Source organism: Calonectris borealis, chromosome W (genome assembly GCF_964195595.1).
Source record: "Calonectris borealis chromosome W, bCalBor7.hap1.2, whole genome shotgun sequence".
Lineage (NCBI taxonomy): Eukaryota > Metazoa > Chordata > Aves > Procellariiformes > Procellariidae > Calonectris > Calonectris borealis.
Window position 1 is genome coordinate 2,050,067 of NC_134351.1, and position 1,051,300 is coordinate 3,101,366.

General features: G+C 42.8%; 6 protein-coding genes and 1 long non-coding RNA gene across 15 annotated transcripts; 3 read left to right on the forward strand and 4 right to left on the reverse strand.

Moving 5' to 3' along the window:
* Positions 1 to 19,112: 19,112 nt before the first annotated feature.
* LOC142074836 (oxalate decarboxylase OxdD-like) lies at positions 19,113 to 28,392 on the reverse strand. The gene is made up of 9 exons (XM_075135736.1): positions 28,315 to 28,392; positions 26,305 to 26,529; positions 24,838 to 25,044; positions 23,257 to 23,490; positions 22,331 to 22,484; positions 21,036 to 21,145; positions 20,778 to 20,891; positions 19,999 to 20,148; positions 19,113 to 19,355 (listed from the first exon to the last, which is right to left on the reverse strand). Exons 1-9 carry the CDS (start codon positions 28,390 to 28,392, stop codon positions 19,230 to 19,232), a joined length of 1,398 nt encoding a protein of 465 aa, XP_074991837.1. The 3' UTR covers positions 19,113 to 19,229.
* Positions 28,393 to 34,899: 6,507 nt separating this feature from the next.
* LOC142074665 (lung adenoma susceptibility protein 2-like) lies at positions 34,900 to 46,230 on the reverse strand. The gene is made up of 8 exons (XM_075135437.1): positions 46,184 to 46,230; positions 44,623 to 44,952; positions 42,068 to 42,844; positions 40,422 to 40,572; positions 39,136 to 39,244; positions 37,587 to 37,718; positions 35,966 to 36,039; positions 34,900 to 35,071 (listed from the first exon to the last, which is right to left on the reverse strand). Exons 2-8 carry the CDS (start codon positions 44,900 to 44,902, stop codon positions 34,969 to 34,971), a joined length of 1,626 nt encoding a protein of 541 aa, XP_074991538.1. The 5' UTR covers positions 44,903 to 44,952; positions 46,184 to 46,230; the 3' UTR covers positions 34,900 to 34,968.
* Positions 46,231 to 46,367: 137 nt separating this feature from the next.
* Positions 46,368 to 55,842, forward strand: LOC142074922 (stAR-related lipid transfer protein 6-like). 4 transcript variants are annotated; one of them, XM_075135929.1, is made up of 8 exons: positions 46,399 to 46,426; positions 47,690 to 47,783; positions 47,924 to 47,973; positions 51,040 to 51,166; positions 52,797 to 52,914; positions 53,987 to 54,080; positions 54,408 to 54,563; positions 55,760 to 55,842. In XM_075135929.1, exons 2-7 carry the CDS (start codon positions 47,694 to 47,696, stop codon positions 54,559 to 54,561), a joined length of 633 nt encoding a protein of 210 aa, XP_074992030.1. In that variant the 5' UTR covers positions 46,399 to 46,426; positions 47,690 to 47,693; the 3' UTR covers positions 54,562 to 54,563; positions 55,760 to 55,842. The 4 variants fall into 4 exon arrangements, with proteins under 4 accessions (XP_074992032.1, XP_074992030.1, XP_074992029.1 ...); XM_075135928.1 differs by lacking the exon at positions 46,399 to 46,426 and adding an exon at positions 46,677 to 46,906; XM_075135931.1 differs by lacking the exon at positions 55,760 to 55,842 and having other exon boundaries at positions 46,368 to 46,426; positions 54,408 to 55,116.
* On the reverse strand, positions 55,333 to 66,930 carry LOC142074920 (DNA polymerase iota-like). 6 transcript variants are annotated; one of them, XM_075135923.1, is made up of 10 exons: positions 66,753 to 66,930; positions 64,768 to 64,893; positions 63,888 to 64,052; positions 62,928 to 63,080; positions 61,703 to 61,939; positions 60,868 to 61,046; positions 60,508 to 60,599; positions 58,860 to 58,993; positions 57,608 to 57,810; positions 55,333 to 56,498 (listed from the first exon to the last, which is right to left on the reverse strand). In XM_075135923.1, exons 2-10 carry the CDS (start codon positions 64,802 to 64,804, stop codon positions 55,677 to 55,679), a joined length of 2,022 nt encoding a protein of 673 aa, XP_074992024.1. In that variant the 5' UTR covers positions 64,805 to 64,893; positions 66,753 to 66,930; the 3' UTR covers positions 55,333 to 55,676. The 6 variants fall into 6 exon arrangements, with proteins under 6 accessions (XP_074992024.1, XP_074992022.1, XP_074992021.1 ...); XM_075135921.1 differs by lacking the exon at positions 66,753 to 66,930 and adding an exon at positions 65,894 to 66,069 and having other exon boundaries at positions 64,768 to 64,890; XM_075135920.1 differs by lacking the exon at positions 66,753 to 66,930 and adding an exon at positions 65,894 to 66,069.
* A 65-nt stretch (positions 66,931 to 66,995) lies between these two features.
* LOC142074921 (methyl-CpG-binding domain protein 2) lies at positions 66,996 to 108,685 on the forward strand. The gene is made up of 7 exons (XM_075135927.1): positions 66,996 to 67,343; positions 80,470 to 80,629; positions 87,142 to 87,279; positions 97,536 to 97,626; positions 98,367 to 98,544; positions 105,922 to 106,062; positions 108,216 to 108,685. Exons 1-6 carry the CDS (start codon positions 67,231 to 67,233, stop codon positions 106,049 to 106,051), a joined length of 810 nt encoding a protein of 269 aa, XP_074992028.1. The 5' UTR covers positions 66,996 to 67,230; the 3' UTR covers positions 106,052 to 106,062; positions 108,216 to 108,685.
* Positions 100,942 to 103,308, forward strand: LOC142074923 (uncharacterized). Its single transcript, XR_012670760.1, has 3 exons — positions 100,942 to 100,968; positions 101,325 to 101,564; positions 102,090 to 103,308. It is a non-coding gene; the product is annotated as an uncharacterized LOC142074923 (long non-coding RNA).
* Positions 108,686 to 268,239: 159,554 nt separating the features above from the next.
* LOC142074710 (netrin receptor DCC) lies at positions 268,240 to 835,146 on the reverse strand. Its single transcript, XM_075135512.1, has 30 exons — positions 835,056 to 835,146; positions 623,798 to 624,118; positions 569,714 to 569,998; positions 554,919 to 555,069; positions 554,421 to 554,557; positions 490,301 to 490,455; positions 488,664 to 488,784; positions 444,685 to 444,841; positions 435,450 to 435,604; positions 419,093 to 419,241; positions 417,767 to 417,905; positions 408,990 to 409,039; positions 363,851 to 363,992; positions 361,166 to 361,276; positions 355,951 to 356,145; positions 340,495 to 340,590; positions 336,354 to 336,592; positions 332,008 to 332,146; positions 327,906 to 328,013; positions 324,875 to 325,069; positions 319,799 to 319,831; positions 309,617 to 309,682; positions 307,143 to 307,305; positions 300,895 to 301,121; positions 298,287 to 298,403; positions 293,932 to 294,091; positions 292,871 to 292,872; positions 285,396 to 285,608; positions 271,817 to 271,959; positions 268,240 to 269,828 (listed from the first exon to the last, which is right to left on the reverse strand). Exons 1-30 carry the CDS (start codon positions 835,144 to 835,146, stop codon positions 269,739 to 269,741), a joined length of 4,350 nt encoding a protein of 1,449 aa, XP_074991613.1. The 3' UTR covers positions 268,240 to 269,738.
* Positions 835,147 to 1,051,300: the final 216,154 nt, after the last annotated feature.

Consider the following 1,051,300-nt stretch of genomic DNA (forward strand, 5'->3'; position numbering starts at 1 on the left):
TAGCAGCTGTTCCTTGAGAGAAGAAACTGCAGCGTCTGAGTACAAACATGCTGCCATTCTGCACCACTGAAATAACCATTGAAATATTAATTTTTTCTACACTCAGACAAACAATTAACTCCCTGCGATTTTTTTTTCTCTTGCAAAAACCACAGAACCTCATCCAGAGCTCTAAACTAGTCCTTGCTGAGTGCTGCACAGACCAACCGCCTGATGGGCGATGCGCCCAGGGTCCCTTTCCTCTCCTTTCTGACCCTGTTTTAGTGTTAAGTGTAAGGAAAGAGTTCAGTGTAAAGGAAATAGGAACCAAGGTTTATATCTGAGCCCCGTTGCTCAAAGCAAATAATTTACAGACTTACAGATCCAAAAGCTAGAAAAAAAATCACTAGATTTATTCACCTGATTGCTCGCATTGAACAGCTTTTTCATCCCGGCAGCCCTTCGCTGCGTACAAGCCTGAGTCGGGTTAAAGGGAAGCTCTAGGACAGCTTCGTTTAAAGGCCGTAATAATCTTGAGAGTTTCCCAGAGGCTTACCCAACCTCGCTGCCACAAATAAACAGTAGCAACACCTCATTTCTAACGTGCTCGTTTAAGCTCTTCACATCTCGCTCTTGAAAGCATTTCGACCTCACAATTTATTTATTTATCTACTTATTTATTTATTGTAACTCCTGCCAGCCCCGGAGGAGGACAGCGTGGCACCGCGCTGCCGGGAGCACCCCCTGCCCCGAGGGTGCCGCGCGGGTGCCACCGCCCATGTTGGGACCGCTCGCGTTGTCAGCGGAGCGGAGAAGACCTGCTGGCAGGGCACGCATGTCCCAGCGCCGTCTGGGGTTTGCAACTATATCGGCTGATCTGATTAAAAAAAAAAAATTTCTTACAGAACAGCTTCTTCCTGCCACGTGTGTCATGCTCCTGCTCTTAGCCCACCCTGGTCACCGAGACACCATGCTTCTGCATCCGTCCTCTCCTGACCGCCATCGTCCCCTTCAGCTGGGCCTTTAGCAAGAAATTCATCAGAAAGATTTCCAGGCAGAATTAACTAATTAACAGCGTGTCCAGGACGGGCCGAATGCAAAAAGCATCCCACACGCACAGCTAAACACAGCGTGTTTTCTGCTGCTTGGTCACCTCTAGCTCTCCGCATGGCAGCGCCTTGTCTGGGGTTTACGTTGTGGCTTATCTGCATTTCGTTCCTGTCTCTGGGGACACGTGCATGCTCCTGACAGGCGCTGCACCTTGTTTCTGTTCACAGTAAGGGGGAAAATAGGCAACAGAGTGAAACAGCGCTTGGTCACTGCGTAATTAATATATTATATTAATTATAATAATTAATGCAAGATGAATGAATGGAAGAACATGACTGATGTTGCTGGTGAAACTGGAGCTGGACTTCTCGGCAGCCCCCATGCCCAGAACAGAAGCGGTTACGTGTTTTAATGAACAGCTAAGAAAAAAAGTCACTTTAAAGCAAGGGGCTTGTCTGTAAGAAAGGCTGAGAAAGAGCGAGATGGGAGAGGAGCACGTGCAGAACTGAAGCATACAGGAAATAATTTCTTTTAGACTAGATTAAATCAAGGGGATAACGTCACGGTACTGCGTGTCACTCTTCGTAGCATCTTCTGCTAGCGCACGGGGGGACTGCCTTTGGTTGTGCAACAAGAGCACCCAAACCAAGACGCCGCTGACGACGGCGCAGCACGCAGAGCCCCCTTTTCAACGTCTGAAACGAATGCCCCCCCACGGCCTGGCGTTCCGCCCTTCTCCTTTTTTAAGCCCCTCCGCCAGCAGGGACGGCGTTTTGTGAAGTTTTTCCCCATGTGAGGGCACCAGCCGGGACCTCACCAGCTTCCAGAGCCCTGCCAGGAGGTTACAGCTCACCGGCAGCACATCAGGAGTGCCGGGATAGATCCGTGCTGCGGAGCACAAGGTGGAAATAAATAGGTAGAGCCAAAAGAAAAACAACCTGCCTTTCAGAGAGCCTCCTCCGCAAAGCAGGAGGATGAATCTAAACGCAGACGTGTTTAGATGTGCTAAACCAGATAATGTGATTCTCCAAAACAATTCCTGAGGAGGCAGGAAGAAGGAATGATGGATTTCTGCCTCTGGAAGGGAGGCAGGCAGCAGCCCGGGGCACTGCTGGAGGGGATGGCGGCATCAAGGAGCCCCGGCAGCATCACGCTGGTAAATGCAATAGAAGAAAACCTTCAGGCACCCCGAACCCTCAGACACACGCACCCCTTTATCATCACCCCGTACCCACAGGGTACGCTACTCACACCAGCTCTGGCTTCTCTTTTGTAACAGTCTGGCTGTGCCAAGAAAAACTTGATTATGCTACAGCAGTCTGCTGGCTTCGTGTGCAAACAGGAAAAAACTAAAACCCCCGCGCATTAATTTCATGTGAAAATTCCTCAACGCTCAATTCCTTTTGTTTTCCTACCAAAAAGTGCTTTAGTAATCTATTGAAAACAAAAGCATCCCAGCCACAGAAGTTTGATGATCCTAACTACATCGCTTCCTCTGCGTTTCATGTTTTTCTTCCAGCAAGCTGACTTTTAAAGGGCAGAGGGATTACACCGCCCTGTGTCTCCCGAGCGCTCGGTCGGACGGCAGCCGGACCCTGCAGCACCCACGGCTGGCCGGGCCGGTTGGCAGCGAACAGGGTGCAGCGGAGGAGGGTGGCCGGGCTTGCACCCGCCGGACTGTGCCCCGGGCACTGCCCGAAACTGCTCCCGTCCTCCAGCTGGCACCCGGGAGAAACATCGCTAATTAACTCCCTGCCCCAGGGCACGGCCGATGCCGAGGGTGGAAACCTGCCCTGGAGGGAACTGGCTCAGATGGCTAGTTATTGCCAAGGGGGCCCCGGGAACTGATGGGTCGGAATATTGTAATTCCCAGAGGATGCACCCGCAGCTGGGCAGGGGCGGTGGTGAGCCCCCGGCCACCCCCCCACCCCAGGGGTTTCGGAGGATCCCTGTGCGTGTTGCCTGCAGCTTCCCCCGTAACTACTGTCACCTCCCAAAAAGTTGTGCACGATTTGAGTGGCTTCACTGCAATTTTTTTCCCCAACATATCTTTTGCCTTTTAGTCTGGGAAGAATATCAAAATAAATAAGAGTTACTATTATTTAAGGAGCTTTTAAAGTAGTCTTCTACCACGCTGTACAATGCGTCAGAGCACCCTCTCTCTCCGCTAGTTCAAGGACGTCGTTTAATTTTTTTTATGTTATGCTATGTCAATGCTTTAGACCTTTCCCAGGCGCGGCAGGATTCGTCCCGCTCTCCTTCCCTGCGGGTCCAAAGCTGCACTGCACCGAGCGCCCGTCTCTGCGTGGGCTCCCGCCACAGCACGAGCGCGCAGCTCGCGGGGAGGCGTACCCGAGCCCCCGGCCCCCCCGCCTGGGGTGGGCCTTGGTCCAGGCACCCAGATACCGTGCGGATAAGTATCAGCTGCTTCAGGATAGCTCAGTAAAACAGAAATTGCAGTTGCAGGCAGCAAGCGGAGTTCAGGCGCCTTGGCACGGCGCGTGCTCCCCGGGAACGCACCCCACGTCTTGATGTGGCTGCCCACTGTGGCCAGTAAAACCCCGTCTCTCGCCTGGGGGGTGCTCGCCTTTTCTAAAAAAGCACCTTCTGTCACTAAATGACGGAAGCGAGACCTTCGTTAGGTATTTACGCAGAAGAAAGTTGATGAGCCTGAGCTCACCAGCCCCCCCGAGCTCCTCCCCGCAGTACGCGGGTGCTGCTCCGGCAGCGAGCTCCGCTCCTCCGGGCACGGGGCTCCGCCGACGGGGCTGCTCCAGCAAAGCCATTTTCTGGCAGAAACCTCCCATCTTCTCTTTCGGGCCTCTCCACATACGCCCCTTGCACAGACACCCCCGGCCCCTGTCCCAGACACCCACCCAGCACCCTCCCCTGCACCCCAGTTCTCTCACCGCTCATAAAACTAAGCCATTATCCTCAAAATAAAGAAAATAAACCTTTTCTTGCAATGCCTTCCAGCACCAGATCTCCCACGGCTTTGCACAGAGCTGGGAGCGAGTACAGAAAACAATAACTTGAGAAAATAAATGATGAAAACTAGAAGCAAATTAAATATTCTGAGTTTCTCTTTTAAAAAAAAGAGGAAATACCAATTTCTGAATTCATTTCACCGACAAGGAAAGGCCAAGCTCGCAGGGGTACAGGCTGAAGAGGATTTCGAGTTATTACATCCACCACAGCACTGGGGAAATCGTTTTGATTTTACTGTATCCTGTCTGCACAAAATACTGTCTCATGAATTTTTATTACCAAGTAGCACACTGTAATCTGAATTTTATCTAGCCATTAAATGAAGTCATATGGAAACCAATCCGCTGTGTTTAACAGGGGTCTAAAGTATATTAGAGGAGTCATAAATCCTCAGGTCTGTATATCCCAATACAGCCCTCCACTGACATTTTGCTCAAAAAAAAGAAATTGTATTGTGATGTTGTAACACACACACTCTTGTTAGGGATGTCTGGCCCACAGGCAAACCTTCCACCAAGAAAAAGGAGTAAGTGCTGATGGTTTTAAGGAGAGGGTCTGAGTTGGTCTATCTTAATGCAGAAAGTGCTATTATTTATACATTGTCCCAGTGAAATCATAACCTGTGTTGCAAATTAAAGAGCAAGATGACAACATTGATCCCATTGTGAATTCCCTGCTTTACCGTGAGCTTTAATCTTTAAAAATCAAATTGCTGGCATTTCAAACTGATCACTTCTAAATATTAAAACTGGATTTCCTTCAAGTCTGCCACTGCAGCGTTCAAGCCATAATATCCCTTGCATTTTTCTGGGAGCAAATTAAGTTATTCTTACTGAGAGCAGAGCAGAAGCTCTTCCCCCCCGGCCGGGGCCGTGGCCCGGAGCTGGCACCATGCCCCGGCCGCAGGACCCGCCTGGGCAACCCGAAGCAGAGCCCGCACCGCTGCCACGAACCTTCCCATCGCCGAGCTCTGCCCCGCGGCCGCTGCCAGAGCCATCGAGTCAAGAAGAAATTGCAATCATATAAATATATATATAAAAAAAAAAGACTTGCCAGCCAACCTGATCTCCTAGGCGCAGATCAGGGGAGGTCACAAGCTGTTTTGGCACTAGATGTCTTCAGCACAGCACCTGAACCTCGTAACAGCTCCAAGGGCGCAGAGCATCCCCCCTCCAGCCGGCACCCAGCGCCCTGCTCGGCGGGGGCCCGGGGAGCTGCGCTGCCCGCCGGGTCAGCCCAGGGAAGGCAGGCGCCCTCCGGCCCCACCAGCGCGGCGGGGGCCAGGACAGCCCGCAGGTGAGAAAGGAAAAGTCACAGGAAAAGTCAGCTCCGCTCCTCCAAAATGGGCTCTTCCCGTAAGGAGGATGGGAGACATCGTCTCCCACCTGCCGTGGGTTTTCCTGTTCTCCCCACCAGCTGCGCAGCAGATACGGGCTGTCTGTCTTATTGCAGCCCACCAGCGGGGCACGGAAAAGCGAGGTCACTGAAGGAGGAGCCGCCACAAAAGCGGCAGCAACCGTACCCCGTACTGCTCCCAGCCGCGGCTCCCCGCCGGGGCTGCCTGCACCGGCCCGGGATGCGCTCCCGGCACGCTTGCGGGAGCGCAGTGCCTGCGCAAAGGGTTTGAGAGCCCCAGGCACCCCCAGCTGCTGCCGCTGCGGGGATTCATGCCCCTCCACGGGCTGTGCGTGGAGAAAGGCTGCGACAGCAAAGGGCCAGCACCTGAGCCAGACCCGGTGAACACACCCGGGGCATCTCCCGCTTCCCAGCCCCGACCTCCGAGACAAGTTTTCCTCTCCGGTTTGGGCTGGAGGCACGAAGCAAGATACTGACAAGCTTTATTTTAAGCAAGGGTGAAGCCCCCCCCATACACCGGTGGGCAGACCTTTCTCCCAAAGGTATTTCTGTATTTTTAATGAAGACAGCACAAAGATTTGTCCCGGGGTCCCCCAGGACCCTGCTCCGGGGAGCGCGCTGTCCGAGCTGGGCGTTCATCACCCACCTTCGCTTTTTTTCAAACGCTTTGAAGCTGAACAAAGGCAGAAAGCTGACAGTGTCCAGTGGAAACTAATCGCTGCACATGAGAAAAGACGGTCAGCAAAGAAAACTCGTACCAGTTCATCACTGGAGGGATACCTCTGTCTCCTTGACAGCAGGACCCTCATCACGCCGAGGCAACATCATCGCATTTGGATAAATCTTGCGTGGTCGTGCCCGGAGTTAGGGCCTCCCATCCCTTGCAAGCGGTGGGTGCTGTGCCCAGCTCTGGTTCGTTTCCCATACTCGTGGTGGGAAAAACCTCAAGACCTCAGTGATTTTATATGTGGTGTTTGAAACTCAGTGTTCGCTGAGTATTTGCATTGGGAAACCCACTGTTGTTGGTATTTATTGTTCTCCTGTTGAAAACATTTCAGCAGAAACAAATCTGTGGGATGGTGAAAGGACTCAGACTTGTATACAGCCCCTGCTCTGAACATCGTTTTGTCCAAACAACACTTTAAATACCTGAAAATAATTCAAAAGCAGCTGCAAAAGGAAGGGAAACACCACATTATCATGATTTCTTCCTATCACCTTTCCTGTGGTCCCTGGTTTGCGATGGCTCATCCACCCCCGGACAGAACAACACTGCGAGCACTGCTCCCAAGCTTGTAGCTACATTTCCATCCAGTTGGATTTTCTCTTTGCATGGATAGTCAGCCTGAAAGAAGGAGGAATATAGACAAGATTATTGAGGTTTGGCCCTAAGCGTCTCCTGGACCCAGGAACGCATCCCATCACCTCGGTGCAGTGGCACCACATCTCCATTGAGCCAGTTTAGGACTGAGCGGGGACCAGGACCAGGACCTCCTTACTGCTAAATCACCGCCTCATCACTCAACCACGTCCTCTCGACAGCACTGCCCGGGCGCACAGGGACATTAGGTGGCAACTAAAGTTTAAATCCAAAATATTTCAGTGCCTTTATAATCCAGGGAGAGAAAAGCCACAAAGAAAAATTCTGCCCAAGAAACTGATGCGTCAGTAAAGAATAAAATCTTGTAAGGTCACTTTTGGCAGGCAGAAAATTGGGTTTTCCCTGCAGCAAACCCACCCTCAGGAAAAATAGGCCATGTCTACAAATTTTCTACAATGGGCTTGAGCTGAAAGGTTTCGAATTGAAGTGGTCCAATTAATTGGTACCTGGAGAGCCAGGCTCTATCTCTTTTTACAAACTCCCTCAGCCGCAGAGGCTTGATTTCTTTTCTGAGTAACAACAGTAAAAATACCCAACAGACCTAATAATGATAACAATAATATTCTAGAAAATAAAGTATTTCTGGGAAGAAATTTACTATTGCAACATTTTCTCTTTGATCCAAAGTGAATCAAAATCCCAAACTTCCAACCTGCCTACTGAAGAGACAAGCTAATTTTAGCATCCGTTTTAATTGTGGCATGTCAATGATCTCTGCTCATAGGGTCAGCGTCTGCATCAAGATTTTTATCGCATTTCTGTGCTATGGCAAACCAGCAGGTTGCTGCCGCTGACTCATCCTTCCTGCCGCAGGCTGGAACGGCTACTGAGAAGAGAAAGAGTAAAACTGGGGTTTGGGGCATTTGTTTCGCCCCCCGGGAGCCCTTGAAATGCAGGAGACTCATGCGAGTCTCCGATAGACGCACGCGGGTAAGCCCTCCTAGCGATGCTGCCAGTGAAGCAGTCAACAGTCACAACCCACAAAAATCCACGTTTCTCGTGCACCGGGTGAGCTGAAGAGGTTGAGCCGGCTCCGGAGCGAACTGACCTTTCTTGCATTAGTTTCGGAGCGCGGTTTCTCTCCCTCCCCTCTCATTTGGGTTTTCTGAATTCTGCTCTGCAGACAGACTCTGGATGCAAACCTAAATCTGGTTCCTGAGAGGTCGCAACTACCGCAGCAGACCCAGGGTACCAGCCACAGACTGGATTAATGCACCAGCAAGGTCTTCAGCGAAGTCTCTTCAGCTGATACTCTGCTGATCCTCAGTTTTTACCGGCAGTACCTGACCCTGGGATGATCAGTGCCCACCCACGCCTTCCCTCAGGGAGGGATGTGTAGTTAGCATTTGCCGAGCTTCCCCCCCTCCTCTGCTTTCCCAGCCTTTCTCTAGAGTGCTGTCCCCGGGGAAGGGGGGTTTGTGCCAGCCTTTTGCCCCGTGCTGGTTGGCGTTGAACGCTTTGGTGTCCACCAGGTCTCCCCAGCTTCCCTCGGGGCGAGCACACCCCCGGGCATCGCCCAGGGTTTGGAAATTGGGGTGCTCCCTGGCCGCAGACATCCCCTCGCTGCAGCTGGGTGCATCGCACCCATCTCCCCGAGGCCAGGGAAGGAGGGGAGCAAGGCTGGTCCCCCCGACACCCCGGGAGAGGCTCTTCTTTCCCTTGGGGGGGTCCCGCAGCCTCTCAGCTCCGCACCGGGGCTCTGCCCGGCCTCCTGGGCCACCCTGCCTCTGCAGCCGCTGAGCGACGGCGCGCTGCTTCACACCCTTCTGCCTTCCGTTGCCCATCTCACTTCTCTTTTTGCTTTACAGCGCAGTGCCACGCTTTAAGCGGGAAGTAAAGCAGAGGTAAAACCGCCATCGTGAAATGGCATCTCCCCGCTGCCGGGGAGGGATGGCAGGCGCTCGGGGAGGATCTGGGAGCGCGAGGCTGCGCGGTTGGCCCCGGGGGAATGTCTGGGGCCTGAAAGCCCTTTCAGAAAAGGGTTTCAGAAGAGGGTTGTGTCCTTTTTGAGGTGCTGTGGGCTAAAGCCCGTTTGCCAGCTCCCGCTGCAGCCACCGAGACCTGCAAAGGATCCCAGAGCTGGAGCACGTGAATTACGGATGCGCTTTCTATATAAGCCTCGGCTAAAAATGATGAGCGGGTGCTATTAATATCGGCCCTCCCGCAGCCCTGAGGCGTATCAGGCACTTTACAGCCGGAGGCTCCTCGCTGGGTGGTTTCCACCGCTACATCCTAACGAGCGGCTCTTCGCTTCTCGAGCTGCTCAGATTATGCCGAGCGATGCTGCCACCAGCTCGGCCCCCGCCAGGCAGCTCAGTCATCCTCAGGGAAGAGCAAAAGGCGATGGAGGCAGGAACAGAGGAGGCAAAATTAGTGCTGGGGGGCATTTCCCAAAGGATCAGATGAAGCAAGTGGTGGACATGCACACCACATGCAGGGGATGGAGAAGAGCGGGCTTAGGTAGGGGACAGAGCTGAGGGCAGGGAGAAGTGGTGAAAAATAGAGAAGGGAAGAAAAGAAAACCAGATGGTAAACTTAAACGAGGCCCTCGGTAGTCAAGCCCAAATAAATGAAAGCATCACAGTGTTCCCTGCTAAAAGCCAGCCTGTTTTTTTGCCCAATTATGTCTTTTGTGAAGCCGCGCTCCCAGCGACTGCTCTATTATGGCTACAAGGGACAGTGACAGATTCAGGGGACAGAGATGTTCCAGCGTGAAATGAGGGATTTGTGACTAACGAGCTGAAAATCAGACGAGGGGCTGTTGTTCCCTGCGCAGGAAACGTGGTCGGGCACAGATGGGCACTGCATGTCTGGTGAGTGGCGGAGGGACCCTCGCCTCACCGGGCAGCCCTCACCCCTCAGCCTGCCTTCGGTTTGGGGTGACCTTCCCTTTAAAATGCAAGATTATCCAACAACAAGCCAACACACATCAGTCCTGCGTACAGAGGTCGGTTTGGGATGCTGCCTGCTCCGACGGCAGCCGCTGGAGGTACTCAGAGCGCAAAGAGAGGTCAGTGCTGCAAGCACCCACTTGGTGGGAATGAAAAATACTATCTTCCCCAGCGCTATTGCTTTCTCCTGACCTGATCCAGCCTCCCTTGAGGAAGACTCCCACTGAATTTAATGAGAATTGGCTCTCCAGCCCCAGGGGGGTCTGACTCTCCCTGACCCCGCCAGTACCATGACTACCTCGGCATCAGCCTGCTGCAGCTCAGAGCGACCTCTGAGGCACAACCTCAGTGCTCTCCCTTACTTGCAAAATAATCTGATCAGCCCGTGACAGTAACATGTGGCTCCAATAACACCAATAGGGCAGATTGGGGATATTCAAATCCCTGCTTCCAAATGCAAACGCTGCTGGTACACAGCTCCCTCGTTAAAATGCATCATGCAGGTACCTAAATTGTACCCGATACCAGAGGGGAGCCGACACGGACTGATGCTCCCCCCTCCGGAGGCAGGACCTGCGCAGCGGGCTCCGGGGAAGCGCTTACACCCCTGTCTGGCTGCAAACTGTATTTGCAAATAAAAGTGTCTGCTCTTCCCTGGCATCGTAACCTCTTGGCTGCACGGCCCCTGCCTGCGGCAGGGCTGGAGGTAAAACGAGATGGGGACAGCGAAGCTGCACGTCCCTGAGCTACAGATGTGACATTTCCAAAGGGAAAAGTTCCATTCTCAGTTGAAATTCCTCACTTTTTATCCTGAATTACTTGCTCCCTAGGGACCCCACCCCCAGGGACTCGTGCAGCCCGGCAGGCGGCATCCGCAGCCCGGCCAGCCTGGGAGAGGAGCAGGGCAGGGCAGGGCTTTCCCTCGTGCTTTATGGTGTAATTCTTTCCCATAAAGGCACACTGTATTTTTTCCAACTCCACCGTGCCTCTCCGATCCCACCGTGGCACCTCCCACTCATCTTACAGGGGCAGGGAGCAGAAAAGACTCCTTTCCTTGAGCTATTATTATTATATTTAGAATACATTATTACAGGGTATTTGGTATTTTTCTCACGATGTTCTCTAGCACTGGTATGAACATATCGTGTTCCCAAAACGCAGAAGGAGCATTGTATGAAACCTGGGGTCCAAGCTTTGAGAAAAGGAGCAGTAAGTGACCTCCTCCCTCGCCCGCCCAGCAGCACACGCTGATGCTGCCTTGTGCCCGACCGAGATGTTATTCTTTGTAATTAAAGTCAATGAGAGGAAAACAAGTTTCTCAGAGGGATGGACCTCACCATCACTGTGGGATCTCCCACCGGGGGTGACCTCCCACCAGAGCTGCTTTGGGGGACACTCTTTCTTTTTCCCCGTATTATGGCAAGTTAACTTTTCTTTTCTGCAGCGTACCAATCGCCTGCTCGCTGCCAGCAAAGAGAGGCGACTGTCCAGTCAGCCAGGAAAGTGCAAAATGAGTAAAGAAATAAAATGCAATCAAAGCTGTAGGGACAGGGACCAGCAAGCACTGGTGCATTTATAAGACACGCAGAGAGTTTATCGTAAGCCCTGGGAGGAGGTGAACTGTTGTGCAGGGTCCAGACCCCCCTTGGGTCAGGAGAGAGGGGCTGTGCACGTTGTCACGCGGTGTCACACACATGTACAAGGCTTCAGGTGGGGACAGGAGCGGCAGTGGCAGGACAGCAGCAAACTCTGCATGTGCAGAAGTAAAGCCTCGTGTCTCCATTTAAACCTCCAGCCAGTCTCTCCCCTTAACCCCACCACTGCTGCTGCTGGCCTGGAACAGTTCTGCTTGTACACTGCCACCTATTCCTCTAGGAGAAAATAAATTTACTGTTTGCGCACTAAGGAGATCGTTATCAATTTGCGGGCAGGCGCTCCATCAAACTTCCATCTTCTTTAACAGAGCTTCACCGCAAGGTTCGTTTGGTGTAAAAAGACTTGAACAGCCTCTTTCATCCATAAACTTTCAACTACAGCACATTTCTGAGCTACTAAAAACCGCTGAATTTTTAAAATATATATATATAAAAATTATATATTATGTGTGTGTGTACACGCACACACATATCCTGGAAAACACTCCATTGCAGAGGGTTTCTGCAGGGTACCACTGTGGTAAGCACAGGTCAGCACAGCTGAGGAAGCTAGAAAGAAATTAAGGTTTTGCTAATGACTTTGGGCTTTTGGCAGAATAAGCAACATCTGCTGGTTGATAAACTAGTGAAAAGGAGGATGAATTTATGAACATCTGGCACTCCTGAGAAACACCACTTGGGCCGGTGCAGGGAGACAGGGGGACAAAGCGGGGTGGCAAGGGGCTGCATCCCAGACGTGTCAGTCTGCACTCAGCACCCTCCCGGTGATGCTCCTATTTCCTGTGCGTCTATAAAGCACAGTCAGGTCATCATTTGTTAAGTTCTGTATTATTTCTAAAATGAACACACTGAAAACCACACATCTTCACAAAAAAGCCCAGTTTGTCCATTTGATTACAATATCCAATATTTGCCCATATCTCTGCTGCTGCTCGATTTGTACATTCCCGCCTGACTGAAGAGGGAAATAAGCAGCATCTCCGACTCCTTTGGGGCACGCGATTTAACGGAAAGGTTTTCTTTTCATTTCAGTATGCGTTTTGCTACTCTTCAAACAGAGGGTCCCCCCCATTCCACAGACATCGCTACCCTAAAAGCCACCTGCATCGACCCATCCATGGAAACCCGTCCCTTCGTGGAGCTGCTGGAGGCAGTGCTGCCTGTGCTCACCCGAACGCCTCCTGCTTGCCCAGGCCAACCACAGCCCATAAACCCACAAGGACTTGGCAGGCACCTTTGAGGGTGCTGGGAAGTCCCCAGCTGGGGGAATGGATAACCCTGGGCTATAAAGGGATGCCACCCCTATAATTAGCAATATCATTCTATAAAAGAAGGTAAGCTATTTCCAGCTATGCAGCCATCAAGAACTAACTCAGCTCCAACAAACCTTGGCTTGCCTTCAAAAGATCCTTCAGCTTCTGAGATGACTCATTACTGCGCAGGTCGTCTGGGGTCAGGGCGTGGGCTGGATTTTCTGTTTGGCCGCATTTGCATTGCTAGGGAAAGGTAAAGATTTCTCAACGTTTCTAACTTGGCTGTAATCAGAACATGCAATAAAATGCAGGAAATTTCCTTTTGTCCTTTGGGACCTATAAAACTCACCCGAGTCATAACAGCTTGTTGTCGTGAGAAGGAAGGTACAGGACTGAGATGTAGAGAGTGGGTTTAATTATTAAATTATCCTGCATTGAGACCTCTTGAGATCCTACCGAGCTCTGTCATGCTTTTTAGCTGGTGAGATCCCAACAGAAAATGTTGCAGGAGATGTTTGTGCGTGTGCACGTTCATAGAACATGACGCAGGCTCAGTGCAGAAGAACAGTGCAGGTTACTCATTATAATGGCAATATTAGCAAGATGTGACTATTTATCTGTTAAGCATCAGAAAACAAACAAAAAGAGAGTCTACAGCACAGCTGCATGAATACACATGAACTCTGATACTTCTTCAAGAATTAGTAAAAAAGTTTCAATAACTTTAGGGGTTTTTTATTAGTTGGGGTTTGGGGGTTTTGTTGCTTTGGGTTTTTTTTTAGCCACGTTGCAATGTGTTCCTACACTTTGCCTCCATCGCATCAGGCTGCCAGCACTCGTGCCTGCTGAGAGTGACAACATGGGGAGGTTCCTCAAGCCCTGGTGGGAACGGCCCCAGGGGCCGAGATGCCCTCCCCGAGCAGCTTTCCAGCCCACGCGCTGGCTGAAGAAGTCACATGTCCCCGCTCAGCAGCTCTGCTAACCCAGGCAGATGCAACCCGTGAGCCTTACGAAGCTCTTGCACAACTGGCAAGGCGTGCTCGTGTGGGCAGCGAGCCGTGGCACCGAGCCATGAACGGTTGGTGGATTCAAGGAGCTTAAAAGCCTCCGAATAGTCCTGTGCTAATCTCTCACCATCATCAAGTTTTTACAAATAATTTTCTGTTTGAGGAAACTGGTCAAACTCCATCGGGAGTAAAGCCTTGCCGGGCTGTAAAAGGTGTGCTTTCGAGGACAACATGCTGTGCCAGGCCTGGAAAAAGGATAAACCCACCCAAGAAAAAAAACACCGCAGAGCATTTTATGGGGTATGTGAACCCTTTGGTTATGGCAGTTGGTTACAGAAACCGTATTGCATCCTCTGCTATAAAACCCGCTTAGCGTGACATTGGCCACCTGCAGGGATGGCTTGGCACGAGATGGGGCAGGAAAGGGGATTTCCCCAGGAGGGAGGTGGGGGGCAGCCCAGATGACAAACCGACAGCCAAAACAGAAGCTTGAGGCTGCCCAAGAAAACCCGTGAACCCCGTCCCGGTGTCAGCCTCAAGCTTCTCCTGGGTGACCCCAACACCAACCATCCCCTGAGCCAGGGAACTGGCTTGGTCACCTCCGAGCAGGTTTGAAACTTCACTCTCCCCGGGATTGCTTCGGGCTCACAGCAGGTGATCACATCGGCGTTTGTCACTTCAATGAGTCAGACAATTTACTCTGAACAAGTTTCACTCACATGCACAGGGCTGGTGGGCTGCTTGAATCTCCAGACTTGCCTAAAAAGATGCTTTAAAGGGCTTTTAAAATTCCCATCCTCTTGTTGCTCAACATGAGGTTGATTTCACCCACTGGAAAACATTACACATTTCTCTTGAGTGGGTAGTGCAAACCCTCGAGGTGGCTGTACACTGCTAATAAGTCACACAAGGCATTTTGTGAATTAATTTGGTACTGCAAGTATCCCATTCATTTCATTACTGCTTCTGATTACAATTACCCAAAGATGCTGAGGTCCTTTCCACTGAATAGACCTCTATAGTTTCTAAGGTAAGAAATATTATCTTCTATAATCCATATTTTTCGTGGGATGCAACACAGCCTTTATTCTTTAAGTATTGCTGTTTCAATCAATGTTTTACATATTCTTTTCAGAGCGTATCCAGGGATGGACTTACTGCCTTGAAGAGCACCTCTGGCTTCAGGTGAATCACCCTGTTGTACTGCAGGAATATCCTGAGAAAGCCAGAGCTGCCAAGTTCCCATTCTCCCGGTGACCAAAATGAGGGTCCTCCCTGGGTTTTGCAATACAGGTGACTTTAGGAGACAGCTGTGCATTGCACATCTGCATTTGAGATCCCAAGCTAGCTAGCCTGCACTCGCAGCAAGGCCGTTGTGTTTCACGTCTGCGGTGAGCACGTTTCCAGCCCCCCGTCGCAGGGTGCCCTCGCAGCTCTCGGCCATTGCTCCCGACATGCAGGACATCTCGTGATGGGTAGGCAATAAAGCAGCACCACAAACTGAAGGTAGGAACCAAAACTAAAAGACCGAGCAGAATTCTCTTAATTTATTTATATCGCTTTGTGTTGACTTAAAGCAAATCCCTTAAACATGAGTTAGAGTTAAAAGAAAGAGGAAAGCAGAACCAAGTGTGAGAAGGTCCCTGTATTGAAGTTCTGCAATTCCTATTGCTTTCCACCTTTTTGTTCTTCAGAGCTGAGAAGCTTGGTCCTCATCTCTTTGGACAAAGTTCAGCACCGATGGTCGGGTGCATTTCAAGCCCATGTCAATTCAAGAACTTCATGACTAACAAACCTTTTTGAACAAAATCTGACTAATCGCCCTCTGAGTAAAGAGGAAAAAGGCTTGGAAAAGATAAAGGAAACTTTAGAAGCAAGTCTCATCTTTTTTAGGAACCAGACCTCACAACATCTTAGTCCTTTCATCTTGGGCCTGTCGTACTGGGGCGGGGCTGGTGGGGGGAATCTAGTTAATTTACTAATCAAAGAGAAAGCAAAAGAGGAGAGTGTATTTCATCACTCGCTGAATATATTGCTCTTACGGGCCAAACATTATTTGTAATATTAATGGCCTGGAGTAATACCAAGAGTTATAGGGGTGACAGCGGTCCAGCGCTGTACAACATACGGTGACAACTATATATTCCGTCAGACAGAGCTACCATATAACCTCGTGTCTCAGTGGCTCCTAGCACCTAACAACACATCTTACTCTTATATTTCAAATACGGTACAAGCAGCAGTTTCAGGCCCTAAAAGCAGGACTAAATCAGAGGGTATCTGGATCTTTATCAGGTCTTTAGACAAGGTTCTGGGCTCATTAATGAAAGTTCACTGGTTTAGACAACCTAAGACAAACTGGGGATCTGGCACTTGTGCTCTGACCATTTGCTTGGATTCTGAAGGAGGTAGGACAAGAAACACGATTCAGCACAGTATTAAATCCCACTGTGGTCAGCTGAAGACAGATTTGATGCCAGCCCAAAGGTTGATTGACACCTAAAGAAGCTACAGTGAGAACAACTGGGTTATCAGTATTAGTAAAAGTTAAAGGAGAAATAAAACCAGCACATCTGTAAATCGGATACTGAAGTCAGACCACCTGGATACACACTTACAGCTAAGCAAAAAGCACTTCACTCAGCTGGAGGATCAGCCTGCAATTAGTAGACCAAAACTTAATTAAAAAAAAAAGTCTGAAAAAACATGCTAGCTACTTAGTAAAACACAAACAAAAATAAAGTGCTCACAAACGCGAGCTTGCTTTTGAAGCACGAGGGCACGGCTGCAGCAGCCGACGGGGCAGTAATCGCTTTTGGAAAGTGCATTTCGCAGGCTGTTAACCTGATTGATTTGGACAGGCGAGGCAATGATCATTTCATCACGGCGTGGTAAATGACAGCAATGCATCTCACTTCACGGTCCTCCCGAGAGGTTCTCCAGCGCGCATTCACCCTACTCGCAGTGCACGGGGTTTTAAGCAGACCGGCACAGAGTAAAGCAGGCGGACCAAGATGTTGATACCCAAATAGGAACAGACTGCTAGACAACCCAATTTCCCTCAGGGCTCTAGAAACATACCCACAGGAGTGCTGGTACCCGAACCCCACTGCTTGTGAGTCTTAATGAAGTAGTTAGTAGAGCCAAATAGATTGATGAAGGGTACTATATAAGCATTTCCCCTGGTTTGCTTGCGTGGCACACACCAATCGCACCCTTCTGTGCCTCTCAGGATCTGGGGACTCACAGAGATCAGCTGGAAAAATACAGCAAGAAATTCCAGGCTTTTAGCACTTTTAGATTCCCCTTTTCTAATCAACATGACACCCCCTTTTCCTGACAGTCACTGCTCTACACTGGTAATAATAGCATCTCCCTGGGTAAAGGGCCTGAATCTATCAAGATCTGTTTTAAAGAGTAGCTTGCAGTCAAATACAACACAGAATAAAAGCAGCATGCCAAAAAAAAAGAGACCCAAGAGACAAGCCAAGCCTGCCCAGCAGTGGGTCACAGGTCGGACCCAGCCCCGGGAGCACACAGCTGAGAACACCGGCCGAACCCAGGCACGGAAATATCTGGTGGGGGCCTATGAGCAGCTTCTGAACCCCCTGCCTCGGGACTGCAGGGCTCAGGAGGGCAGAGGACAAGAGACATCACAGCCACTGAGGTAAGAGGCCACAGCTTTCAGTCTGTTTTTCCAGCACAGCAAAGGAATGTGACAACAGCAGAACAAAACCCACTTCCCTGTTCCGCAGCGAGCTGCCTTTTCCCATCTGCCAAGAAGAGCATCTCCCCTACCTGGTGGGTGCCTCCGGACCTCCTAAGGAGCATCTCCCCTACCTGGTGGGTGCCTCCGGACCTCCTAAGGAGCATCTCAGTTGAGAACCCAGCATTTAAACCTTTCTTGTCCCAGCTGAACTGTTTTAAACCAGAGCCTTGGGCTGATTGATTCCCAGCACCTGAGAAACCAGCCTGTTTCTCTCCTAACACCTGAAAGCACTTAATAACCTAATAATAAACCAGGTCTCCAGCCTTAGGGGTGCAGCATGACTTAGAGGTCTTATCCAGCCCTGGTACTGTCTGTGAGGTTGGGGTCAAGGCCAGGCGGTGACCAGTGAGGACATAGCACAGAAGAAATACTGCTCTTGGGAGCTCTGGGGGGACAGGGGACGAGGCAGGTCCCTCTGGGACAGCGGTGTCCTAAGCTCGGTCCTATCAAGCCTTTTATGTCCAACTCCTATTTTCGGCATTGTTTCTGGCCTTTAAAACCAACCCTGGGCTGCAGGTTAATTATGTGACAGTGAAATTTCTCCTCCTGGACACTCATGCAATATCTTTTCTTCAAAGCAATGAACAAGTCAATGCTTCAGCCCCGTTGGGGTCCGCAGTCGGGGCATTCCCTCTCCTGTCCGGTCTGCAAGGCCCAGCCTGAGCATGGCTACCAAGCAGCTTCACAAAATCCTCACGGAGAGGCAGCAGAGGCAGCTGGGGAGCGTGTTTGAGAAGAGGGTTGTGCAGGACCCGCACAGCCACTCCCTCTGCTCTGCAGCCCCGGGCGGTGTGGGAGGAAGGGGAGCGTGGCAGCGCCTGCCAGTGGAGTACACGAGCTGATGGGATGTTTGCCCCAAACCGATAAAGCTGAAGATGACCTTCAGCCGGATTAAAGAGTAGCCAGGGGATTACCAAGAGCCTTGATAAGAAATGCAGATGAATCCCAACTGTGTATTTCGCTGAATCCTTGTTTATTGTGCGTTGATAATAAATCGGTAAACCACTTTGATCCTGATTTGATTTAAACCCCATGAACTAAGCAAGTATTTCCTGAGACCAAAAAAACCCCCATGCCCTAACCCATGGGAAACAGAGAGAGATCTCCTTGCCTCCTTGCTGCAGCCATCCTGTTGGCTGTAATTAAATATTTACACAGGAAGGAACGGGAACCTGAGGGTGGCATAGATGCCAGTCTGGGAAATCATCTTTGCTTCTTTTTGGCCCAGTTTGTTTGGGCTTATCTCTCCCCACCTTTTGCGCGGAAGCACAGGTGCCTAACCCAGAGCTTATCCGCTACTGAGTCTACATTCTGCTAAGAATCTAGCCTCGAATGTTTCTTTCAAAATCAGATAGCAGTTTGGTGGCAAAGTCAGGAAAAGCAGTTAGGGGTCTTAAATTCTAACGCAGTGCCCCACTGAGGGGACTGCAGTGGGGGAGGGAGAGTGAATATGACCTGAAGGTATGATGAGCTCATTCCTGCCGTCACTGTTAGATGCAGGGCTTACAACACAATACCTGCTTTGGGGATAGACCGAGCTGTGTAAACACGCCGTATTTGTGTGTAGGCACTGCTAGATAAGAGCGCTGTCCACAAGACAGGAAATCAATGCAAACTTCAGCAGTGCGAGGGAAGAGATACGGTGGGATAATGAACGTTATACGGAGCAAAAGGCAGTTGTAATGGTAGAAATTGCTTTAATTTACAATCAAATTACATTGCACTATAAATAAAACATGATAAAATACAAAAAGAAAATAACTTTTTATAATTAATAACCCCAAATTCTTCTTTTTTCTGAATATCTCCTCTGGATAACTAGTGAGAAAAGTACCAAAAAGTACTGCTAGAAACATGGTGATCATGAGAAATTCTTGGAGCCATTAACTGCTAAAGGAGGTTATTTGCCTAATTTTTTGGCAGCCTTTGGGAACTTCTTAAACTCAGCCTGTTCCTTCAAAAAAAGCTGAGCAAGGATATGATCTGCTGTTCCATGGAAGTAGTCATTCATACGAAGAGTTTCCAGCTATGAAGAAAAAGACAGTATTTTAAAAAGAATAATCATAGCTACCTGATCATTTTTACAATATTAATAATATGGAATATTAAAGTGCCCCTCAAATCCAAGATGAAAATGAATTAATATAAAAGTACATAACTAATGACAACTCTTACACTGGGCTATCAAGATCACTGGATACGTGTAACCTTAGACAAATACACCCTTGCTCTGGCTTCTAGGATATAGGCTCGTCCAAGGCTCACAAAGATCTCTCCCTTTTGTGGGTGCTCAGCCCGTCCGGTCTGCTCAAGGACAAGCCCGTCTCTTAAACACCAGCAGTACCTCATGCACAAACACGATCTGAATTCCATCTCTCTTACACACACGTAGATGTACGCGCACACACACACGGGAGCACGTCACACCCTACCACAGACCTTTTCTTTGTCTTCCCCACCTCCTGTTTCCGTGTACAGGGTTTTGATAAGTGTTGCATGCCAGCCATTCACACCAGAAGGGAACTTGCACTGTCAGTGTACTTGACATATTCTTAGAATTTCTTTTGAAAGGTGCGCACCAAAGCATAAAGCTTACGTGCATGAGAAAAGCATAAGATTATGTACAGTTGAACCATTTTTTTACTCCCCGTGCCCATATGAATTCTCACCTGGTTCCCTGTACTGTAGGCTAGAATCAAAAACAAATCCTCCTCACATACGCTCTTGATATAATGTTGAGTTCCAACTGGGAAAAATATGACATCTCCAATGTCAATATTGAAGTTGGCGGTGACTCCAGATGAGAGAATAACTCCAACCTATTGCAAGTAAAGCAGCAATGTTCAACAACAACCATTTTCAGTGTGCTGTTATTGGATAAATACACAGTGGCGGTCCCAGCACTGCACTGAAATCAGCCAGCGTAGCATCAGTGCTTTCACTGAGACTCCAAACAGGTAGGGGGATCCCAGGCAAATTCCTATGGTAAGTCCTCACATTATGGAGTCTCATCAGTCCATCTCAATCACCTTTGCACTTCAAATTTGCACCGAGTGAAAAACATAATAAAATCCTGTACTCTAAATCTTAATACTCACTAAATTTTCTCTATTTATCTGTTCCTCAGGGGCACTAAATCAGAAGTATTGCCTTTTATTTTGTACTCCCAGCTTTCAGGAGAGTGGGGAGTCCCCATGTGTGATTTTGCTGAACAACATAACAAGATGGACAAATTCTGCTCTTTGTATAACTCCACTTTGACTAGACAAGCTTCCACAAATGTAACAGATCAAAATTTTTTATGGAAAAGGAAAGTGCGGACACTGAAAGTTTTGTAATGCTACTAATTGTAGTATTATTAATCAGGGCTGGGAATCAGTTATTAGGGGTGTAATTGTTATACAGCCAAAACTCCACTGACTTATCCCTCACCAATGTAACAAATTACCTGTCCACAGCCGCTAATGACATAACCCATCTCATTAGCATTGAAGTGGAAATGAGGCTGCCCCAGTCCATTGCTGAATATCCTGAGAGTTGCTAAGGTAAGGGTATTTTCATGCTGAAAAGCAGAACAGAAATGTTCAGAAAACCATCCAAGTTTGTTATATCCCTGTTATACATGACAAAGCAGTGATGAACCCACACAAATTGCATATTAGGCCTTATGTTTAAATAGCTTCAGTATCCAATTGAAAGCACATACCTTGTTCAATGCCTCACTAAAGATTTTTTCTGTTTCATTTAGTCCAGTGCCATTTATGCGGTAGCGAGCCCACTGGAAGATTCCTCCTGGAAAAGGATACTTTGCTGACCCTAAAACAAAGACAGCTAAATGAGCATTTCCAACAAGGTTTGGTTAACATTGCTTGTTAGTGTATTGGCCAACTTCAAGTCATTACTACGTACTAAACTTGAGGCCTCGAATCTTTTGAGCCTCTGGAACCAAAAAGAAAGCCCGTTTAGCTTATCTATCCTTCATGCACTAGACACCATGCAATCTCCTTTACTGTATTTTTCTGTAGTCAGATAATCATAATGAAAAACTCCAACTAGATTTTTCCATCCCAAATTGCTATCAATAACAATACACTTAAAGAACATGCTAATTTTCAGTATATTAATTCATGTTAACCTTTATGGCACTGATTGTGTGTTACAATATTTTGTAAAGTACTGCCAATGCAGAAGAACATTTTGGTCCAAGTACAAAGATTTTTGTCACACATCTATTTCTTATGACCTCCACCAGCTGTGTGTGGAGCTCTGGACCTATATTTGCTTTTATAGCTTTTTGAATAGACTATACTACTTGGAATTAAGTTTTGCCATCTATGTTTATTAGGTGCTCACTGATAATCACTAGAGCCAGGCTGTACAGAGGGTTGCTTAATACAATTGTTGATAAACGAAACAGTGAATATGGTTCAATGCTGTTTATGAAGCTGTATTTGTAAAAGAAAAGGGAGGACATAATTAGGTATATGTTAAGGTGTTTATTCATTGATGTTTCATATGCAAATGCAAGATATTCTAAGAAGCTCAGCACCAGTCACTCTCCAGCTAATCTGGAGCTGCAGGGCTTCCTGGCCTATTAGATTTTAATTTCTGAATGAAAAGTTTAGGTTTAGGTTATTATCAATTTAACTGTAGCAGAGAACACACCAGTCCTGGTTGCGTACATCTGTAGAGAACCTTGAGCTGGGAAGTATTTAGTTCACGCCCTGCTGCTTACTGGCATTCTGCTCTCATATCTACTGTTACAGATAGAAACATTAAAATCAAAATGGTAAAATACTTCGAGATAAGAATCAGGTTATACATCTTCAAAGGGCGGTAATGAGATGTATTATGAATATATTTTTCATTTTATCTCCTTAAATTCTTATAATTTCTCTATACACTTTTTAACTCCTGTTTCAGTGAATCGATTACAGACCCACGCCTCTCCCCCACTAGAAACACGGAGAGCTCTTACATACAAAGTTCCCTGATGTATACCTTTGAGATTGTAGAAGTACTGCCATACAAGGTTGTCCGGAGACTGCACGTAGGTGGCATTTTGTACAAGCTCATCTAAGTTTGGTGGGAGGTTAACTGCTTGATCTTCTACTTGTTTCTTGAATGTTCTGATGAAGTTAACTCCACCTTGTGGCTGCGGAACACACAATGCATATTAAGTTGACAGGGACACACAGCAAACTGAGGAATTAAAATTTTGCTTCATTGAATATCCCACCTTAGTACCTGGTGGTAGACAACTTCTGCCTTGTGGACCTACCTCATCTCTTTAATTGCCTCACCCTGTCAATACTCTATTTTGCTCCTTTGCTCTGCCCTTCCTTCTCAGTTACCACAGAGATTTGGAGCAGAAGGGAAACTCAATCCATCTCCCATCAAACTGCTTCAGGGTGGGAAGGTCTGTCACAACTCTGTGGTTTGAACATGCAAATTCCTCAGACTCAGCAGAAACTGTCCTTGTTCAAGGGACGTTGCCAACTAGTCAGTTCAAATAAGATCCATTTTAACAAGGAGATGGACTTATCTATAGTTTCCTATGAGACCTTCTCATACCACAGAATTCATCAAGGGTCTATTGGGAAATTAGCTTTGGGCTTCACTATATTATTTTTCTTTTCCATCCTTGGAAATATGAAGGATCCTCCACAAACTGGGGATAAATGTGAAGAGAGGAGGAGAAAAAGTTTCTTGGAGAGAGCATCATCATTTATTTCTCCTTGTGTATAAAGGAACGCATAGGGAGGCACAGTGTTACACAAAGGACATGTATACACCCTTCTGCACGGATGGACTAAAGAGAACAGCTGAGGTAGGGAGGATCCTCTCCAAGAAATATATAGAGAGACTGGACTGCCATGTTAATGTGTAGAAGACGAGGTAGAGGCTGGCTATCCTATCGTACAGACCTTTAATGCTCTAGCTGCTATATCCTCTGGGGTAGAGAAAAATGCATCATCTACATCCAAGGTCTGAAGTTCTTCATGTGTGGTAAAAAACAGCAAGAACACACAGTCTTCTGATCCTACATTCTTTATCCAATGCACAGTGTTTCTAGGGAAGAAGATCACTTGACCAGCCGTGACATTGTATGTGGTGACCACGCTGTCATCTGCACCAATTACTCCAATCCAGGCAGTACCCTGTAACATAATGAGAACTTAACGATCGTAATGAAAGTTTTCTCATTTAATCCATATGCGGGAAATCAATAATTCAAATAACCTGAAGGCTGTTAGGAAAAAACAGATCCTGATACACTCTCTAACAAGCCTTTGTGAACTTAAATCCAGAATAGCATTTTAAGTGACAAAATTTTAGAAGGTTTAAGGAACACATGACAAATACACATCGCTCATACTCAAACCGTTTCCTATTAAAGAGGCTGTGAACAGCTATAAAAGAGTCATATTTGACCAAAAACTGCTGGAGAGAGCACCAGGTGTTTGTGGAATGCCTTACTCCAAGGAGGATCTCCCCTCTAGCTGGAGCTGTTCAGTTCCATGCTGATCAAAATATGAATAATTATTCTTAAAAATAAATTAATAATTGAGATACATCTAAGTACCTATGCTTCCAAAGAAAGATAATTTTGTTTTCAAATTAATATGCTATCCTGAATTCCTCACAGTGAGTTTCTATTTATCTCCTTTATTTTCTTTATTTTTACAGATTTGAAATTTGACACAGGTGAGATAGGGCAAACCTTTTCAAAGAAGATTTATTTGGGATGGGAAAGGGAGGGATATTTGGTCTAGAAAAGAGGAGACTCTATGGGAACAAAACAGTCTTCCATGTATAAAAAGTTGTGAGAAAGAAAGATGATTTGAGGGTCTCCACAGCCAATGGATATAAACAAGGAGAAATTAGGATTTTTTTTTTTTTGCAATAAACAAAAACGTGGTTTGTGTACCAGCACAATGGTACACAAATCTAATGGCCTGTGTGATGAAACATGGGAGACAACTATTTTTTGATTTTGTCATAGCTCCTTTTTTGAAAATTTTTTAAAAACTGAACAGAACTGTCAGATGTGCTTTAGGTGTTCTTATCCTGCATCAATACAGGGGATGGAGCCAGAGGCTTTCTGAAGAAACTTAATAGTCCTTCATCTCTGTGATTCTGCGATGGTTCTCTAATATAATTACTTTAATCATTATCAGCACTTGGATAAGTACGTAAAATTCTGTAACTTTCAGGTATCCAAAGTCTCCTCTGACCTCAGTTTTTATACCTCATTGGAAGCTACATGTGTTTGGTACTCTTGCAAGTAACATTAAACAGCCTATTTCAAGCATCTCCATTTGAAAATGTTATTTCAAGCAAGAAAACTAATGTCATACATCAATCAATGGTAATTTTGCTTTTATTACCTGTTAACATTTGTATATAATGTATATGTAATTTTTTTTACATATGTACATCTTCTATACGTACGTATGCTTTAAACTGCAAAACCAATTGGGAAAGCCGAAATAATCAGATAATACCTGTAGCAGGTAGCCGTGTTCATTGGCATTAAAATGCCAATGGGGAGCCCGAAGCCCTTTGCTTTTGATCCGTAAGGTTCCAAAAGTCATTTTGGAGCGATGGTTATTGATACTTTTTCCAAATTCCATTTCTTCATCACTTTGATATTCATTTACATCCTTCCTGAATCTTGCCCACTGAATTTCACCACCTGGGTAGTTATATACCTGTAAAGTGAGTGAAAGTGGAGACTTGTATTAATTGTGGACAGTGGTGATCAAACAATCCAAAAATATTTCAGAAAATTTTTGGTCTGGGCAATACTGAAGGGACCTATTCCTTTTCTCAATAAGGATTCTCTCTGTATGAATTTTAGTCACTTTTCACAATCATTTATATACTTTCTCATGTGATGATGTAAAAGTATTGTTTCTACAAACGAGAGGTAAATAGTGATATCAAGAACAAAATTATCTGCTCCTCTTTTTACGTCATTCTGGACTTTGATTTGGGAGATCAGTTACATATATGCTTAAACTTTTAGATTCAAAACATTTAGAACATTTCCCGAGTAAGACATTTTCCTGAATTTCCTGTATTTTCTAGTTGCAAACTATTTGCACCTGAAACTAGTCATTTCCCAATATTTGTACTGCCTCTAGAACATGTTTTGTACTTGAAAGAATCATCTTGCACTGAGGAAGGGCATATTAAAAGGGTTGCTCTCCTCTTAAACATTTTTGTTTGCATTCTTAAAAACATTTTTTGTTTGAAAATTAATTACATAGTTAAATCTAACATGAAAAAGTACCAGAATGGCTGTTGTCAGTTTAAAATGCCCTGTATCTAATCTATCCTTTTCCCTCTTTTGCTGAAAAGCAAAAATCAATCAGGAATTATTTTTATATAAAGATATATTTAGAAGATGGAGTATGTCTTTAGAGTTTGCTCAAAGGATATGTTTCTGTAAATATCAAAATACACCTAAACAAAAACTACATAATTCCGAGGGCTTCATTACATTGTCAATTAATTAATTTTAGCTCACTGAAACAAGATCATGGAGTTCATTTTTTTCTTGCAACATAACAATTTGTTTGAATCCAGTCCTAAGAACAAAAAGATTAGTGTGCTACTCAGCTTACATTAAAATTTGGTCTTTCTGGTTTTGTTTTTTCAGAATTTCATACTCTGTAATTTCAGAATCACACATAAAATGGTTGCCTTGTCTTGCAAGCCTAATTTGTTGGAGCAATTATTTAGCTCTCCAAGAGGCACTCCAGAGATCCATACCACTTCCAACATCTGTTATAAATTGGAGTGAAACGCTGTCAGGAAGTTTGTGTCTCTCCCCACGGATTATAAAAGAAGCCTGGATAACAGGTTTAGACTGATCACATAATGCTTAAAAAAGAGTTAGGTGAAATTAATTCATTAAACTTCTATGTATGATGCTAGAATATTATTGCACAAGATGAACAATTTACCTTTGATTTCCCCAGCTGATTCAGGAACTGGAACTTGATATCCACGCTTTTTTCATCTGGTTTTGGGAAAGATGCACCATCGTTTTTAATATCCGTCTCCTTCATAAAGGCAGTGTTCTTTACATAGACCAAGGACAGGGCCAGCACTCCTATTGCGGTGGTGATAACACAGGCCAATAGACAAACTAGAAAGACTTTCATTAGGGACCAGCTGCCCTTTCTTTCCTGAAATTAATAAAAAGCCCCCCCCCAAAGAAAGCTTTATTAGATCTAACACACACAGGAGAAAGTTTGTGATAGTTCTTGTGTAATCAAAACAGTATGCCTTTCAGAAACACAGGTATAGCCAAATTACTGGGCCCAGTACAGGGAAACCTTATAGAGTGTGTTATCAGATTGTTGCTGTCCTTTCATTATTTCATCAAGTAAAAGCACGTTTTTATCATCCTGGGGTCTGACAAACGCTTACAGATTTTTTTCATTGCTGTTTCTAATCCATATCACAAACACTGAAGACCTGTAGCATCAACTCATGGCAACTTCATCTGTGGGGCAGAAATGCTGCCTCTAATTTACGTCCCATCTCGCGTGGCCCAGCTCCCTGGCAGTGGAGAAGACAGGCCAGAATGGGGAAATGTCATCTGTACTAACTGCTCTGGGCATCGTTTCCTTACTGAAAATTTCCTTTGTGAACATTCAGGCCTCTGAAGGAGGGCGAAGGGGAGAAGCAGCTGGGCACGCAGAAGCACACAAGTTCTTTATATAAGGCCAAGGCACTTCTGGCACCATGAAGCATCACCTTGGAGAGGATATTCAGTGCTTCCTCTCCCTTAACCATTTTTGCTGCTGAAGTTGCAGCTTCAGATGAATAGAGACTGCATTCTATGGCCCAAATTTTAAAATTCTCTACTGATTCTGGGTGCACAGCTTGATCTCCCTTTAAAAGCCTGATTTTTCAGATGGTCAGTGCCTGAAAATGACTTATGAATGTTGATTTCTTAAGCTGGACAATCAGAAATGAAAAAATTGAATATTATTTGCTGACTTTAACAAAATTACCTTTTTCATTAATCTATTTGACAAAAGCTCTTTACAAATACATTTCTCTTGCCAGCAGAAAAGTGCTCAAAATATCACCCTATTCTAGTCGGTAATAATCTTTTCTTCAGTTTAAATGAATCCCTTTTCAAAGCTTGTGTTCAATTAAATAGCACAACAGTAGTACTCAGACCACAAAGTCTCATCAGAAAACAAGGCTTTATAGTTAAATGCATTCGAAATCTCAATTTTCCAGATTTGAAGGACCTTTAATTTACAGCATTTTCACAGCAGTGGCACCAATTCAATAATTATTTTTAAAGTCAAAAGAATGCTGTACATATTACATAATAATAACTAATACAGAACATTCAACCTCAGCACCGCTGCGTGGAGTGAGTTATATTGTGAGGAAATCGCTAGCCTTGGTACTGTGAAGGAAGCAGCACTGTGCTGACTGCAAACAAATGTAATGGCTTACGCGTGATATGCCAACTCTTACTGCATGAAGTTAATTCAAATCCCAAGAAGCAAAAACTTTAATGGGAAAATTACAGAGAATTATTTTTCTCAAGGGCAAAAAAAAAGAAAAGATGAAAGAGTACTCTAATGTGTAACTCAGTAGAGATACTAAACATTACCACAAGAATGAGCTTTTAAGTAGCTCTTTCTGTTAAAATCAATGGGGAATCCTCCAAGGATAATTACTTTGTCCAGTATTTAGAGGATAAAGAATTTAACTATTAACTTAAGTGGGGCCAGGGAATTGTGTCTTACAGTTCAGATCCTAGCTAGTGCACATGGAGCTATGCATTTTAGGACCTTAGCAACTGAAGCCCTTTACAGCTTTTATTTTCTTCGGGACCTTCTTAATAATATAGGATTAGGTCATATTACAAAATAAGGGTTTAATCTTCAGACTGACTCTGTTAATAATGTTTTGATAGCACTGTAAAAGAAAATGACTGGTACCTCTTTCTTTGGCCACTCTTTTCCTTTTGAAGAATTTTGTATGCTCTCTCCATGCATTTCAAATGCCTGGTTCTCCATTTAGTAAAGCTGAAATAGATTAGTCCAGAGAAGACAAGAAAAACATTGAAACAAAAGAATGTCAATTCCGATATGTGCTCAGTTATGTTACAGAGTCCAGTGAAGTGACTCATCTTCTTCTGCATAGTAACACTAACGGCATTTAGTGCAGTACCATTGAGCAGAAATGTGATGCAATACAAAAAATTCTTCTTCACTAAACTACAACAGAAAGGTCTGACAATTTCCACATTTGGATTTAACATTATTCATGTATCACATGAACCCTAAGACACAACATGACAATGAGATAGAGTCTGAACCATCAAATACTTGGGGAAAAAAAAACCAGAGGTCATCTGGTTCCTTTACCTATGCTAAGGACCTAATATATTTAAATTACAGTTTTGGCTGGTTGCATAATCTACTTTTACAACCACAAAAACAGTTGAGGTTCCAGAACTTCTTTGGCAACCCATTTCTCTGCTTACATATTGTTGTTAAAAAGGTTTTCATAAGCCTAAATCACTCTTGCTGCAACAGAACTGTTACATTTTACCCTCCCGCAATGGACCTAACTACACAGGAAACGCCCTGCTAGGCGAGACCAACAGTACATCCAGCCCAGGGTTTTTTCTCCGACAGGACTTTAAGAAATTGTAAGGGAGAGCATAGCCTGGCTACTGTTTCCAGATTACAACTTTCATACTTTACAAGCACAAATAACTGTTGGATGAGAGATGCTAGAGGAAATAGCCTCTTCCCTTTAGTTTTCGTTCTGTGAAAAACTCCATGACTTAGACAAAGTCTTTTCTGAACCTGCTGATACTCCCCTTTCTCCTAAGTTTACTGCTTGCTGGTTAAAACAAAGAGCACTTCTCAGTCCTAAACAGATCTCCTACTAGCTCCCGTAAGGCCTCCTACATTCTGTATTGTGGGATTTGAGCAATAACAAACACGTGTTCCCCTCTCCAAGCTGAAGGTCCCAGCCTTTTTAGTCTCTCTCTATTAGGCACCTCTTCCATCTCCATGATCATTTCAGTCACTCTCTTCTGGATCTTCTCTAACTCCACCACATTACGAAAATAAAGAATAGCAATAGACTTCATTATTAACTGCTCTCCAAGTAGTTTTCCACTCATCTTTACTCTTCCCTCAAAATAATTTAATATAGACTATGATTCCTTGTTTTGAGGCACACAGGTGTTAAATGTTGCCACCCAGTCATAAAAAGGAAACTAGGCTTGTGTAATACACAGTGTTTGTAATGATCTCTCTCTCTTCCCCCCCCCCCCCCCCCTCCTTATTTCCTTGATATATTCCATGTTTGATTATGGACTTCTGAACTTCTAGGAAACTGAGATTAAGCTTATTGCCCTATAATTCTTCGGTATCACTTAGCTGACTTTTTGTTAAAAGTTACTTTGCCAGTCCCATTTCTAGACCCTTATAGGACTGCACTGAGTTCTAAACATTACAGGTCACTCGACGATAGCTGCAGCCATTTCCCCAGAGCCTAGTGTTAATGCTGGTAGGCGTAGCCCACTGAACACAGGTAGCTTGCGTAAGAGCTGTCAATCACGTTTTCCCTGTCGTAATCTCAGCTTTATCCACCGCCCGTTGCCATTGATGTTTTATGTGAACGTTATACCTTCACTGACATCATTTATTACTCTCTGCATGGAGGTCATAGACCAAAATTTTCCTTGGTCCTCCCTCATATCAGTAAGGCACTTCTTGTTTACTATCATAAGCAATAAGGAACTTTTGGGTTATTTTATTATCTTTGACAGCTCTTCGTCCTCGTCTCTCATTTTTGTGCTTTGGACTTTCCAAAAAGCACAAAAGTCCAAGGTGACTCCTCTTTAGGGACAATTCTAGCTATTTCCGTTATGCTTCCTTCTTGAAAACCATATTAGGATATCCTGCAACTATATCTTAAATATATGTATTTTCATGAACTGCCAAACTCCTGAGCACCTTTTTCCTAGATTTTTTTCATAGGATTTTGCAAACAGATCTTTGAATTTCTTGTAGTTGCTTTTTTCTAGTCTTCCTCTTTTCCATCCTAAAAATCTTGAAAACCTTGTAAGAAAATTCTTGTATTAACCTCCACCTTCTGTATCAAAACCTGACATCATCCTAGTCTAAAAATACCCTGATACTCTGTATTCAATTTATTTTTCCCAACAAATACTTGGTTAACTAGTATCTCCTCAAGGCAAATTAGTTTGTTAGTTGTTTACAAAAACATTCTTTCCATCTTATCCTTCTTGGTCTTAATGGTAGGTCCTCAACATAACAGCACTCAGGCTTTTTTCTCCTTTTATTATCATAAAGGTATTTTTAACAGATTATCTCCCTCTATATTCTAGACCTCAGTACAAAGGTAAATATTCATAGAGAAACATATCTTCCCTCCCCTTTTCTTCAGGAGCACCTCCACTTTTTTCCTGTATTAATTCATCAACAAATGAAATATCCCACCAAGTAAACTTTTACGTTGCCTAAATCACAACTTTGTCTAGAACCTTGTACATTCTTCCATTTAGTTTCCATACAGCCTGCACTAGTATAGACATCTTAAATGTTAAGCAGACATATTCACTATCCTGTTTTCCATATTGCTTCAATCCTTTTTATAAAAACCCTATATCCACGGTTACTATGCCTCTGGTCACCTTTCACTGGTAACAAATTCTTTTGTCATCAGTTCCCATTAATTCTAGTTTAAAGCCTTCCTTCCTAAGTTGGTAAGCCTAAACTTAAAGCAGCACTTATTTTTCCTCGTGAGAAAGAGCCCATCTCTCCTCAGCAGTCCTTTCTTTTCTGTTCTGGAAGAGCTATGAAAGCTCAGCCATTCAAATTGGCAAAGCAGGATCAGGTCAATTAAAATTAATAAAAAGTTTTTCTCATTTCTCTTTGAACAGCAATTCTCTCTGCACGGTAAGACACCTACCAACTGTAAAGTTGATAAAATATTTTGAGTAAAGACACAAAAATCAAAAACCATGGTAGATCACAGAATCTATGATCAACAAGAGAGAAAATATACATCATGATTTTCAAGGGTTTCACAATTCCAGATACTTTTTTTATATATATATATATATGTAAGAATCCATAAGCATCTCTTGGAAAACAAATACAACTGCTCTGGCAGTGTCAGAGTTACATAGGAAAAGAATTAATAGGATGATAATGAATGACTATGGGGTTTGCAGTTTTTCAGATCTGCCTTTTCAAACTAAAACAGGTACAAACTCTGGCCAAATTAACCCTCTGCTGGCAGCACTGTTAGTCTTCATATCTGGAGCCTGAAATTAAGTTTTCCTATATCAGCACCTTTTTGCATCAGTGTGAATACAGTGATGCAGAGAGATTTGCTAATGCAAATAGACTGTTACAGAAGAAAAGATAACTGCAGCATACAGTCATTCCATTTCAAGACCAGTATCACAATGGATTCTCTCACTAAGCCTTTAAAGGGTAAAAATCCCAGACACAAAAATCCCATCTATTTTCCTCCCACCATGCCAAGTCAGAGTCTTACCACAGATAGGATCTTCACAAGATTTAAGAGCACAATACTTGTCTTCATCAAAGCCTTTACTTCCCTCAGCTCCGTTTTACTGATATATATACACTGTAATTCAGGAAGTGCCCTCCTCATAAAAGATTTCCTGATTATGCAAATACGTAAAATCACAAATACTTGTGTACATCCTTAGCAAACAGTTCTTGTAACTTGCTGAGAAACGGTGACCTTCCTTCTATCTAGTCCTGCTATTTTATTTTAGTATTTCCTCCAAATCCTGGTCTCTATCTTTCTGCCTGCCTTTCTATTTTTCCCACTGTCGCTATGGAAGACTGTAGTTCAGTAAAACTCCTTTTCTCTGACCTAGCCTCAAGGACAAGAACATCACTGACATCTTGGATATTGCAATTACTTTTGTTTAGTACTTGATTTACATATTCCGTTACTTTTCTTGAGTGGCAACTTCTTTATTCTAACTTATAAGCAAACTAAATTCCAGCTATAATTGCAAGAATTGCATACCAGTGTATGCAACCAAAAAGTTACTTTTTTCTATTGATATATACGGGATCGAATCCCTCGTTAAAATACTCTTTAATGGCCATAAAAATCTTGATAGCATTTTAAAAAAATTATTTTTATGTGAAACCAGTTGTTTCCACCTACTGACTAATGGTGTTTTATTAGTTTTTTTTTATTACTTTATTCTATTGTTTTCTTATTTGAACTTCTATTGTTTACAACTAGAAGGTGTCACTCATTTGTTACTTAGTTTCATATGCTTAAGGTACTTTTATCTTGTACAGTACAGTATCTCATACAGTGGACCTTATGCATGATCAAAGCCTTTCATACCTGGCCAATATAAAGTTAGTAAATATGAACATTCAATAACATCAACAATACGTTTAGTTGTTACCTAGATCTGTGTGCCATAAAAAAAGAAAAAAGCTGTGCTGAAATTCTCCATTGAAGTACATTAACCTGATAAAGGAGAAATATCTGGAGGATAATAAAAAAAACTTCAAAGAATGAGGAATCTTACAAATATGGATAGGTATGAGGATTCTCCAAGGGGGAATTAGTGAAAAAGACTTTCTAAATAGCAAACAAACTCTGCCCTAACATCACGAGAAGTTCTAACAGAGCAGGGGGGGCTTTACATTTGTCCTATGCACCCCTGCAAGCCGGATACAAGGGGAGCGTGGTATAACCTCTAAGTACTCTGAGGGCATCAAGTCTTGCTTTGAGTCCACCTGGTTTGTGCTATCAGCACCCCAAGGAGTATCTGTACATGTGGATGAATAAATCTACCTTTCTACTGTGAGCTATATAGGCACCAGCTCCTTCAGAAACAGGAGAGCTACGGTAGCTTAGGTAGTGCCACACTAGTTGTGCTGAGTTTGAGGTGTACTAGCTCAAACGATGCAGCATACACACACTATATGTAACTACCTACACACAGCATCCAGAGTAATGCAAAAGTAAAGCAAATTCATTGTGATCCACACTCAGATATGTGTGATGTCAGGGGAAAAAACCTCATCTTCTCTTGCACATCTGAATTCCTTTGATAAAATGACCTCTGGCGAACAGATACTGTCTTAACACAGACAACAGTTATACCCACAGCATCAGTTGTACATTCATGTCTCAGCAATGCAATGCTTTTTAAAAGCTTCTACAAGAAAGTTTTCTAGAGGAATAATTTCATTTTCTGTATTCTAATTTCAGATCTAGCTCTCAGCATGAGAAAGGCCAATAAAATCTGTCTGAAATACATTATTACGTATTACTTATGATCCACCTATGTTCTCATGGTGCCATGAGTCATAAAGTGAAGTAATTTATTATTATTATCTCTCTACTTACTAATTCGTAACAGGAAGAAGGGAAAAATACGTAGCTAATCTTCCTTCTACTTTTTCTTCTGGTTTTATTTCATTTCTCAGAATCAGTACATGCTCAGGTACCTGCTTTCTCGTCTATACCTATAAATATCCAGATTAAAAGGAAACAGTTCACTAAAAAGGCATGTTGCCATACATACTTTGTTTACCGACAGCATAAAATGCTAGGCTGCATTATATAAGCCTCAGAAGAGGTACAAAAGGCTTCTTTCAAAGTGTTCTGTCAATATATTTCAATTCACAACTCAAATTACTACTTACAGCTTTTCTCTTTGTCTCTCAATTTGTTGCTCCCAAATGGGGTAAGTCCTACTCTTCTCTCCCCTGCACAAATTCCAGTGCCTATCAGTGGCTTTCACGAGCTAATTCTATTCAATTATGCTGCAAAAAAGCCATATATTCTATTACTTCTCTGCCTATTTAGGCCCACTGAAGGATTTCATATGCTCTAAAGTTAAGAACAAAGCCAAGGAAAATGGAAGGGAGATTAGGACTTCCCAGTAACAGCGACAACCAGCTGTTGGATCAGTTCAGCTGAAACACATTCTGTGCTCCTAAACAGGATGCCTCTAAACAAGTATTCTCTCCTCAAAGAACCAGGCTTTACTAGGATGAGAAAAAGACTTCAGACACTTTTTGATACAATATATTTGGTAAGTTTGTGGTCGGGGAACAAGGAGCATACAATTACATCAACTCAAGTCTTGTTAGAAAGAACAGCACTGAAAATATTATGTATTTATGTTATTGCTAAACCTTACTGCTTAACTTTACACGATATTGAGCTCCCCCTGTTTCTAACAGGTCATGTAATGAAGTGATGACTAGAATTGGCCAAATAGTTTAGTTTTTTTGTAAATTTTTATGAACATGGATTCTTCCATGAAAATGCTCACATTATTTTAATGAAATATTCTTTAAAAAGTGGTATCTCTTGTCACATTTTGTTAGATCCTACTGGAAGCACTAATACTCAATTAAGATTTGAAATAATTAATGAAAAGAACGAATACGTACAGAAATACTGAATACAACATTTCTGAGAACATGCACTAGTTCAGCTTTCAAAAAAAGTTTGACCAGTGGTCAGGCTGATAAATTATTTAAATTACACAATATTAAAATATTCTTAGATATCAGCTTCACAGATCATTCTTTTTTTTCTTGTTTATCTTCTTCATGATCACCGGTCTGCTCTTGTTGGTTGTTATCTTCAACAAGACTTTTAAGACGTGACAAATGGTGTAAAGCCCTAGACAGGAAAAATGAAGACTTTAACAACAGTGTATAAATCACTACTTACATTTAACACAAAACTATGTTGATTTCTTACAAACAGCTTAACAGTTTTAATGGTATTATATACAGTTTACATCTCTGTGTCTAACTCTTCCACTTACTCTGTTTTAGAGATTATAAAATACGCTAAGATGTTTTCTTAAAAAGATAAAACACTTTTTGGAACTGAAATTTTAAATAAGTTCTCAAATACAGGTGCTCACACAAACACACAGTTTCTATTAAATTGTTATGGATGGATGTTTAACACAGGATGTTAAACTGCAAAACATTATGTTATAAAATAGCATATCAATACTGAAAGTTACTATTTTTTTAAATTAAAAAATCTTTTAATTTTACATTGCAGTATAAAACTATACTGCAACACTGAGTTTTGTTCAAACAAATGTTCTATAAAACAAAACCCTATTTTCCATTCTGCCTTTTCTCAAACTTATTATTTCTTTAGTCACTTATAATTGTTCTTATAACTAGTGGGACTTTGTTGATTTCATTAATGAAATATGTTTTCTAGCAATTATTTTCTCCACTGTGGTGAAAAAAAAGTAAGAAAATATTTTGTCCCATATTACAAACTTCTCCAAGTCTGATTATTTTAAAGTCCATCTATGTGTAGCAATAATTAATCTATTGATATAGATGAAATACAAATGTTTATTTACATCTCTGCAACCATTCATTAGATATTTCTCTGCTCCATGAAGTGCCATGTTTTTAATTATTCACTACTGGCTTATTCTGAACAAAGTTTTCGTATCACATGACAACTCTCTCAGCTAATTTATCATTCCTTTTCCACACTTTCTGAAAATGCTGAAAAGTCAGAAAATCTATAGTCACTTACTTCTGAATAGAATTAGTAAGAGGGATTATCTCACTGTCACACAGTTTTAATTCAGTCTCTGCTTTTTCAGAAAGCTTAAAAAAAAACAAACAAAATTGTTAACTGAGGGAAGGAAAAGTAGCTGAATGTGACAGAAAACGTGGAATTTTTCTAGCACATTGCATTGGAAAGTATTGCCAACAACTTTTTAGCATCATAAAGTAATTCAGGTTGGGAAGGACCTCAGGAGGCAGGCTCCTGCTCAAAGCAGAAGTTACAGCAGGTTGCTCAGGGCTTTATCCAGTCAAATCTTGAAAACCTCCAAGGATGGAGGCTGCACAACCTCTCTTGAACAACTTGTTCCAGCGCTTGGCTGTCTTCAGGGTTAAAAAGTTTCTCCCAATGTCCAGTGTGAACCTCCTGTTTCAATTTATGCCTGTTTCTCATCCTTCCACCATGCACCACTATGAAGACCCTAGCTCCATCTTCTTGATATCCTCCTCATAGGTGCAGGAAGACTTCTATTAGGTCCCCCAAAACTACTTCTCCAGCCTGAACAAGCCCAGTTCTCTCAGCTCCCCACCATAAACAAGTGCTGTAGCCCCCTAACCACTTAGGTGCCCCTCCACCAGCTTATTGATGTCTCTCCTGAAGTGAGGGCCCTAAACCTGGATGCAGTATTATAAATGTGGTCTAATAAGTGCTGGGGGATAAAGAGGGACAATCAGTTCTCTTGATCCATTGATTGTGCTCCTGTCCTTCTAGCCCCAGCCCTGCTGTTCCTCCTTTGCTGCCAGGGCACACAGTTGGCTCATGTTCATCTTGTACCTACCAAGACCTCTTGGGCATTTTCAACAGAGCAGCTCCCTAGCCAGGCAGTCCCCGGCCCGTATTGCTGCGAGGTTTTCTTCCTTCCCAGGTACAAGGCCTTGCATTTGCCCCTGTTTAATTACATGAGGTTCCTGTCGGCCCGTTCCCCCAGCCTGCCTGAGCCAGGTATGTATGGAGCATTTCATTCACTACTGAGTATAGGACACAGTTTAAAAACTGTATGCAAGCAACATTATAAAAGAGGTAAAAAGATAATAAAGTCTTACGAAATAATTTTGAAACAAGAGTGCCAACTCACTGATGCCAAAGGAGACAGGGATAGAGCATTTGAGAACGTCTGGCTTTTTAAAAGTTTGGTACATGCCCCTGAAAGCCTAGAATTAATGGGAATATTATCAGAAAACAACTTTTCCAGAACAGAGCTATTGCTAGAGCAGCAGAGGAGAGCACAGTCTGCTTCCTCGGGCAGGATTGCCTGAAATGTCGCCATCTCCTGGCCTACAAGGACTGCTTTCTGCAGCACTGCTGAGGCCACTGTTGAGTTACTGACCTGCCACACGATGCCCCTGCAAACAGGAGAGTCTGCAGTGGAAGGTAACACAGAGCCTCCAATTTGCAACAGCAGCAACAAGACACAGGGGATTTAGGGCACAGCATATATGCTCCTGATGCTAACTGGTTTCAATCTGCTGGCAGTGCTCTTTCTAAGATGACTGGAAACTGAGTCTATAAAAGGACTAACAATTTTTGTCAGAAATGTACACGCAGATAGAATTTGACAAGATACAACATAAGGAAACTGGCTACTCACTTCTTCAAACTCTTCCTTTTGCTCAGTAGTTTCATTCTGGCTCAAACTTCCCTGAATTGCTTGAAGTTTAAACAACATTAGCTTCAAAGCTTCAAGGGGCCTGTGATGATGACCTCCAGAAAGACTATTTTCCTAAACCAAAACCCAAAGAATTTGTTGTGTACTGTGTACTGCACTGTAGATAAAACAAAACAAAACGAACAACTTCTGAAGCTTCCCTGAAACAAGTTAAAGGCTGATTTCTGTGAGTGTTTCCCTCTACCTATTCTTTAAAGGTCTATTTATAAATCGTACATGTATGAAGCTACACTGGTTCATCTTAATTTATGCCATTGTATGGTCAGTGAAATCACTGTAAATACATACATTGTTAGGAAGACGTGAAGCAACACAAAAAGGCCTCAGCCCTGGCTTGTGTAAAATAATTCAAGAATATTAAGACTGTCAGTCCTTGTAATGCTATGACAGCAGCGCTGGAACATGTTTCAACATTTCCTAACTGCAAGTAAACTTCCTTAATGATAAACATAGATTCATTCATATAATTAGCATCTATATGATATCTGCTCATTCTATAATCAAAAAAGCAAATTAACTCAATGTGACAAAAATTTGTGGATAATCTAGAAATACTTATGTCTAGAAATGGCTGATGATCTAGCAGAACCAAGAGAACAGGAAGCATGACAGATGAAATAACAGTGAAGCACCATTCATCAGACAGAATAATTTGAATTACTCATGCACACCGTTAGGTTCTGTGTCAATTAACTCCTTCGGGAAACAGAAGTATGTGTCACAGTGGAAAAACTTAAAAGGTAATGCTCTGTTTACTACAAGATGGGAAAACAGAATCTTAGAGCAGTTACGATTCAAGGACAACAGGGCAGAAAGTAAAGGAAACATACCAGTACATAAATTAATAGTATGCCTTTAAACCAGAATACTGGGCTCAGTGCTCATCTTCCTAGATGAGAAAAGGATGAAGGGTTCATACAATCAAAATGAAAGACTGAGCAATATTAAGACAGCCAAGAAGGTGATTAATATGTAAGAATGAGAATATAATAATGCATAATCAAAAGAGTAAACTCAATCCATGATCCAATTCCAGTGCAACAGCATAAATAAGAAGAAATATATTACTTAACTTGCCTCTTGAACTTGACTCATACCCAACAGTACATCAGCCAGGCTAGGAAATTAGTAGTATTTAATACACGAATAACAAAAAAATTTCTTCCTTTACTCGAGGCAGGAAAATTATTATTTAAACAAAACATGGAGTGTAAAAGTCAAACTCTTACTAACCAAAGCATTTTATAGTTAGATGCTTTCTTAATCGTAATTGTGACCAAGGGTTAGATTATAGGATTTAATAACTGTATGAATTCATCATGCTCGAATATGATTAAACTACTGCAGTTAGACTTTCTACTTTATATATTATAGAAGAAGAAAAACCAATTTACAGGTATTCCCCCTTCTAATATTTACCAGCCTTACATATTTTGGGCAGTCACTGAAATAAATACTCAATTTTACTGACCTTATTTTTGTCATTTAAACAGTCTTCCAAGAACTTATGTATGATATCTGCCTTGGGGAATGGTAGAGCATTCTCCATGTCCTCACAGCACACAGGCACTGGTGGTTTGCTAAACCAACATTACACATGCAATGGAGAATAACAACAGGTTTATAAACTAAAAGAATTGTTTTAGGATATAGTCATTATGATGAAACCAGATGTATTGCATCAATGCAACACCAAGGGGGCACCGAGTAGTCCTGTCAGCACTGTGGTGTATGTGTGAGAAACACACAACTATTTTTTCCAGTTTTGCCAGTATAATCAAAACCTGGGTAGCCACAAAAATCAACTAAACAAAAAAGGCAAGGTAAGGACTTCTTAGCTATAATTTATTACACATGGGTGTTTTTCTTACACCTGGTACTCCTCCATTAATATTCAACATCTAAAGAAAAATAGTATCCTCTGCTTACTGACTTCTAGTTCTTCTACAGTCTCTAAGGTATTTTAATTTAAAGCTAGTAGTCTCATAGAAACAGATATTAATGAAGCCTGATTTCCAGGATGTTCTCCTATGTGGGTATTCTGGTGGCTAGTAGGAGACTAGATTATTAGCATCTCTCTCAATGGGAGCATGAATGGTACTGTTTCTATTCTCATGTGCAAGAATGCTGCAGTTGGAGACTTTTACTCACCTGTTAATATTGCTAAAATTAACCAATAGTTCAAAATCTTCTAGGGTAAAGACAACACCCAGAACCACATACACCTAGCTGCTTCTTAAAAACTGTAAGAAACTGTAGGAAATTCTAGTATTGATTTTTACTATTCTTTGATCCTGTGAAATAACCTTTCAGTTCCTAAACAATTGAAATTTCACTTTCAGACTGCTCCAAAACTTCCCAAGGCCACGCTGCTTTTTTAAATGTTAAAAAAACAAGTATTAAAACCACTATTAACTTGTTTCTCATAAACTATTAATCACAGTATGTCAATTTAAGTTCCACTAAATAATTTTTCTCTTGAAATAAATATTTCTTACATATCATTGATATACAAAAATATTATTAAAAGGCAACAATAAGTAATATTGATAGCAGTCTTTGCAAGTCAATGAAAAAGGGAAAGCAGTGCACCAATACCCTGACCTTGAAATAGCAAACATTTAGCATTAGCAAGAAATCTAATAGTAAATCCTTTCTTTATGTACATGCCACATCACCGTTACTTATAATCTATAAGCAATTAAGTACATTATGCATTTTCATGAACAAGTTATTCCAAAAGATATGTTTACTTACAAAGCACCTGGAGCATTTTCCCATGATCTTTCTGCTCCTAGTATATCTGTTGTAGAAGGACTGCCACCGTTTTCCAGAGTATTTGACAAATCTTCAGTTGAACTCTCCAGACCTTTGTCAGCCTTCAAGGCAAGTAGCTTAAGCCGGTCTTCTAAAAAAGAAGGACACAATGTGTCCAACCCTCTTCAAGGGCATTATTTCCACTTTTAATTTTATGTAATACTCAAAGAAAATTAGTACAGACAAATTAGCACTGGAAATATTTTACAGAGAATACAGCCCCAATACAACTTCTTTGGATATCTCGGTATGGCAGTATGGCATGTAAATCATCAGTACCAGATGGATCTGCAAGGTTCTAGCCAGGAGAGTATTTAAAGTAGTCAAGCGTTTCTTTTCCTAACTTATGTAAAACAAGTATCATATGCAGGATTCAAGATTATTTAATGTTTTTAATCTGCTTTCATGCTATAGAAAATATAATTAATATTAATTCACAATGCAACATTAAATATTACTTATTAATACTGTAAGTTATTAGGTTAATTTTCTTATTATTTTGTACAGCTGCTTTTACAGACACCTGGGAGAGAAATCCTGCAAACATATACATGCAAATCACATATACAATCACATACAGGACTCACATTTAAAAAAGGTGGAGATAAGCACTCAAAATGACAGACACATTCTCATAATTTTTTTTTTATACCTAGCCTGTTCATGATTGGTAAAATTTTGTGTGTAAAAAAAGATATAACCTTATATTTAAAGTTCATCATGTATACACATTAGAAAGGTATTTGCATACACTTGCATATCTGACATTTTGTCACTTTGAATTCACAACATAAACAACATTTTAACTTAGTTTTTATATATAACCTCTTGGAAAAAGGGAGAGATCAATATTTATGCTTTGCATAACAAAGAAAAAATATTTTTCTTTTTAAATGAATAAACTTAGAAGTGAAGGTAATTAACACTTCGAAACGTTAATCTCTCATATCAAAGCAAATCTTGCTGATATTTCATAATACAAAGATGGTGCTTCACCATGGGAGCGTCACCTCCCCGCTTCTGAAGAGCGATGGCCTGCTGCAAAGGGTAGCTACATGAGAGGTTCCCAACGAAAGTCTTTACAAAACTAAAGGCACTGGATAGCCTAAGTATATGGGTTACAAATATCTCCTGCGGACTGTGTGAAGTAGAGAAAAAGACTACACAATAAATGGTATTTCTTACCAATTTGACAGGTTCATTTACACTATGTTTAGGAAACTCTCTCCCTCAAGGTTACACTTTATGTAATTTAATTTAATGCTTGAAATTCTATTAAAATATTCATGGAATTACTGTCATTATCTGGCAGTAAGGTACTAAATATGCTACTGTAATAAATACTTTGCTGTAAAAGGAATGCTTAAATATTGATTTATATATGAAAACTTACAGTAGAAAAGCTGTTTAACTTAGTCAACTACTAGTAAGTGCTTTGAGTCATTTGTCAAAGATGGATGTGAATAAATCTACTGTACAGTGCAGTCAGACTAGCATGGCTAGAGAGTGTTGGTTTAAAAAAATGTATATGTCTTTATACACATGCCCTCAAAATTAAAAAAACAAGCTCTATGAAATATAGTTACCTCTGAATGGCTTTTTGGTGTGTCTTGAAAACGAGTTATCAAATTGGAAGCATGCATCTGGATTGTCATAGTTGTAACTTTCTTCTACTTTGTTATCCCCTCTCAGATCCAGGCAGCTGTTTTGTTCAAAAAAATTAGAACTGTCTTTATCTACGGAGTGTCTTTTTTTCAGGATCTCGAAAGTTTGTGAAGAGGAAGCTTTGCCTTGTATATTAAAATTTTGACCATCACTTTCTTTAGTTGAATCAGAAACAAGGTTGTAACTCTTAAGCCAGACTGGGTAGTGAAAATTGGGAATACTACTTATCCCTGATACACTTAAGTCAGACTTCTGACTGGTAAGCCACCTTGGATAATTCTTAACAGGAAAAGTGTTAGACTTCTCTTCAAAAGACAAGGGTCTCGAACTTCCTTTAGAGGAGACAGAATCGTACGTATCAGATATATACCCATTGCATTCCTTTTTGCTGAAGTCTTTGTGTAGATTCTGGTGAGCAATAGCTTTCCCATTCTCCTGGAGACTGAAACAGCTTTCAGTATTGAGTGGTGAGGTTTGGTAAGGGCAGAAAGATGTTTTAAGTGACCGCCTGTTCCACTCGCTACTTCGATGCCTTCGTTTAAAAGGAGTACACTGGACAAACGGCAGTGATCCATCTGCTGGAAATGCTAGCAGATCATCCGTCGCAAGACTAATCAAGTCTGGGTCACACTCAGTCTCCCTTCTACAGGGTGAAGCAAGAGAATCCAGTCCTATGTGCTGATTAAAATCGTCCAATACTGAAAAACAAAGATCTTTTACAGGAATTGCTAAATTTCAAGCATACCAAAATGATAATTTGTAAAATCTAACATGAAGTAATAATTTAAAGCTGAAATATATTCTTTTACCAGGTGGTACTGAATTATAGTTCTTGCAAGAGTGGTTCCGTTTCTAATCAGAATCTTGATAAAAACCTTACCAGTCAAAAGGTACCCCTCCTTTCATAGTATACATTTACAGCTTTGAGTATTTTCTTTATTTATTTAAGAGAAACAAGATTTCAACATTCTACAGTCCATTTTTAGTTGCACATTCAGAATTGTGTATTTTGCAGATACATCCTTAGTATTTCAGTCCTACTAGCGACACTTCCTCTACACAGTAATGTTAGGGATGACCTTCCCCATATTGAAATGGAGCACATTTACTAGAGAAAGAGATGGCTAAAAGCAATAGCTTGCAAGGCAAGTAGCCCGATAATGGGCTTATAGACCCATTTTATGATTCTATGGAAACTTGCATGCTGTGTAAGATTTGGCTTGGCAGTTTTTCAGGGAAGAATTATAGCATTGAATCCTTTTATTTTTTACTGAAACTATGAAATACTTTGATTCACGAAAATAGGTTTTCCTCAGCTACTACATGGAAGCTATTTTTTCCTCACTTCAACTGTAATATCAGTAAGTGAAATCTGTATATTACAGGCTATTATAACATACAAAAGATACATGCAGACTAGCTAATATGTGAATGGAGCTAATGAGACTTCTGCAAAGAACAGCAACAGAGAAATTTCAGAGTAAAATATGAGCAGATGACATCTTTCATACAACAGTCTCATTTTTAGTGATAATCAGAACGCTTATTTTTCTTTGGGAAGTCAGTTAAACTTAAGTAGAACATGGTTTATACTAGAAAAATATAAACTGAAAGCTAAACACAGCTAAAAACTAGCTGTCTTGATAAGAGAAAGAAAGGAAAGGTGTGAAGCTAGAGGAAGGTTATAGGCTACGGTGAAGAAAAAAAAGCCCTGAATAATACAATATGCTACCATAACTGTCCATGCCAAGCAGCCTTTTTCAGGTACAAAGTTTGCCTGTACTTAGGACTTTGTTATTTTAGATGTAAGGGACAAGGCATTTGCAGTATAAATTAGCTCAAGCACAGTTAGATCTTCTCATTAAAGTTCATATAATCAATTAAGTATTTATTTATTCAAGCTAACTAATAATGACAAAAGCCAATTAAAACCCATATACATTACCCTGTTGGTTTAGACTCCAGACCCAAAAGTGCATTCCATAAAAATCAATGGATAAGGGGCAAATTTTGTTCTAAGACAAAGCAGTATTTAAGGGAACTCCTTCAATTAATTAGATTCTGGTGTTACTTACTCTAGAAAGGAAACTGAGATTTCTTTTCAAGACTCAGGTTTAAGCAATGATTTACACTGTCTTTAGCATATATTCACATATAGAAAATACAATTTCTATTCCATACTCTGGAATTTATTATTGCATCTATGAGCGTGGTCATGAATTCTCACCAATCCACCAAGTATTTACGAAAAAGCATTACAGAGAATGACAAATATTGCTAGCCATGACCACGCATCATTTACTATACCGTAAAGACTTGCAAGCAGTTGTGTGGGGAATAGTCTGTCAACAAACACATGGTGTGCGACAAGGAGTTGCAACAGCATTGGCAATGAAAAGAAAAAAACCCAACAACGATAACAAAAAACCCAACAAACACCAAAACTTATTAAAAGACATATTTGCAGAAGACATACCATGTTTTACTTTGGCATGATGCTTTGAAAACTCAACTCGTTTGGGAGTGCTTTGACATATGCAGATTTTTCCAGTGCTTATTTCTGAAGATGTGAGACTTCGATCAAAATCTTCAATATAAGCCTCCAGAGCCTCAGATGCAGAGCTGTAAAGCTTGTCCTTGTAGTGAATCAAACTGTCTGAATATGGATTATTGCTGTCAATGCTATCACTTGTTAAAAGAGAAGATATTGTTGAATCAGGAGAGCAGATAGTGCTTTCTTTTATTGAGCTTGTCATGATTTTTATCCAGGTTTCTATTAGAATCTTCACTCATCTTTTTAATCAATCTAAACAGAAAAAGAAACAAAACCACAAGTGATCATCTGCACTGAAATGTCTTCTCATAAGCTGTAACGTATCTAGGATTTTTTACTTGCTATGTAATTTTATTATTCTCCTAAAAATTACTATTTAGCTATTCAACTTGCTGGTTTTCAAAGAAGTTTGTCATATATATTTGCCACCCCTAAGCAAAGTAAAAGGTAGAAAATAAAGGCTCTGGAAAAAGAGATAACAATAGGGAAAACTTCTTGTATATTGAAACTCTAGTAGTGGAAAAAAAATGTAACACGAGAGCATGAAAATCTAGCTCTTCGCTAGTTCTAGAGGAATCTCAGTACCCTGCTTTTGCAAGAACAGGATTTCACATAAGAATTGCTGACATTTGTCACGAAACAATTCAGCAAAGACACACAGAAGTATCATAACTTTTGATTTCAGAACCAGCACAAGAGTACCAGACAAAAAACAGAAAGAAAAGTAGCTTAGATAGTATGAAAAACTAAACAACTCAATATAACAAGAGTAGGAAGCCACTACCCTTGCAGATATTTTTATATAACCAGAATGGGTACACACAGCAAAAGAATTTTACAAGCCATATGGGAGCACTTAGAATTATCCTATCCATGCAATTTAGTGAACCCAATCCAAACTGCCTTTGTAACCCCACAAACTGTAAATCGAAGAGTTGGAAATGCAGGCTTGTTCCAAATGCTGTAATCAGGATAGTCAAGGTCACTGAAAGAAACCCAACAGTTCGTTTCACCCTTGTAGGTAAAATAACCATTTGAAAAATCTATTAAGGTGTTAAGAAAACAAGTGCTGCAACAAGGAACAAAGATTAATATGTTATATCCAATATCGCATGTGTATAAGGATCATCATGCAATAGCAGCATAAGGATTTATACGAAAGAAGCACAAGACCAGCTCTCCCAAGGCCGAGGTGGTTTTCCCCGGAAAGCCGGGGAGCCGGGCTAGGCACCGGCACAGAGGCCTCCCGGGGCCCCATCCCCACACAACACCCCCGGGAGAGGCAGGCCAGGCCCGCACGGGAAGACCTGGCCGTGGCGGACACCCCCAGCCCCCTCCCCCTCAGAAGACACAGTCAGCACGGGAAAAGAAGCGTCTAAGGCACCACAGTCCCTCCGCCATGCCACGAGGGTGCACCATCCTAGCTCCTGCCCGCCCAGCCCTCCCCAGCCCAGCCCTGCCCGGGAGCCCCAGGCATCCCCACCCCACAAGAGCCGCTCCTCCAGGCTTTGCCGCGCAGCGTTTTTGAAGGGACCGCGCCCCTTTGCAAAATGGCGGCGCGCAGGCGCAGGGGCGGCCGCGCCGCCCTGCGGGAGTTGTAGTCGAAGCCGGGCGGCAGGCGCCGCGCTAGCCGGAACTACCTCTCCCGGCATGCCCCGCGCCGGCGCGGCGGGAAGGCGGGGCGGGGCCGGGTGCAGGTTTCTCCGCTCCGCTCCGTGCCGCTGAGGTGAGTGCAAGCCGCTGCTGCCGCCTCCCCTTCCTCTCGCCCTGAGTCCCCGCTGGCGGGGCAGCCTGCCCGCCGTTTCGTCCGGGCCGCCGCCGGAGAGCGAGGAGGGGGGCTGCCGGGCGGGCTGTCTGCTGCTCCTAGTGGGGGTGGGCGCCGCGCTTCAGGGCCGCCTCGGCCGGAGGACGGGGGTCCCGCCGGCCAGGCCTTCGGCTCCGCCGCGTTTTCAGTGCTTGGCTTCGCCTGTCAGCGCTACCCGAGCTGGGTGCGGGGGCTGCGTGTGCTGGTGCGCCCGGCCAGCCCGCTACCTCGCTGAAGGCGCCGCGAATTCGCGCCCGGCGGAGGGTGTGCTGTGCCCTAGCCCTCGGCGGGCACCCCTCCTTCGGGGGCGCGGGCTGAGCACCTGGCTGAATTCCACAGCGTGTCAGTGAGGGAGCTCTGGAAAAGCAACCCGTTACACGGGACAGCCCCGTAAAGGTTTAGGTATGAAGTTAACTTTGTGTGAGAGACCGGTCCAGAAGCGTTCAACGCTAGTGGCCTGAGAAGCACAGTTGATATTCTTAAGAGAAAGCTCCCTGAGGGAGACTGCATGCGTTGGGGGAAGAAAGGGTGGAGAGGTAGGGAGCTCCAGCACACAGGAGACGTCGGCGTTGGGGAGGACTGGGTTGGGCTGGAAAGGGCTGGGTGGAGGGCGGCTCGGTGAAGGTGGTTTCTGCTACCTTGCTGCTGCTCTGTTGCTAGAGCCAGGCCTCTCGCTTGCCAAAGAGTTTCTGCAACAGCACAGCCTATAGTGATTGTTGCATAAAGCTCTGATGTAAGAAAAATCTCTCTTCAATTGTTTGAGCCTCATATGTTATAACTACACAAGTTGGCTACTAGTCTAATGACTTTAGCAAATCATGGCAGAATCAGAATCTCAGGTGATAAACTGTATAAGGAGGGGAAGTTTTAATGTGGAGTAATGATGGATCTAATATGGAGTGAATGGTGTGTCTTACTAGATGCTGTAATTCATTCTCAAGATCCACACCAACAGCTACTTCTCAGTAGCCCAGACTGGAAGTCAATTATAGAATTTTGTTTAAATAAAGACTGTCTTTTTCTGAAATTGAATATGATGAATAAAAAGTTCATTTCATTTGGTAAAAATACTCAGTTAACGTATACTAAAGCCTGTGGAAGGAATACAGGAATGAGCCCTATGTTTTTTGCTCTTTAAGGGGTACTTTTATCATATACCAGCAAATTGCTTTTAAATCTTTACAGATAAATGGACTATAAGAAAATTGTGGATGAAGTTTCAGAAAAAATTTTATCATACAGTCAAGATACTTCAGGATGGAGGGTGATAAAAGTTTCAGTAAGAAAATATTACTTAATGTTTATAAAGTTCTTCTTATATTTTGTTACAAAAAGTGTTTAAAACTGTTTTCCTTTAAAAATTAGTTAACGACTCTTTATCAACTGCTAAGTTTTTATTTTTCCTTTTTCTACTTTGAGAAAAATGTTACAGTTTCTTCAAAGCCTTCAAAAGAGTATGCAGGAAATATGTAAGTATTTACATTTTGTTTGTCATTGTAATGAATAACAATATCGTTTTTGAACAGTGACACCCAAGATTGAAATGGAAGAGTTAACCATATTGTGTCCTCCGTGAGAGTGTTAAGTTTGTTTTGTTAGCTGTAGAGAAGATTTTGCACTGTAGTTACACTGGGTCAGCAGTAGGGCTGGAATACAAGAGTCGAATTTCCCAAGCAATTTTCAAATGTGTTATGAAAATTAAATACTATATAACACTTACTAATATAGAATAAGTAGATATGGAGTCACAGTTTTGGCCTGAAGTCAGTGACTCTTCCTGGTGGAATATTCTAGTCAAGCCATTACATCTTACCAGCTGGGCTTTGCTTTTCATACTTGTGAAATGACTGATACTCACACATGCAGACATGCTTACACTCTCGCTCTACCTTATCTGTCCTTTGTACCTTTTTCTTTCTGGCACCCGAAACTGAATTAACTGTACTGAGAATAAGAACGTTATATAATCTCTGGAGCAGCAACTTCATCTGTCCTTCCTTCTCTTGAGCGATGAATTCTGTGCTGTTGTTAAGCAGCTAGATTTGGCCCAAAGGGTGGAGTTGGGTGAGGCAGGCTGAGCTGATCTCACAGCTTCCTTTCACTGATAGAGTTGGTTCTATTCTTTACATTCCTCCTTTTCCCTTCCCCTCTCCTGGCTCTGCAATCGTGCTTCTCATTTATGGTAGCTGTGGCACCCAGCTGACCGTTTACCAAGCTGATTCAGCTCATTAAACCAGGGAAAAGAAAAAAAAATCTCACTGAGAAGTGTGCAAAAGCAGAGAAAAAGAGGATGCTTGCGAGATGTCCTTAGCCCCTCTCTCTCTCTCTCTTTTTTTTAATTAAAATGCCTAATGGGTATTAAATTATGTTAAATGTCAATCTTGACAGATAGGCAGTAGAGAAAATTTGCATCTGATTCTTTTTTATTCTCAATATGATGAGATGTTTGTGATTAGTGGTATTCTAAATCCAAAAGTCTTGCTTGGTTTTCTAATTATTTCTGAAGATTTGAGCAAAGAAGGTATTAATTACAGAAGACAATGCTAGATCACTAGTATTACAGAAGAATTACTCTATGGTATTATATTGGAAAATAGCTGTAATATTTCATTAGAATATGTTAAAGGTACTGTTATTAAGAATTTGCATACTTTGTATGTGGCATTATTATTGTATTTCAGATCTTATTTCAATAGAGGTGGATGTGAAGGAGTGAGAGTCTGATTGCTTAGAATTCATAAGAATGTGCCTGACTTTTTTTCTGTGGAGGAAAAAAATGTGGTACAGTCTCAATTGGGCATGAAGCCATTTTCAGTTGCACTCAGATCTGTATATAGCAAGTCCTTTGCAGTTAGGAGAAGCATCATCGTGCTTTCTGTCATTTGGTACTGGGAGCCAGAATCCTTCATTCTTTTACTTTTGTACAAATCTCTGTCACGTTAACAAGCAGTACTGGTCCCTAGCGTGTCTTTCGTGAAGGAACACTAGCTGTTTCTAGGAGCAAAAGTATAGCTGTTCCCATTTTCAGTTTGACATTGAATATTTATTAACTGCATATCACAAATGCCAGTTTCTTTTTTAATTGGCAGGAGTATTAACAGTTTGCTTTACTTGCTAAAAAAAATCAGTATGGAATCTGGTAGTGAAAAGCAATAGAGGTCCTTGCTTCAGTCAGGTGAAATATTTTTCAGCAGAGTTCAGGGGAGCATTAAGGTGATTGTTCAAGGTTGAATAGGATTTTGTTTGGAATTATGTCACCTAAGCTCAAGAAAGACAATGAGGTATGTATTTCAATTTGTCTAAGATACTGAGAGTAGATTTGGTGATCCAAATGGTCTTTAGCAGGCTTACTTCCTCTTTTTCCAGTGTTCTCAACAATCCACTATAAAAACTGGAAATTGAGATTTTTCACAAGTGTGCCCTTTCTTTTATTCTGGCAACTGTGTCTTTCAGAAGCCCTGCCTAGAAGAACTCCTCCTGATTAACAACTCACACTGAGTTTAGGAGAGACGATATTACAGGATGCAGGCGAGAGCTGCTTAGGGGATTGCTAAACATAAGTTCATGGGAGTTATGGAAATAAAGGGTGTATCCAAATATTAGTATGCTGGTTTTAACTGGTCCTGCCACAGCTTACGTTCGCTGTTTTTGAGTAGGCGTTAAAATGTTTTCCATTGGACCTGCTGTAGTTAGTGGAGAAGTGAGTTTCTGGAGTAGTCATATATGCTCACACTGTGCTCACTCTACCAAGGCAGTAAGGGGTGACAAGAGTTGCTGCAGAGTGAAGAAACAGACCCGTGATTTTACAGGGCCTCTGTGTTTGGGTTTGAACTTGGCTATCTTTGCTCTTTCTGACTTACACTCATGCATCATCAGGGTCTGTAAATCTGATTTCGTGTTTCTTAAACTGTTTGCAAGCATAGTCTCCTTTGAGCTTATCTGTTGTCACGCAGCATCCTTCACCTTTGCATTTAATTGCTGTCTGTGAGTGCTTACTGTAATGATTCACAGTTTCTCCAGGAACTAGGTGTGAGAATATCAGTATTTGTGAGCAGTTCCCGGCATTACAGGAGTTTCCTATTTCCTTGTTGAGAGGCCCCTCTTGCCCTCTGTGAATTTTTGCTTGAACTCCTTAGAAGGTTATGAACAAAAGTTGGAGAAGTGCCAGAATGTACTAGTTCATAAATAGTGAGACGATTTGCAATCAGTGTCAAAATGGATTGAAAGTATCTCTATAGAAAAAATAAATTAATAGATGAATTGTATATATTTTAATTAGCAGGTTCCTGTCTAATAGCTCACAAATAATTCACTTAAAATGTATGGTGTCAGGAATGTAATGGTCTCAAAAATCAGTTACAGAATAATAATTTTTATTACTACTTGAATTTTAATCAATCCATCGAGTGCAATCACATTCGTATGCTTTACCTCATCATAGCCTGGCATCCCCAATCACTAGATGCTCATTATTGTGTAACTTATTTTTCTAATTCATAAATGTGAATTCAATATCTGTTTTTTACACAATCTAGATACCGTGGAGAAGGGATAATTAAGGAAGTCCCTAGTAAAATTATTCCTTTTATGTATCTTCCTGAATATCGAAACAAATGGGACAAAGCATTACAATCTTACAAGCTGTTAGAAAGGATTGACCAGGTAATACGATAATTTAATACAAAGATTTTATTTTAGCTCTTTCTGCATGAATTATGGTGACTAAAAAGACCTCTACTGGGACAAAGAAAGCTTTCAATATGAAATACATTCGGGGTTGGTTAAAACTTCTAAACCTGTTGCTTATGTGAAATGGGTATGAAATGTGCCCCTCCCCTTAGGAGTTAAATATTTATTGTGAAATAAATGTCGTCAAGCATGCCAAGAATTCAGTCCATGGGAAACAACAGAAGCCTCCATCAAGAGTAGGGTGAGATACAATCACAAAAAAATGTAGGGAAAGCTGCGCTTTCACAGTGAGCATGGATTGCACAAATGAAAAAAAAAAAAAAATCACCAAAGTCAGGGGCAGCATGGAGATTGAATTGATGCTGTACTAGTGCTGTGAAATACTGTGTGTTCTGAATTCCAGTTGTTTGGGACTTTGTCTTAGGCACTCTGGAAACCCAGAACTCAGAATTCCTATGAAGAATATCAGTTCTGCGTTAGCTGGCTTTGATCTAACCACTTGAGAGAGATGGCCCTGTGTATGATGGAGAGAGGTCTCGGAACATATTACACATGTACGAATGACTCAAGTGTATAAAAGTATTCCCTAATCCAGAAGAAAAAAAATCCCCCCCTTTTTGTCTTCCCTGAACCTCTCTTTCACTTTCCTCTGCCTGGATCTGCTAGAGTGTTGTGGTTTTACCCAGCAGGCAGCCAAACACCACACAGCTGCTCGCTCACTCCCGCGCCCCACAGCGGGATGGGGGAGAGAATTGGGGGGGAAGTAAGATTCGTGGACTGAGATAAAGACAGTTTAATAGAACAGAAAAGGAAGGGAAAATGATAATAATAATGATAGAATATACAAAATGAGTAATGCACGATGCACTTGCTCACCACTTGCCGAGCAATGCCCAAACAGCGATCGCTACTTCTTGGACCACGCCTCTTATTTATATACTGAGCATGACGTCATGTGGTATGGAATACCCCCTTGGCCAGCTGTCTTGTGCACTTGGCAGAGCATGGCAAGCTGAAAAGTCCTTGACTACAGGGTACGTAGCAACAACTAAAAACATCAGTGTGTTATCAACATTCTTCTCATACTAAATCCAAAACACAGCACTAGGAAGAAATGTAACTCTATCCCAGCTGAAACCAGGACATAGAGTTGCTCAGATGTTAGGATGTAGTGGTACATCCAACTATATCTTCTTTGCTTTTTTTGGCATTGATTTAGTTTAACAGATTATACATCTTTGTCCTAGAACACAATGTGCAATCTAGCATGTGTATATTAATGCAAATAGGCATTCTGGCTCCACTAAACGTGGATACTAAATGTGCATATTCTGAGTTTTTCCAAAGATAAACTATATTCCTGCCTCAAATCTAGGCCACAGAGAATGGCAGTGAATCCCTACCCTGTGTTACTGGAAGATCCCTTTCACGGCTCTCATGATAGTTCAGCCCTAACTAGATATGGGAACTGTCATCTTATGCTAAAAATAGGAATCCATTTTTGCCACATTCTCCTTATTCAACATGTAATGCTGCTTTGCCAATTAAATAAAACTTTGCTTCTTGCATATTAATTCAAAAAATTACTTTTACTTACTTGTAGGACACTGGTATATACCACAGTGTAACACACAGTTATGGTATGGGACTGATTTCATCAAGAGATTTTGTTGACCTGTTACATGTTAAACCATATCCTGGTGATATCCTTACAACTAACTGTAAGTTGCACATAACTACTGCATGTTTTCATATTTTGGCTGCATTCTGGAAATCCTAAGGTGAATAACTGTAGAGTAAGTTCTGTATAGAGTACCTTGCTCTGTGTGTGGTCTTACTGATGTTAACAGTCTCCTCCTTTTTATCCCCAAAACAAAGCTGTTTTTTTTTAATACTGAAACTATCAAAATTGATCTTCAACGAAAATACTGTGTTGTTTAGTTTCCTATTATGCCTCTATTTGAAAAGTTGAAAAAAATGTAGTAGTATGAGGAAGCTAGAATTTATTATTTTACTACATAAATTCAGCATTTATTTAATAACACTTTTCTGTACTGGGTGGCTTCCTGACCAAATGCTACTTGCCTAATACGCTGCTCTCAGAGTGAACTTGCTAATTTGCTCCATATTTGATTCTCTTAGAACTCTGTGAACTTACATAAAATGTAAAATGATTAATATTACAACTATATGGCTAGGCAGAAAAATATCTCACTGCTACTTCATTTCTGTGCTGATCTTTTTCCTTTGTGTGGATCTTAGTACGTGGCAGAAAACATTTTTCAGCTTGGAACTTTACTGACCGATCAGTTTTTTCCAAGCCATACTCTTAAAATACTTTTATTATGCAAAAGTAATGGATAACTAACCAAAACAACCCCTGCTAACTACTACTGTGCATGTGTGCAGAAGTTTCCTCATCTTCTCTGCAATTGCATTTACTAATTAATGACATCTGCTGACAAACTGACTTCTTTGTCCAGAACTAAGCCACACCTCAACACTTACATATGTGTAATCACGTCTCAAGGATACTACTTTTGGATGTACCTGCCCAAACATCTATAGAAACTTTTACATGTACTTTTACTTGCACAAATATTTAATGTTCTTTAGGTGTTTTGTGTACAGAATGGAATCACTAAACACATCAGGGACCATATTGTGAGATCTTGTACTATCCCATAGTAGCTGGAGTAGTTTCTTGTTTTTAAAAGGTATTTTTGAGTCATATGATTGACATATATAAACATAATTAATTTGATTTTGCTTTTTGTATGTGGTGACTTACAGCTGTCAGTGTGGAATACTCCAACTGCCCTCCAACTCCCTCTTGTGTCCGAGGCTATAACAATCCCTGTGGGTATGTGTGTTCACCTTTGCCCGAGTAAGTATTTAAAGCCCCCTTATATTAGCATCTTTGGTTACTGAGTTGTCTTTGCTATACAAAGCTTAAAATTTACTGAACCACACAGCTTTTTTCTTAAATTTTATTTAGACAGTTTTATTCTGGGGAAACTTTAGAGTTTTGTGCAGATCAGTTTTGTGACTCAGATGATCTTTTGAAACAATTGAAACTTTTGTACATCCTCCACTTTTCCATCAGTAATTTCAACAGAGATGAACTATAAATTGTAAACTTTTGTCCATCTCAGTAAGTTTCATAGCAAGAGTAACAAGTGTTAACTGAAGGATTTTGCTTCTTTCATCACAGGAATCCAGAGCATTCTAAGCTAGTTGTATTTATTCAGCCAGAACTAGGAGGAATGCTTCCAGTTTCTGTAGTGGAGACAGCATTACCTACTACTCTCATAAATTTAATCACTGAAACAAGAGCTGGACTGAAAGGTTTGAAAGACCATAATTGAATGTAAGTGGAAAATAATAAGCATTTAAGTCACATGCATCTTTTACTTGGATTCATTTTTAAAGTAGGTGATGAAGTTTATTTTAATTGAGGTTTATGTGGAAATATATAAAGCTTAACTGTTAAAATGGTGAATGCTGGTTTTCTCTGTTCGTGGGAATGATGCAAGAATTTACACTGAAGTGCCCTCAAAGTACAGGATGTCGCTTTCAATGTAATCAGGTGATGTTTTGTAGTATTTTTGCACTTTATATGCAGAGTATATATATATATATATATATGAGAGAATCTGGTGATATAAATTATAGCAGTGTTAAAATACAGTAGTCAAATATTTTGCCATAGCTTTAAACACACTTTGATAAATTCTTACCTCAATTATGTATTCTTGACTGAAACAAGCAAACATCTTGTGTACTACAGACTTTAAACATGTTTATTAACTGGAAGTGTGCAAGGGTAATTAGCAACTATTTCACTGTTTTGGAATTAAATATTTGAAGAAAAGCCTGATTAATTTGTATACAGCATCTCATTAAAAGCTGCTCTTTATACACACAGTTGTTTGTCATTTTCTGAATCCTGAGCACCAAACCCAAATGATTTTTATATGCTGAGTAATTTCCAGGAACAAGCTGGTGATATCATTCATTTGGAATTAATGTTTCCCATGACCCTGTAGTATTTCTGGTATCTCTAGTTACGAGTTAACTGCAGGGAAGAGTGATAGCCACGTGAATAGCAATTTCCATTACAAATCACAGAAACAGTGGTGCAAATTAAAGTAAAGTGTCGAAATTGCTTTCATCTTCTCTGCTTAGTGCCCTCCCAAGTTGTTAGAAACAAGTAACTGCACACATAGTATAATTCAATGAAAATTAAAAGTAAAAATTCCTTCCCTCAGTCAGCGTGTTAAGGTATTAATAGTAAATACTAAAATATGTTTGCATACTATAAGAAAGAAAAATAACAGACTAATTACTACTTAAACAGAGTCACCAGCAGGTTTTATGTCAAAAGTTTTCAAAATACACTTTTAATATTCACATCTTTACAATTTACAGTAAACTTTTCATAACTAAAGTGCCTTATAGTGTCACTACTATGAAAAATGTTTCACTGTGGTTTAAAATACCTTAGCAAACTGTTAGGCTGTGACAAACATGGTGCTGTATTCCTTCTTCCTTTATTTGTTTTAGGCTTTTCAGGGGGTTTATCCATAGAAGTTTTGGACACAGGTTCCTGATTCTTCCATTCAGCTAGCAGTTCTTCTTGCACATCTGCAGGTAGTTCATAAAAAGTCTTTCTGTCAACATTAGGAGGAAATACAATTCCTGCTTGTGTACTGTCAGTTTTATCCTCGGAAGGTGTTTCAAAGGCCTGCTTATCTTCATCCAAGACAGGGACAGGCAGAACATTTCTGCTGGCTCCACCTTCCAGAGATGACAGATCTCTCCCTCTGAAGCTCAGAGAGTCAGGAGGTTGTTTTTCCATACTGGTGCTGGTCAACGCACTTCTGGGACACTCAGAAGAACAACTGGCCCGGGAGCTGTGTGCCAGAACAGTTGCAGATTCGTGAGCTGACGCGAGATGTATGCTGCACCCTGAGTGCGTATCACTGCTTAGTCCCTTAGAATTTGGGGAAGTGCTGTATGCCTCTCCTGGAAAACATACTGATGGCTGACCCGAAACATTCTCAGTAGGGATCGCTTCTGTTTTTTCAGAAATAATTTCTTTTTGAATATCTTCCGGAAGTTCCCTGAAGACTTTCTGGTCAATATCACCAGGAGACAAATGGAATAGAAAGTCAGGAATTCCTGCTTTTTTTATATTGCTTTTCTTCTCCTCTGAAAGTTTCCTGGTTTTTGTAGTTCCAGTTTTGTTGCTGTTCTGGTTCCAAGAAGCACTTCCCTCACCTTTTGAGACATCTTCCACTTCCTGTGGCAAAAAATGTATGTAAAAGCATAAGTAAGTTCTGTGTAATCTGCTAGTTACCAAGCACTATTTTACTAAGAGCAAGTTCTTCAAATTACTCCGTAACAGACTAAATTTTTTTTTCCGTATGATCGGTACTGGTTTTTTTAAATCTTATTTTCAAACATAGACCTTAAAAAGTACATACACGTAGGAATTCTTTTCTTATTTTAAAGTAGCGAATACTTTGAAGTTACGTTTTATTGCTTTAAAACTCTGTGGAACTTTAGAATACACGATATGATGTTATCCCTCATATTCCTGAGCAGTTGAGAAACAGACAAGTTTATCAATACGCAAAATTGCTATGTCAAGACCGAAACAGTAAATTCATTACACAACATAATACAAAAACTTAGTAACTTCAAAATTATGTTCTGAAAGCATCTTGTGGAAATACGTAGCAGTGTTTCCACAGACAGCTCCTACACTACAGCATATGCAGTTGGGAGGTAGGAGATGTGTTCAGTTCCGAGCAGGCATTAGAAGCTCACTAGATCAGAAGCTAGTGCTAGTGGCCCATACAGAATTGAATCTTTGATTACTTTCTAGTCTGAACAGGGAGACTTGAGAATGCACAGGAAGATAAATAATCACTGTGAAAGTATCTCAATAAAAGCAACAAGGTAAATTATAAGCAACTTTAAGGAGATTTTAGTCTAAGGTAAAAGATGCTTCAGTATGACAATATCCGAGTAAGTGGCCTGTTGCTTCACAAATGCTAAATAAAGGGCAGATCTTACTGGAATGAACAGCCAAATTCAGCAGTTATTTTTTGGAAGACATAAGTTTGGATTTCTCCCTTGGTGAATTCTGTTCTCTTCAGTTAAGGGGCTTGATAACCTAGCTGGCTGTCCCATTCAAGACAGTATTAAACCTCTTTTAAGCAGTCTATCTAGCAAACAAGTAACACCTGCTCAGAAGACTCCAAATATATCTTCATTTTTATCAGGTGAATAAAACTTATGATCCTAAAAATTCTAAAGCAGTTAAGGTTCAAATCTGTATAATCAAGACAGAAATACCTCAGAACTTTCTTATCTGCAGATAGTTTTCAGTATCTTTCAGCTTACCCGGCCACGTTTACCAGAGCCTGATGACGGTGACATCTGCTTTAGATAGAAACCAATTGATCCTTTCTTGCTGCTAGGAAGATCTTTGAGGTTGGAGAAGCAGACACTCAAAAGGGTAAGATGAAATGGTAGATCTACATTTATCATCTTTCGAAAGAGTTTCATTAGTATATCAACCAATGGGGAGATAACGTTGCTGCTTTCTAACAGAAAAAAGGTTGGAAAAAAGCAATGTATAAAATCAAGATTAACTAACTGAGCAAGATTGATTTAAATAGCAAAGTACAAAGGCAAACACTGCCAAATGCTTCCAAAATAATCTGTCAATATAGTCGTTAACATGTTCACTCTGCCCTGTCAGGTATGACCTGAATTGAGTAACAGACTTTTTTTTCCCCCTCCAGTAAAAATGCTTAATTTCACATCTGTGAAGATTACTTCATAGTATGTACTTACGTTAGAAAAGAAGAATTACAGAATACAAGCCAAGCTGAATAGATATGAGAAATGATCTAATTCTACCAAAAAGGGCCTTTACAGGGCCATGTAGGTATATAACATTACCCCAACACTGGTAATAACAACATGGTTTACTGGAGTTTGCATGACTATATGAGCTGAGAGTAATTGTTAGTCTCCTCCAATGTAGAAGTCCAGTAGCAATTTTGAAGTGAGAAGCTACACAGACTTTCAACAACTTCTCTAGGACTGTGAGAAGTAATTCAGGAATTGAAGTCAGGGAACAGTGATTCTCTGTGCTGACGCAGTAGTGATTCAGATTTATTTCCTCACCCCAGTATGAATGAAGTGTCAAGTGAATTGCAATTGCTGGTTGGAAAGCTTAAGTCTGAGAAGGATGAAAGCCTTTATGTTATTAATTTTCAGTGGTACATCAAAAAGATGTTTTATTACATACTAAATCTGAGAACATAATTCAAATCCCTAACAGAAAAAAGCAGATTATTAATCTGGGAAGCAGCCCCCAGTCACCCTTTCCCACCCCATCAAGAAATTTATTGCCAGGAATCCAGCCAGATTGGGTTAAAATATGGTACTAAAATAGAAGTTACTCCTACAGTGAAGTTCTATACGGTTTTAGCATATCTCATCAAGATACATCCATTACAAGTAATGGAAGTGTTTCCAAATATTAAATGTATGGAATATTATAATGAAATTCAGTAACGGAATTTTACAGAGAAGTTAGGTGGTAGCAGCACAAAGTTGGTACTTTCAAAAATTCTAAGTTTACCTTTTCCAAATTTCTGAATGAGATGAGGTGGAATAGGACACTGACGACTTTCCCGATTAAACCATTTATCGGTTGAGGAGAACTGGCGTATGGTCAGTCTTACTGTGTGGGGTTGTCTTCCATCTTTGCATATTCTAAGGATTAATGTGCACAAAGCAATAAGCATTACGACGAGTATTTTTCAGAGCGTCTATGGAAACTTTCACAGCATCTAGGTTACAAAGTCACTTAAATTAAGCGTTACAGATCTCTCCCGTCTTCTGGCTTTACTCCAGTGATTATACAGGGAACTTGGGGTCCTATCTGGTTCCCTTAATTACCCATAAGTTAGAAGTTCAACACAATGTGAATACTGTCTCCAAAAGTTTTCAACCGAAGTGAATGTGAAAATTAAGTGGGTAAGTCTGCAATACTGCCACGTTTCAATATTTTAATACATTTAAAGTAGTACAGTCTTCGCAGTTATACCCTGTATAATCCTCAGCTTCTAGCTCTTCTTTTTGTTTTTCAAGGAAACGTCCCCACTTTAGCAGCTGGATTTTGGATGAAGGATAAGAAACAAAATATGTCATTGTTTCTTTCCGCCTCCAAAGGCACGGGGGTATTTTCTCTACAAAAAAAATTTCTCAATTCTCCATGTTGTAAACAAGTTAGGACAAACAGCCTCACTTCAAATTTTGTGATTATTGAGCAATGTCTGAGATGCAGATAAAAGACTGCTTGCCCACAACGTTAATATAACTAAAATAGATACATCTATTGTGAGACTTGCATAGATGTGGGGACAGAAAACATTTTAAGACTTGTAGATTATTTGAAGGTTTGGAGAGACATGCAGAGAATATGAAAATATTTAGAGAAAAAAAAATTAAAAACTAATGGGGGACACAAAGGCTATTCAGGACTGACACAAAGAGGGATTAAAAAATCAGAAGTTGAAGCATGGCAGAGCAGGAAACACAGTTCAGTGCTGCTAGAATATTACTCCTTTTTATTAATTTCTTTTAAGTAAAGAGAGTCACAGGATAGAAAGGGAGGATAGGAAAATTACAGTAGTCAAGACATGAGTAAATGCATCCTCCTGCTAAGCTGGTGCTTTTGTCAGGTATCTTGGGTTTGGATGCTGCCTGGATTCACAGGGGAAGGGAAGGAGGAAGAAATGAAAATGTTCTTTAGACTGACAGAAAAAGAAGCTGTGGAACAGGAGACAAGTGCAAATGGTGATAACCAAGGGTCTGAAAGTAGAGAAAGTCACTTACGCAAAGAGAAAGAAAACCTAGGGTTCTTCACAGAGATTAGCGAAGATGCACTAAATACTGTGGCGCACAACCAAAGCAATAGAGAAGGATCAACAAATGGCATGTGCAAAGTTCTTTATCAGACAGGCTGCACAGGAATGGAAGGGCTGGCAGCCAGCCTGGGGGCAAGACGGAAGATGGCGGCAAGAGGAAAGTAGGGCAACGCAGCAGGACAATCCAGGAATTGAGAAAAAAGAGACCAAAGGGGAAGTTGGAGAGGCAGGTGCTGTCCCTATACATGGCATTTTGCTGAGAGACGAAGTGTAGAGTACGAGACAAACCTAACATATGTTGCAAGTCCCTTCAGGTCACAAATTCAGTCATCAAAAAGAGCTACTGAAGACAATCACCTGTCTAATAGGTTAGGAAGCAGTTCTTCAATTTTCTCTTTAACTTCCACTTCTGATGAACATTTTTTAAAGGAATCTTCATCACTAAAGGACTAAAAAAACACATTAGTCCTCTCAATTTTATATTTACTTCAAAATTCTGAAGAGGAAAAAAAGTATCACAATTAAGTGTGTAGAATTAACACTAAGATATCTTTGACACTCAGAGCTCAACTGAGTTTCAGGAGAATTATATGTTAATTTGAGTTCTACTAGAGAATACATACAAAAATGCATCATTTTAGTTAGTCCAGCAAAGCTGTGTAAAACTAAAAGCAATTTTTTTGCTCTTTATAAAGTACTTCAGAACAATACTTGTACCTGAGGAGGGCCTGATGGAGTCACAGGGGAGTCATCTTCTCCGTAGCTGAGGTTTTGGATACGCTGAGCAATAGGAACACCTAGTTCTTTCTCTAACACAGCAGACGGAAACGCTTGAAGATCACACACGTTCCTAATGCCCAGTGTTTCAAGACGTTTAGTAGTTTTGTAGCCAATGCCTAATTAAAATGTGCATTAAAAATACACAGAAAAGTGAAAAAATATATATACATATATATAAAAAATGCCCTCCCATGTAGTACTGACAATTATTTTCACTACTGCAATGCAGGCTTTTCAGCAACATTTTTGGTGAGTTTCCATTTGAGTTTTAGCATCTGCCATTAGAAAAGCCATACTGGAAAACAGCAAAGGCCTGCCTGCATCTGTAGCCTGCATCAGTGCTTCCTGGCCAACAGCACAGTGTCAGTGTAGAATAATTAGAAAAGTACTTCCTCAGAGTATTCTATCAGGCCCCAATTCTATCAGTTTTAATAACTGTCAGTAGGTTTCCAGTCAGCAAGTTTAAAAAAGTTTGTATTTAAAATCTAGTATCAACCACAATGTTTAGGCTTCAACAAAAATAAACGGAGATTTAGTATTTTTGAAGGTATCTTGTAAAGTGACATTTATGTCACAACCAAAAATTAAGAAAACTGAAGTCCTTTCATTCCTTCTGCTAAAAAAAACGCAAACAGCTTATGAAAAAAAAAAGAAAGCACACCCTGCTGCCTGCTTGCGAGAACTAGATTTTACAATTATTTCAGCTGTAATTTTTTCTTATCTTAAGAGTTGTCAATATGTTCTCTATCTATGCTCATAGCACCATACTTACCCGGCAGTTTTTGGATATGATCAAGGCTGCGTATTAGATCTTGACAGCTTTCAGGAAGAAGAATTGTTTGCTGATTTGGTTTAAAGGTCCCAGATACTAGTTTAGACAGTAATTTGTTAGAGGCCACTCCTGCACAGCCTGTGAGGCCCAGTCTCGCATATATGGCTTCCCTGAACTCTTCTGCAATCTGAGATCCAATAACTAGTCTTACATGCGTTGTATCATGCAAATTGATAGCTGCAAAAGAAAAAGAAAGCAGTGTTCAGTATGTAAACAGTCACCTAGTTAGCCAATTCTCTAGATTTAGGTATTTTTTACATTGCATTAAAGCAGTACAAGGAAGTATGGTCTCACAGGTCAAGTGGTATCACCATGGCTTCTATATCCAAGTTTAACTTCACTCTTATCTCCCCAAAACCCTGGTAAAAGGGAGACTGCTGCTGGCCAAACCCAGGGGCATACTGTCCAGGAAGCATAATGTTTACGGAGAATTTTAAATCTAAAATACAGTATATTTAAGAGATGTCAAAGAAAAGTATTAAATATCAGAGATTCTTGTACCAATGTAACCAAAGAGAGATTTACAAATCTTAATTTAGAGGGCTGCCTTTATTAATCACATACAAATGCCAAACGAGAAAAAGGAGTATACAGGCATTTCTCTCCTCTCCAAACCATATTCAAAGCCACCACAATAGCACAAAGTCCAGGAAAAAAACATCTGCTTTCCTTCCTAGTGCATGAAATGAGTATCACAGCATAGCTATTGCATTTGACAATGTACGAAGCAGCTCAGTTAGCTACTTCAGTCTCAGTAAGTCTATTCCTGACCTAATGGCTGTAGCAAAATTTTACTGTTTTTTGGTTTTCAGTTGTTAAAAAAACTCATTCAGTTTTGCCAATTGACAACAACATTCAAGCTGAAACAAAATTCTATGTCTTACCACAGTAAAACTACTTTAACGGAAAAAAAAGGACAATGAAAATCTGTTCTCCCAAATCATTGTACATGCTTATCTACCACAGAGATTTTTTTTTGTACAATCTAATTGGAATGCTGATTAACATTTGTGATACATGCACTCTCAAGCACAGAAACCAAGCACAGAGCAATACAAGTTTCTAACTGTTCAGCTCTGGACAATACTTAGAAGCAGACAGATACTTTGTACTGAACTTCACAAATGTTTGCCTTATTTTTCAACGTGAAGCATGTTTAACTCACCTTGGTTGTTGTACACGTGGCCAGACACACAGACTGTGGAACATCCGCTTTGCTGTAGCTGGTTTAGTCTTTTCTCTACAGTCTCTGTGATATCCACAAAATTTTCATCAAACCCAAGCCTTTCCACCAGTGGACAAAATTCCTCCAACAACTCTAGGAAGAAAAGATACCCAAGGATAATATGCATACACCTCATAATGTGAGGTTTTCCTGTCTGCATCAATCCACAGCTTATTTCCCATGGATTCAAGTAGGATGCTTGCATGAAGAGAAACACTGTTCTCTTCCAGATAAAATAATAAGGCATTTATTTTAGCAAAGGTGAAGAGGAGGAGTATTTCTTCATCCCACAACTACCTCTCTCATCTGCTTTTCTTCTCCCCAAATCTCTTTTTTTCCTCATTTCTTTTTGAAATTATAGTTCTGAACCTCTGCAGTACTTTTTCCTAAGGAAATCTGTTTCCCAGCTAGGTGGGTTTTCACTTTTAAGGTATTACTATTTCACCTGCTAACACTGCTAATGATAAAAGCAGTAATCAATGACAATGCTGGCGTATCATTTAATTAAGAGATACTGGAGAAGTTCACCCACTCGAAGGGTTCAGCGTTCTGTCCTCCGTTGCTTCACATTTGGAAATATATTACTGCAGTCAGTATTTAAATAAGAAAAATTGTTCCTAAAGAACTACATGGCATAATCCTAACATAGCATAGAAATCCCATATAACATCAGTACGATACATTTATAGTGCCTGACCCAGATTGCAACCAAGTCTAATAGCTTATTTGATGAAATATTGACATTGTACGACTGTAAATAGTATCGCTGTGGTATAAGGCTCATTCTTACAAGAACTTTTAGAGCAGGAAAACGTCATATACTATTGCACACGTGTGCACATGCACACAGAGTTTAACAGAAAGTGTTTGTCGTCTACTGAAAATTTGTTAATTTTGTACCTGTAACCTTGTACGACATTTCCCTGTATGGAGTTAGGTCTTCTCCATTAACCAGTATCAGCTGAGGACACTTCTCTTTAGCATCCTTGACAGACATCAGTTTCTTAACTCCAAGTTTTCTGGCTTCATAGTTACAGGTAACTACGAGGTATTTCTGTTGCACACCTAAAAATAAAGATTAAATGTTTTTTAAAGTTTAGGTTTCTTGGTACTTCACAGAAGACCACAGTGCTTTCTTGCCACTGCAAAGACTGCAAAGCGTATGCTTTGATCAGAACACATCATAGAACAAGCAAACAAACCAACACAACAGTCTTATTCTACAAGACTATGAGAAGGACAGCTCTCTTGATTTAGATTACTGGATGGTAAGAACATTTTAAAACCTTATAGATATTTTTTCCCATTGTAATACCGCTCTTAATTTTGAGCCTTTTCAGGCAATCTTACCCGTGAAAGAACTCTTTATGCAACAGTCATTTTAGGATGTACTTTCTCCACTATCGTAGACACTACTGACTGCCTCGCATTCATTCTCAAGTTCTGGATGGAATAAAGCATGCTTTAACCATGACTGTGCCAAAAGGCTCAGGCTCACCTGTGGAGCTCAGCCCTCTCTATGCCCATGTACGTTATAAACCAGCGTCAATCCCCAGGACTGCTCAGACACGTCGGCAAGTGCCTGTACTTGCGCTCGAGGATTTATTAATCTTGTAGTCACAGCTACATAGAGTCTAGACTGCACCTTGCTCCCTCTGGATGTGGTTGCAGCTCTGGTGTGACTGCCTGTATCTCACCACACAGGCATGTCCTTAGTTTATTCATGTCCTTAGTTTCTTCTGCCTGAATACACATAATCCCCAAATTAACAGCAAAGTACCTAAAGGCTTGTCTCTTAATTCAGGATTACGGATCATTTCTACTTGTGCATAAAAGCAGTCCAAGTCAACGTGCAGAATCACTCTGCATGCTGCGCTTCTTGCTAATACAGACTTGCTGTGGCCTGCTGCAAGGAAAGTAAATGAACAGATTAAAAATTACTAGCCGCCTTACATGTGATGTAACAATTTTTTAAAAATTAATCTATACTAATAAACAGATATTACAAGAATATAAAATTTACAAGTTTTATACTAATTCTAGCGCTAGTAATTCCAGGATTACTTACGAGCGCAAGTCGTCATTACTACTAAACACTCCCATTTTTGGAGTGTCGGTTGTATTTGTTTTTCACTGAACCATTTTAGTACATCGCTTTACTGATACAACATCCTTTCACAATGGAACACTGAAACTTCTTTTTAATATATTCCTGTAAAATAATCTGTCTTTAACTCCACTATCAGATATCTGCCTTTCCCAGGGGCAGCCAATGAGGATGGCAAATCACCATCCAACAAACAGCAAACCCTGCTATGAAAACAAGCCCGCCAAATTAAAAAAAATAAGAGAAAATAATAATAATAAAAGGTTTTTATTTCTCTAAGCTGAAAATATCCCCAATTAGTTGATATAGTCCAAATGAAACCCTGGTATGCTGTTTTGGGGGCGGAGGAGATGGTGTTTTCAATGTCTACTGAGGTCTCTTGTTCTAAGTGGAGACCGGCAAGATCACAGAAATAATTAAAAACGGCAGGGTTATGGCTGCCGAGGAGAGGCCCTCCCCTCCTCACCGCTCCCGCAAGGAGCTCGCATCCGTTTCCCTCGGAGGGCAGGGACACGGCTCGGGCTCGGACGCCCCCACGCAGCTCCTGCCTTTTCATCCCGGCGCGGCAACTCCGCCTTCCCGGCCCCACGCGTGTGTCCGAGCCACGGAGCCCCTGTCCGGGCAAGAAGGCAGTGCTTCAGCGCGGAGCGGGCCGCGCTCGGTCCCGGGCGAGCCGCCGGGGTCGCCGCGGTACGCGAGCTCCGGCCCACGGTGGCTGCCGCCGCTCCCCTCGGCAGCCGGCGCCATTGCGCCCCGCCCCGCCCCGCCCCGCCCCGTCGCCGCCGGGGCCCGCGCTCACACGGGGCGGGCGGAGCGGCCCCGCCGCCCGGCTGCGGGCGAAGCCAGTCCTCCTCGTCCTCCTCCGTAGGCGGCGGGAAGGGCTCCATGCCGCCTCAGGGCTGACTCATCCGCCGCAGAGCCGCTCCCTGCAACCACCGCCGCCGCCGGCGGGGACGGCCGCGCTCCCGCAGCTCCCTTCGCGCTGCGCCCGCCCCGCGGAGGAGGCGGCCGGAGGGCCGCGCCGCGCAGGTCCTAGCGCCGCGGCGGGGGCGGCGGGTGAGGGCCGGGGCCTCCGCCGGACGCCTGCGGGCTGCGAGGCCGCCGAGCCCGGCCCCGGCGCCCCGAGGGACCCCGCGGGAGGGCGGCCGGCTCTGAGGAGGGCGCGGGGCCGGGAGAACGGGGGCACGGGGACCTCCCGAGAAGAGACGCGGGGACGCAGCCCTTCGCTTGTGCCATGTGGGCTTTCCGCTGTGGCGGCGGGGCGGCTCCCTGACGGGACTGCCGGGTGTCAGCGTCGTGTTGCGGGAAACCGCCCCGAGCACGGCAGAGCCCGCGGGTCCCGGGAGCGAGCGGCAGGGCCGCGGCCCCGCGCTGAGGGCGGTCAGCCCGCTGAGGGGAAGGCGTCGCGGTGGTTGGAGCGTAGAGGACACGAATAAACTAAACGTGGGGGGTCGAGCGAAATGTGGTGCTCGTGGACACCGTGGAGGGGAAAATGGGTGAATTCAGGTTTATGGTGGGCAGGTTTGCTGGCGTCCCTGTCCCGACGGGCTCTAACGCCGCAGCAGCCCCCAACCAGCCCCAACAGCCGCCGAGCACCGCTCTCCCTCACGCTGGGGGACAAGTGGGACGTGACGGACGGTTTCCTCCCGCCCCAGCACCTGCCGGCGCCGTTCCGCTCTGCGGTTCCTCCAGCCTCCGCCGCCGGAGAGCCCGAGCCCTGCCGCCGCCGCTCCCTCAGGCGCCCGAAGATGCCGGCGATGGCAGCTCGTGCCCCTGCCCGCGCCGGCGCCGCCGCTCTGTCCCGCCTACGGCGCTCTCTATGGTCGGCGGGGTTGGCCGCTCTGGCCCCTCTAGGCCGCGCCGCGCCCCGCTCGGAGCGCCGCTGACACGGATTCCGGGGCTCGGCCGCGGAAGCGGGCGCCGGGTGAACGCTCCGCCGGCTGCGCGCGCAGCCCGCGCTCCTGGCGCCGAGCAGCGCGCCGCGGCCGCCATCGCCAGGGGGTCCCGGCCCCGGCCGTGCCCGGGAACAATAAAGCTCTTGTTGAGAGCGCCGGGGGCTGGGCGCCGGGCGAGCCCCTTCCCCGCTCGTCCCTCCTCCTCCTCCGCCGCCGCCGCCTCGGGCCCTGCGCCCGGTGCATGGAGAAGCAGGGCAGGATGGACTGCCCCGCGCTGCCCCCGGGCTGGAAGAAGGAAGAGGTGATCCGCAAGTCGGGCCTCAGCGCCGGCAAGAGCGATGTCTACTACTTCAGGTACGTGCCGGCGGGACCGCCCGGCCCCTGACAGTCCGCTGCCCCGGCGGGACGGGGCCGGCCCGGGCAGGGGCCGGCGCCAGCGCTCCTCCGGCCCCGCACCCCCCCCGGCCCCGCACCCCGGCACCACCACCTGCTCCCCGAGCCCCCTCTCAGGGGCGGCGGGGAGGGTCGGGGCCGGTCCCGCTCGCCTCCTGCCGCCCGCCTGTCAGGGGCCGCGGGGAGTCCCGCTCCCCTCCCGCCGGCCCGCCTGTCAGAGGGCCGGTCCCCTCCTGTCGCCCGCCTGTCAGGGAGGTGCCGCTCCGCTCCCGCCGCGGCTCGCCTGCCAGGGGGCGGCTGAGGGTCGCTCCCGCCGCCCGCCTGTCAGGGGCCGGTGGGAGGACGGGGCCGGTCTCCGCACGCCGCCGCCCGCCTGTCAGGGGGGTGAGGCCGGTGCCCTCTCGCCATGGCCCGCCTGTCAGGGGGGTGAGGCCGGTGTCTTCTCGCCATGGCCCGCCTGTCAGGGGGGTGAGGCCGGTCCCCTCCCGCGGTGGCCCGCCTGTCGGGGGGGTGAGGCCGGTCCCCTCCCGCGGTGGCCCGCCTGTCGGGGGGGTGAGGCCGGTCCCCTCCCGCGGTGGCCCGCCTGTCGGGGGGGGGTGAGGCCGGTCCCCTCCCGCGGTGGCCCGCCTGTCGGGGGGGGGTGAGGCCGGTCCCCTCCCGCGGTGGCCCGCCTGTCGGGGGGGGGTGAGGCCGGTCCCCTCCCGCCGTGGCCCGCCTGTCGGGGGGGGGTGAGGCCGGTCCCCTCCCGCCGTGGCCCGCCTGTCGGGGGGGGGTGAGGCCGGTCCCCTCCCGCCGTGGCCCGCCTGTCGGGGGGGGTGAGGCCGGTCCCCTCCCGCCGTGGCCCGCCTGTCAGGGGGGTGAGGCCGGTCCCCTCCCGCCGCCTCCAGTCAGGGGCCGCTGGGTGGTCGGGGCCCGTCCCCTCCCGCCGCCGCCCGCCTGACAGGGGCCGTTGGCGGGAGCGGCCCTCACGGCCACGCTGAGGAGAGCGCCGGGAGAGGAGGGGGCGGACGGGCGTCTCTCCTCGGGCAGCGCCCCGAGGCAGCCCAGCCCCGGGGGCGGCGGTAGGGATCGGTTGGCCGCCGCCTGCGGGGGCCGTGGGCGCAGGACAGCGGCTGGCGGCGTGGGGGGCCTCGGGGAGAGGCACCCGCAGGGCGGGCTGGAGGCCAGGCCCCCCCCGCCGGAGCTCCTCCTGCCGCCTGTGCAGGAGCCCCGGGCAGCCAGCCGTGCCCCTCGCCCGGGAGGAGCCGCCAGCTGTCTGTTAGCGATGCTCCATGGTTCCCTGCCACCACCGGGCGACTGGCAGCGCCGGGCTGGCTGACTGTAGGGCTGACAGCTGGGCAGCCGGGGAGCTATCAGGGCTTGTAAGGAGCCCCTCAGCCCGGTTTTCCCCTGGGAGAGGAGTGCTAGTGCTGCTGCACGCTGGCCGGTGACAACCCAGCCGAACCTAGCTTTTCAGCAGAGCAGGATCAGCCTAAAGAGAACGCCCCCCTGCATTTAAACTAAGTCAGAGTTGCCATCATCTGTGCCCAAGACGTCCTACCAAAATAGTTAGGTCGTTGGCGGGGGACACACGCACCACACTGAATTAATTAGGAAGCTTACCATTAGTAACAACGGTTGAAATTTCAGCAAAGTTAAAAGCATGTGAAAATTGGAGAAGTCTTGCCACTGTTAAATGTTCTCATTATTACTGCACAGGTTGTAGTAAAACCAAGAGAAGCAACAGCAACCTAATTTTGTTTCACCCTCCTGCTTGCTTTCAGAAACTGAAAAGATAGTTCTTTTCTCGAAGCAGAAATCAAATAAATTCTGAAGTCTTGCTCTTAGGCCATGCTTCTGTAAGTCCAGCCTGCTGCACAGCAGAGGAAGCTATCTTCTGCAACGGCTAACCTCTTACCCACAGCACCTCTATTTATAGCTCTATATGCATCTGATGAGCCACACCTGAAACCTCTCCCTAACATCGCTGTTTCTGAGCAGGCCTAGCAGTCTCCTTTTGTTGCAATGAATGGACTCAGTCTTTCTGCTGCCCAGCTGGAGGAGTGAGAAGTCATGCTTGCTCCCTCTCAGATACCAGCTAATGGAAAAGTGGGTTTCTGTCAGTGTTGTATATGACATCATTTGACCCATCATATGTTGCTGCTGAAGAAAATTAAACGCCTGACAAATGGATCACTAGATGTGGAGGAGGAATGTTGATTTTTGTGAGCTTTTTGAATGAATCCGATTGAAAACTTTTTTAGACCAGTTCTGGTTTTGTCTTACCGCCTTTGTCTGACTTGCGCTCCCAACCGTATGCTAATATTGCGGCAGATGATTGGGTAGCATCTGGCATCACTGTCTATCTCTTCGCATCTGGCTTTCCTTTCTGCGGTGCTGCCTCGTGAAGCCTGTCTGAACAATTGCACTTGAGTCTACAACCTGAATCCTGTTTTCTGGATGGGTCCTGGTTTTCTGCAGATCGCTAAACTGAACTTTCTGCATACAATTATTCTTTCCAGAATTAAATGCCAGACTCTTCTCAAGCCAGACAGTCACTGCTGACTATGTTGGAATGTATTTAATGTAGAAAGCCCAAGTAACTTCAACTGTTTGCTCAGAATGACCTGTTTTAAAGACACTTGAGTTTAGCCACGTTTGTCCCATCAGAATATAGGAGTATTGCGGTTTATGTATTACAGATCCTTAATTAAACTATGAAAACATGGGAGAAATGCAGTAAGTTCTAGCTTTTCCAGGTTTTAGTTTTTGCTTTGCAAAGAATGATATGTAACCTCATTAAGGCACCTTAGTTAGCTGACTAAAAACCTGAGGTTTATGTTTTTATGATTTCTTAAGGCTAGAAAAAAACCAAAAAGGGATTGAACAAAGCTTCATTTACTGTGATGGTCTAAATAATAATAGTAATTAAGAACAACTCTTGCAAGATTAATACATGTTGCAATCTACCTTATTTGCATTTAGAAACTTGCTTGTTTCAGAACTGCTTTATGGTATTTTAACATGTCACGCTTTAGGAAGATGTGAACCAGTTGCTCAGGTAAAGTAAAATATTTCCAGTAGTTTCTGGTAGGATGTTTTTTGCCCCTCTTCACATATATCCATGAATCTTCTGACCTTTGTGATTATCATAAAAAAGCTATTAAAAGAGGGGTGTGGTGGAAATACTTCACAAATACTGAACTAGATCAAAACACAGCTCTTGAGGTTAGCCCCTTCTGTGTAATGATCTGAGCCTTCATCCTTCAGATTTTGCCGCTGCTGTTGCCTAAAACCCTGTTAAGAAACTCTTTAACACAATTTTTGTTGAAGATGCAAGACTGTAATCTGCTCATCACTGACTCTAGAATTCTGTCTTTTTAATGTGGGAAAGTGGTAGGAATAAATGTTTCAAATTTTAGGATGCCTTCCAGCATGGTTAGCAGTGATGCAGATCTTCTGCCAAACAACCGCAAAATTGAAACTAAAAACTTACCAGGCGACTCATAGCTTAGAGTTTGTTGATTTCACTACAGATTACAGGTTTGGAAAAATAAGTAGTCATTTATGTCTAGAGAAATAACTTCTGTTTGGTAACAGGACTACTTCTGCACAACCAAAGTGAAACAAATAAAAAATGTTTTTATGGCTGCAGGCAGGACTGGCATAGGAAATTTATCTTTCTTTTTTTCCCCCTTTTCATTCTCTTATAGCTATGAGGCAGATTTCAGCACTGCTATATTTAAAACAAATGAAAATCTGTTTTGATCCAGTAAGTAGAGCAGGCCAAATACATTCAAAAGAATTATGTCACTCTAGCTCTGTTGGGGAAAAAAAAAAAGGAATGTTAATAAATGCTACGTTGTTAAAATATGTAGTTGGGTACAAAGTGGGTTTTGGTTTGTGTGCTTTATACAGACTAATATTCCCTAAAAGCCTGCATCGTCAGGATTTGGCATGTCCACTTAAAGAGCAATACCACACTTTTTTGGCAACTGTAGGACAATGATGAAAATGTATATTGCATTTTAAGTTTGTACATCTTCAGAATAATTCACTTAAACTTTCAATTGCTTAATTTTATACAAACAGTCAGAAGAAATAGATTTCCATGTGTGTCTTGATTTGAGCGTAGTAGGCTTGCACAGGTGACACCAGAGGCCTGGCTTGGCTTGCAGAATCCTTGTTAATGGTGATGGAGAAAAATCTAATTCTTCTGGAGCCGAGTTTGAGGGAGGAGAGGATTACTATATTTAGTAATATAAACTTACTTGATCTAGGGAATAGTGCATTAAAAATCATGATACTGAATGTAGGACACATGCAAAACCAGCACACCGTTCTCAGAGTAAATGCTTGTTTTAGACTTTAATCCACACATTAGGTAACTTCCTGGAAGATTGTACGTGCAATAGGTCTGGTGTGTGGTGCCTGTAGCTCGAGTGCAAATTGTAGTGAATACAGATGTTCTGTCTCAAGAGCAAGGAATATTCACAGTGGCAATGATACAGATTAAAGTCAAGAATTACCATGGTGCTGAGACAAAACAGTGTTCTTTGGAATCATTTTGAGATACGTAGCAACTGCCAGGAATATAGGTCATCTTTTCTAGTTCAAAGAAGGTAGGAATTTTCTTAATGACTGTCTTGCCCATACAATAAAGTGAACTTACAGCAAAGGCGAGCTGGGAAGTAAGTTTTGTTCATCCTCAAGAAGAGTAAGTCCTCTTTCTGAATGGCTTGTCTGTCTTTGCTACGAAGTCCTTTATAATGCCCTCTCCATATCTGCAGAGTGATAATCTGAGAGTATTCTTTCACTTTCTCTATAGACAGGATATTACATTTGAGGCTATACATCTGATTTTTTGTTTTAAACCAAGCTGCTGTGCTTGTATGAACCGTATTTCCAATTTGTCGTAACTGTTGTTATCTTTTTGTAATCAAAGTTATCTGAGAAACTGTACCTACACAAAGAGCATTTTTTAAGTGACTCTCCTAGTATTAACCTATTTAAGGCCTAATACTGTAGTAAATTGGCATCATGTTTTTTTTTAAGTACTATTTATTCAGTGTATTATGAGGTAGGGGGTGCTGCTGTCCTGTCAAAAGACTCAGTCATGCTTCCAAAGTCCTGCAAAAGTCTGAGTAAAGTGGGAATTTTGAACATGATTATCTCTGCTTCTGCTTTCTTTACCCCTTCTTTTTGCCGGTAAAATCCCTTTAGTGTGTATAACCCCCTAGAGCGTTTACCTGATGAAAAATGTTTCTTAAACTCTGGCATGAAATTACTTCTTTCATAGCAGCAGCAAGTTAATATTCTGTTTTGATGCATTTGTTCTTCGTGGGAAAAAAGCAAGCAAGAACTACTCTACTTTTTTCTAGTTGAGATTAAAAAAGCCATGTAGTTGACACCACTTTCAGTGGATTCTAATGGGCTGTTAAGTTTAACTACAAAAGCTTTTCCAGTATAGGTGTACCCACGGGGCAAACAGACACCCCTTTGAACTTTGTTTTGTGGTTTGACAGTAAGATAAATGCCGGAGAGTTTCCAGTGACAGTAGGATTAGTTTAATTCTGTGCTTTTTATTTTGCCTTCTTTTTTTTTTTTTGGGGGGGGGGGGGAGACCTTTACCTTTATCTTTACAAGCGAGCAAGTCATGACTTCCTGATGCTCAGTTGTGCTTATGTTGTACATAGGCTTATTAGTTTTTTGTTTCCAAAGGTAACTAGAGCATAGAACAAGTCCTGATAGCGAGGTCTAAATTTTGAGAATGTACTTCCCCTTCTGTGCAAGAAAAAAATTGCTGCCATTAGTTGCTTGTTAGTTTCTTAGTGCTGCTCCTATTGTATCTTTTTTTCTGCAGTGCACACACTTCAGGGGCTGGCCTTCATTGAGGAGAATTTTCAGTTGCCATCTTGTTCTTCTCATCTCTTCTGAAAGTCCGCATCTTTTCTCCTTCACTGCGCATAACTGCTTTTCTAAACTTAGATGAAAACCAACACAAGGCCAATGATAATAACAAACAAGTTAACCCAAGTTTTCTTGTGTAGGCTTTCTCTGATCATCTTTAGGTTTTAGTTTGAATATTTTGGCTGCCTTTTGTTTTGCCTGTTGGAAGGAGAATGTAAAAAAGAAGTTTAAGTGGAATGGGTGTTATTTTGTGTTTCTATGGCTCAATTACTTGCATTGATCTCTGAAATTGCATGGTAACAATCTCTCCTATTTAAGTTTGGGGCAGCATCGGGAATGCTGGTTGAACCATGCTGCCTAATAGGGTCTTAGTATGTAAAATAAATTTATTTTCTTTATAGGGTGAATTCGTCCCTGTACTGAATGATAATAATGATTATTACAAGTCATAGTGGTAACTGACTTCATTTTACGAGGGCACAATGAATCAGTCCTCTGTCCCAGCAAAGGAGCTTATCACGTTCTTTAGGAAACAGAAATAGATTCTGATAAATGAATCCAAAATATTTCCATAAATAGAAGATTAAATAACAATCTAGAAATTAACCCTTTACAGTTTATTGGTGTCAATTGCTATTGGTGATTTAGTGTGGTGGTATAAACTATATGTACTATTGTGTAAAAAATATATTTTTGTTGCAAGAGAAGTTAGATACTGAATGCTGAACTCCTTTGAAGGCATGAAAATGTATTATGTTATGCCATTCATGTGGTGACTTCTTTACCGAATCTTTGAACGTCTAGGAGCGTGTGTTTGAATATTTGCAAACAAATCTTTGAGGAAAGATATCTCCACAATTGCAGAGCAGTTTTGATACCGTGGTGAGCAAATCTGTCATATTCCCTTAGAGGTCAGCTGCCTAGGAGGCTTTAGTCAGCAGCTGTCCAATATTAGGTTCCCTTATACATAAGATCAAACAACTAATTTTATTGTTGTTTTCTGTGGTCTTATTTACTATTACATCGTGAAATGCTCGGATATATTTTCAATCTCCTTACTTTCCTGGGCTTCATTCCCAACCTATGGAAGGGAGTGATTGGTAGAAATACTTTGCCTTGCTCTGCCTCTGTTAGGTAGCCAAATTAAGATATCTTTAATCTGAATTGCCTTTTCAAAAGTGTTTAGCATTTTTCTTCCTCTTCATTGGTGTGTGGCTCTAGGTCAGACTACAGCCTGCCAGATGGGACCCTGAGAAAACAGGAACTGTGCAGCTGTTGGCCACCTTGGGATAGGTGGCGTGACTGGTTTGTTTAGACTGACCCTGCAGCTGTAGTAGAGGGTGTAAATACTAAATTAAGGGAATGAATTGTAGTTTTAATAGCCATGAGATCACACCTTCTCTTTCTTCAGTTTCTTATCATTTTAGTTACTGCTGCAAAACTGTGAAGCTTGAGCTGCTTTGAAACGCAAGACGGTTTAAACTTGGAAAAGACAGCATGGTTTTCCCTGTTATCATCTGCTGCTGGAGCATCTAGCTTGCTGTAGTTGAAATTTTCCTCCAAAATCTGTTTGATGGGGAGGGCCAGCAAGCAAAAACTCAAAATAAAAAAAAAGCAAGTTTGCCAAAATTTTTTTGAAAGCAACCAAACCCAGAATATGTATGCCAACAAGATTATTGTTTTGATAAGCCACACTACTATCTTGCCTGTAAACTTGCTGTGCATTTTGCACTGGGCAGGGGGCCGGATAGGCTAGTATCAAGTAGGTTTTGCTGTATGATAAAATTCAAGGTAACTTCCTTGTACGTTAATTAGCTTGCTTTACTGCTTCACAGGAAACATCTGAAAAGGGTCTTTATTAAAAAAGTTCCTTGCAAGCTCATTATAATCACCTTCAGCCCACTAAGAGCTTCAATTTGTATAGTATGTGAATTTGCACAAGCGTATAGCTGGAGGTGAAGGGCTGTGTTCTTAATTTAATCTTGTATAAAGTGATCTGAGCCTTGATAATGTCATTGAAAGAATAGTTTTTAGATGTTGTTGCATGTCACCTTTTTGAGGTGTGCTGGTTTTTGTTAATTGGTTATGTCAAAAAACATACGGTGTTTAATTTGACAGGATAAAGTTTAAGTGCTGATACGCATGTCGGCTATGGTAGAACTAAGTCTCTCAGGTGCACTAAATACAGTATTTCTATTTGGAAAAAAACCCCAGAAACTTCTAACTGAAGTTAACAAATTTTTTAAAAAGCTATAGAAAGTTAACTGTCTTCAGGTAGGACTAAATATTTGTAACTTTTTTAGTTAATGCTTATAAAAATAACAGTCTTACAACAATCTATTGTTGAAATTCTATGTGGAGATATTCCCGTGTAATCCCACATTGATCTTGCAATTCTAAATTGTCTCAATGTTGGGTCACGCTGCAATTTAGTCAGACCAGAGGCTCCGCTATGTCACGGCATCCTGAAAGAATGCTTTCACTTGCTTCTTGTTGCATGAAAGAAGTCAGTGTAAAATTAATGAATGTGCAGAACATGTAGATGAGGGCAAATTTTACTGGTTTCTCCCATATCTGTCTAATGTTTCCTTAAAATAATGTAGTGGTCCATGCTTCTGACTTTTGTAGCAGTTGAAATTTTGGAGTATGTGAACTTAGAGCAATGCATTTTAAAAATCTTCTGCAGCAAGTGTGACTTCGAAGTCTGAACTTTCTTCAACATCCCTTTCAGTTTGACTTCTAAGATACCTCCAGAGTATCATCCTCAGAGAGAAGAAAGCTTAATACCTCTCCTTCTGCCTTTCTTTTCTACTCAAAACAAAGTTTGATCTTAAACTTGGTTTTAACACCTTTAGGGGAAAAAAAAAAAAAAAGAACATGCTGTTTCTTAGTTTCAATCAAGATGTGTAAGTAGCAGGCTTTTATGTAGACATATTGGTTTAAATAGGTTCTATAACCTCACTCTTTCCATTAGTGCATACTAATTATTTAATAGATGTTCAAATAAAATCTCTGCAAATAGGCCTTTTATTTGACTTTTACCTCATGGAGCTTTCTCTGCAGGTAAGAGAAAGCTTTGCAGCAGGTTAGAGATTGATGATAATCTGGGAAGGATTCAGAAATTAAGGCATTACTTTAGTGGTTTGACAGCCTACACTTTCAGAGTAGAAAATGGAAACAACTACAGGACTGATAGTGAAAAAATGAATATAAGTGAAAACTAATATAGGTGGGGTGGAAATAAAGTTTTGTGTTTATTCAAATCCTTCCAGCTTGTGTATTCATCTCCATCTTAGAACAGGGGGAAGGTCTGACATAAGAAATGATGAGTCTGGACAGCATTAGAAAAAATTGCAGCCTTGAAACTGAGTGGAAGGCCAGTGGGTATTTTGTTTGCCAGCTACTGAGGTTGAACCGGAAGGCTTACAGAGCATGTACTTTCGCCAGTATTTTGACATCATATGAACTTGTTGAAACTCTGAAATGAAGAACAATTAAGGATAGGGGCTTTCGTGGAAAATGGAATCAAATGAAATGTAGTTTCATAGTAGAATTCACTAGATTTTAGAGTTTGTGCCAAAACAATGTTCCGAAGTAAGCAGAAGGAATGCTACTCAATCTGTTGGACTTCAGTGAACTGCACTTTCAGTTGTGTGTCGTTAGATTTCCTTGAAGCTGGAGAACAGAAAATACTACAGGTTTTGTAAAATGGTTAAGGTATGGGGGGAAGAGGAGACAGTAATAAATGATAAAGCAAGGGCTTCTTGGTTGTCGTCAGCTACTATTGGAGTTGCATGGATGATATTCTTGGCTGTTATTAATGTCTGTTAACTTGGATGCACAAGCAGGGTGTGCTATGCATCATGAGCAAGTTTCATACCTGGGACATCATCAGAACAAGTAAGGATCAGAAAATAATCGGAGAAATTGGATGACTTCAAAGATAAGGGGATGATTTAGGATGAAAATAATAAGGAATAGAAGACTATGTACTTACAGACTAAGAAAAAGAATTTCTGCTTTTTGTCAGAGGGCAGATGGTTGATTCGCCACTTGGAAGGAAAAGGTGCGTTGGCAGTGGGATGTAGTGGGATGCAGAGGAGTGACATACTTTTGTGGTGACAGGGAGGTGCTGTGGTCACTCTGTGCTGACTGGAGGCAGCAACATCTGGAAAAGGAGTAGGATGATAAGAATGAATGGTGGAATAAGGGAAATGTAAAAAAGTTCAGAATATGTACTTAGTTGAAACGGCAACCAAAGCTAAGGCGGACAGACTCCTCTCTGCCTGCCTTTTCTGTTTGCTCTTGTCACATCAGGTCAAGGACAGATAAAGCAAGTCTATCATCCTTCACACCAATGTGGGAAAACATGGAAGCAAAAGCTATGGGACAGAATGTCAAACACTTTTTAGTAAAAAAATGCCTATTTTCAGTTGCTTCTTTTTTGTCTTGGATTATTTTTTAATTTGTATATTTTTTATTTTTATTTTTTAATCTCGGCACAAAAATGCAGTTTTTCTTAATACTGAAATTAAGGTGAAACTAGATATTTTGCTAATGGATTGCAGTCTGTCCCTGCTAAGAGTTTCACCGTTAACTTAAATGGTAGATTTTGTGCTGTGGATTGAAGTAGCCTTTAATACCTACTGATGATCTGTGCAGATACTAATATGGAATATTGGATCACGTGCTTTGATTTGCTTTTGGATTACTGAACAAAACAAACAAACAAACAAGACCCCCAAAATGTTAGATGTGTAAATAATAGAATTTAAGAATGTTGGATGCACTTACAAAGTTTGCTTTTATTTGTGAAATCTGTTTTCAGAGTTCTACAGGAAGAATTTTTAGTGAAGCTAGGCTGATAACTGCTCACTGCTGGAATTTTGGATTCCTTCGAGGTGTATGTGAAGCATTTCTCTGCAAGGAACCTGAAGAGGAAAGCTAGTAAAAAGAGTGCTGTCTTCATGACACAGTCTGTTAGCTTCTTAAAGAACAATAGAAGATGGTGATATGGGAAAAATGAAAGATAGCGTGTTTCATCTTTGGTACCAAAATTAGGATATAATGGAAGAAGATGTAGGATGTCACCTTTCTATATCCTTTTAATAGTTACTTAGCTATGGGCTAAAATGACCGACTGTATACAGGTTTTAATTTTAAAAAAAGCGTCTGGAACAGGGAATAGTAACAGCGACTTCAGGGTTTGCTTAATAGTCATTGTTTTCTCCTTTTCATTCAGTGTTTTATGTTCATTGGAAAAGCTGGGAAAGCAATTCATAACAGGAGGCTTTATTCAGTAAATTCAGCCCTTCCAGTCCGTTAGGAAACAGGGACATTTAGGTAGGCAGCCAGCAATTCTTCACAAGGTTTTATCCTGAACTTTTCTTATAGGTGCCTGAATAGGAATGAAAGACAATAGGTCAGATTATTTTAACAGCAAACTTACTTGCCCCACAAAAGACTTGCTCTGTCTCTGACCTTCAGTGTGGAATTTTTCCTACTATTAACAAGCCAGGGTGTTAATCTCCACTATCTAAAATAAAACTGATGTTGTGTTTAGTTTGGCTTATAGCATAGCTTCAATTCTTGGTTTACGAGCAGTAGAAAAGACTTCTGTGGTGGCGTGTGTGTGTACGTATGTGTGGTGGGTTTTTTTTTGCCTCCCACACCCATCCTTGAGGAGGTTAGCTTCAGATTGTGATCTGTTTTAAGTCTTTTTCTCCCACCCTTTACCTCTTGTTAATTATGTCTTTCCATATTTCTGGATTCACTTAAATGACTTTGAAAAATGTTTGGCTTAATTAGCTATTTTTCCCAGAATTCAATACGTATTCTTCTGTGGGAAAGTTCTTGCCTCAAGGTGTTTTTAAGTTTAAAAAAAAAAAAAAAGAAAACACTTTGGAAAAGTGAAGAAAACAAAAATCTTCAGTGGTTTTCTACAGAAAGGAAGTGGCATGAAAAACTCTCTGAGCTCAGTTCTGGGTCTCAGTAGTCAGGAGGATTTTGACACTTGGCTTGTTTCGTTGGATAGAAATTTGCATTAGACTGAGGGACTGTTGACTTACATGATGAGTATTTAGCCATTTTCACGGCTATCTATACGGAGAGGCTATCACAAACTGGTGTTGCAGTATGAGTTTTACATAGCAGTTCTTGATTTTCTGCCGAGCTTTTAAGTCTGGGGGCAGCACCAATGTCCCTTACAGTGAAATGAGCTATATAGCTTCTTGTCAGTAAGGTGCTTATTAGCAATGACTTGCACACAGGGCACGCAGACTAGTTAGTAATTCTAGAGGAATCCCCAGTGAGGTTGGTGAAAGTATGCATGGATTAAATGTGTGTTTAGTGCAGACAGTATGCACTATGTATGTGACTGTGTTTGGGATGCTTGAGAACAAAGTAGAGGTGAGGGGATAGAAAGTTCTGTGATGTAAAGATTGGTAGACATACCACTTCCTCGGGGTAGCTGGAAAGTGGATATTTGCTGATGTTACTCAAAAACATCAGCTGGGATTTTGGGGTAATAATTCCATAATTCCAAATGAGGACGATTTAAATAACTTCCCTACAACTGATTTCATTTGTTATGGTGGGACCTATATACACAATTGCAGCTTTGGACCTGTTTCATATTCTGCATCATCTTGCTTGCTGCTTGCTTGCTTGTTGCTCAGTTACTTACCTGGCTTTGCTCACCAGTCTTAGTGACTGAATAACTAAGAGATGTCACGTCACCTCAAATCCTAGTTCTGCGCATCTGTTTAATGCCTTGCTGTTTGATAGCTGAGAAGGGTTGCTGTTGAGTCTAGGTTGGCCTTAGCTAGCAATCAGTTTAAACCTTGCATTCGGTCTTTAATTCGTGCAGAGAGGGTCCCGCACTTGGCCACAGTCTGAGAGTTATACTTCTTATACTGGAGTTTGGTTTAGCTGTACTGCCAACCCAGCTTCCCAAGGTGTAGTGTATCCTAGCGTCCAACAGCCTGACATAAAAATTAAATCCCGTGCAAAGGATGGGTGCGCATGTGCAGAGGTTGGGCAGGTATACCATCACTAATCAACATCAATGAACATGCCACGTGGAATAAAGATAATGGAAACTTTTTAGATATTTAACAAGGCATAAAACCTGTTATAAGAAGTCAAGGTTGTATCCTCTTGTACAACAAAACATACTAAAGTGTTTTCTTCTTTTTAGTCCAAGTGGTAAGAAGTTCAGAAGCAAGCCTCAGTTGGCAAGATACCTGGGAAACACTGTTGATCTCAGCAGTTTTGACTTCAGAACGGGAAAGATGATGCCCAGTAAATTGCAGAAGAACAAACAGAGACTAAGGAATGATTCTCTCAATCAAAATAAGGTTTGTTAGTAAATACTGTGTTTAAGGATATCCTAAGAATTTCCTTTCCTGTAGTTCATTTAGCAATTTCTTTTCTGCTTAAAGCAGCCGGCTTCTAAGATGTACATGTATGTTTAATTTTTAGTGGTGGTAGAGACAAATTTATAAATAGAAGGAATACTCTGCTACTACCAAGAAAATATCAAGGTGAGATTAAGTATGAATCAAAAGTTTGAGTAATTCAGGAGTTGGCTTGGGACTAAGAACCTCAGTGCTAGTCATCTACCTGAATAATATTCTAAATGGGAAAAGTTAGGACTGTTGACACCAGGAGATTCTCCTGTGCAACGCTTCAAATTGCTATGTTCATCTTCCTGTTCTGAGATGAAATAGTTCACATTTTTAATGTGTGCAATATGTGCCAGGAAGCTTGTTTTCTGAGGCAAATGTATTTATCTGTACAAATCTGGATGTCTGTGTACAACTATGTAGCTTAACAAGGCCAAGTGTTTTTCTGTTTAAGATTGGGCCTTTCTCAATTGATCTGATTGTTCTCTTATTGTCTATTTCTTTTTGAACAACAGTGAATAGTGAAGAAAATGTGTATGGTAGATAAAAAATAAAAGGCTGAAGCGTGCAGAAGTGAAATAACTGATGTAGCACATAGGGACATGACAATTTAGCTGACTCTCAGGTAGTATGTTCCTGGAAAAACTTTAGAAACCTCATACAACAGTTTGAAAGGATTTCTGTAACAACCTGCAATGTTTTCTTTTTAAAGTGTTTTATTCTTCAGGATTTCATAACTTACAGTAGTGTATGAAAATATCTAAGAAGTTATAGCTCTGTCTTGTGCACTGATGTTTTTTGTCATCTGCCGTTCGTAATGCATGAACCACACATTTCATGCTGATTTCTTTTTATCTAAAGCATGTGTTCAAATTATTTAATATTTTCTTCCCGCAGATATGAGCTTTCAGATAATACAACATTTGGGGTAGTCCAAGGAAAGATTTTGGTTAGGCTTTTTCCATCAGCAGAAATTACAAAATTTGATATATAAAATCTAGATGAGTCTGTGCTCGCTTTGTATTCCTATGATCTTAGATTACTTGAATGTTGCTCACAGTAGCTCTGTTAAATACAAGATTAGAAAAAAATGCTTTTTTTTTAGGTAAATAACATTTATTATTTCTAAGTGACCGAATCTGTAACTCATGAGCTTTCAAGAATTTCTGCAGTATTCCTGTGACGGTTAAAAATGCGATCTCAACTTATTCGTGAAGTCTATGTTTTCTTCCACAGGCACTGAAAGAGATTGGTTGTGGTCGTCTTCTAGTCCGCCTTGCAGCTATGCTGCTGGGGGGCCATAAAAGACAGACTTGCATAGGCAAGTTTGTGTATAAACTTGCTCATATTTTATGGGTTGTTTGGTTTTGTACAAACAATTTACCAGAAATGTTTCTAAATTCTTTGGCTCCCCTTATGGTTCAAGAAGGAATATCAAAATATACTTGAGTCTCCTTTCTCGGACATGTCTAGGCAGTTAGATCTACGCAGCTGGTGGATGGAAATGCTGTCTTGCCATACTTCTAACTTTTGAGATTCTCATCATTAGCAGACTAGAACTCAATGTCAATACTAATGCCACCTAGCTTAAAATGGAACTGAGGCTAGTATATGCTAATGAATGCTCTTCGTTTTGTGATGTTAATGTACAACAGTGTAAATGACATGGAAATATTCTTCTAGCAAAATACTTATCTCCAATCTTAGCGTTGTGCGTTCTTACTGACCTTTCAGTCTTGGCAATAAAGGCATATGTTTGATAGGTTTATTTATGGTAGAGCTGCAGAAGAACTTTTGCTTCAACCTATACTAATCTTGCCATTGTTTTCTGTGTAACCATTTTTACATTTCACTTGCAAATTGAGTTACTTTATTTATTTGAAGCGCTTTTGAAGAGACAATGAAATGAGGATACAATTGAATATGAATCCAGTAGATACAGCGTACTGCTGTGCTTATAAAAATATGCTTATCAATTCTTTCTATTGAAAAGAAAACATAATAGAGACTACTAGTTAAACATGCTGTCTGGTTATAAGTGACTTCTTAGGTTAAAGGATTTGAAAGACCTGGAAATACATTGCTGAGTTTTTAAAATGTTTTTATGTCTGAGATACATTGGTGCTTCTGGAAATACATGTCTTTGGAAAGGTAGTGGACTGAAATTATTTTGGAAACTGTTGTTGGAGCATAAAATACTCCTAATGAGTAAAAATGAGCGGGGAACATTGACATTTCTGCTAACTGACACATTGCTATAGTTCCCAGAGTAGGAAGAGATTTTGTTTTGTGATAGTCAAGCAATGTAAAAGTCCACAATATGTCTGTGTTTCTGAAAGCTGAAGTTTTGTAGGTGTGCCTAAAACTGAATATTGTGAGCTTAATCGCCATCTGAAATGAAGTAATCTGTCTCTGACCATTTGAAATATGTAGGTAGTGTCTTCTATCTGGAAAGCTCAAAAGAGCTTTCTGTCCCTCAGGAGAGGTATTGGTTGTGGGAATCTTTGTTACTTATTTCTATTAGGATGTACTGGAAGCTTTTCCTTTGTCATGAATAAATCTTTTGTATGACTGGCTTATGATTTGTTGTGAAACAGAGTTGCTTCCTGTTAACGTGATAATTTTTTTTCCCTGTACGTCTGAAGATCTGCAGGTGCTGGAGATGGGTGAGCTTAGCAAATTTCTGTACTGAAGAGTTTATTTCTGTTGTTCAAAACTCGGTGCCACAAATGAGCGACTGTTTATTTAGGATGAGATCAGAAAGCCCCTTCTATGATTAGAAAGGAACTAAAGTGTGGAAGTAGTAAGATTATAATTACAGTACTTAGGAATTGCTCTGTTCTTAGTTTAAACAGTTTATTCTAATGACCATTTTCTAGTATGTAGCCTTGATAAAATCTGTATGGAACATCTAACCCTTGAACTTGTATTTCCTGCATAGTTTATAACTCATCAGGATTTTGCTTTAATTCTGGGGGCCATATCATTAATGTAGCTGAATTTTCTTAATTTGTCACACTGCCTGAAGATATCTCTCTTTTCATTTTTCTAAGTTTAATGGATTTATTTTTTAACTTCTCTGTAAGTCACATTACCGGCCAAAAGGAACCTGTAAATATTTTTCATGAACTTGAAACGAAGACCTTTGTTCTAGAAATGTTTGCTAAACCAGATTTATTCCCCATATGGCAGATGGCTCTGTAATATTATTGGTTCTGTCAGTTTTAATAGCTATTTTACCACTAATACTGATGCTACTGCACAGAATGCCCTGGGAGCATGGACTTCAAAGGTTCAAATACTACTTTGAACTTGATGTCACAAGATCAGGGAATGTGAAGCTTGTAGGATAGGCAAGGTCTGTCAAGGTTCTGGTGTGAATTAAGTTATGTGGTGTGAAGAAAGTTCATTGTCAAAATACTTTGTGCAAATTTAAGTACATGCTATTACTGTCTAGCTCTGGTTGGTGATTCTGTGCTCATAAGAGATGCTTTAATTATATATGAAAATACATATTATACATGAAAAAGTCCAGCATTAGACTTACTATTGTCATCATCAGTGGGGGAAAAAAATAGAGTCCATAACCAGTATCCACCATGCAAAGCACAGGCTAAAAGCAATGACCAAAGTATCTGAAAGTATTTCTCTAGTGGACTGGGACTACCTGGGTAAAACATGAGGAGAAGACTGATGTCTAGATTTACTTATAAGCTTAGATTCTCACTTTTGCTTTGTATAAAAAGGTCTTACAACTTCCATGCTAATTGAATGGTAATCTCTCTGGTTGGTTAAAACTATTAAGTGTAATCAGGCAGAAGTACTCGTGCTCTGTTGCCGTTTGCTCTGGCCATGGAAACCCTGGTCCCAGTTAGACAAGAATCAACAGTGTGTTAGGGATGGAGCTGAAGATGTGCTGCTTTTCCCATTTGAAACCAGTAATATTGCAAGACATGGAGACTGGTTAGTTTCTGGCTGTAAGTTTATAAACCAGAAATGATAAGTGCCTGAATTTCTGAGGAAAACCTCCACTGGAATTTGTGGGTTTAGCCTTATTACATTTTAATGAGTTAACTGCTACCTGGAAATGATGAAGAAAGGGGACCTATAAAATAACAAGGTATATTTAAAGGAGTGGTAGGAATAGAGACCTGTTATCAGAATCGCTTCCATTGAAAAGAACAGATTTCTAGAACTCTTTCAGAGCTAACTTATAAATGAGTGTATGAATTGAGTCACCCTCCAATGAATAGTTAAGAATATGCATAGTACTCTTGATAAATCACCTTCTTTGCCATCTGCATGAAAAATTGAGGCCTGATATTTTAAAATGATCCCTTCATTTAGGTTATGTTCAGATGCCTAGATAAATATGAAGCGTTGTTCTGTTGCTCCGTCCTATCAATTACGTTCCTTAGAACTACATGGAGGAATTCCTGATTTTTTCTACCAGGAAGGATCTAATACCACCATGTCATCCTGGAGGGGCTATAGAAAGAGGCTCTTCCCTTGCCTGTCCCCCCACCCAACAGATGAATCAAATGGTTGGATAGGAGCAGCCAATATAATAACCATTGTAGTGTGTAAGGATGTATTTTGGGATTAAGTGGCTTGCCTGTAGAATGATCTTCATAATGAAAATTACTTTCTGTAGAGTGCAGAGATTATATTCTCTTTATTGCTAGTTTATAGGTTATGCACTGTACACGTATATGAAGAATGACCTTACACTCCCTTTCTCATCAGCCGTCCACCTTGCAATAACAGAGGTATGCTAAAATACAGAACATTCTGATGATGGAGGAACTATCCTGTCAGATTGCTCTAGCAAAGCTCTAAAAGAGGGATACGTACTTTTAAAATAAGAATTTAGTCTGAGACAGATGCAGGGAAGAGAAGTCTTATTGCTTAATAAGCCTAAGCCTCTCGCCATATTTTTAATTTCATTTTTATACAGATCATTACAGAATATCTATAGTTAGTATTCTGACTTTCATCATCTGGAATTCCAGAGTGTTCAGCTTAGGAACGAACGATTTTTAAACAAGAATGTGCTCTCTGGTTCTTAACATAGTCTCTTTTATGAAGTTGTGTAGTCCAAACTGTATAATCTAAATATGGAGGATTTGAAGATTGAGATTTAATTCCCATTTCTAAGCCCAAGAGATTGCTTTTTGTCACAAAATTAGGAGTCTAAGTAAATCCTAATGAAAAACTCTTTTAACATGATTCTTGGATAGAGTCTAGTATTTATGTTCATTGTGTAACTTTTGAGCTATGATCTCACAGCCAATTATAAAACTTCTGAGATCTGAAATATTACATAACAACTTAGTTTTCTTCCTTTTGAATGAGTAGAATTAAACTTCTAAAAAGCAAAAATTTAACCATTTCTCTTTGTCAGAAACTAGATATGGCTATTAATGTGTTGAAAATATGTATCATGGGATATTTATTTTCAGTGTCTGTCTTGTGTGGTTATAATCACGTCTTCTCAGTCACACCTTTGTATTCTTGGGGAAAAAAAAAGTAATTATTTCAGTTGCTAAGAAAAATACCAGACAAAATGCAAGAGCAGAAAAGAAAGTATGTCTTCAGGACTTGGAAGAAATGGGATTACAAACAAAAAGCTGTAAGGTGCTGTTCTGTTGGCACAGCACTTCAAACTGGCAGTCTGCTTTTGGATAGAGAGACAGATTTAGAAAAGCTGGAATGGTGTGCAGGTGATGGTATATCTTTTTCTTTCTTCATCAGTCTTGGGGGGTTATGGGAGAAGTCCATTCCCCCCCCCCTCCTTCCCCCCCAAATACTTCTGGGGTTGTTGCTATAGAGAGGGGTTCTCGAAGCACCTAAGGGTTTGATGTGTGACAAGATACTATTGGTGAAGTTATATCTGATGCCTGGGAATCATCAGTTCACAAACCTGATAAAAACTAGCTTTGCCAAAAGACTTTGTTAAAGTTTTAATTTCATTCCAGAACAAATTACTGCACTTAATTAAGAATTGTTTGAGTAGGAATTGCTTAGGAAATTTGTGACCAAAGTTATGTAGGACGTTGCTGTTCTTTAAGACGTGGAACTCTATAAACTGTTGGTTTCGAACATATTTTCATGAAGCTTTGGAGATTTCATTTTGACATCTGATGGTGAAAGCTGTCTCTTTTCAGAATGTAAGTCACTTGCACAATTAACATATGCATTTTAACAAAAGAAAAGATGGACTCGCAAGCAGTTTGAGTCTTCCCAAGAGGGTGAAAATGTGTGGAACCAGTTAAGTGTAACGTTTTTTTTTCTTTAAAATGGATGACTGCAAAGGTTAGTTAAGTACAGCATTTAAAGGAAATCTTTACTCAAAAAAGAGACTCCTCCTTTTGCACATCAGTAGAAGAGGGTGAATCCAACATTAATTTGTGTAATTTTTCTGTATAATTTTTGTTAATTCACTGTTTTTCTTTTTTTAACAGGGAAAACCAGACTTAAATACAACTTTACCAATCAGACAAACTGCATCAATTTTCAAACAACCAGTCACCAAAGTTACCAATCATCCCAGTAATAAAGTAAGATCTGATCCACAGCGAGTGACAGAACAGCCACGACAGGTAAGAATTAGTCTGTTCCCATTGTTACTGCTCAGAAAGTTGAAACAAGCTGAAAATGTGCTTGTTTTCAGCTGTGCTTCAATTACAGATGAGCATTCCTATCTTGAAGGTTACTTACAGAAATGTGTGTAATACATACAATTTTTAAAAAAATATAGAAATAATAGTTCATATGGAAATTAATTTTTCTTAATCCAAAACTTCATTCATATTTGATTACCATATTCCTCTTGAAATTCATATATCTGCTGTACTGCCACAATTGGACATCAAATATAAAAAAAAAAGTCACATGCCACTTCTTAATAGAAGTTTAAAAAATACACTGTTATCATCAAGAAGTAATATATCTCTTTTATATAGAAGAACTTTGTGGAAAATCAATAAAAAATTGTATTTTAAATCCCTCTTTTTTCACTATAATACTGCTATAAAGACAAAACACAGTAACATAAACTCATCTTACAAGTTCTCCTTTAGCTGCTTTTCTTTATATCAGTGACAGATCGCCTGTTCACACAATGCTTTTTTGGTTTTGTTTTTTATGGGGAGGAGGGAGCTGAGAAGAAACAGAAATCTACTTGATGAACAAATGATCGGCTAGATAATGTAGTGTATATTGGATTGAGGTATTGTTTTTAAGTCTGACTTGTTATTTTTTGAGTCATAGCATCAAATTGAAACACCTTATTCTATCTTAGGCAGGGATGAGAAGAAAATGCAGAGGCATGTTCAAATTTTTGTACACTCATATGTCACTAACTTTTAACAACATATCCTTTGAAACTCAAGCTGTCTCTAATATTGCACTCTCAAACATCTTGAATGCTGTTCTTGTAAGAAATAACATAAGGAATTTAGACTCTGCATCCTCTAAATTCAGGTGAGAAAGAAAAAGAAGAAATATCGAGCCGTATTGGATCATCTTGTTGAGATGTCTTTTAGCAAGATTTGAAGGCCTCAGCTAACCTCACTGTTGGTCCCATGAAGTTCAACAGGGGCCATGTAAGTGTATCACATTCAGATCTAAAAGATGCATAATTGCATGTGTCTATTGATTCTCTTCACATTCTTTGGGTTTTCCTTTTGAACTACTACACTTTGTGTGTCAGGAATTTCCTTTTGGTCATGTCTGCTGAACAGTAATAATCACCAAAGCATATGAAAGTTATGGCACCTTTGTGGCAAGAGAAATGGATATCTGGCAATTCATATCTTGATGGATTCCAAACCCTTTCATGCTTGCCTATTTCCTCCCTGTCTTCTTTCTTCCAGAATGTTTTCTTCAAATACATAGTGACTGAAATCTTTGGGAATGCATCCCTTGTCTTTTGAGAATGACTATCCAGTAAAGATTTGCAGAATAGGCTATTTTCAAACCTACCCAAGAAATCTTTGCCTCCTTAAGATAGGTTCTAACAGATTAAGCTATAGCAAGGTCTTCAAGAAATCATCATCTGCTGATCACTGTGTCAGCATTCTTTTTCAATCAGATTCCTTTCTCCTTGCTTGCAACAGTGCATCTTTGGAAGAGGACACTTTAAACATTATTCTTAGTCTGTATTGACATACTTCATTTGGAAGAAACGGCAGCTCTGTTTGTATTGAATGTGGAACAGTTAATCTTATATGTCTAATAGCAAGGCAAATCTTGGTGTGTCTTACTCTTGCTTTTCTCCAAGCTAGAACGCTGCCTTGAGCTGTTTTCTGGTTTGTCATGGTTCTAAGTAGTGATGATTGACGTAGGTGGGAGGGTTGGGGAAGGGAGAGAATAGATTGTTACAGTTGTTTTTATATAAAATTTGAGTGAGTTTTCAGTAAAATTTTCATTAAAAAATCTGGAAAAAAGCAATTTAATGTAAGTAGTATGCTGTCAGTTACTGAAGAATCTTAAGCAAATTGACAGCTTTCATAAACAATTTTCAGTGATCTGGTTTCTTTACACACCAATTTCCATCATACAATTACCAATATTTCTTTGGTATTAGTAACCAGAAGTATGGAGGAACTCCAGTCATCAGTCGTGTGTACCCTTCATATATGGATACATAGACGCATATATGCACATCTTGTTGAACATAGCATGCCGTTCATTCCGATGTTTTACTTGCTAGCTGGAGTGTAAATAGTAATAGAGACGATCTTTGCTTGGTTTTCAAAAAGCAACAATTCTTTTCTTGATGCGATCTGTTGAGATAAAGTAGAGAAGCCAGGGTGAGGACTGAAGTTGCTGGAAAACTTTATTCTTAATCAAGCCTGCCCCATGTGGAGCACCTGTCACTTGAGATACAGTTGTTGGACAAATGCAGCCTTGCAAATGTATTTGAATTCTCTTCCCCTCCAGATAAAGCCTGGATAAACAATCCCTGCATGTGTCACTATCTTCTCCTTCTCTCATACTCAGGTGTGCAAACTTTCCTGTAAATATATTGGTGTTGGATATTCAAGTGAATACTAAACGCTGACTATATTGCCTATTTGTATATAAAGCTTATTCAGTTACCATTTCCAGTGTCATTCCTCCTTGTTTCTTCAATCCTTGGCCCAAATCCCTTAAGGAGTTCTTGCTTCTGTAGTTCTAGATATCCATCTCTGAAAGCTTTATCCGCTTGTATCTGGTTTATCTCCTTTTCAAAAGACAGTCTAACCAGAATTCCCTGAAAATTCTCTTTGGCTTGCCTCCTTATGTAGAGATCAAAATAAATGAGTACTGTAGTTCCTTTGGCAGTCAGTTGTTTTTTTCATGACCTGAGAGTGAGAAGACATGCTTACTGGTGTTGGCAGGGAAGATATTTGGCAGCAGCTCTTCTTTAAACAGTAAAACCTGTGGTAGTTCTTGGAAAGGTAATCTAATAACAGTTTGCCTATGACCTTCGTATAGGTATATCTGTCAATTAGAGCAACAGATCTTTGTGGCAACTGCTGGTGCATATATTCAGCGTGCTAGTTAGCTAGACACAGGAAGTGTCACAAGGTTTCTAAGCCTTTTTCAAGCAACAGCTCTGCAAGACAGCATCTTAAAGCTTTCAAAGCCATTCTTAAAGGTTTTATAGATTACTGATTATCAGAGTGGAGAACTTTACCCAAGAAAAAATGGAAATGTTCTGGAGAATCCTGGAAGTAGGTAGTGTCAGAACTTGAGCTGTGTGTGTATGCATGCATGCTTTGAAGGGTCTTCTGGTACTCACTAGACTTCTCAGCTCTTAACTATCAGTCTTATTCCTCTATGTGGCTTTTGTTCAAATACCAGTACCAGTCAATCCATGGAGATTTCTCGAATTCTTCATATCTAATCAAATGATAGGAGTATCTGTAAGTTCCTAAATAGCAAAACTAATAGCTTCAATTGCCGTTTTCTTCAAAATGCTTTAACGTCTCTGCTCAAAATATTTTGACTCTCCATAAGCTTACTGAAGATAGGTTTTCTTACTATTTCTGTGGCTTTGGGTTTTTTTCCCCTCACAGAGTTCACTGATAAACCAGTGTAAGAAAAGGAATCCTGAAAGATTGCTAGTGGGCTCTGCAAGGAAAGGAAAGGAAAAAAAAGCCAAACAACAAACCCCCTTGTTTTAGCCTCCTCTCCACTGTTAGACTTAGTAAGTTTCAATAAGATATGATATATTCTTGATGAATTTAAGGGTAATGGTTTGGATTTTAAAAAGTCAGATTAGCGTTACTGAAATTGAAACTGGAGTTAATGATGAATCAAAAAATCATGCAACTATATCTGTCACCTTCCTCTTAGGTCGTGTTGAGTACTGTCTTAAAATCACATTGTTTTCTCCCTCCTTCCTATTTAGCAAAAAGGCCACTAGATGTAGCAGTACTTCAGGGCGCATTAATGCTCCACTTGTGCATCTGGATTTGAGTAATCCTCAATGAGAAGAGTGAATGTGAAGCAGAAGAAGTCCTGTAACTATCTGAAACTATTATAGGCAGGAAATCTTTTATGTAATCACTTAAACTTGAGTTACTTGCCCATCAAGTGTTCTGTACCTAACTGGATCAAATGGAATGGTGCTGCAAATCAAATTCTTTCTTATGGATCACTGCCCTTTGTACCTACCACTTGGTGCTTCCGAAAGGGCCAGGTCTGTGTCCTATGTAGAACACTTATCCTCTTCTTCGTGTGTTAGAGCTTCTTGGTTCATGCTGTCCACGCTTATTGACCTTTTTCAGGGTAAATTTACCCCTGTGCCTCAAATGTGTGGTACCTGAGGTGTTGCTTTGAGAGAGCTTTGACTCCCAAGGACCCACTGATCACTAGTTAATTCTGTTGTATACTGTTGATTGTGGTGGTAGGGGTATTTGAAACCATACTGGTAAAACTGAGGTAAGTGGTAATCACAACGCTGAATTTGCAAAGCATTGACCTCAGTATCTTCCTGATACATTTGGCTAAAAAGATTCCACAAGCATACCTCAAATGTTTAAAAGAAGGCCATCCTTCTCTTCAAAGCTCATTTTGAGAAAATCAGGTAGTCAGTATTATATGATCTGATTCCTCTAGTTCTGTGGCAGACAACCACCTTTAAAAACCACCTTAGGATAAATCTGAGGGTATTTACTTTTTAAAACCACCTTAGGATAAACCTGATATATTTACTTATAACATCATCTATCTGTAGGCCAGAAGTACTCTTTAAAATTGATTTGAAAGTTTCTTTTATACTTACTGTCATATATATGTATATATATATATATGACAAATTAAATCTGACCGTAGTCATTTTTTGGCATAAGATATACGCAGTCTAAAAAGCCTAATTTACAAGAAAAATTGCAGGATGTCATTTTACGTATGTCTTCTTGTGAACAGTTCTTAACAAGAAGGACGTGTTTAGCTCTTAGCACTTCGTATTTTGTCAAATAGATGTGATTTTATTTCCTGTGGATCAACTTAAAGGATTGGAATCTGAAATTAGCTAGGGTTGGAAAACTTAAGCTTCTTGGTTAATATCTATTAGAATTATCAAAAAGAGGGATGGAAGGAACCCAATGAGATTGTTAAGTTTCATCTCCCTCTCCCAGGCAACTAAAGGAACACTGAAATTTTGATTGGCAATTATGGATGCAGCAGAGCTGAGCAACTCGGCAACTGGATATAAAAAGAGTAAAGAAGTTTTCCAGTTTTCTGGAGAAATTATCATTCCTTTTAAATTCTTCCATGGAGACTTTGAAAATACCTCTCTTTAATCATATTTCCTCATTTAATTGCCTGCAATGTCAATCACTTGTTTCCCAAATGGTAACTGGCATTCTGGTCTCACTTAGCCTTTAAAACACATTTTAAAACATAACAAAATTGCAGGCTGGCTGTGGCCACAGTACGGTGTAGATACGTTGTCTGTATTTTGTGTAGACACGACTAACTTTTAATCAGCTCGCACGCCAGGTTATAATGCATCTGCAAGCAGCGTGGAAATAAATGTGGTTCCAGAGAGCTGGGAAGATGCCAAGGCAGCTACCTGGAGTTGCGACTGTGCTGTTAAACTTGCTCTGTCCATTATACTTCTGAAGCAGATGGTAGCTTTTTTCTGACTACTGCTGCAAGTAAAGAGCAGATATCTGTAGCTGTCTAAACAGAAGAAAAACAGTAAATCTCTGAACTCACCAACACCAGAATCATTGTCCTTTCTTCTGTGTGTCCAGTCAAATGCATCATTCTACACTATTTTCAGTACAACTACAGTATTTTCAATACTCTGTAAATAGTAAATGACAGATGAAATTTGAGGTTATTGATTATTTATGTATAAATCAATCCCTCCAAGAATATTTGAATGTTAAGAACATATGTGCTTTTCTTTTCAAAATAATAGAATTGGAATGGATTCCTTTCCAGCAAAAATTTCCTGTAGGCTTCCATTGCTTGAGCCACTGCAAATAGACTTTTATTTATTTAAGGAAAAGGAGCAGCTCCTAATATGTTTGTATTTGGTGGTTCTTGCAATAGAGAGGCTAATCTGTCATTTCTTTGTTGTCTGAATGAGAAATAATAGTTGCTTAGGAGATTGTGTTTTTACAGAGATTACGGGTTAGATTATAGTTCACCATTAGTCACAAATAGCTTTTCTTGGACAAGAAACAATTATGGAGGAAGCAATATTTTATAATTCTCCAAACAAAGAACTTCAGAAGCACAGCTGTAGTACAGCTCTGCCATTATGGGGTTGCAGAACAACAAGGAAGTGAAAATTCTGCTCCACCCTGGGGACCTTGGCATTGCATTCCTATGCTGCCTCCTCTGTCACAGGAAGAAAACAGGATTGCCCTTAGGATAGTAAGTTTGAGCGATAAGGGATAGATTTCTTGCTCAGCAGGAGATTATTGCATAAAAGGTCACTTTTGGCATAATGCATATTGATTAATTTCCTAGGAAATAGTGCGCTTGGCTGCTGGGTCTTTCTGAATCTAGAACGCTCAAACATCTGTAAATGAAGGACCTGGGTTTTAGGCTCTTTTCAGTGTGTGCCCCCTAACCGCTACTTCAAGCAAAACTGAAGTAGAGCCATTTTTCATCCTCCAGCAGGATGAATACCCGTAACTGACTGATGAATCCTCAGAAGGTTATTAATTTTGCATTAGTAATGAAATATCACATCATAACAATGATGAATCTTGAAATCTGGTTCTTCTTTCCTTCCTTCCTATCCTGGTCCCAGCCGGATTCTCATTACTGAATAACAGGGTCTCATGTTTGCTAATGCTTCTTTCCTGGAGGCATGAATCTTGCTTTTCTGGCTGTACTGCAGGTGCATTCTCAGCAGGAGGCAGGAAGATTGGACCGTATCAGCTTGCCCTGTGCTTTAGGGGTTACAGTACTCTCCAGGGTACTCAAGCTGAGAAAAACCCAGAGTCTGGATAGCTCACTCCGTTTTACAAGGAAACCTCTAATTGTGAGATGATGTAAGGTTATTATGCAGAAGGTGGCCTCTCTTGCTGGCAGTCATTTATTGAATTTGAGTGGCTGTATCTGCAGACGCTTGCACTGTGTGAGGGGCTGTTGCTTGTTTTATGACGTCCGGATGGCTTTGGGCAGGAGACGAATGCCAAGGGGGCAGTCTGCCTAGGCCGTGGACTATGGATGCTGATGCCTAACTGTTAAACTGGATGGGATTTTTATGAATTGCTCCTAATTTAGGTGCCTATTTCTCTGCTTAGTGAGGCACAAAGCCCATGAACCTGAGCTTTATTTTCTCTTTTTCTGTTCCCTGTCTCACTAATGATGAGAGAGTTGCAAGTTAAATAATGTAAGCTATTTTTAGGGGTGTGACCTCAGAGGCAGATATTCTGCGCATTGAGACTTGCATGATCTTTTTCAGTTACTTGAATGCGTTACTTCCATTGCTGTGGAATGGTTGCGTCTTCATCATGTAAGTGGAGTAACAGAAAAGCTTCTTCTGAGTTTGTATTAGCAGTTTCCTTCCCTCTCTCTTTGTCCCTTAATAGCTATTCCTGGTGCAGCTGATAGGGAAATACTTGTCCAGGTCTGGTCCAGCTCAGAATCTTTAGTAAGATCCAGGAAAAGATACAGGGCTTCAGAGGGGACTTGTAAGAACCCATAAAGGGTTGGGCAACAAACTTCATAATAAAACTCTAGGAATGTGATTCATTTCTGAGCAAAAAATTAGTAAGAGTGACTTGTGCAGTCTCAGTGGAGATCTGGGGAGATGAAAATTTGGAGCACAATCATTGTCATTCGCAAATAATTATATGTAATGGTGCTGGAAGCTGGTGCTGGAAGCTTTGTGCTAGGAATATGCTTCGCTTCAGTCTTGTTTTAACAGGTGTGTCTAAGTGCCAAGTGCTTTTCTCTGCCTAACATTGACCTCAAAGTCATCTGAGATGTTGATAGTTGTATAGACTTTTCTCTGCATGCGCAATCCGTGCTTAAAGAGCTGGGTGAGTACTGGTGTTGGAAGCTCCACCCAATCAATATTGCACTACACTTTCCAAACCTTCTAAGCTTTCATATGGGTTAGTTGTCCTTCTTCAAGCACCTCTCTCTCCCACACAGGCATTTGCATTCCTATACACCCTCTATAACGATACCGTTTTCCTGATTCCTCATTCCCTCTGTGATTTGAGTAGGGAACCGAAGAATCAAAACCCAGTAACATTTGATTGTATTTGGTGATGTATTTACTGCTGTAGACCAATTAATTTTATCCTGAGTAAACAGAAACTGTTCTTACGTTTACCTGTAGCATATAAAAACATAGCTTGGATTTGGAGTTGGTGGGCCTTTTGTTTGTCTCTAAAAGTCAATGAAATGGAGAGGGAAAGGGGAGCAAAGGGTGAATTCTTTTAACAGTGGAAAAAATGAATAAGCTTTGTAGAGACTTTATCAAGATGGGATCATTACAGGAAGTGATGAAATACTGAATTGATAGGATTTTGCTTTGACTTGATTTATCTGAATCCTAATATTCCTTTTAGAGTTTGGCTAGTGAGCTGCTGTTTTTGCCTTTGTAACGAAGGATTTCTCTAGACAGCTTTAGGGCACTGCCACTTCATCCACAGAGCTGTGAGGACTGCCACAAGATAACTAGAGTGCTTTCTTGGGCTGGAGGCTTAGCAATAGTGGTAAACAGCAGGAATCAATGACTGGAGGTGCTAAATATTTAGCATTTAACAAGATAAAAGAGGTGCCTCAATACTCAACTAACAATGTAGCTCAAACCTGGGTTGGAATGTTGAAAATTAATACTAGTTAAGAGCAAGGAGTCAGTTTACAGGAAGCATTTGAAGTTTATGTGGCTCTAGTAAAATGAGACACAAGTGGCAACAGGTATTTTCAAAAGCTGTCAAATCACAGGGATGTCAAGAACATGTGAAATGTAGTCAGGGTTTGCAAAAAAGCTGAAGAGCCTACTTAGGTGATCCCGTGTGGGTTTTCTAAGCCACTTAAGATCTAAACTCGGTTACAAATGTGTCCTGTTGTCCAGAGAAGAGTGCTTAAATAAGTAGATCTCTATAAAATGACATAGTAATCTCTCAGACAATACAAATATCATTCAACCTACTGGTTTATAAAGCTGTACAGACATGTTGCAGAGAGTGTTGCGTTTTTCTTAGCATAACTGCATGTTTTATTTTCAGTCAATAGTATACTTTTAATGCTAAGGTAGATGTTCTTTGTTGCTTTCTTCTTTGCTTTTACTGCCTCTGGAACTGAAAAAATGTTTTTTTTTCTGAATAAGAATCACTGATGTACAGTGCTTCAGTTATGATGTTGTGTGACTAGCAATATAGGTTCCACAGAAGATGAAAGAGGATGCTCTAGTTGTTTCACTTCCAGTTTTAGAGCAGAATGTGACATTCGAAAGCCCTATCTTAAACTGAGGCTTTTGGGTACCCAGGTGCAACAAAGAATGTCCTAAGAATGAGAATAACTTCTTGTCTAGTTTTCTGTCTCAGATTTTGCAGGTATGAAAAGAAATAGATTTTTTTTTTCTTCCCCCCATATCCTGCAGAAAAATCAAACTATTTCTGAATGCCCTTTCCACAGGAAATTGCATAGCTACATTCTTGCTTACCTCCTTATTAAGATTATTTGTTAAATGTAGCTTCCTCTGGAATGGAAATCAACTTTTTAACTAGCTTTCATCACTATCTTGCTAAATAGAAAAGGCCCATTTTAAAGAATAGTTGTGGCTAATCTCATCCTAGAACTTCAGGATGAATCTTCAGACCAGTAAGACAGGAGTGAGTAGGGAAATCTGTATCATTAAACAAAAATCTCTTAGGTCAAGAAATTGGTTTCTGTGAGAAATGGAAACACGCTCCTAGCTGATAAACAAAGCAATAGAAAGTAAAATGAATGGGAATTTAGTTCATGCATCTTCATAAAAGTGGAAAGGTTTGATTCTATTTCCAGATAAGTCAAGAGGGCCGGGTCATCAAGCCAGCATAGGTCTGAAGTGACATAGCTGCTGATTAGCATTAGTGTTGGTGCAACTGTGCAGCAACATGCAGCGCTGTCTCCAGTGTCTCAACACACACTGCGTAATTCCATACATGTTCCCAATGACATTCCAAGCATGTTCCCAATGACTAAAACTCCATCAGCAGATAGGATATTACCTTTTTAGTAGCTTACGTGACTGTTAGGTTGATTGATTTGTAAGCTGCTAGGCACTGTCTTTTATTGTTCTGATGCTGTTTTGATCATGAATGTTGTTTATTTCCATAAGCTGATTTAGGGATTTTTTTATTATTTCTAATGAGCAATCTTGTTTTCTCTTTTTCAGCTTTTCTGGGAGAAGAGGCTACAAGGCCTCAGCGCATCGGATGTCAGTGAACAAATCATAAAATCCATGGAGCTACCCAAAGGTCTTCAAGGTATTGTGTTCACTTGCTGCAGTTGCTTCAGATCCACAAAATTGTTTGTGCTTGAAAAGGACAGAGTTTTTCATGCTCTTAACAAGCTTTCAGTCAGATTAAGTAAACTTCAAATTGTAAATGTTCTTGCTGACAAAATACCTCAGTCTCCAAAACTATGTTTATTTTTAGTTCATTTACGTAGTTAGTATAAACCACACTTCAGAACTGCACTCTTATTGGTGAAAGTTGATCTAAAATATGTTCAAGTCATGGTTCAAAATTAATAACTTTGTTCCACTGCTTGGGAGATTTTCTTGGGAATTTGAGTGTTGTAAAAATCTCCAGTGTTTATTTTCCAGAATTAATTTAATACCTTGTAGTGTTAAAACAAAGACTCTGCTGGTGTGGATTAATACCATGGAGCTGCAAAGAAACTATTTCAATATGTGACTGATAAATTTATGATGTGATCATCTTGATTAAAAAATTGATGATCTTGTAATTGTTAGTGTAAGCAAAAAACCTAGCCAATTTTAGAAATGAGATGCCTTTTGAAATGCTAACTTACACTTAAATGAGAACTGTGTTATTACAAAGCCATTTTTAAGAACTTGCATTTAACTGTTCAGATTACACAATTGTGTATCCAGTGGCAATTATATCATGAGTGTACATAACCTTACAAACTGAGAAGAGCTCTGCCCCTGGAAGTTACGTATGAAGTGGGAATGGTAACTATTCAGTTATCTTTGTTTTAGGAGTTGGCCCAGGTAACAATGATGATACCCTCTTATCAGCTGTTGCTAGTGCTTTGCACACCAGTTCTGCACCTATCACGGGGCAGCTCTCTGCAGCTGTTGAGAAGAACCCAGCCGTCTGGCTTAATACATCTCAACCCCTCTGCAAAGCTTTCATAGTCACAGATGATGACATTAGGTAAGTTTCATACAGTCTTCAGTAGAACAAAAAGCAAGTTCAATTGAAGTAGATTCCTTCCTGGCTCAGTGCAGTCCTGGAGATAAGGGAAGAGAAGTGTGAACATTTTGCTTGTACCTGTTGCTTAGTTCAGTAACTTGAAAAAATTAAAACCTGGTTTTTTTCTTTGTGGTCAAAATAGTAATATAAAATATTCGTGAAGGTATGAGTCATAATCCACATTTTCTTTCCCAAGAGAGTGCCCTGAATATTAAGCTATAGTCATGATTAATATTGGGTTTCTTCCTTCCCATTTCTGGTTTGGTCAAGTTAATATGTTGATCTTAGTTAAAAAGTAAGAAATTTCAGTAAAGGAGAATAAAAATATTCCCCCAGAGCATGTAGCTTTGCGCCTAATTTACTCTTAAAGTGGGAGATTGGGATATGATGTGAAGAGCACAGATAAATCTATTAACAAACGGGCAAAGATTTTGTTTTTTAACAGTTGCACTGTTAATTTTCTTTTCAAAGAAAGACTCATCCTTTTTTGGGTACTAAAAGCAGGGGCTTCAGCACTGAATTTCAAGGTTAGGACTGAGTGAAGAGAGCAATTTCTTGTTGCATTGACTAGTTGCCAGAGTGTGGCAAGACAGGGGACACAATCCTGTCATCCAATTTTTTTTTGGTATTGCTTAGCATGAATCAACACATGGGCTGAACACTGCTTTTAGTATCACATTTTTAGTTAAATTCTAGGTTGCATAGGGAATCTGAAGACCAAACTTGGATTTTGCCACTTAGTGAGATTCACTCGGCACCAAAGTCCACTACTATCACATTCTTTTCTAAGCCCTAGATGGCTAGCTGAAGCTTCTGCAGAGCTAATGTTAACGTATAAAATTATCTGATTCCCAGTCTTTTGCTTAGGGATTTACTTTGCTTTATTTTCTTAAACATCAGCTTGAAATGCAGAAAGTAAACTCTTCTTGCTTTGTTACAGAAAGTTACAGAGCAGTATGAGAAACTTTCTTAGCATGTTTGACAATGTTTGTTATTTACTGGAAACAAAATTCCTTTTTTGCCTTTTCAGTCATTCAGTTGTTTTCACAAAGCAGATTCTGAATTTGATGTGAGACAGTACTGGCATCTCAGGAAGGACGCAGATTCTGAACTGGAGCAGCATGAATACACTGCCAGTTCGGTGTCTCTTCTGGTTCATGACTTCGTAGGCAGCTCACTATAAAAAGGATTAAATATTCTTAGAAGTTACCTTTTTCATACTGTTTGTGTGAAGCTGGCTTTCATTTTAAGACCATCCAGAAAACACATTGCATGAAGAAGTAGTATCAGAATACGGCACCCGTTTTTACTAAGGAAAGCAGTACAATTGCTTTCTGAACTTACATAATGGTAAGGAAAAGTCTGGCATTGGGGATATCTGGTCAGGTGCCAGCATATATTCTTTTGTACTATAAATTCTTCAGGGAGATCATAGCAGTTGTTTATGTCTAATAAAATAGCTGTCAGCTTGACTCATGTTTAACTTGAAGTATTCCTGGTCATGTAATGATGGTGAATCTCTTTCATAATCAGAGTAAAATGCAAAATTTCCTCTTTTGGTTCAGCACATTCACTGGGAAAACATTAAATAACCTCCTATAAATGCATGGTTAAAAAACAACTGTGCTTCCTTATCACTAGGGACAAGCACCTATTTTTTTTTTCAGTTGTGGGATACACCTTCTGAATAGTTCTGGGCTTCTTAATGCTAGTCCTGTGAAAGGTAAGTATGAGTATGGTGAGGTTCCTGGTGGTCTTTACATCCACATCTTAGCCTTCTGAGGCAGGCTTTTAGAATTCCCTATTAACTGTCTTCTCTCATACTGAGTCTGTGAGATCAGTTATCTTGAGACTGCTACTTTGCAGCTTCTGTTTGTAGCTTCTTTCCTGACAAGCATCTGGTTATGTTCTTTGCAACTGCACTGTTGAGTTGCCTCCATTTCCATGAAAGGCTAAGATTGACAACCTTTGTGTCTCTGCTAGATAAATGCTTTAACCAGTTTCTTTTGGGATGAACCGGGGAATGGTATCTTCTGAAAACAACAAATAGGTGGAATGTTTTTTCTAGTTGTGCTTAGGTGGATGAAGTTTTGCAATGTATTATAAAATTCATTTGTGACTCATAGCTCTGTTCTGCTTCATAGTCCAGTCTGTCATTCTTTTCAAATGTCTCTCTTTTTAGTGGGATTTTCTAAAGCTTATAGTTTTCAGGGGATTTTTTTTCCTAAAGCATGTAAGTCTTTTCTGAAAATCCCACCTTTCAGTTTTCAACAGCCCTTTCTCTTGCTCGGTCTAGGTTCTTTGCTGAGCACTTACCATCACCCAGTAGGTTTTGTTCCTGAGCTTTCTTGGGTACCTTGACAATTGCCCTTTGCAAATAGCATGGTAATGGGACTTCTGCTTTTTCTTATGGGTAGCCATAACCTGTTAAATTTACCGAAGCATAGCAATTAATGTGGTATGTCTGGCTGTGTCATGCTCTGCACAGTAGTGGGTAAGAAAAAGAACCTGTTAATCTGTCCAAAAACTAAGCTGTATTTACCATGAGACAGGAATGGAGAGTAATCCAAGTTTAATGCTCTCTAAGTTTATTTGGCATGGGTTTAAGACTGTCTTAATCTTAAGCTGTATGATCCTTGATCATAGACATAGATCCTTGATCCTATGATCCTTGATCATAGACAGCTGTAGCTTAGTCCCTCGCAATATTCCTCAATACCCTACAGAAATCTCACTTTCAGTATGACAGACCAAAGCCACAAGAACTATAATGTGCCAAAGGAAGAAAATGAGAGACTGAGAATGTTTCCACAGTCTGAGATCTCCTCAGGAATAAGAAAATTGTGAGGTAAAGTGATGTGTGTTGCAGGGAGGTAAAACTCTAAATAATCCTTATCAATCTTGGCTATGAGATAAACTTTCTGACCCCAGATCTAAAGACGAATTTAATACAGAGTATGTCAGGAAAGCATGGTAACTAGGTGTCGTGGTTTAACCTGGCAGGCAGCCAAATACCACGCAGCCGCTCACGCACTCCCCCCACCCCCAGCGGGACGGGGAGAGAATCGGAAGGGTAAGAGTGAGAAAAACTCGTGGGTTGAGATAAAGACAGTTTAATAGAACAGGGAAAAAAAGGGAAAATAATAATGATAATGATAAAATATAGAAAATGAGTGATGCACAATGCAATTGCTCACCACCCGCGCTGACCGATAACCAAGTAGCGATCGGTACTTCCTGGATCACGCCTACCCTTCATATACTGAGCATGACGTCACATGGTATGGAATACCCCATTGGCCAGCTGGGCTGGCTGTCCTGATTATGTTCCCTCCCATCTCGTGTACCTAGCTCAGTCAGTAGGCACGGGAGCTGTCCTTGGACTAGGAGGGCACTTAGCAACAACTGAAAACATCAGGGTGTTATCAACATTCTCCTCATACTAAATCCAAAACACAGCACTAGGAAGAAATTTAACCCTATCCCAGCCGAAACCAGGACACTAGGCATCTGAGAATTTCTGTAATTACCATTTAGAGTATGCTGTCCTAACAGTGGTTAATTTCTGCTGAGAAGGAGGGAGGAGGTGGGAAAGATCTATTGGAAGTGATGTGTTGGAGAGGTGTATGTTTGGGGGGGAATGAGCATATGCCCCTAAACCTGGGTTTAATATAATACAGCAAACACAGTCAACATACTAGTAATTAATTCTCCTTTCAGCAGTGCATCTCAGATCTGGTTAGTGGAAGACTTCTGGAATCCGTGCTGCTTAGAAGCTCTAGAGTATGTTTTTCATAAAAACAGAGTAAATGTTACTGTAAGCACTTATGGTGATAGTTCTCGATTAGAGTGTCTCCAAAAAATACTATATTTAAATGTGCTGGAAGAGCAGGGGAAAAGGGGTGTTACCTCCTGCCTGACATTCAGGGAGGTGGAACTGGTGTTCAGACAAGGACAAGTTGGTTCTGTGGACTTTTCCCATCTAATCTGACACCAATCTTAAATGTAAAGATACCTTTGTGTTTCTGCTGCAGCTAAATGCTATTGCTAGAGCTATACACATTTTTTTATTTTGAAGACAGAGTAGATATTGCAGTGCCAGCACATAAGGAACTCAATCAAATGGAGCCTGAATACATTTAGCAATGTAGAAAAATAGATGGAGAAATCAGAGGGGAGGTTGGCACAGTATCATCGTTTGATTGCATATAGTAGTGTGGAATCACACTTGTCTTTAAAGCATGCACACATCACTTAGTTGTGTGGGCTGAGAAGAGTGCAAGTAGTGAGGACAAATAAAATCGTTCTAAGCACTAAGGAAATCATCTGAATGCAGAGGTATACACAATCGTGTTGTGTAAAGCAGTTCTCCACTGAAAATAAGGTCAGAATTGGAATTAGAGGCTTGTGGATTTCTGTATTAGGAGTAACGTGTCTTTAATTTTAGCTTGCTTTCGAAGGCAGTAGTACTTAAACTAAAGGATGAGGATTGTGCCTTGCTGGGAGGAAGGCTGAAAAGAGCACATGGCCAGGGAGCTGCTTAGCAGCGAGTGATGCAGCTGGGGAGGTGAGAAGGACCAGCACAGGCTGCTGCTGTGTGGGAGCTCCATCGCCAGGATGGTGCCGGGGAGCTGTGGAGCTGAAGGGCTGAGGGTAGGTAGCAAAGAGTGGGCACTTGTGAGCAGCACGCTTGCCTTCCCTGGCAGCACTGCTAACCCTGTTGACTTAATGGGCTAAAGCAGTTTTACTAACTATTGCTGTGATAAATTAGCATAAGAAGTCAAATTAATCAAACTGAATGGAGATACTCTAAGTCTTAGAGTTTTACTTAGTGTTAAAGATGAGCACTTTATTAGTAGTGTTTTCTTGCTGTTGGTTCTTAAACATTTGCTCTTGGTAGTTCATGTGCTTTAAAAGTCATATTGTATAAAGAGAGCTATGTTTTTAATACTTAAAAACTCTGTTTGCTAGAAGACCAAACTCTTCAGGACTGGGAGTGCTGTGAATTATTTTTTGGTTGTTGCTCCCTGGGAGATCAGCTAGCTGGCTGAAAATTTGGAAATGAGGTAACTGGGGAAAGCTATGTCTTCATGTGAGTTTGGGAAGCAAAACCTGGGAGTAACCTCTGGAGAAGGCCACATACACTGTAAATAGGGAACCTGGGCCCTTAAAAACAGAATCTAGTCCGAGATACAGAAAACTGGCTCTCAGTTCTGTGTATTGTAAGAGTTAAATACTATGGTCATATGTCCGAGATGGTAGGAAGGGGCTTGTTACAAATCAGGATAACGATTCTGAAATCTAGGACAGGCAGAGCTTACGCTTCAGCATGTTTTTCAAAATTTCATCAACATAGTTAAGTACATTTAAAAGAAGATCTCAAATAAAGGAACCTAATGAGGTGATAAAGCTTATGATTGTTTTGTGCCCGACTCCTCAAAGTTGATATATAAGATACTTGCTGGCCTTTATATTAGATTCTATGTCTCTGGACAACAGACTCACTGAAGAGCAAAGCAGGGGAGGGCCTTGTAGCACCAAGAAGGAAAGTGCTTTAAGTGCTTAACTTTTTGCATGGTTTCTGGCAAAGTGCATTCTCTGATACACATTGATGTTATGAAATATTCACAGCCTGGAATGGGCCTCCTTTCTCTCCCAGCTCAGCTGTTCATGGCTTAATTCAATTAATGAATTTGCTACTCTGACTTTTTTTTCTCCTTTGTCACACAGGTTCTGAAAAAGATAAGGCATCTTTGTTTTTGTTCGGGTCTCTGCCCCGGGGTTTGAAAGATCACTCTCTAGGCATTGAAAGTTAACAGCTCTGGGACAGTAAGCTGTATTTTGAAGATAGAAAACAAGGATACAAAACAGCTGGAAGATAGAAAACAAGTTCTGTACTGAACTGCTAGCTTGTTCTTTTTTTAGTTCCTTTTGCTATCTCTGTCAGCAGCCAGCTTCCTCTGAAGTACTTAGGAGTGCTGGCTGGTTGCAGCCGTAGAACTGAACAGCCTTTGAGGCCGGTGCTCCTCAGAGGCTTCTGGCTTCTGTGGAGCATGTGGGATACCACTCCTGCTCTTCTAAGTTTTGATGTTCTTTGTATCTGTCCTGCTATCCTAAATAGCCACAGGGAGTTTGCGGCACTAATGAATGTTTTCCTGTGCCTGCTTCTGATTAGTTCTGGCCATTTTTAAGCATATATTTTGTTTAAAGATGTTCTTTTTTGGCAAACATAGCTTGATAGAACAAGTGGATTTTCATGTAAAAAAAACCCTGGGTCTGATGCAAAATTTGTGTTCTCCTGGGAAAATCTTAAAAGAAGACTTTTTGTTTTCTGGTAACATTTGAAAGCTAAATACTACCTTCCAAACTAAACATTGAATCAAAATATCTTAAATTTATATTGATATCGAGGTAATATTTTTGAATTAACTTTCCCCAGGGAAACAAACTTGTGTTTCAGCAGAAGTTGTTGCCATCTTAAATGCATCACTGACTGGTAGATAAGACTGAATAGATAGGTAGGAGTAATTAAATAAATAAATGGAAACAGTGAAGATCCTTGAGGTTCTTCCCCTGCACACGCACTGTGTGGGACTTGGAGTTGGTTCTTTGAGCACTTAGAAACCTACGCAGTATCCCACCGTCTTGTAAAGGTGCTCCTGGTGTACACACCCTTACACTGGGAAAGAGGGAGATTGCCTCAGATCTCCTTTACAATGCTCATGACGGGAATCGCCTGCTATGATTTTCAGTGATCTACCCTAAAATGTCTCTGCAAAAAAAAAAAAAAAAAAAAAAAAGCCAGTCTGACAAAGATAATCCAGTGGAATGTTGCTCCATTAACTTTCTGTTTGGTCTTTTCAAGTATCTAATCTGAGAGTGGAAGATCATATGTCACATTCAATCCTTCTGTCTCTGTATGAGGGAAAGTAGACCATGCACGCTAAACCAGAGAGGTTTCTGGCTCAGTGCTCTCAGTTTTAGCGACAAGCACTATCTGTGTGCATGTGTAGGTGCAAAGGTAATAGAACTAATCAATAAGGATTTAGAGAGGTGGTCGATGCCCCAAGCCCATCACTGTTTAAGAGGCATTTGGACAATGCCCTTAATAATACGCTTTAACTTTTGGTAGAATCTGGAGGGGTCAGGCACTCATCATTGGACTAGATGATCGTTGTAGGTCCCTTCCAGCTGGAACTATTCTATCGTATTCTGTTCTAAGTAAAAATAAGAGTTGAGAAACCAGTCCTGAGTCATTGTTTATGCAGTTGTGCTCCCAACCTACTAGTATACTTGAAGGATTGACGTTTCTGCCCCTTCTCCCTTCTCTCCCTTCAGAAAACAAGAAGAGCGGGTGCAACAAGTGCGTAAAAAACTGGAGGAAGCACTAATGGCAGACATTTTGTCACGAGCGGCTGATACAACAAAAGATCTAGATGTAGAAATGGATAATGGAGATGAAGCATAAAAAGAAATCAGGTGAGTCAGATCTCCTGGAGGCACACTCAGAGATTTACCTGTCTCAGCTGCTGGCAATCACTCAGTGGTCATTCGGTGGACAGTAGTATATCACACACAAGCAGCCCTGCTTTCTCCCCGCATGCATGTTAGCTGACATGCACTAGATCAGCAGAACACTAGGGTGATTTTGCATATATAGACATGAACGTCCTCACATTAAATGCTAGGCAGATCACCAGGGAGGAAAAAACGGTGTTATTCATCCTTTGCAGCGAAGACCCAGTCTCCAGAAATGATTGCAGGTATATTTTCTGGCACTTAATACTTGATGTGAAACTGGGGTAAAGCAATCAAAGTAACTGGCCTTTTTCTGTTCTTCAAAATTCAATTTAGTAAAATTACATAACAAGGTCCTGAAACTTTTCTATTTATTTTTAAATGGATAATACCTCTAAAAATTAATTTTCCAAGGCATCTTCTTGTATCTTACACCTGTTTACAGTACTGATCTGTGGATTTGCCAAACACTGTCTTAAAAAATATTTTTCATTTTTTAATCATCTGCAGAAGAATGGCAGTTCTTTCTCTTGTTTCCATTGAGCTCCGAGTGCTCATTTATGAAAGTGCACAGCTTTGAGATCTGACCTTTTCATAAGGAGTTAGCAGAAGTTTTAACAACTAAGAATTCTGTCTGGAGATGGTTGTGTAATTTTAAAGGAATTAATTTCATTTTTTTGTTCTGGAGTTACTACCCACAAGGGAAAAGAATATATGTATTTCCTATTTGACAGGTACAAAGGAGTTAACTTTTATACCGCTATGAATACTATGTTCAGGTAACTTGAAGGCATAAGGTGGAAGTTTCCAGGCTGTGACCTGCTTTAGCAAGGCTGCTGAACATTCAAACTGGTATTCAACCCATAGCATAGAGTGGTAATTCCGTGGCATTTTGGCTCCCCCCTATATGAAGAATATGAGCCTGGTGCACCCAACAGCCAGATGTTATTCTTGCACTCAGTATCTGGACTGCGCGCTGGGTTAGTGCTTCAGATACAAGGGTGCGTTGCTTGAGTAAATTCTTACAATTAGAAACAAAATGTATTTGTAATGTACCCACCAGCCCCTGAATACCTATGTTTCTAATGCACAGTCATTTTTATTTCTTACAATGTCAGTGCAGCATAAAGGGAAATTTGATCTTTAAGTTGTGGACAAGAGCTATTTGCCAGTGTTGTTTAGTACACTTAACAGGCCAGTAATCTTGATGTTTTCCAGGCTACTGGAATCTTTTAATTACTCTAAGTTACAGCTATTTACTATTAAACTCTTAATCCCTGAGTATTTCTCCTATAAAAGTCTAATTATGGATAACTTTAAAGGAGTCAAGAAAGAGCATTGTTTTAAGATGTGAAATTTCAGACCTTTACCATTTTAGAATCAAATTGTTGATTTGATTTTTTTTAATTTAGTATAAAATAATTATTTTGTAATGGAGTCATACAACATTTATTTATTTTTGCACTGGTACTGTGGTTCTCTGCAGAAATCAATTGGATCAGTAGAACTTGAGTTTCACCAACTTGTGAACTCGTTACCTATTTACATGGACATAGCCAGTGCACATGTAAATGTACATGTGTTGGCTATGTTCTATAAAACTGCTTTTTTTGCCCCAGTGGCTTTAATTATAGACTTGAACAAGATTTTTGTGGATTAGTTAATGTAAAATAGCTTGAAAGATGCAAGTTTTTTTCCTTTATACAGAATAATGTTCCGGTATGGTCTTTTATGTTAAGAAACTTTTTATGTACACATTATGCTGTATTTAAAAAACAAGAATTCAGAAAGTGATTTAAGGCTGTAATGAAGTACTGCAGAAGCCTGGGTAATGTGCCAGGAGGGGGCGTGGTGAAAGAGGCTGGATGTTAAAAGCATGTTACGTATGCGGGTTGCGCTTAGTGAAAAAGTAACTAGGCATCTGTGGGACTCTTAACAGCTGAGTAGCCACTTACATTGTATTAATTTTTTTGTTACCCACTTATGAACTATTTATGTTGTGCTCTTAATACGGAACTGAAACACAGCTATACCTGCTCCAGCAAAGTCATTCTAATTGATGCGACCATCAGCCTTTACTTTTCCAAAAGGGATTATTTCTTTCTCTCTTACAGGTACTTTTAACTGACTTGTCCCAGGAGGAACTTCCTAAAAGACAGAGGCACTTTCTCCTTCGGTCTTTCGTTATAAGAAGAAATGGACCCATGCACATTTATATAGCTTTCTAATAGCATTAAAACCAATGCCTTTTTTAGACTCCTATTTTTGATGTATATATCTTATTTGAAAAGCAACTTTATTTTGTGTCCTATGACTTAAAGTCCTTTTTTAAGTATCAAACGTTACCCTTAATCTAAAGCTGAGCTTTTGATGCCAGGTTGCAAACCTACTGGAATTATATTGCCTGTACTAAATATTTGTTTTTCCTGTGGTTTTTAGTAAGGATGGATCAGGAGAACAGAATGATTTCCCAATTAAAGATTATTGTGACTCTGTATATAAACAGATTTTTATACCTATGGGTGAAAACACCTGTACATTCTTCCGTCATCACTGTAAAGATAAATAAATGATTATATTCCAAGCAGTTGAAAACTTGTTGTGTTGTGGATAGAGTAAGCAAAGAATGTCACTGCTCGTATTTCCGTGTTCCCTCGGCCAGATACTGGGTAGGCTGGGAAAAGCGTGTCTCCACAAGTGCTGTCTTTGCCCAGAGCACTGCCTCAGGAAATCTGGCTGAACTCAGGAGCAGTTGTGGATTTTTTAGCCGAGGTGAAGTACAATTGCATATTTCCTTTGAAAGGAAGACTGCTAAAAATAAGTAGCCAGCATGACTTTGCAGAGTTCTGCTTTGAGGTCAAAGTGAGACTGTAAAGATTGTAAAGAGACTGTAAAGACTGTAATGCAGCAGGTGCCAAAACTTGGGCTTGTTTCTGTCTACCTAGACAAAGCAGTTAGGACATCAGGATGGCCTAGGCATTGCAAAGATTTCTGTGAAGTGAGTTGGGTCTTGCACAGTTAATCAGAAAACTCAGAAATAACCAAAAAACTGAGCAGGTTTGCTTAACTTCCCTGGAGACTCAAAGACTAAATTGCCTGGCAGGTCAGAGTAGTTCCAAGGTTAGAATAATGTCTGCTTCTCCATGACTAGTAATGCATCATACTGCTCTGCAGCCCGCGGCGGGGGAGCTTTTCCATCGCCGCTGGAGCCTCTCTTCTGACCACACCATACTGATCACAAGAGGGAAAGCGGAGAGACAGGTGATCTTGCTGCAGGATTTCCTGGGATGGGTGCGGGCTGGGAATCAAGACAAATTGTCATTTTTCTGAAGTAGCTTCCTTCAGTTTATAATTGGGCAGAATAAAAGAGAATAATGGATCTGGTCTTTTCCAGCCTGGTTACAGACTGGGGAGCGATCAAACTCTCCTCAAGAAAAGAATGGAGCCTGTTACTAACAGGCTTCTGTGACATTGGAAAGAAGCTACGTTCCCAACAAATGAGCGTTATTTGGTGAATTTCATGGGGATTGCTTTTTGGGAATGTATGTATGCTGCACTACCTAGTAACTTTTCAGAACAGGTTAAGGGTTCGACAGATAAAACTCAGAAGGTAGAACTTGAGTGAAGATGAGTGAAAACACATCACCACTGATAATTAGTTGAATCTAAGAACAGTTTACACTTGTTCTAATTCCAGAGTTGTATTGCGTAATTACTGATCAGAGAGTTCATGAACGGGGATGTGAGTGACTTCTCCTGTGCAGCTGTACAATGCAGTCTCATTTTAGGGATGAAAATGCCAGGCATTACTCTTCACACAACTGCACGTTAAAGTGCAATGAAACCAGCACAGAAGTGGCTTTAAAAGGCTCTTCCCGATTAAAATATTTCATGTAAGAGCAAAAAGCAGATACAGCTCTTTCAGAAGAAAGGTTACTCTTAATAGTAACTGTTTAAGTGTGCCTTGTAGTTTTTTGCTGTTTATTACACCAATATTAACACGTAATGCCCTTGGGGCCAGGAGGGTTGTCCTGGACTTGCGTACAAAACCTCTGATACTGCGTGTCCGGACTGTGCTGCCCCTGATCGTGCTTCACGCCTCTGGGCGGGTGCAGAAAGCCACGCTGGCTGCTGTAGCTCCTATGACGTGTTGCTACGCTATTTAATGTGCTGTTGTTTTATTTCTTGATTATGTCTCTTATCACTTTTTTTAGTGAGTAACCACCATTACTTAAGGTAGCTGAAAAGCCTTGGGGGAAGAAAATACCTCTCTTTTTTAATGAAAAGATGTTCTCTGTCAAAACTAGAAAGCTTTGTATTAAAACCCAAGAAGTTTCCAAAGTTTGGACTCAAATTTGGCAAAAGAATTTCCATTAATACTTTGATCACCTTTCTGTCAAAGTTGTGGTTCTGATGGCAGCCTTTCTTTCACCTGGTGGCAGTAAGATGGTATATTGGTACTAAAAAGATGGATATTAATCCACTATAGTGATCCTTGGAGCAGCTTGGAATGGAATGATTTTCTGGTTTTACTGGTGATTTTCTATCTGGAAATCAGCAAGACCACTGAGAGGGAAGGGCATCGCTAGCCTACAGCTCCAAACCTTGTCGGATCTAGTGCACCTGTCCCGGGCAACTACTGCTCTTACCTTTTGAACAGAGATTAAATGGCTTACTGGTTAACTGGTGGTGGGGATGTCGGGTGGTTACAGGTTACAGGTTATTCAAGATACGGGATTCCACATCTTGACACCTCCCCACCCCTCAGTATGTGCTGACCCTCATTTCATGCACTACGCAGGGATATTCCTTAGGCTCGCAACTAAAGCCATTCCCCTTTTGAGAAAATAATGCCAAATTCTGGGGCCAGAGCGAAAGCGTGGTGTGCTATAGCTTAGTGTTCGGGTTGTTACCGGTGATGGGAGGGACTTGGGATTGAGGGCTGCCTGAAAACTGCAGGTGTGTTTGGGGGAAGGAAGTACAGATTTGTGGTTTGTTTCTTCTTCAGTTGTAAAAGATCATTAAACAACATTATTTTTCATCTTCTTTTTTTCCGGGAGACAGAGAAATAACTCTAGAAAAAACTGGGTTAAAGGCATTTATCTCTGGGCATGAAAAAGTAGTGACCTTAGCTATTCTGCCTGCCTACTAACTACAGCCGTCTGTCACTGCAGGCGAGAGAACGGGAAAAGACTTTTCAGGTCCTTGTCCACCTCGCTGCTGCGAACAAGCTTGTTTCCCTCGGACCATGGCCGGGCAGGGTGCTGGAGGGCACGCTCTCCGCTACAGTACCTCGCCGTGGTCCAACTGAATTTGAATTTATCATTAACAACCGTCATCATTCTCTCATACCCTTAAAAAAGTAAATTATTAATAATTTTGGCTAACGTTTTAGTACTTAGTGTAGTTTAGCTTTATACTATCACGAATAAATTTGACAAACAATATAAGCTGCAGTTATGTAAAATTCTGAGCGCACTTTTTCATATAGAAGCAGGTGTCAGAACAAGAAAACACGAATGGTTCAGTTCCTGCTGGAAGGAGCCATTCTTACCTGAAGAGCTCTGAATGTTCACAGCACCCAGGGCTCTGACACCCAGCCTGTGCGTGTTAACAAGTCTGCCAGCCGCTTCGAAAACAAACCCACAACTAGTTTGAAACCAGTATTTTTCTCTGTTTTCTCAGTATTCACTGGAACAAGAACACCCAAAGCACCTCTTGGATCCAAAGATTAGCTCTTCCCACCGGCAGAGCAGACGACCAAGGGCTCAGCAGCTCCTTTATTTGCAGCAGGGTGGGAAAGGGAACTTGGTGTTTCTCTTGACAGGCTGCTGCCATTCCATCGGTGTCACTTACTGCTCCGCTGCGTTCTCCGATGTAGCCACCGCAACCGTGTTGTATTATAAGGAATGAAATGATGTCCTGAGCGTTCTGGTGACTCCAGGTTCGTGTTGTACCAGGTAGAGAGCACCTCTTGCATGCGGACGGCAATTTGGAAATCCCATTGCGCAAGTTGCAATTCCTTTTCTGTATTGTGAGAATTAAAGGATTGGCAAACACTAAATTTGCTTCATGAAAGTTTTCCGTCCCTTCTCCCTGTCTCATCGCAGAGCTCTCTCTACCTCTGCCGCCAAACGTGCAGCAAGGACGGATGTGATTAGGTTGCCCACAAACTTCTGCCAGCCGTTGGCACATGAGTGATTGCATCTCTCTGTGCAAGCAGAGCTTTCCCCCAGAGCATTAAACCTGCCTGCTCTGTACACATTACAACACTCATTTCTGATTTTCTTTCCAGCAGGGACGTGTTCACATGCTGGTTTATGTTGAACTTTTTGGTAATAAATATGATTTGCAACTCATGCATGTTATTTAGCTGCTACAGTTCCTTAAAAGATGATTCAGTTCCCTTCATCAGTCACTGGGATTCCTCCTCCTGTCTCCTGCCCTGTCCTCATCGAGGGCTGCTTTGTAAAGTAGACTGTTAAAGGTACCTTCATGAAATAACTATTTAATGTGAGATCAGGGTCCTTAAATGAAGGAGGGTATAAACAGTTTCCTCCATCTTCTGTTTGTAGTTCTTCCCATGAGAAACTGGAGGTTGCTGACCAGAGAACTGTTTGTGACCACAACTCACCCAGATCTCCCCTCTGGTTATTTGGATTTTGCTTACATTACCTGCCTTAACATTTAGTCCTTGGAGGAACTCAAATATGGTCTAAATTGGGCTGTCATATTGTATGTTGAATACAATATTCACTGTATTTTGTGCATAGAAGTGGCTTGCATTTCATATAATAGGGGTAGCTGCAGACTTCCCATGTATGTAGATACTCTGTTTGCCAGGAGCAGAGTGCGGAGATTCACTGGGCACACTTAAAGAGAAATTAAGATCACCTTTAAATCTGAAGCAGCCTCTTCAGTACAACCAAAACAAAATCAGATTCTCTATGTAAGTAGTTCTTCCTTTGTGTTCTCAAGGAGGTGGAATAATTTCTCAGGCAGCAAAATGCTCAACTCTCCCTTCTTCTCCCTTTGTGTTTTGGCTGGAGATTAAACCCAAAAGCCAACTGGAGAAAAGCCGTGGTGCAGAATACATCGCCACCTTCTAGAAAAAAGCACACGCTGGGTAGTGGAGCAAACGCCACTGACGCTGTGTGCCCCTCCCGGGACCAGCAGCAGGGATCTTTACATGGGGATGGGTCTTAGGGATGCAGGAGCCGGTTGCTGCATGAGTATGCATCGCCTTTCACATCGCCTATCTTTTGAGGCAGATGTTGCTTAAAAGTAATGCAATAGTCTTTTGGGGGTGCTGAAATTCCCTGCTAAAGTACACCTCGATGAAATGAGCAGCTGCTTTTTCATTGACTTTAGAAGAACCTAGGTACATGCTTTCATTTTTATATATACACTGGAAAGATGGGCTTTTTTCTAGTTTTTATGTAGAAGGTTTAACGACTTCTCCATTAAAGCTGAGATCACTTCATTGATGCATCACTGGTTGCATCTTCAGTGAATTTGCAGCGTTAGTGGCTTTGTTCAGGTACTTCATGCAGCTTCAGATGAGAGGTCCACATTCACTGTTAAAATCTGCATTCACGCATTGGTCTTGAAATCAATTAAATGCTAATGATCAAGTAGTCCAAACTGGACATCGACTTAAAAAAGGATCGTAGAATCATAGAATCACAGAATGGTTTGGGAGGGACCCTTAAAGGTCACCTAGTGCAACCCTCTGCCATGGGCAGGATGTGTGGCAACACATTGTCTGGGGCTGGGTGGGGATGGCCCCTATTTTTTCCAACAGGCTACAAATAACTTGGCCAGACAAAGTGTCCGGGCACTTGCAGCCTCGCAGGCAGATGACCGTCCCTAGGGGAATCTTACAGATTTCCCAATTTGTGCAAGAAAAATTACAAGTGACTCCCCGCACGCTGTCGCAGACTCCGGTAGCCAGTGCCCGAAGCCTCTGCGGGGAGAAGGAGGGCAGCAGGCGAGAGAGAGCAGGGGATGGAACGGGCACTTTCCCCCCTCCATCCCGTGCGATCCTTTCCCTTCTCCGGGGGAAGCCGCTGCCCCCCGGCCGGGCGGCGATGGAGGCAGTTGGGGCCGAAGCCTCTAGAGGTCGGTGCAGCTCAACCGATGTGCCCGGCTGCTGCCCGCAGCCCGGCATCCCCGGCATCCCGGCATCCCCGCATCCCCGGCATCCCGGCATCCCCGCATCCCACATCCCCGTCATCCCGGCATCCCGACATCCCGGCATCCCCGGCATCCCGGCATCCCCACATCCCCGGCATCCCCGGCATTCCCGCATCCCCAGCATCCCTGGCAGCGCAGGCAGCGCTCACCTCGGGCATGCCAGACCAGAACTGGCAGCAATCCCCCCACCGGTGTGGGACGCGCCTGGGACCGGCCCCGGGGGTCGGGCTGAAAGAACCCTGGGAAGAAAAAATGAGTTTATGCTGCCCACAGAGCACCCGCGGGCAGCCGGAGCGCCTGGAGAAGCAGGGCAGGAATAGCTGCTCCCAGGGTGGCCCGTGGAGAAGTACCGGGTGCTGGACAACAGCAATACTGAAGGCAAATATGTTGAACACCCCTCGTTTCCAGTATTTTCCAGAATTATGATTGTCTGATTTTTGTGAGCTGCGTGTTGACTATTCTGGGACAGGCTGTGTAAGTCCAGCTCTAGAAATTAAGCTGTAATCTTGCTTTAGCATCACTCTGCGGTATGTGTTCTTGATTACGAGGTGGGAAAGCCATCAACCAGTTCCCTACAAAAGCATACATGAGGGAGGGAGGCAGCTCCAGGCTCGGATGGTAGATGGTCAGATATGCCAAAGGCTTCAGCTCTGGGCTTAAATTCTGCTGAAGTTCCACTAAAGGACCTTGGCCCTTTGGTGATTTTGATGCAAAGTACATTGTGGTCTAAAAATAGAAATGTTTGGAGAAGTACAAGTCTTCACTGTTTCAATTAAATACCGTGGTACGCAGAGAGTTTGATTCACAGCTCTTTGAAATCAAGGAATAAACCAGTTTAATGGGCTTTAGCTGAGGTTATTTTTAAAGTCATTGGAAAGCAAGGCAGTTCTCAATTTAAATCGAGCCGCAGCACGCCTCCGAAGAGCCGCGTCCCACACCTCGCACAGCGACCTGTGCTTCCCTGCCCCTCGCTGCTCCCTGCTCGCAAGGGGCAGGGGCTTCCCCCCTCCCCGCCTCTGCTGCGGAAGCAAGCCACGAGGGAACGATGAAAACAGCCATAAACATGTAATTATTTGCACATTCAATCCTAACTATAAGACTAATAAAATGTAACAATTAACATTCAAAACCAGAGCCTGCTCATGCAACTGCCCAGTGACTTACACTATGAATATGTAACAGGTCGGATGGCCAGGATTTAGGCAGGTTTTGGTTGTTTCATTGGCACATGTAGCTGGAAGGAGCCCCTCCACTCATCTGTGCTTCTGCAGGAGTTATTTTTAGTTAGCGGGGAGCTGCAGAAGTCTCAGCTTCCTGACAACCAGTGTTTGGTTATCTACTGAGGTTTTCAGGCGTTCAGCTGCACCTGAGCCAACCGCACAGAAGTAACTGATGCCGTGTCTTACCCCCGCTGTATTTCAAAGGGTCGGTGCTTAATATTTTCCAATGCCCGAAGTCTTCACTGAGCCTCTGCAAACTGCTCAGTGGGTAGACCGAAATGTTAGGGAAAAATCATGTGGAGTAGACCCACAGTGAAATCATACTTTTCTTGCTTGAAAAATAAGCATTCTGCTCCAAAACATTTTGTTTCCAGGTAGCTTTGCTCTTTACAAAGTTTAACCAAGCTAAATTAAAAGATGAGATCTCTTCTGTGTGAAGATTTTGAATATCTGGTTAAAATATCAAAATGAATCATGCAGTATTTCCAAATTTCTCCTCTCTGCTCTTTTACCCAAAGATATTTATCCAATTCTAACCAAATTCACAGATTCAGTGACCTTAAACCTGCATGTGAAAGACTCTTCTAGGTTGTTTTTTTTTCTGTACCCCTATGGCTTTCTGTGCTTCTGGTGGTAGTTTGTCATAAACAAAATATTTGTAACAATTTCTGCTCTGTAGCTGTTGGTGGGGGCTTTTTTTCCTGTTTAAAAGTACTTTTTTCTGTTCAATTCTTCTTCTTTAATTTTATGGTACTTACCTTACCTAAACCTTTCAGCAATTACCTCGTTGCCTTCCCAGAAACATTATGAACTAAAGGCTTCTTGCAGGTGTTTTGCTCTGCTCAGCCTGCTGCGACCTCCCCGCTGGCCGGTGCTGGTGGCGTCCGTCTGTCCTGCCTCTGCCCGCGCTCTGCTTCCCTGAGCCCAGCACCGCCAGCGCTGCCCCAGAAAGGGCTTTCCACGTCCCTCGTATCCGTTCCGCTCTAGTAAAATGCTCCCGTTAAAAATATGACTGCACGCAGCAGAGATAATACCGGCAAATTCTTCAGGTATAGACAAGGCTGTCAGAAAAAGGGAAACTCAATCACTTTGGGATTAGGCAGCAATATGCATTTGCTTGGATGACTGCAGCGGTAGATTATTTGAGGTAGAAAACCCCTATCAGCGCCGAGGCAATAGCCACCTGCGTTAAACGGTGAGATCCCGCCGATCTGTTTTGCAGGTTCAGGTGCCTCTGAGAAGGTAGGAGCAAGGAATTTAAAAGCGCATTTGCCAAGCCCAGCTTAGCCAGAAATGCTGTGCACCTTCTTACAGGGACCGGAGGACCGAGGAATTGTTTCCGTGATTTACAAATATTAGTGGAAAATAAGGCCCTGGTAAAGCAAGCGTACCTCGCGTGTCACACCTCTGGGCTGCGGAGCGTCTGGGATAGAGGGGGCGATGCCGTTGCCGGGGCTCGGTGTTGGACTGGTCGAGCTCTCACTGATGCATCGTACCCACGGGGCTGCAAAGTTTCTCTCCATCTGACCCCATCAGCGGTTCCTGCTCTGCGTTCCCGCTCCCAAATTCAGCTGGAGCCCCGTGGCTTGCTTTAAGGTACTAAGCGCTGAAGTGGGTATGCAGCCTCTTAAATATTTTTTATGTTTTTGATTTGTTAGTATCTGCTCATGCCGCTGAGTTTGAACTTGGAAAGTAAGACAAAAGGGAATTGCATGGGCACGAGGCTGAATAAGGCGTGACTCCCTGCGCTCCCCCCGGCGCTGCCCTGCCTGCACACCGAAATGCACGCGGGAAAGTTCCACACCGAGGACCGAGGGACAAGTTCAGTCCAACCCACAGTGATCCTGCAGATGGAATAATGTTTACTACAGTGTAAAACGATGTAAAATGGATTTCTGAGTGCATGTCCAGCTCAGCAAATAACCTTTATCAATCCTCAGGTTTTCTTCATCTGTTTTGTAAATTTAAAAAAATAAAAAGCGTCTTCTTATACCTCCATAATGAACAACGATCTCGTACAAATCTTTGTGTGAGAGAAATATTTCTGAAATGTTTTGCTGACAGATGAGAAACTGCCAACACCCAATCTGTTATGGGCTATTTGAGCACGTACTCATTCTCCGTGAATGGGGCTTAAAACAGAAGTATTGATTCCTGTCTCAGGACTGATTTTAGTCTCTGAATGATTATATTGACATTCATCTCAGGGGGGAAATTTGTAGTAAAAAAACAAGCACTTGCCTCCCCCCGTCACCGGTGACCCCTTCTCAAAGGTTTCCAGAGGAGGCAGCGTGCAGGAAAGCTCCTCAGATTTGCATCCTCAAATCCAGAGATCAGCACTTTGAGAGATAATTTAGCATCACTCTGTTTTCATAAAGGATTCTCTGGCAGTTTTACGGTCCCCAATCCCACGTATTTCAACCCAGAAACTCTGGCAGCTTCTGCTGAATGGCAAGAGCTGCCAGCTTAGCAAGAGCTAGTCTTATGGTGCCTTCTGGCTTCCTAGCTTCTCTTAACCAGTCTCACACCACTGCAGGCACCGCAGGAAATTAAGGGCTTGTGGGTGATGCACAAGGGCAGGAACCGAATAAAAGTGCTCTGGTTTAGCTTCCAACGGGGGCTGTTGCTTTGCAGGGCCTTTCGGTGCTCCCCCGGGCAGGGTCTGCCGTGCCACCTGGGCAAACCTAACAGCCCCTTTGGGTGCCACCAGCCTGCGGTCATCTTGCGGTCCCTGACTGGCGTGGTGCTTGGCAAATAAATTAAATAACGCCCGATAAAGGCTTGTCTGCACGTGGAAGTTTGCCAGCAGACCAGTGATGGACTAATTATTCCCAAAAAGTTATTCCAATGGAGACCCCCTGAGGAAATCTGTGCCAGATTGTAATGATTATTTTTTCATATTTAGCTCAATCCACCTCCAGATGGGGAAAAATTAATGATTTCAGATTGCGAGAGTTCATGCAGGGGTATACCGAAATAACTCTTAGGGAACAATTATACCAACAATTATTCCAGCACATCTATTTTGGGAAATTTCCCAGTGCATGAGCACACCCAAACCTCGCTGCCTTCACAGGGATCGTTAAAGAAACCAGCTCTGCCTTTCCAAGGGTTGGGTCATAAGGGACAAAACAAATGCAACTTAAAATTTTTTTGCTGTTAATAGAAGAATGAAATTAAAATGAAAAGATTAAAATTGAAAAGTGAAGAAGATAAGGGAAAAAAAAGAATAGGAAGCAGAAGAGGTTTCTGGGGACAGAAGAATTTTTATCCCCACACTTAAAATTAATCAATATTGTCAATGTTTTACATTTCAAGGAAAATAACTTTTTCCAATATCTCTCATTCTATGAGTTTCAAGCAAGTTATAATTAATATAATAAATTATCTTTGGTAGGAACCTGATGTTTGTTCAGTCAGTGCTCACAGTTATGCTCATGTCATTGGAAACTCTCTGTTCTCAGCAGAGAATAATGTGAAACATTTATTTGTGTGGGAAAATCCTATAGAGTTTTTATAATCTATTGTGGTTTTATAGTTGGTTAATCAATAAGTGTGAATGCAATTTTTGTAATGCTATGATGTAGAATATAATTTTTAAAATGACACTTTTATGGTTGTGCAAAAACATTTTTTCAATTAAACCCCTGGCAACCTTTCAGAGATGTCTTTCACGGGCAGTTTTTTAAAACCCAAATTCAAAATTTAGTAGAGGACTTAAACCCTTCTGCTTTATTCCAGACTGTCGCCCATAGAATTTCAAAAGGAAGTCTTGGATGTTACAGACCATCCATTCTGGAGCCTCATTTTATTAACGAGAGTAGAATAGAATAGAAAATAGAATAGAACAGCAGAGCACAGCAGAGCACAGCAGTGCAGATGCAGGTGCCGTCGTGCTGCGGATGCCCGGCCATGGAGAACACCCAGGGTGGGCAAGCAGAGAGGGGCTGGTCCGTGCCCCCTTGCCCAGGCAGTGCCCGAGTCCCACGCAGGACACGACACCGGTGGGGTGGCTTTGCATCCCCCCAGGATGTCGCTGTTCTGGGATATAACCCCACGGTAGCCCTTGCTGCTATTTGCACTGCAAGGTTTGCTGAAGACTGCTCTCCTGCATGACTGTTGAATCCCAGCGCTGGGTCGTATAGACTTCTCTCTGTATTTAAAGCTACACAAAGCGCTTTTTTTTCCCTGACAATGACAAAATCTTATTCCTTCAGCATTCACAGCCTGATTTTAGCCTTTGATGCATTTTCAAGAGTGGGCCTGTGTGTGTGTGTGATGCATCTGCAACCTTATGTCCTCTTAAAAGTAGAGAGGACGCTTTCCCGCAGTGACGTCTCACCTTGAGCTTTCTGAGGTCAAATCCAGCAGCGATGTCCACGGTGCCATTCTCTGACAGGGTCTGTTCACATCCATCCAAGGGGTGAATCTGTCCCTAAATTAGGGAGCGTGAAGAAATTGTGTGAGAGCATTTTATTAACGAGTCTTCAGATTTCTTGGTCTTTTCAATTTTATGCCTGGAGTTCATGACCAGGAAAGTTATGGGGCAATAATGACAGAATTATTAAAAATGAAACGAGCTTGTGCAGTGGACTTATTTTACAGTATAGCTTAGGGACAGGTGAACCTTATAACTTTATAAGGTTAGAGGCTTTAAAGTGCTTTAGAACTTTTCTGAAAGTTTTACCGCTTCATAAAAAGAAAGAAGGGAATCGAAAAAGTTTCTTTACAGAAACACGAGTGTCTAACCAAAGAGCTGGGCATGTCCCAGCTGCTTAAAGAGAAAAGAAAGAAAAGAAGAGAAACAGAGAACGAAGGTGGTGTCTGGAAGGGGAAGAAGATTAGTCCCTTTCTCGTCTCATTTGACTACGGATGCTCTGCTGCTGCTACAGCGGGATCTTGGACACTATCCAGCTGGGTGTTAAACTCTTTTGTAGTGAAAAGCCCTTAGAGACGGCAGGCTGGCAGGTCACCCCTCTGACGTTATAGGACTGAGTCCTCTGTTACATTTTAGAGCTATATCCAGCCTTGTTAGAAGATGCAACCCACCACTCTGTTATACCTACTACTCTTCAAGCAACTATTCAAAACCATGTAGACCCATGAGAAACTTCGCCCTGTAATTATAGCCCAAATACATGTTCTCTTACCTCACCCTCATTTGTAACATCTAAATGCTTTAGACTTTGCTTTATCATCATGATCTTCACTCCCAGTTCCTGTAGCCCCTTGAGCCCTCTCTTTCGTGCACCATCAGACCACGGTACCTAACTTGTCAGGTTTGATTTCCATACTAGTATTTGCCAACTTTCTTTCTTCTGCTGGCAGCCTTTCCGTTTGATTCACCTCTGAAACGGCTCCCCACTCGCCATGGGGAAAGGACTCATTCAGTTTTTATCAGTGCTAAAAGAGACTTTGGGCAACGTGAGTGTTTTGATGCCCAATACTGCTGCGATACCTTGCTGGCTTCAAATGCTAGTGTCGGTGGGAACCGGGTTTCCCTCTGCTCACTGGTGGCACTCAAATTCTCTGTAACTACAGTGAGAATAGAAAGGATTGAACTACGGAGTTTTCTGAAGTAACAGCAGTGTTTGGTGGGTTTTTTCTAATTCTGTCTCTGGATTTGTGCTTTCAGGACCCACCACAGGAGGGGGATCAGGGCTGCTCATTCCCCAGCGCGGAGGGGGCGGGGATGCGGAGGTTGAACAACGACTTTTTTTCCAAGTGCAGGCTTTAACTTTCGCTCCTAAAATTCTGAATACATTTTTCTAAGATGCTGAGTAATTCATTGAGAGTGGGCATGCGTGAGGCTCAGCGAGCCTGAACGTGGTGGCATGATTCATTAGACGCTCAAAACTGCCAGTTGTTCTTGAAAATTGTGACCCAGGTCAGCTGCCCCAGCTCACCTCGGAAGGCTGCGGACCTGAAAACGTTGACTTAGTGCACATCTTTTCTTTTCAGTAGCTAAAATATATTCCTTTCTCCATCTGCTAACATTCACTACTATCAGCAATGGAAGAAAACCTTCCTTTGAATGATTTATTTATATACATTTGTTCTTTTATTTGTGTGACCGGATTTGAAATATTCCTCCTACCAGCAAGAGCAGTTCATGCTGCAGCTTGCAGACTTAGGTGATGTTTTGATGGACAACCAAGCAGTTATTTTCAAAAGACAGTCTGAATCAGGAGTTATAAAATGATGAGCATCACATTTTGCAGTTAGAGGAGGAGAGATGCATTTTCTTCCCCAGAAAACAAGCTTTGGGAGAAGGAAGATTTGAGTTAAACTGGGATAAGGGATTCTTTTTTTTCCAAATGAGAAGCCTTACCAAAAAAAAAAAAAAAAAGAAAAAAAAGAAACAAAAATAAATAGGCCCAGAAAAAAACAGAAGTGCAGCAAACAAAAGCAGAGGTGTATATGTAAAGATTAGAAGTAATACTTGGAAGCCCAAAGCATGTAGAAAAGGAGGAGCTGTAGACAGTGAAAGGCAGAGATTTGCAAAGGCCCCTGACGGTGACTGGCTGGCTTTAATGTGACAGTGATCAGTTTGGGCAAAGGCTCTTGCAAAGAGGCTGTAAATTTGAAAAAAAGAGATGCAGACTGGTACTTACGGCAGGCCTCCGAGCTCCTGGTCTTCTGCAAATGTGTTCCCATCGGGAGCAGTTCAGCAGACACGCTTTCTGTATAAGTAGGTGGTATTGGCTGATAAGATAGCAGGCAAGAAGCTATTTTCTGATTTAAAGATTGTTTATCTCCCCTGACAGTTTTTGTGGCAGTTTTAAAAGTTTTAACAAGGTGTTTGGCATAGCCATTAGAATTTGGATTGTTGAGGGGCAGATAAAAGATGTCGAACACTACAAATCTGAAATAAGTGCTTGCTTTCGTGAGCTTTTGGCTAGTACCCGTTGTCAGGTATCTACTCTGAATAAATGAATTTATTTGGAAAAAGCTGTGGGAACGAGTGAGGAAGGTATGGTGGGGACGAGGGTCATGCTCAGATGATAACTGTGTGTCCTTCCTCTGGGTTGCTGCGGGCTTTGTGCTTGTTTAGATATGACAACAGGGATTTGACTCTTCTGGCCAAGTCTTTGTGTTGATTCAAAGTGGCAATGGTCAAGGTACGGAGTGAACAAGAAGTAAAAAAAAGTCAATATGTGTCAGTGGTGGAGCGTGTGGACTCAGTGGGGGAATGGATTAATACCCCACAGAATGAGCAGGTCTGATCCGGAAGACCGAGGTAATTTGGGAAATGAGCAACTGTCGCTTTGATAGCAAATAATGGTGTTTGTTTGCAAACAGAATTGGGATAAATTCTGCAGACAATAATAAAGAGACTGCACCAGGACTCTCCAGGGGAAGAGTCCTGCTCCGGTGTGTGTATGTGTGTTTATAGCAGCAGCAATTTACCTCGCCTCTATTTTCTACGCCATTCAGATCCCTTAAACCATGATGGCCTTTTACATTATTTTCTGTATTGGAAAGGACATTCATTACCTCCTTTGGCAGAAATACCTCTTTCTCTGTCACACACTTTATTATGCTGAAAGTCCCGTCTCAGGGGGGGTTTTACGGGAGCGGAGGTGGTCAGGGGGATGCTGTGTATCGCAGTCGGGGAGCAGGAGCGCGTGGTGGGAACCCTGCCTGGTCCCTCTTTGTGCAGCCTGCGGACCTGGGGTTGCTCCATTAACTCCTTATAACGCTGGATGCTTTGTGCCAAAGGCTGTTACGAGCACTTTCCTATTTATGTAATATGTTCACATTTTCATAATTAGGATGCTGTCTATTCCAAACTAATCAATCTATTCACGGTGTTTGCAGGACAACAGAATCCCAGCGTGAGTGGTGTCTTGCGCCTTGTACCTTTGCGATGCCATTGAACGTCTCCCAGCTACGTGACTGGTGACACGTTCATCTCGGCCAGAGCAGCTCCTCTTCACCTAAGGTTATTTTTCAGGGTTTTTCATCCTTCCTAATCGTTCTTTCTTCTTTATTGTGTTTTTGTAATCAAAGACACCTACAAAAGGAGTTCAGCCTTGTCCATGTGGCATTCATTTCATCCTCTGATTTCTTTGTTAGTGGCTCTGTTTTCTCCTGGTAGTTCTGTAAAACAAAACCAGACTTAAACGCCAAAGATGAAAACTAGCAATTGACCTAAATACAGGTCAAGTCTCTTCGGTGATTATTTCCTTTTTTTAAGCAAAGGTTTAGAAGTATTAAACAACTGTATACGCTGTAGCTGAAAGATAAATTAGGTATGCTCAGCAGTTGCTTAGTTTATTATAACATGTTTTTAAAATAAAAACTCTATTTTTCTCTCAGATTTCAAGTTAAAAAGGATAACATCTTGATTTGCTTCTTACCTTACCCTGGCACTTAGGCACACAATTGCCCTCAATGGTGTTACATCAGCATGAGGGGAGAAATTCTTCTCTAAAATCAAGGGCCAGACCATAATTTAGCTCTCACTGACACAAACTTCTGCTGGGGGAAGCTAATGTGTGTTTGTTTTATTGTTCATTATTCTATTGAGACCTAAGGAGGTATTCCTTGGTAATTTCCTTTCCCTGTGCTTAACTGTGGCGTTTAGGTACAGGCGACAACGGAAACGGGAATACAAGGGGAATTATGATTATTTGCATGGCTTTCCTTTTCACTGAATGATACATACATTTAAAATATCTGTAATTTGCTTCCACTGCAGTAAGACCAGGACTCACCCAGACCCAAATAATTTCTTGATACTGTTATTTCGCTTTAATTCACTAGAGATAAGGACATCTTGACTGAAAGATGAAGATAGGCAGAAGAAGATGGTATATCTGAAGGAGAAACGAATATGTTTTTATGTTAATGTTCAACAGAACGACTTGGAAACCACTTAACGGCAGCCTTGAACTGGCTTCATAGATAGTGCATCTGATTTTATCCTTTCTCAGCGAACACAGACTTTCTCAGAAGGGCTATGTACGGACCTGGTGAAAGAAGGTTCAACAATGATCACAGGGGAGCATCTGAGGGGCTTGAGGGAGATAGGGAATATTCAGTTTAATTACGTTTGTTCAATCCCACAAAGGCCAAGTACATCTGTCAAGCACTTCAGAAACTTTCCTTCATTAAGGCATGGAACTTTGTGAGGATGCTCTGGGATTACAGAACTACAGTGCAAGGAAGAACTGGGGCTAGGATCATTAATAGAAGATATTTTCAATAATTTCTCTTAAAGGCAACCCTAAACAATAAATGAAAGGCATCAGACATAGTCACAGGAATTCACTTCATATCCCATGTGTTTCATGGCTTCCTCAAGGCTTCTTAATGGTTCTGGTATTGAACAGCAATGATTAGCAAAGTCTCCTTAGCACAGAGGAGTATAGTGTTTCACAATAGGCAAATTCTGCAAATTAGCGCTTTTCGTCCGTGTCAGAAATCTAACCACCACGGTCTGACTGCAGGAAAGAAGGAGCAAGGAGCAGCAGTAAAACTGGCACAAAGAATTTTACTATAATCAAGTTGACATGAATTATTGATGGGGAATAATAATGTCAGCATTAGCTATATTACCGCTGTGGAGAGGAATGAAGATGTGGATTTTCTTTAATGCACCAGAAAGTATACATTATTAACAAATGTGCAAATGTATAAAAATCTGCTACTAATGACAGTAACACAGTTCTGTCATGGTCCAATTCTCAGGCCCCTGACTTGGAAACCACAGTGATCTTCTAATGCAACTTCTTGTAATGGTGCAAGGTGATGAGGAACACCAAGCTGATGAAGATCTGTCAGGCTGGGTGCATGTACTACATCCCGCGCCTGAACACTTAAAAACTCAGTGTGCACAACAGGGTATTCTCAATGAGAAATATAAGCAAGCAGATTTAACAATAAACACAGAGATAACATCAATCCACCTTTTTGTCTTTAAAGTACATGATTAAATTCTGTTTTGGTTAAGTGGTTGTCTGCTGAAATCCGACTTTACAGCATATTTTAAAGCATTCAGCTTTTAAACCTCGTCTGAGGTGAGAAGTCATTGAGCTCATCTTCACCATGGCTGCTACCTCGCTGCCTCCAAGCCTCGGGAGCCTCCAGCTCCACCTCGTTGGCGAGGAGGTTTGCTGTGTGTTTAACGCTCGCTGGACTTCAGCTCCACTGTGGTTTAATCACCCACTTGCTAAATTTATGTTACTGCATTGCCCTTTAAATCCTTGCTTGTCATGGCATGAGTTATTTGTGGTCCTCTCCTGGAGGATTTCCCCACATACTGCCATGGTCTCTGACATTTTCAGTACAGGAATAGAAATAATGGAACTTCGGATGGTTAAAATACTGTCTCTGAAACAAGCATCAATCTGTTCTCATTTTACCCCTTACAACACTTTCCATAACTGTCAACTCTGAGGTAATGAGCTGTTTAAAATTGCATGCCCACATCAACCTGGTGTTCAGATGGCACCTCGTGTGTTCCGGTTTGTTCCCGTTGCCTCTGGTCCTGTCACTGGGCACCACTGGGAAGAGCCTGGCTCCATCCTCTTTGCGCCCTCCCTTCAGGCATTTATATACATTGGTAAGATCCCCCCAAACCTTCTCTTCTCCAGGCTGAACAGCCCCAGCTCCCTCATGTTTCCTCATAGAAGAGATGCTCCAGTCCCATCATCATCTTTACGGCCCTTCGTTGGGCTCTCTCCAGTATGTCCTTGTCCCTCTTGTACTGGGGAGCTCAGAACTGGACACACTACTCCAGGCGTGGTCTCACGAGTGTTGAGTAGAGGGAAAGGTTCACATCTCTTGACCTGCTGGCAGTACGTTGCTCACCCGGCTTTGGGGTCAAGGCAGGGGCTTGTGGCTTGTATCCTAATTGTCCTAACCAGAGTTAATATCAGGTTTTCTAATCTGTGACCTCCTTGAGCAAAGCTTGCTTTAATTACAAGCAAAATGAGCTGAGCCGAAGATAAAAAAACCCAGTAATTTTATAGTCTTAATTTCCTGTATTTTGTGGGATTAGGTGAAATCTATAATTTTGCTTAAGTGTAGATTTTATGGCTTAATTTCTTCCTGCTTTTGTACTAGGAAGGAAAAAAAAAAGCTTGCGTATATGAAAATCAACATAATAAACTGTTATTGCTGGCACAAGAGACATTATGGTCTCCCTTGGAATAGCACAAATACATTAAAAATGTATTTAGATGCATTTAAACATGCATATTATTTCACAGATGAGTGTAATGGTTTCTTAGGAGCTATTAGGTTTTAGTATGCAAAAAATATGTGTATTTGTAAGACTTTGAAGAAAATTATTTAACAAAAATGACAGTAACAGGCCCCTTAAGGTTTTGTTACATAAATCTTAATTCAGGCATTTGGATTATTAATCCAAGAAAGTGCCATGGACCTAAATGACTCATTACACACACACTTTGCATCAGTTTATTAATAAACTCATAAATAGCCCATTATTATTTATTGGATTTTTCTAAAGCGTCCAGATTTGCAATATAAACAATGCAAGGTGTGTGCCTCTAAGGGCGGTTATCTTCACATCCATGTCACAGTGAAGTTCGGGAAAAGAGGGAAAGAGATGTAGAAATAACCAGTCATCAAGGTCTCCGTTATTACAGCCAGGTATATACAGGTATTTTTAGTTATGATTAGCACAGCTTCAAGTCCAGATGAGAATAAGTTTTTAAAGAGACATTTTGTAAAATGAAGATGCCACACTTGAATCAATGTTTGTAAGACATCAAGACATGATGGCTTCTAAACAACTCACTTGCGGACAAGGCAAAGCAGGGAGTAGGTGACCTCTGTTATCCTGGGGGAAGAAGGAGTGATGGAAGGTTGTTGGAAGGAACACTGAGGATACCAGAGAAGCTTCCTCATCTGGAGTGTTAGTCTGGTGGTAGCAAAATTATGGCCAAGTCAAAATGCAAAGGGAGCCAATGGGTTGAATTTTTGGAAAAAGAAAAGAAGGTAAGAAAAGGCCAGAGGAAAAAAAACCGCCACTTTCTTCATGGTTGAAGCATGAACTTGGAGTAAATGAGGTAGGATGGAGCAGAACCCAAGTGATAACTGACCAACAGAAAATTTTATAGTACCTGATACTCTACTGTTTTTTTTAAGACCTGTACTTGGTGACATCTTTTCTTATGCTTCTTTTCTCTTTGCATTGCAAATGTTGAGGCACTTAAATAAAATCTAATAAAGAAGAAATGGGAACAAAGTCCTGCCTGGAATTTTTATGACTGAGTATGAACTTCTCAAAACAGAAGTGTATCATGCAGGGTTCTTTCCATAGAACCTTGGAAGAGTCAGCCAAGCTGGCTCCTCTGCCAAAGGCAGAAGGAAAAGGGAAGGCTTTGAGGCTTGACTATCGGAACAGGACACAGGGCAGAAAGATGTGTCCTGGTTTTCTGCATCCTTACACCAATGAAGGAAGGAGAGATCATGAACCTTTTTAGGAGGGAACCAAAGTGGCTGCTTTTATCAGAAAAGAGAAAGGAAAGAAAAGTGAAGGTTTCATGAAAAGGGAAAGTTGGATTTCTCTGTGAATTGCGGCATGTTGTCAGCTCCCACCTCACCATCCACGCACACGTGGACACAGAAAATGCCAGTGGTAAGAGTTTGTCACATAAAGACAGTGTTTAAATGAACAGTGAGGCTGAGGTTGCCTGTGTCACATCCAGAGATTGTTTTGGATCTTGGCTACTTATTCTCCAAAAAGCCTGCCCTGCCAGGGTTGTCCTTAACATGTACGATGAGGAAGTACTGATAATGAAAGTCATTTATTTGCAGTTTCACTCAGACCTTTCTCTGGAGGAACATAAGTAAGAATGAAGGAACGGGACCCAGCTGTGTGTGTGGTGGAAGGGGCTGTAATCAGTAGCAATAATGACAGCCTATCACCCCATTTTAGACTGCCTGGGAGCTCTGCAAATTCAGGTGGTCTGCATTAAATAAAAAAAAACAATATTATGAGTCCTTTGGCCAGGAAATGTGATAACTGCAGGGTTAAAATTATGCTTAATTTTGCTTTATTACTTGCGCATGAATAAAAGCATCTAAATCCTACATAAGTCAAATCTCAAGGGGAAAAACATTTCTAATTTGCCTAATTTTAGCCATTTGCCTCAGGTGGGAAACACTTTTCTGTGTTTGTTTTTTTTATGGGGCTAAGAGTAGAGCTTTACACAGATATAGGGTGAGGTCAGCACCAGAAGTGCTGTAGACATGCTGTAGACAATTTTTCGCAGGGTGTTTCCCTGTAAGCTGCCTTTTAAATTGCTTGAGAGCAGCAGCTTCAGCCCTGACAAGATCTCACTTCAGCTGTGTGATTGTGAGGAGCTCGGTGGGATGCTGAAGTCTTTATAGTGGCTGGACCAAAGAGACAGAAGGTCTGCACATCTACATCCTAACGTGATGTTAGCTTGGGTGGCAAAAGGCTTGTGCTTCCACTGCTGAAATTTTCTTATTCAAAATTGCCTGAAAATCATGTCTTTAAGCTCGTAAGTACTTTTGAGTCCTTTTATGTTGTCCCAATCCTGTTGCTGGTTAGACATCACAAAAACATAGAATTATAAAATAATTTAGGTTGGAAAGGACCTCTGGTAGTAATTGTGTTCACTCTCATGTTCAAAGAGGATCCAAGTACATCAAGTTGCTCAAAACCTCGGCCAACTAATTTTTAAATATCTCCAAAGAAGGAGAATCCACAACCATTCTAGTATGTGTTTCAGTATTTGACCATCTTCATGGTGAAATTTTTTCTCATTGCTTTTAATTGGAATTTGCTATATTGTAACTTGGGTCCATTACCTCATCTCCTATTACTGCACACCTCGGAGAAGAGCCTGGTTCTGCCTTCTCTAACAACTCCCATCAGGTAACTGAAGACCACAAGGTCTCCCCATAACCATCTCTTCTAAGGCTGAATAAACAGCCTCTCCTAGCCTCTCCTTGTTTTCTGGACTGTAGACTTTCCCGACCGTGGATGATTGAGGAGTTCAGTCTTTAGGCCTCTTGGGTCGGCATCTTTCACCAGCACTAAAAAATAATTCACTTTTCACTTTTCATCTATAAAGGCTTTATTGCTCAGCTCTCAAAAGGGAATTTTTTTTTTTTTAAATTTATTCCCCTGATGTGCCACCTTTTCAGTGTCAATTAAATAGCATCCAGGCAATAGTATATTGTCTGCAGTAAAAACCAGCAGCAACGAAAGACTAAATACAGAACTGCTAGCAGAATAGTGAATTAGTCTGGAGTGAGCAGCATTTGAGTGCAGTCACTGATATTTATGTGCCAACAGTAGGTGCTCTCAGACTCGTTCCTTTCAGGCTGACAGAAAGCCTTAATTGCTATTCTTTAAAACAAGAGCAACATATTTGAGCAGGAGAAAATACCACCTACAGGACCTTATATACATCTAAGCATTGAGAGTCTTCTTTTCCCAGCTCAGTTATTTTCTGGCTTAATCAAGTCAGTCTAAGTTGTCTGAGCATCTGTCTTCTTCTTCGTCTTTTGTCACATTTTGGGGTTAGATGTAGCAACGGGCTCAGACCTGTGGAAACTGAAACTCTCTCTGGTTCTTGTCCCCACTTTCTCCCCAGTGTCTACATTTTTATTCATACTACTCTTTTCAGCAATTCTTTTTTTTTTTTTTGGAGAAGCAGAGAATAATATGCCCCGGGGTTCAGCCTCACATGGATGCAAGCCACGACAGGTTTGACTTAGACTGCCTCCAAGGGTATCCGTGCAGACCTTACATCTCCTGGAAGACTTAGGAATGGGGCCTATGGAGGAGCTGTCCTGTCTAGATGCAATGGGCTTATGGGATTGCTGCGCTGGACACAATCCATGTGCAATTTGTTATTTCAAAGGATCCTGAGACTTGGACAGCATAGATATAAGGTAATCCAACCTGCTTAGTCTGGGAGCCTTAAGTCTCTTCACTATCTGGGCTTTATCACAGGCAAAATAGATGAAGCCAACTGCTGATGTTGGGTGGTGGTGTCTCATAGAGCTGGCAATTTTGGATCCCATCCTGAGACACCTAACTCTCATGTAGAGAGAGCCCTAGTCCTATTTGTCTTTAGCTTTTTCAACACCTTATCACAAAGCCTGTTAAAAAACAACCACCCCAAAAGTAAATAACTCCCCTATCCCCACTAACCCATGAAATAAAAGTACTTCAAGGTGCTTCTGTCATGAAATGGATTGACTGCAGTGTTGCCCTCATATTGCATGTTCTACTCCTGTCACATATTAATGTTTAATCCTCGTGCTTTGAAAACAAAATGATACGTTGCTTACTCAACATTGGGTTTGCACGGTTTATTACACAATATATTGTTCTGATCATTTATGTTTTGACTCCAATATTTACTTTAGATTAATAACCTCAGAGCAGTCTATTGTTTTAAAAAGTGATAGAGTTCCAAGCTTCTCCTTACTGAAAAGCTTGTAATTGTCTCGTCTAAATTCAGCACTAATGTTAGCATTTAAAAAAAACCCCAACTTACCCATTTCAGTTTGGGTTTCCTAAGCCAGACATGACTTTACAAACCATGTTCAGACTCAACCAAAATGCATTACTTGTAAACTTGCCAGCACATCATGTTCTTCACTTGCACTTCTTACTCTATCCTTCTTTGTGCTAAGTTGGATACTGTGCTCTGATCTGTAAAAATGGATGCCCCAGTCAACAAATCAATATTTTGATTTCCATGTTTCCTTGTGCACCTTCAGCAATGTCTTCTGCAAATTAGAGCTCTCCCCAGCCTTTCCTTCGGGTGCCTGGTATTTTCTCCCTGACTGACACCTGTCCTTGTGATGCATGCTTGTGCTGGAGCAATTTTCAATTCCTTTTCTCTGCAGCGTGTACAGCAACAGGCAAGGAAGATGTTACAAAGGGCATGGCTGCCAAAGTGAGAAGAAAAAATCCAAAGCTTTTTATCTTGTTTAGTTTTTTAGAGTTTTCTTTAATACTCTCCTTGTTGTATATCAATGTAGTTCAATTTTCCATAGCATTTTCCGTTGCAGGAAAAATAAAAATTACTTCTCTCACTCCTAAATCAAATGCTCTTTTCCACACGTTTCCTTTAATTCAGAATTTCCATCATCCGAGCTTACTCTATCTCATTTTCCCTTGTTAGACTAGGTCATGCTGCTTCTAGCTGGGACTTGGTTTGCTCATTTCATAAGTGAGTTTTAAGAGGTGCTAGTTAGGTGAATGGTTTCAAGGAGGTGTTCCAAATCCCATTGCTTTTTTTCTTAAGAAAGTCCACTATTGCAAAATCTTTGCCTCTGTGCCTATTCTTTTCCCATATGCCTCGTTCTGCATTTCTCTGAGATGTTTTCCATCCCAGTCTGCTGCACTCCATAAAAAGGGAAGCTATGAAATCACCCACCATGCTTAACGCTCCCTTTCCCTAATGCATTGTCTCCCATGGCTCGCTTTGACTTTCTCTATTGAGTTTAACTTTCTTCCATTTTAATAAGGGTTGGTAAAAGGAAATATTTCCCCTTCCATTCCTCCCCCATGGCCGGGACTCCCTGATGCAATTCACATTTCAAAATCTGTCAACTTTTCTGTCTGTCAGAGATATCCATCCATCTGGCAAAGCCACAGATAAAAAGAAAAAGGGGAGGGTTTGGGAAGAATTTCTGTGTATTTCATGGTACGTCCACCTTAGGGGCCAGATACAAATGACTAAAGAGGAGCCGGGAGGGCACATGATATTGCTGCACAAAGTTATTTTCCATGCTGGATTTTGCATCATGTCTACAAATCGATCAGGTCGCACGCTTGGTGCAGGTCATGCTGTACTGCAACTGAGGGTCCTGCCTGCCCACTTCTTGGGCACTTGTTGAAAGAGGGGTTTTTGGTGTTGTAAAAGCCGTGGCCTCTGCTGTGTGGCTTAGGAAGATGTTTTGCTACACCAATTTCTCTTGTGGATCAGGGGAAGTTCTGAAAAAAACAGTTCAGGTGAAGGTGGCTGCTGTTAGTCTAATTTTATTTTATATTATGTGCTTCTTATTACCTGCTGCTAGGTTTGGTTTGGGGACAGTTGTGGTACGTCTAAATGGAGCAAAGCAGCCATTTGCAGGTACCTGAACATCTCTGAATGATTTTGTCCAGGGCCAGAAATCGTAAAGCTGCAGTAAGGATTTGTGACTCGGTTTATTAGGCTGGATTAAATGCTGCACTAATGTGACCATAGTGTTCCTTGTTCCAAGGCAGTGGCTTTGCGTGGCACTGAAGAGTGACATGTGGATGTGCCACCACAGTCAGACCAGGAATATTTGGGCATCTCTACAAAGAGCCAGAGCTCACTTTAGAGATGCAAATGACATCTTTTAATCCCATTTTACCATCTGAAACAAAGGCCCTTTAGTTTGCTTTGTAGGGATGGTGATTTCCTAGGAAATGGGAAGCGCACCTATGTTGTTGCCCTTGCGGTAGTTCTTCTCCACTGCTTTCATCTGTGGGCCAGCTCAGGCTTGTTTCTCTAGACAGGCTTTTCCAGTTGTGTAAAGTGTTTGATATATTTGCTCCTCCATTTTCAAAGAGAATTCATTTCCATCCGTGGATGCAAAAAGTGGCTTCTTAATTTTAAATAAAGATGCCAGAGCTCATATTCCTACAGGAAAGAATGTACCAAGGGTGGGAGGTATATTAAAGTGCACTTGCTGTATTTCTTTTTTGACAGCTGTAAAACATACAGGATAAAATCCCGAGCCACTGAATTAAACAGGGAATTTTGCCTTTTATTTCAGCTGGGGTGGGGTTTTGACTGTGGAATTTGGAGTGTAGGTGTTTGGCAGCTGAATGGCACATTAATTCACAAGCTTTGATATCCTGCAACGGGAGTGAATGCAATGGCACGCACCGACCCAGTCCCTTGCCCACGTTACTGCTTGTCTCCTTGTAAACCCCAGTTGGCAATTCAAACCGTAGCGTTGTGTCGCACCTTTATTTATGGATGCTTGGTTTAAAGAAGCTTGGCATGGAACTTGCATTTTGATATCTATATAATTGGAGACATTTTAAATGTAATAACCACTTATTATTTTGTAAGTAGGACCAAGTGAATAATTTTAAATGAGCATGCAGTTTTAAATACAGTTCCCTTTGCCATATATGGAGAATTTGCCAAATGGAAAATTTCCTGAGTTATTTGTTAATTCTTTTTTTTTTTCATTTCCTTGCACGTTTTCAATATTCCTTTTCCCTCTCTTTCCCAAGGATTGATTGCAAGCAGGCCACCACAGCTATTCAATGTTTGTATTTGAGCTGGATCAGCTAGCTGTATTCTAGTGACTATAGTAATTTTTCATCAACAAAAGGGAAAAGCGCCAAAGGAACACGTGAGATTAAAATTCTTTATTGCGGGCATTTGTGAGAGTAAAATTTGATTGTACATGTGTCGTGGAACACACACAGCACCAGCCCAGCTGAACTCCACTCATTTCCAGGTGCAAGAGAAAGGAAAAATTCCCACGTCTTTTACCCATCTGTAAATTTAAGTATGTAAATAAAACCTGAGTCAGAAGTAACAATCAACCCTAAATTTTACTTGTAAACAAGTGAGAGATTTGATGTAGTGTCTTTAACTATTTATGCAATGGGCTGACTACTGGACTTCAGCGAATTAAACAGAGTAAATAAGATTGTTCACATTCCCTAAATGTCTGGTTTAATTTTCCTTATTTTAACTCATGGATCTCACATAGGCAAAAAATGAAATGCAAAAAGCAATGCAAAATTCAGCAAAGACACTTCTAGCCCATAAGCTTTCCTTAGGGCATATGAACTATATGATTTATAAATAGCTTATGTAGACACAAGATAAAAATAACCCAGGAAAAAAATAAAACAAACAAAAAAGTCTGCCAAAGTCCTGTTAGATGAAGTTCAGATTCGAGCACATTCCCTAAAAATTCCGAGCTCTTACCTCCAGAATTGTTTTAAAGCTTTCCTTTCTGTGAGATAAGGGTGCAAAACTTTTTCCTTCTCCCAGCTTTCTCCTACTGCATTAAATTTTTAATTTTCTGACTACTTTTATCTTCAGTTGACATCCCTCCTCCCATATCTTGCAGTGAATTCATGGGTTGTTTGATGGGAAGGCGCTGAAGCGTAAGCAAGTTTTCCATTCTGCGGGTTTCCATCCCCAGCCCCGCCGTGCTGGACCCAGAAGATGCAGCCAGTGCTCCCAGCCCCTGTGCTGGTAAAGCCCAGACGGGATGCGCTGCCCTTTGTAACTGAGGTTGAGTGTCTGTGGAGGTGCAAAGCCCGAACCTGTTTAATACCAACCCTGGACAGTGGCTTTCTTCTCTGCACGTATTTCAATCTCCGATTTGAGAGCACCTCCCCGTCTCCGCTGATCCCATAGCGATGGAGGGGACAACCCGCTCTGGCAGCCCCCGGTTCCCTGCGCGGGGCAGGGCTCAGCCAGATTGCGCGGTTCACGTTGGCATTTCAAATTGTCTTTGGCCCTGGAAAATCTGAACTGTGGAAGCTTGAAGAAGATGGTTTCCATTGAGCAAGGCCATGTGAAGACTTTTCTGTTTTCTCCAAAGCGTTAATGTCAGACTGAGACCCTGGAAGAACTGTATAAAACTCTCCCTGTTAATGCTTTATACTGTCCTCATTCCCATTGATCTGGCAGAAGTCACCATTTTTCACCGTTTACATATAAAACCTTATTTCTAATTTGAAATAATGTAACTTTCAAGTCCATTTATTTTGTATGATTTATTAAGAAAGTACATCAGTATCACCAAACTAATTATCATAGGCAAATGACGTGTCATAAAATTAATGTACCTAGTGAAAAAGTTAATAGTTATTATTTAAATTCTTCATTCCTCCTCTTTGTCTGTAATTACTTCCAGATATGTGAATGAATACGATTAATATGGAAAAGTGAAAATGAAATGAATTTGTTTCAGACTTTCTCCTACACAACAACCCTTTGTCCTGCAATCTGTATTCTAAGAGAAAGGACTGCAGGAGATCCAATTTTTGTAATTAAATATTTCTTTTTCTTGCTTAGCTGGACATTTAGAAACCTAATCTAAAACCCCACCAAAAAATTGCATCTTTTAATAACTAATAAAGTTCCTTGGAAAGGAAATCCTTTGATGGAGGGGATATTTGAAATATTGTGGTGAGTAAGTATGTTGAAAATGTTGGTCTATTAGTTTTCTGACAAGTTATTTTTGTAACCATAGTTAAAGAAAATTATTGTTCTTGCCATGTTCGTAAAATAAACTAGATAAATAGCTAACAATGTATTTTTCCAGCTAAGTTATTATAATTTTTGCTTTACTCTGCATTTCCTCTTAACCCATATTTCTCTCCTTTATAATCCAAATTCATTATTCCTTTCTGGATAAGACTCCACAGCAAGTACTTTAGAGAAAATTGCCACATCCTTGCATACAATGTGCAAACAGAAAAAAAACCCTGTTCTCCTTAGAAAAACTTCTTTGTTACAAATGATTTACGCAGCTGCAGAGTGCAGAAGCCAGACTGTCAGTAGGATGATAAACTAGTTCCTACCAGGTAAAGACGTGAACCGTGATGTTATATTTGGACCATCAGTGTACGTAAAATATTAATACTCTGGCAGTTCTGAACGCCTGTGTGGTACTTCTGAAGAATTGTCCAAACACAGGTCAAATACCAGATACCTTCCGAAATAAATCTCACCGAGGGAATCCGACTCCATCCATTAACTCACATACAACAAACCTGGAAATATGCTTCAGCATCCGGGCACAAAATTCTCAGCAAAGGCAGTAATAAAGTATGTCTTGTTTATATAGATGACGACTGAATCTTCCTGAGTTACTGTCCTCTACACATCACAATATTTACAGCGTTATCGTTATCTGCATCCTGTAACTAAGAAACAAATCACTTTAAAATATTGTTCCATTAAAAAAAACCACCCAGCAGCCCAGCACATTACTGCAAGGTTGTGCTCAAGAATTTAAGTGCACAAAAGCCAGTGTGTTTACTCAAGTGGACAGGGTGATATATATGATCTACAGCGTTATACCTACTCATGAAATAAACGTATTATCGCTAAAATGGATTGATGGCCAGTTATGTCATCTGGTGAATTTGAGTTCGACACGAATAATCATTGGCATAAGCTAAATTCTGACATTCCCGAGCATTGGGAACGAGGCTTTTGAGCTGTCAGGTTATCATATCCTGCAGTTGCTACAAGTGATTTTTTTTCAAGAGGAGTCAAAGTTTTCAAATTCTGAGCATTGAGAACGAAAGACATAGGATAGGGAATGTCCTGATATGCTCCTTACTAATCTCAAATGCATTATAATGCCAGAGGGGTGGCTATGTAAGTGCTTTATTCTCTATAATCATTTATCTTTGTAAGTGACTCATGATTTGGCACCCAATGCAATCAGTAACATCTTTTTCTGGTTTTGGCAAGCAATGAATTCTGGTTCCAGCACATAATGACAACAAATGAACAAAGCTGTTAATGGTTTCCATATGTTAGAGATAAGGACATTGATTATTAAAATGAATGACTAAGAAAGGTGGAATGGCTTAATTAGTTATCATGCTGCTTTGCTTTGAAAAGCCATATTGTCTTTGATTAAACTCAGGACTTCTGTTAGTAAGAATCATTTGCACTAGCAAATAAAAGGCAAGCAAGAGGGGAAAGCGGCTGTAACCCCTGCTGAGTTACGGTGCTGTCAGGGTGGGCTGCAGTATGAGCAACGGTGGATGGTGCAGTCATTACCAGCAACATCTCCTGTGTCTTTTGGCCAGTTTGAAGGGTCACCCAGCTGACCCCGTCTGGCTCTATAGGATCTTCCTCCGTGTAAGTACATTGCAAAGTTTAGGGGGCAGGAAGTTTTCTACAATCTCCCTTTGCTAGCGTGGGGAAATCCAGGTGGAGTCAGTAGTGCTGAAGTTATTGGTACAGTTAATAGCAGAACATCCTGAAGGGTGCAGTCAGAATCTTTCCAACATTAACAGTTCATCATAGCTAGAAAAAGAAACATGTTTTTTGTGCAGATGGAGAATTTGCTTAACTGTAGGCATGTAAGACACCTAATTATCAGTCTGCTAGCAATGCTACAGTTTGCTGTTTGTTTTCCATCCTTGGATGTGTAAATGGGTTATAGGAAAACTGATGATACTTGGCGCTGCCAAGGTACAATGTGGGGTGTTGATGGGATTGTCCTCTAATCTCACAAATAATCATGCTGATGTATCTTTTATCCAGGATGCTGGCTTTACCTGAAAACTGGGGATTTCTTCTCTCAGTTACCCAGCAGGTGGGCAGGACTCCTCTCCTTGTTTGCATAGCTACATAAATGGAGCAGGTAAGGAGGAATGCCTCTCTAAATGTGAAATTATAGACATGAAGGTCCTGTAAACCCTTATTTGTATTTATTTGCTGGGTGTAATATGTTGTAAAGGCTACATCTCACCAGTATTTCTTGCTAGCATCACTACAGGTAAATTTTGAACAATAAAAGTGAATAATAATACAGAGCTGATTTCAGTTAGTAGATGGAGATACCTAAATGTCTGCATCTACATATGTGGCAGCAAGGTATCTGAACTTCCATCATTGATGGAGACCTAGTTGGTGGTTGCAGTGGAGCTTGGGGAGCCATTTCAGCTCTGGTTCGTGTAAGCTCTGGTCAGCTGGAGAGCTCTCTACCTGCCACTGATGGCATTTGCTCAACTCAGCTGCTCATAGGCAGGGACCTGGAGCTGGCTGGCATGCTCTGGGGTGTTGGAGACATCTTCAGCGGTGGTACGTATGAGACGCGGCCTGAGGGAGAACTGTAGCTGTCTGGGGTAGCAGCCAGAAGGCAGACAAGATACTCGGAAATATCTGAAAAGACACTGACTGGTTCAGTCTGGATATGTGGGAAACATAGATGACTTTGGGCTAGAAGATGTGACTGCTTGAAGTCGACAGAAGGACACATGCTCAGCAGGCAGGGCTCGTACAACTATTATATCGGTTAAAATATGGTGATGAAGAACAGGTCTGAACTAATTTCTGAAAAACTCCTTTGTGGATTGCCGCTGATTCTGTGCACAACGTGGCTCGCTAACTTGTGTGGCGTATTTGAATTCATAATGAATATGCATATCTACTTTAAGGCTATTGGCATATTATTTTGCTCCAGATTGAACTCTGAGGATGTATTTGCTGTCTGTCTGAAAGAAGCTGACACTTTTATTTTGCAGGCTGAGTCCCTTTTTTCCCTTGCATTTGTGCGTCTTCACTTTATATTAGACTCTTCCAAATAATTCAGTTCAAAAGAAGTGGTGCCATGGAATACTAAGTTGTTTGCCCTAAAGGAATTGTATTGATTCAGATGGGTTCTCCGGTCTGAGTTCTTAGGAAGAGCCACAGACACCACTTCCCATTACAATATGTAGCTTTCAATCATTGCATCTGTGTGGTGCACTGGATAGTCTTCTGAATGCTTCTTGGTTTTTGTTTTTTTTTTTTTTTTTTTTTAAACTTTTTAGCATTTTTTGACCACTGAACAAAATTACAGCTATGAATATATGTACCTTAAAGACCCCTGTATCTGAACAACGTTGTGTAGAAGGAGGGGGTCCTATAGTATAGAGAAGTCAGGCTCTGCATTCATTGTTCCAGTTCTTTGGTTAAGTGCTTGAAACTCCTTCTGCTTCCTTATCCAATACTAGACTAGAAGATGAAAAAAACCTCCTGAAAATAGAGCGTGTTCAAACATAAATATAGCATATAGCATTTTCTGGGTTTAGTGTAACAATTGAGAATCTAATCTGCATAATGTATCAATTAGTTTTCTCAAACTACCAAACGTCTGTTATTTCAGAACCTTTTAGCTGTAAACATTATGTTCAAATACAGATGGTGTTATTCAGGTTTTTTTTTTGCACAATTTGATCAGGCAAAATATACCATATTTTGAGTTTAGCATCTGCATTTGCAAGGCTTTTTGTAGGAACTAATGAATATAGATGGTATTGCTAGATGTGCATAACGTGTTCCTCCAGGATGGAGCTCAGAGCTCAGGTGTCATTTCAGAATTCATTGGCTATCAAAGGAAGCTGGCTGTCTCCTCCAGTTTAGCCTGTGTAAAGAAATATTATGGCTCATCATTAAAAAATAATAAAGCTTTGAAAGTGACCACAAATGAGCCTACCTCTACATGGAACTCATGACTAACCAAGCAGAAAGACAAAGTAAAATCGTTTATTAATGAGAAGCCAGATCCTGCTTCCCCTTGAAGTCAAAGGCGATACTGTTGCTATTGTCAGAGAAAGTGGGGCTGGGCTAATCAATTAACAGTGTGCCATCAATAATGATGAAGAATTAATGTTGAAATGGATAAATCGGCATCTAAGGGGCTGAATCACTTTTGGCTAAGTAATGAGACTATTAGATTGAAAATGTCCTTCTGATGCTCTGTACAGGTATTATTTCTTTGAGATAGCGTCAGCTGCCTGCACCATCAATACGTGTCGGGGACTGCCCCTCGGATGTACCCGCAGAAGGCGGGTACTGTGGACAAAGGATCTGGGTAACTCCAGCTCAGTCTGATAGATGTGAGGCTCATGTCAAATGTGAAAGTGCTGATGTGGGTTCAGATGGGGTAGGTGGAGGTAATGTTTATATATTGTTGCATTTACAACAGAATTTATACTTCCTGAAACCTAAAAAAAACCCCACCCAGACTTCACTTAATAGCCTGAGATGTAGGTTTTGAGCTGGTATAGAGGAGACCAGGATATAAGAAAAGTATTAATTTGGGTCTATTAGCACATCAGGAGAAAAACACTTGACTGGAGAAACTGTGACTCCCAACCGGTGCCAGATGGGTTAGGGTCCTGTAGTGCTTGTGGGGCTGTTGCTCACAGCTGTGGGGCATGTCTGTCCTGCAGGGATATTCCCTGCTGCTGATTTTTCCCACTGGAAAATCTCTGCCTCACAGACTCTTACAGGTGTGAAATTAGTTGTGTTTGCTTGCTGATCATACAGGGATTAGTTTTGGGGATTAGATGGGGAGGGTGCATTAGCTTTGTTTTGCTTTCATTAGAATTACTAAAAATCTTCTTCCTTCCTGTACTGTGGCTGGAAAAACATGTTTTACCCAGTGCTATACCTGGTATCAGATGGTCTTTCTTCATCAAAAGGCAATCAAAGCTAGGAAGAGGCATTTCATGTTTGGAAAAAAAACAATCTATACATAAACAACATTGCAAGAAGCGTACCAGCCTATTCAGGCTTCGACTTCCCCCTCAGGCTTCCTCAGCTTTTCTGAAAACACACAATTCAGATCATAACTTCATGTTCCAGTTCCTTGCTTCTCTCATTGTGTTCTCCAGGCTCTAAAACTTCACCTAGTTTTCTCTTTACTTTCTTTTACTTCTCCTGCACACATGCTAGTGTGTGAGCTAAAGGACCTGGACCGATGAACAAATTGATTTTTAAGCTCCATAATTGCTGAAAATATTAGCGCACCTTTCTTGTGTGCAGTTAGACATACAGTGAACTAAAGCCAAGTTCTATCTATTTCTTCCTTTGGAAATCCTAGCATCCCTTCTTCATATGGCATTGAATCTCTGTTTTTGTCCAACATTTTCACTTTATTAAATAGATATTTCCGTAGAAGCCTGGCTCTTGCTGCTGGTCCATCACACATGCTCCCCTAGTCTATTCACTGTGAACGTCTTGGGAAGCTTCTTGTCAAAACAGTTGTGGTTACAAGATGACTACAGATTAAAAAAAAAAAAAGCTTTTTGAAGGAATGTATGAATTTAGAAAAAAAGGACCTTGAAGAAAAGACCCTGGATAAAGTACCTTGAAGACAGGAACACTTCCCTACGACCTATACCCACACGTGGTGCAGAGCAGCCCTGAGGTCAGGGAACGAGCAAGGTTGAGGTTCAAATGTATTTTCTCTGCACTGAACCCAGATCTCCTACTTCACAGGACATCCTGTGAATAAAAAGCTGATATTCTGGCATGGGTCCTCCAGCCGGAGCTGCTCACCTTTGCATGATTTAACAGTCACTGAGCCAAAGAGAGGAGTTAATACCCTGGCAGTGACACTCTCGCCCTAGGGCTGGAGATCTGCCCTGCCCTAGAGAAACTCAACGGCCAAGTTACTGCTCACAAGGGGGTTGTTTGAGTGCAGAAAAGCTTAGTGGGGGTAAGACGTTGTCAGCCTTAACTGTGACCATGTTCTGGATATTCAGTTATTTGCTGCTATTGCTGCTAAGTAGTGAACCCAACCATAGCTATTCACGTGTAAAATAGCTGTTGATACTTTTCTATTTACTTTCTCTTTTCTGGGATGCTGTAAGGAGCTACAGAAGAACACAATGATTATGCATACTAAATACTGAGTAACATATGCCATATGCTGGGATTTAGCTTCTTCAATAAATCTTAATTAGTTAAATATAACCAAACTAACTATTCTTTTATTCTGAAATTGGTAGCAAATTGAATGTGACTGATGTACAGTCCTCCATGCTAACAGGAATAAAGAGCTCTTTAGCAAGCTTGCAGAAGCAACATACTTATAATTGCTTCTATTATTAGCAAGGTGCTTTAATCCAGGGATAATGAAGGTAATGATTTTCTTGGTTGCAATGTAATTCTTCTCAGTATCTCTTCCCGTCTCTCATGGCAGAACACATGGAGAACTACTTGGAGGGAGTTCAACACCACAGATAGTTTCTGCTGCAGAGAAACCACTTCTGTCCTCCAAGGGCAGAAGCAGAGACTGCTTGGATCAGCAGTGTGGTCACAGTTCTGCTTCCAGCTATTCAGCATCCATCTGTCTAGGCCCACATCTGCAGTCATCCCTCTATGCTGGAAAAATGAAGTTAAAAACCAAAAAGTATGAACAACAAAGACAGAAAGATGGATGGGAGGAAAGTCCTGGGAAGAGTTTAAGGCTGCATCCCTGTAGGCAGCAGCAGAGTATATGGCTCCTTCATAAACCAACCACATGCCACTTTACAAGTGGCTCAGCTTTTTTGATCAATTCTGCTTGTGTTTTTTACCCCAGTTAAAAATGGCTGTGGCTTATATGAGGTATCTAATACTTAAGTAATAATAGCAATATACTCTTCTTTTATCTGTACCTTAAGCATTTTTAGGATGAAATGACATTTAGTGATTGAAGGCCTGTCAGTGAGATGGTGAGAAACAAAAACCAGGTTGTGACTCATGATTTTGTACTCTGCCAAGATTCCTTCAAGAGAGCTTTTAGAAGTGCACATCTGGAAAACTGCTTCCAGAGTGCAGCAGTGGAGCAGGGCAGCAGAGTCGCTGTGTCCATTTAACATTTCCAGTCTTCACCCATAGCCTCTCTGGCTACGCAGTTACTAATGAAACCCAGGAGACGATATAGCCTGTCTGATCAGGAGTTGATAAAAAATTGATTTATTTTTACGTGGAAAGAAATAACTCCAGAACAGGCTGGCTGAGTTCCTGCCCTTTAGTTCCAAAGTGGAACGAGGAAAAATCAAATGTGGTACTTTGCTCAAAGAAAAATGCTAGTATGCAGGAAAGCTAAAGGACCTGGGGAAGGATGAGTTAGGGAAGGATGTGCTTGTACCAGTACTTTATACTATTAAACACTAAATAAAATATGAATGGCTATATAAGCAAAATATGGGCTTTGAGACGCTTTGTTTGCATTTAAAAGAGCAGGTACGTGTTTTGATGAGGATAATAGAGGAGGTACATGTCAGAGGAGATGGCTGCACCACTCTCCCTGAGTCCTGGGACAGTGAAATGCCAATAAATGAGACACTTCACTTCCAAAGAGGGTGCAACAGCCTGAGAATAATTTGCACCATTTGGTTTTTATTTGAATTAGGAGTTCCAATGAATCTAAAGCTGAAAGGGGTGGGAAATAATTGACATTTAAACCTAGGTTAGAGAAGAGGCATGAAATACTTCTGATGTATGACATCTGAGTCAATACCTTAACAGAAGATGATTAGAATCCCCACGACAGCCAAGGCAGTAAGGTAGTAGTCAATGGTTTTGTCCAAGACACTTCAAACCTTTCTGATTCTGGCGTGGGCTGATTCTTGGTTTTGAGCTGATTCCTGTTAAAACTTTCAGGAGGTTCCTCTGCTTCAAATGATTGTATTTGCCCATGCTCCTAAGGGGCCATACAGCCAGACTGGTCCAAAGAAAAGGTGTGTGACTTAGGAGCCCGGAGAGGTAGGGTTCTCCCGTGACCAGATGAGCCATCTCCACCGGGAAGAGAAAAGCTGCATTTTCACATGGCAGAATCTGCACAGCAGACTTTTAAATGCATGGCAGTTGCTCACACTTTTTTGCTTTGTTCATTTTTAACTTATTTACATATATTCAATATGAACATTGTCATGTACTGCCATACCTGTAGTATACTGAACTAATCCTGTTTCCAAAACTCCTTGCTTCTGCTAGCTCTTAACATAGGCTTGGAGTATCTTCTGTGTCAGCCAGTGCTGTGGAGATGAGAAAGGTATGAAGAAAGGCATTTACTGGAAGCAATGTGGTTATTCATCTGTGAAGTCTATAGCAACAAAACAATAAAACTCGAACTCTGAATCTAAGGGAGGCAATGGCATGGAACCAAGGGTGTTTTTGCTAAAGCTTCCCAGTGTTTTGCTAGGTGACATGTCAGACTCATTATATTTGATTCATTGGTTTCAGTGCCTAGAGCTGAGCATCAGCTTTAGCAACCAATTGTAAAAGAAAAATAGAGAGTTCAGGAGCTGGGATAAGCATTAGTGATTCTCGCTGCTTTGAATCTGGTCTTATGATGAATGTTATTACTAGAAATGTCCAGAATACCTTACCACCTGAGCACACCTGTTAAGTATTTGGACTACGTTACCTGCACTTCTTAAGAGGACATGAGTCTGATGTCACATGCCAAGCATAGACCCACCCTTACTTTGGATGAGGACAGGTCATGTGCAGTATCGCATGATGTAACCATGTAGTAAAACCTGCTGGTTCATTGCCTTGGAAGAGTGAAGATCAGTCCAATTGTGTTTGGTCAATCTGTTCCTTTGCCTCTAAACAGGACTGTTCTCGTGCAGATGGATCCTGTGTTTTCAGGCAGAATTATTGCAGGTACCCACCAGGGACACACAAAGACCGTTGGCTGACTTCTGCCAGAGCTTTACCCTACCGACTCCCCCTCAGGAATCCTGTAACGAAATCACTTACACTTGTCACGTATCTCCTCCTGCAAATGGGAATGATGGTGCTGACTTCCCAGGGAGACATGCAAATAGATTCTTCATTGACGACCCACGCTAAATGTCAAGGAACTCTGGTAGTGGTCCTTGGGTCACTCCCTGTTACCATATACCTTGCTTCCCACTGATATTAGGAGGGCATATGACTTGCTACTACTTCAACTGGTGATTGTGAGTATTTGATCAATTCACTTCCCTCAGAGATATTTTTAAGGACTTATTTAAGTGAAGAGAGGGAATATGCATGTAACTTTTCATAGGTTTGCCAGTAATTGGGTACAAGCTGCTCAAAAAAGTCCCCTCTCTTACAGTTTTCAGCCATTGTAGGCTGTGCTTTCTAGGAAGTTTGGAGTATGTGAAGATTTCAAGTGAAGATTTCAAAGAAAACAAGGACTTTGAAGGGTCACAGTAAAGCTAGACTGCCATGTACAAGGTTTTTTTTGCCACATTGTCTAGAACTGCTTCAGGAGACAATTCTTTCTCATTTTATGTAAATAAGTTCCCTCAGCCCGTTTCTACCCTTGCCTTGGCAGCCTCCATTCCTATGTAAGGAAAATATCTTGAATGTCTCATCTAAAGGGTGTGGAGATGCAGTTTTTTAAAGTTACTCCAAATAATTTGCCCTAAACTGCGGTTTGTCAAAATGATGTTGTTATTGTGGTAGCCCCAATGAAGCTTTTTAGTACTGTGATGACAGCAAGATCAGTCTGAGCTGTTTGTGATTTCCGGTTATTTAAGCATCTCGAATGTGTCTGGTCAGGTCTAAGGCACACTTGTTTCTATGTTTGGGGATGCTCATGTGCATTTATGACCTTATGGAAATATTTATTAGTAAATATGTTAGATGTGGCTAAACTGGCTGCTTTAGTTCCTCAGAAAAACAGTCCCTGAGGTCCCAGGTGACAGGCACGACGTGCATCTTGGGGGAATGGATCCAAATGCCAGCTTCCTAGCTGACTTCTCACAGCATCAGTCCAGGTGCAGGTCCACCATTGTCTGAAGCACTTCAAACAAAGCTGGAAGGGTTAATTAGTGTTGTGAGTAAGTGGTTGCCATTCCGACAGAGATGGTCAGATTCTACATCTGTTTTTAAAAGATGTACTGATTTCTATGGGCATTCCAACTAGATCTCTACATGAAGTTAGGCACTTTATATCTATCCCATGTCAGTCAATAATTTTGAATTTCATTCTAAAACAGAACTCAAGAGCCCATAATTAGATTGTTATTAGGATTAATTTTCAAGTACTCCATGATTTCTCTCCTGATTAAAATTGAAAAAAAACCCCCAATCACACAGAAGGTAAAATGGTTGGAAGGGGTAGAAAGAAGAGATGGGCAGATGTTATATGTAGATTGAAGAAAGGAGATTTCTCATTCCAGACAGGTAGTAGGTTATTAATTTCCTCAAGTGGTTCTGCACATCTCGTAAACCATGAGAGCAGCTGAGCTCAAGAGGTTCACAAATGTCAGCTGGACCCCAAGAATTACTGCTGTCCCTGGGTCTCTTCCATATTGGTTGTTAAATCTTGTATATTACCCCTCCCCAAGAAGGAAAGGCAGCAATGCAATGCTAGAAATACCCGAATACATTTTTCAATATTAAGCATAAAATACGTCGAGATATCTATGAAACACACACGATATATCTTCTTGTAGCACAAATATATGCAAGGAGAAAGCTGGCACTTAAACTCAACATTTCCATAAGTCCTAATGCTAATGTTGTCACTTCTAGTGGTGCCAGCAGCTTCTGAAGTTGCACAGGCTCAACTTTGTGTCAAGTACTTCTGCTTCAAGTTTTTGCTCAGCCTTTGCCTACAAACGTAGTCTCTCTGATCTCCCTAAGTTGGAAAATGAGAATGAGGAAAAGTGGCTCTGCTTTGTCAAAAGAACAAGCTGAATGCTCTGGGTTTCATTTTGAGCTCATGGGGAAGTGTTCAGTAAAGCAAGCCACACAGGCTTTCGGCGTGGAAGTCCCCAAGAGGAGATCTCTGTGCTGAAGAGACTCAGAAATCTATCTATTCCCTAAAGCCTCTCTCAGATTTCAGTCATCCTATAAACCCTTCCAGTTACACCCCCCTGACCCAGTCATCGTACGCTCTCCAGCTGCAGGGCTCTGCCAGCTTTCTAAAGTGGAAAGTTCCACAGCTGGACTTAAAAATGTCTCTGCAGTCGAGTTTCCACCCTTTGAGATGGGACAAATAAATGAAGAAAAAATCTTGATATTTATTTCTCAGGAACAGGGATAGGCTGTGCTTTGTACCCTAACTGCTGTAATTTTTCTTCTGGCTGTGTACAGAAGGGATGTATTAAAAGTAGGAATGAAAGTCTTGGGTAGATTTGGTCCTTAAATCCTGCTTACTTTCTTAATGGTAGCCAAGACGCATGGTCTCAGTGACCAGAAGAGTCTGTCTGGTTTGGTTTTGCGCTTTTTTTTTTTAATTAAATAGGGCTCCTAATTAGTAGAAAACACTTTCTTTGCAGAATATTAAAACTTTGTAACAAATAAATTACTTTTCAGGCTCTTTGGACTACTGATGAATTTGTCTGCATAGTGAATAGGTCAAGCTGGAGTCTGGGCAACTTCCTGCTGTTGGATGGTTTCTGTGGAATTCTTGCACATGTTAATTTTGTGTTGGGAGCAACTATGTGGCGGTTTGTTAGCGCTCTGTCAAGCCAGCCAAACCATATTCTTGTGCACCACAACAGCAGAGTCTCCTCACTGTCAGAAAACACATTTACAAAAAGCACACTGTTGCTGTATACTTCTCATAAAACTACTAAAGACAACATACTAGTAGGAAATAAAGCATCAGTGTAAATAATTGGAGTTTTGGATTCAGGGCCAGTATCAATCCATACATCAGGTAAATTTGGTTTTCCTTATTCCCCACTTCACTTGAATATCCAGTTATGTTCATACTGGTTTTGATAATGGTTAGATGACACCTAATTCCAAGAGGATTGGTAACAGACCCTATATTTGTCCTTGCACCTTGTGATTTACCTTGCATGCAATGAATTTTGTTTTCATGTAGACTGTGGAATGGAGTTGGCACAAGATAAGTAATCTGGCAGGACAACAGACTGAAAGTAGACAAGAATAATTAATAAAGTATTCTAATTTTTTTTTTTCAAGAAAACCTCTCCTTATAAACTTAACTACATGCCTTACTCCATTGCTTTCCTAGGTGTACTCATGTTATTGTAATAAAATCAATTGCTCTTAATTTCTTGTATTATTAATCATTCAATAGCTGAATACGGAGCAGATGGCATATTAGCTGTTGCTGTGTAATGTTCATGGAATAGGGACTGGTGTCTTACAAGGGAAGAGACAAAAAAAAGACCATGGAGAAGACACACATAGAAGGATTAATTATAACTTACAACTGAATACCGAGGCAGGACACAGGATGTCATATACAGTGAGGAATGTCTCATCAGAAAGACATCTGGGGCATAAGCAGAGCAGAAATATCCAAGGAATGACCAAAAGAAAAATACTACCCAGAGCAGCATAGCTGTGATGGCTCAGGTGGAATAAAAATAGGATAGTTATGATCTATAATGGTTACACTTGATCTTTTGGGCTACGCAAATTAAGGTCATGGTTGGCTGTGCAAAGTGCCTAGGATTTCCATCTCAAGAGCCTATGGGAGTTTTGCTAGCAGCATTCAGCTGACAAACATATGTATTCTCTCACTGTGATATTACGGGATGATTTTTTTCCTTCTCCCTTAATTCATTTTGTCTATAGAAGGATATTCTCTCTTCCATATACCTCTAGTAAGATTGTTTGATGTTTTTCTGTGTAAGTGATTTTTGAATGGAAAAATGGATTTCAGTAAAAGGGACTTGCTTTCTCAGTGTTTAACATATTTTAATTAAAGAAAAAAAAAATCCCAATATTCCTATGCCTAAATATTTTGCTGTTCTTAATTTTAATCATTAAATATTATTAAATACAGACACTTGTTATCAATAGAAAAGAAGTGTCATCCCTGGCAACTGAAGGCTCCCACTGAATTTTAAGTGATACCAGCTTGAACTTCTTCCTGAAATCTAGGGAACTCATTTACTTTGCCAGAACGTTCTTTGTAGGTAACACTTCTCTTGCACAGTGGCTAACTGCTGTCCTAGAAAAGTTGTGGTTTTTTTTTTTTTTAAAAAAAAAAGCCCTAAACTTTACTGATGGAGAAGGAGGAGAGAATTTATTTATGATGCTAAGTAATAATTAAACAATCTGTGTGTGACTGTGTAGGGATGGGCTTTTTGACTCTTTCACACAGTATTTAAGAAGTAAGACCAAGGACTCACCCAAGGTGCTTGATCAGTTGCCTTGAGGTCCATCTTCCATTCCTGAGTGCGTTAAGCAAGAACAAGGCTTCCCTCTTCAGGTAGGTATGCATCCACTGCTTGCTTTCTGCAGATGGGAGAGTCCAGAACTCGCAAAACTCCCTGTCCCTCCCAGGAGAGTGGTCTCGTTGGCTGCAGTGGGCTTGACCAAAGCCACTGATGCTCCCCTGCTCCCAGCACAGGTTAGGGAGGTTTAGACTGGACATTAGGAGAAATTTCTTTACTGAAAGAGTGGTCGGGCCTTGGAACAGGCTGCCCGGGGAAGTGGTTGAGTCACCATCCCTGGAAGTATTTAAAAGATGTGTAGATGAGGCGCTTAGGGACATGGTGTAGTGGGCATGGTGGTGTTGGGTTGACGGTTGGACTCGATGATCTTAGAGGTCTTTTCCAACCTTGATGATTCTATGATTCTATGTCAGCGGGCTCCCTCCTGGGATGGCCCCTGCAGCTCTGCATGGAGTCATCCCACCAAAACAGCAGGACTTCCTTCTGGCTTCACCTAAGCAGCCTTCCTACACCGACCCGTCATGGTAGAATTGTTTCATGCAAGCTTTCACCTTCAGGTATCAGACAGGGTTAACTGTAGTGCTTGACTACACTAAAATGTCATTTAATTCCTAATAAAACACACTGGCTGCCCCATCCCCGCTCCCCGAACAAAGCCTGCTCCTTCAGTGCTGTTCATGACCTCCCCTGAGATGGTGCCAGTGCGTTTCCCACGAGCAGAGCTGCGGCCCTTCGGGGTCCTGGAGGAAGCCATGCCAGCTCGGCTTCTGCCTCTGCAGCAGCAGGTGTCTGCAGTGAGCGCTTTCCTCCTCGGGGATTCTGATTATGGTGCTTACAAAGGGGAAAAAAAAATCACAATTTCCCCTTAGGTGGAAAAACCTCTTGGTTTCCATTCCGTGTTACTGACTGTGCATTTCTGGAGTGGTTCGCTATAGAATAGGTCTCTGCATCACACTGAGAGTATTCTTTCATTTTTGGCTGCAAACGCACACTCCAGCAAAGAAATTCTTCTGTGCCATTTATAATTTCACAGTTTCAGCCTGCTACTGTGCACTCTGCAGCAAGTAAACAATGCTATTTTGATAAAGAAAATAATTAGCTACCATTGCTAATTATGCTAATCTTCTTCTGGTGTTGTCACATTATAATAAAGGGGTTTGACAGTTTTGTGCTTCGCATTCAGTTTGTGCAAAGCTATTATAACTTACCTTCCTTTCTGTACTAAAGACAAAGTTCTTAAATATAAGAAGGAGTATATAAAAACATTGCACTATTTAGAGGAAGAGAATTTTTTGTGGCTATGTATGGCCCTATTCTGATGCATCGCTGTGTTGCTAGATGGAGATACAGAATCAAAAACAATCTCCAATGTGATAAAAACTTCAAGACTGATGTGTTCCAGCCACAGGCATGGACGCGGAGGTGTACAGAACCTTTTCACTTTGCTTTCCTACCCCTGTCCCGTCCTCCCCCCCACCTTCTTTTTTATTCATCTTTCTTAACACAGTCCCCACTAGAAGACATTGCTGCAGTATACACATAGGTGCCAGGCATGTACATTACAAATGCCAATGCTGTGGGTCCATGTAACAAATTGCCAGTAATCTATACACTCAGTTGTAAATATCATTACCATAGGCAGGCTTGAACTTTTGCATTTTAGCTGCTATCCTTATTAGTGCACAGGGAAGCACTCTATTACTTTATTTATTGTATTGTATCTCATTTTATTTATATTTTATTAATTAAATTTTTTTTATGGAGGTTTTGCAGGCAGTTAAAGGTATCCTGGGTGTCACAGGATAAACAGGAATTGTTCATCTTGACAGTATTGGTCATCTTACTGCATTTTTTCTTACTTCATGAAGTTCCTATAGAGCTCGTGTTCTTTGATCTTATTTTTTGTTTTACTACAGATGACTGAAAAAATAATCCTCTGTCTATGGCTTTTAAAATGGTTTGGTTGAAATAGCCCAGAGAATGCTCAAATCTGAGTTAGAACTAGCTCAACATTTCAGAGAGTCCAAAACTCCAAGATGTCCTTTCCTCCTCTCGCCTGGCTCTAACAAGAATTGCTATGACCTTCCTGAAATGGTGGAAGGACTAATTGATATGACAACATATGAGATTACAGACACAAAGAAAGACTTTACCAAAGGAATCCAGTGGTGACTAGTCATCTGAACTAGAAGTTTCACAGTTTCATAGAATCACAGAATGGCTTGGAAGGGACCTTTGAAGATCATCTAGTCCAACCCCCCTGCCATGGGCAGGGGCATCTTTCACTAGGTCAGGTTGCTCAAGAATAGCTCAAAATAGAAGGCGGATTCTCAAACAGCGCTAGCAACTAAAAGTTGTTAGTTTAATGAGTTAAGTGAAACCAGAACTGAATTTTGCAGGTTGCTTATCCTCCACAGCTCAAGATGTTACCATTTTCCATGCTCCCTTTGACATTACAAGTATTGCTATTAATGAGGACTTTTATGTAGGTTTTGAGCAGTGAGGGCACTTTTGTACTCATGTGCCTTCTAAATGACCATACACAGAACCTTGCTCTTTGGCTCTGTTATTCTCAGAGGTAAATCTTTATATTATACTTGGAGTTATTACCTGTGTTCCCTTCTATACAGTGACATTAGAAAAGTAATTCAGTAAATGAGATGTATGTTATTCTAACGGATGCTTTGTTTTGGGGCAGATGGGAATGAACAGTAAAGCATCATGATCAATTATAGCCACAGAGCTGAATAATTAAGACAATTTTAAAACATCTCTACCTAATTTATAAGAGTAAGCTTACTACTGAAATTCTTTTTCTCCTTATGTGTGTTGATTTGTTTAGGTAGAGAGCTCCATTTGCCAGTATAATGGACATGGGCTCTGCTGGAGTGATAAAGCAGAATATGAGATTATATTTACATTTAGTTGATGGCAACAAGCTTTAGCGGTTGTTTTTCTCTAAGCATCTGTGAATTGGACTGTATTCATGCAGAAGAGATAGTCTGTCATTTGCTTATACAAACTCTGGGTTAAGTCTTGCTCCTTTTTTTTTTTCCTTTAATTTGTGCATTATACTTTCCCTGTGGCATTTCTTGCTCCCACTGAGTCTTTGTGATATACATGCTGGATGTTCACAGCCCAAAGACAGTCACCATGCAAAAATAATAGTCTTTTTTTAAGACAATTGTTGTTTTTAGGGTGTTGGAAGCAACATCATCAAAGTATGAATATATCTAATAAATAATCATTTAGCTACTGTACATTTCAACCATAGAGCTCAATGTACTTTCCAGCAGAGAGTAATTGTCTTTACTCCTGCTATACAGACAGAGAAACAACACCTAGACAAAGAAACTTATTTGCTGAATGTCATCTGGCAGCTGAGAACAGAATCTGGGACCTATCTATTGGCCTACAGTAACCAGTTATGAGACTTACTATGTATATGTGTGTGCTCTTTCTATTGGAAAACCAGTTACAGTTGAAACTATGGACTCTGGGAATGAATGCATTTCCAGATTGGTTTCTCTGAATCCACGTGGTCTGAGCTAGCTACATGCATACGTAGCAAGAAGCACCCAGCAGCTCTGAAGAAAGACCTGGATCAAGAGGGAAATACCTTGAGTGAGATAAGTGCCATAGTACTGCTGCCAGCAGCAGTGCAGACATGCATTAGAGCTATTGGGAGCAGGGGGCTGGGGCAGTTATTTTTGAAGCCATGTGAACTAAGATGAGATAAATCTGAGCCTTCACTTTGGCAACAAACATATGTCAGACTCCCATCCTTGCAGAGCTACTGTTGGGGCTTATCTGCTCAGCCTGATCTGCCACATCAGAAGTGTTTGCAGAAAGAAAAAAGCTTAATTTGCGAATGAACACTTACATACCATTAGGAGTTTATTTTCAATCTCAGCCTCCTCACTGCTGGGAGAAAAGGACCAACTGGAAGGGCCTTTCTGCAAATACCAAATCTTCTTCCACACTTGCTTTGCAGATGCGCGTATCCCCTGCTAACTTCAGGGTAGATGAGCTGGGTGGAACACAGACATAAGGGTCTGATTATCTGGGAACGGCAAGATAGTTACTTTGGAAATGCTGTTAATTACTAATGACAATCGCCCTTTCTACAACGTTTCCAATGTATTTAATGCGATCCACAGATGTAGAGGAAACGCACTGATCCTAATTGCTTAAATCCAGACACAAGTTTTAAGGTAATTTAGATGTGGAAACAGAAGCTGCACAATTTTCCGTTTGTTAGGAGAGATAAAAGTGCTTCTAAATAATTACTCAGTTCTGTAACTGCTATTTTTCCTCAGAGAAATTGAGGTACTTATGTTTTTAAAAATAGATACTCTTTTCCAAATAGTTATGGTAAACTGTCTGAGATCTAAAAAAAAAAAATAGAAACCTTTAAATCAGAATGATTTGTTATGTTTGCATTTTTGGGGGAAGGTTAATGAACCATCTGACAGAAAGCTAGTGATAATTAGACTGCTGAAATCCCCTCCTCTCACTGGCGGTGGTTTAATAGGAATAGCAGTGCCTTGGAAGAGTACTCAGCACTGGAATTTTGCCATTTCTGGGCATCTGTTGCTGGTGGATGCCATGTACTTTCTCAGAAGCTCCTGTGAAACTTCCCATGAGTCCATACTTCGGTTGTGTAGCTCCCAAAGTGAGCTGAAGTCCAACTAAGATACTCATTGTGTAGCTCATAACAATTCAAGGGTTGCTGCTATGTGATACAAAAGAGGCCGAGAAGAGCGGTCAGTGCCCTTCAGCATGGGAACGGACCCGAGCTGTGCTATACCAGTGCTTCCATCCTGTTACTCAAAAGGCTGGTGTCTTTTCTGAAAAGATCTCGCCTGACGTGATGCTCAAGTTACCCAGCTCCCATTGTATTTTCTTTTATGACCCAGACTGAATTTCAACCCTTGAATAATATCAACAAAGCAGCAGAGTACAGTAATTCTCCAAAACCTATAGATTTTGTAAATTATTGTAAGAGTCCAGTGGGAATCTGAACAGGTTTCAACTTGTCTTCTAGATGTGGGAAGTTCAAATGCTGTCTGTGATGACTTGGGCTGGATTGCCTGACTGACTATGAGTAACGCCCAAAGCGCTGGTGCGTTTTGAGGAATATGTTCCAACTTTGACAACAGCTGAGTGCTCAGTAGGGCAGCAGTCACAGGGCCTGAGCAGGAACAGCAGGGCTTAGCCAATGGTTCAAAGGACTTGCCAGAGACCACGCTCATGGCCTGCCCTACAGCCCTTTCTCCTGGGTGCTTGACTGATGTGATTAGTCTGCACAGACTCTGCGTTATGAACCTTGACACGGCCAAGTAGTGACCTTCTGGATTGTTCCCTGTAGTCATCCAGAATCCTTCCCTCCCAAGAGAGTATTTGGATGAATGCTTGTGAATGGAAACTCATCTTTCCTCTGTGCTGATCTGTCCTGTCCAGCGGAGGAAGCAGCACTTGATCTGTTGCCATCTGGATCCTACCTGCTTGCCAAAGAATGTCCTGAGGCTTGTTTCCAGTCCCATGAGCTCTCTGGCAGAGCTACGCTGACCTCATGCTTTATTTTCAAGTATACGTACTCTCTGTGGCAGGAGGAGGACACGCACAACAAATGTGTGTTACTTAAATGGTCTGATCCTTTAAATGATATTGTATGAAGAGAAAAGGGAACATTATTCTGCCTCTCCTGATTGCGTCTTAGTTTCTCAGGTGTATCACATAGTCCCTAAACAGTATTTATTATTTGGGAAGAATTAGATTTTGAGTTATAATGATTCATCTGCTTTGTTGCACTTCTAGTGTTTTAACTAGATTCAGAGAGAGAAATGAGGTAAGTGACTGACAAAACAGCCAGCAGTTCAAAACACAAGACGACTCAGAACCTAAGTTCAAAACTGGTGTAGACATACCCTAGATTAAAAACCAGGATCAGCAAACACTGCGTTTTAATGAGCGGGTTCAAGCTCATATCCCTAAGGCTATGTCTGTACTGCATAGAATCAAGGCGTGAAATATAATGGGACATAAATCCTCTTTGAATGGAGGCCCTTCTGCCAACCTGAGTTTCTTTGGGAACTATTTGCGGATTAAAATACTTTTTCAAGCCTTTAGAAAATAAACCAGTTACATATGTTAGGCATTTTTATATGGAGCGATGCAATCAACCTCACAGGGGTGGGTTGCCAAAATTTTCACAAATCCCCTGGTGAGTAGGGGTTTGGGTTTTGACTGCCTCCCTAATTTAGTTTTGCAATTTCAGTTGAAGGTGGCTTTCTTTACTGCCTCTTCCGAAATGTGAGGTAGAAGTTCTCTCTCCTGTTTGCTAGTTTCCACGGTAAACAAATAAAAACCGAGGAGTTTCTTATTACAGGTCATTTTTGAAAATTTGTGTACTGACTTGTATTTGCACGAGTTTCTCTCTGTAATAGAGGAGCATAATCAATATTTTTTTCACCATGTTTTGAAAAGATAATTTTAAGTCATTTAAAGAGCCTAGATTTTCAGCTAAGAATAAACACAAATTGATTGTTGGAGATATTGAAGAGAATAAACTAAAATTGGAGCCTTTTAGTGTATCTTTTTTCAAGACTAGAATAAAATAGAAGTCCCAGTAGAACATACCCATGAGCATAACATTTTCAAAGTGCCAGTTCCAAAACATTACCCATGTTATTTTCAAAGGGATTCCTCCTTCCGTTAGCAGAGGAACATTATCATTACAATCCAGATAGCCATTTAGTTCAAGGAACATAGTTTAAATTAATAATGTGTATTTGAGTTCACTTTTTGAAGAGAGGTCAAAGATTTGTAGAAGTTTTTGCGGAAAAATAGGCAAGACATTGTTCCGGGTAGGTAAGTCATCAGTTACCCTATGTGTTACACTAGTAATGACTAGATCTGTAACATCTTTATGAATTTTGGACCACAGTGACTGTATTGTATGGAGTGTTTCAGAAATAGCACTATTTTACTCCAACCTGAGTTAGATTCTGCTGTGTCCACTGTTTACTTGGTCTGCTGCATCTCCATGGGTCTACCTCCTTTCCTTGCAGACCAAGGAGATATTTATGCCACAAACCTAAACTGCCAGTCCAAATTTCCATAGGACATCCACTTTTAATAGTCTCAGAAAACTAAGAAAGCCTGGAGGGGACCATCTCTCACCCCAACCTAGATGATAGAGCTACATTGTCAGAAGTCCATCTTATGTCTACACTAGTAAACTAAAAGTGCTTGAAGACACTCTCTGGTCCTGGTCTTTGGCCAAGTGGTGTGGAACAGCACACATCCATTCTGTGAAACTCTTTGGCCTGCAAAATAAGACAGCTTCATGCAAGTTGTCTGTTGGGAATGGTCCTTGGCTGATGCGAACTCCCTGATTATGCCTGGAAATATTTTGGAGGAGTAGTTGGCCTAGGATAGAGCTGAGCCAGGGACTGTGCCAACGGCTAACCATATGGGCAATTAAGTTCCCGTGCCTGGAGACATTTAATTTCCTGGAAGAGACACAGACACAGTGAGTTCAACAGTTCCAGATTCCAGTAACCCTCTGTTAGCATGCACCGTAGCAAAAAGGTCTAGGAAATGTTACTAATTATCCAGAAGTGCAGATGATTATTTGCAGAGACACTGACAGCAGAAATCAAATTTGATTCTATAATGTGTTCTTTTGGGTTTCTGCTCCATGTATGTATGTGTATATATAGATGAGGCTACTAGGAAAGGTGGTGAAATGAGTTGTGCCTAGAACACTGCACATTTCCCCTCTACTTTATTCACTTTCTAATAAAATACCAATCTTTTTTTCCGGATAGCTTATGGGCTGAGCTAGAATCAGGGTGTCCCAATCTAGGTAAGAGATGCAGGTTGTCCAAACTGCTTGTAAAGATGGTAGTGGTGGAGCATGCCTATGATTTTTGCCTGCATCTGAAATGGAAGAAAACAAGATTTTTTTACACAAATGTGCTCACTAGGGAATCGCTGCATTTTCATTTGTGGGATAAACATTTGATGTGCAGTTCATGGCCACTTCCTCTGCTGTAGCCCATGCTATAGTAATGGATACATGATATGTTGTGACTTATTCTTCTGTGATTCTTACTCAAGTCACTGGAAAACTGCAAGCAATGCAGAGCTTCTGGTTGACAATACTTAGTAAAGATTTCTCCATCTACATCAGAAGACTGAAAGCTTTCTTGATTTGTGAACACCTAAAAACTTCCCAGTGAAGACATAAACATCTTCAGAAATAGCATAAATATAGTTTGCTGTCTGGCAACTGGCACTTTGCCTTTCTTAACCACCTTGGAGGAGTAATAATTGAGTGATCCACAGATTCTTGGTGTCTGCAAGCCTTGGGATGAAAAACATGAGCTAGGAAGCCTTGAGCAACCTGCTGTGGCTGAGCCTGCTTTGAGCTAGGGGATCTAAGAGGGTTGAACCAGATGATCTCCAAAGGTCTCTTTCCCACCTCAGCTATTCTGTGATTCTGTCTTTACCTGTAGTATTTAATGTGCATTCTTTGTGCAGAAGGTTCAAACGCAGAGAAAAAAGTTTTCTCAGGCAGCTATGTGAGATAACAGATGTTTAGGCAAAAATGTAAAAAGGTTGGAATGGTTTTGGGTCTTCCTTTAATGAGAACAAAAAAGTATTTTAAAGCAGGGACTACATCCATCGCTTTTCACTGCTGAGTCTCTCAATGGGGGAATGAAAGGTAGAAAATGTCTATGTGCAGATGGAAATTTAGAAAAGCTGCTGAATTTGATACATATCCACCTACCTTATGCAGAAAAAAATTAATATACTCATTGGAAGTAACCAGAAGGTACTACATTTTGGGTTTGTGTACATATTGCTTTGGACTAGCCATAACTCTTTCTTGCAACAGAATTAGATACATTTAGACATGGAATGCCTGGGAAATATTGTAAAAACCTTCTTCAGTGAGAATTTATACATGTTAGTGAGCCTCTGCAATTGTTATGTCCATCTGCTGTTATCTATACTGAATTGCAAGGGAACGCCCACAGAATTTTAAGCAGCCTGTGCCTCTCTTTATCTTTGCTCTCCTTTACACACTGTTTTGAGCTCCAGATAATTAGGGGGAAGGTGTAAGCTATGAAGGAACATAACTTTGTATTTATGATTCTGATTTACCAGAATCTGTTTTCTAGAGTGTATTAGAAGCATAACCTACCGAAACGCACATTGCGTGCCATTAACGGGTCAGTTTTGCTGGGGACACAGAATCAAGAATGGACATTTCTCTGCAGTCTCGGTGCACTGACTGTTAAGAAATTTTAGTGTTGTCAAGTTGTAAGTGGCAACAGTAAAATTTTAAAAGCAAGAGACTTGTGTACTGCAGAATAATGGAATAACATGCTGAATAACTTTTTAGGATTTAAGATGGATCTCACGTAATCTGACTCTGGGCATATTAGGTGTTTGTCTTGTCTCATCACACTCTGCTCATTTTACAGCCAGTGTAAGAAACCAGGCATGTGAGGAGGGTGAGTCGCCCACAGAAGTCCACCCCGTTTGCCCTCTGGCAGTACCAATTTCTTCCCATTGATTGCAAAAGCTGCATAGCTTACACTTAGTTCTGACTTCTAGCCTGATGTTCAATCAATGTTGACTTTTTTCCCCTCTAGAGACAATAACAACAATATCCAAATCTGTAAGAAGAAAAAAAATATTTTCAGTGAGAAGCAATTAAATGTTTGCTTTTTGATATTTTTCTGCTTATTTTTCAAGAGAAGAAATAAGGTGTTTAAATTAATCTCTGATTTTTAAACTCCTTTTCTATTTGTGTGTTGGATAGTGACCACCTAAATTCCTTAAAACGGTTTGGAAAACTTACCAATCCCTGAGAACTAATAACGTATGGGTAGGGATACTTCCCCCTAAAGAGGGAAATGGATGCATGCCACGCTCCTTCAATGCGATTACAGCTGGTCTGCAGAAAATCTGCATGGAGCTTCTTTGTGAATAACGGCAATCCATCCAGACCTGCCTGCAAAGATAACTCATGGGTTCTTAGCTGGGTGTAAATATGCTTTGTGCGGATTTCTTCTCCTTACGTACCAAGCAGGCATTTCCAGCCCTCAGGTGGCAGCAGTTCAGGCTATGCCCGTAACCAATAGCTAGGATCTCGGAATCACACGCCCCAGCACAGGAGGCTTCTTTTTAGCTTTTTCTGCTTCCGTCAAGGGTTGTGGATGGGGTTTGGGTTTTTTTTTCTTTGGTTTGTTTATTAGAAATTCCCATTTAAGAAATTAAATCAGATTTTAGGCAGGAGGTTAGGTGATGTAAGAGCCTTTTAAGTTTCTGCTATCTCTGGTTGTGCCATCCCTATACAGCTATTGCAGTTGAAATCTCCACCAGTGAAAAATACTCACTAGGAACATGTCGTGCTGAACTATTTATGGTTTCATTACCCCATCACTGTTTTACAGGGACTCTCAGAATGTCTAGCTTTGCTCTGGGTTTTCAATGTTACTCAAAGAGCTTTAATATGTTGCACTATGAAACTCTACCAACTAAATTTTTATTAACCTGTAATGACCATTCAAAAAGGAAAAGATTTGAGAGTTTTTTGTGGTTGAAGAGCTTCAGGAAACACTTGACCAATTTCCTGGTTTTCAATATGATACGTGGTGCAATTCCAGATTGCACAAAAATCAAACCACCCCCAATGCGGGGAAAAAACCAACACAAACACACTGAAAAGCCCAGTTAGTAGCCTATTTATCAGAAATATTTTTTTATTTGATTTCATCTTACTTGTCTTGTTGAATTTCTCTCAGTGAAACCTATTTTCTTTCTTGGTGAGAAACAGACACAGTATTAAAACTTTCAGTTTGTTTTTGCAATATATAGTTCAGGTTAATATGTACCTGCCCCTTAAAGCTCTCCATCTTATATGACCTGTTGGCGACAACTTTTCATCCTCAATTCTGCTGCCTAAGTCTGGGTAGCATCAATTCATTTTGTACCTCATTAATCTTTTCAGTGAAATTAATTTCTTTGCCTTGTTGAGACCTGCACATATAAGGAATGGATAAAGAATTCAGGTCCACTTTCACTGTTCTTCTGTTTATCTAAATATCCCTTAATTTTTTGGGTGAATAATATGTAGACTTTTAAAAAATTATGATTGAAGCTGTTTCAGTATTTCTAACCCAAGCGGAAGCTGTGAATAGGAGGGAAGTTTTCCTTTTGTGATGCCCAACTTTCAGAGGGGACGGGGGAAATTACTTGTTGTAAAACCTGCTCATGAATTTTGCCCCTCTGCAAAGCATTTAAGAAGAATTCATACCAATCTTCAGTTGAGTGTGTGTGTGTTACAGACCTGCTAAAGCTGCATTTTCTGCCTGGGGTGGTTTGCAGAACTATTCATTATTTATGTTTTATGAGGTGTCACCACTCACATTAATTTTTTTCTTTCTCTCTGAATAAATAAGGAAAACATTTTTAAACAACATGATAAATGATGGATAGTGATTGATGAATAATAATGAAAATTCTTTGGACACCTAGGCTTGCATGGGAATTAGTGCTGATGTGTTCCAGTCAGGAGCAGCCATTCTCAAAGATCTCTGCAAAGTAACTTTTATTCATATGCACATATTCACAAATGGCAAATAAAAAAGAACAGAATACGGTTTAAAAGAATACCCAAGAGAAATATCAAGCAGTGTGCCTGAACACCATGTCTTTTAATATACATTTCAGTCAGCTCCAACATTTAGGTATCTTAAATACATATCCACAATTCTGCAATATCAGCTGGCCTTCAAAACCTTTTGAGACCTGCCAACAGCATGGTTCCTGCTGAGAAGCGTGAGAAGCTCAGGAGGTGCCTGAGGAAACACTTCAGTATCAGACAATTCCTTAACAGACCCACCTGCCTGGAGCTGATGGAGAGAGCTGCAGAAAAGGAGCCCTTGTCATACATGATAACGCAACTGATCCTGTAAAATTCAGCAGCTGCCCTACGTACTTTTAAGTGCTGTTTACACCCTTTCCGTAACTATTTGCACATAAATTGCAACGCTTCTGATTTGTATACCATTCTTCTACCATTTTCTGAAGCCCACAATGGACCAAGTCATTGAGCAAGTTATGTAAGGAAAAAAAATATACTCGTATTCTTTTACGACTCAAGCCAGCCAGTCAGAAATTTTGTTGCTAAATTCATAGATATTTAAAGTCAGAAATTTTGGAGTATTTAATTTGAAAGAGAAATTGATGATAACATGAGGTGTCTGATGTGGTTCTACTTACAAAAATACATCACGTCTCACCCTTGCATACACAGTTACAGCTCATGCTTCCCTGCACATTGGTCTTTCAGCTAGTAGACACATGACAAAAGTAATTTCCCTAGTTTTCTCTTTAGAGAAGATAAAATGTCTTATTTGAATTGTGCCTTATAATTCCCCATATCTGTCTGGGTGCTGTCCTGTTTCTTATCTCCTCAGTGTACTGCTGATGATAGAAAGATCCAAGTTTGATGGCAAAACCCAGTCTCCTAAGGTACCTTTGATAATCCCAACCTGGAAATTCAGTCCAGCTAGGCATCAGTAAACCGGGCCCTTGCCTTTTGAACTTGAGTCTCCTCTTCATGTAAAGGTATGCCTGCGTTGTACAGTTCTAGAGGTTCTGCCAAGAAAGAAAAGGGGTTCCCTTTTTCCTTCCCATAGTTCCTGATCCTTGGTTTGCTCAGACTAAACACACAAAGGATTGGGTCTAGACTTGACCCTCAGGTAGACCTCAAACACTTGACTCTTGCTCCTGGAATCCACTTTTTCTCCCCATCCTCCCAAATATTTAGAATACAATGTTAAACTGAATGTCCGAGAAAGAAATTTTTTTTACACCAATGGAAATACATGGATTTAACAGCCTCATGTCTCTTCCTAGTGCTGGGACAGAGTTAATTTTCTCCATAGTAGCTGGCATGGGGCTGTGTTTTGGATTTGTGCTGCAAACAGTGCTGCTAACACAGGGATGTTTTAGTTCCTGCTGAGCAGGGCTTACACACAGCCAAGGCCTTTTCTGCTCCTCACCCCACCCCACCAGCGAGCAGGCTGGGGGTGCACAAGGATTTGGGAGGGGACACGGCTGGGACAGCTGACCCCAACTGACCCAAGGGATATCCCATACCGTATGACGTCACGTTCAGCATACAGAGCTGGGGGAAGAAGAAGGAAGGGGGGGACGTTTGGAGTGATGGCTTTGTCTTCCCAAGTCACCGTTATGCGTGATGGAGCCCTGCTGTCCTGGGGATGGCTGAACCCCTGCCTGCCGATGGGAAGCAGTGAATGGATTCCTTGTTTAGTTTTGCTTGCATGCGCGGCTTTTGCTTTACCTGTTAAACTGTCTTTATCTCAACCCATGAGTTTTCTCACTTTTACTCTTCTGATTCTCTCTCCCATCCCACTGGGGGGGAGTGAGCGAGCGGCTGGGTGGGGCTGAGTTGCTGGCTGGGGTTAAACCATGACACCTGGACATTAGGGAGTTACATACAGTGCAGGAAACTGTTGTAAATGTATTGTCCTACTGCTCTCTAGCTGAGTTCTGCATCCTGCCAACTTTCCAGAGAATTGCACAGTTCCCTGCTACTGCTCAGTTGGATCAAAGCTTTTGCTCTCCCTTGCTGAGGAAGCAATCCTGCTCTTGCCAGTCATATTACTGATCACTTCATTTTACTCTTCTAAAAGTGAGATTTATTTCTTCTCAGTGTCTTTCAAGAAGCTTCCAGCTCTGGTTTTGTTTTGTTTTGGTTTTTTTCATGTAGTAATGGCTTTTGATTTTTGTCTGTTGCTTCTGTTTTTGTTTTAACTCTTTTTGACCACATTTGATCTTTGCAAACAGTTACATCATTGCCTCCATCTCCTTTCATCAATGATCCAAATTCAGTCCCCTCCCTGGGATTCCAGTCCATGTTAAAGAATAACACTCTTTGAGTAATGTTATTCTTTATTTGGATGATTAGCCAAAATCTAAAGAATTAAATGAAGATATCCAACGTCTTTTAATTTAGTTTATTTAAAAATGTGTGAGGACATATTCTGCTGAGAACACCACAAACAAGTTAACCACTGCATGACCTCAACTTCTGAGATGGAGATGCTGGGCAGGAAAACTTGATTTTCTTTCCAAATTTATTTGTGTATCTCTTAGTCATTCACATAAAACCATATCTACTGAATTATTTTAATTTTATCTAGGCTTTTAAGAAAAATAATCACAGGCTAAATTACTTTATGCAATTAGAAGTGTCTGAAGGCTTGCCTGCTCTTCAAATGTAATTAATGTACTAGCAGCCCATGTGCCCCCTTGTCTCAATGAACCAGCTTTACATGTCATGTTACTGTTGAGAAGGTTGTGTTACTCCAACAACGGGTCAAGTGCCAAAGTGTCCTTACAGATCATTCCTTGCCACTTCTACAAATCTGGACAATCAGTAGTTTACATTTGGGTTTTTATTTTTTTAACTGGAAAATGTATTTCCCCTAAATTTAGCCTAATAGTGCACAACCGACAATTGTACTAATAGCTTTTAACAGCTTTAGCATTTAGTATTTGAATCCTTATTTTCATGGAGTTAGTGGGAAAGAAATAGATATGCACAATTCTAATGCATTGATGTTTCAGCGGGGCAATACAAGAACTGTTTCTCTTTTGTAAAAACAGGTATGTTTTATGCGGGACTTGAATATTGTTCTTTACATGTCTGCTGGAGCTCTGTGTAAACTCTGATGATTTTCATAAGCTTGGAAAACTCTTACTGCCCAAGGTCACATTCTGCCTTGATCGTTCATGGCTGTACAGTTGTTCTACAGACCTGGTGCATTTTACAATCCCAAGCTACGTCTGCCTCGGCTGGAATCTGGCCAATGCAGGTGACATTAACTGTCTGGTGTTAACATGATGCTAGCTTTATACCGGTACCTAACTGTGAAAACCAATAGGCTGAAATGTGTGCTGAAAAATCAGTGTTTTATCAGTCCTCTTAGCCATAGATTTGTCTGACCATGTCTCATCCCCAAACGCAGTGCAGGTCATCACCAGCAAAATCCTGTACTCAGCAATGTCTTCATCCATTCGCATGGGTCTGCAAAAGCTTGCTGGCTGCTGTTCCTTGGCAGTTCTGATTTTGAGTGATGAAAAACCATTGCCCAATTCATGAACTCTATAAACCCATGCATATTTATAGGAACTGTTGTAGTCGCTCTTGATATTAATATATTTCAAGGCAAATGATCCTTAGGATCATTGATTTTTTTTTTTTCCTTTTTTTTTTTTTATTTTTTTGAGAGCACCACATTTGCATGAGGTACAATACATGATGAAACCCTGGCATTCTAAGATTATGGCAGTGATTTGTTTTCCTGATTATTGTTCAAATAAGAACATGGACATGAATAATTATGTCTTTCATCATTCTTCTCTTGCTATCGTAAAAATGTACCTGGACCAGGGGAGATTGGTATCTAAAGATGTATGGCCTTCGAAATAATACCGATGGGGATATAGATTAGTTAAATGATTCTCACTACCTTTGGTGCAAACCATGAGAACCCTCAGCTGCTTTCAGTAATTGTGGGAGATGGAGAAGTAAATGAATAAGTTTTCCATCAGTGAAGAGGGAAAAATAGATTTTGGCTAACCTCAAATGGGTGCAGAAAGCAATGAGAAGGCATCTTCTCTAATAGTTTGCCTTAGTAAGCAGAAGCACCGTGGCTTTCAGTCCTAATCTGGTGCCCATCAAAATCAATGGGGGCCATTCAGACCTTCCATAACAGGACAAAATGCTCAGATTCTCTCTCAGGCTATAGAAGCATATGCACATGAATATGACGTAACTAAAGCAGAAAGGTACTAAACCAACCAGAGTCCTACCCACCCTCCTTGGGAGCAGTTCTCACTCCTGAGAGCTGCAGCAGCTCCTGGTGGCATGCTGGGTCTCTGTGCCCACTAGGAAGTTAGCTCATTACACAGCACTGAGGTTTAATTAAGGCCAGAGTTAAGTGTGTAAAGGTATTTTACTTTTTTTTTTGGTAGAGAAAAAGTCAGAAATAAACAATTAACACAACAGTGTTAATTACTACACAACATTCAGCAGAGCAGAATGGCCTTAAGCAATTCATAACATTGTATAAACATGATTTTATAGCATTTTTTCTTACATGTAAAATATTAAGATGCAGATTCTGTGTGTTGCAAAGGAACTTGATAGTGTGTGAAATTAAAACTACAGGCAGTTAAATTATTGATAGAAATCAAATAATACATTTTTGTAATTGTAAACCACTTCACATTTAGATGCCTTCTTTTCTATAAGAAATTCATTATGATGTGCCTGAATACATTTAGTGGAAACAATTGAGACAACTTAAATTCCCTGTCTAAGGAAAATGGATCCTGCATATCTCTGAAACAATCCGAGAAAACCCCACCAGTATTGTTCACCAAAAGTACAACTGAATTAAAAAAAAAAGTGAACGGGCTATCACCATGTGGCATCTGTGTTCAGTGTTTCTTGTAGCTCCCTCTCGTCGGATGCTGCACGGGCTCTAAATCCGGGCAGCTCCCCCCCTTATTGCAAGTGAAAGAACGAAATCTTTTCCAGCTTCTGACAGACAAAACATTTCTTCCTGGATCTCTGGGAGGTCGAGAGCTGGTGGTGCTAACAGCACAACTTGCAGTAAAATAAAGGTTTCTGCCCCCAGATAACTGACATTCAAAGTGGGCAAAACAGACCAACCCAGAGCAAATGGAGTTTGCTTTGTTTGTCTTGTTTTACGGAGTGGTCTACTGTAGGCTTTGCAGAAATAACCCATCACCGTGTCAAAAGGTTGAGATGGAATTTCAGCCCTTGTCTTACACGAGACTTCACAGCAGCGGTGGCGTAATACCAGTAAGTAGGCTAAGATAAAGACATCTCAGAGGGATTTAGTTACCATTTCTCTGGTGTATGAATAAGATTGAACACATATAAAATCACGCACTTCTGAAAAGAAGTTCTGAAAATGAGCCTATTAGCTCTCATCCAAACAGAAAAAAGAAGCTGAGATTTTTTTTTCCCGAATTCCCCTCCCTTCCCAGATACAAATCCCCTCTCACCTCACTTGGTACAAAGTTGAAACCATAATGTGCAAGATACTGCATGCACCTGCCTTGCAGGAACTCGGATGACCGGCACGGTTCCCTGCACTGCAAGTACAACAGCAATACTTGCTCATGCAGATCAGATGCACAGTTGCCTACATATGGTTTGGGAAATTTAGCTTCAAAAGTTTTAGAAGCTGCGGGCTTAATAAAAAAACCTAAATAATTAGTGTAGGTCATGCACTGATGTAAATTTACATGAGGGAGATGGAGATAAGTCTGCAAGCTACTCTCCCGTTCCTCAGAAGCAGCCTAACGCTGATACATTTTAAAAGGTTTGGCTGAATTCCTATATCCTTGTGCCAGCATAACTTCTTCCAATAAAAACAGAAATTTAATGGTTTTTTAAAAGGTCAGTGAGCCTTCCTAACTCTGTTATGTCCTGTAGTTATATCTAAATACATGTGTTATTTCTAAATAATTCCTCATTTTTAATTATGATTTAGTTATGATTTTCCCTGGTGCAGAAGAATATTAAGCAAACTTAAGATAGTGTTCAGTGCAATATATCACAGAAAAGACGTGCTCTGATGATGTGCATTTCTAAGTACTGCCACTCCAGTGATGCATTTCAGTGTAAGAATACAAGAATCGAGCTGAAAAATGGAGGGTATATATTATGTATTTGCGAAGGATCCTGATGAAATCCTAGGTGGAATCATTAGTTAAACTCAGCATCTGTCACATTCAGAGTAGGCGTGAGACACTCCTGTGGATGCTCCTGCAGCCATTTCTGAAATTTTGCAAAGGATCCTGTTTTCACTGGCCATGCTCATCTCTAAGCGTCACAAAGCCTTGCGTTCCCAGATGGTTTATAAATGTGTTTTTGAAAACAGTTCCAGGCAAATCTGTATAAGCTTTAGAACACATGAATTGTCACCATGTCAAATGACAAGTCTATATAACCACTAAATAGTAGTATCAACATCCCAACGTAAATATCCTAAAAAGTTTCTTTCCAAAGTCATCTTAAAAATCAGCACAAAACAATCTATCGAGTTTTTCACTGGAATACCCACCTAGATTGCCTTCTTAGAATATCCCCAATACGTCAGAAATAAGGCAGCTCTGTCAATCTGATGTATTGAAGCCAGAAACCAAAAACGTGCTGCAAGCATCCCGCATTTTTAACTCGCGCCCAATGTTTTGGATACAAGTACAAATTGGTTTTGGAAACCAATTGGTGTAGGAAAACCAGCTAGATAATGCTATTAGTGAGGTCTTAGATTCAAGGATTTGAGAAAGAAAAAAAGGAAAACTCCGCATTTCAGCAAGCTGATTTTGGAAAACTCACGTTTCAGGGCAGGGAAGCACCATCAGCCAAAAGGCCACGGAAAGCCCAGGGGGCAGGGGATGGTACGCTTAAGCAGCACGGACAGCTGACAGAGTCATCCATGCGGTGGCTTAGTTTGGAAATGATGCCCGTGTAAAGCTCAGCACTCCTTTTCCACAGTTACTTTTATCTTCCCAGAACCTGAAGCTTGAACGGTGGTATAAGACTTCGTGTCGCTAGGATGGCAAGTGAGGTGGTACTTATTTAAGAAAGATATGTACTGATTCTGTGTCACGGTATATCTCATATAGGATTTGGTGTTAGCCTCTTGCTGTTGTTATTCTTTAAACACTTTCTAGAGGTGAGATAATAACTTTTCTTTTATGTGTGCCTGAAGAATCTGAAGCGCTGAGATAGTGATAGCCAGTATAACTTAATTCCTAAAAGTAATTAATGAGGCTGCATTTTAATGAGCCTTTATATACAGTGCTGTGAACTGGGCTGTTTCATGATGCCATTGTTCTCAGACTGCTGGAGGGAAAAAAAGAAAGCAGAACCTGGGAAAATTAATTTTAAAATAGTACCAGCCCAAATAAGAAGCAATCTGTACATCACTTTGCATTTATTTTATGCTCACAGGTATTTTTGAAGCAAAAAAAGCAATTCCTTCAAAGTTCTAGTACAGAAAGGATTCATGAGGTTGTAAATTTCCGCCACAGTCTTACAACTCATCAGCCTGCTTTCATTCCTCTGTGCTTTAGTATTCGGTTTCCCACTTTCTTTGCAGGAATGCAAAACGGGGTCTGTAATAAGCTAGCAAGGCTTTTTTTTTTTTTTTTGTGGAATAATTTGGTTTCTACATCAAATCATTTCAGAATATTCATGCCTTTTGTAACTCTTAGATAATATCAGAATAGGGAAGAATGCATGGGAGAATAGTTTATGCCTCCTAAGGTTGAAATTTAATGAATAACACTATGAGCTTTGTCTGTTTAACGACTTACAAGTAGGTGTAAGAATAACATAAATGTATGTGCAATATTTTTATCACAGTGAAAACCCAGGGATTTTATTCCCAGCATAGATTATGGTATTGGTCAAAATGTAGAAAAATTTAGATTTTGTCCCCCAAATGAGTGTGGATTTTAAAAGATCTTACGGAAATTCTTTTCTGAGTTTTCATGACTTGTAATAGATAAAACTTGATCTAGAAGGCACTTACGTTCTCGTTTGTATTTGGATGAAGTCAGAGTCTCTCGGTAAAGACTAGTCTTTCCTTATCCAGACTGGCGAAAACGTCACGACAGCACTGACTCACCATTTCTGCTTGTGAGACTGAAAATGTGGACGAACGGACGACTCAAGAGGCTGAGATAGCATCGAACCTTACTCACAACTCAAACACTGGAACTGATTCACGTCTGTCTTCGAGGAATTATGTATTTTCAATTTAAAGCTCCAGTTTTTGGAAGAAATCAAAACTCATAGATTTGATCATAGGAGTCCTCTGGAGTTTGAGGAGCCACAGCGACAATCTGGATCCCTGTTTACAATCTGCTAGCAACGGCAGAGTGGCGTGATTTAATTTAACTCCTAATGACTGCAGACGCAGCTTCACTTGTAAAGCTTCAGTCATTTGACCAAGGTCCTGAGATGCAAGTTAACCTAATTCCTAAATGGCTGAATGGCTTTCTCTTTATTGTAATAAGTAATTGATGATATTTTGTTAGATGGAGATGGCTTAATTAAGCGGACTTGCACAGCTGTTGTTTTAACGGGGGAAAGAGTGGTTGTACTTTCTCCTCCTCTTCTTCCTCCTCCCCGGAGGGATGCCCACTGTAACGAACGCTCCTGTAGTCGTGGTTTTGCATATCGCTGGACAGGCAAAATCCCCAGCAGCTTAGTGCGTTCTAGCAAAAGGCTTTTACAGTTAACACTTAGTTTAAAAATATATTGATTAGAGCTTCACAGTACTGTTAATTTTGCTGTTTGCCATCCATGCTGTGATTTACAGAGACAGAGCTAAATGGTGTGCTGTCAAATTTGCCACTTTAGCAACACATTATTGTGTTTTAATGGCTTGAAAAGCATCTAAACAGAGTCCTGAATGGAAAACACAGCTTTGCAAGAGAGATATTGCAATGAAATATCTTGAAAGGCAGCTTTTGTGGAGTAACCCAGGTTGTTCTACAAATCAGACCATGCGGAGGAGTCATTTATTATCAGTTACAATTTGCTGAAGAACTGGCACTGTCTAAGGAGTAAACTCTACCTTGCAACTCCCACGTATACACCTCCCCTGCAAATCTGATATTTCTGAGAGCTGGACACCTTTCACTTCTGCAAATGCAGCCTTCGTGCATGTTTTGGAACTTTTTCTCCTAACTGTGTATTTCTTACAGCTCTCAGACTATGGAGGATTAGCTCAAAAAGAGCTTTCAGTCAAAATGGGTTTCTGAAGGAAACTGCTCCATGTAACAGCCTCCAGCAGCCTGTCAGAAAGGAACAATCAATCACCACCACAACAAATTGTGTTTATTTAGCACCCATCACAAAGCTATCCCTGGGCACTTGACAAAACTTTCTTGTTTATAGTACAGAAAAGCTGAGGGATCTGAATATGAATTTATGTAAATCGCCATCTACATTTCGAAACAGCTGTTTGCAACAACTGTTCTGTTAAATTGGTCTCTCTTTTGAATTTTTTGAGTTTAAAAGAGGAAGCAGATCAGAGTTTCTCTACCAGCTTTCCAACATGTTTGGAGTTTGGTGATAAAAGGGAACGAGTTTGAAGGATCTAGCCTTGGTAAAGTATAACACAAGCTTTTCTTCCTCCCCTGCTTTTAGCTATAATTTTCAAAAACATGAGCATCATATTGCTCACAAACAGCATGGTTTTTCCATCTGTGAGCCAGCCTGCCAAAATTTGTCAACATGATATTTGGAAACGCTCTGAAAAGCAACAATGACATTAAAGGCAGTTGAAGCACGGAGTAAGGGGAAGAGTGGGTGTAACTGGCTGGCAAACATCCTTCCCCGCTAAAGCACAGAGGGATTGTTATTGTATGAATGTGAATGGGTAGGGACCATTTGTGAAGAGTCTGTTGTGATTAAGCCGTGGATATTGCCATGAACAGAAGGCATTAACCTGCCTTTTTTGCATCCCTGCTGTAGCCATGCATGTCCCTCCGGCAATCTTTCTCGTTACTGTGCGTTACAGTAACCATACATCATCCTTGCTCAGTGTTTGAACTACTGATGGACTTCAGGCGGTCAGGAGCAAGCTCCTCCTGGTCAGAGGAACCCAAAGTCCTCTGTTCCCCTCTCTGCCACACGGGCTTCAGTTGTGTGATGAGTCAGGACTGTTTGGTCCACTGCTTCTCGTCTGGACCTATCCCGTTCCTCCTCCAGCACATTTTCCTGCAGGAGAAGAGAGGCTTGCTGGTGCTGTGTTAGCTCATTTGGATCATCTTACCAGACTTGGAAGCACGAGACGTTGAAGAATCCCCCTTTTAGACTGCAGGCACATACCCATGCTCTGCACAGCGCCTTTCCGCCACTCTGCTCAACGTGGGGCTATTTCATCAGCACAAGGGAGGCAGATTTTACGGCAGGATGCTTCTGAAGCACCTCTGCTACCTTTTCATTCTCTGCCCTGAGTGAAATGAATTGTCGGTGTTGCCATTAAGCATGAAATATCATTGGCGGGTTCATCGCAACCCAAATCTCGTGACAGAGAAGAGCCTCTCTGGTACGGTCCTTCAGGGTGGGATCAGCAACGGAGAGGAGGAGGGATGTGCGTCCCTGAGGCAATGTCAGGGAAGGGTGACAGAGAGCTCTGCCATCACACAAAGACAGTGTTTCAAGTGAGAGGGATTTATAACGCCTTTGTTGTACATATTTGATAGATTCCCTATGCCTAAGGAATTGAGACAAACTGAGACACACAGACGTGTACCTACGAATGTGGGTATGAGGTTAGATTTTCTTCTATAGATGTGCAGTTTGACTGTCATGGCAGCACACGATGTGCAATACATCACGCAAAGGAAAGAATGGGGAAAAGACATTTCACAAGCAATTTTTTCTTCGTTCTGTGGTTTAGTCTAACCTTATCTATCAAGAGTGGTTTCTGGTGAGGGCTGCACGTTCCTCTGCAATGCACGTGAAACTTGAAGGACTGCACAGATAGATTTTTACATAGACCAGGCTCAGACACGTGTATATCAATAAGCAAATAAGAGTCAATTAGTGCACTTGGAAGATGGAAATAAATAAATGTTTGAATACTGCAGTATAGTTGCCACTGCTGTGAATATCAACAGTAGATAAATAAAGCAACTTCTACTTACTTGGCTCAAGTGCCTTCTACACTGGAAAAATAAGGAAAAAATCAGGGGCCAAAAAAAAATAACTAGAATACCATTATTTCTTTCTTTCATGTGAATGACAATGTCATTCTGCACATGGGGACAAATTACAAGGTTATTGAATCGAAGTATGGTATTATTTGTAAACAGTGCCATTCTGAGCTCTAGAGAATTATAGGGGGGATTTTTGGCAATATTTAATGGCTTAAAAAAAGTGCTAGCACAGGCTACTGGACAGGATAAATAAGAGAATAGGCTTTCTGCTAAATAACAGTGATGTTATGGGCTCAGCATTGATTAGCTTCTTCTAATATTAACCACATCTAAAATACTGGAGAGGAAATACAAATACAATTACATTTTTCTTCTGTTTTGGAAAGATTTTAGCTTTGTGTTTTTACAACAGATGGTTATTTTAATTCACCAGAGACCTCTCAGTCATGTGAAAATTGTTTACGCTTTGATTTGCTATAACACACTTACTATTAATATTACAACAGTATTTCAGAGTATTGGTCAAAAAGATCCAAGCACTCTAAACTTCCAAACAAATGTTTACAAACTAAATATAGGAGTTAGCAGATGGATAGATGCAGTTAGGAAATCCTAGAAAAACACGAGACGACACAAACGCTAATGATCTCAATGCACCAGTAGCCTAACAACCACCATATTTTTAGTCTAATGTTTTGAAAAAGTGAGTTTTCTTTTAATTTAAATATTTGTTATTCAGCCTTACTGTAAATCTTTTGCATTCTGAACTTGATTTGTCTTGCTGGTGCTGCAGCAAGAGGAGTAAACAGAAGCACGCATCTGTGCAGGTACAGTGTTATTCTATAAAAAGATCTGTAAAACAAGGTAGACTGAATACTACACAGACTTATTTTGTAATGGTGACTGTGCCAAAAATTGATAAATTCTGTTGTTATGCACTCACAAATCTCAGCAAATGAGGCTGAGAAACATTCTGAGCACAGTGCAACGCGTTCCCTCTTTCTCTCGCCTCTTCTCGTGTCCTCAGGTGGGAATGAGACACCCAGGAGAGCTCTGGCTAACTCATCTCTTCCACTTTTAATGTGGCTTGAGGTGTTTCCTTTATACTTTTTGAAATCCACTTCTTTGGCAAGCTCCACCAAAGCAGCAATGACTTTACCAAACCATCCTTGAAACCCCTTTGGGCTGGAGAAGTAGTGTGAAGGCACTGCGGTGAGGACTGAGGCCCCTCACCCTTCTAGCTATAAAGAAAATAATACTAAAACTTTATTAATAAGGGGAAGTAAGTGGGGTCGGCAGTCTTAAAATCAGATGACTAATGGGTAAGTTGTCGCTGAGCACATAGCAGCATGGGGAATGCAAAGGGACCTGTGAAATCCTGCTCTCGTGCCGCTGTCCGAGGTGGGAAGCACCAATGAAGGGCTTTGGAGCTGGGGCTTCCTCTGTCCTGGATGACAGACTTCCCTCCGGGATCCTGGCTGAGAGGTGGGAGAATGACACAGCCCAGCTGTGGAAAGGCCAACGGCAGTCAGCTAATATCTAACCGTTCTCTTCTTCTCCTCTTTTCCCTTCCAGCTGGTTCTTTCTGATTTGAGATTTTCATTGTGATTATTGACCCGTTTATATATAGCCATAATTCCTCTGGTGGTGGGACTTATTATTTTGGGTTTAATAAGCTTTTAATTAAAATTTCTTAAAAGAGGGATTTTCTGTGTATCTGGCACAGACTCAGTATCAATTTTAGTGTCCTTCCCCTTTGCTAACTTCATATTCTGAATGTAAAGTAGCCATGTGTGTCATTGCTTTGATTTATTCAGTTAACCTCTAGCTTAATAAATCTTTATTATTTCTCGTTGTCCTGTTTTTCAGTATTAAATGCTTTTATATGTCCCCCTGAGATTTTCTGAGAAAAGCTGTATATCTTTATAACTTTATGTTGCATAGTAAGTCTGTAAAAATCCGAGTCCCTTAATTTTCCCATTTTTGCCAAATGCTATTATTTACTTAACTAAACCACTAGTATTTTAGGATGGTGAATCCTCTTGAGCTTCAGTTGTCTCTCTTTATGCATAGAAATAAACATAAACCTCTTTTTGTAATGGTAATAGTGACTTCATAGCTTAATTTTTCTGCTTTGTTCTTTCCCTTCCAGAAAAGACCTAGGTAGGACTCAAAGACCACCAACCAAACATTATCTATAGGAATTTTGTGCCACTCAGCACTATTCAATACAAACAATATCCCCTGCCGTGAGGTTCTATAGGTCTGCTCAAAAAAATTGCTCCTTAGCAGGCATCGGTTTCTGTTTCTCACTACGGGCTGGATTCTTAGTGGACGTACACAGGGGTGCTCACTGATGTTGATGGAAGTAGGCTGGAGGACAGCGGCTGGGGATTTATTCTATAGGCCTGAAGGTTTTAAGAAGCATTCTCGAGCATCCCATTGTATTATTTCCTACTAAACTGTCTATTTTTCAGTTTCCAAAACGTATACAATCTCAGCTGGAAACGTTTCACGTTTTTACTTCCCTAAAGCTTCTTCTGTAACTGCTGCCACATAATGCCAAGGGAGGGCGGTAGCTGGAGCCCATTAGCTGTGGTTGATCACCTCTCCAAAGAGATCAAATCCTGCTTTCTGGCAAGCTGCCTCGCCCTTTGTCATGAGACTGCATCTGAGAAGTAGTCGTCTTTCAGGGGACAAAGGGGGAGGATATAAATAGAGCATTTAAGGTAAAAGTCAAAACCACCTGGCTACAGCTACGATCTTCTGTTCTTTTAAGAAAAAGAAAAAGCCTAAAAAATATTGTATTTTGCCTCAGATTGTTCCCTTTTTTAGAAGTCTAACTTTAGCTGTATTTTACCTGCAATAGTACATTTTGTAAAGATGTCTGTCCTGTTCACTGGATCTTAGTTATTTTTCCCAACTGATTCCCAGACCTCCCTTTCTCCCTACCTGTCTACCAGCTGACATTTAGATGCACACAGATTTTATGCATATGTATCGTTATCAGCCATTAATCAGCAGTTTAGACTGAACAGCCTGTTTCTCTTGGGTTGAGTCCTCCTGTAAATGCCATTAGCAGTGATTCATATCTTCAGTTGAGGAACTATTTCCATAGGAATAAACAAGAATTTTGCCACAGTTGGGATCACAGAGATGGTCTTTTGGTTTCTGAACTTATGCCAGAAGTATTTATTTAAATATCATGAATGATTTAGCTTTCTCTGTTTGTGGCACTGCATTTCTTGAAAAGCCTGCTTCTCATAGTACAGAATTACTTTTTCCTCTCCCATTTTACCCTAAGCAATTATTCATATTATGCACATTATCATTGCTTTTTTGGTTCCTCTTTTGCTTTTATGGAACTCTCCCTAAGGAATTTTGCTGTAACATGAAACTACTTACTTTTTTTTTTAAATTAACAAATTACTATTTAAAGCTGATTTATAGTGAGACACTTGATGTAGAGATCAATGTAGTAGATATTAAAGGCTGCCATTGATTTTTAATTCAATGATATAATAAATCCATCATCGCATACACAAAGAGTTGCAATATAAATGCAGTAGAATTTGATTAATTTGATCAGATGAATCTCAGAGGGTTTCAAATTTTGTGACGTCTCTTGACTTAATTCAGCAAAACTGCTGAAGTGCTTGGGGTTGAGTAAGTTTGTACCAAATGAGATCTTACCCTTTTTTATTTTCCAAAAATCATTCTGTTTTAAATCAAACCTGGTATGATTTTTTTTTTCTTTAGCAAAGGACAGAACTATGCTCTGTAAGTTTGCTGTTACTTCTTACATTTCTATGGCATCACTGGTGTGTTCAGTGTCCTTAACAGCTTTCAGTCTAAGGCCCTAAGACTACAGCAGATCACTAAACCATCAGGGAACTTTCCCCATGGATTTGACTGCAAGTTGAGATACGAAATAGAGATCACAACAGCAGGAGAAACACAAGATTTGAAAGGACTGTAAAAGCAGGAGGCAGCTCAAGGGATCCAACAAGGTAAAATGGAAATGGGGCATGGAAGAACCTTTTCCACCCACAGATGCGCTTTGCAAGCTAGCTCTTTAGAAAAGTGACTGATAACTTTGGGTTGCATTCTCTTCTCAGCCATGAGTGACTCTGAAAGTCAAGAGAAAGATTCCATACATTCTTTGACAAACAAGTCCCAGGTAAGCTATTTCAAGCCAAAATCACTAATATCTCTTGGCTGATTCATGTTTCCTGTTCAGCTTTTCATTTCCTTTTACCGTTTTCCTCATCTCTCTTTTTCCACTTTTTTTGTATTCATCATTTTCTACTCCAGTATCCTTGCTCAATGTTCAGCCTTGCCCTAGCAGAATGGGAACCTAGCTGACTACGGTGGGGACTCAATTCTTCAAACTCCTTTATGCTTCTAGGAATTTGAAATTAGGATGCAAACATTTTTTTTCCTACCGCTGCTTGCATTATATCACTGCTAGTAGATATTTGATGTTACCTTGATGTACAGTAGTGACCATTAAAAAAACATTTACATAGGCATCTAAAACATCTCAGCACTTTTTAGATCAAGAGAAGGAAATAATTGCAGCATCTTGCATTCTGTGGTGTTGTAACTTGTGGTGAATATTGACATTTTAATGGCAGGCATCATAATTTCACACAGAACAAAAACGAAAATACGAAAGGTCTACGGCTCTCACTTAATGAGGTAATGAATTTTCTTTCTCCAGAATGTTTGGTTAGTCATTTCACTAAAGAAAAATAAAGGAGCTTTAGACTTTGACTAACATCTAACATCAAGAGGAAAAAACCCAGAATTCATTACTGGGTAGTACTAATTACTACTTATTAATAATTTGTACCTCCCCAAACAAATATACAGTGTTTCCTGCCTGAAGACCTTATACACTCAAAGACTGATCTAATTTACACTTTCAGTTCAAAGCTAGCCACAATGAAGGAAAGAGTAGACAAGATGTGAAAACAATAGTTACACAAACTAATCCAGATGGTGCTGCGGTCAGTTTGTATACATTCCTTGAGCCATAATGTAAACAAACAAACCCCCCTTTCATTTAAAAAAAAAAAATCCTTCCCACTTTAATCAGTTCAAACTCTGTTTAAAAAAACCCCACATTATTTTTTTGAGGAATCTGAAATAGAAAAGTCCAGATTTTTTCCAATGGGTGGTCTAACTGTAGGAAATAGATAACACTGGAATCAAAGAATCAGATACTGGAAGAGGGACCGGAGAGGTAATGGGATGTTTCTCTTTGGAGACCATTAAAACTCTCCTGGATGAGGCCCTGAGCAACCTGAAGTAGTTGGCCCTGCTTTGAGTATAACTCTGATTCTAATCTTAGAATAACGTTGGTTGGAAGAGACCCCCGGACGTCGTCTGGTCCAACGCCCTGCTCAGAGCAGCGCCAGCTTCAAAAGTAATTATAATTACTCTGCAGCTTGTCCAGCTGAATTTTCAAAATTTCCAAGGATGGAAATCCCATCCTCGCAAACAGGTATGTGATTAATAGAAACTCTATCTGAACGGGCCATATGAGGCGATCTGCTTCTACCCACTGGACAGAAATAATGCCTATAGGCATAGGAAGGCAATCAGTCATCACAAGCTGTTCTTTGTTTCCTTCAAAGACTCCTATCAAATACTGTACCCTCCTGCAACAAGCATTACATAAGTTCACTTATTATTTGCCGAGAAATAGCAACAACCGAGGTACTTAGCTAATTAAACATTTCTGTCTTTTGCTTTTGACATTTCCATCAACTTGAAACTTTGCAGACTAGATTACTGAAAGAATTTTAAATGAATACTGTAGTGATTAAGCATCGAAGATGAATACTAATGCATTTCAAACTGGGTTAGTGCTGTAATGAATTTAACATATCTAGTTTTAAAGTGGACTAATTAACAATTAAGAGTCTCTAGTGAAACTTATTTATATCTGTGTAAAAAAAAAAAAAAAGCCAGCCCCCCACCTCCCCAGTTTTGGAGAGGCAAAGTTCTCAGCCTGGCGCTTGGCAGGGTGCAGCTTCTTCCCTACAGTCAGACATTTTCTCCTTTTCAGGTATCCGCTGGGATGTCCAGATCCTTCAGCACTCCCTTTTCCCAATAGATGTATATCCTAAATCATAGATAGTAGATAGTAAGAGCATTTAAACAGTTTATTGCAACGTGTGGTTTGTGGCCACATCCAGAAAATCACCTAGGTACCAGGTGAATATTCACCCCCCAAATTTGGATCCCTCTGGCTGTCACGTAGCCATGTAAACACCTATGCTCAGCTTCACTGGGTCCTTCAGAGGCAAGTTTACCATTTTCCTTTGCGTTTCCAGGATAATGGCATTTTTCTTTTTCTTCCCCCCGCCCCTTCTTCTTCGGTTCGAAAGCGCAGAAAGGGGTAGGAGTGATATTCCCTTTGCGCTGCAACATCTGACAGGTGAAAATTGCTGCATCCCAAAGGGGATTAACACAGCATTAACTTTCTTGTCAAATACAAATGTCAGGTTAATTTTGTCCCTACCTTGATATTCAGAAAATATAAGCTTTTATTCTAAGATCACTAGAAAGGTTCCTGTGTGCATATTTTAATTACAGTGGAAATGGATCTGTCTATCTGTAGATCCTGGAGTGCATGCGTGTGTATGAGAGACTTTTACATAAGTATCTTCTACTCATCGTCTTTATTTACAGGTTTTAAGGCTTGAAAGGACCACAGGGATCAGCTCCTAGACTAACTGTTTAGAAAACACAGGCCAAAAAACTTCACCAAATAATTTTCTTATCAAGCCTGTAAGTAGATGGGATGATCCAAAGATTGCAGCGTTTTGTTAGCAGACGAAGTACAGCTGCCTGGAAGCTAATGATAAGGGAAGAGGTAACATATCTCTATTGTCCAAGCTAAGGAAAATACTGAAGGATAAGAAACCAGCATAAAAAGTAAGCAGAGTAAACACGTTGTAAAGTTTTTTTCAATACTAAGAGGTTAAGATTTAATTTGTGACATGGGTAAAGAAATTTAGTTCGAATAAAAAGTACTACATTTGTTTTCTAAACCCATCGCTTCTGCCTATGGTAGGGAAGAGCTGAAAGTGTGTGTATCATAAAAAAACAACTTAGTGCCACTTGGGCTCTAGTCCTCTATTCACCGTCGTCCCCTTTAACTTACACGAGACCCTATGACTTGTTTTTGACTCTACCCAGAATTAGGTTGCAATTTGGTTTTGACCTGCGAAGTTACAACTGAATCAGACATCTGCTGGTGCAGACCCTACAAGGTCTTTAGAAAGGTTGAAAATAGTAACAGCAAGAAATTTCAGGAAGTTTTATACCTCACCAGTGGATTAGTCTACTGAATTATTTACTCTCAAAGACAACTATTGTTCAGCAAAATTTGCTGAGGGACATTCGTTTCAATTAATCATTTATAATCAAAACAGTTTGTCTTCAAGGGGAAGGAATCGATGTTGTCGATATTGTTACCACTCCTGTTTGGTGCTCGGGCACTAATGGTTTGATGCTTTCTGGTACGGTAACTAACCCCCCTGACAGAAGGTGCTCAGCACTTCCCAGGAATGGCTCAGCATCATATAGGATTGGACCCACCATCTCCCTAACAGCGCAGATTACTTCTTGATAAATGGAGTTATAAGCAAAATAATCTGAAAAGGTTTTCAAAATCTAATGGTTTTTTCCCCCTGTTTCCTGAATAGTCTTAAAATAGTCTAAAATAGAATAGTCTTCAAGGCTGGGAAGGGTGTTGCTCACAAGGATAGATTTCCCAGGTCAGACTTCAGCAGGTGTAAATCTGTTTTGAAGGAGCTGTCCACTGGTCCGAGGCTATGGATCCTTCCTCTTGTACACACTTAGCCAAACACACAATAGGTGGATATTATTTGTTAGAGTCAACCAAAACCCAAAGAGATACAGTCAAAACTAGAACACAGGTGACAAATGTCCTAGTTATGACCTGGAGGGGCCCCAGCTCTACTTGCATTTTCCTTCTTGGCGTTAGCATCCTCTCGGGCGTTCCAGGATTTCCGTGTGGGGCTAAGCGAGCGCTTGGGGTGAAGCCTTTTGGGCTGGCAAGGTCTGGGCACGCGCTGAGCACGTTCGAGAGCACATCTCGCAGCAGTGCGATAGCTGCTGCTTCTCTCGAGCTGATGGCTCCTTCAGGAGCTTGCGGGTGGGGTCAGGATCGGGCCCGGGGGGGAAGCAGGATCAAACACAGCCTGGGATGCCAGGGAGGGCCATGGGTTCCTGAATGAGTGACAGGTCATGATGCATGAATGACAGTAGCCAGGAGAGAAACACTGCAGAGATACACACACATCGGAGGGGACGTGGAACTGCAGAATAGAGCCTTGAGCTTCGTGGGAAAAGAAAGCACAGCCCTGCACCACACCACTTTATTTACATGAGTACTGCCAAAATCTGGAAATAACATTTACTAGTATGAGTTCACATCATATTATATTTTCTCAAAATTCACTTACATATGGCTTTTGTATAATTTATTTTTGCTGTAACTGATTTTTGTTATAATTTTACTCGAACTTTTATGCTGAAATGTTCTTTTACAATTCATAGCTTTTCATGTTTTGATTATTTATGTGCATGCATATAAAACCCATACAAATACTATATATGTATAATATATATAAAAATTTCTCTCTATAATGTATATAATCTAAAGCATTGTGGGTGATAAACTACACTTAACTTACTATCTTAGTAGACAGTTATTTTGGGAATGAAAAGAATGTTTTCAAAATATCAGAAGAAAATAAATAAAGGTAAATGGGGAGAAAATGTGATCTTAGATAAACTCTGAATATTTTCCCCTGTATACTGTGATTCGTTCCAAGTAAAGCAAAGGGCTTTTGAGCCTTCTGCAGATGGAGGGGCTGCTGCTGGCTGGCGTACGTGCAGCTGGGTATGTGTAACAAGCAGGTGCATCGTTCGTAGCTGTTAGTAAGCGGAGAAGTGCCAGAAGTTCTGCAAATGCTCGCGTTGGATTTGTAAAGCAGTGCTCGGAGGGCAGGAGGGGAAGGGGAGGGGAAGACTTCCCCAAGAGCCTGCTGGCAGGGGCTTGGTTTTACCAGGTCACAGAGGGGAAAAGGGTTGGACGTGGTCATCAACGGAGGGAATGAATGCAACTGAGGTTCAGGAGGCGACTTGCAGCGTTTACAGTTGGTTAAGCATTTCTGTTTCACAGAGGTCAAGAGAGCAGGGACCTAGGATAAATTTTGTCGTCTTTGTAAAAATTCCTCCAAAATCTTTGCCAAGAATTGAACATTTCTCTTGGAAAATGGAGATGAAAATATCTAGTCATCAGCTGATGTGAAAGGCAGTATCGTCCTCTGTCATTTTAAATTCGGTTGATTCTGATTTGGGACAGATTTATGTAACATTCACCTTTTTCTGTCCCTCACGGGCATTATCTCTCAGTCTCCTCTTCAGGTATCTTCCGCAGCTGGATTTCCACGTCCAGTCTCTTGGCAGCAGAGCCTTTTCTGCCCTCGACCCCCTCTGGCAGACGGAGAGAGGTCTGCAGCTCCGACGTTTGCTCAGGGACAGGCGAAGGGCAGAGACTGCAGGACCTGGTGGGAACCTCACGCTCCTGGGCTCTCCCGAGGGACTAGGGCAAGGCAGGATGGTGTCACCTAACGTTGAGTCAAACTGAAAAAAACATGATTTTTCAGGACTTCAACAGCATTCTTATCAGGTGAGAATGTTTAAAGAAAATGCCTAGAGGTTTCCAAATTTAAAGTTTTGGGTTTCAGCCTAAAGCAACAATAACAAGTGTTGATATTGTTTGAGATTCTTGCAAAAAATATACATTCCCTATCAAAAGGAAACACTTTTCCTGACAAATTATTTTAGTTAATAAATCAGTGCGATTTCACCAAAGTAATTCTACCAATCTAAGTAGTTGTTTTAATTACACAAGCACACAGCTCACTGTAAGAATCGTGCTTTCCTCCCTTATCTAGTACCACGTGTCTTTGTGTATGATCAGGAGATTTGTCATTTCCTTTTTCCATTAAACTACCTCTAGATGTTAATTTACATATTTTAGCTTTGTTGTTCTATTTTTTTAATATCTAAGAACAGGAACTATATCAAGTTAGAAAGTAAATAAAGTAGAGAATGCTTCCTCTTGCACTGTGCATACTTACGTTTTGTATCGAAGATAAATATATCCGGGACATTCAAAATTAATTAATTCTGTCTTACAAGGTAACCAGAATAGCTTTTGCCCTAAAATGAGGTCACATTCTAATAAAATAATTTACCATTTTTAGTCGTATATTACAATAAGTCATTTGAAATCAACTGTAGGCCACTCAACTTGTCAGATCCTTATAAATGAAGATAAATGATGAAAAGAAAAACTATAAGAATGTCCTGACTGTTATCTGAAACATTATTAAAATATTATTAGCAGAATTACTTCATTAATACAGATACATCGATTAAGGAAATCATTCTGCTTGTCTGACTGCTCCAATGGGCAAAACAGATGAAACTCTCTATTTGGAGCTCTGATTGACCTGTATGGGCATATGAGTGTGAGAGGGAAGGCAGGCAGAAATACAAGGAGGAGAAGGGAGAATGTCAGCAAAAGGTTGGCTCAAGATAGTTTTATCTTTAGGTTTGCTTTAGCAACACAATTTAAAAATAGTCATTTTCACCATAGTGCTTTTTTTTTGAATCCCTGACTAAAGAATGCATCACAGTTCGTTTAACGTTTGTCAGAGCGTATAAATAGATAGTCTTAAATGGTGACTGCAGATGTGGACTTTCAGAATAATAATAGTGGTCTCCAAAGATTATTATAATAATCAGTTCATTATGCGTTGTTATCAGAACTGGTTACTATTATCATTATTAATACCATTATCCTTTTTCAATCATTGTGTGCAGCCCAATATTATTGCCTGTCACTCAGGCCGGTAACCTGGCATCATCTTTGTGATCTGCAGCTCCTCACATCCAGGATGTGTCTAAATCCTGCCAATTCTTTCTGCATAACAGCTCCCAGATCCTTGTTCAAGCGATCTTCATCCTGTATCTTGATTACTGAAGCACCCTGCCTTTATTCAGACACGTTCTGAACAATGTCACAAAGAACATTTTCCCTCTCCATCATCTGAACCATGTCACAACTCTTGTTTTATCCCTCTGGAGAGCAGGGGAGGGGGACCACGCATGTATTTCCATGTCCGTTGGTGGCCAGCCCAAATGTATCAATCACCGAGGATATAAATGTCAAAGGAGGAGGAAATGATTTAAACTGGAAGCTAATTCTGGCATAAGATCAAATGGATGTAAATTAGTTATGAAAGACTGGAAATGAGATGGTTTCTAACTACACGAGGTGTAAAGTTCTGGAACAAGCCTTCAAACGCATTAGTGGGGAAAAATATTTTATGCTGGAGGTTATTATGTTTATCAAGGCAATTCTGTGAGAGCTTTCCTAGAGGCAGAAAATTAAGCTTGTGATCTGCATCATTTGGCAGCAGATTCACTGGCATCTTTATTTAAAGATCCAGTTGTTGTTTGTTTGTACATCATTTCACTTCTATTAATCATGCGCTGCAGGCTTTGGTCTGGTCTCCTGCAGAAGCTGAACAGAATATTTTTTCCATACTCATATCTTCTTTGACCTGTGAAATGGGGAGAATCAGGAGGGAGGAGGAGGGAAGGGAGTTGTCTTGCGACTTAGTGGAGAGCAGACACACCTAGAGATAGAAGGTACATCAGGGTGCACCACAGCTCCTCGTGGTATTAATATCCCTGATATTAATATGGTTGGGGTGATTTCCTTCCTTGCTTAAGGTGAAACCAGTTGCTCAATCTGAGATCAGGAAAGGACAATTTGGAAATCACAGCACAGGTTTTTCTGGCATCTGCTGAAGCATGGGGCACAGCCCGTACCCAAGACTCATTCTGGGTGTTTTATTTCATAAATGCCCTGCTATGCAAGGAAATAATTTCCATTGATTTACCAGTAATTTCCACTGATCTTTCTTCCTTTCTTCCCATGGCAAGTTGCAACTGTGCCTGTTTGTGGTGTTTACTTGTTTTTGTTGGTGGGTTTTTTTTTTTGCTATGATTCGTCATTTGTTATATATTATTGAGATAAACTTTAGGGAAGAAGTTTTCACAGTCAGGGTTGTCAAACACTGGAATAGGGGCCCAGAGAGGTTATGAAATCTCCATCCTTGGGCATATTCAAATCTGTTTTTCCTAAGCGACCTGATTTAAATTTCAAGTTGGCTCTGCTTGGAGCAGAGGATCCAATAACAGATGATCCTCAGAGGTCCTTCCAACCTAAAATATTCTGTCATTCTGTAGAGCTGCAGAATATGTAAACTGTGGTGGATAGAAATGTGTGACATGGACATCTGATAAACGCCCATGAACTACCTGACATTTGCTGGTAGCTGCGAAGTCCAGATCTTGCAAATCCAATGGTTCCCTCATCCTATATTTCTATATGCCTCTCATTCATTGATGAGATCTCACTTTCTCTGCAGAGTAGGTTAGTCCACCACCATACAGAGTATCCTTTCTGTTCCTCAAATGCGTGAGTGAAACTTTTCAAATGAGAGCTTTAGAATGAGAGCAACAAGTATCAGATGGCAAATAACATGCTTATAACATGTATTTGACCTAAGAGTCTCATCAAGAAGAAAATTTTTCATGAATAGCAAATAAGGTTATACTATTCATCAGAAAGATAGAGTTCCACACTTCTGTTTGATAAAATATTTGGACATCAAATTTAAACTGTCATGCTTCAGAGTATATTTTGGGAAAATTTTGATCAGTTCTATCTCCTAACAGATAATATTTTATAGGTCTTGACCAAGCACCGGGGCTTGTCAGTGGATTTCTGCATGATGAAAAATGGTGTGTGTGATCAAAAACAGAACACATTTTTCTGGGTTATTGAAATTCAGATTCCCCCTAAGGCTCCTGGATGCATTCTTTGGTTGCTATGAATAAAGTATGGGAATTGAGATGCACTCTTATAACCAGACAAGATTGATACTGACAATGTAATGTAGGTTTGATTTCAACTTCATGCCAACTATACCATTTTAGACAAAGATTTTCAAGAAATCTAGAAGTTAGGATCCTAAAAAAACCCAGAATTTCATCAGAATTTATATCTGTAACAATTTGAAAGTCTCAGCTTAAAACATTGTTTCTAAACTTGCCTTAAAACAGAGCCTATGCAGTTCACTAAAAAAATAATTAAAGAGCAAAACTGTTCATAGTTTCAGAACCATGGTTTTAATTTTGATTTATGAAAAAGAGGACTTGGCAAAATTGCTTTTCCAACTTCTATCTCTGATTGTCTTTAGCGCAAGGGAATATTGTGCTTCCTAATGATGCATGTTAGCTGCTTTACTGTCCTAGACTTTAATTCTGGGGCAGTGCTCATATTTTCAGCCTATTCAGCAGAAAAATCATCTTACTGTAGAATCTTCTCAGCCCAGTTGCCTGAAGGTCACCTTGAATAACATATAAAAAGCTCCTCTTCTTCTTGTTAAGGTCTTTGCTAAAATAATCACGGCCCCCATTGTCCGTTCCTTGAAAAAACAACCTTAGGGAAGATTCATTGAGAAAACATTACTGTGAACTTCTCCTTTTTACTGTCATTCTGATGAGAGGAGAACACTGGACTTCTAACAAAAAGGTCATAATGTCTTTTGTTAATAGCTATTATAAATTAAACTAGACTAGTGAAACTTGGAGAAATTTGTACTCGCACCCTACTGTCTATATTAATTCTGAAGGCTTTGATAGAAACACAAGCAAAGAAGCTCAAACATAGCTTTGCTATAGCTGGAAATTGCTCTTGAAATGTTGTTTAAGGTCCAAAGGTAAGGGTGTCACCAAGAGAGTATTGAGAATGACTGCCTTAAATCTGCTTTTTTCTTAAGTGCATCAGGCTGGCAAAGTGCACGTCTCTCCTCTAGGTTCTTGCATGATGGACACCAACCGGAACCTTCTCTGACTCACCAAGAACCGTAGAGTGTGCCTTCATAAAATGTTTTCATGGAAACAAGATACGCCTCTCTCTTCCTTCACTCACCAAAGCCAGCGCTTAGTCTGTATTCAGAAAGTGTGATGAACAAGTACCTACTCAGGTGGAAGGGCTTCCTCCAGCCAACTTGGAATTCCTGACTTGTACGTTCACAGCTATTTATATGAAAATTATTTCCTTGCTTTCAACAACCATAAATATGAATGAGGTCAGTTAGACCAGGACATCCTAAATAATACTGAAATACCTTATTGGTGACAGCAGTGTCTTGCTGATTCACTGATCTCTTTATGGTTCTTCACTTTGGGTGTCCCGTTTGTGCTAAATTAGATGAGTTCAGGGACACGTGAGAATATCAAGTGGAAACATGTTCTTGCAGGAAATGGGAGAGGTGTGAGGGATACAGAAGCTGTTAAGGTGCAAAGCATGTTAGCATCATTTATTGCTAAACGTGTCTGGTAGCAAAAGCTGCAATATCACCGTTAGGAAATGACGTCCGATTCTTCATATGGATGTCATGTCCATGCTGTTGTGGAACATGGCAGTAGAATACCAAATCCATCGAGGACATTGCAGGACACAGCAATATGGAACAAGCTCAAACATTAGTATGTGAGGTGATGGGAAATCTTGTATGCAATGACATTTTTCTTCATGTATATTGAAAAATGTACACTTGGGAGAAAGACTGAAACATTTTCCAACATTCCTATTTAGTAAACAGCTAGAAGCAGATGAACCAGCTACTGCCTTGCTGTGCTGTTCCTTGCCATTGAATGAAGGATGCAAGATGAAACAGAAGTTGCCTGTTTGGGTCTGGGAACGCTGTATGGGTTCCGTGCATATAGTTTCTATTGCTGTGTCTGTGCTCAGGAACAGCAGAGAGAAAACACAGATGACAGACTATCCTTTCACAATCAGGTAATGGACATGAGTAACACATACACATCAAAAACCTGTTTTGAATATGCCTGGGATACCACGGAGATAAGTTTAGGGAGGTAGAACTTCTGGTGTCTCAGTTCAGCAAGCATCGTGTATAGCTTCTTAGCCAAACCACAATTTCTGGAAATCCTGTAGGGACAGAATTTGCTGTGGATCTTTAAGCCTTTCCTGAATTTCTGTATTTAGATTAGGCCTTTTATTATTTTTCTACCATTATTTTGTTTCTTAGAGAAAAATGGGCAGATGGAAGTGGATACACACCGAAAATCAAGGACTTTAAGTGAGAAGGCAGTCTCTAACTCAACAGAATTTTTTCAGGCACAGCTAATTGCATGCACAGTTACGCACAGAGCAATCAATATTTAAGAACTGCATTGCCAGGACAATCAGACCACTAGAAGATTTTGCCACGTAAACACAAAGACAGCTGAAGCAAATCGGCTACATTTGTGAAATCTATGCACATAAATTAAGGATACGTAGGAAAAGGGAACACTTTCATTAGACCAATGAGTGTAGTACACTATTCAAACACAGAAACCATACACAGATACACACTATGCACAGACGCTATATGAATGTGATATGTCTAAACTATATATAGCAGGTGTCAGTTACAGGTATAAGCCTCAGGCTTTACTGACAAGTTCTGCCCTCAAGCCTCCCAGCTCCCTTAGAGACAGAGTGTAGGAAAGCGATGCATTTTGTACAGAAGAGGGAGGTTGAGTTAGGGACCACCTGAGGAAGTTGTATACATAGGAGTCCATTGGACCAGATGGGATGCACTTGAAGGTGCCAAAGGATCTGGCTAATATGGCTGTTAAGCTTCTGTCTGTCAGTTTTGAAACCACAGGGTGGCTGGGAGACATTCCTGGCTGCAAAAAGGCAAAAATCAAACCCACCTCCAAGAAGAGGATCTGGGGAGGTACGGGTCTTGCCAGCTTACCCTCAGTCCCTGGGAAGGCTGCGGAGAAAATCCTCCTGGGTGCTTTTCAAAGCGCCTGAAGGACAGGAAGGGGATTGGGAAGAGGTTGTTTCTGACCAACCTGACTGCTTTCTATGATGCGCTGACTGCCTCTGGATAAGGGAAGAGCAGCTTATTATGTACATCTTGACTTTAGCAAAGCATTCAGCACAGTTTGCCGTAGTATCCTTATAGCCAAATTGGTGAGATATGGACAGAAATATTCATGGACAGTGGATTAACTGGATTAGGTGATCAATCCTTGGTTGATTTGCCTTAGCTTTACTGTGTGTTCCTGTGTACCTTTGTGCCTTCATTTATATTAGCAAATACCAGCTGTCATCAGCCTGTGCTGGGATGCAAATTGTGAGTGCTAAGGGGAAGTTTCGTTCTTTAAATTGACCAAACATTAACTTTTCTGTTTCTGTCTCAATGATGGTTTTGCACTAAAATGTGCGTAGAGATTCATATTTCATTCTTACTTTGACCAAGTCAATTTGGAGTCTCTAGACCTGGCTGGCGTGCCAAGCAATGCCTGCTGCCCCTCCACAGCAGTGCCTAGTAAAAGAATTCCCCAATGCAAGGCTGCTGCTGTTTTCTTGACCTATATTCGTTCAGTCCTCCTCAATATGTCACCCGAGAAGGTCATGGCTTGTATTGTCATAGGACATATTGTATATATTCAAAAGAAGGCTGGGATCACACAAAAACACCAGAGATCACAGAATCTGTTATGTCTCCTGAATAAAGATTAAGCGGTGCAGTCATAGAAGGTTAGTGCTTCTGCAGTCACGGGACTGTACCAGAATGCAGAACTGCTGTTTTTAAATATTATTACTGGAATGGAACCAAATCAGATGTTTGACTTTCAACAAGAAAAAAAATAGCCTAGTTTAAAGTATTTTCAATATCTAATTTATGTTCCTCCCCTGCTTTTCTTGTACTGCTTGCTAGTCTCAGTTCTTACCTTTTTATTTATAATCTTTTTTTTTGGTTCTATTTTCTTGTTGTTTTTTTTTTTTTTCTGGGACAAATTCTCTCTGTCTTATATCACTGTGACTTCAGAGTAAGTCAGGAAGACTCATTCTGGATTTACACTAATTTAAAACTAAATGTTAGCCTATGGGAGATACCAGATTCAGAGGAGTGCCATTGCATGCTTTCCTCTATTCCAGTCAGCCGTAGCCATTATGTGATCCTCATTTCTCACCTGTGAATACAGCAGACTTTAGCTACAAAGCTGACTTGTACAGTTACCACACATCTAGGCTGGAAGCACGTGAGTGGGTCTAGCAACTCTTCGTATGACAGCAGCTGAGCAAAGCCACCACCATAGAGGTGACCGGGGCGGACACGTCCCTGAGGATCGCGGGAATGGAGATGCTGTTGTATCAATCTGCGTGTAGTTTATACTCTGTAACACCTAAGTTAATTTTGATCTCAGGATATTTATAAAATGCTTTTCACTTGCATGCTGTCCTCATACGCTGGTACTTTTTCATTCTTGGCTGCTCTTGGGTTTTGTGACCAATTCAGCTGTTGTAAATGTTCTCATCTTTTCAGTCTGTAAGAGTCACTCCCAGTCCTCATCTTTTTCTGTGATTTTAGTCTGCATTTTACTGTGCAGATTCTCAAATCCCTTTCTCCTGTGCATAGTGCATAAACAATATAATAAAAACTACTACATACACTTGGAGATATTTAAGGCTTTCTCAGTTAAGCCATGACAGATAGTTTAGTTACACCTAGAAGGAAAAGGAAAATCTAAAATATATTGTGAAGATACAGAACAATTTGGCTTTTGTTCTTACGGTTCTACCCACCATCATCACCAGAGCTCTGCCACACTTGTCTTGTAGTTATATTATCCCAGGTAACTTCAGTCCATGGAGACAAGAGGATGGAGAGGGAAGACGTAAACAAGCACAGCAGGGAAATTTAATCATTCATTACAGTATCTTGAAACTAGTCCTCACTTCTTGGATGTACACAAGTGGTCGAAGGGCAGATCTTCCTGTTAACCAGGCTCCAAGTCAGCCAGCCGCACACCAGATCTGCTCTGGAAACTGTCCATGGCACGGGCAGTGGGAGTTTTGACCTCAGCCAGACAAGGAACATCAGCCTCTGCTCAGCAGCAGACACAAATCCTTCCTCGCCAACCCTTCCAGGTGAGGAAATGCTCTTCTATAGAGAGGAGATAGGTTCAAGAACACCAAAGCCACACCAGTATAATCTTTGTAGGCAGCTCTTGCAGCTCCTGAGCCAGAAGACACCACCTCAGTCATGTCTGTGCTGTCAAAGTAGCCTTTGTGTTGGCCTGACCACTTTGCTGTACTTTTTCATGGAACTGTTTATCAGCACCAGAGCTGTGTGAGTTTTGTGCCTCGACAACATGTGTCCCTCCTGCCTGCACCCACTTCAGCTCCAGGGAGAGCCTCATGCAAAAACAGTGGCTACCAAAACATGTTTAATTGAATCCAAGAATCATGGAAAAATTTAGGTTGAAAGGACCTCTGAGGGTCATGTGGTCTAGCCTCCACTAAGCAGAGGGCAACTAGGAGGGCTAACTAGAGCAGGTTGTCCATGGCCATGACTGCCGGTCTCCTGGTTGGCCTCTTTCTATGTACTCGCTATATTCATACAACCCTGAGCCTAAATTCCTTTTGTGACTCTAGCTTTGAGGACCTAAATGCTCAAAAGGATCATATTGACCTCCATCAGAATAATAAAACGCTATAATCAAACTAATGAAAGCCAGACCAATTCATCAAAAATTCCTACAGATTAAAAAAAATATTAATCAGCTATATTAAAATAAGATGTGGATGAATTGATTCAGCTCACTGTAGTGGGTACTTGGGCATCCACTTGCAGGAATTCTGCTGAAGCCTACAGAGGAACTGATCCACCTTTCAGCTCAACATCTGGTTTTAGCGGAGGGCAATAAATGATACATGAGATACCTCTGAAGATAAACTAACAAATCAGTGTAGATAGCAAAATGTTCTTTGAGATGAAGATAATATTCAGTAGCCTCAAGGCAAGGAATGTATTTTCAGTGCTGAGAGAAATAAAGTCTACTTACAGAAAGCAATTCATGCATCTACAAAGGCCATAAAGAATATTGTGGTAGCAGGGAAGAATGTGTACTGCAAAGGTGAGCAACAAAACATACAAACTTAGTTCGGGGACATAATTAGATGAAAGACAAGAGCTGGCAATGTGATAAGTGTCTTTAAATACAGAGAGCAATGAACTGTTATGCTGGAAAAATATGGAAAAAAGCCATCTGAAACAAGTAGATGAACATGTCAGAGTATTCCCTTACCCAAGGTGAATGGAGTGAAACATCTGAGCTGACAGAGAGAGCAGCATTGGGCAAACTTACCAGCACCTTCAGCCATTGACAAGCTTGCTCTCAACCTTCCTCAGCAATAATTATCCAGTTGTTGGATAATTACAGTATTCATATCAGTATCATATCCACAACATCGATGGAACAACACTCTTGGTGGCGATGGTGCAATCCACCACAAAGGACCTATCTGTATCGTTTCAGTAAGTGTTTGCAGTATGAACAGTGCCAATGAACACTGCGGATTTTACTCAAGTAGAAGATCGTGATGTTTGGAAATCAATATACTCAAGTGGCATATGTCAAGAATGTACTGATAAAATGCAAAGTTTTGAATGCCTAGAATTAGACATTTATTTTTATATAATTACTGCCTCTGTGGTGATTCGATTCATTCAGCTTGTCCTCAACCAGAACTGGTTGCACTCTTTGCAGCTCAGAAAGAGCTTTCCGAAGGCGAGGTGAGCACTGGATGTCCCACCCCGGCAGGCAGGTGCTGACCAGGGTCTAAGCAGTTCACCATGGGTTTACAGCGGGAGAGGTCTCGCTATGGCACTGCAATGGCATAGACACCTGGTGACAGGGGAATGTCAAAAAAAAAAAAAAAAAAGCTGTTCCTCCACATGCAAACTTATTTGATTTAGAAAAGTTTAGATATTTTTATTGTTACTATATTATCCTAACTGTCCCTTCCATCCCTGAGGATTAATCTCAAACGTATATATATAGCTGTTACTCAAGAAAGAGTATTTAATTTGAAACTCTCTTTAGCAATAGAGAGAGGAATTCATTGCTGTGCCTAATCAATCCCTTTCAACACAGAATCTTATTAGCAAATCCCTTGAGGAGCAGTTCTTGTTTGTGTTGAAAAGCAAAATAAACTTCTTGTCCATTCAGTGATAATGGGTTAGTTACCTGCCACATTTTATGAAGGGCATTATCTCTAATATGTGTCATTTCAAAAAGACTGGAACATTCATTTATTTTGATAGTGAAAAATGAGATCTAGAAAGTGACAAAGATTTGTGATTACTCTGTTGATCTGACCCTATTCCAAATTCTCTGAGTTAAGGAGAAAAAAATCTGTCTAGTTTGATGAGGAAATGAAAAGATCATAACCTGATGAATACCTAAATGAACTAAAATGAACCTAACTGAACTAAACCAGCTCAAAATTCATGTAGTTTAGACAAGAGGCCACATAGAATGGACGATGTTTTGGCTTTGCTCTTTGCTAAAATATGAGATCCAGAGGCTAAATGGGACAAAATGATTTTTTGTTACACCTATATCATTCCTGACTAATGTTTGATCTGTTCTTAAAGCTTCTTCTAATGCTGGATAATCTACCATTTCCCTTGGAAAGCTCTTAGAGTGCTTAACAGGTACGTATACATCATCTCATGCTTTATCTGTTTTGCAGACCTGTGAAGTTTGGAGGAAAGTGAGTTCTCTCACTTTCAGCCAAGAAGCAACCATACAATTTTCTAAGCCCCTCATCACCCCACCAGGATTGATGGGGACACAATCTGCTAGCTGTGGGTGGAGGGGAAATCCATGGAATTTGGATTTCACCCCTTAGTACAAAGGGAAAAACCTAGTACAGAAACTACTCTGCCACCCCCCCCACACACACGTTTATCAGAGAGCTATGAAGTACCTGTTCTGCATTGGACTTTTTATTATAGTGATGAAATTACTTTTGTCAAGAAATATAGCTCTTAACCTGATTCTAAGAAAAAATGGGCAAGGATTCTTAACAATTAATAAAATTATATTCCTTTAAAAAATGTCACCAACTTTATTATACTGAAGTTGATATTCACAGTCACTTAACTACCTACAGAATGAGAATTTCTTTAGTTGCTACTGGAATCTGCAGAGAGGCAAGACGGGAGCTTGTGGGATGACAAAATTTTGGTGAAAGACTAAGCAGGGTCTTTGCAAAAGCTGAGGTTTTATCCATCCAATTAGAGTGAGGTAGCAGGAGCTAAGTCCACCTAATGAAAGCCATAACTTCAGATTCTTGTGTATTTAGGGACCCAGCTGCCAACAATTTATGCTAAATTCAGGAGCCTAAACCCCCTTATGTTCCTCACTACAGTGTGTGACTAGACCAAGGTCTGTATTCCTTGCGCACATGCAGGTAAAATTCTTGTTGGTATTGACTAAAATTTTGTAGATTAATATAATGTTTGATGGGCATGTAGCAGATAAACGTTAGCTACAGGGGCTGCTCTGTCGCATCTTGCATTGATTTTTTTTCCACCCGATCTCTTCAGGGAATCCATCCATGAACTAAGATTCGAGAGTTGAAAGCCGTGTTCAGCTGTCAGCTTTTAGCTTGGCTCGATGTAGGCGTTGCTCCAACTCTCAATTATTCTCTAATCTAGAAGACCTATGAAGCAGGTGAACAAGACCTTTCAAAATAATCCTTTTACAGAGGCTTGTGAAGATGGAATATGGACTCGAGTTGCTTGACCTGATTTCATCAGCAAATGCTGATTCATTGAAATGAAAACATTTTGCAGAAAATACAGCAGTTTTGATGGAACTTTCACTAATTTACAGGCAGGAGCTTGTGGGAACTGGCTGCTTTTGGACCAGCTCACCTGACTGCTTAGAGGTAATCCACTCTCTGTTACTCCAAGACATCCCTACCCATGGCTTGCAGGCAAATTCTTCCTCCTAGTTGCAATGGCAGTAGGTACACCAAGGCTCCCACATCCCTCCCTGCATTTAATGGGTCTTTGCTATGGAGGTAAGAACTCTGGTTCCAGCCACAAAAACTACCCACCTGTGCAAACTTTCTGCAATGTTGAGGTCTAGCTCCGCCTCACCTAGCTTCCAGCACGTTGGTGAGGATCAGAGCTAGGACTACAGCTGTCCTCATCTGTACACTGAAATTTGTTAGGGGCGGGTACTTTCAAGGAGCAACCCAGGCCACCTAAGGTCTGAATCTGTCCGTGGAAGCACCAGTTCTCTCCATTTATTGTACAACATGACTGCGCTCTGAAACAAAGCACAGCTCCAGGTAGTTGAACATAGGTGTTGTGAACTGAGACCAAATAAACTTCAGTGAGAACTGCCCCTCGGGAGATCCCTTTAATGACAATTTTGCTAACAGCTTTCTTGGTATCGCCTGATTATTTTAACACTTCCTATGTAGAGTCTCATCCTAAATTCTTATAATAAATGACTTGTAACTTGTGTGACCTCTCATGCCAATATATTACCAGTGACTCTATTAATGATACTTTATAGGCAAGGAGAGATTTACCATATTAGGCTGCCTGTAGAATTAAATGCAATGTGCTTCAGTCCAAGTAAATGGCAAGACTGGACCCAAATTATACCCACATACACATATAATATACAAGAAATCCTAAATTCATTTGGATACCTTCAAGGAAGCTGAACCCTGCAATGATTAAACTGCAATAAACCAGCAATTACTGTGCGTGTCACTCCTTGGAGAGGGGAAAAAGTCTTGGCTGTAAGAACCATTTAAAAGCAAAATAGATCAGTTGCTAAGTAGTTGCCAAGATCTGAGCCTGAAATCAAACCCCTTTAAATGCTAAGTACGAGAAATAAAGCATTGTAATTATTTACACATTACTTCTTGTGTTGGGCTTGCCCTTGCCGCTTTGTTACTGAAAATGGGAATGAAGTGAAAATCTGTATCCTGACTCGAATGCTTTGCAGCAGTATGAAGTCCCTGAAAACTGGGCTGTCACTGCGTACCCCACAGCTGAATCGCTGGCTGGAGGGCTCCGAGGGATGCACAGAGCCACCGAGCTCGTAACGCACGTGTCTTCCAGGCAGGCACCCCAAACTCGGTAGCGTGACTCTCCTTGACTTTTACGCGCGTGTTTGATGAGCTGCCCATGCTGCGCTTTCCTCCCTCTCCCCTTCTTCTCTCCAAGAGGATATCAAGGTTGTGAAAGAGCAGAACATGAATAGTCAGCTAATCAAATCAGCGAACGCTGAAAAGGTCAAAGCTGTTGCGGGAGAGTGTTGACTTTCACCAGCTGTCACGAAAGGGAACTGCGGCGTTTGAACACTGTGCAGGAAATTCAACCCAAATTTGAAAGGGAAATACCAATTGCCTCTCTACTCTGCTCAACTAGCAGGGGCGGCAAGCGAGAGCCTTGCTGATCACACCTTCACAGCTCTTTATTCCATCTTTCGAAAGCCCAGGGTCCAGATCCTTTGTTACTGACATATTGCTGCACACCAGCAGACTTCCAGTAACTAACTGGGGTGATCCTCGTTGGCACCAGCCGAGGCACAGCCTGCTGTTCTGCCTCCAGACCCTGGTCCCATTACCCAGCTACTCACTGAAACAATTCAGGGAGTGCCATACGGAATTTGCTTATTGGTGCCATTTATTTTCCCCAGCACAGACATAATTCTCAGAAACTACTTTGTGTGGAGCTGGGGAATGAGTATTTGCCACAACGGACAGAAGACGAGAGTGAGGGCTTGTGTATTTTTAGCTAACACATTATTCCTGGCATTCCTTTGGAGCGGACCCTGTTGTTAAAGTCTCTGTTCATCCGTCCAGGTTCCCTCTTTAAATACAGTCTGCCGCTTCTCACCTGCTCCTCTCTCGGCTGGCGGTTAGTCACCTAATCACTTGATTAGCAAGGAATAAATGGGAAAAAGAAAGAGACTGGCAAAAATCTGAACTTCTCCAGTAGCTGGAGATCAAAGGGTGGAAAAGTTGATGTATCTTGAAATCCCCTGGCGATAGTGTTAAATGAAAGCCACCAGGAAGCCATCATTGGTTTTGTTGTTATTGTTTTAATAAAAGACTAGATGATTGACTTCTCTGTCTACACGAAGCAGTCACTTACACTGGAAGGCTCCACCACTACGCAGCCGATGGCACCTAATGCAGTTTAGCTGAACAGTTTAGCCGAAACTGAGCTGGAGAGAAGCAGTTTAGTCTGAGCAGCTTTGGAATTAGGCTGTTCATCACATTGTGTGTCTTGTTTCGAAGCAAGGGAAAGCTTTATTTCTGTTGGGCAAAATGAGTGGCCCCCCCCTTTGCCTAAACGGTTACCTGATAATGAATAAGAGATGTGTGTTTCTCTTAATAGACATTTCTTAATAACCAGTCTAATACAGTATCCATGACTGATATTCAGAAATATTTGAGCACTGGAAAAGAAAAATTATTCAAAAATATATATTTTAAAAAACCACCCCACTTTGTTGACAAGTACATCTCCAAACTGAAAAATACAGACCACTTCTGTATGATGCTTTCCTTTGAAAACAGGGAAGCTTCTGAATTTCATTGAAATCAGGCCTGTGTTTCTGGATAAATTCTGGTTTCCCCGTTATTCTTTTAATTCTAGCTTAGACCATTGCGGACAACTTGATCCGGGGTCAGTGTCAGAGAGAAGATGTGCAGAAATGGTAGCAAGCCCCTGCATTTTGAGTAATCTGGTCTTCTTCATGCATCCCATTGCAATTGTTTTGTGCGCTCCCTGTTCTTGCAGCCATCTCCTTCGGACCAGAAGGGCAGAACCCCCCTGTCCCTCTCGGGATGCCTGCCGGGTGGTACAGCTGCATCTCCCCGCCTCGTGAGCTGGGGACGTCACTACCCCTACACGTTAACTAATCCCAGAAGGAGATGCTTCCCGGTCTTGCCCTTCTTGGCCTAATCTGTTTAATAACATTTAAGGTTTATTCAGTTCCAATGCTTTGCAATATTGCAGAGATGCACCAGTTTGAGTCCTATCAGTCTCCTCGCAGCCGGCCCGGCCACACAGTGCCTCCGGCTTGGCTCGGCGATTCCTTCTCAAGTCCAGCTGCGTGCTGCTGGGGAAAAGGAGAGAAGCACTATCATGTTGCAGAACAGATAAATTCTGAAACGTTAAAACTTGTTTCCCTGTACCTATGAGTCGGAAAATTTTCAACATTTTAACATGTACTATGCTCAATTATTAAAAAAATCTTCCTGAGCTGGTATTAGAGGTCTTTTTCTCAGCAAAGATAACCATATTGAAACACATTTCATACCCTTGACACTCTGGTCCTCAGGCTAGTTTCATTTACACTGCTGTCAAGCAGTAGTGATGCTATTGAAATCAGTGTATCAGCTTCAGGCCTAACTCGTGAGGCAGAGGAAAGGTATTGCGTTATTCTAAGATAACAGCAAATTAGGAGTAAGCAATAACCCTGACAGCCCTGTAAATCCTGAGTCTCGGTTTAGATTCATCACACTTCTAGCAGGATCCCTCCATGTGTCATCCAAGATCATTATTGTCTCTGTCCAGACAATGAAATCCTGTAAATCTGAGTGTAAAATGCTTTGCTTTCCCATTTATTTTTTTTTTCCTGAATATTATTTTGTGCACCTGGGGAGAAAACAGCTGCTTTTCTTTTGCTTTCTTTTCTTAAAGGGATGCAGGTAAACAGAGAGCAGGATAAATATATATATATAAACGTTTGTTGAATTTTGTCAGACAAGCAATTCCCTTTAAGGGCATAAAAGATTTCCTCCTGTAGATGGTATTACCTCTTTTGTGCCTTCAGCAGGAGGTATGCAAGAAAGGACGAGAAACTTGCTAAAACCTCCTCATCCCTGATAAGTTAATGCTTGCAAATGCAGGAGCTTCCTAGGGGAAACTGGCAGGGTGTGCTATAGGTACCTGAGATAACTTTAAATAATTGGGCTGGGGCACAGCTGCTACAGCCGGGCACTCAGGCAGGTTATTTATCTCAGAGGAGGCACCACCATGGGTAGTTTCTCTTGAGCCTGGAGGAACTTATTAGGGCTCCTCTGCTGCAAGCTACAGCTCAGGTATGTTGGTAAAATGGGTCTGGAGATCCCAAATCCCTGGGGTTTCCAGCTGGGTGCCCCCAGGCTCTGGCTGTGCTGCTCCAGTCTCTGCTGTAGACCGGGAGCACGTTCCCGAGGAGGGCTGGCAGCAGGGGGGAGACTCCATGCTTGCTTTCCAACAAGAGGTGTGTGTGCCTTCTCTAAGAACACATGAATTTTGTTAAATTGGCGACTTTGAACAGAGAAAACACTCCGTTGAAAGGCTGTGGGCTTCTGGAACAGGCTATTGCTCTTCTTGATCACTCCCACAGCCTTCTCCTTGTGCTGCTGTAATATGTATCTTGCTGCAGGTGATAAAGCTCTCCAGTTAAAAAAAAAAAAATTGTGTATCATATTCTGTTCTGCATGGCATTAATTTGAGTGTGAGAAAATAACAGGGCTTGCTCTTGATTTGCATATGCTAAAATGGTGGAAGGTTTTTGGTGGTGTTTTCCTTCAATTACTGTTTTTCAGCCTTATTAAAAACCTACTTTTAAATAAAGCCTGTATGCCGTTTTCCCCAAGCTGGTGTGATCACAAAATGTCTGTCCCAGGCTACCCGCTCTTCCGTGGTTTTGAGGTGGGAGTTTTTATCCGACAGCATGTGAATAATGCTGAGGAACGGAGTGGCTCATCACAGCCCGTTAGCTCGCACTAAAATTTTTCTCCACCAACAGCTTTTTGACTAAGCTGTGGCTTGAATTTAAAACAGTCCAGTGACTGTGCTGTTTGCTTTGCTGAGATGGTTTTATTAGTGCCGCAGGATAAAGGGTAGGATCTTTACAGGAGTTTTTGCAATTGATTCAGTGTGAGCAGAGTTGGTGGAGGGACAAACGCCTCTGAAATCCCTCATCTGCTATTCGGACTCGGAAAGTTCAGGGGCATCATGCTCAGGCAGCTCAGATTACTAAAGCTTTTGGTTTCTATCCTTTACAAAATGTAACATCCATCAAAATGGACAATGTTTCATTGTAATGAAGGATGCTTGCAAAGAATGTAAAGAAGGATGCTTGGACCTCTGTGTTTTGGCATCATTTATTTCGAAAAACAAACACTAATATCCTTCTGACTCCTAAAAAAACCCTCAAAATATAAAACCTCACCAAAACCCAAGGAGAACAACAGCACTAGCAGTCCACTAACATGGCTTAGAAGTAGAATTTCTTACCAAAAAAAAAAAAAAAGCTACTGATTGATTTGGCTAGTTGGCAAAAATACCTTGTCTACTCATCTTGTGCTGTAGCACTTCCAAGCAGCTCCATCTTTCCCTGGCTTCCTCCTACCCTGAAGAGCCCTCGGAGGACAGATGTCATCGCACAGCCCCGCACCTGGGGTCTCTCCTGGAACACGGGTTGAGCTCTTGACACTAGTTCCTGTTATTCTTCTCTCTCTTTTGCCTGTATGATGAGATGACTGGTGGGACTGGAAAGCAAGCTAGCCAGTAGCAGGACACAGGTGAGGTTGGTTTTTTTCCCAGGAGAAGGCTTGATCCTTCTCTTGGTTCCCACAAGCCCTCCCTTTTCCTCTGGCGTTATTATCCCGGCAGCATCTGCCTGGGCAGATGTGTTCCTTCCTGTGGAATCCTTCCAGCACAAAACATTTTGTGATTTAGTGGTACGAAATGTGAAAATGTTTGAACCAAATTATTATAGTTACATTTGCAATATTTTCTTATTAAAAATAACTTCCTCTCTGGAACATTATTTGGAGTGGGGAAGGAAGGGACACGGCTCTAGGTGTAACCCAGGGGATGAGGGGTTTCCACCGCAAGATGAGCTGACGTGTGCTCCCCCTTCTGCCATGGCCCTTCTCTCCGAGCCCAGCCCAGGGATAAGGCTCTTCTCACACCACAGTGTCTTCTCTTGCAAAGGGGGTTGAAGAAGATTCCTGCCTCCGTTTAACAATAATTTAAAAAAAAAAAAAAAAAAGCTTGAATCTAAACTAGATGTGCAAATTGTGCAAGTTAGCATTCTTGTTCCCCACTATGTGCTAGGGTGCCAGTATCACAGGCTTAAATACCCACAGTAATAGAAAATGATGTGTATATACGCCACGCATCTAATTCTAAGCAATTCCTGTTCTATGGTAGCCAGAGAGATGAGATTTGTGGAGCAAGCTTACAAAGTCAAAGTGGTATTGCTATGCTAATTAGTTTTAATTGAGCCCAAATAAACCTCTCCCTTTTTTTTCCAACAAAAAGAGATTTTATGTTTCTCTTCCCTCAATAACTCCTCCAGAACCTCAATGGAACCATTCCTCTATATGCATTTTTTCCTATGTGTGCAAAGGATTTATGAAAGGAAGAAGGTTCCTCAAATTGTCATGCAGAGGAAGCTTTTCTTCACCCTTTCCTGGGCACAGTCCTGTTCTCCTGAGAGCTACAATAATTCTAACGCTAAAGTGGCAGCTCACATTTCTGAAGCGACATGTCTTTTTTTTCCTGCCAAATTAGCATTTTCTTCCATTACTGCACCCCTCAAGAAGAACGTTTATAATCGGCTTTGCCAGGTCTGCTCATCCAACAGCAATGCAGAGACTTGTACAGCAGCTGGTGCTCAATGATTATTCATGTGTCTGGAAAGGCGACTGTCACGCAGGCATCCTCACCGGTGTTTTTAAAGAACTCCTTTCTGTCACACGTATGGTTGAACTCAAACTGGACGCTCTATCATGGGGGCAAACGAGTGTTTTTCCCATCTGGATAAAGTCGCTCTCACCTGGACGGGTGAGTACCACAGCAGTGCCCAATGCCACCGCACAGGCGGTGGCCCAGTCTCTTTTTATTTCTACTTTGCGTAATGTAATCAATTGGGTCAAACTGGAGCTTATTGAAATCCGTGGGGTTATTGCTGCTGAGTTTTTGATGGGATCACAATTAAACTAAACTCCAGCTCAACCTTTTCAGAATTCCCTTGTTAATTTTGGCCTGTTATAAAAACAGAGATGCTGGATAGTTAAAGAAAAATAACTATTTATCTTTTAAATGTGGACCTGTGCAGTGTTGTCTTGACGAGGAGTGTCAAGGCAGAGCCCATCTTGGGACCCTGCAGATGTAACTCATTTCAAGGCTTAGGTCAGTACTCTGTAACTCTCTTTTGGCAATTAACCTACATAAGAGGCTACAGGACATGGTTTCACAAGCATTTCCTTAGGTAATAAAACCAGTTTAAGGAGAAGACGACCTTTTGCCCTCCATGTTGTTCCCTTTCTCGCAGTGCCCAGTAGCAGCAGCATCATCAGATAAACAGGATTGGGGAACTATCAGCACAAGATCGGTTTTGACCCAAGAAAACTGATTATTGATATTCCAGATCTGTTTAGCAGTCCAGATCCGCCTGTGTCTGCGCAAAGGTTTGAGCTCCCAAACGGTTAGCCCTCTGCTAGTCAGTACGCTCTCCTGATGACTGTCTTTAACGCGGATGCTCGTTCAGGCACCAGATTCCCCCGGCAGCGCTGTCCTGGCCATAGGCATTTCCAGAGAGCTGCTGCAGAGCCAGGGCTGCGCCCGGTGCCGGGCAGCGCGGGGGAGCAATGGGTCTCCCTGTAGAGCTGGGCTGGAAAATGCCACTAGGTTTTAAAGTAATTTTAAAAGTGCTGTTCAGTGAAGAGAAACATTGAAACCTTATAAAACTGCCACGATTTGGGTTAGCAAATGAGCAGCTCCGCTTAGGAGGGATGATACGCAGAAGTAAGCGCTTTATCTGTTGTATTTCAGGATGCAATCAGCCTGGTTCACAGAGATCCTTATTGCAGCCTGGGACTGCTACAGACCACTGCAATCCACATAATCACCACCAGTAGTAAGGGCCTGAGGAATCAGCCTGTTCATGGAAAAACAAGCTCCTCTGAGATTGAAGATGGAGAAAAAGCAATGCACCGTTTAGCTGGAAAAAGCAAAGCACAGTTTATTGGAAGAACTGTAAAACAGGGATGTTTTGATCTAAGAGAAAAGCGCTAAGGTAGGTGTAGGCAAGAGCCCAGAGTGAGGACCAGCTGAGCTCTGTGCTCGCAGTCCTGGCACGGACCCTTTGCATTGCACTAAGACCCATGTCTGGTGCCCCTGCGCCCCTCGGTCCCCCAGCGCGCTCCTGCCCTCCCCGGCACGGCAGCTCTGCGGAGACAGGACTGCACCCCCGGCCCCTGGGTCCCTGAGGGTCTGATACAGGTCAGTGAGGATTTGGGACCTCTAACGGCAGACAGCCCTTGTTCTCATGGGGGGGAGGAACGGCAGCTTCGCTCCCCAGGGGTGTAGGGCATGAGCGGTGTCTTTGATCTGTTGCTATGTCTGTGCAGGATACAGAAAGAAAGGGGGTGAAAAAGCAATTTTATACACATGCCCAGGCTTTGGGGAAAAAAAAACCACCATTGCATTTTGGGTTTATTCAAATAAACCAAAACATCTGAAATAAATGTAAGGTTCCAAAATTCACTTGGCATGATTAATGCTTTTGAATATTTACATTTAACTTTCCAAGAAATGAGAATCTTTAGTTTCCTGTTAGATAGCTGTTGCTCGATAAAAGATTCTGAAATTGGATGTTACAGGTCATGGAATTGTATTTATATACCCATTTCATGCTTCAGAAAATCAGCTTCTTAAAATGTAATACTTGATTACAGAAAAATTCTGCCTATCAAAATAAATAAATAAAAAGGCTGCTGTTCCTTCTCCTGTCAGAGGGAGGACGTGGCGGCCGAGGTGAGCTATGAGAAGTATCATCAACATGCCAGCTGCTCTAATGAAGTTGTTGTGCTTACCCTTCTTAAAAACAAGCGGCAAGTTCTGTTTATCAGAAAATTAGTTCCCTAGTATATAATAAAGCAGGCACCCAGGAATGGCTGGGAACCAGCTAGAGGATTTCAAAGTGTGTCATTCCTGGATGGGATGATGCTAATGGGTGATTTTTAGTTTGCCCTTGCTTCCAGAGCTGCGATAAACTTTTACGGTGGTGCCGGGCTGAGCCTCTCGGGATGGCGTTACGGACGGTGCAGTGCTTGTGAGAGCACCGTGCCGGAGGGGTGGTGAGAAACTCTCGTTAAAGAAAACGGCCCAGGCTCATCTTTTTCTCTCCCGTGGTCCTTCCTTGCCTCTTTCTTTAGGAAAATCCCCCCAAGGAGGTCTTAGAAGATACTGTTTAACATTACATATTGCTAATTTAACTGTGATTGAGAGCCTGAGCTAGCAAAAAGCTTTGTTGGTTGGTTTTTTTAACCTCTATTAACTACAAACATGTAGTCACCTTTCTTAGGGCCTGAGGTACACAGATGGTTATAGACCAGTGTAACATTTACCACTTCTTCATTTGATCAGACTTTATATGGATTCTTTCCTAATTTTGTGCCTTCATAATCCTGAAACTTAATTTTAAGTAAAAATATCAGACTACGTGGCTATTTCTAGATCAAAAGACATTGGGGGCAAAAGAATGCTTCTTTTGAAAAAAATTATATTCTTTCCTTTAGGAATTATTTTAGTAAACATCTTTGGAAATGATTACGTATGGAGGCCTTAAAGGGAGGTAAAAATGGTAAACTTTAGGTTGATCTTGTATTTTAACACATATATTTTATTGTGTATGGATGAGGAAGAACCATGTATGAAGAACATGGCTCATCTGCTCTAAAAAAGAGGTTGGACCCAGAAAGATGCTCCTGCATCACACAGAGTTACTAATGCAATCAGTATCTCCCAGTCTCACCTTTCAGCCTGGTTCTGGAGGCACAATAAATTCAAAGTAAAATTTTTGTCTTTTTATTTTTTCTCTGACAGCAGTTTGAAATTCTCAGCACTATTTAGCATCGGTAAATTAAGTTTTCCTGGCCAGCGTGTCCTGCATTCTGCTGTGCTGGAGGTTTTACTTGGCTGGGGGGTGCCGGTGCTACCTTTTATCAAAGGCAATCTCGCACCGCATCACGTTCCTGGGTTCGGAGCGTACTTCTGTACCTGGCAGGAGAGGATGACACTACTTTTTGTAGCAAAGCAGCTGGAAATAGTGGGGGCTACCACCCAAAGCACTTGTGAGGTCTTGTGTGCAGGTGAACTGCCTCAATTTACAGGTATTTTCTTCCTGAACAAAAGGAGCGAGTTGGCAGCCTCGTACTACAAGCACAGCAAAAATTACCAGGAGGCAAAAATTACCAACTGGTATGAGTAGGCAATTATCAATTATCTATAAAGTTCCGGTAGCAATGTGGGAACTCAGCATTTAAAGCAAAAAAAAAAAAAAAAAAAAAAAGGCTGTGATTTCAGGCTGCCCATGTTGTCAGCTCAGCTTTTGATTTGTAGAACTTGCATGGTGGTTGGATTTTTAATATAAGTTTCATATTAAAATGAAACTATGAGAATTTTCACATCAAAATGAAAATATGAGAAGTTTCATATTTCTTTTAATGTTCCTTTCTCTTCTGAAAATGTTAAAGGATCCAAAGAAAAATGATACCATGCAGTGTTGGAAGAGGGAAAAAAAAAAAAGACAGACTTTCATATCTACTTGGATTATACATACAATCCTATTATTCAATCTTTATCTCACTATGTAACTTCATCACCACTTCATCTTTCCTCCAAAAGAAGATCTGGTATCTCTTATACTGATGAATTGAAAATCAGTTAAAAAAAAAAAGGGGGGCAAAAACCAGGGAGGGATATACCAAAGACGTTCAGAATATGAAACTAAGTGCTGTAATACTGAATGCTTTGCAAGAATCTTTCCTGTAACTTTAGGATCTTGAACTTATGAGAATTCCTCTCCATTATGTCTGGCTAATTTTTCCCTCCCTGAACCTTTTTCCCGGTGTCGGTCTGTACGTTAAGGCTGTAATCTAAGTTTGACTGGGCAAGCTGTTTAAGTTACGGTGGCAAAGCCCTTCCAATCCATAATGGATGTTTCTGTGCGTATGGCTCAAGTTCCCACCTCCTGTGCAAATTGTGAAAGAAAGCACCCAGAACGTGGAAGGAGGTAAGGGATTAAGAGATTTTATTTTTCTGAAAATAGAATTAATGCTATTACAGTGCTTAGAGCGCATGAACAATAACAGACATTAGTCTTGGGTTTAAATTGTGGATCGATATTTTGCAGCTGCTGCAGCAGCCTGCAGGCAGGCCGTCACATCAGGCGGGAGCTGCAGCAGTGTCCCATCGCTGCTGTGGCGACGGACGTGGTTTGAAACCTTGAGGAACTGAAAAATTTGAAGTCTTCAGGAAAGAATGAGTAAAAAATATTTTTGCAAAGAAGCAAGCACTTAGTTTTGTTTAAGTTTCTTTGCCTAAAACTTATATTTGAGGGCTGGGCATGTTGTGAAGCGTAAAAGGGAAAAGGCCACCTATTGTGTCCCACCAGGACTTTGCGATGGCTGCTACTGAAGTCCTCAGCCCCGCTGTTTGGCTTCTCTTCCCTAGCTGACAGTGGTCACTTATACCAAGACCTAGGCAGAGAGCAGAAATCCCACGTAAGTCCATTTTATCGCTGTTTTGTGTGGACTAGTCCCCTGGTAGTTTCAACTTCTCAGACTCTTCAAAGAGTCTTTGCACTTGGCAAAGGCGCTTAGCCATTGACTTAGCGTGGGTTAAGAGTTTGGTCACTGCATTGTATATCTGTCCTTGGTTTTTCTTTGGTCTGCTCAAGAAGTGTTGAAGTCCAGAAGCATCTCCCTTCCAAACTATTAGAACAAGTTATTGTCGGAGATGGGGATGTTTGCTATCCTTGAAACATGTAGATATCGACTCTATTGGTGGGAACTGCTTGAATATTCAAAGTTTTTACTGAGTCACTCTTTTAAGGGTTTGCCCTGCTTTCTCTGAATTCCTTTTCAGTGCTAAAATAAAACAAAGGAAAACTGGTTTAAAAAAAAATAAAGAAAATGTTGTGGTGGAAGTTTGGAGGGGGGAAAAAAGGGGAAGGGGGAAGGTAAGGAACAAACCCTTCATCCCTGAAGTGACAAAGTTTGGGTGTTTTTCCCAGCTGAAAGCATCTTTTAGGATATTTTTTCTCAAAAGGCTTTGGTTGGGGGAATGACAATATCTGGACAATTAATTCAGTGAAGATGTCAGATATTAAACTTATTAACGAACACAGGGTTCTCAATTCAGCTGTATCTTCATAGACGTCAAAGAAAGCTTTGGGGTTTCCTGTATTGAAAGATTTATCTGCTGTTCTTTTCTGCCTTGCTGTATTAAAATTAACTGTAACCAATTTATTTTTTGTTATCCCAGTCTTTGTCAGACTCCAATCTCTTAAAAGGGGAAAAATAATTAAGCTTTATCAAGAAATGAAAAAAAATATGTAAGTTGCTATTAAAGCTAAACTTCCCTTCCATGAGATTTTTTTAATCTTCAATCTCTTTTCTTTGGTAGTCCTACAGGAAAAAGAAAACAAAAGTTAATACCTTAAAAAGATTGTGGTCATTCTTCTAAAAACAAAGAATAACAAACTTCATGCAGTGAGAGAGGCAATAGTCTTGTCTCCCATCCTGGACAATAATTCTATCCCTTATCTTTAACAAATAATGTAAGAATAATACATTTGCCAATATAAACAGTTCCAAAAAGGGAACATTATGAGCATACAGGGACATGGAAATCGGAGTGTGTTGGCAAGGGAGAGGGGGAAATGAAGCAGAAAGCACCACAGAAATCCAGGGTTGGGCACTCAAGTCTGGTCTGAGGCTGAACCCAGTTTTAGGTGTCCCTGGGTATTTCAGGGCTCCACAGCATCCGTGGAGAGGCTTCATAACTGAAGTAAGACTGCTGGGAGGAGGACAGATGCTGAGGATGCTCTCTGTAGTGAGATAAGAGCAGTCAAGTTGCTGAAATCCTTCCCAGTATGCAACATCTCCTGTAATGGGAGCTCTGGCTCTCGCCAAAGAGGGGTGGGCAGAATACGCGAAGTACTCTCATACCTGACTGTTTGCATCTTGTGCAGGTTTTCAAAGATAGTTGGGTCTGCAAAGACTGCATACGTGGGACCTGTGGGTGGATTTTGAAAGGAAACAGGTCGTACTTCTCCTTACGAGAAAGGAACGAGAGAGTCACTTGAAGAAGAGTTAATTTTCTAACACGGATGTGAGCTGAGGTGGAGGTGATCAAAGCCTTGAGATTGAAGATGTTTAATTTAGAGATGACAATAGGAGAGTTTAGAGGAAGAAGGTTGAAACACAGAGATAATGGGTGACTGGAAGGATGCCCTGCCTCTGTTCTGCATGTGTGAGAGTTATCGGGTGTTATGATGCAGAGATGTGGAATTGCTCAGCCTTTAGACTCCGTCTGAACATTGCCTTTAATATCTCTTTCTGTATAATGGAGGGATTTTTCCCTTTTATTTTCCTGTTGCAGTATCCTTGCAGATGAGATCACTAATCCCTACGGTCACTTTCTTAACTTTTTTTTAATGGCTGCAAGTTTGTTATGATAAATACAAAAAATCTCCTGAGCAAAAAATAATAATGGAATTTAGCAAAAGCTAGAGATGAAATTTATGCTCACACAGACAACAATAAAATGTTTCACACATGCACCACTGAAATCCTTTTCCTGTGATATTGTACGCCTGTGGCACCAAAAGAAGAGTCTCGTACAGAGTCTGCTTAACGGGGTCCTGAGCTGCTGCTGTAGCACAAACAGAAGATAACCATGTTGTTTAAGTTCTGTGCAAGCCCTCTCCTCCAGAATTAATTTTCCGTTAGATGCATTTGCAGAAGCAGCATGAACAAGAGCTATATTGATCGAGTCTGAAGCAAAGCCAGAGCTGTGGCTTTACAACTGTTGCTCCTAGATTAAAACCCTGGCAAGAATTCAACATGCTGGAAAGGGTAATGATGGGGGTAAAGCACGTCCCAGGAAAACAGCCTGTGAATGTGGGACTAATGTCTCCATCTCCTTGCTGCCAACCCTGGCCTGGAAGCAGAGTCCTGCAGGAAAGGCAGGACTGGATTACTCTTGGGAGAGGCATCTGAGTGTTGTAATCTTTAATGTCACACTTTTGTCATACCCCCTTGTCACACCTGATAACGAAGGGAAGCTGTGTGATCTACAGCGTGCTGCTACAAGCAAGATGGCACATAAATAAATTGCCTAGCTGATAATACAGTCCACTGCTGGAGATAAGTGGAAGGGTGATGTGTTTGTAACAAGGAACATCCCATCAAAAGCAGCTAGATTTCTCACAAGCTGTGCCTATCAATAAGTCACTTTTTCTACAGTTTTGAAAAATATCGGGCTGTAGTAAAGAAGATGGAAAAGGAGTGCATGTCATGGAAAACCTGCGGGGTGATTGCCAAATGCTCCTAGTGAGCAATGTTTGTCAGGATGACTGAGAGCTTTCACAAATAACAAAGACTCCAAGGGGTGAAGTGGGCTTTTAGCAGCTTCGTAGGGAGAAAATCACTTTCAAAGAGAAGAAGAGAAGCTACTCTGGGCAGTAGCAGAAGATGATCTTGTGTTTAAAGTTCTAATTCTGTATTGTAGATTAGGAAGAAATTGCTAAGATTTTTTTCACTGTTAGTTAGCAACAAAAGGATGAAAAGGACAAGGACAAATATGTTGATGGTTCCATTACTTTCTTTACAGACCTCATCAGGCCCAGGGCATTGGACTTTTTTTGGAGGGGCTGTAGGGAGCATGATTTTAAAGGATTCAGATAGGAGGTTAGGAGATTAGATGTCATTCAGTGTTGGACCACTGATTTCCCCGGCTTTGGCAAGTCCCTTTGACCCAAGCCCATAATGCAGAATATGTGGACTATTTACTAACTGGACTTTGGATGTCTAAGGCTGGGATCCAACCTTCCTACCCCTAGCTTTACACTGGGGATAAGATGTCTTTGGACGCCTTCGGAGGCATCTAACCTTCTCTACTGGTTTGACAGGTAATCTAGGCACTTAGTAGGACATTTACACAAGGCACCTGAATTTAGATTTATGAGTGATTAGGTAGGGAAAAAGTAGGCTCTTCTCTTTGAAAGAAGTCTTTCTATTCTTCTGTACTTCCTACCTTTGTTTTGCAGCAGCCTACTTAGGAAGTGCCATTAGCTCAACTTTAAGTACTCGGTTAATGACAAACTCTGTACTTCGGCTGTCTTGCATCTCAGACACTGCTTTTTCATCCTAGTATGCTTTCAGTGACCTTTGACTAGTGCAAGTGGCCAAAGGATGGGTTCATTGCTGAGAGCCACACTTCTGTAAGAGCAGATGAGCACCATTTCCCTCTGTGAGAAAGCACAGGCAGCATAGTACAGAGAGAAATGAAAATGTTGATGATACTGGAGGAAGCACAAGAATGTTATAAGAAAAAGGAGAGCTTCTCTTGAGAGTAGAAAGGTGGTAGGATTCAGAAATCGCCATTATAGTCTTAAATTTTGACCTGAGTTACGCAAAGCCTGATTTGCATTTTGTGCATGAGCGCTTGTCACCCAGAGGTAGATGTGCGTGATTTTACTGCTTTTGTGTGCTGAGTGTACTCTGAAAAAACCATTAGCATTTTTCAAAGTAGGGGCATTGCACAGGTGGTGATCCCCTTGAAAAAACATACAGCCTTGAGTGGCTACATGTAGATTATCATATACTGTTCCCACCAGAGCTCTGGGGCTTACTGATTTCCTCTGAAGAATTAGTTTCCCAACATATCCTGTCTGAATTCTCACATATGAATCAATTTCCCACAGAGCGGTATAAATTGTGCTTTATTTGGGAATGGTCTAATCTTCCACATCGTTGATTATTCTTTGCTTTGCCCATCACCTTGATCTATTGACATTTCTAGTGCCTACCCAAAAGTGGCAAAAGAGTAACAATATCATTACTTGGAAAATCAATTAACTGCTTATTGTTATTAATTATTTATGTGTTTGTAGAGACTAGGAGCTTGGAAGAATCATGGAATAATTCTCCATCACGTTATATGAAGGCACAGGAAAAAAATGGTGCTGTCATGAAGAGTTTATAGTTTTGATAATCTAAGTATACATTGTACCATATAGCAATTTTTCATTTGCATTCTTCATTACTGGTCAATAAGATGCATTTAAGAGCCGTAACACTCCAGAGCCGACTGAAGTTAGTAGGAGTGACGAATGATCTTATAATTGCATCTTTTGACTTCTGAATTTACGATGTAGAACAAAAATCTTCAAAGAAGCACGTCAGTAAAAATGACATGTTTTTCTTCCAAAATGTGACCTATGGTTATTCCTTACCCTTCAGAACTGTAGACATCTAAACATGCAGCTGGGTAAGACCACTTGGCTACCGTGTGCAATTGTAGAGCTGCCCTTCTTGGGGAAGTCCGCTATAGTAAATTCATAGGAGAGCAACAAAAATGATGAATGGATGAGGTAGTTATTTATGTCTCAAGTATATAAGAAGATAAATATCTGTGTAGTACCTTGATTAAATGGTGTCTAAACAATATAAGTGCAGGATGATATATTTCTAAAAGGAGGAGTTGCATGAAAATGAATAGGTGATATTGCCTTCTGCGTAGCGTTTATAAAGACAATAAATGGGTCCTGTTCTGGGCTCTGCGTTATAAGGGAAATGATGAAGAAGTGGAAGGAGTACAGAGACAAACCACTAAAATTATTTGAGGCCAGAAATTGTGCCTTATGTGGAAAACTGTCCATTTTACCAGAAGTGATCATAGGGTATAAGAACTCTATTCAGCAAAAGTGCAACATGACTAAAATGCACAGCTAGATAAATTCTAGTGAGAAATGAAGTGCCAGTGAAATTGAGTAACCATTGAACCAAACTTCCAGCAATTGCAACAGCATGATCATCTCTTCAGCTCAAGCCTAGGTGCTTGCATAGCATTTTATCTCAGTGTTGACTTGGCGAAGGATGAGCTAGATGAAATCACAGAGCCTGGATTATTCGGAAAGTCCAGATTAACTGATCTGAGTCTCACTGTGAAGTAGTCGCTTTGTGAACTGCGCTATTTGTTATGGTCCAAGAGGTGTTGGCGTAGTAGGGTGAAATGTTAGGTTGCTGACCTCGCTCTGCACTCGGTGAGGACACAAGCTCTTCCAAAGAGCAGGTTACCCCATCCCGTGATACAAGAAGTGGGTGCATTGCTGCCTGGGGGGTCTGTCACTCTACAGTGATTATGGAAGAAGGTGTGAAGGCAGTTAACTTCAAAAGGCTAAGAATAAATTGAAGCTTTGACTAAATAAAACAATGCTTTGTAGCATTGTCTCTCTAGCATGAGTCATGGATAATTTGTCTTTCAAAATAGTGAAAAAAAGATTGACCAAAGAACTGCTGTTTATACTATATAAAATACATACTTTAAATAACAAGTCAGAGTGTCATTTTTCTGGTATATAAGAGATAAAGAAGTTAACATGTAATTGGTATGATGAAGAGGATGAAGGACATGCCTTATGAGGGGAAGAGAAAAAGAATAAAAAAAGGACTCCTCAGTTTGGAAAGGAGTAAGTTTGATGTATGAGCAGATAAAAGAAACACTTTAAACAGTGGAGGTCCCCCGGCAGGAGAAGCAGAACAGTGCTCGCTTTCTGGATCCAGGCAGCTTAGCACTGAGATAGGTACAAAGGCACTTCCAGGGAAGCCAAGAGGAATTAATACTTTAATGTGAAAGACTGATGCTTGCATAGAGTTTGGGCACATCAGTTAGCTGCTGAGAAAGTGGTTTTGGGATGGTATTCTGGATTTGCTAAGGTGTCTAGTTTCTTTTAGAGACTTGGAGCCAAGTGCGGTAGAGGAGTCCTTCCACTTTTCCATTTTGGGAGGGTGACCAGAACTTGACGTGTCCTGAATACTCACCGTTAAGCAAAGACATGATCAGTGTAGCAGCAATGAGGACATTATGCTTCAAAGCATCATTTCCTCTTGGGCTGCAATCTGAAAGGCCAGAAACCTCCATCTTTTGGGTAGCTTTTTCCTGTTGAAAAGACAGGGTTTTTGTTCCATCCAGTGTCAGCCATCACTGTGACCCCATCAAAACTCCAATATTATAATCTATTTCTTGTAAGACAATGCCTACAGAATAAGAAAATTATTTACTGAATCCTTTTCATTGCCTTTTATGAATACCTGCTGGGTTCAACTTAAAAACACTTTTCCTAAGCCTTCAGGTTTTCTACAGTGCTGTAAAAATAATGTGCAAAATTTCACTTTAAACCACCTTACTGATAAACTCTCCCTTAGTCCCAGCTGAACTCAGTGCTGCAGCATACTTAATAAATCAGTTCAGCTACCAGGACTGTCCCTGCCCCAGTCCTACAGCTCTGCTGCTGCCGTGCACATCTTGACTCACATAAAGAAAGCTGGAGATGATGTTTTTCCAGCCCAGACTGGAAAAACAAGGAAGGAGGTATCAGAAACACTCTGTCAGCCTTCACTGTGTCGGCACTTCTGTCAATGTTTTGGTGGCATTTTAAAATAAAGAAAATGTCAGCTTGCTCTTCGTATCTCCTTGTCATAGCTGTCGTCATCAGAGATGTTTAAGTCAGGTCCTGGTTGTTAGGACTCTGGGATTTTCTTCCCATGTCTAGTCCAAAATAGCCTGAAATTTATGACTTCTGGGCACTCTGCAGAAGACACTTTTTGATAGATTTTTGCAGGTAAGTAGGAGGAATGGAAAAGATTTAAGTAGAAGGTTGTTTGGCAGTGTGCACTTGTGTTTAAGTGCTCCCCAGGATACGTTGTGATATGAAATTCTGGTCCCACTGAAGATTATAGCAATTTTGTCATTGAATTCTAAGGAGGATTGCTTTTAAATCAATTTTAAATCAAAATTTAAATAGCTACATTTATTTTTCTCAACACACTGTTTGAGTAATTCCACTTTATTCTTTTTTAGTTTAAGTTCAGCTACCCGAGCGGTGTGTTGATTACATATGGGAGTATTAACTTCATTGGGAGGAGGAATGATGAACAACAAAAACTTGTTTAGCTGTAGAGCTCTTTAAGCTGGAGGGCAATTTAGAGAAACACACAGCGATAACATTAGTCGTGAGCAAATCCAGTGTGGAAATTAGGAGAAGGTTGCCAACAGTTGATGGGGTAAACTTCTGGAAGGGCTTTCTGGAAGCAGAACAAAGGCAGGAAACACAAGCTGGACTTTGATGTTTTATAAAAGTTGTTATTCGATGTGGATGCTCGTGACAGCGAGGAGCGGGGCTCCACTGCCTGACAGTCCCTTGGAGCCTGGCAGCGGGACAGATATCTGCTTCGCTCAGGAGCAGTTTGGCATCCGGCATGGAGCAGCGTGAGCCATTGCCTGGGAGATGACACGGTCCCACTGGGTTCTGGAGGTCCCGGAAAGACACAGTGAAAGTCTCCAAACGGTCTGTTCAGGCTGGATGACAAGGACAGTTTCTTCTGGTTTATATCATTGACTGACCTCGTCTCCTAACTAAACATGTATTTTCTCCTTTCCTTAAGATAATATTTTCCCCTTCCTAAACTGCTGTTCTTGTCTCTAGAGGTTTCTCTTCCTGCACAATGTTAGTGACAGCGAAAGGATCTGATCTTGTTAGAGGATATCTCGATATCTTGGAAGGCAATTAATGAATTGTGATTAAATGATAGCTGTAAATTGAGTTACAAAATACATATCATTTCAGGTCTGTCTTTAGTTACACATGCTGGATCATCCTCAGTTAAATGATTTAGAATCAGAGCTGGGTCCCTATTAGTTTAAGTCCGGTTTTTACAAGGCACTAGTCTCTGTTATGGCATAAATTTTTAAAAAAGCATTTTTGTTACAGGTTTTCCTCATTACTATCTACTACAAAAAAAAACCCCAAACCCTTGGAACAAAATGACAGGAATGTGTTTATTGTCAGGAGGAACGTAATTCATCAGAGGCTTTTGGAAAAGATGCTGGCACAAACTTTAGCGATGAATAGGATGGTCGTGATCATGAGATCGCTAATGAAAAACCTGTGGCAGCTCGAAACCTCATTTAGTGAACAATGCACTCTGAGATGGCAGTGAGCTAGCTCACAGGTCAGGGAATTTAAAATGAGTGTGAAAGCTTTGAAAGAAAGCCTTGAATTCTTCTGACTTGGGTTTGTTAGAGTTGTTACAGCCTGTTTCCTCCACAGTAGCCAAACGGCCCGTCTACTCCATCTGCCAAGGTGCTGGGAGGGGAAGTGGAAAACCGAAGCTTTGGTTTCCTTTCTGTCTTCCTAAACAAAACTCGCACTTGTCAGACAACAGCCAGCGCTATTGAACAAGGGCTTGACAGCGATGGGGGAAAGCAGACTGCTTCTCCGCTACCCGGCTTTACCCCGGAGGTAGCAGGGGACGCCCGCAGCACACGCATTGCATGCTGCTTCACGCAGGTTTGCCTGTCGTGGGGAAAATTAAAGCATTGTCAAACCAGGCCAGATTTTCCAATTAACCTTTCTCATTGGATAAATTTGACTATCAACTCTCTTTTATTAAATTGTGTAACTCACACACTGGTTATTTAAAGGCCCTTTATGCAGGGGTACGACTCCAGAGCCATCTAGACCGCGGAAGGACGTCTCCCTTGCAGGAGAGCAGCGCTTGCAGCAGGGAATTGTCCTCTTAGAGATGGGGCAGTGGAGTTTATAGCTGAATTTAGTTGCACTGGGGTAAAGTAAGGTGAGGGCCAGGACATACTGATGCTCACTTCCAGAGGAATAAAAATAGAAAATAAAAAAACATTAAAATATAGTGCAGCCCATCCATCGATGAGAGTGTGCCCTGCTTTCATAATAGCTGTTCTGCTGGCAGAGGAGGGGAAGATACTGCTCGGCAATATCCAACCTGTCAAAACCAATGAGGGATATCTTTGTCCCTTTTAATCAGAGCTTCCAATACATTTTTCACTTAGGAAACTAATAGACAGATAACACATTTATATGGGTATATTTTACGGCTGGAGAGAAGCACACATTAATTTTTTTTAAAAGCAAAGCAGTACTGAAGTCTACCAAAAAAAAAGCACAAGAAGTTCTGCTGAAAACCTCTCCAGTTCTGATCAGATAGATCTCGCACAGCTGTTCAGCTGGTGCTCGGGAATTAACTTTGTCTCTCTTCATTATGAGTTATTCCGTGCAGCTATGATGTCTCATAATAGATAGACTGTGGAGGGGAGCGACTGTTTTTGATAAAATTTTTCCCCAAAAAAGGTCTGTGATTGAACAGAGTACAGTGCTGCTGCTGCCATACATAGATAGAGAAGCAGGGAGATCCATATGTGCTAGGTGAAGGCAGCGAGGCCATGCAGTGGTGACAGCTCTTCACCCAAGGATCTTGAAGCACTTTTTACTTGTATGTTATGTGTACCTTTGTACCTTTTTTTTCCTTTTCTTTTCTTTTTAGAGCTATGAGGTGAGTCTTTACTCACATTTGCACAGAGCTGAGCACTATGGATTTCTGGTTTTTTTTTCTCACTCCAGGCCCTCTTGCAGAAAGCCCAACAAATAGGACTGCTGTTCTGTGCCCAGAATAGCCTTCTGTACAGCTCCGTGCACACTGCGAGGCAGCCGCGCTTTCAACAGGCTGCAGCATCTGCTCAGGTTCACGCTGTGCAGTTACACTGCACACGGCGTAGAAAAAAGGACGGAAAATAGTGTACCTGATGGGGAATTTTGCCAGGGCATCATCAGCCTAATCGCAAAACAGCACCGTGTAGATGCTGATGAGCAAAAAAGAGTTGGGACTGTTATCCCACTCAAGTATCCTAAAATATTGAATGCAGGTTTAGAGACACGAGGAATTGTGGCCTAAAGAATAATTTTCAGAAAGTTGTAGCTGCCAGACGAGAGGTGCTTAGAAGGAAATTGCTGTCTCAGCCTATACTTGATGGCCACAAGTTAGTGACAGAGAAGGGATGTTACTTACGAGACTGCTCCATAGGAACAGCACATTATTTTTGCAAGAACAGCAGAATGTGTTATTTTGAAATCTCAGCTTGTTAGAACTGAGTTCTTTTTAGGCTCAAATTAGAGATGATTTATAGGGGGGAAAAAAACCCAATTTCATTGCAAGAGGTGAATGGGGAGAAAGTAATAAAATTTGTGTGGTAAATGTCACGTTTCTTACAGCCAGCCTGAACTTTTAGCAAACAGATGGATTATTGACACAATATGGAGGTTTAGCAATTGATATTCTGTTTCCATCACAGATGCATCTTCTGTCTAAAATTAAATTTTGATTCACCTGCAATTGATTTGATTTTTAAACCACCTTAGGAAAAATAAACTTTGACTTTGTAAATAGAAGAGAAAAGAAAAAAATCACACTCCGATTGGCTTAGGCTTACCTGCTGCTGCCTTAGTAACAATATAACAACAGCCAAGATGTTTTTAGCCATTCCTTACTGTCTCTTCCCAAATCTTTATGCTCAGCCTCAGCAGCATTGTCCACCATAATGAGGGTAAAATCTCCCACCGACTTCTGTGGGTCTCTGGAGGCCAGTGGGAGGTCAGTGGTTTTGGACGAGGCCAGAGAAGGATGGAGCAACTGTGGGTCCTTGCAGTAAGGAAGGGCAACCTGGGTCGTCTTAGCCCGAGCACAGCCAGCACGTCAAGGCGAGGAATGCTTCCTCTCTGGTGGACACTTATGGAACTGCATCTGGAGTGATGTCTCCAGTTTTGGGCTTCCCACCAAAAGAAACGCATTGATGGTTGGGGGGCTGGAGAATATGACCAGAAGAGGCTGAGATGACTATGTTGGTTCAGCTTGGAGGAGAGAAGGCTTGGGGAGATGTTATGGCTACTTACAAATACCTGATCAGAGGACACAGCAACAATGGAACCAAACTCCTCTCAGAGGTGAGTGGTTATAAGGTGAGAGGCAACGGACGCAAGCTGGCAGATGGGGGATTCCGATTAGATGTTGGGAATAAATGAATAAATGTTTTACCATGAGGGTGGCCAAACATTGGAAGAGGTTGCCCAGGGAAAGCCTGGAATCTCCACCTTCGGAGGTGTTTAAGGCTGGACGGGACACAGCCCTGAGCAGGACTCCATGACCTCCAGGTGCTCCTTCCAGCCCAAAGTCCTCTATGACTCTGTTTAAGAAACCCTCACAATGAAAGTCCTCCTCTACTACAAGATGAAGTATAGGAAGACGTTTGGAACATCTTTTGGAAGGAAGATGAGTGTTATTGACCTCAAGGCTGGAAATTAGCTACATTCTTGGATTTAAAAAGACATAATATCAGCTGAGGAGTGAAGCTGACATTCAGGTATTAAGCACAGCGGTGTATGGAAAGGATCTTTTGTTTTGGAAATACAATGTTTTTACATTTCCCAACAATTTTTTTATCTTGAATTTCTTGTTTGGAAGGATTGTAGATAAATTTTGTTTGATAGACAGATTTGGACTTGGTCTAAAATTTGGACTGGAACCTTGCTGAGAAACAAAAAAGGTGTTTCTTGTGAACAGAAGATTTAGGCTTTCAGTCAGTTAACCCAACATCTGACAACTGGTTCAGCATCTTGCGTTATTGTGATGGGACAAGACACAGCCTGTGACCCCAAACCATTGCACTCGATGTGAACTGGGCTGCTTGCAGGCAAGGTGGCAGCGGTCCAAAAGTGAATCATTACACACAACATCTGCTTAACTGTTCATGCCACAGTTCTCTTTTTAATTCAGAATCGGTGAACCAGTCCACCGTCTTTTATACACTGCCTAGTCTGCTGCAGAACAACGGCTGCGCCGCTGCTGCTTTCTACCACTGCTGACTTCATTGATGTTAAATATAAAAAAACAGATTGACATATAATTCATCATTGCCTTGGCCAGCGTATACCTAACTGGATGCTGCTTTGACCGATGCTCAGGCTTCCATCTGCAAGGAAGCCTGCTAGCAGTACATCCTTCATTACAGACAAGTTGCTGAGCAACAAAAAAAAAGCTTTAAATAATAGTTGCTATATTTAAAAACAGTGTTTTGGAGTTCAATACAGAACAAAACTTCTGTGTTGTTGTGGGGTCTGGCAGCACCTTAGCTTTCAAAGGCCCTGCCAGGTGGAAGAATGGCCTCATGGCAAATCTCCATACAAAATGAAAGTCAGGCTAAATCTGATAAAGGACTCAGGCAGCATTTTAGGCATACTGTATCCCAAACAGTGCTAGAAAAGTTGCTGCCACTCCCTGTAGGTGATCAAACACCAGTGCTGCTTTACCTTTTCCTCGTCTGGAGTTTTCTCCTTGCCTTTGTGCGTTCCCAAAGCTGTGAATATGTTCAGCCTGCACCTATGCACTGGAAAATAACGGGGCTTTATCCTAAGTCCCCGGGGGGTGCAGCATGTTAGGCTTCTCAGATTCTGCATAGGAAGACCCAAAAGGTTGTAACTCCCATGTAAAAGGATGCAGAGCTTCTTTTCATAAAGACTTAGACTACCATCACAGGAGGTGGGGGAAGACAGACATTAAACCCCAATTCACCTTCTTTACAGATAGCTATAAGCCACTCCTGGGAGGAATTTGGAACATCAGACAAAGGTATGGATGCAGGTATATGGTGGATGGGAGCATGCCTTGAGCCCTTCCTCTCGCGCTGAAGCAAAGCATCACGTAGCAGGAGGCCACTCCAGCAAGGGGTAATCAAGGAACTATAACTTGTTCCTAAAAGTTAAAACACCTTGAAAAAGGATCCCTGGCATCTGGCCTCTTCCTTCAGGTTTATGTTTGCCAGGAGTCAAACCCTGGAGAAAGGGACTCCTCACCTCAGCCAAATCTGAGCTGAAAACCAGGCGCACTTTCCTTTGTGTTCTCTGCCAGGCTCAGGAGTCTTTAATTTTTTCCTATGTAAGGGGTTGGCTTTTGAGATGAGATAAAGGTGATGGTCCCCGGAGCAGCCCAGACCTGGTTTGCATTTCTGTTGGGGGGCTCCCAGCTTTCCTGGCATATAGCGCGGGAACCTTCGTTGCCTACCACAGGATTTGGTTTCTACTCAAGGGGCCAAGCATTTCAAAGTTATTAAAAAGATCTTCCATTGTTTCTGGCCCTAACGGTTTTGCAGCTGAAGGTCCGTGGAGATACGAGGTGACGGAACTGTTCTTTGCAGTAAACCTCTTGCTTCCCTTCATATCCCACTGTGCACACATACAGTGAACAAGTGTGACAACAAGGACGGTTAACAGGGAGAACTACCCCTGCAGGGCATTTAATATCGCATGAAAACTCTCACTGCTTCACTGTATTTTGCAGTAGGGGATATTATGGACTGTTACGCATTCCCTTGTATTACTCTGATTATTATTCTTGACTATTATGCCTAGTTTAAGTTTACGATTTACCTGAGAAGGCTTAATATTATTTAGGCAGATTATACTCAATTTCATCTTCTTTACAAAAAAAAATGAATGCAGAGCATAAATCCTAGAACTGAGACTAAATTCATATGATTACAGCAGAAACAGTTAAAAAAAAAATCTGGTTTTCTGGTGTTTATACTCATGTATGGCTTTAGGACAAAAGGAAACTTCCTTAAAAAGGAAGGAGACTTGAAGGAGACTTTTTAAAAAAGCTTACGCAGTACTAAATTTTAAATATTTAGCCTTGACATTAACTAGAATTCCAATGGCCATGAATCCACATATTCTTCAAGGCAAGGAATCAATGCTCTTTTACACTATCTAAGGAGAGAAGCCAATATGCTTAATGGGAATTAACTCGAGTGTTAAAGCGATTTCCCTGCTCATGACTGAGCGTAGTGACAGTGGAGTCGATGAAATTTTTGGTTCTGTGCAGACTTCAGACTCTCTCCCAGATCAGACGAGCACCGTTGCTAGATGGGCAAGGCCCTGTAAAAATGAAAGCAGCAAGTCTGTAACCTATGTCTAACTTCATGTCCTTTCCCGTAGATACGTCTTCCTGGCAGTCCTGGAGAAAGCAATAGAGGGAGCCTCTGCCTTCACACAAGAGCAAATGCAAGGGTACGGGGTTTTGTGGGAGCAGGGTTTTATATCTTGCACGTGTAACACTTGATACAAAGCCAGATAAATGCAAAGGAAAGTCACTAAACTTTGAATTACAGCCCTGTGAATGCAGTTCTTAGGAAGAACTACATTTTTCCTGCTTTCTCAACCACGCAACAGCGTGGTTTGATAGACCCTCTGCCTGCCCAACACCCTTGATGCGCTGACCAGTTTCAACCAAACGTGCCAGAAGGATGGTAGTTTCAGAGACAAGAGGTTTTGTGAAAACTCGTGTTTTAGTAGAAAGGAGTTAGTGCTTCTGCTTAAGCAAAAAGTGAGAAATTCTCTTCCCTCTGCTCTGCAAACCAGGCGAAGGGGCATCGCACAGGCAGGGCTCAGCGCCAGCCCGGGGGGCTGCTCCTTCCCCCGGGGCTGAGGGTACCTGGGAGGCAGCAGGAGCCACCGCAGGAACCAGCAGCTCATTGATCTTCCAGTTGGGTGAGGAACAAGGTACTGATTTAGAAACAGTGCCGCACCTCTGTAAACACCTCAGCTACGTGCCGTTGCTTACTAGGCTATTCTGAAATTTAGAAGGAAACCGTCTCTGTGGAGCTTATAGTGAATTTAAGCATAAATTATAAAGAAGCCAATGAAGAATTAATTTCTTGCAGAAGGTGTAAATATTATGAACTAAAAACTTTTACTAAACTAACTAGAACTTATCCAGTATAATTACCAGATTAAGGTCACAATTGATTCAATAACATAAGGAATTTACAACAAAATTGGGTTGCCAATTAATCAGGTAATCACACTCTTAAAGACACAAATCAAACGGTGAGATTACTACAGGAAATTTGTGATTAGCTCCTGCAACTGCTGACTGTAGTAAAGTCAGAAATGAGTATTTTTACTCAGCAACCTTGTAATCAATATATAGACTCTTCTGGTTCCTGTAGTTAGCGGGTATAGGGTTGGCTTCCTTCCCAGGTGAAGCAGTGCTTTCAGGAGATCTGGGTTTGATTTCTGATCCTATCGTTGTTTTGCCAAGTGTTATCGGCTACGTAATTCCACCTCTCTGACCCGCATCTTGTCATATGAAAATCCGAATAACAATGATAACAATACCGATCTCTGTTATTAAGCGTTTGGATCCCAGCGATAAAAAACATTATAAAAAGAGCTGTCATCACCCCATAAATAATGTGTGTTACCTTAGTTGGTTAAGAGGAAAACATTGTTGGCTAAGATGAATTAAAAGTGACACACAGGGATGTGGAAGCACTCATGGTCCCTACCATCAGTATTGTAAATTTGGTGCTAATAATTCCAGAAAGAGAGCTGCAGTTTTATACTGAGAGACATAAGTTTCACTGGAGGATGCTCCTTTTCAGCAAGTTGTGTGCTAGCAGTTTTGGTTTATGAGTTTCATGGAAGAAACGACCAGGTATGAATTTTGTAAAGGTTAAAACAAAAAAAAATTCTCAAAAAACACTTCCATGTACACGATGAGCTTTTGAAATCGTTTTTGCTAACTTACCATTATACTTGCTGTTCTGTCCTTGGCAAATTTTCCAACACTTGCTGGAAGCTCAGTATTTGTCTTTCGGAAACTGTCTCCCTCCATTTGATTTAAATAGAGCTGCACCTCATTGTTCATGGCTGTTGCAAACTCACTTGTTAAAGTTCACAAGATAGCTGCCATTTATCAGGAGCTTTGCTCTTCATCATGATCCTGAATGTGCCCATTAGGCTTATGATAGAAGGAAAAAAACTTAAATGACCTGAATTACAGGACCAAGGGCCAGGAAATTATTAAGCAAGCTCTTCTGTTGATTAATGGGAAACAAAAGGAGACTTGTCACAATCAGATAGGTCAGCTGATGGGCAGACGAGATATGGGGATGGTTCAGCAAGCTGTGTTATCAGAGATTTGATATACACTTTATCACGGTTAATTGGACAGTCTGCGGGTAAATGAGAGATGTCCTTTGTGAGATTCTTACTACATCGAAACTAAGAAAAGCATTTTTAGTATTTCTTAACATAGTTTCTATGTACAACAGTGATCACAAGAGATGCTTAAAAGCTACTATAGTAGGTTTAAAATCCTGAAGTGTTTCCAATGGAGTAAGTAGGCATGGACTGTCAAGCTAAGAGAAAGGGTCTATGCTGAACTAACTCAAGGCAGGTTTGTAATTTCCCTGCGTCTGCACACTTCTCTCTCAAAACCAACGTCAACAAATATGACGTGCTTATATATTCACCTTTCGAACAGTGACATATATTCTACCAGCTTGCATGTTTTCTTCTTATTTATTTAATGCAACCTCTAGTTTTGAAAACATCATCAATGTTTGTTGCAGAGAATTATGCTTCTATTTTTCATACTAAGTGTGCTTCTGTGGATTTTCCACAGCTGCAGAGAAGTAGTGGAAAACAGGTGAAGGCAAGAGGAGCAAAGATAGTTAGAGCATCACCTTCTTTGAGCTCCAGCTTTCCCATTTTTCTATTTTTTTCCAGCAGAAATTGGGGGTGGAATTTTCAAATCCGCTAACTGTAGTGAAATGAAATACTTTCAAGGCAGTAAAAACAAACTTCCAAACATAGCCAGTTACAAGAAGAATTAAATGTTCATTAAGACTTTAATCTAGGGGTTTTACAACAGCATACACTTTCAATAGCATAACTCGGGCTGCACCCTTGGTTGGAGGAAAGCTGTCGTAGATTAATGCTGAGCAAGGCACTGTCTACATTTCCCAAAGGAAAAGGAAATTAGAATCTCTGCAAATTTTGCTAAGCTGGTAGCCAAGACGGTAGGGGAAAATGATGAAAAAGTTCACAGTTTAGGCAGCAAAATCTAATTAACTGAAAACCTCATCTCTCAAGTACTCCTGCAGCTTCAAGATGATTCAAGGGCACTACTGCTGCTGAGTGTCAATGGGAACACTTACGACAAAAAAAATAGATCCAAGAGGTGGTAGTGCCAAGTGTCTCTCCCAAGGAAGAGGACTTAGGCTGGTGTTCTGCTAAGGAAATACGTGTGCCAGAAGTTCTCTATAGGGATAAAAAAGGATGAGCTTGTGGAAAGCCTCCAATAAGGAAACTTCCAGTTCTGAAGTAGAATGTGTAAATATCGTAACTTTGATGAGAACAATCAAGGCAGATGTTTGCTTCTTGACTCCTCTTGAATGAAAATGGTGGTTGGGCCCTTTAGATTGCATTTTTCGGGGGGGCTGCAGCAGTACCTCAGGCTTTGAGATAACTTGAGAGGAAAACACAACAACTTTGTAGATAAAGGAAAAGAAGGTTCTATATTTTAGATGGTAAAGCTCCATTTCTTTCACTTGGAAATGATATACATTCAGAGATCCAACATCACCCTACAGTACCCAAGGCTCTGCCTTTCCACCCCACAGTAATGCTGTGAAAGGCAGGAGATCTTGGCCATGCGAAGATGTCCTAAACCTCTACAGAGACCAGGATCCTACCTGCCTTGGGAAGCAGCGGCAAATCCCATTTCTTTGTAACCTCAGCCTTCCCCTGACTGGAGAACGGGGGAACCACGTCAGAGGAGGCAGAAGTCTGCAGGAAGAGGAGACTACTTGCCATTGTAATGAAAACGAGCCCAGATTTTGAACATACTGTAGAGAGGGCGTTGCAGAGCCTGTAAGAGTTGGCCACCACCCACCAAGTGCTGCGTTTTGAACTAAGGACATGGAGTTGGAGGAAAGATAGGGAAATAGGGGCTCTGTTAGGCAATTAGGGTTCTTGTCATACTCCCATTGCCCCTTTTTTAGCATGAGATTTCTGCTAATAAAGCTGTTGGAAAAGTCCATAGTTGGGAACAAATCTTGGATAAATCCTGGTTTCTTGTAGTATCTAAGATTATAGAATATATTCTCAGTATAGAATACCTTATCCAGGAGCATAATCCCCATCAAACAGCAAATAACTAGCCAAGCTGAAACATCACATTGTGACTAGAACTACTAACCCCATATGGCTGATCTGTTCCCTTGGTTTTGTCCTTGCTCAAGAAGACTCTGTCTAGGCATTAATAGCTAAGCACGCTGTCATACTATTTATCTTTGCTAGGTATATTTCTTTTATTGATCTGCATAGTCGTTCTATGTCTACCTTGGCCTAACAGGCCACAGAAGACACTTCTGAAAAAGTAGGTATATAATGATTTCTTTCTTGTTAAAAATAGTGGTTCTTATTAATATTATGCAATAATTTACTTCTCTTCTTTTATCATGCTGAACTCTTCAAATTTCACATGAAATGAGCAATCAAGCTTTTGTGACTAAGGAGAAGAAAATGAATATTCCTACAAGATTGTTCACACAAAAGTACATCTGATTCCTACCTGGTCACGCCCTCCCCACGCTCTGCTTGGTACTGGGAAGCACACAATAATAAGGATGTAGTGTTTTTTAATTTGTACATGTAACTCTCATACTTCTATACCTTGATGTTATAGGCTTTTCCGTTATTGAATTTTTCATCAATAAGAACAGAACTGAGGACAGCGTTGAGGTGGATGTACCAGGGGCCATTGTGAGATTCATTAATTAGCTGCCTGTAAAACAACCTGCAAATCTTTTGAATCCAAGGTGGTTTTTTTTGAATCAAAGCTTTATTGCTAGATATCTGCTGGGACGGGGATGGTTTGCTGTGACTGCTATCAACAATTTGAGCAAATCTTCTGGGAGTCATTCTGAAATGGCCCATTTAGTTCTCAAATATCCAGCACAATCTAGACCAGTGCATGAGAGTATCTGGGGAATCGCTGGCTCTGCTTTTCGGAGATTAGGTCTGCTCGTATATTCAGCTCTTCAGCGCCAAGCCACGGTCATCTTGTGGCACTGGTGCTACAGGGTGATTCTGTGTGCAGCAGCACAAGCGCTGTTGAACAGAGCAATTTCTTTAACGGCAGCGGTGGTGCTCAACACGCGGGAGAACTGCAGCCTGAAAGCGTGACTTACTGAAGATGGAGTAATATGAGATTTTTGTCTCAAAAACAAGCACACACACCCACACACACACCCACACACCCCTTTCACTTGAGCTGCTGTTTGTTTCTCCTCCTGGTGAGAAAATATCACCAAAAGGTAATAATTCCCTAGAAAGAAGGCAGGTAGAGAGTCAATAGAATTGGAATAAAATCCATATTGTTGTATCAGCATGTACTAATGCTGCTGGCTTTGATCAGATAACTAGCAGAATTGAAAAATAGATGCTTCATAAACGATATGGTTTTTAGATTACCCTTTGCAAATATAGCAAGCTCTTCTGAACTGAAGAGGTGGGTATACTTACATGGATGGGTCTTCCCTATGGAATGATGATACAGGAAAAGCTTATCGTGTAATTAGGAAAACACAAATCAGAATTTAGGTCCTCTAAGTAAGTTAAGCTCACTGCTGCAGTTAAAAAAAGGGAATAGGAATCTAAGTGCTTCTCATCAGTGAGAAGTGCTTGAGAAAAATATGTGAAGAGGTGGTAAAGAGATTGCGTTGGTTTGGGATGGAATAAACAAATAAGTGTCACAAGTAAGAATGATCACTTAGCATCAGCTTCTGGGATTTTCAAATGTCATAAAAAGATGATTTAAGCATTACAACTTACTGAACAAAATTCTGGTCTTTGTTAGGAAGGTGGTACAGCGTCAAACAGCAGGTAAATTGTCACATAAAATTAAAATTTACTGTCTTTAATTTTTTTTTGTTTAAAGGTCTGCAACCATTACTGAACATGCCTATACGCTTCCTTGCTGGTGACATCAATTCCTTGCTGCTCTGAAGTTAAATAGGTGTCAGCTAATGAGTTATTGATCATTTGATTGAAAGTGAGGGGTTGAATAGACCTGGCATCATGGAAGGATAACCCTCTAACTGCCAAATGCACATAGTCATCACTCATGGATTGTCAAAGGTAGGCATTAAAAAAATCCTACTAGGTCATCTCACCTGCCTGCCAATATTGCCTGCAAGTAGGGCTGGTCAAGAAAAAGGGTAAAACCACTGTTCACTAAATTGAAATGTTCTGTATGGATACACTTATTTGGAGAAAAAAAAAAGAAGTTAGTTTTGAAATTATGCAAAACAGAAATAGTTTTATTAGACTTTCTCATTCTGTTTTTCATTCTGACTTCTGTTACTAAACTGACCTTGTAAAAATGAATGTGTTGATTTTGCAGAGGAATCTAATTTTCATTTGTTGGTTGCAGTGTTCTGTATCCTGATATTTTGCATGTTATATTATGACAATTTTATTTCAATTTTAGAAAAAAATCAAATGTAGAAATACAAGACATTTCTGTGGAAACAGAAGTACTATTTTTTAGTAAGGTCCATTTAAAAACACTTTAACTAATCTGTTTTAAACACCCTTTAAGTGTGCAAGACTAATTTTTTAACCATATGAAAATTTCTCTCCAGCCTTGAGCAAGAAGCTCATGTCTGTAAGACGCTACCAGTTTAGGCATTTCCTACTGAATAGCTTATGTGATTTTCTATTCATTTTGCTGGTTAGTATGTAGCTCGTAAGCTGATCTGTAATTCATACAGAAAGCCTGAGTACCTAGTTCTAGCGTTTTGATTCTTTTCTGTGTCTAGCTGTCTAACAACTAGGCAAAAAATGCAGTGTTGCAAATCCAGAGGTTTTGGTAGACCGAGACATAAGTTCTGTGTCCTACATACAGCTGGTGAGTTACTAAGCATTGGGATGGGGGGTTTATTTTTAAAACTTCCACTTCCTAGAATCTTTACTGCACTGTGGAAACAGGGGAAACCAGGCGGAGCTGAAAACAGGTCCTACTGTTTCCTTCAAGACCCAACTTTTTGGGATGGCTTAGGTTTGGACTGATTTGGAGGGGAGGAGGGTGGACAATCACAAGAGTGGGGTATGTCCAGATATGAACTAGCTGTCTGACTCCTCTTCCAGTGAAGAGAAATAGGCATTTCTAGCATAACATTTCTATTGCCGTTGCAGAATACCAGACAACCAATGCAGATAACGACGTTTTCATGGTAGCCAATTAAAATTAAGTAAGTTATATTCAGGAGGGCTGAATATAAACAACATAATTCATTAAAGCCACTGTGCTTTGGTTGAAATTCATAGTGGAAAAACCACACAAATAAATCCTCAATATTGTATTAGTATTGGATAATTAGCAAAGGACAGTGCAGGAAGGAAAACAAACCAAAATCGTTGCAGCCTGGTAGAAGATATGTTGCATTTCACTCTGTGAAGCTGAATGAAGAGCGCGGTGGGGAAAGCAGCGGTAGTGGAGGGATGCACCTGGGCATTGAGACTTGCAGATTGGATTGTCTTGTCCAATTATTCTCTTGCCCAAAGCAGAATACTATCCCACAACACAGTTAGCAGTCCTTGTGCCAGCACCAAAGGAACCTACACTTCATTTGATTTTCTTGTGCTTTGTTGTTTTCCCTGACTGGAAACAACCTGACTTTTGATTTATGGTATTACTCCAGAGGGATCTTTATGCCCACTCACCCTATTAGACACAGCCCCTTTTGTTTGCTGTTTTTCTGACAGCAAGTCAGACACCATCCCTTTTAAAAAATTTCCCCAGTGGTTGCAACTATCAGTTGTAAAAAATGAGCTGGAGAGAAAGTCCTTCCACTCTGGATCAGTGCCCAGAGAAGCACATCAGTGCAGCGAGGTTCTGGAAGAGGAATCTGGGAGGAGCAGCAGACGTGGGGAACCCTCCACCCCAACCCTCTCATGAGATGGACATCAATAAGTTGATAATGCTGTAGTTGCCTATGACAACTGGATCCAGCCGCAGCGATGCAGAAAGTCTCTTCCCCTCTTTTGTTATGCTAACTGCAGCAGTCTCTGCAAACCCAAGTCAGCCGCTGTGTCTCCCCATGGATTTGATTTGTTTCCTTTGCCAGCAAATGCGTCTTCGTAGTGGCTAGTCCAGGAACCTGTGGTGCAGGTAAAAATTGATAGTATTCCTTGATTCAACTGAAGAGGCGGAAGATTGCTGATTGCTGTTATGTATAATGCAAGCTTTTTAAAATCATGGGACTTCAGCAACAGAAAAGGGACTGAATTTTTTTCCTCAACAAATAAAAGGTATTTTATCCGCTCCCTTCTGCAAGAAATTATGTATACTCCATTTCATAGAATCATAGAATCATTAAGGTTGGAAGAGACCTCTAAGATCATCGAGTCCAACCGTCAACCCAACGCCACCATACCCATTACACCATGTCCCTAAGCACCACATCTGCACATCTTTTAAATCCCTCCAGGGACGGTGACTCAACCACTTCCCCAGGCAGCCTGTTCCAAGGCCTGACCACTCTTTCTGTAAAGAAATTTCTCCTAATGTCCAATCTAAACCTCCCCTGGCACAACTTGAGGCCATTTCCTCTTGTCCTATCACTGGTTGGTTACTTGGGAGAAGAGACCGACCCCCACCTCACTACAACCTCCTTCCAGGTAGTTGTAGAGTGCGATGAGATCTCCCCTCAGCCTCCTCTTCTCCGGACTAAAGGGTCCCAGTTCCCTCAGCCGCTCCTCATCAGACTTGTGCTCCAGACCCTTCACCAGCTTCGTTGCCCTTCTCTGGACGCGCAATTTCAGTCAATATACAATTTGCATGAATCTGCTTTGCCTAATTCATGCATGTAATGGTGCCGGCTCTGTTTAGGAATGGAGCAGGGTTTAAAAACCTTTGAGGAAGCAGAAACCCAATGTGTTTGTTCAGCTGCTTGGAACAAAATGTGAGCTGCTTTAGGCTGATGAAAATGTTGTTTTTAAGCTTTTTAAAAGGATTTATCTGCAATGTCCAATTAAAGTATACAGTCATAAAATGGCAGTTTAAGGGAACTGATGCCTAGTTCTCATGCACATTTAATTTTCATTTTGTTTGAACAGGCGACTGATAGAAAACGGATCTGTGAACTTGTTTCAAACCAGAATTACCTCTAGGTATTTTTTTAATCAAGCATTGAAATATAAGCCCCTTACATAATGACTATGTGCACAGATTTTTAAGAGGAGTGGAGAGTTTGGGAAAGGAGAAAGAATGGTCTCAAATTAGCCTACTGAACAACTAAGTCAAAAAATGTAAAATAAATAAGTTAAAAATCAGTTCATTTGAGCTTGCCTGCAGGCAGCTTTCTCTGGGGTGTGTTATTCCCAGGGCCAATTCAGAAAGAAACATGAGCTGCTCTTGAACATTTTCTCTGATACAGGATATGAGATAAACATGTATTTGCCTGGGACTATCAGCATGAATTTTCTTTTTTTCCCTTAGAACAATCTTTTTACTCTAGCAAGCCTGCAAAACCCCTTTAGTCACAAAGCAGCCCCTCACTATCTGTGAGTTAGCCCCAGCCGGTCATGAAGCACTGCTGAGCTCCGGCAGTACCTGCCTCAGGACCGGGCAGACGGTGCGTCAAACAAGTACTTACCTGGGGCACGACTGACAAGTGGAGAGGAGATATAAGGAATACAAATAACTAAAATGATTCTCAGCCAATATAAATGATACTTAGTCAACATAGACAATGCCAGTGAACTATATTGGATGAAAGCTTTGGTTTGACCCATCTAACCGCCACTGCAGTCAATGAAGAGACCTTCATGGGGTTACTTAGTCACTGTTGGTTCTGACTCATGGCCACAGAGAAAAATACCTCTCTTTCTCTCAGTTAACTGAACAGGTAACATAGAACAATTAGGCTTCTAGCTCTGTTAAATGCCTTTTTAGCTAGCCGGAGGAAATAAATTTAGATTTAGGTTTAACCGTGATACATAATTGAAGAATTATTTTTGTTCATGCTAAGGTATGAAGCCATATCTCTACTGTTATTCAGAATACGATGTTTTTGTTAGGGACAAGAGCATAAATAAAACAATTTGTGTTCTGCACTTGGGATACCCTGGTTAAACAAAAGGAAGGTGTTTTGTCTATTAAATCAAGTTAGGAAAGATCAAAAAGCTTTTTCTAGCTTGTTTATTAAGCCAAGTGGGAAATAATCATCTTTGAGCATTCATTTTTGAGTCAGAGCTTGGAAGTGCACTTACTGTTATTTGTATTGTTTTTATCAGGTTAACAAGCTGATTGTGTTTGCCTAACTGAAGCTTTGAATATTATCAATATTGAAGCCTACGAAGGCTTGCTGTGCCAAGGGGATCTCAGAATGGCTGACAAATGTTTCATCAAGAAAGAACATTTCTTTATGCTGTACACACTTCATTTTCAAGAAGGGTAATTGTTTATACCTGTTATAGGTGGGCTAATTTGTATGTCTGAGGCTAGATTTAATATAAGCGTTACAAGTAAGAGTCTGCAGTAGCTGTAATCAATGGCACCAGGCTAGATTTACATCAATGCAATTTAGCTCAAAATCTGTGTCTAAATCCAGAATATTCTTCCATCGTCCCGGAGTCAGTCTGGTATGCATGTTGTACAACACCGTTTGCCTGGTAAAGCCTAGCTCTGGCTTTGCGTACGCAGCTATTGTGCAGAGATTCAGATAGGGCAAGTCGCGGGGTCTGGTCTGTGCGGCTCACAAGCCAGCTTGAGAGCCCAGCCTTTCCGCTCGCCATGTTTTGGCAGGCTGAGGAGTAGTCCTGAAGCACAGGAGCTGGGCTCTCTCCAGGTGGAACCAAGCTCCTGGAGCACAGCTCGTGCTCAGCCACTGCGAGTGGCAACCAGCCCACGGGACCGGACCAGCGCAAGGCTGAACCAAAACCCCTTGGAAGTGCATTGGGGCATTAGGTCCTCAGCACCAGCTGTTGTGCTCTGCAGATCTTCTCCGACCGGACAACACAACCGACCAGTGTAGACACAGCCACAGGTGAGTTCTAAGAGTTTGACAAGAAAGATTGCCAACGATAAAGTGAGGTCTTGGGAGACTCAGTTGTCTGGCCATCAATTGCCTAAGAAAAAGATACTGGTCCAAATTTAAGACGTGCTGCAAGTGTGTTGTTGTTTGACTGTATCTTATCCTTGTGCGTTTAACACAACTAAAAAGTTCTGGAAGAAGAGACTACAATCCAGAGTAATGTACCTTAAAGTAGGCTACAGAGTCTCTCCATTTTCTCCTTTTTTTCTTCCAGTTTTACCTCTTTTCTATTTCTGACTCTCTCTTGTTAAAAATTTATGATGGTCAAAAGCTGCAGTAACAAAAGCCATATAAATAAATAAGTTGCTATGAAGTTCTCTAAGCTGATTGGTTTTAAATCTAAGTGAAATATTTTAAAGGAAATTCAAGCATGCTTTTTGTGATTCTTCAGTACTGAAAGTGTACTCTGATTTATCTGAATCTACTTATCCAAGTGCAATCTTTGACCCAAGCACAAAAAAATCCAAGCATTTTTAAAGGTGGGTTGGGAAAAAGACATTCACCTTGCTGAAGGCCTAGGTTTGGCTAGTAAACAACTCTATTAAATATTTGAAACTTTGGTAAAAAAAGTTGTCATTACATAGGAAGATCATCTTTCCATACCGTTAACTTTTTCTGTCCTTTTTTCCTAAAAGAGGAACAAAAATATTTTGCATTAGATGGTTCAGATCGCAAAACATTTTATAAAAGGATACATAAAACCCCATGAACTGTGTATGTCGCTATCCCAGGAAATAAAGCAAACTTTATAGCCACAGAAGAAATAATGTCATTTCCAGGCAGGTAACCAGTTGGAAAAAACATTGAGGAACTTTGTCCTTGCAGTCATAAAGTAAATTTCACTATTTAATAGAGGACTTGCTGCTTGGAATGTTGGATGACATGTTGTGACCAAATCCTGGAGGGTGCAAGTGATACATAGATTAAAATCAAGACTGGAAGTCTTCATGGGGGGAAGTTTCATGGTGAGAGCAGGAGCCAGAACCAGGGAGCCCAGAACAGGAGCTCTAACCTGATTTGCATTACCCTGAATGAGTTGTTTAACTTTGCTGTGCCTCTGTGCCATCTGTAAAAAGGCAGGATGATAATAATACCGGGTATTTTGCTGAAGTGTTAACTATGCAGGAGAGTACAATTAAGGACAGGCGTGCTCTGCTCAAGGTTAAGCCTACTATTACACCGTCTCGAGAGCATATTAGAAGAGGATGCGTCTCTGCTACCATAACATAGTAGAGCCAGGACTACAGCTGTAGCCTCTGAGGCCCAGCTTACGCTAAGCTTTTCCTTGTTACAGGAAAGCTTCTTTACCCTACTTGTAAAGCGTACCTCGAGCTGCGGCAGCAATCATGGCAAAACTGTGCTTGGTACCAATATCATAGCCTTCTCCAGCTGAAATAGCAAATGGCTGCAATGTAAGTGTAAGCCAACATAAAGCTGTGCCATGCTCCTGAAAGGCAACACCTGCAGTTTGAGTTCTCTCAAGCATACGCGTTTTAGATAAAAGTGCACAGAAATAAAATATTATCCCTCTCTAAGTCTTTTTCCTGAATTCCTCTTGGGCTCGAGCAGTCACAGGCGAGACCGTTCTGCCTTCCTTTCTTCTAAGAATGGCAGGTGATACAGTGCTAAAAACCTTTCTAAGTGTTTTTGTAGTCTTCTCCTGCTTCTTCCTTATCTCCAAGGCCATGACCCTGTCATGGAAGGAAATTAGATTTGTTTGACATGATTTGTTCCTAAAAAACCCCCTTGTTTTTCTCCTAAGTGTTTGGCAAAATGCTATAACCCTGACCCTGCCCACAGCGTCTTAATCAAACAGCCAGGGTTTCTGAGGTCAGAAAGCATCAAAAAGCCCTGGACTTGACCTAACCCAAGGATTCTTGACCTAACACATGTGATTAATACCTTGCTTTTCCCAGCTGATGCAGAGAGTCACGAGAAGCTGCTGTCATTCCTCACCAGAAAATGCAGTGGCTTATTTAACAAAATAAACTTTTCTTTCCCTTTCGTTCAAATGGCAGCATGGCCAGTACTGAAGGAATTAACCTTGGTACGCCAGCTCTTCCCTACGGTTGCTCCAGAGCCACACCTGCCATTCCTGTGCAAAATCTGTGCAGAATCTGTCAAAAGATTAAATACAAATTCATCTCACTGAACCTCATATCTAGTACTTGGCACATTCTGGATTCCGGCTGGAATTCAGACTTGAACAGCTCTAGTGGCAATGATGGATGATTTCCTCTTGTTAGTAAACGTTTTCATTATTTTAGACCTCCCTGCAGCCCTTCACGTTGTCAGCCATGAGATATTACCTCCCACTTGAGAGAGTGCCAGGAAAGCTATAGGAATAGCTGTTGTTCCTCCACAAGGGACACCCTCAAAGAACAGGGATAGAAAAATACATCTTCAGCATTAAGTCTCTCATCTCTGAAGCCCATGAAGGTCACTTTCTCCCTGGTCCTGTTCAACACCTATCTATGCGAAGGTAGCTTGGATCAAAAGAGCCAATTAAAAGCGGACCTCATTAAGAGGCAAACACTCGGAAAGTATGATGTTCTGATATTGTATAGCTTGGGTGAAGGTACAAACTAACAGTTGATCAGTTCAGTCCAAGAATCGTCCTTTGTTTTCTGTCTGATTACAAGCTCTCATGCAAAAAACTGAAATGACTTCTGTCCTCTCCATTTGCCAAGGAAATGTCACCTCATCTCTTACATACCGTTTTCACCATCTCTTACATACCTTTTCACCTCTTTCCAGAACTTCAGCAATGGGATGTTCAAGCTATCAGTCATTCAGAAACTGATTAATAAGGAAGTGCTTCCATGCAAGACATCAATAAATAAAATATGTCAGCCTGCCCTCCACGGGGTACTTCAATATGTACCTGGAGTGTACTGAATCAAGTGCAAGATCACGGGTTTTATCTTCTACTTCCATAATGCTCTGGGTCCAAGGTACTAAAATATCTACTGAAGTGCCTGGATGAAGGCTGAGAATGATTAGTTGATTTTTCAGGTCAGTACAACTTTATGCAATAAGGGTAAAGGTCTTCTCTGCAGAAGACCTTCCTTTCTGAGGTCTGATGCAAACTCAGGGATGATATTCAGCAGGAATGAATGACCACCGCAAACCTCATTGTTTTGTGCTCCACGCATGAAGTGTACTTCTTTGACCCGCCTGCCGTGATACCAATACCAGCTAGCACCTACAGTTTAAAAACAAGTCTTACCAGCACTTCATATCCCATTAAATAAAGTTTGTTACTCTGTATTCCCTCTTGAGGAGAAGATGAGGCAATGACATAGGCATCATCAGCAGCAGGTAATCAGGTACTCCCATGAGGAGGAAGGTGTATAATTGCTATTTCCTTGAAAGAAAATTAATTTTAAAAGTGTACTGAAAATTCATTTTAAAAGTGTATTGAAAATTGGCCTCAGCTTTTGACTGCAGCTGGCTTTTACATCACTCAGCTGCCTCTTTGCAAAACCATCTTCTCATCTCCCAAATGTCAGATATTGCAGCAGATGGTGAGACCGAAAGTTGGACCATAGAACTGCTCGTGAAACCTTTTACTGCTTATTTCCACAAACGGGTGTTCAATGAGCCCCACAGGAGTTAAGGACATTGCCAGGTCATGAAACTTCTAGGGATTCTTACTCATAATGCCCCTCACTTAGAAAGTGAATGCTAGGGAGGATCCACAATGGAGGGGAAATATATTGTAAAATAGAAGTTTCACAAGTTTCAAGAAAAAGAAAATATTTGACAATATAATAAATTGCTGCAGTTTAGTTACCATGGTATACTGGAGTATTTATCTAGTCATTATAATTTCACTGCAACAGCTCTTGCCTTATCAAAATGTTTCAGTGAATCAGGTGTTCTGGCTGCTTCTGATATGGGATAAGAACCCTGGCCTCTTGGTCAGTACATTTGTTTCTGCTAATCATTTCTAAGTTGCCAAAGGGATAAATATTTAAAACAATCATGCATTCAAAACATCATAATTTAAAGACTTAAACCACATCATCAGGTTTCCAGCATCACAAATTTCCAGTTTCTGAGCAAATGTTATAAAGCCAAGCTGAGAAGCAAGACGAAGCCTCTACATTTGTTCCAGATTGCCTCTGATCTGTTACGGGAATGGAAAAGAGAGGGGAGATTCAGGGTTCCACATCCAGTAACAGATTTGGCCTCTGAAATTCTGTGAAGAACACAAAATCTGATGCTGATCAGTCAGACCCCTCCGCAGGAGACCCCATAGAGCTCAACTGCTCAGGACAGAGGTCCTTCAAGGTTGAGCAGTAGCTACGTTTTGGGTGGGAAATGCTGGATTGAATTTGATACTAGTTATGAACCTGTGTGGAGCCAAATGATGCTGAGAGTTCCCAGCTGTTCTGTGAGGTGGAGATGTGGGGAGGGATGAGATGTCCATAGCAGCTTTGTATGACGTGTTTACAAGGAAAAAGGAAGCCCAGAGTCCTGAAGTTGCCCGGGGTGCTGAGCAGTGAAGAAATGCATCTGCGTTTCTGGGTGTTTTGGCACCGGGAAGTATTGCAGCAACCTGCCTGGAGCATCTGCTGGAAGGGACCAAGGCTTCCAGAGGCCACCCAGTACCACCCCTCTGGGCACGGCATGGTGGGCGTCCATCTCTGCTGCCTCTGAGGACACATCAGGGACTCTGCAGCAGTCTATCCTCGCAGTTTCACAAGGGGCACGGAGTGGGCAGTGTGGGGCTGAAGTAAATTGGTGATAGAGGGCTGGCTGCCGATGGCAGATTCTTACACGCCAGAGCCCTGTACAGGTCAGTCTCACAACTTCACCAGCAACTTTTTTTAAGTGCTATCGCTGTCTTCCAGATAGGGAAGATGAGGCATAGACAGGGAGAGTAAGGATAAGTGCCTTGCCCAAGGTCACAGATGAAGTGACTGACAGAGCCGAAAATAGTACCCAGGAGTCCTAATTACCAGCTCTCTGTTCCAACCACTAAATAGCAATCAAGAATGATTAGGCAGCAAAGGCTCTTGCACACGGGAACTGTTTTACCACAGGGTTAATTCCACTGTAGCTTCTTATGTGAGCTGGCACGTGGTGGTGCAACGAGAACATTAGCCCTTCACCCTTCAGGATGCTGTTTGATGAGGTGCTAGTCTGGAAAACAAAAGCAAGGAGCAGAGGGGAAGCAGCCAGCAGCTGAAATCGGCACCTCCAGAGGAAAGAGTCAGGCATAGCGGGACTGCTCTAGGTGAGCCCAGCCTGGCAGGGCTGTGGGGAGAGGTGCATGGGCTGTCTGCTCCACAGCACTGCATAGCGTCTTCTCTGGCTTGAGGGATGGTACCCTTTACTAAACTTTTAGCTCTGGAGGCCCTCATGCAAGCATATTCTTAGCAAAAGGCCCCGTGGGCAGGTTGTTCCATTGCAGTCAGACCCTCTCCGACACAAGTGTCAAAATAAGGATGCAGCGTCACATTTGGCTCTGCTCTGATTCTGTACGACAATTCCTTTGCTCTCATTTTCCTAAATACAAACAGTTGAGCATTTCCTCGGCATATCACTCGAACATCTGCGTTTAAATGTGAGGTCTGTGGGCTGGCCTCTCAGCACTGCCTCCCCTCATTTCGATATTTCTTGCAACAGCCATTAAGAAATTATATTACCTGATTCCTAGTTCTCATTTTTGGACAGGATTTCTAGAGTTAGCCGTTATTTCTTATGCTGTAATTCCAACTCTCAATTCAACAGATAGTGTTACTTAGTGAGTTTATGGCTTTCAAGCCATACAAGTAATACAATCAATACTCATGAAGTAATGGGTTGGGTAACCATGCCAACACAACTTTCATGCAAGACTGGAGGGCAGGTTAGTTTTTAAAACATTGAAGGGAAAGGTAATTAAGTCTGATCCTGAGAAGACATACAGACAAATGAGAAAGCACTGCAAGTCATGTGGAAATCTTTTCAGTGAAGAAATAAGGCTAATGCTGCAAATAAAATTAATTCAGTGGATAATGCTGTAAAAAATGTTCCCTTGCTCAAGCAGACATCAGGAAAGTTTTCTTCCTCATCTTGCATGTTTGGGTGAACATTGATCTTCCTTTTGTTGCATGGACATCTAGATTTTCTAAGGATTTTTTCCTATCCGATGGATTTTATGTGTGGATGTGCAACCAAGGTCTTTGTCAGAAAAATAATAGCCGGGTCAGCGACTGGGTAATGTGCTGGTCTTACTGTCTCTTGGAAAAAGGTATTCCACAGCATGATCCAGTGTATGTAAGATCCATAATTTCTTAACAGAGCCTCTCTATTTTGTCCTTAGAGACTTTCAGCGATGGTGATTCCCCTAGCAATCTATTCCAGGGCTAAACTCCACTGTTGGAAAGATTTCTATCTTTGCCCATGATGTGGACTCTAAAGTCCCTTTGCTACAATTGGCGGTAATACTGCGGAGGTTGGCTGTCGGCAAGGAAAGGACCTGTGGGAAGGAGATGTTCAGGTGAAGAAGGGTAAGTTCAGAAGCAACTGGCTACGTGGTGCAGGAGAAGCAGGCGATAGCTTCACATCAAGGTGGAGCATGTGGGAGAAGGTACAAAGGTAAGGGTGGAAGAAGAACATAGGGGGCCAAGAGAAAGGTCATGTGGTAACTCAGACACCAGATTGATGGAATAACAAAATACTAACAATTTGTGATGCTTTCTGCTCTTCTCCGCAACACTGCATCTTCCTGTACTTCTCCCCAAACCTTTTGATACGTTCCTCCTGTGTGCTGCTCTGTGCTGACGCTCTGACCTGCTCCAGGCTCTCTGAAGACATCAGTGTCATCTCCCCTTAGACTCCGGTTTGCCATTCTGCTTGCGGGGAAATCCATGTGTTGATTTTATCCACATCTAGCTAAATAGATATTTACTCATCTATGCGCTGGATGAGAGCATCATGAAATAGAAAACATCTGCTTTTGAATGTCTTGGCAACAGCTAGCATAATATCAGAACTAAAATAAAGCAATAGAGACATTCTGCAAATAATAATGTAGCTGTTGAATATGTAGGTACGAGTGTCTGGGGAACAGAGAGGCGCAGGCAGACCATGAGCACGGGGAAAGGCCAACTGATAAATGGTTGGAGGCTGGGTCTCACTTAACTGCTTGCCCAAGGCCTGGACCAGCTGCACTGTGAGCTCTGACAACATAGGATCGAACCTGGCTTCTGTGAACGAGGATCAGGACTCTGACCTTTTTTTCCAAAGTCCTCTCCTCCTGCTTTGGATGATATCGGCAGAAGTGTCCGCAACCTCTCTACGGATGGTCATGCCAGGGATTATCACATAAGCATTAAAAGCAATGACAGACATATAGGGATGAAAAGGAGGGATGGTGTCTCAGTGGAAAAAAATAACAAACGCCTTATTTTCAGTTACGTTTACAAACAATGTTGTGCAGTGCTTTTGAGCTCATATTCATGCTATGAACATGATAATAACAGCTGTCAAATCTGTTGTGCCTTGATTCTGCATTGCAGCTTTTAATGTTATTTAAGAATAACATCGGCTGGAAGCTGGCAGAGGGAGTCAGAGTTACCATGTTATGTCTAGCAGGTCCATAAAACCACAACCTGGATTTGATAGCTGGAGCTGTGGGTGTTGGCTGATGAACTCGGGTTCTTTGCACGGGCCATATGGGCATAGTTAGAATATACAGTTCTGTGTTATGGAGGCAGAGAGGTAAGATATTAATGCATTGTATTTTTTCAGGCTTTAAAAAGAGTACAGACCCAAGAAAGGGATTTGTCTTCCACAAATCATAGTTCAAAAATTGCTATCAAAATCAGCCAATTTTTCCCAAATAAGACATCATTTACAAGTTTGAAGGCTTCTTACCTATGTTATAGTACCTTGTCTCGTCTATGAAACCTGTGCTTCATTTCACAGTAAACATCCTGTGAATATCAGAGATGTACCACTTGGGGAGGTACCAGTTAAAAAGCGCTATCTTTTTCTGCCAGCTAAGCACCAGCTGATACGTTGCAATAGTTTGCACAGCTCTGGCAGCGGTTTCCAACGCTGGGGATGCTCTGGCCTGGCATGAGATGTACCACGCGCCTCTTGGACCGCTGGGCATGCATCAGAGATGGGCTTTTTGTGCAACACCAGTGCCTAATCCTGCGATTAGTTGTGTAAGAGCAAACACCTGTGCTTACTTAAAACCTCGGTGATATTTTTGACAGACCAAATTTTTGTTCCTTTTTTATTTTATAATCACACCGCAGATCCCATGGGGAGGAACAATTTAGCCGCACATACCAAACAGCAGGACTGGGGCCTGACACCCCTCTGCTCAACTTGCAGTGTTTCTTGTTCTTTCTATGTTATCTTTACCCTTCTTTAAGGCCTTCTTTATCAATTGTAATTAATTCACTGAGCTCAGTTTCCTGGGATTTATTTTCTTCCCTCTGGGTTTCAGGAGACTGTTGTCCTCGAGCCCTTTGTTCTACGCACCTCACGTGTCTTTTTCTAATTTATATAATTTCTCATGCTTGGCACTGTAATTGCCTGATCATGTACACTATCTTCTCTGAGCAAGCTCAGAGGAAAATTTAAATAGGTATTTTTAAATCTAATTTAATTTAATAAATGAACATAGGTACATCTAACACTGTCTTCTAACTCTTAGTTGTTCCAAGCACAATTTTGATTTTGTCTTTCTCTTGGCTGGCAGCCTTTCCCTCCTACTCACAGGTACCAATCACCTCTCAGATGGTTTAACTGATTAAAATACAAACTTCAATTCAGAGCTATTGTTCTTTGCTTTGAAGATTACTGCTCCAATTTCAGACCTGCACGTTTGTCTGTTTCTTATAAATACATCCGTTGGTCTAACGGAGAGATATTATCCCTCCTCACTACCTGGCATCATTTACCTCCTCAGACCACGGCAGCTGGAAGAGCATCGCTGCTACCAGCTGCAGCGAATGCAGTTCAGGTCTAAGCCCAGGCTGCAGGTGGCAAGGGTATATCCACCCATTCTCTTATTTATTGATTCAGATTGGGCGTCAGGCAGTTTGGTGTTTGCTTTCCTTTGTGATCAATGTAAAAGAAACCAGCGGAAGGTGGCATAACCCTCATAAAGGCAATATCTATATCACTGAGAAGCTTTGTCCTGAAATGTGAGAGTTCATGTCCCTTCTAAAAAGCCAGCTGGCCTTGAATGAATATAGGCTGAAATGAAACCTTTTTTTTTTTCTTTTGTAAGCGTGAAATTTTCAAACAGCTTTCCCGTAAAGGTAATGGAAAGGAGAAAGCTCAGCTTTCAGGATGAAGCTTGAGATGATGTGACTAAGTTGCCTAAAAAGAGGAAGCTGGGCAGTGAAATTGCTGTTTTAACTTTGCATTTCTCTGTTACCATCTATTTATATGACTTCATAGTTTTAACAGTTTCACTGGATTAGTGTATGAAAAGAGGGTACATTTTCAAATTGTTTGTGGATGTATACTCATACAGCAGTTATAGTTGTCATTTCCACTTGTTAAAGGAAGCATAATAAAGTTCCCAAGTGGTGGGGGAAAGTGGACAAGAAACTGGTGTAGAGCTCTGCCAGCACCCCCCTCTGCCTCTCTAGCTTATTTAGTTGGCTGTTTTAGGGGTGGGGGGTCTATTTTGTTAGCACCACTTATGAGAGCTGATTTTCATCTCCTCTCCCTTTTTTTCTAGTCAGTGTTCTGGCAGCTGCGTGGGGCGATTGCTACCTCGTTTATGGTGCCTCTGCCTGACTTCCAAAGCTCTGCAGGATCCTGATGGGTATTTATTTTCATTTTGATTTGGTTTTTAATTGTATTCCTTTGAGGGTGTTTGCTGCAATTAATCATCAGGATTTTGCTGCTGTGGTGCTCCCTATTGAGTTTTGAAGTACTTAATGTTGCTGCTCTCCCCTGTGAGATACTTAATGGAGGCTTTGAATGTCTTCTGCTGATCTCTGGCTTGGGAACCTTTGCTTTCTATACCTTCCTCTCACTTACTGGGTCAGATGGTGCTCCTTGCTAGGTGTATTGCCATCGAAATGCAAAAAGTACAAAGGACGCCGAAGGATCTCTAACTAACTTTGGTGGGAGGCAAGCCAGCTTGTGCACTGGGGATTGCTTTCTATTCTGAGGCAGTGAAAGCTAATAGTTCTGGACTGTTAATATTAATGGTTACGTCTTTGTCTGCTTCCCTGATTGACTTTCCTTCTGCGTTTCAGCACTGGAAATTAGACTGTATTAAACTACTTTCGGGATTAATAGAAAATGGAAGAAGCTAAAAGAAATCATAGCTTCCATGTTTTTTATCATATTTTATACCCCTCTATTTATTACTCTCCATTTATAACCAAACCCCCTATTTCTTCACAAACCAGTTTATATTAGCAATATTGGTTGTAGGCTGCCTTGGTTTTCTAAGTCTGAATTGATATTTCAAGCTGAAAGAAGGGAGGAAAACAACAGGGAAAGAAGGTGAGAAGAATATATATAGGAACAGAAACAGGCTACCTGGGAGTGGGAAAGACTTAGATGGGAACGAGGAGCTTCAGGACTTCATTTGCTGCAGTCAGGGTTTCAGGAGCCTTTCCCTGCCAGTCCTCAAAAAAAGATCTCCAATAGAGCAAAAAAAAGTTTTGGTTCTTTTCTTTTCCACATGTTTTGGTGTCAAAAGGAACTCAGTTTTTTAACATTATATATTAATTCAGAGTAGCTGCAAAGACATCAGCAGTGTCATATAGGCAGGACCCAGTCCTGGTGAAACCAGCATTTTCTATATGCCCGATGATTTCAGTATTAAAGTTACAGGTTTATTCAGAAATCAGGCATGGTTATAGTAATGCCGTTTGTAGAAAAAAAAAACCTAGGTTTTTTCTACAAATAATAGTACTATTATGAGGGGGAAGGGAATGACTAGTCCAGACATTTTTCTGGACTTGTTTCTCGCAGAAGCAAACTCCTACAATTTAAGGCAAAACGTTCCGTCGTTTTCCACTGAGCCGTTACCTGCTGCTTTCCCACATCAGGCTGTGCTCCTGCAGCTTGACTCTTCCAGGTCTTGTTTGCCTTCCCTGCCCACGGTCTCTTCCTGCTGTCTCCCAGTTCAGCCCTGAACCGACTCACCGGGCCAATTCCTCGGCACAGGGCTCGTAACTCAACGGGAGAGGGAGAAGGATGGGATCCAGCTTCCATCGGCTGTGATCTCTGCTGTTACCACACAGTGCTGCCTTGCTGCTGACGGGAAGGAACAGCAATACCTTAACATTTAAAAACTTTACTCTTAAGTTTGTTCTTGTGGAGTAGTGAACTGATAGCCTTATTTTTACAGATAGGCAACAGACAGGAGGCACTGGTAGGAATAAGGGTTTGGTTTCAGGGCCAGAGAACTGTCCCTTCCCTGGTTAACTTATTTTTACAGGATTAGTACTGTCTGCAGTCCAAATATAGACAGGACACGCTAGTGTGCTGATGCTCTTGAAGTAACATGCTCTACCAGGAGCCTAGCTTATCATCTGGGTCAACGTGGCCAGGCTGCTCCGCAGCGGTGAGAAGCGTGTTGTACAGGGTAGACTTGTTGGGTCTCTGCTGGCTCAGACAAACCTGCACAAGCCTGGCAAGGTGGTTTTGGATGCAGCAGAAGCAGAATACAAGCCTCTTAGGACCAAGTGCTACCATCCACTAAAATATCCTGCCTATCCTTTTCTACCTCCAGTGCAGACTGGAGTCACTAGTGGCATCCTGACCTCTCCAGTCGGGATTCGCTGCCCATACAATAAGTCCTGAGCAGGGTAAAGGATTCCCTCTGGGTAGGTCAATTTAGCCCTTATTAGTTGTATCCTTTTATTCTTTTTCTTTCATAAACAATGAGTGAGAGAGATGGATGAAAATGAATACTATTTCCTCTTGCAAGAAATGCAAAGATATACTTTACATGCTGCTCGGAGAAATTATTGCTCTTTACCTGTGTTCTCTGCTCTCTGAGCAGAACTGGCTGTGGCTATATTGAAAACAGTGAGTGGACTTGGGAAAGCTTCAATCTAAAGAGAATGCAAAGCTGCCGGATGAGAGACTGTTAGAGCAAAGACTAGGGAAAGGTCCACCAGGACACGTGCCTGGGGGCCCGGGCTCTATTCCCGGCTCCAGAGATGACCCAGCAGGTCATCCCATTGACATGTTTTACCTGGCTTTTTCCTCCTGACATTGGTTTGCACTGTTTGTCTAGGTTGGAAACAGAGTAGAGACTCTCTCTTACTAAATGCTTGTTTATGTGCCGGTCCCAAAGGACTCACTGTGGCATCCAAGACTTCTAGGTGCTACTGTAAACACTAACGTTGGGAGATAAATGAAAAATAAGCCGCCATGTAGTGCAAGAGTGGAATGATTTCTGACATGGTTAACGTGTCTGCTGAGAATCAGCTGAAGTAGGTTCTTAAGCAAGTTGTCTGAAAACATTCACTTTGCAGGAGTTCACAGCCAGAGTCCCATGAAATATTCAAGCTAGAGTTACTAGTTAATTAAATCGCTGCTTTTTTTTTTTTCCACAAGGCAGCAATAAATAGATTCCTTTTTATGAAAATGAAATATCAAAGTAATAATGTAATTGAAAATAAATGTTGTAACTGGTAATGATCTCCTACTGCAAGATAAGTGTCAAGTCATTTATGGAAAATAAACACAGAGAGGAAGCAGGGAAATAGATTACTATACTTTGGAAGTAACCTTCATCTGGTTCCAAACTCCACTCCAGGAACGTTACTGCCAATCTACCAAATGAACACGTAAAGAAAATACAGAAGAACAAATGTAAAATTGGAAAAGGAAAAAGGAGGCACTAGCAGGCATGATGTAGTGCTTTGAAGATGTGGTCTGAAATCTCTCAAGTCATTCAAGAGAGACATGTTGACTCCCATGGACATAGGACCAAGACTTAAAAAAACTTTATTCCAATAGGTTCAGGAGAATCTGCACTGGGACAAATAGGCAGTAATAGCCAAGCATTTTTTTCTTTCATAAAATCTAATGTATGGACCATGCCATCAGTATCTCCTAGACTCGCATGAACTTGTATAACTGAGGCTGCCCCCCTTCTCCTGCCACTTGGCACCACTGTATATTTGAGGAAATAAAGAAAACAGCTTGTCATGAAAGGGCCTGTTCCCGTGCTGATGTCTGGCTGTGTTCCCCTGCTAGCATAGTCCTGGCAGCCTTTCCAAACCTATTGCTGTGGCGAGGCAATTGCAAAGGCTGAAGCCCTTTGCACTGTTACTGCTCTGGGGGTTGCAGAGAGGAAAGCTGAGCCGGTACTGCCTGGTGCTTAGGAAGATGTAGAGAAGATTCTTTTTTTATATTGCCTCATGATCTTTGTGACTATAAAGACAAGGAAGTAGATAAAGATTCTCCTCTGTACAACACTGTACAACACCTTCAAGTCAACAAAATTTTAAGGGCTTAAGTTTTGTTTTGTCTTTTTTTCACTTGGGAACTGCAAGTCCTGCAGACCTTCGGCAACTTGGTCAACTTACTATAACCTCAGGAAAGAAGCATGCCAAACTGCGGTGAGGTATTGATTTAACTGATATTTTCAATCCTAAGGTATGACCTCTACCATGCTAATGTATACTGAAGAACCCTGACGAAGATTAATCATGATGAACAATTCTTAAAGTGCTTTCAAAATTGGCGCACTCCTATTTACAAAGCTGGCCGGAAGGCAGTCCTATAACTTGTCTTAATCACCTCTTTGGACTAGAAGCAAAACTTGTTAAATCTAAGTCCCTTCAGAGACCTGACCTGCAGTCCCACCCTGTTTTAACATCAAAGCAAATAAGAGTTGTAAAGCAGCAGGAACAAAAAAAAAAAAAAATCCGGGGGGACAGATGGACAATTAACTTATTTAACAATAAATATTTGGTATGAGCTCTTAACAGTAGAAACACTTCCTGCTGATTGTTTCTTCTTTTTTTCCTTTTGCACCAACAGCAAAATAAAAGCCATGAGGATTATAAACGGCTCCACTGGCTTTCACGCTTCCTTAGCTGAAGCTCCCACCTTCGTGGAACGAACTACTGATGGAAGAAGCGGGTTGCGCATCTCTGGAAATCCATGAGCTGCCAACCTCCGGAGGCCAGGTCTGGGTTGCAGGGAGGTGCCAGCACATACCTGCTCAGCCACAAAGCTCTGCGCCTGACCCTGCGTCTGACTGTTCTAGTGCTGACGGTCCAAGTTTTCACACCAAGACTGTATGTTTTACCAGAAGGTAAAATTTAGTCAAACACATCTCATAAGGTATGAAGGTAATTGGATGAAATTACATGGCCTCTGCTATGAAGGTCAGACCAAATAATCCAGCATGCATGAACCTAAAACCAGCTAGACTAAAGGTTAATCTGGCCCAGTGCCTCATTTTGCTCAGGCTTTAAAATACACATTTTATATATAATATGAGTTCATACAAATATGAAAAGTCTTTCACATAATTCTTTCCCATCCCCAGTCCCTTGTTCCATCCCCATACACAGCTGCTGTGGGTTTTCATGATGAATTATGGCCTGGCTGTGAAGACCTAATTTTACCCCCCTGAAGGACGCAGCTAAATGTCAAGCCTTGGCCTTGCAGACCTGCAGCGCATCCAGCAGCTCTCGAGCCAGAACGAGTGAGACCCCGAGGAAGAGCAGCTGAAGCGATACCTCCTGCTCGCCAGTGCGCTTGTCCTGGCAGAGGCTGCCAGCAAAGGTAGTTACTAGTGCCAAATACGTAACGGTATTCCCTTGCGAGCGGTACATTTCATACACAATACTGAAAGCCCTTAGGAATTAATGGGCTTTAATCCTTACCAATGTGCGTTACCTTGCTTGTGGGGTGAATAACCAGTTTTAATGGCTGTTAACATCTACACATCTGGCTGCAGGTTTAAACCCTCACAGTCAATCCTGAAACTCGCTCGAGTTTAACTCACGTGAAGCTATACTCATACCTGTCAGAACAACCCTGCTGAATTCAGGTTATCTGCGTGTGCCAGGAATACTCTGGTGACTGTTTTCCAAAAGGATAATTTTATCTCTCTACCCTTGGTAAAACAGGATATTGTTATTAGTTTGTGCATTAATATTAGTATTAGTATGAGTATTAGTATTAGTATTATTACGCTGCACCATCAGCACCCTGCTTGTCGCCACTGGAAGTGGCGTATCACGCGCAGGTTCTGGGAAACACCCCAGCACCAGGCAAGGAAATGGAAGAAACATTAGGAGGAAGCTTTAACTAAAGCCGTCGCTGATTAGTCCTGAATTTAATTCTTGGAAGTGTTTTATGCAAATCTGGGTTTGATTCTAATCAACAGTGCGCAATAATTCAGCTCCTGACATCTTCAAAAAAAGCTCCTGCTTCTTGCCCAGGTTGTTTGGTCAGAGGATCAGGACAGCAGATCAGGCTCTTGCAGCATGGACCACTGCAGCATGTTTCTGATGGGAGACTTGGGAAAAGACATGCGAGCAGAAAGCAGAGCCACCCACAGCTCCTTCCGTTCTCATCTCGCTTTGTTTTTGCAAGCTGGCAGTAGCTGCAGGCTGGAGCAATATAAATGGTGGTTGTTAGGATTACGAGAAAAAAAAAACCTAAAACAAATATTATTATTATAAACCATTTTAATAGAACAGCCAGCTAACTTCTGTGGTTTTTAAAGTACATCTTCAGTTTCTGGTCAAACTGTTCTGTTTTTGTCAAAATCAGATGCCTGCTCACTGAACCTTTCCTGTGCGTGCTGCACTCTGCTACCCGGAGAGCTGGAAATCATCGGGCACTGCAGCTGGCTACCGTGTACCGTACAGGAATGCATGGCTTTGTATTTTCCAGAGAATTGGAAACTGGAAGTGACTGCCAGAATACCTCATCTGAGATGCACATTTAATGGAATAACTACTTTTCAGTAAATCCTGAGAATGACAGGGGTAGTTTTTTCTGCCCAAATAACTAGCACTGACTAAGCCACTCGCTGGCTCCCCCTCGTCTTCGCATGGGAATGAAGATGCTCGTAGGGGGCTTCAAACCGCAGTCCCATCCTTTTCCCTGCTGTTGTCTCTCCAGGCCTGTGAGCTCCCAGGGATGGCCCATGCCCCCCTGCTTCTGCATCCCCGCAGGTACTCTCTGCAGCACTAAACAGCTTTGCTGGTGCTTCGGCACCCAAGTGCCTGTGCTGGGGTGGCAGGCAGGGGCTAACGTGGGGTGCAGGATGCACCACTAGCAATGGGCAGCTTCCAGAGATGGAAACCCTCCTAGCTCTGAAGCTACTGAGTCTAAGACTTGGATGAGCAATGGAAATGTGAGCACAGCACCAGGGAAAAGGGACAGAAATTAAAAAACATGTATATTACAAATAAAATTGTATTATTGCTCTCATTGAGAGTTCATCTGTGTAAAAAATATTCTAACTGTACTAGTTTGTCTTTTTCTATAACAATTAGAACTAAACTAATAATAACCCTTGAATTAGAGTGTTAAGATTGCAAATTATACTGACAGTAAATTCTTTTCTTTATTTACTGTGCTTCCTTTTTGCCTATAAACAAGACTTCAGGTGTAACATTAGCCATAGTGCTAGCAGCAGTGGTAGTGTTACCATCCAACGCAGGTGCATTTAGAGTAGAAATACATTCGTTTGCTCAAATGCTCAAATACTAGTGACAAATGCCATGCAATTGCATTAGAAATAATAATAAAAATAATAATGCATACAATACAGATGACTATGGTAACTACGTATTTGGAAAAAGAATTTAGCATTTGGAACTTAGTGATGTCCAAATCCATAGTAAAATACTTATTTAACATCTCTTCCTTCTCCTCCTCAGAGAGATTTGCTGAAAGTAACATTTGGTATCATCATTCTTCACTCTGCTTCTGTATCATCTCCTCACCCCAGTTTTGTTTGTCCTCTCTAGTTAGGTTTTTATCAAAAAATGTGCAAAACTTGGAGCAATATACTCTTTCCTTAGCAGACCATTGGGCAACAGTGTAACAAACATGATTCTGTAAAGGAGAGCACTCTAAAGAAATCGCTTGATTATTGGGCGTGCTATGGACCCACAGTTCCTGTCAGCACTAATAAAAGCTAAAGATTCACATCTACTCAGTTGCTTAAATATCTTCATATTGCAAAGAGATGGGCTGTCCAGCGAGGATCATGGTGGCAGATACCCTAGCTTGCTTTGGAGCTTACCATGGAGCATGGTAAATATACAAAGATTCATATATAAGCATTGTATCACTTTTTCCACCTATACAATTCCCTCATACATTAGATTTAGTCGTCGGTTAAGTATTAACTCTTAGAGAAGGAAGGTTGGAGTTGTCTCTCTACTTGTGCTCTTCCCTTCTGTCAGGCCTTTGCGTAGCTGTTTCTTATTCCCATACCATACGGATTTCATCTTCCGCCCTTGTGACACTTCCAGGCTTTCTCTCCAAATTAGAACTCCAGCAACTTTCACTTGACCTTCAAAAAAGCTGAACTTTTTTTGGACACTGTGTGTCTTTGAGCTGCAACAGAGCCAAAGAAACGTAGACAATGTTGGTTGCGCTCCTCCCCTTGCTGTCTCAGCCTTTTTCTCTTGGCTAGTTTAAAAAATTCCTTTTCTGGTGCTTGAGGGTCACTCACCTCAGCTTTGATCCTAGGAGTGACTTATGCATATATTTGATTTTGCATGCTTTAGAAGCCTGTTCACTTCAAAGTTAAACACATCAACAGGCTGTTCGTTGGATCATGGTCTACATTTACCTTGTCCTACTCTGTTTGGTCATTTCCATGACTGCTGTTGTTCATCACTTACCTTTGGAAAGTATTCATAAAAGATTTCTGAAGCACAGTTTCTCCTTACCAAAGTTAATGGAAAAGCTGATCCTAACTTCAGTAGAAGCAGGATCAAGACTTTTCATCCAAACATGTTTGTTTTGCATCAATTTTATTTCCTCGTTGAACTGTGTACTTAAGCCATTAGCCAGCTAGAGTGGGAATTCATCAGATTTCCCTCTAAGGCAAGATGCTTAGCTCACTTAAAAATTGCCGTCTGATTGTGGAGTTATCACACGGTCCTTTAAAGTTTCTGCTTTCTTTGCTTCTACAAAACACCTGCATCCAGATCATTATTTTTGGGCTTCTGAAGCTATAAGTGCTTTTTTTTTTTTTGCATTTTTCATCATGCACTTCCCAGCCGCAGTGCAATCAAGCATGCAGCTCCTAATCTTAGGGAACATTTCCAAATGGTGATTTGTTGTTAGGAGCATGGAGCTGGTTGTTAAAATTTAAAGCAAGGGTATCAGAGTTATTTCAGCTGTGGACTTCATGGAGGACCTCAGCAATGAGCTGCAGCCAGCTCCTGCCTGTGCCCCTCTCAGCTTTCTGTCATCTTCATCCCTTCCAATTCCTAAAAGCAACCTGTGAGGTACCCCGGCTGGGGGCAGTTCCAAAGTTTCTCACTGCAAAAAGCCACATTTTGCTGCTTTTTCTATTGAAGGAGCCTCAAAAGCTGCAGTCAAATCACCTCTATGCTGCATGCCCTTGGAGGAGATGGGCGACATGTGGGATGCCCTGAGCGGGGACCTCTGTGGTGGGACGTGCGGTGGGGGCATGGGTGTGTGGTGCTTCTAAACAAAGGGGTCACCCGCCTGACAGACACAAAGGCATGGAAACCTGGTTTTACACTGCCCACAGGGAAAAGCTACAGGACGAGTGTCTTGACCCTGGAACGCAGACAAGGAACACAGCCTCAAATCTTAAGGTTTGCAGGAGAAAAAAAAATCCAAGACGAAGAAGTGCTGTAGTATCAGAAAAAGAACAAAAGCAAGAAGCATGGAGCTTCTCATATGCCTGATCTAAAGGATTGTTTCTTCCCATCTTTCCTTCCTGCCTCCCCCCAAATTAACCAAAAAAGCCCATTTAGAGAAGTGATGTTCTGTGAGACTCTGACATCCCACCTCTGCTATTTCTCTACTCACAGAAGAAAGTTCCCTCTCAAAAACATTTGCTTGACACTTAACTGCTCCAAAACGCAATACTTCTGCAACTCCTCAGTGGCTTTCGTTAAAGATACGTGTGTTTGCTGTGGAAGATCACAGTCGGCTGCGTTGGTGCAGGCTGGGTTCCTCGTGTGTCGCTGGACAACCTGCTTCATGCTCGTCCCCCAGCGAGCCCTCCCGTGTCTGCGGTTATCAGCAGCACCAGGACACGCCTGTGGCTGGCACAGCCTGTCCAGCACCCCAGCTGGCAAGGGAACAGATGGAAAAGTGGGTGATTGTGTTCTCGGCAACCCAAACCACGTGCCTGCCCCATGCCTGCAAGTCTGTTAAGCCAGAAAAAACAAATTATCTTTGAAAAAGTTGGTACCAGAGGAGAGAGACTGTGTGAGCAACAGGGAGAGCTGCTGCCAGCTGCAGACGAGAGGAGGGGGATCGGCAGGACGTGGAATAAGGAGGAACAGGAGATCACTGAGGACTCGGCTATAGCTTTGCAACGCGGGCTAAAAGATACATCTACTATCCCAGAAGCAAAGCTGAGAGCTAACCACTTTTTTTTTTTCCAGTTCAGCCACTGAAAGTATTGAAAAATGGTTGGGGTTTGGATCAACATTCATGCAGATCTCACCAGAATGAAAAAGAGGAAATAAATCCTTTCATCTGCATCAAGTGTTAATAAGGTCTGGGAAAGCATCTCTCTCATATTTGAGGCAGCCCTCAAATACCAGGAGAAATGAAGGACTCGGTTCACACGCCTGCAGGTGTCGGAGGTGCGTCCCTCGAGTGCCCGTGGCACCTACGGGGCCGGGACTTGTGAGAGCCCTCGGCTTCTGCACTGAGATGTCCCTGGGGTCACAGCGTGACTAAATCAGCATTCACGTGGGTGATGAGCCGACCCTGTGGGAGCCCTGGCCATCCACAGGAGGGTAACATTAGTCTTGTTTTCCCGTGACGTGGGAACAAAGCAGGCTCAAAACTATTGCTGGGTCCCCACCGCGGCACAGCATTCGGCAAGTGAACATGGTTGGGGTTTTCAAGACAAGTCTGGGTCTGCCTTGGCCTCTGGCAAATAATCGATGTTCTACGTCTTTCAAATCTGCTATTAAAGATCCAAAAAGGAGCAAAACAGCTATAGCATCTGAAAAAGAAAGAACTGACAAAGGCATTCATATTAACAATATTCTTTATTCTTTTTGTCTTTAAATGCTGAGGGTTTAAGAAAAAGAAAATCCTATTTGACAATCTCTTGGATGGCACTAAAGATGGGAAATAAAAAAGTTTCCTGAAACAAGCTGGAGTGCTTGTTGCTGCGGTTGTTTTCCAAGTCCTGGGCTGCTTCCCTGCCTACCAACCAAGACTAATGAATGCATAAAAGGGGAAGAAAATAAACAGCAACGTTAGAAAATGTTCTTTTTCGTTTGTAGACCAGACTCTTCAGGCACCTTCACCACTGGAGAACAAAGCCATGGGCCGTGCCCGTCAGCCATTGCAGCAGCTTTGGGGTCTCTTGCGCTTGGCTGCCTTGTTTGGGTGCAGTCTTGCATCAATTTTACAAAGGGCCTTTGTTTTACAAAAGTGACCTTGGCTGGCCAAACCAGATCCTCGCTGCATGGAGAGCAAGAAGGGAGAGGTACGAAGACAAGAAATAAAACCAGAAGGAAAAGCTCAGAGCAGCAATGATAGATTTTGTATTATAGGAGTCACATGGGACTTAGACAAAGCCAGAGAAAGAAGAGAAAGGTCACATTGTCCCCAGTCTCTGGTTTGGTGTCATTAAAAAAAAAGTAAAATCCAGATGACAAAGGCCCATTGAGGTGGTTGTCTCAGGACATGGTTTGGCTTTCACTTTAAGGCGACGCTGACTCCAAAAGTTGCCCTGCCCTGCTCTCCTGCCTCTCCATCACACCACACTCCGTGGTCTCCCAGCCTACACAAGCACTTGTGGTCTCCTGTTGGCCAGTTTCTTGTGCACTGGTTTTGGCTCACTGGTTTTGCGTGCCACACCATTCCTACTTAGAAGACCTCAATGGACTTACTGGAGAAAAGGTCTTGCTGGTAACCTATTTGCTTGCGATAATCGTTCTTTCTGCCTTTAACTCTTGCTGTTCTCTCCATATATGCTCCTCTAGGAGAGGCTGAGCAGAGCTTCTGCGGTCTCTGCTGCTCCGAGTGCCCCTCGTGCAAGAGCAGCGAGGGAAGCCCGTCCCCTCCGTGTCACTGGCGCGCGGGCTGAGCGCTACGGCAGCAAGCCCTCCCTGCGCACCGCCATGCCTTCGGGGGCTACGCAGGGAGTCAAGCTGTGGGAGGGGACGCTACCCAGATTTATGGCTTCTGCAGGATTGCCAAATACGTTGGGAAGATTTCCCTGCCAGATTGCAACTTCTGTTCTTTCCCATAAATTAACTTGCCTTCAGGAGAGATGTCTGCAAACAAAATTGTCTCTAATGAGCTTATTTCCGAACATGTTTTGGAAGAGCATCCTTTCCCTCCAGCAGCACCTCCTACTCCTCATGTAGCAATGTTTTTATGCAGTTCAGTTTGCAGCGGGGGTTTGAAGGACAAAAATAAGGAGAACTTTTACTTAGCCAATCTGCGCCTGAACGATGCTGGAGACAGGCAGCACTGGAAGGAGAAGCAAGGACCTTACACTGCCCAAGTCCCCACCAGCCCTAAGAGGGACAAGCTTTACACAAGAGCTTTACACCAGTAAAATGGCTCTTTACACAGCGACTACTTAATGCTATTAAGGGCACCAAAACCCAAGTCCAACACACAACTCCTGTGACAGCTGGAAGGGTACATCCCGGGGCAAGAACTAGTCCTCTGGGGTAGGTATTAATTTTTATTTGGGTATATCATGATGCACAGAGGCAGGCTCATTCTGTACTTTAATAATTATTTAAGTTGTGCCTGAATGCAAAGGTTTTGGCTGGGAAACAAATGCACCAAGGCCCTGACCCATGTGCCGGGAGGGGGAGGCTGCCTGGCGCTACTCACCCGTGGGAGCACAGCGGGTCCCTCTCCCCTCTGACTCCCATCACTTCTAATTTCCACCAAACAGGAGCTTTTTATTAATAGAAAAGTTTCTGAGCATGTATAAGACTTTATTTTTCCACTCAGAATCTCAAAAAAGAATGAGGTTGCTTAAATCCTTTAAGATTTAGTTACTACACTCAGGTGCCTTTGAAAATCCCAGTTTTATTTAACAGCGTTGTGAGTTTTCTAATTTTCTCAGTCTGCCCTGACTCACCCATTAGCACATGTGAATCCCTGGCCGAGAGGGGGGCTATCCATTTATTTAGCACTGGAAACCATTAGCTTTTGCCTGAAGACAAGGAGTTGTTTTACAGAGCTTATGAAATAGTTATGTGTTTTGTCACACTTGAATTTATAAAAAGTTATGAAAACAAAACCCAGAAGACCATGAACAGTCCCATCCTTTGCTTGTGACTAAAACTGAGCAGTCCCCCAAGTGAATTAGTCTTCAGACACGTCCCTGGAAATTTGGGCTACCTGAAGTGCAGGCTGCAGCTCGGACGTTTGCTCCCCTGGTGCAATGCAAAGGCATTTGATGTGCACCGAAGTGCTGATGCTATGGTTGGAGCTGTACCTAAACCAGCTCTGTTTTCTGCTACCCATGGCTTGCGGGGCACCGCGATTTGTGCTGAGCTTCAAAACCTGGCCGCTCTCCCGGAGGGAGGGAGCAAATGCACTTTCATCCCCTCGCTCGCCTTTAGTCTCGCTACTTCAAAACGCATCAGCACCCCCATCCAGGTAATAAAATTGATGCATGAACCGCTGCGTAAGTCACTGATCAGTGCAATAAAGAAAGTCAAACTACATGTATAAAATAATCCCTTCAGCCCTTAAAGCTGTGTGAAATCCCTCCTTGGCTGGAGAGTCCTTTCTAGAACTGTGAAAGATTTTCTGGCTACTTTACGTTAAACGGAGATGTCTTCAGAAGAGATTCCCTAAGGTTGAGGCGGAAAAAAAAAAGTTAGTAAAGACAGAGAATCAAAGACCCAGCAGATAATACTGCAAAGACCTGTTATCCATATGGGTCTGAGTTGCAGTCAATTTTCTTCTTTAATAGGATTATGTCTTTGTCAGATATTTATATTCTCCTGCATGGAAAGTTTATAGAACACGCAGCATTGATATATGAGTGCCAAGCAGATTTATTCATTTAGCTGCTCAAATACTCATTGTAGCCCTGCTGGGAAGAGAAGATTTTTCTCAACTTAATAGTCTTTTTCCTTATCAGATAGTCATTTAAATGGTTTGCCTATAAATACAGGACATGTTGAGACATGTGTGCTATAAATATTTCAGAAGATTTATGCTTGCATTAGGTGTTCCTTTAGCTGGACATTAATGTATTGCAGCTACTACAGCCAATTTAAAACAAAAACTCTAGTTATTGATAATAAAAAGTTCTCATGGTTTCAGAGAAGCAAAGCACAGCCCCTCTCCCTCCCGTCGAAGGAGGGTTGTGTGTGTCTCGGCATGTGCCCACCGTTCAGCTATAGCCCGCTTTGCCCTGCGAGACTGGAAGATAGAAGAGACACGGACATGTTCTCAGCTGCTGTCAGACGTGGCAGACAGTTGCCTTCTCGTAGCATGCCCGTTGAGCAGTACTTGCACCCGAACTACAAGGAGACGCGGCAAAGCCAAGCCACGAGAGTGGAGGTGATCATCAAGTTTTAGCCCTGGTTTGTATGCCAGGTAAATAACTGGCATTTGTATTATTTGCCTGCAGAATCTCACTGGCAGGTCTGGAGTTAGGTGTCTGTTTTAAATTAATGACTTAGCATTCCCCTGTCAATGGAGAGACACAAGTTCCTTCAGAGGGCAATTAAAATGGGATTCATTCCCCCTTGAAGATGCCTACCTATATATTTACTAGAGCCTATGTGACCTGTCGTGGTTTAACACCAGCCAGCAACTAAGCACCACGCAGCCGCTCACTCACTCCCCCCACAGCGGGATGGGGGGAAGAGAATTGGAAGGGTAAAAGAGAAAATTCATGGGTTGAGATAAGAACAGTTTAATAGTTGAAATATAATAGTAATAATAATAATAATAACAGTAGTAGTAATAGTAGTCGTAATGAAAAGGAACATAACAGAGAGAGAGAAATAAAACCCAAGAAAGGTGACGCAAATGAAAACAATTGCTCACCACCAACCGACCGATGCCCAGCCAGCCCCCGAGCAGTGGCCCCCCCGCCAATCTTTCCCCGGTTTTATTGCTGAGCGTGACGTCATACGGTATGGGATATTCCCTTGGTCAGCTGGGATCAGCTGTCCCAGCCGTGTCCCCTCCCAACTCCTTGTGCCCCCCCAGCCTGCTCGCTGGTGGGGTGGGGTGAGGAGCAGAAAAGGCCTTGGCTGTGTGTAAGCCCTGCTCAGCAGGAACTAAAACATCCCTGTGTTATCAGCACTGTTTGCAGCACAAATCCCAAACACAGCCCCATACCAGCTCCTATGGAGAAAATTAACTCTGTCCCAGCCAAAACCAGCACGGACCTATTACATAAGGTGTGATAAATTTAACTTGCAGATATCAGAATGAATAAAACAGAAAAAGAAATAGAATAGAATAGAATAAAATAGAATAGCTAGGGCAAGACCCCAAAACAATAGAACAAGACCCTCGAATAGTCTCATCATCTGCATGGTATTTGAGAGCTCTGAAAAAACCCACACATGTTACTCAGCACTTTTTCATCTACATGTTTTTTTAGATTGGCTATGAAATGTACAGCTGCTTCCAAACACTGCAGAACTTGAACAGATATAGCAGGAGGAAACATAACAAAAAGCCAAAGGAAACCATTTCAAGAAGAGCCCAAGGTTAAACCTTTGCTGGAGGAAGCTGACTGATAGAAAATTGAAAATGCAAGTGGCGTGCTTTTAAGTAAATCAAAATCATTACCGACACCTTGCTTTAATTTTCAAGCAGTGACATGTCTGGTCATTTTGAATGCGCGTTTCAAAGTGGCTGTGGACACGTTTCTTTGGTTCAAGTTGTGCAGGTAAAGGTTAACTGGTCCTCGCAGGTGCACAGCAGAAAGGCTTTTCCTCCTGACAGCCTACAGGTTCTTGAGGTATAGGTACTTCTCACTTTTTTTTGCTCTGTAACTTCCTCCGTTCACAGACACTAATCCCACATACAAGTCTAGGGGGGAGGTACTAAGGCTCGGTTTGGTTGCTTAGACATAGACATGCATGTGGTGCCCGTTGAGCACCCGCCTCCAACCCCACCTCTCCTCCCTCACTGACCAGCAAACACGGACCAGTACTCATTCTCAGTGCTGCCCCTATGTCTACAGGACCTCGCAAAGCCTGCGTGCCCAAGAGGTGCCCAGTGGCACCCCAATGCCAACCCAATGGCACCCAGCGGCACCCCAATGCCAACCTGATCACTAAACCCAGTGCCTGAGTAATCCACAGAAATTGAGCTGTGCCTCCAGCATTACGGCTGAATTTAGACATCTTATCTTACACCGCTGCTGCCCTTGCTACTTCCACTGTGACTAAAAGGAGTCACTCGGTCTTCAGGGAGCCATTCCGTTACCTTTAATTAGGAATACATTCACTTAACTCCCCCTCAGCTCTCCCCTGTGACAACAGGGATAATAGCTTAAATTGTACCTGACTTCCACTAAGCCTCCGTGTGCCCGCACCTGATCCCAGGCTACGGGAAGCTCTTTAGCGTGGGTTTAGCTGGGCAGCTTTAGTCTTGCGTCCGGTGATTCAGAGAGGTAGCGACAGACGCATCCCCCCACCACTCCAGGGGCGTATGGTCCAGGCTGGGAAGCAAAACAAAAAGGCATGCGCCTCTAAACTCCCTCCATCTGTTCTGTTAACACGTGCTCTTCAGAGCCAACCAGCCTGAACTGCAGCCCGGTTTGGTTTGACAGTGTAGGGAGACTCCACCCTGCCGTGAGCAGTTTGTTCCAGGGGTTAATTACACTTGCTGCTAAAAGCGTAGGGAGCACTTCCCATTTGGGTTTTTTTTCGGCTTCAGCTTCCAGCCGTGGTCCTTGCCACCCCTTCCCTGCTAGATTTAACAGCCACTGGGTTGCAGTACTAACGTACTGTCATCAAATTGCCTTGTGATCCCCTTTTTTTGAAAAGTTAACAAAATGGAGAATTTTAAGGCACGGAAAGGTACCATTTCCAGCCCCCTCAGCCAGGAGTTTTCCAGCCTCTTCCATCTTCCAGCAAGGGAAGAGACAGCAGGTTTGGTGTCCGAGCCCTGGGGGCTGTCTGGGGGGACAAGTCAGGCCACCACCACCTTTTCTTGTTAGCCAGTCTTTGAGAATAGATTGTTTTCCCAACTTTCAGAAAATTTTCAATTAGACGTAATTAATTGAATTTAAGTTTTTCAAGATTTTAATTTGGTTTTTTTTTTAACTAAGTTTTTGTTTAATTAAACTAAAGGTTTTTAATTGTATGAAGGAAATGTCATCAAAACTATAATAATATTTGTTCTGATCGCAAAGCAGTTTAGTAGCTGAGGAAATGGGAGCAGCCAACGGGAACAGCAATAACAACCCCAGGAGCAGCGTTCGTATCCTTGATTCTCCTGTGTGCAAATTATTTAATTTAGGTGACGGACCTTTCTGTGGAATACTTTTCTTTTTAGCTACTGTTTCTGGATCTCCAGGAGACTGCCGATGTTGCCAGGTGGCTAATTCGAGCAGTCTCACATGCCTATGGTGAGGCATGTGAGAAACCACAAACCTATGGTTTCACTGGTGTCTGCTTTAGGTGGTAAGAGATAAGAAAGAGTTGTTTCTAGACCCAGTAAATCCACTTTTCCAACTGTGTCTCGTTACAAAGGAAAACAATTCTTACAATGTAAAAATATCTCTCTTCACGGCAAGCTTTATTTTCTTTTCAGTGCTACGGTTGTGTCTCTTGCCCTGTTTTTTAATGAATATGGCAAATATGCAGAGTTTTGAATAATGAAATTGTGAAAAAAAATTGCAGATGAAATGTGTAATGATTCAGATAAGACCCTATTATCTTAATCCCATTTCATCAGCAGCAATATAAAATTGTTTCTACTTACTCAGGCTTTCTTTTTTAATGAAACTTGGTGAGCTGGGAAGTTAGATGTTTGTGTTTACAAACGCTGACCAAAGGCATCTAATTCTGTAGATCACCTCATGACCCGATCCCACAAGCTGTTGGCTTCTCGGGCTCCGGTTCAGCATGTGCTTAGCTTCAAGCACTTGAGCCACGGGAAGGAGAACTGTCCCACAGGCCCTGGGTGCCCACCTCCGTCTCACCCATACCCAGAGGGGACAGCTCCGCTCTCGGTGGCTTTGCACTGACAGAGGAGCAGGGGACAACTGCGGGCTACAAAGGTGGTGGCAGCACCCTGGTATGGGTAGTGACCAAAGCTGGTGGCTGTAGCATCTCACACCATGTCCACAAAACAGTCTCTTGGGGAAGGCAGAACATGTCTTCTTGCTTATTTGGGGAAACTCCAGCTCAGCGCAAGATCTGGAAAGAGAGCTGGACCAGAGGAGTTTGTGGTGGGAGGGCCACCATTGCCGTTCCATCACCTCTCCATCCCTGGTCCCGGGGCAGGGTGACCCCACGGTCTGGCAGAGCAGTGCTGGGACACCATCCTCTGGGAAGGGGCTCCCGGTGCACCCCCATCGCACCCTCCCACGGGTGCCCGCTCGGGCTCAGCTCCGGTGAGCAGAGACATCCTCCCGAGCCGGCGCTGGAAGATGGGCTGAGGCTACACCGATGATTATGCTTCCAGCTCACGCTGCTCCTCCTTGGTTACTAAAATATTCATGTCTGGCGCAGGGTGCTGGGAGGCCGGGTAGCACATTGTCATAATAAAGTGATACTGAATTTTACATGCCTGCTGCTTTTTTTTTTTTTTTCTTTTTGCATGGTCCAAACATTATAAATTAAATTTGGTATTGCCCAAATAAAGAACGAGCATTTCATTCCAGATTTGAGAAAGGGTGTAATTTGTTAAATCAGATCAACCATCCCTTCTTTCAAATTATGCCCAGACACTTAAAATTAACATATACATTAACCTGCACTGTCATTACATTGGAGGAATGACTTTCCTTTTCTTACAAACATTTTCATCATTTTATAGACGTTCCCACTCTGCCTCTGAAGTTTGTCGTGGAAAAGCAGGCGACGAGCGGGGGAAAGCTCGCTAGGGGTAGCCGCGGGGTGATGTTCAGAGCCTGGGGGGCTGCAGGGGCAGCTCAGAGCCCCGCACACCCCGTGGGGAGGCTGCAGGGCCGACCATAGCCCGGGGCTCCCAGCCCGAAACACGGCATGGAGCCGCTCTCCAGCAGCGACAGTGAATGTCTGCAATAGCAGCACAGGGCCGTTGTCTTTCTCTTATTTCTCTGACCGGTTTTGGTTGGAACTTTATGCAGAAAAACCTGCTGTTCGGTCTCGTGGATCAGCATTTCTCAGCAAGAAGCAGTTTTGTTGGGAAGTGCCTCTGAGTCAAAGCAGAGCGCAAAGCAAACCAGGGATTTAATGCAAGACCGAGAGCAGCGCTCAGGGTGCCACCTTCCCATGCCACCACGTGTCTGCTGACGCATTTGGGCCTTAACGTGGACATTTGCCATGTGTTTCCTACCATGCAGGTTAGCAAATCCTGCCACTCGGGGCACTGCCCGAGGCCACACGCCGCGGTCCCACTCCCGACCCCACCAGCACCCTCCAAGCAGTCACTGGCAGACAACGCATCAGCACTACTTGATCCCCTTGCTCTGACTGTATCTGCAGGTGTTTGGTCAAACAGTAGAGCATGCCACCAAAGCAGGGGTGCCACTGTGCGCCAGAAAGGTTGCTTGCTTTTCACTTGGTTGCTACAGAGGGACTGTCCTGCCTGGGGTCCCAGCAACAGAGCATATTGGTTTAAGACTGCTAGCAAATCGAATTGCTATTCCACAACGGAGCCAAAACCTGGTTTCATCCCAAACCAGGGTGAAAAATGGAAAATTCATAGATTTCTTTAAAAGGAAATGTTGTGAAGGTATTTGATTTACTCACTTTATATTTCAGCAAAGTCAGAACGTTTTCTTCTGATTTTCACATCTGGACTTTTGCATTATAATATCAGCCAGAACATATGTAGCTTTAAAGCATGATACATGAAAAAAGTCAAAATATTTATAACACAGCCCATTACTTTGCCACATTGAAACAAGACTGAAATAAAACATTGTGATAATTTCCTGAGCATATTCTGTAAAATACAATATGTTTCAGTGAAATACTTGGATAGCGTCAAATCAACAGTTTTTAATGTTTGAAAGGAAAAAAATGACCATTTTTATAATGCACTTTGTAAACAGCACTGTGGCTTGGGACTTCAGCAGAAAGGCAAGCTGGAGCCTCCTCGGCTCGGCTGCATGCTACACTAACTGCTTTTAGAATAGAATAACTTCTTTAGAGAGGTGTAGTTATGCATCAAAGTCCTGCCTGTTCCCAAAGAGGACTTTCATAAGGCAGTGCTGTTGCTAGAAAATGTCTAAGTTCATTTATTTTCTTTCTTTGCAAGATGAGACTCTGCAGATCCCAGCCTCAGGAAAGCCTCCCAGACAATCCTGCTGCTTAGAAGCTTATGTGTACGGATGCCTGCCCTCAAAGCAACTCCCAAGGAACAGAATTATATTTATTAAAAAGATTTTGCTACTCCAGTGTACTTGAGCTGGTAAAGCCAGGAGAAGTCTATGGAGACACATCTCTGTGCAGTCCCAGCCCAAAATGCAGCTCAGCCATCCCCAGCTATGACCCCCAGGTGGGTTGGAGGTTGCTCCTATATTCCAGCAACGACTTTGTCTGCTCCTGCAAATACCTCAGCTCCCAGCGCTTCAGCCTGCTCGAAACCAGCTGGAAATAAGAGCAGACACAGAAGAAATGCTCCATGCCCAGGAGTGATTCCAGCAATGGTGCTGGGTTGGATCCCAACCCTTTCCTATTTTACTGCCGGCGTGCTCCTGTGCAACTGCCACAATAAAAATCACCGCGAGGTGCTTTTGCACAGAGCAGATTTGCTTCCTTGCATTTCCCAGGTTTGCTTCTTCTATGGACTGGGCTACGGGGAAGTTTTTACACGCACACAAAATGTGTAAGTGCTCCCCGAGCTGCTTCCCACGCTGGTGCTTGTCCAGGGAGTGATTTTTACCAACAGGCTCTGCACCTCCTGTCAAACCACCAGCAATTTTTACTATGTTTGACTTCATTCTGTAGCCACGCGCTCCAGCATCCTCCTGCGGAGTCATCACGAAATCATAGCTGGAGAAATTGTGAGGGAAAAGCCATTGGTGAGGCGCCGAGCCTCTCGGGAGATAGTTTGCAAATTACTTCATAAAGAAAACACACTGACAGCCAGCTCAGGTTCATTATTATTTTTGGCCTGTGGCTAACTGCCTTCTTCACAGCCGGGTGAGCGGCACCCCACTCCTCCGTGGTGCATCTGTCGCGAGCAGATTGCTAAAGCCACGGAGCCACCAGCCACCAAACGCGGGGCTCGAACCCTCCCTCACACAGCTGCGGGTCACTCACGCTTGGAAAACAATGTCTTAGCCCCAGACGCTCATTCATTTATTATGCTGATTTAATATTCACTGGCTGGCTGCAGCCTCTTCTTCTAGACACCGGGAAAAGCAAGGTGACGGACATGCAAAGCTTCCCCCAAAAAACCCACACTGTGACCGCAAATGGTGAAGGCAAAGGTCTTCAGACCAAAACAACTCATCTGGCGGTCAGTTTGACTTAAAGTAAACCAATGTTTTCTTCTAAACTATCCACTGATTCATTTCCTACGCTAGCATTATTTTGTTACATGAAATGCTCAAATAGATTTAATTTATTGGCCCCAAAAGAGGTCGACGTCTTTTTGTGCACGAAGCAAAATATTCCCACCTGACCAATAAAATCCTGAACCATGATAAATTTATTGGAATGCCACCATTTTAAATTCAAACTAAAACCTCAACACATGCAATCCATCATGGGTTGGTTTACCCTACAGTCATATTTCTCTGTGCTTAAACGTGGTGTGATAGAAAGGGCTTCCATTAATCCCCACTGACAATCCCAAATAGAGTTTTTCAAGGACTCCAGCACAAAACCAAAAGCAGCGGTTTAGGGCATCCCCCCGACTTTTCTCCTGGATCCCCCTTTGGGACAATGACCCCCTTTGGGACAATGACCCCCCTTTGCTCTCAGCAGGACGCAGCAGCCCTGCCTTCAGCGCAAGAGGCCAAACTGCAGGCAGCTCGTGCCCTTCTTCTTCTTCAGAAAGTCCCACTGGGGTGCCAACCTGAGCTCTTTTGTTAGGGTCTGCGAGGGGGCTTTCCCTTCCTACAGAGGAGAACCTAACATCTACAAAGAGCCATGAAGTTGCATTTGGGGTCCTTGGAACGGTTTTTTAAGCTTTCAATTTAGCTTTGACTTTTATTTTGCATTATCTTCTAAAATGCAGTAATAATTCTTGAAGGAAAAATGAAATTAATGTCCCCCTTTCCCTAAATTTAAATCTGGAAATGTCAAAAGTCTGCCCTCATCAGAATGCCCCTTCTCACCACCCGCTCCCACGCTCGGCCCCACCACCATCCTTGTTAGCACCAAACCCAAACTTCGGAAGAAAAGCGCAAGCTGCTTCTGCGAAATGCTTGCACGGGCGACGTGCCCCCGGCCGCTTTCTGCCTGGGTGCCGAGCACAGCCCTGGGGCACACAACACGAGTCCCCACCGAGCCCCGAGGTCCCCAGCGCCCCGTCCCTGCCTGGATGGGAATGTGCTCGGGTGGGCAGAGGGCGAGCACGTGGGACGGGCACAAAACTGTCAGGTTTTCACTTGCTTCAAAAGCAGGATTAATACCGTTGTCTAACTACAGAGATAGCTTCTTACTTCTCTTTATAGCTCAGTCTTCAAACACAAAAATCCTTGATGTGATGATTCGGTACCTGCCGCCGCTTGGAGTTTAGAAATAAAAGTAGTTTTGATATTGAAAAAGTTGTGCCAAGAACATAAAAAGGGCTTCAGCGTCGATAAAATGGTATTAATTTTTAGAAATAAACATGAAAGCTCTGGCCTCCTAAACCACACTGCTCTCTTTGGACAAGACCTTGAAAGAGCAAACAGCAAGAGAAGAAAAGCAATTCCTTCCGCAGGGTCATATTTTGTTATGCAGCCCTAAAAGTTGAGAATGATGGGGAAAAAAAGCAGACATCCCCCTGCAAATGTTCACTTTACCCAGAATCCTCTAAATTAGATGAGAAAGAAAAACTTTGTGCGAAAGAACAAATATGGGCACACCAGGGAGTTTGCTATGATGTTGAAGACGAGGAATGGTTCTGCTGGGAAGCAGAGACACCGAGGAGGATGCGACGCCGGCCACGGGGGCTGCAGCGCTGGGCACAGCTCCTCAGAACTTGCACAGGTCGAAGAGTTGCTCTAATTGCGTTTTATTCAGAATATCGACTTGTCCCTGTCTCCTCTGATCAGATGAGAAGCCACCCATTCTCAGCCCCCTTATGGGACAGCGAGGGACAGGAGGGTTTGGGGCATAATGTACGTCAAACGTGCCTTTCCCACCTGGTCTGCATTGCAAACCGATTGCGGGGCAAAACCCGGAAACCTGGCAAGCCGATGCATTTTGGGTCCGTTGGCTGCGTCTTGGAAACCTCTCGTGCCCGACTCGGGGACATCGAAAGTGCCCGAGCACGGCCGAGGGCAGAGCCGCTGCCCAGCTGCTTGCTGGTGGCATCGAGAGGCCAAGCCCAGCACGACTTCTCTCTGCTGGTACGGGGCCGATTCCCAAGCGTGTGAAATTACCTTCCTGCACAACTGCTTGCCCGGTGGCATCATGTTTTCCTACGCAAGGAGACTTTTTCTTCCCTCTTCCTTCCCCAAATCGACACAGCTCCTGCAGCATCCAGAGCGTACCCCGATATTCACCTTTGACGCTCAAATTGAAAACTGCATTTACACAGGGCTTGGGGGTGGGGAGCAATGCAGCGGGGATGGAGCCAGCAGATGCTGCGGGGCCGGATGGGATGTGCTGGGGTGGGAGATGTGGGATGCAGGGACCGGTACCCGGAGCTCGTTGTACAACGAACCAGACGAAGAGAGAGAATTTGTATCAAAACTTTATTTATTAAACAAAAAAATGCACCATTGGAATAACATTTCTATAAAAAATGAATATGAGACTGTTCTACAGTGCATTACAAAACCCCCTTTTTCTTCATGTAGTAGTATACAAGATTGTGTGTAGAAACAGTCATTTATTTTTAAACTGTAAGCAAGTTTCCTTTCTCATAGAACAAGATTTACACTTAAATATTGCAGTCACTATTCTAATTTGGTTAACAATGCTAGAGTCTGACAATTTAAAGAAACTGTTTATAGGCTCAAAATGCCATCTTTAGGCCTTTTGTAACAACAAGATTTTTTTCTTTTTTTAAACTAAGGCTAGTTAAAGCTGTAGTATAACCCATTTCTATCAGATAAACATATCACTAGTATGCTAAGAATTTTTGAATTACCTTGCAAAGCCCTTTAAATGGCATTCGCAGTGCCAGGACATTGAACTAGCAGGCTGGAGCCGGCGCTTCACAGCAGCCGTGGGGTGCGTGTGACAGCCGCGGCGACCGGCGGCTCGGTGGCACGGTGGCACGGTCCCGCTGCCCGACCCTCCCGATTCCTCCCGCTCGGGGTGCGTAACGCAGGGCCAGAGCCCAGCACACGGGGACATGGGCACACTGCAGCTTTAACAGCCTGCTCTAGGTTTCCAGCCAGGTATCCCTTGTATCATAAATTATCCAAAAGAAAACACTCTAAATAATAAATTAAATATTACTTATAAAAAGTACACCCTCCCCCCCAACCGCCCCATCCCAAACACGGTGGCAATTCGCAAAGGTAGGAATTGCCAGGTCTATTTTACAATAATAAAAACAGCATCGTTCCTTCTCCTACCGACGTTGCTTCCTCGCGCTTGGAAACACATGTACAGCATACAGTGACGCACGCTGGCTCGGGCTCGGTCGTGTTCTCCAGCCAGCCGAGACCAGAATGAGGATGCGTTCAATGCCTTTTGCTGAGAACGTTAAAAAAAAGGTCATGGAGCCTCCGAGAACCCAGTTCAACACCAGACAGGACACCGAGCAGCTAACGGGGACGTGGGGAAACAAAGCCGACGGGAAAAACAATCTCTGATCACCTATGAAGCCATGATTTTTTTAAAAAAAACCTTCTTCCATCCAGCTTCCAGGTATCCATTTCAGAAATGAGGCCGAGGGGGTTGCAGTTCCGCCGCCTTCTGCTTCCCGCTGGCGTTGCCCGCCGAGCGCTTCCCTTGCCTACACCTCCCGCGGGATTTAACGAGCGCCTCGGTGACGCTGCCAGCCCTCGCCCTGCAAGCGCTTGCACCTGGTTTTACCGTTGGCGTTGCTAAAGGCGGCTCGTGCCTGCTCACGGCAGCATGTGCGAGCATCTGCATATGGATTTGCAGGACCCAGCGTCAGGTGCCAGCTAGGAGAGCGTCCCAGGAAAGGACCCTCGGTGAGCTACAGCGGGAATTACACCATCAGCTCTGACTGCAGGAGAAAACGCCTGACGCTTCCCAAGGGCTGGAAGGACCCCGAGATGGCGTCACTCTCATCTCACTCCCATCTTCCACGGGCGGACAAGGGCTGCCATCGTTTTGCCTGGTGTTTTCTGGGTTGCAGAAGATGTCAGAGCGAGTGAGCATGCACTGCAAACATGCCCAGAAGCTCTGGAGAAACGTTTTAAAAAAATCACCTAGTCTTTAAAAATGTCAAGGAGGGAATCAGGCCAGGCAGTTTTTAAGGAGCTGGCTCTGGGAAGGGGTTGGTGAAAAGATGCTCCTGTAAAAAACTGAAGGCAAGGCTACTAAAAGAAGAGGCTCAAGCAGTGCCGATGCAAAGAACGGCCACTTTGCAGCAGAATCTTATTGCAGCATCCGACACGCGACGTCCCAAGCCGCACAGCAGCCTCGGGTGAGATTTCCTTGGCTACCAGTGCAAATTTGCCAGAGCATACTGGGACGTGCATTGCTGGGTGCCATGGGGAGAGCAAGGACCAACCTTTGAAGCATTTGCAAACCTGTTGGGAAACCCTGGAGTGGGCAATCCTGCTGGGAGCTCTGTGACTATCTCTGTGCCTATCTCTGTGCCTCTCCAATTTTTGCTGCCTCTTAGTTGGGAATTACCAGTTCCCAAACATGAAGGTGCGATCAGCCAGACCAGAATAGGAGATACGATGGTCCTCGCTCCCCGAGAAGTGACACCACAAACCCTATGGCAAAATTTTGGCAGTATTGATGTCCAGCCCCAAATCATGACATAATCAAGATCATATGCAAGAACCACAAGCAGATTACCCTCCCCCTTCCAAAAATTAAATAGCTTCTCAAAGTGACTGAACCTTTTCCCCAGAAGTGAACATCTAAGCAGTCCACAGGCAAAGATGCTGAGCTAGGGAGCGTTCAGCCTTTTGAACCATTGATATTGCTCCATTTTTAGGTCTTGGAGCAAAAAAAAAAAAAAAAAAAATAAAAAATATATCCTTTTTTGGCTGCTGGGTTTTGTTTTCCACCCGTTTATGGCAGCCGTGTTGCATTGATTAGCTAATGATCTTCCACGGTAACATAGAGCTTCACAAGCCCATCATGCATTGGCAATTTCTCATTACATTTTTCTGGGAATGTCCACGGCTGAGATAGTCACAGGCTACAAATATTCTGACAGTTGAGGAATTTGTCAAAATCCAAAGAAATTCTCAGCCAAGCTCACTGCAAATAAATAGAGCATCAGCAAAGTACAATGTGGAAGATTTATGCTAAAACACTCGTTTGAGTTTTGCAAGTTATGTAGTTCACACATAAGGTGAAATTTTAGAAGAAATGCCTACTTACTAATTAGTTAGGAATTGTACTAAAATCATCCTCAAATGAAGGTTGGGAACGTCTCCAGGGCTTCTTGGTATAACGACACCCAAATTTAGTGTCATGTGGCTCAGGGGAGGTGAAGGGTACAGCCCGTTTTTGGCTGTCAAGTGAAGATCTGAAGGAAAATAAAAAAAAAAACCCACAACCTACCCAAAACCTCAGTGTTTACATGGAATAATTTAGTTTTACTGACAAATGCGGAACTTAAATTGAAGCAGAAATTTCTTACTAATTTATTAAAAAAGGGGGTGGGGGGGCGGCTGTGTCTCGCTTGGGCTGAGCCGATAGAGCTGTTCCTTCCCGCGGCCAGAGTACACCAGGACCTGTTTCGGCGTGGACCTTGGCCTTGGTCTGCAAGCGCTATTGATTTAAAATAGACACGCTTCAAACGGCAGAAGAAAGGCTGCGCTGGCAGGAGCGCCAGACCAATCTGCAGACTTTCAGGGCTTGGCGTTTAAGTCGAAGAGAGATGCCTGAACAAAACGAAGAGGTTGATCAACACCAAGGCGCCTGGACACTACAACGCTTTTGTCCAAAACAAACAAAATCCAACTTGCAAACCTCTTCGTGGCTCGTCTCATTTTAGGCAATTTGGGATTGTTACATATACTTGGTTCTGGATTAGTATTCCATGATTAAAAAGGTGCAGTGCTGCTCTTTAAGGTCCTGGGTACAGTTTCTGTTCCCAGCTATCCTGCTGCACATCCAGGGCAAGAGATATTTCATAAATGATACGTGAGAGACAGATTTGACCTTACGTTCCTATTTCAACAATGTCAATCTCTGCAAATATGGACGGGGAGCTATTCAAAAGCTGCATTAAGCCTTCTTTCTTCACCTTAAAAAGGAGGTAGTGGTTTTATAGGTTCTAACAGCTGAGCTGGGTTTTTGTGGGGAAAGATTTGTGCATTTTCAGTAGTGATTTTTGATTACAAATCTTTCAGAACTGGAAAGCTCGGCCTCCCAGGCAAACAGGATTTCCTCACTCTCAAGAAATATTTCATTAAAATCTTAGTAAATTGAATAACAAGGCGTTTTTAAAGGAGCATTTTCACAAACACACTAGAGTTCCTAATGAAGCATTTGAATTCCTCCTTGACATCTGATTTCCTTTCCAGCACAGGGCCGTAGAAAATAATCTGAATTATTACTTCTGTTGCAGTGCCATTTTACTCAAAATATTTTATTCGGAGATTCACATATAATTACCCACCTAATAAAAGGAGCTATTAGGTTGTAAAGATCCTATCCTTTCCATGCTCTTTTAAAATTATGACCCACTCAAGCTTGAAATCAAAGGCAGAGCTGAATGGAATAATTCATCTGAAACTCTCCTATTGGGTTTTGCAGCCTCCTAACTGATAAATATGCAAATTAGATCCCTTTTGGTGATTCAGCTGCATAAACAGGGATTAACGCTGAATGCAGCTGAAAATGTAGCAATAAAATGTATGCACACAAAATTTAGTCAATTCAACCAGTTATTGTCAATAAACACTGTAATGCGCAGCTAAAGCGCTGGGACAAGAGGGAGAGGGAATCCCTAAAGATGGCTCACGGTGTCCTGCCGCTCACCGCTCTTCGCTTGCTGTTCTCATGGATCTCAACCAGGAAATACTATGCTTGCGGAAAAGCCTTCCTAATTAATTTATCAGTTGTTTACCGGCCTCTGTGGTTCTTGCCCCGGGCTCGTGTCCTGCCTGCGGGAAGCGCCTGCTGCCCCTTCACCCTCCTCATCCTCCACGCACCATCGTCCCGGGTGGACGGGTCCTCGGAGCAGAGCCATCCTGGGGGATGCGGGGACGGGAAAGGCTCAGGGAAACTTCAGCTCTGTTTTACTCTCCGCTCCGGCTCGCGGTGGCCCCAGCGGTGCTTCCCGAAGTCATCACAGGGCGGTCCGGCATAAAGGCCACCCACACGCAGACAGGTTTTATTACAAGCTTAACCATGTCATGACTGCCTGCCAGAGAAGATTGCATATTACGTCCTCTTTTTGCAAGTCCACACTGGCTGGCTGGCAGCAGGCCACCAATGCAGACTTTTGTTTTTTCTCCTTTTTTTTTTTTTTTTTTTTTTTTTACATTCCTGGTTCTCTGTTGGCCACACATAAAACGTTAACTACAGGAGGCTTTACAAACGCTTGCTAAAATGGCTGAATATTACAGCAACTCGCTAATCCCCACCACTCGTGTGAGATGAGTGACGGAGACGACAAAACAAATTAGTAATTTGTCTTTTCGTTTTGTGCTGTTGGGAAAACTTCCAAATTTTTGGTGTGGTGGTGTGATTATTTGCTGTGGGTGTTTTTGTAGTCAGTAATTACGTATTTAAAAAAAAACAAACGAGTGACCTACAACACTGTCTCATTAACGGCATGGTCTATGTTTAAAAACATACTTGCATGAGGTAAAACTAGATCTATACAAAGAGCTACAAACCTCTACGGAGTAAAACATGAGTTAGTCATGACAACTTGAGCTCTACGAAGACTAGTAGATCAAAATGAGCAATCCGGTGGCATCAGCCACGACTCCGCCGTGACGTCGTCATTCGCCTTGCCACGCTTTCATCACTTCAGATGCCAGATCTACAGTTCTGTAACATTTCCATTATTATTCTTTCCTTTTTCTTCTTTTTATCATTCCTTTTAGGACTTTGCAGGAATCTTCCTTGCACTGAAGGAGTGGTACCGGCAACAAGATGATTTTATGGGGTGGTGTACGTGGGTGGTATGTGTGAAATCCTGGTATGCTGCAATGCTCCGGCATAATTATCGCTTCGTCAAGAGCTGTTAGAAGGCTGAGCCTGTGATAGCATTGAGTTGCTTCATTAGCCCCTCCAAACTGGCCATCTGTTCGCTCAGATCATCCTGCTCATAAACCTGCGAGTGAAGACACACACGCAGAGATAAGCGGGCAGCGGGACGGGAACGGCAACCCCCCGCACAGAGCCCCGGACTCCCAGGGCCCCCCACCAGGACATCTTCCCAGGACTCCCAGGGCCCCCCACCAGGACATCTTCCCAGGACTCCCAGGGCCCCCCACCAGGACATCTTCCCTGCACGCTCCTCAGGGACCAGGAGCGTTCAAGGATGGGCTGACACTTACAGGTGGGATAGCAAAGCCTCTCTGGGCTCAACAGTGAGCTAAAAACCAGGGATGACCATGCTAGAGCAATATTAAACGTTAACGACCCTTCCCCGAGTCCCCATTTCCCCAGCTCCCTCCCTTACGCTACGTGTGTCCATGCTTGGGGGGACTATGACAACATTTTTTAGCACCCAACAGAGACATCAAACGCTCATCTAAACATGCCCTACCCTAGGGCAGGCTGCAACAGTTCCTTCAGCAAGCAGCTGAACCTCTCAGCCCTTGCTAGTGGTTGGGAATTTCCACCATCACTTTTACTGGGAGCAGAGGATTGGGAACAGTTTTCAGAGGCACCTAACTGGGCTGGAAGAAAGTAATCCTTTGGGGTATGGTCAACTGAGAATCTGCAGCGAAACCTAAAATTACCAGCACCGCACCTATTCTTGGCAACCACTGACCTCAAAAATTACCAAGGCAAGGCAAGAGCAAGAGGAGTGATGCTCTGCTTTCAGACACTGAGGGGGAGCTCAAACATTAGTTAGTTATGCGGGGTTTACCAAGCAAAAGATCTGAAAGTGCTGCCTGAGCCCTGCAGTGCCCGAGGTGGGATGGAGCAGGCAGCTTAAAAGAGCACCTGCAGAGTCAAGCTGAAAAAAAAATTTCCCTGAATTTTAGCCTTTCTCCCCAAATTCTGACCACCCGATGAGCTTGTTGCCTGCGCTGGTATTGCCTGTCACTGCCCTCAAGAGAGCTTGAGCAGTGCCTCTCCTGAGGGCTAAATCATGCTGCTGTGATAACATAGGGTACTGAGAGCCGAAACCGCACTTTGTGCTGTCCGATGTCCTGTGTTAAATTACTCCTTATGCCAGCAATTTTACCACGGAGGGCATTTTCCTTCCCGTTCCCATTCCAGTGGGAGATTCCATGTCTCTTACATCGTCCTGCGTCCCCTTTTCCCAGCAAAACGTGAGAATCCTTCTGCGACTACGTGCAGAAGTATATTTTTATGCCGTTGATAATGAGGAGCAGGAGTCAAACACTGTTGTCCTGCATTCATCAGGCAGCAGGCCCAAACCCTCCATATGTACCTCTAAAGCAAATCTTTCTTTCCCTTTAGCCAGGTTGAAAACATAAAAGGATTCACTAACAAGATGTTGGACATGTCACTGCTACAGTGCCTAGCAAAAAATTCTCCTGTGCAAGCAGATGAAAAGGCGTGATATACAACATGTATTTAATATATTTCTTTTTTTTTCCTTATTCCTTTTCTTTTGCACTGTTTCATCTTCTGGATCACGTGAGACCTTTCTGTAAAAGAGTCTTAACAGGAGTGAAAAGATTATTCTAATTTCACCACCTTTTCAGTTTCACTTATCTACTTCTTCAATGTTATTTTTCTCACCATTATCTGGTATTACTACATACTCATTTCTCCTGCCAAAATTATTTTCTTCCCTATCGCACTTCTCACCCCCTCCTTCTCTTCTCCCGATATCTCAGAGCGCTCAGGAGAGGCTGTGCGAGTTGTCCCGTGGATAATATTAACACAGAATTGAAGCACCCGCTTCTCCCCTGTATCACACGCGCCAAAGTTCATTCAAGTCAAGAGCAAAGTTTTGCCGGCTGCCAGAACTTTTTACTGGCTTTCTAATAGCTATCAGCCGCAGGGAAGGAGGGACAGACCGTTATCTAAAAATTAATGCGCAGATTGGGGATTAGAGAATATAACTCGATGGTGATGAGGCTGGCAAGAAGGCTGGCTCGGAAAGACGGTTCTTACGTTCGCGGAGTCCTCCGTCGGCTTGTGGCCCTCTTCTGCGACCTCCGGGGCCGTGGGCACCGAGACGGGCAGCAGAGGTGACCTGGCTTTTCCTGCCAAGCCAAGGGATGCTGTTTTAACCTGAGCCTTGGGGAGGTTAGGCCCTGGAAGAAGAAACAAAAGTCACACCGGGAACCTGTAGGTATGGAAAAGGGGAGTGCAGTGAACTTTTGGGATTAGAGGCAAAATGCAGCTGGTTTTACCATTGCTGCTTGTGTTTTTAGTTGTAAACGTAGAGGCCCCTTCCGAGGCAGACACTGCTTCTTCCTGGAGGAGCGTCAGAGCCGACACAAACACTTCCTAAAAATTCTTCAATTATATTTCATGGGCTCCGCTCCCCAAAGAGGACCCACAGTCGCAGCAGATCTGCAGTTTCCTGTTGACATTACTTTTTGATGAAGAATGCTATTCTGCAAAAACAAACGTTTTCATATGGAAACTTGAAATTTTCCTGGGAAAAGTACCCCTGGAAGATAATGAAAACCTGGGCTCCGTGGCCCCTGCCTGGCAGGGAACTGTCAGTTTGACGTTGCGTTTGGGGGAGGAAGTGGGATGGAAGAGCAGAGAGCAGTGGTCAGGCTGGGGAATGGCAGTTATTTCCATGGTTCTCGTCTGGTTTTGTTTCTAACTCCCTCAGGCTGACAGCAGCCCTCCAGGTGGGTTACTGAACAAGCTACAATACAAATTGTCTTTCAACTTTCTCAAAAAAAAAAAAGGTGTTTCTGACTTTTCATCCCAGCTCGGAAGGAGGAAAAAAAATCAAAATAGATTTACTTTTTTGACAGAAAGGGACTTCCCTTCTTACGCATCTCTGCTGAAACTCCTCCTGCCCACCGCACCGAGCCGCACTACTGCTGCTTGGCAAAAGAGGTGGCAGCAGCAGCAGCACCATTTGAAGTGCTGCCCTTTAAAGATGCATCAGCTGAGATGTCTCAGCTCTCTTCTAGAGGAAATTAAAAATTCTTTTGTCTCTTTTAATGATTTAAACCATCAAAGAATAAAACCTTTGTCCTGGACAATCTGCCTCCACTCAGCACAAGGTGCCGGGCTCTACACAAGGCTCTGCTGGAGACACGAGGGCTGTCAGTTGAAATAGAGGCACACACGACATTGATTTTAGGTACACTGGGATAGTTTGAAGTTGCCATACAAAGCCAAACTGAGATCATGTATCTCATGCATCACAGATTCAAGGCCAAAAACGGGACGGCAATTTCAAGCTTTCTCGCTGCCAGAGGAATCCTGCTCCCCCCCGAAGCTACGGCTTGAACATCCCTACGACCCGCGTAAGGCCAAACTCATTCCAGCGAGTGTCTCTGGCACTTCTTTCAGCCTACGTCCCCAAAATTTATTCTTCCCACTTCATCAACATTAAACCACTTTGATGCCTACTTGTGCCCTACGGCAAGTTTCATGTTCATGCCTTTAAAAATGCAATCTCCAGGCTGATACTTGCTTGGCAGAGGGCATCACATACCAGGGGCTGTCAAATCCCTCCAGCCTGGTAACAGCAGATCCCCTCCGGCACAGGGGGATGACTTTGCAGTCTCACAGGGCAGGTTTCCATCTCCCATGGGACTCGAGCACAGTTTTTACTCTGCTCATTTGACTCCCATTGAAATCAAGAAGACGAATCATAAATAAATAACTTTTTTCTATATCTTTCCTCCACTATGACCTTCAGCGAGTTCCTTGCCTTTTTTCTATTAAGAAAATATGTACCATAATAATGATAACAGCAGCAGCCATCGCTTTAGTAGCCAATTGTGCTTATTAGAGGTATTAAAAGGCATCAGCCTCAGTCAGTCAAGTAGGCTATCGGCCATTGCATCAGAATTGGACCCAGAAAGAGGAAAATAGGTCTTGAGACACTCCAGCCATAAAATGTGCAGAGAGGAAGGGGTGTCCCAAAGACGAGCCACAGGACAGGTTTGTACGAGGATGCTCGTGGCTCTGGAGCTGAGACGCAGGGACCAGGAGCACGGGAGACGTCTCCACTCGCATGGGATGCTCACTCCGAAATCCCCGTCTCAGATCAGAAACCCACCCAGTTTCCATGCAAAACCAAACCGCCTTTTTATGAATCTTAAGTTTAAACACCTGTTTGTTTTCTTCATCACTAGATTCCCACCTGATAACCTCTCTTTTCTTACAGCTCATTAACATACCATGAAAGCAATGCTCCTCAGCCCGGAGCGGGGCTGCCTGGAGAACAGCTCCGTGCAGCTGGAGCAGCCACGGCTCTCGCTCCCCAAATCCCACCGAATCACTGCAGTCATGACTGTATCCTTACAGCTCCAGCGAGTAGCCGGGAGACAAGAGTTGCAGATTAATTTTCCGGTATTTCAAAGAATTGCGTTTATATTTTTAATTAGTTTAAGGTAGAGAAAACACAATGGAGCAGAAGAGAGAACAAAATCCCTCCCGAAATCCAGTTGCCAACAGCCTGTTCATTAAAAGTGCGTGCTGGTAGAGAGCTGCAAGACGGAGGCAGAGAGGGAGAGACTCACAAACACCCTCTCCGTAAGGCTGAGAATCGCAGATAACTCCCGTTTAGCTGGAGCTATGAACGTGTGAAAGCTCAATACGAGCTAAAAGAGATCGCCACAAAGATAGGCTCACTCTTCCAGCTCCAGTTTAATAGCTAAAAGACTTCTTTAATAACTGGGCCTTCAAACTTTCCTGTATCTCAGACTAAGAGTAGAAGATACAGCTATCCCCAAAGATTCAATCTTCTAAGTGCTGCACTTTCAAATCAGTTTTTAAAAAAAGGAAATGTTTTTCACTTCCATTTCTCAATATTATTTCCAAAGGGGGGGGATATGCACACACCGACACTCGAAACGTGCACCCAGCAGTTACACACTGAGAAATGCAAGAGCCTGATTCTAAAAACCAAAGTGCTGAGGCCACCATCACAGGCAAATTAACTCTACGCTGCCTGGCGCACAGACTGTGGCTTCTCAACATTTTTTTTCCCCAGTGCTTTGAAAACACCTGCAGCGCTCCGCAAAGAAGCAAACTGCAGCTGTGGCCCCTGCAGCTGGCAGCTGTGGCCGTATTTCTATTCCAGTAGCGTTCCCGTGCCCTGCTAAAGACAGATTTATCCGATTCCTGTCACAGGGAATCTGGATTGCGTCCTGGGATATCACTGTGACGTGAAGAATAAATAATAAGATACAGCCACTGCAGAAAATTGCATCCATGCTGTTTATTGGCTAGATAATGGACCCAAACAGGCTTTTTTTATACAAGTGACTTCGCATTGCGACTTGTTTGATTTTCATGGGCTGGTGGAGAAGTAAATATTTGATGTGGTGGTGAGGAGCTCATGTGAAATGCAGAGTATGTTGCTGTTGTAATCCTCTAAATCTCGTGGTAAAAATCATGTTTCTCATATGTAACTTATTAATTGTAGTAATTGGACTTAAAGACCCACTTTTCTGCACAAAGACAGATGTTCCCTCCTGGATACTGCTAATGAGAAGCCATAATGATGATTAGGAAGTTCGGTTTGTGCATCTTTTTGCCCTTTAGCTCACAAAAGCAACAGGCAAATCGTAATGCTCATAACTAAAATGAAGCTGAGAAAATTTTCCTTATGCATAGCTGCGTATTTCAAGTTCTTCAGCAAATGTTTTACAGCAGTGACTGTTTTCCAGGGAAATGCCTGTAATACGTAATTAGTACAACAGTTGAGCCCTCTTCCCCCAAAGGACGTTAAAAAGACCAAGAAGGAGACCTCTCGACGAGAATTCTGGATGCAGAAGGTTGACATGCTCAATAAACTAATTTATGCAAATGAGTAGCTAATTAAATTAGTATCAGTTTGGTATCTAATGTTCTCCAACTCAGCGGGAGTCTCACAAGTAAAAAAGAGGAAACCTTGGAACTGGGGCCGCAAGAGTCAGGAGATACCAATACCGATCAGGTGTAACTGAGCAGCTCCAGCATGGATTCACCGTTTAAAAGTTTCGTTTTCTCAGCAGGGTTATTAAACACTTCATTAGTTAGATGATACACGGCTACCCGGTGCAAATCCCAGCTCCCGCCCCCTCCCCGAGGCCCATACTGAACTCATGGTATCACCCTTGGGATTTCAGGAGCACGGCACACCAGTGCAATCCCGCGTCAAGTCCGAAAGCAGCAGTTTTCTAAATCTACACGCATTTGTGCGTATCAGGCCATATGTTACCATGATAGACACCAAGTAAAACCAATATAGCATCCATCCTCTTGATAGCAATACTCTGGGGGAGCTACTTGGCGTTATTTTATTTTGAGATATGTCAAACGGGACATGAGATGATGTACTCAGCCAGGTGAGAACAACCCATTTCAGGGAGAGGGCTCAGGGTTTCTGCTGTTCGCGTTGCAGGGTTTCCAAAGGCCAGTCCCTGGCAGCAGGGAGCACAGTGCGCTGGAAGCTCGGAAAGTGTCAAAAAATGCTCTGTTAGCACGCAAGGGATCTAGGGTCCGTATCAAACTTGAAGACCAAATATTCTTGTGTGGTTCACGTGATACAGGCATTCTGGGTGATGATGCAAAACAGCGACAGGGAAAAAAAGAGTTAAAGTGGAGAAAATGGAGATGAATACAAAAATTGAAAGGACCTAGTTTATGGAGAGGCGGCAAGAAATGACGCTCAACGGAGAATATCAGAGTAGAAGGCGGCTACCAGTGGAAGTCTTCAAGATCCGGATCTAAGACTGATTCTTAATGTTTTGATACATACAATAGGTGCGTTATTATTACTAGCAAAAGCTTGGAAATACAGCTGGAGTAACACAAAGAGAACTGCACGGACCCTTCCACCTATCTGCTGCTCAGCCAAACTTTCGGACTTTCCCAGCAAGGAGGCGAGACCGTGTATCACATCCCTTCAGCTGAACGTCACATCGCTTCAGCTGTTTAAGAGTGAGGGATGAGTCTCTGCTGGTTCTTTCATCTCCTTCGGTAATCTATGGAAAGAAGCACCTTCCGAAGTCTGCAGCGAGGTTGGGCAAATTGTCTTTCAGAAGATCCTCTCTCTCTCCTTTGGCTGCACAGCCAGCTGCGACCGGCACAGAGCAGACACCTATTCATCAGAAATCTAAAATCAGCCAGGAACAAGTCACATCTCTGAGAAGGAACAGGGAGTTTCGCCATAAATTCTGCTGGGTCTAAGAGAAGGAAACCAGGGAAGAGAAAAGCCTGGACGCTTCCGATTTCAAGCCTACAAGTGGGTATGTGCCTCAGAGAAGTCAACTACGATCTTTGGACGTGTGAGGGAAGCAATGTTTGGCAGAAGCAAGGTAAACGGCAACGCCGTTCTACAAAGCGTCGGGAAGATCCTATCTGGAAAGCCCTGTACAAGCCTGAGGACTTGCACGCAGTAAAACACGAACTGTAAAAGTATCGAGAGGGGGTTACTAACTGCCCGCGACACAGAGGAAGAGTCTATACGATAACCTATATATGGAATAGAAAACATGGTGGAATCAGCTTTGCCTGTGAATTCTGCGCTTCTCCGAAAGATTACGGGAATTTGGTGTCACTGGGTGGTAATGCGAAACTTGAAGGCAATGAGAGTTTCCATGAACCTCAGCGAGATGCGGACCAAGCTCGCAATGCTAACGAGCTCTTCACAGAGATCACTAACAGCTGTCCTAGGAAGGACAGCGACCACAGGTATAGAAAGGACATCTAGCATTTTAAAATGGTTATCTTTCTAATATTCTGCTCTCGGTAAACACGTACAACCATCATCAAACACAATGTGTGACAGCAGACAGCACACTAGAGAAACTCTGAAAAGAGGATTTTGCAGTAAGATGCATTGTGCTGTATATGGGCTTCTGGTTCTAGTTTTTAACCTGCAGCCATTTTAGTTTATGGATTCCAGAGTTGGACAAAATGTTCTGTTCAATATTTGATTAATCTAAAGCCGATTTTTTTGTTGGTGGTTTAGGATTTTCAACAAAGCAAAAAATATTTTGGATCAGGCAAGGTATTTGCAGGCATGTCTCATAAAACCGATTTGGAAATTTAAATAGAAATTTTCCAAACTGGGGATACAGATATAGTCTTATATTCCATAGCCCAACAGAGAGAGCACGCATCAAAGATGGGGAAGTTGAAGATCTACAGTTTAAGATCACCAGGAGGCAGCTGAAAATTGATCTATCTACTGGGGTGCAAAAAAGCCTTTGTCTTCATAAGAACTGAGGAGGATTCTTGGAGGATGAAGAGTACCAAGATGAATCCTCTATAATGAGACTATAAAAGTCAAAATAAGCTGCAGAAATCAGAAGGTAATGTCAGACTTGTAACTAAATGAGGATAATCTTTTCTGGCCCTGCATCTCACACCTTCTCCACAGTTTGTTCTATCCAACAGGACAAAAGACAAACACTATCCATGTCATTAACTGGAGCTGCTTCTGGTAATGAAGACCTGCAGGCACCGAGGAATCTGCAAGGATGCTCCCACAGCGATATATCACAGCTTGCAAAACTGAAAGCCATCAATCTGCAAAATTAAAATTATTTAAGAATTTTGTCTGTCCCCGATGCTTCTGACAGTAAGGAGATTGGCAGCCTGAACTTCCAGGGTGGGGAAGGAGGGCTGCACAGCAATGCAAAGCCAGATGTTTTCCCTATTAAGTAATCAAAGCTGCTGAGGTAAACTGCTCATCTTGCAGTGGGAAGAAGTGACTTCCTCATAAAAGTACAACAGAAAATCACAAAAGGATCCAATGCCACTTACTTGGTTATTTGATATTTCCACCAGTAAAACCAGAGTCAGTTTAAATGACTTGAAAGTTGAAACATAAAGATGAGAATAACATGTAGAAGCGAGCTTATTTGTAGCTCCATAGCAGGATGTTCCTGTTTAAGTAACACCGTGCCTCTCAGGGGAACAGAATATGTAACTATATGAAAAATATTATTTGAAGACTCAGCTGGTTTACATTACAGGTGGGAAAAAAATATTTTTCATTGAGAAATTGAGTTTCTAAAAATGATTTTTGAGGTGATAATGAGCAGAGACTTGGCTCATTCTGCAAGGGAAATTGTTCTAGAAAGAGGCAAGGCTTAAATTAGAAATATTTGATAGCAGGAGAAATAAAGTAAAAAGAGAAATAAAACACAAAAGAGAAAGAGGTGATTTACTCACTCTCCAGAATATGGTACCAAGCAAGTACTGGGACTGCCTATTGGGGAGGCTTTTGAAACAGCACTGAGAACTTCACACATTTTTACGTGCTATGGCTTCAGAACAGGTATAGAAACAGTGAGTTTGGAAAGGACATTTCAAGACAAAACCAAGACAGACCGCTCAAATACCTGGAAACATGAGAGAGATTTGGTCCCTGTCTTCTCAGCTGCTCTTCATGTTTTTAATCTATTTGCTGAAAATACTATGTGGGATAAATAAGTGTTAGGGCAAAAATGACTCGTTGGCTGCAACTGCTCAGTGATAACACAGGCAGTTCCAAATTAATATGGAGAAAATGTACACGCAGTGGAAAAAGTTTTATTTCTCTGCTTATGAAACACAGGAAGACAGAATGGCCCATCATTAAATCTTTCTAAGGATTTACAGTATACTTATCCAGGTAAACATTTTCTTAATGATTTGACTGCTGCCTTGTATTGAAATAGATAGTTTCTATCAAAGGGGAATCAGTTCGTGTATCCAGACAAGCACCTAAATCCACACTTCACTTTACACCTTCCAGTAGTCCCATGGATTTTAATGAGACAACTCAGGTGTCTCAAGCTATCTGCATGCTAATTAAACTTTACTGGACTGGGGCCAGATTTCTCTAATAGACAGGACTGACCCTTTCATGACACTTCTGTGTCAATCTATCTCCCAGATGAATGGAGAAAGCTTGTTTACATAAAAAGAAACGTGGAAGAAAAAAACATTTCAAAATTGAAGGGGGGGCAGGTAAAGGCTTATGAAATAAAAGAACAATTTTCCTTTGAATCTGGGAGTTACCAGTGCAAAAAGCTAGGATTTTAGAATAAAAGGTTCAAGAATGAATCATTGCCATATTTTCAGTGAATTTATAAACCTTGCTTACTGGAGATGATGATAAAGAGAAGTCCATAAACCTCATTTACACTCATCATTAAAATAAGGAAAAAACCCTACGACAGAAAGGTTTTTATACCCTATTAACAAAAGAGTTTTTAGTTGCCTTTAAATTCAATGACTGAATTCAAATTAGAAGCAATAGGTTTTCATTTGTGTTTTATATTGGCACTGGGATTTTTTTATTGTGAATCGTAAATTTCCAAAAAAAAAAAAAAAAGAAGGACCCAGAATTTGGTTGTATAGCTAATTAATGAGAGCTAATTGATTGTTCAGAATAAATGCACTCAAAAATTAACCCCCCCACTTTGCATGAGAGGGGATTAAACACTCTAAAAAATGGATAGCAATTAAATGCATAAATCTAGCACCGGAGAGTTCCAAGTTCATGTCTCCAAAACTTGCCTAATTGGCAGCCAAAAGTTTTATTCTTGGAATTTCCATCTCTAAACACTCCACCTGAGAGCCGACATTCAAGACACTTGTGTAACACTGATTTTACCAATGCTCCTGTGAGGAGCAGTCTATTTTCAGCACGACTGAAAATTCTTTCTATATTCTTTCTATATTCACTCTTCCAAGGGTCACTGTAATTTCAGCATCTACTGAGGCCCCAAACCCTTGCTATTTGAGATTATTATGGCCCAGGATTCACTGCTTAATACCAATATACCCTTTTTTCCTCTTGATTTCATCCCTTATTTATTTGACCGTTAGCTCATGGTTTTAACATTGGCTTTGGAAACCTTCACTCTTATCTTGTTTTTCTGGTTCTTCTCTTACAATAGCTACAGAAAAAAAAAAGGCAGCACAAAAAACACCTCACAGAGCTCATTTTCTTACCAGGCTTTCTTATCCCATTTGGTAATGAAAACAGTGTGTGGGTCAGCCTGAATATGGGAAGGATTTGTACTAATGTCCAGGCAATATCCAGCTGCTGCTTTTTACACAGGGATGTTTACTGCCAGATTTCTTCAGCTCATTCTTCACTTTTACTTCCCAAGCCATCTGACACTGAAAATACAAGATTGTTTTCCAAAGCGGCAAAGAAATAAATCTTGAGCAGTTCATCTGCAGCGCAACCCTTCCTCTGCACCCCCAGCCCACAGCCAGGTTGGAGCTTAGCAGGAGGAAGGAAAATCAAGCTCAATTTTGCTGTACAATAAAGTGGGTTTTAGCTCTGGGATATCACTGAGTGATTCCAGGAAGACCGAGAAGACGACAATTTGGATTTCCAACTACGCTTTTTTGGTGGAGTAGCAATAGAGAAAATGCAGCAATTTACAGCCTCACAAAAGATGCCGGAGCCTGAAAAGGCTGAAGTTTTACAACGTGACACAATATGAAAACCACCACTTCACAGGTGGTATTTTCTACACTCGCTTCTGCAGAAGAAAAATTACCTCCTAATTCAGGTTCATTTAAAGTGCAGCTGATCATCAACACCTAAAAGGAATTTTCATTTCTGAGGGTAAAAAAAAAAAATAATCTTTCCTGTCCATTTGTGGAATTTATGTCAGATCTATAATGCAATAAGCTCAACACTCCATCAAACATTTTCTATTTAACCTGAAAGGGCACTAAGTCAAATCACTTATATGCCTATGTGTATGATTTGCAAAGAGGAGCGAGTGCAGCCACAGTGCAGATGGGAAATACCATGGAGTGATTCTCACGCCTTCGGAGTAAGTATTAAGGACCTCAAGTGCTCAATCACAAAGCAGTGATGAAAAGGTGAGATCTCCTATAAAACATCACTGGGAAGGGCTTAATGTGAAGAGTTCAGATTTACTGGGCTCAAGCGAAAAAAAAAAAAGAAGAAAAATGGCAGATTTTAGCTCAGGATTAGGCTGATGTCATGACCCAAAACCAGGAGCACGGCCTTTTAAATATTTATGCATACCCTTATAGCAAAATCCCCCCCAACTGAATAATGATCTCTGTATGTCTTTTTTATGAACCATATGATAGAGTTTAACAGCTAATTATAATGCCACTACGGAGATATACTGAATGGATAAAATATTGGAGGAGATACCTCCTTTTAGCATCAGGTCAATCAAAGCCAAGAAAAAGCCCTGTGCTCATCTATTCTCTGGGCAGGATCCAAAAATTAATTTCGATACTAATACTGTATGAGGGCAAGTGCTAGACAGCAGCTCCAGGACTATAACCTCAATATACAAATACATCTGGAGCTTCAGCATGCAGTTGGCTGTGGGGCAGGCGGTGGGGCTGGTTGAGGACCGGAGGACACCACTGCCTGGCATTTCCATGCAAACTACTCTAGAAAAGGAGATACAAAATTCATAGGGCTAGTCGGAGGGGAGTCTGCAAACCAGCAATGAAGGGATTTCAAGGGAAAGGTCCACTTTAGGTTCCTGCTTTTTAAAGTCTCTGCTGGAAATCTCCGGATCAATCTCTGCAGTTCTCTGTTGCCTTCTCCCCTCCTGAATTCTGCAGGATTGTTCCATTAGAGTTACGTATTGTCTGAAGGGATAAGACACCTGACTGATATGCATTTAAAAAATAGGACAGCAAAGCAAAGAGTAGTTTAATTGGTTTAAGTGATGATGAGTCCATTACTTATTGCCCTATTACTTTATTACAAAGGACATGTAAAAATGTCTTGAGTTTAAGAAAAATGTAATGAAAAATTAATTAATTCTATCTATCTGGTTAAGGAAAGTAACAGTTATTCCAACATGGGAATTTGCTAAGAGCCTTTTAAATCTGAGATGTCCGTAAGTGGGGTATAATTAGCAGACGTGGTCCATAAGGGAATTTGCTCAGCTGGCCTGCAGAGAGCTCGGCCACTTTTGCTCTGCCAGTGGGGACTAGGGAGGCGCGACTGTGCAGGGACGTGTCAGTCATCTTTACTAGGAGGTTTGTTCAAATAGAGAAATACATCACAAGCTTCGTAAAGTCACAAATATCTTCAAAATTTCCCTTTCATGGGTACCTAACTATGGCTGAGACATCAGCCACCTATGTTCAGCCTGGAGAAGAGAAGACTCCAGGGAGACCTTATAGAAGCTTCCAGTACCTGAAGGGGGCCTACAAGAAAGCTACTTTCTACACAGACATGTAGCGACAGGACAAGGGGTAATGGATTTAAACTGAAAGAGCCGAGATTTAGATTAGATATAAGGAAGAAATTCTTCACTATGAGAGTGGTGAGGCACTAGAACAGGTTGCCCAGAGAAGTTGTGGATGCCCCATCCCTGGAAGTGTTCAAGGCCAGGTTGGACGGGGCTTTGAGCAACCTGGTCTAGTGGAAGGTGTCCCTGCCCATGGCAGGGGTGTTGGAACTAGATGGTCTTTAAGGTCCCTTCCAACCCAAACCATTCTATGATTCTGTGATCACGCTCATGGGTAGTATTAAATACTCAGAATTGCTGGTGAAATGAAGCGCTCTTTCTTGACATCTCTTTTTCAGTGCTGTCTTTCCCCACTCCCATTTTAAGTGAAAAGAAGAGAGATCTGGGTTCCAGAGGAATGGGTACCAAAAGAGCAAGCTAGTTTCGAGGGATCACGTGCAGGACCAGGATCAGTTCTGCACACCCCACTGCCCAGAGGCACAAATAGAAGTTAACATTTAGAAGTTAACAAAGGAAACCTTTCTACAAGAAATTGGTAAAGGAAACAACATCAGTTTGGCTAATGACTCTGAAGACAAGTACATTGAGAAAAGCAAGAGAAACCATACATAGGGAGAAATAAATAGCCCCCAACACCACAAAACAGCCTGAGGCAGATCAGAAATAAGTTATACACAATCCTAAAAAGTAAAAATTATGGTTTCAGTATAATAGTGAATACAATGGTTTGAATGCCATATATAACCCAGCAACGTTTTCATTTATGTGACAGAGTCCAGAAAAACAGATTTTTTTCATTGCTTCAGCATTTGCTTTATTTATTTCCATTGCTTTATGGCAGATTATTGCCATAAACTTTCCGTTCTTAATTTTGCCTAATAACGAAGTTCTACACATTGTTTGTAGGAAACATTGCATCTGCTTACGTGAGGTTACTTACTCAAAAAAAGGCAATTTTATTTTTCAGGATGACGGGATTCTTTATGAAGATAACTAACATGCCCTGACTTCCTCTCTCTTTACCACGCCTCCCAATTATAGTGCTTAAAATGTAAACTCTGATTGACTTAGAGAACAAATAGTCCTTTCGAGGTAGCCAGGCTTACTCACTAGAGTAAGACAAGTAGAATTGGATCCCCGTAAAGTAAAATGCAGTACTAGATAAAGATGAATGGACTCTGTTATATATAAAAAATAATTCAGCAGCACTATTTGGCAAAAGCAGTTCTCCAGCAAATAAGGATTTATCTACTTCTGTCTGCTGTCAGAAACTGGATTACTTGCTGATGGATAGCAGGTGCTTCCAGTAAAAATGCAGAGATGTTTTGGTAGCTTGCTTGTTGCAGACATCGACCTAACATATGCTGTATGGCAAGAAAGCTATGCTCGGAAATAGAATAGAAAAGAGTAAAACTGAAATCTCAAAGTCTGAGCCAAACTGGAGATTATCCAAGCTAAGGAGTAGGGCAAACAGTTAAAATGAGATATCAGCCTGCAACCCCTTTTTTTTTTTCCCTAATAGCTCTAGTAGTTAGGGTTTCTAACGCAAATATCGTTACTCAAATTACACCAATTCACGTGAAGAACAATTCTAGCACGGGGCCTACTTTACGAACAAAGCAGCTACCATATATATCAGACAAATGTCCTCCTTTGATCCAACGGTGAAGTTTTACAACAGCTCTCTAGAAATGGTGCTGCTCTGGAAACAAACCCAGAGATGAGCTGGAGAGGCACCGTTCCCTCTTGCTCTGCCATGCCCCACGCTGCCATGCCCCCACCCAGGAATCAATGTTCCACTACAGCCATACGCAGCCATTTAATCTAACCCTGAAACCAGCCCACAGCCTCATTCAGCCTTGGTTTTTTTTTAATAGTAATTTTCTTTCTGTTCTTTAATAGCACGCTTGCTATTAAATTTTTAAGTAGGTTGCACACTGGAGTGGATTGCAATCAGTTCTTTTCCAGCATACATAAATAGTCCTTTCATTATCGAAAAGGCAAGCCTTGAAACAAGAGTCAAGCATTTGGTACTGGTTCAAGTTACTGTAGCATAACAGGAGATTGGAAACAAGACCAAGTGATTAATTTGGCATCGCATTTAATTAATTTCTATCACTTACTTGTTAACTCTGATTTGAAGCTATCGCCTCGTCCCGAATCTTTATTCCAGATTGTCAGAATGAAATACTAGATTATTATCATAAAATTGTATATATCCACTTTCCATTCTGCTAGAACTTACAGATATTTCTTCGAGGTATGGGACAGCCTTGTGCCCTCTATTTTTTCCTGAATTGAAAGTCAGTGGTTCAGATGAGTGGTACCAGAGACTCTTCCCCCATCACTCTTACCTGTTTGAGACAGAAGTGGTGTGTAAGGGACTTTCGGTTCTATTGCACTCATGGGCGGAGGTAGCAAGGGGTTGGCAAAGCTGCGGAGAGGGTGCGTAGGGCGGACGCAGGCGGTGGGGATAGTTCTGCTCGGGGCGTCCTCGTTGTTGGAGTGCTCAGGCTGCGTCTGCGGTAGCAAGGACGGCTGCTGTGGTGCTGGTCCTTCGTTTACAGCTGCAAGAGAACAGTCAAAAAAAAAAAAAAGAGAAAACAGAGAACTATTATTGATGTATTTTTTATGTCCCATTTCCTACTTTTATGGTCATTTTCAGCAGAAGGGACAGCATTAGCCTCCACCCTCCAAGAAGGTGCAGGAAATGTGTAACCAGTTCCATCAAAAGTTATTGGCAGACGAATTAAAAACCAGATGTTCTCAGAGGGGCTGTGTGCCATTTGAAGCTCAATACATCTTCCTTTAAACAAAAAACAAGCATGATATTTTTATCTCCTTCTCTATATCTTTCCTCTCTATGTGCTTTTAAATATTAAAAATCAATAAACACGTCAATACATCATGTGAAGATTGAAACAAGCTACAACTAAGGAAACTCATTATATTCAGCATGACAGTACTGTTCTAGTCATAGTGGAGAAAAGCTAGAGACAAAAAAAGGACTTAATTAATTTCTACATAACCAATCACCAATATTGTTTTTCCTTGAGACAGCTGTAACATTTAGTGTGCCAAAGCAGTAGGTTGCTGTTTTATTAGCCTATATTCAAAGCCAATTCTTCAGAGATTTAAATGTTGCATGTCAACCTTCTAATATAAAAGACAGCTTCCCTGTGTTCTGCAGCGTTTCTTAAAAGAAGCTTTCAGTATCAACTTCTGTCATGGACTTTCCATGCCAGAAAACAGAAACAAATGTAGTAGTAAGGAAAACAAAGGTTGAGACAAAGAGAAAAGCCCTTTATTTCCACAGCCCTCTAGACACCCATGTGGTACCCAAACTATAAATTATGATATGATTATGATTGTACAGGAGTTTTCAGGAGGGGTATGGTCCACAGTGTTGTCTAACATCACCAGTACTTTGAATGCAGAAAAAGGTCCTCTTGAAACTTATTAGATGCAAAATCTTCTAATCCTGTAGTCTAAAATTAGAGTATCTTCTGTGGAGTGTGTGCAGTGAAGAAGATGCTGCGTAGGAAGAGGGATAGAAGACAGCAAGAGGCGGGATGCACACTCACACATCCCGATGGCATCGCCCAGATTTACGGTGCTGCTCTTTACCTAAGACTGACTCTTGGTCATGAAGAGAAACTCACTGCTGCTGTTTACACCAGGAAAACATACTGTACCACATTCCTCAGACTTAGAGAAGTTTAAGAAAATAAACAAAGACAGAAAAAGAATTCCAAAAAAACCCAGCTTATTCTGTTCTTTTAAGGGAACTGTAATTGGAAAAAACAACCATCTTCAAAGTTTTGAAAACTTTAAAATCTTTAAAATCTCTTCCTGACCACTATGCCTACCATGACAAGTCGAACTAGTTAAGAATTAATTATAAGGAGGACTGATAAGTGCAAGTCTGCTGTGGTGCTTTATGGATGGCAGCAAGATACTCATTTCCCCACACCACAGGAAAGAGCCTGCCTCTTCTACTTCTATTTTCTTCCTACTGCAGGACGAGAATAAGGGAATTGGATCGAAAACACCATCTCATATCTTCTTTTCCAAATCCTGCATCCCGGGTGCTGCTGAGGCTTCCCCAGAGCTCGGGTCCGTGGCCTCTCCCGGCCCCTCTCCCAGCTCCTGCCCCACTGCCCCAGGGAGCAGCACTGGAGAAAGTTCTCCCCTTGTGAGAGTGCCCGCAAGGCCTGACATTATTTGCAAGCAGAACCGTGGAAGGAAGCAAACTGGTTAGCGAAAACTCTGATCACAATAGGAACTTATTTCATTTGAGCATGTTGGTGTAGCCCAGCGTCTCCCCAGCATCTATGCCAGCCAGGATGGCTCACAGCACAGCAGTTAATCACGCAGCTTGTGGCAGGAAACAGAAATCTAGGAAAAGCTCAACCTTTTACTGAAGAAAACAACCTTCCCGACACATAGATATCAGAATTAGTTATTATACTGCGACCCAAAATGCTCCAGAGGATCGGGTTTCTTTCAAAGCCTGCTGCAACAACCAGAACTCATTGTGCAAATAACATGCAATTACACAGCCAAGTCAAATCTCAAGGCATTTTATAATAATTAATGTCAAAGTATATAAGTAATTACAGCCTACTGAGTGGCAAAACAATTTTGAAAAATGGAAGTGAGGATTTCTCCTCATCTCCACAGCCCCATCGCTTGTTCCTATGGCAATATCGCAGACATCGCTGGCAATATTGAACCCCACGGATAGGAACCCAACTGCAGGACCAGACCAAGGTCAAAATCATCTACAGTTTGTGAAAGTTTGCTTGACTGTGTCTCATCTTCCTTGTTTTCACCTTCAAGGCTCTTTGCATTATCATGCCCTTACCCTAGCTCTGCTTTTTCTGCTTTTCCATTTCCTTCCTTGCCCAGCAGACCCCTCTCTGTTTTCTTCTCCGAGGACTAACATTCTCCTTAAGGAGGCCAGAGATATTGAGGTTATTTGTAACAGGCTTGAGCAGAATGATCGTTTAGCTCATCCCACCCTTACTGCTCACACATTCAAGAAGGTGTCACAGCCTGCCGCTCTAGGCTACCAGGGGCATTGGGCTCTCCTCTCCCTTCACCCTGTCCCAGTCAAGGAAGACGCAAAAGAGTACGTGAGCCTCATAGAGGTATACATCTGAGGTTACAATGCTTTCTGGAGCAAATCCTGGGCGAGGCCTTTGCTTAAAGTAAACAGAAAGCCTTTTGTCTATGTTCTTAGCCTCAAAATGTCTTTCAACATGTTTGTCAAAGTCTGAACTTCCTATGGAGCCCAACACTCTTCATTGTGTCCTTAAGGTCAGTTCTTTTGGGATGCTCTTGAGCTGCTTGGAGAAACAAGTAAACCAGACATTTACTGCTACTCGCCATCAAATACCTTCTTGGTATTTTCTGCAGTGGTGCTCTCAGATAACAAAGCTTTATCAGCTTTATCAGCTAGCATCAGCATAACGGTCTCTGCATTAAAAGCCTTTGTATTAAATTACTGGTTTAGCGTATGGGTATGTTTTATCTTATGGATTTAGTTGTAAAATCTGGAGACCTACATAACCGTTATTACATAAAAGGTATCAGGTTATCCTCCAGCTATTACTGACGGGAAAGGTGCGATGACTTTATTAAAATTAGAAGCTAGAGTTGAGATTTAAATATGAAGGTAAGTGGTCTAATGAAGGTGCTTCATGCTTGAGAAGACTTTTTTCTAAAATAAGATGTGCATGCTTGCAAACATAATGAGAACCATCAATTTGCAATTCACTCAAGTCCCTGCAGGAAGAGAGGATGGATTGTTTATTTGAAGGATGGATGAAGATGAGCACATCGCTACTGCTGCCTACATCACCTACATCAATCCCCTGCCTAGCAGCCAGATATTTGCCTTCATACACCTCAACAGAAGTGCCCAAGAATTCTGATTATTTCTACTAATCCGATTATTACCTCATTTTTTTACAGAAAGTAGACTCCCAATTGACCTTTAAGATGAAGCAGATAATACCATGCTGCATTCCACTTGTGATCTTTTGCTCTTGAACTTAGTAAAATATTTTGACAGAGTAAAGAAAATATTATGCTATACATGAAGATCTGTTCTAAAGCCCAGTAAAACCAATTAGGGTCTCTTATTGCTTTGGGGAAACCTTGGATAAAGCCCTACATGCATTCATTTTTTGTGTGAGGAACACTGAGAATGAGCTTGCTTTGAACTTCAATAGCCATGGATGCTGCTCCCCAAACCGAAGAACAAGTATCCGATACAAAGTCTTTTGATCTTCCCTTTGCTTCTGCATAACTGATGGTTGGTACAGTGCTGTTAAGCAGTTTAATGAATCTAGGTCTCTGAACGTATTTTTACATTGTATATCTTCTATTAAGAAGTAACACTGGAAATATTCCCACTTGGATTTGTAGCTATTGGCTCGGCCACGGTCTGAGGTAATGAAAAATCAATACGGATTGAACACAAAAGGTAGTAACAACTCAAAGTACGTGATGGTAGATGGGGACTTAAAATGACTGAACTTTATTCCATATCTGCTGATGACTTTCTGTGTATTTTTGAACTTATACAGGTTATAAACATCATGTGACCAAGCCTATATACATGTATAATGCTGACAAACCAGGGCCTCATTCCTGTTGGGATCTCTGGATTGCAGCACAAGCAGTAATATTTTTTTAGTATGTTTATTGTCAGGTTACTACTCTCGTGCAATTTTCGGTATATCCCAAAGAATACTTTTGAGAAATACTTCTAAAAAATTGCTAATTTAAACCTGAATCATGGGAACACGGTAGAAGCACTTTTAAATCATATGTGGTGAAATCCAAAGAATTACATACTGAAAAAAAATAAATTGCTGTGCTGATGATTGTTTGTAGAGGAAAACAAAGAAAGTGAGGCGCTAAACAGGACCTTACCCACAACTCCATTACAGCACTCATCCCACTTCTGTGAGATGTGGCATCCCCTGCTGAAACCAAACTGGACCATTGAATGAAAATGACCATTTCCACTAAGTCCAGAATGCAGCTACTACGGTAGAAGGGATTTAAGCTTCCCAGCTGGATGGGCTCACTGCAGAGCTGACTGTTCACAGCCAGAAAGCCGGCTCCAAGAGGAAATATTTGCTTTAGTGCATCTCACTTTAACAGATTAATGAAGGTAAAGTTATCTCCATTCCGAAATACTTCTCTATGGCTACCTCAAGCTATTAATATAATTGTTGTTTTATTGTTCTGGTTTACACAATTTTCAATCTTTCTTTTTAATACTGGAAAATAATATAGCTTTATTTAAAAAAAAAAAAGTATTTTCTGAACATCTCCAAGTTTTCATCATGTGGATTATCAGGACAATACACCGATGAATGGCTCCCTCTAAAAATGGTGCTGTTAGACCAGTTGTAGTCTCTAGGGTCAGCCTGAAGAAAAGTACTCTGCCTCCTGTAAAAGTGTGGTCGGGATGGGACCAGAATACAGTCTGTTTCTCTGACCAGTATGGGGATGGGGATGGGGCACGATGGGGATGGGGCACCCCAGTACCTCCCAAGCGGGAGACGGTTTCCTCCAGCTCCCTTCTTTCCCCTGATGCCTCAGCATCTCCAATAGCTGTGGCAGAGGAGAAAACCAGAACATCTTCTTCCTTCTGTAACACATGGCAAACTAGGCATGTCACCACCTTCTCCTTCCTGTCTTGATAACATTGTAAGCAGCGGGTGCGACAGAGCTCTGGAGGAGCCTGGAGGAGAAGGCAAACCCTGGGAAGGATTGCTGGCCAGACAGCAGTCACTTTATTATGGCTCAGAGATGTTTTCTGTCTGGAAAAAACTGACATTTAGCAATTGTATTTTATGGCTGGTAGTGTCATCAGCAGTAATCAAACTGGCAAGGCAGCTTATTATTCGAGCTCTGGCTGGGGCCTGACTCTCCTTTCCATTTTCTTTAGTTTCCCCTTCAGTAGAACATTTGTCCTAAAGACAAGCAGCACTCGAATCTTTGGGTCAATGAAAAAGGCCTTCAGAAAGAGAGGAAGGTGTTCGAGCATTGTCTGTGCGGCGGGATGCAGAGCAACAGCCTTGCTAATGGCATGGCGTATGATTTATTCAGGGATTGCTACGCCTTGATCAATAGGGTGCTCGGTCACGCCGTACCGCGGGTAGGCTCTGTCTCAGAGGAATTATTGCTGGGTGTTTCTTTTTCAGACAGAGCTGCAATTGGTCAAGCGTCAAGTGAATTTTTCACTGAGGGGTAAAACACACGAAAAAGCTTTATGTATCGTCTCTATCGTCTCTTTTGCTCTCAACCGCATGATCGTATTAAGAAAACAGCCAAAAAATAAACAAACTCAAAGTGTTTGTTTATTACTCAAAGAGTAATTTTGTTGCTCTATCCCCATGCTCTGCTGCAGCGAGGTGATCAGTGCGGCGGCGGGAGGTGAGCCGCAAACGAAGCAGCTGCTTTTCAGTCGGAGATTGCCCGCTCTTCCAGACGGGCGGACGTCGCCAGCGCTGGCATTCGGCAGCAACAGCACCGGTGCTGAGAAAAGCTTCGGGCATCGTATTGGAAATACACTTTTATATCCCTTCATCCCTCCTCGGACTGAAAAGTAATGAACACTGCCATTATATAAACCTAGTGAACCGCTTGGCTGGCTGTGACAGTGTCAAGTGTCGCTAGAAAACAAACACTATTTCCACGTCCTTGTCTGTGCCTTCGCTTCATTGCCATGGCGGGGAAAATGTAAGGCACAGCAAAGGAAGAGAATCTTTCATTTGGAGGTATTTTGTATGATCTGGGAGCGTTGGAAGTCAATAGCCTTTGCTAGAGAGCACAACTGCAATGGCTGTAACAGGTCGTCACTGTACATTGTAACGGCCTCAGATAATTTTCGAAATACCACAGAGTCTTAATTACCCAGACCTCAATAATCTGAAACTAGTCGTTATCCAAACAAGGCTATGTCCACTGCTTTTGAATTATTTAATGGGAAATTGCCTGAATTATCTGAAATCTTCACTGCTTGAGCTTTTTCAAGGCTCATCAGGTCTTCTGAATAATTAAAGCTGTTTTGTATTCAGGCTTCTTGCAGAAAACTTTTGTGTATTAGCAATCGTCTGCTCAACTCTCAAGCACGCTGCACTTGAAAGACTTGGCAAACCCGTCCCTTTCTATACAGACCTTCCCGCAGGAACAGCCATTGGACCCAACAGGATTTCAGAGACATTCCTCTTTTTGAAAATCTCATCTCCAGACTACTACGCGTGTAAATCTGGTGGCTGCACCAGGCAGAAGCTGGACGCCCCAGGTATGTGTGATTTTGGGGGTTGTGCTAACTGATCCCTCAGCGACCGCGTCCCAGCCAGCCCTCCCTATGGTATTTACCCGCTGAGCTGCCCGCATCCCTGAGGCTTCAGCAGAACTAGGGAAACCTCCCTCGCTTTCACAGCTGGACTTTGGATCTGAGGACTGAAGATGCTCAGGTCCTTTACGAGCAAGCAGAGATGATGACGGCTGAGCAAACAATTCAGTCTTCAAATTTTTCTTCTTCCGTCTCCATGATCAGGCACAGGGTAGTTAATGTTATTTGTTTTTCCCCAACATCTAATGTATGCCAAGCAAGAAACTGAATCTACTTTGTTTCTGTGCACTGCAATTTGTGGCGGATTTGGTATTAATTTAAGCAGCAAATCAAAGCCTGATTACACCAGTGAGGCCCTCCGGAGGAAATTGCCATCTAGCTTTGAAAGGACTTCAGCGGCCACACTAAAGAGAGGGGGAACGGCATTAGGGTGATGACTAGGACACCTGGACCCACCTTTTACCTACAATCCCACCACTGGATTTCAATCACCGGTCCCCAAGGACCTGTCTGAACTGACTGAAAGCAACAATCAAATAGGAAATATCAGTCATTTCAAGATGAGTTCCCCGTGGACCAGCAGCACAGACTCTCTGTGATGTGAAAAAAATACGTGTAACAGATTGACATTAATCTGTCAATAATTCAGACTTGATATGCAGTAGAGTTAAGGGAGAATTACAAAAAAATATGAGCCCTCCAACTATAATTAATATGCCAGAGCACGCTCGTTAGGCTTGAACAAAGAACAGATGGCTGCCGGTGGGGAAGAGGCTTACAAGTAAGTTGTGAAGGTGAGGCTGGGGGCTCGCGCTGCGTGCGCGCGCTGTCCCCAGATCACAATAAGGTGAAGAATAGGTATGGGAGCAGACAAGCCACGAATCTATTCCTGCAGAGGAGCTCACTCTAGAGAAGAGACAAGTGATGTGAGACGGGATAACAGTATTCACATGTGTGAAAGGATCTCCAAAAGGAAGAAAATAAACTGTCCTCTATGCCCGCTGTAATCGAACCAAGAAACAATTGGCTTAAATTTTAGCAAGTTAGATATTAAAGAAAATGCTTCTAGCAGTGAGGGCAGCTAAGCCTGGGAAGACACTGTATGGAGAGGTCATGTAAGTGCTATCATGGGTGATTTTAATGAGTGAGGATACTAGATTCTGCCTTGGGATGAAGAAGAGCTCTTGAAGCCCGTGTTTTTCTGGGAATACCTTATGAATAAAACAAAGGAAATTAAAGTGGAGTGAAATGACTGACAGACTTGCAGAAAAGACAGGATTGGATTAGAGATGCAATGACTTTTAAGGTGTTCAGTATAGATTGGAAATTGTAACTGGAGCTGCTGCCGGAGAAGAGGCAGCCCGCAGCCAGCTGGTGTTACCAGACCAGACTTCTCCTGGCTCCCGAAAAGCAGGGCAGCATGATTTGCACTGGCTAGAGCTTATACGTCCCAATGATAGAAAGCAACCTATTTCCAAGCATTTTAATAGCAAAAAGCAGTGTACTGACTTCTTCCTGCTCCAAAGGTCCTGTCCACAGAGAGGGTCGGGAACGGCACCGGCCGAAGGGTGAACTGCGGGTGCGGGTATCCGCAGGTCGGGGACGGCAGGATCCCGGGGTACTGGGCACTTTCTAGCGTTGGCACCGGAATGGCACTGACCACAGCTAAAAGGAAAGAAGGAGAGAGAGATTAAATGAGTGCTTTTGGAAAATTTTTTTAAAAAGTCCTTAGAGGGTCAGTAGGGAACCAGAAACAACCACGTTTCCAAAGCAAAGTACCCGAATGCTCGGTATAAAGGATGCTGCTGCCCACAGAAGCCACTTCTGTATACAGAAATATGCCCCTCTGGTATACACTGGGTAATTGCAGGTGCAATCTGCAATTACTTATCTGTAAAATGAAATAGCTTTTTGTCTGTGTTCCAGTTATTCAGCCACATGTTGGGGAGTGCTTTATATCCCTTGACAAATAAGTGAGAAGGAATGGATTAGGCAATTTAAGGGCTTATTTCAGTTGTCTAAGCACAGGTCCCTGGTGCCATTTCTGGTGCCTTCGGAGACCCTAATGTCCTCAGCTGCTGCTCTGGAGGAGTGTGGGCTCCTGCAACTCTTCCATCATGTCTGCCAGCTTCACACCGATGTCCCTGACACCCTTGGATGTCCCCAGTGGCACAGGACCCCCGCGTTCACCCATCAGCCGAGGCTGCCTGGGTGTCATTCCCCACTCAGGAATGTCCAAGCCTGTAAGGAACAGGGGTGAGATGTGCCAGCAAACCTGTAGCTGAAAGTTTGAAGTTGAAGTTGAGTTCTTGAGTTGAATTTAAGAGACACTTTGATTTGAAAACTGGGACCACAGCGTGCTAAATTCAGGCTTTCCTGCGAGTTATCTCCTTTATTTTTAACAGTCAATGCTTGAAGAGTGGGTGATAATAATGTTATACAAAGCATAAATTTCTTTGTAGCTTTTAGGAAAAACTTGGAAACTTTCATTAAAGTTTTGCCCAGCTAAACAATAAGCAGAGATTTTTGGCTTATTGATGATAAGGTTTGGCTTATCTAGCACCTTTCACACATGAATTATAAACAATGCTGTAAACTTTAAGATAGCCATTACAATTGCTTCTAGCTCCTACTACATCCATTACACAGAGTGGCGAACTGGGCTACCTGCCCAAGGTCACACAGAAGCTATGACGGTGCCAAGGCTTTATGGGGGTATTTTTAAGCACACAGCTTTCAGCAAGACAACGCTGCACTTCCAGAGGTAACAGACAAGTGTGGAGATGAAGAAAAGTCACGAAGAAATGCTAACCAGGGTGATTTGAGCTTCAGATTTGTCTGGGTCCAATTCACCCACTCTTAGAAGAGAATTTCTACTATTCAGACGTTTCATTTTGTCTGTATAAGACATTTTTATTGACAATATTTATAACATTGCTGCTACAGTGAAAAATAACACTCTTTATTGAATCCTATTAAAGAACAACTTGTTTTTCAAAGTCCATTCCTTCATTTCTTTTTAGGGTTTTAGGGTGTAGCACTTTCATTTTTAAAATAAGACAGGATTACTATTCATTGCAGTAGTCTATTGCAGAGAAGCTGAAGAAAAAGTAACATCAAACATTTTCAATAAATCTTTGCAATTTCAAGCAGATATGACAACAAATCTGTTCTGTCATAGCCTGTCAGCAATTGAATTTGCACTTAATATCGATACACTAAGACACCGAAAACAGAAATTCCCTGACCAAATCATGGAGCTCCCTGAACGCTGGTCTACATTTAAAATGTACCGTATCATGCAAAAAAAGCAGCACCCAAGAACAGCTTACAGAAATGACAAAGTAGGACATTTTGAATTGTATTCAAGCACCCCAGAGGCTGCCAAAGCAACTGAGTCGACATGTTCATATTTCTCTGAAAAAAAGAATTGTTGTGATTTTCTGCCTTTTTAGGGAGGGGGATAAACAGAAAAATACCTCCCCCAAAACAGCAGAAATCTCTCTCCAAACTGATTTACTCTGTGAGCATTTTATTTTCCTCTTCCATAAGTAAAGATTACAAACAGCAAACAGGAGAATTACAGGTACAATAATTGAATGTGATACCCTGCAAAGACTCTCAATTATTTTTCTCTGTAAATACTCCTCTCCATACAACAGCCTTGGTATTTGTGACTGCCTGTATTTCAGTAGCATTAGAGCCATCAAAGATATCACTAAAACCTTATCAAATTTGTCTTGTTTATGCTTCTTCCACTTCAGTAAGCAAAGGCGCGTTATGGAGTATATTTGTTCTCAAAGACTGCAAATACTGATTATTGAGATGAGCGTGAATACTTCCAGATTTGGTATTTAACAATTAACAATATGTGGTTTTTGCTTCAGAATTACGATGTTGCTTCTTCAATCTATTTAATCGCTCACCGCTGACAATTTCTTTCAATATCGGGCAAACGGAGAGAAATTAATTAAAGCATCTAATCTGACAAAGCCTCAATTCTGTTTTCTGGGAAAAGACATATATTAAACATAACTCAGCCTGCACAAACACACAAATAAGACTTTTATAAATCTGAGTTTAATTATTTGCAAACAATCATAATGTGTGGTCACTGTAGATTAGATTTACACAGTTGAAAATACAAATGAATAGAAAAAAGGACATCATTTGTCAAAATGCATCATTTGACTGAAAAAACTAAGTATGTTTGAGAGCACTTTTACCTATAAGCTGTAGAACAATGTTGACTTGACTTGTACTTAACTAACACTGCTATTGACCCATTGTAATTACAATTGATTTGGTTCCGATTTTGCTTACACCACTCCAAGTCTATCTGTTTTCTCGGACTGCTGCCCTCCTTCTACCCAGGCCAACCCAGGAGGAATCCCACTGAAAAAAAGGGAAATTGCCTGATTGTGAGATTAGTGCGGTTACAAGACGGGAGTATTTCCCAGGGCACGGCCAGCTGGTGTAAGAGCTTTCTCCGCCTCAACCCAGAGGTCTTTCTTCCAGATCGTAAAGAGGGTGGAGGCTGAAATGTGACGACACGTCCAGCCCGAGGCGTGAAGAACTGGAATTCAATCTCCCCCTGGGCGCTTGTGGTTTATCCTCGTAAGGGCTGGGGACTGAGGCTGAGTAGCGTGACCTGAATCGCACCCAGGATGAACACAAATGAAGGGAACCAATACTAGCTCTTACTAAGTAATTTACTGAACAAAGCCATGGTAGGTTATTCCCTCTCCTCTCCTTCATTCGGTTCCTTCTAGGTTTTCTTTTAACATATCATTTGTGATGTGCCCTTCCACAAACCTACAAATAGGCACTTACATTTAAGCATCAGAGCTAGAAAGAAATGTTGCGATGAAATGGATTTCTGTCAGCGTATGTTCATTTTTCTTCACTCAGACTATTTACACAGATGTAGCAATTCCTATAGATCTTTGATCGGATCTATTTTGTGAGGTCAAAGGTAGAACTTCTAGCTAAAAGCTGAGCGCTACCAAGAGATTGATCACAGGGCTGCTCAGAGGAAAGGTGGAGACCCAAAGCCTCATCCTCCACTGGGAACTCGATCAGTGCCCAACCCTCTCCCTGGTGCCTGCGGGCTCTCACTTCGCCCTTTCCTTTGCTCAGATGTGAAACAAGGTCACTTCAGAAATTTTAATAAGTTCTGCAGGATGGGAGAACCTATCTAATGCTCTCCAGCCTTCCTGTCTTTCTTGTGTACTTCGCTGCTTTGAAAAAAGGTTCACTTCATCTACGGAATTTGATGATAAACGCTCTGCGGTCACTAAAATTTAACACTTATTAAAAATATCTTTTCTCCTCATTTATTTGGCTTTATAAGAAAGCTGTTCCATATTAAAAAAGCATATAGTGGCCAACTACTATAAACAAAAGAAAATATAGTAGAAACTGCAATAATGTCCAACTGATTATAATTATTGATAGTAATAATAATAATATCACGATTTACATCTCTGTATTGCAAAGCCTTCTGCTCTGGCAGCTTGAACTCTTACTTTTTAAAGTAAGGGAGACAGAGGGATTTATCCATCACTATCCACCTGGTAAAAATAGAAGCGATGACTCTTTAGGCTTAGCCTGGGCTGAGTCTAGCAGAAGTATGATTTCTGAATTCTCTCCATAGTTTTTCCACTGATGCGTTGTGAGGCCCTGGCAAGCTTCCAGGCCTTTTTATGGTTTTTTTTCAGATGAAGAAAACATTGCTAATGCTATTTAACTTTATGAGGCATAACTAGATCATATTTGAAAGATCGTATGAGATCTTCAGATGGGTGAGCACGGCTTGCAGAGTGCGGAGGGGGGGCTGGGGGAAGGTCCTGGTACTCACGAGGGTTGTTTGGTTGTGAATCCATGGGGATCATGAGCTTGGCACGGGTGGCTCTGCGGGCAGCAAGCGAGCGCTCCAATGTGGACATGCTGCTTCCAACATCTTCTGTCTCGGGACCTAGAGAGAAACAACACAATAGCTCAGTTGAAAATGCTGTAAATGAATGTTTCTCTTCACCCTACATCTAGCAGGAAGATCAATAGGTTTTTTTAGAATTCAGTTATTTTAAGCGATCATTAAATATCATCACCTGCAAAGAGCTGCACAGACTATTTTGGCTGCCTTTTCTGAATAAAATTATTGTTTGCATTTTTCTGTAAGAGAATCAAGATATCATGTCCCCTTTTTCTTTGTCTCTGAAATTACCTTGAAAACGCCATTCACTTCATAAAAATATGACATTTTTCTTGTAACTTTCCTGTTATAAACTTAGTTTAAAATTCAAGTATCAAGACCAGAAAAAGGCTGCATAAATGCAGGTACCTACAAAGCCTAGCAGCCAAGAATTGGTCTTTGAAATACATCTGAAGGATGAAGACGACCTTCCTTCCTTGTGAGATGCCACAAAGTCCTATGTCCTGATTGTCCAGTAATTCATGGTGGCTCTTCCAGCCTGTGCATCTTCTTTTTTCTACAGAAACCATGGCAAGTTAAAGATGTGCCTGGATCCCATTATTTGGTCCTGGATCACAACTAGCACATCTAGATCAGAGAGCTGAGATACGCTGCCTAATGTCCAATCCAATTCAAAACTGTCCCAGCAGCTATATAAATTAGATATTCTCTTTAGGTATTGAAATATGGATGCTCTAATTTAGTCACGTTAGTGTAGGATATTTGAAGTATTCAAAAATTCTAGAGAATACACTTGTCAGAAAGCAAGCGTGCTTGGAACTGGATGTTCGGCGGAGTAATTTGCAAGGAAATAAAAGCTGTATTTCTCACTTCATACCTTGTCTCACATGAACTTTATATTTATGTTACTTTTGCTATTTTAATAAGCCATGGATGAAGTCAGTTTAATACTGTCATACAGTTAAGCTTAATACCCACTCAGAATATTCATCTCTGATGTACCCATGCAAAGACATATTCCTTAAAAAAGAAAAAAAAAGATTTGCATGAAAAGACTATTTTTTTCCCAAATCGCTCTTCTCTGAATTGCGGGACTGAAATGCCAAGTTTTCCATCGATGGCCACTCAAAGTCCTAATTGCTAGTGAAAAGCCAGGGACAGCATTACTGAACTGTGTATTACAGAATGGGAAGAAACATAAAGGCATTTATTTACTGTCCAAGGCGTTTACACATAAAATATCTAGCCCAGCCTTTGTCATTAACTTGCTCATATGCTGTGATGACTTCCTACCACGCACTCGATTGCAAGCCTACTGCAATCAATGAAGCTCTCACACTGATCTTTCTGGGCCCTGGATCAGCTCTCCTGATCGTCAGCAGTATCTGTTTAGGCAAAGGGAATCTTCTGGTTATGTTTTCCCAACGTCTAATATAACGAGGACCTTTGCATTAAAAACAACAGAAATCATTGTCACAATTATCTTCTAAATAGTAAACTATCAGCCCAAAACACAATGTCAGAAAAAGAAGATTAGATCCGTTTAGAAATTTGAAAACTGTTCCTTTTTAACTTTTCTTTCCTTGCAAGAACAGGAGCTACGGAAAAGGGATAAAACCATCAGAGGCATCTGAAAAAGTCACCTTCATTATTTACAGCCCCAACCGATATTCTGGAATTACCTCACTCCGTCACCCACAAGCAATGTGTTCATGATGAACTCAAGACAAATATGTGTATGTTTTCAACTTCTGTGCTGTGTTTCGCCCTCCGTCCCCCTCTGTACACACCACCTGCCTCTCCCAAGGCTTTCTATTATTACGGTGGAAAAAACGTTGTCAGCTAAAGCGAAACCTGTGATGTGCTGTCTGCGCTAAGGTTAAAAAAAGGAGAAGGAAACTTCACTGAAACCACGTTTTTCTTACAGAATTTCCTTCTTCGTATCTGTACGTTTTCTCAGTCTCCCTGGCCCAAATTCTGCTCCTGGTGATGCTGCTGACCTTCTCCCGGACCATGTCCTCCCTTTGCTTCACTTTTCATTTCTTTTTTTCCCCACTTACTTCTCCATGCCCCCTTTTTCCTCTCTGTTTTTCTTAGCACAGTATGCAAATTTAGTAACATTTGACTTCCAGTTGAATTCCTGAACTTAAAAAATCAGAATGGTGTAAAAATAAAAAACGATGGGTTTTCCCCCAGTCTGAAACCACTGCAAAAATCATCTAGGAACATCTCTCCGGGCACCCATAGCAGAGCTGTCAATTCTTCCAATCTCCTCCCGGACCTTGCCAGGTTTAGCGTTCTGTTAGAGGTTCCCCGTGCTGGGCTAAGGTCGCTAACCAGCAATACCAAATGAAAGAAAATTTGTATGCTGGTGATGGACAAAAAAAAATTGGAGTACATGGAACAGGGTTGGACTACATGACCTTTAAGGTCCCTTCCAAGCCAAACCATTCTGTGATTCTACGATTCTAATTTCCCCGTATCTACAGAAACCCAGCCAATTTCTGTCCCTCCGGCCCTCGGAGCCCCTCACCGGGCTGCGGGGTGCTCTTGCTGCCCAGCTGCGTTTCCGACTGGCTGTGGCTGACGGGGGTGATGTCCTGGCAGCTCTGCATTGGGGAGTCCCTTCCTGCGGGGTCCGAGCCCGTCGGCTTCTCAATGTTCTTCATTTCCATCTCCTCGTGGTGTATCCACAGATCCGGGGGTCTCAGGTCCTTCTGGCTGCCCTTCCTTTTACCAGCGCTGTGGGTTGCACGTTTTCTGCAGCAAAGAAAGATCAAAACCGTCAGGTGAGAACGTTTTTCCCCTTTATAAGACCAAGAGAGTGATGTCTCCTCATTGGTGTCTCTCTAAGGAGCCCCTCTGGTTGTGTCCTTCAAAGGACAGCAGTTATCTTGGTGTGGTCCTGTGCTCCAGGGGATGGGCCTGGGGCTCAGCAGGGTGGGTCATTTTTTGCAGCCCTTGATGTAGAAATTGGGGAAAACCACTCTTCTGGGAACAGAGGGAAGCGGCCAGTTTCATCTCGGGATGAGCAGCACTTGTGGCGTGCCTGCATCTAAAAACAGCGACTGAAAACTGCTGAGCCAAGTTATGTGCATCTTATACCTCCCATAACTGCGTGCAGCATACGTTATAGTTCTTTAAACATACACTAAAGCAGTATTTTTATTCCAGAAAAGCTCAGAAATCCAGAGTAGCATTTCCCAGAGCAACATCAGCTCTCCTCTCCTTACACATAGGTATTACAATACGCTCTCGTGTCAGCGGGCCCCCTCCTCCGGGGAGCACGCACCAAAGAAAACCTTGATTTCCAGGGGTGCTGGGTGCTCTCAGCTACTCGTTACCCCCGTCATATGCTCACCCCAAAACACAGCTGTGCACCTCCTGAAGGGAAGGCTCTTCCGAATCCACGGAAAACAATGCAAAACCTCTCACTGGCGTCCCTAGGACTCACACCGCGTGCACCAGTTGAGTACTCGGATAACTCCCTTCCTATCACACGCTGCAGGCAGTATTGTGGAAGGTGGCATGGGGTTATGTTACCAGAAAAAACCTTGAGGAAATTTTAAACGTTAAGGAACTCCAATTGTTGGAGTCGATTTCTGTTCTTTGCTAAATTTTCTCAGCCTGGTCTAGAAAGCAAGAGGTGCGTGTCACAACTACGTGCATCACTGAACATTTTGCTTTCAAGAGAAGGAACAAAGACATCCTACAATTTAAAATATCACCGAGGGCACAGCCCTGTCTCAGCCCCAGGAGCCGATGGCAATGACATTTTACTTCAGCAGAAATATCCCAGTCCTCAAACTGCCACCCTTAAAGGCAGAAATTGCTTTAGGTCCTTCAACTGGTCAGTACCCCAAAAGCTCTTCAAGGGTCAAAAGATCAATTTTAAAGTATGATCTGGAAAGTTAGTGGTGGAGGTGAGCCTGGGGTTGTTCAGAGATTTTTGTTTATAACCTGCATGAAATAGGAGTGTTGGCCTCTGGTCATAATTACTTCCTATGTTTAGTCTGTTACTTGCTAATGGCCAAAACTTAATAATTTAAAATGATAGTATTTCAAAGAACAGAAATAAAGAACATGGAATAAAGACAGTCCTTTAATACCTTCTTGCACAGACCCTAGTACCATCCTGATTAACACCTACAACAATAATTATGAGCACTTGCATTCAAACCATAATGTATGACCCGCCTGAAGTTAAAAAGTAAAGTTGTTCTTTGTGTCTCATTCAAAAAAAGACCATAATTTTCGTTGTAAACAAGGAATTACTTTCTTCTCTTCGGGATACAGCGGCTTTTTTGTCACTTGCAATTGAAAATAATTCATTTCTCCAGGCTTGAGCCAGGCAAGAGAAATTTCAGCCCCAAAGTAATTTTATACATAACTGTAAATAGCGGGTTATAATGAATGTGTCATTCCAACCGTAACTACAAAACCACTACGGCAATGATATCATTTAAAAATATATGCAATGATCTAGCCTAGGTTTGCATTGTTTTTTCTCACAAATTATTGATGTTCTGACAGCCCGTGAGTAGCAAATTGAATCACAGCCAGGAGTGCATACGAAAAGGTCATCAATAACAAATGAAAATAAATCCTCCCCTGGAATGTTTTGTTTATGCAATGCAGATGTTGAGGTTCGGCTTCTGAAAATGGATCTACCCTCAATGTCAGGGAGAGGCAGGGTCTTTACTGCACCAGACATGCACATTATACCTATAGAAGACAGTCATAAAAGCTTCAACATCAGCTTCAAACCTCAGCTGCAGCAATGGAAACTGATGCTTCAGAAGTTCGTGTTGAGATTTACAGTGCGATTCAAATTTAGTCCATTACCCATTTTATAGCTGGAGCAGGGACTGGGAAGACAGGAGCTTGGAATTGAAAAATTGATCTCAGCTGGCAGTGTTTCTGTTGTTGTTCAATTATTTTACAACATGAAATGCATCCAGCTTGCATACCATAATGGTATCTATTTTTTTCCTAAGGATGGATATAAAAACAGAGTTCAGCTCTGCCCTTAAAATATATATTACGGTCATGCAATCTTGAATAATGATAGCAGAACTTAAGCTGTACTTTCAAAACAAATAAACTCTGTGGAGAGGAAACTCTTTCTCATTGCCCATTTCTATAGTTTCCAGCACAACACCGCCTGGGCAGTGACTCCAGCCGTTATACAGCACACCCACATAGCTCCTAACAACATACACATGCTACACAGAATAATTTTTCAAATACTCCAGAGTGAGATTACTCTTCATTGCCTTCATTTTACAGTTACATTACCCCAGAGAAAACAGTTAAGGTTATAACAACTCAGCCTAGTTTATTTTTTTAACAACAACTGAAGATGTCTCCATCTGAAGATCTCAGAAATAAACTGTTCTCCTGGGCAAAACGAGTTTTTGCTTGTAAAAAAACCACGGGTAACCACCCGGTCCTGGTCCGATCAGATGCCTTTTCTCACGGAGCAGGGACAGTTTCGGAGGCAGGACACAGAAGCAATGGCCCCGTAAGACGTAACCACCTCCGGCACGAACCCTGAGCCTCCCGCGCTGCTGTTTGCAAAGCACTTGAAGATACTCAACAACAAATGCGAACATCACTTCACCTTAATTATCCCTCTGATGCATGAGTTAATACTTTATTTTTGCCCTTTGTTCTTAACCTGGCAAAAAAATGTGCACTTTGCCTTTTGGGCTGTATTAAAGGAAATTCAACTGGTATAGAGGTCCTGTATAAAAAAAAAAATGATTCTTTCTCCCAAAAATCTCCCCCAGTGTTTACAGATGAAAAATTATTTCATTTTGGCCTCTTTATTTCCTGCCAGCCAAAAGCTGAAACACCAGTACCTGTCTCTCCTGTCATCTGGCTTCACGGTCCTCTCCCCCGCGGTAAGATCCAGCCTCACGCCACCGTGCAAGCGATGGGGCAGAGCCACAGCTAACGAGCAACCCCGGCGCGGAGGAAGCACAGAAACCAGGAGTATCTCCAGGGAACATACGGAGGCCCTTTAGTGGCTCCAACTCATTCACCGTTAATTTGAGTTTGATTATGCTTTGCTTAATGCCTCCCCCGAGCCTTCCCAAATGGATACTGACACATCCCTATCACTTACATAGGACTTAAACTAGTCAGCTTATTTTTTTGCAGGCTCTTTTTACACCACTCCCCCACCCAGCACACTAATTGGCTGGGCACTTTTTCAAGACTATGCTTCATTTTTAACGGTTTAAATATGCACTATTTACCTACCAGGCTCGGACTAGATGTCCACCCTCACCTTTTCTCCTGTGGCAGTCATAACCTCGTCTTACCAGTCCATAGGCTAATTGTTCCGGCATGTTACACATTTTTGTTATACCTTGAAGCCTTAAAAAATTCCTGGAAGAAGCAGGTCCTGCAGTTCGGGCGTATGCTGTACAAAGTGATATTTTCCCTTATTTTGAGATTCAGCTGGGATTCATCTTCTCTAAGCTTAAGCTCTGACCTGCCTGGAGCAGGAGTGCACAGAAGGACGGAGCTGATGGGTGGCCCCATCGTCCATCCTCCATGGCACCACATCTGCAGACGCTGCCAGGGCAGCCAGCATCTCGTGCTGCGGAAGGTGTAATTACGGTGAGGGTATGAATCTCAATTACTGCAGGAGCCATACGTTCCCCTTACGCACAACTGGGTAAGTTACTGCACCTGAATCTTTACTCACATTTTTCTCCCCTGTTTTTTTACTGGCGTCAAATTGTCACAGGGTTTGTACGGCTGATATTTCATTCTTCCCTGGACGGCAGAGACAGAAAATACCTACTAAGCCACCTAGGTCAGTACCAGGTTGTTCTGTATAACATGCTTTATTGTGCTTTGTTCAGCCAAGTTTTAATTAACTTAAGAAATATGACTTTCCTCCACTGAAGGCTTACAGGAGATTATTCCATCACCTGCAAGTTTTTGCTCTGGGGAAGGACACATGCATTATACACGAGGCTCGGCCTTTACCCTTATTGCAGTCCTTTTGTTCAGTAGTTCATCAGTGATTTTAAACTAAGAACCAGCTGCCAATAAAAGCCTGAATCTAAACTCTTTGTATCACAGTATGCATCTCTCCAGGCAAGTCAGAAACAAAGTAATTCCCACCAACAACCTCTGTTTTGAAGAAGTTCACGTTTTTTCCTCTTGTGCTAAATTTAAGATCTACTGTTCAATTTTTATTGCGCTATATTTTTCGAACTTTCAGTGCAGAAACGGTTGGTTCAGGGTAACTTGGGTGAGATTCACCTGCCCGTAGTATACCCCTTTAGAAGTTCAACAGCACATCCAAATCCACCAGCTTCACATTTTTTTAATCAATGGACAGCAATAAGCATCTTCAGATGGCAAGTCTTCTGATGTCTTAGGATAAGACGAATGATTCTTTGAACGCTCCTGTTCCTCCCCAGGGGCCACAGAGGAGGTCAGGGTTGATTAATTCAAATTTGGATATTTAAGTTTTAGACACCTAATTCTGGATAGATGAATCTCTCTATTTGTTTCTCTTTCTTGTAATTCCCTTTTCCCCGTTAGGAACTCAAGAGAGCTTTAGCCTTGATTCACCGAACACTACTCAGAAGAATTTCCATTGCCTTCACACGATGGCCTGGTTTTCAGGTGTTAAGACTCACAATAGAAGCAGATTTTCAAATCAGTTCATCATTCAACTACCCCAGCACTCCTAAAAGCATGGGCCCTTACTTTTCTGCCTAAATGAGAGCTTTCTTATTTAAAAAATCTACCCTCAAATACCCACCTTTAGAGAAAGCACTTCCCCCGGTGACTGTAAAACCCTACAAGCTGCCATCTGCCTGTGCTCGACCAGCCCGAAGCTGATTTCAGCAAACCTGGGAGCTGTTCGGTCCCCAGACCACCCCTTCTTTCCTCGTGCCACGCTTTTTTAAGCATCGGTGCAAATCAATGTCATAGTGTCTTGCCCTAGCGCAAACTTTTATCAGTCTTGTGGGCAAGCTATCATTAAACCATCTCATGTCCGGTCTTTCACAATGGTATGATAATACAATGAAGTAATAGCAAAATAATGAATAGTTTCCTAATTTTCAATTAATTAAATGCGTCAAGCGCAGCTCTGTTTCAAACCCACTTCTAATTTCTCATAAAAACTGAAAAAAGTTTTGTGCTTTACACTGCTGCCCTTTTACAGCCTTTAAGAATCCTAAAGATATTTTCCCCGTAATTCTCTACAGACTTTTTTGTTCCAAGTATATGAGAATTATCTGGAGAAACAGTTGTTGATGCTTCTTCCTCAGAGACTTTTGAAGACAGACTGTCTGGAGAGGATAACGTCCTCACAAAGGTTAGCAAGTGAGCAGGACCGTCTGTGTTTCTCAGCTGCAGATGCAGGGCTGCAGAGCCAGAAAGACGGACAGCATCACCAGGCACAGACAAATACGGGGTTTTTCCCTTTAAATCAATGGAATTGATTCTTTCCTGTGTCTGAATTATACTCGGCAATATAAACAAGAGAGAGCTGTGCATGGCAGGCTTATTTTTCAAGGCTCGCCATGTCAGGGGTACTTATTCTCCATGGTTTACTCTGCAGCCTGGGGGACAGGGGACATTCTCCCCTCCCCAGCGATGGCCAGCTTCCCCTAGCCCATGCCTCCAAAAACTACAGGAGATCCAGACCCAAAAAGCAGTTCAGCCCCACAGTATGAATGTTATTGCCCATATCTATCTCGAAGCTGAGCATGACTGCCTTCCCCCCCCTCCCAGAGAACATACTTCCTCTGCTGTGCCGAGGAGCGCCTGGTGCAGATGACGGCCACCACCACCACCACCACCACGGTGATGACGCCGATGGTGACAACGATGATGACGAGGAGGTTGCTGTTCTTCTGGGGCGTGACGCTGCCGTGGGGAGGGTGCATCTGCCCGATGGGAGGCTCTGAAAGAAGACAGACAACGAGGGGATGGTCAGTGCTGGATTTGCTCCCCTCCCTCTTTAGGAGTCACCCATAAAATAAAACACATAAAGTCCGGTGGCATGAATTCCTCTGAAAAAGCAGACGGAGGGTATGGAAGGGTGTCATAAAGAGCTGAAATTATGTCTTGCTGCATTTCAGTGGTATAGCAAACAGGAAAATACTTAAGCTGTAATGACTTTGCATTTTCTGGGTGTTAATAACCTGATGTTGTGAGTCAGTAACTCTCAGCTCATTTTTGCTATTATCAGCTGAAAATGGAAATACAGGGACTATGGATTTTTTCTTTACGGCCCGTATAGTCTGTCTTGGTATTTTCAGGCAAATACAAATCTTGTGCATCAGCCAACCTGAATGCCCGATTCATTTGTCAGCACTGCATTCACCCCCCAGTCAGTCTCACATCACATTATATTTTGTTTATTGCTACGCTGACCAGATCCCTGCGCAACACTCGAGCAGGTTAAGGGCTCAATCTTTTGAAGTGATCAGCTTCCTTAGTTTCAATGCAGCAGCAAGACTGGGACTGAAAATAGCATCATTTCTGGTGTCAAGTCCCAGTCAAACTGACTTCAAGTGGTCACTTGCTTTCAACAATATTTTCCCTATTGCACTGGGAACAGCAGAGTTTATATTTTTATAATCTTGTTGGATAATGCCTCTATTTACACAGCGTTGGGCCATATGTTGCAGACACCTGCACAAAACAGCAAGTAATCCTTTTGCTCTGGCTGCTAAGGCAATCTTATAGGCATCCTATAAGATTACAGACTCACGAACCCCAAAATATCTTTCCACTTAAGCTTGGGGAAAAACGAAACATGCGGTGCAATGGGATGCAAAGGGAAGAGCTCCATGTCCAAGATTTCAAAAGAAAAGTAACTCAAGAGTTTTCATACGGCATCATCCCCACAACGTCCCACGTATAAACTAAACAAGACTTGTCTGGGATCTCATTTTGCCTTTAGTACAACTGAATGTGAAAGGAAAAAAAGGACAAATCTTTCCAAATAACAGTTTTAGTTAGCTATAGATGTAATTTAATAGTAATATTCTGCCTTGATTTTCTGACCTAATATCCTTTCTTTACTTAACTAATTATACTATTTAAATAATTTGCCCTTTTCTTATAGCTTTTTCAGGCAACTGAATCAGACGAGCAGCTGCGAGTGCCATCCTTTCAGCATTACAACGGTCTAGTACAGAAATCCAAAAGATTTGGGGATTTGGTTTCTTTTTCATTTCCATGCTGAGTAAAAGGCACTGAAGGAATATACTGCATAAAATACAGCGACTATCAAGGAAAACAAAATTTTTTTTCTCCCTACCCTTTATTGCAGGCGCGAGAAGCTCTCTTTACTTCTCAAAAGTCAGGTTTCCTATATTTATGATGAATTACTATAAAGAGGAGGAGAAAAGCCTAAAACAGTGGTGTATTGGCTACAGTAAAGTAGGACAGAAAAAGGTAACAAAATTTTGCATTCCCTCCTCGTCTTGACTGAGGAAAATAACCAGTGTGAGTTAATCAGCTATGTGCCTTGTAATTATTTTGTACTTTCAAACCTCACTTGATACCGCATTTGAGGGAATCTTGTCTGTTGTTTCATTCAATAATGTGAGATGACAATGCTTCATTAGGTAACGGAGATGGGGTCAGGAATAAGAAGTTATTGCTAGTGTGTCCGCACCCCAGCTGGCACTGGTTAGGTTCAGTTCATTTTTGTTAATCCACAGGGTTTCCTCCCATGTCTTCCTATTTTAGGGCAGGATTAATTAATAAAAAAAGGATCTTTTCTGCAGAAAGCTTAAATTGAAATATAATAACATAAAATGCATTTTACAACTCTTTTTAAGCTGTTATTTTTTTAGAGGCACTCCCATTGCTTGAGATATATCTAAAACTTCTCTTGCGATGGGATTATTATACCCAGCAACATACTTTTGGGAGCACTGCATCAGCTGGAAATCTGATGGGTAGTTTGGGGATCAGTTTTAAGAAAGCCAAAACAGAATATACGGTGTCCTGACCCTATTTTTTGTTAACATTTCTGGTTAAAACACTGGTTTGCAGCAGGTATTTTGCACATGGATGGGATTTTCAACAGCTGAGATAACTCTTCCCTACAAAACAGCAGGCGTGCAACCTGTGGGCATATTGGGTGGCCTCCAAACCATGAGAGACGAACAAGAGAGCAATAAAGAGAAGAAAAGAAGGAGGTTATCACCAAAACTGCACTTAATTATGAAGCGTGGTTGGATGGAGCCTGTATTTACCGTTCAGACTGCTCCTGTCAATCAGGTTGGTGTCCACCGGCCAGTAGGAGCCATCCCCGTGACGACCTGTTGGCAGAAAAAATGCATCAGACGCGGCGTGGCAGATAAACCAGCAAAGTCAAGTTTGTTGCTTGAGACATCGCCTGTCTGATAATGTTTAAATCATTAAACAGTGTGGGAAAAGTCATCCCATATGTGCTGGGGAAAATCTGTCATCAAAGCTTTGGAAAGCGAGCTGCATTTCAGCCCTTTGAGCAGCTTGCCTTGTTCTGTTGGTTTTTTCCCTCCTCCAGATGTGCTCGTTAGAGTGACAAACTAAGGTGTGATGGCAGCATCCGTCTGTGCCCCCCCAGGTGACGGGAGTAATTCAGTCAGCGCCTTTTGCACAGAAGCGGCTGGAACTGCGGCAGAGGGACGGAGCTGTGCAGAAAACCGTGGGCACGTTCTCCACCTGCCAGGTGGCTTTCCACTACTATTAAGCAAGCTTTCTTTAATTTATTTTCCTGCTTGTTGAAACACAGTTGTGGAACTACAACTCCCCAACAGCTCGGTTTTTACAAAAAGATTGGCTCTTTTCTAACCCTGATATAAAAAAAAAAAAAAAAGAAAGAAAAAAGAAGGGCTATGATTATTATTGCAAAGTTGTTTTGGCTGTTGAGGCAACTTTTGCACTCCAAATTAATATAGTAAAATTTGAGATGTTCACTTTTTCCTCTGCTTTATTTTCTCCTATTTATCAGCTTTGGGCTAAATAGCTGTGATGGTACGTCCGTGTTTCTGCCAAGAGCAGCATCTCTGCTTCCTCACGTCTGACAGAAGGAGAATCGCAAAGGTTGGTAAAGTCCTACCAAGCTCCTCTTTGTCTCTACCGGTATGGGACTGAGCAGTCGAAGTCCATGACAGAAGCGGTTTGGGGTAAAAGCTGCTCTTCTGGCAAAGACCAAACTTATGCCAAAAGCACACTCTTGGTATGGGCATACTGCTCTATAACAAAGCCCAAAACGTGGCCATTTCATTCCTCCAAAGCTAATTATTTTTTCATTTAAGTCAAATGAGCCTTCCCAGGTGGCCCAGTCTCAGCTGCTGCAGCAGTGCTCTGCTGGGACAGGGAAAAGGCATCTTCCCCCAGGATGGGCAGAGGCTGCTGGAGCAGCACATCGACACTGACGCATAAGACCCCCAGGCACTATCTTTTTTGGCTCTGCCATCCCTTAGGTCAGACAAATAGTACCTGAGGGTGGGTTTTGGTTGGTGAAGGGATCATGTAAAAATCCTGAAAACTTAGTGCAGGGCAAGGGAATTACCAGGGATTATTGCAGATAACTTCTACATCAAACAACCACCATCTACGTCAGATCTTTTGGCAGATTAGCAAAAACCCCCACATTTTCCCACTTTCCTGCAGTTGTTTGTTGCTGCTGTGCACTGTTAAACAACTGCCGTATTCCTCTCTAGAGGCACTTGTATTTCTGTGGATTGTGAAGAAAGTCACGTGCATAACTTTGTCTACCAATTTGGTAAGTATTTTGTGATGAATGGCCCTAAATAAATGGAAGATGATTATCATCAGAAGAGACTTCAATGTAATCGTCTTTTCAATCAGTGTAATTGCACAGCTACAACAACTTCATCCCAAGAAAGCAAGGTTGCAAAATGTTTGCTGTAAAAGCAGACAAAATAGAGATAAATGTAAGGTATATAGTAATTCTGTTTACCGAGGTGACTCTAGAGCAGTCCTATTCATAGGACGGCACTGCAGCGTATGAATACGTTGTGACCCCGGGGTTATATTGTGCTTCAGAAACTGGGTATCTCCATGGGAGATTGCTAAACGTTACTATTTTTTATATTTAGCCCACACTGAAACAGCTTAGCAGAGCCTAACACATTGTAAAATTCAGTCATGATATTGGAGACTTAAAAAAACTAACCCTGCATGCCTGACACTGAAGTTTAGTACTTCTTTAATTCACGTAAGAGCACTTTTCAAGGCATTATACATGACGTTTTCATTGTAAAAGTATTTGTGTAAACAGCTGCCCATTTCATTTCTGGCTCTAATACGGTGACTGGCACTTGGGGATGCCATTTATTTGGGACGGCTGCACACGGAGGCAGCCAGGCAGCAACCGGGGAAAGGTTCGGGCTGCACCGTCCATCTCGGGGGGGTCTTGGGCTAGAAATATTTCTGAAACGATTTATGTTTTAAAACCATCCCACGGCAGCAAAGTCTTCCAGTTTTACTCACTGAGGGTAACCCTTTCAAAAGGCCCAACTTCTGCTCAGAGGCAGTTTCACTGATAAGAGACAGGAAAGCAAATAACTTAACAAACAGTGTTTCAACAACGCTCTTTGTGAGGGATAGCCAAGATCGAATTTATGGTAATTTGGCTCTGTTCTGCTATTAAGATATACAAACACTATTCAATATTTGGATAAACACGGAAATCTAAGCACTTAGGAGATGGGAGGTAAATCTGATGCACTGTAAGGTTTTATATGTTGAAGGGTAGGCAGGGCTTAGACCCCTAAGGATTATCCATGCTCTGTTCCAAGCCGACACACCTCCATGAATCACTTCTATCTCTAGCTTTCACTCGGCAAGTTTAGGTTATATTTCCTTTTAAAAAACTCAAATGATGTGCAAGAGCATTGCTACTCCGAGCCTATTGCTTCATTCAGTTTCAAAGCCTCAGGTTTCGCATACCTTTATAATATTCTAATTTAAAAAACCTGTGTGCTTCCACTTCACCTTCAGTATCTTTACTGCACTCGCCTGTTCGCACTGTACTCACTGTCGCTGTCGCTCTCCACCTCTTCCCAAATCCACCAGTGGGTTTCTTGGCTTACAGAAGACAAGTACAGAACTCCTGCCCCACCGAGTTTAGACGAAAACCCTCAGCGTCAGCCAGAAAGTCACGTGCAAGGGGGGCATAACTCAACAGGTACGTCCAGATCTCATTTGGGCTTTTTTCGGGTCAGGCAATGGACTCTTCAACTTCCACCAGTTTCCAGTGGAGCTTTTTTTCTTTGTATTATTCCATCTTTTGGAACAAACCACTATAAAATCTTGACTAATCAGCTGTTTCTTTGAGAACTGCCTTTTTTAATGGAGATCTTTAAACTTGATTTTCCTACTTTTTTAATGAGTTGTATTAAAGGTGGTAACATAGTTTCCGAGGTACCAAAACCTGCATCCATATGAACCTACATATCATTTCTCATCTCTCACTTCTCTGTTTAACTTCTGTTTTCCCCCAGGTCTGTCTTTCAAATGTTTCAGTAACTCGAGTCTTTCTCTGAAAAAGCATATTCTTTTCCCACAACTGTATCTCAGGTGCCATTATATGAAATAAACATTTCAACTTGGTCTTGTCAAGGCAAAAAAAAATCAAGTTGTCGGTGACAATAACAGTTCTTCATCCTCTCAAGTCTCCAGCACTTGGAAATTGGCCAAAAATTCTGTTGTCATTTTGCTGTAAAACTCTTTCCTTTTTCATGCTTTACTACAGCAGCTTTCTTATTTGCAAACTTCAGGTATCCCCGCACGGCACGGGCAGATCAGTAGACGTTGAGGGAATGCTCTCTCCTTGCAAAACGCTCACTGCAAGCCAACTACCTGAGCTGGAGAGCTGGAGGGGGAATGACACTTGCTGTTATATCATCTGGCTCCTCTGAACCAGACACGGCCCTACACTACCACTGTTGCTGTATTTTGCCTTAAACAGTCCAAAACCACAGAGAAAATAAGCTGAGCAATATTCTCATATGAGACAACAGAGACTGTAAGTGATATTTCCTACCCCATGGGTGTCCCCAGGGAAGTTCGAGCATGGAAACTAAGTCATTGGGAGGTTCAAGCATGCAAACTAAGTCATTGGGAGGTTGAAGCACGCAAACTAAGTCATTGGCTCTCACAGTCAACACAAGCTGTCAGGCATATGGTGCCATCAGAAAAGCTGCTCTTCTCTTTCCACGGAAAAGCTGAGCTCCCTAAGTTAGTTACGGTGCTGAGCACTTGGAAACCTGCTCCAGGATTAAGCAGAAGATAGCAGAAGATAGCAAGTTGTCTTCAGGGGCCAGCTCTAGCTCACTGCTGACCTGCAGCCCTCCTAGAAATCTGGTAGAATAAGGAAGCTCAGACATAGCAGAGTAAGGAGGACGGCTGAAAAGAAAGGGGCAATGGGAGCTTCTGCCCAGAGCGGACACACAGACATCTGAGAAAAACAAAACATCCCCCTAGCACCTTGTTCCAATTCGGTATCATCTTCTCGGAAGGTAGAAATACAATTCAGAAGAGAGAAAGGTTGAATAATACATGTTTTGCAGTTCAGTATCGCTCCAGAGGCTGCTCTTCATCCTGGAGGATGGACACCAGTTCGGCCTGAGATGGGTAATGCTGTGCGGCCACATCCCGTATTCGCACACCTAGCCGGGAGGAGGAGCGGTGGGTCACACGTTGACTTCAGAGAGCACCGAGGTGGGATCCATCTCCATGTGCATGGCTATTCACAAGTTCCCTCTTTGGTCAGTGACGAGAGAAGGAAAACCCACAACCACGACTGAACCTGCTTATCTGGGATGGGAAAAGCTGGTTTTTCAAGGTACCCACCTCTCCCCATTGACCACACTATATGGCATTCTTTGGGATGTACAATATTAGCTTTCATCGCTGCATCCATCAGCATTTAAAGAAATCGGAGTATGAGGGCTTGTGTCTTCTTCCCATTATGGTCAGCACCTGGTAACGAAGGAGACACCCACGTTGTCCTGATGACAGCTGAGGAGCTCAGCGAAGGCAGGGCTGTTTGCAAGTTTGCTTATTGGCAAGTATAAACTGGCAGACTTCTTGGAAAGATGCTGGGGCTCGGGGCAGAAATGCAAGATTAGGCGAACAGATACCACAAAACCTGTTGACTTTCTAGTCCTTCTGCTTCAACTGCATCCAGAGATAGTTGGCTCAACTATGTCTCAGCGTAGCAGGAACCACAACCAATATGCAGGAATAACCCTTCTTTAAATTTCAAGCATGCCTTGCCTTCTGGGATGCTTTCCATTTTTTGGACCTTAAGAAAGAGCTCCTACACCTGCTTGGTAAACATAGCTAGAGTTTAAAAAGCGCTTTTTTTTTCCCCCCAGAAGGGGTTATTCTGATAAATGGGATACTTCTTATTTCTTTTCTCTAGCGAAGAGCGTTACAGACCACTGCATTATTTGTTTAGGAAGCAGCTCTTTGAAAAAGATCTGAACTGCTCATCTTTTCACTCCTGCTACGCTCAGAGTTTGCAAAATAGCTTCAGAACTGAAAGCCCGGAGCCATCAAAAGCTTTAACAGAAAAAAAGAGGCAAACTTGATGCCTTCTGCAGTCACAGCATGAGACGATGTGACTGTTTGGGGACTGATATCAGGCTGTAGATGTACCGGCAGCCGTTTTCACGCAGGAAGGCATATGCAGAAAAACGAGCACAGGAAGGTTTCAAATGGGCAAACAGCAACACGCCTGCAACAATCCAACATGGCAAAGGTTGAACTGCAGAAAGCCAAATTCCAGGCACGACGAGACTGCGCTTCAAACCCTCTTGCTCTGAAAGCTGAAGCTAATGGTGCACTATTAACTCCTGAGGCGCAGAGCACCGAGGTGTAACATAGCAGGTGTGCGGTCAAGTACCCAGTGTTCACCCCTGTTCAGAGAGGCAAAGTCCCCAGCATCACTCGGGAACCCTTCCACGTGCCTCCAGACTGGATGCAAAACAATGCAGACCACCGTTTTCCTCGGGATTTGGAAACAAAAGCTGTGGATTTCTGTCTCGGATGATCTTCTCCACGGGCTTTTTGTGGAGCTGGGGTATGGTCACTGGCCCTGCTCCGGGCACGGGGAACAGGAGACCTCCCACTGGCCTCACCATGGCAGTAAACATTAAATCTGAACTTGTAAATATCCAGTTTATGGTTTAAAAAGAGTAATGTCATATATTAAAAAAAAAAAATCGTACCTGTATTCCAAATGTAACAGTTTTCCATAGCGATATACAAATTTATCTAGATAGTTTATATGACCCATTTCATGGGAGGTACGTTTTCAGAAAACAACTGAACAATCAAAATGTACTGAAACTTCCTAAGATAAGGAGAGACATTTGTTCAAAATTGTGTATGCTTCCTTTTATCAAAATTTACAGGGGACATTATAAAACTTTTGTAGTCCAAAAGCAGATATGGGCTTTTTTTGCTCTTGCAGAGATCTAATTTCGATGGCAACACATAACTGTTGACAAGTCCTATATTGACGAAATACAGACTAAAGAATTTAATATTGTTTTATCAAATGGAAACTGGGGCAAGATAAAACACAATGAATTAATCTCTCCCAGTTTGCCTCTATATATTTCAGACGAAAATCATAAATAAGAGGTTTTTAGACTCCAGGAAGCCTCTACCACAGCTCATCTGCAAGCAACTTGCCTTGTCGCACATGCATAAGGTTTGTGACAAAAATTCTCTCTTGAGCATCTGAAACTGTAATTTTATTCTTACTTTTTTATTACCGTTTTTACTACCTTTGAATATGCCCTGCTCTACCAGTTGCATATGGGCAAATTAAAAACCTGAAAGGAAGCTGACACATTTACGGGCTTGGCACCCACTTCAGATTTAAGGGCTCTCTTGGGAAATGCATGGTTTGATTCTCTAGATGCTGATGCCCCTCTTTTTGCCCTTCGGGTAACAGAGTTTGCCCCCTGGGAGCAGTACTTCCATTTCATCAACAGATTTCTCTTCTCATTCTCTGTCAGACAGCTGCGGACCAAAGCTTCCACAGGACGGGACAGGCTCAACTCTGTCCATCACTCGTGGGCAGGAATGAAGTAACGGAGGTGAGGTACCTCCTGCCTCCTTCCTCTTCTCAGTGGTAGCCCCTCCTTGCAGCGGCTGGTCTCTGCTCTCCCAGGGAGTTGCAACAACGGGGAGCACATTTGCCCTGACCAAGAAATCTCTGAGGTTCTCCCTGAACTCTCCTCTTCTCCCTATCTCCTTTTTTGCACCTAGGGATGGCAGCAGTTGTACCGTCCCTTCTAGCTGACCCCCACTTCTAAGATCTTCAAAGCTCTACCACCGCATGCCCTCAAACCTCGCCATCTCCGCCCAAACCCCCTCGCACGTCCCACACCCTCCAACAGTGCTTTGCTGCCACGTAAGTGAATTTTGCTTCCTGAACTCAGGAACCACGAGCCGGCATTAGAGACAGATGACCTACCAGAGTTAATTCATGTCACTCAATAAGAATTGCATTTGTGGCAGAGATGGCCCTAAGGGCCTTGTCCAAAGCACAGAGTAATTTAAAAGGCTCCCACTGACTTTAGCAGGCATTGGTTCAGGATGATTAAAGAATTAGCTTCGATGATCTCTAAGGCAAATGAGCCTTTAGAAACTTTGACTTTCTTTATCTCAATCCTTGTGCTTGGAGTACAGTTACAGTGAGACCCAGCCCCATCGACTTGTCTTTAACAGAGTCGCCTAAAGATCAACTAGACGCAAGTGAAGACCTCAGACTTCGTCTGATTAGAGTTCATCCCTGAGGTCACGTAAAAACGGAAACTGAATTTAGATATCAACAAGCCTATGGCAGATACAACAAAAGGCTGAGAATTTCTCCCCCTTGTATACTGCAGCCCTAAAGAACGAAAAAGCAATGTATTTCAACTACCCAGGCGGAAGACAGTATTTATGTACGAGAGAGACTGTGTTTAACTCATGCTCTGCATACCCGCTGTCTGCTAAAGACACGCTTTCATTTTTGTAAGTCATTTGACTCAAATCAAATCAAAAAAGCCCACCATACCTGAAGCGATCGGGAATTCACAGGCTACGGCTGCAATCCCAACACACCGCTGTTGGGATGTTGGGATGTCCCCCAGGGACGTACCCTGGGGATGTGCTTCAGCCAGACACCACACTGCAAGTAGTTACACAAGGCTGGTTGAAATCTTTCCTGTTTTAAAGTCTATACGGAGTATCGTTCACTAAAAAGGTTGCAAACACTGTTCAGGCTGGACAAGAACAATGAATCATTCTGGTGACAGTTTTTCCGTAGCAAGCAAAACCCTAGCAAGGGGCACAGTGTTCCCAGAGGAACACGATGCACAAACGGAAAATGACCCAGACGTCTTTTTTTCCGTGGTAGTTTGAGGAATATGTATTCACCTACCATATACAGCATAGCTGCACTTGACCTGTCATGCTTATTTACATCTCCCCATGAACTAAACTACAGCACAAGGTGGGATAGGCAGGTCTCTCTGCAGAGGATCTGATTCTTTATATCCTTGTGATGGACGTGAGTTCACCATGCTATGGAACACAGAAACGCTTTTCCACATTTCCTATATTTTTTTTCCTCCCATAAAGCATCACAAAAGTAGTATGTAGCGCATCCAACAAATCTGGATTTTCTGCAGCGTTACATGGAAAGAAGCAAGCAGAAACTCAGGAACAAGCCTGATGCGGCTTTCTCAGATACCTGCTTCATGAGCAGAAGATGGGACAAGTATAGAGAAAGAACGGACCATGTCTACAGGAGTGGTTGTCCTATGATAGCTACAGCAGGTTATGCCCGGCAGCGCGCTGTGACTGGTGCTGGCTTTGCCACCGGAAATCACAATCAGCGGAGAAGGCTGATGCTCCACGTCCTACGCCATGAGCTCCATTAAACAGCACTACTGTATGGCCATACAACCACGGAGTTATGCTGGAACAGAGCAACACGCTCAGTGAAGAACTAAACCACAAACTCTGCTTTCCATCCAGCCCTACTTTTTTGCCCTTTTTTTTTTTCCAACTGAACTTGACACTTTTTCAATCCTGCTTACCAGGTGGTACCTTGTGCTGAAGCCTCTCCTAGGTTTTCCAAACCTGCCTGAAAACATTTTAAATGCAAATTTGAGAGAAATATACTGACAATTTACATTCAGGCTTCTTTGTAATTGAACACTTTTACCCTTTAAAAATAGTTTTTATCTATTCAAACCTGACAATTTCAATTTGTGTGTGCGCTGTGGTGTAAAAAATAATACTGAGCAAAACCAGCTTTTAATTTTACAATTTGTATACTTCTACTCCTTTCAGCAAATCATACGCTGAAATCAGAGGGTGAATTTCCAAAACTGGCTGCGCGCGGGTCTCTCCAATGTGCTACCTCGCTGTGAGACTGTATGTGGTACCTGCTACTAAGTAAAATCCTAGTGAAGAAATATGCTCTGGGTTACCTCCAGGGATGCTCCAGGTCAAAGAAAAACCTATAAAAGGGCCTAGAGTTGACTTTGATCTTCGAAATAACGCTTTCTTGTCTTCCCTAGGAATTATCTATTGCAAGTTAACTCAGCTCACTAAATTGGAGTAAGACGGTAGCTGTTAAGTGAAGCCAGGGATTTGAGGTTTGCCTCACTTTGCCTTTTGAACTAGCGTGAAGTGAGAGTTCAAATCCAAATAAACCTCCCAAGACCAGGCCTGCATTTTCCAAATGTCACTGTGACTGTTTCCTTGGGCAGATGTCACATGAATGTACAATGCTCTAGCTGTAATTGAAAGAAATACTTAGGAATAAATAGGTCTAAAGTAAAAAAAGGAGAAAATATCCTAGCAACAGACTTCACGAGTATTCGAAGGAAGACAGGAGCAGAGGACCCGTGACTAATCAGACATATATTCATATTTGGAAAACGTAATGATAATGCCTTGAAAAGTTGACTAAACTTTGCTGTTATTAAACAGGAGCTGCTGGTTTGAGAGAAAAGATGATTTATGATTTCTCACTGTGAGGCTTTTGAACTTTAATCTCTAACCCACGAAAGGGTGCAAGAGGAGCCTGGAAATTATGCTGAGCTTAATTATACTTAATGTGAATTATTCAGAAGTGCAGCAGAGAGACTAAGAATTTATTTCATACAAAGAAGCTTGACGTTTTAATTGGTCCTTCAGAAAAGAGACAAAACAATTTCCTCTCCCGAAAATTTACATCTTCCCCATCAAAGCAGCAGCCTCAGCCGAGCAGAACTTCATTAACAAGATTAATTATCACGCCAGCGTCTGCCTCATCAGGTGTGCAGCCCAGGTGAAAAAGCGCGGCCCCCTCCCCGGCGCGCCCCCGAGGCTCCGGCAGAAAAGGCGACAGATTGAGGGCACCGTACCTTGGTCATTAGCCATTTTGTCAGGGTGCTCGACTGCAAGAAAGAGACAATGTCATTAGAGGCTGACAGCTCCTCGCAGACGAGCCGACGCGTCACATCAACTACCGTGTCCGCGGGCTGGCGCAGCGCGGGGCTGCCTTCCCGCACCGCGGGCCGACGAGTTTTACCGTTCCCTTTTTCAGAGAGATCCTGGAGAACCGAGAGGACAAACACAGAATCATAGAACCATAGGATCACAGAGTGTCTCGAGTTGGAAGGGACCCGTAAGGATCCTGGAGTCCAGCTCCCTGCTCCTGGCAGGACTGCCCAGAACTAAACCATATGGCTACGAGCGTCGTCCAGATGCTCTTGAACTCTGAACACAGGCTGAACCGTGCCTTGTATCAGGTATTTTCACCAAGTTCTTACAAATGTGAAACCTTTACCGCAGCATTTTTTCATTCTCTTGTTCTTTTTCTGTATGATCTGGGAAGTTTAATTAAGCAAGAAGGGAAAGAGAGAGAGATGCTGCTTCTTTAAATAATTACAGTCAAATCACCTACAAGTTGAAAGCTCAGTCTGACTTATATTATGATTGTTTCAGTTTTTTACAAAGGGGTTTAAAATTATTTACACGTTTTTGCATAATAACCATAAAAGATAGCATGATCTGAGGTGCACCAGACGACTTCAAAATTCAAGATATATTAAAAGCTTTCCTGCACAGCTACAACTTCTGACTATTTATGGTATGGCTGAGGGAATTAAACTTTCCTTGGATTCATAAGTAGCTACCATCATAGAGCATTAACCGGTCCTCTGCTTAATAAATTATGCAAGAACCTTAAGTACAGGAAATTGGGGGAAAAAGAAGTGATTTGGCACATGAATCTGGAAGTCAAATAACCATTGCCTGCAGGTGCAGAGCATGCTGCTCCCCTCGCTGCTAAAATCACGACAAAACCTCCTCTGGATCATGGCATCGCGCTAGGAACAAATGGAGGTACTGAACTAGCAGTAATTTACATTTACAGACACATCTATGAGCTCCGTGCCTGTGGCAGAGGCAGAATAATTCCTTTAATGACCCCCAAACCCTCAGTTAATTTTTTTTTCCCCCCTCTCGGACTTTTTCACATGGATGCAGAGAAGCGGGCTGCACGGAGCACATTGCCTCAAACTTCCTAGAAATCTGTGAGCCTGCGCTCCCCCGCTGAGCCATACCTCAGGTTATCACCTTTCCCTTAGGACAAAGGCGTTCATGAAAACGTGAAACCTTGCTCCCGACTGCAGCGACCTCCGTCCGGGCGCCGATGCCACTTAGAGGCCGCCCTGGCACCGCTCGGCGTTCGCTGCCTTCTCCAGGCGATGGAGGCGGCGAAGCCCCCGACACCTCCGGGTGGGTGAGACCTGCTCCTGGCAGGCCCCGGGGGTTCACGTTCGGTGCCGGCTGCGAACCACGACGCCGAGGCAGCATTAGAGGGCACTGCAGGGCTAGGAATGCCGCCCCACGCCGTCCCTGCCAAAAGGGGGGTCAGGGCGGGGACCGGCATCACCGGCGATTTCGGGGCTCTCAGAAATGGTGCGGCAGCGACTTGTGATCTGGTGTCCTGTGGGAAGGCCACGAATGCAGCCTTCCTTGCTCACCTTAGCACGCGGGGAATAAATGGGAGTGTACTGAAGCTCAGCCCATGGCCTCTTCCTCCCCCTCTCTCCCCCTTTCCACTTTAAAACCACATCTGATCCAGTGTTTTATTCATGCTTGACGTTATGTCTATAGGTGCACTAACAGGCAACTTTTTTCAGTTTATAGGTATTGATGTAGTGTTTTGTGTGATTCCGATAAGCAGAATACTACTGTCTAATTTTCTGTGATTAAAGGAGCTCAGCACTCAAGGAAGGTCTGTTTGTAAATGCTGGCTGAAATCCAGAATAGGTATGGCTAAGCAGAAGAAAGCATAAGCACAGTTAGCAAGTGCAGTTCTGAGAGTTGCTTGTTTCTGCAATAGATGAAAAGAAAAATCACGGACAAGTTATTGAAAAGATTGAGGAAATCCTCCTCCCTGTCTGTCTGCCACCGGTTCATTCATTCACTCTCTAGTTGTCATGTTTCAGTGGGCAGCTGCAAATAAATTTTAGACTATTTATTTATTTCTGCAACTTAATAGATTTCTGAAAATTCATAGGCCATAAAAGTAACGTAACAGTGAGAGTTGGAATTTAACTTCAGGGGCAATCCGTGACAATACACTGCGAAAGGCTGCAAAATACGCATACTATTGGGGCACACTCTGCTTCTCTTCCATATACACATATACATATATATGTATACATAATATTTACTGAAGTCATCCAAACTCAGTAAGGAGTAAGAAAAATCCTAATAACTACCTCAAATTTTGGCCCAAATTATATAACAAAAAAAAAGGGGGATGTTCAATGACATTTTATCCTTCTATTCCAGGTCCCTAAGAATGTGTGTATCAGATTCTTCATGCTTTAAGTGATACATTTAACCAGCCAGAGCATAAAAAAGCAGCTCCTCAACTGATGTAAACTGTCGTAGATTGATTGAAGTTCACAGCGTAACGACGATTTACGTAAGTTAAGGATGTGCCCATTTGCCTGTATATTATCATCAGTGGAGCTGATGGAGGTGGAAGAATATAAACTCATTGCTCTGTGCTAGAGTTATTTACTATTAAACATCTCTCCTTCTCACAGATCACTACGTTTTCATTAGTAAAGGAAAGTCACTACAAATACTCACACCGCAATTACAACACAAGTAATGGCTTGGTTTCCTTGGAGGAGCTTTATGTGCTACAACATATGAAACGAGACAGTGGGTGACTTAGTGGATCTTTGATGCTTGTTTAGTTCCTTGTGATTTAAAACTCCCTCTGATCAGGACATAGATTTGCCATCAGAGCACGCATTACCATATGGCACATATACATCATCTGTTAGTAATCATTAAGGGCAGGAAACCAACATTTTTGCTTAATTCAGAATGCATTCAAGATTTCAGAAAGTCTTTTCACCGCAAGCGTAGGGATAGATTTGTCAAAAAAACAGTTGAATATTATTGAACATGACATATTTAGGGTGGATATCATTAAGTATTCATGGCAGGGTATTAGACGTAGTCCTTGTAGGCTATTACAAGATGTAACAAACGTATAAATTCATCTTTTTGGTATCTGTTGATGCTGTCTGATCTAGAATTCATTTCCCAAATGAGTTTTATGGTACTTTGTGTAAACATTACAAAGTAGGTGATATCAAGTGCATTAATCTTTTGGTTTAGTTAGATATCTGGGTCTCTGTAACTTCTCGTATCTCATTAGTCTGCAGTTATTATATTTTGATGCCTTGACTCATTTTAAACCCAGTCTAATAGACTACTTCTGCTTGGCACAAATTGTAAGCATGAAATTAAGTTGGCACCATCCGCTTGATAGAGATGAAGCACCCGCAAAGTGCTATCTCTTCACATTTCATGGCAGCGGAGAATGAATAATCAGGATCTTACCAATAATTCATTCAAAGTGAAACATGACTTGGACAAGTCAGTCCTGCAAACCTGGGCCGGCGGTGATAAGCTCGGAACAAATTGATACAATTTTTCATTTTTTTTCTGACTCCTGCTAATTCACGAAAACTGTTGTATGAGGCTTTTCACTCCCAGCCTGAATGGTCGATAGCATGCGTTAGGGACGCTGGTATCAGTGAAGCAAAAAGGGCAAGCTCTCTGCCAGTGCTGCTCAGGACACTGGCTCCTTCACTGAAATCCCTCCTTAATGGCTGAAAATGGACTTTCCCCTCCTTCCCTCAGAAGCAGCAGAAAAATTTGCTATTCACATGAAGGTTTGCTGAAAGACAAACTCAGACACAAGCTCTCTCCAAACAAACACACAAATCCCCCAAAGGGAACGATGTGGGGCGGTGCGTCACCCCTCCTCTGCAGTCACTTCGCTTGGCTTTTGTGCAGCTCGCGTTAAATTAAGTCACTTATAACGGGTTAAGAGGAGGCTTGAGCGTGAACGCTAATTCCAAGCCTCTCAGGCGCAGGTTTGAGTCTGAGTTTCCCTCATTTCCCTCCAGTCGTGACTTCTCAAGCCCAACCTGCATCCAGTTTCAATTACCTTCTGCCAAGATGTTATTTTTGTATACAAATCCCCGAATTTTCTCTAGGGAAGACACAGCGATAACGTGCTCTCTCATATGCCACGCTTCTTTCCTGGAATAGGTTCGCTGTTTATGTCAGTTGAGTTTTTCATTAATTACATGTCTTTTTTAAAAGTAATTTCATACCTTTGTGCAAATGAATGAGTGACAGTTAAAATATAAGGAGCAGAGCTGCGGCAAGCACCCTGCTTCCCACTCACGGTAATATTGCTTACATCTTCATAACTAATAATTTCTGGGTAGATCACGTCAGGGCTTCACACAGACAGGCAGCGGGGAAGAGAGAAGAGGAATATCTCTCCACGTTAATTTGAAATTGAGTCTAATACAAGTGCAGTCCTTTGCTCTCCTAAACACGGTGCTGAAATACCAGCCAAAAAAAAAAAGGGTGCCCCTCTTTTGCCTGCTCCTTCTCACTGGTCACTAAGGGAGAGGGATCAGGTATTAATTAGTCTGTTAATAACGGGTACTGAAAAATCTCTGGAACAACTTTGCCCACGCAAAGTCAAGTTGCATCTCAGTTTGCTGAGATTTTGAATCCTAATTTTGCATGCCTACTCTGATGATAGGAGTGTCATTACAGGTTCCTACAGTCACCGGGGGATCCAAAATGAAAAGGGACCTCCCTAGAGAAATCCAGTCAGATCCAATTAGCTTTATTATTGATGGTAGAAAGTTAGGTGGTGTCAGAGTGCCTTCCCCCAGCTGAATTTAAAAATAGAGTTACTGCCTCATTATGTGGTTTACTTTTGTCAACTACTGTATGTACCATTTTGCTTTTATCTCTCAAAAACAGTTTCAAGTAGTAGGATCTCTTCCGGCTGACATGGAATTAATTGCAAAGCTCCCACAGAGGCATTAGAAAATTCTATGTATCATTAATATCCAGATGACACAGATCCAAACCTTTCAGCGTCCGGAAGAAAATAGGATCGGAGAGGGGCCCCACTCCCTTGGCATTGCGAGCTTGGATTCTGAAGTAGTAGACAGTGTCCAGGTTGAGGTCCATGATCTGGTGGGTCAGCCGGTCGCCGCTGATGGACTCCATAATCCAGTCGTCAATTGGAGCATTCTTGTCCAAAGTATAGAAGAGGATGTAAGCTGAATAAACACAGTCTCTCAGTTAGTACTGCAATCAAATTTTAACGTGCTTCCGTTATGAAATACATATAAAAATCAGATTTCTTAAAAATCAGGGGTGTCTTTTTAAAAGCAGTGATGGCAGGTCGCCAGTCAAAGTAGCTTTGAGGAATGTTATGACAATACACATTTGTCTATTTTTAAAACAAAACCACACTTACAGTATTCACTGTAAGAAATATAGATTTAACAAATACAAAAATAGGTAGCAGACATTAAAAGGCCGTTACAAGTGCATTTCTCAAATTCAGGTGCACCATTCAGTCTGACAGGTGCCATAAACCACACGATATAAGTCTTTAGTGGTTCAGTGCTGAAATAAAACTGAACGGCATCAATGATACACATCAATTACTGGGTGCTTATGGGAAGCCATACGATATTTCTTGGTAACTACAGGGAAAAGTATTTTGGGGGAAAGAATGAAGAATTAAAAATTTTGGTAACTTAGAGTACGACAATAACTACTTACCACTGAATAAAACTTAGAAGTTTTAGAACTTAGAGAGTAGAAGTACCAGTGCTAGGAAACTATAATAGTTTGTAGGAATTACCTTGTCAGCACATGAAATTTTGGGAAGAAGAAAAAAGCCTGTAGGAAAGGCTGAGAAGTCCAGCACACCCTCTGTGCCAACCCAGCCTCAGCTGGGGACCTGCAGCACCGGCCTCTGCCCAAATTTGAAAACGTTTTCTTTTTTTTTTTTTTTCCCTTCTTTTCCTTTCTTTTTTTTTTTTCTTTTTTTTTTTTCTTTTTTTTTTCTTTTTTTTTTCTTTTTTTCTATTTTTTTTTTCCCCTGAAAGGCTCCCTGGCAAATTCGTCCTACGCAAAAACCCCACTCTGAGTCCAGTCCTGAGTGCCGTGCCGCAGGTGTGAGCTACCGGAGCAGAGAGACTTCTGGACTTCATCTTTGTGCCTGGGTCCAAAGTGACTACGAAATTGGTGTAAGCCTTATTATTGCTGTTTCCCTGTTCTTTTCTGAAACAAAGATGCTTTTCAAAACTCATTCCACATGAATGGTTACACTGGTCATGGACAAGCGGTGTTAGGATGGAAATGATACGGTTTTTTGGGGGGGGGGGCGGTTTGCTTGTTTTATATTATGGGATTTTATTTAGAGGCTTGTAGTTTGGGATTACTAAAGCAGTTTCGCTGACCATGACATTTGGATTAATATATATATAAAGTTATGAAAAAATATGTATGTTTCTCAAATTAACACAAACACATTCGCTCAAGCATTTGTAGGGGTGAAGATTTGGTTGTTAGGGACATTTCTGCTTTCCACAAGCAGTTGTTTCCTCTGCTTGATATGTCTAAGCAACATTTGACCACACATTGAGCAAAAAATCCCTATGAGAGTCGTTCTTCAACCACGTGCTACAAGAAAGAAGTTTGTGCATGGATGTCAGGGGACCCAGTCTGCTCTCAGGTCTGAACGCTGCTGTCGATGGAAAAACTCTATAACATAAAGTTGCTACCACGGAGTCATTTCACGCCTTGAAAGTCAGGAAGGCTTTTATTGTATTTTGTCTTTTAGTCATAGGGAATCAGGACCATTAGCACTCATTTCAGTGTGCTGTCCATCAGAATGATCGTTTCTTCTCTCTAACGGCTAAATTAGGTTAGTGTAAACAGAGCCATTTCATCAAAACATCCTCCTTTCCGACATGGTCACGGATTGTGAAGTGCTGATGATAATGTAGAGTGAAATTATGCACAGTTATGCAAGTCTAACCTAGGAATCGTTATTGCTGGGCGATATATTTCCACAAGGAAATATATCCTTATTTTATTGGTAACATGAAGTGGGATACTTCCCTGGTGTAACTCACAACAGCTCATCTGACGCCAGTGAAGCCCTGCTGAGTTACAGCTGTTAAAACCTGACCCAGTGCTCTTGACTGCTAATGGCTCACACGGGACGTCGTTCTGAAGCGTTCTTCCCCTTGCACCGATATTTCTCCATGCTTCAGCAGCGTGTTGCTGGGATTACTAGCAGTAACGGTGACGTATGCACGCTTTCTCCCACATAAAAATATGTTGTAGAACTGGTCTAACCCGACTGTTTGTAGTAATGTGAACATAACGTGCACATTTTTGAAGATGAACAATATTTCTCCTAATAATTATATGCCTCTGAGATGTCTATTAGCAGACCAAAATGATCATTTAAAGGCAAAATTTCAGATAGAACTCTACTGAAATAACAATAAAAGTTTGTAATGGGTTTCTTAATTAGGCACTAAGGTTAGATGCAATATTTTGGAAAATAAAACCTGTCACTGTGAAGCATCTATTAAGTTCAGTTCTTGTCAGTCAACACTGAGGTTTTTTTCCTGATCATCATTGCCTTAAATTGTTACTGTAAACTTAAATATCTAGCAATAAATCCTCCCATTATGTGCTGCACTGAGCAACCCATCATTATGTATATTGTGTATTGCATTATTGCCAAACAAAATACTTATTATTAGTCATTTCTAATTATCATTGAGCAGCACGTACCACAAAACCTTTGCTTAGAGTGCTGCCTTTTTAAACTTATATTACCACTCTTTGCATTTAAAAATAAAAGATTTACATCCTCTGACTTACAGATCTTGCAGTATTCCTAACATTGCCTTGAATCCTAGACCAACTTGGCTGATAAAAGTAAAAGAACATAAAATAACATCAGATCAAATAGCATTCTAGAAAAAAAACCAGAGATGTTTCCACAGAAAATAGGGAATGAAAGCAGCAAATGATCAGAACGGTGAAATAAAAAGGAGAATGCAGGATAATGTAAATGTTTACCAGTAATTTTTCCATTGGCTTCCAACGGCGGCTGCCAGCTGACAATGACAGCCCGGGGCTTCCCTTCCCGTGTAATGACTGTCAAATCCTTGGGAGCAGAGGTGGGAGCTGAAAATAGTGAAAATAATTGGAAACAGAAGTTACTCACCTTCTTTTGAATTCCTTACACACCGTAGCAGGCATGAACTACTCAGTAGGCATTTACCGCTTTCAAATGCGAGTGTCCTTAGACGCATTTCAAACATGTAACGTATGATTTGTCTAGAAGTGATATTTTAATAGTGGCAATTGTACAAAATACTGCGTGTGGATACGCTAGGATTTGGTGGATAGTTCTTATCCTCTTACCGTTAATATTGGTCCTTACAGCTAAACAACCACCGAGGTATCCAAGAACGTCTAATATACTCTGGGAGCCCTACACATTTAATAACAGTAATAACATTGTGGCTTCTCTATTAGGAACATTTGTAGGTACGTACCAGTATAAAACAAATATAATTGTGTATATTCATTAAATATATGCTCAGCTTGGGACATTTTAGACATGATAATTCTTAGCTTTTCTATTTCCATTGCATTAAAGACGGAAGGTTGGATTTCTGAGCCTGCAGTGTCTGCTTTGCACCCTGCTTTACTAATACTGGCCATGAGGTCTTGCACAGTGTCTCAGATATTTTAAAATCATATCGTAAGACTGTGGAGGAGAAAGGAAAAATGGGCAGTTATTAAAAAACAGTTGAGAGAGAGGAGTAATATATTGGCGCTGAGTTCATTCACTTAGTTTTGATACAGGCTGTTGATGACTTAGAGCATACAGATAGCATAACAGCGTGGAGAACACAGTGTACGAGCATCCCATCATCTGTGTCCTAGCCATATGGCCACTAAACAACCTTCTTGAATGTTCGAAGAACTGCTCCAAAGTCACTTTACGAGGTAAAGCTTTAAAAATCTGTTGGATCATGCTGAGCTAAACCAGTCCTATCTAAAGCACAGACACAAATCTGCAGGGTGATGAACATTCAGTGATTTTAAACAACAAGAAGGAAGGGAAGAGCCAGCTGCCGTACAGGCTCTGGTCACAAGGAATTGATCCCTTTGAAATAACACCGAGCGGATGGTCTCATGGTATTTGCATCAGTTGAACTTTTCAAAAGTGGGATCCAGAAAGCAGCCAAGAAATCTGCACACAGAAAACAGAAGTTTCTTTAGCATTGTTATACTACTAAGCAGGTGACTACTCGTCAGCTGATGTTCTTTGTGGCAGATTTGCAGTGGATTATCTCTTTGCTATATGTGCTGGAACAACACGTTCGGTCTGGTACGTCCAGAGCCAGCACAATGGGACTTGCAGTGTTTCACTTCAGTCTTGTCACAGAAGCTGCTCCTCGCTGGAAGCATCTTTCTTAGCCTGAAGTAGGCAGGCCACAATACGAGCTCACAGATCTTTGAGAAGTCTCTTAATCCTCGGCAATGCCCAGCATGATGTGAGCTCCCACACTGCTAGGGAAGTTTGCATTATTGTATTGTCATTATTGCAGCTGCTGCTTCTTCTCCTTCTCCTTCTTCTTATTGTTATTATTATTGTTATTATTATTATTATGTCTTGAGAGGGTTGTGTTGCATTTAAAAGCTACTCAGCTTATAGCCAGCTTGGGACACTGGCTCATCAGTTTGAAGTACTAAAAGAAACACCTTGGACTGCCTTGCTATTTCAGGGAACTGCATGAGATAACCCTTTTCATAAACGAATCACACTTGATTTTAAAACAAAAATTGTCCTTCTCTTTACTTTTGCTAAGCCTATTCTGCAATATTCTCCAACTTAACATAAATGATTGTATGTCTACCACAGTGCATCCTGTTTGCCTGTATGCAAACTGCACCTTTATCTTAAACACTGTTTTCCGTTTTCTGATATTAACCCTTTTTGGCACGTTTTCACGAACTTTCCCTTCCTAGGCTTTCTGCCTTTTGTGAGGTTAAAATAGTAAAGCTTGTGAGCCCCTTTCTGTAACACAGGCTTTCCATGCTGGTGATTACCACGTGAGTCCCGCTGAGCGGCTGAAGCTGAGCTCTGCTTTCAGCAGACTGTGAACATAAGATATCATGAGAAAAATCAAAGCTTTAGATGTTTCCCTTAGCACTCATTAACACCCCTCGTATCAGTAAGACTTGTGTAGGCAGATCTGGGGATGGAACTTGGCTCTGAGAGTTGCTTTTGAATTATGGGCATAACAACTCTCCCTAGCCATGGTAGTAATCTCCAGTGAATTCTGTATCGATGCTGATATGTACGTTCTTTAATATCATTACGGGAAATTCAACATGCAGAATGGGTACAAAACAGGCAATAAAGATCAGCAGTGCAGGATGCCCTTAATTAACAGAGCTGCTCCATCAAGCTCAGATAATTGCATTGCAATCACATGGGAAAATCTAAGGACACATATATTCCCTCTTATTTTCCCTTTGTTAATTAACCGGCGTGTACTGTGGTTTTCATTTAAAAAAACCCTAACAAATCAATATTTACCAGCAGACTTCATTTGGTATCTGCTGGTAGAAACTGATTTGTAACGGCACCTAGAGTGTTTTCAAGGCCACTAGTCACCCTCAGGAAAAGGTACATATTGCTGTCTACAACAGATGAAGAAGAAAAATATTTTGAGCGAAACCATAGACACTCTTATCTCTGCACCAGGGACTATAGCAAGATATATAGGCAATCATAAAGACTGGAAAATGTAGTAGTCCTGCGGTGTACAGCCTCATGCGTTCATGGAGTTATTTAAAAGCAAATCTACTTGGGATTTTCAAAAGGGGGGCTCAATAGCTTATTCTAAAAAATGCAAATTTAATGGAAGACCCTACCCTTGTTTAAAGACAGTCTAGGGATCAGGATACATCCTTCCATTAATGCCTATGTGATAACTAGAAGTAAAGCCCAGGCCTGCTATTTCCCTACTGCAGTTAATTGAAGGCACACAAAAGGGAAAGAAACAATTATGTTTCGGAGAGGATGTTCTTATCTGCAGAGATCACTACGTCTCCATCTCTTTTCAAATATTTTTATCCCACTGAGCTAGGGTTACATATAATATGTATCTGGTGTCTGTAGCAAAATTGCATTTAGTCCCCTTCAGAATCTGAAGTACCTTTCAGGTCATAGCTTCCTGCTTGGAAAATACCACTCAAATACTTGAGAAGAGCAGCTAAATTAAGCCTTCAAAGTGTATTTGTTTATTATAAGCATATTGTTAATCTTAACAATGGCTGCTTGCTGGAAGTGAAATACAGATGTATAAAAACACGGAGCATAGGAAAGACGCCTTACCAAACTGTCAGCAGGGCGTTTATACAAGTCAACGTTTTGCACAGGGTAGATAATTGTGTCTTTACAACAAATAATACGCAAGCTGAAAAGACTGCTCACTTGACTTCCCCCTTCCCCCCCGTTTGTGTCTGTCTCTAGTTTTGCACACACGGTTTCAGTCGCTGTAACTCTGACTGTAGGTCTTGGCTAGACCGATGCGCTGCTCACCAGACGGTGTACAGCAAACAGCTAACGTGTCCACACAGTATTATGATCGGACCCGCGGTTGGTTAGTTTTTAAACACATCCCTTTAGTTCTTGACTCAAGAAGCACGTGCATTAGATAGAAGCAGTCACTGAGTCCTTTTTACTAACCGGGTAAGATGGGAATTTATGACCTTGAGACACGTAGAACTTTGTAAGTTGAAATTTTAAAGTAGCAAAATCAGCGTCTAATAATAAGAGAATAATTGTTCTCGCCTGATCTTGGCTTTCTTTGAAAAGTGAAAACTATTTTAAATCATTAGCATTAAAAGTCACAGATACTCATTATATTACGAGGCAAAGTATTACACACACATACTACCATCTCCTAACTTCTTGCAATGACACCAGAGCTCAGCAGACTGACCGCTCTGCTTTGCTACCCATGGAAAAAAGTGAAGAACTACAGTTAATTTTGCACATACGCTGTCGGTTTATGGAGTTAGGATGAACTTGAACAAGGCTTTTGATGACAAATAAAAAAACCAAAGAAAGCCCTTCCGGCAGCTCTTGCCGTACCTGCTTCATAGGTGGTGGCGTGCGCGGTCATGCTCCAGGTGCTGGACCGCCGACCTTTGGTGACCATGACGGAGAACTCGTACATGGTGTTTGGCTTCAGACTTGTCACGGTGTGACTCAGAGCGGTCGTATCTGCCGACTGCAAAGAGATGGAGCGGAGAACGTCTTTAAAGCCACTCCTTTTGCTGGTAGCCAAGCAAAACACGGTTACAATGGATTCCTTTTTCAAGCAAAACAGCTCTATTGCTACTGCGTACCTTAACGGGAGTATTTTTAGTACCATAAATATGATACTAAACTTGCTGCCTATAATTTAGGCAGTTAAATAAATTATTGTGATGCTTTCTCTTTCTCTTTTCCCAAAGTAATTTGCCATGCATTTTTTTCAAATGTAAATTGGAAACTAACCCCATGTCCTTCATCTATGCCCACACGAAGGAAAAAAATAGGAACATTTCCATAACTTAAACACTTATTTCCAGCCTCTTTGATGGGTTCCTTCTAAAAAAAAAATGTTTTTAATATCTACGGATTTTTAGTGGAGGCTCAGAAAGCATTTTTACCCCTAGAATGGCCCTGACTAAGGCTTCCCAGTTCCTGGGGTTAACACGTATTTATGATGGACATGAAAATATGACCCCGGACCCCTGCATAAAGATGCATTTTGTATTCATAAGACACACTTTTGCTTGGTTAAGTATGTTTATACATTAGATTATATTTGAAACATACTATTGATCTGCCTCACTATGATATGTTATGAGCAACTAAACATATTGATGTTGATGTGAATATTACATTGCTCATTTATTTTTAGCTGATTTAGCTTTTTACCTCAGCCTGCAGTAAGGAACAATTTGAGACAAACTGCACTAGTATCAAAGGAGACAAGTGAGAAGAAAATTATGGGACAAATTGGTGACAACTGAAAAAAATCAATTCCCACGCTTTTCAAGCTACAGAGCCTGCTGTGCAATCCTCCAGCATCAACAACTCACAGGCCAGTGAGTTAAAGGTGCTGTGCACTTTTACGTGTTTATGTACCTATGGACCTAAAGTTTACTGAGTAAGGACGACATATATATGACTTTGCATCAGACAGCTACCTTGATGTTCACATTCGGGAAGCGGCTCCCAAGAAGGCATCTTGCTGGCATGCATCAGTAGTGCCATTCTGATGCTAACCATCAGACGAATCAAAAATAAATCGACCTTTACTAAAAATGGTACACCAAGTTGCCAGCACACCACAGAACAAAGCAGTGATATTCAAGGGGGAGTGGGAGAAATTTACTTTGCAGAGACATTAATGAATGGGCTATATATGCCTACATGGGACGCTGTTTTATCACAAGTGCTCTGACAGATGCTTTGCATACTACTTATAGGAAGACTTAACGCAAGGCCAGATTTTATCTTCTTCATACTCAATTAAAATTCCTAGTTCTTGGAAATCAGCAGTTTTGCAACTTATCTGTACTAGGGGTTTACTCCAGCAGAGAATCTCCCTCTATAAAAAGTCTTACTGAAGCAAAGACAGCACTTATAACCTATGTGTTCATAAACTACTCAACCAAACTACTCAGCCACTTGCCAAAGATGGCAAAATCTACCTGCTAGAGTTTATACAAGTTATTCTTTGACTAAAGGCTGGATTTAAATATGAGGAATAATAATTTTCTCCCCCAGAAAAGATTTTGGAAGAAATGAAATGATTTATGGCATAAAATACTCCTCAGCATGACTGAGGGTAACTAAATCTGATAACTACCACTATGGAGGGCTCAGATATTACACGTCGCCAGGAAAAATGCACACGGGAAAAACAATAGGGTTTGAACCTATTCCTGGACAAAATAGTCTTTAGTGGAACATAAAGACATTGGATTCTTTTTTGTAAAAAGAAAGTTATTTGTCTCCAGCTGAGTGTTTTTCTTTGACTGTTTCACTCAATACTAAATATTAGCATTTCAATAGTCGCAAACATCCTTGAAGTTAATATCACATTGAGATGAAGGGGCTGTAACTGTAGCAAGTACCTTTAGTAATGCCACATCGTGCCTGTTTGGGACAGTTTGTGGAAAAGTAAAGTTGGCAGGGCAAAGTTAAATTTATAAACTTCCGACTTCAATAGGAAAGGCCAAACCCTTCATTAAATTACATTTGATATACATTTTTGAAGCAATGGGAGACTTTAATGGGAAAATCTCAAAAGAATTGGAAATTCAATGCCAAAACACAGGCAAGTGCTATGGGAACCTGTTTGTGAGCCTGAGCCAAACCCCTCTGAAGAAAACACAAGTTTTCCCTGCCGTTTTCAAAGAATAACACAATAGGCTTTATCCTGGTTTCTTGAAAAAATGTGGTTATTTCAAGAAAGCAGACCCTCTTGAAAGATTTTTCATTGTTTCTGCTTCTGGGTGATTGAACTGGAATAAATGAATCAGACCAGCTCTTTACACACCACCCACAGACTGGTCAAACTAGAGATGATGGCAAAAAAAGGTAATTTCACACTTGCTCCTCTCCTCTTCAGTCTCCTGCTCCTCGAGGGCTCCCGGAGCCCTGCGCGGTGGCTCCGCGAGAGATCTCCACCTGCGCCTTTTAGCAGAAGGCCAACGAGCTCCACACCTCCGAGCAGGACATGCTTCTGCACAGCAAATTAATAGGGCTCTTTTTGATCATTTTTGTTTGTCACCCACCATTTTCCACTGCATGCAGCTCAGTAAACGCACTGGGAAACTACAGAAAATGTTATGATTGACTGTGACTGGCAAAACATAATGCTGTCTTTTCTGGAGCTTTGATTTCATCACTAGAGCTGCAAACTGTGCCTCGCTGTGCTTCCCTGTGCTATACTCCTCATTTTGTTGGGCATGGAAATCCATCTCTAAATAGCAGTCAGATCAAGGTATGGCATTCAACACATTACAATGCATCATTTTGGCATCCTTAATTACCTAAGAGCTTGTTCTTATTGTTACAACTGCATGAGCATACAAAATTTGGATCTAATACTTCAGGTCATCATGTCAGCATCTGAGGTTGTCAGAAGTATGGCAGTAGATGTAAATGCAAGGTAAGGGCTTTATGCTCACTAAAGATGTGCTATTATTTAAAAGCTTTACAGTGGGTCAGCACCTGCAGCAAAAAGCCAGCTGACCTGAGTCTCCTCTCAGCTGACATGAACACAAATCAGGGGTAAGGCAACTGAAATCGATAGTTCACGGCAGCACGCAGACTCAGCCGAGAGCCAACGAGCCAAATTCCGACGGAGATGTATAAGGGGGAGAGCTGAAAAACCACAATCAGAAAAGAGATTGAAGGCAAGAGCTTGTCCACCATCATTCCCATTGCTTCCACAAATTACCTGGGAAAGACCTCGAGATGAGAGTCTGTAAGACAGGTGTACCCCAGACCTAAAGAGGCAGAGAGCTATCCTCTGGGGTTTAGAAATGCCAGCCTGTATTTAGACACATCATTCAGGCTCTCATCGGAGCAGCCTCAGCGCTGGATGGAGCATGGCCTCTTCCACAGTCCTTGTAAAAATGACTTGTATGAGGCTGCTTTTGTTAGGACAGAGAACAGTAAAAAATGAGGCATCCACTTGCAGTATAAAAATACATCCATAGCAAACAACTCGCTATGGATCAATACGATCCTTTAGGCAAGCGAAAACAACTATTATGGTAGGGCAGAGGGGGAAGGACATGCTCATCGTGGGGAAGGTGGGTGTTATATGAGATGCAATATATAAGCTGACGATAGTGGGGAAAGGTAGCTTATTGTTCAAAAACAAGCAAACAAAAAAGCCTAAAGGCTGTGCTTGTTCCTTCCCATTCCCTGTCCCACCGTATCTCTTTGCTGCACCGCACGTGATTCGGTACTGCTTTCATTAGGCCTTGAAAATAAATTCCCATACAGAAAGTAGCATGCTGCTGTCATACCATTCAAATTGAGTTTTCTCATAAACTAACCTTCATTTTTTGCTATTTGGGAATACGTAATATGGGTGAGTGGAATTGCCATATAGTGGGTTTGCAATTGGTACCTCTTCCTATTCATGCTACACTATTGTGATACCAAATCTGTGACTAATTTCTATCTGATTGGTAAAGATTAAAGGTCAAAATCTTCAACAACTGGCATGTGGAATTAAAACATAGCGTTTTCATCCAACTAAGCACATAGGTTTCTAGGAAGCAGTAGTTACTCAGGCAAGTGTCCTTTTGATTGAAATGGGAATTTTGGTTGAGGGAAGTTCATAAAAGCCAATTCAGAGTCTTTGCAAATAAAATATGAACAGACGAAATAGCTCATAAATTCATAACGTGTTAAAATTTCACCTTGTACTTAGCACTCGTTGAATAGCTCGTTCTCCATCGGACTGTGTAGAAGCGAACCTCCGTAGTCTTTTGGTTCTTTGGGACAGAGTTGTCTGCCCAGATGACCCTCACTGCATCATGCGTAAGTGCAACAGCCTGGACACCTACTGGTGGGAGCATGGGGGTGGAGATATCTGGGACTGAGGTAGGGAAATCATCAAGCAAAGGATAAAAATCAACCTCTAATGGATCAATGGGGTCTGGGTCCATACATCACCAAATGAGCATTCCAAAATAAATGAATAGGTAAGTTCAACAGAAAAACAAAACAAAACAAACCAAAACACAAACAGCCACCAAGGGGCACACATCACAATGGGTTAAATGCATGGCATTAATGAGGAGGAGGAACATGAGGAGAACAGAAAGAAAGGCATTAATGCAAAATGAGAACGCACCAGCAACATTTCAGTTACATCACTATAACAAAACTAACCAGCGCTAAGCGCTATTTTTCATGGCTTGTTTAAATACTTCCAGGTATGCTGTGTTTTCTTCACATGAGATGAAGTTAATACACAGTGCCTCTCCTTAAAATGATTTACATTTTCTTAAGAAATTGAATCACTTAAATGATACATTATTGGAAACACCTACAAAGTGGAGAGTGTGTCATCTTCCAGTCTGATTTATAGACATGACATACTCTCACACGTGTAGGAGTTACCTACGCTTTTCTCTCTCGGCAGCCTCTTTCAGGCTCTGTTGTTGTTTAAGGCTCTTGAAAGGAACTTATTCCGCATCTGCTTAAACGTTTGTTAGGCAAAACAGAACAGAACAATTTCACTGCTGAAGTGAAGATCTTGCAGTTGTTGGTTTAACACTGTCGGCGTGTTAAATGTGCACATCCAGGCGTGGAGATGTGGATTATCTTCAAGCGGGCTTCTTCCTCGAGGAACAAGCACAGTTCCTCTCCCATGCGTCTGCGATGGGGTGGTCTCTGGGGAGCAAGACGCTGAGCACCATGCGCGTGGCGTGGCGGTGCACTATGCAATGTCAGAGGAAAATTCTGGCTGGCTTAATTATCGAGACAGTGGCACATTTCATTTCATTTCCAAAAGTTCAGATCTGAGTGGCGTGCTGGCACACCCAGTTAACTGTGGCCATGCTTCTCCTTCTGCTTCGTTGCAGAGGAGGTTTCTCTGAGTTGCGGTGGCGTGAGAGAGGAACCAGACGTTGGGTCAGCAGCAGATGACCGCTGTTACAGCCACGGGGAAAAAACCACCAGCCACCCATGTACAGAATTCCTCTCCTGATCAGCACTCGTCTCACCCCGATGACACCCACGCTCTTGGCTTCTCCAGGGCTCTACCTCTGCCCTTTGGGGCTGCACGGTGGTGGCACCCACGGGGGAACCAGAGACCATTTCTACTTGGTTTAAATACCTCTGTCCTTGTTGAAGCACCCAGTCAACTTATGGCCTATCTTTTAAAACTATACTTACCGACTCGTTATTTACCAGTTGTGATTCTTCTAAATACAATTTCAAAATGCAGTGGGTAAAGTGCAGCAAAAGCACACCAAAAGGTTGCTTGTTCCCCCACCCCCCCCCCCAAATAATGTGCTAATTAATTAATCAAAGCATAAACGACTCTAATATTTCCTTACTGACAGTTGCTACAGTTTGTCTGCTCCATGTGCAGTTCCAGCTCCTGACACTCTTTGATCATCCCTGTTTTACGGTTTTGTAGTTCTTACTCAGAACTTCGGGAGGTCACAGCCTTCGGAAGGAAAACCAGAGGAGACAAGGACGTTTACAATGTATGATAAGCCACTAAGTTCAACCTGCTTCTTGTGTTGCTTCTTTCATCGAAAGCTGCTTTATAAGAAGTTTGAATATGAGTGTTGAAGGAAATAAAGCAAGCCGGTTGTTGTTGTAGTGATCCGAAACTCAAACACTCGATCCGCACGGGGAGGAACGGGCAGCTGAATCTCTTTTTTGCCCCAGTCTGGTGAATCGAGCTTCTGCAAGTTGAAAGCTAACAGTTTTTTTTCCTGAACTGAAGTCTTCCAAAAGAATTGGCTGTAAACTTTGGAAGGTGAGCAATACCTGTTTCTGTTGGGGTTTTTTACAAAGTTATGATGGAAGTTGATGTGACTGGAGCTATTTTAGCAAATACTGCACGTCCTTTCTCTTTTTCTTTCCCATACTGAAAACTGAAGTCCTGCTGTTGGGGAGATTATGAAGGGAGGCTGGGTTTAGCAAAATAAATGGTCAGATTCGAGCAATCAAGATAATGCAGTTTCTGAAACACGTCACCACTGACCTGAGGAAGAGGGAAATGTCTATAATCCACCGGTGGCTGAAAATAGGTCCCTAAATACTGCCTCCATTTTCCACCAAAGTCTCATTTGCTATTATTTACGCGTGGACATCTGTCATTTGGAAATTGCAATCTCTTGACAGAAAATACTTCCTTGCTCTCTTTGGAGTCGTTTTGCGAATATTGCATGTTACGTAACTTCAGTTTGCACACCATACCACACAAGCAGACACCAAAGTATGTCTACGTATATGCCAAACGGACACACAAAGACACAGCTTTCGGTTTTCTTTGGTGCCCAGGGTGCGTTAGCTCATCCGCTGCTTGGGGAACGCAGTTCCTGTGCTGTCCTGCTTTGCTAAAAGCCTTTTTTGAGATGTTCCTCCACGAACGACCCAGGCCACCGGCTCCTTTCAGAGGCTGCATCCCGTGGGTGGGAGGTGGTGGGAAGCCCCGGGTACAGGCGTCTCTCAGCAATAAGAGAGAAGCACCGAGGTGGACTTCTCACAGATGATCATCGGGTCGGCTCACCAAAACAGAGCCCAAGCCTGAATTACCTTTTTCACACCTGGATATCGTTTTGTTTATGAGAGGTTATATACAGACATAAAATCAAACCCCACAGGCCAGCTGGGTAATTTTAAAATAGAATTGAAGGGAACAAAAACCATAAAAATAAATTATATATGGATCCTGAGGAAAACTCACTGGAAAAAGATTTTACAAGACACACACTCAGCAAGAATGACCTCTATAGTCTCCAGATAAGACGAAAGATTAATAATTTTGAGCCAGAAGTTCCCTGAAACTTTCTATATCTAATGTAGCTTGTTATGGTTGCCCTTGATTGTGTAATTAATCTCCTTTTTCTTATTTCTCCTTCTGACTTTCCAAGATTTCTCATGGGAATACTTCACAAAACCATACGCATAAAAGCTGTTTTCCCTTGTAGAGCCACAGAAGTGCCATTTGGTTGATTTATTCCTCGTGGTCCACCCACGCCAGCGTCAGTGATCGGGTTTGCTCTCAGTGACACAGCTCCCCTTCCAGGCAGCTCTGAACACCGTGGGTGAAACGCGAGAAAAAAACTTCGCCAAACGATGGTGTCACTCCAGAGGAAAAACACATTTTTTTTTCCTCAGTTCTGTTCTTTTAACCCCTCGTCAGTCCCACCCACACACCATGCGGCAGAGGAACCATGAGGCAGTCGGGAAGACAGGGCTACACAAGAATAATTCTGATTTTATAACTTTGCTAGCGTCCCAACAACGCATCCGTGAAAAACAGCTGCCTAAAAGCACCCTGCTCCATTACTGCTGGTAATCCTTTCTGCAAGCCTTATCCTGCCGGGAAGATCTTATCAGTATATTCCTTCACCTTTTGCAACCCCTCTACATGCCTCTGTAAACGTGCATGATGACGGTGTGTTTTTAACTAATTCATTTTAATTTAAACTGCTTTAAAAATGAAGAAAAAAATAATAATTTCATCTGGGCTTAATTCAGCAAAGTTATTCACCACTATTCTGCCCTGATCTTTAAATATTTAAATTGTTTGGGAGTCATGCTTCTCCCAAGCCAACCCGCACCAAAGAGCAAGCACTTGTGAGCATCCCATTAAATTTATACAGCCAATTTCTGGAAAAGGTAAATAATTCATTCTATCTGTGTAGTTACAATAAAGTGGAAAATGAAGCTGATTTATTCTAGCAGGGACCTGGAGGTTGCAGAGCTCTTTTCTTCCCTTGCCTTGACCAAAATGTTTTGCCTAATGCGCAGCTTTGTAAGGCTAACGCTCACCGATGGGGAGCAGATCATGAACCAGCGTGTGCAACTCACCTGTCATCGACCTGGTGGTCGCACTTTCGTACAGGGGCACCCCTTCGCCTGCGTTGTTAAAGGCCTTTAAGGAAATCACGTAATGGGAACTTGGCTCTGCAGGAGAAAACAAATAAGGCAAAACAAAGCACACACTGTTAAAGTCAGATCTGGGATGCAGAACGGACGAGCGCTTTCCTGAAAACCAAGAAAAAAGAAAATGAAGTTAAGCAAACACCTGTGCAAAGTAAGCGATGAGCGCAACTGCTGCCCACCATTTTCGTTTCCCTTCCAAAGGCTTTATTTATCTCAATCTCCTGGCGCTATCTTCATCAACAGTGAGCTGAAGTTCTCCTTTAAATCACCTGCAGCTTTGCCTGCATAAGCAAGCTGGGACCAACTTTGCGCATCAGCCGTACCTCCCGACCCACCGCTCTGAGCCGAGGAAGCCTCAGAGGCGGTGCCACGTGCGGTGCTGTCCCAGGGATGACGTGGGAAGAGATGGTTGAGGGTCACCAGCGACGTGTTGCCTTGGGATCCTCAACCCGCGGCCGTGAACCGCAGGCAGCCAGCTCTCCCGCGCTGCTCGGGCAGAACTCGTGCTCCTGAACCCAGCCCGGACCAGTTCGTGCACCCCGGTAATCGCTCCTGAACGTGGAGCAAAAAGCCTCCCTTCCCTGATTTCTTGATGTCAGAATTGCATCTTGATGTCAGAGTAGCCATTTTACCACTTTTTACCTTACCGAGACCTGCTCACGCTATCTTGTAAATATGAAGGATGGGGAAGACAACAAATAACAGACGGGAATTAACTTCTGGGTGCACGGCCGTGCTGCGCTGGTTCGTGTGTCCTAGTTTACCACGGGGCTACTCTAAATATATCCCTAAATGAAACAAAGTGAAATGAGCACATCAGTTCCACGTTGGTTTTTGCTACTGTTTTCTGAGAAAAACAAGGCAATCCATTTTCCTGATGTTTTCCATGTGAATTGCTTCATCCACCCCCTCTCTCATATTTTTTTTTGAGCTGTTAATTCTATTTGTACAGAAGAAAATTGCAGCTGAATACATTGGGCGCTCTTACACCTGCCAAAGATGGAAACTGCCTCCTCAAAGTTCTTTACTGAAAAATAACAAATGTTTGTATGTGAGGAGGCATTTGTTAATGTGACATTGCAGAAGACGTGCTGCAGAATTACATATTTCATCTACATTAACACCAAACCAGCTCAGCATGATTAATACTATTACAGTGAATCTGAAATGAGTAAATAATCTTTAAGTACTTATTGCATATTGTTACTAATATCCTTTCCATCCACATATTTTGTACTTAGTTTTACGTCCAGAAGAAACAGTGACATATTTGTTTAATATTCAGGTGACTTCTGTGCTTCTATCGCAAAAGAGCTAAACTTTAAAAATTGCCAAATGAATGACTGATGCATTAATAACTCCCTGCACTAAGTATTGTACGGTTATTAATTCAGTTGGTACTCACTGTAATATCATTAGTCATAAGGAAATTATTTTGTATTCACAGAGATGTAGTATATATTTTCATATGATTTCCACTATATATTAGCATACTACTTTTAATTTCTAATTTAACTAAGTGTTGTAACTCTCCAGATTCCACACGAAGATTTATTTATTGAGACACGAAGTCATTATTTAGCTGAGAGTTTAATAATGTCACATTCAGTAGTTTCTGCAGAAGAAAAAGAAATTCATATGCACAGTCCAGACTCCATCTCTTCCTTCTCCCCATCTCCCAGCTGTTGTGCCTATTTAGGAGTTTTGAAAGACATCTGGCAGAGTGATGTAAGGGGTTAATGCAGACTTTGGGAAATGCAGGGAAGAATACCAGGAGATGAAGTTTTAGGACTTTGAGACGTACCAGGTATTTGCTATTACCAGCAGTGAACTCGGTGACTATATTGAAGAGGACATAGAGGCAGACAGTGGATTAATCTTATTGCTTTCTGTAAGTCAGGCACGTGGTTTAGTTTATAAGGGCTGTCCCTATAGTGACCGAAGAGACAAGCACCTCTGTAGAACAATGCAGCCCATGCTGAGAGAGGTATTTAAGAAATATAAGATGAATCAGCCTCTAAGGGTTGGTACATATCTCCACTGATTATGGCCAGAGCACAGATGTCTGGACTTCACTTGGCTGAAATTTTAAATAACGAGACATTAGTCAGAAAAGAATGTCACCCTGAACACTGATTTTTTAAATGTGAAAGATTACTCAAGAAACCTGATTCTAGAAATTACTGTCAAAACCCCCAAAACCCCATAGAACTGTCATGTCTAATCAAAATACATTGTGAATTCTCAATAATGAATAAGCAAAAGGAGTGATTTACTATTAATTTGATCATGAAAAATATACTCACAGAAACTGATAAATTAGGTGGAAAAATGTGGTAAGTTCATGAAAAATTTTTAAATGGAGACTATATAGCACATACTTCATTACAACTGCCCATATAGCACAATACATAGTCCATCATATTTTATAAATTGAACAGACTGACATATGTTTTATGTTTATAACTAGATTGGATAAGGTTACGTTTGCAAAAATGAGCTAAGATTGGGATGAGGATGCGATCTGTAGCTTTCTGTTAAAAACATGAAAAATTCAGGTGGTTAATTTGAGCTGCTGCTAACTGGAGCAATAAATAATTGCTTGAGTCTCCTCTTAGATAAGAGGGGAAAAGGCAATTTGGCACGGTACAGTGTTTGAACACAGTATTAGAGTTCAGTTTAGTCCAATACAATGAAAAAATGAAAAAGCATTAGTATTATCATGTGGCAGACAGTTGCTTTTTGAACTGCATTGTATATTAATAACACTTACGGGGTCATTCTGGTGCTCTTTTTGGTAAAATGCCACTGACTGGAGTGGGAGTTTAAATGACAAAAGCTTTTTAGTGTAAATCTACTAATAAGCGCAGCAGCTAATGGAACAGAAGGGTCGTTAGTGCTCCTGGCAGAAACAACGCAAATAAACAAAGAAACGGGGGCTTTAGAGATGACAATTGCAGTGCAGTTGCAAGAATTCAGAGGTAAATTCTGAATTTTTCTCCACCTATAACAACGGTGTTACCATTTGTATTTGCTATTCTGGAGCAGGAGGAGAGAATTCTATGCTTTTTTTCTGGCAGAAGAAATCTCTTCTTGCCTTTGAAGAAGCTGAGCAAAGAATTCAGCTTTAATTAGAGCATCAGCCAAGAATCCCCATGTCAGTGTTGGGGTGGAACATGCTCTGGAAATAAAGTTGTGTTCTGCAGTTCAACTTAAAAAAAGAAAAAGGACAAGAAGTTCAAACTAAGCAGGAACAAAATTGATTTCTTCTACTGACAGATGTTGTTACTGGAAAGAAAATAATCAACAAATAGCAACTCATTCAAGATACCACAGTTATTTTCTTCTTCAAGAGGGTAAAATTGTGACATCTCAACAGCCGTTACATGGGGTCTTTTGACAAATGTTGCTTTTCATGTATAATTTAATTTCCTCTTTAAACTATAAATATAAAATAAACGCTTGACAACAAGATGTGAACTCCAATCCAAGGAAAGCTCCTTGCCTTAAACTACAGTGTTGGAAAGAGGGTAGTGCACTCAGCTGATTTTCCAGATCAGCTCCTTTCTCTCTCAAATTAAAATTCATTCTCAAGTCCTCTTCTCATTTACCTGACACGAGGGACCTGCGGAGTGCTCTACAGATTGGTACCCTGGGAGAGCCGAAGCTAAGATGGGGTCTCCTGATCATCATGAAAATGTTGTTCATCCCATGATACCACTCAGAGCTACTATCTTGCACTTAAAAACATCTGAATTTCTTCTAATGCAATGTAGCCAATAAAGTAACAATAAAGATAAGTTATTCGTTCAATAAACTTCCTCCTACACCTTTGTCAGTGCCTTTCCTGATCCTAACCAAACGTGAAGTAGCAGTTCATTGAGATTTGATCCCTTCTACTCTGCTTGAGCACCAGCGTGGATCTATGAGTACGATATAATAACGTGCCCACGCTGCCAGAGCTTGCTGAGGAGGAAAGCTGCCATCTTCTGCTTTCCCCCCCCCTCCATTACTAAGCTGTTTTTAACTGTAGGCTACAGAAGTCTACCCTTGGGATGGTAGGGACAGTCGTAAGGTATCCATCATGAGGAGCTATGGCCTCCCCGTAGACAAAGTGAGAACAAAGATATCTTGTCAAAACAGATGGGGTCTCACGATATCCTGCAGTAAAAGGACAAGGCAGAAACTGCAGCAAGAGAAAGTCTTCTTAGTTATTAGGAAAAAGATAAATATGAGGGTTGTCAAGCACTGAGGCAGAGGTCCAGAGAGGTTGTGGAACACCCATCCGTGAAGGTGCACAGAAGTCAGCTGCAGATGATACTGGTGTGACCCAGAACTGGCTTCGAAGCTGGCCCTGCTTTGAACAAAGACTTGGACCATATGACTTGAGAGGTCCCTTCCAACCTAAGTAATTCTGTGATAATTAATACCTGCTCACATAAACATGATGAGAGCAGGAACCTGGCTTTGATGCCGAGCTGAGGAGGCAGTTCTAAGCCAGCTGCTGACATAGGACCGTGCTGTCCTCTCTGTTGCTCTCACTCTTTGCTTCACCAAAAGCATACTGACTCCACTTTATTAGCAACGAAAGGAGTGGAAACGCAAATGCTAGATTTTGTGGTAAGCAGAATAACTCCTCCAGAAAATGCCCTTTTAAGAGATAAAAGGTCTTCAAGAGAATTACGCCTATGCCCTGTGTGTCCTGCCAGTGCCACTGATGCTGAAAGACCCTCTAAAGGGCAGAAAAACAGTCATTCACAATTACCTCCAAAAGCAACCAGAGAACAGCCTCATTTACTCCTGTCCGGGTTTGTGAAAACATTGCACCTAGTAATCAATAGCCCCAGTATCAGTTCCTAGACCTAGTAACATTAGTTTATTGCTAGGAAAAGGTAATCTGTCTATAGGACAAATGTCAAATTGAATTATAAACTCTGCAGACAAGGGCTATCGAATTCTCAGAAAGCAGGAGAGAAAAGCACTTCCAACACCGCAGTCAGATGTAGGGTACTTCTTCTGTATCCCAGACCTTGTAGGTAGGGCTGTGGAACTGCCAGGGCTGGGGAACGCTCCCAGGAGAATGGAAACCACCCTGTACGCATTAAGGAGCCCAAAGCACAGTTTACAATAAAGTTTTCAACTAGTTTGTGTGTGCCACCACAAACAGGCCCAAAGCAGGTGGAGTTCCTGCTGGAGATCCTGCTGTGTGAGACAGCTCAGAGGGAATCGGGGGGGCTTCTCTGGAAATTCAGGAGGAATCTCCTCACAAGGGAGGGTGCCTGGGTCAGACCTTGGAGAAGACATTCTGCATTCAGCAGACTACTAAATAAATTTGTGCTCCGAGAGCTGCAGTGTCAGGGCCAGCCAGATCTCAAGGGATAATGCACTGTGCCACGTATGATATTAGAGCATCAGCAGTGTCTTGCCAGGGGGTCAGGAAGCCCGGGGTGATTTGGCCCCCTCTGTGCAGAAATTACCATCATCCCAAAAATAAAGGCGCCTTGACTCTCATTTTACAAGTATCCACCAGGCACCTAATGGCCAGCAGATTAAACCCCATTAAAAGAAACAGTAAGTGATGTATTCCACTTCTTGGACAACATACACTTCCCCTGGAAAGCAAAGCTTTGGAGCAGATTTTAGCACAATCTAGGGAAATTATATCCACATTTAAAAAAAAAAAACCTTTTAATCATATTAGCAAATTTAACTATAAATATTCCACTAGAATAGACTATCACGGTGAAATTCTCCAAATGAGTTTCTCCCATGTTGTCAGCTAGAGAAAAACAGTTTTGTTTTATTCCTTCTAGGCACTTTGTACATCAGCAACGGCTGCATTTCAGGGGTGGATGAGGAGATAATTTCTGTGATGTTATTTCATCGAATGTATCAGGTAATTTGGAAAGGAGTCACTATCAGAAAGGCTGAAATGGGTAATAAAGAGCTCATGATTGCTTTCAATAAAATAAGAGGCCTACCAGTGAATTATCCTTTCTCTAACACAACAGAATTAGCATATATTTACATCTTCTGGTAAACTGAACAATCCATAATAACAGAGAAAACTTTGTTCAATTAAGTTAAACTTACCAAATGCTGTAAAATTCAAGAATGCATTTTCCAAGGTTACAGAGGATGGGCCTAATATCTTCTTTGTGAATGGAAAGCACAAAATGTAAGTTTTGGAAATTCAGCACATTTTTTCCGTGCCAAAAGGTTTCATCCAGTGTTTAAACAAAGTCAGCTAAATAACGCGTTTTTTAAGCATCAGGAGTGCTAATATCTCCTGAAAATCGATTCCTTCTGTCTAGGATCCAGATGAGTAATGCAGATTGCTGATTGAGGCATCCAAATCTGAAACTCCTGTCCTGGGAAAATTCCCGAGTGTTAAAGTCCTCTTTAGAAAAAGAACATTTGTTTTGAGAGTGAATATAGAGGACAGTGGAAACTTGACTTCACATCTTCAGTATGTCACAAACTCCTCAAGAAATGATGGACAAATCACCGGTTTTGGTGTGTCTTCAGTCCCTATAGTATTAACTTTTTTTTTTCTATTTCCTTTAGTCTTTTACCTATAAGCTCTTTGAAGTAAAGTCTTACAATACGTTTCTACGTTAATTAGATAATGAAATCCCAATCTTACCTCGAACCTCTGGGCACTGCTGCAGCACAAATAGTAAAGATATGTTAATACGCGGACATGCTTAAAATATCTCCTAAAGTTAACCGAAAATTGTCCCTGAGGAGCACAGCTCTGCCCATCTGCTTCACAGAGATGCGAGGGACGAGGGGCAGAGGGGGTCCTACACGTCTACATTTCAAACGAAAACAACCTAACCTGTAATTTTTAATCCAGTCTCACCGTTGAATCTGTTACAACCGTGGTGGGCATGTCCTAGCTCTTTGGATGATAAACTAGGGCTCCAGTCACCTTCCAAAAATTTGGTTAGGTAGCAATACCCGGGGCTTTGCCTTACTCTGCTGCAGCGTGAGCTCCAGCAGTGTCCTTCAGCAGCTGGACCTCCTTGTCTTCTCACAGGCTTGGCAAGACATCTCTTGGCGAGTCATCCCGAGAAGCCAACACAGACCCACCCGGGAGCCCTGGTGCCTTCGGGCGGGCGCCCCACGCAAGGCAGGGAGGACGCGACCCTGCAGTGAACCGGCGAAGGTCACGGCACCGAAACAGGTTGCCGCAGCTGGCTGACAACGACGTGCCTCGCTCTTCTGGGGGTGTCTGTAGATTTATAGGTACTCAGGCTGACTCTGGAAACGTTTAACTTCTAAAACACTAGGGGAAGTGCTTAACGGAGCAAAGAGAATTTATAATGAGATTCTGTTAAGTGCTTTTATTTTAATGTAGTTCAGGAGATGAACAGCAAATCCATATTTACAGTTGTTTTTAAGATGTCATCTCATCATATATTATGCCTGCTTGCTGATTTCTCTTGTGAGCTATGTCCTGTGTGCATTATTACAAAGTGTGCAGGGCTTTTTTTTTAAGCAAAGGCTGTAATTTGAGCATGCTTAGAAATAGGTCTCGTCTCCTGCGGAGATGTGAACCTTTACAACTCCCGTGGTGCATTGCAAGCTCAGTGCACTCCGTGTCAGTAGGGATGCCAAACAACAAAAAAATCCCTATGCGTATTACATACATTTGTTACTGATGTTACAAATGCAGCCAAACTCAGGAAAAGTAAAATAGTGCAGCAGAAAGTGAAGTGTCAGACATATGGACAAATGAATAAAAAATGAATAGCCCTGACTCGAGATGCTTCCCGACATCAGAGGAAGCACCATTAACGTACCAGCAGGGTTAACTTGTTTGTGGGCAAGGTTTCTTCAGGCACTCGTACACAAAAAATAACAATGAAAGTTGCACCATGAGGAGAGGTTGTGTTTTCCCTTGCAAAAAGTAAGTCTTTCATCCAAGCAAATGCGCATAGCTCAGCCTGGGTCACTTAGCTGGTTTGGTCATGTCCATCCTTTTCCCTGAAAACTATGCCTTGCAACAAAGCTTCCTTTTTTTTTTGGTTGATGAACGAATATAAAGAAAAAAATATTCTTGGCTATCTGTATTATTTAAATTATAATTTCGGATTAAGACTTATTCTTAGGCATTCTGTTCTTTACCAACGAAGAGGAGCAATATTCAGCTCTTCTGTTCCATCTGTTGTCAATAGATCCTAAACATTTTGTCAGGGAAGCCTGTTTAGCTATTTTTTACGGCTGTAGGATTGAGGCGTAAACAAACTAAAATGTCTTACGGAAAGTCAGCCAGAGTGAAGCATATGAGCGGATTCCTACACGTCGGTATTTGGGCAGGCTAAAATTCACTTTAACATGAGAACGCTTTTAAAGTCCACACAGTATCTGATTTGGGGGTGTTATGCAAGACCCGTTCGTAATGTAAATAACGTGTGGATCTCAAACTGACCCTTTGCTTGTGAGCAATTTCTCCATACTCTGTAAGCAAAGCAAAGTCAGGGAGAAATGAAAGAAAATTGTTGCATGAAGTATTTGCAGAAATGGCAGCATTCTTTAAATGACAGTCAGTTTTCAAAGGCAAGAAAGAAAAGTCCCTGGAGTCTCGAAGTGCCTTTACTTGTTAGTGTTGTGCTTTAATGTGATCTATGAGGGAAACAGTGAAATGCATAAAATTTAACATATTTTGGTTTGATTTTCACTGCTCCATTTTGTATTAAAAATGCAAAGGGAACAAAACAACCCAAAACTACATTAAAAAGCTTTTTTGTTCCCTTTCATGTCTTTGTTATAATCCACAACTGTCATCTGCAAAGATTAAAGAAAATGAAGAACCTTCTTTCTCTCCCTTCGCAATAAAACAAAATGCTTTTTTGCCTCGTCTATGCATAAGGGTCAAATTTAATCTGATCTGCAGTTAAGACGAAGGGGAATTTGATGGAACCCTTTGTATTCCTACTGGTATGTTTGTTAAAATATAAATTCAGATCTAAAAGCTTTATCTTCATTTCTTGTCACTTGTAATTGTCGATTTTTTTTTTTTAAGTTTTATTCCTTGAATAACACAGGGATCTGTAAAGTTTAACATTTGTGCCATCCAAACCGCTAGTGCATCACCTGAACAGTAACACTTGCGCCAAGGTGCGCAAAGACAAAACCACCCCGACTGCCAATCTCTCGCCCTGTCGTATAGAGCCCCTTACGCCGGTCCGTATAGGCCAAGGGAGATGGTGCAGCCCCCTCCCGCATTATAAAATGACTTACCAGTGTGAGCTGTTAATACGTTCTTATTATTCATATGGTAGCTCTAATTCTCCAAACTACTAATTAAGCAGAAATTGTTCACATCCATTAGATTTTCTCTTCAGAGCTTAAAATTTTCAGATGTGTGTAGCTTCAGGCTTTATGGGAGGAGAGGGAGTAACTTTGAAAAGTCTTTGCTAGATTTTGCTGCCTATTATGCACTTTGCTTTCATTGCTGGGCCGGGAGGATCAAAGGTTCAAGTTAAAAAGAGACATGAAAATAGTATTTCAGGACGTGCACTCCAGCTTCCCAGTCAAACTCTTTCAAGAGGGTGCACACGAATTCCTACACACTCGGGGAGATGAATGTAGCTTTTTCTTAGGTCACATAAAGGCAACTGTGCTTAAAAACTCTTTCTAAAATTACACCTTGTTCTTCTGTTCTCACATACGTAAGGGGATGTGCTCTGAAGAAGAAAGTCCACATTTCTGTAAGACTCTGGAATTTGGTACAGCTTTCCCATCAAATTTAGTTTTTAAATGGTTTGCGTATCTGTAAAATAGTCATTTTTATACACATTTTCTCATTGAAAGACTTCAGGCACTTTACAGGTGGAACTATTATTATGGATGCCAGAGGAATTATCTTTTCTGATCAGCTTAAAACTGAGACTCAGGTTTCCAAATCTGCATCTCTCTGCTTTCTTTCACACGGTGCAAACACCCTGTCACCAGCTGCAGAATTATTCTATTGTTGCTATTCAAAGGCTTTTTTAAAACATTTTTGGGATGTCACTAACATAGAGCAAAGGCAGCGGCCACAGTGTGCAGCGACGGCAGGCTAACGGTCATCCTCCAGGTCTCCTCACGCCCAGCCTACCACCCTTCTCATGTCAGCTCCTACCTTTTTCTCTTATCCCAGTAAGTTATTAAAATATTCTGGGCTGACTTATCAAAATATCCCAGCATGACGTAATAATGTGGTTAACATCTTGGAAGACGCTATATAAAGTTACCGTGTTTCATTTTTCCAATACATTAACTAAAAATACAAATGCAAATATTACAGCTATTGTGGTTATTTCAGATATTTTGGGGTTTATGTTTGCAGAATTGGTAAATGGAAATCTCCTTGGCATACTTCTTCCCTTTTCTTTTAAACTTTTATTTCATGAGTAAGCTTTAATACAAAGCTCCATGGAGATGAGCCCAGTCAGTTCATTACTATGCTTAAAGCCTTCTGAGTTGGATCAGTACAGAAATCAGTACTTCTTATGCGTAAAAGATCAGAATTGGCATCTGTGAATTTTCCAATATTGTTAAAACCACCATTAATCAGCCAATAACCTTGCCATTTACAATCACAAGCGAAGAATTAAAAAATATAAAAAAAAAAAAAAGAAAAAAGAAAATGAAGTGGCTCACTAGAAGTGGGTTTCCTTGTTAGAATTATTCATTGGAGAGTCAGTCAAGCACTGATTTCGCTGTCACAGAAAAGGCTGAATGAGAGCAAGGGATGCTCGCTCCTGAAATTTATGAGACTGACATCAAATATCTTTCATACACTGCAGAAAGAAAATACAACAAATTCTTCACTGACAAAGCTGAAGTCTCTGGATATTCTTATATTCTTCTGCACCTGTGGAGAGTGCCTCCAAGGCAATAGGACCACTCAGTCATGAGAAAATCACTCTATTTAATTCATTCTAGAGTACAAGTTACCTCTATATAGTTGTATTCAAAATGATCATCACGCAGAATAAAGTTCTCAATCACTATTATGAAAGACTGAATACTTTTCTTCATGTTTTTGAAGCGTAGTAGTAGCTGCGGTGTACTACTCAACAAGTGCTGTAACAGCTCGGGTACAGGCCGATTCAGGCATTTAAAAAGTTTTGCTTGAAGGAAGTAACCGATTAAGTACCTGAAATGTGATGCAAAGCTGCCATACGACTTGTGCGTATCGGCGTTACACTTGCGTTATCAAGAGGGAAGGAATTAAAAAGCAGGCCGCTCTGCAGGTCTCCATCCTTCCCCTGTGGGTGATCTACTTAAGGAGATCGTCCATCGCTTCCAAGCCTCGTACTTCTAAGCAGAGTTTTAAAAGTAAGTAGGATTACAAAGGTGAAGTGTCTAGTAGGATTTCTAAAGGGATTTCAATACCTGATTCCCATCCAAAACCAGTAAGTACTACACAGAAAGCATCTTCAGTCGATCATTAGCAGCAGACTGAAGGTGCAAAGATGTTTGGCATTTCATAATTAGCTCTAGAAGGGCGAATCCTGACGCGTAACAATGCACACCATGGCTAAGTTACCATCATGGACATCCACCATCGTCAACAGGGAGGAAAAATCAGATGGTGGAGCTGTTGAATGGGCTGAACTACCCTTGCTGTTGTCTTTTCCTGCTTGATGGACTAGAGAAGGAACATAGGCTGATATGGCTCAAACTCAGGTGACTCAGTTAAACATCTGAAGTTGAGTAAAATAAGTAAACATTCTAGAGTGTAGGTCAGAGAGTTTATCATTAGTTCTGTCCTATCACAAAGGTTTTACTACCCAACACTGACATACCACGACCACAAGTAAAGCTACCGTCTTCTCTACAACCTGGCTGCAGAGAAGATGAGCGGTCCTGAGCTTAAAGCATGGGCTACGTTTTGTTTCTGACTCTACCTCAACGTCACTTTGTGATATTAGGAAGTAATTTAGGATTAGATTTTAGAATTATAGAATTTCGCATCAAAATACAAATTGCATAAAATTACTGTATTTCCAGACATGTGTAACAGTGGTACCAACAATCCGCGTTCGTAGGGTGTGCGTGCAGGTGGCCAACAACGACGCGTGGCTGCACAAACAAGTTAGGGAAGGAGGAACAAAATCCGCACAAATATCACCACGAGGAACGGCAGCCTCACATAGCCAACAAGCCGGAATTGCTACGGCAACCCTATCGCACATCTACGGCAGGAACCGCCAGACAAAGGGGGATCGCGAAGGCAGGAATTCCCAGGGCAACCGTATTGCCGATGCTGGGAAGGGAACAGAGCCGGTGGGCCAGCCTGGGGGCTGTTAGCTTCCACTTTCAACACCCATGTGCATCCCTCTTCTCAATCTCTCAACTGTAAGGTCTTTGGAAAGATGTCCAGGAGGTGCTTTTGTGCAGGTCTGAACACAGAGAGGAGAAAATTGTTCCCAGGAAAAAGATCAGTCATGCACGTATGCGCGTGATGTGTCAGGGCGTTTCGCATCCCACCCAACCCGGACAGGGTTTAATAGAGTTATTCTTCACCGTCATTTCTCTCAGGACAAGAGCTTATAGCAGTAAAATAATGGCTGACTGGCCCTGGATTATTTGGTTTGGGCATCTGTGTGCGAAAACAGTGACTGTAGATGAGAGTCAGGCAGGATTTCTGACAGTCAGCTGATGTCAAACAGATCGGCTTGCTCTTTAATGAAAGTATCTACCGCTCTAGAATCTAAATGATACATAGGTTTGCAGCGTGCTTCAAAATAGCATACAAAGGCAAAATAAAAAGCAGCACTGCAGTGAACCTCGGGAAGCTGCAAAAACTCGATTTTTGAGCTCCATACATCACAGAGGGGATTGAGGCGAAGCGGGGTGACCTCTCCGCAGTCTCTGCCTAACGAGACACAGGAGAGCTGGGGAGCCACGAGGAAGCAATCGCTGAAAGCCACGAGGATCAAAAGGGATGGGGTCTTGGAGGGGAGAGAAAACTCACTGAAGTTCATCATTTATTTAGGTCTCGGACTTCACTGTCGCTTTCGCATTTACGTTTAAGATAACGTATACCCCTCGTGCAGAGGTCTCATGGGAAATTTTACAACAGGTGGATGAGTCCACATAACATCTAGGAAATATTTTTTCCCCTCGCTTCTGCCAGCAGCACATTTTGATTCATAACCTTATTGAAAACAGTATTTTTATTAGGAAAAGAATTCTGTCTCATCATTTTGTGTAATTTTCTTGTAATGGTTTCTAATAAAGTGAGTGAATAATGTAGGAAGTGTTGGCAACTGTTCTAATTTTTTAAAAGCTTTCTCTGGGCCCTTGGTCACATCCCTCTGGGGTTCATTTTCTGTGGATATTTAAATGATGGAATATAATTAGTGCAATTATTCATGGAAATTGATTTTCAAAGTTGTACATGTGAATGTTCACAGAAGTCAAATTTAAAATGTGCACGTCCGGATTTGTGACCAAAGTGCTTGTATCCTTATCCAGTTAGGGACCAGACGCATGCGGGACAATGACAATTAAGTTACACTGCTCACATTTTGAATATTTGCAATCAAACCAAAAACCGTACAATGAAAAGATACTTTCCATTTGAATAATTAATAACTTTTATGAAAGTTGGAGGCTGTTCAGCAAAAAAAAGAACAACCCTGACTGCAGTGACGGAATTATTTGTAACTAAATATTTGTCAAAATAGCTTCTTGACATTTTCTAGATGTCCGAGTGTTACCTCTGTAAAGTATATTAGTGAAACATCCTCCCTGACTTGCTGGACTTTCTATGTACTTCTGCCTGTCTGCACAGCCAAGAATATAGGAGAATCCTTTTAATCCACAGAAACAGTTCTAATAACTGAAGTACACCATCAGCTTTCCGCAAATACCAAGTGTAGTTACCCTATTAGAAGGCTTTTGTATCTGCAAGTTGTTCCTAGCGTATCTTCCACCTGACGGCAGTGGCTATCAGAGGTCCTATGAGCAATATATTCACTGGTCATTTAATACATGAAGGAAGACAAACACTAAAGCTTCACAAAACCCAACATTTCTCCAGTTGTTAATCAAGACACTTTTAGTGAGAGCTGACCACTTGGAACTCTATAAAATTGAGCTGTGTAGGCACCTCCTCCTCAGCTTTTGCCAAAGCCAAAACACATTGGCTGTCCATGTATTTTTCTTTTCTAGTACTTCTGGGTCAACAGTGCTGAAAGGCTCGACTGAAAACTCATTAAAGATATGAAACAACTCAAAATAGGCTCAGGAGAATTTAAATCCCTTTTGGAATTAAGAAAAATACTTTGCATTTAATCCGGACCATTAGTTATTAGACACACACATTCATTAGTAATAGCTTTTATCTTTATATTCCACAAAATTTTTTCCATAGTCCAGTCAGACATCTTTCCATTTTGCATAATAGCTTCACACTTGCACAAAACATTATCAAATCTGCCTTTTTCTGTAGAACTCACTGAATATTTGGGAGTGTTTATGCACGGCTCTTTGCAGACACCTCCATCATGAAATATACATCTGGACATAGAGAAGCTGTTTGATGAAGTAACAGTAAAACCATTTTATTCTACTCTCCAGGTTTCCCCAAGGAAACAGCAAAAAGGTTGGACGATGCAGTTTCACGGTGCTATAAAATACCAATTCCAAAGAAAAGCGTCCCCAGGTATCAGAGAGTTTCGGTCCTATAGAATTGAGATAACTAGTCCAGCTGTGCACCCCTAGTGCACCAAGTTAATAAATCTTCCTGTAATATCTGATCGCTCCCAGATTACTAAGCAGAAAACTTACCATTTTTACCTGGAATAAAAGTGCTAAAGAAGTAATGACAAGGAAATCATTAAACTTTTTGAATTCCTTTAAACTTTTTTACTTCCTTTAAACTTTGAACTGTTTTCCCAGTGCTAGGAGAACGGTCCGTCACCACTGGAAGGATCCAGGTCCCTGAGTACCATGCTCAGAATTTAGATGAACTGTTACAGAGGCTGTGCCATGAATAATGAATAACCACCGCTCTCCCGGCACCATTTTGACAGACACAAAATAGGAGTTTTGTGACTGCCATTAAATTCAAACAGCCCGGGGAATAACATCTTTAGGTCCAGCTCTTTGCACAAGTGGGAGTCAGTACTAGGAGCACACGACTTAATAAGATCTACTGAATAAAATGAGTATTTGATCAAAGAAATTTGGTATGTTTGAGAGTATCCAGAGTTTTGAAGGTAAGACCAAATGTAAAATGGAATGCAGAAACAGCCTAAGAAAGCAACATATAAAGGAAGCACCAGTGACAGCCTGAAAATAAACCTACAAAAATAGCATAATCTCAGAGGAACCTCTTTTCATGAAATGAAATGAATGAAAACAATTACTTACCCAAATTTTCAATGGAATAATAACGCTGTTTACTGTCCACCCGCACAGTCTCAGCATACGGACTGCCGACGCCGTAGCCGATGATGTACCCGCGGACGACAATGTTTGGGTTCAGCGGCGGAGTCCAACTCATGACGATACTTGTTGTCAAGGGCCTGACATGAAGAGAGCTTGGCTGGTCAGGAACCTGAGATTCTGGGATTTAAAAAAAAAAAGTATCAATTAATATTCTATTAATTCAATCTTATTATTCATAAGGTTTGCGTTTAGATTAAAATATTTGCACACAAAAACCGACGAGGTGCCCCAGAGTTACATGCAGAGCTTACATGCAATTTCACTGCTGAGCTACAGCCTTCCCTTCCAAGAGCACCAATATGCCTCATCCTGTTTTAAACTGAGTATCTCCTGGTGCTTTCCACCTTTAGCATAAGGCTACAAGAGAGATTTTAAAATTATGCAGGAAAATGGAAGATGACCTGCCAAGAAAATTTCCAGTAGGACAACTTTTCTCTTCCTTGGTCTATCTGCAAGTTCAGCAGGATCTTGACAGCTGATTGTATGAGTTGCCTTTGTGCTCACGGATTATTTAACAAAAAGGTTTACTTTGTTAGCGATATACTAGTATATTCGGGCAATAATCTGTCTCTTTCCCGTGAAAACAAGAAGTGAATTTTAACTCTTGGACATGCATGTCTTGCTTTGAAGCTGCTTTAAATAATACACCAACATTTCATAAATGAAATAATAGAATAAGATACTTTATTTACAGGTATCCCCAGGTAAAATTCATTACTTTAAGTAGTAATTAATCACTTGAAGTCTATTTGCCTTCTGTAAGCCTAATTTTACTGCAAAGGTTAGATGAGTAGATGCCTTTTGTTTGAGTTTACCCAATAACTACCATATCACAAGTCTCTTCAGAGGAGCCGCACAGCAGCTTGTCTTTTTGAGAGCAGAAAGAGACAAGTTACTATTTTTCCCCAATAAAAAGGCTTGCAATATAATAGATGAAAGCTTATATGGAAGGCAACAAGGACAGGGTAGAAAAAACAGTTATAAAATAAAATGTTGTAAACTCCAACAAAAGACACTTCACAGTTGTGAAGCATTCCCACTGTAAACCTTGGAAAAGGTAATAAAAAGAAGAATTAGCCCTTTTCAATAACCAGGGCCATACATGTGTCCTTGGTATTGCACGTGCTTTCAGAGGAATTCTTATGAACACATTAGAGTACTCTGGAAACCTGCTGCACCTTCAGGGAAGTCTGATTGGTACATTACCAGTCTGAAACACCCAGCAACTTTGGAAGTCCTTTGCATTCAACTCCTTAAAATTGCAAAGCATGGGTCTTGTTTAAAGGTTGAAGAAAATTCACTGAAAAGTAGCTACTCACACAAAGAAGAAACAGATTGCACCAGCAGTGCCACTGTAAGTCAGGTTAAGTTGCCATTTACGCCCCACTCCCAAACTTTGTTTTAATGCAGAAGCAAAAGTTACTTGAGCAGCTATTCCTGAACAGTGCTGTTTGAAAAACAAATGACAGAACCATTTCTTACAAGCCCCAAAGATAAAATAACAATTTACTGCCTTGAAATGAGAAGTTGGATAACGTAGCGATACTGCAATTCCTCGAATTTCCTAAAAGTAGCAATTCTCAAGCAGCGAAGGAGATCAGAGCGTTCAAAGAACCGATTGCCTTCCAATGATAATTTTTACATTTGACACAACACAGGGATTTCAATGGCAGCACAGATACCTCTAGGCAGCAGTTTGGGTTAAAACTACTTTATTCAAACATTTCCTATTCTTTCTTTCAAACAATTCAAAGATACAATTCATGCATTTCAGAGCAAAATCATGACTTCTTGTTTCAGAAAGCAAAAGGCAGTTTAACTTCTTGTACCCTTCTTGTGAATTAAGTCTCTAAAATGAAGCTGGGGTGAACAACATTTTTGAACTACTTTTCAAATATTGAAGTTTCATAAACACAGCTATTTTCTGAAGATGCATTTTTTTGCTTCAGCTTTCTGTATAAAGCAATTTTAATTACATTTTAATTAGCTTTACTTTTAAACATTTTCTGGAAAAAACATTTTTCTTATTCTGAAACAGCTCTGAATTTTAGAATTTGTGTCATGTATTTCACAACCCAAAGTACAAAGTCAAAACTCAGAACCAACTATTTTTTTCCCCTCAAATGAAGTATTTTTTGGTTCTCTTTACAGCGAAGCACGTTTTCCACAGTAAGGACTTCTGCCAAACATAAGATACAGCCAAGCATCTAAATCCATCAGTTCTTCAGGAAACTGGACCATCCAGCCTCTGCAAGGCTGTGCTGATTTTCAGTGTCCCAGCACTCAGATATCCAGCAGTGAAACTCTTATTGAAATATGTATCTCTCATTCCTGCTTTCTTTGTCAGGCTATTTCCTTGCAGCACTAGACCAATACGTTTACTTTTGTTTCTCCTGGGCTTGAACATGATGCCAGAACTACTGAGAAGCGACCTTGAGATCCCATTCTCCTACGTGAGTCCTTCATCCTAAGTCCCAAATGAGGCAAATATACAGTCCCCACTCTTAACTGCACCAGAGTTCATCACTTGCTCTCACGTAGGGAAATCTTTGAGTACTTGTAAGCAAATGCTGTGCTCAGACACACGAGCTGTGGACATCAGCCAGCCCCACAGACCAGCATCTGGCACGCAGGAGGAGAGTTCCTCAGGAGATCTGCCTATTTCTTGGCGCTGCATTTCTTACTCCCTTCCCTTATGGACAATTAGGTTCCCGGGAAATGGAAGGTGAAGTTCTGTGCCACTGCCTGGTGTGACATCTCCTCCTGGGATGCCACGTCTCCTCACGCGTGCCTCTGCGTCCTTCGCTGTGTTTCTATGCAATGGTTTGAGCACCCACGTCTTCCATCCAGGGAATACCACACTTAGTGCTACTTAAAGGTCCCGAATTCCACTGGCACACTTGAAAAATGCTTTACATTTGGGTCACGTCAGCAATTTTCTTAGACATTCAAAGATGTCTATTTTACAAAGTCAGGGTAGTTTTAACTCGTCCCATTTTGTTCACATATTTCCCCAATCACTTTTCAGTATAAACTACAATATGACAGCAGTCTAGCTTGTCATGCTCTTAAAGCACTAATTTAGAGCTGAAGCGAACTCTATCACTATCTAATACGTATAACAGCTTCCACCTGTTCAACGCAGTAATCAGAAACCGAGCATCCTAAACTCCATTTGCAAAGGAGGATACCTTTGCAAAGTTGACCAGAGAGTCTCTTGCACCCTTGCTCAAGCTTCTTAAATCAAACCTTTTAGAGAAAGCACTGCTTTCAATTTCTATTTTTTTCTTTTTAAACCACAAAATTTGAAGCTTAAAACAAATATTTAAAACCTTCCCAACTGTCAGTAAAGGCACACGAGCTTTCTAGCTTGAAAAAGCAGCTATGTTTGGATTTCCAATCACTTTAACAAAACACGCTAATTAAAATTAATATCCATTGGGAGTTGACGCCGTTCTCCAGGATACTGTTCGTCTTTGTGTTGCTGATGCCAGTGAAAGCAAGAGAAACTGCATTAGCCATAGCAGCAGAGAGGGGGTTGCAGTTACCAGCCTGCGCTCCAGCCCTTCCCTGGCTGGCTGACACCAGAGGACTCTGCAGAACTACAGGAATAAGCAGATTTCTCCCCAGGGTTTATCAGAGCATTTGTATCTAGTATGCAACACGGTGCATTCCCAGCATCAGGCTGCTGCAGCTTCACGAGGATAATTCATCGCTACTGCAAATGCAAATGCATGTAAATACAATACATGAACAAAATGGCTTTGCTTAAATTTATTCGCATGCACCTACTTCCATCGCGTGTCTCCTGTGACTACTCGATTAACATCTTTGCATGCACATGTGTATTTGGGCACGAAAACTTCAAAGGAATGTAGCGTGTGCCAAATGCAAATCAAAACGAATGTGCTCAAATGTGTTACTTTCTTTTTGCATACTGCGGTGTGTTCAGAATTTATCTTTTACTCTCACCAGCGAAAAGTCAACTGTTTACACCTTAACAACGTCATTTCTCAAATTGCTGTCTAGCCAAAGCATAATTAGAAAGATATCATCATGCACCGCGGCATGTTGTGATCCGTTGGTATAGTTACAACGCGTCTAGAAGCACCACATCTTCTTTAAAACCTTGATGAGAAAGCACGGGTACTGGTTCTCCCATTTTGCATGCCATGCACTGCTGTCCCTCCCAGTCTGCTGGAAAATTGTATTTGGACATAGGGAAAGGCAGAAATTCTTCAATTTGCAAGGGTTGATTTTGAGATCATAAGGAAATCCAGCCAGACAAAAGAAAGGCAGCATCAAGTACTATGGTGCATTTAAACTGATTATTTATTTATTCTTTCATCCAGTTTGCCTTTGATCCTTTTTAGGTGACTTATTTTGTTTTAAAAATCATAGCAATTTTCATCAGTTTCCTTTTATTTTCTATTCATCTCCTTTCTACTACATATTTGCTTCTTACGGATTGTCTGTACTTCGGCCGTGACATCCATCTGTTAGATTCTTTGTTCCATTTGATTTGCACTCTGTTTAATTTTTTTAGGTAGACTTTTTCATTACTCTCCTTTTATTCCTTTACTACTTCAAATATTCCAGTCATTTTATCTAACCCTTTCATTTCAATGTTTTTCTTCCCTTTTGTGTCAGCATCTGCACTGATTTATACAGCCCACCGTTTTCAGGTATCTGCATCCCGTCATCTTTCACTAATTATTCAGCTTCATTGCCAACCTGCATTTCTAACATCTGCAAATGAAGGCTGGGAAACAGGATTTGACCTATTTGAATATTTGCTTAGTGAATTGTTAGGATCATTGGCATAATTTTCATTGTTTCTTTGACTGATTACGTTTACCATTTATAAAGTTACAGATTCCCTTCGCTGTATTATTGCAAACAGCTATGATGCTCAGGAGCTAAATTCTGGCAGGGAATTATTTTAACAAAGGTTTCTGACCCCTTGGTCCTGGTGACCAAGGGGGGGTCCAGGAGTACAAGAAAACATCTGCTGGTGGGTGTGTAGACCCCGGGGATCTCACCCTAACCTCAGCCTGGGTGACAACCGCAGTGACACCCCTCGGCTATACGCTAGAAGGCTTTTGGAGACAACAGCTTTTAAAAGAGATGCATTTACCGTCGAGGTCGTTCTCGGGTGTTTCTGCTGTGTACCAGTCCGAGGGGGGCCCTGTCCCATTCGCTGTCATGGCAGCCACCTGGAAACTGTACTGGCTTCCTTTCTCAAGTCCTGTTTAAAAAACAGAAAGGCAAATAAAAATCATATGGAAAGAAGAAGATGAAAACAACAACAAATTAATGACAATACCGGAGTTTGCAATAGACTTCGCGTAAAATGAAATCTCTAGTAACAGTCCATTAGACTTGCCATATGTAAGGAAATATATAGAAATGCATATATAGGCAGAGAAAATATATATGCAAATGTATAGAAATGTGTTCCCCCAGCACACCGCAGCCCCACGCAGTGTCTCACTGCCCGGTTTGCAGACTGCACTATACAGCACGCGCGTGGGGATGCCGTGCGGGCAGCACCCTCCGAGCGAGCGCCCGGGCAGGGCTGTAGCAGAACGGCGCTTGGGGGGGAGGTCGTTATTCACGCGGGAAAAGAGATTTTTGACCAAAGGAAAAGGCTTCAAAAATTGAATGAGGGCTGCACCGGCCCAGGACTAGCTTGGGTCGTAATTCCCATCGGTTGTGCTCATGCACACAAAATTAATGGAAGTCCAAATAGTAGAAAAATGAAGAATTGTTTTATGTAACTAAGCCATTAATCGCACACTTAACAAAAACAGCTCACTGCTTTTAACACGCAGGGAGCTGGAGGTACACTCTCCTTATGCCTAATATTTGCAGGCTAGGAACTAGGTTAGCAACTGAAGAGCGTTTTGCTTTCTGGTGCTCCTGATTAACTTCAGAGCACACAGTTCAGGCAAAAAATATAAAGTCTTACTAATATTATGAAATAAGCATGAATTCAGAAACAGATGTTTTCCTCTGTGGCTAACGCCATCAGAAAACAATTACTGCAGCATTCCTGAACGTGCCACAAGACTTCCAAGTCCCTGCGGGGGGGATATAGGTTTATCTTTTTGCTCAGTCTATACTGACCACAAAGCATAGGAAAAACCTGTCTCATTTAATTGCAAACATTCTCCGGAAAAGAATGCTCATAATTAAAAAGAGCAGTTCAATGTTTAGCTGACATGGAAGGCTACTCTAAAATTGATAGCGGCTATTTAAAAACCTGCATCGTAACTCTGAACTCCTCTGCTATTGCAGATGTTCTTATTATCCCGTAAAGCACCTGCCTACCAAATAGGATTGCAGCAAAGATGTGAAGTGCCTACATGTTAATATTTAAAATGTCCATTTAGAAGAGCCACGTAGCTCGGTCTCCAGCAATCACAATATACACATGCAGCAAGTCATAACGAGATCTGGGTATTTTTCTTACTTGCTTTCTAAGGTACATGTTCCCAAGCTTTGTGAAACAAAGCACTTGGGGCTGCAGGGAGGCGAGCTGCGGTGGGGCTGCGGCAGCCAGGGCAGGTGGGAGGGCTGGGGCTGCCTGCAGCACAGTCCCACCAGGACTCCCGCAGCTCTTCAAGCCCGGAATAATTCATGTGAAAGAAAGAGTTTGCTCAGGACGTGGGGATCTACAATAGAGATTAATCTGCTCTGCTTCCACAGGGATGGGACCTGCAGGGATGGTGGCAGTGGAGCTATGGAGGTACGTGCCTTTGCTCCGGCACTTTGACTGCATCGCTGTTTTCTTCTCTAGGCCGTCAGAGCAGCAGCAACTCAAACATCGGAGCAGCTTTCATCATTATTTCTACTTTATCTGCCAGAAAACAGATCCTTTCCAACTTGTCGAACATGCTTAGCCTGCTATCTCCCCCCAGAAAGTAGTTGTTCGTTGTGCAGCTATTAGTTATGTAGCCTTCAGAAGAGGTCCCATGGGGACTTTGGTCAAGAGCCTACGTTAGATGATGTTGAGATTAGCCTACGCTGAGATTTCAATATTTAAGGTCTTCCCCATAACAATGTTCTACTTTTGCTTTTATTTAATTTTGAAATAAAATACTCCTTTTCCTTCCAAAACAGAAAATGATACAGTTTATTCTGAAATATGCAATTCAGAATTACTTCTGATCCTCACAGATTACACTTTACATCTGAAAGTAAACATAACGCAGGTCATTTGAGGTGAAATCATGGTTATACTGAATTCAGGGGTAAAAGTTTGACAAAGTTTAATTTTCTCCCTTGATGCTTTGCTGCTTCCTCGTTTATGTCTTGGGCATAATGCAAGAACCCAGGTGAAATTCATTTTCACCTACCAGAATTCACTGTTACCCTTACGATACTCATCTGGCTACTTTCATTCATTGCAATTATAGTTTTGCTATGATCTACTGTTGCACTTTTTATTCTGTGAGGAGGTATTTTCCATTGAAAATCTTGGAAAAGAAACTAGGGAAATCGATATTTTTGCACCCATGAGAAAATAGGAGATGTTGACTGAGTGCTCTAAAAAAAAAAACAACTGAGGCTTAAGATACTGGACACAAGAAATTCAGCTTCAAATTCATTAATGATAAAATCCAGGAGACAAATATATGACAAAAGCATTAAGGAAAAATTGGTTTAAAAAAAGCACCATAAAGACTATCTTTGTACAACACAATAAATGCTACCTGCCAGCAAAGAAATCAATGTTCCCTTGAAGTGAAAGTATATTTTATTCCCAAAGCATTTAATTCATCAAAACCTTGCAAGGCTGTACCACGCAAACACTGACCTGTGAACAAGTACCAGAGGTTGTTTGGCTCCAGTGTTTCAATCTCACCCCTGCGGGTAGTCTTTCTATGTCGGATTTTATAGCCCGTAATAAATCCATTTTGAGTACCTGGTGGTGGAGGCAACCAGCTAACTTTGATGCTCTGTAAAAGAAGAGATATTATTGTTGATTTTTTTTTTTTTTACAAAGAAATGACAGGAAAAAAGCACATAAAATGAAGGGAGGAAAAAAAAGGAAAAAGAAAAAGGCTATGCTTTTCTACTAACAACATGTATTCAACTAAGTTATAATTTTGAGAAGAAAACCAAAACCGGATCCAAAGAGATTCACACTAGCATAAAGAAAACTGTACATTCTCTAGCAGTGGATGGCTATATAGACAATGGATTTAGATAGTAAATTTTCTCCCTTTTCAGGATTTTTTTATTTCAACTGGTCACTAGAATACCTACGGTACTAGAATTATCAGCTCTGGGGTTGAGCAGACACTGCAACTCACTTTGCTTTTCAGCCCAAAGTCACCTCTTTTTGACTGTAGGATACAAATATCAACCTGAGCAGTTCTAACATTTCTGTGCCATTTTAATTCCACAGACGTTCATGAAGATGTTACTGCACCCTCGTTATATCAATGTAAAGAGAGTCAAACCTCTTGGGAATAAACTTATTGCCGATCCCAACCCATTAGACAATTTTTGCTGAACCATTTGTCAGTCAGGAGCAATGCAATTAACCAAGACCAATCACTTATTTTTTTTGAAATGTTGCTTGCTAGATTGTAAAAGGGATCTTATCTCAGCCTAATAGCCCAAACTGAAACCACAGAATCATAGATTCATAGAATAGTTTGGGTTGGAAGGGACCTTTAAAGGTCATCTCATCCAACCCCCCTGCTATGGGCAGGGACACCTTCAACTCGATCAGGGTTCTCAGTCCCTTCCCGATGGCCCCCGACACATCCCTACACCCCCAGACACCCGTCTCTGCCACCTCTCTCCTTGGAGAAAGGGCTGAAGGAATTTTGTCACATATGTGACTCAGAAGCCAGTCCACGTACGTGGCCATTCCTGCCACCTTCTCTTGCACCTTTTCGTCCCTCCCGTGTTTGGCGGAGGGTGCACGGCAGGTTTGTGCCGCGCTGCAGCGATCGTTTTCTTTTCAACCCTGTTCATTTTCCAGTGAACCCAAACACTCAGCGGTGCCTCACCAGACCACTGTGCTGCCAGACTTGAAACAGCAAGACCCCCTTCCCGAGCAGCAGCAGCTAGCTCAGCGCACAGCAGCAGCTACGCGTGTTTTCTCTGCACCACTTTATATTTAACCACAAGGAATTTCATTTACTCTTTTATCTCCCAGTCAGTCAGCGTTGTAAGGATTTTTAGCAATCAGCTTTCGCTTTTGCTACGCTAAATTGCTGACCCTTGTTTCCTCACTCTCCACCCTGTGCACTAGTCAGCGCGAACCCCAGCACGCATCGCTGGGCGACTCCACCGCCGGCGCTCCTCGGCCGAGCCAAGCCAACGCCTCTCTCCGTCCTTTGCTCTCTATCGCATCGGTTGCTTATCACAAAGGGATCTCTTCCTTACACTGCAGCAACCGCATTTCTTCAGGAGCCTTTTGTGAGGGATCTTATCAAAAGGCTTTAGGAAACCCAAGCCAACGATATCAACTGGATCTCCTTGCCCATGTGCTCAATGATTCCTTCAAAGGACTTTAATAGGCAGGTGAAGCAGGACTTTCCTCCACAAAAGCTGTATTGATCCCTCCTCGTCATATCATGTTCATCCATATGTCTATTCATTCTATTCTTTATTACAGTTTCTATCAACTTGTCCAGGAAAAAACACCAGATTTACTGGGCTGGACTGATAAGAGACTGATATTGTACATGAACATTTCTCTGCTAAAACAATCTGGGCACCAGCTGTTCCTCACAGGTCTCCAATCCTTCGAGTGTTTTTACTCAGCACGATATAAGGTATTCAGGGTATTAAGGGCTTCTCATGGAGCAAGACCTCACAACAGCACAACAGTATCTATACTATCTCTTACAGCGCCGTATCACAAATTCTAGACAAAGAGAAAAGTCAACCATGTAACAGTGGATAGTTTTTGATCAAATACAATTTATTACCATTATTGAGTTGCTTAGGCCCTGCATAAATATATTATAGCACATATCAAATTAATTATTGCAATAGAGAAATCAATTTTGCACATATACTGCCCAGTGATTTATTGTTACAATCAATTATACATTTCAAAATCAATACTTCAGGTTTTCATTGCTGAGTGAAATAATGCTGAGTTTTTTGCATTAGGGCAGAACAAACTCCATTTTTCAAACCAGCGAGCTATTGCTTTAAAAACAGATTTGGTCACTTTGCATATTGAAATTGCCTACATAAAAAATGTTTATGGGAGAATGCAAACACCCAGAGAGTGGCTTTAAAACATATTTCTGTTGATAGCTCTGAGGACACCTACAAGTAACTCATTGTTTGATACCGGTGCGCTCCCAACTCTTCCGATCTGGGCACAACATTGAGCCACGCTCTCATCACGGGGACCTCAGCATCTGTGTATGTTCCAGCCCAGCTACGAGGAGAAGACACTTTGACTGTCCCATTTCTCAGGTAGAGAAGAAAGCAGAGCATTTGGATATTTTCTCAGAGGAGGGGAAGAAAGAACAAATTCATCTTTCCCCTGCCCCTTCCAAGAGCAACAAGAAAAGCTCTTCTGAAATCCCAGCTGCCCCAATTCAGGAAAAAAAAAAGTATATGGAGAAGAAACAATAAAGAAGTGGAGGGAGAGGAATGCTTTCAAGGACCTGTTACACAGCTCATGCAGGTAGATGGTTACAGGAATGATTTGTGGATTGAAAAATCCCACCAGAGGGGACAAATCACACTGGTCTCTCGGTTTGGAAAGTGCAGTAACACCCGAAGGTGCCGCTTAGAGATGATTTAGAACTCAATCAGCTGATAGAAACCAAAAGTGAATTTTGAAAGAAATCCCATGATTTGGAAGACCTTCCGATGACCCAGACTTTTGAGTGGATCTTTGGCTGATTCACCATCATTTCCAAACCACAGGCTCCATTTTGTCGATTTATTTCAAACAAAAAAGATTGCTGAGCTGCGTGTGACCTAGAACAGCTAGAAGGCCCCAAGACAATTTGTTGCCCTCTAGGAGAGGTAGCAATAGTGTTGGTTATGCTCGTTCTGAGGAAGGGTTCTCCAGGCCAGTGTCCACCCAAAGAAAGAAAAGAGTTTCTTGCAAACGGAACAATACTCAAGAAACGGATCTGCCATTGGGGTGGTTTAACCAGTCAGCAACCATTTAACAGACCTATAGATGGTATAATCATTTTGGAACGGGAGCAGGAGTGGCTCCAGTCTCTCTCAAGCCATTTCATCATAAGGTTGCACGAGCCTGGGGTGCTCCGTGCGGGACCCTGACCAGGCAGCATTGGTCCTACCTTTCTGAGCAGAGAAAACTCTGAAGGCTCCCAAAGGAAGGGCACACTGGCATAAGGATCGCAGTGTCCAAGCATGTACTCCAAGCATGTCCTAGCATGTGCCCAAACACAGTAGAAGACAAAGCCTGTTGCACACAGGCATACTACTACATGTGTACAACTACTTGTGAGATTTATACATGCATAGTTTTTAGGGGTATGAGGAACTATTGCAGCCATACTATTTCTAGCCTGAACTTGACACCACTTTGATTTAAAAAAGACAAACAAGAGTTCCAGCAGAAGCATCGAAGCACTTGGAGTTGCGACACCTGCAAGCGCTGAGCAGTTTTTAGGAGACCCCAAATATCCCTTCCTCTGCCTTGAAGTCAACAGTGACTGCATCTCCCTGCACAGCAGGTCTCACAGAAGCAATGGGTTTGATCTAACGCTCAAGGTAGAATAAATCAGCTCTTCCTTATGATTAGAGGAAAAAGCAGGTTCTTTACAGATCCACCTAAAGCTGTCACTGTAACAGTAACAGTTCACTTTCACCTCAACCTGGTCTCCATGGACACCACAACGATGCTTTTTATCAATAGTACTTAACATGACCCTTTGCTCCGGGAAAATCAATGACTAAGGTTCTGACAGGCTTTTTGTCCTTTCTTCTGCTTAAGAGAGAGCCGTAATCACTACTGCTCTAATCCTTCACGCTTTATCCGAGAGGTAACCAACAGAAAGAAAATATTTCCTTTCTGTTATACCAGGGTTCCTAAGGAAACCATAAAATGAAGCCAGCTTCAAGAGGATTTTAGGAACCTGTTAGTCCTGGCTGGAACGCAACGTGGAAAAGAATTGTAAAAGGTTGCTGGCCACCTCCGCTTGCTGAAACGAGCCTTCTCCAATGGGAGTGTGGTCCCTTCCTTGCACCGCTGGGAAATCGCCCTGAGCAGCTCAGCGTGAGCTTGGACACCCAGCACTGCCCTCGCTCAGAGCTGCGAATGCCCTGGACACCGCAAAACGGCCCTTTACAGATTGCAAACCACATGGCGCGATCCCTCCTAGTTCATCTGTATTTGACAAACCTTCTCAGGGAGAACAGACATTGGCCCAACAGATGTAACCAAACCTGAGCTGAACCTTTAACACCTTTCCTGTAGTTTCCAAAACCACAGGATATTTTCATTTTCCCATTTTCATGATTGTTTAGTAGAATAAAAAAAAGCTGAGATATTATCTCTGCATTGATTGGAAATGTGGAGCATCAGAAATCTCATGAATCTTATCAAATCAAAGTTTCTGGATGTGCAAAGACCATTTGTCAGTTTATTTTAGTCAATAATCCTCTGGACATAAATATTCATTAACAGATATTTGCAAACATTCAGTTATGGTAGCAGACGACTAGTGCTTGCTTTATGAAGTCTATCTGTTGCACTTTGTCTCTGCACATATGCTTTTCTTCTGATTTTTTCTTTATTAAGTCCATTCTGTAGAATTTTTTTTTTTCCCAACAGAAGTCCAATCGTCTACAATCAAACCAGCTAGATACACAAATCAAGTATTTGATACAATAGAGCCTTAAAGTGATATGCCGGAGGAAGACTCCAAAAACTCACTAAGATTTTAAGTCGAGGCAATCACGTGCCTTAAGGGTGTGGGCTATTCTGCCTGAAAAGCGGAGCCAAACTAAACCAAACCGGGAATAACACCTGTATAAAAACATGCAGGGCACACCGTGAGCTGCCAAAGAGCACAGGGATGGGATGGGATGGGATGGGATGGGATGGGATGGGATGGGATGGGATGGGATGGGATGGGGCTCACGGAGCTCCTAGCACCTTTAAAGGGTATGACAGACACTACCCAGGATCAAAGCCCGTTAGAGATTTCACAATTTTGCAAGAAATTTTGTGGGTTAAAATTTCCCATTTACCAGCTGATGGTGAACTGATGGATGCTTGAGTTAATGCATGTTAACTCAGGTGAAAAGGCAAGGTCTGAAAAATTGCAAGGTAGGGGAAGGGAAATAAAGCTAGAATAAGAGAGTCCGTTGTGAATTTATGTAGATTAAGCATCTAGAACACACCTCGTTTGTAAAAAGTTGGAAAAAGTTCAAATAAGGAATAGTTTGATGATTTCATGCAACAACAAAATGGGCTATTACTTTCATATATGGCCAGCAGCAAGAAATTGCACATTTCTCATTCCAAATATGATCCACGCATGAACTGGGATTTGAAACTCTCTTCCTGAGTCAGACAGCAGATTTGGGAGCCAGGTGTGTCCTGCGCTCGGTGAGGGACTTGAGCAGTGATCTCGCAGAAACACTGAACACTCCTTCTATATGGTAACTAGGAATAACCTTTAGGTACTTTCATTAAGCGTTCTGAGATTTTGCAGAGCTATTTTAAATCTTAGGTACTCCTACCGGCATTGTTTAGCTTCTATTAGTAATAGCAATGGGCACTGAAGATACCCAAGGTCTGTCAAATGCTGTAGTAACACACATTAAATATTATTAAGAACAGCAATAAATAAAAAAAACCCAACACTACACCCCCTCCAAAGTACCAGTGGTTTCAGCACACCCAGAGGGCAGAAGCGTTCCCCTCCTAAGGTTGCGAGCTGAAATAGGGCTATAGGCTTGAAGAAATTAAAATTTAAATAGTAGCATAAATAAGCTGGACCTGTCAGAAGCAAGGCTTATAGCCAAAACCACAACACTGCCCAAGGCGCAGTTGCAAATAATTACAAGCCCCCAGGACACTGAACAGAAAGTTTCACGAGCAGTTTGACTCATCTTTCATCCTTAAAAAAAACCCACGGGAGCTGGGTACGTACGTCAGACTGGTCACCGCCGAATGCTGCGATGCATCCCACAGAAGAGCTCCTAATGATCTGCTAAGAGCATTCAGAAGTTGTCCTGTGCCTCTGAGAAGGAGCCCTTCTGTGCTTGCCAAAATTCATGGGAATGTCTAACTGTGGCTGTTTTAACTGCTATGAATTAACCTTGGCCTCAATAATCTCCTCTGGGTGAAGTGCGCATTCAGAGGCATTCAGGCTCTGTTTTTGCTAACAATTAAATCAAGACCACCTGAACAGCTCAGAGACAACATGTATTATCTCCCAAATCAAGTTGAAAAACAGGCAGGACTCAAGATGGGACTTAAAAAAAGACAGCATTTAAAAAACATGTATCATCTGTATATGTCTAATATAGTACTTGAGAAAATATTAAAATCAATGTGTCATTTGTGCAATAAAATGTGCTAAGGCTGGCATAACTGCAAAATAATAGATTTTACCAAGAAATTAAGCATCCCGAGGTAAAGTAAAGGGTGCTTAATGTACTAGCTTTTTGCTATGTGTGAGTTCTCTCCTGAAAGAGAAGACAAATTCCCAGGAAATCCTTATTCTATACTATGCATGTGGCACACAAGCTTATTACCGTAACACTATCAGGAAAGTCAAAACTATTTAGAAGTCAGACCTATGGAGCTTACAGAGGTCCTGTATGATGTTTCTTTATGAAATGAGGGTGTCTTATTTTGAAAGGCTTTAAGTCACTATTTTCAATGCTCTGGGAGAACAAACTAAGATCCATTAGTTGTTAACGGCATCCTGACCATTAACAGTTTAACACGTGTTTGCGTGCAATGTGGTTCAGGCTCCCAGCTGTGGACATGTCAGCTTAGACATGTTAGCGGGACACAGAAGTGCCTTGGGCAAGGAAAGGAAAAGGAGAGCATTTCACAGTATGTGCTGTGAACGCCCAAGGTCCTGCTGGAAACGTCTGAAAGCACCAGTGGTCGAAGACGACGGGACTTATCACGTGCTGATTTGCAGGTTGAGGAGCAGAAGGGATGAGGTTTGGATCCATTTTTTTCCAACCAGTTCTGCTCTTTTATGACCCTTAACTGAATTACCTTCCAGCAACGTGATTCCTAGACTTGGATCCCGCGCCTTCGGGCACAGCCCTGGCCTCCACCCGGGCTGCTGTAACTGCTTTATGTCCTGGGCATCCGTCCCCAGGCCCCTCCACTCCCACCGCCCCGCGGGGAAGGGGCTCTCCTTCTACAACCAACGTATAAGCTGCAAATTAATGTACAAATACGTGTTGAGGCTGTAGACAGTTGCCTTGGATACGAGCAATGTTAAAGTCCCCAACCACGGTGTTTCATCAAACCACTTCTTTTCGCCCCGAGAGAAGATAAGAAGGAGAAAAAAAATTGGGAGGATTGTTAAGGTATGAAGACCTTTTCAGCCAGTATTATCTCCTCAGGGTATTTCTCTTCTGAACTACGCCTCCAAACAGCTCTTATATTAAAATTGCATGATCAAATACTTAAACCATTTGATCATCACAGTCTTTTTAAAAAAAAAAAAAAAAAAAAGAAAGGAAAGTGATAGTAATGATATACTGGGGAAAAAAACTTAAGGATAAAAACGCCTCTGGGTGTCTTCACTAACTTGAAAAGAAGAGAGGATGAAACACAACCAAATACAACGCTTAGAAGAGTCAGGAACCTCAGGCAAATACTTGGTTATGGTGGCAAAGGAACAAAACAAACAGAAAATAGTGAGGTTTGAAAACAAATAATGAAAAAAGTAATAATTTTCTCTCTCTCTGCAAATATAGAAACTTCTAAGGCACAACCGTTTCCGAAATTTTGTTCTGTATCTTTAAAAAAGACTTGGGAAATAATCACGTATAGTGCAGCTGGGTGCTTTTTAGCTGGGTGACATATGGACATTTCAAAATAGCATGCTTAGACCAACATTTAAAACAATTTCAATGTTTCAAAATTGGTGAGATATCTCTGAGCTAAGCTAAGATACTTAAAATTAACGTCAGGCTCTTTTTATAGCTGACGGTGAGAAAAAGGAGTGCCCAAAGAAATTCACCTCCAGTGCCTGCCCCTGGGGTTGCCCCTTTTCCCCCGACTGCACAGGACAGCTGGCATAGCCACGGATATCTGGCTTTTAGAAGTCAAAGTGAGGACAGGTGAATCTTGCTTCCAGTTTCTGATTTTATTAAGCAGAAAAGAGTAATTACTTTTTTCTTTTTAGGCATTTTTAGATATTTTAGGGCATTTTTAGACATTTCATTATTCAATTAAAACTAACTTGTACTCATTTTGTGAGTGTGTTTGGAAACAAAACCTTTTGAAGTAACTAAGAGATGCTGTTAACTTGAAATGCTCTTTACTTTTAAAGAACACCATATTCATGAAAATTTTCAAAGCTTTGACTCCTCATTCAAAGTTACACTAGAAAGTTTTCATTAGGAAAGAAAAAAACCTGTAATAGGAAAACCCATCCATGATATTTTTCCATAGCTGTAGCAATATATTTCTTTTCACTTTAAGTCATTCTTGTGTCAACGACACCACGACTCACAACGAATGTTTGCTCTCAGCTCTTCCTCCCTCCGCCCCAGTTCCGAGTGACCGGGGTGCGTGGAGTCACCCGCCCCTGCAAGGCCGACCCGCAGACGGACACGGATGGTGCCGGCAGCCTCCCGGCCAGGCAGGAGTCCTGTCCCTGCTCAGCGGCTGCTGCGCTGCCCGTACGGCGGGCAACCTTGCCTGTACGGCATTTGCCAACATCAGATGTAGAGAGGCAGCAGAAGCACCTGCAGAGAGCTGCCTGTCAACATGCAACCTCCTGAAAGTCATTCAACAGCTGGCAAAACCACTTTTGATCCACGGTACCACTTTTATTGACAGCAGCCAGGCAAGGAAAGGCTGATTTTCACCTCCCTAAATACTGCAAACTTGTAAAGAGTTTCAGTCAACTATAAGAAAACCAACTGGAACTTTACAGGTCCAGGGATCAAAGTAACTATCAATACTTTAATCAAGTTTTCAATTACAAATGCACTTAATTGATTAGCACTTAGCAGCACCTGTAGTTGGCTCTCACTTTAATTACTGATTATACTGATGCTGATTACTTAAACGATATCTGCCTGAGAGCCTTGTGATTAAGAGTTTATAAAGCAAAGGGCACAATAATTTCAAAATAATTAAGCTATTAAGATTCAGATTAAAATAAAAATCTCAAGAATATTTAAAACAAATATTCTGTTTTAAATAATGTTAATGCATGCGCCCTTATTATGCTGGGCTGATATCAGGAGCTGCCCAGAGATCCCTCGAAGGCAGCTAACTCCCTCCTCCTCTGCAGGAAGGCGTTAGCTGCCCATCAGCAAAAACCACTGAACACCGCCACCGCCACAAACAACAAAAGGAGGAAATCAAAAAGCACAATGGAACAATGCATCCCTAAACCTGTTTATCACGTATTTATGCTCCTGCAGCAGTAAAGGAGGTTCCTCCCGTTTTAACATATGCAATGGCGCGGGGCTGCATTTGGAGACCGACGGAGTTCCCGTGTCCACGACCGGAGTGCCAGAGCCGGTCTTAGCTTTGACGCTAATTCTCTGTACCATTTTTTATAAAGCCCCTGACACTCTCCTTTTTGCGAATTACACATTTTCATAAAAAAACTAGCGAAATACTAACTGCAACAGAGGTTTGCGAGTCTTAATGTGCGTGAAGGTTATTGTAGCAAGGTAACACAGGAGCGCAAAGCATACCTGCTTCTCATGATGCACTGTGAACCTGGAGAGCACCTCTTTGGGACTCTTACGTAAAAAGCATAAAGGTAGTTCGCCAGCAGGAATGCTCAGACTTAAAGGCCTAATTCAGTAGCGGAAAAGATGCTATTTTGGGTACAGAGGTTAGTTAGAGAGTTTCTGAAGAGAAAGGAACCATCTGGTGCTATTCAGCATCCATCGTGCGCTGGAACAGCTCCCTGAGCCCAACTGCAGGCTTTGAGAGCGGCTGGGAAAGGATTTGGACAGGACCGCGAGCAAACAGCTAAAAAGAGGTAAATTCTACAAATGGGTATAAAGCTTTTGTTGAATTGCTCAAAGATGGAAGATGATGATGAATAATCCTATTGGAAAGGTGAGGGAAACAAGAAGGTATTGAAACAGAAGACAGGACTCAAATAGCGAGCTACTTCTACTCAATTTTACTCAAAATCAATATTCACATTTTTTTAAAGCTCGAGATCTGAATGTGAGATGATGCCCTCCCCCTGACACCGATGCTGCAGGGGATTTTTAACCTCCCGGTGCAGAACTTCAAGTGCATTTATAGTGGCTCCTCTGCTTGGGATTCAGGGGTGAGAGCCGGTGCACCCAGCAGTGCTTCCGACAGACACGAGACATCAGAAGATGCAGGGACAATTACCCAGGCTGCGGACCTTAGAGATAAAAACTTCTGCCTTTGTAAATTTTCAGGTTAGGCTCGGATACGTCCCATCCCATGCCTCAGGACCGCAGAGCGGTATCCAGGGGAAGGAAAGCCCCCTCTCAAGAAATGCAGACACCAGGTATGGGGAGGGACATCGCTAATGTCTGTGTAACACAGAGTTATTTCTGTTTCTTTTCTTTCTGTAACAAAAAAAAGCACACCCTGTGAAATGCTTCCTTAAGTTTTGCTGACAAAATTTCATTTTTTAAATTTCTTTGACAACACCCCTGAATTGCATGCATTTTCTGTGCCCTATTGAAAATTGGGACTTTGAAGTACTTCTGAGCTTTGTTACATCCATTTATTCACAGAAGCTTGTTACTTTTCCTTTTGATTATACAAATACATCTCCTATCACTAGGTTTGGGCCTGAATGCTAATAAAATGTGGTTTTGTAAAACTCTATTTTAATGATCACACAGCAGTGAAGTTTATGACTATGAGAAGACCTGAAATATGAACGTACACTGACCTTGTCTCCAATTAAGTCGCCGGGAGAAGTTCCAATGGAACGAGGAGGGCAGGTTCTGGCCCTTTTCTTAAGCTAGTTATCAAACAAGTGGTCGGGTGCTGGTGATTGTAAAGTTTAATTGAAAACAAAAATGGAGTGCAAAGACCCACAGGTAGACTTTCAAATTTGAACAAATACTCATCGAAAGTAATTTGTGATTCTCTACTCTCACCTCTCGCATGCCGCGACTATACAGTACTGTCGGACTGTATATGCATGCTTCTGTGGCAGCTATAAACCAATTTTATTTACTTGTTTATTCAATATAGTGCATCCAGAACTTGCGTCTTGCAGGACGGCGACTCCTCCGACATCCCGGGCAGGTGCCGGGTGGAAGGCTCCTAATGCTGCCATCATGTATCAACCGCAGCTTGAAATAAGGGCCTTCTCGCACATACGGCTCGGTTATCTAAACAGACACAGAGGCAATTCTCACGGTTCACATCTCCAATGAAAAAGTAAAATTTGGCATTTCATGAGAAATGAAGGTGGTCTGCCATTTTCCCTGGGGTAAATTAGAATACTTAATCCGTCCCAGAGACCAAGGGCAATCCCACTCCAGGGCCCCGTTCCTCAGCCTATGTTTATTATCTTAGCATTTTAAAACCTGCCCACAGCTCAATTCCTCCCCATTTTGTACCCCAAGGCTGATCTTACTCATTAATTCTGATTGAACATTATCCGTGCTTCTGCTTTCAGCTTTCCAAGTCTCTAAAACACTGGCTGAAATACAAGGGTAGCCCAGGTATCACACGTTGCCTTAAATAACTCTAACTCCAGCCAGCTGTGAAAATACATAAACTTCAGTAATTATTTCTGGTTTTATCTCTACGTTTTTTTGTTTAATTATGTTTTTCTTTAAAATTTGAAGCGCTGGAGGTCCATGTAATTATCATGGGACCCAGACACCAAATTCATCTGGGAAAGGTAAATGACTGGAAGTCACTAACACACTCTATTGATTTTTAGGATTAATGACAAGGGTCATTCAGGATAGGCCTTTAAATTTTGCACCCATTGGCATCTGTTTAATTAAAGATTTTTCATTCCCTATGGACATTCAATAACATTACGTGGGGCTCCACAAAACATCAACTCAGACATAAAAATGTATTTTCTATTTTCTAGTTCTTCTAACAAGCACTTTTGCTTTAGGGACCTGCAGCTAGACATTTTGGATCAGCATCAGAACTGCTGTTGGGACACTTTCGATTTAATTTTTCTCCCCCCAAAAATCAACCTGAATTTGCAGAATTCAATGGGATTGGCCTAATTCTCAGCACACCCAGAAACTATTCCAGTCCATGATAAGCTTAAAGCAAATCTCTTAGGCTTGAAAGTCTTGGCCTGAAGAACTCCTATTCGATGCATTTATAATTGGTACCTTAGTTGATATACAGACCTGCAGAAGGAAATTCTTCTGCAGTGAAGGACATTGGATCTAGCCCAGCCTCAACTGTTGTTTACTACTAGAGCTGAAAAGTTTAACTTTGTTATAAATCTGCTGCTGGACATTCAAGGTTGGGTTCATCCCAATTAATTTACGTACATAGCTGAAGCATCCCAGTACTTGGCCAGAGAAGGACGTATCGTCTATCTGAACCACTCTTCAGGAGCTGCCTGCACCTTATCACTAAAGAAACGTCATTTCAGATGACTAAAATAAGTGCCTAAGTTTAGGTGGAATGACCAGAGTCAGGCACTCCATTAACCTGGATCGCATCTGAGCCACGCTGGAAGGAAAGTTAAAATCAAAATGACAATGGAAAGCAACAGACATGTCACTGAAGTACAGAATGGTGTAGGTTGGGAGGGACCTCTGGGGGTCATCTACTCCAACCCCCAAGTATTTATTTAACGCTTGTTCAGAGACAACCCATCATGGTCAACATTTCCAAAGGCAACCTGCACCGCTGACATCTCCCCCGTGTTTCGCGGGGACCCGGCTGTTCGGTGTCCCGCCCTGGATGGCTAGGGGATGCTTCCCAAAATGAGAGACCACAGCCCACACTGCGCTTTAGAGAGTGCCAGTCCTCATCAGCAGCCTCGTTATCTTGAATTAAAAGCATGAACACGATTATTTAGTTCCGTTTTCCGGGGGCATTGCAGCCCTCCCATCTGGCAGCTCCCATCCTTAGGCTCAGCACCGCGCGTGCCGGGCACCGCTGCACCCCCAGCCCTCCCAACGGAAGAGACCGAGCCTTTTAGCCATTTTTTAGCCATTATTCCCTCGGAAGCAGAGCCCAGATTCATAGATTCACAGGCCAAAAGGGATCTCTGCGACTGTCCCCTCCGTCCCCTGCCCTGTGTAACAGTCTGTAAGACTCCTCTGGATTAATTCTTGTCTGAAAGGGATAAAAGAGGAATCTGGTTACGCCTGACCTTGGGAGAGGGGACAGCTCTGTTCAGTTAAACACACAAAAATGGCTTACTTTGGTATATTTTGGAAGTTTTGTCGTATTTTCAAGGAAGAGAGAGACTTCCACAACGTCGCCAGAATGAGTGACTGGCCAAACTTTGATTACAGCCCTGCCACTGTATTGAAAAAGTTATTTTCCTTTCACTAGATTTAATGTCATAATGTTACCAATAAAGGAAGGCACAATAGAGTTGTCAAGAAAAATGAGAAATAATCCCAGCTACAGTCCTGAACAAAGCCCTCCAAGTACAGTGTGCAGTGACCTAAATAGCCTAGCACCCGGTTGTTATTCTTTTACTGGGTAATGAGTACAGTAACCTTTAAAAATGGATTTTAGAAAATAACCTGTTACATTAACAATGGGGTGGATTCCCACCTGATGATCACAATTAACCACCCCAGTCGGGAAGATTGCTAAAAAGAAATGTCTCGGAATAGCAGAGGTAGCGTTTCTGCCAGTTTTGACCCTTAGGGCTACATTCCTTTCAAAGAAAAAGTTGCAGTGTAAGAAATATAAAGACGGTGATGTATTTGAGTCCTGCCTGCTCTCATTATCATGGGCACCATATTTAAGCCCTTGAGCAAGAAGAACTGTCAAAATCCTAAAAACCTCAAAGTTTTCACAATTCACCAAGTAACTTCACGGTGCTGCGCACAACATACTTGTTCTCGAAGTAAATTAAGTGACTGGTTTCAAAGCAAGTACGTTTTACTACATCAGACTGCCATAACATCCTCCCTTCACAGGAGGAGATCCTGGAAGAAGCTGCTCTACACCTTTATTCATGCCATTTAAGAGCTTGGGGCTGGGTGGTGGAAAGCCATCGTGGTGGTGGGACTGGAGCCGGCCACCAGCAGCCTTCCCTGGAGTTTGTCTGAATGGAGTGAAGGATCAAGCACCTTCCAGCAAAATATCTACAAATACAGAGGAATGGTGCACGGCCAGTCATATTCAGCTGCTATCATCTCTACTCGGCAAAGCGTTGCTCCATAAACAATACCGTCATATCTCATCCTATACAATTTTCCTCTTAGGAAAGGCACATTCTGACCTCTGGTAGTTTTACTAAAAGGCAGCGTAGAGAAGCAAATATTGAAGTCATGATAAAGAGAGATCACATTTGATCTTAATGCCTTTTTTTGAGTGAACATGCTGGCTTCTTTTTTTTCCTTTACCATATAATTTTATTTGCAAGTGGCACATGATTACTTGGGTACCATCCAGTAGATAAAGAGGGAAATTTTCCCTTCGCAATACCGTATCACATTGCTAATTTGTCTTAACTTTACAGGAAGAAGAAAACAACCATTAAAAAATTAGAAACCTTTGTCGCACGCTGCTTGTGGAAAAATAATTTCAGAGATTTTCCAGTTTGAGTAAATTACACCAGATGTCAACTCTTAGAGGTTCCAGGCTGTCATGACTATGTCAGAAGTAAGTAATTTGGTCCTGTTTTTATCTGATGGGAAAACAAGCTATACAGCAGAGATAAACAGTCAAGATAAAATATTATTCCAAAGATCCTGCAATTTCACTCAAGTCTTGTCACGCAGGTGAAGTCATTCATACCCTACAGATGAACCAACAGAGATGCAACACGAGCAGTCAGCAGTTGGGATTAAATAGGACTTTATAAACACAGATTTCAGCAGACTTAATAGCCTCATCAACTGGCAAAATGGTCTCAAGCGCAGAGAGGTCCAAATTGCAAAATCTGTAGCTGTAGTTCATCTTCTCCGTGTTCATAAATGCTTGGGCCAGGATCAAACCTTAACTTCACATACATGAAGGCACAGTGTAATGCAGAGTATCTACCAGAATGATAAAGCTTTGCCAACGGTTGGCAATTCTGGTTAAGTGGCTTTATCTTCTACTCATAACTACTGAACACTGCTGAGAGCAAATATTGCTAAATCCAACTATATTTGTACCAGCATACATTTATTTCTTGATGAAGAAAAGGTGGTGAAAACAGCAAGCATTTATTATAATTAATGCACATGCACCCACAAAAACATTGCTGAAGACTTGTAAGAAGGGGTAAACCGAATAAATACCAAACCCCTAATAACACCTGCGGAGGAGTAGTCTTTGTGTAGGGTAAACACTTTTTCTGACCCTGCAGGAGTTTTTCTTTTAAAATACTCATGGGACCCACAGCACTGTTCATCCAAAACCCGCACTCCTTATCTTCGTGCCTCTGGCATGCCCAAGATGCCAACGCTTACTGTGGAAACGCTCAGGATTTACATGAGGATGTGCAGCACGTGCCCCGGTCCACAGAAATGCTATTTCTCTTGGTGAACGCTCTATGACCGCTATTTCAATAACTCACTTGGACAAAAGAAGCAAGGTGAAGAGTATCGCTCTGCGTAAGTGAAATCCTTATTAAGGACAAAATAAAAAGGCAGCAGAGAAAGAACACAGGAGACTAAGCATTCACAGAAAAGATCAGAAGTAAATATGTTAGAGTATACACAGAAATATAGAAAACAGTTTAATAAATCAATACAAAGGATGTGAGCAGATTTGGAGATATTTAGTTAGCCAAACAGCATTTAATACACAGTTCAGAACAGACCTTTTGAATCGAAGTGACTCAACTGTTGCTGCAGATGATGATGGAGTCTCCTCCTTCCTCCAGGGGAGGCAGGACATACCCAGCATCATTTGCCGTCACTATTCAAACAAGAACATTGTATTGATCTGTGTATTTAGTAAATTTTATGATTCCTGCAAACTACTAGAGCTTCAAAAAAGTGGTTCAATATAAGCATCAAATTTTACATACGACATTTTTCTTCACCATCTGAAGAAAAACCATGGTTAATAAACACTATACAGCACTCTGCTTTGCATCTCGTGAACCAAAGTTCCCTAAAGCCAAGAAGATTTTTCTCTCTTTTACTTTCAATGGATGAGTACCATAAACTGTATAATTAGGCACACAATCAGCATCATTTATTGTTCCATCAAATCCTATACTTGTATATGGATGTAATCATCAGCATCTCAAAGATCACTTAGAAGGCAGGTGGCAAATCTATTCCTTACAAGTTTTATGAGATAACCTGCTCACTGGAGATGGCTGAAATTGCCTCCTTACGGCAGGCTAATACTGAGTTGGGGCAAGTCGATTTTATCTTTATTTCAGAACTTTACTCCTGATAATTTCTTTAAAGGAATTTACAGTTATGGCAATTGTTTTGGAAGCACATTGGACTGACACCAGGTGCTCTGCAATGAGAAAGTGTAGGGTGGGCTGAATTTTGTTATAAACTCAGGGACACTTCAAGAACGCTTCTCAAATAATTCGGATAATGTCATGACAAGTTCAGCCCCAGTGATTGGAAAAAAAACCAAACCAAAACAACTAATTCTCTCCTACTGCCACCTAGTTTAAGAAAAAAAGAACCACCAAAATAATCTGAAGAGCACTGGAAAATATTACCAGAGCATAAACACAGACTTTCATCATACACTTTCCGAATTCTCTGTGAAAGATAACATTGAGCTCGTGAAAAGAGTTAATTATGTATTAAAAGGGCACTCTGGGAGTTAAGGCTACTTTGGAAATTCTGAAGCAAAGCTAATTCTGGCATGAATGATTCCATAAATATCATGTAATTTAAAGCCCAGAAATAGGCTGGTTTATAATTGTTTTATTCTCTAGAGACTGTTCTGTGGATTTTAAAGATGGGAGCACATATCCTTTTGGCTTTGGTAGAGCTATGGGATTCAAACTTTGGTTTTAGGGAGCCAATTTTGGTCTCAGGTTTTTGTTTCCAGCCACCCCCCCACCCCTTACACACCAATCCCATTAGGCAAGGCTATTTTTATAACACACAAAAATCTTTTATGGCTTCCCTTTTCATTGGTTCTGCAACATAAATTAATAAGAAACATTATTCCCACTGCTATATACACATTATCAACAAGGAATAAGAAAAACAACAACAGAAAAGCAAAAAAAACCCCTTAGGTTATATATAATTAAAAAAAAAAGTAGTAAAAGTCATTAAACGGAAAAAGAAAGAAACCTCAGGTCCTGATTTTCATTTAGACCAAGAAATCTTCCAACCGTTCTGGCTGTGCAAACAGTCCTCAAGGAGGCAAGAGTAAATTTACAACTCTCTTCAGGTACCTTCATCCTCCCAGAATGGCATAAGCAGCGGTTGCGTAAATAGAAACCGGGTAATAAATCTACTGGAAACAGTTCTATTTTATTTTACAAATCTTTGGCAGCCTTATAGGACGCTCCAGCAAGTCAGGCTGAGTCAGGGCTACGAGGGAAGGCTCCATGGTAGAGGAGGTGCTGGGATGCCCTCGCCCCCACCCGCTGGGTGCGGGACCCCCAGGCCGCTGGGCACCCCGTAGCGGGGAGAGGCCACCCCCTTTCTCACCCTTGTGCCAAAAGCAAGGGGCTTCCCAGCTCAGGGGTTTTATTAGCACTTTATCAGCTTTAAAACTTCACAAGACGCCCACGCTGGTTTTGGGGGATGCAAGAATGAAATCCAGACAGTGTATTCAGATTTACAGACCCACTGAAAAAAAAACCAAAAAAAAAACCCCCAAAACATATTCCATGTTTGTCAAGATGGCCAAAAACCTATCAAAAAGTCTGCCCTACAGCTCTTGACTGCATTCAAGATCCAGGCCAAATTTCGTAACTATTCACTACAAGTGTGATGCCTTTCCTTCATTTCATTAAATGTCATTGCTCTGCTGAACCAAAGAAAGTGTGATGACCCCAGCAGCTCCTGCCAGCAAAAGGAGATGCCAGCAGCATCCCCAGGGTGCACGGGGCGAGGGGACATCCCGGGAGGTGCCGGGGCCCTGGTCTGCACCCGGTGTGGGCACCCGCACGAGCAGATCAGAGAGAAGGGGGTTGCAGGAGGGATAGAGTTATGAAAGAATGAGATGATGGGTGTCATCTCGCTTTGACTGGTCATCACAAACAGCAAAACCCCAATGCTTGAGTCAAGACACATGAAGGTAGGATGTCTTAACAGTGGTATCAACAGTCACAATGTTACCAAATGCTTTCTCCATCTGGGAGATAATTCTATTATCTTAACATTGCGACCAAGACTTAGAGCCGTAAGTCTTCTAGACCCCTAAAATGGACTTTTAGACAAAGTGAAAATGTCAGTGGGCTCCGAGGTCGGGCTTGGGAACCCCAGCACCAGCCACATCCTATCACCTCCTCGCCAATACCTAGCTGAATCCCAAAGCACAGCAGCAAACCCTCCTCTGCCCACGTCCCAGTCCCCCTGGTTTTGGGTGCCAGCGCTTGGGGAGGCAATGCTGTACCCCAGGAACCAGCCGAGGGGGACAGATCCCAGCTCCATTTAGCGTCTGTCCAACAAAATGTTCTGGTTCTGCTTTGCTGACTATTTTTGTCCCATTTCTGGAGCTAGATTTGCTATGGAGTCACACCGTAGCCACTGCTTCTTACTGGATCTGGCCCCAAAGTATAAGAGAAGCAGTAATATTTTTCCTTCCAACTTCCCATTCCGGCTGAAGCCTGTCCTGCAGATGACATTTCTGCTGAGACCAACTCTTCATTAATGGAGTCTATTCTTTTATATTTTGTCTCAAAAAACGCATTTCTAGTAGAAATTACTTGAAAAACAGTCCATAAAGGGTAATTGCCCTTTTTTTCCAACGGTGATCCACACAGCCTGCTCATTCATCCTCATTTCACTGGGATCCTAAGAGCAAAGAAATGTTCGGCTTTATTTTCGCTGCTATACGAATGCTGCTAATGCTGCTGTTAGGATTCCTGTGAATGCCATTTTAAAGTCTCAGCGATAACATAGGAAAAATGGTGCATCCTAAATGAAAGTCACTGCCCAGGTTTCCTTGGCAGCGACGCTCCTTTTTGCTATTCAGGTGGCAGAAGCAGCGCCCCGCCATGAATGTTGCTGCATTTTACAGAAAGCAAGGAGGAAGTTTTGTAAGCGAAAATCCTGAAGGACAGATGAAGAGGATGAATGTGATAAAGTTTGATAAGAAGGAAAAAAACCCCAGCTGATCCCCATAACCGGAGGCATGTAGGATATTATTATGCCAACAATTATATTTCCTTCTATTTATACAGAAAAGTTGTACGCTTATTTTTTTTATTAAAAAATCAAATAAATGCTGCTAGTGAAACATTAAATCTGCACAGATAAGATCTCGCAGAATAAGGAAAGGCAAAAATTAAGTTTCTGAGAGTAATCACAAAGCCTTTCTACTCTGCTGCGCAGTCATCTTTCCTGCTAATTTATTTATGCCTTACATGCCTCTCTTAAAGCGTACATTATATGCAGTTTACCAACCTAACATTTTATTGAAGTCTTAAACACACTTCTCTTTCCCCTCTGTGACTTTGACTGCACGTGTTTAACAATGTAATCATACAGTTTTTGGCACATAATGTTTTTACTTTTTATAAGAAAGTTTCATGTTTGTTTTTTTTTTTCTCTTTTAAGGGCTGGTTTAGCATGTGTGTATAATGAAATAGTGAGAAACGCAGGGAAATTTTAAACAATTATTAATATTTTCCTTGGCTCCTTTAAAAACTTTATGTTCCGTAACATATGGGGAAACAGATTCCGCATCCTTATGATCCCACTGGCTGCTAGAAGAGACGTGATGGGAAGGAAAGAAAAGACCTCAGTGTTTACAGCTGCAGAGCAATCGTACCCGAATAGGCCGTATTACCGAACATGGCTCAATCTCTCTCCAAATCATCCTTGAACAGAAGGATAAAACTGAAAGAAATCAGGGACAAGCCCCATCCGCCCCGAGGAGTGCAGGGACTTGATAAAAAACCCAAATTACCTGAATTGCTTTGGTTTTGCTCTAACGAACTCTAACTTCAGCCTGTGATAAAGATGTAAGATTACTTGAGACCGCATATAAGCATAAACTACTCAAGGTGCAAAATCCTTATTCCACTAGTGCTTTTTCTCAGCTACTAAATAAAATACTCAAAGTGAAATGTTGTCCAAAATACATGAAGTCTTTTACAGGACAGCAAAACCGACAGTCACTAACATCATGGGACAATTGATTTGTTCCACCCCTGCAATTTCACTCCCATTCCTGGCACTCTGGAGCTTCTTCAGAAGACACCAGGGCCAGTTGCACTGGCCTGTAAAATCTAGAACTGGTTAACTGGTTAACTTTCAACAAATCCCATATATTACTTTTTCTAGAGATGAACTTTCTCCATCCCTTAGGAGCCTCCATACCGAACACCATTTAGTCTCTTAAACGTTAGGCTGAATGAAAAAACTAGATGGTTTTACAAATTTCACCTCATGCAGAAAATTTGAGCAGAATTTGCGACTATCCCACCAGCTGTCTTACAAAACCTGTTGCCTAAAAATAAAACAGTAATAAATTCAGATGTCATTAAATAAGTTCATAAAATTCAGCCTGTGGCGGTGCGGTACTGACTGTTCTCTGTACTATCTTATATCGCCTCTAAGTGAAACTAAGGCCCGACTGCGGTGAACGTACAGCCGGAGCCGCAGAGGGCTTTCTGTCTCGGCAGACAGCGCAAAGACCTGCGGGCGAGCGGGCACCAGCAGAAATGAAGAGCAATACTGGAGGCAAGCGGGATGCTCCGGCAGCCTTGCGGCTCCCTGCCCCGGGCAGACAAGTCGCACCAAGGCTTGCTGCGCAGCCTCCGTCTGCTGGGCGTCCATCCACCTAGCCAGCCATCCAACCGTCCATCTGACTCTCATTTTTAGTGTAAACCCCATCTTCCTTTTCTGAATGAACTCTATGAATCTTGTCTATAGGTTCCAGAACTTAAACGAGTAGGAAATAAAGTTTCGTTTTTCACTTTCCCCCAGTAATCACCTTGAAGAAAGCTACAGACAGTTCTTAACATAAATCTTGTTCCTGGGTAGATTTACCTTAGAGACCTTTCAGGTACTGATTTCAGTTGCCTGTGTTGAAGCAGAAATCAGTGTTTACGGATGCAGCAGGAGCTCTCAGCCAGGTCACAACAACGAGGCTGCGATAGCACTTCTCACAGGGGAACCCGGGCTCCAGGTACCTCCTTTTCATAACTTGGAAACAACTATTTCTGTGGCTGAAACACAAAGGAATCTTCTCCAAACAAAACAAATCTCCTCAAGGTTCAAGCACCTCTAACCGTTAGAGCATCCTCTCTTGAAATATTGCCAAGCAAGTAGGGAAATATCTCAATTTGCATGCCGTTGGATTTGACGAGCCAAGATACATATGGCAACATCACTTCCATATGTGTTTTTGGGGGTTCCCTCCCCATAACGGGACGAATTGGTCTAAGCTGGGAGTCAAGGTTAAAACCAGATTCTGGAAACTGGAAATCCAAACGGTGATATATGTTTTAGGCCCAATGGGTAGTATCTTGAGGTGGGTCATGTAGCACAAACAGCAACAGCACGTGCCAGTGACCTTTGCAGCTCTCATCGCGGCAGCGGTGGGTTGTCCTGCTTGAGCGAAGAGCAGCGAAGCTCTGAGACAATGCTGCATCTGAGGCGTACGCCGCGAGCGTCGATACGGAGAAAGCCGCACTCCCCTCTCAGGATCAGCACCGTCAGAAAACCCTGGGTTTTGTCATGTCTAAAACCTCGGCAGAACCTCTGATCAGTGCTCCAGAGGGCACTCAGGAGGAGGCTTGGCTTCAACAACTTGGCCTCAATTCCTGGTGCCTGGGAGGCACAGATGCCCTTCTGATCCACCCCCTCTGGCACCAAAATCGTCACTTCTTTCACCAGAATGCTGCACACACCCCTTGGTGTTTCCCTCTGTGACCAACTTGATCACGAGCTGGAGACTGTATGTAAAGTTCTAGCACTGGTGATACTATTTACTGAGCTCTAAAACAGAAGAAAGTGTATAATATTGTGTATTATTCACGATATGGAAAGGCTGGGAAGTAGTAAATCAGACAGAAGACACAGAATGACTACGGCAGTAATTATTAGCGAACTAAAACGTGTGCTTATTTGCAAACACCTTAATAGCAGCCATGCAGAAAGGTATTCTGAACTACCAGAAATCCCTCTGACTCTAATTTTGGGGCAAAGGCTGTTATTGTGTTGTTTTGTCCTGTTGTCTAGCACGGCGAGGTCTTGAGCCTGTGTTTGTATATGTCCGGAGGGCATATATACCACATTAATACAGGTAATAATAACAGCAACTGCAGTAATTGTGTGCAATAATGTAACGTTGTTTTTTTTGCTTGGCCATTTTAATGAAAATCTGTCCCGCAGGGAACTCAGCACACGAGTCCTGGGGGGAAGAGAAAGTGTATACAAACTATAAATGTCAACGGCAAGGCATCGCTCGTGATGGTACCCAGGGGCATAACTAGAAGCAGCAGAATAACATCAAGAAAGGGAAAATTTAGAGTGTTTCAGGAAAGACAAAATAGCGATATCCAGTGAGACGTACGGCAGTGACACTCAAACAGTCCCGCAGCAAACGTGGTGGGAAAACACCAGCACTTAAATGCTTTACCAGTACATGGGGTAGGTGGGGAAGAGGAGTAGAGGAGAGGAAAATAAAAACCCCAAACCATAAAAGTGACTGCTGGGACCAGCGGTGCATTAGCCTTGGTACCAGAGGACACAACAACTCCTTCCAACTCTCATTTCAGTCATTTTGTAGGGGAAACCTTGACCCAGAAATTATCTGCTGATTCACTGCGACCGTGAAAACAACCCTCTTACGTGTGCTCAGTTAACCTCAGGTACAAGTTCCCTTATCCTCTGTTACGGCCAGGTTCAGACGAGCGTGCAACTTCATCACCCAAATGACAAATAAAGATCTCCCCGCCAAGTCTATTCCTAAATTTTTTTGTATTACCGCAGATTACGATTTTCTTCTTTTAAAGGTCAATATAAATGGAAAAATCATCTTGACTACTAGCAATTAAAATGCTACAGTGAAAATACATTAAGACAATAAACCACTATGGCCACATTTTTACTGACACTGCCCAATCTTTTCCAATCGTTTGAGTATGAGAAATGTTCCTATTTCGTTAACTGTCCTGGGCACATATTGCACTGCAAGATGCGGTCGTTTCATTTCTGGCCTTCTGGTCTGTGCTGAAAAACTAATAAAATTATTGAGCTTATAGGCAGAGCCACACGACAATTAGTTTATTACCAAGGGGGCAGGGGGGAGCGCGCCTCCTTCACCCCGGTCCAAGACAGTGGCTATCACCACCTCTCTTAAATGAATAGCAGCAGCTGAGTCAGGTCGCCGCTGACCCCAGCCACGAGCTGGGAACACGCGCCATTCCTTACAGTTACACGTGCAGCCAAGGGTGAATGAGAGAATATTTTTACTCGGTATTTTCTACTGTACCAGCAGAACAAAGCTATAACTTTTAATCATGGGCAGAAAACCTGGCAGAGGAACTGCGCTGGAATAGAGACATAAAACATGCAAAATGCAGCTTCTGTGAGCGGACAGAAGACCCGTACCTCTGCATAGAAACTCTCCGTAATTACAGTTCTCTTCTTGAATGCAAAATCAATATGGAGTTAATGGTGGTGTGATACGACCCACGGAGGAGGGGGCAGGCGGAGCCGCTGGGGAAGCGCTGGAGTTACCTCCCTGCGCCACCGAGGAGCCGCGTCCGCCCCAGCCGCCCACGTTGTCCTCCAAGGGAAAGCCAAGGCAGGCGCGACACAAAGCGGGCAACGGAGGCCATCGCTTGAGCTGCCCCTGCTGCAGGACCAGCCCTCTTCTGGGCATAGAAGATTCTCTTGCGCTAATCTACAGTTTTTCCATCTTTGCACCAATTTTTGACTCACTTCTGGCTTTTAACTTGTCATCGGGTATCTGAAAGTCTTCGTACGGATTCTACTAACCTCTATTATCAAAGATAAGACACGTAATCATCAGAGGCTGATAGTGTCTGACTGAAGGTACAAATACACGTAAGAGAGAAATAATACTTAAATTACCAAGCCAGTATCACCCAAAAATGCAATAGGAGCGTCCCAACTTTAGCCTGAATGGCAACACTGGCAAATAGAAGAGCTATGAAGGAACGCAGCTCACATCGCAACACGCGTTGTCATCTGCATTTAGGCATCTCTTCGTTCTATGCGATATATTATAATTTTGCCAAATATTAAACACTCCTAAACTTGTTTAGTTTATAAATTAAAGCAAAACAATGTATAAACCACCAAAGAACAAGTCTCTGGGAACACAGATCTATTTTTCAAGAATTATCCACTTTTGGTGAGTAAAACCACCTGGTCAGATGGTTGTACATGTGTAACCACGTGCTGTGGCTACACTGCAAACCCCCCAGGCTCAGAGCTCAGCTGAAAATGGGCCAGAAAGCATTCCAATTTAATTGTAAAAAAAGGAGCATAGTTAAAACAGGGTATTTGTAAGCTTCAGAGTTCTAATTTCAGTTTCGCCACAGCCTGTCGGCTTGTGTGTTGCTACAAGCTAAGAGCCAGTTATTTAATGCAACCACTTGTTATTGCTTCAATATTTCAACCATCTTTATAGCGTCTTTAGAAACGCTCTCCCGAGAAGCTCAGTCAGAGAACTGGAGCTCTGGGAGAAGTCAACGCAACCAGTAAATTGGAAGTTCTTCTGTTTTTCTTTTCTATTCAGGTATTACATTTTTCAGTTTTATTTCGTATTGGCCATTTCTATTGCCAAACACTGAGGAAGTGCTGGGGTGTGCAGAAGACATCCGAGGCCACCCCGAACCTTGGAGTAGCAATCTGCCTCCTAGGATTGGACCTTTTTTATTCCCTTAATAAAGTTTCTAGAAAAAAATGGCAGTTTTAACAGGCTTTTTACAGACTTCCAGCGCTCTTTCCTTTTAGATGGAAGTCTAACTAACTTAGAAAAACTAACAAATAAAGCCGACGACTCCCACTTTTACACACACACACACTTGCAGCTCATTTCTCCTAGGAAATCAGAGCACCCAGGCAGTCCCCACCAGCCTGGATGCTGCAGCCTAACAAAGTTTGCTCCTGGTTGCCTAACGACTCGCTGCGTGTCCTGCCCTGCGTTTCAATCCCTGCTTCCTTGACTACAAATACCTCAAACCTGTGAATCCGTAGCTTTCTGAACCCAGCATCTCCTTGCTCTTTTTGCGACTCAAGCAGATACAGCCACTACTCTGCAGTCGTGTAATTGGGTACGAGATGCCTGCCAAGACCCACAGCTTCCCCGATCGTTCTCTCTTCCAAGATGCGCCAAATATTTCTGAAGACGGGTATACGAAACAAGTTCCATTAAGTGTTATAAAGTACGCAGCCGTCCTCTGCTATCGTTCAGCGACACTGATAAATTCACCTGCCGCCCCAGGCTCGCTGCTGTGGTTAGCTCCCCCCAGCTTTGGCAGGGTGCACCCCCGGGCAGGCGGCGGAAAGGCAGCGAGAACCCTGCCTGCAGCAGTGGGTGCTTCTGGTGGTACTCGGGTTTCCACAGCAGAGATTGGCTTTGTACATCCACTAGCTTTAGCGAAAATAAGGAGTACCAGATGGGTTTCAACCGTCTTACCCCTTCAGAGTTGTTGACGTTAATGACACACTACACCTCTGCATCCACCCGTCCCTCCCCAACAGCTTTTATCTGAAATAATTTTGTCTGCTTCTATGAGCACCCCAGACTTTGAGAAAGGGAAACTCAGATCAACAAATATGCCTGTCCACCCCTGGAAAGGTGTGCATGAACGTGCAATGTCCTGCTTAACAGACCGGTACCTTCTGTTCAGCAGTTTGTTGTATAAGGCATCTCAAGAGCATTCAGTGTTCGCAAGAGATGAGGACTGCCAGCATTCAAGGCACTTCTAAAGTAATTTTCTCTTATATTACATACCATTTGCTATTAATTGCTGATGATACGGGAAAGAAAACAAAACAGTGGCATTATCTCACGACCTCATATTGTACGTACTTTTAAGCACATAAATTACATGTAAGGAACTGGAGACAAAAGAGGACATGAAAGGTAAATGGTATCAAACACCCCTAAGTGCCTCTAACAATGATATTCCCATCCTGAAGGACAGGAGGAATTTCACTACTATGGAGCAGCTTTTATTTTTTTAATTTTGCATGCATTCTTCTTTATAGTAATAAAAAAATAATTACGGAAAATGTCAAAAATCATATAAATCTGTACACTCTACTGTCAAACTGCAGTAGCGAAATTTTGTTTTATAAATGGCACCAGGCCAATATATTTGAGGATGATAAAAGAACATATTGTCAGTGTGTATCTCTGCATAAAAGGCAATTAAAATATGATGTTAAGAAATGCTAAAGAAAATGAGGGAAGCACAAGCACTTGCTGTCTCTTTTTTATATATACTAAATAATACAATAAAAATAAAATCCAATTAAAAAACTCTGCCAATGCTGCAGAAATCTTATGACTCATTACAAGCCATCGGAAATCAAAGGAAGATAGACACCCAAATTATCTCACATCTTGAACCACGAGTGCTCAGAGCGAGCCCCAGAATGAATTACTTCTGTGTTTATTCGATCATACAGCAGGATCCTGACTCGGTAAACCTTTATGACAAGCCATTCCCAAATTTCTGATGGCTCATTTTATTGTGTTTCGGTGGAGCAAAAGAGCCTTGTCCTAATGAGTGAAGCAATAGCTGTTCGTAATAAACACTCAGGCGGCAGTATGCAGCCAGTTATTTGAAAGGACACATCATTTAGGCTGAGCTCGCTCCATATGCTTCATCTCCTGATATGAAAGGGGGAAAAGCAGGAATTTGCAAGTGCAATAGCACAGGAGTTGGCGTCAGGAATACATATTTGTGCTGTGCCACCCTCTCCCTGCGGTACACCTGCTCGTTGTGGATCCTCCCGTCTAACCGTTGCAGACAGGGTGCGTTTACTCCCATGTCTAAAGAGGTTCGGGGAGCACGGAGATGTGCAAAATTTGGTTTTGAATGGAACTTCCCCCAAGTGAAATATGGTTTCCTGCTCCTATTCCCGTACCAGGTTTTTCTTATCTCAAATAATTTTTAACTGTAAGTCAATCAAACCATCCCAACTTCCACAGTTTGGATGCAAAAATCATAAAATATTGAGCTCAGTCAAAAGAAATTAATGAGCGTTTTTTCAAAGGTATTCTCCACTGAATAACAGCAGCTAACCAGCTCCACACTGGGCAAATTGCTTGCTGGCCTGATTAAATCACGGTGCCTCAGAAGCAACATGCCTGCCAGTCTTCATTGAATTTGGCTGTATTAATACAGTTTTACTTTTTTAATGTAATTAGCAATAAATTCAATAAGAGGCTTAGATAACATCTTTCGAAATAAATAGGAAATGAGAAAATGCTGGGAGGAATAATCCAGCGCTGCCTTTATAGACCCTGCTCGCAGCTCCCCGTGGGCTGGGCTGGTGTTGCAGAGCATCTGCAGAGCCAAACACCACGGGCAGTGGACTTGCAGATCTGGGTGCGAAGTGCACGAGGAAATCACAACCATCCAACAGCCTGCGTGAGGTTTTTCATTTGTAAAAAAAAAAAATTATTACAATGTTTATAATTCTACAGAAGAGCCATGTAAGGTTTTTCTATAAAGCCCTTTTTTTTAACCCTTTCAGGCCAAGCAGCGCACGAGCTCTGGTTGTCTTGTGGGTGTATAAATCCACTACAAGCTGCTGGAGACAGCCTTCCCCCTCAGCCCTTGCAAACACAAACCTATGAATAAAACCGTCACTGCCCCTTTGCTCAGAGGCATCCTGATTTACACCAGCTGCTGGCTACCTTTAAGCACGCAGAAGTAAGGGATTTCCACTAAAGTGCCCTTCACCAAAGTGGTATTTCTGGAAGACATCTTTCTAGAAACAACATTCTGTCAGCAAGACTGACATCCTTCACTAGTGAAAATGTTACGATTTCTAAACCTTCCCAAATTTTTAGGTCTGCATGAGTATCATTCTACCTCGCTGGCCAAACAAAGGGCATTGCCAAACAGTGAAATGCTGAAACCAGCAGCAATTGCTGCAGTGATCCATGGGGGGCAAGCGGTGCTTGCTGAAGCCAGGGAAGCTCTCCCAATGTCCTGGGAGGACTTTGGAGAAGACCTAAAGGAAGAAAATACCTAACTTATTCATCAGCTTCTGACCAGTCTTGAGGCTACAGGTCCCCATATTTGACTGAGTCAACTTAATTCTCTTGTGCCCAAAAGAAAATATTCTCCCAGCATCCAAGAGATTTGCTTCCTGCAATTAATCCCGATTATCAATTAATTCTAAAGACTTATTAAGCTCAAACGAGGAGTAGGGTGAAAGCTGCCTGGCACCATCAGCTGCAGTGCTGGTGGGGTATTCCCTTGCCTTAGCATGGCGCAGAGTGGCACGGGGTGGGAAACGAAGCATCCCTTTACTGCCTCCAGCATGCTCCGTTACAGCAAACCCATCTCAAAAAATAAACAGGAACAAAAGACATGGCACGCCTATTCGTTTTCAGGCGGTGTTAATCTTTACCTGGGAAGTACAGATAGCCCCGACCAATAAGTTAGAAAATCACATTTTTCTAATATATTTTTCAGCTCAGCAGTTTGCTCTGGCAAACTCCTTTTTTTGCTGTGCTCTCACTCTGGTTTGGGTTCTGTTCCTCTTTATGGCAAATAACAAACAGGAAATGTTATGTTGGTACTTCAGTGCAATGATGTTGTGACTCTTTTTTACAACACTGAAAGCATATTTAGGCTCTGCACTCAACTGCGGCACACAGTAGCTCTGACAAGGTTTTTAAACAGCTGGAAACTTCTGAGAACTTCTATAGAGATGCTGAATATAATTAACACGTAAGAGGAGCTGCAGAACATCCGTGCTGAAAATAAACTTATGAATATACATGAGACTTACCCAAGTTTGTTCCAGGATATTGGAGGGGAGCAGTAATGTTCAAATGGAAGGTAAAGAAAGAGGCAGCAAGCAGAAAAATGTGACTTTCTAGATTAAAAGAAATCTGTTTGATGATGGAATAATTGGAGGAGCAATGACTCCCTTAGACAAGGCAGTGAAATCTCTGCAACAGCGAATTTTGAAGCAGGTGAAACCTGTAGGACTGAATTACCTTCATTCCTGGTGAAGATAACTGCCTCAGGCTGAACTGCTCCAGAAAATTTCAATTAAAAATTTCAACTGCTTCGAAGACCGAAGTACAGAAAATGTTACTTTGTTCTAGTTAAAAATATACAGATATTCTGGTATGAGGGTTTTTTTCCTCCCCACCCGAAGGTCCTGCAAGCAGCACCTGGAAACGTTGCAGGAGGTTGCATTTGTCCTGGGGCTGTGCCTTTGTTGTTCCCACCCAGCTTCATCCACGCTGGATGGAAAGCCACCCGATGTTTTTCCCAACCTAGAAATCTTCAAAAACAAACCGACCCACTTATAAGTCTGGTGGCAGTTACAACCATATACGTATATACACACGCATATGTGTTTTGCATGAGATTTCAGCCACACTGCATGTGTTTGTGCCTGATCTCTGCTCTGGACCACGTGAGAAAGGACCCCAGGCACTCACCCTGGAGCAGGTTGGATGCCGACTGTATCACAGTCGACTTCTGCTCCAAGTTATGTGGCTATTCTTAGCTGAAACAGCAGACAGCTGCAGAATGGGGCTAAAAACTTTTGTCCTGTTTCCAGGACACAAATTTTATCATGTGATACCCACATGGAGTTATTTTTTTCCCATTTATTTTCTCAATAAGCTAGGAAACCTTTGTAAAAACCGTATTGAAATGTCATCATCCTGCGAAGTCAGGCAGCCTTCCCCAGTCCCATGTACCCAGACTTCAGCTGCTTCCGACCCTTGCCTGACTCGTTGCACAGAATCTGACTTGTTTTACTAAAAGATACTCATTTGTTTGCTTTCACTCTGCTCACTCAACTTACTTTTCAATCCTGGTCTGGAGACAGAGTTATGAAGTTCCTCCTGGGATTTCTATAGCATAAGCACTTTGCAAACACTAAGGAATTTAACTTAGATGTTCGTTTATGAGTTTATTTTCACAGCACTCCTGTGGAAAGGATGACATTACCCCCTTCTTCCATCTGACTGCGAAAGATTAAGCTCCACTACTTCAGGGTGCTTTATGATGCTTACTATGCAATTCTTTAACAATTTTGCTCCAATTTTAGCTGTATTGGAATCCTTTAGTTATTCAAATCACCACTTCTGTTGACTTTGCAATCGTGTCTGCTCAATACTTGAAAATGAGAGGTCCCAGCCCAAGCCGGTCATTAGAAAATGAAGAAGGCAACTACTGTGGTCACATCTGAAAGACTGACCAGCCCAGTACAAAACCAGGGACAGGAATAAAACCAGCTCCTAACCACAGGGGCAAATTCTGCAAGGGTCCCTGCTGTTCACATGCAAGGAAACTGGTGATCAGCCACCTCCACACGAGCTGACCACAGCCTTGCAAGACGTGGGGGCAACTAGTAATCCACCCTTATATTAATATATCTCAAAGAGATGCGGCAGCAGGAGGAAAGTCTAAGCCATTGCATCAGGGATGGAGGATTTGACTTTTTCAGGTATTATCCCATCGTTCTGGCTCCATTTATTTACGCACGTTTGTGCATGACTGAGCAAAGGATGGTATTTGATGGCCACTGGCAAACGCGGGCAGAGGTTTCCAAACCCCGATGACATGCTCTGCACCAAGCACGGGGCAGGCGTCCACGGGAAAATGTATGAACGGGCATAGGCTGAACCTCTGTGTCCTAAGACACGTGCAGAGGGAATCAATTAAGGTTTCACCATGAAGTCGCGTCCCACACTTTGTCTTTGATTATTCAAACTCATGTTTACTTCCCCTGCAGCAGAGCTGCATGCACATCTAATTTCATATAGATTGCTATACAGACAGCATATATAGTGCCTTGAGGGGGGTGCTCAGCAGCGTAGACAGCTTTGGGCTAGGGAAGCAAATCAAAAAGTTTTTCATGCTCTTCCTTAAAATCAGCCCTCTGAGACCAGCAGCTGGATGGCAGCCATCGACCACCGCCTCGTTAGGCCCTGATTGGTGTCTGCAGAAGCAGATAGCATCGTCCTCCTAAAGGGGTTCGGTGTTGAGGCAGCACTTTTCCAAAGCTAATTGCTTCCCATGCATGAAACCATGCTAACATCCCATGAGGGAACTGCGGGGATTAATTAGTTCGTATTTGTTAAGCACTTTGAAGATGAAAAACACTTTATGAAAGTTAATTGTTACTACTCGGTTATTTTTCCCCACCAAGCCAGTGTGTTCTTCTAGCAGAGCTTTCTCTCCTTTGCACTTCAACCACTGCGCTGCTCTAACATACACTAGATACATCCGAAGAGGAAACTTGTTTTATACTGCAGAAAATCTCTCCTGTTGTTCACATTTTTGCAATCATCCGCCATAAGTCAGACTGCAGCCTCGAGAAGCTGCTTCGACAGCATCTCTACCCTCGCGTCCCATACAGGCCCGCACAGGAACACCACTCTGGTTTTTCTGTTTTATATTCCAGTCATCCCTTCAGAAATCAAGTGGCAAATTGTGCCAATTTGTTTCACCGCCTTTGCTATGTGCCTAGAGAAACTGTGCGTGTGCCCGTGACCGCAGCAGACAGCTGAAACGGTACCCGCAGCGCGGGGCTGGAAGAACGCCTTCGTTCCAGATTTACCACAGTTATCAGCCAAATGTCGCACAGCCCATCATCACACTGCTTGGACCAATTTGCTTCAATCTGGTCTCCTGGTTGTTGCCTGCTGCATCGTGAAAGGCAAGTGCAGTCCCCCTCTCAAAGAATCATAGAATCACAGAATCATTGAATAGTTTGGGTTGGAAGGGACCTTTAAAGGCCATCTAGTCCAACCCCCCTGCAATGGGCAGGGACATCTCCAACTAGATCAGGTTGCTCAGAGCCCCGTCCAACCTGACCTTGAATGTTTCCAGGGATGGGGCATCTACCATCTCTCTGGGCAACCTGTGCCAGTGTTTCACCACCCTCATTGTAAAAACATTTCTTCCTCGTATCTAGTCTAAATCTCCCCTCTTTTAGTTTAAAACCATCTGCCCTTGTCCTACTAAAAAGTCTGTCCCCATCTTTCTTCTAAGCCCCCTTTAAGCAATGAGACCGAGCGCATCTCCCGAGGTCCTGAATGCTGCCAAACCTGACCCTCCCTCTTGCCCCAGCCATACAGCATCCCTTCACAGGCTTTATATTACTTACTTATTATTTATTAAAACTTTAAAACCAACGTTGCCATCAAGGTAGAAATCTTGTGGATAATGCAAATGAAGATTTCCTTCCCCCCCCCAGCATCGCTTCTCTTTCTCCACTAAAACCTGCAAAGGCAGCAGCTCGAAGAGCACCCCTGCACCCCGACCCGTGGGCGCTCACCGCTGCACAAGAGGGAACGGGGTGGCTGCAGGGACCGTCCCGTCCCCGAGCTGCCCCTCGGCAGAGATGCCCACATTCTGCACGTCTCTTTGAAGGGAGGTGCCGAGTTTCAGATGGGAAACCTGGCCCTTTTATGGGAGTTCATCAAAGGTCGGCTGCTAAATCACATAATCAAATTGAAATAATTCAGGAGTCCTTCTTATGAATAACAATTTTAGAAGATTACAGTAATTTCTTGCAGAAACCAGTCACATTGAATGAGACTGCTTTTTTTTTTTTAAAGGTCATTCAAGGCCACCAATTTTACTCACTGGACTTTAGCCAAAGAAATCTACATAAATCTACGTGATTATAAAAAATTACGTTAATTTGCACACTATGTATTCCCCCTCCAGAGGGCTAAATATAAAAGTGGCACATGAAGGTAGGGCAAGTTAGCCCCGGCTGGCTGTTAAAAGGAAACGTGCAAAAGAGGTGTTTAGGGACACAGGGATGGAAGGGAAGCCTTGCACTCTAAACCAGCTTAAGAAGATCTATACTACATCTGAAATATTATCAATAATTCCTTGCTATGTTTATTTGTTCACAGCAATTGATTGAACCAGCGTATGACTGAGCAGAGAATAATATCCGTGATGCTGGGAAAGCGTCAGGCTCTCAAGCTCTGCTGACGTTCGGTACTAAAGAGCTGTGTGGAGGCAGCTCTTGACAGCCTTTAGGGTGGTGTTAGCTGCAGGATGAGATGCTGAAGACAGGCAGCAGTGCTCAGGGACCTTCTAACATGGAAATAATAATAAAAGCGACAGTGTACAGACACGACTGCAAACTGTTATTGCCCATCAGCTGGTAGGGGATGGGAAATGCATGGAGCTGAGGGGGCGAGTTTGGTCCTACTTTATGGGTCTGAACATCATCATGAAAGATGTCATTCTCCCATTCTAGCGCCTGGAAGATGAAAATCTATTTATGAAAGGGGAGACCACTGTAGCAACCATAGGCTGCTTTTCTACGGTTTGATGACAGAAGAAAGTAAAAGGAATTATTTTAAAGAGTGAAGTTAACACCTGTAAATTAAAGAGCAAACTGGCGTGGATGCCGTCCTTCAGAAATAAATTGGCCTTCATTTGCCGGTGTTTGAAGGAGGTTCACGTTCACTGAAACCACAACCTTACATCTGACTGAGAGCATCCGTATGGGGGTTTAATGCCCTGTAAGTTCTGTCCATTAACCTTACAGCATTCCTTAATTTCCCTTTGCTCCCGCAGTGGGCAACACCCTTGATTCATCTAAAAAAGGAGCAAATCAAGTTGCAACACTGACAAGCGGGACCAGCCCCAGGTTGTGTTCTGGCATGTCGTTTCCATTTGGCCTTGCCCGTGTTTGGATGCTCGGTCTCACTTGTCTCTTCAGGAGCGTTACTCTCTTTTACAGCCCTGCTGTTCTTTTTTTCTTTTAATTGCAAGATGTTCCCTAGTCAAAACAATTACAGCAAAGGCATTAGAGCACAGAGGACTAAATAACAAAGGAAACCAAAGAAAGCAATGTGGAATAAAATCTGTCAGTATCGCAAAATTAAAACAGAGCGAACCAGAATTAGAGATGAGTGAATTATTTACAGGGAGTAATTTGTCTTCCTGTCTGCTCGCAAACGAGGAAAAATTTGTCGTTTCCTCCAACTCATTCAAGAAATCTGAACAAAACACGTTTCTCCATGATTCCCTTACACGCAATATATAGGCTGATGGCAATTCTCTCTATAGGTCACTTAGCATTATGTCTGCTTCTTATGGGGCAAGTGTGGAAGCATTTTGATGGTGCCAACTTGGAGGGCTACATTTAGAGTCTGGTTTCTACCAGATAAGTCTGTGGTCAAATGCTGTGGCCCCGACACAGCACGAAAGCACGGTGCACTCCGTACAGATGTACTGGGAGGAGCAAGCCCCTCGCTAGATCACGGCAAATAATAAAGAACATTTTGCTCTGAGACAGAATGAGCACTTTGAAAGACCAACGCAATTCTGAAAGATGCTTAAATCTGTAATTCAAGGCCAAATTGTAACGGGGGTCAGAAAGCTAGCATGACAAAAATATTTTGAAGATGCTTACATAATTTCCCAAATGCAAAAGGACATTATCAAGCTCCAAATTTCGGAAAGAGAAAGTAGGGCACTGCCATATGCAGATGGAACAAACCCACAGAATTAAACCTTTTCTCCTAAAACAGCTCGGATTAAAACACAGACCTACCAGCTCCCAGTTCTCAACTAAAAGCATCGCTTCTTTATATTAGTGTTTTGGGGTTTTTTGCTGCTAAGTTCAGACGCTTTGTCTGATATTAAAAACAATGTTGTGCTTATCGGGACTAATGTTATGCCGGTAATTTTCAAGGAATGTATTTATAAATGAATAAACTGTTTACCACAACACATCAAATTAAGGAGAAATATATTTAGGAACAGATTTGCACTGCTTTGGTTGTTATGATTATAAATGATTTTGTCAGTCTAACTGCCTAATTGCAAAAGGGTAAGGATCTCTTAAGGGAGCAAAAGTAAATACTAGAACAACTGAATGGCGTGCAGCATCCCAACGCATCTCCTGGCAGGGACGGAGGCATTTGTGCCACCCTGCTTACGGGTGTTGAGGAACTTCTGACGACACAAAGAGCCTCACGAAGTCAAGGTTTTCTTTGGGAGGACCTGAATCCTTCCCTGTCCGTGTGAAGCAGAGAGCAGAGCCGGAGCTGACAACTGCACGCCCCTGGAAGAGCATGAGACAGACAGGTCGCCACGGGACAGACCGAAGGGTGGCCACAGCACCAAACAACTCTTTAGTGTCTCAGCAGTTTCCTAAGGTATCGTTTTTTTCTGCTCCTTCTTTCCAGCCCAAGCCGTAACCGGCTGAGTGAACTCGGAAGTTTTTACAACGACAAGAAATGGGAAAGCCTGCTCAAGGCTGGAGTTTTACTGGCCGTGTAAATATTAGATTTTGAAGAAAACCATCATTCAGTTGCTCAGAGGAAATATTGCAGGTCAAAAATATTTTTTCCAGGTAGAAACACAAAGCAGACAGCTTTCCCAGTTCAACGGGCGTTAAACACCCTCCCTCCTTTGGAGCCTGTGGTGGGCACGCGCGTGGCCACGGTACTTCAGTGCCCAGGGGTGAAAATCACTGTTTGGCAACATCCTAAACCAAAGATAAACTTTTAAGCTCTCATTAGTATTAGAAGCCTCGTAATCACAAAATGCTGCTGTGTACATCTCAAGCAAAATCCCCAATTTACTCTGACTGAAACCACTGCTCTATGTATGTCCTATGCCAACGGCGGAGTTTTCACCCGGATGAGCTGCGTTAATGTTAGGTACAACTGCATGGAGCATTGGAGACAGCTCTCTTCAGTCCCTTACCAAACCGTGCTGAAGTTCAAGAACAACAACAACAACCCCAAACAAATGACATTTTTGTGATTCAGGAAAAGAACTGATTTTTTTTTTTTTTTTTTAAATATCCTGGAACTTATTTTTTACTCATAATCTAGAAGTGAAGTCTATTCTTCAGGGTATATTTGTTTTTTAGTATTTAGGGCCTTCTTGATACCATGACTCTTGACTACATCTAATCCATAGCTGTAAAATTAAAATATAAAAACATAAAATGCAATATAAAGATACTGTGCACTTTTAGCAAACATGGACTGTATCAAAACAGCCTCCTCCCAGAATACAGGAAAAGATTCAAAAGTTGCCCATGAGGAATTGTAAAGAATTACCACAACAATACTGGGAACTGCGATGGCCAGGGGTCCAGAGGGAAACACCAGACGCTGTCAAGCTGCCGGTTCAGCACCACCCAGATGCCTCCGGTGCCCTGCGGCACAGCACATCACTGCAGCCAGGGACCACCGCCCAGAGGCAGGCTAGAGAACAACCTCAGTAATATTTTCCTGATATCAAGCTTCTAGGTAGAGCAGTTACCATCACTTCCCAGGGTCAGCAGGCTGCATATTTTTGCTGCTGTTTATATCCCTTTGCGATCAGTGAAATTTGACTCAGAAGCTTTCCACGCTGCTCACGTTAGAAGGGATATTGGTACTTCAACCTGGTAGCTTTGTTTAGTTCCAAAGACACGCAGAAATCACGTTGTCCTGAGCATGGGAAATAAAATCCCAGCGTTTAGCCCAGCAGCTCCTTCCTCTCGGTTTGGGTCGGAGGGAGAGGGGCAGAGCAGCAGGAGCTATCTGCTCCCCTGCCCATTCCTCCTGACCTTGTCTTTCTCCTTCCCTAGTCTTTTTATTGTTTCTCTCAGAGATACCCAGGAACATATAGCTCTACTAATCAGTGTCATAGCTCATTAATTTGCTTTATTGGTCTCCGGGTAAACCTCTCGTGCTACACTGTTCGAAAGCTACCGAGTCTTCATCATTAAGAAATAACTGCCCAAAGCCCCTACTCTGTGTGTTGCCTGGGTGCATTAAGTGGCTTAATAGTATCTCTAAATTTATCTTAAATGGAAAGGTGGCCAGAACATTCATCACCTTGAACAAGGTTTAATCAAAGCCCATAACATAATGAATCTGTCCAGTTTTGACACCATAACCTTTGAGAGTTTATACGTACTCAGCAGTGAGGTGTCGGAGGTGGACAACAAAAAAAAAATCATCGTACTATTCAAGATAAATAGCTCTTTGCACTTGTGTGATGCAGGTATTTCGAAGTGCACGATTATAATGCTTTCTGGATAACAACACATCTTGCAGCAGGATTAATTCAAGGGATATTTTCTAAGAGAATGACCCACAAACAGTTTTGGTCTCAGAAATGTCTATAATTAAAAGTGAGAATTAGAAGGTATTGATCTACAAGTTTCAGCAAATTTTCTCCTTTTAAAGGTTAAGCTCAATGCTTGTTTCTATGCTTTCCTGTAAGTAATAGATTTAAAGGTTAAAGAGCTCTTTCTCTGTGGTCTTCTCCATAAGTAATATATTTAAAGGTTACATACATTGTTTCTAGAGGACACATCTCTAAATAGTGGTGACAGTCATTTTGACTTTACTTTTTGGTTCTTTTAAACTACTTATTTGATATCTATGCCTTTATGAGGAATCCAATCTCAATTTCCAGTTCACAGCTCATCTTTTCCTACAGCCACAACACTTACGTGTATCTGAGAGCTTCTGTCTCCACAGTGCTCTACAAATATTAGCTAACTAAATAAACCCCTCTGTTTTTCACACTTTGCAAATACCATGTTAAAATCCAGCTTAACCACCTTGCTGTTCCTCCATCCTTGCCATGAAATGCCAGACAGAAATATCACAGGGCAGCCTTGTGCACAGGGTTAGCCCAAGAAAGCACGTAAACTTACTACTCGGCTGTCATCGCTGCGGAGCTCTCGTGGCTGTTGCATACTTACTGACTCGCCATCCCTGCTGGAAGGTGTTTGTTGGTGAATGGTACCGAAGGTGCCCTCTGTTTGACAGTATAACCTACCAGCTCTATTACCTCAATTTTTCCCAAAATAAACTGTACCGCCGGAAGAACTGTTTCATTATGTCTAAGTGTCTCATCACTCAGTAATTCTGTTAGTTTTTCACACTTTGAAAAAGCGTTTCAGGTCTCAGTCTTTCTGTCTGTAAAATGGGATAACTGCTCCTACCAGCAGGCTGGACAACTGCCGTGCTTCGGGTCCAGAACGGGCTCTGCTCCTAGCAAGTCCGTAGCTGTGAAAGGCACTCAGCACCTGACACGACCGGAGCTGAAGGACACATCGGTGCTTTGCAACCCTCACCCGCGGGGCCGGGGGGACTCCCATCAGCCCTATCAGTGGGATGGGAGACAGCTCCTCTACCCCGGGCCAGATCATTGCACGTCCTGCTGCTTTCTTAGGCAGTTTTAAAATTATTGGCAAGATAAGGGATAATTATGGAATAGAATTAGAATTAGAATAGAACAGAATTAGAATAGAATTAGAATAGAACAGAATTAGAATAGAATTAGAATAGAAATGGAATATTTCAGCTGGAAGGGACCTACAACGATCACCTAGTCCAACTGCCTGTGCACCTCAGGGATGACCAAGTTAAAGCATATTTTTAAGGGCATTGTCCAAACGCCTCTTAAACACTGATGGGCTGGGGGCATCGACCCCCTCTCCAGGAAGCCTGTGCAGGGTTTGACCACCCTCTTGGTAAAGAAATGCTTCCCAATGCCAAGTCTGACCATTATAAATAATGCTCACTCAGAAGAAAAATACCTCCCACGTCAACCAAATATTTCACATATGATAAAAGGCACTAAACAGGATATATCGCACCTACTTCAAGCAGTCTGTGCAGCCTTAAAAGAAGCATTCGCTCTTGATATTGCTTTATCATAAAGGGCCCAATCCATCCTCATCCTCCAGTGAGCCACTGGCACCCCACAGGGATGATGTACAGCTCAGCAACAATTCCTCTGAAGGTTTAGGATGCATTTATAGCACATTTTAATGTACATTTAGTAGCAGAGCAATTTTAAGTAGCTGAGCTAAATGCAATCCGACAGGACGGTCGAGCTCTTTGGCTGTGCTGAGCATATCACTTGCCGGCACTGCAAACCAGCCTCCAGACCCAGATGCCAAGCAATGAAAAAAAATGGTTTTGCAGTGGCAAAATCTGGCTCCCGCGCGCCTCATGTCTATCACGGAGCATCCCAAGGCAAGTCTCCCCGCGTCTGCATCCCTCTCAGCAGCAGAAATCAATGTGGGGACCAGAAGCAGAGGGAGAGGAGGAGAAACTTAATAAAATTTTACTCTGACAGCTTAAAAATTGTGATGGCTTTGTTCCACAGACTGTCAAAGAGCTGATCGTTTGGTGATGACTTTGATTTGGAGACCGCTAAACATTTTCCAGCTGAGTGGCAGGCCTACGTGTGGATGATGTAAAACTCCTGACAAGAGGCTTGTTTCCTTTAGGTCCCATCAGCAGCTCCTCTCTGGCCACAGACTGGCAACTATAGGTTAATGTAAAATGTCCCATAGGTCAGCGCCTATGAGAGCAGGCAGCCAGATGCCTAACTTCAAGTGCCTAAATCCTTTGGATAAAATAATTTAGAAAAAGGATAGAGAAACAACATAAAAAAGCCAATGTGATTTAAAAATGTATAGCCAGCTCCGAAGCACCTACCTACCCTGAGATATTCTGCAGCCCCCATCACCTTAGGCACTGTTCTTCATTACAAAACGTGAAGATGTTTGAACATAATTAAACATGGAGTTAGCTGTCGTGCCGCTGACCACAATCTGCCCTTGTCTGGGCCGATCCCAAAGTCAAGCTCAGCCTTAGGCCAGCCAGCCAGATTAAACCCCCGGTCCGCCGGGCTCGGGCTTGATTAGCTGCTCTGCGGCTGGCAGCGATTCGCCCCGCACTACCCCTCCCAAGTCACAGCCTCACGTTTAACTCATTCGACTCTCCAAAATTTTTGGTCCGACGGCAGAAACATCTTGCAGCCGCGAGCGGGTCAAAGTTGCCGTGAATATGGGGCATTTCCAGAAGGCACGTACCTGTGTGTTTTAGTGTGAAATTAAGCGATCTGTTAAGGGTGGAGGTCCTGACACCCACTAGCCTACTGCCAGTAAAATACACTCTCCAGAGCTGCAGAGACTTTGCTAGGAATAACTGACCACATCAGGCAAAAAGAAGGGGAGAGCTTTGCTCAGCAGATGTTAAACAATACAATTATGCACATTGGAAAGAGCTACGGATAACACTCAGCAAAGCGTTGCAAATGTGGAATTCAAGCCTATGATCCACGGCTATTGCTAGCTTAAGCCACCTTCTCCTTTGTTAAATTTGATACAAACCCCTGTATTTTATTAATGTGAACTAACGATTAAGGCAACTCTTCCTTCAGTTTATTTATAGGTATCTTTAAAATCTCGTAACCAGCACAAATTTTGACTTGCAGTATGATACTGCAAACATTATGGGCCATAATGACTGTGAAGGGTTTTTTTATGTATAGATACAAACACACACACAGAAAAGAAATGACAAAAAACCAGATTCATTACATGTCTTTTAAGTTTCCCCAGGAGAATGTTACCGGTTATGTTCTCAGAGCCCTAACTGTCCTATGAAAAATCTTACCCCAGAAGCAATCCCTATTCATCGAAGTGGAACTACATCCCTGGATTAAATCACTACTAAGTATGACCAAAGGAATTTTGCTTCTACAGCTAGTTACAATTATTTCTTCACTTTTCTCTGTATTTGAAAACGGGAAGGAGAAATAAAGTTACATACAGTTTTAATTAGATAAATCTGATAGCTATTTATGTGCTTCAGATCTGCTAATTAGTAACACGTGTCTAAAAAATTACAGAAATTAAAAACACACCAATATTTAAAGCAAGGAAGAAAAGAAGTAAACAAATACATAAATAGCCACAAACAGTTGCCTTCACGCTGGTGCTTGAGAAGGGTGGAAGCAACAAGCCCAAAGGAAGAATGACATCTCCTCAACTGAAAGGCCAAACGAGCAAACCCCCAGCTTTCCAGCTCGCAGCCCCCAGCTCCAGCAACAGCTGGGCTGGCGCAGAGATCGCATGCCAGCTCAGAGGGTTTAGATCCTTCAGATCTCCCCCAACATAAGAATATCTTTTTTTTTTTTGTTCCCACAGCTACAGCAAAGTGCAGATCTCCTTGTTCCCAAACAGGTTAAAGTTTAAAAAAAAAAAAGTTATCTGTTGAAAGATACAACTTTCGATAATTAGCTTAGCTTGGAATTGCAGGTCTTTTACTTTTTTGTTTTTTAAAAGCCTGCTATAAAAACGTTTCCCATTTTTGACCTCCTCTACTGATCAAAATTTGGTAATTGCCACGTTGTTTCTGCCAGAAGGAGAAGCTGTTGATGAAGGTATTTCGTGGATGAAACTCTATTCACCTATTAAGCATTGTACGTGTCTTTTTCCTTAAGCAAAGGAGGATATTTTCAAACAAAAGAAATCTGAAATAAATCTCTTATTTCTTATTAGAAACAATCCACGTTATGAAAAAGCAAGGACAAAAAAAGGCTGTTTTCAGTTTTCGTGTTAAATTTAAGGCCAACACAGCCATTCGTACACACACAGGTACGTCCCCCTCCCGTGCGCTCTCTAGACCCTGCACGTGATTACCTTACACGAGAAGAAAATCCAGAACAACCTCAAATTATGCAGAAAGTTTTACGATAAAAATTTTTCATTAAATTAACTCTTGGTCATTTACTACCAAGAGGCCAGTTGTGGTTATTTCTCAAAACCAGCCAGCGTTGATCATCTATCTCTAATTAAAACTCCGCGCAAGCACCCTATGCATTTTGCCAGCTTCTGAGAGCGAATTGCCCGCTTGTCTCAGCTGCTTCTGTGTTGCATTTTACAGTGAAATCTCTTTTAGGCAGGGATTTCTGTCACAGTCCTCACCATTATCAATTCGGATCTGACCGAGGTCTCCAGTCACAGAACACCATCAATATTAAGCAATAATCATGATAATAGTAATTCATATCAAGCATCTTCCATTTGCTGGCCATCTTCGTTATGTTATTAAATTAATAGATCTGCCACCGCCAAAGAAAAATAGCATAAAGAGAGAAATCTTATTAAACTAGAGATAAAATTTTAAACAATTCTGGGAACTGCCAAGGCCAGCCTTTGGGCTCTTCTGTGCACCACTCAAATCCAGTTAGCAAACTATGAGGGTTATTTAGTTATTTGCTTTGATTTAATCAGTTTGTGAATTATAAGCGTTTAATCAAATTAATTCTGAATGCTGCCAAGACAGAAGAAAAGCAAGAACATGATAAAAAACAGGTTGCAGAAATACAACATTCTGGGTTATTGAAGCCTTTTACAAGAGCGGGAGACTGCATACAGCTCTCTACGACAATAGCAGGTTCGCTGTGCCTCAACCACCAATGCCACAGGAGTTGTACCGCAAAAGAATGGGGCAACGGTATTTTGGGGCATGGTCTTTGAGACTGATTCTTCTGCTTGAAAAAGCTTTTTATTCCTTAAGATTTAGTGAGTCTAGTTCATTTCTGTATTTGTTGTTCCAAATCCCCTAGATGTAAATATTTAAATTCTATTCAAGCTTTATCAAGATTTGCTGGAATACGTGGGTATCTGTATTTCCTATGTCCGTGTTACCTATAGGATACAGCCCAAAAGAGTCCCAAATGGTTCCACATCTCTTTTTCTCTCTGATAAAGATCCCCATTTCATACACACACCCTTAAAATATCTTTTTATGCAGTTATTATGTCACACCAGCTTAGAAGCTGATACTCTGCATCGCCAGAGGGACGCTTTGGAAGGTCTCAGATCTCCCTCTGCGCAGATGACGTGTTTTGGAGAGGAGGTAAAGGCAGACTCGGCTGCCCACGGCCACCCTTGCCTCCACCTATGGGCGATGGAGAAGTTGGTGCAGTTCTCCAGCACTCACGCTTGGTCACGTAGAGGAGGACCGAGACACATTTCTTTTGCCTATCACGCAATGCAGTTCAGCCAAACGCTCAGATTAACATGTAAATCCACCTTTGTCCAATACAGCACTTATATCTGCAAATTAGCATCTCATCAAGACTTCCAACATTTAGTACTCTGTGATTAGGAACATACTGATGACCTCTGATGATAGGGGCAAGATTTACACAGCCCATTCTTTCTTATCCCATCTGTATAAACTACCTCCATCTGTAAGTACCACCAATGCAATAATACAGCTCGGGGTAGGAGCATCCGCGCACCATCCCATGCAGCATTGTACCCTGCAGCTTGTTTTCTATTTTGGTTCTAAGTACTTTAAATGTAAATGATCACCACAAAAGGTCACAAAACGTGATCAGCTGCTCTCTGACATTTTACCTTGAGAATAAGCAAGAAAAGGTAAACACAAAGGTTTGGAACAAGATGTGCCAAGACATCAATGCCCTTTGGGCGCTACACGTAAGAGGAATTTAAAAGTAACTGGAGCTGGGTGCATTAAGGAAAAAAAAAAAATCAGAATATACATTTGATGTCATGAAAATGAGCAGTAGAAGAGAAAGATCAAACTGACAGGTACTCAGTGTTCCCAGCAAATCAGAGATTATATAAATGTTCCCTAAACTGCAGTTTATCCTCCTCAGTGAGCCTGGGGCTCCTGCTCCTTGGTGGCTGTGCAAATAGAAATCTCCGAAGATCCAAGGGGACAGCCTGACATGATGCTACGGGTGGGTTTTTTTGTGCCTTTCTTTCACGCTCTGAAGTGTGAGCTTTTCCATGTCCCGATGGGCCTATCACCGAAATCAGCTACAGAATGAAAGCTTATGTAGTTCCAGTAAATAGAAGGAATGAATAAAAAGAAAATAAACAATCTCAAAATTTTTTCAGAACATATTCAGAAATAGCACCCAACAAGTAGTAAGCTTAATTAACACCTATTATGTACAATGTTATATTACAAAAGAATATCAACTACTTCAGCAGCGATATGGAAATGCTAGACTTTTTAAAGAAGGAAGTAGCGGATTTAAGAGAAAGAAATGCACCTTTCAGACGAAAACAGAAATGTATTTGTTGGAATATATAAGCAAGATGACAACAGACCTACCTGCACGTGATGCGTATAACCTACCAATAAAGTATTTCTTTCCCACACCTCCTTTCCCCCAGGAACAGCTCTGCTTCTCATTACTCCCCGAGATTGTTCCATTTAATCAAAGTGCAGTTATGTTTATTGCAGATGTTAATCTGCAATCAGGAAACAGTTTCTGCTCGTTCACCTAAGTTTAAGTGACACTACTGCTGCTGAAGCCTCTTTGGAAAAATCACTGCTTCTCTCTAAAATATTTTTTTGGGGGTGTTCCAGTTCTTATTTTAACTCCCGGACAAGTGAAGGGAGCCTTATGCGAGGGGCAGATTGGGTGTCTTTGTACACGAAAAAGCCACACAAAGCAGGGATAGCTACACAAATACCCGCGATCGCAGGCCACGAGGTGCTGAGCGCGCGGCAGACTTACCCTGGAGTTAACCACTTCCAAGGAGACGTTCTGAGGCATCGCACTGGGCACTGAAAGGGAAGAAAAGCAGAAAGAAATGGGAAATACGGCCGTTAGTGTCTAAATCAGAATAGGTTACATCACGTATTTCTCGTTGGAAAGAGAAGTGTGCAGCTTTTACACCTAGTTTATAATCTAATCACAACCGTGCAGCTAATCCAGGTGGCACTTCAGAGGTCCCCTGGGGAGAGGAAAACCAAATGCATCTGTTCATTTCTTCCCATTTTTGACAGACCTATTAGTAAGCCCTTTAAACAGCCAGTCAGCAGGCTCCCTGCAGTGAGACCAACTACTTGAATTCACTTGTTTGTTACAAACTTGGCCAGAAATAAACAAGAACATCCCACAATTTCTCTGGCTTTTTTTTATTAAAGTGCATTTCAGAACATATATTATATACAGACAGAGCAGAGTATTCCTTCCTCGGCGGCACCCCTTTTCACAAGGATGCCTAAGGGGAAGAAGAAAAGATTTAGATATTATTTAAAAAAATAATATTTTACGTTAAGGCTCTGCTTGTCATACATACTATAATCCATACCTCATTTTATACCACTAAACTTTGCTATATCCATTCTAATAAATATACTTTAATCCTTAAATGGGACTGATAGCCATTCAACACATGGTCTTACGAAGATGCCTCACGAGGCATTAATGAGATGGTCTGGCACCCGTAGCTTTAAATAAAACAAATGCTTCTGACTCGGGAGGGGGAGGTGGGTGTTCCATCTTAAAAGTTCCTTTAATCGCACACTCTCTCTGGCTATAGTCGTAGGAAAAACCTGCATGGGGCAGTGTGATTTATCCCATCATCCTGCCGGCTCCCCCTCTGTGAAGGATGGGGACACGGCGTGGATACGGGTGAGCGCTCAGCATCCGCACAGCTGGACAGGCCATCAGCAACTAACTATTTTCTGACAAATTTCTGCCTGTTTTCCACTGCACCTCTGTACATTTGTTTCCAGTACGCTTGTGCAACAATGGTTCAAATGTATATTCCTCCAGCTGATGGCAAATACTAATTCAACCGCCAAGGAACCAAGAGCTTCAAAAATAAGTTCGTAGTTGGTGATGCATCAACTGCCTGATGTGAACTTAAAGCTTTATTTTCCTTTCAGAGAAATAATGCCTGCCTGCTAACCTGGGTTACTGAACTGTTGAAAAGCAGAGATGTCATTTATGCTTACGGGAAGATGGCCCTGAATTTGGAAAGAGCGAGCTGGAAAAGGAGAATGGCGAACACCCAATTTAAGAATAGTTTGTAATGCCATGTCTCAGGGAAAATAGGAGAAAATGATTTTTCAGTGTATAAGTATGAATATGTCAAGTCAAAGAAGAGTTAACACATTTGTATATGATAGTAAGAGCACTAGGGCAAAATCATTCTCATTGCAGTTGTCCACACATTTGAATTGATTCAGCAAAGATCTACAAGAATGATTGAAGACCTGAAACATCTTAGAGATCAAATAAATTAATTTTATTCAAAGATGTGTAGCGTTAAGAAGTACTTGGATTATTATCTATTGTTATCTGAAGGAGGAAGGACTTCTGGCTGTAATGAGTAATTTAATAGGCAAAGAGTTATGAGCTGGAATCCACCTACACTAGAAAACAGGCATTTTCCTTTCACCTTCTTCAGTCTTCACTGAAAATCGCTGTCTAGGAGTGTGGGACATACATCACCAAGCAAAATGTACACATAAGTATTTCTGTAAATCGCTTATTCTGGCCAAAACTTTCACTAGAATGAACTGGTGAAATTCTATGTGCTGTATAGAGGTGGACATAATGGGGGCTGTTGTCTATAGTGTCTCTATGTATTGTTTCCATATATAGTCTGTATTGTCCATATAAGCTGCCAACTGTGGCAGATGGAGACGACCAGTGCAGACTGGCTCAGCATCAGCGCTCTGGAAGAGGCAGGCTGCATCTCTGGTGAGGAGTCACCTCTGACCTTAACATCTATGAATCTCTAACTAACGTAACAGGCACTAATATCATAAGAACCACCCCTGTGCAGTCACTAAACGGAAGGATTGCGGTAAGTCGTATAAACGATACTTTCCCCAGATTATTTAAAGCAGCGCTGCTCAGACAGCTCCTCCGCTGGACTCTGTCTAGTCACGTCTGCGTTCAATAAACAAATCCCCGAGTGCAGCACTTGGTAGCATCCTCGGTGCATGCTGCTATTTAAGGATTTAAGTCAGTCAGAGGTAAGTCATTTGTCAGTGCTAATAAGAAAACAGTATTTTAAACACAGGCTCCAAAAGAGCAAAAGTAACAACAGCTAAACAGGAGGGTCCCACTGGCAGCAAAGTCCCACATTAATATTGTTGTCCTTCATGAAGGCTCTGTGGATCATAAAAAGGAAAAAAGAAAAAAACTGCATTTGAATCAAAATAATCTGAAAACTCAGATTGTTTGGAAGCAGAGGTACAGCAAAGCGAGTGCCAAGAAATACAGAAACTCTTCCTGGCGATCCCAAGTCACAGAGATTCGCTGCTGGAAAAGGAAGATCCAGGGTAATCAACAGCCTGGCCAGCTGGGCGTTCCTGAAAACGGCAGCTGAGTCTCTGGACTGTTTTGCTAATCTTGCCACAGTTTGGTTTGACGATATGTGCTCAAGGACCGTACAAAACTAACCATTTTAACCACCCAGACCTGCCTCTCCGTCAGAGCCGGCGGTCCAGGCTGGGGGACCCCAGCATCCCTGGCTGCGGGACCCGAGCCCCGCTCCCAGCTCTGCCCTGACCGGCCGGGGCTCCGCACGCAAAGCGTTTCCCTGTTCGGTCTCTTTTTTTCTCTCTCCAGATTAGCAGCTTTAGAAACAAGTTGGTTTCTCTAGTGCAGGGACTATTCTTTATTCGTTTCCATACTGCCCACGACAATGCAACGCTGATCTAAGGCTTTGCTGCTGCAACAGTACTGGCAGCAGCAAACGGTATATGAAACATTTCATCTCCCTTAATACAGAGGAGATGTCACTGCTCGCACTCCCCTCATTTTGAAAAACATCAGACAGAAAACTGTCTCTGTGATGCACTTGGTATTGCAAGGAAAAAGAAAACGGAGGTATTTCTGGACATTTCTGAATTAGCTGGATCTGGCAAATGCCGATATCTCCCAGAAAAGCCTGTTCTCGCTGGAGAATATCTGCTCGTTCGTGAGCAAGTCAGAACTGCTCAGAGCCCCAGTTTCTCAAACACAATTTCTCTTTTCTCTCCGCTCTCTCGTGGGCAGCGAAAGCTCATTGCGACGTTTAACCATTGCCACCCTAAACCTTTCCCTCTCATTACTGACTTTCAAGTTTTATTGCTACTACGTATTCTTCCCCTATCAGACAAACTTCTCTTCATTTTGCTTTTTTTTTTTTTTACTATTTGTTTGTCCTTCTATTATTTTGATTATTTCTCTTTGGCGAACGCTTGTCATATTTCCCAGTTTTGTTGCATACATGAACATAATTGATGCACCCCTTATCTTTTCTTCCAGATCTTCAATCAAAACGAGAAATAAATCCAGACCTGACCCAGCATCAAACTCAATCACTTCCACAGCAATACTGGATGTCTTTATTCCTTGCTCGCTGTTCAGTCGAGGAGACGTTTTCCTTTACCAAATCAGAGACCCTGATTTAATATCTCGGCTTGCATAACAATCAGCGAGCTCCCCCGGCAAACGCAGGGCCCACACGATTACAATTACTTCCTCCAGCTTTATATCTTGATCAAATAAAGAAATTGGATGCACCTGGTAAAAGTTCTTTTTTTTTTTTGTTTATTATTCACAGCTTAATTATACCATTAGAAATTAGAGCAGAACTCATTTTACCTAGCGTTAGCTATGCAATAGGAATGAGCAGTGACAGATGCACCCGGGGATAACTCGGCCCCTCTGGCTGTCACGGGGGGTCTCAGCGGCGGAAGCAGCCTCGAATACACCGCAGGAGCCTTGCTGCCTGCCTCGGACCTGGGGTCTGAAGGTGGGCGAGATGAGCCTCGCTGCCGGAGACTGAGGGATGGGAAGAAGGTTCATAGAGCGAGGCACTCCGGTTTGTTGTTGGGTTTTTCTCCTCCTTTCTGTCTGGTGAAAACCAAACACATTTGCAGTTGCCCATCAGATGAATCCACGTCCTTTGTGGTTTCGCTGGTTGTTTGCTGTTCTGTAGTTGTAGAGCAGAATGCTCCAGCAGGAATGAGGTGGCCGAGCAAGCCCCCCGAGTATTTCCGAGCACCCGGGTCCCCGGGCTGCGGCGCGGGGGGAGGCTCCGGAGGGGCAGCGGCACTAACCGGGAGGCAAGAGATCCACGTCCCCCATCCCGTAACGGCAGAAACGCGTACGCCAGGTAACCGAGCCTGGCTGGCGCTGGCACGACCTCCAGCCACCAAACCTCCCCGTGGATGTTTTGCTGCAGCCGGCTCCTTTCCCCGACAGGTTTCAGGGCTGACGCTCACACCAAAAACCGGTTTGCATCAGGAAGCTCCTGCGTAATTCCTGCAGGGAAGAGGAGGAGGAGGGAAACGGTCCAGTACTTCTTCCAAACAGATAAAGATGGGTTGGGTAATCTGGGGGGAGCTCACTATCCCAAGCGGTTGGGCTAGCGGGGCGGCACAATACGGGACTCGGTCCCCAGCAGGGTCGCGGCCACGACACCGTCCACCTCCGGCAAACCCACGCTTGTGGCTCCGAGCGACGGGCTTTGCCCAGGCTCACGTAAGTGCCCTCGCAGCCCGCTCCTCCTCGCCCTGCTCTCGGCTCTCGTGCAAACACGGGAATGGCTGCTGACATCTGAAAAACTTCATAGGCTGTCTCCTGCGTCAATCTGAACTTCAATCTTCAATTTTTACTTAAAAAAAAAAGCATTCATATTATAATTATGGATATAAATTATATTTAAATCAAGTACTCAGGAAGCATGAAATAAGACTGTCTGCCAATTGCTGGGATTAAATGCATTTTGATAAATTCATGAGCATGATAGCTCAAAGCATTTCTGAAATGGCACACAGCTTGGCCAAATATTATCTGAGCTGTATTTTAAACTGAAAATTAAGCATTAAAGATACCGTATGTTCCTTGATCTGGTGAATGCTGTCTGGGGTCTGTAGCTCCTGCAGCGGGAGATGCCACACTATACCCCTTTGATTGGGTGCCTTTCTCAGACTATAGATTACATCCCAGAGCTTCATGGAAAATTTCTGCCTGCAGGAACTAATAGTACAGGCGCTTTTTTTGTGCAACTACATACTGTATTGTACGCTATAGAGCAAAGGATTGGCGTGGAAAAAATAACCGTCTCAAGCACGCACACTCTCAAGAGGTAGGCACGCTTAAAAATGATCCTGTCATTTTTACCAGAGGAAAGGAAAGACAGACCAATCTGCAGGACTTTTCTCCCATTTTTGATGTTTACTTCTGTTTCGAACCAGCTTTCGGAAAAGCAGCGCGAGAGTCGCTGCCCTTCCAGAGCATCCCGGCTCCTTGCCCGGGGGCTGCCCTCCGGGTTTGGCTACCGATGCGAAAATAAACTGCCAGAGACTGCATGGACTGAGATGACACGAAGCAAAGACCAAAGGGAGCCGGTCACGACAAGCAAGGTGTTCCTCATTATGGAAAAGCACCGCGCAGGAGCCAGGAAAGGTGGCCAGCTCCTGTCCCTCCGACAGCAGCAGGCCCTGACTGATGAGGCTGCTAAATCTCAATTTCAGCTGGAGGATGGCTGCAATCCAACAAACGTAGCGGGGCAGCCTGGGGAGCTGCTCTCCTCCATGGGGAAGGTGGTGGCAGGGGACGCAGGGACAAAACCTGCCCAAAACCCAGAGGTGTATACGGGCTTTCTCCTTCCTTTATCTCTCACCTCTAAAACAGGACGGATTAAATGTCTTTGCCTCTCCTCTACGCGGGCTGTTAGCTCGCCCACGCAGGAGTTATTTCTTGCTGTTTTATTGTGCGTCCTTCTAGCAGAAGGGACCTTAACCCCGGGAAAGGTCTCTGCGTGGTACCATAAAAGAAGAAATTGCAGAAATCTGTGCTGCAGGCTTGCTCTCTCTATTCCCTCCTCTCCTTCTCAGCAGCGGGACAGCTAGGACCGACACCGCCTTCACCCAGGCTCGGCCAAAGCCAGGCTCTCGCTGCGGCCCTTTGGCTGCTCTTCTTTGCAAGAGGCCAAAGCGGTTTCAGGCAGACCCAGAATAAGGAGAATGAAAAGGTATCCTAAAGGGATTTTCTCTGCTTTTACACTTGCTCCAAAAAAAACAGAGGAAGGCTGGGAAGGCTGCAGCCAACTGACTTCTTTGCAGAACAGCCTTTTGATTAAATAAAGAGAAAAATAAATACCATCTTCTTCCGGATTCCTGAAACAAGGGCACCTAAGCACACTCCCGTTTTCTGGAACAGTCTCATGCAAACCTTCTCGTTAGCAATGATTTTTGTTCGCAGACAGGTGAAGCGTTTGAAACACTTGCAGAGGCTAATTTTCAGACTCATGAATAACAATCCTTCCCCTTCTCACTTACGGTGACATTTAAAACCAAAGTGGAGTACAGGGCCGCAGTTCTACACTTCACAGTGTGAATTAAATCTACATACATTATGCAAAATATTCATTTTCACTTGTTTTCCTTTTGTTTTTATAATTATAAGTGTGAAGTAATTTATTCTGCCAAGATCCAGCCTGTATTACAAGGGAAAACTGAATTTGCTGGGTAGACATAAGTAGCACTTGAAAAAAATATCGCAGAGGTGTCAACCGTAAAATCACAGTGCCAACCGAGCCGGGGGTCTCACAGATGAATCCCACTGAAGATACAGCCCGGAATAAAGCAGATTAAAACGGCGCTGGGGTTCCCCGCACCCCCAGCACCCTCCACATCGCTCTTTGAGGGGTCTATTTTAGAGGCTCCCAACAGCTCTCCTCCAGTGCCCCGCATCGAGGTGCCTATTTATTTCTGAATTAAACTTAGGACAGACTGGCTCAGCCTTTTTAAAATGAAAGCACTGCTCCTCCTGACCCCCCGCAGCCTCCCTGCCCGGCTGAAGCCCTTTCAGACCGTGCTTTCTCCACCGCTGCTCCTCCAGAGGCCAAGGAGACCCGCAGGGTAACTCAGGGTGGCAGCAACTCCAGCGGCAGCGGGTGGAGGTGAGACGGGAGCACCGCTTCCATAGGGGCCATCACCGACCCGCGTGCCACCCAGGGACCCCTGCAGAAGCGCTCCATGCTGTAGACAGGCTAAACAAATACAAGAGCTTCTCCGGTCCACGATACCCCCCCTCTGCTGATTTTCTCCAGGACCTATGGAGCTTCTCCTAGCGCTGCCCAGAAAAATTGGTATTTTTAGTTGATCAGGTGAGGCATTCAGAAGCAACTGGGTTACCAGACAGAGGGAAAATTGCCATTCTTAACCTCATACAAATTTTCTGCTGTTTTGGGAAGAGTAACAAGGGAGAATTAGCAAGGGATCAACTTTATAATAAAATTAGATAAATAATTGTAAATATAAAGGGATCAATCTCAGTTACCCTGGTTCTCCATTCAATTGTTTTCCCCTAGCATCAATCGACAGCATGGAAAGGAACAACAGAGACATTATCATGCGACTGAGGTGCATGCCGGGCACCGCTTCCGAATGCGCTCCTTAGCACAGGGTATCTGCTACACTTCTGAGGGGAGAAAAACCCAGCACGTTGAACATACCTAGTTGAAGCCCACGGCAACGTATTTCTTGCCTACTCCCTGATACTCTCATGTAAAAGTAAACATTTTTTCCCCATGAAGATAACCTTAAATTAGTGATCCAAACGCAGGCCAGGGCCACCCGAACTCCCATATCTTGCTTTATTAGCATGAATGAAAAAGAAGTTGTCCAAATTTTTATCAGAAGGAAAATTAACTGTTGATAAATCTCACTTTAAAAGCTGCGTTGACACCTCTCACGTCATTTTTAAATAAGATGTTGATATGGAAAAAAACCCTCTGGCTGTGGGGCTCAGTCAGGAGCTGGCGCATCCCTGAAGCCTCTGGAGCCTGTCTCTGCTCTGGCTTCTGCTTTATGAACTCTCACCAACCCTGCTGAAAGAATTTTTCCTTCATTTTTATCGTTTTTACACTTTTGTAGCCCAAATGACTCCAATGAAGTTATTCCTGTTTTAGCCAGGTGTGGGGATGAGGCTCAGTGACTTCAAGAGGAGTCAGGCGTGCGTAAGTTTTGTGATATCAGACACAACTAAGTGCTTCCGAATGCAAAATAAAATTCAATTTATCGCCCGGAGCTTGCGAGCCACTGGAGCACGGCGTGAGCTCGGGGCGGGATGATGGTGCAGCCGCTGTGACGAGCAGAGATTGAAGCCCTGGCACATTTGCTACCCCTGTGTTTAAAGCACAAGGAAAACCCAGGCAGGTGGCTCTTCAAATGCAGCTGTAAGAAAAGAGCTTCTGTTGAAAAGCTGAAAGGATACGCCTGTGCCTAAGGTAAAGCGAAAATAAGGAGAGAAGGACACCACCCTCCTCACTAGGCGTAGGAATAATGAACCGAACCAATTACCCCTGGAGACCAACGCCAGCTCAGAGGGTACCACCGCAGGCAGGTACTCTACCTGACTTCTGTCCTGCACGTTCAATAACCTCCTCGTTTCATTGCTGCCTCTTCCAAAATACGGTGGCAGAAGAAAAAGTCTGACGATTGCAACCGATAGACGCAACCTGCCCACCCCGGGGCCTCTCCGTCCCCACTCACCATCCGAAAGTGTGGTGACCGTCACATCCTCGGTGGAGACGCCGGGGCCGTAGCGGTTGTAGGCGAGGAAGCGCAGGGTGTACTCGGTGAACTTCTTCAGCCCCTCCAGCCGGTAGGAGAGCCCCTCCACCTCCACGTTCTAGCACACAGAGACGACAAACCAAGGGGAAACGTGACAGCCCGCCCCACGGCCACGCCGAGGGGGGAGCGGATTAGAGGCGAGCTTGTCACTCTTGGAGAAGTAGAGCTAAATCCTTATTTGAGTTGGTATAACAGGCAATTTGTAACAGAGTGGCTTCTTACAGCTCAGGTCTCGGCACTGTCTGCAGCCCTGCCCACGGCTGCGGGATGGAGGGGAATTCAGCGCCCAAGAGTTGTGTTTTGTTACTTAGGGTGCAGGAGAAAAGGGGGGTTTTTTGGTTAAGCCAGTTGCTACTGCTCCACAGGTACGTGACAGGGAAAGAAGAAAATAAAGGCACAGAATCAAAAGGGAATTTTGGAGAAAAGAAGGAAGTGAAATAAAGCAAGAAGAGAAAAAAATGGGGATGGTATAAAAGTTCCCGTAAGGTTACTGAAGCACCTGCCACAAGACTGCTGATGCCTGCGATTATCGCGTGCTATCAGGTCAGAAAAAAAGAAGTCTCCGCTTTCTTCCCTATTCTTAGCTAAAAACCTATTCAGGCCATACTCTACCCACCGAGCTCATCTCCACTGCTACTGCTGCACTCCTACCAAATACTGGTTATTAAATGGCCAGTGGGAAGCCCCTGAGCAGTCTGCAACCTGCAGAAAGCAAGGTTGCTTGTTTGCCACTCAAAAGCACGTGCTCACGGCAGAGTTAGGAGCGCAATTAAGTGCACAGCATCAACACCAATTTTTACTATGAGCATCTGCCAGTCTGGAGAAAAAACGCAGTGTTTCTAGCCTGGATCCATGTTATTTTACCCTCCTACTTGAAAGAAGTTACAAGAAGTGACTAAAAATATATATTCTACAAAGCACGTAGAAACTACCATTAATGTGTTGATGGTTTTGCACAATATAAAGGGAGAGTCTAAAGGGTCTTTAAATGCTCTTTGGCATTATTCTGAAATTTCAGTGTAAAGCTGAGGAATGGTTAATATATAATAGGCTGCCTCTTCTACCTCCAGTGAAAATTTATTTTGCTTGATTTGCTCTTTTATCGCCGGTCTGTGCAACATTTACCTAACCCGGCGGATTAATCTGTAAAATTTGAGCCTTTACAGTGCTCTAAAGACCTGCAGATGCCTGCACCAAATATCTCCTTTTCACAGGGAGAGCAGAGCTGCTCCGGTCACCACTCACCTGCTCTCTTCCAGTCGCCGTCTCCGTACAGAAGAGCCTGTAGCCTTGAACGGGGCCGTTTGCATAGGCAGGGGGATCCCAGGAGACGAGAATCGAGGTAGGTGAGGTAGACACAGCCCGCAGGTTTTCCACCGGCCCGGGAACTTGCACTGCAGAGAAAGGAAAGGAGGTGTGAAAGCCCCGTTCCCGCATCGCCCACCACTGCAGGACCCAGCCCAGGGGACACCTCCGGGGGATGCCCGTCACCGCTCTGCTTCAGCACTGTACGCCTCAGAAACTCCAGACAAAATACGAAAGGAATGATAAACCCATGGAAAAAACACTGCGGAAAGACTGCTGCAGATTTAGCACCGTGAATACATGAAATACTGAAAAGGGTTGTTCCTTCTAGGCTACATCTCTGTGCCTTTGGCTCAGAGGACGGACTTCATCTTAAAACTGAATTTCCGGGAAATGATTAGCACAAATATCTAACGCACGCAATAGATGCATTTACCTTGCGGTAGGAGGAAATCGCAGACACACAAATCTGATCATCCAAGGCCAGTTCAAGCTAAGGACTGCCATTAGAGGAGCCATTAGAAAAACCCGCAGGCGAACACCAACATACAACCCGGCACAACCCCAAAGCCATCTCATAAACACACTGACTGCGAGCTTAAAGTTGCTTTCATGTGAGGCACCGCTTAGTTGTGTGTGTTTCTGTCCCAGCTCTATATGTACCAGCTTGATGCTATTAAATTATAAATTGATTTGGTGCACCGCAGCAAGATTTGGTCTCTTTTAGCCTTCAAAATCCCTCTCCTAGCTTCTACTTAGACCATTTGCACATGTTGCACACACATACCCCGTTTATGCTATCTGTTTAAACTCCTTTACACGTTACTCGCTCTCTTTTAGCTGCCTGAGGGATCGCAGATGATGGCTGAGATGAAGCATGAAGGGCAGTCCTTGGCACGCTCTAGTGAACGAGGGAGCCCACAAAGGCTGGGCTCTAGGCTGGTATCCCCCCGTTTAGCAACGGCATGAGGCTGCTCCTGCAAAGTCACTGGTAGCACGGAGCAAGGCGATGGATTTGGCCAGAAGACACCATACAGCTCTCCACATAAAGCCCTGGGTGACTGGGCTGATCTCGGAGCTGACCTGCTTGGAGCCCGGAGACCTCTCATCGTCTGCAAACCCTAATTTGCCCTTAAAAGTTAGGCCTCAGCAGCATAAGCTCCGATATTAATATGTAGTCCTAGTTCTGCTCTTAAATAATATGCCTGTGTTTGCACGGTGCCCAGCACTTACAGAAACACAGGGCTGTAACGAGCTCACCTTATAAACCAAGTAACGATAATAAAAGTGTCAAAATATCCCATCCTTGAACCTATTAACTGGTTTGATTAGTTCTGAAAATACAGAGGTTTGATACAGGTTTAGCCTTACGCAGAGATCATTTGAAATGCAAAATTTAGATTGCCTTGACACCCCATCGTGCTGGTGGGTGAAGAAGCACACAACTCCTCTTCAAAGGACAACACAAAACCATCCCGTGTAATTGTTAAGCAAACCACACTGGGTCACCTTTTGTTATACAGACTATCTTAAAATGCTCCAATTTCATGCTGAATGCAAATTATCACCCATCAACTACATCATGCTTTTGGATGTCAGCTTAAAACACTTATTAAGACAGAGAGCTAAAAAAGCTTAATAAACTGTAACTACCAGCAGCACCAGAAAAACATTCCCTGCACGTCTCTGCTGGACCTAACCCAGCAACAACTGATGTTTGGAGATGATGCTGTCCATAGCTTATCTGCGCCTTCATCTCAAACTCAAGGAAAATTGGAAGAAAAAAAGCCGAATTATAATTGTGGCGCAAATGTAAAGGTCAAGCAGAAGGTTATTTCTGAAAATCTTCAACACCAATCAGTACCTTTTTACTTTCAATAGGGAGCGTGCTGTGGCATAACACAAACTATTGTGCAACCGGCAGATAACAGAATTACAGCTCCTAGAACAGGCTTTCCGCAAAGTTACATCCCCATCACAAGGCAGTTTCGCACTAACAGCTCTCTTTTGTAAATCTGTAAGCGTGCGGCGAGATAGCCGAGGAGTGCCTGACCCCGCGCTCCCTGGATCCGTCCCCCTCCTGCAGAACAGGGATGGCAGAGCTGGGCATCAGAGAAAGGTGCTCAGACACGTCACCAGCTAAATACAGATAGCCTTTGATCACAAGTAATTTCAAGTTTAGATGCAGCGTAGATGTATTTAAAATATTTTTATTTCCTTTGCCCAGCTTTCCTTTTCATCCTATTGCAATATTTCTGACAGGCACTCTAATGTGCTTAAGGTCTCAGCATTTTCAGCACACACAAAGCATTTAATAATCTCTCCTGATCCCTTCTGTCAAATAATAATCTGGTGAAAATTGGCATTAAGTTTTAAATCTTTTCCTAAATTCTTCTTTTTCTAAATAGCAGAGAGGCCCTAGAACTGCTTTACGTTCCATTAAAACAAGACATTAAATGATGTTTCTTCTAAAGTCAGTCTCCTACAACTAATAGCATCCTTTCTCTGAGAAAAAAGGATAAACGAAAGAGGGCAGGCAGATGACTGATGCGTTTTCTTCTACCATGGGCTCCACATAATGCTTCAACGTATTCCAAAACCCGCCGTGCCTCTGAGAGTGCCCTTCCGCTCCCACAGAAGATCGATTCAGCGCCTCGGACTGTTTTATAAATACAAGCTACAACAACTGCTTGCAAAGAGTTTGATGTTGCTCTCACAACTGCCAGTTTTGGGGTTATTTGGTGGAATTACTCCTATTCAGTAGCCGTAAAGGCAATCAGGCCCAAAGCCAGAAATGGTCAAATGCTTTACTTTGGGTTTTTTTTTTCAATGCTGATTTTAGAAATATGCATTAACTGCCTTTCTGTTATGGCTAATGTCAGCTGTCAGTATGACTGATCTTGTATTACTGGGGCGAACAGCTGTATCCGCGCCGTGCTCTAAGAATTCGCCTCACGCTACCCCAAAACCCAATGTCCCTGGGGCTGAAAGGTGATACTTGCCATAGCACCTGATATATACCTTGATTTTAGGTATATATTGTTGCAGAAATAAGTACCTGCGTTCCTAACATATTCACTGCAGAGCAGTACTGTTGTGTTTCTGAGCTGAGCTGGCCCCAGCAAAGAGGGCTGTCCTCTACGTAAATGGTACGTCTTGCTTTTAATCTTCCAGCAGTTCTCAAATCTTATAGACTATGGGCTATTTTTAGAGCTAACCTCCTGCCAGCAGTCCGTATAAACCCAAAGAAGTCACGTGCAGTTGGCAATAGGTGAAGCGCCTCCAGAGAACGTCCATAATTCATACCCTCCCTCCATCTCACAGAGCAGGAGGGCTGCACATCTGTCTCCTGTCCTGGCTGCTGAGGCACCACGCACACGGGGCAAGCTGGGAGCCCCTGGCAGGAGGAACACCACCCAGGTTCATACCTCCAGAGCACAAGTTGAGTCAATGCAGCTTGACTTTGGAGTCAGCAGACCCGGAGGAGCTCAGCAGGAGGGCTTCCCAGCTTGAAGTGGGCAACAGCTGCTGGGAAGACCTGGCCACTTGTAGGGTACAAGGGCTTTAAAACCTCTAGTAGCCCTGCAAAGTTTGATTTATTGTAAGAGCATCTCTGTACGCCAGTAAAAGCATTTCCTTATTGAGAGACTCTGGTATCGACCCCGCTCATTTTCAGTTGCATAAAACCAGAGGTCCATGTAGTCAAATGCTCCTCAAAACCTGCAGGAACACAATTTCTGCTCTCAGGAGCCTTCACTACCCTTGCACAGAGATTTCCTCTTTGCTATTGTTCACTTAAACTTTTGATAACAATAGTTAATAAGATACAAGAAAGATACAAGCGCCTAAAATAGGAACGTAGGCAACTACGTCAAAAATTGCTTGGCAACTGCCTAAACAAGCTATATCTCTCTCAAACCTGACATTTTTATACAGTTTCTGAAGCTTTGCCTTCTGCACCCCGGGCCACTCTGCCTGTGCTGGTGGGAATCCAGCTCATACCGAAGGCCCACTGGAGACCAGGGAGAGGAGCACCTGAACTCCATGAGCACAGCTCTGGCACGTAAAGAGTTAGTTACGCCACGACTGTTGCCCTAAGCTCTATCACCAGACACTGACCTTCTTTCAGAGCTATGGATGGGCTCCAGCCTTGGGCTCGGAGGTGTATTGACGCAGAATTATGCATGGCAGCCTTTGGACAAGAAAACAGAGTCATAAAGACCACCTTGAAGTTGAATGCCCAAATATGAGGCGAAAGGATCACGGTCCTACTTGTTTTCTCTCTCCTTTTGGTCCCAGGGGTCTTGACTTTTGCTGCCTATAGTCCAAACCAACCTCCCGCCTAATGGCCACGACGCTCCTGTGCCGACTGCACCATTCCAGGCATTCATGCTCTGAATCCTTTCAGGTAGAAGAGAGCATTAAACCTTCCCAGGAGAGAGCACGTACCACCGAGCACATACCACCACCAAGCTTTTACGAGGAAAACAAAACCACTTATCCCAACTCATTTTTTTAAAGGAATATGCCTTTTAATTCTGAGTTAGGCTTCCTTGGTCTCCAGCTCTGTGTCAGGCTAGCCACCTCCATCATGAAAGCTGCTTTTTAAAAACATTTTTCCTAGTGATTCATTCTTCTCTATAATGAGATGCAATGATTAAAATGTTCTTGTTATTACATTTCACTTTTCGTTTAAACAGCTGGTTCTGTGCTGATCTGCACTGAAAACATTTCAAACGTAAAACATTTATGAAGCCACTTGCAGTTATTGATAATAGAGTGCATGCTTTGATTGCGCCTTTGATTTCCCCCCCCCTTCTTTCTCTGTAGTTAACAGCTTTAACGATATTTCATTAAAATCTGGTTCCGTGCTGCACGGAAAGATGCAACTTCAGAGAGCCTGCAGGCAGCATAATTATTAACTCAGCGAAACCTGCTTCCCCGCACCGGACACGCTCTGAAGACATGAGAGTTGTTTGGCAGGACTGCCCCGGACGCCTCCAGTGCTATCCACGAGAGCTGGCGCCGGGGTCAGCTTTTGGAAGTGGCTGCATTTATGTTTTCATAGTCTTCTGGTTTTCATCAGTTTGCCCTTTAACTCTTCACGTGGTGCCCAGCTGCGCCCCACAGATGGATGCGTGAACCTAATATTCTTCCATTTGTTAAGGAACACGGGACCAGGGATGGTACCACCAAGTGATGTGACGGAGGTGGCTCAGCTCCGAACTCTGCAGCGAAGGGAAAGTGCCTCCTTGGAGCTGCCTTTACTGGAGGAGGTTTGGAAATGCGTCCTCCTCCACCCTCCTGCTGCGGAGGGGCAGAGGCTCGGGGGGAGGATGGGGAGCGCAGGGGACCTGCGCATCGCCAGAGACCCCGAAGGTGCCAGTGGGGCACGATACCACAACACAAATTCCAGAAAGCCTGGACCAAGAGGCAGGTGGGAGCATGGTGTTACCTTCTTATCCTGGATAGCACAGGTGGGAATGGCTCAAAGCTGTGTCAGGGGAGGTTTAGACTGGACATTAGGAAGCATTTCTTTACCGGGAGGGTGGTCAAACCCTGGAACAGGCTTCCTAGAGAGGTGGTCGATGCCCCAAGCCTGCCAGTGTTTAAGAGGCATTAATACCCTTAACAACATGCTTTAACTTTTGGTCATCCCTGAGGTGGTCAGGCAGTTGGACTAGATGATCGTTGCAGGTCCCTTCCAACTGAAATAGTCTATTCTGTTCTATTCTTGCCAAATAAATCCTTGGCCAGAAATGGGTAAAACAGTGACGGCAGAAGCAGCTCAACACCTATACAGGCTCTTAATTAATAAAGAAACTTTAAAAAGTATCTTCAGTACCCAGCATTTCCACTCCCATTTTTATTTTGCCTGACTTTCAAACATTTCAGCATATATCACAGTGCACAGTTCTAGGAATCGAACTGCTGTAACCAACCTGTTAGCCCTGCTACTAAACTCAGAAAGAGAACAATATTTTAAATGGTTTCCTACTATTCTTATTACAAGTGACTGATGGGCTGTATTTGTGGCAGGAAAACCACAAGACTGTGGATGGAGGAAGAAGTCATCTATATTTGCATCGGGGAGAAAATCCCTCTGTGAATCAAATTTTATTAAGACTTCACAAATGTCAACAAGCTATTTGAAAGCAAATACGGGGTGCAAACACGAACGCTAAAATAATGTCATCAGGGAAGAAATAGTCTGCAGTCAGTGAGATAAATTCATTTTGAAAACAAGCTTTTGTTACACAATCTTCTGGGTGTCCAAACCTGCCCTGCATTTGTTTGAGGTCTGAAAAATGGAAGGAAAACCTTTCTGAATGGAAGAGCGTTTACAACGGCTGGAGGCCCTGCTATGCACTTATGAGCAATTATAGCATCTGCAGAACTAAAAAGCAACTCCTATTGACTTCAATAGGGACGGAAATTCAACCTTTTATTTTGAGAAACAGTGCACAGAAAGATAGGTTACAGCAATCCTGGCTCTGGCTCAGACTTGCAGAGGGAGCTTGGATAAATAATTTAGTGCTTTTATGCTTCAATTTCCTTCCCATAAAATGGCATAATAATATATCTCCTACCCATTCTTTATCTTACCTATTTATATTGCAAGATTTCTGGGGTAGGAAGAAAGGTCCAGATAAAACAAAGATGAATGTATGTCAAATGGAATCGAGACAGCATTTCAATTCCTTACATCCAAAGCTATTTTAGAAATGCTCGGCAGCAGCCCGTTTTATAGGACATCTTCTCTTCGACCTTCTCCTCCGCATGGTGCTGTGCTGCTGCCCCTGCAGAGGACCACGGCAGTTACAGCTGAGCACCTCAGGGTGACGGCACACCCGGGTCCGAAGGGAGCTGAGCGGGATGGTTAATCAAACAAAGCGATGGGCTGGGGTGTCCCACAGAGACAACCGATATGGAGGGGGCCAATGGACCTACCTGAATTGTTTAAATGATTTGGCACTTCCCAGGAAGAGTAGGCTGGAGCGCATCCCTGGCTCAGCTGCAGAGGTCCAGGAGTCTGTCTTCTGTCTCAGGTCTAGTCCCTCCGTTAAATTCGTAGAAATCATAGCACAAATGGCCTCGATCATGATTTAGGTCTCTAGACACGGCTGTCCTACAATCTCTACAGAGGTAGCTTTGTTTCTGATCAACAGGTTTGAGAAGAGCTTTGTCCCACCATTCAGGAAAACCTGGTGGCACTGGATCCGCTGGAGGCACTGAGCAGGTCTCTTCCCAGTGCCCAAATCAGGCTCGGTGAAGTTTATTTCATTGCAGCTCGTTACCAGTGCCCCAGTCGCCACTGTTTTAGGAGAGCTGTAGGGAGACAAACACGTCCCAGTGGTCTGCAGCTCAGCAGAGATTTTTGGATGAATCTCAGCAAAGTGACACACCAGTGCTCTTGTCCAGAGAAGGACCAGACAGGGCCACAGCGAGCTGCCAAATCCGGCTGGTGAAACCCTGCCCCGTCTCTCAGCGAGCGGAAAGGACGGCCACGCTGCCTGAGGACTGCGGCATCGCAACGCTCCCGTGAGGGACGTAAGGACGAAGGAAACGGACCCGAGTGCAAACGAGCTTCCAACTGCAACATATTACTGCTAAGGTGGCATCTTCACCACCGTCAGCTGCCGCTCAGTGCTCACCCATACCCCCGAACTGCCACCTTCTCTGCACGCAGGGTGAATCCTGCCCTGGCGAGGGGTGCCAAGGGTGGTCCCACTGTCCTACACCCCTCCTGGTTGAGGGGCATCCAGGCAGGGCCACTGTCCCTCTGCATTACTGTTTGCATCAGGGACCTATAAATATGGAGATTTCATGCAAATAGTGCAATGCCTTGATTTGCATAGTTGATTAAGATATGCTCATCTGTTCTGCATTTTATTTTTTTCAGATAAAAGTGGCTTTAATTTTCCGCTCCTTCTCGGCAAGTCAGTCAAAGCAAAGTATTTTACTTGCCATAATGGTGCCTTTGCATCTCAGCAAACCTGGAGCAGAATTACAACATACTTCTAGTCGGTGAAGCTTATTATGTATAAAAAGCAATGATTAGGTGACAAGCACCGAATTCTTCATCTCAACCACCTCCATGAACCACTAAAAGGCAGAAGTGTGCGGCACAGACAAACCTCAGAAATGGAAAAATCCCTCTTCTCATTTAGAATATTTTCACTGAAGCAGATTATTTGTGGTAAACATGGTTTTCACAGACATGAAAACATTTGGAAAAAATAGTGACAATTTTTGCTTAGCAAGAAAAACGAAGCAAAGTAATTCCATAATGCTGAAACATCCAGTAATGACATTTTCAAACGAAAATACTTCTTTTCTAAATAATTTTTAAATTACTTGCACCGATTTTGGTGTAAGCTTTTCACAAGTTTTACATACTCAATGACAGAATGAAATATACTGTTGTATTAAAGCAAAAAAAAGGAAAGCAATCAAGAATTGTTTTCGCTGTACTTCAAAATACAACAAGAGCCTCCAGCATCATAATTTCCTACAGACCCCAAACCTCTGGTCCTTGCCCTTCTCTTGTTATCCTCAACCTATATTTAAAGAGTCTGATGAAAAACACAAAATAGTTTTAAAGAAGAAGTAAGCACAAAGAGAAATGTTTTTAATAAAAAAATACTGTCACTGTTCTTTCACAAGTAAATTTTAAGTTCATGAAAAATGGACAGAGACTATTGTGAGGAGAGGAGGAGATCTATTAAAAACAACAGGAAAAACTATTTAATTTAACACTATTTTAAATCCCTGGGAAGTATCTGTAGGACCGGAGAAAAGGTGGCTCTCCGCAGCGGGACGTGCGGCAGGACCGGCCAAGGCTCAGCGGACGGGAGGAGGTCTCCTCTGCGTTGGCAGTGCCGCTGGGGAGCAAGACCGCGCCGAGAGCGAGGGCTACAGCCGCGCAGGGGGTTTACAGTGGGAAACAGGACCGCATCGTTCTCAGAACCTCACTCCGGCCAACTCTGGAGCACGAGGGAAAACACAACTGCTTTTACTGCTTCTGTTATAACTCTCACCAAGGATGCGGTAGCTGATGCTGGGACTTTCAGAGACCTTTGAAAGAACATCTCAAAACCTCTCAGGAACGACGAGGGTCAGAGGTATTTTCAAACCTTACCAAAGCAAAAGGGTTTTTTAGAATTTTCTTTTGCAGAAGACATGAAAATATGAAAAGATGGGTATGTGTCTCACAAGAGAAAGTCTTTCCGGTATAGTGACCACCTCAGTAATCAGAAGGAAAACAACGCTTGAGACTGGCGCTGATTTGCCATATGTTGAACGTACCAGCAATTCTGCCCTAAGCGTGAAGCCACGGAGACACCTACTTACCATTGCAGTAGCAAGGATTCAGTGTCCACATCGGATATAAAACGTATTGCTCATCTACTGGGTTTCTTCCTCTGTGCAGCTGAGGACACCAAGACTTAAGAAGGTCTCATAAAGGGGATGCAAAGTAATTTGAATTCATTTTTAATTACAGTATTTCATGTAGCAATACAACTTTCTAATGAGGCTGACACTTTTCAAAGAAGGCAGAAGAGCCAGTCGGAAAAAAAAAAAATCAACCAAACAAAACCCCCAAAAGAAAAGATTTTGACTGCATTATTTCAGTTAATTAAGATGAATGATGAACAGCAAGCAATTTGTGGTTCTTTAAATTGAACCCAAGACAATTTGAAAATGAACAATTTTACCTTCTGTGTTTGATTTGTTTTTCACTTTAACTCTTCGTCTACCACGGCGGTAACAAATTCTCCCACTATTAATAAGCCGAATCTGCCCTCCTAACTCACAGAAAAGAAAGGCTTGCATGACATCTTCAAAGGATTAAGATTCCAGCATGTCTTCCCCATTGTACCCGTTTTAGAAACAAAGGGAGGACGAGGTACAGGAATGAAACACCTCGCTCAGTGTCCTTGCACGAGCCAGCTGCGAACTTCAACTCCCCAGAGCCTCTGGAGTTGGCACCATCCGTCGGTCAGAATTCCCTAAGCATTTCATCAGGGCCCGTCACAGCTCCCGTGGCGCAGCGGGGCAGGAGAGGGAGAGCGGGGGCGAGACGGCAGCGGGGCAGCACCGCTGCTGCAAGATGCAGGGTGGAACTCGGAAATGAAGACGTCTCAGGGAGATGGAAATTTTTCAACTGAGTAAGTATCTTTAAGAATCTGATCATGGTGGGTCTTTCAGAAATACTGGAAGAATCCTCAGCTGGTCACTTTTTTGCTGGGAGGTGAGAATCAATTTAAGCTTCAAGAAGGATGCGCAGAAGATTTTCCTCTCCTTTGCAACTTTTTTCCAAAGTCTCTACGAACCAGCACAACAATAAATTTTCATTTTTCTCTTATTTAATCCCTCCTTGTTGTAAACAGCCTTTACAAAAGCCTTAATCAGTCTCCCCGTGACGCACCGGGAACCACATATTCAGCAGGTAAGTGCAGATGGAGTCACTGATTCTGGCTTAAGGTATTGCATTTTGTTCCACAAGAGAAACTAGAAATTTGATGGGAAATAGAAAGAAAAAAGAAAAAAAAAAAAGGCCATGGCACTAAAGCTAGCCAGGGTCTGAAGAATAAAACAGCATGAGGTGATCTTTAATCTCAATTATCAATGCTAACAGCCTCTGTTAACCACCCCTGACTCCAGTTTAAACGTATCTAAAAAGCAAAAGCTGGCCTGACCGCCCCTGCGACACGTACAGACCCAGCCCCGAGGCGGCCGGGGAGCGCGGGAGCTGGGAATGGGAGCGGGCGGATCGCTTGCCATGGGAAAATGGTTCAGATTCCCCACAAAATAAAATAAATTTCTACTTTTTGAAATGAAACCTGATGTAGAAAAAAACAACACAGGAAACAAAAGACAAAATTCATATCACAGATGTGTCCGGGGGATCTGAATCCGTATTTTCCATTTACGAGGCAGCACTACGGATGCCAGGGCTGGGGCAGATGCGCTACCCGGTCCTGTGCTGGGGACAGCACCAGTGTCCTCAGGACCAGGCCAGAGCGGGACCTCCCCCCTCCTGCGGCAACCTTCTGCAAAGCGAAGCACCTTCCAAGAGTTGAGACAGAAGCAACTCTTCTCTCTCAAGAAAAAGACAAAAAAAAATTAAAAGCCCAGGGAAAAAAAAAAGCGGCTGGGAAGCCAAAAGCAGGAATCAAAGACAGACAGAAAAACAGCCACCACCACCTTTTCCTTTAGGTCTGCCCAACTTTTAGAAAGGAAGATATGTTTCATTAAAATTTAAAGCAATTGAAAGCCTCCCCCTCACCGCTACACATAAATTACTCATAAAATTAAAGAACCATGTAAGAATGGCATAAAGTTACCCCAGGGTGTATTTTACTGAGCCATTATGGAAGAATACACACAAATGAGGAGGATATTAATGACTCCACAGAACACATCTTTCAGTGCTGCTTCACCCTTTCATCAAATGACAAGAAAAATTCACTACCAAGGCACTACACCGGAGATGCTTACGTTTCTGCCTGCCCAGCTCTTTCATATATTGACAAATATATTAAATATATATAAAAATATAAATACCCTGCACCTTGCAAAACGGACCCTGTCCAAAACCAAAGCGACCATTCATTATTCCGGGGACCTTTTTGTACACGCAAATTTTGCCAGGGTGAGGGTGCAGACTCAGACAGAGACTTTTTTCCTTTTAAAATAACATACGTAATGTTGTTGTAAACTGATGGATGGAGAGCAGGAGCGCCATGTCCTCGGTTCATCACTGTGAGAGCTGATGCGGGATGGGCTGCAGCAGAGAACGCTCCCGACGGAGCCCATGGCTCCCTCATCAGATGGGACTAGCCGCAGGTCTGTTAAAAATCATTATTTTTTGTTACATCAGTGACGGAAAGGGAAATCCCTGTCACGAAGGACATTGTTTAAGCAGCACAGACAGTCCTGCACCTGGACATGAGGAAGGAGAGGGGAAAAGCCATAGACTCAACGCATAGCCCAGGTTGGAAGGGACCTCGGAAGATGGTCTTTCGTCAATATTGCTTATTTATATTCTCCAGATGGAGAAACCAAGAGGCTTCAGTGATCTGCCCAAAGCCACAGAGCCTTGCCTCCAGCCCTCCCAACTTCTTAAACATACGCTTAGATTTTTCTCCGCCCAGATCCACGGCCATTTTGCACTGGAGAAAGGTGATTCTCGTCTCCCTGCTCCCAAAAACCTGATCAAGCCCACCTTGATGGGAGGTTTTATAGGTAGCCTGCAGTGCCTGCCCTAATTCATCCCAGGGCTCTCATTTCAGCAAGACCCTGACTACCATGAGATCATTTAGCATCATTTATAGCAACAACGTTATCATCATTGTGACCGAAACCGGCACCCAAAATAGCTGAGTAGGGAGCAAAGGCAGTGCTAGTGCCCTCTGAAATACTCAGCGTCTGACAACGGCAGGGCCGGAGGTGACGATCTGGCACCGTCTCTGCGTTGGTCTCTAAAATGGATGGGTCTGATACAAGTCTTCAGAAAATTCAATTACTCCAGCAGCACTTGTTTAGTCTGCAAACTTAATTTGTGCAGCTCAACATATATGGAACTGATTATTGCTTGACAAAATTGTCATCTACGTGGGCTTTAAAGACATCCCTGCCTTCCCTTGCTTTTTCATGTGAAATTTCATTGCATTAATTTTAATGGCCTTTTAATTTTCTATGCGGTTTTGACATTTGTATAAGAAACGTATGTTAAAAGAGATTGCAGTCGAAATTTTGTCTACATCTTTTTAACATTTTCTGTGCAAGAACTTCAAAGAATATTGTCTCCACTGAGAAACTTGTAGCAAAAAAAAGGCCACCACCAAACCCCAAAACTTTAATATCTTCTGATGCAATTGCTTTAATGCAGTATTGATGGTACTTTTTGCTGCTAGTTATCTTAGCAAGAAAATTCAGGTGCAGCCAGTCAGTGATTAAAAAAAAATAATAGATGTTTCCCCACCATAACCAGAAAAAATGAAATGCTGAATCGACAAAGGGACCCATTTCTGAGGTTACATGCACCAGCCTCTCATGGGAATTGAAAGTAATTACAGAAGTATCTAGGCAGGTGTGGATCTCCGTGACCAAAGTCACCAAGTCTCCTATGCAAGTAAGATCACCCTCTAGCTGCTGCAAAATGCCCCACTCACTACATAGATCCACCGCCACTCTCTGTATTTCTGGTTCAGAATTTCCGTTTTCAGGACCCTGGGTGGGGAGCACAGCTCCTCCCGCTGCTCCCCACCTCGGGGGCAACACGGGGGGTCGGAGATCTGCTCCTCGAAGCATCGCGCAGGAGGGGGTAGGCATATGGGGACACACGTGGGCTTCTCTTAAGTAGGTATAATAACACTTCCCTACCTCAGAAGGATACAGTAATTAATTATTCTTTATAAAGCCCTTAAAGATGCTCGGGTAGAAGTTGAGGTGTCAGTGCACACTAAATTGATTTCACTGGAAGGGAGATGATAAGAGGCGACTTTATGAGGCTGGAGTGATGCCGTCACGTTTCGTTGGGGCACACCAACATGCCTCCCTATTCATCTTCTCTTTCACCAACTGATACACACATCGTGGAGACGTAGCTTTATTAGGAAACTGGTTCTAATTCATAAGGGCTGTGAAAAGAACTGAGCTGGTCCCACAGCAGGGAACTGCTTTCAAAGCTCGGACGGACAATTTCAATCCTCCTTGTGAGCATAGATGCATTTCTTTATTCTCTACTACCAAGCTGCTTTAACAGCATCTTGAGGAGCCAAAATAATAACTCACAAAGTCTCCACATGTGGTATGAAAAGATTAGACATGGCTTAAGCGGGCAGGGATTTAAATCTGGACTGATAATACTGTAGTGAAATTATATACCATAAAGGCAGAGAAAAGGAGTTGTAGTTTACTAAAAAAGGAGGGGGGTGTTAATCTGGGGACAAAAACCTTCATATAAATCCAGCCCATATATTCTGGATGATTATTTCAAAAAGCTGGAACTTGTTCTGTTGATCTTTTAAACTGATTACTGAGCAAATGTATGCACTTTTAGAACCAGGCACTGACAGACATGAATTTCAGATGTCCTTTTTCATCAGCTTTTTCTTCTTCAACAATGCCAGATTGCATAATACTTCTGATATTTTCAAATAATGTGGAAATTCAATTTATGTGCAGCCATGTAATTTATTGTACAATAGTTACAGCATGTTCTAAAAGACAGCCACATAGAGGCTGACTGCCTCCCAGGACCAGAGAGACTTGTTTCAAAATGATAAGATAATTTGGTCAACAGTAAAAAGCGAAAAGAAAAATGGAAAGCAATATTTTCTCCATGCTCAAACTTGACACTTTAGAGAAATCTTGAAGTTATTAAATAGGAAAGATATTCCAAATGTCTACACTGTGCATTTAACAGAGCCGGTAACTCCGCGCCGTGGCAGCTTCAGACGGTGACAGCAGGGGGTAGCGGTGCCTGCTTTTCACTGGGGCTTTGCAAGGGGGAAGGCATTTTCCCCGATTGAAATGTTATTTTCCTTCTGTAAATATATATATATTACATATATAAAATACAAATGTATACGGAAATGTCATATGCACGTTTGTGCACATGTGTCTATGCAGAGATAAATTACTAACAGAGAAATGATGCTGATGGTTAGGTACCTAATACTTTACTCTCAAAAGGCTCAGATTCATAAACTGACTTTCAAGAATTTTTTCCCCAAAAAGGGCTGGGGTACCACCTTGCTTACGTTTGCACATGGCGGTTGCGTAACTGCAAATAAAGCCATAAGCGGCAGAGCAATCTCAGAGCAGGAACCGAAGATGTATCTAAAATGCAAGGCCATCCAGAAAAACAGAAAGCGACACATCTCGGGTGATACTTCACTAACGTCACTACTCTCGGGGCTTTGCGAAGTGATGACAGGGAGTAAAATTCATGTTTTGTGATAAACAAAGCTACAGAGACAAAACCACAGAATAATGTAAGTTGAAAGGTCCCTTCTCCCCTTGTTCACAACATCCCTTGCCTGGTCAGGGGACGTCGCACGTGCTCTCACCGGCCCTAGCAGACACCTTTCCTGGGGCTCAGCTTGGCTGTGAAGGGAACTGAACAGTTCAAAAGCCACCTAAAGCCACCTCCGGAGGCTCGCCTTATCACAGGATTTGCTTCCACGCTCCTCTTCTCCTCCACCCCCCGTGGAGAGCCATTCCCACCTCCTCTACCTGCTCCCAGCGACAAGTCTCCTGCGACCATGAATCAAGAAAACACATTTCAGGGGCTTCCAGCACAGCTGTTATCTTCACACAATGAAGGGGTTTCAGACAAATATTGCCTTTCAGTTAAATTTGGCAACGTGTGCTGATGTAAAACCGTTTCTGTGCTAAGCATTAGATTTCTCCCCTTATTACAGAGGGTGAGCGTATTCTGGCAGGGGCTTACTGAAGGAGCTTAAAAGCACCTGAGCATCCCACCCTTCACCCCTCTGGTTTGCCAAAGCAGACCAGAGCCCATCGGTATATAGCACAGCCTCCACCTCTGTGCCAAGAAGTAGATACTAATCCCATTTTTATGGTCAATTCTTCTGAATAACTACTTTTGCCGCGGAAGGGCTGAAATGATGTTTCAATCCTCTCTGCAACAGCCCTTCTTGGACCTTCCAAGCGAGAAAAACTGCAATAGGACAAACTCATCTAGAAGAAATTTCTCTTCTTTCTGGAGCCCAGACGTGTAGAAATACTTATAATCAAATGAAATGTACAGAAAGGGAAAAGCGTCTACTGAAAGCTTCCACCTACTCCGAAGATTTATAAAACACACTTACAGTTAAACATTAACTACCAGAAAATATTTACGTTTAAACACCAAGAAGCCAAAACGTTTACTCCAGCGGAAAGTTTTTTGTATCTTTCAGTAAGTTTATCATGTTTCCTAGAGAAAACCAACTCCTTCTGTACCGTAGCATAGCTTTTGATATCACTTACGCTGGCACATAATAGAAGATGGGATGTGCGATCATCGAAGTCATGACACAAACTATTCGTGACACAAGCATATGGCTATATGCTGCTGCTGAGCAGCTAGATGCTCTGCAAGGAATATTACAAATTGAGGAAAGGTTTTATCTACCGCGCATAAGGACTGGGCCATCTTTTCTGAGAGGAGCTGTATGAAAACCTTAAAGCCATGCACTGTGAGAACCGCAGAGCTGCCGTTCACGGCTACAGCTGTTGCTGCCTCCCTCGCCAAGACCCCGTTCCTGCGCACACTCACGCTCCGGCTGCGTGGCGACCTTGACGGGCTGCGAGCTCTCTCCTGGTCCCCACTCGTTGTATGCCACCACTCGGAAGGTGTAGGTCTCCTCCGGCTTCAGGTTGCCCACGGTAAATTGAAGCGTCCCAGACTGAGATGTGTTGACTGCCCGTTCCCTAAAAAAAAAAAAAAACAACCAAAAAACCATTTTAAAAATGCATTTGGATCTTGAAGCATTACTTATTTATGCAGCTGGTAGCCTGCAAGGTATGATTACTTATCAAACTTCAGTTTGAGGCTTGTTTGTCTATAGGGTTTTTTTTTGATTTTTACTTTAAAAAGCCTAATTCAAGTAATGGGACCCACTGGGAACGCTGCAAGCGCTACAAAGACGACTTGTACTTTAACTCTTCGTAAGGTATATAACATATTGGCTCTTTGCTTTTCTTAATATAACAAAAAAGGAAAATTGATGGAAAGAAACGGCTATTCAATAAAGGAACACAACTCTGATATAGGAGGTGAGATGCATATTGGACTGTAAACATCCAGCTAATGAAAACCAGGTTTGGGTCGCTCTGTAAACCGAGCCCTTGTCAGTGCTCCTGCTATAGCTGCGCCTGCAAAACCACCCCCACTGTTTCACAGGCAAGAGGATGATGCAGAATTTTTTCTAAGATGGGGCTACCACCCACCATTTCATAGGCCTAACACGAAAACCCATTTGTGGCGGTCGCACTGTGCTCCCCGCTTGGCAAGACGAGCACCCGGGCGTTCAGGGGCAGCCTTCTGCTAATGCAGAAAGATGGGGAGACACCACCCCATCTATGCAAACTTGGCCAGCGGCTGCTGGGAAACTGGTGCATGGGGGCAGCAGGTACTTCTCCTCCCGAGCAGTGACGTTGAGCCCACCTTGTGTCCAGCGCCAAATTAGTTTCAAGAGGCACCGCAGCTCACTATTGCCTGCATCAGCCAGGTCTCTCTTTCTGCCCAACCTGGCCAGCAGTTTGCCATCACTGAGCCACGGCAAAAAATGCGATTGATACTCCTCCATCAGCTGCTCCCAGTGGCAAGTCCTGCGGTAACTGGTCTCCAGAGTGAAGGTATAGCCCAGATATTGGGAGGTGGCAGCCCCTGGCCAGGGAAACAGGACATCATCCTCCCATCAGGGCAAGAGCCGTATAACTTTTCCTGGCACCATAAGCACCCAGAGCTAAAGGGGTATCTGCACCCTGGCACTGGCATCTCTGCCTTGGGTCAAGCAAAGCTCTGCCTGGCTGTGGCTTTCTGCTGCTCGGTGAGAGAAAACGATCCGTGAGAAAGATACAGACCTAGAATCATTAACGTGGGATTATCCGGGAAAAACACAATCCCTAAACAGTAAAGCAGGGTTTAAATTGGATGAAATCACAGTCATTTCATGGACAATCTGCAAACAGAAGTAGCTAAAATTGCTTTTGTAACTGATTTATTACGGGTGGCGTGCGTCGCTCCTCTCCTTTCCTAGAAGCCCTCTGGAAAGCAACAACAAACAGGTAGATTTCATGCTGCAGAAAAAAAAAATCATTTAAGACCGAATCAACTAATTGTCAAACTTCGTGTAGCGCTGCTGCGGTTCTCTGGGCTGCAATAGGCGTAGCAGCAATTCAGAGAATGGAGATTATTGTTCCTTTGGGGAACGTTGCCTCAAAATGAAATTTCTCAGACCAAAGAACGGTCCTGTCCTCGAGCGCCAGGCTCCACCATCGCTCCAGCCCTCCGAGATTGACTGAAAAAAGCTTGGGTGAATCTTCCCTGGGGATAAACGGTCCGATCGTCCCTTAGCAGAGACAACGGGAGTTTCACGCCTCTATTCCAGCAGAAAGGTTTTCTGTTGCACTCGCTAACGCAAAAGCAGAGCTGTGGACGGCTGCTGCTCCCCGAGGAGGACGCTGGCAGGCAGAGCCTTTGCTCTCTCTGTGCTTGACCAACTCGGCTAATTTTACTCTCTTGCCTCTTACCTCTGGTTTCTATTCGCCAGCTGTAGAAGTAGGAACCCAGCTGCATTGAAAATGGCTCCAATGGATTTGTAACCAACTGACCGACTCCGAAAGCAGCGGTACCGCCGGGGGTCAGATGGCCAGCAACGTCTGAACTGAACAGCTACGATATTCTCATAAACCCTTTAAGATGCAGGAAGCCACAGCAGTAAGAAAGAAAACAAAATATGCCCGGTGACTTCCTACCTGCAGGATGATAGGACTGTTGGCAACTGTCTCTCATTGTATGCATTTTTTTTTTAATGGCAAAGATGCAATAAGACTACCTTTCAGTCCCAAAATAGCAGTAAAGAAGCGAGAGAAGAAAAGGGAGATGATGTAATAAAAGAAAACTCCAAGTCAGATCTCCGTTCTAATACTTCTCTGTGACAGTGGTACCTGTGGTGATAGATATATGCAAGTCTGGAAAGGTGGAATGGTTTGTAGCATTCTTTCTTTAAGTCTTTTTCCATTACCTAGTAAGAAAAAAAAAGGGTACACATATGTGGTGCCCTCGGCACTCGCGTTGCTGTTAAGTGGCTGCCTGAGCCGAATCAAATCTGCATTTTACGCTAACGGGGCTGAACCAGCACAACTCTCTCGTCTGGCGTAGTTTGGGATGCGGGTGTGAAGTGCTATGACAAGGAGTGAAATTCGGACACAGCCCATGTTGTATCTGATGCTGAGGTTGCAGAGCAATGCAAAAAATCCAGCCCCGTCACAGAGGCACGAGGAGACCCAGGGCTGCCGTTCCTCTTCTGGGATCTGCATTTGCATCACATCCCAGCCTCAGCCGTTTGGAAACATCCAAGCAAGTGCTTTGATTAGACTCTAACGCAATCATCTTCAAATGCAACCTCAGCAGCTTCAGCGTTCATCTTCCACTGGGTTTCAGCGGCGATACTAAAGTCCATCGCCCAGGACACTTCTCTGTGCAAAGCAGGAGCTGTACAACCACCCAAGTACATCAGCGCTCTCAAGCTGATGAGCCCAACGAGCTCACCACCTCCCGCGATGGGCCAGTCCATTCCTAGACGAATGCAAGTCCAGGTAAAACTCTGCTGCTCCCACTGGAAATAGCACCCAGGTCGGCAGCGGCTGGAGGTCTCGGCAGCGCACTCCATCTCGCAGTATTCACACACCATTTCCAAAGCTAATTGACTCAAATCCAAGCCTGTGCGCTGGCAATTTGATGGTTTCCAGTTTGGGAGCAGTGCTGAACAGGAGAAGCTCTGGGCTGTCCCCGGCCCATGCTGAAAAATCACAGAGGGAAGTTTCCCCGTTCTTAGCCAGCCAGCGTGTTCTCTCCATACACCTCAGGAAAGCACCGAGCAAATTTAACCTTTATGTTTTACTTCCTATAGCTTGGGTTTGCTAGCTGTCAGATCTAGAGTATCTTCCAAATGCAACACCAAAAGCCCATAGAGCAGTGCAAGATCTTGTAACTCAAAAAAAAAAAAAGAAATGGACTGTATAAAAAAAAAAGTTCCAGATTTTCCTAAGTAAAGACTGAATAATAATCAGGCAAACACCCGAGGACCGAGACCAAGAGGAATAAAGCAAAAGAAAGGGCTGAGGCTTCCCTCCGGGCAGGCTGAGATGCGAGAACAGGCAGCAGCCCTCCCAGCCCCATCTCACAACCTGGCAGCAGCCAGACAGCAGAGAGAGGAGTAAGTGAACCAGGACAGAAATATCTGGTTATTCTCCTGGCACAGGACAGAAATATCTGGTTATTCTCCTGCTCACACGTTTCTGGAATTTCGGCACCCAGATGGATCACAGACACCCAAATGTGTCCGTCTCCCACAAACTGTCAAATCTCTGACTCCACTGGTTTTGGTTTCTGCGGCAATGTAATTATGAGCCACGAGAAAAAATTATCCCTTCCGTTCAAATGGGCCACCTGCCAATGTCACGCCGGGCAGCGACGTCTTCTATGACGCCTTAAACCCTCCAGCTAGCAAAGAGAAAAAACTCCTTAAGAATATAACAATGCTACGCTTGTCTTTGTAACGCAGATGTCTAAAACACGTCAGATGGATTCTGTAAAGCGTGTAGCTGTCTTTCTCCCTTGAGCTCCAGCGACCCGCCCCGCTGGCACGCACTCAGGCTGAAGTTAGGCGAGATGAGGGTCACCCGCGTACAAAAAGCCCATCGTGTGCTCCTGCTTACCTGCGAGGGGTTAATGCGCTACAGACGCTACAGCAATGCAGGAATCGTCTAAAAAGCACCAAACAACCTTGAATCAGGCACCTTTACGTTCGGGGTTTTCTTTTTCAAACCCATCTTGGCCATAAATTACAGTCTAAAAATAAAAGACCTTGACTAAAGTCATCCACTTTCTTGTAAAATGGAGGCTTCGACATGTAATTTCCAGTGACTGAAGATCATGTTACATTACGGTATCAGCATGTAAAAAAAGATAATTACAGTTCCCATAGATCTCTTAGGTGTGTAACAAATGCTTTTATAATGTTTCAAACACCTAATTAGTTACTTCAAGTACGACAAGTCATGTTAATGCTCCGTGCTGTGAAATGAATACTATTAATTTTAAAATGGACGGACTTTTACTACCTTGAGTTCTTTTTTTACTTCCCATTATCATTCTCCCACAAAATAACAAAAAGTCCTTGATTATAATAAGCAAACCTCAAAACTAATGTAAATAGATCATCTGGGAATGGTATTTTAGAACTTCAGCTGAATTCTGAAGATAGGCTTTAATCAAATAGAAGTTTTTGTATTCAATTAAGTGGTCCCTTGATTCATTTCTTCACTCTGCAACATGCAGGAAGCTAAACTGGGAGATCTATTAGCTTGTTGTGACTGCCTATGCATTTATTAATTTGTGACTGAAAACAAGTTCTAGTGAATGTTCAACTAAAAATAGAACTGGTCCCAATCTTGCAAAGAGTCCTTCGTCAAAGGGTTTTACGTTCAGCTGTAATACTGCTAATTTCCAGGGTCATTTTCTTATTTTCTTTTTTTTTTTTTTTTCTTTTAAGATCAGAGCATTTGATTTCACTTATTGGGAAAAATGTTTGTTAACAGTCAGTTAAAAAAGAGAGAGAGCTACAAATCAGGACCCATTATTTAAGCCAACTTGACATTTAAAAGGTTGCAATCAAAAACTGAACGGTATTTTTGGACTTTGTGTCTCATCTAAAATGCTAAACAGAAATATATCACTGTATAAACATTTCTCATTATTTATAAATAAATATAGTGAGTTTTTATTGTAAATTAAATTTTAAATTTTAAATATAGTGACGTAAATTCTCACTGGGAAGGCAGAATTCATTTTAAATTATGCACAGTTAATTAAATATGTCTTGAGATTACATTTGAGGAGTTATTTTTTGGTTTAGAGACAGATCAAGAGCAAATCAGCAAAAATAAACAATGTCTCTTTCTTTGTGGTGACTAATACGCTACCGCATAAATATCAAATGCCTGTGTGAATCAATGCTCGCTCATTGAGAGGCAAACCAGCGGAGACGGATGAGAAGAGGGAACAAACAGCGAGGCTGAGAGCAAATCTGAACATCCAAATCAGATCAAAATTTGAACCTGCCTGTGGATTGAAATATCAAATCCGGCCCATTTCGCAAATGCTCAGAACAAAAAATTGCTACTCTAAATCGGTTTGCAATCAAATGTGGGCAACATCCAGACACAAATGTTGCTGGTTCAGAAGGGGTTTAAAGACGGAGATGGATACAATGCTTCCCTCCTGAAGACCACCTCTAGCTAAAAAAAAAAAAAAATTATTAATTAAAATTAAAGTTTCAACAGCACGTGGATGTGAGAGATGCCGGAGATGAAGCAGCACCTCCGCCCTTGCAGCACACAGGGACGCCCCGTTCCCAAGAGCTCACCATCTGGGCAGCAGCCCAGCAGTAAAATGGGAAACAAATCAAAAAGGAAGAGATTTACCCACTACATTGGTAAACTCCGCGTTTTTAATCTTCTGAGTGACCTTATTACTTGGGTATAAAAGAGGTTGTTTTTTTTCAGTGAGCTTGTAACATGAAGCAAAACCTAAAATAGCTCCTTTCTCTTCTGGAACAGTTCTCCTGTATGGCAAGAGGGAATGTTACAGTCTATGGGTGTGTGTACACGTGTATACCTTCAAGAGTGATATCATCAAAATTCATGCATTATAATCTACTATTATATTCCACTATATTTTAACAGAAAATAAGCCCCATCAAATGTATACAAAGAGTTACGTATCTACTAACAGATCCTATACATGAAATCCTCTATTTCTGCTCAGTTTTTCATCAACAGTCTGCTATTATCAGCAAACGTTATAGAACACCTCACTTTTAAATCCGACCTTTTATCTCAACCCGAAACTTCCCTGAGTGCAGGTGTATTGGTTGGCTGTTTATTTATTTCCTAATAGATTTAAGGTTTGTTTTATCCTTTTCTGAGAAACTTGCCTTTTACCTTTAAGTGCTCTTTCCAATCATCCTTATCAGCAAGCAAACCCATTTGATCCCACGCAGGATGCCTAGCTGAGCGTGAAGATTAAAGAGCACCCCATCAGAAGGGCTCTGGTGATTACACTAGGGTAGAAAGTGCAATCGCTCCCAAAAGGGGTTTCTTTGAAAGAGCTGAGCTGAAAACCCTTATGAGAGAGTTCAAAACACGGGAGGCTGTTTTTCCGGACGGTCCCCGAAATGGCCGTGTGCCCTCGGTGTTGCGTTGGCCTTGGCGGTGCTGCCAGCCGGCACGCAAATCCTCCCTGCTCTCGAACCCGGGAGGATCGCCTTACTCCAGACTTACTGTAATTTCTCTGACAATTCCTTTGCATCCCTGAGGTTAATGTCAAATCCAATATGTATTTTTGGAAACAGAAAAATAGCTCTTTTGTAAAAATGACAATAAACAACTCAAAAATTCCATGGAAGCTTTTTCCTTTAAGGAAAACTACATTAATTTTATCTCACAGTTTGTCTGAAAGTTTGCAAGACTACAAGGTGCACATTCAAAAGTTTTAAACCACAGGTGGTATTTTGAGTCTCCTGCTGGAGGGAGCATAGTGGAATTTTTATTTTATTTTATCTATTTATCTTTTTAGTTACTTTAACACAGAGCCCACAGTCTTCTGCAGGAGACACTAACTAGGCAAGCATCTAGTTGGGAATGGGAGTCAGGCATCCTTCTGGTACCCAGAACTTTGAGCAGCACCATGGAAATTCTGGAAGAAAATTATTTTGAAGCGTAAGGGAATCCAAGGTGAGCTCTTTTTTAATCTCAGAAACACCACTATTTAAAGGCCTCATATAAGAATATTAGTATTTTCTTCTCACTGCTAAACTAAAAGGCTCAGTTAGAATATGCCTCAATCCAGCTGCGTGTGGCAACTCTGATGTTTTGAAGACGGAGTTAAAATAAATGAGACGTGACTATAACAGTGCCCTGCTCCACTGTTACTGGTGGCGACGGCTGCAGACAAACGGTAAATCCCGTATGTGCAAAGACATTTGATTCAGCCATGTGAACCCCGATTTGGTACCCACGAGGGAGCTGCTGAGCATCCTCACTTCCCACTGAACTCATTCATCGCTCTTGTAAATGGGCCAATTAATACCCTCCCTGAGTGCCTTGCAGCCTTCAATACATCCCCTTCCTGGCGCTCCACGGCGGTGTCGTTCTCGTTTCACACAAACCACTCACGGCTGGAGACTCGGTCTGACGCAGGACGGAGATCTGAGCTGGAACCTCTGCCCCACCTGTCTCCGCTCCTGTCTCTCCCCCGCTGCTCACAGGCGCGGGGGGATTTGTGGAAGGTGAGATGCCCGTGTCCGAGCTGTCACCCAAACCCAACAAGCCTGGCTCCTACCCCACGTTTTCGCCACAAACCTTCCCCCTCCTTACGAGCCGTTTATCCCACAAGTGACAGCCTGCCACGGAAGACGCTTGCCTCCAGCACCGGCCTCCGAAATGCCAACTTCAATTTAAGAGCTTTTTTTTTTTTTTTACAAAGGGAGGGTGCGTTTCACACTCATCCCAAGCGCTTTGGGTGCTGTGTCCTTTCAAGGCTGCTCAGCCGGACGAGATGGATACACGTTTCTATTCAGGATTCCTGCCTCTTGCAGCAGGTACCGCTGCTGTAGCTATCAAGCACTGAAACAAATAAAACCCAATATATAGGGCTACAAAAGAAAGCTGGACATTGTTGGAGAGGAAGATGAGAAGCTTGCAAATGTCCAGGCAGGGGCAGGAAATTTTGCCTGCAAGACTGAGCCCTTTCGGATGAAGGATCAGCCCCTGCTGCGGCAGAGGGGAGTTCACCTTGATAACCGTGGGGTCCCACCTTCCTTAGCTCTCATGAATCCAAAACACATCCACTCATTTTTCAATTAAATATAGATTCCCATTCAGGTCCCCTCAGAAGCTGAGCTGGCATCAGCACACACACAGTACTAGCCACCAGCCAGCAGCTGAAGTGCATCCTCAGTGCAGTGAAATACAGGACAGGATACTTCAAGCGAGTTCTTCATCAAGATGTACAGGAAGGGAGAAACGCAAGATTTTTCTCAGGCGTAAAGTAATTTACAAAGTTAGGAAAATAAAAAAAAACACCACGTAAATATGCAGTACCTTTTGGAGTGTAAAATAAGCATATACGATGAGGAATCATGCAAACACCAAACAATCTATATAGTGCCGTTATCACAAAAGAGCTATCTGTTGTGCAGCTCTAATCCACATGGCCAGAACAGCCCTGGCTGGTCCATTGTATTTACATGCAATCACGTAAAATCTTCACAACCGTGGCTGTTTTCAAGGTCTTGCACCATTTGCACTGCTCTAAAAACAGTCCCCCTCTCCGGTTGATTAGGGCTCAACAAATTCACCTCTGCCAGCGACGCAAAGAACACTTGAGCCTGTGTCCTCAGAGGAAGATGAAAGGTAAAATATGGAGCTAACAATACTTCACGTTAAATGGTCAAGTAATAGCTGGAGGAGGAAAGATCCATAGACCTCACTGTCAACGCAAATGGTCCTTCGCACCAAGACAACGAGCACTGTTATATAAACGTTGATGTGATGTCTATAAAAACATACGGCAACAAAAGGCATTTCTAGCTTCACACTTCTTTTACCATGGGGAGAAGAACACAAGGTTGAGAACCATTTGCAAGATACTTGTAAAGACCTCAGGCACTCTTAGGACTATGCCCCCATCCAGAGGAGACCCGTGGTCTGTTGATACCTACCTGTTGACGCCATCCCTGGAGAAGAAGACCGTGTACGTCTGGACGCTGCCTCTGGCTTCTGCGGGTGGGCGCCAGCTGAGACGGACAAATCGGCTGGAGACCAAAACAGGGACCACATCTCGGGGGGCAGAGGGGAGGACACTGGAACTTGGGACAGCTGGAGGGGAAGGAGAGGAGTCAGTCAGAGAGGCTGGTGGCACGGGGGTGGCGGGGCGGGCGGGAGGTGCCGTGGTGGCCACGACTGAGGTGTTACGGAACAAAGGGCCAAGGTGGCATGGGGTAAGCATGAGTAAAGTGACAGGGGATGAAAGAGAGAGAGAAAACTAACAGTAAAATCACACCTAAAAATACACTATCCTCTAAATTGAACAGCAACACGCAAAACTCGAGTAGGCTACCTCCTCGGGATACTTGGAAATTATTTCTTGTACGAGTGGTCAGCGTGATATGTTCCTTAGTTCACTTCTGTTCCACTGGTTTTGTCTCTTATGCCCCAAGTAGCAGAAGTATTTAACCTCATAAACAACCACCGACTGACCACTCAAAGCCTGAAGCCTACAAACGGACTGGTCTGGGAAGAGCAGAAACTAGGTAGAGTGCTTCAGCATCAGAGAGGGATAAAATGAAAAGAAAAAAGACAGCGAAACTTAATATTAACAGCGGTCCCCATGGAAAAGTGTTCAGTCCATGTGTAAAATCCAGAAATGCCTCAACTGCAGATTCAAGTGGTAAAATTAATTTTAGAATATTTAAACGCGATAAACTCTTCATAGAGTTTAAGGGTTTGGTTGTTGCCCACAAAGTCCACGTGAAAGCTGCCCATCAACGTAAATGAAAAAAAAAAGAAATTTTTTAACAATAATTTAAGTGATCAGCTACCTCCTAATTTAGCACATGCATCTTATGGAGCATCCACAGTCATCTAACCTTCTCTGAAGGCCAACAAGGTGTATAAGGTCCGATTTCATGGGCCACACTGGCCCTGAAAAGCAGGTTTTCACCATTGGTATTGAACCAAAAAGCAATTTATTTTTTTCATTATTGTAAATCTTTTTTGGTCAGTGCCTATACTGTGAACTGTATTAGTAGCATTAATTTACTGTGAGATCATTAACAGCGTTTTATTATCTAAACAGCTTATGAAGAATAGCTTTATGTAAAAAGCATGACATTCACTGAATACCAGCTTAGCATTTTCTTATATTACCCCTAAATTATTATTAAAAACCATTAATATTGCTATTATTAATAATAAATATTATTACCCCTTACTTATTGTGATCAATCCAAAACCAGAGGGAATTAAGGAATTTCACAGTGGCATTTCCAGAGTAATGATGTGTTGAAAGAAAATATTAAGCCATAGTCTCAGCTCTTTTGCCTGCAAAGTTGTGATCCATTATTTGCACTGAGATTGTGTTTAGCATCCTTAGTCATGGGCCACTGATCTAAATAATGCGCAAACACAAGACTAAAGTATAATTCTGTGTACATTTATATTATGACGACGCGACTATTTTGCTTCACGATCAGAGCGAGCAGATTTGGGCTTCTGGTCTATTCTATATGTTGACTCATGTATTATAAGCGTAAGTGCATTGTCGTCTTCTAACAAGGGCTGCGGTAGGTAAACATCTCTGGAGAAGTACCAAGGGCACGACTGGATAAAAACACACAGACAAACCTACAAGGCTTTTTCAGTTGACTTTTGATACTTAATCCAGAAAAAGCGCCATTATTAACTATTTTGGCACCTGAGGGTCTGTAGAAACTCTTGAGTTCCACCACAACACACCGCAGTCCGTGGTTCCTCCACCAAAGAGCCATCCTCCTGGCAGAGCTCGGCAGTCTGGCACCTCTCTGCCCTCAAAACGCGTTTAGCATTCAGGAACTTGCGCTATGATCAGCCCCAAGTCCAGACGTGTCCATTTAGGTGGCTACGCGTATGTGACTACATACATACGGGTGCCTAAGCTCCACCCCTAGAAAATGAGGACATCTCACAGGCAATGGAGCCCAAAGAGCTACTCACACTACCAAACAGCGGTATCTACCTTTAACACATGCTGAATAAGTATCTAAAATCTGGAGGTGAATCCACACCCTTCGTGACCTCATGCCCGTGGATGCGGCGGCGGCTGACCTGCTAGGTGTCAACTTATGAAAATAATAGCGAAAAACTGAGGTGAAAAGCAGCAAGATTGGGACTGAAGCTCCAGTCCACTAAGCATGTGTTTCACTCTGGCTTTCAGAAAACTCTGCAGAGCTATCACTGACAAAAGCAATTTCACTTTTATTGTTGCTGGCAGTGAATAGCAAACATATACAGTACAATAGTACAATATAGAGAGACATATAACCTGGAATTATCTCAGCAAGTAATGTCTGAAATCCTTCAATCTTTCATATGACTACACAAGATCAATCCACCACCGGTTAAACCATCTTCATCAGAGTCTGACAGGCTCTGATTTTACCCTGATGTGGTTTATATTAACTCCTTGCAAAGTGCATCCTTCTCTGCTCTTGTGGCAGTGTGAATAATCATCGAGCTCTGAACAAAGCGAGCATCAAACTGGACTGTTTGATTCACCCTCCACATCTGTAAATGACTATGCAATCCACAGAGAAGACCTGAACATAGGCCTGATAGGAGCTGATCTTTGCGTTTCCATTTAGGAAGCCAAATGGAGCACCCCAAATTCAGAACCAAATCCCCCGTTATTTATAATCCAGAATCAGCTGTCAGTTTTGTGACCATATCATTATTTTGCCAGTAGGACCCATCCTTGCACTGCTAAAGCAAACGTTCTTCAAAAGGTAGAAATATGCTCGAGGTAGGTGTTCAGGACCTGCTTGTTCACAGCCTTTATTTGTAAAATACAGACCAGTTATAAAACATGTGTGAGGCCAACTATTTAAAACATTATTTAAAACAAGCAAAGACAAAACGTCATGCATGACATCCCATTTCACCAGTGCTTCCCATACACAGCAGTCACGGGCTGTTTGTAATTAAAAATAATAGGAATATGAGACGTAGTTCAAAGAGACAGGGTTTTTTTAAATACTTTTCATAGGTTAGTTTGGTTTTTGTTGTGTTGGTTTTTTTTTAAAAAAAACCATATATGTACATGTCTGGAGGCAGGTAGGGAGGAGATCCTATTAGCAACAGCTGTGTACCCTTTAAATGGTGTTTTTAGAGACCAGCAAAAGCTTATGTGGGATATACAAGAAGAGATGATAAATGAATGAAAAAAACAACATTATAATTACATCCCACAAGGGATTTGGTATCATGAAGCGACAACATTATTATTGCTAAGCAGAGGTGGCAATAGATGGCATGGGTTTACTCATGAGCCTCTCCCGGTAAAAGACCTGGGTGCAAATCCTCTAAATCCAAGTTATAAAACATCTCATGTTCTGACTTGAGTGCTCACAGGGACACTCTCTCTCTCTCTCAAAAAATACACACCCAGACCTCAGCACAGTTTTCGTACCTCTGTACAAAAAAATATTCATTTGCTTTTCCCCCCCCCCCTAAATATTTACTAAGTTGACAGAAAGAAGTTTAAGGAAAGAAGTTATAAGTTTAAGATGAAAAACAAGTTCAGAAGTTACTGTGCATACAGAAGATGTTGCTCTTGGATGTCAGTAATACTGATCTAAAAGCTATCCTGGCAATCTGCATTGAGGACCAAGTTCTGAACGGATAAAGATGAGTTTGACTTTTCTGCTTTTAAAGAATTAAAATTTGCATGTTTTTAGTTACTCGTGTTTAATTCACATAGAACATTTAAGTCTGTTATACACATACTATGTTGCCACAGGCCTACATTAAAAATTATACTCATTTTTCAGGGGGATAAATTAATACAGAAAGATACTGGGCTATATATAGGAACCGTCTACATTTCACAGAAAGCGGTTAATGTTCATGACATCATCCATTTAGTATTTTTTTTTAAATTACAACCTTACCTAAGTGAAGACTATTCAAGCGATTGCCACTGTTTTACACTTACAGACTGTTACAATAAGAACATCTACTATAGGCTATCTATACTTTTAAAATACCAACAATTAGAGCTTGCTGATAAGATCTGAAACTCAATACTTTTTCAGCAAAAATGAGAAAACCATCACACTTACAATCTTCAACCTCTTGCTGCAAATCACACGTTCCCTAAATATCCCACATATCCTAATGCCAAAATGACATTTCAAAACATCAAATTAAAATTTTCAGCCGAGACAGTACCTCAAAATATTTTTATACCTTCTAACAACTATTTCAATTCCTTGATTTGATTTTTTTTTAATATAGAGATGAATTTTTTTATCTATTTCAGTTTTAAAACACTTTTGAAAATTTCACTGAATGTATTTAAACATAAAAGGAACATTCAGAGTTTAAGTTAAGCATTTCATTCCAGAAAAAACAAGATGTTTTATTCAAGTTAAAATATAAACCTTGTGCATTACTTCAAGGCTCTTCCCCGCCCCCCCCCCCCGCAATATTTGCCTTGGGTTTAGCACTTTAAATTGGTTATTCGTACAGCATGAATTTCAAGTATGACATAAGAACACGAACCTGTTCTCAACTCCAAATCCTTGGTGTTGAAAGGAAAAGCAATTCACATGGAATTTTAATCCCAGAAATAATATCGAGTATGTGCTTATTGTCTGGTGTTGCTCAGTACAGCCATAGCCTGGTCAACCCAGTCTTTGTTACACTCCTGCATTCAGAGAATTTAGTCTTTTTTTTTTTTTCTCTCCACAACCTTTTTGACCCATCTTTCACCTTCCATAGAGCAAACTGTGAAAGTTATAAGTGAGAAAAAAGCTGCAGGAATATCTGTAACTCAAGAGGTGCTGCCTATGTAACACCTAGGACCTGAAAAAGCGAGGTACTCTTCCAGTAAAATATCCTTAAAGAAGATGATCTGTAAAAATATAAATTTTGGTGGATTCGTCATTTTTTAGAACATAGGCACTTTGGAAAGAATTATTCCCATTTCATTTTACAGAATGCCCTTTTATTTTAATGGGGCTAAGCCACCAAATGGCAGAACTGCGGGCAGCTCAGGAAGCTGAGGGGCCGACACCGATTCCTGGGGGAAAGCCTCAGAGGTGGTTACAGACCTGCGGCTGTCACCCGCATGGCAGTGACGGACTAAAAAAATCTAATTAAAATTTTTATTAGATTTTAAAAAGGGAATTAAAAAAATTCTTAATTTATGTTCTTTAAAAAAGAATCAATATTCATGTACATTAGGGAAAGAAATATAACAACTCTAAAGAAAACAGAAAGTTGGGGTGTAGAACATGAGTTGCCTAATTTTACCTTGCACTGGCTATCATACAAATATGAATTTGCAATTATATTAAACTTGTACTGCACCGAGATCAACAGACGAGAGAAACTGTATTTTTACACAGTGTTACTTCAACACTGGAAGGTTCATTTAAACAAACTCAGAATATCAAAGCGACCCGTGACTTACACATTCCAGATACACCCACGAGCAGGTTGGGACAGTAATCAAGATCTGTTTTCCTCCAGATCGAGCAAAACAGCCGAGGATGGAGGGTTTGTGCCACTAAAGAACCTGGTTTCGGTATGAGGCATATCCTCTGGCGCAGGGATCCTGGGGCCTGAAGCCCATCTGTCTGAAGGCACCACCGATGTTAAGCCACCTAGTACATGCCTTGAGAGGGGAACGCATGGAAAAATTCTGCATTTCACACAGGAAGTTAAAAATTTCATCTGAAAGTTCATGATGAAACGATGGATTTCACCACCCATCCTCCATACCGCTTCTAAAACCCAACGCTGACCTGCAGCGGGAAGATGTTCCTCAGGAAAGCCCCGGGACACGGATCCAGGAGCTCTCATCGTCCCACATTAAATGATTAAATGGGTGAAAATTGGTGAAACGGGGAAACAAGAACCAAATGAATCGCAGTGTTTTGGTCTGATCATTAAATAATTAAATTTTGGTCTTGTTTCCAACAGCTAGGAAAAAAGCACACGTTCTATCAGATGACCTTTACAGAGATACGGAATAGGTGAAATTTACTGTCCCAAATAAGTATCAGATTGGACAAGTTACTGGTAGCTCATCACTTACGGTCAAACAAAATGCTCTTTTCCGCACAAGCAACTCCTGTTACCTTTCCTGGGGACCATTTACAAAATGTGGCCTGTCCAGTTTTTATCCAGCCGATGAATCACACAACACAGTTTCAAAGCGTCACATCCAAAAAGCATTTCTTCGGGCGTTGTGTGCTCAAACCCATCCTCCAAACGCCAGCAGAGACCACGTTGGCACAGCTCATCTGCGAGTGCACGCATCTACATTTGATGTGTTCACAGGCATCAGGTTTTACCAGCGACACGGAGCACGTGCCAGGGTGTCAGGGTACATCAGCATATGTTTAGAGATTTTCAGCCCATATGCAGTGATACTAATCTACCAAATAAAAGATCTGTCCTCGTTGCCATACGTACTTCCTCCCTTCTGGCTTCTTGCACAGTAATTCATTATTACTTGGTGCCATAACGATGTTCTTAGAAACAAGTCATGCAGCACTAATTTTTATTATGCCTCTTTTATGACATTACGAACCTTGCTATAAATCACTGAAGTTCATGTGTGTCAACAACGCCTGATGCTACTGTACAAGGAATTCACTCCCGACTCAGCACCTCGCAGGATTAGGCCAATAGCACTTTGGAAATAGAATGTACATATCTGAAATACAAAATCTCACAGAGACTGGGGAGATTTTGACAGTTCCACCCTCTGCAATAACAACCACATCAGAAGCTAAATACACACTAATGCTTCTCTTTTCTCCCCAGCCTCATTTTCTCAAATACAGGCAAGAGAGATGCACGTACGGATAACAGCTTAATTGCCGAGTTGTGATAGAGGGAGGAAGGAGGCTAGTTATCTGCTAAACGGCGTGATCTCAAACCAGTCAACACGGACACCTCCACGAAAGGCAAGCCAGTCTATCTCCTCCTACACACTCCTCTTGACAGGGACATGCTGCTCACGCTTGCAGAGGAGCACACAGGATCTGTCCCCAGGATGGAGCGTGAGACTCTGCAGCTGCAACCGCTGCAGAGGGAAGGAAAAATGCCCAGAGGGCCGTGCCACAAAACCCAGCACCAACAGACCCTTCCCCAGCCCCATGAAACTCAGGACAACTGAACTGCCCTCTAGCCCACCGCTGCAAACCAGCCGTGCCGTTCTAGGGTTTTATTCTCTGCTCATCACTGCAACATCTGACCATCTTTCCATAGCAGGTGGAAAAACAAGACGAACGTGCGTCAAACATTTACTCTTTCAACCTCCAGCCCTGTTTTGTGCATTGACAGGCACTGGAGGGAAGACAGACAGAGAAGAAGGCAACATTGCACCTTCACTTCTCCCTCTCTTTTTTTCCTCCTCTTCCATAGGGAAGAGCCCCTGAAGGGGTGGCAAAGCACATGGAAGACAAGAGAAGGATAGATGTCTGGGAAACAGGATGCCCACTGCACGATCTGAAAGCTGAGGTGTGCTGGGGTGGGCAGCAAGAAGAGAGGCCAGGAGGAAAGTCCAGGGAAGAGCACACGTCGGGTGGTCAGAGAGGCAAAAGGGTAAGGTCAGGCCAAAGAAGGCCACAATAACTATCAAAGGAATAGCACAGGTTAAAATATAATTTGTCTGGATCCCCTATAAGAGCCAAAAGATGTGCTGTCTGTGTTTACTTTGAAATTCAGCAGTGCAATATAGAACTACAAGACCCCGTAATTCTAATTAATCCAGGGCAGTTTTGCCCAATGGTTATACCAAAAGCTATTTTAAGGAAGATGTAACCCAGGCACTTACCTGCTGTTAAATGCGCAAAACAATACCTTGTACAACTGCGGCCCTTTGGGGAATTATTTGAACCTGGAGCAGGACGTAGGCAGGAGAGGCAAGGCAAAGAGCTTTGCCCAGGGGCCGACGGGAGGAGAGCATCTACGGGGATGAGTGTTCGCATTGTCACAGTAAAGCTGCTTGGTCAGAGTTAGAAGAGAATGATTTTACTTTTCTCAGATCATTAACTATTGTCACCTAAGAGCTATTCTATGCAAAAACCAGGCTGGGTCAAGGCAATGAAGATGAAGTCCTGCTGACCAAGGTCTAAGGATGCTGGGTGTGAAGAGCTGCCTGGCACCGCTATTCCAGCAAAGTTCCAAGTATGACTGCAGCTCTGCCAGAAAGGGAGACATTTTAGTGGTTTCACTTGTTTTTGGAGAGCTGGTGTTCCCCAGGCTGGCAGCTGCAGCCCTCCATGGACATACGCTACACCCGCACACCCATCACCGCTGTGCCAGCACAGCCACAGCACTCTTAGCACAGGCACAGCCGCTACCCACTATTTTATTTTAAAAAGTCACCTATAAATGATACAAACTACCTTCATATCATTTCTTTAACTGCAGTAAATCTGAGATATTTCTATTTTCATACCTGAGCTTGTTTTGGACACAGCTTGGCCAGCACTTCTCCAAGGGGAGACGCGGGCAGGCTGGTACGTGCACGCACTTCTCTCCTCCCGCGCATGTGAAAGCCAGGCACGCCTGTCTGCACATCTGTCTGCATATTATATTCCATTTCTTTCCTTCTACAGCTGAGAAAACTGCTATTCATGTTTGCAAGAAAAAAAAATCAATGGCAAATATAGCCTTAATGGCTGCTTACATTCATGCAGTGAAGAGATCTTATTAATTAACTGACACTACACTGTGAAAAAAATAAAAAACCAATGGGCAAACCCACCACTGATCAGCTCTCGTGTTCAGAGAAGTGCTATCGCTCTCCCCCTTGGAGCTACGAAGGCAGGGCTGGCGTCACCGCGCAGGTGACATCTGTCATCATCAATTAGTCACCAAGAAAAATGGGGGGGCGAGGGGCAATGGGCTGTTGATTGCAAGAAATTCAATCACCCGCAAATGCTCCCCGAGGAAATGCTGGTCAGTTAATCTAGTCAGCCATCTCCGAGCCACTGAACAATAGCTGCCACCCATGGAAAAAGCAGAAATAAACCAAAGATTTTCAAAGCAGCCCAGGGACTTGGAAGGCATTTCATGGTCAAATACCAACAGCGTTAAACAGCAACCGTAAACGTTGCCATCGTCTGTGGTGTTCAAAATGCAGCAGGAGCGTGAGCACGTTCATTATTTTTGCCAGCGGAACTCAGCGGTGCAGCAGCTGTTTCTAGTAGCGATAGGGAGAGTGGCTGGAAGGTCAACTATTTCCCACTGTTGGTGATCGGGTTCTTGTCCTCTTCCTCCCTGTGACCATCAGCTCTCCTGCAACTGCGTGCTGGGCAGGGCTTTTTTTTTGTTTTAGCAAAAGTTAAACTTGCTTTAAAACTGAGCCCTGAAGGGCTTCAAACTATTCATGAATGTAACAAAGTTGAATAATAGTTTTTGCTGAGGAAAAAAAAAATAATAGAGGGAAAATTTTGAAAGCATGACAAACTGAGATGTTCTCATTGTGAGAAATAATCATTTCTTTTAAGAAACATTATGGTATGTCTCAGCTTGTTCTCAATGAAACTTTGACTTTTGATTTTGAAATATCTTCTCATTTTTAATATTGGGATTATATTTGAAACCCTTTGTCTTTGTTCCTTAGAGCACCCCGAAACAGTGCAAGCTTGGAGCACCTACCCAGGGGACCACAATTTGCTGCCACATTTGAGATTTGGGCACTCTGCTGTCAGGTGGACTTTTCAGGGAGGCAGACTATGTACTTAAAACATCTGCTCACACTTAGAGATGTCAATCAAGACCCACCTCTAAATCTCCCTTTTACCTCAAGTTATATTCACAGCAGTATGTGGCCACAGAAGTCCAATGAGACCTTCAAAGGTCTTCAGTCAACTGCTATTTAAATGTATAAGAAAGTAAAATCTCTGAATTATGCTGAACACATACTCACTGCTGCTACTTGACTCCCATAAGGTTTTGCTGATGGACACACATGAGCCTCCAAGTCTTGACACGGTCAACTCAGGTGAAGCTTCAGCTCCCGCACACCTTGGCAGCTCTTCCAGGGATGGAGCCTCCTCACCAAACCCGGCCCAGGCTGACAGCAGGATTTAAAAATTTGCTGCTGCCTTTAATATTTGGGCTAAAACCTTTGCTTTCAGAGAGAGCAGGACAAAGCAGGTCCCTCTGTCTGTGTCAATAAGGTATTTTACAGCTGATTTACAAATAATAATAATAATTCCAAGCTAAGAATCCCAAGTAAAGTAACAAAATGCTTCGGCATCACTCTCTTCTTAATGGCATTTTCCCTAATGTGGCTAAATGAGGTATTTACTCAGTATTTTAGTTCTTGTGGTTTCTATCCTTAGGCACCTAGTTTTTCTCAAATACTATACAACAAATTAGTCCTTTTCTGTAGCTCAGGCTTCCACCAGGCACATTAGGGCTTTTTTTTTTTTTCTTTTTTTAATTTTAGTTCTTAATGTTACTCAAAGTTTTGGCAGAAGGTGGCATGTGTTACCTGATTTGTTCAGCAGATTATTTATCAAAATCACTGACACGAGTATGACTTTCCAAGGCAGCCATGCGTGGCTAATGGTGATGCTTTTGAGGTGAGTCTTTCTGCACTCATCTGAAAAATGGAGAATTGTGAAACCAAGTGTGTTCATCATCGTGCAGAGGTTCATACACTCTGGTACCGAGCACCAGAGAAAAGACCAGGAAAAAAAAATAGTAACACCATCTTCAAAGCAGGGTGTAAACAGCATGAAGGAAATAAGGAACAAGAAGACAAAGCTAAACCTGGAGAACAATACAAAATACAGAGCGTTTCCACTGCTGAAGCATCATCTTGGACTCGGTGAGAAGTTTTAGCATCTTACAATTGTGAGGGCAGCCGTGAAGCATCAGGGAAGGCCAACTCCAAGGTGTGCTTTGCAACAGCAGGAGTTTATCGTGCTTCACTAAAATACCTGTGGATAGCCTGGCAAACTGACCGCTCTCCACCAGGAGCAAAACCATGCCATCACGAGGTAGCAGCCTGCAAGCTTGATTTTTTTACTCCCAAAAATTAAATCAAACTTTCTTGCAGCAGCTCTTCCTAAATACACAAGGCTTGGAAAGCTGGTACACGACAGGAACGGCTTTGAAGAAAAAAATGGAAAGATACTGGATCTCCCAGTCTTTTAAATTACCCGCCTTTGGTAGGAAATCCCTGGATCAGCCACGTGCTGCCTCCGCACGGGTGACCACACCAAGGCTCCAAAGCCACATGGGCTTGGAGCATCTTCTTCAGCCGTCCCTCTCCTCCAGCGTACATCTGTTAAGACTTATTGCCTCAATTCACCGGCTGTTTATTATCATTCTTTCCCTAAAAAACTTCGCTCCGTCTGCCTCAGCCTCCCACCCACCTCTGTCTTGCAGAGAGCAGACGTATCTCCGCGACTTGCCTTGGCAGCAACAAGTTCCCAGAGCCGGTTAACTAACGCTGCTCGGGGAGCTGCTCCCCGTGACGAATCTGATCTTAACCAACCCCTACAGCACCCGCTTCTACGGCTACACACCAGCATAGACCGATAAATAAATTAATCAAGCCTTTTACAGCAACCTTCCCAAGAAGGTATTTTGAGTTCCTCAGCAGCACCATGGTCCACAACGCTTCTTAGGTCTCTCGATAAACTGCAAACACCTGCCAACTGGTTTTGCTTTACTGAGCATCTGCCACGTCTTGGCCACACAAAAACTAAGGGAAGAGCAAAGATGAACTCATGAGCTGCTTTATTGCAAACAATATTTATCTGTAAAGGACCAGTTTTGACCTGCACCAAATCCTCTACATTTCGATCAGATAGCCCAAACCAGAGATGGAAAAAGAAGAAAGGTGGCTCTGTAATTAAGGCATTTTGCCTGGATTATAGGTGTCCCGGGTTCAACTGCTAGCTCTGCAAGATTTTCAGCATAACACAGAGCATCTCTCTTATGCTGCTCCTATCTTTTCCCACCTGCACAACGAAATAATCATGCTTACTTTTCATTGCTTTTTTATGACACGAATTACAACATACAGCGTTCCTCAGGCAGGCAATAAAAAAAGCTCCCAAGTCACTCAGCTTGAGACAGGAGTCAACGTGTAAGTAAATTCAGTAATGTGAAATGCACAGGTCTTACAGAAATAAAAGTATCAAAAGAGACTGATGAGGATCTAAGAGGTCTTTTTCCATCTGCAATTGCTCAGGTGCCATGACTGCTTTGCTTTTACCACTACCTCTTTCCTGACATAGGAATTACATCAATTCAGTCACTTTGAATTTCCTATTCAGCCCATCATTTTATTGTATGCTCTGTGTAAAATTGCATGAAATAAATGCCACCATCCGGCTTGAAAATAAACAAAGAGAAGACAAACATCTGAGTCCAAATTTCCCAGAAAGCGCAAAGTGAGATTTTAAATAATCCGGACAGCTCTCGAACGCTTTCATTTTTTGTAAGGCATGTGCCACCTTCAGCGAGACGCCGGGAGAGAACCGCGGAGGAGCAAGGTCAGCTGCAAAATCAGCCAACAACTGGCAGAAGCGCAGCCCACAGAGCAGCTCCCAAAAGCTCCGTGTCCCCCAGCTGTTTCCAGTGCTCGACAGCAAAGCTATATGGAGGGGTCCTGGAAGGACCCCCTTCCCTTTCCCACAGCTGCCCACCACCGTGGGACGTGGGAACAGCTCAGCTCTCCCTCCTGCACCGACTCCGACAGCCCGCCTCTGCCCACCTGGCAGTTTTAAAGGGATTCCAAATCTTTGATCTTCACCCTTTCGATAAGCATTTTAAATTGCCCAACTGATAATAAATAACTAAAAAGGAGAGGAAGGAAGGTGAGAGGCAGAAGCACAGACGGACGCCCAGATGGTACACTCACATAACCCTTATTTCTTCTGCAGCCTAAAACATCCTACGAGCCAGCAGTGAAAACCAGTTTTGAGGACCAGCGCAGCCGCGATGCGATGTGACAGCGCAGAGAGCCGGGTGGCAATCGCGGCATGACGGTGCATCAGCAAACCCACGGCGTGTCAGCGCGCCCGGTGCCATCCCGCAGCTCCGCTGGGATCTACGTTGCTGCTCATCAAAGCACCGGGAGCTCAAACCAGTCTGTCAGGAGTGAGACAAGGAGTCTGCAGCCTGAATAGATGAAGACGTGTTTAACATAAAGGAAAGGCAATGCCTAGCCAGGATAAGAGAGTTGTGTGTGGTTTTTTCCCTCTCCCTCTGTCATAGAAATGGCTGGTTTAATAAAGCCTGTGAATCTCAGCAGAGTAAGCAAAATCATCCAGGAGCTGGAAAACTTCCAGGTGCCCTGCGCGAGATGTGCACTGCACACCAAGGTATCTCGAGGCTAGCACTTTTAAGAAAGAAAGATTTGCAGTTACTTTGACCCTCCACACTTCTAAAAATAAACTGTGTGACTGCGCCTAGCATACAAATAATTTGTGGAGATGTCATTTTTTAACAGTAAAAGGTTCTCACAATCAGCAGATGACGCGGCCGTTACCTCCGAGGTAAGCAGGCAGGCTCGGCATCCCACCACGCACCTACCTCCAGGAGCTCACGAAAGGCATATCTATTACTGCTGAGACAGACCCGGGGCTCTGTTCACTTGTAACCCAGGAAACATCTGAATAAACTCACTGGCCTTGTCCTGGTGCACGTGCTAGTTTTAGGAAGACAGGTATGCTGAGCCTGCCCGCCCAGCCTGCCACCCCATTCCACACCAGGCTGAACCAGCTAAACGTGTGCTTCCCGACGCCAAAGGCTTGGCTACAAGGCACTAAGTGCTGTTTCTTCTTCCGCAGAAATTTCCTACAGTTTCCTGAGCTGCGGGCAGGGCAGAGGTGAGATGGGAAGGATGTTTTCTGCTGTGCTGGGAGGAAGAGGGAGTCATAGAAAATAGAAAATTATTCCCTTTCCATAGAATATAATATGTAGCAAAACAATGGTCTCACCAAAACAGTGAGAAAAAATGGCATCGCTCCCTGGCCCTGGCTAATGCTGGAGAGAGTCTCTGCTCCCAAAGCATCCTATTTGTTATGCCTACAGCACCAGATCCACAATATCCAGCACCTCTCTCCCCAGAAGCCACAGGGATGCAAAGCCCTCCCCAAGCCTGGGGACAGGGGACGGTGCCGTAGGAGTCTCAGCTCTGTCATTATACGATATACAATACAACCACTGAAGCAGTCGGTGTCCCAGCGAGGTGACGGGCTGCCCAGCCAGCAGGTCCAGAACTCAAAAGACCGATGGACACGAGAGAGGCAAAACACCAAAGGGCTTCTTGTTGTAATCTGCCCTTCGGGGTCCATCGGCTTTGAGAAGTGGAATTACAGCTGCTGCTAAACTGCAGGAGACTGAAGGACTGACCCTAACTAAAAAGGGTCCTAAAGAGAGACTGAACACAAAATTAAATATTTCATTGACTATCGGAATGGCCAGACACAAAAATGGTAAAAGTCCTTACCTCTAAAACAAAAATTTAAGCCCTAGATTGAAACCCCTGTATGAAATCATCTTTCATGGCAGTCTTTGCCATTTTATATTTTTAACTTTATATTTTTAACTTTGATTTTTAAGGAAAGAAAGCTTAATGATCATCCCATCTGCCTGTCTTTCAAACCCTCTAGGGTAGCTGTTGCATTTTGGCCAATTCTAACCAAATTTCTCAAGAGATTAGGGATCTCAATAAAGGAAGTCATCATGAGTTTAATAAAAATCAGTTCTCGGGTGCGGTGTCCCCACTGATGAAAAGGCTTCAACGGGAACTCAGTGACCCTCTCTTCAGCCTGATGTACAGGCTCGGCTGATGTCAGCTTTGCACTGGTGCCAAAAATATGATCCCCCATCAGCTGCTTCTTGGTAGGCGGTACTCAAAAGTTCAAAGTGGTGGGGCTGATCGCATTTATAGCTGCTGGGGCCCCGGGGTGTGCTCCTGGGGTGAGAAAAGGACCCCAACGAAGATGACTGCGGTCTCGAGGCACAGGCTCGTAGGACGCAGGTCTATAGGAAAGCAGGCTTCATCGGTTACGCTGCTCCCAGAACAATTGTTCCACCATACGAGTAACAAAATTAGTAATTAAGAGAATTCCCAACCTGAGAGAATTAGTGCCTCCAATCTATAATAAACCTATTAGAAAGCTCAATGGCAGATCGCGCTGCCGCAGAAAAAAAAAGAGTCAGCAGAGATCTTAGTGCCCTGTCCTTTCTAAAAATTATCTTCCCACCTAAGCCCCTTTAAAAAATAGTGATCAGATGGGTCAAATACTAATTCTGAGACTATTATCACAGTAGAAAGCACTGAAAAAAATATATTATGTTACATATTTCTTAAGGTAAGTTTTTTCCTAGGATATTGAATTTACACATAAAAGCAAGAAACCAGCAGAACTAATCTATACATTAATGAAACTCACAGTGCCCCATTAGAAAAGCAGTTACTCTAAGACAACAGGAATGATATTTATAGCAGTGTGTAGTGATACTAATAGTTTTGTTAACATTATCTACTTTGCCATAGACTTAAAAAGAATTATACATAATAGTGGTAGTTATGGTAGCATCTTAAAAAATGCTGGCTTTCTGCCATTCTAATTCTCTCTTCAATCACCTGTAATTTTCAACCTTTTTCTCACCTATTAGGTTGCAATTTTTCAGTGGAGAACCGCCCACTAGTATTTTGCAAAGAGAAGGATATGGGGGATCTAATGGGAGGAATATTTTACTCAGTACAGGGGGGGGTGGAAATTGAAACTATTTTACTTTATATAAGAGCTACCGAGTCAAAATTTGATCTGGAAATAATTCTACTGAACAATCACATGGGTGTCTGGAAAAAATTATTTTGTTAGCTACACATTATTGAAGAAAAATCCCATTCCACCTGGACAAACAGGCACAGCAAGCACGTGAGATGTGCCAGCGAGGAAGACCCTGATGTCCCCCACGTGCACAAGGCTGACCCCTCGCCGAGGAACGCCGAGAGCCACCCGGAACAGTTGACAAGACCCTCAAGTGGCAGAGGCAAGGCGGGCAGGGAGGGGACCCTCCAGGGGGGCTCCCACGTGGGACGGCACGGATGGGCACCATCAAGGAGAGAAGCAATGGGTGATGGTCAACCATGACAGCGTCTTCTGGGGAAGCCTGCCCTGATCTTGCACGTCTCCCCCAGGCACCCTGTGAAGGGCTGTTAGGACGGGCTTCCGTCTGCCCCAGCACGTCTGTTCTTGCGTACCACAAGTTGCGTAAATAATCCATGAAAGACCTTAAAGGGATTAGAGCAAAACAGAGATGAAGTTTGGGAGCGCATGCTCAGGGTATTTTAGAGGGACTCGAAGTGAGGCTGAGACATGGAAGACAACCAAATAAAATCACACTTCTTACACACAACTCTATACAACCAGTACATAAAGTTCCCCTTTTTTTTTAAACCTCTAAGACAGACCCTTCACCGCTACAGTAAACATTTTCTCAATAATGCAAGCATTTCATTTCCCTTTCTAATTACCCAAGGGTTCCTAGACTGTTCCCTTTGCCTCACCAACCCTACTGCATCCCCAGTTCTCTCCAAAAACTGGGGAGAGATGCTGCTGCCCGTGGGGCTGCTGAGACACCTGCAACACCCGTCCAGGGCTGACTAGGCTGGAAAGCTGAGCAGCTCTGACGTGTTGTAGTCTGAGTTTGCTACAGAGGGCTTGCTGCTATAAAGCTGTATCAACAGAATTCTTATCAACTTTGACAAATATTAATACATAATTCAGATTTTTACTACAGTTACTTTTTTCTTTTTTTAAAGAAGTTGATAACACAATCCTCTTCCCCCAGTTCTGCTCCTTGGAGAACATAATCACAGCGCTTCAGTTTGAAATGTTGCTTGCTTTCTTTTTCTCCTGGATAATGCTTTGAAATAAAATAGCATTTTTTAGCAGAAAAATTGGAGGACTAAAGAAAGAATCCTTCCCTTTGAAATATTAAATGCAATTTTATTTTGAACTGCAATGATAAAAAAAAAAAGAAACCTGCTGTGGCTGGGGTTACGGTTCCTCATCATATGAGAAGACAGACTTAAAGCAAGTTTATAATTGTCAGGGAGCTTTAAATAATTGAACAGTAAGACACAGCATGGGAGGGTGTGTTTTTATTGTGTAATAACATCTCAGGATTCATTATTCATAATAATTATGATTATTAGTCTTGCAACTTTTATACTGTTTCCTTTGAAAATTACAAGACTGATTGTACGAGGAAAGAGAATTTAGAATAACACAGTTAATTTGCTTTTAGTTTATTACTTTCCCCTGCATTTAGTTTGTTACCAGAGGGAATAGTCCTCTAACATGCAAAAGCAGAGAAAACAAACTCCTTAATAAAAAAAAAAAAAAAAAATTAAGTCCTCTACAGCTCAGTTTAAAATAGTCTGTTTAGGTATGATTCGGCACCTCTCTGGCCTGAAGTCAAGGGCAAACTTCTTGGTGTTTTCAAAGGTACAAAGTAGGCCCATATAAATCTACAAAGAATTAAAAATTACAGTAAAACATTTGATGTTGGAGGGATGAATTACAATATCCTTATTCACACTGAACCGCGCTTACACTGCGAACGCTTTGGTATCAACGGGGCTCTCCATGCCCTACGTTATTATTCAGAGCCAGACAGAAGTGGTTTTCCTGTCTTGAGGAGAAATTTGAGATAAAAGAGAGAGAGAGACGTTTCTGCATTCGGATGAGCCCAAGACCTTTAGAAGTTTTTTCAAGGAGAAAGGGAGAGGGAGCTGCTGCCCAGAGCTGTGGGAGAATCCCTCACCAGAACAAGCCTCCAGCTCCACCATCCCCACCAAAACGAGCATCCTACCTTCCCATCCCCTCGCACAACCTCAGAAAAGGGACAACTCTCATCAGCTCTGCCATCGTTAACAGCGAGCGGCCCCAGACGGAGCGTTAACGGCGAGGCTGGAATGGCAGAGACGTCAGTGGCAACAGCTGAATACATCCCTCTTATTAATAGCGTGCATTATAATGGGAAAAGTTGAAACAAAGCAACGGAACAAAACATGATTAAGTTGGTTCAAGAACAAGAAAGTTTTTCAATTGAGGTATTTCAAGCTGCAGTTAAGATGACAGAAAACTAAATAATTTTTCCCCACAGTACTTATGAAAGATGATTCACCGAAGACTGCAGTCAGATGTAAACAATCACCAACCCCGTCAGCGGAGTTATTTTCCAGCTATTCGCTGATGGGAAAATGGAACTAAATATTTCACTGCCAGCACTCTTCAGCAGGGGCTGCGACGGCTCCAACCCAAAGCAGCGCGGTTTGTGCCACCGAAATCTTTAACCTCTCAGAAAGCAACTCGCTTCCACAGTGCAAGCTGTGTGTAAAACAAGTTGTCCGAGATGTCCAGACATTTACGGAGGTTTAATCTTGGCTTGAAATTTTAAAGTCTGTCTGAAACTTTGCTCTGCAATGTGGGAAAGGATGCCCAGCAAAACATGGAGAAAACCTGCAGGTTTTTTCTTTCCTGTGTCTTTCTGCAAGCTAAGTGATTTAAAATGGAAATTCTCTGGCTGAATTACTAAGGGAATAATAGAATTTTCTTCACCTAAAGATTTCATAGTTTTGAGAACAGATTCTTTTGCTTCTAAAACGATACTAAACTTTTCATGTTTTATTTACAAAGGGAGACAAATTACTTGGACTTTAAAGTGGGATGAGTATGTTTTGGAAGGAGAGAGCAATAAACACATTTCTGAAAGGATTCAAGAACTCGGACAACTTAAGAAAACCTTTTTATGGATCTTGCTGAAAAAACTGCATTCTATGACTCCGTACAATAAGGGGGACAGAATATAAAACAGGAATTTATATTTTTAAAAATTACAATTTATATCGAAAATTCTGGGAAGTCAAGTGCTACTAGCATAGCAAGCTAAGCTAATGAAAATGCAAGGCAGCCAGAAAAGAAATGGGAACACAATAGATTTTTTTATGTAAAAGAAAAAGAAACATGTTTTATGCAGAAAAAGGAAGCACCGTTTAAAAGAAAGGAAAAAAAAAACCCACCCCCTTCTTAAAAACTCATTGACTCCTTGCAGATTGTGATGACAAAGATCATTACAGTATGGGTGATATATTCTCCACGAGTAATATGGACATGTAAGCATGAAAGAAGAGACAGACTTGGAGAACCATCTGTACAAACCCTGGAGTTGAAGGAATAGATGAGGAAAAATAAAAGAAGATTATTCTTCTTGGGTCTTTGTACAAAGACCCAGTAACTGATTGCTACGCCAAGTCCTGAGGAACTGAAGAAGTGCAAGATATATCTTACAGGTATTCAAGACCCATAAATAAGCTTTTATCATGTGTCATAACATAAAAACATCATACCATGCCATGTGTTCAGAAATGTCAGGCTAGCAACCTTAAGGAATAGCTAATTTGTCTCATTGAACTGGAAGCCCGTGAGAACAAAGGCAAGGAGCACACGCTGGTGCACCTGCTCCATCGGAAGTCACTCCTGAGAAGGAGCCACATCCATCGTCTTCAGACAGTAGCCTTAGAAAAGTGAAAATAAGACAGCTTGAAAGAGAGGAATATATTTTAGCTTAGTGAGAAAGACACTAGCCCTCAAGCTGCCTTGAGACAGGGAAGGATGAGAGAAAAAATATCTAATCATGAGAGTAAATACCATCCTGGTGGCTATTACAAGCACGGAAGAACACCCTGCTGGAGCCTGAGGAGGTTCCTACTGCTTAAGAAGTTTTCCCTGCTACCGTGGATGGGAAATGCAAAGTGGTGTCATGAGTGGGAGATCAGTCCTTCCTTGGGAGCTGTTGCCAGTCAGAGCCTTCCTAAGCAGTTCCAGCCTGGGGCTCCCCTTGTAGGAAGAAATAAGGATGACAACAGACATCCAGAAAAAGTCTTGGAGATGTTTATGAAAGCCACCTAACATGTTGGAATAATGACTGCTAAGAAAAGTAAGAAATACAGTGCATGAGTTGCATTTTAGGAGATGTTCCCATGGCATCAAGGGAGGTGGCTTGGTCAGGACTTGGTCCAGCACATGGGGAGTAGACATGAGACACGGCTCACGGAGATGGCTTAGCAACACCAGGTAGTCTACATGTGTCCCGCAGCTCACGCTATTACTCACCTTTTGATAACAGCTCATGTTGGTCTCGCTCACTAAACACAACTACTTTGATAAAGAAACAAAAATGCAGAAACAATATTTAGGAATTATTCTACATGATGATAGAGAAAAATGAGACCAAAAAAATCAACGCTTCCCATAAACAGAAACAAACCAAACAAAAAACGAGAAAAGAAGAACAAATTCCCATCCATACGATTGGAAATGGCGAGGCTGCATGTTTGTGTAGCTCTACTGTGCTGGTTTCTAAGGAGGAAATTATCCGGGGCCGATCACAAGAATCCTAAATCAACATCTAAGTACAGAAACCATTTCGTGCGTTTGTCCTTAAGAAAGCCTGCAAAAATACGCGCCAAGCCCAAGGTAGACGAGAGCTCTGGGGTTAACGAGCGGCACTGCTTCGCGCGGCGGCCAGAGCCAGCGCGGGGTCGTGTGCTCGTCCTGACTGCAGCAGGGCTGAGCTCTCAAAATTCAAGGTAATCATTACATTTGAACACTTTTTCTTTTTTTCATCAGACACATAAAATTCCTTCACGTGTATTCCATTTGGCCCAAAATAAATGAACTGCCTTATTTTTATAAATTTGTGAATCCAACCAGAAATGTAATCAAGCAGAGAGGCCTGCAGAAATCTATAGCTCCAGCCCAAGCTATTCAAAGTGATTTGAAGGCCTGAGTTATTCTGTACAGGAGCAATTCAGCACAGCACGCTGGGGCTGATCTGCATGTAAATAATCCACCACGAGGGCCTGAAACAATGAGAGGCTGCTGCTCTTTTCGCAGCCCCAAAGAGCTTTGTCTCTATCACGGTGCTGCCACACAACTCCGCTCTTTACCTCCTTTCCGAAGGAGCTTTGGATTTTTGCACCTCCTCAGCTGACGACGTATAGACCTGCCCTCTACCCGCTCCAGGTTGTCCTATAGAAGAGCCAGAGCAAGAGAGCAAAAGCATTTTGGTTTGCTTACTATATGGAATTACCTTTCCATGTGAAGACTGCTAACTTATGCAGGAGCTGGTTCTCCGGGGAACACATTATGTTGCTGGCAAACATTTGCTATTCTCCTGCATGCTAACCATCTTCTACAAAGCAGAAAACAGCCATTTAAATCTCATTCCATTTCTGTTGGCATCGCTCATACGCAGCAATAAGGGAAGGGGGAAGTTTTCATTAAAAGCGGGTATCGTTTTCAAACAGGGCATTGCCAAGGCTTGAAACAAATCCTACCAACCGGTGCTGTTAACACATATTTGGCTGAAAGTCATCAAATCCACATGAAAATGAATACATTATGTTTTGTTACTATCACAAAGGGCCGCAGGACAACACTGACTATATACTCGCACTGTGTTTTCTTACTGCAGCGCTGAAATATAGCCTGGTTCACAGAAAGCATAACACCACATTGCAAAGCGCCTAATCCCATAACCGCTTAAGGAGGTTTACCCTTCGCAGTATTGTGTAGAAACTCTCAATGTACTCAAAGCAATGTAACATTACTATAGTACCCACTTCTGCTTATTCAACTAGCTGAGAAGGTTGCATTAACCATCAGCAGAGACCTTTGCACACAATATTAAGCCATATTCCTTTAATAATTTATTAGGAAGAAGCTAAAGAGATAAGGCTTCTCATAATTGCATTATGTTGGATTAATATGCCTTCATTTAATTGCCTACTGTCAATTAATTCTCAGTGGGAATGCAGAAACCAGTACAGGTAAAGGGAGTTCCAGCTTTTGTTGTCACTTCTGGCAAATTAAGGGATAGAAACTGGAGAAGCGAAGCGTCAGTGAGATGAACACCGACGTTCTCATCGCTTGAACAAGCCACTGGACGCATGGCCATACTTAACATGTCCCTCGTATGCCTCCATATAGCTTTGACAATAATCTTGGACAATATATGGACGCGGCAAGAACGACCTAGTGACAAGAATAAACCTGTGCAGGCACTAGAAAACATTATGAGCAAAAAGACAGACCTGAGCAGTGTTTGGTAAGTGGCAAGAAGGATCCGCTGTCGCAGCCAGTCTTGGTTATTTAGAGAGGCACAAGGTAAAGCAAGAATCACGGAGGCTGGCTCGCCCCAAGACAGCTCTACGTGAGCTCCAGCACAGGATAGAGAAAACCGGGGCTCTGTTCCTGCATGCCCTTCCTGACGGGTGTAAAATGCACAAATTTATTTTGGATACATCTTACTCCAGGTAAGTCATAGCGAACTTCTCTTGAGGAAAAGACATAATGTTAAACGTTTACTCCTCTTTCCTTACGAATGGGAATACCATCGCAGGAGAAAATAACAAACTCCTCAGCGTAGCTGCAACTACCTGGATTTATGTGATGTTCCCTAAACGAAAAGCGAGTGGTTTGATATAGTTTCAAATTCATATATTCAAATAAAGTTAAAAAAGAAAAAAAAAAAAGAGATAGGACTTGCTTAATGCAAAACTCCTTTAAACAGTGTACCATTTTCAGCTTTACAGATTGTGCTTTCTTTCTCAGGTCATCGGGGCAATGTAAGAAATGGCAAGCAGACAAACTGCCTCCAGCGAAACTCGGGAGTAGACCAAAGAGTACATTCAAACAGTGGTCACACTAGAATAATTCTCCCGAGTCTGGTGTGATGGCAAAAACCAAAGTGTTAGAATAGAAATCAGCAGAGACTGATAAGAAAATAATCTATCTACAGCAAAAAGGCATCATGTTTTCCAACCTCAAGAAATTCACGCTAAGCTGAAAAGACAAAACAAAACCTCCACCGCTCCAGAGCTGGCAATGGAAACATAAAACCTCATCAAAGTGCAAGAGAATAGTTCTGATAATCAAGATTTAGATCAGATTAAGAGGAGCTAGGGAGGTGGGTGGGTTATGAACAGCTTTTTAAGGGCCAGCTTGCAATCCATTTGCTTCATATTGCATGTTAACAATTCCACCTAATCAAGGACAAGTAATTTATAAGATTACAAGAAAAAAATCCTAAACGCTACTTTTCTAGACTTTGCAAACCACATGCTCTGTGTGATGACGCCAACAAACCATGGATAAAACCCACGCGTTTCAGGTATGCGCTGTGTGGCACGACCAAGGAGTCTTGACATGGAAGGGGATTTTCATCAGTTATGAAGGAGCAGCTGTGTGCAGGTTTTATAACAACAAAGTCTTCAGTGAAGGGAAAATACCTACCTTTGGTCTATCCAACAGAGGTTAGAAACCGGGTAGTATCATGGGAGAACTGCCTCAGCCTGGTGCTTGCTAATGTCCTAAAGCTGCCATGTCTAATGCTTTAAAAGCTGTTTCCTTCACAACCTCCACTCTTCGGATAATTGCATACGCTCAAGCGGTAGGTCAGGGGGGACACTGTTGTCCTATACATGCCAAGTTCAAGAAAATTAATTTCATTCCCAAAAGAAAGGAAGAGCTGGAAAGACTGACATTAAACAATATTGATTCTGTGGCGCAAGGGTCTTGGAAGCGGAGCCAAAACAAACAAGCACGCTTTTGGATCCAGCATCCATAATGTATCACCAGCCCAGACGGATCTGAAACGGCTCAGCAGAGGACGCCGCTCTTTTCCCTTTCCTTGCTACAGCGAAAAGATGCACAAGCTCCTGGTAAAAAATCAAAACAAGTCATGTGTAGAGCAGAATACAGCCCGGTAGTTCTAACAAAAAAGAAAATGCTGGGGAAAATACTCATGCATATCTGATGCTGAAGGAAAGCCAGGGTGTGACTAACATATTGGAAAAGCGTTTTCCTCTTCATACAGAGATTGCCCCAGCAAATTCTGTCAAGGTTACAAAGACCTTGCATTACAACTTCTGCAAAGGAACAGCTGTCTACAAACAGACTTGCAAATGTACTTGTGCATCTCGATTTTCTTCCTTTAATTTAAACCTTTAGTAGGACTTATTTATTTCAATAGTTCCCTTCGGTTCGCATCAACTATAGCTCCTTCCCCTCTATCTCTTCAGAGATTTCCATAATAGAAGAGTTTTCCATAATGGCATCTTCAGTACCCTGTTTAAAAAAATAATCATCATATAGATGAGAGTACACTACACTTCATTAAACGTGACAACCACATTCCTCCACACAGTTGGTCTCACAGAATGCATTCTGTCTAATCCAGCTACCTATACCCTGTTTAATCTATCAACACAAACAATGAATTTTGTTGTAACACAGGAAGAGCAAAATATGCCTTTTAGCCATCCCACTAAGGCTCCTGTAAGAAGAAAACACCTTTCCCTCCACTGGTACTAACCCTCCTCTCCAACATCCCGAACTATCATACTAGCTGAATGAATTTTAATGTCTGAAAGCAGTTGCAATGAAAAGAGCAATCTCTACAAGTCTGAATTTTCTTCCTTCTTTCCTCAAATTTTTCATTTTACTTCAGAAATGTAAGCGTGAAGTATTTCTTTTTTTATTCATTTCATTTTAACTTAATTTCATTTTTGCCAATTAAATGAAAATATTTCTCTTAAATCAACTCAGTAAAACATTTTTTGGTACTCTCTCTCGCCAGACAGACGTCTGTTCTCTCTGCTGGGCCAAACTCACTTTCCAAACACAGGTTAGATTTCCCACGGGCAGCTCTCAGGGTTGCCTCTCTGCAGTGTAACACTGGACTCACCATGGATTCTGTGCCCACTATCGTGTTTAAACGACTTTTGTTTAGCTGATAGGTATCTTGGAGAAAGCCAGCCGAACCCTCCTTCGGAGAAAGACACCCAGCCCTGACTGCAGAGGTGGTCTCGGGAGTGCTGTGGGGAGGCATCGCAGCAGCTCCCTCCTCCTGCTCACTAATCCTCCCCTTAGATACCCGAATTAATGCATTTAATGCATTATCCCTCTTCTTCATAGCACTCATGGGGATTCCTGTTTGAACGCATTGTTTCTCCTCCATCCTTTCCAGGGCGATTGCTTTCCACAGTATTTCTCTAGGCATTGCCCACTTTCTTATTCCTATATATATTATTTTGTAATTGGCTATAGTTAAAAAGTGCCATTCGAATAGGCTTGCTGTTTTTTAACATCAGCAGAGCAATATATATGTTCACAATTTTCATTTCTAGACAGCTTCCATTTTCTCACTCAGATTTAGGCTAGAAATAAGCATACGAAATATCTGAATTCCCCACTACATGAATTCTGTGGTTTGCTCAGTCCACCTGTAGCTTGCTTCCAGAAATCCTACGTGGAAGGTAAAAGGAACTTAAAGCCTTGCACAATATTATGTTGTTTTACTTATACCCAATCAAATGCAGATATTTTAATTTCTTCTCTTTTAATATTTTCATGCTAGTGATACTAAAAAACCCACCAGTTGATCTCAAGTAAAACCTCCTTTCTGTTTTCTTTTCCTTCCCAGCACATTCTCCTGCCCTTCCGAAGCCAGTCACGTCAACGTTAGCAGAACCTGCTTCTTTGCAAACCTACGTATACGTTTTCTCTTATCCTGCCTTAAATGATCCGTTTTGCCTCTTTCTAAATCGCCAACCCAGCTACTCATCTTAGAATTTCCTACCTGATTATATATGTAGAATCTATTTAACCATGAACATCATCTTGCACTAAGTCTACAATCATATTTTCCTTCTTTTTCCAAGCATTTTAACCCTTTCTTTCCTCTACACTTTTACAATATCTCTCAGCCACATTTTAATTACTTTTACCATTTTACAATATTTCTTTGTGAAAGAAACCAGAGGAAACAATACCATGAGTGATAAAGTGACTACGATAGTTTTTGCTTCCTTATTTCAATACAAGAATCTTGAGCAAACATTGCAATGGAGGATAAGCACAGCACTTTTTTTTTTTTAACATTACAAAAAGCAGTTCAATAATTTTCCCCCGTACCAAACTTGTTGCTAGAGGACTTTAATGCCCTTCGCTATTTACCACTCCGTCATTCTGTCCTCTCTTAAACTCAGCGCACGCTACACGTTAAATTTCCGAATCTCTTCCTTTCGCATACATGACTCTAACAAGGGCAGCACAGACCCCAGGAATAATAAAATACACATGGTATTTCATACTACTGCTGCGTTGCTTTAGAAACCCGTTTCAAAGCCGTTGTGAAGAGCTGCTGCCGTCGGCTCTATCAGCCAGGACAGATGTTTGCTCCGCCAGCGATGGCTGCAGGCTGCCCAGAGGGAGATAACCAGGGGCCCGCACTCCCTCGTCATCCCCAAAAACCCTAATGACCCAAAAAAGCCCTGGGTACTCAGTTACGGCGTGCGGACTGTTTGTCTGTGTGCGACAGGAATCACTTAAAGAGAACTGCACAAATTCATACAACCTTAGTCAAGATAAAACATATTGACTGATACAAGGGACTGAACTATTCAATCTGCGATGAAATTGCGTGTGTTTGTGTAGATGTATGTATTTGTATATTAGATATGTATTTTCCAGATTGACACAGAAGTAACTGGTGGAGATTCCTGACCTCAGTCCAGTGCGTAATCACATTCACAGAACATGCAACAAAGCAAATCTGGTGGGGGAAAAAACCAGACCTACCCAAGCCTCCCTCCTCTGACGCAGGAGTCTTCAGGACAGGAAATCCAATGCAAGAGTTGAGTTGAAAATATGGGGCTCACCGCTGGAGACTGCCAGCACAGTAAGTTCACACCAACCTCTCTAGATATCTAACAGAGTATTGTTAATGTACACAGATATATACTGCACGTACACGTTAATGACTGCAGACACAATCGAGTGTACAGCACAGGAGGAAAATTGTTTGCTGTGATGTTCAACGGCTGACTCTTCCCATGGCAGCAAATCACCCCAAAGCAGCTTTTCCAGAAATCAGAATCTAAAGAGGCTTCCAGGTTAAATTCAGACTTGGTCTGAAGTCTAAACCTTTTTTCTGACCTGGGAAACCATTAAAATCCAGAAACAGTGAGAGGTTAAGAGGTATGCCAAGCAAAGGAGAGAAGGGCAGGGAAGCGACGGCAGGTGATGGGCACGCAGGGTTTCCCCCTGTGCCTGCTCACGTTGCACCACAGCCCGAAACACAAGTTGTAGTGCTCAAGCGCTCTACTCCATTACGGACCCACATGGGAACTTAAAGCTAAAACATATTGTTCCACAGCAGGAGGGCGTTGGCATTTCAGCCCATTTATTAGCCTGTTTCACCACAGGGTATCGCCACTGTATTCCTCAGGTTTGATTGCCTTTAAAGTCCTCCTCCTGAAAGCTCCTCGCCTGTCGGCTTGCGGCGAGCGCCTTTCTTCACAATGCGTTTTTATTCTTACACCAGAGATATTTTCTTATTAGTTATTCTCTCAGGCTGCATCGCTTCGTCCCCGTTTCCAAGGCGACAGACAGGAAGCAGGAGTTAAGCAGAATCTTTCATCTGGGAGGGGATGATGGGAATGGATGAGGGAGTTTGAGCAAGGTCAGGCATTTACCGCTGAATACAAATCTGTCACGCCTAATAGATGAAGCTCTTTAGTTTCTGAGCTACTCAGGCTGCTCCCAGCATCCAAGGAGAAAATAAAAAGACACTCAAGCATGAATGCCAATCAGCTAGTGCTGGCAACAATGATGTATATACATGTGCCATAGCAGCTGTACCAGGCTTGGCCATGGATGAAAGGAGAAATTAAATAGGTGTCAATAATTATAGAAGGTCAGGATCTAAATCCCTGAATACTAAATATATTTTAATAATATTGGATGGTGAAGCAGAGAAGTTGCTAAGCCAGGAGGCTCAAGAGGCCTCGACCCAGAGCACAATGAGATGCCGGGGACATGGCTGGGGATGCGGTGGCACACAGAGGGATCCTGAAAAGCGACGGGGACACTAAGCACATACTTAGCAAATGGAGCCCTTTTGGCTGGCCGGGCCGAACAGCCACAGCTAGGCTGGCTGCGCAAACAAGGGGAACAAAGTGATGGCTGTAGCCGGAAGATTTGCCGAAGCCAGGGAGGGCTTTGCTGAAGGAAAAACAGGAGGGTGAGAAAACACGTCCCAGGGTGTTCCTAGCTGGTTTGGCACAGCCACTGGAAGGTTGCAGACATTAGAGCACAGAGGGGACAGGTATGCCAGGTAATACCCTCCTCCTCTGCCCAGAACCGAGAATCCACATTCAAGATTTATCATTGTGCATAAACCCAAAAATCACAGCAGCCCATCGCCCCCGTGGGGTCAGTCGGCCGTAGCTGCAGCCGTGGGGCGTCTGTGGGGTCCCAGGGCAATGGCATGGCCACCTCCTCCCTCCGAAGCTGACACTGCCCTGGGGGATGTCCTCCTACAGCTTGTCGCTGCAGACGGAGCTGCCATCGCAGGAGACCCCCTTTGCCTGCAAACGAAGCCAGGAATGGGGTGGTACGCGTGCGATACTCTGCAGCTTGCCACCCCCTCCCCGTGGCCGCAGCCCCAGAGATGGATATGGACCTCACCTGGCATCACTTACAGAAAAAAGGGGTTGGTTTCCATGACAAACGTGGAGCATATTCTACCCAGCACCACTCAGCAACTTGCAAACTTTACAGAGAACGAGAAGATTGATTTAGAATAAGCCACGAAATAAAACATTAGAAACTCCTTGGTGGAAAATTCTTCTGGTGGAGAAGAGGCAGCAGGCAGGCATCCCCCCATTAGATGTTTGCTACAAGGACTACTTTCAGCCCAACGCTTCACGCCCAAGAGAGTGAAGAGATCACTCCCTGCTCGCGCACAAGGGGACGTGTTGCTCCAGAGACAGCGGAACAAATTGTGCCTGCCCCACTCCTGTCCATAGCCACACACAACCTTGGACTCTTCCTGCTAAAACAGTCTCCTCCGAACCAACGCGCGAGAGTCGGGGTTGCACAGCTCCGCTCCCAAAGCCAGCCGGGCTGAACGGCATCGTTTGCTCCTCTGCTTTTTCCGGAGAAGCCAATGGACAAGAGCAGCTCCTTGCTTTGGAAAACATCCATTACAGCACAAACCAATTCATTGCCCTCCATCCCGCACTAATTAGGAACAAAAACCAGATGAAGCCACTAAACTGCTGGCTAAACTGAACCCTCTTTAGAGGATAACACTTAGATTGTGTTTTTCTTGTTTATCTACAGATTTCAACATGAAGCTGCCCCTTGCACGCTGAAGGCAAGGCTTAATGGGATTTCAGTACTGAAAGGCATAGGAAAACTACAGTAGTGCAACTACACAATATTACATATGCAACATTAATTTTTATATGGCTTCATATTTCTGTGAAAAAGCTTGGTTTCAAGTTGGCATTATTAAGCATGCGTTCAACATGCTAGAAAAATATCTGAATTTAGGGGTATCAGCAGGTTGATTTTGCTTTTTACTAGAATTATGCAATTACACAAAGATAAACATCACAAAGCTAGCTCAATAATATAGTCTTGCAAAAATACCAACAGCAGTAAAATATAATAAGCCGGATTCTCATCTCATACATAGTAGTTGAAATCCAAGAGAGTTAGTTTAATTTTGAGCAACTTCACATCAGAATGATTCAAGTCAGAAATGACAATAATTCCTCCTGGTAGACTGGCTATACGTTGTCATTGATTTTTAAGAAACATGTATAGCAAAGGGGCCTGGGACCGAATGAAAGACAGACCTGCCTAACGGTGTCTTTTTTGTCCCCTGTTAGTAGTTTTGGTTTGTCCTCTCACTTCTTTGGTGGATTTTACTTTTGTCCTCTCACTTCTTTGGTGGATTTTACTTTTGTCCGTCCGTCTGCCCTGCGGCAGAAAATTATACCAATGGACCCCTGGCAGACGTTTGTCAAATGACATTTAGTGATGGAGATGCCCTAACCTCTCAGACAGAGTGTCCTGAAGCATCATTAATGCACTGATGTTTCGTCAGCCTCACCAGAGTGCCAGCTGTGGTACTCTGCCTCGAATCCTGCTTTCTGCAGAGCAAATGATGTTCTTCACTTTTCCATTGCTGCTTGTAAATTTGCAAACTGGGATCACACGTCTTCTCAGGCACCTGTTTCAGCACCTAAATTCAAGTCTCCCAGTTCTTTTGGTCTTCCTCCTCTTTATGAACCTCTGATGATTCCCACGGTTTTCCTCTCCGGTGTCTCTCTGGTCCCTTCAGTGAAGGGCTCAAAACTGGAGACCGGACTTCATCCCAAGGCCTGGCCAACGGCGACTAGAGCAAACTATTTCATTCATCTTGCCAACCATGCTGCTTCTCACATTGCAACTTGGCTTTTTCGGACAAAGCTGTTTTAAGGAGGATTCATTTTAATTTATGATTTGAGATACGTACGTTTATCTGGTCACAGATAATAGAAATTAACTTGGTTTTATTATTTCATAATCTGGCTTGAAAAATGATCGGATTTGATAGTCATACCGCAGCAAAGACTTTGCTACACGTTAGACATCTGGGCGCCAGGTCTGTGGGGAAAATAAGGGGATTTCCCACCGCCACTGGTGTGCGAGGAGCTCTCCCCAATGCGGCACTGCTGAGGGCAAGTCACGGCCACTGAAGGGAATCTATAGAATTAAAGATCGTCCTAATTGAGCCATTAAATTCAGCAGGTTCCATCTGCCTTTACCTCGGTGTGACAGATAATGTTTTGGCCCACAGTGATTATTTCCCATAAAAGAGAAAATGGAGTCTCACATCACCGGCACAGGGGACGCAGGGTCAGGCTCTCCACGCCCTACCCATGCAAACCACGTCGTTAATTATCCTATTTCTTGTAATAATGACAAAAAGGCACCCATCCTCACCTGATTCTCAGGCTCTTTACCCAATTCCTGTTTCCTTCCAGGGTTAACAGCTGTGACAGACACTTCAAAATTCCTCTCTGTTATTCCACACCACTAGATTAGCAAAATTTTGCTTTATTCAGCTGAAACTGCTGCTGTAGATGTTTTAACTGACAACAACTGTGAACAGCTGTTGCTACCTGAAGGACAGATACTACGTTTTGGCAGGGAAAATCCTGCCAACTGTTTCTGCAGTGAAATTGTTAATATCTCTAAACCACTCGGAAATCTGACGTACGCTAAATTACAAATAAAAAACCCACCAAGAACCCCAAAGGAAAAACAAACAAACAAAAAGGTAAACAAAGGATATCTAAGCTTCCTTCAATCCCAGTTTAAAAAAAAGATAAAGGTAAGGATATTAAAAGTCTGAATTCCTCAGGAGCAGACCAAGGCATAGCTCTTAACCGTGGCTCTGGTCGCGCAAAGAGATGGATTCATTCCCTGGCAGCTGCTGTAAATCAGGAATTCAGCCACCTGAGGTCAACGTGGGTAAGCCAAAATCTATATATGTGGGACATTAATTTAATGCCCAGAATAGCTGACGGTTCAATATTTATCCAGCATTCTTCAGCCATGAGATGCTCAGGTCTGGTAGGGAGCAAAGGGTCCCTTCTCTCTTCCTGGAGACGGGAGGGGCACAACGGGGGGTCCCGGTTGGCGGAGGAGCCCTCGGGGTGGCCCCAGCAGGCGAGGGGCCTGGGTCCAGCAGGGACAGACTGCGGCAGCCCACGGAGATGCTCGTCGCCCTTCAGTAACGACACCACGTCCTATGGCCATTCCGTGAACTACACCCCCAAATCTGGTCCTCCCTTTATTTCCCAGCGTATGCGTCGCTAGCTAGCGTACCTCTGAACGATCGCCTGCTATCAGAGACTCCTCCGTGCCAAAGGCAACTGCAAAGCACTTGTGCTCTAAATACAGCATTTTGAAGATTTGTAAAAGATTCTGCCCACAGCGATGTCGCAAGCTCGAAAGAAGCAGAAAGCGTATGGAAAGCCCAAGTATATGCCCTCCTCCCTCCCTACTTTCTCAACAGATGATGCTACAGAAGGACGGGGAGGACAGAAATGCATATAGTTTTAGTTTGGGACCAAAGGAGAGAGAGGGAAATAATTCTTTTGCACAGTTTCTCTTTACAAAATATTCTTTTCTTTTTCATGTCAACAAACTTGATTTTCTTGTACATGCTTTAAAAGCTTTTAGAGCTATCACCTCCCCCCCCACCTTTTTTTTTTTTAATTAATTAAAGAGCTAGATAGATGAAATCCTGGAACTTTGGCAACGTCAGGTAAGACCCTTGGCTGTGGGTTGAGCAGATCTGCGCTGTTGGGAGGCGAGGACTCTTTCATCCTCACACTGAAGCTGTCCCGTGTATAAAGGAGTATAAAATAGTTACCTCCTCCTCAGACTAGAGAACAGGGGCGAAGGAATAACTCTTTAGCAGGGCTTTAGGAAATTCAGCGGAGAAAAGCATGAATTTCTTGAACCTAGTCTTTGCTCTAACGTTTCTTTCCGCAGACAGGAGTCCCATGAATATGAAACGAAATGAACTGGAAACACCTTTCACCCCAAAATCTGCAGCAGGATTAGGACACCCCTCGTGGGATTATCGGTTCAAATCCCATTAGGTAGAAGCCAGCGTTGCCGTACACTGCATGCGATGGCTGCAGATGCGATTCTGGGGAAAATGTAATTACATTAAAGAATTTGCAAAAAGTAGACCCATGAGAAAGAGAAATGCTTCAGAGTGAATAAAGATAATGTGATGAAATCGAAAGAAGAAAAATATTAAGCAGGCTGAAGGGATAATATCCCAAACATGAAAATTAAATGTTTGCTAGCAAAGCGGTCACCTGAAACTCCGCACAGACCAGCGCTCCCCTGGCCGGAGACACGCCGTCAGCTTTGCAGCCGCCGCTTGACGAGGCCAGCGGGACTCCTTCCACCTAATCAAACCCTCGGACCTTTTCAAAATTAACTTCTACCAATGCAAGGAAAATCACAGGAGATACGGAAACTGATCCTGATCTCCGCTCCACTGGTACCAAGTTGTTGACTTCTGCAAACCTGTATTTGTGGTACTGCAACTACAGCTGAAAGCAGACACGTTTGAGGAAAACAGGACCATTAAATAATCATCTTTAAGAGGCCATCGTAAGAGAAATCCTCCCGCCGAGCAGCCTGACTGGGGCACGGCACTGGCTCGCAGCACAGATAACGCCGTTTCAGCTATCCACGCAAAAAAATTCTGCTTTTTCCTGCTAGAGGGGCCAGCACATTTCATTTTGACAGGACGAATTTCAGAGCACGTGCTCCAGGACAGTAAATGGTAACTTTTGATGGCTGCTCACCCTGGCCCTCTATTCCTCAGAGAATCAGGGTGTTTTCTGAACAAATAATGGCTCTCACTGCTTCCAAGCCACCTCTCCCCAGCCCAATCTTCCACGCCCAGGGAAAGGAACAGCAAGCCGAGAACGCTGCTGAATATAAATAGGAGTAAAGCACATTATAATTACAAATCTGGCTATCCAATGTACAGCTCTAAACCCTGAAATGATAGGCTGACACTGTCATCCCAACCCAGACACCAATTACAATTACATCTAACCCAGGCCACTGAGCCAGACAGGGGAAGGGGTGGATGAAAGACGCACCATCTCAGGGATTCATCTCTTAAACTTGCAAGAAATATCTTTCTGCAAATTATTAGCAAATCACTCGAGCTAAATAATTAATGTTTAAACAAGGGGCATGAAATTATTCCTAAATGGTGGCGGGGGGGAATGGGAGAGAAGGAAGGGATGGAGGAGAGGAAGGGGGAGAATACGAGAAGCCTGGTGGGTTTTTTTTCCTGTCACTCAGATAAGACATTTGCATTCCTAGAAGAAATGTGCCTGCTTCCTCCCTTAGGAGCTTGCACAAGGCTTTTTTTTTTGTGATTTTTTTTTTAAATTATTATTTTTCCCCCCTTATTACTCTCTGATCCCACAGATGTAAATAAACATACAAACAGAAAAAGTCCTAATAGGCTTGAATCAACATCAGAACCAAAAGAAAGAAGGAGGGGAGGGAAGGAAAAAAAAAAAAAAAAATCATCTTCGCCCCCAAGCCTGCGCTCGGCAGTGTCAGAAGGCAGGAGCACTGCTTTGATCTTAACAAGACACCGTCTGCTCCTAAACTCTAAACCGAGCTTGTGCTGCAAAATCAATTTGTGAGCTCATTACATAAATCCATATTAAACTATTTAGTCTATATTTAACACTATAACAAGGATAGTCAGGGTGAATTAAATGGATTTTATTCCAGGTGGCGAAGAGCCAAAGTTTGCCCTTCCTCTTTTAATTCTCTCCCAGACCCATCTTTTGCAACACTGAAAAATTACTTTTTGCACATAGGAGAGCACACACACACACGTGTACACAGGGATAACAAAGCTCACAATCTTTTGTTGTTTGAGCGGTGGGTGCTAATGACATCAATATATTCTAGTCTTCAGAATGATATTGGCAGCACATTTTTGTATCTCGTGCACGTGTTCCATGTGTCACCCTGTACCATTGGCCCTAAGTATGAATAAAAGCAAAACTAATATAATATCTAGCAGTTTCCTAAATAGGGCCACGCGCAAGTCTACACATTTAGGGGTTATTTTCCCTAAATCTTTCCCCTCAGGGAGCAATGACAGAAAGTTAGTATCACTGCCAAATATGCCCGAAGATTAATTTGCTGTTTCCCCATAAACCAAACACGTTCAGCTATTTCTTACCCTTTCTTATCGTTGATCAAACGGCAGCTCAGCAAATAGGTTTCTGCTGGGAAGGTGACAAGGTAGCGCACCACATACAAAAACCCATCAGCGCTCCGGACTGCAGACAATGCATCTCCTGACCTTATTACTCCTGAACTCTGCAGCGCAACTTCATCTACGCTTCTAAAGGAAACTGTTATGGTTAGGGAAAAATGAGCACCTGCAAAAGCGGGAAAATAGATGACAAAGAGAGGAGTTAACTTAAAAATTAAGCTCTCTCTGGCTTGCCAAGTCAGAAGCCAGGGATGAAACACCCAGCTATACACGGCCAAATGACCAAGGCTAGAAGGACATGAGCCGTACAGAGGTGAACAACTCTTAAATGACTTAAATGCCTAGCCAGCGTCCAGCTACAGAATATATGAACACCTCACGCTTCCTAATGTAGTTATTTTTAGGACACCTTTGATAAATGGGCAAATACTATTGAACTCATTCCATCAGCACGCACCCCAGTGAGTTACTGGGAAGTGCGTGGCAAAACCTTTGTCACAGCAGGGTCAGACCAGGCTTTTCTCCATATTTTTCCCCCAATTCCTTCCTTAGAGGTGGTTTAAAGGAAGAAAGTCTATGCCCACACAAGCTGCAAAGTCCCGCAGAGCCCCCTAACCACTTACTATTAAATTGTTGAAACCCAGGCCACAGGTATTTCCCTGGAAATAAGGGCAGAAGGATCTTGGCCTACGGCCAGCCCTCGCAGCCTACGCGTACATTCAGGAACAACCATGGCTCCTCTGAAACTTGTGCCGTCACCTCTCCTACAGTAAACCCCCCTCCAGCAGTGTCGGAGTCGCAGCAGGGCTCCTTGCAGCAGCAGCAGTCTGTCGTCTCCCTCAATTTTCAGTTGTATTTTTCTTTTCCCACATTTGTAAGATCAGCTGCCCCTGATGCTCTCTTTAATCATTAAATCAAGTGCATTAATACACCTGAGGTCTCTCAAACTCTTGATTGTCTGATACCTTTAAAATAAAGATACAAAAAGGCTATCACATCTTCACAGTCTACTCAAGTCACTTGTATGTTAAAAAAAAAAAACCAAAACCCAAACCAAACCCAAACCACTTTCACTGGCAGACCACATGCACAGTGACTCTTCCCTTTTTTAAGTAGGAAATGCAATTACACAGATATATGGCTATCTATAGACACTCATAGCTTCCTTCAGGCCACAAGGAGCCTGACGTTCACAACCCAGGGAAGAAGAAAAACCCAGCGGCCTTCGGAGAGCAGCAGGCGGGGGCCGCTCCACGCAGAGCTGCGGGGACGCGGAGGCGCGAGCGCTAGACCCGGGTGCCAGCGGACACCCGCCGCCCGAACGCCGAGGCTTAGCTGACCTCACCTCCGATTCCAGCTTCTTCGGAACTGGACTCGGCACCTTTTATGGATTCTTCTACAGCGTTACTTCATTGTGCGATATGTTGCATTGCTCTCGGGAAAACATAAAACGCTGAGGTTATGCCAAACCTGAACGAGCAACTCTTCAGTGAGCTGTTCATGAAAACCTGTTTTCTTTGCACTCAAATTCCTATATGAAAAATGAAGCTTTCTAGTACGCAAGCCTAGACATTCACACAATGCTTCTGAAAACCAAAATCTCCTTTTCAAGGTTTAAAAAAAAACCAACACAACAAAAAACCTACAAACCAAATAAAATATGCATAGAGAGTTCCTATATGAAGTCATTATATTCAGTTAGCTGCACCAAACTCACACGGGACTATAAAGTACATCACCTTCTGTATTTATAACATAGTCATTTCAGTTCTGCTATTCTGACAAATTAAATTCTAACAGATCTCAAAGTCTTAGAATTAATTGTGCAGTTATTCATTCTATCTTGTGATTATTCTGACATTACCATGTAAAGTCAATATACAGTAAGTGATATTTTAATTTACACCACTTAAACCCTAATTGTATTCCAGTTTCCCGTGATTATTATTTATCAACATATATCCTTTATTAAAGACAAAAAATCATGGTGAGGCTAGATTTTAAATGGTTAATAGCATTATAGGAGATTATTACCCTTCTTTGTCTTTTTTTCAAATTATCCTAAATCTGTTTTAATACATAGTTGTGTTCCTGTTAGGGTGTGGACAACAGCTCTTTCTCTCTTACATGCAATAGGTTTCACAGTATTTTCTGTAAAATTCTACCATGTCTTTACAGAACCTTTGTGCTTGGGTCACTCTTTAATTGTACGTTTTGCTTTTTTAAAGAAAGAACAAACATGTTCGTGAATGATTCAGGAAGCACAAGTATTCTTAGGTGTCAGTTAGACACCTTAGATGACTAATGTAACTTCAAAAATGGCTCCTAAAATTTCAATCCTCCAGTCCCACACTTATCTGCTGTTGACTGCTGAAGGCATGAGAGCTCCCCAGATAATTCAATTGCTCCCAAGAGCTCCTGGCTTACCTGAACTTCTCTCCTTGGTCGTACAAACCTACAAACCTCCACCCAAGCCCTGAGAGCTCCCCGCCTGCCCCAGGCACTGGCACGTTCACCCATCTCAACGAGGGTACATTAGTGGTCCCAAAAGAGACACGCAACCCAAAACCCAAGGCGAAAGCACTGAAGTTTCCCACGTCGCACAGCAGCCACCCATCGGCAGCACTCCACAGGGATGGGGGGGTTAGGGTTAGGGTTCTATCTCGAGGTGCCTTCTAAGCACCTCTGCTGTTTTTAGGATGGCCTTTATATACCAACTTTTTTTTTAAACTAAAAAAATATTCCGCTGATTTTGCATTTTTGCATACGTCTGTTGTAAATCCCCAGTAAGGTGTCATAATATTATGGCAAAGACCACCATAAAAGCATATAAACAAAATTTATTCTTACTATTATCACGATTATTACTGCTTATGCAGTGCAATAAATGTGAACGCCTCACCAGTTGTGCATACCAAAATAAGGGCGTTAAATCTCTTGTTTCAACACAAAAAATCCTGACACTATGGTCAGGAGGTTGTTATTCTCCCCATCCCTGGGCATCAGGTGCTTTCACTGCGTTTTGCTGCCAGCAGTTTCTCCTGAAGCACCTCTTTGGCCATCACCAGTGGCGGGGCTCCAGACAGGATGACCACACAGCACATTAAATTCCTCCAGGGTCCAGAGCCACCAGGCACAGTCCCCCACCGCCTGGGGCTGTCACCTCACCTTTGGGAATAAACGATCATGTTTGGGCTACATCGCACTTCATCCTTGGAGCTGCATCCCGTGGAAGGTTACATCTCATATCCCTAAGGTGTATTTACAACTTTGCATGATTTCTTTCATTTCAAAGTGTCTTAAATACTCAGGGCTGTGTTGCAGCTCAGTAGAGTGCAGCTTTTATAGCATAAAACCAGAGATGGGTTGCACACCATAAGATATGTCAGGGGAAACTCTCCTGCAGCTAGAAGCAGACTTTGAGGGTGCCGAGAACAGCACCCAGAGCCATGCACAAGTTTTCTAGCCAAGAGCTACCTGGCAACGTCCAAACCAGAGGCGGTGAGCGGGCCATCAGCTCGGGGGTGCGAAGGGTCCCTGGCCCAGGGCAGGACTTTGCCCTCACGCTCTTTTATTTAGCAGAAGTTCATTTGGTCAGTATAACTTGCTCCACAAGGCTAAATAAGCCTTCAGAAAATACATACATTTCTGCATCCCAGAGAACTACCATTCTCTGCATTAGAGGAAAAAAAAAATATATATATTCTACTCTGAAATTTATGAGTGGGATCTTGAAATAGTCTTTCACTTCTTTCTTCCGCTCCCTCTCTGCCTACACAATGCAAAGCAGCTCTGTGAAATTCGCTACTTCTAATTCAGGGCATAAAGAGCAGACTGAAGAGATGGCACATTCCAGCTTCCTCTGCAAAGGCAGGATCAGGATTATTAGCACAAAGATACATCTGCCCAACCTCTTTTTAACATTTCCAATAAAGAACATTCCTCATCCCTACTTTTTCACTGTTTTACCAATTCTTAACCAAAAAACCAACCTGTTTTTCCTAATATTTGAAATCATGGGGTTTATTTCAGACTAATTTTAAGGCTAACCATAAGCAAGATTAATGTATGTGGTTTGGCTTTCCAACAGACTTGCAAGGACTAAAAATCTGAAGTTTCAATGCCAATATAAGCTCAGTTTCTTAGCATAGAGATGGATTTTATTTTGTGGTTGTTTTTTTTTTTAATGGGGAAGTAATTATAAATAATACTATACCATAATTATAAATAATAAGTAATAGAATAAGTAATTATAAATAATACTAAATAATACTTATGGTAATAAAGGGAGGGGAAATGGTGCCTCACAATGTTTTCCTAATAGGAATTCAGGGAGGAAGGAAGATTTTTTAAAATTATTTGAGTTAACCCCTGTTTCCTTAGCAAAGAAAAGTAATTCACAGGTTTCCCAATCTAAGCCTTATTATACAGAAATGCAAAGTCTTTGCAAAGATCTTGGGCATGTAAGAATGTTAAATCTGCTAGCTGCTAAGCTGAAAATCTGACATGAGAAGAAGCTACGCAACTTGTAAGTAGAGGAATTAAAAGGAAAGAAAAAGTACGTGACAAAAATGACAAAGTGAATGGCACAGAAAGCTGAGCCCGAGCAGCAGGGCTCGGAGTTAAACACCCGCTCGATGGGGACCAGCCATCGAAGACCACACCACCCACGAGCTTCAGCTCTCTGTACCCTTCCCTGTCTCCCTGCAACGTCCATTTTTGGACATCCTCAAACGTCTGGAGATCATCCGTGGATGGACATGCCATCCTTTCTTCAAATAATTCTGCCGCGGTGCCCCCTCCTTGCTGGCAGCACAAACAGCCAGCACAAACTGGTTAGTTACGCTGCGTACGAGATCATTTTCTTCGTCGCTCTGATTGCTAAACTAGCTCCTGCTTATAATGCCAAGAGCGAAGACTGATTTACAGCACTTTTACCAGTTTCTGGGAGAGGGCATCTTCCTAAGCTGAAGATTTTTCCAGCAAGGAATTTATTGCAGGAACATAGCTAATAATTATCCTACTGTATACACAAGTTGATTATTTCAGAGCTGTCTTTATCTGATCTTTCACCTGCTAGAACAGAACAAATCCGTCCACACATCTCGTGAATATCTGAAGGATGGATCCATGAGAAGCCACCGGCACAAAGCAAGTAACTGTCTGAGAGTTATTTACAGGAAGATTTTCCTCTGGGACACTCTCCTCATCTGAAGCTATGCATGTCCATCACTCACCACCACGCTGCTCTCTATTCATTTTCTAGGTGTGCAAATAACAGGTTTTATATAGTCATAAAAATAAGACAGTCAGCTGAGATCTCTTTCATCGGCTTTTTCTTGCTCAGAATCTGTTTTCCAGTACATGTAGCCAGAAGCACATATTGTGGGCTTTATTGCTGGTACCTGCTCAATACGATCACACGTGCCCCCAGACGGTATAAAGTCCAACGCCCGTCAGCAGGGTTAGGGAGAAGAAATAGAGGAAGCCAAGCAGCAGAGTGGCTTCAGAAACCCAGAACGTGTGTGTCGGAGATGAGAGAACTGAAATCCTTAAATCTGGCTCATTTATTGCTTTGGTTTTTACAGAAATAAGCAGCATTTAAAGTTGTTTTTTATTTCTCTTGTTATAAACTGGTGAGCAATCTCTTCCTAAGAGGCTAACATTAAGGTTGATAATGGGAAAGAAAGGAAAAAGGAGAAGAAACAATCCCAAGCGCCTTTTCCCCAAGTGTGTTGGAATCCACAAATGTACTTTGATTTATTGACTAATGCATGTATTGCAGACCATCTACCATCACTTATTTCACTCTAATTCATAATACACTGTTAAGTACAATGCCGCTCCAGTCAATCTCCGTTTAAAAGGGCAGAAATTTTATATTTCTCAGGAAGCTCGCTGGTTTTTTATAGTTTAAGCAACACATATTGAAATAGTTTCGAGCATCCTATAGCCACATCTGGAATACTATAAGTGGAAACTATTATCTGCGTGAGCTCACAGCCCGTTTGGCTTTCACTTCTCATTTCAGTATTGTCTAATTCCAATTTAGCATCACAGCCTTTACAAGGGTTATATTTGGTCTCAATCTGAGCTCATTTATACTTGTTTTAATGCCAAATTCTGTGCTGATACTTCAGGTCCCACAGTTAATGGTGGTCAGCAGTGGATGTGAATCTACACATCTGCATTACAATAACGGTAGTAGGAGCAATCAGACCGATTATACCCTTCTACCTGAATAAAACTTCCAAAATCCCCCAACGGAACATACACAACATATTTAGCCCACTGGATGGTCCAAATTATTTGCAATAAATAAAAGCAAAAACTATCTGTCGTCTTATGAATCACCAAAAAAAAAAGTGACTATTTTACCCCGATGTAAGTTTGGGGTAGAAATCACTGTTAGAGTAAAATCAGAAGAAGGAAGCTTAGATAAGCCTTTAACATATCTGTTTATGCCACTTCCACATTAACGGCTCCAGAAAGGGATGATAGCTATTAATGAGTATATTGAAATTTCATCGGGCTCTCATAAAAACAGCAAGCGTGGGCTCTGATGGGTCACCGCCCGCCCCAGGCGGGGGAGAGCCCCTGCCAGAGCCCCCCGGCCAGACCCCAGCTACTCGGCGGTGCCACACGGAGCTCGAGCTAAGCACCAAACACGTGCCGAGCATCGCCCAACAAAATCAAAGCAGAGGGGGCTACGTTCTTCCCACCACGGCCAGCCCCACCACTTCATTTGTATTTATAGCTGGCTTCTCCACCATCTGTGCATGCTGGCCCTCCCTCCACCTCGGAGGAATTGGAGTGGCATTGTTTGAAGATCTGATTAAATAGCCAGAAAAAAGTAATCCATCATTTAAAAAGGGAAATGGAGACAGTTTACAATGCTGTCCCATAGCTCTTCAGGATTTTCTTTTCATTTTCTTCTATTTTAATTTTAATCCAATGCCAAACATAATAAACACCAACACAGAGCGTAAAATTTACTGACAGCATTTCACTTGCAATGGCTAGCTAGGAGCTGCAATGAGTTATCCTGTTTCCCCAGGATGATCCTAGCACCAGATTAAACCCCACAAATAGGAGATGGCCCGTTTCCTTCAGATGTTCCTGCTTGTAAATATAATCCAAGTGCACGAACTAAATGTGAGAGTCAGCTTAAAAGAAAGCAGAAAGAAAACAAACAAAAAACAAAGGCAAAACAACCACGCATCTCCCCACAGTGAGATCTGAAGCGGAGCAGGCTGTTCCTGAGCAGGATGAGGATCCCAGCCAGCCTTCCTCAATATCACATAGACACTTTTTCTGCCAGTGAAAGCCAGTTTGTGAGTGCCTTCTCATTTTCACATCCGTCCCAAGGGAAGATAACCTCATCGTCACCTCTGGTGACTGCACAGAGGGAAACGCTCATCTGACAACATCCTGCACTGCACCAGGTGGAGGGCACGTACCGAAGTGGGAACCCAAATAAATATCTGCCTCTTGATCCCGATACGCAACCCCAGCCTCAGTTAGCCAGGCAGCACCGCAGAGCGGGGCGAGGAGGGAGCCCCGGCTGGAGGGTCACGCTAGCAGGAGGAGGGTAGTAATGACCCTATGGACATTACATTTCTTCTCCATTTACCCCCCTCCCACTAAGCTGCATAGTTTCATGGCTGCAAAGTATCCGCCGCATGAGCATCTAGGAAAGAGGGAGAGAGGAGCTGAGAGGTCTCTGACAATTCCCCAGTTGCTACTGGAGTTGTTTTCAGGCAGTGGAGAGAAAACAAAGAGGCTTATAAAGGAGATGCTGAATCACAAGGGAGAAGGAATCAGAGGGAGGTGAGCCTCAAAGATGTGCAAAATCCACGTTTCAGCCATTCATTTGGGACCAAGACAGAAAATAGAGGGAGAAACCTTAGCCCCGTTCCCATTTTCATTTGCCTTAAGTATTTGCATGGAGGGGACTTTGCAAACTGGGGATCTGAGGCTTCTGGTGGTGCTTACTCCTCACTTCTGCCTACCAGGTGATCTCAGCTATGGCCACGTGGTACTGCCACCTCCCTCTGCACTGCCTGGAGCCACTCTGGAAAATAGCTGACGGGGCTGAACTTTGATGGATCTCAGCAAACATTCCTGCTCAGCGTTCAGAGAGGAGTCCTTAAGAGTCAGACTACTGCAGCTAACAAGAACGCGGACCGTGGCCATACTCATTTCTCCATTTCCAGAAGGCCAGATTTTTGGTAAAGCTTTAAAACTTCGCACTGATGCTGTGTGGAAACTTTTCAAAAGATTTTCCAAAGAAATTCTATGGCACAAGCTATCAGGGTGGTTAATTGCTGTCAGTAGGGCTGTTTCAACTGAGTATTTGTGGGCTACCAAGATTCTGCTCTTCCCAGTCTAAATTGGAGAATGAACAACATTTCAGTGTTTTCTCTTGTTCTCAGCTTACTGGCATAATCCATGAGAAGCACCAAGTGTAACCTGCAGCCCAGTGCAGGTCATTAATCATTTACAACCCAGAAACTTTGAAAGGCTTTTATCCATGTTTTACATATCATCTAACTTAAGATGAAGACATCCTTCCGTTACTTAAAAACCCATGAAGCAGTAAACACGCTGCTGCACAGTGCGGTCTGTAAAACCAACCACCTATTAATTTCAGAGCAACAACAAAAAAAAAACCCTCATCCTTCCAGCATGTAGACAAAAACCTTCTGATCTCAACGGTTGGCTGCACTTGATATCCCACTGCCAAACTGTTTTTTTCTTCCTCTCTTTTTCTTCTCTTCCCTTTCCCCGAGACAAATGTTCTACAACAGCTTAATGCAGAACTATATACGATATAATTCTCTATTGCTTATGGGCTACTTTACTCCATCACCTCACCCATTTGTGATCACCTTCTCATATTTCAGCAGGATAAAGCCCACCAATAGATAGCAAGACATTGCCGATGGCTTTTCATGCAGGTTTAGTTGGCCTCCAGGGTAATTTCTAGGACAAGGCCAGCATTTGTAATTGCCCCAGTGAACAAAATGCCTCAAACTATCTGATAGCCTGGACACGCTTTTAACTACAGCCAGCCAGCTGGATAAGTAAGAGGGAGTAAAGAATAGTAGCTGCTCGTTTGGGATTTTTATGTTAATAACATTAATTACATCTACAATTCTGTATGTCCTCTGCATCTTACCAGGCTCCGGGATGATTAGCTGTGCACTGGCCTGTGCGTTTCCAGCTTCGTTTTCAGCTACACACTGATAAAAACCTTCATCTGACTTTACCAAGCCCAGAATCCGTAAGTTGCTGCCACCCTAGAGAGACAGCAAAAGAGAAAGAAAGGAAGTGGAGAGAATTAATTAGAAAAACACCATCCAAAGTGAATGCGGATTATAAAACCCTTCCAAAACAGCTATACTCTGTGAAACGTGGTACTGCGTGTGCAATCTCAGCTCCAGCTCACATGGCCCTGGTCCTCAGAGGGCTGTAACCACAAGCCCTTTCATCAGGGATCTCTTGACACCTTGTGGTCTTTGCACTTTGCTCGATGGTGCCTATGGGCCAAGGTGAATTCACTTTCCTGCACAGAGTCCATCCAACACCTTTCTCGAAACTCAAGCTCCAAATTGCAGCCATCGCTCGAGTAACGCTCTGAATATTGTCTTGGCCCTTTGCTGCAGGGAAGATTTAAAAGAACTTTCAACTTCTGCACCTTTGAACAAACACTGTTCTGAAGGTCAAACCCTCCTTATGGCTTGAGGTCTGGAGATCCTCAAGAAAAGGTCACTCTACGCTTACGTCATTTGGAACAGATTTAACTTTTAACTTCTGTTAGCAGAAGCAGAAACCAATTATGTTGGGTAAAAAAAAAAATCTCAAGTGAGGGGTATGCTCTGGCTGAAATGTACCTTCCGTTAGCTATTAAGTGAAATAATTTTCTAACACCTCCACCACACAACCATGACAGCAATAGAGCTGTCCTTTCCTTGGACAGCCTCTAGCTGCTTTCTAATAAGCAATGACGTATAAAAAAAAAGATTAAATTTGGTATTGTATACGGCAGAATAGTCTATCCTGCATGAAAAAAGAAAGAATTATTTTTTTTCGATAATTTATTAAAAGACACAATAATAATCAATATTATTTGTTACAAGGTGAAAAATTAGAAAGCGCTGAACCAAGCCACGTCTCTGAACAAGCCGCACCTCGTGGTCTATGGACATCTTGACAGCGGCTAAAGTTTTCAGGGGTGTCCCCAACACCTCAGCTCATTTACAAGTGACACTGCTTTCAGGGGAGGCCAGCTAAACACAGCACAAATTCTCAGCCCATATAATAGTGATATTTAAACTAAAAGAGATTGGAGTCCTGAATGGGTATCTTATTTTGGGTAGGGTGCACAACAATTCCCTTTGAAAAGTTTTAATTATGTCAAATGACCCTCACCATTTTTAACCCCATGTCAGAGTACAATTTCCTTGGAGAAGAGATCTATTACTTTTGTTCGCCAAGGACAATGGCGAGTAAGGGAAATCACTAACATGTGGTAAACGACATTATTAATAGCAACTCAGAGTATGACCTGACACTGTTACTTCTCCATGAAAAGACCAGGTCCAGCTCTAACTAAAACCGGGAGACAACGTCCACGTACTTGACATAACACATCTCAATGCAATGTGCCTTATTTGTATTAGGAGGCAGCAGAAATTTAGTTTTCTTTGGGAAAACCATTATGTTTATGAAGGCAACAATTGGATCAAATATCAGAATACATTTCACAACTTAGTAAAAAAAAAAATTTCTAATAAGTAAAAGCCAGTTAATTACCACTATCTGAAAATAGTCGCTGGGAATGACCACTTCTCCATTCTTGATCCACTCCACCGTAGGAACAGGCTTACCAGAGACGGCACATTCAAACTCAATATCCATACGCTCGTAGGCATAAAGATTTGAAGGGCGAATTAAAAACCAGGGTGGAACTGCAAAAAAAATGGGGAAAAAATGAAAGTGGCAATGAATGGATATAAACTAAGGCTTAGCAAGTAAATAATTTCAATAAGCCTGAAGAATATTAGACATAAATAGGAAACGTATCTGTAATTCAAATTATTCTCTTTAACCCTGAGCCTATTAAAAATGAAATACTAGGGAAAACATTTATTCTAGAACATACACTTAAACAGTTGATGTTAACTTTTTTTTTTGCCAAAAGAAAGAATTAAAACCTCAATTTAGAAGACATGTAAGACTTATGTATAACAAAATATATACATCATTCTCACTAAGCGAGTATGGGGGTAATAAAATCTCACTCATTTCAAAGGATCAGATGCCAACTGCATATGTAACAAGGTCCTACACGTCAACATACGGACAGGCACATGCAGGTACGAGACAAGTCCGCTGACAAATGACACAGAATTAGAAGTATTTAGAGTAGAGACATTTTCATATAACCAAGAAGGACTTCTGACTGGGTTTATAGAAGATGAGGAGATAATCAATAACCAGGAAATCTGTCCCTAGTGATTGGAAGAAGAAAAAGGTTGAGTTATCTTTACTGAAAATGAATTCTTATTAAGCCAGCAATTATCTGTTGCCTTGTATTACTATAACGTATTCACAGTTTTTCAGTATGCTATATGATATGCTAATTTAATTTAATTTCATCATTATTGCAATACGAGGATGATAGAAATTAGCAATTTGAGGAAAACTCTTAATAACATCACATTTCTAATGAGCCCCCCCCGCATCGTAGTGAAAAACACACGCAAGAACTCAGCAGCCTACGTACATTTTGTCAGTTTTTGCAGGGGAACGATGGTCTCTGTTTTGAATATCCATAGTTGCCAGGAAGCCAGAATAGATTAATTTTTAAGTACCTTCCATGACATATCATTTCAGACAGAAAATCCAAGTCTATTTCTTAAGCCATCATTCCCGATATCTGATTATAATATTTATAAAGCCATAATATCAACAAACTCTCTAAACTAAAAGAAGGTGAAGATTATAAAATAAATTGCACAGAAGCTAAGAAATGTTCGAATCGAGGCTGCCCTCGGCTCCCTAGCTCAGGCCCCAGGCTTGCAGGGATTACAGTGCACTCCTCAATTACACGATCAAATTCTGTTTCTTCGCAGCCTCCCTCGGCATTCCGGGAGGACAAGAGCAATTCGGGATTTAATTTCAAGCTTCCTGTTGACTACCTGGCTTCATGCTTTCTAGTTTTCAAACTTTTCTCTGCAAACAAAATGATTCATTTCTCAGTGGGGTTTTTTCTCTGGTTCCTATTTCTACAATACGATCCACAAACATTTTTAAACTCGTAGGAGTTGGACACTAAGAGGTGCTACTAGCCAAGCTACCAGTGAAAGGGCAAAAGCACCCCCCTCATTTTTCGTCCAGTTAGGTACGATTTAGAGCAGTCTCTGTTATACAGTACTCAAGATACTAACGTGGGGTTTTTGCGCATCAGACCAAAAAGTCACATGGGGAGGCAGAAAACGAGGAAAACGGTTGCAACATATGAACGCATGGTGCAACGAAACCCATGTCCCATAAGAATACTACGGCAGATGTACAGATAAAATTGTGGTTTTCAGGGTTTGCATTTCATCACCTTAACTACAAAACTCTTTTTTTTTGCCTTATTGACAATAGAGTTTCCAGCTTTGGCAATAAATGAAGGCAGAGCCCCAGACATCATCACTTCTTCAATCATACGCTCCCAATTAATCCTGAGTGCTCTCCAAACTTGTGTGCACAATGAGATAGAAATACTTTTGAGAAAATGAGATTATTTTATTTAAAAGCTGCATATAACGCATAAAACCAAGCAGATCAAAGTAAGACTGCAAAGTTTTTATGTCAGCGTTTTCTTGATTTTAGCAATTGTTTCTGCTTTTGAGCTAAGTTACCTACACTTAAATAAGCATCTGCCCTGGGCGCTCCAGCACTGCTCCCACGCCCCATCTTCTCTATTCCTCTTTCAGATTGGTCTCATTTACCATATATTTAATAATTTAGGATACCTGGAAGCTCCCGATCCAGTTCGGATCAAACCCAATGCATGCAAATTAAAACTGATGAGGTGTCCTGATTAACTTAGCTGCCTAATTTCCTATCAAAAAGGCTCAGACGGATGCGTTTGTTTGGCTCAGAAACGCGCCAGGCTGGGCTCTCCTTGCTCTGCGGCCATGCAGACATTAAATCAGGGTCTCCAGACCACACAGCCACAATGCAGGAAATGTGGTAGATGATTTTTCAAATAAAACATCACTCATAAGGGAACACTGGTAGTTAGGATGCTGATCACGAGGTTTTTAAAAAAAAATAGTATCACTTACACAAGGGATATACAAGAAGAGACAATTTAGTGGCAGAGCGATGAAGAATCAGCGTTGAATAGGACGGCTCAAGGAAAAAGAAACTGTTTGGGTAAGAAAAAGCTGAAGAAAAAAGATTTAAGACGGAATCACATTCATATGTTAATTTTTAACACTTTTTTTTTTTTTTTTACACTAAAGTCCTAGTATAATTTATTCAACAAACTCACATAAAACACCAGTATCTATGCAGTTTATAAACCATACAATTTTTCAGAGCTCTGACAGAATCATAAACTACTCAATCTTCATTAGTGTGGTTTATTGCGATGCCACCAGAAGCCTGCAATTAATTTATAGACTTGTAATTCATAGATTCCTGCCAGTTTTTCTTTACGACACACGCTCCAAGACCCTGACCCCGCTTGCCTGCAGCTTTTCATTCCCTCCACCAGAACTGTTGCTCCTCTTCTCCTATTTCTCTCCCTTTTTTGTAATTGCTGGCATTTTTCTGGACTGCTAGAAAGCTTGATGCTTTCCTTTTTTTTTTTTTTTTTTTTTTTTTTTTTTATGATCTATGTTCAGTATATGCATATCTAGGTGTTGAGTTTCATACAAAATGGATGTATTTAACAATTATAACACACCCGCCAACACCTTTCCTGCACTGGGAAATACAGGTGTGCCCTGTATTTTTCCTAAGGACACCATTAAAGCGAGTAATTTGCATAATTATTTTGGTGGAAATTATGCAGTATTAAACACAGGTAAAACACCACAACTAAGGACAACCCTAAAGCAGACAGATGTAACACATTTAGATGGGAAATATGTATGCATATATATATATATATATAAAAAATGTCAAGCACTATAAATATACATTCTATAAATATTTTATATATCAATAAATGTCAAGCACTGCCATATTTGCTCTCTGTATGTTTTTTCTCAGTACTGAATATTTTAAAGGCATGCATATGTGAAAAAGGCTGGTGAGGAGGGTTGCAAAGGAAATAAAAACACATGCTGTTTTCATGTTCCTTCTAATTATATTGTGGCAATATTAAAAGGCTTGAACAAACTGCAGACTTTTTTCCCAGAAAACTTACAATGTTTCACAGAAATTTTTTTTTTTCAGAAAATGTCTGTGAATTGTTGGAAAGTGGGAGTTTAGTGAGATTTTTCCAGAACAGCTTTGCACTGTAGGATGCTTATATTGTACTTTGCCCTAGCTCTGGGTGAAAGCCTTAAAATTCTATCTTCAGACAAAAATAATTTAAAATAACATCTCAGAAGGTTACACTTATTCCATATCAGGATGAAAACACCTTTCTAAACACTCATTTTCATTATTTTGTGTCAACCCAGCCCTATCAAAATGCCCCAGTTGCAGACTAAGGATATTTTATGCTAGATACTGCCAGACAAGGGAGGAAAAAAAAAACCCAAAAGGTTAATGAAGATCTATAAAAGAAGATGTCCACAAGATTTTGGGTTTAACAGAATTCATATCAGCAAGTCGTATCAAAGTCCTCACTAAACATCTTTGGATAAAGGATTAGAACAGACCCCAGTGTGCAACCCTATTGACTCAGGAGGATTTTTACTCATGTGAATGGTGTAACTTAAATGAAATACAGGATAGGAGCCATTTTGCAGCTCAGTAGTTTTGTATAAAAGCGTACCCAAAAGTTTAAAGTTCTCCGTACTACAGTAAATGCACTTGGGGGGTGCTCAGCTACCGAGGTTGTCCCCCAGCAGACAGCACATCAGTACGGGGTATCGCAGGCTGAGATTCGAAATGCAGAAAGTTATCCGTGTGCCAGCAGATCCCCGCCACCTCTGGGAGAGGAGGAGTGCTTCGTTTTCCGCAGTGCGAGAAAAAAGCAAATTTGAAAATTAAATTTAATGTGTATGCTCCTGTAACGATCACGCTACAGGTCCCTCAGATGAAGAACGTGCTCTGAAGTCTGTCCTGTTTGCAGGCCAGTACTGAAGCAGGCTGTCATTCTGCGTGGTCTTCTAAATAACTCCTCGAAAGGCTGCGGGGGAATTCTGCGATGCTGCGGAAAGCAGGTGTGGGTCTGGGTCTCGGGTCCTCGGGTCTCAAACACCGGCTTCCAACAAGTGGTCCTTTAAGGACCACAGCAGGCTGCATTCATTACCAAAAATGTCAAAGATTGGTTGTAATGAGCCTGTAGCAGAGACTCGGGGACTAATGGAACACTTGCCAGCAGAAACAGCTAGTTTAGAGAGCTGTGTGTTGGGATGACCTCCCTATTTCTAGAAATACCTTTTGCGAGATGACAGCTGATCTTGTGACAAGAGGAGACAATTTTAACTCCGAGAAATGTCAGCATTTCCTAATGCACAGTGTCTTCTCTTTGCGTGTTTGAATAAGGAATGTGTTTCTACTGACCCAAGAAAGATAACTGCTGTCAGCAGGTGCCCAGCCCTGTCAGCCTTCTGAACTGGAAGACTTTCAATTGCGTGTACTTAAAGGGTGGCTTTGTCATCTCATAGAATCAAATCCTTTTTAAAAAAATCCCTTGTACTTTTCACTGCTAACTTGCGCAAACGGTGAATTTAAAATAAAGTTACATCAAGTGAATGTGCCAGGTTGTGCCTGCCTTAAGGGGAGTCAGCACAATGTAACTCAAAGCCAATGGAGTTCCTCCAGATCTAAAAATGGCAGGAGAATGGGATTTTTATGTGAATGGTTTTTTTTATATATGTGTGTATATATGTATTTACTACTCTTCCCTGTTACAATATGGTAATTCAGGAACCGTGTTATTATTGCAAGAAGTTAAAGAAAAAACTATACATGGTGTTACAATGCACAACTCTTTGGAAAGAGTATGAGGCATAAAAAACTAAAACTCTGCTAATTTGTCTTCAAAAAAATAGATTAAAATTACTCTCTTTCTGTCTCTTACCACAGGTCTGTATCCTTGTCTTACTCTAAACTCTATGTCTGACAGGCAGAAAGACAATACCATCTCAATGTATTTCCCCTCAGACCAGCCTTGAAGAAATAAAAGAAAAATGAAGCTGTTATTCTATGTAAAACTTCATTCTTCACCTAAATAAAGGTATTACTTGTCTTATTTAATGATTTAGATTATTTTCATGCTGCTTTAGTTCTCAACATGAAGGTCAGCTTATACCATTACTGCAGAACAGCAGAAGTTCATGGTTCCCAAGAGAAAAGGAACTGAGCCACCGAAAATTCAAACGATACATCACTGCAATCACAGGGGCATGAAAGAGGAGAAGATGTGGAGACAACTCCCGCAGCTAGAGCAGGGCTTTTGTAGTCAAAGCGTTCTCACCAGAGACACGCATCCCACTTTGTACTGAATGTATTAGAAATGTATTTTAGTCAGGCTGAATCTCCAGTTCCACACCTAACCAAAATATATCCTTGTCCCTCAGCATAATTTGGAGCAGCCTTTAAATTTCCAAAGTTGCACACAGTTTCAAACACATCCGTACAGTAAAATACTGAGCTGAGCAGAGACTGGGGAGAAAAGGCTACGACAGCAGAAAATCCACCAGAGGGGAGAGGACAGAAAAACATCATCATCATCATCACTTGTTTCCTACTTTGCATTTCTACGGCAAGTTTTAGCCAACTGAAAAGCGGCTAGTCTTTCCACTCTAGCACTATATAGATGAAAAACAATCAAATTAAGAGATTTTCTTTTCATTGACCACATTACTAAATGTACTTCTATTAATGAGTGCACTGATTAAGGAAAAATACAATTTCAGTTTTATAAACAATTATGAAGATTCTTCATCGTTACATCCAGAAAATACAGTGAAAAGCAAAGCTTAACATTGCTCCCACTTCTGCTTCCAAAGGTAGAAATCCTTCTGAAGCGCTGCGATGACCTGTGCTATGCTCGAATTGCTAAAAGTCTTGATCTTACCTACATAAATAGGTACCTTCTCAGGGATTTGTAGGAGCCAGCCCCTCACCCCAGTGCAGAGGAAAAGGCGACACTGTATATATGTCAGGAAAACTCGTTATTGTCTCTGTGTTGGTTCAAATCGCAGCTATCCCATGAAAACTCAACAGGGCTAAGGGGACTTGCAGAGTGTTCAGACGGGGTCAGAGCAGTGAAGGACAGGCTCGCTGCAGGACCGTGCCTCAACGATAAGCAAGTATAAAGAGGCTGTTAAGAAAACAGGACTTTCTTGATAATTCACATCAACAACGATTTCATTCATAAATCAGGAATCTTCCCATCGCGAAGTATTACTTCCTCGTAGATGTTGCGGCTTTGTGTCATTTGCCTTTTTCCTAAAAATGAGTTTTAAAAACTTGCCAAGGGCATAACGTGTCTCATAATAAAAAAAACCCTCTTGGGGCTTTTTGGAGGGGGAATCTTGCGTGGTCAGGTGGCTAGTAACGACTCTCACTTTATTGCCCTCCTGGTAGCCAGGCCCTAGTAAGTTCAGCATCACTGGGAGCTCCATCTGGCTGCTGCTGGGCTACTGCAGCGTCAGCATTGAGGAGCAGATGCAGCAGCTATACATGTTCATCCTCACAGAAGCAGCCTACAGAGTTAAAAAGTATTGAAACCAGATGAATGGAGGGCAGGTTTCAAGGTCTGGGTAGGGAATGCATACACACACTCATCTACCAGTTTCCACAGAGTATGCTCTGTATCGTTTCTATGAGCAATATTGAATAAAACCTAGCCACCTTGTAGACCACCATATTCTAACACAGCGTAGAATATTTCAGGATTAATGTAAGTGTCTGTAAATTTCTGAGTTTATAAAGAAATCGGGAACATAAGTCTTTCAAATGGACCATAATACTAAAATATTATTTTAACAACAATATTCTGGAGGACTTGTGAAATACAAGGACTTCCCTTCCAGCAGTAGAGAAGTCAGGCACGGAGAGAGGATTTTTCCCCATTAGAACAGTTTCATGTATGACCACCAAGTTAAAAACAACATAAAAATGAAATAAAGCATCCCTGTCCCTTGTAACAGGTAAAAATGTCGGTCCAGCTCCTGAATGGGTTTTGCCTGGCTAGAGACCACAGAAGCAGGATGCTAATAAATGTTCCTTTTACGTAATGCACCGATAATGGACAGCCTGGGAAGAGAAAACTAAGGTCACCGATATCTGTCAATTTATAACTACCTAAAGATTTTATTTTATGGTTGCCTTTATGACTTATAGTACAGAGAACAGTTATTGACCGCACACCATCCGCCCTGGAAACAAATGAGCATTTCATAATTGTGTATTGGGTCAAACTTTATCTTTAGATGCATTAACGTTATTTCTGTCAACCCCTGTATAATAGGAACACATGCATCACAGAACAGGCTTTCTGAAGGCTAATATGATACTGCCAATTAGCTAAATTTTGAGGAAATAACATGAAAGAGAAAATTAGGTTGCAAGAAAGTTGCAGACAGAGCTGAATTATCTTTTTTTTTTTTTTTTTAAAAAAAAAAAAGAGTATTTTGGCTGTGTGCCTAAGGATAGCCTAAATGGGTATTAAGTTAATGGGAATATAAAACTCTCAAACATAATGCAGGGCCACAAAGAGTTCCCAAGGTCTCAGAAGGCATACTCGGTGTTTTTTCTTTCTTTCCCTTCATAAAAACATCAAGATGCTCTGAGTTAAGTCAAGATAAGTACTTATAGGCACCGACCTTCACCTCATCAAGAAAACCCAAGAAAAACCAAAAATATTCCACAACCTTTCCTCCTATGCATCTGTGCAAGAGGCAGTATTTGTGGTTAGGCAGAAAAATAACTGTTGACCCTGGATGCTGCACGATCTCTCTCCTGTCCCCCACGGTACGTTAAGGACCGGCAAAGGATCTTTTTCGGAGTTCTTTGCTGAGATTCGGGCTGACACCAGCATGCACCATGCTATCAGACTTGATAATTGCAACTATAATGCATTTCATTGGGGGATCTCAAAGCAATTTGTAGACATTAAATAATTCACAAGCGTTTTACAGATAGATACACACACATATAGAGTAAATGACTTGCTCAAGGTCATGTAACGTATCAGTGACAGATAATTAAAAGCCAATGTAATTAATAGATGTCCCTGTGAGATTTCTGTATATCTAAGACTCCCGCCCCTCTCTAGCTGGAAGAGAAAGCCGCCTCTTCGCAGTACGGATTTCCCAGGTTTACTTTTAGACTTTCCCCTCTGAAAATCATTTTCAGGATCTCCACATCTTCGCTGTGATTGCACCCAGTGAAGTCACACCAGCCGGAGGCTGCCGACACTGGGGCAGGAGCCCGGTCTCTGCGCAAGCCCCACGTTGGGCAGTGGGGACCAGCTCTCGTTTGCGAGCAGGTCAGTTAATGAGCCAGCACCACCCCGCGCCGTACAGCTCTCCTCCTCCCCCAGCACTCCTCATTAAGGTTAAAAGCAACTGCTCTAACCTCATCAAAAAGAAAACTGGAGAGGCTGAAAACAGATAAAAATAAGTAGAAGCGAGGGGAACACTGTATGAGTTTATTACCCTCTCTGTAGCAGTCCTGATCTCCAATAAAGGCTTTTTTGTTGCTGTTATTCACCATTTCGTTCCTTTTCCATTTTGCAATGGAAAAGGTGCAGAGGGACACTTTCCCTGTAAGGAAGGAGCAGGGCCAGAGGGAACGTGGTGGTGCAGCCGGGGACAAGCACCACGACAGCTCCCCTGCCATTAACCTCCACTTCTTCAGCGTTTCCTTACTTTTTCCATGATATCCAAGGGCTGCAAAGCCCATAACAACAGGCTGTGGAAACGAGACTCCAGTGAGATAAAAAGAGCACGTGAGGGGAGGGTGAAAAACAACACCAAAAAGTACAACCCTCTGCTCACAGAAGGTGCCTTCAGAAACTTATCCTGGCTGATGTGGTATTTTTAATTCAGTAGCACAATTTCCAAATAAAACTGTCAAGAATTGAAGGTGTACAGAAAGTAGCTCACTGGATTCACTCAGTGACTCAGCCAGGTCCACACATGGGCAGCACACGGATCTGAGCTTGCCCAGGCTCATTGTCACACCTCAAAAGAACAAGGAAACCACTCTTTTACCTTGAGAGCCTCCTCCACTCTTGGAAGTGCAAAAAAGAAGAAAAATATTTAAAAGAAAAAAAGTATGGCAGCCCCTCTGTATTTTCCTTTCTTTAATTTCATTCTGTTACTCACTTTCTCTTATAAGCAAACAAAATCACCAATTGATCACATATCAATATCCTTTACAAAAGCATGCAAGCCAGTTTCTGGAACAACCCAAAATGCACATCAAGATGTTAATCCACTTGCACCACCCTGTCTGTTGTTTGCCCGGCAGACTGAAATTCTGCCTGGAGGTGTCTGGGTGGAAGGAAGTCCACACTAAAGACCAGCAACAGTTTGTCACTCTGCAAGAGGCAAATATTGAGAAAGCGTGCAGAAAAGGTACTTATTTTTGAGCTATTTATTTGTATGACCTCAATCTTCATTTTGTCTTAAAAGAAAGGGAAATGAGAAACTGAGGAGCAAACAGATAAAACAGAATATATATTACAGCAGTATATATAATATTGGACACGTTACTGTTACACATCGTAACATAACATCTGTTATGATGCTTACTATACTTTCAGAGCCCTTGGTGTACCTGGCAAGTTAACGGGTGGATTCTCATGTCATTTATTCAGGCTAGTACATCAACTTTTAAATTATCCCATTCAAACAAAATCATTAACACAAACTGAGGACAGACGCTCAGAACAAGTACCTTGGAAAAGAAAGATTTCAGTCGTGCATGAAAGGCTTTACAAACTAAGCTGTGTAGAACACAGAGACTGAAGAAGTCATTGCCAAGAAATAAAAAAACCTTCCAATTGCATTTTAAAAACCCAGAAATATTCAGGAGGAATTGCTGGCTTCCAAGCTACCACAGCCCCCAGGTAAGACAGCAGCAGTCTGCAGGGTGCAATGCCAGAGCTCTCCCAGTCCTCATTTACCTGTCTCCTAACTCCAGTGCTCATCTCCTTTGAGGAGGAACTGCTCCTCATCCCTGCCAGCTGAATGAAGCAAGCCCTTTTTAAACTGACCATGTGAGCTCCCATAATGAAGGGTCGGGAACTGCAGGGCGACAGCTGACGGGAGCCGTGGTGGTCACTGCCAGGTTATCACGCTCAGAAGTCAAGTGAAAATATACTCCGCTCCACTCTACACCAGACTAACACCAGCTCTCGTTTTAGATGTCAGGCCAGTTAGTGGATCTGTAGCTGTCTGTCCATACTAGCCTTTAAAAAAATAAATAAAAAGTCATTTCATCTTCCTTGTAAAGCTAAGACTAACAGCTAGCAACCGCTAGGTCTTAATGAAAGCATCTAAAAGCTCCATTTAGTTTAAAATCTAAAAGCATACGCTAGGCAGATTTATTTTGGTTTATTTGGTTAACAGCCCTACCTGCCAACTCTGCACACAAATGTGAGCAAAGGCAGAATACGAATTACGGAGAAGACTGAGGATGCTTTCGGTGCAGCTGGGGCGAACCTCCCTCTCCACGGGCTGCTCTGGCACAGGATGACCTTTGTTCTCGGCACGAGAAGTGGAGGGCAGCCAGATGAAAGGGACTCAAGCAGCCCGTGCAGCTACAAGCACTCCATTACTCGCCCCCACCCCCTTCTGCTCTGGGTGAGGCAGTTGCATTTTGATCAAAGAGAAGGGAATCAACAAGCTCTAATTCGATCAGCAAGCAAAAACGTCAAATGATTTTTAAGTAATCCAAGGTCACTGAGAATAAAAGTGACTGAGGTATACATGCATTGTTCACCAAAATATAAATCAGACAGCTGTTCTCTTGATAGCAGCGAAGTCGCCTACTCCAGGAACCAAAAGCGTAACTCTGGTTTCCATCAATTCACCCGAAAGGCAGGACTAAAGCAGCTAACAGCTATTGTATCGCTCGGCGAGATGAAGCGGGGTGAAGAACCGCCTGTCCTGCAGGCATTGCCACGCAGACCTCGCTACAACCCTCTTTCCCCAGATTCCCTGTCTGCAACCACCAAAACGGAGGAAAAAAATTGCTTCGACAAAGCAGGGAGAAGGGCAGGACGAAGCCATCGTGCCTCCCGCTGCCCAGCCCTGCATCCCACGTCTGGGGGAAACCGCGTCTGAGCTGGCACCGGCCAAGCGCCAAGCCAAGGGAGGACACGCCGACACAGCTCAGAGAGCAACCAGAACAAGCGGGAATAAACAAAAACTAAGAGCTAGGTTTTAGAAAACACCACGCTTCGTTCAATTCTTCCCCAGGATAAGACACGTTAATTTTTAAAAACTGATCTAAACTAAACAGACTAAAGGAACGTGTATTTTGGGTCTGCACAACGTCCTTCAGTGCGCCGCTTCTGAATCGCAACGTTAATATACCAGAAACCGCACAAATGTAGCTTGAATAGATCGAGCGAGTTGAATTACTGTCAGCCAGTGTCACAGGCAGTTCAGTTCTTCCAACTGCCTTAACCTTTGATGCAAAAGTAATAATAGTTTAATTGCTATGACACATTTCGCCTGTAGATATTAATGGGTTTGCAATACCCAAGTGAAGGAGATTGACACCTCACTGTCATTTTACCAATGGGAAAATGAGAGCATGTGGATCAGATTTATCAGGAGGGTACGTTATGATGATCTAGTCTGACCTAACATATAAATCAGAATAGGACTTCCCCAAATTAATCACTTTCTGAATTACTGTGTATATTTTAGGAAACTCATTCATTTTTTCCTAGTGACACAAAATACACCATTGCCCTTGGTACATTGTTCTACTGATTAATTATTCTCATTTAAGAAAAAAAAGTATTATCTTACTTCTAGTCTATACTTGTCCTTTTTCAACAGCAGATGTTCTTCATATCTTTGTCAGGTAGACTGTAAGGCGCCATTATTATATTTTTGTTCTTTGCACAGATAGCTACAGACCATGATCAAACCACTCTGTAACCTTCCCTGACAAATTAAATAAATAAAAAGGGGCTCTTTCATCTTAAGTATCTTTTCCAATTCTTTAACCAGTGTTCACCCTGAATGCCTTTATCACTTCTTTAATTTTATTCTTGTACTACAGATGCAATTCTTTGGCAGGGTTTTCCCCAGTGCCAGGTACAGAGGTGCTAGGCTTACTCAAGGGTCCCATTTTCATAAATCCCAAAAAATCACATCAACAGTTTTGGCTGCTGCATTGTGCTGGGTGTGATGTTCAGCTGCTCACAGCCGTGACCCTCAAGACTTTCCCAGGCTGTATTTTCCAGCAAAGCCTGCAGTCTGTACAGCTGGCCTCTTTAATCCAGAGTACACATCCACATGCACGGCATTTGCTTGTACCGAGCTCCCCTAATTACTCTAGATCAATCAGTGATGTGTTTTCTTCATTATTCCTGCTCTCGCAAAGTTACGTATCTGTGCTTGTGTTATCTGTGAACTTTGTCGATGCCTTGTTTTCTTTCAGGTCACGGGTCAAAATATTAGAAAAATACTTTATCCAACATGGAGCCCACAGCCGCCGAGGCATCCCCTTGGCCTTTTCCAACCTCAGCACACAAGCAGCTCTCCTCCTGTCTTCCACCATTTCCCACTATTTCAAGAATTACTAAAAAAGGAACATTTATAACTTAGACACTTCTTCAACCAGTTCTTTTAAAGTTCTTGAATACAATATATTTAGACAAGTTAATTTGAAATTCGACATTTGAAGATGTCTATTTTAGGTACTTCTTTTAGAATTTCCTGATCTACCGTTTAACTCTTACTGAAGCTCCCTTGATGCCACGCTATGCTCTGGATATATCATCCACCTTCTCTGATCACACGGAATAGCAGCATATCCACGGCTTTACTGAAAATCCCACCATATAGAAACGTACAGCCCCAGCAAAACGCAGATCTGTGCCAAATCCTGGAGCTGCCGGGCCATAACTCACCTCCTGAAACGGGGCATGGGACCAGGCCAATTAGTCCTGCTGCGAGCCCCGGCGTGGGCAGGAGGCTGAGCCCATAACCATGTACCGGCCCCACGGCCCCTGCCAGACGCGGCAGCTGGCTCAGCTCCGGTACCTCTAAATGACGCTTCAGTAACACTTAGCCCCGCAGGTCAAGGTGTTCTCCAGCCTGCAGAAGAAACCTGCTCTCCCACTGCGAAACTGTGGCTTTTTGGAAAGAGGCATACTTTATTAAAGTCTCTAATTATCATTTGCATTTTCCTTCTATCTGATTGACCTCTGAATTTTCTTTAGTTTTGTGAATTTGAAGCCTTTTAAGCATCAAGTGTGTATTCTGTATCTATGGGCTTTACTGTCCACATAGAGCTTTCAGAGCTAACATTTTTACGTTAGGGAAGGGAGTAGCTCTTCACTGGCCTTGGATGGGTGCAGGATCAAGAACTTCAGCCTGAGCTCTCCTAAGTGCCTCAGAAAAAGCAGCAGAAGCAGGGATATATCCTCTGATTGCCTTTTGTGAGCTATCGACACCGCAGTGCGGGGCCAGAGAGGGGCTTCCTAAATCTGCTCCGTCTCCTCCGTAGGGGTGAGCTCATGCTGGGAGCAGTAAGGGTGAGCATCTCCATTCCCCTCCTCCCCGATCTCGGCATTTATGACCACCTGAGACAGGGCAGAGGCGGGGGACCAAAGCGTTCCTCCAGGGATGCCCTGTTTCCTTCCTTTATAGAATATATATAGAGAGCGCACTTTATAGAATTACAGCCCATGCCACAACGTCGGGATAGTGAGTTAATGATCGGCACTTGGCATGAAGTGCCCAAGCACTGGTATATTTTCCAACCACATTTCCTCTCCCAAAATGAGCTGGTGTCAAAATGCATAGGTGCATGAGATATTCAAAAAACACAAAAGAAAGCTCAGGTGAATACAAGCCTGCTGCATAAGTAAAGCATTAAAACAACAATAAAATTTAAATACAACCCTTTGGTTTTACGGCAAGGTCAATAGATTACTTCTTGCCAAATTAAATTCAGGTATATATATGTGCGTGCAAGTGTGTATGATTTTTTGCAGATGAAACCACTCTTAAAATATATGCATGTATACATATACACACAAGTATGTATTTCCCCCGGCTCACCGTCTTATTTATGTTCTAGATACTATTTATGTGAAACCAAAAGTGACTCTTCAAAAACACAGCTGCTCATTTCATTATCACTACTGCCCAATATTTCCCTGACAGTTATCCAAGTTATCAGTGTTCTCCTATGTGACCTACCTCAATACGCTGTAGGACAGAGATATCAATATACACAATAATACCTTGTGTCACACAGCTTTCATGTCTCTGTAATCAGAGTCTAGCATCTCTAAAATGTTTTCAAATTTTATCTCACTGTCCTTGGCTATTTTGACCCCTTATTTTCTCCTAATATAATCTCTGCAATTTTCAGCATATGATTGCATCAGGAAATAGTATTAGTTAATTACAGCTTATCGCATTTGCAACTTGGCCTTTTATTGTGACTCTAAAAGCTCTCAGCGCACTAAGGAGCTACGGGAAGTCCTTGCATTTACCAGATAAGCTAAGCTTTGTCTCCACATGTAAAACCAGCTTGCAGCTGAGCCTGCTTCTACAGGTGAGGTGCCAGAAGAGGCGTTCAAGTTAACTCGAGCAGAGCTGGACATCCTGCAACCTCCAGTTGTCCTCAGAGTTGGTGCTGGTTCACCAGCGGGTGGTGGATCTTCATGGAGGTCATCCATTGCACCACAGAAAAGTACAATGAAGCGCAAAGGCGCATGAGCACGAGCACCCCACACACCCACGGGCAGCCTCTTCACCTCTGCCAGGCCGGTGCTAACCCATTTCTACTGATGCCGCCGACGTAACTCGTCTGATTAAAGCCAGGCGAGTGTTTTGCTGAATTAGGGTCACATTGCTGAATTTCAGTCTCTATCAGCAACTCTTCCCTGAATTACTAAATCAATGCTCTATCACGCTAGTGGGGACACTGCACTGCTGGGAGTGCTGTCTCTTTTTAATTAAAAATTAAAACTGAAGCCCTCAACATTACTGGTGAGGATTAAAATACCTGCAGCACCTTTTTTTCCACAAAGGGCAGCATTAACTTTGAAATCCTGAATGAATATCAGCAGGAGGAATTAAACTTGTCCACGTATATATCTCATTCCTTCAGATACAATATTTAGAAGCATTGGTGCACACTGCAATACCATTTTTACAGCTCTTGTATTCTCAGCAGTTTACAGAAGAAATAAAAGCTATAATCTATAACCCTGAGGTTTTACCAGTATGATCCCAAACCTGCAGGCTCTGATTGTATTACTAGGATTAGAGTTTACTACTTTAAGTAATGCTCTTGACCCCTGTTTAATAATAGATATTTCATCTCCTCTGTTCAAACAGCCCACTAATTCATGGACTGCGGGTAAAATTCACCTTCGCACACAAAGCACGATGATTTCCTTGAGGGCTTGTACAGAACCTGAGATGGACACCCAGGCTCTCTGCCAAGCAACAAGTTTCATCCAAAGAGCATCCTTTTGAAGAAACTGTTAATTATTTTCACAGGAAAAGACTACCTTTAAAATAGGACTGGAAGGAGGTACTGGGTTCCTTCTCCATCTGCCATGCGATTGCTCATACCTTAATTTATGCACAAGACAAAATTTTCATCTACTTTAAGTACTCAGCTGCTGAGATGTGGTACTAATTGCTCTGACAGCTGTCACTCCTCCCATCACCACTTAACACATTTAGCTGTTGAAGGGAAAACCAGAGTAGCACACAAATAAAAAGGCTTATTCCGCAACAAAGACTTTAAAGATTTGCACATGGAAATTCTCAGGAAAATTACAGTTCTAAAAGTGTAGATAAGAAAAAAAAGAAAAGCTGAAAAAGCTGATGGAAATATTAGTAAAAACCAGCTTGAGTTTTAAGGAATTATATGTATCAATCAAAATTGACTGCACTTCAGGAGATGTAAAGAACACAATTTATCAATTTATGAAATGTGATGTGATTCTTACTCAGTGTTTCATTTATTGAGGTAGGAAAACATACTCATACAACTAATTCAGAACACGTATGCAACTCTCCTACCATACGAACTGCCTTGCTGAAGTCCAATTACTCCCTGAAACACCGTGCTGAATCCCATCGCAATGAGACACTCGTACAGAGCAAACAGAACATAAAACCACTGCCTCTGCTGGGGAGGAGCAAACCTGCCAGAAACCTCAATGGCAACCAAATTTTCACCCAAAACTCCTGGTTTAAAGACGGGCTTTCTGAAACCAGATCATGAAGACAGGCAACGGTCAGTGTGGAGAGAGAGAGGGAAAAAAAGATTCACGCAATGAAAGCAAAGCATTGTCAAAAGAGAAAGACCATTTCCTACAATTAACACAAAAATTGCACAATTCCGGCTGTGCATCCAGATGGGACTCATCAGGGCAAACCCACTAAGTGGCTACTGTGGGTTTATTTGCATTTTTCCTTTTTGTATTCCAATTTTTCCCCTTTAATAATTACTTCTATCAGAACTTGTGTATGATTGGGAAATATTGCGTATGTACTTGGCAGAGATCCAAGGTTTCACTCCTGTGTATTCACTTTCTGCCTACTAAGAAAATGAACCTCTACTGAAAAGTCACCCTCAGCATCACTTTTCTTGAATAGGTATTGAAAATGAAGCAAAAGCTTTGAAGTCGAGATAAACTTATTTTAATACTACTCCTGAAAGCATGACTCAGCTCACCACTTAGGCCATGGCTCCGTTTCCTCTGGTAGATAACGTTATCGTGCCTGGAACGAGGGAATTTTCAACAGGGTTTTGTGAAATAGCATATAGCTAATTGTTTTGTCTGATGTACTCTGCCATTTAATAGGTGTTTAGTACCCAAGAAAATCACTATTCACTTTCCTAGAGGTGGACAGAGCTTCTGGGAAAACTATATATTATCTCAGGACTAAACACATGTACACAGACAGAGACACAAAACACGACCCCTGCATTTTCTCCTGTCTGAAGTTAACAAAACAAGGTCTCCAGCATTTGCTAACAAATACCTTCTAGGGCCCTAATGCAGAGTCGAAAACCAGGTATGAAAGAATCCTGTAAGTTTATATTCCTTTTGCTACTTTATTAAATAAACCCTCTGTTAGTTCTCTTTTTTCCTGTCATTTTTTAAGTCATCTTTTTTTTTTCCTTTTTTCTTTTTCTTTTTTTTTTTTTAAAGAAACAGAAACCTTTTAAAAGAAGGTACAGAGTAACAGAAAATATGTTGAAGGCCAAAAACCTTGGCAAAAAAAATCTCGAGAAGCTTTTTTCTTGAAAATCAAGAGCTGAAGGAAAAAGGAAAACATCTGACATTGTACATAAAGCTTTACAGGTAGCAGAGGGAATTCGCCATTCGTCTGGAAAACTCTAACACCCAACATCCAGTTGGGAAAAATGAACAGGGCAGGTTAGAAGACAAGCAGATATGAGCTCACGTCCAAACCTCAGGCTGCATTTCTCTCGAATCTTTAATACAGTTTGGGAAATATTTCACTGTTGGTAGGTAGCCATGAAAATCCACTGTACGACACCAGCAATCCCCTCTGTTCTGCATCTGAAGTATTCTGTTTTAGCACGTTAACTTTAATTTTTCTGAATGACTTACTGTACTGGAATTAGGAACCCTTTTAAAAAAACCCCAAAACAGAAAAAACACACCCCAAACCATAATAAAAACCCAATCATAATAATAAAACCCCACACCAAAGGAACATCAGCACAGCAACTCTTCCAAACGTGGAGGTTGCTCTCGCATAAGCAAAGCCTCCAGCAGCACCGTGCGGCTCCCAGCCCCAGGCTGGGCTGTGCTGGATGCCCCTGCGCATCAAAAGCATCAGCTCCACTCTCCCGTGACTTTAATGATTTATATTCCCTTCTGCTGATGGATCTCAATAACATCTTTGCCATTTTACTCTATCAAAAAGCTAAAATGATGGCCTCGAGGATTTTCCTATTATAGTCACATGTACTCTGTAGCTTGGTTCATTGCCTCCAGACTTATTTCACATTTGTCTATATTACACTGTATGTTTTCATGTAATTTTCCCAATAACCATGAAGCCTAAAACCTTCTAAATGTGGTTGCATTATTTCTCATTAAACACAAAATTAAAATTGATGACAAAGAAGGTTCCAAACTGGAGCGGAGAACATGATAAGCCACAAAAATCTTCTGTATGTACGCAAGACTCTAATTTTGTCTCATTAGACCAAATTTGATGTAATCCAATGTTTAATTACTTGTCTTTCCATCCATTTTATTGACTATATGCAATTATCTATATATATTAAATTTATACATACAAATTCCCTAGTAAATGGCTTACTTTCATGATCTTTTCATGGAGAATTATTATTTACAGTTTCCAATACGCTAAATCTGTTTTATACACAATGTCCAATCTTACTGTGACTTAGTATCACAACTCTGAACCTAATCTTAAAATTTTAGTCCCTCGGCTACATGGGGAACTTAGTAAATGGGTTTGAGACTTACAACATCCACCGCCTTGCTCTGGTCTACCAAAAAGGAATATAACGAGAAACCAACGGGTTACTAGATGTTACCAGAGTTAATTTCTCATATTGACTGGTCCTAGACAAGTTATGTTGTGTCACTATAACTTACACCGTTTCGTTTTGTTATTAAAATGTTAGCAATACGTATGTATAAATAAAAAACTTTCATTTTTGTACATGGAGATTATTATTCAGAATCATAGCTGATACTACCCAAGAAATTCTGTAGCCTAAGCAGTACTTTGACACCCAGCTTCCAACCACTCGGACCCAGTTTAACACTCCCTGAAAATTCAGGTGGCATGCAACCACGCAGAGCGGCTGAACCAAGCCTTTCAGGGAGCGCTGTCCTAATCAGACTACTTCTTTTCAATTCAACAGGAAAAATACTGGAAATACTTCACTCTCGCTATTCCTTCACACAGAAGAGGAGAAAGACATGGAGAAAGCCCTTAAGCCTCCTTTGCCTTCCTTTTACCCAGGGAATTTTATGTAAAATATTAATACTTATTTGATTTTAATTGTATTTGCATAGATTCAGGAAATAAGGTAGAGAAAAAAAGAAACACCAACTTGATCAAATATTTGTCCAAGAAAATGTGGTTTAGGCAATCATTAAGGGACATCTACCATCTGATCCTCATCCACAGGAACACCAAATATTCTGCACGCATGCTGCTTGAAAGAAATTTCTTTCCACACTGGTAGACTGCAACGACGAACAGACACAATGCTAAGGAGAATACTGCTTATACTTATGTATTTCTGGAAAATTCATATTTTAATAATCACTTGCACATTTTCCCTAACATCTCTCTCATTAAACTTACTCCTCACCCTGCAAGTGCAATCACCAGAGAATGCAATTTTTCTTGGGGCGTGTGGAATAACCACCGGGCACACAGGTTGACCACGAGCAGGTCAGCAGCCCTTGAGTCAGAGGGAATACGCGACCTTTAATATATAATCTGCCTTTGAAGATCTCGTCAGAGAAGCAAGCGCATTTTCAGAGTGCAAGCATCCAAATGTGTTTATTTTTCAGAAGAAGAAACGCTGAGTCTTAAATATCCCCCAACGCCAATGTTGAGGCAATCTCTCGCCCCTTCCAGCTCTCCGCTTAACACATTGACTTAGGGTGTTCCTAATCTGGTGTATCCTCGAGCAGATGGCAACACGCCACCCCACCCACTCTGGAAGATTTGCTTTCATGAATGACAATTTTACAAAACGATTTCATTCACGTACATCACACCAATTTCTCAAATGATACTAAACATGAAAGCCAAGAAGTAAATCTCCATCTCCAGTTACAGCCTCCTAAGGGAAGGACAATATGCCCATTTCCACAGGGATGGTCCTCCAGGCGCCGGCAATTGCAGCAGAAAAAGGAAGTGCGCGAGTTATAGGATAGGAATCTTTTCTTGTAGAGGAGAATGGGAGGAAAGACCCCTAAATTTTTAACAACTATAGAAAACAGTTTGATATTGAACTGCTGTCACATTTTTCAGACTATTCCATAAGTAAAAATCATTATACTGAAGACAGAAAACCTGGAACAAACATTCAGGTGAATGAAGAGACTCAACATCTTTTCAGTGTTTGTGACAACTGCAAAATATAACGTCAGCCAGGAATTTGCAGGCAATTTTTTTTCCTAGTTGACATCTGTTGGCAAGCAAAATATTCAGATTAAGTTTAAGAATCCACCTTTTATACTCATGGGAACGTATTTAGGTGTTTGGCATGCTTAGCAACCTATACTCTTAATTCTTGAGGAGCTTTTATAACCACAATTACTGTGATGATTTTTTTAGGGGGTGTCCAGCTGAATATGTCTTTGCTCCCTCAAATGAATACTACAGATCCATTCAACGTCATCTCCAACGGATAGGCAAAAAAAGCACTGGGGAACCTTGCGAATCCCACAAATCAGTTGTCTTTGAGATTTTCAAGATACAAGAAAGGAAGAAACTATTCATACCTTTCTGCTAGCAAGCAAAAGGTTAGGGTTCGACCTTTTGGAAGTCATTGTTTTCATCAAACAGAAACGGTATTTACAGTGGCTGGAGGACCACTGAGAACCACGACTTATTCACTAATGGTTTGTAAGCTGCAAGGAGACAAAAGCTGCAACCTGCCGGACTTAAAAACCCTGACGTAGCATTTAACTACCGCACGGCTGGGATCTGTGGCAAAGGCAGCAGCCCCTCGCAGCAGGCTCTGTGGCTGCTCACGGAAATCCCACATTTATTTGGGAGCGTGAACACAGCGCGCGAAGCAAGAGGAGCCCGCACGGCCTCAGGTTAATTAGCTTCTCCACGTTTCCCCTGCCTATTTTAGGAAAGGTATTACACAGTTTGCTGCTGCTAACAGATCTGTAACCCTGCAAGAGGCACTTAAATGCTTTACCACTGAAGTTAAAATTGGAGGCCTGAACCTCAGCTAGCGCGGCTCCTCCTGAGCTGAGCTGGGGGAAGCGGGCTGCTCTCCGATGTCCAAGCCTGCAGTAGCTAATGTGCAGTCCCAAACCTGCCATCCATCACCCGGGACACGACGCCTTTTGCTGTGCCCTCAGGGTTTCTCAGCGTTCAGCCACAACAGTCCCACTGCAGAACTCATTGATAAATTTAACCAAAGGTTCAGAATCCAAATTACAGTTTAAATCTTGCCCATTTCAACGCGTGTTTCAACACGCTTGTTGCAATTACGGGGGAATCCATAGCTTTGCTCTTCTGAACTCCATTTTATCGGGCATTTGTTGCTTCAGTTTGTACATATTGATTATTTTTTTTATAAAGTGATTTCAAAATTCATGTTGTGAAAGTGCTATAAAATCAAAGCACAATATTATTCTTATTAATGCCTGCAGTCCAAGAAAATAGGCAGAACCCTAATATTTTCTACTTCAATGCCCTGATGGTCTTAAATACAGCACAGACCAAAAAGCTATGAGATTGGAGAATTAACTCTTTCCAGCCCCAACCTAACAGAGTGTATGCTTAAAAATAAGTCTACTGGGCTCCTGATCTGGAGAGCAGTATCTGGAAAACTGAAGCTCTCAGTTAGGACATCACTGTGTGGGAAAATAATTCCAGATGCCTGAAACAAGCAGGACTGTTACTAGAATAATTAAAAACATGATTGCCCTGATCTCAAAAGGGTCGTAGGTGTTTTTTTTTTCCTACTGCTATATATTGACCAGCCTTCACAACAACTCTGTTTTTAAAGTCTTAGCACTCCTAAGGCCAGTTCAGCAATATTATTCCGTTCTTCTTCTAAATTTTGCCCATGTATCCTGCCTTCATAGCTTGTCTTGTTCAACGGAGATACTCACACAGTATTAGGACACTCTTCAGTGTGAGTATATGGCTCGCAATCTGGCTATTAATTTGAAAGGAGCTTGCACATTAATTTATTATATTAATACTTTGCGCTTTTCTGGCATTTCTCCATTTAAGAATCACAAAGTACTTTACAAAAAACTAATAAATTAAATCTCACTATGCTCCTCTGAGATAGCTATTATTAACCACATTACACACAGGCGAGGAAAAAACCTTACAGAAATGCTAAATGAATTCCCTAAGGTCGGATAAGAAATCGGTTACAGAACTCAAAATGAAAAAGTAAATTTTAGCTCGTGCTTTTGACAATTCCCCTCAAAAGTAAAGAGTACATCCCAGAGAAACCGAAACACATGGGAGTGAATCCTGCAACTCTTAATGAATCAGTTGGGATCTCCCCTACATACAACTGAACCTACAAGATCAGGACTGGTATTTCCTTAAGGACAGTGCACAGCCCAAAAAAGAAACAGGTGGGGTTTGAGTTATAGCCACAAGAAGGGATCCATGTTAGCGGGAGCTGTACTGCACAGCTAAAATTAACAGCTCTGGGGTAGAAACCCAATGGTAGCAACGCTGATCCAAACATACTGTCATCTATGAGTCAAGGTTCTACTCTATTGGAAGTTTTTCGTAATTAAATATGCTGGCACATGTCCCATGGACACGTAACGAGGAGGTGAAAATCCACCTAACTCTCCTGCAGTAACTTCAGATTTTAATCACTTCAAGATCTCTTGTGTGTGTATTTTATATACGTATATAAAAATAAATGCACACACATATCTCCCAAATACACCTACAATTAAGCATCTTTCTAACCACGTGCTTTGCTCAAGCTTAGTAATTCTAACAAGTGGATGCTGGGACCAAATGCAGAAAGGCTGGGTTTTTTTTTATTATTGAAAACAAGCAAAACTAAACAAAAAAAGCTTTCTGTGATTAAAATGTCATTAATATTTTTGCAAGAGCAGTCATCTCTTGTAAGGCTTCCTGCCCAGGTAAAGTTTTGAGAGACCAGAGCAGCACTCAAAGTTTTAATGAGACGATTCTCCCCTATACACTGGAAATACAGAAGTTGTTAACAGAAAACAATTTTAAAATGTTGATAGAGAGAGGAGGGTCACTGATAAAATTGGCAAGTAAAATCCAAGATGGAATTCTCCTCTGATTTAAATGCCAATTAAACAATTAAACCAAAACAGTAAGAATATAATTTGGTCTATCATACTTTAAACGTAATGGAAAGAGAGAGAAAAAAATTCCATAGTCCAAATATTTTGATGGCCAGTCATACTTCAAAGAAAAAAATACAACACATTATGCAAATAATACCTCTAAGAGTAAGACGAAGCCTGTAATTTGGGACACAACAGAAGAAAATTAAGAGTTGGTTACCTGAAATTTGCAATTCTTTGGACAGATTTACCTCATACAGTTTTTCATTAGGCTAAATATTATAATCCACTCTAGGATCCACAGAAAGCTATTAGTGAAGCCAGAAATTACTAAAAACAGACACTGCAAGCAGTAAACAGATTGCTTTTCACAGTGAAGAAGCGGTTAACCTCTACCCTTTACCCCAAAAATGCCCCATTCAGGCAATCAAATGTTTAACAGAAACAGGCTTTCATCCAATTTTTCTACAACTTGGATAATCCCACTGCTTGGAAAGAAATCAGCCAAAGGTGTTTCTCAGTTAACCAGAAATGCTGATGAAATTTCAGAGTGACACCGTCCTTTCAATTCCCTTTACAACCGCCAGCAGGGACCCCAGGCAGCCACCGGGCACGAATCGCTGGCTCTTCACGCCAACGAAACCGTGCTGGACTGCTCCGGATTAAGCTCCTCTACCTCCCACAGGACACAGCATCACAACAGCAATAAGCCCCAAGCCACGTTGCACTTCTGGTTTTCCCATCTGATAAACAGGAAGACAAATTTTTCTATTTATTAGTGTTTGCATGCAAATATCTTGAAAATACTCCAGTGGTACTTACTAAACAAATTCTCCTCTGAGAAGGAAGACACGCACAGACAATACATCCCAAAGCTCGCAGCAAGACAGACGTTTGCAGAGCCTGAGCCCAATTTTGTTCCTGCTACTTTCAAACCAAAGACACTCCAATCGGTGCAGCATTCGCCTCATGCCTTGCTGTGTGGTTGAGATGCAGCATTTATCTGTAACACCCTAAGCACTCTCTACAACCTACAGCAGAGTATCAAAGGGTGCAAAAGTTGCCATGAGGAGACCATACCTACATGGTGGCCAGGCAACTGAGGCAGCATGAGGTCTGGAGGGCAAGCAATCAGGAGTACATTGCTGGAGGTGGAGGACAACAGAGGAAGCACTTGGTTCTGTCCGAAGATCCACCCTGGTGGCAACGGCAGGTCAGGCACAGGAGGGGATGGAGTGGCCAATCCTTCATCTACATTTATCACCTATTTCTCAGTTTTGGCAGTGTCAGGACCCAGCCGATCAACAAGAATCCACACCTGAATTAGCATTAAAACATCACCCTCCTCTAAATTACAATATGCAAACACCTTTCCGAGAAGCTCAGGCCGTTGGCTCCGGGGGAACAGGCGCCCACGCACCGCTCGCAGGAGTGCTCTAGCCCGTCACCTCCTGGAGAGCTGCCATGCACAGCGCTTGCACCCACAGCCCAGGTGCCCCCTCCCTGCCTCGCCCTCAATCCTCCTAATTAACAGCACCCATCTGAAAACCATTTTTGTTTCTAAAAGGTATTTCCTACCTGTGGCATTTTATTCCACTGCAAGAAGAAGAAATCATTAAGCTATCAGAAGCCATTGCTTTTAAAGCAATCACATTTTCATGAACCAAGAATTATAACTTCAGGTGTGAGATAAGCAGCATGGGCAAATAAATGTGGAAAACAACATCAGGTTTCACCCAGATTTGTTAAGTATAAAAAATAAGAAAAAAAAAAAAAACAAGAAGAAAATGTAGAACATAAAATGTGAGTTGTTTCTAAATAGAATGTTTATTGAAGATTTTTCAAAGGAATGAGTAGTTCTTTAAGTGGCAAGTTATTGGTTTCCCGCAGATTATATGTTATATAATCAAATTGAATTACTGAAATGCCTTCCATCCACCAATCTATTTACATCAAATACACTGTGTTATTTTTCATACTGTGATCTCAGCCTTCACAGGAAGTTTTTCCAAAATGTTTTTTAGCACATTTTGTTCATAATAGTGACATTTTTACCATCATTTAATATATGGAATCCAGCCTACTAATGTATTTATCCTGTTTCACCACAGTTATTAATTTAAAGCCACACAGGATTTTTTTCGTTTGTTTTTAAGACAGGGAAACAAAAGCACAAGACAAGGAAAACCAACATGATATACTGGCATGCATTTAAAAGGGTATTCTGAAAGACAGCAGGGTGGTCTGATGATCTGACCAAAGGCTTGCCCAGAGCCTTGATATCCCACCCAACTTCAGCAGCTTGCTCGCTCTGCGACCTCAGGCGATGCACTAACGTTCAGAGGTCTCAAACAGCCTCAACGTGAGCTCTTAGTACACCTGCAGTGGCTAAAAAAGCCAGTGTAAGCCTTGGATGTTTAAAAAGAAGAACATCAAGGAGAAGAAAGGGTCTGATCTTGCCTGACTACGTAGCCTTTGAGACCGCTACTACAGCAGCGTGCCTAGTTCTGGTACCCGCTTCAAGGGAGATATGGAGATTCCAGACCGAGGGAGCACAAAGGACGGCCACAGAAATGATCCAGGAGCTGAGGGCTCAGACTTCACGTGTTTAATGTCTTCAGCTGATTGAAAATGCCAAGAGGTGACTGCATCGCTGTGAAGAGGGACTGTATTTAAAAGACTTGCGGCTCACCCAGAAGACTGGTAATACCCTCCACCTTAAGCAACAGGCTGACGTTTTTTACACCATTTTGAAAATGGTCCATACTTGAAGGATTGCAGAGATGCTATCACGTGCTATTTATTTGGATGCTGCTGGAGAAGGCATGTGACCAGTTTTGTCCCACGGGCAGCTGCAGCACTCGGTGCTGTGTGGTCCCCATGCTGAGCAGCGAGCATGGCCGGGCTGCCCTTCCATGCACCCTAAGCTGCTGCACCTTGCGTTCCCTCAAAACAAGCTCAAACCCAAATTAAGTACATTAAACACCAAGCTCTATTGCCTCTTCATGGAGTCCTTTTTGACTGGAAGGAAGTTGGGAAAAACCTTTGTAGGTTGGTATCAACAGAGAACAAGGCTCAGCCACCGTAAGGAGAGGGAAGGAGCTCGATGGCAGCAGGCTGGGAGGGATAAAATGGTGTTTAGGATTTGATTTTGTGACTGATCAGCAACACATCAGCATCCAGCCAACATGATGATTCACCAACGCTTGGAAAGTCTAATGGTGTAATTGTTAGCTACTGATTTGGGTTCATTTTAAACTCCAGGAGCACATTCCTGCTGCTGGACGAATGCTAAGCAATCTTATTTCACCTAAAACATAGCAAGTGTAGAAGATTTTATTCATGCACCAGCAATAATTAGATGTCAGGGTTGCATTTATTCTACTAGTTCATTCAAGAGAGACGTTTGCTCTTTTTGTCAAAGTTGAAGATATTATTCGTTAAAGCCCATATCCATTGCCCAAGTGCTTACAGCAGCGCAATGGCAAGTGCTGCGAAGTACATTTCTTCCAAGTTCCCCAGAATAAGACAAAACAAGTAACAAAGGACTGTATCTGCCTTATTACAGACTTATTCTTCAAAGCAATAATTAGATTAATTATCCCAAACCTGTGAAAACATAATTTTATTACTCTAACAAAACTCCATAAATCTGCTGTTACTCTAAATCAAGATAACGTCTCTGATTAGACAGGGGGGTTGTTGCATTAGATTTCGACAAACCGGATCACGGCATGAAAGCAGCCCAGGGATGAATTAGATTTTTTGCTAAGATTAATTGCAACATTAACAAAACAAAACCAAACCAGTATGAGGCAATATCACACAACTGGGCCTAATCACTTTCTAAGCAAATTTTAAATGGTAATACTTGATATATTTGATTAAGAAAACATCTGTCACACATGCTTTAAAGAGATGTTCCTCTGGCCTTGCTGCATCTTCCCACTAGAGAAAAAAAGAACACTGCGGGGAAGCTCAAATAATGCCAACACCAACAGCACTGGCATTTTCAGATCTTCATCTGCTCAGCAATCATAAAAGGACACACATTGCTTCCCATCAGATTGTTTGGAGGACTGCGAGTATTTTACTTTCTTCATTAAAATAAGCCCAACACAAAACAACATAATTTCTCTCGCCCTTAGAGTATACATATAAGTCAGTGGTTTAAGACTAGAATGCTGTCATCAAATTGCAATACTTACGCCACTGTAAAGCAGTACCTTCATGATGATTTTAATTTTCTTTCGCTTTAATACCTCCTCCTAGCTCTATGGTATCAAAAGGTGATAAAAGAACAAATGAAACTGTTAGAGCAACGTCTGTAAATGTCTCTTTCCATCCACACAGGAGAAAAATGTGTTTTCATGACAATGCCATCTCTGTTTTTATTACACTCTGGATAATTTGCGGAATTTCATGCATAAGGTGAAAGGAATCATTTTACCACATTAGTTGCCAGTTCCAAGATATTTTACTAACCGGAAAAGAGCAGCACTAAGTTTATGGTTACCCCGCATCTCCATTCCCTCTACCATGGCCTTTAAATCAAAGCCCTTCTGTCAGGCAGGAGGTGGGTGCACTGGGGGCGATGGAGGGAAGGACCAGCGCAGGGACAACCTCGGGGACACGCTTCCTCACTGGATGGTGCTGTGCCAAGGACCAGCCCGGTTTAACCCCAGGGAATCACTGAAGCTTCCAGAAAAGCGGCATTTTAATTCCCAAATCAAATTCTTCAGGATGATGGATGAGTAAAGAACAAAAACTAGAAACAAATAGTGGCTTGCCAGTATTGACAAGAAAAGGGAAATCTCCTTCCAGTCTAGCCTCCAGCTTTGAAAACCAAACATACCAGTATAAGAAGGGTCGCACTGGGGCTGAAACTGGAAAGCCGGGCAGCAAGTCACAGCAGGTTTTGTTTTTACTCAGTGGCTTGGGGCGAAAACCATCCAGGCAGCAAACATCAGCCTAATCTCCCCCTTTCCTATACTCGATGTCTTTCCAACCTCTTGCACTGCCAAGGACCGAGGGCAGTGGCTGCAGATGACACAGGCTGCCTTTACCACTCTTCTCCATCCCACAGTGGCACCTTCGCCCGAGGAAGGGAATGAGATCCTCCTCCCGCAGATCCCCGCTGCCTCCCACCCAGCGAAGAGCAACGCTGGCTCTCGCCAGGAGTTTCCTGGATGCAACGTTTCCATTTGGCAGCGCTGCGTGTTATAAACCACATTTAAGTTTCTTGCAAATCTGATCTCTTCTGCCTCGTACATCAGCACAGAGACAGTCTTACAGCAGCTGCTTTGTCGTCATTGCTCCCAAGCTGCACTGTACCACAATCCTTTAAAAATAGTAAAAATTCACAAGCGATGTCACATTCGGGGCCTTTTGGCTTTCCCTTTCTTTCAGTAGCTTCCACCTGGAAGACTATCGGCTAGGGCAGACTCCCAAATTTATTCTCTCCTTTTGAATCATATTTCACAAATTCCACCCATCACCTTTTTCTAACCACCTGCTCATGCCTTGATGGATTCTTTCGTTAACTTTCCAGCTCTTTCCAAGTGATGGAACGGGCTCTTGACACAACTGACAGTTCACAGCAAACAAATTGATGGCCTCCAGTGGGAATGCCATACCTGCCTTCTGCATATTCAGCTGATGACATCCACATCTGACCTTATTGAAGATTTGCTCTCATATTTTTCAGTGTCAATTTTTCCTATTACCCCAGCAACCTTACGGCTTTAAATTATCGTATCCGTGTCTTAAATCTTCTCTGGTACCTAAAGATTAACATGCAGTCCAATGTCGCTGCCTGTTTGCAAACAGGCAGCTGAAGTAGAATATGCTCTTTTTATGAATACTGCAATGTTTGGGGCATCCCCATACAAAGCAGACACCTCGCCTCTAACCATTTTCATTTCTGTAGTCCTTCTGTAATAATCCTACATTTCCACTGAAGTACACCCAGTAATTAAGGCGGCACTGTTGGTATACATCCAGCCTGATAGCGTGGTGATCTGAAGGTTGCTAAATAATTCCCTCCAGCTCTCCAGGGTCATTATCATTTGTTAGGGCACAGCACAAACCTTCGGAGACCTTGTCATGCCCTGACTGAACTGAACCAGCTGCCGGTTACTTATTGACAGGGCCCATGACTGAAACCTTTCCTCACCAGAGCTGACGAGGTCAGAGCAGCTCGCTGGTGCTAAACTAGCTGGCCAGAGCGGCTGCTACATGAGACGGCTTTGTTAGCGGTCTTTACTTCTCCAATATAGTTCCTCTGAAACAGAAAACATCTTTTACACATGAATTGCTCTACTTTTAGGCAACTTCCAGTGAACAGGCTCTGCATACCAAACTCGTTAAAGAAATACGACATCTACTAAAGAGATTTGCATGTAGTACAAAGATTTGTTTTTTCACTTTGTATCTTCCAGCAAAGTTGAGTCCTCCCTTAACCTCCTTAAACTCCCTTAACCTTGCTTGGGACTTTCTTTTCTCATAACTCAGCCCTCAAAAAGTATGAGAGGAGGTTAATGTCATTCTCTCAGGGTGAGCATTCCCAGGATATCATTAAGGAAACTTTCAAGCCACCTCTACTTTGCTCTGACCTGGGAAATTGCAGGGGCTGGAGCACGCTCCAGAATAACTTGCAAGTCCACAGTTATTTTGTAGAACCCTATTTGTCAATTTTATCCAAAAACCACAAACGCCTTCTTTCAGATCTTAATTTAAAGCACCTCAGAGGCTGATGATCAGTTGTAGCACAGCCAATATGGATATCCCTTGTATTGTTTGTGTCATCAAAAGGTCTCGGGTGTTCAAAAAAATAGCTAAGAGATAACAGGGCTGAGAAAGGCAGAAACAGTCATTCCTCTACCTCGGCAGAAGGACAATGTAAGCGGGATGTGCTAACCCCCCAGAGGTAAGCTCGCCCCTCCGCACTCCCATTGGCTTCGCCATCGTCTCCACCAGCAAAGCCAGGCTTTCCCTTACTGAACAGTGGCCTCAATGGGTGATGCCGTGGGAATAGCATTGATTTTTCACTCCTCCTTACTGACATCTAAGGTACACTGGGCTTTGTTCGTGGGGGCAAAGTGGAACGATAACCCCTGCAAGCCACACATTATTAGTGACCTCAACAGAAAAGAAAACGAAAAGCTACGTTTCAGCAGGAAACAGACACGAAGCAACTCAAATCTAAGCCCTTCTGAAGGACCAGTTATGATTTTCTTTCCTAGGACTTTTTATTTTATATGGAACATCAAAGATTGCATACGTTGGTAATTAAGAACATAAGCCAGTGAGGAGCAGTGCCCCAGCAACAATGCGGGAATTGCAGGTGTCTGACACCACTCCCTAGTTTGGAAATAACACCTACTGGAAACAAGGAAGATCTAAATGAGGATTTCAGGATGAAGCTTTAGACACATTAAGACAATATCTAAACAACACCTATTTCAAACGGTGTTTTTCTTTCAAATATGCACACGTCCACCTCTCTCAAATCTTTTGTTAAATAACAAAATGCATTTAGATCCACCAGTAGGAGACAATTTGCTTTGTTACTCAAGATATTTCTCTCAAAGAAACAAGAGGCCACCACCACCGCAGCCACCCAGAGCCCCAGCAGCAGTAACGGGGAGATGCAGCTCCTTGCAGCCCACCCCAGGACCACGGCAGGAGCTCACACCACCACGTACCAAAGCCAATCAAAGCCTATTCTCCAAGAAGCACTCTTGGCACTTATTACAAAAAGATTGAGAAAAACGATCACTCTGCTTCAACAAGCAGCACAGAGCTCTCCACGGAGAAATAACGAAAACAACACAAACAGCAGCAGCCATGCTGCACTGGGGAAGTCTCTGCAGTCACTTGTGCAATGGGGTTATCAGACAGCTGAAAGCTAGACCAGCGGTGTCTACCATAATAAACCTAGCTTAAAAAAACCAACCAACCAGCAAAAACCAAAAAAACCCAACCCCAAACAACCCAGGGAGATATCAAAATACCTGAGTTTTTGCCCCCAGAAAGCACAAAAGCAAGCTGTCACTGAAGGCAGCGGTCACCCTGGGCACCCTGGACAGCTTTTGTCCTTTTGCTGGGCTGCCGGCCACAACTTTGCAAGGTTTCTTTTTTAGAGACAAAGCCAACCCAACACAGGAGAAGAGAGCGTAATGGTGCATCCTCCATCCTTGCCCGGCGGGTCCACCACACAGCCACAGGCTGGGACAGCATCCACGTAGCTTTGATTCCTTCATCGCCACGAGGAATGTTCATGCCTAACTGTAGCAGACCTTATGAAAGCAACGATCACCTTCTGAATCACCAAACCCACTTGGTTTGAATAAGGAATAACACCCAGCCACAGAGTGCTTTAAAGTTGTTTTCTGCTTTGAGCAGGACTTAAGATGTACGTTAAGTGCCAGGGAGCCCTGGGACAAAAAAGCTTTCATTCCTTTGTTGCTAGCTCCCTTCTGGCCTTTTCCATCCAAACACATCACCTCTCTAAATAACAGGTGTAACCAGAGATAGGCATATAACAGCATAAAGGCCTTTTTCTCCTTATTTCTGGATGTTTACTGAATTCTAACAGTAGTGAGATTATTGTGTCCGATGTGCCAGTCTTTTTATCTTCAGGTGCTAACATCTTTGCCGCACTCAAAACAGCCTCTGTTCTGCCTCCTGCTGACCAACGTTCATTTGTGATGTTGACACTGGGAACAGGCATCACTCTACAGGGAAATCTGTCTTTCTAAGAACATCATCTGTGAGAGATTTTTCCTTTGGTTTTGGTTTGTGCTTTTTTTTCTGTCTGCATGACACCGAGATCCGTATTTCGGTATCTTCCCACAAACGAGACTATTATTCACAGGCACCATTTCTTTCCCCCAGATTCGTGCAAAAGTTAATTAACCCTAGCAAAAAGCAGTGCAAAATTTATTAGCGTGGTCATGATGACCATAATTATAATTTTTGAGTGTTTGAACTTCCCATGAAATTCCTTTTCATGTGTTCAGCCTGTCTGCCTGAGATACAGTTGGGGGGGTACAGTGGGAAGGGGGGATAGAATTAGACTTTTTCAAAGGCAGACCTTGGAAGAAATGTAAAGCAAAGAATCATGCCGTCTCTCAGACAAAAGACATTCCTCTCGGCCCCTTTTCTGCTGCTTTTTTTCCTCGGTTCTCCTGTATTTTGACCACCACAGACCAGTTTCAGAAGAAAACCACCAGAGAAGTACATCTCTGTCTTGCTGCTTGCTGGGGCTGAGCCCATCCTCTTCCAGTAGAACCATCTCCTGACTGTCCCTACTGACATCTTGAAAATCCTCTAAGGAATCCTAGCTTCCCCCCCCGCCTTTTTTGTTTGTTTGTTTGTTTTAAATAAACCCCAAATGAACAACAACAAAGCAGCCCTCGGCACAAAAGCAGTGAGAACTTACTGCCCTCCTTCACTGAACCAGTTGCGTATATCTCTACACGAAACAGTCTCTTTCATTCAAGAAGCTTTGGATGGCCACCAGAAAGATGAGCTGAAACAGATACTGCATTTCTTTCATGACCTTTATTTTTTGAAGACAACTGCAATAGATTGTGAAGCTACTCGCTGTACTAGATATTTGCACAAGGCATGTCAAGGTTGAAACAGATATCCTTTGTTAAACTTTAAAAATACTCAATAAATTAACAGAAAGAGGCAAAACGGTTTGACTAGAAAGAAAGCCAATACAAGTGGGATTCTGTGGGTTTGCATAACTCCAGGCTAACTTGTTTTAAAAAAATAGTAAGACAGCTCTGCGAGTCCTTTTCTTCTTTTAAACAAAAAACCGAAGTAGGACAAGTTTGGGGTTTGTTTTTTTTTTTTTTTCCCATAGAATTAGAAACCATGATCAATGAAGAATAAATATTCAAGTGCTAATGGCTGATGTGGACCATAAAGCATAGGTCTTATTTTTAAGTGCAAGTTATCAGCTTTCATGCCAGCTGACATACGGAGCAGATGGGATTCTCATGACATGGTTTATTCAAGCCAGGTTATATTTCTGAATAAACAAGTTCATTCTAACCCCTTCAGAACTTGTGCATTTGACACAGAATCACTTAATGGAAGTACCATCATCTGAGCTATGCAGAAAGTCAGATGATTAAATGCTTCTCCTGACCTTAAATTTCCATGTGTTTACGAGACATGTCCTTGATAAAGATAATGGAGTCTGCCACTGACAATCCATTCAGCAAATATTCTCAGTACTCATCGAAAGAGAAAGGCATTAATTTACAAATAAATAATGCAGGAAATTATGTTTTAATATTGAGCGTCTTCCTTTGTCTTGAAAAACCATCTAGTAGGTTTAGTGCAGTAAAATGGCCACAACAGTTGCAGTTACTCTGCTTACCACAAATTAACTGTGTAAAAGAAAGTTTGGATTTCAGTGGTTTCACCTCCTGCATCACGACTCAGCTCCTGCCAAACACACCCCTCTGCCTCAGCCCTTTCTGTTTAACAGCCTTTCCAATCATTTATTGATAGCTTGCTTTCAATAAACAAATATTAAACTAATGATTATTTGGAGCATTTCTAGTAAAAGCAAATGACTGGCTAGGGGTTCTCACGATGCCAAGGAAAACCCTTGGGAAAGCTGATTTACTATAGCACAGTTTTGGAGTTGCTGGGAAGATCAATTTAATGTATTCTTAGCTAAATATCAGCACCACACACATTCATCTTGTGTATTCTTGGTTTCTACATCCAAGTTTCAAATACAGGCTCCAAAGGCCAAGATCTTGGCTTTTCACCTATTGGCAGCAATGTCAGATCTGTAACCGTCTTAAATGAGCCCTGGATCACGGAGTGGTTTCAAAGTCATGCTCCCTCACACACACGCTCACACATACGCATCTGTTACACAAATCATAAACCACCCCGGCAAGAAATTTTTTTTTTTCAACAATAAATGTCTTTTTTTCTTTGCTGAGTCCGCGGAGTCTTTTCTTGGGCTCGCAGCTGGAATGAACAGATAATAGTAGCTTTGACACATTAAAACGCGTGCCTTGTACAAGAGGGAAACAGTGCGTAGGTGCACCGTCCGTACGGACAGAAGTTTAATTTCTACACTTGGGTTCCTCACAGCAATGAGCCGTAGTCCCTCTGTTATTATGTAGTGCAGCAGATTAAGGCTGGGCTTGGCACGATCGAAATCAGAATAAGCTGCTTGGGTAGGACATACACACATTGATAGGAGAGGTGTGCTGGCTGTCACCTATATCAGCGCTACTGACTATATGGATCTATACAACACTCTTAGGTTTGTTCCTGAAAGGAGCCATATGCCCGTCTTTCAAACTAGAGGTAAAATTTTTTTCAAATGAGAAAAATTGCACTGTTCAGGTGCAGGGTGAATGTATGCAGCCTTCCCGTATGCAAGTGTATTGGGAATTAAATCCATCCATGATGGACATAAATAAAAAGGAAATTACTGTCAGAAAATAATAAATATGGGGGGAAATGGAGATAAATGCGTACCGGCAGCTTTAGACTGATGGCAGTCATTAAGACAAGTCACTCAGTCTGCAAATTAGTCTTTTTTCCCCAAAGAGCAATTCTAATAACAATAATAAAAAACTCATTGAGAATTATAAATGCAACAGGGCTATAATTATTATAGCTACAACTATCACAATATATACAAATACGTTTATTTATGCATATAACATGGATAACTTTATAGCATCTTTACAAAAGCAGAACACCAATTAAAGATTTTTAATATGTAGATATATAAAATTAAACATCCTCCTACTATTCTATAGCATCCTGCCTTGCTTATTTTTCTGGGACAAAAATTTCACTTTTGCCATTAATAGCTATAGGTCACTGGGGAAAAAGACCGTACATTTTGAGAAGAATTAAATACACTGAGAAGGAGAAATACTGCCTAGACAAAGGTTAAGGATACGCTTTTATTTTTTATAGGAAAATTATGCACAAGGAGAAAGCTTTTTTCAAAAGGGAATTCTTACCTCCTCTCTTCACGTACCTCCATGAGAACTCCCAATCCAAGACAATTTTGACTGCTACTCAGAGTCACGCCCTTTCTGGGAAGAGCCCAAACCTATCCTGGGAATCTTTGGCCACACACTCTTCTGGCATTATATCACGATACTGAATTCTTCATCAAAACTACCAAAAATGAAAGATTAATGGGTTGCATCTTCTCATTGCTGGAAAGCTTTAATTAACATACGCATTTTAAGAAATGTTTTACATTTTTATCAGACCGAAATTTTCTTCCCTTTGAGTTGGTACCCTGGATATCACTGGTAAAAAGGGGATGAATATATTCACAGCCGTCCTTCAGTTCCATATCCTGCATCTGTCTCACTTGGTTCTACGTTAGAGCCAAAAGATATCTGAACATTTGCACGGTAAAACGCATCGCAGCCCAGGGCACAGCAGGAATCCCTAGTTCAGGCAGTCAGATCTCCAAGCTGAGCATCCAAAGTCAACAACTGACTGTGGCCCTAAATTTGTAAGCTGATATAGTAAAGATACATCACCTTTTCCTCAAACACGATGAAGCACGATCTAAGACTTTCTTAGTGTATTGCAGAGCTGTCCATTGCTATTCAGCTGAACACCCTACATTTTCATGACAATGGCAAAATGCACTAAAGCACCAATTTCTCCGATATGAATTAGCAGAACAAGAGATAATTAATTTACCTTTAATTGAGGGTAAAACTTCTGTTAATAAAATTAAAGCTGAATAAAACTCTGAACACAACATACACTTCTTTCAACTGGGAAAGTTGAAACTTATCTCCAAAAAAGCACAGGTCAAAGTCTGAGCTCTGTAAAATGAGCAAAAATCACAGCTACGTTTCAAAGAAAATGTTTAACACCAGTAAGATTCAGCTAAAAGCCCTAAAAGCTGGGTTTCAGCAGGATAGCATCTAAGTCTGTTACTGGATTAGACTCAAATTCAAGATTCAGAGTGACTCCCATTCAAAGTAACAGGGAATTCTCAAGACTTGCAGATCCAAAATTTTTCTTTATCTATAGAAGGTCCACAATTTCTTGTTTTATTTTTTTAAGAGATCATAATTATTTACTCTAAAGGGAAAAAGAAATATTGAGATTGACTTGAATTCTAACTGATGATAGCTGTTTTCCATCTATCCAGGTTACTGTGACATCCAAAAGAACCTTTTACTCTTTTTCTGTAGAACTTTAATTTAAATTTTAAAAAAAGAGAGAAAACTAAACAGAATATTACAAAATATCCAGAAGACTTTCAATGGATATTTTTCCTCTCTAAAACAGAGGTATCGGTTATCAGTACCCTATTGGAAAACGTATCATAGTGCAAGCTATAGGAAGCACGCACCATGAGTGAGAATAAGCTAAATCCAGCCTAAAATACAGCACTTGCTTGACACAGTCAGATGCAGTTAAGTCTTCACTTTTGTTTAGCCTTAAAACATACTCCTCCATAGTCTTCATATACTAAGCATACTCTGATAAAAATGTGAAAACAAATACAGCAAATGGAAAATAGCAGCAGCTTAGACCATTTATATGATCATTTCTTCAATAAATCTCTGATATGGACTCAAAGGACAAGTCAACAAATGATGCACAAGAAAGTAAGGCATGGGCTTAGCTCGTCCTGTTGGCAGGGAGGTTTTTGGGTGCGGGTGGTTTTGGACAGTTTTTCACCTTACCCTAATTAGAGTAAGAGAAAAATCTGGAAACCTAAACACATTATCTACAGCCTCCAGGAGATAAAAGAAACAGAAAGCTTGCAGTAAGAGCTACTGAGGCCAAATTTTGAAAAAAAAAAAAGTTTAAATAAATTCTAAGTGGGTTTTTTTTTTTGCAGAACAGATGAACAGAGATGATTTTTGCATATACACGACCAAATTCTCCAGGTATACACAGGAATATGTAGAGAATAAAACTGAGCCTGAGTTTTTGACAGGACAGAGGATCAACTGCAGCGCTGAGAAGCTCACCACGTCCAGACACATACGCAACAAGGAAATATTTTATAACAGAGTCGTTTCCACTTTCAGCGACTGCATGGACTGCTGCACATTACTCCCTCTTCTCTTCCTGGGCTTCAGGTGGCTGAAACAGAAATAAGGCAAGAGCAGGGCCAAAGTGACCTCCTCCTCCTCCACAGGGAAACATCAGGAAGCTCAGGTGTCTGCTCACCCCTGGTTCCACCACAACCTCCCGTACAGCACGGTCTGTGCCTGTTATCAGAGAGGAGTTCCCTACGAATCATCCCTGAGATCAAACCCCAACAGAGGAGAAGCTGCCGAGTCCTGCGGAGCACCTGGGGCCCGTGCCAGCACCACGACTTCTGCTGAGGAGGGAAACGTGCTTTTCCCTCGAGAAAGCTGAAGCCCTGTCAGAAGAGCGGAGCAGCTGGTACTTGCTGTCAGTTAACGTGCGGCTCTGTGGCACCCTGAAAACATGAAAGTTGCTGACATGTCTGAACTCCTGAATGATTTAGGCTCTGCTTTCTATGAGGATGTCTACAGCTTTAACTAGAAAACAGCATACAAGGAATAAATTCCGATACATCAGAATAAGTAAAGGATAATAAAGTGACCCTGAGCTGGAGGGTATCCTGCAATATCCTGATGAAATTATTCTGTAAAAAAGTATAGTAAAATATGTTGCCGGAGAAAGTTTAAGGTAAGCCGTGTGGTACAGACCAAATGTTTTGTTCCTCAGTAATTCTAGCAAACGTGAGCTTGCAGAGAAGATACACTGACGGGGAAAAAAAAGATATCCATATTATCTTTCTCTCCAGCAGTGTACTACAACTATTCCCGGGGGGGCACAAAGAAAAAGCCCAATAACGTCAACTCAAAAACCAGAAGGCTGCTAAAAGCTCAAATCCAACATTCAGGATGTGCTTTTAAAACAAAACATATGCCCTTGTTTTTAGCTTTCTCTAAAATTTGGGCATGTTTGCAGAGAGCATTAGTCTTTTGAAAGCAAAGAAAAAATAAGCAAACAAAACGCTAGCAACACTGGAGAAACGCTATTCTGAACATGCAGGAATAACTCCAGTTCGAGCCAGACCCAAAACCTCAACTCGCAATGTCAAAGAGCTTGAAAAGATAAACACCCTTCTCTTGAGTATATCATCCCACTTAATATGTAAGTCATAAGAATCGTTTTGTCAGTACTAGGTCTCAACAGGAAGAGATATAACATCCCCTCGGCTGGAACATCCCAAGTACCTTTCATAAATTCATACAGCGTAACAGTCATTTTGAAAGGAGTAGTTTTCATGTGAGTAAAGTCACCCATAGACACTGAAAAATTTCCTTTCTTGATACTTTGCTCTTTTGTAGTGTAAGAATCTAGATGCATATTTAGAAAATGAACAGGCAGCACAGCTCAAAAATTCCCATCGATTTTCCTGTGAATTCCTAGAATGAGGCAGCAATAGATTTTCATCTCATACATTAAAATCTAGATAAGCCCTGACAACATATCATAGGCAGAATTTCAATTTGAAGCCCTGTCATACATAAGCAATATGTTGATTGCTCTAACCAGCAATTTCCGTGCCATCATTGATCAAGACGCTGAACTAGATCATAATTTGTCACTTGATGCTATGCAAACTAGACTGTAAACACTAATTTGCTTTGCTGTCCCACAAAGACAGGTCAAGCATAACTCCAATGTCCCTATCTGCAGGAGTACAAGGACTGCTACTTTCCCAAAACTCGGCTCACAGGTTCGTTTCACATTGCACCCATCAGCAGAAGTTGTGTGATTTATTCCCAGTGGAGACCTGTGTTGTGTCTCAAGGGCTAAGGCAGCCCTACACTCCCCAACAGCAGACCACCACGACGAGACGCAATCTAACTGCACAGCCCGTGTCCACCACACAAGTGAAGAAACCTCCAGTCTCCGCCTGCTCTGACAACATGGTCCGTCAGGTTGTAAACTGTCACCTATTGCCCAAATGCCGTCATCGTGGTGTTTGTCTCATTTTAACCCTAAGACTGAAGCTACTTCACAAGTTTTCAAAAACTTTTCCAGCACGTTTGATCGAAGAATTCCCCACTTGTCAGACTCAATACACAATCTCTCAAAGGAAGGAAGAGAATCACTTAAAGGATGAAAAACTAGACTACAGACATGATATCTTTATCTGCTCCATCCAGCCTCATGCTATTCCTTTGCGTTAACTTCTGTGTTCTGTAGTACATATCACAAAATAATTGCGTTTGGTTTTAGAAACATTTATTTTTAATCATTCCTTATCAAGGCAGATGAGAAAAGACACCTATCCTTGGGGACACATAATAATTTAATTCAATGTATTAACAAATTTTTCCCTTATACTGTGATCTTAAAACAAATCTTTCACAGTAAAGGAAAATAACAAATAGAAGATTTAAAGCAACAAAGTCAGAGCTGCTATCTTGTAAAGGAGCATTCGCCCCCAGAGAAGATCCTGGTATTATTTACAGCAGGACCAGATTATCTGGCCACTTAGACAGGATTGTAAATAGTCAATAGATAAAACAAACCATACTGCTAAGTGCAAAGAAGCCAAAAGAAGAATAGATGTCTTGCAAGAAATGGTGAGACTAAAAGAGAACTAACTAGATCACTTAAAATTAAAAAAAAAAAGACAACACACTGAAAATCTGTGCTTTGAAATCTTCCTGCTTTGTTTTATTCCAAAGGGAAAATAACACATACTACACTCACAGCAGTGACTGAATAATAAATACCAATACAGCTTAAAACAAGATTCAAACCCAAATTCAGTCTGACTCACCTCTTCGTTACTGTGGTTTCACACCCGTTGTCCTAACCCAAAGAACTACTAATCTGTAAAGCAGAGAAAGATGAGGTGAGAATAAAGGGAACTGTAAGACAATAAATGTATCAGTAGAAGATTGAAGTTATTCACGGAACTGAACCCGCTGTGACACCCTGAGTTTACTTTTCCAACTTCCACAAAGGAAATACTTTTGCAAGTAGGAGCTGAAGTCACAGAGGCTGGAAGTGTTTTGAAATGCATGCAAGACGACAGAAAGAGAAGAATTATAGAAATTAACTGAATGCCCTGGCACCTTTATTGCAACAAAGGGACAAAGTAGGATATTCTGAGGACGAACAATGCAGATAGAGACATCATCCCGCAGAATGCTGGAGGTAATTTAATTTGAAAGGTGGAGGCAACCCATTGTAATTAAACAAAGACGAGAATAACATAGCCCGTGCAATGACCTAGGTAAGCGGTCTGGACAATTGCCTTTGGATTTGGCTGCTGCCTTTGGGCTTAACTGGAGGAAAAAACATGTTCGGGTGATGTTAATTAGCACCATACTGCTGGAGATTTGGTCATGTTTCACACTAACCACTTAAAAATCAGCAGGAAGCCAAATTTTGAAACCACATCAAAATTAAATTCTCACTGGATTAGCTGTTTAGATCAAAGACAATGAAGGTCAGAACTCAGGGGTTTGAAAGTAGGAAAATTATTATTTTTTTGATCACAAAGAAATAATCCTTTCAAGACAAATACGTAGGACATGATTTTTATTTTTCTCATAGGCTTTTTTTGGAAGAGGGAAGAATAATCTCCATGGTGGATTAGAAGAAAAATCTCTGAGATTGCCAATTTTTTTTAGGTTTTTTTTTAATATAGCACTCCACTGATCCGAAAGAGTAAGATCTAGTCATTTCTAGGGCAGCCATAAGGAATACACACATGGTGGAAGTTATTTGCCAGCTTCTCGAGCCTTCATCTATTCATTTCCTTGTCAAGAGCAGCCCAGAAAACGCACATGCGGTGCCATGCATCCATGTGGCAGGGGACCGATATCCAACCCACTCGCAGTTTCATCCGTGGTGACAACGTGGTCCTGTTTGCACGATTCCCTCCTCCTCTGGGGAAAGAGGAGCTGATCCACACCATGCCCTGCTATCCCTGCCTCAGCTCCTCCAGGGCGTCCAGAGGATTCTCTGCTTCAGCCTGATGCGGCATCTGCCATTTAGAAACTCGGGAATGTGTTAATGGCAGATTAAGCCTTCTATCCTCCGGCATGGCACACGTCACAGACCAGAGCTGGAAGGCTCTCCAGTCTCACAAGTCCGTCTTTATTCCCACATTGGTGGACAGGAGTGGACCTCCAACTGTTTTTGTAGGAGAGAGAAAGCAGTCATCCAACCAAGAGCAACAGGAGTCGCTTTTGGATCCTCATTTTCTCTTTCCTTAATGACACAATGAAATTATAACCAACTGGACCTCCTACAGTCCCAGCTTTGCCAATCAAGAATTAAAGAGTGTTGCAGTCAAACAGCTGGGACCTAGGATGGGTTCTTCATCCGCACTTTATGCCCATTTGCCCCATGGCTTGTGCTGTCCTGCTAATGAGGCCCGCAGAGAGGTTTCCATGGGGTCAGAAGCCATAAGACCACCCATGGGTACAAACTGCTTTTCTGTTTGGAGAAGTGGGGAACTTGGAGGGCTTTTTGGAAGTGTTTGACCGCCTTTTATTCTTCTCCGGATAGCAAGAAATAAAACCCTGGACACTGGCTGTTAGACTAGTACGTTATCTGCTTCTCTGCCGAGGTTACTGTTATGAGATTGCCCTAAGGGGTCCACCAAACCAGGGACACTTTGCACGGACTGTACAAAAACACAGTAAGTCCACTAAGTTTATGCTTTCATGTTAAAATCTAAGAATCTGATGTGACTTACTATCTGAACAGCTGAAACCAATAAAAAGAATGCCTTAAGATATTTTTAAAAAGAAAGTCCAAGCAATAATGCTTTGTCAATTGATGCAAAATAATAGCGCAAGTTGAGGGAAAACTTTCCTGCTCAAAAAAAGCCGCTGCAGTGGGGTCAGGAGAGCTGGGTTCTCGCACCACTACCCAACGCCCGTGTTTTTTTCCCTAGCTTTTAACTGCTCGGTCTGAATGATAAACCATTTAGATTGCATCTGGTTATTTTTCACATGGAGTATAATAGATCATTACTCTCAGGTACTATTTCTAGGCCCTACTATCAATGCTAGCAATAACATTAAACATAATGAATCTTCAGTGGGGTTTTTAAAAAATCAGTGGGAACTGTATAGTTTCTTCTCCAGCTATGATGAAAAACATCCTCAGGATCCAAAACAAGTCCAACATAAATCCAACCACACTTACCCAGGCATCAGCTCCCATTAGCAGCAGAGCAGCTTTTTGTAGAATGAACATTTTAGAAACCAGACCTCAAAAATTACAGTTAATTGCCCAGATTGCGCAAACCATACGAGAAGCTACTCGGCCTCCTGCTTTCAAACGAATCAGCGGACAGATCACAGACGAGCCTTTACCTTTTGCTGGGTCCCTGGTGTTGTTTTTCGAAAGCATACTTAGAGTCTTACAACATGTTTTAAATAAACAACTTGCTCAATAGGGGTAGCTTTAGTTGCTGCAATTTGATCTGAAGCAAACAAAACAAGCCCAGTATTGCTCATTGCACTGTTAGAAAATATAGCACAGGAGGCAGTGAAAAACGACCAGTCATTTCTTTTCTCCCAGCTGATACATATCTTATTTATTCTTTCTCGTAATGTGTGAATGCTGTGCCATGCCCTATTTTGTCTTCTGCCTCAATTAAAATGTAAATTTCTGCAGCCCATCTCTGTAATTCCAAACTGCTCCAGGCAGGGGAATTTAAACTGCTTTTAATAAAACCAACCACAGATGCTGCAGTAAGATTCCTTTCAGAACATTTGAAATCTATATTTTTAATAGTATTCTGTGTATTACACAGTTACATCATTGCTCTGAACTTTCCCATGAAAGCAGGATCTGGAAAGACGATACATGACCCAATAAGTAACAGGCAGGATCCCAGCTGGCTCCGTGCATACATATGCACACATCCCCACACGCACAAACATGCATAGGCGCCTCCCACCCCCACAATTATTGATATTAACTGCTGTTTCTTTTACTTTCAGAAGATGCAATAGAATACCCTTTGGTTTGTGTGCCTGAGCTTGGCATCTTAAAAATTCTCAAAGCCTTTTCACCAGCCAAGATCTACAACTAATCCTTGGCAAATTAAGTTGTCAGTTAAGAATCCGCAAACCTGCACTGACAAGAAGTTGTGCTGGGTATTCCCTAATTTTCTTATTCCCGCTTCCATAAATTTTGTAATGTTCGGAAGTTCAGATGTGTCCTGCTGAGTTAGTGTACTTAAAAGGTAAGTGTCACACTCAAATTTGTAATAATGATACATGAAGTGCTCTTGAAGGGTTTATTTCTGACAGCGTGGTCTTAACTACCCAACTACCGCTAACAACCACAACTCAAAATAAACCCCCACCCATCATACAGCCAGGGAAAGCCCTTACACCGACAAACCCTGCCTGCCTCCCTCCGTGACAGGGAGATGTCACGTTTATAGAAGTGGTCTCGAAGAAACAGAGGAGTTGAAAAAGCCCCATACACCAAGAAACTAGAGGATTTACTGCCAAGCTGAGAAATAAAAGTCAAGACACCCATAGGTTATCGATTACATTTGTCCCAGGCAAAATCCTACAAAGGAAGCACCAAAATACTAAATTTAACCAACATGCAGACCTACAGTATATAACAACATGTTACGCACATTGACAGCGCCAATGACAGCTTTGACTTTAAAGCACAGAAGAGCCTATGGAAATATTCACAGTGCTGTTTATCACGTGCTGAATATCTGGAAAACGAGTGTTTCATTCTAAAACCCTTTCTAACACAGATCTGCATGGAGAATGAGAGATGGTTCAGATCCTGCTGTGTACTGCTTACTTGGTATCTAAATTAGTACTTGCAGGTCTCATCCTGAACTTCGTTTCACCGCTACACTTTTTGATGATAGTTCATTTTTCACCAGATATTCCCCTGGCAAATACTGAAAAGGGTAGAAAGCCCAAAACCAAACCCCAAAGAACTAACAGTGCCAGCAGCTAACGAGAGCTGCCAATTTGGAAACCCGATTTCCAGCTGGGATGCTCTGAAATGACAAACCAGGGAAAAGAGGGCTTGTAACCGAGATGGTGCTCTCACTCACCCGGAGCTCTCCTGGCAGCTCCTCCCACCCAGCCTGCAAAGTATTTTTAGTTTCAAATCCAGAAGCAATATTCATTTGTACTTTTTAGTCAAGAGAATGACAGTGATAATTTTTAAATCTCAATACTGGCAGTTAAGAGGAGAAAAAGATTCAACAAAGCAGCACTCAAGAGCCTCAAATTTCTCCTTGATCAGTCTCAGATTCAAACGGGAATCTGAGGAGCGAGAATTCGCATTATGTTGATATTTGTTTCTTCATTAGCATAAAATCTTGACAGTCAAGATGGACCTTTGAACCTGAGTGCTGGAAAAGCCACGGTATTTGGTTCAGATGTGGACCAAAGTGTTTATATTAACAAACTACCTATTATTGCATTTCTTCTAAACTTTTTTTATCCTTAGGTCACTGATTGACATTTCTGTTCCAAAGGATGACTGATCTTGTCACTTTTTCATTGATTTTAAACATTTGATTCAGTAAGGTTTTAGACAGTGCTACATTCAAACAAATTTGGCAGGTGTAAAACAGTTACTTAACCCAAATTAATAGAAATGTTATTACATGATACCTAAAGCACGTGCGTTGCTGCAGGTTAGTCTGTGGACAGGCACATCCGCATGCATTTTGCTGATATTTCAGGTTTCCAATAAAACTGGCCACATACGATCAACATGCAAAATACTTGAAACCATAATTCTGTACCTAAATCGGATGTAAACAAAGGCGAAGTGCAACTCCCTCTATTGCTCTGAACACTTCCACGTGCAGCAAGCTACCACATTCTTCACCTTTAGAAATCCTTTGCACGTTATGGGATGTAACACAAATTAAAACCTCAAAACTCTAGGCAGGTCAAGAGAAAAAAAAAAAAAAGAAAAAAAAAATTCACCACAGCCCTTACTGACCTCTCAGGGCTTGCACTTTGGTCTTTTTTGTGTGATCCCAATTCAAGTTGAAAGACAACTTAAAAACTACCATCTCAAAGACACCTGGATTCCAGGAACTTAATAATTTTAGTTCCCCACCACTAGTTCAGCCAACTCGCAGAGAACTGGAAACCCTTGGTTCTACCTATGTAAGTATGAGAAAACCTTTTCCTTCCTCTAAGGAGATTTTAATAGCTTTTTTATGGGTGCACGGGGTGAACCCCCTTCTCTCAGATTAGACGACACTCCCACGTTCTGCAGGACACCCCTAAGGCAGGTGCCACCCCCGAGCATCCTCCCAGCGCCTGGCCGGGCTGCCTCGGGAGCGAACGGCATTTTCGATACTTGCTCTAGGAAAACTACCGCAATATTTAGACCTCTTCTCTATATAAAGTGAGCCAGACCCAGAGCTACTTCAAAGCTTAGATACTAGCACTTGATTTATGGCATATTTTAAGTTGCCATCTACCTGGATTGTCAACTTCCAGCAGCAGTTTTTTTAGCTATAATCCATTTCTATTTGGCCTGGACACACGGTTGTATGGAGGCTTAACAACACGACACAGCTTTATTTAGGTGAATATAAACCATAAACACTAGCTAATAACCCTGGTTGAACATGAGCTGTGTTCAGTCTGCTTCTATTAGCCACTCCTTTAGATGGAGTGAGGACATTGTAAAAATTAATGCTGTCCTTCTGGACGGGACAGGGTGTGCTGGGTATCAGTATGGATCCCCTTCCACAGAGCTCAATGCCTGCGTGCCAGCACCCGTACCCTGTACCCCAGCCGTGGTGCAATGCCAGGCTGCTACCAGCAGCTCGCTCTCTTCTACTTCCAGATCAAGGAGGAACAGCCGAGCAGGGAAATATGGGTCTATGCCTGCTTCCCTTGAAGCTATCATTAATTTGCAATTGTCCAGGTTGAAGTGCAGTGTTCAAACTGCAACCTGGGCAGGGGGTTGCCCCACACAGGTAGGACACACATTTCTGTGTCAGCAGGTGAATGAGCGTCAACGCAACAAGCATCACTTTGGGGAAAATTCTGCTGATGAATAAAGGTGGGAATCACATATCTAAATACAGGCATCAAGCATCATCTGTAACATCCAAAATTATTGGAGATGTGGGCAAATATCTCACAGGACCTTTGGGAAATCTGTACCGACCTGAAGCAAAAGCTGGTAGCCTGGCATGTAAAGTGAAGCCTCCGCTTGCCCTTACTGCAATGCAGTTAGAAACCTGTTAGAGCAGCCCTTCCAGCTTTTGTTAATTTTTTTTTTTGTTAATAAAATAAAAGGACTGATGTTTCCACGCGTTCCTTTCAATAGCAGCACATGCTGCAGAGTCCCAGCGCACTATTCAAAAAGGTCACCTGTTACTTTCGATCTATAAAGAAAACTATTGCAAAATACTGGCAGATGAACATGGTACTATGAAATTTATTTTGGTCAACTTGCTAATTGAAATCATATTTTCAGCAGCTCCTTGTTGAAAAAAATTTAAGACTTCAGAAAGCTTCCTTATTTTTTTCTCTGTCTAGAAACCTGGGGGCTAAACTGCGTTTTTCTCTTTATTATACGCAACAACAGCCACAAATACAAAACAAATCACTGCAACAGTAGCAATAGCACAGAACTAACAAAAGCAAGACAGACACACTGGTGTGTCAAGAAGCATGAGGTTATACATGCATGCATCTCTACTGCTAAAGCAGTGATGAATTTTCTATCACAAAACCTAAAAATAAGGGCCCTTTCCAAGGTGTGAAAAAAAGATCTGCAAAGCACTCAGCTCTGTTAGGCTCAACTTTAAAAAAAAGTGAGAAAACCCTCTTGAGAAATTTTTTCTGCGTCTTTGTTATTGCAGAAGTATTTTTTCAGGTCTAATAAATCCACAAATAATTAATATGACCTTACAATTATGATTTTTGAAAAAAGTAATTATCTTTTTTTGTAAAGGTTAAGGACTTGCTAATTAGGTTTAATTTTGTTATAAAAGGCTGAGGTTCTTGAACCAAAGATGAAGCATTAAAAAAATAAAGGGTTTCTTTATGAACTTTTCAAGTATTGTTTTTGTCATCCAGACACTACAATGCTTTGGTTTTTTATGCCCAGATACCATGGCAGTCACTTGTATTAAGATGAAAGGACAAAATGCTGTTCTATAAGGGAAAATCTGTAGTACTCCTCCCAAGTTTTCTATATCCAATACACTAAGGATGGGAATATTAAATCTAAATCAGAAGTTAAAAATATCCATTCACCTAGGCAATTTGTATTCTTGCTTCTCTAGACATGATCTACAAAGCAATTCCTGCTTCTCCAGACACGATCCAGTTACTTAATACCATCCTCCCACCAGCTGAAGCAAGCAGTGGTCAGCAGAGGTCCATACGCAGGGCGTAATTCCCCTTTTCTCTCCCCAGAGTGAAAGGCAGCAAGAAGAAAACCGCACCTTCCCTTTCCCCATCAGCACACTGAAGACAGGGAAGACACTTCATCATCCTTAAACCCTGGAGCAATAAGGTGGGGATGTCTCTTCTCTCCCCAACCAGAACATTCAGGACCCATTCTTTCTGATCTACTAGTCGATTGACACTGTGGACCCCAGAGAAGCAGTCCGGGGAAATACTGTTAGATTTGCAGGGATGAGCAAAGTACGAGCCTCATAGCGCTGCCCTGCTTGCTAATCCTGCTCTCCTCGGCTGAACTGTTCCTTCTTCCTCCTCGTTTTCATTTTGTTTTGAATGCAGATGAAGCAAAGTTAACAGTCTGCTGCCCCACGTACAAAAAGATATACAGTCAGAGACATTCAACATTGGATTCAATGATGCATTTGAAGATAATGTGGCACAACAAAGACACAAAGCAGACTTAACTACAAACGCTGAATAAATATCATTTCTGCTTTTAAGAAGAACTTACCAGGGCCAAAGGCAAATGCAAAGAGGACGCTGTGTGAAGGGGGACGGGAAAACAGAAAAGCAGGAAAAAGGGAAAAGAGACTACGCTGGAGAGCAATTTCCTCTGAAAAAGAGCTTTTATTCCAGAGCCCCTCACAAAGTTGCTCTTATCAACACACGTATAAGCTGCTCAGAGTTTTTATCCCTCTCTTTTGAAGATAAAGACTCAAACCTTGCAGGTCTGATACAAACAAGGCTCCCGCTGATCTCTGTGGATATTTTGGTTGTGTCAAACCGTAGGGATGCGGGGTGATCTCTCTCAGATGACTTCCTTAGAACATTTTCTGTTTTCAGGAGTTAGCCAAACCATGCCTCCCTAGGGTTTCCACTGGGAATGGCTAGAAGCTTACTGGGGAACAGAGGAACCTGGACATCCCCTGTGCTGACCCGGCCACGGTTCCAGTGGTGCTGAGCCCGTGGGGTTTCGGGACACGGCTAGTAACTCCCAACGGATAGCCGAGGAGCAGCAAAACTGACACCTTGTAAAGTGACTAATCAATTGGGATGTGAAGGCTCTTAAATAGAAAACTCGGAATAAATGCAACAGTAGATACAAAAAAGATCTGAACTGGCTCTGCTAAAAGTCAAGTCTAATATAGAAAATTGGTTTTCGCAGTAGAAGCTATTAAAGAAATGTCTCTGGGACAAAAACCACTAAACAACATCCCCGCATTCCACTCCGCCAAAAAAGACCACCACCAGAAAAGAGAAAAAATAGTGACTTATCCCTGTCCACATTTAGCAGTAGTAACGTGTTAGTATACCAGTCCCATATGGTTTGCATGCTCACAGGATGATTTTATTTTACAGATATGACTTGCATTTGTATATGGTGCTAAATAAAGCCTTTCACGGATAGGAAGGCAGCTTCGCAGGCTTCCCACCACTCTCCCAAGGTTGAGCAACAACTAGCACCCACAAAGCAGGGTCAGCCCCAAGTCCTTCAGGGGACCTGCTGATAGAGAAGCAGAGCAGTTCCTACCTCCTACCCACTACAAAATTACAGAGTTTGGATGCAAGATCATAGCGATGTCCCATTACTAGTAACTGCATCAGATTTTAACTATTACAGCTTAAAGCCAAAGCTGAAGGATGAGGAGAATGGCTAATTCTAGTCTCACTCCCATACATTCTCCATGCCACCCATGTCAAAACCGTTGATTTTTTGCTTTAGAAGATGGATTTTATGGTTTCAGTTGGAAGTTTAAGAAATAAAACAAAATCCAAACCCTCACTGGGAAAATGCTAAATCTCTTCATATTTGTCAGTCGATATGAAGAGCTCTTCCATTGGAAACACCAGAGCAAGGTGCAGGCAAATCAACTGATATATCTAGGAAAGCATTTCAAGCGTTCAAAATATCATGCGAACAGTCTTATATGAAGCACGTCTAGTTTCCTCAATAATGTGATATGTTAATTTCATTTGCAAAAATCTTGGCTTTAAAATACATATTTCTGAGCAAACCATTTCATTTTGCTTTTTTTCAGGAAAAAGAGTCTCCAATTTTTTTTTAATAAAAGCACCATTATTTAATAGATGCAATCATCTCAGCTGTCTGCGACAACATTGCATAAAAACATACCGCAGGCAAGGCTGTCTCTCTCTTACACTCCACCTGCCAAATGCATTCATAAATACGGATTATAACATGAAACAAAATTGTATCATTAACTGAGAGGTCATGGCCATTTTACATGATTTTACAAACTGAGGCCCTAAATGAAACAAAGATATTTACCTGTAAATATTACGGCCCCTATACAAGACAGTGCGTTTACCACAACTTGTGCTATCTTCAAGATGATGTGAAGATCCTCCATCCCCAGCACAGACATAGCCACCGTCCTGCAACGCCTACCTTTGGCATTGATTTTATGCCACAGATCCGTACTAGATATCCACAGAGAAATACTTCTCTTTTTCAGTGGCACCTATAGCACCAAAGGGAAACTCCCAGCTTGTTTGGCAAACAGAACTCAACAGACAATTTGTGTACCTAACGCTCACATTAGAAATGCTTTTAATTTATCCACAGAAAGACTAGAAAAGGACATAAGCAAGGACAAGATGTCCCCATTAAGCATTAACTGATGGCCTCCAGGACAGGGACTGCTTAAAGCTGTGAATTATTGAAGTGTGCTATCTTTTTTTAAGAGAATGCGCCCGAAACAATGCTGCGGTGTACGGCTCTGCTCAGATCTGCAGAGGGAACCGCTCCTCCAGAAGACAAAAATTAGTGTGGAACAGTTTAGCTTTAACCCTTTAACCAACAGGGTCATTTTTCTTTTCACTCCTTTTCTACTGACACTATTAAGGGGAAATCAGAAGGCAAGAAAAAGAAAAATGGTTTGTGATAAACAAGCTATTTGTACAGCAGAGGAGGAAAGAGAGTGGGGAAATCATTAAAATCTTTAGCGTTTACTGAAAAGCGAATGTGGAAGCTATTTCTAGCCCACAGATCCTGTCAATGATTTCCAGCACTGTCAGCCATGCTCCTCCTCTTGAAATTTCATCCTTCGGTGGTTTCCATGACTCTGCTCTCCCCCAGTTCCCACTTTCTTTATAATTATTCCCTAAATGCATCTTTCAGATGCTTCTCGTAACCTTCCTGCAACACTCGAGCTTGGCCTCGACAGCAGTCCAGCAGCATCTGCATAATGCTTCCCACCGGGGCAGCACCGCAGCCTCCAGCTCCAGGCTCAAAGATCACATCTTACTGCACCGCAGACAGCTACTGTCTGCAAAAGAAAACGACCAAGTTTTTATCATTTTATCAGTGGAGAATAGTTATTACAGCACCCCTGCTCACAAAAGAAGTAGCATCTTACACTTCTCAAAGGACATCAGGTTTTTACATGGGGAAACGCAGGGAGCGGTGGCTTGTTCAAGGTCCCTCAAGAAAAGATTTGTGTAGGTGGGCACCAAAGAGTGGTTTTTTTAAGTTGAAGTTCCCTACTTATAAGGCACAATAACGGTCTGGATAGACCTGTATACAACTGCTGGCTTCACAATCCCCTGCATCCGTATGCAACACATACCGAGCTTTCTTCTGAAGGGCTTTGCCTCTCCTGCCATCCTCGGAGGTCAGAAAGTCCTTTCAGAGCAGATGACACCTGAGGTGTCCGGCAGGAGCCTGCCGGGTCTGGCAGTAACCTCCCTATCCTCTCCTACCACACAGGATGACGCTCTTTTTCTTTAGAGGGAATCTTTTTCTGTTACCTTCAGCAACTAAACTTTTTGCACGTAATAGCCAACTCTCCTTCAGTGAATCCGTATAAATCAGTGGGAAGAGGAACAGGAATATGGAAGTTAAATAACTAAAGATTTTTAAGAGGTCACAGAAGAAATAACTTCACATTAAAGAGCGCGTTTACTAGATAGATGTCCGAGTGCTGGTACATAGAGATGACCAAAGAAATCTTCCATGCTGCAAATTAGTGTGAATTAGAGACTGAAGATTTAGGCGAATGATACATGGGTAAGAACATAAAAACAAAAAAAGGAAAAAGAAAGGAAAAAAGATGACTAGAGTGAACCAAGTGAGCAAAAAGCTATCGAAAAAATATTCAAAAGGCTATTTTAAAAAAGATACTCTGCTCAACAGCATTTGACAACTTCATATAATTGAGTTTTAAAACCTTCCTTGCTTTAAGTATCAAAAGCATCTGCACCATGAATGAATACACTTTTCCAACATTTAAAATTAGCAGAGGGAAAAATAAATACAGTTGCCACAGACCCCGCGCTAATTTAATCAACTTGCAGACTCTGAGACTTCTCCATTTGGAACAAAAAATATTAGTTGAAATTAATACAATTTTATTATGCACCTATTAAATCAATGATTAATTTTCAGACTTCAAACAGATCCTGTTTTTTGGAGACCTACATTTCAAGCAGCTCAACGCAGCACAAGACCAACTCATTTTTTGTACAAAAAGCAATTTATAAGAGGCAGGTTCAGAAGTTAAACATAAAGAAATGAAAATTAACCTAACAAAAAAGAGCCCAGCTCACAGTGCTGTAAGACTCTGCTAATTGCACTCTGGTAGACAGGACTGCAGACATACAATTTACTAAGCCAAATTTGGTGGAAAAAGGAATAGAAATGCAGATTATTGGACCAATCTATTTTGAAGACATTATTTTGGAAGGAAGATTGGATTCATGGGGAAAATGCCAGTGTGCAAACCTTCCCCATGGCCTCCAGCTCCAGAATGATGCCAACGAGCTGGGAGCCTGAGAAATACCCTAAATATTGAGAGGACACATAGCTCCATCCCAGACACCACCTAGAAACCAGATCTTGCGTTCCCAAAAGTGCTGTGGGTCTTTCCTCACCTCTGTGGGTTTGCTTTTTTCCATCCTCAAGCCTCCCTCTCCTCCTTTTACCCTCCCTTCAAAAGTCCAACTTGGCCAAGCAGCCGAACTTTTCTAATAATCTTTTCTGCTTTGAAAGAGGCAGCTAAAATAAATATTTTAAAAATAGCTTGACACTTGGACAAGGGTCTCAATAATGGATGGAGCAGGTCCTACCCAGATAGGGTAGGAGTACAGGTCAGAACCAGAAGGAAAAGCTGCATTTTCTCTTTTTGCTGTACTTTTCCTTTCTGTGCATGGTTGTCTACCAGGATCAGAGGGAAACAGCTTAAAAATTGCCACGAGAGCTCCCCCCATCTCAATTCTTGTCTTTCTTCCCAAAAATTGCATGCAAATAAGGACAATGGTTTGAATGAAATATTTGTATTATTTTTCCTCTTCTCTTGTTCTGGCTATTTGCAAAAAGTCCTAGAAAAAAAATTATGTGGATAGACTACCATCACAGCAATGAGGTTCAAGTCCCTTTATCCCAAACCTGAAACCTCTGTGAATCTCAGCACTACACATCCCAGCAGTCTGTGCTATTTCATTCACAAATTTGCAAAACTCATGGCGAATCAAAATATGCAAGCTTATTTACTCATTTATTTTTTCACAGCTTGCACCTCAGTCCAGTTTTATAAACACTTGAAGTTTCACTTCAAGTTCATTCTGATCCAGAGCTCAGGTTCAAACCGCCCAAAAGGGGAGCTTCTGCACAGATCTACCTTCAACTCTTGGGTATCACCTGTGACAAGATACTGAACTCAACGGCTTCCAAAACATAATGAGCTCCCTCATTTTTAAATCAGTTCAACTCCAGTTTACAAATCTCCGAGTTAATTTAGAAGATATGCTCTGCATGAAAACAAATTCAAGTTCATGATTTCTTCTCTTATGTATAAAAAGGTGGTTAAAAACACTCATGGTTGTGCCTAACTGGCCTACAGCTATGCCAATTAGATAACTTGTGACAAAATGTTGCTCACAAACCCCATGCTGTGCATATCTAATACAAAAAAAAAAGTCAGCCATACAAGTCCTTCAAAACTAAGTCAAAGTTATTTAAAGTATATTAGAAATGCTGCATATTTTAAAATCTGGCTTTGACTGAATGTGCTTTTACTGTTTCTAGCCCTTCCCACCTGATGGGCACAGGTCGAAATACCTGTGGCTGCTGTACAGCTGAGAATAAAGCAAGCTTTGCCCGGGTGATGTGGCTGATACCCTCAACATCACCCTGCTGCTGGGGCTAATACTCAGTGAGGTTGGTATTTCACAGAAATGTTATATAATAAATCGCCATGCACTGTCCGCTGGAGAACTTCGCCACTTCAGCAGCTTTTCTAGAGCCCAGGACCATGTTACAGTCAGACTTTGCAATAAGATACGGAATTACAGGAAGAACAAAAGTAATTTTCTGTTAACTGTGTAACTATAAATCTAAATATACTTATGAAAAAGAACTTGTGCTTGTGTTGAACATGTCCCTTGGGCAGCTGGAAAAAAGAAATCCTGTTATTTCAAAAGCTGCAATTATTTAGCAGTCACAGCGAATTCAGTGCCAGTTTGTTTATGCAGTTCCTATGAACGATGATGCAGCCAGTGTCTAAATTGAGTTCGCTCTTTCCCCCGGCATAGCGAACTGTTTGTCTAAGCTAATAAATGTACATATTAACCCAGCCACCTCGTAGGAAGCCTGTTCTACGCTCTGTTCAATATTTTCTAGTTAAACTAATCGGAACCATTTGCTCAAAAGACTTTTGAGAGCCTCTCCCTCGCAACTGGAACGTACATACTTCACACGCTGAATTTGAGTAGTCTCAAAGTCCCAAGTGGTTTTAACGGATCGCCACTACTGAGAGCTGTAAATACTTTCCCAGCAAGCCGCAAGCATACCACTGAAGCCAACATAAAACTCTTTTAGGAACCTGAAGAATAGCAAAAGCTAGGAAAAGTCATGGGAATAGCGCTAGATACATTCATTACGAGTAACAGACATTTTTCAGTCTTGGACATTTTCCTGCATTCTTTTTTAATAATTGAATTTTGGCAGCTGCATTAATTCGTGTTAACTATGTAGTTTAATGGGAACTACTCCATAACTTAGTGCAGTTCACCATTCATTTCATTTAGGACCTTTTATAAGCATTAATCAAACCGATGGCCAATCACTCTTGTCATGCTGAATCAAACCAGAGCCAGAAGGCAAAGGGAACAAAAAAGGTCTAATGAACGCTGCCATTCACCTCGTGTTATAAATAGACATGTAAGCACAGTGATGCCAACTCTCCTCTTACCTGTGAAACTCTGCCCTCACTCCGATTTTAAAGATGTGACATTTCAGAAAAAAAAAAGATTTTGCCCTCCATCAACAAAACTACTCTGCTAATGATAAAAGGGATGATGAAAATCAGGCTGGCAGGGACTCTGAGAAATCAGAGTCTACTCCATCGCCCCATAGCCAGATCTGCTTTCATTTACGCGTGCCTGATAACTGCCTGTGCAGCCCGTTCTTAAAACTACACGCAACACGTTTGTAAACTAAAAGAAGTTGTAATATGCAGGCACAGGATAATTTATTTATTTTTAAATGACATAGTCATGCTTTGCAATGAGAGATCCACGTATTTTGACTGTCTTATGAAAGTCCCGGGGTGACTTATTCTGAAGCACTTTGCTGCAGAAAGCGCTCTGGAGAGCTCGGGAATAGAGAGCAAACCACTCCAAGGGCAAAAGAAACCATCTCTTTTGACACAATATAGATTCATGCAGTTCTTAATTTATAGCACAAGAGCTAAAAGATTATTCTCAAAAGTAACCCAGCTTAAAAGCTTTAAAGCTTTTTTTTTTTTTAAAACAAGCTATTTAAAATGTATGTAGACATCTGTTGTTTTTACTTCTCAAATCCAGCCAGCAATATGGAAAAACTCTTCTTTCATTTGCATTTTCTTTACTTGTCATTTTCAATTCTTTTTGGAAGTATGTAACATGCTCTCCTTATTGGAAATAGCGTGGTGCTAAACCACGCTAATATATTGATTACATATCATACTATGAAAAATTCCTAGCTTTATTATTAGATGTTCACAGAGGCAGCTGGATGCTACAAGCAGATGCCGTCGCTGAGGAGCTGCACAGTGAAAGAAAATATACCTCTTTGGGTTTTGTTGTGTTTTGTCTTATCTTGTTTAATGCTTAGAAAAGAGAGACTTAATTCATACTTACTTTACTTAAATGTAAATACCAAAATGGAGTAGTGTTATGCAATAATTACACAGTTATGAAGTAATAATGCTTAGTGCTTTTGAAAAACAGGGAATTTATAAAGAAAAGATGTATTGTTTTTAATACCAATATAGTAGGTGAAACAACAGCTTTAGGTCTTCTTATCATATATGGCTCAGTCCTATCACTGAAGCTAAGCTTTTCCCACTACCCCTAATGCAAAAGGCCCACATCCTCCACTTTGAGCTTTACATATCAACACTGTTCAAAAACGTTCAGTACAACACAGTTTTAAAGGAGGTATTTAGTTGTAAAAGGAGGTTACATTTTGAAAAGTGCATTGGACCTACGAAGGAGATTCTCAAACAGGCACTTCAGCTCCCAAACCTCACTGAAGGTCAAGCTGACCCACAACAGCTAACCCACATTTTTACGCCAAAGACTTTTCACCGAGTCCACATTAACAGTAACTTTTGCACACAAGATTCATGGCTCCCCTGCATGTTGCTCAACTCAAGGTCGTATTCAAAAAACAAACCAAGAAGCAAGCAAGCAAACAGAAAAAAATAAAAATATTTCTGTCTCCAAAGGGTAAGTAGCTTCTCAGCATTGCTCAAGGTCACAACTGGCTCCCAAAGTCGTTTTGGCACTTCTCTAAGTCTCATTTAGCACCTATGCCCATAAGCAAAAATCTTAAGAAATTTATGCAAAGCCCTACAGAGCCTAGAGCCAAACCAGAAAACTTAAGTTAGAGATGGCTGAAGTAGGTAGCAGGGGCAGCAAACTGTGCCGTCACCCGCGGGGACGGGGAACATCTCCGTTGGTCCCATGCTATAGCACGGCGCTACTCTCCCCGTGGCCCCGATAGGCAATCGGCCCGCGGTCACTGCGATGGCTCCGCACATGAACACACCAACACACTCGAGGTTTCAGAAAAGCTCCCTTGTCAGAGAGAAACAGCTTCTTTAACAAGCTGTTTGGCAGAGTATCTCTGCAACCATTGCAGGCTGATCCACAAAGTTTAAAGTTTAAAAATCAGACTACGCATAGACTTGGTATAGTTAACTTTCCAACAGTCATTCTCCTGTGGATTCAAAGGGATTTTTGTATGAGTATTTTCTCCCCTTAAACGTAAACCTGTAGATCATACCCAGACACAGCAATTTTCCTATGATCAGCCAAGTGAGCATCAGTATCGCAGAGCTTGTTAGTTTATTTTTAATAGGATTGCATTTAAACACCATTATCAAAAATGGCAACACTGGAGTTTCACTCATGCGCTTTTTACACGTGTCAGGTGCTGAATAACTTGATACTCATGATGCATTGACAAGAATTACATTTCCAGAATGGTGCAAATTAGGCACTCAACTCCCATTCCATCCGTGGCAATAAAAATTAGCTGACTGTCCTTCAAGCGCACACCATTACCAGGATGAGCTTCCCTTTACCTGCAAGTAGGCATTCACCTCATTATTCACAGACTCCATTAAAGGAAAATCACTCAGAATAAATTCTTCAAACTGCTCTAAAAGCAAAATAAGATATTGAACAGGACTGGGAAAAAACTTTATATGGAAATTCTCAAAGATAGGACTGCTGTTCATCCCAGTCCAGCCTCACTGCTGGCACTAGCCGGTATCAACAGCATCAGAGTAAGCTGGGAAAAACTCTGTGGACAATAGGTATAGATTAATAGATGCTTATAATATAACAATAATTATATTATATTATTACATAGAAGTGGATGCTTCTTCCCATAAAGGATTAAGTCAGCCCTGAAGCTCACACACACAAATATATATACACATATATATACACGCATCTTCTGTTTATATAAAAACAGACACACAGAAGAGAAACTGTTGAAATCCTATTTTGCATCGTGTTCAATGTGCTTATATCCATTGAATGCCAGATCTTGAATCAATCTACAAATCTGTTGGTCCCAAAGCTACACTCTGATAGGAAGCTCCACAAATTAACATAACACTGTTTAAAAGGGAAAAAGAAATAAATTCGTCAGCTTTAAATTTGCAGCAGAGATGTTAGCACTCATGCCGACTCAAATATTTTGTCTGTCTCAAGGGCATTCAGTCGCAACACGAGTTTCTTGACTCATTGGGGGTGCTGGATAAGCCACTTAGTCTGCTCAGACCGCTTGGCTGACCTGCTTTATCTAGTTTAAGATTTATTTTAAAAATAAATAATAAATCAGAATATCGAGCACGTTCACACATAAAAGAAAAACTGCAAAAATTTCTGCAAAACTCTGCGGATTCCAATACTTGCACTGACTCAGCATGACTGCAGGAGCGCCAGGCAGTTAGTTATGCATATGTTATCTTGTACCCCATCTTCAAGTCTCCTATTAATAAAATACTCTTCACACTTCAGTCTCGGCAAGGACAGCCCCTTTCCCCCTACCATCCTTTGAAACTGTTCCCACTGTTCCCACCCTTATGTTTTTCCTCTCTTCAGTTGCACCACTCCAGAAGGCAAAACAAATCTGAGATCAAGAGAAACAGAGGGATTTACAGTAAAAACCTGTCAGGGCTCAGCCAGCTTTACCACAGAAAACCTGCGGCACTACGCGGTGCTTTGCAGTTTGCTGTTTATGCCAGCACAGACCCCCGTTACTGCCAAGAATTCATCACTTCTGTCACAGGGTTACACAGCTCTGCTAGGACTGTGATTTTTAATTTCTTAAGTACAAAAAGAATCCTTCAATGGAGTAGCTAATGTTTTGGTATCAGCTACAGAGTGCCCCCATAACGCTATTTTACTGTCACTACTTGTATTTAGCACTGGGCGACCACACCATGCTCTCCGTTAGCAACGCAACGGTGGGTACCTGATTTCAAAGGGAAATGTTTCAGTTTCCGTTGCAAAAATTCATTTTAAACACTGTCCAAATGTATTTTTCCTGTATGGAAAAATATACCTAGCTTCTGTGAAGCCATTGAAAGCTATTGATTAGGTAATACATTTTTTAAATTCTCTAAATAAAGGGGAGTGAACACAGAAAGAGTTATTGATCCATCTAGTCCAGCACCTTCATCTTAGAAAGCCCGGTTACATTTCAGCAGGTAAACCCAGTATTTCCAACAGAGTTTGGGTTGCCTGTCCCGCATCAATTCCCTGAAAGAGAAGTGTCTTCCCAAAGCCTAATTTAAATATTTGACTTTCATATTTTCAGGCGACAGTACCATTAATTTTCTCTCATCTCAGTGAGAACTAGATATCTTGGCACCATCAACCTTCTGGGAACGGGCACAAGAACACATTGGACACTTTGGTCCGCTTGACTTGACAGGGCAGCTGTAGGGAAGGAAAACCCACGTTGCTATGTCGCAGACTCAAAGTTATACCTGTAAGAAATATAACAAATGCTATCAACGTTTCCGTTTACACCGAACTTTTCAGTATTGAAACTTATCAGGAAAACAAACGGGAGGAAGGTAGTCTTTGCTTTGGGGAGAGATTGGGTTTTATGTTCATTTGTCTCATTTTTCCCTAAAGTAAACCATCATGAGATTTGTCATCGATTACTGCACCGCTTTATCCTGCCAGCTCACGTATACATATGCCCTGTTCCGCAAAGAACTATAAACTCCGAGCAGAGGATAATTAAATAGTCTATTCTGTGTTTGGTTTCTTCAACAACATCGCAAGACATAAGCAAGTCTGATTCACCCCACAGTGTGGGATCACAGAGGAAGAGATCCTCGGGTTACTCCAGTTTTGTTGGGTTCACCAGGTTCGGCAGAGCTGCTGCAATGTCCATCCACTGAAGATCTGCCTGCTTCTCTACAGTTTTGCAAATTATTTTTCAATGAGTATATACCAATAGGGTACATCACTGGGTTTGACTTCTAACATTAGCAATGGACTATAACTGCTTTTGTAAATATTTCAGGACCAGTGCATTTGTACGAGATCGGCTTAAGCGGCGCTCGCAACGGCAACGTTAGGTTTCTCATTTTTCATGCTTTCATTGCTGTGTCAAATGACATTATGGTGATGCAGGCTTCCTTCTTAATGCTACTCTCTACCTAAGTGATTCACACACAATGTGATCCACGCCTGCTTTATTCAGTGCTTTCCATGACCTTGATCTCTGAATAACCATTTTGCTACAGGAATTTATGCAGCAGAGTCAGAAGTAAAAGTGATTTGACCAAGATGCACGGTGCTTACAATCGTTCATTCTTGTCAAGAAGACCTAGGTGATTTCATAAGCCACTTGTCTCACATGGCCTTACCTTTGATGTAGCTTTTCTTCTGCAATGGCAAACAAAACCAGTGCTAAAACCACTTCATATTAAAAACTCCCTATAGTAAGAGGCACTTGCATAAAAAAAAAGCTTCCAAATTGCAGACAAGTTGTTTGTAGCTTATACATATGGATGCTCGGTAAAAATTAGCAACAATGTTTTTCTGCAAACACTGTCTTTCAGATCCATTTTTTTGCTTTTTGCTACTACTTTCTCTTACTTTAGGCAATGACCTAGAATTATGTCAAACCAGCATTCCTGATCCAACAGTACTGGCAAACTGTTCCTTTCTCTGTTTCTCCTTAAGGGACATTTTAGGAAGAGAAAATTAAAAAAAAATATTCCCTCAATCTTGATCCATTTAACAATAGCTGCCTGATTCAAAGGCATTGATAGTGTAATTCTAAATATATGCATTATTATGCAAAGAATAGTTGACAAAACTCTCAACCTCAGAAGAAGCGATGCTCTTCCCTGGCCGCATCAACACGATTAGAGCTATAGTTTGGTCTTTGATGCAATTAAGGGACAGTCCAAATACTAAGCAGGAAGAAAAAGAAATTATGTATGACAGCAAATCTATCAATCCAGTTACAACCACCTACAGAAAACTGGATTTATAGAATTAGATCTCTCCTAGATCTCTACCAGGACCTGAAACCCCAGGCATTTATCCCACCACCAAACGGGGCTGCAATCAGAGTGAGATCCCACAAGTAGGTATAGAGTATGGAAAACCTTATTCTGGATTTATGTCACTTCCAGAACATTTAGGGAGTTGGGGTAGGGGGGCTTCTTTGCTAAAACAGCTAAGCAGACTTTCAGTCTCGCTTAACAAAACATGAAACAAAAAAGCTATATAAAAAAAAACCCTCAGAGGCCAAACGGGAACAAGCCCAAAATACACTTCTGAAAGCTAGAAAAATATTTAGAAAATAATTGTAGTTGACACTGGTTAACACATTTAATCATCTTCAAACATTTGTTTAAACGCTAAGTTCTCTAAAGCTACTGAGCATGCAGATGATTTATATAGCAACCGGGTAATCTGCACCAGATCTTTTAATTTTCATTACACAGGGAGAAGTGGCGAAAATATTGCCAAAAGGCCATGATACAAAATTAAAATTTAGCAAAATACATTATCTTTTCTTGCAAATTCATTCACTTCTTGCAATTGTAGGGCTATAGTCCAACACAGAAGGGGTTACTTTTAGCTCTTTAAAAGAACTAACGGGAACTCCATTGTGAAACACTGTTTCTTGCAAATAGCCTCATTATTTAAAAGATCAAAAGCATCTTGCTACCATGTGATATTACTAACTTTGATCTGATACTGTCTACTCAGACTTCAGAGGAGATAATTATTGGACTGTTAAATTTTTTTTTGCTCAGACTGCAAATGTCTCACTTATCCCTCTTCTACAGAGGGATACACTACAGATACATTAACAATTAAAGGATTACATCAATATTAAAAAATGCGAGTCTTGCAACAAAATACTGATGGGCAATTTATAGTTTGTTACATAAACAAGCATATTAACGCTAAGGAAACACACAGAAATATCTGCATTTGTATCTAGCCAAAGAAGAAAATAAAACTATCAATTAATTATTCTGTTTATGAGATATAATGATCACATAAGAAGCTTTAGTGCATTCGAGAATTTCCTACTGGCAAGGATGGATTCAACAAATACACAGATTCTGAGCGAATTAGTAGCCCTGGTATATTGCTCTGGAAAGACAAATATCAGGGGATTGCTGTCATCGTCTCTCCAGTTTAGTCATGTAATTTCTTTTGAATCCTTTGAACATTTTCTGTTATTAATACAAACATACATGAACACAATGTTTCATTTTCAGTGAAGTCTCTCACAAGTGAGTGATCTACTCATGCAAATAAGAAACGTACATCAATATTGTGCCTGGGTTACAGCTCCACTTTTTTTCATTTGTTGTCTATTTGTGAATTCCATACATGAACAGAAACTTTACCAAAGAAATCTTTTTATCTACCAACAGGTAGAAATTGAATACAATTGCACTGTGCCATGGCAATGCAGTTTTGGTTTCCCCTTGAGACTGCAAAGAGTCAGCAGTTGTAGCATCTTTCGTCTTTGTGTCGGTCTAGTTTCATGCTTAGCACTATCCTGGCATTCTGTCGTCTTCTCCTAGAGATTTTCATCATCTTATATTCATCCTTACAGTTGTGTCAGATTGCCATCACATACCTCTCAACGTGCATGAAATTTTATGTACCTTTAATTTCTACATGACACGCTTACAGCAGAAGGCATAATGAAGCCAAAGCTAGATGTACTACAGACTGAATGCAGACAGGAATAAATTTTTCAAAAGGTACGTAAAGGACTTGGACGCAAAACTCCCACCTAATGTTCATGAGAACTACATGGTCAGAAACTATCTAAGCAATAATGTACGCAATGATCCTCCAGCCACAGTCGCTCTTACCAATAGATATTGCAATCTATTATTGGAGTGAAATATCAGTGTAATTTATTTCTACTTCTCAAATGACAATTAGTCACCTGCTGCACACGAGATTTGAAATCAACATATTTCAGTAAGGCAAATAAAGCATACTGCCCAACAACCTACCTGCCTTTTCAGTATTCGATTCCTTATAATGAAAACAATTCCATAATAAATGAACTTCCACAATTATAAAGCCACATTTTTATTTTTACCCAGCAAAACAATGTATTACATTAATGCACCTGAAGAAATAGAACTGAACACTCCATCACTAGTAATTATTATATTTTATTATGGCTTGATAAAAGGATATTGTTATACAAGCACTGAAAATCCTATAATCCAAATTAAGGCTCAATTCACTAATGAAAGTATTTCACACATAAGCTTTAAAGCCAGAATGCAAAATGAACAATATGTTATTGTTTGACTAAGTATTAACTATGTCATTCTTTAGATCTGACGGAATAACACTAATGTACTCTGCTATTGTTCAATGGTTTAAATAAAGAAAAAAGAAAAAAGGCAGCTATTAGATTTAAACATATTTCTGATTCCATTAATATTTGCCATGAGGAAGGAGCGTGGGGGAAAGCAGGTTCTGTCGGGAGGGTGCTTTCATAAGATCTGAGAGTGGGAACCCTCAGAGCATCACTGCTGAATGAGGACTTCCATGAATTTACTTGGACTTTTGTTAATTTGGTGAGAAGATGTTAAATACATTGATTTTTCTTATCTTACCTTATTGACTGTTCATGACATAAAAAACAACCCAGCTACAAACCTGATTTTCAACCCACTTGACATAGTGCACAACGGGCACATCCATCGTAATGCCAAAAATAAGGCTTCAGGAAGGAGAAATAAAGGGAAAGGACCCTGTGCAGAAGGCAGTAGCAATTAGCATCTGATACCATAAGATGTTCGGCAACAGCAAGGCTATCGGGCACGGTAGGAAGTATGCAAAGATTTACAGGACGTGGTTTCCATGGGTGTGAATACCTGATCAAAGGAGGGAAGGGACTTGTATGGTTTGCAGTTACTTGGGGTTCTGAAAATTAAGTCAATTCTGGAAAAGGGAATAATTAAAAACGTTCTTGGAAAAGCAAAGTGGGTGCAGTTCACGTACTCACCCATCACTGACAGCTCTGCAGAGCCACTGCTGTTCTCGTTCTTGTAGGTGACTACACACGTATATGTCCCAGAATCGTCGTCAGTCACGTTTGATATGAGTAGGTTACTGCCAGCCAGTAACGAATACTTTTTGGACCTGAAACATTGATCACACATGTCCGCAATATGTTAAGGTGCTATCTCTATCTAGACAAATACACACAGTAATTACGCTGCAAGTAATTCTCAGCTGTGATTTTTACTGTTAATAGCTTTACACTTCCATTTTAAATACCAGCCAGGTGACATTTATGATCAAATTCCACCCTCGGATTCGGTGCAGAGATGAATTACAGCAGCAGGTTAAGAGACACGTCTAGTCCCATTATTATTTAGCAGGAAAACCTCATGGCCTCCAAGTCCACCCCACTGAATTTAAGGCATTTCTCAGTGGTTTGCCTATACTTTGCTGAAGGAAACATAGTGTTAGATACGCGACCCACAAAGGACTGAGCTACCTGACAGGGAGCACTTCATCTCCTCGCAGCCACGTGAAGGTGGGAGGGGGGTACCCAGAAACACAGCACTCCAGAACAGCATCCTTCCCTTCCATGGCCACCACGTTCGACGGTCGCTGAAGGAAAAACTGCTGTCTGTGCAAACCTGGATCTACGAGAGCAAAAGAGACAGTTATCATCCATAAAAAAGAAAGCCAACAAAATAAAACAACACTCTCTTCGTTGGGAATGGGGAATGTAAAACGACCGATCAATAACAGACCCAAGAGACCACGGCTTTCACAGATTCTTACTGATGGGAGAAATAGAAAATCATAGTACAGACATATAAAAAGTGTATCAAATGGCAATCTTGGAGCTGCTTACAGGTTGAACCCAAGGGAGCAATTTGAAGGCAGAAAAATACCAGCTTTTGGGAAAGTGAGAAAGGACTGTTTATAGCCTGGTATTAGAGTCAGGTCTTGGAAAGCCACAGGAAAAGGCACAGTCATGGCAAGAAAAGAGAGATATACATAAGGTTAAGAGTGGTACTGGATTAACGACGCTACTTTGGAGTTGCAAGAGGGAAGTTCATAAATACGGTAGGTGAGAGAAGACAAGGAAAGCTTCAAGTTAGGAAAACACAGAAAATGAAGAACGAAAAAACTCAAAAAATCTGAATTGGGAAGGAATATGTAGAAAGATTGGTACCCCAAATTCTCCTTTGCCTGGCCAAAGGCGTCCACACGGACCCCTGCGTATCGGAGGCCGTCTGACACACCGACCTGTGGGCAAGTGAGCTGAGCTTTAGGATGAGCTAAATGTCTCCATAAGCGCCTCTGACTGCCACGGGTGGATCACCCTGACCAGGGACCGCCCACGCTCAGGTGACGACCTAGACCCAAATCCCACCCACCATGCCTGAAATACCAGCAAACAGAACCATACGCCAAGGAAATCAGTTGGGTTTTTTTGCTTTTTAATGAATCTGTTCTTTCTCTCGAGAATGACTTCATTTTCTTATCACAGATGTTGAAACAAATGTGCTGGACTACAGCCATTAAACATTACTCCTTGTTTCCTGACACAAATATAAAAATTACACCATAAAAATGAATATTCCCACCAAATTAACAACTACAAGGTCTTCCAGAATCATCTCCAAGTAATTAGCTGGTTCTCCCATAGAAGTCGAAAGAAACTGTAACTAGCTGCAGGCATTTGTTATGGATTTACAACAACAGCATATTTCAACTTCTTACTGTAACCAGATGGACACGCAATTTCCAGCCACCAGTAAGTGCAACTGATGCAGAAGTCATCCCCCACAACTCAATAGCTTCAAGCTGTGAAGACATCTTAGCTGATCACAGTGATGCCTTTGGCCTGTGAATTGCATAGTATCTCTTGCAATAACCACAAATACACATATTACCTTAACATACGCAATTAAATACATGGTAGCTAACCAGCACAAAGTTTTTTTGTTTGTTTTGGGGGGTTTTGGGGGGGTTTTGTTGTTGTTTTTTTTTTTTTTTTTTTTAAAGTCAGTTATCCAAAGATGAAAACAGATGTGCAAACGCAGAAAGCAAACAAAATCTGTAAACAGTATCCAGACCTTAATACAGCTTAATACCGGAGTGTCTCCTTCCCTTCAAAAGCACTTAGTTCTCAAATCACAAAGAGGTCATCTTTGATTAAAATAATGATCCTAGCTAGGATGGAAGATGTGAGCAGCAGTAAGAAGCACAGCCATAAAAATATAGGGAAAATGACATCAATGAAGATTAAATTTGAAGTTAGAAAGAGGCGACTATTGATTATTGAAACCGAAGGCTTTAGTAGAATACATTTGGCTGAAAAGGTTCTTCAAGTACATCCAGAATAAATGGAATGCCAGAGCTGGTATAGGCTGGATATTAGACTAAGTAGCAAAATCCTAAAATATGCAGAAGTAGCTCAATACGTATTTCTGTTCTGTACTTGGAAAAAAGCAGGATAGCACATTCATGTTTTACAGTGATGTGAAAAACATTTTTGTTGTTCTTGGAGACTAGAATGTTAATGAGACATCACTACTGTCCTAACTACTCCAATGAAAATAATGTTTTCATTATAACTCTGTCAACAATCTGAAGATCAGTTAACAACTAGCATAGATTAAAGCAACACCATACTTCAAGCAAACTGAAAAACAACAGTATTTTATTTGGGGTTTTTCCGCTCTTCTGTAATTTGCCTAGCAAAATTTTGGAAGTTCTTGAGGGACATAATTGAATGAACATCCCAATGAAAGCAAAACTGTCAGCATTAAGGTATGCAGGCAGATGGCCAGAACGAGCACCAAGCCCAAGGTTAAACTAAGAGGTACCAGTGTGAGAAACCGCTGAACGCTAGGAGGGGAAAGTCACTGTCCAACACCAAACTGGGACTCAAGTATTTAGCCAGTAATGGCAGATGACAGAGGATCGACTCAAAGCTAGGTAAATATTTTTAATTATTATTTTGGGATCCTCTAATTAATCTAAAATCAAAGATGCTTTAGTCTAAAACACATTTCAAATTAGTTTATTTAATGGGTAGCTTCACATCATTTCAGCATGAGAAAATACCACTACTACACATCCCTGTAACATATCTCTGCTTTTATCCCCGTTAAAGCTTACACTTAATAATCATCTTGTTGCTTGCTTAGCTCCCTTTTCCAACACTTCTCCTCATTTAGGACAGCTCCTTTTGCCTCCAGCAGCCACCTGCGCCCATAACGTGGCGGTGCCTTGGGCTGGCTGCTGCTCGCCTGCTCTGCAGAGAAACGCCCCATTGCCCGGGGGAGGGAGAGGGTCCCGTGCTCTGCCATAGCGCTATCGCCTGCTCTTCATCGTTTCCACCTCTTGCTCCATTCGAGGCTCACAAACAGAAGCCTAAGCTTGTGTTTGAACTCTTCTGAACTCCCTAATGATATAGCTAGCTGAAAAGGTGGCATCTTCTCTACATCCCTCTTTCATCTGGAAACACAGCTCAAAAGCAGATGAAAACCAAATGCGTCAGTTGTGAAGCAACGTTTTGCTGCTTGATTTCCAGTTGAATAGGGAGCACAAGGTACAACCAAAGTTAGCAGCTTAAAGCCACATAGAGAATCGAAGAAAATATCTGTTACAGGAAGAAAAAAAAAGAAAATATCTTATCTTTTTCAGAAAATAAGAGGAGGGAGAGGGTTGTGGTTTCAAATCCGTGAAGATCAGAACTTGCACATTATTCAGGCAAGTCCCCAGCAAGGGCTGAGCCCCGCAGGAGGTGGCAGCTGTGCCCTCCCCGTCACGGGTGGCAGTCAGCATCGACTGCGCCGAGCACAGCCCACGGCAGTCGCAACCGCAGTCGGTCCTTATGTCCGTACGGTAAAGGCCAGCGTCAGCTTTACTACAGAGGGGTCTGGATAGAATAACTAACACATTTTGTTTAAGCGTCAAGACGCAAAACCACAGCTTCCATGATACGAAATGCTGGTTTTCCAGGAGTACTTAGTAAGGAGGACTGACATGCCATCGCAGACTGTTAAAGGTGGCATATCACCACCTCCGGCTTTGTACCACCTTCCAAAAAAACCAGAGGTGGTCTAAAACCAGAGCTGAGTAACTAGGACATGAAAGGCAGTAATATCTGAAGCTACAATTACTTAACCATAACCTTACAAGGAACCAAGGAGTCTCCAAAGGCACCTTCTCCTTAAGGTGGACATCCACAATTTCCTCTCAACTGAGATCCGACTTGAAGAAGGGGATGGTGTTGGATGTTAGAAGAATTCATTGACCAAAAAGTCTGTGGGACCACAGACTGCAAACCTCTGCAGCAGTGTTATCTGCAGGTGGCACAGCCTCCACCCACTGATGCTTGGCAGGGGAAAATCAAAACAAATCATTTAAAAAAAAAATCACAACACATGTTCTGAATAAACTACAAAAATGTGCACCAGTGACACAACAGACCTTGTGAGGAAATCGGGTCTTTTGGGGGGCTTAAGGAAGCGGTACACAGCAGCAGCAATTTCAGTATCTGGTTCAGACTTGTCTGATAAGACTGTTGCACCAGTGCAACCAGGTATTTCCAGCTGAGAAATAAGAAAGATCAGACCATCAAACTAGATTTTTACTTTAGAGAGAAAGCAAAAATGAGCGAGGAGATTTTAAGACTAAAGGGCCATTAAATCTTGTTTCTCGTATAAGACAGGCCACAGAATCACACCCATCCTGAGCTCAGAAGCACGTCTGAATAAAGTGCATTCTTCAGGAAGGCACCCAGTCTTGATTATAAAGATATCCAACATCTTGTTATGCCCTTCTCCACTTGATTAAAGAGCACTCGGTGTATTCTCCCTGACAAGGCACTTGTACGCATAATCAACCAGCTATGGACTAGCTTTGGCAGATGAGAAATCCTTTGCCCTGGCCCCACTGGAGGCATTGACTCCATTTCAGCCACGATTCAATCTCTTGCGCACCAACATGTCATTTGTGGCCTGAGCTCACGGCTGCGATGCCCCCATCCACGGGGACGCGACAGGACACCTCCTCGGCCTTTTTCAGCATTAGCTTTCCAAGCAAACTGCTTGACCGGGACCACGCGGAGCAAGCTGCTCCCGCCTACGGCCGCCGAGCCCCACCGCGGCCGGCGCTCACAAGGCTCGGAGCCTGACGCCGGACCAGCACCTGGGCTGGAAGCAAGGGCTGCGCCGACTTCCCAGCCTGCAGAGCACCTACCCCGTTGCTGGCATTTGTTGATTTTATTTTATATATTAATGTTTAAGAACAAACAGGTACACCTAAAACCAATTATAAAGCCGTGAGCTGTAAGAACTTACTTTCCCCAAACAAAGCAAAACCTCTCGTTTCGTATTTAGCATTTTTCTTGAGCATACAACATGCAGTAATGAGGTACAGCTATACCCGTATTTTCCACACTCGTTAAATCAATGACACATAGTTGAAATTCAAAACCACAAATAGGATTTGCGAATGCCTATGTGATTTCGATAGTCCCCATTTCACTGATATCTGAGAATACCACACTATTCGCAAAAAAATACATACCTTCACAAAGCCGCATTATGATAAGTTGTTTTATCTCCATTTTATAGATGGCTAACGGAGTAATTGAGATAGCTTGTGATGTAACTAAGGACATATATGTATTCTGCACCAGGGAAAGGTCCTGAAATTATTTTTTTTCTCATTCTTATGTTAAAGGTATCGCTTCTGTCACATGTTACCAGCATACGTTATAGTCAATCACTGATCGTTCTCTCAACAAACCCTCAGATTTGTGTCAATATGCATCGATAAGAGTCGAGGATGTATTTAACTCTCATACCAAATTGGTCTTAAGCAAGTGGAACTCAAGACGATGCAATTTATTTCTGTCTTCCAAGGAAGATGAAGTTGCAAGGAGTTCGCTTGGATTCAGCCATAGAGAGACAACTCTTCAGCACTCGAGGAGAAAAATGTTACTGCAGTATTTTAGCTACATTATATATTGGAAAAAAGGAAACGCTTTCATAAAATGTGTTGCATCCTGCTGTATGGCATCTTACTGTGCTAAGCTGCTTTGTGCTACACTGCATTTGTAAGTGTTGTTCAATTGACAAAGGACTTCCGTCATACCCATGAAAATTTTTCTGAACGTATTTGGATAATATTGTACTTTGCCAGTACAATTTTATTTTTTATTGCAGCAGTTTTTATATTGTAACTTGCAGAACTGAGATGCCTTTAATGTGACACTGATGTGACGGAATATCTCTACATGTTCATAGTCACATTTCTAAATTTGATTAGAAGAGATAAAGATTTATACCAAATAAAACCCAATTTTGCTCTCTGCTGTCAGTGAAGAAAGGCCAGCAAAATTCCCCAACCTGATCTCACCATCATGCCTAGAGGCTGAACACTTAATCCCAATAAGAAAGCAAGGGTTATGTGTGAACAGCGTTGGAGAAATCTGTCATTAAAATGATACCGATCTCTCAATATACCGAATGCATTAAAATGTATAACCAGAACGCAGTTATTACTTTGGGATTTTGCTTTTTTGCCGCCACCTCCCAACCCCCTTTGCTAGCATTTTTCTGCTTCAGCCCTCCTGCCCTCCCCTCCCAAAAAACAGAAGCCTGGCTCAGCAGAGCTCTGGGATGCGACATGACCAGGAGCACATAAGTAGTAAGGACACAAAGATTGTGACATGAGCACCGACACAAATCAGGGCGTTAAGACATTCTTCTTACTGTAGTAACTTCAAAACACATTAACTGAAGTGCAAGGAAAACTGTGCCAAGGCACTGCTGGAACGTGAGCCTATACATCAGGAGTCCTATTTCTAGCTTTAATGATGATTTCTTGTGAGACACTCAGTTTCCTCATCCATAATGAAGACAAAAATATTTACAGCCCTTTGACTTGTTCTCCGAGATCCTTAGGTAAAAGAATAATATAAAATTTATTACTGCAGGAGTAGGGAAGGGACGTTGCTGGTTTGTATTTACAAGACAAAAGGAGGAAGCTTTTTCTTTAGCCATTAAAGTTTTAGAGGCAAAATTGAAACAGAATGAGGAACTGCTCCACAACTACATTATCTTCTATCCCAAAAATGGAGAACAGAGCTGAGGCAAGAAAGCAGCAACACATTTACACTCTTACTTTCAGCTGCTGCAGAGCTTTGGCAGATGCCATTTTAGACCTACATTGTCCCTGAGATGCAAAGACACAGGCAGTTAAAGAGCAGTGGTTCGATCCAGGTAGTAACTGAATCCAGAAAAGAACCTAATACAAGATTTTTGATGCAGCCCCATGAATATAACTGGAGAGGAGTTACTCCCAGTCCTAGTCTGTTTTGAGTTGAAAAAATAAAAATAATTAAAAAAAAAAAAAAAAATCAAAGACTAGCTTAGTCAACTTTTAGAAACAAGTAGCAGCCCCAAAATTATTCGTAGCTTTTAAATGGTAAATGGGACAATCTTCTAAGCCATTTTTATGGCCGTTCTCTAAGCCTCCTCCAAACCTCCTGCAACCTTTCTGAAATGGCGGTCGCCAGTCAGACGCACTAGGTCACACTGACCTCGGCGCGGAAGTCGCGTCTCCAGTGCCAGGACCCTGCGTCACTGGCGTTACCCCACCAGGATCTCACCAGCCTCTCACAGCACTGCTTCACCCTTGTTCTGCCGATTACTCAAGATGAACCTCCACAATTTTTGTCACAGGAAAGTGTCTGCTCCAGCCCCTGGGCTCTCCTCTGATATGGGCGATAGGACCAATCACATTAAAATATTCCTTTTTTTTTTTTTAAATTCTGCCCCATTTATAAAGTTCTGTCTAGTGATCCATATTCTTCAGTATTTACCATCTCTGTGAGGCGTGCATACGCCTTCAATTGCAGTTTCATTGTTATATGGTATATTAGAGAGCATAGGATCAAGAATATATCCCTGGCTCTCAGTGAAGACTCCCACTAAAAAAAAAAATTCTGCTCAGTAACAATTTCTACTTGGAGACTTGATGGCTATCAATCTGACCTAGCATATAGATGCTATACTGATTTTCAATTTCTCTAATGTCTTAGGCAGGCAATCCTCCCAGAAATCTACTATAATGATACAAATCATCACCAGAAATTACGCTGACATCATCTGTTTTCATACACTGATATTGACTGGTTTTAATTGCATGGACCATCCTGTTATTTTGTGTCTCAAAGATGCCAGCCTAACAGACCATCAGGTACTCAAGGGTTGCTTTGTTCCAGACCACTGGAATCTTCAGTATTCAAAATTTATGGTCAAGAATTAATGGTCCTGAGAATTCCTCAGCTCCTCCAGGAGCTACATTTTTATTTGGCTATAATGACCTGAAAACATCTGGTTTTGGACAAGCTTTTTAAGCCACTCATGTCAAGATAGCACTAAATTTTTTGTTTTTTAATATAAAAATATCTTTAAATAATCAATGCCATGCGTACAAGCACATATTTTTTCAAAAATTAGTATGTTTAACTTTTCTGCCTTGTAAATATTGAAACAAGTTCTACCACTTTCACCCATTCATAGTAATATTGTCTCAGTTATAGCTGAAAAACATTTGTACCCTGAACTTTACTAATCCTTGATATCTTCCACGTCTTTGATTCCTTTGACTCTCCACAAATTCTGGTTTTTAATTCATAATTACTATTATCAGATTACTTGCTCCAATTCTTAGATTTTTCTAATTTCTTTGTAACCAGACTGCTGGGGGTTGCAATTAAGACTGCCTTTCCCTTCAGTGTGTTATAGGAACATTGTACTGTGCGTATATAAACTATACTTGCAAATCCCCAGTAGCCATTGGATTCATTCCACTTAAATTCTCTCTGCCTGCTAACTGGACTCCTGCGCATGGGAATTCTCTTCTGGTTTGAGAGACAACTTTACGGAATGCAGTGATGATGAGAGAGTTGTATATGTTTTGCTAGCAAAGTGGGTTAATGGCAGAGAAGAAAGCAGTGTGTTTCATGCAATTAAATAAAATAAAACAAACAGAAAAAGCCCCCCCAAAACCAAACCAAACCAAAACCCACAAGTTCATAAAATGCCAAACCATCATCTCTAATGTTTCAGATCTATAATAGTCCTAGTCATTAATAGTCACTAATAGTTTATTAGTATGTTATTATTAGTTCTGATTAGTTATAATTATTGTTAGTATGAAATAATAGTCCATATTAAAGCTCTACTGCCACTATTTAGTATAAAACAAACTTCAAAGCAGGAATGCAAAGGCCGTTCCAACATTACAGAATTCCCTTTCGTTTGGGATTCTTTGTGGAGTGCATTTTGAGAGCAGAATCAGAGATAAGTTTGAAGTGAACTACCTTGTTCTTCTCTGTATGCCCAAATTTGCAAGCCAGCCTACGGTCCACTAATTGACAGTACCAGCATCCTCAAGCTAGCTCAATTTCATAAGGTTAATCGTATACCAGGAACCTTCCAATAACTTATGCTTTCAAATACATTCAGAATTAAATTACATAATATTCTTAAGGCCCTTGTTCTGAACTCAATCTGTGCTTCAAATGGAAGTACTAAAACCAATCCATTTAGAGCAATCACTGAAACATCAATGCATATTTCATAAATAAAAACACTAATCTGGCAACGAGCCAGGGAGTTGTGGAGCAAACAGCTCTTTAGTGGTATTAGTTATTGTTCTTGTGATTGCATTGGTCTCGAGATCCGCTCCGTGCTAAGCGGACACACGGACTGGACAGACCTCTCTGCCTGCCCGCTCATTTTTATTCCCAGCTAGGCAAGCTGCTGTAACATGGGAAACTGCTATTTATATGTATTATACAAGGGATTACTTAAGCACTAATCAGATTTACCTAGGGGAGAGAGGCAAGATAGCTCACTCCCCAGGATTATTAATAAGCATTTTAAATTTAACCTTTTTTTTTGTTAAAGGTCAAAATATAGCTAGCTTATAAAGTGACCTCAGCAATGCTATTCATTTGGGCAGCTGGAAGTAGGGATAACCAGATACTGGAAGTTATTACATGGATCTTTTCTAACTAGGAATTTACCCTGTAAGAATACGCACGGAAAGACGACAGCACACGTACACGTGTGCATACTCTCACACTGCTGCCTTGTTCTCAAACGTGACTTTAACAGATGACACCTTAGGAGGATATATTTACCAAACAAGAAAATATTTTTCCCCCAATGCATCCAAATACTACTAATAATTAAGGAAAAAAACAAACCAAAACAAAACAGAGAACTTAACACTATTACTAAGTAACAGAGCATGTTCTGTGACAGGGCACACCCCATCCAAATGGTTCTCTCCTAATGAGGTAAAAATGAAACCTTTAATAGAAATTTTACCAGTTTAGCAGCACAAGTGATGCCTGTGCCGGGTGCACTGCTCAGGGCAAGGCTTTTGATCCAGTTGTTGCTCAGTTTGAAAAGCAGGAGGAGCAGCGACGGAAAATCTAACCTTGATTTAAGTACGATTGATGGAAAATTCAGTAGAAAAATAAACAGTTCCAAGGGCTATTACCGGTTTTAAGTGTTTAACTTTTTTCTACATGCAAGAATATAGCTTCACATTTCCAGTTGTTATTTTTTCACCTAGTTCATAAGAACCTGCCGATTAAAGAATCCTTTCCCCCAAGTCAGCGCTTACAGAGCACACTAGCAGCAAGTCTATAAAACCTCCTGGATAAAGTACAACATTTCCCGTGTGTTCACCAAAAGGCAGGCTACGTGCAGTAAACACTCCGGTTCTTTTCTGAACTATTATTAATTTATCAACATTCACTCCTTCAGCTACTGCCTCAAACTAGAAGCTCGTATTCAGGTTTCTGGTAACAGAAATCCCTTCCAAAGACCCCGAGCTCTAACCAGAGGCTTCGCACACTTGCGTGCATCGCCTTACTGGTAAATGAGCATCAAAATACACGTGGTGCAAACGAGTTCAGCTTATACCATGATCTGGATTCATTTGTGAAGGGGACCTGACTCTGGTCTTGTGCATCACCCCTGCAATTTCTGCATCTATAAATGACATTTTTTTTTGCTGGGGTTTTTGTTTGGTTTTGTTGTTGTTCGTTTTTTTATGTACTAATGAGAATTAGGGCAAGGCACCCCTGCACTGGAGAACATAAACGTGAAATTGGTTAGATTTAAAAAAAAAAAATTTAAAAATTCACAAGTTCAGTATTTATTTTAAGTGGGCCACATCTGTTGGAAATCTGTTTTCATCTAAGAATAAACACCGTTAAGGACTACCTGTGGAGGTTAAGAATAAGGTGAAGACCTGACTTGGACAATTACTGGCTGTTAGGGAAGTGCATCAACACAGGGATCCTCCCAAGGTATAAAAGATGAGAAGAAAGCTTTAACTTATCTTTGCACCTGATACAAGTTCAGGGTGTTGCATGAGGAACTGATGGCTGAGCTTCAAAGAGACTGCGTGCTTGAGCTTAGCCAGACCTTCCTAAAGACCAAGTTTAACTACAAAACTCGTATTAAATAACAAACTCCTACTAAACAAGATAATTCAGTATATTCCACCCCTTTCATTTCCCAAATGGGATGTCCTCGGACAAGATGCTTCCTGTATTTACATGACTATTCAAAATCAACCTAAGACAGTGGTAACTGCAAAACTTTGTCAGTACCACAATATTACGCTGTATTTAAATAAGTCTTGCATTGCAATTGCTCTTCTAAAAGCGGACTCACTTAAGCATCAAAGCAAGCCTGAGCTCACGAGGCAACTTCTGTTGCATGCAGTTACTTAAACATGACCATCAAACTCTCCCTTCCCAATTCCTTCTCGCGGGATCAATTCGGTCCTTTTTGCTGCTGTTATCCTTCTCTCCTCAGAAATGCAACCGCGAGGAAGGAGCTGAATCACAACCAAACTCTATTCGCATTAAATATGAAGGAATTACATGATATTGTTACCATTATCTTGCACTGCAGCTCAGCAGACAAGCTCAGAGAGAAAGAAGGAACCTCTATAATAGACAATACTAGAGCAGCAGATTACTTGACCAGCTCATGATAAATGCAGGATTATTATTTATAAATAGAGAATTAATAGCTTTCAGGCACCAAACTACTCAACTTTTGCTTTTAAAACATCATCTGTATTTCTCAAGTGTACAGACCTCCCAAAGAAACTTACTCATTAATTTACAGAAGCAATGAATTTGGCTAAGAATTAATTCCCTAATACTGGTTTGTGTAAGATCTTTTGCTTTTTTTGGTACAGTAGTATTATTCCCTCTAAAGTAATGAGGTGAGTGCATGCAGTTATCTGAATATGTATTTCCTCATGTTTTCAGTACTTGCTGAAACTTTTCACCTGGGATTAAGTTTCTGGACCCCAGAGAAAAGAGCTGCACTTCAATTAGAAAGGTGAAAAAACATGCATTTGAAATGAGCTTCCTGCAAAAAGCTGCAATGGCTACTCTTAAAATTAAGAGCAATAGATTAAACCTGACACATTAAAAATTCCTCAAGAGCTTTGCTCAGGTTTCTTGGGCTTTTTTATACAAGTTCTTCAAAATCTGTTCTCATATGGCCTGGGTACTCTTATGGGCACATGGAGGATTTAGCAAGGCTGGAGCCGTTTGTAAAATGTGTTTATTGATGTGCTGGGGAGAGAATCAGCCCCTTCCAGAGCTTCCCCAGGCAGAACCAAACTGCACGTAGAAAACACACATGCAAACGGTCGCTTGTAAAAACTTCCTGCTCAGTGCTTTGCCCCCGGTAGACACATTCACACACCTACAAACCACCTCTCTTTAGTAATGGGGGTTGAAGGCTCAACTTTTCCTTCATTTACACGGCGAGTTAAGCTACAGTAGTTAAACTACCACTATCAGGAAATCAGTAATTCCTTCATCCAAATATTTTGTTTTTCTAACCTGTATTCATGTTGGATGATGAATTTTTCTATCAAGAGGAGATACAGATCTCTCCAGACCCACCACAATGTCGAATCAAATATTTAAGCCAGAGGCACTTTAACTAAAGAAACTAAATGATTGAAGATGTTTATCCCTTGTTCTTTTTTGTTGCATTCTGTTTGGAAGCTGTAGAGAAGATTAGAAATTATTCGCCAGGATTGTGGTCCGTTTCGCCACAAATCCTGACAGATATACACTGTGGGTTCAAAGAAATCACAACCGCTATCTGTGGAAGAAGCTGCATTTTAAAAATACAGAATTACGATATACTACCTACGCTTTTGTTTTGTTGCCTACTCCCTTGAATAAGATTTAAGACTTTTCTTTTTTTTCTTCCCCACTAACCAGGGGAAAAAGGCCAGCAAGAGTATTCTGCCTTCGCTAATTATGGAAGAGGAGAGCTGCAACGGAAGAGAGATTTCTACCAACAAGCAAAAACAGGAGAGGCAGAATTAGCAGCAAAGTATCACATAGCTCTGAACCATCAAAGCGTGCACATGAGAACAAAACTCCCAAGAGGCTCAATAAGATCTGAATTTTTGTTTCAGGAGCACCGTTCATTTCTTATAAGAGCTGCTGTCTGCTCACATTATCCTGAAATGAGACCTTGTGCTGCTTGCCCTAAGCCAAAGTCTGAGGGACTCCACTAGTTCCTTGTTATATATTTTCCTCATTATTTGCTCCAGTGTTTCTCTGGTATAAAATTTTAACATGCTGGGAAGAGATATATTAATTCCCCTCTCTCCTATAGACAGCCTGAGAGAGGCCATTTAGCCAGGATGTTAACGACCGAAACTGGGAAAAGGAAGAAACACCAATCCATCCACAAATGATCTGAAATGTAGATACATAGCAAATGAACAATACTCTGAAGAGCTGCGGACACCAAGAGAAGTCTTCCAGGTCTGTCTAAAATACAAAGTTTTATGATTTTCTTAATTTTAATCAAGATATCTGAAAAAATATTTTTTTTCCCCATGGATCTCAAATTGCCATGAATAATCACGGAGCTTGGAAGCCCCAAGAACAGCCACCCTGTAAACCAACAATTGGGGAACAGGTCCACGCTAGAGAGATCAGGCACAAACTCGGGTCACCAAAAAGATAGGGAAAAACCTGCAGGTAACTCCAGGTGATGTGGTCTTCCCCTGCTGCCAGCTGTCCTGGCTGTAATTTTGCTTTGCAGCTCCAAAAAAGGATCAATACCTACCTACTGTAGCAGAAAGCGAGGACATGGGCTTTGGTTCGTAATCCTAAATTTAGAGGGTGTGGCGGTGGTTTGGTTTGTTTCTTTTGGTGTCAAATCGCAAACACAGAAGAAACTGTAATCCCCCAAATTCCGCTGTAATAAATCCCAGAGCTATTACAAGCCACTCCTAGAAGCGAGGATGAACTCATCAAGTTTCACACGTTGTTAATATATGGACACTTCCCCAGGCCTGATCCTGGCCTTCCTGATCTCTATAGTATTTGGACCATCTCAGAAGCCTGAGAATCCTGCTCAGTTACCTCTCACTTAGTGAGAAATCAAGCAAACCAACAACATTTGTCTAGAAAATGCATATATTAAAAAAAAAATTCTAGAAATACATCACCCCTGTCCCATTTAATTAGTGGTTACACGTTAGCGTGTAGAATTAGAACGGAAGGAGTTTTTGCAGTAACACCTTTTTCAAATCACTCTTTTGGTGCTTTGATACTAGACTGCAGTTGTAACCATTCATTTAGCTGATGTGTTTATTAAGAGGGAGAGCAAGATGCTCACTTGGCCATGAATTTAGGAAGATTACCTGTCACAGTTAAACTCTGTCAGATCCCAAACTCTGGTCTAGGCAACTTGGCAGATCACATCAGGCACTGAAATATCCAAGCAACTTAACTTTGAGTAAGTAAATTCAGCTGCTAGTCCCAACAGATTGCTCACAGTCAATGGAGTGAGAGGAGCTCTTCCAGAGAGTGCTCTGGGAAAATAATTCCAGTGCTCTCACCAACGCTGTGAGATGGGAAGTACTTGTCTCCCTCCGTTGACCACGTAAAAGAGACCAGCTTCATACATATCTGAATTCAGTACTTGAAGTTAGGCAGCATGAATACTTTCCTAAGGTCTCAACTCCTCACCTTTGCATCCAACTGCTTCTAAAGGTCTCCAGGCTCTTCCATGTGAAGAAGAACTTGGAAGCTTGCAGAAGTAACTGGAGAGAAAGTGGGATAAATCAGCCTAACTGCTCCAGGAGGAGCGACTGCTCTTTCAGAGAGCCAAAGGACACGACCAGACAAGAGAGAAAGGCGATGTAGAAGGGTCCAGTTCTTACCTGCCAAAACTCTGACTTCTGCATCATTTCCAGTTCTCGAACTGGCTGGGTTTTTCGCCAGGCATCTGTAGATCCCACCATCCCCATGCTGAACCCTGCTGATCTGTAAAGCTCCAGAGGGCAGGACGGCCACCCGCGTGTCGGCCGGGCTCGGGAACAAGTCCTCCTGGTTTCGCTGCCAGTGCACCACGGGCATGGGCTCGCCAACAACTTCACACTTCAGCAGAATAGTGTCTCCTGCAAAAGCCGTGACAGATTCTGTCTGGGAAAGAAACCTCAGTGGTCCTGCAAACACAAGCAAAAAAAGCAATTAGATAGCTGCTGAAAATAGAAGTTGCATGCTGTTTCCATGCCGATTTGGATTTTTTTAACAATCCAGACTAAAATTTATGCGATATTCTGAAAACTACTTGGAGATTGCTATAATTGCAGGGTGACTAACACCCTCCTTTGTCAATTATACTCATTAACAACAAAGAAAAGATGTGTTATCAACATAGAGAGTAACGAATTGCACCTGCTACTTACAAACCCACTCAGGAACAACTTTAACAAAGTACAGACACGCTATCGGGCAATACAAACTGTTCAGAACAGGGGGGCATTCAAAGGAAAGCACAACTAAACCTATGTAAGGTTAGGAAAATGTTACAGTTGCATCTTGCTGTATTTCTCCTTCCCTATGCCGTTCCGCCCAAATAAAAGGAAAAATACTCCAAAAAGCCTCTCCTAAATAAACTGCTTAGGTCACGTAATCAAATACTTCACATGAGGAATGACCTGTGTCTGTTTTTCCATGAAATATTGTTGACACGCGAGGGCAGGAGAGCAGAGGTAGGAGCTTTAATTGCACAACCCCCAGATGCCCCAAGCCTCGCTCGGTGCAAAAACGAGGACCACGTCCTTCACGTGCTACAGAAGAGAAACCCGGCAAGAACAGGACACGCTCTGCAAGTGACAGAGGATGTCAAGATCATGGACTTTATCACCTGGAACCATTGTTGCTTTACAAATAGCACAGATAAACTTGCAAAGAAGAAAAAAAAAAAAAAGAAAAAAGGAAAAAAAAAAATCAGCCCTCTTTCCAGCCAAGTATGAGAAGGACAAATCAAGAAGATAGGCTGAAGCAACTGCTTGGATCAGGAATGTGCTAGAGATGCTGTGGACATATTTTGGGGACCTGCTCTGGCTCTATCCTGGCCAGTCCCTAGAAACGACCCTACCAGCCCCCAGCCCGGCCGGGCACACTTGCTGCCCGCAGGGACTATTTGAAGCCATACCAGCAAATATGATCACTCAGAAGTGTGTGCAAACATGCACCAAATGTTTGACAGAGTGAAAAACTTGCAAGACAACACTAAAAGCAACTAAAAAGTATATAGGAAACAAGCATCTTTTAGATTTATCAGCCAGTATACAGTGAAGGCTTTCAAAAAAGGAGCTGTCAGCAGAGGCTATAAGCAGCTGAGGAAGCAAAGAATTAAGACCCGACTCTCCAGACATTTAAATGCCACCCAAACGTTCAGCTAAAGCAATGTACCAGGGAATGATCACGTACCAAAAGAGACATTTGAGTGGGAGCTCCGAGCTGATTTCCTGGTTCAAACACCTGTTTTCTGGTGTGATTTTGGCCACCCATCTCTTGTCTCAGTTCTCCTCCTCAGACACATTGCTCCAAGCTCCCAGACCATCCGCAAAGATGAGATCTCGCAACCCAGGTGAAGCACTTCCATAAGTGAGGCAGGCAAATTCTTTAGCAAGACTGGCTCAGTGAAGGCTTCCTAACGGCATTTCCACACATGAAAAAGAGCCTACGTGAATCTACTCTTGTGTGGGCAGCAGTATTTCCTAATTGCCGTGTGTACAAGTTATCCCTATGAACAGAGTGAGCGAAGAAAAGGCAGTCGTTCCCAACCCCATCCACGCAAGCCCTGCCACCCGCTGCACCCTCGCACACGCTCCCGTTACAGCCAGGATGCTACTTTCCAGCCGAGGTATTGGCACAGACGCACAAGTAACAGCTTTTCACCCCCAGCAAAGCTGGTGCGAGCTAGAAAAATAGAAGCATTCAACACTTCAATTAAAAAAAAAAAATTGAAGATAAACGCAGTGTGAACAGTGATGGAAAACTGTTGAAAACTGCAGACTTTTCCAGGAGGAAAGACAGCTAAATCTAACAATTTACTGTAAAAACTAGACTAAAACAATTGCCATAGAGGGACTTTTTTTCCACGGCAGCACCATACCTGCCATGCTCCTGCGCAGAGCCAGCTCACGCTTTGCCCTGTCTCTGCACCGCCCCCCTTTCTGCAGGTATCCCAACTCTTTTTCAGCTTAAAGAAACGTAATAAAATCTATGTATAACAGATCAGGATGTTGCAAATAATTTTTTGCTGTGTCCCAGTGAAAAGACACTAACCACCTGTTTCCATGGTTCTGTTCAAAACTCATTCATCTCTCTGCAGGACCATAATATATGAGATATTAAAACTATCACTGGGTCTTCACAGCTCTCCTGGCTTATGCTGATTTATTTTAAGTACAGTTTTTGAAGCTACACAGATGTTTAGGTTGTCGGGAGCTGGCTCAAGGGAACGGACCAGCAAATACATCCTGAGAAAGTGACTTTCAGAGGCAGACTCTGGAATTAAACACTGCAGATCCTCGGTGATGCTTCGCTCTGTAGCCAAAGGGTCGCAGACGCACCTCCCTGCGTTATACCCAAACCTACTTAGGAAACTTAATTGGAAGCGGTACCCAACTCCGATTTACCATGCAGTCTGGTTGGCAGCCTATCAGGATCCCCATCTTTCCTTACAGAAGACCCAATTATTAAGCAATTAAAGTTCACTTAATAAAAAAGCTTATCATTTAGGGGACAGACCTCCGGGTCTGGAACATGTTTAGCTATTAAATATTCAGCAATTTAGTAGCACTCAGTACAATCCCCCAGAGGAGAACTGCTTTAAATGCTTTGTTTGTTTCAAATTAAAGTCTGCAAGGTTACTTAACATCAAGACAAGACCTTTTTTCCCTACTTTCAATTCACATAATAGCTGAAGGGTGAGAAACCAAGGTAATGAAAATGAGTGAGTTCCTTCTGCTTGCTTCAGAAAATAGGAAAGAGAGCGAGCATGGGTGAGCGAATCTGGAAACGTAAACACTTTAGAAACCGCTGTCTAATGCTCTCTTCACAGGCTGGTTTCCAAAAAGGTGCTGTATTTTAGTTACTCTATATTCTTTTTCATTTACTACCTCCTCTCTACAATTCTGAAAAGATTTGCAGTAACGTGCAGCAGAAGTATCAGAACAAGACCTACAGACTTCACCAAATAATCCAAGTACAGACGCGGCGTTCAGGTTCGTTCATAGAAATGGGAGCTAAATAAAGTGTTCCCCTTCTGGTTGCAAACTCCATCTTATGGGACTGGAAGCCATACATCTCAGAGGAGATAAAACTGATGAAGAGGTGGACACTCAGATTTCTGATTTAGAAGAAACTAATTGGGGGGGGGGATCAAATTACCAATATGCATTTAGCAATACTTCTATAAAGCATTGCCAGCCAGGGAATTCCTGCAGTACGGTACCAGACAGCCACTCCTAGTACCGGCTGTCAGCCTAATGAGAAGGACTCAAAAGGGAAAGATCTTAATATTACAATAAAATGAATATTAATAAGATATTTTATGCCTTTGCATTTTTTATATAGGAAATTTGGGCAGTTAAGGTTTATACAGATGGAAGTTAAACCAATTTGCCACAAAGGGCACCTCAGTGCAAAGTGAAGCAGAGGAAGGTGCCTTACTGTCTGAGAAGCCGAGGATGGAAAGCTGGCCGGTGTTTCAAGAGCGGATGAGGCCAGAAGGCGACGCATCAAGTAATCATAGGCCTATTTACTATTACCTATTTTCAACAGGAGAAAAGTTCAGCCGCTCCTCAAACTTGCGTCCGATATTGGAAATACTTCATCCTGCTAGGAGCTGAATATTTCAAATACTACCCACCAACCACCAGCTGGGACTAGACTCAAGGTACGCTAGAGGAAACAAAATCTGAGCAAGGAGATGCTAATTTGCTCTACAGTCCCAGTTTCCAGCTGCTCTCTTTGCTTCAGCCGTTGGCATGGTATACAGGATACCACGGATGATCTTTTCTTATTAGCACTCAGTTTTCATCAAATTCACATACCCGAGCTAAAAATACATGTACACAATTAACGTGTGAGCATTTGTCCTTCATGCCTAAATTAGGCTGCCCATCTCCCAAAGCTTCCTGTATACTCGGTGCAGAGAGTGGGGCTTTCCTCGAGACAGGCAGAGGAACCCCTCGTCTTCACCTGGCTGGGGAACCCGGGGGGGTTACCTAAATCAGGTGACTACATGTTAATTGTATTAATACTCAGATGGGAGTAATCAGTTAAGAGCTCATGACCAGTACAAATAAGGCAGGATCTTTTATCTTTTTCTAAAGACAAACCACACTCAGTATTTCTGACTAAGCAGAGCATATTTAAATCTTGCGAAACACGAAGTACTGCAATTCCAACTGCAACGCACAGACACGGTCCCCGCTGGCAGATCACATCACATACAAATACACCGTGAAACAGGGAATACGCAGGTCTCCGACGCTTGTGATTTATGATGAGAACATACGATTGCCTTGATATCTCCTGACTCTGGAGATGCACATAAGCAAACTTCACTAGAAGTTAACATGGTTGTTTGAAAGAGCATAAATTATGGGTGATGACAATATAGTCACCAGCACATATCAACTGTATCCTAAACTGTTCCATCAAAAAATAAGATATTGAAAAGTAACTGAGAATTTCAGAGAAAGAGAGCAACACAGCATCCTTAGAAATAAACTTCCACAACTCTAATTTGCTATCTTTTGTTTTCCCCAGGTCTCGGGTGTTACTTCTGCAGCAACCCAGCTGTAACCCACCATCGCAGCCCTGTGGAGATACCGAAATGCAGCCATCTGGGCCCCTGAGCATCCAGCAGCTGCAACCAAAGGGAGAACAGACACAGTTTAAAGCCTGGAGGTTTGATTTTACAAGTCAGGCTTCAACAAGGATGACTCTGGTCTACGGCCCTGTCTGCAGGAGATAAGGATCAACGTGGGCTTGGCATTAAAATTGCGTATTGAGATCCAAGTAATTACTTACAAAGCACAGTGGCAGGCAGGTCCAAATAGCTCCAGATGAACCTAAGTACAGCTAGTCACATAGTCATGTACTCAATTATTTTATATATATGTGTGTGTGTGTGTATATATATATATATAAAAAAAAAAAAATCTGAGTGCATCACAGCCTTTAATTTGTATTATGTAAACAAGAGAATATCATTTCAGTTTCATAGATGAGGAACTGAGTCTCTAAGATACAGGTTAAAATATTGAAAGGCAGCAAAGCCACAGAAACTGGCATCCCACTAGCTTATAAAATGTGGTAGCTTCTAACCGAGAAGAGTTCCTTGGGCTTTTTAGGCATTTTTAGAAATGCTACAGTGACTGACTTGCTCGCTCAAGGTCACAGGAGAAATCCAAGTTAAGCAGGGGTTCAAACCAGGCTTTCCCAAGCTCTTCTGTAAATATACTAGTGTTTCTTTCCTCCCTACAAAATTGAGTGGGAGTTTCTTTTGGGGGTACCCGCAAACTGAAACACAGTTCAGGGACAGCCCAGGAGGGAAAGGAAGGTTGGGTTCACGCCCAGTTCTCAGTTTCTCAGAGAAAGGAGAAAAATTCTCCTACGGGAATGAGCTTAAAGTACAATTCAAGCCTGTGGGCTCTACCGAAAAGGGGTTGAAAATGTACTTCCTGCAAAGAGAACTTGAGGACCACCATCACCAGATACCCTAAAAATAAAGGAGGAGTTTAAACAGACACTATTATGTTTAATATTCATTGAACAGGTGTCAAAAACCATCCACTTAACATGCTTTTCTGCTGTCCTCTTATTGCTCAATCCAATTGCTTTTGGATTGAGGAGTGACTCATCCTGCTTTGTGCCAGGGGACCGAAAGTAGCTTAGGTGTTTTCAGCCAGATTCATCCCAAACTCCAAGCCAAACAAAGCATTTGGCCTTGTTTCAGGAGAACCAAACTGTGATAGCTTTTTTTAGCCTACGCATTTAAGGGCGAGACAATTATTTCTGCACCTTGTATTTAGCGTTCAATTATCATACTGGAAAATGCACCTTGACATTCTTGCTGTGAAGCCCTCCAGACTTTAGATAGCCCTCACAGATCCACTGTGAAGACTGAAAGGGGCAGTCCCTGCCCTTTTGGGAGGAGGATAATTTATAGTTGACCTCAAATAGCAGCACATCTCTAGAGGGAATCTCAGTTGACTGTAAAAGTAATAGTATACATACAAGTAGATATATAAGAGAGGATTTAGGGGAGAGTTTAGGCTCGAACGCTTAAGCTGTGTTGCAACCCTGATGCTACTTAGCCATGGAAGTGCCCCCGTTCCCCAGGCATCCTCACCTTTTGAGGAGGTTTTAATCCTGGTAGTTGACTGTTAGATCAGATTCCTCATATAATGCCAGGAGAGCCACCACGTCTCCTCTTAAACCACAGGAGAGGAAGGTCAGAAGCCACTTATTCCTCCATCAGCCCTACCCTCATGTGGACACATTCACACAAGTGCTGTTGAACTCACTGTGGATGAGGTAGAAACCATAACTCACAAACAGACAATTCAGAACATCCCATGCAGGAAGAAAATTTCCCCTTTTCTAGTACGGGGGCACATCGAGGTCTCCTCCAGCACAGCAATTCTCTCCCAGCATGTACAGGCCATCATAAATACTATAGCAGCAATTCTTGGCAGCAATCTAATTCCACCCAGAAAGGCTAGCTGAAGGAAGGTGGAGCCAGGATCTGCCCTTTGATGCCTCTTACCTATCACAGAAGGTAATAGGCAGGAAAATGAACTTCTTATTCTGAAAAAGACTTTTCCCTAACCTGTGTTACTGATGTCAGCTCAGATTATCAAAACAGCAAGAATTTTAAAATCTAATTTACCTGTCACCTTTTATGCGGCTCGTTTGCTGGCTTTGCTCAGCATAAAGCATGGGGGGAAAAAAAAAAGTCTATTTTTTCCATCCACGTATTTATGCTGTAGGGGGATTTTCATCAAGGATTCAATGCCTTCATGGTCAGTTCTACTTAGTCTTTGCGGATCTTTCCTTCTGATCCAAAGCACTAGCACAAAGCTGCTGTGCCTGAACATCCCACACGTGCAGGATAAAATTGAAATTTTTGTGGTTTTCAATGTAACTGCATCATTCAAGTACAACCCTCAAGATTGCTTTTCTCTTCACTACACAGATTTTTCAGCATTTCAGAGTTCATGAGAACCAAATTTGTCATTCTTCAAGATCATGGCTTGAAACATTCTTATAGCCACAGGCAAAACACGAATCTCCAGAGCTCCCCACCTGTAGCTATGGCTGCTCAGTCAGTACATCAGATCTAGTTCCTCTCTCACAATTTCTACACGATACAGCCACAGCTTTCGTCTTAAAGACTATTTGCTGATTTCTCAAAGAGAAGGGGGAAAAGCTCAGTAAATACTCAAAGCAACAAAACCGCTAATATTTATGAACAAGCCTACGTGATACACTGAATCTCTGGGAGTGTAACTCCCTGTCATTCACAGTAGCACAATACACCTGTGTGGGGAAAAGAAATACTACCCCAAATTTTTGTCATCCACCAACAAGCCCATCTACTGCTTTGCCCCTGTTAATACACAAATCAGAGGGTGTAAATCTCTTCATCTTCCTGTCGGCTGCTCTTGCCAGCACTCGTGGCTTGCAGCCAGCGAGCAGAACAGGCTTCCCGCCAGTCGCCAGTGAAATCATCAAATCTGCTCCTCAAACAAGAAATAAGCAAGAAGAAAATAGGCTTTTTTTAATTGCTGAAGAATCTAAAAAGGGCCATATTTCAAAATCTCTAGTTAAAACAATAAAAAATGCAGGCGCTCTCATTTGTGCGGCATGCACTGGGAGTTCACTGGTACTAGCATCGTTTAGTCCATTATATTTAAAGCCCTGCACTTGGAGCAGTGACTTTGCTTTCATAAAGCACCGCAGAATTAGTATAAAAGATGCCCTGAGTGGACCAGCAATCTCTTGATGTAACACTCTACAAATGTAACATGATATTTTTGTGACTTGCCTCATTTAAAGTTCTTCAGAACCACCTTGAAAAGACCTTCAGAGTAATTAGCTGTAACTCCAGCCACACCTTCCAATAAATGAACACAGTCTTCAAGCAGGACAGACATCCCCAGCTCCGGAGAAAGAACAAGCAAGCAATGCAGTCGCCCCTGCCTCCAACGAGCAGGGATTGCTCCTGGGCTACCACCGACAGCACCGAGCTGGGCGGTACCACGGGACAGCAGCAGCCAGAGCTGAAACCCTGTTGAATGGGTGCCGAATGCACAGGTGAGCCATTACCCAAGTGAAGTTTGCATGGCACAACAGCCCTAGTTACCCCAGCAGATGCAGTGAGGCTTAGCGTGGTCTACAAGACCACCACCAACCCCTCTATCATGCAAACCTCATCCATTGTGGGTTCTGAATCCGGCTGTCTTTGAGCCTCACCTTCCAGAAATCTGAGATGCCCAACGTGACATGAACTGTGGTTTATTCTTAATGGTGGCAGTAGATGTTTCTGATGTGACGGACCAGTTCTGACATATCAAAGGTCAATCTGTTCAGAGAAAGGAGGGGTAGGACCTCACTACCATGAATAACAGATTCTGCCCAGACAGCAGAGACAGTGTTTATGTATGTTCCCTTCCTCTCCCCTAACCCAGTTCATGGACTATCCTTCTACAGCATTTTGAAGAGCCAGAACGTATATAAATTACTACTAATGGAACTCACAACAAAAGGCTTCTTCTCTGCTCCCTCCTCCACTGACTATCCATAGAAGATCAAATCAAGTTCAAGGCCTCAGCTCTCTAGTTTAAGGCACTTAATGGCACGGGCTCATGATATCTATTTAAAGAAAAGATCAATTCAAAACTCTCAATTGTCAAATACCACTCATCTTCAGCAGACATTCATCTCACTTGTGCTGAAGACCAGACTTTCTCAAGGACTGGGACAGACTGTGGAGCAAACTCTTGCAGGAAGAAAGATTCATCAAAGATTTGAAAAGCTTCAGACACAAGCACAAGGGCAAATTTATTTTAACTCATTGAAGGCAAGCGTAGGGCATCTCACACACGCAGGGTGCGATGTATAAGTGCACAAGGTATATGTGGCTCTTTCTTAAATGCCTGAATGCAGAGAAAGAGCCCAAGCACTGGGGTTGCTTGGGAGAAGATGCAGAGAGGATTGTGCAAGGCGGTGACAAACAAATAAAGAAGATGGGGAACACTGGAGCAGAAGATGCAAATGCAGTGCCTGAGAAGTTCTGACTGCTGTCCATTTTACTTACTTTCAGCTATTTTATGCTTCTAGGTTTGTTTCAGTGGGCATCAATTTTCACGACTCTTGGCTGGTGAAAAATCTTTGAAAGCCACTTATTCTGCTAAAGCTAACTGCAGTTCCCCAGGGGCAGGACACGCCACTAGTGATTAAAGGGACACCACAGGTCAGGGAACTTCATTTGGACAAACTTCCAACAGTATAGCAAGCCTTTCACTCCATGAGCATGGGCTTGGAATATCTTACATCATTAATAAAGACGAGACCAACAGGATGTTTAGACATTGTGTGCAAACCCACGGGATGGGAAGCAGCTCAAATCCTTGATAGGTTTAACTATGCCAAAGCAGGCATTCATTCTCTCAAGTGCTGCAACATAGTTCAAAAAACGAGGAGGAAAAACACCCCTAAAAGTTTATCTTTTCTCTAGACCATTATCTGACATGCTGCATGAAAACACGCTTTAGTTCTGTCTCGTCTCATTCCAGACGCTGAGAAGGTTCAAAGCGTATCCACCAACTTATTTATCCTACCCGCTTCCCAGTGGATTTGTTGCCGCGCGACCTGGGCTCCACCGACGCGAGTGTATTCGTCCCTGCAGCGTCCCCGAAAGGTGGGAACTCCCTCAGCCCATGGTCGACCACAGCTCTTCGCCTCAAACACCTGACTCCTCTCTTCTTACATCCTCTTCACATGAGGATATAAGCCACAAGGTATTTTACCCAACAGCAAAAACTAGAGAAAGGTATAGGGAGAACAAATTAATTGAAAAAGCAATTCTGACAGGTACTATGGTGCCCATCCGAAAACTCAAAGTCACACAGCAAACCACATTGTCAGAAGTAATCTAAGATTTAAATGAGACATTAAATGGGATGTTAAATTATTTTTCTCAGTCGGCTAACACTTTTGAACTTCCTTTCATATTTTTTAGATCTTTCATTTCGGCTATATTCTTTCCCTCATAGTGTAAAGCCTGTGTTTTCTGCTAATCATAAGGATCACAAAGCTAAGGGTTAAGGACAACCAGACAATACCCCCCCACCCTTAGTTACTAAAATTGTGCCCAAAATACAAGTATTGGCTAAATATTTTTTAAAAAATTAAATTGGCTTGAATTTTCTTAAAATTTATCTTCAAAGGCAAATTGCAACAGCATATGATCCACATCAGGGAAGACATCACACACTGCACAGCTGAACAGATAAGAATCAGCTTATAATTGTTTTACCATTAGAGGTAGCACTATACTTCTAAAATAATCAATTCCTTATAAGCCCATAGTATTTATTTATTTATGGGAGGTCTATTTAAATGTGCTTTCCCACACATTAGGATTCAGCCTCCACCCTCTTTTCCCCATCATTAAAACTACCAAAATTACTATTGCCCCTACCTCCAAGAAATCGGTGGCTTCCTCAGGAAAGCCACTAAAACCAGCCAATAATTTGAGTTTGACAGATTTACTAATGTATCTGTAGGCCAGTGAAGCATTTGAATCACGTGACATATCTTTTTATGAGACAAATTTGGTAAAAGCATGTCAAAGCCCCATCCTGAAATACAGCGCAATAAATGAATTAACTGAGCACAGCGTACTTGTATGGCCATTAAACGGGAAGAAACGCAGGCAGAGGCAAATACTAACTTGAGAAATGCAGATCCAACTGGCATTTTATTGAACATTAGCAGGCAACCCTAAATCACCGGCTATCGTTGTATATAAGTAACCATTTAGCAGCAGTGGTATTTGTGTTACAGCAATTCCCAGGGGCCTCAGTGGGTGTTACAGTTCTGTTGTTCCCGTTATTAGACACAAACACCCACACAGGACCAGTTCAATGCAGCGTAGGCACCGGGCGCTGCATGTATAAGTGGAAAGAATAAGCAAAGTGCAAGAAAAAGGAGGTGAGAACTGCCAGCTAATGTAGTGCCATGCTGGCAAAATACTCCTGAGCCAGGCCTGGGGAGAGAAAATAGCCAGATATGGACATTATTTTCCCCATTTTATTCTACAATATATACATAAAGCATAATGCTATGCTGACAGTTCAGGTCGTACCTGAGCCCAGCTCCGTGTCCTAATTTGCTGAACGTCAGCCACTAGGTCTGGACGATGGTAGGTTCTAGCTCAAACTTCAGCCCTTTGGGAAGCCGGGGAAGAGGAGAGCTCACCCCTCTGCAGCGACTGCTGCTCCCCGTCAGCTGCGGGGTGGTACAAAACAGCCTCTTCACCTCCTCCCGTCCTTCCTGGGCTGCAAGACCTCCCCTTGCCCCTATCCATGCAAAGACAAACTCATCTGCTTAAAGCACAACGATTTAAGTTGGCTTGTTTGATTGTGGCAGAAAGGCAAACGGTTCACGCAACTGGGTCCAGCTGCAACGCTGCACAGAAACTGGTCCTTGCTGTTCTCCAGCTCACATCTGCCGTTACTTGCCAAAGCAGGTCTGTCTAGTATGGACAAAACAGAAGCAGCGAGTCAAAGCCCTGCAGATTTATTGCCCTGAAGACAAGCAATGGATGTTTTAGCAATAGCCTGGAAAAAAATTTGGAAACAGAGTAGAGGGGAAAAAGTATTAAAATTATACCAGGAGAAACCATCTAACACCAATTCATAAACTGCAGAATAATCCAGTCCCCGATGCTTTCCCCGGCTTTCATGCACACTTTATCTTCCATTGGCACATGTCCTCGAACAGAGCATCGTCCTTCCCTCCTTCCACGGGGACCACGTAAGGACTAACAAGGTTACCTCAGGCTTTACTGTGTATGCCATTGTAGTCCACAAAACCATTTAGCAAACAGGAGTGACCAACATACCCGTTTCCGACTGCGGTGCGCTGCCGCACAGCAGGCGAGGCAGAGGAAGAGAGGGGTGGGATCCAGCCAGAAAACGGTACCTGCTGCATAGTGTCCTGGCCTTAGTCTAGCAATCTCTGTCTCGGGAGATCAAACGCTGTCCTGGCACCCAGGAAAAGCCACTGGCTACTCTTGAAACTCTTGTATGCGAGGAGTCAAATCCTGCTTTATTTACGTACACATTCTCAATGACTTAAGCGCTGCTGACTTTCCTGGGACACTCTTTTCTTGCCCATAGCACCAACAAACCTCTGCTGATAAAATGGTCTGTTCTGACAGGGCTTAGCTCTTCTCTGAAAAAGATAACGATGGTAACAGTAATAACATCACTGGAAACCACAGTCCATTAAAATGCAGCAACCTGCTAGCTCCGTTCTGGTTGAATACTACAGCATTGTCATGCTTTACCACAAGACTAAGATAAATCAGCAGTAGCCTTCAGCACCAATAAATAACTTGAATATTTTATAGTGTAGCATCTCCGACTTCAAGTTTGCTTTTTATCAGTAGCACAGGATAGATTACATCAAACCAAACCGTCCCAGCAAATGCCGCAGTGTTACGTTTTCTGCACGGTTATCCTCATTTCCCCTCCTTCTTTATGAGCGCATACAGAATACTATATGCTCCATATTTGCATTTCTCTGCTCCATATGTCAGGGTTAGACAAGGATATATATTGTGGCAGTACTAGAGGTACTTAGTGCACAATAAAGAAAGTTGTCCCCAAGTGCAACTCGGGTGGCCTTGTCAATTCGGAGGAGAAAATCATGTCACATGTGAAAAAGCAGTCTTTTTCCTTCCTTCCCCAAGTGGGAACACCAGCATTTCGGAAAGAGCTGTTCAAAATCGGCCTTCTAACATCAAAAAGGATGCTAAGTGCAAATAAATCAAGTCAGAGAGAGAAAACGGGATGAGAGTAGTTAAAAGGCACGATGGCATCTTTTTAGCTTTTGCAGGTAATATACGGTGCATTTACACAAGGCTATTTATCCACTGATCTCAAAATAATTTATAAAGTGTTAATTGACTCATGAAGCTTCACAATCTTCTCCTGGGAGAAAAAGTAAAAACATCATTTATATTACATGAAAGCTGCTTGGGAATTTTTCAGCGTGATGGTTTCCCATCATGATTTTTCACTTGGTCAGTGGCGATTCTGCAGAGCTCAGACCCGGACGGCGCTGAGCTCCCGTCGGCTCTCCTGCCCAACAGCTCGCAGGCAGCTCTAGAACCGCAACGCCAACACTACCCCGAGTCTTGCCGTGCAATTTATTCCAAAACAGAAAGCCGTGCGTCCCCAGGACCCGTATCACAACATCGCAAGTCTACAAGCACCGACTCCAGCAACCTCTTCGTGCACATGGGCGAGAGGGAGGTGGACTCGCGGTGCAGCATCTCCAGCACACACCGGGCTGGTGTGCGGGCAGGACAGGCAGTGCTGCCCACCGGGCAGACCATGGGACTGATGTTGTGTGATGCTTTATTGCTTCGCTTTTTGGTTTGGGAGGTGACTTCAGGAAAGTCACTCCTCTGTGTTTCATTCTCTCCCTCTGCACAACTGGGAGCAAGGACAGAAACCTCGCTGATAAAATGTTATGTCATCTCCTGATGAAAGGCATTACCTAGGATTCAGGGGATCTTATCTCTATCCTGAAACCAAAGGAATAAGAAAAAAAATTTCCCATTTAAGATGCTTAACTCACAGGGTAGCTACCTCCCAGTCATCGCTGAACAACAGTGCCTATTGTGCCACAATTTACTTGCAATTAAAAGCCAGAAACACACCGATACAGTCATGCTGTTTGCTGGCACCTGCCAGAACGCAGAAATTTCCAAGTTCCAGAAAAGCCGTAGTGATGGGCACAGGGAAGAGAGAAGTTTGCTTCCAATTTGCTCTTGGCACGAATCCCACCCCAGCCGGCAGCAAGAGCCGATTCACTTGACCAGAGCAAACAGCGTGCGCTCGCCAAAGCCCCCGTATCCAGCCTGCGCACAGGAACGGGCTCTCAAAGACATGTCAAATCCGGTTTTACCAACAGAAGAGGTTGAGAATATTGCCCCCAAATCAACCACATTACTGCCTGACCTGCCCCGCCTCTAGTAATCCGCCGCAGATCCACATTTGTGCTCTCCCTGTTTTCTCTTCTTGGATGAAGTGACTGAGACGGAACCAAGCACTTTGTAAACTTGTTTTAAAAGCCTCTCTTGCTCCAGAACACAGATCCCCGTTAGAAACGATCACAGCTGCTTCTCTCCGGTCTGAAACAAGATTTTGCTGTTTTCCAGCTTCACCTAGAGTCACTGCAAAACCAAAGAGCTTATGGGACATCAATAACTTCTGCTGGCCCACTCTAGTGGAGTGACTTTCACCCTCTTTAAGCAGCTTGGAAATTCATTATACAAAATTTCTTACTTTTTACTGACAAATAGCACAATTTGCCAGGATTTTCCAGCACGCATGACCACATTATCAGGAGACAAAGAAATATATTTTTAAGTAGTACCAAGGAAATCCAAAGCAAACACACACAAGTATTCCCCTCCATTTGAGTTTACCTTTATCATCTGCAGAAAACTGCTTTTGCTCGACATTGTCAATCATATTTTGCAGTAGACTGCCTCAATCTTCATCTTAAAAATCCAGAAAGGATGTGCAAAAGCAGCATCCTGTGGCTCTGGACCACGTGATGGATAAACATAATTGTATACTCTGACTTCCAAAAGTATCTTTTTAAAATTGGAAATGCTCTTTTACTATGAATATGCAATGTAGCCACAGGTTTGAGTTAAGAAAGAGAAGTAGTATGATTATGTTGTTCTAATGCGGGTTCAAATACACGTGTTACTGCTAGGGCTGGCAGATACAGGTTCCTAGTTCAGAAAACACGTGGCTGTAACTACTGCACTACGGAGCTGCAAGACCTTGCTCCGTAACTTCAGCTACCCACAACCCAGATTGAAGATCTGTTACCCACCCACCTTTCCCTTTCTGTCTTGAGTTGCCAACTCCTTCCCCATCGCTGACCTCGAAGTCATGCACGTACACCCTCTTACCATAGCAGAGGTCCTTCGTGCAGCTCCCTGTTCTGTCAGAACATCTTCCTGACCGCTTCCTTCTGGCATTTGAACCCATTCTTTTATCTGGAAAAATTCTATTTAATCTTGTGAACTAAATCTCCAGCTTTTAATTTCTAAATCATTACATGGGGAAGAGGGGATCAGAGTGTTCGTAAAACCACTGACGCCATTGAGAAGCTCATTAATATACCCGCACGAGTGTTGTGCTACGCAAAAATGACCTTTTGGTAGCCCACGGTGCAAGCTCTCTACGACGAGTCCTTACGAAGCTGTCTCACCTGATCAGGAAACACTAGAAGGAAGAGAACTGAAAGCCCACCAAGTTCTTACCATAGTTAACAGAAAAAGAGAAGCAAAGTACAAAACCAGGAACATAAAATACCTCTGTCTCCCTGATGTAAAGGGCCAGAATCCTCTAGAAAATGACAGAAAAAGAAAGCTTTAGGATGGTGGCTCTGACAAGGACTCTCACATTAAAGCACTGGAGTTGCATTCCCTGCTCCCTGCGAGCCAAGAGCTTGCGGGCAAAGCTTTGCAAGCTCACAGCTTGCAAAGTTCAAGACTGGTTTACTCAACATCTTATTTTACTTTACCTTTGGAAATTACGATGTTGCACGCAGGCAAGGGTGAGACTGCCATAACCAAAGTCTCCTGGAGTTACAACAAAATACCTGCTCCTTCACGTATCGCTGCACTTCCAACTTTGCTCGCCAAGCAACAGTGCTCCAGTTTCCCCTTGGTCTAATCTTCACAAAGGAGAAATCTCTATTTGTACATCACCATTTATCTCTATAGCCAAATAAAAAGTCATAGGAGTTTCATGATCTTTAAAGTCACTACCGATCTGTCAAATTAGGTTTAAATCAGTCAAAACATTCTAAAGTCACCAGGAGGAAGGAAAAACAAATCTGGAGTGTCTTTTCCTTAGGAAAAGAAAAAAATTAATACATGCTATTCATCACCTACCAAGATAGCACATCTGCACCTTAGAAGTGACTTCCCAATACCCTTCTGTATTTCACCGGACTATAACAACTTAACAGATCACAACACCTTACATCTGAATCAAACTTCAGAAGACTCAGCTAATTCTTCCCCAAAAGAAAAAGCTAAAATATTACAGTTTTCTTTCTTTCCAATATATTTAATATATCTCACAATATATAAAATTATGTACTCCTTTAACCAAGGATTTAGTTATTTACAGCCAATGTTTAGTTCTTTAACTACAAGATTATCATTTCCTTACTGGTACTCATTTGGCTCATTAGAGCTCTAACCATTTTTCTTTATCTCAGAGAGAGCTGGTAACCTTTTTGATGACTTTGCTAGTAAAATTTTTTACTCTGCTTCCAAGACAAGACCTGCCTACCTCCAAAAGCTGTACGCACAGCACCTTTGACACCCATGAAGGGTCCACAGCACTCAGCATCCCCTACAGCAGGTGCTTCCATAGGGAACCAGGGCATCACGAGGCAGACAGACCACTAAATTACCAGGCAGCAGGTTACAGAAGGAGCTTGCAAACAAATTGCCTCTCATCATGCCTAGCGATTGCTCAGGACATCAACCATGCTTCATATTTGTGGCTCCTTAAGACTACAATGTTTAATTTTAATTATGTTATATATCACAGACACATCTAGCAAGAACAGTCTAACTCCATCCAGCTTATATCTTCCTAATGCTCCCGCCATATCACCACCAGGATGTTCACAGAATTTTGCCTTATGGGTTTAAATATTTTAAGAGGCAGCAAATCATGTTCCGAAGCCTTTGCAGGAGTATATGTTAAGATTACGATATCTATTATTTCGAAAACAAATACAGAAAACTGGAGAGTAATTTTGTTCGTGTAGTTATCATTCCAATATTTTGTAAGAAAAGTCACTACCACCGGTTTTACAACTCCATCTGTATCAATTACACATCTGTATATCATACAGCTTCATATTATCACCACAACTTCCCAGTGAAGTTTGGTTTATTTGTTTTGCCCAAGCACTGTATATGTCCCTATAGCTATTTACAGCAGAACATGGATTCTTCCCCCCCTTCTCAGAAGGCTTTTTATTTAAATTAGCATTCCTTAGGAAGAAAACAGAGTTAATATATTATGCAAATTCTGAAGCGGTTCGTATTCTGAGTTTTTGGTAAGAGAACAATGCTGCAACTACGCACAGGGAATAGTTTCCAATGTTCTTACACATACTGAACAAAATTTAATCCCTTATGTAGTCTCACTGAAGTCACTGCAGCGAGGATTAATACTTCACAGAAGTAAAGGTGGCAGAATATCTGGAGAAACATAGTGAATGCTAGCTTTATTGTTCTGGAAACAATTTATTTTCTGTAAGCCAATAAAAGCTACCCTCAGCAGTGGAAGTTCAGCACGAGGTGTCCAAATGGACAAGATCTGTACATTTGTTATGAAGCACTACAAGTTATTTTATTCCTCATTGACTACTTGTTCAATGAGGATGTATTTGCCTTACGCCCCAGGGGCATTTTTAGCAGCCGCTGATCAAGGACGGATTAGGGACTGACTGTGAAGGCACAAGACCTGTATTTTTGCTAGCTTGCCTCCACCGGTGACATCCCCAGAAAGCCTGGGAGATGTGATTCCTTGGACTTCGCAATCCTACCGGAATTACTGAAAGCTACTGCTGAGACTAGTTTAAATAATCACTTTTTTATCCCTCGGCATTATATTTAACTCACCTTTTTCTTTTTTTTTTGGGGGGAGAAAGAAAAAGAAACCAAACAGCTTATTAACATTAATGACTCTTCCAAGCTAATTAAGATGAAACTCCCCCTTGCCATCCCCCAAGCAATCAAACCATCAGTTTCTTTTCAAATAAATCTGCACTGAAGGCAAAAATAAAAGCCAGCTCAAGATAAATAAAAAAGGAGGGTCCAAGGTAGCAATTTAAAGCACCTGAAATGGTTCAAATATTTAACATATAGATAAGTATGAACAGACAAACAGGGCAGGGACTTAGAAGTCAGGGAAAGAGGCAAGCGAATGAAAACTTGAGTCAAAATAGCCATCATAGGCGTACACGAAAAACTTGAAATGTTAGTAAGTGTCCTTACGATGATGTCTGCACACCCCCGTGCTGGGGCCACACAGCATCCGTGGCTGGGTTCTCAGCCACAAGCCAGCAAGGGATTTTGCTGTGTGTGAGCATCCACTATCAGCAGAAATCACTCTTTCTTCTTTTTTTTAATTAAAAAAAAAATCAGTCCCTACTGTGTTTGGTGCAGAAGCCTTTTCAGAGCCAGGAATTTCAGCTGGATTATAATTACTTATTAAACACAACCAGAGCACCAAGGCCGGAGAGGGTGCCAGCACCGCGAGCCTGCAGGTGCACAAGCATCTCTGGGGCCACCAAGCACGTCTGCTCCACGGCTGGAGGTGACACTGGGAACAAGGGTTGCCACATCTTGAAACTTAACGGCACACCTCAGGTCTCGGTCTTTTTGTGTTCCCAGCTGGTTTTGCTCACTACTGTTCCTCTGCCTACCCAAAATCTCAGAAAGGGACTTTCCGTCCCTGGTTTTCGTTTCGTGCAGTCCCCTCCCGTTCACAGATGCGCTCCTTCAAGAACATTATTTACTGTTTCCACTTCGCCACCTCTGACAATACCAACAAATGTATTTACTTCCCAAACCAAACACAGATGTCATGTTAGAAAGGCAGTATGTGAACAAAAATATCTCTGGAAACAGAGATATTAATCGCCACAAGTAGTTTGGAAATAGAGAAATAAGTGGCTCATTCTCATCAATGTCGTTTTACCTAGAACTACCAAAAAAGCAATAGTCATGCTTTCTGGCAATTTTAAAGGCATCTAGCTGGTTTTCCCCCCCTCTCTTTTTTTCTTTTTGAATTTTAGACTGGAAACTCATTTTATACCAAAGCATCATCCTACCAACCCTCTCCATTCAAGTACCAAACAATTTCATGGAACATTGAAAGAATGTTACTATTTTCTGTAAACAGTATTTCACCTGTATTTATTAAATAGATATTTTCAGGCCTGCATAGCTATTATAGAAAATATCTGAGCTTTGAATGCTGAAAGCACCAAGCTCGTCTCTGTTCAAAGATAATTTTGGGGCTCCTGGAGACTGTAGAAACAAGTGAAGAAGTCACCAGAAGCCTTTTCACAAGCTGAGGGATGAGAAAAATGGGAAGAATTTAATTTGGAAAGATATGACTATGAAGTAGAAGTTAATTTGGATCTTCTAAGGAAAGACATTTGACAACAGAGTCCATCATCAAATACGTATCTGGCTAAGAGCCCAGCGCTTACTCTGCCTCATATTTTTAATATGATGCATCAAGTCCTAATTTTATGAAGATGTGAACTTGTACTGAACTTCAGTTATTAAATTTCAGAAGTTTACTGTACTCAAGGGACAAGAGCTGTTTCAACATGAGGATCCTTGGTTTTTTTTCCTGGCATACAGTAGCATATGCACATATCCATACCCTTCCTGCTCAGTACCAAAATCATCTGTTTACTCGCAGTAAGTGATAATTTATTGCCCACGCATTAGACAAAATAAAATAGTATATTTCTGAAGCCATCCTAATGAAATGACTCCTCTTTAAATACCTTTACTGAAAGCGATTTCTGAAAGTCTGCTGATGCACTCTTAAAATCATCGTTTGGCTGTGAATAACCAGTTAAAATGTTACTAGGAATATAATAATTTCAAAACAGATTTTAAAGACTACTTATGTTTAGGAATTATAAAAGTGATGAGTACCTAGATTAATTAACTTTCCTCCCTAAGAACAGGGAGTACCCTCCAGATTTTGCAAAGGAACATGGCTGCACTTCTGTAGAAAATATGACATAAAATCCTTCTTTGATGAACAATCTTAGGATGCCTTCTCGTAATTTAAACGCAGAAATAAATACCAGGCACAACTGTCTTGCATCGCTATTCAGTAACTCAAACTTTTAACACAGAAGCAGCTAAATAAAATACAGATGTGACCAGAGCATCCCAAACCAGACCCAGCAGAGCCCCGTGGGATCTGGTAATGACGGAGGCGGACATCCCACACAGGCAAGTGGTTGGGACCAGGCGGGGAGTACCGGGAATTAAAAAGCACAGAGAAATTAGGCATAGCTAAGCATGTTGTGCTGGTTTTGTTGTAGCTACATGAGCGCCAAACTGCCAGCACCTTCCAAACCATGCCATACCTGCCAGGCATCGGGTACATCAGTCGGTTGACTTCCAGCCAGACTGCGTCAGCAGGGCCACAGCACAGTTTATATATGTCAAAAGCAACTTCCATTAATTCACTAGTAAACAGTACTCCTTCAGCCCCCAAACCACTAAGTGAACTTTGAATTTGATTTTGTTTCACTTAATACTGGCGTTCCCAAAGGTCCCCTCTAACCGGTACCACCATAAAGGCAGCAGGGACCAACGCAGTCGCAGGAGCACATCCCCGCTCGGCGCGAGGTTGCGTACCACGCTGAACCCGCTCGCCTGCTTCTGGCATTAAACCTGGGGGACCCCCCGCGCCCATATGCAATATTGTAATGAAAATATTGTGCTTTAGAAAAAGGAAGGAAAGGAAGGAATGGAGCAAAAGGAACGTAAAGGAACAGAGAGGACTTTCCACTGCCTAATGAAGGTGTAACAGCACCATTTATGAGCCAACGCACAAAAAGCAATATAATATATTGCCTGTAATGCTTTGGGTGATTTAAATGTCAGTCACAGTATTCAACTCATTTATATTTAAGTGTATTATTTTGTTCAGTCATTAGGAAAATGTTTGCATGAGCTGCTTTATGCTTGTGGTTACCAGATTTAATAACTGTATCTCAGATAGCATCAGCGAACGGCTGCACAATTTCTCTCAGGGGTAAGGAGAAGAAAGGTAGCATCAGGCTACTTAGTAAAATGCACTTAAGAAACACGACAGGCAAAACCTGTAGTTATGTTTTTAAGTTGAAACAGCAGGTGCACGTGCATATTTAGGCCCAAGCATCAGCGTGGGTACAAAAGACTATTGCACAGTAAAGTTGCACACTGAAGGACAAAGAAAAACTGTAAATCAGGAGCTACACAACAGGATCGCTGGAAGTATTAAGCTCAACAGAATAAAACTTAAGAATGAGGCACTAAACAAAATACCAACTATCTCATTTTGATTTGGAAGGTGAGGTAATATACTTTAGCCCCTACTGAGTCAATATTTTTCCCTTGCCTAAAAAAAAAAAAAAATTGAGAAAAGCAGCTTACAGCCCAGACCGCAAATGCTGTCGGACTACACGGTTATTTGATTCGTTAAGCCGGAATCAGCAGGTAAATCAAACAACTAGAATCTGCGATTATTTCATTCATTTATTTTTCCCCACAATTTTAGTTTTGGAATTCAGATAAGCCAGAAGAACTTGCATTTTTTCCATATTCTCTTTGCATTTTCATTTTTGGATAAAATTTGAGTCAAATATCTTAACATCCCATGGTTCTTCACAATATATCTTCTGGTCCCAGTAAACTTGAGTCACCATTAAGAGCAATAATGAGAGGAAGCCGTATCTAACGATATTTTTAATTTGCTTTTCAAGATTGTTATTTTAGGATATAATATTTGCATTATTTAAGTTATATAAGAAAATATAAACGCACACACATCGATATACACAAATTGTTTAGAGACCAACATAACCAATACCCAGCTGGGACACACAACGAGCATTTCTGTTCTGGGTATGCCTGCCGTCGCATCTCATGAAAGAATCCCCTCTACACATCCGAAACCGGTATTTTTGAAGGATTCAGCAGCTCTAGATAGGAGCCAGCCAGTGATTTTGGTTGTATTTGTATTCCTGTTGGCCTTCGCAGACACTAGCATAAAAACACAGGCATAGTTATGGAATGCTCAGTTTTCTGTGCTTTCTAGAATTAGTGAAGAGTTCATCAGAAAATCAGTCTGTGTGCTCCAAATACTAATTCTTTGGAGCAAACCTTTGCTTTTTGTTCAGAGAGCCTGGAACCAGAGCAGCAGCATCCTTCCCACCCTCTGCTCTACAACTTGCACAGCATTACCACGTGACAAACCTTGTAAATTAAAAGACAAATCTAAGGCGCAGATTAAAAAAATCTAATATTTATATAGATTCAGACACAAACGCCTTTATTGGGAATAATGCTGTGCTGGAAACCACACAAGCAGAAATGAAGAGACAGACACCGCTGCTATGCGAGGTGTGTCTGAGAATCACATTAGTCAAATAAAAAACCTGCTCAAAAATTAATGTAGAATCAAACTTCGAAGTAACAAGCAACATCGAAAAGTGATGGGGTATAAAAAGTGCTGGCATGCACCTACACGTTTCCTTCAGTTTAATAAGTACGATATATATTATGCTAGCTATCTAGGGCTGCTCCCCATCACAGCTTCATAAATAAATTGATTTCTTATAGCTTCAATGAATCACGAAGAGGGAACCCAAAGGATGAGAGTATGGGTTCATGAAACTATTCTTTTAATAAAGTGTTGTGTAAAGATATAGTAGAGATATTAAAAGTATCTGAAAGCTGAAAATTACACAAGCTAGTGAAAAAACAGGGGCAACCAGTGGGGAACCTCAAGAGACGAAGGGAAGGTTTTCTCTGCTAACCTGCAGACCAGAGAAAAAGGCTGTTAAATCTGGGGGCTAACAGCAAAGGTGGCCATGGAGGTTACGGCAGGAGAGGAGCAGAACTTGGATGGAGATAGCAGCTGTAAGAAGTTTCAGAGCTAAATGGAATGGTGAAAAATTTTGGAGGAAAAAGCAGCAAGATCTGGATATACGGAGCAGAAGCTGGGTGAAAGATGATCCTTTGGTGCCACTTACAGCGACAGAGCAGATGACCGTAGCTGGAAGGTCAGGTAATGGGCCAATACTCAAACAACAACAACAGGACTTCGGTCTCTTCAGAATAATTCAACATTAATCCAGCAGGTAAAACAGATCTTTCCTACTCACCATGGGTCTCTGAGATTTATATCTATCCAAGACATCACCACATAGGAAACTACTTGTTAACTATTTTATTTGGCCAGCTGGCCCCATCCCCTGATCTCTGACCCCATGCTCTCACTTGATTAACAGCTGATTTCTAAGTTATCACCAGTATGTGCAGTGGAAGAGGAACACGAGGCTCAGTCCCGCACCCTGCGGAGGTGCGCCGCTCTGCACGGGACCGCTGGCGCGGCCGGTGACAGGATGCAGAAGGGGGGTACAGACACAGCAAATGCTTCAGTTTTTACCGTTTCAGTTTAAGAATGAGCTTCAAATTAAAAGTAATTCATGCTAGAGAGACTTCCTTCCACACTGTGTAAAAAAAAAAATGTTTCTCAGCTTAATAAGCTGTATTTTGAAAGTTTTAATTGTATGGCTGTATTTTTTCATCAAATGGTATGTATTCAACACTTAAGGCTTTTCTAAAGACTACCTTTGTCTGACAGCACAATTTATTATTTCTTTTAAAAACAGAAGTATGCTGTCCCTGTGGTATCCAAGCATTTCGGTCAAACTTTTCTTGAAGCAATACTTACAACAGTTACATTATAAAACACAGACTGTTGATAACATCTTCCAGTCACCTACTCAAATATGAAGAACATGTAGCACAGATGATTGTAAAATTCATCAGCGAGAGGTATTACAGATGGCTATAAGCATCTGGTTAATCTGCAAGACACCAATAGTCTAAGAGCTGATTAACTATTCATTAAAGAGCTGTTAACCATTCATTAACCCTTTGTGAAGTACGTACGCACAGAAACTTCGTATCACGCGTCCCCAGCTTCGCAGGGAGTTTGTTTCTAGCACGAAACAGTCACCAGCTCTCTGCGCTTGCTAGTTTTCAGCGACGCCATTGAGCAATGAAATCAAGCTTCACTGCCCATCTGCTCTGCCACGGTGCGTTCAAAGTATCTGTGTTTTAGCTGATTTGATGTACAAGGATAATGACTCAGACACCTATTTCACCCTCAACGTCAGCTGACAGTATTGTGGGTTTTTACAGCTCTTAAACAAGACTAGTGGCAATACGGAGCTAGTTCCCAGCTAACAAGGATGTCGTGCCCCTGGTATTTCTGCGTGCATCCTGGGAACCAAGTCATGAAGACATGCCCAAAGAAATGGAAAGAAAAAGAATAAGATATTAAAATATCCCAATGGACAATTCACAATTCGGGGGTTCTCTCACCGGCTTACTGGGAATTTACGTGGCATCTTCCATTAAACTTTATCCTTAAGATCCCACCCTCTGGGTCCACACGTTTGCCCCCAGGAGTTTAAAGCTGGTCTCACCAGCACTTACACTGCCTTACAACGGGTCTCTCTGACCCCGGCAGCATTACAAACGTTATAGGGGTGAATAGTTTCTTCCAACATATTAAACACCAAAAAAAGACTTCCTTCCAGCACCCTGCCCGCTTGCCTTTGCATAAAAGCCTTTCTTCAAAAAGATGTTTATTGCCAGCAATGCGAGACCAACCTGACTCTACAGTAGTGCTTAAGCTGCACCGTCGTCCGCTTTTTCCATCTCCTGTTGGGGAGGACATGATCAAACGAGCTTGTGTGTCTCAGCACTGCAGTGCTTTCTGCAGGTATTTGCCTCGTTAGGCGGAAACAGAGGGCAGTGGATTAACCTTACCCCAGACAACGGACTAAATTCAGCTCTGGGCAAGACCTCTGGTAACTCTGGGGTGTTAGGTTTGCTCTGGGGCTCCTGCATAGGCAGGCAATTCTAAATTTGTCTACTTCACATATTATCTGCCAGCAAATTATTTGGCCTGTATGAAAATAATAAAACCCCCCCGCATTTCATACAGTAGTATTTAGACTCCAGTAACAATAAAAATAGCACCAAACATTCTTGTTGATAGATTTAGCTGTATACCAGCTGGTCAGAGATCTGCAACGCCAAGGGCTATGGCCCAGAAGGACAATAGACAGCATTTTGTTTCAATAGACTGTTTTATCAGAGAAGACACATTTTGGAAAGGCACTTCAACTCTGGCAAAGATTTTGTTGGAAGAGACCCTCCTCACCTCCCCTGTGAGGGGCACTGACCTGGGAGGAAAGGCAGCCGGGCTATGGTCCAAGGGCTATGGTACAACTCCTGTTCTTACAAAAACAAATTTAAAGATATATTTGGTTGTCCTTGAATAAAATGGGATTCTAAAACCTATCAAGCTGTGGCAAAACAGAAAAAGCACTACAGTTTTCCTGCTGTTAGAGAGGCTCTAGCAAGGAAAGGTCCCTGAACATCCCAGTAGCCAGGGATCACGCTGTGCACGCACCCATCTCCTGCAACATCCTAGGGACATGCAGGATTTGAATGAGGGGAAAGGAAAAGTGTTGGTTCCTCCCATTAGCAAGGGGGGAACAGAAGAGTGTTCAGGGAAAGTGGGCCTGACGGCTGATAAACAATAGCATCTTTAGGAAAGCAGAGATATCACCGATTTCCCCCCAAATAAATTATTCAGTGTTGTTTGTGACAGCAAGAAGATACTTGTGCTCTCACAAATAGGCTTTAAAATCCCTGCCGAGTTCCCCTGCAGGTGCATGGAGGGTCTGCTGTCATACAGGGCTGATATCCCACTTGCTAAAATCACATATGGCTTTGTAAAATCTCCTCCTGGGGTACTGAAAAGCTGAAAGCCAAGAGGAGCTAAAAAGGGAGCCTTAGAGACTGCTTCATTTTCCTTGTTTATGTTTTTAAATACGATTTCCCTGCCTGTTACTCAGACAGGCTGCTGTTAGCACACGCAGCCTTGTGGTCACGGTTAAGCCACAGTCACTCGCTTAACATCTAGTTTCTGCTGAACCCAACTTCCCTCTCCCACTCTACCAAGTGGGAGTGCTCAACCTGAGCCCACCATGTCTAAGCGACCCTACAATAACAACACGGCACATTATAGGCTGAAGAAAACAATTTCAGGAAGGAACTTTCAGGTTTTGATTTCAAACAAATAAATAGTAACTGAAGAAAAAGGGGAAAACACATTTAAAAGGTGCTTTCTTAATATCGGTTGTTTCCAAATCTATTGCACTACAGAACAAATCCTCGAGCACTCAGTCTCAATGAAATGACTCCGCCTAAACTACTCAAAAGACATATTTGACAAGACTCTCCAATGGCCAAGGCAGCAGCGGGGTGGGTTGAGCCCAACTCCTCCAGCAAACATCCATCAGCTAATCACCATCTCTGGCTGCACAACTGCTGCTGCTAACGAGGGGTTTGCAGTTGTCACTGGTGATGGCTTTCAACATCATGGCTAATTAGTGCTGGAGAGAAAAGGCTCTGCAACCCAAAGTTCATGTTGCCCCTTTGCTGAGATAAGTCTTAGCCTTTTTGCATGTTTTAGCTGATGGGAGGCCATTCCCTTCACTGTTTAGTGCCGGTAAAGCCTAACATACACACACACACCAAGACATCTCTAATTAGAGAATTACTTCTGCCTCAGTAAAATGGCTCCAAAATCTGCTTCATCTTCCAAACGTGCAGAGACAGCACATATGTGTTTTCATAAGCTGAGCACTGCACTTGATAATACGCTCTAAAAAACTTTTTCTAGATCCGATTTCTGTTCTTCAATATTTTAATCTGGAAAACTTCAAAACAAGATAAAAGAGCACAGCTATTCTCTCACAAACTAAAAAACAATCTGGTGAGGAATCACAAAATACAGGTTACTCTTCTGTTGCAATACAACTGGTAGCAAAACAGCAGATGTTTTCAGGTAAACACCTCGTGGATTTTTTTATATTGATTCATAGGATAAGACATCGCTTTCATGGGAAAGCTGTCAGCTAGAAATATATCCTAGCACATGTAACAGACACAAATCCCAAATATCCCACTTTGAACCCATAGCTGATTAATTCCCCGTCTCCCTTCCCAAAAGCCTTTGAACCCGTTGGCCACTTTCAACAAGTCCGAATTGTAGGGCTCAAAGAAAAAAGATCCTACAAGTTTCCAGGAAAACAAGAGTTTCCAAGACCAAAATGAACACTGCATCAGCTGGAAAACCTGCCATTTGAGCTAACGCCACACATGGGCCAGTTCCCACCCACGCACCCGGGAGTACCCGCGGGAGATGCTGCCTGTGGCCCGGCACTGAAGCGACCCCCAGGTACCTTGGTCAGGAGGGAGAGGGGACGTATGCTCCGGAGAGGAGACTATCCTGCTACTCTTCCCACTGAATCCAAAGGGCACGGCAAGAAGTATGGTCAAAAATCAGGAAAAAAAAAAAAGAATATATGCTACAAAGGAGTGGGACAGGCTGGGACCACTGAAGAGGGGGGGTGGACACAGCCAAGGAAGCAGACAGATGACTGGTGTGGTGTTGGTTCTTGATAACGCCCAAAATCAAAGAGCATCTATAAGCGTCTTCTTCTACATCAGCTAATGGTGTTGAACAAGATGGAACAATCAGGCACACTGAGGTACTTCTATATGCTCTGAGTAGATACTATAGGTAGGGGAATAATACCTCCAGATTCTCACTGGGAGAGGGGTAAAAAAGCAGCCTAGGACAGTCAGAAGTACCAGGGGTGAATGAGGCACTGAGGGAATGCCTTCAGGGCAGAGAGCAGCCCAATTGCCAGATCATAACATGGATCTCCAACATGAACAAGTAAATCCCACTTGAAGCACCTTGTGTGCGTACATATACACGTGTACATATATGTATATGTCATCATCAAGAGGTAAAATTCAGAATCCATTTCAAGAGAGTGGGTTTGAGCTAGACTGCTGCGGTGCACCAGCCCATTTCAGTCTGATCAGAAGTGGAGCAGATTTTCTGACAGTGGAAGAGGAAGAGACAAGGCTCCGAGAGCAAAACTAACAGCTCCAGGAGCAGCAGCCCCTGGAGAAGAGGCAGAGGGGAGAAGGATTTTCAGGACCAAAACAACAGGCTGTGAAAAAATTATTTGTGCAACTCTACCGTGATGTGGCAAGTCAAGCAAGACTGCATTTGTAAAGGTCACTGAAAAGAGAAAGGAGCAAAGGTCAGGATTTAGATGATGCTGCAGGGAAAAAGAGACTTTGAAGAATAACATAGTTAAGAAAAGGAAAGGATTCGGACCTTTACACTGAAGTTAAAGTGATATGGTCAATCATTTTGCTTAGATGATGACAACCTTAAAATAGGAAAATAATTTGACAGAAGTCCACATAGTCATAAATCCTGCAAGAACAGGCACACGGGGTATGGACCCTGAGGTGAGGCACTGAGAGTTCAGCTGATGAGTAAAGGGCAAAAAGAGTCAGGGACAGAGCGGGATGAGAATCACACCAATGAAGCCAAGATAGCAAAGGGCAGAGGAAGAGGGAAGAGATGAGTTGTTGACTTCCCACATGTGAATAATCCCAGTGATACCATTCACACACAGAAAAAGCTAAAAAAAGTACATATTGTAGAATCCAGGGTCTTAAAGCAGGAGTTACCACTCTGCCTACTGCAAAAGTCTTCAAAGTGGAGGCATGAACATCTGCCAACAGGTTACACCATTATTAGTTTGTACTGTGCTACCTCATATGTTACACGATACCCCCACCTTAGTGCTTGAACAGCATCCTCACTGTTAAACAATATTAAAAAATAGGGCTTGAATGGAGAAAAAGGGCCCTAAACCAACATTTGCCTATCTGCACATGACAACTCACTCTTCCGAGAAGATCAGTAGCCAATAGTTACTTGTTTGCGTTCTTCTCAACCATCACAGGAAAGAAAAATCAGACAAGCAGATTTTGTGCCTGTGCTGGTAAATGCCTGTGACTACTTTGCAATGCTGTATTATATAGATTTCCTCATGCCACCAATTTTCCATGATATTGTCATCATCTGCAGTTTAATAACAACATGACAAGTAACACATCAATATTCCTTTTGCAGTGCAATTCCCAGGGCCTCCAGCTTGTAACATTAATACGAGGGAATAGAAAGTCACCAGAACTTTCTTCGCAGATATCAAAGCCACCGATGCTTATTCTTATTTTGTTCTCGGTAACGAGTACAGAAACGGGAGGAGGAGCTTCCCTCCACACAAATGTGTACATGAGTCAAGCAGGTTCATGCAGCTAGGGCACAAGGACAATATTCTCAAGGTATTTTTGCCCAAATCCTGGCACTGCTTTCCCACTCAGGGTGTACATTACTCACAACTCTATTGTCAAATGTGATTTGTTAAAAATAATCATCATTGTGGATTTTAATTAACATGCACAGCACTGACAAACATGGACAAGAGCAGCGACATCTATTGACCCAAGGGATAAGTTATGGTTAAGGAAAACAGAGTGCAGTTTTTGTTTGTTTTTAACCTTAGAAACTAATAAACTTGAAGCTCACCGAAATATGAAATTGTGTGAATAACTGCAATTATTTTGAGGTCATTAGAAAAATCCTGCAAACTCCTCATTTCTCCAGTGTGCCTTGTCAGAAATGTAATGAGCTTTTTAATTCCTCTTAATTAATTAATAATTAATACTCAGAGGAGAGAGAAGTTTAAAAGCTATTATTCAATATCTAAGATGAATTTATTTGGGTGGAAAATGTCATCACATCCAGAGAAGACAGATGCCATCCTACAGCGCAGATTTGACTTCGGCTGCAAGCGGGACGTCACTATTACGCTGTGTGCCGGAACGTCAGGACTTGCTCTCTTGCTGTTCCGGCACTACAGAGCCCAAGTGTCACCTTTTTGTCTTATCAAATTTATATCAAATCTGCGGAACATCATCTCATCATATGAAGTTTCTCTGAAGTTCTGGAGAATTTCAGAGACCAATTAGAACAGCTAGAGTATTTACTACTTACCAGGGAAAGATGAGAGGAGGTTGGCTCCACAGATAAAAAAACCCCACAGAATTAAAATTCAGGCGGCTTCTTACTTTCCTCTAATGCAGGCAATTACATACCTAAACTGATTATTATTCTTATTTCATAAATTAATTTTCAGTTCCATCTACAGAAGAAAGATTTGGCTTAACCTACAACGGTAGTGTGTTAGGCTGCACTAGAGTTCCTCTCTTCCGAGCATCACTAGAATATTTGGAAGTTTTGCTTTTTGCTTTGAAACATTTGGGGATTTATGCAAGAAATTGATTGAGATTACAGGAAAACTGAAGAAGCTGAACATCCATATGACTAAAATATCATAGAATCATTTAAGACCCTCAAGTCCACATATATAATTATATATAGTCCATATTACGATAATATACATTTTAGGTGTTAAGTATCTTTACATTTAGGGACTATCTTATTAAAGAAACTTTATTATAAGATTTGCAAATAATTAATATATTTACATTTAGTAGAACCAGCTTCACGCTTCAAACATCATATAGCAATGCAGCTAAGAATCATTTCTCAATGAGATGACAATCAGAAAAGTTTGACCATTGCATTCAATTAATATTGCCTTAAAAGCCATGACCGATTAACGTAATAGGAAACAGGCAGAATGGAAATACACTCACAATAATTCTGATAAAACAGATGTTTCCACATACTGTTACTTGCTGAAAGCAATGTGACACAGAACATGCAAAAATTTCTGTTTAGTTGAGCTTTGGCATTCAAAATTTCTCTCTCTCTCTGTTCAACGGTAGAAAATGTGCTACCCAGTTGCTCTAGAATTACATGTTCTCACCTACTACAGTCCAGCTCAGACCATCTTAAACTATGTTGCTTACCTATAAAGCAACTAATTTTAAAGGAAAAAAGCCTCTCAAGTATTTAACTATTGTACATTTGTGTTGTGGTTTGGTTTTTTTTTTAAATAGCACTTAAATACTACTCTTATTCCAATTTGCAACATCAAAAAACCTACAGCCTCAAACCGAGATACATTCCACCTGCTCAGAGATCAGATGGCAACATTTCTTTACCATTTCTTTTTGACAGCAAATTAAAATGCAATGCAGGTTTTACCTTTTAATTTAGTCTTTCACTCAGGCACACCAGTATAGCTTTGGATGTATTATTTCTTCACATAGTGAATATGCAGCTGATTGCAACATTTTTCCTTTCTTGAATGATGCATTAGGAAGAAAATAAAGATTCTTCACAAGGCAAGGAGACTAAGTTTTCAGAGAGATCAAAAGATATTACAGAAAAAAATTAAGTCCTCAGTTTTCAGACAAAGCAATTAAAGCAATGAACCTGCCATAGAACTTTCAATAAAATTAATGTTTGCTGGCAGTTTTAGTATTTTCTCTTTTACATCATCACGGGCATTGTCACACCCTGACTTCCAGACAGCTCCATAGAAACAATGAGAATAGCCAGGGTTGGACAAAAATCTTCCCACCAAAACATTTTCTTCTTAGAAAATTGAATTTTTGACTGAATACATTCCTTCTGTGAGTAAGTACCACCTTCTTCAGAAATTATATTAAAATGTTTCAAAACATTCATAACAAACTAGATGACTGAACTAAAACAGTCGATCAAGCATTTTGTTGATAGTAAAAATAATTTTGTTTTAACATCCTACCGTGCTGCTTCATGGAGTTACATTTGGATTCCCCCTGCACAAAAGCTCCTCTAGTATATGAGATACATCTCCCATCACACACCCTAATCAAAAATCTTGGGAATTCAATTATTGGGATACTGTCCCTCAAAATGAAGTTCGGTCAGTAAGTTCAGCTTATATACCAGTAGCATGAATCACTTACAGTGATTTACAAGTGTAAAGGGGCATTAAAATAATACTGCCCAATTAAAACATTTCAGTTTACATTTCAGTATTTCAGGATAAAGTTTTATTTTAGTTTTCTAAGCTTTCTTGAAAAGCAATACTTTCCCCCCATATAAATATATTCCACTAGGAAAAAGTTCTACATCTAGTAGCTCTAAGAATACACACTTATTTCATCTAAATAATAAAGCTACGTATCAGTGGGGGGATGTGTGCTACCACAACAGCAGGCTGAGTTGGGACCCCGAGCACTGCAGGTGGGACATGCCAAGGAGCAAAGGCACAGCAAGATTCTTCACCAACGCATCTCCTGGCTTTCAGGTGCTTTTGTTTCTTTAGTTCAAATTAAAAAAAACAATCACACCCTTTTCAATGAACTACTAAATGGTGTAACAGCTTTTATCGACCTAATTAGTACCAACTTGTACATTTTCTCACCGAATCAGTACTGTGCATCTCACTTGTGCTACCCACAGTATTCATTAGTTCTGAAAATTAGCTATTTTAGTTCCATTATAAAGGTTAAACTAGAACACTAAGGGGTTTTTCCCCACTCTATATACACAGTATATTTAAGTTTATCTTTAATCAGCTGCTCATTAAAGAGTTGACAATAAAACTCAGTAACTGCATTTCATATCTTGCATTTATTCCTGGACGACATGTTCATCAGAACACCAATTCTACAAATCCCCTTGATCCAAATGGGATGAAATGGCATTAACTAACGCTTAACGAGCACAGCGCAAGTACCCACCCTGCTCAGCCCACGCACACTCGGCCAATGCCCAGGGGTAAGCCGTGCTTGGATTCACGAGGCAAAGACTGAGGAAGTCAGACGTTTGCACTACCTCAGGCCCTCTTTGAGCGCTAACCTCAAGCTCTGCCTTCCTCCTCATACTGAAGCGTTTCTGTTTCCAAAGCACAACACTTGCAGCCCCTCACTGCAAGCACAACACAAGACCCTCTTCTGCGCCGGCTCCTCCGCTCCCGGGAACCAGACGCGGGCTCCAGCGACAAGGCTGATGCGTCACAGCACGGTACTGTCTGCCTCGCTCCTCCTCCTCGCTGGCGCCAGGCCTCCTCTTCTCCAGCCTGTCCACCCAACCTACCCACTTTTCTCAGTTTTCATGAGGAAATAGCTGTGGGAGTGGTGAGACATGAGGATACGGGGATGGCGAGACACTCGCCCCACTCTGCTTCCGTGGATGCGGAAAACTGCTCATCATGACAGTCCTTCGTGAACTGAACAGAGAGCTTTTTATGGCTACTCCCCATTTCTTTCAGCTCTAAATATTGTTTTTCTACCCTAAACTTTACAGCTTTTAAAAATGTGACTATTGAATGTAGGGTTCCAGTAGCAGCATCCACAATTTAGTGGTCAGACGTACAGCCACCTCTCTGCTCTTGATGTGTTGCTGCTTCTGTTCCCCTCCGAGTAACCTTCTGCAAAATCCCAATTGGCAATAAAAAATGAGATTCTATTCTCACAAGTCAAATGCCATCTGTTTGGGGTTTTCCCCTGCCCCCTTCATGCCTAACCACTTCAACATTTCATGCTGCTCCTAGAAATCTCCTTTTATAAAACATCTTTTCTTACCAAAAGCAGCAAGTTTGCCCACTGGGGCCTCCCGAACAGAAGATTCTCTTGATTTAAGTCAATGATTTACACTGCAGCTTTTTTTGTTTTCTAATTGCCATTCCCACAAGTTTTTATTCCAATATGTGTATATAAATTCCTCAACTTCTTAGTCCGACACACCACTTTGTTGTTACTCGCCATCAGAGGCCAGGAGGCCAGCGCTGCAGCCTGCTCCCCGCTGGGGTCCCTGGCACCGTCTGTCCTGAGCCCTGTTTATGGACTTGCCAAATAACGAGGGGCCACAAGTCACTCCCCAACCACAAAGTGCAGGGGCAAGTTTTAGCAATACAAAGCATTAGTGGCCATGGCAACCATAATGCAATGACCTTTTGGCTATTTTATTACAGCATCAATCAATATTTCTGCCTTGGGAGAAAAACTGGGGCAGTCCCACATTGGCCTAGAAGATGCATCCAAGAGTGGAATTTTTTTTTTTTTTTCCATACTAAGATTAGAAATAGTTGTTATATAATGGGATGAGCCTTTAGCCACTAATGGAAAAAAAAATAATTAAAAAAAATCACATTAAACTCTTAAACTTGCACCTATGTTAAAACCCAGAGCCTACCAAAGGTTGGGATAAGCACTTGTTTGCGTCAGAGTTTGTAAAATTACACAGCGCTCCGGGATTATTATGGATCTTGTCAAAACTACTCCAGAGGCAGAGAGGAGGATTACGGCGGGGAATTGACTTTCTCTGACTGATTTTAATGAAAAGTCAGATTTCCGAGACAACGTTCTAATAATGCTTCCACTTCTCCCCGCAGCCTGGAGCGCCTCTGCCTTTCTCCCCCCTCGCTTGCCTGTTCCCAAGCTGGTATCAGGGCTCTGATGTGCCTTTTACTGCCGGAGCCGGTCCCCTCCCTCCCCGGCCCTTGCTGCAAGACATATGATTGCCAGCCCATAAATATGACTGCGCTGTGTCAGGCTGATCAAAGTGTCAGACTGTCACATCTGTCTGAAAAAAGCAGCAGTTTGCACTTGATCCATAACATATGTAGGACATAGAAATGCTTAACTATAAAATTACTCATCTTAAACACTGTAATAATCAGGCATGGCTGCTACAGATAGCCTGTTATTATACGTGTGTTTAAAATTCAGATAAGGAATGTCTTGTTATTACTTTTACAAACCCACAGGGCATCACGGTTTCCCCAAGCAACATTAACCAACCCACTACTGGAACGACACGGTTCTACAGCGGGACTCCCCTCCTCCTAGGAGGATAGTTACACCGGGGTCACTGTCGTTTAACCCGGGAGAGAGACGCCTCAACGTGAAGCGTAGCGTTCTCCCACTTTCCCCAGTGCCTTTTAATCCCTACTGTTTCTATCATATGTATGTTTACACATAGATTTGCACAGATCTGTGAAGCTTTATGATGATTGTTGGGGGGGGTTTTTTTGGCGTTTGGGGGTTTTCCTGGTGTTTTTTTTTTTCTCCCCGAGATCACAGCAAAATGTCATAGCGGCAATCTCACAATTCCATGGTGCATTTTGGGAAACCATCGTCAGGTCGCTAATGAAGCCTCATGCCTTCCTCTCAGGGTGAATTGGGAGATAATCTGACAACATTGGGAGAAGAGCTTTTATTCAAATTCACAAGTATGCTATCACAGACAGCGCAAAGAAAAGGCTACCTCACTTTGAGGATAACTATCCTCAGGTTTTGTTATTTTCCTCCTTTAAGTAAGTGCATTGTCGAATTTGTTTTGGGGCACAGACTGCAAGAACACAGTCTTTGGGCTTAATTTGGTGGTCGACACGATTTGCAAGCGCAGCACCAGCAAGCCAGCGCCAGGCTGCCCCGCAGGCTTTGCCACAATTAGGGCTCTCTCCCCGCTCCGCATTGCTTCACCTCCTCTCTCCTAACACATCTACTTTGCCTTCTTGTTACCGGGTACCTAATGAGCCATTACTTCCCACAAGAAGCCTCAGAGCATGCCGCAAGGAGCCAGCGCCTGCTTGCACACTGGGGAGCTTCAGCTCCACTTTGCCTGCCCTCCCCGGCGTCTCTGGGCACACGCACGGACCCCGAGCCGTGCCCCGTGCCTTGGAGAGCGCAAGCTTGCTACTCCACTGAACGTAAGGAAAAGAAGTTTAAACTGCTGGTATGTTCCCCATGCACAGTGAAACAAGAAGTCCATTATCACAGAATGCAAAAAAAAAAAGCCTACATTTCTTCTTCCTTGGGGTCTGGAAGGAAAGAGAAACCTGGTGATGGCTCTGCCCAGTGCCACCAGTGCCACCGTGGGACGGGAATCCCAGGGTCAGGTCACCCCAACAACGATGAGAGTTTAATGAGGCTCTCCCCTACCCCCTTAGGAGCCTGCAGCATTTTGACCAGAGCAGAGTTATTTTATAACTGATCTAAGGACAATTTTACCAAAAATCAGCGTTAGTGCAGCTAGAAGCTTTGTTTTCAACAATATTTTCTTATAAAATCACTATCAAAAACCACAAAGCATCACCTACCAAAATAATTGAGGCACAAGTTCAAAGTCCCTAATGAAATTATTTGTAAAAGATTACCTCTCCAGGAAGCATGTATGGCAATCCTGCTGAAATAAGGCGACCAGGTTTCACCACTATTCACCTCCGTTTCTCAAGTTAAGCAGTAAATAAGCAAACAAACAAAAACTCCAAACACAACAACTCCTGTTGCTTCATCTCCTTTTTGTTGGGCTTCACGCAGAAAATGCTGCTTCCTTACATCGCTCTCTGCCTGCTTGGAAGTCAGGGGTGAACTCCAAAGGTAGTCAGGATTTGTAGGACATACCATGCTAACGATCACTGGCTCGTTCATAAGGCGCCGCTGGAAGAGCGGATGAGCTCTCCCATACTCGCAGCCTCTGAGGAGCCCGGGTTTGTGTTATGCTGGCAGATAAGACACGGCAGAAAAAACCTCATACCCTCTGAGAAACAGACTTTATAAGATCAATTTTACATCTCATTGCCTACTACACCTCTACACTTTGGACGCATTCATCTCAGCAGTGCCAAATTACTCAGCACTTAATAAAAATTGTAAACTACTTTAAAAAAATAAAACAAACACACACTGAACATACTGAGAAGTAGTTTTGCCCTCAAAGCCATCACTGAAGTAAGACATACCTTACACTGAAGGCCTGTACTGGATTTCCCACTTTGAAATACTCTCCTTTGAAAACGTCCTGTTATTTGTACTACAGGGTGACTCAAAGCTTTAACCGTGAATCGGAAACATTGGCGCTAGGCGCTGCACACAGAGGGGGAAAAAACCGTTCATCCCAAAGACAAGCAGTGGGGGTGGCATATAGGGAAACGCTGCTGCTCTGGTGCTCAGAGGGACCTACACGGAGGCTAAGCGTTTATTTCGGATTTACCACCAGAAAGAGTTCTTTGCTTTCACAACATGGCTACAGGCTTCTTTTAAACCAGCTGTCATGGTAATTCATGAGCTTTTGCATCTCCTGGGTCAGTCAGGAGCTATGAGAAGTCAACCAGTATTCTCTCCTCCTTCTGCATCACCTGTTTTATTAGCAATACGCAGTGCTTTGAGCAGCAAGGGTGGTACAAAGATGTTCTACCAGCCACAACATCAGAGCAACATCGTATGGTCAAGTCTATGCAGGTTCCAACCACCCAGCAAATTCCAGGTCTCTTGTCCCTTTATGATGACAACATCAAGTAGCAAATTAAATCCTACTCTCAGGACTTAAATCATTCCACTATCTCCACCCGAGTCCTACCGAGTGATGCACGCCACCACGCCACTGCTGTTACTAGTTTATATGTGCATAACAGAAAGGTCTCCCTTTTAGTTTCGCACTTTTAAAGTACGTAGAAAGGACTGAACATTTATTTTTGTCACTAAAGATATAACTCCCAACTTTTGTAAAGGACATTTTTTAGTCAGAAAGTATCATTTTTACACAACCGCTTAATCATGAAGATAGATGCACTTTAAAAATATTGCTCTCAAGAAGCATCGATATAAAAGGCTTCCTTTGTTGACAGTACTTTTTGGTTTGCAGCACAGAAAATACAGTCAGTAAACAAATTGCTACCTGTGGCAGCTCTGTTCTAACTTTGCATTTTCTTTTTAGATACTGAAAACATCATCCTTTTGCCAGGCTTCCGCCTAAAAATTCCTTCCATTCCTTTAAAGTCTCCTTTGCCCAACTCCAAGAATTTTTTTCAACTTTCAAACAATGAACCAGAAGCATCTTGCCAGGGCAAAGCAAGCCCGTATCCAGAGGATTCTTCTTGCCCTAATAAGCACAGGCTATTGAAACACTTCCTATTTAGCTGGTACATACAAGAATTACCCCGAGGAAAAGGAAATGCAGAAAAATGTGCCTTTGCTCCATTGTTTGAGAAAAGCTTGAAAGAGCGATGCGCAGACCCACCATCAGCTCCCATGCAGTCCCTCCTCTGCCGGTTATCACCCTGGAGAGCAAGGAGAGTCCCACACCAACGTGAAAATTTGGAGAAGCAGCCTGGACACCGGCTGCATTCCGGCGGCGTGGTGCAGAGCAAGCTCTCTGCTGTGAATCGTACTCCTCCCGCACCGAGGGGGACAGGCTTCTGCCTGCCCCTGCTGCTGAAGCACCCCCCGACAGCTTACCTCGGATTTTTAGCCCGCACCATCGGCTCAGCCTGGAGGGTCGTCCTCGGGTCCACGCTCCAGAACAGAAGTTTTAGGCTGTAGGACCATTGAAGTGCAACAGCAATCGCTATGTCATTTCTGCCATAAAGTTAAGCAATCCACAGAAACAGCTTTAACTAGGTCCTCTTGGAAATAAATTGTTTCTCACCACGTACCCTTTTCTGGCCTCTTGTTATTGTCCTCCTGATATTCATGGGTTTACTGGCTGGTTTTAATCATAATAAAATGAAACCCTGTTGAAAGGATAGCTGTGAACTTGGGACTGCCAGGCTATGGAGTGCTCAGTCCCGCCTGACATAATTTTTATTTGCCTAAAAGTTCTTTGGTGTAATGCCTCCCTCAGTAAGCAGAGCCCATCCCACAGCGCAGAAGGGAAACTCATTGTTTGAAAAGTACTTAACGAACAAGCTCGGAGGCTGAACCCAATTCCAGAAGCTGCATCCATAAACAATAAAGGATGAAGACATAAAAGTGTTAAAGTTCAGGCTACAAATTCAGAGGGTTAAAGGAAACATTTCAAACAGAGATGGAAAGAAGATGAAAATAATTTTTTTAAAAATTTCTTTTCCATAAAAGAATTTGGCCAAATTGCTGGTCGCTTCCAATAGTACAGAAACATTTCCTCTGAATCTCAGAAACTAGCAAGAGTAAAGACAGATTGCAATGGAAATAAATTCATTTCAGTCAGCTGTGGATGCTGCCACTACTGGTTTTTATAAAATAAAAAAATTTCATGTTTGATCACAGTGTAACATGCCAATGGAAAAAAAAAAAAAATCTACACTCACCAAGCAAAACAGCTACTCATTAGCTCTGGTCCAAATTTAAAGAAACAGCTTCTGGAAACAAGAATTTGAAAGAGGGCTTCATTTTCTTTTCTGCTCTCTCTCAAAATCAATTATTTCTAGTCTTACCAACTGTGGAAAAAGCTAAAACAAGTACATCTCCAATTCCAAAGCCAGACAACACGTAAAAAGCATTCAGCCAGATTTCATATTTTACAGCCGATTTCATAGCTTCTTGCTGTCCACCAACGATTGCTCCATGTCCGAGGAAGCTCCACGGGAGGAGGTACATGCTACTCGCAACAGGTAAACCTACATTTTGCGCTGAGATTCCAGAGAGCTGCAAACTTTCTTGTCTGATTGGACGCTCCTGGAAGCATCCTAAATATTTCAAACGTTTCAAATATTTGCCTTCTAAATATCTAAAAATGTGATAGGGCACACACCTTCCATTCACTAATTTCAGGACTCTGTATACGCACGCTATCTGGATAAAGCGAGGCAAAAGAAACAGTTAAGCATTATGTCCCTATTCTGCCTCCCAAAAATAGCTAAAATATTCTGCCTTCCACAATTCGGTTCAGAAACGCAGATCAAACCTGTCAAACAGATCTTGCTAGAGAGCAGACTGGAAGTTGTGATTATTCTTCTTTACTCAACAAGTCCATGTCCTTAATATCTTTTTTAAATCCCTAGTTAATTTAGATCGAGCCAAACACATTATTTTCCAAATGTGTGGAATATTCATTTCTGACTTCAGATCTTGGATGCCAGACACCAGCCCAGGTGAGCTTTTAGGACTGAATTATAAACTCATGAAAATAGACTTTATAATGGAAATGCTGACAGACTCTCAGCTTCAGCTACACTAGTGGGAACCACTGTAATAAAATGAATGCAATCACTCACCTCGTTTTACCAGATTTTATTGCTGTAGAGAAAATTAAGAAACTTAACATCTTGCTCTCCGCTAAATTGCTTTTTCTTCCCCAGACTTTTTGGTGTGCCCTTTGTGATACCACTTACTTGTAAACATCCTCATTTTTGTCTGTGTATTAAAACACATGCATTTAGAGGCTTACATTAGGATTTTTCTCTCTATAGTGTTTAACTTCCTATCTGGCCACTTTATTCTGAATCTTATTCAAATTAAAGCAGGGCTATTATGCAAGGCACAAAAGTTCAATTTGAGTAAAATCTGGGCAGGATTTTCTTTTTTGCATGAAAACAACAGCATAATAAATGCTAATCATTATAATCTTTTCAAAGTGAAAGCTTTTCAAGAGTATTTTTACATTTACGAATATAAAACATGCTTCCAATTTACATTCTAAAGGATTGCATAGAATCTGAGATTAGAGACGGAAGAGACCTATATGTCATCCCTTCAATCCCCTGTCAGTGCTGGATTGTATCATCTGCTGGTAAATATGGAATAAGAAGGTTTAAGAATTATACATTTTCGCTTGTAAACCCGTAATCAACGCATATCAATCACCGCACGCAGAGAAATTTGGAAACCTACTTTTCTGTACTGCTGCGCATCAATCAAGTCCCAAACTAGCACATACGTCAACTACTTCTCTTGGTCAGCTATGGGCACCAACTAGGGTAGAGAAACCTGACCCCTTCTAATTAAATTGCTTGGATGATGTGTTTTATGAAACTTGAAGACTGACCCAGCTAATTTAAATCTCTCTCCCCCGTAGTGACACAGTGGCATCACAACTGACCTATTTCTCATTTGCCCAACAGAGGTCATCAAGGACAAATGACAGGGTTGTAAACAGCTTTTCTCATCTTATTAAACATCTCTTCAGAAACGTGTATAGATTTCGAGTAAGCAAGGTCAAGAAACCATTAGAAAGGTTAAATTGGAAACAAGAGAGCATGCAAGGTGGTCACAAGATTGTTCCAAGTCAGAAAATTAAATTAACCTAAAGAAATCCCTGAAGGTGATTACATCTTCATTACTTTTATCAGAGACAAAAGTAAAATCAAGAAATAGGGGAAGATCTATTGAAAAAAAAAGATGCAAAGCACCAGCTACCTAGAAAGCCATGCCAGTTTTGAATTCCCCCCCACCTCCATCTGATCGTGTTTGTTCAATGTTTCGTGTTCACTTTTCACAAGCAATTGCTGCAGTTCTACCAGTACGGCTGTCAGCATAAAGCAAACAAATCCCATGGAGACACATTTTAAAATCTGCTGCATTTGTATTCATCCTCAAATGCATTGCACGCTCATTCAAAACAGCGATCAGAAGAATACTGCAGGCAAAATAGCACCGAGACATCTAAAGAATACGCTTACTCAGAACTTGGTCAGCTAAACTAGAAAGAGCAAGCCAAAACCACTCTGCAGGACCCACTTAAGCAAATGAAGTGGTATAGATGACTAAGCTGTCATCAGAAAATGTACTTTAGTACCTAAAATGATACTGCTGAGTATATCCCAGAGCTTTGCTGCTCTGGCTGACCCGGCTCTCTGAACACCTATGAGTTTACGCTCCTTGAGATAACCAAAATTCACAGAACCACCCACTTTTCCAGGCACGCAAGGAAACATCTGACAGGCTCCAATGTGCTCTACAGTCACTTTCATTAAAAATGCATAAAAACGGGTCCCACCCTAAGCTCTTGCAAACTGGCATTTTTGGCTAGACGGTGTTGCAGTTTCACAGCAAGGATAACGGAGAGATTCTCCTGGAGAATGGATGGCACCGGTTTACACCCCTCCAAACTCAAATCTCCCCTTTCATTTTCAAGGCCTTCAACAAAATAAACATGGCTACTTCTTCCTCTAATGATGCTATAAACAAAAACCATCATTCCACCTGTGCCCAAGTGCGTGCTATTTTAAGTACAGAAGGTAGTTTCCAGCTCTGGAGCCCAGTAAAGGAAGGAGATGAACTGCAGACACGTTCCTCCTCAGCCGGCGTTGGCATTCAGCATGCCAGCTCCTACAAATCTCACTCTTTGGTATTTAATTCTCCCCATTCCCTGTAAATGACACTTAGGATCCAATTCACCATTATAAATGCTATTCCGAGAGCCAGATCCCTTAACATTCAGGATACACAGGGTGAGCAATTTAAGTCTAGGTTCGCTGTGAACTCCAGGTATTACATCCAACTACCCCAAACTACAGGACACCAAGCTTGAAATGTAAATATCAAATTATGCTGAACTGCTCATGGTTAAGAAAATAACACATTTCAGCAAGCGTAGCCAAAGCATTTCCAGAGAAATAGCTCTTTGTTCTTCTATAATCTTATAAGATAAACACAGCTATAAAACTACTCATTTTTACTAGCTTGACACTACAGGCTTTTTTCAGGAAAAAAGTCCTGATTGTTTATTCTATATTAGACATGCATGCAAGATGTCTACATTTTAACCCCTCTAAGTAATAACTGCACTACATATTGCTGGGAAGAACAGTTTCAAGAATCTCCCTATAACATATATTGTTAAAGTATATACAAATACGCTTCACTTCTTTCCTGCCATAAGACATTAATGACACTGCTGTTGGATAAATGCATATAACCTGGACAACCAACTAAGCAACAAAAACAGTAAGATATTTGGGAAGATGAAGTATATGTCAGTTTAATCAAATTTATGTCGTCCAGAAAAAGTAAGAGTAAGGAGGAGGGATCTGAGCAAGAGGTTCAACAGATTTTTAACATGTGTTAGATTGCGATTAAAGAAATTATGATCCCTCTATTCTTCATGGTCGTAAGTAGAAGGATTAGATCAGATTCCTTAATCCTAGATGTAGGTTGGACATCAGAAAATTTGTTAAGTGTACTGAAACAAAGGCAGGCTACGTAAGGCTCATTACGAGCATTGTAATACCTGGAGCACCGTACAGAAGGACAAGTGCAGCTCCTCCAGCTTTCGGTGCCCGTCACCATCTCGACGGAGGGCCTGATCCTGCCTGCATGGACAAGGCATGCTGGGACGACGCGCCGTGCAATAAGTATCAAGGGGAGAAAGGCAGATGAATGGCTCCCTCCCACCGAGCTAAGAAATGAGAGAGGCACCTGGCTCCTGCGTGCTGTCAGGGCTGAGCAGACATGCACAGGATGGAGCAACCAGACACCGAGGAAACGCAGGGGTCAAAACCGCCGTACCTTTTAATTGCCTCCACGGTCAGACAGCAAATGAGCAGGAATTTCAGGGCAGCAAATTTAAATGTCAGCATCTAAATAGGAGCGAGCCTTCCTTTTTTCTTTATTGCTTTTTTTCTCTATTCTTTTTTTATTTTCCCCAGTTGTAAAGTTAGGGTAAGTATTGCTTCGGATAGCACTATTTCTGTTTCTGCAAAAGATTTTGTAGCAATAGGCTGACAAACACATCTGAAGCACTTGTATACCACACCGAGAAAGGCTCACAGGAAACCCAGGAGGACTTCAACCTCTGCGAATTCAGGCATGAGAATTGCTACTTCCAGAGAACAGAAAAAGATCCTAAAGAAGAGAAATTTTAAACGATAATTTTTAAATAGAAAAATGGTTTGAGCTCCCCAGCCCTGCTCAGACCCAGCAGCAGCCCAGCCTGCCCTGCCAGCCGGGAGCAGGAGACCGGCCTCGGGCAGGGGATTTGTTCACAGCAGCAAAGGAAAATGCTCCTAAATGAAAACCACCTTCAACAGACTGAACTTGAAGCTGCCAGTGCCGGGAACTAAATGCAGGTAGGTCCTTCTTCGTTCAAATGACTGCCACTGGGAGATGGACTGAGGGAGGAGAAGAGGAGATACTAAAAAAAGCAGCAAAGAGTAAAAAGGCTTTCAGCACATCTCAGACAAGCAACAGGGCCTGGGAAGGCGAGAATCACAAAGGCTTTTTCTCATTAAAATTACTGCATCAGTTATCACCTGTTCTGTCACAGCAGCCTCAGGAACACGAGCAACTTGAAAGGTACTTTTATATCAGGAAAAAATCCAAAAAAGTTAATTTATACCCCAAAAGAAATTAGATGTCAAGCAGTTGTTTCCAGGCTTAGACCATTATACCCCAACAGTACCTTTGTCCTGCATGATAGAGGACAAAGCGATGACGCTAAGAAAACTGAGGATTAATTTCCAGAAAAAACATCCTGATGGATCTATTAGACAGTAGGACACAGTCCCATGGGATACTGTAGGAGTCTTATCACTTAGGGCTTGTAAAACCAGAATAGGGCGATGATCAGCAAACACGGTGTGGGAACGATCCTTTCCTGGAAGGTAAACTGGCCAGATGATCTACAGGCCAACAACCATCTCCAGTGCCTGTGATCTATTGCACCCCATTATTTTAATTCACTGAAACTGCATGGCCTCACTAACCAATGCTGCCCCTTTTTCAATCCAATCTCCTCAAGTTCAGTCTAAGTAAATCTCTCCCAGGCACTAAAAACGAAAGCAAAACCTTTTTCCTAAATGAAATTTGCTAATTAAAGCCACGTTTCTATACAGCACAAGGATAGGAAGAGCAGGAATTGCAGTGGCATGCATTCCCGCTGAGCATTTCTCAACAGCCCAATACTAGAAGGGAACACAGTGCAGAAAAGACAGCATTTCTGTTGTCACTTCCCACCCAAAAGGAGAACTGCAGGTCTCAAACACTTTATAACTCTGGAATGTCACTCTCCTCCAGGTTGATAAACTCATGAAATTGAAAATGATGAAAGAATCAGTGTGTTGACACAAATTTCATAATTTTAGCTACTGATTTTCAAACTTCCATTTGTATGAGCAAAATAATTTCTGGCTCACTGATGTCTGTTTAAAAAAATTAGAAAAGTTCCATTTTTATCCTAGCCATTTAAGGTGTCGCAAGTACCAGCAATCTTGCCACTGAGCATGAAAATATGGGATTGCAAAAGGCAGGCAGTCCCCTGGCAGGGCTGCTACCATCAGTGCTTTACTGCCCTTCGCTGTGCTGCAGGAGCTTGCAGAAGAGCAGCCAACAAAAACAGCGTCACACCAGGAACAGGAATAAAGGCACATCCACACCGTGCAGTCGAGAGACACCAAGCACGACGAACAGGAGTACTGAACAACAGCCTCAGTCTTGGAAGAGGCCACATACAATACAGAATAAAAAACTTGCTTCTGTCCAAAGATATCTGCTGCTTCAATTGTAAAAGGTAAGAGACACAGGTGGCGGGCAAGAGAACAAGTAGCAAGACAGTACTCTGCAGCAGCAGGAGTATCGCTTCAGAGCGCTCGCTTCAGCATTGTCTCCACATTCGTATGTCTTACTGCAAAGGAGGGTGTTAAGGAAGGACTGCAGCACATGGGTAGACACAAGATACACGCAGTTACAATTTAAGCTTGTAGAAGCAACAGCACTGTAGATGTCCAGCCATCTCCTTGGGGGCACCTTCCCAGCAGAGCTCTAATCCCTGGCTACAGGGCATCCCAGCGGCACAGCTCGTGGGGAGGAACTGCCCAAGCCAAGAGAAGATGATAGCACTAAGCAACTGGAGGGGCAAAACAGGATGAAATGTGGTGTCCTGGTACAGGGAAAGACATTTAGGACAGGCAGTCAAAAGCACAAGCTCGCTTCATACCGCCCCTTTGCTCTGCTGAGAGTGGAAGACAAGCACATGAAACAGTAAATCTGGCTGAAAGCATCTGTTACCCAGCACCGGGTTTCTGCTCAGTCCTCAGAGGGGAGGAGAGGGGAACACGGAGCAGAGCCTTGATGGTTATGAATCCAGAAGCACCTTTGCTGGAGTGACAGAATGGGAGCCAGCACCTGGGTGTGCCTCCACCCACTGCCTCAGGGGTCCCAGAGGACTTGCAGCATTAATGCAGATGAACAGATAGCTTTTTATTTTTGTGTTAAATATCGAGTTAATTATTCCTCCTCCTGACAGAAAGCGTACCCAAGAGCAACGCGCATGGATACACATCAAGAGATGTGTGACGGGAGCAGTCCTCGGGAGTCTGCTGCTCCCAAGTCACTCACTACAGTAATTTTAAAGTCAACAACAAAAGTAAAATTAAAAGCCGATGAAAGTGTTTCTGCTAATTATTGTGTTGTGTTCAAGCACTTGAACGTAAGGTAGAATATTAAAGACACGTATCTTCAGACATGGCCTACTTCTTCACTCGCTGTTTTAAAACCTGTGGAACATTACAGTGAAGTTATGTACAGAAAGTTGAAATAGAGAATTGAATGTAGGCCAGAACTGTGTGTTAATTGAACACCGCAGGGGCTGTCGCAGACATGCTTCTCTTTGCCCTCATGTCCAAGGGACATCCAAGTCGCTGGATTCTTAAGACGTTTGAAGAGACTTTACTTCTAATATTTTTTTTATAGCAAAATAAAATACCTGTTTAAGTAACTGTAGTGTTTTTGTTACCTTGAAATATTTAAGTAGCATGTTTAAAGTGAAGGTTAAGCAAAATATCTGATGAGTTGTACTGTATCTAGACTATACTATACCTAAATAATAACTAATATATAATGCTCAGCCTTCTCTACTTGTTGCCATTTGGGCCCACTTTCTACCTGATTCTTCACCCAACAGGCTTTGATAACTGGCCCCAGATACTCCAAAGCTTCTTTATTCCTACCTGTTCAGAACGAAGAATTTGATATTTTCAGTGATGGGCAGAAGTTGGCTGCCACGTTTCTCTTGGCACTAGAAGTCAGTAGATACGTATCATGAAAAGCTGCTAATTCTTTTCAAAACAACTTAACGCTTAGTGGTAACTGTGATTACGAAGAACAGCCAGTCACCAAAAGGAGCCAGTTACTTATTCCTGAGTTTTCACAGGAGTGGATATTCAAGATACAAGTGTTCCGATATTCAATGGTCAATTAAGTATCGAAGTAATACAAGCCGGAGTATCTTGCCTTCTTCCGTAAGTTAAAGTTACTCCCAAGGAAGTAAAACCATCACCTACAGCTCTTGTGTCCTGCAGTGAGAGATCCCATCACAGCTTCCCAGGGCAAAGCGGAACGCCCTGCGGCAGCTCTCTATAGGAGGCACCTAGAAGAGCCACTGAAGTTCCACAAGGCTAAAGGTAGGACAAATGTATAGAGGCATTAAGGATGTAACTCAGCCTGTTGCACACAAGTGGCCATACAGAACAGAAACCTTTCCCATAGCTTTTCACCTTATATAGTCAAAGCAATAGCCAAGAACAATGTTGAAAATTACCATTTAAAGGAAAAAAAAAAATCACATCAAAAGGACAACTACCTTACTAGATAATAAACCTTTATTTAGGGTTTTTTGGTTGCCTATCTCCCTGCACCCCCATTTACATCAGAGAAAGTAGGTGCATCTTATGCACAAGACAGCAGAAAAAAATTGGGACCAAAACAGAGTGGCATGTAAAGAGTCAAATATTTACCTGATTTCCTGATCTTTCCTTTCACATTTCCTATCTGTTTTTAAATACAAATGTGCTAATGAGCTTTAACAGCACGACAGAGCATACATTTGTGCATGAGTGATGCATGTGGATCTTTCAAATACAACAAAGGAACATTAAGCAGCGATAGCACAGAGTGAGCACTCGGGAATCGTCCGTTCCATTAAGCAAAAAAACCTATTAAGCACTATAGGTCATCAAGTGATGTAAAAAGCAGTCCCACAGGCATATACTAATATGGCATGTAGCAAAAAGAAAAGAGAAAAAAAGAAAATCTAAATCAGCTAGCTAGTTCTTAAACACCAAACTTAACCAGTTCCTGATAGAGTCCCAAGTGGTGCTTCCATGCGCTAGTACACTGTGTGCCATATGTATTTATATAAAATAGAAACATAAAAAGGCATACTGGAGAAAAACCTGTTGGCCAAAAGTTCATTAACGGCCATCTGTTTTGTTGAATTCACTGTCAAGGGGTGATACTTTTAATCTAAGTTTTCCAGCTATAATGTCTGTTCTACAGAATTAAGACTTGCTTTTTTTAGTTATTTTGCCATTTATCAAGAAAATCAATTTTTGGAGCTCCAAAATGAGTTTGGGAGGGAAGTGGCGTTTGTTTTAGTTTTGTTCACTACTTTTATTACAGGTTATGAATTCACATTAAATAGCCCAAAATCTCCTGTGATTAGGAATCAAAAAAGGTAGGAATAAAAAAAGATTAAGTCAGTGTTGGCTAATTTTAGCTGTTATAAATCAAGTTATACCTCCCAAACAATTAATTTCTAAAAGTAATTTTCTTCCTCTATATAAAAGGGAAATGACTATCATAGATCGAGGGAATGAGAAATACGCAACACTTTAGACTACATTTTGTTTACTCTGTCCAATACAGTATTTCCTAAATCTTGGTATAGCAGGTTTCCTGTGTTTATCCCATAGTTTCTTACAAGTGATACCTCCTTCTGTCACTTCAAATGATTTAATTTTATCCTTAGTTCATTAAAATCCAAAAATACCGATAGGCAATAGTATCTAACATTACAGTTCAAAATTTCTTAGCCATCCTGTGTGCACTTAAATAGATCTTTTAGAATTATCAGTGGATTTACAATTTTCTAAAAATAATTTAGTGTTGCAGCTTCATTGTTTTCCTAAATGGGGATCAAAATTTCTTCACACCTGCAAGATTTTAACCTTGGGTTCAACAGCTGTCCTAGCAACTGAAGCCTGGCAGTGCTGTTACAGGAACAGCAATACAGCACAAGGCGCAATCACAATAAATACGGGGCTGTAATTTTTAAGCCCAGTTACCTCGTCTCTTTGGAAGCTGCTGGTGTTCTGTCTAGACAAGTACACAGCAAAGTTTTGATTCTTCCCAGCACAACTATAAAACACTACTTGGATTTTTTTATTTTTCTAATACTGAGGAAGCAACCTGATGAAACACCGCGGCATGAGCGGCAGTCTCGCGTTCAAAGCTGAGGGACACACTGATGGTGTCAAACGCGACCTAAAAATATTTTTTAAATCACTTAAAGCTCTTGAAGAAATAAGTTGCTGCTTGGCTGACATTTTTTTGGGAGCATATGGGCCAAGTTTTAGCTGAAGGAGAAATATGACAAGTGTGTTTTGTTTATTCCGTGGTACTTGCTCAACATATACAGTTTAGTCACAGAATAAATGTGGTTGCAACGGCAATTTCCAAAGTCCCCTCTTTTTTCTTCCTTGGATGTTAACCTCCAGAACAACACTTCTCCCCAAACCCAGAAAGTTCCTTCTGCAATAAAGGAGAAGTCTAGTGAGGCTACACATAAGGTGCCATCTCGTGACACCCGCCGTAACACCGCGTGAAGAGTCTTTCAGGAGCTCAAAGGGCAGCACTGACCAGCTGCACATCTCCACTGGCTTCATCAGGCACGAAGTATTTTCAACTTCTTCGACAAAGCGTCTCTCAACTATTCTTATTCTTAATGGTCTCTTCAGCCTACAACAAACTTACACATTACATTTGAAACGCTGAAGGCGTGTATTCTGCTTAGGTTCAAGCAAGATTAAACTTCCCCATAGCCCTTCCAGGGACACTCCACGTTTGCTTTTTATCATCTTTAAACAGCAGAATGGAGTCCACTTTGTTATCTTACCAAAGGGACACCAGCTAGGTCGGGTTTTGTTGGGTGGGTTTTTTTCCTCCCTCCAAAGTAACCTCTGATTTCAGGCAGGTCTGAATCAGTGGCAATATACAAGTGCAAGGAACATAATCCTGAAAGTCTGTATGGGTTAAGGAAGACCAATTTCTTGGGAAAAAAAAAAAAACTAATTCAAAGGCACTTAAATGTACAAATGCTACACTCGTGACTCAAGAATTTAGAACCATAGAATCACAGGATGGTTTGGGTTGGAAGGAACCTTTAAAGGTCATCCAGTCCAACACCCCCACACAGAGAGCGGAAACATATTTGTTAACACACAGCCCACACTGGCGACTGATAGAATACTCAGGTGAATTATATGGATATACACTGTTCCTATAGTCTCTAGACATCTGCTACTGGTGATTACAAAAGCCACGACATTGGTCTAAATGCATCTACAGCTGTGATGTAGCTTATCTGTTATTTGATTCATTTTTTTTTTTACAAGAAAAAAGTTATTCTAAATAATTTTCAGCATAAATCATTGTCTGGTTATAAATCATCACGACCACACACAAAAAATTCCAATCTCATCACGTCAAAGAGCTGCTCTTCACCAAGGGGCTAGATGCTGAAGTATAGGAATTTCCTTATAAAGCAACCTTGGATTCTGCTTTTTATCATCCTCTGAAAGACCAACGGTTCAGATTAACAGTAAAGCCAGAACCTTTGAAGGACTGATCCTGCAGCAGTCTATAAATAGAGACATAAGACAGGGTAGTGTGGTTTCCATCTGAAATTCTACTAATTACTACAAATACCAATAATCAGTAGCCTGTTAAATTGGGAGTTTTAATAAGATGCTGGAGAAGGAAGCAGCTCTTGGTTTCTCTCCAGTGCTCGCATTTCCATGTCAGCCTGGAACACTTTTACAGCTGGAGCATGTCAGGGCCATAAGGACCCCTGAGAAGTTCTTAGAAACGGTGTATTTTCCTGTACATGGCAGGCTTCATGCATAAAATTCTCAACTGATTAAAAACAGTTTTCATTTGCTACATTTTCTTTATTGAAAGCACTTTAAGTCATGAAAGTGTAAGGGGAAGGGTTTTAAAAGGGCAATATACTTTCAGTACCCCTGAGCAGTCTGTTCCACACGGAGTTGACTGTTACCTTTTAGCGGCGACTGCTTTATTGACTGTTAATGCTTTAAAAAGCGTGGTGAAATCACGTTCAGAGTCTTTACTGCGAGAAAGATATATGCCCCTTATGCATACCAGTGGTTTGGCAATTTTCACCTCCAAACACATAAATGTTGATGTATACTATGTTGCCAAACAGCGCGGTAAGTACTTAAAATGCTGTGAACAGACCTATAGTTTAAAAGTGACACTACCCAAGATTAGATTGTAATTCAGTGAATGAATCTCTTCCTAAAACCTGCCTGAAATATTAAAGCTCGTGATCCTTCCTTTAAAATCTTGCAAGAATGAAATCTTGCACAGAAATGGGAGACTAAGTGAAATGAGGATATGTACTGTTGACATGAACACAATCTTCCACTCATCAGGACAGTGCAATCACACATACCATCATCATCTCCCTTGGATGAGAGCATCAGGCTGTCCAGAAAGAGTCTGCTTAGCAGCGATACCTCGTACATCGTACAAAGGATCAGAAGGATTCCGTTTTCAAGTGTTCTAATACTAAACACAGCTATCCTATCCCAGTCCGCATCTCATAAAAGGAGGCTTTTCTGAACATGGGAAGTTTATCTGCTTTGCCAAGCAATGATTAACACAACATACTGGAGTGCGAGACCTTCATTTCTACTCTTGCCCTCTTTCCCTTACTCTGTCACATTTCCGTCTGCCAGTGCCTTAAGTCAATGATGTTCTGCCAATGTTACACAGTGACTCCCTCAAAAACAAAAACACCCACAAAAATTCTGCTTGCTCAGGAATACGTGTCCTTCAGAGAGCAAAATACCATTTCTGCTTGAAGAACTTGTTGCCAATTTTAGATGCCATACACCTTACATTCCTCCTTATAATATGAACCATTTTCATACAATTAGAAAAAAAAAAAAAAATCAGAATCACAAAGGTCAGAAGGCCCCTGCAGAGATTGTCCAAGTCCAGCGGCCTGCAGAAAGCAGGGGCAGCTACCAGCACGTTGTGTTGGGTTGTGTCCAACTGGGTCTTGAATATCTCCAAGATGGAGACTCCACAGCATGCCTGGGCAACCCATTTCACTGTGCGATCACCCTTACAGGAAAAATACTTATGTTTAAACAAATTTCCAGTACTTTGGTTTGTGTGCATTGCCTCTTGTCCTTTTTGCTGCCTTTCCAATTAAGAAATCTTTATCATTCTTCCGGTTTCAGCCAAATTGTTCTTGAACAGAGTAAGTCCTGTCCTCCCCCTTCAAACTTCCCACCATCACTGCGGGGACATGAGATCAGGACCTGCCATGCAAAGCACAGTTCTTCCTATGAAAAGCTCAAAATTACAGAGCTGGGCACAGCACAACAGGGAACACTCACATATGTGCATTCACTTAAAAAGAATAATTGGAGTGATTTTATTAGTTAGTGGTTGCCAACAACCAAGATCAAGGCCAAGTAACAGCTTGAACTGGCAAAAAGCCCTACTTGGCAAAGTGCAGCTCTGCAGGCTCCCTCCGAGGGTGGCTTGATAACAGAATGACCGATTTCTTTGCATCTGTGGGGCTCTCCATCACTTTGGGGAGGAATCATAGCACAGGAGTACATACACTGCTGAGGATGTGAGGTTAAATGACCAGAGATTCAGAGAGAAAAGTGGCAGGGAGGAGGCAGATTGGAAGAGAGCCGAGACTCTTATTACCTGTTTTAATTGGGTACCATGAGAAAACATACCTTTTCTAGCTGGTAGAGAAGGGTTTGGAGAAGGGAAAGTGATCTTCGGTTTTAGGGACCTTAAGACTGGAAAAGGCACCAAGTTTGTGAGGGACACCAGAGAGACCAGCTGAGAAGAGAGCTGCCTGGACTCCCTCCCAGTATAACTGGTGAGAGTTTAGGAAGACACAGGATAGCAAAAGGTTGTAGAGCCCCTGGACTGAACTGGATTGAACTTCAGTTTTATTTCACATCCCCGTATTGTTCAAGATGTGGCAGGACAGCAAGACTAGGTAGTGCACAGCCTGGATGCCCAGAGACCTGGAGAAAAGCGCGTCTCCCCCGACAGGCTGTGTCAGCGTAGCCAGCTAAGACCGAAAGCTTTGATACAGCCTGCCTTTTAACTTTTCCTTAACGTAAACACAAGCTGCTCCTTCACATAACCAATGCACCTGAACAAACTTGTAGCTCACCTATACACTAAAGGCTACAAGTGTCAATCTTCTCCGGAGCATAAAAGAATATTTTATCCTCCTTTCCCAAGGTTACTAAGTTAGCACCTGTGGATGGCTGCTCAACCCTTGTCAAGGCAAGGCAACCAGGGCATTCTTGAATAGGTCTAAGTTAGAGCAATCAGCAACACACAGTAGCTCCATCTAGACAGAAACATGCGGAAAGAATAAAAAAAAGCATCCCCTTAGAATTGGCAAAATTCTTAAATAATGATCATAAAGAAAATTATTTTGAACTCTAGCACATTCTAATTGGTACTAGTTACCAAGTGATTTGGAGTTTCTTCGTGCCTTTTATTTGAGGGATTTCCAAATATTTTTTTCCCCAGTAATTAGATGATTAAGGACTCGCTACATCCTTCTACAGACTGACGAAGAGGCAAAAAGACCTCTTTAAAACTTCAGACAAACATCTTCTACAAAGGTATTTGTTAAGTCAGTGAGAAGCCGTAAGTGTTCTCAGATGCCTGGTAACAAACGTCTGTTCCTTCTGCCCTATCCCTACACAAGTGCTTTAAAGGAAGTACAAAGAGGCTGCCAATTCAGTAACCTGCACAATGAGTTCTTGTCTATGAAAAAGTTCCTAAACCATAAAAATTCGTACATTCAGTGCCCTACTGAAGTTTGGCGCTTTTTTTGTGATCTTCAATTCATCAGAAAAGCCGTTAATTTCCAGCTTCAGAGGTTCATCTATTTTGAAGACAATAAATATGCAGCAAATAACTCACAGCAACAAAGAGGTGATTAGACATATTTAAAGAAGAATAATACCTTGTCAGAAATTAAAATTACTGTCGCAGAAGTGTCATATCTAGCTTTATTTCTTTTGAAGAGGACGAAAAAAAGAAAAGCCACAGTACATTTTTTGCTCTTATTTTTAAAAAAAAGCAGCTTCTCAGAAACAGTATTTCCAGCAATCCAAAAGGTAGGAATGTTTCTGCCTACCTGCTACCATGACCTTAGCTGTCCGACTGATGATAGCTCCAATGCCTTCTAGAGATGCTTCACACTGGTAGAGACCTTCATCTGGCTTATGGTGCCTGGAGTGGACTATGTTTTGTATCAAGAGTGATCCGTTGGCCAGCTGCTGCCTCCTTTCATCTACTGCCAGGTTTAAGAAGGCTGCATCTTTCTTCCATTTAATAACTGGGGCTCCTAGATCTGATTCTGCTATGCAGTTTAACAGCACGTTGCTTCCACGCATGGTGACAGCATCTGAAGGCTCAGTCAAGAACCTCAATGATGTAAAAGTCTTAATCTGTGAACCTGAAACAGCAAAACCATAAGAGACACAGAGTAAATATTGGTTATGCATTTCTATGGAGGAAGAAACATACTATATTAGATACAGAAACTCAATATAGGGAACCCCCAGAGGCACCATAGATACGGCTGGCAAATCTTACAAGAAATTAAGCTGTATTTCTCTGCAAATTGTTAACACAAAAAAACCAAGCATAAATTATATTTTTGTCCCATCACTACAAAACCAATATTTGTAGATAAATAGATCTTTTATATGTAAAACATGGAAATAAAGCAAAGCTAAAAATCTGTACAACTATATACAGTTCAGTTGGAGATTAGCATAAAACCACCATACCTCTTGAGGTTTATCCGGAGAATTTAATTGCTTACGGGACCTACTTTGGCCACATGCACCAAGATGCATTTCAGTGTGACAAGCACAAAAATAGCATTGAGCCTCGCTTTGTTTGCTGTTAGCAAACAAGTGGGAGGAAAGCACGCAAGAGTGCAGCCTGCCCATCTATCAGAAACGGTGCCAAAACCTCAAACCTGGTGGATCTTCTTCCACCTCACCAGAAGAATGTTCTCCTCACTACCAACTAGTCTGGCCACTGCTCTCCAGTTGGCAGCAAGAGAAAAACCACGCCAGCGCGTCCTTTGTATAGAGAAGAGGCAGGGGAGGTGTTGAGAGTGCCGGCTCTGCAAGCTGCGCACCACCCCTGCCGCGGCACTGGAGACCTGGGATTTCCACCTGCTGCAAGAGCAGAGGCCAAGTTCTTACATGTCACTTCAGTAACAGGACACCAGTCAACTTTGTGTAGTTAGGAGATAAATCAGGCTGTAAAGGCAGAGTGAGACGCTCTCAGAGCAGAGCTATGATATGAGGTCTGCTAAAGAGTAGAGAAATCATTAAAAATGCTTAAGAACATGTGGATGCAGTTACATCAAAGGGCACAACTCAAACCAACATTAAGCGGTCCCTTTTCTCTACTGCATCAAGCACTTTCTAATTATTATTACAAATGGGCAAAGCACACACAACTTGTACTTTTAGACAACACAGTCTCCTCAAGTCTCAAGTGACTATACATGAGTGAGAAATTATCAGAGTAGTTTCTACTAGATCGTAATAAAATGAAAGTTTCTGACACATCACTGGCTTGCCTATCCCACCCTGCCCGGCACCTCTGACTGCTTCCAGGTGTAGATACAGCCCTCTGGTTCCCAGACAGACAGGCTGCTCCCCAACCTCCACCAGACTCCAGGCCAGCGATAGCGCTGCCCTTCTGCGCTCCAGTGCATGGGGAACGGCGTTTTGGAACAGCTGCATATGAATGCAAAAATGGCTTTTTTCTTCATCATCAAATAAATCCTTTTACCTCATTAAAGCAAATGAAAACAAAAGCTTATGCGATAAAAAGGTTCAAAAAGCCTTTTAGTCCTAAGAAAAAGATTAATTATTTCTATTTTATACCTCAAACCAAAGCTTTCTATGAAAATATGTATAACAAAGCATAAACAGCCACTTGGCATTTTCTTTAGAGAAATTAATTTTTTTGTCAAGTACTTGGTTCCACCCATACACTAATTGAAGTAGCTAGGTACCAGATTTTCCTTCAAAGCATATAAACACAAAACTTGTGGCTTCAAAAAATTAATAAAATTTAGCAATAGAGAAAGCAAGAGCTAGAAGCCTCAACTTGTAGAGTATTTCAGGCACAATAACAATAGCACCATAAGAACTTAGAATAAAATGTATTGTCTAATAACATCAAGAAGAGTAGTCAACTCCCGATTTGTTTTTCGCCCGTCTTCATGCTTTGATTTCAGTTACTGGAGGAAGCACATCAGAATTAGGCCCAAAAGCTGCAGGCTGGCACAGGGCACTTTTGCCATAGAACATGGGTAATAGTATAGAGATATATTTACAATGCATGAAAGTAGTTATTTTAAAGACATGTGTTCCTTTCCCTTCTGCCAAAGGCAACTGTGTTCTATTTGTAAATCACAGCTTCTTGTTGGACATTTTATTTATGTCACCACCACTTATAACACAGTTGAACACAGCTGTTTATGACAGCATGTTAATGATTTTATGTGGCTATTATCAGAAGTAAATAATCCATTTCTGCAGGAGAAATGGGGTTATGACAGCTTCCAGTGCAGCAAATGCAGAAGTTACAGAAGTTAAACAAAGATTAACTTTCTTTTCATGCAATTACCCTTGCAGTTCAGTTGCAATTTCAGCTATTCACATCCTTTGCAAAAGGCATATTTAACTTAAATTGCTTTACTACAAGGAACCTAACAGCTTGAATAACCTAGAAAGCTTTGTAAATGTGAGGAAAATTCAAATCTTCTTGGAAATACTATTCCTGGAGATAGAAGTAATGGTGACAACTTAAAAATGGAAGAAAACGACCATGTATTTTCAGAAGAGATTACTTGGAAGGATAAGAATCCAATAGCCACATTTTTGTAGTACGTAGGTGCTGAAGGAGAGAGATAGAAAAGTATTTGAAAATCCCACTCGTACCTACTTGTATAATTGAACTACTAGCTCAGTTTAGGAAGCCCAGCTGCAACGTTACACCTGAAGTCAGGGCAGCCTGGACAGCTTTCTCAATAACATGTCACCTTATTGCACCCTTGACTTCAACAAATTTTTCTCCCTAATTTTTCCCACAAGCAGCAAACACTAAACCTGATTCCTCTAGACCAGGTTATCAGAAGGAATACACTACATCTAATACATAAACATACACCTGAAAAAAAAATGCAAGTAATTTCACAATATAACCCAGGATAAACAAACTCAGCCTTTGCTGAATTAAGGGAGAGACAAATCCCAGACTTGATCAGACCAGACCATAACACACCTCCATGCCTTCCTTCTATATGCATAAAACTAAGGACTGTCATCTGACGAAGCAAAAGATCCACATATCAAATTAAGGAAAATTTTCAACTTTCCTTGCAATAAGAAACCAAACTCTGCTAGCACGGTTTATGAAAGGCACATTGAACACGCTCTGACCGGGCTGATGGAAATTTCAGCTGCTGTAGAGGACAAGTAGCCCTAAGATACAACCCATTTTCTAGAAGACTACTTAGAAAACTACTTCAACGCAGTTTGCCTGAAAAAAATGCTTACTTACAGCTTCTTATTATTGGGGGGTTCTTCTCAGGGGGAAGAATTTCTCAGTGAAGATTTCTGTATTCATTTTATGTTCACCAAACAGTGCATGCTTTTGCGTACACATATACACACACCCCAAAACAAAACTGAGCCTATGAAAGAATTCCTAAGACACTGTACAAAACATAAGTGAGTGCAATTTCTCCAGCAACTTTTCTTAATGGTACACGTAATTTGAGGCCGAAGTCAGACTTCAAAAGCGTTTCCCTGGATCCCTTTATCTCCAACATAGCATCTATCCATCCTGTTTAAAATGTCAGGATTGCAGTTCATGCTCAAGCCTCAGCCAAACACCACCCACGCTACTGCTACCCCAGGGTAAGCCAACTGAGAAAGTGTGCCAGCACAGCCCATACTTACGCTGCTGCTATAGATCCTTTGGGTCTCTACTGCCTAAAATCCCCCTGCTCCAAGAACAGGATCAAAACAGGGCAAGCTCCAGCTTATGGAGGTCCTTCCTCCCGAGGCGCTCGCAGCAGCGTGCTTTCTCCTTCCATGTTCTCCAAAAGCAGGAGCTGTGTCTCCGAAACACTCAGTGCCTCCACCCCTGCGTAGTGGAAATCCAGGGTGAAACTCCCAGTCACAACCGAGGAGGCAGGAGCACCCTTTCAGTCTCCAGCCTGAGCCTCAGGCTTGCAAAGCGGAGCCCAGACAGCTAGCCGTCCCTCCAGCTACCTATTGCACAGCCTTTTAATAGCTGGAAACGTGAAGATGATGAAAAAGTTCTTTAATATCTCTCCTAGTCCTTGGGCAGCTCTTTGCCATTGTACGTCACAGTAAGCGTCTCATAGCTGGAACGGCTGCAACTGTAAGCTGCTTTGCCATTTTCATAAGCAGGGTAGGGGACTCATTTTAAAACAGAGATGCTAAACCTACAGTTTAATCCTTATTGCAATAGCTCAACTGAAACGAAAGGCAAGGAGAGAAGAAAAAAGAAGGTAGCCAGGCAGGAGAAATAAGAGATGAAGAGGTCTTCTAAAACTTGCTGTAAGACACACTTGTGTTTTCTGTTTCCAAGTTTTTGCTTTCCCTTTACTTGGTTTTTTTGCTAATGCCCTTAATTTTTCACCTGCACTTACTTGCAATCCCTCAGAGCTCCAAGACATTGGATAGCTAAAAAAGGCTATGGTTATTAATGGTCACCAAGTGGAGAATGCACTTGTTCACATTTATGTTGAGCCCTGGTTTGAGGTTCCCCAGTATGGTTTGCAACAACCAACCTACACCCATAGCGGTTAACATTTTCTTCTATCACCCACATCACAGCAAGGACATCCTTGCAGCTGCCTCGGGACACCTTCCCTGGGACTTGCTTCCAGGCTCTGTGCCTCTCAGAGGCTTTAAAAGTCAGAACAAGAGAGGGAAGTGCTGTTATAGCCGTTTCATCTGTTGCAGTAAATACATTCACCTTTCATATGCATGCTCACAGCTGTCATTGAAGGTTCAGCACCCTCATATTTGAAGAAAATAGACTTAAAGAAAATTAAGAGTCCTGCAAACCGGAGACTGCTGAAACCGATGGGTCCGGGATGCCTTAGTGCTTCCTTTTCCCTCTGACTACAGTGTGCATAGAACAACTACGAGCACAGATTTATGAGATCTATGGCTTAACCACAAACTTGAATGGAAACATTGTAAAGATTAAATACCTCCTACACAAAGCCAGCGTGTCAGCTATTCCAAGCACATCCATGTCATCAAACGAGCCTGTAGCACTGCTTGGGGATGTGAAGCTCTGAGGTCAAGGACAGCACCCTTGGCAACAGCCCACACGTCCCTTAGCCAAATAAAGGAGAAAACTTGAAACTAGAAGACCCCGTCCTTGGTCCTTTGCTGCTTTAGCAACAAGACATTACCCTGTGTGATGACCTGCTTTGTGATACAGGAATAAAACTAAATGGGCTTCTCACCCCGACAAGTAACATCAGAGTAACTTCAAGGTTATCGTTCTCCAGGCCACAAACCAAATTAACATTTAAAAGATGATCTCTGATGTGCTTCTTAATCAGTCCCTTGCTTTGAATCCTCCACTTTCTGTTCCAGCTTTGTGAAATGTAATCTTCCAGGGTGGGTTTTTTCCTTCATGTTCTGCATCAGTTGCTTCCATTATAGAGAGGGAAGAGATGTCAGAGTTGCAAAAGCATTTGGCCAGGCCACCCCCAGAGCGTCCTCCTTTTTCAAATAAACATTAAGAAATAAGACTTTTGCACACAGACCATTTGAAATCTGTGAATACAGAAATACCGCCTAGTCTAACTGAAATTTGGTAGCGGAGCACTGTAGCTGAACTAAGTCTATTACAATGAAGTGTATTTATGGACACTCAGAATATACATTTTCTCAGAGGATTTTTCCCCCCCCACTTCATCTACAGAGTCTGCATGAATTAGCTTAATGGCCAGGCTAATAAGCATTTATTTACATGCTTAGGTAATGCAGAATACAGCAAAACTTGATACAATTTTATCTGTTTGCACAAAATACACTAATATGAAGCTTAATATATATTAAAAGGAGAACTCTTGTTTTAATGTTTTTATTATAATGTATGATGTGCCTTCTGGGGTGCTGAATATTTCATTTCAGCTCTATGAAATTTTGAAAATCTAGCCTCATGCCTGCATTTGATGTTCAAATGGGGAAATAAAAATTCCTGCTCCACAGAATGTACAATGCAATACAAGCGTGTGGTACATGGAAGCATTGTTCAATTTTTGTATAAAAATTAACATATATTTCTTATCAGGACTTTATCACGATGTTCCAAATCACTGAATTTTAAAATGGTGCTATCACAGGATTTTGGACTGTAGTAGAAATAATGGAACTGTTGTTACAAGCACAACTCCTCCATATTCAATGAATCATTAGGAACACACAGCGACTGGCTGTCTGATTTTTACTTGAAAGCTTTAGTTTGATAAAAATAAGGTTTTTAGGTGATTATCACTCAGGGTAGTGCCTCCACACCACAGTACCCCACTGCTTATATCCAGAGTGCTCAAAACATCAGTTACAAAGAACTTTTGCTGGGTGCGATTGAAGAGCAATACTTAGAAAAAGAGCTTTAGCAGGGCTAAGTCTGAGACCGCTAAGCAGATCCATCATGATGCGTGTCCCATGTTCAAGCCACCCCTCTAGCGTAAAATCGCTCATATAAAAAGAGTAAATGAACCCCTTAAACTAAACAAGCTGAGTTTCATGTGCAGTTCTCCTTGCCACAGAAAGAACGAATGACCCCCACGCACAGATGGGTTTGTCACACCACTTTACACACTCGGTGCTCAGACTTAGGCTGCAGATGTTAAATGAACACGGATGGGATAATAGGGTTGAGAGCACACACACCCAGATGCTCCTTTCCGCCACCCCTCTGACTACCGAGGTCCCTAAAAGCACAATTTACTGATTGGACCTGTTTGACTCCTTTCCCAGCAAAGATATTTGGAGTAGCCAGCTAATTCAGAGAACAGCTCTATGGCTGACCTGAGCTGACCTCTGACCACAGTGCAGCGAAAGGCGCACACCTTCCCTTCCTCCATCCCAGCCGTACGCTCCTGGGGCTTCCTTCGCTTTGGTTCCAGCAAGCGGGAAAACACGAAAGCCAGCTTGACCCCCTGACCCTCAAAAGAAAACCACTATTCTCAGTCAGGTCAGATTCCTTGTAACTGAACCATAAAACACAAGGCAGAGGGCAAGAGCAGAACTATTTGGAGGACAAGGGCCGAAGAGGAAAAAAAGAGACCAAGTCTTCTGGCAGCTGCCTGCTGTTAATCTGGTTTGGACAAGAGACAACACGTTGGCTAGGCTATATAAGACTATTTGAACAAGCACCTACACGCACCCACAATTTGCTTACTTAGCCCACACGCTCAGTGAAACTCAGTGTATGGCAGCCCCTGGAAGAGGCAGCACTCAGGTCCTCTGAGCCGAGATCATCTGATGTCAGGTGTAGGTAGGCTTGCCTTAAAACACTACAAGTGATTCTCATTGCCCTATTTTAGCCAAATCAGTTTCATTAATGAAGTCTAGTCTCCCCAACCAACAAGCCCTGTAGTATACACTGCTTCTTCAAGCCTATAAATCAATTTAAAGTTACAAGTTCATGGGAGTAAATTCAGAAGATCCAGTTATCCCTGGAACAAAATGAGTCATTTTGCTCCCTGCACAGCACAGAGGATGTATGCCACAAGGGTATTTGGCTACATTAAAAAATATGGGTAGTAGTGGAGGAGGACCGAAATTTCCCCAGCACAGCAGGATACAGCATCTCTTCTGGTCCAAAGCTTTCCAGAACTTCAGGTAGCAGCCACTGCAGACCTCACCATCCGTGGGAAACCCAAACAGAGCCTGGTGTTGTCTTACAGTGGAGGAGGCAGCAAATTGGATTTTCATTTTGAGCACCCAGAGAAGACTGCTGAACAGTTAATTGCACTGACTTGGCAGTATAATTTTTTCCTACGTGCTTTTGTTTCAAATAATAATATTTGCTGGGTTTCCTCAGTTTTCCTCAAGATAACTGGTACCTGCAGTTGCCAATTTGCACATAAGAGTTCCACAAAGAAAAAAGATATAGCACTGTATCTACAGAAAGAAGCACAGCATTGTTGGTACTTTCCATATTTCCGATATATTGTATTTAATATACTTTTCAAGATTAAAGAAATGTAAAAGCATAGCCAAACATGCAAATTCCTAGAGAATAACAATGTTTTAAGGTGTCTGAAAGTGGATGTTATCATAATTTTGGACAATCCCATTAAGTTTTCAGACAGCTCTCAGCAGAAGACTCCAGCAGAGAAGAGGCTGCGTTAAGTTCCTCTCCCCAAGGTACGTCACAACACCAGTGCGTTGCTGGTTTCAATGTTCTCCCCAGCAGATGCTTTCCGTCTTTCCGAAATTACTCTCACAACTGTTAAATACACATCCAAGACATACCAGATTTCAGGTTTGCCTATCAGAAATGGTCTGTTTTTCAAAATCGTGCATTTGAGGAGTCAGCAGAGCACGGCCCTACAGAACAGGGCTGGAAAGTCAACTCCATCCTGACAGCTACAGGATGTCAAAAGCTGTCTACCAACACCCTCTCTCACGTCTCAGAGACATACAATGCAGCTTTCTCATTTAGTCAGTTATGAGAGAGATATTCCTACACTGAATCTTCAAAGCTCCAGCCTTCTTCTGACAGCGTTTCAGTCTGATGCATCCCATAGAAGCATTTCACAAGTCCAGACCAGCAGAAAAAAAATGCAGAAGAGACACCCAAGAGGTGCCTGGCTACAGATATAGGACTAAAGAAAGCAGAGCAAAGAGAAGTGAATTTTTGGTATATAACTACAGAAGCAGAAAATGAAACAAAATAAAATCACTTTAATTATTAGATTACGTTGTTATTATTAGATTAAATCACCTAGATAAAAAACTGCATGGGGAGGGGATGAGGGGATCAGGACAGAGCAGTAACAACACCAAGCATGAGAAGGAAGAGCAGATCCCCAGGGCAGTGGTGAAGGAACAGTCAAGAAGCAGGGAGAAAGAAAGAAGGGGGGGGGAAATCAATCCATCACTGAATCCAAGCCAAGCAGAAAACAGCTAAAAGGGGAGAGTTGAGTAGAATATAACCAAGAAGAGGCCCACAGATCTGGCCAGATACATGTTTTTACCAGTCATTGTGGAAAAAGTCAGACTGCAAGGAGACATGGGCCAACAGAAGACACATCTGTGCTTAGAAGAAAGGGCAACCGAGGGCAATAGCTGGAGAGGGCAAGGACATGGAAACGTATGTAGAGGAGAAAGAAAGTCATCAGGTGAGAGAAAGAATAAAGAGGAGGATGAAAAGATAACGAAGAGCGAGAGATACCGAGTTAAAACATCAAAAGAACACATCAGTTGCTGAAAAAGGAAATCCCTTGGAAGAGCTTTAAGCTAGAGAACAGGCAGAAGGAGTGAAAACAAAGCCAATATTTCCACAGTTTGATTTTTCTGAGATGGTGATGCATTTACGGAAAAAATAAGAGCAGAGGAAAAAGCAAGAGTGGAGGGGATGGAAAAAAAACAAAACACCAGACTCCATGAATGAGAACTCTGTGCTGAATTTAAGAGCATTATAGCTCAGAACAGCCTATAGCACAAATACTGCTGCTCAAACACACATAGCAGTGCTCAAAATAAACCCACTTCTCGGGAAGACAAAACATTTAGACAGGGGGGTTTTTGTTTTCTTATTTGTTCATTTCTTAAATGCATTCCTCCTTCCTTGCAGGCCATTTAGTAATGCAATAAATTAATTTGTACTTTAGAGCGAACTCTTTAATCTTTTTTGTTCTCTCCCCTCCCCATCAAATGCATACTACTGAATTTGCATGCATTAGCATAATGAAACATTAATTACATAGCATTTTGGATAGGACAAGCATAGAGCTTCAATCAATCTCAATAACTCGCATCAGGAAGGTGAAAACCACTGGCCAAGCTTATCAGGACAACATAATAGACACAAACACATCAACAGTGCCTGTTGCGGGTGTGATTTAAATCCAGCATCCAAAACCAAAAAACACTCAGATAATTACAAAGGAAGTAATAAATATCAATTATGTTAATGATACACAAATTGTTTTCTCCTGGTTTTGTGAGAAACTAGAGCTGTGTTTGCACTGAAGGATGAGCAGGAGTGATCTGGCAATCCGATCCAGGGGGTGGGTTATCTCCTTCAACATATTGGGTGACATAGCTGCCAAAAATAAAGCGTGTGTACCTCCAGCAGCAAACCCCAATGACTTTACAAAGACTGCTTCTGGTCTTTTATCACCTCATCTGCAGCCTTCTCAAGCACCTTCAACGTATGGGATGCTATGGCTGTGCCTTGTGCTGCAGGGTGCCCCCTCCATGGTACAGAGGGACCACCCAGGGCCCCACAACCAGAGACCTCACCAGTGTGCCTGCATCTCCTTATGCATACCCAAGACTTGACATACGCATAAAGCAAACCAGCACCCAAGGTAAGGTAACAGGAGCTCGGTGTCCTCCTCCCATTACTGCACATACATCATCTTTATTACAACATTCTCTCTATTCCCATTTACAAAACAGAGACAGACAGTTTCTCGTTCAATCCTTGAAATTAAAATTCTCCCACTTCTATTTAGTAAAAGGCTTCTGGGAACACCAGAATGGTGTTCATTAAGGAAACAAACTGCAGTGCTACAATAATGTATGTGAACGTTAAAGAAACAAATGGGGACTTCACTGCAGATGTAGAGCCCTTCCCTCTTTGCACAATGAAAGCACACAGCAAAGCCGATGGACTGTGTGCCCTGAATGCATCATTTTACCTTTTAAAAAACCCAAAAGAATTAAGATAGAAAAAAGTCTAATCTAAGCATAATCTGAGTCATAAAACATCCAACAGCAATCAAGACCGCTGTTGTGCGGGATAACCAATGAATATCAAACTGTTCCCATCACACTTCCTTAATGCACCAGCCTTCCCAGCAAAAAAAAAAAATACAACTACTCCATTTCGTTTCATAATAAATCAGTTTCCTTGTTTTACTTTCTTTTAACTCCACATCTCTCAACTACAGTAACAGAAAAATTGAGGGGCTAGACTAGATGACCTCCTGAGGTCCCTTCCAGCCTGAACTATTCTATGAGTCCAACCAAAAAAAAAAAAAAGACAAAAAAGCCAACACCCCCCACAACCCTGAGAAGAATCCAGACCTTGGGGAAAAAAAAAAAAAAACCACAAGTAAAAAAAAGTGATCACTGACTAGAAAACAAACCTCTCCCTTGGGAGTTTGTCACGTATCACAAGCCCCAGGACAATGGATTTGTCTCCAGCTAAGCATCTTATAATTTAAGCATATCCTTATATCCCTTACTTTTTAGTTTTGCACCAGCATTGGAGGCCTGATTTTTGTTTCACTGGATAAGCATAACAACTAAAACTTGAGTTCCACGTGTTTTAGAGGAGATCATGATGGGTCAGATTTTGACTTGGTTAGTGACCTTAAATTAATTTACATCCGCAAAGTATCTGCACCTGTATTTTGAAGTCTGCAACATTACAAGGAGACCACCAGATAAGTGGACCAGGTTTTGTCGGCAGAGCCATATTCAGAACTCAGTCATAAAGGTCCAATGAAAAAGTATTAAATACTATAGTATTTCAAAGATATCATAGAGCCTAGAAGAGACATCGTCCAAATAACATCCAAAGCTGCCAATATGAGTTTACTTGCAGGATGTATAGTTTTTAGTTGGAACTTGGCTTTCTGCAACCCGCACACAGTAAGTGGTATTTCTCATCACACCTGTCCTTTGGGCAGAAATGTCTTCAAAGCCCAATCCTCATTCTCTGCCAGCTACCAAACACCAATTAACTGAGTATTTCCTAATGAGGAGAAAAAAGAAAAAAAAAAGGAATCAACTCAGCAAATTTTGATCACTGAGCACAGAAAACAGCAGAACTCGTCTGCCTTAGCTGTGGTGGCTGTGCAATGCAGGCCTCCAGCAAAGACTGAGAAGTCATTCTCACCTGGGACTGACTAGGAAGGGGATGAGGAATCCCAAATGATTATTCTGTGATCAGGCAGCCACCTCTCCTCATTAGTAGTGAAGTTTCAAGGAAAATAAGCTTCTATGAGGAAAAAGAAGCCATTTCTGCCCAGGAACTGAAATACCTTGAATGAGCCCTCCAGCATTCTCACTTCAGACATGCTAAAACAGTGGATTCACTTGTACTGGGCTAGCTACATTTATTTTAATGCATTTGCAAAGTTTCTCATCAAATTGGAAGAAAGGATATAGCTTTTATTAAGTGTTTCGTTCCTGTTCACTCCCTGAACATATGCTGTATTTCAATGGTAGCAAAGAGCAGGAAGGAAACCCCCAGGTAAGGTTTACTGCTCCCTCTCCTCCTTGGTGTACGTGTCTCTTGACGAGCAGTCATAACTTGACTCAAAGGACGTTTTCTCCTCCTTATTCTGCTCCGCGCTACTTGTCCTCCAAAGGACAAAAAGTCTCAGGCTCTTTCCAACCAAAAGTTTTTCCACTGTGCTTTACTCATCTCTTCTCCTCTTCCCATCTCTCTTTGTAAGGGTGAAGATGCTCCCTCCAAGTTTTCCCAACAGCTGAGGAACACTCTCCTCAAACCCCTCAAAAGCCAGATCATTTTTCTGTCCCTTATTTAACCACAGCCAACAAAGGAATCAGACTGTACTCTCTCAGGTCCCCTCACCACCAAAGCACTGAAAGAGCACTGAATGAGCCCAGATATAGTCAAAAAGCAAAGTCAAGGCAATGCCAAGTATCCACTCCAGCATCTGCCACCACACTTAGCACAGGAACAAGTACACAAGGAGTCCTTCTGCCCCTCTCCTGCCCTCTCAGGCTGGGATCATTCGTCACTTGGCCATGCAAGAAGCAGGACTTCTTGCACCCAGCTTCCCTGGCTACTTGTGCAAAGATGCTTGATTGGAGCCCAAACGGTTCAGGATGAATTGCATTGATTTATGCCCAATTCCTACTGCAGGTCTGTTGAAGAAAACACCTCGCTGTCAAATCACCACAGAGTCACTCTGACCAAGATGGAGTGCCCCGTTATCTTTGGGCAAGCTGGCCCAAGAACTGGTGTGCACGGAGGCTCAAAATGCCCAGAAGGAATACACCGAGTTTGCGGTGCAATTTCGGTTTAACCATGGATACTGTTGTGTCTCACGAACCTGTTTCTGTAACAACTAAAGAGATAAATCCGTGTTACTCTCCGAGACCCTTGGACATGAAGTTCTTCAGGGTATTGTACAAGTTCACTTCCAATTCTGCTGTCCGCGTGTTTTAAGAAGGATGAGGTAAGAGGAGCAGCACAGCACCTGTAGGAGTGGAGGTCCTTCACCCATATAACCACAAGAGAATTACTATGTGAAAGGCTCAGTTGTTAAACATGGCTTTTTGAGACTAGGAAAAGCTTAGAAGTCAGAGCACAAGATTCAGTCACTCTTATTAAAACATTCTGCAATAATAGTAACTTCCACTCAGTTTTTTATGTGGAGCAAATAAATCCAAAACATCCTGATGTCCTATTCCCAACCTGAGAAGTTTCCTTGTAATAAAGTTATTTTTAGAAGTTTGCCAGCTCCAAGGGAAAACAGAAGGAGCAGTCCAACATTATATTATTCACTTGAACGAGTTTCCAAATTGAAATCACTAAGATTGCAAAATACAGAGTTGTAACTACATGGGAATCCATTTGAAATAATTTCAGATCTGAATATTGCCATACGGTCCCGTTGATTTCGATGAAGAAAACCTGCTCATGTGGATAATACTATGCAGATGGGGCAGTGGCTTTGGGGCCTTTTGCCAAGGTTTGTGCCTGCTCTTGGCCACCCCTGCAACTAAATGCCTTTTGATTACAAGTATTTCTGGAACAAAAAAAAAAAAAGAGGCTATATACCAAAAGTGTTTACATCCTTAAGCTATTGACTCAGGCTTTATGTTGTAGTCATATGTCTGATCTGTTTCTCTATTTGAGGTTCCGGAAAACTCAAAAATCAAGGCTGTGACTGGGGGGGATTTGTTTTGTTCCTTTGTTTTGCTGTTGTTTTTTAAATAAAAAGCAGGGTCAAAATAAATAAAAAACAAATCACTGTTTGTAAACTAAAATCACAAACAAAACCACCACAGCACATACAGGCACAAGAAGATACAGATACAGACACAAAACCTTGCAGACCTTGTTCCTGCAAAGCTTGTTCCCACAAACATGCTTTGTCCGAGGCACCAGCCTGAACGCACAGCCCGGGGCGGCGAACCCTGCTTCAGGAGACGATGCGTGTCCTCCACGTAAAACGGTGAATTGCTAAACTGGTGAATTGCTAAACTGGTCCACGTGAAGCACTGCAGTCCAAAAGAACATCAAACTGTTTGATGCAGGTTTTTTCTTGCACCTCCATTCCTGCCTCTGATCACTCTTTCCTTTACAGGAGGAGGTCAACTTGTGCAAAAAACATACCTCTGACCCCATGCGAAAGGATTTCCTCCAACTCTACTACAGATTAGAAAGGCTCTTTACTTACTTCAGTGCACTATGGTTTAAATAAGCTATAAGAGGTGTTTACATACACAACAACCAAATGCACCATTAAGGCTGTGTAATTGGTTTCTGCACCCTGTTTGCTTGTTCAGACAAATCCTGGCCGAGCTACAGAAAGCCACGCTGCCACATCCTACAGCGAACTCCCCAACCAGCTGGGACGAGACAGGTTTTATTTAGCATTTCTCTTCGGTGCCTTCCAGGCTCTCCACCCGATTCGAGCTGGGCAAAGGTTCAATTCACACAATTTCAGAAAAAAAGACTAAAAATCCAACACGAGAGGCAGGTAACAGGAGAAGGAAGCATTTGTCATAGTTTTCAGTGAAGTTGTGAAAAACGCAATTTCAAACTTTGAAAGACAATTGCGGGGGGAGCCCCAGACATTGTTTCATAACCTTTGCCATCAGTAACTGCTTCTTTTAAATGCAAATTCTGAAATCGGCGCATGCTGCGGCTGCAGCGGTACCTCGAGAGCCCCGCAGCCACCAGACAGGGCCCCATTGTAGCAGGCGCTGGGCGAGCGCACAATACGGACCTTATTCACTGAACCTCCTACGGAAAGTGGGTTGCAGCATTCTGCAGCTGAGCGAAAGCCGCAAGCATTACCCTGGCTGCCCTGAATACCAATAACCCTCAGGGCAGCAGTCCACCCTAGGTACGCTCCGGCTGCAAAGTTTCAAAAGTTTTCTGAAACAATCTCCGCTTGAAAGGCAGTTTTGTTCGCCGTGAATTGCTGCAACTCCACCTTGCAGCCCAGCCTCCACAAACCACCGCGCTGGTACAGCTGGGGGTGACATCTTTTTAGGCTAAAATCACCAAAATGATAATGCTGAATTGAGAAGCAGCTGCCAAGAGCAGAGTGCAAGCCCGCAACTTCTTAAATTGTCTACTTCAGTTTACGCTAACCACGGTAATTACTGCAATTAAAGCCCGCTAGTCTGCTTGCTATAGCTGCACACTTAAAACAGCATCCCATTCTGCACATTGGTTTTGCATGTTTAATGGTACAACTCAGTCATTAAAAGACTCCCTTTAGAAACGGGACACATCATCCTCCCATTAGACAGTCGTCCTTCCCCAGAAGGAAAACAGAAATCCATCCGATGCATGAATAGTGGGGTAACACCGCACTGCAGGCTTGTTAGAACTCCTAAGTGCTGAATTAGCCGATCAGCACATGACATCTAAAAATCAACATAACCTTCATAATCTTTAAGAAGTAGAGAAATATTTCACGCTTACAAGAACAAAAAAAAGTCACATTAAAAAAGAAACTAGGTGAACACAAGAGTATTTAGCTCCCTGCGGTCAGTAGATCAGGGTGTCTTTTACTCCACGGTGCTTCCTTCACCAGGGCCGCGTAATTAATCATATAAAGTAGTTTTGAACTTGATTCACAAATTAGAAGCAGAAGCACAAAAGAGGTTTTGAAATCACAGCCCTAACATGATTCTAGACACTATTATCATTTACTTAACTAAATTATTAGTCCGTCAGTACTCCTTCTCCTTTCTGACAGAAACGTACGTCAAAAGAACCATCGCGGAGCAGTGGGAGGAGAAGACATCAGAGTCCACACAACTACAGCTCAGTCAGGTTCCTCTGTTTTGGTTTTTTTTTCAGGATTAAGGAAAAAGAGCAAATCTCAAACACCCCATGAGCCTGTTCTTGAAAAAACATCATCACTTTAAAAGCTTCATCTTTAATTAACAAATTTAAATGTTGTAACTTTTTCCTTTGCTTTGCAAGTTCCACAACAGCTTTCTCAAAGCCCAGTACATTGCTGGCACAGCCCTTGGAGACTCAGTTCCCCATATTCCTTAACCACTATACGTAAACATTGATGGTCTCTGGCTTCCTATATAAAAAGGAAAGTAGGAGATACGAAATACAAAAACTTGATGATACTGTAACAAAAAACATATAAATAAAATCACTTGCTGTGGTAAAAATAAAGGTTAGGACCAAACATGTTAATTTAAATTACTGGCATTTGTGTAGATAAACAGTATTTGGTAATCTCTCTTAAGTACTAAAGGGGTTTTCACTCCCAAATGGCCCATTTCTACCAATTATGTCAATTAATTAGAAAAAAAAGATGGAATAGAAGTGCTTTGGTTTCTCTACGAACAAAGATAGGAAGAATGGAAAGCCATTTACATTAATAAGTATCCATCAAAATACTCCGACTGACAGCCGGTGTAATGGAGCAGTTACAGCACATATGGTTCGTACCGGGCTCCTCATCGCATCTTCCCCGCACACTCCACAGAAACCTGTCTGCACAGGGCTCCTGCGATGGGAAATAATTGCCATTTCTGTGTTAAATATGGATGCAGCCGCATTATAAAAAGAAGTACAAAAAGGAATTTTTTTTTTTTCCAATTTGACCATCTATAATAATTTCCAATTAGTATTTGGCCCTCGCTGTCAGAAGGGTACTCACTTCAAAGCCAGCAAATACTGTGCCTCATATTTTAACTTATTTAATGATTGGATCAGGAAGAAGCACCTATTAAGAACAGTGTTTCTCTACAATTAAGTATCCCCTAAAAATCCCAGCTCTGTAAGCAAATTTCACATAAGACTTCTTTAGAAATACAAACACTATCACTGTAATAATAAACAAAAATTTTCTTCCACTTATACTGTATCTTTCCCAAAAATGCTGTATTTTAAATTACACACAATCATTAGCAGCAAAGTGCAGCAAGTGGCACTGGGGCAGGTGTCTCCTGGCCAGACTTTCAAGCTGGCCAAGCTTTTGCTGTGGCACACAGTGACCATAGCCTGGTGTCGGGCACCCAGCTGAGAGAGGACGATACCTTCATGGTGCATTTGTTCTTCAGCCAGGCTCTACTTACTATTTTTTTTTTTTAAGCTCCGTCATGCTGTGTGGATCTCTGAGCCCACAAAGGAGATTCACCACACCTACCCTGAAGATCTCCTGAGAAAGACAGAGACTTGAGATACTTTGATACAAGTATGAGGTGGTTGTAGGCCAACAAACCTGGCATTAACGCACACATCTGGGTTCAACATAACTGGGACAACATAACCCAGAGCTGCCCAGTGCCACACCAAGTTACAAGGACTGTGCGCAGCCTCCACGAAGACTGCGAGAGCCTCGAGGACAAAGCAGCCAGAGCAGACCACCCATGGAATGCCACCTCGAGGTGGCTTGTGGCACGGGGGAAGCCCCACAAAGTCTTGTCTGCTATAGGCAACCGAAAGAAAAGTTACCCAGTCTAGTTTCCTTCGAAGAGTAGACTGCTCGCCAGAGATGGTATGGATGCCAAATGCTGTGGCATATTTTAATTTTGTATATTCCTGAAGCCACTGTGCCACGTGTGCAGCATGGACACAGCCCATTTGAGATGACAACTTCAATGAAGAGTTGGTTCTGGCTCCCTAAAGCAGAGCTCCTGGCAAGGGAAAAGAACTTGTTCCCCACTCAAGAAAAACTCCATGGAAATTGTAGATCATGCTTTAAAAAAAATAATTTTAAGAAAAATCAAGCTTATATAATTATATAGCTTACCTATCTTAAAGAATTACAGCAATCTCCATGCAAAGCTTCATTGCATGCAACAAAACAAGTGTGTGTGTCCTCCGGTATAATTGCTTTGTTTTACAAAAAAAAAAACACCAGACCTCAGTTGTCATGCAAGAATATTGTTTCCCAATACCCACAGAATATTGTTTCCAAACACCCACATGAAACAGAAACATATTATGTCTCTACTTAGGGAGACAAAAAGAGGGCACAGGCAGCTTACTAGAAGTCCAGGGTACCATTCTGTAGTGACTAATGGTATTTAAATTTCTCATTTTTACATTTCAGTACATAAATATTTTTTCAGAATATTTTATAGCAGAGATCAAAGTTTGAAACCATCATCATGTAGAAATGATTTTTTTTTTTGCCTCAGTTTAACTTTTTAATAACTGAATCCAGTGTGGAGATGTGAGTGCACATTCCAGTGAATCAGATTAGAATTTAACCCATTCAGCCTTTGCATTTCTTCCTCCAAGTATGGGTTTTAGCTCTTCTATTTGTTCAAAATCTGACCTGACTTTTAGGCAAAAATCTTGATTCAACACCTTTTCTTTTGTGAAGGCAGTTGCATTAAAAAGCTACTCATATCTTATTCAATTTGGATGCATCTTCTGGTTTTCCTCTCTATTCTAGTCTTTTATTTTCTGTATTGTATTATACTGAGTTCAGCTGCCATACAAAATGCTATAATAAAAATAATAGCTAGCACAAGTATTTAAGTATTGATTTATCCTGCAGGTTTTTAAACTTTTTTTTTTAAATCCAGCACAAGCAACCAGGAGAAGTAGGATAGGCAAATACAAGTAGGACACCTAACGAGAACAAAATTCTGTATTTTGACACGGCTGCTTGTGTATTGATAGTCCTGTCTGTATCCAGCAGGCTCCAGACCTGTAGGAGCTACCAAACAGACCTCTTGGCAGGTTTTCCAGGAGGGTGATCACAGCAAGCCAACAAAGTCAGAGCCCATTTGGACATCGACCTTGGAGGAGCCGGATCAGGGAGTGTCTGATCCCTGCTCCAGGGGATGGATCATCTGTCTGTTCCTGCTCCAGCCTGGCTCTGGGGAATCCTCAGATGACAGAACACAAACGTATCTCACACTCCATCACCCATTCTTCACACCTACCATCCGCTGAGCAGGACAGCCATTTGCAGCACACAGGTGATGAAGTGGCTGCTTGAAATGACTGCGTAACTCGGGCTGGCTTTCAGGACACTTTGCAGTGAAACAAGGAACATTTTGTTCCATTTTAATAGGTTGTCAGAAGAAGAAAATGCATCTAGATGCTATTTTTTCTTTCCCTTCCTTCCTCAGCTACTCAAATGATAAATCAGTGTATTTTCCAACCAAAATGCACAACGTCACTGCTGCTATTGTAATGCAAATGCATTCATTGCACAGAAATGTTTTAAGTAGTAAAATATACCCAGTGACAATGAAATCTGCAGTTACATGATATTGGAATGCAAGGGTAAAAGCAGTTTGAAGTTAAACTTCAAAGCAACACAATAATCTGTCACGTCAGAAAATTCAGTTAGAAATGCCTGTAGTTATGAAGAAAAAACTCAGAAAATTCAAGGAAAATAATTCAGAAGAGTAGCTGTTGATCATATCACATAACATTTACACCACAAAAGTGTTTACTGTTGTGTTTATGATTTAGCTTCAACTGGATATAAATATGCAGATGCGTATGTTCAATACAGTTCAGTCAGAGGCATGTTTTCACCACTTGAACAGCTGCAGTTTTAAACCTTCCCCAGTGCCATCACTGTAATCAAGCAAGATCCCAGGGGGTGAGGAGACATTGAGTTTTCAGTCTTGTGTGATTTGGGATGGGGACAACCATGTTTTACAAACATTATGTTCCGAAATACTCAGCTTTATACACATCCCTCCATAAAACGATCGTTCATTTTGCTTGCTGAATAGTTTTTTTAAATTTAAGGCTATTGAGATTTTACAGCAGCACCCCCAGGTATTCCCAGGGATTTCAAGGCGGCCAACGGGGTGCCAGGGCAGCCCGTGCAGATGCAGGATGAGCCGGCGCTCAGCGAAAGCTTTCCGGTACAACTGCTGCTCTTCCTTACCTCAGCCAAGTCCCTGCTATGCACAGCAGGGGTTTGAGCATCCTGAAGCATTATTTTCATGGATCTACGAAAGCGTGTTTTGGCAGATGTCTCAAGTCTTAAGCCCCAGGACATTTCTTTCCAAAAGTTTGGATCTATTTCTTGTTTATTTTCTGCACCACTGTTGTTAATTTTCACCCCTCACAGCATTTAAGGTACTTTAGAGCACGTAAGTCACCAATACCATTCATTCACAGCTCTGCTAGAGCCCAGCTATTCAACATTTGGATGTACAAGCATGGAAGAAAGATGTTAAGTAATACAGCAGTCTTGTCACTGCCAGGAACTTTCAGGAGTCCGCGCCTGTATGTTTTTTTACAAGGACGTGATATAGATCAGAAGGAACGGCCAGAGTCTGGGATTAGATATTTCACTGCTGGGTCCTTTGAATAGCCAGACACTGAATTAAAAGCAAGACCCACACAGTCATAAGACATTATCTAATCAAAATCACTACCTGCCTTTGTACTAAATCCCATTTCAAAATTATCATCAGCCTTTATACTAAATCCCACTTTAAAAGCATTTAGAGCTGAAAAATTAAAATATATTGCAATTATATAGCAGCTATTAGTAATCCATGTTATACAGTTTTAGGAAGTGTTAATAAACTCAATAATAAAAATATATTAATATGCAGTGGATTTTTAATTATGAAATGCAATTATAGGTCATGTTTGCTTTTAATCATGCTGAGTAATTGGCTCCCTTGTTTCCCACTGATGAATTTCTCATTCTTTAGAGAAGTAGCTTTAACATAATATATATGGCCGGTAATGTTTTATACCTGCTTCACACCTGTGTGGACAACTGCAAAAGATATAGGGCAGGAGTGATTTGGGCTCACAGAGAATGAACCACCACCATCTGGCAATGCTTGACACCCACTTTACACAGGTAGAATTGACTACATGGGGCAGGACTGGAGAACCCAGCTCACAGCATCTGGTGTGATTTAGTGAAGCAACCTGTAGGACAACGGGAAGGGAGAATTTATGGCAGGATTTGAAAACCACCCAGCAAAAAGCACAGATAGTGCTGGGCTGCAGCTCTCGAAAAAGACAGGCTACAATTTACAATGCTTAAGATCACTCAGGCATTATGCCCTGGAATACTTTTATATCATACTCAAAACCCTGCACTCATCAAATATGGAGACTGAATTTCACCACTCGGTACAGAAACATTACAGGTTTCTCCTTCCACGGCAAGACGAGAAACAAAGCCTTTTTGAGGCTGCAAAACCCACGTGGCACACGGATAGTGAACGTGCTTTCTGAGACACATCCGTGAGCCTACGGATAACGAAGCATCCTGCCAAACGCGTTGACCATTGAACCTCTGGATCTCTATCACGTTGCTTAAAGAAGAGAGATGTGAGAAATTTGAACCCACGGGCCCTGGGACAGGCAGAAAATGACAGATGAGAGAAATCTCTAGGGCAGGAACAGCAAATGAAGTGCCAGAAGTGGTCACTTAACAAACGAGAAGCTGTCAAGTGAAACAATTCTTCAGATCTTTTAAGCAAAATGTTTTTAAATTGTAGCTTGAACATGTCAGGGGCTCAACAGGGCAGGTGTTCAGCGGACTTCTGAAGAGTAAGCTGGCTGTGGTCAACTACACAAGGGGGTTTAGACAGGACTAATTAAGAGGTCCACTTAAGTAGATAGGTAGAAAAAATGAAGCAGCATGAAGTCAATCCTTACTCTGGGCTTCTGTGAAAGCCACCCCAGATACAGAATGAGATGGCAGCTGTCCCTGAACACAAACATCTCTTTTCTGTACTTGGAGGTACAAATCACAGACTTGCTGAGCTCAGGGGCACCACGACTGACTACCTAAAAGGTTCCAGACAGCGTTCTTATCCCAGATTGGAAAGGCACCATCTCCCACTAGCTGAACTGCAAGACCTTTCTTTCTTCTCTAAATAATTAACACCAAATGAATTAAGGAGTCAAACATCACCAGGATACTCTGAAGGGGGCTTGCTGATTAACTGAAAGAGGAAAGCAATCTGGGAATATATGCTTATAGTTCAGATGCTTTTATTGACCAAATTTCTGGCAGCTTTTAGCTTCCAAAGCAGAAGCTGGTCAAGACCAATTTAAAAAAAAAAAACAAACCACGAACACAATGTGAACATCAAAGAAGGTTTGAATTAAAACTCTAGGCAGGACCCTAACTTTTCTTCTGGCCTACATGTACAGCATAGCAAGTGTTCAAGGTCTGGAACCTCCACAACCCCAGACCAGAAGTGCCACTCCAAGGCCTGTATTTGCTGGGAAAACATAACAGTAAATGAGCACTGTGATCTTTTAAATACGTGTAATATATGGCAATTCACACACAACCCTTCTTTGCAAACCTGTACACTCAGCATTTCTGCAAAAATGCAGCTTTAGTACCTCTAAAGGCAAACAAAAAGCAGGTTGCTTTGAAACAACACGATTTCAAAGTATCCTTTAGTCTTAAAAAAGGAACAGTTCTCTATTCCAGGGCTATAGCCTTAACATTAATTCCCTACTACCAGTACCTGAGGGGTTTTTTTGCTGTATTACATAAGACTGACTGAAGAAATATATAGTTCTTAAATGGCCATCAGTTCTCTTAAGTACAGTGAAAATACATGGTTTGCTAAGGCAACAAGTGTCAAAATAAGCCTGAAAAACATTGTGTTAAGGATACATCGAACGCACTAAATGCTACACATCCTAGAGAACAAGTATTACATAAAGCTGATTTCACTAGAAGGAAATTCTCTCTCTTCATAATTAAGAGACACTGAAAACTCCTGCAGCCTGCTGAGTGACAGGCCCATTTCTTACTAACCAGGTTATTATTCAACAGTAAAATCCAGTAGTAAAATGCCAGTCAACGAGATTCATCTGTCCACAGACTAATTCATCTCTGTACTGTAACTTCCCCCAGAATATCAAACTTTACATGCATCACACCACACCTGAAAAGATGAGTAGTTTGGCAGGTGCCAGGTTTGAGCTAAGAATGAAGTGGAAGCGATGGTTACAGTGGTGGTGGCGGGGATTTTTGCAAGCAATACTACTTAGAGGAACAAAGCTATCAATCAAAAACAGCAACGCAGCAAAAAAAAAAAAAAGATATAACACAGGAGGAATAAGCCCTTACCATCGTCATCTTGATACTGAAAAACTTCTCTCCAGAGGAGAGGGGCTTGGACCAACACCCCCTTCCTCACCGGTAGGCATGAAGGCTTCAACACCCGAAACACCAACCTGGGATGCTTCCACCTCGTCCTCTGCTGACGTTCAGGCGCCCCTTTCCCTTGCGCAGAGTTCGGCTTATGGCTTTTGCTCAGGCTGTCCTAGCAGGCATCGCTGCAGCCTGGGGACATGCACGACTCACTTCCACAGGCTCTTGGGGGGGGCTCAGTCCAAGTCCTGCTTTGTTCCTGGCTGTCATCTACCCACCTGATTACTGTAATTCCCCTCCATAGCCTCAGGGAGAGGAGCCATCCTTCCTCACATGGTTGTCAACAGTAAAACTACTGAAAAAATGCATAGAAAAGATAAAAGCATGGGGAAACAAATAACTAGCAGGTAGAGCAACTGCAGCCCCTACCAGCAACCAGCTCTTAAGGACGCAGAGAAGGATGCAGCAGCATCCCGAAGAGGGGAAAAAACCCAAACCAAACAAAAAACCACCCTCCAAAAAAGCACAATACAAATTCACCAAGAAAAGAAATTGCATAGACGGGTAACATGATGGTAATGGGCGCAGAAACAGCTATGAAAATCCACCGCGTCTAGACTTCTCTTGGGTTTGTTTTGTCATTAAATGGGAGTCAGATGCACCTAGCCTATAAGAAAGACTGCAAATATGGTCTTTAAAAAGATAACCTCAAAACTGGTCCTACTGAGGTTAATATTTTCTGTTCAATGCCTAAAATAATTTATATGGAATCTCATATTTTTAATATAAAATGTATTTTGTTTCAAGTTCTTAAAACAAATCTTTATCAACTGGTAGAAAGGTAGTACACTTCCAGTAGCATCCCATCCGAGCAAAATATCCACGATAAACACTCCAAAACAAAGCACTTCTTTCACAAGCTGATCAGTAAGTTAACTTCCTATTGTTTGGACATTAATTTCAAAGAGAAAGGAAGCTCTCCTGTCTTCTGTAATTAGCACTAGAGTCTACAGCTTTTCAGAAAAGCCAGAGGAGGTCCCAGGCCTGCCCCAGCTGCAGCATTACCTGGGGCAGGCAGAAGCCACAGTAATTACCAAAATTTTACTGAAAGGAGCCAGTTTCTTCCCTTTTAAAAAACAAACCCTGATAACACCGCACTTGCTCATGAGAGAGATGTAGCCAGTCACCACCAAGAGCAAGATGAAGCAGATGCAACTCCTGAAGAGACAGCACAGGTAAGGGTGGAGGTACCTCAATTAGCGGCTGATTAACACAGTTGAAAGGTATCTACCAAACAACTCCAAAACTGGGGGTTCATCACATACAGAGGAGGGCTATGATAGCAGAAATTTAAAAGCTGGAACCAATCTTCATATCAATGTTTCACTTAAATGCACAAGCTGCAATAGCTCCTTACAGACTGTTTGTTCTGTCCTTGAAGCACCAAATTTGGTTAGTGTGCGAGGTTACCAGCAATAAGCACAATATTGGTCATCACGCCCAAGTGGGATTAATCTACAGAATTTCACAGGAGCTAAACTAACAGGATTTCATTTAAGTTATTCTAAAAGCACGTAGAATTTAATAGAAACCAAGCAACTTATAGGCTGGGGAAGGCTGCTCTTACTTATTCTGGAAGAAGGTCTTAAATTCTGTAAAATGGTTCTGTATATCTATAGAAAGGCTCTTATTCCTGGGGAACCACTGCAGAGCTTTTACCCTCAGGAAAAACAGCAACAAAAAAGCAAGACCCAACTATCAGCAGGTAACCTAGCTCCTTATGAGGCAAGCAGACCTCTTCCTAACTAACAGCTAATTCTCTACGCCTGCCTTAGTTGCTCAGTGGACAGCACATCTTACAAAGCACAGCCCACCTCTTCCCTGCACCAACCCTCCCAATGCACTCGCATGCATCCCCACTCAAGCTATGATCTATTGTACCTGGCAGGACGAAGCACCATTGAACGGCCACCTACAGGAAAGAGGAAAATGACAGCAAAATATTTTCGAACAAGTTCTTTAGAAAACAGAGGTTTAGCCACCTCTGAAGGGACTGAAGCCAGAGGCATCCAGCCTGTGGGCTGAGGTGGGTGGCAGATAATTCAGCTTCTGCACATGTGTAACATAACAAGGGACTCCACTGAAGTATATAACAGCATCATATCAAAGGTAGCTTTAAAAGCAGCAAACCTTCAGAGGAATACACTGAAATTGAATGATCAAAGACATCAGACAACATGTGAAAAGAAAAGGAGATGGATTTTACGGTTTCCTTCGTTCCCGTAGTGCAAGGAATCATTATCGCCTTATCTGCCAGCCAGCACCTGAGACTCCCCAGTGCTCCCGAGCGCTCACACCACTAACGCTGCCACTTTATAGAGTTCTTCAAATGCCAGGAGATTCCTGACTCACATTCCTTAAGGAGCTCAAGACAGTCGTGCATTTATTGCTTCCCATTTAGCAACACCTTGATCTCATTGCTAGTCCCCCAGCATCACCTGTGCACCGCTGGAATCTGCAGGACCAAGACTTCTGCTGCAGGGGCTGAGTTACACTTACACCCACACATCTGCAATGAGTTCAGGTGCCTGCACTTCTGGAACAAGGTCAAGATTCTGGGGCTCAACAGCATGCCTTCTGATTAAGAACATTCAGAGAGATCTATATCCAGTAAAAAATTCTGATTAAGTGGCAAAATTTGGCTGATAAACAAAATAAGCAGGCAGTCTTGCAGTCCTCATTCACACAGTAAAGCCAGCAGACATGGACTGCATTTAAAAAATAGAAAAGTTTTTATCTAATCAATATTCACTTTCTATTTTCAAAATCATAGCTCAAGGGAATGAATATGAATTTTTTTTTTTTGTCATTAGCACCTGAAACAGATATACTGCCTGCATCGCCAGGAGACTTCTTTCTAGATGAGTTCTTGTTTACCTCAGATGAATACTTTAGTCATTACTTTACACGGGAAATATCATCTTTTAGCTGGCTCATCCCTTTCTCCTGAGCATCAAATCGACACCTACAAAATGGACAAGTTTGCAGAACCACTGCCAAGGAACCTTGCTTTACTAGTCTTGACTAATGTCAGACAAAATGTCAGAGACTCCAGAACTGCTCTTGGCAACGCACAAGATGGAAACCGTCCAAATTCAAGCAGCTGAAAAGGCTGCGCAATCGCTGCACAAGGGAACTGATGTATTGCATATTGAATTGTGTCCATGATTACATATAATTGTATCATTACCTAGAGTGAAATTAATGGAAGTTACTATTCAGGAAAATAAGAAAGAAATTAGCTTTGAAGTAGTATAATGAAAGATTTAAGTTAAGGAAGAAATCAGTCACATTTTTTAAATTACTGGTTACAGTGCCACCAAACACACACCATCCAAACCCTGTTTATCACTTGGACATAAAGACTTTTTCTCTCCTTCAAACCACAGTGTTATTCTACAAGAGTCAAGCATGAATAACTGTCTTTACCCTGATTCTCAAATATACAGGCGCACACACAAATGAATTTGCAGGTGAATGAAAAACTATTGTCAGATCCATGAGAAAAGAGAGCATTTAGAGGATCTTTTACAGGAGAAAGTCTATTCAAATGCTAGTCAAGCATCACATAGCAAAGGGAATTGCATCACTGAGTATACAACTGCACGTCTTTCACAGATCAAAGCCATGCAGTAATTGCTCAAAAGTTGTTTGCAATGCGTATTAAAAGAAAACTCTGTTACTGTAAGGAAAAATAAGATTTACAATTTACAGCTTGACATCATTATCTTAGAATAGGTCCCAAGCATCCTCGCTGGAATGATGCGACTTATTTACTGTTCTTTGAAATATGTTTGAACAAGCCACAGCAATTTTTATTTCAACTAAATTCGTACTATTGCACTATTTTTCTTATAGTTAAGTTCAGGTTCAAGACATTCCAATAAAGCCTGTGTAGAACACAGCTCTACTTCTTACTTATTTACTAATTGCACATTAGTAGCATTTACAAAGCTGGATGCATCCATCTGAAAGCCAGTTACAACCTTCAAAGCCCTCAAGGCAAAACTAGTTGAAAGCACAGGTAGTAAACTCCAGCCTAACTAGAGAAGAGGAAAAAAAAACCTACTACATATAGTTTAACTTACTGTCATTTCTGTGGGTTTCATGAAAAAGACCATCAGCTCTGCAGTGAGAGCGGCTGCGGTTAGCCAAGAGCAGCTCTCCGCCCTGCGTGCGGTTGTGCGCTGCGTCCCCCCGTGCGACGCTTAATCGCGTTACAGAACAAGCTGGCACCGAGGGCTCGGACTCTCCTCCAACTCAGCCAAGTAAGGCTGCTTTGCCTTTGGCTTCCCCGCAGCACTGCAGCTGGATCAGTAGCACCACCAGAACTCCTGTTCTTGGCTTTTAAATACAACAAAACAATGGGAACTCATCTGAAGGCCAACCAAGGCACTTCACACCAAGCCAGCTGGAGCTTGACCTAGGAGCTGTCCACAGACTTCAAAATGTGCATGATTTATTTCTAGAAATAATAGGGCAAGCTAGACACACCACCGCTTTATTCAAGAATAATCTCCTAGATGAACAGTAAGGTTTAAGCATCTTACATACCGTCAACAGTACTCAACAATTTCATAACCCGTTACTGCAGATAGCCAAAAAATATCTTCCCCAATTTTGATGCAAAACTTGTATAGCACTTTCTAAGCTTTTCACATCGTTCTGACATTACTTTTGTCTGAATTGTCATACTTTGCATTTTTTGATTGCAGTAAAAACACATCTGCACATCTGTTACCCGATTTTGATATGAATCTATAAGTCAGCTCATGTCTGAAGCTTTTACCTCAGAGCCTGAAGAAGAATCTAGATGAACTAACCCGAGTTTACAACATAACTGAGTGTGTGATATGCTTGGTCACCATTAGCAGAACTAGGTAAATTCTTGTATTTGACGTTAGTGCAAATATGTGCAAAGTCATACCCTTTTAAACTTCTACAGTAAAAAAAAAAAGAGCAACAATTTATTGTAGACAGCACTTTAAAAACTGCACTGAAGTGAGATACATCTAGCTTGACAACATTATTGTTTTTCTTGGGTTAATTATCATTTGAAAAAACAGTTTTAATAACCAAAACCCTAACATATGCGATATTGTATCAAAACATTGTTCATCTGTTGCAGAAGTTACAAGATACAGAAGCCTTACAGCGCTGGGACTTCTCTCAGAACTATGGTACTTCAGGGACAGATGGAAAACCCCCATATTAGCATTTCAGCTTGGATCTCAATAGCACTTTTCAAAGCTCCTTATCTCTCTGACCTGTTGTGCTCGATCCACATGGTTGAGCAGTCTTCGAGCACATAACCTGGATTCCTTCCAGCTGAAACTAAACCTGAAGCTGTGCTGTACGCGTCCACAGGCCCCTGGGATCAGACTAAAGCTTGTTCTCCCAAATGCACGTAGCATGGACACCAGACCCTCCACCAGCTGTCTTGCTTTGGTGCTGCTCAACCTGCTAATGCAAACACGGGTATTGCCACGCTCTCTGATTATCACCCAGTTTTTCATGTTTCTATTTCCAGCATCATCTAGGAGGAGAACAGGGTTAATGCAGAAAATAATCAAAATATTGTTTGGATCTCAATAAGTACTTAATTTGGATCCAGCTTGATTTCTGGAGAAGTATTTGGTTGAACTATGATGGCACAGCTCATCAGGCAGCTCGTATAAATAGGCACTGAAGAAATTGCAAAAGTGACTCAATACATTGTTAACTCTCTCGAAATCGAAAATATTTTAAAATGGGGGCAAATGAAAATGCTATAAATAATTCTGATTATCTTTCAAAAGCAAGACTCCAATTGCTAGATCACACCTCCTTCTCTTCCTTCACTCCCATAAATAATATTCTTTCAAGGGAAATTGTGAAGCCCTGAGGTAAAACTAATATTTTAACATTTTATCCCTAGTAGGTTACAAAACTTCTCTGCTGACCCTATATTCTTGGGTCTATATTGATTTTTCAATTAAAAATTTATCAGGACTAGAGGAAGTAATAAAGCAGCCAAAATCACTATGGGAGACCCAGAGATGAAAAAAAACAAGGTTGTTTCAGAGACCGAGACAGGCTAGAGCTAGCAAAAGCAGTTCATGCGTGCAATATCTAAATACAGGCAACAAAACTGGTCTACCACAAAGAGAACAAGAAAGAAAGGAAAGGGAGGAGGAAGCAGAAGACAATCAATGGAGTCAGATTTATAGTGAAAAGGTTAATTAAATCTTTTGCTGACTTTTACTTTGGAAGTCACTTTTCCTAATGTAAATATATAAAGTGCCCTTTTCTGAAGCTCCAGTCTCAAAAATACTTGGTGCATACAAAACCACCCCACAATAAATCACCACTTCACTTTCTGAAAGGTAAAAGTGGTGCAACTGTATAGCAGTTGACCTGCTAATAAATCTTACTAGCTAGACATGTCCCTTTCTGGCTGGCACTGTAACTACTGGAGGCATTTCTTTCCTTTAAACAACAACAGAAATCTTACAACACAGGATTATGGTTATCAGAAAGGATCTGTGCAGACCTGCACGCATAAATCTGTTCAGTTAGAGCAGCCAAGTTCCTTCTCCAAAGCTTAAAGAACACAATTTTACAAACTGAAGAAATAGTGAACTTGCACAGTATCATCTTCAAAGGTCAAGAGCGACATCGCATAAGCAGTATTTTCTCTAGCCCCACTTTCAGCCAAGCCTCACCACCCTTAGTATGCCTGTAACTGATGGAAAACAGAAGATTTAAGTTGTCCTAGAATGACGTTCAAGGAAAACACCATCGTAGAACAATTGGGGGATAGAAATCCATACAAATAACATCATCACCCAGAAGCCTGTAGGATGAACCCATTTCAGTGAAAACAGGGCAATTTAAGAACAAAAAAACCCTGAATCCAGCCTCCAATTTGTTTTGACTCTATCTTCAGTAACAGATCAATTTTTAATGCTCTTCTTGATTTAGGTATTTTGAAAGTTACAGAGTCCTCCTGCTCCTAAAATAATTGTACATGATAAAGCTGGAAGAGGTGCGGGGTGGGAGGAGGGAAAGAAAAAGGGGAAAATTACTGTACTTTTTTCCCTAAACAACATGCCAACATTCATAGATTCTCACATGCTTGAATAGGAACCTCTCATGTGTAAAATCAAAACTGCGGGATGCAGTTTCTTTGCAGAGCTGATCTTTCCTTCTCCTCTTGCCAGACGTGCAAACACATAAGGCTATCCAAACACAGTATCACAAGCTACTTTGTTCAGCCTCAAAATGGATCATAATAGCTTCACCTTCTGAAGAGGCAGCCATCACACCCTTCCAGCTACAGAGCAGGTATTTAATAATCACTGAAAAACCACAAAATCAACAGTGAAGAAGTGGCTGAGCTGGGCTCACAGCTCCCTCCAAGTGCTGGTGTTTATCCTGGAAGGGTGGAGGGGAGAGAGATTAAGTGAGTGCCACAATTAAACCTTGCCTAATTTAAGCGCTGCCACCACTCAGAAGAGGGCCAAAGAAAGTCATCTCTACAACACGCTCCGAGTTGGGCAAAAAAAAGAGGAAAAAAACAGAATAAAGCCCAGATGCTACCACCCCCCGACTCCCTCAACAAGTGCAGGCAGGGAGCAGGCTCAAGCATCCCCTCCATCTCACCTGCCGGGCACGCACAGAGTCGAGATGCATGCTTCCCGCAGGGAAACCGAGTGACAGCCGTGAAATACGCGATTACACAATATCAGTGTCCAGCATCTGTCGCCTTCACATTATTCCCGCCCCCCCCGCCACGGGCTAAAAAAGATCAAAGCTTCCCAAAAGGCTCCAGATAGAAAACCACCATTTTAACAAACAGAAATGCCACATTTGTAGCTGGTGTGTCTCCTCTTGGTATACGTGGCTCAGATCCCCAGGGTGTAAAGACCTATACTTGGGGCGAGTTGAAGGAAAAGCAGTACTTTGGGTCAGCTTTAAAGCAGAATATAAATCTACAGATAAGGTAAACCTTTCTAACCCTGGGTCCTGAAAAGCACTCTGAAAGCTTGAGTTTCTCTCACACTGGTTATTGATAATTATTACCTGCATATAGAGGCAAGAAGTACCAAAGTGCTGCCCAAATCTTCTGCGCACAGAAGCAACCTATGACCAAGGTCCCGGGGCAACTTACGCATGGTCTGTCTGTCAGGACTTCCACCGACTGTACCACCTGCTCACACTATGCTTGCACGGGAAATTGTTGTAGAACTGGCCCGAGAAGACAGCTTAATTTTCAAAACAACTTTTTTCCATATGTTTCTTTGGATACACCTGTATAGTGGAGGAGGAAAATAGGAGGTTTTCCCATAACATTGGAAGAAAACCACTTAACATTACATATAGCAATTGCTAAATTATTCTATTGGATTTACAGGGTAAGAAAAGAAGATAAACTTGAAGTTTCCACTCCTTCCTTTCTTCCTCTCCGTTAAGAATTTTTTTCCTCTTTAAATACCCTGCTTACAGAAATAAATGCTGGCACATATACCTAAATGATGCCCCTGTAAGGACAAGCAGCATTCAGAAGAACAGCATCATCTAAGACCTTTTAATGTTTTTTAGAAAAGCAGCAATACAATAGAAGAGAGGATCACAAATCATACTGAGCCTATTCCATAGAACAAAGACAATCAGCTCATCAGAAGGAATCAAGAGGAACCAGTCAGGGCTGTTATATTCTACCATATACGTCCTGTTGTAGTTGGTCACAGACAGAGTCACTCAGTTCGTGCGACTGGCAAAAGTGTCATTTCCCCAAAGATTACTATTCGATGCCCAAGGATCAGAAAGACGCAGTGAAAAGGGTGGATTGTCTTACTAACTTTTTTTTTTACAAAAACTCATCATATAGCCCAAAATATGCTATTTTTCATAAAAAGAAACAGATACCTGACTCTGTTTATCTAAGTCCTCCCCAGCAGGGGTCACTGAATTAATAACAAATACGAAATAAAACTAAAACACGGACATTGATTCTTCAAAAAACTTCTCGCTGCCTTTTAATCTTACATTTGCGTAGATGCCCTTTAAAACGTAAAATTCTTTGTGCAAAAGTCGTTAAGAAAATTCCAAGTCAAACCTGACTGATTCAGCTTTACAAGCAAAGTAATAAACACATCATTAACACAGAGGAACTTCTACAAATTCCAAATCAGCAGGTGCCCATCGGATACAGCATATGTAATCAATTTAACCTTGTCTCTTCTTGTCCCTATTTCTTTTTATCTAGTTTTTTTGATTTGGGTTTTCTTTTTTTCAGGATCACAAAAAGCAGAAGAGTCTCAGCTGGTGTAATTAGCATAGTTGAAGTCTTAGGCCTAGGATTCAGAATTATGCAAATATTTACCATCTGTAGATCTGGACCCAATCTCTCAAAAAATAAAGGCAAAATTGTCTCATTGTGTCTGTTATCTAAATATAAAGCTTAATGTTTCCAAAGATCAAAGAAAATTTACAGGGAATTAGTGTATTTTTAAACAATTCTTTAAGTTTCAGTAACAACTCTTAAGCTGCCATCGTCATCTTTGCCACTTTTTCCATCTACATAGCGTATCCTCCTTCCACAAACCTCACTTCGTCAGCCAGAATTTGAATAATTTATTTGCTGATCTTTCCAAAACAAGACACAAAAAGAAGCAGGAAAGTTTCTGCTCAGTAAATTTTATTTCAGCTTTAAATTAAAGAGGGGGAAGTAAGGTGTTTCTCCATGAAAGTGCTTGAGAGCCAGCATTTCTATTCCCTGTTCTAATAAAAACGCACATTTCTCCAAGTCACATTGTTTGAGCTGAAGTGGTTCCCATTGTTTCCTCCGTAGCTCTATTGAGGGCTCCTGACAGATGACCCATGCAGGGTTTGCTTCTTTGTCTTCCAACCTCCTTATCACCCTTAATTTCTACTGAAAAGGGGCAATCTGCTTGGCCTACAGCCTCTTCCTGGGAGCAGCAGTTGGTAAGCCGGGGGTCTCCTCATACCCCTTGGCTTTTATGCAGAGCATGTCCGCATCCCAATTATCCCAGGAGAAGTTCTGCATAAATTAGTTGATATTGTTACTAAAGCTGTCAGGAATAAATTGTTCTTATTTGCCACAACTGTCAAACGGAGGGAGGGGGCTCCGAGATGAGCTTTGACACGCCACTGCTGCTCAAAGGCAGAGATGCAAATGCTACCTCCTGCCAGGGTGTTGTCCTGACGACTCCTAGCCATGCTTGGTAGATGATAATAAAAACCCACATATACCCACAGCTGCCTTCGAGACTGCAGATATCTAGCAGAATCATCCTCTGGAATAGGAATTAAAGAATTATAATAAAATATCTGGCATCGGGACAGAGCTCTAAATAACGGTTTCTATTCTCAAAACTTGCAGATGTATCTAAGCAGATTTCTGAGCCATATGCCCATGGCTTTTAACACGGGTTTTGCATTTTCCATGGGCGGGTGTAGGGTTCAGTCTTGATGCTAGTTTAAAAAAGGAGAAACTTTTAAAAAGGAAGAAAACCCAGTATTGCTCTAAGCTGACTTTAATAAACATGTTTACTTTAAGATTTTGTACTTTATTTGCGAAGATGCTGCACTTGCAGAACAAACCCTAGCAAAAGTAGGAGTAAAGCAGATGTAAAATGGTAGCCAAAATACATCATTCACTCCTGTGAGGAACAGGAAAGAATTCAGACCATCACTGGGTGACAGTCATAGCTCAGATGAGCATCCTTCAACTTGTTCACTCCACCTTCTTGTGTACACTGGAATAAATTCTGCTTAACCAAAACTATTAGATATAAGAATGGAAAAAAAAAAATCATCTGCTTTATGCTATAAACTAAAAAAAGCTTTCAAAGCATAAAAAAATTGCATTCCTGGTTAGTTGAATACAGTCATTTCTGATTCATACATGTATGCCCAAAGAGAGCCTGGCTCAAGAGTGTTGCATCTTGCTACCACTTAACAGCTAGATAGCCTGGCTAAAAATAGAGATACTAGAGGAGGAAATTACTAGCAATCTACAGCCACAGACATTAGTATGCAGAAGGAACAGAAGCAAAAAGGTTAAAGACAGAAAAGCAATTTGGTTCTCCCAAGAAATCTGGGGCCAGAACAAAATATAGTGTTCTTGAAATTCTTTCCTAATTTAAAAATAAAAATCTTTCCTATTTGCCAAAAGTAAATCTCACCCCCGCCCCCTAAACCTCACATTTCAGTTTCCCTTCCCAGTAGAACAACACAGAAAGCTTCCGAAGGTAAATCAAGTCTTTCCAAAGGGAAATTTCAAAGAACTCACAAAAATGTGAGTTAAACATGATTAAAAATAATAATATCCTGAGATGACTTTTCAACTTCCTACTCATTGTACATCCCACGAATTTCCCAAACACCGCAAAAGTAAATATATTGTACAGGGCGAAAAACCCAAAAATCCACAAAAAACACACCTCCAAAACACCAGAACTTTGCTTACTTATACACACACAAAAGAAATTACCAGTTTCCTACTAGCTCTGCTAGCTGTCCACAGCACACCAGTACAGAACGTCTACAACAGGAGCGTGTCAACTACACTGCGGCTTGGGAACACGACGCAAAGCCTTCAGCATTTCGCATCTGGTTGACAATTCCTACACAACAATTTGAATAGGATGGATCATACCCTTAATCTTTGTGATCATTTTTTATGCTAATAATAAAATAATACTGTATTAGGAACTGATGGGCATGAAGGAATAACTGCAATAAATTGCACAGGTTAACCTGTTTCTGAGGACCACAGAACACCACACGGGTTCAGTACATATATATGAACATAATAATGATGTTCAAAAACACAGCCACAAAGAGGTTTGGGGTTTTGTGGTGTGTTTTTTTTTTTTGGGGGGGGGGGGAGAGGTGGGGTGTGGATGTTTTTTATAATTACATATATTCTATAGGAATTATAGTCCCATCACACCCAGAACTTCTTGCAGACTTATTAACGTAATTTCAGCAGAAAAAAAACACCAAAAGAATCTGCCAGTATCAAAAGATGTCCTGACCTTTTGGAATGAAACATTTTCATTTTTCATTTTCAGGGTTTTTTTTTCATCACGTAAGAAGAGCTACGCTGTACATTATTACAATATGAACATATTGCTTTGCACACACCAGAACTCTAGAAACTTAATTTCCTGATAAATTGCATCCCATTTTCTTACGCTGCCACCTCATTAATTCCTCCTCTCCCCATTGAGTCACCTCCAATACCCCAGCTCTCTCCCTCCAGCCAGCACCACGGCTGCCTACCAAAGCCTCAGCACATCGTGCTCAGGAGACCAGCCACGGTCTCCACCCAAACCCACGTCAAGAGGACGTTCGGTTATTGTCCACCAGCACCGCCGAAACACTTGGTCCTGCCTTTTCTTCAGGCACAGCACTCGTTCGCGTCTCCCCTCTACACAGCTACTGATCTTCACTAATTCTGTAGGAACTCAGTATTTCTTAAACACCTGCTCCTCCATCAAGTTTGGCTGAAATTGGACAAGGTGTTGAAAAAATTACTGGCAGGGAGAAGGATGTGTAGACAGACAGACGAGTGGAATCAGTTTTGTGCTGTAAGAAGCAGGCAAAAATAGTCAGTTTTATACAAGATATTTAAATGATTTTTTAAAAAGTCATCTCAAAGGTTTTAAACATTTTCGTATGTGAGGAATTTTGAAATGTTTGCTTCTTAATATTTTAAAATTAAGCCAGATTTTGAAATCAAGTCCTTTGTGAAAACTCCACCTGCTGCACAGCTTTGTCCAGTAGCCTGACCACAACTACATTAATGGAAACATCGCACCTTATTCCAAGAAACCTATACCTATAAAAAGAAAACTCAAAAAAAAAGAAAAAGAAAGAAAACTCAAAATAACCACAAGTTAGCCTAAATCTACCCTTTCTGAAATGAAGAGTCAAATTCATTCACTTCAGCGGGGTAACTGCTCAAAATACTTCTGAAAAATCCATAAATTGATTTGAAAATAGTATCTTCCAACACAACTGGATGGGAAAGAAAAAGTTTAAAATTGGACTCTTCACCTATATAGTTAATGCAATCTATTCCTGTATAGACCAAAAATGGCAACTCTAGGTTCCTTTTCTTGCATTAATGTGTTTGCATTTTCTGGCTTAGCTTTGTGGTGCGTTTTTTTTTTTTTTTGACTTCCCCCCAAACTAGGGTTAGTCCCCGATTTTCCACCATTTTCTGTGAATGGAATGAATGATTCTGTACTGGAAGATCTGAGCCCAGAGCATCCACTTACGGACATTACGGAAGAATGTCACTAGATATCTAGTTTCTTTACGGTAATAATGCAGATACAAAAATACATTGCCCTAGTGATAATACATTGTTGACTTATTCATTATTTAATATTGCTATAAGGCCTATAAATCTAAACATTATCAAGGCATTTGATGCTAGAATTCTTCAGGAAATTAATTTGTCTTGTTAAATGGAAGATAAGCTTTGATCTCGGTGAAATCATTCAAGATGTGTGATGAGGACTTTCCTATCCTGTCCTTCTTAGACTTTGTGAGAACATTAATTATGACACACATTCACCGTGTATTTCGGCAAAAATACGTCAATTAAATACTTGAACCCACCTCCTCCAAAGGACATATTACAAAGATGTAAGGATTTTATTTTGAACTAATTCTATAGTATTTCCACTAGTTATACCTTCTTACAAGTTTTGTCGGGCAAATGAGTCATTAATGCATATGTCCATGTCATATAACCAATATACTTCATTTTCCAGAACGGCCTTGACAGCAGCAAGCCTTTATCAGTTCCTCCTCGCTCAGAAGTCACTTACCCACAACAGTTTCACATGTTTGCTTGTCCCCTTTACCCAAAGCTACCATAGAAATGTGAACTGAGAAGCTTGCTATGTTTGCATACTGAGTATTTTCTGGAATAGAAATGCCCTTACCCTCATGCATGTTCAAGGAAGATGGATATGTGCCATGGGCACAGGGCTGCCACCGGCAGCTCAGCTGCAGAGCTGGCCTTGCCTGCCCCGCTGTGGGGACGAGCCAAAGGCATCTCTCTTCAGAGCGGTGTCCAACACCATGTCAGCGCTCTGATTCAGTTTTCAGGACTGAGAACTGCAAAGATATTTTGCACTCGGAGAAACCCTGGCTGAGAAAGGGTGATATAATGGGAGAGTTCACCCTAAATGAGATCTTCCTCTGGACAGGCAAAGGCTAATGATAAGGCTGTCTCAAGGACCAAATCTCAGCCTGGACCTGCTCAAATTGCCCTTGACCTTGACTGGAGAGTCTGCTATCAGCAGGGAACATGGAAATCACCTTGATGCCAAAGCCAGACAAGATACAGCTGTAAGGGATGTTCTAGTTTCATTTCTCCATATCCATCTTTAAATACATTACCTAATTTCCTTAGCTTTGCAATTCAATAGAACAAAGCAAAAGGCAGATGGAGCCTGAAGTTGGCAGAACATCAGAAGTGCTTTCCGAGAGGCTGGTGAACCCCCAGAGAGCCGCTGCCCGGCATTGGTGCAGCAGGGTCCCACCACCACACCAAGGACAGAGGCTCTTGGGGGACATGGCAGGAACCACGGTCCCCAAGAATCTCCTCAGCGTTTCAAGCGCCACCGTGGAAGAATAACCAGCACAGCAGGCAGGGATAGGAGCAACCCACTGGAAAGCATTAACCAGAACCTCTTTGGCATACCCCACTGCAAGGGAAGCTGACAGAGAGAAAAAGGGTCCGCACTTGCGGTGCAAGACCTGCAGAGCAGAAAAAAGGTCTCAGCAACTATTCTTTCACTAGGCAAGGACGCAGCCCTTTGCGGATGCCTCTTCCACTCGTTCTGCCCTGCGATGGAAGCATCATTGGTCTGGACCCGTGCTGCAGCGTGGACATGAGCTCTGCCCCCTCATGCCCAGCCTTCGGTGCTGCAGAGACACAGATAGGCGCTGCTGGAAGAGCAAAACAGGCCTGCACCTCTCATTGCCCAAGTCAGTTGCTTTCCCAGGCACACAGTCGCTGCCCCTCCCAGCAGCAGCAGCCTGCCCATCCATCCCAAGGGTCAATATTGAATTTATATTAAAAGACCAACACTAAACAGGCTTCCCCCCTCCCTCATTTAAAAGGAAGAACAAATCCATTTTTTCATGCTCCTCACAGCATCCTGGAGGCTTAGGAAAAAGAAAAAAGACGTAGGATGACAGCAAGAGTACATTAAATACTAAAGAGAAGAAGAGAGGGCAATGAATAGTGTGGCCAGCCATGGCTGCTTTCCAGGGCAGCTCTGAGTCTTCCAGCCAACAGCTGCAAGGGAGTAAGTGCAAGAGCAGAAGGAAGGAAGAGCGGCTGCTTCTCAGATTGCATGGGGAGAAAAGGTTGTCAGTCTCAGCCGACCCCATTCCTTTCTCAGGTGGAGAGATGCAGGACTCATAACCAAACTGCATCAGAAACTGAGTATCAGGGCTCTAAATACAGCCAAAGCTCACTCCTTCATTACACAACCAGTGCTAAATGAGAGACCATTTAGACCCGCGCAGAATCCAACCTGGTAACATGTACGGTAGAAAATGGGAGCACGCTCTTCACTCCTCCTTTCTCTTCCCTTGTCACCTGCAGCGGTCATTACAGTTAAATATTTTGCCATTTGGCTGGATTTGACAACACAAATTCACCAGGTATTTAGATGATGGCATATTTGATTTATGCAGACCTTTGGTTAAGTTCACAGAAGGAGATAAGGTTCAGCTCTTCTGACTTGATACAAGTGTCCAATTAAATAACACAGAAGTCACTTAAGTTCTCAGCACCTTCAAATAGGATTAATATTCTATCACTGGGTATTATTTTGCGGATATAGTCATATAATCCTGTGATATGAAATATCTCATTAGACAGAGATCCAAAAATAACATAATGCCAAGCATTGGCAAACAGAAAAGGAAGATCAGTTCTTGGGAATGTGAACTCGTGCTGATGTTAATGATGATCTAACAATTGAAATCATTACATGGAATTCTATCGTCTCTACCTGTACAGTCTACATCTATCCGCTCTCCATGTATGTCGATGTTTATGTAGATACGTTAACCAGTGTTAGAATAAATCAATATCAGATTACCCAGTTAATAATTGCCAACTTCTGGATGACTTCCAGACTCTTTCATGCACATCTGCTCCACACATTAACAAAATGTACAGCAACCAATGCTGCACAATTCAACACAACAATTTAAATATTTTGTAGAATTAATTATATGTAATTAAGCTTAATATCATTACATTTGTGTTCTCAGAGGCAAGTATTTTATAATTGCTGTAATGCCAACAAATTACTTTTTTCCCCCTAGATCAAAAAACCACTTGGCGAATGGTATCACCATACATACTTAACAGTATTTGTTAAATAACCGTACTACAGAACAGCAAAGAAACATCCCAATTCATCAGCTTCTCTATATACGCTCTTCCCTTGCCAACGAGCACGTCACTACAAATATTAATGGCTTTCCATGCAGGCTGCTCAGCACTCACAACCGAGAACATCGCCTCCTCCGCTCTCCCGCTTGCCAGGAGATGGGCAGAGCTCCCAGGTACGCCATCACTCAGCACAGCCGGAGCCGTGGCTGCGTACCTGCCAACCTCCACAGGTCAGGAATTTAATTAGCATGCAGTACTGAGAGAGCAGCTGCTTGGTGGCTGTTTCCGTGTTTATTTATAGCTGCACCTTTGCATCCCGAGTGTGTTGTTTTTTTAAACCCAACATTTGCATGATGAAGATGCATGCAGTGCAACTTCACCGGAACCGTATCGCAGAAGACTTTCTGCACTTAAACTAATGGCCCATGTCATATATCACCGAGAACAGCAATGAAGAGGTGTCAGGAAGATTTCAGTTTTGAGGCCTTTGTTCTACTGGACTGATTTATGAGGTAGTTATCTAATAAAAAGCTCTTACTGGCTTTCCTATGGCCACGGAAATGTTTATATTATGACCCGACCTCCTTTCTTTAATGGATAACTTGCGTTCAGTAGCCATCAATTCCTTACCACGACTGATTCTCCTGCACTGTTAACCTACTTCTGCATTTCCTGATCTACAGAGTTGTAGAAAAGGTAGTTTTCATTTTGCAGATACCTTCCGTATTTCAAGTTTAAGTTTTGTTCTAGTTAGGGTAACTTGACCAAGAGTCAAATCCCTAAACGTAACAAGTTTCTATATGTCAGCAGACATAGGGTAAGCTGCCTATGTATGTCCTAGTTTAGAGCAAAGACAGGTTCTATAAGTGGTCCAAAGCCTGTTTCGTTTCAGGCTCAACTACATTGCTCCTCCTTGCATTTGCCAGGGGTTAGCACTGTAAGTAGATGCACCACTACTTACTAACTACAGAGCTCATCCCCTCTTCCCCTGCTTTGGCAATTGCAACGAAACCCTTCCCACACCCACTCCAGCAGGGACTTCCAGGAGTCTTTTAGACAAACCTGTCGGGCAAGTCAAGGTGAGCCTGGCATTTAGACTGGGCCACAGGGCACCTGGTTACTTTAATACCACCACCCTTGTCTCGGCTTCTGTCTGGAGCTCTAGGTATTGGCATAGCCCAGAGTTGCACTCCTCTCACTCTGTCACGCGAGGCTGAAGATCCTGCTCCATTCTTTATAGGAATGATTTTACTGTTACAGCACGTCTAGAAACTAAGTGAACCTAATTTTAGTGTGGGGGGGGGAGGGGGCAAACAAAAAACCTTACAACAAAAGTTTTTAGCTGATTTTGTTTGCTTTTAAACAAGCATGGTATTCCACACCTCAATATATTCTGTACTAGTTTTCTAGCTGGTGCCTAAGAATTGTCAAAAACATTTAAGTTTGAGACACTCGTTTGACTTCATGTTTTCAATCCACCGAGGCTACAATATATTTTTTTCACAAGTGCTCCCTGCAAAAACAACTCTTTTCTATATTCTTTACTTACCATTTTGGTGGTGGTGTGCTTGCCCAGGGTTGAATTACTGCTTAGAAATTGCTGCATCTCAGCATATAAATGCAACAGCTGACTGAACCAGAGTTTTAAGCCAATGGAAGTACTCCGATTTCAATGGTGAAGCTGCAACATAAAACTGGAACATGGGACCTCGCCAACCTTCTGAGACACCAAGAAGCTCTGCAGTCCCTCCGATATCACCATGATCTAATACACCTCTCAGCTGCACAGTGTTAGCATTACTAACTTAATTCCATTACAAAGGGAACCTGAAATCAGCAGTGGGAGCAAATAAAATATTAAATTAATAGTTTCCTCAATCAAAGTGACTTTCCTTATTTGAGAATTACAGTTAATCAGTATAACCGACGTAACAGCTAAGAGTCTGATCCCATCTGTACTGATAAGTCCAAGAAAGCAAATAGATTTATTCCAGATTTATGATTTGCATTTATATCACCTTTCTTCAAGGTAATCGAACTACCTATTTCTTAGCTCTGTAAGATTAATTACTAACGCTCCAAATAAACAGGTTTTTCAGAAGAGCTTCGCGCCATATGAAAAAAAATAAAGAATTCACAGCCACACATAGACTGAAGATCTCCCTCCTACTGTAAATAGAGCCATATACGCTGTTCACGACAGCAGCTGCAGCACCAAAACCCCAGAGCTCTTTCAGAGTTGTGACATTATATGTTACAAATATAATTTGATTATAGTCTCATGCACGTATTTCAGAAGAATTACTCGTGGTTTTACACCACTTTACATCAGGCCGAAATCAGAAAAAGACCTGAATCAGGTCTTTCAGTAGCTTCCTACAAAAGTTTTGGGTGTTTTTTGTTTTGTTGTTGTTTTTTTGTTGTTGGTTTTTTTTTTTTTTTTTTTAAACGGAGATTATGTGAAAATAAAATTTAAACAAGCTAAAGTTAAAAAATAAAACCAGAACAAAACAGAGAAGCATAAGTCTCAGTGAAGAATTTAACAGACTGAGTAATAAAAAAAAACGTATCCCACAATGGAAAGCTTTGAATAACCCGAATTACAGGCAGTGCACCTACACTAATAACACATCGGACAGAGTCCCAGCTGCTACAAGCAAAATTTGTTTCTATAATCAGCAGAAAATGAGCTTTAGTTAGTAAGAACTGCTACCTTCAAATCCCCGAAATATTTATGAAGTGAGCAACTTTCTCTGGGAACTGTCTTACACAAAAATAATGGCTTAATATTAATAACATTAGTTTATCCTGGCAAGAGTCTGAGCAAATAACACATCCTTTCCTGGGAAATCAAACGTAACTCAAACCTTTAGTTCTACAAGTTTCAGAAACTGCAAGAAGAATTAAGGTTATTTAAAGCATCTTGGATACAAACATTCTAAAATGGCAAGGGTCACTTAAGAGGAAGCTCTGTTGCTAGGAGACCATAATGATAAAGAACAAACATAAAAGCTGTTGTTTATTTTCATTTTAAAAAAATTCAGAAGCATACAACAAGGAACATACTTATCTAACAAGGGCTGAAGTTACTAGCTTCGTATCAGGTTTAAATTCATACCAGAGGTAAGAGTCTAGAGCTATCCTAATCAGCAACTAGATATTTATGTACTAAATGTCTCCTACATCCACTCAACATCTGGTCAACAAGATATGGGTAAATTACAACATCCAAATGAGGGGTTTAATCTTTGAGGTCAGCCGGCTGAAGCCTGGTTCTTCAGTCCCAGCGGGCTAAGGTTCAACCAGCAGCAACACCCACTCCAGCAGTTACTCCAGCTCTGGCCTCCCTCTACAATAACAACAGCTTTTCAGATTATGATACTTGCACTTTAAGCATATTTCTTTTATAACTACCTGACACTTACAGTAGACACTTCCTCACTGAACACTCATGTACTGTACTTACATAAACTATTTAAATGAGAGAGGGGCGGGGGAGTAGAAGACAGCTATGATTTTTCTGCTGCATACCTTAACAATTCTGAGTGAGATTTTCCTGCATTGTATCACTTGGAGTGTAAAACCTTCTGTTTTACAGAAGAAAAATAAGAGGTCTTACTGCTTCATCACCTACAACTCTTCTGAATGAGCTTTAATTTATAGTGCTGAATGCATCAGCCTTAAAAAACTCAAGGTAATTGTTTGAAAGGCAAAGGAGGTACATGGGTTAATAGAAAAAGGCAAGGGTTCAAGTGCTCAGCATGGTGCATTCACCCTTTATGAGTGCTTCAATTCCACTACACAGCACAGAAAATTTATTCCTGCAGTCATGCATGGAGGATTTAAGGCTGGCAGATTTGTATTTATGGCATGTTGCAAAATAAACAACATAAGCAACATAAGCAGTTTCATTGCACAGGTGGTAAGGGTGCTTTGCTTGAGAAAACACTTCAAGAGAACCAAACTCTCCATCTGATTTTTTTTTTTAAATTAGAATGGAAGATAAGAGTTGAAACTGCATATGAAATGAGACATCTGAAAGTTTTAAATATGGTCACTAAAGCATTTCAAGTTCAATTTTCTGTAAATAATAATTTCAGATTCCTGTTTATGATTCAAAAATTTCAGACTGAATGTAAAGTGAGTAAAATTTAGTATGCTACTTTTGGAAGGAAAGTTTCACCCTTTGGAATTTTTTGTGAAATTTATGGAATTCTTTGAGATGAGCTTGCCTTTGTACATTGTTCTGGGGAATAACATATAAGCAGGTAAGCCAGGGATGAAAATCCAGTTAATGGCTAAGGAGAAGTAGCCGAGAACAAGTATATCTGAAGTTACAACCACTCCCATGTTGAAAAAGGAATACAAAACAGTTGCTCAGTTGGAGAAACTGCATGAAATTCAAATCCAAGTTTACAATGAGATTTTTGCCATTGAAATCTATAAATTGTTTCACTCCTATATGTCACCTTGTTTTTTACCTACGTACATTCCTAGTGCATCTGTAAATCCCAGGGGAAAAAAACCCTACAGTTACATATATTGAAGTATGCACTATTTTCCATTAACAAGTGCATTTAATAACTATGATATCACACCTAAGGCTGGATAAGACAGTTTCATCTTCTCATCTGTTCAACTATCTAATAAAGATCAGTCAATTAGTGATTTATTAATTCCAAGAACTTGTCTTTGAACTAAGTATGTCGCACAAGAAGAGATGCAGGTGTTAAGAGAGCACAGCAACTGTTCCCATGGCTAGTCAACCTCACTTAAAATGTCCATCTTGCTTACCATTTGAATTTGTCTCATTTTAACTTCCAGCTATTAGTTCCCAATGTTCTCTTCAGCATTAACTTTAGGAACTCGCTGGTTTCTGGCACCTTCTCCTTTTTGTCATCATTTTGCCTCTCAAGTCACCCAGAACTGGAAAGAGTCCATTGCAGACCTTTTTGCCAACCCACAGATCAGGCTGGTAGCTCTCCATTATGTTTACCATGGTAAGAAAAACAGAGTAATGATAACCCACCATTAAGTACACAATACTAGTAAAGACATCATTGTTAACATTGCATAGGAGGACTTTTTTTTTTTTTTTAAAAGAATGCTAAATCTGAATATGCCTGAGCTAGGCATTTCAAAAAGGCTTCCCAAATGGATACACCATCCAAACTCCTTTGTCCAGAAGCAGCATGCACGCAGGTTTGGCAACAGGCTCTTGTATCTCCCGAAACACTTCTCATGCCATTAGCTCCCTCCGCGATATTGGCAGCCATCTCGCTTTGTCTCCAGCTTGGAAACCACGCGAGTGCTGTGATGCTGAATGGGTGAATCTCTATAGACCCAGAACTACACCTGCAGCGTCAGGCTGTTTGATCGATTATCTGAAGATTACTGCTCTCTGAGACTCAAATGATACCCTGTTCTGCTCAAAGAGCTACGTACATCTTTCCCTCCTTCCCTCAAAGTTGCCAGAGGGAAAAGGGACAGTTTTCCTCAGGAACTGATACCTTCCAATCAGCACCACAGAGAATAAATAATGCTCAAATGATTAAAACTGGGACACTTATTAGTGCCTATCCTCAGAACCAAGGCAGTGTTCAGATGGGAGTACTCAAATGTTATGTTCTCTGGTGCTCCTATTTTGCACCAAACCAGGTTACAGATGCTCAGGATTACTTTCTAGAGGCTGCCTTGGAGGGAACAATTCTTCGAGCTTCTGTGACAAATCCTACCTTCCCATCAAGGTTTAACAGCCAGGAGCGTGATCACATGCAGAACAATGACTGAAAATCCTATTAGGCCACTGGTTTGCCCCAATATTATAAAGGAGAAAAAAAAAAAGCAGCAGCTTCCTGGGGGGGTTCTTTGTGCAAGACAAACTCCATCTGCCTCCTTAGAAGCAAAACATTTTAGCCATTACCTTTAGTAAAAATCCCCACCATAATTTTTCCCTCAATTACAGTAAGGCTGATTGCAATTTAAGAGGCAGAGGAAATGCAAAGCTTGAGCCAGTCGTTAATGGGCAACTGGTTTCAGGAGAGGAGAGTGTTTAACATATCCCTGGGTACATGTCCATCATCTTAGCATGAGCTGTAAGGAAGCAAATTGTGCAGGAACACACGCACTTCCCATGAAAATGACGAGAGGGTTTTTCCAGTGAAAGGTTTGTCAGTTGCAAATACAGGATAAAATACCCAGAATTGCATCTGCATAACTATACATCACAGCTTGGTTGGTTTTAGTGCAGGTCACATGGGAATCGCTTGACATATAGACTGAAGAGCATGCTCAACTAATGTAAAGAAAACCCCGTGTACAGTTTGAGACACCCACTTGCTTTTAATTTCTTCCCTTACACCCTCCTCATTCTCTTCATTTTCTTTCATTCTGTAGCAATTGCCCCAAAACACAGAAGGAAACAAGATGGTGCCATCTCTGAAAAATCATTGGGATGGAACTGTATACATAATTTATGTTGTATGATGTTCCAGAAAACCTTATGCACAGAATTGCATTTTGATACTAAATGGACCTGATTAGTTCAGTATTTTCTCAAACTCTAGTCAGCAATAATCATCTAATAAAAGTTTAATGACGTATGGCCCCAAAGTTGCAACAATGTGATTTTATTCATAGTTACATCAATAAAGATAACACATAAGGGATACTTTCCAACATACCCTAAGGAAGTATTAGAAACAGCGCTAACCCAAGGGTGGTAGCATGGTGCACAGTTTTTGTAAACAGTTAATAGCAAATAGTAAAAAACAAAATACAAAAGCAACATAATATTTACATTTCACATTTTCACTTTAAGCTAATTTATTGTTTTAAAGGATTAAGGAAAAAAAAATAAAGAGCTTAAAGCTAAATTAACTCTGGAAATTTCCTGTTTGTAAAATTTCACTAAGATCCTTGGTGGTTTTGCTTTTTGGTTTGGTCTGGGGTTTGCACGGGGGGTCATGGTGGTTTGTTTTTTAAATGAGGCGCATTTCACATATCCCCCAAGTCCTCAAAGGCTCACACCATGTTTAGAAGTAATGTTAAAAAAGTTTACCTAACAGATCTTTAAAGATAACACCTTTATTCAAAATTACTTAAGCACAAAAGTAAGCATATTTAAAAAAAACCCAAACCTGCTCTGTATCCCAGAAGGGTTTTAAAAATACCTCCCTTGGCTAATATTAAAATTCCATGGTTATCAATAGACATGGTCATTTAACCACTCGAGTGCCTTTGGATATATAACAGAAACCCTGGGAATTGACATTTATTCAGCCTAAGAATAGACAATTTGGATTTTTCTACTCTTACTGCTTCAGAGATCACAGCAGGGATCCCTTTAAAACCGGTTGCCACTGGCATTTGCCAAACTGTACTTCGCAAAGGATTTGGCATTTAGATAGACAATTTAGTTGCCTGGTAATTTGCATAATACCACATGCACCCTAGTTTCCATGTCAAAATATAAGAGATTGCTAACCCTTCTGGAGTGTCAAGAGGCATCACAAGAACTGAATAAAATGTGGCAACTAAGCTGAAATAAAATAACCTTCTGCACAAAAGCAGAGTACTATTCTGTAGGCATCCTTTTAACTATCCATCTTCAGCTTCACCCCACAGATGAAGACCAAAGCAGTCTAAATTTGCCAAGACATCAATACTGACCCAATACATCAATTTTTCTCCTTGTTTGAGTGATTTTTCCATGGCTTTGAACAAAAGAAAACATTAAAAACCTGCTCAGAGGCTGGCAGATTTCTTTTGCGAGTTTCTAGACTAGCAGAAAACACTGATTTGAGAGGTTTGAAGGGATCTGTGGTCTACTGCTCTCAACCGTACATACTAAAGGACACACTTTTTTCCTCCTCTTTTTGAAACCTCTAGACAAACCTATGAGCATGGGCTGTGACTGAAGCACTGTTACTGTTTTATAATGCTTTAGACTTCAAAGGAACAGAACTTCTAGATGATCAAAATGCTTTGTAAAATGCCTACAGAGAAAATATCCATACACATACTACACAATCATGCAAGCCTGTGATTAGTAAAAATCTATCGCACGTTTTATACAGTATGTTTTCTGGTGACTATTGTAAAGAACAGTAGAAGTTTATCTTGCTATAAGTTTTAACCTACAGCAAGAGCCTAGTAAATTTTAAAATACATACCTCCCTGAGGTATAATCTACGCATGCAGGAAAACCTATATGCCACGCAAGTCTAAGATGCGACTTTAATTTCCCACAGAAACCATGGATAACTGGCATTATTCAAAGTCTAACAACTAACTTCACCAGGAGGCATCTTATTGTAACTAAATGCTATTAAAAACAAAGAAAAACTTTACTTGACATGGAGTCTAAAAGATATCCAGTGTTTTGTATCAGCAAATGATGAACTGCGATGAACCCAACACTTTATCAGCTTGGTTTACTATAGCCCACTAGCGTCTTCCTTGCTTAAACAAGGCATCAGACCATGTTGCATATGGCAGCAGACGGTGATCAGCGTTAGAAGGGAAGGCAAACAATATCCCCAAATCTAACTTGCTGTCCAGGCAGCACAAAAGTAATTCGAGTTCTGGAGATAATCAAAGTTTCAATTCTGTAAATTTGCAATTGTACCTCTGAACAGAGGGATCTTGCAGCTCAATTTAGTTCCATGTTGCCATGTTACACAAAAACACGTATGGGAATTCTAGGGATTGCCTTGTTGCTCTTGAGCATTGCCCAAGAGAAGATCGTGGATTTCAAGTTCTAGTTATCACTATTTGTACTTTAATTCAGTGATATTGGGGAGAGTGGAAGCCATACTATTTAATTCCTGTGTCATCCAATTAACACTATAATAATAATTGTCCCAATCAAAAAATCACAATAGCACAGAGAAATTTTATAACCTTCTAACAGTCACTTTTCAGCTTTGCCTCTAGAAGTGCAAAGGCAGAATTAAGAAATTTGTAGATTATCCTCTTCTAGGGACCTCAGACTTAAGCTATTCTTAACAGATGGCCCCAAACTGAGTTCTGCAGTATGTATCTAAACAACATTTTATTTATTGTTTAATTTCCCGTTGTTTAGAACAACCACTCACATTTGAAAAATAGAAGGCAGAACAAATGAGGAAAAAAGGATAGTGTGCTTATCATGTCTTACTGTGAAGACAATAGAAAAAGTCTCTGATTCCCCTACACTGCTCAAGAGTTTCAATGAATTGAGGACATAAAAATAGCACAAGACAACTAGAAATAAACTATTCAAAAAAACCATTCAAGGAAACAAGAAAATATTATCATTCTCAGAAGAAATTCTGTACAATAGTATCTGGAACCTATGAAAAAGAGCTAAGCAAAACTTGTAAGAAAAAAAAATTACGAAGACTTATATGCAAGTTCTAATAGTTGAGCTCAACGCAATACTGCATCTATCCAAGTTTTTATATGGAAGAGAGAAAATATGGTAAGCTAAAAAAAAAAAAAAGAAATATGAGGTCCGAAACAAGCAGAAGAAAAAGATTGTCCCCTGAGTCCATATGATGTAGCAGATTGATCACTGGGCTGTAGTAACCTTGCACCTTTGCCACTGACCAGCCTTTATTTTCCTCGCATGCCAGTTTACAGACGTTATTTAGTTAAGCCTTGCAACACCTCCGTGAAGCAAGTAAATATCATCGGCCCCAGGGAGAATAATGGGGAAATCGAGGCTTGGTGAAATGTCTTTCCTAAAAATTGCACAACAGATCAGCACCATCCTCCACTCAACTAAACAGCAGTACCTTCTGCATTTAAAAATCACTGCATTGGGTCATTTAACCTGTGTCCCATTTCCTCCCTATTTAGGAGGAGGATATTAACACTCAATTTACTACACAGCAATGCTGATGGTGGGCTGGTCACAGTTTACAAGGGCTGGAAGTCTGGCACAGCCCAAGCTACAAAGACAAGAAAGACACTCTAATCGTGGCTTTATTGGTTATGCGTCCTTTGAGGTCAGACAGGAGAACTTAAAACCCCACACCTTGCAGTCACTTAAACGTTTCATTAATGGCAGAGGGAATCAAGCAAAGCCATTTATGTTCAATAGTACGGACTAGCAGCCACAGCACAAGGCTATGAAGTGCTTTCAAAGGAGCCCTTCCTTAATAAACACGCATGCAGCTCTGAAACACTATGGTCTCCCACATAGCTTCTCAAGTCACTTGCCCTTTTACATGCAAGTTATGGGTTAGGACCACATAGGAGTGACAACTAGAGTCAATGCAGAAATATCCTTTCACTGGGGGAGGAGAATCACATCACTGACTTAAGATAATTAAGATGCAGATAATTAAGTTATGCAGAATTACAGTGGTGTAACTGGTAGAAGAATATGAGCACCTATCTGCCTATGAAATTTGAATCTAACACTCTTAAAAGCATTTGGAGATCGGAGAGAGAGCGCAAGGTATTTCAAAGAGGTTCGCTGGCCTACAGCGACGACCTGTCCTCAAGCTCTGAGCTCAGCGATTGAACTAGGTTTCTAACACACCTGCTAAAAAACCTTTGGCATTTGAACTGTTACACAGTCTACTATCATTTTCCCCACCATGTGTATGAAACACATGCAACATTCACGTTTGTATTTCTCTCCCCATATATACAATGATAGGTTTCTTACTAGATTTATTAATATATTTGATGATGTATTTGCAAAATTCCAGACAGGTATTTGATGGGCTGATATCATAAAAACACTGTGGAAACTATATGCATGATTCATGAGGCTTGTGACAATATCCTGCCAAAAGGAGCAACTGACAAACAGTAATAAATTTGAAAAGTAGCCATCAAATTAAATTTATAGCCAGCGATAGTATGCCCTGCGAACATTGCACAATCCAGACTATTCATACACTGGCATTCACACCTGTTACTGGATCATTCAGATGCCTTTGAAGGGTCTGGAAAAAACCCTTAACAATTAATGAAGACATTTAGAAGTTGCTTCCCATGAAGACATCTGAAGGGCAGAAGTTAAGTCATCCAGAAAGAATCCAAAAGGAAAGTTCTTATTCCTAGCAGAAGTGTCTGCCAACAACAGAAATTTCAATAGGGAAAATGAACTATGGATTAACTGAAAGGGTATAGCATCCCAAAGTGACCGATTCATGTGGAACAGGCAGTATTTATTTTTATTGCTGGTTTGGTCATTCTGTTCTGGTCATGCTAGGCACTGGATGCACCTGTAATAAAAAAAAAGTCTCTGCCTTGCACAGATTTCAATCTGAAAACAAGAACAGAAAAAACAATGCAGAAATAAAATATTGTCCTAATTTTAAAGGTAGACAGCTTGCTAAAATAATCTGTCAAAAATCAAACTGAAATAAACTGATGTCACCATTTAATTCCTTATCTATTCCAAGAATCCTTCCTTTCTAAAACAGAGAGGAAGAACACCTGAAGAAAAGCATTATGATAAAACATTTTCAAAGTTAAGGATTTGCAGAATCAACATTTTATTCAACGTATATTGATTATACCAGGAAAAATAAGAAGGCAGGGACATTATTGGCACAACAAAACTAAATTCCTTTGCCAACCACATACACTCTCTGAAGAAAACTGCTTTCCAGCTTTTGGTACACACTGACATACAGACAGCACAGAGACACAACCACATTTTTAGCATCTCATCAGTGGTAAGTGCTCCTAGGCCGGTTACACATGCTCCTAGAGCTAAACTCTCTTCCAAAACACGGCTATAGCAATCCAGAGCTGCACCATGAGTTAAGGTCAGATAAGTTTTGAATAAGGATCCATCTTACGGATGTCTGTAAGACTGAGCTCAGACTCCAAAACCACAACTCCTCACACATGTGTGGTGCTATATCGTATGGGGAAAAAAAGATGACAAGAGGATGGAAAATTCTGTATTTAAGGTGACATTTGGCATGAGTTCAGTTGAAATTTATTGTAGTTACGCTTAGGAAATTAAAAGGGCAACAAAGACCAGCATGGTTAAGCAGGAGTATAGAGATTAGCATAATCAATCACAAAGCTTTACAGAAAATATGAACAACTTTCACAAAGGGTGCTGAGGATCTATGGAATTAGATGAACTGTGTTTTAATGATCTTTAGCAGAACAAAGAAATGCTGAATGCAGACTCACCCTTTCCAGACATTTAGTTCACTAGACATGCTAAAACACACAAGTGCCTGTTTCAGGAATCAGAAAAACTGAGGAGGGTACACTCACAGAAGTTACCACTTCATTCAATAGTCCTTTAACTAATATTTTTCAATGACTTTGAAGCTGTCTGGAGGAAACATTATCCCTCGCTCAGGAAGATATGCCTGCCTGTAGCTGCACTAGCTGTAATGGAAAAGCCTGATGAAAACCAAATGGGAAGGTACGATTGTTTTTGCAACATGTACATTTTATCATCAGATTATTTGACTTGATCACTTTGGGGTTTTTTTAAATGCTCTCATTTTCCAGGTATTTGTGCATTGTCCTTATCACAACAGAACAGATATTACAGATGGAGCCTCCTAGATGACACAATACAAATAAGTATGATATGAAGAAAAAAAATGACTAGTACTAATGTTGAGAAATTAATCAGTGTGCTCAAATCACCGAATGAGCAGTTTTACTGTAATCTTATACAGAAATATATATTTGAAGATAATTGTATTAATTATATTTGAAGATAAAAATTTTTGAAGATAAAAGTATGAATTTTCATACTTTTCATTTTTGGGGAGCCCTGTTCCTTTAGCATAAAACCATTAATATTAATAAAATGAAAGCTATTAAGGTTTGTTTTACAATGTTGAAAGATGTCTATCGACATTAGAGATCACACTCCAAAGAATGAAGTAGCAAGGATTTTCTAAAAATACTTACAAAACTTTAATCCACAGCATTGTAAAATAAAGTTTTTTCAGCAGGGATTTTCTCCAATTTATTTCATTAGAGTCCTTCAGACACAGAAGTAAAGGTTTTAGGTGCCAGTTCTCTCAAAATAAACTTCTGGAGCTCCATGAATGTAATAAAATTGGTATTATAAAGCTATGACACCTTCTAGAGCTCTTTGACTGAAACCAAAACCATAAAGTATTTCCAGTATACTTTCTTGTATTTCTTCATAGAGCCAGAAGTGTACAGAGAGATCATGAATCTACAGATACAGGTAACTATAATGAGTAATACAATTCAGTTTATTATTTTCATTGTAATTCAGAACACATTAATGAAATACATAAATCAGGGACTATATCTGGGAAAACATATATTTTAAATACAAAGCACTAAATGGAACAGGTTTTTAATGTGTTTCCAGATTATTGTCAATAAACCTACTTAATGCCATCTATCATAGTGGATGAACTGTAGCCAACTACAAGCCAAATAATGACGTGACATAATTACTGTGGTCCAATTTCGTTTTTCTAAATGAATTTCCAGAATAGCTTGGCCATTTTTAACTTTCCCAAGAAGGATCTTTACAGCCTTCAGGAAGGTGCAACAAAGGACAAAATTTTGAAGAGAGTTTCAGGGCTTTATTTCATTGTTTCCACTCTTACATGTGGAAAACAAGAGTTGTTCATGTTCTCCCCAAAGCAGCAAACCTGTTTTAAGAGGAATTTAGGAGAATAAATAAGGTTAAAATACCTAACTATTTTTCAGGAACACTTAGGTCCAGTTGAAAAATCTGAACAGCACCTTGAACTTCCTCTGATTGTTCAGAAGCCTGAGCAGAAAACAAGACGCACAGCTCTACAGAGAAGGAGACTGGCTTTCAGTAGTGACTGAAGGAATTTTAATCAGCCAATAAACCAGAGTTATCAGGGCAGGTTATATGGTAAACATTTATGCTTGGTAAGATAACAAATTCAAGCTTTTGCAAATTCAAGTGGGGTGTTTTTTCCCCAGCTGCAATTAGACTTTTGACAGATCCACTGTCAAGGCGAAAGACTGAAAGCTGGAATCATTTTAAAGAGGGAAAGGTGATTTAGGAAGCAACAGCAGCCCGTCTCATCCATCCGCGCTGCAAGCAGCAGAGGGAAGTTGCTGAAGTCAAGTGGCAATGTTAAAACCCACCAGTAGAAACCAGCTCTCTTGCGGGCAGCCTTGGAAGAGGAGTGAAGGACACCGAGTATATGGAAACCAAGATATCCTCTGACCCCGCATGTGGCACCTGGGTCAGGAACGAAACCCATCATCAGCCTGTCAGCATGCGAACAGCTGATAAGAAAAGAGATTATTTCAAATCTCCATGGTTATTAATCCCATCACATAACGAAGGGGTCAAGCTTGTTACACACCAACAGCATTTCTGCAGCTTTGGAACAAAGATGCTCCAGCACTTCCAGGGGCTGATTATCCAGGAGCACAAAAAGCAATTTCTGCCCTCCAAGCCCTTCGCAGCAAGCCATATTCCTTTAAGACCCCAGTCTAAAGACCACTAATATCCCTGGGCTTTCAAACAGTGCCATACTAATATTATATTTCTCGCTTCTTTTTAAAGACCTGAGGCTCCGCTATCCTTAGAGATTTTCACTTTCACACTTCCTTTGTTACAAAAATATTCTTATCTGAAGTCACTGCTATTGGGATTGCAATAAAGACCTTTTGTCCTCATTTTGAGAAACACTTGGTAGTGAAGAGAGCTATTTCCTACTACCCCACTCCCATACACACAGGCATCTTTCATCTCTGAAAATATGGGCACATAAAAAAAGCAAATAGAAGTGTCAATTTATATTTAGGTCTAGAGGAACCTTCACAGTTTTAATTACAGGATGCAAGTCTTAACTGAGTCATTTAATTCCTGCTGGGATTTATGAGGACACACTTATTTAACAGAGTTTGCACTGGAGCACTTAAAAATGCTTTATTGGGAGAATTTCATATTCATAATTTACTACATGGATTTAGGCTTCTCAGGCTGGTGTTCCCTTCCCCTCCCCCTAATGCCAGAGGCAGGTCATCGCCCTCGAAGTGAAATTTCTGTCTGGGGACCATGGGAGGATGCCACGCATTTGCTGCCAGCCTGAGCAAAAACAGAAAATTCAAGCAGCAACAACAAAAACCAGCATTACCTGAGCAGCCTCTGGTTTGTTTGTTTATTGTGGCAAGGAAGGGGATATCTTCCTAATGTACCTAATGCAGGCTTCTGCACCACTGATTAATTCCACTGTCCTCTCTGTCTTTATGGTAAGCCTTAAAGCAGTCTTGCAATGAAAAGATGATACATTGTACTGCCAAACTCAAGAAAATTTTTTTTTGGACAACAGGAAAAAGGTGAGGGAAACAACAGACAAACTTGAAAACATGAAAATGAAAGGTCGAGTATAAGGAAAATGCAAAAGTATTGCTAGAAAAAAAATTGCTATCCACATACAGTATCCTTGAATAACCTTGTTAGAAAATTGCATAAAATAAGCCAATGTATGTAATCCTGTTACAAACCGTTAGCTTACAGGCTTTATACAGAGGAACTGTGTAATGAGATTAAACCACATAAACAAACATGCCCAGCTGTAGCTTGCCAAATTGGACAGTTAAAAAGAAACCTAAAACAAAAAGCCCTAAATAGACAAGTATCATCTTATCTACTTCTAAGTCAAGAGCAATTAAGTGGGAAGACTGTGTGGCAATAAATGCATCCTCACTTTTCCACAGGTTCTTGTAAGTTACTTCATTCTCAAACATACACAAAATACCTAATTGCTCTGAATTAATATTTCCTCTGCTCTCAAAGAGTGGTTCCCAGAAAACCACTTTTTCCCCCCCCCTTCATTTTTGTCCCTTAAAAAGCACTATATTCCCAGCTGATCATTAAGGAGTATTTTATGACTATTTCTCTTTTTCCAGGTGACAACATTGCCAAAATAGGCTACAACCATCAGTCCTCTGCTTCCTTACTTTTGATCAACATTCATGGACACACATACATTGCTCTCTGCCAATTACACATCAATCTTTATCAAAAGCTGCACAGCACAGAAGCAGAACCTGGTCACAGCAGCAGGTTGTCAGTCTGAGCTCGCTCTCCTCCCTCAAGATCCCCATCCACCAAGGTAGATGGAGACCATTGCCCTTCATCTCTTCGCACATCTCTATCTGACAACATACACTCCTCACACATTTTACAGTGCTGAAAGCGTAAATAAAAATCGTTATGAAACTGAAGAGTTAGCTTCTTCCCCCAAAATAAGGCAGTTGACAGTATTTTAGTACTCTTGCAGACATTCTTTTTTTTTTCTACCTCTCACTATAGGTCTTTATCACACAGTGTCCTCCACTTCAGACTTGCTAGGTTCAAGCGTGCTGTGAAGGTGAAAAGTTTGAATTCAATATCCAAACAAATAAACCATCAACAAGACACTTAAACTAGCAGGGAGGATGACTCATCATGATATCAGTAAAATAACGAAGACTTTGTAGCTTGAATTTCTTACTGGGACAAGCAAAGATGGGGCGCAACTGAAGCATCTACATGCAAGCCAGCTGTCTACTTGCAAGCCAGATGCCTAAGTTCCAATTATAGTCAACTAAACCACAAGAAGATCTAGACAGCAATTTAATTGACCAACTTCTAGAAGCAGTATGGCTGCACATATGTGGGCTTTACTCCTTAAATCTAGCGTAACTCACCATGTTGGGAAAGTCCTCCAAATTCATTAGGATGCTGACCACAACCACCTGAATGCCTAAAGGTCATGAGTTGTGTGATGTTTTCTGCACTTAAATGGCCTGCAGCTATTACAACTTCAACTTACAGCCTATAGTCTCGGGTCTCCCTTGTTTATACCAATAAAAACCTACAATTTACACATCAGACAAGTTTATAAGAGTAAGGAGTATGAAGTTCCACAACTTCATACATTACTCAAAATCTCAGATCTCATCTAATACTCATTGAAGTATTCCAAAACCTAACAAACATCTTGTCCTACAGAACAAAGTTTAAAAAACTGTATTACCTTCTTTAAAGCTATAGTGACATTATAAACATCACTGCATTCTCAGGTAGATCCCTACCCTGTCCTGCTGTCACACTAGGGAACAAAAACAAACAAAAAAACCCCAAAAGTAATCACATGCCAATTGCCTATAACTGAACAGATACTGGGTGACTGATCCAGAGAAATCGTCTTCCCACAGAAACAGATGCTTAGGTAAACCAGTCCCATTTACCTCAACTTCTTTCACGTGCCTATAGCGGAAGACAGACTTTCAAAAGATCTGAACTGTTCCAGAAGACAGCAAGCGCCTTTCCCTGCCAAACTTTCACACCAATACACATGTGCTATTCCTACAGCCTTGATATTTTTAAACCGAGAATTGACGTTTCAGTGGTGTTTGGACTACATTATATTTTCATGAAAGCTGTTGTCAGGCAGGTGGAAATCTGACATTTAAGTGACATTTTCTGCTGAACGAGACAGAGCTCATCCCTTTATTTAGCTGTTTTAATTTAAGCCTGTGTTTGACAAAAAGTATTTCAGTAGCAACCTCCTCGTGGATGCTGGTGCAGCTGTCGAGTTCCATCACTGTGTAGATCCTAAGTTGGTACAACTCTTAGTAGAGTTCTTACTACAGCTGCATTTTCTTATCAAAGGAGCAACTGAGATTCAGTTTCAGATTATCTTTTTGTCCTTTTACAGTCACCACACTTCAGTTTTGTTTGAAAGCAGGAAATAGTTTTTGTTGTTTTTTTTTTTTTCCTCAAAAAGACAAGAACTTTGGTTTTGAAATAGCTGCTCAAGCTTCATTTATAAACTGTTTATATTTCTAAAAAGTGTTTCATAAAAATGGTACTAATCCTTCTTATAGCAGGTACTGTTCTGCTACTAGAACAAATACAGCTTTTTAACCCAAGCTTAAGGGAAAAAGGAAGAGCCTCAAGGGTATAGGAGGAACAGAACAAGGGAGAACTGACGACTTTACTTCAAGCAGTGATCTATTCTACCGCGAATACAACTAGTGAAATAAAAAAAGGCAATGTCAAGAGAATAAAAGAAAAAGTCATGAAATACCTTACCTAGAAATTATTGACCATCTTTGAAAGTAGTAAATTGTATTAGGGGTGCCTGAAGATTAGACCACATACGTCTTTTGCTTATAAAATGCCACGATAGCTACTTCTGAGGAACTCCAGCTACCATGCTGTTTGCTGCAGGCTTTCGAGTTGCAGCGAGGCAAGCGCCCGCAGGCAAGCAAAGGGCCCCCTCTTGCCCCGTGGTATTCCGCAACGTGGCCAAGACAAGCAGGGAAAAGGAGGAAAGGAAATGCTGGCATTTCCCAGCCTAGGAAAATTCAGTAGCCTGCCAAAATAAATGGGCATTCCTATCCTCAGGTTAAGTCTACAGTCCCAGGAAGCAGCATTCCCAGCACCACTGGGAACACCGTAGACGACTACAGCAGCACGTCCCGTTCCTTCCACCAAGCTCCTGCCTTACCCAAGGTCAGCTCTGCAACTGCACACGTTACAGTGATTCTGGCATAACCCAACTTTCTATTTGTTTAACTAAGCAACAAGTAACTTTTCAGCAGACATTGCAGTGCCAGTATTAATAGCATACCTGTTACAGAACACAGACTCCCATCCATTGTATTTTTTAAAAATACAAATTGCTTTCATCTTTCAAATTTCTCACACTTCTGGCATACAGTTCTGAAATGCTCTATTCCTTGTATGAACTATTCTACTCTGCTTCATCTGAATTTATATATCTTTGACTCTTCTTTATATCTCATCAGTGCTGACTACTTTCAAAAATAACATTTAAAAGCAAAGTATTATTTATTTTAACAGTAAAATGAAGCAGGTAGTAGAAACCAAAGGTGAATCTATGCATCTATTTTCCTCTAATGCTTACTATACCATGAAAATAACCAGAGCAGACCTGCGATTTTGAGATCTCCCCAGTTGAGCATCTACCTGTGAACATCAATCCTTCACACAAACGCTTTGACCCTTCTCAATAAAATCAGTTCTGAGTCTGACAGGGACCAAAGGGGAAAAAAATAAAAAAATCATCAAATCTTACAAATCCAGTACTTTTATTTACTAGCCCTTCAGTGCTTACCAAAGAACAGTTTATTTTAAGCTGTTCTTTCTCCTGCTACTTGCTTTTTCCTGACACCCAGCTCAAACTAAATCAATATATTTGTGTAGTAAGTACTCCCCGCAGCCCAGTGGAAATATAGTTTTCATAGATCATCACAGAGCTGCTCCAATCTAATTTTTATTTTAGTCTAAGTATTTGGGAGGAATATAAAAGCAATTAACTAGGGATGTCCATGGCCTCTCATCCACTGCCATTCACACCGGGCAGGGCCATTGGAGATCTCTGGTAAAAGTATCCCAGCAGTTGCTTCCTCTTCATTTATCACAATTGGTCTGCATTTCTACTGAACATATTTGAGGGCAGAATTTATTCTCTATATAAAACTGACTCACAGAACACCCTCAGTATTGCTGGGTAATACTACTATAATGCATGCTTGCAGTCTTGTAAAACAGCTCTGAGGCAGCGTTATACTGATCTGAACTACATTATACCAAATTTAGATACCTTCTAGAGACCTGAATTTGTAAAGGGATGTAAAGGAGCAAGACATAAGTAAATACATCGGTTTTCATCTGCGTAAACCAGCTTGAGTTTCATCAGGTTTTGCTATTTGCTGGATAAATTAATTTTTGTCCTTCAATCACTATAGCTGGGCTGCAAGTAGGCAAGTAAATATGATAGGGAAAACATTAAATAGAATTTACAGATTAAAAAAAGAACTACCATTACCTCTTCCTTAGCGGGCTGTAGAAAGTCTGCTGTACTCAAAATTAATATGCAATGAAAAATGGTTCAAAAGCCACGCTAAGACTACAGCTGTGGACGTAGAACTGGCTATAGATAGGCAGTTATGATAGCAAAACCCTCTTCCAGCATGCAATCAAGGCAGTGGAAAGAACTGTGGCCGCAGGTAACAAACTTTGCTAGCATTTAGGACGGAAGTTCTGCGGCTTCACAAGGTCAGCCTCCCCAGGTTTGCGGTGTCTGCCCAGCCCCGCTCCTTGCGGGCGCGCTGTCATTTTGCAAGCAGTAGCTGCGGAGCTACAGCGCTGTGCTGCATCAGGCTGTAATTCAGCACACCGGGAAGAGCTGCGCACCCGCTGAGCGCTGCCCTTCAAGGGTCCTTATTGCTTCTTTAGAAGCCACATGCAAAATGACTGGAAGCCTAGCACTTGGCTTTTAAGGACTCTTGCCCCCACCCTTCCCTAAGGAAAAAAGCCAGAATATGTAACCTCAGGAAGTCTCCTCTGACACGTTATTCTTAGGAGGGTATGACGGCAGGTGCCATGAGCCAGTCTGCAGCCAAAGTTTTGCACACAAACCTTAGGATTGCATGCAAATACACAGACACGAGCCAGTGGCACGAGTATTCCTGTTTCCTAATGGCCTCCTATTTATTTGCCTTATTCCCCACTACCTTCCATTGGCCACTGCCATTAGAAGCCAAATCTGACCTCATGAAACTTTAAAACCCTCAGCGTTTCATTTTGATCTGTACGTCTGAGACTACCGTTTCATATCAGACCTTTAGCTACCTGTTAGCAGACCTCTAAATCAATGGTATTAAATCTGATATGAACTCCCGCACAAGTCAGGGCTACAAGAAACCCTACCAAATTAAACAGTCTAGTTACCCTAATCTGATTTAGGCCCATAAATGCAACAGGTGAAAATCCACAGCAATTCCACCACGGAGATGGTGCACAAGCAGCTTTAATCCTTATTTGAAGCATGGAAGCATCCTGCAGATCAACTTGTCTGCATTGCAGCCAAGATAATCCTTCATTTGAGCTGCTTATCTGAGCTCCACCCTGCTGTTTGGATAGGAGGATTTAGCTCTTAAGGGACTATTCTTCAAGATACTGAGCCATTCCTGACAGATACTCAGCCTCCTCAGCTCTTAACGAAACCAGCAGCAGAGGGACTGTTCAGAGCCGTGCCCCGGCAAGGCAGGACCGCACAGGATGAGGCACCCCAGTTGCCTGGGGTTCATGGTAGCTTAAGAAAGCCACTTAAGTAACCTACAGCTCTGCTAAACAGAAAATGTTTTTATTTTTAAATTATAGCTTTATTACTACCTTCTAATTAATAAATAAAAGCAAAAGTATTCTCCCATCATTACATAAAAACATGGGTTTGCTTTACAGTGGGGAAAAACCAACACTGCTTAAAGCTATACCAAAGTAAAGCAAATCAGTGTCTGAATCCATATCTTTCCATAAGGTAAGGAGGTGAAAGCTCAGCATTATCAGTTAATCCCCCTGGTTTTTTTGTTAAACCTTTTATATCTTCTGATGAGTTCTAATTAATATTTTTCAAAAATATTTTGAGGAATTTCTTCCTCACATTTGCCACACAGTATTTTCCATTCTGAATGTTTTTTTTCTAGCACCTAAGGGAATTAAGTAATCAATTCCCAGTTTTCCTTATGCCCACCAATAACTGACACTAATGTTGCTTTTAAGCAATAAGACGGTGGTGCCTTTATATGTATTTTATGTAATTGCCTATACCAGTAAAATATTAAATGAAGCAATGTACAGCCATGAATTTAACAGAGAATTCATACGTTTTTACTAAGTGTTGAACTCAATGTCATTTATTGCATGTTGCCAAACAGTAAGCAAACATGTATGCCCCCAAAAAAGGATCATTTAGAAAATTGGCTCCAATTATGAAAATGTCCTAGAAGTTCAATTCTCAGGACTGGGTACTTAATCTTCGTTTCAAGACAAACTCTGCACAGTAATTTGCAGTACCAGCTCCCAGTAGAGCAGACGTTAATGAGTAACTCCGGGAAAACAAGACAGATCCTAGAGCCTTGGATGACCCCAGTGGAAGTTATGGATGCTAAGCAAGTCTCTCATCCAGGCACATGCTCCATTATTGCAACTCAGTATAAGTATTTATAATAACACTTCATCACAGGCCGCTGAAGCCACTGCACCACAGGCACCATTCAAAAATTCTCCGTGTTTCAGCACTTCACTCGTCTTGCAGATAGATGCCACTCGTAGCTGCAGTTTTCAGAACAGAAGTCACAGTCCGGCAGTGGGACTGGTTACCCAGCAAGGCTGGGCAGCCTGCGCCTTTGGAGGTTTTGAAGACCCAACTGGTTAACCCCTGAACTTTAAGCAGAAGATGGACAAGATGACCTTCTGGTCCCTCCCAGCCTGAACTAGCCTCCAGTGAAACAGGCACCGATGGATGACCACAGCTGCATTCTTCAGCTATTTGCCTACCGTATGTTGATGCAACAGCCACGCACAAGCCCTTAGAACCAACCTGGCTATTAATGCCAATTACTAAAGTCTCAACCTCCAAAGACATCTTTATTTTTGTCCCTGTACCGAGCTGCTAGGTAATCACGAGTATTTAATTTCAAATCCTTGTAGGAATCTGTTTCTTCATCTTTAAAATAGGGATAAATGATACTGGCACCCCAGGCAAAGTAATTCAGGATTTACATTAAAACTCTAGCAATAAAAATATCTACCTGTTACTAACACCTGGTTGGTACTTAGCAAAGTGTAACCAGCCCTAATAACTAGGCTATAGAGACATGCTGCTGTGCAGTATTTCCTCCACAAGGATCTAACTTTTGAAGTGAGACAATTATCAATAGACAATTTTGAAGTGCATTCAATATTTCAGTATGACATTAAAAGCAAAATTAGGATTATCTTCTTGAGACACATTGCCTTAGTAACGCATTTCCAGAACAGGTAACACCAAATTGAAATAGAGGCTACCAAAAAGCTCCAGTAAAGTGAACTTACGACAACCACCTGAACATCGCTGAAATTACAAATAAACAAGACAATGAATTTCCCAGCAGAGAAAACAAGTGAAGAGACACAGCAGTAGTTGAATTAGGACCCTGTCAAGGGACTGTCATATATTCTGCATTATTTTGGCAAGGAGGGAGCAAAGTGTGGTTCACATGACAGCAGAAAAATACGTTCAGATTTTAACAGAGATAAATTATTGACACTAACTCTCTGCCTCTGCTCTCAGACACACATTTTTGTTCTGGACTTCTGATCATCAGGCAGCTATACAGATAAGTTCAGTAGATTTAAACCACTTGGGGCTTTAAACACTGTGCCTGAGCACCATATAATGCTGATAAAAACTGCTCAGGAGCCCCCTCCTAATCAATATTAAATGCAGTTTAAAGGGTATTTAATTAGCATACCTGAAACATAGTTACAGTTCTGTTTTTCCCCTATAAGGCACATTTACACAGGCATATTTGTGTATTTTGTATAAAACACAGTCATCACAATGACTATGATAAACTGCTACCAGACTCCCAGGCAGCCCTTCTATAATTGCTAAAAGACAGGAGCCCTGACCTCAGATGGCAACCTATATCATTACCGCAGAGAAGACCTAAGCAACTGTATTGATTGGGTTTCTGAAGGATACCGCAGCAGGATGGAGTGCTGGATTAAAATTTAACTACTCCCATTATCCCTAATCAATTATGTCTTTAATCATGTAACATTCACTGTATGACATCCAAAATCAAGTCAAGACACAGCAATGAAAGATTTGGAGCGTGGAGGCAAACTAGAATCCGACAGACCAGAGCCAGACAGCAGTCAGTTAAAAACAGAGAGAATTATGAGTAAAGTGTGTGTTATAGAAACGCCAATACACATCACTTCAGGCTGGTGGCTCTGGACAGTTTTGAACCCGCTTTATGGCATTTCATCCATTTGCTATCGAGTTGGGCTTACGATTACTTGCATCCTACATTTATTACGTACTTTCATTGTCCTAAGCTACTCACCATTTCAGTAATACCTGAACAAGTAAAAAGCAGTAAAAAGTTTAACTTTTTCATATCAGAACTTATGACTAGAGTTTCTTTCTAGTCAAAAAGTATCTACATTTACACACTGTCATGAGTTATTAGAGGAAAGTTATGTTGTACAATCTAATGACAACTTAATTTAAAGCAACCTCTCCCAATGACAATTTGAGATATTGCACTACAAAGCCTGCATTGTGAAAAGCAGGTTTTTACTAAACAAACTCATTATTTTGAATGGCATGGTATTTCCCTTAGTCTAACGAGCTACATTTGATCATACAAACAGAAAAACCTGAACATCGCTATCTGCCTCTTGAACAGTGACAGCTTAAGCTTCAGTTTAGCTTAGTTGCAAATAGGGACCAAATTAAAAATTCAAAAGAAAACAAGCTTTTCTTTCCTAAGAAGATATTCATAACCTGATAGGTAAACAAAGAATGAGACAACCAGGTTGGTAAACTTGCAAATAAGAGATTAGACTGCTTCACGCGCACCCTCTGAAGAAACTTTTACTTTATTTTGCATGAAATTTATTCTATCACTTCAAGGGCAATATTTGTTCACTCCTGCTTGTTTCCCTTTCCATTTCAAGACGAAGGATTTTCTTTTCAAAGCAATCTCTTTCACTTGTTTCTCAGTTTTGTTCTTTTGGGGTTTGGGGTTTTTTTGTTGTTTTCTCTTTTTAAAAATTTTTGAAACAGACAATTAAGTATACACTATGCATTGCTTGCAAAGACAGACAAAAACAGTTTCCCTATCCACAGGACCTACACATACATTTAATTCAAACAATTACATTTCATCAAAATGTCATGCAGAGGAAAAAAACAACCACATGCCTTGTCCAAGCAGCCAGGCAGCACACACATACTTCGCACAGCGGCCAACACGAGCTGCAGTAAGAGAACAAACGGCTGGAAAAAAGTCACCAAGTCACTTCCCGGGAATTCTCTCCCTTTTCTTCCGCTCCTCAAACATCCCCTCACTATAACAAAATTAATTGTTATAAGGGAGTTTAAGAGAGCTAAAGACCACACACAGAGGTCAGAAAAAAGCGTGATCTAAGACCCTTAACAAAGGTCTTCCCATACGCCACTGCTGAGAAAGATTGCATCAGCATCTGTAGTGTTTTAAAGCACAGCTGCACAACTGATAAGCCCAGCCCTGCCAACACATTCAGTGGGACCGAAGCGTACGCAACAGACTGGTGCCCTCAAATCTGAGTTGGAGACACAAAAGTGAGCTCTGGCAAGAGATCAGCCTCTCAATTCTCAGCTTTGGTAAGAAAGTTGAACTCTGAGGTTTGCATTGGAGGCGTTACACTTACTTTCCGAGGATAAAAAGTTGTATTGATTGCTTCTAGAATACACTGGTTAGATTTTTACCCCATCCCCAGCTCATGCCATGAGCATCATCTACTTCCTCCACAGTGAACCTTATGCATAAATGTGCTATTTTGAATCTCGCTGCAAATATCTAAAAGATACAGTGCAATACTCAGTGATCTTGTTCTCAAGTTTAGTGATTCTACCCCACAACCATTACTGGGAAGAGGAGGAAGAGAGAAGATTAAATCCAAATCATAGCAATACCCATGGTTCACTGGTAATCCACAGCACATATCTCGCCGCCTCTTACACACATCCTTCCCAGCAGCGGGAAGGAAAACACATACATGTTTTACATTTATACATTTGTTTCATTATGTCCTAAAGTGAAGTGGAGGAACATGAGGTCTGGGTCAAATTCACTACTACCACAAGCGAACAAAGATACACTTCTGGGATCTGAGCTCAAGAACCTCAGTACACTTCATGAAAACTATTTCAGCTGCATCATCTAAATTGCCCTGCATTGTGCCACGAGGACGTGCTGTCTGTGTTGCCTCCGCACTGATGATAAGAATCAGTATGTTTAATTAAATAAGGTATAAGATATTGAAGCGGGGAGAGGGAACAGGATTCTCACTTGTTATGGTCAACAAATTAAATTCTATTCCCAGTCACGCCATTGTAATTTGTTTTAATTTCCAGTCAATGAGGCAAATATCTACTCTTACCCCATGAAAAGAGATAATGTTTAGCGTAAGTGAGCGCAAAACGTAACCCAGGGGATTTATTACAGACCAACAAAGCTGCGAGAGCAGAATTTGATCACCATCTTGTTTCTCGCTCTACAGAAGCTGGTAACACTGCAGACATGCCAGTTATTTCAGAAACTCCAGCCAGTAGCTTTTTTGACACGCTTTTCCCATTTTAAAATCCTGAGCCATGTTTGCCAGCAAGAAGGAGTGCAGAGAAAAGATTGAGTAAACATCCTAATTGGTGTGATAGCATATTTTCTTCATTGTGAGAAGTGACAGCAGTAATATTGACCGATCACTGCCAGCTGACAGTGAAATGTCAAGACAGGGTTGGAACAATATACTTCATAATGAACCAACTCTGAATACAAAGTCGAGCAGGGAAAGCAGAAATCAAGTGAGAATGAAAAAGTATAAACACTTCTGATTAACAGCCAATGGCACCAGCTGGAACAGGCAATATAACAGTCCTGTTGGAGCAGAGGGGTCAGCTCCACCAGCGACAGGTTTGGCAACACAGCCTTGTTAGCAGCGAGATGAAACCTCATTTGCTCACAAATTTCAGAGGATGTTTCGCAGGCATCCGCAGCAAATTGATGTTAGTATATGAAACTGCATTTAGTCCTAAATTCCTGGCACTCGTCCTCAAAACAACGAAACAAGCCACAGCCATGTTGATCAAAATCACAACTGGCCAGCAAAGCCTGCGGGAGATACAGCTGCTCAAAGGCACTGGCAGCAAAACCAGCCCAAGTTCTGTAGGTAGGACTGTACGACAGCTTCCCTAAGAGACCCTCCTGAGCAGGCTCCTCTTGACTGGACTCACACCATACACCACACACCACTAAGAAAAATTATTCTTCAGCAAGAAAAAAAGAGTAACTGAATGCTGTTAAACTTTACAGCTCCATTCAGAAGCAGCACTGTCAGTCAGCTGACAATGCTACTTCCATAAGCTCTTCTGTAAGTACGTCTTAATTGCAGACAGTTAAAAAGTTAGCCTCATAAATCTAATATCTCCATAGTATCCTTCTATAGAAAGCGCCTTGACAAGATGTCATTTTAAAAATAAATAAATGGTCCCCAAAGGTCTTTTTTCAGCCTCCCAGCTCTGTAACTCTGCTTTGCATTTGTACTTCAGAGCTAAAAATCCATGCAGCGCTTGAACAAATAAGTACACCAGAATTAAAGGTATGTTTTCCAGTAAAATGATTGTGAACTAACAGCCTCGTTCTTCATATTACTGCAATAGCAAATGAGGCCAAACTGGACCCCGCAGCCCCTGTGGAGACTTTAATCAACTTCAATTTGGAATGTGAGCCACAGTCAATGGGCAGATCCTCAACCGAGATAAACAGGGATAGCTCTATTGCATATCAATTATTAAAAATCACTTGGAGATCTGCAAATAAAATAACAGTTAGAGGCTACGGTTGTTACTCTGAAGCACACAGAAAGCTACAGGACTGGAGGAGAACCTGCCTGTCTCAGGGCAGAGCCCCATGGCAGCCGGCAGGACTGCCGAGGGAGCGGCTCCGTCCCTGGCAGGTGCTCAGGCTTCACAAGAAGAAGAATTTTTTTTTCAGATGTTATGGAACAACCTAACATTTGATGAGCACATTTGTGCATTTCATTGTCTCTTATCTTTAATAAGCTGGAAAGAGACTAAGCACACCTGTAAGCCGCATGATGCCAGGAACCCCATGGCTGCAACACAAACGTTTGTGTTTCTCTCCTTTTTCCTTCCCCCTTCCCTCCCTCCAAGGTATTAGTTTATTAACTTACTTGGAAAGGCCTGAAAATAGGATGTTACATTTCCATGTCCGTTTTCCAGAACCTGGTATTTTGTATAACCATTTATATTTGCAGAGATTTTTTTTTTTTAAAGTAATAAAAAAGTCCCTCATATTGCAAAGATAGGGAAAGCTTTTTTTTTTCCTTTCTTTTCTGAAGTCAGAGCTCCTATAAATGTAAAACAAGTTCTACCAGCATGTGAAACTACTTTTCTTGTCTAATGCATATTCTTTTTATTAAAAGAATGAGTAAATAATTGGTGAAGTGTCTGAGAATGACTGACTGCTGATTATGAAGAACAATTTATAACTCTCATTGGTTTTGTTTCATTTACTGAAAAGTCCATTAATGACTTTTTAAGGACTCAAATCAGCTGTGCATTACATCATTAGGAAAACAATTAAGTAGCCCCAACAACAATAAATATAACCAACATAGATACTAGTATTTTATATGTTTTCTTATTGGTACAATTGCTCTTGTAGCCTCCTGGGAGAGATTTATTCCAGTGTTTATTTCTACTTACCTAGAACTCCCAGGAAAAAAAAAAAGTGAGTCATGCAGCTGCACACAGACCCTTTAATGATAAGGCCTATAGCTCTGTAAAGACAGACATTCTCTTGGGTACAAAAATCTTCGATTTCTAAGCTAGTATTTGCATCTTCTTACTGAAAACACTAGAACTGGAGGGTTGTTTGCTCTTACGAGCCTGGCAGAGCATTTAAGAAGTGTAGCAACTTATTCATCTTCTTCTGAAAGCACTTTAAAAAGTTAGATCAGAAACCTTTTTTGTAAACATTTTTAACACAAAAAAGTACTTTCAGGTTGCAAATCTTCATCCAGAAGAACTTTGCTGCGCAAACTCTATCCGAGTTACAACAGAGCTGTGTGAGTCAGGAAAATTGCATTGAAGGTAAAGATAGACATTTCCAGAATTCAGACCTCTAAATCAGACCACGCCAGGTGTACGAGAGATCAGGTGAAGCACCACTAAAATGCAGCTAAAACAAGTAGCTCACTAGTTACCCGTCAAGGCAATAGGATAAGAAAAAAACCCACACCCAGAAGACAAACTTCACAGTGACTACAGCAAAGCAAGGATTCAGATTCCACCTGCCTGGATGAAAACACAGGGGACATTCAAAGTAGACTGGAATAAATGAACAGAGCTGCGTTTTAATCAGGATACTGGGATTATTTAATTGGAGCAAATATTAAGAAAAAATGAATGTGTAATTTATTAGAGAAATGAAGGCTTGGTGGCTTAGTCTCCAGACAGGGAATTAAATGCCTTTCCACTTACTCCAGTGAGATTCTTAAATAACTCTGAATTAGTCAATAAATACCCATTACAAAAAAAAAATAATGGTGTTGCACAAGGAAACCCTGCCCTCTGGCTAAAAGGATTTAAGTTCAGCTACAAGCTTTCCCACAGTAACACCAAGCAACTCACTCCTCTCCTGTTCTTCACTTTCCATAATTAAAGGGAAATAATCAGTTATCTTCCTATCCTCTTTCCCTTATGTCGATTTAGAGATCAAACTCTTCAAGGCAGGGACTTTATCCTACGTATCACGCATTATACAGAATTATACTCTGTAGCAGACTACAGACACTTGGCTTCAGTGTGGTGTCTAGATGCTAGCACAAACCACGCTGGCCTTAGCAGTGTCAGTGTGTGTCCTTGCATAAGATACGTGTCAGGATTCAACTTCTAAATGTTTACAAAGCAGCTGAAGAGTTGCAAGCAGTTATGAAAACTGTTGACAGGTTCTTGACCATCTAAAGGTTTTATTGTTTCTCAACGTTCGCTTCCAGCTTTGCCAGTTCAACTGACTCCATAAGCTTATAAGAAAACCACTGGATTTGGTCTTACACTCTGAAAGGCTATGAGGTTCACGTGATTTTGAAGAAAAAAAAAACAATATATCAACTCAGGCTGCTCTGAAGCACAACCTATGATTGTCTGAAAGGTCAGGGAGGTTTAGAGAATCTTTTGTAGTAAAAGACAGAGCTTAGGCATAAACCAAAAAAAAAAAAAAAAAAAGAGACACCAGAAATCAAATCTCTGAACTTCTATGTTTGGCACTTGTGCCCACACCCAAACAAGCCACACAATGTGGAGCAGGTGATTTTTTGCACATGGTTTTCCCTCCCTCTTTCTAAAAGGATCACACTGCATGGCCTGGATCTGAATGCTCCTTCACCATAGGATGATTAAATTCCAGGACTGAGTTTTGATTCCATCTGTAAATTAAACAAGCAGGTAGCAGAATATATTATCAGCTGATATATATCCTTGCACAGCTCCACAGGCAAGCCTTGATGCCAAAAGCTAATTTGTATATAACATTTAAAAGGATTAAGAAACATGAAGGGCTCCCGCTTTGGTAACTGATTTGTCCTGTCTGGTCACTAGCACTCCAATTTCATTGCTAAAAGCTTCAACAAATTTCTATTTGCTCTTCCATTTATGGCACTATGCAAATATTATGAAATGGTTTAGTGCCACATGCAAGCTCCTAATGCTTCTTCTGTCTTCTCCAAGATAGTCTTTAATTAGTCAATAATTGCTTGAAGGCACCAATTGATTGGCATTATAAACACAGGAAAATGAAAATGGTCCTTTTATTTCAGAGCTGTATTTAAGGTTTTAGTAGGATGTTAGCAGCATATCATTAAGTAGCACAGAGCAAAGTAGTCCACAAAGCACATTTAAGAAGCATGACTAAACACCACACTACCCTGCTTTACTTTTCAGATTAGGATAGTGACAAGTAGTAAATGAGGATTATGCGTGTGCAGTTCTAGGAAACATCAAAATACTGTATCCCGTATTGTCTTGCTCATAAATAGCCCCACAGTTTAGCAGAATCTGACAAGCAGCTGCAAACACTCAGCAGGTTTTTGGTGTCGTTTCTGGAGAGATTTATGTTCTCTTTAGCTTTAGAATGCTATATGTTCATTTTATAAAAGCAGAAATAGGTTTCATCTGTGGCTCTGTTCCTGTGAATTCATTTATCTCTTGTCAGGGCCTAATGAAAAACATTTTAAGCTGGTATTCCTGGAGGTGTCAGGCCACATTCATTTTCCAAACCTACACTTTTCTACTCTTCCTTTCTTTTTTTTTTTTTTTGCCCCCTATGGAAACCACAGCAGCTGAAGATCTTACACTAATCACTGATAACAGACACCCCACCTGACACTTGTAAAAACCAAGATCTTGCTGATCAGTAGTATATATAACATTTTCATGAGGCAGGTGACCAACTCTAAACAGAAGGAAAGATTTACACAATTATTTTTCCTGCCTGTAAATAAAACACTTCATACTTCATTCAGGTTTAGACCTGTACCTATGAAGACCAAAATACATCTTTATGTAGTTTGAAGTCAACTGAAAACTGTCCAGGCTTCAAGGCCATGATCAGGCAGACACAATTTCTACACAAAGCCTACACACCACACTTGTGAGTTTTCTGCAGGTGGAAACCTGGGACAGAAGACCTGCACAAGGAGGAGCAATGTCATTTTTTATCCTCTCTCCCAGACTAGATTAAACCATCAGCAGGAAACGATTGCCCAGTGGTAGGGGGAAAGAAAAACAAACAACAAAAAGAATGTTTCAGAGCACCGTTAATAGAAACATTTTTATACAAGCTTTACCTGTAAGCTATTCAGCCCCAAAGCAAGCAATACCTATAAGAGGATATTGTTTAAATCCACACGGGCTCAGAAGCCAATGTGAAATCACAACCACCACACACTGGTATCCCACCTCCCAGCACAGTCCTGCTAGAAGCGGCATAGAGATGTGAACGAGCACCACAGACTGACCGACCAGTCCTTCCCCCAGGGCTGCGGTGGCCACCAGCCTGGCACCTGCTATTACCTACACGATATCACATTTTCCTTATCCCCCTCCCCCTTCTTTTTTAAAGGAAAGAAAAAGCATTGCATATTAGAGGATAACATCATTCGCTGAACCCCTTTGGCATGCCTTAATATTCCTCACCCCCCACCCCTCCACCCCCCCCCGGCAATAATTAGCAGTATGAACAGATTGGGCAGAATGTCTCTTTTTACATAAGCAGCCAAAGCACACGGAGGACAGACACCAAACTCGTGGTGGGCTCAGGCTACTTATCTCCACACAAACACCGTCCTAGCAACAGGCCCAGGGGAGTGCTCTGCAATAAGGGGTCTCCAGCAAACCGAACAAACCCTTTCCCCAATTTTTACCTGGTGAGGTTTACTCTCCCCAGCTCATTTCACCTCCCATAGCTGTAACCTCGGTGCTTAATTCCCTGCTGATACAGCACCACCAGAACAGGCACACAGTGATTATTTTAAAGGCATCCATCTCACTTCTCCTCTCCACACAGTCCTTCCACACAACATTTGGGCACATTTGCCTTCTTCAAATGCTGACTTTTCAGCAAATTAACTTGCAAGCCCACCTCTAACTCACCCACAATTGCCTACAACTAAAGAAAACCACTGCAACGATGTCTCATCTCACTGCTTCTCAGCTATCACAATAAGCTAAAATAAAAGTACTTGTGAAATAAAAGGAGCTTTTTTTCATTACCTCATGTTTTCGCAAGCAGTGCCAAGGCTCAGCCAACAACCTATGGAGCAGCCGTGGTGCAGTCACTCTTTCCTCTCCCAAAATCCCCTCAACGAGACTTGAGGGCTCAGTAATGAGCTCTGGCTCGTTAACAGCTAACAGGTGAGAGATTGGGGGTTTCAAATGGCACCAGGTGAGGGCCCTCACAGCACTAAGGGGATTAATTGCCCCAAGCAGCCTCACCTGGGCCTCACTCCCCCCAGCCCCTTTCGGTTGGGGCCAGCCATGGGCTCTAGGTGGGCCCCATGGGCCTAGGCCAGCTCAGCTCAGCTCAGCTCAGCTCAGCTCAGCTCAGCTCAGCTCAGCTCAGCTCAGCTCAGCTCAGCTCAGCTCCAGTGCCGTCCCTGGCTGCTCCCGGCCTGGCTCCCTGGGGGTACACAGTTCCACCCCCCCCATGTGGGGCTGCAGACCTCAGGACATGCAAGGCCTGGCCCCACAGCTCCCCATAACCATGCGCCGTGGTGGCACAGGTACCCTTCTGAAGTGTCCCCCTCCAGAGATGTGTTGGATGTCCTGCATCAAGTATGGCGTTAGATGTCCAAGCTGAAGCACGCTAACCGCTTTCGGACACCTGGCCGGCCAGGTTTTACCCATTTTGAGGCATTTTGGTAAGTGCCAGCAGAGCACCCGCCGCTTGTGTTTGTTCAGATGTGCTTTTCCTTTTGTAAAGGAAAAAGAAACCCGGGGAGTTCCGGCCCGCGCTGCTGCCCTCGAAAACAGGCCCCAGCCATGACAGGTGTGTGGTAATTGTGTCAGAAGAAAGCCCATCTTTCCTATTTATTCCCCATTTTTTAGATTTTTAATCCATAGAAAAATCCCTACTGTAGAAAGCTCACGCGTTAGCATGTGCTGTATTGTCGGATGGATACCAGCGCTAAAAGTAACAGCCAGCTTTCGGACATCATCTCCCCGGCTGGCAGGAGCGCTCGGTGAAACACGCTCCACTCGCTCACGCCAAGTGGCACGGCAAAGGAGACGGTATCAAAAAAGGACGTGCCATGCTGCCGCAGGCACCGCGCTGACATCCCCTAACACGCAATACACACGCCACCTTCGCTCACCCGAGCCTTTTTTTGTTTCAAGGCGATGAATCGGGAGGCTGTAAAACTCCGACGGGGACCTGATGGTCCCGGCTCGTGAAGTGACAGGAGAAACGGTGTCCAGAGGGTGACCGGTGAGCGCCGCGGAGCACAGCCTGCTGCCCGCCACCGCCGCCCCCCTCAGAGCCGCAGGCCGGCCTCCCCCTGAAAGCCAACTCTTATTATAAGCAAGCCCTGGAGAGCTGTTTTCCAGGATATTTCTCTTCATTAGAAGCTCTTTTTTTCATTTTTTAATCATATGAAAACACAAACAGCATTGGTTGGATAGCATTAAAAAACATTATTCATTAACCAGCCATCTTTGGAGGCTTTCCTTCGTCAAGCTACAGCAAGGCATTAGGGAAATTAGGTAGCAGCATTTCAATTAAATTTAAAATGTTTCACATTTGGGAAAGAAACAGTGGTTTATTTTGTGATAAATTAATAAAACACACTAAAGTTTTTAAACGGCTATCCTGCTCCTTGTCAGGTGATTTCAAATGGGGTTTCCCTGATACGGCTGCAATGGCATTATGTTGTTCTAATCCTACAAGGTCGCTGAGATGCCCTAAGCACATTTTCATCCCTTCTCCCACCTACTATATCCCATTTTCACTATTTGACAGACACGGTAGAATAAAAACTTAGAGCCTGTATTCTCTGTAATGAAGCCATCTCCTAGACAGTTGTCGTGAAAATCAGAAACAGAAAAATGTAAAGCCAATCTAATAAATAGAGAAGGATGAAAGCATTTTATTTTCACGTATCGCCGAAACAGTTCTCACCGTCACGTACTAACGAATTTCATAATGAAATATTCCTCCTGGTTACAGTACCAGGGTTTGGCCTTGGAAGTGTAGGTTCTCTTTTCAGCTTTCCTGAGTGACCCTGGGTCACCCTGAGTGACCTTCTCATGCTTCAATTTTTCTCATCTCTCAAATGAAAATAATTCTCAATATTCATCTCACAGCAGGATTCTGCTGTTTAATCAGAGCTACTGTGCAGAATTTTAATAAGAGTCTGAATTCCCCAGCGGTCTGTTGCACAGTAGGACTGCCAGGCTGCATTTGTAGTGGGTGCCACTGACTACACACATTTTTTTACTGAAAATAATTGTTACCGTTCTGCCTCTGCCCTGCTGTTTTTGAGGACCAAAGCATCCTGACCAAAGGGGTACAGCATAAACAACAATTATTTCAGTATCTTCAGGGACTGCAGCTGTTCCTGGATGTTGAAGGGACATTCAAAGGACCTCCCCTATCTGGGGGAAACCAGCTTTTGTGTATGAATAATTTCAATTTCTCTCTTTCAAGTCTGTATCTCAAAAGGGTTCATCAGTTCCTCAGAACAAATCAAAATATGTTGTTAAGGCACAGATAACATCTTTTCTATTTCAATTTATGCTCTTATTTACACTTGACATGCCAGAGTAACTCCATGATAAGTGAAATATTATTATACCTATTTTGCAGAAAGGAACAGCAGCACGAACCTAAATTGCAGACCCTCAAAGGAATCAATGGCAATTGTACCTAAGCAGATTTTAAAAGCTGAAGTTACACAAAAAAACCTGTAACAAAACTCAGGATTGAAACTTCGCCCAAGATAACAACTCTTGAATGTTTTCTTACAGTAAGAATATTTGCAGTAACTCCTGATCAAATGTGTTCATTTGTTGTTTTTCATTTCCATGAATCTTCAAACTTTTTCTGTTCCCATCAATGCTCATTTAACTGTTCCTTTTCAAGGGCTGACACCCCATCATTGATGAGTGAGGACGGAAGAGGAGTCTTGAGCTCTTTGTTGTTTTATCATGTATGACCGTCACCAGAGCTCCTGTTCCGATGATGCACCCAGAGAACACAAGATACCATTTTTCCTGTACTGTAAACTCTGATGTAGAAGAGGGCAACAAATGTAAAGACTACGAAAGAGCAGAGTGTAAGTCGGAGCCACACTGAGAACAAAATGGCCGCTGTGCTTGGAGCACAAGATAAATTTTAAATGTAAAAGTGTGGAGAGCAGAATCACTGCTTCAGAGCATGAGATGTGCGTAAACACTGCACCAAGGGCAAAAAGGACTGTCCAGAAGTTGTACATTTAGTCTAAGCTTGCGATGCGCATTCCCTTTATCTTTAAGAGATAAGCACTTCCCTATGGCAAGTTTCTCATCTACTGCTGGGTAGGATTAATCACCCTTTCATGGTACCTGTATCACCAACTATGGAGGAAGCTTAGACTATCAGCCATCTAGTCAAAGCCAAAGTTAGATGAGACCAATCCCACCGTAACCGATTTATCCAAAGACTCACAAAATACACCTGACAGAATTAGAAACAAAATGCCTGAATTAACGATCACTCAGGCCCATTATGCTACAGTTTTTCTTTAAACTGGCTCTGCGGATTTATATATCTCACATTATCCTACTGACTCACGGGAACTGGACGAATGTCAAGGATTAACACAATTAACCTGATTGCCCACCTATCTATCTGTGTTTTTTTTCCCCAATGTTAAGTTTAATTCATTTATAAAAGCGGGAGGGTTTATTTCAGACCATCTCCTGGCTTAAAATGGTAGCAGCCTGGCTTTTTTGCATGATGTACACTTTTCAGGGATGTAAATTTACACCTGAGAGGACAGTGAAATTAGGAATTCTCTAGAGCGGCAGGGACAAAACACAAACTTAACCCAGCACTTACACAGCAATTGTTTTCCGACCACCTTGTTGATTATTACAAGGTTGAGTGCTTTCCTTAACAGTTACATCTCTGAAGAGGTTCATGTTCCATCCTTCTGATAGAATTTTCTAAAGTAATGCTCACTCTTAATTTTCTCACACCCAGCAGAACCACTTGCTAGAGCAGAGCAGCAGGAAACATCCTGATTATTCCCCCTCGGAAAAAACCCACTCCCTTCTGTGCCGAGTCAGGACTCTCGTTCCTTGTTCAGCAGTCTTGTTTCATTGTTCCAGATTAATTCTGAACTATAGATTAATTGTTCCAGATTAATTCTGAAGCTGGTGAAGGGCCTGGAGCACAAGTCTTATGAGGAGCGGCTGAGGGAACTGGGGTTGTTTAGCCTGGAGAAGAGGAGGCTGAGGGGAGACCTCATCGCACTCTACAACTACCTGGAAGGAGGGTGTAGCGAGGTGGGTGTTGGTCTCTTCTCCCAAGTAACAAGCGATAGGACAAGAGGAAATGGCCTCAAGTTGTGCCAAGGGAGGTTTAGATTGAACATTAGGAAAAATTTCTTTACTGAAAGAGTGGTCAGGCCTTGGAACAGGCTGCCCAGGGAAGCGGTTGAGTCACCATCCCTGGAGGTATTTAAAAGACGTGTAGATGAGGCCCTTAGGGACATGGTGTAGTGGGCATGGTGGTGTTGGGTTGACGGTTGGACACGATGATCTTAGAGGTCTTTTCCAACCTGTATGATTCTATGATTCTATGATTCTATAATTACTGCCTTAGTTGTGTATCAATAATTACTTGAGTAAGTTTTAATTGATTGTCTGCACCAACCTTGGAGAGCTCCAAAAGATGAGTAACCGATGCTTTTCTGCTTTCCTCTCTGAACTGCAGACTATGGGCAGCGTTAAAGGGTTTTGTAAGGGTTTCGTTTCAACAGTAAATACTAAATAAAGTCTTTGTAATGACAACGCATGTTACGTAGCAAATCAGAAAGTACAGCTATCCTTGGAAGACACAAAGCTGTAAAACCCAATCTTTCACGTTACCTTGTCAAAGAAGTATCCACGCTGCTTCACAGGGCTGTCATTTTTCTCCTCCTTTCTTGGAGTTTTAAAAATACCAAGTATTGTGTAATAAGAACAGAGTGAAAGGGATCATCTTTTAACTCAGGCTTGGCTTTGCGAATCAAGAGATTTACATACTATTTCAGATTCTGCTACAAATTTCCTGCCCAATGTTGGACAAGCCATTTACATTTGTCATGGATCACCTTCACTGATAATGAAAGACAGCTCGTGATGCTTTCGCATCTCAGTGGTTTTAAGTGATGTTCACAGGTTCATTCATTCACGTTAACAACATCTTCTCTCTGTGAGGGAAGAAAAGGGTTGGTACTGATTTGGACTTGGGAATGGATGCAGAGGTGTAACTACTGGAAATTAGCACTGGGTGTACATTGGTAGATATGCACTAGCTCTGGTTTTGTAGCTCATAAGTGGCTGTATTTCAGGGGTTGTTTGTTTTCACAGAGATCTTATCCTGCTAGAGTAAAACAAACACACTGGCTTTATTTGGCACAAACAAATGTCACTTTCTGAACACAGAAACTAAACTGGCCTTTGTAAACAACATTTTTTCAGTACAGCTGTCTCCAAACTGTCCACCTATGGAATATTTAAAGCTCTGATTCAAAACCCTTTACTGAATGTTAACTTAATAACTATGTTGAGACATGCACTCTTTCTTTCTATTTCACAGTATGTTACAGATAAAGCTTCTGGAAAAAATTGATCGCTAAGACAAAACTGACAGGAAATCTTCAACAGTAAATATCACTTTTCTTTTCCTGCAGAAGATGACACTTCCACAAAGGACATCGCCTTTAGTTCAACAAAGCCAACAGAGCAGTGAGGTCAAGATAAGTCACTTCAAAATGCTTATCTGAATTCAAAACACAGAGATTATTAAACAGAAGGAGGGAGGGAGTCCAAGATGCTTTTAATGACTAATGTTGCCTCCAAAGCGACCACTGATATAAGAGCAACCAGGCCTTTTATAAAATTAGAGCAGGATGACAGGAATGATACGAGATACGGTGTGGTTTTCATTCCCAGGAGGGACTCAACAGGCTGGGACTCCTTGGAAGACAGACAGCGGTGTGCAAGGATCTACTGGAGACTTATAAAACCGTCAGTGGTTCAGGGAAGTTAAATAGGGAATGATTATTCACCATGTCATGAACACAAAAACTGAGAGGTCCCAGTGAAATCATGGCTGAATTTTTTAAATAAATAAACTGAATCATTTGTATGTGCAATGCATAATTAAATTCTGGAACTCTGAGCTGCAGGATGTTATGGAGCCAAATGGCTCAAAAGAGATGAGACAAATACAGAGGGAAGATCTGATGATGCTATTGAACTTGACAGACTGAAAGCAGCATTTAGCTCTGTCAGTTCCTGCGTGCCAACTGCCAAAGGAGGGAGGACTCGCCAAGGCAAGACCGCTCTAAACTTGTCTCTTCTTTAATTGTCCATTGCTTCCCATTCCAGAAGACAGGCTACTGACCTAGACAGGTTTTTTAATCTGATCAAATTTCTGGCCATCTTACAGCCATCTTGAATTTATGGCTGCCTACAAAACTAGTAACAACTTACTCTCCCTTCCACTTTATTATAAGCGCTCATGAGGCAGAGGCAAGTATCTAGGTCACTGGATGTAAGCTTTTGGACATTACAGTAACCAAAAAGACGATGTTGACTATACTGGTTCTCGACCCTCACATTCATAACTCATATTCATAATGAGTTATTTCTGTGCAGGGCAAGCAGCTGCAGTAACACCATCCCCAACAGTTTCTATGACATCTACAACAGTTTCAGCTCTTCCCACATCAGTCACCAGCAAGGATAACTTGCCCATGTCTTCCCAAATGCTCCTGGCAACTTCTGAAGTAGCGGTAGCTCCCAGCCATATTGTTTTTGCAGGCATTGTACAGCCAACATCGTTTGATAGTATTTTTTTTTATTATTGGTTGGTTGCTTGCTTCTTCCAAAGAAGTGTCCGTTGTTTGTGGCACAGCCTGCTAGTTAGAAATTGTATTCATGTTTCAGAAATATTGGAATTAATTCTCTCAGCCTGCAGAAATGCTAGCTCGTTATCTCCCACTTCCAAAGACAGCAGAGCAAAAACTACTTGGTACAGAGTATTCTGCGTCAGGATACCTTCATGTGAAATTGGAGAACTGCAAGCAATCAAAGCAGCACCCTTCTGAGTAGAGGCAAAGCAGGCAAGAAGGAGCTTTACTCTGTATACACTCTTAGGAGGGGAGACCCAAGTTCTGCTTCCAGGACCAGCCATGGATTTTATTCTAGTTATTCATTGCCTAAAATGAGAAAAAATATCCTTGACTAAGGAAGAGGAGGTCCAGGTATAGCAAGGAAGTTAACAGGAATTTTCTGAGCCTACAGACCTAACTCTCACCGTTGGAACAAATCCAATAGCAACCTCAGTCTGTATTACTTCAGAAAGAACCATATGGAGAACTGCAGTTTCCTAATTTTTAATAGCGGTGTCTTTCTTCTCCCCTAAAACCATGTCTTAGTACTGACTAAAGACATCTTGAACAAATAGGAAGAAGAAACAAAAGAGAAAAGCGCATCATTATACAGAATGAATGCGGATATCACCAGCTTAAAACATGATCATGTCGATAACAAATTCCAAGGGTGGCTAACACAAATAATGCAAGAGAGAGAGGCAGAGACAGTGTAGTGCATGAGCACAAATATCTACTATTATAACCAAAGGAAGCCCATTACTAGCGTGGAGAGATTCACCGTGATTTACTCATTGAAAAGGTGGCATATTTGCCAGTAAAACTGTTCAAATAGGGCAGGGTATACTGTCAGTAAATTGTGGCTCTTCAGTGATGTATTGTCTACTCTATTACAGCCTGCATCACAAAAGAAAAAACTTTAGCCTACCTCTTGACAGCGAAGGACAAGATGACTGACTATCAGTTTGTATCTTTAAACACAGTGAACCATGACAGAGAAAAAGAAACAGAGTTGTTGCAGTGAATTCATCCCCTATTCCCGGGCTCTGAAGTTCTGAAAGTTTTATAGTATTGAAATATTCTAAATCCAGGAAAGCAATGACTTGGTGGACTAGATTTATTTCCATGAGATTTCTTGTTAAACCTAAATCTGTCCAGTTTTGTAATTCACTCCCTGAGATTCTTGAACTCTTACACATTTCAGATTTTAGAAACTATTGCTGTGCCTAACAATTTATGAAGAAGGTTGTGTATGAGTTAAAATGGTGCTAAGGGAAAAAAAAGATGATGTTGGAAAGAATTACTGCTAAAAAACTAAATTGACTTGGAAACCATACAGATGTTGTGAATTCTACTGCAGCCAATATGATTTTACTTGAGGAACTTGATTTTCACATAGCCCTTCACACAGCTTCTATTGGCTTTAAAGGTACATTTTTTCTCTGTAAAATATCAGTGCTACCTTTCTGTGCCTGTAATTAATTTCAGATACAGGCTGTAATAGTTACTTTGCAGGTGCAAGCTGATACGACCATTATTGATACTCCCCAGAAGCCTTGGGGAAACTGGGTAAGAAAGGATTTTATTACCTCAGAAACAGTTTTCAATTTAAAAAAAAAAAAAAAATCTACTTTGCTTCAGGAAAAAAAAAAAGAATCAAAATAAAACATAATCTGTCAAAGATATGCTCTAAAGGAAAGAAAGCTTCTATAAAATCTCAAAGTAACCATTGTAGCCAAGGTGCTTTGCTAGGACTGGGGAAATCCAGGTGCAAGAACTTCGCTTGAATTAGGAGGACAGGGGTTGGTACCTAAACAAATTGACACCCCAGACCAAGCCAGTGACAGATTCAATGAGCCCCCTCTCTGCTTCCAAGCAGAAATTCAACACAGGAAACAAGAAACATTTCTCAACAAAAGATTCAACAAAAAAATCAACAGCACTGCTACAACTTTACTCACAAAAGCTAAAAAAGCAGAAAGACGCCCATGAGCATACACAAATGGCGTGACCATGAACACATGTAGAACAAAAATAACAAAAGTAACTCCTGCATAAGAAGGTATGTTCCTAAATTTCAATATACACTGTTTTATTGAAAATATTGCACCTACACGTTCTCACTGGATTGCAGCCAGCAGTGATATAGTAAGAACAGAAAAGTTCCAGTTCCAAGGATTTTAATTAGAAACACGTTTATGTGTGAGTTTATTATGTACGGAAGAAGAAGAAAATGCATGAATTAAAAACATACAGTTGCTAAGTGGATCAGTGACATACATTATTTATTTATACTCTAGGGCAAAGGGAATAATACTAGATTACAGTACGCAGGGTTCTCCGCATGTCAGCATGACCCTTCACGTGTGTCCCTAGAAAAGATCATGCTCCTTCAATTGATCTTTCCTATCACTAATTGATAATGCATACTGTATATAATTAGCCTTTATGTCATAACCTATTAAGCAGAAATGCAATCATTCCTGTTGAAAACTCCCAAAGTGTGAACGCCGTGTTAACCCACGCTTAGACCACGTGTATGAAATGATCATCCCTACAAGACTCAGCAACTTCTGCAGAATACCGGTGCAGCCACATACGATGTAGCATTTTTTAGGATTTTGTTTTGTTTGAAATCAGTGGTGTTAGGAAAATATTAGCACTGTGTTACGTTTGGGAAGCTGAAGTGCCAACAGTTTAAATCAACAGTGCAGCAAAGAACAGAAAAGTGATTTCCATGACTTTCATCCCAACATTCCCTCCAATGTTATCCACTCAACTCATAATAATCACTAAATTCAACTGTAGAGGAATCAGATAATTATAGTTTTGGACTCTTGTTTTGGTAGCGGGGGGGCTACAGGGGTGGCTTCCGTGAGAAGCTGCTGGAAGCTTCCCCCGTGTCCGATAGAGCCGATGCCAGTCGGCTCCAAGACGGACCCGCCACTGGCCAAGGCCGAGCCCATCAGCAACGGTGGTAGCGCCTCTGGGATAACATATTTAAGAAGGGGAAAAAAACCCTGCACAACTGCAGCCGGAGGGAGGAGTGAGAATATGTGAGAGGAACAACTCTGCAGACACCAAGGACAGTGAAGAAGGAGGGGAGGAGGTTGCTCCAGGCGCCAGAGCAGAGATTCCCCTGTAGCTCCTGGTGAAGACCATGGTGAGGCAGGCTGTCCCCCTGCAGCCCATGGAGGTCCACGGTGGAGCAGATATCCCCCTGCAACCCGTGGAGGACCCCACGCCAGAGCAGGTGGGTGCCCAAAGGAGGCTGTGACCCGGTGGGAAGCCCACGCTGGAGCAGGTTTGCCGGCAGGACTTGTGACCCCATGGGGAACCCACGCTGGAGCAGTTTGTTCCTGAAGGACTGCACCCCATGGAAGGGACCCACGCTGGAGCAGTGCATAAAGAACTGCAGCCCGTGGGAAGGACTCGCGCTGGAGAAGTCCGTGGAGGACCGTCTCCCGTGGGAGGGACCCCACGCTGGAGCAGGGGAAGAGTGTGAGGAGTCCTCCCCCTGAGGAGGAAGAACGGCAGAGACAACGTGTGATGAACTGACCGCAACCCCCATTCCCCGTCCTCCTGCGCTGCTGGCAGGGAGGAGGGAGAGAAATCGGGAGTGAAGTTGAACCTGGGAAGAAAGGAGGGGTTGTGGGAAGGTGTTTTTAAGATTTGGTTTTATTTCTTATTCTCCTACTCTAATTTGATTGCTAATAAATGAAACTGATTTCCCCAAGTTGAGTCTGTTTTGCCCGTGACAGTAACGGGTGAGTGATCTCCCTGTCCTTGTCTCGACCCACGAGCCTTTCATTATATTTTCTCTCCCCTGTCCAGCCGAGGAGGGTGGTGATAGAGCGGCTTTGGTGGGCACCCGGCATCCAGCCAGGGCCAACCCACCACAATATGTAACGTGACAAATACATCTTTGATCCGTTCCACATTTAGACATACAGTAAAGCTTTCAGACCCCTAAACTGCCAACTGAAGTCAAGCAATGCTGTGGGCAACCTGACCTCTCCTTTAGCCTCCAATTATTGCTGACATTTCTTAGAAGAGATGTCTGCTTTCCAGCAGAAAGCAGAAAGATGCCTGCAGAAAAACTTCAGCTAAGTTAGAGTAGGTGTTTTACAATGCGAAATGCAAAGTAAAGGGAAAACGAGGGCGACCTTTCACCCGTATTGTTGCGCCACTGAATTCAACACAGCTATGCCACCTGCATACGTGGAACAAAAGGTACTTTACTTCTTCGGTAGAAAATTTCTAAGTGTTTAATGATCTATTTAAAATCAACTTCTCCCTCAAAAAAAACTTTAAAAAAATGGACAACTCTTTAAAAAGTAAGATTATGTATGAATTCTTAATACGTTTGAGGAATGAGGTGGTCATTATAAATTGCACTATGGAGGAATTAACAGGGCATTGTTATTAAGCATTTTTCTGCACCATTCTACTACAAAGAATCAATGAACTCAGAAAGACATTTTCCTCAAATATCAAGGGACAGAATTGTTTACAGCTTGTTTACCATTAAAATTTCACGCAGAAGCAACAAACTACAGTACCATTTAAAATTAATTTGATGCTTGGTATCGCACTTCATTTCTGGTAGGGGAACACTCCTGTTGTACGTGTAACTGCTGCTCCATGTCACCAGGCAAAACTATCGGGGATTTCAATGTAAGTACCATTTAACATGTCATCAGGACAGACTATCCAAAAAGCACAACTAACAGTCTAATGGAAAGGATGTGCAATTACTGGTCTCTTGAATTAGTCAATACACAATTGGAGGTTCATCATTAGCCCCTAGTATTTTATGAACTGCATTGTTTAAATAAATGTGTTTGATAAATAGCAATTAAATTAGTAGAGTCCAAGCTGGCGTGTCAGGCTAAGCTTATCTAAAACCACTGAAAAAATGGTTTAACTGGTAAAGCTCAATGATAAATATGTAACATTCAGTACAGTGTTCGTCAAGCCACGCTCTTCCTGCTCATTCTTTCTACAGCTCACTATTTCTCTAAGACAGAATGAATAGAACCTGTTAAACATTAATGTTCAGGAAGGAGACACGGTGCAAGAACAAGATGAAAAATATCTCAGGTACACAATTAGAGAGAGGGACTGAATCCAGAACTATTTTTTCTACTTTCAACTTTCTATGCAACCATCAAAACACAGTATTTCAAAATTCAAAACACATTATAATTAGATCCAAGCCACTCTGGACTGAAGTCCAGCCAATATCGTTTTGTAAAAAAAGATATATAATGCTGTCCTTCTACCCAATGCTATAAAGTATTTGATTTATTTATATACTAAGCTCCAAAATTACTTGCTCAATGCATGGAACCAAACTGTTACTGCAGAAAGAACTGTCCTGATAGCCTGTCAGGAAGGACCTTCACGAGACCTCACTCTTCTGCCCGCCTTTGAGGAATCATCTTGTATGATAAGATGATTGCATGACAGGAGCTTTCAATCACCAAGTTTCACATCATTTTGCATAATAGAATCATAAAATGAAGGAACAGCTTCTACATTTAAGAGTCTTGTACTCTAAAACAGACAAAGAAAAGGATTTCAGTGACAGAGAGAGCACCACCTTCAGCTTCCGCGGTTCGGAAGTGTTTTGTAAGGGACTGAGTTACCAGTGGGCTGTCCAGACTTTGCATCATTTGCTGCAAAGTCTCCTTTGGCCTCTTGACAATGTAGATTCCTTTGGGCAATGGCAAACAGCTACAGAATGGAAAGTCGACTTAAAAGTAGAGGGTAAAATCAGATGAATTTGTTTTTTCATATTAGTGATCAAAATGAGTGAAGTTTTTCTTCTCCACTAATACAAGACCAGCAAAGGTAAAACAGATTCAAAGAATTTTATAAGAATTCTACAAATTCCAGCATACCATGCCTTGAAAACTAAATGAGACATTAAGAGAGCTTCATGTCTATTGTCATCTAATTTTTATAGATTAAGATTGTCAGAAAACTTTCAACTTCAAGCTTCAAGGCAGCTTCAAGGACACTTGGCTGCCTTCTGATTTCAGTATTCAATTGGAGAGAAAAGCCTGACCAACACAGCTACAGCAGTCACCAATATTTAACATTCACAAGAAACTGGAAATTAGACACAACAAAAGAAAAATTACACAGGCACGCACATCTATCAGATCTTCTTGTGCCCTCTATTGCTGTGGAGCTGACTGCTTCAGGCTGTCTGTGTAGGGAGAGAACTGCTCAAGTAATACAGAAATTTCAATTCATGATAGTGCAGCAGTCCATTTCAACATTTTATTCCCAGGTCCCATTTTATTCCAGGTCTTTTGTCTTTACAGGAATGTTTCTTATATTCTTTTTACAAATCCATTTTAATGCTATCTTTGCATTCCTAGATACTGTCAGTCAGGATTCTGGCTCTTAACTCTATAGGAAACAAACTCCAATTTCAGCTAGGCATCTTACCTAATATGATAAGCTAAACAGAGAGAACAAATATTTCCTGAAGGGCTAAAATAATTCTCAGGGAAAGAATAATCTTTCTCACTAAATTTAATTGTGGACTTTTATCTTCCCTACAGATCATCCATTGGAATTCTAAGTATTTATTTTCCTCCAGCACCCCCTGTAACCAAAACCCCCAGGAACGTTTTGTTTAATTTCAGACTCAAATAAGAACGATTAATCAGTTTAAAAACCGTTAGACTCTCCCACCATTATCTGTTTTAGTGCTGATTTAAAAACGGAGCCGTACATGTTGCTTCTTTCCGTATTTTTCTGAAGCAAGATGTGCAAGTAGCGCAATAATGCGAGCACGACTCTTTTCATGATATCTGCATAGCACTGGAAGCAGTGTGAGAAGGATATCAGCCCAAAATCTAATTTTGCAAGATTTTCTGTCCAGTCTGCATACTTTCAAGAATTTCAGACATGTAGACATAGGGGATTTTCATTCTTACTTATAACAAACTTGAAATCCAGATTTTTGGATAATCGCCTTTAAAAGGTGCTAGAGAAAACCGTATAGAAAACCATGCAAAAATGAACCTACAGTCATACACAGTGAGATGTGTGCATTCTAATTTGTTACCAACTACACAATTTTTCAGTCCCTGGGTTTTCTCTCCAATTACTATCAAAACGAAGCCATGATCTTTGAACACAGGGTAGGATAGAGTTTGAGCTGTGCACAGGCAATCTGAGATGGGAAGCATTTTGAGCGCTTGGAAGCAAGGAGATACACATCTTCAGAGGTTTCACCAGGGACACCTCTAACTTAAAGCCCCCAGCGTTACCTGGCATTACAATGAAGGAAGGCAGCAATACGATACTACATGGCCGTGACCAGTTTCCATGCTCTCCTGCCTAACATCTTCAGAAACGCTTGCTCTCCACTAGCGCACTCCGAGTTGTAGACTTCTGATGAACCCCAAAACAGAGGTGAGTCTTGTACAGTTCCAAATTCTGTATCAATACTGCAAATTTGAGATAATTACTCCTGGGGAAAAAAAAAAATATAAAATTGCAGCTACCACAAAACTACTTATTTACCCCTATAAAAGGTAAGAGCCAGTGAAGAGATCTTCTTTAACAGAAATACTTCTGTAATAAAAATAAAAATTTAAAAATAAAATAAAATAAAATAAAATAAAATAAAATAAAATAAAATAAAATAAAATCAAATCCAGCCTTTCTTTTCTCCCACCCCTTAAATGAAGGGGAGAAAGCAGAAGGAGAAGCAGTGTCAAGGCTTACCGCACCGACTGGCCTGGAGAGACGCGTTACCCATATGACAACCTGAGCTTATCACAGTGGGGGGACTTCAGCAGGAGATGAACATCTTGAAATGAAGGGGTGAAGAGAAAAAAAGGAAGGAAATGCCAAAGAAAATGATCTGAAAATGGGAGAAAACGACCTATTATCGCTTCTTTTTTATATCACACCATTGAGTAGGACTCAGACTAGCTGTCAAAAAGCTTTCTTTGCTGAAAGAAGCTAACAGGGGGTCCTGAGAGTCTCGTGGGACAGTAAGTGACAGAAGAAAGAAAAGGATACTATAAAATGCGAAGGAGAAAGAAGCAGAGAAAAGAAAGGTCTGAAATGGTTAAGGGTGTCAGGCGGCAAGCAGCCACAGACATCTCCAGGGAAAAATGGGAAAAAAACCCAACCCAACCACAAAGCACTAAGAAAGAGCAGCAGAACAAACACCGCGTACCTAGAAACTGCGGCGTCTGACCCCACAGAAAACATTTTCCTATCCTACACCCTTCCAGCCTCCTGTCAGCGTGCACCAAAAGTCTGGATCCTCTTTTCTGAGTGTCCCCAGCCTTGCTTCAGACCCCAGGCAGTGCATGTTGGGGAAAGGGATGGATCCCCCTTTCCTCCAGGTCCTGACATCCAAATCACCGTCGGGCTGCGGCACCCTCGCTGTACGCAGGGAGTACTGCAGCCATCATATGTTTCTAACTTCCTCAGCAAAAATACAGGCATGTTGGTATTTACAGTATGAAAGGACTTCTCTTTGCAACCACTCAGTGCAAAGCTCTTTGCGAGCTAACGCAGGCTGCCTCTTCTGCGCAGAAGAGCCATTATCCTTCTACAGATGGGGAAGCGAAATACCAGGGAGTCAGCCCTCTTGAGTATACGCGCACAAAAAATTTAATTAAAAAATTGATAATACAGGTCAGGTCACTTGTTCTTTTCTGGCCATTACCTAAAAGACACTGTTCCCCTCTATTTGCTAAAGTTGTTACTCAAGATGGGTGCATTAACGTAGGTAACGCTGTGCGGCCCCGGAGAACAGACAATGCGCTTGAATCTCCAGAACAACAAGACCTCATTTTTACGAGTAGACTTCTGAACGGTTTCTGAGGAAAACCTGTATTTTTACCCCAGGAGGAACTGAGGCCATCAGCAGTCACGTTCCTGTCCCATTCCTGCCCTCGATCAGCCCATGCTGCTGCACAAACGTAGCATTTTTCATGAAGAGACTGAGGATTGTTTAGGGTGGATCCCAAGCACGAACCTGTGCTCTGAGCTGGGGCGTCCCAGTGTCCGGGGGGCGCAGGAATACGACTAGTGAACTGGTGCTGGGATGACCGGAGCCATATGGATCCCTCCAGTGCACGGGGTCTGTTTGACCACGTGGAGAGTACAGGACTCTGGTATGAGTGTGTCGGCCCTTGATGTCCATCCTCTCCGGAGAGAAAAGCTGGAGGAGAAGAGAAAACACGCACAATATTGCCCTGAGGCTTTGCACGGGAGGACTGATCTCCCGCCCACTGCCCCAGCCTCAGGACGGGGCAGGTATGGTATCACCAGGGCTGGAGCTGCTTCCAGCGGCTGGCAGAGCTGTTTACTCTCCACTGCTCCGCCTGTGCCGCCCTGCCTGCTCCTCTGGAGAAGAGGAAAGCTCCTAGAGGGTCCTCTGGCAGGCAGAGCAAAAGCCTACCTGGCAGCCCGGCGGCAGAGCTGGAAGCGAGGAGCTGGGAGTGGGCACCCAGGGGATGGAGAAAGAGGCACAAGCTCTCTGTGCCTACGCTAACCCCATGGGGACACATCTTTATGTATTTTTATTGTCTGGGGTGGAAGCAGGTCGTAACATGGGATCCAGAGTTAAATGGAGGGATGCTGAAGCCCAACAGCCTCTTGCTGATCATGCTGCTGTTCTCCCTCGGCTGTAAACCCTCTCGCCCGCAGCACAGAGCCAGCCATCAGCCCCAGGAGCCATCTCTCCGCACTCGGCTGGAAGCGTCCATCTCCACGAACTCTCACACGCTGCTCAGCAGGGGCTGCAGGAATGAAATTGCCGTGCACCGCTGCCATCCCTGCAAATACACTCACATCTGCAAAATGGAGCTCTCCTCCCCAGTGTCCCATCTGCTGCTTTGTCATTAGAGACTTTCTTCACCCCACGTTACGCTCATTATCCAAAACACCACAGAAGTCATCACTGGGGGCCTTAATTTTCCCTATCAGAGCTGTACAAGCATCAGAGTTTAAATGCGAGAACTGCTCTCAATTACAACCAATGCTGTGAAAAACTTCTCAGTAGTAATAAACTGGTTGAAAAGACCATGTTTTGTAATGAAAAAAAATGTAGTCTAGTGAGACTCGTCAGTAGGATCCCCAGGCATCTCCTCTTACTGCGGCCACAAAGCAATGTCTTCTATCTCCTCTATTTCAGATTCCTGGCTTTCACAATAAAATCAAGACCATTTTTGTTAGGCACTAAGATCTCTTTCTATTGCAAGGGGAGAGCAAGGTGCCAGAAAATGCAATCCCAGAAATGCATTGCATGGGGAGATAGCTGAGCGGGAAGCTGCCTTCAACCGCCCAGAGAGGCAACGCTGATGTGAGTGAAATAAATCTGCTCTCAGGATCTCAGGGATGTGCCAGGATGCCCATGTCCCACCGGCAGCCCACCATATCCCGCTACTCTCTTCTGAAGCTAAGACCCCAAGCTCTTCCCCTTAAAAACTGTTTTTTTTCTTAAGACCTAACCAGAGAAGTTCCCGTTTCATACAGCAGCTCAGAAAACATCTCGCGTTACGAAGCACCCAGGCTCGGCTCTACCAGGCTGCACCGTCCCGGGGTGCCCACGAGGACTGGGTGCCTCCCTCTCTCACAGCATCACCTTTCTTCAGCTTTACTGGAAATAATCCAGGTTTAACGAGCATACAGAGGGAAGAAAAGCACTTGAGGTTAACGCACTTACTCGGAAAGGGAAGATCTGGGTTTCATTGCCTGACTCAAAACCCTGTATACAAGTTACTGGACAAAACACAACAAAACAGGGGGACTGAAAATAGCTTTTCACACCTTCCAAAGCAGTATGAACAGCCGTTTTTCCTCTCACCCCAAACCTGTAGCTCAAACAAACCACAAATATCTTTCTGGAAAAAGGATCAGCTTTGTCAGTGTAGGGGAGAGTGTGTCTGGCTCACCAAGCTCCACGCAAACCACTGCAAACCAGCTGCAGCCTGCTCTCGAGACATGCTGCAAGGTGACCGGACTGTGGGGTTAAATTTTTTAGACAGCAATGAAGAAATTGAAGCTTCATTCATCCCCCATAAGGGTTGCTCTGTGCTGGAGCTTTTCTGTATGAAGGGAAATGAAGTACCAGTTTTGGTGCCCACGTCTTTTGGGGTTCCTGCCTGAATACATCAGAGTACAAATCTAAAGTGTCATATATTCATTCTGGGATAATGTCCTATACATATTTTCAGTGCCTTCCAGAATCAGCAAGTCTGTATCAGGAATATATATATGTCAGTCCTTCTGGCTAGTCAAAACCCAGGCTTCTCTGTATCCCATAAAAACCATGGGAGACCAGTCTTCCCCTCTACCTCTCCTCCCTCCTGGATTTCTGCAAGGCTGAATATATTTATCTTTTGAAAGTACTTGGAAGTCCTTGGCTGGAAATTGCTACATAAATGCAAAATATTGTCTCTAAAAAAACCCAAAAAAAACCCAAAAAACCAAACCAGCCCTACCCATATTTAGGTGATGCGTTAAAAAAAATACCTTCTTGCCACATGCAAGACAGAAGATCAATGCTTTTTATAAAAACAAGCACCAATGGAAGGCTCTTTTCCAACAAGATGAGAAGTGGGGGAGAGAGGCCAGCAACAAATCCCATGGAGACTCATGATTGATTGCAGAATTGCAATACTGATTTGATTTCCTTTAAATAGTGATATTACAGCTTTAATCAAGATCGAATCAAATGACAAATAATAAATCACCCAGCAGAGTTCACACCTGAATAAATAAGTTACTTGGGGGTGAGTGGAAGAAATGTTTAAGATACTAAGGAGGTTTCAAAGTTGTAACGCGCTCATAATTTGCCTGCAACCCTTTCGCAGTAACAGGGAGTGGACGCCGCCGCGCTGTTGGGCTGGCTGCTGGAGGAGTGCGTACATCCAAAGGGTGCTTCAGGCCGGCTCGGATGTAGCGAGCAGCCCCAGAGCACCGGGGGAGATAAACTTTCTAAGCTCAAGTTTTCACTTTTTCTCGCTGGATCTCAAGCAGGATGAGGATGTGTTTTGGGGGCAATTCGGTAATTTGCTTTGGCGTTTGTGGGTGCGGAGCAGAAGTGGTGGCAGGAGGAAGAGCGGAGGCTCTCCCGGAGGTGGTGACACCCCCCCAGCTGCAAGCTGCATAAAGCCCTCTCAGCACTGAGCCATCACCGGTTTCCCCCTTGCCTCACCTCTCTGCTCCTCGGCAACTCTCTTTCTTTTCCAAATACCTCCCTCGTGCTCCCAGTTGGAGATGGCTCCTATTCTCCTACTATGATTAGGAAACTGGTGGCAAAGGTCTCATTCCTCGCAGCGATTATTTCCAGCGACTCCTCAGCTCGCCGAGCATGGAAACTCATGTGTTTGGGAAGTCATCACCACTGCTATATCCAATATTGAAAACAAAGACACTTTCTCAGGATCTGTTCCCAATAATTTTTTCCAGTGCAAATCAAAAAGCAAGGGCAGACAATTGCAAATAACATTTAATTACGGCACTACCTTCTACTCAAGGATCTCAACAGCTAGTTAATTAAAATCACACCCTGCTCGTGCAGCACATGTGATGGTAAGCCAAATCACAAATGAGCAAGCACAGCTGTGAAAAGAATAACGACAAAAACCCACTTTTTTAAAAATTACTTTTTAAAATACAAGTCAGTGGGAAATTGCTTTCTTAAAGTGTCAGTTGAGGACTGAGAGCTGCAAAACAAGGGGCACACAAGGGGCACCAGAAAACTGAACACACTTTTTTTTTCCCCTTATCTCAGATATATCTTAAAATTATTAACCAATCTTTTTTTTCCCCCTTGCTTTTCCTGGTTCTGTCCTCTCGTACAACTGATCTGTAGGACTTCAGAAGTGTAACTAGGTATATAATTTTCAAGCAGCAAGGCCTTCCAAAACCACAGATGATCAGATCAGCCCGCATGGCAAGTGGCTGCCAAAGCCAACAACGGAAACCTGAACGCAGCCCGAGCCCTGGAGAAGAACCCGAGAGCCTCGGCCGTGACTCCCTCAGTCATCATTTCTACCGCTCACTAGGAGGAACAGTCCTCAGTTTCAGTCACCGGCCAAAATCAGAGCATCTGTCCGCCTGGCATCGGCCGTACGGCACAAAACTGCATCTCACTCACAAAAGGTACACACTTGTAAGAACTTTAAAATACAGAAAAAGACGACGTATCACGTTAAAAGCCTGCAAAGGGTTTAAAATCGATGACTTTGTACATCAGTGCAGCTGTTTTTCTCAGTGCAGTTTTTAAATCAAAGGTGATCGTGCAAAGCTACTCCTTCACCAGGACCTCTGCCTCCCCTCCTTTCTCCCTCTTGCTTCCAAAACCACACAGTACAGAAAGAGGAGTTTCTAAACTCTTCTAAACTAATCACTGGGAGTGTTTTAGGTCCTATCTGCCTTGAACAGCCCACCAAGAAGCCTCGGAGGTGCAAGTCCCAGCAGACGTACAGATGGGAGAAGGTTTCTGCTAGCTGCGTCATTGCCCACAGGCGATACAGAAGCTACGAAGAACTCGGTTACTTTGTGCGTAGCACAAAGGAAACTTTATTTTGGAGGGTTTAATTGCAATACACACAAACCTATTTGAGCAGCAAGGACAGGAAAACTAATGATTTTACTGTATTGCCCTAACGTACATACAGGGTAAATGGAGGTGTATATGTAATGTGTAAGAGGAAGATTTGCAAGAGTTAAACCAGATTCTTCAAATCAATAGGAGATCATTCAAAAGTGGCTCTGGTTTCTATTACCATAACGTTTCTCTTACTTTCTGAGTACATCTAGTTTACCATAAAACCTCTCTAGGCAATGAAGACAAAGACCAGTTTCACAGTATAAAGAGAAAATCCCAGAAGGATGGACTGGTAGTAATATCTAAGTTTCTGGTACCTTGGCTGGACAACAGCAGAAAAAAATAAGAAAATCTCCACGTGTTTGTAAATGGTTCCTGAAGAACTAAGTTGTTGAAGCAGAACAAATTTTAGTCATCTTTTTTTATGAGCTCGCATGTTCAAAGCGCCCACAAAAATTAGGGATGGGAGTTTTCCAGTTTGCAGAATTCTCATTAATTCCTATTAATTTCTCAAGCATCTTTGAAAAATCCTTCTTAATTCATTCTTCCATCATTCTGACGGAGAACAGGGTCAACTGAATATATTTCACAGATAGGAAACCACAGCAGAGAGGTGAGGTGACACCGAGTTACCTTACGACCTTTTTTGTATAACTTCATTTTCCCAGGTTTTTTTCATGTCTCCATTTCATATATGACGGCACATGCATGTCTCTAAGGCACCCTGGGACTCCTAAGGGGAAGGTTTTCATTTACATGTAATGTGTGGTGGTGTAGGAATAAATAAAAAACAGGAGTAATTAATAATAAATGCCAAGTTTATATTTTCAGCAGCGTCCATTTTCATCTGCAAACTTTTAGACACGATGTGAGCTTAGGACACTTTTTATTTATTCCAAAGGAGAAAAATGTTTTCCCCACCTTTTTACTGTGACCATGTCACAGGTCTGAGACGGCTAGATGGATTTGCCTAGAATTTTCCAGCATAATCGAATCTGAATAAACATCAAACACTGGCATTTCAAATCCAGTGAGGATTGACTCGGGAAGCGACGTGCATGTGAACTCCAGAGACCAGACCAGACCAGAGCTTTCTAACATTAGCTATAGACGCTTAGTTTTTTCCAGCGGTGGTCCAGAGTACAAATCCCAACGGTAAACATATACTACCAAATGCCAGCTATGAAAAGGAAATAGCTGCCCCCATACATAATAGCTCTCATGAAATAAGCACCATTGCACAAGGGACTTTGCACCGTCCTCCCCGCAGTGGGACCGCGGTCACGCAGCTCCAGCCCAGCACCGAAGGGTCACCCCACGACCCCGCATCCAAAAAGTGTGTGTGACCCAGCACAGCCCTGCCCTTAGCTCAGAGACTAAAATACTTCAGAGCCTTGCATGCGCTCAAGACAGACAGGACTGTGAAAACCGTACCCCTGCCGACGTAAAGTGTATAATGAAAAATAACAATATTCCGGTCTAATATTTTTTTTTTTTAAGGGAAGACACAAACATGTTTACCATCCAGTCTCATTACTAGCAAACCAAAGGAGAGCCACGAAATCCCAGCGCTGCTTTCTTCCTGCAGCTGGAGGAAGAACACAGAGAAGACAAGATGCCACATTTTGCAGTGGCGCGTGGCTTTTTCTTTCCCAAACTCCAAGACAAACGCCAGTGCCGAGAAGACCTCGGAGACTTTCCACGCAGATGGATGCGTGGGACCATTTTAATCATGCCCCTCTGCAAAATCCCTGGGCTAAGGCTGCGAGCGATGGTGTGCAGTGACAGGCAGGGATCGTTTCCAGGAGGGCAGCGAAGGGCTGCCATGCAGCTCTGCCCGAGGTGCCACGGTCGCCTTTGACACAGGGGATATCGACCGTCAAAGGAAGAGCAAGCCCAGCCCTGATGCTCTATATTCAATTGCATTTCTTTGTTGTTACTCCCTTAACTGCCGCTCCGGAATGCTGCCAACATTACCTAAAAGTTTAGGACTGCTGGCATTTTCCAGAACACAAAGAAAATCACAGGGAAGTAAATCTGCTTAAAGAGAAGCATCTATAATTTTAAGCAGCAGCACAGAGTAACCATGTTGAAAAGTGATGTATGATTACTGTCACAAGTGGTTTGATTGATTATTGATTGCAATCATCTCCTCACTTCCCCGATGAAATTGGCTCCAACTCCTTCATGCAGCCCCTGATAAGACGGTGTGCCTCCCGCTCCGGTGCGGTGGGTGGGTGCTGCACCGGATAAATGCCTCTGCAGAGAGAGATACCCCTGCTACAGGCACCCACGGGGCTTTGCTGGCACAGGGTGATGCTGCAGGCTCAGGAAGGGAAAAATCCCCCCCTGGAGCCCCGATTTAGGGCAGCAGGGACCATCCCTGGGGCTCGTACCCCATGGCTCCACAGCACAGGTGCCCCCCGTGCTGCCCCATGCTCCCAAGTTGCTCCTGGGGCACCTTCCAGGTTGAAATCCCACGGGAAAGCAAGCAAAGACCCACCACCAAGCGTCGCCCAGCCCGACCGCCCCCCCGGGCAGCCCCGAACACGTGGGGCCGAGCTCTGCAGGAAAGCTGGGGAAAGCCGGCATCCTCCGTCCTCCCGGGGCCTTCGTCACCCTGCTCTGGGGACAGCAAGGATTTAACCTGCAAGGAAACACCGGCATGTCCACCTCCTTTGGGATTTTACACCTCTCGACATCGGGAACACTTATCCAGGGATGAAAGCAGGGAAATTCTGGTCTTTTTGACTTCCTGACTGGGAGAGCTGCCTTCCTACCGAGTCAGCTGTTCACTCGCCGAAATATCAAGTGATAGGAAGTCAGTATTCTGTCATGCCGTGATAATGCACGGAAATAATCACTAATTAATATGGCATAACAAGGAGAAAGATAAAATCTTTTCTCCCTGAAATGTCAAACGATTGCTGAGTGTTGTTCTTTCTTTTTCCTTCTATTCTGCGTTAATAATTTACATGGAAAACTTCTTCCCATACTAATTGTTACTGCAAGCCAGCAGAGCAACCCAAATCACTGTTTGAGCACCTAATGCATGACAATTTTAGCAGGCATTAGGAAACAAAACAGGGCAATTGGATCTGATACTTCCCCTCTAATACCCCAACACCTACCCTTCAAATATTTTTATTGTAGGAATTTCCTAAGCATTGGAAAAAAATCCCCAGAACTTAGATTAAAGAGACATTTTCAGCAGCATTTTCTTGCTCGCTGGAAATAATTTGTCCTTCTATTATGTGGCAAACAAATTGCTTTCTTGCATTCTGACTGCAGCCTGAATTGACATAGTTCTTTGACTTAATTCCAACTTTTCAAAAGTAACCCGGTTATAAACAAACATCTTTATTTGTCTGTCACCCGTATCAGATGATAAGTACAGTTCTGAGGATCTACATTAGTTGACAGCTGCTGAAGAGCCTACAAAGCAAGCACAAAGCACCGTATTTTACAGTAACTTCAAACCATGTGCATAACACCAGGAGCATTATAAGTAACACAGAATCCAAGCTCATACTGGTCTCAGCGCAAACCCTTACACTAACAAAGCAAAGGAAAACTCCCTATCGCTTCTTGTTGGCTGTTCACCTAAGTTTTCAGGTAAGTTTAGGCTCTGTTAAAGGTATCGCAGGGAGGAACATAGCCTTCATCAAAGCCTTCGATGCTCAGAGAGATGAAGACAACTACGATGTGCTTCATCTATTTAAGATACGGCCGTCAGACCACCGAGGAGATGACACTGTCATGCGTGGTTAAACAGTGTGCATTCAGGAGGGCTATATAATTTCACATTTTGGTAAAGAAAGGTGGCATCAGTACGGGCCAGTCACTTTTATATGTGTGTGTATATACATACACATCTATATCCATAGAGATGCACATGCACATATTTGTAAAATATATGCACTACATATACAGTATATAGTTTAATTTCTTTCTCAAAATCAAAATGATTTCTCTTAAATCTTTTCCCTGTTACTGCCCAAACGTGGTACGGGCGGTGCAGTCTCGGTGCCCCTTCAGCCATGTGTTGGGTGCACAGTAGTACATTTAATTAGTTACACGTGTAAGAATTAATACACCCATTTAACAACTACTGAACTCCAGGTTTTCCTACCACATTTATTTTCATTCACATTGCTAACAAACGCTGCGATAAACAATGGAATAATACCCCATCGATTAAGTATAATTAAGCTTAATAATTGTTTAAACTTGTCATCCATAAATCATGACCAGTAAACCATTATGAACCAATTAATCATTAGTGGCATCATTAAGTATGTTTATTTATAGACTATTTATAGAAAACCTAATCATGTGGTAGAAAAGATTAATAAGTACAAGCTGGCAAAGGGAGGGATGGGGGAGAGGTGTTGTACAAGAGCAGGGAAGCCTTGAACGAGATCCCGTCAGACAAATAACCATAACACCTCTATTACAGCCATTAGATATTTGATCTATGAGACAGAAACAGGTGTGAGAATCCAATCAAGGTGTCGAGGAAAAATTGCAGCTACTAAAGACTTTGCAACAAACAAATAAAGCCCTTAAATTTAAATTTGAGACTGGGATGTAATCATTTGTACTGCGGCAAGCGTCTAGAAGCCCAAGAGAAATGGGCCAATAATTCGCTGTGCTAAAGACTGCAACAGCACGAAACAAAAGGAACGGCGCTTGTCCCCCAAAAGCACAACGTCACAGTTTACAGGCAGTAATTGACATTTCCAAAGAAACTAGGGAAATCAGGCTCTAAAATATCACTGAAAGAAGAGGGAACGGGAAGAGGTGCCTAAGCTGCTCTTTGGTTCCTCAGAGAATCCGAGCATGGATTTTTCCACCTTAAATGCCTGCTTATGTTTTATCCTTTTTTTTTTTTTTTTTTTTTTGGTAAGGTCAAGATTTCTTCCTCTAGCCCCTAAACTTGTTCCTACCTATGGGTATTTATTGGACCATCCTAAGGGGTTTAGAACATGAGAATCTAAGTGGAGACAGGTTAGGGAGCCAAAGAAATGTATGAATGTTAATGTAATTGACTTTTTTAATAGACTTTTGAGTTTAAAAAATTAAACTCCTGCTTGGAAACTGGGCTCTATGAACAAAACGATCTATCCATTGATCCGGCAGTTCACGAGGCTACTCATCATCAAATTAAAACAACCAAGGAATGGATTGCAGTAATGCATACCTGATACAGGCGTTTATTTCAGCGTATCTCTGGTCTCCTATCTGAATATTTCTTACCATATTTATGAAATGCCATCTTATTATCTAAAGACATTTCACTGCAGCAGGAGCCCTTTATTTGATTAACTAGAAATTTCTCCATCTTATGTACTCTACACAGTTTAAAATAACTATGTTCAGCCTTTAGCCCTGGACCTAGCATGTCTCAGGCCAGTGAAACTTCATCATGAGAAAAAATTGCAAAAGCAGACTTAAGAAAAAAAAACCACACTATTTCCTAAGCTTTCTAGCTCTTCTCCCGCTAGAAGGACACAAATGCTCTTGCTTTTAATTTCCATTCTCTACCACCCTGTTATTTCCAAATGCATCTTTCTATTTTGCATGAGAATAAACAAGAGTATGTTTTTCAAAAAATCCAACATTTCCAATCCTCCGGACCCATCAGCCAAGTCCATGTTTTGCCATTACCTTACAGCGTACAGAATCTGTCATCTTGAAAACAAGCAGTTCTGCCTACTCTTCCTAAAATTGCAGCAAACTGCAATTAGCCCTGTGGCAAAGGGCAGAAAAACCCAGCAGAGATCAAGGCACAAGCGATGCTGCATCCAGGGGTGCGGCGTCCGGCGCTGCCACAAAGCACCAAAACTCTCCTTATATCGGCAGGCGTATTACTTTCCTTAGCTAAACAAAACAACCAACATTATGAAGTTAAATAGGTCAAACTGTCAATTGATACCTGCTTTATAGATCAGGCATCTGACGTCTGTTAAAGCCAGGGTGGAAGGCTGGTTCACACCGTGATCCCATAAAGGTGTCCATGACCCCGTTCGTCGCTCATTACTTTGGCCTAAAAACCCAACAGCAACCAAAGAAAAGATGCCTTACCTCTTACTGAATGGTAGTCCCAATTTCCTTGATATTATCAATAAATAAACTTTAGAAACATAAATGTTAGTCACTGATCCAATGCCAAAAAGCTGTCAGCGTTGTATAAATTAGCACGAACATATGTTAATGCATAATTCACCATTTGCAACAGGGCTTTGTTGAAAAATTGATGAAAATTCATGAAAGAACCTTTCCAGATTAAGTTGCACAATAAACATGTAGCCGGCGGCATTCATAATGTAAAGGTAATAGTTTAGATTTACCCTCTGAACATTTTGTATATTCAGAGACCGTACATTAAAATTTTAACCATCAAACCCAAACATTGAATCACAACGCAGCAGAGTGTGTGTGTAAGTAAGCGGGTGTCTGTGTGTGTGCTGCTTTGCAAAATACCACTGCTTTTTACAGATGTTTTCTATCTTTGCCGTATGATAATGTTCTTCAGAAATACAAAGTTTTTGAAGAAGAGTAGAAAATTTTCAGTATTTCACTGAGCATAAATGGAAGTGGTAGAAGATGTTCTATCTAGCCCTATTTTACTGAATATTGATAACTGTATTACATTTTTAAGAGAGAAAAGTAGCTGGCTGCCCCAGCCCATCCAAAACCATACTGAGTTCCAATTATGCCACAAGCAATAGTATCTAATGTCCAGGCGATGTTAGAAATCCTGAATACAACATCAGAGAGTCCCTGGGAATCTTTATTCCCTTTGAAATAAATTCAGTGCTTGTACTGAAAGTTTTGGGTTGATTTGAAATGACCTAATTCATTAAATTAATAAAAGAGAATTTGGATCTTTTCCAAAAAAGTTCTATTTCGACTCCAAACAGCTTGTTCATCTTGAAGAGCCTGTATTTCCATTGACAGAGTTACATACATGTGGAAAAACTAATTTCTCTTGCAAATTCAATGACAGGATGTGTATTTTGCCACATTCAACCAACTCCTTGCTAAACTGAGTCCCCAAAGTAACTATCTTTAGTCACAGGTGGTTTTGAAGTCCCTTTACAATTTCTTTGCAGAAAGTTGTAAATGGAACTAATATTTTCAAAGATACATATTTCTGCCAATGCATACAGTTAAAAATGAAAGATTATTCATACTAATGGCATAGTCATGCTCCAGAGGCCAAATGCCTACAGAGACATTACGTCTACCTGGAAGAGCTTGAAATCTAAGAGAACAAAACAGGACAGGAGGGGAAGGCAGTCATTCAAACCACAGTCATCATTTGTAAGTGTGTAGTGAATTTATAAAAGCATAGTTGTCTCTTTTCTTTTTTTCCTTGGTCTAAAAGCATGTTAGAAAGGGGAAAAAACGAATTCTTAGAGTGATAAAAAAGAAATGAGGTGGGGTTTTCTTGAATTTTCCCACTACTAATTGCAATCTTCAATAGGAAAATGTGCAGAAAACACGAGACGTCTCGACTTTATGCTGAAATTCAGCTGCAACAATTGCAAGCCAGTACATTACAACTGTTAAACAGTGCCCACACCTTCCCATCCTTGAAGCTGTTATCTTTGATAGGTTGAAGCCGCATGATACAGAGGTGATGGCATTACCACTGAGACCCATTTAGAGAGAAAAAAGCGTGTATTTTCTTTCTCTGTCTGTCTCTCTCCGATGGCTTCTGTCCATCACGGTTCACTAGAAGTTCTTCATCCCCAAATCATGCCTCCCTCAGCTGCCAGGCAGCCCCCAGCCGGCATGGCAATTAGCCAGATGTCAGCAGTCCTATTATCTCCATTCCTCACTTCTACATTATTTAGGCACTGCACGATAAGAGAGAATTACAGCAGAGGATCCCACCAGGACTCCACTTTAGAAACCTGCATGGAGCCTGAAGGAGGGCCAGAAGAGAGACCAAAATGATGCAAAAGTAGCTAAACACTGTCTCCTTTCCTGTTGGCACCCAAGTGCTGCTTCTTTAACTTCTCCTTGGGAACGAGAGCGGGCTGGTGAGATTATAAAAGCATAGCGAAGAGTTATTTTTCCTTGTCACACTCCTCTGCAGCTCTGCATACAGCTCTCTGCTTTTTTCCTGCGATACTGGCATAGGAGATGACCGTCTGATAACGGGAGGGTGACAGGCTGCACAGAGGCACAGAGTCATACACCAAATGGAAAATGCACTAAGTAATTTTTTTTTTGCATCAAACAAAGTATCATACACAGATTTTGAGTTTAGAACACAAAGGGTTATGATTTTCCATTTCTGGTAGTTTGTTTTATAAAAATTCTGCCTTACCCATCCGGGGAGGGAGCAAAATCCCATACTAAAGACAAAGGAAAACTTTCTGGTTTTGCCTACAAAATATGCCTGGTGAGGGTTTTCTTTTGCATATAAAAAAGCATTTAAGCACAGGGGCATGCTAGTTAGTATTTCTGGGTCATCAATTAATCAGTACTTCAGATGTCCAGACAGGCAATTAGTCAGTGGCTTGAGCAAAAGATAGACTGTGGATGGAAAGTAAATATGACAGCGACACTCTGTAAATACTTAGACTATGATTAATACCTGAAAAGTGACTCTCTAAAAGTGCCTTTCTTCTCATTTTCTCTCTCATACGGAGTCTTTTACAGAGACAATGAGTCTTCTTTCTTGCCACTGACATCTTACACGCCAACGACGGCTTAAAATAAAGATGCCTCGTTTCCCCTCTTGCCTCATTCCATCTCGCACTTCCCGCTGGAGGACCCAGAGTGCTTTATCAACATTAATGAACTGAACCTCAGGACAGTCCTGTGAGAACAGCAGCTTTTATTATTATTAATCCTCTTGGGCAGATAGGGAAATCGAGGAAGAGAGAAATTAAGTGGTTCATTCCCAGGCGCAGGCTGTGATCCTGCCGGAGCGGAGGGAGCAGCCGAGCAGAGCTATGTCCCAGCGCTGCGGGGGACAGGGACACGGAGGCGGGGGGACAGGGAGCCCCCAGGTGCATATAATGTGTTTCCAGGTCTTCATTTTAAGCCGAGTCCAAGGCTGCCCGAGCACCTCAGAGGAGCACGAAAACAGTATTTTGCTAGTGATAGGACCTAGAACTCTGCATGCTCTGCTGGAAGCCTCCTATCAGGTATCCTTCTCAAGGCTGTCACGATGGCTGTTTTAAGAAGTTTTAAGATTTCTGGCATTTCACAGAGATAACAGCCCTGTTATCCCATTAGAGCTCCCAAACCCAGGTTGGGCAGAGCGACGTCTTTGCTGAGCCCCCAGCACTGCTGCTCACTGTCAGAAAGCCCCAGCGACACGCAGTCTTTCATGGTGGGCCATGATGGTGGCTCTCGGAAGAGGAATATAGCCATTGTGTGGAAGAGGGGGTGGAAATGAAGGAGAAGGTAAAGAAGATAGGATCTTGCTGCAACTGAAGGGGGGGAAAAAAATCAGTCCTAGGGCGATAGGATGGGAGCTCTGAAGACCTGTGCGAGGACATTATTTTCTTCTTGCCTGTATGTCCATGTTTTAGTACTCAACTTTTAGCCTCTCTTGTAGCTCATAATCCTAAAATAATGCTTATTGATAACATAAGAAAGAAAACACTGGGGAAATAAATGCAGCATCTCCTGTGTTGGCTTACTCTATCATGTCCTAACTTCATCTGCCATTTAGTGTATTAATTGTTCCAGTAACACACACACCAGCCACACATTCTGCATTCCAACCTGCTGCCCGCTCTCCTGACAGCACCATATTTGCAAACACTCAACTAACATGCTTCGCTGTGTTTTGAAAATTCAAAAAAGTGACGGGGAAATAACATCCTATCTCCCGTCTTCTTGCTTACCAGATTTCGACACATTTGATGAGAGTAATTAGTTAAACCTGATTGCTTAGCATTAAAAAGGAAGACAGCTGAACTGCAATCAAAGACATTATTAAACAAGTCAGTTGTTTCTCAACATACCTGAGCTATAGACATCTTTAATTTTTATTTGCTATGACAAGCAGGCAGCACGGTGCAGGGGTTGGAAAGGGACAGACACGGGGACTGTGAGACGGTCCTGAGCTTGTTATAGTCTCGGTCACGGGCAAATGCTAAAGTCTTGACAAAGTCTCTACATCTCCGGATCGCGTCACCTTACATTAAGCTGGATGATGGAGAAGCCCAACATCGTGGAGTTACAGACCACTGAATAAATACAAACCAATTCTCTAGTCCAGGGCATTTAACCATTAGATTTATCATTTTCAGTTAAACAAAAACGTTTCAGATATATACTGCGTAGGTGTATCCATCGTGACAGCCCTTCAAAACTCGAGTGACGCTCACGGCGTGTGACAACCAAAAACCATCCTGTTGACCACATTCACTCACCAGCAAATTCATTTCCCATGCTGCAGCCGCAGAGCCAGCTGCCCACGGAAAGCTGAAATTAATGGGACATTTTACAAAATGCCCTGAGGATCCCTGAACTTTTGCTCAGCGGGACAGGTCTTGCTCAGATCTGCGGAGGCACCAAATGGAGGAGGCACGGCTGAGCCTGCCCTGCCAGCAGCCAGCCCCGGGGGGCACGTTTTTAACACTCCCAGATGGAAAAGCTCTCCTGCTATCTGAAATCCAGCTGCCAGTGCAGCTCCACAGTACATCTGGCTACCTACCCTCAATCAATACGAACCATTATGAGACTGGACTTTAAAGGCAATTATCTAAAATATCAATGATTCACATACAACAACTGTCACTTCAGATTACCTAAACATTTTATTGTCGGTGATTGTTCTTGAATATTTCATTGAAATGCAGGGGGTGCAGTAGGGACAAGAAGTTACAGCAATGGCTAGAGAGAGAGCAAGAAGAGATGACAAATTAGCACAGCCATTAATTGTGGCAGCATCAACAAGCTGCACCAAGGTTTCTTCCTGATGACACATTTTTAAAGCGTAAAGATCACTGTGGTCTAATTTGCCAATTCCCTCATGAAAATACTTGCTGAAAAGCATCTATCATGGAGAGAAACACAATTAATCCTGGCCTGTGCAGCCACTCAAGTGCCTGACAAAATTGTTGTTAAAGAGATTGCCCCGAGCGCTGGAGGTGGTGTGGGGACAAACACAGACACGGGGGCAGAAAGCACCTCAGCAGGGTATTGGGGAGAAGCAGCAGACTGAAACATCCCTGACCAATGCTTGCCTCTCCTGTGCTTAAGAACCTCCAAAGAAACTTTCCCATAATTACTTTGATATTTGGAAAGCTTTTTCCCAAGATCCAGCTTAAACCTGTGCTGCTTATTAAGCTGTAACAGCAGTGTCCCCAGTAGATATGGAAAATAACTGGTAGCATCCTCCCTACAACAAAATTTTCTTTATTGTGAGATCTTCTCATGCTTCACCCTTCTCTTTCCAGCTCAACCAGCCCAGAGTTTAAACCTTCCCTTAAAGGTCACCGTTTCCCAAACCTCTAAACACTCCCCAGACTGCGGCAGATCGTCTGCAGAGTTTGAAAGTGCAGTGCCCGAACCTGAGCCCTGTTTTCCAGCTGCGGCCTCATCAGTGTCAAGTGGAGAGGAATAACTCCCTCCGTGCGCTGCTACACGTGACGCTTCAGTTAACGCGGCAATATTTGCCTTTTTCACGACAGCATCATGCTTTTGGTTACGGGATCCACCATCTCTCACAGATCCTCTTTTGGCAACAGTGCTGTCAAGCCCAAACCTTTGTCAATCTGTATCCATGCTCTTGGGGGTCTCTTGCCTACATCTTCTTCCCTTTATTTCACTTTATCTTGTCAATTTGCTATCACTTCTCCCAGCTGTCATTCCAGTATCAAGTCTGGCTTCTTCCCTCCCAGGTTCTTCCCAGGCTGGTGACACCTGCAGATTTGCTAACGGTACTTTCCGTTTTACTTTCCTAGTCATTTAGAAAATGAGAGTTGGGTTTTACTCCCAGCTTTGTGGCTGACAAAGCCTGTGGGCAAATTGCTTATGCTGTTTCCCTGCTCTTTGGGGGAAAAGAAAAGCTCAGGAATGTGCAAACACCGAGACCCTGTGGCGTGGGTGGCCCGCAGACCTGCAAGCTCCTGGCCTGGGAGGAACCCAGCGGAGAACCCGAAGTCCTCTCCTTGCAGCACCTCCACCTGCCCCCTCATTTCTATGGGCTTTATACTCCACTGATTGGGCTGCAGCAACTCATTTATTGTGATATAAATGACAAGCTCTAGTATATTTTATATCTTGGCATAAATCTTTAAAGCATTAGACAGCATAGTAAGACTAGCTATGTATACTTCTTACTCTACACAGTATTTCTGTCAAGGCTTTATTTAGGGCAATTCTTTTACTAATATTATTATTATTATTCCACCAGAAAGTTCTTATTTGTCATAAGAATGAGGTTTCCTAAGATCAGCTGAAAACCTAATGAGCACACACTGTGACATTAATTGGGACGCTATTACCTGTTTTGCTATAAACACTGCTAATATAATAATACACCTCCAAATCTTTCACTTACAGAGAATGTTATTCACATTAATCATTTAATAATTATTGCACAGACGTTAGGATCTTCTCACAGGATCTAATCTTGAAGACTTTATTCAGCCTGTACTTATTCAGTGGAGATTTTTAAATGCAATAGGTGAAAATGCCTTCAGTGAATGCAAACCACACCATGGGAAGGGGTTGGTATAGTTGTCATATGGAAAGAAACACAAAATTGAGAAACATTAAGCTGAAGCATTGTAAACTGCACACTGTGCTTTCAAAATCAATCTTATTTACCCAATCTTAATTCCATAAAATAAAAGCAGATAACTTATTAACACGGAAAAACTATGACTATTGGCTTAGTGCTAATCCCTTGGGAGTTTTGGACTGCAAGACCAGAAAAATCAGACAAGATGCTACAAGGACATGAATATATATAATTTTTGCAGAAACTCCAAGCTGTAGATGTGAACATGGTTGCTGGGGGGGACACCTATGCCTCAGCCCACCCTACCTGCCAGCAAAATCTGCAGATTTTTGTAAACGGCCTCTTTAACAGACTGGCATATGCATTAGCAAGTCATCTGAAAGTATCACAGCTGTTTCACAGCCGCCTCCTTTTTGTTGATTTTTTTTTCCTTCTTCAAAATGAGGAACAGTTGGGCATCATTTCTGATGCTCAGGCCAATTTGCAGCACACAATACAGCCCTTCAGATCCTTAAAACAATAGCTCTCAGGTCCATCCCCTCTCTCCCCTCTCCTTACATCTCTCTATATTATAAAGATCCTGTTTTACAGCATAGGAAGCTCCGACATCCCGGGAGCAGGGAACAGGCATGGGTCGAAGAAAGACTTAGGGACTGAACCCAAGCCCCCCATTTCACAGGACAGCACTGAGGAGCAAGGGAGCAGCATCGCCCGGAGGCTTAGGACAGCCCAAAGACCCCGAGGAATTTAACTGCCATAGGGATACACAACACCCGGAGGAAAAGCACATCTAAAGGCTTCTTGCAAGTGTCACCTTTTCGGTTAATGGTGAAACTTGTCCCTAGTCCCAGCGGTGGCAATACTGCCATCGCCTTCGCTGCGGCACGGTGTCACCCGGGACTTGGCACTGCTAAGGCGTCGAGGGTTGGGGACGGCTTGGGTCAACAACCACCACAGGGTAAAACCAGCAATTGTCGTGCTGACAAAGAAGGAACAAGGGAACACTCCTACAGCAGGAGAATAGCCCATAATTGCCTACAATTACCTACATGTGCACATATGGTACGTTTAAGCCTGATGCAGCCCATTCAAAAGCAGCTCCAGTGCTCATCCAAGGTAGCAATTCTCTTTCCTCCAGGTCAGTGAGCAAAACAGAAATGCTGATATAGGATTACAAAAACCTAATGTTGTATCTTGAGTGTATAAGGTAGCTTCGCTAATGGAATAGGGCTGGAGAGGAACAGCTCTGCGTTTTCGGTAACGTGTCAAACATTGGCTCAGAAACATGAGATTGCTATTTTTTGGCATCTTTGCGTTTGAGCTGTGCCGTGGGGCTCCCAAGCTCCCAAACGGGACAAGGTGGCTCAGTGGAGGGCGAGCTCGGGAACCGTGCTGCAGGTCTGCCAGCAATTCACGTGCGCCCAAAACCCCCCAGATCCCTTCTGCAGCAAAGTATCATAGATCAGCCCTAGGTCTATGCAACTGAATTAATCCCTTACTCAGAAGCCCCTGCCCAGCCTCTACATCAAACAAATTCCCTCTGCTCTATTTCTGACAAAATAACGATCTTCCTGGGATACCTTTTCCCAATCACTGCCGCTGCATACATCCTATGCCACCCGGCTATTTTTATTCTCTCTGTGGCTGAAAGAAGAAGAAACGGTTGACAGATCTACCGTTGGCATGTTGAGAAATTCGCTCGTCTATCTGTAACGGCAGGCATCAGAGGAAACCGGGGAGACGCTGGCAAAGTGTCAGAGAGGGATATCGTGAGTATGTGCAAGTGGAAACAGCATTCAAATCCAGATAGATTGATGCAGTCGCTGTTGCACAGAGAACAGACTGGGATCTTGCAACTCTAATTTAATTTAGTATCCTTCAAAACCTAGAAGTTGCCAGCTTGTCAGCCAAGCAAGTATTTGACAGCGGTACCTAGCTATAGAGCAGTACGTAGTCTCCTGGACCTACATGAATCAGCCCTGGAGAAATTCAGCTGCAAAGAGCAGATAAAGGTGGAAGAATTCCCACCTGTCTCAGGCGCTTTCATACCTGGATTGTGTCTATCCGCCGGATACCGATTCCAGGAGCCGGGAATCCTCTCTCCCTGCTTAGAAATGATAATGTGGGAAAGGATTTACATAATGGCAGATTCTCAATAATAAAGAGCTGCACTCCCATGGAAAGGCAGCGCACAATAGGCACGTTACCTGTCGGCACCAGAAGGAAATCTGAATTAAGCACAAAGCTCACCAAAGCCTGGTAACCAACAAAGAGCAGACCACAAAAATGAACGTTCTTCTGCCCATTTCAAGGGAAATGACAATAACATAATTATTCACTTAATTATCTGACACCTAATGACAAAATGAATCTTCGGTGTGAAAGTGTGACGGCCAAAGGTCTTACTGCAGGGATGAACCTGCCTGCTGGAGACACCTCAGAAGTCTGCCATTGAAGTGGGGAGGATGAAACAGCAAGGTTGTATGTATCTGTGAGGAAGACGGAGAAAGAAAGATACTTTCAGGTGCTCAGAAATCTCCCCAAGGCCTGGTTAATAGGAGTGCAGAAATCCAAATATGTGGGAATTTATGCCTCCGGGGCCCCAACATACCTCCCCAGAAGTGTATGATGTACTGAGCCGTGCTGTGCATATAAAACTTCAGGCAATATCACGTCAGTGCAGCCAGGCAGCAGTAAGGCCCCTGCAAGTGTGCTGCAAAAATCTTACACCATTAGACATAGCAGGCAGTATTTTCTGTCCTCCTCTCTGCATAATGAGCCTGGATTAAATAATCTTCTTTATCTGTGAATAAATTATCATTGGGCTAAGCTTTCCAAATAGTTTACAAAATAGTTTCCAAATAGTTTCCGAATTTGTCACAAAAGCTTGAACTACATTAACTCGAGGAAGAAGAGTATGACCTTGGCCCCATCACCTTTTCCAGCAGCCCAAAGGCTCTGGCAGCCGCCCAGGACATGGGGTACCCCCAGTTTAGCTCTTCGTACCCGCATCACCCACAAAGGCACCCAATCTGTCACAAGGACGGGGATATCTTCAGTCTCTCCTATGGTCACTCTTAACTTTATGTAAAATACAGTACATTTAGTGAGAGAAAAGGACCACACCATCGCATAAAGAGGCAGAAGGGCTGTCACCAACCCCTACTCCGCTGAGAGCTCAAGGAGTTTAGCAAGAAGGACCCACCGTCTGCACACCGATGAAGTCCCACTTTGAAAATATGCCTTAATATAATGATCCATATACGTTGTGATTATATTTTGCTTTGTTTCTATTTAGTAGCCACCACTGGAAAGAGACCTTACGCTAAGGAAACAGCATGCAAATATGGTCTATAAAATGGAGCAGTGAATGCTTTTCCTTTGGTTTTCAAGGGCAACAATGCACTCCCACAAGAGCACCGAGTATTTAGTGATCTTAAGTGCTGACGACACTTCTGAGAAGAGGATCTGGCAAGCAGAGGTTAAATCGCTTGCCCACGGCCACGCTGCAAGTCATCTTCAGAGACGGCAAAGTGGGACGAGTCCCGACTCCGGCAGCACCCTCCTCCTCTAGTGCCTGGGCTCTCACCGTGCGCCGGAGAAACCCTGAAACGAGGGCAATTGCAAGTGCCTGCTAATTCTCTGGAGGAGTCTTGAGCTTCACTTGAACTGTTGCTGGCAATTTAACGGTATCAAACACAAATTAGACATTTTCTCGTGCGAGCGGCTCACTTTCCCTTCCTCCATCCCATTCGAAAGCCAATACTCCATCACTACAATTCAGGTCAAAAACACAGTCTTCATAATTCAGAGTAAACGGAGCAACTTCTCCTTTTAGGATGACCATATAAAAGCCGGAAAGGATTTCTGGTAGTCCAGAAACAACCATCTCCAGGTCTGACAGCAACCAGAGACACAGACCGCACGCGGCAGCAGCCGGTACGTGGAGCAGGAGGCGGGAAGGCTCCTCTCCAAACTGGAGAGACAAGCTGAAAACTTCACTGCAACTGAAGGACATCCTAAACCTTGCCTTGGGAGATGTCATGACTGCAAATGGAAGGGGAGGGATCCAGATGCAGATAGAAAGTAGGTCCACCTAGGACGGGGGGAGAAATCCTCTCCAGCACTGGGAGATGCACGGGAGCCCACGCTTTCTGCCGTTTGTCACCCAAAGCTAGTGGCACCTTGCACTGCTTACAGCACCAAGAGCCCACCAGGAGATGTGGCTCCAACTCTCCCATTGTCTTGCACAGAAAATACAGTCCCGAATGTTCAAAATCCCTTCTTTTGAGTGCTGCTCAATGGAATTCTTGCAAATTGGTTTCCGATGGAATTATGGTTGTTTCTTCTGACAGTCTTTTATATTTTAGATTTCTCTAGCATGACTCAAAAAAGAGACCTCAGAAAATGCTGGTCTGCCCATCCCCGTCTTTCAGTTGTCACTTGCTCAGGCATAAAACTGTAGCAATTCCATCTGGGAGTGCAATTACATTCTGTCCCTGAGCTTATAAGCAACTTCAAGAGTCCGAAGGTGCTTTAGTTTCATAGTATGAAGAATATTTAAATTATTTTTTCCCTGGCAAAAATCCATTATCGTATCATGCATGACATCTGTAAAACCACTTCCTTTTATTTTACTTTACATTAAGCCTTAAGGGCCAGCGCCTCCTTCACAAAATGATAAATCCTATAAATTAAATAGGAAGAAGTAAATTTCTATGTAACAAATCACATCCTAATTTGCTAATCCATTACTACCTAGTCAGAGATTCTCTGTTCCGAGTCTTCATTTGTAATTCATGAATATTTCACATGCGCCCATGCATTACCAGAGGAACGCTGAGCAGCATTGTTTGCAGACGTTTTACAGGCATCGACTGTGCATGTAGGATGGAGAAAATAAAAGGTGTGTTGTCATTCTGCTGAGTCGGTGAAAGGAAACCAGAACACTTGCTCTCTGTCACCTGCAATGATACTCGTCAGCGCGGAGAGACAGGAAAACTAATGACAATTATGTTAGTATTATACTGTCACTATATACGGGGCACACATTACAGGTGGAAAACCTCCTACTGAAGCGTAGCAGTAATGACCGGTAAAGTGAGCAGGTGTTTTTAGGGATCTCCCATCAACAAAACCATTCCCTTGTCAAAGAACTAGTGTTCCCTGTAATACGTTCCCCAGTTCTTGCCTTAGCCCACTTTTCAGTATCACAACTAACGAGGCCACCTACCACTTTCCCAGCCGTGCTGACACGAAAGCATCAGGGGGAAAGTCTGGCTACCAGCCTGCAGCGTTATTGCAATGCTTTTCACTTTTAGTGAAAAATACAATATAGGAATTTAATATCGACTGTGCAGGTCTGGTAAAACCCATCCCGTGCAGCAGTCCGCCTCCAACACCTGATGGTGCTTGTCAGTTCAGAAGAAACAAGGCGAAAGAAACCCCATGGCAAGCAAATTACAGCATAACCTGCTGATGAGAGTCCCAGGGAGACTGGCAGAGCGTTCACGTACATCACTACCCCCGCAGGGCAAAATGCCTCTTTGCCGTAAGGATCCCCAAGTTACATCCCCAGCGACCCGCGCTGGGCCAAGCTGCCCCTCACCTGGAAATCCTGGGCTCCCCTTGGAAGCTCCGTGCACCTTTTGGCTTGCTGCGCCCTCCAAAATTGTCTCACTGCTCTTTTTGCTGTGGGAAACCAACGTGAGCAGCCCTGGACTTGGGAACGACCCTGCCAGATTGCATCGGGGCAACTGAGAAAACACCACGCAGACGCTGAACGGATTTTGTATTCCCACGCAGTTGCCACCAAACATGAGTTAGGATAGGGATGCAAGTGCTATCTCTGAAAATGCTTCAGGAACAAGGCAGACCAAACAACACAACTCGCCTCAAAGTCCAACCTGCTCTTTTGGGTTTTTTTTTTTGCAAGAGTGGCTTATTCTGGCTGCAGCTACATCCCGAATCCTGGACACACACATTGCCTTCCCAGCATCTTTGTATCCCCACCCTGAGCATCCCCACCCCACCAGCTCTTGTCTCTCCTGACATGAAGCATGAATTCTGGCACCTTGAATAACAACCTCCTGAAGTGTACTGCTTTTTTTTTTTTTAAAAAAAAAAAAAGGGGCTGTTTAAAATGGGGCTTTGATCAGGATTTCAAAAATACACCGAGCACCTGACGACAGTTATTACTGCTGCTGAGGCCAGTCTTTATTCTTGTTGAAGTTTGGGGCCCCTTATTATTGTCTTCAGAGGCAGCAGAGAGCATAATTATGTCCACGCCGGCTCTCGGAATCAGCTTCTGTCCTCCAGCTCCTCTCTGCTACTCCCGCTTTGATATATCTAAATGTCCAAACAATTGCAGACCGGGTTTGGAGAGGAGACATTTTCATCATGAAGCTGACATGCACGACCTTAAGGAAAGTCTTTATAGTGAACCAATTGTAAGTAAATATTGGAATTTAAACTGATGAGAAACAGATTGGGTGTTGCCTGTCACAGCCCCAAAGGCCACATAATAAATGGCTAGGTAACAACAGCTCCGGCTCATTGAAATGCAGATGTTATTCGCTGAAATTTCATATGCACGGCTTACTCTCCACTGCCTCCTTAACAGATGTCAATGAATCAGATATACATGTTCAGTGAAATGAAGTGCAAATACCACTGCAAAAATCAGGGGGAGGCGGGAGGGGAGGCTCAGCCCTGCACGCCCCTCCGTGCCTCCTGGCTCCAGCGAGTCCGCGGTGCTGCCCCAGCCCCGCAGCCCCCTCCTGCGCTGCCCGAGCAGGAGATGCTCGTACGCACAGTCCACGCAGATACACCCAAAAGCTTACCTGGTTTTAAGTTTCATGTAAATTCATCAAGAGATATTCTAAAATCAGACTGCCACACAGTTGAAAAAGGAGAACATTTTATACCTACGCATCCCTGAGACTCAAAGCCCCCAGGATTATTTCTACCATGAAATCCTAAAATACCAGGATACACTTTTTCACCAAGGGACACTGGAAGTTGAATTATTCAGTGTTGTGACTAAAAATCAGTGCAGGGCTCCAGGCAAGAGGAGTGTGCCACCAGCAAGGAGATGCTGAGCACGGCAGAGTATTCCCTGTGCCGAGCACTGTCTGAACCAGTATAAAACAGCCAATTTCCTTCTTGCCCTGTCCCCCCCTTCACTCTGGTTTTTCATGCCTTACTGGTACATATCCCAGGCTTACAGCCCTCCATGCATCATACACCAGGTTTCTTCTCGTCCAAGGTGGTTTTCATTGAAGCCAATGGATAGGCATTAATTTACATCAGCAAAGAACTGGGCAGTACATTTAGTTTCCATTATGTGACTTGACTCCTTGTGTTCAAAGACCAAAAAGTTCTTTTCTTTGCTATGAAATGCCTTACCTTTCTACAGCTCTTAAAAGGAGTATCCTCAACTTAAATATCACCTGTATGTTGGTCTAAAATTGTTTAACTTAATAGAACAAATAACACCTAGTTTTGCTGTAATTGAAAGCAAATAGAGGTGAAAACACCTCCCTCTGTGTTTGCTTTTCTGCATTTGAACAGATTTTCTGCATACTGAGTTTTATGGTTCTTCCAAGCATCACTCAGTAACTTTCTCTCCTGCGCTCCTCACTGCACCAAGGGGATTCAAATCCCTTAAAACAGTAATAAAACCTAACTGTAGTAATTACTAGTGAAAGCTGAGGGTTACTAAATACTTCACAAATTGTAAACGATAATGGAGATTAATTTCAAATGAATTTGACTATAAATCAGGACGAGTGCCTCCAGCATACTCACATAGCAGCAGAGCAGGATCGAAGGAGATGCTACTGGGGCAGGTTTCTGCCTGAAATACTTGCTGTGTGATGGAGGACAAGTCTCACCTGGCCACAAGCAGCTCCGCAGGCAACGCAAGGAGGTCTTGCAGGTGACCACACATTAGATGCAGGTGGCTCCGGTCTCTACCAAAGCTGCTGCTTAAGAGTGACAGGGCACAACCACCTTCATTGGACAACCCCATCCTGGTGCTGCCCCGTGCTCCTGCCGACCGAAACACGGTGCAGCCACGCGACAATCCCAACCACCGAAATCATCCCCATGACTCCAGACTTTCTTTTTGGCTGGGCTAGTTTCATTTATCCCAGAAACCAAACGGAAAATCCAGCCATTTCTTAACAAAATAAAACCTTGTTGAGTTTGCAATCCTTGCCTTGAAACTATAGAGCGTTTCTTAATGAGCTTTTACAGGACTGATGTCCTGAGTCAGAGACTCACCAGTCACTTCAGTCACTTCACTCCCACTGCTTTTACGTTATAAAATTGCTCTTATTGGTACACAGACTAAGAGCACCACCCAGGGAGGCATCTGTGGAAGTATACAACTCTCCGTAGTCACTCTTACAACCCCGAATTTACTGCTACCTCACGCAACGCTGGTGTTTTACCACCTTTGTTGTTGTAAAATATTGTCATGGTGATTAAGGAATCTGACAATGCGCCATAAAACCCATCATTTAGGCTAGAGAAACCCATAAAAAAATCTAAGTGATTAAGGCGCGTTGCTTGGAGGGAGAAGGTCACCCAAGCTGGGTGGGTGAGTCCCTGGTGCCAGGAGCATCCCCTGGTCTCAGGCTGCTGCTCGGACCGAGGTGCGCAAGAAGGGTGAGTTGCCCCTCGCCAACCGTGTTTTGAAGTCATTCAGCTTTGCACTGAAAAATGTCAAGGCTTGATGGTCCAGAGGGAATGAGAGCTGGAGTGTAACTGTAGTCCTCTTTCAGAGAAGGAAAGAAAAGGGAGTCCCAACGCTGCTCCAAGAATTGTTAATAGATTTTTATAAAATGTCAGTTTAAGGTACGCTGTAAAAGCAATTTGTAGTTGTGATGCCGGTGACAATCTGTCCAGCCCTTAGAAATCTGCAGAGATTTGGAGAATAGAGGCTCCTAGTACCCTGGTCTTTGGGAGTTTAATATCTATTTTGAATACTGGCTCCCAAGCCCCACTTGAGACACACACACCCCAGTGTGATGCACCCCGCAAACCTCAGCCCGGCTCCTGGGATTGCTCCGGGGCTCCCTGCATGGCACACGGCCACCCCGCTGCTCCCCACAGCACCCCGGGCAGCTCAGCTCCCCGCCGGGTCTGCCTGCCAGGGCACGGCCTGGGGACAGGGACCACGTCCCAGCTCCGCTGCTCCGGCACTGGGAATCAGTTCAGATTCCCAAACTCCTGGAGATTTCTGGTTCCCGGGGAGGATCTGGAGCTCTCCTGCCTAAAGCACATTCTTAAGCCTCCGACTGATGGGCACAGAACACGAACAGCAATCAGTCGATGGCCTGCTGGCCTCGGGCAAAAGAGGCATAATTTCAACATGTGCTCTTCTCCCGGGTTTCCCTGCTGGTGTTGAGACAAAGAAACATGCTTATTGCAGGGCTAGGAAATGTCAGGTACAGGGGGTGAATTTGGGAGCAGACCCCTGCAAGTCTCCCCGCGGCAGTGGAGCAGACGCCAGCCCGCTACTCGTCTCCTCCTCTGCTCCTGCGGCAAAAGACTCACTTCTTGGTGCTGCTGGAAACTTTCCTGATAAGGACACAAATGATCTTAAATCCTCACAAGGCTCACATTTTCTAATCCTATAAGGAGATATCCAGAATAATTTTGACATAGTTCAGGAGGTCCTAGTTCAAAGTCTTCAATGCACCTATTAAAGAATATCTGAGACTTACAAAGCCCAATGCACATGGGTATATTCAGAAAATTCCACATGTGCAGCTTTAACGGTTCCCAGATGATGTTCCCCGCAAGTACTGAAACGCAGATAACCACCCTGTTGTGGCAAAAAGGAACTACTCTTCTTTGTCTTTTCTGCCTCCGGTACAATATGAGTAATACCATTTTTCAACCTCGTTAAAAGCTGCTGTTATATAAATTGCTGGATCTATTAGTATATCTTAATTACGGCATCCTGAGCTGCTCTTAGCCTCTTGTGGGACAAAATTGTCATGATTTATACTATACTAACAATGATATTTTTACATTAGTAAGCAATTAAAGGACTAAACAGCACCCACGGGAAGTCTAGAAAATCTTGGAAGGACCACCATCATTCTGAGTTATATCTACTTTAATTGTATTTACAGAAACCTTATGAAAGAATAATACCTTGTCAAAATATTTGCAGTGTTAGAATAAATGTGTGTATAAAAAGGAGCATTAATGGCTTGAATTTATGATAAAAGGAAATCATAAAGGGGAAAAAAAATGGCCCCGATAAGGTCACAGAGAGAAGATGATCACAGGGCTTTAGATTTGTCAGCCTGGATTGTTAGAAAATGTGGGTCATTCTCCGGCAGGTCTTTGCTAGCGATGCGGAGATGACAGGTGTCATCATTACACCTTATATTTTTAATGTTATTACAGCAATGACGGCTGTACCGTATTAGCTGCAGCGATGCTCTGACTGCGGCGTACATTCGTCGGCACAGGCTGGAATCAAAGCTGGCATTATTTTCCCAGAAAGGCACGGGGCAGATGCTCCTTCCTCCTGTACGGCCTTCTGCACCTCCCAGCAACGAGATGTAAAAAGCTCAGGGAAGGTATCAGACTGGTTTTCAGATGTTTCATAGAGTATCAATGAAAAAAAGAAGTCATAGCCAGACTCAGCATAGAAATGAAGGAATCCTCGACTGGTTACAGAACTACAAAAGGATTTCTTCTGCCATTGAAACCTCGGGGGGTGGGAAGGGGCAACCATTAGAATTGCCAGGCAGTGGGGTTTCATGTTTAATAAGCAGTCCAGAGATGTGCCAAATGAACACAGTTAGGAGATTTGGGTCTGTGCTTATATAATCCCACTCCCAACAAATGTAATAGAAATAACCTGCCATCTGCTACCCCAAGACAGTGTAAAACCCAAAGTACCTGGAAACATTTGAGGGTCATCGCCAAAAAGCCGATTTTTCTATTATATGAGACAACCGCCTCATTGCCTTGGGATCCTCTGGGGACCAGTGTGCTCCTGCCATGGGGAAACCTTTGCTCAGATGCTCACTGGTACAGAAATTTATCCAAAAGCAACAGGCAAAACACGACGTGGATGTGGCGCTGCTTCTCTCCCTCCGCCTGTCCTTTGCTCTCAGCCCCAGTGCTCCCACCGAGCCCAGAAATGCCGACGGGGAGTAGGGAGCCAGGCTGGAGAGGGCCCCGCGAGGCTTCATGCTGGGCGGTGAGAGAGGAAGGAGGAGGGTGGGCACGCACCCGGACCCACTCCCCATGTAGGACACCCCCGTTCGCCATAAAACCTGGATGCCTTCCTGCACTGCCCAGTTGGAGGGGGAAATAATTTTCAACCTCGTATCTATAGATACACATATTTGTTCGTCATCACTTCATGGACACTAAAACCTCAGAAATTTGGTCCCGAGAGACCAGATTCACTGAGCTCTTAGAAAAAAACATTGGTGACTCGCTGGGGGTGCACAAGGCAACCTGCTGCCTTGGCTCCACGCATCTTCCCATCACGTCCTCCGACCATCACCTGCCTGGAAAAGAGACCGTCTTTTTCCTTCCCTGGGATCTCTGCAGCTTTCTCAAGGATCAAGGATAACATTTTATTATTATTCTGAAACAGAAACGTGCTCCTACATGAGAGGTTAACAAGGTTTTGAAACCACTCTACTCGACTTCTGGTACAAATGTAAAACAAGCCATTCTGACTGATGGTGAAAATGTCACCTCTTGCATGAATTACGAGGCTCACACCTTCACAGCAAGAACAAAACTCTTACTCCATTGCACGCCTTTCCAGATAAACGAAATTTGTCCGGTCTCCTGTAAAGCACTACATACCCTTAAGTAGAAACACTGGAGTAAGAGTAAAGATGTGGATTAGTGTTTAATCTTTCCAATTAAGCATCACAACCTTAATTTTATCACTCTAATGGCAGTTCAAGGAAAACATGGAAGGCCAGTTAAACTTATTAAGTACATATAATCTAAATAAGCTCCCGGTTCTCTGCTCCTCGTAACCAATCCAGCTAAATATTCACTGTCTTGTGTTCCTCAGAATGATTAGTTTATTCAGGTTAGCTCATCTATAAATGTCAATGTAGTCGGAATAGCTGTCCTTTCCTTTTTGGCCTTCACTTTATCCTTTCATCCCTATCTGTGGCAGCACAGAGCAGCGTAAGAGGGTTGCGCTCGCTCGCATTGCTGTAACTCTGCTAATCAGTGGTCTAATGGTGTGCAAGAGTTCAGTGAATCAGAATTCTTCTTAATTAGTTTTTTTGCTCCCTCCGCGATGGAGGTGCAACTCCAATGAAAAATAGGTTTTAATTATTGAAAGTTTCCTATTGAATTTAATTAGAGTCATGCGGTCGGAACCCCACACCTCACTCTAAAAAATTAGAGCTATTGCTTTCCTAAATGAATTGCAGTAAATATCGCTGCTAAAATGAAATGCTTTCACGGAAGAAGTGATGACCCTCATAATTCAGTATGCAAATCACAGAAAAAGGCAATACCCACTTTCCTCATCAATCTTACATATCCTAAGAGGCATAACAATATTATATCTAACTACCAATGCGTATGCAAAAAATAATGGACTGAAACAGGTGATGTTATAGCAACGGTATCAAGAGTCTCATTAATAAAAGAAAAAAGAAAAGAATGAAAGATGTAAAACTTAATACGCTTACTGTAGAAATGGGAATAAATAACCTGGTCAGACTATCACTGATTATTTGGGTTGGAAGGGATTTCTGGCAGATGAGTAAATCTATACCCGGGTTCTGTGGCACGATGGTCCAAACTGTCTATAGGCAATGGATTTTTGAGCCTTGCATACCCGTGATGATGTATTTCTTCCATGTTTTGATATCTTAATTCCCGACTTCCGTAATTTCGCAGCAGATACAGAAACTTCAAAGGACACTATTGGAACAGCTTTTCACAAAACAGTGTTTGCAACCAGACTGAATTTGTCTCTAAAAAACTTCCCTTTAATTTTTTTCTGGATGCATGTTTAGTAGACAACTAAATGACTGAACTACATGAATGAATAATGTCTTCGTATAAAAGACTGAGGTTTCAAAGTACAAAACCATGAATCTGAAAACTTGTGCATGCAAAAAGATGAACGGGGAATGCAATTATTATTTTTACAGTTCATATATCTATTCAATTTGAGGTTCCTTTGAAATATTTGAAATACTAGGAAATAATGAATACATTCAAGCAATTTTAAAATGGTACTCAAAGTGCTGCAATACATAAATATACATTTACATGCATAGGGCATCTGTGCATAAGATTTGCCAGCTAAATGGGACACCTAACTGTTGGCTGCTTCTAAATATATATGCGAGTAGCATATGCAATCACAACAAATGCATGTGCAGAATAAGTAGGTATCTAGCATATATTTTGCAATGGAGCCTTGCAAAATAGCCTGTTCTGAAAATCAGCCACAGATCCCCAAATGCTTTAGAAACGAGTGTATTTTTACTGCATCTGTATCTTCTGGTGGCCAAAACACACGGAGAGAAAAGACGACTGCATGACTTCCACCCAGTCCCTCAAGGGAGGGTGCACGGCCGGCGGCTGGAAATGAAAACCCAGCTCCTGCTTCCCGTGAGCAGAGCAAATGTTACATGGCACCGTCGAGAGACGATGGATATATGGACTCCTCCAGCGGCTTTATTTATTCAAACAGATTGAATATCCAGAGTGGAAAGAAATTTCCTACGAAGTCCATCTTCTTTTGGTCCTTTGCCAGGCAATAAGAATAATACAAATAGTAGGAATATAATCATGTTGATGTCCTTGAGTACAAGACAATTCTCACCAGGCACAGCAATAAGTCAGTTAAAATTTAGAGCACCGAGGGGCCCACAGACCCCATCTAAACTTCGGTCCCACTGCAGTTAGAGAATGGCCTTATTTCGTTCGGGCCACAAAAGCTGGTCGTGCCGCCACTGCAGCCACTGGTACTGTAGCGTGACTGGTCACGAGACAAGTGTCCTGAACAGGGTCAGATTTTTTTTCCATGAGAAAATGCTTTTTATATGATCGTGTGAATGTATCAATATCAGAAATGCTCACTAGAAAGTATGAATTTTTAATGAAACTCCTATTATAGAAGATTTTCAAGTCCAAGTATGCATGGTCAACATAGGAAAGAAAGAAAGAAAAAAAAAAAGAATTAAATTCATAAAATCTGGTAATTTAGCGTCTCATATAGGATACTGGAAAATGTCAGATTACTTGAATCATATTTTTTGCTTTTGGATATATACATACATGCATTTGGTGTTGGGTGGAGGTACTCTATAGATCTCAGGCTCTGTAGGCTGAAATCGCTGTTTGTCTCTGAATCATCTCCCTCTGGGGACGATCCTGGACTCATTTATAACAGTATGTATCTGGGTAATTACTAAGACAAGATAGCTAGACTTAGCTCCTTTTAAATGAAAGATCTTTTCTTCTGAAGAAACACTGTCCTCAAGGAAAAAAAGTCTGAGAGAATGGAAGTGTAATCCTTACCACGGCAAATAATTACCACTACCAGAATATGCAGTCCTTATGTTTTCATTTAACAGCACATGTACATCAACCACAGCCACCTCTATCCACAAAAGCATCTTCTCAACCAGGCTGAGAGAAGACCTTTTTAGCAACTTTGTGCTCATGTGGCCGCTTTGAAGTGGACGAAAACTTTGGTTTTGGCTTCGACAAGGTACACGTACCTGCTGTGTCTCTGCAGCAGGATCTGACCGCGGCTGAAGGGCAACCTCGGCAGGACACGGGTGGCACGTGAGCTGCCGCAGACCAGCAACCCCCATAACGAACCTGGCTTTCAACGCGTCTTCGCTCATTAGCCCAGCCAACTGGCGTGGGACAGCGAGTGAGGTGGTGAAACCCCTCAGTCCTCAAGCGTCACACTGTGATTAAAGAACAAAATACTGTTTTTTTCCTCCATGAACTAACAAGGACAGGTCCCAGAGCCCCGGGAGCTGGCTCCACCGACGTGCACCTTCACGCTTGTCTGTTCAGACCCTGGGGAAAAGCCGCTTTCCTGCCCATCGGTGGACGGGCCCTGCACTACTGAATGCAAAGGAGGTTTTAGCACAATCCCTTTTGAAACTTCTCTGTAATCTGAAATATGAATAATCGGGGAGCGATTTAATAACTGGTACGCTGGGGTCAGAGTCTTGCAGAATCACGTAGCACAACATTTTCTTAAACTGAAAATGATTTTTCTTTGCCGCATTACGCTCTATAGTCTGTATTTAATACTGCCCATATCTTTAACTGCTGAAGACATCGTATCATTGGTGTAACTGGTCCATCCAGTAGAGAGTAAAATGAGGTTTTCCCCGTATTTTCTACCAATTGTTACTTTACAGCTCAGGCTAGTTTGCTGCAGCTAGTCTGCTCTGTCAGCTCTAGTAGGCTTTCCTGCATATGATGGGGACTTATATGCCATTAAATACCATAGCTCCTGGGTTTATTCCCCTGCCCACATTGCAGAGATGCTGCTTCGCTGGGGGGCACTAACTCCCTCCAAGATGAAGCCTGGTTGTAGATCTGCAGATAAATTGCTCTAAGGATCATTGACAATAAGCACTAGGGTAAAAAAAAAAAAAGCCTTTTTTTTCCCCTTCCTACCTCCAAAATCCTCCAACACTATCTCAGCATGACTTGGATGCTCATTCCCACAAGTGCCTTTCTCCTACATCTCAGGTCAAGCAACACGAGGCCTCAGCTCCACATCATTCCGGTGCCCTGTCACCTGGTGCCTCCTTTTTCAGGGCTTTGAATTAAAAAAAAAAAAGTACTATCATGTCTTAAGCTCTCAGGATCCCACAAGGAGCACAGAAGAGCTTAACCACAACTCACATTAAATAGATGGACAAGCCCAATCTGGCGGGGTTTATCCGGGTGAAAGCCATGCTGCACCGCAGGACACAGGGCCCGCAATCACCAGGCAGATGCTGTCTATGTTTTCAATTTACACTGATATCCTTAGACAACCTTACGATTTTTATAGCCAATATTTATTTTGCCCTGGCCAATACACATGTATGCACTGAAACCCTGTGTTGTGTGCAATGTCTATATACAGGTTCATAAAGAGGGATCGCTATTTCTATTTCTTATCCCTCTTGTGAAGAAGTTCAGTACAGAGAGTGAAAATTAGGCTCAAATCATCCCCAGCTATCAACAGAGCTGAGGTACCACACACTTTGTGACTTTTTTATATTCAGCTTCAACAGCCTCGGGTCTCAAGCTCCTAAACACATTAATCTTTTAGAAATGTATTTGATCCCTACCTGTTATGCAGCATTTACCTATATAGCCTACCCAAAATTATATATAATAGCCTTATAAACAAGGTTATCAAGAGACTTCCTCAATTCTGGCAAGTCTAGAAATAATGCAAACCCCATAATTTTTGAACTTGTCAGAGCTTCTGGATGGAAGCTCAAAGTGAAAAGATGAATATAGCGAAAGAGAATATAAAGTAAAAGTGAATAGAAAAGGTAACTGGAAAAGCCCAAAGCCTGATTGATATTTCTGTCTGAAGGTTAATTTTCTTTCTAGATATTGCTAGAAATTTGAAGATGTTAAAAGCTAGTGTTTAAGCCTGTCGAGCATACTTTGAAGTCTCTCACATTTCCTCGGTAGCACTGAAACAAAAAGGCGACTACTCGATTTTCTGGCATGCAGAAATTCAAAGAGATTTTGTTTGCTCTGTTTTTTTTTTTAATGAGAGGATAAGCTGCTGTCTCTTAGGATGCAGAGATGCGTCTCCAAAGGCAACTGATCCCCGCTGCAGGGTTGCACAGGGAAAGCTAGTGGGGCTATTCCATGGCCAAACTGGAAACTTCGATGCTCCTGCAGATGGTTATGCCAACACGGCTCCTCCTGTGCTGCATCCCCCTTCTTTGTGAAGAAAACATCTCTGGCCCCAACAGACTGTTAGATAAAGGTTAGATAAAGGATCCTCCTTCAGACAGACTCTGGGGACTTCTCTCTTGAGATGATAACTCCATGATTGCATACAGCCTACTGGAAATGAATTTCCAGCCTGAAAATATAATCTGCACAGCAACTGCAGATTCTGGATCTCCTCCGGATTTTGGGCACCTCCCGCTACAGTGCTTGTTAGAGTAGGAGTGAAGAAACTCCATCATATTTGACTGACTGGATATGTTTGATAACACTGTAAATAATTCTCATGTATATGTATCGGGTGATATAAATCTAGAGAGGGGACTGGGAGAAATGGAAATCAGTGCAAGGCAGGATGAGGTGGAAGGAGCAGGCTGACGCTCTGTATGCCCCCCAAGAAGCTATCTGTGCCTTCAGCCACTGCGAGCCTCTCCTTTTTGTATATAGAGTTGTGTGCATTTTTACCACTGAAAAAAAAAACCCTAACAATCAAAAGGTAGGTTATACATGCTGCTGAAAAGGTTGAGAGAGGCATAGAACCTGGAGACAAATAAGGAGACAGAGAGAGACAGAGAAAAAGTCCCAGTGCGGGGCAAAAAAGAAATATATTCCACCAACAGGGAAAGATAGTCAGAAGATCTTCTCTTCTAATTGCTCTTGCTCTCTTGGTAGGGATTCCTTACCTAGAAACCTTCCTAACAGCCCTTCTCCCCCTAACCCTTTTCTTTCCAGTGAGGGAGAGTAATGGGCACTGCCCTAATTGCAATAAAGTGCTCCCCAGCCTTGAGTCAGTGTCCTCAGCGATTCACCCCCCCGCCAGCTGACTGCGACGCCCCGTCACCCGAACGGATCCCTCATGTGCACCTGTAGTGCTCTGACGTCGCAGTAATAACGGGGCTGGAGCCCTGACGAGCATTTCAAAATACTGAGGGATCAGTCACTGCGATGCTCAATCAGGGGTACAACCCACCGATAAAACTATCTCGGTGGGAAGCTGCTAAAGCAAGCTGATGGGCCTGACGCCGTTAAGTGTCTGCAGAAAATTACTAAGTTTGTACAGAAATCTGACTTTCTGAAAACACTGAGAATTTAATTAATATACACTATTAGACTGTGAAGTACAGAGTTCTGTGCAGGGGTATAATTTAACAGTAAACGCTACAAAAATTAAGAAGTTATTCTCCATTGCGCTGTAAAGGATTGTAGACACAAGTCTGCACAATAGCAGAGGAGAAGTTCATGTGTTGAGCTATTGAACCAGTCCTACTCTGTAATTAATTAACAACATGCGATGAAAAGACCATCATTCTTTTGTTTCCTCCATTCAAAATATATACCCAAGAACACGAACACTGACTAACAGCAATTATAGTATTCTAGAACATGACACAGAGTTTATGGATAGTTGGAATAACAAAAGCCAGCGAAGACACAGGCACTCCCCACCGCGCTGGGGGGTCTCTCGTGCTCCTCTCTATTTCCTCTATTGATTTTCCACTGCAGGCATGTTAGGACAGCAAAGATCAAATTCAAGCTAACAGAGCATGTTGTCGGTATTTATCTTTCAACTCTGGCTTAATGGATTAGTTATGGGAGAAAAAAAAATCTTTGCAAACATAATTTTGGAATTAGCAGGAGAAGAATATGAAGTCCAGGTCGTGGGGAGAGCTGGGTCAAAGACGTTAGTGCTCAGCACGGTGTGCCACGGCGTGCAGCTCTCGCCAGCCCCAGAGATGGCCAGGGAACAGATTCCTCAGTATTTGCTGGGAAAAAATTTAAAATTAAAGGAAAAAAGCTGTTCTGGTGAAATTGAAATGGAAAGCTTGAAAGCATTTTGCTGAATGAGCTCCTCCCACTGCCGTCCCTCAAACATTTATTTTGCATTGAGGCGAAATGCTCTGTTTCACCTGAAATTGCATATTTCATTACGCATTGAATTTATTTAACCTTCATGTTTGACATTTTTTCCCATTAAACCTAAAGTGCTGCTCAAAATGAAATACTGAAAAGTTTCATTGGAAGATGTGAAAATTAAACATTTAAAGCTTTTAAAATAATGTGTATGTTTGGGTATATTCTACATCCTATGTGCCATATCTAAATGTGCTGCTTAGCCAAACTATAAGCTGTAGTTGACCTGAATTCTTGAAAAGTTGTTATTCTGGAAGGCAGGAGGTGCAAAATAAACTGGTCTGCCTTTGGGCTGGCATTGTTAAGTTATCCCATAGTTTGTTTTACGGTCTTTTGTGGAAGATGGAAAACCAAGCTGTGTTGTGAGCATCACACCTTCCAACGGTGGGAAAGCATTTCTGAAAATGAGGTTATTTTTCAGCATTTCTTGAAGACAGATTGGTTCCAACCATGCACTTCTGGAAAATAATTTTGCAGCCCAACTTCAGTGACTACGGATGCCTCATTCCCTCTCCTCCCGCACAGCACCGACCTGCTGCACAAGTACTAACTGGGCACTGTCCTGGTCTCATCCCATGAGCCCAAAGGAATCTTTTTCTGACTTTAACGGGCTCTGAGTAAATGCTTACCATGGCTGTCCCTTCCAGTAATTATATTTATTACAGCAAGACTTCCCCAAAGCGAGGACTGTTGAGAGTCAGCCCAGGAAACGGGCAGAACGATCCACCAGTAAAGAAGATACAGGCACCAAAATTAATGAAGTCTGCTATGCAGCATCTTCACCACCAGTGATGGTGTTTAAGCTGCAAAGAATCTGCTCTGAGCTCTCAGGATGGACAGCATAAGTGAGTCTGAGCTTGTAAACAGCCAGTGTGATAGGGAGCTGTGGTGATCAGCAAAAACGGCCTTCCAAAGTGCCACTTCAAAATTGCTTTTTAGAGTTAAGGTAACCTAAAACTAAGAAAGCAAGTAAAAATTTGAACCCATTTATAAATTTTAAGTACTAGAGATACCACATGATCCTTTTATCTCTAACATCAATGGCAAGTGAAAACTGACCTTGCACCTCTGGAGCTGAAGAAGTCCCATTTCAGTACTGCCATTTGTCCTTCCCTTCTGTCGGGGTGTATAAAGCATCGTGAGGACTGTTCAAAGGATGCTCATGTCTTTGACAGATTTACTGAATTACCAGCAAATGCATGTCTGGATTTCACAAGGGAAAACTCTAACATCAGTGAAATTTAGATTTCTGTCAAAGTAGTCAAGAGAACCAGTGGGATGCGAATTCTTCTGCACTAGAGTAAGGTAGCTCCCATCAGCCTGCAATTTCCACAGCATCTCTGCATAAGCACAACCACATCCAGTCACAAACAGCACTCCCTACAAGTCCGCCAGCTGCTTTCTAGAGTCAGAGGGCAAACATCTTGCAGGTTTACCATGCAGTGATCCCACAAGTTCTGCACATCGTGCAAAGACCAGATGACAACGGTGCAAGGCCGGCAGTGGTCCCCACCGTTGCTTCTGAAGGTACCCGGAGACCACGCGCTGAACTTTTCTTGTCTCATGCAGTCAGATGTGCTTCAACCAGAGGATGAAAATACAATTGCCCTGACCACAGCACACCGCGCAACGACCAAATAACAGAGCAAAACAGCTTGCATATGTTTGCCATGTCTGCAAGCCACCTTCACGTGCCTGGAGGCACACCAGGCTTAGCAGGACTGAGCATGGCAGAACCACAACACCCCAGCACCTCTGGAGAACAAAAAGCTGCCCAGTTTCTACACAACTCAAGGCGAGTAGAGTTAACATCTACTGCTAATTTGGGGGCAAACGACCAAGGGACCTTAGTGCTTGGAGGTCGTGAAACCTGTGAATTTATGTTCACAGAGCCTTCTAACACCAGTTCAATAATAAATCAGGGCAGAGCATGCCTTCTGCGATGCTAATAACTTACTGCCGGGTATTCAAAGAAAGTTTTTATGCAAGTAGTGATATAAGTCTCTCGGCTTGAGAGACAAAATCTCTTTGGAGCCCCAAGTGCTATTTCTTCAGGAGATGCATATGAAGATCATTAATTACTGTCTCACAACTTGGCTGTGGACCCAGCAGTTTTTCACCTTCTTTGGAGTACTCGGTTTCTATTTGAAGCACTGTGGAATTGAGGATAATGACTGTCGATTATAACGGGTGGAAGCAGCAACATTGTTTTATTATAACATAGCATGCTAAATGGTTGTGAACTAGAAAGAAAAGAATTAGCCCCCCTCTGAAAAAAATCCGTGCATGTTAATTGCTTGCTGAACGCAAATATTTTTTCTCAAGATTTTTCTTTTGAAATTCACATCATGCTTCGGCGTTTCGCAGCAGCACTGCACTGGAACTGGAGGGCCCAAGCAAGGAAAACAAGCAGGTATTTTGGAAGGTTTTTCTGAATTCTCCTCTGCAGGAGGCTGTACTCAAGCAATGTTAAATATACATAGTCCTTTCTTCCAAAGCAAGTAAGGTAGAGATTTAGTAGTTAAGTGGCATCCTTCTTCATTACGGTGTGAAAGAAGAGAAGGAATGAATGAGCTTTAAAATAACTGCCATAGAAAAAAACCTTACTGTTGCTGAGGTTAATGGCAAAAAAGCCGTTAACTTCAAAGGAGAAATATTTCATTTTACGTTTCTCTATTACCAGAAAAGCAGCATTTCATAACTACCTAACGCTGCTATTACTTTTATGTGTCGTGGTCTCAACGAAAGAAGGCAAACTCACAGACAGGCTGTGTCCCCCCTGCCCCAAAGTCGGTATCAGTTATTTCCCATTCCAGCTGAGCAGGGTGAAAATTGTGCCATTGCACCTGCAGAAGATGAGGGTCTCTCTAGAGTTTACAGGTTTCCGCAGAATTTGCAGTATTTCTGAAAGAAAACTTTGTGAGAATTAGAATATGCTTGAAAAGTTAAGTTTGCATTAATGATTCTTAGTGGGAGAATGGGAAGCATTTATTAACAGACACAGTAATAGTAACTGTTGATCAATGACAACCACTATTTACTGTTATGCCTTTTGTTTTCTGCTCTAATTAAAACCTCCAGTGGTTTTCTGTCAAAATACCTAACCCGACTGCTAATAATTTGTTTTTATTTTGCTTGCAATCACCATAAAGCAAAAATGCCATTCTGCTGTACGTATTTATTTTAAATAACAAACATAACAGAATGAAAACCCACATCATCTCTTGGCAACAAATACAACCTTGACCGTGAACTCAGATTTACCCACTCCGTGCAGGGCTATCTCTTGCAGATTAATTAAGGGGAGCAACATTATTATTTTGCATAGCAATTTTTGTCACAAAGACAAATTAAGGGAGCCGGGTCGGGTTATAGCAACGGAAGCTGAAGCCAATCAAGAAGAGCCATTGGAGACTTACCCTTGACAAGCGCAGCAGCAAGCCATCCTCCCCCCGTCACCCCAGACAAGTTGAATTTTCCGCTCGTTTTCATTGTTTGAAATTTAATTTGGCCTCTCCCACGCCAGCACGGGGCGGGGGGGCCGCGGCCCCTCTGCCCCCCCAGCGCCAGCCGAGCCCCCTCGGCGAAGGAGACCCGGCTGATACCCCGTGTCGAGAGGCCACGTGGACTGCCATGAAAATTCATTGCCGTCACAAGATTGAAGGCCCAGACTGATGCTTTTGACAAGCCTGAAATCAGCAAATGAGGACGGCGAGGAGAAAAAGGCGTGAAATGTTGGCTAATTTTAAAGGCTGGATCTCTTTTTCTCTGTCTCCACTTGTTTCTTTTTCATTTAAACGAGTGTAACATTAAATGAATTGCTTTTATTTTCTCCTACTAAGCCTATTAGGATTTAACTATGGAAAGTTGAAGCAATTTTTTCCTGCTTAAGTTCCCTCCCTCGCGCAAGGCCGGGCTCCAGCTGTCAGCCCTCCCGAAGATTCAATGAGATTAGTCCTAAATGTTCTTAGCATCATTTCAAAGGTTGTAACCGCATTACTTCCTCAGACAAAATTGTTTTATCGCTTCCCTAAGTCAAGTAAGAGGTCAGAGATTAATATAAGCGGTTTTGAGATGACTGAAGTTTTCAAGATTGTGAAGCTCTCGGTGGCTCCCAAAGCAAAGTGAGATATGGTGTGCTGCCAAAGTTGCTTTTGCACGGTCTGCACCAGCCTCCTCCAGCCTCATCAGCGTACGCGGTGTCAGGGACCCATTAGCTACTCGTGGTTTACAATGTCATAAGGGAGAAAAGATTCACATCCATAGGGCATAAGTGAAAACAAGGTCCAACCCTACTCAAACCAGGAAATCATGAGACTTCGGAGTAAGGGCAAACACAATGGGCTGAAGGGACAACCCTAAATCAAGGCCACCGCTCCATATCCCCCAGTGTGGTCTCGGTCTTTATGAGGCAGAAGAGGGACCTGCTTTAATGAGCTACAACTAGTTATTCAACTAAATGTGATAGAACTTCGTGCTGTTGGTGAACCCTTATGCTAAGGAAAGGCAAAGTGTTATCCCAAGACGCATGAAACTCCCTGACATCCTTCTGGATAAAAGCCTTATGTACCATACAAAGAGGCGACAAACATGCCCCAACTCATGAAACCCATGAGAACTTCCTAGGTTTGAGATACCTGGTCTATCAAACACAATGCAAGCGGTCAGAGAAAGGGGTCTGTCGCCCACAGCTGCAAGGGGCACTCGTGGACAGGACAGGCTGCCTCCTCGCATCACACCTCCTCGGGCTCGTCTCCAAGGGCTAAAAATATGTTCTGTATTTTCAGGGATAAACAGCCAGGCTTTTTTCAGTATTGGCAATAACTATGCTGCCTCCTGTAAATAAAACCATGAAGCTTTTCACATGCATGGATTAACTCCCAAACCTGCTAAACTCGAGCAGAACAGCGTTGTGGGTTTGAGAGTGCCCACCGTGCACATGCCAACACCGAGCAGGTTTTGGCCACGTTACTGCATGAGAACCACGATAAAAACGTCTTTGGAAGTTCACAGGGACAACATATTTTTGTTTTCACTCTGAATTGATGCCTTTGAAGTTTAGGCAATGAATTTTTTATACTCTTCATTAGGACTCGCATCTGATCTCCAGTCCATGTCCAAACAGCAGTGCTCCGAGGTTGCTAATTTGGGCAGTGAGATTAGCCCTGCTTAGTTCAGCTCTTTCTTGTTTCTTGGAACAAGGCTGTTGGTGATAGAGGAAACCTCAATTTGCATATTAATGAGAACATAAGCGGATTGAGGCCATTCATGCCAGTGTCCATCTCCAATTAGCTGAAGAATTTCCATTCTCAGTTTAAAGAGTTAAATAGTCCCATCAAGGAAACAGCACTTCGTTTGGGCAAGGAGTCAAAAGGACAGACAGCCTGTTCGGGAAGTGTATGCATGACTTCCTAATCCCTCCTCATTTAATAATAACTGCTAAACCATTTGGTCAGTACTTAGGGCTAACAAAAAAAATACCTTGCAGATCCCCAGAACTTGTTTTGAGGAAGGATCCTGTACCAACTGACTTACAAAGCACCCAAATGGCCAAAAAATCCCAAGCTCCTGTTGCAAACAGACAAACCTCAACACAAAGTGCGTGCTTAGCTCCTTGTTTTGCTTCATCAGCGATAAGTATGTTCGCTACACTCACAGCATGCTTTAAAGCACTAAGAAATTCTTGTTGTCAAGCAACCCCTTTGTTCGTAAGGATTTTTTTTTTAATTATTATTAAGCTTGGAACAAAAATGCAAATTAAATATTTAAAACAGCATTCTACAGCATCCAGTAGAGAAGAATATTCTTATCTCCTAGCGAAGTGAAAGGAGATATATTCTATATAATAGAATATTCTATTTTTAGATATTCTATTTAACCACAGTGGTGTGGGAAACAAAATAAAGCGACGCAGCTTTCTCACAAAGAGGTCTGAGCACATGTAGTATTTCACAGGAGGTACAGAACAGAAATGAAGTGGTTTAGGAATATGCTAATCATGGTGAGAAGCCAGCGTACATGGGAGAAATGCAATGCACTGAAGGAGAGACACTAGAAGAAGATAAAAAAGTCCCAAGTTTCGTCCTCAGGTTGGTCTGTTAGGTGACCTGGGAAAATTCCTCTGATTCTTTGCACTTCTCTTCCACTACTAAATTTTGCTTGTTTAGTGGGACAGTGCTGGTCATAGGAAATGCTGGTTTGGGGAAGGCAAACCCATATGGCTGCACATCAGACACCAGCACACTCTGTTGGTTTACACTTCTGTGTGCAATAGGAGAAGTCTTGAGAGCTGTTGATCAGCCCAAATTGTGGAGCTCTACTGATACAATGCAAATGGGAATTAATATTCATCTAATGCCAATACACCGCAAGGTGCTCCCTTTCACAGACCTTTAAAGGGCTTTCTGAACACAAAGCGATTCAAAGAAGCAGGAAGCGAGGGGGAGGCTGGGGTGGGAGAAACCCCCTGTCATGCCCACCAGGCCCAGGAGATCTCCAGCACTCGCCCTCCCTCAGCATCGGCCAGGGTGGAGATGCTTTTGTCCACTCCACCGGCCACCCTGGGAACCCGGAGAGGAGTTTTAAGGAGAGGAGCTATTTAGAGCAGGGTGACCCCACGGTGCCTCCTCGCTCATCCTAAACCTCCTCGGGAAGCAGTAGTGCTTTAGTGTAATGGCTCGGCATCAGTTATCCCCCTTCTGCACATGGGTACATGTCCTAAGTGTGATGCTGATTTAGGGCTGGCAAAGAAATACCTCAGGGAGAGGGTGGGAAGAGAAATAAGTTGCACCTGAGTGCAGCAGGAGAGGGGATTCAAAGAAAAACAGGTCCCTGCTTCGGACCACCACCTCGACTCCTGCTCCTGCGACGGGGTGGGAGCTGCGCAGGGCTGTGTCCCCCCAGCCCCAACCTCGCTACGGTGGGCACTGATTAAGAGCAACCAGAGCTCAGAGCGTCAGTGGGCATTTTACTATTTACCTGACAAATATATGAAAAAGCAGCTCTTCCGCTCATTGCGTCTGCAACCCCAAATGCGTTGGGCCCGATCCTGACGTGGCCGCCTGTGGTCTCCATAGTCCCCAACAAATAACTGATCGATGGCATGAGCAGAGAAGAGTTACCAGGGGGTCAGTCTATATTTATGCTGGTGCAATCAAGGACAGAGCCAGCTACATGGTTCAGAGACAGCTAAGAAAGAAATGCAATTGCTCCAGACATTCCCGCAGCGTTCCTCCTGTTAGCTCGGTATTAGATAGCCATCGGACACAGCAGCAGGCAGTTAAGGAGCAGAAAACTCTTGGAAACAAGCTCAGCAAAAGCCACATACGCACCAAAAAAAAAAAAAAAAATCAACTTTCCTTGCTTTTCGCTTTCAGAAAGCGTTACATTCCCACTAAACAACGCGAGGGGCAATTAAAAAGGACAAGCCCAACTCCAGCGGTTTGAATAAAGCCACTCCAAAGACTGGACCTTAAACAGATGCTTCTTTTTTTCATATAAAGCCCCCATGGCTTCTTTAGGTAGCCATTGTCTCGCCCGGCTCCCCTGGGGACCGCTTAAAAAACTACCTCCTCCCATCGACTAGATGCGTCTATTGTGTGTGTCCGACTGCACAGCGTGGCCCCGCGCCAGCCCCGCACCCGCGGGCAGCTGCCAGCAGCCCCGGGGGCCGGCGACCCAGCCCGGCGCTGGCAGATGCGGGGTCCCGCGCTGGGAGACCCCCAAGAGCCCTTGCGGCAGCGGTGCGGCCATCCCGGCCGAGACCACCGGTGTCCTCCCCATTTCTTCGCCCTCGGCCGTGGCTCGGGGGCTCTCCTGCCCGTGGGGCATGCACTACAAAAGAGCAGCGGGAGGTCTGCTGGGATTTACATCCTGGTGTTTCTGAAATTAAGGGAAATAGGACCATTTCCTAGAATATAAAAATGTATTTCATTATATAACACAATGTGCCCCAAGTCACATGTACATAAAAATATATATACATCACTTGAATGAGCAAAGACCTAAATTCATTCCTTTTACACCACAAAAAGTTAAACATCATTCCACTATTTACTTATAAAATTTAATTATGTCAATACTAAAATGTGGGTAGTTATGAGTCAGCTAACAAAAGACAACAGCATAAGTAATTCCATATACATAATACCGGGAAGTTATTACCCCACTGCTCACATTTAAAAATACCCATTAATGTTTAGAGTTTTAAAGTAAATGCTGACATACGCATTACCAAGCTGCATCTGCATTTTTTCCCTTTCTGTGTTATGTTTTAAGAGAGAAATTGGGAACAGGGTAATTGTGCACCTTTTGTAGGCAGAGTGACCCATCTATCTTCCCCAGCTTTTCACTCAGGCAACAAAGGAGCCAGGGAGAACGGTGTCCTCTCCTTCTGCTGTTTGAAGTGGCATTTTAGTTAACTACAAGGGAGTCATTTTCTTTATGGGGACCAAAACACACCTGCGTTAGGAAAGCAAGGGGAAAAAGTGGGAACCGTTGTGCAGTGATGCTGTACGACGCCTGTCCTCCTGTGGCAACGCCAACAATGTCCCCCGTGTGTGCCCAGGTGGGCTTGTGGACTTCTCCAGGTCCAGTGTTGGCTGCAAGTAGTGCCTTGAGGAATGGCTTCCTCGGAGGACCGCGTCTGGGTCACCTTTGCTCTCGGGCAAACAAATGCCGACATGCGACTCCGTATCCTATGAGCTGCACAATGGCCAAGTCCAGGGAACTCCTATTTTTAACCATCCTTTTGACTGACCGCAAGTGAGGGACTGACGAGGTGAGGGCATTGCCTGGCACGAAGAAGAGGTGCCCACTGCGCCCCGGGGAGCCGCGGGACCGGGAGCTGCCTCCCGCGGCACCAAGGCCGGCCGTGCCCTCCCGCTCCCCCCCCGGCAGAGGCAAGCGGCTGGGTGGTAACGCAGGGGCCCAGCAATTACGGCATCGACCGGGGGCCGCGGTCCCTAAGTAGCAGCAGTGACGATCTGCCTGCCTGCCAGATGCCCAAAATACATGGGGTGTCCCATTAATCAAAGGACATCTGCCCTCCTGCTTTCTCGGTAGCTCCACAACCCCTCGCTCCCCCGGGGACAGCGTGTCCGTCTATAATTGACTCCGCTCCTGAGTCTACGTTCTTACTATTATGTAGGAGAGGAGTATTTAGCCCAGGGACAAGGATAACTCGGCAAATTCATTTCCACATCTGAACAGATTGTTTTAATGAGACTATGTATGTGTTTAAATGCTCTGCTGGAGTTTTCCCAAGATCTCAGACCTTTACAAATCAAATCCCATACTTCAGTCTCCAGACAGTGCTAAGGTCAGACAGTATACGCTGAGCCAGGCACAACCATCCTAGCAAAAACTAATCCTTGGTTTTGCTCCACGCACACAAGATTTTTTCCCTCTATAATTTAATAAAAAAATTATGAGATCCCCTACCTTGCTATACACTGCTAAATTAAATATGCATATGGAGAACTGAAATCAGCTGGCTCTCTATACCTGCATGAGAGCAGAGCCAAATTCGGGACCTAGCTGCAAACCGAGCATTTCCAAGACACCTCACACTCTGATAGAGCACAAAGGTGAGATACATCTCACTTATCCCCTACCACTGCGACATAAATCCTTATAGAAAACCTATTATTATTTTTAACAGCCAATAGTCCGCACAGTCAATTCTTACCTTCAGGATTCATCAACTGTATCCTTAATAGAAAATTCCTGTAGCTTTTTGAAGGTCCAGAAACTCTGCTGAATCAAAGACTTTACACATGGCGCATCCATTCAATTGTCTTAAATGTTACGAATTACACAAACAGGGATCCTGACAACTACACAATTCTGCCAAAAGATAAACTGTTTGTAATTGTATCTAAGTAGTAGTGCTTTACAAAAACAGTCTGCATTATCTAGGGTATATTGCTAGCATTATTCACTCAAATACAAGCTTTTCTTCCATGGTAAGGAAGAAGCCGCATCTATCTAAGTTATTTCTCCTACCCCCTCCTATTCTGTTACGCTCAAAAGTTGGGAACTAACTTCTTTTTAGGGAAAGGGTATCCCATTTTCTGAATGTAAACATAAAACAATAACAAAAAAATTCGTCATGTTTGGTTTTGTACAATACTTTTTCTTTCCTTTAAAAACAATGCTGGTATAGCCTGTATTTATATGTTTCTAATTAAAAAAGCCAGAGATTCAAGAAAAAAATATTGTGCATGCAGATTTAAACAAGACAGTGCATTCAGAAAAAAAAATGAAGCAAACAAAAGATTTCTCATTTTAGGCCTTTTTCTGTTTTAGCTTTGTTCTTCAGCCACTCTGCCAACCAGATGTACTAAAAATAGATATTATTCATAAGTATTTGCAAAGCAGTATTACTCAATTAAAACTCCCTGCTTAATGGACTAGAATTCAATTTAACAACACCAAAAAGGCCCAAATTTCAACAGGCTGGTTCCTTCCCTATCTTGTAGTGTTTCCTAGCTTTCCCTGAAGGTTCACATCCTGCTCTCCAGGAGCTCCGTTCCCGTTTGGTGGCCCACGTACGATGCTTCGAGGCTCAGACGCGCCCACCGCACTTGCCACGAACGCAGCATTCGCCCTGCTTGCTGGCGCGGGGATTACGGCGGTGATTTATCAGCTGCCAGACGAAGCAGGCAACGCAGCTTATCCCCTTAATGTCTGCTCCATGCTCCGCACCACGGGAGTCCAATTCTTTCACTCTCTCTGCTCTGATTGTGTCTTTTTTTTTTTTTTAATTAAAGATTTCACTGACGCTTATTACGAATAGGCGTTCATGACTCCAAACGACTCCTCTGGGCTGTCGCTCTGTGAAAGGGGAATCGACGGCGAAGAGCAAGCTTTCCTTCCCCTACCGCTGCACAGGTGGGAAACCTTTCCCTTGCTGGCAGCGAAGAACCATTTCAAAGGGCTGGGGCACAGAGCAGGTTAACACACATCTTGCTGCTATCCAAAATACTGTTAAAAAACATTGAAAAAGTCATGCGGCCATGAGCCATGCAAAATGAATTTGCAGGTTTTATTCAGCCTACAGACCAGAAATTTCTTATTCTGCCCTATAATATATCTGGTTGCCTAACTACAGTGGAAAAAAATGAACTGTGTTCACGTCCACACATCTGAAGCACTAAAGAAGGGGAAGTAAATGCAGAAATATTAAAATCCAAGTGAAAATTTGTTCGGCGGAAGGGATACCCACTGTCTCTTGCTTAGTCTCCAGCAATGGGCCTCCATCACCCACGACTCCTTTTCCACAGAGCCGGGTGGCCAGCCTGCATGTGCTGATGCCATCATACAGGCACGAAATATTAAATAAGGAGCGAATATTACTCGTATGAAGAAATCTTACAGCAGCAGATGAAATTACAGGGACTGAACTAGTAAAGCTCTCCATAGTTTCAGCTCAAGATGACAAGGGAGCGTTACACTGTCCAGTCTATAGTCACACACCATTAAGTTTACTGACTTACACCTACATTAAGCCCAAAGATTTCAGTTACATTAAGGCATCTCAAACCACACGTGACTGAACTAGGTGCCAGATGTGAAACAAGAGGAAAATCCACCATTTTCTGAGGCCCCACAACCATTTCCAGAGCAATCACTAATCCCCAGGGTCCTCACCAGGACCGATTTCCCCTGCCACCTTTAGCAGGGTTTTTTATAGCATCACTTGCCATCTAAATCGTCATTCTAAGTACCAAAAGGAAACCTGTCTTCAGCAGCATCGTTTCGAAAAAGTCAAACAGCCACATTTTCTCCACCCCAAGGCCACCGAGGCAGGATGAACACACGCATACAAGGCAGAGCTCCAACAGGGACTGGGGCATTCAGGACCCGATCTGCAGGTTTCTCTCCTGTTTGGGACAGTTTGGCTCACACTTCCCATGTAAACACAAGCCAAAAACGCTTCTGCCACTTTTTAGTGCTGCCAGTTAGTTTTGCTAGTAATAAATTAGATTATTCGACTCATTTCATTTCCAAACACGCTGGTGGAACGCGATGCTGTGCTAGCTATTGAACAGGGAGAATTTAAAACAAATCTAATTGAATTAACGTATAAAAACAACGCAATGGTGAGAAGCTGCTTCCATCCTTTTGTCTGTTCATTTAATGCTAACAGTCACTTTTGATTTCTACCCATTATGAAAATCAAGTGCTAAAGATACAACTGTATGCAGCACCCAAAGATTTATTTTCAAATAAGACATCTGCAGACCTTTAAAGCTTTTCAGATGAAAATTAGGGTAGAAGTCTACTGTTTTGGGGTAGAAGTCTACTCTTTTGCAGTAGATCTGAAGTCAGGAATGGGTTGCAGGCCGGGACATAGTCTTGCTGAGCCCTTCATGCCTCCACATCACAGAAACCGAAATCCTCGTGTTAGCATGTGTGAAGGGTTGCTGGGAGCTGTAAGTGCCCATGCATCACTCCATCACATCCGAAGAGAGCAAGGAAATGGTGCTATGCTATACGCCCTCCTGTAGCTGACAATATTTCTGGAATTTGACACGGGTAAGACAAGCAAAATTACCATTAACATTGCATAAAAATCAGGAAACATGTTGTGTTTCTTATTTAACCTTCCTCCTCTCACATTCCTTTTTATGCAACTCATATCTTGATGCACTTATTGTTCATTCATTTTTCATGGATTTAGTTTCCATACTCTCATGCAGATTTAACTGCTCTCAGTCTGTCATTATTTAAGTCTCTCTTCTTTTAACTTTCCTTGCAGCACATTTACCCTTTCGAGCCCTGTCTTTCTTTCAGTATTTTTATCCTATAGTTTTTCTATCACACCGCTGAGCTTCCACACCGAGCCCAGCTGCAGAGGTTGGTAAGAGCTGTATCTCAACAAGCAAAGGAGAACATATGTATATTTAAATATGCCAATTCATGGCCCTGCAAAACATGAGCAGGAATTTTTTAGTGTCATTAGAGTAAACGTCCCCACTGAGACCAGCCGGACATGTTAGAGCCGCTCCGTCCCAGAGGGTCAGTGGTGTCACTGGAGAAGAGAAGACAGAACAGAGAGTGCAGTAACTCAACAAGGTCAATGAAATATCCAGGAATTTAACTAATTTCTTCTAGGTTTAGCCGTGTTTCTGAGCTGGAGTGGTTTTTATCTCCCTGAAGGTATGGAATTACCTTCGTCCCTGCAGCTATGCCCAGACTGTGCTTTGCAAAATTAGGTCCAACTCCTAAAACCAAAATTGTGCTGCAGAACTAAAGCAAGAAATCAGCTCATGAGCAATGGATTCAAATGGTTTAAAATGGAAATAAATCTTTTTTGTTAAATCTTACTAATGTAATGTAATAAATGCAAATAGAAACACACACGTGTTTTATGTATTCATTTGCAATCTCACCTGTAGTTGCCACTTACTAGCTTTTCAAGTACTGGGACTGTATGTTCACAGCCATTTGTACGGTGGCCATCAAGAACAGAACATCAGGGACTGAACAGAGGATTTTCACAGGTAAAAGCAGTAATCTGTTACAATCTGAGCTGAAGATTTACATCTTTTTGAGTTAGAGCTGGAACACCCATTTCCTCTCTGACGTGAGGACCAATGTATAATGTACATTGGTGACAGTGGATTAAGACTCTTAGCGAAGTCTCCGGGCTCTGCTGCAGTTTTAGTCATATACCTAAACACTAGCACTAACTTCAGCTCACAGTGGAGTAAAGAAGTACGATTTATAGTAAGCACACGTACGAGACCTGCCCAGACATATCTGAGACTCTATCAACTGTACTTGCCGTGGACGTGAGCTGTAAAATGCATACTCAGCTGTTCGTAGAGGCTAAGCTTTCTGCATACATTCAAATATAAATTTGGCTTGCAAAGAGCATCTGGTCTCATGCAACACTTGTTTTATGTATCAATCACAACTGCAGAATTTCAGATGGCTCCTTGGAAGTCATTCACGAGCTCTGCTCAGACAATTCGAACTCCTTCCCGTACAGCAGAACGTATTTCTTATATGTCAGTGCCATGGAATTAAGGTTAGTTAAAGAGATCATTAATAAACCTTGGAGAAGCATAACTGATCTGTGGACATTGTAATGACAACTCCAAATGATAAGATACAAAACAACTCTTCGTCGCTCCATCACCACACAGGTTTTCACCAGCAGGGATGATGGGTTCAGCTGAAAAGGCAAAGTCTTAACTTCACTAATGGCTTCATGTAAAACCTTTCCGTTGCAAGATAAGATTATTATGGACTTGCTTATTAATTAGGCAGGCATTTTTGCAGCCCTGAATAAATTTCACAGAAAGGAAAGAAGCTTTTCATGCCATTCTGTTAATGCTGCAGAAAAATTGTCCCACCTGTCCCTATCCCACATGCATGCCCCAGCCATTAGACCGAAATAGCAACTAATTACATCAAAAATCAACTGCTAATTATGCCAAAAGATAACATTTCACCTAAAGAAGTCTGCAGCTCCCCTGGAAAAAAAAAGCCTTTTTGCTCCCATCATCTTGCAGAGAAGGCTGTTGAATTCTTACTCCCAAGATCAACAACGAACCTTAATCTGCATGCTAACGGAGCAGGTGGCGGTGAGCAGCAATACCTATGGAAATGAGATGAAGTGCTGCACCTTAGGACGAAGCTCTGGCTAAAAGCGAGGGCACATCTTATCATCCACTGCCTCCTAATTTAGCAGTGCTCTAAATGATCTCGTAGATGCCAGCTCCTTCTCCAGCCTCTCTCGCCTTTGTCAGCCAGAGAGGGGTTGCATGGAGATGTCTGCTTAATGGGTCCCTTTCCATTGATTAGGAGCAGTGTCGGTGGAAAATGGAGCAGACGTCATTAGACTTCATTACAGAACGCAGCTCATCTTATGGCTGGCAATGATGAGGCTGTTGGCGTCGTAATAACGGCATCGTAATAACGGGTAAGCTTTCCAGGGCTGATGCTTCTTGCAGATGAGGAAGGATGGCTTTTTTCACTGAAAACACAGCACCAAACGTCAGAGGACCAGTGCTATGCTTCCCGTTCCTTCAGGATTATGCCATGTAACAGGGGAAAATCAGATGCACTACAGGCTGGGTTCCTTAATCTCAACGAGAAACCTTCCGCAGCTCTCTGGGATGGGGACAGCACGAGCAACCATGCCACAAAGGCCCTTGGGCATGCTGCAGCCATCAAAACTCCTCTTTATCATCCCTCCAATATTTTGAAGGGATTTCACTGCATTTTTTCACTGCATTTCACTCATCTTTTTTATCCCCCCAATATTTTGAAAGGATCTCACTGCAACCCTTTGATTAAAAGGCATCCCTGCGACATGGGCTCACAGAAAAGCTGAACAGTCAAGTTCCTCTATTGCTTTCTTAACCACAAAACAGCTAGATACACCTGACATCATGCACCTGAACAACTAATGCTAGTAAAATGCTTTGATGCTCTTAATCTCTCCTACTCTTCTCCTGCAGCAAAAGATAGTTGGGGCTTTTGGTCTTTTATGAGAGATGCAAAGTTTGTTAGACATTTCAGGGACTGCCCTGTGCCCCGAGGTGTCTGAGGGATGTGGAGAGTTGCTCTGTGGGCTCGTCTGCACCAAAAAGCTTGCGTTTCCAGGGACCTGGCCTCCCCGACACACCGGTCCCTCCAATCCTGCATTGTTATTCTTGGCTAGAAAGCAATATAGTTAACCCACACAGTGATTATCATCAGGTATTCACAAAATGTCACACATTCCTACCGCACAGTGGAAAACAAAAATATTTGGGTTTATGTCAACGTGTTAACAAAATGAAATAAACACTGTGTTAGGGCCAGTAAAAGATTGCAAGTCAAATCAAACTATTTCAATTTAAATATTTCACTATACCGACCCTGTGTTTCCTAAATTTCATTTCAGTTCTACTAGAGTGTTCTTTCTTTTCGGTCAGGCAAACAAATACAATTAATTAGTCCCTTGGCACTGCAAAGACAAACCTGTGTCAAAATACATTTGATGTTCTGTTCATATTGCTCCAAAGTGGGGCATGTCTTCGAAAAGCTCTTTCTGCTTCTTCTATGGGATTAAGAGATTAATTTCACAAACTTGGATAGTGATGGAGGCCTCCCTTAGGTGAAGAGAGAAGAACCTTCAATTCACCCCTTCCTTCACCCGACACAGCATAGATTAATTATCAATATCTGACCACTAGAGTATTAAGGACATATCATGATTTCAACTTATTTTTACTTTTCCAGAGCTTCTCTGCACGTTTTTATTACATACTTGCCTCATCTAAATTTTTACTTTGATTTCTTATCTTTTCGAATTTTTAAAACACTCTTCTACTTTGTCTGAGATGTGATATGCTGCAAGATATACAAAACCTCAGTATCTGGGCACAAATGCATAATAACCCACCAATCCATCATAAAATATCCTATCAGTGGCAACAAAGCTGGAACAATTATATCCAAAAATGACAAAGCTTTTTACATACATCCTTCTAGAAGTTTTTTTAGGGTGAAGGAGACCACAGGGAAGGACAAAATGGTCATAATCCTGACTCGAATTGCGTTTCCTATCTGCTTCAACGTTGTTTCAGATATGAGAAGAAACGAAAGAAATAAAAGAAATATTGCCAAGTATCCCCCTGTTATTATTCTTCCCACTAAGACAGCTGCAGCTCTGCTACCCAAGCCTTTCTGTGCAGATCCAGCACATACAGGTCCCTCTCCATACCTGGGTTAAAATCCTGACTCCAAACTTCCTCTGCCCAGAAGAAGGACTTTAACAGGAACTCCATTTCTTTGGTCCGTCACTACACTTACGCCACATGTTATAGGTCTAACTTTAATCTGCATGCGAAGTTTAAGGAGAGGGATCATGTTTTACATAACTGAAAAATTAACAGCAAATTTGGAAAAAAAGAAGTGGTGTATTTCATTTTGTCTTAGTATTCCACATGAGTTAGCCAAGTTGGGAGTAATACCCAATTTATTTCCTGCATTACTGAAGGAAAAGCATACATGCTTATCATATACATATTACTCTACCTTTTACGTCACATAATTGCTTCTTAGTACCATAACAATTGCCCATACCCTAAACACAACTTTAGCATAACTAAGGAATTTTCCTTACTCAAACAAAGCAGCATATGGATGTTTTGAGAACACAGCTCCTAATCTCTATCTGTTAATCCCAGCAGGATGATTAATGAGTGATGATCACTCGTTACACCACTATCCTTACCAAATGCCACCGACCTGAAAGCTTTGGAGCCGCAACCTTGCTTCCCATTTTCCATCTGCACGGCAGGTTAGCGGCAGCCTCTCTGCCTCTGGTGCTTTCACACGGGTCCCACCACAGAGAGGACAACAAGGTCCCTGAGCCATTTATGACCCACCACACTTTTGTGGGAAACTCTTCTGGCATTTCCCTGCACTCCTGAGCCTGGATCACTTTTCTGGACTCGTTGGCAGAAGACTCAGCTCTAATTCATCCCAATTCACTTTCCCAGCAGCAACTGCATGAAACAAGGTGGCAGATAATGGCAAAGACCAGTAACTAACTAACAATATCCATCCATATGTCTTTAAAAAAAAAGCATTGAGGAGAGATAAGATGTTATCCTGAAGTTAAACCACTCATTAATATTTTATTTACCATTTTCCTCTTAAGTCTATTCACTTGCCTTGTCCTTTTGAGTTGTCACCTCTCTGTAACATCGCCGATAACCCACAGCGAGCACGCCCTCGAAGGACGGCAGCACCGGTGCAGATCACAGATCCATCCAGCCCCTCCCCTGTCTCTGATCATCAACACCACTGGGAAATACAGGGCAATCCTATAGAAATACCTCCCCTGAATATCGTCCCAGCTCCCATCAAACTGCCGTACGTTAAAGTCCTCAGCCTGAGGGTATCTTCGTAGAAAGACAATTTGAAACATATTTGTAACTACTTTCCTCGCTCCACCTTCTCCCTCTTGGGTCTCTATCAGTATTTTTTTTTTTTTTTTAATTTAAGGGAGGAAAAGGGGAGTATTTTCATAGATTAGAACGTGTCGCAGGGGTGGCTCATGGACTCTCATTGATTTCAGTATGAATACAAGTTTCTCACCACTTTGCAGTGTCAGGCCTCAGGGGAACAATTGAAAGAATGAATTCATATTTATTGTGGGTTTTAAGGCCTGTTAGTTTTTATTTCTGTCAGCCACAATGGTGTCTTTTTAACTAAGATGAATTATAAACATATGAAAAGAAAATCCTGATTGCAGCAGAGAAAGCAAGTAGATACATCACAAACAGCTTCATCTCAAGAGCAGACATGTGGCACGTGTGTTATTCCATCAAAAATGCAATCAGAAGCACAAGAAAGATATTTATGGTTGGGCTGCAAAAAGCCGTATGTTTAAACCATGCTGTAATAGGAAGCGAAGGCTATAAAGGATACTGTAATAATCAAGACAGGCTATACTTTTCTTGCCTTGCCAATACTTCTTTTTTTTTTTTTTAATTTTTTAAAAGGTCAATAACAAGGACTCCACCTCATCTGAAATACAGTTTTTCAAACCAATGGAGAGAGTCTTATGTCTCCATAAAATCAAAAAGGAAATTTTTTTACAAATCTCATCATCACAGCCTCAAAGCATGAATGCAGCTTATCGTTTTCTTCCAAATTTCTAAACAAAATGCAGACAATGGGGAGAAGAAAAGTTAAAATAATCCCCAGCTTTCATGAGCCTTTCCTTGGTAGGAGCAGCCACTGCTGAACACTTACTCCTTCAAAATTCTTGTTGCCTTCTCCTCAAGTTTGTTAACGCTGATGAATTAACATCTGGGAGGCCTCCAGGATGCTTTTCTGTATCTCCTCTGTACGCTCTTGAATGCTGAGCGTGCAAAATGACCATTGGGGAAACCTGGTTTTCTAAAATTGTTCAACATTACACTGATCTGAGCAACAAGTATCTCAGTTGCTGGAGCTGGTGGTTCCCTTGAAGGTTGTTTCAAAGGGTTCTCTGAGATTTCTGTGATAATGTTAATTTAGGTCATTCGTTTCCATACATTGGCATATGTTCTACTTAATGTTACTTGACTGCATTCAGCTTCACCTAAGGAGCCACAATCTAGCAGAGACTGCACGTTTGTTCAACATCCCAGGATTCATTCGGAAAATGATAATGTTCGTGCCAAAATGTTTGCATCCAGTTCTACCAAAGCTTGAACTAACTCATTATTTTACTACTGACCAGACTATATTACCTAGCTTGGGCTAAATTATTCATTCAAACAGGATGGCTACCTCAAGAAGTTCAGGCATTACTTAACGTGGGTGAAGAAGGAATTTGCAATTCTGTATTTTATTGTCATCCAGGTGCTTCTGAAGAAGTTACTCAGCTTTCACTCCATTAATGGTCTTCAGCCCGATCTTGGGCACTGTCTGCACATATTCCAACCAATTATTTCACCTCGTCAGTGTGCATGAACTGCAGTGGAGGCAGTTTGACTGTTCGCTTGCAGAACTGCTAAGGGGAAAAACACTTTCTGAAGTCAAGAAGTGTTAGCCTAATTTTGTCTAGGAAGCAGCCGTTAAAGTGATGCTAAATAGTCTGTAAAGGTCCTCATCGTCACCCAGCACAGATGCTGGCCAAGCCCGGAGGCGGCGGGGAGTGGCGAAGCCCTGGTCGTGCCAGGCAGGGGATGGCAGCGGGATGAAGGATTTCCCGAGGCACGAAACCAAAAATCCATCAGCTGAATTCAAATGCCTCTTCGGGCCTTGCGTGCAATATAATCCTCCGTTCCCCGGGGGAGATGTGATCGTGCTAGGCTCGCTCCTGATGGAACCATGAGGCAGACAAACGACCTCGGATTTGTGCCTGTGGCAGCACAATCGGTACCGGCCAGGTCTAATGCGCTTGTTTATGAGTCAGCCCTATCAAGGGTGGCAAAGGAAATCAGGGCAGCACGCTGCCGGCCTCCTCCTCTCGGGTTGATTTTCCTGGCCTGATTTGACCAAATTACTCGTATTGGGGCTTCTGGTATTCACATACTTTCCTTTGACCCTTCCCTTTGCCCTACCCTGCAAATGGTAGGGCATTGCTCTACCATCCCTGTCTATCTACGCCATCCCCTTCCCCGCTGCTGATCCCACCACGCTTTGGGGCAGCTGAAACCCCGAGGTCCAGCTGGTTCCCAGCCCCATGGCCCGACCCAAAGGACTTTCACTTCCATGGTGGCCCTGGAGCTTGGCAGTCCCAGCTACCTCGCTCGATACTTGATGGCTCGACAGAAATTCAGGAGTTTAGGATTTCACTCCTACTCCAGACGGGATGATCTTGCCCCGTTTCGGCAGGTTTCGGTGCTTTGCGGAGCGCAGGCGAGCTCCGCGGGTGCCTCCCTTCATGAAACACAGCTCTGGGTACAGGCTTGTTAGACAAAATTGGCACAGTGCTGGAAATGCACATTTCCAGTGTTAAAACCTGATTTTTTTACCGGACTCAGCAGAAGTTAATGTAAATAATTGCCTGTGTTAGTATAAAGTAAGGCTTGCACTCTCGCAATAACTTGGGGGTTTGCTGGGCTCCTGGAGGCACAGCCTGTTTTAACTGTTACCCAACATCCAAGGGACTTTGCACAGAGGCTCACTGTCCCGGGCAGTTTAGGGGGTGTTTGTGTGTGGAGGGGGCATTAGGATAAAATGCATATTGCTTTTAGCTGATAGCAATTTGTCTTCCAGTTTCGCCCAGAGCTCAAAGACAGCCATCAGATATTTTTAGTACCATCATAAAGACTGGTCAGGAGTTCAAATTCAAGAGTATGAAGAATTCTTTGATAGATATACAAGATGCCACATAAATATATGATCCCAGGTTCAGGAACACATAAATCACAGGAAAAAATAATTTAATGTTACCTATTATTTTAGAAGAAAAAATAATTTTTTTTAACCTTTCTCTCAGGGGGTTAACAAACATAATTCAACATAATATCAAACATAAAAAAAGATGCATAAAACATAAGATTAGAAGGCTTTGAGAAAAGCTGTATCTTTCATTTAGTTCTTTTATCTCATCACTCAGTAATTTGAAGTGAAGAAACACTGTTGGCACTGTTTAGCAACAATTCATCAATCTTTTCTCAAGGAAAGTCAAGTGCTCCTCACTCCAATCCCAGATTTTGGAGAGCCTCCTTTCTTGCTTTGACTTTTAACTTCAGCTCCTCGTGGCTGTTTTGTTTGCAGAGCAGCGTGGCAGGCTGGGGTAGCAGCAGAGGCGGCAGATTATCCAGTCCCGCTGAGCAGGGAAACTGCTATTGCCAATCCTCAGCGGGAGAATTAATAAATGCCCTCATTAAAGCAACTTTAGGAGCTGGATAATGTTTCATATATTTCAGAAAGACCCATTTTACACTGGAAACCAACAGTAATCCCACGGCCCCTTAATGCAGGCAAAACATTTACCTAAGTGAATAGAGCAGGTTCAGACGGCAGCGGAAATCTGGAATAATGCCACTGAATTGCATTAAGGAAACTTGGGATTTTCTGTTATGACAGATCAGAGTTTAGCCTGCCGAATGGGCGGCTGAGGCCGTTTAATTCTCACATGCAGAGATCCTCGGGTGTAAAAGGAAACCTCTCGCCAGGGTGGCTTACGCTGTGCCATGTTGCAGGGATATGGGGAAGCACGCGCTGTGCCCAGAGAGTTTTTCTAAACACTGGCTTATGTATCATTAATAGCAAACAGACCATGAACTTTGATTTTAATATAACACTACTTAGTTGTAGCATTTGCCATTTAATGAATGCTGAAAGCAATAATAGGCTAAAATCAGGGTAAAGGCTTTTTTATAGCAAAGGCTATTACCACTGCATCTGACGGATCCATCTCTGCGTTATGGCTTAGCTTTCAGAAAGGGCAACGGCATGAATAAATGTCTCGTGCCGTGGCTGCGTTCCCTCTTCCCCTCATCCCAACCAAAGGACGCAGGAGCACTGTTTTTTTTAACAAAAAAAAAAGAAAAAAAGAAGTAAGGCACAGGAGTTCATTCAGCCAAGAGGGAAGGATGCAACTTGGTAAAAGCCCGTGCAGTAACGGGCTCCGTAGAGGTGATCGATAGTCACACTCCTCGTCCCGAATGGGTCCGTGGCATTTCCACAGGGCTCCCACACCAACCTTTCTGACACTGCAGCATTTTGGTAAGAACCTCTGATCTTTCAGAGAAATGTCTTTGGACAAATCATCCTCCTGTGGTCACAGCCCTCGCTTCAAAACTCCCACAACAAGGCACTGCCACCCCACAATTCGCTGGGAAGTCCCCAAGAAATAAATCAGCAGAGTCAGGCTGTTTCCTAAGCCAACAATCAAAGCGAAGCTAAACATGGCTAATGGACTCCTGAACTGTTGTTTATAAATGAACGGCAGATTAGGCAGTAATTTCTTCCTGTAAGTACCTCTTGGTGGTTTCTATCAACAACCGTCTATTTTAAAACACTTTGAACGTGCTCTCTGGGCTTCACACATAGACTGAATGAAAGGCCCACTTCTTTCAGAATAATTCATATGAACTCTTTTTGGAGCTGTGAGAAAAACTAAATTCGTAAACCAAAGTTAACCGCACCCAGAGCATCCTCCACCAGCCCCAGAGGATGCTGAAGCACCGAGGGCATCCGCGTGTCCCCCCCGAGCTGTCACAGCGCTCACACATCACTGCAGCGCTCATCCAAACGCACAAAAACGTCCTACCCAAATGTCATATGCCCTGTAATATTCTTGGTGAGTTCAGCTTTGGGATTTTCAATGCAAGTCCCGTAATAAATCTTGCCACGCTTCCACGGTCTCCTTATGACAGTATCACACACAGATCTGCTTCATGTATTACCACTGTTTCGTGCAACCCAAATATACTCTTAGAGCAGCAGTGCTACTATAAACACAGGTATCAGCAAATTCATTCTGTATTATGACTGCCATAAATCTATCAGGACTTGTCAGCTGCAGAAGGGCCTGAATTATCCATAAAGCAACAGTGCTTAAAGCTCAGAAATCTCAGTAACATAAAAACAAAATCAAAAGCACGCTGCTAAGTGTTGCAGGTCAGAAACCACCCCATTTTTAAAGGGGGGAAAAAAACCCAAACCAAAACCAACATAACAATTCCCTTTCTCTGCGGAGAGAGGCAGCTGACAGATGGACTATGCCATTAAATGTCAGCACTGTAACTCAAACCCCGAGCGCAAGCGAACAGCCCCACTCATGGGTCTGCTTACGGCCGCCCATTCACTGCCCATGAATCTCACCACCGCTTCGGCCTCATCCACCTCAAAGAGCTTCTCCGCGCATCCCCTGAGTTCACTATATCTAACTATAGTGACTAATTCATCACGTCTGGTATTTTAGGCTTCTACTTCTTCAGGATTTAAGGACATGAGGCAGGCAAGCAGAAAAATATAGACTGAGAGTGGGATGCCAAAAGCTCTATCCTAAATCAGTTAGGAGCACAAGCCCCGTTAGTGACCAGCTCTGTCAGGAAGCATAACCTTTGGTTTCAGATACTCCACCCAAGGCCACACATCATATTAATTATCGCTATGAAATGATCTCTTAGCCTTCACTTCATGCAAACCTGTTTGAGGCAAGGGTTATGATTTCTGAAATGATCTCATTTCTGTGTTTTATATTAAAAATGTTTGTTTCAAGGGTTTTATGTATTGTAGCCTGCACTTGATTGCAGTGGGTTACTGAATATTGCAGATTGGCCCCATGCAAAGAGGTCCTGTGAGCAAAGCAGGGGTGCAATAATGCACAAAACTAATAAAGTTGTGCTTCAGAGGTGCAGAAGGATCTCTCTACAGCCCTCTGAGCCACCCGAACTAACATCTGCTTCAGCTCCATCCACAGGAGGAATTCTCTAGGATTCTGCTGATTAAAGCCAGGAGCTGAAATGGAGGATGGGCGTTTCGGGATGCCTGCATTCATTTTGCATGAAGCAAAGGTGTGATTGCATCTCATTTGACTGCACTGCCAGCACAATGGAACAGGAGGCAAAGAAAAAAAGCAGCAAGTGTAAGGAATAGAAGAGCCCTGGATTAGTTTCCTTTAACAAGGTAATCCTGATGGAAAAAGCAGTGTGCTTTAATCATCTATGCCGTGCGCTACATCTTCTACCTAAAAGAAATGATTTCTTGTCAGACATAAATGGTCATGTTTCACTGAAGGAAGTTGAGTCTCGCTGGGATACGTAACGAGGCAAGAAGGAAGAACATTATTGCCTGGGACAGCTGAAGCTGAGGATATCACACCACAAAGGCACCTGAAAAACAGACAATGGGGAAAAAAAACTGTGCTGACAGGTAGGGAGGAGTAGATTAGATGACCAGAATACCCTCTCTATTTCAACTCTTTATTATTCTATGAACCTGTTTGATTCTCAGGAACAGTTCAAATTCTTACCCCGACAAAGGATGAGTTTAGCTTGGCAAAGAAAAAGGCAAGCCTCTGATTTTTATTATCCCGGTATCTTCTTTTGACAGAGCTCCTCAGGTGGTGATGTGAAAAGCGTATTGAAAGCCGCAGGAGAAAGGGTGGGCTGGGGCCGGGATGGTAATCAGAGGTGGGGAAATGGAGTAGCTCTTCTATCTCGCACAGAGACAGTAACACTCATTTTAGATAATGTGTCTACAGTAACCCAAATAATCTGGATCATAGGGAATGGCAAGTATCAATCTCAGCAACAGCTAGAAAGCAAGCATCGCCCAAGAGGAGGCAGCCAGCAAAGCGGATTGCTATCATTACGGTGATGAATGGGAAATTCTCCACAGCGCTACAGGTGTAGGTCGGGGAACAACTCGCTCGTCTGCAGAATCACAAGTAAGAGCTTTGCAGGCATCTCAGTGCTGCCACGCCATAAGGCTGCCCCAGCCTCTTCCGTGACCCTACCCCCCGGGGGCTGCGGGAGCACGGGAAAGGGAGAGAACAGAGAAACAGAGATTCCCTTTTTTAGTGTTTTTATCTTCTTTGCCACCTGTTAAAAAAACAGCAGAGAAACAAAACAAATCTTTCCACCGCTGGGAGCGCAATGGATGCTCTTTGCAGAATACAGCCTCATGAAGCAGAGATGTTTTTTCCTGCTTAGACACAGGCAGGCATGGATAGAGGCAGTTTGGAGAGGGAGCTTCTGAAGGATCCAGTAAAGAAAAGCAATCGGTCGGTTGGCAGAGACAATTTTTGGAGCAGCAATTTTCTAAGTGAGAAGGGTAAGCAGGGTAGCAGATTACAGAAAAGACTTAAAAAGCATCAAGCAAAGTTGACCGGGGGCGGGAGGGAACGAGTAACACAGCATCTCTGCAAAGCCTGGAAAAGTTTGGAGGGAAAAGTTCAATGCTGGCCAGCCACTATTAATAATAAATAGTGGTTGTTGTAGATTTGCACCTATACAGATACATACGATCTGTGGGTCTGCTTGCACCACCTCTCAGAGTGCTTATATTAATAACCTCCATCCTATCAAAACTGGTGAGACATTCGATGAAGCTAAGAGCCAGGAAGAACCAAAGCCTCACAAGCTTTCAAATAAGCCTGTTCTGGATGTGCTGCATCTGGGTCTTGAAGAGATGAGGCTTTTTTTTTTCCCCCTTTATTAAGTGGAGAATAAAAGCAGATTAGAACAAAAAGGACATGAGAAGACTTTATAGAGAATTGAGGAACCCCTCAAGATCCCATTTCTATTGCTCTGTATGTGCTCCACCAAAGGCACAATTTATTCTGGTGTCACAACAGATGACAAGCGACACCACCGTCTCTGCAGACCGGTGCTTTCACCTTGGCCAAATCTTGCCATATACCCAAGAATAAGAAAGACCAATTTTATAAATGCCACTATGGGGCGCTTAGATAACAGAAAATAGATTAAAGTTTTAAAAAAAAGCTTTTTGGTTTTATTTGGTTAGGATTTCAACTTCAAAGGAAAACAAGTATATTGGACTAATAAGGTACACCAAGCACCCGGAGTCTGTGGCTGAACAGAAAATGTGCTTATACATAAAGGAATCAGAGTCTATAGGGTACAGCGTCATCTTACTTTAGCACCCCATGGGCATCTCCATGCTGGATTGGGAGACCAAATGCATTACTAAAGAAACATTAAGAGCAAGCATGCAAGACGTCGAAGATAAGCAGTGGTCAATGGAAATTTCAAGAGAGGTACAAGGATCAGCTAACAGGAGATGCGATCTTTTCAAAGCCTGGACAGCAGTGGAAAAAGCATCCTGTCAGGGAGAGAAAGATAAAAGTGGTAAACAGGGCAGCAAAAGTGAGCAGCAGATAAAATAGGGAAGAGGGGAAATCAACAAAGGCAGATCTGACATTTCCGATGCTCTGCTGAAATGCACTTAGGTTTCGGGGATGTCAAGGGCTGAGAGTATATTTTCTGCTGCGAAGCTTAAAAGGACCACACCACGAGAGTTTGGACACCGAAGTCTCTGTCACCTTCACGTGTTTTGCCAAGTAAAAGATTCATCAAGTGACTTCAGATATTCAGATATATGCTTCTCTCTGGCAAAATGCATCAGATGGAGAGCAAATCTGCCCAGTTAGGAGAGCCCAAGGCTTTTCTTTCTCCTTTGTGTGCTCACATTTCCTATGAAAATGCTTTCCATGCATTTAAATAGGGTACTGATGTCATAGGCACTCCAGAAAATCTTCTCAGTGTCTGGAAGTAAAAGGATCATAAATATTAAAAAAAAAAAAATATGCTAGACAAGGATAACATAAAGTGCTACAACAACTGCTAAATGCCACAACGATTAAATCAGATATGCTGTGCCAAGAGGACCCCGTCCGTTCTGGAGCTCTCCTGCAGCACCCAGCCCTTCCCCAGCTGCGCTATTTACACAAGGTGGCATCAAGGCAGGACTTACACCTGGCTCATCTTGCTCAGACAAGTGGATTCCCACCAGCTTTAATCACGCTGCTCCAGCTGGGCAGGAAAAGCAGGAGCAGCCACAGCTCTTGGATAGCTGCCGTTTCTAAACGAGACCTCTCGAAGACGACCCAGGGCACCGGCTAGTGGTGCAGCACATAGAGGAGTAATTTGCCCAATTCAGCCGGTGGCGAGGTCCCCGCAGCCCCAGCAGCAGCGACACAGCACCGGGACAAGCTCAGCAGGCTGCTTTCTGGGATTTAGCAATACCAGGACTAGCTGGTTCAAAGCTACCCTGGCTCTGGCACCACGAGCTGGCCTCACACGCTGATCTCTGCATCAACACAAACCACCGCAGCGGGGTATGACCCTCCTGGTGTAATGCACTCTCTTTTCCCTCTCATGTGCCAGTTCTGCTTTGGACAGGAGCTGTGACTGTCATACGGTTATTGCCCTCGCTGTAAGCAGGGAACTATGAATGACAGGATCTGGCAAACAGGAATGTAAAGGAAGGAAATGCATACACCCAGCAATTCCCCTCAAGCAATACTAGCTGTGAATGCAGTATTTTTGGCCATGCCAACCAGCCTTAGCTATTACTTGCTACGCTTCGAACGTATTTGAACCTTTCGGAGCCTAAAAATCCATTGTGCAACCATCTAACCACTTTCGCTGCAGTAACCAATCGAGACTACAATGACTGCAGCTTGCTGGCACAGCAGGTTATGTTTGGGGACCACTGATTCAGACCTGAGAGGCTGAGAAAGAGAGAGACCAAAAAAATCATTCGAGAAACTGAATGGTCTTAGGAAAGATCAGAAAAGCTGTGGAGCAGACGAGGGTCTGAGACTCACCGACGATAGATATGCGGGGGGAAGAAGCTTTGGCATCAGGAGTGAATTGAGATTTGTAATTCAAACTTAGAAGGAATCACTGTCTGTGTGCTACCTCCATTCTAATTAGATGATGTCCTTCCAAAAAAAAAAAAAAAAACCCAGAAACAATCACAGAGATTGTTGTGCTGCTCTATGGACTCGGAGCTGTAAGATACAACGAGGTTGCAGCTGAAAAGCGTTTTATGATCCACTGTGCAGCCAAGTGAGTCAGGACCAGTTTACTGTAAAGAAGGGCGCTCACAGCACTTTGTAGATGAATCTTGCAGTGATTGCTATCATCATCAAAGATGCAATGGAATTGATTAAAGTGGAGACATCTCCTAGAAAGAGTCTGCATAGACGGATAACAATTAGCAATTTTCCTCAAATCAGCAAAGCGGCACTCACAGGATAAATTAGTGCCAGCAGTTTCACGTACCAATTCAAGTACCACCACGGACAGAAAAGAGGCAGCAGCTCCTCAGTCATGTATTTATCAGGAAATAAAATACATTATAGAGGAAGTGGATTATCTAGAGATGCCATTTCTCTCTTAGAGAAACATGCAATTGAAAAGTGAAGATTTTTGAATATGAAGTATAAGATTTACCCAGCAGCTTTTGAAACTGTCTCCTGATTTTGCAGCCATGCTCTGCTGAGGTCTGAGCCATTACCTTGCTAGGGAGGGGGGGAAAAAAGGAAGCAGGAGAAAACTTCTCAAGTGGGGGGCGGAGATAGAGGAGCAAAGGGGGGTTAGGAGGGAGTCATTACTTCCACATTTCCTTTTTTCCTGTTATTCAAGAAGTTACAAAACATTCCCTCAAGCTACCGCAGGGGAGTTCTGCACCCCAGACCTTGAAATATTTCATGAAAGGATGTTTGAGATGGTAATATGGGTATTATGTATAATACCTGAGGAGGAACTAATCCACTGACCCTTTTATGAAGCACGAAGGTTTCACCCAGTATATTTTACTTTTTCTGCATTTTCTAAACTGGATCTGTTTTAGCGCTTTCATCACATCAGTCTAAATCTGAGTACTCTGCTTGGGAGAGCTCCCCTGTACAATACTGGGAGACTATGCTACTCTTCTGCTTTAAAGTGGCATTGGAGATGAGGCAAGGAAAACAACTAACTTCCAGCAAAGAAAGCAGTACTTACCCACCTGGCAGTACCCCTCTATACCTTTTCTGATATAGCAAAAGAGCTTACGGTGAGCAAGACAAGCATAGACTGAAAGGACAAATACTGTCATGGGAAAGAAACTCCCACCTGAGTCAGTGCAACATCCCTAGTAGTGTTGCTTTGGCTGGAAAGATACACAAGTTGTGATCTGAGAGACAAGAAACATCACAAAATGCAGATAGGGTGACACTGAGATAATTTATCATTTTGTAAGGACGGTTTCAGCCTTTACGGTTTTCAGCCCCTATTTATGGCACTGATCAGGTGCTAAGGCATCAGCTTTTCAAAGCTACCAGAGGCGATAACAGCAAAAGCCTTTTCATATACCTACATTATTTTTGTGCTTCCTATAACAAACGATTCAGATAAAAATCTTCCCTTTTCTCCCAGAGAATATGGTCTCTTCTAGCAGGGAGACCTGATACTTAGATACATCACCAGCACGATCCTGGATTAATTTGTATGCAAGTCAAAAAATGGAAGGTAACGTGCACAGAGACTCCCGTGTCCTCCCTAATCTTGAGTGAGAGGGAACAGGTAAAGGAGAAAAACAAACAGCTTCTTCTAACCCCAGAGGAAAAGCCCAAAAGCAGAACTTGAAGATCTTGCTGAAAGTCTGGATCTTGGCCAGTCCAGCCCAGAGTTTTCCTAAGGTAGAGAGAGGGAGAAAAGGTGCAGATAACCCATGTCCTCTTCCTACACAGGGATAGGAGAATGTGAACCAGCTTGAGGGGTACAGACAAGTCGCTGGGAAAAAAAAGAAAATAGATAAATTAAGAAATAATATCGCAAAGGACTGCAGTGCAGTTATTCCTGAGATTAATGATGCATCATAACTGCAGCCCCATAAAGCCCAGCAATACAGCTTGCACAAACATTATTTTGAAGGGTCTCCTTCCACCCACAGACCGTCTGTAAGACCCTCATTTGGCCATGACAACTTCAGTCAGTGGTATAACCTCTTTGCTACAGTCCTGGGACCTTCCCCTTGTTACTGACACCAACCCAGCAGCTCAGGCCTGGCTAATTATCCAAGCCTGACAGCACTGTGCCCAAGGAAGGTTAATCCTGCTTTCTGGATAGCCTCTGCCAAGCTCTGGGTCCCTGTGGCTGTAGGTGTCTTTGCCCATCAGCAGAAACCTGCTTGGGAGCATCTCCATTACTCTGTGGTGACTGGAGGTCCCACAAAGCTTTCAGAAGAGGAGGGGACCACTGAAGAGCACGGGAGATGAAAAAAACCCAAAATATACTTGACAATTACAGCTCTTTCTGATGACCCTAACAGGGCATAAAGATGCCTCAGCAAAAGAAAAAAGCCAAACAAAGTCAAAACCTCTGATGACCCACTTTTTCTGACACAAATGCACAAGTCTGAGCAGGAAAAGCAGAGGAAAAAAACCCAAAAAGAACATTTTCAGCATCTTAGAAAACACAGACTCCCAGGACCCTGCCAAATCCATCTTCTTCAGTAGCCTCCAACAACACCTTGATAACTTTGTCTCCTCTGGTTGCAGCTGTACTGGAAATATCTTCAGAAGAAAGACCTTTCCTTTAGAGAAAACACTACAGAAAACATGATAAAGACAGACTTTCTTCTATCTGTCAATTCTAAATGCCCTTAAAGATCTTGTGAACTTCAATGTAGGCAGGGCTTGAATTTAAATGCCAAGTGCAAATGCTGTCTGGAATGTACATCCCCAGCAAACAAAGAAAAAATACTTTTGGCAAGGGTGTCCAGAGCTGTCTAGTTAAATAAGCACCTCAGGAAAAGAATTAATAGGATGGAATAATTTTGAGATGGACCAGCAAAGAAAGTACCTTTTCAGAGGTCAAAAAGTGGAGGCCTAATACTGGAACAGCTAAAAACTGAGCAAGTGAGATGTCTAAGAGGAAACCAGAAGTATTTTTAGACATAGATAACCTGCCAGGTTAGACACTTCTTTTATTGCTATTTAACAGTTTATATAGCTGGAACATCATCAATGGAGATGGTGAGATCTCAGCCACAGCCTACTCCTCAGGTTAGCAATTAGGGCTTTCTCACAGCGGGAGAAAGATGTGTCTTCGCATCCTCTCCGGCAGGAGAAGGAATTTGAACCTTGGTCTGAAGCATCCAAAGCAAGTAGTCTACTGAGATATTGGGTAAAGAGTCAATGATCTTCCTCCAGCAGTTTTGCTGCCTTTTAATTGCTTTGTTGGGGTTTTTTCATTGAATATTTGATTCGGAGCCCAATGGAACATTGCACATGGAGTGAAACAAAACGCTGAACATTGCCCGTTCCAACAACTGTTCAGTCCTTCATCCTTCTGCATCAGCAAGTGGGCTGAAAAAAACAGTTATTTACAGAACCATTTCTGTGAACAAGAAGGGAACATATTTTCCACATCGACCCAACCTCCTTCAGTCACCCACTCTATTCCTCGAGCTCTTCACCCGTGTATGTGTCCGGTAAGGGGGGAGAGGGAGTGAAGGTGGTGCTGGGCAAGTCCTGTAACTGCTGTGCTCAAGGGAGCAAGACGCAGCCACCAAGACCTCTTCACATACAACACCAGGGATATGATTCCGCACACTCCGGCAATCTGGGAAATCTATTTGGCTACAGTACCACCTACTGTCATGTAGTCGGTGTGCTGATCAAAAGAAAAAAGGTGAACTTACTAATACCTGTGTGAAGATGGTTTGCTTCTCCACCTCCTTATCAGTGAGTACAGAATGCCAGACTAAAACAGACTTTCCAAAGAGTAGTTCAGTCAAATATAATTTCCAATTGGCACTTCTATTTGCCTTATTCTGGGATACTCTTTTGATCTTAAAAAAATACTCAAATAAATAAAAGGAAGCAGAGCCTATCTTTAGACTAGTTGAGATTTATTTTCCTCGTGAATTTTACTAAATACAAAAGGAACCTGAAGCCAAAACAACAAACAGCAGACAGCTATTTAATTAAAGTAATTTCTGCCTAGATGAGGATCACACGACGACTCCACTAAATAAGGTTCTGGGTGTTACTGAGCAGAAAAATTAGATGGCTAATAACTATGCAGGGAGGCACACTCAGTTGTGGTAAGGCTCGTGGAAGGATGGTGGTTTGTGGATAGAGGACAAAAGATAGGTGAATGTGGATTAAAAAAAGAGATAAGGAAGGTAGCATTCAAAATGCAAGGCCAAGGAAGAAGTGAAGATGTGTGCCAAGACATGAGGAGAGACAATTGAGCTGCAGGGATGTGACAGGAATGAGCAGCAGGGAGATTTGTAAGAGGGTTTTTCTCCTGGTTCCAGATCAGCAGTGTGAAACATCACTCTGTTTGTCTCGTAACATGTTAAGGAAATCCTTCAGCCAACTTCTCTTGAAAAGAATATTCACGGTGAGAGACACGAGGAGAAGTGGGAGCCTGGATGCTGGATGTAGGTCAGGGATTAAACCAGAGCAAGGATGTGCCAGCCTGGGGGATGGGAGAAGAGGGGAGAGGGGATCCTCCAGGCGGGGATTTACTCACTCATTTCTCTGCAAATAGGAGGAATTATTCTTCTTTTTCAAGAGAAATTATCAACTCACAGCGGATATTTACCTAGAATATGATCCACATCTTTTCTCTATACCTCAGGCTATGCACCTATAGCTACACTGATACCCGTACAGATTTTCTTCTACTCCTTTGGTGAATGTAATTCTTGAACCTTCCTCCAAAGAAAGCAAGCTATCAAAGGAAAAGCAAGCACGCAAGCTGTCCTGGCCCGGAGGACACTCGCTGGCCCTAATGTCCCTGCCCAGCCTCCCCCAGCCCTGCCCATGGGGGGACCCCATTTCACCCCAGCCCAGGGGCATCAGTACCTGCCCCAGCGATGTCCAGGTGCGAGAAAAGAAATATATTGTGCCACACAGAGCTGTGAGGTGAAGAGAGAGGGCAACACACACACACACAACCTGTTTCCAACCACCGCAGCGATGGTGCTGACACTTCCCTTCAAGTGTCAGCTGACAACTGAAACAAAATACTTCGGGAGCGAGAGCCAACACCAGGTCACAGTATCTGAGGCTGCAGGTCTATCCCTTGCTGAGACAATTGGGTTTTTAGGGAAAAGTCATTAAAAAAAGATAAATTATAAATTCAGGTCTAGATCAGCTTGTACACTTTGGCATTGACGATGCATACGAAATAACAACCTCGAGGCCAAATTCCTTCCTGCTGTGAAAAAACAGAAGAGAGGGGTGAAAGAGCCTGGAGAGAACTGACAGAGCTCGGCTCTCGCCTTGCACAGTTGGGCTTGTCACAGATTTTCCTCTCTCTAAGCCATATAAGCCGCACAAACAAAAACAGTAATCAACCAGAAGACGTGAGTAATAGAAATGAGTAATAAAATGCTCATACTAACTACGCACAACAACCAGCTTGTAATATTTAAAGCAAACCCGTTGCAGGAGTTGACACATGGAGCAAGTTTTATCCCTTTTATTCAGCCGCATCCCCGTGTACTTGCAGCAGGGCTATAGGCATTAGCAACAGTTACTCACGTGGCTCCTACAATGACTCCCTTAGAAATACTGTCAATGTGATCCAGGCCTGCTAACACAGTATTTCCAAGTCTCCTGTAACTGTCCCTGTCACGGGAAAAGGAAGGGTCCCAGAGGAATTACACCACCGGATCAGACGTAGCCCAGGGTCTCGTCAGAAGCAGACAACAGGAGCAGATGCATTTGAAGAAGATCAAAGATGCCTCGCTCCATCCCTGCTTCATCCCCAGGTACAACCGTTAGAAACCAAAGGAAGAGACTTCACAGCCCCTCCGACATTTTTGTTAGCATTACCTGTATCAGCTCAGGACACTCAGGCAATAACACGTGCAGCCCAGCGCTGCAAACCGTGAGCGTTACGATGTGCCTTAAACAGCTCTGGGTTTTTAAATGTGACGCTATTGCAACTACAATAATTACTGGAACCGCAAATGATAGCAACAGAGGCCTGTACAAAAGTGAAGGACAAGTGGACACATGGCCTGGTTAATTTGCTGGTGCAGACACAGCTTCGGAGGTGCTCTTGCTCTGAGGAGGGCGTCACCAGCAGCGATACCCGCCTCGGACATCTCTGACGCCGAGTGCAATGAATCCCATCCGCTGTGAATCAGGACCCTCCTCGTGTAAAACTTTCCTTAGTAGAGAAATGGGTACATTTCATGAACTCTGCAGCATGCAAAGAAAGGGAAGAGCAGGGCATATGTTTAAAACAAATGCCCATGTTCCTACCCGAAGAGCAAACTCTCCTCCTGGCTGCTGTGCCACAACACCCCATGACCAAGGCAGGCTCCATGTAGCTTATCCAAGGTCTTCCCCGAGAGCAAAGTGTGTTCTGATTAAAACAAGCTAAATTTTGCTGGTGACGTGGATTAACCACCAAGTTCTTTTACTTATGTTACAGATTTAACCTAAAGAGAATGTCCAAAGCACACTTCAAGCGCGCCGTTCTACTCCATTGCCAATTTCAGAGATGAAAACCGGACAGAACTGAAACCAAAATGAGATTCATTCCTTAATTTTTAATGTAAAAAAATCAATGTGCTTTGACCAAAGAAAATAAAAGCGCTGAAAAGAGCTCAATAAGAAGCACTCATTTTGATGAAGGCACCAGCAAACAATATCAGAAAGCGCAGAATGAAGTGAACCAGAATGAGAGGAAATTGTACAATTTCGGCATGTGTAGCAGTTATAAAACTAAAAACTTGTGAACTTCCCATACAGAAATTACCATAAAAATGATTACAAAATAAAAACAGATCTTTACACCACCATTTGGTTTCCTTCCCGCTGAAGAATCGCTGCAACAATGCCGAAGGTCCCAGCAGTTGACATAAACCCAAAACACCTTCAAGGTTTTGGTGGAGCCCAGAGGGGAAGGAACACAAGGGAGCCCACCCAAGCCGGTGGGCAAATACCGCATTTTGCTCTTCTGCTCTGAAGTAACCAACTTCTTTAAAACGCCCTTGTACCCCCCCAGGGAGCAGACCCTTAATGCCTGAGATCGGAGCCCGTATGAAATCGTTCAGGGAAGCAGTTAGGGAATGGAGAACACTGATGCTCCATAAACTGCTCGGAGGATATTTATAATACTCAGGGTCCTTCATGTACTCTTTCTGTTTTATTGATCATAAAAAAAAGAAAATCAATCCATAAACTACATATGTATACAAATATAATACACTGACGTTTCTTAAGGGAATTACAGTACAAACTTAAAACAAAATGCACTTAAATGGATCCCAAAACGCATCTGCATGTCTGCAGGCGCTCCCCTGGCCGCAGAGCCGGGCAGCGGGCACGGAGCAGAGCCCTCGGCAGCTGGAGGCACCGGCATCGGCACCGCCGAGGGCCAAAACCAGGTTAATGCGGTGAGTGAATCAACTCCCTTAATAGATACATTGCTAAGTTCATTGGCAGGGCAATGAGGGGAAGCTCGCGGCGTAGCTCTCTGCAATACGACGGGTCTACAGATAAAAACACCGCAGTCTGCAACACTGCCAGCTATTTAAATTTTATTGCATAAACAGTCAATCATGGCTTCTTAAAAAAAACCCACCCAAATCCCCTCATTCAAATAGGTTTAATTGATTGCTGTTCTTCAGAGACAGTTCAGAAAAATGAAAGATGTTCTTATCTAAATCCCTTCTTTTAATAGCCCTAATTTTGCACACTACCAGTAGTATGTATTTATGTATCAAAGCCTCAAGTCCTGAGGATTTTTGCTTGACTCTTGAGAAATTTCAATATTTGATCCTGAACTGAGGATAGACAATTAACTTGCAACCGAAATTGTAATCATTTGAAGTGAAAGTAATACAAAGTGGACAGAAGAGCTGCAATGTAAAGAGGATGCACCCGGGGATCCCATGGCCAAGCCGCATGCTGCGGGCAGCTCCATCCAAGCCTGCGTCAGGCGTGCTGCAAACTTACTGTGTGTTACAATAAATACAACACCTAGGGGAAAAGAAGAATTTATCTGGATTAGAGACGCAAAGACCTTATGAAAGAGGTTCTCGGGGGGGTGTAACTCAGTGCAGTCTCCACTCCCGCTCCAGCAGCCACCCTGCACAACCCAAGCCCGCGCCCGCTGCTCTTTGGCAGCTCACGTGCACGGACGAGCCACAGCTGGGCACGTTCCTCATCCTGATTAGGTGTGCCATGCTATGCATCTCGTATTCTCTACAACGTTGCTCGTGGTATGAGTATCAAGCTTTTCTTTTTTTTCTTTTCCCCCTTTTTTTTCCTTCCTCCCTGCCTATCTGTGCCGACACGCGGCTCAGATTGAAACGCTAGAGTAACCTACGGGAGCAGGAAATTTATGACACAGAAAACAGTGCTGTTTCAATAACCATTCCATTTTTTTCCCTCATTTCACATCACAGTGCTAATATTACTTATTCATGTATTTATTTACATGTACCTACTCTGTATATATATTCTCCTGGTCTCAACAGTACTGCAGAGCAACAATTTTTTTCTCCTCTGAAGTCTAAGATGAAAATACCACCTGACTAAAAATGTCGCATTTAGTACACTTCAGCTGTGAAGATTCAGAAAATGCAAAGGGAATAAATTAACCTTATGGTCGGATTAACAGCTAATTCATTAGATTAATTACAGATTTTGGTGTTTATCTGGGTATTGCCTTTTACTCAATAAAAACCTCCATGGCTTCACATCCATGTTTTCATGATTATTTTGATTTGTGCATAAAAGATGGATTTAGTAGTAGGTTTGTTGTCTCCTTTATTTTTGTTTATCTGTCTCTCTAGTCTTAATCTCCATACCTTAAAAACAAATAAAAGAATATTAACGTTTCTCGATATCTCTCTCTGCATCTTCACGACCTTCAAGATATGCCTTGTGTTTTGTCCTCTGTACTCACGAAGCTGGGGGTTGAACTTCTCATTGGCATAACAATGCTGAGAAATATTTTTGTGTTGCAGACAAATGCCTAAGTGATTATCTTTTTCGGATACCACTCAAATCTATTCTATACTTAATTTTGAACTTTTTTTACCCAAATAGGTTGAATTGGGCAACTCTTAGAAGAAACCAGCCTGTTAGGCACGTACCTCTCTTCTTTTAGAATCACAGAATCAATGACGTTGGAAAAGACCTTTAAGATCGAGTCCAACCGTTAACCTAACACTGCCAAGCCCACCACTAAACCACGTCCCTCAGCGCCACGTCTACACATCCAGAGGTGATGCTCCATCCTGCTCTGCCAGCCCCCCGGTCCCCGTGCCTACCCGGCACCCCGGCCCCGCCGCCGCCGCTCTGCTGCGATCAGCGGCGGCTATGTTTGAATTTTTTCTTTCTTTCCTTCCAGGTCGACTTTCCATCTCAAAGCGTGGCGGGCATGCCGTTGGTCTCCTGCTCTCTGCATTGTTCCGTCTTCCCAAATCACCGTCAGGTTAGTTTGCTTTGCGTATCATTTCCCTTCTTGGAGATCCCGAGACATCATCACAGGTAATGGATGCATTCCAAAGTGCCTGCCTGCCACCGGGATCGGGGAACGGCTGCTGCGTTGAGCTCAGAGATTATCCAGCCATCAGACATTATAATTGGTAATATTCAGATTTCAGATGCCTTATGCCTTTTTTTTTTCCTTTCTTTTTACAGCAGATGAGATGACATTTGGAAAAAAAATAAAAAAATAAAGACAGCTATGAGTCCAGATGGCTTGAAACCTACAACAAGGATGAAAAAACTGACAGATCTGTGGGGAAAGAAAGGAAGGAAAGGATGAAAGGGAAAAAAAACCAATGCAGACCTGGCTGGGTAGGTAGAGCACAGAGCGAAGGAAGCCTGTCATATTTAGCAAGCCAAGCACCATAAATTCAAGAACACCCTCTTAAAACACGCACATTTACACCCATATTTGTAAGCTGATGAGAGAAGTAGCAAAAATACTAATTTCATGGTGTGATCATGGCCTCCGATCTCTAAAACAAGCCGACTGGTATCCTTGTCTCTATTGTGAGTACAAGATTGCGTTAGAGGGAAACACAAACCAGTGAAATGTCAAGAGCAATTAGCCGCTGCATTTTTCACGCAACACAAATGGGAAAATTTTATAGGGCTCCTATAATTAAAGTTAATAAAAATGAATATACAATTCCCTGAAGGACTGTAGGTGATACAAGTTTCTCTAGCCTCAACATAGCCGTGCCCTCCCCGGTTACCCGGTGCTCCATTAAAACACTGGAAAACGTTCTTTTGCCGCATTTCTCACAGCTCTGGAGCTGAGTTTTTGAGCCACTCAGCAAAGTCTCAGCAGATTTCTCTTTGTGAAATCCACTTTAAGACAGCTTGCTCCCCACCGTTGAGCAACCCTTTATTAACTTGGCAATCGTGGCAGCAAGCTGAGCAGGCAGAGGGGTGACACAGAGCGGGGAGGGATGAAATGCTGAGCGGTGTGATAAGGTGTAAGACGAGGTTTTGGTCTGGCTCCTGAGGACAGGCTGTTTGAAGGCAAACGATGCTTTGTTTGTCACCGAGGACTGACAGGAGCCCTCAGCTCCCATCTGAGTCCAGGCAGCTCATGTATTACTGCATGCTTCGATTTAATGACTTTAAAACACCCATAGAAAGCTAAAGAAGAGGAACTGCTGGCAAGTAGTGAATTTACCAAAAAGAAGCCAATGTGGGCAGTCGGAAAACAATTTGTGTTTCCTACTGCATTTGAAGGAGAAAATGCAAAGAAAGAAGGCGAACAGAAAGAAGGTGGTGTCAAGGCTTCTTGGTCTCTTTATGGTGCTGGCTTCCTTCCTCTGCCTACAGGAGGACAAGCCCTCCTCTCCTCCTGCTCAGGGAAATGTCATCATTTTCAGAGTCTGAGACATTTTGGGTGCTGCTGGCAATGCCAGACATCCCGCAAAGTAATACTCGTTGATCCCAAGTTCAGGATTTTAATTTCCCATCACACAGGCAAGTAGAGGAACAGGGAGTTACCCCCTCTTCTAAATACTCCAACAACTGGAAGTGGAAGAGCTCTGTGGGAAGAGCCACAAAGTCCCTTCACCCCCAGAGGATTTGGGGCGCTTCCAAATGGGGTGGGGGACCAGCTCCATCTCCTTGGTGTCCCCCGGAGAGAAAGGACCGGCTCTCTCCCCATCTCCTCAGCAAGTCATTTCTGCAGTCCTTCATTTCTCAGAAAGACTGAGAGCTGGTGTGGCTTGAGCAGAAAATTTCTTTTGACGTTAATTGAATTTTTCAGATGTTAATTTTTATCAGGAAAGAAGAAAAGATACCTTTTAAATCTGGTTTGATCCAACCCCCTTTTTCTTTCCATTTCAGCTGCTGAACCAGGACAGTTGGATGCAAACGCTTCCCCACCAGAGAAGGCCCTGTGGATTCTGCTGTGAGCGAGATCCCTGTACGGCACAACAGAGGACGGTGCCTATTAACCCAGGATATCTTTCCAATTTTTATCTTTTATTCTGCTAGTATTTTTAGAAACCACTTAAATCTGTGTGAATTTTTGATCCGGGCTGTGATGAAATACCTCCTCCAGCTGTGCCAGCTCCTTGGGAATACCTGCAAGAGGGAAAGCCAGAGCCAGAGCAGTGACGTGATCTCCTCGTGGGCTTGTCCACCGTGCATCCCGCAGAAGAGCCAGCTGTGTGACGGGAGGCGTGGGGCTCAATACCGTGTACGCCGTTGTTTTGTCTGCAAAGCCATAGTTTTACTCTTACATGGACAGCGCAGAGAAGTGCCCAAATTTCAGTACAGTTCTACCTCCAGTATAACCTTGCAGGGTCGCTCCCGGTTTTGCTTGAAGAAGCTTTGCTCCAGGAGGGCTGTGGGAGTCCATTCCTGATACAATTTCCTGATTCTTCTTCATGACTCAAACCCACTGCCACGCCAGTACAGAGCTCCCACAACCTCCCCATCAGCCCACACAGCCAAGAGCCGGCCAACCTGAAAAGTAAAGCCATGCTGGCTACCTATAGATGAGTCTTCACCCACGATCTCCTTGGGTCAGCAGGTGGAGAAATGCTTCTCAGCAGACAATCCTCCGGCTAAGAACTTCATTAAAAAAGATGGAGAGAGACACAAACAAATCTCTCTTGGTGAACCTTGATTATTCCTTCTTACGATGCAGTCCATACAAGCAGCTCCATATGCAGCACGCCATCAAACAGCATCTGTCCCGGAACCGCTCTGAAGCGGAGTACAGAGTGCCACGTGGTGGCCCAAGCCTGCTGGGGCATATTTTAACAGCAGGGGACACGGGTACTGTACAGCGTGCACTGCAATGTCTCTTATCAATTCCTTTTTTCTTTTTTTTTTTTTTGTCTTTTTCTTTCTTTCTTTGATGTTGTTTAAAAAAAGCTAAACAGCAATATCAAACAGAACAGACCTTTCAAAAAGTTTTGATAACAGCAGCCTGCTGAGTCCTTTTTAAATGCAATTATTTTATGTGGGACTAATTCAGAGATAAAAGTCAGCTCTGTCAATAGAGCTTAAATCCATTCCTTGCAAAACAGGCCCTTGAATTACTCCCGTTTTGAATAAATTCGTTGATAGGACGTGTTTGCTGGATAGCAGCAGTGGAATGACCCATCATGAATCCTGCTGCCGTGTGCCTCACAGAGCCCACATCGTCCCGGGGGGGAAAAAAGCCTGCAGTGGCTTAACCTGGCTTGTGATATGGTAAAACAGAGGGAAGCGAGAGGGTCTGCCCGGCCGCTCGGCCATGGGGCTGCTCCTGCTCTCCGGGCAGCGCCAGGGGCTCTGTAACCACTGACTGCATTCAGATTTAAGGCTTAAATTTAGCTGCTACTTGGAAGGATAGAGCGCAACCGTTTCTCATGCTTTGCTCGGAAAGACAGTATAAATGGGCCACTTATGAGAGTGCTTGTTATGTACGAGTGCTCATACATTTGAGGATGTACCAGCACTTCTTAATTTACTCTTCAGCCACAGTTGAAATCCTCTTCTGTCAGGCAGGTTTTCTGTGTAAAACCTAGTTTGTACCGATTTCTGGGCACCTTGCCACCAAAGCTAGATTATACACAAACAAGCATGCGCGCACACACATAATCAGGGCCTGCAATCACATATTTAATCAGGAATGGATTAGGCAACCTTTACAAAGTTCAAGCTGCAGACTGAAATAAAAAACCACCATGCTGCAAAAAAAAAAGGTGTTACAAATGGTTGTATGGACTTGGCGTTAGGGATGCAAACCCGCATGGTACTTTTAAAGCCTTTTTTCAGCCGTTTCTTTTAGAAGCGATCAGCCCTGGTTTACACCAGCTTCCATTTCAATGCTAATAATATCGGTCTACAGAGTTTTAATTAAAGGAAGATCCTCCTGTAAAGAAATAGCATGACTATTTTAACAGTGCATTCACTAGAGTCTTTTGCTGGCTGGGAGACAGCCAAGGGGATTTCGCATTGCCGGTGGACAGTTAATGCCTACCAGGTTAGGCATTAGTACCTGCTGCTACCCAAACTACCTGCTGATGTCTGGGCACGCACGTGTCCACACAGTGACGAGTTCTGGTAGACACAAGCCATAATAAATTCCCAGGCGTCAGAAGGGAAAAGCCAACGCATGGGAACCGAATTGCCATTGTCTGTGAAATACTTCAGCAGAGCATTTTAATCAAACAATTTAATTACAGCAAAATTAAAACAATAAAAAATCAGTTTCTTGTGGTTTTGGCAAAAGCTACTTAAGAGTTTTGATCTGTTTTCCCTTCTTCTCAGGTAAACTTCTTAATCCCTCACTGGTGTAAATGTAAGATATACTCTTCTACATTGATCTTCAACTGTAAAGAAACATCATTCACTCTTCAGTATTTTTGTTCATTATAATTCTGGTTTTGCCGTAGCAAAGCTTTCCTCTCCCCACGGAGCAGACAAGCTCTCCCGGAGCCAGGACGTCTGCCCACCACAGCGGTCACCAGCCCAGCACAGGCTGGGGCAGGGCGAAGGCTCCATCACCTGGGGGGACCTGCGCTAACCCAAGTCCCTCTCTGACTCAGACCAAATGACTTGAAATCTTGATGACCAAGCCAAGACAACCTTCGTACGCTCTAGCACCCACAACTGTTGTACAAGTGATGGTAGAGGTTACACCCCAGCAGGTCCCTAGCACCTGCTTATGGACCTGCCACCATGCATGAATTGCTTTACATCTTTTTTTCCTGCAGACACCATCTACCCCCATAGCAAACCCAGCAGCTATGACCACAAACTCCCTCCCCGCTGCGCACTTCTTTATCTCTCTTTTTAAATCACACCTTTAATTTCTTCTCCCAGTCATACAAACCAGAGAGACCCCAAATACTGGATGACCAGCGCACCAAAGATGAGGAACAACAGATAACACCAAACCCAAATTTGCCAAGTCACGATTTACCAAGCCCGCCTGTGTGATCTGACCCCAGGGCATTTCCCTGGGGCTCACATTAGCCACGTTGAACTCTCGTCCTGTATTAGGTGACTTCACCTCCCACTCTTTACCCACTCAAAACTCACCACCACCTGCAGTGGGAACAGGCAATACGCGAGGAATGGGGAAACGTGCCCTGTGTGCAATATTTAATCCCACACCTTAGACATAATCTGAAAAGAACACAGGTTTGCCATTTATAGTGAAATCGCTGAAAAGCAGTAGCATTTTTGTTGCCTCATCAAGTAAGATATAAAGTTGAGAAAAGCATAAGTTGGTTCATTTTGTTATAAAAAATAGCCCTGGTATTCTTCAGCTGTTTTCCAGCTTTGCAGGCTTTCCTGGCACTGACTGCTGATGGATTCCAGCAAGTCCTTCCCGTTGAGTGAATGATTATTATTCACACGGTACGGTGAGGGAAGTCGTCAAGGCTAAACACTTCAATCTCTAGCGTCAAAAAGTTGGATAAACTCAGGAGTGCTGAGGGCTGGCAGCTCCTCTTTAGAGGAGCTTTTTACGCAGGTGAAATGGGAACCACTCTGCCCTTTGCAGCCTGGGATTTCTGGGCTGTGTGATTTGGGCAAAACCATGATCGGGGCCTTGATCATCTGGGTTAGATCAAAAAACAGCCTGGAACAATTCTGAAATGCTCAGAGCAGAACAAATCCAAATGCTGTTGCAAGCTCCCAGCAAGATTATGGGACATTGCTCACTTTCGGGCTGCAGCCGTTCCTAACCGTCCAGGCACGGAGCAGGACAGAGCTGCCGACACTGCCCCGCCACTGTAAAAAGACCAGAATAAAGTGCTACATGCATCTGCTACCCATCTGCCTCCGTTTTTTTCCCAGCCTTCAGATATATTTGGCATATCATTTGGGTATCCATAGCAGTTATTGTAAGAATGGGGCTATAATTTTTAAGGCAGTCTCATTAATGAAAAGCTGGAAAAGAGACAAGTGAAAATAGAGAACATAAAATACCCAGTAGCTAATTTACAATCTTTTATTTCTGGATCTTAGATGCACTTGCTTCATAACAAGAATATATTCTCTGCTCCTCTCTTTCCCCCATTTTCAATTTCCTGGGTTACTAAAGTTGAAAAATTCATTAATGAAAGCTCTTTGCATCCATAACTCAGGACATAGAGCTCCTTTTCAAACCTGGCAATAAAGCGTCATTTGTAGCTGGAAAGAGTTAGGGCTGGTTAGACCAAATATCAACCTAATCCCCCTGAAAGAAACAATGTTGCAAAAGTAATTGCTTGTTAGTAATCACCCCCCAGCTGCAGCACTGTATACTGCTGCCTTTGAGGAGCGCAATGCAATGTCAAAGGAGACGCACTGATAGAAAGAAAATACTCAGGAAAATCAGAGGAATCAATTTGTGCTTAAAATGCGTAATCCAGCAAAGGAACTGGCAGGAAGAAAACCTGCCCACGATATGATGTTGAAGGAACCCAATGCACTCTGGACGTGGGTGAATCAAGAATACAAAAACAACCTCAGTATTTCTTCTTCATTTTTAAAGATCACATTCAACCTAGACAGGGAAACTTATCACTGGCATGTAAAGCGAGACCAGGATTTACTCCAGCTCCAGTTCAAAGGAATATGTTTATATCCAAAGGTATAAGGGCAAAAACTGCTACCAAGCCGTAGCAGGTACCTTCACCTCCTTCCCTGGCATGCAAACCTTGTCTATGCCACTTCTCGCTGGCAGCCATGGGCACAGATAATGCGGCATTTCCAGACTGATTTTGTGTCTATTGTTGTGCCAAATACAAGAAAGAACCAAAATTTCATCTCTGTTTTTTTCCATTTGATTTTCTGTGTGTACATCAACAGATAGCACAAGGCATCAAGCATAAATACAGTCCCTACATCTATTTTCGCAGTTAGGATAATATAACCACAATATTTTGCTAGGGTATATCGCCACTCAGAATGTTTTTGCCTATTGACTGTCTTATTGAGTGATGGCAAGAGAAACAATGTTATTAATAGAAGTGACATCACACCTTGATTTTCTCCCCTCCTGTTTCTTCTCAAGTATCGGGATTAGAATAAATCCACATCCCCACTGATTTCAGTGGGACAGAGAAAACAGTGGCACAATGGTGCAATATTTACCGTTTCAGCTTGTTTACACACATGCACGCACACATACACGTACTTGCACACTTTCTTTTCCCCCCCCCAGAAGTCCGAAACAACCAACCAGCTTGGTCTACGTCTGGAAGGTCAGTTGCTTAATGATGCATGTTTAATTGCAATTCATTACATCTCAGTGCTATGTAAATTATTACTCTCCTGCTTTGAATAGGATAAAAGTTTTAGTAATCCTCTGCGTTTTATTAAATAAAGTTGAGTATTGCTGTCTGGGGTTGCACCTTAGGTCTGTATCTCCGTTCCTGAAGGGCTCGGGGAACAACCGTGTTTCTATCCCTCTTCGGCCACTCTCGCTCAGCTTAAGCATCCGCCAGCCCTGTCCTTCTTTAAATATACGGGACTTTTGTTCTTCAGGAAAATGACTACTTTTAGCTCAGAAAATATGGTATAAATCACCATGTGGGTCAATGCTTGCTAATTACCCATGACTAAGTCCCAATTTAATGTGTACTGACATAGAGATTTCCAAATAACAATGCCTTCCCCCTTGCTGCACTACAGTCATAAAATATACATTAAAGAGGCCTTCTTTTAGGAGAGCAGGTGCTGAGACTAAGCACTGACAAAAAGGCACTTCTGGGCTGTGAAATACGTTATTGAATTAGCAGCGAATGCATTAGTTAGGTCTGAGTTATGCTTTGAATGTCTAAGACGCATGCAGCCATGCCAACTCCCTCCTCACCATTTCAGCCCATTTTCAGGGTGAAAATTTCACTTGTCGCCTGCTGAATACAATATGGGCACATAGAAGGGCATGGGGAAAGCAGCGTGAAGAAGGATTAGAGTCACAGGGTGTTGGGAGGTTTGAACGAAATGGACTGTGAGGAAAAATGAAGGTTGCGTTGTACGTACAGAGAAGGTGAAACTATCCGGCTGCTGTTAGCGTGGAAGGGAAGACTGGTCCCCAAAGCCCTTGTTGCAGCAAGTCGGAGAGACAGGACTCAATGGGCGACCTCAGGCAAGTTTATTCTTTCCTCAGTGTAGTACATTATCCTTTCATAAAATCCAGTGCCCCCAAAATGCCATTTAAAAAGAAAACCCAACTTTCAAGGCTGCTAAATGAAAGCAACGCAATTGTCTATCACATCATCTAGAAACCCTAAGCTGTTAAAGCCAGGGAAATGAATAGTTAATGATATCATAAATCTTATTCTGCCACATAAACATAAACACATTTTTTCTTGTCATGTGTGAAGGAATAAATGTTTTATCACACCTTAACTCTGCCACATTGAATTATTTCCCCATTATGATCACTATTTTAAGGCAAGTATGTATTTCCTCCGAAGAGGCTCTGTTAGGAACGAGTTAACTGGTTATTTATTTGTGAATGGACAGTGCATGTTCGGCAAAGTCCTTTTGTGGAGATTTTGGCATGTCCGGTATCGACTAAACAGAAATTCGTCTGACAACAGTGACTGGAAGTTGTAAGAGAGATTCCCTGGCCATTTAGGAGGTGAGATAAGAGAGAATAACACAGGTCCATGGATTGGCATTTCTTGTCTGTACCAGAGAAGAAGAGGAGATGATAACTTGTATGGAAGGAAAGAGCTCTGGGGTTTCTCTCTTGTAATACCCCACAGTGCTCAGCAGCAAGAAATGCCTACGGACAGGCGTTTTGCTTGTGAAATTGGGGGGAAAAAAAAAATCTGTGTATTTCTTAGGATAAACTCAGAAGAAGTGACCAGTTTTTGGAGCCCTCGGGAGCAGCTACAGCTGCTGCACGTGTCCCGGGGGCTGAGCGGTACCCAAAGGACTGCACACAGAGAAAGGATGCGTATAAGCTACCGGCAGCCAGAACGAAGTCTGTAGGATCCCATTTCCATGACGGTGTAAAAGAAAGGGCCTGTTCGGGGAAGCAGGGGAAATAATAGCTGTGAAATGGCAGCTCCGTTTCTGCCTGGAAAGGGCATACTCCCGTCTTGGGGGAGCACCGACTTCATAACTCACCTCTGCGTTCAGAGCATGTCACGTGCAACTTTCTGAGGCTGCACAGAGAAAATTTTACCACCTTTGTAAAACACTTTGAAATCTGAGTGAAAACTATTATTTAAGTGCAAAATATAATTACAGTGAAGATCAGCATGTAGAATGCTGCTGGGGAAAGGGGTGTGACATTACTCTTAATAATTAGGCAGAAAAACACAGAGGAAATGGATTGTAAATAAGAAAGGAAAGAAAGAAAGAAAAGGATAAATTAAGCTTAACTAGCAGAAAAACCCTTTCAGAGACTGTTTGGTATTGTGTCTAAACCAGCAAAGTAGCGTTGATCTTAGCCACTAATCCAGTGTGCATCATCTGGACCCTTTTCTCAATGTCTTTATCTGCAAAATACAGGCTAATAATTGTTATGAATTTTTGATAGGCATAAGTAGCAATACGACAGCTAGCTTTGATTTACTGTCACGTATACTTTGAGAATTTCCCTAAAGTACTCTCAGTTCTTTGTGTGAAAGAACTGCTGCAGAGGTGCAAAGTATTATTATTATCGTTATTGTGCAGAACATTTCAAACGTGGTACAATAAAACTTGTGGCTAGCAAACCAGCTCCCAGAAAAGCAAGCCTTTACAGCAAAATTGCATCAACTAATGAAGTCCCCACAAAAAAGAAATAATTGGATTGAGAGACGACCACCAGAGTCAGTCAGATGAAGTCCATATTCTCCCAAGCATATAATATAGATGCCACTGATCTCTACATAGCGCTTAAAGACAGTTAACTGTTAACTATATTGAGAACTTTTCAATACAAAGAAGCTCTGTATAATCTTTTTATAAGGTAACCAAGTTAGATAGCTAAAATTATACAAGGCAAGCCCCTCACAGCTCCTTTTGAAACACAGTCAGGTATCACTTAGGTACCATCATGATTCTTCCCATGTATTGGGTGCCAAATAGGAACCAGAGGACCAGGACAGGCACCTGTAGGATGAAGGGTAACAACCTGAACCTTGTAGGTCCAGATTGTAGTGTCCTGCAGGCTAATATTTTCCAGCGTCTGGAAAGTTTGCACGATCATCATCACATTGTGAACAGTCCCTACTGCGCTGCCACAATTAATCCACTCCAAGCCTTTCCCTACCTACAATCAGGTCAATTCCACCTGTACTGAGACAGATAATTACTATTTAAGAGCCTTTTCTCCAGGGCTCCCTACAGGTTTTGAACAAGCAAACTCCCTCCAACTCCTGGAATATCTTGTAGGCTGTGCAGACCATGAGCACATGTGCATCCAGGGCGTGCATGCTCAGGACATCAGGAAAATGCAGCCATCCGGCATGTTTTCCTCCCTGGTAACGTTTCCCAAGAAAGCTGTGTTTCTAGTAGCCCGTCAGAGGGATTTCAGCCCAGACTCTCTTAGCAGCACCTCTCCCAGTTGGTCATTTGAGAGGCGATGTGGGGCAGGGGGGCTGTAGTAAATGTCCCCCCAGGCACACAAGCATGAGCTGCTTTTCCAGCGAAAGCCTTCCTCCCTTTTCTGGACCCTTTGCGCTTTCCCCAAGGACTACACGGAGCTACACAAGGCTGTAACTCACATGATGAAGTCCAACCCAGTTAGCTTATGTGATATGGGGTTCCTTGACTACGCCGGCCTATTGATTAGTTTGTCCAAAAATGCTGCCTCATTTATTACAGTTTGATTTAAGCAGATAGAGCGCACCAGAAAGGTCACTCATTTTTATCCATTCCTAGCAAACAACACCCCCAATTCCATTACTACTACTTCCAAATCAATGCTGCTTTACTTTTCCCTTCTGAGCCTCTGAAGCATAGCTAGGATCGATGGCGCTTGTTCTGCCTTCGGTATGTGAAACATTGCTCAGACACTGTTGCAGGGAAAGGCTGCTCCTCCGCTTGCTGCTACAGCAGAGATGCCACCTCCCATTTGCTCATGCAAACACCAGCAGCTGGATAATAAATGCCACATTCAAATGCAGTTGTTAATGGTTTGATCCTCAGAACGGATTAAAAAAACTACCAGCTAGAAAGGTTTCATACCTTTTTTCCCCACAAAGCCTTTAACATGTAACCAAACCAAACCCTTCCCCATCCCAAAATAGACACTGTCAGGATGCATTTTTCCAAAACAAATTAAATTAAATTCACATTGGTGAAATACTCTCTGTTCGCAGAAGACACAATTCCCAGTTTGAGCAAAATGAGAAGTTTGAAAACAGGTCACAATTCCAAAGCAACATATTGAAAGTAGATTTTCAAACTTTCTGGCGCAATTATCTTCCATCTCTGCCTTTTTCATCTTTAAATGAAATCCAATGTTTGGCTCTTGGCAATAAAAGCAGATTCAGGATATATGGGCTGCCCTCAGCTCTTGCAGGTGAGGAGGAAGAAGGGGGATTATCTGCATCGCTGGTCTGTGCCGCTTGCTTGGATTACAGTCTATTTTGATACACTATCTTCAACGTCATTATCATTTTGAAGCCAGTAAAAAACCTCTCTGCGTTGTTCTTTAGTCCCTAGGTGCTATTTAAGAACCTTTTTTACCCCATCACTACGTTATGCATTAGATAACGCAGCATTTGCTCTGCTGTCAGAAGGGACGTGTTTTTAACCAGACTGCCACGCACATCTTGGGCTGGGGACATTGCTTCCCTGCTTTCTCACCGAACACCAGTGACACGTTAGCAGCTGTCTGTCCCTTCCCAGCTCTCATCTCGGATTCAGGGATACAGCCCCAGGCGAAGCACTCCTGGGTAGACCTGTTACCTCCCGCCTGCTGGTGCAACCACCAGAGGTGAAGAGATGTGCAAATCCCTTCTCCCTTACTCAGCTATTTATTAATTAATCTCTCGTTATAAAAAAGGCTAATCACATTTACCTACGCCGAGTCAGAGGGCTCTTTAACCACCTGCCAAGAACTCCAGGAAAGTCTCTTTTTCTGGGTGCTAAATGCAATCACTATCATGTCTCAGATTCCCGTCCCAGCTCATCTCTCGCAATCCATTAAGTGCTGCAGCTTCGCCGCCGGCCGGTGCCAAAATCCAGGTTCCCTCTCTGCCGGGGCCTCCAGCCGCCTCCCTCTCCCCGGGATCCTCCCAGCGCCTTTCAGCTCCGCATCGGCTTTTACTGGCCCCGCTTTTCCCTTCAGCCCCTTTTGGTCCCGAACGTGAACCCATCACTGCGGGTGACACTCAGAGAAAGTTTGCTTCATTTAATATATATTCCATCAGTGCTATGCAAGTTACACCATTTGGGGGGCCTGGACTTAATTATACATACACGCCAATGTATGCTGGGAAGATAGCAGTCCAGGTATGTAAAATAGTAACTTCACGTATATGTGCCCTCTAGGAATGTTTTCTGGAAAATTGGGAATTTTCTATGAAAGGAGCTAAAATGGGGCTTCTTTGTGAGCAGAGGAAGGAGAAGAGGCGTGGGGCCGAGCCACGAGCAGCAGGATCAGTCCAGGATCATGAAAAGCACTAAGAGTGCAAATCTCCCTTCATCGTTGTTTGAATAAATAGCATAAAAACCCAAACAGAAAAATCTAACTGCATTCCCACCCGGGGCGAGCTGTAGCTTTGGGGCTCATGTCCAGCAACCGAGCCAACAAGCGGCTCCTATTGATGCCAGCGCACCCTCGCACACACACACGTGCTCACACACGCAGAGCATCCGAGCTAATTGGCCGGCTCTGCCATACTCTGCGCAGACAGCAGCTGCATGGGTAATGGTGTTACTATAATCAGCTGTTATAAATTTCCTGATCAGAAACGATAGGAAGTATTTAGTCAGAATAAAACGAGCTCTCTTCGCCTCCAACCTGCACACGATTCCTGACACTCTGCGACTCTGAGCGCAGCACCAGCCCTTATGAAAACTGCAACACGGAAAAACAAATGTAGATGTTGCAAGGTGGTGCGGTCTTGCTCCTTACGCTGCTGTGCCCTCTCACTGCCACCGCAAAATGCCTCGCAGGGTTGCTGCTGAATAATGCAATTACGGAGTCAAGTCACTGGAGAGGGAGAGCGAAAAGCAAGAGGAATGCCAGAGTTTTGATGATGCTGTGACCGCAGCAGAAGCTGCAGAGAAGGAAGAAGCCAGGCGCCTGTTCTCACCGGCGGAAACTCGGGGGAAGACGTTCACCAGCCGTTACGGGACTGCCTGGGCTGAGCCTGGGCGCAGGGACAGGGCAGAACGGGATGGCCGTGGCACTGGGGCTGTTTGCAAAGGCAGCGAGTGGAACGCTGCTAAAAGAAGGCAATGCTAATGAATGCAGAGAGAAAAGCAGGAAGGTATCAGAAGTGGAAAAGGTCACTCATACGAGACATGGTATGGCCTCACTTCATGGTGCCACTTCGACGAGGAGCTGAGTCGCCCTCCGCTCCCCTCCAGCGCCGAGGGGAAGCCGGCACTGCCCACCACCACTGCCCTAGGCTACAGCGGAGCCTGCACACCCCCAATTTCTGCATCTTCATCGGGTGTTCCAGAGTTCCCCAGATCAGTTATATATCCACTGGTAGGTAGCACACTTGATCCTGACAAAAAATACCAGTCAGGGATCCATAAAACTCTGGATCCTTTCCTTCTTCATCTCTTTACTTCCTCATGTCACGCCTGCTTTTCCGAAACAGCTCTCTAACACCATCCTAAATCACTGTAAAAGAATGGGTGCATCTGAAGGAATAAACTGCTGTGTTTGTTAGATATTTTACATAGCAAAATAACAAACTGCTCAGAAACATCCCTGGCAGACTACGATGGCATAACACTCATGCCACAGTATGATGGTAAGACGCACGCTGACTATCAGTGCTTATTGCCCACACGTTTTATAGCTCCCCATCCCCTGCTAGTTTTCTAAATTGATTTTACTGCAAACTGCAGAGGAGTTTAACTCCTCTATGGGCAAAAAAACCCAACCAAGAAAGCAGCACAAAACTCTAACCAGTGCAGCGGCCAGGTCTACGGTAGATGTGGAGGTGAGAAGCTGAAGTGCTGCTCTGGCGTTGATGCCTTCTCCACTAGGAACCACCAAAGGCATCGTTGATCGCCCCTGCAGCTCAGGAACTGCACGACATCTTCCAGCCCTTTATTAACCTGATACTGCAAGGACAGGGAGATCGCAATGAAGGATGTTGTTCTGGCAAAATTAAGGATGTTTATTCCTCCTCTGTCATCTGAGCAGTGTGTGATACACCGGGCACGGTTATGGCCTATTTGGAACAAAACTGTGGTGTAGAAGTTCTCAGCTGCTGTCAGTGTTCATCGACTCCCCTCCTAAAAATGCACATACCAGACACAATTCTTCTTTTGTTTTTGTTCTTGAGGGACAGTGTAGTTTGGATGCTGGGAGAGAGAACTATCTCTTAAACATGAGTTGGTGAATTAATATTTAAAATGAGTGATGGAACTGAACAGGCCAGGGACCAAACAACGCGTTCCTCACACTGCTCTCCACTACCTCCCATTTCTCTCACTTGCACCTTGCCAAGTAAGCTGGAGTCACACCAGAAATGAACTCCAACGCAATACAGAACAAGCCAGACAGAGCAGGAACATGGCCACAAACATCACTGCAGGGTCAGGCTTGAACCTGCAAGGTCTTAGGGACAACCTTCCCATACGGATAGACCATCCCAGCAGCTAAATAATAATTAGGCTGTGTTTAAATTTGCTATTTTGATACGCTTTGCCATGTGATATGCTATTTTAGCAGCACTATGACATCAAAGTGAGCAAAAGCACAGGAAATTTCCAGCATCTAGGTACCACTCAAAAGTTTTCAGCTCAAAAATCCTCTACCACATCACACAAAAGCACGTCCTCCCTACTGCAGTAGTCCGTATTTTGCTTTTCTTTAATTTCAACTTCCATCACTTCTATTATCTTCTCCCCTCGTCACTCGTTTCCCTCCAGGTTTACTTTTCCTTTTGCTGGTTGCTCTCTGTGCTGATACAGCACCTATTGTTATAAATCATTAAAGTTTGACTACACTGTTAATACTGGTATTCATGCGGAGTTGACACTTTAATAGCATCCACATGCAGAGATGCGGCATAGAGATTTCCTAATGGTTTGTGTTACCTTTGTTAACATGATTGCTCCTCATTTAACTACAAACCTTGAGACGTTTGCCAGTGTGGAGCTCCTGTCATTAGGTGGAGCAATATCAATATTTCAGCGCACTGAATTACATGCCCAAAGTTCAGTGAAATTAGCTAATATCTACCCAAACTCTGCCATCCCTCACGACACACACACGTTTACCTGGGACCTCTGATTCTGCCACTTTACTGTCTCCTTCCTAAAAAGTTATTTTTGTCATGGTGACAATAAAATGCTTCACACCAGTGGGATTATTGGATATGGCTTGCTGTGCAGCTGTTGCCTGTCTAATGGATCACTTCCTTCTCCCCCGCTTTCCTCCAGCCACTTGTGACACAGCCTGTGTTTCGTCCTGATTTAGCACACAACATTTTTACATGGAGGAGTGCTATTTCAAATATATGCGTTCCTCAGCCTACACACCAGTGCCACGCGTACCTCTGGGCATCCCAACAACACAAGCAAACGACAGCCAGCAACTGTGTGTCAGCCCCAATCGGTACAAGCCTGGCCCTGCTCTAGGTGGGCAAAACTGAAGAAGAAACACCCAAATTCAGCCGTTCCTCTGGGCACACGGGACCTCGCTCAAGCCTTGTTCAGGCAGTACAGCCCTGGCTGAACAACTGCTCTGGGATGGGGCTCCCTTTTATTAATAGTGGTATGGGACAGACACAGAAGGAAAAAAGCTCCTTCTTAAAATCTTGGCAATTCCATAATTTTATTCTTACCTTCCAGCAATCCCACTAATTTCCAATGGCAGAGATCAGGTTGGGTGTGTGGCAGCAGATCGCAGACCTTCACACGAGAGGTCCTACGTCCGTGCAGAGACAGCTACAGCAGGTTTACCTTACCTAGTGATCTGAGACATTACTTTAATGTAGACATCTGAGACATCTGACCATTACTTTAAAGACAGCCATTATCCCGTTCAGTTTTAAATGATCAAGGCAATAGATCTTCAACAATTTTACATTAGGCAATGATTCTACAATCCCATTTATCTCATCACATGGGAAACTCTCTGGGTATCAGCCTGAAATCACCTGCTTCCTATACCTTATTTGTAGCATTACCAGCATTTCTTTTCTTTCCTCGTTGATTTTGAAACTATTTAGATATCTTGCCCTCTTTATAAGGTGGGAAGCAACACATAGGAAAGCTGCATTGGCTTCAGAAGATCCTCATCACAGCCAGACAGTGCTCTCAAAGCCAGCACATTTCTACAGGACACTTAAAACACCCAAAAAGCCATGGGTTTCCTGCAATGAATTGTTGTGATAAGCTCCGGAAACCACAAATGCCATGCTTTCTCCCTAATACGATCCTTTCTCTGCACAAGCCCAGTGGTAACCTCAATCCATTATGGCTAAAGGGCAGATATCTATCTGCCGCACTAACACAGCTTACCAGTGCATTTGCTCGAGATTGATTCCTCCACTGGGGGAATAACTGCCTTAATTTTTAATTTATTTATTTAGCCTTCACAGTTTTAGTAAAGAGGCTTCACCACTGGGCTTAGAGGGTAAGAAGCAGGAATGCAGCAGCTGCTTGCTACTCCTCTCGTGTCTCAGCAAACGTCTTTGGAAAGGTGTGCTTTGCTAACAGGACTCTGCACTGCCTCTGCACAGCAAAGTGTGGTGGAGAGAGAGGGCAGAATTATTACCAGGATAAATGAAGGCGGCAAAGTTAAGTGACTTGCTTTTGGTGCAGGCCACTGTCAGCATCACAGTCATGATCAAAACGGAGAGGTTCCTCCACTCGCATTACGCATTCGGGGAGCAAAGATTGGGATGTGCCAATTTCCCGTCCACTTCACTGCACAATCATGCAAGCGGACGGCTTTGCAAAGAGCCCACTGTGGCCTGTCCTGCTCTTCGGGGAAAATCTGGAGAAGAAAAGGAGCTGGTGGATGACTATCACCCTTCAAAATCTGTCCCCGTCCCAGGCGCTCTTTATAACCTGATCCAAAGTAGTAACAGCAGAAAACAGAGAGTATGTGAGCAGGTTTTGAATGGTCTTCTTCCTTCCTTTTCATTGTTTAGTGTTTATTGCCTTCAGAATTCAGCTACAAAAGTGCATTCGTCTTAGCCAGAAAAGAGAAACATATTTTCCTCATAACATTTTGTTCTCAGAAGAAAATGAACAATATCCTGATTGTCAGGTAGCAACGAAGCTCAGAAACTAAGATACAGACTTAGCCAAAAAGGCTAAGTTATCAGCAGCATCAGCCTGTGTCAGAGGGAATTTGATATAAAAAAGAAAGTGATATTCAGATTTGGTTTACAGAATCTGAACGTAACATAGACACAGCCAAAGAAAAATTGAAACTTGCCCCCTACCTAACCCTGCCACCGTTGCTCAGGGTTTCTTCTGGAGCTTCCCATCCCAGCTGAAGAAGGTTGGCTTTTAGCCTCAATCCTTCAAGGCACCTCCAGAAGCTCTGTGGGGAATTTGAGGCTCTTAACTTCCCTCTACACAGCCCAACCTTACGGTAATGCTCAACCTTTGAGGTTTGGGCTTGGGAGCAATCGCTCCATATTCTTTTAATCCAAGGTGAACATATGGACTTAGGCTGGGAAGGACCTGCAGAGGTCCTTTGGTCCAACCCCTGCTCAGGGCATGGGTGAGGCCAGGCTCACTGAGCACCATGATGCTACTCGGGCAAGAGCAGTCCAAGGAGTCTTCTGCATCTTGTGGTTGGAAGGACAACGGTGAAAATGAAAACAGTGTGAAGAGACTGGATGGAGCAGGAAGGTCCAAAGCCTTAAAAAACAACTTTAGCAACAGTGTGTACCCTTCTGAAAGTGCCCATGCTGTCATGTCCAAGTTGTCACGCTCGTGTTGTCACCTCTAAGCCAGCTGAGCCCCATGAACCCCTCTGATGCCTTTTTTAACATGCACAGATCCTAAGTTGCAAAACCAACTTCTCTACGTGAAAAAGCCTAACAAGGACATTTCTTAAGCCTATTATGGGCAAATTTGGCTTTTGGAGTCACTGTTATCTGGGTTTTTTTTTCAGAGGCAAAGGTATTTCAAGTTCAACTTCTGTTTGTAGCAGGGCCGTACATTATGATTACCTAAACATCTGTTATTTAAATCTATCCACTAATGCTATCTGTGCAAATTAATATTACCTTTTATTACGTTCTGAGGAGACATTTTATATACTCATTATGTTTTTCAAATTCCAATAAAAAAATAGAAGTAGGGGAATAGAAGATGGAAAAGCTCAATATAAGCTGTATTTGTATGTATTTACTGTGAATTTAAACTAACTTTCCTCTGGGTCTTAAGGCACTTCATGTTGATACCATAAAGCAGCTAAGTCAAAATACCTGAAAAATTTTGGTTTTGGGCCTTAATATAATACAGACATATCTCCCTTAGTTGGCAAATATCTTTCTGACCTTCATTAATGGCCATAAGTATTTTTTTTACTGCAGTGATTTAATCTCTTGGTGGTCTGCAGAATTGTTAATGAATGGAGGCTGTGGGAGGAAGCCACCTCCACTGAAACGTGCTGCTATCTCAGGCACCTCTCGAGGTATTTGAAGTATCTCAGGATGCACACTGATAATATAAGCTGCCCTGATGCACGGTATTATTTCCACTGGCAGAAAAAAGAAAGAATGAGAATCCAGTGATGCTGCTCTCAAATCTGGCAACACATTTAACAGCCATCTCTACAGCTCTCGGCTTGTTTTGTTTCTTCTCCGAGCACGTGCGCACAGACCACAAGGAGAGAAGGCGTAACGGAGCCAGCGAGAGGTTCGTTTGCAGCACAGGGTTGCTCCTCTGGATCGTACAGATTTATTGCTTGCATTGTGTTACCAGCAAGTGACCCTGGCCCATGCAGGTCCCCACACGGAAGGGGGTCCCACCCCACTGCATGCAACCTCTGCATGGGTCTTCTACGCAGGCTTTGAGGAATCAGTCCAGCAAATTTAGCAGGGAACCAAGTGGTCTCCTCTAACACTCGGCCACGACTATTCAATCTCTTCTCAAGTTCCCAGCCATTCTCCCCGTGCACTACCCAAATTCCCACGTCCACCTCTGGATCAAAGGGAGTTGGTGAGACACCAGTCTGATGCCCAGGAGGTAGGTCGGTGGCACGGCACCAGGGACACATGTGAGTCCATGCCTAACTGTAGCTCTGTGTCCCACCACCACTGGGACCTGACACCTTTGACGATGGCTTCAGCTGCCCTGCAAGCCCTTCAGCGAGGGATAAGACGATATCTATTGATAGGGACGCCCATCCCTCGCGACAGCCGTGAGCCCCGCTAATCACCAAGCTATTCCAGTGCACAAGAGATGCAGCTTTGCGATGGCCACAGCTCTCTGCAGCAGCTTCCCCATCCCACATCTCAGCTGCTTCAGCACTGTCTGAGGTTTGAAGAAACAGTGCTGAAAAGAAAGTCCAACTATGGACACCACATACTAAAATACTATTTAAAAATAATTAGGGATCCTTTCCTGCTTTTCAAATTAGTAGCTTGGTTCCAGGGGCCTGGCCAAGGTAACAATGGCAAGCTACCCTGTGATTTTTTTATTGATCTCAGCGTGTTCTCTAATGGGAGGTTTATCATCAATTCTCTTCATTTAAGTCTGAGCACACAAAGCCTATTCAGTTCTAGGGGAAAAAAAGGGGGTTCGAGAAGAGCCTTTAATTTCTCCTGTGTCCCAGAAAGAGTTCCAGCAGTACAGAGAGAGACACTTTGCAGGAACCCCAACTCGCAGACCTGTTGGGCAGAGGAATCAAACCGTGTCTCGTTTACTTCCACAAATAAGTTGGCTGAAGCAATGAAAGTAGAATAAATAGCACAAATGCATCACTAGTAACCTGCAGCAGGCAATATATGAACATGACGGAGTATAACTCATTCATCATGCTCTTTAGTTAGTAGCGACCATGTACATTTCCATTTATCCACTGTTTAATTATGCACAGCAGCTCCTTTCCCATATATAGACATACCAAACGCAGCCATTCATCATTTCTATAGTTTATGTCTTATTCCATTTCAGCTCTCTCTTGTCTTTACTAGAGTTTAAATAGGAGCCTTTGTTCATGTGTCCAACCCTCTCTTTTTTTTTCCTTACAAAAAGGAGCCACCTGCCCCCCCCCCCCAGCACATGCGTATCCTCTCCTCCATCCCCTAGTCCCTACACATCCATCCCACATCTGGCTGTCCCACATCTGGCTGCTGCTGAAACCAGGGGGGAATTTTGTCATGTGCTTCACAGAGCAACAGGATGGGAATTGGAGTCTCTGAAGGAAAAGAGGTGAGGGAGGTAGTTTTCCCAAGGATTTTACCCTTGGGGAAGAGTCCTCAGTCATCTGCCGTGGTCTTACTTCCCCAGGCAAGAAAAGGGGAAAGCCAAGGGCACGTCCCCGCGCTCCCAGCATCCTTTCGGCCAGCAAGGCAGGTCGCCTCTCCTCTCCGGGCATGCACCTACTCCCCCAACACTTTCTTTCCATTGTGCTCCCTTTCACTCCTCCTCCCCCACCATCTCGTTTTCTGTCTCTCTCTGTCCCACACCTCCCCCACGTTCTTCTGGGTCTATTCTCCTCCCGGTATATAACTCACATTAATGTCAATTGGAGTTATGCACGCGTACGAAGGGGAGAATGGACCTCTTGGAGCGGAGCTAATTAAGCTCTTCTTTAGAAGTCAGAGCCTGTAATCTTGCAGACATCAGTAGCCTGCTGTCAATCAAGGTGCATCCTGGGCTGCCTGAGCTTCGTGCCTACCTGTTTGCTTCTGGGTTTCCAACAATTACTGATGGGCTGCGATGGGGGCGGGGAGGGCGGCAGCAGCGCTGGATTCTGCCTCGGCTCCAGCAAAGCCTTAAAGCAGCCCCTTGAATGGACTCTGATTTTTGAAAATGCCTTGAATATGCATATTGCTGGCTAAATTCTGACTCCAGTCAAATCTATGTAACTCCTCCAGTGCCAGTAAACTGCATATATTGAAGGGACCAATTTGCATTTAACTCTCTAGAAACTTTACTTCCTGCTAGCAGGCATCAGAAGATGACATCGCCGTTGAAAAGCCATCTCAGTATAAGCAGAAAAGGCTCTACCAAGATGCGTGCTATTCAATTCAAGTTCAATTTATTTCTTCTCCATTCACCAACAGCCAGCCCAGCCCGCAAACCTCCCCACTAACAAGCTGCCACTGCCTCTACCCACGCTGAGCAAAGCCACGCTGGGCTGGGACACCAACGGGACCCTTCCTCCCGCCACCAGCCATGGTACCTAAGCCCTGTGCTCTTCTCCATCAGTCGCAAGCCGACAGAACCTGAGAGCCCGGGCACAGACAGTCCCTTTCAAGCCCTGGTGTCGGAGTCAGAGCTGTTCAACAGAAACCCCTTGCCCAGGCAGGCAGCTCCTCTCCCAGCTGCACGCGGGTTCGCTCCCCAAGAGACCGGCACTGCTTTCTTGGTGTCTTCCTCCGATCCCAGCTTACACAACAGCTCAGTCTTCCAGTAAGTCTGAATGCCTCTGTAATTTCCAAACTGCAGGAAATAATGGATTTTCCATTTTATTCTATATAAGTACTTAATGACACAACTCGGACACAGGGAAATCCCTTTGAAATGCCTGGATTCACCTTCGAAAGATATCTACCAACTTGGCACAATGGACACCATCACCACTCTATCTCACCTTCTCTCCAGCAGCTGCAAGGCCCATATAGTTGTGCCTTCAATTTTACAACATTTTACACATTTTTGTCCCAAATTCCCTCTCAGTTACACCATAAAACCAAAGCACCATTAGAGGCATGAACCACCCTGCAGCAATGCACCAAGCCACAGGATCCGGCCGTCACCAGCGCCCTGCAAAACCTCCTGCAGCTCCTGCCACCGCCAACAAGTTTCCAATCAGGAACCACAACGTCTGATGCACCACAAGACACTGGACTGAACAACCACACCAGCTTTTTCTAGCCTCATATTCGGTGAAACCTAACTAAAAAATACAAAAATTCAGCTGTAAAATCGTTTAGTAACAAGCTGAAAAGGAGATCACATTGAATACCAAGTAAGGGGAAGGAATAATTTTAGAAGTTATACAATATCCCTTTGGTGATTAACCCAAAGTAATCCTGAAGGAAATGCATTGTGGTTTGCAATGATCTGTAAATAGTCTGTTTTCATTTGTACTTTTTATGGATATAAAAACTTCAGTATTTAAATCTCAGCTGTGAAGTGAAGGGCATAAATATTATATCAGATATATACTCTATTTAATACAACTTAAGGAAAGGTGAAGGGCCAAGTGAAGTCCCTGCGGCTTAGAATAGAAATACGAGAATTTAAAACACGTGACTATCTCTTATACCAAAAGGCCCACTCGAGCTGTGAAAACACTGGTGCCCTCTTCCCCAAGGCTTTTACTGCGTTTCATTCTTCTCCCTACAGAGAACAGCACCGCTGTCTAGCTTTGTGTGATATTTTGCTGGAAATTTAGAATGGAAAATAACCTAACGGTTTAAATTCACCAAAGTGAAATTGGGAGAAAATCCACTGAGTTCAATTAATTGGTTCATTTTCACTGGGTCCAGATCTGTCACTTTGATTAAACTGCATGTTCAGTAGGCAGGTGGCTTGTGGGAACACGGATATCAGGTAATATGAGTTATTTCCCTTAGTGTCGAATGAAGTCCAAAATACCAACAGAAAATCCAACCCAGACTCACATTGCCCCCACTCCGGTATCAGCTGATTTGAAGTCATACGAATTCTCGGTAACAGCCTGTATCAGTCCAGAGTCCCCAAAATAGGTCCCAGCTCCTCCAGGAGGAAACAACGGGCTTTAGCGAGGAGGTAGCATGGGGACTGGTGCCTACAGAAGAGAAGAGGGAGTGAAGGGTCCCTGGGTCTCCTCAACCATTCTGGAGAATTCAATTCAAGGACTACATTACCGTCAGCCAGAAACTCCCCTTCCCTTCCAGAAACCGCACTCTTGGCAAAAAGACTTGATGTTTCAGCTGTCACAACTCATGGGGTGTGAGACTCTGTCCATGGGGTGGGAATGGGGATGCAAGAAACGTCGCTATGTCAGTTACCATCCATTCTATTTTATGGCCCGATTTACTACCAAAAATCCACTTTCTATGCAGGTTTTCACTTGACCCGAGTTGTACATAGGAGATGGATGCCAAGGAGCCCCAGACACTCAGCTCCCCAGATGCTCAGTCCCAGGCACAAGGGAAGAGACAGGGAAGGGGAGCTTCTGCCCCAGGGGATCTTGGAAAAGTCCCCTTTTCCCCCAGACTTGCAGGAGTGGCTGGTAAATCAGAGCGCTGGCCAAGCTCGTCTCCGAGGGCTTCATTCACTTGTCAAGTTCTCAGCTAAAACTCTCCAGCCTCTTCTCAAAATCTTACGTGTATAGCCGCAAGCTACAGTCTTGAAAACAGCAAGAGTGATTGTGCTTTTTCATTTACAGTGATGCTGTGAAATTAATTTCATTATAAAGGGCTTTGTTATCCCCAGACTCAAGACAACACAGAAGTGCTTGGCAAATAAATATGATTTCTTGACAATTGCCAGGATTTCATCTGCAGTTATTAACCAAAGAGACTTGATTTCAGTGTTACTCACTAAGGTTTGGGTTTGGGTGGTTTTTTTAATTCACTGCCTGGTACTTGCAACAGACATCTGGTATGGGATCCTGTAATGATCTCAACCAGCACAGAAAATGCTCAACAGCTAATTAATTTCTGCTTTTAGATCAATCAAAAATCCTACTATCCAGTACACATCTGTAGACATGTTCCTGCGTGGCCCAGGCACCATCAGGGACCAGAGCTGGGGTGCAGCCCCTCACCACAGGCTGAGCACCCATGGGTGGCTGTCGGTGGACCCGGGCAGCATCTCCCTGGTCTGGGCAAGGGTGCTGGGTTCCCAGCGCCGCAGAGGGGAGCTGGGCTCTGCAGGGACTGCCACAGGGGCACAACGGAGACCCAGCAAAACCCCCCGGTCATGCAGGCAGCAGTGGGCAGCTCTTCAGAGCAGGGAAAGGGAAGCGGAGACCATGCTCTGCTGCACTTCTGTTAGTCTCTCCTGAAGAGTGGGAGTGAGGATGCTCATCCACTTCATTTATCAATGTCAGTTACACCTACAGGATTTAATATAGACATAACTGAACAGGGGTGTACACAATAGCTTTTACCTAATATTAATATCTACTATTACTATCTGTTGCATAATATCTGTGATTGAATTTGTATCTCTGCACATACCAGTGCAATCCTTCCTCTTTCTGTTCTTCAGCAAGAGCCCCACTCGCCAAAATTACAACAGTAGCTTAAAATTCATAAACTTGAAAGCTAGGTTGTTAGGGGTTTGGGGGGGTTCTGCTGAATTTAAAGCCCTATTGTCCCAAAAATGCAGGTCAGGAAATGAATTCCTGTGAGAGAATAACACTGTGTAGGATATAAGAGCCTTGTATCCAGGATGAGTAATACTGAATATGTGAAATTATTTTGCCAATACTAAAAAACTCTTTATTACAAGATTGGATATAATATTAGAGCTTTGGCAGCAAAATCCTTCTACAGTTAATTCTACTCAGAAAAAATTGCATTAAAACTTTATTTAATTTTTTTAAGCCCAAGATATGGAGATCATCACTGAACACTTGTTCAGTTAATACAATGCTTGAAGATGAAATGACAGAAGTGCTGTAACTAATTAAACTCTAAAATTTTGTAATATGAGCCAAATTCAACTCCTCCATCATTTGCTTTATTCATTACCACATCTTGGACAAAAAAATACTCTAGGTTTCTGGAAATACTTTTAACATCCTTATAGCCTCTGGTATTATTCTGACCTTTCTGCAGTAACTGACTGGGTTATACATTTATTCACACAAATCAGACTTTGGTACCTATGTCCCTCTGATAGTAACCCAGTATCTAAAAATCTCCCCAGGGTCCCTTATCTCTCTATAGATAACTATAAGCGTGTAATTGTGTGTGTGTATGTATATGTGGTTTTATCTACACCTATTTATCTGTACCAAAATATCTCTGAATCAAATATGAAGTTCCAAAAAAATACTTTTAACCAAGCTGCTCATAAATGCAATCATCTAAGTGCCACACAGGGTCTGGCAGGCACTGACGAATACTAGAGTGCTAATTCTGAGCATCTCCGTTTGCAAACAGAGGCCAGTGACCTTAGCTCAGGAGAAAATCAAAATACAAGGGGAAAAAACGTCCTTTCTGCCTTCCAGTCCCTTGGTGAAATTAGCTTTTCTAAGTAAGGGGATGTTTTGTGGCCTAATCCTTCCAACTCAAATTGCATGTGAATTCAGAAACCCTCCAGGGCGCAGAGAAGCCCCAGCTGTCGATAGGAGCAATTTGTTAAGGTGGAAGATGCTCCAAGGGCCATGGACCCCGGGGGAAGGGATTCCCCCAAACAGGCTGTCTGCGCTCCCCGTTATGGACCTGATGGTTCATCTCTGGCTCTCAGCAAAGTCACTTACTGTTTTTCTACTGTAGAAATAGTTCCTGAGGGTCACTTCACCGAAACAGTGCCCAGCACACACAGGTCCCAGCAGGGACTTGCCAACAACTTCTCCGCTGCTGGTTTTACCACAGGGGATGGAGTCGTGTGATTTTTCCTGAGCAAAATTAAAATCTCCTTCTCTTCTGTCCTCAAATGAATCTTTTTATCTAAGACAAAGCAAAAGGGCCTGGATATACAGAGAAGGACAGAGGTACCGAAGAGAACCAAAAGCTTCGGCTCATGAACAAAATTAGCGTACCTCGGCGGTACAGTAAATAGGCTTTCTCGCCCCGAGATCACACATTGGAAGGATAAATGTTCAGCCATAATAAGCTGATGTGTTATACAATAACTACTAATAAAATTGAACCCAAAGCTTATTCATAAATCCTCTGGAAAGTACTTATGAAAATTGTAGGGGCCAAATCCTGCCGTTCTTGTCAGAAAATATGTCCCCTTGAAGCCACGTGAGCTCTGAGTGACTGAGCCGTGCAGATCTTGGCCTCCATTGCCTGCAAACTAATGATTCCTGTCTGAATCTATCCCAGCTATTGATTTCCAGTCTCCACACCCGCCTGTCCATCACTGCAATCAAGGTCCTGCTTAGGGGAGAGCAATTTATCGCTAAACTCTCATAAGACAAGTGACACAAATTTAGGATCCTCATATACCTTCACCATCACTCAGTGAATAATATTGAATTGATTCGGATAGGTTTTCTTTTACCATTCTTAGCTTACTGTCATTTTGTCCTCTGTGATTTCCACACTGCCCCATGACATAAAGCTCAAAGTTATAAGATATGCAGTGCTTGTTGCTAAAGCTAACACCGTCACCTGCGTTATACAAGTCGCTTGTCCCTCTGATTTTTCACTCCTAGGGAAGGTCAATTTATAAATCCAGACATTCAGCAGTGAGATTCAATCACCTATAAAGAACCACAGCTATGCACGACATTCACAGGGTCTATTAGGGTATAGACGTTGCCTCATCCTTACCCATATGTACGTCAGTAATTCATACAGAAAACTGCATATTCTCTGCCTTGGCAATTATTCTCTATCGGGTTCAGTTAAACAGCTTGTGAGATGTTTCACCATGACCTTATGGTTCACCCAGCACTGGGCACCAGCGGAGGTGCCTGCTCACCAGCCCTGCCCCTCCTGCTCCTCTGTTGCTAACAGAGAGCAAAGAGCCCCTTCGGAGTGGCGTCAGATCATTAGCGAGTCCTGGTGCGGTCCATCTTCCTTCACCAACTGCTTAGGAGGCAGAAGAGGGTCTGCCGGGGAAATCCTGTCCCTCTAATTTGGTCTCTAGCACACATCTGAATGTTGGTGCCTACTGAAGCAGTCAGCAGCCTGAAGCCTTTCGAGACCTCTCGGGGCCAGCCTGCCTGCCTAGCTCATAGCACTAACTTGACAGACAGGATTTTCCTCTGGAGGTCTTTAAAATAACCTCATTTTCTCCAGTGACTAAGGAGGGAGCTTAAGCATTTGCTTTCAAAGGATTGTTTCTTTGGGCACCTAGTATTTAGGGGTAAGTCAAATACCCGAGCGAGGCAGACGGGCTCCGGCTCGGTGTTCCCACAGCAGGTAGATACCACAAGCTAGGCTGGATGACTCCGGGCCATCATAACCTGTGTATAAGGACAGCGTACACTGAAAGAAATGACGCTCACAAGAAAACTGGGGCCATTCCCCGATGTGCACGGGGCAGTCCTCCCCCTCCACATCCCCACAGGTGAAGGCTACGAGGTAGCAGAGTACGACGGTAGGGGAACACCCAGTACTGTGTCCTTAAATAGTTTAGTGTCTCATCCATGTCATCTAGCTAAGGCATAACTTTGCAAGAGACAGCAGCAAATACTCATGAGAAAAGTAAAGTGGGAATAATTACATGCACTTATTTATTATGCTGATTGATTTACTGAAATATATTACTTCTATGTTCTGGCTTCAAGGACAAGTCTTTTTTAAAACAATAACAAAAATGAAAAAAAAGCCAAAGCATTCCAGTAAACTGAGGCACAATGTTCAAAAGCCTCCTCAATCTTTCCAAGAACATAAAAATCTCCCACAGTTAAGCCCCATGGATGCAACCTTCCCTTCCCAAAACAGCCTTCAGACCAACAGAAAACCAACAGCTGGATCAAGAAATCCACACAAACAAACAAGCAATTGGTATCTGTCCAGCTCAGGTATGAGAAGCCAAACACTGTTTTCCTTCCAAAACCTGAACCTTTCCCATCCTTGGAAGCAAACCCAAAGCAATTTCTCCTTGAAAAATTATTAGATCTATTTTACCACACAACCCCCTCAGAGGTTCCTTTCCCCAGATCTCTCTATCACACACTAAGGACTTTTTGCTTCTGACCATCAATAAACAGGGAACTTTTGGGAAAATAATCCTGTCGGTGGGAAAACATTTTTCACATTTCGAAAGAGCGCAGGTAAATCAGGGTAATAACAGGATTTATGCTGCAGTAAAGCGCTGAAAAAGCTTCGCAGCTCCCTGCAAGAGCACAAATAATTCAGCCTCTGGGCTGGCCCGGCATTGACGTTAGGAATATGATGCTCATGGTCCTCAACAAAAGGCACATCTGCCCATGCTTGATAAATGCCCATACACTTGACGCTGTATTTATTTTAAAGATTTTGGGTTGGATTCAGCTCTTGGATAAACCGTACTAGCCAACATAGCCTCCCACGACCCCGGGAGGACAGGAGGGCATGCAGCCGGCTCTCTGGTGAGATAAATGCCCTTCAGCAACACCAACCCAAGAAGCATTCTCTGCTTCTGGTGTTGTGTCCAGTACCACACACAACGTCTGTCGTCTTACCTCTGCTCCAAAGGTGCATCCTTCCACACAGCCCTACTGTGCATCCTTCCCTACCTCTAATCATCAGAGACAGCACTGCTAGAAAACGCATCCTGATTTTTATTTGCAAAATCTACTGCTCCTCTAGAAATCCTTTCCCTGTATGGACAAACAGGACGTCAGTCAGTCTTGGCTTTTCATTGACTTAAACAGCATGAGGGACTGATCATTAATTCACATCCCACCATCCCCACTCTCCCATAGGACTGGTCATTCCTGGAAGTCATACTCCAAACTTTTTGCTGCTTAGTTTGTTATTTAGGCATCAGACATTTGTATGAGCATCCATCAAACATTTGATCTCTGAGCTTGGAGTCACAGCACAGCCCTGAGCTCATTTATCACAGCAGCCCAGCATGCACACAGCTGAAGATTCAAAGCAGGTCTCTTAAAAAACATCATGTTTTGGCTTCTTGCGGAGGGTGATTAATTTTTAGAACAAAATTTGTATAAAATCTTTTCAATCTATTTGCAATTACCAGAAATTGAAACAAGAGACAAACAGCTTTGAGCACTTGTTTTCAGCTGGGTGTTAACCAGAAAAACCTCCAACTAATTGAAACCCAAAGTTTCAGTTAAGAAATCTGAAATATGACTTTCAAGTACTCAAAAGCCCACAAATCTCAAGAATCCAACTTATTCTACTGAAAAGAAATACACAGGCATTATGTATATTTGGAAATCCAGTGCTATATGGAGTGCATATACGCATGAGCACATGTATGTGGGACGGTGAAGAGAAAGGTTCTGTCATTGAGATCTCTTAGTAGAGATGTGCGAATAATTGCTTTTTGGGTCAGTGAATGCAAACACAAACATTAGGTTGACAAAGATGGTTTTGCACAAAAAGGAAAAAAAATCTCAACAGTGAAATATGCAGACAATGTATTTTTTCCAGCTGAAACTATTCACAAGTTTTCCTCAAATTTGACCTGAAAGTGTATGTATATGTGCTTTAACATGTATATGTGGAAATAGAAGGGTGCAAGGGACTGTATTAAGAACAGGGGAGTTACTGTTGCAGTGTAACATGCCTAGCTGTTCCCTGTTATTCTGCCCTGTACAACGCCTACACTGTGCAATGTACATACGCATATTCACACCCATTTCTGCATTAACACAAGGGTATCCCTCCTCACTTAGGCAGTGCTCATCTAACCTGCCTGGCCGCTCCATGTATTTCCATTCCGTAGGCAGTGTCCTCATGCTTTGCAATTTGCCTTGTTTCTCACCATTTCGCCTCACTTCTCACTTCACTAGCTTCCTATGAATTGGTTCTTTCATGTTAAAAATTACTGCTGTTGCATTTAATTTGGACATCCAACTCTCTTTTCCAGTTTCTCTCTGACTTTCTTCTTTATGCAATTCTCTCCCTTTCTTCTGAGCATCTCGTGCACGACTCACTCAGAAATAACTGCCCCGGTAAGTTTTGCTGGAGGAGCTTCCACCATTACCTGCCACCACAATCAGATTATATAGGATCCGCCCAATTAACGCCATCTCAGATAAATGCTACAGGATTGACCCATCTACAGGATAGAGCTGAAGAAAGATGAATCAAGGAAAAGCGAAACACTTGCTGCAAAGTGAGCGGCAGAGCCTGGGCAGAACCACTGCCTCCTGCCCACCTCCACGGGGTGGAGAATACTGCTGCGGGCAAATCTATCCCACGAGGGCATACAGAGGCTGACTAAATCCCCCTTTCCTTCTTCTGTGGGTTTTTCTGTCCAAGGGCTTTTGGCCTTAAAAGAAATGAAGAGTATATGCAAGAAGAGTTTTACAGTAAACGGAGATTGTTTATTGTGCAGTATTTGCTGTTCTGCTATTTTTTTTCCTGGAGAAAAGGAACATAAATAACATGAAAAGTCATCCTGGGGCAGAACCAGCGCGAGCGACCATGCTCCGTCCTTCAGAGCCCCAACACGCTCCTGCCTTTCACACAATGCAAAAGCCATCAAAGTACCCAAGTCACCGAATGCAGAAGAGGCCTTGACGCCAAAACACCCGCAGCCTTCCTGCTTTATTCAGTAACAAAGCAGGGAAGTCTCTGCTCCATTTCCACACAGCCCAGTTTACCAGCATAAACATCGTGCTTCTTCAGCCCCGTGAGTCCCGTCTGCCCAGGGCGCATCCTCACCATGTCTGCTGCATGGTGCTTCTGGTCACCCAGGCATATGGCCGAGCAAGATGGGGATTAACCAGGTCTGACTTCATTTAATTTCTAATACAAACAGCCCAGCGGGAGCCGCAGCAAATCCTCCGTGTGAGGGGGAAGGAAGACATCATTGCTCTCGATTAGAGACAACAAGAGCTGGCAGAATTTTTTTACTGTGCTGGCCCTGGACAGGATCATGTTGTCCTGTTTTTTAAAAGAGTTAAAAATGTCTTGTTTTAAGGATTTTGGATACTGCTCTTATGATGATTAACTTTACAAAGTTGCACAACAAATGTCTGACTCATCTCATTATTAAATAAACCACTGGTGTTGGCCATGGGCCAGCAACAGCAGGAACCAAATGCAGGTCTTCTGCAAAGCAGAGGACAAGCAAGAGATGGAAGCCCAGCTCTGTTCTGAGGCTGACGCTACGTTAAAACAGCCCCTTCACTGGGACAGGAGCACTGCACGGAATGATGCTGTTCCCACTCTTCTCCAATACAGACACATCTGGCAGCAGTCGAAGTCTCGGAGTCTGGCTTGGTGTCTCGATTTTGGGTCTCCTGCTGTTTCCCAAGAAGCATACAGACATTGCTGCCTCTCCTTGAGAGGCTCTTCATAACCATCTATGGGTCTGAAACACCCCATTTCCCTGGCAGTTTAACCCCTCAGTCAAATTTGACCAAAAAAGAGCCTCTGAGCTCAACAGTTAAGATGAAACCTATCTGGACAATGTGGTCTCCACTTACTTGAGGTTCTTTCAAGAAAGAAGTCAAAAAAGTCAAAAGACTTTTCACCATTCTTGGAAAGATCCCAGCACGTCGAGGGGGCTTCATGCCAAGAGAGGATATTTTCTAGAGGTTTGGTCACAGCAGACATTCAACCGTAGCTTTCCTGTCCTTTGACTTCACAAAGTGACAAAATAGAGAAATCCGCAGTTACAGAAGGTGATGTCATGTACCTTTACTCTGATATTGATTACCCATTTACAGTACCTTCACTTTAAAATAATGAGCAACCCAGAAATAGAAACATAACCAATCAATTATTCTGTCCTTCTAATTACTCAAAGCCAAATCTGGTGGAAACACTGACTTGCACACCAGCTTCTATGGTGTAAGAAAGTCCCTTTAGATCCTCATGAAGAAGTGGGAAGACACAACATTGCAAACTTTCCTTTACCGCAACATAAGCCTGAATAGCAGCCGGCATCCCCGACCGTGGCACGGATCAGCTAACCACATGCTGGCACTCCTACAGCTCTCGCGCTTAAGCTTTTATACCTGTGCGGGATTTGGGTTGTGCAGAATGGGATTTAAGCAACTGCTTAATTTGTTCACAAACAAGAGAGATTTTCCATCTTTGTTTCACCTTGTAAGTGCCAGAACTTCAGGCTCTTGAACTACTTAAGAAGTCCAAACTCAATGTTAAGTGCTTGAAAACCTGGCCCCACTGTTGTGCAAACCAAAAGCAATGAGAGTGCTGCTCGGCTGCACCCTCACAGTTACAGGACAGTATAACGGGAAAACATTTTCATCTTACAGTGATTCCACGGTCAGGCTGAATATTAACCAGCATGTTCATATAACACACTAAGCCCACCCGTTACCAGTTTCAATCTGGAAAATACTGAATGTCTACAATCAAATATTCTTGTGAGACAGGCATTTCCATCACAAAATATGGGAGCCAAATTACATACGTAAAGCTCAGGCTTAACGCATTACAAATCAGTATTTCCACTCTCCACATTTACCTTCTTTGCGCACATAAAGCCAATCACCTCATGAAACACAGGTGTGAGAAAATTATTCTGATTTCTACAAAAAGTCAGTTGGAATCAAATTCTATCGAATAGAATAAATCCATGACAGACAGAAGCTGAAATCTCTGCAAGTGTCTCTCAGGCCTAAAGCGCCAATCCTAATCCCAAATTCAACCTCGGCTGAGATCACTGGCGTGACAGGGATTCATCACGGTGCAGAATTTATGCCTCGTGCACCTAATTCCTGTCCCAGCATTTCCACGTGTGTGACCACTTTGGGTTAAGGAGACTATACTGATTTGCAGCAACAGGAAGGAACAACAGATTCTGCTTTTCCAAGGTCCTTTTTCCAGCCTGTGCCCAAAGTCCGTTCCAACACGGGAAACCTCAAAACATCAGCAGCTTTTTTCCTATCACATAGCAGCAGCTTTTACAGAGGTCCAGACTTAGAGGTGCAAGGAAAAACATTGAAAGAGATTGCAAAGACAATAAAACTTGTACAGAAAAAGTTTGGCACATGTATAAATGCAAAGGGCAGTTTTTCCTTTAGAAGTCAAAGTTTACCTCACAGTAATTTCATCCCACAGCAATTTTCTAATTGTTCATTAAAAACACATTAATTGTATGTAGAATGCATAATTTATCGCTGTTTGGAAGTGAAAATAGAAAACCCCAGGGGGGCAAAAGTTGGCATGAAGTCATACTTCTGATTTATCCCTATAAAATCTGTCCCTTGGTACTGTTAATCATTATAACTTACAGGAGAAGACATTAAATTTCTACTTATAAAAATATTTTTAATGAATCCATGCATTGATCATGAACATACAATATTGTAATAAAGCACTACATCTTTCAGTGAAAATCTGTGCATGCCTATGTTCATTATACTTAGCTCACAAAGCCATATTTTTGCATGAGTGCAAAACCAATATTCAGTATTTGTAATTCAAAAAAAACTCCACCCAGCAACAAAAGAACAACAGAAAACCCTGCACCATCACGCTACATAGTCTCATGATTACTGTCTCCTCTTTTAATGAAGATGTAGCACACCACTTTGTAGGCCTAATTTACACTATAGATCAAAAACTATGTGAAATTTTCTAATTCTCTATGGAGGGAGGGAGACTGCCACCTCTGTGGCTTTCAATGCACACTATTATTTCAGTTTACAAAACTAGCATCTGTGTACAGTGGCAAAAGATTGCTAGAATGTGTTTAATCTGGTATTGAACTTCTGATTCTCAGAAGACCAAATAATATTAGAACTATTTTACTGAAACCTTCAGTTCTAGTCAAATCTTTCTACCTTGTTTTTTTTAAATGTTAGCTCACAATCTAAAGGAAAGAAGTAACACAGTAGTGCTCACTTGCAATTTTTCTTTCAGCTCTTCTAGCAAGCTGGTTTGCTTTTCTAACTATAGTCTACTAAGAACTTGCATTTTCTCTCTCACTGTAGATATATGTGCACACACATACATTATATACATTCATATATGTACACGTGCATATGTGTCTCTATACATATACATACACCCAGATATATCTGAGATACAAAACCACATGCAAGTACAGCAATGCACACACAAATGTACCTACTTACATATGTACAAACTCACCATATACAGAATTTAAACCACCTCTGTTCACAGGACTGCATGTCATCCCCTGTCCACACGTGCACAGCACCCACAGAAGTTATCAGATGGCAAAATGCTGCCCACACGCTCTGAAGGGACTGGCGGGCCCCTAACGAACATCAGGAATTAAAGCAGGATTTTGTCTAATCAGGTGCCTGGGGCATCACTCCATGAATCTCAGTGGCCATTCCTGGATAATGCCAGCGAAGCAGATCTGCCCTACCTGATTCATTCTCAGAAGAGGAATAGGTATTTTGGTACATCATTTGGTCTTTACAGAAAACAAGCATTTTTCTGAATCATTACAAGCTGTTTTAAAAGCGACATGGAGCGTCAGCATACGTTGAACAACTATGCACTTATCTATACAGTAGGCTAAGGAGTTCTTTTATTTTTTTTAAATCTGCTTAAGTGCAGAGTCATCTGCACTACATCAAATGTCCATTTATTCCATCAGGTTTCCTGACACACTAAATGCCAGTGTGCTGCATGCTAGGAGTATGAGAAATGGCCTGCAACATACTCCTCGCAGGGTGAGGCCACCTTCCAGGGCTGGGAGCAGCCAAAAACCCCCAGCGCCTCTGTTGGCTTTGCTCTACCCCCGGCCATCCACTGCCGACCACCCACATCAGCCCGGGACAGCTGCTAACAGCTGGAGAAAGGCAGGGTGGGAGCCAGGGCTGCACGCACCGCGAGGATATGGGCACCGACAGCTACGACTCGCTCAAATACTACTTTTCCTTTAGTGATGAAGAGAAGAGAGAAAGTCTGCGTGTTTATGTTTTAATCTTCATACACCGTCTTCATTACGATCCACGCTCACTGCCTACCGCGGTAAGATTAGCAGTTAAGTTGTCTCACTTTAGACGTTGGCAGGAGGGATAGATCCTGGTCCAGTTCAGCAGAAAGTGTATTTCTGTTTATTTTACATGTAATTTGTTACAAAAAGAATAAAATAAGTAAATAACCTCATATTACAGGATACTTACAAGCAGTCTTTCATTAAAAAAAAAAGAAAATGCCCTGGCTGATTCGCTACCTAAAATGATGAGGGTGTCCTTCTCGAAGCAAACAGGTCTCTCTCAGCAGTGTTGCAGGAATGGCTTGAAAATACTGACAGAGGAAATCACTTTTTGCTCTTTTCTAATGTATAGGAGAGTTTGTCAACTTTCAGCTCCTTTTCTTTAGCATGATCTAGTAGACAACAAAGTTTCAAAAGGATCTGCCCTAACCCTCTGATAATAACCATTTCCTTGCCTCTGCTTCCACTTACAGATTCTTGCTTGAGGCATCCCATGCTCCAAGGCAAGCTTTGATAAAAGAGCCTTGCTGTCTGCAGTGCCTCTAATTGCAGCGGCTCCGTTTTCTCGTTTGCCCATGCTCCATGCTCTAGGTAAATGCCACCAAGGTCGCTTTGTTAATTCAATACCAAGCCCACATTAGAAATCATTTGCACAAGGCTGAAAAAGTCAGTGTCTTTTTTAATACTGATGGTAAGGTTTTCTTAATACTATACAGTCATAGAAATGAATTTCAATTACGGAGGAATAAAGTAGCTATTGTGAAGGTTACCATTACCCTGAGATAAACATCAAGGCAGGTCAGACGATTCACCACCTGGAGATGACTATTTTTCTCCACAGATTAACAGACATTACTATGCCTTAAACAACAAGCTTCCAGGAATGTGAAGTTAAAAGAGATTATTTAGTATATCACTCACAGTGGGGAGGTCCCAGCAGGCAGGGCTCCAATTTGACCAAAGGTGCAGAAGGAATGATCCTGCATGGGGCTTTGGACAGGAGGGGACAACCAGAATCATCAAGCCCACTCCACAGAAGAGCTACAGAAAGGACACCTACTGCAGATAGGTCCACAGAGCTTCACCGCATGCCATGAACCCCCAAAATACTTGCAGGCACCCTTCTTACGACCTCCTTAAAGACCAGAAACCATAACTACCGGAGGAGACGTGGGGATACTGATGTCCCTGAATGGCACACAAGATGCTAGGAAGCCCAGCAGATCCCACTCTACGAGAGAAAACAGTCCCTAGCAATCTGGCCATTAGGGGAAAATTCCCTTCTGATCCCAAATCTGGCAGCTGTTTTAACTGTGGCTGTACAAGCAGAAGACGGCAGCTCGACACCTGCAAGGGCTGATGCTAACAGGACTGCAACAGCCCCTTCCCTCCACTCTTCCTCCAACCTGCCTCTTTTGTGATCATTTAAGGAGTTTTCTCCCCTAGATATCAGATGCGGATTTGTTATGGATTTAAGGATATGCGCCAAACTAAAGCTCAAAGCTACAAAAAAGCCGTCATAGCATTTAGAACTGCTGGGCTGGCTCCAGAGTCCAGCCTCCACCGGGCTTTGCAGCACATGTTGAGCGCAGCACTGCCGTGTGCTGTATTGTCCTATTCCCTTCTCCTCCACTTAAATCGACTTTCTGTCATGATGAACAAAACTACCGTAGAACAAAAAAAAAGTACAAAGTAGGATTTACAAGAAGGTAGGAGCAGAGGACGGGATGTGTTCATTAGCTGTAGCCCTTCTAGTCCTGACAGTTGACAATTAAGTCCTGGGCTGGAAACATTATGGTTATTCCTGAAGTACAAACTGTGAAGCAATAGTTGATACTTGCCCTCAGCTTTGTTATTTGCCTGTTGGCTTGCCATTTTTATTTCATGCAAGGTTACCATGCATCTGCTCAGGAAGCAGAAAAATGACATGACGAGCAATGCCAAGAAGTCACCTGTTGCTGCTCAAAGGAACGCAGAGGGGTATTTTTCACCCCCTCTTCAGCTTATTAGGGCTGCGAATGCCAGGGATGTATTTCATGCAGTAACAGAGGGGTGAGGGAAAGCCTTCAGCACTTACGAGCACTTACCGTTTTAAGACTAATGACCACAAAGAAGGAATATGCTTTTTTCAGTCATAGTTTTGGGAGGCATCTGCCAAAGATTTTTGGGAAAATGTTTACCGATTATAATTTTAAAAGACCAACGTCCTCCCAGGAGCCAAACAGGCTATTCCTAGGGATGGATTTTGGAAACCGTTAGCTGCTCACATTTTTATATTACAGAGTAATGTACATGCCATCAAGAAATGTTCTACAAAAAATAAGAAACAAATTCAGGTAAGTTGCTGACAGATCATAAACGAAGAGGCCAAATTTTCATCATACATTCACCGAATTACCTTTTAAAATCTAATTTATTGTCAGGCTAACTCTAGTCTCATTTAGAGCTTACTAGCGCTAGGATGATGAGCATTTTATGACAGCCATACGTTACAGTTGTGTCATACCCTTTTACTACAGGAATCTCGAAGCATTTTACCGTCCTTCACAGGTGTTTGCAGTTGTTTAGCCTTAACTGTGATAAGCACCTCCCCATCCTCATTTAACTTCGTGGAGAAGCAGCAATGGGACACTTGGAAGGCCATGGGAGCGTCACAGAGCAGTTTGGGAAAACGAGATTTTAGAACTGGAATGACTGAAAACCTAATAGAAAATTAGAGAAAAACTCTACCTCAAAGGGGACTGGCCTCAGCATCAGGTTTACTCGTGGGAAGGACCACGGGATTTTTAGCTCTACAGCTCAGCCAAGGAGAAGCACATGGAAACCTCTGCATCAGCATTCATTTAGCTGACTGAGGAAACAGGGAAAGTTAACCCCAGCTCCAGAAGTGTCTGGTTGCGTTTTTTGATGTTTTTTAGTCATGCAATGACCCAGACTGACCTTATATAAAGGTTTACTTATTTCTGACACAACCCATTTACCTTCCATATGGGAACAGAGCGTTTAGTGGCAAAGCCTGGAGCCCAGCAAAGGGTGATGCAGGGAAACTCCTGGCGATATAAGAGATGTCAGAAACAATCAGAACTAATGAAATAGTTATTGCTATCAGGTATTTGGCATATTAATGCACAGAGACAGATCTCATTTACTGAGACAGAGTCTGGCCATATAAATTATCGGACACTCAAATACTATCACACTCCACATTTAAGGGCCATTTGAATTGTACTCAGGTAGTTTCACTCATCTGCAATCTGAGGAATGTGTTAATAAATACAGGACTGAATCACACCATTGATTTGTAAGTGGAATTTCCCATTAAAACCTGTCAAGAGTATTACTTTAAAAAAAATGAATGGTATAATATAGCCCGGGGTTCTGCTATAACATACTCCTGAAGGTATAGCTCTCTGAGTCTCACGGGTGATGGATAATCTTGTTTGTTCTGTATTGTCACTGCAGCATCTTTCTTTTGCACTTCTGCTGCAGCCAGAGGTCTCGCTGCCACCAGTAGCAGTTGGTGTCCATCTCTGGTGGGCAGCAAATTAAACAACCAAGTGACAGTCTACACCTTTCTTTCCACTTCCCTGCGGAGCAACGTTTCATTTGTACGGCCAGGATCTCCAACTCAGCAAAAACTAGAAATCCACCACTCTGATACTGTCACTTTGGACTCTGCTCCAGTTTCTCTCTGTTTGGATTTGAGCTTGATCTCCCAAGTCTCGTGCGTTTGGTGTCTTTTGGAAAGCTAGCTAGTTTTGTTGTTATTGACTGATGCACTTGTCATTCCTGGGATGTTCTGCGAGCTCTGATATAAAAAAGGAGGAGTAATGTGAGTAACAACACAACACCAACAGCCCGGGCTTGGCACACACAGGGATGCCCCCTGTGATTCTTCGTCGATGGCCTCACTCCACAGTACTTCCAGAATTTGTGATAAAGACAGATTAAGCTTATGTAAGGAGCATCAGGAAAAAAAAAAAGAAAAAAAAGCCAGAGTATTATTTTGTTGCATTTTTGAGATTAAAACTATTTCATACTTGATTCACAAAAAACAATGAAAATGAAAATTGAAAACAATTTGCAATGAAGAGACAGCGCCAAGGGATTTGGGTGGCTCCAAGCCAGCATGCCCATTTAAGCAGGAAACCTCCCCTCGGTCAGGATCGGAAAATTTGCTCATTAAGAGAGTCATGGCGCTGCCCCATTTGTGACTGGTTGGTTGAGCACAAAGCATTACTCACAACCTCGAGTCGCCACTGTCCTTGCAGTGATATCATTTTCCATTGATTGTAATTGAGTTCTATTAATGATGTAATTCAATTAGACACAAATCAAGAGATAACTAATACTTTTAATAACGTAACACCAGCTTCCGACAAATTCCCTACACAGATGGAAAAGCTTGATAGAGTTATTGGTAACCGAATATCCCCCTCTGGAGAGATGTTAACAACCCTTTTAATATCAATACACCTGCTGTAGCAAAGCTATTTGGTTGCAGAGAATCAGCGTCTGTGTGAGCATATAAAGAATGCAAATGATCAACAACAAACTGGGTTAGGAGGATTTTGTTCATGTGAAGGTGTCTCCGTGGAAGTCAGTGAAGATTTAATTCCGGTTGAGAATCTGGCCTAATGTACTGAAACAACCTTTCTCTCTCTTTTTATAATTGTTTAAATCATTAAAATTTGATGGATTAAAAAAATATCTGATTTATTCTCCATTACTATGGGCTTAAGAGAATTGTGTGGGCAGTATGGAAATACAGCTGTTTACCCAGTTTTCTCCTGAATCTTTCATCCAGATGACCTTTATTTCAGATTAATGAAAACAAAGAATGAGTAATGTTTGACTGAGAGGGAGATCACAGCAAACTGCCATGTGTAACAGCCTCTGCCAGAACTGAATATATTTCTTGTAACGCACACCTGATATTCCAAAGCACACAGTTGTTTTAATTTCCACAAACTGAGCTTCCCCTTACTTTTACATCAAAAACAACTAGAGTTGGAAATCTAAAAACATAGAACACCACGATTTTTGCAAAAAGCACTGCACGTACAACACCCTCAGTCCTACAGCACTTTAAAATCTTATGCATTAACACCTTTTTCTAAGCATCCCTATAGGGATGGTTTGCTAAATGTCCTAGCAACCCTTGGACCATGGGTGGTATCAGCCCCTTTTGGCGTCTCTCTGTCACAGGCACAGAAAATTTCTACGTTTATAAATCTCTGTGGACGCAGAAAAAAGCCATTCTGGCACTATCCAGTGGTATGAAACCGTCTCCGTTTTGCATCCTCTTAATCATGAACGGTAGAACAAGAGCTGTCAGATCCAGTTAATTTTTTAACTCGCTTCACGCTGGTTCTCACACAGGAGGACACGGTATTCATTGTGTCCAGGGAAAATATAAAGGTCTGGAGCCCCTATAAATAAATACATAAAAATGCCAATGTCCTTTTTAACAGCAAAGTCTAAATCTAAGACCATTACCTACTTTCATATGTATGACAGACTCCTTTTCAGTAATTCATCTAAACCTTTTCAATCTTCTGAGCAGAAAACCACGTAGGAAGCTTCCTTCCAAAGCAGAATGGGGGATCGTGGGCCTTTTTGCCAAATTTATAAATGACATGTAGGATATTAGGATAACCAGTCACACCAATAGCACATTCAGAAGCATCTATAATACAATAAAGGAGGGACAAACTAGGAAAAAAGATTTTCACTTTGGATAGGAGAAACACTGTATGAAAAGCACCACGACATTTGGAAAATGAGTACGAAATTTACAGAATTTGGTGAATACAGGGAAAACCCCACATCACTGCAACCATATTAAATACATACATATATATATATGTATATATGAAATGCCATCTACACCCATCTCCTGAAATACATCCCCTCTTCTGCTAGAGCACTCTTCTTCACGGCCCTCGCTCAGACTGTTCTCCAGCCAAAGCCATGATTACTAATTACAGACCTACAGAGAAGTTGCATCGGTCCTTCCCTGGGATCCGGCACAAGCACCTGCCACCAAGACAACAACAATCGAAACCTCAACCCGAGCAAGAAAACGCACTGCTTCAACAGTCAACAGGTTGGTGCATTTGGGTCTCACCATGACCGCGATCTGTTGCATGTCTTCAGGACCAGGGAAGAGCAGAGGGAAAGCTTTAGGGGCTTTTTTCTTCTTCTTCTTCTTCTTCTGAGCATCAGAAGGCAGAGAAGAAAAAAAAAAGGAAGGGAATATGGACGAAGGCCCTTCAGAGCCTTTTTAAATGTATGTCTTCTTCCCCTGATGCTTCTAAGAGGAAAAAAAGAATGAATATTGTGGATAGAAACTTGAAAGGATGCTTTCAAAATGCTTTTTAGTCTTTGGCTAGTGAGAAGAAGAGTATTGGAGAGAGACTCAGGTGGAAGGAGGTTCATGCATGAACTCTGCACCAAATGAGCCCTTTTGGGTAGCTGTGGGCTAAGGATGAAACATCCAACTCTGCTCGGTACCTGCTGCCAGCCCCAAGATAGCCCACACCTTGCTCCTATGTCAACTCCACTCCTAGGGAAGCAACCTTCAGGTTTGGGGAGTCCTGCCTCTAGAAAGAAATGCTTTACACAATTATATCAATTGACCTTGTCCAGAGCTGTCATGTTTCATCTAATTACTGCTCTCAGAGCTTGATAGCCAGACAGAAATGCCCACCAGTTTAGCTGCAGGTCACACAGTTAACGTAGGTGCGAGCCTTCAGACACTTTTCAAACCGAGATTTTGCTGATTCACTGAACCAGTTTTGGTTGCTGGGCACTTTTATGTTCCTCCTCAAAATACACTCCAAGAAAAAGGGACATGGAACCTGGACTAAGCCTCTGAAAAAATATTTATGAGGTCGGTGTTCAGCTATGCCAAGAGCAACCGCCTCTGGCTCACTGGGATTGCTCCTGCCGGCAGCTCAGCTATGGGCATGGGACGGGACGGGGACGGGCGCAGGCTCCGGCTGCACAGGCAGCAGCACAGGCAGATCAGGCTGCCTGGCCCTTCAGGGCAGCACTGGAGCATCCATCCAGCATCAATCTGTTCAGCTTGTCAGAAACGATATGAAGATGTGCCTTCACTGTACTTCATACCTTCTCAGGGAGAATTCACTGTTAGTTTAGCGAGGAAAGGCACAGCACGAACCAGTGGCAAGAAACTGAAGCCAAGCAAATTCAAATGAGAAACAAAGGAAAAACAAGCAAGCCAAAAGCAACCCAGAGAATGCAATTAGCTCTGCCAAGGGAGAATGTTCTCCAGCCCATCAAAGCACTACAAGGTAAATAGGTGAAGTTATATGGACTGTCCATACATAGAACAGACTAAAAGAGCATATGACTCCTCTTTTAGTGACATGATCTGTTCCCATCCTGGCCGCAAGATCTCAAGCACATGCACAAGCGTATCATATACAGGACTCAAGTGAGGACTTCTCCTTAGTTGCTTTGCCTTGTGACTCACATCTGTGACCAGCCAGGCAGAGGATACAAACTTTGTGCCACTATTTTTTTATGACAATCTCTCTCTACTCAGTGTACCCAAGAGCAAGCGGGGAACTGCAAATAGTTAGTTTTAGCCCAATTTATAATGCTATAATCTCTCTACTTTCTTAATCTTTCATTGTAGAAACTACCCATATCCAAGAGTAACCTTGCTGCTACTTCTACCAAACCAGTCTGTACTTGCAGGGCTGCACTGAGATTTGATCAAGCATTGGGCAACTGTGGAGATGGCGGAAGGTATGCGGTGGGAGTAAACAAAAACTTGAGAAATAGGAGACAAGAATGAAGCTATGATATTGAGGGGAAAAAAGGAAAGCAATAAGCAAAGGCAACTTGGAAATACAGAAATGTAGCTCCTCACCTGTGCAGGACAAACACAGTCCCTGCCAGCACATCTGAAGCCCCCATTGACTGTCAGGGTATACAGAACGTGGACACCAGGCAGTGAAACTATTATTATATATAAATGATAAAAATATGAACCAGGAGACTGTCATTCATTGCAGAGCTCTTCTGGTGATTGAAGAGCTGACCTTAGCTCAGCTAATCTACAGAGCCTCTCAAAAGAGTCATAACCCTGCAATTTATAAAGCTCTCCATCCACTCCCCAACGAGCAGCCTCACCTCCCATGGTACGTCCTCATCCCACGGCACATCCATGTTGTGCAAGCGCCACCTCTGTGATTTGGATAAATTCTGTGTTTCGTAACAATGTCACCTTAAGTGTCCAACTACCCTACCCTCACCAACTAAAACAAATGTTTTCATCAACACCTGCATTGGGGGTTTGGGGTTGTTTCACTGTCCAGGAAGCTACGTGCACAGAGCAGGAGTTATTCTGTGTAATTTCCAGTATCTTTGCTTTACACTTTACCTATTTTTGTCACCCTTTGTTCTAGCTGTAAGACCCCAGAAGAGAATGACAGTGAGTATTTGTTTCAATGAGTCAAACTTCTTCGCTGGTCAGGATGCAGTTTTCCAAAACAGATGGAAATTGATATCAAAGCTTTGTTGGTTGATACTAAAGCAAAGTCAGTTGTTGTTCACCTTCTGATTCCAAGCTGGGACAGGAGGCACCCGGTGAGCCCTCAAGCCCAAGAAAGTGTGACCACGGGCTGGGTGCACATGATCAAACCAGTGAATCCGATTGTTCATAAAGCACCATAGAAGTAAAGAAAATCATCAAAACATCAGTAGTCTTCCTGTTTCAAACTCTAGTTCGCAGGCCAAGAAGATACGCAGTTTTCAGCCAGTAATGCAATTTCCAAGAAGATACTATTCCTTCAGCTTCTCTGTTTGACAACCACTATTTTGCTAAAACTTCGGGCAGCAATTTAGAATCGTTTTCAATGTATTTTGAATACTTCAGAGCATTTATAAAATTACAGCACATATTGGCATTACCATCGACAAATGACTGCCATCAACCGAGACAGAAATTGAGACATTTAACTGTGCGTTTATCGCGCCTCTCCGAGAATTCAGTTTCCTTTATAGTGCAGACATCTCCAAACTCTCGAGCGAGATGTTCTGTCATTAGCCCAATTTAGCTGTAGCCCTTCATATCAAAGCTGAAATTGAGAAACGTTGTCAGAAAGAAACAATTCTGCTAGGTTTACAATTACCTGATGTGTTATCTTTCAGGAATAACATACTCTATTTTACCAGTGAATTTACTGTCAGAAATCAGGAGCTACACTTCACTTTCAGTCATCGCTTTCCACAGTTTGTTTTCCTTACAGACCCAAAAAGAAGACCCAAAGCAGCAAATCTCAAATGCCCGAGCCTCTCCACCCATATTGAAAAAAGATTCCCAAGCATCAAGCATCCTTTATCTTGCAGAGGAGACCATAGTTGCTTTTCAACAGCAGAAGTGGTAATAAAGACTGTGAAGTTTATAGAAGGGGATGGGGAGGAGGAGATAGGTAACGGACACATAAAGTAGATTTATTTCCCAAGGACCAGAACCAGTCACAATTTAAGCCATCCCCACAACAAACATTTGAGAAGAAATTCTTTAAAGTGAACATCAGAAACATTCACCAGGGAGCCGGATAGAAAATGGCATAAACACCGGTACTGAGGCCAGCTCCCTGCAAACCACGTGAGCTCAGCTCTGCCTGCGGCACAACCTCACAGTTCGGATAAGGAACGTCGTGGCACCTATTTTTTGGCTGATGAATTTTCAGGCCAGCATGGAGAAAGGAATTCCCGTGGGTAAATTAAAAGTAAGGGTGTTCAGAGACTCCGGGAATAGCAAACAGCACCTGGTGGTAGATGCTTTCCAGAGGAGTGGGGACCGCTCTGCACTCTGCAGACTTGGGTGCTGCCTCCCAAGCCGATGCTCTCGCTCCCGGGCAGGAGCACCTCCGTCCAGCCCGGGGCACCATGGCTGCGGTAAGAGGGATGTAAGGGAAACGAGGACAGGGCCAGCATGTTTACTTTGGATTCCAATGGAAATAAAAAATTCAGGTCAATGTTTCACCCAAGGGGTAATTTTAACAGAGCAAGTGACTTTTTTTGCCTTTAGTTAATTAATCATGAAAGCCTCAGTGGAATTTGTCAGTATACTTTTTATTCAGGCAAGGCCAACATTTTAAGAAATTTACATCTTTTTGTATTACAACAAAGAGACTGGCTGCACTGACTCACGCTGTTACAGATCTGCATTTCGGCAGACAAGAAAATTAGGCATGTGAAAACATGGTCCCCTCTTTGAGCGTCAGCTTCTTTCACAACCACTTCGTTCAATACATGAAGTGACTAACTTCTGTAAATCGCATCAATCAAGGGATTTGCAACAGCAAACCTGAGGCGAGCACCCACCTGTTGGCTCACATGTAGCCTTCGAGTCTGAGTGTCCCTACACCCACGCAGTGGCCCAGCTAAGCCTTCTCTTAGGCTAGTGTGGAAGGGAACCGGCGAGCTTCAGTCTGGTAAGATGTTAAAATACCAGGAAAGGGCAAACTTCTTTCACAGCTTCCTCACATTAGCATGTTTGCTGAAGTCTCTACAACAACCTTTCCCACCAAGAATGGAGGTGCAAACCCATTGCAGAGTTTTATCCTTGCAGCTGGATATGCCACGCAAGCAGGCACATAGTACACACTCAATTTTGTAGCATTATTTTATCTCATAAAAATAACATTTAAAAAATCAGTACTGGCCCTCTAAAGGACATCTGGCAGAAAATCTGTGTGCTGAGCATCTGATGAATGACTCTGAAAGACTTATTTTAGCTGTCATGTCACTGGATTGACAGCAGTCTCCTGTTAGAAAAGGCCAACCCAGGCGTCACATGCAACACACACTTCAGGGACTGAGCTCAGGCAGAACCCACATTATTCCAGGATGGTGTTAAGCAACAAGATACTGGGAAATACCAGCCCACCTACAGCACTGCCTTTTGCCAGTCAAAATATGAGACAGGACGAGGATGCAAAACAAGGTGCTCTGCTTCCTGGGCAGTGGAGTGAAAGTCTGGGTGCGTTGGGAGGAGGCAGCACTTGCTCCTCCATCTCCACCCGGGCTGCTCCAGGGAAATGCAAACAGCAAGGTCAGTGCACTAGCTCTAAACTTAAGCTTGGTCAGACGGTGTGAAGAACTCGCCTGGATTGCAGGTTGCATCTGGAACGAGCAGTGCCACAGGTTTTCTTCCCTAAGTTTGAGAAGCGCAGATGTATTTATTAATCATTTTGATCCTGGAAGCCCTCACTGCAGACCATGATCCTGTTGTGAATCTGCATGCATAGCAAAGCCCTTACAGTCCTGCCCCAAAGATCTTACTGTCCCAGCATAAAACAGGCAATCCAAGAAGGGTTCAGACAAACAGAGAAATACAAGGAGAATATCTTGATGGCACTGCCATGTCTTGGGCCCTGGAATAGACCTTTCACACAAAGTTTTGTGTTAGGAAGGAAGGGAGTAGCAGTCAAGGATAAATGAACTAAGTGTGAAATCTGAACATTGTTACACTTGGCATAATCTCATCGAAAACAAACATTCCTGACTGTCTATTTGAAGTCAGCATTGGTACTGTATCCATATGGACGTGGAGAAGGGGGGAGTGAGGACAAAAAGACATAAACCAGTAAGAACTATATACAAAAATATTCAAGAAACTATAGAAAGAAGACAACTACTCAAATGTAAATTGCTCGTCCTCAACTAAGCTCAATTCCATTTTTAAAAATACTCCCATGAACGCACGGAGGTTACCCCACTCCTATAACGCATGTGGTGGCTCACACACCTCGAAACACAGAGGGCAAGTGCAGCGCATGTGAAATGGATGCTGTGACAGGTCACTGGTGATTTATACTGCACCACTCACAGAAGTGATTGCCATAGTACCCAGACATCGCTGGGCTCTGACATGCTGCACTAACACTAAATTTCTCACCAAGATCTAGTGGGAGTCAAAGACACCAAACACAGAAGCCATTCACAAAAAAACCTTTGAGATTGAGTTAAATTTCCACATGCACATTAAAAAAAAAAAAGGGAAGGTATTTTGTGGTTACTTTAATACATACAGCACCATAATTAATTAACATCTGTCTTTATCAGCAACACGTTTTCCATGGTCTCTTTCCAAAATGGCAAACACTGCCTGTCATCTTTTCTTCCGTGCGCACATACACGTTTTTAACCAGGAAAAGTCCGATGGTGTGCTTTACTTTTTGTCTCATCCCCCAAAACATTTTGCTCCTCACACAATGGCAAACAACGAGCACAGGACTTGACTCCGGCGCAGAAGCAGCGTGTCCCTGCCCGCGCGTGGATGTGCCGCTGCCCTTGGGTACCAAAGTTTTGAACGCACCCCTGCACGCCCACGGCAGCTCCGGGCTTTAGGTAAGGAGCAAGAAAGGAGCCGGCCCCATTGTGCAGCATCTCCAGGAGCCCTTTGTTAGCAGCACTCGCTGCCTGCCTGTGCCCTGCTGCGCGGGGACCGTGCCAGGCGCCAGGCACAGTGTGCTGCCCGCACCTCCTGCCCACAGCACGCCAGCTCGCAGGTGGAGTGGAAACACCACAGTGAGCAAGCAGAGGCCGAAGCCTTGCCCAAGCGGGGCAAGATCTGCTTTATTCGGTTTTGTTGGCTGACTTGGGATGACGACAGGGATGCTCAGGAAAGCACAAACTCATGACGGCCCTCGGGGTTGCCACGCTGGGAAAACTTTGCCCATTTGCAGCTTGTGAAGTGCAGTGCAAGGAATTGGGTACAACGCAAAGATGCCACCTTGAAAATCAGTGCAATAAAAACCTGGTGTATCATAGACAGGGTGTGAAATGCACAACCAAGACGTGCAGCTGGAAAGCAGCCTGTTTCTTCCGCGTACCACAAAACAATACCAATGCTGTGGGAGCAATGGGTTTGCAGCACGTTTGGCCCCTGACACAGCACACGGCTTCCTCCCCTCTTCAGGCACTCACACACAGAGGCTTTCACTCCATCCCCTCCCTTGGCAGCAAAGCAGCCTGCAAGTCAATCATCTTTCACGAAGAAGGATCACTGCCATGTCTCCCAGCTCCCAGCCTTTAAGCTGGAAAGGCAAGAGAGACACCTATTCGTTACCCTGCTCCCACTGCCTGGGTCCCACCTTCCACGCAAGTAATTGCAGAGGACAATGCTGGGCACACGCATGCACAAGCGCACATGCAAAATAAACCTCCTGGTTTGGCAGAGAAGCATCTTCCAGTTTACTTGCCAACTCCCCAAAATCAGGACAATCAAAAGATACACTCGTTTGCGTAAAGGAAGCACCACCTCCATGGGCGATTGCCATTTGCATACAGCTGATAACCTGAGCTTTGCCAGAAGACACCGAGGATCTTTTTGCAAAACACTTCGTATGCAGCACTTTCCCCATCACAAAAACCTGCTTTAGTGCTGGTGTGCGTGGTGTGGGGAGTCGGTTCCCATTGTTCCTCCGTCGCTGCTGCGAAAGCAGTGTGCACAGACGTGTGCTCGGATCCTTTTTTGTATTTTCCACACTCCCCCTTCCCAAGGTTTCTCCTACTGAAGTGTTCCTCGTTTTCTTTTGGAGAAAATTAAACAAGCACCGGAGAATAGTATTTCCTTGCACGCATCTCCCTCCACCATGCACTCACACCCTGAGCCTCCTGCAAATCAAAGCTGCACTTTCTTAGTTCCTAACACTTCTTGGCTCACCCTCCCATTTCTCTTTTCTTTCTTTTTGAATAAGAGATCTGTGTACCGCTGAGCCCTTCCCTACCTCCTGCACAAGTAGCCCCAGAGCATCGCTGTGTCAGTTCCCGCTGTTCCTCCCCTACCCTGGTTCCACACACAACTGGCTTTGCCATTTTTAATTAGAAAATGTGCCTGCCAAGTGCGGCGAGAGAGGTGCAGCCCCAAAGAATTGCAGCCTAATAGAGTTGGAAGACGCTTTGCAGATAACTGCGTTTTCTGCCTTGCTAACTCATCTGCTGCTTTTATTCCTTTACCCAGTAAAGGCAACCCCCTCCCTTGGTTTCAGCACATAGACCCGAAAAGCTACAGGCACATACATCCAACTAAAAGCAGGATGAGGTGCAAAAGAGAATGGGAACTAACCCTACCACCGCCACTGCACACACACTTACACACCTATTATGCCACCTCCTGCCACATTTCTCCTTTATTTTCCATGGATTTCCTTCTTTCCAGTGCTGCCCTTTCTCTCCAAGGCTACGCAAGGCGCTTCTAACCCCGGTTCCCCCTTCCCATCTGTGGGAAGTGATGCAAATCTCACACTAGCGAGCAACGGCAACAACAAAACCCCCCGAAAAACCAAATCACGTTCGCAGAGGGTGAGAAAAGTCCATTAGCACAAGAAAAACGGGCACATTGTTTTGGGATGCGGAGAAAAATCACCCTCGCCCCGGAGCGCAAAGGCAAATAAGGCACAGTGACTTACCGGAGACTCGAGGATGCAGGCTCGCCAGCGTAAACCCGAAGAGGAGAAAAGCCAGCTTTGGTACCCAAACACATCCAAGACTATTCTCCATATTTCAACACACACCTACAGATTCGGGTCCTGAGCACCAGCAGCAACCACACATGCACGCACAGCCCCTTCCTCCTCCTCCTCCTCGCCGGGGCTTTTTTTTCGGTCCCTGCTGACAGGGATCAGCAAAGGGGGAAGGGGTGCGGAGCGAGGAAAAAAAGTTGCATTCAGTCCAGGAGGCTCCGAGGCTCCCGAGCGTGCAGGGAACTAACTCAAGGAGACGGGGAAGGATGGGGAAGGGTCCTCCCACCGCTGGAAAACCATACAGAGGAAAATTCTGCCAAAAAGCCGTCCGGCGTGCATCAAAAGAGTCGCGGCGGCTCCATGTCCAACACCGTGCAAAGTACCAAAAAAAAAAAAAAAAAAAAAAAGAAAAAATTCGGGGGAAAAAAGCCCCGGTGCACGCGTAGAAAAACCCGGAGCGGTGCAACCCGGGGAGCGTGCGGTTCTGCCTCCTCGGCGGCAGGCGCGGGGCAGCGCCGCAAGCAGCCGCCGGCGGAAGGGCTGCGGCGTCTCACTTGTTACGGGCGCTGCCGCCCGCAGCCTGCGAGCCCGGACGTGCAGCCGCGGCGGCCATGGGGGCGGGGGCCGCGGGGCGCAGGAGGCGGCGGCGGGAGCGGCGGCGCGGGCGGCGGGAGGACGGGCCGGGCGGCGGGAGGACGGGCCGGGCCGCGCTCGGCAGCGGCCGCCGCAGCGCCCCGCCGGGGAGCGGGGGCGCCCTCTGGGGGCCGCTCGGGGAAGCGCCGCGCTGCCCGCCGCCCCGCAGCCGCCCCGCAGCCGGCCCCGGCTGGTCCACGCCAGGTGCCGGGAAACGGGTACCACCTCCGGTTCGCTTGTTTCTGTACCGGGGGTCTGGCAATTCTACGTCTTCCCTTGCTTTCTTTTTCTTTTTCTTTCTTGTTCTCCTTCCACTTCCCCGCTCCTGCAGCACCTCTTCTGTTCCCACCACCCAACCCATCTCCTCCTCTCTCCCACGGGATGTCCTCAGCGCCCTCCAAACACCTCAGGCCACCACAGCTGTGTTTTTATGGCCATTCAACCGCCCTGTGCGAAGTCTCAGGTTAAAGAAACCTACACAGACAATTCTCGTAGGACAGAGAATTGTTTTGAACGAGGAAGACTCGCCCAAACATCTAATTTTGCGCTCGAGAAAAAAATTATCTAAAGAGGAGAGAATCAGAAAGCAAGACCAAGAGACCATACACTCACCACACAAGTCAGCCCTGAGGCCAGCAGAGCCCTGGGAAGATCCTGCAGCTGGGGGAATTCTTCAGCAGCAAGGAACATCAGGGCTTGGGACATGGGGCCTGGAGCAGCTAAAAGGGCTAATGGCAGCCCAAATACAGCACTGCATACACATGATGTAACCCAGAAAATCCATAATTTGGGGTGAAATGCTAAGAAAAAAGGATTCAACACTTCCAGTTGTAATCAGACAGTGAGTGAGCTGGATCTAAGAGGGTAAATTGATGTTTAGGAGCTCTCGGGCTGTTTCAGGATAACCTGTCGCAGTTCACAAGGGCTGAACGCTTGTGGTGCTGAGACCCCGTGCAGCCCCGCAGCAGCCCCCGTCGCCTGCTGTCAGGGATGAGAGCGTGCTGCAGCAACACTGGATGCACTTGCACGTGAAGGTGGGATGGAAGGTACTCATCGTCCAGGGCCATGGCCAGGCAGCCTTCTCCTGCAGAGAAAGAGCACCAAGCCATGGTGGTGGCCCTAGCTGTGTCTTCTCTCGACCATGAGTTTTAGATGAGTGAGAATCAACAGCCCCAACATTACATAAAGCGCACCTCAGGGGAAACAGGATTCAAATCCCAGGCAGAAGTCTGCAGCTCAGATGTTTTTCTTCTGGGATTCTGACTTTCAGCATGACTTTATGCAAGAATAATTTAAAATAACCAGCAAACCAATATGCTCAGCCTGCAGTCGTTGCTTTATCTTAATCAGAGCATGTCATGCCTTAGGTCAAACTGTGGTCTCCACAGCAGCAAAAGCATTGCCAGCAGCTGAAGAACCCCAACCTTGTACAGCTTCCTTGGCCGCTTTCCACCCGCTTTTCCTGCAAATGAACATACCAAACTGCCACACGCATTTCAGTAACTTTTTGGCTGCTGGAAAAAGCACACGTTGGATAGGAAGTGAAAGGCAAGGAGCTCAGACAACTAACTGACTGAGTGAATTTCCACTGGTCAGGCACAAGTCTTCTGGAAATGCCTTCGTTACCTGCCTATAGACTTCTGCACAAGGGGGGTACCCAGGCCAGACTTCAGGGCAAGAGCAGCACGAGGGCAAGGGCCCTTGGAAAGGCACCCTGCCATCCTATTCCTCACAATGGACTGACCTTGCTCCACCACCCTCACCGTTCCCTGCTCTCAAGGGTGCTCACATTGCCGTCCCCAGGAGCTTTCACACACTAAATCCACTGCTCTGGCTTTGCGAGACATCCCTTTCTGCAAAGACTGTTTCTGGCACTTATTGCTGTTTGTCTGCAACTTGCCTCTCTGGTTTTGCTTGTATTTTAGTCTTTTCTTTTTCCTCACTTCCTCTGTGACCTGCCTTATCTCTGTTTTCAGTAGCACCATCACTACTTCTGCATGTGCACCAAAATTATAGCCTGAGTGTTCAATGCAGCTCTCACAGCGGTGGTCAGACACCTCTGTGCTCTGGACTCCCACAGATGCACAAAGGGATTTTCTCTGAACAGCCTTGCTCCATCTTCTGTTCTCACTAAGTATTCTGCCATGTGAGATAACTGCATGGTAAGTTGCATCTGGTCCATTATCACAAAGATTAAAAGAGAGCAGCCCCTATTGAAAGGGAAAAGACTGCATGTAGCAGGCATTTGTGGTTGGGGATGGGTCTTCTCCCTTCCGCTTTCCCAGCACGCTCCAACATGCAGTTCCGTAATTCTGCAGTGCCACACAACAACACTGTTCTCGGCGTGAGCTCCAAGTCGCTCTTCACAACCTGTTACTAAAAACTACCCTTCCAAAATCAGCCTTTCCTTGAGTGTCTGCTCATGTAGCAGAAACTCTTTTCATCTTGCAAAGCCTAATTTTACAAACACAAAAAAGCCTTAACTCTAAATACAGATTTGGCTCCAAGGAAATAGCAAGCTGAGAAAACACAGGCTTCAGTTTTAAACAGAACCAAGACTTCTGCCAGTATGTGGCCAAGACCCTTTCTATTTGAACACACAAAGCAACATATGGTGATAATCTTACTTACAACTTGTAGCCACATTGAGATGGGAGTTTCTCTCTGAGATTCTACCAGTCCTTTGGGGAGCAGACCTTTCCCTAAGAAACTGCACGATTGACTTCAAAGCATGGAGAACATCTGCAGGTGCAAGTCTATGTGACCAAGAATTCCACAAGCTGGACTGGAATCGATCATCCAGCATATGACTTCATGTGCTATGTGAAGCCTGAAGAGCAAAATGTGGTCAGGGCGAAGCAAGCAAATTTTCTAATTTATAAAAAAGACACATGAAATTTGGATTGGTCAGCCTAAGGCTAAAGAGTAAACAGTTGCAAGTTCGTACCTTGGTTTTCTGTTTAACTTTTGCATGTATTCTAGCAGTGATAACACAGTAAGTCTTGCTGAGTTGCATATGAAAGTAAACAACGAGCAAAGAGAGAGTATTAGAAGCAGCCGTTCTCTCTCAAGCTGTCCAGCAGAGTTATGTGGCAATTGTGTACTTTTTCCAACTTCTGAGTGAACGTTAGTGGAGGACAAACAGAACTGATGTGAACCAAGCAGAAAATAGGCAAGCGCTGTGCTTTCTTCCGACATGTGATCTCTCTTATTTTTGCCTTGAGCTTCTTCAGGAACAGACTGCCGATTGTGCTGTGCTGTGCACTGGGGGTTTATGAGCTTCACAAATGGGTGAGCAGGTTTTCACCACTAAACTCATTTTTTGCTTTCAATCTGAATGCAGATCCTGAGGGATAAAAGGCTGGTGTGTGCCTTAAAACAAAAAGACTCCACATCAGTGGAAGTAAGCATCACTGGTCTTTCGGGAAGAAAGGGGATACAGAGACCCGTAAAGCCAAATCTAGTCTTAGGACAAACAACGGCCCAGTCAGTCACTGCATCCTGATGCAACAAGATAAGTGACAACTGCCTGAGTTGCTTAGCTGCCCTCTTCCCTTAGGCTATGGAAAAGTCTTGATGTTTTGCCTACAGCCCCAGAGCCAAGCCCTGGGAAGGGTCTTCAAGTCAGATCCAGATCCTAAAAACTGCAGTAGATCCTGCAATGGAGATTAAAAATCAGCCCTGGGTTTACTTTTAGGCTTATTGCCAACAGGCATTTTGCACATACATTTTCTCCAGTAAAACCTGCTGCCTTCCTCAGCAAAAACCCATCCCTTGTACTGTGCCAGAAAAAAACTGGAGATTCATGGGCTGAGAACTTATAAGAGCAAGCGTGACCCTGAAGGTGAGGGGTTAAAAGCACTCACTAGGCTGGAGATTTCCATCCCTGTCCGAGAAATGAAAATCTCGTATCCGCCAGTCACTGGCTACAGCCGATACTCTGACCGGCACCGTGGAGTCTGCCCCAGGGCCACAGGAGTTCAGCTCCGCAGTGATGCTTTCCATCATGTATGATTTCCTTTGAACATCTCACCCGCTATGAACAAGTAGGCTTTTCCTTTTCTAATCCCCATGATGTGCCATGCTCAACCGACTGTTCGAGGCAGAAGACTGCAAAGTTTACTCTCTAACACATTACCACTTTTTCTAGGATCTGGTTCCTTCTTCCTCAAGAGACTTGTTCAAAAACTTGAACATTTCTTTTACCGACTTTTACATCCCAATAACCACGCTTAAGGTACTATTATCCAGTGTAAGATTATGTGCAATTACCTCCTTCTCGTGTAATTTTGTTCTCCAGAATTACCACTCCCCTTTCATTTGTTACAAGGAATATTTTATACACCTTTATGAATTCATCCAACTATGCAGTAGATCAGAACACGTAATTTCATCACACTTACTTAAGTACCTTTTAAACATAATTAGAAAATTGGTGCAAGTCAAACTAAGCTGCGGTGAAGTTTTCTCCTTTCCTACCTGTTTTTCTTCCCACCACCCCTCAACATGCTGCTCTCCATGATGTGTGCTCCCATCAGTCCCAGGTCCTCATTCCTAGCTGGCTCTCCGGTGTCAGCATGGTGACCCTCCTCCTACCCGCGCCCCAGTCACTGCAGTGACTGCCATCCCCACCTGCAATCTGCCATCTCCACCTGCTGCCAAGCATACCTTCTCTACCAGGTACAGTGGGAATGCTGTTAAAGATCAAAACATCCTGTGTACGTTCTTCCATGTCTGTGGCATCTTTCCATTATGAAGTGCCACCTAATGAATCTTGCAGAGTTGGGGGTTTTTTTTGTTATAATTAACTTAATTTCTTTGTTCTTTTTGTTTAGCTCGCAGTTTTCTTAACATAAGCATTAAGTAGCCACAATAACAGCCACATTGATGTTACTCCAGGATTACAGCAACATACCTCAAAGCAGAATTTAGTCCCTCTTACAAAGAACCTTAAATTAACTAAATGGCTTACAATTAATGAACTTATTAGGCAGATGAGATAAAGTAAGAGTCTTTAGTTTTCACGCAAAAGAGAGAATGCTTTTTGCTTTGGCAAGAGAAGCAACTACTTCAGTTGCCTCGGCACATTTTTTGAAGAAAGCAGTGCATCTGTGGCTTCACCCTCCTCTAGAGTATTGGATTTGCTGCCTTGAGAAATCCAGCTCTAATGCTGTATGATAAGTTCTTGTTTTCCTGTGATTAGAGTTTAATCACCGTTCCTGTTTTACCACTTGTGAGTCAAGCTGGCAAATCTAAATGTTGTTTCTCTTCTGCACAGTCCTTGCATTTGTTCACATTCTCCTGTGCACCGAGCAGCTTCTAAATAAGTGTCCACGCAGCACTTAAGCGGAAATAACTCCACCCTGAGCAATAACACTGTCACATCGTCGTAGGTAAAGGTGGCCATTCACCAGGCCTGCTGCCAGTGGTCAGACCCTACCGCAAGCACACATCCTCCGTGTTTTTAAATTCCCTGTGGCTGAGCACAGTCAGTCAGGTACCATCCCTGGTTCTCACCGCTGGGAGAAGGCGGCCGCTTGCCTATATCATACATCCATGCTGGTCTGGAGAGCCCTTCGCAGATCACGTGCACCCTCAGCCCAAGCTCCGACTTTACAGGCAACCTCACTTAGCAAGGGGTAATTGCTTATCTGTCACACAGGCTTTGCAACCGCTGCACTGCCAGGAACGGCAGAGAGGATACCATAGTATGTGGATACCAGCCATACTTCTCCTGGAGTTCACTTTTCAGGTTATAGGGATGCAGCTGTATTTTGGACCTTCCTGTTATCTCCCTTATTTCATCAAAATAAATGAGTTCTTCCCCCCTCCTCCCACAACAACTTTATAACTTGAACAAAGGACAGTAAATCTGCTGTAACAAATAGGATTAAATGGTTTGTCTGCTGCAATATCCAAACTTTTAAAGATGCCAGTCATTCCTCCTTTGATGATCCTGGACTTTAGCAGCCAAAATCCTCTCAAAGTTATCAAGCAGAAGCTGTGAGAGATGTCTCAGCAAAGTTCACTCACATGCTGCTCTTCTCAAGGTCAGCACTCCTCCATTTTCACTGATCTTCATTATAATTCTAGATGGCCATTTTCTTAGGAAAAGTTTCCTTTCTTGAAATTACAGGAAGGCACAACTGGCATTTATCGAGAGGATCACAAACAAAAACTGCCGACTTTTCTATTCTTAGGCAAGTGGGTACTGGTCCTGTCCCAGCTGGATGAACTGTGGATTTTTCTGGACATCAAGCCACGTGGGAGTCAGCTCAGCCTTATAAATTTATGAAAGTGACCTTCTTTCAGAGAAAAACATAGCTGTGAAATTCTCAGTGACTTACCATCAGATGTTCAGGTGCCTCTGGTGCATTATGTTCTCTGATGGATTGCCAAGATGTTTCTTCTCCTAAAGCAGTTTTGAAGTCTCCTGGCAAGATTTGTTTTCCCTAAAGAGTGTGAGGGCAAAGTCCAGAGTACCTTTGTGCCAGCACATGCTACAAAAAATCTGCAATTCATGCCTCCTTCTGTAAAAGGCACAACTTCCCCCTCTGCCTTTTCCTGAATATTATCTTGAAGTCTTCTTGTGCCCAATACACTGTGTCATGCCCCCATGGTTTACTGAAATCAGAGCACGCCCTTTGAGAAATCCTCATGTTTACATGGGGAAGCTGCCTGTAAGAGTTAGGTTGAAGAGTGAATTTGCTTCATTTTTAATGATTTTTGAAACTATGCTCATTTTATGACAGTTTTCAGGAATCAGCTCAGTGTATTTTCTGGGTTCCAGATGCCTTTTCTATACTCTGCCCTCCAGGGAGCAAAGCCTTCTGAGCCACAGTGTCTCCTCTTACCAACTCTCTCCCCCAGACAGACTCCTGTAGCCCTAGCTAGTCCTACCCACCACAGGTACCTCTCCCTGCAAGCACTGGTTTCTCTTCAGGAACCTGTGCATCCCGTCCATGGATTTCAAGGAGTTCAGAGCAAATCCCGGTCACTGTATCCTCATCCTCAGCAAATGCTGCTTCTCCCCAGAGAAGGTGCTGGAGAAACTCTAGCGTCACTAACCCATTGTCCTAAACTGCCCTGGGAGGCAAGCGACAGTGCTGACAGCGAAACTGGATTCTCCACGTACTGGCAAAGTCTTGGCAATGGTCTTTTGCATTAAATTTTTAGCATGTAAAATGCAGATGTCTCCACCCGACCTAATCATCTGAGGTTCTTCATTATAGTCAATAGAGTGAAAAAACACAGTTTCAGTGCATCACTCTCAGACACCTCCTTTAGGATCAGGTGATCCAAACTCTGGAAGAGCCTAATCCTTTCCGTCGACCCTCATGCTCAGCCAGATGACCCCTCTGTTTGGAAACAAAGCCATTTTTATACAACTAGCAGGGCACAGAAGTTACTCGTAGACAGATTGCCAAAAGACTCTCAGGGACATATCTGATTTTAAGAGCTTGAACAATCAAACAAGCCCCACTGATGTCAACAGATTAGTCACAAGAGCAAAAGGAAGCAAGAGCTGAAAAGCTTTGCTAAATCATACTCTCACTTAATAGGAGGTCTCAGAGGATTACAGCTAATGCTATACTAATATATTAAAATACGGTTATTTTATAGCTAATATTAAATGATTAGAAAATAATTTATGACCTCTAAATTTAAATGCCAAAAATTTTGTAAGGAAGTGTCTGCAACTCTTATAAATCAGAGATGAAAGAGATTTCCATTAGATCCAGCTGAGTTCACAATTGGCAACGCCTTACTGCTAAATTGTGATAGACCCAATACTCTTGTATATGTAGCCCTCCGGCCCCTTTGCTTGGGGCAACAGCTGATTTTGACACCTCAGGGCACATTTGTCCATCTGACAGCATCTGATCTTTGTGAGCGACACTGCACAATCACGCTGCCCTCCTGCACCCGACTTGTAGAAGCTACCTTTACTGTAGCTGTGACTTCGAATCCTGTGTTAGCGTTATCAGCGATCCCAAGATGTTGTCAGTAATGGAAGTGAAGCCACATGCCCAGTTTTACTCTTGGCTGTGTTTCTTTGGCCTTGAACCCGTCCCTGTGGATATGAGCAGGAAAAGTGACAGCACTCGTAGTATGTAATTACGGGATCAAAAAGGATATTAGCTACCCACAGGCAGAGGTGGTCCCTGCGATGAGTGCCCAGAGCCGTACCTCTACCTTGGGCAGGGGACCACAGGGTCACAGGGTGCGCTTATGGCTCACTTTGGTAAAACTCCTTGCCACTGACTACAGACTGTCAAAGCTACTGAGATCCTCTCGCATATCTCACCCAAATGTTGCCTGACCGGGTTGGGGCAGGCGCAACATTCATTATGGGTTAAACCAGGGCTATGTGACTGCAGAGCAAATTGCCCTCCGCCAGCTTCATGAGCTAAGCCTCTTTTCTGCCTTCCTCTGCATTTTCTCATGTCATGGTTCAGAAGACACCTGTCCCAACACCCAGTGAACTCAGAGCAGTCATGTTGACAACAAATTACACTACTGAACAAATTTTGTTTTCATCTCCTGTCACCTCCCTTCGGAAACTGTTTTGCCCGTGCCTAATTCTTTACACCATCCAGTCCCCAGCCAAAATATCAAGCCTGCATTATCTACCTCTGAATGACTGCCAGGGCTTGAACTGCTGATTAGGTATGTCAAACTTGACGGTTAGACCACTGCGCTCTTCCCTCTGGGAAAGAGACAAGCATCTGGTCATTTTTTCTTTTCTGTGTTGGACTGTTCAGGCTGAGAAGCAATTTGTTCAAATGTGAAATCCTTTACTAGGAGGATTGTGTCCAAGACGAGACAAAATTACAATGAAAGGAAAAATAGCCCACAGCAGCTCAGCTCGCCAACCGAGCCGTGGCTCCCAACGAGAAACAGAATACGCTGCCTAATGCTAGTCCAAATGTTAGCCAGTAGCTATTTGCCACTTCAAAACCTCTTTTTCCTATAGACCCCTTGTTGTTTTAAAATCCATGTTTCAGCTTGAAGAGCTACCATATTTTTTAATGGAAAGTAAACTGATACTTGCAGACAAATTATCATTACATCTGTTTAATCTCATTGTACTATTGTTGGGCTGCCAAAGAACCAGTCATTAACAATCCACTTACTCAAAGTTACACTTTCCCATTGCTGGAATAAATTCAGCACCTGCAGCTATCTCAGTTAGCAGAGGCTGCCATGGGTTTAATGTTTCTCCATGTAACTATCCAGCGTTGGTCACCCCGTGCTGGCAGGAGATGTCCACACTTTTCCCCCAGATACGACAGCTGACAGTCCACAAGGCAGCTGTGGCAACCGAAATCTGCCACATGCTCCTGAGAGCATGCTAAATAACATTTCTCTTCCTAAAACTGATTTTTTTCCCCTATATTTTCAATCAAACTTTTATTATTAAGACATTTCTGTGTCTTACACTTGCACTGGGAGTTAGGGCATGGAGGTTGAGTGCTGCTTCTAAAACTTCTTTTCCTTGACTTTTGGAAAGTTACCTAGAAGAAGATTTTTGAGACTTGAAACAGATCTTGGAACCCAAAAAAACCCTAATGGAGGCCTGACTTTTACAGATAATGGCCCTTTTCTATAGGATATGTTTCCTCTAGGACCATTTTGACATTCTGAATCAGACACATCCCCAAAGGTACCTAATTTTTCTCCACTGGCTCCATAAGGAAATCAGGCTTCTGACTTTGTTCAAACACAACTCAATTAGTTGCCTAATGCTGCCTAAAATAGAGGTGTGAATCTTCACTCTCACTCTTCATCCCCAGGGGCCATTCCTGGGAAATACTGAGTGCTCTAACCATAATTTAATGACAGGAGTTGCTCAACATCTCTCAAAATCAGCATTCCAGATATTACATTGCTGTTGAATGAAGTATGTGATATGTCCTTCACTAGGATGGACACTCTCATGCTCAGTATGTCCAGAGCTTTTGAACCAAAGCAGACTAAAGGGGGTTCCCAGTGCCACCACTGTTTTACCATCGGAGCATCGTAACATAACTTTATATCTCAGTGCTATAAAGTGGATGTCAAAATACTCCAATTAGATATGCACATGAAGTTCATTAACTAATGTCCAAGCACGAACACATCTTCCCTTAAAACCCACTATTTTCTAATTTGTTAATTTATTCTATTTATTTCTGTAAATCATTCCTATCGCTTCATCCAAAACCAGAAGCAACAAGGTCTCTGCTATCTCAGGTAGCAAGAGAAGACCAGGATTGCAAACGAGCCTTTCAAATTTCAAGAGTGATACGGGAAGTAAAAGGCAAAGATAATATGATAACCTATTTGAAGTTACACATGTTGCTAGCTCCTTTCTCTTCATATTCAGATTATATTTCTCAATGAATATAAATCAATATAGCTCCTAGATGTCAATTCATATCAAGTTCTATTCCAGGTTTTCTCATCCCTCTCCACTTCTTTTAATGTTAATTCAAATTATCATACAAATATAATGGAAGTACCACAATCGTTTGAGAAATGCAACAACAAGAGGATGAAAGGAGTACAGCACAGGGGAACGTCCTGCTTTAGAAAAGAAAATCATCCTCCCTGCCTCGTAGTTCTAGCTCTGGCTGTGAAAACTGCTAGGGAAATATCTCATTGATGCTAAATGGCCATGGTTTCTGTAATCCCTGCTTGAGAACTGTAGTTTTTAATTAGCTTTCACTTATTTCCAGCATGAAGGCTGATTTCAGGGTATCACTCTACAAAAAAAGTCTTATGATCTCATGATGTCAGGGTTAACTTATTTCTCCTAATGCTCCACAGATGTTGGGAAGTGCTTTATTAGGCTTATCAAATGCCCAATAATCAAGTCAATATAATAACCAGTCCTGCATGCCAGGGGCAACAAGAAATGTCCCAATGTGTTATATGTCAAATAAAAGTCCTGTGTAAATCTTCCAGATCACAAAACAGTAACACTTTCAAGGAATTTGTAGCATACAATTAAAACCTTACCACTGAATATCTGAGCATAACAACTGAGTAAGCAACCAAAACCTACAGAATGTAAAATCCATCTCTTATACTGATATTAAAGATGAGCTTTGTTCTTTTATGTATCTCAAAAAGGATGTATGCAACAAAAGCTGACATTCAGGAGCAGAGTGAAACAGTGGATTAAGAGAGATTTGAGCTTCCAGAAATCTCGATAAATATCGGTAACTCTGTGTGTACAGGATTTCCATTTGTGCTACACCTGCGTACTGAAACAGAATATACAACCTCCAAAAGTCAAAATATAGAATATACCATAACAGACATTGCCTCCTTCAGGCATGCTCTATATCAAAACACCCAATGCACGATTTTTTTGACGGAGTTTGCGTTGAAAAGGAATTCAACAAATTTCTACCTGTTGGTTGGTTGGTTGGGGTTTTTTGCCAAAACTAAATCATATCTAGTTACAGAATTCGGACAAAAAAAATAAGTAACAGGAAAATCTGAGGAGTAGGCAGGAAGAAAGAAGCAGCTTTTGGGGAAGGTGCTTAAAATGGTGCAGAAGTACAACAGAAGTATTCAAGATAATATACAAGAAAGCCCTTTTCAGCCTGAGATCATGACTAGATACAGAGTGAATAAAAAAAAAAAGGTCTACAGGCATGCCTTGAACTTTTTGCTTTAAGTCTTAAACCAGGATGCTAGAGGATTGAAGAAGGGCTCTGGAAAGACCAAATTGCCACACAGCACTTGTAGCAGTTGTGCTAAATAGTCAGTTCTTTGAAGCAACTGGCACTAGCTGCTGCTAGAAGTGGATGTTAGGTCCTAGCTCCGAGGGTCTCCTGCTCCTCAGCAGTGAATGAAGAGGTTATCCAAATCCTGCCTGACTGATGAGGTGGAAAGGAGCAGGAGGACCGTAAACCACCGTGATCCTGTCCTGCTGAGAGCAGGCACAACTTGTGACCCAGCTGGCTCTAAAGACTCTGGTACAACTTTCAAAGTCTCCTCACAGCTTTGGAAACACAACCGATTCTACCAGAGACTGGGCAAATGACTGCACTGGCTCTGAAAACACCAGTCCTTAGAGTGATGGTACGTAGCAGCGAGAAGGAGAAGCTATCAGAAAGACGTGACTGAGTTGCAGTCTTGATACGCAAGGGAATATCAGAGAAACAAGAAGCAGTTGTGAGGAGGAGAGTTAAGGTGAGGGTGGACAGTATAGATGTGAGATGAAGTCTGAAACCTGGCAGAAAAGGCTGATGGTTGGGACCCGAGGTACATCACAGGTTGGTCCCTTCCCTACCAGCAAAACATCTATGGGAAGATGCCTCCTTACACAGAACAAGGAGCAAAGCCTGTCTGGCAAGTGTATGCAGAAATAGGTCACTGCTCCCACTAGGAACAAGAACGGTGCTGTTTGGCCATTTCTTATAAAGTTACATCTTTCTTCAGCTATATGCATAAGTTTACACCAACCTCCTACTCATATGAACTCTATCACCATATTTCATTATGCCTTTGAAGACCTTACCAGAGAATGTATGAGTAAGTACATATTTATTAACACAGTGTTAAGCAAATACTGTATTTCTGCTATATACTACAGGAGTTTGCCTTAAAATGTCATATCCACTGGCTGCAGCTGCTGATAGCTCTCCTGCTTCCTTTATATGAAAAAAAATAAAATAAAAATAAGTATCAGCCTCAGGGGGAAATAATCTATACATAGTTAAAATGAGATATTTCCTTTATTAAAATGTCAGGCTTAGAGCTCACTTGGCACACTTTCTCCTCTGACATGGTTTGCACCTATACACAACGGTACACGATACTTTTCATAACGGAGCAGTCCTTGTGGTCTACATTCATCATGCAGCTTTTTAAGGGAGTGTTTTATCAAGGCTGGTTTTTTATTTCCCTCTCTCCTGCTGTAGATCATTTAATGTCATTGCCAATGCTTGGAACATCATTAAGTGTTCCCCCTTAGTTAGACCACAGGTTGTTATTTGAATGCAGACATGAAGAGAGTTTACAAACACTCAGCAATTATATATATATAGTGTAAGATGTAGGACAGCTGTGGACCAAGGGCTTCTGAAACACACACACAAGCAGAGGCAACTTGCTTTGTTAATGTTTCTCATACTTAAACAAAAATTTCATGCATCTGTGTTATGTGCTAGATGCCAGTAAAAGTTGTTACGATAATAATTTTAAAGTCTCACTAAATGCTTAACCCCAAGACGTCATTTACTTATCACTGTGAAATGGCGAGTTCTGGTCATAGCAGCGCTGTCTCCTGGGGCAAATCCGACACGCGGTACAGGGCTTGTATTTTCGCGGGCAAGTCCTTTCCCTGGATAGGAAGCACCTGGAGCTGCACCCAGGGACCCTCTGTTTCCAACCTCCTCCGATAACCAAATCATTGGGCTTTTGAAGTGAAGTTTGTCAACGATCACCTGGGAACCGCAGCTGGTAGATCAATAAAATATGGCTAATGTGTGTAACAGTAAAAGGCTCTCAGGGTTCAGCTAGAACTCAAGCTGGACAATACACAATATATGCAATGTAGCTCCTGTTAATACTACCGGGAGTTGTTCGGGTTGTGGAGCTATCACGATGCCCATGTACAGGAATGCAGAAACAGGTAGAGCAAAAAGCCACCCACCCCCTTCCAGCTCTTAACCTCTGCCGCCTACGTCTCCAGGGATAACTCCGTTTGCCTTGAAGAGTCAGGGCACAGCATGACTGACCCTCTCAGAAACTGGAGGAGCACAGAGGCATTAGATGGGCGATGGGGGAATTAGAAACGGCTTTTTCAGAAGCTTTCTGTATTGGCCTCTACTGGAATCCTTGCCAACTGCAGGACAGTTAGACCAAAAATCAGTCTGTTTGACTCATTTGATACTACAGCAATTGCAGGTCTCGGGGTTGGCACAAGCTTCCTAGGATTCCTCTGGGCTTCCCTCAGGCTTCACAGCTCCTGTCTCGCTATGCTACATGCTGGCATTTGAAAGCTACAGTCCCACATCATGCAACATGCAAATTGTCATAATTACATGCAGTCCAAGAGCAAAGTTGGAAAAAATAAAAGCAGGAAAGAGACATTTCATCTTAGGGCACAGTGATAAAAAGGCATAGGTTCTGTACAGCACAAGCTACAGATTTTAATTCCCAGGAGCCTACAATTCTTACAACAACAAGCAGGTTTTATTTTATCTATTTATCAGAACTGTTATTACTATGCTGCTCGTTACTTATCTCTAACTGTAATCTAACCTACCCCACTGGTAATCACAGCGTGCAGAGTGGTATGTGCCTGGCTTGGGGGTTTATGGGGGCACTGCAGGCAGAGGGCAGGGGGTCAGCCAGGCACCTGCCAATTTACAGGAGGTCACTATATAGTCCATAATTTACAGGGCACCAATATCCCTGCATTGAGCTGCCTTGAGGGGGACCGCTCTGTCCACAGGCCTGGCCTCACGTCTGCAAATAACTCTCACCCTCCTCCCTGCTTCCCAAACCGCTCCTTGGAGCACGCTCCCCATTATGCTTCCAAGGGCACAATAATGGCATATTGTAATTCTTCAATGACGTATTTTCCCACAAGGTCTCCCTTTGCCAGACACATGTAATAATACACATTTTTCATTGCACCAACTGCTTGGGAAAAATGGAGTTTTATTTGTGTCTTCTAGCATGTTTGGAAATTAGCATATTACCTATGTTATTGCTTCTTTGTAGACATTTTTCTGTCATAGTATATATGTTTAACTATGATTCTTTTGTCTCCACCTATTTTATTGTACATTTTCTTCTATTTTCTCCTTCCCTTCCCCTCTTTTTGGTATATAAAATAAGTTATTTTGTTACCTTCATTCCATTATGCAATTAACACTCACTTTTGGCTATTTGCTTACCGTTGAGGGAAACCTGCTGTCTCTAAACTGATAGAGCCCCTGCCCCTATATGACATGTTCTCAACAAAATGGGTTTTCTAGGGGCGAAAGCAAAAGAGCAAATTTTGCCAACGTTTGGTTACATATAAGTTCAAAATAAATTTACTTAAGAGAAGTGATCTATAAGAATTTGATAGCTATATATATTTTTTGTTTTAATATTCATTTTATATAGTAATGTATAGTAATGTTGCAATTATAGTGTGTATTTGTAGGCACATCAGATGTTACTACTTTTGATCTCTAAACCTCACAGCACTTCCCAAATAACACCTCTCAAATTTTCTGAGATTTATGAAAGGGGAAAGTGAGGCATGGGGAGATTAAGTAACCTGCCCAAATCACACAGCAAATAAATGGCCTGAATCCCACTTCCGTGTCCAGGCCACTGGGACCTGGATCCTTTATAATGATTTGAACATCAGTTATGGTTAGGTTTTGTTTTCAGAAGGAGATAAGTTAGTTTTTAGGAGCCTGTATAACCAGAGCAGCACCAATCTCTCTGCCTCTTCTCACTGCAGGCATGCAAATTCCACTTTTTCATGATTGCACTACAGCCCAGGGCTCCAGCGAGGGCTAGAGTAAACCCTCCAAACAAAACCACCTCCGTTCAGAGACCTGCACAGAAGCTTGTGGATTTACATAGTGCTGACAGCCAGAAATCAAAGTCTTGTGGGCTGTAACAGATTACTGAATTATGAAAACAGAGGAGTGCAAACTCATAGCTTGGAAATGATGAATCTGCAGATGGCTCTGAAGAAACAGCAGGCTTTCGTTACCTGAAATGAGCACTTAAGGGCCGGCTCCACTGATTTACCGAGAAGTTTTACCTTTAGTTTCAGCAGGAGAAATTGAATCCTTAGCTCTTCAATTAGTTGTATCTGAATGCAGTTGTGTAGAAGTTGTAACTGACAGATGCAATTACAACAGGCATATATAACTATATGTCAAGCAACAGGTCTGCTTCCAAAAAACTTGAAATAAAAGATTCTGGCATAGTAAAAAGGGTCTGGGAGGCGAGAGTCTACTAACATCTTGCAATAGATGTCTTTGAGAACTGAACGCTCATTATTATGGGCAACCTGTAAAGCCAAACGACTGTGCACTACAGCCAGTGCACAGAGCACTGGGCCAGGGCTCAGCAACAGAGGCGTATAATCACCTCTGCACTGCATCCTTGCAGCAATATTTCATTTCATATCTGCCTTGCTTTTCCCCATGGGAACTGTAAATTGTAAAATTGCAATAACAATTGCAAATTGTGAAACGAGGTCATGATGCTGGCTTCCCAGGCTCTGGGAAATTTTAAACCTAAAGAACTACATAGGAGTGTAATTTACTATTAATTTCAATGGTTATAATTGTTGAATTGGTAGTTCCTGGAAAAATTCAACCTTGCCTTTATCTTCCTCGTATTTCCACCCAAGACAGCAGCAATTGAAGCTTTCTGGTACTATCTCCCTGATGTTGTTTGATCCTGAGTGGCCTGGGCCAGAGCTTGCGGGATAAGCTGGAAGGTCATTTTCTGTTTTCATGTCTGTTCAGGCTCTTGGACTGTGGGCCGAGTTTGCAACAAAGGTGAAAATTGGGACCAAGAGTAATAATGTGCTTTGTGAAGGGCGTCAGTCCACCAGCCTACAGGCTAGACTGATCCTCCTAATTCATTTCATGTCAGGGATTTGAATTCGACACGGAGATGAAAAGCTCTGCCTGCTCTTACAGCCGTACGAACCATCCCTCCCGGACGCATGTTATCACACGCTGCACCAGCAATCATGTCATGCCCAATGTACTCCACTCAGTATCAATTACTTCACCATAATGAAATCAGAACGAAGGAAAACATTCAACTACACACAAATAAATATGTACTAAAGATAGAAAAAGAAATTAGAGGCTGTATTTTGACCACAAGGTCTCGCTGGTTGTGGCTTAGGAAAGATAAGTGAGCCTGGCCCTATTCCCCCGCAGTCCACAGCAGGCTCGGTGGCAAGATAGGACAGCTAATCTGGTTTCCTATTGCAGCAGTGTCGTTTACTGAACCTTTCAGGGCTCATATTAGGTGACAAAAAGTGACCACAAGCCCCATTCATGCTGCCTCAGCAGAATGGTATTTGAAAAAGTTATTCAAGCCATTAATCCTTTAGTGCCAGGAATCTGTATCTGCCAGGGAGCAGCGTTTGCCGGCCAGCAGTTATTTATTTGCCAATTCCCAATGTATGAAATGGCAACATGGCAATAACTTACACTTGCTGCGCTTCAGAAACAAACAGACAAAACCCACACCTACTCATCACAGCACCACATCTAATACGCAAAAGATGAACTCCCTCATTTCATCCTGCCTCTGTCCTGGCCTCTCCCTAAATGCCTGAAAGGGAAGGCTGGATTTCCCACACCGCTGAACGAGATGGAAATACATTTTCTGATTTTACTGACTGGGGCTCCAGCCCCAACCTTTGATGCAAATAGTCTCAGGGATACGAGAAGTTTTGAGCCCGTAACCAGGTCCGGACTGATTTTCTCCCTGTTCTCACGCTGCGTGTTGAACCAGCACGTAGAACAAGGCACGCTGCAGAAATTTAAAGAAGGGATTTATCTGTCCTAAATCTGGCATATAAAAATTAGTTATCTTAGCCCAAGCGCAGCACCTTAGCCCTTTGTAATGCTAATGCACAAATACAGGTCCTTCTAAAGGCAATTCACCTGAGCTGGCATAAAACTTGTCTAAAGGCAAGACGAATTGCCCTTCACAGGACTATACAAAGTCTCGTTCCGACTTTCACAGCATTCCTCCAAAATAGCTGGGTCTAAGGTACTGTTCTAGCCAGAATTCTTTACTGAAATGCACTCCTTTTTTCTCCTTGTAGTCCAGCGATTTTGAAAGAAAAAAAAAGGAAGGTTTTTAACACAGAAAAAAAATGTCATGAGACAAAATAGAAAATTTTCTATTAGAAAAAATACCCACCTATATTCTGAAGTTACACAAGTGTAAATAATGTGTCTTAAAATTACTTTACATCTTTTGATGTCATGGTATAGCATTAAAATTAAATAGTTAAAATATTGTATTCTGAATAATTAAGGGCAGCTGCAATTTAGTGCTCACTGAAGCATGCTACTTTATTTCTGGATTAAAACAGCTCTGATAAAATGAAATAACACTTTTACGCTGTTGTCAGTAGAGCAAAAATAAAGTAGAGGTAGTAGAGATATGTGTGAAGCAATACCAAGGCAGAAACACCAGTCTATTAGTTTGTCACTCAGTGCACATTGCAAAATAAGAGAGATACGAGCATAAGCCACGTAATACCTTTTCAAAAAAAATTTCATTAAAAAATTGACATGAGAGTTTTTGGAAATACCAATGGACTTAAATTTGCCTCAGCCATAGTTTGAATGCTGTGGGCTCTCTGACACGTTTTCTAATTACCCAGCTACACTTAAAGATTAGGAAAAGAAAAAAAAAAACAACTATTGAGGTCACTACAAAACTGCAAGTGGTAAAAATTGAACAGTACCACTGGCAGAAATGAGCGTCTGAAACCCATCCATCTACCCAAACACAGCTTTGCTTCTCTCCTGTCGAGCAGCAGTTCTGTTCCGAGCAAAGTTTGCTTCATTTTACTTGCCCACTGCAGACTCCCCAAGGGAAGCCAGAGCAATTCTGACAGCTTGGCTCAGCGGTTTGCCAGCTCCAGACAAAAACAAGAATTGACCTTTTATTTCAGTCAACACTAGCCTCTCCAGAACATCCAGGTTCCCCCACCGCTGTCTTTTAAAACCATATTCCTTTGTCTCATTTCTCCTTTCATCACATGAATTTATTTTTGTTGCAAAATGCCATATCAGCATGAATCCCTTGTATGGATTTCATATAATTACTATTATGCTTTCATTACACTTCTCATGTGCTTTAGCAAGAGGTATTTTATAAATCATGTAGATTTTCCAATCAGTTTCCTTTGAACGTTATCACCCAAGCCTTTTCTCCATGGGAATCTATTATAATACCTGTTGTAATGAGCAGAACGATACAGTCAAAGATTTTCCGTGAGGTCTAAAATGTCTTGAGATAACAAATTGCTCTTTATTTATACATAAGAACGGATTCCACTTTCTCCAGTAAAACTAGCAAGAGACCTATAGGCTTTCAAATGCTAATTATATTCTGTCTGAGGGACTAAATCCTGCCAGAATGCAGCAGGACCACAAGTGACTACACATCATGGTACATTAAAAAATAAAGCTGGGCTAATCCAAACCACAGCTACTAATCCTGCCTGACAAGCAGTTCTCTGTTTAATGGGTAATTTAATCGCTCACCAGCGACACGTTCAGAAAACAGCCCCGTTCAGGAGAAAACCTGCCACCTCCGGCACGTGCTTACATCCCGCGACCGCAATGGCCTTTCCTAGAGCTACGGCAGCACCCAGACGTGCGGGACATGTTGGAGAGCAGGAATGAGAGAGGCTCAAAATGCATAACTGAACCCAGGAAAACAGGAGAAAGTACCATCTGGAGAAGGAGGAAAAAAAAAAAGAAATCCCCCAGACACAACGGGTTAATGATTAAAACAGCGGTGCCGTGGTCCACGCGGTCCATGCGTGAGGATGCATTTGCTAAAAGCAGGGGGAACACATTCCCTCTGCTCCAGGTACCCCCATCCTGGCCCTGCGTTTCTATCTGAATGCATTTACTCCCAGCTGGAACCCAAAGAGGCAATACTGAAGGAGCATTTCTCCAATAACCCAGCTGAATATCTCAGCTGCTGCCTGGCCTCGCCTGCGGCAGGGGCTGGTGCACGGGGGAGGCAGGCAGCCCTGCTCTTGCCCTCCAGACTGCTGGAGAGATCCAAATCCTCTACGAGGTCGCCCTTCAGAGGAGCATCATTCAGCCAGAAGAGCTATGAGGACAGATGGGCACCCAGGCTAGTCATGGCCATTTTAAATACATTGCTGTGCCCTATTGAACTTTATCCAACACACTGATCACTTTTCAGTGTTTTAATGAAGAATTCAGGACGCTATTTGGTTTTTTCCCCATAATGTGCTGTAACCCTCGAGGATCTCAATCACCTCCGTGAACCAAATTTCAAGAAGGCCATTTGAACAGTATTTAGAAGAACTTCCAGGTTATGTCACCTCCCCAGAAGGACTGAAGACAAATCCAAGAAAGGTTCAACAGCATTGCTTTCACTTACAGATCTGCAAAAATGCAACACTTTCACAACTGATTCACTAAAGACTCCTCCCAGGTAATCACCCCCCTGCACACGTGTAAAGGAAGTGGATGAAATCTGCGTGGGTACTAGTAGTATTTGAAACCCTTAATTAAAACTAACAAGTTTCTTGTTATAGGCTCACACATTGCTCACTATTCCTTGGGAGTATGACGGTAGCAACTCATTAGCCCTCAGGCATCATTTCACCTTTATGTACAATATTCCAATTAACACCTGAAGAAATGTAATTACAGTATTTTTTTAGAAAAACTTATGAGCAATCGAGACTTCAAAGGATGTGCGTTGGATGAGGCACCACAAAAGACACCATGGCCAGTCAATGTAGATCTGAGGAAAAACTTTAAACAGCGACTTTCAGACATTTATTTTTGTCAGACAAACATCCATCAGCGTTGGATTTGTCATAGCAAACAGCTAAAGGCTGGTAACACAGTCCCTCCCTCATCCCTCTGTATCTATCGCCAAGGAAGCTGCCCACCTCACAGCCTCCAAAATTTCATTCACAGGGTCTGCCAGGTCCCATGACTCTGTCTCAAGAGGGACCATTTACTCCCATGAATAGGAAATCACTGCTTACACAGTCTGTTCATTGAAGTTGGAACTGATGTTTTTCACATGGGAACCCTTTACCATGCCTGACAAATTTGCCTGCACAATTTTACTCACTCTCCTACCAACTCACCTCTCTGTCTCTCCTGGTAGATGACACAGTTGCAGCTACTTCTGATCTACTTCAAGCTCTGCGTCAAATCCAACAACATTTATAAACCCATTTGAAAGACAAAAGGCAGCTTTCAGGTAGGGATTTTCTTGAGATTCCTGGAGCCATGGGGCACAATCCACACACACGTCTTGAGTAAGTGCAAAGAAAACTTACAATATGCAAAAAGCCAGACTGTTCTCGAGGCACATTTATCACGCAGCAGAGCTGCGAGTAAGGCCAGGCGCCGTGTGCATCTGAAGTTGCTCAGTGGATTCACAGTGGGCTTCGTATGTTTGGTGTCCAGTGGTGAACCCTTGCAAACCAAGGGGCCTGGAGCAGAGTAACAGCACCAAGAAACCCCAACCAGACAGGAGAGATAATGTCTCTGGGCATCACCTGGACAGATACAGACGTCTTGTCCACCTGAGAATCAGATCATCGGTTTCTGGAACAGTGTCTGCTGAAATATATCCAGTTACCTCCTGTTTTGATTTTGCCTCTGTTTTTGAGGTCCATTCTACATTTCGTACAATCTTTGAGAAACTCTTGCTAGGTGGTTGCTTGTGAATTATCTAAACTTGGCTTCCACCTGCAATTCTGGCAGTCTGGAACTGGTGAAATAACTGGTTACAAAAAACCTGGAGAATGCAATTTCCTAGTTATTGAAAAAGCAACCGCCCTCTCCTCTGGGACTATGGAAATCAGCAGGAAACACCCATGCCCTTTGAGCTGACCTTCTGCTTCAGAGTACCCAGAGAAACCTGGTCTGTCCCTTCCAGGAAAGGACGCCTTCCAGCAGGGAGGTATCATGATTCCCATAATTACTCCCAGTGAGACACCCATTCCTACCCACAGCCCTGGATAAAACACTTGGTGTGATTACTCCAGAGGCATTACAGATGTCCCAGCTGAACCTCACAACAGCATGGAAGGGTTCAGAATAAACTAAAATCAGAGCTGTCCAAAGGCCAGCAGAGCAAAGGGTTAGTTAACAACACATTCCCAAATGCACAACCAGTGGTAATTTAAATTCTTTACTACCCAATGGTGAGTAGATCTAAAGCTTTTCAAAAATGTCTGGTGCATCCAGTCCAGCCGCTGGCAAACCAGCATCAGCACCACAGTGACCGGTGCATTTGCAGCACTGGTGGGAAACCTGCTAAAAAAGAGCCAAGGGGGATGCATCAGCTGGGCAACAACTGGTCAGAAAAGGGCAACGCGAAGAATATGTGTATGATTTTGCTGCCATTTTTACTCCTGTTGAAGGACATCCTAGGACATGTGGGCAGAACCAGTGCCTATTAGCAGCTGACCTGGACCTGCTGGAGGAGCAATGTGTGACATGATGGGAGTTAGGAGCTACAGAAGTGAAGAGGCTTCCCAAGTCATAGATCTACAACAGATGTCACGTCTGTCATGGGGTACCTTTGCATACCAAGGAAAAGACACGACCTTGTGCTGTCCTAACAAATTTTCTTCAAGAATTGGAGAAAGTTCTCCGAAGAACTTTCAAGATTTCCACAAATTCATGTGAGATATTTAGAATTAACGCTTAGTTAATCAATTTGCACATATTCAGATGAAGCTGTGACAAACCTCAGGAAGATGCAGCAATCACATACCAAAGTGCTGTGCAAAAACCTGGACAGCTGGCAATGGTCTTCACTTTCAAGTGTTGTCAGTATAATAGTAAATTCGTAGAAAAGGTTCAATTCAAGATTATTTCAACCTTTTGTATGTTTTTAATGTGGTTTCTTAAGGAAGCAAGGACTATTGGAACACGATCCATTTATTGGTCTTTCTGTGTTTTCTCTCATTTTTTTTTTAAGATGTTGGTTCCCTGGAACTGAATTTGACACAATAGAGAAATATTATAAATAGCCCACATTAAAACAAGAAAAGCCTCAGTCAGAGGTTAATAGTCAGTAGAAAATCCTATCCAGGAGACACAGAGCTATTGAAAAAACAGAAACCTCCACTATGAACACATCTGCTCAGAAAATAAGTTATTATATTACTGATCTACTCAGCAGAAAAGCAAGCCCCTATTGCACAGACAATCCCTGACACATAATGATCAAAAGCTAAATAGACATGACCAAGGGTAAAAACAAAAATCAGCAGGAACAGTCAGGTCACATAATACCGACTACAAACCTTCTTTAAATCAGGATTTCTGCTGGGGAGCACAGACAGCCCCCCCCCCCCCGCCCCATTCACCTGCTTTCTCTTTTCTGGCCCTTTCAGAATAAAGAAGAAATTGTACTTATATGTGGTTCAACTCTAATTCCTACCAGCTGCTCCCTGACAACTTGGATTTAGTTCAGGCTGGGTCCAGACTGTTCTAAATCAGCCCTTTCCTACAGCCACATTTGTCTCCGTTCTCCTGTTCCAAACCCACTATACCTTCCACCAACCACAGCTCTGCTGAAGTAGAAGATCTGCCCAAAAAATTCACATACAAAACTATCATGTTCTCCTTGTCTAAAACCTTGAATGCATATGTCAAATCTGGCAGGGAACTTGTTGCAATATAGTGATTTTAAAATAGAAAATGTAAGTTTATTTAGCTTTGACCTAAAACATTTCCCTTCCTCCACAGCTAGGAAAGTCCAAACCCTTTCCCTTGGCCTGACAACTTCACAGTTACTTTAATCTGTGTTGGTGAGAGATTCCTCTTCTATCTTTCAAAAAAGCTCAGGCTTTTCTTGGGAGACCATTCAAAACAGTATGATCAGGGAGAAATAAGCAGTTGCTCAGTAATTTATATTAAAGTATATAACCAGCATGCTTCGCATTTGCAGTCGCATTTTCAGAACAGCAGAAGTAAGAAATGTGCATCCACTTCTGCCTCTCTGAATTTCCTGACACCAAAATTGGTGACTTAATAGATGGGACTATGACACAGGAAACATCCAAAAATCAATATCCAAAGCACTTTCCCAATCACTTGTGTGGGATACCACTTCCAGCTTGCTTCTACAGCTTCCAAAAGAGCCTAGTTTCGCAAAACCCCACCACTAGCAGTTTTATTTGCAAAGCCCATGTGTTCTCGTGTTTCCCACTAAGAGCACCGACGGTGCGCCAAACACAACAGCTATTCCTGCTTCAGCTCTTGGTTTCATTCACACTCTCAGCTTGATTATTGCTTGAAAATCATGAATTCACTCATTCGGTGGAGAAGACTTGCTGTCTTCCCTGACAGTAGGGGGAAGCTCTCCCCGAGGTCTCACGCATGGCTGTGCAGCGCTGAGGTCCCTGAACACTGAACAGGACGTTCAACCTGAGGCCAGCTTTGCCAACCAGCCTCGCCATCGGAGCTCCTGATGCTGGCTGGTGCACTGGCGCAGCCTGGGTACGCCCAGGCTCCAGGTGAAGCTGGTTGAAATAGCTGGGAAGCACACCAGGTACCCTTGTTACGCTGATGACAGATCTTGGGATTACTCAACACACTGAGGACATCTCACTGAGAGAACCTGTCCCCTGCCATTTGTGAATCCAGATTCCTGCTCTTTCTTGCAGTAGTGACATTGGGTTTGCCCCAAGGTCTTCAGCCAACATTTTCTTTCCTTGTGCTGCAAGGCAGCCTGCTGTGCACTATTAACCCATCTGCCTTCTGTCCTGCATCCCAAAGGTGCCTGGCAGCTTTTCAGTGGTACCATATGTAGAGCTTGTAGGGCCAACTTCTGTCCTCAGATGTGTGTGTCCAGTTCCTATTGACTCTGTTTGGAATTTTATTCTTTAATCCAAGAGCAAATTTTGGCCATCAAACAGAGGCACTTTGGGACGCCGATGGATGATAGATGGTGAAAAATGTAAACTGTATTAGTCATTATATTTTCATTTTATTGTCTATTGGATTTAACTTAGGAAGAAAGGACATACATGCAAACATTCCCTACCTACATACATAGCTGTTATTCAGCAGTAGAAACATGGGGCTTTTGGATCCAAGCCTTGAAGGTTTGGATGCTTCAAGCTATACTTCCAAGCCTGTGGATAGGTACTCTGTAGAGCAGACGGATATTTAGAGGCTTAGAGTACCCCAAACTTCACTGCGTTCAATGACAAGGCAACCATTTAGCTCATCCAAGTGTTCATATTGTGCTTCACTGCCTCGTGCATCATGTGGCATTGTATTTCAATCTGCTCTTTTCCAAAGTGCACCGATATAAAAGCCTGAAAAAATGTCATTTATACAAGGCCCCTGAGAGTTTTAAGTGTTACTGAATGTGACTATTATATCTAAGATACCTGTCTCACTTCTTAGCTTTTAGGATAAAGTCAAGATTTTACTTTATCTATTAACTTAAACAGTCCATTGAAATACAGATTGAGAGGCCTGAAGGTAAGCTTCTGAGTTTAAAAACGTTGTCCATAGCCCTTTATGACATAACGCTAATTATCACAAATATAAAAATGAGACAATTTATGGCGCCATTAGCAGAAGCCTTCTGTGTGCCAACAGAGTGATGGAATTAACTATTAAGACTGCGGTGATGGTAACTCACTCGCAAATACTGATTATTCCTTTTCAGCCTGGAATTTAGCCAAGGTAAAGCAAATTTAAAGATAAGTTGTACAGTCATACTTTTCTTCATTCTAATTCATTCTAATTCATGCCACTTTTAAAAAAACAGGATCCTTAGTGACTGTATTTCACCCCTTTGTTCTATAATTAGACAAAAGCAAGTAGAATGGGAAAAAAATGTCAGTGCATGCAATATAATTGCAATTTTCTGTCCGAAGAAGAAAAGCACAAAGGAGAAGTATATATACACACAAATAAATAGATCTTTTTTATGGAAAGCTCATTAGAGAACTTATAGCATCTCATTAAAAATAACACATGTAAAAATTGTCAGTGAAATTTGGTCACCAAGTTACATCGAAGGGACCGCCGTCTCCCATTATTCTCAGTACATGAGCTCCGCCGAGCCACAGTGGCCGCAGATTCCTGCTGTTCCCAGGGCATTACAGACAAACTGCCCTGAGAGATGATGCTGCTTGCAGAAAAATAAGCAGAGTGAAACCCTTAGTACAAAGCCAAAAGTTTCACCCCTAAAATAAGACAACCAAGAGTCAAGGCACACACCAGTCTCCAAATCTGTGTCTATTTTTGGCCCCCAGGGTAGCACTGAGCAGAAGATAACCTTTGGAGCTAGAGAGCAAGGCTGGCACAAAAACAACTATGGCCCAGCCAAGCACGTGAGCTTCTTGGAACAGCTGAATGGAGAGGAGGGTGAGCAAGTCAAGTGAAAGGCGAGGGATTATACGATATGGTTGCTTGCGATAACAGGAGCTGGACTTCAGGAAGTTCTTCCCCTATCAAGCTGCTGAGTTACAGGAAAGCGATGCATGCAAAGCACATCTGATTGCTCTCCTGTGGCAATGAGAAAAGGGTCATAATACAAGAGAACCTGCAAGTATTTTCTCAATCAGGTATCTTCATACTTCTCAAGAGGGAATACTGAATTTGCTGATTAACATGAATCTATAATAGGCTCGCATTTACAAAGCAAAACATTACCTCCCTGAGAGGAGGAAGCTATTAGAATGCACTTATAAACCATAGCAAGTGATAAAGCAGTTTACAGTCCACTGTGCTAATGAGATGCTCAGCTGGCAAAGTGCACCATCATGCTTACAAATCATTTGTTTCAGTGACACTTTAGATAGCAATTTACAAAGAAGCAAGCATTAAAACCATAACCATCACCACTTCATCATTTTTAACTCCGGAGTTTCAGGAGCTGTGCAAGTCGCAGCAACAATAAATGTTAGCAGCATAGTAATGGTGGATTATTCTTTTCACCATGCAAAGTCATTTGGGTGTCAGGAGCTTGTAGATTTTTGACACTAGAGAGTCGAGAGTTCAGTAACCTTCTTTCCATAAAATGAGCATACCAATTAAACTAAATAGCGTCATAGCAGATCCGTAATTTGTAATTTTAGGGTCTGTTCAGAGGAAAGACAGCATAGGTCAATGAACAATTGAAGGTCCACGGCTCAGTCACCTCTAGTTCATTTGTCACCTCCATAATGAGCAGTACAGAGCAGGAGGAGATAGGGAAGGAGAAGAAAAGCCACTTTGGAAGGTACAACTTTTAAAATTACTAATGAGGAAGGAGCAGCACAGTTCCAAACCTGAACTATCACAGTAGACCTGCTTGCAAGGGAAGAACTTGGAGAGACACAGCCTGTGGCTCAAGGAGGAAAAAGACAAGGCATGTGACCAGGACACAAGGGGTAGCCAAGAGTCCCACTGACGTGCATTACTTCAGGATTCCTCCTGCACCCTCTGCTTTTATCCCCTTTTAATCTTTTAATTCTCACCCCTACACTTCCATGACTTCAGTGATGATGGTGCTCTGCCTTCCTCTCACACTGCTAATAGACCTCTATATAATAACCAAGTCAAAACTTCTGTGACTTCAGGTCACAGCCCCGAAAGTGAAACTATTTGAGATTCATTTGAATATTACTTTAATAATCTAATGTCTGCTGCCCTTAAGATTAGTCATGCTCTAAGCTGCTGGCCTCTTCACCTTCTCTTCCTGAGAGATGAAGAGATGGTTTATTTTCCTCCAGGTTTCACAGGGCTCAGCAACAAGTCACACTTTTAATTTCTCAAGCCTTGGCTGGAGCAGCACTTTTGCAGTTCATCCACCAGCAAAACATTTAACCGGAGCAGCTACCTCACATAAAACTTCAGTAGTTATTATCTTGTGAAATACTTTGTGAAATTTAAATGCAAGGCACCAGAGGAAGCAGAAAGAAGGTACCACCAGCCAAGCAGTCACCTGCAGCCACGCAGCTGCCCAGCCCCAGGTGCTGAGCCGGAGCATGCCCAGCTCACACAGACATCTGGCAGAGCAGGCTTACCCCTGCTCTCAATACACCCGCAAACATATTAGAATTATGCCACTAGCAAATAGTTTCTAGAGAAAGCAGCCCCACTTAAACAAACATTTGCAGTAAGATCACTTCAGCACATAAGACAATTTTAACAGCAAGTCATGGGTAGTTAAAGGGGATCCAAGAGGGAGGCGAGTCCAAACTTCTGGATCAGGCCCCCAACAACTTCATGTTCTGCCTCCCTCTCCAAAGCTGCGCACAGAGCAAGCACCATTAACATAGAGCAGGAGCTAACCACTGCTGGAAACTACCAGCAGTGCGTGGCCGGCTCTGCTCTCCCCTGGTCAAAGCAAGGTGGGATTTCCACTACTCTAAATACACTGTGGAGTGCAGTTTGGGATACAATATTGCATACAGCAGAGATGAGGCATAATCACAAGCCTCCATTAATCACACTGCAGTTTTTCATTCTGCTCATGCAAGCATTGGACCAAGTTTATTTCCTTGGTCAACAAAGGAAGAAAATTTAATGGTAACAATCTTCACCTGCTTGCTATCAATATGCACACACTGCAGCTTTACTCAAGCCCCTGCACAGGCTCTGTGAAGGGATCTCTGGCACTGGGCACCACTGCACAAGCTGCCTTATCACTGCAATTATTTTATGACTGAAAGGATTACCTGTCATCCTGGTGCAGACTACAGCCATCACTCCCAGTCTCATCTGATGAGTCAGCAGAGAAGATTTTGGGTTGGGATCCTTTTTTGCTCCTGTTGCCTTTGATGTTGTAACTGAAAAGGTCTTTTTTTGCATCTCTCTGAAATTGCTGTCTGAAAAAATTAGGCAACTCCGGTGACAGGTGACACTGACATCCCCCATGGTCTCAGAGTGAAATCTGCCACGCTGGATCAATGTTCGCACGCAGGTGCAGTATCAACAGCATCCAGGGGTCATCAACAGCAGCAAAGGACAACGAAGCATGAGACTAATCCTTGGAAAACCTTTTCTTCTTGGTGGCCTTTCAAGCAGGCTCATGCTCCCTGAGGAAACTGTGCACGGGAGCAGATGGGTGTTTCAGGCTTCAGGTTTCCCTAAGCACCCAGCTATGCTGGAACAAGCAGAGACGCCAGTCCAGGGCCAACCTGCCACAGCAGTACCTGCAGGAGGTTACAACAGTGTTTTAGTTTGGGGCAGGAACGTGATCTCTGGCCATACCCACTCCCAAGCTCTGGTTTGCACTGCAGAGTGCTGCCAGGGCACACAAACTAGATTCCTTTTGGTTAAAATTAAGCAGAAAATGAGTTCTGATTGCTAATGGGACCAGAGGACCAGAGCAGAGAGAGTCTGAAATAAGCTCTCCCTCAAATGTGCAATGTAGAGATCGAGTCCTCCGCACTGGCTCTCGCTCTGCAGACCAGCCCCGCTACCCGTGAAGCTCCTCTGCCACAGACTTGAGCCTGTTGCCCAAGGACTAGACTGGGAGCCCCAGGTCATGTCAGTCACAACGTGGTACTTTTCACTTAAAACCAGTATCAGGGTACAAACTGATGCCGCAAGTTCCCTGGGATACCTCTCCTTAGAGCAAATATGCACACGAGAAATACAAATGGCCACCACTTGGAAGAACTTCTCTCCCTACCCTTTAACAGCAGCCAGCATTTACCCCTTGAATACCTCTGAGACAAGCCGAAATGTGAACAACTTCATACTGCTGTCTTGCAAGCAAAGCATGCAAACACCTCTATCTGCTCCATCTTTGTCTTGTACGCTGCTGTTTGTTCATATTTGAGTAACTACTGTGCTCTCTCCATTTGCTCTGTCTTGTGTTCTTTACCTTTACCTAATAAGCCATTTCTTTCAGATTTAATTTAGTTGAGTCACTAACAAGTAAACTCTGTATTGCAATAAAAGCTATGTATAGCCCACTCGCACGTGCAGGGCCTTAGGACCTTGCTCATACATAATTCTTAGGTTCAAAAGACCTGTCATGTAAAATGCACACTGAGAAAATTATGCAATTGCATAATTCAAGAGCAAGAAAATCTAGTAAAATCGGTGAGCAGGTTGTGTTTTCGTATCAGTTCACAGCTCTGTGGTGTTTCTTTACATAGCTGGGCAGAAAGGAGAGCAAAAAGGTCTTTGTCCCTCAGAGCTGCTTTTCGCCGAATGCCCTTTGCTAAAGCCTCTGGTGCTTAAAGGTGGAGAAGAGAAAACATTTGGGCTCTTCCAGGGATGCCCACTCTCCCACTCACATAATAAACTTGACAACACATTCAGAAATAACATGCTGAAACTCCAAAGAGAAATCGAGGGAAGTCATGCAAAAACAGTTCTCTGTTCAACCAAGTTCTGTTATATGAAAAGGGTCTATTCAGAGAAATGATACAAAAAACAAACTGGTAGAAAACATTCTGTCATCACGCCTATTAGAGATCCATGACACGCAGTCAAACAGGCAACGGCGCAGCATTTGTACAAGGTACAGCTTTCCCCGGGATGCACTGATCTGCGGAACGCCTCAGGACCCCGCTTCACCAGGGAGCGCAGCAGAGCAGAGAGAGATGTCTGTACACATCCATCCCGGGTACCTGCACATGTCCAAAAAGCCCTTCCTCCTGGAAGGACAAATGGTAACTTCTGCACGCTGCTGCCCATATACCTAGTTCTTCCTATGCGAAGAAAATGGTTCCCTTCCATTATCAATCAGTTAAGTAGGACAAGTGTATTTGCATTATACAACCCGTAACACAGCAGGGACGTTTAAAATCAAAGCACCGAGGCCAGCTGATCTCTACGTCCCGCAGACTACTGGACTGTAATACGCTGTTGTCACACGCACAGGAGCAAACCAGCCATAAAAATAACTTATGCTTCTATTCAAATGACCCTAGAATACCGTCAGCCATAGCAAAAGAAGACAAAAATATTTATTCATAGACTTTTCATTGTTGCAAACATCTCAGACACATTAATCCACAAGTTAGCATAAGCCAGGGAAGATTTCCCAATCGAATGCAAAAGGAAGAGGAAAAGCAGGCATGGGAAATGCGATTACCCAAAGCCAGATATCAGAGTAACACTACTATCCAAACCCAAACATGCTGCCATTGCAAGCAATCCAGACCTCAATTTTTAGATTTCATTTAAAATACTGTATTATTAACAGGTTACATTTGCTTATAAATATTTTGTTATACCAGTAAAGATAAATTAGAAATAAAATTGCCCCAGTGATTAATGCTGTATACAAGTAGAGAACAGGAAATGTTTTGTAGTAAAGAGAAATTTAAAACAACGTAACTGGATGACGGGACGCTTGAAGAGCTGAGAACACCCCAGCTGGTTGGATTTTCAGGGTATAACCTAATCAATAAGGAAAATAATGCTCAAACTTTTTTTTTATACCTCTGCGACATCTAGCACTGAACACTGTGGAAGAAGGGTTCTGGACTGGATGGGCAGCAGATCTAACCCAGTGTATTCTTGTCCTTGACTGGTTGAGATGCTCCTGCTGCCACCTCCACAGCCCTGTGCCTGGCTGTCCAGATCCCTGCGCGAGCCCCAAAGCAATCCTGATTTACGCTGCTTTGCCGAGCGGCCGTGGAAGAAAGTGATACATCTGCAGGCTGCAGTATGAAATGGCAAGAGTGGGAATTTAAAGAATATTTTTCATCCTCTTTTGAGCATAACTACTTATTTTTCCCTAGTGACCACCTGCTAGGTACAGTTAGAAAGTGCTGAAGCTGTATGGTTTTGGCATGCAACTGATCATCTGAAAGTTAGGTGCTTTACATAAACACACTGAGGACATTTGGCCTCCAAATACAAAAAATGCTTCTAAACTCTTATTAAGGGTAAGTGGTGTGCAATGAGGACCAGCTGTACAGCTGGGGCACAGAATTAGTTTCTAAGGTGATAACCTAAATAGATCATTTAAGCTTAAAATAAAAGATTTGTTTCAAATGTAATTGATCTGACTTGTACTGACAACACGGACAGCCTCTGCTGCAACACACGGCTCATTCAAACTGATTGGCAGGCACCTCATTTTACTCAAGTTATCCAGCTCAGAGCATGAAGGATTGGGCTGTCAAAACCTCCAGCATGCAATCCTCAGTGTGCGTCAATGGCAGTAATGTAAATGTATATTTACGTGGTGACATTATTAAAGGAGGGCAAGTGAAGAAGAGGAAGAAAAATTCTAGAGTGAAACATTTCACAGCCTCCCAAAACCAGAGACAGTTACATCAAACAAACCCTAACAGTCAGTGGAAACCTTAGGCTGAAATAGCCATCCTATCTTGCCTATGTTTGGGTAAGAAGATCTTTAATCTTGGTGAGGACTGCAATATTTTTACTACTCCCTAATGCTTAAGCCCATCAAACAAAGATCAAAAAAATCAAGCCTTAGGATGACACTGAAGCTGCAGTGTCAGCAGTTCCTGGTGTTTCTTCAACAAATGCCTAACGCGTTGCAGTGAGGCTGTCACCCTGGCTCCCACCAAGGGGATCAAATACCTCGTCATTCACTTGGCAGCAGCGGACCCCTGCCCCTCAGTCTGTACTTTCCGCTTGCACCTCCCAAAGTAAATTTGGATGATGCCCAGAAAGATAAGCAAATATCAAATGTGAGCAGGCCCTGTGAAGTCAATCGATGGATGAATCAATAGGAACATGTGGGGAAAGCTATTGCAGACAAGGAATTGTGGTGAAGTATTGCAGAAGAGCTCCTCGTCTGCAGCACGGCTGTGCGTAAGCACTCTGCACGGATTCCCCAGTGGCACCGAACACCTGGGCAGTTAGACAGGTTGTGAATTTAATCGAACCTGACCTATGCCTGTCATTAAAATACGAGCAATTCAGGAAACATTAAGATTTTCTTTTCCAACAAGAAATAGTTTGTCCTGTTTCATAGCTCAGATTAGTTGGTTATTCCAATTAAAACTGTGCATTTTAGCAATAGTTATTAAATGTTTGCAGTGGAGAAGATGACTTATTTTATGGTGAGAAGAACTATGAAAATTTAAAACCCCTTCTTGACACCAGAGATTCTTTACTGCAGGCAAATCTGCTGGACTGCAGATCATGGATTAAGCTGTTCTCTAACAGCTTTCTATGGGGAAAACACTAAACTGCTATGAAAGCATATACGCACGGGAGTGGGTAGGATGTGAATTTTATGCTAATATTATATAACTCTGGAACTACAAGCAGAGAAGGCTTATGTTTTCCCAACATGGAGATGCGCTCAACACATTTCACCTTTTAGGGTGTTATATATATGTATATGTGTCTCTATATATACGTTCATACACGTAGAGGACATTAAAGGACAAATAATCACTCCCTAATATATCAAAATTTAACTGTTCCATCAACATAATTTAATTCTGCGCTACACAACATCATTTAGACAACCATTCCAGTCATGATTTAAAGACTTCAAGTGATGGAGAAGCCATCATACCCCGAGGTAAATTATCCCAACAGTTAATTGCATTCATTGTTAAAATTGTGCACATTATTTTTTCCCAATTCATCTTGCTTTGGCTTCCAATCTGTGACTCTTGACCCTTTAACCCTGAGAACTTGTCTGAGACAACAAAGACTGACGTCTGCCTTCCAGCACAGATGAGCACCAAATTCAAGCAGGAAGACAAAATTGTCAGAATACGGCAAAAGCTTCTTTTTGCCATAATAATCTTCAATGGGTTTTGTAAAACGTATGAATAAATAGCATCAAAATATTGGTTGGGTTTGAGGGGGGGTTTTCCCTTTTCAAATGGAGTTTGGGAATCATTTTGTCTTTCTGCATGATTCAATGTCATCTCTTTAGTGGAACAGAAATCTCCTCCAGTGTTTTCACTAAAACCCCTTTTTAAAATCCCATCACCAAACTGGAAGGAAGGTTGGGCCCATTTCCCTGCCTCTGGTAATGCTAATCCCTGTCTGGATATATTGCTAATTCATCAGTGCCAGCGACGATTTAGCCCAGAGGGTACAGAACTACTTCTAAAGAGCATATTTTTTCTTTTGCCCTGGGTGCAGAACAGATTGTGCCAAACGGCAACATTTCCCAAAGTTTTCCCAGGATGGGAATTTACTGGCTCCTTTAGAGGTACGTTTAACTTTCTCTTGTATCCTCAACGTACAGTATTTTTTTGGAACAAAGTGGGAATGTTTCCAACAAGTCTGTAAAACATATGTTTGTTTGCCCAGTAGTATTACCCTGCCCACTTGGAACCTGGATATGAAAAAGAGCTTTTGTCTAAAATGGGGAAAGAAACAAACGCCCTTCTGTCAGTACAAGGAGGTTTGTCGTGGGTGGCTGATTAACAGTTTTGTTTGAAGCCTCTAGTTAAAAATATTGGCAATACCACCTTTGTGCTGTGTGGTTCCTGGTAATGAGATATTTTAGAAGTAAGGAGAAAGGAAGGATTTGCTATGAAAAATTAGAGGTATCAAACCACACGGACTTTTATCAGCTGCCGTAAAGCAAATAGGCGTAGGTTCAGTTGTGGAGCACCTCCAAATTTACCGTTTGTCCCTTCAAGCTTTCTGTTTCTTTTTTAAGGCACTATATTGTACTGTCTGTAAGGCAAATATGAAGAACCATGTGATAGTGCATGGTGCGTAGGAGAGAATGAATGACTCTGTAATGTTTCCTGGTGAGGTTTCTGTACTAATTACCACTTTTCTTTTTGTTTTCCTTTGTTTTCTCCAATTACATTGTTCCAGGATAATGTCATTTTCTCTTGCAAAGGTTTCCATGACAGTTTCTTTTTAAACAATGCAGGAAAATATGTATTTTAAAGCTATAATTATCCAGAAGTGATGCATGCAACAAAAAGTTCAGTTTCACTTCTCTGCAATTCAACTTTCAGCACTCTAGGTGGAAAGTGTTATTATATAATTTACTTTAAAAAATAATTTGAAAAAGAAGGTAAAGAAAAGTACCCAGTAACAAAACTACCTTCAACAATCATAGCTAAAAAAAGTTTCTGATACTCTATGTCAGATGTCACTACGATCGGACCCAAAGGGTTCTGGGATTATATTTGAACAATGGGAAGCCATCAGGAGAGCTGGTAAGAAAGCTGTGATCACCTTGTTCAAGGCTTACCAATATCTCAACAAAACTATGACTTCTTGACATAATAATGCACTCTCAGCCAGTTGTTTTTACTTGAGCTGCTGGGGATAGATATTATTTTCTCCATGTGCCTAAAGAAATTATTTTAAATCAGCAAATAAAGCAAAATTTGATTGGTATTTGGGCATTTCCAGGTTAATGTGGCTCCAAATTCCAACAGCTTTGGAGCATTGTTTTTTTAGCGCAGATACATATTCCCACTGACAGCAGGGTCTCCACACTTTCATGTGTAGCATTGGCTGTGACTTTCATACTCTAGCACATTTTTCTTTTAATTCTTTTAATAGCAAATGATAACTGATGCCTCAGTTCCCTGATAGTAATGAGGGATTCCAAGGAGAATGCAGCATAAAAACCAACTGCTTTTAGCAAGAAGTTAAATTCAATTATTTGAGCAACATGAAAGATGAATATTCTAGTTTATTAGCTAACTCCACCCACTCGAAGTTTGTTCCAAGACATTTGCAAATAGATTTACATTCTCAGCAAACGCCACATAATTTCAGGCAGATCTCTATTTGCTGTCTGTTCTGTTCTTCCAGCACATGCTAAAGAAGGAAAGGTTAATACCAGAGGTTACTGCAAACTAAATAGAAAATAGATTGAGTAACACTTTAATATATTGAATCCAATAGAAGACAGTGCAGTAACGTGAATGCATTAACTACTCTTGGGATAACATCCTCAGATACCAAGCTAGATGATGATTTCTCTGTGCTGCAGCCTTATTCCAGTCCCTGATGCTGCAGGCCAGGCAGTCACTGTCCTTGGACTTACAGACAGGGTTTTGCTCTATTTGCCCTACCAATCTTGTCAAAGAATTGAAGAGATGTGGATAGGCAAGACATAAATTTACTTTCCTCTTCACCAGCATCAGCAGGATATATAAATTACTGTGTTCCTCCTATGGACTGGAGTGCTTCACTATCACATCCCCCTTGCTGGGGCTGAGAAGTTGGGAATCCAGTGGGAGACAGATGGTCTCAACACTGGTGAGGAGGGAAACACTAGCTGGTGTCTTAAGAGCACCCTAGCTTTACCATAGGAAGAACCAGCACTGTCTGCTTCACCCTACAGTTACACAGATAATTCTCTTGAAGAATTGCTCAGACCTTAGAGTAGTGGGGACTGTATAAGCAGCTTCGGAGGAAAGAGAAGGGGTTTGTTTGACATTGCACAGCACCTGACTCTACGACAATCAGTCAAAAAGAAGAGTTTGCAGCTTTAGACCTTAAAGTCCAACACTCAGATCCCCAGTGCAACATTTGAAACAGCCACCCTGCTCGCAGGGACATGGAGCACCCCCAGTTGATTACGGCCTCTCTCTGCATGTCCCCTCCCCTCCTCCCTGCACTCAGTTTGAGAATGCCGCGCTGGGAAGCCCAGTGGAGGATTGCTCTGATACTGCCATCAAAATGAGCAGCTGAAGGGTCGGCAAGAGACAGTCCACCCAATACCAAACCAAATAAAGAGGTCTTGCAACGCAGCCTGTACACAGCAAGGGATATATTCTGGCCGAGATCCAGCAGAGATGTATCTCAGAGGCAGGGGATCGCCACTATAGAGGCAAACCAACAGTGCCAGTGTTCATTTCAGGGGGCAAAAAGAAACGGTGTTTTTAAATTATTACACTTTGATCCTGCTATAAAGGAGCAGTCAGTATGGTGCACTATCTCAAGCAATTCAAGAGAAAAAGCAAGAGCCATTGTTCCAAATATTGCTCCAGCAGAGCAGAACAGGCCCTTCAAAAGGATCTGCCAGTCCAGCCTATGCTTTGTTGCTTGGTGCATCATCTGCCTAAAAACATATGGATTAAGAGCCCTAATGCATGACCTGGAGATGAACGTGCAAAAAAACCCTTTCATTTCAGGATGAATATCATCCCAGGCTGATCTTCTTCTGTGATGTATTCATAGACATAAAACCAAAAAAAAGCCCATTAGAATCCTTTCATTTCAGAAAAAGAGGGTTTTTTTCTTGGATCTTGGTTTCATTTTGCTTTATTTTGCTGATTTTTGTATGCATGAGTATGCATTTTTATATGCACACCTCTATATAGCAGTGGAGAAGCAAGGATTCCTACCAAAAAAAGAAAACTTTTTGCTCTCTTGTACTGGAGAATGTTTCGTGAGCAACTCCAAGAGATAGGAGAGGGAATTAGAGCAGCTGCCAATGGGAGCTGTAAATACTTCTGTAATAGCCGAATTACACTGCTTTTGCTGAAAACTTCCAGCTGCGCAAAGGCCTGTGATCTCGCTGCAAGTGACTTCAGTGTTTGTGAAGATGCATCCAGCAAAAGGTGCCAGTTTGGCACTGACAGGCTGCTCCACAGCGACCAGCGCCTACAAGGGGTGTTTATGGTTTCCCACTCTTAGGTCTGTGCCACAAGATACTGAACACAAGATGTGTTTGCTGGATGCAAACTCTGTGGCTCCTGTTCAGAAGTACCAAGTTAGGAGAAAAATTTGGGAGGGCTGAGGCACCTCTCTAAAACACACTGAATTCCTCTGGCTTCTTTTGAAAATCCCATTTTATCAGTATGGCTGTATGTCCCCCTCCCCACTTGGCAGATTTTCACCTCTTCATTGCTGGACAAGGCCATCCTGCAGATTTCCTGACATCCTGGTGTCCCAGGCAGTGCTAGGCCCTACCATCAGACAGCTCACAAGCATCCAGGCATCATTACCCAGCAGCAAATTCCAGGGAGACCCAGGAGGAAGAAGGAATGAGGTCCCACAGTCCTCCCTGGGCTTGGGGCAGGTGCCTCAACTCTGATGATTTAGAGCCGTGGCTTAGTCTGAACCAGCCCTGCCTGGATTTCTAATTGTTGTGGTTTAACCTGGCAGGCAGCCAAATACCACGCAGCCGCTCGCTCGCTCACTCACACCCCCCCCAGTGGGACGGGGAGAGAATCGGAAGGGTAAGAGTGAGAAAAACTCATGGGTTGAGATAAAGACAGTTTAATAGAACAGAAAAGGGAAAATAATAATGATAATGATAGAATATACAAAATGAGTGATGCACAATGCAATCGCTCACCACCCGCGCTGACCGATAACCAAGTAGCGATCGCTACTTCCTGGATCACGCCTACCCTTCATATACTGAGCATGACGTCACATGGTGTGGAATACCCTGTTGGCCAGCTGGGCCGGCTGTTCTGGCTGTGCTTGTGCTCCTTCCCAACGCTTGTTTGGTTTTGTTTTTTTTTTTTTCCTTGAGCTGAATCTCCTTGACTAGCAGGGTACTTAGCAACAACTAAAAACATCAGTGTGTTATCAACATTCTCCTCATACTAAATCCAAAACACAGCACGAGGAAGAAATTTAACTCTATCCCAGCCGAAACCAGGACATAATTTCTCCTCCAAATGTTGCTGGCTTATGTAGTTATAGCTTAAAAAACCCTCAATTCAGCACGCTCTAAAGCCTGTGGTTTAACAAGCAGACACCATCTTACAGACTATTCGACAATGCTTTCATTAATCTGAGTACTCACATTTGTATTTTTGTGTACCTAGCATAAAAAACAGAGTAACTTTAAAAAATGTTGGACACTAGTCACTGGCTCCTCCTGACTCTTCCAAACCAAAAGCAGGTTTTTCTTTGCTTTTGTTCCATATGGGATTCAAAGATGAGGCTTAGTTTATTTTTTTTAAGAAGGATGAAAAATTGCATGGATGGATGCCCTGTGGACCACCGGAGCATTGTTTTTTTCTATGCATGCACATGCACATTTCTATAATACTGCAAGCCTGCAAGCTAATGCAAATTATTAATTGCCCATTCTCTGGTTTACATGCCCGCATCTGGCAGACTATAGGTCACGGTAAAAGCGTAAAGCAAAAAAGATGAAAGGTGCGTGTTGATTACCACTCAGAATTGAACAGGCTGTGATCGGTGGGACTGTAATACCTCATAAAGATGATAATGATTCTTCCCCCTCCTTTTCCATCTTCATAAACAAGCTCAATTCTATCAGGTTGCATGAAGGGCTCAAAGAACAATGAACAAACATAATCAAAATTCCAATATGTTTGCATTAAGACTGAAATGAGCAGTGACATACCTGCAGTGTTTAATGTCTATGCCTTGTGCCCTGGTGTAAAAGAAAAAGATATATCTTTCTCTTCAAAAAACGGTAAGGAAGGGCAATTAATTATTCAAGGCTTCTTCTTATTAGTGACCAGACTTGATGCCCCGTCCAACAAACTGGAGCTGGATATCTGCTATGTGTTGCTGTCACCAGGTCACCATGGCCCAACTTTCTGGCTTGCAAATTTCCATGGAGAAATTAATGCATTATTTTGCAAAGCAGATGTTAGTTGGAGTTTCTGCTTTATGATTTGTTCTAATCACAAGCTGAATTAATTACTGATGTCCCTCTCACAGCATTCCTTCTGTGAAATCGTATTTCTCATCACTGAAGGCAAATTCACTCCCCAGCACAGAAATCAGTGTTGAATCCTCCATTGTTTATAGATACAAAGTGTACCTTTCCTTCTCTGCTATAATTCCCACCTGCAAAGGACCCTCCTTCGAAGCGCTGGAGGAGGCAACGCTGGTGAGTTTGGTCCTGGCACTGCTCCTCTCCAGTCTTCACGAACAACATGTCTTGTCCTGTGTTTAGGAGCACTGCTTCTACAGGCATTTGTGCTTTTTCACTCTCGGCTCAACCCTATGCTTTAATTGTCATTCAGCTTTCAAGGTTGTCCCGTGGAAGGCTGCGACTGTTTTTAAAAAGTTGGCCTTAATACATCAATACTGAGAAGCCTATCTGCCAGACAAACCTTAGGCTCTCACCCTCTACCTGCCATCTCTGAAACACCCCAGGTAAGGCTGCGGTTGCGACCATCGACAGGATGGTGCCCAGCTCTTCGACCCACCTTCGACCACTGCATTACGGTCAGAAAAGATCTCTCCTGCAGTTGGCCCTAAACATTCATTACCCACCGACCTCTCACACTGCCACAGCCCTGCGTGCTGGGAATCCTTCCTCAGGCTCTTGAGCCTCTTTGAATGCTGACAAAATGTAATCAAGTCCTTCTTTTGTCGAGGCGGCTCCTGGAGCCTCTCTTCCCGGGCTCGCACTCCTAATGCCTCGGTAAGCCTTGTAACACTGCCTTTACACTCTGGTGATACTGTGAATATCCTTCTTTAAACCCACTGCCCAGTGCTGGACATGATATTTCAAATGAGGTTTTAGAAAGGCTTTGTATAATGAAACCATTCTCTCTCCTGATTTTAACTAATCCTCTTACTTATTCACCATAAGACCTGATTAGCTTCTCTTGCATCTGCCACACTCTTGAATCTTCTAACCTTCTAACTATCACATGCTTTTATCCCTAAGTCTCCTTCCTTTGCTGTTTTTGCACATCTGTTATTCAAAGCACAGTTTCCTTTCCTTCAAGCTGCCTCACCTTACCTGCACATGCATTGCAATTTCTAGGACTGTGTCCCAGATCTAAGGGTCTTCTTAAAAATGTGTTCACTTGACAGAATAAAAGTGTTTTAAACATGAACTCATCAACACCACGTTGTCTTCCTGAGTCTGCAGACAGCCTACAATAATTCATTCCCTTCAGCACCACCTCACTTATCCCGATCATTTGTTGACTTCAAAGCTTAAATACAGTGATTTAAAGGTCAACACTCTTAGCTAGTCACTTAACCATAATTTGAGCAGAATTTATTCTCTTAACGTACTTCTCTTCCATCTCAAATTGCCTCCCCAGAGGTCAGAAACCCCATCTGTCTCTACCCTTCCCAAACCTCCAGCTGCGATTTCAGTGATAAATTGTCAATACAAACATTTTTGGCTTATTGAGAAAGCTGAAGTGTTGGGCACAATAAAATGAATATGATTGAAGGGTCTACAGCACTGATTATGTTATCCAGTTGACTGTTTGGTTCATTAAAAAAGATCATGTTTATACCTAAATAAAACTACCCCACAATTTCCATTTGCTGCACTAGCAAGCGGCAGAGCTCAGGCTCCTGAACACAACCCTCCTTGGGTTTCCATTTTCATTGCCTGAAGGGACTGTTGTCATCACCAGGGGTGACCTCTTCCATGCTACAGGCCACAGAGCTTCACCTGGCTGTAAGCCCAATAACTGCTGACTGAATTATAGTCTGTGTTTCAAAAAAGTATGTGATATTCAAGTAAAGACTTTGGGAAACGGATACTGTGAAAGAGGGTGAGTTACTCCAATGGTTGATTACCCTCACTGTTAGAAATGTGTGCCTTATTTCCAGTTTCCACATAATTTACAATCCACCTTTGCCTTCCCTGTACAAAACAGAAGCCTTTTTTGGTTGAATATGCACATAAATACACACGTATGCACATACAACCCTTAAAGAGAAAAGAGAAGACAGGCTCACAGACACTGTAAATATGAAAAACTGCGTAGCTGACAAGTCTCAGGCTCTGGATGTTGCCTATCTCTATGGAAAATGGTCCCAGCTGAGGGAGCTCTGAAGGCAGGACTCTGCTGAGTCCCATTGCTAAGGTCATCTGTAAAAACCATCAGGCCAACAACCGCCTACGCAGCGTGGATCCATTAAAGTGCAGCATAATTTAACTCAGCCTCAATTTCTCCTATAGAAAAGATAAAATGATGATTATGTGACAGTCTGAGACAGCAAGGGAAAGTACTCAGGAGAGCAGTCTCACATTCCTAAAATGTGCCAAAAAAATTGAAAGAAAAATCCTCACCAGGAGGATTTATATCAATTTCAGCAATGTAGTTGATAAATTATCAGCTATTCATCCTTCATCTGTTAACTCATTTATTCCCTTAAACAGCTGCATCAGATTAATCAGACAAGACTTATTTTTAGGGACTCCATGGCAGAACGCAGTTGTCACCACCCGCTTCCCGCTCAGCAATACATTGCCTTTTCTCCAGGAACTGATTCATCGCTGTACTTGAATGGAGTCAAGCCAGATGTTAGCAGCTTTTACGTGCCTTAAATGATGAACACTGGCTTTTGGTCGGACCTTAATGTTAGCTGAAGCCATGCAGAAGCCACTGCTCAGGTCACACCATTTACCTGGGAGCATCAAAATACGTGGCACTTGGCTGCATGCAACTTGTTTCCTGGCTTGCTGATGGCTACAGCCTTGGGCTGACCACCTCCTCCTCCCATCGCTCTTCGGTGAAATTGCACAGATGAAATGTAGAATAGAAAATGCAAATCACTGACTGGAGACAAAAGGCTCTGGGCAACTAATGATGAGGATTTCAGCCACCATCAGGAATGACCAACATATGAACTCGCATGCCCATGTAGCTGCAGGTTGCCTCTGGAAACCAATTCAAGACAAACCCATCAACAGTTCTCCAGCATAACTGCAGACGGGGCATTGCTCACCCCATTGACCTCTGTTTTTAAGAAGGTTTCATAATAACTAGCTCTCAGCTAAACTGCACTTTGACATTTATTATCTCCAACCAAACACACCCATTAGTCTCTGACAAAGCCTGCCTTTGACAAAACATTTAAGGAATCGGTCAACGGCAACAGAAGCGAGTCACCACCGCAGAAAGACCTGGTCACCTGGGCACAGATGCTTTAACACAACCAATGGCTCAGCACAAATCCATTTTCCAGAAATCCAACCCAATACTGCAGGGTACAGTTGCATGGCAGGATTGTCTCCCCTGCAAACCAGCTCTTCTAGAAGGACCTAGGGAGGGATCATGGTGGATAATCTGTTAAATGAGAGCTCTCTGTATAATGCTGGAGCGAACAACGAAAAACAATAATGACTAAGAATACCAAGACTAAGTAATTACAAGAAATTACCTTTGAGAATAGCTCTGGGGGTAACACCACTGTCCTACCCTGTGCTACCAGTCAGGAAGGGTATGGCAAAACTCTTGAAGAAGCAAAAGCCTCAAGTCTAATCAGAGAATAAGAAAAGCTGTAATATTTTAGCTTGTCAGAAAGAAGATTAAGGGGTAAATATGGATAACTACAGAGGACTCAAAATTAATAGATGAATTCTCGGTTTAGTGTGCAGTATGTTGCGACAAGAATTAGCAGCTGGAAGTTCCGGCCACAAAAGGAAATTCAACCTAAAGTATGGTACAAGTTTTCAAGAGTGACAGTAATGTAACCATGGGACCAGGCTAGCAAGGACTGTGGCGGGTTGTCATTCATTTTGTTGGCATGGGTGCTTTCGGGTTTTTTTTGGTACCATCATGTTTCACCTCAGCACACCTATTGAACTGGAAGAAAAAATAATACTGCGATCATTTCGTACTCTGTCCTGCCTGAGGAGTCAGACCAAATAGTCACAGTGATGCTGCAACTTCAGCACCCATCACCCGAGAAAATTTTGTCCTTAACCCAAGCACTTAGAAGCTTAACTTATAAAAAGAAGAGTTTACAGCTTTTTTTTATTTCAAAAAGAAAGTGTTATTCCAGTTTCATGTTTCGTACAAACAAAACGCTTCTGAAACAGGAAGCAAGTCCATCAGTCCACCCTCAGCAATGCACCACACAGCAGAGCTGATTCTATATGGAGGTGAGAGGAAATCTTCCTGGGCCCGAGACACCGCTAACAGGATGTTAGTCCATTTGGAAGAACTATTTGATTTATACAGATAACTCTTGAGACAAAATAAATCAGAGTAAGGTTTCATTTCTCTCCCTCTTCATTTCCTAAGCGTACATCATACCGGTGTATCATCTTTATCCATTAAGAAGCAGTCTGAGATCCAAAACTGATTTTATTATAGGATTTATGTCTTTAATTTCAATATAAGTAGAATAAATGCCTCTGAAGAAACTTTTTGACCCTATAAGGACATGCTATTACAGTAAAAGATTGGAACTGGCCCTGCCGAGTGTACACTGAGTCCACCCGTCTCAACGTGGCGGGTTAACTGACTCACAGCAAGTGTGATAACAGACCAAGACAGAAAGAGAAAACCACGCTGGCAGGCACTGCTCCAGCCTGCTACGCCATCCGGTCCTGCTACCCCTGCTCCTCGTGGGGCGTTGCATCTAGCGGAAATCAATTCAGCTAAAGGTCAGCTTGGTCTCTCTGCTTTACTATGAGCAACCAGGTGGGTTTATAATATTCCCGTGGAGATGATGCTGAGCAAGCTGTCCTCCCCATGGCACCTCCACGTTGGACCGGATGCCACCAGCCAACCTCACCTTCGACAGCCCAGTGCTAATACCTGCTTTTGCACTTCTGCCTTGCAGACCTTAGGTAGAGACACAACTCCCCAAAAAGCAGCATATCACTCCCATTCTCACTCCCTTACATTCCTCCGCAGTTACTGAAGTATGCTTCAAATTGTTTTTGCATTGGCTCCTTTAACAAAACAGACTTTCTTTAATCCGCATCTTTGTCCACACTGCATCCAAGGGGGATCTTTGCTTACAAAAAGTCCCACTGGCTTTTTATTCACTAGCCTTGCTGTGCTAGGTAATAGTGCTAGCTTTTTTATTTTTAAAAACCCTACAAATTAGGAAATGCTTTCGGATACAGCAGGATTTTTTTTGTTTGTTTCTTTCTCCCCTTGTTTGCATGAAATTCCTGAATCCTGACAGTCATCAGATAGCCAAGAAAGACTTTTTTTCATAAGACAAGTAAAAAAACCAACGCATCTCTAAACAAAGCAAGACTTGTAGTAGTATGTTATGAGGGAAAAGAGATAACTAGCCTTAGACTGTGATTTTTGCTGGAGAAGGGTTTGGTCTCTCTCCCTCTGAAAGTCACTTCTCCCTGCTCTAATTTAATGATATTTTCAAAGAAAAAAAACACATTATTTTAAAGAAACTATCACCTGGACGCTCCAGTGTGGCAGGAGGGCTGCTTTGCATTATGAGCAGTGCCTACTGCAGCAGGCAAGCACACACAAAACAGGGCACAAACAATTTTTTCTGTATAGGAAGAAAAATATAAATAGCATGAGACCCAGAGGAAGTTTGAGAGGAGCCATCAGGAACTTCAGTGTCTGCCACCAAACATCCAGTTTCATCTTAGATATGCTGAGAAAGGCGACTGTAGTGCTGCTGTGAAAAGGGCATTCCACCACTCATCACCGCCGTTAAGGTGTTGATTTGGTAACACACTTCAGCATGTGCTGAACTTTAACATGAGAGCCATGAGTGAAGCTACACATATGCTGTAAGTACTTTGCTCTGTGTGTGCCAAATCTCTTCAATGAAATTCTCGCCCGCCTCCTCCTGGCGCCCCCATAGCTACCTTACATTTTGAAGATAGTTGCCATTAATCTTGGACGAGGACACTAGACCCAAGGATTTAGACCTATCACGGCACCTGGACAGCATCTCTTTTCCTTTTTCTGAAATAGACTTTCCCACTTCATCCAAGAGATGGGAAGGCCAGGGGCACGTGGTAAGGAAAGGCATCCCTGTTTTGCTACAGAACCCCCTGCATAAAGACTGTAGCTGAGCATCCCAGCCCCTCTCCTCCAGCCTGCAGATCCCTGCCCTAAGCGTGCAACAGCCACGATAGTTTCCCAGGCACTGGCTGCTGCACGGTACCTGTTTCTATGCATACTTATTCATAAAGAGAGAACAAACATGGGAATGACTTGTGGTGAAAATAGAGTTAAGTATCACAACAGGAGAGGGAAGAAATAAATCCCAAAATATCAGTTTAGTTTTAGTGGACAATTTTTTTTATATGCTGCAATGAGCACTTACACTGAACTGGAAACTCAGCTGCTGCTGAAAGATTGAGAGATTGCAGCATTCTACTGACAAAGAGTGATTTAAGGATGAATTTTACTTTTCCTAAGGAAACTCAATATTTTTCAGTGTTTTCACTTCCCACACCCACCCCCCTCAAGTTAAATATTTCGTTTATTTCCCATGTTCTTAATGTATACCTGGTTGGCCTTCTCAGATTACAGTACTCTGAAAACACAGCGTCTCTGTATCTTATGGGATGGACTTATAAGAAAGCTTCTGTCTCAAAAAGCTCATTTAAACTAGGCAAGGTAGACTGAGGCAGGCATGGAGATGCCTCCCCACCATCACCGAATGAACTGAATGGAGCTGGGGCAGAGCCAGTACCTGCAGACTCCCACAGTGGAGGGTTACGGGTGGGAGCAGGAGGAGAAAGGAGACAATGGGGAGTCAGAACTTTCTGCCTTGGCCAAACAGTGTCCAGATGTGGTGGGCTGACCGGAGAGTGAGAAGTTAAAGCCACCATCGGGCTCTCCCAAACCAAAGCCTAACTGAGACTCATTTACATCTCAACGTGAATTAGAGCAATCAGAAAGTTAATCAGATTTATGGCTGGATGCTGTAGCCCCAAGGAAGCGTTCTGGCAGGAGGATTGCTGCCAAGTCCCATTTTCCCCCTTTACTAGAAAGCTGCTTTGGCAATATTATGCTCTCAAGATCCTCTTTGCACAAAGGTAATTTTCAAAAGGCATTTAAACATATTTTTGGCTGCTCTGTGCTGTGAGATCAGTGCTAAGCAGCCAGAGTACACCAAGAATCGGCATGTGTCAAAAGAAGAAATTGGCTAGTGCTCGCTGCTGAGAGTGTGTGGGGCAGGACGCGATGCAGCAGATAAAACAGCAGGTTAGCATGCAGGGCTACGTCTGCAGTAGTACACCAACCAGGGTCACAACAGGGACTCGGACACTGACTCGCATCATCCAGACAGTTCAGCTGTTAGCCTGATTCCTGGAAGTGCTTTGGTCCAGGGAAACGAGCACCGGGCAGTGCCCTGGCAGGATCTGAGGGACAAAAGAAACCAAGGGCTACTCCCATTAGGTTGCACATGAACCGTGTTGGGCCATTTGCCATCAGGAAAAAGAAATAGGCTCTGCCTACACTATACCTGTAGCCTAGGCTATGAAGGCTATATTTCCAGTTTTGCCACTGGTTTTGCTGCTCATCTTTAGACTTCAGTTCAGTCTCTCTATTGCTCTTTTGCTGCCCTAGGAGCAAAAGACTGTAAGATACAAGTCTATGGTGGAGGGCTGGGAAAAGCATCTTTACTCTCCCCAGCACAGTTCTGGATGGAGACCTGATGATTTTGCAGATGAAGAGCAATAAACAACACAGTTACCAAATTGCATTTGCTCAAATTTAAATTTACATGCACGCACACAAACGCTATCGATTTCCTCAGAGCTACTTTATAGGAATCTGATCTAAAGATCATGTTAAAGAACGGGGTTCCTCTCCTCTTTGTACTTGCACCATTTGCTAAGCCATGGACACATGTACTTGGAGCTAGGGTTTTTACAGTAGTTTGGAGGCTCCTTGGCTCCCTTACTGGCTGGTGAAGGAGCTGCAGCACAGGCACAAGTAAGCATGACCGAACTACATAGGAGGATGAAGAATTTAGGGAAAACTTAAGCCAACAGTGCCCAAGGAATGTGAGCTGGAGGAACAGAGTACATAGATGCAGTGGCTCCTCACTTACGGCAGCTTAAGTGACTTACTCAAGGTCAGCAGAAACTGAGGCCTGGGCCCCAAGACTGCCCTGGTAACTGCTGAACCAACTTCTCTTTCTGCTTCTCTTTTCCATTTTTATTTGCAGGCTGTATCTTTCCAGCTGGAAAATATCAACCCAGTGGGACATGGATTGCCTGTGAGGCAATTTGGATGGCTGCTAAATTTACTGGAGGAGAAAAGTCTGCAATGTATCTTCCCTCCAGTGGTAGAACAGCTCTTGCCTAGAGGAGGTTTTGCTTTCAAAAGAGATACAACACACATGCATGATTCAGATAAATCACAGCTGTCTCAAAGTGGTCCGCTGCTCACACACGAGAAACCCCGTAACTGCAGGCACTGCCCAGACAAAGGGAACCAGCTGTCCCCTACCTTTCCAGGATAAAACAATAAGATAAGACAAATAACTTCTGCACACTGAAAACTGCTTAGGCATACAGCACCCTGCGTCAGCATTACTTGACAAAACATTGCTAGCCAGTCTTGGCAGGCTGGCAGTAGGCCCTCCTCCCATTTTAACCAAATGCAATCTAAAGCACCAAGAGGTATACATGACTTATTCAAAGCCGCGCCATAAGTAGCAGAAGTGGACTCCTGAAATCCCAGATCCCTGTTCTCATCTCTGAACTTGAACCCTGACAAGCCCGCTACTGGACCTGGCAGGGCAGAGCGATAGAAAAGGAGAGATAAGGTGTACCTTCATTCTATTATGAACTCCAGGACCGTCAATGCTACTTTATGAATTTCAGTTCCCTGACTCCCCTTCTCCAGACTATTTTTGTAGCGCTCTAGCAAGAAACAGAGCGTGGCAGTCAGGGGGGCAATGGTTGTTGTCTGAGAAACATTCCCCCACTGATAAACTCATACAATATCACTTTGCCTTCACCTTCAGCCTAAATTTTCCCTTTGATTTCCTGCCATTTCTGTTGCAGAGGCTGCAGATACCTACATCCAGAACTCGTCCTTCCTCCCTACATAGAGCCCTTTCCAAACAGCTCCATTCTCTTTTAGTTCACCATGTGACTGCAACCACAAAAACTCAAGAAAGAAATCCCTCTTCCATCTCACATAAGAGAATTAAGAAAGTCCTTGCTTGTAAGAGGAAAGTCCACAAAACCACTGCAAGCTGAATCAAAGGGGTCTATCAGATCTCTGGGTTGTGTCAGAATGAATCAAACATGCAAATATGCTCAACCTAGCATTGGAGAAGACTTTTTTGAGGCAACAATAGATAACTTCCCACCCTTCTATTAAAAGCATATGGAGTCACATTAGCTGGATCACAGGACTTGCCATAATAATCCTTTGCATATCTTGCATCCAACAATGTCAAATCCTGGATTCTTTGCAAATAGAAGCAAATCCCCTGAAGTTTGCCAAAATTATGGCACAGAGTCCCGCTAAGGGAGAAATTCTGCATCTCTGAGTCTGGCAATGAGTCTTAAGCTTCAAAGCATGACAGAGCCTCGCAAATTTTATCCTCCCTAAGCTGCCAGTATTACTCATGTGAAACATGCCTCTGTTGCCATTCTGACTATTTTCAATTCAAATGTTGTTTGTTATTTGATAACTTTAAAAAGAAAGTGAACAAAATGCGGGCAGGATTTACTGATGGTGAAACTGCGGGACTGGGAGACTCCAAAATAGTGAGTTCTCCGTGCTCTGTAAGCAGAGACGGTACAGGAGATATCCATGTGTAACAGGGCACGAGGCCAGCTGCCATCATTTGAGTTATGTCAGGGATGAATTAGTAGCATTGATTTCAGATGCTACCACGACCATAGGGAGTGTCTAAGAAAGAGAGCAGGCACCGTTGTGTACTTTCAGGATGATACAGTTACTATCCTTCAAAATCAAAGTCACTAGCTTTTCTCTCTCTCTCTCTCTATACAGGGAACAGATAATACCATCAAAGCTTAAAATATTGTCAAAAGTATTGCTCTGGGGCTAGTTCATAAGCAATGCACCACAATAACAAATGAAATACGTGTATAAATATAAAAAAAAGAACATTTCCAGAAGATCAAGACTATGGGAACGAAAAGAATATATACTCTCAGCAGAGGGTAGCTCCAATGACAGCTAAAGGACAGCAAGAGCTTGAATTATCGGGAGCAAAGTTTAGGAGGAATTTTACTACTCTTCTAACTTCTGATCAGTGTCAGGAGAGAATTTGCTTCCATGCAGATGGCAGGGAGGCAGGAGGAGGACGCATACTGCAGAGAAGAAAGATATTTGCAAATCAGGATGTTGGCATGGGAAACTGGCTTTTTCTTCCGAGTCTCTGCACATAAGAAAGGCAGGGAACCAACCTGTACAAGCAAAAGGCCATGTCGTATTGAGCAATACCCTGAGTGACTCGTTGACCCCTGAAAGTTCCTTTGTGCCTCAGCAATCGCACTGGGAGAAAAAAAACAAGCCAAACTCTCTTTCACCAGCATGTTAAATTTTTTTTGCAAATTTTCAATGACAGGTGCAATCTCTTACCACAGCTGTATTCCATATGCTGAGGCTTTGCCTTTCTTTTGAGATTGCGTAGTTTCTCCAGACAGAAATTAATAAAACAGCTGCCTTGTGAATATTATTCTGCCTTAATCAGCATCGGATCTCAAGAGCTAAGAACGTATCATAATTGTTTTGGAAGGAAAAAAATCCATTTCGCAATGTGCCGGCCCATTTTGGCAGAACACTTATACCCATTTCTTGCATTTTCCCCCACCCTTTTGCTTTCTACGAGTGAGAACCTTGCAACCTTGTTTGTGTAAAGTCCATCTGCTCCTGTACCTGAAAGCACCATAATCCTCTTTCAGTGACATCACTATAATTTCTTCCCTGCTACTATCATATCAAAAGCAGGATTATGACTTCAGGTGGGGGAAATAAGCAGAAGAGCAGATGGGCCCTTAAGGAACAAAGATCCTCTTCTCATGCAAATGTACCGACATACTAAAGAACAACTGGGGAGAAATGAAGAGAATTATATGATTCCAGCCCAGCATAATCTGGATGACAGCATAACATTTCTGAACCCATCTGTAGCGGTAAAACAGAATCTGATGGGAACAAAGTCAGAGAAAAAAATTTCATCAGGAATAAAGCAGAGAGCAGGGGAAAATGGTCAAAAGTAGCAATGAACTTTAAATGGATGGCAGAGCCAACTCCATGGCAGATATAGACCAGTATTGGTCAAATGTTTTTAAAGGAGTTACCCTAATTTATACCAGGCAAGAATATGTTGGGCTATGATAGCTGCCTGGAAAGCTGCCTGTCAGAGAAGGACCTAGGGTTGCTGGTTGACAGCCGGCTGAACACGAGCCGGCAGTGTGCCCAGGTGGCCAAGAAGGCCAACGGCATCCTGGCCTGTATCAGAACTAGTGTGGCCAGCAGGAGCAGGGAAGCAATCATGCCCCTGTACTCGGCACTGGTGAGGCTGCACCTCGAATCCTGTGTTCAGTTTTGGGCCCCTCACTACAAGAAGGACATTGAGGTGTTGGAGCATGTCCAGAGAAGAGCAACGAAGCTGGTGAATGGCCTGGAACACAAGTCTGATGGGGAGCGGCTGAGGGAACTGGGACCCTTTAGTCCGGAGAAGAGGAGGCTGAGGGGAGACCTCATCGCGCTCTACAACTACCTGAAAGGAGGTTGTAGTGAGGTGGGGGTCGGTCTCTTCTCCCAAGTAACAAGTGATAGGACGAGAGGAAATGGCCTCAAGTTGCACCAAGGGAGGTTTAGATTGGACATTAGGAGAAATTTCTTTACTGAAAGAGTGGTCAGGACTTGGAACAGGCTGCCCAGGGAAGTGGTGGAGTCACCATCCCTGGAAGTATTTAAAAGACGTGTAGATGAGGCGCTTAGGGACATGGTTTAGTGGGCATGGTGGTGTTGGGTTGACGGTTGGACTCGATGATTTTAGAGGTCTCTTCCAACCTTAATGATTCTATGATTAATATTAACAATCACCAACTGAAGTATTACTTGGAAATTATTTATCCCAGGGAGCTGATGTTGACAAAGGAATGAAGACCCTTTCTACCAGCCACAGGCATGGTAGAGTTCACTTGGAGATAAGGTCTGGATTCCACTACTGGCTTTACGGTGCGAGGCTGCTGGAAGTCCTTAGTCATTATATTACAGTTTGTCACCTTTATGAGTCTGGTAATCTGCCTACTTAGTTTTTCCAAGTCAGCTAACCCAAGTCCACTTCAGTGTCTTCTCTAAAGCCCAAAGAACAGTTATATCTTCATTCACGGATGTTCTCCTTCAAGAGGGAAAAAAAACAAACACCAGAAACCTTTACCTAGCTTTGCATTAGTTTTGCCCAAATCAGTGACTCATGCAGGCTTGCTCAGGTTTCAACTTCCTCCTGGTTCTGTTTCTCATGCTCCTAAAGCAACTCTTTTCTACAATCCCGCCTACCTACTGCTCCACTTTGAGTTGGTTTTGTGTTTTATAAAAAGCTCTAGTCAGACTTCCAGACGCAGTCACTCACAAGGCCAATTACCCAGGTTCTAGCTTGGTTTTGGCCGGTTTGGAAAGCTAATGGGAGATCAATTGCTTCCAGCAGCCACTGGAAAGCAGCTCTTCCCCTCCGTTCTTCAACAACTTGTGTGGCATATTCCTCTGGAGGAGAGTCAGCCCTTAGCAAGTTCTCGCTCCGCAGAACTTGGAAGATTCAGGGTGCAGCACCCACTGCTCTTGAGGCAGTCTTTCTGCTTCCAGTATGTGGCAGTTTGGGATGCTTCAGACTTCTTGGCTCATCTCCGCCAAACTGTCATTTTCTGTATTTTCAGAATTCTGATCTGTTGCAGCACTGACAAGGTGTTCACATTGCTTTTTATACATAAATAAATGTGTGCTCGTTTATTTTTCCGTCTGTGAAGAATTGTGGCCCATGTGCTGTCAATCTAAATTAGACCCGTTAAGAACATTTTGTCATGTAAAATAAAGCTATAAAGTGGAGTTGCATGGGGAGATGGTAATTGTGGATTCTGTTGAGCAACTGTTTTGTATTAGTGGGTGACTTTTACAGTAATCCTTTAATGCCTGTGTGTGCAGTTGCCTAACATGACTGAAGCAAAAGGGTTATCTCTGAAGGAAGGAGGAGGATATTTAGGGCAAAGGTAAACTGAAATGGCACTAATCACTGCTGTTATAATCTCTGGTAAACTCTGGAATGAGAGAGCAGTTCACAGAAACGAGCTATAGGTGCAAAGCTCACATAGCTGTTTCAATACTAGTCTTCCATAGACTCTGAAGGTCATATTCTCAAGACATTGCACAGTGCTGGGTCTTTCTTTTGTTTTTGGGAATACGTCTTACAGTAATTCCTTAAGGTGTAGGTGTTACAAACAAAGCTAACTCCAGACTTAGAGAGTCTGCATAGTTAGTTCCTAAAGCCTGGAGTGAAGCTTGTTACCAGCTTCTGGATAACTGGTCACCATGGCTTATTGCTGAAATCTACAGGGTGGAAGAGATGGATAGACCAGAAAAACAGGATGCATATACCCCCACGCAAAGGGCCCTGCTGCTGAAGTCCAATTCACAGTGTGTTCACAAGTTCTTCTATGGCATTCTGAGACTGTACAAACAAACCTGAAGCTTAAAGTCTGTCACAAACCAGAACTGTCATGACCCAGACAAGTTTTACAGTGAGCGAGAGAAAAAAGTAAATCATGTCTTTCACAAAAACATTTAGATTTGTTCTCAGAAAAGTTGAAGAAATCATTGCCCTTTTAGAGCTCACCAAAAATACAGTAAGGCTTCTCTCAGCCAGTAAAAGCAAAATTTTAAAATATATTTCATCTCAACGAATTTTCAGTTAGGAGAAGCAAGATCAAACTGATTTCTATGCGGGCAAAAACATTCACTTAGAAACTTCCTTTCGCAATCATACTATATCTCAATTACTGACAATATATTTTGTCCTAGAGTGGGTGGGTATATAGGAAGCTGTTTATAGAGTAAATTGTTTCTCTAAAGCTGGACCGTCTTTGTTATGCTGCATATCACTTGCACAAAGTGAGCAGAAAAAGGGATTAGTGCTTTACCCACGCAGTCTTCAAAGGGTATTTATACACTTTGGTTAGACTCTCAGATTTTCCTGAAAGGGCTGCTAAATCGTTTAGTATGACCTCTGTATAATGCGTGCCATAGGATTTCAGGCTACCACTATAATAAGTCCTGTAATTCCTCTTTGAAGCACATGTTCTGAGAAGGCATCACGACCTTACAGTCCAAAACAGCATAGCCTGAGTAAATCAGTATCATTATGAACCTTTTGCCATTGTTTCCTTGATCAGTACAATGAGATAAAGGAGTTTTCAATAATGTTTTTCATATACTCTGAGAATTCATGAGAGACCCTTTCGTATTATGAGCTCTTCAATATTTATGAGATGAAATACACAAACACAGTTAAGCAATCGCAGAGACAAAAAAACCCAAATGATGCCAAGGTTTTGCTTTACTATAAAGCACTGCCTTTTGACGGTGAAAAAGGGAGAGAGAGAAAGGAGCTGGCACCACAGGATATGAAGTCAACCTTGCAGCAGTAGTTAACCTGTTGTATCAGACTGTAAATGTAGGCTTCTTTGTAGACTTCATTACATTCTTTCCCCTTCGTTTGTGCAGCTGACCTGAAAAATGGCCATAACCTTTTGACGCCTTGTTTCCAACACGTAGCTTTTCCAGTAGTTATGTGTCACAAACACATATTTATTCAAGGTGTGCATTCAGTGATCCAGGAAAAGAGCTGGTTTCTGTAAAAGTGCATGTGGGAGTATCATTATAGTGCGTATTTTTCCTTTTAATTTCTCTACTTCTGTAGAGAAGTAGTGATTTTGACACAGAATATCTGCAATATGTATGTTAGAGAAACTGCAAAAAATGACTACTTCTGGGTGAATCAAGAGTTTTTTTCCAGCTATTAAACTCTTCCATGCTGTGCTTGAGTCAATTTTTAACAGCTGGTTTGGGTTCAGACCCACACTGGAAATCTGAAGGTCCCACCACAGATTAGGAGCCTGGTTCACATGCCATGGCACCAGTTTCCATGTCTTCGTTACAGCTTAGGTCATTGCCCTTGCCCTTGCCCCTGTGCGTGGACTTGCAGCCCGATGCTCCCACTTCTGCTCGTATCAGCATCTCCCCTCCCTGCACAGCTCTGGCTTAGGCTGGATCTTCCTGCTCCAGGTACCCAAGGATAGCTGACAGCCTGAAGGATTGCTGACAGGTCCACTTTTCACAGAGATTAAACTTGACTAAGAATCTGTGAAATAGAGATTCTTTTATTTTAAAATAACGATTTGCTTAAGTCTCTGCCTTCTTCTTTAGGTCATCAGTGGAGATTAACAAACAAAATTCCAGTTCTGAACGGGCAAAAGACTTCAAAATTTGCATGTGAATACAACTTTGTGGCTAGGTCTTTTTCATAGTAAATTAAGTTGCAGAACCAGAGACAAAGAGAAAGTCCGTTCCTGAGAGGCACACCTATCCTGACACAGCCAGTGACTATTCAAAAAAGTACTGGAATTGATGAGCAATCACAAAGTTACCAAGTATGAAAAGCAAAATAACTTCTGCAGTACCCTTTCCTAGGGAACTAGGTAATACTTAGGACACACAGACCAAGACAAACCACAGAAATTATTTAGAAAAAGAAATAACTGTCAGTTATTCATCAACATTAATTGAATTCACTGATGTTTCTCCTATACTGTGTCTTTAGTCCAGCAAGCAGAAAGGTCAGTGAGGCTAGAGGTCATCTCTTGACACACAAAAAAAATCTATTACATTGTGGTTTTCTTCTTCTAAGCAAACTACCATGAGTCTGAGTCACCTCTGCATGATTATTTAATTCTTCTAAAGGTTTACAGTTAGCAGGCACTAACGTGTCCTATTTTTGTGGATGATCTACAACAGCAGTAGTAATGAGGAGACACAGGAGAAGAGGAATGACAAGCATCAGGAAGGTGTGAGCGATGTTGTTGGCTGTGGCACTAAAGCTCCTTCCAGTAGAGGTGGTGGCTAGGGCTGGATTGCGGGAAGACACAGCCAAAAACCAGCTCAGTTTCCACATCCCCCAGGACAAGGACTCTTAGCACAGACCATAACTTCTGCACAGATTCATCAGAAGTTCACTACAGCTGTAACCCCACCTGTACCCCATTTTCCACCTTCCTGGTGTCAGACACTGTTGCCCAAGAGCTGGAAAAAATCTGTACGACCAGTGGGCGGTAAGGTTTATCATTTCAAGTTACTGACGGTGTGTGTCCCCTGCCTTGACTGTCACTGTCCTGGCAGATTGCTCTGTTTAGCTCATACTAAAATGCTTTAGAAATAGCTAGATTCTAGAAGAGACCGATAGCACCGAGAGGCCTTTATGCTGCTTGGGGTAACACAGAAGGGTATTTCTGAGGGAGAGAATATTCTAAGTCCCTATTTGGATTGAGGGGGAAAAAAAAGTTCTAAAAATAATGCAACTAATAGCAACAGCCTATAATCCCATTTAACTGCCACTGTGGAGGCAGCACTATTTCTATAGCATATTCCTCCCAGGGAGAGACAAAATTGTCACGGGAACAGGGGTTATTTAACCTGGATGCAAACTGCTGGGCAATGGAATGACTGTATTCGGAGCTCCAAACATTAAAGAAAGGTAAATAGACAGATTCTGATCTCAATTACTGTAGCTAATTTGGCTCAATTGACATCAGTGAAAAGATTTTTTTTTTGTCCTGAAAAGTCAATTTAAACAGCCCAGAATAGCACCAACATCAAAATTTACTTTCCACCCAATACATCATGTTTGTGTGTTTGAGCTTCAGTATCCAAAACACACTTTGCGCCCAAAAGCCTCAGGGAAAGAAATCCCAACACCAAAGAAGAAATTAACTTTATCAAAACAGAGAGTTTGCAAACCTAGAGGAAGTCATGGCAATGAGGGAGATGACTAAAAAGGGGGAACTGATATAGCTGAATCCTCACATACTCTATTTACTATCAGAGAGCTGCACTCTTAAAATCTGGACTGTTATTTGCATTCCTCCTATTTTTGTCCATACAGCTCAGTTGTTGTATATATCCAAATTTAAAGTGATAGCTTGTTTTCTATTCAGTCTCAAACTTTTCCTTCCTGTTGTTTGGTTTTTTTTTTTTTTTTTTAAGTGCTTGTCCTCACACGTTTCACTCCAGCTCTAATTCTCTTGCCTGCCTTTGCCAACAGGCCTCTTCCCTCCCTGCTCACCCACATCTTTTCACTTCTTTTACAGCCTCGTGGTTTCCTACCAGGCAAGGGATGCTAGTCCTCTGTCAAGCTTTCATCCCAAGTCCGGAGCGAGAGTGGCTACACTCAAAGGCCCATGTGTTGGGCCTTCCCTAATAATCTTTCTTTGTTCCGGCTCCTCTGCCACGTGCAGTTTATCTGACGAAAGGGATCATCATACATGCAAATGGATTTTGCACACTCCGGCTTGCTGGTGGCATCATTGTTTGCTTTGCTCACAGTGGCTGCCTGGGCCCTGAACCGACCAGAGGCTGTTCTTGCCCTTTTGTGTCTTCTGCTCCATATTCCTCTTGCTTTTTTTTTTGCAAGTTGCCCTTCCCTTGCTAGATTTAGACAAGGCAGTAGGAGAAGCTACAGCCATTGAGCAGCATTTAACTGAGGCCAGATGGGGTTTGCGGCTAACCACGGCCAGATCTCTCTTTAGATCAAAAACTTTTTTTTTTTCCCCCCCAACACGGTACAAATGTCTCGTATCACTCATTCCTTTCCTGGTCACGCACTTTTCAGATAAATGTCCTTCTGTCTCACGCATGTTATCATTCCCATTTCTCTTATATGTCGCAAACACCAGAAGGTTCCCTTAGAGGATCAATACTCGAAGGCCTTTAGGCTTGGTAATAAAAAATGGGTGCATGCCACCCCAGAAAGAAAAAGAGAGAAACCTCTTCACAGGAGATACCTCAAAATACCGGACAAAGCACCAATAAACATAATACAGGAAAGAATAATAGCATCAATGCATCAAAAAGGGACTTCCATGTTTTCTGTATCTGTATCATCTGCAAGCATTACAGAAGGCCTAATTGTTACAGTTTGAAAAGTCTATTCCCTTTCAGGAGGCAACACAGAGTAACACGGAATTAGAGAAGATGTTACACCACAAAGAAAGAATATAAAGTAAAGGTATTTTAGTATATCCGTGCACTGTTAAAAGTCCATCTTTCTGACACTGAATTTTGATGAAGAATGAAAGTAACACCCAATAACTCTCTACAGAGAAGAACCTAGGCTAATGGTTAGTGGGGCAGGTCTCTACAATCACCTTTTCCAAAGTTTCTCTGATGATCAATGCTAATTTACATGAAGGAGGCAATAATGTTTGAAGAGTATCAGCCAACTATATGGCCTTGAGCAGCACAGTTGCCACAGATGAGGCTCAGCACTTTACCTAACAAAGGAAGGTTATATCTCTCCCATTGCCTCTATTAAGCACAGCAGATTTAAAAAAAAAAAAAAAAAAAAAAAAAAACCAAACAATTCTGAGATGCAGAAAATGATCTGACTAATTCTTTGGGAAAAGATGAGCTTTTTGGTGGAGTTGTTTTAAAATAAATGTACATTCACAATTTTAGTCGGTTTATGTGATAAATTTTCACTTGAACTACTGGTTGCTAAATGAATGAGTTGGAAGGGGAAGATCTGAACGCAAAGCTCTGGCAGACTTGCATGCACCACTCAGCCCCACGGTGCTCAGTGTTGTGTCCTTTGTGGAAGAGAAAACACCTAACACAGCAGCCGTGCCTCTTTGGTTGCCCCACAGGCTGGTGCACAGCTTCACTGGCAGCACAAATGGCCTCGGGAGCACTGGTTTTACTGTGTATGTGCCTCAGAAGTCCATCCCTTTCTGCTCTTGACTTGCTCCTAGGAAAGACGGCAGCTAAGGACCCAGGATACCACTGTGGTCAATTTAAATGGACATGCTTTATTGGAAATGATCAAGTTAATACCAAGCATTTTGTAACCAGACACTCTATTTAAACACCTTTCTCCAAACAGCGGCAGCTCATGGGTGCAGTAGGTTGGGACTGGCTTGCCATATGCTCTGTTTGGCTTTAGTTCAATTTCGTAATCTCTTCAGTGATTAGAACCAAACAATAAGTCTTCATGGTGACCTGTTTCATCATGGTTACTGAAGGGAAGAGTGAATATATTTTGATCCTGTTGATGAGTCAAGTAGAGTCCAAATCTGTATCTCCAGCACAATGCCGGGCTAAACTCACTGCTTTCAGCTGAGTCTCCAGACTTATAGTTGTGTAAGTGGTTTAAACCAGAACAGAACCGTACACAGGTTTTGGCAAACACAGCAAATCCCACCGGCCAGAGCCTGCCTGCTGGTTACACATGTGTCGAATGCATGGGGGCAAAACAGACCGCTCATAAAACTTGTATAAGGGTTGGCAGGAGCCCAGCCCACTGCTGCAGGGAGCAGGAGACCTGTGGCAGTGACAAAGGACTGCTCTCATCTCCCAGCCCTTCAGGACAGAGCCAGTACATTATATTTTCCTATGCAAAGCAGCATGCCTTGCACCTCCGGAGGATGTTGCGCAGGCTCCCTTCTCCCCGGGAAACTCTCCAGGGATGCTTGCCTCCCTTTTGCTCAGCACTAGGTTTTTCAAGTGCTCCGCATGTGCAGCTGAGGCCAGATGTTGTGAAGATTTCTGCTCCCAGTTAGATACCTAAATAACAGCTGGATATTCAGAGGCACTGGTGGTTCCCTCTGTGACACTTTAAATGCCAGCCAGTGTTGATGCTGCAGTAAGGCTGACTTTGAGCAATTAATAGTGAGGTCCTGTAGTTTTAAATCTATGTAGTTAATATTCTCTCCCCATTTTAAGCCGTTTTGACATTCCTTTCAAGCTGTTCCAAGTGCACTTAACTCTTTTGTTCGTGTGTCTGTACTATCAGCTGTGATAAGTGCTATTAAGTTGAAAATAACTTTTATAACAGGTAGGAATCCCTTCAGCAAAATCTATTTTGTTTTAATCCTCTTTTATTTCCTTTTCTCACCAACATCATCACCTGTTGTTTCTCCCATGTTTTGCCAATGACCTGGCGAGATTTAGCTTTGCTATGGGAAAAGGACTGATAAGTTGTCAGAGGTGTTAACTTTAGCATGTTTGTTAAGGACGCTCTTTTATCTGAATAGTTAGAATCCATGCTTATCTACCAGAAAAATATCTTCTGGAAGTTTGGGACAAAAAGTAAATGTTTTATTTAACTGACTACTTCATTGCAGTGTTTCTCAAAGCGTCTGTTTCCCAGTGGCCACTCAAGAGAAGACGCCAACTCCCTGGCCTGGTCCAGTGCCATTTTTCTTAGGTTTTTCAACTGCAGTCACAAACTAATAGTGCAGTAAATTCTAAAGCCATAGCACAGCATTAAGGGATAAAATTATACACAAATCTAAGGAAATCAGACATGACTAGAAAAAAAAGATTGGTTGAGTCAATCGCCCACCAGCTTTTGCCATGTTACATTGCACCCACCATCGTGACACTTAGATTTGTGCCTTGCCTTCAAAGTGAAATAAGCACAAGAGTTCCTCCTACACATGCTAGCAACCATTATATATTCCCACACTTGTAAAGAAGTAACAGCTCCTTTCGTTGTTAATTAACATTACTACATAAATAACAACAATGGATAAGAGAAACAGGCTTCCTTCCCCAACAGAAGCACAAAGAGAAGACAATATTTAACATGTTCTGCACGTTACTCATTCTTAGAAGTGCCCTGCCAGGTGTAGCCTCTTCCCTTTGTTAATTTATTTGTAAAATGACTTTGTAAAATTAAGTTAATTGAGTTTATTACAGAACCCATCAGAGTGCATTCTTATATGAGCATGTTCGATCCATACGCAACTCCCACAGCAAGGAGATGAGAGGAAGGTTATGTGTGCTTTACTTCTATTAAACGGAAAAGTAAATCTCCAAAGTTTCTACATCTACAGAGAAATAAGCCTTTCAGAAAAGGACAGGAAAATAAGAAGTGAGAAAGAAATGCATTCCTATTTTTTTTTCGTGCATAACTGCAGCAAATAATACCCTGTAGCACCCACATGCAGGAGCACCCAGTACTCCAAGTACTCCTCCAGAATAATTTCGATGGTCTATGTGAGAGAAGATTTGCAAAAATCTCCAGGTTCCCTCCTCTTAATCAAAGATGAAGAGAATGGAGCATTTGGTAAAATCATCGTATTTTGCAAAATCATCGTATTTACGGTAACTGACTGTACCAGCAAGGTACAACCTTAGTTAAATCACATTTGGGGATGACATGGGATGGTTTGGGCAAACACAGTACTCACAGTCAAGATCCACATGCTGCAGTGAGCATCCTCGTCGTGGCACAAATACAGCCCACAGGCTCCCAACAAAAACACAGCCAACCTTCATCAGGTGGAAGCACAAACCTCACATGTACGTGAGAGAACAGAAGAAGAGTAAGGGGAATGAGAGGATGACCTCTGCCAGAAGACCTTTGTGTTACCAGCTCCAACCCCACGCACTCTGCTGACGTGTTTCCTCCTGCCTTGCGGTGCCCTAGAGAAGCAGGGCAGGAAGCAGAGTGCCTCCGACAGAGTCCAGTATTGCAGCTACAAGGAGGATAGAACAACTGCTAAATACAAAGGCAAAATGAAAATAGCCTGACATAAGTCAGGACAAATCCAGAATTATTTACAAAATCCAAATAATGTGTTCTCAGATGCTGTTTCTTGTCATCAATCCCAGCACGAGCAGCTTCTCCCATTCTCACCAAGATCACAAGCCTTAGACATCTACCTAGCTGTGTGTTTAAAATAATGTTTTTCTGCAAGCTTTACATCTTCCACAGACTGCACTACAGCAGCCTACCCGGACTGGGAATGCATTTGCTCTTGTACCTAATCCTTTCTTTCAGGTTTCCTTGGGGCTCCATTTAAATTCAAAATCTTCCCCTCAGGCTATTTTGTTCCTTGACTTAATTAGAAGGCAGTTTCAGTCCTCCTCCTACTGTCCTACTGACTGCCTGCCGCAGCGTTTCAGCAAACTATTCACAGGGCATTTACCTTTCCCAAGGTCAAACACCCTCCTGCCCAGCAGGGTCATGTCCAAGTCCTGTGCGATGCCCTTTTGCACAACGCATTTTATATTTCATACCAACCACGCCGCATACAATCACATAAGAGGGATTCGTGCATGGGGCTCATTACATCACCTCTTCTCTCAGCCAGTAATCGGTCACTCTGGGAGCAATTGTGGGCAGGGGAGCGACCGACACCTCACTCCGTCTTTGAAAGATGCGTGGCAGGTACTAGAGCTAAAGTCGGGATGAAAAGTTTCCCTACGCATTACGCATCTGGTCTTTGATTCACATCACTATCCCCATCCACAATAACCCTTAAACATCTACTTAAGTCACACCAGCCATCGATTTCAGCTGGATTTAGCCTCCAGAGACCAGATTTAAGCATCGCCTCAGTATGCTACAGGTGGGCAGTATATGCAGAACTTCCCCAGTACAGCCTAGATTAAATGCACCAATCATTTGATGTAAGAAACCCCTATGTGCACTTAAAGAAAGAAAAAAAAGTCTTCTGTAAACTCTGTCTTTTGTAAAGGTTCCCACATAGCTGGAGGCGTTGCTCTCACCTCCCTCCACCACCCTATCGTTAGTATTATGGCATCTAATTGAGCCACTGCCTAATTGCCACGTCACTTATTTGCTTGTCACAGCTAACGACACTGTTATTAACCCACATCCTGGTATAGACAGTTCCACTTGGAAGTCTTCGGAGCTGCCTCACAACCTGGAGCACGGTCTAGGGAGGCAAGAATCAGGAAAGCAGGAAGAGTTCGGATTTTTGCCAGTTGTTTGATGAACTAATAAACTAATGGGAAGAGGGAAGATTAACCTTTCTGTCACTGTACAGAAGTAAAAGTAAGTGTTAAAACAGTTCCCCTGTAGCCACAGCTGTATGGCTCAACATCTGTTACTTCTATATTTCAGGTACCAAATTCACATATGCCATTTCCAACATGCAGCACCTGTCTCATTTAGAAGATAAAACAAACAACATAATTAAAAATGTGCATTCATTTTAAAGGCAACTCAACCGAAACAAAAATCCATTTTTAAAAAACAAATAACAAGCAAATAATAGCCTCACCTGGAAGCTAAGTCACAGATGAATTAAACAGAAGTTGACAGAATACTATGATAATCTTCAAAGCTCTAATCAGAAGTTGACTTGAAACATCTGCACCTCCATGAAGGCTTTTTACGGAAAGTATCTACTGCAAAACTCTATCAGTTGAAAGTAAAATTCTCCCAAAGCATCTAAGGAAGCAGAAAGTGGTGCTGATGACAGCTGGTAACAAACCCATTTTTCTAATTCACAGCGATTCTTGCATCTTTTGAGCTGCATAGAAATTTCTCCCACTCCAAAGCTATCATCTCGGGTTCAGGTGCTGGTTTGTGGCAGATGTAGCAATATAATGACACAGAAAATTGAAACCAACGCTGGAAACAACGATGCTGCTCGCAAAGGCAGCCCCAACACCAACTAGAACATACAAAGTAAGTATCAAGCGAGCAATATTCATCAGAGTTAAAAGCTGATAGCAGGGTCCACCACCATCCCCAAGAAATGTAATTTAACACTTAAGCTGTCACATCATCTTACTTTAATTTGTTACAGGGCTATATTGCTGCCTGGCAGCTAAATCAAACCTCATTTCACTTTGCAGTCAATACTATTGTTGTCTGAATTCGAGCACTCACTGCTAGTTTCTGATAACGATTTTCACGAGCCTGGACAGCACTAAAGGCTTGTTTCACAAAACCAGACAAACCTGCAGCTCTGCAGGTAAAACCTCTGCGGGAGCTGCTTCTGCTCAGCAGACGGACACCTCCCGCTTAGGGCTGGACTCACACCAGGGCAGCAGCAAGGAAACAGGGCATTGCTGTCACTAAATGCCACGCAACTATACAATGAAGAGGTTTTACCTGAGAGTTATTAGTTTCAGCAGCAGGTGACAAACACATGGGGAATATAAAGAAACTACGCAATGATTCTGGCTGGCATGGGCTGCTGGCAGTCACAATGCTCTCGCTGCCAAAACCTGAGCCTCACTTGATGTTCCCATTGCCCTGGGCGATTATTTTCACCACTTCAGAGCAAGTGTAAAATACTCTGGGATACCAGGATTTAGCAATCAATGCAAGCAGTCCTACAGAAAAGGCAGAGAAGAAACCACCTCTCTGTACAGAGGCAGGAACCCTGCTTGATCTCAACTGCATGGGAAGCAGCTGGGGAAGAGGAAGGAGGCAGCCACTGATTGCTATCTGCTGTTTCCCAGCTAATCCCAGCTTTCGGAGTGGGGATGCCATAATCTCTCCTCTCTAACATCACAAGGCCAGTTGCTTTCCAACACCACTTACAGCTGAAAAGCGTTCCCTCTCCTCTCCAGCAACGCCCACCAGCCCCGCTGCTCACCGGGGCCTGGCAGATGTGCCAGTCACTGAACCTGGCAAGGGCTGGGCATCAACACACAGCTTGCTCCCCCTCCACCCCGCAGAATGAACATGGCTACACGGCAGAAAAAAAAGGCAGTAAATAGTTGCATTTGCTGTTCACCGCAGCAGACATGCTTCTGAGCGTACCAAGGGAGGGAACCTGCCGAGTAAAGAGGCCATTTCCACACAGTCACTTTACAGGTGCGAGTCCAACTTGGACAGACCTCTAATAACAGTAATCACACTACTAAGCCTGGACCAGCTTGAGTCTTTAGATCAGACCTCCCTTTCCTCCTTCCTCTAACAGCATTATAGTCCCTCTTGCCACAACAATAATGTTAAACAAATATGTTTCTATCCAAACCAGCTTCCTATTGGTATACTAGAATTAGGTAGATTTTTGGTAGGGTATCAAACTGACAGCTACTACAGGCACCGTGGATGTCTTTAAACTACTTTTAAGGGTATTTTCCTCTGTAGGCAAAAGAAGAAACATCTGCCCATATCTTCAGAGAGAGATGTCAAGTAGCTTTCAGTGAATTTCTACCTTGCCTTATAAGTTTAACAGAACCTGACTCCGAGTTTGAACATTTATGTTTTAATATTTTTTAATATCCCAGCTACTGCAAAGTCAGCATCCTTCTCCAGCAGCAGGGCTCCCACTTCTCTGGCTTACTACCTACAGCATCAGCTGGGCTTTGCTCAGAGGTGAGCTCCATTCATTTGGTCGAAAATACTGACTTCTCCTCTTGCTTTTGCCCATATTTTCAGTGCTGTTGATCCATGAAGGTCCCCTGATCCCCACCAGCTTCACATGACCTCTGGTGACAGCCACCATCACTGTACCGAGCCTCCAGCAGGCTTCTGTTTAAGACATTTAGTGTTCTCTATAATTTTGAAGAAAGAGTTGTGGACTGTATTCAACAACCACCTTTATAACGTAATGCACTTCCAGCCCCCTCCAGCCTATGCTGGGCAAAGGGAGATGCTCATCTGCAGAGAGGGAAGGAGCCTGAAGGACCGCTTGCCCGGGAAGGGCTGTAAACTCTTGTGCCGTGCCAGAAAACACCAGTGCACAACAGGGAGGCCTCAACATAGCTCCCGCAATAACTCTTTCCCCTAAATGATTTTGCAACTCTATGCTTACCAGCTAAATTAAGCATTAATGAAAAATAGAACAATTTGTTTTCAGATTCTACAGGTTTCCAGTAGTAAAGATTACTAATGCTTCATTTTGGGGCACTGGTTAGCTAATTTAAAGTTTTCTTCTCATTACGCAGACAATTCATTTAATTTGAAGAGGCCAGGTTCTTTCTAATTTTATTAGCATTTGGCCCTTTTCCAGCTTGTCTTAATCAAAATGCTCACTATTTTTGCCTGGCTGTTGAGGCTAATCTAGCTATTATACGGATACTAAATTTAAAGCAGAAGGGATTTTGTTCCTACCAAACAGCTGCGTTGCTCTGTGTATACAAGGCCCATTCGGACACGTCCCACACAGCCATTCCCGGGCAGCAGCATCCCTGCTGCTCCAGCGTGCTGCTATCGAGGGAGAGGGACCGTTTGTGCTAACGCAAGGCAAACTGCAGATCTTTGCTTTCCACACGGGGAACAATTACCTTTGCTTTCCCCCTTGTCTTTTGGGAGGCATGTTCTAACATGTAAGAACAAGTTAAAATGGTAAGTGGCAAGGAGCTGGCTCACAAGTTCCAACAGCAATAAATTCCCTCTCAGAGGGCCACGTTATCCCTCCCCAGCTGCTAACCCCCACTACCCTCTGCTCCAAGCAGCCACTCTTTTCTCTCCCACAGTCCAAATAATTATCATATCTGGTTAAACTCAGAGCAATAGTCTTCAAATTGTATCTAGCTTTGAACATCACTGCTTGTGAGCCTCGGCTTTCCGCGTTTTCTGAACTGTATCAATTGGTCTGATAAAAGATATTACCTCCTTCCACAAACCTTGCCAGGTTCACAAACCTGCCAGCCTTCTGCCATTAGGGAGTTTTTTCACTTAGATTGCTTTCTAATCATTTATTTGGATGCAAGCAACTTGTTTGTAGCCAAGACCTGCGTATTTCTGTTGTCCTGCATCACTAAGCAGCCTCACGAAGGCTGCTCAGTGTCACTTCTTTGTAATTCAGGGTGTGTGTGTGTACACAGGTGATCCACAGAGAACGGCAAGAGGCAGCACTATCCTGTGCTGGTGGGGGGAAAAAAATATCAACAGTCCATTTCCTCCTCTCTGCTGGACTAGTCTGCAATAAAACAGCTCCCTGGTCTGACAGGGGAGGGTTGGCTGGGAATCTAAAAGACAGAAAGGTAATTTGAGCCAAAGAGATGGTGAGACGATGGAGTTTGCTCTGAAGGAAGAACGGTGCAAGAGCAGGCGAGGAAGGAAAATGGAGTGCAGAAAAGCAGGTCTCAGGTCATTCAACAATCTGGTAGTAAAACCTCTTGGGAAGACAGCGTGGAAGAAGGCAGCAGAGCAGGCAGGGAGAGACCACAGAAACGCATGCTGGGGATAAGTACTGCAAGGAGAGGAATCAAGGACCCAAACTACCTCAGGATAGAGGAATGGCAGAAGCATGGGAGGCAAAATGAGTAAAGACAGTCAATATTTCAGTGAGTAAGGATCAGAAAAAGCAAAAGAATAGAAACTATAAACTCAGAGGAAAGGAGGGGAAGGTTAGGTTACGCCCAGGTATTTAACAGCAGCTTTTAGAACAAGGAGATAGATCTTGCCAACAAGTCTGTGGAAGAGATTAGAGAATATCTATTCAGCTGGGTATCATGAAATCCAATTTGGACCTCTGGAACTTGAACCTCAGTGATTTATTCCCATGACAAGAAACCCTGCAGTCAGGGAAAAGCTCCAGACATCAGAACCCTTAAAGTTTTGCCTTTCACACTTTCTTGTAAAGCAACCCAGAAAACTATGTAGCTGCAGTTTCTACAAGTGGGTACAAATCTGATTCCTAATGACAGAGTAGTCGCTAGCAGTTCACTGCAAAGTCAGAACTGTGTATCAAGTGTGGATTCCCCTTCTATCAAGCTCTCTCATATTTTCATTAATGCCTGCAACAATTAAGTCATGAGTATTCTTATTAAACTGTAAAGAATAAGCCAAGCTATACAGAGCTGCAAGTCTTTTGCAGGGTGGTATTTGAATTCAAAATTACTTTTTCAAATTGCATTAACAGTGCAGAAAAAGAAATAGGCTGCAATTCAAAATGGCAGTGGAAGCACAGCGTAGGTAAAAACTATCAGTTGTGCAAATAGAGGATGAGGAATGACAGACTGAACACCAGCTCTGCGGAAAAGGATCTAAGGATTAGAGCAGGTCATCAGCCAAACAGAAGTTGGTTTCTGCTATTATGAAAAGGGCGAATAACACAGTAAGAATAGATGAAATTGGAGCATGCTGACTAAGACTGAAAAACAAAAAAAAAATCAGCAGTGAACAGAGATCTAGAAAACACAGCCCATAAACAAAGCACATGAGAACAGAGGTAGTTTAGTCCAGAAAAGGGAAATCTACGGTGAGACATCATAACTTTCCAAACAGGGAAAATGCTGATGCAAAGGAAATGGCGATAAGGATGTTTTTCCTGTCCTCTGCAGATAGTATATGAAGTAATAGGCTTAAGTTACAGACCTAGAGATGCAAAATTTAGATTACATGTCAGGAAAAACTAACAGTAAGGATAGTTAAAAATAGGCATACATTGCTTTTCCCCAGTTCTCTGGGGGACCTTCTTCACTTCCAATTTTTGAAGATAGCTGCTTATCAGGAATCCTAGCAAACAGAGCCAGCCCTCAAATGCATTTCCATTTCCTCAGCTAAAGCAGAATCATATTCAGTATGTGTTTGTCTAACCCATCCTAAAAAAACACCACCAGCACATTCTACAACCTCATGAAGTAAATACTGTTTTCATTTAGAAAAGCAAGCAATTATTTCAGCCACTTTTCCATTCCAACTATTTAAAGATTCTAGAAGAAGCTATGGGAGTGCTCAGTTTGCAATACCAAAAAGAAAATAAGGTTCATAGTAGAAAGTAGAAACAAAGCAAGGAGAATACATCACATTGAACACAGCTATACGCCTTTGAATCCACTCTAGCATCCTTCACGAGAACAGTGCTGTAAAAAAGACAAGTACAATAGGATGCAGGATGAAAAGTGCTGCATGTGACGTATGTGTCCCAGCCTCCTCCTCCATTTGCTACGAGCTAGATTTAGGATTCTCCAAGGAAGCCCCAGGCGACAGGGACAGACCCTCAGACACCCCAGAAGAGGCAGGAACTCTGCAGGATTGAAATCCACCACTGTCAACATTTCCAGGCAAATGGTTTGGGAGAAAGAGGATGTAAATAAGAGGAACATGCAAAGTGTTACATGGAAAGAGATATATTATATGTGTGTGTGTATATGTAGAAGTATGAATAACTAACACTGTAATTACAGAGCAGGAAACAACTAAAGAGGCACGAGTCTGAAAAAAGTCTCTGAAAGCTTTGCTGTGGCATGGAAGAGAGGGAATCACTTTAAGTACCTATTTGCATCTTTAAGGGTCTGCATATTCTTGCACGACCAGCACCAAGCTGTGGTACAAACTTCTCAGAAATCCTTTTCAGCAGGCTGCCAGCACTGCCTTCACTTGTACAGACACCATTTCTACAAATAGATGCATATGGCTTTCCATGTATAGCTGCACGCATGCTGGCCCCACAATACAGTTGGCAGTCACCCCCTGCACAGCTGTTTTTCCATAGGAAAATCCTTCTTCTGCTACAGATCAATAGGCAGAGAGGCGCAACAGAAGGCAGATCCAGCCCCAGCAATGGCTCTCAGTGCTTGCGTACTTTTGGAGAGGTTTTTGTGCCAGAAAGCGAGATAACCTTCAGCCAGGTCCAGTTAGACAGGCAGTTCAATGGAAATGTCCTGTGCTTTGTCTTGCAGGGCACAGATAAATCTCACGTTCATTCTACATTTATGGTTTGAATTTACAGTCCTCTTTAGGCAATATGGCAGCGTTTATTTTTGTTGCATCCTTGAACATAAGCAGAAGTCAGGGCATGGGACTGGACTGTCACACCACATTCCCCCATCTCACTCCCATCCGCACTCAGGTGTAAGCTTTAGGGGGCAGTTCAATGCTTTCGGGGATGGACAGAGAGCAGTGACCAGACGGATAGAGGCCCAGGGTTGCCACTGAGGTCACCTTTTACTGTGTCTCCGGTAACTGCACAGGAACAGCCACACTCCACAGGTCAGCAGGAGCCATAAACCAGGCTCTCCAATTACCCTAGACTGACATACCAAAGAAGTGATGGAGAGCAGACACGAGCTATGGATGGAAGCGAGAAACGAGTCAGCGCAAGTGTTCATGAAGGTGCCAGACTGGCCAAGGGTTAATAAAGTTCCCAACAGCCCAGAGAGAGTTGGGGTGGGAAGAAAGCACATCACACACCTCTTCCATCACCAAGCAGCCCCGCACTGTTCAGCAAGGGCTCACTGTACCTCCCAGCATCTGGGCTACCCGGGTCCTTTTCGTCTGAGAGAGTCTGAGCTCTGCACACCCTCTCACAGCAACCTGCATTGGCAAACTGAGAGCCTTAAAAACTGCTCTAAGCTGCAGGCAATAACCCCTGCAGAGTCCTAGCTGGAGGTGGGAAATCCTCCTGCACTTTTCCAGGGGTTCATACTGCAAAATGATTGATGCTGGCTAGTACTGAAATCAGCTCCCTGCAGCACAGCAGCTTTCTGGGTAGCACCTCTCACAAAGGAGGTCTGTTTGCTCATAAACCAGGTCAGATCTCTGCCTTGATTTGTCTTGAACATCCAAACCCTCCCGGAGAGCTTCTGCCACCAGTTCTTGGGCCAGTGATTTGGGGAGAGAAGGACACAACTCCTTTTTTGCCTGACTTCTAGAAGCATCTCATATTTAAATAGGCAGTTACTTGCTAATGTATACAGAAAAGGAGAGGGATAGATGCAAATTAGCCACAATTTACTGACAAACATTCCAAATAAAATATACAACAAACCCAAGGGAACAGTGATTGTAATTTTTTTTTTTTTAAATGAATCAGGTTTTGAAGTCATTAGCTTGTTGCCATAAAGCTCTGTTCTGGTAATTCACTGCTACAATTTTTTAAATAGTTCTATAAAAGTAAATTAATTGCTGGAATAGAGTGAGCTGTATTTTTTTCCCCACTTCTCTGAAAGGCTCACAACCCAGCCGTTTTTCTGAGGGGCTGAGCACTACCTGGATGCTTCAGCTCTAACTACAGGGCTTTTCTTTCCTCACACTATTTCTTGTTATGGTCTCAATTAAATGAAAACTTCTTGCTTCATAGCTTGGCTTAACAGATGTTCTTTCCACAGACAAATCCTGGTACAGACATGCAGCTCTCCAAAGTATTTTCCCCATGCTTCTCATTGCATTGATTCATATGAACAGCCAAAACCCACCATCACTGGTTACCCCTCTTGGAGGGCAATTTGGGGAAGGACTTCTGACAAGGGCCATCTAAACATTGTCTTTACAGGAATTTGTACCAAATATTGTTTTTTTTGGAGGAAAGCAAGGTACCTGAGTGGTATTTTGATTGGGTGCCATAACGGTTAAAGAAGAAAAAGAAGAAAAAAAAGAAGCAGAGAACAGTGTGCCTGAAGTCCTGGCTGTCACTGAGCTCGGCTGCAAACCTCTGTCAGACAGATTCAGTATCCAACTGCCCTGCTGGACCTTATGCCCCTGGTGCGGGTGAGCAGGTCATTTTCCTTCCCTGCCCTCCATAAAATTCAGTGGACGCGCATGCCTTTGTACATCAGCCAGCTACCATGGGAAACCCAAGGGCTGGATCCAGCCCCACCTCAGTTTGAACTTCCATGTCCCAAGAAACGATGTGTCCTTGCCCGCAACAGGCAGAAATGCCGTTTTGCAAAGCCAGGTCACTGCATGGGCACAAGCAGCACCAGCAGAAAAGGCAGCACGAAGAGACATGGAAAAAGGAAGCACAGAAATCAGCCCTCTCCCTCCACCCCTGCCTGCATCACGCTGCCCATACAGCTCTCCTGCATTTTCCCAGCTTTGTCACCACCCGCCTGTGAGGGTTATTTGCAACCTAGGCTTATATGCATAAACCCAGTTTTTAGTATGCTCTCCGAATTTCAAAGCCTTGACCTCCCCCACATCCTCCCCAGTCATTTAACCTGCCGAGAATCTTCGTAACACTGAGTGTCTCACCATCGCGTCCTCCCTGTTGTCTGGCATCACTAATATTTTTTTATTATGAAGTTTTATGAATTCTGTACGGTGTGCCATACTGAATAAATGTTTGATAATGCCACACCGAGAGGTGCAACGGGTCTTGCAAGCCTGACTTTGTTAAAGTCAAGGGGCATGAGGCACACTGTTTCTCAGCTCCGTGGAAGGAGCAATCAAGGCTTTTGTGGCACTGCAGACAATGGGGACAGGCCACATGTTGTGTTAAATAAAGCTCAGCCTGAACCGCAAACAGGAAGATGGAGGGAAGACCCCACTTGCAGGCTCTGCACGCACCAGGCCAGCCACCGCCACCTCCCTTTCGGCTTTCTCTTAACAAAGAGTCTCCTCTCCAAAATAAAAAGCGTGAAGCTATTCCCTCACAGTATTGAGGGAAGATGTTATTCCTTGACTCTCACGAACAGCAACGATGAGAAAGTTATAGAAATAAGAGGCAGAAAAGCTAATAAATTTCTCTGGTTTAGTTTAGTGCCAGCTCCAAATGACTCCCTGAAGAATTTTATCCAGCACAGCTTTAAGCCACAGGATTTGAAGCAAAAAAAAGCATCCTAACAGGAGGTTATTCAGCTGTTTCAAGGCCAGTAAACATGGAAAATACTTAAATGCTCTTAGTATGCACCAGGAGTAACTCTCTTCAGCAGTACGTTTGCTCCGCTTTCAAAGCGGAGTAAGCAGAGCCACTCAAGTAAGAGTCAGGATAAGCTACCGTCGATGTGGGACACGGGCATTCAGCAACCTGTGCAATGAACACTCACACATCGCTCTAACGGATGCTAATAACCCATGCAGCAATGCAGGCAATGTTTGGGGGGGGTGGTTTTGGTTGGGGTTTTGTTTTTGTTTTGGTGGGGGGGTACATTTTGGGGGGTTTTTTTGTTTGTTTGTTTTTAAATCAACCTATTTTGGCCCGTCGCAACACAGCCGTTAGCAAGATATCCGAGTACTGTCCCCTGTTCTCCACGTTCCTTGCCATAGAGTACAGCGTCCCAGCAGGGTTCGTTTTTTCTGTAGTTATAAATCATTATCGCTGCACCTATGGAGAGCTGCTGATGTGCACCTGCCGACAGCCTGACCTCAGCGAGGCACTTTCAATTCATTAACTTTCCCAACATCCAGGCTAATCTTTTAAGGAAAAAAAGCACACTTTTTTTTTTCCCCTCTACTTATGGCTGTCATACTTTTGAGACCTCTAACCCAAGATACACACAGGTTGAGTTTGCATCTGCAATGTCTTTGAAGGCTATTATGCTCTCAAGTCCAACTACCTGTATTTCTTTGTTCAGGTTTACATTGAGCCAGTATTGCCCAAGCCCAGGAGCCAGCCCTTCGGTGCTACAAGTTATGCAGTGTTCTTCCAAGTCCCCACACTTTATGTGTAGTGCATAAATAAGACTGCAGCTATTATGAATAAATAACCTCCACCTCCAACACTGAAGCCCAGCTGGCCTGACTTGCCGTCCCTGCCCTCGGAGGAGCAGCACGCCTTTGGCTCTATTATTAGTGAACCTTTTCCATATTAACTAGATGATTTGAACTGTAAGTGCATGTCATTGTAACTGGACTAATAATACCCATTAGTTGTATTTTGATAAGATTAAGACTTTTATTAGACTAAACACATTCAAAAGCTGCATTTAGGGTGTGTTCCTTTTTGCCTATTAACCACATTTTGAGCGTAACACAAAGCTCCTTTTTTATTTCCAAAGCTTATACCAATCCTATCCCAACACAATTCCACTGGTAACTTCAAGTTCATTCTGATTAACTCTCACATTAAAAGCAGCAGTATCACACCCCATATTTTCCTAGAATCTATGCAAGCGACAAGAAAACAGCAACAGCATTAAAATGTTCCAGTGATGAGCACCATAACAAAACCCTATGCAAAACAGTATAAACAGTTTAACTTGACAATTAATCCTTGTGTTTGCTACTTGTTTCCATTTTCCCATCCCCACCTCAGTCAGAGAAAACAAATACTGCAACCGCTGTTAATTAAAGATTTCTTTAACAACAAACGAGCGAAATAAGCCACTTCGCACATAGTGGGGCATGAACTCTATTCTTCACATGCAGCAAATTGTGCCACCCAATAAGTAGCATTAAAATGGTAATGTTAGCTAGCTGAGCCCTTAATTGGCTGGATCAGAGAGTCAGGAGCATGCTTGTGCAATCAAGAGACCCCTGTCTGGCCTAAACGCTGAGTTTTAAACAGATGTCTTAAAAAGAAAAGGGGAGGGAGAAAGCGAGGGAAGGGAATATAAAAGGATTTTGCAAATAGGCTAATCTCAGCCTCTGTATGCATAGATGCAAAAAGAAGATATTCTCCCCCAATGCTGCTTTGAAGTCTTTTGACCTGGACAGCATGGATCACAGGTGGCAGCTTATGCAGGCACCCTTATGCTAGGGAAAAATAAATTCATAGACAAATCTTTAGTGTAAACATTTTTCTGGCTATAGGGTTGATAACACTTGTTAAGTCTTATGCCAGGACTATCTAATGCTGCTTTCATAAGTGAAAGGAAATTTTTGCCATATGACTTCCCTGAGAAAAAAAACCACCTCTCTTATCTACACCCGTTGTAAGTTACAAGGACCTGGCAATTTAGTTTGTGAAGAGTCTCGCATTTCTTCCCCATATCCCAAAAATAAATACTTTTTCTTTTTACGCGTTTCCAGACTTTGTGGAAGAAAACCAGACTGCAATGTTGGATGTGGGAGATAGATCTCTGCTCATCTTTATGGCTTCTGTCTACTGCCTTCCTTGGTTAGCATAAAAACTTTCACTGAATACAAACTTCAGAGAAAAACTGCCAAGTTTGATACTATCCATAAGTGCAGAGCAAGCTCCATCCTTCCTGCCCTCTGTTATCCAGCAGTTCCCGACCCAGAAAATGCCTCGCTGCTTTTCTTGCCCTTGAGGGTGGGAGGGAAAAGCCATCTGCATGCCACGGGACCCGTCCCAGGGACGCCCAGCTCCCAGAATGGGTGCCAGGAGAGCAAGCCCAACTCACCAGGACCGCCCCTCTCAATGGGCAGGGAAGCCCTGGCCCTTTAACCTTGAGTTTTGCTTCCTTCCTTTTACACGAGGACTATCTCTTCTACATAGGGATAGAAAGACTAGCAGGGAAGAGACAGCTTCCAAGAGCCAGGGCTAGGAAGAAGCCCCTGCAGCAGGCAGGGATAAGCCCCAGCCCAACCTTGCAGGGGGCCCAAAAGGTCTTTGGGGGACACCAGGAGCTCTGCAGAGAGCTCCTGAACTCTCTCACACCAAAAAGCAAAGGAGGAATATCCCAGCTAGATCTCCCAAAAGCCAGGAAATGGAAGAAGAGTGGAGATACATGAGAGGAAAGGCCGAGTCCCTTCTGAGTGAAGAAGGGAGGTACAGTGTCCAAACAGCAAAAGGTGTTTTGCAGAAGCCAGTGAACCCGAGTCACTGCTTACGGCTATTTAAGAAAGTGTCTGGCAGGGAAGATAGGTGACACTCCTAAATGATATTGCTGGTTCAAGTTCCTAGCAAGACAGCAAAAATCATTCTGAGTTATGAAGTAGTGTCCTAACAGACAAAGCACAGCCCATGCAACTGTCAGTGGAGTCTTCAGTTCACAAAAATCTTCAAGTACATTTAACAGTATTAAAAGAGCCTTCAAAGATGTAGAAATTATAGATTTATATGTCAACCTAATATTGCAGCCATGATGGAGGTATGGAAAGGAGGACAGAGTCACATGTTGGTCATCATCTTAGTAAATAAGAAGGAATTGACCACAAAATTGGAATTCAGCTGTTTCTTGAGTGCAAGTGATCATGACTTGATTACATTTATTACGTGAAAGGAAAAGATAGTCTACGCCATAATCACACACACACAGAGCTTTGAATTGGGCCAATTTCACAAAGCTCAAAATGATTATAAGTCAAATCAGTGAGGATAAAAAAAAATATAAATAGCAATTATTCTCTGTTATCATATGCTTTAAAAAAAAAAAAAATCTAGATGCCCAAACCACCAGAGTTTCACAAAAGGAAAAAACATCTCTATTTTTGCTTTATATTCGTGTTGCCAGTCTTCCTTAAAGGGAAAGCAAATAAAACAAATATTTTTAATTATCATTTAAAAACTCAAGAGGAAGCTAATGGTAATCAGTATATGACAGAATCTGGGAACTGTAGAGTACAGATAAGGGAAGTAAAAGGACAATAAAAAGAAGTCTGTGACCGATGTAATTGAAACAATCTGGGATGTTATTCTTTTCAAAGACACCACCTACATCTTACTAGCAAATGAATCCATTTAGTGGATTTATCCATATTAGTATAGCCCATTACTAAACACAAGTGGTAGAATTGATAATAGAAAAAAACAGTAGTGTTCAACAAATACTCACATCCCACAACTGGGAAAGAGCCAGCCGACATATGGCTATCAGAGAATGAAATACACAACATCATCACAATTACTTTTGGAACGTAAAAATATCAACTATGAAAGATTACACCATATTACCCTAATTTCATCTTTTATTAATACCTATCAACAGGAGCTTTGAGAAATTAGTGTTTAGTTTGCAGAACATCTTGCCAGCATTAAGGTCTGTTTATTAGCAAAGACATCCTTCTTAAACATTTCACTTCGTAATGCATGATGTCTGATTAAGTAAGGAAGACAATACAAAAAAAAAAAAAAAAAAAGAAAAACAGTTTGGGCCATGCTAAATGGATTAAAGACATACCTGAGAAAGGGAATCCTCTCTGACAGTGGAGCAGGCGCATTCCCACCACAGTTCCACAACGGCCATTCCTGGGAACATTAACTGTGCAGCGGTTTGGGGATCTGGGGAAAAGGAAACAAACAAACAAAAAATTGTCAGGAACTCCAGTTTCCAGGTACCACCAGAAATGACAGCACAATAAATAGAAGAGGTCAGCAAAAAAACACCATCTAGATCATTTGGCAAGCCATGTTCAGCTGTGTGACGTGCATTTCACATTGCAGCACAGCTAAAGCAGCACAGGGGGCTGCAGGAGGAGCACAGTCTGTCCTGCAGCACAGGAAACAGCTTGAGTAAAGAACTGCAACCTGGTGCCCCACCAAGCTAAAGCCATTTTTGGTGTGAGTGGGAAAAATACTGAAGAGGAGCTGGCTGGAGCACTACATCAATGCTGTAAGGCAGCTCCAGTAGCCATAACTCCCAAGAGAAAGTTTGGAGGAAGAAGAAGAGAGATGAACAAAAATAATTATTAAGCAATTGGTAACCACTTTTGATAATAAGACACTAAAGGAATCTCGCTCCTTACATTTCATAGAGGAAGGTTCATGGAAAGGTAACAAACTCAAGTCACCAAATGAATAATAGAAGTTGGACAGTCAGGAGCTCTTCAGTCTCACAGAGTATATTGTCCAGTCCAGGCTAACTCACAGATACAGAAACAATGAACCACTTATATTACTACAGCAACTGTCACAGAACAGCCATAACAACTATAACAGGTAACAGCTCGATGGATTGGGCATTCACACAGCATGCCAAAGATCCAGATTCACATCCTTTCACCATTTCCTTCACAGCAGGAGATTCATCTGAACCTCTGACACTAAGATGAGTGTCCAGTCTGACTGCTGTGCAAGAAGCAACAGCATTTCTTGTTCTGACCAGGAACTCCATCCTGGGGATGGAAAGCCTTCCTTGTCAAGGCTGACGTATGCATCCCTCTGGAAGGAGTGGAGATTTTAGCTAAAATATTCCATTTGTTCCAATTTCAAGAGAAAGCCCTGATTGCCTTTGCCATAATAGCCCCATAGTCCCATCCCTCCCCTCTATAACAAGGTTGCAGACAGCACATGGTTTTGCAGAAGTGAAGCAATGCTTTCACAATTAAATGACCAGCACCACCCTTAATTATTCCAAAGAGGAATGGTAGAACACATCTGGACACAGAAATGGCAATTTCCCTAAGAGAGCAAGTCAAAGAACAACCTTCGATGTGAGCAAAAACTGCAGCTAAACTGCAACTGCGGGCATGGAGCCAATGCAACCGGCAGCGACCGCAGCCCACCTCCCGCAGGCGGGTTACCGATGGCTGCCTCCTCCGGCGCAGACAGAGTTTCCGATACCCCTTAACCCAGTATGTCATTATCAGCCACACACTCGAGTGAAGAAGAACGAGGTGCCCAGGATGGCAAACAAATGGGCTGTGACAGAGTTACAGACATGACACAGAATGCAGAGTGCAAAATCAGATTTCCCCCGACCGCTGCAGAGCGACGCGGAGATTCTCTCTCTGGTGATTTATACCTTAATTTTGCCCGACAATGTCTGCATTTGTCTCTATACTAGTTATTAGCTTCCCCAAGGAAAGTAAAAATGGGAAAGCTTTTGAAAGCTTCGAGAGAAACGCTGCTTTTCCTTCCTCACCTAGCAGGCGTATTTATGGCATAATCCAAAGGAATAATTACTCCAAATGGTAGACCATCTCTCCGTACGATCAGCACGCCTGCGTGAAGTTACAATCAATGCTGAAGTATTTATCACAGGACAGACCATCTAACTTTGAGAAGCCTGTTTCCCCCCTTCTTCCCACCTCATTTCAAAGTTGGAGGTGGTTTTGCACTGGAAATCAAGAGGCATAGCCACACACTAGGGTCCCCTCCCACAAAAGAAATACCTTTTTTAATTATTAACAGCTGAAGCACTACACTAAAATCAAAACACAGCCTACGAGAAGAAAGAAAGGTAAGAAAATGTTTACAGTAACAAAAAAATCTTTGAAAAGGAGTAATTGGTCTATTTGTTTCTCTGCACACACACAGAAGACGCCACACATAAGAACCTTAGTTACAAGTTCCTCCCTTTATTTGCAAATCATCAGCATTCCTCAGCATTGGGGGTTCCCACAGAAATAGGTTTGTCTGCCCCAGTGACAGGAATCCCCGAAGAATTCTCACTTTCAGAACAGTTGCATAAAATATTAATTACTTGTATTTGGAGTAAATGAACATAACCTAATAAATTTACAAGTTCAATTACCACGAGCTATCAGATGACTTTTTATTTAATTGCTATGGATTGCCCTTTAGACATCATAATGAAATTAACAGAACATGCTGGTAATCGATAGTTACTGATTAATCGATTCAGAGCAGCTCTTACGAAGACTCTTTAACCCCCAGACGTCATTATTTATTACCTTATAATGCAAGTGCAGGCATAGGTGGGGCAAATAGATACAGGACATATTTAGGAGTGCAGCAAAGGTATCTGGCTGTTATACAAAGTTCAAGGTGTGGCAATATGGGATTTTGCATATATATAGGGTATCTCACCCTTGAAGGTTAAGTATTATACTCCTCATTAATATATGATCAAGGTCTCCTCATAAGTGGAATAAACAGCCATCCTTCATGGGTGATCTACTTCTGTTTATTCAGTGAGGAATATTTAAAACATTAAACTTCATCACAGTGTATCTGCTCAGTGCCTCTCAGCGCTTATAGAAGCTATGCGCTATTTAAATATTTTCACATGTGCACAGACTTTCTAGGAATCTGCACGCTGAAGTACAAAATTCGTAAATCAGTGGGAGTAACTCACTCGATGCCAACAGTATATAGCATTTTTACACTAACGGTAGCTCCCCTGTCCAAAACGCTTGTGCCCATCATTAGAGTACAAACTTGGCTTGTCTCTGTTGTAAAGGAATGCTGTAGAAAGGAAACATCTTCCAATGAAAAAGTGACACCTTGATCTTAGGTAGTTATATTCACAGATTGCAAAAAAGAAACACTTTTTTAAAAGAAAGCAAGCAATGCCCTACAGATCTGACTCCAATCTGCAAAGACCTTTGATTTTGCCAAGATCATTCAGCAGCGCAGTTTTGATACCGCGCCGTATCTAGCAGGCTGCACTGCCCTTTGCAGAGGGCACAGCACAGGGGTGCACAGCATCGCCTCTCCCATCACAGTGGGAGGCCAGGAGGTTAGCACAGACCTTCAGTAATAACGGACCAGGCTTGCTCTTTCTTCTCTCGCCGAGAGAAGCAGCGACCTAGCCTCATGCAGGTCCTCCTTCTTTTAATGCATGCAACAGCTCAGCAGATACGTTCTGAGAGAAAAGTTAGAAAAGGCCAGTCTTGGCACAAAAGCCCAGACCTTTACTTACAGACAACTTTGGCAGTAAAGACCTCTTATGTCATCCGTGGCTTCCGCCCAATTTCCTATCCAGCCATACTCCCAGTATTCCCATAGCTACTTCACTTGGCAGACAGCTCGCCCAATTTTTCGGCACCTGCATCTCAGGGCAGACCTCCAGGCAGACAGGTCTCATACCAGGGGCTCCAGGCTTGCTCGCTATGTAACTCCTCATTATGAATTAGCATGAAACTAAATCCAAAAGTAATGTTTCTTTAATGTATCAGTGCCCTCCATGAACAGGAACAGTCTCTCCTGCCCCCCACACCTCTAGTAAGACACTGCTCACATCAGGGTGGTGGGAGAAGCAGCAAGACCTGCACACACAGAGGCAGCTCTTCCCATGCCCACAAATCCCTGGCTGGGTGAAGTCCACCTACCAAAATTAAGGATGGGAAGACACCTCTGCACAGGGGAGGGGACAGGGAGGTGAAATTATTTGTTTGGTCAGCCTGCAGTTCCCTGGTGTCCCACCCCCAGCCTGTGCGGCCCATACCTCATCTTCCAGAGCTCTTAGCTGTGATGCTCTCCAGCAGAGAGATTTCATTGCTCTGCTCATACAATAAAGAGGCAGAGAGCACTAAAGCTTGCCACCATCCAGCAGGCTGGGTAGCTAGGTCCTGTGAATGGCTGCGGCAGGCTGTTGCTGATTTTTTAGGCTTTCCCAGAGGATCTGAAAGCATTTAACTATCATAGGATCTCTTCACTGCGCCAGCCTGCTAGTCCTGGCCCTGCCCATGCAGAAAAGCAGTGCACGAGAAACCTGCACAGCTCACAGAAAACTTCCCCAAATCTCCCACTGTTGGCCAGGGTGAGCCAGGCTGGCGGGAAGGTCACATTGACCTGCAGGCAGTGTTTGCAAAATTACTACAGAAGTAAAGCACAAAGCTGGGTCCGGGAAATGACGTAAATTGAGTTTGTCTGCACTGACAATAGCTCTTGATTAGAGGCTTCCAGAGCTCCTGAGGAGCTTGCAATTTCTTCCCCCCCCTCCAGTCACAGACCACAGTAGTCTCAGGATCAGAAAGAGTCTGCACGCACAGACGGTGGAAAGGGGAGTGGGGTGCTGCCCTCATTAGCACAACCTCTCCGAGCCTGCCAGGTTCAGCTGTGGGCCCAAACTCCACTTTCACAGGGGCTGCACAAGTACAGAAGAGAGAAACAAACCTTCCAGCATCTCCCAAGCTGCAGGACAAGGTCAGGAGATGAATTCAAAGAGCTTATCAAGGTTTAGTAAAAAGGCATTTCAGTATTTTAAATGTTGTCAAATTTGCAAGCAAATGCTTTGAAATACAAAGGCTTTTTTTATGAAATACATTTTCTGGTGTTTAAACAAAGCAAGTACCTGGCAACAAAACCCTGAGCCAAATTATTGTTAACAGTGAAACAATAATTGCAGCAATAAATAGGATATGTTGAAAATTATAGCAGCCTGAAAACACTTACCCCATCTGACAATATATGGGACAATTTAGCTCCTGGTGAGCAACATAATTTCTGGTTTTACTATTATATAGAGATTCCTGCAAAGTAAGGTTGTCATACACATCCATAAAAATATATATGGAATGAAATTACTTCAGGGAGATGCACTTTTATCTTCACTAAATAAACTTTTTGCTGGATGCTGCTGTCCTCCTTACCTGGTCATGCATTTTAACAACTTCCTCAGCCCCCCTTGTTTCTGGAGCAGGCTTTGGTTCACTCCAGGTGAAGCCAACATGTTATTGATTAAATAACATAGACTAAAATTATAGACTGTTCACAGTTGCTTATATTTCCGTTATTATAACGGGGTATTACAGCATAGTGCCATGTGGCACTCTGCAATATGTCACATTTCTTCAAACGACGGTCGCAATCCTGCTAAACACTATCTATAGTGCTGCGTATGCACAGAACTTATGGCACCAAGCTAGGAAAGATAACTTCCCACGGCTGCAAAGCTGCGGTCGGGTCCTTGACCTCCTGCATCTGATCGCTCCCTCAAACCAGAGGCTTATCCAAGGCTCCTTCTACACTCAGAAACCCTTAGTTCTTTGGTGCCTTTGAAAAATAACCTTCCTGTTTCATAGCAAAACTTAGCGGTGCATTTACGCATGCAGCCACTGGGCATATCGACTGCCTGTTTCTCACCCTCCACGCAGATCTTTCCGGGTACTCTCCGCACAACACAGTAGAAAGTCCAAGTGTAAGGAGAAAACAACATACTTCGTCAGGGTTTTCAGTTAGGAAAAAAGATCCTGCCCTCTCAAAATGCGTGCCTTTTCCTGCCATGGGTTGTAATGACTGTTCTGGGCACGTGGTAATCAACCCTGCATGCTTCATGGGAGCAGAGGAGCCCAGAGCTTCATGCTAGCACTTAGCGACTCCTAAATATCAACATGCAGAATTTACACGACCGTAATAAGCTCCCCCAGCACTGAATAAGGAGCTTCTATTCCCACAGACACTTTTAGATGCCAGTGGTTCCTGTGGTCAGGTGCACAAGCCATGGGCATTGCAGCACCCACCTTTTATGTGCATAAATCCTTATTGGATCCAATCCCAAGTACTTGACGAAAGTACTTCTCATTTTCATTAATGATGAAAGAAATTCTGGAGCACATAGGGACTCAGCGTGATTGTTACCTTTATCTCAGCCCTATCACCAGAAAACTACAGTCCCCTATCTTCCTCCTAATAGCATCACAAATCAGTAAATATTTGTACAGCATTTTAAAAGATGTAAAAACACCGCTTTAATGCTAACTATTGTCATATCCAAAGATAAGCATTTTAACTGCCACATTATTCCTGAAAATTGTTGGTTTTTTTTTTTTTTTTACTGTTTTGATTATTGCAGATATTAGAAACTCTTGTTCCTTCAGCAGTTTAAAATATCTTTTTTTACATTTGTATTATAATGCAGTGCTCAATTATTTTTCCAACTTGATATCATTCTTCATCTCAGCTGGCTTTATTACAGCAATACAGAATGAGACAGAACTGCAATACAAAGTAATTCACCAAAAAATAAGTATATAACAATGAGGAACAAGTACTATCTTTACCTCCTAAGCAAAAAATCTACACATGCAAAGGGACAGAAAGAAAAGTCAAATTTAGGACACATGACCTTGCAGCAAATGTCTCCTGCCCAGGACTTTTTAAAAGAGAAGGCATATCCACCCTTTGAAGCATTTACAACAAGTATAGTTCATGGCACTAGACATAAATGTCTAAAAATAGCATTACAGGTATGACTTCCATCACAAAGTGAATGTAAGTCTAAAATGAATCCAGACATGAAATATTAGAAGTAAATATTCCAAGACAAAAATTCTAATATCTAATATACTGCAGCAATGCTGGCAGTCCTAGGCAGAATCTCTATATTAACATGCATGCATTTGCAGGCACCTACATGGAAAGTAATACAAGTCCTGTGCACATTAGCTGCTCTAGGGTGGTTCTTGTTTAAATCAGTCCAAAACCTACAAGGCAAATATTTAACATTTTAGACAGATGTGTGAGAAACTATGGTATCCAAACAATACATTATTAAAAAAAATAAACACTGTTTACAGCAAACCAAGGAAAGCAACATAGATTTTTCAGAGTGCTGTATCTTCAAATTGTGCATGCCAACACATCCTTGCTGTCACACAGACACCAGCCTATCAAGCCTGCTCATGTCAGCATCGCTTACAGCTATAACTCTTAAGGCAGCGTTACACAGAAGCTTTGGGCCTGCTACACAGCATCAAATCACTGCTCTAGCCCATCCAACATCCTTTCTGCAATGGCTAATAGCTGATAAGAAAAATAATCATTTTCATGCCATTTCCATATAGTTGGCATGATCCGTCGTGCCTGGAAGGAAGTGGGAACACTTTTTTTTTCCCAGGGGCAGAATTACACCTCTAAGATGTAAGACTTTGATGCACCAATTGCACTTTTTACTAGGATAGCTACCTCTGTTAGTAATGATCATTAGACTGTTTAATCAGTTCAAACTATGTGGTAATTGTAATTCTTGCTAACGAGCAAGTATCTCGAGAATAGTCCTAATGTCTAAAGCACACTGAGCCGCTTCAAACTCATAAGGACAGATGAGACAGAGACCTGTGGATAAGCAAATCATTAACGATTCCCCATGCCACAAGGGCAGCTCTTCAGACTCCACATGACACACAGATACCCCAAATACTGCAATGCCATTTACATAGCAACAACTCACTTTCTGCCCAAGACCTTCTGCAGTCCCTTTGCAAAACTTCCTGCTTTTCCATCAGCTTCAGTTAAGACAGCAACAATTGGGGAGATCTCCCGATCTACTACCTGGTGAAGCATCAGCTCCTTACTCTGCATCCCGTTTGTGGGACTAGATAATGGCCAATGCTATCTGAGGTTGGACACGCTGTGCATGTGGGAGATGGGAGACACAACTGTCATCAGGCCACGATGACCCAGGAGATGCTAAATAACCTGAACACTGTCCCCAGGAGGAAAGGCTGCTAAGCCCAAGCTAAGGGATCTCCAGGGCATCTAGCTGTACATCTCACCCAGCCTCACCTTTCCCCAGGCAGGGAAAGCCCCGAGGAGTGACGGCTATCCCCACTCGGGGCTGCTCGCTGCCTGCCTCACTGAGCTGGCTCGGTGCGTTGCAGAGCTTGGCCACGTGAAGATTTTTCTAAACCGCACACAGGGTCAGGAAGGGCAGCCAGCCTCCGCTACTTCAACCTAACCTTTACTTTCTCACTCGCGTGAGCAAGACAGCTCTTATTACTGCTTTTGCTGAGGCTTTCTTCTTTAGTTTTGAGTTTCCTTCGCAAGGTGGTTTTTTTTGTTGTTTTGGGGGTTTTTTTCCCCAAAAAGAACCCCCCTTTTAACTCACACATTTGAAAATGATTTCTCCAATATTTGTAGATTTAAAAGGGGTGGGGAGAAAATGAACTATGCAGTCACTCTTTATCCTAGACAATGATAAATTTAACAGAGCTGTATCATATAAAAACACTCGGATTGTAACCGATAGTGGCTAAAATAGGAGGCTATAGCTCCAGGTCACTTAGAAATAGGAGACAGCCCCGCTGCTGCAGCTTTGCACCGTGGTAACACCATCGGTGCTGACGGACCTCCCCCTGATTCATGGTGCAGTAATTAAGTCTGAAAGTAAAGCTGTAAATTGGTCCAACATGGGTGAAGTAAAACATAATACAGTAATAGCATTTGCTTTCACTGCCAAACTTTTGTTGTGACCCATAAAAGTACTTTCAAGATACTGCATTTAATTAGAGTTTTATAGCACCTATGAAAAAACACGCTCTAAACACATCTAACATTGACTTTTGCATTTCCCTCCCCTTCGTTCCTCCTCTCTACTCTGTTGCTTTATAGTTCCCTTCTTCCTCCACCTCCTCATCTTTGAAAGACTAAAGTGATCATTCTTATTCGACAAGTAAAAAGTGTTGTGATGCATAAGAAAGGGAACTCAAAAACATCTACATCAAGAGAGAGACCAAAAGCTCTCTTCTCTAGTTTATTTTCTGACGTTATGAGAAAATATTACAGTCAGTGTAATGGGCTGGACAACTGCCACAGTGTCTTCTGTGTCTTCGCTGTACTTTTAAAGCTTTGTAAGGTCATTTTACAAAGCAAAACCACGGAAAAGAGTTGAGGAATCAGATCTGATAACAGAGGGCTGGTGTATGGCCATAAAGGTTAAACCTCCCCTTCTTGACTTAGAAATGTGCCGGCAGGGTGAGGATCAGCCGGGATTCCCCAGGTGACCATGGCGAGAGGGCACTCCAGCTGCAGTTGGGAGAGCAGAAAAGCAGGAGCCTGGGGTGTATGCATGCAAAAAGTTTTAAGCTAAATAGAAAACAGAGAGACAATAAAAATTCCAGGCTATGGTACCTCAACAGCGGCCTCACTAAATTGTTGCGGGAACAACATACGTAGCCTGCCACACAGCCAGCCTCGGATGCAGTGGGGAAGAGGAACCAAGACCCTGTCTTTGTCAAAACAGAGCAGAAGGTTCAGCCCAAGTCCCTCAGCAGGGACTACCCCAGGCCAGGCCAGCGCAGGGGCAAGCAGGGACTCCCTGCTGAAGGGACACAAAGCACCCCAAAGGCAATCGGGTGTATGACACCGAGGTGCTATACATCTAACCTCTACGTTGGCTCTTCTTACCCTCTATCTACCACCAATTCAAAGAACTGTGTTCTAAAATAAATATTATTTGGGTTATTTTCTTCCTTTTTTGACCATAGGAAAGAATTTGGTCACAGCACAGGAGTTTTCAGAGTAAAGGAAGGATTTACAAATCTCTAAGGATTGTGTGTGTGTGTGTATATATATATATACACAGATTATACATATATATATATATAACCTTACAGAGCACCATACAGGCTGCTATGAAGAAAATTAACTCCATTCCAGCCAGACTCAGTGCACCATTATATGCTTATATATGTATATACACATATATATGTGTGTGTGTATACACACACAGAGTGTGTGTATATGCACATATACATATATATATATTTACACAGAGCCCATACATAGACCATGGAGAAAGGCAGGCTCTCTGGAAGGTGATTCAGAAGACATGAGTCATATGCCTAAAGTATGTGAATACTTAATAAATATTCCCTTAAACATAACTGCCCTCTTGGGATGCAGCACACAGAGCATCAGTGTGAGCTTGGGCAACTTGGTTTTTCATCCCACAGCCCACAGACACATAGGGTGACCCCTCAGGAAGGGTTCTTCACCCTGCTGCTGACCTGGAGCCAGGAGGGTAGATGCCCACGCTCAGTGCCACGGGGGGGGGCTGCAGGGCACTGCGTCAGTGCCTGCGCTTGAATGCCACTGAGCAGCAATCACTGCGTCCCAGGACATGCAGGGAGAGGAAAACCTCAGCAGGAAAATGGTGCGGGGGCAGAGAAGCCTCCTGGAGCAATAGGTGTGGGTTTGCAAGGGAGCCATCTCCTCTGCCTTCAGGGAAACAGAGCCTGGTGTGCATCTTCCTGTAATTAAACAGGGGCTCAAAGAAGTGGATTTGATTATAATGAGTCAAATACTTAATATCTTGAGCTAGGTCTTAATAAACACACTGTGGCTAGCCCCTCAAACCAGTGGGGGAACCAGCTCAAGCTCCAGTTCACATCCTGTGCAACCTCTCAAATTTGTTTTCTTCCAGCTTCTTTTGCCCACCCTCCCATCACTCTGCAATGCCACTACCCAGTTGCAAATTATTCCCTCTGCAGAAAAACGTTGCAAATTCCTTCCTCTGCCTTCAGCCTTTTTCCCTTTACACGCACTCCAATACCTTACTCCCCAGGAGGTCCCCCCTCCAACACACACTGGGAGAAGACTAGCACTGAGATACTTGCATCAGAAAAGCTTACGGTGTACATCAGAAGTGTCCTTTTCTAGTGGAAAAGGTAATGAGAACCATTGACAGGCAACACATCTCTTCTTGTGAGGCACTGTGCCCAACTCACGACTGCTCACATCTACCTGTAAAGATGATATGGAGTGACTGCAAACGCACCTCTGCTGCTGTCTCTCCGCTTTTCCTTTGCTAAGTCAGTCAACAGCTGAAGCATCACTACAAACACAGGCACAGTGGTCTGAGCTGCCATTTAATTTCTCCTGGCAGTTTTACCCTTAGTCAGTTACATTATCAAATTCCATGTATAAATACCTGCTCTTAATGTATATAAATATAATTTAGCTCAAAGGATCCACAAATACAGACAGCTATATGCCAGGCTCCATTGCAACTGCTGTGAAATAGGGCCATCTCCGAGGTAATTGCATCAGCTGCCTTGTGGCACACAACAATTTTGGGAGGAGAAGTGAAGAACAGGAGTGAACATTATTGGCTCCTCACTATGGGGCAGCATCAGGCACTAAACAGCGTGAAATATTTTCAGCTAGCAGTAAGGGTAAACAAGGTACCAAACTGTGAAATAATACCAAAATACTTTTTAACTGAAAAAAGTGAATTTCTAGTCAACATGTACAAGTTTAAGAGGAAAGCAGAGTGCTCCTGGGTCAAGTGGGGTTATTGTGGGGCAAGACCCACCTTCATCTCCACTGCCTGCCAAGGAGATGTCAGCAAATCTCTTACTCCCACAGCAGCATCCCAATGGTCAGGGGCACTCCCCATTCGACCTGCAGCAGCTCAGTAACGCTTTCAGATTTGCTGGAAAAGCTCACCAGCTTGGTGACCAGGACCTCTCTACGCAAACTGAGTGCTCATTTAGTAGTTACAGATTTCTGATCCATTTTTCTGAACCTACACAAGTCACTGAAAGCCACTGTGTCCACTTCTGCGATAACCACTTGGCATAGTGTTTTGTGAGGGATACCAATCCTCCTCCAGAAAATGAGGGAATCGGCATGGCAGGTCACCCATTTAATGACTATGATACCCACAAACGTATTTTAACAGGCAGGGAGAGATGGGGAGCGTTTCCCTAGGAAACTAGTGCTACTTAGTCCATGCCACTCTTCCTGCAGTCCAGTCCCAACGGGTCCTCTCCCGTGGGATACTCCAAACACCCTGCCTACATGCTTTCCTGATCACAGCCTCGTTCAGCCCACCCTCCCCTGCTCTGCTGCCAGACACGTCTGGCATCTCTTGAAACGGTAACGTGGGCTGTGGGCAAAATCCTGGGAGTGCATTATATCTGACCTTTCGGAAGCTGTAATTCTCAAGCTGATCGAGGTAAAAACAAGTAACACTTAACACTCCTCCTTACTGATACATGCATACCTTTGTGGGTTGGGGGTTTTTGTTGTTGTTGTTTTCTTTTTCCAAAACAAACAAACAAAAAAAATCAGAGTAAAATATGTAGTGATAAACGCAACTCAACTTGTCCATGTCTCACACAGTTATTGAGCAATATAAGGAGAGAGAGACGTTTCTAGGATGAAGCACTGTTTATCACTGTTTGTAACATGTGTTTGAGCTGCACAGTGCTCCTGTTTATAGCATTTTCTCCATTTTTTATTAAATGCCCTGAAGACAGGATTATTAGTTTCCTCACAGCTTTTACACCATGCTCATGACTCCACTATCTAAGTTCTTCACAAATATTATTTAGTTTTACAACAACCAAGGAGGCTAGAGGCTGTTAGCATCTCTGCTTCACTGAGGCAGAGAGATCAAGCTGAAAAATTGACTTTACTTTGGGGTGTAGCCTGAGCTGCCTGCGACGTAATTTTTCAAAATACCCCAGTATCACAGTATGCCTTGGGTGTCTGAATCATGGCTCCTGCCAAGTTCCATGGCTCCTGGAACATGGCACTTCAATTAAATCCTGCAGTCTTAAATCAGGACACGCAAACCAAAAAGGAGAAAATACCCATAAAAGGCAAGTTTTAAACAATTTTCCCATCATCCCATTGAATGCAGGAGCAAAAACAGTGAGGAGATCAATCTCTCGGAGGCAGTCCCCAGTCTCGCACACGAAGCTATCTGTTTGCTCCTGTTGATCACCTTGCACTTAACACATCTCTCTGACAGGGCCACAAAAGATGCCAGAGTCCTGCTGATAGATATCCACCACACGTTGCTCAGGGCCCTTCATTCGACACGCAGGGGAGACGGGCACCTGGCGGAGAAAGAACAAGGTGGCCCTGCAGAGCCTGGGGGGAGCCAGCCCCACTGAGATTCGGCTTTCTACTTCTGACACATTTCTACATTTACTACTTAGTCAGTGGAGAGAACCAGGCACTCTGAGGGAGTGATTCATTTGACCCTTTCTAGATGGTCAGCTGTTATATTAACAAGCCCTCTGATGACTATAAAGGGACCCTAGGAAACCCTATAGATTTCTGTTGCTAGTCCCACGATCTGTACCATAGGTATCCTGTCTAACTAGCTGCCTAGACAATTTATAATCCATCAAAAAAAAATTAATCATGTTCTAGGGATGCCTACTTTTCTCCATTCTAGTGGGAGATTAAACAGCTAAATTTTAGGGGCTGGTAGAGTTACAGGAGACAAAACCCAGTGCATGCTGGCAAGAAGCCAACTTTGTCTTCCAGACAACATCTGCTCTGGCACTTTCTAGTTTTTGAACACCTCTTTGGAAGTCACAGTTTTTAAAAATACATTTTGGATGCAATCGCCTAGAATTTCAGGGTCTCAATTGATTCCCCGCACTGGAACACCAATACCTCCGTGGAATAGGCTAAGACACTGAGTTATCAGCCGAGGTGAATGAGAGGGAAGGCCAAGACATACCCAAGGGGTTTCAGAAGCACTTATCGACAGGAGTCAATAATTCCACATTTGGCAAGAGTGGGTAGATAGCCTGGCCCTGTATTCACCAAAGCTGATGTCTTCAACTCTGGCCCACCTTGATTTTCAGCAATCTGTAGTTCCTTGTTAGAGACGTCTCTGCTTTCCGAAGCCTTAAACCTCCTCCTTGCTGTCTCCCATCTAATTGTCCACTCTATCCTGCTGTTCCCACCCTGCTGTCCTTATCAGCACCAATGCAGTTCCCCATGTTCATGGTCAGCTCATGAAATGCATGGCAAGCAGCCTGGCTAATCCCTTTCCATGCTGGCTGGGTCAGACTACAACAGACTCGGGCCTCTGGTTCTCAAGTGTGAAACCTTCAGAGGCTCCAGCTACTAAAGCCTCGTACGTTAATATGGCAACGTAGAGATCGATTCCCTGGGAGAGCTTCATACCTACGTCCAGAATAGATATTGCCAGGGAAACAACAAAAAGTACAAACAACAAAATCCTATCTGCTGGCCAGCTGCAGATTATTACTAAATGGAAGAAGATATTTTCCCCAAAAAAATTATTCTCAGATTCCTAAATCATTCCTGTTGAAATAGTCATTAAAAATCCAGCCTGCAGCACATGTTAAGCTGAAGAGTTTCAGCAATCAGTTGAAGACTGATGAAATTACATGCAATTACGATAAGATTTTGTAAAATGAATGAGCGAGTTCAGCTCGTGAGTACTCTTAAGCATATGCTGCACAAATAATTCTTTTTTTCCTGAACTTGCTACCCTTGCATTAAAAAAGAAAGACAAAAACAGTAAAACTTTGCTATCCCGATGATGGTTAAACATTTTCTTGTCTTTGAACTTCTGCAGGCAAGATATCGTCTGGCAGGGAGAAATCGTTCCTTTTGCTGCAAGAAAGGTTCATTTCCTCTTGTTCTCAGTTTCCCCATTCTGCAACACAAACCTATGCTGGCCAGCTGGACTGACAGGGATCTGCTGCTGACTGCACATTTACTTCGATTAGTTTAACTAAAACAAGAGATGTGATAAAAAAAATTGTGGGCCTTGCATAACATTTGCCATCATTAACACAACATACAAACCGAATACTGTGACATATTTGTTCCCTGTCCTTTGCTGCTTCTGTTAGACTGTCAGGTCTTCCAAGCCCATGTGGCAGAGACCGCTTCTCCAGATCAGTGCAGCCATCAGGACAGGAGGGACTTTCACAGATGGTCTAAAGGCACTGCTAACAAATGTAGGAGGTAACAGGGTAACTTTGTGACATAAGACGACTGAAAATCATTTCAGTGCATTGCAACATATAAAATGCAATTCCTGTAATAGGGAAAGTCTCAGAGCAAAGCTGCTCTCCAAAATGATTAATAATTCGCTATAGGGAGTTCTCAGCGTACTCAGCGAGCGAGATCGAGGGGTTCACCATTAGATAAACATGTTTTGACTGCAGAATGACTATTGTGAACCTACAGGTCAGCCACAACTAGAGGTGGGGGAATAGTGCAATGAAATTCCACAAGTGCTTGTTTAGATTTGTAAACAAAATCACCTCGGTTATGCTTACACTCCTCTTTGTGAATGTTTCTAGGTAATATTTTCCCATGGTTTTTAGGCTTTTAAACAAAAACATGCCATTTTCATTTTTTCTTCCTCCTTCCCACCAAAAAGTTGTATTTTTATTCCTGAATATTCCAGGTTAACACTTCACGTTAAAGGGTAATCCTTTTACTATTCTGTTCTAGAAACAGACTACTATGCCTGCGCTACAAGTGCAACAGTCCAGCATGTAGCACAAGTCAGCCACATCCCTCGAGGACAAACTCCTGCCTTTTGCAAGTCCGAGCGCTGCAGACACACAGAAAAGCAGCTCACAGGTAAGCCTGGCTCCAGCACCTGCCTGCACACATCCTAACCTCTTGCACAAACATGAATGCAGCAGCACCAGAAGCTGTCAGCTGGAGGAAAGCACTGCCACAACGGGGACGGCGGCTGGGTTTCACTGCCTGCACACTGGGACTCCGGACACGTTTGGCTGTCTCTGGCTGCTCTGCCCACATTTCCCCTCCCAGCTTCCGTGAGGGAGGCAGTGGGGATGATTCTTTAAATCTTAAGGTCTTATTGGGTGAAGAAGAAATCGCCCACTGCAGTCACTGGCAGTGACAAACCATGGTAACTATGGAGGAACATAAGTGTTTGACAGGCCAGTGTCTTACCCCAACATCAACCTGGTACTCAACACCTTATAGGCAGGATGAGACCTCTTTGAAACTACTGAGCATCAGTTGTCCTTCCCTCAAGTTAAGCATGAGAAACAAAGAGGGTGTTTCAGGAAAAAAAAATGAAATAAAATAAAAGCCTGCCGGCACTGCAAGTTCAGAAGGGATTTGCTGAGATTTGCTTTGATGAGTACAAGGAGGAAAAAAAAAAGAAAAAAAATAAAGAGGTGCCGCTCAGAACAGCAAAGGAGCAGGTTCAGCTTTCCAGCTGTAGCTGACATCAGAAGAAGGACAAACGCCAAAGGACCTTTGAAGCATTTTTGCGCTTTCCTCTGGCTTGAGCTGGTGGGTTATTAGGTAATGGTGAGAATATACACCAGTGAGACCAACTGCCCACTGCTCAAAAATCACTGATGTACAGCGACATCCCAGTGAAACCTTCTCCCGTTTTGTTCCATGCTATCTGCAGATTTAGAGAGAGCATGCTACTCCCCAACGCCATGCAAACAGGCTGCAGCACGGGCACAGCTCCAGAGCAGGGTCTTCTTGCTGCATCTGGGTTCTGCTTAGCCTGCAGGATTATTGCAGAGAGCGTGGACAGAGAGAACCAAATCTGCCTGCAGGAGGAAAGGGCATGCTGTTTCCACTACGGGGAGAAAAAAATAGATCCTTATGTAGGAACATGTTGAATATTCTGCCTTGAGTTCATCTCCACTGTAGTAGGATTCAATACTTCAGCAGCCATATAAAGCAGGGAGTCTTATTATTATCACTTTCATAGAAACATGGATATTCCCATGTCCAGAAAAGTAAAAGATTTCTTTGGACCCAGGGAGATGAAATAAGCAGGAAGATGGCACTTTTATGCTGGAGCAAGTGTCCCACTAGTGAAACTCCCACCCCAGAATGACCCTACTTCCAGTAAATATTTATGTAGAGAAAACTTGTTATTCACTCATAACACCTCAAGAATCCCTTTTTTACACTATGCCTTTCCTCAGATTTTTTAGCCCTCACCCTCTTGTCCCTTCACTATACCTTCCCTCCACCCCCCAGCGCTTTTCAGAATTTAAGGTTTTTTTAAGCAGATACAGCCTCTCCAACTTCAGTTCTGTGACTCTGGACTACTTCAAGTAATAATCAAAACTTGGTACTGAGAATAAAAATTATACAACTAAACTAAAAACCATATCCTGCAGATTCTAGAGGTAGCTAGGGAGCGTTATGAGCCATCTGTATTCTTCAGAGCCACATGAAATGTGCTTACACTCTATTTGTTCACCAATTCCAGTGGCTTCAGCCTAAATTGTGCCATCGTTTAGTTTTTGGATACTTGTATTTCCCAGCATTTAAATGTCATTGTCCCTTGCAAATTACAAAGGAGGTGCCCTGCCGTGAGCATTCTACTTGCTACAATAATTTCAACCCGGCTAAGAGCTTATTTCAAACAATTTTGCCGCTCAAGTTGTCTCCACCTCATTTATCATAAGAGCCCTTTCTATTTCTAATGGAAGCCACAACTTCATTCTGAGGTCTCATGTCAATGAGGCTGCAGGTGAAAGCCAACCAGGGACAAATTAGGTGCTGTTTTATTACTAGCATGGGAAGAGACAAAAAGCAGCATGGCCCTGAGCCATACGGATGTGCCATTTGGGTTCCAGTAGGAGCAGCGATAGCTTTTTGTACGCATCAGACCCAGTTTCTGGCAAAGCAGCTCACCGCAGCTTTGCATCCACCAAATGAGAACACTGTGGCTTTAACTAGCTATTCCCATTTAAAATTATAAATAAGATTAAATGGTCCAAGATGAAGTAATACTATTATTAGGGAGTGGTTTGAGTGAACCAAGCTGGAACGCTGGGATAGTGATTGTAGTTTAGCTGTCATTATTTTCAGTTCCCTGGGGATATGCGTACACAGGCACCCGGCTGCATGGACACATCGGCCTCTATTAGCAGCAGCTGGTCCTGGGCTATATATGTTTGCTTATGGAAAATTATAGAAAACTGCTGTTTTCAACTTGTAAATTTGAGAAAAGTCAACCTTGTGTCAAATATGACAGCAAGAAGCATCTGCCGCAGGGTCAATCAATTGCATATCCTTACTCCACGTTAAAACAAAACCTACAGAGGCTCACCCTTCAGTAGGGAAGGAAATCCTTACAAGCTAAAACTAGGCAGTGACTTTGATGTAGTACCCACAGCCGATCAGACAGCTTGTTTAAAAATTGCTTCTCTATGTTTCTTTGTGGCGAGTCTAACCTCTCTTGCTCGCAGGCACGCAATACTATGTGAGAAAGCATTAAAGAATGAACATCTAATATCACCACAGTTTTTGTAAAACCTTTTCCCAGGAGACTTCAGATCAGATGTGCTATCTGAGTTTCACTGAGGTTTCTGCTTTCTTTCCCTAATTTTCCAGCTGGGTTAACTAGGCAGGAGAAGGTCAAGTACTTTACAGAAAAATCACACAAAGTGTCAGAGCCACAATCAAAAGCCAGGATCCTCCAAACACCTGTTTTTTTGCTGTCACCATGCTATGTGTTTCCCAGGTTTTAGGTTTTATTTGCCTTCTACTATGCATAAGGCTGATTATATTTCTGTTTATTAGTACTCGGTAACTGTTTTCTCACTTTTCCACTAGCACTGAAGTGGCATTTAGCATGCAAATCCCATGATTCTTGCTGCTGTTCTGCATTGTCTTTACCCAACTAGGAAAAAATAAAAAAGAGCAGAAGTTTTCCACATTGACCTTGCAGAGCAGTAAGCAACTACATATCCTGCACAGCTGCAGAGAATCACATCTTACAAGATTTCTTCTTCTCGACCAGGCTGAAATATGAAAGCAGAGAAAGCAGTGCCCTTCAGATATGTTCTCATAGCAAAGAAAATTATAAAAACCACCAGCAACACTACTCAATTGATTCATTCTTTAACCAATAACAGCGCTATGCTGCACCCAGAGAAGTAATGAATGGAAAATGTATCTAGAGGCAGAACGTTCTCCTGATTAGTATCAACTATTCACATTTAAGTAAAGACAAATAAAACACTAACCACTGCCTAATACTGTAGCTTTGCTATCTACCTGCAAGCACCATTCATCACTTGCATGCTGTCTCACGGCTCATTTTAACAATAATTGCTTATCAGGCTGAATACAATCAGCAGAAGGCCCAATAATAAGGAGCAACCACAATAATAGTACAATGAATTGGGTTTAAATAGGGCCTTTAGTTTCAAAGGAACCCTCCTCATTTCTCCCCAGGCACTTAAGCGCCAAGCCAGACCGCAGCTCGCACCGCACCAATGAGCCCTCAAAATAGTCCCCATCACTGGCTTTGCGCTTTGCAAAGAAATTTGTCATCAGGACCCTTCTAATTTGCAACGGTAGCCCTGCCTTCCCCATAGGGGGTTGCAGCTGAAGGCCAGCTGGGCACGGAGCAGAACTGGGTGGCACGACACTAGCACAGATGAGGCACAGGCAGCCTGGCCTGGGGCCTGTAGGGATGAGGCCCTGGGGATTCACCAGCACCAAATACAGTTTATCATCCACACAAAGCATTTTTATTTTTTTCTTCTTCTTCTTCCCATGGAATTAATCTTGTGCCAATCCACTACTGCTGAAGTCAGCAGATGGCTGGCACCCAAAGAGGGGCCATCCCTGGACATCACCACCCAGAGCATGAAGCACCAAAGCATGAACTAAAAGACCACTGTGCACACGATATGTCACACCAAGGCTCACCATGGGTCCAAGGGGCCTCAGTGACTTGCCCCAAAGCAGCATGCCCTACTCCAGCACCCCTCTGCCCCCCCAGGGGCCTCCCACAGAGAATGCCCCTGGGTCCCAGCTGCCACAGCTCATCCTGCCCCTTCAGCCGTGCACGCCTGGAAGGGCCAGCTCCCTGTTTCCATGCACGGGCTGTTGTTACACAGTGAGCCCCTAACAGGATCACAGCCCCCCCACAGCGCCACATGCCAGCTCATCACTTTTTACTGCATTTTTGTTTCTTTTTCTAATGAAACATCTTTCCTTCTTAACATACGATTTTACCTGGCAACTGCTACAACATCTCAAAGTCTAAAAAGAACATTATAAGAACAGCGCACGCTACGCTGAACACAAAAGAGTGCAGGAAAAGAGCATCTGCCGCCCTAACAGCTTTAAATCCTCTTTCCCTTATTTCTCTAGGTGCCCATATGTGACACAGCAGTAAAGCAATACCATGGCGAAGAACTTGGCTTCAAAGCCCAGACTCTGTCCTGATGAACTCCGCAAGAACCCACCTGATGTAGCTTTCCACTGGCTTTTCTCAGCTCATGTCATGCTCTCTTCCTGCTCGTTTCAGATGTTCCCATTTTAATAAAATGCATATAGCAAATAATTCAGGGGAAAACAATAGAGAGGGAAAAAAAAAACATAAGCTAAGACTTCTTGGCAGGTCTCCAAACCATGAGATATACAAATATGTAAGTTGCTTCTGCTTGCAAAGCTTGACACACAAGGCACACCTGCAACTCAGAAATCCCACTTGCTCTCCTTCAAAACCTTCCTGAAAATCCAACCCAGGAACATTTGCAAAAGCTTGGCCCAGGTAGGCTTGGCTGAGTGCCATTTGGGAACTTCAGCATTATTTTTAGTACTAATGATTGCGGAGGTCCCAGTGACAACTGGGGACGTGCAAATCCCACACTTAAAACTACATTCAGCACTGTCGAGACACAGCCTCTATTCAGAGATTCAGATATCTCCCTTGCTTCATAAACAGCAGCCACCCTTCTCTGAAAGCTAGCAATAGTGCTGTCGGAGAAGTTACAAAAGAGATTGCTGTAAATGCTTAAAGGCTACTCACAAAGTGCTAGGAGCATGCGAGTATATAATAAACGCTTACATTTACCAGTAATAATCTTATTGCACTGTGAATATATTTGTGTTACACAGTGCATAAAAACGACAACGATTCTTACTTCTTCATTATATCACAGCAGCAAGGTAATGAATCCATTATGGTATTATTATTTGGAAGACAAGTAATTGGCCATGTCAGCCTACACTCTGCTATTTGAAGCTATCAAGTGTGAACTTTTTTATGGTACTTCGACATTTAACAATATGCAACATTTTAATTTATTTTTTAAAAGGCTGTAAAAATACAAAGTGTAAGAAATTGTGGCCTCAGCTGTCAATTTGAATAACCTATCCTGAACTTCATATTGAATTCCTCCCTCAAAAGATACATTAGAGATAATCATAGGTTGTACTAGTAAATTCAATTGTTAACCTTGGAGGAAGATACATAACCTCACATCAATTCTGTAGTATTATTCTGAAAGACAGTAAAAAGATGAAACATAAAATACCATGTGGATTTTCCTTACAATACAATCTGAGCGTACGCTTGCATGGTCATGGGTTCTTCCCAACAGCAACAGATCCAGTATTCTGATAAAGTTATCTTATAAAAAAAAATAATGTAATACACCACATAACTTTTTTAGACTTCGAAGCATGTACCAATCCCTGGTATCCTTTATTTTTCCATGCATCTGAAAGCTCTAGCCAACAGAAACAGTACATTTACACAGTAAACACATCATCTGAGACAGAGCAAATTCCCCTTGCTGTGCTCTCCAGTGGATGCTCTCTTAGGTTTATGACAGGCAGTAAGCTTTCAGCCCGCAAGCATTCATGTCTACTCCTAACACACACCCCACCTGGCACAGACATGCTGAAACCACACCTGAAAAACAACCATCTTCTGGCAGCAGAAGCCCAACCACCAGCTTTAGGAAATTCAGACTCAAATCCCCATGCCACCAGAGATTTTTGGTCAGACATTGAGTAAGGCGCAGCTTTATTGGCCAAGATTGCCCCCAGAGACAACATCTTTTTCTCAGAAGTATTTTTAAGAGGCTCCATTTTTTTCAGGAAGCACTCATTAGGGTTGCAACAAACAGAAAGCTTATCTGGCAATTAGCCAAAATGAATTCGGTTTTTACTTGCTAAAATATTTTTTAAATCAACATAAGTTATTAATCTTAAAGCTTGTTTTTTAAATAGAGGCAAAGGAAAGTTCAAAATACATTTTTAAAAAGTTTGTTTAAAATTTCTTCTTTAGGAAGATGCTCAGTTTTGACAAAATTAATCTTTCCCTTCTTTAATGAAATAGATGCAATTTCCTAAAACATTTCGCTTTGGTCATATTTGAATTCTTGCAAAATACATTTTGCCCAGGACCCATCACAAGATGTTGCCCCAAGTTCCCCCTTTGGGAGCACCCCCTGTGCTCACAGGGGTCAATTCATCGAGTCTTAGCCTCCATTACCGAGTTCCTCGCCTGCAGAGTTACAAACTTCCCAGCCTCACATGCTTTAATATCACAATGTCAGAATGCTCCAAAATATTTAAGTAAGTTTTACAGTATCCAGGATAGATACTTTAAATCCTGTTTCAGGGTTCAGAAGCAGCCTTTAAAACCTGAAACACAGAACAACTCAGTAAAAGCAATAGTGAGCCTAGCTAGTATATTTCCATAAAAATATTTTCGTATGCACACATAAACATAATAAATAGACAAGCATTTTCCTCACCGAGAAACCATGCCATTTCCCTGTGTCAGATTCCTTACTTTGCTTGTAATAAGCTTGCTTATTTTCTAGTCTCAAAACATTTTAGTTGTATATGCTTATCTTGCACTCATCAGTACATCCACTGAAGGCAAAAAAAAAAACACACCAAAGCTTTCACCAGGCAAAGTTACATCAGTTTAAATAAAAGGGCACGATTTGTTTTAGCAGAGTTTTACACATATGTTATTCACCAAGCCCCCAAAAGCAATAATAGCAGATCTGCCTGGTATTAAAGACCAAAACACTGCAATATAACTCTTTTTTTGCAATGATGGCGCAGCAGCAGGCCCTCCCCAGAGGCCTCAACTGCCCACACACACTCCCCCACAAGCTCAGCCCCAGCACACCCCCAGAGCACCAGGTTCCAACAGCATTTCCCAGAAAAATGTTAGGAAAAGAGGGCATAAACCAAAAAAAAAAAGACAGTTCTCCAGAGAGCAGCAAGCGCCTCCACCAAGGCAGTTACCTGCAGTGAAGCCCCATGGCGGCTGCAGGCCCACGGCCGCCCTTTGTGATTGAAATCAGGGCCAGGGCCTCCCGCCGGGCCTCCCCCCTCCCAAACCGGCCTTGATGAGGAGCACACGGCCCCGCTTTTATGAACACCTGTGTCTAAAGCCCACAAATAATTAGCTTAGCCTCCCTGTTTCCCTCCAATAATGGTGTAATTTGCCATGCCTTTCAGCCCCGGGACAGCTGGTGCTATTGAAAATCACCTCAGGATTAGGCCACAGCTCCCGGCCTCCCTCTTCGGGGGCTTCTCACATCTCCATGGCAACACACTTAGGCTGCAAATTATCACCTCTAATAATAAGGGGGAAAGTCTATCTTATTTTATGCCGGTTATATCCATAATAAAAGACATGAAAATTGAATGGAGGTCTCGAAGCCGGGAAAGATCCTTGCCTGGCCCAGGAAGGAGCAGCGCGAGCAGATGGGAGGGCCTCTGGGGTGCGGCGGGGGGGCCTGGGGCTGGGGCTTTGCTTGTACCTGGGTCCAGCTGCGTTCGATGTCAGAAAACAGCCCTGCAACCCCATGCCGGGGCCCACGGAGGCGGTCACGCCCAGCAGCGCCATGAGACGGGGGCAATCATAGAATCGTAGAATCATAAAGGTTGGAAAAGACCTCTAAGATCATCGAGTCCAACCACCAACCCAACACCACCATGCCCACTAAACCATGTTCCTAAGCACCACATCTACACGTCTTTTAAATACTTCCAGGGATGGTGACTCCACCGCTTCCCTGGGCAGCCTGTTCCAAGGCCTGACCACTCTTTCAGTAAAGAAATTTCTCCTAATGTCCAATCTAAACCTCCCTTGGTGCAACTTGAGGCCATTTCCTCTCGCCCTATCACTTGTTACTTGGGAGAAGAGACCGACCCCCACCTCACTACAACCTCCTTTCAGGTAGTTGTAGAGCGCGATGAGGTCTCCCCTCAGCCTCCTCTTCTCCGGACTAAAGGGTCCCAGTTCCCTCAGCCGCTCCTCATCAGACTTGTGCTCCAGACCCTTCACCAGCTTCGTTGCTCTTCTCTGGACATGCTCCAACACCTCAATGTCCTTCTTGTAGTGAGGGGCCCAAAACTGAACACAGGATTCGAGGTGCGGCCTCACCAGTGCCGAGTACAGGGGCACGATCACCTCCCTGCTCCTGCTGGCCACACTAGTTCTGATACAGGCCAGGATGCCGTTGGCCTTCTTGGCCACCTGGGCACACTGCTGGCTCATGTTCAGTTGTCAACCAGCACCCCCAGGTCCTTTTCCTCTGGGCAGCTTTCCAGCCGCTCTTCCCCAAGCCTGTAGCGTTGCTGGGGTTGTTGTGGCCGAAGTGCAGGACCCGGCACTTGGCCTTGTTGAACCTCATACAGTTGGCCTCAGCCCATCGATCCAGCCTGTCCAGGTCCCTCTGCAGAGCCTTCCTGCCCTCCAGCAGATCAACACTCCCACCCAGCTTGGTGTCATCTGCAAACTGACTGAGGGAGCACTCGATCCCCTCGTCCAGATCGTTGATAAAGATATTGAACAGGACCGGCCCCAGTACTGAGCCCTGGGGAACACCGCTCGTGACCGGCCGCCAACTGGATGTAACTCCGTTCACCACAACTCTCTGGGCTCGGCCGTCCAGCCAGTTTTTCACCCAGCGAAGAGTGCACCTGTCTAAGCCGTGAGCCACCAGCTTCTCTAGGAGAATCGTGGGGCCCTCTGCCATGGAGGGCCATGCAGGCGCGCTCCCTCCACAAAACCCTCGAACATCCCCAGCACATGGCTGGGCGTTTGGGGCCATGCTGAGGAAGGCCACTGCGTGACGAAGCCTCGGCTGTAACACACAGGAAGCATCCTCCTCAAAGGAGTGAGAGGCTCCTCTCCCTCTGTCTCTCCTACTCACCAGGACAAAGAAAATGGAGGTGGCCCAAATCCCAGTGGTGTGAGGGAAGGTTAAGTTTTGCCTGAAAATGCCATCTTTCACCCCTTGGCGTGACGCTGCAGGCAAGAAGACAGGGAAGATCCGTGCCAAGGCCACCCTGGTGAAGGGTCCCCCTCTCCCCTGCCGCCCCAGCAGCTCCCCGCACACGCCATCGCCTGCTGGCACTCAAACCCAGTGAGTTTAAATGTTCTGGTTTTTTAAATAGACTTCTTTTAAATGTTTGGGTTTTTAATGGACTCTGGTTAGTCACCAATATTGATATGAACATCGACTTCATGGCCACACTTGAAACAAGACATCTACAGACAGGAGAAAACCCTAATTTTTTCACCTTCTCTTTTCAGAGAAGGCCCTGCATAGCCTAAACATCAATTATATGCCTGGCCACTGGCCTACCATGCGCAGAGGGCTGCCTCTTCCAGCTGAAGGGAATTTGTTCCCAAGTATCAACCCGGGGAAAATTCAACACTCTTTTCTTCCTATATTAGTGCAATTGGCAGCACTTGACAGCGTACTCCTTCCTTATTTGTGAAAAGGCACAAAGTAATAATAAAAACCTAGGAAATAAACAAATATATATATACATAGAGTTATATTAAAATATTTTCTGAGCAGAATTTCATCTGCACTTGAAGTGTGTTGATAAAGCCAAGAAAATAGAGGGGACAGAAATGTGACTTCTTACCTTCCTTGGAGCTAATAAGCTGGGCAGGACTCTGAGGCAAGCCTAACGCAATCTGAGATTGCTCTGAATTACATCAGGTTCTTGCAATTTAGGAAATGAAGGGTGGTCAGAGCTCAGAGCCTTCTGTGCATTGGAATAGCCACCATGTGATGGGGAGAGTCCCTGGGGTAGAGGAGCCGTTGGACCTGGGAAGACGGGGTTTCAGCATGCCTGTGCATGGGCAAGCTGCCCTGGTTTGATCAGCCACCTTTAACTACCACTGGAAGGAAGAAGCCTTGTTGAAAAATCCTACAGAAGATATCTGAGTGGCTTTTCCTCCTGGGCAAGTGCTCTCCCAGGAACAGCCCTGTGCTGTGCTGGGAGGAGAACCATTTCATTTTTCCTCCCTGTATCTGCTTTCTACCTTTAATTTTCAGACAGGTGCCTGCCCTGTGGCTTCTTGTTTAGAGCCCTGTTTGCTAACACAGCAAGAGCCCCTTCAAAGTTCACACCATGCTTTTATTAGTAAGTGCAAAAAGACTTGGGGTTGCAGGGGAGGGGGTAAGGGTGAGGGGCACGCAGGCAGAGATGAGTGACCAAAACGAATCCCTTGGTCACATGCTGCTCTCAGAAGTACAATGCCCAGGACGGGCAAACAGCGGTGCAGAGAGAGGTGATGGTGACAGGAGGGCCCCTGTTCTGCTGTCTGGGACAACCGCCGGGCCTTGTGCTGTCCTTTGTATGACACCTCAGATCTGCTCAGCTGTAAGTTGGTTGCTGAAAGGGGAAATCCTACTCTGTCCTGGGAGATCTCCCTTCTTTCTTCAACTCACTAAATTAGCAAAAAATGTCTTTTTCCCTCTCCCAGACTCTCCCTTACTGCTGGGTTAGTGAGCTGAACTGGCTCACTGAGGATGGCAAATGAGCATTCGGGCTGGCAGAAGGCAAGACTCAAAATGCCTGGGAAGGAGTTGGATAGGTCCAGCTGCAGGGTGAAGCCTCACCCTTCCAGGCTGTGGGCATCACTGGGTCCAGGCACAGGAAAGCCAGGCATGCACAGGAGTGTTACTGTCACATCCGTACAAAATGGCAGCAAAGGCACAGCGAGAGCTGAAGCATCACAGAGACAGCTCCTACAAAGCAAAATCTGAGCCCAGCTTTTCTAAATCCCTGCCTGCCTTCATAGCCAGATCATTTATTTTTATCGTCAGAGAGTCCCAGAGCTCCTTCTCATGTTTCATGGCCTCTGCCCCTGGCTTTGGCCCGTGCGGTCCATACCGTCTGCGTATGAGCGAGGACAACGTGCATTTCTAAACAGCAATGGGGAGGTGGAGAGGAGGCAGCGTGAAAGGGCAAAATACGCTCAGGCATGAAGGCAAAATGTAGAGATCATCAGAGAAGTCAGGTGCTTAAGTTCACATCACCCCCCTGACCAGAGCTGACATGACAGTTAATTCATGCAAGCCGGTGACCTTGGCTGCACTTACACGGTAATGTTTGCTCAAGGATGAAATGTCCCTGTGTAACTCCCGTAGTGCGTTCAGGGGGAATCAGCAAACATCTGACAATAGAGCTTCTTGTTTCTTTCCTTTCTTTGTAAACATCATTATTGTGACTGGCAAAAACTATTTCCAGTCAAAGGCTTTATCAAATTTAGGAATCTCTCTCCATCCCCTAGGACCTGTCTCGCCTCACGAAGAAGTAGCTCTTTTTGCAAAGCTGTCGTCGTTCCAGCACGGGGGATAACCACCCTGTGGCAGGGCAGCCAGGCAGCAGCTATGCCCAGCTATACCACAGCCTCCCCAAAACCTTAGGACTCCCAGTGCCAAAACAACCTTAGGTGAGCTGACCCAGGGCAATACATAGGGTGGTGTAAGTCGTCCTTTGGAATGACACCACTGCAGCATCTCCTCAACCTGGTCTCCTAAGCACCCTGATCTTCCTCCTCTTCCTCACTTGGCTCAGCCACATCAAGTATCTTCTCATTTTGCAGTTGCAGTCTGGTCCTGCTCCCTTCAGGTTACTATTAGGCCAGCCCACATCCCATAATAACCACAGGAATCATATCTGTGAAGAGCTGAAAGCAACTCTTCATCAACTTTTAGCAATTCAACATCTAGGATACACAGCTAAGCAGCTCTAGGTCTTCTCCATGGAGAGCAAAACTGTGAACTGACCAGCTTAAACAGGGGTTTTAAAGTGGATTATTTTCTCTTCCACTGCAAGACACATAACCATCAATATTTGAAAAATAGGTTCCAAACACAATTTGTTTAAAAGCAGATTTATAGAAAACACCTAAAATCAGCTGCAGTCCAGAGCTGCAGGACTGTTACTCATTTCCGTTACTTCAGTGCTGGGATGGTGAATCACAGGCAGCACTTGGCACTTATCTTCAGAATTAGATGGGGTTTTTTATCTGCTTTTATGAAACTTGATAAAACATCCTTAGAACATTTAATTTGATTTTCATTCTTATCTGATTGGCCTGGGAGTGTGTGAGCTTCCCCTTTCAGAAGCTGAATGACCTCTCAGCAGGGCATCCTGCAGCATCTTTTAGCTGCATCTTTGTGCCTCTTCCTCCACCTCGACTCTTTGGGGCAGATTGGCTTTTGGAGAAACCAAGCCCAGCAGGAGCGGGACTAATTCACCAGCACATCAGAAACATTCATACCTAAAAAGCAGCATTAGTGCTGGTTCTAGCAGCAAACCTGAGAGTGAAATCGCCTCCTGCACCCCATACAGGTGGCCTCATGGGTGCCATACCACCGTGCTGCAGGCTGGCTGCAGCACAGACCAAGGGAGAGCCTCGCCAAGACTCAGCTTCCACATGGCATTTCCTGAGCTACAGAGGTTCCCGGCAGCCTGCGGCAGTTGGACAGATTTACTGGTAGTGCTACAGGCAAAAAGAAATATGTCAAAAGCAAGAGGAGATGGTGTCAGCAGCTGAAGGTGGAGAAAGGAAGGTTGGAGGGAAATCATTAATCCAAAGTTGGCTGAGGTGAAGAAGGAGGATGGAAAAGGAGAAGGACCACTCCGACTCAGTGAGGTCTGGGGCTTTGCTAGTTTTCATAAGTGACCCTCAGCTCCAAAAATGTGAAAAGCCATTTCTGTAAAAGTCAAAATCCAATTCTAGATGAGTTTTCAGTTTAAAAAGCAAAACCAGAAAAATACACGTACTCTTGCTGGCTGCTGGGAAAATATGATTCAGAGAAAATGTGCAATGCCCAAACTCTATTTAGCTGTTAGCAAGCTATATCTAAAAAATATACAATTAACAGGCTTGAGCATCTGGGAAGACCAAATGACTTTAAAATATACCACATTGTTGCTGCATTCATGTCAAAAGCACTTTGAAAGAAAATAGACCTTCAACAAATCAACCTTTGAGCCGAAGCATCGTCCCTAGTGTGGGAATCATAATGCCAATGCTTTGGTGCAACCCATGAGAGAAAGGCAGTGCAGTTAAGATAGAATCATTAGAATCGTAGAATCATTAAGGTTGGAAAAGACCTCTAGGATCATCGAGTCCAACCGTCAAGACTTTGAAAATAAAATGCATCGAGACAATAAACCAGCTTTGCAGAAATAAAAGAAAATTTTTCAGGGGTTAACATGACTTGACAGCTAAAAGAGAAAAAGAGCAAAGCAAAACCCAGTGAGTTGCTTTTACAGATTTACCATATTTAAAGAATCAGTTCTCTTTAAGGCTCCCCAAAAATGCACGTGGGGAAAACGTACCTGTAAGATCACAATGTGATGATAGTAGAAAGAATTGAGGTGGAAAAAATGTTGCCCAGTGGTGAAAGCACCCCAGCTTTAGTTTGTTTTCCTGTTTCCACAACAACCTCCATTCTGGCCTCGGGACAGTCCCACACTCATTTTCTAGGTAAGGAGCGAGGAGCTCACATCTTCTTACCACTTCACAGAGGTGCACAGGCAGAGCTGCCTTTACGGTGTCTCCAGTCCAATGCTGGGCACCCCCTTCCCTTCTGGTAGGATGTATTGCTGTTTGCCAGTGACCATTCCCATCTGAACACCTCCATCAGTGAGCTGAGCTGCAGGACAAGACAATATTTTAAATAGTTAATTTCTATAGACCGTGTTTAATTTTAAATTTATGTACAGCTTTCATCTGAGAAGTATCTGAAAATTAATCTCTGCCCTGAGGGTGGAGCCCAGCTGCTTTCTGAGGGTCTCTGAATGCATGAGTGGACCAGACCTACCGACACAAACAAGCAGGAACTTCACACCTGGTTGGGACGAACGCCGTCCAGTTCAGGCTTGCAACTCAAGGACCTCTGCATCTGAGGAAAGGCAGAGAAGAAGGAGGTCTAGCTGAAGTACCATCAGCGACTTTCTACAAGTCTTGACTCCAGACCTAGGTAGCAAACAAAAATGAACAAAAATTTACACGTCAAGAAAGGTGGAGGAGGTGATGAGCTGAATTTGTGGTTCCCTCCCACGCCCAGACTGAGCAGTCCTGTCACACAGGGAGAGGGGAGGCAGATGGAGAGAAATACAAACTTGAAGAGGAAGAATATACATAACAACAAAAAATACAGTAAAAAAGACTGATCCCGCCCTTCTCCTTCAATCCCAAGCAGCTGGAGAGGAAGCACAGGTCTGAGCTATCTGTTTCATCTGAGTTCTGGGAGCGTTACGTGTGAGTGCTGCTAAAGGCAGTGCTGTGTCTGTGGCAGCTTTTGCAGCCAGAGGTGTTTGTGTGTCCGCGCGTGTATCTCTGTGGGATACAGGCTCAGTCTTGCTACTAGCTGGACCTGGAAATGAGACAGCAGCAGCCACATCCATCAGCCTGGGACAGAGACACCTGGATCTCCAGGTGCCCTGGGCTGGGCTTTAGCTGGTAGGAGAAGTCCCCAGGTCCTGGACTCTGCTGGATTTGGGAGCTCCCTTAATGAGCTTAACACAGAGAAGTGTCATGCAAAATTCCTCCTCGTGTCTACTCACTAGAGTCAAGCAAGTTGCTGTGAATACATATTTTCTGGAAAACAGCGTCCCAACTGCCCCAAAACTGTGGAGATTCTAGCTGCATTTTCCAAACACCCTGAACTTGAAAAACAAGGTGAAAAAGAAGAAAGCGTTTTAAAAACTGCTCCTGTAAAGTTTTCCTGCTTGTGTCCAACAGCTTGGCTTCCTAATGGCTTCCAATTACCAAGGGTTCACCCACAGTGTGGTAGGTCTCGGTTCAATCTCTCTTCTGTGAGAGTTGTACGGTCTTGTACCGCTCTGCTCCTCCTTTTGCTCCACTCTGCATGGATCACCTTAAGGATGCACTGAGCAAAACTAAAGCACTTGTGTGCTAACGGCTGGCAGGAAGTCAGACCCAAATGCAAGTCCCTGGCCAGTTTGTGACAGATCTCCAAACCAAGGTGTCTTGCAGTTCTGCTAGGGACTTAGACCCCGATGTAACCCCTGCTCTACAGTCCTCACGCAGTCTCTCCAATCACACAGAATAACCTCCCTTGGGCAGCAAGGCCGTGGGGCTACACGTACAGGGTATCTGAAAGGGGCTTTTTTCAGAATGGTCTGAAGGGTTCACAGGGCAGTGCTGCCTCTTAGGATGACTTCAGGCTCTTTACAAACCCCACCTCATAGCAGACCAGTACAGGAATGGCTTCAGATCATCTTGTCTACATGGTATTGCTCATGTGATGGCACTGCAGGGCAGATGGAGCATGCTAGGACCTGTCTGCCCTTTAGGAAGGTGCACACACCTATGCTTGCTAAACTGCAGGGCATATATTTGAAGTTTCCTCCCTCCCATCCCTCCTATGTCCTGGTGCACCAGTGGTTTGTCCTAAATGCAGCTCCCACTGCCCTCCTGAGCGTAAACAATTTGGACAGCCAGAAAATTTGGTCTTGAGATTGCTCTTAAAAAACAACACAGTTATGGTCTCATGTCTGGACCAGGGAAAGCTCCATTGCTCCTCAAATCTGAAACAATATCACTAGGCAAGGAGGAGGGAAACTTAATAAAAAATGACCTGGCAATTGAGGCACTCTCCTGGGAAATAAGAGGAGGTTAAAATTCGTCTTCCAAACCAGACAGAAGCCAGCATTTACCTTAGTGCCAGGAAACGCGCTGGTCATGGGACTATCAAAGATCATTGCTGCCAGACCTTGCCTTTTTGAAAGACCCAGTGCCAGTCCTCACAAGGCAGAAATCTGGCTGCACGTTGAGTCCAGTCACTCATTAATTTAGACCTGGCAGGACAAGGCAAGCCAAAAAGGTTAAAAATTGGTCCCTCTTCTTCCCTGAGAGATGTGTGGAGGCACAATAAACAGAAGGACATGGAAGCTGCCCCATGTTTGCTTTTCTGCTCTTCTCCAACAGGCCTCCAAGGACAGCAGATTGAGCGTGAAATGCAGAGCTCCAGTGTCTCTCCGTGCCTTTCTCTCACTCCATTCAAGGGAGAAAAAAGGTTTTAAGCAGATCAGAGGAAGAGGATCTGTCTATTTGGACTCAGGTATTTCTGCCAGGATAAGGAGATGTTTGTATAGTATGATAGTCTAGAGATAATTTTTTATCTTGCATTCCTTTCAAAATGTTTTTTTTTCCCCAAAAACATTTAATGAGTTTTAATTGATTTTCACACCACCTCTGCATTATAGTGCAGTCATCTCACATTGCAGCGCAGCCACCCTCACAGACCCCCAACAACCTCGAGGACCGAAGGAATTGCCTATACTGCTGGTGTGTGACCTTCTGGAGTTCATGCTTTGAAGCCGTTTCCACTTTTCTTCATGACTAGAAACATTTTTTAACTGGTTAATAACAAGCGTCTCATGTAATCGCTCGACTCTGAAAGCTCAGACTTTTAAAAAAATCATATATGCAGTAGTTAATGTTTTTTGTGAACATATTTTACAGAAAGCTCTTGCATTTCCCACAGCTTGAAAACATCAAAAGACAGGCAGATATGTGTTCAGCCACGAATTACGTGAATTTGATATACCAGCAGCCAGGCTGTCTTCTCTCTTCAGCTTGTCCTGCAGCCTCCCATGTCTGTCCGGGGAGGTTCCTCCAGCCCAACACCTGATGGGTTGACCTGCATGCAAAATACAATGTACACATGGAAAGATAAGTAGTGCGACCCAGCCTGTTGCTCGTTAGATATTGGTCACATAAGAAACTAATCATAGAAATCAATGCTCACTCCTGGGAACCAGGCATTGCTCTTTGCTGTGCACCTGAGCCCTTTTCCATCGCCTCCGTCTTTGCGCACTGCTGCCGGTTTCTGCAGCGAGTCCCCGATAGCACCTCATCTCCTCCACCACGGTTCCCTTTGCCTCCCCTGCTCCTCACTGCAGTTTCTGTCTCAGTGTAAAACAATATGCAGTACAGAGAGAACTCACGGACCGTTAAACGCCTGCTAATCTGACTCTAATGATATACTTACCTGCAGGTCCCTTATTAATGGCAGATTTGTTTTCGGGAAGCAGGTTCCAAAGCAGCTTGGAGATTGCTGATCCAGGAACTAATGAGCCTACTTATTTATCACCCATCCTCTTCTCATTTTTACCTGCATTTGCCTGGTTCAGTGCACTCATGTTTCTGCAGGGAAAGTGGTATCTAATGCCATGAGCAGCTGAGGAGGAGCCACGCTCCAGGGTTCCTTCCCCGGTGCTCTGAAACCAACCGGCTGTTTGCCTTTGAACAACTAATTTATCCTTTCTGCCTGCTTTTTTTTTCCTCAGCTATCTTTCTGTAAACAGGACAGATGGTTTACATGGACTTTCAGAAAACCTTTGACAACTCCCTCATGAGATGCTATTAAGGAAGCTAAGTAGACATGGGGTGAAAGGTAAAGTATTGTCATAGAAACTAGCTAAAAGACAGAAACCAAGGAGTATGAATACATGTTCAATTTTCTAATCTAACCAAAAGCTGCCAGCAGAACTGGCCTGATATTTTCTAAGGGAAAAAAAAAATCTATTAGAAAAGCCAGATTCAAAAAAATTGAACCTTTGCATTGGGAAATATTATTTTGCAGAAGGTGTTCTTGTGTATGCACATATGCATGTATACACATATGAGTATATATTTTTTGTGTGTGTGTGTGTGTGTGTGTTCATTTTTATTTGCGTCATGAAAATCAGAATGGTTATTTCCTTTCAGTCACACATATGAAGCTGAGTAAGAACAGAATAAATAATTACCTGGAAATAGTCCCCAGGAAACTCAAGAGAAAATTATCATTAATTTCCTGGAAAATTAAGGCATGTGAAGTCATCATAATGAGGTAATCATTGATTCCAAGAAAACAAATTAGAAAGATTCACAAAACATCAAGGAATCATCTAGAACATCCTCCTGTGCCAAGGCAGCAGCAGCTCTGCTGGTGGCACTCCTGGAAGGCTGCCGCTCTAGATATTTGTCCTCAAGAACTGCCAGCAGCAGAGGAGAACCTCAGTTCCCCGGGAACGCTCGTCCAGGACTGCCGAGACACCTCCGCCACCCCAAACTCCAGCTTCATCCAGGCGATGCCATGTCCCAGCCACCATTTTTAGCAGTCCACCAACTCTGGCAGAACCTGCACACTTCATGCGTAGCAACGTTTGTATTTTCCTGCAGATGATCAATGACGATTATTTAGGAGTACATTATCAAGAATGCATTTCTGCACAACTCCAGGAGAAACGTTTTCGTTAGATGAGAATTTTACTATCATGGCTATTTTCATCTACTCAATAAATAAATTATAATCTAATACTGACTAAACTGATGCTGTATATCGCTAGGTTTGATTGAAATAGCCTGTGGAAATGCAATGTTATGAAAATCTAAGGAAATTCTGTCAGTGTGGTTGCCTGTGCATTGTTGTGAGGTTTCTCTTTTTTTATTATTCTTCATTATTTGGGACAAGAAATAAGCAATAAGATGGCAAGAACTTCAGATGACCCGAAGTATTTCAATTACCTAAAAGAAAGCAAAAAAATTGAAGAGGGACCTAGGTGAAAGAACCACATAAAGGCAGATGAAGATTTGGGAATTTCTGGCAAATGCACTGTGCATTGGAAGACCTGACCCATACTATCCACGTATTTTTGAATGCTGAGCATGCCATAGCCATTATTCCACAAAAAAAAAGGCAAACAAATAACAAAACACAACACAATTCAGTGAAATAATGCACAGGCAGGTAAAATGGTATGACAAAAAATGGGGCAGAAAATAACCCTGGAAGTGTTAAAGCGCCATCCGGAAAAATATTGGCTTGCCCTCAACTGGAAAGCTGTTGTGTTTTTTTTTTTTTTTTATCTGAACCAATTCAGAAGAGGAAAGAGGGGCTTCTTGAGAGACTGGAAGTGAAAAGATTAGAACCAGGGACACAAATGAACAGATACGTAATAGAAACAAGGATATAATTAATAGCAAGTACAGGAGGACAAACAGCAATCTTCAGAGAGGCGGAATAAAACTTTTCTCACCGTAGACATCTAACTTACACGCATTCGAGCTTGTAACTCAAGCTCCTATGCAGTCAGCAGAGAGTCGCGCAGCTCCAGGCAGGAGGATCCCAAGGGCCAAAGTTTGATGGTATAAATATATTGCTAAGTATATGCTGCTGCTTGCACTGACCTTCTCCTGATACCAGGGATCCTGACACCGCAGCGACTGCCATATCTGCCTTGCTTTATGTGCTGCACATAGCTGCAGTGAGGGCAGTTTGGGTTTTCATCTGAAAAGTCCTGCCTTTTTTTTTTTTTTTTTTTTTTACAATAATACTGTGAAGAGCGCTTCCCATTTGGACACTGATTAGGAGCTGAACATTGATTCTCTAAATTTATTCTTTACCTATATGGACCAAAATATCTCTCCCGTATAACCCTACTGAACTCCAACTTCTAGAGGAACGTGGTTAGGCTATAGCAAAGTCCACGGTTCTAAGTGGACTTCTGGAGAATTCCCATCAGATTAAAATTAGACATAAAGAAATGGAAACAGTTTCCTTTCATCCGAAGAGCACTAACTTTTCAAATTTTTGCAAACATCCCAATTACACCTTCATCAAAAGCACCTTGCCACAAATGACATAGAAAGAACTACCTGTAAAAAATCAGTAAGTGATAAAAAAGAAAAAAAAAGTAGGTCTTTTAAGAATTTTACTTTTTAAAGTCTTTCAGAGTTAAAAAAGCTTGTTAAACATTTTGAGAAAGGCAAGGAGCACTTCACAGTAGACAAAACTTTTTTCACCATATTGATTATGGTAAGGGGAGGTGGTTTTTTCCCCTCAGAAAATAAACCCTTTTTCCAACAGAAAGAAAAGATGGGTATAAAGTGCTACCAAGGTCTGTGCTGGAGTCAATAGGAGCGTACTCATACATTTGACAAAGAGCCTTCCTTTTACATCACTTCTTTTCTCTGCTTTTCGTCAAGTGTTCATTAAAGTTGGCTGAAAAACCAAGAATTCTGTTCATGCAGAAGAAAAAGAAGTTTGAAAACACGTAATTCTGTGAGCTGTGAAATAAATGAAGCCTGTTTTCCTGGAGCTTTTCATTCTCAGCAGCTTTCTTCTTCACGCTGTCTTTGGTTTCAGATAAGGGCTGAAGGCTGATGGCACTCGTCTTCCTCCTACGGACACACTTGGGCTCTTCTCCTTCATCCGAGCGTTCCCACCAAACAGGAGCAAAAGCTATTAGGGGTGGACGGATGAACAGAGACACACAGTGGGATTTTCTAAATTATCACAGAAACATAGATATAATTATGAAATTATGGCAATTATCAACAAATTATGATGATTTCTAAAGGAAAACAGTGTATCCTCTTCAGCAAGAAAGCTAAGGCTTTGAGTTTGGGGTTGGTTTTGTTTGTTTGGGTTTTTTTACAGAGAGATCCACCCCAGAGTGATGGAGTGATGGGACACAGCTGTAAAGATTAATGTCTGTTATACCTTTATCCAGATCATGAGGTCTCTTAGATGTAAGAGAATTGCCCCAGCCATCTGGTTAATGACTATACTGAGACAGGTTTTCTATACTGAGACAGGTTTTCTATACTGAGACAAAGAATATTCTCTGCTGGAAAACTCTGAATATTTTTATGTATATATAAAAATATATAAATCAACGCATCAAGGGAACTCCCTTTAAAATTATCTCACCTAGTGTTAATATTAACTCCCCCTTTTCTTTTTACAGCCTCCACAAAGCCCAATATACTTACTCTTGGTACCGTTATTTGACTGAATGCTCAAATTTGTATAACTCGGATTCCCATTCTGTAACACACATCAGCATCACACACGTCCTTTTCCTCCTGACCCGATAAGCCTGCCTGCTGTGATATATGCAGCCACATAACTAAAAGGAGATGTCATTTTGCCTGATGGATATCGCAATTTTAAATATAACCAACTGTCCCTGCCCAGTTAATCTTGCAGCTACAGTTCATTTCAGATTCACAAGCTGAAAATGTTCATTTCTGTGATCTCTTTCCCAGAGAATTTTTCCACAGTTGTGATTGTTGTTTCCCTTTAATCTAAAATTAGTCGCCTGAATTGAGAAATACATGCTTTACCCTTTGTATATGAAAAATATACCATTCATGTTTATATCCTCTTTATACTCCCAAAATCAAAAAGTGTTTCAAAAACTAGTCAAGGTTGCTGAGTAACAATGACATTTACAAAACCTGTGCTGCACTTAAAGGTAAGGATATAATGAGAATGTTTAAGACTATCATAATTTTTTTTATAAGCAAACAAACCCATTATTCTCATCAAATAAAATAAAACAACTTCAAGTCTGTCCCAGGGATTTAAAAGTATTTTTCCTGGTATTTTGTTCCAGTCTGTGAATATTTCTCATGAAGTGATGCAATTAGATGGGAAATCATTGCTCTGATTAAAATTCAGCTGTTATAATTCAGCAGTTGTGGTGGTTTGGGGGTTTTTTCAATGAAGGACTTACAATTAAATTGAATTCTGAGAACAGGCTATGGTGTTAACGCAGGAGAGTAGTTTCCCTCAGGGTGAAATGTGTAGAAAACAGATGCTTCAGAAGGCGCAATGGGTGGTACCTGCACAGGATGCTGTGGGAACCCAGTGGCCGCATCCAGGTAGCGCTCACTGGGAATCGATGTGTGCATGGCCCCACGTAGAAAGCCAGGAAGAAAGCCCTGAAGAACCTGCGCTTCAGCCTCTTGCAAAAAACCACCACGTACACGTGAAAAACCCCCGCTTTCCTCCACCCTTTGCCTCTTCCCTCTGCCAGTGGGAGGCAAGGTGGGAGGTGGAGAGGCAGGTCATATGGCAGTGCTCTGATATCCTTAAGTCATTGTCTTTCCCTGCCATGAGCCAAGAATGATCACTGTTTCTTCTTAGCTACACTTCTGTGAGCTGGAGGCTGCTGGATCCCAGCCCATCACAGCAGCACTCAAATCCAAGGATTACAGAAACACTGGTTTGGAAGGGTCCTCTGGAGGTCTCTGGTCCCAGCTCCTACTCCACACAGCAACAAGGCTATCAGTTGTGACTTTGTCTAGCCAAGTCCTGGAAACCTCCAAGGACAGAGATGCCACCTCTTCAGGTCTATGTCACTCTCCTCATCAAGAAGGATTTTCCAATACCTGACCTGAAGTTCCCAAGCCACAATTTGTGGCCCCTGCCCTTTGTTTTATATCTGATGCTACCAAGAAGGGTTTGCCTCCATCAGTTTTGTAACAGCCCTTCAAGTGCCGTGGGAGCACCCTTAGCTCCCTGTTCACCACGCTAAAACAGCCCTCAGCCCCTCCTCGCAGTCACACTCCCTAAGTCCTGACCATCCTCGCCACCTCCTCCGATCCTCCACGCTTCTCCCATTCCCTGGAAATCAAAAGTAATGGAAACACAGCAAAGGTGACTCCTTGCCTCTGTAATCATCTCCATACAGGCTCCCAAGCAGAAGATAAGTCAAAACGAGCTTCGTTTTGTCCAAATAAGGTTTGTTTTGTCCAAATAATAAATACCCCTCTCCCCAGTGATAAAATGGAAAGAGCAAAGAAAACTCAAAGTCTCAAACTAAACCTTTGAATTTTCCAGCAGTAAATACTCCAGAGAATAACTTCTTCCTTTTTTGCTGCATCGCTTTATCATCTACTTATTTATTTGAAATAATTTTCATGCATAGCTACATAGACACATTCTTCATCACTGGGTAAACCCCAGCACATTCACACTCGTTTTCCTGAGCCCAATCATATTATATGACCAGAACAGGACCTTATAAAGAAAGTTAGCACCTTTATTTTTGAAATGCCAAGCAAAAATAGAAACTTATTTCCCTATGGCTTTTAATAGTATTTTGGTGTAAAATTCAAATCTGTATTCAAACAAAGGAAGGTAGTAAATTATCGCTGTGAGCCTAAAATTTTCTCCCGGAGGAAAGCTATTTCTGCTTGTCACCTTTATTATTTCCACACGCTTCATAATTCAGGTATTGCTGTTGCTCATTATGCATAACCTTGATTGATAATTTATACTAATTTTAGAAACAATAATGAATGCAGCATGGCTGATACTAATTGATGTTTTCTTTCAGTAATGAATGGTTTGACACCAATTCTGCATGCTGGCTGTTCCTGGGTCAAGCAAGAGGTAAAAACCCAAGTGGTCTTATTTTGTGATGCCAGGCGGCATTCGGGGTCCAGGAAAAACACGCAGCTGTGGTTAACGACACCCGTGAGCCACCACTGAAGATCTTGCTTAGAAGGTTTTCATTAATATAGCATGTTCCTCATGGGCACAGGGAGCAAATCTGTTGTTTGAGCAAGGTCACGAGATGTTTACTCCTATCCCCAAGCTGCACACGAGGGCTCAGCTGTGCTGCGGCAGCTGTCATGAGCCCGGCGGTCCAGCAAGCAGCAGCAACCCAGCCCTCTGGGGATGCCACGATTAGTGTCCCGGGCTGGTTGCAGGTGTTATGACCTTTAAGGCGCTCAGCAGCTTGGTTCCCACTTACCCTAGAAACTGGCTGACAGCAGAAGTTGATATCAGGAGAGGCGTGCAAGGGTACACAGCTCAGTTTTCAAAGGGATGGAGCTGCAGAAGGGCACTTGCGGTGCAGGGCCCCCAGCCCGGGATGTTGCTGTACCACAGCTGCAGTTAAGTGTTGCCATCCTTAACATGGGTCCAATTATACAGCTGTACATCTCATAAGGGCTGCAGGATACCTATGGTTTCAGGCCCTTGTGTGACCTCAAGTCATAATTAAGTGCAAAAGACAAAACGAGCGACCACGAGCCAAGCCAGTCCTTGACAGAGCAAGTTGAAGTCAATGCTCCAGCGTGCTAGAGTAATATTTACTTCTGTCATAAAAACTAACCTCTAAAACTGCAGTACATCAGCACTTCTATTAAAAAAAAAGGATGTACAGCATGCAGGGACAAACTTAGATGGTGGGAACCTTCATAAACTGTGGATTTTGCTGGATGTACAAGTCCCATTAACGCTAATTGGAAAGCGTAGTATGGAGTAAACTGCCCATCATTCATATTTGTCTGACAGATTTGAGGCATATCTGCAGTTTACATGAGCAACAGGTTAATAAATGAGCACAGTGGAAGTTCAGGTGAGGAATTTCTGACCTCCCCACACCTGGGATGCAGCAGCTACACACAGTAAAAGCATGGGAATAGATGAGGATCTTGGGCTCCTCCAAATAACAAGCTGATCTGACCCTAGGTCTGAGCAAACAGCAGCCAGGGCAAGGGATTTATGCCAGCTGCACAAAAGATCTCTTGTTTTGCACAGTCTCAGCCATTTCAGACAGACTATTTCTTTCTGATGTTAAAACTCCGACTCGGTCACAGCAGGTTGTATCTGAAATTAAAACTGATAGAAAAAGATAGATGTGGAAAGGATTTTCTTTGTGCTTGAAAGGCTGCTTATTTCTTCATGGTTTAAATTCCAGTGATTTTCTGTGTTGATGTGCAAAAAATGTCAAGTAGTTCCATATTTGCCCAAAACTGTGTGTGTGGGGGGGAATAGTCACTAAATTTATAGAAACATTTCCTAGTGATACAGGTTTCATGAACAGGAGCCAGAGAAAAAGGTTGCAGTAAAATTAAGATTAAATTATTGCGAACAAAACTAATTTTTGGACTATCCCCTATCAAACTCTGGACTTCACCCATCACCCTTAATGGCAAGGTCCACAGCCCAAAATACAAAAACTCCTGCTCTCTGGAGAAATGCAAGTCTATGCACCAGCCTTGCAGCTCTGAGGCTCCTCCAGTTAAATGGAGCTTGATTTAAAAAACCTGTGGTTGGTGTATCAGCATGATCTATACAGACCTCAGAACAGAAGTATTTGAGCATTTCTCAGCCGTTGATGGGTATGTGCTGACAGACACCCCTGCGAGGCAGAACTGCTGCTCTCTGTTGCCTGCTGGGAACCTGCCCTTGACCTGTTCCCAGTGGCAGGGCAAGTCTGGGGCATCGCAGCCCACCCCTCCCATCTCCAGTGCCATTTTTGTTATGTCAAGTCAATGCATTTTTACTGTTTGCAATGAAAGGAGATGTTCTCAGGAGTGGAATCATTTCTGCCAGCACTTTCTGGATCGCTGTGCAACAGCATATGTGCTGTGAGCAAGGAGAGCTGCTGAGCCTTATCCTCTCCGGAGAGGGCAGTGCAAGAGGCAGAATCTTTTTTTCCCAGCTACATCCCTTGCTGTCACTTTCTAATAATTTGTCCTCCAATTATTCGGTCAGAAGAATTGATTATGAACTGAAGTCGCACTGCTTTAGGGAATTAAGTTACTTAAAAGGTTTGATAGAATTGATTATAACCTGTCAACAAGCCCAGCTGCCTGGCACAAGAACATCGTGGTGTGCACGTTCACCCCACGGCAGGGAGGAGGGGTCGCTTTTGCTGCCGTTATAATTCATAAGTGCCTGGTGAAACCCCTCCGTTCCCGTCCATGGGACGCTGCCAGCAATGCCCATTGCAGTCTCTGCGATGCAGCCCGGTTTCTTCCAGTGCAGGCAGGACTGAGCCAGGGGCTCCTGGCTTCCCTGCACCCATGCCAGAGGGCAGCAATACATTCATTTCTCAGCTATTCCAGATCTCTGGAGCAGATCTATGTTCCCAGCTCTGCTCCCCTCCTCACCCTCCATAGCATCTATAGCTGGCCACGCTCCTGCAGTCTGCAGCCATTCACCGGCACCAGCGCCACGCACCCATGCTAACAGAGCACAATCACAGCTCCTCAAAGCTGCAACAGCTTTTGAGGTGGCAATTCTCAGTCCTCAACCACTGCACTTGAAGTAGAGATCAGAAAATGAACCCAGTAACGCAGAAGAACAAGCGCAGTTTGTAAATAAGGTCCCATTTGCCGTGCCAGCTCAATTCATTTCACTGTTGCTTTGTTTTCCTTTGCAAGATTAGTCCAAATGAATTCACCGAGGCCTTCAGAAAGGCAATTCTGGGATTCACCACCTACTTCCCCCAGAGACAGGAAAGCGTTAATGCCTTTCACTGAACTCCCATGAGGAGACCTCCTCTGGAATAGCACAGCACAATTCAGGTCCCCTTCGACCATGAGAGGTTAATTTAAACCTGCATGGGTGCAGAGAAGGCTTTCCAGGCTTACAAAAGGAGGCAAAAACCTACTTTATCATGCAAAAGCAAACTCTAAAAGTGTTACTTGTTTAGCCTAGGAATGGCAAAAGCTGAAAGGGTTTGGCATCCTGTCTAAGCACCAGTGTTGAGAAGAGCTGGGTCAGGTAAGAAAAGGCTGGTGCAGGAGCCTGTGGATATAAATTAGAAAGGGACTCATGTAGTATCAAAAGAAGGGAGAGCTTTTTTGCCATCAAAGCCGAGAAGGCTCAGGAAGAGGCTCCTAACAGCAGCCACATAGCCAAGAATGTAGCCTCAGGATGAAGTTTGCAGTATCAGTAATTTGGCTTATTTATCCAGCCATAAAGACCTACCCAGTCCTAGCTCACGTGTCCCAGTATCTTCTGCTGCAGCAAGTTCAAAAGTGCAATTTATTTGCAGTGTTGAATTTCAGAAGGCAGAAATCATCCTCTTATTGCATAAAGCTCTGATGAGGGTATTCACATCATTTTAGATATCTGATTTATGAGTCTGAAATAGGCACCTCGCTGCCCTATCAATGTGGTCCCATAAAATGATTCAAACCACTTAGTTCCATTAGTCATACAGGGAGCACAGCAGTTCTCTGAACTGCTCTCCATGTAACCGCTTAATTAACTGAAATGACAGATACGTGCCAGAAACTGAATCTGGCTCTAAATCCCAGTTTTGGATTAAAGTCCTTCTTCCAAAGGAAGACTTTTCTCTAGTACAAACATGCAGGAGCCAAAAAACACTGCAGGAGAGAGGACAAACACAACCCAGCTTCGGTCAGGCTGCGCAAAGCCACTACCAGGTTATTTGCACAGAGCTGTCGCTTTATTATCTACAAAGAAAATTTGTGTTTCAGTATCCCAGGTTCACCTGTAAGAAGTAGGTATCAGGTTGAAGAAAACACTGCCAGAGGCCTCCTCAGTGACAGTGATTTTTCTTAACCTAACTATATATAAAGCACAGCTACAGGCACCATGAGAGAAGTTAGATCAACTCCTGCAACCGCAAAAGGAAGCCCCACTGTGTTTTGGGCAAAGTCTTTGAAAGAATTCAGCAGACTGAGCTTTCAACCAGGACGTGTCATATAAAAAGCTGAACTGGAAAAAAAAAAGTGAGCCCAGGGAAAGCCAGGCCAAGTGCTGTTCCTTTGGCTCGAAAGGACAAGCATTGCCCAGGGCTTATCTGAAGTGTCACCTTATCTCCAAAGCAGTGTGAAAAACAAAGGGTGGCTTATAGAGGAATCTGCATTTCTTTAGCCAGGTATTTGGATTTAATGTACTAAGGCAACCAAACCTGCTGAAATGTACAGAGCAAATCCTTTGGACATCATTTATCTACACATTTAATTTAAACTGCTACCATCAGCCCATCATAAAAAGACCTGAGGGACACTGGCCCACAAGCTGAATGTGGTCCTAATCCCTCCAAAGCAGATGACATGTATTTACAGACCATATAATCCTTCTAGTTTACCTGGGGGTCTGTGCCAAACGAGAGATAGAAAACTTCATCTCTGCCTGTTTTCCCAAGGCTTTGAACAATGCCAGTTGAAGATAAATTTATTTCCTAATATTCCACAATATCACGTTATCAGATAAAGGATTTTCATGTCTACTGCAAACAGCACAGGCAAGACTGCTCTTCCCCCCATCATGAGACTTGATAAAACAGTTGGGTCACATCCACGACCAGCAGATAAGAACTACAGCTTCGAGCAAGTCACCTTGAAGCTGATAAAGCACTCACAAGACTCCTTTGAGTATCAGTTCAGTGCTAAGAGTTAGAACTAACAAACACACAGGGAGGCACGGTGGATGGACGAACTTGGGATACGGCTGCACTGGGGTACAGCTGTTCTCCCCTTCACCTCGGGGTGGGCAACACGGGGATGGAGTGGGCAGGATCGTGGGCACCGCATCGCCCCGCTCTGCCCTCGACCTGCGATTTTCAGCAGGAACCACGCAGTCCACGGCAGGGAGAGCAGCGCCGGTTGCTGTGTGCATCACTGCCATTGCATGGCAGAAACGTTTCCTGACTGAGGAGGAGGGGAATAAGAAAAAATTCGCATTTCATAAGACTCCAGCATATGTCTCAAAACAGCAGCCCCAAGAAGGTCTATCAAGACAAGAAAACCTTCCTGGCACGCTTCACGCCCAGCTCCTCGGCTATCCCGCTGTGTGTGAATCATGGAAAAAATGAAAATCCATTGCCTATGAGACAACCCCAGAGATAGTGGTTATTGTCAGAGACTGCAATGCTCGGTGCTTCACTCCGCTTACCAGACCCAGCCAACAACAGCCATCGGGTGCCACGGTAAATCACCTCCTCCAGCCATGCCCGTATAGGTGAACCACCTACACGTGACTCACGAGGTCCGCTCCAAATCTCGTAAACAGAAAATATCCCCTAAAAACAGTTAAAACAGTTCTTTCACCATTACCAGAGATGTGAGGACCACCTTTCCACTCCGCGTGCTGAGCACTGCCAGCCACGGGAGCTGGCCATCCTTGTTCACATCCTCTATCTGGGACGTATGATTCCAGGGAGAGATACTGCTGCTAATGAGTCAGAGGCCGGATAAAATTAAAGCTCTCTGAAAGTCTCCTTTAGCAAGGAACCTCATTTAAGCCACATAAAGTATAGCCAGACCCCTGGCAGCACAAGGAACTTATTCAATAAAATAATTGCTTTTGGCAAAACTACGGTAATAACATCACTTCAGTGAAAATGCGTTTATAGAGCCATCTTCATAGATTACTCCCTTTCTGTCACAGGATAATCGGCTGGGAGAGATCAAGATGCTCCCGGTTCGCAGCTTCTGCTCCCTTGGCAGCACAGCCCACGCAGCCAGCAGAGACCAGGCAGAGGACAAGGAATAAATGACTCGGGACCAGCCGGCATCTGTCTCACAGGGGAGGAAAGCAGTCCCTGTGCCTTGCCCCAGGACTGAATTTCCCCACGGAAGAAAATTAACTCATGGACTGACATGAGAACAGCTATAAAGTTTCAAGGCAGCTTGAAAGGAGCTGAGCAAGAGCCCCAAGGATAGAAGAACCAAATCATCTGGGGCACCTGTCATTTTTTCTACAGACAAACTTCTGTTCAGCACTTGAGCAACACCACGAAAAGGCATCCTCTGCCCGGCCCTGCCCTTCCTTTACACCCCTCCTCACCAGGGCTCGTGCTGCCTCCCCTGCCCGCACCGCTGCCTTTGCACAGCATCATGCCCTTACCGGCTGCTCCAGCCTTGTCCTGCCCTCCTTGCACCCTTTGCGGGTTTTTTCCAGCCATCCACATCAAACTCAATGTCTCATTTGCTTTGCTTCTGCTGATTGTTTTACATTCTGGTGCTTTCCTCCTTATTCCTTTTATTCTTAGTACATGCAACAGAATTCCCATCTCCCACATTTGGACGCTTCCTTCTACCCCACTTCCCAATTTTTTTCTAGCTTGCACACGCCTGTTCTCTCCTCTCGTCTTTATTTCCTAGGTTAAACACATCTTCTGAAACCATTAAGATATAAATGAAATTAAAAGATTTTTGGAACTCATACTGCAAACAAAGCTGTCTGAATAATCACTGTTATAGCTCTGCCAAGGCAAAAAGATATTTCAGAATAGATATGCTATAGTTTGGGATTAAGCTGAAATGAGAATACTGCTGCTCTCTCCAGATAACAATAGAAAATCCTTCAAAACCTTCCCTTTTCTTTTTTGTGGTTGAACAAAATGTTCCTTCAAAAGAAAACAAGAGGTCTAGGTCTTTTTATAAGGGGATTATCCTTTTTTTAACCTTATTTAATATAAATGGATGAGAACTGGAAGCATTTTTGAAAACAAAAAGATCGAAGTAAAACTGAAATGCTTCGGGTTTAAAATGTTGTAATTAAACATCTCGATTATTTGGTTTGTTCGTAGTCCCCGGTTGTTACGCGTCACCTGATTAAACCCAAATGGTTTCGGTTCCCCAAGAGGAGAAGCACTTTCTCTGCTTTGCCGTCAGCCTTGCACATCCCTGACAGCTCCAGTATTGAGACGTTTCTGCCCCAGACCTCTTCAGCAGCAGGAAGAGTGTAAGGGTGGAACAAGCAGGGAAAGATAACGACGAGATCTCTCCAAGGGTCTTGTTCATCTGACTGAGATGACAGCATACGATGCCTGAAATTAGTGGATTGTGAGAGTCTTTGAACAGTCTCTCCAACATCTTTTCCTTAGGCATTCATCTGACTATCTCCAGACAGACTCAGTTCCCCATTAGCACAAAGGAACGTGGCTTTTACCAGAAAAAGCTTTCTGCTGCATAATCAGCAAACACAAGACTTGGAGAAAAAAGGTGCAATTCTGCTCCACAACCTGGTCATGAAAAGAAGAAAGAAAAATTACAGAAAGATATAAGAAACCTTATAGCTTCATTCATCTCCATTATGTTGTTAGCGGAGTGTAGAGACGAGCACCAAATAGGCTAAGCAGTTTTACCAGCAAGATTTTTTTTTCCTGTGCAAATGTAGACTTGTAACAGCATTGAAATATCTTAAGCTGCTAAGCCATTTACACCTTCCATGTTGTTCAAGGAAAGTTGGTTATTGGCTGCTCAAACATCCTTGGTGAATAACTATTTTGTATTAATACCCAAATATATTGCTACGGTTGAGTCATTTAAAATGAACAAGTTGAACTGCTCAGGAAGCAACTCTTACAGAAGTTTTATGGTATACAAAGATAACAATAGTGCTGTATTAAATATGTTTGTAAATCAATGTGGCTGAAAGCTCGGTGGTAACCCAAGTTATTTTTCTCGTGGTCACAGTGACGAGAACTTCCATGAGCCAACATTACAGAGAAGGTGCACTGACACAATGGGCGAGGGTATTACCAGGGCTTTGCTCAGTGCCTTGCTTGGCATCGCTATGGTAGTGACCCCTCACATTTTTATAAAACAATGGACTTTTTCATGCTTTGAGCAACTTTCTCCCCAGGGGAATTCTGCATATTTCCCACAACCCACTGACCCCAAGCTCCTTGCACCGAAGAAGCTCCTGCACCTTAAATATGCAGAAGCATCAGCCCAGGAGCCACAGGCAGGTGGGGAACAGGAACATGTCCTGACTCATTGATGTGAAGCCTGGCAGGGCTTCACGGCACAAGAGCTGCAGACTGGAGGGAAACAGGTCTCTGCACACAAACTTTTGCACTTCCTACAAGCTCAAGCACAAAATAACCAGATCTTACATTAGTACGATAGTCAAAATTCCTACCGAGACATTAAAAATTAGATGGCCCATAATATGTAAGCATCACATTCTCCTTCACCACAAAACTCATCCATAGGACCAAAATGAGCACAACATGTGCTAATATGATCCTGAACAGGCACTTCATACTATTCCAAAAGAAATGTTTCAAAAGAAAAGAAATGTTTCTTATAGCTGCTCACAGATTAGATGTGCATGTGAAAGAAGATCATTAGTCACTCACAACAATTTAATGTAAGTAAATAAGAAGGACAACGAAGGTTTTAATATTTCATCTAACAGACACATAAGAAAACACTAATTACATTGAATAAGACTCTTATCCCACTATCTAAATATTTATTCTGCATTAATCAAAGGAGGTGGGGATGCTCATAGACCAAGAGACCAAAGGCAGGTATGTGCCAAGCACTGCGGTTAATAAACAGCATGCATCTAGGCACCAGCAGCCCAGTGGAAAAAAATTGGTACCCTTTGTCAGGCAGCAGCAAGGGGAAGATGAAGAGCCTTTTAGGAAGAGTATTGATCAGTCAGGACAGACTGCGTGCTGTCTTCACCGCGTTTGCAGGGGGCTGGCTGGATATTTCCCCGAGCAGGCAGCGGGCACAAGGAAAGGAGACACAGCACATGGTCACCATCGCAGGCGCTGGGATGTGGAGATCTGCCCAGTGCTGACTTACTGCTTGTATATGGGAATTGGAAGATGCGACCCTGCGCTGGAAGGACTGGGGTGGCAGAGAGGGGGCCCTTGCTGCGCACCCACATCTGGCCACACAAATCCTTCCTTTCATGTCCCAAACATGGGCTGCATGGGTTACTGTGGGTGCCTTTAGTGGATACATCCAGGAAATGCGGCTAAAAAAAGGCACATCAGTGTTTTTCCTGGGCCAGATGGCGTCCATGCCGCAGCGATGGGGTGGCACATGGGAGCGATGGCAGGAGACTTTGTCCTTGCGCCCAAACGTGCATGACAATTCAAATTTTATGAAAGGTCACGCAAGGGGGTCAATCCCAAGCAGCTCTGGGGTGGGTACAGGGCTACCGTTCCTCCTCTCCTACCAGGGTGCAGGGGCAACCAGGGCTTTTGAAGCTCTGCACAACCAGCGGCTTCTTTTTTCCAAACTTGGTGTGCAAGTTTGAGTACATTTATCAGGAAATTCAGCTGAGAAATTGCTTTCTCTGCTTGGACATTAATTTTTCCTTCACTCCCAGCAAAGGAGGAATATTTATTTATTGGTCTCTTGAGCAATTTTCACATTACATTTGCCATTGTTCAACAAAAATAAATCTTGTATTTGACTATCAGTAGCCAAAGACTGCAATTATCCTATTACAGCAAAGCATGTGAAGTTATTTACTACAATTTGCCTAAGCCTGAATTTCCAGAGCCTTGAAATCGGATGGAAGGAGATTAATTGCAATTGTGTAAAAGCCCTGTAGCTCTAATGTGTTCTAGAACAGAGTAATGCTGGGGTATAAGTGTCTAGTATTTGCCTTTCACCATTTCTGGAGAGCACAACCGAGAGCGAGCCTTTTCTTCGATAATATAGATATTGAAAATCTGTTTGGCTTCACCACTGACCCTTTCAAAGGTCTGTTAGCACTCTCCTAAAATAAACAGATCCTGCATTAAATTAGTCTTTTTGAAATCAATTGCGGGTAGGAGTTGGTACAAATCATACTCTGCCTGAAAAGCCTCTTTCACTGAAGCTGTAAACAGAAGACCGTATATTGACACTCTTCATTCAATACTTGCATGGCCTGGCTCAAGACCATAAATTTTTTTGGCATTTCTGTGACAAAGGGTCCTTTAGAGCAAGTGCTATTAATTTCCCAAACAGAGCTATCTCTCAATTGCTTCCAAAACAAAGATTCATTTGAGACTGTCGGAAGGAAAAAGACATTTGAATTAGTCATTCCCTGCTGTTTGGTTTCTCCCACACATACAGATGTGCTCCAAGCTCTCTTCTTCCTCTCCACCTGAAGCACCAGTGAGAGCCAGACCCTCTCCACATCCCCACACAACTCAGAAATAAGCACTGATTATTGCACAGGAGCCCAGAGCGGTAAATAACGCAGCGGTCCGAGAAGCAGCCGCTTAGACCAAGAGGAATAATAATCTACAGCCAGCAAGCATCAGTCTGATGTAAAAAATATTTCTTACAGCACAGCATGATGATACACACTTCAATAGAAAGCATGGTCCCACTCAACATTTGTATCAGAGATACCTGCTCGTCCAACAGCTTCACTCCATCTTGAGTTAAAACCTCCAGACCAGCGTGCACTGGAGCCAGCACGACCAGAAGCTTCTTGTCCAGGGTACCTCAAGCCCAGGGAGACTCTGCAAACAACCTCAGCAGAGGACAAAGTGCCTCAAAAGATAGGCAAGAGGGCAGGGAAAACTTCTACGTGCAGCTGGGAGCAGCTTTCAGCTGGAGGGAGGATCACTCTGGTTTGATTTTTCCTACAGCAATTTGTGGCCATGTCCCAGTAAACGAGCTGTGGTGGGAACCTCACTTGCTGCCAGGGCTTTGCACACCAGTTTTACATCTCCTCTGACAGGTCCATCAGCGCTAAGACTGAACCACTGAATGTCCCCATAGCATTATTCATTTTTGAGAGTTGCTGCTACTTTGGCCTTGCCTAGAAAAAAGGGTAAGAGGTGATCAGAAGTTCGTCAGTGCCAGATCTAACACCTAAGCCGGTTTCTTTCCAGGTGTTTATCAGAGTGGGGAGGAGGGGAGAATGAGAGGAACAAAAAACGCCCCACTCCCTGTTAAAACAGCAACCAAAAGCATGAAAAAAAAAACCCCAAATAAACAGCCAGAGCTGCAAAACCTACGTCCTTTGTGCATAAAGTGAATTACGCTCTCTGTTAGCAACAAATGCGTGAGGAAAAAATAATTGAACGGCCACCGAGACCATGGCTGGAGCGGAGCAGCAGACTCCTTCCCAACAGGGCCATGGGCTCTGGCGCTGGCCGCAGGGCTCCCTCCAGCCCTCGCTCGCCCCTCCGTCACCCCAACTGCTGCGTCAGATGGGCTTCTGCCAGCAAACAGCGTGGGGCTGGGGGAACCTCTCCGAGCATCAAACCCACATGTGTGAGCGGAGCCACCAGTGCACCTATGGGCGTGTGTGTATATATATGCACATAAAATCTGGGTTTCATCTCCCGCATGGTGCTTACTGCCCACATACGTGTCCTGCCGCAGCACCAGCCCCCAGCGAGGGTGACCCTCTCCTGCAGGGTCTGAAGGTCTCCTTGATGAACAAGGTTGACCTGATGGCACAGGACAGGATAACTGAAAACTTGGATTTGCTGGGAGACTGGGAAATTCAGGGAAAATGGGCTGTACAATAACAGTTCTGCCTACCTTTTCTGTAAGGTTTTAATGGGATATTTAATCACACAATGGTTTCTGGCTCTCTGACAGGCTTCCCTGCCCCAGTCAGTGCCGTGACAGCCCTGCTTTAGGCATGGTTAGGGTTAGGCAGGTCCTCCCAGTGGCAGCACCTTCCACGGTCCCTCTCTGGGGAAGGAGGCAAGGCATCTCCCGCTCCATCGTGGCACCTTGCAGGTAATTAATGCCAGAGAAGAGCTCAACTGGGATGAGTTTCAGAGAAAAGCCTGAGGGGAAAATAATAATTCTGGCCCCTTCACAGTGTCACACTGGCTTTGAAGCCTTCACAGTGTTGTGTTGGCAGAGCCAGCATGGGCTTTGTTTGGGACCAATTTATGCTGCTTCAAAGTCCCAGCTCCCAAATTGTTTATTACATGAAGCGACAGGTATAATCTCCAGAGCTCAGCCGTGCAAAGGGAGGTCCCCAGCACTTCCAAGTCCACAGACCTGGACAAAAGCTAAAGACGTGGTGTCTTGCTATACCCAGTCTCCACAGTACACCCAACCGTGCTATTAAAATGCACACTGAAGGCTTTCCTGGTTTTCTCAATCCCTCCTGCACAGTCTGAGGGACATTATTTATCACAGCTCAAAGAACAATGCCAACTTTTAAGGTTTTTACTGGCTGTTTTGCTGTTACAAGCAGGCTTTTCACTTTTTCTTCCTAGCACCTTCCTCTCCACAAGCAAATTGAATCCCAAAGCCCAGGGAAGTGACCTTACCCTTCTTCCATAAATAGCAAAGACATAATTCACACAGACTTGCAGCAATATCAATTTCCTCACTCACAACTGCCTACGTCTTAAATGCCACACGGATGCTTCGCCTCTTGTGTACCCCCAAAATGTTGTGGTTTCCCCTGGGCAGGCTCACGCTGGGTTATAAAAGCCAGAAACTACAGTTTGGGGAGCCCAGTAATATGCTGAACAGAGCAATTTCCCTATTGACACGCTTGCAGGCACGCAGCAGTTTCACTGCTTTCTTTGCAGCGTTTCATCGTCTGCCACCGCCGTGTATGAAGTTAAATGGAGCCTGAGTCCTGCTCAGCACCAGGGCTGTTCTCAGCAGGCAGGCGAGCAAGGATTTTACCCCTAGCACCCATGGATTTTAAGCCAAAGATGCTGCAGTGCCGCACGCCAGAGCCCCTCTCCATCCCCTGTCCCGTGTGTCGCACCATCCCCGGCTGTGTCCGGGGCCGCTCCGCCGTCACCACTCTTGATACCATCCTGCATAACGTCTGTGCCATCTCCCACAGCCCACCAAGGCTTTGATCGTCACTTACTGCCTTTTTATCTGTCACCATTCCCCATAAGATACCTGTTCCTATTCTTTTCTTCATTGCAATTTCATTCACGTTAGGAAATCACTTAACATTAAGCATTGTCCTTCATGCAGTTACCGCAGTCCCCCATTACTCTGCATTCCCTTGTACCTTTTGATTTGGGATGGTTTAAGATGACAGTGGAAGTTTGGGTGCAAACAAGCTCAGCAGCATCAAGCAATCGGTGCCAGCTGCAGATCTGGCCCACAAGGTTTTATTCTCTCTGGAGCTCGGGCTAGCTCCACCACACTGAAACAGTGAAGAGGCTTTTAAGCATCCTTAAGTATCCACATCAGTGTACTTTGATGTCCTTCAGCTTGTTCGCTGGGCAAAACAGCCTTACTGCTAACGAGAGCAAGGGCTCCTGCTTTCCTCAAATGCCATAACGAGTTCTTAACAACCTCTTAAGCTCCTGAAGACATCCACCCTCAGCCTGGAGACCATTTCCAGCTCTTCTTAGAATCATAGAATCATTTAGGTTGGAAAAGACCCTTAAGATCATCGAGTCCAACTGTTAACCTAAACTGCCAAGTCCACCACTAAACCATGTCCCTAAGCACCACATCTACATGTCTATTTAGATACCTCCAGGGTGGTGACTCAACCACTTCCCTGGGCAGCCTGTTCCAATGCTTGACAACGCTTTTGGTGAAGACATTTTTCCTAATATCTAATCTAAACCTCTTGTCCCACTACAGGCTCCCAGTCAGAGCAGAGCACCCATAAGCCCCACAATAAATGCCATTTCCATGTGGCCATTGGCTTTATTTTTTTGGAGTTGCTTTTGCACTCCCTAAGTTTATGAGTTTAATTCCTTTCCTGCACATGCTCATTCATGAGAAAAATTAGCTGCTCTTTAACTTTGCTTTGGTACTGCCAATTACCTCTCTCTGCTGCATCTTCACCCCATTCCTTGCTGCCCTCGCGTTGCCGGTGCAACTGGCTTCTCCCGGTGCATCACTCAGGCACTGCTTTCCCCAGGAGCATTGCCTATGTATTTCTCAGATGAACCTCTACCTCCTTTGCGCAGATTGAGTTTGTCTCGCAACCCATTTGCAATATGGTAGAGATGCAAAACCCTTTCTTTAATAGTCCTTTAACAGAGTGAACACGGAAAAGGGTGAGGGCTTGGCAGAGCCAGCGCCATGCAGCACACAAAAGCAAGAATAAGGAAGCGTATCTGGAGTATCGAACCCATAGGGAGCTTTAGCAACATCCCGCAAAACGTAGCGCCAGTATTATCTTTGTCTTTTCATTCCCACAAGCCCACATTTACTCAGTAAAAGCTTCCCTTTATCCTGCCTCTGTAGGTCTTTGATTATTTCTTGCTGGCAAGAAACACGTGTCACCCAGGTCCTACACGAGGAGGGGTAGCAGCTGGAGAGGAAGCGATTTTTCTTAATAATCAGCCCTATGTCACAAAAGTTTTGTCAAGATTGGGACTGGAAATTGCCAGATTGTAATCGATAAGCTGCAAAGTGAAACAAGAACTATTTTAAGATGCATTTTTTTAAAGGAATGAAAACACTGCAAGTACAGATCTGAAACGTGTCACTTGGGAGAGCAGTCAAACCACATCAGGATGTGAAGGAGTGACAGGAACAGCTTTAGGTAATTTTAGATTCATGTAGCAGATCAATGAGAATAAGGAAACCTGGTTTTCAACCAGAGGTGATTTGTGTGTAGGAAAAGAAAATGATGATAATGGAAATATTAGAGAGGTAGAAAAGGAAGGTTGTCATGTAAAATCCCACTCAAAAGTTACCATTTGGGGAAAAAAAAGGCAATTCCCCCATGCCCACACAGCCAGCCCTCTGCTGACCCGTCTGCTGAGGTCAGCCCAAGTCAGCTCAGCAGAGATGTAGATATGCTCAGAGGTAATAAGGTGTGTATCTTACCCTGTTCAATGCTTTTTATATAGTGTTTCAGCCTGCTATTTTCCATTAAAACTAATCATTTAATAGGTGTACAAACCTTTTTTATAAAGTAACTTTGTGTCCTCCCAGTACCATTCAAGTTTGACCATTTTTTGGTAACTAATCAAAAGAGAAGTTGAACTGTGCATGGACCTACCAGTAGCTGTTTATAATTAAATGCTTAATTACCCCCTCTAGTTTTGCTATTTTCAGGTTACTTTTCATACACATTTGATACCAGACAATATCCTGACAAACATCTGGATCAGCCTCTCATGCAGGTGGAAGTGGTGGGGATGCTCGAGGGTGATGTTACTGCAGGGAGGGTGGACAGAGGAGACAGAGGTTTGGGGATTACAGAGTTGTTCAAAGGACGCTTCCCAATGTGCCCATGCACGGTGCTGCCCGTAACCCCATCCCTATCTGAAGGCAGATATCATTGCCCCAATTTTTCTGATATATTATCATAGAGATGCCAAGGGTGGTACATGTGATTTTACCCAAGATACCTCCACCTCCTTTCTCATTTCAATCAAATATATATATACAGTGTTCCCGGACAAATTTTATGCACATATATATATAATTTGTCCTCTGAAAACTGAAAAGTCTGTCCCAAAAGATGCAGCCCTCAAGGCATGACCAGGGGATGAATGCTCCTGCAGCACAACGCCTCTGGGCAGAATTTCCCAGCTCCTTTCACATCACATGCTCCGGTGACGCGCCTTTCCACCTGCACGTTGAAATAGCCAAAGTAAAAGTGCATTTTCCTTCTGTGTCCTTGGCAAAAGGCCAGTGACTCCAGCCCCCCAAAATTCCAAAGACCTGCATCATAAATCTTGTGGGCTTAATTGATTTGATTTTGTTGGCTGGCAAACTTTTCAACATTCAGTCTGAATGCGTGCTGGGCCAGTACATAAACTTAATAAAAAGATGATTTAGGGTTTTCTAATTCCTAAATGGCTTGCTAGGGAGAAGTCATGAGGGAGAAGTCACGAGGTCCTTTCAAAGTAATATTCTGAATAGCACCTGGCGAGCAGATCTGCAGTCTCTAAAGATAAAAAAATTTACCACTGCAGTAACAGTGCCCGTACTCAAAAATTACGCTAAATATTTTGTTTTCCACCAACAATATTGCGCCACATACCTCACAAGTCCTTGTGACTGCATTGCAGTAAAGTTGCTGGTAAGTCCACAGGAGGGGATGGTACCTCAGTTTTAACGTTGGCAGATGATACAAGAGGGGCAAAGATCAAAACCTATTTGGCATCTCAGAAGAGCTTCCGAACCGCTCCACTGGATTTCACATTTGATGATCCCTGGTACCTGCTTTACAAAAGGAAATTGGGATGAGGCCAGAAGCAGCTTGTTCCTGCAGCGGTGACCCCCATCCCGTGCATTGCCCAAGCGCAAAGGGCTCCAAGGCGAAGGCATCACTTTTTTAGGCTGTTATGGACACGCAAAATAGACATAATTTCCAGCTGTTACAGCTGTGCTGTGAGGGTAGGGCAAGCTCCTGCACCATTAGCTACTTGAATTAAAATGAACCAAAATGCAAAGCAAGCCATTAAGAGCACCTGCATTACCTCAAGTCGATTTGTCCAATTAACAACCTGAAGAAACACTTTAAGGTTTCCTTCTTATTTTTTCCAGGCCATTAAGAGTCAAAATTCAGCCAGAAAAAGAACTGTACCAAGGTCACCCTGGACAGAAGTTGTCACTGCAAAAAATCAAGTGTTTTCCTACTTGGTTCAGGGCAGAGGAAACAGATGTTATGATGTTTAATCTCTCCTGTAAGATTCATTTGAATTACTAGATGACCAAATGCCACAACAGTTAATTACCTCACAGTCTTCAGTATATCCATCTTCATATCCTAGTGAGGTAAAGAAAGAGTGATTATCTTCATTTTACTGATGAGAAAATGAAGTACTAGAATATTGAGTGATTTGCCTGAGGTCACATAGGAGAAATAGAAAGAGTCAGGACCTGAAATCTCAAGTTTTTTGGGGTGTCAGCCTGCTCTGCCACCTCAGCCATCCTTCTCCAGGGAGCAGTGGCACCCCCAGCCTCCTGCCCGGCCCTCACCTCATCACCAGGGGATGCAGAAACAGGAAGATTCTCCTAAATTACAAGTGAGTGAGTGGGTCAGGCTGGGATGTAGTCATCTGTAGGGTGTTTTTTTTTCTGATTTAAATAAGAAGGTGTTTCCTGCCACCTCGTGAGGCAGTTGGCATAGGTCGCTCCATGGAGACATCACTCTCACTTGTTTTTGCTTTAAGTGTTTGTCTCCATCCCATATCAAACACTCTGGCTGAAACTGTATAGTCATGCTTTGCAAATGAAGGAAAAATATACCTTTAACAATGCATGGCTTTTGCTATAACTATTTATCCCAGTGTTATTACTTAAAGTAGAGAGAGAGAGAAAGGGAGGGAAGGGAGCTGAGAAAGTGAATGAACACCTCTATTCTAAAGGAAAATGTTCATGTTTTACATGAGAAAACAAGAATCAGGCCCTGAAAGCATGTGGATGATAAATAACAGTGGATGTGAAATCCAAGCGTAGGTGGCCAGATGTAGCCCTCCGGATAGTGATCCCCTTCTGCCTCTGCCCCAGAGGGGGTGAGCGTCAGCGACCGCCCCAGGGCAAGGAGGGTTTGCCCAGCCCAGGCAGTTCCTGCTGGAGCTCCACACATCTCCATTGCCAGCTGATGCGGTGGCCTTCACCTCCCACAGATCTACCAGAAAGGGAGCACCAGCCAGGGCATCCCTACTGAGCACTTGGTTGCTGCAAAGGACCAGATCCTACAAAAATTTTATCTGAAATTTTTTTTTTTTCAAGCCCTGGGGACAATAATGGGATTTAAATGTGGACCGCCTGATTGAGCCTTGTGTTTTAGTTGCCCTTCACACAGCATCTCCTTCATAGACAACTACCAGATTTGTAGCATATGAAGCACAGTTCTCCTGCAAACGCCAGCTCGATGCTCACGCCGTCACTTATCCACGTACCTTTTCAAACCTGACATCAAACAGAACTCACAGTGCTGTTATCAACGCAAATACTAACTGGCTAAATAAACCCCCTGGAGAGACGTGCATATGGTTTCGCAAGATATCGATCTCAATTTCCAAAATATGTGTTAGCAGACTTTTACCTTCAGTCGTTCTTGCAACTCCGCCAATTAGAGAGGGAAAAGAGGAACAGGGGTAACGCAGAGCAGATTTTGTCGGCGCTTAGCAGGATTTTCATTTTGAGTGACAGAAGCATGCTTATTCCTCTGACAAAATAGCAATTAAAAAAAACAAAAGCAAAAACCTGCATCTTTGTTTCCGGCACCAACAGATGTCCTTCAAGTGTTCTTCTAAACAAATATTGCAGGGGTTATTGCAAAATGTTATGAACTCATATAAGGCAGTTGAAATGTTAGGCTCAGTACATTCATCTGTGCTCACAATTAAGAAACATGAAGAAATATAGTCAATAAACCTTCCCCATGTATAAACAATTAAAAAACTGAGACTTGATGGGGATGAACCTAAAAAAAGAAATAAAAAAATCTGCTCTTATATATGCAGTGATCTCTTTTATGCATAATAAACTGATGTTTACGTGGGATAGAATAAAACATTTTGCAATGTTTGACTTTGGTCTGTACTGGAGGACTACGGAGCAATCCCCGAGTGCCAGGCTGGGTGCCAAGCTGAGCCCTTCTCCCCAACCCAGCTCACCGGCTGCCAGGAGACATGGGACAAGGTGGTTCTTGTGCCAGGACATGGGGGGTAGAGCTGAATGGTCTTTTTTCAGCAAAATTCATCTGGTCTAAGGACTCTTGTTCATCAAAAGCAAAATTAGTCATTGCAAAGAGCTGCTTTCAGCAAATTCCTGGTAAAAAAAGCTTTGAAACAGTGAAAACACTTTTTACAGTATCCTTAAAATGAAACACTGGTTTTCAATTTAAGCTGATTATGTTGTTTTAAAAATGTTTTTCAAACTGACTGAAGAGAAACAGCCCAAATAACACAGACCCATATCATCTTTGATTTAAATTGCCAGTTCACGCAAAACTCAACTTCTTTCCATACTTACCTCAGGAAAACATTCAAAACTGAACATTTGCAGGAATAGAAGAATTGTTCTTCTACTAGCAGTTGCACTTATAACTTTTCCTCTTCAAACCCATTCCCCATCTCAAAACCCACCTGAGATAACAGCCCAGCACAGATGTAGCATCTCCTGTTATAGACAGCAAGTCTCACAAATTAAAAACTAATTTTCAGCTGGCCATAACTGCAGCATCCATGGACTCTGCTGTGGTTTTCAGTCCCACAGAAATCTCTCCAGTCCCCATCTCCAAGAGCTAAATTTTTAATGTTTTATTCTCATGCCGGTTTTGGCAGGTAAACCAGTACTGCTGCCTCACCTTGCACAGGGGAACTGGGATGCAGAGGCCACCTCCATGCTAGAAAGTTGAGATATCTAGTTAAAAACACCAATCACCTCCCTTCAGTGCAAGAACCCAAAATAAACCCCAGATAAAACATTACCGGGTCATCCTCCTTTCCTTTTCCATGCGATACCGTTTCCCCAAAGCAACGGTTCACATTCAGGCTGGCGCTAGCCAGCCTGCAAGACACAGAAGCAATCAGCTTCGTTAGCTTCAGCCTAGTTTACAGGTTTGCCTGAAGTAGCTGGATTTTATTAATCACACTACAATCTCACACAGTTTTCTGGAGAAGAAAGTCCCAATCTTCAGTCGAGTGTCACCTGGGCTTCACCTTGATGTGGGGTCACAGTGTGCTTGCAACCTTCGGGTCCCTCTGGAAGGATGCTGGAAAAGATGTCACCAAACCCAGGCTCTTCTCCAGAGGGTGGTGGCACTGCATGCTGTACCCTCTTCGGAAAAAAACCACAACTTTTAAATAGTTTTGCAAGCTTGAAGGGCCTTTGGTGACTTTTAGCATCCTTTGAAAGTCTCTTGCATGGGAAGAGGAGTAAAGGGATTAGGGAGGAAAATGTCACCATCCGAGCTTGTCTTGGGCCTCAGTGCAAGGAGGCGGCCCAGGCTCTACTGAATATTTAGCCACTATTTAGAGTGCACTGGGTTGAATATATCACATTAAATTCAGCATCGTCACTGGGCAGCCACGACAAGGCAGAAGGCTCAAAAAAGCTTTTCACAGATTTAGAGCTTTAAAACATGATGTCTGTGAAAAACTGTAGATTAACTTGAACCTGAATGTGGACACGCTCACTTAAACCTCTCAGGGAAACTCAATCAAGGGAGTTTAAACCTTTAGTGCAATTTCTGCTCCCAACACTTCGGCCCTCCCAGGAAATCTACATCTATTTTATTTGCTGCTTGTTAAAATGATCAAAATTAGAGCTAATTTTAACTTGTACAGAAGCAGAAGATATGTAAGAGTTACAGGAGAAACATAACCTTCTAAAGGGGAATTAATTTAGTAAGAAGGAAAAAAATGCAGATATACAAATATAGCAAATGCCGAGTTTTTCAGTCCACAGACTATTTCCCCACAGCATGTATTGATCCCATACAAACAACATGGGTTTTTTAGGCAAATACAACTAAGGCTGGGAATGACTTACACTGATTTAATTCTCTGGGAGCAACACTGATGGGGAATCTCTACCCACATACACGTTTATTCTTATTATACACACCACAAATTAGGAATAAAAGCATCTTGCAAAGGGGAAATGGACCCTTTGCTACGCCCATTCAACGGGGTGACTTACCTGCATCCTTGGGGTGACGGGGCACTCCAAGGTGCCTATCGTTCGTCATTATTATTATGAATGATCACTGTCGTAATACTAAAATAATTATAAGTATTATTAATAATTGCAATAGTAATAGAGAATTGCTCATGCTGTTCATTAACTGTTATTAATTATGAACAGTCACAAAGTGCCATGTTTGCTCAGCTCCCATTTTCTCTCTAGCCCGTAGCGAAAACAAAATTGTCATGATTTATATAGGTGAATTTAGCAGCTTTTTCAGAGTTGATTTGACTGTGATATAAATCAGCTCCCAAGCTTTCTGTTCAGGAATGAATTACTTGTTAACAGAATAAATATGTATTAGCAGATCAGACACGGATAAGTTGTTTGTCGCGTTGCTCGCAGGGTATGATTCATATTGCTGTGCATGGGTTCGGCTGGCTGCGTTTGTTCCTCTCTGCACCCCGGTCACAGCCGAGCCGGAGGGGCTGCACCTTGTTTGCAGCTCCCACCACCCCTGCATGACCTGAGCTGAGCCTGCACAGACCACGTTCACCTCCTGCGTTTCTTGGGGGGGTTCAGGGGAGCTGGAGCAAAGCTGGTGGCAAGGGACAGGGACAGCACGCAGGACATGAGGACGGAGCGGACCCAGCACTCCCCATCTGCAAATACCCCTTCTCCTTCATACTGAGAGATATAACACATAGATCATGTAGATCCATCTCCAAGCTGATGTTTGCAAAAACCAGAATTGCAAGGCACAGGACATTTCCAATTCTTTTTTCTTCATCATGTTATTGGAAAAGTGTACAGAGATAGTTTTAGTTCCTGGTTTTTCATGTCTATCCCTCTAAATTCCTTCTTTTAAAACACTTTTTTTAGGCTCCTGGAGATGGGCAGGCTGGAAGCAGGTGTGCAGGCATGGAGACACAGATGGTCAGAGGTCTGCCAGTGCCCCGCCAGAGAGGCAATCGGCACAGCTGGGCTCCCTCACCTCATCTTCTCAGCTGCATGGCCCAAGACACTTCTTCTGGGATGACAAAATTGCCATAAAGTCAACAAGGTCTCAGAGGAGGCTCAGCATCACAGATGGGGACATTTCTGAACAGAACTGGTCAAAAGCTGCAATTTTCCTCCAGGGAGAAACTCTGACTTTACAACTGGCTTTTGCTTCCTTCAAGCTTTTTTGGTTTTGCTTCTTTTTTGCTTCCTTCAAGCACTGGGAAATCCTCCCATCTCCATGGAAAACATGCCCCAGATCTTCTTTCAAATCCCAACATGTCAGCTGCTGCACCTGGAAAGTGATAACAGATATTTGACACCTGACATGCCGAAAGCAGAGACAGCATTTCAGCAGATGACACTAACAGGAACCACAATGTGAATCAGCAAGAACACATGTTTTCAATAACAGCTTAAATGAGTCTTTAATCTTTCACACACAAAAAAAAACCAAGAAAAAAAACCTTGACCCTATTCTTGCCTAGAAACAGCATTGGAAGAACCAGCCTAAAATAACAATCCAGAGAAATCCAATGCATATTTTAAAATGTAATAATGAATTGAGTTTTCTCATTTAGTCTTCTCCAAATAATGAGGGAAATTGTACATGGCAACTACAAAATGAAATATTGACTATTCACTTCCTATAAAATGGTAATTTCTTCTATTTGTCACAAAAGATCTAGGGACCATCTGGGGATGTCTGTCAAGTTATAGAAAAAGTCTATACCTGACCATTTTTATAAAATAAACAGCTATTAACTGGTTTGAGGGAACAAAGAGGAAACTGCATCTTGACAAAGACGAGGTCTCATTGAAGCGCACTGTGAACATGGCACTCGTGAGGGGTTTTACTGGAGTGCAGTGTAAAAACAAAGATAAAATTTAATTTAATAGCATCAACTGTCTTTTCCAAAGACACTGACAGATCAATGTCAAGAGCAAATCCGGGTAAATGGAGCTTTTCATAAACAGATATTGCCCTCAAGTCCCTGATTTCATGGATACTCATGATGGGACTCAGTGGCTTTGTGGTGAGCATCTGCTGGCATCTCAGGTGACCTTCCATCATCCAAGACACCCACAGCGGCTGGCAGACATGACATGGGATTTAGCAGGTACATCTCTGGGGTGGGAACTGGCAGCTAAGGAGGATATCACAACATGCCTAAAATAAGACAAAATGCTTTTATTTAGACAGTTGACTCAGATTCGAAGCACTTTTATTTTAGGCAAAGCGTCTGATGGATGATGCAGCAACACAACACAGATATCAGACCTCGAGGATGTGCAGAGGCCAAGGAACAGAGCACAAAGCACGTTGAGCAGGTCAGCGTCTGTCTCCACCCTCCTTTCTCCATAACGGCTGTGGGGGAAACTGGTGAATCCCCATGGATTCCTCTAAAATAGCCCAACATCTCAACAGCTTTTGAAGAAAGTTGGGTTTACCAAGCTCTTAGCTTGTGTGCAATGCATTCTGCATTCAGTGCTTCAAACCCCAAAGACAACACACATGAATTAATTTACACCTTTGTTAAAAATTATTCAAAGCAATTACTTAATCTGAGCTGGTTAAGATATTCAGATCAAGTGAGGAGGGGGAGAATGTGAGAATGAAGGGAGCATCCGATACAGCGCAGCTCCAGGATCAGGCACCTCCAGCAGAAAGGGCTTCCCCTCTCAAAAAAAAAAACCCACAACTCTGCAAAAGTGAGAAGTTCTGGGGCTTTGCCTTTTTATTTTTGGTGGGGCGCAGGCTGCCAGAGATTTGCCAGAGCAGCTTCTGCCAGACACCTTTGCCTTTTCCTTCCCCTCAAAGGCTGTTCGTTGGCGTCTGCTTTTCTTGAGGCTTTTGGCACAGGGAGGGAAGGGGTCAGCAAGTTAACAAATTAGACATGTTCCACCTGGACAAGCCATCAAAAAGCTAATTTTACTTGGTCACATCATAACCTACCCTCTATAACTTGATATGTACCTAAATGATGGAAAGCACCACTCAGATTCATAAAATATTTTACCGAGAGTAAAACAGATCTAATAGACCTATTTCTCATTAAAAAGGTCAATGCAGTGAACATCTGATGCTGTATAACTGTCTGATTCAATTTAGCAGGTCAAGCTTCACTAATCCAATGCTCTGATTGGTCTGAAATCATTTCTGCTGGGAAAAAAAAAAAAGAAAAAAGCAATTTTCCAACAAACTGTTGGGATTATGTACTCTAGCCCTATATTTTTGCAAGGCATCACCAGCACGTTGATCAAACCAAATCCACCCGTTCTGCAAGACCGAGCAGAAGTACCATGTTATGAATTAACACTCAATCAATAAACAAGGAGATGCAAATCCCATCAGGAATAAGAATACATATTTACCTCAGCCAGGAGCAGAGGCAGCAAAACCCTTGGGAAGAAGCTGATCCAAGTGTTAGGATTTGAAGCAGTGGATGATGTTTTGAAACACCTTGTCGGGTGTTAGAGCAGCATCTCCCATCCAGCATGGGGAATATTAAGTGCTCTTGTTTTTATTTCTCATCTAAAATGCAGGGGCATTTAATGCTTTGGGACAGTTGCTTTCACTTCATGGTTTCTGAGGCTTTTTTTGATGGGTTTGGATCTGCTTTTCCGTTTAGTCTTCAGGGGGAGCTGACAGCACATCGTCATGCATTTCCCATTACAAGGAACGGGAATTCCTTGTAATTACATCATTTCTCACCATTACAAAGCAGCTCTCACCAGGATGTTCCCTTTCTTAGAAAGCCCGGAGTGAGGAAAGGAGGTGACCTTTGGGGAACTCCACAAGCTGGGATGTCCCCAGGGCTCCGGGCAGGGGGAGGCCCCAGGAGGAGGCGATGCTTTGGCCTCTTCTCTGCATTTATGTAAGGGCACAAATGTTCATTTTCAGCAAGGATAAAGCCGCTTAGGACAGAAACCCCAACAATATGGCTCAGTCCAATCCAGAATTTGCAACATATTATTCTTCCAACAGAACAGATTTTTGAAAGGGGAAAGCCATTCCTGCTGCAATGTATTGTAGCAGGAGTAAAACCTCATCAGCCAGTTGTCCGTGCCCAGGGATCTGAGCACAGCACAAGCTGCTCTCGGTCAATTAAAAGCACTTGCAAACTTTCCTGGGAGGCTGCACAGGGGGAAAGAGCTGCCAAGAGGGAAAGGGGAAGCAAGATGTTTTTAAACAGCAGTAGAGAATATGTCAATACATGTCTTACCAGATTAGAAAGACTCTAGAGGAGTCAAACGTGCATATTTGGAGACTTTACAGATAATTGCATTATCCTGAAGCAAGGTATGCCCAACTTCCTACTGGGGAAACTGAAGCAGGTTTAAATTAAAGGCTTGAAAGCGAACCAGAATTCCTTGCTCCATCAGCAATGGAGCAAAGTTATATATCTACAAATCACCTATTGGATCTGCTACATGCATTTCAGTATCAAAACTTGTCTTCTAATGTCCACTTTCCCCTGAAGGGCAACTTACAGCTTTTGCAGGCTGTTCCCCATGGGACATACACGTAGGGTAGTTTATGGCCAGTTCACACCCTGCAGGCACCCCCACACCACAGCTTTTCTCCACTGAATACAGCTGACCTGCTACATTATTCCTGATGAGCAGGAATACATTTTCCCAGCTCCTTTTTGCATCACCCTCCAAACCAACATCCCTTATCATGATGCTTTATCCGCAGAGGCAGCAAGGGAGAAATCACCATCTATGACTGATGCCATCACACCTCGGAGACCAGACTGGGAAGACCATGACCATCACACTGCCTCACTAGGGTTTTGGTAATAGATTAGAATAAAACTATGGCAGAGCTGGATCATGGCACAGCTCAGAAAGCCACCGGTACAAATGCATCACTCCCGCAGCTGCGCCAAGAGCAACAAAGACATATGGGCATCTCATTTCCAAGCAATTTACTTTCCTGGGCACCCTCAACAGATACATGAAGCTGTAAAGAAGGAAAAACTGCAGGCATAAAAGAAGTCCTAAAAGTTAGTGAAAGCTAACAACTCTAAGTACCGAGTGAGTTATTTAGCGTGGCAGCCCCTTCCTCCAAGCGATTATATGCCCAAGCAAGTAGGTGCTGAGCAGCTACCCTGAAGGGAAACAAAATTGCATGTAAAACTTGTTTGGGAGTGACCGACAGACCATCAACATGACATATTGCAGGGACAAGCCATTACGTACCTCCTGCCAAGCCCGGAGCCGCAGCAAACTGCACAGGGGCTATCAGCAAGCAAACAAACAGGGCTTTGCTTTTCAACTACTGAGAGCAGTGAGGCTGCTTTCCAATTTAATTGCATCCAGCTTTTCCCATCCAGGGATCTCTTTTTAGAGTGCAACTTCTATTAATTTCATGAGATCACTCCAAGTGTTTGGAGTGCTGTACAGGAGCAGGAATCATAGCCAGGCTGAAATGTTTCTATGCTGGAAGTTATAGATCTTCTTTAAAAAATAGCAATAAAAGTCATGGTGTTCACGTGTGCGAGGGGGGATGGAGGATTAGCAGGGGGGATGGAGATGGGATCCCAACCAGAGAGCACTCAGCTCCATGAACCCCCAATACTGATTTTTCCCTAACTCAGGACATCTAATAGTGCTGATAAAAGCAGCTGTTGGCATCTTGCTCCACATTGGCCCCAAATTCTCCTATTTATGCTGGGATCTAACCCACTGCACAGAAAAAGACACCGCATTTACCAACCCCAGCAAAGTCCTTCACTGCTTCTGGTGAGGCTTGCAAGGATCTTGAGATGGCTGGAAAACCCTCAGTAAGTCCAAATTAGTATTATGTATTAGTATTATTATTAGGATTATTTATTATTATGTATTATTAGCAATATTATTTATGTTATTCTCTCTCATTTCAGGTACAATCTCGCTGTAAACCCCCTGTAGCTCAGCCAGCATGCATCCTGGCTGGAGCACTTCATCTTTAAATCCCCAAACTGGTGACATGCACCATGACTTTGGTCTTTGACCTCTGCAGCCCCCCAACTCAGCAGCTGCCTCCTGGGGGCTTTCATGTCTGTTGGGGTCTTTTTCCTCGAGAAAGGACAGATTTTCTCCCTCCAACACATCACAAGCTGCTGGCTCAGAGGCAAGGAGGCGATCCCAAGCCACAGTCATTTTGACAGATCTTTATTTCCAGGGCAGGTTTCTGTGTTTCACCCAGGCAGAACGGACTGGGAGAAAGCAATATTCCTAACGTGGTCTAAACTGCAGGCTAACACTAAATAAGCAGAGCAAAGGATTTCAAATCCTCTTCCCAATTACTATTTGCCTATTGAGTTTTTCATGCCAAATAAAATCTTTATGATTCTTCCGTGGCTGGATGGGGTTCCCTGCTGCAAGTTAAAGTGTATAGGTATATATTTATATAGGTCTATGCACACACCTATGTTTATACATACACCTATATTTATATAGCTGTATATAGATGTGCATGACACAGCTGTAGGCAGGGGCTTTAGGACCTTGAGAGAAGAGAGAGCAAGCTCTTTTGGGGGGAGCAGTGAAGAGGAGGAGTAGGGTCCAACTCATGGTGAGAGGGGAAGGGACCTCCAGCAGTGCTGACCTGCCAGGGACCATTGTGCCCAGGGTCTCACCAGGGCAGCAGTGTCGGGGAGCAACCCTCTACTACACTTTCACCATAAAAAGGTGTTGACCTTTCATGTTAAGCAGGTTCAATATTAATATTTTCTAGTATGTATTGAAGAATAACATTTCTGCACCTAAAAATTGAACCATGAAACTCACCTTCCCCCTCTTTCCACTCACTTGCTCATTAGGTGTTTAAAAAACAAATGAGGGAATTATAGCCTATGGGCACCAGGTCACCATTAAGGAGCTGGGGGACATCATGCGCTCAAGGCAGTGCCTCCTGCCCTGTGCCATCCTGGGTCTGGATCGCATCGGCTTCATATGGAGTGTGCACAGGTAGTGTACAGTATAGGACCTATATCCATGTGTGCACATATGTAGAGGAGCATGCATAGCCCTGCCGCACAGCATATGCTCATGAGTACACACCCTCCTTCCCCAGCATTTGGGGGTCCAGCACCCCCTTGGCCAGCGGGTCCTGTCTCCTGCACACCCCTGCCCCGATAACCCGAAACATCACCCTCTGCCAGACCATGGACCCTCCATCCTCCTGCTCCCACACCAGCTCTCCAGGGCAGGACTGGCCTTTCCCTATTTCCCTGTAACATACCAGTGCTACATGCCCAGCCCTCCCACGGCCCACCAGGGCTCCCAGGGGAGATGCCGCTACATGTAAGGGGTCAAAGAATTTGAAGGGGTTTTGACAGAGCTGAAAGAACACATTTAAGTCGTATTTAAAGTGCCATCAGCACCATCCAGTCCCCCCAGTTTCAGCTACTGGGACATGGGCTGTTCCGTGCTCTTCATGAGGCACTTGCACAACATAAGTCAGCAACGCAGTTCAACACTGAGCAACAGCAAACTGGCTCGTGATGAAGCAGCCAAGATGTTTCCCATTAAAAGAGGAAGGAAACTACACCCTTGCCCATGGCCTGGGTGAGAGAGACCTTATCTGAGCAAACCTGTGCAGTTACTGCCATCCGCCTGCAAGAAGCTTTAATGCCAGCTGCAGAGGGCTTCCCAAGCAGTGATGGGGACCAAGCCCGTCCTACCAGAGGAGTCAAAGAGACCCCAGAGCATTGCTAGTCCCAGTCTGTGCCAGCAAGCAGGGGCTGGCAGCCCTACACCGACAAGAGGACATTTGCATGCTCATTGGCATCCTAGTAAACACTTACTGCAAAAGCGGTGTGTTTAACTCAGCAATAATGAAAACCAAGGTAATAAATGCTAAAAGGAACCGAGGAATTTTCTGCTGCCAAGCGCCCAAAGAGGAGCAGAGATCCCTCCTGCAAACTCTATAACATGATATCATACAGTAGAGTAACCGGTTTTTTACTAGCATCCCAAAGCCATTGCGTTCTGTTGCTGAGCTCTGTCTCAATGAACAGCAGACTAAATTAATAACATCAAGATCAGCAACAGCTTAGAGACAGAGGGATGCAGGGTCCACAAGGATAACCAATAGGACAAGGGATAATGGCTTTAAACTAAGAGGGTAGATTTAGACTAGATATAAGGAAGAAATTTTTTATTATAAGGGTGGTGAAACATTGGCACATGTTGCCCAGAGGGATGCCCCATCCCTGGGAACATTCAAGGTCAGGCTGGACAGGGCTCTGAGCAACCTGATCTAGTTGAAGATGTCCCTGCTCATCGCAGGGGGTTGGACTGGATGGCCTTTACAGGTCCCTTCCAGCTCAAACTGTTCTATGATTTACATCGACAGACACGACCGCCATTGTTGCTGCAGTCACTGCATTGCACCCACACTCCTCAGCCCCATTTCTGAGCACAGCCCAAGAAAAAGCTATTATCTTGCTAACAATCAATAGCTAGGATCAAGGGTTATAACTAGAGGAGAAAAAACCAACACAGCAACCTTTATAGCAGGATTTTGTACAAAGCAGAATTCCAGGCTGTGAACACCAGGACCGCTGAGCGGGATGCGTTCAGGTTCCCAACTTCCACAGAGATACTTAAGCAGCGCCCTTAGCACAAGTGCTAAGAAGCTGTGATTGCCGCTGGAACGAAACCTCTCATCTTTCCCATCCTGGTCCCATCCCTCCTCTTTCCCACCTCTGCAAAGCGCAGCCGGTTCCCAGGGAGCTCCCCCCCACAAAGACATTCACCCCATGAACATGCAATGACAGCACGAGACTCCACAAGCCACCAGGCAGCAGCAAAGCCAGTCTGGGGTCAGTGACAGCAAAAAATACTGAGACCAAAATAGAGAGACCAAGCAAAGAAGGGCCAATGTCCAGAGCTTGGTAGGGAAACAGCTTCCTTGCTTTGCTGTGATGCTCACTAAAAAGTCCAGCTTCTTTATTCAAATCGCACAATGCAGATGCAGCAAGGAAAGAAAAGAATATTCTTTTTATCCTTACCCATCTAATATTTATTTAACACTCACAATCTGCTAGGCACTTAATAATCAGCTCCAGGAAAACCAGCAAGCTTGTATCCTCACCCCAAGCATCTTAATTGGGAGCTCCACAGCAACAACTTCACTGTGGATAGGGAGATCCTGACATGCTTTTTCTTCTAATTTGCATTGAAAACTAAAAAAATTAAAACTTCCCTTGGAATACAGTTCCAGAGAAAAGCACTGTATGCAAGGGTATAATTTCTTTCCGCACTTTCCAAGTGGAGCTGTGCCTGGGAAGCCAAGGCCATGATAGCGGCTGCTGCTCCATGATCATTAATATCGGATCTGGATGCCCTGGCAAGCAGCTCACAGCAAACAGCAGAAAGCTGCGGCTAGCTTGAAGGATAAAAACTGGACAAAACCAATACCTGATCCAGAATAACACTTTCCAGTACAAAATCAGTCAAACAAGTTTCCTCCAGCAAACTCAGCTTGTGGTGCATCGAGGTGGCCACTGGCAGGAACCTCCAAGGAGAGGCTCAGTGCAGACGAGTTAAAAGCTGGTCTTTGTGGGAGATTTTCTTATCTTTTCTACTTAAAACACAGGGTCATGTAACAGTGACTCTTCAACGCTGCAAAATGCTTTTGACATTGACAGCTCCACCCTTCAGGGACTGGTGCTTATTTTTATTCTCCCTCAGTTGATGGTCTCAGATGTTTGCCTCAAAGAGCCTCCTGAAGGGCTTCAAGGGGTCAAGTCAAAATTGAAGACAATTGCCCGTGATGAACGCCGTATGGTGTTACACAGCTTTCTGTGCGGGCTGGCTCTTCCCAGCCTCCGTGGTGATACTAACACCAACACCAGGCACTTTACCTGTCCCAAAGAAAGCCATGTGCATCGTACTCAGCAAGCTACCTCTGCAGCATCTCCTTTGCTCTCACCCTACCAAGGGCTCTGCCAGCCTCCCTGCAGAAATATCCCCCCCCCAGACAAAGCTGGAGTAATAATTTTGCTGAAAACACCAAAAAGGTAAGAGGATGGCAAGGGGCTTTGACCCAAAACTTGTCTAGGATTGATCCCTCTGAGTTGGGTGAAGAGTTAAAAAATCTCAATTATTTGGATGAACACCAAATTACAAATATTAATAAAGTAAATAGACAAAAAATTTTGCTTCAGATTTTTTGCACTGACTTTTCACCTTTTTGAAATAACTAAGCTCACACTTCTCAGCAAGGGGGAATCACTTTGAACCTATCAGCGGACCTTCTTTGAAATGCCTTTTGGAGTAGGACATTTCTCTTCCCAAATGCCTTAGTAATTGGAAAATTCCACAAAGCTTATGTGTAACAGCACGAGCTTCAGCATTTTCTGTTGCAAAAGCATTAGTTGAAAATGTATCGACCTGCTTGGGATGAATCCTGCTGCAGTACGAGGGTCTTTAGCAATACAGGAGGTGCAGTTTGCACCAGCTGCAATCACTCAGAAGGGAGCTATTGTTAAATTAAACATTGGTCATGCACTGATTTGTGCTGATTTAAGGAACAAATGCTGATCAAGGCAATTACGTGATTTATCCAAGTTCACTACGGAGCTTGCTGTTGAAACCAGGAAGACCTCCAAGCTTGTCTGCTTGCTTCTCATCATTTGATGTCTCCCTGCTATCAGGCAGTGATGTGTACCGGTGTTTTGCCTTTGACTATTTATGTTTCCATTTTGCACTCTTATTTCAGCACAACATCAAAACCAAAGGGTAGTCTTTAACAGCAATCCAAAAGCAAAAAATGGAGAGACATCTTTAGCAGCAGCAGCTGTAACCCTCGAAACTGGAACACGAACCAGGAGCTCTCTACACTTGATATAAAAGGTTGCACTCAAACTTACTAAAGGTTTAGAAGGAGCTTCAAAGTTAAACATCATTTTCAGCAAACCTGAAATGAAGCCAAATGTGATTAATCCCACTTTATTGGGGGCTCTGAAAGAAAATTACTTTGCTATTTACTATAGATTTTAATATAGAAGCAAATTCAGGCTTTTTTTTTTAGAAGAAACAATAACAAGAAAAAACCCAGCCATGTTGCATCTTAAGCTCAAATAGTCATCAGGAGCAACAATTAAAACTCTGCAGATGGAGTCAAGCTCCACTTGCAGCCCAGGGTTCTCAGCCCACAGGGGTATTGATTGTCAGAATCAATTTTGCATATAAATTAAAAAAAGGCATAATCATTAAAGCATATAAGATTTAGTTATAAGGGCAGAACCACTGTGTCATGCAAAGAGACTGCAACAGTCTGAGGTTCAGGAATGGGCTGAGATTTAAGATGGGGAGAGATGCCCAACACCCACTGGCTAGGACTCAGTAGACCAATTCCAATAAATGTCTTAATAAAACAAGCCAGGACCGCTGGCATCTTAAAGGACTTCGGAAATACAGAGCATTCAAAACCTGACCTCTGTAAGTACAGGTTTTGGTGGTCACATCCACGATTTAAAAATATAAGTCAACACTCTAGGTTTAACTGTTGTACATGCAGAAGCTTTTTCTGTGAAGAAAGTGGTATCAAAGGGTCCTATCTTCACAGTGCTTCCCACCTTCCCCTCCTGGTCCCCTTCCACGATGCACCAGCAGTGGGAATACCCATCAGGTATACCTTACAGGTCTCCTCCTCCTTGTGGAAGGTCTTTGCTGACAGACCTTCGCTGGACCCTCCTTCCAGCAAGCCTTTAAAACTCTCACTAAATAGAACAGAAATATTCTAGAGATATAGAAGAGAATATAAAATATAAGGGAGAATGGGAAAGAGAGGTGCCAAGCGCTATTTCCCTGCTAGTTTTTGCACACTTCATTATTTTGCATGGTCTCCAGCAGCCACCATTGGCACATCAGAGTACTGCGTCCTCACCCTGACCAAGCTGAAACATTTAGAGATTTAACACATTCCTGGGAGGAGAGGTTGGTGGGACGGGTAAGCTGCAGATGGGCGAAGCAATGGCATCCCAGAGTATCTAGAGGCTGCAGGATCCCATCTGCATTTTGCTCCCCTTGGAGAACTGGTATTTATGATTTTTAGCCAGAAATAGAGGCGGTTTAGCATTTTCTGACCATGCGGTTGCACTGGATAACAAAAGTTCAAAGCCAAACCCTTCATAGAAAGGTTTGCAGCAAAGATGATATTTCTGAGGTCCACCTGTGACAGCCTGGAAGGTAAGGCCCTTCCCAGGGTCAGCACCTCGAAGGGCCCAGCAGCGCAGTGGAAGCCAGAGAGGAGAGCCACAAAGCTCATCACCCGCCGCAGCCTCCGCACAAGCGGTAATTGCCAAGCGCGGGAGATACCTGCAGCAAAGCAGCACTGCTGTCAGCACGGCTGGATGGATTAGAGAATTAAAATACAATGGTCACAGCTTCGATATTTTTAAATAAAACCTTTCCAGCAGACAGTGTAATGAAGAGAGCTACCTTATTAAAAATTAAATAGAAACAGCAAATTATCTCCAAGTCATTTTACAAACATGCATTAAACACTCCGACAAATAGTATATTAATAAAACTCACCAGCAGTCTGCACAGTAAGTGAAAATAATGGTAACAGCAAAAGTAAATAAGACTTTTTCCCATTTACATAGCAACAAGAAACCGATGAAATGATGGGCAAATGAGTTAAAAGCTGAGATGAGAAGCAAGATTTCAGGTTATTAGATATATAGGGCAGACACAGGCTTGGTTGTTTTGGCCAGGAGTGCAGGGGGTGCTTCTGGCAAGGAGGAACAGCCCCATGCACCAGTAGATGGTGAGGGTGAGCTCTGCAGAGAAAGGCCTGGGGTGCTGGTGGACACCAGGCTGAACCTGAGCACCCTCCCTGCACAGCACTGGTAAGGCACACCTGGGTCTGGGCTCCCCAGTACAAGAGAGACAAAGATATACTGGGCATACTCTGGATACAGTTGAACACTGGAGCGGGTCACCCAGAGAGGTTGTGAAGCCTCCATCCTTGGAGGTATTCAAAATCCAACTGGACATAGTCCTGGGCAGCTGGCTGTAGCTGATGCTGCTTGAGCAGAGGTGGGAGTGGACAATCCCCAGAGGTGCCTCCAACCTCAGCCATCCTGTGATTCCCTAAAATAGGCTGTCCTCAAAGGCTGGCTTTAGCTCCTGCAGGAAGGATGGAGAGCTGTCACTTTGGTTGATGAACCATTTCAAGCTTTCCAGATTAAATCAAGGACTTCACTGGGATGAAGATAAAAACTTCAAAAGACCTTGCACAAGGCTGGAAAAGCCATATTTTTGTTATTATTGTCAGACTGTCAGAGAATAGCTTGTTTTGGCCAGGTCTATAACACACAGAGCTATCATTAAGGAGACCCAGATATGATGGAAACCTGTGGAAGGGTTGGGGAAGCCTGTGGAATACCCATTATATCTCTTTACCCAGATCAGGGAACTACCTCCAGATCTCTGGAAAAAGAAAAAACAGTACACATGGACCGGGTTCATATAATCCAACTCAGGCTGTTAGCTGCAGCTATCTTCTCATACCACAGAAAATAAACTCTAAATCTAGTTTCCAGTGGCACTACAGTCACAATCCCTTCCCTGTTTCCCGACACAGACTCCTGCAGTATGGTAAGTGACAATTTCTGAGGAGGATATTAAAGCAGCCTTTCTCAGAAGCTTGCCAGCAGAAACCAAGGAAGATTTCTTATGCCAAATCATTTTTCCTAACAGAGGGTAATTATTAGCTAAGTCTTGCCCAAATGCTGTAGTGGCAAGAAGGTCTCTGACAGAGGCTTAAAAAAGAATTAACTGGTTGAGGGAAAGGCAATTGTGATCTTCAGGGTCTGCAGAAGGTGCTGGAGCCAATGGGAACCAGCAGAGATGTTTCATAGCTTATATAAAATATATATGCATGTAACATATGGAAATAAAAGACAATGTATGTGTGTATACAGATAATACATGCATTTTCCCAAAGCAAAAGCACCGCTGTTGCTCTTGCTGCGTGGTACACACACACCAGCCTGCCCTTCGCATTGGAGCTCGTGATCCTCAAAGCCGTGGAGAGGATCCTGCCCCAGCAGCATCCCACCACACCTAGCTCTGTTCAACTGAAAAGTCATATTAAGAAAAAAAACCCAAATTGTTTTACCAGGTTTTCTGCCTGCTTCAGCAGTGCCTCATCCTGCTGGAGCAAGGCAGCAGAGGCTGCTCAGAAGACATAAGTGACTATAACAACTGTAATAAGTTAATGAAATAACTATAAACTCTGAAAATCCCTTTTTTGTTCCCACCTTGATTATGTCAGCACTGATCAAAACCAAGTGATTGGCAGGCAGCTAATTTTGCTGTCAGCTCACATATGCCACACATGCAGCTTTCGGGGGGCCAGCCCCCTCGCCGCTAGTGCCCACCGTCTCCACCCATGGTACCAAACTCATGCAGATCATTGCTGGTCACTTGCTTGCCACTGTCCTGAAACTGGCTTTTAAAAAAAACAATTGGGATATCAGCAATTTTTATCTCCTGACATGCTCTTACACACACCAGCAATAATACACAAATCAAAAAGAGATGCCCATGCTGGAAAGGTAAAGGAGAAACAAGGAAAACCCAGCAGGTCCTTGAGCTCAGAGGCAATTCACCGTGCCACAGATTAGATCTGATGGGCTGCGATGTCCTGTCAATGGGAATGATCAGTAAATCAATAGCTGCCTTTAATTGTGTCAACACTCGTCCCTCACTCACCCTGGCAGGGGAGCACCCATCCCCAGCCAGCCGCTAGCTCTGCGGGAGATGGCAGAAGTCACCCAAGGGGAACAGGGCATTCCCCCCTTTTGCTGACACGGTTAGTTGGGTTTGTTTTAAACAATCTTATCTTTAATTTTTAGTCTCCATTGCTTCTGTTCCCATTGCTTTCCAGGAAGGAGGTTTGCCGCAGTAAGTCCCGCATGCAAAAGGCAGCGCCACAGTGCAGACAGGCAAACACTTTTTCCTATACCTAGGTTTACACCCAGAGTTTTATCTAGATTTTTTTTTTATAAAAACCCAGCTTTCTCCTGCTATTTCCTTTTTTCAGCACCAAAATGACTACACCAGTAAAGCCACCCCTGTTTCTATCAGGTTTCCATTTGACCGGGGCAGCACAGGTTACATAGCAACACTGACAAAGGGAGAGCATAAAAGCATTGCAGACTTTATTCTGGTAACAGCTCGGAATTAGCACGGGTGCTGAAAGACTCACTGGAGCAAACTAGCTGAATAGCAAGGGTTTGAAATACTTGTCCTTTGTAATAGATAACTGGTCTGCTGATGTTTGCAGTTTTCCAGGACCATTGCAGTAGATACCTCATTTGAATATTTCTAAAGGCTAAATCCTCCCATCAGATCTGCTGGGAAACCTGGGATCCACAGGTTAAATGGGATGTTCTCAGGTGTAAGATGCAAAGGGAGATGCCAAGGAGCAGCTCAGGCTCTGAGGGGCTCTCAGTGACTGTAGCCATGGCCCAGGCTGAAGATAAGGAACACAGCATCGGGCTCAGTTGGCCCCTGGGAGATGAAGCACCACAGCCAAAGCTTCCCATTTTCCAGAAGATGGGATGAAAGTCCAGGCAGACAAGGTCCCGCTGTCAGAGCACAGCTGGGGCAAGGGCACACCACCTTTGCCAGCCCACATCTGGTTGCATTTGACTATATGAAATAGGAACCATCCTTTTTGGCAGGTTCTTCTTACCTCCTGACTAGTAGGAGGGCAAAGCAACAAACCTGTAGCAGCCAGGGTGGTATCCTACCAGCCACCTTTGGTTTTCCCTCCCTCGTACATGCATCACAGCCGAGTTCACATATCATTTTCCACTTGGAGCCTAAAACTTGGTGCCCAAGTCAAAAACAAGCAGGATGGCACATGATGCCATGCAAACCCTATTTGCTACCAGTACAATTTTGCCATCAACATCAAATGCCCAACCATGTCATGTTGCAAATTCCTGTAATTATGAAAAAAACCCACAAACCTCTCCCCTTTACTTTTTTCCTGAACACCCCAGACCGCTCTCCCTGATAATACAACCCCACTACCCTGTTTTCAGGCTCTCCGGTGAAATTTCTCTTTCAGAAATATTGCAAGCAGCCAACTTATGAAATATTGCCTGCAAACCAAATAAATCCAGCTCAGGGCTGGAGTTTCACTGTTCTCAAATCAAAAGAGCAGCTCTGTAATGGGTTAGCTCAGCCCTGCCAGCCTCGCTGAGAAACTCAGCTCGTTGCCGGCACTGCTGAATTGCTACAGACTCAAACAATTTTGGCACGCTGAACCACCCCACTAGGTCAGAAAAAAATAATAATGCTTTCCTAGGGGGAAGGAAAAACCTGTTCAGCCCGGAAGCCTGGCAAGACAGGAGCTGCTTGAGCACCGCACTCTTCATCCCGGCACATCCATGGAGCTGAGCCCGGCTCCTTTCGCTGCCGCTCCCAGAGCGGCCGGGTTCAGAGCCCTTCACCCCACGCAGGGAAATGATGACTACAGATACACAAGCCATCCCACTCCATCCGTATCTGCAAATTAAAGGCATGGTAGGCAATGTTCATGTCCACCGCTGCTGCTGAGTTATTAACCCAGTCCCTGGCACAGCTTTCATCCCAGCCCGTGGGCAATTTCTCAGAGAGCTCCTGGGCTGTGGCTGCTCATGGCCTGAGGGACTAGCACATACCCTCAGGGTGGTACCTGCGGGGGCCAGATTCAGCTCTCCCCTCCTCTTTTGGTCCTGTCCAGAAGCATCAGCACCAGCAGGGATGTGCTGCAGGAGAGAGAAAGGAGGAGCTGTCCTCCCAGGACATGCGTCCCATCATGTTGTCTGTACAATGGGGTCTGAAGAGAAAAGGGGTGTCCCAAGATTTTCCCAAATGATGGGCTTTTCAGCCTAATATTGTATAGAGTCTCCTGCCTCCTCAGAGGCCAAAAGGAACTGGGAAAAAATCCACCCAAACAAAACCTTCCCCAGGCTGGGCAGGTACTTCATCTCTCAGTCCAAGATCCACGAAGGATCAAAACTCCCGCTGTAATAAGCTCTCCTGGGAGGAGCTTTGAGCAGGGCTGGGTGGGCAGAGGCAGCTGCAATTACAGCTGGCAGTAATGTAAATCCAGTCCCAAAAGAGCCAGGGAATGGGAGAAAGCAGTCTCGGGGCAGTCAGCAACCGCCAGTGAAGACACCAAAGCGATGATTTCAAAGGATGCAGGAGGTTCTTGGGGTTGATGTAACTAAAAATTGTCCTTTACTTCCCCGGTCAACCTGAAGGCCCTCACGCTAAGCATGGCAAGACAGCAAGAGCACTGGCTTCAGCTGTCTGCAAGGACACTTCACTTCAGCATAGGGGGTGGAAGTAGTCGAAGAACATACATATCTTTAAATACATACAAAAAAAGATATCCGTGTCCTTGAGCTAAAAAAAGCACCCTTTTGAAGGAGATCCGAGATGGCTGGGGCACTTAGGGAGCTGCCCCAGGAGGTGCAGCACATGGTGGCTGCTGTCCCCCTAAGTCTTTGCTGTGTCAACAGGGGCTCATAGGCTTGTCTGGCCAGCAGCAGCCCTACCATCAAAGACTTGACTTTCTGTCTCTGCTCAGGAGAGATTTTACCCAGGAAATCAGCCCCTTGATTGCCACTGAAGAACTGCAGCAGAACAGAGGAGCTTCCTCATCCGCCATGCAAAGCCATCAGCTTGCAAAAGAGGCACTCCCCTGCCCAGGGAGATCCAGCCTCCTTGCTGCTTCTTTGAGAGCGCTGTTTTAAAGACTTACTTTTTTTCTTCTGAGCCTCTGCTACAACTACAGCTCTTGGGCCAGAATAAGAAAAACATACTTTAATACTCTACCTAAGGGACTTAATACCTCCTTTGAACCCCCTCCATGGTTAGTATTAGCAAACTTGGAGCTGGGCTTTGCCTGAAAAACTGCCCTTGGTTGCCCTCCTTTATGCATAAAGGGAGTCCTTGGAGAGCAGTGTGTAAGGTTTGGAAGTTGGCGTGCACGACCTTGGTCTTAAAGGTTTTGACATGAGAAACAAACCAAACAGCTCTTCAGCACAATGGGAACTGAAACACCGAGGGAGGATCCTGCAGCCATACCAGGCATCACCACACAACCTAGAGGTGACCAGGGACTTATCTGGGGCTGGAGACAAGTAAAGATACTTAACCAGCCTTTTTGATACAATTTTATTTCCTAATGATATAATTGCATATAAAATGCCATTAATTCAACAACTTTCACATCTAAGCCACACTGACACTGCATTAAAAATGCAGCTAACTCCTCTTTGGTGAACAATTATCTCATTCAATGGTTTGATTCACTGATATCTTAATGACAGCCTCCCCCGTTGTTGTTTTTTTAATGTTTAAAAAATGAAATAAATGAGCCCTGTCAGGCTGAAAATTCTGGGTAGGCTATAGTACCTGTTTTCAATAAATAATGATGAGAAGTTTCAATTTACCCATCATCTGGCATATCGCGTGACGAGGTTGTCATCTCCTTTCAAGCTTAAAAATCCATTCCTAGCCATCTTGGTAACGTCATTAAATATTGTGGCAGAGGCACCGAGGTTGCTTTTTAAAAGTAAGTCTCACTCTGTCAGTAAATAGCAGTGCTGAGGGAGAAGCACAACCACAAGAGGACAAGGCACCATGTTGGTGAAAAGCCCCATGTCCCAAAGAGCCAGGGGCTCCCTACCCCTCCTTGCTTTCGCATGAAGATGCAATGATTATTTATTTCCCATACCCCGTTCCAGCAGGAACTGTACAAGCTACAGAAGGGAGTATCCTGCAAAAAGAAAACCATTTCGATGCCATGAATTGGCCTGGACCAAAGCAGCCGTAGAAAAGCTTGAGGGCAAATAGCTCTGCAAGCAGGTGCTCCCAAGCCTGAGCATTAATCACTCATCCGCAACACAGAGTTTCTGCTTTGCAACAGCCCTCTTGTTATATACACAAAGAGAAGAAAATTATTCTGGTTTCAGTCCAGTAAATAAGATCCTTTTAGTTTTCTGAGAGTGTTTTTCTTCAATGAAATCTGTTTGCACCACAAGTTTAGCTCCATCCCACTTCCAGGGAGGAGAATGACCGCAGGAAACCCGCCAGGGACGCAACGAGGACGAACAAGCAACCCGAAAAGAGTCCAGCTCATGCTCTGTATCAAAGGGGAAGGTAACCTGAAATGCAGCACATCGATTACAAAGAAAGCACTAATGAGAGAGCAATAGCAGCAAGTGGCAGTGCCGCTGGACACGAGCACACCCGGGGAGGTAATGACCCTCACCAGCTCCGTCCCACAGCAATCAGGTTCTCCCCACCAGCCCCGGCATCCCTTAGCATCTCCCACACCAGCCTCTGGAAAAGTGACAAGTCATCCCAAGCTCTGATCCATACGCTCTACTAATGTCATATTACAATCGTTTTCCCCCACTTAATGCCATTCCCTTCCGTTCACAATATATCACGTGGCAGCAGGTCGCATGTGCAGCATTGCACATGCAGCTCACGAGCATCTTCTCATGCAAATCTCTTTAGCTCTGTTTCATCCAGGCAGCTTTAAAAAAAAATCTCAGCAGATTATATCAAAGGCTTCATCAGATTCCTATTGTCCTGGGTGCGCCACATAATCCAAATGGTTTCAAAAGAAAACGGCTACCTGCTGATAGCCAGAGTGGCTGCCAGTTACCAGATGTCTGGCTTTTGTTGTCTATAACTGGTATAATTTTTGCACAAAAATGAAAATGGTTTTGATCCTGCAGAACAAGATGCACCATGGATCAATTCATCGCAAAGGCCTTTTTTAAGGATGTCTGCATGGACAGAAATTTTGTTTTAGTGTGATGATTGGCTCTATTTAATGTAAACCTGTATTTATACTGAAAATTCAAATAATGCTCCCTACTTTGCATTTCAAAGAGAATCTCAGTGTTTATGAAATCACTTTTGAGTCGCAATTACAGTTATTTGTCTCTGGGACACACAACATGTAATTGGGTCAACATTGTTAATGAGCTAGTAGCATTATTGTTAATGAGCTACTAGTGTTAGTTTCAGTGTTTCATCCCCAGCAGGCAGCAAATACAGTATGTTAAGATAGATAATTATGTTAATGTTACAAATATCCACAGACCAAAGTCATCATTAAAAATATTAAACAAAGAGGTTAAGTGAGACAATTGTGTGGAGCAAACTCTCCCCAGCAGCGGGGAGGGACCCGCACCGCTCGGACATGGAAGTGTTTTCTCCCAGCACCCTTAAGCACTGGGAACAAACCCTTTGCTTTATTGATCACAGGCTGGAGTTGCCCCATTTCACACAGCATGGCAGGAATTTAATGAAAATAAGGCCTTCATTGCAGGCTCCCACAAAAAAGCACATAAAAAGGGGAAGGACCTCCCGAGCATCATCTTGTACACAAAGATGTATGAGCCCTGCAAGGGCTCCTGAGCATCATCTTGTACACGAAGACAACTTGATGGCAATGGTAATGTTTTGAGATGGGCCCCATTAAGAACGGGAGCCACTTTGTTTTATTCACATTAAGCATATCACCCACTCATTTCATCTGCTGTCCCCTAGTCCCCATGTCAAAACAGCTGGTGATGAGCTGTTCCCCACTGACTTCTCCAAACCACCCATCATTTTGCAGGTTTCATTTCAGGAGTCATTTTTGCCTTTAAAAAAATAATATATATGGACCCAAATACTCCTGATGAAGCTCCAATACTTGCAGCTGGTGAGAACAAATGAAGAAGGGAAGGTCTTTGGCTCTCCCATCTCGGGTCAGAAGAGGGCACCAGCGGTAGGAAGTGTTTTCTATAAGGAGCAACAGTCTCTACAGGGTCCTAAAATGTGGGGGCTTTGCTGACAGTCAGGCAGGTCTTTAAGGATTTTCTTTTTAAGCCAGACTATGCAAAGGGAAACAGGAGTTAATTTGTTGTCTCAGATAAAAAACATATCTGGAGGACCTTAAAATAAAGTACTACACTGTAGTACTCCAGTTTCATTCAGTACTACAAGTGACAGTGAATGATTGATGAAAAAATGATCAGTCACGAAAAGTAATTGAATTATGAAAAATGAGAAGTTATTGAGGAATTAATGAAAAATAATTGAAGTGATTGTCTTTTGAAATAATTAAAAATATTAATGGAAAATAATTGCACTGTGCAGATGGTTATAGCAGAGAGCATCTGTGGAGAAATGCTATTTATTTGGCAATGGCTAAATACCAAGGAATTTAAACCAAACAACTCTTCCCCTACACACACATTTTAAACAACACTTTCAACCAGACCCAATTGCCAATAACAGAATTTTACAGTTTTTCCTGAGAGTCACAGCAAGGGATAGAGGCAAGCTAACCCCCAAAGAAGAATTCAAAATGAAGTTAAAACATTTGATCTCCAAAGGAGATACTAATAGCTACAGCCTAAGTTCCCCAGACATTTTAATTGCTGCAGAATTAAGCCCTCCAGGACAACCTGCAGCTCTCACTGTGTTCAGATACACAGCATAGCCTCCAAGTGCTTCCCCCCCGCAAAAAAAGAAGCTAAATACAAAGGAGGAGAAAGGCTCCATGCCAACAGGAAAGTACAAACAAGGTACAAACTCTATGTCTCCCTTTTTAGGTCAGTCATTAGTAAAAACATCTGATCCTAAAGTCTTGCCCTGCTCAAAACTCATCTGCAATCTTGCAAGCACACATATGTGCTGGTTTTACACAATTCCTCACAAGTTCAGTGCATTAATTCCCAACAACCATTCACCATTCTTGTCTGAGGGGTTATCCTAGTGGGTAGTCACTTTGCTCACAAGACCTCCTCTCATTAAACATGCGGTTTAGTCCTGGATTAAGACACCAAAAGGCAGGGTCCACCTGTGAGCTGCTTACTGTTCTGCTAACTGCATGATAGGGTCCTCCTTTATTCCCCCTTCAGTGCTATAAACACTTCCCCTCTCTTCCCAGGGCAGGAGATCCCAGATTTAAACAAAATTTTCATTTTGCTTTTCAAGAAATTCCCTGGAGCTCACATGGCATCTTCAGCTTCTTACAGCCACATCATTAGTGCCTTCAAAAAAAAAGCACTTCCTTTTTAGGTTTTTTTTCCAAAAAAACCCCACAGAATAAACCCGGAGAAACAGGATCCAAGAGACCAGCTGGAGCAACCAGGCAGGACAGGATCGAAATGCCACAGGGGGAAGGAGCCGGTCATGCTGCATCCATAGACGTGCACAAACCCCTACGCCGGGGCCCCCCACCCACCCAGAGGGGGTTGTGCTCAGCAACCCTTGAATTTCTCATCTGGAACAAGTACACATGGGTGAGGGACTCATAGCAGAGAGATTAATTTCTCAGCTGCTTTAATCAACCCAGATAGAAAATTTCATTATTTAAAAACAGCAGTACAGAAGACAGGCTGTCTTCAAGGCCAGGTTCAAGGTTTTCTCTCCTGCCACATACAATCATATCGGTTTCACCTTGACAGCCCCTTAGCCTCCATTTTCTACTTTTCCAGGAGACCCAGTAGCACAAGCCCCAAGGACTCTGAGAGGCAGCAGTAGCCAAGCACCAGACTCAGCTGCAGCAAAACTGTATTTCAGCAGGTCCCTTCCCACCTCCATCACCCCAGCACTGACCTCAGGCCCTTCCCATCCTGGCTGGACCCCAAACAGAGCCAGGAACGCAGGCTGCACTGCAGGGTCCCACATTACAAAATAAAAATCAGAAGAGATGCAAAACACAGGGTCAGAGGGGGGTATGGAAGGACTGCTCCAGACGGTGAAGAGGAAAAGCTTTCAACTCATGACTCTCCCACGCTGTAATAGAAACCTGTAATAGGAACTACATCCCTGGAAGAAGGAAAATTCAATGTATAGGACTTCCAAAATTGAGCTTTTGGAAGAAACAGATAACCCCCACCTTTGAGTACTGAAATAATTGATATATGATAGTCAGCTCTGTAGCAACACTGCTCTCAGCTCTGGGGTGACACCATTGGACTGTAAAACTAGCAATATCAGGCATTTAAGTAAGGAAGAATCTAATCTCTCACCAGAGCACAGAAAAAACAATTAAAATCATGAAAGTATCTGGAAAACAGGAAAAAAATATGTGGTTTTTTCCAAAAGATCATGCCAGTCTAGCCCAATACTGTTCTTTGCTAGAATCAATTATTTCCGAGACAAAAGCGACATGGCAGATACTTTATTTTTCCTCAGCCTTAAGTGGTAGTATCCCATATGTAGGCACAGGGAAAACTGTTAGTAAGACAGCAAAAACAATGATTAACACAGACTTTGAGAGGAACCAAACTGGAAGTTTATCATGATGGGCTGTGCTGGAAGAGAAGATGGAGGCTAAAAGCTGAACTTGGAGGAAAGCCAACCTGCAACTGCTCCATTTAATGTTTTAATGAACTTAATGGAAAAAATAAAAGCACAGGGATGAGTTTTAGTGGTTAGTTGGGAAGCATCAACAATATGGAGAAGATTCAGAATATTAGACACAGAATTGGAAAAATAAGGTGCAAATTAACAACATAGTGTGTAAAATTGTGCATCTGGTATTAACTAGTGATTCCAGCTGTAACAGAAGAATTGAAGTGACTAGCTTGTCTGGTGTATTTTAGGATCCTACTTGGTGGTCCGCAATTTTCCTGCAGACAGCCCAATGGGCACATTCCTCCAAGAAAACTAGACCACCAGCATGGTGTACCTGTGAAAAGCGTCAATGCAATCCTAAGGCACATCAGACAGGTAATCCATGCTATTTCTAAATTGTGGGAAGCATTGCCTCTATGGCAAGAGACAGTGGTGGGGCCCTGCTCAAGGTCAATGGCCAAACTGGACTTCCTGGTGCAAGGGAGATGGATCCAGGCTGGACCAAGCCCACAAAAGATCCATTAGAGCAAGACAGAAGATGCATTTACCAGTGGATGCTGAAAAACTCAGCTTAGCCATCAACACAGAATGGCATATCAGGACATACCTAACCCATTTCTACAATTACACTTTGAAAGAAGGTAATCGGATGGGAAAAAATGAGCACTTTTGGCTCAGAGTTGCTAAAAGGATGCAACTTGCTACAAATTCACAAAGGCTTCTAATTTTAAAACAAATTTAAGTATCAAAGAACCTGGGTTCTGGTTCAGCCTTCCAGTAAGATTAGTGGAGAAAAGAAACCTAATTAGCTTTAAGGAATAGCTCAATCAATGTACAGAGCAGTTTGTGCAGCAGTGTTGGCCAATACAGGATTTTTCAATTCTATGTCTTAGGTCCCTACAACCCAAAGTAAAAACATTTAATTTGGGATTGGAAAAGTAGTTCAATGCACAGAAGAAAGAGGGAAAGGAACCATACATTTCACAAAGACAATAATCCTACAAATATGGGCTTTCCTCCCCTGTTATGGAGAAGCCATACAGCAATGTAAGGACTTGCCTGGTTTCAGCGGGGGCTGCAAGGAGCACATAGGAAAATGCACGCATACATCAAAAGATGGGAAAGGGAAAAGAGCACCCATCCCTTACAGGAGTGACAGCCTCAGTGCTGGGGTGATCCTCCCCCAACCACTGCCTGCAGGGTCAGGCACACCCCCTGAGCCCTTTATTGATGGTTGGCCCCCAGGACATCCTTGCTAACATAGCTTTTAGTGGTAGACAGAAAACCTACATATAACAAGAGCAGAGCAGGAAAATCCACAGGATTATCCCAAGGGAGATGCACATAGCACAGACAAGTCCCTGACGAGCTGCAATACACTGCAATTTTATTTATAACCTGACTTTGGGGGAAAAAAAAACAAACCCCCCAAAGCATAAGTGATATGACCCATTCCTCACATGGCTAAAAATAAATAATTTTTTACTGAATAATTTAGTGACTTATCTTTGCCAAGTCCCCAAAGTACTTTTGGAAAGAAGTCAGAAACATTTTCCCATTAACCTCCTGCAAATACAGGTTTACGGTTCATAATCAAACCTAAATATGTACAGTTACTCAGCAGGAGAGTTTAAAAGTAGTCCCCACCACAAACATTTGTTGGGTGGCAAAAGTAGCCAGGCTATCAGGCACCAAAAGATGGTTTTTTGACCATAGGACATCCCCAGACCCATGACCTTCAGCATCCCCCCACAGGTACATGGATGAAGAGGGATGAAATGAGGGATTTGGGGCAGAACTAGTCCTTGGTGCAAGTCACCAGTTTTATGGTGACGTTTTCAGCCTCCAACCCTGCTCTGCAAGACCATCCAGCTCTGCAATTAGTGATGCCCATGGCACACCTCTCGTCTCCACCGCCTCAGAGATGTTCTTAATGGACAAAGTTTCAGCTTCACAAAATCCTCTCCTATTAAATCTAATTTAAATGCATAAGTTAAGATTCCTAAATAGACATATTACAGAGATTTAAAAAGACAGTTAATGCATGTTAAATATAATCAAGTCTGGGGGATGAATAGTAATATGTTTTAGGAATCACAGCATAACAAATTAAGATACATAGCCTACTACTGATCTAATAATTAAAAGACAATTACTGCCTATGTAAGCCTCAGTAAAATGTGTCAGAAAACAAGGCTTTCACTTTAAAATTAGATATAAAGGTATCCAGCAATTTAAGTGCTATCATTTTTGGTGCAATTCAAAGGAGTTTCATTTTCAGGAACTGCAGAGTATTCCCTTTGAGAGACCCAAAATTTCTCAGGCAAACAAGGGTGCCCATGTGACTCCAAATCACTGTGAGCTCTTCAAAATTTAGGCTGTGAGAATAAGTTTGGTTTAAGTATGCACCTCATCACTTCAGTGCTAAACGAAATTCACATACCCAATATAAGTTGCCAATCAAGATTTGTTATAATATGAAATATCTGAATAAATAATTGCAAGAGTTTAGCTTGAGAAAAATCAAGTTTACATGGTAGGGTCTCACTTGACCCAAAGCTCTAGCAATGAAGACTGTCCAAAGAGTCATCTGTCTTCTTGGCTTCACATCTTTCCAATTTCTTTGGCATGTTTCAATTTACCAACAGCACACAACGTTTTCCTCATCCACTGAAACTCAACTGGATTTAACATGATGTCTAAAATTGAAGATGTTAAAGTAACAATAAATATCAGATAGGAGGGCAAAAGATGAATAAAAGCAAGCTGAACACATGGGACAGTTTGTTAAGTGCTTGCACCCAAGTAAAGTATGACCACACACAGTCAGATTTGGAGGAAGGCTGAACCTTCAGCTGTGCCATCAAAGCAGAGGCACAAATCCATAGACACTGCTGTTAAAAGCAGGAGAGCAGCTCCCAGCAAGAACTAGGGCAGAGCCAGTTAAAATAATTTCTTCAGTGTATTGTGGTGGTTGTATCTTAAGGCAGCAACCACAGGACTTCAAATGCTTTCATTTGCATCTTCAAATGGAGAGTTGTGTGCTGTCTTGTATTTCAGGACTTGACAAATCTTTTCCTTTCTGCAAGTTTTTCTATTCTATAAACAAACAGCTTGTTTTAGCTTGGAGAAAATGTGTTACAAGTAACAGCCTTAATTAAAGTTTTCCTTGCTGTCCAACACTTGTGTGGGAGAGGTCAACGATGAAGCCAAGGGAGTGCTAAATTGGGAGTCTTTAGTCAAGATTTGCCACATATGAAAACAAGCGACTCGTGTAACATCGATTACAACATCTACAAGCTCATGGCTGAAGACAGCCATCAGCAGCACCGCTCTGCTCCTGGCAGGTTTGGAGGGTATGCACATCCCTGCAATTAGGCTGAAACATGCCACGCAAAGAGAAAGGAAGAAAACAAGCAAGCACAAACATATGATTTCACCTTAGCAGGAGAGCACTGCGCATCTCATCCTGGCATCCACTGCTGTCTCAAAGTTCACAGGCTGCAAGAGAAGACCTCAACAGCCAGCCCAACCCTTCGTGGCTCCATGTGGCCCTGCCAGCTGTGCTCAAGCAGGTCCACAAGCAAAGGGACCCATTTTCAGCAAACTCAAGTCATTGGTCAAGTAGAGAAAGACTAGGAGATTGTGGGACCTGGCCACCATGCTCATTCCTAGTGGGCTACCCATGTCCACAGAAAGGATCTCTGTCCACCATGGGGCTGCTCCCACCTCACTTGCCTCCACAGCTATGCAACACAGTAGTGGAGGAAACAGTACAATTCTTCTGCCTTTTTTTCCCCTCCTGCTCCCTGCAAGGGAATAGCCATGAACTGACAGTCTGGAGACTCCTTGGCAGAAGAACCCAACAGGCAGCTCCCACTCCAGAGCCATCATTGCAGCCTCTCTAAACTCAAAACATCGATACCACACATACCAAGAGAAGTTTCATATTCTAAACAGCACCTGGTTTTAACAAAAAACAGAGCAATTAGAAAATCCATTTACTTCCCAGATCAGGGCAGGTGCCACACCACAGCCCCAAGCCACCAGCTCTACCCTGCTCCCCAGTCCTCATCCCTCCCAGCACATGGCTCCTCACAAAAGGAAAAAGCTGTGAAACTGCAATTTTGGCTCCTAGAGAGAGACTTTTTGTGAACAAGCCATCCTATTGAGAATATTCACCCCAAATTTGTCAAAAGCTTTCTGCTGTTAATTGAAGGAAGCAGAAATCTGTTTGCTGAAGCTCCATGAACAGAAAAGAGATGTCAGATAAATTATTCATTGTGAATTACTCACTTGGTTCTTGTTAAGAAATTACTTGTTTTTACAAAGCTTGCATCAGTTCAATTTCTTATTAATTTCATTTATTTAGATGTCTTAAGCTGACAAAGGGATATGGATACTAAAGATGCAGATAGAAAGTTTTTAAATAGATTCTACATCTAATCCACAGGTGACCACTACTTGAGCAAATTAGCAAAACCACTCAGTTCCAGGGCAGTGCAGAAGGGTGCAGTTCCAGAAACAGCAGTCTTGAGCAACTCTATTATCATTGCAATTACCTGCAAGTGGATTAACAAGTGAATCTGACTTCATTACATTAGCTTGATATTAAATAAGTAAGAAGTTTCAATTTAATAGGCATACTAATTGGTCAAGATTATAGGAGTCACAAGAGCACAACACCAGAAGTACCCATGCACAGTTAATAAAGCATGCTTAAAACTTCCTGCTACTGAGGAGGCTGCAGTCTCTGCAGCAGCCTGACACCCTACCCGCTCCCTCTGTTTTGGTCTGATTTACCTTAAGGCAGGGAATAAATATATTTTCACACCCCCTCAGGGCATGGCTCCTGAACTTCACATGATCGTTTGGGAAATTCATGGCATCCCATTGCCAACCCCCACCCCATGCTTGCTCAGGGCTTGCCTTCAACAGGAATTTCACAGATAATTCAACATATAGGCTAGCTGCTTCCAAAGAAACCTACTGGAAACACATACATTAAAATAGTTACTCTGAAAATTAGGATAGCAGGGTTTGCTTTCAAGGCGCAGCTGCTTTCAGAGATTAGTTATGGCACCAGAAATCCAATATTTTTTTCAAGATTCTCTCAATCTATTAAACTCAGACACTTCTGCCCAAGTTGTTTTTTTTTTTAAATGATTACTAAGCCATTTTATCCACAGAGCTAGGACTTGAGCATTGTTACAATATTCACTTGAGATTCAGAGACTGCTTTTAAGTGGCTGCCCTCCCCAGCAGTAATTCCTTTACCTGCTCTCACCATTGCAGCTACTCTCGTGAAGACATTTGCAGCCTGCTGCGCCCATTCCTTTCAGGCATGTGGGGGGGAGAAATTAGCTGTAATTCACTGTCAGGAGAAACCCAAGGTGCTGAAACATCACCATTATATAAGGAAATCTGATACAAAGACACTATAGCCTGCAGCTGAGCCTGCTATAAATATAACTGTTAAACTGAATATTGCAGACTGATGTCTCAGTTGCACAGTGCCGGGGTTGGTCTGCTGGGGACCAGTGTTATTCCCAAGTGCCAAGGAAAGTTGGCTCTTGAGGGAACAACAGCCACTCTTCTGCAAACAACCAGGTCCTCCATGCATTTCCCTTACATGCAAGTTTATAGCATGCAGAAACACTTAAGATATCCTACTTTTATAGTCTGAAATTTCTCCTTGCTGTTATCCCACAAGCCCAGTGCCACGGGGAGGAATGGGGTATTTCATTTCCTCCAGCTAGAGAGCTGGAGGTTGACCACATTGATGAGGTTGGGTGCAGTAAAGCTGGTTCAAGCTTCCAGCTCCCACATGGAAACTTTGTGGGGCTGTAGACAAGTCCCCTAGAGTCCTTTTTCCTGCCAAGCAGGAGGGCAGCAGGCATCCAGAATTAGGAGCCATGGTGGCCACCCAAATTAGGTGGATGCAGTCACCTTGGTTCAGGCTATAAGAGGTCTTTCAAGGCCCACCAAGGCACATTTTGGGGCAACCCAGGCCACACTGCCCTCACACAGCGCTCTCTGCAAGCCTGCTAGCAGATGCCACTGCTTATTTACACCTCGGTTCCCTCTTGTTTTGGCAGCTAATGAAACAGCCACTCCTGGACTTTGAAACCATTTTTCATCACTACTGAAGGTGTCCAAGTCACCTGCTCCTTCCTGCCCAGCCACATCAAACTCAGTAAATGGGGCCCCAGAAAGCACAGCTGCATGTAAGGCATCTTCTGCTCCCTGGCATCTCTGGACCACCTCCAAGACAGGATTGTTCCTCAGCTTTGACCTTCCTGCTGCTTTGGGTGGAGAAAACAAGGAAATAGTTGCCTGGTTGCTTGGGTTTTCATCCAACCAAGACTACGGGCAGCCCTGCCTCCTGTGCAGCCAGAGGCCACCTCTGAAGCTCAGGTGCTGCCTGTACCCCTGCACTGCCCAAAGTGCTCTGACCTGATGCTCTCAGCCACTGCATGGCAGAGCTGCTCCACTTTGTGTGGTAATTAAACATTTATCAGGCCAGCAAACAGGATTACAGCTCCGCAGGCAGGGCGGTCAGCTGGGATGTGGGAAAGTTGGGTTCAACACTGCAGCAATGAATATTTAATGAGTTGGGTGAGGTAGAAGAGCTCCACCAGGAGAGACAAAGGGCCACATCCATCCATCCTTCCCACCCTGGACTTGTGTTCAGGAGAACCCACCCCCAGCAGGTCTGAACCCTGCAGCCTGAATCATGAAAGGCACAAAGTGGGGTCATAGCCAGGCACCCCAACTCATTCACTGACAGGCACTGAGCCCAGCACCAGGATGGGACTTAGTTAATCCTGATTGAGCACCAGTCCCACTGGGAGCATGCATGGGAACAAGGTGCACATGTGGGAAATGCTGGAGTTTGCCAAGATACCATTTAAATTTGACAGAGGGGAAGAAAAGAAAACACAATTTCTGTGCCCCATAAATGCAAGAGGTCTGCCCAACTGGTCTTCACAGTAGCTGTGCTAAGAATGCTTCAATTAGGTCCAATTTGGGTTCAGCCACAACATGCTCACCTGCAGCAGACCCTGGATTGTTGAGCAAACAGCAGCAGCAGAAACATGGGTGGTTTTGGCACTTACAGGCTGAATACTAGGCTCAGATGTCTAAAAGTTGGGTTTATGTATGTTTAGTAGCTCTAGTCCTAATATTGTCTCAGCTCTTTGCCAGTCCTAAAGATCTCAACATGTTTCAAGTGTTTACCTCAGTCCCCCAAGCAGATTTTGCTGCCACTTTAATTGTCAGGAAGCATATTAGTTACTAGCCTTTTCTGCCCAAGCACTGAGTGCCTTTCCCTGGCACTGCGTGTATAGCTCAAGTGTTCGGGGATATTACTCAAAGAAAAGACTCACATAAATATTAAACATCTTAATTAAGTGCAATGAAGTTCCTCCAGATTTGCAGAGAAATAACTCAGGGCCAACATCTACCCGATAAAATTTAAAAGCAGTTTTCCCCTCAGATCTCCCAGCTTACTGTTGAAATCAAGCTAAAATAATACTTTAATGGCTGCACAATATTGGTTGCTTCTTGTCCTAATCTCCTGACATTCCCATAGAGTTTGCTTTTCCTTGTTCCTTTAATACCAGGAGATTAAGGATACTGCTTAACAGCAGCACAAGTTGTTCAAACCACACGAGACCATATACTCACATCGGTAAAGCATCCCACCCCAGCAGCGGATTCAGGAGGAGATTTGGCCCATCTCAGAGCACGGTTTTGGCTGGTGAGGAGGGCGGTTTAGCAGCAGACTTGCTCCAAGCAGCTCCAGCTCTCTGCAGTTTCTGAAGCACAGCATATTTTCACAGGCTCCGGCTGATACAGTGGACATTAATTGAATAAGCATTAATTCTCCTTTGAGGACCATCTGCTGAGGACCAGCTCGCAAACTCCTCTTGGAAACCAGGGCAACAGCACCATCTAGCAGAGCAGCCCAAAAAGTGCTGGAGGGACTCGCTGCCCAGGAAGCAGATGGGGCACCAGGGCTGGATAATGGCAAAATAAGGAGTCTTGGGTCCAGCCAGCGATGGCCTTGCGCACCAGCATCTCCATTTCCATCTTCAGACACCTGACTCAACAGCCTCAGCATCTGCTGTTTCCTTCTTGACTTCTTCAGAACCTCTTATGGTGCTTCTATGCTGGACCATAATTTTTCAGCATCACTCCAGGAGAGGGAAACAGCCTCTGCCTTGTACAACTTGTCACACCTGGGATGTCATTGTGTCATGTAGCAGATGTCATTACTGCAGAACCACAGTAACCACATTGCCTGTGGCATAACCTTGGTTTAAAAAAAAAACACAAACTTTCTACAGGTGGAATGTTCTTTAGAAAATAATCTAGATCTGGTCTCTTAGATCAGTGAAGTCATGAGCACAGCATGGAGATAGCCCAGGGAGCTGCAGATAAGCTGAGAGGAGGAAAGAAACCTTCTCACCAGTATCTTCTGCATGGCAGGGTACAGAGTGTTTGCAGCTGGGCTAGAATTTCAGAGGGAATCCTTTGAAAAAACCCTGTTTTCTGAACTTTCTCTCCCCTCCTTATTCTTCTCAGAAGGGAACTCCCTTCCCCCTCAACCTCATGTAAGACCCCAATCTAACATTTACTACATAATACAACTATCAGGAGCATATTAATTCTAATAGTCTTCAGATGTTTTATTCTCATTTAAAGTAACTTGAAGCTGGCTTCCTCACACCATCCAGTTTTGTGGTATTCCCCAACATTAGAAACTGGAAGAACAGCCCTGCTGACAGATAACTTGCACCATGTAGTGGAGACATGAGGAAGGCTGCTGGATCATACAACCCAAAATAGCTTTTGCCTCTCTCCTTGAGAGAGCAACACATCCCCCAAGGATGGGAGAGGGGGATATTAGAGAGTTATCCAAATTTATTAAGAGAAAGGTGCTTCAAGCAGCATATTTCTTCTTTGGTCCAGTCTATGTGTTTGCATGGTTTGTGCTCATGGACCACTACAAACTTTAATGTTCATTTTCCTGTAGTATCTCCCTGAACAGAAAATAGATTCCAACATCTAAAGCTTTGCACAAAGCAAATTGTGAGAAATTGTATCTCAGTATTGTAATGAATGGAAATGTATACTTGCCAATCTATTTTGTCCGTTTGGTTTTTACTCCCCATGCAGGGGAAATAATGGCATTCTCACATCAGGCAAACATCAGGTTCTCTTCAGTCCCTTGTAATTCCTTTTCTGATATTGCTCATACTCATAAGATGAAATCTTTGTTGATTTTATGCTGAAAGAAACTGGTAATCGCTTAAACTTACTTCCACATTTTATAGGGCTGGGCAATTCCTCTATTGCACCACAGTCTGGGATGCAGTTACAGAATTCATTTTAAGAAAATATTAAGCTCTAGTTTTGATCAAATCCCATCACAACCCTAGAAAGGACATTCCCTGTGTTAATTACCCTCACAGCATGATACATGCCTCCTCCGCCTAGTCTGAAATTACTGGCTTCAAGCTTTGTCTTTTAGTGGTATTTCTGATTTTTATGATGCATTCCCCCTGTTAGAAGTTTTGCCTTCCTGGGAAGATTATAACCAATTCATCCATCTTTTTCTTTCAGACAAACTGAACTGACTTTCTTCTAACAGAGCACAAACCAATTTTACCAGGGCTCTTTTGGTCCCTTTCTGGCACCTTTGGGAAACGCAGACACAAGAGGAGGATGCAGTGTTCCTATAACAGCCTTGGCTGATCTGTTTGAGTCCCATGATCTGTTCAAGTCTTTCTCATGGTGGCACCACTGAATGGGGCACCCACTCAGATCAACAAGCCTGGTAAGAAAATTAATTTCCTTTTTCCAAAGCATCCTGAGATTCACGATTTGGAAAGATAAGTCAAGTTTTAAAGACACAATTTGAACACATCTCAAAATATTTCAGACGAATAAGTCTTTCATCCCAAATAAAAATCTCAGAAGCCCTCAAACTGAAATGTTTTGTCCTAGTTTCCTAGAGTGAGACAAATACAATTTGTTCCAAGTAATCTCAACACAAGATTGGTTTCCCTAACCTTAAGTGCCTCTACTCCAGGAGCCATAGCTGCACTCCTCATCTGAACAGGCTCAACAGCCAAGCTCTCCCGTTAGGTACCACAGGCACAGGACATGCAGGAAACCACAAAAACCTGCCCTGTTGATGCTTTATGGAGGTTGTGGTCCCAGTCTCATTCTCTTCTGAACTATGTATCCCAGAATTAATATATCCCACATTTTATGGAAAGACTAGTGGGCCTGCCTGCCTTTACATGAGTCATGTGGTTTTATTACACCATGGGTAATACAGCCCCATCAAGAAAGCCCTATCTGCCAAGAAGAATGGAAGCTAGAACCATCTTCTTCATTTTGCAAGTCCCATATGCTAGAGAAGCACACCTTACCATTGAAAGCAGTCAAGTCCCAACAGAGCTTTTCAGCAAAATAGCCGAGAAGTGCATCAGAACAGAAGGAAAATTAAACATTTCAAATTTCATTGATAGAATAAACATTTTGGAATAAGTAGGATAAAAACCCTATAGAAATTTCAAACCTGCAGGGAAAATCCCAACAGTACAGGACTTGGGGTCCAGCACCCACCATGCAGCAATAGCTTTGACCACCTGAATGCCAGTGGTTCCAAATCCTGCAAGGAAGGACTGCAGCACTTGAGCTGATTCATCAGCTAGGTGATCTCTACCCACCCTCAGTCTGGCTCAAAATCAGGGAGAAAGACTAGCAGGGTGCTCTGGGGACCCACAGCTAAACCCCATGCAGTTCATGTAGGTCATTTCACAAGGACCCTACTGTCCCCATCAGCCATCCTGGTTTGTGGGCCAGATTCTCCCATGTGTCAGCAGCAAAATCACCTATGAAGGCATCTTTCATCTCCACACCACCACCTTCTCCATGTCTTACATTAGCACAGTACCACCACAGAAAACCCACAGGTCTGTAGCAGCTGAGCTGGTATTTGTTCATCTCTCTCCTCTTTGCATTTTCCTCCAGTCTTTTGGAGGACAAAATTTCATCCGAGGCTGATTTTACCAAATATTGAAACTCACAATCTGTGGAGGAGCCTTTCCCATGACAGGAGTCTCCCTCTCAGGGAAATGAGATAATTTCCAATAATCAGTCTGGGACAAAAATCAGGATAAAACAATTTCAACAAGAATCTAATTGAGTCTTAATGACTTTAAATATCAGGTCTATGAAATCTGTCTTGGGGCTAGAAAAGCAGCACACTACAAGACGTCAAGCAAAACTGTGCCTTTCCCTTGCTGCCCATTATTTATCATACCTTTCCCATGACTCTGTTGCAATACTGAGCCTTCCTTCTGCCTGCTGTCCAAAACCACCACAGAAAGAAATGCTGCCATTTGTGTCAGATTATGGCTGGATTTTTAAACCAGGGTCACTTAGCTCTATGGCCACTATGAAAATACATGTTCTTCACCACTGGTTAATAAAGATAACATAAACTCATAGTTTAAGGTGAGAGAAGGGAAACACTGCTATCCCTATACAACCCGTAGAGCAGTGTACACCAGTATAGTAACTGTTACAGAAGCAGTCAGTAAATCGGAGATCGCCCATTGCTGGAGGGTAGAAGGACTCATGCTCCAGCACAGAAGATCTTGGGGAAGGGACACCCAAGCCCATGCACATCCCAGTACAGGACTCTGCAAGGTCCTGTATCAACACAGATACATTACTCTGGCAAGCAGTAACGGGCACAAGACATGCAATTCTCACACCCCTTCTCCACTTCAGGGACCCTTCTCAGGACCAAGCCACACGTCTTCCTTCCCAGCTGCCACCTTTCCTGGTCAGAACTGCTGCCTCGATACATCTCTGCCACAGCTCTGCTCACAACTATTTCAGGAATTTTTATTTCAGCTCAAGAATGAATTTATTTTCACAGCACAAATAGCACAGCTATTTCAAGCCTGTCTACATGATTTTCAATGAGAGACCATTTTTGCATTTGAGCAGGTTGCATCTGCTCTGGTGGAGGCACTAGATTACTAGAAATAGGAGGCAAAACTAGCGTTCACACAGAGGTTTCCACCAGATTGCCACAAAGAGCATATGGCAGATAAGTACCAGCAGCTCCTGGAACAGCAACAGAAAAGCCTAAATACAAGGAGTTTTGCAGAGATAACCCAGAAATAATTTTTCCTCTGTAGATCTGTTGCCCCATGTAGTGACCCTTGGCCTGCCCTGGGGTCTCAAGCTCTTTTTCTACCTGTAGATGCCCTTCTCCCATAGGAAGTTAATGCCATAAAGCTTCACCTCTTTAGGAACCCTTTCCATGTTCTGCGTAAGTACCTTGGGGACTAGAGAAGAATTAAAAGACAACCTTGAGGTTTGGCATGCAGTCTTATTTCTCACCTTTCCCAAGGAGAAAAGCCACCAGACCTACAATGCACTCATTTGAGCTGCCTGGTCCCAGACACCACTTGAAGACCAGGCTCAGAACAGGCTTCAGGCATTAACATTGTCTGTATTGGCAAAATGAACTCAGGCTGAGATTAATTAGCTTAGAAATCCCAGCCATGCTTGGTGCAAGCAAGATCAGGGCCAAAGCAAGAAACTTCAAGGCTGCCCAAGATGCAGATGATGCGGATAATAGATGCTCACACAAACTTGTGACCCTGCCACAAGACCACACATTTCTTCAGGATAAGCTCTTCTGGTCAGCACTCTGGAGTCCTGTTCCCACACATTACAGACATACCCAACTTATCCAGAATAGCCAAGTTATCTCCACAGCATGTAGAAAAGCCAGCAAGACCCCAATAGGAGATGATGGAAGATGGCTACAAGGAGCTGTCAAGTACCAAGGAGAAGTCTTTCATACAAAAAAAAAATTGGTTAAAGATCAACCATCCTTCTCCTTTTTTATGTCAGAAACCACTCATGCATTACACTGACTGGTATTGACATTTCACTCTGCTTGTATCTCATGTCAGAGCAGCACATTTAAGATTCTGTAGATAAGGTTGGGTTAACAACACCATTAAAACTTCCCTCTGCCCCTTCCCCTGGGGCAAGGGGCTTTCAGCCTTGCTCTAAATACTTGCTCAGGGATGAAAGTTGACAGAAATCGGAGGAGTTTGTTGACAAGCATTTTCCTCAATAGAAATTTGACCATTTCCTCTGGTAAAAACCTAAACTACAGAAACTTCTCAGATGTTTCACAAGTTTTATTGTGGTCTGTGCATTTCGGATTCAATTCCAATGAGCTAAGCAATCAGCTTTGGATTTTGTGTTATTCTGGAAGCAATTCAGAGGAATTCAACTACTGAGATAACAAGATGTAAACAGGAGAAAAAGGTGAAGAGGAGGTTAGCCCATCAAGCTGAAGTCTCTCCAGTGCCAGCTGTCTCTTTAAATGAGAAAAACCAGCCAAGTGAACCAGTATCAAACACCTGCATGTAGGGGAAGCTCTTTCTAACCAGAATGCAACTAGTGATCAATTTATGCCCTCTAGCTAAAAGGTTTGTCTTTTTTTAAACTACAGATTTCGTATGTTCTCTACACTGTATAAAATAACTCGGGGAAACTCTCCTTTGCTACACAAATGTACGACTTAACCTGAACCCCTTCACCATTTTACACGCTTTCCATTACAATCCAGATACAGACCAGGAGCATCCATAATGCTCCCACCACTTCTCAATCCCCAGTCACTCTATACTGCCCACATGGAGCCATAGGCTTAGACCCCACATAGTTATTTGTTTCACAGAGATCATAATCTATTGGCCACATATTTCATCAGTGCCCTTTACCTTCTCTTACATGTCAGAGAGATCTGAACCTATTCCCACATTCGTTACCATCTATCCCACTTCCCCTCTTTTATGCACTTCCATAACAATGTTTCCATAGGTTTGCCCTTAAGCTTGAGATTTTGGGGGCACTCAGTAGGATGCTCTTCCTCAGTTCAGTTTTTTCCCCAGTACTTCTCATTTAATTTCCATTCACTTACATCTACATCAATGTAAAGCTTTGGGTAACTCAACCTTCAACAATCCCAAAATAATGCATCAGTGGTCAATGCCATTTTCTTCTTGCACAAAGAAAGCATTGATATAACCTGACCAGTTGGGGTGATAGATTTCCAACCTCTTTGTCTATTGAAATGAGGTCAATATTCAATTATCCAGAGTTCAGTACACAGTTTCTGCATTAAGAAAGCATCATATTTCAAGATTTCTAAGGAAGCTTTGTAACCAAGGGCCTGAGAGGTCCAGCAAGTGTTCCCAGGTTTAAGTGGCATGAGAAAACTCAGATTAAATTTCCCTGTTTTGAACAGAGACTAAGAGAGTTCACCCAGTCAACTTGCCCCACAGCCCATCCATGGATCTCTATCAGTTACTCCATCCTGGGGTTACTAAAACCAATCATGATTTTCTGTTCAAAAAAACCCTTTTGACACACCACAATTTTTGAACAGCTTATAACACTATAGCAGGAAACCATGTCTCCAAATATCCTTACTCCCCATCCAGTCCCTAAGAACAAGTTGTAGTCACTGCATTGACTATTCCCCTACCCCATAACCCACCCACCACACCAACCACATTGGGTTTCAGATGCAAACATACCCAGTTCCTCTTACTGGTCACATCACAAACCAGTATTTATAAAAAGGCAAATTTTAAACACATGGCTTTCATGCTGCTCTGGGTTCAGCTTAGTTTTGTTCCCAGGACTTTGAAGCTGCCTTCTCCATTGGGGCAGTCAATAGACCACATCATTTTCAGGTTGGTAGTTGGGAAACCAGTGAAGAAAGAGCTGCCCATCAGCCTACTACAATCCCACCTCACTATAAAACCCCAAAGTTATTACTCTCACAGATCACTCACTACTTCAGTTGTTCACCACCTCTACCTCCTTCTTCCCCCTCTCTCCTGGAAAGGGCTGGAGCTGAGCTGAAATAGGCTCCTGGGCCATCATTGTCCCTCCCGACCCTATTGTTTTCTGCAGCTCTTTTCCTCCAAGTGCTTCTTGCAATTATATTCTGCCAAACAATTACTCAGTAGCTATTTATCTTTTCTATACTTCCACTCAAGGATGGAAAACTTTCAGAGATACTCTGCAGTTTTTTGCTTATCAGGAAAAAAAGTAAACTTCCCATGTAGTAGGCAGAGAGAGTATGTTGAAAGTTACTGGAAAATTAACTTATATGGGCCAGATCCCCAGCTCCTACACAGAGCTACAACTGGTGAGGACCTTGCTCCTGCCCAGCAGTTTCCCCAGGTGAATAGTCTTTTTTTGGACAGGTCATGTAAAATAACATTAGATTGTATATCACTACTTTCATTATCAATCATCTTTACAGGACAGGTTAGCAAATGGATTTTTTGCCTGGGCCACTAAATTTCCAGTAAGAGCCTGTAATGCCTCAGTAACCAGAACCATGGTCTGACTCCTCCCTCACACATTCATCTAACTCAGGAGCAAACCCATAGAGCCTAGGGAAAACACCAGGGTACAAAACTAGCACGTAAGGAAATTCAAGCCTAAAGATATTGCATTACAAGGGGAAAAAGTCAATAAGCATCTGTTATAATCACATTTGCACCCATGTAAGTCAGGAGCAACTCCACTAAAGCCAGTGAGTCCAGTTGTTCTCTGCCTGAAAGGCAGATATTAATTTAGACTTACACAACCCAGACTCAGGTTGTTAATCCTTCTCCTGCAGTGAGAATATAAGGTAAAAGAAGCAGCAGGAGAAAGGTGCAGTACAACTCCAAAGCTCTTCACTCTTACCTCGCAACCAAGAAGCAGCTCCTTACTGAACCAGGGAAGAAATCAAACCACCACAGCCTTCCAAAGCACAGGAACATCTAGCTACCTGGCTACTCTTATTAAATAAATGGACTTAATTAAGCCCATGTGTGCTGAGTTTGGCCCTGCCCTCATTCCCCCAGCGCAGAGCAGGAGCAGCTCATTAGAAGCAACAAGGTCAAGCTGGTGGCCAAGCAGGAGCCAAATTCCAAAGTACAATGTCAGGTCACCTTCGTTAAACACCAATTCCCTGAAACAGCTGGTGTTCTCCACCCCCAGACTTTGCTTAGAGAATTTTTGCTATGAGAATTTTGATGCACAAAAAAAAAAAAGCATATGAGATGCACAAAAAAAACGTTTTTTTACTTTTTTAATTGTGTATTTTGAGTTCTTCCTCTGCTCTCTATTTCAGAGCCAGTAGGACATGTGCTGACCCTTTCATGCATCCATCTCTAACTCCAAAATGCAAATGGAGAGGTTCACGGGGATCCAGATGCTGGAACTCAAGGGACACGTGGGGTTATTGCTGCAGTAATGCGACCGGGCTCCTTTCCCACCAGCTTTCAGGATGGAAAACGCAGTTAATGGCTTCTCCCACCCGGTGTCCGGGGGCTGCTGGGCAAGGCGGGATGGGGGACAAGCTGCACACTTAAAACCACAATGTCTTATAGGAAGGCAGACACCTGTCCATATAGTAAACAAAGGGTTGGGTTACGCTGAGACTGATGGAAATAACATGACCCAAGGCATGAAAAGCACTCGGGAGCTGGAGAAAAGACAAATGGAGCTCCATGAAAATTAGACAGGAAAGCGCTGTTGCACTCAATTATCCGCTAAAAAGCAATGATCGCATATTTGTATTACACTTATTAACGTCTTCCTCACCTCTAAAAAATTGCACCCTGTCCGAAGAGTATTAACGGTGTAATACATGTTTTTGTTGCTAAGTATGATTACTTTTAATTTAGCTTCTTTATTTTACTGAGCGTGGTCTAAATCACTCTACCAAGTGCTCGCCCGGGCTGTTTTGTTACATGTGCTGTGTATTTAAGCCAGTGGTTATGGATGGAAAAAAAAATCCAAACAGCTTTTCCAGTTCCTTTCAAGTAATTCAATCCCCAGCCCCAAGTAAAATCAATTCGAGCCGCGGTGCTGGGATTTGTCACACACACTCACGTAACTCCAAATGGGTTTGTTTTCCTTACGTTTGCTGGGGAAATGGGAATTGTCTTTGGAGCGGGCGTCGAGAGGAGCTTTACCTTGTCAGGAGTCTTGTGGCTGTGAAGTACAAGTCAAGCCAATGCCAAATTTTAAAGCTTTTCCTCTGGCCGGTCTCCATCGCAGCAGGTCCCATCAGACCAGGGGCTTTTTGCCCTTTATGCTTTCCAGATTTCTACCCCAGCCACCAAAGCTGAAATTTGGTGCTGCACTGGGGCAAATGGAAGAGCATCAAAAGCAAAGTGATGCTTCACCCTTGTAAAAATTGACTTTTCGCTCATTTTTGTATCCCCGCGGTTTGGCACTGCTGACCCACGACTCCCAGGGTGAACGCTGTCCTTCCAGGTGGTCACCGATGAAATAGTTTGAGGATATGACTCCTACCAGCCCTACAAAGATCCCTGCAGAAAAAGGTCTATTAAATGTTGGTTGTCACATAGCATTTGGGGGAAAAACATGAAAACATTATCTTTTATAATAAACAACTTTCCAGCACATTTCCATTAACAATTGCTGCTCTATGGAAGGAGTTATTTAAGTGAAACTGTAAATGAATTGTGTGTATGATATACATTTCCATTAAATATTTCTGCATCACACAAGCAGTTTTAAGCAAAAGAATAAGTAAACATTCCCTGTGCGTATAATACATTTCCATTAAGTACGTCTGTAAGGTAGAGATTTTTATGATGATTATAGTGATTTTTCCTTCATAAAAGCTCCATAAGCATTTTTAATCCATTACGGCTTGCGAAAGTGCATATTTACGTTTATGGTAATCCTGAATTTTACTTTGTGAGGGGTTCTGCTCTTTGGGGAGAAATGGGACCAAATAACCCCTTCCTGTAAAAATACTCCACGCTCGGATCCAGACTCGCCCCAGCTGACAGCAACACTTGGTTATTTTATAACAGCCAGGTTTATCCACCTCCGAATTAGGCTCATGCAAAGCATCCCGGCTCCACCGCCAGCATCTGCTGATGGGCTTTTAGGAAGATGCCTGTGGGAAGCAGGAATTTGGCCCATTATATATATTTTTGGCCATTTTCCCATGGCAATGAGTCACACGGTTTGTCTGTCAGATCCCTCCTCCGCCTCCCCAGTGCTCCTCTCCTTCCCTCCCCACAGAGCTGGGAGGTTTGGGTGGGCTCAGGCAAGCACCCAGCCTACGGTGCTAAATTTAATGGTAGTATTTACACCAAATGCCTTTTTTCATTCATTTAAATGAACATGGATTAAACTACAACACCTCAGTGCCTTCCGTGCAAGGGTAACTTAACTACCTGCGGGTCCTGAAGTTAACGGCAACCTTGTGCTATTGGAATAAATAAAATATGACAACTGCTATTACTGTTATGTATGAAAATATATGTTGTGAAATGCACAGTGGGGTCCCAGGCTGCACTTACCTCTGCTTTCTTTGCCTTTTAGTGACATCATGTGGAGCCACTGCAGGACCTTTTTTGTTTATGGGAATTACAATTTTTTTACTGACTCTGGGAATGCCCTAAAGCATTAAAAATAGGTACCTCATTATTTTGCACTTTTGAATAATTTGTAAATGTTTTATGCCATGGAGTTTGTCCATTTGGATGGCAGCCTGCAGCCCCAGTGAGGGCTGGGAGGGAGGGCAGAGCCAGCCTTGACCCTGAGGACCAGGTGACAGAGAGATGCTGGCGGTTAAATGAGCGTGCAGCTGTTAATGGATATTATATTGCTGTGTAAGTTGGGATGTTTTTGAGGAATGAACAGATATCCTAGTTACAGGCTATAAAAAATCCACAGTGTTTCTGATTCCTTTCAAAATATTTGCGCATCTCTAGCCTGGAGAGAGACCAAGCCTTGCTGTGCCTCTCATAAGGATTTCTGTTTCTGATGCCCTGTGCCATGCCCAGCACACAGCTCACGGAGAATTTTAAGCTCTAACTACCCCAGCAAGCTGAGCTGAGCAATATTTGTGCTTTTGCTTATCAGGGTCCCCAGCACAAATCCTCCAGGGTATCTCAGCCGTGCTTTTCCCACAGCCCAACCTCCGCTTCCCGACGCGGGCTTGGAGAGAACCCAGCAGCTAAAAAGAAAACAGAGCAAAACCCTGAGAGCCTTCACCTTCTGCCATGCCAAAACTTTACAGAGTCATGAATTTCTCATCAACGGGGGAAAATACAAAGCTTTTGCTTGAAAACCAGATCTGGGTTGGTGGCAAAATTAATCTAATGTGAGCCTCTCTTAGAAAAGCAAAAATTAGGTGAGCTTAGCACCAGCTTTGGGGTTTCAGCCTGAGCGTTTGCCCCGAGGCGGTTGCAGAAGCCGGCGTTTTTCCAGAATGCACGTGCCCAGCATGAAGGGCAATGAGGCCGAGCTCATTAGAGAGCAGCCGGATGGTCATGACGATCGCTGAGACGCAATTTCCAATCCCGTGAATCTAATCCCCATCAGCTTTAATCCATCAGCACGACACATGGGTTACACGCCGCGTTACAGCCTCCTCAGCTGCCAAGCCTTGGGTTTCGCTATCGTCATAACTTTGTTGAATGCAGAAAAAGCTTTGCGTGCCATCTCCACCCAATAATTTAATAACAACTCATTTCTCCCATAGACTTCTTGGTAAGGGGCTAAGACATAGGTGCTATGTACAACATGCTGTCCTCCAGCTGCCACAGAAGAAAGAGCAAGAAGAAATCGGGCCAAAGCAAAAATCATTATTCTCAGGGGTTTTTGGAAAAGCCCAACCTCTGGAAAGCTTCTTGCTACTTTCCTAATATAGTCAGGGTTTCTATGCAGTAAGAAAACACTCAAAACATACCTACTCAAGGGTGTATATGCAGTAGTATCATTTTATCATATACCAAATGCTTGGTGCCACTAGGAAAGGATTTCACCACCGACTGCCTTTCTCGCCTTCATTATTATGGGAAGCGTAACCTCAGCCCTCTCCAAAACCACTACAGACACTAATTATTTTGAAAGGAGAAGGGACTGTTAGGTACCAACAGCTGGTGGGGTGGAGGATGGGGAGGAGAGGGCACGCACGTGTCTGTGCCCTCTTATTCGTTAGGGAAGACGAAGAGGAAAAGCCATGGCTCAGAGGAAGTGCACTGGGGATGTCTGTGTGTGTTTGCACTCATTCTTCACATTTGCTAAAACAATAGAGAAATGTTTCCCTTTGGAAAAAGTTTGTACCTCTCATTGTCTTTATTTTTTTGCAAATTCGCTTTTGTTCCTGGAAGAGGAGCAAATGATGGAGTGCTCTGTCAAAACTCGATGAATTGCTGGTTCCCTTTCTTTTCATTTGAAAACTTAAACTACCTTTTTTTTTTTTTTACCCTCTCTCTTCTCCTTTTCCAAATCAAATAAAACAAAGAATTGCACACATCTATAACCTTTGGTTCTGCTGTCACCGACAGCCAATAACAAATTTCTGTGCAGCAGAAGAAAAAGCTCCCAGTTACAGCAAGAAGACAGAAAAATCTTCCCCGTCTCTGCTCAAGAGCCTCAGCATCATCCCTGAGCAACGCCCCAGCCAGGGGCTTAAACCAAGAGCACATTCAAATGGGGTTAAAACTGAATAAAGGTGTGGATTTAAAAGCCTGTTAAGGGCTGAGTAGGCAATTAAATGCTCCTGGTTTATTAAATTCCCATCCTGACACTGTAGGAATTTCAGCAGGTGGTTGCATGGCACAACACATCTGGGTGCAGGTGAGTAACCCTACAAGAGGGCAGAGGCGAAGAAACCCAAAATGTGCCTGAGTAGGTTAGAGGGGGGAGTGCAGAGCTGGGAACATCCTTTTCCATTGCTCAGCAATTCAGCCCCAAAGGGGCGTCTTGGAGGGACAAGGTGCACGGCAGCTCCCTGGGCGAGCAAAGGGTGATGCCACACAACCCCGCGGCTTCCTCCTCCACCCCCATTTCCCCCCCATTCTTCCCCCAAAATTGCCATTCAGCACAGACGCATGCATGCTGCGCCCAGGCTTGGAGGGAGCAGCTGCTGATGATGAGCTTACCTATATTTATGCAAATCGCGATAATTACCGTTTGATAGCACTTGCCAATGAGTCTGATTACATGACACGTTGGGTGATGAGTCCCAGCTCTTGCAGCGGTACCCGGGAGCAGAGCAGGGACCTGCTGCTGCCTGCCCAAGGCAATCTGAAACCATGGGCTGCCTTGGGAAGAGCACAAGAAGCCAGGGTACAGCTGCGTATCAACTCCCACCTAGCCTCCAGTAAATGCAAACAGCTCTTGCTGTGTATAAACACAGTTATTTGTGTTATTTTGGACCACTTTGTGCATTCTGGGAGCACAGGAGTCATGCCAGGCTGCGTGGGAGCTCAGACTGTGTGCTCAGGAACTGCTCAGGGTGGTTATTCCAGCCCGTTGCTGGCTAGTTGCAGTTGGGTTGATTTGAAAAGAGAGAAATGGCTTCTTGTTCTGGACTGCAAAGGGCTGCGTATTGTATCAGCTCCACACCAGGGTGCAACTATCCCAGGGTCCCACCAGGAGAGGCTTCTTCGTTTCCTACGGGTCTCAGGGCTGATCTTCATCACTCTTCAGCTGTACAGTGGCTGTGAGATGTGCAGCCCAGCGAGCTCCTCTTTCCCACTCACTTCACCATCAGAGAAGTTATTTCATGGAACACCTGTTCAGGACATCAGGGACCAGGGCCATGGGAGATGGTCCCCACCGCAGGGACTTGGAGAAACAGTGGGGCCAGTCCGGAGAAGGGTCATCTCCCAAAAGCATCTCACCTGGGCTTGAGCACCTGAGAGATGGATGGAGAATCACAATGTTGGAGGACAACGCTTCAGCCTGGGCTACTTATATCTCAATGAGATTCACTGGGTTCTGTTCAGTTTTCCCAATATTGTATGTAATAAGGCCCTGGGTGCTGTTGAAGGGAATAAAAACTCCTGTGCTTACAGTTAAGGCGAGGAAGCTAATATTTTGTGTGATCTTTTTAGGTAAAACATGGCTTTGGGAAAAAATGGAAATTTTCATAGCATCGCCTTAGAAATTCCCAAGGCTTCAAACTAAAAAAAAGAAAAAGAATAAGAAGCATTTCAGCTGGAGAACACTCTTCCCTGAATGTATGATTCCTCAGATTCTTTTCTGCTAAAACCTGAAAAAGGCTTTGAGGTTGGTCTTTCAAAACCGGATTTGCTGTGGGTGAGTGTGTCCGAAGAGAGAATTTCAATGGGAAACTCCAACAATTTTCCTTTTCCACATAAAGGCGATGATGTCTTTACCAGGCTTAATTCTGTGTTATGATGGATTGCACAGGAGTGTGTATAAAGGTCCATGAGACAATGTGGGCTTTGCTTTCTGCGTGTCCCCAGCGATGCACTCAAATAAAGGCTCTTCGCCAACAGCTGCCTTAAAAATGCAGCAGGTTCAAACCTCCTTTGGGCTATCGGCAGCCTCATGGTACCCGTCTCCAACGCCTTCCACACAGCTGTAACACTTCTCCAGTTTATAGCCGGGATTTCCAGACCTAAAGTTTAGGTGTTATCTTCTCATCTTGGCAAGATTAGAAGAAGTAAACCACCACAGAATTGCTAAATATCCATTTAATTGCTAAAGATTACACGTTTGTGCAGTCTGCCTCCTTGAAGCTTGTCTCTCCTGACCCGAGGTGGACTTGTGGAAGCTGAATATGGTTTGCGCCATGTTACATACAGATCCCCTCAACTTCAATATACCCAACATCGCAAGAGATGGAGACTTGTTCTCTTAGTTCTCTCAATGAAGTCAAATTAATTCCCCTGTGCAGTGAAATGAGACCACCACCCGGAAACTAACACCGTGGATGCGTTTAGCAGCATTTAATTATATCATCTGAAGATAATTAGGAGGCTCGTTCTTACACCGCCGTCTGTCTGGCCTATGGAGCAGGGATTCTCCAGTGCAGGCGTGATGCTGGACCGCGGTACCCACCACACTGGGCACACACAACTGTTTGTAAGCAGTGTGTGTCATGCATTTTGCCACGTCTGACCTCTTTACAATTGGAGACGTACACTGGAATGGCTTTTTAAAGCAATCCGTGAACAAATGCACGTGAGATCTACCATGCGGGACTCCCTCAGCGGCCAATTGCCCAAGACTTAGTTCCCACCAGCAAATTTCCAGGATGAAAAATCAATCCGGGGCAGATATTTTTAGGCCCCCATCACATCATAGCCAGCAGACAGCATCGCATAAGGCTATTTATAGTAGTAACCAGACATGACTTGCAGTAAGTTACATCATATTTCTATACCTGTCTCATGCTATCTAAAAGCGAGCTAATACTCCGCAGCAGCAGTGGGAACCATCACCCATTGCTATTTACATAAGTTTTTGGAGATCCACAGACAGAAGCTGCTGTTGCAGTGAAAAATTCAAACCTCCACAGAAAGTAAGTAGCGCTGAGCCTTTATAAATAGTCTGTGATGCAAGGAAACTTGGGAAAAGTCTCTGCAACTTGAAAGTGCATTTATTTTTGTAAGCATGCAAGAAGATGATAAATTATTTCTTTTGATCCTTTTTCACTTCTGTGCTTACAGCTGTAAAAAATATGCTAAAGGCTGCTTCTTTTTTTTCTCCTCTGAATCTATTGGTAAGTGAAAAATCCTACAGCACAAAGCAAAGTGTTTTGGATAAAAGCAGGTGTTGGAGCGCTGCTCAGTCCTTAGCAGGACTGCTAGGATTTATTTCCCTGCTTCCTTGCATTAACAAATTACGCTGAACATCTCTTCAAATTCTCACCAACTCTTTTACAGCCTTTTGTACTTATACGGGAGAAATTCCTTCCCTTATTAATTTGGGACAAAATTTGACTGTTGTTCCCAGCCCTTCCCAGTTGCAGCCTCCCAGGCTGGGAGCACGGTCCTGGTCCTGGCACAGGAACAGGGCATTTCATCTCCTCACTAGGTAGGAAAGATTTGCCTTTTTCCCTCTAATATTGTATTGTTATTACTACATCCTGTTGTGAATGGAGTGCAGCAACAAGAGAAAAATCAAACTTCTGGATCTTTAATCATTTGCTTTGATACTCTTACTTGTCCTTATAACTTCACGCATACATAATAAAATCAGTGTATTAAGGGAGGAAGGACCTGGAGCAGCTATATTGTGGCCAATTCTGCTGAGTGAGCAAGGAGACGATGCTTAACGTGCACAATTATACCCATTCTCACTGCAATAACCAGGATCTGCAATCTGGCGGCAGAGGCAATCAATGTATTTTTGCATAAGATTTACTGGAGAGTAAAGAGAGTAAAGAGAGAGCTTTGCCCCTCTCCCCATGTGCATGTTAATCACAGCAAACTCATTTAACACATAAATAATGCTAAAGCAAAAATGCACAAGCCCTTTTTAATTAAAAAGTGGCTGCTGTCTTGACATTATTCCAATAAACTTGAAGTGGGTAGAATTAAGGTTCCAATCCTGCAACTCCAGCTCAGGAGAAATGGGACGAGTCACGGAAGCAATTTTTAAAAATAATTTTGTTACGGTTCCTCCTGCCTCCTCCCGAAACCTCCTGCCTGCCCCTAAGCCCAAGTGCGAGCCAGGAAAAGGCTTTAAAAGGTTCCCCAGCTGGGAGCAGGAGGTTTTCTCTGATTTTCTTCAAATGTTCGCATTCACACCTGAAAAGACAAGAATCATTTATACTCCTACCCCATTTCTCACAACAAAAAGAGCTTTTGCCCTCAACGTGGCTTCCCAGCTGGGAACCTCTAAACTTCTCTGACGTTCGCTGTGCTTCGGGGTCAGGTAGTGGAAAGGTGATAGGAAAAGTTTTACAAATAAGAAAATCATCCTGTATGTCTCCTACCTTAAAAAAAAATCAAGGAAAATAAAAAGAGCTGTGGGCATTTTGTTCAGCCACCCCCCAAAATAATCCACTCTCGGATGGGAACCAAACATGTTATCGTTTTGCATCAGCAAGCTTCAGCCTGAAGCGTATTTCATTATAAATAAGTTATAAGCCTCCAAAAATCTAGGAAGGAAAGGCAAATTTTGTTAGAAATCCTGAAAATCCTTAACTCCGAGGGGGCTTGCGGGCTCGGCTATAATTAAACACCATACTGAATAGCTGTATAGGCTTTAATCAGGTTTGTGACAAACTCAGGGTGAGTTTGCCTCAGTAAAAGGTTATGTTTGCTTCATTAAAATCTGGATTCTGGCTTTGTCCTTGATATGTTCTTGCTCCAGTTTCTTTCATCAGTTCAGTCTTTGGAAGAGTTACAGAACATCGCCCACGAAGGATGCCAAGAAGTAGGTGCTTAAAAAAAGTTACCAATTAAATATCCTTTCCGAGCTCTGCTCTCATTTTTGCACCTTAAGTGCAAAACCTGAATAAAATCCCCTCGCTGGTGATCTTCCAGGTGTTACAGAAGCCAGTAAAATTGGGATGCTCTCCCTCCTTTTAGCCACTTGGTAATTACATTACAGGAATAATATAAAACTACAGAAACTGGTGTTTGTGGGGCAGCGATGGGGATACGGTTAAAAACCATAGTGCTGCCCCTTACACCATGCACCGAGTGCCTGCAGCACCAATTTCGGCAGAGGAATCCCACTGGAAATATCACCATTTGCTGCTGATTTCCTCCTGACAGCCCCTCTCGGAGACCTGTCAGTTAGCCAGCCCTCCATCCATTTAATGTGCTCGTTATTGATAGCTTACAACGATAAATGTTAATCAGAGTGTCAGCCCGCGCTGCACTAACCGCTTCAGAGGAGTCTATTACCTCAACACAGTCACTTTTATCAACCAAATGTGTTATCTCATCAAAGAATGAAATCACATTTCTTTGACAAGATCTATTTTCCATAAAACCATTTTGACTGGCATTAATTACACTCCTGTGCTTTAATTCTCCATCTATCACATCTGATGTCACCTTTTCCATTCTTTCACCCAGAAATTGTCAGGCAGCCCAACCGATGCTCACCCGGAGCCTCCTGCCTGCCCTGCCTTCATCTGCCGCTCCGGCACAGCAACACTGCCCACCTCCTCCTGGGAGATACATATAAGGGGCACCAGCGGGTGGTCACCAAACCAGTTCTCCTGCCCAGGCCAAACAGCCCAGTCTTGCAGATTTAGACACGTCCATCCCCGCTCGCTGGTGTTTAATATCCTCCACGACTGCAAACATGTTGGAAATTTCCCTGCCATCCTCATGTGACACGAGAAATCACGCCGGTTCTTTCAAAATGCAGAACAAAGGCGATTACTGGAAGGTCCTTGTGTTCATCACCGTATTAATAATCCCGCCGGTTGCATTTGCTGGCTCCAGGATATCTTCCCAGGACACTCGATAGACACTCCTTATTGTCTTTTGCCATCCCAGTGGGGTTTTTTTCCTCCTGATGAAAACTTTCCTTATCCATCTCTACAGCTAATATCTTCTCATTAAATAGGTGCTATTTCCAATTCCTTTTCATGCTTTGAATGGCACGTTTTTATTTCTCATTATGGCCTTTGCTTCACAAGTAGACAATATTGTGTCCTTCCGTGATTCTAGAGGCACAATTTGGCAACCCTGTAGATTCCTCTTAAAGAACAGCCAGGATTTATTTACTCTTTTTGTTTATGCTTTCTTCCCAGGGAAAGTCATTTATCACTTTCCCCTGCTCTGGGAAATCAGGATCTTTAGGCATGGGGTGTATCCCCCACAGCGCTGCGTGCCAGGATCCACAATCAGGACCAGCACTGGCTGGAGAAGTTCCAAAATCAAACCACCTATTGCAAAATAAATGATCTAAAATCATTAATCACAGGGCAAACTGAAAGTGTTACAAGTTTGAGGCTGATTAATATCTTCCCAGCTTATTTTCAAGTTTCTTCTTAATGTCTCCAAATGTGTTACCCCTCCTGTCACGTTGCCAGATTTACTGCTCATGTTGCCAATTTCTACAACTCGATTTATATCCCACAGCTTTTTAAGCCTGAGTTTTGGGTGGTTACAAAAATCTATTCTCATAACTATAAATATGAGTCTTATCAAAGAAGAGTCTGAGAAAGATCTAAATGTCAAACTCGGCTCCAGTCCTTCTCACTTCATCTCAGTTTTCACATTTGCAGTGGCTGGTGCTGGCGGATGCACAAGGCCGACTACCGTGCATCAGATATGAGCCATCGAACAACATTCCTGGGAATGGCATGTTCCCTCTGAAGCTTTACTTTATTTCTAGTGACTGTAATTAGGCCGTGATGACTTCCAGACCCAGGAAACAAATCCCTCCATCACAGTCCCCAAAGCAGAGACGGCTGGGTGGAGCAGGGGGCTTTTGCCGTTAGAGATGGTCACCTATCATGATCAGAAATTCTCACGGTGTTTTATTTACTGGCTTCATGAGTCCACGACTGTCTCATATTTTAAACACCTGGTGCTGCTCTTTCCTCGGCTCCACGTCGCCTTCATGAACCCCCAAGTGATGCAGCCCAAGGGGTACCTATTCCTGGATCTACTCAGGCCCAAATAAGCTCTACAGCTGAGTTGTCTGAGTAAGACCTACAGCTATTTCTTGCTCTGTGTATAGACTGACATAGTCTTCACATACATTGAAGTCTTTAAGGCTTCAATTACTAAATAACTGGGGTTACTAAGACACTTCCCATGGGCATATTACTGTATACTTTTTAAAAGGGGTACATTTGCACTTTCAATTCTGAAATTTTTGTCCTAAGCACAGTTTTAGGGAAAAAAAAACAACAAATGAAGTTGTTGTACCGTATCTGCTGCAGGACAACCGTTCCTGTGTCCTAAATGACATTAAAGTGCTGGAGCACCAGTATCAGGATGGGAAAAGATAGACCACACACATTAAAAGAAAGATGGCTTTGATGTGTGCTATTCACTCACCACATCACTGGCAGCATGGCAAGATGTTACAGGAAATGATCGTTCTGAAATATCCATGTGGAAATTTAGTGTTTTCATATGTTTTTAAAATATATTTTTTTTCTTGTCTTCAAGAAACCTAGTCCTGCAAATATCTATGTACTAATTTTACTCCACTGAATGATGCCCAGGGCAGCCAGTGAGAATACGTTGCAAAAAACCAGTTATTTGCTTGCATACATGCCTGAAGGGTAGAGCCTCCATGAAGCACCGACATGTGCCATCCATTGGTATATTGAGCAGAGCTCTTTACAATTTGCTTAAACCTTACTGACTACCCATGGCATCTAAGTACTGCTCCGAGACAGATATTTTTAAAATATTTAGACACCTAAAATGCATCTAGATGGATTTCTAATTGAGCCTATTGAAAATCCTTCCTTTGTGCCTATTCTTGTTAATATTAAAAACAATCATCTGGCCACAGGTACGCTGATAAACAGGGACAGAATTAAGCCCTAGCTTAAACGCTTTGCTAGAAAGCGCGTAAAAAGTAGCCAACACATGCAGGAATATTTCAGTGCCATATATCCATGCTGGTTAAAGTGAAAGGATTTAAGGACCACACTAAGGCATGAATTGGGAACCCTATATTAGCCCCAGAGACAGGACATTTTTAACTACAGGCAGGAAAGGTGTCAACCCTCAAAAAACATTTTGCAAGATCTGCGATCTGACCATCCTTAATAGAGCTCACCTACCCTCTCCACACTAAAAGCAAAGGCAATTGGCTGTGGCAGGTGTCTCTAGACAGCTTAATACAACCATAATGAAGTGTTTGAAGGAGACCTCTCACTGAGTTAGTTACTTTATTAAAAAGAGCATCTTCGTCACTGTCACTGGTTCAAGGGCAGCCCAATGTATGCCACGTCAGGGACACGGTACAAGCACTGCAGTTTGCACAATTTATAGCTCGTGCTACAAATTAAAATCCAATAAAGCTTTTATAAAGGCTGCTTTAGGAGTATCAAGTTCTTTCCACAGTGCTCATATTTTAGGTGATAGATTTGTATAATGACTTTACAGTCGATAAAAAGAAAGTGTAATTCTCTAAACTTCTGTCCATATTGGTTGTAAAATAGTTACATAAATCTATTGTCTGAAGGTGTAAGCAGTAGGGAAGGAATATGGGGTATATCAAATGTATATGCAGGTGCAGGCCAGTTGACGTAGCTGAAGTTCTGCCTCTTGGTTCACTTCACTTTGCTCTTTTGAACGGCAAAAGGAGCTCACAGCTTCAGGGTCATCCCCACCGCGGCAGCAACGTGACCTTACGCACAACAAATGCTCCCTGTAAATCCTACACAGCGACTTCGGGGAGTCTTGGGGGGACGCATCCTGCCACTCGTTTTTGGATCGCAGATTAGCGGTGTCTTGTTTCCAGTACTCTCCTGCTCAACTCCAGTCCTTTCAAAGGCATTTAAAACCCCCAGGAGGACCATATTTCTAACATCTGCAGGTAAAGTGAAGTCCCCGTTTCCTTAGTGTTCTCCAAAACAATGTCTCACCAAAAATTGTTGGGATTGATTTGTTTAGCTGGTTTGGCACACGGGGTCAGGGAGGTTAATGCTGGACTTGGACCTATTTAATCCCATCCCAAGCCCCGCCATGACACCAGAAGTGGACCTCCTCCCAGAAGAGAACAGGGACCCACAAGGTCCATACACACCTGAATCTCTTATTCCAGTCTTACCCTTTTTTTGCTGCTTTGGTGGAACAAAGAGAAGCCACAGCGTGAGGTAGAAATATTAAAGCAAGAAGGATTATATGCTTAATTGTAAACTGAGATAGAAGATTAAGTCTGAAGAAAGAATTACTTACGTGGGGGCCTGTTGGGACCTGTTCCTCACAGGTCACTTCACACCAGCTAAGCAATTTTAACCCTCTGCCTTCCCCTATTGCTTCGCTCTTACCCCATCACGGCTGAAGGAATTTACTTTATTAAAGAACATTGTTAAAAGCCGAGCTGCATTTCTGTTGACCCGAGAGGGTGGGTTCAGGCTTCTCACATTTTCTTTCAGAATTTAACTAATATGTGCACTCATATTTAAATAATGTGAGAAGGGATGACATGAGCACAGGGACAGGTCTGCGGTGAGAGCAGGAGCTGCGGCTTGGCAGGACCCCCAATAACAGGAGCCACAGCCGAAACCCCGCGGAATGCCAGGCTTGTCCCCATGCCATCCCTAGCCATCCCCAGCTGTCCTCCTCCCCTGGGGACCCAAAGCTTGTGGGCACAGTGCCCAGGACATCATGGCCATCAATCTTTTGTTGAGTTGCAGTTCACTCGCTGATTTTTCTGATATTCTCCAGTATCTCCAGACTCCAGGAGGTGAAGCTACAGAAAGGAGCCAGATCACAGCAGATTCATAAGAAAATGAATACCTATCGGGGCAACCCCTAGTATCAGTACAGGCTGGGGGATGAAGAGATTGAGAGCAGCCCTGCCGAGAAGGAGGGTACTGGTGGACATGAGCTGGCAATGTGCACTCCCAGCCCAGAAAGCCAACTGTATCCTGGGCTCCATCAAAAGCAGCATGGCCAGCAGGTCGAGGGAGGTGATTCTGCTCCTCTGCTCTGGTGAGACCCCACCTGCAGTGCTGCATCCAGCTCTGGAGCCCTCAGCACAGGACAGACATGGACCTGTTGGAGCGGGTCCAGAGGAGGCCACAAAAATGATCAGGGGGATGGAACACCTCTGCTATGACGAAAGGCTGAGACAGTTGGGGTTGTTCAGCCTGGAGAAGAGAAGGCTTTGGTGAAACTTTATTGCAGCCTTTCAATAGTTAAAGGGGGCTTAGAAGAAAGATGGGGACAAACTGTTTAGCATGGCCTTTTGCGACAGGACAAAGGGTAATGGTTTTAAACTAAAAGAGGGGAGATTCAGACTAGATATAAGGAAGAATTTTTTTACAGTGAGGGTGGTAAAACACTCGCACAGGTTGCCCAGAGAGGTGGTAGATGCCCCATCCCTGGAAACATTCAAGGTCAGGTTGGACGGGGCTCTGAGCAACCTGATCGAGTTGAAGATGTCCCTGCTCATTGCAGGGAGGTTGGACTAGATGGCCTTTAAAGGTCCCTTCCAACCCAAACTATTCTATGATTCTATGAAAATCATAAGAATTGGGAACTCTGTAACAAGTACAAGTTGTTACACTTTTGTGATTCAAAGGGAAAACCAGAGAAGGTGACCCAAAACCTCCCAAACCAGAAACAACAGAAAAACACTTAATCAGAAATGTCAAGTTCTTCTGGCATATGACTCATGATTTTTGATGCTGATTTTGAATGCTGAATGTGTATATTGTGGCCTTTCTTTGATTACTGATGTTATTACAGTACACCTTGAAAAGCTGTCCTAATTCAAAGCAGTCCATCAGGGTTTTCCTGGGCTGTCCTGGACAGCATGGTGAACCCATGACCGCAGGAGAAGGAAGGAAAGCCGTTATTTTGGAGAGACCCAGTAGCTTCTTGGGAACTGATGTATATTTGTATATTTACAACTGATGTATATTTGCTCCAAGAAATCCCAATTTCAGGGTCAGACCGGGCAGGGGAAAACTGGACAGCTCCAGCACATCAGCCGTACCAGCTGCACATTTTAAGATTATTCCCAATGGATGTCCTTTGCTCTCATCTCTCATGCAAACCTGAAGACTGCACGTCACACCAGATAAGAGGCAGAGGCCCACAGAGAGAAACCCATGAGATGGGGCCACCTTGGGTCTTTTACACTGGGGGAAGCACCAGCAAAGTCTCAGAAGATCCTACAGAACTTGCTTCAGCCACATTTTCATCCCTTTTTTGTTGCTTTCTATGAGTATTTTTTAGGAAGTGGATTTGTTAGTGAGCATATTTACAGCAGGTAATTTTAGGAGACAATTATTAGAGAGAAGTCATTGAGAATTACATTTTCAGACTAGGATCCGCAACTACTTGCTGTGGAGAGCTGACTCCAAACCCCAGGCGAACCCATTCCGAAATAAGATGTGATACTGTGCGACACGGGTGTCTGCTAAGGTTAATTATCGTGTCTTAAGTGCCCATAACATAAAATAGCTATAAAATAGCTATACGGTGAAGGTTATTCATTGAAGTTATTTGGTGCTTAAAATTTCACGTAAATAAAACACTAATTGTAATTAGTTGGTTAGAAAGATTGCAAGGCAAAAAAAATTAAGCTGAATTAATTGACTCAGTTATTCACTGTAAATTATTTGCTCCATCCTGCTATACTATCGCATTAGCAAATGCATTTAATAAAATTGTGACACCTTGAAATTCCTTTCTGTATGCACACTTTTTTTTTTTTTTAAAGTGGAAATCATTGCAGACTGAAAGAGAATACTTGATCTCCCCAGCAGAGGAGTAACAGAAATGAGCCCATCAGGCACTTTTCACAGCAAAGCTCCGGAGCGGTGAAAGGCACCAGAGTTACAAAACCCAAAACTGGGAAAAGCCTTTCAAAAGGTGGTTCGAGGGCAAAGTACCCTGCATAGGTACCTGTGCTGGAGCTGTAGGCTGAATTGCCATTTGTATTAATTAACTAAATTAAACACATGTCTCCCTGTCCCTCATCAACTTTGCAAATAGACATTATTGCTATCATACTGAGGCTCCGAGCGGTCGAGGGAGCGCAGATTCTATCCAGCAGCAGGTGGGTATTGACATATCTTGCACCTCCACTCGGTGCGACGTCTCGGGGATTTTTTGGCTGCCTGCCTATGGAAAACACCGGCAGCATTCATCCTAAAGGGAAAATCCCGTCCCACACGGGGGAGCCCGAGCCATGAGCTCCCACCGAGTCTGCAGTGACGGGCAAAACACAGCACACAGCAATGCTTTACCTTCTCCTTTGCACACTTCTGCAGCATCGCAGGCAGAAGGATCAAAATAAGCCTTGCCTTTAAACAGGCATGTTGGATTTTCAGGGGAAAAATAGGTAAGCAGATTTGTTGGATGTATTAGGGTGACCCTGAGCAGCGCTGAGCCCTGCTGCCCCAGGGTAAAAGTGGTGTCAGCCCAGGTTCATAAGAGATAATTACTGCCACGTATGAAAAAGTTCTTATTTTCAAATGTGGTGATAGCACAAGCCCAGTTTTATGCTCATGGCTGCGCTCAAGCTGACACACAACCGAAGCTATATGTACATATACATACTATATGTATTTTACCTGTGTCAGTGGTCTCACCAGCTAGGTGAGCTGCCTAATCCCTTTTCCTGACTGCAGTAAGAAGAAAGAAGTGGTGAGTTTAACTTTTTGCTGAATTTTACCCTAAACTGAATGTTGCTATCTACAGCTAAAAAGGAAGATAGCGTCAAGCAGCTGGGGCCACAGACTTAGTGCATGACAGATATTTTCACTTCGGTCCTCAAATGTCCTATTTTTGTTTTAAGTAATGTGAGAGCAGGGTTGGAGAGAGTGTCATTAACTCTGAATAAGTCTAAAGTATCTTCTCCCTCCCATCCCTTTGCCCATTCACCCTGGATTTGTGATTTTTTAAACACCTTAGCATCCCTTGGATATTTTCCTTTACAAAACAGGAGCAGTTTCCCATCCTTGAGTGGGGAGAGCCTTAAACAGCCCTTTGCAGAGCTCTTTCAGCCAGTCTAGAGGAGGAAAAGCTCCTCCCTGCAAACGGTCTTTGCATTTCTTTCCCCACCAGAAATACCTTCTCTCTGCCTGTGATGTGCTGAAGTCTCATATTGTGCAAGTTCTTTTCCGAGAAAGAAAGAAACAAACACAGACACAGGATGAAACCAGCATTTTTTTTTCATTGAAGGTCACCAGTATTTTCAATTTTGCTTTCATTTTCTACTTGTAGATGGTATTCTGTGATGCTGATGAACATCCCACCAGCCACGCTGCTCTAAACAAAAGTTTAAATAACCTTAAAAGGGGAAATGGAGTCAGCTCTGTAGTAATATTTGGCTAATGAGGAGTTCCCTGGCACACAGCTTACTTTCCTGGAGACTTGAGGGAGTCTGTCCCATGATATATGGTAGAGGTTGATGGGAGACCAGACTTGCAATACCTATCACCATTTGGTGGACCACGGTGGTGGGCTGAGCTGGCTCTCCCCAAAGTGGAGATGCTGCGTCTAAAAACTCCCCTCCTCCCTTGGACTCAGGTGAACAAAACCTCTGATTTATGTGGCTTAGACCCGTTTGCACCCACTGGCCGAGGTTCATGGCCAGAGAAAGCTATGCTAGAAACGTGAAGTGAAAATGAAAGTTTCACCTACCATTTCCTCTTCCCCTTCCCACCCCACGCACTCAGGGGGGTTTAACCTGCCTGTAGCAGATGTCCATGAGTTTAAGAAAACATTCATCATCCAGTGGTTTTATCGGATGAGTGATGCCCATACAATAGCCACTTGGATGTTTCCTGCTTTTTTCCAACACCATCAGGGAGAAAATGAAATAATAACACAGGGATCCTTTGTGTGGAGCTCCAAGCACTGAGCCCACTTCACAAGCCTCCAGGTGCTCTACAGCTCAAAAAAGCCTTTATCTTCTTCTCATACCTTATCATCCACTCAGCAATATGGTTTCATGCTGGAAACTGGCCCTCTTGAACAGTAGCAGTACTTTTTGTCCCTAATGTTACTATTCAGAAGACATCCACTTGCTTTCTTTACATGCAAGTTTTAGCAGCATCATAAAGATGAACTTCTTGAAAGTACATCTCCTGAAAAAAAATTATATGGGAAGACTACTTAATTATTACATATATCTTTGGCATACTTGATGAGAAGCACTTTAGTGTGTAGGTGTAGCTTTAGCAGAGAAAACAGGATTAAATTTATACAGCGTGATAAAGTTATTCTATGCAATTACAGCCCGCCTTTGAGACCCTTCCCTGGAGACAGCATGTCGCAGAGCTGGGTGGGGCCTTACCCGTGACACCACTGCTTGCTCTTCTTCCAGAAACACAGTGTTCTTCACATGTAATGCCCTTGTCAAGCTTTAACTGAGTTATTGTCAATGATAAATCCAAGTCCATATGTCAGCGATAACATCCAGACCATCCAGTAGCTGTTGATAGCCTGTCCATGCGTTGGGTTGAGTTGGGTTGGCCACCTGCGGGCAATGCCCAGCTGGGAATTTGGGATTACTATGACCTCTTCTTCAGCTGTATGAGATGATTCCCCTCAAAATACTCCATAACACTGGAGATACTCCATAGTTGTCTTTGCTTTGAGGGTGTCTGGGCACTTCAGAAACGCTGCAGTGCCCAAGCCTTGAGGTGCAAGTGCAGGCAGCCAAAACGGTTCTCTGCTTAGGTGTGCACGCTCACCCACCCAGCAAAACCCCTCCAAAGGGGACACAAAGCATTGCTATAACCCCTTCCCGAGAGGTGTGACTGTGTTTGCATATCCAAGCATACCATATTTGCATTACTCCGTTCACCAAGTGAAATCACCGCCCCACGTGAAAACCCTTCCAGGAGCAGACCAGTTCAGCAACAAAACGGCAGCGTTTGCCCCCGTGGTTCTTGCAGAAAACAGGAGCAGATCTGAGCGGCAGATGGGGAAGCACAAAGCAACAGATGCCTGTGAGGAGCATCACAAGCAGCGCGCGGCAGCCGCCCGACTATTGTTGAGCTGTCGCAGGCGGCGCAGGGGATGGGGAGACAAAGCCAGCATCTGTGCCAGGGAACGAAGCAGTGCCAGGGAACACAAGGCACTGTGACGGGACGGTCTGTGCTGCTAAACCCCCCGAAAACCTGGCGTGCCATCAGCCTGGGCACACGGAGGAGTCTGCCCCGAAGGCTGGGGGACCGACACCGCACCGCCGCGGTCACCGGACCTGCCCCGTTCTATCACCCTCACCAGGAGATGCTGCAGAGGAGTTCATCGGTTCAGACCGAGTTCAGACAGACTCTGCAAAGCAAACGGCTTGCATCTAAACCCTGTGAGATTTTGAAAACAGACATCTAGACCTGGAAAACTGCAGAAAACGGTAAAATCCATAAATTGGCACCTAGCCTCTCGGGATCCCTGAGATGAAACGCAGCATGCACCTAGTTTTTGCTGGCTTTAATATTTTTGTTACTATGTGTTTGTGACAACTGTACAGCAGGCAAGACGTTTCCCACCACATCAGGAACAGAAATACTGTGAGAAACGGCTGCTTTGTGCACATCGTACACATGAATGTTGAACGTCAATGTCAGAACTGTTTCAAAAAATCATTTGAAATGGTTTCATGAAAGCTTCTCAGCCTGACAGTCTCTTCAAAACGAGAACTTTTCATTCCCAAGTCATCCCTGTTTCGCAAAGCAGCTTCCCTTGCTGAACGGGAGCATCAGCGGGATTCTCCACCCTTTGGGTTTCTCCTGGTGCTCTGAGCATCTTCTGGGTAGGATGGCAAGACCAGGACATCACTTCAGGGTGGGCAGCTGAGAGGCTGATTTTCCAGGCACTGGGCACTTCTTAAGTAAAAGCACTGAGATTTAATAATAACAAGAAAGGCAGTTAACGGGGTGATGCTCTGACTGGGGCTGCAGGAACTTGCAGGTTATTTTGGCTGGAAGACCACCCAGCACCACAGCGCAGTTGGGGGATGGCCAAAACCGGGCTTAATCCTAAGTCAAATTGAACTGAGAGCTGCAGCTGGGGGGGGCGGAAAGAGAGATTTTTAAAAATAATTTCATGTTTAATTTTTATCTGAAGGTGATACTTGAATTCTGAATTGGATGTACTTTATTTCAAGTAAGTTTTCTAAAAGGCTCAGCCATGCATAGAAGAAACACACTTCGGGTGCACACAAAGTGCAGTACAAAGTATTGCACTTAGGGTCGAATACAATGTTTCGATCAACCAAAACTGAATTTTAAAAAATATTTTTGACTAAGTCACTGAGTCAAAAGATCCACAATTATGGCAAATGCAAAACACATACATAAAAAGGCAACGGGAGATGCTCCACCTGTTTCCTCCCATTAGCATCTTACCAAATCCACGCTGAGAAACCCAACTACGACACAGCACATATGAGGATGTAAAAACCACTCACTTCGGCGAGTCAAGAGGGAAGAGAAACAAAGAAGCGAATAACCTGGGTCATGTTTTTCAAAGCAAGGGGGAAACAAAACCAAAGGGAGAAGCAAAACTACGAGGCGCAAGAAGGAAGGGAGAGAGAAATCCCTTCATTGCAACTGACTACTCGGACGAAGTGACAGGTCCTCAAAAGTGAATTTACAGACATCAGAAGACAAGTTTTTTCTGTATACAAAAGAAAATACTTGGAAAACAACTTATAAGGAAGGCCTTATATATTTATGAAAGAGAAGGTATTGCATGGAAAGTATTTGGGGGATCCAGTTTCACTTATTTTACAGCAACCAAGTGGTCTCCAACAAGTCCAGCAGCCCAAGAGGAGGCCAACGTTGAGTCAAGAGGCTGAAGTGATTTGGGGTTTGCTTCCAGGGGACGTTGGAGGGGATGCTGGGGGGAGCCTGGGCTAAGCCAGACCCCACAGCCCCAGGCAGGGGAAGGACGCTCGTCTTCAGGGGCCATTGCGGGGACCCCAGCCCTGAGCCATCTGCCCGGACCTCCCGGCTCATCCTTGGCTGTAATTATCTGTTTTAGCAATTGAAATCTTCCAGCGCGGCGGGATAACGACTTCCTCGCCGGTCACAGAGCAGTCATTGCGTCGGCTTGCCAGACCAGCACATTTCAAAGTCATACATCTCGCCCAAAATATGGCTCTGCCATGGTAGACGAATAAATTGTTGAGCCATTAAAAACACAGCTGTCAAAAGCTCAGCCAAGCCTGCGTGTTATCAAGCATCGGGTCAAGGATGCTGCGCTAACGCTAGGAAAAAAATGCCCTCGTTAGAAAGAAAAATACATCTTGCCATCACCCTGAACACAGCAAAATGGGGGAAAAAACCCCAACCCTGCAGATGTAAACACAGAAAGTTAAAAGGGAAATAGAGAGAAGTGATGGGATACAGCCTGCGGTGCAGGGAAGGGAGCACAGCGCAGGAGTTCAGAGCTGAGCTATAATCCCCGCTCAGCCACCGAGGTGCCTTAGGAAATCAGTTAACCCCTGTGATCATGTTATCTGGAAATGGGGATAATCATTCTTACCCACCTACATCCCTTGCAGGGCTGTGTGACGGGATTAGTTAGCAGCAGATCTAGAAAATGCAAATTGCTAAGCACGCTAACAAACCCCATGTGTCTCCGCTCCAGTGCTGGTTCCAGGGTGGGATGGAACAAGTTCTGTCCTTCTCACTGGTGTTTTATCTTTCTTTTGTGGATGCCCAGAGGAGCCTGGCTGCAAGTGGCCATCAGAAAGCACAGCCATAAGGATGGCTCATCCCATGCCTGGCTCATGTGGGGACAGCCCTTATCCAGGCAGCAATTCCCAATGCAGCTGAGAAATGACATCCTGCACTGATGCTCACACTGTTACGTTACTCAGAGGTCCCAAGCACAAAAACACCCAGAAAACAATTTTTATTCCCTTCCTTCGTCAAATTGTGCATTGCAAAACCACCACGTCTCTCCTCCACCTCCTCTGGAGGTACGCGGGACACACAGCCCCCAAGATGCTCCTTGGAGGACCCCATTTCTCCACTCCTCCTCATCGCTCTCTTCTGAACTGGTGCTCAGCCCTGCACTCAGGACACCAGCTGGGGCTGCGCCAGCACTGAGGCGAGCAGGATTGTGCCCGAGTTGTTACGGATACTCGCAATATCCCTATTTCAGCAGCCCAGGGTGATGGTCACTTCCAGCACGAAGATTTATCTGAGGACTATGACATCCCCAAGCCTTCACCTCTCCCATTACATCCCATCTCACACTGGATCGCTGATCTGCATGTGTTGCATTTACCTTACTGAATAGCACCACATCATTTTTGAGACCGTTTCTCCCATTTGCCAAGATCCTTTCAAATTCTAGCCCTGTCCTGCAAAGCCCTTGAAGCTCTTCCCAATCTGGGATGACCTCAGATAAGCACATTACTGCACTACCAATATCACCCCCTAAAAGCCAGAGATGAGTGCCCACCCCAGAACAGCCCTGGATAACCCCCAAACACACTCCAGGCTGTTTCCATTTCAATGGGGAGTCACTGATGACTACTGTCCAATGGCGATTTCCTACCCAGCCCTTCCCTACCTTAAAAGACTTTCTTCTGGACCACGCTGCCCTATTTACCTCGCCAAACTGCCGTTTGACACATCATTAAATGCCTTATTATAGTTGCAGGAGACAAAAGCCAGATGCACACTCGACCACAGCAGCCTCTAACATGTCACATTAACGCTTGCCGGTGGAGTAGAGACCTTAGAAATAAATCAGTTATCGCAAATGAACTATTGCTTCCCAGCAGTTTGCTTACTTGGAGCTCAGGCAAGTCGCTGAGCCAAAAGGTCAGTGGGGACCCAGGGGAAAATGAAGACTTTATCATCAGCCGGAGCGGGATTCAGCTCCCTTGACTCAAGGCATCTGCAGTGTAGATGTCTCCATCAGAGCTAATCACCCCCTGATTCCTTTAGTCAGCGAAGAGGCACTTTTAGGGAGTGATTCATCAAATCTATTTTAAATGTCTTCTGCGGGATGAGAAAAATCGCACCTACAAATCTCGGTTTCTCACATTCGGTCGGATAGGTCCTACCACTATTGTCAAGATGCCCCATTTCATGGTTTTAAATTAATAAGGAGATCACCTTGGAAGGTGTAATGGCTATAGCTGTTTACTTTGAAGTCAAATCCAGCCCTCCACTTCTATAATTAAATGAAAAATAATTATATATAGTGATAATATAAAATATGTATAATGTATACATGTATGCCCTGTGAGCATCCCACACGCTTTCCAGGGCTCGGGCGCTGTCACCAACCAGGCACCATCTCTCTGTTTTCTTTCACTCCATTTCTCTTTGCCTACAACTAGAAATATTAATATTTTCTGTCCCAGATGTGAGGTTTAACATTTGTTACCGGCACTTAGTACATGCTTGAATTATTGTGCTGGCTGCTAACAGAAAAAGATTTAGTAGGATTAATATGGTGAGCAAATGAAAAAATTTGCTGAAGGTGGTGAGGGGACGGCAAGAAAACTGCCAGAGAGTGGCTCTCCTCTCCATCCTGATGATTTATCTTTTTCATTTTAGCACTCAACGAGAATTTTCATATTAGCATTGGAAACAACTTCTTAACGAACACTGGGCAAGAGAAGAAGCATTTCATACCCAAAACCTCCTTATTATTGGGAGGTGGAGAAAAGAATAATTAATATTGTTGGGGCATTGCACTGGGGTTGTTCATGCGGTTGGAAATCGGGCTTGTGGGGTAAGACCAGGGCAGCTCCCATGGGAGCACGAGGCCCCGTTACGTCTCCCCCCATGCAAAGGGAAGCTCTGAAAAGGGCATCAAGCAGGGACCCAGAGTCTCTCAGCCACACACATCCCAGCATGACACCTCGATTTTAGAGGTAGCATCTAGTCTGGGGAAATTTCTCTTTTCTCCTTCTTTTTAAGCATCAGATGAGGATAAAGCAAGAGCTTCAACAAGCTCTGGTTGCCCCACAAGCACGCCTTGCAACACGGATGCTGCCAGATGACAGTGCAACCGCCAAGTCTGTGCCCGCAAACATCAAATCCCAAATATTTTACACCGGATTTCAAAGGGCAGAAAATATTTTCTTTGCAAATCTCCAAGTTTCAGAAGGAAAAAAAAAAAAGGCAAAAAACTGGTGAAACCAGTTGTGAAATCACTGACACTTGCCATCCTCTCAGGACACTTTCTACAGACTGGCACCATGATTGTTTAAACCACACAAAGCAGAGGACATGGCTGCTGGAGAACTGGTTTAAGCATCTTCCCAGCTTCACTCGAAAATCCAACTGTAAGTCCACACGTGCTTGCCTCCTCGTGACGCCCCATGCGCTGGGGACAGTGGCAACCGCAGCATCCTTAGGCCATGAGGATGCAGGGAGATGCTCCCTCAGCACCACCCGGACGAGAGGGACCACAGTCACTTATACCCCGTTATTTTTCAGGAGGGGTGTCTGGCGGAGGTTGGGGCGCATGTCACTAACCCTGCGTGGGGACAACGCTCTTGGGAAAATTTCCTTTTCAGGTGCCACAGTCAAGTCTCAGCACTATTGTCCCACCCATGCAGGCTAAACCTAAGTTGGTGTAACTGATACAGGGAGGCAAACTCCCCTTCCCGACACATCCTCAGAAGATGAGGAAGAAAAAGCAGAGAAACAGAGATTTAAGGGAGCTGGCTCAATTGCAGGCACTGACCCAGCAGCTGAGCCGAGACACAAACCAAAACCTCTACACCACCAACTTGAGCAGGTGCCAGGATGACCACGGATGGATGTACTTTGTGAGTGAAGGTTGTGATGATGGTCGTGCACGGCTGTGCAAGGTTTGCATGGGACCCGCAGGTTTCTTCTCATCCCAGGGATGCCAGCGTGGCACCAGGGCAGCCTCTGAACCATAAGGAGAGCCGCAAAGAATAAAAAGCCATTTCTAACACAGCTAAGCAGCTACTGTGTGTGACAGAGGAACAGCCACACGGAGCCAGCTTGCCCTCGGAGGAAAGGCTGCAATCAGTAACACTGTTAAAAATAAAAACCTCTCTTGCTGACGGTGCAGTTACAGCTCGAAACAATCAAATCCTACACAAAGGCTTCATCTACTGAGGAATCGCAAAATAGCACACAGTCCTGCCTCTGGTTTCCTCAAATAACAAGCAGTCTGATAGCCAGGGATGCAGGAAGGCATTTATCCATACAGATTCTTCCCAATTCATTTTTGGAAGATCAGCGGTGCTTCATGACTGAATCAAGCCCTGGCGCAGGGTCAGCAGGAGTGAGGAGAGGGGCAACCCCTTCCCCGCTAACATCACTCATTTCTTCTTGAAGCATCACCAACCATCCCTTCCCCTGGAGATCCTTGAGCATCCTCCCAACCTACTTTTATATTTTTAAATAAATTGTGATGATGGTCTGGTAGGGCCACCAGCACCATCACCTCCAGTGTCACCCCATCGCCAGCCACAAAGCCATGTCCAGCAGCTGAGTGCCACCAGCAAATGCAGTTCCAGAGACAGTGCAACAGAGTTGATTAATGAAACCCTGCTTTGAAAAAATGTCAGATTTATTAATTCAGCTCCATCGTGAGGTAAGGCATCTTTGCAGCTTGCCAACCCTACTGCAACAGCAGCGGGAGCCGTCAGGCCACGCCTGCCTGCCGTACCGGCATCTACACCCAAGCCAGCCACCCCAACTTGCTCCATAGCTGGCAAGAAAGAAATAGGCATTTCTAGGGAATGAGGTTTTGGGTTTTCTCATCTCAGTGTAGACACCTGGGATCAGTCAGACAAGTCACCTGCTGCAAGCCAGAGCAGCACTGGGGCAAACATCCAACAGCAGCCAAGGACTGAGGAAGAGAAACCTGGTACCCTGAGGTCTTGGAAGGGCTGAGAAACCAGGGAACAGCCAGATCAGTGAGAGTAAAGTCAGCAATCACCATCCAAGGAAATAAACCATCAGCCTCCTCAGCTGATCTGAATGTGGTCTGGGATGAGAGGCTGTCCCATAGGTCCACAGCTAGCAGGTAAAATTGGAGAAGAGAGCAGAAGTATTGTAAAAATCAGGGGGAAGGGTAATGGTGACACGTGCCTTCGCAGTCTCACACTTGCATTTTATTTATATACACGTCTAGCTAAGCAAATGCCCATGAAAACCCATTTTAGAACACTTTCTGAAAGCAAACTGCTCTGCGTGGCTCAGCGCAGATATTGTCCCCTCTCTCCAGGGGACTCCCTCCTTGCGGGAGGTTGCACACCTTCTTCTGATGACCATCATGGCCTATGCAAATGATCCAAGACTGGCTTTAAAGTGCTCTCCTAGCACTAAAAGTACAGATCCAAGACCGCACAAGGTTGGTGTTCAAACCCAAATTTCTAAGCGTCCGTTTTGGAAGAGCTCAGGCTAGGCTTGGGCTTAGTCCATCATAGAAATGGGACTTTGTCGTTTCTCCTACTGATGTAAGAGAAGCCAGAGCAGGTAAGGCTTTGATATTAATTTTTGTAGTGGGAATGAGAGAAAGAAAAAAGAAGAACAACAGGCCTAGAAATTTCAGGGAGGTTTCTTGATCCAAAATTCATACTGAGCTTCATAGATTGAACTATTCCTACAGACAACTGACTTAACTGGAGAGTTAAAAGCAGTTGCAAAGAAGGTTAAGACCCTCACATTTACAATCTCCTACATTATACCTCTTCTTTACAACTGTAATTTGGAAAGGGTGAAGAGATGGACTCTGTTTTCAAGCAGACAGATGACAGGGTGTCTACCCAAAACTTAAAGCCTGCTAATTGGTAGTAGGTTGTTTTGGGAGGATGAAGCCTTACTCCTGTCCTGAGGATGTAATTACAAGAGGAAGACTGATGTTTCATACTCAGATCCGCAGAAGCCGCTCCAGAGGGACGTTTATAGATCACACCGCGACCGCAGTAATCATGCAGGGACGTTAATGACACCCAACTGAGTTCTGCAAATACGCTTCAGAGAGGTGTCCAAATACAAGGGGGAGGAATTAATCTTCCAGGAGAATTAAGACTTATAATCTGTTGAGAAAGGAATTACTGGCTGAGTGCTATGCAAAGCCGTGGTAATTATGCTAACAAATTAGAAGTACATTTATCTGCTTTCAAAGATGTTCATCAACATTGTATGCTTGGCTTTCCCCATACGCAGTTATGGGCAGATTATTCTCTGCAGGCTGCCACGTACCAGCCCCACACAATAATAGACCTTTTTCACTAGGTAATCAGCCAACATAAAATCCCACTTTTAGGTCACATAATCTCCAAGACTCACCTCAAGTGCATCCTGCAGCGATCTGACTTATGATTCCTGTGACATAAGGATGTCACTGTCACCAACCTGTCCTGATGCCAAGGGCTGGCAGCAGAAATTTCCCTGAAATGCAAAAAGCTTGATCCAGTTAAAAAAATAATAAAGAATAAGTAAATGATAAATAATAAATAAATAAATGCTTGTACAAAGTGCTATGGATAAATATGCATGTCTGATTATAAATGCTAAAGGTCAAACTCATATTTTTCTTCTTCACTTTTTTCTGGAAAATTGGCATATCGTTAGTTGAAACAAGGGTTTTGAGAAAGGCAACTATATTCTCTTCTGCTCCTATGCAAAGTCCATTCTTACGTATTTTTAGATTGACAAAATAGTTCATTCAGCCACCATATCCGTGCAGCAGCATGGGGAGGTTTTCTGGTCGAACCTCATCCTGGCTGAGAGTGCCGTGGTGAGTCACCGTTTTAGAGCCCACGAGGAAGGTTTGAAAACATTTATTTTCCACTTGCCAATGTATCTGTAGTTAAAGCACAACATGAGACCATACTGGGTTTATTGAAATCCTGCCAGAAAGCCTGGCAGGTTTCTTACAAAATTTTATCTAACAAGTAGGCAGATTTTAAAAAAAAAAAAAAAAAACTGACTTATTTTAGGGGCTGGAGAGCATCCTGTAAAGCCTGACGCCTCATCTCCTCAGCCCACAAGCTCCCAGCAGCCTGTCTCGTGCAGCCCCCGAGCAATCGGCTCCAGCGCTCAAGCTCCCAGCAGAGTAAGGGAGAAAACAGCAACCATCTTCTATCAAATGTCAGATCTGGGACTTGTCCCTCTGCAGGTTTCTCCCCAGGAGGTGCCACCTTGCACCCACCTGTGCATCAGGGAACTAGCACCACATGCTGCTGCCATCAGAGATGCAGCAGCAGCTCAGCACCCAGCAAGAGCTGCTTTGTGGCCCTCAGAGCCTCCCAGGGGCAGATTTTGATGGCACCCAAGGACCCCTTCCCACCACAAGACACCACCTCTGTCAGGCCCAATATACTCAATGGGACCTCGCTCCCAACGTCCTTCACTTCCCAGAGAGTGAAGCAAAAGCATCCTGTAGGTTATTAGCTTCTAAATGAGCTAATCTACTAAAAAAAACTTATAATGCACCAGGACTGTGGAGCCCATCTCCATCACACCTCCCAAAGTGCACGACAGCCCAAGGAACACGGAGGCAGCAGGAGTAAAACTTCTGGTACGCCGTGGCATGACCTTCCCCCAGCCCTGCCGGAGGAACACAGGCTCAGCCCCCCCGACACCCTGCTCCAGAGGAGGTTCCAGCTGTGCTTTCCCAAGCAATGCCAGGACTTATCTCCTGGGATTTCACCCAGAACAATGATCCTGGCCTGGCACACGCTGTAGCTGGACCCTGCCCAAGGGTCCATCCATGCTATGACAAGGAGGAGACTCAAAAACACCAAGATGCCGAGTTCAGACGTCGGGTTACCAAGCCGAGGAGTTGGAGCATCAGAACTGCTGGAGCATTGGTGCTGTTGGGAAGGGATGCAGAAGGGTGCGTGGCTGTCCCCAGACTGGGGACTTACCTGTCACCTCCCTTTTTCCTGGGGTAGTTCAGAAACAGGATCACTTAGGAACTTGCAGTGAGCATATATACGCTGACGTTTCTGTATTGCAATGGGAATGGCTGTCACCCCTCAGAAACAGCAGGAGGAAGGCTGTCACCATTAACAGTGCATACGCAAATTGATGCCTCCCGAGGATGCAAGGTAGGAGGTAAATATATTTACACTTAGTAAAAACAAATTGGTTATGTGCAATGAGAAAATATGTGCATGCAATTAGTCACTTGAGGAAAAGCTGGTTAAATCTCATCAGGTTGCTTTCGAAACACGATCTCTTCCTAAATCCAGGGTGGACCTGACGTTACTTAAACTGTTGCTAAATCCAGTCTCTGCCTTCTCCGCCTCTGGTTTGGTGCTGTAAGCGTGCCCCGAGGGCCGTGCCGGAGGGCTGGCCGGAGCCCCTTTGATCTCTCCCCACACACTCAGGTTGTAATTTCCTGAGGACTGCAGCCTACAGCAGTTTCATTGTAGGCTTTGCTGATGAGCATGATGTCCAAGGGAAAAGCCGGCTGCCGGATAGCGTGCAAGGACATGTTGTGACATGAAACTTCACTCCAGGATGGGATTATCATCCTCTTGTCAGAACTCAAACCACTTAATTACTCTGTGGAGAGATGGCTGCGCTGCAGCGATGGAGAAGATGAGCTGTCCCTGCAGCAAGGGAGGATGCAGGTTTGCTCACGCAGCGGCCAGCATCTCCAGGGGAGGTGGAAACCCTCAGGCATGGTCCCACAGATGGGACAACCACCTTCTCGGCTCTCCCTGGCCACCATCACACTGTCTTTGAAGATGCCAACTAGCAAACGTAAGAGGAGAGGACTTTTCACCCACCATGCCGTTTTGCTCACAAGAGTGTCCTCGCCCACTTCTTAAAACGGTGCAAAATCCATACAGGAGGTGCTTCCATTTAATTACGAAATAAGTAGGATTGGTTTTTAATTGCCTCAGTATTTTCCAGAGCCAACCAAGTGCTTCCTGCAACAGGCAGTGGAAAGACATCGGTTATTTTACAAGATACCAATTTGCACGTTGCATGGTAAATATAAGTACACCATGAACACAAGCCGCAAGATGATTATAGTGCGGCGGAACAACGGAGACAGAAAATAAAATAAATTGAGGGCAAGGCCACTACCCACAATGGGTATTCTGTATTTTGGATCTAAAAATACTGTGCTCAAATAAGGAGGCTTTAACTTACCCCTGACCAAAGCAAATAAAATCAGGTTGAGGCTACATGCAGCAGAGAGGTCAGGAATAGAATATGTACGGCTTTTTTTAGGATATTTATGTTTTATTTTAAACCCATCCTTTATTCACCCAGTTATCTGCAGCTGTTATGGTGTATCTCTTTTTCCTGTACACAGGGCAAGGATATGCAGAGGCAATTGTCTGAGGAGAGAAAGCCTGGTTTGTTGCTCAGACTTTTTATATCTCAGATAAAGTGGTAGAAGGCACAGTTATTTCCTTGTGCCAGCAAAAGAGTGACTGCAAGATAAGGTATAGGAACAGAGCCGAGCCTCCAAGCTACAGCCTCCCACATTCCAGATTACAGCCCCAAACCCCACTTTTTAGGACACGGGATATTCATATCTTCCAAGAAAAAAATCTTTCACAGAAAATCAATGTGGCCAGTGAAAAAATCTGCCTGAAAACCCACTTTTCCATCAAAAAAAAGTTTCCAAGAGAAATCGACCTCCCCAGCTTATTACAGCACCTCTTAATTCTTTTCTTGTTCTCTGCAGTTGATCCATTTTTAGCGAAGTGCTTCAGTTGTCACCATAAAGAAGCAGAAGGCCTTTCTATTTCAATTAATTTTATTTATTTATGCTTGTCAACCACACTTTTATACCAGCTGTCTCTGTTTGGGACCATCTTTATTGGCTGCTGTCAAAGGACTCCAAATAAGTAAAAGCCTAATAAGTAAAATAAGTAAGATTTATATTGCTATATCTGCAGCCTGGCTTCACCTGGGGGGAAGCACTACAGTACCAGGGTTTGCATTTATTTTCCTGTCCATTCTGGCACCACACTTGTGCAGTCAAAAAGCCAGAGATGGAAAAGATGTACTAGAAAATAGTTGAAGTCAAAGATAAAAATACCATGTTAGCACGTAAAGCGTGTAGGGAGGATATAGAGCATCTTGCCAGCAGCTGCATCCTTGGGGTGCTGCACGGAGAAGAGCACGCTCTGTACGCCATCCCCCATGACCAGCCAGAGAAAAGCAGGGGAAAATGCTGTTATTCATTTCTGGAGCTGGAGAATTGCTTTTCACTCTTAAAACAGCAGCTTTTAAGACGGCAGCGCCCAGCCTGCTCCTCCTCACCATTATATCCGCTACCCAAAAACAGTCACCATGCACGGCTGAATCCTCCTGTACGTGGGAGATGTATTTACATATACATTTTTCAGTGCTCATCCTCTGCCCTGCGAAATTCAACAACTGAAGAAATGACATTAGCATTGGCCAAAACATTTATGAAGAGGCCGCACACAGCAATAAAGAAAATAAATATCTCCCATTGAGGACTGGAAGACCTTAGTAACAAATGTTTGCTGTTGGTTATTAAATTTCGGTTTACTGAAACACTGATGTCCAATAAGGGTCTTAAGGGTCTTTTGCAACCTAAATGATTCTACGATTCTGTGATTAATGTGTGTCCTGCTAAAGGCTATTCCGCCTCTGGAATGTTGGCCACTGCTCAGGTGGAAGCTTCGTTGAATGAGAGAAGAGAGGACAGTGCCCAAATGCATGATCCCTATCTCAGAACTTATTTTTCTCATGATTATCTCCCAAAAATGAGATATCTGACCCAAACACCACAGGGTTCGTGGGAATGAGTCCAATCACTTCAGCAGGTTATGCACCAAACCTCCCAGGGATGTGCAGATCCCACTGAAGTCAATGGGAATCTTTACACCTTCCCCAGCAAACCTGGCATCAGCCCCTACAAGGAGCTAAAGCAGCTACCAAGCTATCCCAAAAAGCTATCAAAGCCATAGCAATAGTTTCAGCGATGCGGGTTAATTATTTAGGGCTACGTGCTCGCTGGAGAAGATAGTCAGTCCAGCCCCATCTCCCTGGTGGTTCTTTCCTGGGGACATTTGTTCACGCCGGTTGCCACTTGATTTCTCAAAATAATTCCACCACTGTGTTTTCCAAGCTCGGCGTACGCTGAGCACGGACAGCTCCTGGAAACAGTGTCGGGAGGGGACGTGAGCAATGAACAGGCCACCTCAGATCACAGAAATCAGCGTGGTCGCCTCCCCGAGGGAGCCCTGCCACAGGAACCAGCATCTCCCACGTATGGCAAATGTCCTGATGCTCTTTCTCCCGTTTTTAAAACAGGACTTCAAGTGAGGTTTCTTATTCCTCAGCCTCTGACATCCCCGCTGAGCAATGCAAAATAGGGAGACAGCAACAATGAACCTATGTCTTCATTAAAAACAAAATTATTTGTATAAAGTCAGCATCACAAATCACCACATTTACATGCACAATGATGTTATTAATTTGCATATTCATAAGGCAGCGTAAGTTTATGGATCTTCATAAACATTAGGGAAGAACAAATTTTTTATTCTTAGGAGAAAAAATAAATACGGATTTGAGTAAGTGCCTTCTTAAATGAGGCTGTTAAGAAGTGCTCCCTCTTCCAGCGCCGTGCAAAGGGGGTTTGGCTCAGAAATTCTTTGAATTTCTGCAGTTGGAGATGTGCTTGACTCCTCGCACAGCTAGTGTAAGTGTATCTCAGGGAGATTCAAGCTCTCAACCCAAATAACAAGTGAACAAGTGCCAGGTCAGCTGCGACACCCCAACACCTCCTCATGCAACAGCATGGAGGGAGGAGTTTTAGCCAGTTCCTGGGATTTTCGTGCTGATGGCAAAATCATCCTTGCCTGCAACCTCGGAAAAGCTGAGAAATCATGCAAATACCAGCAACGTCTCAAAAGTATATCATTACATTAGTGTGTAATTCTCAGGATTTAGCTCAAAATCCTGTATGTAGATGTGAACATTCTCGCTCACCCCTGCACCACAGTGTAAGTTCTCCTTAGCAGGAACAAGCCACTCATCATGGGTCTCCTAAACATACTAATGAACAGCACTTGGCTCAAAACAATTCATTTATCAAAGATTTCCAATCAGCCTGGGCAAGGCAGTATTTTCTTCATGATACCTTGGAGGAAGGTGATAAGCTTCACCTATCTGTTGAAAAATGGGTTGATTTGTGTGTCCTGCATATGCGGTTTCCTCAATTTACAGTGGAATCCCATTAATCTCATATCTGTGTTTCTTATCCGTACCAGGATAAAACATGATGGACTTGATTATCCTTATGGGTCCCTTCCAACTTGAGATATTCTATGATTCTATGATGTAGAAAGATGGCACCTGGAAACAATATGAACACCAGGGACACGAGGAGGTGACTCTCCCCACGCAGATGCTATGGGACAGGTGGCAAAGTCCTCCCGCTGCCACTTCAGCCATTGCAACGGCAGGTCTGTGTCTGCTGGGACAAGAAACCCAATGCCACCTCCCTTTGCCACGCCAGCAGGCCAGCACTGCTCCAGGTGCTGAAGATGAGGGTAGTGATCAAGAGGGACTTTCAGGAGGAGAAATAGAAATAATATACATAAGAAGTCCCTGAATGGGTTTTGTTCGGACATTAGCATCTGTTTATCACAGACTGCACAGCCACTTGACTCCCTTGTATATATGCTCCCTTAAATAGCCCATTTTAGTCCATTTTTATCCTGTTTCTAAGGGCAGACTGGAACCTCTGTTTTAAAGGCGCCGATTAAGTATAAGCGCAATCAACCCCTAGCAGCCCACTTCAGTGGCGCGCTTGATTAGTTGTGCTCTAATTAACCTCTTCACCTCCCCATGCATTAGCAGGTAAATGTATTTACACTCATGAGTAGGCACAAATCCACGTATTGCCAGACTCCAAATTCCTCGATTTTAGGTTTCTGTTCATTATCGGCTACTTGGAGACCAAGATGCGGTATCCGTACACACGTGGCTTTTACTGGACCAGTAATGATTCAAATCCCCCCGAGCCACCACTTGGAAATCAAAAGCTAAGACTCAGCATGATTTTTTGGAGGCAAGAACTTTTCTCTGCCTAGCAGTGACGGCACTCTAATTAAAACGCGTCGAGAAGACATCTCCATCCCCTGCTCTTTCCACGTATGAGACCAGAGTTGAACTAGCATGATTGAAACGGTTACACACGGAGTTGAAATAAAAACTAAGTAATACAGAATAAGAAATAATATAGGATAGTATAGAAATAATAAGAAATAATATAGTAATATAGAATAAGAAATAAAAGCAGTTGAGCAATATTTGCTCTTAAAAAGAAGGATTTGGGGTCTTTTTTCATTCGGAAGCCATTCAGCCTCCCATTGAGTTCGATATGGACCATGGCGAGGGTGGGATGAGACCTGGGTCACCGATGATTTCTGCTGGTTGCTGGTTGAACAGGCTGTCCACTCTCCAGCACAGCTCTGGGCCAGACAGATTTGGGGAAAAAAAAATCAAACCTCCAAATCTAGGACTTTTACTGATGAAGATACACAAGCAGATGTTTTTTCAGATATTGCTTGGAAAATAAGGATGTTGAAGCTTGCTACAATACCGTGGCTTGCTATATGGCTGCAGGATGCTTAACTCCAGCATCCCATGCTGGCTGGCGATAATCATCCGTCACCACCGAAACGGCTGATGGATCGTAATGAGCTGCGCTGACATGCGTGAGTGGGAGGGAAGGAAAAATTCTGTGCCATGGTTGTGTCAAGTTGATTTAACTTTTCAAGCCATCTGTAACTGTAAAAACACGATGCCGCATCCACAAACGAAGCAGGCAGATGGTGGATTTGGGATGGCAACTATCCTGCAGGGATGCAGCAGCATGTGATGGCTTCTCTTTGAATCAGCCGTCCAAGAGCAGATCAAATGCCTTCAAAAAGCATAACTCCCTGACACCTGTGCATATACACTCCTATATTAGCAGGATAAGACAAAAGTCCTGACTTCCTTGGCGTGAAGGGCTTGTCTGGATCCCTCTCTCAGCCTGGCTATCTGGCCGTGACTGCACTCCCTAGCAGACAGGACAACCCGTTCGTCCCTTTGTCCATCTCCTCCTGCCACTACTGCAGCTTCCACGGGCAGAGCCTGGGTTTTTCTAACCAGCACTACAGGTGGTCCTAGACTGATAGGAAATATCCCAAAATAAACCAATAAAACGTGTTCACCAAAAGAAAGACTTTGGCAAGGCCACATCACAGTGACTCTCTAAATTAAACCTCCCATGGAAATCCCCATTCTGCGGCAGAGGCTCCACTGCCAGCAGGCATGGACCAGGCTGGCAGGGATGGGTGGCTGCGTTACCTCCTCCTGCTTACTCCAACTGCTTATAAAAATGTCCTTCTTCATTGCAGAAGAAGCTGGATGCCTACCTAGCTGGCAGAGAAAGATTAGATTATTCAGGGTCGCTGCTGAATAACAAGAGGACATGAAATAGGAAAATCCACACTAAACTGGAGTGCAGATCTGACTGATCAGCAGAAAGTTGAAAGGAATGAGGCAAACAGAGAATATCCCTGGGAGAAACGGAGAGGAAAAAGGCAGCCAGAGAGCTTAGCGGGTTTCAAAGATCAAGGAGAAATCCCACCTGATCAGCTTAAAAACTCCCAAGGCACTAAATATCATAAATGCAAGCCCTGGGTCTGGAAACTTTGTTTTTGAAGATAAAAGAAAACAGCTGCAATCCAGCCATCATCGCAGGAGCTGGGACATCACTAAAAACATCAAGTTTCACGAGCTTTGCAAGAAAAATCCTGGGGCTTGGCGAGGTTGAGGGTGCCCGGAGGGGAGGAAGACCAGACAGCGCTGCCGAGGCCGTGCGGGAGAGAGGGACCATATGGCACAGAGGGATGTTCAGGGAAGCAGGGGAGGAGAGCAGATGAGCAGATGGGAGGGGGAAATGGGAGCATGTTTGGGTTTATTCTGCAGGAAGGGAGACGGAGGCACAGGGGGGGCGGTTTGGGAGACAGTGCTCCCATGCCCGCTTGGGCCGGCGGGCAGCGGAGTGGTCCCCCCCCAGGTTGGACTAAAACCACACCGAATGCAATCAGGCAGGGAAAATACCGGATATGTCTGGATTGTATCCATACAAGTTACCATTAAAACCATTCCCAAATTTCCTTTTGTTATATAGATACTCAACCTCTCCTCTGCCCTAGCTTTACCCACACCAGGTCCACAAAGCATCATGGCAGCTTCTGGACCACATGTGGGGAGAAAAATGAACGTGAAGTGTATGTTCAGCCACAGGGCACTTCTCTCCTGCCGCACACCCTTATCACCGGCACAGCTCATCCTGCTTTTATTTGCTTGGAAAGCATTGCTTTCAAAGCTATCGGAGCTGCTTTTGCTGCTCCATGCTCTCTTCCCAGCAGGAGCATCGCGGCAGGGCGGCATCCAGCAGAGCTGGTCCCTTGGCATCACAGTGCGATGGGATCCATTGCCCGTGGAGGATGCTCCGGTGCTGTAAGGACCGAGCAGGTTCTACCTGGCACGGGGCATGTCCAACGCGCGGCATTTCGCGCCCTGGCTGGCCAGAGGCCATGCCTGCAATCCACAGCAAAAACCGAATTACATAAACTTAAATTCCTGGCATGACTAGGCTGCCTTGCAAACCCCGCTGCCCTGAAAGCTGAAACAATTAGTATACTGTTTATTCATAAGATTAAACCCAGTGAGGTGTAAAACAGCAGCTGTAGTGTCAAGCACAAGGCATTATTTCGCTGCCACAAAACAGACACGAGCTCCTGGCCGGGTCTCCAGCAATGCTTTTTCACTCACCTGGAATGAAGGAGCTCACTGCCTTTTTTTTTTTCAGATACACAGGGATAAATCCTTGGCTTCAGGAAGGGAGCGGGGTGGTCCATCCTCCACAAAGCCTTCCACTGGCAATGGATTTGAAGAAATATTTCCTTTTTATAACCCCATTATAACCCCATAACTCCCTCCTTATGCAACAAGATCATTATGGGACCAGTGTAAGAAAAAGGATTATAATAATAATTACATATGTAGAGTCTGTAGCTGGCACAGCCTTGGTACACAGCTGACAAAACTGTTGATTCTGGGCTGATCCGGTTATTTATATTTGCAGTACACACGGTGAACTCCCACTCCCCAGCAAGCCAGGTGGTACAGAGCTTTCCTTGCCTTCCCAAGTCACTGCTGGCAGGCCACCCCACAGCTCCGTTTTACACTAATGACAGGAATTATGTTTCCATAATGCCCAAGAATAAACCAAAAGGTCAAATAAATCAGCCAGTTATCAGTCATTTCTCTGCCTTCAGGTTAATGAAGCCAATTAGATCAGCGAACCTTATCTCCCATTCCCTGTAATCCACCCAGTTCCTCCCTGATTACATTGCAGTGACTGATTCTTGCCAGGCTGAGTTGGTTTTATTCTCCAGAAACTGAATTTTTCTGTGCTATGGGCAAAGAAGATGGGCTGATGTGCCAGCAGTGCCTGAGCGCTGCATCAGCAAGGACATTGCTGCATGAGCTATGCCTGGGGGACCGGATCCGGCCCCCTGCACCACATCTTGCAGAAAGCAGCAAAAAGCCCCTTTCAGTCTGATTTGGGAAAAAACTTCATTCTGATCCCGTATCTTATATGGGATTGACCCAGGTCATGGGTCAATATAGCAGCTGGGGGGTCAGAAACGGTACCCAAAAGCCTCTCTGCTTTGCCAGCACATTAGCATCTCCAGGAGAAGACATCACCACCCCGGGGGAACTGGCTCCTGTACACGACCACGGAGCCCTGACAGGCCCTATCTCCAGCTGCAACCAGCCTCAGATGCCTCCAGAAAAAACAAAACAGGAAAACAAACTCATAAACCAAACCCAGCAAATACCCACTGATTGTGCACTGGGGGGAAAAAGTCCTCCCTGACCCTCGCAGGCTGGAGCCCAAAATATCACAATTGATCGTAGTAACTGTCAAGCTAGATGATTGTAACAGTCTCTTCTGACCTCAGAAATCTATTAAATATACTAGATAACAGCTGTTTCCATGCCAGGTGATGTCAAGACAACATCACTGCCCCAGGTCATTTGGATGGTAAAGAAAATCGCCTAAGGTCACCATCTCTGCAAGAAGCCGCACTCAGATGCTCGGCTGCCTGAAGGCAGAAAAAACATTTTTTCTTCCTCAGTTGGCACTGATGTTGTCTCAGAGCCCCAAGAAGTCTCCAAAATAGGTGTTTTTATCAGTGGTCTGTGCTTAAATATATAGTCATCCCTATATTCTGTATCAGGATATCGTCTACATCATTTACATGGTAGACTAAAACGAAGCTCGGGATAAATTAGAATACCTGAAAAATATTCTTACTGGTGGGATATATTAGTCTGTTCAGGCTACACAGAAGGTGGGGGCAGCATTGTTAATCAAGTGCTTAAAATAGGCTCAGCACTGTACAAACATGCAGGGCTGAGCTAAAACTCCATCTGAGCCATTCTTACCAAAATGGGGTTTGGCTCAGCACAGCCTCCAAGGAAGAGGCTCAGAAAAGTGGCTTCTACAAAACCTGGTGGATTTTGGCTGAAAAATCAAAAGCTTTTTTTTTGAAACACCACCACCACCACCACCCCCTTTTTAAGCCAGAATTGTCCTAGAGATTGGCTGAAACATCGTGGATAAAGATAGCTGTTTGTCCTCCTGACCCCCCCACGCCCAGGCAGGCTACATTAAGTGATGCGACTTTGGTTCTTTCACTTAAAACCCAAGCAAGTGCCCAGCCTGTGCACCTCCAGGACATCAGTGGCCCAGTGACAAAAAACCTGCTTCTTTTCCTATCATGCCGAGGGCGAGAAAAGGAGAGAGAGGCATCGGAGCCCACTGTCCCTGCAGAGAGCTGCTGCTGCCCGCACCCGCTGCCAGCCCCCACGGCTGGGATGCAGGCAGTCATCACCCTGCGCTGGAGCAGCCTCCCACAGTCACCGTAGTGCTGCTGCTTTCCTTTCTGGGCAACAGTTCACATCAAATCATCTTTTTTATTCACCATTTTATGAGTGCTTGCAGGGATGCACGTGTGTTTGCATGTCAATCTGGAAAAGAACATTTTTTTCCCATGGAAATACCTGCATTTGCAAGCATTCAAACATGCTTATCGCTTGCTACGCCTTAATAAACCCTATAAAACCTTTAGCTGTCCAATACAGGAAAGGAAGCAATCCCGAGTGACAGAAATCACACCTACGATGAATAATCAACCTTAATAATCCACACACTTCATCAACGGATATTATCTGTATATAAATAGATCTTCGGGTAAAAAAATTAAGGATCCGATGTTTATAAAAAAATCAACCCACCGCGGAGACACACGCGCTCACAAAAACCAGGCACAATTTTTCAACAGGTCCAAATGAGATGATGAGATGGAATGGTGCCAGCTGACTTACCCATTATAAACATTTTACCTCTGTTTTTCCACTGAAATCAATTGCAGGCTCCAATGTTACACAATTGCTTTGCTTTTTATTTCTTTTCTGGCTTGGCTTTTTTAATACAGTTTTAGTGCTACAGCCTTGCAGAAGAAAATCTGCAAGCTGAAAAATATGAAGCTATTTCAGTTCTTTCTTTGCTACAAGAAACCATCTGCCTCCCAGGCATAATCCCAGTCTACACTTGGTAGGAAACCAGTTTGGTTGCTGGCCGTGTAACTGGATCCACACAGAGAGGTGTTTGGCCAAATGGTTTTCATGTTTATACCAACAGCCAGTCAGAATTATGGTTCTTTTTCCAGCGGAGCGAGTCTGGCTTTCAAC

What these genes read in the sequence shown, in the direction of transcription:
- LOC142074836 (XM_075135736.1), bottom strand. Translation starts at nt 28,392, where the DNA reads ATGGAGAACCAGGCATTTGAAATGCATGGAGAGAGCATACAAAATTCT. An exon ending in ATCAGCTGGGGAAATCAAAG is followed by an intron (nt 25,045 to 26,304) that starts GTAAATTGTTCA and finishes CTCACTTTACAG; the next exon opens with GTATATAACTACCCAGGTGG. An exon ending in AACACGGCTACCTGCTACAG is followed by an intron (nt 23,491 to 24,837) that starts GTATTATCTGAT and finishes ATTATGTTACAG; the next exon opens with GGTACTGCCTGGATTGGAGT.
- LOC142074665 (XM_075135437.1), bottom strand. Translation starts at nt 44,902, where the DNA reads ATGACAAGCTCAATAAAAGAAAGCACTATCTGCTCTCCTGATTCAACA. An exon ending in TCATGCCAAAGTAAAACATG is followed by an intron (nt 42,845 to 44,622) that starts GTATGTCTTCTG and finishes TTTGTTTTTCAG; the next exon opens with TATTGGACGATTTTAATCAG. An exon ending in GAAAATGCTCCAGGTGCTTT is followed by an intron (nt 39,245 to 40,421) that starts GTAAGTAAACAT and finishes ATGTTGGTTTAG; the next exon opens with CAAACCACCAGTGCCTGTGT.
- LOC142074922 (XM_075135931.1), top strand. Translation starts at nt 47,694, where the DNA reads ATGGACTATAAGAAAATTGTGGATGAAGTTTCAGAAAAAATTTTATCA. An exon ending in GGAGGGTGATAAAAGTTTCA is followed by an intron (nt 47,784 to 47,923) that starts GTAAGAAAATAT and finishes TTCTACTTTGAG; the next exon opens with AAAAATGTTACAGTTTCTTC. An exon ending in GTGTGTTCACCTTTGCCCGA is followed by an intron (nt 54,081 to 54,407) that starts GTAAGTATTTAA and finishes CTTTCATCACAG; the next exon opens with GAATCCAGAGCATTCTAAGC.
- LOC142074920 (XM_075135920.1), bottom strand. Translation starts at nt 65,981, where the DNA reads ATGGAGCCCTTCCCGCCGCCTACGGAGGAGGACGAGGAGGACTGGCTT. An exon ending in ATTAAGAGACAAGCCTTTAG is followed by an intron (nt 64,053 to 64,767) that starts GTACTTTGCTGT and finishes CTTTATTTTTAG; the next exon opens with GTGTGCAACAGAAATACCTC. An exon ending in AATGTCGTACAAGGTTACAG is followed by an intron (nt 63,081 to 63,887) that starts GTACAAAATTAA and finishes TTTTCTTCCTAG; the next exon opens with AGTTGTTGGAGGAATTTTGT.
- LOC142074921 (XM_075135927.1), top strand. Translation starts at nt 67,231, where the DNA reads ATGGAGAAGCAGGGCAGGATGGACTGCCCCGCGCTGCCCCCGGGCTGG. An exon ending in ATTCTCTCAATCAAAATAAG is followed by an intron (nt 80,630 to 87,141) that starts GTTTGTTAGTAA and finishes TTTTTTTAACAG; the next exon opens with GGAAAACCAGACTTAAATAC. An exon ending in TGACAGAACAGCCACGACAG is followed by an intron (nt 87,280 to 97,535) that starts GTAAGAATTAGT and finishes TCTCTTTTTCAG; the next exon opens with CTTTTCTGGGAGAAGAGGCT.
- LOC142074710 (XM_075135512.1), bottom strand. Translation starts at nt 835,146, where the DNA reads ATGGAGAATAGTCTTGGATGTGTTTGGGTACCAAAGCTGGCTTTTCTC. An exon ending in CCTGCATCCTCGAGTCTCCG is followed by an intron (nt 624,119 to 835,055) that starts GTAAGTCACTGT and finishes TTGCTGTTTCAG; the next exon opens with GTTCACAGATTAAGACTTTT. An exon ending in TGCAGAGCTGTCAGTGATGG is followed by an intron (nt 490,456 to 554,420) that starts GTGAGTACGTGA and finishes TTTTTTTTGCAG; the next exon opens with TTCCACCCTGGTTTTTAATT.